Here is a 1,068,447-nt window from a genome sequence, read left to right as displayed (position 1 = left end):
GGTGCCGTGAGTGTTCCGGTTTCGTTCGTCTTCGGATAGTAAGGGGTATTTCTTCTCCATAGCAGCAAGAAGACGTTTCTCATCAATGAACGGAAGCAAAATCACACCCTGCCAAGCGAACTTCTTGCCATTCAGATCCAACGGGAAATCTTCAGGATAGAAATCAATGATCTCACTGTTAGGATCGCTCATAAGATCGTGGAAGACCTCAGGTAGGGCATGGTTGGAAGATGCAGGCAAGACACCCATCAGCTGCTCAAAGGGCTTGAATGGTTTGCCCTTGTCGAAGCTGAGTTCCATATCACCAATGTCCACGAAATCCGAAGCAAAAGGCGCATAATGATAAGGATAGTACCAAGTCCAGGAGGGGCATCCCTGGAAGTAATAAAGTAGCACCCAAGCGAGACCTTCCGCGTAAGCGCGAGCAACCTTGTGGCGGAACTCATGATCTTCAGGGTCGACTCCGAATTTCTGCTCGTAGTAACGATCGGCATATCCGGGTTCCCAAAGACGAACGGTATCTTCCGGCATTTCATCCTCCTTCTTCTTAGGGGGAGGCGGAGGAGGCGAGTCTCTGCCAGGAGTACCGGCTTCTCCATTCTGCTCCTCGGTAGTATCAGCCTTTCTTTTGCCTAGGACCGATGGTGACGTTGGGTCTTCATTGCCATTCGAGGTTTCTTCTGTTTGCGGAGTAGATGAAGCCTCTTCGGAAGTGGGCTCGTCTTGAGAGCCTTTCATGAGTTTACTCTTCAAGACAGCAGCGGCACTCTTGTTCTCCATGTTGGCACGATAAACGTTTCCACGGTTAACAACCATACTGTGGGTCAACTCTCTGTTTTCTTTGGTCAGATGGCCTCTGCCAGGGGTGATCAATTCCAACCCTGCTGGGGGTGCTGCATCACTGCCACCGGCACCGCGAGAACGAGGGTTTGGTGCATTATCATAACTTGGCGAGCTTCGTCTGCGCTTGCGAGCGCGTTCTTCGTTACGAGCTTGATCTTGTTCTTTGCGTCTCCTTTCATTGGCTTGCTTTCTTTCTTCTGCCTGCCTACGGCGAGAGAAGATTGCGCCCTCCTGCTTGGCCAGCCCCTGTAGGATGAGCTGAGCTCTCTTGAGATCGACATGTCCATCTTGGGTTAGATAACCGCCCATCGCAGGGATGTTGTCACGCCAGATAGCGATGAGGGTATCGATACCGTTTTCACGGATATCCAGGGAGGGTAAATGCGGGAGGAAATCGTTTCCGACGAAGAAACACATGAACACCCAATCATCGAGTGCGCGCTCAAGGTCGAAAGGAAACGGCTGCTGTGGAACATGCATTTCAGCAGCCAGATATTCTCTCAAAACTGCAACATGAAGCCAGATGAATGGCTTAAGCGGTGCTGCGTGTTGCTTTTCATCGAACTCTCCGCTCTTTTCCTTTGCTTTACCGGTGCACTCCTCAGCCTTGTGTCCAGGCTGACCACATAGTCTACATGTCCGAGGCTTTGACTCTTGGAAAAAGACATCTTCACGCAGAATCCGAAAGTGAGGTTCATGGGTTGCCAGACCCAACATGATCAGATCGGCATCCTAGTGATTGAATGTCAGTACATGATAAACTCGACGTTTTCTTGATGATATGTGAAAGCTTACCAAACCATAAAAGACGTGGCGAGTGTTGGGGTCATGTTCAGGCGATGCGCGTTGTGAGCGCACAAACTCCATGATCTTGTGCTCACCTTCTCCTGGAACAGTGGCATCGGAGATAATAATTTTCATCTAAAGTTGTCAGTATGCCTCGTAATAAAGAGATGTAACGGGCTAGTCTCACCTTCTCCCAGGCTGGATCAGTATTGAGCTTATAGGCAATCCAGTACCGTAATGATGCAGCAAGAATGTTCATAAATGGGGTTCCCGGCGTAATCACGTTGCTATCCCATGTCTTCTGAATGACCTCCTCTTTCATAACTTCGTCTCCGCCGTTTTTGGCGTTTTGCTTGGCAAGCAACTTCTGAAGCTCCTCCTTCTTCTCATCGTTTTCTCTGGCTTCTTGCGCAGAGCGGAAACGACGCGCACGTTGCTGGTTCATCTTGGCTCGCGGAGCAACACCATCTAGATAAAGAAGCAACATATTAGTACAAAGGGAATGTAAGATTCTAGCAAAGCGTGCTCGTGCGAGTTCGAGATTTATGCATACCGATAGCAATCATGAGGAGCTTTCTCGGACGAACCATATTGACGACTCGGTCAGTATATTTGAAGACCTCCAGCATCATCTCCTGCTCATTCGCAGGAGGTGGACGTCCTTCCGGGTGGGTACATGGATGGACAATGCCGTTCATGTCAAGATATAGGTTATCCATCTCCTCTCCATTGGGGTTCGGGCGCGTGGTATCGACTGGAATCGGTTCTCCATCTACCTCCTGTGGAAGCTCCTCAATCACCGCGGAGATGATCTTGGGATACTTATTGGAAAGCCATCGGAACAGCGCTGGGACACCCATATTGGCTATGCGACTGCCGTAGGGAGCGTTAAGACCTTGTCAAACCGTCACTCGAAATTGGCGCGGCGCTAGAATCGAATGCGGCGGTATCTTACAGACGCGATAAGTAAAGTGTCGCGCACTTTGATTTTGTCTGCAGATCACGCAAGGCCTGCGAATCGGATGCCGCGATCAAAGTGAGCTTCGACAAACTCACAAGATCGGACCTTGAAAATCGGGTGCAGGTTGAGGGAGTTGTAAAGAGACCAAAAAAAGTCTCTGCGGCGAAGGTCGACCATTCCCGGGCGGTCGGCAGCTTTGGGCGATTTCCGGTCTTTTCCCCCTTTGGAACAAGTCGGGAGGACAACTTTACTGCAATCAGTTAAACTTAGCCCTTGGGGGACCTCTCGACCATTTTGACAACCTTTGTGATTTAGCTTTTCGATGCCCGTCAATTTGTGTATCATCGGGCAGCGGTGACCATGAGATTACGAATTAGCTGCGATGTTCCGAATTCTTGAATCGCAAGCTCCGGCCAAACAAACGGCCACGGACACAATCGATGTGCTCAGCAGTAGACTGCAGAGCGCAACCTTACTGGAGGATCGAAGAGCGGCAATCCAAGGATTGAGAAGCTTTGCAAAGCTTTATCCAGCTTCTGTTGCCTCTGGAGGTCTACGATCATTAATCAGTAGCCTTCGCAATGACGGTGAGGATGTTGACACTACTAAAGTGGTCCTCGAGACCTTATTGATGCTATTTACCCCCGATGAGTCTAGTGTGAGTGTTTTTCATGCAATATGACTTGACTATGTTATTCTAATTATTTGTATAGCCAGAGGCATCAGACGAAATAGCTCTTTGGTTGGCAGATGAGTTCACTCAAGTAGGTGGTTTCCGAGTACACATCATCTCTCTTACCTCGCGCTAATAACGTTTTAGCGACAAGATAATATAACGATTCTACTGGACCTTCTTGAGACCCGCGATTTCTATTCTCGACTATACTCCCTACAATTGATGTCCCACATCAGCAGCGCTAGGCCGGAGCGTACTCAGGAGTGTATATTTACGGCGCCATTGGGTATTTCTAGACTCGTCAATGTACTCACAGACACAAGAGAACCTGTACGAAACGGTTTGTGTCACCCTCTGCTCAATTGATGCTTAATTTTATACTATTATCAGCAAGCTAACAATCATATTACACAGAGGCTCTCGTTCTCCTTATCGCCCTCACACCCGCCTCGGAAGAATTGCAAAAGCTGGTGGCATTTGAAAATGCGTTCGAGATACTCTTCTCGTTGATTGAAGCGGAGGGCACATTGACACATGGAACGGAAGTGGTTGAGGACTGTCTCTCTCTATTGGCTCATCTACTGAGGTTCAATGTTTCGAACCAGTCATTCTTCCGTGAGACTGGCTGTGTGAAGAAAGTGACAAAACTTCTGTCCGATTGCGAACAGGAAACAGAAGGCGACGAACAGGCGCCACCCTGGGCCCTCATTCACCGTGACAAGAATGTTTGGGGTTTGCTAGCTATCATTCAGTTATTCCTGGTCCGTGGTGGTGTGGGGACGCCTGCCAACCAAACGGCGTTCTGGCAGAATGGCGTGACAGAGCAGGTTCTCAGCATCGCGTTCGGACAGAAGTTCAGCGTGAGCGTTACGTCTAAGGTAAATATTCCATGGCCATTTTTCCTTTCTTTCTATGCCCTGCTAACTTGATTTACAGGCCCTGTCGACGTGCGCCGATCTCATTCGAGGTAATTCACCTCTCCAGGAAAGATTTGGAGACATCGAGGTATCTTGGGGATCTCGAACACAAGACAATCAAGCAACCAATGGCCATGCAGAACCAGAGCGTATTAATGTGATTGAAGCTTTCCTGAAGCTCAGCCTCCAGCCATCGCCTAATAACATGCTGGATGCGCGTCTCGCTGCTTGCGAATGCATGAAAGCTTTCTTCGCTCACCACCCGGGAATCCGCATGCATGTGCTGAGACGTGCTATCGAAGGACATATAAGTGGACAGGATCGAATCCCCAACATTTTATCGGTATTGCTCACAGCACCAGAATCAAGAGGAAATGCAGACCCATATCAAGTTTGGATGGCTTCTGTCTTGATGTTCCATTTGATTTTCGATGACAACGAGGCAAAGGCCACTGCAATGAAAGTGACCGAGGGAGATGCCGAAAGTGGTGAAGAAGTTGTCACTAGCGTTCAAACCGTGATTGGCAATTTGATAACGGGTTTGCAACGCGGAGACGATGAACGAATCACTGTCGGATATCTGATGCTACTCTGTGGCTGGCTATTCGAGGATCCAGATGTTGTGAATGATCTACTAGTAGAGGGAAGCAGTATTCAGACTCTTCTGCAAGAGATCAAACACCAGAGAGCTCCTAGTAAGCTAATCCCTGGTCTCTGTACGGTTCTTCTGGGTATTATATACGAATTCTCTACCAAGGATTCCCCTATTCCCCGAGTCACGCTACATAAATTGTTGCTTGAACAGCTCGGGAGAGAGCCATACATCGACAAAATCACCAAGTTACGGGAATGTCCTTTGGTCCGTGACTTTGAAGTTCTACCACAGACTGCTGCTGGGCAAATTGATGGTGGGCTTCCTGAGGTATTCTTTGATCGGTCTTTCGTCGAATTCCTCAAGGACAACTTCAGTCGACTGCTTCGTGCCATAGATCGCGAACCCGGGTTTGAGATATCGGTTGTCGCCAACGGCGTTGAAAAGGGCGTTTCTCGTGAACTTGTTGATAGCCTCCGTGCAGAATTGGAAGACCGGAGCCAGACTGTTCAGAAATTGGAATCCGACCTTGTTAATGTTCAACGGATGCTTGAGCAAGAGCAGTCGGACCACCGCAAATCGAAGGAGTCGGGATCTCTGGAAGCGTCAAAGGCGCAGCAATCTCAACAGTCCCTCCGATACTCGCATGCCGAAGAGTTATCGAGGGTAGAAGAGCAGTATAAGCAATCGAAGAATGAACTGCTCAAGCAACATGGCGAACAGCTTCGAGCAATCGACAACCAGCTGAAACAAGCTTCGGCGGAATACGAAAGAAAAAGTGCTAAGGTGAAATCGCATCACGACGAAGAGGTCGCTGGTTTCCAAAAGACAATCCGCGGCTTGGAAGGAGAGCTCTCAAAGCTTCGTGAACAGCATTCAAACGAAGTGAGCCAGCTGAAGAAGGTCATTCAGCAGTTAGAATCGACGATCAGTCAGTCTAAAGACAGTCATGCCGCCCAGATTTTCGAAATGCGCCAAAAGGCGCAGAAGCTTGAGTCCAATCTTTCTTCGGTGAAGGAACAGCATCAGACCGAATCTGCCGGCCTCAAGGCCACGATTGAAATTCTGGAGTCGCAACTGGCCACCATCAAATCCGAGCATGACGCCGAGACTGCTGATCTCAAGAAGGCCCGACAAATGCTGAAGTCGGATCTTGACAGAGTCCAAAAGTCTACTGAGATCCTCGAAGCAGCCAAGGGCCAGCAGGACGCGGAGATTGCCGATCTCAAGAAAACTATTGAGACATTACGGTCAGACTTGGAGACAGCACAGGGCACTGCAAAGGATCTCCAAGAGACAAAGAAAAAACAAGACTCTGAGGCGACGGATCAGAAGAAGAAAATCAAATCGCTTGAAGCAGACTTGGATAAAGAGAAGCAAAATACAGCGCAAGCCCTAGAGACTGCCAAAAAGAAGCAGGTATCCGAAGCCGCCGAACTCAACAAGGTTATCGAAACTTTGCGATTAGATCTTGGCAATGCGCAGCAAAAGTCTGATAAAGACATCGAGTCTGCAAAGGGTCAGCAGGAGTCTGAGACTGGAAAGCTCAAGAAAACCATCGAGGCCTTACGGGCAGATCTTGAAAAGGCGCAGCAGAAATCAGCCCGAGAACTTGAGACCGCTAATGAGGGCTTCTCGTCGAAGTTGTCTGCACTTGAGACACGTACCGCAGAGGCCGAGCGCAAAGCACAAGAAGCTGAATTACAAGCCCAGAAGGCCGCTCAGGATCTCAAGGATGCCAAATCCAGCCTTGAAAAAGCGCAATCTGAGGCAAAGGAGAAGGAAGGGGCCCGGCAAGCCACTCAGTCAGAATTAGATGATCTGCTGATTGTATTTGGTGACTTAGAAGCCAAGCGGGCTGAAGATAAGGTATGGTTACTGTCTCAATTTTACTTGAAGTATCGTCTAACACTATTTAGAAACGACTCAAAGACCTTGGTCAAGAGATCTCAGAGGACGAGGATGAGGATGATGAAGATGAAGAAGAAGAGTAGAGGATTCTGTGTTCAACATTTGTATATCGAAAACCCATGTTTAGCTATGAATTGCTATATCAATTCTTTCCACAACGCACAGAGCAAGCTTGAGTTGACTTCAGTAACAGAGCTACTCACTACTAACGGCGCGAGTGTATCCCATATTTTCAAAAGTCCGCTCATATCGAGCTCGGAAATGTTGAATTGTTAACGGAAAATATGCGTTAGGTTTGTTGACCGCGCTTGGAGATGTAGCTGGAAATATTTCGCCCATTCCAATTTCTAGTTGCTGGACTGGATCGTCCGGTGGCGCTGGAAAGATTGTCTCGGACTGGACACAAGTTGGCATTCCTTGGCGGTTATTCTTGTAAACTTCCAGAATTCCACTAAGAATATGCCCCAAATGTTCTGTTCATTTGACCAGGATGACAACATTAATTGCTCCATTGGCCCCGATGAAGAGACGGCGCATATCACTCAGCATATCTTCGTAGGATTCACTCTATCCGATTTCGAACACCAGTGATGGTAATAATCGTGGATCATCAGCCGGCGAGATTTGGCCATCTGGATCTTTCTTGAGTCCACGATATGGGCCCGCGGAGAAGGTTATCGCTAAAGCACCGATTCACAATAACCCTTATTGGAAGTAGAAAGACGATAAAGATCCCTGAATTGACTCACTGGTCCCATGGACGTCTATATTCCTTAGGTCATCAATTTCCAATATTCTATTGTGAGCAGCTAAGCTAAGTGACCTGTTGATCCATGAGCGAATACAGCAATAGGCATAAGGTGACATGATTCGGAGTCGAAGCGAGCAGATAGCTGGAGCGTATGACCTATGAGAACAGTGGTAGCTCCGCTCTTCCTCGATTTCCATACAAATTCCTCCCATCCTAATGGAATATTATTGATTACCAGCTCATGGTGCTCATCGGCTTGCTGAAGAATATGGCAGCAAATAGCTGTCCTGAACTCAAGCTCTGTCCTGAAATATCTGCTGAAATAACAGTCCTTGAGAAAGATTGGGAGAGGTTTATACTATAGTTAAACATGGTAAAGATATAGAGAGTCAGGGCACGAGAAGGCGTAAAAGGAAAAATCGAATAGAGAAGAAGAAGTAGGAAAGGAAAAACAGCTGATACTATAATTACGTCTACATAATAGTTCCAGCCTTCTAAGGTTTGATGTTACAGTGCGGTCACATTAGTTTGAAACCCACCCCTTCTTCCTGTCGCCCATTTTGCCTCGTATCCCACGTAAAAGCGGTCAATAATGCGACTCAAACATTTGTCACCCGATGTATGAAGGTCACGTGAATATATATCCCACGGACCTGGATTTGAAATGTGCCCCTCTTAATTCTGCCGTTCCTTTCTGCCCCACTAAAACCGCCCAAAAAAACACCAACTTGATATATAGTAAAGCATCGATCATTGGTTTCAATCTGCTGTACGCTATAAGTTTTCGTAAGAGGAAATACTTGGCTTTTTGATCATGGATATCGCGATATATTAATAAGACTTTGTAGGGCTTTCATTTTAGTTTCCAAATAATCATGCCCGGGTGGGCGGTGTGCCGAATTTGGTGAGCGGTATTTGAAAGCGGTAAGAGATTAATTGCGAACTAAAGTCCCACGAGTGTAGGCCGCACTGGCAAAAAATGTCCGATAGTGGGGGTGACTCACGCTTCTTCTTTCTCTCCTAAGATTATCATTCTCTCCACTTGGTAATACCAACAAACACAATGTCGATGGACTTCCCGGCCGAGGAGGAGATCATCCTTCAACGGTGGAAGGAGATTGATGCCTTCAGACGCCAGGTCGAGCTCTCAAAGAATAACAAGCCATGGTCCTTTTATGATGGCCCACCATTCGCAACTGGAAAGCCTCACTATGGCCATCTTCTGGCGTCAACTATTAAAGATATCGGTTCGTGGCTTTTAATTTCAAATCGAGACTAAAAATGCTAATATCGTGTATCTAGTTCCCCGGTATTGGGCAATGAAAGGTTACCATGTCGAGCGACGATTCGGCTGGGACACCCACGGAGTTCCTATTGAGTACGAAATCGACAAGAAACTCGGCATGTCCGGTCTCCAGGCCGTTGAGAAGATTGGAATTGAGAAGTACAACGAGGAGTGCAAGTCCATTGTCATGAAGTTCGCTGGCGACTGGAAGGTCACCATCGACCGACTAGGCCGTTGGATTGACATGGAGGATAAGCCTTATAAGGTACGTCAGCGCTTTATAAAATGTGGCCAGCTTTTGGTACCTCTTATTGACTCTGATTTTTATTTTAGACTATGGACCCAACCTTCATGGAATCCGTTTGGTGGGTCTTCAAGCAAGTACGTCAATTACAAAATATATCCGATCAAAGGGATCCGGCCCAGGACTAACGTGTGTCCCAAGCTCTTCGACAAAGACTTGGTATACCGAGGATACAGAGTCATGCCTTACTCAACTGCTCTTGCAACTTGTGAGTATTTCGAATAGCATATAAATGTGGTGCACCGACTTATGTCTTGTTTTCGTCTAGCTCTGTCCAACTTTGAAGCCTCCCAAAACTACAAGGACGTGCAGGATCCAGCTATTGTGGTGAACTTCCCTCTAGTTGGACAAGACAACACATATGCATTGATCTGGTCTACTACTCCATGGACGTTCGTGATTTCTTCCCGCGGTTTAAGGCGCATAATGCTTACATGAATGATAGTCTCGTCTCCAACATTGCTATTTGTGTTCACCCCGATTTCGAATACGTCAAGATCTTCGATGAAGCAACTGGCAAGAACTATATTCTGCTCGAGTCTTTGCTCCGAACTATTTACAAGGATCCCAAGAAGGCAAAGTTCAAGATCGTGGACCGTATCAAGGGTTCTGCCATGCTGGGCTGGAAATATGAGCCCCTCTTCGACTACTTCTACGAGGAATTCAAGGACCACGGTTTCCGTATCCTGAATGACACCTATGTCACTGCCGAAGATGGTGTTGGATTGGTTCACCAGGCTCCTGCTTTTGGTGAGGACGATTACCGGGTTGGTATGGAGCATGATGTGATCAGCGACAAGCGTCTGCCTCCTAACCCCGTCGACGCCAACGGTTGCTATACTGCGGAGGTCCGCGACTTCGCTGGTCAACATGTCAAGGCTGCCGACAAGGCTATCATCAAGCACCTGAAGGGTACTGGCCGCCTACTGGTCGATAGCCAGATTACTCACAGTTACCCATACTGCTGGCGATCTGACACTCCCTTGATCTACCGTGCTGTGCCCTCGTGGTTTGTGAAGGTCACTCCTATTATCCCTCAAATGCTGGCAGGCATTGAAGAGTCCCACTGGGTCCCCTCATTCGTGAAGGATCGCAGATTCGCCAGTTGGATCAAGAATGCCCGTGACTGGAACATTTCTCGAAACCGTTTCTGGGGGTAAGCTCCCATTATCTTCCTTTCTCATACTTTAGACGAAGGCTAACTTTCCAAAGCACACCTCTGCCTCTTTGGGTATCTGATGACTACAAGGAGGTTGTGGCAGTCGGCTCAGTCGAAGAGCTCAAGAAACTGAGTGGTTATGAGGGTGAGCTTAACGATATCCACCGTGACAAGGTGGACCACATTACTATTCCCAGCAAGCAGGGCAAGGGTGTCCTTCGCCGTGTGCCTGAGATCTTCGACTGCTGGTTCGAATCTGGCAGCATGCCTTATGCCTCCCAGCACTACCCCTTCGAGAACAAGGAGCAATTTGAGAATAGTTTCCCTGCTGATTTCATCGCTGAGGGTCTGGACCAGACCCGTGGTTGGTTCTATACTTTGACTGTCCTTGGAGTTCATCTGTTTGGCAAATTGCCCTTCAAGAACTGCATCGTGAACGGAATTGTTCTGGCAGAGGATGGTAAGAAGATGTCCAAGAGACTTCAGAACTATCCTGATCCTTCTTTGATCATGGACCGCTATGGTTCCGACGCTCTGCGTCTTTACTTGATCAACTCACCTGTTGTCCGAGCTGAGCCTCTGCGCTTCAAGGAGTCTGGCGTCAAGGAGATTGTCAGCAAGGTTCTGCTGCCCCTTTGGAACAGCTACCGATTCCTTGAAGACCAAGTGAAACTTTTGAAGAAGGCTTCCAACGTCGATTTTGTTTTTGACCCTAAGGCAGAATCCACCAACACCAACGTTATGGACCGTTGGATCCTTGCCAGCTGCCAGAGTCTTCTGTTGTTTGTTAACCAGGAAATGGCAGGCTACCGTCTGTACACTGTTGTTCCTCGTCTGCTGGAGCTCATCGAGAACACCACAAACTGGTACATTCGGTTCAATCGCAAGCGCCTCAAGGGAGAGAATGGCGTTGATGATACCCTGCATGCCCTCAACACCCTTTTCGAAGTCCTCTACACTTTGGTCCGAGGTCTCGCTCCCTTCACTCCCTTCTTGACCGATAACATTTACCAGCGTCTCCTTCCCCACATTCCCGAATCTCTTCGTGCTGAGGACAGCCGCTCCGTTCACTTCCTTTCTTTCCCTGAGGTACGACAGGAGCTTTTCGACGAGGCTGTTGAGCGCCGAGTCGCTCGCATGCAAAAGGTCATTGAGCTTGGCCGTGTCTCTCGTGAGCGCCGAGCCATTGGTCTCAAGACTCCTCTGAAGAGCCTTGTGGTCATTCACCAGGACCAGCAGTACCTGGATGATGTGAAGTCCTTGGAAGGATACATCCAGGAGGAATTGAACGTTTTGGAAATTGTTCTCACCTCTGATGAGGCTAAGTACAATGTCCAATACAGTGCCAACGCCGACTGGCCCACATTGGGTAAGAAGCTGAAGAAGGACGTGCAGAAGGTCAAGAAGGCTCTCCCCAACCTGACAAGTGATGACGTGAAGGGCTATGTCACCGAAAAGAAGATTGTCGTTGACGGCATCGAGCTTGTAGAGGGAGATCTGGTTGTCAAGAGAGGCATCAAGGAGGACTCTGGTGCTTCCAACATGGAAACCAACACTGATGCCGATGTCATGATCATTCTTGACGCGAACCTATACCCCGAGCTGGCCGAGCAGGGTCTTGGTCGTGAGATCATCAACCGTCTCCAACGTCTGCGTAAGGCTGCTGGGTTAGTCCCCACGGATGATGTCAAGATGGAATACACCATCCTTGAGGATCGGGATTCCATTGGTCTCGCCGAGGCTTTCAAGTCTCAGTCTCAGGCCATCGAAAAGGCCGTGCGTCGTCCGCTTGATGAGCGCTTGGCCGTCGACGGCAAGGTCCCCAGCGCCGATGAAGAGGGAACCATTGCCCAGGAAGAGCAGGAGGTGCAGAACGCCACTTTCCTGCTGCGACTGGTCAAGCTTTAAAGTGCCAAACGGAAGTTATGAAAAAGATCAATTGCTGTAGATAGATAGATATCTGCAACGTTTTTGAACGTGAGAAATGCATCATTATTTATGTTATGAACCGTTTTGAATTTTTAGAGACGTAGTAAGGATATCATGTAAAATTTGAATAATGAGACAAGTCAGACAAGTATAGTACAGGAAGCATGATGGTAGAGTATTAGGTCCCAAGAGAAAGCTTGCTGCATTACAAGGTTCAACCTTTCTTGGATGCAGCCTATAGATATTAGTTAGTACCTTGATGAATGATACTATCTCTCGTGCACTTACCATAACACAATCCTTCAGTTTCATGAACTCTTTAGCACACATATCTTTGTGGACGGAGTTGTAATCGGCGACTACACACTTGCCATATGCCGCAGCCTATCTCAAATTGTTAGCTTTTAGTGAAAGAAAGTTCGGAGTCACTGATACGTACTTGTGTTGAGCACTGGGCGGTGGCCTTGGCAAATTTCTCAACTGGACGGGTCTTTGCCGGCATCTTGACCAGGGAGACTAAGTCTTAATCAAAGTCTTGTAGATTGAGCTAAGTTTTAAGATATCAAAAGTGCCCCAGTCCGTTGCGATCTTCCGCCAACGTCAGGAATGTTACCTAAGCACCACGTGACTCTAGGCATGTTTCTGTCGCGACGGCCAAAACAATCCTCCGGCGGAGTCATTGTCCATGGCGCCTGGTTGATATCCCATTTATTTGCTTTACATTTTTGGGTTTGTCGCGGATTGATTTCTGCGCATGTCTTTCCTGGTCGGGACTTACCCGCATTCGCGATGATTTGTTTAGTCCGTTGTCTTTGTGACCCAGATGCGACAAGCGCGCCTTGAATCGCGATTTTTCGATGCCTCCGATATCCTCGCAACGACGTGCCTCAACCGATGAGAATTCGTCCCTCTCAGATGATGGTATGCGATTCCTCTTTCTGTTTCAATCCGAGTATTAGACGCTAACGGCTTCAATTTAGATGTCGGGTTCCTGTACCAAGTCGTCATTCGCGCCGAGGGCCATCCCGAGGTCGAACGTCTTCCATTTCGAGCACTATTTAAAGCGTACGATGAAGTCATCCTTGAACATGGTCCCAATACCGATCCAGGCCATGCCTGTATGCGGTTCTTGTTCAAAATGGGCAGCAAGGATGTCGAGGGAGCAACCCTCTTCGACAAATTCGAGAATACACTCCAAAGAATGGGAATTGTCATTGAACTCGGAGAGGATCTCTCTACGACTGGAGTGAATGAAACCTTTGATACTGGGCAATATTCGGTTGATGGCACGCGCAGTCAAACTGGCCGAGAGGATTACCCTCCTAAACCAAATGGAGTTCCCATAACTCCCAAGAGACGGGCCTCCTTTAATACAACTGTTGATATTGGAGAAGATGCGACTCAGAAAAGCTTCATTGAGCGGCCGAGCTCTCGTTCATCTATGTCCCGACTTCAAACCGGCAAGCCCGAGTTTGCTACGCCGAAACTATCACCGAAACCCAAACCCCGACCTTCGGTAAACAAATCGCCAGATCGGACGGACCTGATTGCGCAGTTTCTGGAAGTTGGCAGGGGGCTCATCAGCCGGCTTGATTCCGCTCAGAAAAAAAGCGATGAGAAGATAGAGAAGGCTGAAAAGCAGCTGACCAACGGCGTAGCCGCGCGTTCGGCTGTCAATCAGGACCGTTCAAAGAGAGTTGCAGCGGCTTCGAGGCCCCGAAGATCACCTTCAGCAAGTTCAGCGGCAAGTTTTGGCTCGGATGAATTAAAATCTGTTGTTTCACAACCAACAGAGCATGATATTTTTGAGAAAGTGGAGCCACCGCCTGAGCTGTTATATCGCCCGCAGCTCTCTGACTTACTCCGGGATGCGTCTACTTTCAACATGTACAGACAGCGGTCTATATGCCGTCGAATTCTAACACAATGGCTGAAAGGAGCTTTGCGAAATCGACAGATTCGCGAAAAGAGGGAGGCTATTGCTATTAGCCGAGACCGGGTTACTCTGCTTAAGCAAGCATTCGAGCCATGGCGAACGATCATTCAAGATAAGCGCCACACAGCCAGAACCGAGCGCTTCTTTAAACATTTAGATGAGCGCGCCAACCGGGCCCGCGATCTATACCTTATGACAAAGGCTTTCACGCATTGGGCTCAATTGACATCTGAAGAAGTTGCCCGGACTTCGGCAGCACGGCGGCATGTCTTGAGCATCAAGTACTTCAATGCTTGGCGAGAGATAACTGCAGTCAATGAACTCAAAGCACAACGTTTTGCTTTGCGCAAGCCTTTCAATGCATGGCGGAAGAAAATCACAGACCTCAAAGTTGCCGAAGCCCAAGCTGTGACAATGCACAATGACAACATCCGCCATTCTTCTTATTGGCAATGGTTCTGGGCCTTCTGCGATCGCCGTGCTCCCGAATGGTATGAAAATCGTCTAAAACGTCGCTCGCTTCTCTACTGGCTTCGCAATTTTCGAACCAATCGTGAGCGAGACCATGAAATCGATGTTCATAACAGACGGTCGGTACTATCATCTGTTTTCCAGACATGGTCTCAAAAGTCAAAACTTTTCGTCACGGCCAACGAACAAGCTGAAACCATTCAGCGCCGAGAAGCCCTCAGAGTAACATTTGACGAGTGGACAATACAAGCTCGGCTTGCTCCGGCTGCTTCTCGAGTTTGTGATATGGTAGACTCAAGAATTGCTCGAAATGCCCTCTCGCTGTGGGTTTCCAAGGCGCGTTTGGCAGATCAGGCGGATGAGATGAACCAATATCGACTCCAGCGCAACGCATGGACCGACTGGAACGATACATTACGCTGTCTTGCTCTGAAGGCTCGGATCGATGAGCGTTTAAAAATGGAGGTTATTTACAAGTGGATCCTGATGGAGAGATTCCAACTCATGCGCAGGATACACGAACAGCGGATCAAACGAGAGATATTCTCTCGGTTTGTGACTAATACGAGAGATACATATACGCGATTATTGTTCCATGCCGAGAGCCATGAGGATCATCGTGCCGAGGACTTGGTAAGATCCAAGTTTGCTGTCTGGCGAGATCAATTATCGGTTCAACGTGAACGGGAATATGCAGCCTTCGAATTCTATGCGCCTCGTCTGGCTCAGGAATCCCTTATGGCTTGGAAATCGAAACATCAGCAGATTGTTAAGATGGAGACCTGGGCTTCCGACGCAGAGTTTTACTTTTTGATGAAACGATCCGTGAAGCGTTGGCACCAGGCAATGTTGGAATCCTCCAAGCGCCGAAGAAAAGAAGCATATGCCAAGGTGAGGCGAAAAACGAAGGTCAACATGGCTTCGAAGGCATTGGCAGCTTGGTCATCCAAGACACGGGACATTGTAGATTTGGAAGTACAAGCCGACAGAGTGAACAGGACGAAATTACTTCGTGTGGTGTCTGGGATATTCTCCCGATGGCATGGCCAAATGATCAAACGTTTCTCTGATTATCAGGAGGCAGATATGCACTATTTCCGTGAAATCGCTTTCCATCAGCTGATTCAAATGTCAGAGACGTTCGTCATTCGTCGCGAGATGGAGGATCAGGCGGACTCGTTCTACAGGTCCCATGTCCTTCGCCAAGCAGGCGCCTCTCTTCGTAGACTGAGCCTCCGTATTTTCCAAATAAGGAACACGGTTGAAACTGCCGAGGCAATGCGAGAACGAAACCTTCGAAAGCATTCCAGAAACCTATTCCGTGATTGGGTGGACGAGGCTCGCGTGAAACTGGAAGCCCGTGATTCAGCAGGCCCTGCCATGACGCCCGCTCGATTCTCAAGCTTCGAGCCAGGCAGTAGGCCGGGATCTGCTTTGTTTGATCCATGGTATCAAAGTACATCCGAAACACCATTCAAGATGAGTGATTTCACGACAACTGCTCATGAGCCGCCCTCTGCGGTCTCTGCCGCCTCAAGTCCACTAGCCACACCGAACTATATGACATCCCCGTCTAAACGAGCAGCCCGAGCTCGAGCTCTTGCGCAGATGTCCACTACCCCAGCTACACCGCTCCACACACCTTTCGCCAGTCGCCTCCTCCGTGCTTCCAATACCGCCAACCAAACCGCCTCCTCCTTGCGTCCTCGTACAGGCCGTCGAGGTTCTATCGGAACCAGCGTTCGTTTTGTAGATGACGAACTTCCTGAATCTCCAACCGACGGTCGCAGATCTGGAAGTCGACGGCCCTAGTCATCTTCTTTCTCCGGTAACTATATGACGACACCTTCATGGAAAGACCCTCTCGAAACATCTGTAGATCAACGACTATTATATTTTTGTCTCTATGATACTTGCGTTCAAGCCTTTTCTGTTTGTCTTTTTTTTTTCCCTTTTTTTCTCTGTGTTTCATACCATGCATTCCCGGCGTAGCATATGGAAAGGACTGGAGGAACATGTGGATTGCGTGTTGAGTAGCAAGCCATACTCTTTGTATGCACCTCCTGTACATACGTACATTGTGATGAATGATTATAAGACTTTACTCGTGATATTTCTACACTAGTCTATGACACGCATTAAATCGAAGATCGAACTTTACTAGAAAATAACAGCATGACTGGGCAGTCACCATCAATGTAGGTGACCTCCAGGAAGGATTGGAGGACCATATGGATTCCGTGAGTCATACTCTTTAAGAGTAAGAAGTGCATACAACGAGTTGTGTGTACATGATACTAGCCCTAATTACCCTGAGGTATTAATTATATAACTATACATCTGCGTCATGGTAGATCCAATACAAGTTGTATCAGCGCAGGGGTATTTTAGCAAAAATGACATTCAATTCTTGCAAATCTTTCAACCAAAAAGAAAGAAATATTCTCCAATATTTGTTGCACAACTTCCACCTGAATGGGCCATTAATACTGTACTATGTAGATACAGAGTTGATTTGAGGTCGCAGCCAAGTGGAGCGGCGGGCGTAATCGACCGCCCGCTTGGATCCCCTGCGCGCATCATCACCGTCACCACCATCCATCACGACCGTACCTAAACCACTGGAATTGTCCGCTGTCTCCCCTTATCCCTTTGGTCACATATAGTCCTAGGTACTCAGACACTCGACTCGGCAATGGTGTAAAGCTTCGTGCGCAACGAGCGTCCACTCCCTCTCCCCTTTACACCCGCCTTTATGCGAGCGGTACTGCCGGGGAAACCCCCGGCGAATCTCCAGTCATTTAGCACGGCGCTTTGGGATGGACTGCGTGTGATTGTAAGTCCCGGAACCCTGGAGCTTCCAACCAGCTCGAGATCCTCTCTTTGTGTTTTCTATATGCTGATCTAAGCTCGTGCACTCATTCAACAGGCATATATCTCCGGCCACGCTCTTGTCATCCTCAGCGGTCCACAGACGCTCCTACAAACGATCTACGTCGATGATACCGATACACTACAGGCAGTAGCCTTTGATGAGGAGTCAGGAAATATTGCTGTATGCGGAGGTCCGGATGTCTTTGTTTACCAACCATATGGAATCCCGGGCGAGACTCTTAAGGTGCGCATACCGAGAATAGAGCTAAGGTGTAGCTCTATCCCCCCCATTGGACATTGTCGCATTGGACCAAGAATAGATATGTTAACAGTCGACTCTTTTACAGTGGTCTCTTGCTTGCACTTTCCGCGCCGATGATGACGACGAGCCGATCTACACTCTATCGTGGGGTTCTGAGAACGAACTGCTGCTAGGAAATTCTCGCCTTGCCTTATGGTTTCTAAACGATGAACCCCGTCTAGCTTGGAAGAAGAAACTGGCATCGCCCGTGAAGTTTGCGCAGTTCTCTCCCGATGCAGGACTTGTTGTCACTGTTGGATTATACGATCGATTGGCAAAGGTGTGGAAACGACTGGCGTTCGGTGACGAGGTACGATTTGAGGTCTCATATCTTCCACATCCGAATGTGATTACTGGAGTTCATTGGCGACTGCCTCATCATCGAGGCCAGTCTATGGATAATGTACTATATACTCTGTGCGCCGACAACAAAATCCGAGTATGGGCTGTCATCGACCATCATGCTCTTTCACCGTTGGGGTTCTGGGCAGATATCGATATGAACCTTTCTGTGCAACCTCGTGATGCGTCAAGTATCGATCCAGGTCCGCAGCGACGATATGGCTTTATTCTGGATAGTCGAGATTTCTGTGCCGTGACGGAGCGTGCCGTTGAACGGAATACGGGCAACACCGAAAACCATGCCTTGGAACATCTCATCGAAGTCGCCAAAAACAGTCCTGAGATCTGCGTGGTTATTGATGGCCAAGGCCACATGTCTGCGTGGGCCCTGGAAGATGTTGGCAGCAAGGTCAAATCTACCATGAGCGTCTTCAATATCCTTCATGTGGAAGGTCTTGAATTTGGTTTTTTACCGAATCTCACTCCGGAAGAGGATTATGCCCAGATACGTGTCTTCCAATGTAATCCTTCGGACGACAAACTCAGTATTGTTCTACACCATTTCGACGGCCGCATCGAATGGTATGACTCCCAAGTTGATATCTTATTCGATCCAGCGCCCCGAAAGAAACGCATAGTTCCAAAATCGTCTTGGTCAGGACATACTGCTCCTGTCAAGAAGATAGTCCGTAACGCCCTCGGCGATACACTTATTTCACGCACTGATGAGAACACGGCTATGATTTGGAAACAAAGACGAAGAGATAAGGGATCCATGATTGTGCACAAGAGTACATTGTTCTCAGAAGATCACATTCACCGCACATGTCTTATCGAGAACGGACATTTTCTAGTCAACCTTCACCATAATGCAGTATCATTATGGGATTTCAGCACGTACCATGCCAAAAACGTTGCCTCTTTGCCCTTTACACTGCCAAGCAAGCCTCTTTGTGTGCTACCATTGCCGACCCCAGATTCAAGCCCGGATAGGGCTTATGTAGCAACTGTCGCCGCAGATTCACATGGTATAGTCTGGGAAATCCAATGGGGTGGACTTGGAGATCGGGAAAGCAGAGGCGAAGGAAGCCCAACCTGCGAAATACGGAAATTCTGCACATTTGATATGGGATTAAAAGAAGACTTGGCTTACATCCAGCCCGTTGATCCGGCCGGACTCAAGACTGAATATTCTGGTTTCTTCGACGCCTTCTCTCCTGATATTGCACTCTCCTACACCCAACGAGGTGTTGTACAAACGTGGACAGCTAAAGTAGACCGGGAAAAGATCAAGGTCGAATGGCTATTAAAGTCGACAACAGAAACTGGCATCGAGAATCCATCACTGGCCAGTGGAAGCTCGATTCGGAAGACAGCACTTGTGGACCAAGACCGAACTCACCTGACAATCTGGGATACGAACAATGCCCAGCTCGAATTTGAGGAGCATTTTGCCCAGCATGATATTATCCGAGATCTGGATTGGACTTCCACCCCCGATAGGCAATCTATACTCGCTGTAGGATTTCCACACAAAGTTGTTTTACTGTCTCAGCTTCGCTACGATTATTTGGATTCACGACCATCCTGGACGCAGATCCGTGAGATCTGGATCCGCGACCTCACACCTCATCCCATTGGTGACTCTTGCTGGCTCACGAATGGAAACCTTGTTATCGGTGCGGGTAATCAGCTGTTCGTTTATGATAAAGAGTTTGATGGAGCAGATCGGTTGATTTCTGAGCTTCGCATCCCATCGAAGGGGCTGCCAGTTGTTGACCTGTACGATGTTGTTGGTCGACTGAATGGGCCATTGCCCATATTCCACCCGCAATTCCTTGCGCAGTGTATTCTTTCTGGAAAGACTGGATTAGTACACTCTATTCTGATGAATCTTCACCGAGCACTGAAGTTTTACACTGAGGGTGATGATTTAGACGGTTTCCTAGAGATGCCATTGGAGGCTTTCTACAGCGAAAATAACGTAAGTCTTTATATTCAACGATAATGTCATTGGAGATGCTAATAAAATAAGCCAATTGAGCAAGTCATTTCAAAGGAAATGCGATCTTCTTACGTTGACACCACAGTGGAAGAAGAGGTCTCTTCTGTCGTTGATGAAAATATTGCGGCTATTCTGAATGAGAATCTCTCACGTATTGCGTTACCTCGACTGTCTAGCCATGAACAGTTCCGCCTCCTTGATACAATCGAGTGCGTGGCAACCGTTGAAAAGCATAGGCGATCAATGGATGATAATGCGGCCCGGTACCTCCTCTTTTTCCGCCAGCATATGCTGAGGAAGAGCCAAGGTGTAGCAAATAAAGACAGAGTATCTTGGAGAGAGATTGTCTGGGCCTTCCACAGCGGGAGCCAGGATATCCTGACGGATCTTGTCTCACGTCAATTCAACGGAAAAATGACGTGGAAGGCTGCGCGAGAAAGCGGGATCTTCATGTGGCTTTCCGACTCAACAGCATTGGTATGTCTGGCATCCTTTCTCTGGGCTGAACACAGACTAATATTTGATTTAGAAACGTCAACTTGAAGCTGTTGCTCGTAATGAGTATACTAAAACCGAGGAAAAGAATCCAGTTGATTGTACACTCTACTATCTTGCCCTCGGAAAGAAGAACATTCTTCAAGGCCTGTGGCGCATTGCCCATTGGCACCGCGAGCAGCGGCCTACAGCCCGTTTATTGGCGAATGATTTCAAGGAAGCTCGTTGGAAAACTTCCGCACTCAAGAATGCATATGCGCTGCTTGGCAAACGGAGATTTGGTAAGTCTCTATGAATCTAGTGCATATATCTACTCAGCTAATAACTGTACTAGAATACGCGGCGTCATTTTTCCTACTCGCGGATCATCTGCGTGATGCTGCTAATGTTGTCGCAAATCAAATGGGCGATCTCCAACTTGCCATTGCCATCACCAGAGCATATGAGGGAGATGATGGGCCTGTGCTGCGCGAATTGCTAGAAGAGAAACTTCTGCCTCAAGCTGCTTCAGAAGGTAATCGCTGGATGGCCTCCTGGGCTTTCTGGATGCTCGGACGGAGAGATAAAGCAGTACGAGCACTGATTGTGAGTTCTCACCCACCGGATACTTTGTTCTTACACTAGCTAATATCCATGCAGTCCCCGGTAGAAACACTTTTCGCATCCAGTCAGACCTCCCCAGGGAGTCCCGGCCGAGGCACACTTCAGTCGAAGTCTTACCTTTCCAACGACCCTGCCTTAGTAGTCTTGTACCATCAGCTTCGTGCAAAGACTCTCCAAACTCTCAAGGGCGCCTCACAAGTCCGACCCCGCGAAGAATGGGAATTCGTGCTTCGCAATGCCCGGTTATACGTCCGTATGGGCTGCGACTTTCTTGCCCTGGACCTAGTACGCCATTGGGAGTTCCTGTGCACACCTCCCGCCTCAGATTCACAACCATCTCCGGAGACCGATGAGAATGGTGTTGATTATCGGAAACTGCTTCGCCGGCGGAGTAGTTTAGTCGTCGCTGATATGCCGGTCCGTCTTTCTAACGCGGATGGCTCGGCGGATAAGAAAGATTCTTCTGCCATTGATGATTCCCAGCCGAAAGCTGCACAGAAACCGAAGCCCCCGCCAACAATGTTTCATGAACCAGATTCGAATTCGCTGCTGGATAGCTTTGGATTCTAGGGGCGACCAGTGGGGAGATCAGTTTTTGATACTGTACTCAGCGTGCAAAGCTTTCTCTTTTTGATGTATTCAAGTCACTGGTATATTTGCATTTACACAGCGAGTAGGAAATATACATTGTATGTTATTTTGGATCTAGGTTTCTCTAAATTTCCAAGGGATGAATGAATGGTATCAATTTTCATTTCGTATACTACATAAGGGCTAACTAGCCAATTTTTTTTTTCCATGTCCAAGAAATCGCTCACAAATAATCACAGACTGTTTAATACAACTTTGTGCTACGGTTGCGCAGCACAGAAAGCTTCCTCCTCGACATAACAGTCTGGTTCGCAGGGGCGGTGGCATTCTTTTGATGCAGCTTAGCATTCAAGTAATGCTTCGTGGAGTTGTGCTTCCCATTAACAATATTCGTATGGTTCTTCTTCCTCATCAACTCCATGATATCATGGACGACCTGATCACTCTGAGAATGACCGGCCTCATTAACACGGCTTTCGTCTTCAGGTCGGCGCTCGGAGTGTTGCTCCTGCGCAACAGACCACGAGTTGGAGTTCGAGCCGGGGGTTTGGATATTATTCGCAGCTTGAGCTGAATTTGTGTTTTCAAGACGGGGGATATCGTCTTCTTGTTCTTGCAAGGACTCAGCGCCTTGACTCTCACAGACTAGTTTCAGCCACACCTCGCTGTATGCAGCGAATTGTCGAGGCTTGCAGTCGCTTACTTCAACGCCGTTTCGAAGCTCTTGGGTGATCAGTGGTGGATCAATGCATTCGGGTACCTCGTGGACGGTGATATTGCACTTTGGCCCGCCCTCTGGTGGGTAAGGGTGGCCTTTCTCATGTGAGATCAGTTCTGAATCTACTGAGATGGCGCTGACGAGGTTGTGTTCGTATGATGGAACACCGATATTGGCACAGCGGCCGACGGTGATATCCTGAGATGGGGCTGTTTCTTCATAGTTTTCGTATGTATCGAGGTTGGAGAAGGGTTCGCCGGGGCAATTGGGATAGAAGTGCGTCCAGACCCGAGCAATAGTATTGGCTGAGATAGGGGTGGAGAGGAGAAAGAGGGTTGCCAAGGAGGAATGCATGGCGAAGAATTCAGATACTTTATCGACCTCTTTGAAGGGTGGGGTTTATAGTCGGAAGGTCCCGATCAATTGATTGATAGTATCGTTGATGATAGAGATGATGTCCCGGCTTAGACGGTTCTTGCTTCCCTTATATACGCCGTCATTCCACCCTGATTGAGATCGAGATAATCGGATGGCAGGTAAGAATGACAGACATGGAGGTTAGTGGGGAGATGAAACGCGTTTAGCACGCTCAACACAGTAAGAATGGCCTTTTTCGTCATATTTGGTGGCGGGGGATGTCATAAAATCAGTCCAAGCGCCAGTGGGAGGCCAGATCGTACATTCCAGTGCCTGAATAGTCGATTTAATGTCGATCGAGATCCGCAGAATGAGTTCTGCTTGCTTGAAGTGGCATGCAAGCGCGTTATGAGCATTCCTGAGCATGGCTGCGCGCCTCTAAGATGACTAGATGGAAAGCAGATCGTGGGGCAATTGTGTCAGTTGGCTGGTGGACACCGCCTATCTGAATTTTGTTGTCTCTACGACCGAAGAGAAGAAAGTATGAAGATGTTATGTCACTGATTGTAATGATCGAAGATCATCTGAGGTCATTGGTATATTGACAAGGTTGTTGAGAGGTTTCTGGTATTTCCATAGGGGACTGTCTCATTTCATCTTCTTTGCATCGGAATTTTCCCTAGACCGAGGCTTATACTTCAGAATAGACTCCCCTGTCTCAAACCCACTGAGCGTATTCGAGCGCCTTCCTCTGTTTCTGATGGTATGGATCTTTCGGTCGATCTCTTCCAAGTCGCCCTCCGAGTTAATGGTGCTTAGCCCCTGCAGCAAAGGCGCAGCACCAGGGCCAGTTGACCTGCTACGACTGCGATCCCGACTTGTAGCCTCGCTGGGTGGCATGCTCTTGAGGAAAGACTGATAGGCATCGGCCTTGTAGGGATCGGTTGGAATTTCAGCATCAACATCCGGGAGTATACCGAATCCGAGGTCGTTGATAGTCTGAGTCACTTGCTCTGAGAGTGCTTCTCGATGGTTTCTCAAGTCTGCCAGCGACGAGGAAGCAAGAGGATCCAGAGCCACGAGCAGTGGCATCAGCGATTTAATGATATCCATGCCAATTTCCCCGAAACGAAGCGCTGCAAAACTGACAAAGATCATCTGCACAAAGAAACCCACTGCAAATGCCCACAGGGGGACGAAATCAGGAACATACGTTCTCGCTACCGTCCACCACGGCACTGCATGTGTATAGTAGCCGTCAAGGCGATTGTAGCGAAGCCAGAAGGTAACGATTATCGTGTAATAAGCGTACAGAGTGGGCGCCAGTCCCATAGCGACGAGGATCTTCCAAGTTCCCACAACATCACGACCTTGCAACTTGACAACTGAAGCAGCCAGTGCTTTTCTTCGCTTTTTCTCCGAGATAACTTTTGTTGTAACAAATACAGGCCAGAAAAGCAGCACTCCAGGAAGGACACCGACGCTCAAGATTACTAGTTTGCATAGACGATAGATAAGGGTGATGAAGGTGAGCCACCATGGCTTCTCTTCCACATTACCCCACTCAACCTGATGATCCTTGATTCCAAGCGATTCTAGACGTCTGTTGTAGTCTTTCACTGCTTTTCTCAGTCCTTGGATCCTGGGATCGTCATGATACTTTTCATACCCCTTCAGCAGTCGTCGGTTGAATTCAATGACTAGAGGAAGAGGGATTTTCTTGCTGATTGGATTGTAAAGTTTTCGGGTAGATTGAACCAAGATCAGTGTTTCATGGTCAGGACTAATTTGAGTGACAGCTTCCAAGCCTTCGTAGATGGTCTCCAGCAAGGAACCCACGGCATTTCGCTTGCTATTCCCTCCAGCCTTGAAAGCCTCCACCTGGTCGGGATGCACATGAATCGGACGGCCGAATTCAATGACACCACGTGAGCGGAATTTGTGTGCATGGAAGTAATTCATTCCACATGGGACAATCGATAAGCCACAGTTGGGATCCTGAGCCAATGCGCCAAGAGACATAAGTGCAGCGCCTGCTTTCAAGGGTAGCAAGTTGGAGCGATCGTGGCTACCACCTTCCGGGAAGATACCGATACAGCCACCTTGGTGAAGCTCTTTGTAGACGGCGTCAAACATCTGGCTTTGGTCAACATGAGGGGCGATCTTGAATGTCGCGCCCTGGCCGGACTTCTCATTAATAGGCGGGGAGGCGAAAGCCTTTTTGAGTCGGAGTGAAGTTGGTCCCAGAATTTCCTCAATTGAGGCAGTCTGAGGTCCATCGGGGCCTTTGATGGTGATTTGACCACCAGGCATATACTCGGGCTGAGTGAAATCCGTATCAATTCCAGTAACCAGAGTCGGGTCGATGTCCGGGTTTGCAAGAGAGATCATCCCCTTTCCCGGTTTAGCGAGATCCATAGATCTAACAACAGGAAGAGCTCCCATGAATGATGCGAGGGTTCCGATATAAGGTTCATTCATGGATTTTTGCGCAATCAAAAATGATACACGTCGCTTCGCCTGCGATTTGAGCAAATGCATCAGAATCGCCGAATCGACGAATTGATTTGCATGAGGGGCGGCAACAATAAGGACAGGGCCTTTTTCTGGAATCCGCCAGGCACCACGAGGGTAGATCTCCCGGAAGAAGAGATCGAGGGCCCAGGTGAACAACCATAAGACCATATCATACAACCACGGGATCATCCGTCTGGGGGTATCCGACTGACCCGCCATGATCACCGGGAAGATGGAAGTAAAGTTGCAATAACCTTGAAAGCTGCAGAATCAACGATGATCATCCAGTGGAGATACTGCGGTGTGGTGGGGTGGAGGAGGATCGATGCGAGAAAGACGTTTTGCTTGCGTGACACGTCGAGCTTGCGGGGAGAAAAGAAGGTGCGGGGCGGAGCGGAGAGGCGGAGAAAAAGCCAAGGATTACCTGCTTCTGCGAATATAGAAATGCGATCTATAATTAGATTAGAGATAGAGATAAAGGATAATAAGAGTTTGTCAGTTGGTATTGATATGTTTCCAATTCTCATAGAAATCATCGCCCAGCTTATCAATTCCCTAACCAATCACGAGTTATCCAACATGCATACTATACTACGTTTTGATTACTAGCCAATGAATCACCCAATCTAGTACTAACTTTTGAATGCTCGAGTACTCCTACTAAACAACTATCATCAAAAGCGCGTAAGAGTAAATCAGTGCTTGTATGCTTTCTCACAATATTGGCCTTTCTACATGAGACATGAAGACCAACTTAGATGGTGTCGTAGATCCGAGTCACGCGTCTTATCTACACAGATTAGATTATGCATAATATGATGTACCCATTAAACTCCTCCAATGTTTTAGCCTTTACCTCAAGTTGAGCAATTGAAGTTACATGGAGGAAACAAGAAGCGAACTGCAATCTACATTCGTGCACGCTTCATATCATCTTCAATATACTTCAATGTAGGTGACTATAGATAACTACTGACATGAAACATCATGCCAATCACAACTTGCACCACTCAACGTCGAGAGAATACCCGTCTCTGGGATTAAAATTGATGGTATGATTACATGATATTCATGGAACAGGATACGAAAGGAGTCATGTCTCTGATCTGCCTGGAAAGGGAAAGCAAAAAAAAGTTTAAGGACCTCCCTCGGGGCCACCGAATCCACCGAAGCATTCCAGCTTGAAGGAAACATATCCGGGGTCCAGGATGTCAGGCAAGCATTGGCCTTGGGCAATAGGCCCGCCCTCGAAGGGCAAGAAAGTGACGGGTCGGCCAGAGCAGTCATCGTTGTTCCAGATGGTCACACCACTGCAGAGCAGAGCATCCTTGGTGTCGAGATGGGCCTTGAAGGAGTAGTTGTCGATATCCCACTGGCGGTTGACAGTGGCCTTGTCACAAGTGACCGGGGTAGCAGTCACGGCTTCCGTGAACTTGGGCTCGCCGATAGCTGGGGCGCCAACATCGCAGGTCTCCCAAGACTGGAATTCAACGCTTGCAACTGGCATAGCAGCTTGGGCACCGATGGCCAGGGCAGCCACGGAGGCGATAGTCTATTTTGAGTTAGAATCGGTCAAAATTTATCCAAAGTGTTCCTTGTTGCTGACCTTGGAGAAGAACATTATTGAAAATTGAGAGAATGAATGACAGCTCCTGCGGAGGCGTTGAAAGGACCGGCACTTGGTTGGTGTCAAAAGAGTGGATGGCGTCGGAAAAGATGTTTCGAAAGCTCCCCCAAGCCCACGGAATTTAAGTAGTCTCTGGAGTAAACTCCTTCAACGCATTCTGGCACGCGAAGACATGCGCTCGAAGTAAACACAAGGGACATCCGCTTGGCGGGAGCTTGGAATGTAGGCGTTAGATAGGGAGGTTAGCAAAGGCTTGGAATGCTCGAGCCTCGGAGAAGCAGTCAAGCCAGTCTTTCAAGGTTGTGGAATGGAACTTCATCAAGGGACAGCCAATGCAGGACTGGCCAGGGTCGCAGTGGGCATACTCTGCCCTGCTCATCATACTCCTTTGGGCAATTTGTCCATCAAATAGCCCTCCCCTGGTGAATATTTCAAGAATACAGTAACCGTAATTATTGGTCAAAGCAAAGGGACCAGTCAGACTGGGAGTTGTCTTTGAACTTGAGGAAGCGCAGGTGCTGGATGTGATATACTACAGATGTAGAAACCCCTTGCATCACACCGTCAACAATATTACTGCTTCAGGCTAGTCTGACATAGATTCGAGGATCAAATAAGAGTATGACTATTCCCAAATTTATGTGAATGGCATAAAAGCAATTTGAAATTGCTTTTCGATCTTCGGAACAATGAAAGGGTGTTTCTTTTTCAAACAAGTTGGACTAAATGTTCAATAATCTACAGTTTAGGTTTCAAAACGGTCGTGATAAACGGACTTGCGGCTTAGCACTAGGATTCTCCAGTTCTTGTCGACCATTGCCAGTCCTCTGCCTCTGTTTTGAATAAACCATTCCATGATCCAATATTTCCACTGTTGATTCCATACAGTCGTACTGACTTTCGAAATTGATTAACAATTTTAAGAAAAGGAAATTTCTAAAAGCTCTCGGGAAGAGGGGGGGGGTCTTTCTTTCCAAGATGAAGCTGGTGATACAATATCTCCGACTAGAGTCTTCATCCCAAAATTCAACCTGAAGCTTGGAAGCTTCGAACAGTCAATGCATAAATACTATCTATGTCAACGTACTAGGTAGTATGTTTCATAGGCTCAAGTGAATGTCACTGCTTATAGACTCCAAGATCGCTACAATTCTTTGAACAAACATTTCCTTAATTTTTGGTAGATCTACTTCTATCTTCCTTGATACCGATCGAGTAGGTCGGTATCAAGGAAAATAGACCAAACTGAAGTGGAAATGTTCCAAATTCGATTACACTACTAACTAGCACCTGCTATGCAGTCATGGGTATGACTGTAGTAAGCTAAATCGCATGGACAATGCCAGAATTGCATATCAATCCACGCCCATCTAATTAACCGTGAAGTCATAACATTATACTCCCCAGCCTTCAATCTTGTTTAGCTTCAAATGCATACCCTCGATTGGCTGACTCGTCAGTGTTCCTCCAAAGGTAATTTTCTGTTCAGGATCCTTCAATTGAAGCTCGAACTTGCCAAAAAGACCAGCAACCGCACATCGGAATTCTGCCTTGGCAAAATCCTTCCCGATGCACGCGCGTGGCCCATGAAGGAATGTAATTTGGGCGAAGTTCGTAGATGCACCACCGTGTTTATTGGGCGATCGCTTTCCAGTCTCGGGGTCTGTGTCGATCCATCGCTCTGGGAGGAATTGATCTGCGTTTTCTCCCCAAAACTCGTAGCTACGGTTGACGGCTTGGGGGCATAGAGCGACTGTAGTACCCTTTGGTATTTTCTTGCCGGCGATAGTGGTCTCTCTGATAGCTTCACGACCGGTCATGGGGACTGTTGGGTAGAGACGTAGGACTTCTTGACACACGCCATTGAGATAAGGCATTGCTTCAAGATCTTGCCAGGAGATAGAAGCGTCGGGAGAAGGGATTGTTTCATGTATCTCTTGTCGGAGCTTGTCCTGAATTTGCGGCTCTATACTAAGGTGATAGCAGCACCAAGTGAGAGCGCCAGCTGTTGTTTCATGCTGTGAGGGAGACATTAGTTACTCGAATTATCTCAACCAATGAACAGCATGGGGCTCAGAAGTCCCATGTACGACTTACCCCAGCTGCCAGAATGGTAAGCATTTGGTCAACCAATTCGTCATCAGTAAACTCCCCTCCTCGCATCATTGTGCCCAAGATGTCACCTTCAATATTCTTGTCTTGATCCTTTTCCGAGGCAAGCTGCTTTCTCTTCTCGTGAAGAATATCATGGAATACTGCTCTTAGATAGCCCACCTTGCGCGGAAGCACGATATTGGCTTTGCATGGAATACTTTTCACAAGCCATTGGGGGAGTATAAGAGAGAATGCGAATAGAAGCAGCAAGTCGGCCGAAGGCTTCAAAATGGCTGTATAGTTCTGTGAAACAGGATCGTTCTCATTTTCAAGTGACTGAAAGTCTCGCCCAATAGCTGCAGGGCCAATGATGTCCAAAGTCAAGCGGCTAGATTGAAGCGATATACTTGTTAGCGAGGCACTTTTCTGGACAAGATTGGAATCTACTTACTTAGCCCATCCTCCAATTTCAATAAACCCAGCCTGTCCTGACTTCTCGCCGGGAGCAGGGTCAAACTTGATTGCCTTTTCCAACTGGGTGAGGAAAAGCTGAGTCTTACTCCACATCAACGGGTACATGCTGCGAATGTTTTTGATAGTAAAAGCCGGGGTAACAGCCTTGCGCTGTGCGCGGTGGGCATCTCCCTCAGAAAGAATAAGGCCGTATCCAAGACCGCGAGCAAGGAAAGCCCGGCCGCCCGGGGGTTTCACAAAATCGTAGCTATTCGTATGTAGGACGTCCATAAGTGCTCTGTGGTTTGTGGCTACCAGGAAACTAAGATTCAAGACTTCCCGAAAATGTATAAGGCCCTCGTTTGGTATAGTTCGGAGCCAGTCAACTGCTATCTTGCCACGCGGGTGACGCAAAAACACTTTCGCACCTATCAATGGGCCCTGGGAAACAATCGTAAGCTGTCATATCGAGGACTAGGAGTTATGCTTTTCTGTTTCTTGACATACGTGCACGGTTGGCAAGTGTCTCAATGGATTGAAAAAGAATGGCCATATGAAGACATTCCATATGAACATCAATGCAAAGTTCACCGACAATGCCCAAAGAAAAATGGTAGCTGGTCGCTCCGTGGTAATACCAGTGGCCATTACGAGGAGTGTCTCGACGACGGTAGAAGGAATAAGGAGAGCCAGGAGCTCTTTTGAAGAATACATGATGAGACTGCAAACTTCAAGTTCGGGCTTCCCAGGTTGGGGATTATAGTACCCTAGGTTGTAGTAGAATGTGATTTCTTATTTGCCCAGATTGGGAGTTCAAGTATATTTCAAACTGTACTGAGGCCAAATTGAATGCCAAATAGGTATTTGGAGTAAATTGAAAATGAAGTTATTTATAACAGTCACGGCGAGGAAACATATACTTAAAATTGTACATATATCTGTCTCGCTCACATGCCACTACAACGTTATGATGTTTTCTGCATTTTGAGTTTTCGAATAGAAGAGATATAGATTCTGCCTGGAGATGCTATCCTACAAAATTTTGAACCGTTCAAGGTTGGAAATCGATGTGTCACTGATTGTCAGTATATAGATTGAACAGACTAATAACCTCAGACTCACATGAAGAACATCTTGAATGGTCGATCCAAAATGCGGGGAATATCATTAGCGTGTCCCAACAGATTCAGATCCAATCGCGGTTGGTAATAATGTTATAACCTAAAATACGCGAAGCGGGACAAGAGAGCATTCACATGCCCCGAAGTTGCGTACAGCTTACCATTTTGGGTATGGAGGGCGAGTCTGTCTGTCGAGTAGTCCATAGCGTGTGGACTTCCCTAGTTGGGAAGCAGGTGTCGATCTAAGGATCAGGTACTTGTAGTAGATTTAGTAACGGCCACTAGCCCTCCATATATACTAGTGTGGGATCCTCATCGGGATGAGATCCTACCCTAGAATAATCGAGGTCGATTATAAGTTTAGCAAGTATATATCCTATGGTATTGCTTCTTTATCCTGCTAATAGTAATTACTGAAACTTCCATCTCCATTCCATCCATGTATACAAGATATTAAACTTCTTTTTCTCTATATGGAACAGAATACTACCCACATGGACTGAGTTAGGATCTAGATAATACTTTCTACTCAGCTAGCCATATTCAGTGGATACGAAGTATCATAATTCTTATAATTTAGCAGCAAAAAGATCAATTACAGCTGTTCCCAGCTGGGAATAAAATCGTCTTATTGATAGTAGCCAGTGGCATATCTATGCCAATGGACATACAAGCACTGTTCGTACCTACGAACAGTACTTGTGTGTATCACCTTCAAGTATGGATAAGCAGTATCCCAGCAATATATCAATATTTACCAGCATTGCACATTGTATCAGAATTATGCCCTTTAAAACCCGTGGATGACTACTTTGCAATTGGGGAGAAACAACTGATTTCAGACTATGAGTGCTTACTGTATGTTTCGACAGTCCCTTGAGACTAAGGCCCAAACTTTCCTTCTCTAACTACTAATCTGCTTATTATACGATTCCTCATGGGGCATATGGTTTGAGTTACTGGCACTTCTGGAAAAATACAAGATTTGGTGTTCATGATGGTTAAGATATTCAACATTTCAAAGCTACCTTGATTCAAGAAGATCAAAATTCGATATAGATAGTATCACTTCATCTGAGACATCTTTCCTTGTTGTCGTTAGACGTGTAAAACAAGACTATCATCACTTTGCTCTGGTCCCCATGTCTATCAGCAACATAATCGAGGACTTTGGACTTACAATTCTCTGCCCCCAGGCTTGACCGTGATAATGTCATCGAGGCAGTTCAATAGGGACTCAAACTACCGACGCTCTTCTTGTAGATAAATACTCTTGATGCTTTTGTGCGATTTTTTAACTACAACCTACCCCGATTCAGTTGCGATTAAAGGTCCGCTATGTGAGTTCTTCTTATCTGAGCACTCAGTTTCAGGGGATCGCACATGAATTCAAGGTTATTTGACCACAGGCTAGCCTCTGAAACATTGACGAAAAAGAAGTCCTTAGAAGTGCGAAATCACATCGTCCGCTGTCGCCTTACAAAAGCCAGCCATGCTTTTTGGCCTGGCCTCGGTATCGTTAGGACCTCTATCCAACACTGAGACATTATTTCCAATAATCATCATACAGAAAACTTCAATTCCAAGAATATTCAATCCACGTGCAATGGAGTCAGTGCACTTGTTTGATGTTGAGAGATCATCGTCACAACATCATAATTTCCTCGCCATCCCCGCACCCAAACAATGGGGCTCTCCACCCTGGGGAACCACAAGGGGTCGACAATATCATTGGATTCGTATTCACTGGTTCCAGCGAGGCCTGTTTGAACAATTCCACGTTACTGACAGATGATCTGCCGGCGCCGTCACCGAGGTAGCAAGGTCCCGCACCCCTGTGATCTTGACCAAGAGGGGCTGACCGAGGCAGCCCTAATTTGAGGCCATCTTGTTCATGTGGGCCGGGCACTCAAGTATGAAACAAAGTCCAATTTTAACTCAAATTTGGGGCACTCGAGGGCGTATATAACTTTTTTTTTGATGACAATCAAAAAATTCGAGACGGAATTCCTACATTTCTCACCGACCTATATCAGATATTCACCATGACCGTGCCCGATTTGTCGACCGGGTATGTCGGAAACCTGACACCCGAACAGGAAACCAAATTGCGTGAACTATGGATTATTCTTTTCACTTCTATCTCATCCGTCCTTTCGAAGATATACGACGTGCCACTTCCCAAGGGCTCACCAAGCAAGATATTTGAAGTCTTCGAAAAGATCAAGGAGCCAACGGTCGATTCAATTCTCAGTGCCCTTAAAGGAGAGGATACTGTCGATACGCACCAGTCAAACGAGAAAAATACTGCTGAGGATGCTAAGCATACCAATGGAGCAACTAATGGTTCCAGTGCTCCAGAAGAGACAAATGGTGATGGTGGAAACAAAGAGAAGCAGTCACTCGATAAGGTGGATGATCTCATGAGCAACGGCGACGCTGAAAAGAATGTCAGAAAAGAGCTAGCTAGCCGAAAAGTCACACCAGAGCATTTTTCTGTTGTATTTGATCAACTACGCAAGTCAGGTGTCACCGACTCGGAAATCAAGTCGATGGAGAGTATACTGGCAAAAATGACTCCCGAGGAGATGTGCTTTGCTATCCTAAAGATGGCCAAACAAGAGAATCCCGACAGCTTACTGCTTCGATTCTTGCGAGCCAGGAAATGGGATGTTGGTAAGGCTTTCACAATGCTGGCAACCAACATCCTTTGGAGAAAACAAATGGAGGTCGATGATGATATCCTTCCCAAGGGCGAATTATATGCCTTAGAGCAATCTCGGAACAACAAGCTTTCTGCAAAAGAGAAGAAAGAAGGCAATGACTTCATTGCGCAGTTGAAGACTGGTAAAAGCTTTTTACATGGCTTCGACCGACAAGGAAGGCCGATCAACTATGTTCGAGTCAAGATTCATAAGCCCGGAGCTCAAAGCGAAGAGGTTTTAGAAAGATACATTGTTCATGTAATTGAGTCAACTCGACTTATTGTGACTCCTCCAGTTGAAACAGGGGTATGATTTCAGCAGATCCAAGTCCGTATGACCCATTTCTGACACATTTTAGACGATCGTGTTCGATATGACAGGATTTGGCTTGTCAAACATGGTTTGATCTCCTAGTATGGCAAAGGCAGAATGTGCTGGACTGACCGTTCTCGGCAGGAGTATCAACCCGTGAAGTTCATTATCAAGTGCTTTGAAGCAAACTATCCGGAATCACTAGGCCAGCTGTTAATTCATAATGCTCCCTGGATATTCTCTGGTAAGTTAAACGTTTTTCTTGGAATCAGATCATGGCCAAAGGCTCACATAACCAACTTCAAGGAATCTGGAAACTCATCCACGGCTGGATGGATCCAGTCGTTGCCTCTAAAGTGCACTTCACAAAGTCCGTTAAGGACCTGGACAAGTATATCTCCCGTGATCAGATCCCCAAGGAACTTGCGGGCGATGAAAACTGGGAATATAAATATGTTGAGCCCAAAGAGGATGAGAACGAGATAATGAAAGATAAATCAGCTGGTGACGAGATCTTGTATGAGAGATTGATGATCGGTATCAAAATGCTCGCAGCAACGGCTGCATGGATCTCGGCAACTACGTATGCCCAAGGTAAACAGGACGCCAACAACGTGGCAGAATTAAAGGATCGCCGGAATAAAGTCATCGAGGAGTTCAGACAGAACTACTGGAGATTGGACCCGTATATTCGGGCGCGGGCACTTATTGATCGGACCGGAGTTCTAGAGCCTGGAGGCAATGTGGTAGGGACTCCGAGGGCTGCCAAGCAGAATGGTTCTAAATGAAGTACATCGTTCAACGTAGTAGGAAATTCAGCTCGTGCTCGCAGTGTTCTATTATATATCTTTTATATATCAAATGGTCACATTTCATATAGTCATGACGTTAATGTACATGAATCACTTTGGACTCAATTCACGGAGCATTGCCCACATGGTAAATTCTTCCGCTGCATCCCAGAATCCCTTTGGGCAGCGTTGGCTTCCAACCACCTTGAATCCCTGCTTTAACCAATATTCGCCGGCATTTTCCTTTGCTACTCGGATCATAATTCGAGCTGGTAAGCCCTTCTTGAGGCCTTGGCTGTGACGTCGTAGAAGTTCGTCCTCGCAAATTTGAATCAGACGTCCCGCCAATCCTTTCCCGCGGAATCGAGGGCCTGGCGGAAGAGCGACGACAGCAAGCTCATAATCTCCAGGACAAGCATGTTTTTGGAAAATGCGGTCCACTTTTTCATTGAGAGTGTCCTCGCCCGAACTATCACTTGATTCTTCTTCATCGTAGGGTCGCCATAGCCCATCGTCTTTCCAGGGCTTCATGCTGGCTGTGCCGACTATCTCGAGACATCCGGGCTCACTAGACACGAACGCAACTGCTGTAAATCCGTTTGGGCCTAGCTCTTCAGTGAGCTCAGAATCAGAGCGCAGTCGGATTTTGTTCTCTGAGAACTTAATTTTTTCTTTGTCCATTACCAAGTAACTGGCGTTGACCATTTGAGTTAGGCCAGAAATCCATGGCTGTGAAAGTAGTTCGGCAGATGTGAAAAGCGCCGTCTGAATTGTGGGCCCACTGCTTTCGATGGTCATGATTTGACAGTGTTGGTATGAGTCTCGAAGAAGAGTAGTTAGACTTGTTCAAGAGGCAATATACAAGGGACAGGAGCCTTAGGGAAGTAAGACACCTGACTTCTCATCAAAATTTGTTGCGGGGGCCCCTAAAAGTTGTATCAGTTAGTAACATTTTTTTGTTATTGACTCATTTCGGTGGTTCGGGAAGGACTTGCTGGATTTGCCTGGCGCATCCAAAGTAAAAACCAAGTGGGGCCTGCCAGATGGAAAGTATTCAATCGCACATGAAGCCATTCAGAAGCGCCGTATATGGAGGTGGTTCAGGCGAAGATATATTCGCCAGACCAGGGAGGTATTTGAAGCTATTTGCTGATCAATAATCTAAGGCGACGAGGGAAGGAAAAAAGAAAGAGAGGGCGAAAAAAAAAAAAACAATACATCTTTCACTCAGTGGCATAACATAAGTTTGAGACTACCTGCTGACCGCTTTGACCTACGGCTTCTCATTTCTACTATCATTCCGAGGGCTCGGAGGTAGTAGAAAGAACGGCAGAAAGAATAGTAGTTTCAAACTAATGTTACAACACTGTAGGTAACTAAGACATACCAATTTAAAGCATACGGGTCCTTTATGGTACTAGTTAAGCCAGGGGGGATTTGTGCCTTTTTAGAATATTATGTCCATGCGTCGAATACATGGACTTCTGCAAAGCAACAATAGTATCAAGATCTTTGGTTTATCCAAGGCCGCCATTCGAAAGACGATCCACGGCAAATCGAGTATTAGGATATGAGTCGCTTTGAAATAGTTATCTTCATCATAGTAATAGCAAGTGTAACATGTTGACCCACCAGTCTCTATACTGACAAGTATAAATGGCAATATTCCACATAGAATAATTATGGTCTGCCGTACCTAGAATGACGTCAGGTGATCTTATCGCTGACTTTCAATCATCGACGACTCCCATTGGTCGACCACAAAAGCTTACCCAAGCGGATATTCCCCATTTCCCCCGACATCAGAACATCCTCTATGACACGCCTGCTCGACCGATGAATTACCAGACACTCAAAATGGCAGGCGATGCCTCCGAGCCCGGGCATCGCACATATGGTCGATCGTCATTTCCAGACCGACCAGAGGAACCCTTCGACGACGTACCACCGAGTCCAGGATCTCCAGCTCCAACTGCGCAGAGCTTCACACCCCGCTCATTACTCGTCGGCATTATAATCGGTGCTCTGATTACATTCTCGAACACATATTTTGGTCTACAGACAGGATGGATCAGTACGATGGCCATGCCCTCGGCATTGATCGGATTCTCGGTTTTCAAGGTCTTGACCAAGTACCTATCTTTCCCGTTCACGCCGGTCGAGAACGTCCTAATTCAGACTGTGGCGGGTGCAGTAGGAACTATGCCTTTAGGCTGTGGATTTGTGGGTGTGATTCCTGCCCTTGAATTCCTGCTGAAAGATGGCGAAGACGGACCGGCCGGAGATGGCGGGGAAGGCGAAGGCGGACCCTTAAAGCTAGGGTTCTGGAAATTGGTCATATGGAGTCTCGGCGTGTGTCTATTTGGTGTAGTATTTGCCGTTCCACTTCGAAAGGAGGTTATAGTTAAAGAGAAGCTGCGTTTTCCTAGTGGTACCGCCTCGGCTCTGATGCTTCGGGTCCTTCACGGTGCGGGGAAGGATGAGAAGACCCCTACGCCGGACACATATCGCAGCGATGGGTTAGACGGACAAAGAAGAGTGAATGGACAACAACAAGGAGAAGAGGAGCAGGGTCTTTTACTGAAGAATACCGACACGGAGGACCAAACAGAGGATAAAAAGGATTGGCGATCCAAGATGCGCCTCTTGATCGGCGCATTTGTTGTATCTGGTGTCTATGTGAGATCTAACTGTATTGATCTGAGATTCTTGAAGCTAACTAAGCCAGACATTATTCTCTTATTTCGTTCCCCTGGTACATGATCTACCAATATTCGGGGTGGGCATCGCGCATACTTGGTTATGGACCCTCAACCCATCACCGGCCTACATTGGCCAGGGTATAATCATGGGACCCTCAACATGCATGCACATGCTATTTGGAGCTGTTCTTGGCTGGGGAGTTCTCTCACCATTGGCCAAGGCTCGTGGGTGGGCACCTGGCCCTGTAGATAGCTGGGAAGACGGAAGTAAAGCCTGGATCGTTTGGGTCTCTTTGGCTATCATGCTTGCCGATTCTCTAGTAAGTCTTGGGTGGCTTGTTGCGAAACCCTTGATCAATCGTGCCCCCGAATGGCTGGCCAAGCTCCGCTCAACTCGTCTCGCTCGATGGATTGCCCTTCGACTTTCGAGCTCAGGTCAGCATTCTTACATCGATTACTCCTCGGTGAATTCAGATGACTCGGAGCCACTACGATTGGAAGATCATGAAATGGACCCCGATATCCACAATCACTTCCTTATAGAAGATCAGGACGCACCTCCCTCGCAGTTAATTTCCAATCGTACGGCCATGACCCTACTTCCACTTACCCTAATCTTGAACGTGGTATGCATGCACTACGTTTTCGGCGACATCATTTCCCCGTGGCTATCAACTCTAGCCACCCTCCTCGCTGTTCTCCTATCTATAATGGGCGTCCGAGCCCTCGGAGAAACAGACCTAAACCCAGTATCCGGCATCAGCAAACTAACCCAACTTCTTTTCTCCCTCGTCACACCCGCATCCCACTTCTCCCGGCGAACTGCACTAGTAACAAACCTACTCGCTGGTGCTGTCTCCGAGTCCGGCGCCCTCCAAGCCGGTGACATGATGCAAGACCTCAAGACAGGCCACCTCCTCGGTGCGAGTCCCAAAGCCCAATTCTACGGCCAAATGATCGGCAGCCTTATCGGTGCCGTCCTATCCGCCGCCGTGTACAAAATGTACGTTAATGTCTACGAGATCCCGGGAGAAATGTTCCAAGTTCCTACGGCCTACGTATGGATCTTCACTGCGCGTCTCGTGACAGGCCAAGGTCTTCCTGATATGGCATGGCAGGCATCTTTTATAGCAGGATTTATCTGGGTGATCCTCACCGGCATACGTATTGCCGCCGGTTCCCCTTCTTTCGCAAGAAATGGCCAACCACCCGCTTGGAAATCTTGGATTCCAGGCGGTATCGCCGTTGCTGTAGGCATATTCAATGTGCCCTCTTTCACTCTTGCGCGAGCCATCGGCGGCATCATTGCCTGGTGGTGGGCAAGAAAGAACTCAGCACCAGATAATCGTCCCTCCAATGCATCTGCAGTTGGTGCTGGCACATCGGCTGCGCATGGGCGAGAATCCGCGCAAGGTCAGACAGATTCCCCTGAACAAGCTGCCGAGAAGGCGGATGCGGCCTCTTCGACTATTGTTGTTTTGGCATCGGGTTTGATTCTCGGTGAAGGAATTATGAGCATTGTGAACCTGCTTCTGGCAAGCGGCAAGGTGCCTCATCTTTAACTCTAAATACTAGCGATGAAACGGCATTTTATGAAGCATGGGCGATCGAATCGCCTGCAAAAATGTACATGCACCCGCCATGGGTTGTTTCGGGATTTACTCAGTCATAGAATACTACATTATGCATAGATCACTCAATCTCAATATCAATTTCTCATGATACTATTTGGAGCAGCATGAACTCGCTTTTCACAAATAAATAGTGGGATTTAGATAAGTATCTAGTAGATATAGACTTGCAGATCCTCCATATAAATGTTACAGGTTCCAGGGTATTTAAACTCATCACCGAGTCGTTCGCAACGGTCCATCCGTAAAAAATGGGAAGATGATTAGTTTCTTCCGTGGTAGAAATGAAAGGGGATCAGGGTAAGTAAATATAACAATCGCGCTTGGTAGGTGAAATCGGCCCAGACGTAATTGAACAGTGTCCAAAAGGCGTAAGCAGCGGATTAAAAGACAAATGTGAAAGCATCGAGGGATATTGAGAAACGGGAAACCGACAGTGGTATGTAAAGGATAGGAAGTTGTTCGTCACGGAGTCGTACTGGGTAGTCTTGTTTCTATCCAGAGGGGAGAATTGTCAAGACAGGGCGATGTCTATGTTCTGTAGGGAGTGCTCATTCACGAGGTGCACGTCTAAGCGTCTTGAGCAGCAACGGGCTTTCTGCTGATGGACCCCTGGGGCGAGCTTGGAGGGGGCGAGCTCGAGGGAGGTTGGGAGGTTGGAATAGCAGGGAGTTGACCCGTTGGGGCTGGGGCGGGAGGCTCAGCAGCGAGTGGACTGGGCTTTGGAGGGAGGGTAGCACCCATATTAGGAGGAGAAATGTTACCGGCACTGTTGCTTCGCTGACGTTGAGCGGCAGGCATGGCTGGACGCTGCATACCCGGAGGGCCATAAGGGCCGGGGCTCATAGAACGAGGTACTGGTCGGCCTGCAGGGCCAGGTGACATGGAACGTGGGTCGGGACGTCCAGGTCCAGGAGACATTGATCGCGGGCCCGGGGACATTGCTCGTGGGCCTGGGGACATTGAGCGAGGTCCGGGAAATCCGGCTGGAGACATGGGGCGACCTGGGTAGGGACGCGGAGGTGGTCCAGCCATTCCAGGGCCACCAGGAGATCTAGGGCGTGCATCTCCGGGGTAGAATCGACCCGGGGGTGGCATACGGCCGTTGGGACCCATCGGTGGGCCACGAGCACCAGGTCCCGCACCCGGTGGGGGTCGTGGGCGTGGCTTCACAGGGTGTGCCGAAAGGCAGGACCGCGGTGCCACTCCTTGCTGAGAGCGATCAAGACGCACGCAGAGAGCCTGCGGAATATGTCAGTAATCTGCCTTTTTCTCAGAATCGGTATCAAAAATAGGGGATACTCACCCATCCATCATCATATTCATGAAGCATACGGACCAGAGTACCAACCCGGAGCGGGAGCTCGTCTTCTGCCGAAGGATTGAAGTCCATCTGCACACGGTGAACATTGTTTGGCCCAGGACCGGCTTCTGAGCCTGCCGCAGCAGCAGCACCGGCCACGGCAGCTCCACCGGCTGCCATGGCGGCAGCCGGTGAGATTGACTCCCCAGTAGCACTCACTGGGCTTGGAGAGGAACCAGGGACCGAGTGAGTGTCTGAATCAGCCGAAACGTGTCGATTTGCCTGCTGCTCAGAAGATCCTTGTGATGCAACGGCACCGGCAGCACCAATCGCACCGACAGTACCGGCGGCCGCGGCACCTTCAGCCCCAATAGGAGCAGGGCCAGATGGACCAGCAGTAGGGGATTGATCCACGGGGCTGAAAGGATTTACAGGGTCCTGAAAGGGATTTTGGCCACTGCTAGCAGCAGACTTGGGTGGAGTGGGAGGAGGCGAGTTGCCAGTCAAGTTACGCGAGTTAGCCGCGCCTGCACCTGCACCAGCACCAGCACCGACAGCTGCACCGGCTGCGGCGGCAGTAGCTGGGTTGAAGGAGGCACCGTTGCTCAGATCAGGTGCGAATTGAGTAACAGGTCGAACATTCAGGACCGGAGGTGTTGAAGGAGTTGATGGCTTGACAGGAGGCGGAGGAGGGAGGCTGAATGCCTTTTCGTCCATGTCTTCAGCCAACTGCTTGTTCTGATTCTTCTTCTTGCGGATAAAGAAGAAGATCAGGGCAGCAATGACACCAACACCTAAGATGACACCAATGGCCACACCTGCTTTGGCACCAGAGGACATACTGGAGGATGCAGCACTGGCAGTAGATGAAGCAGACGCGACGGAGTTGGTAGGCGAGCTGGTTGATGTAGCAGCCAAGGCATTGAGATCCTTACTCGAGTCTGCTGTGGTGCTAGCTGAAGTGATAAAGGAAGAGGCCGTCTTGTGCTCGGCATTAGTCTTGGTAGCAGATTCCTGCTCAGTGGTCTTGGTAACTTCTGCCTTGGTGGGTTCTGTTTTAGTGACCTCTGCCTTGGTGGTTTTAGGCTCCTTAGCGGTTGTCTTTTCCTCGGTAGTCTTTTCGGTTTCCTTGGTGGTATTGTCATTCTCGGTATGCTTGGTCTCCTTTGCGGTTGGCTTGACTGTTTCAGTAGTTTTTTCATCGTCGGAGTCACTAGACTTAGTGGCGGCTACAGCAGCACCAACACCCATATGAGGCTTGTCGTTTGTGGCAGTTGCCGTATCCTTGTCGTTATTGTCGTTGTTGCCGCCGCCGTTCATCATAGTCTTAAAACCGCCTATGGCCCCTTCAAAGTCCTGCGCCACGGTCTTGTAGACGTAGACGATATCATCTCCTAAGTCTCGTCCTTCCAGGTCCCGGTCCGCCAGGAGCTGCGCGGGCCGGTGGATGTTATGATGTGCATGCCCGTGCACCATGATGAAGGATTTGGTTCTTCTTGATATCGCCGGAGTAATCTAGAAGCAACCGGGTGTTGTTGAAGCAATAGGTTGCTTCTAAAGACAATAAAGGAACCTGGGACCTAGCCAGAATTCCAACGCGAGTCGGGCGATTCCGAATAGCGCGTCCTTGGTAAGTCAAAGTAACTAAGCCCACAATCGCGTTATGTGGAATGTGGATAGAAAGAATGGACAACTGGGAGATCGAGCACGGCCCGATACAACCAATCTCAAGAGAATAGAAAAAAAGAAGGGACAACGACTTCCAGGCCGTAAAAGGAATGAGTGAAGATTGAGAGAAAAGAAGAAAAGAACAAGGCAGAAGAAGAGAGAGAGAGAGAGAGAGAAGTCAGCCCCGGTAGCCCTGAGGAACTGCGGATGACCAAATGTGATGGGGGAAGGAGACCCTGGTCCGGTATTGGGCTGTACATAAGTTACAAAATCTAGCCATATCGGGAGAAGATCGGGGCCAACAAGCATCGGGGGTGGTTGAATATATTACGGTACCTGGTAATTATCATACATCAAATGAGGGTCACAATACGAAATGGGCGAGACCCGCCGGTTGGGCGTTCCTCTGTTTTGTTTTCCAGGGTTCATCCAGTCTGAAAATTGGATATCAAATGGTCTCAAATGGGTATAGAAGAGGGATGATCTGGGAATATTCTGGTTGAATTGTATATATCACTGATTTTCCCAGATCATCCCTCAAATTCTAGAATTACATTTGCCCATGGATATAGTACAGTACATACATAATCGTAGAGATCAATCAATGTTGTCCTACTCCGCCCCCAATCTCGTGTCTTCGCTAAAATGCGCGGGGCACAGACTCCATTTCGGTTTCACCATCTTCTTATTTGCCCCGTCCCCTGCACGCCTAATCTCCGGTGCTCCCGGCTTTCCCTCGGTTCCTGAGTGTGCGACCGAATCATATCTCAGATCACATTCGATCCTCATTCTCCATCTCGTGCTGCTTATCCATTCCATTCCATTCCTGGTTTTGCTCGCATGGTCGTTATTTTTAATTTGGTTATCCCTTGAGATCCCCTAGCCACACCATTCCTATTTACATACTGTTGTGGCCAGCCCCCCTCAGCCCTGTAAGGAAGCGATTCAGCATAGTTATCATCTGACTCGACTCTTCAATGGCTGTCCGCTTTGCCATTGCTTGATACCCAGCATATCGGACATTGAAAAATTGTGGCCAATACCGCTAGGTTTAGGCTAGTCCGTTTTGATTCCCGGAACTTCAAATTGAAGACTGATCGCTCAACATACTATGTAGTATAGCCTTTGAAATGCGGAAAAGGAATCCTTATGGACTTTCTTGAGTATGTACGAGGACTTGAATGACTCTCGGCCTCATATAGTCCCCCTTTTAGACTCTTTCACAATTGTTCGACTTCCCAGGCTTTTTTCTTGACTTCGTCAGGCTTGTTTAGCTTGTTTACTCAAATGTATAGCCTGCAATGCTGTCTATATTGATAGGCTGGCGGGATTCTAGAATCCTGGGATGCTGCGGTCATTGGAAAACCCTAGAATTCTAATGAATATTCCCATGTAGACCATGAGATATTGATATGCTTGGAGTGTGGCTAGAAGGGAGTTTGAAGCTCTTTCCCTATAACTACCTTGTAATATACAGAGGTATTCTATCCTTGAAAATGGCCAGTTGGATTATTTCCGGGATTCAATGACTATTTCCTATTGGTCAACACCAGTATGCAATGAATATTATATCTGTTTCAATTCTGATATTGCTATGAGGCGCTCTCTTGCATTAGCCACGGTGTATCTGCAAAATATAATAGCAACCTGGAAGAGCCAAAGACGGTGCCTTGTCTCGTTAATCGTTTACTCCGCAGTCATTTCCAAAAGCCACCTTTGTGGAGCTTCTGGTCGAGGCTGACGCACGGCCGCATCCCATCATTTGTGGCTGAGAGTACGTTTCATGAAGTCGTTGTATATTAATGTGTGGAGAAATAAGGATGTCGGAGGACCTGCTCGCATTAATTTCCGTCGTCAGGGGCCATTGTTCTCTCGCAGTCACTTACCTCTTCAGCAGAAAATCGTTGGCGGGAGTCATAACAAATTAGATGACGTACCAGATCCCGACCGTTGGACGAAGTGCCTGGTAGGACTTTGTCCCAGGATTGGGCAGGCAATGGGTGGAATTCCACCTTGCCCCAATCAGGCAATCGACTAATCTCCTATAGTGATGGTTCAGTCTCGACTTTCTGTTGGTGAAATGACATTGGCGGCCTACACTTACCGGCCAATTCTGCTCATTTGGAGTTCCCAACGTCTTGAAAATAGAAAAGATGAGTGACAAGTCACTACCTACAGGCCCGGAATCAAATAGTGGTCCGTGATCGACCGCGATAGCCTCTGCCACTACACATCCTGCGGCCCATTGATCCAACGCAAAGCCATATCCCTTATAGCCAAATAGTATTTCAGGGGCACGATAGCAAGTAGTACCCACATCCGTGATCTTCTGGTCGGCTGGCTCGGATGCTGGGTCTCCTTCTTGCCACGAAATCCCAAAGTCGGCAAGGTAGGCTGGGCCCTCGGGAGAATCCATCAGAATATTGGACGGTTTGATATCTCGATGGATAATGCCGAGTTTGTGAATGTGGACAAGGGCATGAAACAAATCGCTTAAGATGTTCCGTGTCTGGCTCGCAGTGACCATGTCACGTCGTAGCAGGTGCTCGAAATCATATCGTAAGAAAGGAAAGACCAGAACTAGTCGACCGCCATCCAAAGAAAAGGTTTCGATTAAAGGAATGACTTTATCACCGCTTGCTGCACGAAGCAGTCGCACTTCCCGTGGTGCATCATGCGGAGCTGTCATGAGATGTGGGGTGGTGATTTTGATGGCTCGTACCGTACCATCCTTTCCGGTGGATTTGTAGATAGTAGAATGAAGCCCATCGAAATGGTGGAAACATGAAATATATCGACCAAATGTTTCACCTTCTGTTGAGTTTACAGATGGTACATCTTGACCTTTGGTCTCGTCATTCAGGGATTGATTTGAGCTGATAGTGGCCGGCGCTGAGACCTTGGTAATCTCAGCCTCGTCAATGGCCTGCTGGCACAGTTGGTCATACTCTTCCTGGGATAGAGCATGAGCGAATGAAGTTTGAATACTCTCTCAATACAAGCCAACGGACCTTGGAGGTAGCCTGGTCGTAGAAGGTCGATTCATATTGCCTGGCCTGTGCTTGAGCCTCGGTGAAGGCGGCCGATGAGGAACTTCTTTGATACGCAATTGTGCTACGAATGGAATATTAGAACTGGGAAAAATCAAAGAAATAAGCATTGACAAAGTTCAGTTAACTGACAGGGACTGGATGGTCCTTAACCGGCCCGAGAAACCAAGGGCTTCCTTCCACTCCATCGTGGGATCTGTATATGTTTTGAGTCCCAGCGGAGTGTCAAGATCAAACAGATTGTACTCAGTAGATTAGATGTACCATGCAAAACAGACAAACACGCCAAGCCAGTATGCAATGATGTCATGTGACTGCAGAAACCGGGGGAGTCACGCTGCTGTCGTTGCTGATTGGACGGGCTACCCGCGACGTCGCCCTTCCCGACCATCGTCATTCCATCCCCATGGCCGCCCTCGGCGACACCCTGTGATTCCCGCATTCATTGATTCCCCCGCATCTTCTTTTCTCCTGTGCGCTACCTTTCATCTGATTATGCGCTTGGTGGATTGTACGGAAATTTGATCGGAATCACCATGGAACTATCTCGGCAAGAGTACCCGGCGCTGCTGGTATGCGTGTCTCCTCGAAAGCTTGCTGAGCTTAAACTCGGTCTGAAGTGATTGCCCGCTAACTGTGGAATGACCTTTGATTGATATAGGCTACTCTACAACCCAATCAAGCTACCAACATCCTCAATGATCGTATTAGAGTGATTAACAAGATCCATTCGGATATCGCGGACTTCCTCCAGGTATGACGGTCGACATCTCTTTTCTGCGACATCCCATTCGATTTCACATTCTTGGAGATATGCGGGGTGTCAGACTGACTTGCGAATGACCAGGAACGCCGGCGGGTGGAAGAGGTATACGCCCAGAGCTTGCGGAAGCTGGCGCATCGACCTCAGCTTGATAATGGAGCTGCACTTGGGTAAGTACAATCAATTGCGAATGGGCATTGTCGCCTGGTAAGCAGCTATCGTGCATACTGACAATATAAAAGTATCTTCCAAATCCCTTGGCAACGCATCATCAACGCTACCGAGGCCCTAGCTGTGTCTCACGAGACCCTTGCGAACAAGATTGAGGAGGATGTGGAACGACCTCTCAGGGAGTACAGTAGCAAAAATCGCGACATGCAGTCAATGCCCGGTATCCAGAGCAATCTCGCCGGTCTGGCTAAAAACGTCGAAAATGCGCAGAAAAAAGTGGACAAGGCCAAGGGCAAAGGCACGAAAGGTGCGGACAAACTAGCCAGTGCAGTGGCCGAGGCGGATGAGATCAACCAGCAATGGGAATCCCGTGCGCCTTTTGTCTACGAGCAGCTTCAGGCAGCTGATGAGGGCCGACTCAACCACCTTCGTGACGTACTTACCCAACTTGAAACACATGAGGTCGACCAAGTTGAGCGTGGTCGGCAAGCGGCGGAAAGCTGTCTAAATGTTCTTCTCAACGTCGAAACTGCTGATGAAATCAAGACTTTTGCTGCCAAACACACTGGTGATCGGACGCCTGTCTCGCCAGTGATGTCGCGAAGACAGACTTCCCAGGCCGAAACTCCTCAAGTGGCTCCATCGACCCCAGCAGCGGTCTCAACCTCTGTCGCCGAACCACTTGAGCCTCCCTCGGGTAACCAGGATGATGCGGCCAGCCAGCGGTCAGAATCTGTGCAGAGTCCTGTCCCGAGAGCAGACACTGTTCCTGCTGCCTTCCAGACGCCCCCTGGTAAGCCCTTGTATTGAGCCGCTCACCTCTTAGACATAACTAATCTAAAATCTCTTTCAAACCTTAGCCCCTGAGCCACAACCCAGGAACACTCCCATGGGAGGCCTTAGGCGGCTTGGTACTGTTATGAACCGCCGCAAGAGTGTGATCGTACCGTCGGGTGGCGGCAATGAGAGGAAATCAGAGAAGAAATACCGAAGCCCATTTGGAGCTTTCAAGAGAAGCGAGTCTGCCAGGGATATGCAAATCCCGGAATCTCCACCACAAACCGCATCAGATCGGCCTGGAACCTCCTTCACCGAGGAATCAGCGCGAAATCCAAGTGTTTCGCATGATCATACCGCGGCAGATGCCATCACGCCTGCTCCGGTATCTCAGCCAGAGCCAACAGCTACGAATGGTACAACAGCGAATGCCCAGGCCGGATTCACCAGTAATGGCACTGGTCAGGTATGTAGCAAGCTCTTCTTACTGGCGTAGAATCTATACTAACCTCACTCCTAGGGCCATATCGATTCTGAAGGGTTCAGTGAACGGCCATCGACTGTGGACGAGATAACGCGCGCTCAGCGTGAAGCCTCAGGGTAAGTGGAAGATTCTGTATTAAACTACAAGAGGGGGATAGGGGATAACTGATGAGAATATAAACAGGTTCGAGGATTCTGGTATGAACTTGACCATTCGGGACCAACCCATCTTCGAGGATGAAAGCCAAGCACAGCAGGCGATGGATGACATGGCGAACACTCTACGCATGGTGAGTATGACCCCTAAATCCCCAATAGTAGCGGCAGTCATGATGCTCATCTTCTCTCTAGCGAGCTCCCATGAGACGAAACGCAGGTACCATTCGGGGCCGACGAGACGTGCGAAATACAGTATTTGTTCCCAATGCTGGAGCTGAAACGGCAATGGGCCAAGCCGCACCAGAGATATACGCCCCGTCTTCGCCAATCAAGCATGCTCCGTCTCCTAGCAATGTGACAGAGGAACACGCCATGTCGGACACGACGTCTATTCGCTCAGGGCATACTACCCAGGGCGCTGTCCCTACCGTTCATCCTGAGCTCTACGAGTCTGGTTTGAATGCTTCAGTCATTGAAACAGTCAGCGCATGGTTCTCCGAAGGCAACGTGACCAAGTCTACGGTTGTTGGAGAACTAGCCTTGGCCAACAACCCCAGCCCAGGAACCCCAGCAGACAGTGCTAAAATCCGTCTGGACAATTTCCCTGTGTTAGAGAAGGTCGCTGCTAACCCCAACTTTGTTCACGAAGGAGGCAAAGATACAACGGACGAGAAGCGCGGCGAGTACGAAATTCAGCTTGGCAGCATATCTCGACCAATTCCAACGGTCGCTTTCAAATATCAGGTGCATCTGGACCCTAGCAATCCATCAGCTTACTGTCCTGTTATTTTCAGGCCAGCATGGAATCTACAGGAGCTCCAAGCTAGCGCCATCATCTTCTACTCTCTCAACCCTGCATTCATCTCGCAGTCTGCCGAACCCATCGTTCTGAAGAACCTGGTCTTGACAGTGGGCTTGGATATTTCCTCTGAAGACGAGACAACCAAGCAGCCACGCGAGTCCGTTGCACATGCCACCAGTGCAGTCATGCACCCCAACTCCGGTGCCACCTTCCGTCGCAAGACTTCGAGTGTCACCTGGAGAATCCCTGAGCTGGAAGTGAAGCCACCCGGTGCCGGCGAGGAAGGCAAGTTCCTTGTTCGCTTTGCCACATCTACCCCTGGACCTCGTAAGGGCAATGTTGAAGCGAAGTTTGAACTCCGCACTACTGAGACCGGCTCTCGATTGGGTATCAGTCAAGCTGTCTCCGATGTTGCCGCAAAGGAGGCTGATCCATTCTCCGATGCCGAGCCCCAGAGTCCGGCTGTCTCTACTGAGTGGCGTGAGCTCCCAACAGTTCGTAAGCTTGTCGGTGGAAAGTACGTTTCAACTTGATCGTGTTTTGCATGCCCTATTCTTTTTCACATATATACCCTGTCTCGAGTCTTGTTGTTCTTTCCATCTGTCTGCTGCGGCAAAGGATGAAGGGGACGATGGACAGAAAAGGTCGAGGATGATTGTTAATGTCTGTCTGTCTTGTCTTGTTTTTGTTTCTTCTATCGCCTTTCTTGTCTATGGCGGCCTCGATACCGGCCTTCCGTTCCTTGCAAATAGCGCCTCCCTTATTTTCTTTTGTTGGATTTTGGATCTGTACTTAGGCATTTAACTTGCGTATGTACGTTTTGAAGACCTCGGTCTTGTTGGTTTCGAATGGATACTTCATTATATCATACCTATGCCATCCATGGCACAACTTTAACATGGATGCTAAAGCTTTCGACGTTACGTCGGAGTCAAAACTTAGTGATCTCGAGCGCTCATGTCCAGATTTGCCGTTATGGAGAACTTGAATATGCTCATGTTCAGGATTCAATGCAACTACACTACTGCTAGAAGAGCTACCAATACCTATTAGTAGCTCTAGGTATCAATGCAGTAGGCAGCATTTCAAGTCCAGCTAGTGCTACCAGTGCACAAGTACTAGTACGAGAAGGACTACTGGATAAAAGAGTATGACCTGGTCCATGGATGCTATATACATTTTGACCAAGATTGACATTCCCCCTGCATCCACCGAGCCCTTCAGACAGACCAAGGACGAATGGCATTAAGCAGATCCAAATGAGACTGTCCATCGCCAGACCTTTTCAACGCTTCTCCAAAGAAATCCGGTCCAATACGCTCACTGAAAAGCAAGACACTACCCCATACCAAATCAGCATAGCTAACAACATCTCCCAAGAAGAAAGGCCCCTTCTTATTCTTCTTCAATAAAGCCGAGACCTCACGAAGAGCCATCTCAGCTTCATCCCAGGCACTCTCTCCACCTTTCTTCTCTTCGAGTTCTTCTACAGGCATGCCGGCCATTTCCTTGCGAGTTGCGTACCAGTATTCCAGACTTTCGTCAGGGAGAATCCGCTTTGGAACCTGGTTCAGGAATATAGGCTTGATAGCACCCATATAGCTAGCCCATAGGAATTCGACTTCCTCGACGATGTTGTTGTCAAGGTGGAGTGAGGGCTGTGCACGTTGACTCTCGACATATTCTGTGATTGCGCGTGAATCCATGATGTATTCCCCATCAGGGGTAATGATAGTCGGGATTGAGTATGGAATTCCGTGCTCATTTGGTGTGACGCTGTGAAGGCAAGCATGAGCATGATCATGATCATACTTATAATAATATATTTAAGTGATGCCAGCTTTTTAGAGATGAACGTACTGGCTCTCCAATGTTGGCTTTATCTCGGGGTAGTGCAGCTAGAGAAGCTATTAGCAGTGATCCATAGCCGCTGCAAATCAAAAATTGGTTTACCCATTTAGTCTTGAAGTCAATGCCTTTGAAATTGAAAAGCAAGCGAGCTATGTGGCGATGTCAATCAATTGCTTCGTAACTAAACAGCGATTCCTCCGAGTCAAAGCTGGTGACTCACTTTTCCAAGGATTCGGAGTCCAAGTCGAGCAGGGCTCCCTGCTCGCGATGTCGTAAAGAATATATTGGCCAGAGGACATGGTCAGAATAAATTTGGGGTGTGTACAATTGATTGAACGCAGAATAAATTGAGATGGATAAAAGTGCACTTGAAGCAAAGTTGATTTGTAAGGCGGAGGTACAATTTGCCGATCTGCGGGAGATCGCCGACTTTTTGACAAAACAAAGCGAGTCAACAAACAAATTGTGGGTGTTGTGGGTGGAATTATTGAATAGTCTACAGGATATTACTCTTATAGGATGAAAGTTTTCTTTTATAGAAGCGATGTAATTGGTTCCATCTCAGTAAGACAGATAGACATATTACTTCGCATGGGAAAGCATGGCACAAGATGTCAAAGTGCCGGGGAATCATACACAAAAGAGAGATTTTGACAGAAAAGAGAAAAAGCAATGCGCCGAAGATGCATACGGATATAAGGTGAGATAAATGTCACCCGGAAGCAATACAGAGAATCACATCCGGGCCGCACGAGTGGTCTTGTCATAAAAGTCCAAGGTCATGGCGGCTAAGAAGCAGGGAATGTCTTTTCTTTCCTCAACCCAAAACTTGATGAGATGCTTGATTTCCATGGCAAAAAGACTGTTGGGACCTCCGGAGATTTTCATTGTACCATTCTCACCATCGAAAACGATCGAATTCTCCTCACCATTGCCCATGCTGCCGGCGCCACGAGAGTTGGAAGGGTCATCACCATCGCCATGACGATAGGCAGAGGATAAATGGAACATGGATGTCACTCGAACACGGCCATTCGGAAGGAAATCAAGTTTGAACCCGAGGAGAGAAGCAACCGCCTCACGGAATTCAGAGCTTTTGGCGGTCCAGATCTCCTTGAGACGACGCATGCGCTTCTCCTTGTCAGCGACGACGCGGTCCATTTCTTGCATTTCAAGTTTGAGACTGTCGAGTGTATCGACAGGAACAACTTTGACACCCGCATTCTCGCCACGGAGTTGAGCGAGAAGGGCTTGGTTCTCTGAACGGAGTGTTGTCAATGTAGACATTTTGATCTTCTCGACCTCAGCAGTGGGGTTCTCGCGTAGTTCAAGAACACGAGTGCGAGATTTAGACTTGAGGGACTTGATTTGGGATTTCGCTGCATCCAATTCCCGGCGTGCAAGTGTCATGGCTTGCTCCGATTTGGACAGTGATTCCTGCAGCTTCCGGTTCTTGCGGGTAAGCACTGAAAGACGTTCACTCTCTGCATCACTCTCTGCGGGAGACAAAGGACGTTTAGTGCCCCGGACCTGATTCTCATCCAGGGCTGGCGGCGGTGCTGCCTCTCTCTTGGATAGTTCTTCGTGTACCGTATGAAGCTCAGTGCGGTATTCGTCCACGATCTTTTGTAGTTGTGCAATCTGCTCGGCTTTTTGCTCATCGTATGTTTTTTCTTCGTTCATCGTAAGCTCTTCCTCGTCAAATGTCTTGAGTTGAGCACGAAGATATTCGACCTCCTTCACTGCCAGAGCACGTTGTCGTTCCAGCCGTGACTTAGCTCGAGCCTCAACTGCTGCAGGCGCAACGGCACTGGCACTTGCAGTCGAGGAGGTACGCAGTTTTTCCAGTTCCTGGCGAAGGGTTGACTTTTCTTTCTCAAGACTGGTAATTGTTTCATCTTTCTCCAGGAACTGAGCATCAACATTGCCAAGTCGATCAACTAGAGATGCGATTTCAATTTGCTTCTGTGCTAGGGCTTTGACAACCGCCTCGGGGGTGTCAAGTTCAGAAGATTGGTCATTGTCTTCGAGCAGACTGGTCCAAGACTGTCGTTCATCTTCGAGAATCCGTTTTTGGATTTGCAGGGTACCAACCTCCGCCTCCAAGTCTTTCATCATCGTTAATTGATTCTCGAGCGATCTCTTTTGCTCCTGAACGACATCAACATTTTTCTGAACTTTCCGCAAATATTGTAGCTCTGCGCCCTGTTCTCGATTTGTTGTCTCCAATTCTCGAATGTGAGCGACTTGGTCAGACAGTTCTCTTTTTAAGACAGCCAATTCTTCGGCATCAGTACCCTCTGATTTCAGACGAATGTTTTCCGACTCGAGCTCCGCAACCTCGCCTTCACGCTGGGTCAACCGTTCCTGAGTTGTCTGTTGGGAGTCGCGAGCTGCTTGAAGATCATTCTGAAGCTCTTCAATAGTCCTTTGAAGTGACGCACGGACGGATTCCAATTCATTTATCTGGTATTTAGAGTGTCGTCCCTGGTCGGACAATCGTGCCTGTGAATCATCCAGCTCTTCCTGGAGGTTTTGTCTTTCATCCTGGAGTGTTCGGATTTTGCGTTCAAGGCCGGTCTTCTCTATAAGTGCTTGTTCTTGTGCTTCTTTTAATTCTTTGGCTAGGGCGTCGCTCTTGTGAATAGCACGGTTCGATGCGGATTCAGCTGCCTATTGAATGAGACAAATTAGTAAACATTTATTTTCAAGTTACTATAGCGGTAACGGACCTGTGCCTTTCTGAAGTCCGCATCAGCTTTCACTTGCATCTCCCGTGTCTCCTTTTCATGTTGTAGGGTTTGTAGCTCTTGCTCCTGCTTGATATTTTCGATCTCGTATTTCAGCGTACTGACTTGCACTCGCAACTCATCCTTCTCCGCATCTGTATCTCAACTGTCAATGTGTGCTCGCGTCTCATGTTCATTGAATCAAGGGCATCTACTAACCGTGTAAAGGCTGCTGGTGCATGGATAAAGTTTGAGGGACTTGCACAGATTGTCGCAGTGATCTCCGGGCATTTGTTGGAGTCGAAGGCGACGCAAAACCAGCAATTAGCTGGGATGCTGGTCGCGTCGACTGGCTTGAATCCATTGTGCCCTTTCACGATGGTTGAGGGGCGATCCACACAAAAAGCGTAAGTGGACGAGACAAAGCAACAGGCCAAAAGTCTCTGGCCCCTAAGACGCTTCAATTCGCCTCTGGAATTAAACGACTAAGAGTGCTTCGAGGTGAAAGCTCTCCATTCCTTTCCAACCAGCGCAGACCCGCGGGCAATGTTTGGGCATTAGTCATCCACCCAGAGCTACCGGATCGGGACTAGCGTCTTCAGAAATTATTTCGGAGTTGCGCAGCGCACTTTTTCTCTACGCACCACCAAACTCACCCCACCCCCGTCTTCCCGTTTTTATCTTTCGCAATCGACATCATGGGCAAGGACAAGGTCGAGAAGGATAAGAAGCGCGCTGAGAAGAAGGAGAAGCGTGCCGAGAAGGACGGTGTGCACAAGGCCGGCAAGAAGGACAAGAAGGAAAAGAAGGACAAGACCGCTCTCGCCGATGCGGTAGAGAAGGAGATCACCTCCCAAGTCCTTGAGGGTCTGGACCAGGCTGTTGCTGCTGGTACCGCCGACGTTGAAGTCGATGCCATGGCCATCGACCGCCCCGTTGGTGCCGTCGTGCCTTTCGCCAACCCTCTGGTCGAGGACAAGCAGGCCAAGAAGGTTCTTAAGACCGTCAAGAAGGGTACGTTGACCAATTCCCCGAAAAGTTTCGATTCTTTGCGCCTGTTCTCCATTCATTTGTGCTTCGACAATTAATTCTGCTACGCTCGCAACTTGTTGCGCTGGCATTGCAAATTGGATGCATAAATTTTACTCCGGGAATTTCTATCCAATTGATCTAGTTGCTGATATCTATTTCCTTCTTTTTAGCTGCTGTCAACAAGTCTCTCAAGCGCGGTGTCAAGGAAGTCGTCAAGGCGCTCCGCAAGTCCGCTATCCCGGCTGCCAACGCCTCCATCGATATCCCCTCCGCTGTTGTCATTCTCGCCGCTGACATCTCCCCTATGGATGTCATCTCTCACATCCCCGTCTTGTGCGAGGACCACGGTATTCCCTACCTTTTCGTCACTTCCCGCGCTGAGCTCGGTGCCTCCGCTGCCACCAAGCGTCCGACCAGTGTCGTTATGGTGACCCCCAAGTCCGCTGGCAAGAACAAGAAGATCGACGACGATGCCGATGGCGAGGACTTCAGCAAGGTCTTCGAGGAATTGGCCAAGCTCGCTAAGAAGGAGTGCGAGAAGCTGACCGTTTAAAATGGTTACTTGCTTGCTTTGTTCCTTTTTTTGCTTTTGTTCCCACTTTCCCGGTTGCTAGTGGGTTCACGTATTGTGTACAGGTTATGGTTCTTGGTTGATAGGACTGTGCATGTCTTTGGGGGTTCGGCCTTTGGGTTCCTATATCATTTCTTTTACCATCTTTGCTTTTCTGCAGTTCGGCGTTATATCAACGGTGTATGAAAAAAGGCAACAAGAATTCCCAATAAGAAATAACCCCATGCATCCATCATTCATTTAATATCGTACGTGAACAATTTTAGTAAGTGGGCCTCCATGCGATCTGCCTTGTCAATGTGACCGGCATTCCATGTGCGCAATCCGCGGCCCTGTCCGTGCCTGGATTATTCAGGAGTTTCACTGTAATCGATCTCCGAATCAACGCTTTCAGAGCTATCGCGATACTACAGAACAAGTTCAAATCAGTCACACAGATTGACATTTTGTCGAGATAAGTTGGCCTTCCCCGGGCAGGACAGGACGGTTACACAGCCACTGAGGTCGATGAGTTGCACTTTAGCTTATCTGTTGATCTTTAGAATTTTTCAAATGAAATCCTAGAAAATAATGCGAAGTAGTTCATTAGTCTCACGACCATAGTGAAGAAAGCGAAAAACAGATGCAGAGTGCTTGGACTTGGACTTGTACCGCTCGTAACTAGCTTCGAATCTAGCCGATTAGCCTTGCATCCGACCCAGAGTTGATATTGGACTAGTGGCGCTATCATTCCAAGTTGATCAGTCTGATCAATCCCTTCTTTTCTTTGAAATGTCCAACAAGGGGGGAAGTTGCATGCCGGAGAACAGATGATACCAGAAAGAACCAATGAGAAAAGCCATCTTTGCCGGAGATTGGCCTCGCTTGGTCCATATCTTTTTATGGAGTCGGCCCTCCTAGATTCAAGATCTCGTTTCTCATCACAAATGTGAGTATCTGGTAGGTTGTACGCGGTCTCTTCCAAGGTTTACAAGAGGGTTCTTGTCTAGAAATGAGACCCTTGCGGGGCGTTTCCCACTTGCCCTACCCCAGGCATTCATATAAAAAACGGCCGTGGCCCCCGACCCGACAAGAGGAAGCTATCTCTCGCGTGTTTTGCTTTTAATTGCCTGCATACTTCGTACATATCATGCGCCACCCGACGTTCACTACATAATCAACTCAAACTGTACTCTCATTAATAACATACATACCGCACTCGCTATATCGAAGATGATATTCATTCGGTCTCTACACTGGACCGTGACTGTGCTCTTGTTGGCCATTGTACATCCGGTCATATCATTACCTATTCAAGCATCAGAATGGGTACTAGGTAGTAGCCACGAAGTTGAAGTTGGCAACGCGAAGACTCAGAACTCGTGGAACGCAAAAGACAAGGAAGAAAACTTCTCATCTTCGGAGTCAGCACATGCTGAATTGGAATTGGTCAGTCACCATTGTCTCGTTGTTTATGCCTCCAGAAAAGTCTATCATTCTGACGTGATGTGAAGCCACAACTATCTAGCAATGGTGAATCTAAGATAATCCACGCTGTGCATACCCAAGAAGAACTGCCAGTACCCAAAAAATCAATTATATCAGTCTTGATTCCAGTTTCGCCTGTCTCCGTCAAACCACCCCACGTCTACCAAGAAGATACCTTTGAAAACGAGTCCTCTTCTACAGCAAAATTGTCAGAAAAGCAATACGGACAGATGTTGGGAAAATCCAAACCAAACTATGTTACGAGTCAAAAGGTTGAATCTGAATTCCCGACACTCCAATTCTCATCAGGACATTATATTTCATTCTTATCTTATCGAGTGTCTTTTCCTTTCTTGAAATTTGCCCCTGCGGCTTTTCCTTCTTTCCCGCTTCCAGGAATCTTTACGACTGTCATTGTACTTCTCGCTCTGGTTTGGATCGCGATTTTAACAGTTGGATTGGTCGAGTTTGGGAATTACCTCTGGAATAATGGTGAATCAACAGGGCCGGTGGGACAACGCAGGAGTCGCAGTGAGAATTCTAGTAATGAGGATGACAATGTCGAAAGGCTTGGAAGGGTGTCCAAGGTAGAGCTAGAAGTGATTGGTATCCCAAGACTAGCGTCAGGTGAAGCCAACTATGAGGATTCCAGTTTTTTGACAGATCATTCTGATTCAGACTCGGAGACAGACATTGATGAATCTCTTGTTTGAGAGACAGGTCACTTTTAATAGCATTCCTAGCTGAATATACAGTTATAATGGGAGTTCAATGCTACAGCTACGAAAATCCGGCGAAACTGTTCACTCATAAATATTTTGGTATTGTTTGTCTATTGTACATCGTATAAAGACGTGCACTCATAATCGATCAAAGACCCAGCTCCAGGCATGAGCCAACTAGATTATCAAAACGCTTGCTCGCTTAGATGAAATTGCAAAATCATCGAGGGTAAATTCGAAGCCCTCTTGCTTTTTAAGCGCGCTGGTCACGTTCCAGAGCATCGAAAGATCCCTGGTCACCAACGTGTGTCTGGGTAGGAACACCGGAGTTAAGAGCACTCTTGGAAGTAGACTGCTGGAACTTGTTGACAGCAGCACGGCCAGGGTCGTTAATGGAGCCAGGCTCAGAGTTGAGACTGGCATTCTTAGCATCATTGGAGTTGAAGCCGCCCTCGTGGATGTTACGGCCATCGGGCTTAGTGCCCTGGTAGCCATCAGTGACATCGGCAACGTATGAAGGGGCCTGACCAGCATTGTACTGGCTGCTGCCGCTGGCGGTAGTCTGGCCGCCAATGCCCATCTCCTGCTTAGCAGCAGTAGGACCACCGGCGTAACCGGAGTGGTGAGCACCGGGGAAGTTACCCTGGCCGCCGAGACCCTCGGGGTACTTCTCGGCACGCTCACGGTCGTCACGAAGGCCGCCCACAGGGACAGAGGGGAGCTCGGTAGATCCGGAAGAGTTCTTCAAGGAAGACTGGTTGTGAGAGGCGGGCTGAGCGCCGCGGTTCTCAGAGAAACCGCCGCCGCCGCGAACGGACTCAGCGGCGAGGGAGTCGTTGGCAACGGGGCCAGAGGGCTCTTCAATGGGTTGCTGGTAGGCCTTGGGATCGGTGGTGACCTTGGTGCTGCGGGGGCCGTGAGGGAGAGGAGTGCCTTGGAGATCCATGTTGATATTGTTCGTTGTGATAGTAGTATAAAAAAGGGACTTAGGAATGGTTGCTTCTGTGTATTACAGAGAAGTGTAGAAAATGCTTCGTGAATAGAATTGAGTTTATTTCGAAATGAAATCCAACATGCGATGGCACTCCTAAATAGTCTTTCTCTAGAGGATCAAATATCTATGAACACATAACTATGAACTGGTATGAGAGACAAGCATAGCTTGATATCACGGCAGGTGATGTCACACTTACGACTGTCAGACATTGATAGCAAAGATTCCAAGAAGATGTCCAATGCACCAGCAAGTAACAGTAGTCACGTCAACTAGCCTCAAGATCGAGGCGTTCTCGGTGGCAATCTAGAGGCATCTGATCGAAGAGGCAGTGGAACTCCTACGTCTTTGGTGGGGACCTTATCCCTCACGTTTTGGTGCAAATTGGCTTCCAGAGAATGCGACTCTCCATATCCTGTACATTGCTTATCGTGGATTCGTGGATCCATGAGTTCATGAGTCTTTATTTCCAAGGGTTTCTGGGGTCGACACGAGCTTGAAAACTGGGCAGATTTGAGAAGTTGGAGGATTATGTCGCCTTGACGTCACGGATTATGCCAAACACTGCAAACATGTACCCTTCCCCAAATAGGCAATACTTTATTCCTTTGCAGTGCTGTGTACAGTTAAGAGTCACACGACCTCAAGTGCGGAAATTGTGAGTTGATTACAATTTATTTTGAATCAAATAGTGTATCTTTTAATTTGATGTCCTCTCGATTATGACCCGGTCACAAATTGGTGTTTAGAGCCGCGTAATCATAGCCATGTCACTCATTCTAGAGCTAGCAACGAAGCTATGATTGATGTACCTTCCATTGACAGGTGCCTTGTCTCTTGTCTTTACAATCTAATATTTTTTACGTTCATACTATTTGTGGAATTTATGTAGTTGTATGCAAATTTAATTTAATTCGTTCGCTCGTAATTCGGTGCAATAAAGGATATCGTACATGAGAGAGGATGGATGATGTAGTCCATCGCGAAATTGTCCATCAAGATCATTCAATGCTAACAACGCCAGGTGAACGACTTTTCAAGACCCCTTTAATACCATGATTCATATAGCCACAAATTTACTCGGGCTTGGTGTTCTTGTGCAGCTGTTCACCAGAGACACGGACGCTGCTGCTAGCAGTGGCGGGGCCGCGCAGGGCATCATCGCCACCGTCGGTAGCGAGGGAGGTAGGTCCCTCGAAGCGACCAGAGCCGACGTTAACGGTGCGCTGGTCGGAGGAGTTCCAGTCACTAGCGACTGGGGGGGTCCTTGGGCAGAGGCAAGTTGGCCTTGGTCTGATCAATTTCCTTGGACTTGTCTGTGTTCTGGTCGATGATAGACTGATAATAAAGAATTTTAGTAAATCATTGGATCAATTTTATGAACTTCTTGGAAGATAGAAGCTCACCTTCATCTGAGAGACATCAGAGTCGGCAGGGATCTTTCCACCGTGCTGCTGAGCGGTGCGAGTCTCCTCCTTGCGGAGATCCTGGCGGGTGGTGTGGTAGGTAGCGTCGGACATTTTGGGAGAATGTGAAGGGTATTTGGTGGGGAACTAGTTTGAAGTTTGTAGGAAAGCGTTTTGGTGATGTAGGGAAAGAAATAATTGAATTGTAGAATATGAAATCGATGAAATGGCCGAGAAACCTAGTATTCTTATAGTATTTCCATGGAGCATCTTCGGCTGTAGTAATGACGTTTGCCATTATGACGACATAGGAGCCGGTATTAACCATGGACACCATCGATTACATGGAATGCTTCCACTTCCAAGAATCTAAGTTTCTATCATTTATGCTGATGCAAATTCTCCACAGCAGTGGACTCTGATCTTCTCCTTGTCATTGAACTTGCGACATGCGCGGTGAGATGTCTGGTAACGAGGGCCGAGTGGATGTCACATTTGTAGTGTACCAGAGTCCCATATGGAAAAGAAAGAACATGAGGTTCGACTTGCTTAGATCGCCAATTGAGTATTGCTGGCAGGGTGTATACTACTCCCCTTGGAGCTATTTGAGCTATTTATTCAATTGAGTTTATAAGATTAGTTATGCGGCTATACCGCCAGTACAAAAGGATCTATCTATATGTACTAGTATTCTACAACTGTGAACGCCTCCAAGAGTTCATAAAAAAAATCTCGAGATAGTAAACTACTACTTGGAAGCTTTAATCGAAGCCCTTATGGGGTTTGAATGTTGAAACTTGTCCTCGGTTCTGTCATTAGCAGCAATGCGCACCAACTAGCGTACTATATATTTGCTACACTACCACTGCCAGGCAGTGATGATGGCCCTGTTAGAGTCCGAGTAGACCTGATTTTACAAAATGCTTTATCAAGTTGAAGGACAGCTCATGGATTATATATCTCTTGTGGTACCAACTTGAAACTATCTTGATAAATGAATTTCCAGCTAATTTCCATTCTCAATTCATTCAGGGCACCAGCCGGTTTCTAAATTTGTGTATGTTAAAAGAGGGCATTCATACCGCCTTCTACTTTCAAACGGCAGAAAATGATTCTTATCGCAAATCCGAGGGTTTCGAATCGCTCAAATTGTACAGGCAAACAAGAGCTTGTATTGCTTCGTTACTTTGGTGTTTACGCCCGGAGGATTATCTCAAAATGCCTCGTGACCCATTGATTGGACTGGTGGGAAAGGTTTGTTGTTCCATCCCCAAATCGCAACCCCGCTGACCATGGAGGGGCATAGCCGTCAAGTGGGAAATCTACGACATTGAATAGTTTGACCGATGCTACTTCCAAAGTTGGTATGTGAATTCCCTTGAGGCTTTGATTCATTTGCAATGACTGATATGTTTTTTGTTTGATAGGCAATTTCCCGTTTGTTTACCTTCTATCGCTCATCTCGAGCAACCCGCCTTATCGAACAGACCTTGCGCTAACGTTTTACAACCGGAAGTTTCACGACCATTGATCCCCAGCGAGCCATTGGATATCTTCAGATTGACTGCGCCTGCCAACGACATGGCGTATCCGACCGATGCCAACCGAATTATGGTGGTTGTCACGAGGGACGACGTTCCGTTCCGATCGAATTGTTAGACGTTGCTGGACTTGTGCCTGGCGCGCACCAAGGGCGGGGACTGGGAAACAAGTTTTTGGATGACTTGCGACATGCAGATGCGCTGATTCATGTTGTGGATGTGAGTGGTACGACCGATGCAGAAGGAAAGGCTACTCGGGGATACGACCCTTCCGTGGACATTGAGTGGCTATACTCTGAGATTGTGCGCTGGGTCCTGGGAAATTTGATGGAGAAATGGTAGGTGTTTATCTATGCATCTACCTATCTAATCAATCCATTCTGACTTACAAAATAAGGGGATCTATCAAGCGAAGACATACCGCAACGAGTTAGTAGATTGTCTTCGACTGATCTTCGCCATGTCTCGATTGCTTACAATATATACAGAGGCGAACCCCGTGGACACATTACAAGGACAATTCTCAGGATATGGAAGTACTCATTCCGTTGTTGCGCGTTGTTTGGACAAGCTTGCCCTGAAGGAACCTCTCGAGCATTGGTCCGACGAGACTGTGGAGCTTGTGGTCAAGACATTTATCAACGAGAAGTTTCCCACAGTATATGCCTTGAACAAGATTGATCATCCAGATGCGGACAAGGTGCGTTTTAAAATTTCCAGTGTCCTTGTGACATGTTTATGCTAACCAAAGCTATAGAACGTGAGCAAGATCGCCAAGATGCAAGATCCACAGAGCATTGTGCTTTGTTCAGCCATATCAGAAGTATTCCTCCGACGCTTGGCAAAACAAGAATATGTCAGATATGTCGAAGGAAGCGAATTTGTAGATACCCGAGAAGATCTGATTGAGATGGGCGAGCCAGATGGTGGAGGTCTCAAGGAAATGGATGAAAAGCTGAAGACGTGAGTTTGCATATCGAATCACAAGCGACGCACCCCGCTAACTGATGCGAATAAAGACGAGTCGAGAACTTAAAAGATATGGTTCTGTACCGATTCGGTTCAACCGGCGTTGTGCAATGCCTTTCACGTGCCGCTGAACTGTTGGGTCTCGTGCCAATCTTCCCCGTGAGAAACTTGCAGACATTCAGTTCTGGATCCGGTACAGCGGCATTCCGTGACTGCGTCTTAGTCAAGAGGTGAGTGCTTGCTAAACTACCGATCTCAGCCTGAGAAATTTCTGACAATTAGCAGAAACAGCACAGTGGGCGACGTGGCCCGCAAGGTCATGGGCGATGTGCCGATTTCCTACATTGAAGGAATCGGGGGCACTCGAGTGTCAGAGGATGACATTGTGGCTGTTGGGAAGCACGATGTAAGTTTTTATCTAACAACTTATAGCACACAGAGATTGTGTCTTATACTAATTGACTCTCTCACAGATCCTATCCTTCAAGGTTGGTCGGTGAAATGTGAATGCTATACATAGGCCTAAAATACAATAACAATACATTTGAGTCACGAACATGCACTTCACCATGCGACATTGAGAATACCAATTTCAGAATATAATGTTAACCAGCCTGCGACCCTTCAAGGAATAATCAACTATGCATGAGAATAAATCTGATGACTAACCACCTTTCTGTGAAGAGAAATCAGGTCAATGCTAACGACCTCAGACTTGGACAAAGAAGCAGAAAACTCACCTTGGCCCGCTCATCATTCATTCCAATGATAGGCTCTGGAGCCGCAGGGTGTTCCTTTTTGGCCTTTGCCGCATGTTTGCTACCTCCTCGCTCTGTTGTTGCTCCAGATTTCGTGTCGTCTGCAATTCCTTCATTTCTTCTCCTTTCCTCTATCCCGGACGCCACCGCTGCTGCGGCTGGATCTTCCTTTTCTCCTCTCTCGGCCCGCTTGATTGCATGTTCTTCATTCTCGTCACTTCGTCCGCTGGACTGCGAGGAATGATCTCTGTTTTGCAAGTGGATTGGGATGAATTTCGATGGCGTTTGCGAACGAATTGGATAAATGGAGACTCGGCCGCTTTGAAGATATGTGTTTCGTAATCGCAACATACTGAGGATTTATTTCTTGAATTGTACAAAGTACCTAGGTGATTTGAGAGTTATGGTCCGATAGGTAGTCAAAACGTTCAAAGTTCGAACTTGGAATGATGTTAGAACGCTTGACTGATGACAATATCTGGTTATGACGTCAAATGCTGTAATAGAATCGCAGATGGCTACCTCAATGACTAAGGAGATACTACGAGAATATAGCGAGGATATATTGATGGGAATCACAATAACATGGAACGATTGAACCGAGAGAGGATCCGGTCAAGGGTAATAGATCAGTTTTGTTAATGGAAGTAGTCGTTAGATACGGTGGACCTTTCTATAAGACATGGTTTCTATGCGTTATGTAGGCTGCGCTGACTGGGTCTGGACTTCAAATGCAGTAGAACATAAGGGGACCTCAGAACCGAGTACACTTTCTTTCAGTTTACTTTTATGACTATTGAATATCATGAATCTATTAACTCTTGCATGAATTGATGAATTGATTGTATATTGAAGGACTGTTCCTAATTAGGACTAGTGTCGTGCACCTGCCCGCGTGCAACTGGCGGGCCAATTTGAACTTCAAAGTTGATCATCACAAAGCGACGACTGAGAAAGACTTGCTGCTAAAAATCAATCAATTTTCACGGAAATCCAACCGTCGCATTACCTTGAATACTCATTTCGAAAAGGTCTCATCAAATTTGTCCTCAACGTGATGAGGCGGGAATATCTTCCACTTCAATCCCTCCCAGTCTGGGCCAAGCTCAATGGGATTTCCACAAATGGAGTCGCTTTCCAAAATCTAAGCTCCACCGAGAGTGAAACTGACAAAGGAAATGCAATTGTGGCTACCGAAGAGAAATCCAGCTGTGAAACAGATTCCAGTCCCCAAGTTTTACTTCAAATCCCGCGAGAGCTAGTATTGTCTTTGGAGGCGGTACAAGATCACTCTAAATCCGATCGGGATCTTCGAGAAGTCCTTGAAGCTGTTGGTGACTTTGGAAGGGTTTGTTCGACCTAAATCCTCTCACAAATAGATATTATATGCACTGACAACCAATCAGACTGCAAGAGGGGCCATTATGATATTCCTCCTGGTTCAAATCACTCATTCTAGTCCTGACATGAAACGCCAGGTAGGAGTATCTAGCCCATGGACCGAGTATATCAAGTTCTTCCCACCATCATTTCCTCTTCCTACATCTTACAGTGATGAAGAACAACAACTTCTGAGAGGAACTTCGCTTGCTGCTGTTGTCGAAGCTAAGTGTTCCTCCCTTGAGCGGGAATTCTTACACCTACGTGAATCCACGGATAACATTCAGTGGTGCCGAGAAGCTTGGTGGGAGGAAGGAATTGGGAAGTTGACCGAAGACGATTGGAAATACATCGATGCTGCATATCGATCACGTATGGTGGATCTACCAGGCAGTGGACATGCAATGGTGCCTTGTATCGACATGGCGAACCATATCTCCGAGCCTGATGTGCGAGCGCTGTATGATGCGGATTCTGAGGGAAATGCAATTTTGCAGCTTCGTTGGGGCAAGGCCATTCACCCTGGCGACGAAGTGACGATATCGTGAGTTCTTCAACATTGTCATTTCCAGCTTATAGTGATTACTATGACTGGAACTTATTGATGGTCTCTGACAAGTCTCAACTTCAGCTATGGAGACGAGAAGTCCGCATCAGAAATGGTATTCTCCTATGGATTTCTTGAGAGTGATAGAAAGGAAGCAAGGCAGGTTCTTTTGGATATGAATATGCCAAGTGATGACCCCTTGGGAGTTGCCAAGAACATGATTTGTCGTGAAGCACCAGGGATTCGCCTGTCATTAGTCTCTGATATCGGATCCTCGTCTCATATCGTTTGGGATAGTCCACTCGTCTGGCTGGCAAGTGTGAACGAGGAGGACGGCCTCCATATTGGGGTTACCCAAACCAACGACGGGACTATGGAGCTTGAAACTATCTGGAGAGAGGAGAAACTTGAGTCGCCTCATCAGCTGCGAGAACTTCTTGCTGCAGACCCCGCCTGGGATGTATTCCAGCTTCGAGCAGTTGTTTTACTACTCGAAAGGCTTGAGGCCCAGCTGTCTCTCATGAAAGAAACAGACGATGTGCTGAGAAGTTTACAAGAGAATCAAGCAATTTTCGAGACAATTTTCCGGCCTGAGATCTTCAGTTTGGCATCTCGACTCAGGCAACTTGAAACAAAGCACCTAGAAAATGCTATTTTAGATCTAACAAAACAGGTCAGTGACTCAGTTCTCACCCTTTGTTTTTCAAAACCTCCTCTTCTCCTTGTACCCCCATATCAATAAACTCGCTAGGCATTGTCACTAACTACTGTGCATAGCAAACCGAATTAATGGAATCGAAAGCGGTCATTCAATATTTGACCGAGCAGGCTCAAGCGGAGGATGTCGAAGACTTCTCATGACATATGAACACAGAGGCATGAACGTCACGAAAATATCGCCAAGAAAGGATATTCCTCCCTCAATAGCCTTCACTTAGTCCAAACACTATTTTCCTCTCAAGAGCCACGCCATTGCTGTAGACGGGATTTCAGACGAGGAATCCTGATGGGGGGGGGGGTCAAAAGCTGAAAGCATATCTACCAATCAGGGGGGAATATGTAGTACTATGACGTGTCCACCAAGTCATGAATTGAAGCAGATCAATAGTCAGTGGGGAGTTTTTGAGAGGATGGATCTACACGAGGATTGGGGACCTGCGAAAATGACCCCAACCCTTGACTTGCGGAGTCCCCAGAGATACCACAGCCAATATTCAGTGCGGGGCATCTAAGGATATGATCGAAATTTATCTACAGTACAGATTCGAGCGAGATGTAGCGGGCGCTTTGGATCACGGTAGGCCAAGATCGATTTTGAACATCTACGTTCCGGCGACCAGGGCTCTTGATGAACTTGGACGATATCGGGTGAAACCTCGGCATTTGAGGATCTCAATATTTCGACGAACATGGAAAGGAAATGAATATCGATCCCATACATAGTACGGAGTATATGTATACGAAAAGGTGCTGAATCGCAGCCGGCTACCGCGGAAGTGGTAAGTATTGAGGTGGAGTCTATTCAGCACCAATCCATGGAACTGTGCTAGCCTCGCAATTCTCTCGGCCAAAACTCGTCGTGGCAAGCCCAAAACTACTCGCGAATCAGAAAACGAGACCCTGAAAGACAGATCTTGGGGAAATCTCCTAATCAACCGGAAACCATTGGCGCCCGGTTTTCTCATTTCCCCAGTTCCCCAGTGCCACAATGATCCATGACATCTGCGGTTGGGCATCTCTTACAAGAAAAACCGGAAATTTCCTCTGACAAAAGATCTTCTCGACTACTGTATCGTGTCGTGTGTATTGCATGGACGCGAACGGTCGGGAGTGGCGGTTTCGCAACGTTTCGGCCTCTTTAAAGAAGTTTTTGAATTTGACCATTGACCATTCGTGTTAAGTGCCGAGAATCGGGGTGTTAGGGGTCTGTGAGAATAATCATTCTCGTGTGACACGGCGGAGCTCCGTATCCAGATCACGTCCGTTCCCCTTTATTTTGGATTCGAGAACAGTGAACTATGATTCTCTACTCTTCCCAATCCCAAATTGGAGTCAAAGCTAGGGCATGTGTATGAAGTACGGAGTGTACTACTACATAATCTGTTCATTCCTGAACCATGGGGCGATGTCGATCGGAAAAGAAGTTCGGATACAGACTTGGACATGACCCAACCACATCAACCTTGGGGGTAACCGAGGAAGGTTTTCGGATGCGGCAGCGCCATGCCATGCGGGTCCGAATGACCCCGGATATATTCATCAGTGCTGGACTGGGGATGTCCTGCTTATTCTCGTCTGACTCCGTACGTGTCCGGGGATGTAGACCGTCTTTGATGATTTAGTCTATACGTATAATATGTACACACAGTAGAGCCAAGATGGCGCGGCAAATCATAAATGTGGAGTCTGGGGCAGGAGACCGCGCAATTCTTAAAAGGAGATACACTATGGAGTAGGCCGAGACTGAATATCTGGTCGATTGGACAAGTTGGAGACATACAAGTATGGGGTATAGGGGCAACCTGGAGAGAACTCTCCTCAAACCCTAACGAAGTGCATTCGCAGTATGTACACTAGTTATTTAAAAACCATGGTCGATCACATCCGAAGGCAAACCCTGGCAATCTACCGATGGGGAAATATTACAAAAAGGAGAGATGATTAACGTTTGCCAGGCTGGAGATGTTTTCTCCACTTTGTGAACGAGCGAATCCTCTGACCCTCGCATCTCACTGGATTGGCCGGCTTCTTCTCCACGTCCACACTGACTCAGCTGTGATCCCCTCTCCTCTCCTCTCCTGTTCGCCTTCTGCTCCAGTACTTCTCCATTCTTCAATCTTACTCTTCACTCTTCTTCTATTTTCACCTACGACGATATTCACGCATACCCGGGATATTTGACTATTCTCGGACTTATCGGTCGATCACTGAACCGCCTCTTTTCGAGCTTCATCACGACAACTTCTTGCCGCAGCGGCCGATGTGCCCGTCTGCTTCTTCAATATGCCTGGTATCCTACCCATGAAAGTGATCAAGGTCGGTGGCACCGGCACTCAAAGTCGGATCGCCCAGGCCTGTGATCGATGCCGCAGTAAAAAGATCCGTTGCGACGGTGTTCGTCCCTGTTGTACACAATGCGCCAACGTCGGGTTTGAATGTCGAACGAGCGATAAACTTAGCCGCAGGGCTTTCCCCCGTGGCTACACCGAGTCTTTAGAGGAACGTGTGCGAGCCTTGGAAACAGAGGTCAAGGACCTGAAGGATTTATTGGACGAAAAGGACGAAAAGATCGACGTATTATCCAGAATACATTCATTTTCGCCTTCGTCGCAGAGAGCCGCCTCGGTCCGATCTCCGTCTGCATCCGCTCAGAGTAAATCACCCAGTTTGAACCACTCCGAGGGAATTGTTCATGTCGCACGACCGAAGGCACAACCGTCTCCCGAAAACCCTTATACGGCTCTTTCAAGCACCCAGGGATTTGCGGGTAAGTTGAATACCATATCCACAGTACTTCGTACAATTGATTCGGGAGTTAACCTGAGACAGATGTATTTACGAACAGGCTGGTTAGCCAAGAGAAGGCGACCTCGAAGATTCCCACTCAGGTCCTCACGAAACTCTCACCTGCAGTAGCACGGGGATCTTCCGGGGCTGTTAAAACTCCCCCACGCCTGTTGTCTGACCAACTCATCAATATCTTCTTCCAAGAATGGGCACCACTCTACCCAGTGGTGCACCGCCCGACTATTCTCAAGGCATATGAGCAATACTTGAACAGCCCCGATTCTTTGAAACACAATCTGCCTGTCCTGGCTCAATTAAATTTGATTTTTGGAGTTGCCGCTCTGTCATCGAATGTATGTACTACCTTCTCTAGCTTTGAAGTGGCTTTGGCTAACAAAGAACAGTCGAGAACAACCCAAGATCCCACTTTCTTTGAGGAGAATTGGACTGGTACCCTTGATAACCTCCTGGGTGAATCCTCTATCGGTGCCTTGCAATGTTATGTTTTGGCCCAGATGTATTGTATGATCAAAAGTGACTACAAGAGTCTGCTTCGATATCGTGCTTTGGCAGTGGACATCTGCCACCAGTTGGGGCTACATGAGTCCCAGGACGAGGCGGCATTTAATCCACTTGACGGGGAAACCAGGAAAAAAGTATTCTGGTGCCAATATGTTCTGGATCGGTAGGCGATCCTTTAAACACAAATCCTTCTAGATTCTTGCTAACGGTAACAGATTCTGCTCTGCTCTAACTGGCATGCCTGTTCTATTGCGTGAAGCTGATATCCAGACTGAGTATCCTGTTGATGTGGATGATGAAAATGTTACGGAGTCCGGGTTCCTACCTACTCTACCTGGAGAGTCCACTCGCCTCTCCAGCGCTCTGGCGCTTTTTTCTGCATCGCGGATTCTCACAAAGGCTCTCGAGGATCTGTACCCGTCGCGGTCTAGCTATGAGATATCTGTCTCCAAGATGCGCGTCATCTCTGAACAGTTGGATGAGTGGCTGAAGATGTTGCCGGCGCATCTGCGCCTTGAATTCTCTCAAGATAAGCCCAGCACCAACGTTACTAGCAGCAGATCTCCACTTCTGGTTAGTACAGACATTTTTAAGCCCCCCATTTGTTTTGATCTCATAGTGCTGACAATCTCCAAGTCTCTTGTGTATTATTTTATTCGATCATTGATCCATCGCCCTGCTGTCTGCTTCGCGGAGGAGAACCTGCGCTCTCCGTCTATTCTAGCAGTATCCGACTCGTCGAAGCACATGATTCAAATCTTACAATTGCTGGATGAGCGACGCCTCTGCCTCTCCTTCAGTATCAACCGCAAGGAATTGGTGTTCCTGGCCGGGCTAGGACTGCTGTGGCAAACCCTCGGCCTAAAGCGAGACAGCAAATTAGTCAAGGAAAGCCAGAAGCTGCTCGCTAATGTCGTGGAAGAATTGGAGCAACATTCGCCCGAGGCTGCGTCCGAATTCACGTCACTCGCTAGTACTTTGGTCTTCCTAGACTCGAACAAACGAGGAGGACCACAGAACCGAACATCATCACAAGGAATGGTTCCTCCAACTCAAAAGCCATCCAAGTCCCCGAAAAAGCATCTTCAGTCTTTGAAGTCTCGTCTCACACCAAATGACAATCGCCAAGAGTCACCAAAAAGTACCGCGTCTCGTCGGAATACTGTCTCCGGCGCTAGCCCTCCAGTTGTGCCCCAGTCCCTTCGATCTCCGAGCTGGGCCAGCCTTCCTCCTTCCCAGCATGAGAATATTGCTGCCTCCCAGTATCCCGTTGACTACGGACGCGCATCTTTGGACCTGGGATCGGACCCAAGGCTTATGTCTTCATCACTGGGTTATGATTATCCACCAGAGATGTCGAAATCAACTCCATCGGATACCACGAGTGGCGCCATCACCATGGCGGACTGGGAGTATGTGCTCAGTGATATGGATCGTGGATACTCCAATATCTTCACTGGTATTTACGGTGGGAAAGAGTGTGGCGAAGATTCTGGCCCATTTGCTTCAATTACAGCAGAATATGCGCAAAAACAGAATGATGCAAATTTATCGATCCCCCCCACCGACTACCGACATGCAAGATCTTTCTCCCAAGGCATGGTCCTCCAGCAGCGGAGATTTCGCCCCATTTCAAGAACACGCTGCACAGAGTGTTCTAAGTTATTCTGGGGAAAGCATGGGTAGTGCTGAGGATGCCAACTTGCATTCTTTCGCGGATGCTTCGGCACATCCGGATGATCTCGGCTTGATTGATCCCTTCCAAACCATTATGCCGGTTAAAGGGGAAATTGATGAATATGCCTTGGTCAATGGCTGGGATCGACGGCTGGCCGTCTGACTGTCCCTATAATATCTTTCGAATGATTATGGCCTCCTGGTCCAGAGCTGAATGATTTTGTTTTCTCTTTGCAACATGATGATACCTAGGAGGCGTTTCGAGTTCTTCTATTGGAATTTGGAGTTCGATGCTATCTTGATTTCTTTCCAATATAACGTCTTTTAGTATTTCAACCGCACGTTTTCTTGTCTAATTAAGAATTTGACTTTATTTCATATTTACTAGTACATTGATCACATTTGTAGACCCAGCCATGATCATCCCAACCAAAGAACTGCATGCATCCCAGACATCCTGTATAAGTATGACAGATTGGAATCAAAACTTGTTAGCGACGCCCAGGTCCCACGACTTCATAAAACTGCTCAAGATTATCGCCACTGGTAAATCGAACTCATCATGCGACACCCACTCTTCCGCGCCACCCCTACTCGTGGCTATGGGGTCTAGTTCAACGAATACCTGGAACCATGAAATAAACCATGGATGAAGCTCACCAAATAGGCAAACATGCCACTGACCTGTCACTGACCTGCCGAATGCGCTTCCCCACTTCCCCAGACTTTCGCTTTTAGGCCCTGCTAAACGGAGATGTCCGTCGGCCGTATGGGGATATCGATTCGGCGCCATACAAATCAACGAGTCATCATCTTCCTCATGAGCGCGAATTATCCAATAGCCTCCCAGGGACAGACGAAGACCCAGGAAATCATGGTGTCGAACTCTACGAAGCTAGAGGTCTACCGGAACCCTCTGGAATTGACCTTGCTAAAAGATGGACGGGGTATTAAAGGCCCTGATGGAACTCCTTGGATTATTTTCCAGAACTATTTTGCTTTCTGCCTCTATAATTTTCCTGAACTGAACAGTGAGATTCATAAATCAGATAAAGTCTTCTGAGCTTGTCTTCTGCTTCCGCAACCATGTTCAAGAACATATTCCATAAACGACCCGAGGATGTATACGCCGAAAATCAACCTCCTAGAGAATCCGTCGGAGAATCGGTTTCTACGGTAGATCGTGAAAAAGCTCCTAGCGATGTCGTCGATACAGCCATTCCACTACTTACCTGGCGCTCCGCGGTGATGGGTCTTTTCGTGTCCATGGGAGGTTTCTTGTTTGGTTATGATACAGGCCAAATCTCTGGTTTTCTAGAGATGGAGAATTTTCTACAACGGTATGGTGAGCTAGGAAATGATGGGAAATACCATTTCAGTAATGCACGCTCTGGTCTTATTGTGGGCTTGGTAGGTTTCCCTTGGTTTCAATAACTTGCTAGTATCATATTATCGTGGAGGATACACACTTGCTAACATTCTATATAGCTTTCTATTGGTACTTTGATTGGAGCTTTGATCGCCGCACCTATTGCTGATCGCACAGGACGCAAGTGGTCCATCAGTGGCTGGTGTGTGATGGTCTCGGTTGGTATCACGGTCCAGATATCCTCCCCAGTCGGGAAGTGGTATCAAGTCGCTATGGGCCGTTGGGTAGCAGGATTAGGCGTTGGGGCATTATCTCTGCTTGTTCCCATGTATCAAGCCGAGTCTGGCCCCAGACATATTCGAGGGTCTCTCATCAGGTATGTGTTACGCTACCACAGCATACTTCGTTTTTGATCTGGTCTGACATTATGCTCAAAATTTTAGTACATACCAACTCTTCATCACACTGGGAATCTTCGTTGCCAACTGTATTAATTTCGGGACTGAAGCCCGTCCGGATACCGGTTCATGGCGTATTCCTATGGGCGTCACCTATATCTGGGCTCTGATCCTCGGCGTTGGCATGGCCTTTTTCCCGGAAAGCCCTCGATATGACTACCGGCATGGAAAGGTAGACAAAGCCATCAGCACACTTTCAAAGATCTATGGCATCCCGCGTAATCACCGGGCGCTGAAAATTGAATTCGAAGAGATCAAACAGAAGCACGATGAGGAAGTCCGCAATGGTCAAGTCAGTTGGGTCCAGCTCTTCAAGGCTCCAACAATGGGATACCGCGTTGCTGTCGGAGTTTCTCTTCAAGCTCTGCAACAGCTGACTGGCGCAAACTATTTCTTCTACTATGGGACCGTCGTCTTCAAAGGTGCGGGTATATCAAATAGTTATGTCACGCAGATGATTCTGGGTGCTGTCAATTTTGGAACCACTTTCCTCGGTCTCTACCTGATCGAACATTATGGTCGACGTCGATCTCTCATCGCAGGTGCCTTGTGGATGTTTGTTTGCTTTATGATATTCGCCTCTGTGGGCCACTTTTCTCTTGATCGAGATTTCCCGGAGCGTACCAAACCAGCTGGAACGGCGATGGTCGTCTTTGCCTGCCTGTTTATTCTGGGATTTGCCAGTACCTGGGGCCCGATGGTATGGACAATTATTGCTGAGTTGTATCCGTCACAATATCGAGCACGCGCTATGTCACTCGCCACTGCATCTAACTGGCTCTGGAATTTCCTGTTGGCTTTCTTCACGCCATTCATTGTCAGTGCCATTGACTTTCGTTTTGGGTATGTATTTGCCGGGTGTCTCTTCCTTGCTGCTGGCTTGGTATACTTCGCTGTTATTGAAGGTCAAGGCCGGACCCTGGAGGAGATCGATACTATGTATCTCATGAAGGTTAAGCCCTGGAAGAGCTCTAAATTCGAGTTCCCTGCTGATCCGAATATTATGCGTGGGTCATTCGATAAGGGGGAAGGAACTGGGTCTGCGGCTCATCTCGAGCCAACTGGTAGTGGTGGTGTTCGTGAAGAGCCGACTACTATTCCCGATACACGTCCTGGGGAGTAATTAGGACTTGCTGTCACTATCTCATTCAGTTTTTGTTGTATTCCTTTCATTTTACTATTGCTTCGAGATTTGATGGATACACGATGTATGCTTTTATGATTTTTATGATAATGAATGACTTTTTCCTTGCTTCTCTCTGCATTTTCCACGTTCTAGAGCTCTGGTGTTGGCATCTTGACAAGTACACCATCTAGATAGGCAGTCATATCATCCAACTCTTCTAACTCACCGGCCCATCCGATATATTGGTCTGGCCGAAGAACCAGCATCGCCCCACGATTTCTATCAACTCCCCATTTCTCATACCCTTTCCCTTGACAGTGTGGGTCCCAGGTACAGAAGCCATCACACCAGATATCATCATAACCCCAACCCATGACTGGGTCAAATGGACGCAGAATTTCAGGGAAATCAAAGAACTCAACTTCTTTCCAAGGGGCACTGTGTATAGTGACCACCCTAATCTGGTCTTTATACCCTGGGATATGAACATACCGGTGCAATGGAGAGATTTTAGTCTTATCCATCCCAGCTAACAGTCTCCCAAGAGTCTCGACTCTTTTCTTCTGCTCTTCAACCCGGACATCACCCGCGAGAATAATGATTCGAAATAGCCCGTCACTCTCAAATAATCTTGTTGTCCATCTTGAATTGCCCTCTGCCTGACTTTGCAGTTTGACAGGGGGGATTCGCTCCCCAGGAATCAAATTGCGTGCAGAAGCAGGTCGAATTTCTTCTGGATTCTTCCAAACCAGCGGACTAGCAGGATAATAAGCCTTCAAACCATCCGCAAAATCCATAAACTTCTCTACAACATCAACCATCCGCTCCGCTTTATCGGGATTAGAAACCCCGTCCTCATTTGTTTCGGTAAACTCGCCAGACCAAAGCCTATCGAATTCAAGTAACATCTCCGCCAATGGATGTCGTTCCGGCGTATAAGTTTCCAAAATAGCAGGATTTGCCGCACCAATCGCGACCATGGCGACTTTCCACCCAATATTGAATCCATCCTGCATACTCATATTCATACCAAGACCAACCTTGGGAGAATGGGTATGTACCGCATCACCCGCGAGATATATGCGAGACCCTTTATTGAAGGACGGCGCAACTCGTTGTCCGATTTGGTATGCGGTCCACCAGTCACAGATTTGGAAGTCAAAGGTGTAAGGGCTCATTATATTTCGAACTCGGGCTTTGATCATTTCTAGGGTTATTGCTGCGCGGTCGAAGCGGGTGTCTGATGTGTTGTTGACTATTTGTACGGGCACGTATAGTCGGACTAGATTTCTTTCACGAGGAATGACGAGGATTGTTCCTGAGGAGTGGGTAATCGTTCCTAGGCGACGCATATCCGCTGAAATGTTTTCAGTTAGCTAATACCTATTACAATAGGTACTGATATTGTTGGATGCGAGGCACTAACGGAAATTTGAGAGAGGGACTATATCAATGACACCCCTGCCAATTGTTTTAATTTTGACACTGCCAGTGGACTTTCGAATGACAGTGGTGTTCTAGACATACCATATATGATCTGTTACTGATCCCTCCAGAGGGATATTCACCTGTTTCCTGGTCCAGCTGTGCGCACCATCACAACCGATGATAAACTTCGCTTTGACGGTCTCTGTCCTGGTTTTTCGATGACGACTTTTCTGAATCAGTTCATCCCAATCATCAGGGAGCAAACTGCCTCTTCCTTGTCCATTGGCCATCTGTCGTCCAGACCCATTCGTACTAGTGATGAGGTGAGCTGGGTTTGCCTCTTCGTCACTTAGGGTACGAAGTTTCACCATGATAGGGTATGCATCAAGATCATTTTCCAGGTTCTCATCATATCCAAAGGACTCGGCAATGATCCCTCTTTCTACTTCAAGATCTGAGTATTCTCGAATTGCATCTATAACAAATCTCTCGATACGTCCTTGTGTTAGGAGCATATTGTGATGATTCGACTCGTTGATCTTTGGACTACAATGAGGTCCTTGTCGAGTCAGTTTCCCATTCTCATCCGGTACCTTATACTTCATCAGCCAAACTTCCTAGTCAGGCTTCCATTACGAATGCCAGTGGAAGAACAAACCCAGAAATTGGCTTCGACAGCTACATGACCTTCGTGGATGACACGATGCTGAAACCCCATGCTGTCAAATAGTTCGAGCGTCCTGGGACGTAGTCCATCCGCTTGACCAGTAAATACTTTTGTACCTCTCTTGTCAATAATTCGAGCTCGTACTCCGTATACAGCCATCCAGTATGCCACCATCAGGCCCGCCGGCCCGGCACCAACAATGAGCCTGTAATATCATGAGATGGTTCTTTGAGATTATCATTACGATGCTTACACATCTGTATGCGACTCCAAGTCCGCATCTTGAGTCTGTTCAATGTCTGCCTCTTGGTCCATGACGGAGTAGGGAAATCTACGTCGAGTATAATTTAGTATAATTGAAATCCACGATCCTTGGCATTCAAACCGAGAAATCGGACCTTCAATCCCTTATATTAGGAGCCATAGCTGTATCTATTATAGTGTGTCACCTAGTTCAGGTATTTGATGCAGTCATGTGTGCAATCTGCCTATTGATGCACGCTGACTCCAGCTACTTGCTCATATATCCATGGATGTAAAATACTACAATTGTAGTGTAGGTCAGACACATGGCGCCCAGGGAGATATTATTCTCTGTAATGCTTATCCTGGAACCCTCGAGACTAATTGATAATCCATCAAGACATGCCGGAGTAGTTTGGTCCGTCTGAGGATCTTATTTTCCGGACGGGTAGTTTCAAAGCCCGAGATGAGCCCACTCTTGATCCACTAAATCATCATTATTAAGCATTATCGCAAAGAGCATGAGAACATCAGAAGAATCATGTAAATAAGTTGGAGAATTTCTTTGTTGCTCGGGTGGAGTTTGGAGTCTACTAGTAACGGAGTGAGTAGGTACAGAGGCAATGGTTACTCTTTTAGACGTTTGTATAACATAGCGGGTCTATGCAATGCTTGCAGATGTTCGGATTACCCAACGACCAACATCGAGAACCATCTGAGTCAAAACATGAGCCAGTGGTTGCACAGGGATTAGCTGATCCAGGTGTCATGATGCCTTAGTACTAAGCTGTTCCTTGCATAGTATTAGCTCAATTGCATCGATCTTCCACCTTAAAAAAAGGTATTTCGTTACTTTGACTGCTCAATAACTAACATATAGACCTAAGATCTGAGTCAGCAAAACTACGCTATTTTGGGCACACCGAATAATGTATGCATTTCGACCAGTCTGACTCTTCAATAACCCCGCAGGAGATGCAGGAGTTTTTTTCCCGGTAGCTGCAGCGGATATTCTCGTGGCATTCGGATGGACCTAAATAGGGAAATCCGAAAGGGATCATCGATCTCCGCGTTGGTGGAAGTTGGGTTATTGTACATAATGTATGCAACTCCAGCCTAGTCACCCAGCCTCACGATGGGGTCAGCTACGGCTAATTCCACTGTAGACCGGAGCAGGGTCCTCCGAGTGGTTCCCGGTGTAGACGCTGGTGGACATAGCAGAACCAACGGTTGAGAGAATAGAGGCCCAGTCTCAGTCCATCTTGACCCGCGTTGCCGTGCAAATGGCTGAAGACTTGAGTGTCTTTTTTTTTTACTTATCCGATCTGTTGAGCTTTTGAGAATGCCCCTCGCTGAGTAAGCTAGATGATGATGCAACGATTTGCAGTGATTGATAGAAGATATAACATGCTGTTATGAGTATAATCTGACGTAGCTTGATAGAGCAGAAGATGAAGAAGAGAAAGAGTAATATAAATTGAAGATTGGAGGGAAATTCCATTGGTAAAACTCAGTGGTTACTCTGTCGAGGAAGGAACGAGGGGAGCACATCTGCTGCACCTTCTGTTTCTGTGCCCCACCACAGACATCATACCCCACCAACAAATACTCCCCCCCTCCTCTTCGCTCTCTCTCTTCCTCTTACTCTCTCCATCTCCCCTTAACTGAATTGTGTGTATTTCCTTGTTGATTTTCTGCTTCTCGGTAGTCTGCTAATCTCTTTCATTTCAGAATTCGCCATCATGGGTTACTCTGATCTGGACCAGTTGGCTATCAACACCATCCGTGTTCTCGCGGTATGTCTTGACATTCCCTATCATTCCCCTCTTCTATGAAGCAAAAAAAGGTTCTTCATGTGCAATTGGATTCTCTCCGATAAGCAATGCGATCCTTACGCATCTACTGCTGTTTCTGTAAAGACAAACATGAACTGACTCGAGTCCTCCTATCAGGTTGATGCCACCTCCAAGGCTAACTCGGGTCACCCCGGTGCCCCCATGGGCATGGCCCCTGTCTCCCACGTTCTATTCAACAAGTTCATGAACTTCAACCCCAAGAACCCTGACTGGGTCAACCGTGATCGTTTCGTTCTTTCGTATGTCTCACCACGTTGATATTGCAAGCAATGCGGACGCAAAATCAACTCCGCAGCTCCCCGGCGGCTTCCCCCGCTTCCCAAGATAGCCCAGAACAGCGCCTAATACTTCTTCTATCCATACAGCAACGGCCACGGCTGCATGCTGCAGTATGCTCTGCTGCATCTCTTCGGCTACCAGCTCTCTATGGATGACCTGAAGAACTTCCGTGTATGTGATCAATCTCTCTGTGGCGTTGCGCCACCCAGTCATGCTACGGAATTGACTTGCTGATTCTCTCCCCGCAGCAACTCGACAGCATCACCCCCGGTCACCCCGAGGCTCACGACACTCCCGGAATTGAGGTCACCACTGGTCCTCTGGGCCAGGGTTTCTCCAACGCTGTTGGTCTGGCCATTGCTCAGGCTCACTCCGCCGGTGTCTACAACAAGCCCGGCTTCGAGCTCTTCAACAACTACACCTACACCTTCTTCGGCGATGGCTGCGCTATGGAGGGTATCGCCAGTGAGGCCGCCTCCATGGCCGGTCACTTGAAGCTGGGCAACCTCATCGCCATCTACGATGACAACCACATTTCCATTGGTGAGGATCGACCCGAATGTACCCGTGAAGCACGCGGTCAAAGCTAACGCTATTCCCTAGATGGTGACACCAAGTGTGCTTTCACCGAGGACGTCATGAAGCGCTTCGAGGCCTACGGCTGGCACACCGAGTGGGTCAAGGACGGTGACAACGACCTTGAGGGCATCGAGGCTGCCATCCGCAAGTGCCAGCAGGTCACTGACAAGCCCTCCGTTATCAAGCTCACCACCACCATCGGTTTCGGCTCCAAGCTCGCCGGTACTGGAGGTGTTCACGGTAACCCTCTCAAGGCTGATGACGCTCAGCACGTCAAGAGCCAGTTCGGTTTCGACCCCAACCAGAGCTTCGTCGTTCCCCAACAGGTCTACGACCTCTACCAGAAGCACTCTGCCGAAGGTGCCGCTAAGGAGCAGGAGTGGAACCAGCTCTTCGAGAAGTACCAGCAGTCTCACCCCACCGAGGGTGCTGACCTCGCCCGTCGTCTGTCTGGCAAGCTCCCCGAGGGCTGGGAGAAGAGCCTCCCCACCTACAAGTCCACTGACGCCGCTGTCGCGTCCCGTAAGCTGTCGGAGGCCGTCTTGGAGAAGATCCACGATGTCATCCCCGAGCTGCTGTCCGGTTCTGCCGACTTGACTGGCTCTAACAACACCCGCTGGAAGAACGCCGTTGACTTCCAGCCCCCCGAGTATGGCATTGGTGAGTGGTCTGGTCGTTATCTCCGCTACGGTGTCCGTGAGCACGCCATGGCTGCTGTCATGAACGGTCTCGCCGCCTACGGTACCGTCATCCCCGCCGGTGGTACTTTCCTGAACTTCGTCTCATACGCCGCCGGTGCCGTTCGTCTGTCTGCTCTGTCTCGCGTTCGTGTCATCCACGTCGCTACCCACGACTCCATCGGTCTGGGTGAGGACGGCCCTACTCACCAGCCTATCGAGACTCTGGCCCACTTCCGTGCTCTGCCTAACTGCATGGTCTGGCGCCCTGCTGACGGTAACGAGACCAGCGCTGCCTACTACATGGCTCTGACCTCCAAGCACACTCCCTCCATTCTGGCCCTGACCCGCCAGAACCTGCCCCAGCTGGAGAACTCCACCATCGAGAACGCCATCCGCGGTGGTTACGTTGCCGTCGAGACCCCCAACGCTGCTGTCACTCTGATCTCCACCGGTTCCGAGGTCAGCATCTGTATCGAGGCTGCCGAATACCTCCAGAAGAACCACGGCATTGCTGCCCGTGTTGTCTCCGTGCCCTGCTTCGAGGTCTTCGATGCTCAGGACAAGGAGTACCGCCTCAAGGTTCTCCCCGACGGCATCCCCGTTCTGTCCGTCGAGGCCTGCTCCACCATGGGCTGGGAGCGCTACTCTCACGAGCAGTTCGGTCTCAACCGCTTCGGTGCCTCTGGCCCCTACAAGCAGGTGTACGAGGTATGTATATCCGAATCTACATTCAAACGCTGTCCAGTGCTAATCTTTTCCAGAAATTCGAGTTCACCCCCGCTGGTATCTCCAAGCGTGCCATTGCCACCATTGACTTCTACAAGGGTCACGGCGTGCGCTCCCCCATCAACCGGGCTTTCCAGCAGATCCTGTAAGGAACGAGATATGTCAAAATGTTTGTGCTTTTTAGGTAAGAGGCGACAGCCCTTATACTCGATATTTCAAGACAATAGAGCGATGTCTGTTACATTTTGCGTGCACAGTAATTAGTAGTTCGGGACGTAGTGTAGCACTGTCCATGATTGTCATATTCGTAATTCATTGGACCAAGCATGATGAGCCTGGATGATGCTTAAGTTAATGGCCGATTCGTCTCCGATATCTCATTAGTGAAGGCTGCTCAGATGATAGTGAAGCACTACTGTATGGTATGTTGGTATCCTTTGCATCTATCACACTGAATATCACAGCCTGACTTATCTGACACTATGAAAAGACCACCTAAGATTGTTTCTGCAACTCAAGCACATCCCTCAACATTCTCTCTTTCTTCGCCCGTGTATTCGCCGTCACCGTCGGTCCATACGCCTCCTCCGTCTGACGAACCACTTCATCCCTCCATTTCTCCCTTTGTCCAACATTCTCCCCCTCAGCATCACGCTGCGCATCAGTCAAAATATCAATCTGTCCCAATTGCCCCCAAACATCCTGAACCGTCGGCGCAAGCTTCTGCAAAAACGCCCCAATGCCCCCCTCTCCACCACCAGCATGATAACTCTCGAAAACACCACTTCCCGCCCACCTCGGTCCAAGACTGGCTGTGACAATTGAATCTAGATCCTGCGCCGATACAACTCCTTCACCAACAAGGTAAGAAGCTTCTCGCAGTAGTGCGAATGCGAGTCTATTTCCCACGAACCCGGGGATTTCTTTTCGTAAGATGATAGGACGACAGTGTTGCACGGATTCACTCCGAGTCTGGTCTAGATTCTGAGAAGAATTCTTCGTCTTCGGACCTGGGACATTTTCGAAATAGGTTTTTACAAATTCCACTCGCTCGGCTTTTGTATGTGGACCTGGGACAATTTCCACTAGGGGCATTATATGTGGTGGATTAAATGGGTGTGCGACGACCAGTCTTTGTGCAATATCAGATGGGGATTTCTCTGATTGTGCCGAGACGGGGATTCCAGAGGAACTACTCCAAAGATGAGCAGTGGGATCTGCGTATTTAGAGACTTGGTTCCAGAGCTCTTGTTTCGAGTCTGTTCTTTCGGGACTTTGTTCTTGGATTATGGTTGCTTTTTCGACGGCTTCGCGGAGGGAAGTCGCTATTTTTAGTCGGGATGTTGATAGGAGATGGGTTATTGGGTCTTTCTCTTGGGTCTCCTGGGTGGTTTCGAGATATGAGGGTAATTGATTGTGAACTTGGGTTGTGAAGTCTTCTCTTGGGTCGTAGATTGTTACTCGTGTGTCTGGTCTTCGGAGGTGTAGGGCTACCATTGACAAGCCAATTGTTCCTGCACCGAGAATGGCGATGTGGTGAGTGTATTCTGACATTGTTGTTGGCTTTAAATTCAGGTGGTTGAGAAAGTGAGAGCTAGAAAGATGATATGAGATAAATTGGAAAGGGAAGTTCCTGAAAATGGGGAATTGGTTTGATAGCGGGGCATGCGGGGATTCCGAGGTTAAATTGGCCGCTATGAGAGTGTATACATAGTCATTAACTCTATAAGCTTCAATCGGGCATTTCATGTAATATATACAGCTGGAATTAATTCCATTAGCTAGTCGTAGGGCACAATTGATTATCATGTATTGCAGAGAGACCATCATTTCCGTGTATATAATGGACGGAGTGCATAGGATAGCCCTATGCATTGATCAACGAGCCGAAACACTTCCAATGTTTGGATAGATGCTAATTCTATCAAGGTGCCAGCGCAATTGTTCCACGTATGATGTTATGAAGGAAGTATATATTGGATTGAAGCAAGCTCATAACCCACTGAACTGCTGCAGTAGAACCGTCTTCATAATATCCCGTATACTTAATTTCATGTACCAATTAGTACTTCTATGTTCAAAATTCTACAAAAACCGCACAAAATATCGAGAATCGAATTCATTCATCATGATATAATTCATTACCCTAACTTTTCAGAGCGAACCCATATATAGGAACCATTTAGTTGCCCAGAGCCTTGCGGGCGAAGTTGGGCAGGACAAAGCTGGCGCGGTGAATGTCCTGGTTGTAGTAACGGCACAGCTTCTCCTCCTCCTCGCGTGTCCAGGAGCGGAGGGGCTCCTTGACATTGCGGTTGGCGTCCTTGCAGCAGACCATGAAGCCAATCTGGCCGGAGGGATAGGTGGGGATGGTGGTGTAGGCGTACTCGGCGACGGGGAAGACCTCCTTGCAGGACTTCTTCAGGTCGGCGATGAGAGAAAGGTGGAGCCATTGGTTCTCGGCTGTATAGACAGAAGGCACAGTTCCGCGAAACCGAGCCCGTAAAGCGGGTTGGTTGCGGGGTGGTGCGAAAAGGTTAGCCTAGGAACAGAAAACGAGAGAGAAAAGTAGGGGGGAAAAAGAAAAGAAAAAAAGAGAGAAAGAAAGAAAGAAAAAGCGAAAGAAGAGAAAAGAAGTTACAAAGAAATTGAAGATTGGGGAATTGAGATAAGGGGAGAAGAGTTGGGCAAGATGTAACGAGACGATGCAAAGGAAAGGCAACGAACAACCTTGAGTAGTAATGACACCGCCCTCGCGCAGGGCATCGTTAAGAAGCTCGAAGTAAGGCTTCTGGAAGAGAGTCTCGGCAGGACCCTCAGGGTCGGAGGAGTCAGTGATGATAACATCGAACTCGTTCTTGTGAGTCTTGAGGAACTCGAAGCCATCGCCAACGTGGGTGGTGGCGTTGGGGTGCTGGAAGCCAACGGACATGCCGGGGAGGTACTTCTTGGAGAGACGAATGACAGCCTCATCAATATCACAGAGGATGGCCTCCTCGACGGACTCGTGCTTGACGACCTCACGGAGGACACCACCGTCACCACCACCGATGACGAGGACCTTCTTAGGGTTGGGGTGGGAGTTAAGGGCCAGGTGGGTGATCATCTCCTGGTAAGAGAACTCATCACGCTCGGTGCACTGGATGACATTGTCCAGGACGAGGACAGTGCCGTAGTCGCTGCTCTCGAAGATGAGGACATCCTGATACTTGGACTTCTCGTGGTGCAGGATCTGGTTGACCTTGAGGCTCATAGCCTGACCGGGCCACATGCCGGACTTCTCAGAGAACCAGCCATCTAAAAAAAAAAAGAAAAGAATTGAATATTAATCAAGTGTAAATCAAGCTAGCAATTGGACTTTTGAATTGAGGGGAGACGTAGTGAAAGTTGAGGGGAGCAAGTGGGATGATGCTGCATCCGATGGCGGGGTAGTAGAAAGATCCGATCAAATCGGAGTATAAAAAAAAATCAAACATTGACTGAGAGAGGGGAAGGGGAGGAGGAAAATCAATTGAACATACCCTGGATGGTAGGGTGAGTGAGCTCGCTCATAATGGAAGAAGTAAATCGACGAGAAAATAAAGATCGAGGGGGACGTAGAGAAGGAAAAAGAAGAGAACGAAGCATGCGAGAAGAAAAGAGGGCCGGCGGAAGTTTGGCTGTTTTGGGCCGCGAGATTTTTTACTTGCGGTTGGGTCGAGTGGGGCGTTTTTCGAAGTTGTTCGGCCAGTTGGAGAGGAGAAGAAGAGATGAAGAGAGAAGAAGAGAAAGCAGAAGATGTAAAAAGAGGTCGGAATCAGCTGGGGAAATAAGACAGAGGAATGATTGAAGGATTGGATTCTGGGCGGTTGGTGAGGGCCAGTTGTACTACATATACGGGAGTATAGTGCTGAGGACTACAGTATATGAGGGCATAGAGAATCAGCCAATCGAGATAATCCGAATGATGCTGACAGTCAATCCCGGATTTACTTGATCAATTACTGTTCAAAATATGTGCAAATATATGGAAATGAAATAAGACAAAGGAACAAACAAGTCAATTGCTTTCTACTGTACATGTGATACAGCTGCGCCGGCCTTTAATCGTCCGACTTCCTGGTATACCCAAGATTCCATTTCCCAGACATCCCCTCCAAAAAATCAATTGAAACAAATGATATCAATGAGTTTATTCCTCACCGCCCTCTAGCATACGGCCGGGCTTGGACTGCAGGTAGTGGTTGCTGCAAGATGGTCAGTACAGGCGAAATCAAGCATAAGGAGAATCTTGGACTCCTGGTGGGAAATTGGAGATCTTACCGCTCAACAGCCCAGTTCATAGCAGCGTAGGCAATGACGAAGGGAGGCACAACGTAAAGGACCTGGCCACGGAAACGACGGAAAGTGTTGAAGATGGCGGCGTGGAAAGCACCAGCGAAGGGGCGCTGACGGTTGGAGGAGAGGGCATAGGTCGCAATGCGCTGGGGAGTAGGGCAGCCTATAAAAGAGAGAGAGCCGTCAGTTAGTATGGGAATTTCCAGTTCACAGTATAATCGTCCTGATTCCAATATAGTCGCAATGCAAGAGTCGAGACGGATAATGGTGGTCGTGGTCGTCGTATCTCGTGCAGTTGCGAAATCGGAAACCTCAGGGAAAAACAATTGCGAACGTACCGAACTCGCCCCAGTTGCCAATGAAACTAAGAACATGGAATTAGTATAATTATTCAGCTTTCCTTCTAGTCATTGGTGCCGGTCGTGAAGGGACACTCGATCAAGTCTGATCAGAGCGGGTGTGTTCGGACATCACGACGCATCCGTCCCCTCCAGCCACCAACCAGATTGGTGAGAAAAGGGAAGACTCACTGGCCGGTCTTAGGATTGACGGAACCACCCATGGTGAAAAGATCGGAATCTCGCGCGAAGAAAGTGGGAGGAGAGTGGAAGGAATTGGTGGTTGACTGAAGGAGATTGGAAAAGGTGAAGTTCGGGTGAAGTTGGGGGAGGCCTAGCGCACTAAACCCAATCGGGTCAACTTCCAACTTCGTCTTTTCTAAGCAGCTTCAACTTCACATCGTCCATCTCTTCCCCTCCCCTCACTTCCCCTCCATCATCGCCATGGCCAACGCTCTCTATAACATTTACCGGCTGGCCGGCCCGGTGGCCGCCGGTGCGATTCTTTGGAATGCCTCGATTTACGATGTTCGGGGTGGTACACGCGCCGTCATCTTCGATCGTTTGTCCGGTGTGCAGGAGTCAGTCGTCAACGAAGGCACCCACTTCCTGATCCCCTGGTTGCAACGAGCTATTGTCTATGATGTTCGCACAAAGCCTCGTAACATTTCGACAACAACCGGAAGTAAGGATTTGCAGATGGTCAGCTTGACGCTGCGTGTGCTACACCGTCCGGAGGTGCCGAAGCTGCCGCAGATCTACCAGGTAAGAGAGCTAGACGGTCATTACCATAGTCAACAAGAAATACGTCCACAAACTTAACACATATTCAACTTGGATAGTCATATGGTACCGATTACGACGAGCGTGTTCTCCCCTCCATCGGTAATGAAGTCCTCAAGGCCATCGTCGCCCAATTCGACGCCGCCGAGCTTATCACACAACGTGAGGCCGTATCCAACCGCATCCGTACCGACCTTCTCAAGCGTGCCTCGCAATTTAACATCGCCCTGGAGGATGTGTCAATTACCCACATGACCTTCGGCAAGGAGTTCACTCGTGCCGTTGAGCAAAAGCAGATCGCCCAGCAAGACGCCGAGCGGGCACGATTCATCGTCGAGCGTGCGGAGCAGGAGCGTCAAGCCAACGTTATCCGAGCTGAGGGTGAAGCCGAGAGTGCCGACATTATCAGCAAGGCCGTCGCTAAGGCCGGCAACGGTCTTATTGAGATCCGTCGTATCGATGCCAGCCGTGAAATCGCCCAGACTCTGTCCAACAACCCCAACGTCACATATCTGCCTGGTGGCGAGGGCAAGGAAGGCGGCAAGAGCACTAGCTTGTTGCTGGGTCTACGAAGCTAAAAGGAAGAAAGAATTTGACGGAGAAGGAAATATGGATTTGAAGGAGGGCGGTGTTTGGCGGCGCCCCGTTGTTATTTCTCGAATTCATTCCGAGAAGCTGTACCATTTAATCGCCAATCCGCGTGTCCAAGGGTACCGATGAGCTATGGCATGCTCCCTCGACACGGCAGATGGGCTTTACCTGTTCATCTTGATTTATTTTCTGCACTGTAGCAATACCAATACCTCTACTCCAAGTGATACTATTACTGTGACTGTTCATGTAGGGATAATCACTGATATACACTAGTTCTTGTAGTTTCAACTTTCCAGGGCTGCAGACATAGCTTCACAATCTACGGTATAAATGTAGTTGAAACCGCATATCTTCCAAACCCGCACCCTCGCCAACCTCATACCGCAATCGCTCAGCATCACGTCTCCACCATCGTGAATCCTGCGTATAAATCCTCTCCCACTTGCCCTCCGCCACAGAAAGCAATGTATGATCAAGAAGAAACTTCATAGGATAATTCCTCTCCACCGGATTCCCATCCTTGTCCTTCCCCATTTTCAAAGTCGAGTAGCTACCAGGACTATCGACCACCAACAAGACCGCATTCGAAGGAAGAATCTCCGACAAACGAAGTAGAAATCCCGTAGTTTTAGCCATGGATGTAGAGAACAGCTCATTCAGCGTAAACATGAGCGTCACAAGAAGTGCGTTCTCAGAAGAATTCGCTTCCAAAAACACATCCTTCAATTGATCCTCGGACATTCCCAAGATATCAGCTCTCTGAAACGAAACAGAGAATGCCCCATTCCCACTTCCATCACCATCTACGGGCACAAGTGGCGGTTGATACTCGGAAGACCTTAATGTAGGCACAGCATCAGAAGCAACAGTCTTCTCCAATCTTCTCACAACACCCGACCAATCCGCAATATCAACCGCAGCAACAGAAAGAACCGACTTGACTCGCCCTTCTATTTGAGATTCATTTCCAGTCTCATCTTTATTCTCCTCCTCCTCATCCTCCAACGAAAGTTGCCCCAGTCCATCTTCAACGCCAAGTCCAAAATCAAGAGCCCTCCATGCACCAGCAAGTGCAACGATTTCAGCACCAGCCCCGCCACCAATACAAACGGCCTTCGTAGAATATACACTCTTCCTCCGGGCCAAACACTCCTTTCTCATCCATTGTAACACCCCTCTAAAAAGACCCGCATATCCCAAAGCGCGCGCCGCACTCCATCGCAACGCATACGCGCGCAGTAAATCCTCGCCTGCATCTGTGAACGCCGAGTCAAAGTCGCGCTGGTAAAGATGGGATTTTATCGTTTGAATAAGTGTTTTTGTATCTAATTCTCGTTCTTCGGGAGTCTCTTTTGATGTAGACGCGGAAGATGCGGGGTTGGAAGGGAGAAGGGCGGATTTGAAGATGTCTAGGGTGAGTTGTTGTAATTGAAGTGGAATTGGGGTGTTAAAGTCGATTGGGGATTCGGAGCCGTCATGATTGCTGGTGTTGGGTTTACGGGGTTGTTTCGAGGGTTGGCGGGGTGGTTTTTGGGGTTTTGAGGTTGGTTTTTGCTTGGGTCTTTTGCGGTCTGTTTGTTTCGGCGGCATTTTGGATGTTTTTCTTGCTCGGTATATTATGATTCAAGGGCTGTGAGATTCTTTGAAAGGCTTTACTAAGCCTAGAGGTAGGATTTAAGTGTTTAGTGGGTGAAGTTAAGCTGAAGTTGAGAACATTTGGAGTCCTCGGAATTTTGGCTTATCGCAGGGTAGGTAATCAGTCAAATTGCCACTACACGAAAAGAACTAAATACACCACACCGAAGATCAATGCATGAAAAAGAGAAGTCCCCTCCAAGATCAGGGATTAAGAATGTTATTCCAGGCGACCGCCATAGATAGAGAAGAAAAGTAGGTAAAATGAGAAAAGGAAAAAAAAAACAAGTGACGTCCGTGATAGGACAGCGATCGTAGAGAAGGTCAATGAAGCCGTGCGTTATCTCACAACGGGTACATGAACGATAGACGAGAAGATGACAGCATGTCGTACTCAGGCGACAGGGAAAAGGCCTGGAAATAAAGAGATTCGTGATGGGAAAAATTCCCACAAGGAGAGAGAGATTCGGGGCAGAACTAAGCAAGAATGGACAAGTCAAGGGAAAGAAGAGATCAAAAATGAACAAGAAATCCGGTGTCAAATATATACAAAGCATTGGGGGACAAAGCCCAGACAACCAGATATAGCAGGGAAAGTGGGTTGAGATGCAAGGGAAAGAATCAGATAGCTCAGACAGGATATTCGCTATGCCGAGATTGCGCCATGAAATCAAAATAAATGCATTCAGGTCGAAGAGCAGACAAGTGTCAAGGACGCTCAGAGGAGCTCGTCTTATCGGTGCCTGTCTTCTCTTTTTCCTTTACTTTCCAGAAATGCATCAGTCTGCTTAGACGGCGACCCTTCTTCTTAGACTTGTCCGGTGAATCCCCTGGCGGCTTCTCTTCTTGATAGAGCTTGCTCCGCTCTGAGTGCGGGCCACCGACCAACTTAGAGAGACTAGCAAGACTAGATCTCTTCGAAGCGTTGGCCTGGCTGGTACGTCGGTTCACAGCAGCGGAGAAAGATGCAGCGCGGTCTGTCGACAAGCGAGCTCGAGGAAAGAACGAAGCAGAAAAACGATTCATAGTGTTGGTCATGGTTGATGCACTACTCGTCAAAGATGGTACATCCTCAACAGAGGCATGATTGTAATAATCCGCTGGTAAGTGATGGTACGAATGACTTGTGAAATAACGATCATTGAACAATCGTGGGGCATCGGGAGAGGGGAACGATGAATCAGAAGGCGAAACTCCAGCAGAGAGTGACAGGGGAGGGATATGTGGTTGAAGTTCGTGGGGAGAAGTAGCTGGTCGCTTATCAACAGCAAGGAAGCCTGGGGAAACATCGGGGCTAGGAGGCAACGGTGGTCTAGCCACAGATTCCTCCGACCTGAGAATCTCAATCGGACTGCGAGGAGGTCTTCCGAAGGGATTGGAATTATGCAACGGTTGTCGAGGTTTTCGCTCGGTAGATGCAGTAGTTGGAGGCGAAGGTTCCACCTCATCCGGCGCCCGAATCCCAAGGCCCTGATGAACCGGAGGAGTGGACTGAGGTGAAGGTTCAACTGAAGATTCAGACGTAGGTTCAGAAGTCGAGATCGAACCACGTTCAGATGCTCGTGCTGGGAGAGGCTCCGGGGTGGGCTCTGCCGCCCGAGTTAGGGTGTCACCGGTATCATCGCTCATAACGGACTTCGCATCATCCTCCGATGTAGATAAGACTGCAGGTGCTTTTTGGCTAGAAGCAACTTCATTCCTAGGCGATTGATTGGCGGCCAGGAAAGCATCCTCCTCCTCTTCGTAGAAAACATCTGGAGTTTCCACTCCAGTAGCACCACCAAGGCGAGCGGGTCCCAATGCACTTCGATCGAATGGAGGCATAATAGGCGCACTCTCGGCGCGACGATGATACCGCATCTCTGGACCAACAAATTCACCACGCCGTCCACCACTATACATGCGTTGCGTTGCGACAGAGAATTTACTCGGGCCTGCTCCCTTTGCTGGTCGCATATCGGGAGTATTGAACGGACCGAGAGCAGCATCAAGGTCGATTATTGGGCTGCTAAAGACTTCATCTTGGGCATTTTGTTCGTAAAAGCTTCGCGGTTTCCATGCAGACTCAAGAGAGACAGCGGGTACAGGCGGTATCTCCTCGCCACGCTCCTCGGCTGAAACAGGGGCTTCCGTGTTGGTAGGAGTTCGGAGGACAACGACGTCGTCGTTGTCGAAATCGACTTCCATAACCGAGCCAACGTCTGAATTAGTTCGACTGAGCGCAAAAGGTGGCGGTGGTTTCTTTGCTTTGCGCTCGGGGCTTTCCGGTTTCTCAGCCTCTCCCTTGTGATGGCGTTTGCTCTTACCGCGACCTAGAAGGGACCCGGCCCAGCCACGAACACGCTTCTGCTTCTTTTTAGATCGCGATTTTTTGGTTACATGGGACTCGTCCCCTTCATGATCAGAGTCGGTACCGTATTCTGATCCGTCATCAGAGCAAGAAGGACGAGATGCATCTGTTGAATGCGAGTCTTCAATGCAAGCTTCATGTTGCGCCTGAGCATTAAGTTTCCGGGCGGACACGCTTTTTCGAGCGCGTGAGTGACCGGTCGACTTTGAGCGTTTAATAGTGGGTTCATCCAGGGCATTCTGAGTTTGCATCAAATCGAAAGCCAGAGAAGCATCAGCTGTTTTAGGCCGCGGCTTCGAAGTGCGTTTCTGGATTGGGGCCTGTGCTATAGGTTGAAGATTATCCGACGATTGGAAGTCAGCAGCCGATGGAGCCGGAGAAGGTTCCTGGGATACTGCCGAAACAGGTCTACCATGATCCAAATTATCAGTAGTCGGAGCGTGTTGCACATGAATGGCGCTAGGAATAGGTGGAACAGGAGGGACAGAATAATCGGGAGGGAATTGAGGAGACGCAGGAGGTGTGGGACGACCAAGAGATGTAGCCGAAAGAGAGAGTGGTCGTTGACTTTGTTCATTGCCTGTATCAAAAGTCCGATCGCCAGGGGTAGTAGGGGCGCTGGGGGCAGTCGGGTTTGACCCCAGCGCCTTCTGGATAGCGTTCAAGTCTACACCAGAAACGGCGGCGGAACGGCGATGAGCATGATGTCGTCTTCCAGGGCCTCTGCCCGGGGGAGGACCAGAAGGAACAGGAGGGCCAGCTGGAGCAGCTGCATGTGTCGGAGAAGGAGGCTCTTCCCGTTTCTCTCCAGTCACCCCTGTTTCTGGTGTCACCAATTGATCTCCACCCACAAATTCACTGGGTCGACGTCGATGACCCCCACCGCGAGTATTTGGAGGAGGTGGTTGTAGTGATTGACCAGAACCCGGATTGAACGAGAATGACGGGAGCGCGGGCGGCGTCCGGTGCTCGGTCTCTTCCTCGGCAGCGTCCGGATCTCGAGCAGGAAAGACAAAAGGCGGATTCGGTAAAGGCGGCATTGTCAAGCGACGACTTGCGCTGTTATCTGATGAGGAAGATTCGAAGTGTTGTGGAAAGCCTGGTTGGGGCTGAGGAGGTAGAGAAATCGATGCCATCAATGCTGTGCAATAAAAAAAAAAGATAAAAAAGGACTTTCAACAGGGAATCGAAGAAGGCGATATAGAAATGAAAAATATAAATAAAAAGCGGTCGACAAGATCCAGATGGACAGACCTCCAGACCGATTGACTTTCGAAGATTGGAAAGTGCAGGGGAATCTGGAGGTCTCTTTTTAATTACCTCGAACGAGGGACATCGAATCTTTCCGCGCCAGGCAGAGATCGTTGGATAATCAGGGCGACAGAGTTGACAAGTCGAATAATTTTCAAAAGGAACGGACGGCCACGACGGAGGCCAAGGAGAGGATGGGGGGAGTGGATGAGGAGAGGTTTAGGGGAGGAGGAGGGCGAGATAGTCGTGATGGAGGTTGAAAGTGAAAGGAAGAGAATAACAAGAGAGCGAGAAAGACAGAAAGAGTGAGGGAGGGGAATACGCGGTAATTACGCGGGCGGAGAGGGGGGCGGAGGGGGGGCGATTACGGGAGATTTGGGTTACACTTTACACTCTTTCTAGTGTCCACTACTGCAGGAGACGAGGAGACAAGACAGCCGGAGAGAGTGTGTGTATGCCTTGATGAGCTGAAGGGGGAAATCTCTTGTTCCATACTATACACTGATAGTGTATTTGCACCCTTGACTCAAAATCTACAGACTCGAACTACAGAACATTCCACGCAAGCCACGATGGGCCCAGATCGGGCTGTCACTGTCAGAACAAGGGCACAGGGAAAAACTTTCATGGGGAATTGTTCCTAGGAATGTTGAATGGAGTCAGTCTCGGCCCCCGATCTGGTCCTATCTGGGTTCTACAATGTGCGGGTGTCAGTTAATCTCAATTTTAGGACAATTCGATTATCGGACGTCATGACTTGGTTGCCACTAGGACGGTCAAAACAGTCCAGCAGTTCGTACACACAGAGCCTGATGGAGCCGTACGGTATGTACACAATACACAGAGAGAGGATCCTGGGGTCCAAGCTGACGTGCCCAATGAACAGGCGCACGCATCCGGAGAAAAAGTGGAGTTTCAAGGCACCAATGAGTCTAAACTCGGGCAAATCTCGCTTGGTATGGTGGGTCGAGGTGGACGCCACGCTGGGGATGGGGGGGGCAGAAATGCAGACAAGGAAGACATGCAAGTCACTGGTGCCGAACAAACTCATCATCTCTGCTGAATACTGAATTCTTCTGACAGAGTATTCCTTGTTTGATTGCGATCAGGAAGTGGAGATTTGCAATGGAGATTCCTACAGTAGCGGTACTCCATACAGTACATTTAGGTACAGCAAAATGATAGGAGTGGATCAAAATGACCAACGACCCATCTATCATCACCCGGGAGATTGCCAGGTTGCCTTTTCTCGCAGGCAGACTCCTGATGTCTGGGCTTGGCAGAATCCCATTCGGATCGGATATAAATAGTTGCGACCATATTTAGCGCCGAATATACATAGAATGTACTCCGTACAGTACGGGAGAGGTGGAGGCTAGTGGAGAGATCATGTTCATGGGCAATGGAGAGCTCAGAAACCTCCCTGCGCGCCATCGGGTCAAGGCACTGAAACACTGAAACCCTCGACTATCCCCCCTGGCGTCCGGGAGGAACGCATGTATTGATAAGGGGCCAATGACAGGAGGATCCGCCATGCAAATTGCATGTGGGTTTGCCCGTTCAGCCAAGTTAGCCGTGGGGCTCGATCGGCATAAGGCCAATTGGGGCGGCAACGGGAGATCCGGCCTGCAGCAAATAGCCTGGGTCCGATTCAATATTCAATCTCGGCTTGTCAATTATTTCATCAATGGTGTGAACCTATGGCTTTGTCCCGGTTACATTGTTGTGTAAATAGTAAGCGATGAATTCGGTGCTAGCGGTGTGAGCTCATTTACGGAGATGTCCGTATAATATAAACCTGGAAGGATGGATGAGACCGGATAGGAAGATCCCCCTATTTTGGCGTCCAAGGGCCTACATATATGTACGAAGTACGGAGTACATAGCCACCCTCCTTGTACATCATCGTCTGGCCCCGACTTTGAACATACTATGTATGTACATACTACTATGTACGGAGTAGTACTGATTACGATACAAAGTTGAAACTCAGACGATACGTGTACACTGTCAAAGTCAGGTGGATCTGATTCGTCGACTATAATGCAATCGCCACTCATTATTTCCATTCACATTGACACACATTTAGTATTGACTCGGACCAGATCAGATTACTTCGTCCGAGCTCCGAATGCACTACTTTCCTCGCTGTCAAATTCGAATCAACCAAAATCAAAATTCAATCACAATCTCGGAGTTCGCAAGGTTCATCCTCCGGGATGCCGAATCGGACCATGGATGGTCCTCCGGGGGTCCACGGACATTTCTGTGGGGAGTCTCTCCAGCAAACCGGCCGAGCGGTCAAATCTGTTTTCCATGATTCGGTAGATCAAGGTATCCTAACGCCAGCCAGTCACAATACTCAATTCGGCTTTCTGCCTTGCGTATTCGTGAGATAATCGCGCTGCTTTCACCCATTTAGGAAGGCGATCGATGTCAAACTTTTTAACTTTGCTCGGACATCCCGTTCAGAATCCAAGTCTAGATGTAATGCAAAAGCATCTCACTGATGGCTACACTTGTGGCCTGTTTTGAATTGCATGTCTATCGACTTCATGCCCAGTGGCTGGGTGAAGGATTGTGGAGACGCCAGACAAAATAACATCTGGTCAGGGCGGTTTTAGGGGCAGCCTTCGTAACGCCGGTCTCTTGGCATTGCACTTTACTCAACTGTCACTATCTCCTTCATAATAAGCTGCCATGATGGACATCAGGGGAAACAAGACATACCATAGAAACGTCTAGACTTAAGTGAGGCGTAATGGATTGGAGACCCCTGTAGTCGAGGATTCTAGAACGTGGCCAAGGCTCCAACTTATCACAACCCTTGCCCTTATTCGACACTGCTATACATCCGCTGATGCCGGTCATCCTGTTTCAAGCCATGCACGAAGCCCCTTTTAATGGGCCACATACTGTAGCCTGTACCTTAATCAAGTCTGTACTCGACGTGCCGATGTGCCATAGTAGGGGTCATTCGGCAGATACAACGCCCGGGAATCCCCCGGCCCCATTTAACGCATCTGCAACCGCAGAACACAGTACGAATCATTATGGATGACGTGAAAATCGCATTATATCCCATACTATTTTATGCCTTGATCGATATACCTTAAGTTCTTCGTTAGTAAATGACCAATTGACCATGACGGCTTTGCAACGAGTGATTTACATCAACAAAATCCCAATATCAAGAACAGCACTGGGCATAAAAATCAACGACTGTAAAATCCTCCTTCGTTCGGAGAAAGGACAGTCGCTCCAAAGACGGTGACGGAGTGCATATGCAGGGCGGTTTCATTTGTGGCTGCATAGCAAAGCAGGCTTAGGGCTCTACTACAGCCATCGTGAATGCTGTGTTACCTGTCAGGCCGAAAGTCACCGATTTCATCCGAGCTTGTGGATATCAAAGACACGTGGATGCACTTCGAAAGAAAAACAAAGCCATGCTTACAATCTTCGGCCCTGCTTTGGATGCACGTTTGCGGGTACATGCCAAATGAGGCATGGTCTGAAGGATTCGGAGTATTTGGTCTATATGTTCAGTGCTTCGGCCGAGTGTCGAGAAAAGACTTGCATCGCGTTGTACTTCATTTTTGATGGGTTTGTAAGTGGAAAGGCTGGTAGATTTGACGAAATGCGTCCTCACGAGGAACACCCATGCCATATGGAGACCGCCGACAGATGGGAGCTATGGTTATGGTATGGCGGGATGAGTTTATACGTTCACTATCCACCTTCGAAATTCTACTTTACTTGCGGTGGGTGCTATTGGTACAACTCATAAACACTTGGCTTTGCCTTTACTAGCAATGATCAGACTGCTATGCTACCCTGGTATGAGGTAGCTTTCCAAGGTGAATAAAAATGGCTGGGATGCTACTAGTTTGCTTGCTAATGGTGGTTATGTTCAGGAAGTGCGCGCTCAAGTTATTGGAATATAACTTGATTGTAAATACTATACCCTTCATGTAAGGGAAGGTCAAAAAACAAGGACAAGATTTGAATAACACGCTAATATAACAAGATAATTTATAAGCCCAACGGGCCAACCAATGCTAGTAATCTATTCGTCGCTGTCGGACTCGACCTGGTCGTTCTCGAGGTGTTTTTTGCGCTCCTCGTTCATCTCCCGGTATGTGCTCCAGCTCAGTAAGAAGAAGGCGATCATGATCAAAATACCACCAATAATGGCTGCAAATGAGAGTGGTATTCCCGTGCGGAACCAATCGACAATCGCCACAAGGAAAATCGTCAGAAGGGCCGCGACTGATGAAAGCACAGGAGAGGTGAGGGAAATCAAGACCAGGAATGACCCAGAAAATGCTGGAAGAAAGTTAGTTTCCTATCCTGATCCATTGAAATAAATTTCGCGGTCAACTTACTGGCATTCGCAGTGATGGAGATGAGTAGCATCCACCCAGCCTCACCGGTAGGAAAGCGGAAAGTCTCCCATCCAAGATAATGGAGAATAGGCAGGGGGATCCACAAGACCAAAATAGTGAAACATCCAATCAGACTGCCAAATGTATTGGCGAAAACAGTGCCACGGCCAGGACTGGTGCCCTCCGGTGGACAGGCAAAACGCTTATACAATACCTCGTAGAGGCCATATAGAACACTTCCGACGCCAATCACGATGTTACCCAGAAGACGATTCTGAGCCTCCTGGTCATCCTTTGTAGTTCCACCTTTCGAGACCTTCTTCTCGGGACGGTCTCCGTAAGCAACCACTAGGACACCGATGATTGCGACACCAACAGCAAAGACTTTATCCAAACGCAGTTTCTCTTTGAGTAGAGGAATCGAAAAGGCATATGCGAAAAATGCCGAACAGTTGTAGATGGCTGTCAAGTCACTGGCTGTGGTCAAGTTGACTGCTACATACCAAGAACCTCCTGCGATTGTGAGTGCGGTAGTCACAAAGGCAGTTGTCTTCAACATATATCGGATTGGCGAGCGGTGGTAGGATCGGGAGGAAAGATGAACATCTTGTGTTTCTACCATCTGGGCTGTTGTCTTCAAAAGAAAGACATGGCGTCGCCAAAATGCCTCCCATGACATTTTTCGCTTTTGGATACGCAGGATGGCGAGCTGGACCGGCCAGAGCAACGCCCAGGATCCGTGGGTGATGTAGCTACATTCAGGTGAAAAGAAGCGGTAAGTATGAGTTTACGATCCAGTGAAGTGCAGCAATGGGTGTTGGGTGGTGCATGGGGGGGGGGATCTTATTGCCAGACGGTGCTTGTGTCCAAACTTACAGCATGCAATACGGCTTGTCCCATCCCAACTCATGTTGGATATAGACGGCAGTTTCGGTCTGGACAACAAAGCTGGCCAAGCTGAGGAGAAGGAATCCCGATGCAATCATATACTTTTTGCGAGTCGCTTGGGCGGCGTCGTATTCCGGGCTTTTACTCCGGATGGTAGGTCGACGGGTGTGGTGTAACATGGAATGGCCCTCAGCATCGTTGCCGAAGCTCGATCGGGATGGTCTTCCCTCGCGATCATCTTTGAGCAACGGCTGTTGTGACCGGCCATCCGTTGGGCGATGCATTGGGGGGGCGGTTAACCACCATGTCGTCGTCTGAATCCTGGGAATAGCGCTCTGGGTCTGGGGTTATTTTGGCCCGGCTTCCTCCCAGTTCAATATTATCCGAAGCCACGCTGGTTTCGAAGTCCCTAAGAGGGTATTATAGGCACTTTTGGGGGTAAGGGGCGGATCGACAAGATCCTGGAGGGTCTGGGAATCAAGATGATCTCAACCACCTACTTTCCCGGGTTGGATGGGATGCCCTTGCGCCAAATGATAACAGATAAGAACTAGAGGCACTACTGAGGTCCACCTCATTCAGATCATTCAGAGAGATAATTTGACAGCTGACAGAGTGAAGCTAGCTCCCGGGTGTAAATCCTGTGACCAAAATGCAAATCTGCGGGCCTGAAGGCATGCGATCACAGATCGTTGGAGATGTTGATGGGGGCGTCTCGGCTGCGGCCACGTAATAGAAATCGAGCTAGGTCGGGGGAGTCACAGCATACAACAAAATTGTAGGGCCTGGGATAATATGGCTTTCGAAAGTTCAGGTATACAAGTCCAACACAATGTGAACGGGAAACAATTTGAGGATCCGGAGAAGCACACGATCCAAAACCCCGAAGAATGGACGGCTTCGTCATGCTGGGGGCCTGCGCCGGTTCGGGGCCGGTGGGGTCCACGTGACACGCCCAGGGGCGTTGGCCGTCATATTTCTGTCTCCATAAGTAGCTTAGCGTTGATGCCTGAGACAGTTGCCAAGCAAGGCCGTCAGGCGTCCAACGCAGATGACCAAAAGGAGCAGCTGAGAGGAAAATGATGAAGTACAGATCAGCCTTTGTATGAAGTAATTATACACAATCCAGTCTGCGCGCTGGATGAATTCCTTCGGCCTCAGCTTATCCATGAGTTTAATAGTATTCTACACTGATACATCCATTAGATATAATGTCACATATGGACTTATAGATCAAAATCAATGGCAACGTTATTATTTACGCCAGTACATAGGTCTTATACTGATTGAATATGTATGGAAAATACCTCCAAACACCGATTGACCAGACTCAAGGCTTAGACTTAGGCTTGAACAGTGCCTCCTGAGTATCATAGGTGTACTTCAGATCCAAATGCCAGTAGGGAGGAGAATAAGGTTTGGCAATTAGCCAAGCCTTATCCAAAGCTTCCACCACCTCTTCTGGGAGAGGGCCCTTCTGTAGATCCTGAAGATTAGTCTCCAGTTGGCCGAAGCTGCTAACACCAACCAGCACGCCGTCTCGGCCGCCATTTTCCATTTTCAGCGCCGAGTGATGGTGAACCCAACGCAGAGCAGTCTCTACCAGTGTGAGGCCATGCTTTGCAACCACGGGTTCAATAACGCTCAAGGCCTCGAAGTTTGCATCTTTGAAGTAGCGTTTGCGGTAATTGGATCCAGTAGAGCTATTGTCTGCGAATCGACCTTCCTGAGGGATATCCTGCGACTTATATTTGCCTGAGAATAGTCCACCAGCAAGAGGGTTGTAGATAACAATGTCCAAGCCGTAACGTCTGCAAGCATGGACTAACTCAACCTCGATATTACGGGCTAAATTACTTATTAGCCAAAGCCCCATTATCAAGTCCGGTATAGCTAGCAAACTTACTGATGGCATTGTACATTGCTTGAAAGATGGTTGGGCGAACCCAACCACGCTCGGCGCAAAGAGTCACGACTTCGGCCACCTCAAAGGAAGTAAAGTTGCTCAGACCAAGCTGGACGAACTTGCCCTCTTTGTGCAGCTCGTTCACAGCCTCCAGAGTCTCAGCAAAGGGTACCGAGCGATCCGCGGCATGAAGATAAAAGATATCAACCTGATTGGTGTCAAGCTCCTTCAGGGATAACTCGAGTTTCTCCCGCAAAACAGCAGGCTTATGGGCACCGGGCTGTTGGGGATACCATTTTGTTGCCAAGGTCAGGCCGCGTTGTTTCCAGTTAGCCTTGGCAGTGAATGCTTCCTGCTCTCCATCGATATAAATTCGGGCAGTGTCAACCTCGTTGAATCCCTGCTGCTGGAAGTAGTCCAGGCACCGATTATACTCATCGAGAGAGGTGATACGGGCACCTTTGGCCTCATTGGGCCCAAAGGTCATCAACCCAAGGATGATTCGAGGAAGTGGGTTCTGTGCAACAAGAGGCATGGTGGATGATTCTTGTATCAAAGGATCGGACGCGATGATGGAAGCGCGGGGGAGGGGCAAATGCCGCAATTTCAATGGAACTGCGGACGGGCCCGTCGATAAAACCGGGCCATCTCTGCGCACGACAATTCGGAACCGACCGCATTGAATACGAGAAACTATTTTAGCTTCCTCTTCCTGTGGAAGAATCCAGCAAATAGCTCTTCACCATCGAAGTACTGGCCTCAATTGCAGAGACATATGACCCGACACACTCGATTGGCAATGACCAACCTTCAAGGCCAGGATCCCTTCAGGATTCTCGTTATCAACCCAAACACGTCCACGCATATGACAGCGGCTCTGAAGCCTATTCTGGATCGTCTCAACTACTCTGATGTTCAATTCGAATACTTTACTGCTCCCAATGAGATATTTGCCCTCGACAATCACGTCTGCGAGCCAATTGCCAGCATCAATAATGGCGAGCAATCCGCCCAGTCAGCATTGAATTGCGCCTCAGTGATGGAAAAAATAGCTGAATACGATGCCTTCCTTGTGGCGTGTTACTCTGCCCACCCACTTGTGGGTATGATTCGCCAGGAAATTCAGACCTTGAATAAGTCTGCCCCGTCTACAAAACCGAAATATGTCACGGGGATCTTTGAAGGTAGCATTACTGCTGCTCTGTCTTTGATTAGTGGATTCGAATTTTTCTCCACCGGTTCCATCCCCGGCCCAATGCTAAAGAAGCAGATGAAGGAGACCTTTGGCATTGTAACTACAGGAAGTGCATGGAAGGATGAATTGAATGCAGCCGTCACGGAAATGCTGGTAGGGACAGGTTCACAGTCCTCGCGATTTGCAGGCACTGAGACTACAGGATTGACGGCTGTTGAACTTCATACTACGGCACCTGAGGAAGTGAAGCAAAGAATCATTGCCGCTACCCAGAGGCTTTTGCTCCAAGCACCAGGGCCTGTTGGTGCCGTCTGCCTCGGCTGTGCAGGTATGGCTGGCATGGAGGAGGCTGTACGGGAAGGCTGTATTCAGGCATATGGACCAGTTGAGGGTTCTAGAGTACGAATCGTCGATGGAGTAGTTGCTGGAGCTGCAAATTTGGTGACGGCCTGTAAAGCAGGATTTTGATGGAGTAGATTAAGGCATGATTTTCCAGAAGGCATATGATACCAGCAAGCTCGTTTATTATAAGAATAAAAAGCATTTTGGTATTTGCATAAAGCAGACAGATTTGATTTTTAAGCCATTCTAAAGCAATTATTATCATTTTTTATCTGCTGACTGTGTTTGGCACTCAATGTTGATGTCCAACGAGTGGGTAAATCCAGCGGAGGCGGTCGACGACCAAAAAGTTCCCCGCGCCCAACGCGCTACGCGTGTAAACGAATCCCTCTCGACATCGCCTGTGAACAACGATGCCTCGGTATGTGCTCGATCTTATTTTGCATTAATGTGGGCTCAGCGGTAAACTTACGAAACTAATGATTGTATGATATGACAGAGAAATTATCACGATCCAAGCCGGACAGTGTGGTAACAGCGGTATGTGACTCCACCAATCTCGATTTGACTCCTCAGTATTCCAACTCGCGATGTATTGGAGTTTGCCCGAAAACACTAGACGGAGACAAGGGCTGTTTGAGGAATTGAAATAGGGTCGCTGACAATATTTCTCTAGTCGGCAGTCAGTTCTGGCAGCAGCTGTGTCAGGAACATGGAATCAATCAAGATGGAAACCTAGAGGATTTCGCAACTGAGGGAGGTGATCGCAAGGATGTTTTTTTCTACCAGGTATGATCTAGAAGCAGCTTGCTTTCTGGGCGTGTTGCAAAGACAGTCTCTTTGACAGAATCATACTAACTGGACACGCGATAGAGTGACGACACCCGATACATCCCCCGAGCAATTCTTCTGGACTTAGAACCTAGGGTATAACCTCTCCATATGGGCAATTGTTGGCGCAATTCAATTAACCGAGCCTCCGATAGGTCCTCAATGGCATCCAATCCGGCCCCTACAAGAACATTTACAACCCCGAGAACTTCTTTATTGGAGAACAGGGCGTTGGTGCGGGAAACAACTGGGGGTTGGGATACGCAGCGGGTGAAGGCGTGCAGGAGGAGATATTTGATATGATTGACCGAGAGGCTGATGGGAGTGATTCATTAGAGGTAAAGGATTTTGGTCCCCCTGAAGCTGTTAAAAAGAAAGCTGACGCACATCACCTTGATCACAGGGTTTCATGCTATTACATTCGATAGCTGGCGGTACAGGATCTGGTCTGGGAAGTTTCATTCTCGAGCGAATGAACGACCGCTTCCCTAAAAAGCTGATACAGACATACTCCGTCTTCCCGGATTTGTATTCGGACATTGTTGTCAATCCATATAACAGCCTGCTTTCTTTGCAGCGATTGACACAAGATGCTGACTCGGTGGTATGATTTACTATTGAACATTGGATCTACGTGGAAACCCCAGAAGGCTGAATTTTTTTTTCTTTTGCGGAATAGGTTGTCTTGGACAATGGCGCACTCTCAAGAATTGTCGCTGATCGACTTCACGTGGAAAAGCCTTCATTCGATCAAACCAACCAACTGGTAAGTGACGGCCGTGCTTTATATCTGATTTGAAATTCCGTGCTTAATATCTGCAGGTTTCAACGGTGATGTCGGCGTCTACGACCACTCTGCGATACCCTGGCTACATGCACAATGACCTGGCGGGCATCATTGCCTCACTGATCCCGACGCCACGCAGCCATTTCCTTCTTCCATCGTATACACCATTCACGGGTGATAACGTCGAACAAGCAAAGACAGTTCGCAAGACAACTGTCTTGGATGTGATGCGCCGACTTTTGCAGCCTAAAAATCGCATGGTCTCGATTAACCCAAGCAAGTCCAGCTGCTACATCAGCATTCTCAACATAATCCAGGGTGAAGCCGATCCCACGGACGTACACAAATCTCTCCTCCGTATTCGTGAGCGTCGACTGGCTTCATTCATTCCATGGGGCCCCGCCAGTATCCAGGTGGCGCTCACGAAGAAGTCGCCTTATCTGCACCATACCAACCGGGTTAGCGGGCTGATGCTTGCGAACCATACCTCCGTGGCAACTCTGTTTAAGCGAATCATCCAGCAGTACGATCGTCTGCGCAAGCGCAATGCCTTTTTGGACCAGTACAGAAAATCGGCGGCTTTTTCAGAAGAACTAACAGAGTTCGATGAGGCACGATCAGTGGTTATGGACCTTATCGGGGAATACGAGGCAGCCGAACGATCAGATTACTTGGATCCTGATGCCGGGAAAGAGAAAGAGGTTGGGGCTTGAGTTGGGAGATCTAGACACTTTCACGACATTCTTTCTTTCTTTCTATTCTCCCTTTCCGTCTACATTTTGCTTTGGCAGGGCAAGGGGTTTCGGGCGCATAAACCGGGTGCGTACGTCGGAGCCATTGGCGTTTTTATGTTCTCTCTTCTTTTTTTTTCTGTTTCTCACATTTTTATTTTTTCTTTTTTTTCCCTGTGTAATTCTTTTCCCTTGCTCTTTATCACCCAATGCATACCAGCCGATTCTTTGAAATGGGTTTCTTAGAAAAAAAAAAAAAAAAGAACAAGGAAAAGTCAATCGGGGACTACTGTAAAGACAAGTATTTCGTCAATTGCCAGCACAGGACCGAGGACCACGTAGCCGGACACTCACATTCAAAGTGGATTCCGGCAGCCCCGCCGAACAGTTGCAACGGGCCGGCTTTCGCGGTGGAGTATAAAGTATAGTGTATCTGTAAGTAGTATAGTATGGGACAATCGGCTACAGGCGAGATCGTCGAAAGGGGGGCGAGGCGAGAGTTTAAGGAGAAGGACGCGGTGTGATATCCGCCTTGTCTGGAGGCGATGGTTGCCCTAATTTGGGTTGGGCGAGGATCGATCGGAGTAATCAAGTACATTATGTACTATGGATGGATGGATGGATGGATGGATGGATGGATAGATGTATGGATGTATGGAGTATGGATACTGTAGTTAATTATGGAGTAGAATAGTACCTATAGTTAACCAGTTAGTAGGTTATATGTATATACATAGGTACATCCTGATTAGAGTAGGTTACCACGCTGATGATGTACGTGGTTGTGATAGCTGGCTCATGGCGTAGTATGTAGTATGACTATGGACATAGTAGGGTTAGTTCGCAATAGTCGTCCTCACTACTGGAAGAGAGGTGAAAGGGGGCGCATGGGTCACAGGAGACTTGTCCAATTCATGCGAGAGGCCTTAGCTCATGGCCAACTCACCGCATGTATGGAGCCTATACAGGATACTCTCTATTGTTAAAAATTAACTACAGTCTGTAATCATTATCCCATGAGATACAGGAGTTAAACGGAAATGTACATAATGCGTAGTAAGTGTATACTGCTAATGGAAGGTCTACGGATGAACTCCTTGCCACCGGGCCCCAAGTCGCCCGATCCGGTGGCACGAATGACTGGTGGAACCACCCTGGCGCCCCCTAGAATTGGGATGAATGAATAGTTCACGTGTGATGATTGATGATGAATGAGTGAGTGACATTACTGTAGTTAAGAGTAGTACAAGACAGTAAATTGTGATCATTATAGTTATGTATATCCAATGATAGAGACAAGATGTACGGAGTATAAGTGTACATAGAGATATACCTAGAGATCATAGTGACCTTACATAGTACTCTAAAGTACTCTGAAGTACAGAGAACCTTCTGGGGCCGATTCCGTCACTTCTCCAACTGACTCAGCCTTCAAGTTTCTATTTAATTCTTCTCTTCCCTTGGCTCCCTTTCCGTTTGACTTTTTATTAATTCTCCCGCCCGTTCCGATCTTCTCTACTATTGTACCAGGTATATATATCTCTCTTCCGTCGTCCGCCCCCTTCTTCCTGTCTTCCTTGGTGTTCCTCCCCCTTACCAACCACCATATCTTGACATCATTTCACCCCCGGTCTAACGCTTATACCTCCAGACTCTCCCCAACTCTCCTCACCACTTCTCTCCTCTCTCCTACCACCCACCAGCAGTATCCTCCGCTACTCATCTCAACTCTCCCGCCACTCAACCAACTTTCTGGTACACCTCTCGAGAGATCCGGCATCCATTCGTTCATTTGCCACTTGATTTCGGCACTTATCTACTATCAACCACCACTCCCGAAACGCTGAGCCCGTCGCACCAGAACCCTCAGCATTCGTCCGCGCCTTACCCCCTTCATTCAGCCTCATTTTCCTTCATCTCACATCATGGCTCCCCGTAAGCCCCGTTGCAGTTTCAAGGAGTGCAAGGAAGCCGCTCAACGGATCGTTGGAGATTGTTCCTTCTGCCATGGCCACTTCTGCTCGAAGCACCGCATGCTAGAGGCTCACTCTTGCACTGGGTTAGAGGATTGCAAGAAGGAATCCCACGCTCGCAATGCCGATAAGCTCAACAGTGAACGGACTGTCGTCGTCAAGGGTGTATAAGCATGATTTCACAATACGAACTCATTTGAAGCCATCTACTTCCTCCCGGGTAATGGGACGGCTCCTCAGTCTTATCCGATCTCGGACCTCTTCGAGTTTATCTCTCCCTATCGCCACCAGCCACGTTCCAATGTGAGGCGACGAGGATGGTCCCCCATCTTCCCAACTGCTGGGCAGGATGGATGGGAAAGCCTCCCCCTCCTCCCCAACGTGACTCACCTGGTGGTTGTTGCCATTCAACCGGTTCAGTTTTAGCGTGGTGTTCCTGTTTCTCCAATTCTTAACCCGGGGTGTTCGTTTTATCTTTATCCTTCTTGAATCTCTTTCCTTGTCGCCTCGGCTGCTTCTTTGGATAACAGCCTCTTTCCTTGCCACATTGCCGTCTTGTTTTGTATCTCTTCTTTTCCTACTTCGTTGGGAGGTTTGGTCTTTTTCTGCTTCTATCCCCCATCCACACGGCGTTTTGTCACCTGGGAATTCCGTCTTGCCTTCTGTTCTTCTACTTTGCATTCACCTGGCATGTTCCTTAGTCTTCCTCATCTTTTCCTTTCTTTCTTTTTTATCTTTTTATATTCGGGGCTGCTTCATAGAGATCCCACGGGACTCCCAGGGGCATTTACTTGAATTTAGCAGATCTGGACTTTTATTGAATATACCAACCGCTCTGCCTTGTCTATATCATACATATCGGTCTGTTCCGGCCAAGTACACCTTTCCACTGTATTATCTCCAATAACCATGGTAACCTTAACCAGGTCCAATTTTGGGCCTATAAAGTAATTAGCACCGTCACGCTGCACCCATTGATTGACACTGGTCCGCTTTCAATATGATAAGAACATACATATCGTGATGCTCACTCAGCCGGCTGAGATACTTGTTCAAATCTTCTACCCGTTCCTTATGGGTCTTGACGCCATCCCGTTGGAGTCGTTCACGCAACTGTAACCTCCCGTTAGCATATCTAGCATATACATCACGCAATTCAATTCAGGACTCAATCTCCCGTCAAAGAAGGAAAAAAAAGAGAGCACATACCCGCTTGCGCCTCATTTCCTCATACTTCTTTTCCGTTTCAGTCTTGGGTCCGCCTTCTCCCTGTCCCCTTTCATATTCAGGTGACCCGGGCTTCTCCTGCGATTTAACATCGTCACCCGATCCGTCCTTCACTTCCTGTCCGCTTTCTCGCTCTTTCATCTCTTTCTTCTCCTTCTTCTTCTTTTTCTTCTCCACCCGTCCATCGGCTACTTTGCTGCCCTTCAACTTAAGCTTGCCACCCCCGCCAGTGGAGTACTCGTCTGGCGCCATGGTGCGAGGCGGGTGGGGTGCAAGTTTACTGTGAGGAAGAGCGCCCCCGTTGCGCGTGCGGAGTAAGAGGGGTGAGGAGTGACTTTGTGGGTCTTTCTTTTATTTTTGCCGCCGCGTGACTTTTCCTGCGCCTTCGATCTTGTCTTTCCGTTCGGGAAAGGAGATGAGAAAGATCTGTACAGTGGACTAGCTTGTGGTTAGGCAGGGTTGGGGGGGGGGGGGGTATGCAGTATACGCCGTACTCAAATCACCCAATATACAGTTTTTGGGTTAATGGCGGTGTGGCGTAATTGGTTCTGGGCATTGATGTGCTGGGAAGTTGTTGATCTTGATGAGGTCTTTGGCTGGTGGAAGTTGGATTTGGGCGGTGGGCCAATCAGCGCGGTGATGTAATTCGACTAGTTTCGGTAGATTTTGTAGATCTACAGTACGCTGTTGCGATGATCACATTATTGGGAGGTGAGGGGAAGAGCAAAAGTGATCGCTGGTCTGATCGATTAGGTTTATATTGGGCATTTTAAAAGTTGTTTCTGGAGATTGGTAAGGTAGCTAGAGAAAGGCATCAATGCCTTACTGAACATCGCGGTACTCAATAATTAACCCAAGCCTGTTAGAGATGTGCCACATTTGGGTAGTAGACTCTGTTCACCGCATTTCTATTCTTCGTGAATCATTGAAATTTCATATATTTTATATATCATTGCTCATTAGTTTTAAAAGGAATCCTATTCGATCCCTTTGGTAATGTAAGCTCTAATCAAATGGAATTGGGCGCAGGCCTGATCCACCCATTCGCTTCCGCATTTCTGCCCCTGCTGCAACCGTACTGGGGACCTTGATACCGCAACAATCCCCAAAGTAATCAGTATGTGCAGCGTGTCCATGAGGGTGATCGTGCGCATGGTCATGTTCGTGCTCAATTTCTCCATCCTCCCCGGACATTTCACTCATACCCTCAGCGGCGGGCAAGAGGCTGCCGAATAGAAAATGTTGCATAATAGGCAACTTCCCGAGCACCTCCTTGACAAACATCTTTTTCATGCCACTTTCAACCTTGAACCAATTCTTAGCTCCCGAGATATCGTCGAGCATAGGACTATGCCAGCGTAGCCCCTTCACCGTCTTCACGCTGTCCACCCATCTCACTTGGTCCAGATAGATGTACTTATCGCCTTCTTCATCTAGCATAGCGGTGTTATGAATACCCAGTGGCGTCACATAGGGATGGTCGACTAGCTGACTGGCACCGAATAGGAATGGCAGAAAGTGATAATCGTCAAGACCCCAAACACCATGAGAGCCTGCGGGCTCCAGATAGTATGTAGATTGAATGTCACGCATCAAATGCAGGTACTCGAGATAGACCTTGAATACCACGGCCGGGAACTCGCTCGCTGGGAGTTTACCCAATTGATAAAGGGAGAGTAGCCACATGATAAAATTTAACTCATGGCCAGATCCATAGTCAATACGATCCCGGGAGCCGAGCGAGTTGACCAGATAGGTAGAAACTTCATCAATAGCCGCTGGGTCTGTGAGTCCGAGAATTTGTTGATGCCATGACGAGCTCTGTGCGGCGACTTCATCGAACAAAACGCGGAATGCAGGGTTTCCGAATCGTGATCCACCTTGGTCTTCTGGTGGACACTTCTCTAAAAGTCCCCGGATCTGTCCTACTATCTGGGCAATTTTCGAGATGGCATCAGATTCGGGTCCTTTCAGGTCGGTGATAGCTCGACCCCGTACTGAATCCGAGAGGCCAAAAGTGAAAGCTAAAACCAACTTGTAGGTGGATGATGAGGTGAATAGTTCATGGTCTTTAGGTGAAAGGATGCGGCGAACGGGCCGGGAGTATTTCTGGGCGGAGAGATCTGGGGGCGAAGGCAGAGGAGGGGTTGTAGGTGTTGGATCTCGGGTCGATGAGGCGTGGGATCGGCGGTTCGTGCTTGATCGCAATTCCGATAACTTTTTAGATAAGTCTACCTTGCCACTCGGCGCAGGCCTGGACTCTGTCGATGTCGACGCCATTTTGATGAGAGAAGACGCGAGGTATCAAAGATGATGATAAATAGAAGGCGGGACCCTTCACTCCAGCGGGCAGCGGGCAGAATAAGGCAACTATTACACCGCCTACTACAAAAGGACTTAAAATGATGCGATTTGATCCGGATTCGAACTAGCGTGGTGGAGCATGTGATCACCTGCTTCCCCGGACGAACGATCTGTGAGAGATCATCCGAGGGTTTTCACTCGTCACATACCGTGCAGTCCACATGATGAGCGCGGCTGAATGAAGGAAGGAGGAGTGATAACCAAACTGGAATCTGAAGCACTTCGAAAAGGAAAACATGCTCATTCTCCCAATACTACCACCAACAATATTATATCCGATTTTTGGCAACTGAAAGGACCTTGCATTTTTGACGGCGGCGCCTGGCGTGTTCAATCTGCACGAGCCTTGCTCCGTGAGACCGACGATTGGACAGTGACTCAAGGTTGTCTATCAAGGGAATGAGCACGCCATAATGAATACTTTCGACTCATCGGCGAATTCTCCGACAGGCCCTCGCAATGCTGAGGAAGCTCGAGATATCAGATCTTCATCGTCACGTTCACCAACGCATGCAGATTCGGGCCTGTCATCATCGGCTGGTAGTAGCCGGTCCCACTCGAGCTTCTCGTCCAGAAAGTATTCGGGTCAAAAACAAACCAAATCTTCTACTGAGTCGACTCCAATAAACACATTCGGTGCCTCCGCACGAAATTACCAGGCAACTGCACCTGCAAATACTCAGGGCGACCCATCAGACACAAGGAATCGTGACCAAAACATCCCAAGATCAAATATTGGCTCAAATGGTTCCAATCGCGTGGAAAGTACCCGACCTGATTCGCCTACAGAGCCACATCAGTCATGGTATAGTCGATTCATAGATCGCTTTGGCGCCCTTGAGTTGGAAAACAAGGGAAGCGTTGCGCGCGATCACCTTGCTCTTGGTATGGCACTCGTATCATAGCCTAACATCCAATCACACGATGTGTTTTCTAACCATACCCACAGAACGAACATTCCTTGCTTGGATGCGCACCTCTCTCGCTTTCGCCTCAATCGGTATCGCCGTAACCCAACTCTTTCGACTAAACACAGCCACTGCCGTCACTGATTCACAAGGCGTCCATGGCTCTTCCACAATCCTCTCACCGTCTATGTACGATACTGCCTCAACTACCGCATCCCAAGATTCCGCACGTTTACGCGGTGTTGGGAAACCTCTCGGAACTACCTTCATCGGCGTGGCTATTTTGATTCTGATTGTGGGCTTTCACCGCTACTTCGAAAGCCAATATTGGATTGTTCGCGGCAAATTCCCGGCAAGTCGGGGAAGTGTTGCTTTGACTGCGGCTATAGCCATGGCATTGATTGTCGCGGCATTCGCGGTTATTTTGGCAGTCTCGCCGGGGGCTATTGAGCGGTAAATACCGCTTTGTTCATTATGATATTCTGCTCTTCCCTGGGTATAGTTCTTTTGATTTGCATTTAGCACTGATATATCCGATGCATAGTTTGTTTGAGGCTTTGTTTTCTTCTTATTATTTTTTCTTTCCTTTATCTAGTCTCATTTATCAATCTCACTGAAGGAACGGTACATTTTCTTTTGCTTGTCTGTTAAAGAATCATACGTCCACACGCAATATTATTGAAGGAAAGCCGTATTGCGGGCATGCAAGTATGTGACTGCTGGGGCAGTGTTGTCTTCTGATATATCATTTTTCTCACATCTCTGCACTCGCATCTCGGGTACTGTTCATGTCATCAAGAAATATTATCCCCGTCAACAAACCAGTCCTCTTCACCGTAGGCTTTAAGAAAATCCTGTGGTCCGGGTCAGCCTGACCGGCGAAAGCATAACTTTTCCAATGTACCATTCCCATGGGCAGCTCAGATTTCGGATGATCTGAGGTTGTTTCCTGCACATTTCAAACCATATGTTGCATGTGGTCTTGAATGAGGTCTTATATAGAGACTACTACTCCCACCAAGCATCAACTAGTTAAGAGTATACACTGATCACAAACTTGAAGTTCAACCCCAGATAACCCTCTACAAACTAGAATAATTTGTCGATAGAATGTTTCTTCTTTTATTTCAGCGGCCCAAGTCCACCCGCACCAGACCAGTCTTGGCACAATATAGAAGAGGCTATAAGATACGGAACAAAATGGGAAGGATATCGACAGAGCGGGTCATGGAAGAAGCAGGGTAGCACGGCTTGCAGGTAATGCGGGAGAGTACGAAGCAATACAAGACGAAAAAAAGAGGAGAAAGGAGACCATAAAACAACCGCCTAAGTACATTCGATTTACCGCGGACCAAGTTTTGCCAGAGCACGCGCGCCCTGTTCCTGCCACTCCTGTTTGGATACCCACATGTCGTCCTTGTCGGCAATCTGATAACATGTAAGTATATTGCTTTACGTTGAGAGGGGTTCCTGAGGAAGAAGTAATTGGGACGTACCAGGTTGGCAAGCACAGCACCACCCAGGAAAACCATGTGCCTCCGTCGAGGGGGGGTCCTCGATGCGGACCTTGAATTTCTATGGAGCTGTTAGTCACTGGAAAGGATGAAGCAACAGAAGATATTCTAAACATACGTTCAGTCGCTCTGGGTTGTTGCCTAGAACACGAGTGAGCCAGAGCTGCTTCAGCTCCTTCTCCAATCGCGAAGGCAGACCAGGATACATGCTGCTACCGCCGGAAAGGACAATGGCCTTGTAAAGGCTAGATCGAATATCGACATCGGTGCCTTGAATAGTGTTGAAGAGCAGTTCCGCGATACCGGGCTGATCGACATCGACTAGATGAGGTTGGAACAGGCACTCGGCGGCCTCGAATCGCTCGCTGCCAACACGAATGACACGGCCATCGGGGAGAGTGTACGATTCAACAAGAACAGTGGTGTCCTCAGACAGCTGCTTGTCAAGTTCGAGGTCGTAGGAGACGTAGCACAGCTTCTCCTTAATTTGACGGACGGTCTCGAAGTCGGCGGTTCGGTTCAGCGCATATCCCCGGCGCAGAAGAAGGGCAATAAGGTTACGAGTAACGTCACGGCCAGCGACGTCCAATCGACGAATGTGGTGGTTCAACACAGTCGATTCATATACGGGAATAACGTGTGTCACGCCGTCACCGGAGTCCACGACCACGCCGCTGCTCAGACCTGGAGCCTAATTGTTAGCACTTCCTGCCTTTCGATAATATTGAGTATAATCGAATCCGCGCCATACCCTGGGCATACAGTGCCAGCACCGCCTGGATCGCCACATAGACGCCTCCGAAGTTATAACCCTCCAACATGACCTCGGCCATTTGCTCGCGGTTCTTGAGCGGGTTCATTGGGGGTTCGGTGAGGAGGATCTTGCGGCCCGTGGGATCGATCTTCATCTTGTCGTAAAATGTATAGTTCCACAAATGTTGCATATCTTCCCATTTCTTGACGATACCATTCTCCATCTAGAATATCTCCCGCAAGGGGTCTGTCATTAGCCTACACTTTTCTGCGGGGTAGACCCAACGAACGACCCGGGGAGAGGTATTCTCTGGACATGATACATACCGGATAGCTGATTTGAAGCATGGAACGGGCAGCAGCCGCCTCATCACCGCACATGATATCCTTCACCACGATATCGCCGGACTGCTCCTCCGTCCGCAAGATGGGCCGCCCCACTATCGAGGGGAACTGGTGCTCTGGGAAGTTCTGGCGAACACATTGCATTAGAGAGATGTTCAATCGTCGAGGGAATCTATGCGACATACTTGGGCGGCATATCCGACCTTAAGGAAACCGGTTCCTCCGTCGAGCACTTCGGGATTGTTAGCTTGGGAGCTGCGAGGAGACACGCGGTCTGCTTTTGGGGGGGTGAGGGCGAGAGGGGGGGAATAAAGGAGAGGCCACATACCAATGGGCATTTCCGCCATGGTGGAGGAGGAAGTTCAGAAGCTCTGGAAAATTGAATCAATGCACGGACTTTCCAGAAGGTGCGGAATTGGAGGTGTTGAAATGGGGCGCGGGGGGAGTTGATGTCGGTAAGTGAGCATCAGCGAGGTTCACTTGGCGCCTGGGCGAGCATCATCATCGTTAATTACGTGACATTACAGTACAGGGCGGCTCCCCGCAGTTGACGTTGTTATCCTCCATAGCCGCAGCCGCGTGACAAAACGTGACCATCACAACGGCTGCTAACAATAGCAGCTGGTCAGTTGTCGAATTAGAGTCGTAATCTGTCCAATATATACTTTGCATACTTGAATAATAATATCTCGGAATTCTCAGAAGAACTTTGCCTAATTGCGGTGAAAAATCTCAATGAGAGCAAAAGAATTCCAGAATTCAAGTTCAAGCTCTGGCTATATTTAGCTTCAACAAGGCAACACTGAAATATATGCATTTCACTATAGGTATTGGAGTAAATAAACGACCATCGATTGACGAAGTAACTCTAGCGATGGAACTCCAGTACCTTCCCCAGACTATTCACACCCCGCATTGGAGCTACAAATAGCCTTAGCCATTTCGAGAATACCGAGGACCACATGGACAGTATGTAGGGTATCCATATAGGAACAAGAGGTCTGCTATCGGCCGACTCCGATTGCCCTCGGAAAACGACGAAATTCCCTTTTCCCCCTCTTCATCCTACCTATTAAACCGGCATGGCCGCTTCAATTCGATCAATTGGGCCATTGAAATCAATTGCATAAAGTAATAGCGTGGCTAGGATTCTGATTTTGCTTTGCGAGTTGATCCAATCTCCCCCCCCCAACATATCGTTATCAAGTTCGTTATCGGAGACGGCCAAGTACATCCAATCCAATAATCTCGACGCTTTCCCGAAGGTCCAAGAACAATTCACCACGACAAGATGACTCAAATCGGTTGGGTGAGTTATTCAAAATTGAACTTATTTCTTCAGACTTCGTATTGGAAATGGAGCTAATGCTCAACATAGTATGGTCTTGGCTCTATGGGCCTGGCTATGGCCAACAATCTGCAGCGACACCTTGCTGCGAAGAAGGCTTTGAGTCTATTGTACACCAATCGCACTATGTCGCGCGGTCAACCCTTGCAATCTATTGGTGGAATTGCCGTGCCAGGATTCAATGATCTAGTGGCTCATAGCAAGATCATCTTCACTATGGTATGCCCCCTTTAATGAATGGACCGTGTCCAATGGAAGGTCCCATACTAGCCGGCGTGATATCAGACTAATACGTGTAATAGGTCTCCAATGACATGGTTCTCCAGAGCCTGGTATCATCGGCACTTGGATCTGGACATACACTCAAAGACAAGATCTTCGTAGACTGTTCAACTGTTCATCCAGATACCGTAAGCTCCGCCGCCGCGGCTTTGAAAGACCAGAACGCGGCTTTTGTATCGGCTCCTGTTTTTGGCGGAAATCCGATTGCCGTGGATGGAAAGCTGGTCTTTGCCATTGGCGGTCCTAAGAGTGCTACTGAGGTTGTTAAGCCCCTTATTCAGGATATTATGGGCCGACGTGTGATTGAGTGTGGAGAGGATCCGACCAAGTCCTCATTGCTGAAGATTGCTGGGTTAGTGTTTATTTGGATGGAATTGGTTCTGAATTAATTGCTAACTAAGTTACAGAAACATTGTCACAGTTAACATGATGGAAGCGGTTGGTGAGGCCCAAGTCTTTGCTGAGAAGACTGGACTCGGAACTGGCCCCATGGAGGAGCTGATTGGCGAGGCCTTTGGTCCTGTTGCTGGTGGATATTCGAAGAGGTGTGTCCGAGATTCTTTGTGCGGGATTTCTTAGATTAGAGATACTGATTTATTTGAACAGACTGACAACTGGCGCTTACGCTCCACCCCTCGATTCGCGCCCTGGATTTGGAGTGTCATTGGCCATCAAGGACGCCAAACATGCGATGGACATGGCCCAGGAGTTTGGTGTCAATCTTCCTGGCCTTGAGCTGGCTCGTGGCAATATGGAAGCTGCTAGAGATTATGCTGGTGAGTGTCTTGACAGTAGTGCGATGTACGGCACTCTGCGACAACAGTCCGGACTTGAATTTTGGAATGAGAAGAGTCGAAAGGGATTATAGTACATATATAGAGAATCAAATGCCAATATATTAAGTGACGTGATCTTCTGCTGATAGCCTCTTTAAATGACTTCTCCTGCCCTGCTGTAAAAAGGCCTCTAGACCTGCATTGATGTGTGTCTTGGCCCGCAGAATGATCATGATAGTATGTCCAGCAGATAAAATAGACAGATAAAACATTAGTAAAATATGTTCTTATTGAGGGAGATTGTTTCCGAGCGAAGTTTGAAGATGTAGACAAGATTCTGCTGGGGGAAGAAGAAGAAAGTCGACTTATGGAATCGACTTGGCTTGGCTTATTGAGAAGGTTTGTTCGATCTTCCCGATGGTCTAATTTGTGTGGTATCCACCAAATTTGGATATGCTTCTGCGAATAGAGGACCCAATGACCAATTGGACAAATTTCGCAAGTGCCGCTCGAAGACTGGATTGATGATCAGTTCATCCGAGTTGCCGGCCGATAGTAGACAGTCAGTCTCCTCATAAGGCCAGTTCAAACTCATGCCTCGTGTGAAGGGAATGAACCAGTTTTCGAACGGGTAATCCTGGTGGGAGGTGGCGAGTCGGTCACGCATTCGCGGCCAGGGAACGTAGTCCATCCATGCAGGATGGGCTGTGAGAAGCTGCGTGGGTCGCGGTGTAAACCACTCTGGTAGCCGATCATAGTTGTCCTGCGTGGGATAGATTTGCCATCGCATGAGGAGGAACATGACGTAGAGTACTGCGACTTGCTCAGGAAGTGAGGAAATATCTGGAAAAGTGCGGAGAATATCCGTGAACACTTTCGAGACTGGATGTGAGTAAACGCTCTTCTCCGGATTAAGTAGTGAGGAGACGCTTGGATATGGCGGGCCCGCGAGCTTCTGTCTCGGTGTCCCTTGAGCTGCTTGATGTTGTCTGCTGTGCAGGAAGTCTAGCAGGATGGTGTCCAATGCACACGTTGGTGCAGTGTTCCTTATAGGCGTCGCAAACGCGGATCGTCCTTGTTCTGATGGGGAATTCAGTGGTTGAAGGTATAATGGTGATTCTGTAGGTTGTGACGTAGGAAGGGTTTCCGAGCTGCTGCGGCATATCTTGTCGACCTTGGGGATGTTTTGAGATGGATCCAAGAGAAATTTGAATCCAAGACGCTCTTCCAACCCAAGGTCCAAGCCATGAGCATTATTGTGACGTTGTGTGTCCAATGCAGAACGGAATGCGGAAGACTGAAGGCCTCCATTGGAACTGTTTCGGCGACTTCCTAAAGCCGGCGCGGAGTGTGTAGGAGAAGGTGTGTCGAGACTTGCATTTGACTCGGCATATGATCTATTATCGCCCACAGTGGTAGTAGGTTGGGTGTTGGGTGTGAGGTGGTCGGTATCAGGGAAGGGAGATGTATTAGATAGGGGAATTGTTCTCGGTGGACAAACGACGGCTGCTAGGTCTATTCTCATGAGTCAGTATTGTGCACGCACCAATAGTTCAAGGTGCTTGAATGTCGCGGACTTACCTGGAGCTTCTGGTCTGTCCAATAAAGGTTGTATGATACTCATTACCGTCTGAAGGCTCTGGCGAAGCTCTCGATTTTCCGACCGAATGCGCTCATTGTGCTGAAGGGCGGCCTGAAGGTCTAGAACTGGTTTTTGAGATGCGAGATTCCTAACTTGCTGTTCAAGCGCTTCGATATGAGTTTTAGTGCGCTCACGGATCGCACGTTGTGCCTGTCGGTCATTGGCACGTTTCTTCGCTAATTGATCGGGAGTAAGATTGGCAACGCCTCGTGCTGATGCGCTATTCAATTTGCGCTTCCGTCCAGCGGTAGTCACTCCATTGTTCACATCTGGAGTGTCTGGAGTGAGGACATCTGCATCCAGTGACGCAGAGCGCGACGGCACTGGTGAGTCTTCATGGTTGATATTGGCAGTAGTAGTAAGAGGAGGAGGAGGTGGTGGTGGTGGTTGTGAGCGCCCATTATTCACTGATTCAAAAGCCGGCGAAGACGCCGCATCATCCTTGATTTCGACCGGGGCGCGGCTGGCCATGGCCTTTTACGCGCGCCGCTAGAGATTGCTGGCAGCCATTCAAATATATAAACGAACAGGAGAAAGAGGAAGGGAAGGGGGCTGAAACTGTGAAGTTCGTAATGGCGTTGTCAGGGTGGGTCGAGGAAGAACGTTCCCCAGTGCGGCGGGATGTCTTGAGGGTCATTCGGGGAGGACGTCGAATGTCAAATTGAGCTGTTCATTGAACTTTTCAAGTTGAAATTCGATATATAAATACGATGGCTTACGTCTCAACGCCCCGGTTGTTCATGTTTGAAGGTATTCCCCCAGTCGTGGCATCATGATCTACGCAGATCTTACAGCGCGCCGCAAGCTCCCCACCCCGGAAAAAGAAAGCCCAACCCATAATGTGACTTTAAGATACATAGTAGGTATATTCAAGTGCAAGTTCAAATTGAGTATCGAATTGGCCATTGTCCCACGAAATTTACTCCTCCTACCTATAAACCCGGACAGCCGGGATTTTATATCGCACAAGAAAAGAGGACCATATACAGAGAAAGATGTGTTCATCCAAAAGAAGGGGAAAAGAAAAGGGAAAATGCAGGCAAAGAAAAAGACTGGTCATGTCGATCGTGTACAAGGATGTTTCACTTTCTAATGCATGGAATAGACGGATCACAATACGCATCCCGTAGGAAGCAAAATGCAGTGAACGAAAAGAAAGACAAAGAGATAGCCGCGCAGAAAAGGAGGAAGCGAGTGTTGGTATCATTGGATCATATGGCCCATTTTTGAGATCTGTATGCACGCGTGAGCTACAATCAAACAAGGCCGCATAGCTTGATCATGAGACCCAATTGGAGGAGGAAAGTGTTGAACATACCTTTGTCTTCAAATAACCTTCAATCTCAGAGCTCTTGATTCCTCGCTGACCACCAGTGCGCCAGGCGAGAGGAATCATAGGAACCCGTTCTTTTACCAAAACCTCCCGATTGGGACCCTCAATAGCCCGAACCTTGTCCGGGTTATTGGTGAGCAAGCGAATACCATCCGGGTTGACGTCTGCTCCACAGCCTAGATCCATCAGCATGGCAGTTGCCAATCCATAACTTCGAGCATCTGCCGGATGACGGAGTAGGAGGTTCGCTTCAACTGTGTCAGACCCTAAATCCTGAAGATTATATGCCTTCAATTTCTCGCCGAGTCCAATTCCTCGACCCTCTTGTCGTAGATAGATTATAACGCCGCCGGCAGAATGTGATCGCAAAGATTGGGCCTCTGGAGGTGCATCAGAGGACAAGTCCTCAACTGGGAAGGACATCAATCGTGCAGCTTCATCCAACTGTTCACCACAGTCGCATCGAGCTGACCATGCTGTCTCGCCTGTATAACATTCCGAATGAATCCGAACCAGGGGCGGTTCTACCCTCGTTGAGCTCTCTGTTTGTGAATCATTCTTCTCATCGTCATACCAGCTGCTGACTCGCCCCGGGTGTAATTTGCCCACATATGCACCTCGAATCATTCGGTCCATCTCCGTTTTTCCAGGATACACTCGATCCAAGCTCTGGCTACGGATCTTGTTACCGAATACAATGGCCAGATGCTCTTTATTGTCCAAGTCATTATGATAAAGATGCAGGAACATTTCGGCGCCGTTAGTCGTTGGAATTCGAGCCCGGACAATGCACTCTACTTGTGGAAGCTGTGATAGCAATTTGGGTGTTTTGGCATGTTCGCCCTGGTGTCGGAGACTCGCGGCTTGACTTTCTTGGAGGGCTTTAGTCGGATTGAGATTGAGATTCAATGTCCCACCAGGTGTTACAGGTGGAGTGAATGCTGGCGATAGAAAGGACGCTGGAAAGCCTGGAGTCTGTTCGCCCGTCGCGACACCACTGCCCTGGCTTGCTTCGCCAGATAAATCATCTGGCTCGCTGGTAGGAGGGACTGACTGCGGGGGAAGTTTTGGTGAGGCGTGCGCCGGAAGATCCGCCATTGCGACGTTCGGTCACCGAAGGAAGTTTAGCAGGGAAGGCGAATTGGATAGATATCAAATACCGGCGCAGATTATGAGATTGGAAACACAAGTAACATTGGGAGGAGGAAAGTCGGAAATAATCACGGTGGCACCGATAATCTCATGGCGTCAATCTCCCTCGGCACCGGCACTGATGAGGGGCGGCTGACTCATGCGGTTGTCAGTGCTTACTCTAGCAGATTCCATCGCCCGAGTGGATATTCATCAGTTACCGGGTGAAGGGTTTTATGTAGAAAAATGGTAGTGATACCGTACTCGATATTAGAATACTCAGGTATTTCGATTTGTACTCAGGGCACAAGATTTCGATGTGGTAGAAGAAGAAGAAGAAGAAGAAGAAGAAGAAGAAGAAGAAGAAGAAGGGCAGTTTCAAACTAATGCCACGGCATGGGTACTCCTTACAATACGCGATGTGATTGCTATAAAAGTGTACAGAATTGTGAACAATAGGAATCCCAATGCATACAGAAACGAAAGTCGATAATTCCTTGACGCTTGAATGAAAGTAAATATCGTATATGGTCTATCCACAATCGAGTGGCAGACCCTCAAAACTCCAGAGAACCTTGCGCCTCGCTAAAGGGTATCAAATCCAGAAATAGAAAAGGATCGTGGGATCATCGCTGCTGACGCCAAACTATTTGTTCGGAATGTCCAATACGTAGCGTCGGTCAACCTCCATCTCCTTGTCGTCTTCCTCGCCTTCGAATTTAAGGCGGTAGACGTCCTTTCGCGATCCCATCACTTCGGCCCGATAGAAAGTGGTGGTGTCGGGATACCGCGCGAGAACCTGCTTTCCAGAAGGAAAAGAGGGCAATGAAGAGCTCACTTGCGGAATGGGAATGAGTGATGAGGCGGTAGTCTTATAAACAGCGCCTTGCTCGCCATTCTCGTTAGGTTCGGGATCTTGTACATCGTACCATCTGCAGGTGAATGATTAGTGGTGAAATGGAAAATCAAAAACAGCTGTACAGAAACGAGAACCATACCGCTTCTTGTGACCATCCCCAGAGATGTTCTTGATGATGCATTGTATACCTTCTCCCTCTACTCCTTGCTTGTTTTTGTTGTGCTTGAAAACGACCTGCGCTCCAACAACGAGAAGGCCACTGCGCTCAGCGACGGCTCCTTTGGTACCTTCCATTCCTTCTTCAATTTTGACCGCGACTCCCTCGCTACGACCTTCGCGTGCCTGAGTGCTCGAGACACTGGCGCTGCGTGGAACACCACCTTTGGAGCGGCTAGACTTATCCGCACCCGAAGCACTCGGGGAATCGGTAGAGCTCTCCATATCCTGCCTTTTCTTGCGAGATTTTGACAACGCCGAGGATCGATTGGGAGGGGCTTCCGCTTCAGAAGCTTTGCGAAGTGCCGTAAGAAGTTCCAAGTTCTTGATGACGTCGCATGGCTCGTCTTGCATAATTGCTCGCTCCTCCTCGCTGAGTTTTTGGCTCTGGCGCAACCAAGTATCCAACTGGTCATGCTCGGTTATAGTGGGCTCTTCACGAGTTGAGTATCAGCCAGGTCCGAGCATAGCTCACGTCACATCTCCAATGAGTGATACGCGCGTTTCACCGCGGTGAACGCGATCGGGTGTGACTTACTGTTTCCCTCGCGAGTAATCTTGTCCACTAATGTCTTTATTTGGACCGAGAGAGACGCCTGTTGATCAAACTTCTCCTTGGACTTGTGGATGTCCTGGCAAATCCTAGTCCACAGCTCCATTTCCTCGTTGTTACCTAGCCCATTGTCGCGGGGTCGAGGACGATTGCGAGACATATTGAATCTCCAGGGGCCAGAAGCTACCAAAATTGAGTAGGCTCAAAGGTGGGCACCTCAAAGGGGGTCGATCTGGGGAATCAACAACTGGAAGCTGGGGGAAGCTGATCGAGATCCGGCGTGGCTTGTCACGCGGTGATAAGCCAAGGCGGTCGGCGATAGACGCGCGCTAGATATTGGCGCAATGCCGTACAGTTCTACTTTACAACATAGTATATTCGGGGACTGCAGGTTCTGGTGAATGTAGTCTGGGGAGCACAGAATTTGCTGGAGAACTGTTCTCTATTCCTTCCCATGAAAAGACCCTTCCCTACTATACTATGCGAATTGTGTCCCAACCAACTGATCGACTGTATTGACTGAATGTACTTCGGATGCGGGGCTGCCGACCTATCGGCAAACCCGGTTGCGGAAAACTACCCGAACAAAAGTGTACCTAGTTGTTTGTAATGCCTGAAACAGGATAAAATATGGTGCTTTTGAATTAAACCGGCGTAAACATGTGTATATATAGACAAATAAAACCAGCATGTAAGCTCTTTTTTTCCACCAAACTTTGCGGAGTGCGAGATTCTTAGACCCAAAGTAACCCCAGACCTTGAATTTGCCCTCACCGGGAGTCTTGGCGTGGAGTTTCTGTGTAATAGAAAATCGCTGAGGCCCCCTCATTCTTTGCCTACAACAAATTTCCTCACAATGCAGATTCCTTTGCTTCGGCTGCAATGCGGTATGTCTGCACGGTTTCCCCGATCCTTACTTCCGCTAACATGTTTCAATAGGCGTTAACAGCTACGATTGGGGTATGTTCATGTCACTAATGTCATATGCCCCGCACTCAACCCCGTCATAGGCAAGGTCGGCCAAGAGTCGGCAGCAGCCCGATATGCGGCCACCACAGCTGGCCCGGATTTTGCATTAGAAGATGGCAAGCCCTATGCAGAGGTGAGCTTCCGAGATACTCGCAGGTATTCTGCAAATGAAATGCAAGTGAATGCTGACCTGGAATACAGCTGTGGATGGGAACCCATCCCTCTCTGCCCTCGAAAGACGTTGAAACCCAGCGCTCTCTCCTCGATCTCGTTCAAGATAATCAGGCTCTTTTATCTACTGAGATAACTGAACGATATGGAAACCGTTTGCCATTCTTGTTCAAGGTGCTCTCAATTCGCAAGGCACTGAGCATCCAAGCTCATCCCAACAAGAAGTTGGCTGAGCAGCTCCATGCGCGGGACCCTAAAAACTATCCTGGTATGTGTGGTAAAGACAAAGGGCAGATAAAACAAAGCAACCGTTCTAATAGAATATTGTCTCCCCAGATGACAATCACAAGCCCGAGATGACTATCGCAGTCACCCCGTTTGAGGGACTCTGCGGCTTCCGCCCACTCGCCGAGATCACACACTTCCTCCAAGCAATTCAGCCTCTTCGCGACCTTGTTGGCGAACAAGCGGCTAGCGACTTCGAGCAGGCCGTCAAGGGTAACGAAGATTCCGAGGATCCATCCATCATTCAGAAGAACAAAGATGCCTTACGATCTTTGTTTACCTTTTTGATGGAGTCCACATCTGAGAATATCGAGACTGCTTGCAAGGACCTGGTTGCTCTCGCCAAAAACTCGCCGGACAGCTTCGGCACCCTTCCTGGTGAGGTCGAGACTAACCCGGCCAACCCAGGTGAGCTGGCCGAGATCATTGGCCGACTTGATCAACAATTTCCTAACGATATTGGCTCGTTCGTCTTCTTCTTCCTCAACTTCATCAAACTTGAGCCCGGCGAGGCTATGTTCCTGAAGGCGGATGATATTCACGCATATGTTTCAGGAGACATCATCGAGTGCATGGCCTCTTCCGATAATGTTGTTCGTGCAGGTTTTACTCCGAAGTTCAAGGATGTCGATACCTTAACCAAGATGTTGACATATTCGTATGCTCCCATTGAGGAGCAGAAGCTCCGCCCAACGGACTACCCATATGCCGTCCTGAACGCGACAGCTTACTCAAGCGCCTCTGAGTCCATGCTATACAACCCCCCAATCGAGGAGTTCAGCGTGGTGAAGACTGATCTGAAGCGTACCGGTGCGAAAGCTACCTTTGACCCCATTGAGGGCCCCAGTGTCATCATCTGTACTCGCGGCAACGGAACAATCACCGTGGGCAGCAAGACCGAGGAGGTGCACGAGGGATATGTATTCTTTGTTGGTGCTACAGCCGAGTGTATCATCCAGAACTCTGGCAGTGGGGAGGGTGAAGATGATGTCTTCACGACTTTCAAGGCGTTCTGCGAACTGGACGGTAAGGAGGACTCGACCAATGGCAAATAGGTCGTCAATTCTAATGTGGAAATGTTACAATAGAACGTGCTGCACGAAGTGCGAATCTGTGACATTCCTTGTCAAAAGCGTGAGGCATACCAATGAAATTGCAAGAATACGGACCACGACTGAGTTTACCGAGTATATGCCGCTGGACCTACCTTTCAAGCCTTACTAAACTGTCGTAAATTATCATAACGCTATGAGTATATTGGAGTAAACGAGTTTGATATCCTCCTAGATATGTAAATTCATTTATATGATGTTTATTGTATACTTCGGCCCCACCCGAGCAACCGAGGCTAGAATCACCGTCGATCGACGCGAAAGAGCGGGGTTGATGCAGCCGAATTTCGAGCTCTTTTCAGCTCCAGAACTCCCAAGTTGAAGAAGTCAACCTCAACTTCATTCGACCTCGTCAGCTACCAAAAACATTTACATCCAGAATATACCATATAGCACCATCTTTCTCAGTCCAATCCAAGCTGTTCTCAACCTGAATATAGCAGCCATGGCTAACATCAAGAGGGACCCTATGGTACCTGAGCTAGGTTTCTGGGAGCGAGCTGATGTACAGCTTGGTAAGCTGAACATTCTCGCTAATGTTTTGTATGCTGCTATCACTGGTGTGTTCCGGGGGAAGAGTAGTCCCAAGTTCTACTCGGCTCATCTGTTGGCCACGGCCATCCGGACGACTGTTGATCGATACTCTGCTCGTCAGACTCAGTACGTTTGAAAATGTTCATGTTATTCAACTATAAATCAGTCATACATGGGACTCATTCATCGGAGACATGGGAAAGAAAAGCTAATTCTCATCTTAATCTTATAGGTACATGAGTCCTCCAACACCAGAAACCTACAAGGCTGTCATGAAGAAACGTGGATTAGAGCCCGAGACCGTTTCTCTCCCCCATGACACAGAAGGATACTGGATGGGCAACAAAGATGCAAAGAACGTTGTAATTTTCTTCCATGGTATGTAAAACTCCCATCTTATCTTTAAAATTCCCGATAATCCAGGAACGTGTAACCTAGTCAACATGGGGAATCCTTGCACAACGGAAAGGCTAATATTTAATTTCTTCAATTCTACCAGGAGGTGGTTTCGTGTTGGCTGCCGTTGCTCCACATTTTGAATTCTGGCTGAACGTTTTGAAAAATCTCAATAAGAATGGTCATGATATCGCCGTCTTCTTCCCAAGATATACACAATCTCCTCATGCAACTTACCCAACTCAGCTACGCCAAGCAGCTGGGGCACTGCAATACATTCTCAATGAAACTGGTCGATCTCCATCCAACATCGTTGTTGGTGGTGACTCGGCAGGAGGAAATTTAGCCTTGGCCCTTCTGCTTCACCTTTCTCATCCACACCCGGAGATTGATCCAATCTCACTATCAAGCCCGTTGGCGGGAGTATTTGGTCTCGCGCCATGGGTAAACTTCAGCACCGACTGGCCTTCGTTCAAAGAGAATGCCTACAAGGATATTCTCACCGAGCGCGTATTAAACGAGTGGTCGGGTACTTACCATGGCGGAAAGGAACACGATGCTTGGAGTGAACCTGATCGTGCCCCTGCTGAATGGTGGTCAGATGCAAAGACAGAGCGTATCTTGTTACTGGCTGGTTCGGATGAGCTTTTATTGTCCCCGATTGAATCCTTTGCGAAGAAGGTTAAGGTATGGCTCAATCATTTATTGTACGCTTTTGAAAACATAATTAACCATTTGTTCGTTTTAGGCCGTCTTTCCGAATACTACTTATCTCGTTGGCGTTGATGAGCCTCACGACATGCCGTTTTATGGAAATCCTGGTCCAGAGGGGTCGTATACTGGCAATGAACTGCGACAATGGATTGCATCTCGGCTGTAGACGGGAGTATCAGCCACTACTAGTATCGTAATCATGCTTAAGCGCTTGTCATGAGAGCCCGTGAATGTGAGAAGCTGCAAATAATTTGGTACCATACCGCGGACTCGTGATACTAGTATAACCAGACTAGATGATTATTTTCTATAATTGAAACGCGCATGGAACTTATGTCTATTGCAGTGTTTGGAAAATGCGCTGACAGTCTGTTAAAAAAAAAAGGATTCGAATAATTGCACGTAGGTAGCGGTCGTGTCAACTCATAAAAAAGCAGGATATCATGATCTCCGGCTGTAAATAACTGGCTTCACAAAAGTATTAAAGTTTCCAAAACAAGTCTATCCAAAGTCCCTGACCCATCTTAAGATGACACCTTCGGCGAGTACTTGGCGGCGGCGGTATCGAACAGATCACTCTTCTCTTTGATATCAGCAAGGAGGGCGTGGGAGGGTTGAGTCTGTTGCAGAAGGCTAGAAGTAACCCTATGTTAGCTATTGGAACACCAAGGGGCGATATTTATGTTGTACGTACGACTCCAGATCATCGGAGGGCTTGCCTGCCAGAACATTCAGAACAATTGTGTTGGCGATCAACTCTGCGTCAGAAGGGTACTTCTCCATAGCAGCGGTCAGAGCGGCTTCGGCTTCCGGGAGACGACCCAGGTGAATTTCCGCGACAGCCTGGCCAACGACGGACAGAGGGGCGGCGGTGCTGGGGCCGGTTGCGAGTTCTTCGTAGACGTAGAAGGCAGACTGGTAGTTTTCACCTCCCTATATATGGGCGAGCCAGAGTAATTAGCGATTGTATTTCCAGACAGGGTAGTGACAATGCGGGATACGTACAACACGCAGACCAACCCAGGACTCGGCCAGGTTGACAAGCAGGGAGTCCTGAGCCCAGCGCTTGGCAGCCTGAACTTCTTTCAGCGCAAGGTCGGATCGGTTCTGTTGAAGGTGAATCTGGACGATCAAGGCAACACTAAATTACCACACATAAAACGGTCAGACAAAATGATCGCTCAACTCTCCAATTGCAAAACAACTCACGCCTCGAGGTTACCCTGGTGCTTAGAGAGCAGGGCGAGAGCCTCATCACTGTGTCCCTGAGCCTGCAACACCGTTCCACCAAGCACTTGTACGGTTGCATTATCGGGATAGTTCTCTGCTAGATCCTGAGCCAATTGCAAAGCGGCGTCGGTCTTGCCCGCGGTCTGTTGGGCAAGGGCCTTGGTGGCGGCCAGGTCGGGGGTATCCTCTTCGCTGGAAACGGCAGATAGGACCTCGTCGCTTTGACCAAGGGCAATTTGGGAACGGAGTTTAAGTACACGAGCAGGGAGCTGGTTCTCTGGGGAGAAGGCGGCAGTTTCGAAATCGATCACGTTCTGGTATTGACCGGAGTGGAAGGCATTGTGGATGTTAAGGAGCTCTGGGAACTACGGATGAGAAGACTGAATGAGATATATTGCGGGGATACAAATATGCTTACCGCCCTCGTTTGAGAAAGGATCCATTTTGCAAGTGACTTGAGGTTGAGAGAATTGGTAGAATTGGAGGATGATGTTGAATGATGGCCGCAATTGACCACGGCATAATCGCGCAGCTGGCAACTCCGCAAGTGGGCCCACCGCCTTGGAAGTATACAATGTGCACTGTGAACCATTCTACTTAATCATGGAGTAGAACTGAGTAGGTCTAGGGGATCTATTAATTATTCAAGATCTATGGAAGTGTGGAGAAGGCTAGGTATGTGCTGGAATAATGTTAGATTTCAGTCTATGCTGATGATTTCCTCTTGCATTATACAACTAACGCATATTATAAGGGCGGATAGAATTACTAACGTTAGTAGTTGAGAAACAGTACTCGCATTTCCAGGGACAATAATCATACATTGAGAATAATGTGATAAATTTATCTTCTATTATACAGATTAAAATAGAGGGAGACATGTAGAATATCATGCATTGCTAGTCCTCCACACCTCCAACACAGTCTCAGTGGAACGCCTCCAGCATCTCCAACACCTCCAAAAACGGACATACTTTATATAAAGTACACCTACTTTGTACGTCACATCCTTCGGACGCCGAGAATCCAATCAATTATTTCAACAGTTCTCACTCATCCTGGGAGGAAAAAAGGAGGCATTCATATTACTTTTAATCCTTGCAAATGTCTATCTCTATAACGATCATCTTTTCGCCATACCATGTTGGTCTACGCGATCACCGAGTCGGTAACGGCCCTCATCGCATTTTGTCTCTTGGGATTACCAAAGAACTCGAAAGCCTGGGGATTCAGATCAATATCACGGAAATAGATCCGGTTGATGACTTCGAAGGAGAAATCGGCAGAAGTTTTGAGATTATGCGACGTATCTCCAAAGCTGTCACTGCCGCTGTATTAAATGACAGCTTTCCGCTCATCTTATCAGGCAATTGCATGGCCAGCGCCGCAGCAGCCTGCGGATTGAAAATCAAGGATCTCGCATTTGTATATTTTGATGCTCATGATGATTTGGATTCCCCGGATGTAAACGAGAACGGCTATTTCGATGCTATGGGTCTTTCTATGCTCCGTGGAGAAAGCTGGAAAACACTGATGAGCACCGTTCCTGGCTACCAGCCATTTTCCTACGAGCGTTTCTTATACTGCGGACTGCGCGATCAGTCAGAGATCCAAAAACAGCGTGTTCTTGATGCTGGAATGCAGGCAGTATGGGGGAGCAGTGAACAAAAAGTTGACTTTGTGAAGGAGCTTGAATCTCAGCTTTGCAAGCAATCTTACAGTCCAGCTCTTGTTCATCTGGATCTTGATGTTTTGGATGAATCTTATGGGAAAGTTAATGATTATCCATCTCCAGGAGGAATGTTCGAAGACGAACTGGTAGCTTGCATGAAGTTGGTGCCAAAAGCTGCAGTTCCGAGGTCGTTGACCGTCTGCTCATTTGATCCAAATGCAGGAGATGGGGACAGAATTGCAAAGATCGCTATTTGTGTTATTAAAGCATTCTGTAAATCTCTAATCGATGCAAATCTCCTACAAACCTGCTCCTAGAGCTGCAGGATGGCTCTTTGTTACTAAAAAAAAAAAAAAATAGACAATCTACGCTGAGTACGACTCCCTGGTCTAAGATTTACAGACGGCACTTTTGTTTCGGTAATGGAATTTCTGTTTGATTGCTTGAGTACCTGATTGGCTCCAAGAGCTCAGATAGACGTAGGACCCCATCACGCAGTACATTTTCACATTTCCACAAAACATCTCCAATGATACAATCTGAGAACATATAGCAATTTAAAAGATCTCCACTGTATAAGCTTTCAAATAACAACCAAATCCCGAAATACAAAAGACAAAGGGTATCAATCTGACAAAAAGAAAAACAAACACGATGGCAATCGGAAGACCCGAGTGACAATTTTGTGAAGGCCCAATCATTCATATATGTACACTTCATATCCAGATAATATTAGACCAAATTTGTACAAGATAACGCCATACCAATGTTGAGATACGAAAATATACGCCATAATGTATAAAATGAACAGTAGACAACAAATGTTTGTCTCAGTGTTTCAGTTTGCGCTTCAGTTTCTCCCATGCCGCCACACTGTGAGCTGCCGCTTGTCGCACTTTACCAGCAATGAGCTTGCCAATATTCAACTCTTCCGTGGAGCCGTGAAGAGCAGAATCGGTAGAAGTGGAAGACAAGGTCATGGAGGGCACCTCGATGTGTTCGAATGGCAAGTACATAAAGTCTTCTTCAGCGAAACGAGGGGAAACGGTCTGAACTGGCACGTTCCTGGGGGAAACCGGATGGCAAATTTGGTTTCGTAAATCAAAGAGGGTATTGACAGCAGGTGTTGTCTTGGGGTATGGTGGAACAGCCTCAATCTGCCAAGACTCCAAGAAGTCCTTGTCTATTGATACGCAGACGGTGGACGAGGAGATCGAAGCGACATCACTATGTTTATCTTCTTGGATGCCGTTGAGGCTGTTGGTTTCTTCGACCAGGTTGCTTGGAGTCTTTGACTGCTCCGGGCCGGTTGAAACTTGACGAGCCCATTTGGTCACAAACGCCCTTTGGTCGAGCTTGGGAAGGGCTGAGAGCGCTTGAGGATTGATCTGCCCAGAGCTGGGGGTTGACTCTGGATTTCTAGATGAAGTGACTGTGTAATTATGGGCTTCAATGGTTCTACAGTGAATATTAGAGATGATGCATCTTAAGGAGGTAAGATGAATCTTGGACTCGCCGTGGGTCGAAGAAGGTTCTATTTTTCGACATTGCGTCGAGCCAGTTATAGTCCTGGGACTGTTCGTAGAAAGCAGCAGTGGAAGTCATAGTTGCTGGTTTGTATATCGTATTTCTTATAGAGGGGTGGAAAGATGAATGGGAGATGGGAGGAAAAAGCAAGAAGATTGGGGGATCCTCTCTGATTCTATATACCTTCACGTAAAGCTAACCAGAATAGTTACCTTGCTTGAGAGGAAGGAATGGCCAGCTCATAAAGCATCCGCGTCTTGAATTGGACTTCGGAGAACTATATCAATGATGAATGGTGATGGGTTGAAGCTCCGCTGCCAGAAAGGGCGCCGAGAGTAACGATATCCATGGATGTTGAAGATAGTCTTGAGGTATTTTTGACTCATTTTACAGTTGATTACTTGACTGACGCTCTCTAAAGTTTTGTTCTGGTTAGTAGCCATTGTAAAGAAGAATTATCTGAAATAGTAGACATAGGGAATCGTTGAATATTCGCTGAACAGCTTTTTAGAAAAGAAATACATTTCAGCCCATAAGATGAGAACAAGACGTCTACTAGGCCTAAAGAAAGCCGCAGTCTAATTGGGAACAACTCGTCATCCACGAGTGGCTCGGTTTGAATAAAGTTGTTGCTGTTTTCCCAATTTGGGTCGGCGTGTGAGACAGTGACGGCATAGTCGATAATGAAGCCAAGCAAGCCAATTTAGAATACCAGAGAGATTACGATGTAGCTGTCTTTATATTCATGATTCATACAGAGCTCACTATTGTTATTAAATTTGTAATTATCTAAAGCGCTTATTACTGCACGCCATGAAAACTAGCAACGTGTAAGTAGTAGTAACTACTCGAAGATGTCCACAAGATATCTATGGATGCCGGTCTAAGTACTAGTGAATGAAGATACCAAGTTTGACGAAGGGCTAGCATTCCAGTACAAGTCTATGCGATATCCTTATAACCAACTCTGCAGAACTCGATCTGCTTGTTCATGAATACTTCGGTATTGGCCGATTTCAGCGGCACATGTAGATCTGACGTAACATGGATGCTCTTCTCTTCATGATATCAAGATATTGAAATGGGTCTCAGAAGCGAGACAATCGTGAAAACTAAGAGCTATTATAGAATAGAAAACTATTGTGAATGATTTGCGAGTTTTTGAGGTCAATACTAAGCACAACTGCAGATCCCATGTAATTCGGTCATAGCGCTAAACCACACCGCGACTCGCCCGGGCGATATCTCTTTTCCGTCTTACACTACCCTGAGACAGAACGATACTCGTATAAGATGGCCGATGAGCAACAAGGAACCTCTGGTCCAGGACATGCATCATCTGCCGATGCGACAGCTACAAACCTGGCTGTGACTCCAAGTACTGGCGATACCAAGCATACAGACGCGGATCATGGCAGCAGCAGTCTGCTAGAAACAGAGGAGCTTCCATCGTTCGAGACCTCCCGTAAGATCGAGGCATATGAAGTTTTGGACCATGAAGGGAAATCCCATTCGTTCAAAAGTGTTTCACAAGGTCCTGATACCGTCGACCGCGTGCTAGTGATTTTTATCCGGCATTTCTTTTGCGGTGTAAGTCTTCTATTGATCTCCCCACGCAGAGTAATCTATGGAGTTGTGCATAAACAAAAATCAAGAAAGAGAACTAAAATACAAGATGATCCAGAGCTGCCAAGAATATATAACTGCCTTGTCTGAAGCTATAAAGCCAGATGACCTTTTACAGTTACCCGTTAGCACGTCGATTGCCATCATCGGCTGCGGCGATCCTGGACTGATAGATTTTTACGCCACTGAGACAGGATGTCCATTTCCAATGTATGCCGATCCATCGCGCAAACTATATAACGATCTTGGAATGGCCAGTAATTTGGCCTTGGGGCCACAACCGGATTATATACGCAAAAGTATGTTTCGTATTGTTGGTGAATCATTTATGCAAGCTTTGAAGCAGGTCCCGAAAGGTCTCGTACATAAAGCTGGACCCAGCTCACAGAATGGAGGGGAGCTTCTTTATGTTTCCGATGGCCAGCCAAAGCAGTTGACGTGGTGTCATAGAATGAAAACTACGCGGGACCACATCGAGATCAAAGATCTCATGCGACTTCTTGATGCTGCTCCCAAGAAATGATGAGTTTTCATGACCGACTCCCAGGATATCATTGCCCGGCATCTGTGCTATTGTGTTGGATGGCAGTGAGAATATTTGAGCTCCAAGCGATCAAACTTTCTGTATCAATCCAAATTGCCGTAAAAATACACGTCAGGTATCAAGAATTTCACATAGTAAGATGAGCCTAGATTAGGCCACTGAAGCAGAATGGAATATGCTAGGAATAAGAAGAGTATGCGTCATAGCATTAGTACATAAATACTAAAACCAGCAGTATGTGAAAGAACGCAGCCCTGTTAGACATCGGCCTCTTTATTGGTCACTTGGACGACAAAGGTTTCTTTTCTCCCTCGATCAGATTTGACAAAAAAGACTTGGTCGAAGGACTGCCATCCTCGAAAGAACATCTGTTATGGATACTAAATGAAACTGGAACTGTACGTGTTTTCATTGATAGACAGATTCTAGAGACCAAAGTAACTTGTTTCATTCTTTTTTAGAATGCAACTGATTCTATAGTTTCTTTCACTGCAAGCATGCCTAAAGTGGCATTATTGTCTGGGCTTCTTTGTTAGATTGACAAAGCTCTTGTCAGACCGAAATAGCCTCTCTAATAGTATAAGAAGGCTCGATAAGTCTCGACTAAGTACTTGAACCTATCAACTGTTAAGCTTTGCATTTACTTACCGTTACCAAAAGGAACAAAAACTATAGAATTACCCCAGTATCACAGCAGAAATTATTGACCTGCACTCGAAATCAAAGATGATATCGCTACTTTGGCGCTTGGCGCTTCTCTTCTACTGTTCGACAGGGGTCTGTGTATCTCCAAAAGAGAGTGGGCTGATCGGAATTATGGGGGCCTATGCTTCCCCGGATTCAAATTTCGCGCCAAAAACCCAACATCCAACCCCGGAGATCGACTGGGAAGGCCTAGAGCTTCAAACGGAAGATTCCACTAAAGGCTTGAGTAGAGAATATCTTTCAAGCCTCCCCGCACTCCAAGTTCTAAAAGATGAGGACTATATGGCTAGAAAATGGGCCAAATGGTTAAAGAAGGACAAAAGTAATAGAGGAGCACGATGGGCTGCTAATCTATCTGTATTCAAAGCACGTCAAACTGGTGGAAGATGGAGTAACTCACGCTTCATGCGTCTACTGGATACGTTTGGGTCATATAGCAGGGGGTCTAGAGTTGGAGAAACTGACTCTTACCAGATTATGGAAACCGAAAACGGGAACCCTCCCATCAAGGTGGGAAATCAACTTATGAAATCAACATCTGTAACTCTACGGCTAGGCCAAGGACAACCAACAAAAGTCGATGCTAACCTCAAGTGTGATCCAGACAATGAAGTGTGTCGAATGTTGCTTTTGAAGTTCTCGCCTTCCATTCAATCAATGCTTGAAAATGTCATGGAATATCTTGTTGGTCCCATGTCGGCTCAATATCCCGGAGTTACCTCCTATTCCCAGACAATAACTTTAGACATCCGACTTGAAAACCCCTTCAATCGCCAATTCCAATCCATAGTTCATGCTACAAAGGATTATCGGGTAATAACAGTCTACCTCCCATATATAGCTCGGTTAGCACAATCATCGCCAGAGGAAGTCGTGTGGCGTGAGATAATGGCAAAGATCACTCATGAGGTCACACACGTTTTTCAATGGTACCATGAGAGAGCAGAAATTAGAGACGAGAAAGGGCTCAGTTTTGGTTCTCAACTAAGCATTTGGCCTTTTTCGAGACCAGACAGCCTGAGCACAAATGGCTTTAGAGTGCTACCTTCAGTGCCGCGGGAACTTCTAGAGGGAATCGCGGATTATGTTGTGCTTCGATCCGGATTGGAGAAGTCTCATTGGAGACGACCTGTTTCATCTACTGACCTTATGGGGAAATGGACAGCAGCGACTTACCACAAAGCATATTTCCTAGAATGGCTAGAAATGCGATTCGGTGAAGGCACCGTGAGCACAGTGATGGGCCTGGTCCTGGATTCGGGATATGCCGAGAGCTGCCCGGATACAGGATCTGCTTGTGAACTTGAATTCGGTACCTGGGAGATTGTGACTGGTAGGGGTATTGAGGAGCTTTGGGAAGAGTATGGTCGATTTATTGATCAGAACGCACTGTATTCTGGAGGCGCCAAAGCCACATGGGCGCAGATGTATTTCATATGCTTTATCATTTCTGTTAGTTATCTTGTTTGCCGCGATAGACAGGCAGTCTCCAACACTTGGAATAACTGGATTATCCGCTGGAAGGAATGGACTCGTCGTGACTCTGATTGAGAGATTAGTTATTTGTCGATTATTGCCAAAATCTCAGAGACAGAGTGTGTACTTTATTTAGCAATTAGACATCAAAATTTGCCTCTTTTTGAACATATTGAAGATTGAATAATTAATCTATTCTAGGTTCTTCTCAAGTTATTGTTGAAAAGGGTGAATAGATAAAACAACTACTCGTGACACTAGTATCTGAGTGTAGCCCGATAATATTCGGAACGTCTTCGGGAAGCCCTAACTCAGTAGACGAGAAGCTTCAAGGTGCTTGCTGTCAGTGATCAATATCAATCTTCTGATAAATGTGTGTGTGAGATAAATGAATCCATCTATTTTTCGAGCTACTCTGCCGAGTTATCTTAGATTTTTTTCCTAGTCAGTTTGAGCGACGGCGCTTGGCGCCGCCCTGGAACATCCCGAAACAAACGGGATGATATTGGCAGACTCGCTTACAAATTATTGCTGTTTCAGCCAATTCCTGTAACAACCGTTATTCGACCAGTCAATTAAAGGCCCACCATCAAACGGTGACAGGGTCCACATGCTTGTTGAGAACTGCCGTTCTTTCGAGTCTATTAATTTTGAACTGACTGCTTAAAGGTATCAAAGTGACCTCCGAACCAAATCTTCTTTTCTCCACCTTCAGTCTTCCATTCTTTCCTTTTCTTCTCTTTTATTTTGATTTATGTTGAATTTCCGTTTGCAATAGTTTTGTTTCTGTTGTCATTGGCCCCTTCACTATGCGGTCTTCCATTTTTTCTCAACCTGGGCAGCTGGTCTGGCCCAGGCGTATACCGTCACCAACGTTGATTTATTCATGTTCAAAAACATCGACCCTATTATGCTACCGGGACAATATACAAGTCACATGCACAGCTTTTTCGGTTCTGATGCTGTAAACGTCAACACGACCACCTCTGCCGAGCTACAGAAGGGTTGCTCCACTGCAGAGAATCCCAACGATTTCTCAGCCTACTGTTCGTCCTCCTACCTGCAGCTCGTCCTATAACTAATTTCAAAATGTACCCTGAGACTAACTCACAATTCAGGGGTTCCCACATTATACCTTGTACAGAATGGAACGCATACCCCTATCAAACCGATGCGTTTTAGCGCGTACTACGAGAAATTGAACGAGGCCGAAATCGCCATTCCACAAGACTTCAGAAGCGTTGCAGGTAATGCCTCTGCCCAGTCTCAAGATGGAGTGGAGGAAAAAGCGGGAATCGAGTGGTTCTGTGAAGGGGATTCTTCAGGTGATAAAGACGAGGCTGCTTTCCCAACGTCGACTTGTTCAACTCACTTGCAAACTCTTCTTCTCTTCCACGACTGCGTCAACCCGGAAACTCTTGAATCAGCATACTCCCAGAACCCTGGCTATTATTCCAACTACGGAGATAACTGGTGCCCCAATGACATGAAGAGAATTCCGCAGCCTCGATTCTCGATCCGCTACGATCTGCGCAGCCTCCTTCCTGGTGGCTGGGAAGGACAGCCGCCCTTAGAGCTCGCATGTGGATCATCTTACTGTAGTCATGGAGACTTCATCAACGGGTGGCTGCCCGAGGCTGCTGAAAATATGCTTCAGGATCCTTCAAAATACGAGTTTTTCGCTGTCGATGGACCTAAAGGTGACTATAATGCAGGATCTCTGTGTGGAGCTGAAAATGCCAAGGACAGCGATCCTACTCATGGAACAAGCGACTATGCTGAGAGTGTGCGTATGATGAAGACCAGCGCCGCAATGAAGAGACATCTTGCCAAGCATCGTCGCTGGGCGTAGTTGATCTGAAGGAATGATAGAGGTTTACCTGATTGTGACAATTGTCTTCTGTAAATTTATACCAGCAGATAAACGGGCCAATGCCATCATTTTTCAGTGTATATGATACTTCAAGTCAAACTAGGTAGTTTGAGCTGAAGTAGGTACTCAGACGGACACTGCAATTAGTTGCGAGGTAATAATAGATTGAATTTATGGGGTGAAATTGCAATTGCGTATTAATAAATAAACTGTCCGAAAGAAGAAGATTATAGACCATGCTTCTAGCCTTGCCAGCTAAACCGCCCTTCTCTCAGTGTTTTCACCACTCCCAGGGGCATAAACTCGCGATTGACGGCCGCCAGACTTCCGTAGGTCAGCACCATCTCCTCGTGGTAGAGCTCCGCGATCCATCTCCAGTAAGGTGTCATTTTATGCCATTCTGAGCCGATAGTAGTGGATTTGTTCCCTCTGCGGACAGATCCCTTCAGGCCAAGGATGCTTTTATTCAAATCACCAGTCATCGCAATGCTCTTTTCCTCGGGGACTCTGATAAGATCGCAGTAAGCATCATAGTAACCTTGACTAAAGGTCTCGCGATATCGGTGATGCTCTTCTAACGATGGGAAAGGAAGCGGTTCATCGTTCGAAGCTCGGAGAACAGTCCCTGAGCTTGAACCCTCTTTCTCAAACTTTTCTTTTGCTTCAAAGTAGCTCGATTCATCTGCCAGCATCGCTCTTTGAAGTCTTCTCTGCGGTGTATGTTTAATATTTTCACGCATGGCGAGAAGCTTGACAAATGGGTTCAAGAGCTCAAGGCCACCCAGCTCGACGGGGTAATAGAAGAACCCCTCGGGAAGATCATGGACACCGAATCTTTCCGCGATAAGATCCCTGAGATAGTTTGTGACACTCCCCTTTTTGTTACTATCCCCATGAGAGGATTTTCCGAAAAGACGTGCTTCGATGCGACTGAGGGTGGAGATTGCCATATCAATGTGTTCGCGGCCGAAACAGAGTGCAGGCTTGGCGAAGTTGTTGGCAAAGAAACGTCCGAAATATCCGTTCCATGCCTGAGCCCACTCGAAAATACTCTTGCAAGATGAAAGCTGACGATCTAGTTCTTCGACATGCTGATCTACCTGACTTTGATCTATGACAAACCTCCCTTTCTCTGCATCGAGGACCAAGAAGCCCCAGCGAATATCACCAATCGGGAGGCTAGAGCTCTTGGGGCTTTCACCCATCTGAACCGTGCCGGTCTTTTCTTCGTTGAATTCCAGACCCATAACCTTGGCGAAGTCGGTCATGGACTCCCAGGCTTGATCACAGTCCTTCCTAGTTCCCCAGAACCAAAAGTCATCATGCAGTCGGTACAGAATGTTTCCGTTCGTACCCCGATTCACTGCATAGTCCATACAGAAAAGAACTGATTCGCCGAAGCAATCCGACAGAGTATGGCTCATAGGGATTCCGCGTTTGCGAGATCGTACTTGTGCAGTGGGGCCATCTTGCACGAATTTGAGCGGAGCCTCCAGGAAAACTTTGAAGAAGTTCAGCCACTTCTGAGGAACCCCAAAGTAGTCCAGAACAGTCAAAACAGTCGCGTGTGGTAGAGCTGGGCCGAACCACTTGTAGTCAGATCGGATCGCGGTGAATTCGCCTCTCAAATTCTTCTGGATGAGTGACTCTGTAATCAATCGATGGAGGAGAGAGTGTTTTGTGCTCAGGGCACTTTTAACATGAGAGTTGTCGTCGTAATCCCGAGCACCTTCATTGATAGAATCAGGCAATTGACTCATGAAATATTCTTCTTTGAAAGTCTTCTCTCGCAGGTTGTTTATGCATTGGTTCCAGGCAGGACGTGGCTTGTCATAGAAATATTTGCGTCGCTCCACATATTCGCTTGGGATGTTCTGTTGGATGGGAGTCCAAGCATGCGACGAGAGAAATGCTGTGAAAACCTCTCGCAATTTCACTGCCCATTTCGTTCCAAGATACTGGAGCATGAGGCTGTCCAGGAGATCTTCGTCCATGAAGACCCTGTATTTACCGTTCAGCTGGCGACGCATCTCGATAGGAATTCCATCCTCATTCCATTTCCAACTATCAAGGGAAGCCAGCCGCATGTTGAGTACATCGGCAACCTCCTGCGTCACTTCTTTGTTGCGCATAAACTCCTTGAGAATTGTTGTCTTTTCGGTGCTAAGCAAGTCTGTCTTCAACAATGCTTTGGAAACCCACTCGAGTGTCTCTACGTTCAGCCATTCGCCTTCAACAATCAGATCATTTCCGAACCTCTGAATGCTCTCGCGAAGCTCCTTGAAGGCTTGGTCCGTCAACTTATCTTTGTGGAAAAGCTTATCGAGGTAAGAACAAACAGATTCTGCTTCAACGTGGCTGGCAGCAGTGAATACCAATGACTCCCACTGCTTTCGCTGTTCATGCATTTCCGCGCGGCCGACGTTTTCAAAGCCGGCATCAACCTTATCAGAACCTGACTGTTCATCCTGGCTGAAAGCAGATAGAGTTTGTGCATCTAGCTGGGTCAGCCACTCTGTGACGAGCCTGCTGTAGAAAGCTGCGTGGTCATGCTTCAGCTCTAAATACTGAAGCTCTTTTTGGAGTTGACCAACCCATCTCTGGAGACTCTCGTCTGAAATAGAGGAATCATATCGACTTTGCAAGAGAAATCGACGAATGTTCGAGTGATCCGCTCGCTGTAACTGGCCCATGTCAAGGGTAGTGACCTCTGCATCTGAAACATCGCTATCATCGGATTCACACTCCAGATCCTCGTCGTTTTGGTCAAATACATCTTTAGGGTATCCCTTGAGACGAGAGACCCCATCAAGAAGGATTTGAGCACGAGTATGTAGATTTGTAGCTGCCTCTGAAGCTTCGCGGATCTCAGCCTTGGCCTTATCGAAAAGATTGCGTTGCTTGCCAAGCTCATTGATTTTGGTGGCTGTGATGGACTTTAAGGTTTGAGGAAGTGCTCTGCTAGAAGCCATATCGAGCAACAGAGTCAAACTGCAGCAGGTAAAATGATCCTAGTATCGATGTGAAAGATAAAAAGTGTAGAAGTGAGAGAAGCTGGGGTTGGATAATTGATGAAAAGTGCAAGTGAGGAGCAGCAAGAACCTGATCTCTTATAATGCTGCCCTTAGCAGCATCAAGTGGAGTATTCTTGAGGCTGTAGCTAAATTGGAACCCTCGGTATGATGCAATTATCCGGCGGGGACTCAAATTGGCAATCGGGGAGATGTTGTGGTAGAAGGTGGAAGTTCGAAGTGAAGCGAGCGCTTTGAAGTTCCTCCACTCGTCGGAAACCCAATTGGGGTAGTCGAGATCCACTTTTATACTTCCATCAAAACATTCGAGTTTGCCACTGTCTAGATGTTCATATAAGTCGAGTATAGATCACAAAAAGTTAATTAAATTATTACTTGTTAAGGTGGCTAAATAGATCAATAAATCTTGGAAGGGTTTTGGATCATTAGGTCAAGGTGTCAAGAAATCCCTTTGATAAGAGTCACTGATCTCGTGGATATACCTGCCAGTGGTAGTATCAGTAAATCAGTTAGGGAATTATGAACTAAAGATTTAAGTGTGCTCTTCTATGTCATCTCAAACACTGATCATGCAAACTAAAACTACGAGTAGAGAGAAGTACCTTGCTCGGTCTCACGATGCGAATATTGCAGTCGTTAGTAGTCGAATGCAGGAACATTGAAAATATTTGAACTGCCTAGGCCAAGTTGATTGAGCAACTACTTAAGAAACGATATTTGTCTTAATATACTACAGTACATGTCTCACAAAGATTCTTTATGCCCACGCGCAATAGACCTTAGGCACAACCATCTTAGCATTCAGGACGCCGTAGCAGTCCTCCTGGCTCTGATCCTCAATCTCAGTGCACTCGACATCCTTCGCCAGGTCAGGACAACTCAGAGTACCAGCCATTTCATCCGAGTCAGAAGAGTAGACGCAATCATCCATACCGTCCACCTCGAAATCAAGGTCGTTGTCGCCACTCGGGTATGGAACATTCTTTAGAGATATATCACCGCTAGCATCGAATTTGCCTGATGACCCACACCACTGGAGAGCATCACCTATTTCGGGTTGGAAGACACTCCAGTAATTGCTCATGCCGTTGACAACATAAGCAATCGCTAATTGTGCAGTTGGTTCCGGTGCTGCAGTGGTGGTAGTGGGAGTTGGAGGCTCCTCTGTAGTAGTTGGTGCCTCTTCTGTTGTAGTTGTAGGCTCCTCTGTGGTAGTGGGCTCTTCAGTTGTAGTACTGGCTTCCTCAGTCGTAGTAGAGTCTGCGGTTGTCGTGGCCTGGTCGCTGGTCGATGATTGCTCAGTAGATGCTGTTGTCTCGGGGCTTGTTGGCGTAGCAGTGGGCTTTGGGGTTGAAGAGTTCAATGGCTTGCTTGGTGTTGGAGTCAAGCTATGGGGATGGGAATTATTGCTGAAGGATGAAGTGCCCGAAGGAACTGAACCCGATTCGGATTCATATCCCGAAGGTAGAGGCACTTGTCCACCAGGAGTTGCGTCGGCTGGACAATCACGTTTTTGATTTCCCGACTGTACCTTCTGGTCATCATAAGCTACCCAGTATCTCTGGTGAACATAACGCGGTTTGTTTTCCACCCAGAGTCGCTCCATAGCCTGTTGAATAGGGCAGCTGTCGGTGGCTTGACGAGACTCAACAGGATCATACTGGAAAAGCACTTTGCCTTGGGGTATCAAATAGTCGTTTCCTCCGACACGGGTGTAAGTGATGGGGATTGGAGGAGTCGAGACACTCAGGATGTTCTTCACCTTCTCAACGATCTGGTCAACCTTCTTGTCATATGCCTTATCATAATCAGGTCGACCTGAGCTACCAGGTCTAATGATGTATGCTGCTGGTCGATATTGGCTAGAGAATGCTCCGTTATTCCCAGCGTATTGGCGTAGACCAGGGATGGATGAGTCACCATCACCATGTTCCAGAGGAGTCAAGACTTCTTGCTCAAATCTTTGTTGAGTGCCAATTCCCCAATCGCCCTGACTGAAACCTGGCACCTCCCAGAAGTGAGACATGTATACTGCCTTCTCTGAGACGACAACCACAGATGTACAGCCGTAGAGACCCTGAACAGCCATATCATATCGCTCGTTCTTGAGCTCATGATATAGAGCTGTAGGGTTTGATCTTCCACCAGTTCCAAGAGGGACCCATTCAGCCCATACATACTGATCGACCAAGAATGCGCCTGTATCGCCATTGTATGGGGCATCCTGGGGCTTGGTCAGAGTACGTTTCGTGAGATTCAAGTCTCTTTTGCTTGCTGAAGTAGCGGTCGGAGTTGAAAGAGACGCGCAAGATGCGCATCCAGTGCCACATTGCTCAAGATCTCCCGAAGATGTGCTAGTTGCCGTTTCTGTCGTAGTGAATGCAGAGACGTCGCAGCCCGTAACTGTTCTGGTTGATGTAGTGCAAGATGTTGCCGCTTGTCTCCTACGACCTGGAGCAGATGCAGCAGAGCATTCCACATAAATATCCTCCGTAGTGGTCGATTTACACGATTCGGAGGTTGAAGAGCTCGACGAAGACGACGATGAGGATGATTCATCATCTTCGTTATCCGATTCCTTAGTCAGATCGGTCATTTCAGTAGTTACCTCTTCTAGACCCTTTGTATCGGAAAACTCGTTGTCAATGCTTTCTTCAACCTCAGACTTGACTTTGTTTAGTCCATCGTCGATACATGTGACAGCTTTGATCAGGTCCGAAAGAGGATTTCCACCGCCACTGCAAGAGTCGGTTGATTCTTTCGAGTCGGGATTAATTCTATCCAAAAGATTCTATTAAGCCTATCAGCAAAAATAGACTAGTCAAGTCATGGTCATTTCTTTACCTTAGCCTCTGGCTTCACCTTATCCAATTCGTCAATGACATCCTGTGCCTTTTTCTTATCCGGCGTGTCGATCAATTTTGAAATGATTGGAATAAGTGTCACTGATATGTCATTTTGTAGAGAGCTAACGCTCGAAGTTGCTTGTGGATCATCTGTATTAAGAGTGATTGGAAATGGCACAGTTGACGAGGCAGTGACAGCGTTGGTTATGGTTGTGGTTGCTTCTGTGATCACATTCGTCGAGGTAATAGGCACCACAGTGTGTCTGCTTGAGAACAGAGAAGTTTTGCTACTTGTGGGCGTTGGCTGGCCAGGAGTCGAGTTCAACCCTCGAGAGGAAGAGCTTTCTTCGGCGCCACTAGTTGTTGAGGTAGTACCCGTACTCGAACCAATGACATTGCCAGTGCTAGGATTGACGATAGAACTGGATCCATCTGATACACTGTTGGTTGTCTCGCTCTTTGTAGTGCCTTGAGAGGGAAACAAAGGGCGACTGGAAGTTTTTGAAGACGGGTTCGAAGGAGGCGAGCTGGGCTGAGTAGGTCTGAAAGGAGTCGAGGAGCTGCCTTGGGATGTCGAAATAGTGGATGACCCAGTATCGGTTTCCGAGCTTGCGAGGGGTTTTCCAGAAGACAATTCACTAGTAGTGCTGCTAATACTTGTAATAGGAGAGGGAACCGGGGTTTGCATAGTAGTCTGTCCGAATGAAGAGGTTCCAGGGTGTCTTGAACTAGTGTTTGAAGAGATTCCGGATCCCGAAAAAACAGCCCTTCTTGCCAACATTCGATGTATGCCATCGGATGCAAAAGCTCCTGGTTCAACGAGCAGAGCCATCCAAACTGATAGCAAGGCGAGCAAAGAAGCTCGCCCAGCGATCTCAAAACGCATTTTGAAGACTCGGATGATTCAACAACTTCCAAGGTTGGTTTGAATGGGACTGCGAAAAAAGATATGATAGCTTGTGATGGACACTTCCCATGCACCAGTCCCTGGAGGATGATCTGAGTGACCATGTTCAGCCATGGATAGAAAGGTTTATATAGATTCAAAGCTGTTCGATGTCTATTTAGAAGGAAGCTTGGCGGCCCCTGTATCACCGAGTATCTTCTTGTATGAAATTGACGATCTATGCGCTGCTTACGGGCCATTTTTTGTGTCACGTCATGAGACCATGGCCGATAAAATCTCCCAAGAAAGACGTGAAGTTAAAAAAAAGGCCATCACAAAGTTTCTTTTCAGCAAAAGATCAGCACAAGTGCCCAGTGCTGACAGCAACGGACCTTGTCTTGAAACGAAAATCTTTTATTAAATGCTCCACCAGACTACCTCTGTATGCAATGAACTTCGGCACAAGTGCAGGCAAAAGCAGGTCCCTTCCAATGATATTACTGCTTTTTCCATGAAGAAACTCTCGCCCCCAGACGCCACCGTTCCCTTGTGGACCTTTCTCCAGTTAGTCAACGCCACGATGCCGATCTTTATCAGGGTATGCAGTTACATCTAACCCCCTTGAACTTTCGGCTTTAAAAACGACATATGCGATCGTTTTTGGCCCCAAATGATTCTTTGAGAAATTCTCATCATCCCAAAATTTTCTCCATGTCGATGTTCTACTGCTCAACCCTTCCAAGTCTATTCTTTTCACTTCAACCATTTCTTTTACTTTGTTTTTGAATAGCTGTCCTATAATTTCAATATGTTCGCCTCAGCCGCATTCGAGGTTTAACTCAAAGAGTTTGTAGCAACTAGGTGCTGCTAGGCCATTATTCAAGAAATAGATAGATAAATAAAGCTGTAACACCAGTGAGGGGAGAAATCATTCAGGTCTGCCCTACAATATACATCTTCACGGGTGCTGCTATATTAGTAGCATCACGACTTTATCATAATCCCCAGACTCTCAGTGTGTTTGTCTTTGCACTACCTAGCCCGGACTACTAATAGTACATGACCCCCATGAATGCATCTGATTACCCGCAATCATGTAGAGAATCTATTCCATTTCCTTGGAACTGGAATTGAAACGCGGCAAGTGTGATATTTTATCGGCATCGTGGAGCACAGATTGCATGCTATCCTAGGTTTTATCCAAGCCCTAGAAATAGTTGCTCACATTCTACTTGGCGAGAAATAGGAAAGTCAGTCCCCTTGCCAAGCTCATACTGCAGCTAACATACTTCCAAATAGGCATTCGATATTGCCGAACCGCCCTCATACGTCTGCCAAGGGAGCTACGGAGGTGAAGAACTTGATGGCTTCTTAATTTGGGGTCCAAGAAATGTCTAACTCCCGATATCAGCGTTTCTTTCCCCCGAAGAACACATCGAGCCATTTCCATCCACTTTTGTACCTGGCCAATTCATAAAGCCCCTGCCAAGCCTCAACATTCGGCTGCGTTTCAGGCTTAAAGCCGTACTGCGGCATCTCATTCTTGTCCCATTCCGATGGTTGTGCAATATAATTGCCATCGCCGTTATCTTCCAAATCACATCGTCGTTTCGCACCGGCATCTTGTAGTATTCGAATAACGTCAGGGAAGTCTTTGTATGCTTCCGCCGCACGAACCGGTGGACCTTGATTGCCATCGTACACCAGATTTTGTTCCAAGGCATGGGTGCGAGATACACCAGCTTTATAAGATGCGAGTCCTTCGATATGTGCACGGCGACTTATCTCGGCAGAGTGAAGAGCTTGATCTAATGGCGTCCATGGGGTGGATTTGGATCTATCAAGCTGATTGATACTCCTGGACAATCCAATAGAGAGTAGAAGAGCCAAGGTTCGAGGTTTCCCGCGAGCTGCAGCTGCAGCTAGCGAATCATGGCTATTTTTGTTGTTGAGGTAGTGAATTTCGTAGACTTCTTGCGGGTTAGGACCGAGGGAATCCAAAAAATGCAGCATGAGGTCGTGGCTATTTTGATCACTAAGAACAGCATTATTGGCAATCGAGTAGAAAATGTCTCTCCCACGGCAGTTGGTAGCAGTTGCATTGGCACCCTTCCCAAGCAAGAAACGCCCTTTTTTTTCGGGGGCTATTTCAGCCTCCAAAGCTATTGACAATGCAGATTCTCCTCGACGTGTTTTTCTATTGATATCCGCTGGGGTTGAGTGACTTAGTAAGACATTACAAGCGGCCTCAAACTCATCCTCCGAGTGGTATATTGTCGTTAGCAAGTGCAATGGTGTATCCTCCTCGTACTTATTCGGAATGTCAAGACTTGGCATTGCCTGAACAATTCTCCGCAGGGTAGGAATGTATGATTTGGGGTAGGCCAATCGTGGTCCAGTGATCGAGACCCAGCAATGCAAGACTGTGTCCCCGGCTGACAATAAGGATTCTTTCAGATCAGCCCCAGCAGCCAGAAGTGCACTTATCACTCCTCCATCCCATACTCCCAAGTCAGCGGCCGCCGCAACAGGCGTCATAGGGGGATACCCCTTGTCTTTCGCATTCAAATCTGCTCCGGCCCCAACCAAAATCTTGACTAAATCCGTAAGTTGCATCAAATGATTATCCCAGTTCCCATGGCGGATCCAATAATGCCATTGATGAGGCAAATAACCATGTCTGTCCGGGAGATACTTGGTGATTCCATGCAATGTGTTTCGACCCATTGAGTCAAGGAGCGCCCCTTCTGCACCGTGGGATACTAGATGCTTTGCAATTTCAGAATCGCCATGATATGCTGCCAATGCAAGTGGTGTGGTTGAAGCGTCCATGCCATGATAGAATGCATTGATATCTGCTCCGAAAGAAATGAGAGTATCAATCGCCGTTATATTGCGGAAACAGCAAGCCCAATGTAAGGGGGTTCCATGGGGCAATTCAAATGGACTTTGACCGTTAGCATCAATTTTTCCTTTTTCTTCGATCGGTTATAGAGCAGAACATACTAATGAAGAATCTGGATCTTCTCCGGGAACCCGCCACTGTTGTCCTTGACCACTGGTTCTATCATCGCGTTGATGTCTGCGCCTTTTTCAACCATCCGCTTTACGATGACTTGGATCAAATTTTCTGGCATATTGAATAGCCAGTGCAGAGGAGAAATCTTCTGTAGCGTTCTGCATGATGCACTCGCTCCGTAGTCAAGAAGAATCTCAACAGCTTTGCCTTGTCCTGCTTGAAATGCCTTGTATAAAGCCGTTTCGAGATTGTCGTTATTTATGTCAATAGCAATCTTGTTGGCATCGAGTATTTCCCGCAACGTATCCACTGCCCCATAAGCTGCGGCTGCGTGTAGCAGAGTGTTTCCTTTACGATCAACGATACATCCCCTTTGTTCAATCCAGTCCAGACATTTATCTTTGCTGGTCGCGGCTTTCACATCAGGCTTTGCCAGAAAGGGATCTGAGCAAAAGCCTCCCTTGTCCCTGAATTGGGCTTTAGCCTCCTCGACTTTGTCTTTCAATTTCCCGGGTTTTGCAAAGTAATATCCTTCAGCGGCCGCCTGAACCATCCAGTCGTCCAGTACATCTTCACTGAATTCTAGTACCTGTGCATGGGCCTCCATGATCTGTGCATATATCGCCCTTGCGGGTGAGAATCCAGCTTTTGCAGAGTCGCTCAAGTAGGTGAGCAGACGATCAAGATACAATGGCTTTTCTCCGGTTATTGTTTGGGCCATTCCAAGAAGCACATCTCCTGTGAATGCAGGCGCATCTCCTTCTTTACTCAATGCGTGTTGCATTTCAAGCTCTCTGCGAATGCTTTCATCCAATCTATACCAGAAAAGAGGGCCTTTGTTGTATAACGGATCAATGACGCCTGAAGGGGTGGAATTATTCGTCGAGGGACTTGATTGAATCGAGGAAAGCCTAGATTTAGTAATTAGCAACCATGCGAAGTTTCAAAGCGAAGCAAACCACCATACCATGACCCATATACAGACGTGTTAGTTTTTAACAATGTCTGGTTTGGCAATGGGCGACTACGAGGATCCTCGGCCAAAAGCTTCAGAATTGCTTTTCGAATATCCATCATCATCTCGGAAGGTATATCCTTCTGACTCTTAAATACTCTCATAACGTAATCCCGAACTTGATCTGGGGCTTTCTCCAAATTTGGAGGTTTTCCATCAGACGTAAAGACAGACAAAAGGACCAACGCAAGGCTGTACGCATCAAATTTGAACATTATGTCTGGTGAGAAAGTGCCAAACCTGGAGATATCCCCATTTATCACCTCAGGGGCCAGCCATGCTGGGGTACCTCGATAATCACTTAAGTTAAACTTCCTGTCAGGCACTTCAAGATCGATACAGACTCCAAAATCACTCAACTTGGCTCGAAAGGGGACTTTCTCATTCGGTCCAATAAACACAAGCACATTGTCCGGCTTCACATCCCCATGCACAATCCGGGTATTATGCAAAGCTTCCAATCCATTCGTGGTATCAAGTGCAAGCTGATATCTCACATCCACACTCCTTTCCTCGACAACCAGGAAGTCACTCAGTGGCATCAATGCCTCTTCCATGAACAATATAGGAACAGCCATATCTGCGAAGGGATAATCAAAGCCCCATGCGAGAAGACTCGCAATATTAGGATGCGCACGTAGAACCGGGTTACATAGCGATAGAATCTCGAGTGCTAGTATCCTCAGCTGAAGCCTATAATCCACACTTGCTGCAAAGCGCTGGGTGACTTTACTTGAAAGAGGAACATTGACGCGTTTAATGACCTCTCCCTCGAAAGTAGGATCTTTAAAGACGGTGAACTGGGCACCGGAGCCGATTTTGGTGCCTCGAGACGAGAGATTGATTGATTTCAGGATACGAGGTCCGTTTATCCCAGTTTGTGAGAGGATAGCAGTGAATTGAGAGAGTGTGCTGAGTACTGGAGCAGACCCATTGCTGGTAGCAGTAATGGCGGACTCTAGTGGATCAACCCATGATGAATCGGATCCGGAGAGATTGAGGCTCTCGAGATCAATCTCTTCAAGCTCTGTAGAGTTAGACCAGTCTTGAAGGTCGGAAGGAAGACTTTCACCATCTACAGAGTAGAAGTTATCATCGTCGATGGAATTGAGAATATCATCGTAGGAGGAGAGGTCAGCCATTTCTTCATCTGGCTTTCAAAACTTGACGAGAAAACAGACAAGAGAAATGTCATATTTCGTTTTCTCTGCAGAGCTGCGGGGCTTTTTACGAAGAAGCCGTTAGATGTCCAACTGATTTTGCCTATCCCAGTTAGTTATCGCTTAGTGCTGACTGGGGGCTTTTGGCTTCAATTTCAGCCCCTCCAAGATGTCAGCAGGTTCTGATCCCTTCGCTCCTGTCAATCACATTCCGCTTATTTTCATTTTCAGTCACGATGGACTTTTATGGCACGGCGGTAACGGCTATAACTCAAGTTTACCAAGTCACCGTATTCATCCAAGGTGTCATTTCAGACGTCAAGGCATTTGATGATGATCGGGCCGAAATACGAGTCAAGTTAAATGTCCAACTTTCCACTCTTATATTTTTCAAACGAAGCTTCTTTCATCCAGATCATGGATTGATGCTCCCGGGGAAAGCGGATCCCTTCATTGCTGAGACCGTAAAGGATCTACTGGTGCAAATGCGAAAAACACTGGCAGAGTATGAGATAGTCGCTGCGAAGTACGGCCTCGTGGATGATGAATACAAGATTGAGCCTGAGAAGACCAAGGCCCAAGAATCTTTGCTGGAAAGGGCTAAATCAAAGGCCAAAAGCCTCAAGCTCAAAGGTTATGACTGGTCACTCTTCGATAAGAAAAAGCTTTATCGTATTCTGGAAGCATATACCAAATGGTCTGGAGATCTGCGTAATCTGATGCAGCATATGTCTCAGGACACACTTGCTCGGATGGCAGAAAGTGATAGCCAGGGGATCAAAGATAGTGGCCTCGATCAAGTGATGAAGAGGCGCGAGTTGGTTGCAACTAAAGCACCGGCAGATTATCAGGGTTTAACTGGTACCATCACCGAGGAAGGAAAACCAACAGGGGAATTCCAGCTTGGGAGATGGGCTGGCGCTGACTATAAAGACACGCCAGTCATCATTGAATATCACGAGTATGAAAGTATGCTCAAGCGTGATGACCTCGATGAAAGTGTAATCGACGAATTCAAGGAACCTATTCGCAACCTGGCTTGGCTTCTGCAGAATTCAACTTTCACTGACACATCATCAGGGTCTTTGGATCAGCCCAAAATCTTTGCTCTAGAATGTATTGGTTTTGTCGATCAGCCCACCGAAGAAAGATCCGTGTTTCTCTACAAACTTCCTGCATGTGATGGTGAAATAGGGACGTCTCTCACGACTCTTCATGCTTTCATCAACGCTGTGGATAGCACAAACAAGCGGCCCCTCAAGAGACCCTCACTCAATGATCGATTCAGCATGGCGTATACCCTTGCCTTGACGATTAGCAATGTTCACGCCTCCTCATGGGTCCATAAAAACATCTGGAGCAGGGGAATTCTCCTCTTCCTCCATACGCAGTCCGGAGTCAACGCATCAAACCTGTACAAGCAGCGACTGACACCAATTCCAGGAAGCAGAATTGTCTCCTATCTAAGTGACTGGGGCTATGCACGCTCTGAGCAGCAGCACACAGACATGCAATCCGACTTTGAGATTGAGCCGAATCTCTATCGTCACCCGCGTCGTCAAGGTCGCCCAACGCAACAATTCAATCGCTTACATGACATCTATGCGCTGGGTGTAGTACTCCTTGAGATTGGGTTGTGGGTTACTCTTTCCAGGTTGATGGAGGCGAAGATCCGAGAAGCAGAGAAGAGTGGAAAATTACCGAGGCCGAGACAGGTGCTTGAAGAGTTGGTGGCGTTGGCAACTATCAATTTACCAAAGGAGATGGGAGCTGGATACACTAAAGCGGTGATTACTTGTCTCAATGGTGACTTTCGCGGAACTGATGGACCTACTCTTGCTGTTGACTTTCAAGAGAAGGTAATAGATGTGCTCAAGGGGGGTGTCGAGATTTGAAGGAGTAGATTAATACCAATAGTAGCAATCTCGGAAAGATGATAACTATAGTGTACTTGAACGTTTTCTCATTAATCTGTGTTCTGATCAAATACAGTTCAAGCCTCGAAGATACAACTTTTTGAAGATTTATCTATCACTTTTATCAAAAAGACCAAAATTGAATGATCTCCCAGAGTTTAGCGTCATTGGAGTGAGATACACACGTTGATATCATGCCCTGGCGAAATTCACCAACATCTTTCTCAGTCTCTCCTTCTCCTTTTCACCCCCGAATATGGAATCCACCGACCTTGTCGCAATCCTAATCAAATCCACACGATCAAGTCCAAAATGCTGCGCAGCAAGAAGATACTCATTCGAGACAGGACTGCAAAAGAACCCAACGTCATCCGTCTGCTTCTGAGTCAATATCATCCCTAAACAAAAACCGCGACAAAAACAATGTTTCAAGAGAAATACTTTGAAGGAGTTTGGAGTAAACTAACACACAACGCAATCGGACAATCAGTATGTCTCCACGTCCCAAAATGATGATCCAAAAAGTCTCCCTCGATCAACTTAGCATGCACGTTGCAAGACATGCATAATTCCAACCCAATCCGACGGCGAATAATCACCTCTTTAACCTCATCGGGGACATGAATGACGTGCCCAAGTCGATCAGGCTGGAAAGAAAGCAACGCCTCCAACTCAACTGGTGTCGCAGAAGCGCGTGTCTCGGCAAAGTGCAGCGTCAGTCCGAGTCCATGGCTTTTGGCACGGACGAATGCATCCCGGTAAATTGTGACGTCGCCTTGCGTCGGGTTTCCGCAGAGGTCGACGCCGACAACCCCGCGTGGTATATTAGTGATGGCGAGATCGATGATTTCGTTTGCTTCTTCGGGGGTTGTGCTTCCTCTATCTATGGCGAGAATGAGATATACGGACATTTCTTGTGTATTTGTTTTGAATTTATTGATTGTGTCCAGAATTGTATCGAGGTATGCTTCTCTGCTTATATTGGCGCTAGGATTAGGTCGGGGGATCGTTCTGAGCTCTAGATAGCGAACGCCATCGCTGAGAAAGTCTTCTAATAAGGAGTTTGTTGCGAATGCTATGCTTTCTAGGTCATTGCATAACTGATAAATGAGCTTTGAGAAGACTTGGAAGAAGCTAAACAGAGATGTGAATTATTCGATGCGCGTGGATCCTCAGTTTATTAGATATCAGAATGACATACGTTTGAAGGGTGTAGTCAACCTTTCCCGGGGGCATGAGAATAAGAGGATCTTCGATTGGAAAATCGGAATCTTGAATCTTCTTTCGCTGCCATATTTCATGAAGACATTGGCGACTGATACTGCCACTCAAGTGGGCATGCAACTAGACTTGATCAACTTGACATTCTTCCAACGTTAGGTGGAAAAGTGCGTCGAGAATACCCACCTCGACCTTCGGTAATTCCTTTGTAAATTCTACATCCACAGAGTCCAACTGAGCCATAGTGGTTGTACTCATAGCGAATCCTTGCTAGATGTCTTCGAGCTCCCAAGATATTCAAAGTGACTGCCTGCTGAGGGGAAGCAAAGGCGGAAATAACATCCACCGCCAATTTTCAACCGCTTCAAAAAGCATATCGACTCGAAACGTCCCATCTACAAACTACAATTATCCATTCAAATGTGAAAGAAAGTCTTCATTTGATACTTTTATCCCAATCCTACAGTTTCTCAAGGCTATCTCAGGCATCAAGGCTCTTCACCACACGAAGTCAGTCTCGTATTTATGGATGTAAGGGTACCGTATCTCCCACAATTTGGTAGCGAGGAGCAACCAAATCTGACAGGTAAGACAACCTACCAAAATCCCTCCAAAGAACTCTCTCCCAATCACCCCGATTTCCGCTATAATCTTTACCTGGAATTCGGAGCCTTTTACCTTACCACCCTACAATACTCGTACTACACTTACCGGTGGAATCCGAGCCATTCAGATCCAAGTCCTTCCCCCGGTATTGTATGTGTGTAATGACGTTTCACATTAATTGGAAATTTCCAAGATATTGTTGTAGCGATATGAAAAGTGGAACGAGACTGGAATGTGATCTGAGAATTTGATTTATTTTTAATGATTTTTTTCGTGTTAATTTCGTGTATACACCAGTCAAAGCACAGAATGGCTATCTTCGCTACATGTCCTGATTCTAATTAAGCAGATTTCCGCATCTCGTATCAAGAAATTGGTGCTTAGTATATGCGCAAATTAGGCAATTTGCGCGAAACGCTTGACTGGGCGCGCAACGGTTCGTGTTGATAGTCCCGGAGTGCCGGTTTCGCATGTTTCAGACGCACCCCGTCCTGACTACTGGGAACACTCTATGCATGCCATAACAGGATTGACGTGGGTGGGATGGGGGAAAGCAAGGGGAAACCATCAAACATGAGGATCAGAGGAATTAACGATCGGACAATCTTAACGATTAAATGCCGTGTTTCTAATTGCTGGATCCCGTCATACCCGGAGTTCACAACAGAGAGCCGGTTAGGAACAAGACAAGATCCACAAAGGTTGATATGATACGTTTCGCTGGTTATGGATCAAACGATGGCTGCCAAGGCCGCGGGAGAGAAAGAGCGTTGACAACGATCTGAGGCTATCCGGCCGTCCCGCGCCGCGTCCTTCATTTCAGGCCGGTGCGAATCGCGAATGTCCAAGCGCAAGGTCGCGCAAAAAGTAAGGAACTTGAAAAAAAAAAAAACAAGTATCGTTAATGAGAAATCAGGCTCTATCGATAATTGGATCCAGCCGAGCCTCAGTTCTGCGTACGTAGTTCAGCTGATGAGGGGTTACAATGCACTTGCCAACGCATCTTGTTGTCCAAATGACAAGATCAGTGACTGCAGGTAAGACGTAACAGTAGACAAGGCTGTTTCTTTCCACTGCATTCTGGAAGCCACGTTGTCCACAGCGGGAAGATAAATGGTCGTGGCCCGCTCAAGCGGAGTTACCCAGCTATTTTCAGCTCCAGATCCACGATGGATCCACACTGCCGTGATAATGTTTCCGTTCCAGTCCTAGTTCTTTGATTGGGGGCCGGGACCGGAGTTGTAAATAAGCTAAAGATACGTTTAGTTGGCCATGAACTCGAGTCGAGTGCTTCAGGTAGATCGAGCTCAGAGTTTTCTCGAGAGTCCACGCGGCCCGGAATTTCGAAACGTCGCGAATCCCCCACAGATCGGCTATACCATTAGCTCATGGATTTATGAAACGCCGGGGAATAGTTGGCTAGAATGATCGATTCGGGATCCTTGTAATGATACTCTGCTGCTTGAACCTTTTTCAGCTGCAACTTGCAAATGAGGATGTTCTTGCTGTATCAAACAAGATAGACTCTGGAGACTAGTATAGTCGATGCAGCCACAGGAGTTAGGTGACACCAATTCGGCGATTACCACGGCATAATGTGATCTTGAAGGAGCGTATGGTATGCACTGAGGCTGAAAGAGCCTCTATACATCTCAAAAAAGCGGGGCAAGGCTGGAACCAGGTAGTAATACTCTCTCTTGGACACGATAGTCTTCCGATCCAAGCCACGATATCTACTCCACTGACCGTTTTCGAGGCCAGTATTGCTATAGTGGTTGAAATAGAAGCGAATGTGACCGCGGGACTCATGTACTCATGTACTGGGCAGATAGTACGGAAGGAGGTCCTGGTATTTGGAAGTATCGTTTGCACGTGGTTGTCTGGATTCTGAAACTGAACTGGTCATACGATTGGAGCTCGGTGATTTGCCGTGAATATGCACTGCTGTCGATCTCATATCATATGGGCAAGGATGTACATCGGGAACATGTAGCTCTTAGCATTGGAAGAAAAGAGCCCCGTCGAATCGCATGGCCTTTCATGAGCAAGTTTTTCCTCGTTGGAGATAGTTCCGGATGAGAAGCTGCAAGTCGTCATTCATGCGGACATCTCGAGACAGGTCAGATGGTTGATGCCTACGGGATGTAGCAAGCGTTGGTTAGATTCACAAGGAGTAGCTACCCATCTTAATGCGAGATATGCAGCGGTGAGAGAGCATCATGAGAGACATCATCCCACGCTGGCTTCGCGGCGGCATAGGATGCGATGTATACAAATGGGACATTTCAAACAGGGCCGAGCTCAAAAAGGAAAAGGCGTCGTCACTCCCTGTCGGTTACACTATCTCGGTGCGAACCTCCGAATTGCATCTGCGTTCACCCTTGTAGCGTCGCACCCAGATGACGACCCTCCTTGTCAAAGGATCAAAGAAGGGACGAGGAACCGGATATCACGGATGATCTTGATACGCCCGACAACGGACGTGAAGTGATCTCGGTGGAGTTCCAATTCGACCTGAGACTAATTTCAGCCACGCCACGGGATTCAGCAGTCAACTGTGACCTCCACTGACGGCGCGGGCAAGTGCATTTCATTGACCAAGGTCACGGTGGGGTGAGGATGACAGGATGACCCTCTTGCATGAGAAGGCTGGAGAGTGGGGTAGTATAATACGGGAATAGATTAAGCATCGAGCATCGAAGACGCATCGAAGCGTCCGTCGAGGGGGCTGAGCCGGAGGTGGCTGCAGCATGAGACAAGCTGCTGCTTGTGAGACAAATCTTGAAAGTGGGTTTTGTATTCACGTTGTGATTGTATTGCGGTTTTCACTTTCCTGGTCTGTTGTGTTGAGGTTGGGATATATGTTGTTATTGCCTGGTTGAGGATAGCTCAGATAGGTGCATGAACAGGACCAATTGGACAGTGACACTACATTTTTGAGGAACTTCAAGCTGAAATTTAGGTCGGACAGTGGCAGGAAGGCAGCAGGTACATAATTACCCCATACAGCACGGCTATACTGTAGTACCTTCGGTGCTGCTGTCAAGTGCAGGATGCATCAGGGTTGGTTCATCCTTCTCAGCCCTTTGAGGGGAGAAATTCCCCGCTTAGGAAGGTCAGTGATTCAACTCAGCCCTTGGGAGCCCTTGTTCAAAGGCGCGATGGTTCCATCCAGTTGGGTCGCCAAAAATGCAGTGGCCGTGCGAGAAAAACGGGGAAGTGAGGCGAGGAGAATGGTACTATGCGCCATGCTCGTACATTGTACACAGTGTTTGGTAGATCGACTTTTAACTGCCCATTCCGACGGAGAGGGAGTTAATCTCAGGAATGGAGATAATTCACCCCTTCTCTCCTGAAGATCGGACCCTCTCTGCAAGAGTGAAGGGTGATGGAGGGGTGGGTGTGTGTAATTTCTTTCGATTAAATTAACGATATCGAGTGTACCCCTGAGTTTCAACGGTGTGAGTGGCTAGTTTATGATCCCCTGGACAGCCCATTAGCTCTTGATTGCAGGCGATTATTGGTTGTGGAGGGAACCGACTGAGTGGGTGAGAGACTGTCACTGGAATCTTGCCGTATTTTACCATCGGATGAATACAGATGCGTACGGTATTATGTGTATTGTGCGTAATGTGTGTGCTATGCTGTGTATTGTGTATTATGGTATGGTACGAACGGTAGTCTCGCGTGCGTCTTCATGATGTCATCGAATCGACTCGAACTGTCATCAAAAGATACAATTGAGAAAAATCACGATATTGAGTATATACGAGAATTATCACGGAAGGAATCCTAGTCATTATGATTAAATGTAGTCAACTTCGGTTACAAGATAGAATTGTCTGTAATACATTTCGGGCACTAAATCCCTCAGGAGATACAAAGGGGCCATTATAAGCAGGTAATGCCAACTTTCTTTCAAGTGGTCGACTTGACCACTCTCATAGGGCAGAATCAGAGAAAGCGGGGGGAGTTGACTAGGGCTGCTGATCGTAGCAAGGAGCGGCTGCGAGATACGGCTTGGTAGTTTGTATTATTACTTACATGCTGTACATGGGGGGAGTATGTACTTCTCCGGACATTTCGTTCCCAAATAGGTCCGAGTCCAATCTTTGGCATTGTTGCACATCTATACCATTTGTGTTACTACAGTAAGCACTCTACTTTAGTATCAGTACATACAGAGTAGTTAAAATCAGTTAAAATCAGCTCATAGGTGAACAACCTCGGTCAACTTGGAATCCCAAAAACTACTGACTAGTATGATTTACATAGTACTCTGAAATTTAGTCATTCACATCTAAGGATGTCACTCAAATTAACACTACTGCTTTGCATACGTCTGCACGATGGCTAGCTAGCCATGTTGGGCAATGAATACGTATTCCTCCAGGGCTAAAAGTACAGCCTTGTCCATAGTCGATACTGTACTGTGTATAGAATACATTACCTACGTGAACGACCCTGTCAATGGTGGATCCCCCGGTTCTCAACAGCGCAACATTAACCTCCCCCACTCAAGCCAATGGAAGAACCCAAGAACCTTGGAAGGAATCCTCCCTCGACTTTTAGCGTAAGACATTTCTTCTCCTTTCTTTGCGACAGAACTATGCCTTATTTGGTCTATTTAAGTCTTTTTTGTCTCATCCCGGTTATCACGGGCGCTTTGGGAGGGGAAAAGAAAGAAAAGAAGGCCAATTATATTCTAAAGACGAATGAAAACTGAGAATTAAAACAATAAAATCATAAAAGAAAAAAAATAAAAAAAGCAAAAAGTAAATATAAAATGGAGAGGGGTCACGGGAACAAGCGCCCGGGTTTCATGCATTGGGCACGTCACAACACGCCAAATTAAGACCCGCGACGGGACAGCCATTTCGAATGCTTTTGCGATTGACGATTCATCACTTGCTGGGCTGAAGGGACTTGAGGAGATTACTCTAGCGTAGTAGAACCACTTCCGATCATCCTGACTGCCCCCCCTCACCCCCATTCGTTCACCCCTCTTTTCCCGCGGATCAACAGGATTGTCGCCGACCGTCGACCGACTCGGGATTTATACTGAGCGCTGACTGGTCTATGTCACCACGATGGAGATTGCCAATGTGTGAATAGGAGAGCGGTCTACTCAAACTACCCGACACGATGTGATTAAGTGCTGGACGTGCAATGCTCTGACCCTTCGGCCCGCAGAGCACCACCAAAGCACGCAAGATTGACATCTTGCCTCACTCTACGGAGTAATCCCCCCATGGATGGGACTCTGTAGTAGTAGTAGGTCAGAGTGGCTCGGGACCCTCTAGCCACGTGTGATGAGTGGACAACTGGAGTTAGCATGACGATAGTGTTGATATCGCTGTTCATATTGGTGCGGTGTCGTGGGCCCCAGAGTCGAGCTCACAGGGACATGTTAAGGCAATAGGTATATCACATGCAGTACTATAATATATACAAGTTACTGATAACATCTCAGTGCATCGATTCTGACGTCTATTCTACTAAAACTACTGGCTAGTACCCAGTAACTAATAGTATACTCCATACAGTACTGGTCATTTTATATCGTCAAGTTCACATTATCAAGTACACCGCGACAACCGCCTTAGTGTAAGACAGCGCACGGATCGATCGGAAAATACAAACTTGAAGATACTGAAGACTCGGACCAATAACCCCAAAGAATAAGAAGTCAGCAAGGCACTACCATTTCGAATCTGGTGCAACAAGCGTGAGTCATATTGGGATTAAATTGGATAAGTTTGTACTAGTTTGTATGGAGTACTGCTACAGATGAGAGAGCTAGGCAGTCGGATTCTTGCCGTGTCGGCATCATGTCAGATTACCCCCCAAAGGGAACATTCAAAAGCCATCTCTCAAATCGAATCGTTATCGCATACTTACCCCTAGTTGCTGACAATGTGTAGGCGCTTTGGCCGACGGCCAGCGTAATCTCTCGCCTCTCCATCTGGAGACCTGCAGTCTGCAGTACTGAGGAGGGGTTGATAAGCCTGAGCCTCGACAGCGTAGGACTGTGAATATCAGCCCGGGTCCGACGGATGCCCCCTCAACGAGATCAAAACACAAAGAACGACAGAAAAAAAAAAAAAAGGAAACGTTGAAGCACGACAATGCCAACGCATCAGGTAACGCGGGGGTGAGAGGGACCCCGCACAAGTTCTGATCGCATTCACCGTCTGCATGTACTAAGCGGTTGGTCGCATCCTGGAGAGGGGATCGCGTCTTGTCTGCTTAACGACACGAAATGCATGCAAGTCCGCAGGTACGCACTTGACGTAGTAGAGAATATTCGCGCGGTCGCATAGTCCAAAGTCCAAGTTTGAGTCTACTATGTTTACAATACTTACTATGTACTCTCACGAGTAACTATTCTCTAGGTAACTACACAAGGTATGGAGTACTGTAGAGGTAAAAACAAACCCACTTGGTTCAAAATTATGAGGACTAACAAACCCTCGACGGAATCTCTGTTGAACTCATCTTTTGTACTTTTCGCACACTCCACCGAGGGTTCGTCAGAGGAGAAACTAGTAAGACCCTCAAACTCTTCCAAACCTCCGGCGATCCTTGCGGATCCACCATTTTGCACCGCCCAAAACGTTTCACTGCCACAGCCTCACCTGTCTTCGGCCAAAATGACGGTGTACACCGCGATCCTCTCTGCTATTCTTATCCTTTCTTTTGATTTGACTAACGGGTCATTTCTCCTCCATTGGTTTCAGCACTCTCTTTTGCGGTGTACTTGAAACCCACCCCACTACACGTTTGGGCCGAATAGGAGGGAATAATGATGTGCATCGTGATCGACCGTCTGTGGCACAGCCCACACACGATTTTTTTTTCTTTTTTTCTTTTTAATTAAATCTCCCCTGGCTCCCGGTTGAGCACATACTAGGTCATCGTGAACAAGGACTGTAACACACAATCAAAACCAAAACCAAAAGACAATAATGGTAATAAACTCTAGTAGATGTGTTTCCTTTCGAAACAACAGGGATGTTAAATGTCGACCCAACGATTAAGTTCATTCAAGTTATGGAGGCTGTCTCCGAAAGATCAAAACGCAAGAATCTGAGGGCTCCGCAAATATTCCCCCGGGGACCAGCGTGTCGGTGCTGGGCAAAATACATGGGAGGTACATAAGAATGACGGCGATGTGGGCCGCGGTAAGGCCAGGTATGCGCTATACAATTGAGTATGAGGAGTATCCATCAAGGAGGGTGGAAGATGGGGTTTGGATTTGACTAGAGACCTACTATCACGCAAATAGGTCTTCCAATGGATAAACACTTGATGACTATCTATGTACGGAGTACAGAGTCAATCTTCTCCGGACGAAAGAGTGCGAGCCTGGGACTCAAATTCATGGCTGGTGTGGGGGAACTGGAGCCCGGCACATAAGCGTGGAACTATGGAAGTCTGAATGGAATAGACTGTGAAGGAATTCTCCACTGGAAATACTCCGTCGCGAGATCCGATGCCTTTCATCCCTTTTTCTTAGTGTCCATCGTACACACCGCAGATATACTTCGTATTAGTACAGAGTAACCTAGTGGGCTCTGACCAAGCGTCATTTCTGTTGCCGGGCTTCTCACATCTGAAACACTGATCGGCTCCCAGTTTGGTTGATGGCATTCCCCAGGAATTCTAAGGATCGGCCAATGACATCGAACTTCCTAGATCTGCCCATCACAGGTGGGCCACAGTCATTCCACATCGTCATCCCATATCCTAACCCAAACCCAAAGGAGACCCCTGGTCTTCTGTACGCTGATAGGCACGATTGTTGTCCAGTAGACTGTCTTTCTATCTCCCCCTCCCTTTTTTGAAGTGTCGTACTAGCTAGGAGACACTCCGTATTGTATGGTGTACAGAGTGTCATGCCCTATGGATAACCCTACCCTATCCTATCCGAGGTTCATTCATACCTAATCCCGTAGAAAGTTGCGGCCATGTTCTGTGGTTCCGTCTTGGGCTGTGATCCGTGGCCATAAAGGGTGCTGTTGCTATGCGTTGTTCATGATCTTCGCATCTTTATTTAATTTGAGGTGTCCCCTTGTCACCAACTCCTTTTCGCCCCATTCTCGGAAAGATCCCTTGATGTCGGTGGCTATTTGATACACTCTAAGCCTCATCTCCGTGGGCTATACATAGGCAAGGCATTTTCCATCTTACAGATAATGCTACTTTCATCTTCCGGAATTCAAATTTTGAAGCCTTGCAACATCTGTTGGTTCTATAAATCATCCAACTTTTACTCTTTCCTTTCCTTGTCACTACTACGGAGTACTATAAGTGACATACGAATATTCGCAAGATTGCACTAGTACAACGTGTACATCTTGCAACACCTGAAACATATTTCTAATATCCACTCGAATCCCCTCAAGTCAATAAACTCGACATTACTCGACACAAGTTGACTCAAAGATAATTCTTTCTTTGTCTCTACTCTCTACTCTATACTGTACTCCATACAGACCACGTGCTGCCAAGCAATCACAAAACGGTCATAATTACCCGTCACAAAATACGGTAAATACCCAGTGGATCCTTGAGGTATTGTCATTCGATTACCGCTCCACCCCAGCTTCAATCCCAACCCGGCGGAATCGCTGGGAATTGATTCATTGATTTCATTATTTTTCATTCCCTTCCTCTCTCGCTCCCCCCCCCTTCTTTTCCTCATCTCACACTCCTCGAATCTACCATCCCCTTATTTTTAACGCTTTCCTCGCCAGTCATCGCGACTTTCATTCCAATCTCAAAAGAACCGATTTTTCAAGGATCACGCTGGTCTTGTCCTTCCCTCACCCTCACCCCCGTCGCATGATCATCACGATTCCCGCTGCAGGAAGCAGTTCTAAAACCCACATCGCATACCGTCTTCTACTGGCCACCACGTAACCGTGCAGCAAATACCGACGGATCAGCTCACTGCGATTCTGCGAAAATTAGCACTAAAAAAGCGAAGATAATCCAACATCAGCGAGTCCTCCAGTTCGGTCCAGTCGCCGATTCCTCGTCTTTCCTCTTTGGACCGCCTGCATCCACTGCGTTGGCAAGTTTCGCAATTCACATTCCCATCGCATTCGCCTTGAGTTGCGCCGCAAAAAAAAAGAAGGTTCCCCTACAACCCTTGTATACGGGTACTCCCATCGCTGCAACACACTAGTCCCGAATTGTGACCAATCGCAATCGCCACATCGCGACACTAGAACACATACCCTGCTTATCGTCCTTTTTTTTTCTTGGAATTTTCGATTTTCGATTTTTTTTAATTCCTTGTTGAGCTGTCGCCGCCTGTTTCCGAACACGCGACTGCAATATCTTTTTGGGGCTCTTTTTTGGAACTATTCAGGGTTGGTATTGCATGCGCTGCACATCTAGCGATTCTTGATTCGCGCCGCCTCTCCACTTGTCCGCTACCGACCATAAGGCACCTGCGTGCACCCTCGTTCGTTCACTTCGGTTGCGCGGTCAATTGGCCCATATCGCAACTCCCCTAAGTGTGCAGCAGCAGCTTTCCCCACGGACCGGTAGATCGACAAGCAGAAAGAGGGGTAGCATTGGTATCATTGGGACGTTGCTCATAGTATCAGCCCGGCCCCTAAAGAAGAAGTCATACCTGCGGACCGAAACCTTGAAAGTTGGAGATCATCCCTCCCCGTTGGGATTCCTACTGTGACGTTCTTTTTCGATACGCTGGTTATTATCGGAGATTCTTCTTGTCGTGAGAAAGAATAGCTGATATCGCACGGGGCCACTGCCCGTTGCAATTGCTACCAGGGACTTTTTTTTTCTTACTTCTTCTTCGACTTTACCTTCTGTTCCATCATCTCTAAATCCCTCATCTTTCCCTCCTTTATCGGCCTTGTCTCGTGAGGCGCTCTCACACAGGGTTCTCCGCATTGCATCACAACTAGGCCAAGATGCAGAGTTCAATAACCCATCATATCTGCTAAGGACGTGGCTGAACCATTATCTTTCTTACTGTGTCGAGCCATACCACTTTTGATTCTTCTGGCTCGGATCCCTTACCCAAGAGGATCCTTGCAAACTTTGAACGCCTGGCTGGTCCCTTGTGTTGTTATCGCTTCGCCATTTAAAGAGTCCAGGTGACTCGGGATTTAGCACGGTTCACGAAAAGACTTCCTTACACCTATTGACAGCTGAGCTGTCCGGTTTGACATCAGATTAGTCGCCATGGCCTACGCTACAGCAACTTCACCTCCGGCTCTGGATGCCGAATCTCAACCAAGCTTAAAACTTTCCACATCTCTCCCTCGATCAACCTCTTTATACCATGCTTCCAAACCTTTCCCGCCAAACCCGACACCTCCTTCTGCGCCTTCCTTTACATCCTCGCCTACAACCATTCCTCTTTCATCTTACCCCGGCCCAGGTACGCCAAATGCCTTAACTCCTGCCGGTACTCCTCTTCAACCCGCGAGCGAGGGACATCGTGGTCGAGTAGCTACTCTTCCAATTCCTGCTCCCCTTGAACTTGGCGAGTCTATGATGGTTGTCCCCGAAACTTCTGGTGCCATTGACCCGGCTGCTCCCTCCAAGGCCCCAGGTCTCATGCGCCGTATATCGCGAGGCGCCGCCAACAAGCTCACTCGAAGACGACAATCCGCTACTCAGAATGATAAGCGGGATCGTAGCTCTGGGCCAGTCATCATGCGCCGACGCAGTGATAGCAAGACCAGCAACCAACCCACTCGAGACAATGCGTTAGAGTCCAGCAATGAGGACGAAACCAGCGAAGCTTTGGATGGCCTCGGCGCATGGGCCGGGTCTGAGCCGTCCAGTCTACGCAGTGAGAGCCGAATGATGTCAGCTCGTGAAGTGGTTGGCGGCTCTGCTGTCGCTGTCGCGCCTAAAGTGGACTCTGCTCTTCACAGAGGAACCATTTTGACTAAAGTGACAAAAAAGCGCCGCAAGCAAGTTCGCTTCTTCTTGGATCTTGATTCTGGGAAGGTCTTCTGGGACCCTTCTAACCCTGCGAAGCGCTTCTATATCGACGACATCAAACAGATCCGAGTAGGTACCGATGCGCGCAACTATCGCGAAGAACATCAGGTATCCGAAGATCTTGAGGATCGTTGGTTCACTATTGTGATTGCAGACTCTGAGCGCTTCAAGGGCAGAGCTGTTAAGACTCTGCACTTGATTGCTCCCAATGATCGCATTCTCGACATGTGGGTGACTACTCTTGAGCATATCTCCCGATATCGGATCGGTCTCATGGCTGGTCTCGCTGCGTCTGGCCAGAGCGAAAGCGTCTTGCAGGCCCACTGGCAGCGCGAGATGTCCCGACTTTTCCCCCAGGGACCTCGACCAGGCGAGGAGGAAAGTCTCGACTTTGGCGCAATCGAGAGTGTCTGCCGCAGCTTACATATCAACTGTTCGAAGAACATGCTCCGAGCACAATTCACCAAGGCTGACGCCGCTCGTAATGGCAAGTTGAATTACTCCGAGTTCAAAGATTTCCTTTCGCGTCTGAAAGAGCGCAAGGACGTGAAGGAAATCTTCAAGAGTTTCGCGGAAGACCCCAAAGCAGGCCTGACTCAAGATGAATTCTTGGCTTTCCTGCGCGATGCGCAAAAAGAGAATATCAGCGCAGACCGAGCACAGTGGATTGCTCTCTTTGAGAAGTTTGTTCGGAGATCAAAGCAACGCGTCCCATCTGATGCTTCATCGGACGTCAATCCTCTTGCGCCGCCAGCCCGCATGAATCTCGACACTTTTTCGGCCTTCTTGGCTTCGCCCAGTAATGGCATCTATGCCTCACGAGCTCCTCAATCACGTTTTGATCGACCATTGAATGAGTATTTCATTTCTAGTTCTCACAATACCTATCTTCTGGGCCGTCAAGTCGCCGGTGCCTCAAGCACTGAGGCCTACATCAGCGCTCTGCAACAGGGATGCCGCTGTGTGGAGATCGACTGCTGGGATGGTGCAGATGGGCGACCAATCGTTTCCCATGGACGAACTATGACGACTAGCGTTCTTTTCGCCGATTGCATCACTGTCATCAACCGCTACGCCTTCATCTCCTGCGATTTCCCTCTCATTCTTTCTCTCGAAGTACATTGCAACCCAGAGCAACAGCTGGCAATGGTCAAGATTATGAAGGATACCTTCAAAGAGCAACTCATTCTCGAGCCCCTGATGACAAACTTCTTCATTCTTCCATCTCCGGAGGAACTCAAGGGACGAATTTTGGTCAAGGTTAAAACCTGCGACGAGACCACCGGTGACCCTCGTCAGGATACGGTTAGCTCTGTTGGCACTCATGGTCGCAAACGTAGCGCCAGTTCGCCGTTTGTTCGCCCAACACCTCCCGAAATTTCTCTCACCACTCCTCTCCCCTCACTCTCCAGCCCGCCAACCATGGGACCGCAGGACAGCATTGGGCCATTGATCACTCAGGATCGACGCTCGCTCACAGCGACAAGCATGAGCAGTGCTACCGAGGATAGCGACGGTGCACTGATCTCCGCGCACAATGAGAAGAAGAAGCGACGTCGCCAAAAGAGCAAGATCACCAAGCCTCTTTCTGACTTGGGTGTCTACACTCGCGGGTACAAATGGCACAGCTTCAGTTCTCCTGAGAGCCGAAAATATAACCACATCTATTCTTTTGCGGAGCGATCGTTCGAGAGTATCTGCCAAACTCATGACAACAAGGCCGCTTTTGAGTCCCACAACACGAAGTATCTCACTCGAGTTTATCCCTCCGGATTTCGCCTTCGTTCTTCCAACTTTGACCCTAACAAGTTCTGGCGCCGCGGTGTTCAGATGGCGGCTCTTAACTGGCAGACCTACGACATCGGCATGCAAATGAACCAAGCCATGTTCGCGGCTGGAACCGATCGCACCGGCTATGTCCTCAAGCCGGACTGCCTTCGCCTTCCTGCGCGGGGCCACGATAACGAGAAGCGTAAGACGGAGCGACGACTTGTTAAGTTCTCTGTCGATGTTATCTCCGCCCAACAGCTTCCACGTCCTCGCTCTATCGGTCCCGATGACAACATCAACCCCTACGTTGAGATCGAGATTTTCAGCGCTGACGACCGCGGTCAAAGCCTGGCTTTTGGTGAAGGTGGCATGGACGCTTCCGCTCGCAGTGGTATGTCTGGTATCGGATATCCACACCGCCGACGCACCAAGATCGAGCAGAGCAATGGCTATAGCCCTGTCTTCAATGATCGATTCAAGCTCTCCTTGGAGACTAAATATCCAGACCTGGTCTTTGTTCGATGGACCGTTTGGAGCTCTATGGACGGACGCAGTGCAGGGAACAACAACAGTATCCAATTGGCCACTTTCACTGCCAAGCTCACCAGTCTTTCCCAGGGTTTCCGCTATCTGCCACTCTATGACGGCAGTGGTGATCAATACCTCTTCTCGACTTTGTTCTGTCGCATCGCCAAGGAAGATCCTATTCCTGCCCAGCGATTGGATATCGAAGAGCTTCGAGCTGAGCGCATGGGCATTCTGCGCCAGATTGGCCAAACGGTCTTCAAGCGCTCCTCATCCACTGATCGCGAGAAAGACCAGACCCAGGAGCGCAGCGATCCCCCCTACACCCGATGAGAAAGATAGCTCTCCAAACCTTACACCGACAGTCTCCACGGCATCCACTTCATCATTTGCACCTTCTGGTGGGCTGTGATTCAAATCAATCACCATAGGTTAGCCCTATCTAAGGGACTTCACTTTGACCATTACGATTTCTTTTTCTTTTCGATTTTTCTCATCTTTTCGGCTATCATGCCATGGCATTCTTTTGCATCTGATGACATTCGTTTCATCATTGGGAAGTTTTCTACTCTGTTACCATTGCCATTGCCATTACTATTGCCATACCCGACGCAGCGATACCCCCTCCTCGTTTTTTTTATTTGAAATGTGTCTGTATAATCCATTCTGTCACGCTCCCCCGATGATTCTTGTCATCAGGGGTGTAATCGTCTTCTTTGTTCTCCTCTTTATCTTGCTTTCATCTCGTTATCTGTTCAGGGTGTTCAATGACTTTTATCTGATTTTAATTGTTTCTGGGGCATGGGGAATCTGATTTCGGCGGAACAGCCACTTATCCATCGCATTTGCGGGAGTCTCATACTGGGAAAGATCATCGTGGCTGGTTCACCGGAGCGCTACTCATCAACTACTTATTTGGCATCTTTCGGGCATGAAGGGGCACACTTATTTCCATTCGCATAAGTCGGCTTTCTTTGGGGAAAGGGCCACAATTTACTTGCCTTGTTTTGTTTCTCTGTTCTTTGCATAGCCCGAGTTGCTTTTGTTACTTTTCTACCTTTACTATACTTTTCTCGGCTCCTCATTCTTTCTCTATATATTGCCTTATCTTCCCTGTTTCAATGGGAGTGGGCTCGAGTGGGTGCGGGTCATCACCTACTTGCCTGTCGTTTGACATATACTTTTCTCTTCTACCACATTTTTAACTTTACTTTTATTGCGTGGTTTCATAGATGACACGCTTGGTGGCATGGATGTCATACCTTTCGCACATCGCTGGTTGTCATAGATCTTAGCATCATATTTCATTGGGATCACGGTATTCACTCAATCAATTTTTACAAGGAATTCAAGGAATTTCCTTTTACTTAAGTCTTGTCAATTTCCAGTACATTTATGCCCGTAAGCTCTCTTATCTACCACTGAACACTTACTAATAGTCAGATTCAATACGTGATTATCACTGAACGCATCAAGCGATCAGTGATATGTTCTGATCTACTCAGTGAACACCAAGATAGAAGGGAAGCTTCCCACACATATCATGGAAGTGTCAAGTCTTTCAAATAGGAACTCTAGTACGTAGATAATGAGGTTTCATGGTAATGAAAGCCTTAATAAGCCTAAAATCCCGATTAAATTCAATATCGTCTCGTCATAACCATATCCAAACGGCAGGTCTCAGTGCTAATGCTGTACATAAATACTCCAGTTCACTGGAAACTGTACGGGTATCCACAACTGACCCTAAATAGGGTTAAACAGCAAAATAAATTTATACACAATCACGCCCAGAACGAAAAAAAAAAATATCACAGAAGCTCAGGCAAGACACCATAAATCCTGGAGCCTGCCTAGACTCTCTTCGATGCCGCATTCAGTCCCTTCTGATCATCAGGAGGCAAAGAGTCTGTGATCGATTGTCGATCGCCATATTCACCATTAATTTCCTGTCCATAGGAAACTCTACCGGTGAACTCTTCAGTATCGATATCAACCTCGTTCCACACATCACTGGTAGCAGGGATAGGGAACAGTTTTGTCAAGATCCAGTACATGCCACCTGAGACAATCACCCCACTGAAATAATTTATGTTGTAAATGTATTGCGCACCGATGGGCACATCTCGGCCGACAGCACCTGCGAATCCGACAATGTTGATGAGGATTCCGGCGAGGTAGGAGGCATATGCACGCCAGGAGAATCCGTAGCTGAAAAAGTATGGGTCGGACTTGCTGGCGCTGTATAGACCCTTGATATCGAGGTAACCACGGCGAATGATATAGTAGTCGCAGATGATGACTCCTGCGATGGCGGAGAGAAAGAGAGAGTATGCGGAGAGGTAGGTGGTGAACTGGTTGGAAGATGCGACAAGTTTCCACTGTTCGATATTAGTATTCACTCTTTTTTCTCCCTCCTTTTAGCTTTGAGGGATTGATGGATAACGTACAGGGCAGATGGCAAGACCGAGGGCAGCACAGAAGTAACTACCACGACGAATATTGATGTATCGAGGCATTAGAGCCGTCAGGTCTGTACCGGCGGAGACGGAATTGGCCGAGATATTAGTGCCCAGCTGAGCGAGCGCGAAACCAGTTGCGATAATGAAGATGCCAAATCGTTGACCAGAGCTTGCACCGTCGAGAAACATTCCGAGGAGATCGAGGGGATTCCAGACTGGATCAGTGTCGAAAATCACCGAGGAGGAAGATGACACGATGATACCGATGAACGAGGTAATTCCGAATCCAATAGGAATAGTCAACAGTTGAGACCATAGTGCATCTTTCGGGCTTCGGGCAAATCGCGTGAAGTCACAGTCGTTCATGATCAAGGCGGCAAAGTTACCGATGCAGGTCATGATAGCCTTGACGATTGCCCATCCTAGAGCGCTCCCGTGGACAGTGTTGGGTTGGTGGACGATAGGACCGATTCCATGAGCTCGTGCAATGGCCCATGCGAAGAAGGCAATGGCCGCGATTGGTGAATAAATAGCCTTGACAGTGAACAAATGGCGTACTTTGTGGACTGGAAACCACAGGGCTGGCAAGGAGAGAAGCCAGAAGATGAAGAAACTGACGAAACCCTTGGTGTCGACACCGGCGCTTGCGGACAAACCGTTATGCAAATTTCTATAACTAGGCCAAATAGACTCGATCATAAGGGTCACACACTCGCCTAGTAAAAGCGAGATTGTTTGGTCAGTATTCGCGGACGTTCCGCAAATGATATTGGGAATGCATACCTCCAATGTAGCCCTGTACACCATACCAAATTATAGCCATGACCACGCGGTTGACGACAGGCCAAAATGATCCCCAGATTCCAAATGAAGCTCGAGCTGTAACTGGGAAGGAAATGTGATAGACTGCACCGATGCGACCTGTCAAGCAAACAAAAGCGGCGGCGATGAGATATCCAATCCAGACGCAAATCCACGATTGCCACCAGGACAAGCCATCCACAATCATCGAAGACGAAATCATCCAAGTGTTCTATAGGTGAATGAGTTAGCACTCATACAATTGTACATATAAAGATCTGTCTACCCAGGTGAGAATCTTCCAAACGTACAATGTTGAGGGAGTCGGCAATCCAAAAAGCAATATAGTTCCACCATGCCCATTGACGACGTTCTGGCTCGACTGTAAAAGGCAAAGTGTGTTCCACCGGTCAGTCTGACTTGTCTTTGATTGAAGTATGTATTGAGAGCAATAGCGGTGCACAGTGTGTAGTTGTATAGTGGCAAGTGGTGATATAGTATATGGTCTCGATCGACAGAGTAAAAAGGCCCAGCAGTATCATCAAAGATGACAATGGGTATACGGTTTCGAAGGGGATATGACCATGATTCATGACCATGTTCATGTAGATTTCAAGTAAAAAGGAAAGCAAGAGTGTAACGGCGATACAAGATCGACCAGTTCAGCTCCAATAATGATTCTCACCTGGCCGCAAATCATCATTCGTGAGCATCAATTCAGCATTGGTGAGGTCCGGATCATGGGCCACCGTCGCTTTGTCTAGCATCCACTTGAGCTTCGACATGGTTGAGGATAATATGAAGAAGCACTAATATATGACCAGTACAGGTTGAAGGAATGTAGTATTAAAAGAAATGAAAGAAGAAGAACCTATATCCAAGATGCAATCTGGGGGAGCAAGAAATAAAGAAAAAGTAGTTTAAGAACGTCTGGAATAGTTCCATGCGGGTAATGATATAATGAGTCGCATGGGACTGACCAGGCCAGCCATCGCATCATCATCTAACTGTATTTCCGGATCCTGCGGTCGCATCCCTGCTGAGTACCTCCCATATGGTAAAAAGTGGTGCGATAAGGAATCAATCAGCATCCACAGCGGGGACGATCTTTGCGAGAACTGTGCGTGGCGAAAGACCATGCGAAACTTTGCTCCTATCAGGAGGTTCAAGATGTCTAGGCATGAGATTTGCCCGATGCCTGTAAGCTCATTCCAAAGTATCCATCAAACGATTACTCTCGCGTTTGGTGAGCATCTAACTGCGTTGATCGCTGATAAGCGGGTGTGGACGGGGAATAGTGTGGAGTCTCACACTCCGCAAGCAGACCAGCCGAGGGTTTGATTGGTGAACCCCGGAAGTCATTATCTTTCACTCGAAACTGTCCAACCTGAGTGGGTATGATTGGTGGACGAGCTGGTCGGAGGTGAAGATTAAGTGACTCGATGGGATCGAGTAATACTTTGGGTCACGTGTATACTTTGGATATCAGACGAGAGTAACTAGCGTCAATCAGGAATAGTTCATTGTCTATCTATCAATTGACTCATGGGATTGACTAGTAGTATACTAAGAACTGATTGATTAGCATCGAGTTATCACATAGGAATTGACCTAATGAAATTGATTCTTGACTAATCACGAGTGATGGGCTGATGAGGTTGTCCCGTTAACTCTTATGTACACTACTTTACTCCTAACTACTACTTACTACACTTAGTTAGAAATACGAGTAACTACACCGACATATAAGGTATGTCGTTGAGCAATCACTTGGGACACACGGAGAAAATGCTAAGAAAGAATTGACAGGACACGAGTTCAATCAATGTTTGAACTCTATAGGATTGTCTTCTAAGAAACCCAGGCGCTATTCCCCCGACTTCTGTACAGCCACTGGGAGAGTATCGTACACATTGGGAAGCCATTATACTCTCTATCGGCGGAGAGCATCTCTGACAGGCGAATCGCCGCGGCGGAAGGAAGCTATGAAGGTATTAGTTAACGTCTCAAGGGGGTGCGTGAAAATAGTATGTTGTGGACAGGCAAGGCTTTGTAGAACAAGCTCAATGACTTTGCTACCGGATTCCACTTCCGAAGCTCCGCGTAAGCTGGCAAAACATCCAATGATGAAGTTGAAGCAATCAATAGCTTCATATCCCAAAGTAGAAGTTCTGAAAAGCAGTCCCCAAAGCCTCCCTACGACCCAGCAACATAGAAAGTGCAAGAGGTAAACATACCATCAGACTCCTCCCAAGCACGACCAGCACCGAAGCCAAGACCAACCCACGCGGGCCAGGCTCTCCGCTTGAACAGCAGGACCGAGAAGACGACACCGAAGGACAGGCCGAGGGAAGACTTGATGATCATGGAGGAGATGGCGCGGTCCCACTATGACATTGAACGGTTAGTCCATATCTCTCCGATTCCTCCCGCGACCATCAAAATGTGAATTGCTTCCCATCAACCACAGACAGGGCTTGCAATTGAATGTTCTTGATTTTGAAGTCGAAAATTGGAGGAAAGCTCCTCTAGGAGGACCGTTTGCACATACCTTCTCGTTAAGCAGAGCCTCGCTAACGGGCTTGGTAGCTCGCGCGACCGCCCGGGACTCGCTAGAATCAGCCATTATGAAGGATCTAGCATATAATGGATTAATGAGAGGCCACGAAAGCACGCTACAGGACACGAAAACCTCACTGGTAGGGTAATGGCGAGTTTGAAGAGGGTGATATAGGGCGGAGAAGTGAAGAGTGCAGGGAGAGTCGGGAGTTTGACTGAATCGCAGTTGGGCAAAGGCGGTCGGAGCCATTTGACCGCGGTTTTTTTTGGGCGTCAACTTTTTTTTCCTTCTCCGCGTTAACCAAACCCCTCCCACTGATATAAACAGATTGGTTCCGAGAATGCCTCTGCTTGCGGAGGTAAGTTCATATTTTACTGTCCGTCTCTATCACAAGGAGTATGTTTCTGACGCAAAATTCTATAGCCCCGGAGCTCGTCGCAAGAGGCACTCCTCCGCCTCGAGAAAGGTAGCGACTCACCGACTACTCAACTACACGAAGCAGCACAGATTCTTGGTGTCAATTTGGCCTTGTGTGAGAGTCACCCAGAGACACATAGAGATACAAAGGCACATGGTACAGCCGCACCAAAGGAGGAGTGGGTGCTACGATGGTTGTTGAAGAAGTTAAGGAATGGGAAAAACTTTCGCGTCGACCCTGAATCCTACCTCTTGCTGCGCCAGCTTATCGATCGGATTTCACCGAAAAATTTGGCGACAATCCTGAAGGATCAAAAATTTCTTTCCGTTCTTTGTGATACTGTGTCCGACCTGGAGGCGGACATATCCCTGACCGTGGGAGATGGAGATGGAGTATCGATTCCCAGTGCAGCCTCCGATTCCAGTCAAACGTTGGTCGGGTCTCCACCAGTAGAAAACCGAGTATCGCATGGGACTAAACGGAAGAGAAGTGGTGATGATGGGCAAGATGCCATGGATATCGATGAACAACCACAAAACCCCGCATCTTGCTTCCTCGCCTATATTCGGGTCCTTGACTGCCTGTACGGGGTTGTCATGTTAACACACCAGACTTTGGATATGGATGAAAATGCGCATTCTCATCTGAAATTGGCACTGAGAGGTGACCCTGAGATCGTTGCTGGATTGTTGGGCAAAGCATTCCAGGTTTCGGCCGTGGCCATCGCGCAATTTGCGCAGGCGGGGAAGACGACTGATCTGCAGCATCTTGTGTTTGTCCTACCTTGCATGCTTGAACTGTGGGATTTCAGATCTTATCGCCAAGATGACACCGAGAACAAAGCAAGTAACGACTGCTTTGCACAATCTTGCTTTGCCTATGCACTCAGAGTGCAGCTTTGTTTGCGAAGCATCAAACTTGATACTGATGAGAGAGCTCATCTCCTCCATGCAATCGAACGGACTATCGCCGTGCATGTCCTGCTTCCTGCCCGCGCAGCTTTCTTTGCCCGTGGTGGCTCCGGTATCGATTACTCAAAAGAAGACCCAGACTGGACTTCGGTCAAGCCGGTGACCGATACATTTCGATCGATCATCCGTGAACCTTCTGTAGCCCACAATTCTAGTAGCAGTCAATCTGTCTACCCTGCCTGGAAATCTATTGAGCTCCTGCCAGAACTGTTCGACAATGCTGTCCGTGCGGTGCCGAGAGATGATTTCCGTCGACAAACTTCGGAAGCCCCTTGGCTTGAAACATTATTTGTTGCGGTTGCGGAATTGGCTTTTTCGACGGCAAAGGAAGATGAACCTGAAGCTTACTCAGCACGTTTTGTTTCTGTACTAGAAGAGCTTCTTCGAGTAGCGCTCTGCCGGAATGTCGGTCTATCACTTCATACTATTCTTACACATGCTGGGTACACCGGTCTCCTTCACGAAGGGTTGGAGCATGTCCAGTGGAATGTGACTGCATTGATCATTAGTCTGGGCGTTGATGTTTTCCTTCCCAATTCCGGATTGCGCGACTCTCGCAAGCTTCTGGACGCATTACTTGAAAAGGTCATGCTTCAGTGGCATACAGGTGATACTGCAAAGAATGATTATGACATCGTGAAGAATGAAGTTATCATCCCGCTCCTTCGCGGTTTTGCAAGTGCCAGAGATCTTCCAGCTTTCATGGAAGTCTGGCATGGGCAGCTGGTTATCCTCGAAGAAGCCCGTCGTCAAGACAGCAACCTCCCATTCTTTTCAGTGTGGGAGGACGATGATCTGTGCAACGTCTTCAGTGATTTGATGAAAACTTCGCTCACGCGTTCAAGTGTTGCAACACAGATGCAAAATGCCGCAAAGGAAATACGTGCTTCTGATGACAAGGTCTCCGAATCTCCTGAATCGTATGCCAAGTTTGTCATCACAGAAGCTAGCTTCCGAGGGGAATCCCTGGTCTTCACAGATTCGGCCACGATACTATCCTCTTTCTTGGAGACATTAACTACCACTTTATCATCCAAGCAAGCCCTTCACTGGCGTTGGCGCTTATGGCGATTCTTGCGGAATGCTCTTCAGAACAGTTTGCAATTGCAATTGACTGAAAATACCCTCGTCGAAGCATTCGGCTCTCTGGGCAATGTTGCTTTGAAGACGATCCAGCGCAACCATAGACACCTCAAGAAAACCACTCTTGCTGCATTGGAGTCTTGGGAGGCCTATCGTTTCATTCTGGTGGTTATCAAGGCGAAGCCTAGCAAAGAGCAACTGCAAACTTTTACCACTGCGTCGGAAAAGATTACCGATTTCATTGTGTCTGTTTCGCCGGATGATGCCGAGAAATCTATGGAAAAGCCATGGGATGGGCGAGTCGAGACGTTGAACTCACCGGCGAACCTGGCTTTGGCCTACATCTTGGCGAACCTTCGAGCTCCAGATATCTGGAAGCAAGTTGAGTCCGACACGCGTTCTCGTATGTTTGAGCATCTTCTATCCCTTGCTGCAGCTCAGTACCGTTCATCTTCTCTTCCCCTGGAGGCTGTCTCGGATGATGCTAGATTCCTACAAGCATGGGCCAGTATGGTTTGCCACGAGTATCTGCTCAGCGTTCAGGTCATCGTACCCGATCTGGCTCTCCTTCTCAACAAGAGCATCGAAAACGAGTCTCCCCACCGCCGTCTCTACGTGGAGAGCTTGCAACGAATCCCCGCTTCGTCGATTACTCGCGGTCTTCGAACTGTTCTTCTTGACAGATTGCATCATGTTATTCTTCAGCAAGACAGCTCACCCGAAGTGACGGTTGGGCTGCTTACTATGATGGCCAAATTGGCTGCATTGCCTAAATGCGACGCTGCGGTCACGGGTGACTGGGAGCCAATTTGGACTGCTGCACGAGCCATTACTCTGGCTGGCACCGATCTGGATCTCCAAATCATGAAATCCTTCCGATCTCTCTACCGTGCGATTATCGCAAAGCTTCTCGTGCTGTCTGAGGATGACCGGGTTGAGTCGTTCAAGAAGCTTTTCGCGAGGGTCTCCAAGCAGGCTTCTAAACTACGTCAAATCGATCGCAACTCGATGGCTTGCTTCCTCCTGCGCCTATCTCTGTCTGAGCTCTGGGTTCACCGCTCAAAGCTGCACAAGGCCTACTCTGCCGATGATTTAGATTCTTGCCGTCAGCGAGTGTTTGGTCTGGTACTGGCAGAGATGAAATCCGTCAAAGATCAATGCAGAAAACAGAAGCTTGAGGAAACCATCACTCTAATCAAGACGATTGATGCCCTCGAAGATTTCGAAGATATGGCATTGAACAATATCGAGGTGGAGAAGTTCCTCAACAAAATTGAGCATTACATGGAGATGTCGATCGATTCAGGTCCTTCTCGACTGATTCGCCGTCGTCTTCTGGCGACCAAGGGCCCTGAGAAAAGCATCACCGACCCAGTGCTTCAGTGCGCCGAGACCCTGACTCTGCAGTCACTCTATGCCGAAGATCAACAGCTATTCATTCGTGCCACCATTGAAAGATTCCGCGCTATGCCCGCAGAGATGATAGGCCAGGCTATTCGTGACATCCGCAGACTGGGCCTCGTCGGACAGGATTCCGGATATCGACTGCTAGTAATTTATCTTGCTATCATCACTCTCCCTCCCGCTGAAGACAAGGAGAACGCAGTGGCACGCGAGCTGTCCCTCCTTTGCACCGCTCTGGCCGAAACCATCATGCACAGTGTCGCCATTGATCAGTTCTGCTTCGCGACGGAGTGCGTCACTTTGCTGCTCCGCGTCCACGCCCGCAGCCTTACTCAATCTAACATTGACTTCCTTCTTGCCTCTATCGCGGCCTCGGCTTCCAAAGCCGGACCGCGCATCTTCCCCAAATATGCGCCCACCATCTTCACTCGTCTTTGCCGTCTTCTAGGCACGATTCTCGGTCTACAGCGTATTAAGATTGGCGGTCGCTACCACATGGTCAACACTGCGATGTTCCGGCTTCTAGGTTGCCTCTTCGCGCGGAGCCGTAAGCGCTCTCGGTCCGCTCGCGTCCAGGCTAGTTTCTCGCAGCCCTTCTGGCTCGCTCCCCTAGGTGTTTCCCATGCTACGCATTATACTCGTCTGCTTACTACGCTCTGTGACCCGACGCTTTCTGCTGTTCTTCGTCCCCAGCCTGGTGCTTCACGTGAGGCCCTCATCGATGAAACTAAGAAGGCGAAGAGCATCGCTGGTCAATACCTCAAATACGTTGTCATGGAGTACGCACAGTGCTCCCTGCGCGGCGCACTTTTGCCCGACGTCAAGGCTGCGCTCATGCCAGGTTTGTACGCGGTACTAGACGTGATGTCGAAGGAAACTCTGCGATCACTCAATTCCGGACTGGACGCATCCAGTCGAGCAGTGTTCAAGTCTCTTTACGACGACTACGTCAAGTTTGGAAAGTGGAATCAGGCGTGATACTCCGCCCATGCATTATGGATCGGCCTTTGCGCATTTCTTTTTTGTTTTATATTCTAGTTTGCATACTTCGGTGCCCTGGTTTTATGTACAATTACTCCTCTATTCTAGACATGATATCCCTCAATGCATTGATGAATCTTGCATTATTTGTTTATTAAGGTATCTGAGTGAGATTTCAGAATCACGCGAAAAATCGCAGTAGTTTTTCCCGGTGTTGTACAAGGTTTGGATGCTCACGTAGGAGCTGTGCTAGACGGTTCTGTTTCCATCCCAAGCTCTCATCTAGGATGAGATGGGTGTATGCGAAAACGCTCGCGTCGAAGAGGCCGGGATTGGGTCGTCCGAAGAAATGGTCATCGTCGCCTAATAAGGCGGATAGTGCCTCGAATGCATTGCCGGCGTCACCCTCCAATTCCGCTACGTCAATGTATCTTGATGTCTTAAGAAGTTCATCGCGAGCTGCTTGTTGCAATTGCAATGCAAGTGTGGTTCGTACGAGGGTATTCGAGGTAGCGGTGTCGATGTACAATCGTCGAGCGACGGCTTCAAAGTTTTGCCCGTCAAGATACAGCATGTATAGCTATGCTCAAAATCAGCTTTGCATTTCATGAGACGCGCATAAACCCTTCATGGAGGCTCTTTTCGGTAGCCCATCACTTACCCAAGCATTGCGCACCCTGCTGTCTAACAGCGATGCGTATACTTCGAACCGCAGGTTCAACTGCTGCTCTTCTTCACAGTGAACTTGTTCGATGGCCCATTTTTGCAATTTATGAGAGGGTATCGCATTTGCGACTTCAATCGGTTGGGATGGGATCAAGAAAGGGAGAATGCCCGTCGGCGACGCGTGGTTATTAGAAGGGGTGATTTCGAAGTCGATTCCGACGAATTTCAGATACGCCTATAGCAGAACATCAGCTCCCATCCGAACGTTTTACCCTGAAATCTTCTCTACAAAGCCGACTAACCTGCCACTTTAGACATTGTGGATTGTATGAAGGTTGACCCTTGCGCGCGGCAGCAGCATCACTGAAAACAAAGAGCTGGTTTCCTTGTCTCCTGGATGGAGATCTTTGTGGCAGATCGTTGGCCGGATACGTGGCCAACGGAAATTTGTCGAACAATTTCTTGATAGGAGGTGGAACTGTAAAGAATGACGAGGCCGTACTGGGCTGTTCAGAGCCCTCACTGGCCTTAGGAGGCATTGTGGAAGAAGAAGAGAGCGAATTGAAGTGTACAAAATGGAAAAATGTCCAAAAGCGACGACTTTCGGCGACGTCAGCCCGCCAAGCCGGATGACTCAGCACTCCCCGCATCGCATTGCCCTTTCGGAATTGTCTGATTTTGACTTCTTCTTGAATCTCCGTTTGGTTCTTTGGTTCTGCGACTTCGGTTCCTGGCGTTTTATATCTCTCGTCGGTTTGTCGTCACCGATGATTGTGACAAGTCCTGGGTTCCATCCATCCATCCTTTCGCTCTGAACCCCCCTCCGTTGAGCCCCGCTCCCATCACGGAATTACTCTCGCTCGTGTCGCAACTGAGGCAGAGAGGCACTCACTTGATTCCTCCTACGAGCTCTATAACACTACTTGGAATAAAAGAGGTGTCTGGAATAAAAGAGAACCATTTGAATCGCAAACTTCATCTTCGTCTCGAAGGACGATTATTGTGCCAGCAATTCCTCCGATCTCGTCATTCTCACTCGATCAAAAATGCCTTTGGATGAAGAGGGCGCTAAGTGGTCTTGGTAAGATCATCCGGATTCCAATATTCTATTCTCACTTCTTGCTAAAGATAAAATAGTGAGCCATGCATCCGCGGTCACCGGTCTTCGAAATGTCAACACTTCGACAGATTGATGATGAAGGTTCCCAAGGCCGGTCGTCCCTTGGCGAAATGTCCTCATCCTAAAGGTTCTTGTAGCTGTCAAAGGACCTTTTCTATGATGATCCGTATCCCAAAGGGTATATCGCTTCTCCTCTTGAATCTAGTTGCCTGGCTCGAGCCTTGCTAAATTCGATCTAGGTACTGGCTGTGTCTGTCGTCCTGTTCCATATGACACTTCTTCTCAAGATGAAGATTCCAATCAGAATGCAAACCCTGTTAATCCGACAAGGGTTTCACAGCCTGCACATGCCTCATTGCCAGCATCAACATCTTCTCCAACATCCAGCAAAATTCACAAGTCGGGGAAAAGACAGGGCAGCATTCAAGCAGTTCCCGAAAACATTGCCCGGGCCCTCGAAGCTATGCCAATGAATCTCAAACTTGAAGACAAATCCACCGAAAACGCAACAGGCCTTTCAACTTATCCAGTGAAAAGTCATGGGCAGAATGGAGTCAAGTTGGATTTGCAGTCCAATGATGCCTACCCGACGATGCACGGCTTCCCAGAAATACCTTACCCCGCTCAGCAAACGACTGGATCTAGCTGTTGTTCTAAGAAGACTACCCCAGCACCCCCGCCGCCGCCTCCCCCAGCTCCTACAGCTGCGCTTGGTGGTGGTGGGTCTTGCTGCAGTGGAAAAACCAAATCGCAGTCAACAGTCCCAGCCCCTCTCGTCTCTCAGATGCCCGAGCTGGCTCAGCAACACCAACCTCCTACTTGGAATGGTGCATCTTACTCAAACTTCACAGCACCCCAAATGGCATGGCATAATCCTATGCCTTCTACTCAAAGACCCACCCAGGGACGACTGATCCGGCCTTACGGAATGCAAGGAAGCCATGTGCAGCCTTTCTACACAGATGGCTTCTCGCCAAATGAGACAGCAACACCTTACTCCCATTCGATAAACGGTCTTGGAATTGCGCATCCATCTATGTCTTCATATACTTCCACGCCATCCCATAGTTCCACTTATACGCCTACGAATATGAGTGGTGATCCATCCCATGACTGCCAATGTGGAGAGGATTGCCAATGCCTGGGCTGTGCGGCTCACCCTTTCAACAATACCACCCGCCAACGTGTTCAGGAAATGGGCGAAATGATGACCATTGGTGGTGACAAGTCAGCATTTGACACATATCAGTCTCCTCCATTTCAAGCGACTCAAAATTGGAACCAATTCAATTATCTACCGCAGGGATTAGACCATGGTCTCCAGCAGAGCTCATTCGATCCATACCCAGATCCATCTCATACACCCTCCAACGTAGGCTTTACAGGCGCATACTCCTCACCTGTTCCAGTGGGCCAATCTTTGAATGAGCAGTTGATGCATACCTCCGAATACTATACGTTGGAGTACCCAGTGGGAATTCCTTCGGCCTGTTCAGACGTGACAGGAAGTTGCCAATGCGGCAACGATTGTAGCTGTGTTGGATGCCTCACTCATAGCGGCCACAACGGGATGGCGTTGGAAGCGCCCATGAAAGAGTCCGCACCTTCTCATCAGAGTCCCAACCATCTCTTTTCATCTGGCGGACATGTTCCCTCGTCAACCGCCAGCGTACCAACATCTCGTATACCGGTACTTGAAAGCCTGTCAGTACCGTGTCTGAGTCCTCGCACGCTTGAGACGTCGATGATCTGATCCGACTTCGTCAACACGAACGAACACCTTTTTACGGATTTAATCCTCTGTGATGTACGCCAGAACCAAGGTCCACGTCCATTTGTCATCCACGCCATCCGACAGCTACCTGTCTCGATGAATTTTTGGGTAGAAAGGGACATCAACGCTGGCCGAAATTGAGCAATTGCAGATTCTTGAAATGGGTCTGGTACACCAATCTGGAGGAAACTCCCGAAAGTGATTTGGGCGTGCTTGATGAACTTCAAAACTCAATCTCAAATTCATGGAATCACTATTTCATTGAGAAGAGGAAAACTTTGGGCATGCGTCCGAACTACATTTCCATCTGATTTGGTTGGGTATTTGATGCTACCAACAACATTGACTCTCGACGCTGTGGTTCGAGGACTTGTCATGATTACCGGGGTTTTTATATACGATTCTCACGATTCGCGTCCTTCGACTACTACCAGGTTGCCTGGATAGACTGCCACTTTTGTGGTGTACGATAAATCTTCGTCCATTTCGGCCAACTTTCGTCATATAACTGATTTATTTCCTCTTTTTTCGCATCTGTGGAGCCCGGCATACATCTTAGTGACTCCATCGGTTATATGTCTTTGCCCACTTTACTTTTTTACATGATTTACGACGAACGATGATACCCCTAGACATCTCCACTCTTGTTATTTGTTATATTACATACCATTTTTTATTCGGAACTCTATTCATATTATGTATGAAAGACTTAGAGGTTACGGACAATCACCCCTTTTCGGGATCTTAACTTCCCCTTTCATTATAGTTCACCTAGAGCGATTAAGAGCTGTGTGGATACATTGTTTCTAGTGCGAGGACTTGTGCATCCCTGGACATCTCATTTGGCTGATTGCGTATTAACGAAGTCCGAGTTGCTCCTCGGCATTGGTGGACACCCTCGGATCCCCCGCACGCATAACCGATTTATGCGGGGAAAGTAGAAGCCCTCGACGAATCAATCGACAGATTCAACAATGGCTACATTGCCATTCTTGTCGGGGGGGGACCCATTGCAGGATTTATGAATGGAGGCTGGCAGGTTCGTGTCACTTTTTATTCACTTCTCTTTCTATCGAACTCTCGTCTCGTCTTTTATCTTTCTATAGAGTCTCAAATCACCCATCATGCCGTATAAATCTCGCTGGACAATTGATATTCCCAACTGCCATCTCGCCTCTATTCTCCTCACCTCTCCAACAGCCCCATTATCCCAGACAGACCGGTGTTATCTCGAAGCTGCCCGTCCAGAAACACACTATTTCACCCCTCATGACCTCCGTCTCTGGAGTCAGCGGTTAGCCGCTGGTCTTCGCAAAAAGGGCCTCCAACCCGGCGATCGCGTGCTTCTGTTCTCGGGAAATGACCTCTTCTACCCAGTCGTGTTTCTAGGGATTATCATGGCGGGTGGTATCTTCACCGGTGCCAATCCCACATACGTAGCTAGGGAATTAGCCTTCCAGCTCCAAGACAGCGGAGCAACATATCTGATCTGTGCCGCTGGAAGTCTAGACACAGGACTCGAAGCGGCGAAACAGGCAGGATTAAGCCGTGATCGAGTTTTCGTCTTCGACAACGCCATTTATGACGGTAATAAAGGTCAAGGACAACAAGGTTGTCCATACTGGGGCGATTTACTCGCAAGTCCCGAAGAAGCGCAAGGCTTCGCATGGGAAGAACTAGCCACGCCCGAAAAAGCCAATACAACCCTCGTCCTAAACTATTCAAGTGGAACAACAGGACGACCGAAGGGCGTGGAAATCACGCATAAGAATTACGTCGCGAATATGTTGCAGTATGTATACATGGCATCTTTGAATCCGGACTATGGGGCTAGATTAGCTCGTGCTCGATGGCTTTGTTTCCTACCGCTTTATCATGCTATGGCGCAGAATATTTTCATTGCTGCGGCGTTGTATCGTAATACGCCGGTTTATATTATGCCCAAGTTTGATTTTCTTAAGGTCTTGGAGTATACGCAGACATTCCGTGTGACGGATTTCATCTTCGTTCCGCCGGTTATGGTTATGTTGGCTAAACATCCTGCTGTGAAGAAGTATGATTTGAGTAGTGTGGAGGTAGTTGGAAGTGGTGCAGCGCCATTGGGACGAGAGGTTTGCGCGGAGGTGGAGAAGTTATGGCCGGATGGGAAAATTAATGTCAAGCAGGGATGGGGAATGACTGAGTAGGTGATCTCTCTTTTTCTCTTTCTCTTTTTTCCCCCCGCAGCAAATGATCTACATACATGGTTGTCCTGCATGACACGGGGAATACTGGTTGCCTGTTGCCTTGTGCTAACATTTACTCTGTTAGAGCGACTTGCTCGATGCTCGGATGGGATCCAAGAGAAAAGAGTAATTCAGCCTCAGTGGGAGAACCCAATGCCAATTGTGAAGCCAAGATTATGGCAGAAGATGGAGTCACCGAGCTTCATGAACGTAATCAACGCGGCGAACTCTGGGTACGTGGACAAAATGTCATGAAGGGATATTGGCGGAACCCGCAAGCCACCAAAGAGACTAAAACGGAAGATGGATGGCTCCGGACGGGCGATATTGCTTATGTGGATAATCAGGGCAAGTTTCATGTTGTGGATCGATTGAAAGTAAGTCCAAACGTCATTGCGCGCTAAAAGATGGAAGATCAACAAGATATCACATCTTAGTACATTTCATATTGAGGTCAGAGAAGGGCACAATAATTGACTACAAATTTCACAGGAACTCATCAAAGTGAAGGGGAATCAAGTGGCCCCAGCCGAATTGGAGGCGTTGTTATTGGAACATCCTGCGATTGCAGATGTGGCTGTCATTGGTGCTTTTATGTGCGTATTTCCCGAGATTTATGCTATATTTGTGCTACTAGCAGCAAGAGAGTCGTACTCTTGCTGCTACAGACTATGACTGTTGTACTGGTAACTGACCAAATGGACAGCAACGATGAAGAGCGACCTCGTGCATATATTGTGCTCAAACCAGGACACACACTCACGGCAGATGAAGTAGTCCACTTCATGGACGGCAAAGTAGCCGCAGTAAAGCGGATCACTGGCGGGGTTGTGTTCCTCGAGGCGATCCCCAAGAATCCATCGGGGAAGATCCTACGCAAAACACTGCGCGAACAAGCCCAGGCTGAGCTGAAGCAAGGTGCCACGGCTAAACTTTAGTTATACATAAACATATACTACATCTACATGGTCCAACATGTTACTACATACCTATGTCATACTGATATAACATAGCCTAGCCATTTCATCCCCCTTTTTTTTTTTTGGTAATTTGAGCAAAATCTGTAGAGAAAAACACACGTCCTCCTAGTCCAAGCGAAGATCACTCGCGGGGATCCGCGCACTCGGAGACGCGGGCTAAAAGGAGAGTTAAAATAAAATAAAAATAAAATAATAAAAATAAAAAATCCCACCAAAGAGAAAAGAGAAAAAGTTGATAGCCGAGCAAGTGGATAATTCAATTGTGATTCGCTTTTTTTTTAGTCCAAAGATTTAGCGCGGACAGTCCAGCTGCAGCTGAGAACGCCCCTCTTTCAATCCACCGCATCTTCTTTTCGATCAGATCGGAGATCATCTCTCTCCAAGTATGATCACTGGCGCAACATATCCAAATCGAGTACGAAAAGCGATTGCCTCGATCATCTCGTTTGTCGGTACCAGTACTATAGTATACATATGATGTACAGTACATAATTAGTACTAATGGAGTACATATGTATACTATAGTACTGGTACACATTTCTTTTTGTTGATCTTCGCAACCGTGACCATGGACATGGGTCGCACATCCCTGTTGCGAGATGTCGTGAGAGATTTGGAAACACAAATGAAAAAAGAGTGGAGAGCCGAGCCCTAAGCGGGCTGATCCCGAGTGACTCGGCGTGGCGCTTGATGGCTGCAGCTGAAAATCTACAGTCCAGATGTTCTTGCGTGTACACAAACTGGAGAAGTACTTGGTGGCTGACTGGTTAATGGCTGATTTCATCAAGTCTAGTCTCTAGTCTAGTCTGGTTATTATCCTCTTGGTGAAACCCACCGATCAAAGACACGGGATATTCTAATTACATTATTATGACTTTGTACAATATGTACCAGAGGAGAGCTTATCCTATCCTTCGTTTAGAGGACCATACTTTGATTCTATTTGATTCTCTCTAACAACAATTCTTTGTTTGACTTTCTGATGGATCATCTCGTGCCTCTTTTTTTTCTGGACTCTGTAGATAGTATACTTTACTAGTAACCATGCCCATTTAATCTTCTTTTTCCAACGAACCATCATGTCACCTTTTAGTTGGAAGCCGGGATAATCCATGATAAACCCAAAAGTAAATTGAAACTAAATTCAAGAAGAATACTGACACTGGGTAATGCACCCAGTGACAGACTTGATTTTTATAGATCCAACTGGCGCGGGTGCCAACCCCGCCAATTCGACTTCTGCTGTGCTCTTCTTCTTCCTCTTGCTGCTGCTCTTTATTTTTATTTATTTTTATTTTTATTCCTTTCCTTTCCATTCCGTCGATCATTCAATCCTCAGGCCCCCAGTTCATTCACTTTATTTATAAATCTTGATCATATCCCCCCCCCCTCGTTCAAAGATAAAACTCCGAATCCTTCGATTCTCCTCTTTTGCCCCGCTGTGATAGTTACCAGGTTGAGCTGCATTTGTACTCTCCACTCAAGAGCCTCACCAAAATTACAAATCCCATAAGAAAGGACTCTTTCCCTCTTTGACAACCGTGGCCAGAGTGAATACTATTACTCGAGACTGAACTTCCCCTTCACCCCGCGATGGTTAGGAAAGAAGGAGGACTACTAGTACTCGTATACTCGCAATCCCGGGCTATACTTCAATTTCTCCCCGATTTACTATACTCCCGAGTATTCCTGATCAGCACAATCATTACGAGTGTATTTCTGCTCTCAAGATTCATCATCAAATACCTCAAAACGAACAACAACTTCTCCACTTCTGATTTTTGGTCCCAACTCTCCAACATGGAAAAGGCATCCTCAAAATCCTCTTCCACATTGCCACCATCCGCCACAGCATGCGATGTGTTAAAACCACTTTCGCAAAATGGAAATTTCCCATCTAGCGGGGCCGTGGCGAAGAAAGTCAGAGAACAAATGCAAATGCAAATGCAAAAGAATGGGAATTCCTTGTCCGCTTCCTCCGCTCCCAATGCCACGCAACCTCGATCTGGATCTGAGACTCACAGTACTCCATCGGCAACAGCTTCCGTCCAACGACGCAGCGAATCAGCCCAACAAATGCGCGAACTGGATGGTGAAGGCATCCGGACGTGGCGCCGGCTAGTCGTCGAATATAGTTAAGTGGTCTTCAATGCCACAGCTCATTTTCAACTTGGGCGGTTCTTTGTGTCTTTTTTTTTGTTTTCATGTCTAGCTCGGGTGGCCCTTTTTGTCGCATGCATTTTAGTTCTGTGTCACTGTGATTATGCATCGGGGTTCTTTTTTTTTCCCTATTTCATTTTTTTATGATGCCTGATACATTCCTTTTTTTTTATGATATTTTGCCACGTCATTGGGAGGCAAGCGGTTCTGTCTTGTTCTTTTCTCTCTCCGTTTTCTCTTTTTTTTTTTTTGTATACTTCCAAGTCCATCTTGAAGTCCGATGACTAAGCGGGTGATCCCTCCTTCACGTCCAACTGGCAGATTCCTCTGATTCCCCCGTAATCAATCAATCAATCAATCAATTCTCGTTCTTCCTCCACTTATTCCCGACATGGCTGTATCTGCATTCCCATCCGTGGAGGATTCTCCAGATCTGACTCTTTTAAATGTCGCCCGTCTCTTCACGCGCCTGGAATATAATCTGCTCTCGCCGGGTGCGGAGCTCCGCACCATACGCAATTCCGAGCTCCAGCGCATACGAGTGACAAAGGTAAGCATTTATGCTGGAGTCCAGCTATATCCATATCACTTCTTCAAGAATCGCAGAGATGTATATCTTGCAGGAGTAACTGAGTGGCACCATACTGAAAATAGCCCTGGCAGAATGTGGAATATGCGCGGTCCCTCCTCTCCCAACTTGAGCGCTCCCTCCCACAATTAAAACAACTCGACCGCCGACATGAAGCGCAGACAGAGATCGCCCGCGATAGATCACTCCTCAAGCGAATTCAAATTATCCTTGACGGAGAAGATCTCTGCGTAGACGAGAATGACGGGGCGGACGACGAAGTAGACGACGAATGGAAAGAGTTACTTTCAAAACCGATTGTCGAGAAGACTGTATCTTCTCCAGAAATCAACGTCACCCAATCACAGACACCAAAGAAAGAAACTGAGTTCGAAAGCACGAAGACTCCAGCTACAACTGCAATTGCGAATACGACTGCGAATATAGTTACGGCCACACCCACCGCACCATCAGAACCAACCTCCACCCTACGCAACCGTCATACTCCCACAAATCCATCACCAAGAGAACCATCCGCAAGATCCACGGGCAGAAATACATCCCCGCACGACCCCAAAGAGGCAGCCGAAAAGGCTCTTGATGAAGATCGAAACGAACAAGAAGACCTAACAAGTTCGCTCATTTCAATGGCCTCACAACTTAAATCGCACTCGCAAACGTTCCAAGAGACATTAGAGAACGAGAAGGATGCACTAGAGCGAGCTGCTTTGGGCATGGATAAGACTTCCTCGACGATGGAAGCTGCGGGGAAAAGGATGGGGATGTTAAGGCGGATGACAGAAGGGAAAGGTTGGTGGGGACGAATGATGCTGTATGCTTGGATTTTTGGATTATGGATTGTGGCTATTTTGATTGTTTTTGTTGGGCCGAAGTTGAGGTTTTGATTTGATTTGGTTAACATGATGATTAACATGAAGAGAGTGATACCCTGGGATGCTATTAATTCCAAGTAACATTGATATACATAGTACTACAATTAATTTCACTTTACAATAAACCAAACGTCTCAATTGACCATCATCTACTTATCCTTACGTTCGCACTATACTATACTCATGCTTACGACAATAACCGGTCTTTCGGAAACCCGATAATTGAATTCTGTCTGACTATAACCCAACGACCGAGGCATGACACATGAGAAGAGACATGATAATTCCGTGTATCCTGTCATTTCCCCGTGCCCATTGCCCGTCTGGTCGCTCGAGGCTTCCAACGGACGCGAGACCAAGGAAACGATGGGGGAGACGGTATGTTTACATACAAAAAGGAGAACAAAAAAGATGAGGGTAGGGCGACAACCACAAGAGATGATAGGATATCCAGCATTCAAATCAGACAAGGGGGAAAAATGGAAAGAAAAGAAATAGGAAAAGGATGAATCAAAGGAAAATGAAGAAAAAAAAAGTTTCAGGGCCATCGCGAATTAAGCGACAAAGCCATGGTTTAGAATAGGGTTCTCCCTGTTCTGCTTCGTCGAGAGCAGGAAAAAGAAAAATAAAAGAAAAACCGGCTAGAGATCGTGTCAGGGAAACAAACAGAAAAAGAAAAAGAAAGGAAAAAAAAAAGACGAGCGCAATTAAAAAGGACACAAGGGGAAGAAAAAATGAGGAAATGTTCAAACGCCGGAATCTGGAACGAGGCTTTTGATCACAATCCCGGCGAGATCCGATTACAAGCCGAAGGAAAAACACATGCGATCTAGTTCAACACACTGCGACACCCTGGGATTTGTAGTTCATTAAATCAAACCGCAGAGTCGAAGGTTCTCTTGGATGATGATATCTAGAAAAGATAATTAGCATTCTGTGCATTGACACGTTCAGTAAGACAATAGAACATACCGTTGACGGCCGCCATGACGAAGCGGATTTGAGTGGTGTCAGTGGCACAGGTGAAGTGGGTGTAGATCTGCTTCTGCTCGGCCTGGTTCAAAGAGACGAATCGGTTGAGGATGTAGTCACAAGCAGCCGAGTAATCGGCACCACCCTCGTAGTCGGGGAAGTAGTTCTTCATCGGGCTGACGGGCAGCTTCTCCTTGAATCGATCGATCTTGTTGAGGAAGAGAATGATGGAGGTCTTGACGAACCACCGGGAGTTGCAGATAGAGTCGAACAGGGTCAGAGCTTCTTGCATACGGTTGACGGTCTCATCCTCGAAAAGCAGCTGGTCGTATTCGGAGATGGCGACCAGGAACAGGATGGTGGTGACATTCTCAAAGCAGTGAATCCATTTCTTTCGCTCAGATCGCTGACCACCGACATCGAACATGCGGTAGGTCAGATCGCCAATGATGAAGGTAGTCTCGGTAATACCGGTGGTCTTAACACGGGAGCGAAGAACATCTTGGTCAGTGGGGAGGTAGTCGGGTTGGGCGATCCGATCAATGGCATCAAAGTAGCTATCCAAAGTTAGCATTATATCAAGAATTTCACACCCCACATTTCGCGGTTCGTAAGGCACTCTTCTTAAAACTTACTATTTAGCAGAATCATTCAGCTGGTATTCACGTGAGCGCTTGAAGCACTCCTGAACACCAGTGTCACGCCACAAAGCACCAATGGCATTGCCAACCTCAGGGGGAATGCTGTCACCCTCGATCTGAGCGGGCTGCATGAAGATGGTCTGGACGTGATATTCATTGCGCGCGTCCTCCAGGGGCAACTCAAGAGACTCCATCGCCTCGAGAATGACCCGCATTGACTGAACAGTGTTGCTGTAGATAATTTCTTTGAAGGATTCGCGTTCGTCGCGCGAGTAGCCGCCCTCGTGGATGAGCTTCATCTGCTTCAGAATGGTAGACTTGCCCGACTCTCCGGCACCTGCACAGGATCTAGGTCAGCTTTCGATGAAGGAAGGTCGTGAGATCATTCCTTTCTGGGCAATCATACCAAGCAACAACATCTTAATCTCATTCCGTTGCATCATCTTGTCGCGCTTAAGCTGGTTCTCAATCTCCTCGTTCCGTGCCTTCCCCCCCTTATCCTCAGTGCTCATACCACAACCCATGATGGCGGTATTTGTGAAATGTGTTTGTCGAAAGGGTAAATGTTAACGATAGTTGTGCGGTGGGGGTGAGCCGACAGATTGATCGGGACGATTACAGGGGGGGGCTAGAAAACAGGCGCGCAAAAACTGTCAGCAAACGGAAAATTGGACCTCGAAAGAAAATGAAGCAGAGTGATGGTGCTGAATGGTTGTCGGGGACTTGGCGAAGGTGGTACAAGCCGCAGAAAACCGACGTTTCAGGATGGAATCGTGTCGATGCAAGGGTGAAACCACGAAAAAAAAAAAGGATGGCAGCACGAGAGATTAGAAGGATTGACATACCTTGAAAGGTAAAGCCGCGGCACAAATGAGAAAGGAGCGATAACTTCGAAGTTGGAGTGTACAGGTAAAAAAGAAAAAAAGGAACAGAATAGAACACCGTCACCAGCTGGAGAGAAGGAGAGGTTCAAGTTTAAGGTAAGGGGCGAGAAAGATGGAGGAGGGGGAAATTGGGATTGGGAAGTTTCAGCAGGGAAAGGGGATACCATGTAATACACACAATTAAGTATGGGTGGACGGGTGGACAAGAGGCATTGTGACATAGTCTGACGGTATTTTTAATCTTAGGCAACTTTACCATCGCAGAGTGTGTTTGAGCATCTGATTGGCTGGAAATGGGTGGAGCTATGTATTTTATTTTGACCAATCATAGTTGATTCAGAGCCCCTTTTCTTTGTACGCACAAGTATACAATCACGTCAATATATATCAGTATAAACAAAGTAATAGAATGTAAAATGCAGCAAGTATTAGAATCAATGGGATATACAGACACTATTGACACTTACTCTTAATCGAACTCTCTAGCTTGAATACTTACTGTATTTCCAATCTCATCATTCCTACTCAGTTCAGCATTCAGGAGAAGATCTACATGTGGAGACCTCAAGACACTAATGATTATTGTCCGACGACCGTCTCCATTTTTGAGGGCATGATACAGGGACCGAGTGCGCTCCAGTCTCTGGATATTTTCTCCCCGTCGTATAAGGCGGCCCTACCATTGATGACATCCTACAATTACTGTACTCTAGTCTCGGCCCTCTATCCGACCTACCGTTGAGCAATAAGTTGGAGTACCCAGTACGGGGTTTCATACCGATGTACTCCGTACCCCGTCTTACTGTAGGATAAATTCATTCATGGACGCAAATCAGAGACTGACTGGCTCTCCCTGTGATCTGGTACAGACTCTTTGTCCTTCTTTTTGGTCTTTCGGCTCTGACTTACCAGAAACTGCGGCTGCTTCAGCCTGGAACAATATTCACATTTTACTCTGTATGTAGCAAGATCTCACCGTCACACTTGAATCAGCAGCCCACTTACTCAGTCTGGACTAGGATCCTCCCGTCCCTCTATGTACAGAATCTACATAAGGAGTGGATGGGACTCATGATCTCCACAGGGTGGCGTCAGACCGGCTGTTGCAAACCTGTATGCATAGGGAGAGCATTTGAGCAGAAGATTCTTTGTATAGGATACCATGGAGACAAAGTCTCAATAAATGTGCGGAAAGTTATACACAGTACTTCAGACATGACCCGATTTTGTAGCTCTTAGGTACTGCTTTGCATATACTCCATAAACATACTACTACTGTACTATGTATGTATTGTGTCATGTACTCCGTACTCCATATCTCCATCTTGTATGCACGATATGCAGATCCGTCGGGGAGGACACAGGACAAAGAGACCTTTGATCCCCGTGGATCATCTTCCTGCACGGGATTTTCAAGCAATGCGGGTCTAGAGGTGGAAAATGTATACAACAACTGGGCCCCAAACAAGAGAATTGCGCACATGGGTCTCACATGGCCCGCCCCTGAGCTCATGGAATTTCTGGAATTTCCTTCACTGGGGCACGCTATCGGAGTCTGACCCACTGTCTAGTGCTTCTAGCTCTTCATTTGCCGCGCGCCATCCTCCCCCTTGGATATGGAGAAGCGAAGTGCCTTCCTCAAGGAGGTACGAAACCAAAGTTGAGATTGTGCATCCTCACGTCCGGGTCCAGAGCTGTACTATAGTCTGCTGACTAACAACACTAACAGCTCCCCAGCTCCATCCATATACTCTTTACGGAATAAATTTGCGTCATTAAGTCGGGATCCGCTTGAATCTATTGTATGTGCACATGTGGTTCGATAGATACCATGCGAAATAGTTCGAAATAATAGTGTTGACAGACCGGCATTCGAGCCTCCAGTTACTCGATTTGGAGACAGGTCGACTTCGAAGCTGTCGTGGCGGTACTCTGAATGTAATCTTTTTTTGGCCAGCAGGTCAACGACTGTATAGACCAGTAGATGCAATTTACTTGATTTTTATACGACCTCATTATACTTTTCATTTCAATTTTGAAGATTTCGAATGAGAATGATAGAATGCCCAGATTGTAGTATAATTTAGCCGCCTCCGCGGAAGTGCAACCCGAGAAACCTTTAAGAGCCTACTGTCTATACTCCGTACGTATCCTGTACACGAAATTGCAGTTGTTCTCCACCTGTGGATATTATCACACTTGTGACAGTATCTAGATAGACCTGAGCAGGTCTATCTAGATACTGTACTTGTACTCCGTACGGAAGTATATAAATGAGTCTATCTGCTAACTAATCCCCACTTTGATATCTAGATACTAGCTTATACCCTGAGATGACCATCCCACTCTATTCCACGGACAAGAGATAAATTATTGATGATTGGATCCATCGGATATCCTTCTGTCACCTGTCAATCCATTGTGTATTCCATCAACGTCAAATCTTTTCTCCGAGCTTAGGCTATGAAGATGAATTATGGAGAGTATACTATATTATATATGATCGGCCGTTCTGTGAGTTTGATGCTAGTGTATTCCCAATTTTGTGCTTTTGGCATATGAAACACTGACCACTTCCTCAACTTCGAGAGTAGGTTAGATCCGAGTTTCGATGAAACCCCGGAACGAACCGGTTCATCATGAGGTCAAACCTCATTGTCTATCCAGTATTCCGTGTAAATTGATGGGTGTGAGAACTATCTGCCCAGATAGACCAGATGGTCGGCACTTAACAGTGGACTCAAACAGTATACAGAGCATGGACCCGAAATAGATTAGCTCGTCTATAGTACCATAATGTCCTCCACCACGCTTGAAATTATCTTTTGTATGGAGCAGGCAAGAAAGTATAAACTCCACTGATTCAATAGTGTGAGATTTGCTCAACTTTAGGATACTCATATACTACAGCTATATAGTATACAACTGTGCTTATTCCCTCCACATATACATAGTATGGAGTAGATAGCCTTGGTCTATGTTCTAGGGTGTCTGTGTACTGATGGTGCCTGGTAATACCAGTAGTAACTAGGTCCACAGTCCCTGAATACCAACAACTTACATCTAATTCAATTCAATCCAGAATACACTAAATACCACACTATACAGGAATGGTACAATTGGCACTCAAAGATGACCATCAGCATAATGCAGATGTAAATTGGAATAAATAAGAAAAACATCACTTACGGAGTATACTCGAAAGTGAACCATGGAACCTCCAATTGATTCCGAATTTTCGGCTTCTCCGCCGATCTGATTTGGTCCGATTTAGTCAATTTCCCCACTCAATCTTTTTCCCCTGCAATTCCAACCTCCAACTTCTTTACGTCTCCATTCCACTACAAAATGTCCTACGAATTGTCCCACCTAGGCCCGCGGGGTACGTTTGCGCGCTAATCCTTGAGCCCTGAAACAATTTCCTCCTAACACTTTTCCCAGCCTTCAACCACGACCAGAGCGGTGACGCCGAAGCCGAGTACGATCGTCTTCGCGATCTCGCACGCCAGGAAGCCAACAAGCGTGGCGATTGCTTTCACCGGGTATGTTCTATTCTCAGTGCTTTTCAAGTCTCCTTCCCCCTTTCACTGCATTCTATACAAGTGCAGTTGGGATTGTGAGCACTTGCAGTGGTTAGCAGTTAGCAGAATGATCTGACCCCGTCTAGTCCAAGGAAGCCTACTCTAGCGGTGATGGCGCCGCCGCCAAACAGCTCTCGGAAGAGGGCAAGGCCCACGGGCGCAAAATGGAACAATATAACAAGCAGGCGTCCGAGTTCATTTTCCGCGAGAATAACGCAAATGGTCGCGTAGAGGCGGATACAATCGACCTGCACGGACAGTTTGTCGAGGAGGCGGAGGAGATTCTGGAAGAGCGCATTAAATATGCCAAGGCGCATGGCCAAAACCACCTCCATGTGTATGTCAACTCTCTGGAAATGCAATGTTCGCGACAGCTCAAGGATGGCATCATACTAATGTTAGTTCTCTAGCATCGTCGGCAAGGGCAACCACTCGGCCGGACATATACAGAAAATCAAACCTCGTGTCGAACGAGTTTGTCGGGAATTAGGATTGCAATATGCCACTGAGGAGAATGCCGGTCGCATTTACGTCAATCTCACCGGTGGTGAAGCCGTCATGCCGAACTACCCTTCGCATCAGGCACCGCACCACGGTGGTTACCCCGGTCAACAACAGGGTCATCACCAACAGCACCAGAACCAGAACCAGCAACAGCAACAGCCGCAAGACGAGATCGAAAAGGTTGTCAACGCGTTGCTACCCAGGGTTATGCGCAAGTTGGAAAAGGCATGCTGTGTGGTTATGTAAAAAACTTGCCTTCGTTCTTGACTTCTTTGGGATTGGCCATGATACACAAAGGTAATGGTGTTTTGGAAATTTTTCATAGATACATACCCCATGTCCGTGCGTATTGATCATGGTGATGTGATATGGTTTAATATATAGCCGGAATTTACGACTCGTCATGAGGATACTCGGGATACTAGTTACTATTCCAACTTATTGAAGTTCTTCATGGTTGCGGTCATTGGTACCACCCACAGTGGACAGGTGCTGTCCATGGGTCTTCTATACTCAAAAACTCGCTTGGATACCCATACAGTCTCTGATTCTATGTAGTCGGAGATTACCTAGATGAATATCGTGTACTCGTATCATTGCATATTGCCAATCATATCAAACATGAGATGGGGTATATATCAAAAGAAAAGCCAACTCCTTCAGCTGAATGTCCAACAACATCGTAAAAAAAGACAAACAAAACGACGGTACCAAGCACATCACTACTGAGCCACCTCATCGGACAATGTAGAATTAACAATCTTTTGCAAAACAGCACGAACCATCTCTCCATCTCCAGCACCATTAACACGAGGCGAGGCATCAATAGCCTCTATCAACGATAAAGCCCTATCTCGCAAATCCAACACAACTTCACGAGTATGGTTGAAACTCCCCGTACTCTGCATATATTGCACCGCATAGCGCTTCACCTCGTCATCCTGAGTTTTCTGCTTGAGAATACTGAGCAACTGATGATTTCCCGGATTAGACCGAATACTATGAATAATAGGAAAAGAGAATTTCCCCTCTGTCAGATCTTCACAGAGACCTTTATTATGTGTGTAAGTCGTATTAGAAAGATTGAGGTAGTCGTCGCAAATTTGAAAGATTAGACCCATAACATTCACCAGACTGACGCAGTCTTTTCCCGTCGTACTTTCGGCTTGCATCAATTTGACGGCGAGACGAAAGAGGCCACCGGTCTTATTGCCGACCATCTCAAGGTACTCATCTTCAGTGGGGCAGGTGAGAGTGTCGCGCCAGAAGAGGTCCATTCCTTGGCCACGGTGGAGGTTTAGGAGCTCTTTGACATAGATATCGATTGCGGCGGGGTTCTGTAGTTGTTGGATTTCTTGTAGAGCGAGGAAGTAGACGTAATTGGCTGAATTTATGGTCTGCGCTGTACCGAAGATGTTATGTGCAACGGGGATTCCACGGCGGAGGACAGAATTATCTTCCACGTCATCGATTCTATAGAGGTTAGTCAACTGCCAGTGATATACTGATGGGGCGCTGCTACTGCTGCTACTTACAATAGCGATGCGGTATGCAGCATGGTGACCACTTTACTGATAATGGCCAGACTTGCTGGCGGGACTTGGAGCCATGAGTTGAATGCCTGGATGAGCTGTGTGCGTACATCTTTGCCGGGGTGTTGGTGCATATATTCGTATGGCCCCATGATGATTTCCTCATTTTTCGGCGACCAAGTGCCATCCTTATATTTAGTGCCGTCAACGCTGGATTTGTTGCGTTTATGTTTCTGCCTTGTCGAGGGTGTGTTGAGGATGGATTCATCAGCGATGGATTTTCGATGGCGGTGGGATGGTGGACTGGCCGGACCATTTGTAGCACCAGCCGAGCTGGTCCTCGGAGGGATCGGGCTGGGTGGTTGAAAAGAAGTATTTTGGTTCATTTTTCCAGGTATTTAGAGGTGGAGGGGGAGGTGGTGGTGATGAGGGGAAGATTTGGAGGGGTGGAGTGGGCGGATGCGGAGAGACAGATTCATGTGATGACATCAAATCAGCAGAAATATACATAGTGCCCAAGTGTCGTACTCTACAGTATCAGGATCATTGTCAGATAATAAAATGGTATCGAGAAAATATTTAATAATTATAGTCGCATCGTAGTATGTGAATGTCCTATACTAATATTAATACATACTCCTATACACAGTCAGTAATCATCGGTGTAAACCGGCCCTATAAAGTCAGACAGCAGATACAGCTGAACTGGAGTTCAGCTGTATCTGTCACTTCGATCGACGAGAATAGTCAGTTACCATAGACACGGACTCTGGTCAGCTGGTCCACACTGATCCACACAGCAACTCGGGCTGTTTATAGTTCAAAGTACACTAGGAAATTACATTATCACCAACTGGTCAATCCGGGATGGCCGATGACTAACCCGAAACAGGCAAGGAGGGACCTGAAGAAGCGAGTGAAGGGCGCGAAGGGATGTGATGGGATGTGATAAAATGGGTTTGTGCAGATGTCAACTTGAAGTTGCAGGTGCAAGGGGATATTGTTTGGATAACATTGGAAGGGATACTACTAGCAAACTATTAATGAATTACCAGGAAGTACTACAGATATAGTAGAACCTGGAAGACAGATTCTTGTTTACACACAATATTGTAGCAAGTCTAGAATTCTACTCTAATCAAGCCACAAGTCACCACGAATGACATATGATGTCTCCACAAGAATAAGAGCCTCTCTGGGGTTGAAGTGCAGACAAAACCGGTTTGAAGAAAAGCAGTTCATAGCTTAAACTACCATCGAACCAGGGGATTCTCTTTTGATTTGTTCCTTACAGCATAAAAATTGAGTGGGTCGCCCGGGGCAACCGCCCTTTATTTACGTTGCCCAATTGGGCCGTGGTGGATCGACCAAATCTGACCTCATCGTCTTTCAACACGGGCCACTCCCAGCCATTCCCCATTTTTCCCGATATAAAGAAACTGCATATGCTCTTCAGCTGAGCTGAAGTCTCCATCTTGGTGTTGCCTGTGCAGAGCTTTTTCTTTTGGCCGGCGTCCCGGCTGTGTGTGACTTTTTTTTTTGACTCTTCCTCCTCATCTTTTTATTTACTTCCTCGTCGAGTATACATACACTCATGGAGACTCTGCTGGCACATTCATTTGATTACCTCTCTTCTTATGAGCCTAGCAAGGTTCGCAAAGGCTTACGCCAGGTTGAGGGCCTCTTGGCCCAAATTTGCCTCTCCAAATCTGCTGCCAAATCACCACCAGACCGTCGCAGGTCCTATCTTGCTGTTGAAAATCAACCCGTGCCAAAGGCGTTGAACGAGCTGCACGATGACCCAGCCTTTAGGGAATTTTTCAAACTCCAGGAGGGTTTTCAATGGAACGGTATGTATAAGAGCTGTCACATTGACACAGCATAATTACAATCCCAACAACAACAACCTCAGCAAAAAAGAAAAAAAAAATCCAAACGAAACGAAACGAAACGAGAATAAGAAAAAATATATATATACTGACGAATCATTTTTTTTTTTCAATTTTTCTAGTGGCAATGCGTCTTGTTTCTTGTTTAGAACATCTTCTCGGCCGCGGCAGCAATGGAACAAATGACATGCTTATCGTGTGCACCCTCGACCTCATCCAAGGCGCCCTCCTTCTCCACCCTCCATCTCGTACCCTTTTCGCCCGTGAAATCTATATGAATCTCCTCCTCGACCTCCTCGACCCAATCAATTGTCCAGCCATCCAATCCGCAACCCTCCTCACCCTCGTCACAGCCCTCCTCGAGTGTCCGGCTAATACCCGCACATTTGAAGATCTCGATGGTTTACTCACCGTAACATCGCTCTTCAAGCAGCGCGCCACATCTCGCGAGGTCAAGCTCAAACTCGTCGAATTCCTTTATTTCTATCTCATGCCCGAAACCCCCATTCTTGGTCCGGGTGCTATCTCCAGTCCACCGGGTCTGCAGCGCAGTCCTAGTAAGCTTTCTTCACGCCCACATTCGCAACATTCACATTCGCCTGCTGGTGCAGGGAAGATGGCGAGGGATACGCGCACAACGGATGAAAAACAGGCTCTACTTGGGAGGTACTTGAATAACGTCGAAGATTTGGTGGAGGATCTCAAAGAAACCGCTCCGTTTGGAGCTACGGTTTATTAAATGATGCTTTTTTTTTTTCTTCTCTGCTTTCCTTTTCGCATGGGGATGACTATGATTCCGCCATCATGACAGAATGTGTGAGATGACCGCATTGGTGTGGTTGAGCGGGTGTTTTCTTTTTCTTTTTCTTTTTCTTGTTTCATTTCCTCTTCTCCTCTTTTCACTTCCTTATACTGCCTCTTAGCCTTTGCTTCTTTTCTTCCTCTCTTATATATGTCTTCAATCCCCACGAACTGATATATTCCGTCTGGTACGGCGTCCAGATTATGTGGTCAGGATTGATACTTATCTTTTGCACTCCAGTTTTGTTCCCGACTTCATCCTTCATCTTTCTCTCCTTCTCCTGTCTCTTTTCATCTGAAACAAGGTTTTTTTTCCCCCTTGTTCTCTGTGGGCGTCAACCCGATTTCCTTACCAGTCTCTAATGGCGACATGATCGTGTGACGATACTTCTCTGTGAATACCTCAAATAACATCAAAATTGGATCAATCCCTATACAAATACCTTATCCTCGTAAAGATAACGAAAAGATTTCGCATTCAATTCATCTGGTGTTTTGAACCTGGTTTAAGCTCATACTTCATTCCCGTCGTTGTACGGATGCACTACATATAATCATCAGCTTTGTCATTGGCTCTATCCCCTGCAATAAATGTTGTTCTAGTCCTCGCTGTTGGTCAGTGTTAAATAACCGGGTCAAAATGAGTCAATCGCTGTTTCGAATGCTAAATACATTCCAGTCTGGGGGTATTCCAGCTAGTTGTAGGTTGGGACACTATCGATCAAGCGCAGGAAATATAAAACTCCACTTGTCCCCTCCCTTTACAATCAATACAACCCCTCCAGATATCGCAATACTCTGACAGAACGATATTGCTGCCAAATTCAGAAACTATCCGGGATACCCTTGCTGGGAGAGCGAGTGGTGAGGTATCTGGGCCGAGGTAGCGACCCGCGAGGCCATTTAGGTCTTGATGTACTACGAAGTCAAGATGGCGCTGATTACAGTGACGATGCTACACTAGGTTTGCTTCGCCCCTAGTGAATACCCAACACCTACATCCTACTAGGATTAGTAATAGTACTACTATCATACACTGACAAGAAAATATTCATGAAGAAATCCATGACTAGTTAGTCTAGACACCACCACAAATGGCTGAATGCAGAATAAATCCTGTAGAATCCCCATGCATCGATCAACCACACCAAAAACCAGTCCAGGAATACACAACAGAAATATGAGGAATAAAGAACAAAACAAAAAAAAACCAAGGCAAGGCTATAAAAGACATGAGTATCATCAGTCCTCGCCATTGTTCAAACATGCCAGCACTTCTTCCAATTCGATGACGATCTTTTCTTCTAACCGACTTTCTGCATTATGCTTGCTGTCAAGTGCTGGTTGTCGGGACATCTCGGCTTCTTTATCATTAGTGGCGACAATACGTCCTCGCAAGTACGGACGGCGACTGAGCAGCTCTTCGATATCAGCCTTGACGTGTGATCTATCCCACTTGAGCTCCTGGATGGACTGCGGGTCCAGACCAGCACTTGGTCCAGCTTTACGGAAGCGGTCCAGGGCAACGGAGATAAGAGCCAGCGAGTATGCTTCCGATGCCATACTAAGACTGATCCATTGCGATTGCGGGGTGGCATGACCGTGGGAGAAGACCTCTGCAGCACGGCTGAGCTGGCCTTCGAATTGATTGAGGAAGGCAGACACTTCAGGTGCTGCGCGAACGACATTGAAGAGCAAGTTCAGACACAAGGGCAGGAATCCACCAGTCCAGATGTTGTATAAACGAGGAACGGGATCAAAGGGTCCGAATCCCTTGGGCTGTTGGAGAATGTTGGTAAGGCGGCATGTTGATAATTTACCAAGGACCCCTTCCACAGCCAAATGCTCAGCCAGCATTGGGAGAGTAGACAGCTTAACAAGGAAGGAGAGACTGACTTCGCCATAGACGGGGTCACCCGCAATAGCAAGCTGATCAGCCCAGGAGAACAGTGTTGTAGCATGTCGCACAGTGTCGTTATCTTGAATGTGGAAGGTGATATACTCGAAGAGTCGGTCTGCATCTTTGACTTGTAGACAAGTCTGAAGAATGGCGATGATAATCGCAAAATCCTTTGGCGTGCATTTATCCGGATCGTCATGCAGATATGAGGTGAGTGACCGGAAACCCTGCGCAACAATAGTCTTGACAACCTCCACTATCACAGGAATGTTGGATGAGACCCTGGCCGCCTTTGTGAGGACCTCTGGCTGATTTTGCAACCGAGGCACATCCACATGGAACTGGAGAGCCAAGAACAGCACGTTAAGGAGGGATCTGTAGTATTCCGTATCATCACCGACGAGGGCGGCTTCGTAGCTTGGATAACGAGAGCGCAGGGCTTTCCATACTACTTCCAGCAAGTGGAAGACCTCATTTCCCCTGGATCCCTCCTCAACCAAGCACTGGGTCAGTGCCTGGGCGAAATCGACTCGTACTTGCTGAATTCGGGCAAAGATAGCCTCCGGCGGGACAGCCCGGCTATTGGCTTCCAGGCATTTCTGTGCGACCTCTGCCATTAAAACTGGCACAAGCTGGCCTGCTCTCATGAAGTCCTGGCAATGTTCAACAGCAAAGAATTTCCAGCTGTTGAGAAGAGCCTAGATAAAGGGTTAATTGCTGGGACATTACATAGGAAAGATAACAGGGTTGAAACTTACCACCTGCGCTTCAACAAGCGACAGATTGATGTTTGCTCTCTCAAACTCTTCAGAAAAGCCTTGCTTGCGACTTCCTGCCCAGGCAAAGTCATACGACAGCAACCGTTGTCCCATATCGAGATTATAGTAGTAATCACGTCCGAGGGCACGAGGTTCAAGCGCTGATTTCTTGAAATCTGTTACCTTGCAGCCAGAGTAGCGCATCTCAAAGTTTTTCTTGAGATTTGCATGTAAAGAGGCGTTATAGGCATGGACTTCCACGGCATCTTTAGACAGCCATTGTACCAGAGGGATAAGGTCAGCAAAAAACTTCCTGGCTCGCTCAATTGTTTGTTTATCAGCCTTTGACGCCCCCCTGAGTAGTTCCTTGAACGGGAAGAGGTAAACAGCACAGATATCAGTAACGACAGCCGCGATGCGCGTGGCAAATATCTGATCAGATACAGGGAGAGTGGAAATTTTCAGCTTCGAAACGTAGTGCAATATGCCGTCAAAGAATGGTGTATGCTTTTGCAAGTGTGGCGTAGCCCATGGCCAATTTTCCTGAGCCCGAGAAACAAACTGAAGTAATGACAAGGCAATCTCAGGATCCTCTGTATCGATATGTGCAAGCTTATCAAGTGCAATTTGCAAGAATGGCACACCTCGCATCTTTGGACCCCCAGCGGCCTCTGACTTCTTCAAAGTTTGACGAGGAGAGGCTCCGGTGAGAATAAATACCGCTAACCATTGCTGACGCTTACTGACAAAGGTTGACAGCAGGTTCCAGATAGCCAGGAGCAAAGGCTTGTCATTGAGTGATTTGTCGAGCTGAGCAAGGACATCAAGGAAGAGACAAGCAGACTCGGCCCCGAGATGGCCAACAAGAGAGGGCGGTTCCTTATCGGAGTCTGAAGAAGCAGACGTGACCAAGGTGTCCAATAGCAATACAACTGGCAGTCTGTAGGCATCAGAGAGGGCGTAGAGTTTGATCAAGACTGGAGTGGCTTTGAACAATTGGTCCTCGAGGAGTGATTCGGGCTTTTCAGCGAGTCGTGCCGCCTGAACAAGCTTACTGCTCAGCTTCAAAACGGAGCTGACTTGGGCAACGATCAAGTCAAGATAGCGGAGGTGAAGAGTAGGTGGAGTTTGGAGCCCGTCGGTTATTAATCGAAGGATCGCATTGAAAGGTAGGTCTGTGGTTGAGCGTGGACGGAGCATGTCCAGAAGGTAGGTCGCAGAGGAGGAGAATACGCCAGTGACCTTTGACTCTGGCTTTTTGGAATCATTGATTCCATAGGCATAATAAAGAATCCGATCAAAAGTAGCAGCAAGGCTAGCACTGAGTTTGAATTTTTGCTCGGGGAAGTTGAATCTCCAATTGCCATTGCTGTTAAAGACCTCGACCATTGTGCGGGTGAAGTTTAGCAAAATGGTCCTCATGACGTGGGAAGGAATACCTGCACCCCAGTCCGATGCAATCATTGATTTCCCAGTTACACTGCCCGGGCATTTACGCAGTACTGCACGAGAAACAGCATCACTGACAGCAGCCTCGTACAAGCGGAGACAGCTCAACAGGAACGGATACTCCCCAGCAGGAATCTCTACTGCTGAGATAATTGCAGCTAGCACTCCGCCGTTTCCGTCAGACCCAATGAAGCTGCTGCGGCTGAAGAAAGGCCAGACTCTGTTGGGAAGTACCTTCAGAGTTTCTTGGATGAAATGCATGCAGGCCATGAGGAGATCCAATGCTTCCGCTGCACCACCCTGGGAACCAACATTTTGTAGGCTGCGCTCGAAAATATCCAGAACCACTGAAATGATGTCACCTTGGCGTGAAAGCCCATCGCTGGCTAACTCCAATACTCTCTTTGCGCTCGTCCCCGGGGAGTCGTGAGCTTGCATACCTTGAGAGCTGGCGACAAGGTCTGCTAGAAGACCGATAATCTCAGTTCCACACTCTGGATCCCAACCACATGAATGACCTCCACGCTCACCCCATTCTTCTAGCCAACTTCCCAGGTAACTCAGACATGAGTACTCATACTGCCACATTATGACAGCAGGTTTCGATTCGGAAATGACTTGCCCGATTGCCATGGCTGGAATCTCCGATGAGCCTTGGACAGTAAGAGCATTATTCGGCTCGCTGTTCAACAGGTGACTGTGAGGAGAAGACTCAAACATTGGAAGAGCCCGAGTCAACGTCACCAGATTGGCATTTTCATCTTCTCGTATCGTCTCGTATCCATGAAAGTCCGGCGATACCATCTCTGTGAAGGTATTCATGCTCTCAAGTTCTTCAACTAGAGTGGGCAGGCCATCCTCATTTATTAACAGCGGGCTCACAAGAGCACGACAAAGCTTTAGGAAGGGAACCGTTTCGTATGGAAACCGAGAACGGGAGACCTGGAAAACGAAATCCATCAAGCTTTTGTCGTTGACGAAAGCGCACTTCGGGTCATTGGCACGGCCCAGCCAGCCCGTAGAAGCCCAGGGTAAAGGACCTGGTGATCCATCGAGGATCGATAGCAGTGCCTCGACAATCTCCGGTGAATAGGGAATGTAGTTAATTGCTGCACGCATGGCATCAAGCAGCGCAAGACGTATCCAGCAATATGTCAAATGGTCATCGGTTGCTGACATAGATCCCGCTTTGGCTGAGAGTGTGATGATTGTGCTAAAGGTCAAATCCCTGATCTGATCACTGGTCAGAATCAATAGAGGATCCTGCTCCTCATTCGTGTGTGGTGGCCGAACGCAATCGACAAGATCTTCATAAAGAGATTGTTCGAATCCTTGAGATGGTCCTGTATTATCGGTGTCTGTCTGGAAAGACTTCACAGCACTGTTGAGCTGCTCCAACTCCCTGTTATTTTTGTCCTGAGAAGCTATGTCTTGCAAAGTTACCAGCATGAGACCCCAGCAATAAGCAGCGGGGATGGCTGCGATCCTTCTCATATTACAGGAACCAAAAAAGATTTCTGTAATTTTAGCTATCCTTTCTTTGGAGAATATATGTGCCTCTTGTCCTGGTGGGAAAACAGATGGCTTTTTCTTATCTAGGATGCATGGGAACAGTTCGGAAGTTTTCAAGAACTCCAAAGTGGTCAGTGAGACGAAGGATTGAAGTGGCAAGAGCACCTCTGTGGGTTGATCGCAAGGCTTTGATTCTAGTCAGCATACACAGCATGGGAAGCAACGAAAGTTCGGATCATGCCAACACGTACCACACATAGAGCCTCCAAAAAATCATACTCGTCCATGAGCCCAAGCCAAGATTCCAAGAGAACTCCAGAAGGAACTTCTGATGATGCCCGAAGTTGATGAAACATTAGCTGGAGGATATGTACTATTTCCTCTACCAACGTAGTCTTCCAGGTAGCCTCTGTTTCTTCATTGCTCTCGGAGGCTCCTAACCAACCGCCATCTGCAGCAATGTCCTTGAGGCGTTTTCGAATACCGGTAATACACTCATCGAAGGATTGTTTAAGTCCATCCCCGGACTTCTTCTCTTTGAAAAGAGAAAGACCGAGCTTAGATAGTGTAATCTTGCGCGCAATGAGAGCTTCATCAGGATTCGCGAGGTCGTTCGCGAAATCATGCAGAGAAAGTACAAGAAGCTTGCGAAGTGTTTTGAGGATGTGAGCACGCTCAGAGATGTAAATGTTCCGTAATCGCAAGCGTCGACTCTTTTCCGTGTCAAACGAAGAGGCATTCTCGTCACCTCCGGCCTGCCTCAAAATACTGGCCAAATTCGGGCCAGCTACCGAAACTCGAAGACTATCAACACCTGCCGCACTTTGGATGCTGGTAGCTTCTTCATTCGAGAAGTTCGCAGTGAGGCGTGCAGCTGGGCGATCCTGCCATTCGATGATGGTGATGCGCAAAGCGGTGATCTCGTCGATATTAGCGGTCTGACTGAGCCATTGCGCGTCGGCTTTGATCTCATTTAGGTTGAAAGAACTTTTCGAATTCGACTCGACATGGATTGCTGCAGTCTTGGACTCAAATTCGGATTTCGATTTCGGGGAAGGGCGAGAGAAAGGGCTTAAACTTTGGGATAATTGTTGAGTAGTGTCGGGGTGCGAAAGGAAGGCGATAACATTGTCTGTATCGTTCATACAACCGCCACTGTCATTGACAGAGAGGAAAACATTCTCCCAGGACCTATAAATGGTTAATATCAAGCACCAATCCAAGGACGCGGCCAGTGAGGGTCATACAAAAGCTGGGCGTCCCCAGAGAAGCATTTGTCCAGGGACGGGAAATAGGCTTCCGGAATGGGAGCCATTTGGCAGGACTATTAGATCATCATAGAACCTAAGAATAATTCTGAAAGAGGAAGAGAGGGAGGGAGGGCGAAGGGAAGACAACAGTACAACCACAAGACAGCTCAGACAGCTTCGGGAAGCTCCAGCAGAAAAACATCTTTCACCGCGGCGCGAAGTCCAACAATCCGCATTTCCTATCTGGGACTAGCTCGGGCGGTGAGGATTTGTCAACCCAACCAAGCGGGACTTTTGAGTCACGAAGCATCTTTGCTTCTGGTGAATTACGACTAATTGTTCAGCTGGCGAGAGGAAATCTTGACTTACGGTGTCTAGGACTGTTGGACTCTTTTCTGAGCCATCCATCGTATCCTTTCTCGACCAAACCGGCAGCAATCATGGCGGATCTCGTCGACCATTCCCCCCACCATCCCACCAGAGCTGCCCGCCTAAGCAGTGCCTCGAATGTTATCCTGATCGACAATTATGATTCTTTCACCTGGAATGTTTACCAATACTTGGTGCTTGAGGGTGCCACTGTCACCGTCTACCGTAATGATGAAGTTACCGTTGAGGATCTGGTTGCGAAGAAACCGACACAATTAGTGATCAGTCCCGGACCGGGTCACCCCTCCACCGACGCAGGAATCAGCAATGCTGCAATCAAGCACTTCAGCGGCAAGATCCCCATATTTGGCGTGTGTATGGGTCAGCAATGCATCATTCAGTCTTTCGGTGGCAAGGTCGACGTGACGGGTGAGATTCTCCACGGCAAGACATCAGTTTTGAAGCACGACGCAAAGGGAGTCTACGAGGGTCTGCCGACTGTTCTCTCCGTCACTCGCTATCACTCACTCGCTGGTACCCATTCCACTATCCCTGACAGCATGGAGGTCTCCTCGTGGGCTGAGTTGGAGAATGGTAGCGGAAACAGCGTTATTATGGGAGTACGACACAAGGAACTTGCTGTGGAGGGTGTGCAATTCCACCCAGAAAGCATCTTGACAGAGTATGGACGACAGATGTTCAGAAACTTCCTTAAACTCACTGCTGGCACTTGGAGTGAAAACAAGGCCGCCAGTGCCCCAGTCAACGACACAGCTAAACCCGCTGCTTCTGGGGACAAGAAAGTCTCGATTCTTGAGAAAATTTATGCTCATCGTAGAAATGCTGTTGCCGAACAAAAGAAGGTCCATGCGTCGCGCCCCGAGGCTCTTCAAGCTTCGTACGATCTGAACATCGCACCGCCCCAGATTTCTTTCCCCGATCGCTTGAGACAATCCGATTATCCTCTGTCACTGATGGCAGAGATTAAGCGAGCGTCGCCTTCTAAGGGTATTATCTCGGCGGACGTATGCGCTCCAGCGCAAGCGCGTGAGTATGCTAAAGCTGGCGCCAGTGTCATCTCCGTGTTGACCGAGCCTGAGTGGTTCAAGGGCACCATTGATGATCTCCGTGCAGTTCGACAGAGTTTAGAAGGTTTCACAAACCGACCTGCTGTTCTCCGCAAGGAATTCGTCTTCGACGAATATCAAATCTTGGAGGCACGCCTTGCTGGTGCTGACACAGTTCTGTTGATCGTGAAAATGCTTAGCACTGAGCTTCTTACCCGTCTTTACAACTATTCTCGCAGTCTGGGCATGGAACCTCTTGTCGAAGTTAACACTCCCGAGGAGATGAAGATTGCAGTTGATCTCGGCTCTCAAGTAATTGGTGTCAACAACCGTGACTTGACTAGCTTTGAAGTTGATCTCGGTACCACAAGTCGCCTAATGGATCAGGTGCCGGATAGTACCATTGTCTGCGCTCTGAGCGGTATCATGGGGCCAAAGGATGTGGAAGCGTACAAGAACGAGGGTGTCAAGGCCATCCTGGTCGGAGAAGCTCTCATGCGTGCATCGGATACCGCCGCTTTCGTGGCGCAACTCCTTGGTGGATCTGCCGAGAAGGATTCTACATCATCAAACTCACCTTTGGTTAAGATCTGTGGTACTCGCAGTGAGGAGGCCGCTAAAGCCGCTATCGAAGCCGGTGCTGATCTGATTGGTATCATTATGGTCCAGGGTAGGTCAAGACTGGTACCAGATGATGTGGCCTTACGTATCTCTCAAGTTGTTAAGTCTACACCTCGACCGGTGCTCAGCTCCGAGAAGGCCTCGAAGGCAACTTCGTCAGAATGGTTTGAGAATTCTATTAGCGTGCTGCGTCACCCTTCTCGCGCACAGCTTGTGGGTGTGTTCATGAACCAGCCGCTATCATATGTCCTTTCCCAACAGCAAAAGCTGGGGCTTGACATTGTTCAACTCCATGGCTCAGAGCCATTGGAATGGGCAAGCCTGATTCCTGTTCCTGTCATTCGCAAATTCGCACCGGGTGATATTGGCATCGCACGCCGTGCCTACCACACCCTTCCACTATTAGATTCCGGCGCTGGAGGATCAGGACAGCTTCTGGAAGAAGCAGGTGTTCAAAAGGTCCTTGATAGCGACGAGGGCTTACGTGTTATTCTAGCGGGTGGTTTGAACCCCGATAATGTTGTCGATATTGTCGCTAAGCTTGGTAAGGCTGGGTCCAAGGTCGTAGGACTAGATGTCAGCTCCGGTGTTGAGACCAATGGTTCGCAAGACCTGGACAAGATCCGTGCTTTCGTCAAGGCGGCCAAAAGTGCTCGCTCATGATTGATGCCAGTCGCTCTTTTCGTACATGGGCTATTAATAAGTTCGGGTTTATGAGATGACTTCTCTTCTCATCTCACTTTCAATTCTCTCGGTGTTCATAGACTTAACAATACAATATTCCGGCTTTCCCCAGTCACTTTACGTTGATTTTCCTAGTCAACTCAACTTTCCTTGACAAATCTTCACTTTCACCTTCGTATCATTCTTCGTATCCTTCATTAACCGTATCTCAATTTCAACGATTTTGATCATTTCATTCCTCGAGCTGCGCTTTCGTGCTCGATTACCCAGTTGGCTACAAGACACCCGCTGAATCATTATCATATCTCACTAAACAGAATCAACATGGGCAAATCATTTGAGAGAGTGAGGCTTTGCACAGTTGGCAAGCTGAAAGACGCAGACAAGATCCCCGGATGGGTGAGAGCAAATGGTGGAGAATACACTAAAGACGTTGACGGCAGGACTACTCATCTTGTCACCACCAAAGAGGCATACATACAGAATGTCCCAGAAGGTATATATCGCGCGTGATTGTTTCTAATTGAGCTGTGGATTTGATAAATGCTATAGTTCAAACAGCCAAGACCCTGAAAAAGGTAAAGATCGTGAACTTCGACTGGCTCGAGGACTCTTTGCTGTCTAAAACCCGTCGACCATTGAAGGAGGCTCCTTACATCTGGGAAACTATTATATCTGGAAAACCCCCCTGACCCAGCTCCGTCACCGACTCCACAAAAGAAACCATGTACGAGGATGTGCCAGTGTCTCTGTATGACAAGTAGACATTTTACTGACTTCCGCATCATTAGGGGATCCATTCTTGCGTCTATCGAGAAAGGGTGCGAAAGGCGTACCTCGAGGTATGCGTATGTAGTACATAATAAGTTTCTTGAGCGTTCTCGATAACATGATCATTTGCCAGGTCGACCTTACCACGAACCTGATGATGGGGACATCTGGGAAGCAACCCTCGTGAGGACTTGCAATCCCCCACACCGGCGAGAGAAATATCAGCTAGCAGTATGCTTTAATGAACTTCAAAAAGCATACCAGTGGAATACTAACGGTCTACAGATCATTCAATCTATCGCGAAACGTCCCACCTATGCCACCTACGCCAAATATAGCCGGGTTGGACTGTCGAAAGTTGAGCTCTTAGCTCCACCACTCAAGAATCCCTCGGCCGCTATGAAAAAATTTATGGAGTTTTTCAAAGAGCAAACGGGAGTCGAATGGGCTGATCGAAAAACCGAGAAGCTGCCTCCTCCAAAATGCAACGATGATGGAGAACCTTTACCTCCCCACGAGGGTTGGTACCACATGGAGACACATACGAATCTTTTCACTGATTACCTCAAGAGCTGGCAGCAACCAACAGGTCCAAGCGGAGCCGATATACATGGCCAATCTGGCTTGATGACAGACGATTCCAATTTACAGTCCACTGATCTTGCTGCTATCTCCGAGGAACTGAGTCAAAATCATGCTTTACTGGCATCACTCATATCAAAGGACCTCGAGATTTCTGACGGCGTGAAACCAACTGAAGAAGAGAAGGATGAAGAAGACAGCGTGAGAGAGGATTTAATTAGGTCTTTAACTTGCACCGAGGATGGTAAGTCAAATAAGTAACTCGGGAAATGAAGCCCGGAGAAGAGAACAATTGATTTGAGATCGAGCATGATATTCTAGGCGAGTGAAAGAAAGAAGTAACTATGCTGTCTTACTTCTTTCTTCTTCTTTTTTTTTCTTGCTTCTTTTTTCTATCAATTCTTTTCGTTGGCAAGTGACAGCGCCGTTGAATTTTCCTGCGAATTTTGCCCTGTGGCGTTTCTAATTACTTGCAAGTTTCTTCGGTTGTTCTTAAGTGACTTTTTCGAGACGGTTGATTTGAGAAGCTTGAATTTTATTGATATAGGCAATATTATTGTTAGGACTAGTAAACTAGCATAGGAAGGATCGTACGAATCATCATGGCCAATGCTGGTCCCGCGTGGTCAACTTCAGGGCGAGGCCAGAGCACCGAATATTTATACATAAACTAGGATTGTATGGGATATTCAAGTTGTGTTTGTTTGAGTATTTAGGAATCGATCCTATGTATAATAATGTGTCTGGAGGGACTGCTAGTGGTATTGGGGATGCAAACCCGTACTGAAAAAAGCACGGTTATTTTCATGTGAATGATCGTAGTTGATTCTGTTCTATACCATTAAGAGGACGTATAAACAGGCTGCCACAACTCACGAGATCTTGATATCAAGATCAAAGAATAATTTGAATACATGAATTGGCCAAAGATGAACCATTTTAAAAACCCTAACACCGATGCGCCATTTTGATGACCAATATTCTGCCAAAAAGAAATCCCATATACCACATCTTTCACACGCCTGCAATACACTATCATGCAAATTCGTGAGGATTTTAAAGGTAATCCTTCTTCCTGCTAGTCCTTGTGTATTGTGTCAAAGCCCATTCAATGTCACCACTGGAGCCCTTTTCGAGGGTACCACCCCGGATCTCGAAGAGTCGCATCGTCATACGAGGTCCGACCTCAGCAAGTTCAACGTCCCGGTATCCAGTCTTGACGAAAACGTGGTGTCGCACCTCAATACTATCCTCCTTGTTGACGAAGCTGACAACACGGTTTCCAACCTTTCCAGTTTCACGAGGCGGGAAAAGGTGCTTCAAAATCTGGACAACGCGGGCACCCAGTTTGGTCGTAAAGCCCTCGAAGACCAGGTGTGGGTAACTCTCCGATACAGTACCGCGAGCAGAATTCGGGATATCCGCACGAAGAACGACATTATGTAACGAAAAGCTAGCTGTTGGGCCGTGAGGAAGATGTGAAACGGTCATAGCAGTAGGAGTACCACGGTGCTCGTGCAGCAGGATCATATCGGTCAAGGAAGCGGAGGTTGCGCTGGAGACGAGGTCGGGAAGAACAAGGTTTCCACGATTAAGGCGAATCGCAGTTGGCAACAAAAGGCGAACTTCTTTGGCGAAAGCACCAAGGCGAGCAGAGGGTGAACGAGATGTGGTGACCAGAGGTCGGGGGTCAATCACGCCGGATGTCAACGCATATTCGTCGTCGATATCCACCTCACCATCCTGACCCTTAGATTCATCATACTTGAAATCCTCCCGAAGCGACTTGTCATTTGCGATTGCGGGATCTAAAGGTTTTCCAGAGGCCAAAGAAGCCTTAAGCTGGGCTCGCTTCTCAGCGATAGAAGCATCGCGGAGTAGCAGCGCTCTCCGATAGAGATAATCACGACGTTCACGGGCTTGGCGGCGCTATAAAAGGAATTAGCATATGCGATAGATTCGAAAAAAAGAAAGAAACAGCAGTTACATACCAACATTGTGTATATGTGTGAAGTATGTAACAAGTCAATGAATGAACTTCGCAAGACAATCGAATCGCGGCAACTTTTTTTTTTCTGCCAAACTCCGGGGACTGCACGAATGGTCCGAATAGTCGACCGTAGTGGGATCCCACCGATAGAGAATCCGAACCGCAGATTGCGGAGACGCTTTTTGTTCACCCAGACTTTTCGACTTTCTTTTGTCGGGCCTTTTAGGACAAAGAGCTGGATTTAAAGGTCAGTTTGGCTTCTGTTGTTGTGATTCTTAGACTTGTTAATCTGACTTGGCTCTCTATAGATCCCCGTTCCTTTGCCCCTCAGGTACACACAGTCAGCGCGGGCCTTTAAGCATCGCACTGAATGACCGAATTGTCCGCCACACTCATTTGATTACGTCTGGAAAAACTTCCTCTTGGCTTTGAGTATATGGTTTCGTTATTGTGGTACAGCCTGGAATTCTCGTTCTTCACGCCCACGACCCTCCCTTGAGAACATACATTTGCCATGGATACCCACCAAAGCGTGCTCGCAGATGACTCCCACCTGGATGACCATAATGCGGCTGCTTTCGGCAGAGCTCGACCTCGTCGACACGATGACGAAGATGATGTCTCAGATATCCTAGACGATGATGACTTAGAGAGTACTGTCGGTGGCCCACTTAACGGAAATCCGAAAGACGAGGGATATGCGGAGGAAGAGAAGGAGCTCCCGGCTCATGCCTGCGCGTGAGTAAACCAAGGCTTTTCCTCTCTAATATACTAGGGAGGAAGCGGATAGTCATAGTCATAGATACTAACGAAATGGTCTCAGGTATTGTGGTATTCACAACCCTAGCAGTGTCGTGAAATGTCTTTCTTGCAACAAATGGTTCTGCAGCGCCCGTGGCAACACATCTTCCTCTCATATTGTCAATCACCTTGTTCGCGCTCGTCACAAAGAAGTACAACTTCACGCAGACTCTTCTCTAGGCGATACAATCCTTGAATGTTACAATTGTGGCACGAAGAATGTCTTCTTGCTCGGGTTTATCCCCGCAAAGTCAGACACAGTTGTGGTCCTTCTTTGTCGTCAGCCATGTGCGGCTATGCCATCTTCTAAGGATATGAATTGGGATACTTCGCGCTGGCAACCACTCATCGAAGACCGCTCCTTTTTGCCTTGGCTTGTAGGTGCGCCAACTGACCAAGAACAGCTCCGAGCTCGTCATCTCAGCCCGCAATTGATTGCCAAACTTGAAGAGATGTGGAAAGAGAACTCCCAAGCAACTCTGGACGATCTGGAGAAGGCTACAGCCGTGGATGATGAGCCTGCCCCAGTTCTCCTGCGTTACGATGATGCTTACCAATATCAAAACATTTTTGGCCCGCTTGTGAAAATTGAGGCCGATTATGACCGCAAACTCAAAGAATCTCAGTCTCAAGATGGCCTCGTCGTGCGTTGGGATCTCGGTTTGAACAACAAACACCTCGCAAGTTTTGTTCTCCCCAAATTGGAACTTGGAGATGTCAAACTCGCAGTTGGCGACGAAATGCGTTTGAAATACACCGGAGAATTACGTTCCAAATGGGAAGGAGTCGGCTATGTCATCAAAATCCCCAATAATCAGTCCGATGAAGTTACTATCGAATTGCGCTCCAAAGGTGATCACAAGTCTGTCCCTACAGAATGTACACACAACTTCACCGCCGACTATGTGTGGAAGTCGACCTCATTTGACCGCATGCAACTCGCTATGAAGACATTCGCCGTGGATGAAATGAGTGTTTCAGGTTACATTTTCCACCGCCTTCTTGGTCATGAAGTTACAGCGGGCCCTATGAAGCCACAGATCCCAAAGAAATTCAGCGCTCCTGGTCTTCCCGATCTGAATAGCAGTCAGATCAATGCCGTCAAGAGCGTCCTACAGCGACCACTGAGTTTGATTCAGGGCCCACCCGGAACGGGTAAGACTGTTACTTCCGCTACTATCATTTACCATCTATCAAAGATCAGTGGAGGTACTGTTTTGGTGTGTGCCCCATCCAACGTTGCCGTTGATCAGCTTTGTGAGCGCATTCACCGGACCGGGTTGAAAACCGTGCGAGTCACTGCCAAGTCTCGAGAGGATGTGGAATCCCCTGTAGGGTTCCTTTCTCTGCATGAGCAAGTGCGCTTGAATGACAGCAACATTGAATTGGTGAAACTAAACCAGCTGAAGTCAGAGTTGGGTGAACTTTCCAGTCAGGATGAGAAACGTTTGAAGCAGCTGACTCGCTCTGCGGAGCGCGAGATTTTGAACAATGCCGATGTCATCTGCTGTACTTGCGTTGGTGCAGGTGATCCCCGTCTTTCAAAGTTCAAATTCCGAACCGTTTTGATTGATGAGTCGACCCAATCTGCTGAGCCAGAGTGCATGATCCCACTGGTCCTAGGCTGTAGGCAAGTCGTTCTAGTCGGTGATCATCAGCAGCTTGGACCTGTCATCATGAATAAGAAGGCGGCCAAGGCTGGACTCAACCAATCCTTGTTCGAGCGTTTAGTCATTTTGGGCTGCTCTCCTATTCGACTCAATGTGCAGTATCGTATGCACCCATGCCTTTCGGAGTTCCCTTCAAATATGTTCTACGAAGGCTCTTTGCAAAACGGTATCACCAAACAGGACCGTCTTCGACGCGATGTTGACTTCCCCTGGCCAATGATTGACAGTCCCATGATGTTCTGGTCGAATCTGGGCAACGAGGAAATTTCGGCCTCGGGAACTTCTTACCTCAACCGCACGGAGGCTACAAATGTCGAGAAGATTGTCACTCGCTTTTTCAAGGCAGGAATTCAGCCCAAGGATATTGGTATTATCACTCCATATGAGGGACAACGCAGCTACATCGTTAGCTCCATGCAGGCGAATGGAACTTTCAAGAAGGAGCACTACAAGGAAATCGAAGCTGCATCTGTTGACGCGTTCCAGGGCCGAGAGAAGGATTACATCATTCTTTCCTGTGTGCGTTCCAATGAACATCAGGGTATTGGTTTCTTGAGTGACCCTCGTCGTCTGAACGTCGCCCTCACTCGAGCCCGTTACGGTTTGGTCATCCTAGGTAACCCCAAGGTGCTTTCCAAGCATCCCTTGTGGAATAGCCTTCTGCAGCACTTCAAGGAAGCGCATTGTTTGGTAGAGGGCCCTTTATCGAACCTGCAAGAGTCTCTTATCCAATTCAGCCGACCCAAGCAGGCCTACCGAGGCCCTCAGCGTTTCCAGATGCCTTTCAACCAAGCCTCCAATGTCAATAACGCTGCTCTGAATGGTCGCAACGGTCCTCGCAACGATTATCATGATTCTGGCTCGGTCGTCGGTTATATCCCAGATGATGTTTCTTCGGTTCACTCTTCCACCCTGGGTGGCGTGGGCTTGCCTTCCTCTGGATACCCGCCAATGTTCCAAAACTTTGCTTACCAATGGCCGTCGTTATCTGGAGGTCGCCGAGCTAATGGTGGCCGGGCAAAGGGCGCTCCAAGCGTTGCTGGGGAGTCTGTGGCTGCTACCGAATCCGATGTCACTGGAAGCATTGTCGATGGAAGGAATGTCGACCAAGGTGGAGTGAGCTTGGCAGGCTTGAGCATCAATGATATGAACAAGCAGCCAAGTCTCAGCCAGTCTGACCGTCTGAAGCGTTATGTGGAATCCGGTGGACGTGAGCCCTATCGCGCCGGTGTTGCGGATAACGGTAGCATTTTTGGCGGCAGCTCAGCCAGCATTCGCGTTACTCGCCCTGGAGTCAACGTTCACGACGATGATGATGCCCGCAGTGTTTCGACCGCATTTGCTAGCCAGGTTGGTGGTAACTACGACTGATTGAAGAATTTCAAAATGTCACTAGATGCCTTGGCACCTCCAACAGGTCCGACCTAGTCTATTATCCTGGGGAACAAGAATCTTGCACGAAAGTGCTAGCTTTACTTCCACCAGAGTCTTGCCCGTCCTTATCTTCCATACCGAACTAGGCTCCAGATCAGTGAGACCGAGACTAGCCAGTTACTTCTATCTACAACCGGCCTCCGTGTGCGCTCATGCTTGAGTACACTGGTTCTCATCTGTTCAAGACTAGCATGCCTCCCTTGGCTCTTCCAATATCACACTTATTGTCATCGTGTCGATATACTATCTTTCACGGTGATGTGTGGGCTCTGTGGAGCTGGTATTGATATTGAATTCAGAGCCCATGCCTGCAAAATCTTATCGGTTACTTGTCCACGAAGAGTCCGGTAGCTACTTGACAGGCGACTTTGTCAATTTTCTTTCGCCTCTCGGGCTCGCTTCTTCCTAGCACTCTACTTTACACAGATAGCTAGTTGCCGTCTTCTTTCACAATCAAGACCAGTATTCATTTGCTCATTAATTGCCGGTGCATAGCAAGGTCACGCTTTAAGATATTCTAGTACCTATGCCGAATTCGCATTTCAGAGTTGGAATTTGAAGTTGTTAAACAGTCAGTACATGTACTCCGCCTTACGGACGAAGCTTTGTTTGTCGTACTTATCTTGGCTTCGCACAGGGGTGCTTACGAGAGATTCCGGACAGATGTGGATTCGCGTGTGAAGATCAGGAGTATCAGAATTCCGAACGGAAATCCGCCAGTGATGAAGATATATAGCATTTTTGGCCTGTGAAGTTCGGGGTTATCCGCTATCCGGCAACTGGGCGAACACTGTTGGCTGGGAAGTCGACAAACGCTTCAGGGACCAGGACATCGAATTTGTTGTTGGAGAGTGTGTGGCCGCGGCGATGCAACAAGAGATACTACTTCGATCTTTGCTCGAACACTGGATCTGACTGGCAACGGTATAATCAGCAACAAAATATTATATCCTGAGTTCATTTTTACCGGAATCCAGTACCGCAACACGACCAGTAAATTCAGGATGGCGAAAACAGATCCAAACCATTCGGTATAAATTCTGGAGAATAACAGATTGCTTTCTATACAATATTTGGATTTGTGTCAGGGTCTTTCCGCCAATATAGTTTCCAAAACAACACAGCTAGTTTCAATAATATAGATTTCAGTAACAAACTGCTACAACAATATATTAATTATATATACGGCATATCTTCAGACGAAGATATCCGACGGTGGCTATCTCCAAACAGAGATTCTCGGAATATCTGTATTATCTACAACACAATTCTCACAGCCTCAGTCTGTACAGTCTAGTAGACTGTACAGACTTGAGGGTAGCTTTATACATATGGCCTTACAGTGGCAGGACTTTCGTTTGAACCGCCCACCCCTTTCCGTATTCCGAGTGGGATACCTACTCGGGAAAAAGAAATCTCTATATCTCTTCATTATTTTGAAGTAAGATAATATTCTTGTCAGTAAAATAAATGTGCCGACGATCCAAATATTTAATTCCACTTTGATATTCAGAGAATTTAGAATAATAGATAATACAAGAGGTACTCAATAATATGTATTAATTGATTATATTCTACTGAGGTTTTGGTACGGCAGAAAAAACGGCAGAATATAGGGGGTAGTTTCAAACTAAAGTCCGGGCACTGTATTATAGATAAATCGCTGTAATCTTTGAAATATATTGTCAAAGATGACCGCTAGTATGAAATTGGGGCAGCGGGTATCAAATTCATCCAGCCAAGGTAGCATCGTGATCTTCATACCGAATGAATCATCTTCTCTCTTCCTTCTTCCATCGTAGCCTTCCGCCACAGGGTGACTTCAATTACCGTAGTCCTAGGGCGAGTAAACGCCTTCACCAATCTGTGCATTTATCAAGTAAATAAGTGACCCCTGTACCGGACGTGATATTCCCGTCATCGACAATCAGGACGTGCTACCAGAATACGTTATGCTAGTAAGTATGATTGAATAGTGATGGGATGACTAAGTACAATATACCAGAACGGGTGCCGCCAGTAGTGAACTACGTTGATTGAAGATTAGCCCTCACATCTACATCTATCTTTACGTTTTCATCTACGTCTCTCAACTCCTGTGCCTTACTCATCTCTCCTTGAGCTAGGAACAATCTATCGCCGTATTCTATCTCATGTGGAGTTTTGAATCAACGATATTTGGCTGATATGCATCTCTACGTGATCTTCTATCCGTTACTGGAGTTTTGAATCGACGATTCTGAACTGACGTCTATCTCTGCTTCATCTCTGGAGTTTGATATTGGCATCCTGTATTTACGTACATTCCTGCTTTGTCTGTTCTCTGTATTCTGTGGGTTTCAGTGCCTGATTCAATCCATCACTTCTACTTCGGTAAGCGGACTGAATACTATACGAGGACAATCACCAATCATTCGAGATTGTGATTGAAACCAGTTCATTCATTGACCTCAACCTCACAGGTATCAAACTCAGCCTATCTACGTCATGGAGACACCATTGCGAGAACAATCTCTTGTCAGAGGTGGCCACATCAAATCCCCCAGCAAATACCTACGTTCGACATTTACCTCCTCAACATTGCCATGTATTTGCGACAATACTATTGTTCTTGCAGCTACCCACCCAACTGTCGCCTCCGCAGGTATACGTGATGACGGGTGGTTTATTTCCGATTTTTATGCCTTCAACTATCTCCTTAAAGACACAGGCAAAGAACAAACTTGGCTCACGGCAGCCGACCCATATAAACTGATCGACAAGTACGGACCCTACTTACATGGGAATCCGTACGAAGAACGGAAGGTTTGCCTTGACCGTGATATGCTCGACGGCAACAAATTGACGGATGTCACAGTCGTACGCTCGTCTGAAATGATCGATAGATTCATTTCTGAAGCCAAGCGAGCATCAGAGTTGGCTAAGAGAACAGACGCGCCACTCCTCCTTCTGATTTTCTGTCATGGACTCCCAAACCATCACCTCCTCCTAGATGACGGTGAACGAAAGAAGGGTCTCAGTATTCTCGCTTTGAAAGCCGTACTTGAGCCAGGTGCACGTATCACCCTCGCAACTACAGCTTGCTACTCCGGAGGGTGGGCAATCACGCCAGAGCTTAACACCACTGCGCTGGCGGCTGCTTCTCACGAAACTGATGCCAGGAATGGTCAAGCTAATGCCTGGTGTGCATCAGCTAGTATCGGCCGCACATGTGGGTCCGTATTTGCCAGTACAATGATAGAAACTCTATCTAGCGCTACAAGTCCTTTGCTAGACGCTGACCAGCGTGACGACTTACGTGACGAAGGTGCCCTCCAGCCAGACACGCCAACCGAACGCCAAACCCACACATATAATGCATTCTGTCAGTCGGTGTTGGATACATGCCAAAACTCGATCACACGGCTCGGGGGGATTTCAGAACTTCAGTTTCAGTGCACAGAACGACGAATGGACATTCTCCTGGACTGGAAGAACAGGTATCCCACTAGTTCACTTTAGAGAGCGGTGGGATCAACTGAAACCCTATCTGTACACTGGGCCAGCTGACTTACGTGACATGAGGAACCCCGACCCTCATAACCTCAGCTTTATTGCATCAGGCCCAAACAAGAGTGGTGGGGTGCAAGCCACGGAGGGCCAGGGTATCGTAGATACTATGACAGACCACATGGCCCATGGGAGGCTTAAAGAGATGGCAAGGATCTTCCATGAGGATACGTGTCCAGGAGACTGGACGCACTTCGATCACGTGGCATTGAGTGCTCGTCTTTTCCAGTTTTACAAAGGCCTGGACAATACATACAAAGACATGCTCGAGGCCACGATTCGGTTTCGATGGGAGGCGGCACTCCTGGCAGACTACGTCGTTGAGACGTTCAGGCTTCCCCTTCCAAGCAATCAGATTTGTATTATGTGGCACAGCGGTGTTTGGGGGATTGAAATGGAGAAGATTTACCCCAAATCTGAGTTCGACCAGAGGGGTGGATACGCCACTGAGAAGCTGAAAGATTGCTTCGACTTGCCCCGTCTGCCACTACAAGGCCCTGAGTTCACCCGACCACTAGAATATATAGTGGCGGCATTATTTGAGACTAATAAGCCTCGGGAGACTCTGACCGAGCTTTGCAACGCTATTGTAGCGCTCATGGAAAACATCAAGGCCTTTCAAAGCCAGCGCCTTTGCAAGGACCCAGAGGTGCGTATCAGAGGACGCCAATGGCTGAAGTCAATCGGCCGACGAGCGCGAAGGTCGCTCTCCCCACGTAAGAGGGGGAGTAGGACAGAGTCTGTGAGCGCATAATACAGTATCCTACGTTGCTTTGTACTTGTAGCGCGGTTGATCTCCAGTTTAACCAAGTTTGCTTTTGCTCTGAGTTGCTTTTCGCTGTATCTCATTAAAACTTTCATTATTTAGGTTTATATTGCTTCTTCCATATCTTACATTGGTATCTCCATCTAACTGACACTATGTGCTCTTCACTTGTGATCGCAGAAGCTAGGCCTGTGTTCGGTTTCTACTTGCAGATAGTATCTTCAGAAACACTCTCAACCACCCTTACTTCGGGGCAAACAGGTTATACAGGAAATGGTATTCCAATCTCATAAATCCTAAAGAAGACACCAGGCTTGTTCGTTTCTCGCTATGCTGAGGATCAAATTCATCGTTGTGTGACAGAGATTTGACTATCTGTACATACCAGACATCGAACTCCGCCTGAAATTCAGAGACTGAATCCTCAAGTCTTGCAAGAAGGCCTTTCTGTTCTTCTTTTATTTTGTGAAAGTCGTACTTCTTTCGGCAAGAGGACCTCCATGAAATTCTAGAATAGAGCTCGGTGCAGCATATACGGGTCAGGTTTAGCCCATCAAACCCCAGGCTTCTTATTCTTGCGTAGCATATGTCAAACTGACGCAGTTTGTAGTCAAGAGTAAGTGTCAAGGAATCGCCAATTTTTAATTCTAACGCCTTAGGCGCTCATCTCTTGCCTTCGGTATTTCGTGGAAGCCCGGCTCACCCTCATGATCAACCTTCGTAACTTGGTACACCTTCCGCTTCGTCAACATATATAGATCACAGCAGGTTGTGTTTCACCAATGAAGTTACCGTGGTAAATAAGAAAGACCGGTACCTGTCCAGCAGACTAGCGGGTCTGAGTCAGATGTAATTTCCTGGGCCGAACGGATTGATAGTAACTACCACACCGTCCATGACCATATAAGAACTCACAGCATTCAGAGCAAAAAGCACCTACTACTATTCCTCTCACGAGAATATATTCTCTTATACCGGGCTAACAAGTATATACGACCATAGGATGTGGAGAACAGGGCTTCCTGTCCTCTCAGCCGTACTTAAGCCACGCGGAAGTAGGTAAGTTAGTGTACCGGGATAGGATGCTCAAGGCAGCACAGTCGGTACGTGCAGGTCGAATGGAGCAGAAGGATGAGGGTAAACAACACCCCAACTAAAGCTATCTGCTAACACTCTCTCGAATAGGCTGGAACTCATATAATTGACTCTCTAGGTGATGCTAAAGATGCTATCTAAATGAATGTATATAAGCTCCCTTCAAAATTAACTAGGCCGATTCCCTTACATAATCCTCCTACTGGAAGGCAGGCCGATATTCCTCCACTACAGCAGTCTGTTGAGCGGCCGCATGCGCATTTGATTTGATTTGATGGTTCAACGAGACAATATTATGAAATATACTATATAGTCACAAGCGAGCAAGTTTTTTAGACGCTGGTCGTTATTTTTGTGCTCCATGCAAAACCAGAATGCGAGCTCTTCTCTTGCCAACGTCCTGCGCGCCATCCAAGCTCAGCTTCTTGGCAGGTTATAGCGACGACTCAAACAATGACACTGATGAAGATATCCAAAATATTCCCCTTGGTTATAGACGGCTAGAAAGCATGAAGTTTGGGAATAAACGAATCGAGCTCGCTAGTATAAGTGAACTAACGCCTAGGCTTAGAAACGCTAGTGAGGAGCTTTAGTAACGTAAGATGTAGGTATTACCGAGTCAAAGCTACGAAGATAGATGCGCTACCCAAATGGAACGTCCCGCCAGAGTCCTCTGTCGCATGACGCCTAACGATGTACATCGATTTCTCAGCTACTGTCTAAAATTGAAGTCTGGCTAGGGCCGCCTGCGTCTAGAGGTGTTAAGAAAGCTAGCCCTCTTAGTGCCGATTGGAAATATTTCGGGACTACTACCGGAAAATAACCCGGGAAATGAAATAAGTACAGTAAGCCTTCTGTACGAACTATCTCGTTCTCACAGAAGAAAAGTGAAGTGAACGTAGGTCCTAACGCCGGAAGTCGGCTAGAACGAACGGGGACCTTGATAAAGCCCTGTCGTTGCGAGACGCGGCCAAATAAATCAACAGCGAAGGAGCTTGGGGGAAGGTACCTCCCTGAGATATTATGTGAGTGATTTGTAGGTTGTGGAAAACATGTGGGTTGTTCGAATATCATCGTCGGTTGACCACCATACATCATGAACATCAGTGTGGAATAGAGTATTTCTTAATTTAGTGACTGTATTGTAGTAGCCTAGAAAGTGCGGGGAGGATCAATGGCCCCCAAATTGATCTCCGTTCTCCACACACGCGCATTTGACAAACTTAGGGCTAGAACATTCCCCCACCTCAATCAATTTATCTACTCCGTATCAATCATCCTAAAAACTAAATCCAAAATGAAACTCGCACTGCCACGGGACTGGGCGACTGAGACAGGTTCCTCGCTGGTATCCATCGGCACCCACAGTCTATGGGTCTCTATTACTGGACCGCCGCGTAAGTCGGGGGATCCACTGATTATCTTCATTGTCGGTGCCGGGGACGTTGCTGCTTCATACACAGCCGTCTCACCGCTGGTTTCTTCGTTATGCCGTATCTTACTATACGATCGTTCCGGCCTTGGCCGTAGTGAGCCCAGTCCTCTCCGAGATGATTCGGCTTCTCCGCAGAACTCGAAATCGCCGGCCATTAAAGCTGCAGAGGAATTACACAGCCTTCTCGAAACAATGCAACTGAAACCTCCTCTAGTTTTAGTTGCCCACTCCTACGGTGCTATAATTGCTCGCGAATATCTCCACTTACATGGAGATGACGTTGCTGGCATGGTTCTTGCTGATGGCTCCACCGAACGCCAATGTGACTACTTTCGTATCCCTGATCCCAATATAAATGCTGTATTGGGGGATCTAAGAGTGGCGCAGGTTACAGGTCTTCGGGAAGATGCACGACTATCGCGAGATGAGTGGAGAGCACGAGCAATCGACATCTCGCGTGGGACTATTGCTGCCCAGGCAGAGGCTAACAACGATACGCTCAGATTAGTTTGTCGGACGCTCGGTGAAAAACTCCAGTTTCAGAATCAGGTGATGCGGGATCGACCGCTGAGTGTGATTCGCTGTAGTACACAGGACTTTGAACGTATTTATCAGGCGGGAATCGAGGCAGGCAATGGGACAACAGCACAGAGAGAGGCGTTTCGAGCAATGCTTGAACGATGGCCATTGATTGACCAGGAACTGAAGGAAGAACAACTTCAGCTCTCATCGAACACACATCTAATTCATCTGCCAGATTGTGGTCACAACGTTCATTTGACACGTCCGGACGTGGTGGCGGAGGAGATTCAATGGGTACTAGACCATCTTGGCCAATGGTAGGGTCTCGGGGTAGACGGGCTGAAGCTTTGATCTTCTTACCCCGGAGATCCCTAAGTCGAAACCCAGGGCTAATCATGAGATTTCACGATGCAAGTTCGATGCCATCGCCACGCAGTAGCTTGTAACATCGGCAAGTGTGAATCCTGTAGCCTAGGTACAAGCAACTTATCTGTACCCACTGCGCAGCAGCGACAAGAACTACAGTACTACAGGCGCACTTTTTGGCCACTATGTTTAGAATGCATAGCCCTATTATTCGCAATGCTATCTCTTGCAGCGGAAGATCCGGTTTTGAATCTCCTAGATTTATGGCAGCCTAATTATTTCGGAAGTGCCCAATTCTATGGAAACAGGGGGATTGCATTGTCGTGGCCGCGCTTAATAGACCCGAGATTGATGCCTGATTGCCTGGTCAGGCTGAAAGTGGGGTCACGTGCTGTTTACATCACCTCACGGACTTACCGCTTCACTGCGCGAATCCCCAGGGCATTCCAAGTTGTTCAGTAGATTTGTCAGGTGTGGCGATCAGAATGCACGATCTCCCTGCAAAGCCAGTCTTTGTCTTTTCCTTCCGACTGGAGCATGGCTGCCTGGCCGGTTTCTGTTGGCATAGAACCTAAAAGTTGATCCTACCGGTTTGGCGTGGACTCCAGATGCTCGTTGGTGTAGATATGAGTCATTACTCTCTATTCTTGCCACAGTTTTAGTCAGGCTGAGAAGGGGAACCTTAATGTGGCTGATGGTGGAGATATTAAAACGAACAACTCATCCTCCCTGCGCGGTCCCTGTAGAAAGAAAGAGATTTTCGCACGTTACTCAATAAAATTTTAAATTTCTTTTCTTTTTTCGGATCTAGAAAGGTGAAGAATCGGTTACTACATCTTGCATATGCAGCTCAGCTTTGGTCGGTAACTCCGCGCCACATACGCGCGCCACCCAGCCACACTTTTCTTTGCCGCAAGCGTGGAACTACGGCCCTATAAATAAGGGCTTAAGGCACCGATTTGCTACCTGAAAAATTTGGCACTTTTCCTATCTCTCTCAACTTGCAAGCCATCGTCATCAAGCTCTTATTTGAACCCCATCATTTCCTTTCCTTCCCGATTGTCGATCTCTTGATCGTATTTGCTTTTTTATTCTTCTTTATCTGTCTACATTTCCCCTCCCCCCTAAGGTATCGGTTGACGCGTCTTGTTCCGGTACTTTTCATCTCATCTACCTATCCCCTCCTCTCTCCTCCTTTGAGTGTGGGGTCTATCTGTACGATCTAGATAATGGGAGACGGGTCTGACTATCCTAGTCCGCGAAGTGAAGCTCAGCACGGTGCGACTGCTGCTTCCGTGCTTGCCTCTGCCCAAGAGGGACTATCCTCAATCGCCAGAATGAACGAACAACAACCCGTTACGTCTATTGCCGCCGCCTTTCAGCATGTGGAGGGCGCGCGTCCACGACTATCTGTCCGACGCGCTCGGGATCCCCCAAAGAACTCTGAAGGTCAAATTTATTGCGATCATATGGATTGTCAGACTGCGCCTCCAACATTTCGCCGTCCGTGTGAATGGAAGTAAGTATCATGACGCTGCAACTCCATCTCAGGCATGATCGCTAACTCTAATCGCAGTAAACATATGGATAAACACGACCGTCCCTACAAATGCTATGAACCCGGTTGCGATAAGATCCAAGGTTTCACGTACTCCGGCGGTCTCCTTCGCCATCAACGCGAAGTCCATAAAAAGAACACCGACGCGAAGAAGCCTTTGATGTGTCCATATTCCGATTGTAACCGCAGCACTGGCAATGGATTCACACGCCAAGAGAACTTACGCGAACATCTTCGCCGCCGTCACATGCACACCGACGATGGGCCGTCCATCATGCTCGATAGTCCTTGGGATCATGGAAATGAACTCGAAGGTGTCCGGTCAAACTCGCTCCCCGCTGCCGGTATCAAGCGAAGACATGAGTCGCCCAATGGAGACCGACCAGAGACCGACGAAACTAGCCTCGATCTACACAACGAACTCAAGCGACTGCGTCGTGAGGTTCAAGAAAAAGACCAACGTCTCTTAGACCTCGAGCGTATCGTGACTACCCTCCAACAAGCCATCCCACAGCCCCCTGGACCAGAGCCCGAGCCCCAAACACTCGCGCAAGCCATCTCTCCTGTTCCGCAGGCTGCCGCTCCGCAGGTGTAATAATCGGTAGCAATATTTTTCCTATGTGTCGCTCTCCCTCTTTCTGTCGCATTCTGTGGGCGTTTGCCGAAGCAAGAAATTAGGCTGTATGGATATTTGATCTTTTCCCTTTCCTGTTTTGCTCCTGCTTCCCTGCATCTGGGTTCGGCTTTGAGAGTTGGTGATTTGATACTCCCAACAAGTCGATACGGTATTATGGCGTTTTATTTGTGCTTGACGCCCTCCGGGGTCAGGCGTTATTGTTTCCCAGTGGAGGTTACTAGTTTAGGGTTTCCTCATATACCCCCAGGTGTACTGTTCAACCTTTTTTTCTCATTACATTGTTGTTCTCTCCTATTATCTTCCATCATATCCCGCCGATCAAGGCTTCAACAACCTTCTAGGGTCAATCTTTTTAATAGTAACCGTCAAATTTGGAATGACGCTTGGAGGAACTCGATCTACATCATCATATCTCTGAACTCCACTCTAGATAACTCATGTATTTACTTAATCAATTCCAAGTAGCTTTATTTGCTAGTATCTGTTTACTAGGACCTCGGTATTATATGTAACTAGTGCATGGTTCAAAGATTCAGGCAAAAAATCACCAGCCACACCCACTAGTTACAACCACATGATTCTCTGAGGAATCCAGGCAACCAACCTCAGGCATCCGACTCAACTCTGGCCCCCAACCTAGTATAACATCCGGACCCGGTAGACCGTCTAGCCTCATCTAGCCTCACCTTGATCATTCGCCTGACCCCAACAAAACGAGGCTACAACGGGAATCTCGGGGACACGAATGACTCACTTCGGAGACTAGTGTATGCTGACAAACACGAGTCATCCTGACACGATGCGGACACGGCATCTTCGGCTTTAAAAGGGAGAACTCCGTTTCACGTCATATCGTGCGGAGCCTCGTCTTGCGGAACTAGACGCTTGGGGCCAGGGCCAAGATTCCTTCAAAGACACGGAATAGCTTCGCCTATACCTGATGTGGTAAGTGAATCGCTTGATGTGGTCGCCGCCTGTGCTCGGACGTTCGTGTCATCATACTGGAAGTGGCTGCGGCATGTGAGTTTGGGGGGTTATCATATTGGTTGGGTTGTTGCTCTGGTTTTCATAGATTCCTGAGTTCTACTAGTACATGGTATGAGTTCTATTCATGCCGCTAGTAACGAAATTTTCTAAGGCTTCGAGCTATATGTTCCAACATATGATCTAACTGTATATTTATAGTTAGAGGTAGAGGATCATTCAACTTTGGACCCTAGGACAAGTCAAGCCTTCATCGCCACTTACCTGGGCAGTAGCGGTGATGTGTAATATGATCTGAAACTCCTGAATCGCTGGGCGTAATGTACTAATTAACTGCTGGTTTGCATTTGTTGAGTATTAGTAGTATGCATACCTATGCATATAGGTATACGTCGCTATCCTCGGGCAGTCTTTGCACGGTTGACCTACAGATAAACCCTAGGAAAAGATTTGGATTGTTGGCTGCTTGCTAAGGTCCTGTCTCGAACCATCCAGGGTTCTCGAGAACGAGATCATAACAATCGGGCTATATTCCGACGCTCTTCGAAGGCTATATACTATATAGGTATACTATACCTATAACTAGTAGTTATAGCCTTGGGCTTCTTAGTGCTACCATGCTACTACTACCTAGTGTAACGGGATAGGATGTTCGAGGCAGCACGGTCGGTACGTGCAGGCCGAATGGGGTAGAAGGATGAGGGTAAACAACACCCCAACTAGGGCTATCTGCTAGCACTCTCTCGAATAGACTGTAACTGGTGTAGTTGATATATGAAAGGATGATATCTAGAAACTAGCATGGAAGCTCCCTTTTATCCTTGCCTTCCAAATCAGGCCAATTACTTTACATAATCCCTATGCTGGCAGGCAGGCCGATATTCCCCCACTACACTAGTAAGGTAGTACTATATACCAAAGTTGATAAGACCTGTGCGTTAGAGCTAAATCAAATACTTGGAGATATTATCTGGTTATGAATAGGATGATGGAGCTTGAAAGTCTTCAAGACTTTCAAGCTCCAAAGTTGGACTGCCGGTTGCTTGAGTTGCGTAGCAATTTGAGACACTTTGGCATGCGGCTGAAAATATAACTGAATTCCAGTACTCTTCCAAATTTGGCCACTCCTGCTCAACTACATTCTTCCTTCCAAAAAGCACCGCCTGAGAACTCATTGAATGAAGAAAGTAGTCACATCGAACTCATTACTATGAAAGGAAGTCGTAGTGCATAATGGATGACGCTGGGATCTACGCGACTTACCTAAGCGGAAAGCGACCTAAATCCAACCTCCCCTCGTTGCCTGGATAGGTCTTAGCACCGCACTGCACTTCAAAACTCATTGATCTGGTGCTTGCAAAGATCCAGTCTGACTATAAACGACGTGCGCTTCACGAGGAAATCCTCAGGCACTCCAAAGTCTCTCAATTTGGCAGGCAATGGCCGGTCGTTCTTGACAGGGTCGTTCCTTCCCTCATTTCGTTCTATAGAAGCTGTCCACGTGAGCCTCGCCATGAAAGAGTGAGGGATTCTGCATTCAAATTTGGCCTTCTATTTTTCTCTGAGACAATTTCTCTCCTGGTCTCCAGGGCTTATCTCTTCCTTTCTATCTCATACATTTTCTTCGGCCCTATTGTCAACATGCCGCTCAACATGCCTTCCTCCACGGAAATGCCTATGTCTATGAGCGAGCAAGCTCATTATGTCCCAACACAAGGCTATGCCACAGTGCCAAAACACACTAGTGGGCGAACTATTCCGAGCGGTTTATTTACTCACCTGGGGGCTGATTCGGAAGAGGACGATGGCAGTGACGTCGTCGTGGTTGACGCCAAACTGTTCAATGCTAATACCCACGATTTTCCCGAGGGTGATTTCGTCTGTCCCGGATTTTTCAATATGGCGAAACTTGATGGTTTTACGCGTCGTTTCAAGTTCTCACAATGGAACTATGGAATGCGGCGAGAAGCCCAGTTCATATTTCCGTTCCTAGCCTTGGGGCCTTCATCCTGCTTGCGCGAACGAGAATATCTTCGATCCCAGGGCTTCACACTTCTTCTAGGAATTCGAAACACCCACTCCGCCCACGCGCGTCTTGTATCTGGTGACAAAGCCGCGGCTGATCTTGGCATCTTAGCCGACACAGTAGATGTTCTTGATAACCAAGAGCTCATATCTACTTTCCCGAGGGCCATTAGGCGCATCAATGACCATTTAGCAGGTATAGATGTGGCCCCAAGTGGTATTTCAGCTATGCAAATTCATTCATCCCAGCCAAGGAAAGTTCTGGTCTTCTGCGAATCCGGCAATGAGCGATCTGCGGGTGTGGTTATCGCCTACATAATGGCAATGCTCAACATGGACACTGCGCATGCAAAAGCAATGGCTCAGCAGCGCCGATTTTGTGTTTCGATTGATGATCCTATGGCTCAGATTCTTTTTTCCTTTGAGTCTATCCTTGCCGCCAAGCGTGATGTCGAGCGTACTCGACGTGCAAATATCCAGACAGGAGCTACTACCCTTGCACCTCCACCTATACCTCCTGTCATGCTTGCGAAGAAACGAAGCTTTGCTGATCGCCAATTTGAAGATACACGAATGGCCGATTGCGAGATGGATGTTGATGATGATGTTGCCTCTCTCTTGGATCGCAAACCAGTGGCCCCTTTCCAGGATCGTGTGATCTAGATTTCCAATCAAATTACTCATAGACTATCAAAAACCCCTCGCTTCAAAACATCTCTTGATTTATCTTTCCCTCATGGATGGCTTGGTTACAAAAATTCTTCTGGCGCACACACCTGGCATTTACACTGGGAGCTGGCGTCGTGTTGTCCCTTCGGATTTTCCTCTTTGATGGCTACTACTACACTATAAGACAGCCCATTTGTCCCACATCCGTTTGATAATTCGGAAATACCCAGCTCGCTTTGGCTACTCTTTTTCCCTCAAATCCTGATTCTCAATATATAAACCAGTCTCTACTCAGTACTACTGAGTTTAGTAAACGTGCCTCTGCTTATACCTCGAACTGATGGCCCATCACTCATAATCCTATATTCAGTCTGCTCTAATGTCATACTGATAGCTATTGCATTTTGGCAGGTGCTTGGGACAATCGCAACTTCCAAACTCGCTGTTGAACTGTCTGAATTTAACCCACTCCGCTTCACCTCGCCTCCCTTTCCCTTCGCCCTACCTCTTTTATCTTCTTCTATGAGCCATCGATCCCTCAAACTAATACCGCTCACTCACCAAACCTTTACTGCCCTGCAGCATTCATTCATTTATCCTTCAATCGCAGGGTTTACGCAACAGATCGGAATTATTCTCATATTGTCATCTATATTCAGTGTCGTGCCCGTTCCATCATCCCGCTTCAATACTTTGTCTTTGTCGATATACAGGTCATATACTTACAAAACCACATATTAAGCTCTGCTGAGTGTGCAGGAAACCTCTGAGGTCTATCTCTTACTTTCCTCTTCGAGTTCCGTACCAACGGACCTCTGACAATTTTACACCGGCGTGGCCGCCGTAGCAGTGTCTATCATACAAACTTGCTATTGTTATACTGTGGATTATTTCAATGCAAGAGAAAGACAATCACTCACTCTACCAGAAATGGTCCGTCTAACATGAGCAGTGACCGACAACTACGCTGTACCATCTATGCCCCAGTCAGATTCGGTGAATCTGAATCTGAGACCAGAACGTCGACGCTATTGGATTCAATGCGCTTAGCGCGCGAGATATCAGTATCAGCTTCGTGTTGTCCCCAAAATTTTATTTCGCAAGACAAAACATCCATTTCGCGCAGAGTCACTATCACAACAAACCCCGAGGTTGTTGAATTTGATCCCGCCTTGCCCCCTGCAGCTTGTTCGGTTCTCCCAGCTTCACAGTTCATCGAGCGAACGACCATCCAACAAGGATTAAACGAACAAGCGGCCAGGGAGTTACACGACCCTCCTTGTGTTTACTGGGGCACGAGCAACTGTGGTTTCAATCAAACCTACAACGACAATATGGTGGCAATGGCAGCCGCAGGCGAAAATGTGTTTGACCTGACAGACAACCTTAGCGTTTCTGACACCGACTATGAGCACGCTGACGATCAAATCACACTTGGTCTGAAAGTAAGTCTCTGTAGATGCCTTTGTCTTGATGCTGAAGATGCTGAATGCACTTGAATAGATTATCGACCCGACATGGAAGGACCTGAAGCCGGCGATGCAACTGCAAATTGCAACTGCACTCCTCAAGATCTACAACTGGGACAATATGTGCATTAAATTAGACATCATCGGAGAGGATCGAGCGAACTTGTCTCGTTATCTTAACACACGCAGTCAACAGATATATCGTGAAGATCAGGCCTTGGCCAAGATGCGGGAACAACAATTGACTCATCTTATGGGCATTGACCAAAGTATTCTTAGAAGAAATGAAGTGCCGCATCAATTGGTTCTTCGAAAAATATCGAGACAATATCACAACAGAATCCTGGAGATCACTGACCCTGAACTCGAATTTTGCCGGGCAGATGACATACTAGCAGCTCGACAGTTTCTCCGCCAACATGATCTAAGTGAAAAGTTGGCAGGCGAATGGGCTAGTCCAATGGTTGAGCTAAGTTCTAAAAAGCAGACTGAGACCTTAAGTTTTCCAGAGAAATTTCAGTGGAAAGATAACTGGACCTTACCAATGGAATGTTATATCAGTCCTCACGGACCGATTCGAGACTGTGCTCCTGGTCCCTCATTCAATGCACTGCCTTCCTTTGCCAAAAGCATGTGCTCCAAAGGAGGTTCATACTTGACGATCAACCCGCGAGACCTTATCCGGGAAGATATCGACAATCACCCGCTGAAGACATGGAAAGAACACACACCATTCTATCAGCGAGATAAATTCCTGGAGGCGCGAAAGAGAGTTCGTGAGAAAAATTGTAAGAGGGAAACAGAATCAGTGAATATCTCCGAGTACACTCGACTACGCGTTGGTTCAAAGCAGGAGGCACGACTATCGTTCGCATATCGCAATCAACCATTCGACAGGCTGATAAAGCTAGCACGAGATCGAGAGGCTCAAAATCAAGCAACACATACTCCTCATGTACCATTGCCTCTCCATACCAATGAGAGCCCATCAAGGTTGCCCAAAGGGACGCAGGTGACATCCCACTTACAGGATTCTCCAGTCACACGGTCTCTTGGAGGGTGCTGGTCACTGAATGACATTCATCCATCTGAGTCCCAACACCGATACGAGCGACAAATCGACGATGCGAAACGAGAGCGTGAAAAGCAAGCTTTCCGTGGCGAAGCACAGCCCCAGTTCATTGCAGCTGAGCTCCCGGGAACCCTTAGCCCAATGAGGCACCAGACGGGGTTTTCCGACAGAGATTTGTACAATAATATTCATGATGGTGTCTCAGACATAATCATCGAAGTTAATGATGTTCTAGATTCCACCAAAACATTTGCTTGTCCTCCCAATGTCCAACTTGCAGACCACTGCATGAAACCACAACTGTCCCTTAGCCCGCAAATTTCAGACAATGGTATTTTCGAGTTTATTGATTTGAGTCCAGACGCGGAGGAAGGCTAAGAAATGCTTCAAGCTCACGAACAGGCTACCGCTTATTGTGATCATGTCCAACTGCATGACTGCGGCTTCGATGGAATGATATGGGACGTGCTTGTTGAGGCTCTGAAAATATTTATGGCATCACAACAATCAAAATGTAATCTTATAGATGGAAGATGAAGGGAGGAAATTCTATGTATGAGACCAAAAGTTGTGTGTACAAAAGTTGTACCAATATTAAAAAGTGTGATTCTTGCGACGTCCCTCCATTGCATGAGTTCTTGTTTACTTATTAGTTTATAACGAGTAGTTAGTAGTGGTTATCAACCTGAGTACTTGAAGAAGGCTTGACTTGTCAAGACGAGCAATGACGTTCCTCCATTTAATATTGGCCCGTGCACTGACGCGAAAATCCGCGTTCCAACACGCGAGTCACTCTTCGCAATTCACAATCGAGTATTTACTCACAGTCGGAAAGCCTCGAGAAAATTCAGTCGCCAGTGTCACCAGTGCGATATAAATTTCAACTTCCATTTGTATTCTTCTCCGAGTCTCACCCGCTCGGGAAACAAGCGAACCCCTGATTCTGCCAGGAATTCTCATCCCTAGGAATGACGTTCTACCATATCCTCAACTTTTGATCCTTTGTGCACACTGTTCCTTGATTTCAGTCAATCGCTTTCGAAATTACAAGGAATTCAAAATGTCAACAGCCGAGTCTCCAACAGTCACACCAACTGATTCACGTGCCGGTACCCTGCAGCCCGAATCGACGATACCCTCATCCCCGATGACCGAACTCACAAACGGAGAGACGAAACCTGGTTCAGACAACGAAGGTGATAGCTCAAAGGATGGGAAGAAAGGAGATAAGAATGAGGATATTGAGGGCATGGATGCCAAAGCCAAGGGGCTGATGCACCTGCTGCAGAGTAGTTCGGTGAGATTACATATTGAGACTACTGAGTCTGGCTGATACGAATCATCCAGTGCTAACCGGCTTTTTGTCAAAAGTTATTTGTCGCTCTCATGTCAGACAAGATGAAAAAGCAGCAAGAAGAGGCCCGCCAACGAGCCATTAAGCGCCAACAATCCGCGAACGAAGAAAAGAAGAAGCCAACAACTACACCCGCAGCCACGACCACCAATCGACGAGGCACGAGAAACCGCAACTCAGGCGCCGCAGTGGAAGAAGAAGAGCCCGTAACTAGTGATGCGCCAAAACAGAAGAAAGGCCGCCCAAGGAAGAGTGGGGTTGGGACTATTTCCAGCTATTTTAAAAAGGCCGACGTTGAGGTCAAGGACGACAATCCCACTGTGCAGGAAGTACTAGAGACTGCAGCGGATGAGTACGAGTCAAAGCCAACTGCTATAGGTGAGCAGGATCTGGTTGCGACTCAACAACCAGCGCTGGTTTCGGGTGGCCAGATGCGCACCTACCAGCTAGAGGGTCTTGAGTGGCTGAAGACGCTATGGATGAATGGCCTCTCTGGTATTCTGGCCGATGAAATGGGACTGGGGAAAACAGTTCAAGCCATCTCAATGATTGCTTTCTTGAAGGAAAACAATGTATCTGGGCCCTTTCTAATCGCCGCCCCTCTCAGTACCGTCAGTAACTGGGTGGACGAGTTCAAAAGGTGGACTCCTGAGATCAATACTGTCTTATACCACGGGTCGAAGACTGAACGAGCAGAGCTCCGAAGCAAGCACATGAAGATGCGCAACCAAGGTGACATGGACTTTCCCATTGTGTGTACCTCTTATGAGATTTGTATGAATGATCGCAAGTTCCTTGGGCAGTATCAATGGAGATACATTGTGGTGGTAAGTACTAGCTCTTTACTGCCCATGTCATCAACATGGCTAATTCAATCACAGGACGAAGGACATCGCCTGAAGAATATGAACTGTCGTCTTATTAAAGAACTCATGGCCTATAGATCTGCCAACAGACTTCTCATCACGGGAACACCGTTGCAGAATAATATTTCCGAATTGTGGTCTTTGTTGCATTTCCTCCTGCCAGAGGTGTTTGACGACTTGAATAGCTTCGAAAGTTGGTTCGACTTTTCCTCTGTTCTAGATGACAGCGGACAAGCAGACGTTCTTGAACGCCGGAAGAGAAACCTCGTCACAACAATGCATTCCATATTAAAGCCGTTCCTTCTACGACGAATCAAGACTGATGTGGAAACCGATCTTCCAAAGAAGCGCGAATACATTTTGTATGCGCCGCTGACATCGGAGCAAAAGGAACTCTACAGAGAGATTCTTAGCGGCACTGGTCGTCAATACCTCGAAACAAAGGCATTGGAGCGGTTGACGGCCAAGAACCCCAGTTTATCTCGCTCTTCAAGTCGGAAACGCCGGCGAGAAAGCAGCGAATCTGATACACCGAACAAGAGCGTGCGATCAAGTGGATCTTCCACTCCCAATGGAAGTACCGGCTCTGGTCGCCGTCGCCGTGGTCCTCAAAGTTACAAAGAAATGGGCGATAGAGAGTTTGACAAGAGGTTGCGTATGCTTGACAATGGCGTCGAAATAGAAGAAGAGGAGCCTGAAAAAAGTGATACCGAGCTTGAGGAGATCGAAAGAGCCGAGACAATCAAGCTTGCGAGTGAGTCAACTGTTATCCTCCTTAATTTTGAAAGCTAGCTGACAATCGCCCACAGAAAAAGAAATTGGTCAAAAGAAGATGCAAAACCCTGTGCTGCAGGCTCGGCTGGCATGCAATTCTCCACACAACTTCTACTGGCCTTGGACGGATGAGACATCGGAAGTAGACGAATCCTTAGTGTCAGCTTCTGGGAAGATGCTTCTATTAGACCGTCTTGTCCCACATCTCTTGAAAAAGGGACACAAGATTCTGATTTTCTCTCAATTTAAGACACAACTGAGTATCATCGAGGAATGGGCCACGCAACTACGCTCTTGGCCTTGCTGTCGTATTGACGGAGCCATGGCTCAATCTGACCGACAAGCTCAAATCAAAGCATTCAACACAACCAAGACCCATAAGATTTTCCTACTGAGTACTCGTGCCGGTGGACAAGGAATCAATCTCACTGCCGCGGATACGGTCATTCTCTTCGATTCCGACTGGAACCCACAACAAGATCTCCAAGCTCAAGACCGAGCCCACCGCATCGGACAAAAGAAGCCCGTCATCGTCTACAGACTTGCCACAAAGGGAACTGTGGAGCAAACATTACTCGAAAAAGCAGATTCCAAACGTCGTCTTGAACGGCTCGTCATTCAGAAGGGCAAATTCCGCTCTTTGCTCGACTCTAATGCCAATGCCCAAGAGCTTGAAGATCTGCGTCAGGCTTTGGGAGAAGATGAATTTGAGCAGTTTGAGATTAACGATCAGTCCGTCCTTTCTGATGATGAACTTGCTATTTTGACTGATCGTAGCGAAGAGGCCTATTCTCGGGCTGAGAAGGGTCTGGATAAGACCGGTCATGCCTTTGTGGCTGTGGAAACTAAGCGTGATGGGGGTGAATCCCTCATGGCTTGATCTTGTGCGACTATCTACAGAATTAGCTTCTCATGAAGTTTCAGCCTCTAATTGTTCAGCATATCATTTGTTTAGCATGTTTAACTCTATCGCGATTGGCTCGCTGGTCTCACGTTTCAACTCGCAGAAGGGCGTGCATGATCAGCTTATCTGAACGTTCACCTGGTCTTTGATCATTAATGGCTTTTTGCCCTTTCCGTGCGCAGTCACATCCTGTACAATATACGATATTATATTTGAATTGCGTGCGAAAGCAATACTTTCTCATATCAAGATAGACATTGGCAGACATTGATCAACTTAGAATCTGAAGGCCGAGACTCAAACTTGTCTACAGTTACAATTCAGTAAACACGGTGTTAGTAGTATCTGGGTACTCGTATGTGGGCATGAACGCTTGGAGTTCATCATGATGCTCAGTGGCAGCCCATACGTGTACTCCTAGTAGGACTGCTAGCTAGCGGTTGGTTATTCCGAGCTTCATTCGATCCATAGATGGTCTCCATATTCGAACCGAAGGACTGCAGTCCTTGTCGTAAACCATAATATGTCATTTCCTGAAGTATGCTCTCCCATTGGCCTAATTGTTGGAATATATGAGCAAGTTCCTATTTGCTTGATTATGACAAAAATGGATATTCTGCTATTTACTATACTAACATCTTCTTCGCTGGCAACGTGAAACAATAAACCATTGAGCGCCTATAGCTCCTTTCCCGGAATGTGGCTGTACAGAAAATATATCAAAATGCAGCCAATACAACCCAGATAAAGATACCAGCATCAAGTACATCTTCGGGGTTTCTATCGACGAGACCTTTCTTCTTCAATCTGCTGGCGAATATCCGCCAGAGTTCCCTTGCGCTGAGCTAGATGACTCTTTAGCCCTTCAACCTGCTCTCCGACAGTCTTAACATCTTCCCTTGATCGTTCCAGCTCTTGTCCATCCTTCGAGCGTCCAACGCCCTCACGCAATTCTCGAAGCTCTCGTTCCTTGTATTCAAGTAGCTGGAGCGCTTCTTTCTTGATTAAAACCCAATTGGGTCGGCCATCATTGCGTGGCTGGTCGCGTCTGTTCTCAGAGGCTTGGTTTGCGGCGTTTAGCTTGGATTCGATCTCCGCCAGTTCACGGCGCAACCGAACCTTCTCCCATTCTTCGTCCTGGACAGTTTCGCTGAAATCGGTTCCTTTCGGCTGATATGAGCCCTTGCCGCCCACTCCTAATCGGCTCAAGTATGAGTCGCCAAACTTGGCCTTACGACCACTTGTTGTTTCCACATTGCCTTCTGTACCCCAGCGTTGGGCCGGTGCGTTATCTACCTGGTAATCGATCTGGTTGTTCTCGAACGAGGCTCGAAGAGATGCGGGGATGGCTCGTGGAATCCGATATCCCTCGTGTCGGTAGTTGAGGATGTGCAGGAAGGCGAGGGTGGCATCTTTGTTGATTGCGGGTGCGACAGAGGGGTTGACGAGGTTCCATGCAGAGCGAATGTCGGTGTCAGGAACATCAAGAGAATCATATAGGGGTTGTAGGGATTCGACTGCAGATCACGGGTCAGCGGGTAATAGTTAAGCGTCTGGGAGGTATCTTCTGACAGGTAGTCTGGCCACGGGGGCTGCGATTTGCGCTATAAATTTCCTCATATTTTGCCTTGTCCGCTGGCTTCATATACCACTCGAAACCATCCTTGAGGCCAAGGCTATCATCCTCATCCTCTATCCGCTCAAACTGTTCGGGGCGGCCGCTCAATGCTCGCGTGGCATGTACTAGGTGTGACTTTGATTCTGGGACGAGCCAATCTGGCAAAACAGCAGGGACTTCTTGTAGCTCCTGTACGAAAGAATGCCGTCAGCCACGAATTGGGGGAAGGGAAGAGAGAGGAGGTCAATTCATCCGAGACGGTGGGGTGATAGCGCAAGAAAGACAACAGGAAAGGAATCAATACGTACGCCATTAACAAGGTCGAATACAAGGCGCATTGCGACGCAAAATTCCTCGAAATCAAGCTCTCCGTCACCGTCCACGTCCGCGATATCCCAGACCTTCTCAAGCTGGTCATCGCGCAGGCGACTGTTACGCAGCACGGAGGCAGCCTGGGCACTAGTTAAGCGAGGCTGGCCATTGGAAAGAGATGCGAAGATTTCCCAGTATCGCTCAATTTCCCATTGTTCGATCTTTTTGGAGGACATGGTGGCTGCTTGGGTAGATGAAGGTGGAGCGACTTGGGGGGGGAAGCCGGACTGCCGCTGTTTACGGGGCCGAGCAGATTAGCTAATGAGGGCGCAGCGTCATATCCACAGCTTGTAGACAGGCATGAAATAAGGATTTCTTTACAGAGAGCAACTTGTAAGATATCTCGGAATTATAAGAAGAATTTGAGAATTGATTGTTTAGTTGTGTATTTACTTGAAGCTGTATGTACCCATACTCCTAGTATGAAAGGTTATGAAAGTGCAGCCCGAATGTATAGCACCCGCTATACTACAATATTTAACTACGAAGGTTAGTAGTTATAACACATAAGTAGACATGGGTTTGATACAATCAAAATCATAAGATTTGCCCCTTTGAAGACATAGGTCTGCACTGGAAGCTGAGAATTTTCATCGTATGCTCTCTATCCTCCAGGTCTCGCGAGTAAGCAAGAACACTAATAACCTTTTTTCTTTATTATATATCCATATATATTTGATACATGGATGTATTCCAATACATCCATGTCAAGGTTGACTTCATCTGATGATCCATCAATGCCCATTGATGGATCATCAGATAACTATAAATTCTTGGAGTCCAGGTGGACTCCAAGAATTTATAGTTACTATCAGCACAGTACTTATACACAATGCATGTGTAGTTGACTAATTTCTAAATCATTCAATTACACTTGTATTGCATATTCATCTCTACTGAAGGGCTTTAATCGAGGAGCTTTATTCAAATCCAACAAGAGAAAAGAAAAATAAAAGGAAAGATGTAAGTACTGAAGTCGGACACAAAAGAGAACATAGGAACACGGTAAACGAAGGACTGATCACACGGCAACCAATTGGCAAGTTTGACAATCGAAAGTCAGAATATCATAGTAGTGAATACCTGAATGTTTGTCATGTGTAAAGGAGATAATTTATGGCATAGCCATATGGGGTGGTTTCTGGTAGCCAACAAGCTCCGGTCTCGTTCGAAGCTCTGCTTCCTTTTCTTCTTGGATGAGTGCACAGCAGCCACAAAAGACCGACACGCAGCAATCACCACAGCAGGAACCTTCAATTCCGTATTGTTCTCTCATTTCCCCGCGAGTAATGGTTTGCATGATCCACTGCATAGCTCCCAGACTAAGGAAACTCCAGATGGCACACTGCGGCAACAGGTTAGCATCGTTGCATTGGTTGGATCTGCGTCAATACTTACGGGCCCATTTATGTAGCTAAAACCTTGCAAGCTTGAGTCTTTGATCCTAGTCTGAGTTTTTCCATATGTCAGGCATGGGAGACAACAGCTTGTCAAACCTTGATGAAATTAGATTAGCTATTCAATTGTTACAGATGCGCACGAGGATACACACAGAGTGTGCCTGGAGAGCAACAATCAAAGAGTGAATAATTCCACTTTCGACTCTGGGTAATATCAGAAGAGTCTGAGTTGGCTTGTTGGTATGTCGGAGGTCCTTTCGGCCAAGCTCGATAGACCCTTTGCGTAGGATCCGCCATTGGGACAATGGAAATATTGAAAGATGACAATAGGAAACTTGTGAAAAGGGAGAATTTTGGAAGACGAAAGATTTGAATTCTCTTATACCCTTATATACTCGGTACCTACTTATTCTCGGGTTAAGGGGTTCGGTTTAGCAATTTTCATTTGAAGAGTAGCTGAGGACCTACAATCCCAATTAGGAAGTTCGCATTCGTTTTGATTTGACCAATCATCTTCGTGAAATCTCATCAAGTGAGAACTGTAGCAAGTTGTGATTGGCCAGATCTGGAATATACAACAGTTGTGGGTCTTCGGCGCCTTGCACGATTACAGTAAAAAAATTCACAAGTTGGTGCCCTGGAGCACCCTCGGGACCGCAATAATCGTTTCAAGAACAAGAGGGAAAATTTGAGCCGGGATGCCCGAAATTCCAAAAAAAAAAAATGGACACGATCGTAAGCCCCGGAGGATAGTCCGTCCTCGTGGTCCATGTATCAGGTGTCGTAACTACGAGCATAATTAACATATCTGCCATAATTTAAAGTCCATTGGATGATCAGTCACTTTTCTAACCAATTTACTAAGAATCTATCTGAGATAGTTCCAAGTCCCAATGGAGCCAAAATGCTTCTATCACTGATAGAAGCATTTTCAGGTACTTATCAGCGAATTTACTTTTTCAGAACCGAGCAGGCTGTACATTGCATTATAGTCCATTGTCTTGAGAATGCATACTTTCATATATCAACAAGCTGGGTCCATTTAAGTGGCCATGACAGTAATGGTTGATACGTGTCTTCCAATGAGTGAGAAACAGCTTTGAGAATATGCGAAGGCCATTCCTTGATGAACCAAACGAAGTCGAGCTGATAAAGCAAAACAGTGAAATAGGAGAACAAGAGTAATGCGATAGGGTGACGCTGTTGCATATCCAAGGTAACAATATCAGGAAGCATGTACAGCCAACCAAATATTTGAGGCCAGAGTTCAGGGCCCGCGACTGGAGCTGTGCTACCAAATATGGCATCGTATCGGGATACGAGTAGCTCGAATGTTTCAACATACGAAGAATGACGCAGGTCATGAGGCGGAAATGTATCCATGATCAAATTTTGCAGACACTTCAGTGGTTCTGAGTAGAAATTCTGGCCATTTTCTTCAACTCGTTCATGGAGTTGGGAAACTGGGGGTTGCTCTTCGGTTTCTGTCATGTTTTCTTGGTGCTGGTCTGGTCTAACACGAGGTTGTATCTCCGATATTGCCGGAACAGAGCCAATATTATTGATAGACTCGATGATAGAGCGCAGTCCATGGAAAAGACGTATAGCCGGGATATCGTTGTCATCGCGAAAACATAAGTACTCGCCAGATTGAGGGCCTCTAGCAAGTGAGCAGATAAAGATGAAAACAGCCGCGATATAGATGCTATGATTACACCCCTCATGCAACCGGGAACTTATAGCTGTAACATCTGCAATAGCAATGCTAAGATGACGTTCAGCCTCGACATAATAATCAAAGCTTGGACTCATAAATCTCTCCACGCGACTTTTTGCTGGCACCTTATTGAGATGGAATCCAGCAATTGCTAGAAGCAGATGCATTACGTATTGCACAGAGAATCCCAGTCGAATCAGCTCATCTGGTAAATGGTCTTTGAGATCTTCTGCGGAAAGACAATGATGAAATAGGATCATGTCACTCGCTGTGAACTGGAACTGTCGACGTGTGACCGTCCCTTCTGAAGAGGCCGATGGAGACAGTTGCTCCACATGATGTTTTCCCCTATTATGAGCTCTTTTGGGCACAACGAATGCTGACTGTGAGGAAGAGATGAATGGATTTTCCGTCGCCGGTTCAACACTCAAGTTCACGGGCGCTACTTCAGGTGTGGTTCTCGCTCTAGCAGGGGAGGAAGACGAAGAAGCTTGGCTGTAATTGCATTTGACCGAGTGGCGTATGCACTGCATACACTGAGGCCTGTCCTCATCGCACTAAATAATTGATAAGCGTCGGCCCACTTACAGAAGGGACAAGTCTTTAATCTACCTTGATTCGTCTCTTCTTGCAGTTTCCACACCCGAGACGAGATTTAGTATGAGATTTCCGAGATCGACTTCCTGCATATGAAGACCTTACGGATTCCATATCCAAATATTCAAAGGATATGGAGTCCATTCACGAAATGTTCGATGAAAGAGTCTAAGGTGAATAGGAGTCTTTAGAAAAAGTAGGTTAAATTTGATCGACTCGTGCTTCACGTATCTCCGAAGTATCCCCGATCCAGTCAGGACTGTTTTCTCCAGAGAGTTGGGTAGACTTTCAATTTGAAGTTGTGAAATCCCCAGAGTCGAATGAACGACTTTGAGGCTTTCAAAAATTCCCCGACGGAGGAATAACGTTACTTGGAATCGGATGTTGAGGAGAATCCGTAATACCGTTCTATCATTCCACTACGGCGTGGACACAGTTGCTGCCATTGAACCCAAAAAGAAGAAGAAACCGTAATCTCAGTTCAATAACATTTAATGAGGATAGAATAGAAATATATACAAAGAATAAAGTCGATAAAGTGAAGAAATGAATGACATCACGTAGGTTAAACCATGCTAAGTGATCTAATTCAATGCAAAGATACTCTGTCCAAGAAATCTTTAAAGGAAGGACTGAGCTTGACTCGTGCCTTGAAGATCCAACTGCGCATAGAGGCATCCGAAAGATGAGTTAAATCATTGCGATCGGAATCAGTTGAGCCGCGGCGCATCGAATCAATGAATTTGGGCCAAGTATTTGTCAGAGTCAAGTATTTGATATGCTCTTGAACTTCGTCGAAGATCGTCATGTCAAACGAAGTAGCAATGTCGCCTAAATATTGTACAGCTCAGATTTGCTCGGATGGTAAAATATGATTCTCTTTGTCAAATGGCGATGTTGAATTGATGGACCCCTCTCCAAATAATGACTTCGCAGGTTTCGCAAATACAGCCTGTAAGTTGTTGAAGCTTTGCGAGGAAATTTTCAAAGGGAACACAGCGTGTTGTGTGCTGATAAAGTCACCGTAGATCCGTAAAGCTTGATTAAAGGCTCCATAAGTCTGGTCTACCCCAATTGTGAACGGCCAAGAAGCTCTGCCAGGAAAATGCTGGCAAAAGAATGGAACAAGTGGTATATCTCATCAATTGAGATTTCGATACGTAGTAAACTCCTCACAACTGCACGAGCCCCAAGAAAGATAATCTGCTAACTTTGAAACTACCCATGGAATACACCGACGAAAATTGGTCAGTGAGAACTTGGTCCAGGCTCGCTTCTTGGTGGCAGAGTGGAGGTCAATAACCAAACTCCACCTTCAAGGTAAACTTGGACTTTATTATGTACTCCTTCATCTAGGCTTCACAATTGGTGACCCTTCCACGGACAGCTAGCACACTGACCTATCGAAGATGAAGTGGTATACTATAATCCTAAATTGAAGTCTGTTTTGGGGTCTCTGATTAGTAGGGCTGAATGGCTGGTGCCTTTAGGAGCAATTTACAGTAGATAATTCTACCAACTAGTATTGCGAGTAGAGGAAATTCAATTTTAAAAGACTGTCGGCGCGCCTCAGTATTTTCTCTCACTACATCTGGAGTTTCTGACTCTTTCTCCTCTCTGATTTTGGCTAAAAGTGGTGTCTGCCTGTACCTTGAGCTTCATACCTACACTAAATGGGTGAAAGTTGGAAGTGCCTTCACGCTATTTACTGGTATCATCAGACCTAGCTAATCCTTCATCACTATATTTCTGCTCTGAAGCAATATTGCAGGTGTTGGTAGATTATTAGAGGCTGAACGAGATGTTCAAGTTTTTACAAATTTATGCAGAATTATAGCAGATGGTGTCATGGAAGCCATTTCACTCCAAGCGATTTCTCAGCATCTTTGCCCTGCTCTGAGTAGAAGGCAGTTCCAATCGGGTCCCACGATAACGAGCATAAGTTTCTATTTGTATCTAAAGTCAAGCAATAACTCAATTTGGTAGGGGAGCGGCAGACGCAACGCCGAACCTCTGGCTGAGGACAACAAATTGGGCAATCATAGTAGCCACACGGAAGGCTTTACGATCGCCTTCAATGAATGTTCTGTTGAGGAAATCTTCCGCACGTTGCCAATCCACAAACCCAAGACGCTCCACGTTCTCTTTTGAAAGAAGTCTTGAATATAGTTGGTGAATTGGTCCGCCTTGTTTGTACAATGAAGGCCCAACGTATGATGCTTTACGGTTTGAGTAGATCTCCTCTGTAAGGAAGGGCTTGGCTGCCTCGCGGAGAATGTACTTCTCCTTGAAAGCACCGTACTCACCGGGGATACCAGAAGATGGGTCATATTTCATCTTTAGACTGGGTGGCAGATTGTTAACATATTCAGTGAGATGGTGGTCTAAGAAAGGTGGCCGACTTTCAACACTGTGCGCCATGTCCATATTGTCACCACCCCAACGGAGAATGAAGTTGGGCAGGTAAGACTTCAGCCAGATGTACTGAGATGTATGGAGAGGGTGCCATTTCTTTTCCATTGCCTCCAGAGCACGTCCGTCCATTTCTTCCGCAAGTCGGGTCTCAGGATCTCCACCCGAAGCCAAGTATGCATCAGTCCAAGGGAGGAATGGCATATTGCCACAAGCGGCGATTTCGCTGATTGTGTGTGTATTATTGACCATCGCTGCTGTCGACTCGGGGACTGTATATGAGGCGTTGCCAAAAACGATGGCACCCGTCTTGGATCGTGCAGCATTAAAAGCCACTTCGCGATCCGCTTCGGGGATATGTGAGGGGGCCCAGGAATGATCTTTTTCTTGAATTGCATCGGGACGGAAATCGGCATAGCCGCCAAAGTGTTCGTCTGAGCCTTCGCCTATATAGTCTCCATGTTAACATCACTCAAATTGCGCTCCGCAAGGTGAGATAAACGTACCACTGAGCATAACCTTCATGCCCAATGAATGAACCTTCTCCGCGAGAGCCAATTTTCCGAGTCCATTCAGATCTGGGAATGGGAATTCGCTAAACCAGACGGCGTCTTCGAACCGTTTGGCCAGGTTTTCTTCGTCCATATGGACGGCGTGGTACTCGACACCAAGCCAGTCTGCTGTGCGCTTTGCAATCTCTATGACATGTTAGCCAATGTCTAGACTTAGTGCTAGCATGTCTGGAGAAATCTAGAACTGACCAGACTCATCCACGCCACTGTCCTTATCAAATTGGACGGTGAAACACTTCAGGCGAGAGAGATCCCCAATAGTATCGTTATTGAGCTTCGATCTTTCTTCCTTGATCAGATGGGCTGCCATGCCAGCGACAGTGGACGAGTCCAAACCACCACTTAAATAGACACCAACGGGGACATCACCTCGAAGGCGATTGCGAATCGAATCCAGGAGCCGTTCTCTGACGCCTTCGACCATTTCGGCCTCGGTTCGTGTCTCAGGTACCCTCTATGATGTTCAGTCAGTGCTCCTTGACTTTGATCAGATATGCGAGTATAGGATGGTATCGAAAATACGCGTCATGTTGAATGGCAGCGGTAATTCGAGAATTTTCACTCCATCTCCTGTAGGATAGGACTTGAGACCACAAAAGGCTCACCTTATCAGGGAAATCGGTATCCCAGTAAACAGTCTGCTTAATGTCACCTCCCTCTTGGTAGGTGAGATAATGGGCCGGAAGGATCTATTCAGAGTGAAAGTAGATTAGACATCTCAGATGACAACCAGTATGTGTATCAACCCAGGAGCAAGATGCTGGGGACATACTTTCTTCACACCCTTGAAGAATGTGCTCTCGCCACATTTCCACGAATGCCCCCGAATGGAATCAACATCCCAATGAGGCTTCCACCCATATGGAAGGAATGCCTTCATCTCGGTGGCCACGGCCAGTTTTTTCCCACCATTCTCGCCTCCAAGGACGGTATAGTACAGGGGCTTGATGCCGTAGCGATCCCTAGCAGCAAACAGCAATTGTCTTTTTGTATCCCACAGCACGAAGGCAAACTCTCCACGAAGATGAGACATAAACCCCCGCCCATAATGTTTGTACAAAGCAATCACGATCTCGCAGTCAGAGTTGCCCTGGAATTTATATTCGTTTTTCAATTGCTCGTGGTAAGCCTCGGCACCATAGAGCTCGCCGTTGACTACTGCGCAGATCCCGGAATCGTGGTCAATGAAGGGTTGGTTTCCGTCGGGCGAAAGGTCGACAATCGAGAGTCGGACATGTCCAAGAGCTATTTTATGTCAGATATTTAAGCTGACGGCTATGAGCAAGGACGAATTCTGCGTACCTGCTTGGCTATCCGAGCTTATCCAGGTACCTCGCGCATCTGGCCCCCGGTGCTTGATAATATCTAGACTTTTGTTTACCTCTTCATTGATAGCATTACGGTCCGGTCGAGGAAGGTTTTCTGGTCCTTGGATTTGAACCAAGGCTGAAATTCCACACATATTGGTTACTATTCTTTGTGACAAGCAACAAACGGGGATGTAATATCGGCCTGGCCTTGAATGTGTGGAATTTATAGCAGACGGAGTGGCGGCTCACAGTGCTTTATGTTTGGCCCACCAAAAAGCTCTTGTGGCCCCTTCAAGGTTTCTTTTTTCTCTCTCTCATAATGTGAACTATCGAAGATAGTCTACATACATACAAAGCTCCTCTACGGAGTATCCGGGTTTCGAATAGCGAAGTATAGCCACCAACCATCGATACACTAATGTACCAAATAGCCATAGATGCTGATTCGAGAAGCTAATTCCCGTTCCAATCCATGCACGGCCCCCTGAGGACCAGCGGTGTAACCTTTCGAAGGCTTTGCTCTGCAAGAAGCTGGTCGATCAATTGAATTTTTCCAGCTACATCTTGACATGCAGGTTCCTGGTGTCACAACATCTATGTGCATGTGGGTACTTTGCAGATACTGTACAGATCGCATATGTACATATGTACTGGAAGTGCATTTGCGTCAATATATTGGACGGAGATATTTTCTTCATGTGACGATCGAATCGATCGAGTGGGGGCCCGCAACTCGTGTCGTGAATAGTTGCATATTACTGCGGTATCAGTACAGTGTCCATACGGTCGTAACGATCGGTATCAGTAAATTACTACTGGTCCACTTAGTCTGGTGGGAATCGGTACTATGTATACATGCAGATATCAACGCGTTTGTTTGCGGCGATTGTAAACTTGGAGGTTGGGTCATGGCCTGGCCACGCCACATGTACATAGTTATTAGAGTAAATCGTGCAGCAACATCGTTATCCAGGTTACTATTGCAAATGCCGTGCATGGATCATTCGGCCACCTCGACCTTTGCGATGATCCATCCACTAGCTTCGTAGCATCAAGGTACCTATGACGATCGAACTAAATCGATACAGGGAAGATCAATCATATTTCCAGCTTACCTTGAATATGAAGCGGTGAATTGAAATACCAGTAGTTAGCAGCTAGCAAGTTGATTACCATTTTTCTCTATCATACATTTCAGTATTTTCTTACTACATCCATTTACTCGAGCTGCAAAGGCATCAAAACCTTTCCTAATCATCGATATTGAAAGTTTTTCGATTCTTTCATCTTTATCAAAATGAGCCAAACCACAACATCCACCGCTCCCATCATCACAAAAATGATTGGCGAGCAACCTTTACAGATCTCCAACCTGAGCGTCATCAATGTCGACAAGCTTGAAGCGAACGATGGTGCTGAGATCGAGAAGCTCGTCAAGGCGGCAGAGGAAGTGGGATTCTTCTATCTTTCGTTTAATGGGCAAAACTCCGAGACTGTCACCAACGATATCAAAAAATTGTACAAGGCATGCGATGACTATTTCTCGCTCTCGCGAGAAGAGAAAATGAAGGACTTCAGAGACGGCATTGATCGGGGATATAAGACTGGGCCCGGTCATGAGTCCTATGAGGTATCTTTTAAAGGCCTATACATCTGGCATCAAAGCTAACATGCAATGCAGATTGCTCGTGACGAACGAAAGACTGTCAACCTGCCAAGCAAGTTGGTACCATACAGCCAGCTGCTAGAGGAGTTCTCCGACACTTGTGATAAAGTCTCACGAACTTGCCTCCGAGCCCTCTCCGCGGGTCTATCTCTTAGTGGTTCTTCCGACCTGGAAAGCACCCACAAAGTTGATGAGCCTAACGACAGCGGCCTGAAGCTCCTGTCTGGTCCAACGGAGCCAACCGTCAACGATGTCCCGAATACTACGCACACTGATGGGGGATCCATCACCTTGCTCTGGTGCGAGAAGTGGGCTAGTCAGCTTCAGGTCCCGGAGACAAAGGAATGGCTATGGATTGAGCCTAACAGCCAGTACATCCTCGTAAACATTGCCAATTCGTTGCAGCGACAAACTGGTGGACGTCTCCATTCTCCTGTCCATCGTGTTACTCAGCCTGTTGATGGTGTCGAGGATCGACCCATGATCTCCTATTTCCTGAGACCCTCGAAGCAAATTTGAACGTGCTGTCAGTGGCAGAATTGGGGCACGTCATGTTTATACAAAATTTAAATATATCACTTCAAACCCATCTTTCACGTAAAATCAAGCTTTTTGTTTTTGGTTGAAGATCTCAAGACGGCTGACAATCAAGTTTGTATTCCAGGGTCGACTACTGAAACTTTCAGCTTATTGAATACATTGAGTAGCAGTAATTCCCTAAAATCCACTCACAATGACGAGGTCTCCATAGTCTGTCTCATGCCCGTCGATGTTGAGTTAGAATCAATATTGTATGCACATATATAGCTTACGAAATATAGACTGCAATTAATATCGTCGTTCTACTGGAGCTTCAAGTTAATTGCTGCCGGAAAGTAATTGATACACAGTTCACGCTCATCACCAGAAGAAGAACCACACTTGATTGTTCATTGAGGAGTATACTGACGCCTTAGAGCGCCACTCGATAGATCATTCCACTCATGCAGTGGTGTGTCACATATGATGACTCCGCATAACTGTATGCTTAAAAAGTACGATCCAAGCCCAAGACCCACTTCAGCTCAGCCGTCGGAATAATTCTTGTGTTACCCTGCAGATGCGGTTATTTGGCGCTAGTGATTCGATGCGGCTGCATGTACGAAGCATCTAGTGTACTATTTACATAACAGGTAAATTCGGGGGGTGTGAATTTTGACTTCAATTTCAGAACCGATTGAGGCAGTTCTCCTAAAGTGCGTTTGTATATATAAAAGCTCTCTACTCAAGTCCACTCCTCCAGTTCACATCTGCTGCTCGCATTTTCTGGGTTTTCCAATCACATCATGGCAATTGATACGGTTTATAAGTCGATCACCCGTGGGGTAGCTGTGCAAGATGAACACATCATCAAGGAGCGCCTCCAAAATGGACTACCCCTCAAAGGATTCTGGGGTTAGTGAACCTGTGCTCTGTGTATTGAATTGACCCAAGAAGAACTGACAAATTGTGTTCCGAAGGTACTGCACCTACTGGAAAACGTGAGTCACTAGAAATTCGAATGCCTCGTAGTAAAGCCAGACATTAACAGAAACGATATGAAGCTCATCTCGGATATTTACTACCTTGTATTAAACTGATGGAATTTGTTGCAGCGGGTGTAGAGGTACTTGACTCAATCCCTGGATCCTATCGGAATTGGATTTTAAAAGCTAACACCAAACGAGACTACCGTATATTATGCCGATACCTATGCATTCCTCGTCAACCATGACGTTTCGATAGAACGTGTTGCTTACCGAACCAAGTACTATCAGTTCCTGATCACTGCCATCCTCAACAGTTTAGGTGTTCCTAAATCGAAGATCTCCTTTGTCACGGAGTCTGAGAGCTTTACCTATAACCCAGAATTTATCAAGAAGGAACATCAGCTATCCGTTCTAGCATCGCAAGCGGGAATTAAGGCATGCGGAAATGAAATCGACGAGACACCTTGCTTTAGCCCAATGCTGTGTCCTGGACGCCAGGCTCTGGCCGAGGCCTTTCTAGGCGTGCATTTTCAGCTTGGTGGTGAAGACCAGGTAGGTCTCTTTTTTGCCCATCACTCAGACACCTCCGACGATTACTAAACACTTTCACACATAGCGCGGCATGTTCAATTTCGGCAACTCTGTTCTTCCGCGTCTAGGATTTGAGCAGAAGGCTCACCTCGTGAACCCTCTTCTGCCAGCACTGAGCGGCTCCAAGATGTCTTCATCCAAGGCAGCCTCAACAAAGATCGAATTTCTTGATTCTGCAGATGATGTGACTCAAAAAATCATGGGTTGTGTCTATGATGAGAGTCAGTTGGAAGGTAGTGGACTCCTCGCCATGGTCCAAATGGTTATTATTCCGTTTACGCGGGTTAGCGCAAGCTTGGGCATCAAGAGGGGATTTTCTTGCTTGCTTGTAAACGGTGAGAAGAAAACGTACCGATTATATGATGACTTTTTCTCGGACTGCAAGAAAGGCAGGGTTAGTGGTGATGGTATCAAGGCTGGGGTGGCTGAAATGATCAACCACATATTGGAGCCCATACGACAGTCATATGCCTCGAACAAAGAATGGCAGGATGTCACTGATCTTGCGTATCCGTGTTAGAAATAAGCAGCAATGTACACAGAGGATATATGAGATGGTCAAGCAAGTGGTATTACTGGAACAAGTCCAATGGCTGTTTCAATTCAATTTCCCAAAATTTACATCTCATCCACATCCACAAGAATACCGAAATACTAGAGCCGCTAAGTATAGCTTAGCAGTTACTATTCGGAGTTTACCGAAAATTAAAGTCCGCGGATACCATCTGGCACAAAATGGACTGAGGGCAAAGACTTGAAGTTCAAACGTCCCCCGAAAGACACGATTCATTGCTGGGTGCACAATAATCTGAATAGAATACCATTTTATGATTAAGTCTATCTCCCTGAGCCGTTTTTACTGAGAATTAGATTTGATGGCTCTTGGTGGCTCTGATTCAATCATAGTTGAAACATCGCCAATTGGATGATGAACATGGATATGATACAGTAAGTAAGGCGTGTCCTTCAGCAGGATCATCGGCCTGATCCTTTGAAGAGCTGGGAACTTCACATTTCAGAAATATTTGCTATGACAAGAAAATCCAATTGCAGTCGTATCATGTAATTACCGGGACATTGTGCTTTAACCAGATCTTTTGAAATCAACCCAAGGAATAAAACTTCAACGTCTTCCATCGTATCATATACTTCTTCAACTTCAAGTTCAATCTTGATTCTTAAAGCATTTTTGTACCTCACTTCTGGCTAATCGATAACCGTGCGAGAACTCTTCAACCGCTTTCTCATCTGAGGATATGCATTTATAGCATTCCTGCAGATAATGGTACTGCCTGCGGACCAGCGCCTGCAAATTGATGTAGCTCTGTGGTGATAAAAGACCAGACCCTGAGTCCTTTGCTACAGTCTCCTGTAGCTCAAGCATAGCCATGGACATACCGAGTAGGACACTGAAGTTTTGGAGGGGCTTTGAGGATAATTGGAGCATTTTCTCGGAGAACTCGGAGGGCCAACGGGCGAGAAGAGACTTTAGGTCTGGTGGGACTTGCAATGAAGCACGTTCAATCATCTCGAGTCCAATGCTGACAATGTCCGCAGCCTCTTCGCCATAGGGCTCATGGATACCAGTGGCAATCGGGCTCTCAGTTTGAAAGCCAAATTGTGCTCGTAAAAGACACAGTACCGCAGATCCAAGCTTGTCGGCAGTTCGTGCTGGCGCGTATACAAATGACTCCAAGAGGCAGGGCTGTGTATGCCAAAGGGGAATCAGAAGTGACAAATCGATATCGGCCGCTGGATGGTCTGAACTCTGCTTTATGTGTAATGTGTGGGCCAAGACTGTTGTTTCAAGCTTGAGCGCAGGGGCAACATTTGATTTATCGGCAGTTACTGCTGAGGAATTGGAAACCCCGCAGCCTTGACAGTGTGAAGCTGCTGCAAATCCAGCAAAGTCGTAGTAGTATGGAATGCGATGCGGTCTCATGGAGTCAATCCATTGTGCCAGGATACAGACTTCGTCTCTTGTAAAAGAGCCAAACATCTTTCCTCCCCAACGAAGCTCAGTCACGAGTCTGCTTTTATTGCTGTCTCCGGGGTAGATCCATGGCTTAGATGTACTCAAAGATCGAAGGAAGTCATACTGCCATTCTTCATTTGTAAACTTCACCGGGTCCAGCCAGTCATCAAGAGAGCGATTCTTGATTTTAGCTTTGCAGCCGCAGTGTAGTCCATGGGCTGCATGAGCTTTGGCAGAAAATATCTTAAGCACCTGCGCCTCGAGTTTATCGCAAGGAATGTTGTCGTGTTCGAGGGGTATATCGGTTGCTTTTTCGTCTTTCTGGCCTAGCCACTCGCTAAAAATGTACCCTGTTTGGACTCGCCTCCACACAATTTGAGCGGCTTCCTCGCCCTCAGTCTCCAATATATGTTGGATGTAGTTTACAGGGGCATTCATAGACATGGCAGCATGACCAGAGTGACAGTTATCAATGGAAACATGAAGGAGGAAATAGTATGGATCAAGGCCGACTTCTGGCAACTCTTTGGCAGCTTGCATTGTGTCCAATTGCAGCATTTCAAAGTGCATGTTGAATCCTAGGATCTCAGGGAGAAATTCATTCGGGAACAAGGAGATCATCAATTGGGCAGCACCCATCCTCCAATATTTCAGGCTATCAAATTTGTATCGGGGGTGGAGGATTTCTTTCTCCATCGGGGAAGGCAACATGGGCTCGAATTGCTTGAGTAGTTCCTCGAAAATGTAAACGTGATGCTGATTGATATTTCCATCTCCCAATTCTTCGGTGAATATTTGCCAGGTTTGTTTCACAATCGGGCGAAGAGCAAAGGGCATCGTTATTTTGTTGAAATGTCCTAACCAGGCTCCATCGACAAGCTTCAATGGCGCGATTTTCCTCAACCACCTTTCCGCATCTTCACGGTCTCGGACCAGCTGTCGAGCACCCCCTGATTGCCTTTGGGCAATATATTCTTTGTAGCTTTCCGTCACTTTTTGGTGATGATCACTAAGAAACTTGGCCAGCTTATCCTTGTCGAAATCGCGGATTGAAAGAATATTGTCCTCTCGGTTCTTCGAGAAGTCTTTCAGCCCCTCTGATAACAACCACAACAACGACTGTTTGGCAATTGGTATGACTTCTGGATAATCCTCAAGATGCTGTAACTTGAAATAGAGACCCTTGTATAATTCCATTTCACTGAATGCCGTTTGTTCTGTTGCTAGCTTGGCTGTTTGACGGATTGGGACTGGCTCTCTTTTGACCGACAACGATGGACGGACTTTTTCTTTGAGCTCATTGTGAGGGAAGTATTTTCCGGCTCTGAAGGCAGATACAAAAGCGGTACAGAAGAGAGCAGCGACTAGAAGCCCAAATGATAGATGTGTAAGTGGAAGGATTTCCACCTCACTGCTGAAGCCCATCGTGGAGCGGGATGACAGAAAGATTCGAAGGGGTAAAGATATGACTTGAGGATCATAATTGCCGTTTCTCTTCGCCTCTCGGGTATTTATTGCCCCAAATCTACAGAATAACGCTTTTAGCCATAGCTGCAAGCTCTCTAGGTACCTTGAACGGAGAGCTTCCTCTGCAGCGAGCTACCGGACACACGGGGTCCGAAAGCATGCATCGTGTAGCAGAGTGGAACAAGGTTGTTCACGTAACACCAGATTCGATGCAATGAGTATGCGAGGGGCTCCTTTTTTTCGGTTTTAAATAATATTTAGAGGTTGAGGTACAGTAGCTGATGTATCGTTTGCCCTCTACAATTGTGCAAATTATCTGCTTGAAGAAGTGGATTCTTTCCTGTTCTGTATGCTATGTAGCACAATGAGCTTCCGAGTGGATAAAATGGACAAAGAGAAATGCATACTTTACTATACCTGATCTTGATTTTTTAACGTGTCTGAATAGCTAAGGATAATTGTAGCATCATGGCGGAAGGCTTGCATCTCGGCTTACAACTATCATCGGACATTCTGCGTGGCTTGGCTGACAATTTCAGGCCGAGCAAAGATCGACTAATGCATTAACGACTCTGCAGCAAGTAATATACACGATCGTAATGTTCATGAAATTGGAGCTAGAGTGGGTCGCAAAATACACGCGATTACAGAGACTTGTAGACTTCGCCAGATTGTGTGTAATTTTTACCAACACACCGCCCCTTTACAGAATTCATACCCATGAACACTTGAATCGGCCTGGATTTCATCTAGATTGTGGGGGTTCTTCAGGGCGCATTGTGCCTTATTTTAAGAAATTTTGTTCCTGGAAACGGGTCTTATTGAGAACCTGCCACTGCATCGTCAGATAAACCGCGACCGTAAGCTTTTGAATGACCAGCTTTACTGCATAATCTCTGATTTGTGTCCGTATGGACATGCCCCCCCATCTCACTAGGGTAGAGTAGAATTACTTTGAATACTTAGTTACAAGTTGGCTGTGTCTGTTGCGGATCTAGGTTGATTCTGGGCATACTATGTACACACCTGGCAAAACCCTACAAAAACTTGATCACAGCCGAAATCGAACGCGTCAAGAATATCAAGGCATATGACCTGGTGCAAAGACAGGTCCATATTACAACTATTATTCTTAGTTCTTCTAGGGCGTAATGACCATCCTAAAAGGTATTCGTGAAGCGGAGTATTCCAGGATGGAGCCTTTCTAGGCCCAGATTGAGTATTTTTTTCAAAGTGTATGATATGTATGATAGGGCGAACAAGATTTAGATACGGAAGAACATAGCCATATTTCTTCAAATAACGTTGCGATTCAAAATGAGACTGTCTAATACTAAGTAGGTGCTAGTAAAGAGAGCTCCTTGGGCAGGCTGGGCTCAGATGTACTATGAAAGAACCCCATAAGAACGTTACTGGGATAAATGCTGTACGAACAAGAATCCGTCATCAAACTCAAGCCATGATGCGATTCCCAAGGTTTGTGGAATTCGTCAAGTAAAAGCTGAGCCAGCCCTACATAGACATATTGCGAGATTTTCAGCTGAGACGAATCTTTAAAAAGCCCCTCCATAATGTCGACCAACACCGGATCTTGGGTTGTATATCATGCAAGTGATAATCCTGTGTAACATCTTTAGCCACTCCAAGACTTCAAAGGGCAATAAAACGTGTGAAGGGGCCATCAGAAACGTAATACTATAAGCCAATAGCGCGCCATACGTGGGAAAGGGTATACATGTTGCCTGCTGGGCTGATTTACCTTGCATCACTAGTGGAATGAACTGAACCAGTGTTCACAAAATGATGGCCGCGAGCCCCTCCACTTTCATTCAGATCTCAGCTCTGATTGACGATCATCGCCTCTTCCCTTCTTCGACCCACACCATATCACTTTTGTCAGGTGTGCAAATCTTTGTGGTTGGCAGATCTGTCCTTGCTTAAAAACAAAGCCTGAGTAGGATCAACTGCATATCCCTCTTCCAACCTTCTCGCAAGGTTGTTTCTTGTTTTTGTTCTTCACGTCCATGAAAATCAGCCTACAACATACGGCTCGACCATTAGGGTCCGGATTTCCATACTCTCTTTAATTGTTTTGCTTTCAACTTTTCTACGATCCTTTTTCGCAAACCATAATTGGGAAATCCTTATTATCAGCCTGGAGTGATGTCTGATGAAACTACGCCCCTTAATGGGAGTCAATCATACTTGGATCACGACAGAGAGGCCGGACAGGATGGCAAGACAGGGTCACCAACACCTCACATTGACCGTGGATTTCTAGCCATAGCTTTCCTAGGTATACAAAACCGGAGGCTCACATAGCTGCCTCTCAGCATTGCTAATATTCGTCTTCAGGTATCTATCTAGGAGCGGCCGATGAATCATTTGTCCTGGCCACACATGGCGAAATTGCATCGCGGTTCCAGCAGGTAGCACTCGGTCCATGGCTCATCTCTGCGTATACCCTGGGTTATATGACTACTCTTCCATTGGTAGGTTCCACCCTCCCCGTCGCCTGCACCCGAAATATCACTGACCATACACGACAGTATGGAAGGCTTAGTGATCTATATGGCGCGCGGTGTATCTTATTGATCGCCTATCTCTCATTCGCCGTTGGATGTGGCATCACGTAAGCCAAATAATTTCGGTGTTCTTAATTTGCCAACTGACAGCTTCCAAAGGGGTCTCGCACCGTCTATCTGGGTCGCCATTTGTGGTAGACTTGTGGCTGGTTTCGGAGCGGCTGGTATGACAGATCTTGTAAGCGTCATTGTCAACGGTAAGCTACCTTATTCCCATTCCATGAAAGACATATTGAGATTGGGAATCAAGACTTGGCTCCACCGAGAGAGGTTGCAGTAATCCGAAGCTACTTCGGGATTTTTATTCCACTTGGCATAAGCACCGGAGGTCCTTTTGGCGGAATCCTTACTGATCTAGTAGGATGGCGATTGTAAGTCTTTATCCTCTAGTGTCAATGCGACTAGGCTAACATATCCAAGATCCTTCCTCCTCCAGGTTCCCCTCGGACTAGCTTGTTATTTCACTACTTACTGGCGACTGGCGACGCAGGCGGAAGAGGACTCTAAACAAACACCAGAGGGTTATGCTGATCCCGTCAAGCCCGACGTCAATGCCCCGGGAATCATTCTATTGGGCCTTCTGCTCACCTCGTTGATGGTTTTATGTCATTCCCTGGGAGGATACGGGCAGGCGAAAAATCTTAGGTTGGTAATCAGCATCGGCTGCGTCATTCTATTTGGCCTCGCTTTTTGGTGGAATGAGAAATATCGTACCAAATCCCCTTTGATGCCTTTAAAGGAAATGCTGGCAAATCAAATATGGGTCATTTATCTTGCACAGTTCCTGGTCTACTTCTCACTATTCGGAGTTCGTCCCCCTCGCCATGTATGTGAATTTTTCAACTAACATTTCCCAGATAATTTCGAACATGAGTGAATATTTTATTAGGACTAGGAACGCGTCGAACAAATCATCTGGAGCGTTCTTCGTCATGCTCACCATTGGCAGCGTCTTGGGATCGGTCATATCTGGCTACTCAATCAAAAAGTAAGCAAAGTCGCCCGTCACAAGTTATTCTCCCATGTTCTCCCAGTTCTGACTCAACTGTAAAGAACTGGAAAATACAAAACATTATCCGTTGTCGGACTACTCCTGATGATAACTGCTGTCGTTCTTTTCATGGTTCGTTGGCCACAGGGCCCAAATGCTTGGGAAGTCTCCTACCTTGCTATACAAGGATTTGGTTTCATGGCCTTCAATGCAGCTTTCTTCGTGGCAGTCTCGGTCTCAGTCCCCAGGGATAGCGGGGCATCTGTAATTACTACTTACTATTTAGCCCAACAGCTCGGTATATTGGTGGGTGTCAATTCTACGGCCGCTGTGGTGCGGAGTGTGTTCAAGAATCATCTCATGGAGAATCTTGCTCTCGAACCGATGGCAAACAAGGCATGTTATTTCTTCCGCCAAGAACCCTTCTTGTTGGTGAGAAACTAACTCTCTGTAGATCATTCAAAACGTCCTTCAGGATAATCGGTTTGCGTTCAAATATCTCCCTCCGAACTTGCAAGAAATCATCGCCAACACATTTATGAAAGTGTCCTTTGTACCACCCTGTTAGTCTTGCATAATCATTTATTCTCCGATTTTCTGTTCTAATAATTTGACAGCAATGTGTCTCGTCGTCTTGCTTTTCGCGATTCCTACCATCTGCTTTTTGCCGCAACGGTCGTTGGATTGATAAACTACTGGCGCAACAAGGGAAAAGCTGATTTTCTGGTAGAAATTACTACCGAAATTGCATATCAGAGGATCAAGGCGTATTTTATTGACATTTGATAATTAAATTTGTGAAATGTGTACGTTTCTGACTGGAGTTTCTAGGCTGGACTGTCCGAGAAAGTGGCCTTGGATTTATGTACAATATCAATCTTTACCGAATCAAATTTTCTTTGTGTGAGCAATACCAACAACTACCAGGGTACAATTCATATAGTATGTTGCGTGATAATGGCTTCCAGCCCCGAGCATTCCTCACAGCATCATCCCATTGCCGTTATATGTACAATTTTTGAGTGACATGAAATCGGCTCCCGAAATAGGATGTAGACTTAGAAGCAAGAGATTCCCTGTCAATCATTACCATGTTTCCACTCTTGAGTGAAGACATGAGATTATATTCGTCCACTAAGTAGGCATTGAGTACCATGAAGGAGTCATTACTCAAGAATAGAATCCGCATTAATAAGACTGGGCAGCTATGTTTTCTTTTTCTTTTCCCTGAAGAATTTGGTGTGTCAAATGCAAAAGTTTATTTAGTTTCTATATTTGAATAGACCTTTCATCTGCTCAACCTTTGCCAGCATACTCTGTCGATTTTCTACTTCCCGAAAATATCCTCCTGCATTTATTCAAAAATATGGATCGCGATAGATCGAAAACAAAAAAAAAAAAAGAATTGCGCGCTGCAGGGTTCGAACCTGCGCGGGTCTCCCCAGCAGGGTTTTAGCGAAATAGCTTAAATCTGCCGCCTTAACCACTCGGCCAAACGCGCACTACTGGAACTGAGTCATCCAAATTTGCATTCTTGTATTACTTTTAATTCTTCCTTTTAAGTACAGTATCCAGAAATAGTTAACTCTATGAAACAACGAAACAACGACGTATGGGAGATATAGAAATGTAAATATACTGCTACTACACTCAAAGATCGTGTATCGATTCTTTCTAGAAGTATGCAGCTATCCCATTCCAAAATTTAAATATATCACGTACAGTGTCATTGTTCTATAATTGGTAGGTATCAATATCACGGTCTATGCACCAGAGTGTAATCGCCATACCTTCGCCAGCAAACTCTGTCGATTTTCTACTTCCCGAATGTACTGCATTCTTTCAAAAATATCGATCGGACGATCCACTGGATCCGATACGATACCCTTGTGAATATTGGGCCCGTCATCTACGCAAAATATACTTTTAAATACATACTGAGCAGAAATTGTCAAGGCGGAATATTCCCTCTATCTTCAGACTAATTTGCTGTATTGGATTGAGAATCTGAGGTTGATCCGCAATATTCAAGCTGGAATCAGCCCTGATTGACCCGGAGGTCAATCCGCATACTTGCAATCTGATAGACAATCTCAAAATGCCTTAGCAAAATATATTCTATACAAATACTATTTTTACCTAAAAATTTATTTATAACAGAAATACTAATATACTGTTACTTATTTAGATTGAAAATACCGAACTAATGTAACGGTGCCCTGTGGTGGTGCCTTTCAAACATACTCGTGCGTTACCTACCTTCCTTATATATGTAGTTTGGGAATATCGAAGCGAGGGTTTCGATGTTGTGGTCTTTTTGGCCGAATGACAATCTAAAACAAGTTGATATTTTCCATGCTATTCCCTTCAACTGGTATTAAAATAGTAGTTCCGACAGTGAGAAATGTTAGCTCTTGCTCCCCTGGAAATGACAGATCCAGAAGCGGATCGATTTCGTCGTTTCGAGGATCACGAGGCGTAGAAAACTTAAATGATATGCGAACACGGTATAAGCAGACGCAATAACGTAGAGAAAAGGTGCAGGATAGTATAACCAAATTATGAAGCCATTATTGTAAGGGAATACTGTGGCAACCTTTACTTGAATACAAAATAGCAGATTACCGGGGCGTACAGCCCTTGCATGCGCCTCTTTCTGCTCTGACTAAAGGGCCCCACTTGAAAGGACCATTCCAAGTAAAGACCTTGCCAAATCCTTGCTTACTGTGCGAATACAACAAGTTTTGCTCTGGTTATCATCGAGTTTCGTGCCTCCCGAAGTTATATTCATCAAATTATCCAAGACGTCTTATCTTAGCTGACTGCCAGCCATGCGCAAGGTAACAATTCTTCGTCATATTGATGTGAGTTGGCCAGGCCTCTACATAAGCTCATAAGTGTTTATCCAAGCGGACATACAGCTCCAGCGATTTGTGAAGAATGATCGACAATGCCACCAGTGGGGAGGAAGTGAAACACCCCTACCCGCAATGAGACACAAGTGCAGCAGCCGATAGAGGCTAGGCGGCCGAATTGTTTTTCTTTCTCACGATCATGTGTTTGCCTTGATGGAACAACTTTCCCTTTCTCATTCCTCGCCAGTCTTTCTTCTTGTTCAACAAAAACAAGGTGGTATTGCGTTGATTCTAGCTTGGATTATGGAAGTCTGTATATATTAACTTGGTAGCTACTTTGCATTCTGACTGAAATTATATAAAATCATATGACATAGGATTTTAACAAGTTAATAAGCTGTATACTTATCTGGATCCGCAAGGATTATAGACCAAGCAATGGAGAGTGTGGCTCTATTAACAACACTCGTTGACGGCACCGATTGCAGATATAGAGAGTTGTACTAATAGTTCTGGGGGCTTGCAGGCAGACACGGCTTTCGAATATCGCACGCCTTTTCTTCCCTCTACTTTAATATTGATAAATGTCAAGGAAAGATCACGTTTCAATTTTTTTAATCAGAAGAAAGTGACCTTAACACGTGGGTCTGGATACATCGGCGGGCCGAGCGGGCCGAAGTCGATAAGGTTGCTTCAGCCGAGGGTACCACCGATCCTCCACTTGCATTGGAACCTTGTAAAGTCGGGTGTTCGGGTGACAATCGCCAGACTTTGATTCCGGAGATCCTTCGCTTTTCTATCAATTGCGCGCAAACTTTCAGATCTTTATCCTACACGACATCTACGAGATCGATTCGAATTTGCTGCAATGTATCAATGTAAAGACCTTTTTCACCTAGCATTTATCAGGATAGCAGTATTCAAAGCTGCGTATGAAAGTCGTGTGGGTCTTTTAATGTACAAAAAGTCCTCACCTTCAAGTCTATGACTAAACCAGACATGTAGAATTTCAGAATCGACTTACACGGTCCGGTTTTGAATTTGCACATGGCAGCTATGGACACTGCATTCTTACTGGTGCATTGAGACGTCCTCCTTTTTTCCTCCATCGGTTTACGAGAGGTGCATCATTCAATCCCGAAACTTAGCATATACTGTTGCAGCAAGTTCTGAACTCGGGAATAGCTGTGTGTCAATTGCACGAGCTCAACAAATATCACATTGAAAGTCGACTTCTGTAAAGGTACAATTGTTATTCAGAATAAGAAGGAAACCTTGTGGCCAGATGCTGAGGCCTCATATAGAGTAAATCTTCAAGGAAGGATTCCCAGCTTAATTATAGACACTCATAGTTCCAAATCGGCAGTAAAGTTACATTGTGACTTGAAATAGCCAAGACGGATTAGACTCATCTTGGTAGATAGGACCACCTACTTAAACATCTTCGAGTCATACGTCTTTAGAAGACCCTTTTATTCAAAGCTACAGTGCACCAAAGGGTACATAAAGAAGCCAATCTATAGCAAATCCCACAAAAATTCCTCTAAAGTTGACAGCTTCAGATAAATTCTAGTCTCGAACTTTGGGACTTCCTTAGGCCAATTTGCAAAATGCGATTCATCACCAGTATTGGCCTCCACCTGGCCTTGATCTGCCAAGTGCTGCTCCCATCGACATGGGGATACAGCTTTGACAGGACCAACCTTACGGATTCTGGCTCCAAGGGTGCCGTCTCGAGTGAAGCCGGCTTTTGTAGCCGAGCTGGAACTCACATGTTGGAAAAGGGTGGAAATGCTGCGGATGCTGTGCGTAAAATCTGTGCCGGTCCAATATTGAGGGATATATGCCTCTAACCTCTATTGATAGATGGTTGCCACCGTTTTGTGTGTGGGGGTCAGTGGTAAGTAATCCTATACCATATTAAGCACCCCAAACATACAGGACAGAGCTAAACACCGCTTTAGGACTGTACAACAGCGGCATCGCCGGTGGTGGATTTGCTTTGATTCGAATGCCCAACAACACCTACCAGATGGTCGACTTTCGTGAGAAGGCACCGTTGGCAGCTACCGAAGATATGTTCAAAGATGACCCGATGGGCTCTAAGGTCGGTGGGAGAGCAAGGTACGTATGGAATCCGCGTGATGATATCTAGTCGTATGCTTATGGTAAATGTTTGAAGTGGAGTTCCTGGTCAGCTACGTGGCTTGGAGTATATCTATAAGACTTACGGTAGCAAAAATGTTTCCTGGTCTGATCTATTTCAACCCGCTATTGAGGTGGCCAACGTTGGATGGAATGTCACCAATGATATCCTAGTAATGATGGATTGGGCTCTGAACGGGACTATGAATTCCACCGACCCCAAGCATAACTTCTTCCTTCAGCCAGCCTGGAAGCCTGATTTTGCACCGAATGGTACTCTCGTCAAGGAAGGGGACATCATAATGCGAAAGAGATATGCCAAGACTTTGCAAAGAATGGCAAGGCCAGATGGTGTCAATGATTTTTACAATGGCTCTATTGCGGACAGCATAATCCGGGCTATCAATGCAAACCAAGGGATCATGACAAAGGATGACCTGAAGAACTATACTATTGCTATTCGAAAGACTAATCAGATGAAATATCGGAATTATACACTGACAAGTACTACCACGCCTAGCTGTGGATCTGTCGTTCTCAATGTTCTTGGTGTGTTGAACAAATATGCCAACTATTCCATTAAGCCAGGCCAGGATAACGTCAATATTCATCGAATGGTAGAGTCTATAAAGTTTGCTTACGGCTACGTTAGTCTTCCCTTCATCCCCATTGACCTTTTACATTCTACTGACCACCTAACCAGCGTATGTCTTTCGGAGACCCTGACTACACGAGAAATATTACGCTGCTGGAGAAAACAATACTGTCAGACTCACGACTTACTCGTATCAAGCATGGTATTAATGATACCTACGTTCACACTAATGTTAGCTTCTATGATCCGGATCACAAATGGACAAAGGCACCGTGAGTCAAGTTACTATTTCCAACTGACTATCTATCTAAGCACTAGCGTGTACTTGAACCATTTGGCACTAATAATTGCTCCAGACATGGTACTTCGCACATGGTTGCAGCCGATAATAGTGGACTTGCCATATCCCTCACCACAACGGTCAACCTTCCATTTGGCAGCCACGTTATGACTGACAATGGTATCGTTCTGAATGACCAGATGGATGGTCAGTAGCAGATAAGCCTCGGTGAGAATATGTTATACTGATTCCATCATCAATTTCAGACTTTTCTATCCCAGGTACTGAGAATTCGATGGGCTACCCTGCATCCCCGAACAACTTCATCAAGCCCGGGAAGCGACCACTTTCTTCGATTTCACCGGTCATTGCAACTCGTCCGGATGGCAGTATTGCTTTTGTCACCGGCTCTGCTGGAGGAAGTAGAATCCCGACGGCAGTGATCCAGTCACTGGTTCATGCCCTGGATGAAGATGAGGCCCCTCAGAAGTGCTTGGATATTCCTCGTCTGCACCACCAGCTCTTCCCTAACGTTCTTGAATACGCTGCAAACTTTGACAAGCCCACAATCAGTTGGCTCAATCAGACCCACGGACATGTTATCGGACCGATTCCTCGGATTGCCAGCGCAGCTCAGGCTATCTCGAGGTCTGTTCAAGGTCTATTCAGAACTGGGTCTGAGCCATCCCAGGTGCTTTCAGGTGGCTACGGAGTTTAAAATGGGCTAAATTCGGCTGTGGGATCTTGAGTTACTGTGTTTAATGATGCATTTAGTCGATCTGCGGGATCAGGAAGTTTCCGTGCGATGAAATGTACATTGATGCCGTCAGTACTACTACTTAATTTCCATAGTGGTAATGAAACAGGAAATTTGGAGATTATAAGGTTATACTAGGATAGAGCGTAGACGAAGAATCAGAAATAAAATGGCTTTTCTTATGACTATGAGCCAGCCGCGACCGTATCGTAAGCTCTGATAATTTTCATGTCAATCTATTTCCAATATAATTCGTAAATGATAGATTGAATCCATAGGAAAAGTGAGATGTCGTCACTCTCCACGGTGGAGTTCCTCGGCTGAATTTCCCCGGGTTTGTGGGGGTTTCACATGCCAATCTTCCCGCAACTTCAACTCTTTCTCTTCTCCTCATCTCTCCCCTCCTTCACTTTCATCTCAATTTCAAGTAGTACTTGGTCATGTCCATCCGCGATTCCGGCTGATAAATCACAGTCGACCTCATCGTCATGGCTGTGCAGTCCAAGTTACTGCCGCCCGACCGCTCCATCAAACAGATCCTCTCTAGTCTGACCTCCCTTTATCTCCGACACAGAACCCGCATCTCACGCGCCGTCTATCTCGCCCTCTTCGCTGCACTCGCCAAGCGCATTCATAATGCTGTCTCAGAACAGAAGGCTGCATCACAGCAGGTGGAGTTGCGGAGAAAGCAACCAGGAACCAGTAGTCTCGGGGATGAGGAACAACCGCGAAAGAAGCGGGTGGAGATCAATCGCGAGTTCTTCAAACATTTGCTTCGTCTTCTGAAGATCGTGATCCCGGGATGGCGCAGCAAGGAGCTTCGTCTTCTTGTGAGCCATAGTGTCTTCCTCGTCCTCCGGACGTTGCTCAGCTTATATGTAGCCGAGCTGGATGGCCGGCTTGTGAGCAATCTGGTGCGCGGCAAGGGGAAGGATTTCTTGTTAGGTCTCTTTTGGTGGATGATTGTCGCCGTGCCGGCAACATTCACGAACTCCATGGTAAGGTCCCTTCTTGCCGATTTCGCCAGGCTTGGTCGATGTGCGACGTTGTGACCGTAGAGAGACTGCATGCTAATTCGCGAATTCTTTCTTTAGCTCTCCTACCACCAATGTAAACTCGCACTCAGTTACCGAAAGCGCTTGACCGACTACATACACGACAAATACCTTTCAAATATGACTTTCTACGCGATTTCTGCTTTGGATGATCGAATCAAAAACCCCGATCAACTAGTCACAGTCGATGTGTCGCGTTTCTCTGACAGCTTAGCTGAGCTCTATTCCAACTTGGCCAAACCTATCCTCGATATGTGCATCTATAACTACTCGCTTTCAAAGAACGTCGGTGGAGAAGGACTGTTCATCATGAGTCTCCTGGTGCAGCTGTCTGCCAACGTTATGCGCATGTTGACGCCACCCTTTGGCAAATATGTTGCAGATGAGGCAAAACTTGAAGGTGAATTCCGCTTCCTCCACTCTAGACTTATCGACTACAGCGAGGAAGTGGCTCTCTATCACGGCCATGAGGCCGAGAAGGATACTCTGGATAAAGGATACTTCACCCTAATCAAGCACGTGAACCGCATCTTACGACGAAGACTCTATCATGGATTCATGGAAGATTTTGTTATCAAGTACTTCTGGGGTGCTCTGGGCCTGATTCTTTGCAGCTTGCCCGTCTTCTTCAAGATTCCCGGTCAAGTCACCCAGACGATGGGCGATCGCACCGAGAGTTTTGTCACAAACCGAAGAATGCTGCTATCTTCTTCGGACGCGTTTGGTCGCCTCATGTTCTCCTATAAGGAGATCTCTGAACTTGCTGGCTTTACTTCCCGCGTTTCGTCTCTGCTTGAGGTCATGGATGACTTGGTAGCCGGCCGCTTCGAGAAGAAGCTGGTGTCATCGGCGTCCACGGAAGAGAATGCAGTCGTGCTATCAGGCCGTGGCGAGGTCATGGAGAGTGACTTCATTGAGTTCACAGATGTTCCCATCGTTTCACCTAATGGCGATGTTCTTGTTCGCAAGCTCTCATTCACGGTGCACCCGGGAGACCATCTCCTGATTGTTGGGCCGAACGGATGTGGAAAATCTTCACTGTTCCGTATCCTAGGTGGGCTTTGGCCAGTTTACGGAGGCTCCGTCAAAAAGCCTCGCTTCGAAGACATTTTCTACATCCCTCAGCGACCTTACTTATCCCGCGGGACACTTCGACAACAAGTCATTTATCCCGATGGCGTGCGCGAGATGCGTGCCAAGGGGGTGACTGATGCGGATCTCTACGATGTTCTCTCCGTTGTGGAAATTGCCTCTGTCGTCGATCGCCCTGGAGGCTGGGACGCCGAAGAGGAATGGCGCGATGTTTTGTCTGGTGGCCTACAACAGCGTATTGCCATGGCTCGACTCTTTTATCATCGTCCGAAATTTGCCATCCTAGACGAATGCACCTCTTCGGTGACATTAGAGATCGAAAAGGTCATGTATGAAACAGCGAAGAAACTCGGTATCACACTGATGACGGTCTCCCACCGACGCAGCTTATGGAAATACCACCAGAAGATTCTTCAGTTCGACGGCCAAGGAAGTTATATATTTACCGGGCTGGACTGGGAAAGACGATTGAAGCTAGAAGAGTAAGCTCTCCCCCGAATATTCTTCCACACCCTACCTTCCCAACTCTCAAATACATCTGTGCTAATGTCGACTTTCTGTTCCTACAGCGAGAAGGATGAGTTAGAACTGCAGTTGCGCGCCGTACCTGAATTGCAGCGCCGGGTAGCCGAACTGACAGCAGTTTAAATCTGGAATAGTGGAAATTGCCCCTGAGTGTAAACTTTAGCGTACTTTGAATGCATAAACGTCTATTGACTCAATGAATTGTTCGTTGAAAAATGATCGCATTCTCCACTCCCGGATGAGAGCCCAGCCAATCCCGATCATCGGTTCGGCTTCGGAGTTCATTTTGTCCCCGCTTTTCTCGGATGGCCCTGACTAAAAGTGCGGTTGCACCAATCACATCGCGCCTGTTCGGCAGTGGCAACGACTCACGTTCCGATAGTCTTCGTGAAGGGTATCGTCGACCCACTATGATATCGATTCTCTCCTACGTCATAGATTTCCAAGGTTGACTTTCTTGTTCTTGTTCTTGTTCAAGTTTGCCACAAAGTCTTGTCTTTTCTCAACGTTGGTGAATTATATCATAGTCTGTAAATGCCTAATTTAACTCATTGCGTCTTCCCAGTTTTTTCTACGGTCTCACTCCCTGTACCCTTAGAAAACAGCATAATCAGTACCCCCCAGTAGCCTCTTTAGTCAATATGGCCAACACCAACATGAAGCCCGCGCAACCCGCGCAACCCGCGCAATCCGCCAATAACCAAAAGCGAAAGATTGTCATCTTCTCCGGTATGCATTGATCCACCCCCTTACTCGATGAACACATCCCTCTAGACCCCCGTCCATAAAACAGAGCCTCACCTTCTCGAACCATAAGAGAACTCTTTCAATAGCTAACTCACACTAAAAACAGACTTCGATGGCACAATCTGTATGCAGGATACTGGCCACATCCTTGTCGACGCCCATGGCTTCGGCGCAAAGGCCAGAGAAGAACTCGAGGCCAAGATGAAATCTGGAGAACTGAACTTCCGCGACGCTTCCGATGAAATGTGGGCATCCCTGCATGTACCTTTTGACGATGGCTTCGTTCTCATGGAGAAGAGCATCGATATGGATTCCGGTTTTGCGGAGTTCCACCAATACTGCAAAGCCAACGGTATTCCCTTCAACATTATCAGTGCCGGACTTAAGCCCGTACTCCGTCGCGTTCTGGATACATTCCTCGGTGCTGAAGAGGTACGTTCAATCAGACTATTCTACAAGATAGTCAACTACTATACCCACCGAGAACTCCTCACTAATCTAATAATCATCAGTCCGCCTCCATTGAAATCATCGCCAACGACGCAAATATCTCGCAAGACGGCCAGGTCTGGAAACCAGTATGGCGCCATGATTCCGTCCAAGGTCACGACAAGGACGTCTCGATCATGGAAGGCCGTGAAATAGCCGAAAATGAATGCGAACCCGATGAAATGCCTCTAATCGTCTTCATCGGCGATGGGGTCTCCGATCTAGCCGCAGCTCGCCATGCAGACGTTCTCTTCGCGCGTCGCGGTCTCCGTCTTGAACAATACTGCACAGAAAACAACGTCCCCTTCATCCCCTTCGATTCTTTCGCGGATATCAAGCGTGAGATTGAGGCTATTTCTCAAGAAGACCAGAAGAAGACCGGTGGTGTCGGTAAGCCCGTGCGGTACAACCCTCGAGCTAACCTCTGGCGACGGATCTCGAGCAAGGAGGCTGTGCCAACTCTTATGGCTGCCGCTACCCCGTCAAATGAAGAGAAGATGTTCCTCTGGCCTGAGACTTTCTCGGACTATAAGCAGTCTCAGCCTGAGACTATTACCGAGTAAAGGGGATGAATTCGTTGTGAAGGCTTGGTAGTATGACTGAGCTTTTGGTATATAATTTCTGATTGTTATGCTTGACGATGTCTGAACGATTTTTATATTTTTTTCTTATATATTTGGACCCTTCATTCGTGCATGGGATTGGCGTTGGGCTTTCATATCCCAGTCATGACTCTGCATATTTTGTTGCATTCAGCCTTGTTTTGGGATGGATTTTTCGAAAAATTTTAGATAGGCAATTCTGGTGTTTGTATTCAAATCTAGATTTATACTTGAATGCGGACAAATAAAATGGCTTAATTTGAACTCCGTCCTTTCATTATCTGTACACGGCCCCGTGTAGATGCATCGGGGTGTATGCTACTGGGTACTACACTACTGCAGGCATGGGACTATTCATATTCGGTGCCTAGCCAATAAGATAAAATGGTGCATTCAAACATTTCAACGCGAGCATGATTTAAAGACTGGACAATCGTGCGATGAATGACAATACAAACAATAGAACTAAAGATAACAGAAGAAATATGATCAGCATAATATTCAATCAATCTCAACAACCCAGTGTACCTTAATCCTTCACGGCTAGAGGCTCAACGTTCCAGATACTATCTGCATATTCATTGATGACACGGTCGGTTGAAAAGAACCCCATTCTGGCAACGCTGGTGATTGACTTGGCTAACCATTCCTCCTTATTAACGAACGCTTCGTCGACCATCTCGTGAGTAGTAACATAGGAGTGGAAGTCGTCGGATACAAGGTAGTAGTCACCGTGTTCCTCAATAGATGCTGTGAGTGCTGAGAAATCAGCAGCATCGCCGAACATGTTGTCCTTGATGGCCTTGAAGACCTTCGCCAGACCCGGGTCAAGTTGGAAGTCTCCGTAGAAATGACGATGACGGAGGTCTTCGACATCTTCGGCGAGATTTCCGAAAAGGAAAATGTTTTGGTCGCCAATCTCTCGGGTGATTTCGATCTATTGGTTCACTCATGTCAGTATGGCATGTCTCTCAGAAGGGATTGTATACCCACGTTTGCTCCGTCGCATGTTCCAATTATCAGACCCCCGTTCATCACGAACTTCATGTTACTTGTCCCACTGCCCTCGGTACCTGCAGTAGAAATATGTTCGCTGATATCCGAAGCTGGGCAAATGATTTCCGCTTTGCTAACATTGTAATCCTCGATAAAGATGACCTTCAAGAGATCACCTACGTCCGAGTCATTGTTTACCACGGATGCCACATTATTGATGAGATGAATGATTGTTTTAGCCATCCAATACCCAGGGGCTGCTTTGCCGCCAAAGATGGAGACTCGAGGTACCACTTTCTTGCGCTCTTCGGCGGACATCCCTTTGATCTTTAGGTAGCGGTGGATCACTCCAAAGATGTTCAGCTGCTGCCGCTTGTACTCATGAATTCTCTTTACCTGTACATCAAATAGAGACTCTGGGTTCACGGTGTAGCCAGTAGTTTCCTTAATGAGTTTAGCCAAGCGAAGCTTGTTGTGAGACTTAATCTCTGCCCACTGGCGTCGGAATTCTTTGTCGTCTACGAATACTTCCAGCTTATCCAGGAGAGTCAAATCGGTCAGGAATTCATGTCCTCCAAGCTTCTGTGCAATCAGACTGGACAGGGCTGGATTCGCCTGATGCAGCCAACGTCGAGGAGTAACCCCATTAGTCACATTTGTGAAGCGGTCCGGTCCGTAAATATCCACGAAGTCCTTGAAAAGAGTCGTCTTCAGCAGGTCTGAGTGAAGCTCAGCGACACCATTGACCTTGTGAGAGCCAATAATGGCCAGATATGCCATGCGCACCATCTTTGGGTGAGATTCCTCAATGATAGAGACACGGGCCAGGATTTCACGGTCATTTGGGAATTGCTTCTCCACAGACTGCAAGAAGAAGAGGTTGATATCATAGATAATCTGTAAGTGTCGCGGAAGAAGGTTCTGCACGAGAGGGACAGACCACTTCTCTAAGGCCTCGGGGAGAACCGTATGATTGGTATATCCAAAAGTCTTGGTGACTATATTCCAAGCCTCATCCCATTCCAAGCCCTCAATATCGATCAGAATACGTTGCAGCTCGACAATTGCAAGTGTTGGGTGAGTGTCGTTAAGTTGAATTGCCACTTGATCCGGGAACTCACTCCAGGCCCTCTTTGTCTTCTTAAAGCGACGGACAATGTCAAACAGAGATGCTGCACACCAGAAGTACTGCTGCTTCAGTCGGAGCTCCTTACCACGCTCCAGATTATCATTGGGATACAGGACAGCCGAAATGGTCTCAGCATTCTGCTGATCAGCCACCGCACTTTCGTAGTCTCCTGCGTTGAACTTCTGGAAGTCGAATTCTCCGCTGCTCGCCTTGCTAGACCAGAGGCGAAGATTGTTGGTAGTCTTAGTGCCATATCCAGGTATGGGAACATCATAAGCCACAGCCTGGACAACATCACCACCTTCCCAAGAGTGAACTAATTTACCATTCTCGTCTTGGTGTTTCTTCACGTGGCCATAGAACTGAATATCAACGGTAATCTCATGGCGTGGGAACTCCCACGGATTGTTATCCAGCCAATAGTCCGGGACCTCCATTTGGTATCCATTGACGATCTCTTGTTTGAAGATACCATATCGGTAGCGTAGACCATATCCCCAGGCTGGATAATTGAGAGTTGCCAAGCTATCAAGGAAGCAAGCCGCCAGACGACCAAGGCCACCGTTTCCCAATGCCGCATCATGCTCTTGGCTGATAACATCCTCGATGCGGAATCCGAGATCTTTCAAGCCCTCTGTCAAAACTCTTAGAGTCTGTTCTCAACCTTGCGTGAAGAATTGGTATTACCCACCTCGAGCGGCATCTTTCATACCCACGTTCAGCATCGCATTGTCTAGAGCGCGACCCATGAGGAACTCAAGTGAGAGGTCTATAATTATATTATGTATTAGACACTAGGTGGGAATACTCTTCGTGTTGACATGACATACAATAGACTCTCTTCTGATCAGTAAAAGTCTGGCGCTGCTGAGTCCTATTCCATTCGATGATCAGACGATCACGAAAGGCGAGTGCCGTTCCCGAGTATGCTGCCCTACAAAATATGAGTAATTGAACCCCCAATAGCAAGGCTCTCGTTCATCAAATTCGATCACCTACAGCTCATCGCAATTATATAGAGACCGGGCAAGAGTTGTTTCAATGTGTCGAACGAGCTCTTTCTATGTGAAAATTAGCTCAGACTGGAATACCAGTATCACACCAATTGGACGCACCTCGAATTCTTCCTTAGTGGTGAACTCCCGGGCCGACTGTCAAGAATCACGTCAGTTAGGATCACAATCTAGCTACCTATCTTGTCGATTGCTTCATTAGGCATACATATTTTCGCCATCTGTGAAAGTATTAGTAACTCAAGTAGGGTCATGCCACACGAGCTCAGAACTAAGGTACTCACGCCTCTCGCAGTGGCTCAGGAATACTAGCTTCGACGTTTTTGATCTCTGAAGGCCCAAAGCCTGTAAAAGTACGCTTGTGCTTCGGACGACTAAACCCGGGACCGATAGGGCCTTGAAGGTCTGCAATTGGAGCTCCCACGGAGGGTCTGCGCTCGCGACGTTCGGACATGGTGATTTCACGAGATGAAGATTGGAAGTAGAACAAGGGTGTAGAGCTGCAAAAGTCAGACTCCTTAAGGAGGGAAGAAAGAAGAAAAAGAGGAGAAGAGGAGAATTTCAAATTAAGGAGAAAAAAAAAGAAAGAAAGAGAAAGAGAGAAAGAGAGGAGAAGAAGAAGAAGAAGAAGAGGGGAACTTCGGCGTGTCACCAGGTCCTCTTCGAATGTGAGGAAAGTACGCCCATTGCCCGATCCGGCAGCCACCACCCTGTAATTTGTCTTATCTAATCTGCGTGCCTTCCAAAATTAACTTTAACTTGGACTCGATTCAGACTCATCCATGGATCACTTCTTCAAGACTATCGTTGATGATTCTTTGATCCCCATTTTTGCTTTGCTTTCTCTTCCAATATTCGGTCTACAGGTCAAAATTCCAGTACATATACTCTTAAAGTGGGGAAGCTCGGAGGATCGACGCTCGAGCCAACGGCCTGCAGCTGTCCGTGCTGATGCGCTCCTCTCCTCTCGCCATTGGCATACCCATCTTCACTCGTTGGTTTCCCTGATTTGTACGGGATCTCTCTTCCATCCTGCATCAGACCACCGCAATTCTACTCTGGGGTAAATCTTGTCGAGACCATGTCATGACAACTGCTTCCTACCCCCGGCAGAGGATCAACTTCCCCTCATTTGGTCCTGTTCAGACCCTCGTTGCAACAGAGTGGATACAAAATAGAATATAATAAAATATCTCTCTACCTGGGTCTAGAATGAAGCCCTTTTCTCTCTTACAGCCAGCTCCAACCTGGTTCAACCGCTGACGACACCTACGCGCCATCGCTGCTCACTGCGGGGGCTTTCACTGTACTGCGCTGTTCAGTCTCATGGGCCCACGTCCGCGCTAGACTCAGATGTAATACTAGTAAAAGCTCATCGTGAAAGCCATAACTTACTTGACTAATAGACTTCAGTCTAGCGATGTAGGCTAGAATCAACCGGTCGCTCCGTATACACAGTACCAGTCCAGCAGATGCTCTACGGGAAAAGCGTCATACAGCCAGCTGCCCAGTCTACTACCGTGGCACGCTGTTAAATGGAGAACAATTCCATTTAGTCCATAATAATTTATACCGCAACCACCCTCTTTCAGGGAAAGCAGGCCACCCATTGGACGATTTCGGAGCTTTGTAGACCAAAACTTGTGATCTGTATCTCGCGGATCCTCCGAGGAGAGCATACAATTATGCTGCGGCATGCCTGCGGCTCAAAATGAGAACTCCGGTTGAGTATCACCATGCCCTGGAAAGAACAAGAGAGGAATCCATGGGCAAGAGAGAAAGCAGTGGGTAAAGAACCACCAATTGCTTTTCAGCGATACTATCAGTACTACTCAAGTCGTAGTTCGATATTCATACACAGGCAGTTGTTCCTAAATCGAGATAGACACACGGGAAGAGGCTGATCCAATATCCAACTAAGAATCAAGCAACGCTCAGTTATAACGAAACCCCAACCGGTCGATTGAATATCGTCAGAGATCCCTCACCAAAACCGGTCTATGCAAAAGGACATCATAGAAAGGACCAATAGGCAAAGGCAAGAGATCCAATCAACTTGCCACTCAAGGACAAAGCATACACTTAAGACTGAGAGAAAAAAAGAAAAGAAACACATGCATCAGGCGCTTATAATCAAGCTTCAAGATAGATATAGAAACTAAGAAGAACAGGGAAAAGTTAAGATAAACAGAGAAAGGTTCAGACCCCGCCGTGGAGTAATCACGCGAAGAGAAACAGGTAGAAAGGCAAAGTCCGCCGTAATATGCATCCAACAAGAGGCTAGAAAACAAAAGTAAGACAAATGGGAGAATGCTCCGGTCCCGGATGCACATAATATACGAATGATGGCAGTTCCAATGTTCAAGCAAATTCGGAAAGACTTGATGTGGAACCTCAGCGACTTCAGAGGTCAGCAAAAACCTTCGTTTTGTAATGGCTTTGAGATCAGCAAATGATAGTCCAAGATAAGTACCAACCCTGAATATTTTTGCCGTCGAGAAAGAAGATTCGAATACCGTGTGGGAATCCGTGTAGATACCGAATGGGGGTATCACCTGACCAGCGCCTAGTAAAATTGTCCAAGAGAAAGATATGCGCCCATTAACGCCAGCAGCTATTCCAGAGTAAGAGCAAAAGTAGTGGAGCATCAGAAAGGAAATGGTTGATCGTAGGGGTGTGAATGGTATGAGAGTCCTCATGTGGGAGAAGTAGAGACCCAAGAGGCAGATATAGGTGACCAAATGAGGTATGAGGTTCCGCGGATGGTGGTGTGAAATTTGGAGTGCAATAGTCGATTGTTCAATGTCGAAGAATGATCAGCTTATAGGATTCCGGAATCCTTGAGAGCATTCTGTAAGATTGTCTCCTTGACTGCGGCGAAGACAAGACGTATATTTGTTGTATCAGTTGCTTGGGTGAGACTAGAAGAATAGTCAGAACTTAGGCCCTGTCTCATCAGTTTGCTCTGGAGAAAAGAGGTCTCCTTACTGTGGATATAGGTTCAAGTGTGCTCGGTTAACTTGGTTGAATCGCCATAGCAGATATTTCGCGGCTCGATTAACATCATTTCCACCTGAATAGTCTGGGAAATAATTGCTCAAAGGAGAGCGCGGCAGCTTTTGTCGGAACAAATCGACCTTGTTCAAGAACAGAATGATACTCGTGCGCATGAACCATCTAGAATTAACGACGGAGTCAAAGAGAACCAAGCTTTCCATCATCCGATTCTGGCAATTGAAGTCAGATTTCTGCAGGAGAATATACCGTGACCTCTGGAAGAGGGACTTACCTGATTGCTCTCCTCCAAAAGCATCTGGTCATATTCACTTAAAGCAACACAAAAGATGATAGATGTGACATTTTCAAAGCAGTGAATCCACTTTTTGCGCTCACTGCGTTGGCCGCCTACGTCAAACATACTGTAGATCGCGTTAGTGGAATCCGAGGCCCAGTATTGTTATAGACACGTACTGGATGCTCAATTGACCCATTGTGAACCGTGTTTCATAGATACCGGTCGTCTTCGTTCGCGCTCGTAGGACATCTGAAACATTGGGGGTGTAGTCGGGTGATGTTATTCGCTTCGCCTCTTCGAAGAAGCTAGTTGCAAATCAGCATTTGCGCCATGGATGAAAGCAAAAAAAGCGATAGAATACTCACTATGGTGCAGAGTCCATCAGATAGAACTCATTTTGGCGCTCCAAAACGGTTGATGTGCAAGGGTCATTCCACAGATATGTGATCGCATCTCCCACTTTCGAGTCAAGCGGAGTATTGGGATCCGCATCGACATGATATTCCTCGAGGAAGTTAATGTAGTCTTGAACCTTTTGACTCGAGGGTTCTAATGAAAATAGGCGATATGCTTCGATGAGGGCCTTGGCACAATCCAAGAGGTTCTTGTACACAGTCAACCGGTACAAGGCCAGCTCTTCGACGGTGTAACCATTCTGATGGATGATCTTCATCTGCTTGACAATTGTAGACTTGCCGCTCTCACCGGATCCTGCGAGAATTGATCAGCCAATGTACTTTGGGGACCGCACTTGGATGAACCAGATTAACCTACCCAACAGCAAGATCTTGCATTCCCTGCGTAACCGTCTGGAGTCTTCCTCAAGCTTCCGATCGATCATCTGACTTCTCTTCTTCTGTTCCACATCCCCCGTATTCTCGGCGCTAAAACACATCCCCATGTTGACGGCTTATGTGGAATCAGGTCCCAAGCCAGCAGGAGCTAGGTCCGGGTTTGTCGCTTGCAAAAGCGATCAGTGTCAGCCGGACGGGACGGCCGCAGCCTTCGTTTAATTTGGAAGACGGCCACCCGCCACGCACACAGATACACAAGGGGAAGATGATATTAACGAAGGTTGAAGGCGGCAGGAAGACCAAATGGAAGGTGCGACGAGCGAGGCTTTTGCGATGGGTGAGGATTGAGAAAGGAGTGTTAAGGCGGGGAGGGGAGCGTTGAGAGAGGTCGGGAAAGGTAAGCGTAAAAGGGTTAAGACTTGGCGCTGAGGAGGTGATGTTACGGTAAGGTCAGGTCTCCGTGTCGCCGTGTCGCCGTGTGGTTCGTGTATCGCCGGGTAGGTTGGGGAGCGAGCGGGAAAGGAAGTTAACAGTCAAATAGGTGAAGTTGATGTCAAAGAAGTGACGGTGCAACCATCGTCACTGGGGGAGTGGAGATGCCAGACGAGCGGGTTGGGGGGGGGGGTCAAGTCACTAAGTACATTACCAGAGGGTAAGTCAGTATTGTAAGTTGTGGTAACTGGTATGTAACACTAAATGATGATTTAGTCTAACCCGTCTATGTAATGTGGTATTCTCGCGTATTTACACCCACGGGCGGAGACACCCAGTGCCCGTTTAGTTATTAGTTAGTCCGTCATCTGCTGAAGCCAGTCGGCCGACATACAATGAGGTATTATTATTTTCGCTTTCAGCTTTTATTTTCCGTTGAATTTTTGGGGGGCCAAACTGTATTACGCCTAGTAATAATTTTACAGTGCTATCAAGACATATATATGCAAGGCAATTTGTACAGATTGTAGAGCATGATGTTTAGAATAGGACATTTCCATTGTGAGGCTGTTAAAAAAAAAAGGGCAGTGCTAATTTTACGGAGCATCGGCCTCCGACAGTTCACGAGTGTTCAGGTCCATATACCTTCCGTACACTACTGATACATACCTGTATCCTCCACAGTACAGAAAGCTGTAGTGGAGAGTCGTGACGCACTGCCGGCCTGAGGCCGGCAGTGCACGTGCCTCTCCACGTGTGTATCGTTGCCATCGGATCTGAGGTACCCTTCTTCTGTATGTAATGTAGTGTTGATTTCATAGATCATCTACGTACTACACTAATCGCGGTGCTAATATTCCTAGAAGTGTGTATTTTACTTTTATAAACTATTAATACATGAGGATTTAGTCTTCATGCACTAATAGCAGAGAAAGCGATGGGCCGGCTGACAATGTGATATATATCTAGGATCGAACCTACTACTGGTGACCAGGCACAGTGCCTAACTATCTGGGTAAGGAGACCAATACTATTGGTAGGTGCCAACATTGTACTACCTAAATAATAATAATGAGTGACCATAGGTATCGTGCCACACTAGTGCCACTGGTGTTTGCCCAGGTGAACCTGGAAGCATTCAAGGGCTGGAGCCCTTGAAGGCTTCCACCATGAGTGACATTAGACACTGCTAGTATGTACATACTCTGGGCACCTGCTACCGAACCACTCCACTTCCCCGGGCGCACAACATTCCCGCCTTGCCCAGATGAGAACCTTGGAAACATGCTAGTCCTTGGACCAATTCGAAGTTGCCCGTCGCCTGGCTCGTTTGGTCTCACATGTCTCAGTTGCCCACTGGCATGCAACTCGTGCCAATAGTTCTGGCTACCCTGCTTTTAGTGCAGCCTTTTGGAGTCTGCCAGTATTGGCAGTTGATCTCTTCTTGTCTGACCAGCCTAGGATACAAAGTGCACCCTATATCCCCGGGATCGCTCCAACTGACCAGTCTGTTCCCAAAAAGAGCCTGTCAGCCTTGGGTGCTCTAGTTCCCCCCCCAAGCTGTCAATCGACCGATTCTGCACATGTAGCGGGTCCCCACTTCGCCTCCACCGGAGATGTACTGTACATAGTACATAAGTAGTAACTATTATCTATTCTATGTACATATGAGGATCAGCGATCGGTCACACCCGGGCAGTCTGGACCATTGTTGTGATTCCCGGTTTAAATATCCGAGGCTGCATGCGTGGTGACAACTGGAGGGGCCCGAGTCGAGAGCGAATCACAACAGCACAAAGATAGGCTGTTTCTGGAGCGAGCTAAGCGCGAGTTATTTGCGTTTAGTAAATTCAGAATGATATGCTAGCAGTATGTGAGTGATAAGAGAAGACTGAGATTCAACTCCAATATTTCTATATCTGAATTGGGCGTTTTTAAAAGATGTTTGTATCTGCTTCCCAATGCGGGTCATCTATTTGTGGTTCCCGGGCAATAGACCGGTCGAGACATTCTTGAGTGGGTGGAGGCCAGGAGTGGTCGGGGCACACAGAAATGAGAAGCAAAGTGTGTAGTTGTAGAGTGGTGGAATGTAGTTACTGTGTAGTATAAAGCGTATGGGACGAGAATATACTATGAATTAATTTATTAAAATTAACTATAATCCTACGTAGTTAACTGGCTCATTACTTCCAGTAACCATACTATGTAGAATGTAGTTATAAACCGGATCCTGAGTCAGCCGCAACGAAACCTGCTCGCAAACGTCATCGGCCTTGTTTTCTGCGCTTCTCACCGCAGAAGGCCCTACCCCACACCCTTTTCCAAAGACTTCTCCCCCCTTTCCTCTTCTTTACTTGTTGCTTTCTTTTGCTTCGCACCGAAAAAGTTGCTTCCTTTTTTTCCCTTCGTTTTGCCCATCATGGCCGAATTCGTGCGATCTCAGATTTTCGGCACCACCTTCGAGATTACCAGCCGGTATCTTGCCCAGTGCCCCGCTCCGCGCGAATTCTATCGCTGATCAGTGTTTTTTTTTCTAATCTTCTAGGTACTCGGACTTGCAACCGGTGGGCATGGGAGCCTTCGGGCTTGTCTGGTGAGTGATCGACTCATGAGCATTTGGCGCGCGATGTAGCACGTCTCGGCTATACGCCCAGACCAGTTAACTGACCAGTCATGTCCTCTCTACAGCTCGGCGCGCGATCAATTGACTGGCCAGCCTGTCGCGGTCAAGAAGATCATGAAACCTTTCAGCACTCCGGTCCTCTCGAAGCGTACCTACCGCGAGTTGAAGCTGCTCAAGCACCTTCGCCATGAAAACGTGGGTGGCTTGTTTCCTTCCAATTTACCCCTCGCTGCCACCTCAAATATACTGACGGGATGCCGCTCTGCAGATTATCAGCCTCAGCGATATTTTCATCTCTCCTCTGGAGGATATGTATGTTATATACACGGTAAGATTCATATTTAAGAACCGTAGACTAACATACTGGATATAGTTACTTTGTCACCGAGCTTTTGGGAACTGATCTCCACCGACTCCTCACCTCTCGCCCTCTTGAGAAGCAGTTCATTCAGTATTTCCTCTACCAAATTCTTGTGAGTCTCTTATCTCTATCTAAAACCCCAGAGAATTTTTTTACTACATTCTCTTGATTACATTCCCTTTCTATCGATCTATTATTCCATAGGATCGCGTTTATATTAACACCTCTCTAATAGCGTGGATTGAAATATGTCCACTCCGCTGGTGTTGTTCACCGTGATCTTAAACCTAGCAACATTCTGATCAACGAAAACTGCGACTTGAAAATTTGCGATTTCGGTCTTGCTCGTATTCAAGACCCTCAAATGACTGGTTATGTGTCAACAAGATACTACCGTGCGCCTGAAATCATGCTCACCTGGCAAAAGTACGATGTCGAGGTGGATATCTGGAGTGCGGGCTGCATCTTCGCCGAAATGCTGGAGGGAAAACCTCTCTTCCCCGGAAAAGACCATGTCAATCAATTCTCAATCATCACCGAATTACTAGGAACTCCACCCGACGATGTGATTCAAACTATCTGCAGCGAGAACGTGAGTCTTGATTTGCGCCCAGTCTACCCCGGAGATCATTAATTTTGGCTAATAATTACCTCTTTGTTTATTTTTTCAGACTCTGCGATTTGTCAAGTCCTTGCCGAAGCGTGAGCGTCAACCCCTGGCGAACAAGTTCCGCAATGCCGACCCCGAAGGTTCGTCACCCAGTTTCCACAGCCCCACCCCGCCAGTTCCTGCGTTAACAAAGATTTAGCCGTCGATTTACTTGAGCGGATGTTGGTGTTCGATCCCAAAAAGCGAATTCGGGCCGGAGAAGCGCTGGCGCATGAGTATCTGACCCCTTATCACGACCCTACCGATGAGCCAACCGCGCAAGAAAAGTTCGACTGGTCGTTCAACGATGCCGACCTCCCCGTGGATACTTGGAAGATTATGATGTGGGTATTATCCGTGTAATTGTGTCAATTCAATCACTAACCTGCTCTTTTTTTTCTTACCAAATAGGTACTCCGAGATCCTTGACTTCCACAATATTGATCAAGGTACTGAGGCTGGCCAGGCGTTGGTTACTGGCCCTGTGCAAGGAAATACTTCCCAGGCTTTCGCATGAATTTCATGAACCTATGATCCATAATTTCTACGCGTGTTTTTCTCTCGGATTGTTTCCTCTCTCCCTCCACCCAGGGAGTTGTGGTACTCAAATCACATATCTGTTTTAAACTGGGAAGGTTTGCAAAGTGGGCGTATCCGTCTCTTATTCTATTATTATTTTTCTCTTTTCTTTGGCCTATTGAAAGCCAATTGTTCATAGCTAGTTCGGCGTCGTTAAGAATCGGCCGGTGACAAGGGGATTTCTCTTCTATTACGACAATCAGACTTGATCTGTTCTTAGTTCTTCTAGCATCTTCACTTCGTAGTCGCGGCAAACCAACCGATTCCCGCTGCGGGGAGAAAAGACTCACCGCCCGCAATCAACACGTGAGCGATAACATATCGAAAACCCCTGCGACTCTCTACAAGAACACTGTAGCTCTCTCTCTCTCTCTCTTTTCGTTTGTGTTTTATGGGGGTCATTTGGGCTGTGGAGAATCCCCCGCCAAATCACTCTTTTTGCTATTCCCTCTTCATCCTTTCCCTACATCACCAGCCTCATGTCTACTACGAATAAACAAGATCCGATTGTGTTGGTGATCGATTTCCATCATGCGCGGTAAGTGCCCCCCGCAGTGATTATTGACCTCATTATCGCAGAACGCTGGGCTGGCATACAAACTCCCCGCTGACTGAGACATTCGCTAACGATATCTGCAGGGGCCCGGAGATAGAACATTGTATAGCCAACGAGAATACGAACCCCGCAACCGACAATGACTGGTCATTGCTGCCATTCATGGCCCTGTCTGATGGTGCTCACCTGTATGGAATTGCCCCTGACCTCCCATGAAATGGTCACGCCGTCTCTCTTAACTTAGCCCGTGTCTTGGAATTCGAGAAGTATGCACTAACATTGCTCTCTGTGACTGATATAGTTCGACCGAGGAATTCTCCTATTTTACTCTTCGCGGCAGACAAACACCCAATGCCACCGAGACGTCATTGTTCGGCATTGCTTGCTCGCGACAACTCGACTCCAAACTCCTTCTGAATCGACCGCCTGATGTGACGAGATCTACAGTACAAAAGGCGGTGGTTGTTGTCACAGATAGTCCTCAGAGAGTGGGTCAGTTGCGTGAGAAGCTCTCCGTGGTTACATCGGCTTGGTTTGCTCAACGGTATGTTGGGATTGCCTCTTGCGGACTGATATTTGCTTGGTGAATCGTTTCATGCGCTGACACTGAGGTGTGAACGAACAGGGACTTTTCCGATATTGACATATTGAAGGTATGCATGGCACCGACAACTTGCGAAGACACCACCAGGCTTACTTCAGATAGAAATTTCGCGAGGGTTTGGTGATCAGTCTGATGAACGATAGCTCGAAAGACCAAAACTTAGGTTGGTATTGTACATTCGTGGTGATGAATTTTACTTACTCGAAATTCAAGGCCTTTCCCTCCGAGAAATGATTCACGAATTCAAGTATCAGACCCTGGTTCTTTTCAAAGCATTGCTATTGCAACCCAAAGTATGTTCACAATCATTCGTCCTCGGAAAATTGACTTCATCGTGATTCCCACTGACCCGTCAAGATGCTTTTCTTCGGTACACGATGTGAAAGATTATGCATGTTACAGTTTTCCCTCATCTCTTTAATACCCGGCCTCATCAATAGTTTGGAAGACTGTGCAGACCCTTCATTTGACAGTTATGCACAGAGCATCGAGAAGCCGACTTCTCTCAAGACTAGTGATCGCAGCTCTTGTATGATCAGATCCAACAGGCTCAGACTATGAAACTTGTGCTAACCTTTTTTTACAGTACTGGCATATATGGGTCTGCCATTGCAGATTTTCGGAAAAGTATGCACAGATCTCAAATACTCCCGCCAACTGAGTAGAAAGTATACTAAACAGACTACTAGGGAAGCATGTTCGGGCCCTATACTCCTCTCCAGCAGCTGGATCTGTTGGCCGACGACGGAACGAAATCATATGTTGTAGGATCTACGAATTCATTGCTTTTGCAGCAAAAGGACCGATACAGTGACATTTTAATCAACGTGAGTTACATTTTCCTTAATCGGACCTGCATAAATCTAACGGCATAATTGCCAGCTTGATGAAGATAGCATCAACATCTCATCTCTGCCACTTCGCAATGCTCTTGCTCTCTCTACGGCTGACAGACGTTGGATCGATCTTCTCACCCAAATCGTCAACGAAACCTGGGACGAGGCTCATCCATCACGCCCAAAAACTCTTGGATTTATGGGCTCTGAAGAATTTATTCGGTTACAGTTTGAGGAATACCTTCTGGCCCTATTGTCATCCATGAAATATCACGAAGAGCTCAGCTCCTACACCTCTGGGGAATCTGGCCACCGCAGTAGAGTCCAATTACAAAATTTCAATATTGAAGGTGACCCAGCCGTCGATTTCAATACTGAATTTTTGGCACAATGGCAAAAGACCTCCAACTACGCGCTTTTCTCACGACTTACCTCTGATGCACTCCTTTTCTCCATTACCGAGCCTCGGCACCCAAGTGCCGGTGGGTTGACTGTGGATGATATCCAACGTCGACTATCTCAGCAGGTCGCTGATCTCCATCTCGATGAGCGAGTTCGCGAAGGACGAGAGGCACTGGGAAGACATCTCGCAACGGGTCAGAAAAAGGTCAGCGCTGCGTACAACCGGTTCTGGTCTGACATGGAAACCATGCGTGAGGCTCAAAAGAAGCGTAACGAGGAAAAGGCTTCCCAGTCACAGCGCGCCTCCATCGATACTACCGCCTCTCCTACACAAGGCTCTCTCGATGAACCCAACTCAGAGAATGCCGGGGCTTGGTTTGCAAGCCGCCCAAGGGCGTCAATTGACATTTCCCAGGCACAGGCAACCATGGGACAAGCCAGTCAAAAGGCTAGCGCGTACTTCAGTTCGTGGGGTACATGGGCAAGCGAGAAGCGTCGGGAATGGCAAGAAAAGCGCAGTGCTTCCCCAAGTCCACAGCAAGGTGTCGTCGCATCTCCATCGACGCCCTCTCTACCTGTCGTCAGTGAAACCACAGAATCCGACCGTGGCCGTCGTCGTTCAATGCAGCGACAAAGCGAAGATGCCGAAGGTCTCTCACGCAGCCTAAGCCGTAGAAAGAGATGGAGTAACATTCTCCTGCGTCGTGAGAGCGGCGAATTCAAACGTGATGAGAGTACCGAAGCTTCTTATCCCAAGTCTCCTCTTTCGCAGGGATTCCCGGCAGAATTTGGAGCAGAGTCGAAACAAACCGACACCGACACCGACACCGAAACAGTTATGAGACAGCAGCCTGCCGATGCGGATGGTTTCACTAGCGTCTCACTGACGCCGAACGAAGGACTCGGCGTGGATATGAATCTTGATAAATCCCAGGCTCAAAATATACAAGATAAGACCGATGTCGATACTGATTCCGATCTTCGACCGAATGATTCATTAACTGCTGCTCTACCGGTTCAAAGCGAACAATCACATACCGAGCCCAATGATTCAAGCAAATAAGCTATGTCTCGTTATCACGACACTACAAATGTTCGACTGATTCGTTTTCTCTTTGTTCTTTTTCTTTTCCTGTTTCAAATTTTTCTTCTCTGTATTTATTGGTTCTGGCATTGTAGCGCGGCATACCCATTCTAGAGGCCCTTATTCACATTCTTCGACTGTCTTAAATAATCAATGATTCTTACATCCTCATTCATCAAGCTTTGCCAACCGCACGTGAATATGTCTGCATGACTGAATTTCAGTTTGCATTTAAAATTTTGTATTGTTTATTTAGTTTTTTTTTGAACGGAATCATGCTCTTTCCAAGAGCTCCATGCTTGTTTCAATACTGCTCGGAGTACGAGCTGAGCAAGGTTGATATCCCGCAGTAGAGTATTAAGTACTGTGAATACACCAGTGTATACGCCAAACCTACAGCAAATAAAGATGGAATTAGCTAACAAATGAAAAGGAGAATCGGGTTATCATTGATCTGTCGTCTCAACGCTATGATGAAAGATGGAATAAAATAAACACAAAATGTGTCGTTCCTGTGCTCCGAAGCTCCCTACCCCAGCCAAACAAAATGCTCCCTCGTTCATTCCAGATTCACTCTGCCCGAACCTTGCCCTTCATCATTTACACTGAGATGGCGTAAAGAAACGAGCAAAAGAGAACCGGATGGAACCAAACAAGGTGTCGACAATAATAGAACACAATGAAAACAAAGGCCTTCAAGAAAATGAAACGGCTGACTTGAATGAAGTGCCGAGGAGCAGATGGATACTGGCTAGGTTTAATTTAAGCAATGTAAGCGATTTCGTCCCCATCGAGACGCTCGATATAGTCCTTTTCCATAAGGGCTTCGATGTTTTTCTTGATATCCGAAATCTTGGGCGGGAAGCGAGACTTGACAATTTGGATCACTTCTTGTACCAGCTGTACGTGCCTCATCTTCTTCCGTGACTTCATGATACGAACAATGGCGGACTGGCAAAGCAATTAGTTAAAACATGAATACAAGGGGAGGAAGATTGGTGTTGATTACATACCTGAAGCAAAAGTTTCCGGTCCTCCTCGATGGTTTTGTGGGTATCATCAGATTCTTGCTTTTGCTCTGACTTGATCTGGATATTAAGGTTGACCTTGATTTTCTTATTCTTAAAGTTGTAGTTGAGAGAGAAAGTGGTCGCGGGATCAGGCTTCGCACCCTCTGGGCTTGCCAGGAGCACCTTTGCCTTCAAAAGAATGTTGAGGTTGGGGTCAAGGACCTCAGGGCCCAGGGCTGTTGCTTTTTGTATATCGGTATAGGACATAGTGTCAGTCTCATTGAACAGCAGCAAAATGCCCATTTGATAAGTAGACACCTGGAAGGTGTAAGGCAGCTTGGCATTTTTTATGTAGTTTGCCTTCACTTCGCCCTTGCACAGCTGCCACAGCCAAGTCAGCTTACGCCCATTGTGCTTGCCGAAGTAAAATTGCTGGAATCGTTCGCAGGTCTTGTTAATTTCCGTGGGGGCATTGAAAGAAGTTGTAGGGGGATTGAGAGGCCAGAAGCCAGTTCCCAAGATTTGGAAATGTGAGTCGACCATCTTTTTGCGGTCGTCATCATCATAGGTCTTCTCTTGGTGATCCTTGTAGTTTGAGTTGAGATCTTTGGAGAGTTGAATATCCTGGAACATGCGCTGCAGCTTGTTTGTGTATTCAAAACCGCATGCCTCCTTCAATTTGCTGATCATGCTAGTCTCCGCGTCATCGGAGACGGAACTGACATGCACCAGACGCTTCGCCAACATCTTCGAATAGAATTTTTGGAAGACATCTTTGTCTTCAATGTACTTGAAAACAGTCATGATCTGCGCCAGCATCTCCTCCAGCTCAGACTCCTCGGCGGCCTTGGAGCCCTTTTTCAGCAAGCCATCAGTGTACTTCGCCAGAAGCTCTGGGGAGCGAGTTGTTGATGTCTTGCAGACACTATTTCGGTTGACGAACTCACGGCAGGCGTTGTCGAGAGAACGAACAAATTCGGATTCGCCGTTGAAAGCCTCGTTGACCAGGTTTTGATACCGAGTGTGGACCTGCAATAGTGCATCGACATAGAGTTTGGGCTCGAAGTTGTCACCCTCGGACGCAACCTTTTCAACGGCAGCCAGACCAGCTCGTCTCACATGGTTCTCGAAAGTGATGCGGAGAGGATCCAAACCTTCCTTGATACGAGAAAGAAGTCGATACATCCGGGCAAGATCTTCTTGGCGCTCAGTATCCAGAAGAATTTGGAACTCATCGCGGAGCAAATTGGAGTGGGCGGTGACAAGAACATCCAGACAGGTCTCAGTAAGCAATCTGGTAACATCGGGGTGCAGATAAAGGCCGACCCGATCCTTCTCCTCTGCCAGTCGAGCCTCTGCCTTTTTCTGATACTCAACAACACTATTTTCCGCCACGAACTGCCGGGACTCATTCTCGTAATAAACTCTGGTTGCCGCAATAAAGGGAGCCTGGAAGTAGGAACGGTAAACTTGGAGGGTCGACTTCTTGCTATCGTTCTCATCGAGACCCAACGAGACAAATGAGTCAACGATGCTCTTGATTTGAGACTGTTCAATGGTTTCGCCATTTCGCTGTTTTTCGATAAGGTTGAGCACCGCATCCATCACCTTCTCATGGACATGTTCAAAGAAATCATCTTTCCACTTAACCAGGTGCAAAGTGTACACATCGTAGACATTCTTTTTGCCCTCATCGATTTCGCGCTTGACCCAGTGTCGATTAAGGTAGCTGAACAAGTGGTTGACATATTTCGCCGCGGTGGTGTAGCGGGTCCATTCTCGAATGTAAAATGCGAGCAGAGCTTCTTCAGCGTGACTTTTGGACTCTTTTAAGACAACGGCTAGATGTCGTGAAAGATATTCGCCTAGAAGTTTATAGAGCTCTTCGCCTAGGAGGTGTGCTACAATTGAAGGGCGATCTGTCAGTGACAAGTCCAGTGAACCCACGCGTTGGGCTAGGTAGAAGGGTAACAAACCTCCTCGATGGGCCTGGAGGCCTTGGCTGCTGGTAACGGCCTTTTGGGAGGTACAAAAATTGTGGACGGCGCTAGGGTTAAACAGTGAGTGATCAGTCAGGGAGGGCACGAGGGTGAAACATACGTGTAAAGGGCCATGTACTAAAGAAAGGAATTTTTATGTTAGCGAAGAAACGATGAAGCGAGGGTTATTGTTTGCTTATGAACAGCAACATCGATCACTCACATGCTTCATGTCAACTCCTTCCTCCAACTTGAGCATCACGTTGTCGATTCCCGCCTCCAGGAAAGACCATCTAAGAGAAATCCGTCAGCAAAACCCTCGCTCCCCAATATTAAAGTACTAAAGTACTAGCATTTCCGACTTATTGACTCACGTTTCAGGGAGGTCATCCTTATGAGGCGTCTGGGGCATTGCTAGTGTCATGATGTTATGATGGAGTGGAAGATGTGTCGTGGAGGGAGACGGTGATTCTAGATAAACAAAATCAAATATTAGTTTGAAAACCGAAGACAATTTCAAGCAATATAGGTAATCAGTGTATTGAGGAGGCGCATACAAGAGAGGCTTAACCTCCGGCGTTTGGAGATTGGGTATAGCGCCACGGGTCACAGCGCGTCTTTCGAGCTCAGAAGCCAACTCCAGTTTGTTCTGAATAAGGAAAAGACTTGAAAGGAAGAGAAGAGAAAATAAAGAACGATGCCACCTGTGCAAAGCAAGTGAGAGCAAGGCAGAACAGTGATCAGGCAGACGAAGCGTGGCGGGCAAGATGAGGCTGAGACTGCGTGGGGATCTCGTCGACGGCGGGCGGTGAGTTTCAGGCGGTGAAGGTGCGATAAGCTGTAGTTGAGAGGCGGTGAGAGGGTTATGCTGTCTGTTCTGCCCAATTTGTTTTGGGGAAATTCACTGTTTAAGCTGGGAGAAACACCAGAAACGATGGACAATAGCTTTTTGAATAGGTTATAACCTAAGACACAACGCTAGAGTATCCCATGCTTGAATAAGGGTTTTTCTGTGAATCATTCCTTGGAAATTCTAGCAGCCACATATGGTAGTGAACCATGTATCATCAATCTGTAGAGTGATGGTTCTAGATTTCGTGACCACTAAAATTTAGTACACTGTGTGATGAGAAAAAGTAGATTTGAAATATACCTAGCTCTACTGATATTACACGGGATTATTTAGTTCTATGCAAGATGAGGCATAACACGAGACGAAAAGTAATGAATTCAATATTATTGATAGTTTGAACTGGTCACACCCAGAATGACGTCATTATGTTGGTGAATGGCGGGTTGAATATAAATTCAAAAACTTATACTTGATGATATTTGAACCACAACCCTAGACATTCTCAAAAAGATGGGAGAAATATGACTTTCAATCCACCATCTGAGATTCAAGTGACTCGGCGTCAGATCCCTTCCTGGAAGTCCATCCCCAACACAGAGATACAGGGTTATCCCCTCATGGTATACCATGCCGCTTTTGACGCGACATCAACTCAACTCAAGCGACGCTTGGAATTGATAGGAGAGGTCATGCCCCAGTGGGTGTACACCATGTATAGCCAGACCCACTTCCATTCCACTACTCATGAGGTCCTTGGTGTTGTCGCGGGGCGCGCAAAGCTCTGCTTTGGGGGTGAAGACAATCCCCGGCGTTTCGAGCCAACGGTCCAACGCGGTGATCTAATTATAGTCCCCGCCGGAGTTGGGCATAGATTGCTCTCAGATGAGGGTGACGAGCCTTTCCAGATGGTGGGATCATATCCACATGGGAAAGAATGGGATATGTGCTATGGTCGACCGGGAGAAGACGGACAGATAAGGAACATTCAAGGCCTGCCGTGGTTCTATCGGGATCCCTTGTATGGAGATGATGGATCGGCCCTTACGTGAATCGCGACCAGGATAGACCATTTCCCTGAGATTGCGACAGTTGCTGCTGCTATATTCTCGGAGTAGTTATACTGTTTGATTATTGCTTTCTCAGTGGCGGACCCTCTCGACGAGTCTGTCGGAATATTAGTATCAATTTTGGAATCCGTTCAGAGATAGCTGTGACTTACCGGAGGACACTGATACAGAAGGTCATAAGCCAAGCAAGCAGAGCCACTAGGAGGACCGATGCCAGGGCTTTCTGGCGGTCACAAATTCTGTCATTACGAGGGTCTAACTCTTGGTTAACCTCCGCCTCGGTGCATGATCCCGTTACCTCTGATAAAGAGGCAAATGCCAGACTAAGGTTCGCAGAATCAAACACAATGAAGACTAGGTCCAATAAAATGAGTCGCGCCTTAGCCGAGGGTGAGCGAAGACCCAGAGGTTTAGAGGTATATTCATCAAACGTAATATAGATGAGGTATACTAAGGCTACGGCATCAACAATGATAGCCATGAGCGCAGATGGTCCTTGAGGGTGCCTCCCTTCGTCGGCCAGATGCTGAATAGAACCACCCAAGGCGAGTGCGGAGAGCGAGAAACACCATACTGTAAGACGTAAGATGAGAGGCACGATGGGGCTTCTTAGTAATGTATTATGGAAGCGTTTGAACCATATTTCGCGACGTCTTTTGGCGTGTAGTGGGTATTCTGGACTATCACCCTCGAGGTGTTTCCCTCGCCAAGGATCCGCGTAATCACCGTGATTCTCGAGCATCCACTCGGGGGTGACCTCTTTTATTTCATCGCCATACTCACGAGGATATTGAATCGTCCGTGAGAAAGTTTTCCAGCGTGATTCACGTTCAGCAGACGGAGAGCGACCTTCTTCAAAAAGCATTTGGTCTTCGGACGGGGTATGCCGGTGTTGGGAAGTTGTATGAGGCGAGTGATTATGCTGAGCGACGAAAGCATCGTTCGGTTGGGAGGGTAAAAGATGATCGGCTGCTGTGGCATCTTCCCCTTCGTCGTCGACAGCCTCGACAGAGCGAATCCATGCTACAAGAGCACATAGTTAGCCAAAGAGAACCAGATCCACTTCCATCCGCTGCCATGGAGACTCAACGGGAAGGAATAAACACAGAACATAATAGAACATACCAGGCAAAGTTCTCAGAGTGAAGTGTTGGGACCGTACAATCTCCTCCGTCTGCCCATTGACACTTCGCGACGCGGTGGCTGGTGAGTCGTAAGCACCATTACGCAGAACTACAGCCTGGGTATCGATGCTCAAATAATTGGATGACACAGGTGCATTGGGTGAATTCAGGCCTGAAGGAAGCTTCTCAGAAAGCTTTTCGTTGAAAGCATGCCCAGAAGATCTGGGTCTGGAGCTATTCGCATCCATGGCAGCTAGACTCAAGGAGAGGGATTCGGAGATTGCGGAAAGCGTCAATCAACAGTGAGCATATCCGAAATTGAAGATCACCAATCAGACTTGGAGGGATTGGACCGTCCTGAGCCACTGATGAAAAGAAGAAAAGAGAAAAAAAAACTGGAGAAGTGGAGGCAGAGGTGGGTTGAAATGACAATTGGGCGTGAAGGTTGGAGTTGGACAAAAACGAGTTCGCAGGTTCGCGCGGGATGACGTCCTCCCCCCTGCTTAGTTCGCTTTTTCCTCCGTTCATCTTCGACTTTCTTCCTTTCCTTCAAGGCCTCTAAGGGGAAATACTTTTACAGGCTCTGGTGCATTAGCCGTCACATCTCGTTCTTTGTTTCCTTCTCTTGCTACAATTTATTAGTGACGTGAACGTTTGTCGATCCCGACTTACCCAATCGCGTTCCCCGCTGCTATGCGATTGTTCTTGATCCCTATCTCAACACGGCGGGCGTTGATATATGGGCGACCGCTACGAAGAGATGCCGCGAAGGAGTTATCTTTATTAGATCGAGCGACGACCAAGGCCGCTCAGACATGGGCCGGTTGGGAGGAAGCCGAGAAGGGTTGGAAGAAACACTTGGTGACCTGGGGGAATAAAGTCCAACAACGGATACCATTTGAAGAATGGGGCCTCAAGAGTATCCCGTCCCTCACAACACAAAGGCGAGCCGATGAGCAGTATGGGAATAAAAAAATTGAAGTCTTATACCCCGGGAATACTTTGCGATTGGAAAAGATCCCCGGTCTTCTGCACAAAATCGCGACAGAAAGGCAGGAGTTTCATCGGAAAAAGATGTGGTGGAGCTTTGGTATTGCCCCTTTTACGGCACCATTGGGCTTGATTCCAGTGTAAGCTCCCCGTGGATGAGTATATCTCAATATCAAAGATCGAAGCACTTACGACGATTATCAACTGGCAGAGTTCCAAATATTCCCTTCTTCTACTTGGTTTACCGAGGATGGTCTCACTGGCGCGGTTAGTTGACCCTTTTGAATCAGCGGGAAGGCTTAGATGCTAACAAATTTACTATATAGCGCTGAATGGCTCACGTCATCTGGAGTTCCTCGTCGACAAGAACCTAATCGACCCTATATCACTCCCCGCGCTAGAACAATTATATGCCAAACGGGCTTCGCGAACGCTTGACGGTGTGCAGACTGATACATCAGGCCCTGATATGGTTGATGGCATGGAGAAAAGTGAGGATCGAGTATTACTGAAGATGTCCGATGCCAAAAAATTAGCAACCATCTTCGAGGCGCCGGAGTTGGCGCTGGAAGCAGAACGGGCCATTATTCAAGTTGGCGAGCAACTCGAGGCCAAGGAGAAGCAAAGGAATGAGGAAGACCCAAAGAACACGAAGAAGAACTCATGATTTCGACAATTTACGATCTATTCAGGCGTTGATCAGGCAAAACAAAATCCCCGATAGAAGCTCCTCATATCATTGTGATAATACCATAGTATTGTATCATAGTACTCAATTCTGCCAATGCGAAGCTGACAATAAGCGCTATCTCGTATTACCGCAATCACTACCTAGTAATTACCTACCCAGGTATACAGCTAACTGCCTTTCTATTGTAGTCCTTACTAATGAAATCCAGGTAGGGCATGAATAAATCGACTGAAGCCATGACGAGTACTCCGATTCGTAATTGATGCATAGGCAGTATTCCATGTATAGTTTTTGGTACCTAATAGCTACCTAGCTAATAAAATAGCGTAAGTATACTATTCTTCAGTTCATTGGCAGCGCAACTGGCGACCAGCCTTAAACTAGTAATATAATTCCGAGATCAATCTCGTCGCTTCACATACTACTCGCAGTATTAGAAATCCCCGATCCGCCGGTGTAATCGGTATATATCTCAATAGAAGCACTCTCAACATGATTTGACCAGCCAGGGAAAAGTGCCCGAGGAATGATAGAGATGCAATCACCACTTCGAAGAAGTGACATCCCGGGAAGATCTTCATCAGTTCGAAAGACGATACGATGCCGATTCGTCTTTGAAGTTGCGTGTAAATTGGTTGCTATTTTCCGGCAATCAGGAATCTTCTCTCTGTCGGGTGACCTTTCGATACCAAGATCGAACCACGTCCATGAATTTCTCAAGGTACCACGGTCTTCCGGATAACTACTCCATCCTTGGTCATGGCTTGAAATCTCAACTCTTATTTCCCCAACACGGGCTCGCTCCCCCTGAATGGGATCTGATATCAGGTAAAGGGGTCTATCACGGCAATCATCTTCGCGATAGACGACTTCCTTGGAGATGGACACGTGAGACGGAACCCAATACTGAGCGTACCCTAATACTTCTAGGACAAGCTCAGATGGGAGTCGCTGTCGAAGGATATTCAGGACTTCATAGAAATCTTCTTGGTCTCTTGGATAATGAACGTGGTTCTGGCGAGTTGATCCCGATAGTAACTCTCTGGCAGTCGAGCTAAACTCTTGGGCTCTGTCGAAAGCGCCTACTGCGAACTGTTTGATATTCTTGAATGCCATGATGCTAGTGTTGGGCCAAAATATGGAGATAGATGGTGATGGCTGTATTTCGATGGTTAGATCTTGCAATTCGTGGAAAGTCGTCAAAGATGTCAGAGCGATGTTTCCGACATGTTGTGAGGCTCAACTTGGGCGCAGACTTGGCGTGGCGCCAAGACTGCGTCAAATTTATATGTAGATAGTACTACATGAATCTACATTACCATCAATGACTAGTAACAGGAGTCCTGAGAGAACTAACTTGTGCTACAGTTTGAGGATGTATCTCATGTTCAAAATATCGATGGACGTGTAATGCAGGATCCATTGTGAAGATCTCCGAATTGAACTAGGGAAAATCGAGACTAATTGTTTTGTACAGAAATCAAAACAAAACATCTAACAATCCAAATCAAGCATCCGTGGCTGCCTAGGCATCGCAAAATACGAGCCACACTGGCGCGAAGCTGGACTCGTTCTGGACGTTGTATTTTGATTGAGCCGACGTGTCCATCATTTCTCTGCCGATTGGGAGGACCTGAAAAACCAAGTATTGTTAGCCCTGCCATCATATTGTGAGATTACTATGAGGATCAAAGACCTAAAAGATACAGTATATAATACTGTAATACTAAGAGTGTACTATTAAGTGGTACTACTAGAAAGTAGACTTTGGGGATTATATTTGAATAAATTGATAGATCATATGCTAGAATTTGTCGGTGTAGGAACACATGAATGTTACTTACTACTTCTTCTTTGCCTTTGGCTGCCTATAGCAATTCGCAAAATTAGTATACTAGTATTCTACATCTTCATCAGGAATATAATGGGCTCAGTCTTACCTCCACCACCAATCGATTGCTGCATTGCCGAAGCGCAGTAGGAGGAGCCAGACAAGCATGAGAATGAGGAGAAAGATCGTCTTGCCCCAGCCCCAGTAATCAATTAAGTCCCGTAGGACTTCAGCCATCTGGACAGGAGCTTCGGTCTCGAGGGGAGGTGGGTCGAAGACGCGAGAGTGTGCAATGGGGCGGGTTTCCATTTTCTGCTACTGACATTAGCGTCATTCGGACAACATGAAAGTAAGCATTGATAGAGAAATACTAAGCCACAGTCAAATTGATTCAATTTCTTCAAAGATCCTTGTGTTGAGTTGAGCCTAATGTTTTCAATTCTATATTTACTAAACAAGAGTAATTCAGGTAAGTACTATGGAAGCGGACTTGGTGTGTCAACCACATCCATTTGGCAACTACTACTCCTTTTGCCCTAATTGCCAAACCCCCTTTCTCAAGTCCATCGTAATCTGTGTATATACGAATGCAACTTGAAGAGCTCTCAACTAACTCGATTAACTGGCTACCGATGTAGAGGGCGTGCGTGTCGACAACCATTCCGCAACCAGTATCGGTAACTCATTTCCCAAACTTATATCATGTGTTCCATGGATTGGGCCCATAAGGATAGCTTGTGTATCATCCAAATTTTATCTTGGTAACAATTAGAGGTTCCAGGGTTGGCTAGGTAGGTAGTTAATATCTGGTTATCACACTGACTTCTCACCAACAGAACGTCATCATGAGAAGCTCAATGGATTGTGATGGAAATCTGGACACTTACTTCCTTTCTTCTAGTTGTTTCAATATTATCCAAAGAGCGAACATTGTAATCAAACAGCTTTTCAGTGCGAATTCCGCAACCGCGATGGCAATCTCCTCGGATAAGCAACCGTCTATAGATCACCAGCTTCTACGTTTACCAGAAGACAAGACACTGGAAGAGGCAACACTTGAGAAAGAAGGATGTTTTGCTACCCTACAAAGATATCGATACAATCTTTACCAATTAAACCGGAATCGGGGTGTATACGATGGTATTGTCTCGTTTTTAGAGGTCGAACAGCTTCTCAGGTCAAATGCCCAAAAGGAAGTTGAATTGAAACAAATACTAGGAAAACAGTCTTTTATTTGGAATATGCTGAACACAATGGCTCTGGAGAGACTCAAAAAGAGGAATTGGAGCCTGCATCGAGATTGGTGGTATTGGAGCGGTTATATAGTCGGCAGGTCCGGTCTCTTAAAGAGAGCCTTTGAGCTATGGAGGTCGCATCCCATGTGGTATATGCACCCAGCACTCGTGGAAGACTGCATAGGTCGTGGGGGATGTTGCGGTCGTACATGTGGATGCTGCGTTGGCCCTCAGCGTGCAAACAGTTCCGCTGGGCAACTTGGAGTTGGACATTGCACTTTGGATTGCGGGTGCTGTTCGAGCAATCGAGAATTCAAGCTAAGTTCGACCCAACAAGAAGAATATCGCGATTCATTCGGGTTTTATTTTGAGTCTTCCTCTGAGCTTGGCGATGATGAAGATGATGACGAGAAAGAAGAAAAAGAAGATATCAACAACACCGGCATGTTCAGTCCCTATAAATATTGCTACTACCTTGCTTCAATATGGGGAATCAGTATGGATGACCCAAAGTGTCCGGCTTGTAGCCCTTAATACCAAAGTTGAAGGTTCTCCGCAAGAGGATGGACCCGCCACTTAGTTATATATCGATGTTGAATAGTTTCCATGATGGCTTATGTCTCCCATAAAACTCATTGGAAAGCAATTTGTAACGCAAGCCCCCGGAGAGTAAGATTGGAATCTTTCTATGACTAGTACACTAGCGTGTCTGTAGTGATACTCAAACAAAAGTTACTCTTTCTAGTTCTTTACATTCCAAATCAGCCATATTTTAATAAACGAAAGAACGACCTATTATATCCCATTTACTCAACCTCTATCAACAAAGGGCACAAATGCCAGCATGCACAGTCCCAAAGACTTCAACAGGAGCTATGCCAGTGGCGCTACCCTTTCTCAATCATCCCCGAAGTAACGCCGGAACATGCAGCATCGCAAAACCAATTACCACCACAAGTGATCTCAAAAGAGAGCTGTGACTGGACGGAATCATCATGGCTTATAACAATCTGGCCAGTTTGCGGATATTTATATCCTATCCAATATTTCGGGATCCCCCATGACGATGAATACGTCGTCTTCTCATACCAGCTCCTCTCGATTTATGGCCCAGCAGTTCCATGTAGATATTTGGCAATAGCCTCACTGCCTGATTTTAAAACATCATTGTCGCCGCTAAACATACACATGTAAGATATTTGGCAGTTGTCACCCACATCAAATGTCGTTTTTTGGACAACGATTTCCTTCGAGGACATCTTAGGCGGTATGAAATACGTCTTTCGGATTGGGAAGACCGAGTTCATTCTTATTCAGACTTGAATCCGTAACGAAAATCAAATCAGATGAGAGTGAGAGTAGAGGACTTTTGCACAGCAGGAGGAGCTGGACCTAGGGCTAGATCAGGAGATGGAGTCGGGGGAGTACTGGGGTCACAGATATATGCAGATGCACATTCGGTGCCATCATCAAGTGTATAAATGCCACGCTCATGGTGTCCATAACATGGAAGCAAATGTGACTCGAATGTATGCCATGCAAGACCGGGATATACATCATCTGAATCAGGAACCGAAGGATCAACGACTACGGTGAAATCGTCACCATTGGGCATCTTGCGTGTGACTCCGGTTAATCTCCATGGATAGGATCCGCCCCAAGGGACGTCTGTCATCGTCTCTAGAGTGACCCATTTCCCTCGAGTTCCTAGAGATGCCCATGGTGCAGTGGGATAGTACATGATTTGTCGAGAAGTTGATTCCCCATTTGCTCCATGAATACCGCGTTCTGCGAGAACAAAACGCTCTTCGGGACGGTATTCTGCCAGTGATACCAGAGCCAAGGAGGCAATTGTATTTAGAGAAGAAAGAATCGGCATTTTTAAAGTACAGGCTTATAAGATCTGAAGGTAGTTGGTCGTCAATGGTTCGAAAACAGTAAAGCGAGACCTTGTTTGAGGAACTATCAGTCTCTGTCAGACAAGTTCGAAAATGTTTCAAGAAGGGCTGAGTTAATTTCCAGCTGAAGTCTACATCTGACATTCTCGTATCGACAACGCCTGTGGAAGATTGGGCTGAAGAATTAATTTACAGCGCATTGTATCATTGAGGGTATATAGTCACTGACTACTAGTTAAGCAACAGCATCAGCTTCGGTCAGTAAAATCACGCCTCCGCTGTCTACTGCATGTAATTCTAAGGCGTTAGTTACTAACTGTGGTAGGTAATATTTGATAGTGGAGAGGTTCGAGGCAATCAAGATTTATTGGAGGTTTAAGAAATTATAGTATTCAATAAACACCAAAGGCATATAAATAATTATCAAGTTCGACGTAAAAATAAATATATACAGATTGATTGACACGGGGCTACTCCAGCACCAATTGAGCATAGATGGACATATGGGGAAACAGTACCAAAAAAAGTGGTATATACAACAGCTGTGCTTGAACGACACAAAAAGAAGGGTAAAAAAATATGATGATGAGGAACGAGAACTTCAAGATGAGGGCGACTTTCCTTCGAAAGACTGGCTCTGACCATTCTTTTCTGTCTCTGATTTCTCGTTATTGGGTATACGCAGACCACTGTTGATCTGAGCTGCGATTTGCGATTGCTTGAATTTCTCAAAACTCTCTGCGTCGTGTCTTTGTGCGGCCCAGAGTTCATCGACAGTGTTGCCGAGCTTCTCAAAAGCTTCATCGACATGAGCACTATCGAACGGTGACTGGGACTGCTCCTCGTGGAGACGTTCCAACCTATCACGGAGAGCATCAAGGTGGGATTGATCATCTTCATCACCCTCGCCATCACCCAAAGATGGGTTGAGGAGGTCACGACGGAGGTTTTGGCCTAGTCGATGAACGTGACCTTCTTCTGAAGTCATAGCGCGAGCGTGCAGAGAGGTCATCGAGCTAGTTCTGGAAAGATGGATTGCATATTGGTCGGTTTCTTCATCGTCAACAGCATTTTCATTATCAATCATGCTGCTGCTCAGGTTATTAGTAGAAGTACCAGGGCCATTAGCATCTTCACTAGAATTCTGAGAGACAGTATCAGGAGCACGGGAGTTAGGAGTAGTTTGTGGAAGACGGGTTTCGGGATATTCATCCTCAAAGCGCTGAATCATTTTATGTAAAGTGTAATCGAGGAATTGAAGGCGCCCTACGGGAAAATAGTTAGCATTTCACATATAGCAAACGCAGACAGCAACAATAACTCACTATAGTTGGCATCGTTACCGGCTCGGTCCTCACGGACAAGAGCCGATTGAATCCGCGTGCGAATATTCCGCGCCGACTCTAATAGGTTCTTCGACATATCACGAGGTCTCTTGCTCACAACGTTCCGTGACTTGCGACGTCTTGGCGTATTCGTGCCACTCGAAGGCATAGACAGATCACCTCCGATGTCGCCAGCCTGCTGGTCCAAGTTGCCCAGACAGACACCCAAGGCTTTGACAACGCCAGTGCCACCAATAACATAGTCTTCATCGGGAGCAGGCTCATCCTCCTCATCGGCACAAACAACCTCCTCTGCGCCAGTCGAAGCAGCATTTCCGACAATGTGTTGTAAGATCTCTGGTACCGCCACATCTTTGGATTGCGTGGATGACAGCGACTCAGAAAGTTCCTCGGCGATGGCACCGCCCTCGAGGTTGCGCAGGGAATAGGCGACTATCTGAGACGCCAGAGCTTTCACGACTTCATTATTCTCGGCGGATGGAATTTCGATATCAACTGCGATGATGGTCCGTGAAACGCGGACCGCAGCGAGCATAGAAGCATAAACCGCACACGCCTCTTCTTGTACTTCAGGGTCTGTACCAGAGGCTAAGGAAACTATCTGAGGGTTTTCAAGTATGCTGAGGTGACATAGACTTGGGCACTCAGGGATAATTTCAGCGAGACCAATAACGTTATCAGAAGTGAGAGCGACATCTGCAAGGTGGATTCGTTTCAGAGATGGCATCTTGGGAAGGAAACGTCGAAATGCGCCAATAGAGCTTGGTTGAACTGAGAATAAGTCCCTGTTGTGAGAAAAATCGATGAAACGTAGGTTGTGAAGACGGGTTAGAGCTTGTAGCAGGGGACAAATGACCGATGGATTCAAGGAGCAGTCGGCAAGACTGAGTGCATAGAGCGGCAATTCAGGTTCTATGGCGCCCGTGATAAGGTCGATATCATCCGTGATGACATTTCCCCCGAGGTCCAGACCTTCACATTGACCAAACTTGAGGTATTCGATGACATGTCCTAGGCCTTCCCGTGTAAGGTTGTTGTTTGCAAAACCCAGTCGACGCAATCCCATCTTAGTAGCAGCTTGACATATCCTCTTGACCTGCTCACTCGAAGGCTTGCATTCACTCATCAGCAGCTCCTCGAGGTGATCGCCAAGGAATCGCTCCGCTAGAGCGTCCGCAAAAACATTGCAAACATCGGGCTTAGATTGTGGAGGTCCTTGTCCATCAGGTGATGGCACTTGGCACTTGGGAAATGGAATTCCGGAAATATCAAGTGCCTTCAACGACCTGGATAAATGCACGAACAGCCCAAGATGTCGCCATCCTTCACGGCCGATTTTGGTATTGCCCTTGAGGGATAGCTTCTCCACCACACCTCCACCTACGTCTTTGAAGGGAGGCGAATCTGCCCTTCTGGCTCGTCTTCGTCGAGAACGCATTTGCTCTGTCGTTTTTGTGGCAAGGAGGCCTGCAAGGATGGCCCGTAGAGATTCATCGTTCAACGAACAATTCTCCAGAAGAAGTTTACGCACAGGAACAATTGCGAGCCAATCACTGAAGGTTGCAATATCCTGAGTCGTCATCGGGAAATTGCTCAGGTCGAGAGCTGCGACAGTTCCTGGAGATTCCGCCAGTGTCGACGACGGGGAGGATATCTCATCTACAACTCTTTTGAGTACGGGGGTTTCTCGTAGCTGGCAACAACGTCGATATATGCGAACCGGGTCCGTGGTGGGATGACTTTGGGTCTTTGAACGAGCTGTGCCATCTGTAGGTGCACGAGTACTCTCCTCTTCCGAATCTGCTGATAGTTGTAAGGGTATGGAGCCATTTGCAACCGCTAATCTCCGTTTCCGTTCCTTGCGTTCCTTTCTTTCTTCCTCTGACCGTTTCTTCTTCTCTGCTTTCCTGGACGGGTCTTTGCCTTCACCATTGGGCTTAGCCTCCGCAGTGGATGCGGCACTTGCACCGTTCGTTGTAGTCGGATTTGACTGGGTTTCGGGAGGGCTATTAGCTTGGGTAGTCTGGGTAGGTGGTGGTATGGCTTGGGCAGAAGCAGGATCCTGAGTCGAGGATGTGGAAGGATTATCTTTCTCAATCAGCGCAGATTGCGGGTGTTTCAATGCCTCGGCTTCAGCTTTGCCTTGTTCCTTTGCTTCAGTCTCGACCTTTTTGGCTTTCTGACGATTGGACTCGGGCAAAGGTTGACGTAATTGGTTCGTCGGAGGAGCGTCCTCATCGGTGTCTCGATGAGAAATTCCTGCTATTTCCACATCAACGCAGAAGGCGACCCGATTGAGCTTGGACTGGTTCAATTCGGCAATTTTGCACCGCTCGCGGTTAGGGTCCAGATTCATCACGCGGCGAGGACAGCAGACACCGTTAGCGGGCAACTTTGGAAGACCACCCGAATTAGATGAGAACTTGCGCAGAGCATTGTGAAGGAAAGAAGGCCCTTTGGGAGAAGACGATGTGAATGGATTCGTTTCATCCTTTTTCTCATCCTCCTTATCCTTCGGCGAAAATGCCGCTCCAAATGGGTTATGTGAATCGAGCGGCGACGTAGCTTTCGGACTGGCTGGCGAACCTTTCAGGCTCGCCTGCGAGGGCGGAGTCGACCCAGAAGAGAACTTTGAGCTCAGGCTTGAGATCCATGAATTCCGACGTCCGCTGAGTGGTTTCGGGGCAGTCTTCTGTGCTGCTGGGGATGGTGTAGACGGCGATGGCTTCTGTTCCACAGTCTTCTCGGGAGGTGGTGGCGGCTTTTCCTGCTCCGCAGATTCCGATGCCTTATTTTCACTTTCTCTCTTCGGCGCAGTGTTATCAGATGATGGGGGGCGTGCCGGACTACTATTCGATCGCGATCGCCGATGTGGTTTAGATGATGCCGCGGGGGGGTTCGTTTTCGGTGACAGACCTGTCACTCAGGACCGAGGAGACTGATTTTGTACGCTGAAGATGATCTAGTAAAAGGAACCAAGTTAGGGTTTATTCCAAGCATCCTCTTCCTGCAACATCGCGGGAATTCCGCTGTCGGTCCGAGGGCGGCTCGGATACGATGGCTCTTCCAAACGCAAAGTAATTAAGGACTTGCCTTTCTGTGAGTGATGGAGCCAGCTCACATCCACAGTCTGGACACTCTCCATTTTGAATCCTTCTCACTCGAATTTCCAACCCAAGAGTAACGAAGAGGGAAAGGATGGAGGTGGGCAGGTTGGTCACAAATGGGCCGCTATGTGGCGCGGAAAGTACAGGTCGAATGACGGGATATGCCTAGATCGGATGACGCATAATTGGCTGATCCCCCACTCACGCACAGGTATCAAAAGGTCGGTAATTCGAGAGAGAAATGAGCTAGGCAAAAAAGGACGGCAGATGAAGACCGGGGGTGTGGATGACGATCAGCAAGAGACTCAGCTCAATACTGCGAACGGGGGGCAAATCGATCGTTTCCGTGGAGTACTGGAGTGGAGCACACCGTTTAAATGTGGCAGAGAAGATGGATTGACATAAGAGATTGCTGGGTCAACTTCATGGTGCCAAAAATAAAGTCACAATCAGGGGGTGAGTATAAAGAAAGTGCCAGTATCCCGGTATAAGAAAAAGCAAAAGGAGTCAGATTATTAAAAGAAGCGGAAGACGAAGAGGGGGAAAAGACGGAAATGTGGAGGATTAAGCATATGACATAATCCAGAAGAGTGGGTGAAAGGGCCCAAAGAGGAAATCGGCCGAAAGAGGCAAGATGCATCGAGGAAAGGCACGTGAGCAAAGGATATTCAGCAATTGTGATTGGTCAGCTCGGGGTCGATGGAAAAAACTCCGTGAGCAGAAAGGATTTTGAGGAAGAACTAGTCGACTTTAGACTGGGGCAAATGGCAAATTAGTGAGCCACTCACACCTGATTCCACCGATGATCGCTCACCGACTAATATTTACATACTGTACATAGTACACTTTCCATAGTGAGTAACTGTACTGTACATGCACTGGTGGATTTGGTGAAACCTATTTGCCACTAGTTTCGACACGCTGATTCAGTATGTATGTATAATGATCCTCGTGGCCTCGTGGTGGGCGCGATTCAAGCATGTATCAACTGTAACACAACAGGTTCCGAGTATCCGCAACCCTGGACCAGAAAAGAAAAAAAAAGATAATAGTGATAGTACATCATAACCGGATGAACGCCTCCCAGTGGTATCGAGCTGGGGTGATGGAGAAAACATTAGAAGAGAAAACCAGCAAAGAGGAGAATAGAGAGAAAAAAAGAAAAGCAACGCCGTCCGGTACTGTATGCATCACGAGAACCTTCCCCCGAGCTCATCAAGAGGTCGAAGTGGAAGGACAGACAGAAGAATGTCTTTTAAATTCAATTCATCGCGCCGTAAGTATCCATAAACCAATTCTAATTTCAATCCGCACTGGGAATATCCCTCAAAATTTCCCAACCATACTCTTCTTCGGGTTGTTCGGGCTCCATGCCCAGAGCATTACGATAGGCCCGAACCTCGTTCTGAAGTCCCGCAATGATACGAATCGGGACACCCTCTTCGTCCGAACGAAGACGATGGGCTGTGCGAATCATCTCGGCGCATTTTAATGTCTGTGTATGCCAGTAGTCACGATCGAGTCGACTCTCCAAATGAGCATCCCGTTCGGCTTGTAGAAGTTGGTTATAGTGGTTTTTCTGGTGCAGGAAATGCATATTTTTGTCCTGGCAATAATTTCGAATCTGTTCGACCATTGCTCCAACACTGGATTCATAGTCACCAATAAGCTTGGCATTCTCTAATTGTTCGCGTCGAAGTTCTTCAGTCTGTCGTTTTTCTTTGGCGAGTGCACGTTCGAGTTCGGAAATGCGGGCGGCTATCGCGAATGAATATGTCAGTGGACTGTGTAGGAAGGAATAGGAGACGGATAATATGGTATACCTGATATTTCACCATTGGCCCGTTGCATGGCCGGGCTAGCATCATCGGAGGAGCCGTGTTTCTGTCGCATCGTCAGCTTCTGATCTCTCCAATTTTGCCACAGGGTGCACTCTGTGCTGGCATACCATTATTTCCTCTGCACTTGATACAATATTCTTTGTGACTTCTCGGTTGTTTTTTAGAACATCGCTCAATTCCAAGACCATATCATACAGATGGTGAAGGTCCATCTGATGCCCCGCGTTCATAGGCATCGCACCTGGGGCGAACGACCCCATTCCACCCCCATTTGCCTGGGCAGATGAATGTGAGATTGCAGGCGACATAGATTGTCGAGGCACACTACCCATGTTGGGGTTGCCGGGGGAGTTGTCCACGTAGCCGGAGAACATGCCCGAGGCGGAACCGTTGGTCGCCATTCCTGCAGGGGTGTTCATCGACAGGTCGGCAGCCGTAAATGCGCGATTTAACTCTTCGAGTTGCGGATCGTTAGGATTAATCGGGCGCGAGGTGCCGTTTTCCTCGTCATACCAGGAGGCGTGGTTTTCCACGCCCAAGACCTCCTTTTGAAACTTCTCAAGGTCACGACGAGTAACGTGGGTGGAACGACGGCGATGCCCACGTGTATAGGGTGCCTTGGAAGAGGAGGAGAAGGCGGCGTCACCCTCGATGATGGCGACACAATCAAGAAGATAGGGATCGGAGTTGAGTGCTTGGTCGTCTTTGTTACAAGGTGATGCTCGCGGGCTCTCCTCGCCGTGAAGGGGCATTGCGCCAGGCCCAATCAGGTTAGCGCTTCCCTCGTTTGCCTTCGCTGGACTCGCACTTGACGAGCTCCCTCCATCACCTTCACGGTTAATTCCTCGCTGCTCCAACCCTGCCAAACGTTTCATCCTGTTAAAGGTACTCATCGTAAAATATGAGGGTTTGATGCTGAAGTATAGTTTGACAGCGCCAACATTTTTTTTCACACTTTTTTTTACCGTGCCTTCCGAGCTCGAACTAGGGCAGGTGTAGGTGTAATGGATGACGGCGAAGACAGGAACCGGGGAACTTTCTTACTTTTCATCTGAATTCAATCGTCACTGCCTGGATTGAGTCTGGTTCTTCCCTGGTACTATATGGTCTACCATATAGTGGTGTTTGTGTCTGCCTATTCACTATGGCCTGAGTACTGACCTGAATTTGAGATGGCATGCCCACAAGCATCAGGTATCCTAGGAAATTTTCAATCAGGTATTGCTTGGACAAATCTCTGGGTTAAAGTAGTATTTGCAATTTCACGTAAATATGAGCCGTACATGAAGTAAATAGTACTAGCGGACTCGTAGCAAAAATTTTGGCTAATTGTCAGGCTTCTACAAAATATATTTGGTACAACATCGTCGGGCAATCAGGGCATTCATATTTGGAGAAGTCGCCCTAGCCCATAGGACGGCTTACAGGTCTGCAGTGCTCTGCTCCGATCATTCTTTTGCATGGACCAAGGTATTGGAAAAGTCATGCAAGATTCGCACATTTGAAAGTACGTACAGTATCATATGTCGTCAAGGTCATATCTCCGTCTCAAGCAGGGCCTCTAATTTCCGATCTGATCCAGGAAGCAAGTATTCACCATTCGCTGGGACATGGTCATGGCCTTTCTGCTGTGCAATTCTACCCCCGACTCGCGCCATGAGCATCCGCATTTTCTCTAACTCCTGGACGAGCTCTCCGTCTCGGGTCACTAGGTTCGGTTGGATGTCTGCGCGCGGGTCTTCAAACGGCCCCAGGAGACGCCGCAGGTGTTTCAATTGATCATGACGCCGTTGTCTCTTCTGTCGCTGCTCATCAAGTGAGGCTAGTCGCTCCCGAAGCTCATGGTATCTGTTTCACAAGAAATGTCAGGCAGGTGGAACTTGAATACCAATCATGAAATCCAAGGATCTCCCGAGAGGACTGACCTTGCATCTTGCTCGTCTGTGGCGCCCGGTGCTTCCAGTTCCAAGGGTAATTTCACAATGTTCCTAGAGTTGGGTTGGTAAACTTTCCCTCAACCAAAGCCAGGGTAATATGGTTTGTCCTACCATTGTTTGGACAAATCTGTTAATTGTCCTACGCCCTTTGCGAAAGTTGCCTGGGACTGCGCCTCTTGGCTAATCGCAGCCCAGTAAAGGCTAGCAATCTGGCTGGCTATATGGTGGATCGCTTGCGACGAATAGACAACGCGATTATGTTGTTTAGCAGCCGAATTGACTATCGAGGGGTCAGTAAAGGTTGCGATAACTTGTTTAAATACACACATAACACTCTTTGAAGACAGATAAATATGGATTGAAAATGATCATACCTTTATGCAGCACATCCTCAATCACTTTTGCACTCAGTTCGCCTTCATCGGTCTCCACTGCATAGCGTTGCCAGTCCTCCGGCGGCTCGAGACTCTCGGAGAGAATCCGGACTTGGGCTCTTATAAAAGCTGACTTCAGCTCATAAATTGATCGTGTCGAGTCCATGATTTGGGGCTCCTTCAGCACACCTCATGGCTCAATGCGTTTTCGAGTTGCTGTTGGAATGAGAAGCGCCAGACCGCGCGCCTCATTCGTCTTATTTGCTTATCCGCGCGCGCCTTCCTTATCGTATAGATCACGTGATTAATTACAATTTTGCCTCAAGCATCAAGCGCTCTTAGTGCACGCCGAGGCATAAAAAGAAACCCAATCTCCAGTCATTTTCTTATTAATTTTGGACAGAATTAGATCTAGAGCCGGTGGCACAATATAAGCGAAGAGCTTTGGCTTTGGCTGTATATAGGAACCTGCATAAATAGGGCTACAGGATACTATTGATACTCCGGCCGTTTGGATTCTTTCCTCGGCCTCCACCTTGGGGAACCTTTGTTGAACCTCGGCAATCCTCGATCATATTAGAGGTCTTTAAACCCTTACATCTCCGCAACTCTCAATCTACTAGATATTTTCGCAGGTCTCATTGGTATTCAGACTACCGGTATTACTTTATACTTTCTTGCTTCTCGTTCTATCGGCAAGAACATGGCTGAGAACAAGCGGCCGATAGGCCTTCTCTTCGACATCGGCGGTGTTTGCGTAAGTCGGCACCATTCTAACCAGTAACTAAGAAACCGATTTTGACGTTGTGAATAGGTTGTTTCACCATTCCAAGCTATTCTTGATTATGAAATTTCTCAGAATATTCCACCTGGCTGGGTGAATTTTAGCATTTCACGAACATCGCCCAATGGCGCTTGGCACAAGATCGAACGAGGCGAAATCAATATGGACGCCAATTTCTTTGCTGAATTCAATCGTGATCTTCGTCATCCATCACTTTGGAAACAATTCCACGAGCAGCAACAGCAAAAGAAGGGATTGACTGGTCCGGTGACTCTTCCACCTCTCCCTGAAGTCGATGCAGAATGGCTTTTCTGGGAGATGATGCGGATATCCCGTACACCCGACCCTTATATGTTTCCCGCCTTGAAAAAGTTGAAAGCTTCGGGAAAATATCTAATGGGTGCCCTTTCAAATACTGTCAAATTCCCAGAGGGACATGCGTATAACAAAGATGAAACAGGAGTGCGATCGCAGTTTGACTTCTTCATCTCATCCGCACATACTGGGCTTCGTAAGCCTGATCCTAAGATCTATCAAGCTGCTATCCAGGAAATGGACGCTTTGGCTAAGAAGCGCGGTCTACCAGGGGCTGAGGCGTCGGATATTGTGTTCTTCGACGATATTGGAGAGAATCTAAAGGCCGGAAAGCGATCCGGGCTACGGACCGTGAAAGTGACCCTTGGAAAGACACTGGATACTGTGAAGGAATTAGAACAGATCACCGGTCTTCAATTATTAGAGAGTGAGAATAAGGCCCGCCTATAATGGACCCAGAGGGAATGAGTCTACATGGTACGGGATGTCCAGTACATACTAGGAACTATTCATAGAGGGGCAATAACTACTGGCAGCATACTATCACATTCTGCAAATTTATAAATTCAATTACAGTGATCTAACTAGATCACCCTTATGATCTATTACTATATGCTGCTCTGCTCTACTTTGCTCTGCTTTGCTTAGGCTCTACAATAGTCTCCAAGTGGGTCGTCGCCCACCCAGAAACCGTCGAAAGTCGTCGCCAACCGCACTTTTCGGGTGGGATGCAAGTCCCGCTAAGCGAACTCCCCCACAAAGTCGCCGCACACTCTTTTTTCCTTCTGTTTTCCAACCGTCGACCACAGGCTTCAGCACCCCCCGACACCCGCCAAAATGGTGAGTCTAAGTCTCGTCGCAGATGGCTGAAAATATGCTTGTTCTGTGTTCGATTTGAATTCTACTTCGTCCTCCCCTCCTGATCGAGAGATCGGAGCCGGGTCCTTGCAAGATGCTTCGGACGAAATTCTGAAGCGCAAATTGCTGACTCGCGATTTTTCTTCTTACAGCCTTTCACCAAGACTGTCAAGAACGATGCCTACTTCAGGTGAGTATTTCCATACATCCACGTGGTTGAGAGAGAAAAAAAAAGAAATCCAAATTGAATTGTGGGTTGACCATGTACTAACTTTTACCTAGTCGCTACCAGACTAAGTACCGCCGTCGCCGCGAGGGTAAGACCGACTACTATGCTCGCAAGCGCCTGATCACCCAGGCCAAGAACAAGTACAACGCCCCCAAGTACCGCATGGTCGTCCGTTTCACCAACCGCGACGTCATCACCCAGATCGTCTACTCTGAGATCTCCGGTGACAAGGTCTTCGCTTCCGCCTACTCCCACGAGCTGAAGCGCTACGGTATCAACCAGGGTCTTACCAACTGGTCCGCCGCCTACGCTACCGGTCTGCTCCTGGCCCGCCGTACTCTGTCCAAGCTTGGTCTTGCCGAGCAGTTCAAGGGTGTCGAGGAGGCTGACGGTGAGTACACCCTCACCGAGGCCGTTGAGACCGGTGATGGCGAGCGCCGTCCCTTCAAGGCTTTCCTTGATGTCGGTCTTGTCCGTACCTCCAGCGGTAACCGTGTCTTCGGTGCCATGAAGGGTGCCTCCGACGGTGGTATCTTCATCCCCCACTCCGACCGCCGCTTCCCCGGTTACGACATTGAGTCCGAGGAGCTCGATGCCGACACCCTCCGCAACTACATCTTCGGTGGCCACGTCTCTGAGTACATGGAGACCCTCGCCGATGAGGATGAGGAGCGCTACAAGTCCCAGTTCGTCAAGTATATCGAGGAGGACATTGACGCCGGTGACCTTGAGGAGCTCTACCAGGAGGCCCACAAGGCCATCCGTGAGGACCCCTTCAAGAAGGATGAGGATGAGGGCTCCAAGAAGACCAAGGAGGAGTGGAAGGCCGAGTCCAAGAAGTACAAGGTCGAGAAGCTCTCCCACGAGCAGCGCAAGGCCCGCGTCCAGGAGAAGATTCGCGAGCTCGCTGCTTAAGCGTCTTGTCGGCTATACTATTCCTGATGAGTCCTTCGGTCCGCTGTTTAAGCTCAAAAGTTTCCTACAAAAATTTAATGAGGGAATTGGCTTTGCCAGTCGGCGTTTCTTTTTTCTGATGAATGTAGATTGATGGATCATGGCACATACCACTTTTGTTTACGTTAAAGGGTGTTTTCTGGGGCAACTAGTTCGGTGTTCACAAGGCAATTTTCTTTTTCACAGTTCTAATCGCTCCCAATGTCCAAGCAATCTCTTCGTTCCCTCACGTATTTCTTGTGGTTCTGCTTTGGCAATATGCACCGTAGTTGGGAATCTAGATTGTAGCATTTGTATCTATAGTATGTCCTCGTATAGAGATCTGGATTTATTTAATTCATTTTCTTTGTCCCAGCACTGGCCTTCACGTTGGTCTCGAGTTCTTTTAATACCATCTCACGTGACTGTCCACACACTTCTTGTCCTTGGAGACGGCGACCTTTTTTGCTTCCAAAGCAATAAACTCCAGGGCAATGAAACTAAGTGCTGATAGCTTCTCAATATTGGAACAAATCGGAAGGTCATGCAAATATATTTGATCCGGCATGCGGAAACAGTCCATAATGTGGCACAAGTTTTGTGAGACTCGATATATAAATGACTTCACCCATGACATTGTGGTTTAACCTTACCTACAGGGCCGGCACTACTGATTCAGCGCTCACGAATCATGGCACACTACAGATAGAATATTTGGCACGACATTTCGCCTCAAAGTCTATTCAATTTGACTCGATATTTGCCTCAGACTTGAGTCGAGCCAGACTTACAGCTGAGGGAATCTGTCGCCACCAACCATCAAGGGCAGACGGCACGCCGAAAGTGCCGACTACGACTCAGGATCTAAGAGAGAAGTATTATGGCTCACTGGAAGGCACATGCTGGCGTGGTTCTTCCTCGGCAAGACATAACGAAAACAATCGCCGCCGTGACGGCAGCTCACCTAGACATGTCGACAGTGAAACCTCAGCCTCGATGAAAAGACGAGCCATATTGTTTCTGGATACTCATCTGATACCTTTAATTTTTGAGCCTGCATGTGCGAAGGACAAGATAGCTATAGTTTCGCACGGTGTTTTTCTTCGCATATTGTGGGCTTGTCTTGTCGAATTGTTTGACTCGATCAATATTTCCCTGACCCCTGGCATTTGCCCACAACATGAAGGGCCGCCATATCATTTGACACCTTCTTGGTCAAATACAGGTTATATGGTCGTCTCGATACATTCTCATCCATTACTACCTCCGTTGCCACCTCGTGCCGGGTCTACGCCGCAAGTACAAAGCACAGTTAACGAGGAATCGATCCTAGACACCACAAACGAAATTCAAAGGAGTAATGCCTTGGCCCCTCTATTGCAAGGATGGTCTATGAAGATATTGGCTGTTAATAATAAAGAACACCTTTTGGGGTTACGGCGCGCTCGAGGAGGTATAGGGAGTGCATCACACGATACTCGACAGAAGAAGATAGATCATTTCTTCAAGAAATAAGTACCTATAAATTTCACATTTAAGACCAGTTTTGGCCATTTCACTCATTGTAAAACACCTCGTCCAGTACCTTCCACCATCCGGGTCCTTCAGCACTACTCACTGCGCCGGGAATGGGGCTCTCCTGTAATGCATTCATCTTTAGTTTCCAGACGCAAATCCTTACATGAAAGAGACTAAAGATACTCACCTGCATTCCATCGGTCAAGGCCCACCACTCTCTCACTTTCGGATTTGCCCGCATCTTCTCCATGTCACCCTCGAAGTCCGTACCGGCGTACTTGAAAGTGGCAAATAGCGTGCGTTCGTTGTCGAAAAAGATGGAATCTATAATTGATATCTGTTAGAGGGCTTGAGATGGGGGGACTCGGAGCGGGAAGCGTACAATCCTTGATATTACAGTCCTTAATTTGTTGTAGTACTTCGGGCCAGACATTGGCGTGACATTCCTTGTATGCAGCCACTGCTGACGGCTTGAGATGAACAATTTGGGCAATGCGGCGTACTGGTGCCATCTTTATTGTTTGGGATGAATATTTCGAGGGCTCGTTGGCTCCAATTGAATAGAATACTGGTAGCAGATGAGAATCGAGAGGCTCAGAAGAAGGCTGTCGTCTTTCGAGATAGTCGGATGCTTGTTTGTTTTCGTGTATTAGTAGACAGTGCAACAGATTTCAATATAGGAATATTTCAAAGTACTAGCGAGGGGTTTCCTAGTTTCCACATACTCAAGCCATGCCCCTCGTCCTCGCCAAAGTGATTCCCCGTCTCGGGGGATGCTAACCCGAAGCCCCCACAACCATCGGGATGCCGGTTGAAGACTAGGGCATTCCAGCAGGGTCCTGCGGGGTGTGGATTAAAATTTAAGGCTGCAATGGAAAATTTCAAGTGAATATATGAAAATTAATATCTAAATTTATCGTAAAGCATAGAATAGACTCATGATTAGACCAATGGGTTCTTAGGTACTGGGCGAATCCAACTGACAGCCACATTGGCCGCCATGGAGATCGCTCCAATAATCCACAATGAGCGGCCATAGTCAGAACCATTATATCTGAAAACAATAGCAAATATTATACCTCCGAGGTTTCCGAAGCCACCCACTATGCCAGATACTACCCCGTTAGCGTAAGGATGCACATGCGGCACAACGGCAAAATTAGCCCCGTTACAAGCCTCAAGGAAGAATGCCATGCCCGCGATGAGTCCAAACATTGTTGCTTCGCTCTTTGGATTGGAAAAACCAATCGCCAGCTCGAAGGCACCCATCGCGAGACCCAGGAATGATAGCAGGATTTTCTTTGACCAGACAGTTCCGGTGCAGCGATATATCATATCCCCAATGAAGCCACCAGCAGGGCGAAAGACGACATTAAGCAAGCCGAACATAGCAGCCCACCGACCAGACTCCGTTTGGCCCATGTTAGGAAAATTCTTGGAATAATAGGTTCCGAGGATAGAGTTAATGGCCAGTTCGGATCCGAAAGAACAGGCATAAGGGATTGCCACAGCCATTGTTGATAGACTGAAGGCTACACAGCAAGCATCCTTTCTCGAAAGAGTGACGACAGCATCGTTTCTGAAGAGGTTCATCTGGCCCATACCCGAAGCTTCCTTGTCCACTATTTGAGGAGTTTGCGTGCCCTTCTTTTCCACGTCGATGGCAGAATCATATACCGACGGAGGGCCAGATGGCTGAGTCGAAGGTAGTATGGAGTTGAGATTGACAATATTCCCATCCGAAGGAGAGCCAGGAGACACGGGTGATGTTGCTTCTTTTGCCCAAAGGTGTCTCTCCGACCATTTACCAGTTGGAGTATCTTCGCACAGGAAAAGCATTCCCAGTGCCACTGCAGTGATAATGATGAAAGGAACAATGTAGGAGACACGCCAGGCTTTGTGAGGGGTCAAGCCGCGAGCAGTGACGAGAGAGTCATAGATAGCAGGCATAACAAAGCTGTAGAGGTCACATTAGCAAAGGTATCATATGTGAAGGATGTAGTCAAGACTCACTAGGTAATTCCTCCACCAGCATTGCCCCAACCACCGGCCAGTGAATTGGCTGTTCCAACAATCTGTTTGTCAAAGAATCCTGTGCACCAGACCTGACAGGGCACGAAGGTACCACCGAGGATTCCAACAAAAAACCGCAAGGCAATAAGACCCTTGGGTGTGGTCACTAAGCCAGCCATTGCAGTAGGGATTGCTCCACAAAGTAGCAACCCTACAAATACTAGTCGTGGACCGAAACGATCACATAACGGACCAGCGATCAGCCGAACTAGCAAAGTAGCTAAAAGCGCGACAATATTGGAATTCGCAACGTCTTCTTGGGTCATCTTAAGGTCTTGCTTAATAGTGACAGAGAGCTGAGGAAAAAGCATCGTTAATCCCATTACCGTTTGTGTAGAGGGGTTCCGATATGAGTTGTTTGCTGCTTACCAATGGTGGAAATGCATACCACGAGAGAAAAGCTACCATGAAGCCCACCCATGAGAAGAAGAATACTCGTCCGTATTGGTCGAATGGGTTTAGAATCGGAATAGACTTGGCTTTTCGTGTCCCAGGATGAACTTCTGGGGACACAAAAAGAAGCTTGCCCAAATTAGCAGCCATGATGGCCGTTCAGGATACAGACGATGCGAAGGAGTTAGAGATTCAGACAGGAGGTATTTGAGTCAACTCTAATATTCAGGTTTAATAAATATAGAATCAAGACAGTTGCTTTTGGAAAGCTCGAATATTGATGGGTCAGAATTGATATTCAAGAGCAAGCCCTGAAGTGAAGGCGGGCCTGATAACCTAAATAGACTTGAAAAATGTCAGAATGGCTGATCGTCTATATCAGGCAATTTTAATAATATGACACAACATATAGAAAATTCCATAGTTCTATCGATCAATTACCACACTCGGGAATTCTCGTAAAGCTCATGCCAGAGGGAGGTTGATGGATGCTCCAAAAGAAAAATAACCAGAATGAGCATATCCACGCAATCTCATTCGACGAAATTCTATTCACAATCTCTCCCAGCGAATCGTCAATTATGGGCCTAAGAGCCTCCAGATATTAGCCAAGAAGAATATACATTCATTATGCAAAGTCAAAGGAGAGATAAGGGTTCCAAGACCGCGTCTGGAAAGCTGGACATATGCAAACGGTCTCGAATACCAGACAAAGTGCAAAGGCATAGAGGCGCGATAAGCACAGAATTGAACATCTCCGCGGAAGGAATTCTGCATTGTTCCACACGGTATGGAGCACCAGGGTTCATGAATTGCCGTGATTTTCTGGGGTTGTGTTCCACTTTTCTCAGGGCTGTGTGCGTAGTCCGTGGTGGTTGGCATCCGATGTTGATAAACAGCTCGCACCTCATTGGACACAATTAGCCCAACGATATAGATAGGAGTTTAGACTTTACTTGCTTGAGAGAATCGTGGGTCTTAAAATGGGTCAAATTGATCCTTCTGAGCTCCGCGGAAATAGTTTAAACATCGTCATCTTGCCCTATTCCTACAGATGTCTCTGCTCGCTCTGGATCGACACCTCATTCAACGTCGTGATGTGTTCATCAAACGAGATCTTCCCGCTCGGTGGCGAAGCCGAAGATAAGATTGGCTGTAAGTATCGTATTATGAGGATCTAGTATTCGGTTACATTGCTTTTGTCATTTGGATAATTCGGGCCAGTCTCATCGGATCATATGGCAATCTAGCGGTTGAAGCCTGAAGCAGAACAATATCCTTCTCCTTCGAGAAGGTCACCAAATCTGGTCAATACATGGGGGGAAGAATAGAAAGAAAGCTGAACGATATTTGATGGAGCTGTTCCGTTTGTGTCTACCGAAATGATGATTTACATTTGAGTAATATTCACATAGTCACATTAGGTCGTTCGCTAAAAACTCCAAATTTCAGCCATCAAATCTCCAATCCCACAATATCTTAAAAAGTGACCCATTCTTGAAATGACCTTCGTGCTCACACTCTTTCAGTGAGGTCGAAATAACAATGTTTACTACCAATCAATCCCGTTTGCAGGCTGAGCTGCAGAATGGCTCAGGGCATCACCATTAGCCACCTTCTTGCCTTTCATCCCCTTGTATCTCTTGTCCATCTTTTGGAAAGGGTCGGATGATTCTTCTTTCCTCACTTTCCATTTTTCTGTTCCAAGGATTGCATCCAGCTCTTCGACGGGTGGTAATTTGATATAAATCCAACCATCATCTCGCTCCTCCACAGGGAAGGTAGCAATGTTCATACTCTCGTCGTTTGAACAACGCCCAGCCTGTTCTCCATTGAGGTCGAAGTTTCGCTTGTGATACGGACAGGAGACCCAGTATTTTCCAGCATCATCGTCGCCAATTAATCCATCTGATAGAACAAAAGCACGCTTGTGTGGGCACATTTGTTGTGTGGCGTAGAACTTGCCTTTGATTTTGAAAACTGCTAATTGAGTGTCTCCTCGTTTCACGTTGGCAGAAGATACTTGTGGTGGCTCATCAGAAAAGTGATCTGCTCTAACAACAGGTTGCCAGGAGAGGCTGGACCATTGATGACCCTTGAAATCTTCCAGGGCAGATTCCTTGGCCCAATAAGTAGGACGCTTTTGTGCACGCTCTTGAATGACTTCCACCGTATCCACTGTCTCATCTGTGTTCACAAATTGTTGGAACACCTTCCGACGCTTGGGATTCTTGATTGTTTCCGTCCATTCACAGAAATAGCTGTCAACGAGCTCGTGCATCTGTCGCTCCATATCGGCGCAGATCCCCAACTTGTCATCAATGATTACCTCTTTCAGATAGTTAATGCCACCTGGAAGATTTTCAATCCACCGTGCTGTTCGCTGAAGCTTGTCGGCGGTTCGAATATAGAAGATCAAATATCGATCAATGATAGGCATGACCATCTCTGGGGGAACGTCCGTCACAAGAAGCTCTGAATGGCGCGGTTTAGCACCGCCGTTTCCTCCGACGAAAATATTAAACCCTTTCTCTGTAGCGATAAGACCAAAGCTGGCACATCGTTAGTTAAATTCCATGGATTCGAATTTTCGACATGCTCACTCTTTATTCTGTGCCTCCGCGCACTCTCGAACACAGCCAGAGACTGCACCTTTGAATTTGTGCGGGGCACGGATACTTTTGTATCGTTCCTCAAGACGAATCGCCATACCAACACTGTCACCGATACCGAAGCGGCACCATGTAGAGCCTACGCAACTCTGCAGATTGTAATGTTAGATCCGTACTAGCAAAATTGATGCTCAGGTAGTTAAGCCTCCGAGTTTCTATGACATACCTTGATGGCGCGCAAAGCTTTGGCATAAGCATGTCCACTTTCCATGCCTGCATCCACAAGCTCCGTCCAGATGTTCAAAAGATCTTGCTTCTTCGCGCCGAACATGTCAATTCGTTGTGCACCAGTGATCTTGCAGTATAGTCCATATTTCTTGGCGACCGATCCAATTGCAATCAACTTGTCGGCTGTAATCTCTCCACCGGGCACACGAGGCACAACAGAAAACGTTCCGTTTCGCTGAATGTTCGCGAGGAATTTGTCGTTTGTATCTTGTAAGTCATTGTAACCCTTGTCCATGATGTTCGGGTTGAATAAACTCGACAGGATTGAACCAATCGCGGGCTTGCAGAGTTCACACCCAAGGGAGTTAGGGTTGTTCCCGGCGACTTGCATCACCTCTGTAAATGTCTTTAATTGCTTGATGGCGACGATATTGTATAGATCTGCCCGTGAGTACGGTATGTGGAAGCATACTACTGAATACATTAGTGAATGCAATCTCTAAATTAAACAGAGTCATCCATGGGTAGCACTCACAATGGTTCGAAACTTCTTGGCCCATCTCCAACATTGTTTTGTTAAAAATAGATTGCACAAGGGGCATGCAGCCACCACAGCCAGTCCCTGCCTTGGTGCAAGACTTGACTTCTCCAATGGTTTTGCAATTACCCGCCTTGACGTTCTCAACAACATCACCCTTAGATACGTTGTGACAAGCGCATATTTGAGTGCTATCATCACTGCACACGGGTAAGAACTTCGTTGAATAACATAGGTGTAGTATATTGACTTACAGATCATCTGCATTCTCATCACCACCACTTTGAGCCCCAAGGATTAACTGACTAGGAGGAATTTCAAGCTCCTTCTGGGTTTTCACCATTTGGTTTAACTTGATGTAGTCGGATGTGTCTCCAATCATCATTCCACCAAGCAGAAACTTACCATCCATAGTGAAGATATACTTTTTATATACTCCAGCAAATGGATCCTTGTACGTCAAGGCCTTCACGGAAGAGTCCGCCTTCTCTCCTTGAGGACCTGTGGTTGATGGACGTTTTCCCGGGAGGAATTTTGGCCCATCTCTGTCGGCGAAGAAGTCTCCAAATGAAGCAACATCAACACCGAGAAGCTTTAGTTTGGTACTGAGGTCCGGTCGTGTAAACCGCCTGGGTTCTTTGTCAGGATTGGTGAGATTATAGGCCAGCACATCTGCCATCTCAATGCCGGGTGCAATGATCCCAAATGTTTGGTTTTCCCAACTGGCACATTCACCCACGGCGTAGATATTCGGGACTGAGGTTTGTAGACTGGATTTGTTATGTTTTAGTTTCTGGGTTGGAAGGCTTCTCATCAGCACCATGATTTGGTACTGACCTTTCGTCAATTTGAAAACCTCCTCTCGAACCGGAGAGAATACCAGCCGATTGCCCTAACTCATCTCGTGGCCTCACGCCAATCTAAAGAGGTCAGCGAAATGAACCCAGTATTATACTGTAGGTCAAATACTTACTGCAAAGCAGATGCAACAGCATTTTATGTGCTGTCCATCTTCGAATGTAATACCAGTCACGTTGTTATCTTTATCTGTTGTGACAGCAGCAACTCGTTTCTGATGCAGGACCTCGAGACCCAAATCGCGAATCTTTCGAGATACCAAAGAGCCCGCATCTCCGTCAAGCTGCCTTGCCAATACCCAGTCATTGCGATCGATCAGTTTTACATTTCCGAAATCCTCCAAATCGGTCATCGCCTTCGCAGCCTCGAGTCCAAGTAGACCACCGCCAACTGTGACCGCAGTCTCACCCTTATGTTTGGCGGCAAAATCGATCAGGCGCTCCAGGTCATCGATAGTCCGGTATACAAATATTCCTTTCGCATCGTAGCCTGGTGTACGAGTGGGAAGAACGGCATCTGATCCTGTAGCGAGAACAAGAAGGTCGTAGGAAATAAGATCTCCGCTACATGTGGTGACCGTTTTGTTGTGTGGGTCTACTGCAGTGACTCGAGTGTTGAGGTGGTGATCGAATCCTCGCTCTTTGAATGATCCATACTGGTAAAACCATTAGTATTGCCTTTTTTTTTCCTTTCAAGATCCTTGAATCAGTTCAGTACTGACCCATTCTTTTGGCTCGAGATAGAGATCTTCAATCTTGCGGTGCTCAAAGAATGACGAGAGCCCGACACGATTATATGCGACATGAGGTTCCTCGCCAATCACCAGGATATCAAATCTCCGAGCTGTATCCTGTTTGATGATTTTCTCACTGCTAGTATTAGCGATAGGAAGACTAGAGAAGTCGGTATGTCGCATACATGAGAGAAATGGCTACCATGCCCAATCCTACAATCACGATCTTCTGGCGTAGGCCATGTTTTGGAGCGGATTTAGAAATGGCAACTCGTCCAGGTGGTTCACCTAGTAAACCTTCGAGTACGGCCATAGCTGCACACGCAATTACTTCGTTGATGAGATATGAAGAAAATTACGCTAAATTACACTATCTATGGCTTCTCGAGCAGTTTTAAGGGAAATTGGCACATTGGTTGTGATGCGTGATCACCTACAAGGTGGTCTCGCAGAGTGATACAGATCGGAATGATTAGGGCGATCATACGATAAGAACGAGCTTTCTATCTGACATCTAAGCCTCCGCGGAGATCTGGATAGAATCGGATCCAGGGTTGAGCCTGTGGGTAACCCTTTTTAGCTAAAAGCTGAATGGCCGCCGCGAAAGATAAAAGATAACCCTAATTGGACACGCTGATAGGCCAGGGGAACAACCACATCCATGAAGCGGCAACTTGAAGATAAGGATCAAACAAGGCATTTTTGATCATTCCTTGTGGGTAAAACGTTTTTGAAATTTGTATTTTGATTTTTCTAATGTGCTCATGTCAGGTCTCTGTTGCGTTACCCACCCGCGGAGATACTACCCTGGATAACCCTAACTTGAATTCGATGTGGACCGTATTTGTACCTAGAACTTGAAAAAGCCATAGTCTAAAAAAAGTGGATGGACTGGTTTGGTTTTCATTATTTTCATATTCATTGCATTTGATATTTTACAATAAAGATTGTGGTTTATTGAGTCATCATATAACGTTCAAGGTTGAAGCGACTGACAGCACCATTCATAACATTCGATGGCGACTATCACACAAACGGCCCTAGATAGAGCCGAGTTCCCCATCAAGAGCTCAAATGTCAAATTTCACGATTTACCAACGCCAGAAGAACCGAACATTCCATTACCGCCACCGTCATTTAACCCAACAAAAATCTTAGAAGTCGACAAGAGCACTCCGGATAACCATGTCGCCCGCGACCCGCGTCTTATTCGGTTGACTGGTGTACATCCTTTCAATGTTGAGCCACCTCTCACGGAATTATACAAAGAGGGTATGTATTCTACTACTACTACTAGAAAGAGTATATTCCTTGTAAGATAGCAATATGTACACTACTGACACTCAAAGGATTCTTAACATCACCCGAATTATTTTATGTTCGAAACCATGGACCAGTACCCCAGGTCCTTGATGAAGATATTCCAACATGGGAATTGAGCATAGAAGGGTGAGTAAAAGCTTGTTAAGATAGAATCCTGATATTCAACCCTCAAATGGCTTTATAACTAATAGGTTCACAGTCTTGTAGAACACCCCATAGTCCTGAGCTTTCGTGATATTCTGCAGAAGTATGACCAAATAACTGCGCCAATTACACTTGTCTGTGCCGGAAATCGAAGAAAAGAGCAAAATACAGTCAGGAAGTCAAAGGGGTTCTCGTGGGGCCCTGCTGGGCTCTCTACGGCTCTTTTCACAGGGCCCATGATGGCAGATATAATTCGCAGCGCCAAACCACTTCGCCGAGCAAAATACGTTTGTATGGAAGGGGCTGATAAATTGGTAGGCGTTGTCTATATAATCATGACGCCAGTAAAGGCATTGCGAACTAACAATTATCTAGCCAAATGGTTTCTATGGTACATCAGTAAAACTGAACTGGGCCATGGATTATAACCGGGGGATCATGTTAGCGCACAAAATGAACGGAGAGCCTCTTCGACCCGATCACGGACGTCCTTTGAGGGCTGTGGTTCCAGGCCAGATCGGCGGAAGAAGTGTCAAATGGTTGACAAAGCTCATAATTACGGACGCGCCGAGTGATAATTGGTACCATATCAACGACAATCGGGTACTGCCGTAAGTACCGCATGATAGAGGAGCAATTTTGAAAATCATTCTGACTATTCCCAGAACAATGGTTTCCCCAGAAATGTCGGCCCAGGATAAAAAGTGGTGGACTGATGACCGATATGCCATATACGATTTGAATGTAAACTCCGTGGCGGCCTATCCGGAACACGAAGAGGTGCTTGATCTTACAACTGCTGGGACAACTTATACTGCGAAGGGCTACGCATATGCTGGTGGTGGGCGACGAATCACCAGAGTCGAAATATCATTGGATAAAGGAAAATGTATAGTGGCTTCATCCAAAAAATTCCTATATTCACGGAGCTAATTACGCTTTCGGTGTTTCCAGCATGGCGACTCGCCAATATCGAATACGCCGAAGACAAATACCGAGAATGGGAGGGCGATCTCTTCGGGGGTAAGGTAGACATGTGGCAGCGGGAAACTTGCTTTTGCTGGTCCTTTTGGTCATTGGACATTCCTGTGTCTGATCTGGAAAGCAGTGATGCGCTACTAGTAAGGGCCGTCGATGAAGCCCTAGCAACCCAACCGCGGGACATGTATTGGTCGGTCTTAGGTATGATGAACAACCCGTGGTTTCGAGTGACCATCACAAAGGAGGGTTATACGCTCAAGTTTGAGCATCCTACCCATCCAGCAAGAAGTGGTGGATGGATGGAAAAGGTTAAGAAAGCCGGCGGGGATCTGCTCAACGGCAATTGGGGAGAGAGACACGAAGGTGAACAGCCCCTCGAGCCGGAGCCCGTGAAGGAAATCAACATGAAGAAGGAAGGGGTGAATCGCCAAATTAATCTTCAAGAATTGAAAGAAAACAGCAGCAGCGAAAAGCCTTGGTTTGTGGTGAACGGCGAAGTGTACGATGGGACGGGTTTCTTAGAAGGACATCCCGGTGGTGCCATCAGTATCACCTCTTCGGCAGGACTTGATGTATCAGAAGATTTCCATGCAATCCGTGAGTTTCAACAGTCAATGATTCTATATTGACAGGGCTGACTTTGAATCAGACAGCGAAACTGCCAAGTTGATGATGCCGGATTATCACATTGGTACCTTGGATAAGGCTTCTCTGGTAGCCCTGAACAACAATACCACGGTCGTTAGTGATGAGCCGCGTCCACATTTCCTTCAATCAAGAGCATGGTCCAAGATGACATTGATTGAAAAGAACAATGTATCCTGGGATACCCGAATGTTTATATTCCAATTGGAGCATGAGAAGCAAACTTTGGGATTACCCATCGGGCAGCACCTGATGATCAAAGTGCAAGACCCAAAAAACAAAAAAGAAGCAATAATCCGATCATACACGCCGATTTCCGAAACAAACCTGGAAGGGCGCATGGAGCTTCTTGTCAAGATTTATTTCCCAACATCCACCGTTCCCGGTGGCAAAATGACCATGGCTTTGGATATGCTTTCTTTGGGGGCTCAGATCGATTGCAAGGGACCAACGGGACGATTTGAGTATCTTGGAAATGGAAGGGTCCTCATCAGCGGTAAAGAAAGGAACCTTCGCTCTTTCAAGATGATTTGTGGCGGAACTGGAATTACTCCAGTATTTCAAGTCCTGCGTGCCATCATGCAAGACCCTCAAGATCCTACAACTTGCGTTGTCTTGGATGGTAATCGCTTGGAGGAGGACATTCTCTGTCGATCTGAACTTGAAGCCTACTCAGAGGCGGATAGGAAGAAATGCACCATTGTACACACGTTGTCCAAGGCATCAGACTCCTGGGAAGGTCGTCGAGGGCGAATTTCTGATGAGTTGATCAACGAGTTTGCTGCACCAGAAGATGCCAGTATGGTTCTTCTCTGTGGACCTGAGGCCTTGGAGAAATCCGCGAAGAAGATCCTCCTGGAGCAAGGCTGGGCAGAATCAGATCTGCACTTCTTTTAATCCACATCATGCGAATGTTGGACATTAAGATGATTTTCGGGCGTCGAGACATCGTCTATTGTACGGATTTGGTGGAGACCAAGCGGTGTTCCATGGCATGATTATTGAATAGGACTTGTAATGCAATGATATTGTTTGTCATTAATCATAATATCTCATTATACATGGCAGGGTTATCCTTCATGGACGTATCAGTAATAATCCCTGACTTCAAGCCTAACTCGAAGATGCTCGAATACACTAGTGGGCTCATTTTGCAAAGAAAAGGCTGCACCCGAGTGTGCCATGGATTTTGAGGAATTTGTACCAGGGTCCAGTCCTCGCAAGTAGCCTACGAAAGCAGACGTTTGTTTTCTGAACACGCTGTACAAGTGATGAACAGTGCCCCCACTTCCATGCCTAAGCCCACTCAGACCGTCAGCTTTTGACAATGAGCTAAATGCAAGAATTGTGCTGAATATGCTCTCTAGTAGTTTCGCAGCTGGCGCATGTCTCTTGCTCAGGAATAGGGCAAATAGCATCTGGTCCAATATATCGACATGGAAATGACGGAGGTGTGTCACGGACTGGGCAGTCTCAATTGTGCCGTCAATATCATCGCAGTCAAGACAACGCTCAACTTTGGCAAGGGTCTCCTGAAACCGACTCCAAATAGAGCCTATTCCAATATGAAAACAATAATCGCTAATTGCAAGAACGAAATGTTGGGCATCGATTCGAAATTTCTGAAAAACATTCCTAATGTCTCCCGCGAGGGAGTTGCGGGCAGTAGAATCACGTATCAATCCCTTCACAACGGTGACCATTCGAACCAGACGTAGTAATTGTTTGAATAATCGATCGTATTTTTCCAGACATTGAGGCGTAATAAGCGTCTCAAGAATCTCGGGAGGTTTGTATTGAAGACGCAAAAAGTCCAAAGCCTCAATTCCATTAGGGTCCTGACATTGCTTGATCTCCTCCGGCGTTAAGTCTCGAATGGAAAAGCTCAGCCCACCAGGGAGTTCATTCTCTTTTTGTTGTACATTTTCTGGGCCCTCCGGCTCTGTCTCTCCAAAATAACAATCCCCCAAGAGACCCATTAAAACCAAGCGCAGCTCGGAGCTCGCCGGGGGCCATGTCTCACGACTCCCTAGCCTTAAGCCAGTATGGACTCCACTGCGTACGACGCCAGCTTTGCGTTCTCCGCTCTCCATTTCGGGCGCAAAAAGAGAGTTCGTCAGACGAGTAGCAAAAGAACCATCTCCCAGTAACTGAAAGCGCCATTGCAGGTTCAGATGATGCCGCAATTTGTGTTCTTTGAACAGATGGTGAAGACAGGAGAAATTGATCAATTGCGCCTGCGATGATATCACAGGAGCAAGTGACAAATAGAGTACAGATCTGAGGTCTGGTCTCAATAAATCCTCATTAACAAGAGCATCGGAATCGAGGTTCCTGGCACTCTGAATCATCTGGTCAACGGAATCATTGGCCAGAGCAGTGCCATCCATTAAAGACGACGAGATGTTTTTATCATCATCAATATCGAAAAGCTCGAAGGTCTTTGTAGTAATCTCTTCATGCTCATCTTGGGCTTTTGGAGAGGAAGACACATGACTTGCTGACTGTATCGACAATTGGCCCCGATTGTATTTCAAGATCTCCAGTCGAAGTTGAGATTCGTATTCATCGGCCCTTTGCTGGATTCGCTCAATGTCCGTCCAAGCTGTCGCACAATGTAGATGAAGATGACCAGCTCTAGCGAGGACATCATTTCTGGCAAGAGGATGATGTGGATGCGATTTCTTCAATAGGCGTAAACTTTTCCCGCTCTCGAAAATTGTCTCTGCTTGATCACTGGGGATGAAGGAAGGCATGCTATTTTCGCGATAGCTGTATCCAAAACGTGCCGGTCCGCTGCTGAACTTATTTGGATCATCATAACGATCTAGTTGAACAAAAGTTCTACCGCTTGCCACAAGTTCGTTAAGAGCTGCTTCGTCAGGTCGGAGACCGATCCAGCCTTCGATGAAACTGAACCAAGGAAGTGCAATCTGGCTCACGACCTCATGCAGTAGATTCTCCATCCACCCGTATTTATGGGTGAAATATGCCGCCATATCTGTGACAGTGGAAATAACATCGGAATCCGATAATGCTTTCTCTAAAGCGGCGACGATCTCGGCCAAGGCTTCTAACAAGTCTCGACATCGATCGAACAAAGTCGCAACCTGAAGAACCGACACGATATTGCCACAAGTAGCAAGAATCTGCTTCTCAAGGTTAAATATAATCACCGACATGGAACCACGTAGAGTGAATACAGAAGGTAGGTCTTTGAGCTTGGTGGTAGAATTCTTGGCGAAAGTCCGGACACACTGCATAAATGTACCACAGTTCCGTACACCAGCAATGACACTGTGTAGAGTCAAGGAAGACAGCCCTGGGGTCCTGATGTTTGTCATGGAATCCTCAAACAGTTTAGTTTCCTTGTTGTATCGAAAGAACAAAGAGTTCCATCCTAATCCAAGACGGAGCAACGAACGAATCAAGATATCATCGCGAACCAGACGGGTGGGAGAATGGCCACTCAATTTATCTTGATGTGCAAGTGCAGCATCAAAGCCCTCAGGACCCAATTCACTAAAATATGCTGAAATAGGCTCTTCGAAAGTGCGATCCTGATATTTTTCCCAAGATTTCAGTGGAGCGAGGTATCCTGGGGGCTCCTGCAAAAGATCCAGTGCCCATAAGTTCTTCCCATTTACCGATGTAGGCGCGGTTTCACTTCGTGCTTCAGAGGCGTTCTCTATTGACGGATTGATAGTAGAGCCCGCGGACTGGGGAGGCTTGAGGTCGCTCTCGAAGAAATTGAGCTTCCATACCGGGTCAATTGTCTCTGTTGATTCAGGTACACCTTGAAAGCAAGCCTTCGGAATCGCTGAAAACACGTCAGACAACAATGGACAACGTAATTATCCCAACTCTTAGAGTAACAAACATACCAGGCAAGTCCGCGTTCCACGGAAGAGACTCCAGAGGCTGCAGAACTTCTATACTGAACCTAGAGAGTCTCCAGAGACTTTCACTAGAGAACGGATTGGGCTCATAGTCATCTCTATCCATTGCGCGTCCATAGCCAGAGCACTGGAGGATGTTCATGGACGTGTTTGAGATGTGAAGGTGCCAAACAGTCCCACCATGCGCCTATCGTGCACGGGCCATGCGATAACAACTTCCTTCGCTCGTCGTTTCCGCACCGCGCGACTCATCTTCATTTTCGTCTTCTTTCTTTTCCATATACCCACACAGTCGCATAATGCCTCCTCGTAAGAAGGCAAAGCGTGGTCATTCTACCTCTCCCCCCCGAAGACAATGCGCCACAATCCAGTGCCAACACTCCAGGGTCTAGTGACAGCGCCGTAAAGCCCGATGAACCGAAGTACGATATCATTAGTGATCCTTGGACAGACGAACAAGAAACTGCACTGTTAAAGGCAATCATCAAATGGAAGCCCGTTGGTAAGCTACTATACGTGACTGGTCCGCCTGGGATCATGATAAGGGAGCTCTATCTGACAATCTTGTTCTACTCACTAGGTGTACATAAGCACTTTCGCATGCTTGCGATCTCAGAACACCTGAAGAGTCAGGGATACGCACCTTCAAACGCCGACCATATGCGCATTCCCGGAATATGGAAGAAATTGGCATCCTTATATAACCTTGAAGCTCTCGATGAGCGGGTACGTCATGACCATGCGAAAGTTTCAATTGAACATTGGCACGCAGTTTGCTGATCTGTATGTGTTAATCAGGAAGATTCTGTCATCACGGATGCGAATGAAGAGGATGAAGAGCCGAATGAGATGTATTGCCCATTTGAGCTCCCATACGACGAATACGGTGACATGATGTTCGAGAAGCGCCTCGCCTTGGAAGGCTCTTCGTCACCAATTACCAGCCCTCACCCTGAATCTCGACGAGGGAGTACAGTTGCAGACACAGATGGTAAGAGTTACACCCTGTTGAGCCGGGTCCGTGATTTCGTAATAACTCAATTCTTTGGTAGAACCGCGCTCCTCGCCCGCGCCATCAAGAGGCCGCAAATCCAACCGTGGCACCCGTCAAGCTGGACGAGAAACCCGGTCAACTAAGCTACAAGTGGAGCTTGGGACAGAAAGCCAAGGGAAAGCGTCCGAAGATGATGCCGAGTCAGCTGAAGAGTCAGCTGCCAATGATCAGGAGGACGAAGGTGAGGGTGAAGGCGAGGATGAGGAAGAGGACGAAGAAGGTTCGGAGGGAGCGAAGGAGAGTGATGGTGACGAGGATGATAGTGAGGGGAAGGGCGGATCGCGAAGTACTCGGGCACAGACTTCACGATCCAAGCAAAAGGGAAAAAGAAGCTCAACAAATACGGGGACGCGCAGGACAGCTCGACGACGCTGAGGCCGAGACGAGCTCATTTAGGTTTTCCACATTCAGTCCTTTCTCACAGCTTTGATACCTTTGGAGTAACGGATCGGCGTTTGGTCATTTCATGTGTTTCGTTTCATGGCAAAAAATGTATTAATATGGAGATCATCTACAATGTATCAATGACAAATTTACTCGAAACAAAAGAAATAGTGTGCGTGAAAAAGCAGGATTGACCACCTAGGTACACAAATAGGGATATTTCGATCGCTATAGGAAGTCTAATGTCGTTCGAGGGTACAAAGAAAAGATCAAAGGGTCATAGTACAAAAATTCCGGGTAGCGATAAGCTTACAGGCGCTTCATGATGGCCTCAGCGTACTCGTGGGTCTTGGCCTTGCCACCAAGGTCACCAGTGAGGGACTACAAAATGTATAATTAGCTTTGTTCTAGTCGGGCTCTTGGGAAATGGGAAAACTAACCTTGCCCTCAGCCAGGGTGTCGAAGGTAGCCTTCTGGATGCGGGCAGCGTGGTCGTGGAGACCCATGTGCTGCAACATCATGATACTGCTCAGAAGCAGAGCAGTGGGGTTGGCAAGACCTTGGCCGGCAATGTCGGGAGCAGAACCGTGGACAGCCTCGAAGATGGAGCACTCGTCACCAATGTTACCGGAGGGGGTCAGACCAAGACCACCGATCAGACCGGCGCACATGTCGGACAGAATGTCACCGTACAGGTTGGGCATGACAAGGACCTTGTCGTTATAGGGGGTGGGGTCGGTGACGATCTTCAGGCACGAGTTGTCCAGCAGCTCGGCGTCGAACTCAACACCAGGGAAGTCCTTGGCGATGTCGCGGGCAGTGTTCAGGAAGAGACCATCGGACATCTTCATGATGGTGGCCTTGTGCACGACGCGGACCTTCTTCTTGTTGATGGACTCGGCGTACTGGAAGGCGAAACGCAGGACGCGCTCGGAAGCCTCCTTGGTGATGAGCTTGATGCTCTGGACAACACCGTCGACAACGACGTGCTCAATTCCAGAGTATTCACCCTCGGTGTTCTCACGGATGAGGACAGTGTCCACACCGTCGTAGGGGGTCTTGTAACCGGCGATGGAACGGCAAGGACGGACGTTGGCGAACAGGTTGAAGGTACGGCGCAGAGTCAAGTTCAGGGAGACGTGACCCTTACCAACAGGGGTCTATGGAATGAAGTGATCAGTATGGCGAGTCGATGCGATCAAGTAGGTAGGCCTTGGTAACGTACAGCCAGGGGACCTTTCAGGGCAACGTAGTTCTTCTGGACGCTCTTGATGGCATCGTCGGGAATGGCGGTCTTGCCATCCTTCAGGATGGGGGTGACATCGACGGGCTCCCACTTGATGGGGGCCTATGAAGTTGATTTAGTATCATGTTGGTGAGTTTTCAGACGGGTATGCGACGATTTCTTTACCTTGGCGGCCTCGAAGATGTCCTTAACGGACTGAGAGATCTCAGGACCGATACCATCACCCTCAATCAGGGTAACAGTGTACTTGCCCTATATTCCAAGGAGACATTGTCAGTATTGTCGCGATAAATTGTATGCCTTTGGCGCGGGCGATTTGACCGCGACAGACTTGATGTGGCTGGCGCCGGACCAGAGGAAAATTCGAGATTTGCGGGTTTCACGTACATCAGAACCCTTCTGGCCCTTGAACTTGGCGACAGCATCATCAGCGGGAGCAGCGAAGCCACGGATCTAAACAGCAAAAAAAAAAAGAAAAAATAGCGTTAGCTCAATTGGGACAGGTCCCTTGGTGGTAGGGAAGGTTATCATGGAGAGGGGGCTGGCGTACCTGCGACACGGGGGCGACGAAGCTGGGGGTCACACGGACGGACCGCAGGCACTGACGAGCAGCAGAGAAGTTTCTGGCGGCGAGCATCGTGAACAAAACCCGTCAGGTGAGGGGATCAAGGGGAATTGATGGTGGTGTGGGGTGGGAGGAGAGAGGAAAGAAGGGAAGAGGGAGAAGTGAAAACGTTTAGTCTCGGCGCCCGCCCGATCCGAACGGGACGCAGACCGCATTGGTGGTTTGATGTCCCCCGGCTACCCGAGTCCATTTTGTGCTTTTTCTTGCCCCGATCCGCCACATGGATTCCCGATCCGTTATCAATCTATACTACGAAGTCACAGAACAATGTTGTCTTGGGATAGATTATGCAGATATATGCAACTTAAATCTGGCCATTCTACTACCCCCTTAACTGGGCCCTGATCATGGGCTGGGTCCATACACTGTACTATTAGTCTCAATATTTAATTGGTGGATTCAAATGGCTGGTGTTAGACACAACTATAGGATTCAAATGTACTGTAGACCTTGGAATCCTAGTAGTAGTACCTATTTGTGCGTGGTGGTTAAGACATTAAACTACTACTAGTTGATAGAGATTACTTCTAGCTATTAATTCAAGCTAGTTACGCAATAAGACCATAATCAGCAACTTGCATTACTGTGCATACTAAAAATAATTTCCACAGAGATCAATCTCAAGCTTGAGCTTAACCTTGGGAAATATAGCTAGCTGGATATCTATATCAATAGTAATGCCCAATTATATCATTGGAAAACCGAAACTGGATCCCTGTCTCCCGACAGGAAATCTCCAGCGAGGCAAACGCATCCCTCGTTGGTTCAGGGACTTTCCAGGAATCCGAATGATAATAGTCGGTCCCTGGAATATGTTCGAGTGTATAAGGCTGCACTTGGAGTATTTTTAACTTGGGGAATCTTGTTTGTCGGAATAAAAGTAGGTCTTGGAGGTTCTCGACGATCACCTGGAAATCATCCTCTCGACAATCGGCTAGACTGAGATATTCCAAGTTCTGTGGAAGGACATCCGAGAGACGTACCGTTGGTTGCTCATCCTCATCAACTTGTAACAGCGTACCCCAAGGTATCTGCAGCTCACGTAGATGATGAAACTCAGTCATTGATCCAAATGGTCCTACCAGAAATTCCTCAGGGTCATCCACTTCTTCATGCCATGGATGCTCTCCACGATTATTCAGCCGAATCTCCCGAAGGCTATCCTTTTGAGTGAATAATGAGATGTAAAACGCCCTGGGTATGAACGGGATGTAACAGTCACCCCAAACAACCTTATCATCGTGTTGATATTCAAAGATCTCCAGGCCCTTGCACAACTTGATGGGATTCGCAAACCCGTGTGAACCATTACACGGACCCTGTAAGCCCAAGTTCAGCTTCTTAAGCCCAGATGACATGAGTGAAAGCTGTGGGTATTGCTTATAGTATCCTGTGCCTGACATTTCAACAATAGAATGCCCGCTGAAGCTCTGTATTGCCGGAAAACAGAAAAAGGGAAGAAGATCACCCATATCGTAAGAGGACTTGACATTATCCTCCATTTTTATCACAACATTTTCCAGATTTTGAAAAACTGGCTTCGAATCAAATGGACACTCTCGAGCAGCTGCCCGCGCTACCATGGGTAGGAAGTAGTCCGAATTGCTCGAAAAATCAAGTTCAAGGCTTTTGACACCTTCGAGTGCCGGAACTAGCAAGGCGACCCAGGCATCTGTTATACCACTTTTTAAGTCATTTATCCAATTTTCGGAATGTTTCGAAGAATGACTCGCTTGTTCTACCAAAGGCTGAAACCTCTTGATATCCGGCAAGTTATCTTCTTCCCAATATTCTTCATGCCAAACCGAGAAGTGGAGTTTCAAGTGCTGAATGAGGGGACCTATGTCAGGGTTTTCCTGGAGAGCAGTGAGGAGACGGATGATCTGTTCTGGACTATCTGCAACATCAACGGATCTCCAAGCTCTAGAGGAAAATAATTTGTTCCAGCGGCGACAGACTCGTAAAAGGTTGAAAAGTCCCCGACTGACTTGGTCGCAGATATGTAGCAATATCTCGTCAGGTAAGACATGAATTGACATTTCTGATGGGAGGCTCCCACCTACAGCTCCCTGTATTGGCGGAAAGAGGGAAGACTTTTCAAAGATTATGTATATATATATATGAAGAAAAAATTCTCTTGTGTGGTACCAAGTTGAAGTGCTGTGTTTAGCGCGGGATAGTTAATTATGGGGGCCAAACCTAAGACCGAGCATCATAGTAGCCTAATAGGCGCCAGGATCAATGTTCAAATGGTATCTCATGGATATGCAAGCGTATTCATGTGGTTCCAAAATAAAGCAGAATACAATACTGGATGGATTTGAGTCTCAAATAATTTACTACTCACTAATAAATCAGCAATTAGTCAATTTATAGCAAGTGTTGTAAGTACAACAAAACATTCCTCTAGTCATCGACCTCACCGCCCCGCAACCAACAGCAACCTTCCCCGGAGCTCTGCGTGTTCATCTTCCCCCACGTTCTGACCAATTCACGATTGGAGCTCACCACCCAATCCACATAATCTGGTCACCCAATAACCATGGCCGACCTTGATGTCGCCAGTCACTACAATCTCCCCTCCGAATTCCCTGAAGAATGGCCAGCAGCGCTGGACGAGGCCGACCAATCTGACGAGGAACCCGTTCAACGAACCAAATCACGTCCTCGCAAGTCGCGCTACTTTGCCTTAGAACGTACCCCAAGCGATTGGAAGAGCACCTTTGGATCGCGCCGGGGAAAAGAGAACCGCGAAAATGCCCAGAACGACGAGCCTGATCCACTCGGGACTGGCGATAGTGTGTTGCGCATCTTGAAGCAGAGAGGACTGCACCCGGAAGATGAAGGGGGTAAAAGGTCACGATTCCTACTTTCTTCGACTTCTTTCTCGCCCGCCCTATTCCTATCCCAAGCGCATCACTCGGACTCCATTGAATCGCTCGTAGACGGTCTAGACCACCTGTCGCAATCCATTGATCAGAAATCAGCATCTCTGAAAGTGCTGGTTGAGGCCAACTTCGAGCGCTTCGTCCGCGCGAAAGCGACAATTGATAGTGTATATAAAGAGATGCGAGACCAAGGTGTATCAAAGGAGCAAACGTTGTCTGCTCGTCGATCAGGACACTTCCGGAGCTATTCGGGCCAACAACGTGGACCATCACCTGCTCCCGCCGCAGCACCAACGAGTGCTCGAAAGAATGCTCTGACCAAAGAGAGTGAATATGGTATGAAAGGAATCCGTGGTCCCTTGGTAGAAGCATCTGTCAAGGCGGAAGAAGTCTGGGGCCCAGCCCTCGGAGGTCGGGATCGAGAGCAGATGCTGAAGTCGGTTGTCGACTCGATGGAGAAGCATCGCGATGTTTACGAAATTGGAAGTCAGTTGTTTAAATCTATTCAGCAGCGTGACTATGATTCCGTTTTTGAACAGTACAGCAAGGCTCGAACATTAGCAAACAGGGCCAAGACTATTGCGGAGCAGGCCTCCAGCTCTCATAGGCAATTAGCTGACCATGAAGCGCATACAATTCTAGCCCTCGGGCGAATGTGGATTGATGTTGATCAGCAAATTCAATCTTTCAAACGCGATCTTTGGAGGCGACTCAGCGATGCGCCAATTACCTCGACTACTAGCACGGCATCAGGGCCTGTCGAAGAGCATATGGAACTCATCGGAGCTTTGCTGGAGCTTGGTGTCGAAAACAACCCGATTTGGACATGGCTTCATAGCCGATATGACTTCCTCAAGCTAAAGATCACATCTTTCTGTGAACGATGCAAAGTCGAGATCGAGATCTTACGGCGGCGGCTTGCCAATGGCGAAAAGCCAAGCGCTGATGCTACAGCAGCTTATCTACGTCTAGCACCACGTGATGGCGCATCGGAGTTCCCGGAGAGATTAGATTCAGATCATGTTATTGAGCTATGGGACTGCGTTCAAGCATTCTTAAATCGTCTCCTTTCCTCGCAAAATGGATTACTGGGCGAAGCGCTTGACTTCTGGGAAGTTTCGCAGTCATTCATTGATGGCAATCGCCAGCGACTTCTTCCTGTCGGGTTCGAAGGGGAAAGTCGCAAACATCATCGCTTATCGCCTGAGAATATCAAGGAACTCGAGAAGGGTATAGTCGAGATCGTCAACCTTATTCGACAAAATGTGCTTTCCCTCTTCAATGAACCCCCCACTGAGGATATCTCTCTGCTTTCTTCTCCCATTCCGCCAAGTCCAACCAGCCCGGCCTCGCGGGGTATCACGCCAACTGAATCTCGGTTCAAGTTGGATCCAAAGAACCTTCCCATCCCGGTACCTAAGCGTGGGGAACATTGGGAAGACTTTGCATTCTGGCCTCCGTTCTCAAATTCACTTAGTGGGGTGCATTACCTGAGTAAATTTCTCTCAATCGTTGGCACCGCTGCTAGTGAGATGGCCGCTCTGCGTCCCGTGGGTGGTGTTGGCTCGACTCACGACCAGTTGAAGTCGCTTGTGAGCGTGGTTCGGGAACGCGCATCGCGTGTGGCATGCGACGCGTGGAGTAAAGACGCGGAGATCTGCAAGATGCTGGAGGATTGGACTCGAGATTCAGAGAAACGGGACTTGACGAAAATGCCAGGGTTATTTGCTGCCTTTGAAGGTGCTATACTCGGGGGCATGCAGAAGATTTTGTACATTCCCGATGCCAATGCGAAATCCGGATCAGTGGATGTTGTCACTCAACCCCCTGCGAAAATGCTTCAGATGGTTCGCACTCAGTTTGTTTCCAGTATCTATAAAGCACTTAGTGGCTTGGTCGAGAACGCAGAACGCTTGGGTGCTTCAGAGGAAGAGAACGAATGGGTCATTTCTCGGCCAGTCATGACCAGCCAAGCCATTGATGCTGCTTTGTCTGTCCTTAGTGCAGACTCCGTAGACTCTTCAAACAGGGTAAGTTTATTCCGAATATTGCGAACTCAATATACTAATATACCTTACAGAACGTGCGAATTCTTCTCACACTTTCTAATCTCAAAGCTCTCCAAGCCGAACATGTACCGCAATTGATTGCGAACTTTGAGACTTCCTTCTCTGTGAAATTGACAGAGGAAGGGAAAACCGTTCGAGATGTTCTTAGCCAGATTGAGGAACGGCTTTTCCAGTCGTATACAAAACTCACTATTGCTGCGTTGGATGAGACCATACACGCCGGTATCACGGCGGCAGACTGGGTTCCTTCAACGGATCGACCCGAGCAGGTTCGGCCATACGTTTATAATACGATGCTAACATTAGTGCTGGTGCACACCGAAATATCTACTACTATACCATCCACCGTATCACCCAGCTCCAGCCGGTCGTCGCCAAACGCCCCATCATCATTATTGGCTACGATCCTGACACATCTTCTCGTGAAGGTGTCTTCATCACTACTCAGTGCTTTCCGCTCTCGCTCTTCTTTCTCGCTTGCTGCCTTGATGCAGGCCACACTAGACACCGAGTTCATTGCCCAAACGTTATCTCAGTACTCGACTGACCAAGCATCGGACATACAAAGCCAGATCTATGTGGAACTCGATCGGCGCACTACAAATGAAGCCCGCACAAAGCTGCAAGCAGAATTGGGGGAGATGAGGGTTGTTTTGAAGCGACTGAGGGATCGAACCAAGGGGGAGTTTGCATGCTTTAAAAAGCCTAGGAGTGGCGGTAGTTCCAAGTCATCTACTTCAACGTAGCATTAGATTAAGCTATAGGTATTGACATTCTGTGAAGAATCATATAGATGTGAACATTTCTGTCCTGAATCAAACTGGGTAAGAGCCGGGTATCATAAACAATGGCCATAGCCTTTTCTTCTCCTCTGCCTCTTTAGACTCTAATATCAAAGAGTGAACTTCCCTCAACCGACCATGCGCTGGACTCTGCTTAAGAGCACCTTGCTCTCTCTCCCCAAGCGCCGTTTGCCAAACTGATCAGGTCGCTTAGCCCGCGCCATATCCTCCCGATCCTTTTGCTTCGCTTCACGCGCCTTTCTGCGCTCCTCAGCGGCCTGTTTTCGCTGTTCCGCAATTTCAATCTCCTTTGAAAATGCCGACGGCCTAGGCTTCCGCTCCTTTCTTTTCTTATCGTTGTCTTGAGGACCGCGCTTGGGTCTCGGTGCTGGTTCCGGGGACGGTTCGTTCAACATGGCGACTCGAGCTGGATGAAGCTCAGTTGATGGTTCCTCATCTGTATTCTCCTTTCTTGAGCCATCTTCCTCGCGATACATATCATAGACGGATTTATGTTTGCCGGCAGCGAGTTCTTGGGCTTTGATTTTCGAGTAGGCTTTTTTCACTTTGGCTTTTTGAATCAAGTCGGACTTGATTTTTTGAGCTATAATGCAGCAAGGAATATGAATCAGCATATTTTTACTCACATATATGATTCACGCCAGGGGGTATCACTCACTCTTGCGACGATATGTGCCATCAGGCAAGTTCGCTGGGCCAACGCTGAAACCCTTACGCTTCGTCTCTGAAGCACCTGCTCTGCCTCCTGGGCCATTTTCCGAATCGTGGGGTCTTTTGGGTGCCATATTTATGTGCTAAAGACAGTCCTTCTGTCTTTTCTCGTAGTGGCTTATGTTGTGTTGCGCAGCGTCCAACTTGATTGAAGCGCTAAGGGCCCGGAAAAAAAAGAAAAGAGGAAAGCGGCGAACGTCAGCCGATCCTCCGACGGTCTGCTAAAATTCACCAACAGCAAACACTCTCCCCGACTTGACAAGAGTTGCTCTCCTTGGATTAATCCTTTTGACGGGGAATTTTGGTCTCGTTGTGATTTTGATTCTGCTACTTTAAATACTGAACTAAATGAAAAAGAACCTCAAATAACGTTCACAGTATCATCAGGCTCATCGTCTCCGGATCAGGCCCGCCGAAAACGCTTGGGCACCCGATGAATCATCTGAGGACCCACGAGATGACATGATCAGTTTCGAGGCAGATCGTCTTTCCTTCCAACCTCAACTGTCCCCTCCCGGACTCTATGTCCGCATCTCCTGTTTCAACACGATTTTAAATATATTCTGACTTGCCTGGACCCGTTACCACCGCACTCTTCCTCGCCAATCAATTAGTATTGGATCCACTGACGACATATCGATCCCATCCTCTCACACCGCATCCCTCTAACCACACCACCCACCCTACCACGGCAGTGTCGGGGATCTTTTGTTTCGAACTTGCTCGCCACGTTGGCGACCTCCTGCAATGTGCCGGTGCGCGTCCCAGACCTCATAGAGTCGGTCATTTCCCGCCACCATGCCCCTCTTTCATGATCCCCATCACAGGCACCAGTCTCGCTGGTCGAGTAGCCGAGAAGCGCATGAACACTCAACCGCGGGCTCATCTCAAGACCGGCCGTGCGAAGATAGTGAATCTGTGATATATAGAGCATATGCACCAGGCGTTCCTTTGGATCAAATGAATGTGGACCTTCATCCCACCAAGGTGTGGACCAACGACCGTCAAGAAATTATACATCGAATTAAAGAATCATCGCCCTGGAGGCGTGAGTATATGGTGAGCAAACCCGTTGGTTCATGTTTTTGGATCCAGGCTTCTTCGCTTTATCCTTTGTTCTTGAAAAGGGGGGGAAGGTATCAAAATGGATTTGTATTAACAGTTTGAAGCCTCAACCGAACAACGAGAGTGAGCCGTCTTTGACTCGCAACTCCCTGGGGAGGAGAATCAAAGAACGGATGGTCATGCTCCAAAACACCCGGAAAAAATGCAAGAAATGGAAGAGCTGGGTTCGCCAGCCGACATTCAAAGACCCCGATCTGCGCTGCACTCTGGTGACTTCCGAGAAGGAATAGCTCATGAAACCTCAGAATCACCACGGATTCCATTCCCTCAAAGATTCTCCGATCGAAGCTCGAGCTCTGCATTTCCACAACTTGGGACATCACCAACCACACCTTGGTTTGGTCCATCTCCCTTTGTAGATTCCAGCCGGAATGCAAAGCTGTTGGGCGATCATAGTGAACCACAGACAATATTTGGAAATCGTGTCAGGGCTCCATCGCTAGGGTCATTCTCATCGAGCTACGTTCTGAAAGTGCCAACGAGTCCTCTCGTGCATCAAGCCAACAATACCGATTTAGACTTCTCACCACGGACAGGACCAGCAGAGGCAAACGCTTCGGAAAAATCCCATCGACGCCGAACGCTCCCACCCGAAACTTTTCGACAGCTTCAAGAATCTTCTTCTCCGACTACCGATTTTGTCGACATACACAGTCCTTGCCCATCGCGCCAACAAGACGGATTTTATAGTTATCATTGCTCGCCCCGTCGGTCTTTGACTTCAGCATACAGTCTTCAACTTGCTTCGAACGTAAACACGCCCGCATACCGTGCAAGAAGACCTTCTTTTGCCTCTGATATCTCGCCTAAGCCTCATGCGCCAATGGTTGGGTCCTATGAAGAATCCATATTACGGGGCCGAATGTCGATGAACCCCTCCAAGCCGCTTGACTTTACTGCTCAAATCGGCGTCCTGGGCAAAGGAAAATGTAAAGGCCATCTCAAATGTCCTCCTCATGTGACTGTGCCGTTTCCTGCATTCTTCTACAGTTACCCAACCTCAGGGAATGGTCGCTCTATCTCAGATGATAGCCCAAGTCCCTATGTCGGCCAAATTGACCTTGAAAACTCACTTCCCAAGGATGATACAAATACCACCCGACGTCGTCGACGACACGCCAGTCCGTCTAAATCTCAAGAAAATAATATCTCAGAGACGAACGCAACTCAAGTCCCTACTGCTGATACTCAACGTCGTCGAGAAAAGAAGAATCGCAGAGGGGAATCGCCAAAAAGCCCCCCCAGGCGGGTGCTATAGAATTCCCCAGCAAGGGCAATTGCAAATCATAATCAAAAACCCCCACAAGACCGCTGTCAAGCTTTTCCTTGTGCCATACGATCTAGAGGACATGGAGCCCGGAACCAAGACCTTTATTCGACAGCGCAGCTATTCAGCAGGTCCCGTCCTCGATATGCCACTCAGTGCACGGAAGAACTATGGAACTGATAGGCCCGAGGCATCTTTGAATGCCACCGAGGATCCTCAGGATAAGCCTACTTTGCGATATCTCATCCATCTCAATGTATGTTGTCCAGCACGTGGGCGATTTTACCTCCACTCGAGTATTCGCGTGGTGTTTGCAAATCGAGTGCCAGATGGCAAGGAAAAGCTGCGTAATGAGATTCAACTACCAGAACCTCGATACAGTCCTTACAAGCCAAGTCGCGAATCTACTATTTCGTCTTCCGCCGGTGCCCGGTTAGCAATAGACAATAGTTCGCGCAGGCGGAGTGTTGGTCAAGGATCTGCTGTTCCACTCTTGCGTCCGCACGCTACTTCACCAGGGGAAACTTCGTCGTATTGGAGCCCAGGGCAGTCTTTGGACGTGCTTTCCTTGGGAGAGTCTCCCCATTTCGACACTGGCATTTATAACAAGCTTAATAAAGACGATCTCGGTTATGGAGGGTATCCTTACCCGTCCACCAGGAATGGATCTGAGAACGGAGAAAGCCTACTTGCCAAAAGACTTCGCGGCTTAGATGTACAGAGACGGGAGAGATTTGATAATAGTTGAGCTGGCTCTTGACTTACAATTCTCTCTTTGTAGCCGATGGACTGAGGCAACGTTCCCTGGTCCTACCTAGTATATTGTCCACCAGTCTACCTTTCTCTGACTTGACATTTTCGGTATAATTGTTTTCTCCTTTGGTTTCAGGGAACATGTTCTCCTTGGTATAATTTTTTTGGTTTTTGTCGTCGCGTACTGTGACTAAATACAAATCGTGAGCATGCTGGATATCTACAGCAGGACTAACAGATCAAGCAGCTCCAACCTACGCACCCAGACGCTTGTATTGCAGATAGGTGCTTACCTTCGTTCTGTCTTTACTCCATTTTCTTTCCTACTTTGAGGTGTTAGGTACAGGTTTTATCAGACAGTATATATATACCCTTCTATTACTACAGCATCTTGTTTGAAGGCCTTTGGTTACCTAACCAAAGGTTACGTTCGAAGAACGTAGGTACGTTCTTCGAACTTGAGCTACAATACACCAACTTGATTTCAAATTTTTTACAGAAACTCCTTCCAGTGTCCACTGCCTAAGTGTATTAGCACTGTCCATGGTGGTAGATATCATAGTGTGTTAGAACCAATGATCTGGATTGACAGCAGACAGAATGAGGTTTTGTGGATAGTATCAGAGCTTTTGCAGGACGTAGCAAGGTGCAACACTTACAGTTGCGAGCCCGATCTACTCCAAGTTTTCGGAGACTTACATTAATAGATCTGTCAACACTGAGCACGAGGGCTCAATGACTGAGATTCTTTTGGCGGAGCAATGGATATGAATATCAACATGCTGGCTGGGCAAAGGAGGAAAGGAATACAAAATCTGAGAATTTGAATTCTTGTAATGTATATCTACAGAAGGTGCTAGGTAGAGCACGCAAAGGATTAAAGGAGTTGGGAGAAAATACAAAGAAGCTTCCAAACGAAGAGATTATCCACTCTTAAAATTCGGGTTGGGCCTTGAAATACTCGTCCCATGTAGATCAAAGCTTGTTTATCTAGCCAGCGTGCTCGACAATCTCGGTGACAAGCACACCATCCTTGACAAAGCTCTTGAACTGCTCAGGGACAGGACATTCCTTGGTGTCCTCATCAGTGCCTTCCTTGGGAGGAAGGTTGATGTTGACAGCAGTAGACTTACTGGTGAAGATTTCGGTGGCAAGGCTTTGTTGGCCAAGGTATACTGTAGCACCATCAACCTGATCCAACAAGACAGTAGGAACAACGCCATCAATCTGCAAAGCAAACTTGGGTGACTTGATGACATCCAAGCTGCTTACCAGAGAATCAACGATGATAGAAAGGCCGTTGCAGTTATCGATAGCGATAGCATTCGCCTTGCTGGGCACCTTGATGATACACTTGTTGCAACGCGAGATGAGAATAGAGTGGTTCTTCTGGGCAGGAATCTCGATGATTTCATTTGAGCCCTCGAAGTTCTCCACCAGCCACTTGGTACCCTCCAAATCCTTGCGTGGCGGCTTGCGAGCACGCATGTTCTCTGGCTTAGGCTTCTTGCTAGGGGCAGGTGACTTGCCCCGGTTAGCGCTAGAACCTTCAGGAGCGGTAGATCCCGCGCGCAGGCCGGGGTTCTTGTGGGTCATCTCAGACTTGTCGACCTTGCGCAGACCAGAGGTGATCGCCTCGCCTTGGTTGAGTTGATCAAAGACAGCAGACATGTCTGGGGCTGGAGCAGACGGGACAGGGGGAGGAGGAGGAACACCTGGGGGAGGCGGTGGTGGAGGAGCGCCACCACCAGGACCCTTCACAGATGGGACAGGGGAGGAGGAGGGGGTGGAACGGCGCCAGCGCCGGCCGGGGCAGGACCACCCTTGATTTGCTTCAGTGCTTCCAAAGCGTCAACTCCAGTCTCATTATTCCAGGTCAATCCTGTGGGGTAGTGCTTCTTAAGGAAGGCAGAGAGGCCCTTGAAGTTTTGGTAGTATGCTTGAATATACTCGACATGTGTTCGATCCCTACGGAAGAAGTCAATTCACTGTCTATCAGCTTGGGCTTGGAAGATAGTCAAACTTACTTTTCCTTAAAGTCCTTCAGAACCTTGTTGCCGTAATATTGAATACCACCGATCATTTCCTCGACAAAGCTCGCGGGCTTCGACTCAAAGAACCAACCCAGAGCAACAATACCCTCAGCCACAGCACTCAAGTGATTGAACAGTGGAGAAGCACGGTTTGATTCCCGGATGTTGTTAATGCTGTCCGATGCCTTGTGTAGATCTGTCATCAATTCAATAGGCTGTGGCTCGGGCTTCTTGGCCTTAGTTGCGACGAAAAGGTAGGTGCGCTCAGCCTCGAATGCTTGCAAGACTGCTTTAGACTATACATAGATATTTGTTAGTGCCATAGTCGCTACCTTTCCACGCTGCTATGAACCCCACCTGTTCTTCCACCAATCCACCGATCTTCTCGCCAAGCTTGACAAAGTTCTGAACGTCTCCCTTGATCAATGCATCGAAGTCTTGGATCTGCGGCGGGATTTGCGGTGCAGCAGGAGCGGCGGGGGGAGGCGGGGAAGGTTTAGGAGGCTCAGGAATTGCTGGTGCATCAGAAGTAGCACCATTCAGGCCCTTTGAGACGTTAGGGTCGTCCAGAGACATGGCCATGTCCTCCAAGCGTGAGGTCGCCGCCTCGAGCCTGTTGAGAGTTCCATTGTCAGCCAACTCCGCCGAGAATATCCATGGCACCACTTGGGTAGAATTGCAATGCCAGTAGGAGAGCCTCTGAATGACACAGCTATAAGAGAAGAAGAACCATACCGCTTGATGAGGGTGGTGAAATTATGCATGTGGCTTCCGCTCGCCATGACAGGCAATACGTTGCTCAAAAGATCTGGAAAGGGGATAGGACAATGAAAATGAAAGTAATAGTGGGCCTGTTGAACAGAAATAGGATAGCAGTTCGAACAATGCTTTAACAGCGCCGTTTCCCTCTAGCAATGCTCTCAACAGAGTAGATGGAAAGAGAGAAAGTAGAAGACGTTGGAGAGCTGTCGGGTTCAGGAGCTGCGACCCGCCTGGATTACATATATTACTTACGTTACACGGGTATACAGCGATATCTGATGACGTTGGCGGGTAAATATAGTATTACAAATACCGGACTTGTTCCACTCAACTTCCGAATGCTTTTTGATAGATTGGGGGGGGCGTTTCCATTGGTCTTCTTCTCTAGTCGTTGCTTTCATTTGTTTCATTCAAAGCATTGTTGATTTACAGTCATGGTTGGTAATCATGATCCAAATGTCCAATCGGACCAGGTTGATTTTTGTACCTTAGGAATGTTTATTCTTGGTATGCGTATCTCCATTCGTTGAGACCCCGCATGAGCTCATGCCCGTTGCAACTTAACTGACATCTTCTGTCTGAGCAGACGATATTGATTTTGGTGGAGTTAGACCAAGTGTCAAAAACATCCTGGGGGAAGCTGCGTCCTTCGCCGTAGTAGGGGCCCGCTTAGTGGCTGGTCCAACTCATGGACATGCCGTCAGTTGGATTGTGGATGTTGGATCTGATTTCCCACCAGAGACTTTGGCGGCAATTCAGTCATGGGGTACGGATTGTTTGATTAGAGAAGACCACAGCAGACTGACAACAAAGGCCTGGAATGGCTATCATCCAAATGAGAAGCGAGGTATATTAGTCCCTCTCTGTTGTAGCCAGGTGCGGAAGCGTACATGATTAACAAAGCTTCTACTAGATTTCAAGTATCTGACCCCTAAACTGAGACTGGAGCCTCATATGCTCTCTGAGACTCAGGTGTGGTCACGGACTTTCCATATGGTCTGCTCGCCTTCGCGATGTATCTCGATTGTACATGATATCATGGAACGTCGGGGTGAGATGCAACGAGCAGGTCGCGCTCCTTCTACCCCCAATGCATCTCAGCGGCCCTTTTTTGTATGGGAGCCAGTGCCTGATCTCTGTACACCCGAAGAGCAGGATAAGTTCTTTGCTGCCAACCGTGTGGTTGATGTGGTGAGCCCTAACCATCTCGAGCTGGGTATGATGTTTGAACAGCCTGCGTGGACTGCAGAGAGCGAAATAAGTCGAAAACTGGTTCAAAGAATTATAGATGCCGGTATAGGTCCCACTGGCGATGGCTGCGTGGTTATAAGAGCAGGGAAAGATGGAAGCTATGCCTACTCGAGATCCCAAGAGATTTGGCTCCCTGCCTATCATCAACCTGATACTTCAGGTGCTACGCGTGTTATCGACCCTACAGGTGCTGGTAACTCGTTCCTCGGGGCAGTGGCTCAAGGAATGGTGACTGCTGGCAGAGAACCTTTTGAAGTGATAGACTCGATTCTGTCACATTCCAGGGTATGGCAAGAGAGGATGGTTCCCTGGGCGGGTCGTGAAGATCTACCTAAAGCGCTCATCTGCGCAACCGTTGCCGCTGGATTTGTAGTGGAGCAAATTGGTGTTCCGCAGATTTCAAAGTCGAAGGAAGGGAAAGAATTGTGGAATCAGTCTGAATTCGCGGAACGAGTCCGCCTGTACACGCAAGGATTATTTAAGACAGTAGAAGAGTCTCCCCAGAGACACCTATTGACCAATTAACCAATAGTTGATTGAGGAAGCCCCTCTATTGTCGTACATCCAGGGATATGAAATGATAGTAAAAACACAGTAAGAAGATGTTCCACCACACTAAGATTCCTCCACTAAAGGCCATCCGGGACATTGGGTGTCACCTATTGCGGGTTCTGAGCTGCTTGCTGCTTTTCATGCTCGCGAATCTCTCGGCTCCAGCTGGAAAAACCAAAGACAATGGGTTAGCATTGGGTTTGGTAGGGGCATTGCACGGATCAGGGAATGAATGACTGACTATCGGCTGGGGAAGAATCTGCCGGGAGCGGGCATCTTGTCGCGGTGCTCTCGGTCAGCGCTGATGCTGAAGGCAATAGCAGCAATGCCAATAACGAATGCGCCCATGACGGCAGTGTTGGCCCTCCAGTTGCCAGGCTGGGCGTACCAACCACCAGCGGGGGACCAGACTTCCTTGGGGTACCTGCGTAGCGCAATCTGTCAGAATGCTGCCTTTATAAATCGAGGTCGTCAAAATCAAGGTTTAGGCTCACGGGATCTTTCCACCTCCACCCATTGTGATCGAGATGTAACTGAAGGAGTTTTGGGAGAGTAAATGTAGGAAGGGCTGGACTGTTCTTGCACAGCGCGGACTGAAGCGGCTTCAACGAAGTTAGGCGCCAAGACCTCACTAATCCTGATTTGAACTAGCGCCACCTCACACGACTCAGCGGGTCCCGTGACCGTCGGCAGAACAATTTCTCTCTCAGAAAAGACTCTCTCCGTAAATTGGCCGCTCGAACTTCGATTCCTCGTTTCCATTAACGCAGCGTAGTCTGTTGTTCTTTTTCGAGTTCCTTCCGCGTTTCCATTTGACAGTCGCCCAGATGAAGAGGCTGCAGCTCCAACGATGGAGCAGCACCGTCCTTTTGCCGCGGGCTCGGACTAACAATCGACTGCATCAACAACTGTACTCGACCGGGTCGCGACTCCAATCCACTGCATCACCGATTCAATCTGAATCTTCCATCCCAGATGACATTGAAGATGCTAGCTTTCAAGACCCAGATGTGATGCGCCACATCCGACGTGCTCACAAACGAAAGATGCAATTGCAATATCCCTCTCCTCCGGTCGAAGCCGCGACCAAATCCGCCAAACTCGCTGCCCTCCACGCTCGTCTTTATCTTCCCTCAAGATTACCACTTCAAACCCTTGCGCGGACATTGGTTGATGCCTCTGCTGACCGCAACCCCGATTTTAATAACGAATCCCTAGCGACTATCGGTCACGACCTCCTTTCACACTACACCTCCGAGCACCTCATTTGTACCTACCCCCGTCTTCCATTGAGCGTTACCTTTGCCGCCATGTATGCCTATGTCGGCCCCAAAACTCTTTCCGCCATTTCTACGGAATGGGGTGTCGAGAATGCCACGGTGCCCGGTGGTGAAGTCGACCCCGGTGTTCTGCAATTCAAGAGAATCGACCCCGGCACCGATGTAAATGAGGTCTCACAGCTTGAATCCCCTCGACCATATGCCGCTCAAAAGAACTGGAGGATGACGGTTTCGTCAAAGATCTTCTACGATAACGAATTTGGTGACGCGATAAAGGGATCCGCGGCCTCGGGCCAAGGTGTCACATTCGAGACTGCCAGAGCTACATTCGTCCGTGCTGTTGTGGGTGCTATCTACCTGCACGCTGGACGTCAGGCCGCCAAGCGATTCTTTGAGCAACACATCCTTTCCCGCCACCTCAACATCTCGGAATTGTTTAATTTCTCCCAGCCTGCCCGTGACCTGGCCAGACTCTGTGCCCGCGAGAACTTTGAGGCACCCGTCGCCAAGATCATCAGTGAGACCGGTCGCAAGAGCAGAAGCCCCGTGTTTGTGGTGGGTATCTTCTCTGGTCAAGATAAGCTGGGCGAGGGCGCTGGCCCCAGTCTGATTGAGGCTCGTGAACGTGCTGCCCTCTCTGCTCTGAAGGGATGGTATCTGTACAGTCCGCTCAACCCTCGAGTCCCCAGCTCTATGGAGGAGGAGGGTGCTGCTCCTTGGAAACCCGCTCATATCGACCTGGGTGAGGTGGTCGTCTAATGAGCTCGGTGATAAAAGCTCCTTTCGATCTGTAATGTGGGATTCATCTTCTTTCATGTCTTTATTTATCTGTCCTAGTTTTACCATCTTTTCCGGTCTGTGCTATGGTTTTGCATGGGAAGCAGGTCAGGGAAAAAAAGACATTTCTCCTGTCTTTTGCATGGCTGGATACTGTACAGTATAGGGATTCCGGTTCCTTCGATTCATCTGGTGTGTTCTTTTCCTGGAATTCTCATTTTCTCTTTTTTTCCTATCTCGTCGCATTTTCTCCTGTCTTGTTCGGCTACGCCCCTCTCTTGGTCAAATGAGGGTTGACCAGTCGATGCTATTGGCCTCGACATTGGTATATAGAGGTGCCCTCCTATTATTACATGTACTACAACAATGAAATTCTAGACCTTGATTTAGTTTCCTCTTTGAAGTAGCAAGCACCAGCCATTCTTGCCGGTCGATCCGTAAAGGAATGACTAAATTGTATATACAAGTATGTACTAGTCATCATTCTGGATTGAGAATTTCTTCCTCCCAGTTTCCACGGGGCTTTTGATCCCCAGGATCACCGTGATCATCGCCGTCGAGAAATCGACCATACTCCGCCCACAACTCCGCAACCTCCATGCCGAAAAGGCCTTTCCAGAATCCGATTTCATCATTAGATGAAGCATCCTCTTGATTCTCCCCAATATACCCTACTCTCAGTAAGCGGTCATTCAGCATACCAATCGCACCCTCGCCTACCCAAACATCTTCAATCCAGGCCAGGAAGTATGCAGTGTGCTGATATCCAGCGTCCCATTTAGACGCTCGCTCTGATGCCGAATGGGGCTTTTTCCAATGTGGAGGATCCAATTGTGCTTTCAATCGAACAAAGTCCGCAATGCCCTCTATCAATCCTCCTGGCGGATGGAGAATGTTTTCTTTTGTGTCATCATTCTCATCGTTCTTAGGCGGTGCAGTGTGTTGATAGCAATGTACGAGTTCATGTGTGAGGACACCGACCAATTCTCTGACAGGGTCTTTGAGTGTCGTACAATGCTTGATGTACGGTAGGGAGAGATGAATTTCTTTATGATCATTGTCGAGCTCGGTGCCTGTTGTATACGCAACACCGCCGAAGTCACGGAGGAAGAGGGTTACGGAGCGGGTTTGGGGAACAGAGGGGTGATAAGAGGGGTATGTTCTCTTTTTATTCTTTTGGACGTCATCGGATTGTACTGTTGGAGGTGTGTAGAGGTATTTGATGATGGCTTCGAGAGCAGTATCAAGCGTTGAGGCGACGTCAGGAACCAGAGAAAAGAAAGAGGCTGAAGACGGGTGCCGGAGCTCTTCGGCGTGAAGACGAAATTTTGGTTTTATGATGCTCGTCTTGGGCTTCACGATCTTTTTATCTTCTGCGGGCTCTTCTTTCTGCCGTGCGTTTCTCAATTCAGTATTTCGGATTGCGGATGGGGCTGCTGGGGCGGGGTTGGTCGTCATGGTGAGTTCAGTCATTACCGTCCATCTATTGTATAGATGATAAACTGCCAGTCAGTTCCACGGAGAAGATCGCAACAGGAATTATGATTCTGTCAATTTTCTCTTCGAGCCAAGGAGGATACCGGGGGATGATCGACAATCCAGAGTGATATTGGGGAAGTGGGGAGGAGCCCGGTGCTGCTCCACTCTGATATCGATGTCAGCAGCCATTGACTCCTATATAGTGTATCCTGGTGCTATGGCCAATTTAGACCTGATATTTGGAAATTTGGAAGCTTATACCTGGCTTATATTGGCTGTACGGGGTGTCTGTTCCTTGTACATAGTAGGAGTATTGCATGGTTGCTAGTAATAACTTCGAACTTGGAACCTTTGTCTCTAGCTACTAGTTAGTGGTAGTTAGTAACTTTATAGTATTGATATCACGTAGTACACCTGTCCTAATATCAAGCCGTTGAAAGCCCTTTATTAAGTGACATTATGCTTAGTATTGGTGAAGTAATGGAAAAAATAGGTATCACATAAAGGTTTGATCTTGGAAGATGTCTATCTTCTATAGGTATATACTTTGGCAGCCGCGATATATTTTATCACAGAATTATCGATTTCACAAAACCTCAACTTGAAACATTCAATGATCCTATAAGTTATAGGATTATATTTTCCAAAATACAATCTTAATTCCTTCCCCGTCTCTTGAAAATAGATCCCAACATTACAAATAATACCTAGTTAACAAGGACTGCCAAAATGCCAACTTCTGGTAAGAACTTACTCTATTCGCATACTTTCAAGGGAAAACTCGAATGGAATAAATATCCGTATGATTATTGTCTCTGATATACATGATTACTATCATGTGTTGGAAATATATAAACTGAATGTTTACACCTGTGTACTGCTTGTAATTGAGTGATATCATGGTTGCCCTTTGCAACCAATTTGGATGATTTGAAGTGTAAACAAACCAACGCGGGGAGATTTGGGCCACGTCGGAAATCTGCGCCCAACCACAACTTCATAAAAGAGACTCGTGGCTCTCCAATTGGTAGGCCATAACATTCAATCTGCAATAAATTACATTACACAATTTATTACTACAACTTGGTACCATCTTCATCCCTTCCCCACGTTTCTCCCTTGTTCCAGTTCTCTCTTCTTCTGGTGGAGTCCCCTCGCGCTTATCCGCGCTTATCGCCCCTTGTTCTCTCCTCTTCCCGACTTTCCATCGCCTTCGTCAAAACATCCCACCATCCACGGTTCGCATCCGCACTCTTACCAAGTCTCCTGAGTCGCAAAAAAGCATCGGTAAGTGCTGATCTATATCGGGAGAAATCGCTGGGATGTCGCATTTGTGGATCTTACCATACTGGGAATATTCTCTTGTCCGGTTTCTTTTCATGTTTGCGCTGTGGCCACTTCATGACCGGCGCGATCCCCAGCCGTGGACCAGACGACTATTCCTGCTAGTCCTTCCCCCTGCGAATTTTTTGGCGTTTCTAATGGACCCTGTAACAGGCGACTGACTTCTCGCAATAGGGAACCTCAAAGTACGACTGGACCCCTCTTCAGCTTCCCGTTCAAAGCGCAACCGTTGTCCCTCCGCCTCAGATCCCAATCGCTGCACAGCTCAACGATTACGCTGTGGCAGAAATTGCCTCTTATGTTTTGTCTGTAATACCAGTGAATCATTTCTCGCAACATGGAGGCCAAGGCCGGAGAGCTCTTGGCGGTCTTCAAGAACCCCAATGTTTCTATTGACTCCCGAGTCGCGCATTTAACTGCCATCAAATCCGATATCAAACAGAAGAACGTACCCGAAGAAGCAATTTTAACCATCTTTGATACCCTGCGACTTGCCATCAACTCGCAACACTATTCAGTTGCGAGCGCTGGCTTTTCCACATTGGGCCATTTTTTGAAACGCCTTTCAATACAGAATCAGCAACAGTGGATCCTTAGCCAGGCGCGCAACCTCTACCCTGTTTTATTGGAGCGACTGGGGGATCATAAGGAGCGAGTGCGTGCTCAGTCTGCATCCATTTTTACTGAACTTTGGTCTCACGCAAGCAACGATGCTGAATACTATGTGCTGGAATGCGCTTTGGTGGGAAAGAACCCAAGGGCAAAAGAAACGAGCATGCTCTGGCTGTCTTCTGTAGGTACTCTGGCTCCTTTGTATCGGAAGTGGGTTCTAACATATTCTTTTATAGATGACAAGAAACCATGGTCTTCTATTCCGACAGTACGTGCCTTCATTGGTGGCTTGCTTGGAAGATGCCGACAGTGCTGTTCGAGATACTGCTAGATCAGTCGTGGTGGAATTATTTAAGTATGTCAAATCTGTCCTGTCTATGAAAGATGATGGAAATATTAACATATTTCTAGAAACGGCTCTGCGAGGGCCAAATCAGATTTACAAAAGCAACTTGTAGCCCGTGGAGTACGAAAGTCAATTGCAAACGCTATATTGTCGAACATCGGCCTCGGGGCAGAGCCAGAGGGCTCAGCCCGGCCTATCTCGCGTGCTGAACGGCCTGTTTCCGTCATGTCAACCCGTTCACATGCCGTCGATATGCACGATGATGGTACGCTTCACTTCTTGGAAAAAATACATGTTAAAATACTGATACGAAAAATGGTAGACTATGAGTCGCGAAATCAAACAGTCAGATCAAGGGGCCATCAAGATCGCTCCACCCCTGCCCCCCCAAGAAGCCCCTAGTCGACCCAAGACCCCAGCAGAGGCGCCCAGTGTCCAGAAACCTCTCACGGAGGAAGATGGCCTTGAACCATTCCTTGTCTCATCTTCTCGAGATATTGAAGATACCGTACGAGATATGGCCTACTGGTTTGAAGGCAAGGAATCCGAGGATAATTGGATGAAACGTGAGAAGAGTGCTATCCTTCTTCGAAGGATGACTCGTGGTAATGCTCCACATGACTTCTCACAAACCTTCGTCCACGCTATCAAGTCTCTCTTAGATGGAATCTTCAAAGTTGTTCATTCTTTGAGAACCACACTCTGTACTGCAGGGTGCTTGCTGATCCAAGATGTTGCACAAACTTGTGGACCCAAAATTGATGGAATGGTAGAGATCATGATGCAGAACTTAATCAAACTGTGTGGATCTTTGAAGAAGATCGCGGCGCAAAACGGCCACGCTACAGTCGACGCCGTAATTGGAAACGTGACATTCAATATTCGCATCCTGCAACACGTTCACTTTGCATCGCAAGACAAGAATGTTCAACTGCGCCATTACGCCGCAGGGTGGCTGCGGACCTTGATCTCCAGACAGTCTCACCATAAGAGCACGGTTGAGCACGGTGGTGGCTTGGACCTGATCGAAAAATCTCTCAGGAAAGGCCTCGGTGACGCTAATCCCGGAGTAAGAGAGGCAGTCCGCAGTACCTTTTGGGTCTTCTACAGTGTATGGCCCGAGAGGGCAAATGTGATTCTATCTGATCTCGACTCCAAGTCCCGCAATCTTCTGGAGAAGGACCCATCAAACCCTAACGCGGGCCAAAGGGCGCCTGCATCTGGCAAGACTGCGAACGGCCCTGGGGCTGGTCGATCCGCATTGAAAGAGGCGATTGCTGCTAAAAGGAAAGCCAACATGCCTTCTCGCCCGGAATCTGCCCAGCCTGCTTTCGCTGAATCTAGGGCGCCAGAATCATCTAAGTCGACTGCGAGAACAGTTCCTACAGGTGCTCCCCTGTCCTCACTTTCTTCAGCCCCCCATGCGACCTGCTATGAAACCACGACGAGCTGAAATAAGCCGCCCCGCAACCGCAGACCCGTACGCATCTCGGCCTAACTCGAGAGCAGCGCAATCTTCGTCGAGTAAGACGCCGGTGGGCTCCCCAAGATCGGTAAAGTCCAAAGGGTTGACTCCTTCATCAAAACCTATCTCTGCACCTCGTCTACGACCTCACGAGACAAGCCAGACCGGAACAACCAGGGGCAAGCCTAAGAAGCTAGATCTGTCCAAGTCTAAATCTCATGGGGACCTGGCAGCCGCAAGTCACACGCGTAGCAATTCTGAAGATAGCGCCATACATCAAAACCAACTTAATAGTTCACACGCCGACTATTTGGCGGCATATGAGGAGCGGGATGAACATACACCCGTTTTGTTGGAAAGCCCGCCGCTTTCAGCTTCGCAACCGCCTGTTCACATTCACCAGCCTCTCGAGGCTAGCCAAGAAGCCGCTCCAGAACCAGTTGAACCCATGGAAGAACCTCAATCTCTCACTTTGAATGAACCTGATGCCTCACATTCACCAAGCACCCCCAGGATGGAACCTGTCGTGCCTCATGACTCGGATGCTGCGACTGAACCAGAGCCTCTTTCCAAGTCTCAGCCTGACGAAATGGTTATTTATGAAGACCCAGACACTCCTGTCGCTGTCGAAGTCGAACCCGCTGAAATTGCACCTGTTGAGCAATTCACGCCACAGAAATCGCCGGCAAAATCTCCTGCGAGATCTCCCGCGAGGTCACCGCGCCATACCGGCGACGAGCAGTCACTTGCCGAGGAAGCTGTCGCGCAAACCCCAGCTGGCCTAGAGTCTTCGACGAAGCACTCACCTATTGAATTAACACCCCAGCAGAGCCCAGCCAAGGACACTGTGGTCAATGAACCCCACTTTCAATCGCCCGTCCGGAGGACACCGCTTCGAGGCAGCCCTTCGCCATCAAGAAATCGTCTTCATATCACGCCTTCCGATCAAGCGATAAGTATGGGTTCCATTATACCACAGGAACCACCAAGGGAGGTTATGTCCGAACAGACCTCCACGAAGGAGAATGCCAATGTCCAGAACAAACTTCCTGAATACACAGCAGCTCCGCGATCTGCAGCGAAGTCCGGGGCCTTAGAGGAAGTATCCCTCAATGAATCGACAGCTAGAAGCGCCGAGACAAGGCAACGCTCCCTTGGATCTTCAACCCAATCCACTGGTGAGGAAACGTTGCGTCGCAGTCGTAAATGGGCGGAAAGGCATCGCAGCCCTAGCCCTCGATCGAAGGACCCTGCCAATGCTAGAGAGATGCTCCCCAAGGCCATGAGCCGGATCACTTCCAAATCCATGGACATTTCTGGTTACCGTAAACTGCAAGGACTCTTCCAGTACCACGGCGAGGAATTGATCTCGGACGAGCAGGACTACTATGCAGTCCTCGGGGCTTTGTTAAATGAACTGGAGTCTACGCCCATGAATCGCAAGGACCACGACGTGAAGACTCAGATTCTTGCTACGATACGCTCCATGCTTATTCGAACTAGTGAAATGTTCCACCAATATGATATCTCCGCTATGGCATCTCTCATTCGGGCCCGTCAACACTATGAATCAAACTCACACTTTGTTACCTGCCTTGAGGAGGTTGCGGAGCAGTTGGTCGCCTTGATACCGACGCCAACCTCCATCGCCGGTGTCCTGCAAGGTCTCGACCTGGGAGAGGACGCCAACAGTGAGGGTGCCTACCGATCGGTCATCCTGGGGCTATCCATCATGCAGCAAGCGCTTGCTCAGGCAAGTACTGATATCTCTGACGATGTACTTGCTAGTGTCGGGGGCGTAGTCAGTCAACAACTCAACCACTCCCGACCAGGGGTGCGTAAGCAGGCCACTGAACTGTGCACATTGTTGAACCTCAAATTCGGACTGGATCGTGTTCAGAAGCTTACACAGCCAGCGGGCGAAGGGTCGCTCAATCTGCTCACCTATTTTATGGCCCGCCGGTCTCAATGAAACTTTGAAAGTTACGTGAGCATTTCTGGATAGACTCCTGTACAATAGGAGTGTTTCTTCGTTGCCTATCTTCAATTCTTTTGCACTGTTTTCGAATAGTATTTGTATTTAAATGGGTCGGTATCGTGATTTCGAGACTACCGTACATAATAAAAAGCTTTTTTATCTTGAAACTGTCCAGATCATTTTTGATCGACTCTCATATTGATAACCGGCCACACTCGATTGACAGCTCGCAGTGGTGTTAGTTCAGATTCAAGATTGAATCTACCACAGATTCTGGACAACCCAGAGTGATCCACACCCCTAGCAATTTTATGTGTATTCTACGGAGCACTCGTGCAGATCGACAGGTGGATCATGGTCAATATCTTCTAGAAAAAAGGCTTCCAGACCCCACGTATGTACAGGATTACAGAACATTTACTGCTCTGCGGATGGTCTCTGCTAGTTGCGTTGTCCTCTCAGGGGCAAGCGCGGCGAGGGCGGATCGACCACGAGGGTTTATCAAGGCTGTACTACTGTATGTACGAGTTGGCGGCTGTGTGGTCTCGAAGGCCATAAAGAAATGAAGGTGGAGAGGTGGAGTATCAAGTCATAAACCCTAACTGGCGGCAAGAGACATCTACTCCGGAATCCGCGGATGTCCCATTAATTGATATTGAAATGGTGAAGAGTGGTTGACAGTTTATCAATCAATCAGATTAGATTCTATTAAAACCTTCCAATCAATCAGATAAATTTCCCAAGTACCAAAAAAAATACCAACGGAGTCTACCCGAAGTTGTCATGGCTTGCGAACCTTGGGGGGGATTTTTCACAGCCACAAGATGCTTGGCGAGGGGGACAAAACGAGAGATCATGGCGAATTTTACTTTTACGAAGGAACCAACAATTTACAACTGATTTCCAAATGGACTCGCTATTGAATGTCATTGACTCACCGGAATGGAACTTGGGCCCGATCTAACCAGAACAAATCATCTGCACAATGGTACGTTACAAGTTTTCGGACCTCACCCCCTTCTCGTAAAACGCCTTCCTTTTTCCGTACAAGTTGAAGAGTAGATGCGCGTTCTTTGCCTTCTGCACAAGTTTATCTGATGTGCTTGGTGGATCCAAGAGGTCCGACCAAAATTCAGGGTCCACGCCACCCATCACGATCATTGGTGCACCGCTGAATCCCCTCGGTAAACTCGTCAAACGGTTGGTCTGCTTTCTTTTTTTTTTACACTACTCCTATGTACAGTACCCTGTACATACTGTACAGGGTTTCGCATATTACTGATAATAGTAATCGATCATCATCTGGTGGATCGATTGTTGACCTCGTTTTTCTCCGCTTGGATCTTTCCCCTTGGGATCATCCTGATGATCGGTCCCTCGATGGGAAACACTGCCCCATCTTTCTGAGCCTTGGTAGTATCCAATTTGATCCACCCTGTCATTTCCCCCCTCCAGCATTGTACGGAGTACACACAGAGATGGTGCTAGGATCCATGGGCCCTGATCGTTTGCCGTTCGTTGCGCAATTCAACTGAATTATTTCTTTTTTTCTTTTTCTTTTTCTTTTTTTTTTCGCCGAGTTTCATCGACAGGCCTCTTCGCAGTTTTCCTTCTCCTCTCTTGATGTTCGCGATACTCAATTTTATTCCATGATTTCCATTTTCAATACCTTTTTCTTTCGTTTTGTTCTTTGAAAATATGATACACCAGCAGTGACCGAATATCACATGAAGGATAGTGGAGTTGGCTGGAATATACCGCCACGATAAACGAGTTTCAACTCCGTACAAAACGCTTGCTCGTTCTAGGCAACAAACGATAACGAGACATTGTGTTGATTGCTGATCAGTGAATAAGCACCTTTCGCATCGCCGTTATGGGGTTTTCAGAGGAAGCGGATCAGACAAAAGAAAACAGAAGAGGGAAGTCAGTACGTCTTTCCTTATGGTACTGGTATATACAATCGTCGCTGTGGTGGAGTTCTGACCGATGTATTCAATAGATGAGGTATTTCAAGAAATGTGTGCCTACGAAACAAGGAATTGGCAAATTCTTTGCCTATATTCGTCTGCTTTTCTCGCTGGATTACACCAAAACCGACGTTTTCTTGATTCTAACAGGCTTCTTCTTTTCTATTGCCGCCGGTATACCATTCCCCCTACTGGGGATTGTTTTCGGTGAATTGATTAATGACCTCAATTCATCAACCTGCTCGTCATCTGAAAGTGCCAATGCCAATGTTTCAGATGGCGTGCAGCAGAAAGTGCTTTATGTCATATACATCACAATCGCCAACTTTTGCTTCATTTATATCCACTGCAGCTGCTGGAGCTATATCAGTGAGCGTATTGCAAGAAGATTTCGACGACGTTATTTTGAGAGCATCATCAGACAAGAAACGGGCTATATCGAAGGCCTGCCGGCAGGCGATGTGATATCCCGCCTCGTCAGTGATATCGAAGTTGTTCAGTCAGGAACTTCGGAAAAGGTGGGACTTGTTATTTCCACACTCTCATATTTTGTCACATCGTATATCGTGGCCTTCATCAAGGTCCCTCAAATTGCGGGAATGCTGGTATCGGTTGTTCCATGCTATTTTCTCATGTCGTACCTCGGTGGCTACTATATCAGAAAATATGCGGGCCGCATCTCCGAGCACGTTAATGCAGCCACCTCAATTGCTTCTTCCAGTTTATCGCACCTGGCTCTTGTGCATGCATTTAATTCCCATGACCGACTGGAAAGGCTGTACTGTGATCATTTGGCTGGATCACGAATGGATGCTCTCAAGAAAGCAGGGACCCATGCGGCCCAGCTCGGTTTTCTTTACTTTATCGCGTACAGCTCCAACGCCCTCGCCTTCTGGGAAGGCTCGCGTTTGATTGCGGATTCAGTTGAAAATGGTGGATCTGGAACATCTGTTGGTGCAGTTTACACAGTCATTTTCGTACTCATAGATGCCTCTTTTATTCTGAGCCAGGTCGCACCATTCGTTCATGTATTTGCGTCTGCAGCTGGGGCATCTGATAGGTTATTGGCAGTCATCAACCGCGAGTCACGGATCGACGGAACGTCTGATATAGGTGATACTTCTGCACCTTTTGTCTCAGAGGATATCGCTTTTCATGATGTGAGATTCACTTATCCATCTCGCCCCGAGGTTCCAGTTCTACAAGGTGTAAACTTCACCATCCCGCCTCGCAAGCATACTGCGATAGTTGGACCTTCAGGTGGGGGGAAATCTACCATTGTTGCCCTTCTGGAACGCTTTTACGATCCGACGTCTGGTGATATATCTATAGCCGGACAGAATTTTCGTCAATTGAATGTGCGATATTTGCGGGGGAGCATTGGGTTTGTACAACAGGAGCCTTCTTTGCTGGATCGTTCCATACTGGAAAACATCGCATATGGTCTTGTCACCTCTGCTTCAGACCACCATAGGGATCTTGCACCCTTTATTCTTGATTCAAGCTTGGCGGTACTCGCAGAAAGAATGCGCACTGGAATATCTGAGAAGAAGGCACTCGAGGAGGTTGATCCAAAAGTCTCTGAGATTATGAGACTCGTTCGGCAAGCCGCATCTAGTTCTAATGCCCTCAACTTCATCGAAAACCTCCCTTATGGCTTTGCAACTAGTGCAGGATCTTCAGGTAGTCAACTGAGTGGTGGACAGAAGCAGAGAATTGCACTCGCGCGGGCTCTCGTTCGAGAGCCTTCACTGCTCATTCTCGATGAAGCGACGGCCGCTCTTGACTCAACCAGTGAACGCCTAATCCAAGACGCTTTAGCAAAAGTGGCTGGCACTGTGACCATGGTGTCAATTGCCCATCGTCTTTCCACTGCAAAGGATGCTCATAAGATTGTGGTCATTCAAAAAGGCAAAGTTGTTGAACAGGGCTCTCATGCCGAATTGGTTGCCCAGGGAGGCTCTTATTCAGAGATGGTTCGCCTCCAAAACCTCGGCAAGCTGAGTCCTGCAGCTTCTCCAAAATCTGATTTGATACGTGAAGTGAGGGAAACTCAGCAAGAAAATGAAGGTGAAGCAAAAGAGGATCTGGTTGAAGTGTGCGCAACCGACATCACCGATGAATTGTATCGTGGTACTGCGCATGACGGTGTCATCAAAAAGGAGGCAGCGAAGAAGCAAAAGAAACCCCAAAATAAAGATAAGAAAGACTTGAAAAAACGGAGGCCTTCGGGTTGGTTTGTTACGAGGTTCACGTTCTCTTTGCTTCGTCCTAATCTACAATATGTCCTACTAGGACTCGCCATGTCAGTTGTCATTGGGGCCAGCTACACTGCAGAAGCTGTGATTTTTGGCCATACAGTGGGTAGCTTAAGCCCCTGTATTGGGGCAGATGGTATTAGACATGGAGGACATCTCTTCGGCCTCCTATTCTTTGTCGTTGCACTTGTCGAGTTCGGGGCAAATATAGTCGGGGGTTGTGCTTTTGGCTGGGCGGCAGACAAAGTCTTGTACCGCATCCGTGTCTTGTCATTGCGATCTCTGCTGGGTCAGACTATCCCCTGGCATGGGATGGAGGATCGCACACCAGGAACTCTCATCACTTATATCACTGGTGATGCAACTGCTTTAGGCAGTATCACAGGTACCACCATTGGCTTGCTCTTAGCTACCGCTGTGAATTTGATAGCCGGCCTTGTCGTTTCATTTGTTTTTGCATGGAAAATTGCCATTGTTCTTCTTCCAACTATTCCAGTTTTGCTGATCGCTGGTATGATGAAACTTCGAACTCAGGCTCAATTTGCTGAGAGACACCAGAAGGCCTTTGCACAGGCAACTGCAATTACAGTTGAGGCTGTTGACAACATCAGAGCAGTTTCGGCTTTCTCGTTGGAGAAACAAGCCTATGCCGTGTACGAGAGGGCTCTCCAAGCTCCATATCGAGAAACCCTCTATTCTATCGCATTCGGAAACGTCTTTCTGGCCTTGGCTTTTAGCATTAGCAATCTTGTTTATGCCTTGGCATACTGGTGGGGTAGCAAGCAGATTACCTCCGGGGCCTATACACAGGTCGAGTTCTTTATAGTGTTGCCCGCTCTTCTGTTCAGTACCCAGTCTTGTGGACAGATGTTTGCCCTCGCTCCTGATATCTCGAAAGCGGGAGTAGCTGCGTCGAATATCACCCAGTTGCTTACTACTAGGTCAGCTGATGAAGAGCTAGACCCTGAAGTGTCTGCAAAGCGTCTGAGTAACGACTTGACTCTGCTTGACGAAAAGATTCTTGACCCAGAGACAGGAAATCATGACATTCGAACTCCAATCTCCCCAGGCACTCCTCCCGCAATGACTGGTATCAGTGCCGAACTTCAAAATGTGCATTTTGAATATCCAGCGCGCCCAGGACAGTCAGTACTCCGCGGATTGAGTCTGAAGATCAAAGCAGGCCAATTCTGTGCTTTGGTCGGCCCCAGCGGCTCAGGGAAGTCCACGACATTCGCGATGCTGGAGCGATTCTATCGACCAGAATCGGGCGCCGTCATCATTGATGGAGTGAACGTAACGCGTCAATTAGGTACTGAATTCCGTGACGATATTGCCCTGGTACCACAGGAGAATGTCTTGTTCGAAGGTACCGTTGCGTTTAACATTGGACTCGGCGCTCGTCCTGGCCACGAGCCTACCCAAGAGGAAATCGAAGAAGCGTGCCACATGGCCAACATCCATGAGGTCATCGAGGCTCTCCCAAATGGATACCAAACACAGTGTAGTCGGGATGGTAAGCAATTTTCCGGCGGACAGCGACAAAGACTTTCCATAGCCCGTGCCCTGGTCCGTCGACCACGCATGCTGTTGCTTGATGAATCCACGAGTGCCCTCGACGTGGAATCTGAGAAAAGGATTCAAGAAGCTCTTGCTACGCTTTCAGGGCGGACTACGATAGTTGCAATTGCTCACAGACTCAATACGATTCATCGAGCGGATTGTATTTATCTGATCGAGGATGGCCGTTGTGTTGAGCAGGGTACCCACGACGAACTTGTCCAGTGCAGCGAGACTTATAGAACGAGTGTCATCCACCAATCACTCGAAATCTGACTCAGTCACGGGGAAAATATAATGAAATCAATATGACTTATCCTTTCACCTAAGATTGACCTTTTCCAGATGACAAACCGTAAATACTAAGCAATAAAAACTGTTAGCTACCAGATGTGACAGTTGGTATGAATGGCCGGGAGACTTTAGGAGCTCAAATTCGAATTTTGTGCATCAATGCCATATTATAGCTTCTGATTAATTGTAGCCCCTCCATTTGTAGATAGACACATCAATGGTGAACAAAACAATCAAACAAAGCTGTTTGTGCTATACAAACGGATACAATGATTTAATTGGCCAACGGTTTGTTCGGTAATGTCATCGGCCGGTCGTCCGCAAATGGGAACAAGTGCCGGTCAGGTGATATCCTAAGAACACCGGCGAAAGGATAGTACATATATTCACGAATCACAATAGATATTGCTAGAAATTTTGAATTGAGAGGTTATGCAATTTCTGGCTTTATCAATCTCTTGGCCATTACACATAACCACATGGAACCCAGAAGCTGTAAGGTGGAGGCTCAAATAGCGACAGGCTTCCAGAGGGTAGCCTGTGGTTATCGTTACCTACATTGGCATTTCATTTCTCGCGCAGACACAGATGAGTCTGCGATTCCATATGATTGGAGGTCTGGGGTTCCTCTTCAAACATAGTCGGCGACTTTTCACGCTTGAATTTCCTGTTCGGGATTCATTTTCTCGGCAATTTGACCCCCGCAAGTCGATCGGTTTTACTCCGATTCCCCACAGCGCAGGGAGAACTCCAGCGCTGCATAGATGGTGGTGACTCTGCAAAGTGTCCGGTGACGTTTGTTACTCCACGTCGAACCAAACCGGCTAAATTTCCTTTAATAGAGTACTTCTGGTGCTCCCTACAATGCAAGAATACCTGTCTCTGCGGATCCGCTCTGAGGACCGCAGGCAACGTGCGGATCCTCAGATTGACCTATATAAAGACAGAGGGTGCACTCGATTGCAAGTCTGGATCATTTTCGGAGGTTGTCGTTTTGATGAGTATAGGGAACGTTTAACATGGCAACAACTTTGACGGGTGGAAACCCGCATATCATCCAACTGCCAACAACACCTTCGAGCTCGCCCCCAGAGCCCGAAGCTATTGCCCAGCAATGGCTCACTAAACTGCAGATTCAACTGGCCCATCCAGAGAGCATCAGTTTGGAAACCATTTTCCATAAAGAATCTTGGTGGCGGGATATGCTCGCTCTGGATTGGGATATGCGTACCCTTCATACAGCTACTGAGATCGAAGCCTTTCTTCGAAAACGACAGGGTCCTTCTGCTCTATCGAATTTCCGCTTGCAAAATAAAGGGGATTTCAAGCCGAACTGGAATCAAGTGGTGAATGGCTTGAGTTGGGTTTCGAGTATGTTCTTCTTCGACACTGCAGTCGGTTCTGGCACTGGAATGCTTCGTTTGACGCAATCGAAAGACGGGGTCTGGAAGGCATATGCTGTCTATACCTCGCTTCAAGAGTTGAAAGGTGTTGAAGAGCCCTTGGGTAAACGTAGGGCGGAGGGTACTACAGAATCAATGCCAGGTGGACTGGAGGGCGGAACTTGGATCGAGAGAAGGCAGAGACAGAAGGAATTTCTGGACGAAGAGCCCACTGCGCTAGTTGTTGGAGCCGGTATGTCATGCTCTTTGAAAGCCTCAATATCCTCGAAATTTCCGGCGACTGATGTTAATCTCGTACAGGTCAAGCTGGGCTCAATATGGGGGCACGTTTGCAAAGTATGGGCCTTTCCTGTCTTATTGTTGACAAGCACGAGCGGGTTGGTGACAACTGGCGCAAGCGCTATCGCGTAAGTACATAATTCGTAATTTCTCATTAATGATATTGAGCGGCATAGAAGAGCTAATGTAATATTTACTAGACATTGGTCACTCACGACCCAGCGGAGTTCACCCATATGGCCTACCTTCCGTTTCCACAAAATTGGCCGCAATTCACACCGAAAGATAAACTTGGCGACTGGTTTGAGGCTTACGCAAGTATTATGGAGTTGAACGTCTGGACCCAAACATCTGTTGCCTCTGCTGATTATAGCGATTCTAAAGGCGAATGGAGTGTCAGTGTGACACGGGGAGATGGATCTCAACGCAGGCTAAGACCCCGTCATGTAGTCTGGTGCACTGGACATTCAGGAGAGCCTCGGATTCCGACATTTCCGGGCCAAGATAGCTTCCAGGGAACCGTCTACCATGGTAGTCAGCATCGCGATGCAGCCGAGTTGAACGTCCGTGGAAAGAAGGTGGTAGTTGTTGGAACTGGTAATAGTGGCCATGACATTGCCCAGAACTACTATGAAAACGGGGCAGAGGTGACCATGCTGCAGCGTAGCGGTACCTATGTCATTACTGCAAACAAAGGTGTCTTTATGATGCACGAAGGATTACATGAAGATGGCGGGTACGTTGTGCGGAGTATCCTTTGGTTCTAACGGAATGATATCGCTGACTACCAACTTCCTCTAGGCCTCCAACTGAGCAATGCGATATTGTCTCAGAGAGTCTCCCATTCCCCGTCCAATTCGCATTAAGTGTCCACGCAACAAAGCGCTTTGCAGAAGCCGAGAAAGATACTCTAGAAGGACTGCGTCGTGCAGGCTTCCAATTAGATTTCGGTCTAGATGGAGCCGGTATTGCCCGTGCATACTACACTGCCGGTGGTGGCTATTACATCGACGTTGGATGCAGCCAGCTCATCAGCGATGGTAAAATCAAGGTCAAGCATAGCCCGCGTGGCATCAACGGGTTCGGAACACGTGAACTCAAGCTGGCCGATGGAAGTGTCCTTCCTGCTGATATCGTCGTCTTGGCCACCGGATACGATAATATGAGAACCACTGTCCGGAAGGTGCTGGGTGATAAGGTTGCAGATCGGTGCTCTGACGTCTGGGATTTGGATGAAGAAGGAGAGCTCCGTGCGGTAAGATATTCTAGCAGCAAGCGATGTCTCTACGATAAAATGCTAATTTCTTTTAGATGTGGCGACCAAGCGGCCATCCAGGCTTCTGGTACTTTGGTGGGAATCTTGCACTTTGTCGGATATATTCGAAATTTTTAGCCCTTCAAATCAAGGCAGTTGAGACTGGCCTCTCAAAGGGAACTCGACACCAGGGAAGAACGAATAAGATGTAGATAGATGAGTAGATAGAAGTTGGAAGGTATAGAATGCACAAAGAAATATATAGAGAGTACTTATCTAGTTATTTGAGAAATCCACAGGTTTCAATTAACTGGAAAACTTCAAGAAGTCGTATCATTAGAGACAGAAACCGGCCACTGTAAACCAATTGAAACCATACCAGTTCAGCTCGACCGCCGGTCGACTTTACCAAACTTTGGATACCCATTGAGCGGGCGATATTGATGGCACGGAACTGAATTCTCCAAAATCTTGAGTGTCATCTTGGCTGATCTCGGGAAATTCTTGGCTGATGCATTTCACGCCATTCTGCTGACAAGCATGGCATGGAGAAGAGAGAAGGCTTCTTTCACAGCGCCGTTTGCGACGCTTGTTGGGGGTGCAGGTGCACCCCCAACAGCTGAATGTGCCTTTACGGATTATTCGTCGTCTTGTAGAATTTATATCACGATGATCTTTCGTTAACTCCTGATTCCTGGAGTCCGGAATATCCATGATTCATCACCACATAATTCTCAGTGTAGTTTCTTATTAAGTAAGGGAACTCAGCATTCAACAATAATACTTAGCGAGTAAGAGATCCAGTAGGTCCGTTGCTTACGACGTGGCGCTAGCCTTGCGGACAGGAATGGCTAGTTTAAAAAGGTCAGCAAGTCTCTCTGATTCATCCAGGTTGAAAACGAGTGGGGAAAACCGCCCCCAATCTGATTTTATTTCATTGCCAGTGAGATATTTTTCAATTATTAATAGGCTGCCCCTGAACCTTTGCTAATAGATCACCTCATGAATTTTGTAACAGAGAGTACTCCGTACGCAGACAGCTATGGAGATAACGATTTTTCTTCTCCTGAAGACTCTGGCGGCTGCTTTTATTGTTTACAAGTTGGGATGGTTCGCTATCCACTACCATCATGCTCGCCGTTCTGGGCTTCCAATTTATGTGGTGCCTGTTTTCTCTAAAAGCACACTATGGCTGGTCTTGGCTACAGCTCTGCAACCTCAACTTCAAAAATTACTTCCGGAGTTTTTGTACGACCGAATTGATGTTTTGATTCATGGCTGGGAGTTTCGACGGGGAAGATGGTATCATGATCGTTTGGGGTCCACGTTCGTCGTTGTAACGCCGGATGAGTTCACAGTTTGGTAAGAGCTAATACAGGCGAGTTGAAATATAAAGTTCCCCCTTGAGTATTAAATTCGAATATAGTGTTCAAGATACTGATTGAACAAAAAAGGTGTGCGGATCCTATTATGGGCAACACCATTCTACAAAAAAGGAATGAGTTTCAACAAGCCCCGATTGTAAGTAATATCTTGGGATTTCTGGGGCCTAATGTCTTTATGGTGAGTGTTGATTGTTGACTGACTGACTGAATTTGATATCAATGGAATATGAGCTGACAGTATCCAATTAATAGGCGAACGGCGATGAGTGGTGAGTTCCCGCAGTCAATTCCCATTAAAAAGCCCTTGCTACAGTGCTCATCAAGAAAATCCAGGAAGCGGCACCGCAGAATGTTCAATACAAATTTAGATGAGCGGATCAGCAGAGTTGTATGGAATGAATCGCATCAACAAGCACAGGCCATGGTTGAGTACCTTGAGAATAACCCTGGAAATGGAACCCTGGAGGGCCTGCGAAATATTGCAATCAACGTTATCGGGAAAGCTGGATACAACTGGGAACAGAAATGGTCACCAACCGACTTCGACATCCCTGCAAAATATGCCACAGGAAAAGAAGCCTATTTCGGCATGCTGGGGCTAGTGACAAGTATGATCTTAGAGGCAGCATTACTCCCTCGAAAGATAATGAAACTGCCTTTTATGCCAATCGCAATACAGAGCATGGGGTATCATCTGGAGCGAGCCCCCCCAATACATCCATGAAATACTTCGAGATGAGCGACAGTCTAATCAGAACAAAACTTCTTCTGAGAATAATTTTCTGAGCTTGATGCTTGAATTCTCCGAGGAAAAACACGATTCCGAGGCGAAGTCTCCGCTGACACAGGAAGAGATTAATGGGAATCTTTTCGTTTTTACTTCCGCTGGTTTTGAAACTACAGCCAACACGATGGGTTTTGCTGTGATTCTTCTCGCGCTGTATCCTGAATGGCAAAGTTGGATCCAGGAGGAAATTCGTAGCTTGGGCACATCCGACTTCACTTCGGAATACGAAAAGGTCTTCCCGAAATGCAGGAGGATATTGGCATTGATGGTATGAAATACTGCTTTTGGAAATCGTTTTAGCCATGGGACTATTATATTAACACCTTTAGTTCGAAACATTACGCCTGTACACACCGGTGGGACACAGCACCCGAGCCATCTTCAATCCCACTTCGGTTGCCGGAGCTGATGGTCATATATATCATCTTACACCACCTGTGGATATCTACGTTGAACAATCTATTATACACTTAGATCCAGAGATATGGGGCAGCGATGTTAACGAATTTCGTCCTTCCCGATGGCTTGATGACTCCGGGAGTTTGATCACTATGGCGAAAGGTCACTTTCTCCCATGGTCTGGGGGTCCACGAGTGTGTCCGGGTGTAAGATTCTCACAAGTAGAATTCGTCGCGACAATCTTGACGCTATTTCGAAGTTCTCGCTGTGTGCCACTTGCCCTCCCGGGCGACAGCTCTTCGGATCCCTTTCTCAAGTTGCAGAATATTGTACGGGACCCCGTTACCAAGTTGACTTTACAGGTCAAGAATCCAAAGGAGGTCTACCTAAAATGGACACGATGTGATAAAATGATCTGAGTTTACTTTGTTGGCCAATGTTGATAAATTATTGCTTTGCTTGATGGTGGTAGATTGAGGGTGTTGAGCGCTTATCGAGCAGTTGTTTCTATTCAATGTTCAACTAAGGGAGAAATTACTGAGCTTTGACTAAATTATAGAGCAAGTTTCCTTGAATTGACGGCTATAAACTAGATCGAAATACTAGCACTGTCTCCCTCCTTGTAGATGCCTGAGTGAATATCATGAAGCAAAGTTGACTCAGAGGGTGTCCATCCGAGTGTTTCCTGTGTCCTTTTGCTAGATGAAGGGTTATCCACACTAACAAGACTTCCCAAAAAGCCGTTGAAATGCACAGGAGCCTCTTCAGTAGATATTGACACAGTTGGAATTTCCAGGTCTTTGCCAATGGCTTCTGCGATAGCCTTGAACGGAATGCCTTCCTCCGCGGCCGCATGATATCTTTCTCCTGGTGTCCCCTTCTCGATGGCTAGACGAAACAGACGAGCTGCATCAAGGCGATGAACAGCTGGCCAACGGTTCAATCCTTTGCCTATATACGCAGACACTCCCTTTTCCCGAGCGATCTGAGCAAGCATATAGATAAAGGCACGGTCGCCTGGACCATGTACAGTTGGAGAAAGCCGGACGACCGAGGCACGAACACCCCGAGATGCAAGAGAGTCAACCTCTTTTTCACAAATGGCACGGGCATTCAGAGGGTCCTCAAGATTGATTGAAGCATCTTCTGCGGCAAGGCTTCCCTTTGGTAAGACCAATGTGCCCAAGGTGATGACGAAAGGTTTGTTTGTCCCAACTAGAGCGGCCCCAATGGTCTTGACAGCAGCATGTTCGGCTTTGATATTGTCCTCATACTTGGTAAAATCATGATTGAAAGCAAGATTAATTACACCATCACATTCAAGGGCGCCACGTCGGAGGCATTCGAGATCTTCGATAGAGCCGCGAATTACTTCGGCGCCTTTTGCCTTCAGTGCGGTAGTTGACTTCTCTGAACGAGCAAGCCCAACAACTTTGTGCCCAGCACCAAGGAGCTCTTGTACAACTGCTTGGCCAATGAAGCCTGTAGCTCCAGTAACAAAGACACGCATTGCGACGGCAGACTGTCTTGAAATTGGTATTGGAATCGAGTCTTTGAACTATGAAGATGTTCGGGAGATGGTAGATTGGTTGAGGGGTTTTTAGGACCTTTTATATTTGAAAATGCAATGCTAAGATCATCCATCTGTGTTCTGCACGCTGGTGGAGATAATTCCAGTAGCTCTTGCAGCAAGTTTTGATCCTCATAATCTCCGTTCTATAAATCCTCGCGATGTCATAACTCCGATTCACATTTCCGAAATTGGAATAGCGCGAGATGGAAATACGAGAGGAGGTTAGCGCAGACCCACTATGTTTGAAGATAGCCAATCATATTCAACGAGGTGTACAACAAGGCTGAGCCGCCGACCTTGCCACAACCTCGTCTCTTCTCTTCTTGGCCCCTTCCACTGTATTCTGAAACAAATTCATCTGGTCGTATGAAAGCCAGCATGAGTAGAATGCCTACAGAATTGATGGAGCCTAAGCGAACTGATCGAAGGCGCCGCACACACACCAAGTCTCGTCAAGGTTGTCGGAACTGCAAACTCCGTCGCGTTAAGGTATGCCGATGACAGTATCTCAAGGTCTAAAACAAAATCTAATCGAATGGGCTGAAGTGTGATGAAACTAAGCCGCAGTGTGCAAATTGCCTAAGATATGGGGTTAAATGTGCCTCTAATTTGTCACTTGGGTCTGACCTTCAGTTAATTGAGGAGCACACACTTCAAAGATCCCCTGGCCAAGCGTCTTTCAAAGTGACGTGTTCACAACCATTCCTGCGACCCGTCGTTGTTGTGGGGAAAGGATTAGACTCTTTTGTATTGAATGACGAGTGTATAGCGCGCCTGAGTAGGTTCCAGAGTCGCACGGCATACACTTTCGCTACTGCCCAGTCTTCTGAGCTATATAAATATGATGTAGTGAAAATGGCGATCGAGGTAAGTCATCCAGTCTTCACCGGATCTAACGACCTTTCTAACAACTTCAAGCACCCCTTTCTGATGCATATTATTCAAGTTATTACGGCAACACATGATCGGTTCTTATCCGACACTAAGTTGGACCCAAAACGATCTTTGACAGAGGCTTTCCATTGGTCAAGAGGGGCTGCTCTGCTAAACCAAAAACTTTCATATCCAATAAGACCGCAAGATCGCGACGCTATTTGGGCTTCTGCTGCAATGCTTGGCGTTGCCAATATCACTTCTCTCGAAGCATCTACACCGGCAGAAGCATGGCCTCTCAAGTTGGCTGATTCATCTGATCTGACATGGCTTTACATATCTCAGGGAAAGATGGCTTTATGGGATGCCACGAACCCCCCTCAGGCCGGACAGCATATTTCATTTTATGGCAGATGAATACAATGTAGTAATGACGGAACCTTCCGTCCTGGCCACAGAGCAAATGCCGACAGCCTTTGTTTCTCTTTGTCAACTAGACGAGCCCTTGGCCAGTGAAAACAACCCTTACTACTCGGCCGTCTCCATTCTTGCGCAATTGTTGCCGATTGAGTGCTCACAAGCGACGATGAAATCCTACCTCCAATTCTTGAATAATATGAAAGCCCCTTTCAAGAAGTTGCTGCGCCAAAAAGACTCACGTGCACTTCTTATAATGGCATACTGGTATGGAGGCATGCAGCAATCACTATGGTGGGTGGAAAGACGGGCCCGGCTGGAATGTCAGGCGATTTGCTTATATTTGGAGAGATATCATGGGGATGAACGTGATATTCAAAAGATGCTTGTTCTGCCTCGGAAACAATGCGGACTTGAATCTTCCAATACATTCACGGATATTCAACTAATTAATGTATACTAGTGGTGGGGTTTGATCCGAAACAGCACGTTCATAGAGGCTGGGGTATTAGATGAGAAAGCATAAATGATCATAACGGGAGATAATATCCCAAGGACATGGCGATAGATTACCAACAGATACCCAGTGTTCCACACGGACCGCTCCAATAATAGAAGTCAAAGTCTTGGGGAGCTAACACCTGGCTGACGCTGGCAGATGTTTCACATCTTCGGCCGAGACCGAATCAATATGAACTAGCGGTGTCGAGTGAAGTAAGATGAAGCAAGTGCCCCGAAGCATGCAACGCAAGCAAGAAACATAAATGCAGCATCGGCTGTAGCACGAGTACAGCGTTTCTTGACCACACCACGTTCATGACACCATTTTGTACCATCGTCATCATAGTAGCAGCCACCACTGATGAGTGGGTTATCCCATGTACTTCCGCCAACTTTTGTGTCGTTACAATCCGTACCACTGAGAGCCACAGCATAAGCCTACAACATACTCGGTTAGAGTTCCCTTCTTTTATGTTCTCATTTTTGCGTTTATCGAGTCCGGTAGCGAGGGAAGAAGATTTGACATACAATACCAGCAGCTAAAAGAGCTATCGCAGTGACTCCATCCAGGACCCACGAGATAATGCCCTTGAGGCGATCAATAAATAGGGACGCAGTACCAACTATGGCTGCGATTACTCCAAGAGCACCAGCGAAAGCGGCATAGCTAGTCTGAGATGGAACCTTCCCATAATATTGATGGCGGGACAGAATAATCGAAAGAATGAGAACCACAATGGCAAACACGAGCTTTATCTCCAGTCAGCATACTTGAGAAAGGAAATGCGTATTCCATTCGTGTTTTACCTGGAAGAACCGAGCAATGTGGTTGAGAATTTGCATCTTGGCTTTTATAGACAGAAGGTCACTTGGTCTTAATTTGAGAAAAATGACAAAGGCTAAGAGGGGGGTTCAAGCTACCTTTTTATCTCCAAGCTTCGAAGCTACATCATTCACAACATGCCCAACACAAGGAAGCCTTACGAGCCCCATCCATTTTCATGCATAATTTGGAGGACGAAGAGCCTCCTCTTCGGCGCTAAGCTGGGGCCAAAAGGGCGAAACGAGGAAGAGATAGACACTACACGCAGCAAGTGGGGCCAATCCGACGTAGAAGCAAAATTTTATTCGTGAGTTGGCCCATTCGAAACAGCTTAGCGAGCTACGTAGTTTCAATTGTTGTTGGCTTTGAGTAGGATACTAACTTTAGGGAATTCCAGTAGTTCATCGTCCAAGGACGACCGATACTTTAGGAACTATGATAACAATATTTCGAATTAATGACCATATGGTATCGGAGAAACCCTGATAATTCATGAATTTGATATTTCGAGTGAAGAAATAAAACCGACTTAAGGTATAAATTAGGCGAAATTAGAAGTTGCACGGCCATTTTGGAAAATGCCTCGCCCTGCCCCCAAATCCAAGCTAGGCCGTCGGGTCCACAGCGGTGACTCACTGCAGCGAGCCAAGAAGAATGGGCTAAAAGAAACTGCACTTGAAGTCCTATTATATCTTGTATTCATCAAGTCTTTTCCTTCGCGTACCCTAAACTGTTTATTTTACTATATGAGTCACATGACTCGTGATCCCCTAAATGGACCCCAGTTCCCGCATTCACACGTGACCGGGTTTGACTTTCCCCTCAAGTCCACGCTGACCGAAAAGATGCAAAATAGCACTTTCAATGGGCTTCAAGCCTCATCAGATATCCAGTTTTAGCTGCTGATCTGGGCTCGAGCAATATTTTTCCATTCGCATTGCCAGAACATCATGTACTGATTGCAGCGCAGCCATGAGCGAGAGGGGTTCGGAGATTGTCTTCCGAGCGGAGAACATTCCGGTCCGCTTCTTTAAAGCATGTCGGTGGTGTCGCCGGCAGAAGATGCGCTGCGATGCACGAAATCAAGTCCCTTGCTTTCGCTGCCGCTCAACGGGCCGAGATTGTATTCTTGACCCCATTGAAGATACGAGAAGACGCAACGACCGCCGGCGAAAGCCTTCCACCCCTGCACGGTAAATTTATGCTTCCCTGGTTCTCTTTTTTATAATTCACTTCCGTGTTTATTGATGTAGATATAGTGCCTCCGCGGTAGCTTCGCCATTAGATCATCGAAGTGGCTTTCATACTCCCGCATCAAGAGAGCGAGAATATTCTCCGGCAGCCGGGAATGCTTCCTTCGATACATCCATTGACTCACTACCAGAGTCATCAACTTTCAGAGAACCCAGGCGATCTCAGACTGCCGATCATCATGGTCCGGAGTCGCAACAACTAAGCCCGAATGATATGATTGCGCCAGTATCAGCGGTCCACTCAATGTCTGTTAATTTGCTCGGGTCTGATGATGTAAGTAGCAAGTCTATTCACGCGAAATGAAGTTAACTGACGGGGCTTCAGATATTTATGGAGCATTCATCTGGTGGGGATCCTCGAGGGGATATAATTGCTCGCGGCATTGTCACAGAAGAGCGTGCCCGAGTGATGTACGACCGGTATGGAATATAAATAATCCAACTTTGCATAAGAGAGTCTAAGCCTTCAATTTAGGTTTACCGGTGGTATGAAGAATTTCCTCGGCCTATTTGACCCGATTCGAGATACTTTCGATTCCATACGCTCCCGATCTCTATTCTGCTTTACTGTCATCATTTACTTGGCTAGCCGCGCTGTTGTGGACCTACGAAGTGATACACACATGCAACGTGTTTTACAGGATGAGGCTCAGAGACTGGCTGAAGACAGCTTTTTCGAACGGCCTACGAAACTTGAAACAGTGCAAGGGATGATACTTCTAGCAGCTTATTCCGAAAAGACTTGGTTCTCAACAGCGCTAATTTTACGAACTGCGCTGGATTCTGGGCTCGAAAAATCACTCGATAGGCTTTTGTCCCAAGAAGATGTTCCAAGGAGTTCGCTGTCTGCATCTATGGCGGATCGCCAATTGGTCTGGCAAACACGAACTTGGCTCATCAGTTTCACTCTAGAGCTAGATGTTGCTTCCGGAACTGGTCGAAAATCGCGTATTGGGGAAGTTGATATCATGAAATTGCGAAGATTCCTTGATTACCCGCTATCTCTTCCATCTGATATGCGAACTGTGTGTATAGTTGAGCTTCATCAACTTCGAGGTAAAGACCGGGTTACTCACATTCAACCTTTTTTGGGAAGCTCTGACTGATGAAAACAGGGAATTCACGCATGGTGATTGAAAATTGCGGAATAATTGGTGATATAGTGTCGACAGAGCTACCCGCCATCATGACGAGACTACAAAGCTGGTGGACGACCTGGGACGAGATTCACATGAGTAAGTACTCTTAAAGCCCTTAACAATGGAAGACGATCTCAAGTAATGACTGGTCTCGCAAGATAATGGATTTCATGCTGGAGCGTTCCAGAGAAGTAGTTTGAAGCTTATGCTTCTATATGCCAGGATCTTTGTGCTATGTGCTACCTTGGCTCGAATACAGAAACTACAGCCCACGTCCTCTAGCTCCGATACGGAAATCATTGACCAAAATGTTTTGAACCTATGGCAATCACTCATCACCACTATCATGGATCAGATGGCCTTTCTCATCAATGAGCCAGCTTACAGATGTCAATTGCCATGGGCCCCAACCTATCCAGCCTTGACAATCGCGTTTGTCAGTAAGTACTTCTTTTTATCCAAGCCCTACATTGGGCAGTCATGCTCATATACAAACAGCGACTTTTGCACTTCGCATCGCACGTTGGCGCCCGAACATGATAAATCAAGATCTTCTGCTAGAGAGAGCGGAAAAGATCTGCGACTTCTTGAAGCAGCCGCCTTACCCGGACATCCACCGCACAGTCTCCATCTTCGTGAACTACGCACGTGCTCTAATTGCAAGCCAACGCTCCCAAAGCAATGACAGCACGGAGGGACCCAACCCTAATGTATCAGACCAGGGTGATGGGTCCGTGCCTTCTTACAGCGGCCCTGATAGTCCCGTGCCGAACGCCCCTCCTCTAGCACCACTTGAGTATCCTCGTTATAGATCAAGCACTTCTATCCCGACTAACAAGGATCCAAGTATGGCCCCGCTTTCGAACAATGATGCAGCGGCTGCAACTAGACCGCCACTCCCAAGGCTGCCAGACACGATGGAAGCTCCCAACTGGACAATGTCCAACTCCATTGCAGACTCTTTCGGTCTTTTCGAAGAGGGACAGAACGATATATTTGACTTCTTACCAATGATGCCTTCATTGCCACATTAGAATCAGTATAATAATATGAAAACCGCCTCCTCAAAAGAACTTCTTCAAAGTCCAATAATCGTAGCTTGATTGATCTACAAAACCGGTTCCTCGAAGATAGTCGCGGTGGACCAAGGCACAGAATCGTGCATATTGAAAAGAATAATCTTGGGCTGCCATAACGTATTCGACATCCACATATCACATGGAATTGCGCGTTTCTCTCTATTTTGCCCGCATTTTGAGTAAAAGCGATGCAACGAAGAAAGATCTAGGCTTCGGAGGCGCCCGTCAGGGACCGGATCCTAATCGGGCCCGGGACTTTTTACCCTAAGGACCGGCTCCGGACCGCATCCGACCCACTCGCTCAAAATTCTGAAGTATAACGCTCTCTTCATTGGGTAGTTTCTAAGATCGCAAACATAATAGTTTGGAAAACTGGGCATGGATGCGGATTTTAGATACTGTGACTCAAATTCTTCATGGGCTTTCTGCCCCACCGGTTTAAGTGACCAGAAAGGACTTTCGTATATAGTTGTTGGTTTCCGCGGGTCGAAACGGGAAATTGGTATAGACATGGTTCGCAGTATTTTTTTTCTTTCTTACCCTTTTAACCTCTGTACCTAATTTATTTTGCTTATTTTGCTTCAATTTCAAAATGGCAATTCAGTCGGGCTCATCTATTCTAGCCAAATTCACGAATAATTCCCAAGGTGCGCCAGCTCCATTCGCAACATTCTTACTTTGACATCTAACAGCCTATAGACAAGAAACCTGCTCCAAATGAGACAGAAACCTGCTCTACAATGTCAAAGGATGATCATGTAATGGATGATGATAATTATTTGCTTGTTAATCTACCAAACCAAAAAACACTTGTCGAATTCACTGAGGATTCAAAAGTGAATCCAAACAACTGGCCTCTTGTACGCTTGAAGAATTTCTGTGATATACAACAAGATCAAATCATCCCATCATACTAACAAAGGTTTTGAATAGAGTAAAAAGATCTACAATGGAGTTATTGCACTCCTCGTCGTGCTTAATAGTGGAATCTCCTCTTCCTTGCCTAGCAATGCAGTCCCCGCTATCATGCAGGATTTCAACCTGTCAGGCGGCGGCCAAAAGGTCCTTCCAACCGCCATCTTTTTGATTGGATATTGTATTGGACCTCTCGTCTTTAGCCCACTCAGCGAAACCATCGGACGGAAGCCCGTTGTATTTTGGACATTTACTATCTTCTGGCTTGGCACGCTGGGCTGTGCTTTCGCGCCTAATTGGACCTCCCTCCTGGTATTTCGGGTAATCTGTGGTACTATGGCTGCTGCACCACAGACTGTTGTTGGTGGTCTTTATGCAGATATGTTTTCTGATCTGCGAGCTCGGGGCCGCGCGATGGCGATGTACATGTCGGTATGGCGCATACTTCAAGTTGATCATCACATCAACACCCAGATCCTAACAACATTTTAGGCTACTAGCTTTGGCCCAATTATCGGCCCCATAATATCTGGTTGCTCCGTTCAATATGGTTGGCGATGGACGTTTCGTATTGACTTGATTCTGAGTGGAATCACTTGGATTGGCCTACTCTTTCTAGCGGGTATGTCAAGCTTCCATTTACATTTTGCAGAATATAGGGCTAATACATATTGTATAGAAACATTTTCGCCTGCTTTACTCAAGCAACAATCTAGGAGACTGAGAAAGAAGAGTGGATCCGATCTGTATATTGCTCCTCAAGAGTTGAAGTCTGATGCCGCTTTCACCCTCACTCAAACATTCACTCGTCCTATTACCATGCTTCTTTTCGAACCCATCGTCCTTTTTACGGTATCTTTATTTCACTTGCATGGAGCATGGTATTTTTCTATTTCCAAGCATACCCCATCATCTTCAAGCGTACGTCTTTCAAAGGACCCTTTGATTCAGAGAAAGATTTAACTGTGTGCAGAAACATATCACTTTGATGTTGCGAAGACTTCTCTTACCTATATTCCAAGTAAGTCTCCTACACATTGGCGCCGGGGCAGTTGAACTCAAGCTTATTCCATACAGTGGGCATTGGTGCTGCATCATCCTGTCTTTTCGCCCTCTTCTACGACGCATTCTACGAGAAGTCAAAAAGACTTGGAAAGCGCTGGGCATCTAGCCCTGAATATCATCGACTTCCACTATCCTGCGTGGCCGGGCCATTGCTAACAATCAGTCTCTTCTGGCTAGCATGGTCAGCAAAGCAATCGATTCATTGGATTGCCCCGGTGCTGTCAGGCTTTGTCTTCGGCATCGGATACCAAACCATTTTCATTTCACTTCTCACATATGTCACCGATGCTTACCGTATTTACTCCGCGAGTGCATTGGCTTCTTCGATGATTTTGCGAAGCATTGCCGGTGCTCTGTTCCCCCTTGCCGCCGACCCTCTCTACGCAAAACTAGGAGTATCGTGGGGAACTTCGGTTCTTGGATTTGCCAGTCTGAGTTGTGTCCCTATTCCATTCGCATTACTTTATTTCGGACCCTGGATCCGAAAGCAAAGTTCTTTCTGCCAGCGTTTGTTGGAGGAAGATATGCTCAAATCGTCCAGTGGGACCAGAACACCAGCAGATGTATAACTCTTGCTCAGTGCGGATTTACGAAGTTATGATTAATGTTCTCTTGCATGGGGACTTGGGTATAAGGTTCGGGGGAAATTGCATTGGCTGCATTGGCATTTTTTGGGTTGTTTGGAATATTGGACCTACATTAATCCCTTAATCAATGGCTCATGCTAGTCTTGAGCTATTCCCAAATCTGTTTTAATCGTGTTTTGCTTGAAAGCGATAGAGAAACTCTTCAGTACTAAGGCTTATGCCATCAATGTAGCTCATCTCTTTTGAGATTTGTCCATCGCAATATCCAAGTATCAGGATTGTCAGGGGAAGTATCCTGATACGGAGGTGGGTCGCTTGGATCGCGCTCCTCAGGTTTCTTCTCTTCCAATGGTGTATTAATGGAGGCGTCAGCTTCAAGTGCGATACTCGGGTCAAACCCGAATCCAGAATTTGCATCATTTGATAAGAAATCGTCAAAATCGAAACTCTCGAGGAGATCGGGACGATCAAGGGCGCTGAAGTCAAGATTGAAGGCAGACTGTATGGTTATATTAGTATTGATGGCTTTAAAATGATCGAAGCTTTCAACGGCAAGAGCATCGAATCCAGGAATCTTCCAATGTCGAAAACTTTAGGTATTGAACATACATCCACGGACAATGGATTGTCAGGCTGCACTGAATGCTGAGGGTACTTATTCATCTCAGTCCAATTTCCTGGCGGCATCGATGCCGGCATATGCGCGAATGGTGTATCCGTTCTTACAGCACGGGGACCGGCTTTCTTGGCCCGTTTTCTCTTCAGAGCCTCTAATGGGAAACCATCCTCCGGTGGTTCTATCTGACGTTGCGGCTTTGCAAAATTAGCCGTAGTGGATCTGAAAGTCATCTCAAATGGGGTGCATACAGGATGGATTCCCAGCTGGGAAAATAGTTGTGATGCTCTGATTCCATGCTTCTGGCTCAGATCAGTCGCCTCGGAATGGTGCAAATTAATGAAGCCGTCTTTCAGTCTTCTGTATCGATTTTCATCGAGAAAGTGCTGTGCAGTATCGATATTGCCGAGCACAGCCTTTACCATATCATAGTAATGCTCAAGCTCATCTTTGCTTTTTGGCGGGGCTTGCGCTTTGTATGTGGAATCATTCCCATGTGTCTGTACATTTAAGTTGAAAAACTGTATAGACGTGGTCAACTGTTGGAACTTTTTTTCACTCTCAATCTTTTCCACCGCTAGCACTTGCAGAAGTTCGCGTTGTTCTTGAGCAGTATTCATTTCACGTCGACTATTAGATAGTCAATGCACAGAGCTAGAGTAATAAGTAAGGTCTGACGGTACCTGCGTAGTTGTCCGGCATAAATGACGACGTTTAGCATCAAAAGCATTGTTGATTTCAGACGTTCCAGGTTTCCAGCCACGGCATCCAAACGGGGTTCATTCATGAGAAACCAGATTTTCCGAGTTGCTTTTTCCAGGCGAGACTTTGACGAAGAAGGATCAGGATGCTGTTGTTCGATTTCGCTCTCGAGGTCCTTGAAAACTTTCCTGCATTCTTCCAGTACATCTTGGGCTGTGGCAAAGGCATCTGGGGAATACAAGGAAACCAAATCATCTTGACCAAGACTGTCACTTAATTGGCGAAGTACACTGCAAGTGAGCGCCACATCATTTGAAAGGCTTCGCAGTGCCTTATTGGCATTCTTGTATTTATGGGCAAAGGTGCATAGTTTGACTGAGAGACGACCCCCCCAGCTCGGCGACTTGAAGGGCCGCTGCAATGGTTCCCAAAACCTCAGCCATTAAGAACCAAGGGTACCTGCATCGCCAAAGAATCCAGTCTTTTTGGTGCAAAAACGGAGGAAGAGTCGTGAATTATGCTGGTCTTGAGCTTAGCCCCTCTTTGAATCTAGCCCCCACTAAATTGGGTGATGCTCCCAACTACGGAGTCAAGGATGTACATGCTAACTACATATCTCGCGGTACGGTCCGTTTATCAGCGCTCACAAAATAGCTATTTAAATACAGACTCAAGTAGATAATGCATGATTATCTGGGCAATGTCATTCATAATTTGAAGCTCAAATCTATTCTGTACACTTGAATTAATGGGTGACAATCCTTTCAAAATAGTACGGGATGTACTTCGAATTAGGGTTAGTCATCCCATGTGCCCCTCTCTTATCGGCCTAATCGGGGGTTGGCGGGGCAGAAGAATTCTTGCTGGTTCTACGAGGACTACGAGTATCAATTTTGACGATTTCAATTTGTGTTTCTTTAGACATTATCAATATGAACATAGAAAATAAAAGTAAATGAGGAATTTCCAATTTAACCCCCATTTGAAGTCAGTCCCAGCTATCAGACAGTCTGTCTCCCTTTGGGAACTCTAGAGGTCCATTCTACTTTATCTCATGCTGTGCATACAGTCGTACTGTAATTTTCAATCCTCGGTACAGCACTCTCCACCAATGAAACAGTACAATTGCAACTGGTGGCAACCGTTAGAAACGCGCTAGTTCGAAATTTGCAGCAATTTGCGCGGAAGTGCCCCCCCCACCAGAACCGCACCGCAGCAATAAAATTTACTGCTCGATCCTCGCTCCCCTCCATCCCCCCACCATTTTCCTTACTCCTACACTTCTCACCCTCCATCCTTACCTTCAAAACATTCACAATGGCTGCTGAGTCTGCTCCCAACACCGTTCCCCGTACGTGATATCGCTCTATGAATATCTATCGCATTGACTTGTACTGACTGCTTATTCTAGCCGCGGAGGTTCCCGCCGCCACCAAGCCTGCCGACGAGGAGGAGGACCTTTTCGGTTCTGACTCTGAGGAGGAGGATCCCGCCGTCGTTGCTGAGCGCAAGAAGAACCTGGAGGAGTACAAGGCCAAGAAGGCTGCCAAGGGACCTAAGCCCGCCGCTAAGTCCATGGTCACCCTGGAGGTGAAGCCCTGGGGTATGTTTGATCTTTTTTTTACTGTTTTTTTTCGGCCTAGGCCTGTCTATACTGCTGTCATATGTCCAATACTAACCACTCTGGTTTTATAGATGACGAGACCAACCTCGAGGAGCTCGAAGCCAACGTCCGCGCCATCGAGATGGACGGTCTGGTTTGGGGTGCCTCCAAGTTCGTCGACATCGGTTACGGTATTAAGAAGCTCCAGATCAACATTGTCGTCGAGGACGAGAAGGTTTCCACCGATGAGCTCCAGGCTCAGATCGAGGAGGATGAGGACCACGTTCAGTCCACCGACGTCGCCGCTATGCAGAAGATCTAAACTCGGGTCATCATATAATATGACCAAACAAAAATACGAATACCAAAGTTCCAATTTATATCTCATTCCGTCTCATTTCGGTCTATAATTTTAAACTTTATGCCTTGTGCGAATTCTTTGCCCGTGTCTCCGCGAAAACTCATCGGAAATTCTGCGGGTTAAAGTCTGGATAGAGCTGTCAAGCATTAAGATAGCCCAGAGACTCGGCATTGGCAGGAATGTTGTCTTGACGGATGTATTAGCTGTATATCCTCTGGGCTATGTGCAGACCGAAACGTCTTATCAAGCAATGAGGATCTTGAGCAACAGCTTGTTTAGACCTTTCCAAGCTTGTTTCGATCAATTCTTTCGATACCTAGGAACTGGGTGAGTAATCTAAAGACTTGAGAGGGGCGTGGTAGTTTGATCATATGTGTTTTCTTTCGACTTTCATGCCGATAATCTCTTTCCCAATCTGGATAGCCTCCTTCTGGCTAAGGACATCACCATAGGTGTATACGTATCTATTGAGAGTTCGGTCACCTTGGATGATACGTGCCACGAAGCGCCCAATATCAGGAACATTGGTAAGGATATTAGGAGCCGTTCCATCTCCATAAATTTTGGTTTCTGGCATTAAATTTGAGTCGATTCCGCCGAATGGAATAATCGGGTACCTGGCTGGATACTCATAATCAACATCAATGACTGTTATAAGAAAGACCTATGGATTTGATCTCATTGTAGATCTCCTCTCTCTGTTGACAAATTGTTAGCTTACTGAAAAATCATTCTTGAATATCGTTGAGGATATACCTCATCTCGAAGTAGCGTAACACCCTGTGGAGGCGCGAGTGTAGAAAAAGCACAGGGAACAAATCCTTTGATACCAGCAAGCTTGGCAGGTTGAAGCACTTTCTTCTCTAGAACCAGATCGTTTGGTCCAATTACATTGATTAAAGTATCAAAGCCAGTTATAATAGATACGAGATTGCTCGAGTCTTCGAGGTCGACCAAATGTATCTTGATGCCTAGGACTTGGATCTTTCGGGGCAGCACAGAGTCTGGACTCTCTAGAACCTCAATGTGCCAGTGATGATGACATTCCATATATTAATCACTGACAAAAGACGATATTACTATTGACCAGATCAACTTACAAAATTGCCGGATTCTACCAGTCCATCCAGATAGAGAGAGTGCGGCGTCACCTACAACGCCCATGAGCAGCACTTTTTGCTTAGTAGTTATTGTAGATGTTTGAATTGATGAGATTCTGGTTCTGTGTAAATGTGTAAAATAAACCTTTATTTTATTGGAAGCTATATTTCCGATGAGGCGTTACGTGAACATCTGCCGCCCTCAATTTACCCCACAACCATCCCATTAGTGACTTGGGAGATATTAGCACTGGTATGTACTAAATAAGAGTAATAGAGGATGAGTCCGCAAAAAGGATGAAAATCATAGCATAGGATGCACTTTCAACACTTCACTGGGTCATGAATTACTAGTAGTATCCATCTAAACATCTAGTCCCTGGTTCCAGAAACCCATATCTAATATGATAACTCCTTATAATACAGCAAATCATCATGTAGACCTATGACTGTCCAGTTCCATACTGCCCCATAATCGAACTTTGCGCCAAAAAGTTCCAATCGGGGAACTCCAGCCAATTCAGATCCCAATTATACATATCCAAAAGCTCATCACGAGCCGAATCGTTCATTTCCACCTGTCCCGCATAATCACCATCAGCTAAAGACTCCGCAGAACCAGAACCAGAGCCAGATATAATCTGCGAATGCCGGACTCTCAACGCCTTTGCTCGAAGCTGTTTCAGCATCGGCCATTTGGGACCTGGGTCCGGCCAGGAGGGGTCATTATCTACTAAGTCGAAATGGCGATTGACGCTGTGCCAGGCATGCTCGCTGTATGAGCTATTCGGGTAGACACATAAATACCAAAGGATGTAGGTAAGTAGATGGAGTTGGGAATAGGTAGACGTTAACCAGCGGAAACCGCGGAGTAACTCATCCGTGTATAACTCCAATCCGAGATCCAGGGCTTTCAGGGCTAGGCTGAGTAGTTCAGTTGCAGCATTTGGGTCAATGGCTGAACAGTCTGTGCCTTGTTTTTGCAGTGCTTTTTGATATATGTGGACCTCTGCTTTTGAGGTCAATACCTGTACGAGAATTGCACCGTGGCGTTGGATGGGGATATCTGTGTGTGCGTATTGGATGAAGCGGGTATGTAGCCGTTCTTTCATTTCTTTCAAGATTTGAGATGGTTGATCTTTATCCGATGAAGTATTAACAGAGCGAGTCATTGGAACCCACATTTTGTGAACCTCGGTGATGATCAAGTTGAACGACATTTCAGTCCAATATTGCTTAGACTGTACTGGTTCTGTGGAAGTTTCGCTTATATTCTGATCATCGATGTTAGATGGAAACTTTGTGTCACCATTGTATTCATGCTCGGCGGCCAGAATGCCGTGATCCTCGGCCATACGGGCGTCGGTGCAGAATAGAGACCACCAGACTCGTCGGCGGAGTTCACATTCTAAGGGCGATAGTTTGAAGTTTTCTCCGTCCCGATGAAGACCGATAGACTGCGCTGCTCTAATCGCTAAACCACGTAAAGTGAAGCCAGCGCGTCCACTGTTGCTGTAACGCAAACATGTCTAATAAAGAAACAGCATTAGCTTCCGCCAAAACATTACTTGTAGGTAATCACTTGCTCCTCTTACCAGGTATATTGTCATTGCCTGTATCGAGGATAAAGTAGGTGAATCCAGGAAAGACGAATTATAGATACTCAACTCCATCCCCTGCTGATACCGACGTAGATCCATACGAATTTGCTCATTAGTCGGATCATCGCTCAACAGCGCCGTCGTGGCACTAAAAAGGATCGAAAAAAGAAGACAATGAACTTCAGGTCGAGCTGAATCAGGCCGACTTATCGCAGCAAAGATACGCGGCTGTGTTGTGGGGATATGAAGTACCTTTATTACCGGTTCGACACGAGCTAGAAATGTCTGCCAGAGTAGTGTTGCTTGATACCGACCTGGGTAAAGAGACTTGAAATCCATTTGCGTTAGGAGTGGATTAGTTATTATGCCGTCTACTTTGAGAGGAGGCGGCTTTCGTGGGTCACTGGTCTCTGTACTCGGCGTTCCAATGGCAGATTGTAATTCTTGCTCTTTTTCGAGTACTCGTGACAGAAACGGCTCGTCGATGTAAGCGCCGTCCCTGACAAGAACACCGTGGCTCCGGTTTGACTCCCCGGGTGATCTATTGTTGGGTGTATGGATATGATCATGGATTGAAGCTGATGTCGGTACTGATAGAGGAGCAGCTCTAGGAAGGGGAAGCTGTTGCTGCGATCGTGTTTGGGATGTAGACGAACTTCCAGCTAGAGTTGCGATAGAGCGTTCCAACTGCTCTAGTCTTGATACAACGTCGGTCACGCTTGTTTTCGGGGCTCTTCTCTTGCCTTTGCGAGGTCCTGGGTATTGACAGGTTTCGCCAAGATTCACGCATCTATTGCATGGTGAATTCTTGTCGCATTTGACCTTTCGCTCGTGGCAACGAAGACAAGATCGTTCCACGTTGTAGCGTCGAATGCTCTCCATTGTATTAGAGCTAACACACTAAGCCTCTTTGGCGCAACAAAAGGGAATTCGAGACGCAGCTTATATTAAAACCATGTACTTTTTAAGAATGAACTTGAACATTTGATATGTTCGTCGGCCTTCGGACGTTCGGACCTTGACAAAGCAGAGTCTGCCAATCAGAAGTGAGAAGTGGGGCTTTACTACATAGAGGGATTAAAGTATGGAGCGTACACGGAGTATCAGTATAAGTTGTTAATGGAATATCTTTGATGAATATCTATCACTGGTTTAGGACTCTAAACTCAATTTTAAAACCCAAGTTTTACGTGACATGGACTAGGATATAGACAATCTGTACAGAAGATGAAAAAATAGAAGAACGGCAACGAAATATTGCATACAGCGTGGCCCCAACATCCCACATTATAAGCACAAATGTCGCCTTTGAGATCTGAAGAAAAAAGAAGAAAGAAGAAGAAGAAAAAGAAAAAAGAACAAAGGACTAAGAACGCTCAGTAATAACCACCATTGAAGTTCCCAAATTGAACACCTTGAAGTCATTCAGTCGCTGAAAATAAAAACACATAATCACTTTATGAGATCAGGAGATCCCGTACACTCATCCCTTTTCTTCTCTGAGAATCCGATACGGAGTTTTGTCTCTCTGGCGCAGGGTACAAAGTAGTACCGGTAGAGAAATGCTCAGTAATTGAGTCGGCGGTGCCCCGACGATCTCGAGTTAGCATGAGCAAGGCAGCCGAAGCTTCATGATCAATACCCTGTAGGTCTTGAACCTTATCCAAAGAGTGATAAGAAGGTCCCAGTGCCGGACTAGGCAATATCGAGGGAGCCTCTGGCAATGTGTGAACAGATGGTAGACGAGTGCGTGGGGAAAATGACGGCGATACGTCTGAGATCTGTCCGCTTGGCGGCAATATCTCGGGGGAGGCAGGTTCAGAACAGGAATAGACGGAGGATTGAGCATTTTGTGGTAGTTGATTGGATATTTCCTGTATTCCTTCGGCAGTAAAGTCTGGAGATGGCGGTGATGGTGGTATGGCTGAATGATGTCCGCCGTCTGTCTTGAGATCTTGAATTATTTGTTCCAAATAGTTGACATAGTCGATGCTGGCCTATGGTTTGGAGTCAGCACATCACCATTCGAGTTTTTAGTACAAATCCATGGCCGTATATCGGAACATAGAGTATTGGGCATGGAGGTTAGCACCATACCTGAAGGATGGCCAACTTGTGCATCTCTTGTCCTCGACAAGCAGGAATCATATCTTTCAAAGTACCGAATTCCTCATTCATCTTCGAGCGACGTCGTCTCTCGATCAAACTATGCGCTGTCTTCCGAGCGATTTTACGACCCGCTGCACTAGTTGCACTAGGCTTCTTCTTGGATGCTGTCGCTGTTTGGGCAGTTGAATCGGCCGACTGGCTGGTCATCTTTCCATTTTCCTTCGACTTTGCAGGTGATTTTGAGGTAGTAGGACTCTTTGGCTTCATCTGTATAATCTTGCGAGTTCTTGTCGGTGGTGGAGGTAGATCAAAATCTTCTAAGGGGCGTTTTGTCCCAGCCCCCGACCGTGAAGTATGATGGGTCTGGTGACGACCGCGAGGTGGTAACTCTGGCGAAGTAGGTGAAGCAGGTTCATACGTGGGATCAGACTGCGAGGAACGACGACTATCGGAATCTTCTTTGGCGGGACTAATGGCAGCAGGAGGCAAGGCAAACACATCAGTGCCTTCTATTGGTTTGTCCTTAACTGAAAACCCGCCTGACATGGCGGGAGTAGGAGGAAATCGTGACCGAGACATGGTCTTGAAAGGGAAAGGAAGAAGAACGTTGTTCAAAAGGAGGAAAGAGAAGAAGAATGAGAGGAAAAGGTTCAATAAGGGGACCACTGTTGTACTTCCAACCTTCTTATTAAATATGTAGGTCCATTAAAATTCAGAGAATTACTAGGGGATTATGCTACCTTACATACTGTCGTAAGGTACCTTTTGGGGTTATTGGGACAATGTTCATCGATTGCGGACTCCCCAGTGTCGCGTGCTTGCCCACGAGTCGAAATGGCGAATGCTGATTGGTTGATGAGGGAGCTCGTGCCGCAAGAAGCAACGCGCATTTGCTGGTGGACGGTGGGGTCTGAGCTTATTCTAGCCCAAGTACTCAACAATACATTTGGCAGTGCTGGGGTACATTGCCATCCGGGCAGTCCAGCACGTGCGCTTCAATTATTATGGGAGACTCCATCACATGCGGTCATTCCCAGTTTGAGGTGGTCCTTGTTCCTTAGTCATTTCTCTAATGTAGGATAATCTTGCTGATCGGAGTACTATCGGAGTACCAGACTTCGGCAAATATATACTACGGATGTACAGAACAAGCACTTAGGGTTTATGACCAAGTGGCAAGATGGAGTCTTGTCCTCCGATATCACCCAGAATAGTGTCGATCTCGGGGTACTTTCTAAAAAAAAAAAAATCAATTGGAAGAAAAGACGGACAAAAAAGAATTCCTAGAATTATACGATCCTAAATCATCATATTGACTAAACTAAGATTCGGCAGGTTACAGTCCCGAGAACATCGATATCACACGCTAGAACGATCCATTCAAATATCACACACAATTAATCCAAATACTTTTTCATCCAAATATAGTACTATCCCTCCACCTCAAATCCTATGGAAATTACTCAAAATCCGATGGGTGGCACTTGGAAGAGCACTGCTTGTACGTCTCATCACTGAAAATTGAGTTAGCCCTGACCCAAACATGGATCCTTTCTCGAAACATGACTCAACTTACCAAGTCTTATCTTCATCCGGCATCGCAATATTGCATGTCTGTGCCTCCAATGAGCACAACTCGTGACAGTGGTTGATATGCTTAACGTGGTTCGGGATGTTCGAGTTCAAAGGGATATCAACGTTTTGCACACCATGAGAAGCTTGCGGCTTCTTGCTGTTTCCCTTGCTAGTGCTACTCTTTTGAGGCCTGGTAGTACCTGTAGTAAGAGGTACCTTGCCCTTTGTCCCTGTTGTAGTGGCATTGTGGGGAGTCGTGCTGTTGCTGGGAACATGCACCGAAATTCGGCCGCCGTGGTAAGGGCCAGCAAATCGGGGGAGAACAGCCGCATTGGCGGTCATAGCCAGAAGGCAGAGGCCCAGGACGTTGGTGAGTTGCATTTTGTAGTAGTAGAATCAGCAGTTGCAAGGGATGAATGAGTATCCTGGAGGATGAACAGTGTCAACTTGGAATCTTGATAGAGATGATATAGATGGGAATGGTTCTGATGAACCCCTCAGGAGATCGCTTTTATATGAATCCCCCCCTTTCATGAAAAGCCTCTTAGTGGCAGGGGTCAATTCACCGAGTCTAAAAAAAGCCTCTTGGATTGTGAAGTTGTAACCAGACAGGCTTTCTGTATGGTATAAAGCGTGCCGATCCCTAGGATACCACATTCCACATTCCAGTCCATGGCTGTCGCGCTTCCCCGGACGCATTGAGGTAAAGCTTCATTGTTGCGGAGGCTGGGAAAGCTTATAGCAGGTTTGAGATGGATTTGGGCTCGCACTATCTGTCAAAGACGACTGGTAGCAAGCCAAGGAATGGAATTATGATGCAAAGATAGATCACGGTCGAGAAGTCAACCCAAATGTACGCAGCTGCGAGTTTACATTCCTCAGCTCAGATGCTGTCAAAGCGCCCTATCACGGCGATTAGGAAAAATTTAGGGATATCTTGGCTTTCCACTGTGAAGTCAGTTCACAAGATGAAGGTGGAACCCCTTGAACATGACAGACACCCGGGCCAACGATGCAATGCGCTAAAGTAAGTAAGTAGTTGGCTAACTTCGTAGGATCTTTGCCAAAGTCCAAGTAAAAGAGTTGTTAATGCTACTAGTACCAGTTCGTTTTCAATAAAATTCAAGGTCCTAGTATGGAATTAACCCCAATTTTCGCCTGTATGCAATTATTGTACATTTGATTTGGAGTTCAAATGGTGAACCCAACTATCAAGCATGATACCTCCCTCCAATAGATTAAGTTATACCTATAACTGATAGGTATCACCGCTATCCTAAGCGGCAACTCCATCAAAAGCATACCAGTGAAACTCAGGGTAAACCTCCCTATTCAAGACCGCCAGCGTCCACGCATGAACACAATTATGCATGTTCCAAGACTGTGAACCCGCACTATCCTCCGCCGTCGCGGGATCCAAGAAGCAGAATTCAGCTATAATCTCCATCAAATGTTGAATCCTTCTGTCAGACGTTTTCATCAGGTGCTGCCAATTACCCTCCAGTTCTCCATTGATCGGCTTGATGAGTTCGTGTCGGATTTTCTTATTATCAAAGTAAGCCAAACACCCTAGTAATTTGGCCGCTTCTAGAGAGCTTGATTTCAATCGAGCATATGCTGAGTTCCACGCTGTATGGAGTGATCTACCATATTCGGGTAATCTGATGTAGTTGTAGGTGTTGAAGATCCAATGGTCCTTATAGTCGTTGAGATAGTGCTCGAATGTGCATTTATTTCGCTTGATGTAGACGCCGGCCGTGGCTAACGCGAGTGGAAGGCCGCCGAGTCTCTTCACAAGTTCTTTTGCGGTGGGATCTAAACTGCTGTTAGTTCGGCTTCCCGCTAAACGTCAAAAGTTTTCCGTACCTTCAAGGGCATTTCCTCGCTCTGATCGAGCCGCTAAGGCTCTAAGACTACCCTCTTCGTCCAATGGTCCTATGGGAAAAAAGTGACCAGATACAGTGGCTGGTGATTGAGTAGTAACCAGAATTGTTCCGTGTGTTCCACCGGGGCAGTACTGGCTGATACTGAATTGATCGGGGTCATCGTATCCATCGAATATCAATAACCATCCTCTATTGTTTGTGTCGGACAACCATCGAAGAGTATGCTGTACAGCATCTTCACTATCCGGTATATTTTTGAAAATTCTTTTCGCAATCTTCTTGAAACTTTCCCTCAATTTCGACTCGGATGAAGCATCAAGTAGAATGGCTGAGTCATATGTTGGATCCAAGCGTTCACAATGAAGTTTTGCATATGCAATGCACAGTTGTGTCTTTCCCATACCCGCCTTGCCGCCAATGACTAGACGTTGTTGTTTAACAGAATTTTGAGCAGGAATCAAATGTTGTGTTAACTGTGCGAGATCAAACTCGCGACCCTGGAAATACTCTGGTGCAATCCATACTGTTTGACTCAGGTCCATTCCTAAAGGGCGGTGGAAGCTGAAATCGAGCTCGGGCTGATTTACTGGACAAGTTGAATGGTTAGCGCTCGTCATGTCTTTCCAATTTTTATGATGAGCCTTGCTATGTATGATAGTATCATCAGGTAAATGTTCTTATCAATACTCACCGTAGGTATATTGCTGAATTCCACCAATGTTTTGTTTCCCGTAGATGTTGTTCTGAAGTCCATACGCCTGATTTACATCTCGTACTTGGACTTGACTGCCACTTTCGAAGTATTTGGGGATGTTCATTTGTTTTTCTGACCTGCGCTCCGATCTTGTTGAATGTATTAAACTGCTCTTTGTTGAGCATTTGACATTCTCATGGCTATCGATATCCTTACTTATATCGTCGGATCCAAGAGTATAACATCTGCGATGGTTGATCTCTCTCGGGATCATCCTAGTTATAACTTCGCGCAACGCGTGAGACTTTTTATCGCAAGCATCGAACTTTTTGATTAAATCATCGTAAATATGGCTCGGTAGTGAATCATGTGCCACTCCTGGAGTAGTGCTCTTTTGCTTGTAAGGCGTTTCACGGGGTATGACCATCGAACCATCAAGTGTTCCCCAAAGATTTCCGGCTACTTTGAGATAGTCGAAAGCTCGCTGGTAGTTTTGAAGTGATTGATCAAGGATCGTGGCGACTGTGGAAAATACACCAGCATTCTCGATTCCTGGCATATTTGCCGACCTAGGGACTAACTCTTGTAATAATTATCACAAGAATGAAAGAGTGAAAGTGTATGAGGTTGGAGATAGCTCAGTGAAATTCAACAATTTCGCAGACCATGCGGGCATCCTTAGTTATAGCTCATGATCAATCGTCATACACAACCCAATCATACTATACGATACTGTCTTGATCCAGCAACATGGTCTGACTATCAGCGCTAATTGTGACGAATTGTCCTAAACTGGTTTATAGTGCTGATCTTACCTGGTTGCGGTCTCATCCGACCAATCATCGTGGGGCTTATAACGCGCGCTTAGACAATACAAGGATTATTTTTAGGATGATCCACAGTCTGCAGGACAATCATTCCGGCTGTCACTGTGAAGACAAAATTTATGGGGCGATCAGCTGCATGAAATTTAGTCCAGGCCGGATCCGAGCAGGATTGACAACTTCTATTTGGCGTACGCAGTATCCAATTGGAGGGTCCCTCGTTTCTGTCAATCATACAATCCTTCTCAATACAAGGGCCGGATCATGATTTGCGAATACCAAAAAGTTTATATTCGTTCAACCATCTATGTCATCAATTCTCTAGTCATAAATCTCTAACCAAAAAGCTTGTCAATAATGACCTGGCCAAAGTCGGACTCGTTCGGCGATTGGTCCATCCGATAGACACGGTTACCAGCGCGGGTACTCAACCAATGTCCATGATCATTCGAACTCTCCTCGTCGCCGTCAATGCGGTGACGGTTACGACGATCCACTACACACATGCCACGAGTCCATTGGCCAAGGGTCTCGATTCGGATGTCTTCGGGGGAGTTGGGTGCAGGAGCCCATCGTGGATCCTCCGATGTCAAAGCATACCAGACGCAAACAGGGTCGTGCAAGCTCAATTGAGCATCATCTCCGACATGACCAGGGTGTAGACGTTCCAGAGTACGGAAAGTGTGTCCCATGAATGCATTGACCCATTCTGCGAGAGGAGAGCCCTTTGCGAGCAGTGGGGTGACTGCGGTGCGGAACTGACCACGGGAGATGTTATGACGCAGAGTAATGTCTAAAGAGAAGAGGCGAAGGGTCAATTGCTTGCTCAGTTTAGCAGGGTAAGCGGGCAGCTGTGAAATTGTTGAAGGGGGCAGAGTTGAGTTCGGGTTAGGCGATGTGAGAGCGTAGATCCGGGCAGCGGCAAAGGCATCCGCGTAAGCGTTGAACTCGCCCATTGGAGTCACCTATAGATTGTGGTTGGTCAATTCTGAACGGATATAAACAAGGCTTTAGGTAGTAAAAATTTGCTATAGGCTAAACCACATACATTACCAGGCTCATTCACGGCACCACCCATTACAACTACCTCCTTCACGCGTAGGAAAGTCTCTGGGTCTTCGGCAGCTGCAAGTGCCAGATTGGTGAGGGGACCGACAGCCACTAAAGTGACCGAGTCGGGTTCATTCTCGCGCAGTGCTCGAAGAATCTCCTTATGCGCAGGGAGCTTGGATGGAACGAAAGACTGATCCACGTCTCTAGGGCCCGCGTTGACGGTCTCAATTCCATGGGAATCGCGGACAGGGTCAAAGAGATGCGCCCACTCATGGTTTGGGGTGAGATGTGGGTGCTGTATGGTAAAAATCAGTACACTTCATTCTCTTGCGGGGGCAAATATGTGGTTGCATCTGAACATACGCTAGCATGGATACCTCCGAGTCCATCGGTGCCATCTGCGGGGTAGTTAGTACATAATGCGTTTGAGAGGGGAAAAGAAAAATGGATGGCCAAGACGTACGAAAGTAGTCTGCCAGCATCTTTTGATCCTCAAGAGGATCTTTGGCACCAACAGCAACTATAGGGCGGGAGGCGCGCATAGCACCGAAGCCTTCGGGGAGCCCGTTTTCGCGACGCCACTGGGTCTCGCGTTCGAGGATATGGAACATAGAAACCACATTGCGAAGACAGCTATTTTTAAATGATCAGAATTCTGTTGTACCGGTAGAAAAAAATAGACGAATGCTCACTTTTCAACTTCGATATTACCAAAGGTTAAAGAAATCAGCAAAATTTCGACTTCCTCTGGCTTGGCAGACAAAGCTAGCAGCAGAGCGAGAATGTCGTCAATACCCTGTATAAATAAACATCAGATCAAATCTAGCCAGGTTCTGAATATTCTAGTCTAGTAAATACCTACAGGGTCGGTATCGATGATAATCTTCTTTGCCATTGCGAAAGTGGATTGGATATATGTAGAAAAGTGGAAAAGGGAGTGCAAGTGGAAAACTTGGAAGTTGATATGATATGATATAAAAAAGTGCCTGACTAACAGCGATCCAAGTGGTCGCGGGTTGGCCCGGCCTTCTCATCCGCTTCATCTATTCTCTCCGTGAATATCCTCAGGTATCTTCTACTATGTATACTCTTACAGTTTACTACTACTGAAATTGTCCGGTATACATAGACTGATTATGATTCGCTACAACACCAAAAATGACCGGCTTTACTTTCCGGGCCCCTCGTGGCGGGCGTGAGGGCCGTCTGTAAGGGATGCCGAATCCCTGCCGGATCGACAGCCATCTTCAACCACTCAGCCTAGACCCTGACCAGACGGGTCTTTGTCCTTGCGACAGTGTACATAAACACATATCCAAGGTACTCCGTATTTGACACTAGTCAAGAAAGGAGTCCCACTGGGGAGGACAAGGTGGAAATGAGACGTGGAGGAGACGTGGCCTGTTCGCGCGACCATCTCTCCACTGGAGAAGCCATTCCATTCCAAGTTACCGTAAGGTGATTACCGTAAGTTAAGACTATTATAAGGAGTTTAACTACGGAGTTACAAGTGCACACTGTACATAGTAATTTGGTAGCAATCCCTGATAAATACTAGTGAATATACACAAAGACAGAATATAGAGTATCATAATTGGCTACACAGACCGTTGAAATCATTCTTTGTGCTACACAGACTAACTCGAAGACACTTCGTACTCTATAAATCAGAGCAGGCAGACTAGTGGATGGTGTGCCCGTACTGTAATACCTGTGTATTGTATTGTACCAGCGAAAAGGACACCTGGGAATCTCTCCTTCTTCCTCCTCTCCTGTCTCCTCTGTCGTTCCTTTTGACGAGGCCTCTGTTTTGTTTTTCTTTTCCTTCGTTTAACTTCCCTTTTCTCACTCCATGCCAACTTCTGAGATCGTCTGATCTCGCGTTGTCCTACCTCGCCTTTTCACACCCTCCTCCTCCCATCCCCGTCCGAGCGCAAATCAACCCCCCCATTGCGCACCCTCATCGGACCCGACACTCCTCAACCACGCATCATCCCATTGCTACCACCCGTGGTTGTGGTTGTGATTGCTGTGATCGCACCAACTTTTAGGTTCTCTACTTGAGCTACCAAACTTCGGATCACCTTGAGTTCGGTCAATTTTCTTTTGAGAATCGGCTGACATCGATGCGTGGGCTAGCCCTCTAAAAAACCGCAATTCTTCCTCGTTCTACCTTTTCTTTTTTTTCTCCGGTGACAAGTGTACGACGATCTCATTCTACAGCTCCGTTGTATTGTGCGCGTGACCTATTGTTCTCCTTTTGTGAACTCAATTCGCCCCCCAATTCACCAATTCCACAACTTTAACCCTTTTGCCTTCAAACGGCCACTCGTTACTAGAGTATGTCCCGAACACACTTGTGGGTCAAGAAATCTGGAGCGTTGGACGAAATAGGACGAAATGAAAGCTAACTCTTGCCTTCATATAGCTCAATGACCATGAATCCCTATCTTAGCTGGGCCATCCTGCTGGTCGTGGCCGGTGGACTCGGGTGGTACTACACCAATGGCGCCGCCCCCAAAGCCAAGGCTCCCGTACAGCAGATTCTTGAAAAAGCCCAGCCGGTATCTAAGAAGCCCAAGCGAAAGACCAAAGCTCCCGAAACTGCTTCGACCAAAAAGCCCGAGCTGAAGACTGTTGTCTCTCCCCCAACCACCGAGGATGAGCAGCCCGAGGCGGAGATCGACCCCCGCGAGATGGCCCGTCGCCAGACTGCTATCAAGAATGGCATTCCCCAGACCACCACCTCCAAGAACAAGAAGAAGAAGCAGCAAAAGAAGGCTGCTCAGCTTGACGTTGGCTCTCACGCCTCTTCCACAACCGGTGCCGAGGCCGATGATGATCTTTCTCCGGCCGTCTCTCCCCAGGTTAACGCTACTGTTCCCTCCGCTGGCGATATCGATGACATGCTTGAGACCCCGACCTCTGCTGCCAACGCCAAGGTGCTTCGTGTGACTGGTGACCTTCCCGCCCAGCCCGAGAAGAAGAACAAGAAGGAGCCTGTGTCTGAGAAGGGCAAGAAGGCGCGTAACCACCAGCGCAAGAATGAAGAGCGCAAGGAACAGGCACGCCTCGATGAGCTCGAACGCCAGAAGAAGCTGGAGCAGCACCGCCGGAACATCCCTGAGCGTGAAGCCGCTTGGGCTCAGTCCCACGCCAACAACGCCTGGGAGAAGAAGAAGGCGACTAACGGTATCTCCCAGCCCGCTGCTGCCGCTCCCGCTCCTGTTCCCGCTGCCAATGTGCAGCTTCTGGACACCTTTGAGCCTGCTACTACCAGCGAGTGGGAGCAGGGTCTTCCCACTGAGGAGGTTCAAGAGCAGATGGCCAAGGCGGCCGATGCCGACCAAGCATGGACCCAGGTTAAGACCAAGAAGGGCGGCAACAAGAAGGAGAACAAAAAGGCCAACAAGACTGACGAGAGTGTCAGCGAGACCAGTGCCTCCGAGACCAAGCCTGCCCCCGTCACCTCCGCTCCAGCTCCCGTTAAGCCTCGCGTTACCATCACTCCGACTTATCTGCCGGACCTTCGCGAGAAGGGCCACCCTCTGGACTCGGACTGGGCCGCATGATTCAATCTCTGAGAGATTTTCTATTTTCATCTCATTGATGCCTCCCTTCTATGCCAAACCTCCATATTTTCATCCGTGACCTGTATTTATTATCTCCCCCTTGATTTGGCTTTGGCGTTTCGGGCGTGTCCCCATAATACCAGAATCCGTCCCTCTGTTCCACAGGGAGAAAAGACAACGCGCGCACAATGCGGACTTGATCCCCCATGGAGGGAATTGAGGATCGCGAGAAACAAATCCATTTGGGCCCGTGTTTGTAGCTCAAACATGTACTTTTTTTTATATGTTTTCTTTTCTTTTTTTTTTATGTGTCTCTTTCGAATCCCAATGGAAAGCATTGAGCAAGACAGCATCACTGTTTCTGTAGTCTAAATGCACAATAACAGCTACCACTACCACTACCATTGTTATTACTATGTAAAACACCACAATCTCCCCACTTAGGCCTCCCAAAATCAAGCCTTTCATTTTCTATAATAATAATACTAATAAAAAATCAAATACTTCTTGTGTTGGTCCGTTCCAGGGTGAACACGATTGTCGTCACTTGACCCAAAGTAGACTAGCGTCGAGTTCCGGGCAGCGTGGCCTGAAGAAGACCGCTTTGTATGGCTGGCTCCACTCACTATTTACTCCCTCCATCTCTCTCTCTCTCTCACTTCGTCTCTACTCTTCAACCTCGAATTCCTTCATTCTTACTTTCCTTCTTCTATTTCACTCTCGTCCGTAATGGCCCAAATCCGTGGCACAGCGGGCTATAACCTCGGCCACCAGAACCCCTTCGGTGGTCCTGGCAGCGCAGATGCTGCTAGCGATCCTAGCCCGCTCGATGCGATTCGCGAGCAAACCAGCAAGATCGAAGATTGGCTAGATACCATGGCCGACCCTGTGAAGCCGTACGTCCTACTCCAATCTATTGGAAATCGACTTGTGATTCCGCTGGGTAGCTTCTAGCTATATGTCCACGAAACAAGTTTCCTCTGGCCTCCGCGTCCCCAAGGGCCCCCAAATCATACCCAAAACAAGGGATCTTCAAGGCATGCACTGACACGGTGTTCACTTTTGGCACTCCTACAGACACCTTCCTGCGATCGGTCGTTTTCTCATCGTCGTGACTTTCCTTGAGGACTCTCTGCGCATGCTTACACAATGGAGCGATCAGCTTGTCTACCTACATGACTTCCGCGGCAGTAAGAATAGCCTCAAACACAGCTTCCCCTCTCCGCACCCACCAACCGAGGAAGGGCAACAACCTTCAACAGCACAAGTCCACCTCAAATCAGCATTCACATGTGTCAATCCAACCACTCACAATGTGATCTACTCTGACTAAATCTACCTTTTTTTTTAGTTCCGTGGGGTATCACACACCTCTTCCTGATCGTCAATATGATCGCCATGTGCGTCTGTTCCGTTCTGGTGATCGCCCGCAAGCGCACCGAGTACGCTGTCGCCGGTTTATTGGCCGTGGTCATCTCGCAAGGCCTGGGATATGGTCTTATCTTCGATTTGAACTTCTTCCTTCGTAACTTGAGTGTCGTCGGTGGTCTGCTCATGGTACTGTCCGACTCGTGGGTTCGCAAGAAGTTTGTCCCCGCCGGTCTGCCCCAGCTTGACGAGAAGGACCGCAAGATGTACGTGCAGTTCGCCGGTCGTGTTCTGCTCATCTTCCTCTTCGTTGGATTCGTCTTCGCTGGCGCATGGAGCTTCTGGCGTGTCGTCGTCAGTGGATTTGGTCTCATCGCTTGTGTCATGGTCGTTGTTGGCTTCAAGGCTAAATGGAGTGCTATCATCTTGGTTGTCCTGCTGAGTGTGTTCAATGTATTAGTGAACAACTTCTGGACTGTATGTTCTGCGCAATTTTGCTTTCGAGCAATACCTTGATGAGTGTTTTATTGGTTCAATTGACTGACGTCTCTGTTAGCTTCACCCCCACCACCCGCACAAGGACTTTGCCAAGTACGACTTCTTCCAGATTCTGTCTATTGTGTACGTTCATTCTTTCACTTCCGCTTCTACCTTCCTGCATTCACTAACGATAGCTAGTGGTGGTCTACTTCTCCTTGTCAACATGGGTCCTGGTCAATTGAGCATGGACGAGAAGAAGAAGGTCTACTAGAGGAAAATCAGGCAAGACGGCCTGCTCTTCTATATACCCAATGGCTTCAGCAACCAATCAGCAAGCATGGCGATAGGAAAAGACGGATTTTCGGAGGGACACTACTGGGTCGAATCCCCACTCCAGGCCCTACCCTCCTTTCTCTCTTGTCTTCTTTCTCTATCACATTCCCGAATTCCTACGAGAATGAATCTAGAAAGTCCCTTGTCCCTTGCAAATTCAATCGACTGGTTTCAAATTGTCGAGACTAGCCAACCTCACACGCATACCCGTCTTGGTTTTCCTTTCAACTGTTCTTATTCCTCTCGCACCAACTCTAAATTCCCTTTCCTTTCCTTTCCTCGTCTTTTCTCCCAATCTTCTACATGCCTTGAAGGATATCGGAATTCCTGTTTCCCGGCCTCTCTGATTCTCTTTTTTTATTTTTTCAAACGTTTTCAACTTTTTTTTTCCCCTTCTCAGACAAAAGATATGTATGTGCATGCAATGATTTCAAGGGCTTTTTATCTTATACTATCACGAATGGCAAATGCATTGGAGTCATGAGACACCTCATTTTTTTTTTTTTGTTCCGGCATCTATAAAACTTCGAGCATCTCGACCGAATTTCAGACTCCCGAGTCGGTGAGATTCGTCAAGTCTTGGTCTGAAATTGTCTAGTAACCTTACTAGTGGTGTACTTGGAAAGTAGTCCACTAGGCCTAAACAGCTGTTCAGATTGCCTCTATTCCAATAGAGGCAAGTTGAAACATAGGTGAGTTTCTATCTGTTTCTACCTGGAGACTATGTCACTGAAAACTGGCGGGTTGTCTACTAGCACTACTACTACATAGCGTATGCACCTGCCAGTGTCCGACACTGGCGACACTGGGACATTGGTGCAGCGCTCGAATTCTGATGTCCCAGTGTACCTACACTGTATACCAATGTATTTCTTGAGGTACTACTACTAGTTACTAACTAATAGTTAGTAGTACCTACTTCAATGAAGCAAATCTGGAGATTTCAAGGAACTAGACTTCTTTTAGAGGATATCCATATCACATGTGACATAGATATATTTATAGAACCCAACAAAACCTCACCTCATAGTTATTTACTAAGTATTAGGTGAGTAACTAAAGTGTAGTATATTTACACGGCATTTAATTCAGAATTTAATACACTACTAGTATATAGTCAAGAGACATACTGAATGAAAAGAATTAGATGCAAAGAACCATCATGCTATGTATGCGCTATGTATGTAAACTTGAACGGCGGATTATTATGTTACAAGAAAAGGAAAAAAAGGGTTATAAGGATAGTCAAAGGTGGTGAGAAGGGCGAAATAAAACAAACACGAGAACAAAGAATTCGGAGGATCTTGCTTGGTGATCCGGCCAGTGCTTTAAAGGAGAGAAAAGTTAAGGAAGGTATTGTAGGGTAGTGGCAAGGAATGATGTGGGTATGTCTCTGGAGTATGGCTTCGCAGTGAAGCCGAAAGGTAGATGGTTTTGCTGGTAAATCAATCGCTGTTGAGGGGGGGCTCATTTTTGGACCAGCCATACTCTGCATTCCCTGTAGGTTGATGTTGAAAGGTGGTAAAATGTCGCGGGTGATCGATGAAAGGCGACTGTGACGAAGAAACGGTGAAGAACGCTGGCTGCGCTTTTTTGCTCCAAACGCCTGAGTTCGAAAATAAAGTGGGTGCGAAAAAAGATTGTTTGAAAAGAGGTGAAATCGGGCAGGATGAGGTTGTAGAAGTGATGTTTTCGGTGGTCAAGGTCAAGGGTTGGTAAAATCAAGGCCGTTAAATGTCCATGCTCCAGCGCCACGGGCGAATGCGTTCCAGTTCACCAAATCCAACTTCATCGCGAGCGTCGTCGTTGATTTCTAATTGCAAGCACTGAAACTTTGGTTTCTCCCCGCGTTGCAGGGTGGAGAGCGTCTTGGAAATCTGCGGGCGAGCATACACTTTTTCACTGCCTTCTGTAGATTTAGAGCCTGGTCGAGTGGCAGGGGTGTCTGGATATCTCCATGAGGCGCTGAGGGACTGGTCGTCGGAATTGGCTAGAGAGGACATGGAATCCGCTCGAGAAAAGGGGGGCTCATCTAATTCCTCGCTGCTTTTCGAATGACCCCGGACGCGAGATGCAGATGGCCGGCGCGGTAATTGCTGCTCGACACTCTCATCTAGAGTTCCATCGGCAGTTCTCGACATATGTGAGTCGATGGTCAAGCCGTTCCGAGAAACCCGAGAGGTACGGTCACGGGCAAAGCCACCAACACTGTCGCGAGGGGAGGCTGAGAATCGTTCCTTTCCGGCCATTACTTTCGCACTGGGTGGTGGTTGGAGCATCCATCTAGTATCAGCACGGCTGATTGGCCCACTTACAATGGGAGGATGAAGGTCATTGATAGGGGGAGCACGGGGCATATAGTATTTGGAGGGTTCTTCTTCAATAGCACGCCCACGTCCTGAGAAGCCAATGGACGACCCGCGTACTTCCTGGCCCCAGTCCTGTCCCCAGAGAGGTTCATCTTCCCGTTGATATCGCTTCCATCGCTCAGCAATCGGGTGCATCAAACCCCCACTTTTGTCCTTTTTCAATTGCGAGCTCTGATCCGTATTCCAGCTATCGGTTCGAGGAATATTACGATGTCGTCGAGCTGGAGGTCCGGGACCTAAAGTGATTTCTTCCTCCCACCCTTGATTGGTACTGAACGGAGTCGGTTGCGGGAAAGGACGGGGTTGGTCGGTCACGATCTCAAGGTCGCCTTTTTCCTTTAGACGTTGGGTTCGTATGGCATCCTTCTTGCGCTTTCGACGATCAATACTTTGGGCGCAGGGGGTACAGGTGGCATAGTAGAAGACTGCCGACTGCGCACCCCGATAGAGCCACATGGCCGACGTGGGGGATTGGCCTGGTTATTTCTTTTTTTTCTTTTTCTTTTCGTCTTTATTTCTTTTGACTCGGAATTTCTCCTAGAATTTTTTTGAGAAATCCTACCGCACGCTCACGAGGGGCTGTAAGCGCGGGAGGACAAGAGAGTCTGACCCGATATTGGTTGAATGTTCCGTGATGGTAGAATCCACATGAAGGGCTGGTGTGGAGGCGGGCGCGGATCAGGGGTAAAAAGAGACAGCGGAGATAGAAGAGCGGAGGATAGAGAAAGCCCAACGACCAGCGAAGGGGGAGTTGGATGAGAAGAAGTGTAGGAAAAGGAGAAAAAGAGAGGAAGAGAGAGGATGAAACACGGTGAAAGTTGAAACGGGGAGGGAAAAAAGGTTGGTCAGGAGGTTTTGAGGGGGGGGGGAATGGGGCGGCAGAGAGAAAGTCTCCCTTTCTGTTTCTGCCTTGGGGCTTATTTTACATTCTACATTCTCTGTACTTTGGATGCATTTTATTATTCAAAATATAATTAATTCACTTTATACGTATGCAGAAATGCTGGACCTCTCACATTCTCATTGTTTCCTGCATACTTCAACGCTGACCGTCTACAGAGTACTCCATACTAGTACTATATAATTCATTAATTTATCCCAAATTACTAGAGTTCCCGCGCCAAGAAATGACAGCACGCTATTGTACGATGCGATCGGGCAACCAGGCAGTACAAGTCTAGGTAGAGGAAGTCCGGATCTCAATCCCTAGATCCTTGTTTAAGTAGGACAATAGGGAAATTCTCAGCCCTGTCAAACCGTGTCTAGTCTTGTAGTGGTGATTGTATTTGATTTCATTTTCATCGTGGCTGTGAACCTGCGGGAACAACAACATCCACCCCAGCCAGGGCAAGGTTTGCCGTGCCGAGTCAAAAGAGTTGATAATGCAAGATAGTATCGGTGTACATAGTAGTTCGTATTATGATGCAAAGAGAAAAGAGAATCCTTGCCCCGCTCCGAGCCAAAAACATATTGTAATGTAAAATGATCAATGATTCTTTCCATCTCCCCAACCCCCTTGCCCCGCGGTCCATCTGGGCGTGTGTCTCTTTAAGTATGCGACGGCGATCCCCGTGCGGCCAACCGCGACATGGCCGAGCTTTACACAACACAACACAACAGACAATCCCCGCATGTGAGGTCGACATCTCTCGCGCATGATTGCATCATTGAAAAAGGCAAGGGAGCATTGTCCTGCATATCATTTGCCCAATGGGAGGAGATCATCGAACAGTCGATTAATTGCCAATGCTTGACCGGGCTGGGACGGACTGGGTAATGCCTTCGGGCGAGCACGAGTCCAGTCTGATCATAGGCCACATTCACAACTTGCGTTCCGTACTGTCCAAATGGATTCGGTGCGAAATGTCGTCGTCCTTTCAACCTCCCATATGCAAAATCAAAAGACAAAAGAAAGATAAAGAAAAGGACAAGGATCGAAGTAGTAATCCCCCAGAACACCAACGCCGAGAACTCTCCATAAAAAGTGATTTTTAAAGAAAAGGAAAAGAAAAGGTGCTGCCTATACAGAACCTGGCTCATGCATTTTTCGTGTCGCGGATAACCTCACCCTTCACCTTAGTCCAGTCAATATCTCCGTCAATCTTCTCGTCTACTTCGCCGCAGACAACCACATTATCACCTCGAATCAAGTAGAGTCCATGCTCGACCTGCGAAGATGGCTCATCGTCTTCTGGAGTTCGAATAATGCGCTCCACTGTCTCGGTCAGGACGAGGTTGGTCAATTGGTCCGTTGAAAGAAGTGTTCCGAGAAGTGTGCGGCCATCCACAGTAAGGATGAGAACTTTTTCTGTAGTAGTGAAAAGGGTATTAGCAATTTATTCAAGCAAGTCTTCTGGATAAGCTTAGAGCTCGAAACTCACTGTTGATGTATGGTTGTAGAGACATGCTGGGCGACAATTCCCACTGGAGTATTGATAAATTGCGCTGATATTTCCCCACTACGTCTTAGACCCTTAAGATATAAATCGATGTAACGACTGGGCCGGTCAATTTGTTGCGGATCAAAGTTCCTTTCACAATTTCCCGCGCGACGTTGTTATTGCCTTGACCCTGGAGACCTAGACTGCCGGGTACCGATTGGAGGTTGGTGATACGGATAGGAACTCGAATATCTCTCCTTATTCTATGCGGGAGATTTGTCGGAGCTGACAGGTCGAGATCAGCACTTCGTCGGCAAGCAACACGGATGAGAGCTCAATCAAAGCTCTTAGGTCACTTGAGATATTCGACGGGCGTCTGGCGAATGGACAATTGAAGACTATAGTTGTCAATAATATCGGTAATAAAAGCCACACAGCTGCAGCTGAAATGACGTTCAAGATTCAATTGCTGATGTTCGCGTGGGATAATCTTCGGTCTTGAAGTCTGCGCGGGTTTGCATCGATTGATGTTGATCACGTGCGTAGAGCTAGGATAAGCTCGAGAACAACGACATTTCACAATACAGTACATAGTTATATGTATCATTTCAAAATTCACGAGTATTTCAAGCCAATTTTCATTTACACATGTGACGAATCTATTGAAACTTCATTTTCAACAATGTCAACTACCTAGTTGGGCACGAGATAATATAGTAGAGTAGACCCCGAGTGTTGTTCAATCTATGGGGAGGCTTATTTGAAGGTGTCCTTCATTCCTAGTCCAAAGGCAACTAACAATAGACGGATGGAAAATGTATAGTTTATGTAGATTCGCTATTTGTGCACAATATCGCCTGCAATTTCCTGTGCACTCGCATCAGCCACTCAACGCACTCAGATCTAAAGGTACACTGCTGCCTCTTCCAGCGCGGTATCTGCGCTCGCCGCCGGTAAAAGGCCGGGGTTTGGAGAGCAATCCATCGCTTTGGAATTTAAATCGAGGATCTTCTATTCGAACCGAGCCGTGTGTCGAAGGAGCTCGCGAATTATAAGCTTGGGATGATCCACCGTTCGTTAAGGTATAAGCACTGGGATCTAGAGCAGCATGTGGCTCTTGAGAAGGAGGACGCGAGGGAACAGGTGATGGTCGCGACGGCGGTTCAATTGAGGGCGCAGCCGGAGGCGAGGTAGGCGGAGGCGGAGGTGGAGCTGCTGGAGCGGCTGATGGAGGAGGTGGTGGAGGGGAGGAAGGACTGGAAGTACCAAGAGCGGTGCGAGCGGCTTGAGCGGCAATTGATGGTGGACCACCAGAAGGTGGAGGAGGAGTTGGTCGTCCAGGGGCCACTGGCGGAGGGGGAGGAGCCCGGCCAGCAGGAGCAGATGGAGGAGGGGGAGGCGCTGGACTGGATGATGCGGGAGGAGGTGGTGGAGGACCAGAGGGCCTCCGAGATGCTGGTGGTGGCGGGGCTGGCGGAGCCCTGAGGCCTCCAGGAGGTACTGGAGGGGCTCGTGGAGGAGGAGCTTCTGGAGCAGTCTTTGTAGATGCTGCTGTGACAGTAGATGATGGTCTGGATGCAGGTCGTGGTGGAGGTTTCTTCAAACCGGCGACTAGCGGATTCACCGGGGGATCTACTGAAGGTGGTGGAGGTGGAGGACGTCCCCCAGGAAGCTTCGGGGCTGCTGGAGGTCGAGGAGGTGCAGCAACAGGTGGTCGCGTGCTTTCCGAGTCAGATTTGTATGAAGAATCATCTCGATTGGCCCCAGTATCAACACCTCCACGGCTGCGTAGTTTTGGCATTCCTCCAGCAAAAAGGCCCCCGAGTTGGGCTGCTGGTGATGCTGACGGCCCATCCGATCCCGATACTCCTTCACTGTTGCTTCGTAATCTATTGGCGGCAGCTGGTGACGGTACGGGAGGCGCAAGGCCAGCCGGAGGCTTCATGGCTCCAGGGACTGGTGGTGCAGCACCAACAGGGGGGTCCCCCAGAACTCCCCCCCAGACTTTGTAAGTTGAGGTGCTGATCGATCATTGGTAACCGCCTTCTTCAATTTTGTACCTTTGTGAATATCAGATAAGAGTGCGCCCTGTAAAGAGAATTAGTTCGTTGCTTGTACTTGGAGGAACCGAGCTTTATATATATCCAAAAAGATCGTGACTAAACAACAAAGATGACTTACCCTATCTTTGACCTCTCCTTTGCTTGGGCGATTAGGTAGGTTTCCTGGGGGAGGAGGGGGAGGGCCACCAAAACCCCCAGGCGGCGGCGGCGGAGGGGGAGGAGGGGGAGGAGGCATTTCGACGAGATTGCTGGAAGCGACCAAGAAGAAGACGAGGAGTATCTACTGCTTCATGAATGGAAGAATGGGGTATCAAGAGGTAGAACTCCTTGACCAGAAGGAGGTGCAAGGCAGAAAGAAACTAAGACGTCAGAGGTTGATGGGGGCTGTGGACTTGTCCTCGCCGGGGCCAAAGTCTCCGCCTTTCTGGAACTTCCCTTCCGCTCTTCCAGAAAAAAAAACGTCGCCTGAAATCATCTTCTCCACGCCATTCGTCATGAAGCGAGTAGCCTTGGGAGCCTCAAGAACCTCCAGGCCGCGAGGTCCGGTCTGTCATTTCTGTCAATTCTCCAATATAGCCCAGCGCCGCGCCCTTCATCCTGCACGACTCCCAATCGCATCCGAAAGTCGCGCTGCTAGCAATGGCCTTGCGCTACAGTCATTAAAGCACAGTATTCGATCAAATGCCACTTCTCCATCCCTTTTAAGTCGTCGCTACGCCTCTACATCCTCCGCTGAAGAATTGGCCATCCAGGAGGTAGAACAGAAAGCATCGGCTATACTTAAGGCAGACGCTGTCCCCGCCAACGAAACGGTAAACCAGTTACTGGCTGAATGTGAGAGGATCGCGCAATCTCTTGTTCTCAGCGAACAGGAGCCATTCGACGGCACTTTGCCTAAGAGTGGCAACAATGCCATTTCATCTTTATTGGACATGGAAGAGAAGAAAGGAACGTCTGCGCAAGCAGCCAACGCAGCAAAGGGCTTCTCAATCCCCGATCCTCGACTTGCCGACGCAATCTCGCGCATTGCTACCGATATTGTAAAAGATGAAAAAGTCTTCATTAATGAGGAGGCGTTGGAAATTTACACGAAGACCCAAACTATCCTGCGACGGGCAGAACATTTCCCAGAGGTCTTCCATCTATATGCCAACAAACCAGTTCCCGAGGAGAACAGCGCACCGCCAAAATACCACAAGGCAAGCCCCAAGCACGTTAACAGCGCTATTCCAGCTGAGCTCGCGAATATGGCATTGGACGTCGCTATTTCGCAGAAGAACCTTTCTCTTGTCTTGGCCATCATTGATAGTACATTCTGTGCCCCGGCCTTTCACCGCGCTAAGGTCGTTAGAAAGGCCGGTATTCCTTTGGGTGGCTTGGCGGTGGCTCCTATGGCATGCTATGCCCTTGCTTCATGGGCATCTACATTTCAGAATACGATGGATCCCAGCACTGCAACGGGAATTGCTTTTGCTGCATCCTTAGCATATGTTGGAGGTACTTCCTCTATTGGAATCCTTGCAATCACCACAGCCAACGATCAAATGGAGCGAGTTACATGGCTGCCTGGGATTCCTCTGCGCCACCGCTGGCTGCGGGAAGAGGAACGTGCTGCTATGGATAAGGTTGCTGTCGCATGGGGCTTTAAGGATCCTTACATGCGTGGAGAAGAAGTTGGAGAGGAATGGGAGAGTCTTCGTGAATTTATCGGCATGCGTGGGATGATTCTGGACAAGACGGAGTTAATGGAGGGCATGGAGTAGAAAGTGAATTGTAATTTATGTATTATATCCGCAAGCTGGCCAAGGTCTTTTGCCTACCAGATAGATGAACACAGATACACCTTGGAGACGAAGAGGTGATTACTAAATATGAAAAAAAAATACTACGAATATAGATTGATTGCACATGTAGGAATATATTTGAGACCAAATCGTGAGTTCATATTTTTGTGGTCACTAAACTATGACACCCATTTTTTTTCAACTCCATAGATTACACCGGCGCAATAAAGCGACAGAGAATCTAGTAGAGACGCTTGGGGGGAGACATGGAAGCCTTGATGACAAGGCTGCCAACGTTCTGCCAGCCCTTCTTAAGCAGGGAGACGAGGTAGTTGATGGCGAGCATCAGGTTGGCAACAAGCTCATCCTCAGCCAGGTTGACGTGGCCAACGGCGACACCGAGGCACAGAACCTTCTTAAGCTGGAACTTGATGGTGGACTTGACATCGTCGACCTTCTTCTGGAGGTCCTCAGCGTGGGAGACGGGGGTGGGGAACTTGCCAGCTGTAGGAAAGAGTTAGCATATGTTCTTCGAGCTCAAAAATGCGGACCAATATCGTGTCAGAAACTTACCCTTGGACAGACCGGGACCCAGGAGACGGGGAATCTGCTTGATCAGAGCCTCGGAAGCAAGGAAGGCATCGTACTTGCGAGCAAGCTTCTTGATGAGCTTCTTGTTCTTGTTCAGCTTCTTCAGGTCGTCAACGGACATGGCATCGATACCGTGGTGCTTAGCACGGTCGAGATCGTGCTGGTCACCAAGAATACTGTCGGTCACAATGTTAGCGAATACAGTCCATAGATATTGGCGACTTCCTCCATTATCCTCGTCGACCACTGTGAGCGTCGATTCACAACCAGATCCAACGGTAGTTCAACAAGAATAGATGGCGGGTAGCGAGGAATAACGCACCAGATGCTCATGCCGGGGCGGGGCAGGTTGGGCAGCTTGATGGTGCCAGAGAAACGCTTGTCACGCTGGGGGTCATAGTTCTTCAGACCGATCTGAAGCTCAACGGTCTCGAGGAAGTTACGCTTCTTCTCGTTGAGAGAGTACTCCAGCAGCTGCTGGACATTCTGGCGCACTCCGGCTAGAAGGGAGTTAGTGAATGTTCTAATAACAACAAATAATAGACGTGAGGCAAAGCATACCGACTGTAATCTTCGACATGATGGCGACAGTCTTCCAAAAGAAATTTTCTTATGGTGTGGCTCTGCGTCGAACGTCTTGAAGAGAAGAAAATGTAGCCGCGAATTTCTCCGCTTGTGGGTGTGGTGAGCCGCTAATCCTAGTTGGGACTAGCGGTGCCCTAGAACGAGCCAGATGACTCATCATTCTAATCACGTGGCTTGATATCTACAACCTGAGAAAATGGGCGGCGACCGAGATTTATCTCACGGTGTATCCAGTACAAGTATAGGTGGTCTTTCTATAGATAAACGAGTCGTGTAATAAAAATCATATTATCAATAGAAAGACCCTGACTCAAGCTGAATCTCCTTCTCCAGCCCCACCACTTCTTCTTCACCTCCACGCTGACTAGTTAGCACTATGGCCTCATCAGTCACATGAAAACCCAATCTTTCGTACAGGCTTTGTGCCTGAGCATTGGTTGGGGCAACTTGAATAGCAATACTCGCTTTATTCGCCTGTCTTCTCTGAGCTTCCTCACGAACATACTTCATGGACGCTTCTATCAGTCGACCTGCCAACCCCCTCCGTCGAGCCTGGGGCAAAACAAATAACCCCACAATCATAAATGCAGCGTGAGCTCCATAAAAGTCTGCGTTGGCTGCATCCATACGAATATCATAGCACTTGTTTTTGATAAAAGCAGTATGTAACGTTGGCTTTTGAGACAGGGTTGTTGATGTGTTGTCATTCTGTTCCGAAAAGAGAACAGGACCAAGGACTGTAATAATGCCCAACCATTGTTTCTGTAGAAGTAGTCGGATAGCAGATTTATTATCCTCACTACCCTCTATTTGTGTCGTTTTTTGAGCATTGGAGTCGACGGCAACAAATGTTCTGCCTATTGGGTTGACAACTCGCGATCGCCATGTCTCGTGGTCGAACTGAGATTCCCGCTCAAAGGTAGAAGAAAATGACGCAGGGTCAACTGACAAGCCTTCCAATCGCAGAGCCTTGTACAGGTGGACTATTTCGTCTAGATCTGTTGGAGATTGTATAGATCTAGGGATTGGAACGATCAGTCCCGATGGAGGATGCGGGGAAACCATTTGATCCCTGTAATGGTGAGAACTATGGCTGTTTGACATGTAAAAACAACATTTGACTGAGATCTTCGGAAGATTCGCAAAGTTCAGCTGGAGTTTAAAAGGGAAGAAAAGGAAAATTTTGGTCGTGACTCACAAACGGCCACTTCCAAGTGGTCGTTTCAATGACATAGCCACAGGGCTGACTGTCCCCTAGTCAACTATTCCGTTCTCGTATATACCCTTGTATTTCACGAGGTCGTCTCCTGCAACTGATCAATATATGCCCTTTTGTACTATTTATAGAAGGGTTATAAAATATCTCACGAAATTTAAACAATGCACTACATGCATCAAGAATGCTGCAATTAGGCTTCTAATTTGTGACCTGCTCTCCGAGATCTAGATCCCTCTTTCAGGCAATTAATAGATAAATCAAACCCCAAAAGAGCAAAATCGGAGATTTGGAAGACACCTAGTAAATTCTCGCGTCACAAGTCAACACCTCAATTACATCATGCTACTTCGAGTACAGTTACTAGCATGGAGATTGAATGGTGTGATACTGATCACCAAGCTTCAAGTACGCAGCAGCACTCTACTAAGACCTATGTGTACCCGTCTTTCCGCACATCGGAGAACTCAATGGGATACGATACGGAGTTTACGATAATGATATCTAATAGCCAGGATTTTGTTTTCACTATACTACTGAGCCGATAAACACTGAAATTGCAACGTTCTATTGCGATGAGTCATCAAAATTGGTTTCTTTATTTCTGTTTTTGGGTTGTACTCAAGATGCCTACTTTGTATGGGACAGTAAAGTCAAATCCAAATTTTGCCAGTCCCAGATCTCATCAAATTGACCAACGTCCAAGCCGGAAAAATCACCAACGCCCATAATAGGTAGTGTTTCCATTCCATTAGAAGGAAGATCCAGACTGGCTGGATTGGACAGGAACATTTCATTGGCAGGCATAAATTCTAATGAAGAGGGCATCGACTCCGGTGAGATAGTATCGTTATAAAGAAGAGTCTCCGAGTCGGAAGAATTGCCAAAATTTCCCAAGGCAGCGTTTGGCATGTCACCATTCATCGCGGTCGCGGTTCTCGATGACAGACTTCTGGCAAGCTTCTCAAGGACAGGATGACAGATAGCCCCTGTTTTGGTAACTTGCGCGAGTTGAGCCAAAAGTGAGCACGCGAGATGAATCGCTTGGAAGACGCTGTCTCGCCGTGGAAGGCTGTTATCCTTATCGTGGATTACAGCGGAGCACAGAAATGCTGCTGTATCAAATATCAAAAACGTGACTAAGTGGAATTTTGCATTGATAGGAAAAACCTGATCGAAAAGTCGATGTGAAACTTCCATCAAGTGGAGGGCAATTTCAATAGCGGAGCTTCGTCGAGCTCTGTCTGTGCTGGATGATTGGGAGTCAAATGTTTTGGCGAGAAACCCCTTGAATGGTAGCAACATAGTCATATATCCTATAGCATGCATTTGGCGACGTTGAAGGGGTACATATATGTGGTCTTCGTCCCACCGAGTATCTGGATTATTTTCCTGATATGCGCGTGGCAAGGATTTCATCCAAGCTTCTATATTTGCTTTTATAGAGTCGGCTTCAAAGTCATCACTTGTTCCGCGAATTGTTGCTGGGGCTCGTGTAATCATTTGGCCTAGCTCGCATTGGGAAGCAATATGGGACACTGGAGATGGTGGTCCATTTGCGGGATCTGTGATTTCCAGTTGCATATTCGGTAGTTCGTAGGCGCAAGAACTTTGGTTGATGACGAGAGGTCGAGACAGCAGCAGAGACATTTGCCTTGTATTATGATTAGTTTGATCCAAGACTTAGAGAGCTGCAAGATTAGAGAGAGCTTACCAGTCCCATACATATAATAGGCACCAAAGCCGTCTTCTCATCTCTATTTCAAATTCAGATAACCCAGGCCGCTGGTGCTTTTTATGCATACCCAGCTCCTGGGCTTCGTGAATACAAGAGCTGAGAGCATGCCATGATTCGACGAATAAAGACTCTGATTTGAACCAAGCAGAGGTCAAAAATAGTTGCTGGATCTGTGCTAGTCCTCCCTTTCCAGGAGCGATCGTGTTACTTAGCTGTTTCGCAGCATGATGATAGCTTTCCGATAAGCTTTGAACGGGTTCTCCCAGCTCTGTTTCAAGCTTTGTTCGAATATCAGGGCTCAGGTATTGTAATGAGCAGGCACAAACACGAATGAGAAGACATGTCAGTGCTGGGGTGAGCGGCTTTCCACTTGTTCGATCTGACCACCAATTTGCATAGTCATGAGAAAATACAGGTGGATATAAAGCATAGTAAGTAAAGTTTGTGACTTCAATATAATGTTGTACCAAGATATCTACAATTATAAGCAATGTTCCAGCTGAAGTCGCGTTTGAACGAACCTGTGTATGGCTTCGGAGGTAAGAGTCGTATAGCATTCTTCAATTCCGATGACATTGTATCTGGGGCTTGCTTTGATGCCGATACAAGTCCATTCTAGTAAAGGTTAATGAATACATACAGCGTATATTTGATGATATCCTTACTGTTGGAACAGGCTTCCCAAAAAGCAAGTCATGACCATTGGGCATATAGCCAAGGTTTCGAAGCTCATCTTTCGTAGCGAGGGAGGGCAATTGCTCGACTGTACTCTCAGTACTCTCCAACTTCACATTATCTGGAGGTATCCGGCCCCCATCTCTGGATGAGAGAGATGACTTTCTGTCGGTGGTTCTTGTCAACTACCTTTATCCCACTCACACTCGTCTACTTCCCCGCAAAGCTTACCTGGAAGCTCCCTTTGAAGCAACAGCACCCTTGCTTGAATCGACCCGCGTCAATTTACACAGATGGGGTATATTTCTCGCTTGGCAATGGTTGCATGGCCATTGACGATTGCACTTGTTAAGAAGTTAGCTTCGAATTAAACAGACATGAAAGCGATTTGCGGTATCTTACTTTCTGTTTGCGTCGTTGGCACTCGGTACAGGATGCTGCTGGACGCGATGATTTACCCGCTCTTGTTCCCACCATAATGAGTCATGCTTCAGGCCTCTGAGTCCTCGAGAAAGGTGGGAATATTTGATTTCATGATTCGGATGCAACACGGCACCGTTTGGCGGATGGAAGGGGAAGCATATTGTTGCCTTATTATATTGGTGTCAAGATTATGTCATATTGTATACTTCCCATTGAGCCTCATACAAATGAGTCACTATACCACTCATCTTGTTAATAACTATTGAGGAGATCGATGGGGACTATATATCTATATCTATATCTATATCTATATCTATATCTATGATATTTTTGAGATTAAGAGGTAGCTCGGGGGTCTGGTAAGTCACCACTACCACTGGTATGAATGACAGGTCATATTTATACTCGCTTTTGGCGAACGTATCACCGAAAGACCAACCTTGCCCAGATACCTCTAAGTAAAATTATTTGACTATGGCAGTCAAAACGGCGCCAAAGTGCTAAAAATTAAGATCCAGGAGATCCAAATCTAATTCTACGCGTAATGGTCTTACATCAGGAGTCGCGAGATCAAACATGATGAATCGATCGTCAATCAGAGTCGTCACCATTCCACCTGACTGTTCACTCAAACCCGGCTTAATATAAAGTTGAGTAACCCGGTGACAGCACACGTCAAGCTTTCGATTCAAGCAACGGAAACGATCCAGTAAATGTTCACTGAGGCGCAGGTGATGCCCCGGCGCTTAAAGTGTGACCCCAGCAAGTCAGACTTGACCGGTCACTTGCCCCTTTTCGGCGTAGGCAACCTAACAGATTCGAATATGCCTAGATCTCCTCGTATATTATAATTGATACGTCGCTGATAATCCTGAGTCTTTGCCATATATTTCCCCGCTCTCTCTCTTCTTGCTTTCTATCTTGCACTATCACAAATTTGCTGTCCTTGATATTTCGCAGAGGTCTCTTTTGGTTCCCCGCTTTGTTGATCCGCTAAAAACCCACCTGACAACAAACACGAGTTACAGCCACAAGACATCGGAGTACGCTGAAAAGAACTGTCGAAATTTTACAGAGTCACTCTGATGAAACCTGGCAGATCGCGATGACAGAAAATATCCATGCACGGGATCATTCCAGTGCCCAGGAATACTATGCTGGGTTTACTAACCGCCACGGCTCGCTGGGAAATCGATTCAAGGATATTGACGATGAGGTTCATTTTCACGAATTAAGAAGGAAGCTTCGCGAGCCGAGTACGATAAATTTTGTGCTGGATTTCGGAGATGAGGATGCATTTTGCGCAACGAATTTGGAGGGGGAGGATTTGAAATTATTGTTGAGAAAGCCGGTATGCTTCTATTACAACGCGAGTATCGAGAAAAGACTACTTATATGAATTGGGATTATTTAGCGAGCGAAATGTTTTGGCACGAGATGGATGTGAGTAGACTGCAACAATAACGTAGTGGAGTGTATTACACTAATAATGAACAGAAATATCTGGGCGCCTGAGAAACAAAAAGAGCTTGTCAAGACAATCACAACTCAATATGGAGTTTCGGAACGACTACAAGGCTTGATGTGCACTGAACCTGTTCCGCAAGTACGCGCCGGAGGGCGGCCGAACTTACAGAAACGAGAATCTCGCTCGCGCGAGTTTGACAGACCCCAAGGAGGCGATCTGGAAACGGCATTCCATGCCAAAGAGAGCCTCGAAAAGGACGAGAGGGACGGTGGTCTTTCTCGAGGTGGCTTCAGCCCTGGGAAATTCACCTTTGCGCAGGTTACTGACCAGATCTGGCATTTCTCATCGGTGGATTATGGACCTCGATGTGAGTGGGACCATGTCATTTATGTGATAAACGTCGTAGGACTATTGATCAGCTTGAATGACTGACAATTGTGAAGATACGTGTATTGGCTATAATACCCTATATGCAGCGTCCGGTTTACCTCGAGAGGAAGTGGATAATGGGAAAGATCTTCCTGAAGGTCGACGGCTCTGGTGCTGGTTGATTCTGTGTGACGATGGTGAGTGTGGAATGTTTATCAGTTTGGTATCGGATCTTCTTTAACCGATGTCGTAGGAACTGTGATCTCAATGCAGGAGAATCCATTTCCCCAACAGAATGGCAGACTAGAGGCAAACCAATTAGAGATCCTCGCGATTGTCCGCCGGAATATTGATAACATCTTCGCTGGTGTTTCTCGATTACACCAGAGCAAGACCGAAACTGACTCGCTCATCACCATCCGAGTACGACATTTCAATGACGTGGGACCGGACCAGTCGAATATCAAGCAGGATGACGGGCCGAGCCTCCTCTTCTATTATATATTTGATGACTGGATGTCAAGTTTCGCATTAGTCGCAAAGCGAGAGCACCAGTATGGGGTCGCTTTGGAAGAATTAGTGAGTGTCGCTTCTTTTCATTCCTGATTGGGATTGTTGGCGTGGGCTAAGTCGCTCATGTATTCTTATAGCGGGGATCAATGCTTGACCGACCTGTGGTAGATCTCGTGAACGAACTGCACTGGCTAGGTCGTCGACTCGGCGTGTTGAAGCGCCTGTATCAAAGTTACGAACTGATTATGAAGCGCATGCTCCAACGGCAGCGACTCCTTCGCGAAGAGGCTCGTCCGACTCGCTCCCCGCTGAATTTCCCGTTGGGAGCAGCCTTTGAGGAGGTGGAACTTGCGGACACGCGACACGAGAGTACGATGAGCAGTACGAGCTTGGTCAACACGAATGACAAGCCTGTCGGGATACTGTTAAGTTCGGCCGCGGTGGCTCGATTTGAGCGATTGGCGGATCGCATTAATCTATACTGCCTGAGCGAGATTGAGACATGTCTCAGCGAAAAAGAATCGTTGACCTTTTTGGTACGTGCGGACTGAGTGTTACACCCTCCGTCCCTAATCTGGTTTCCCTTGCCTGATACTGACCACTTCTTTTGTGGATGATATAGAATTTCAACCTGATTGCTCTGAAAGACTCCCAAGCCGTTGAGAAATTGACACGAATCACGATTCTCTTAGCCAAGGCCACCATATTATTCCTCCCGGTCAGCCTTATGACAGCCTATTTCTCAACGGAGCTGGAAGGTGTGAAAGGCGGATACACCAAGACGCAATACTGGGCGGCATTTGGGGTGATTCTCTTTTTGTCTGTGATTGTATTGACGGTGTTTGGGCTGGCCAGCGATACGGTTGAAGGCAAGACGATCTATCGGTCTTTGATCAAGACGTTTTTTCGCAATTCACGAGCACGAATGATGGGTCAGTCCCGGAGAGAGTGACAAAAAAATATGCACCGTGGACCGTTGTATAATGACGATCATCGTGGAGATGGAATCTACTATACGGAGTGGTCAACGTAGTCTGTATGTACAGTATGTAGTCAGTACCTGGCTAGTGTCATATGCCATATGGTCATAGTATCCACGCCAGCTGTCCCACCGAAGATGGCGCCTTTTTTGCTCACCCTCTCGGCACTCACTGGGGCTGATAATCCCAAGTGAGCCTATCAGCGGGGCCAACCAAGTGTCCAGATCTGGGTCTTGTCTGGTTTCTCTGGTCGACGAGGGCCCCCTTCGCCTCCGGTAATTCGAATACGGGGGCACACCGTGTCCTCTTTGTCCAGAAGAGCAGTATCAACCAGGTTCATAATATCATAAGCAAAGAAACCACATATATGTAAAAGTAGAAGAATGATGATTCAGATATAACCACTTGTATCAAAGTCAAAAAGTGCAAATAGATAATAATAAATACTAAAGATACTAAAGAACCCCTGGACCGGAGACTACGCCCACCACCGCCTTTCGTAACAAACAAAAAACCGCCTTTGCCTTCTTCCCCATCAACTCCAGTTCCAGTCCAGTCCAGTCCAGCTTAATCCTCCTCCCTTCTCCTTCTCCTTCCCTCACCACTTACCACTCATTTCACTCGGTATGTCTTTGCTTTTTTAATATCTTCCCCGTCTCCTTCAAGATACACTTTGTGTCTACACTTGATCATATCATATTATCATCCCTTGCCCACCTCCCACCTCCCCCCCCTAAACCCTAAAATCCCCGACACAACACGTTTTCCTTTCCCACTTCCATTTCCTACCACACCCCTCCTCCGCCTTTCTCCTTTTAGTCTCTCGCATTTGATTGACTATTCATTTCCACTCAAATTCTAACTTCGATATCCACTTCTTCCACTTTTTAAAGGCTTCGAGACACTCCGCCGATATGGGTATCACCTTCTCAAAGTTGTTCGATAGACTATGGGGTCGCAAGGAGATGCGTATCCTGATGGTCGGTCTGGACGCTGCCGGAAAGACCACTATTCTCTACAAGCTTAAGCTCGGTGAAATTGTTACCACCATCCCTACAATCGGTCAGTTCGCTTTTCTCTCTACCTTCCATTTTCGATTTCCCATTTCTCTCCATGTGTCAACGACTCGCCACCGCTACAAACGGGTTGTCTCGAGTCCCTGCGGCGAAACCTTGCGGCCACCCGCGACCGCGCAAAACAACACCAAACCGCCCAACACACCCACACTTCACACAAACAAACCCACGAATCAACAAATTAAACGGATATTCATGAATGATGGAATGCTGACATTGGACAATTACAGGCTTCAACGTGGAGACTGTCGAGTACAAGAACATTCAATTTACCGTGTGGGATGTCGGAGGTCAGGATAAGATTCGTCCCCTGTGGCGCCACTACTTCCAGAACACCCAGGGTATCATCTTCGTGGTTGATAGCAACGATCGTGACCGTATTGTCGAGGCCCGTGAGGAGTTGCAGCGCATGTTGAACGAGGACGAGCTTCGGGATGCCCTTCTTCTGGTCTTTGCCAACAAGCAAGATTTGCCTGTAAGAATTTCCCCCCCCTTGTTCCAATATCAAATGCTCAAAAGGCATATGCGATTAAAATGAATACTAATTTACGATTTTCTTCTTAGAATGCCATGAGCCCTGCTGAGATCACCCAGCAGCTTGGTCTTCAGAGCCTGACCCGCCGTGCTTGGGTGAGTATTTCCTCTGTTTTAATGTCACCACTTTGCCTATTTTGTTCACCACTGACAATCTCCAGTTCATCCAATCCACCTGCGCCACCACTGGTGATGGTCTCTACGAGGGTCTGGAGTGGCTCGCCGACACTCTCCGGAAAACGAACCGCGATTAAACGCGTATAATACGAAATTGTGATGGGGAGGATTGTGTACGTAGCAGAGCAAGAGAAATACCACGGGAAATCTGCAAATGATGGAATGATGATTATGGCGGGAGTTTCTTCCAATGTTCTTCTGCGAGGCCAAATATCCCGGCGATGAAAAAGAATTCCCTCACCGGCATGGCATGGCCATCCTCAGGAGCAAGGTGTTTGTGTTTGGCTCGCCAGGGCTCTATTTCTCTTCGCTATGCTATTAGCCTCATTTGTTCTTTTCTCTCTGGCGCCACGTCAAAATTGCTGGTTTATCTCCTTTTGATTGCATGTTCAGTATCGGTATGATCTCAGTATACCAGCACTTGGGTTGAGCATTCTTCTAGACATGACCCTTACTCAGTATCCAATTAGTAGATCTATTCTAGTACTACAATCACCAGTATCCTCTCACGGAACACCTAACCAGTAAATCATCTGCAACCCATGCAACCCATTTTAGCATGCGAGTGCGTAATCCTCCCATTTTCCCCCTGTGGGCTTGGCGTATGCGCCGAGCCTGTTGAATGTTTGTGTGATTGATATTCCAGTCTAAACAATGCACTTCTTCTTTTTTCCCTCTCTTTTTTCTTCTTCTTTTCCCTAGTATTTCATTTCTACCCCAATTCTCTCTCACTTTTTTACTTTAAACCCCAGAGAGTTCTGTTCTACTGCTCTACTCTACTCTGCCAGTCTAGACTCCGCGGCAAAAAAAGGTCCGCCTCCATTGCCAGGCCGACGATCTCCCACTTTCATCGCGTGCCTCTCAAGAACATCCCCCCCTTTTCATCCCGCTAGTTCCCGTTTCTATTTTGAGATTTGGCTCTTGCTTCTTTCAATGCGTCGTTGAATACTCCTCCGATCTATTCCTCCCCCTCCTCTGTCCATGTTGACGACTTCCCTGGCAACATGACCGTCCAGGCAAGGAGATCTTCCACCGCCTACAACAAACCCTCGCCTTATAACGCGCGAGCTCACGATTCCGATGTCGAGAAGCAACCCATAGGTCGACATCCATACCGTCACCATCGTCGCAGTGATGACTCCGCAAGCGAATCCGAAAGTGATGACAGCGAAGGCCCCGAACACTCCTCATCTTCTTATCCAGCTATGATGGGTGGTGCCGGTCTACGTCGCGCCCAAGCCGGCGTGGGGTTTCGTGTCCCTCAGAGAATCATGCGATGGCTCTGCTTTGCTCTCTTTGCAGCTCTCGTACTTTTCATCTGTACCCTATTCCGCTTCACCATATCTTCCTCCGTGTCGCCGGTGAAAATTGAGCTGCCCAAGGCCAATACCAACAAACCACCACAATGGGAAAGTTTCCCAATGCTTAATCGTTATCAGGGCGGTTTGTCGAAATTGGTTTCACGAAAGGACAATGTGCCCGAATATCCTGGTGATGGCGCGGATGGAATGCCTCTACCCCCGCGAGAAGAAGCTACGGACAATGACAACGCGGGCAATGAAGAGAATCGTCTGAGCGCGAGAGATCTAAAGCCAACAATGTCGAGTTCGGTCTTCAATCCTTACCCCGACTACGCCTCTGCCGATTACATCAGTAAGTTTGGTGAGAAGCGCGAATGCTTCTTGGACAAGGATGGTAAGGTCCGCGTGCCTCTCATTCAGTCTTATCCCGGTGTACCAGAGGGCTTCCCGGATCCAGTCATGGGATCAAACACGATGTTGGGGATCCGGGATGATATGTGCTTTGATCGATTTGGTCGTCTTGGTCCTTATGGTTTGGGATACGGGGTTAAGAAAGGTGGTATTGGTGCTGGCCTTGAAGGTCATCGCGATGACGCCGAGCGCATTTGGGAGGATATACCCCCAGTGGACTATCGTGAGGTGGATTGGGCTGATGCGCAGCAGCGGTGCCATGCTGCAAACCGTCATCGCTTCAATGAATTGCCAGAACCCCGACTGAACAAATTCGTTTCGATGCCTGTGGGTGTCCCCAATGTAAACATCCCCCTGCCGAGGATACCTCGAAGACAAAGCCTAAGGTTGGTTCGGATCGTCTACAGAGGACTGCGGTCGTCATCCGAACGTGGCACGATTTCAGATACACTCCCGAGGACATCATGTATCTGCGATCAGTGATCTCAGAGTTATCGCTCATTTCGGGTGGCGAGTATACGATTCATTTCCTCATCCATGTTAAGGATGCTAATCTCCAAATCTGGTCGGATGACGAGACGTATCAGCGTGTGCTGGATAATGCTCTGCCTGAAGAGTTCCGTGGCATGGGAACACTCTGGTCGGAGCAGCAGATGGCCTTGATGTACCCTGGTCTAGAAGAAACATTGACTCGCGGATTACCCATCCATGGTGTTTACCGCAGTACTTATATGCCTATGCAGTACTTTGCCTTCCAGCATCCCGAATACGATTACTTCTGGAATTGGGAGATGGATGCTCGCTACACGGGTCACTGGTACCACCTATTTGACAAGGTCGCCGAATGGGCTAAGCAGCAGCCTCGCAAGGGTCTTTGGGAGCGAAATGCCCGCTTCTACGTTCCCTCTGTTCATGGCTCTTGGGACGACTTCCGTCACACGGTTCGCGTTCAAACAGAGAGCGGTACGAACAGTCCTAATAACATTTGGAGCGCGAAAAAGCCAGGGGCAGACGGGAACGAGAGCCCCGGTAGTATCTTGACTCATCAGCAAGGAGACAAGTCTGTCTGGGGACCAGAACGTCCTGACGAGCGTGATATCTTCGAGGTCGAAGGCGAGGGAATCCCGCCAACCACCATGGAGAAGGACCAGTATACTTGGGGTGTTGGTGAAGATGCCGATCTTATCGTTTTCAACCCGCTGTATGATCCAGAGGGTACCACTTGGCTGCTCCGAGACGACGTCACAGGTTATAACAAGGAGAACGGCATGCCCCCGCGTCGCACTGCAATTATCACTGCGTCTCGTATCTCGCGCAAGCTTCTGACTACCATGCACCGCGAGTGCAGTCTGAAGCGCCACAGCATGTTCTCGGAGATGTGGCCTGCAACAACGGCTCTTCACCACGGATTCAAGGCTGTCTACGTCCCACACGCTGTCTACATTGACCGTCGATGGCCCACACGCTACCTAGAGTCTGTATTTAATGCCGGACGAAACGGTGCTTCCGGCGGAGCCCGTACATCTATCTTTGGTGACCGCGAGCACAATTTCAAAGGCACAACTTGGTTCTACTCAGCCGGTTTCTCGCCGAATATTTGGCGCCGCTGGCTTGGACTACGCGTCGATAATGACGGTGGCGAGCAACAAGAATTAGCTGGCGAGGGTCGCATGTGCTTACCACCTATGTTATTACATCCGGTCAAGGATGTGTCAATGGTCATCGATGATGGGGAACATGCCGAGGATCGGTGAGAGAGAGAGATGAAGAAAAAAAAGACACATCATACGCTTTCCCCTGTACTCTCTTAGTACCCTCAACCACTTCGAGTGGTAAAACTCCATCATGTCTAGATACCCACCACACGTCCCGGATTTACGCCCCCCTCATTCTATCTATACCACTCTGTTCTCATGCATTTGCTTTCAATTTGGGTAGCTGGTGATCAGCTGGCATGATTGCATAACTTACTCTTCCTGTATAATGTCTTCTCATCCATCCTTTCCTCCATCCTGTCATATATGAATGTCACTCCCGCTTTATTATACTTCTTTTCGGTCTTGTGATTAACAATTGTATGGAAGGAATGGCGTTCTCTTGGTGAATCGGTGTGCGTGGCTCATAGATCACGGCTGATAGATTTACTTCATTTCCTGATATTCTTTTTCTGCTTCTCGTTACTGTAGTGCTCTCAAGCAAGCCTTGGTTGATTCTAGAATTCGATAACAGAACATTGTCCATGTTTTTATTTCTACGTAGTATAGTTCCCTGCAGAAGATTAGCGGTACATACTGCATACTGTAATTTGGGAAATCAGGGGGACTACCTGCGAATGCTATCGAAATAGCCCTAGTGATGACTGATGCTAAAATTAATTTCATGACGATCATTAGCTATGCAAATGCACCAATCTCAAAGTAAAGAGAAATGCAAACTATGTACAGATATTAAAGTACCCCAGGCCGAGTATCCTCGCCAGATACTCGTCCAGGCAAACACAAAAACATTCCTGATATCTTTCAACCTCCCAACCTTGAACAAACACCAATCTCCAGCATTACTCCGAATCTTCTAAGAAACAGTCAAAAACAAATCCTAACCCTGAAACGCAAGAGGTGACCACGAGGGCGACTTACCCCGGGACATGAACCTCTTAGAAACAGACGAAATATGCTCTGAACAAGACCGCTGCGGACCAAGCGGCGACTTAGTCACAAATTCCGTCGGCGCAAAACAGATACTACACTCGTAAATCCCATTTTCATCAACTCCAAAAGAAAGACAAGTCCTGCAAACTCTATGTCCGCACTTTGTCAAAAGAACATGCGCACAATCTCCGTCCATCACACAAGTATGGCAGAAATGAGTCGGGAATTGAATGCGAGGATCTCGCATTCGACGCTCGATTTCCGAGGCAAGTTCTTTGCCCTTTTCGACGCGGGCGTGGAGGAGTCGGACTTTGAGTTTTAGGTCTTCTAGTGCAGATTTGTTGTAGGGGTTGTATTTAGAATTTTGGATGTGGTTTATGTAAATTCTTTCGCTCTCGCTCTCAGTCTCGGTGGCGGTGATGTTCGTGTTTGATGGGAGGATGAGTGGTTTGTGTAAGGTTGGAACTGGTTCGAGGAAGATAAATGGTCGAAATCTTTGGGAGACTGGCTTGTTCTCCATGCTCTTTTGTTCTAGGAGCCAGCGGCGTCGAATTTGGCGGTTTAATTGGATGGTGAAGTAGACTGAGAGAGCTTGACATGCGCGCCATTCGGATACAGGGTCAAGAACGAGTGTAGGTTGAGTTTCTTCAGATGGGCTTCGCTTTGCCATTGTGAAGATCAAGGAGATGAGAGCCGTGTAGCTCAGTTTTCAGATTGAAGTCTTGAGAATGGTGAGGGCTCTTTGTGGGATGTATAGCTTGATTTTATAATTCCCACCTTTCCAGCCCGAAGACTTGATTCTTTTGAATTCGATGTGCAAGAGAAAATCGAGTATAGGAACAGGAGCACCTTTTTATAAAATTTTTGGATAGGATGAAGAGTGTAAAAAAAATTAAAAAAAAAAATAGAAACAATCAACAAATAAGGAACCTCAGGCTCGGCCGAGGCCGAAAATCACGGAAGAGGTTTGGCTCTACTCGCATCGTGCCGAGAGATCCATAAATTCTACCCCGGACTAGAACTGGCCAGCCTCAATCTCAATATTCGACATCTATTGGCTAGCGCGCCAAAAAGAATGTCATGAACCGAATACCACATCGCACCCAAAGGATTGGATCGACGCCGATATTCTTCCATTGCCGCGCGGATACAACCGTGGTTGAAGCAGCACATCGTCGCCACTCGGCCGGAACCGAGGCGTAGGCGATCCCGAGATGGATTTTACTCGCATTCGATTTGACCAGCAGTGACGGTGAATTATTTCCGGACGAACCGGATATCGTCGATTCAGATTAGGGTATTCCAATGCGAGCCTCATCGATTGAGAATTATGCATCGCTGACTGATGATTTGTGGGTAACTGACAGACCCTGCCCGAGTTTAGCGCAATCGGTGGATGCTGCTAGAGTGGTGGCTCACCTGTCAAAAGAAGTTTAAAGTACTATGTAATTCTTCAACAGTTTACCTTCCCAATCGAGTCTGGTTCATGGGAGTTCAGATTTGGAACCGAGGCTCTGCGCTAGTCTATTCAGTAAGCCCCTGTCTCTCCGAGGTTCGGTTGGTAGGATGAAAATGCCGTCTCCTGTAGTTTCTGAATTGGGGGTATAAACATATCATCATCGAATTAAATTGTATGATGTGATGCAACATCATGTTCAGAATCTGAGCTAGATGATCTAATATCTAACAACCCGAGGTCTCTAGCAAGCTCTAGAACCTAGTATACACTGTGCAGCTTCTCGAGCCACCTGGATCCACATGGCTTTTTTCTATACGAGAAAGCTCCCACCTCGCGATAGAAACGCCATTCATCCAGAATCTATATTGACACCTTCCCTTTTGGAGAATGTAATCAGCGTGACAGTCAACTATCAGATTTCCGTCGCGATCCCCCTCTTCCTCATGCTGTGCAAACACCAAGTCCAAGTAATCAGCAGCTTGTATCTCTAACTCAGCCTTATCGGCATCGATGGAGTCCACTCGCATCGGAAAATCTGCGCCTCCTGCCTCTGATAACCGCCACAATGTAAGAGTAGGGCTGTGTGGAACGCCGGCAGACTCCGAAATCAACTCTTCGCTGACATACTCCTTGTCATATTCAGGAATTGTAGGGTACCGTGGATGAAAAGCCACCGAGCCTGTGATTTCGCCGAAATTTCCACTTCTGGTGAATTTCCATTGACCATGGAGAGCTCTGAATATAGCTGTTGCAATAGCCGTTTGAGTTTCGGGTGTTTTTGTTTCGGCAGCCCCGTAGAGTCCCAGAGAAGACAAGGAGTTCAAAGTCGACTGTGCATCGCTGTTCACATAGCTTTTTGTGTTGTTTTCATCTTCAGAAGAAGGCGAGCCTGAGTACCTGTAGATATACCGAGAGGGTAAAACGGGTCCTGAACCATCCATATCCTGCATCTCTGTGCGCACAATTTGTAAGTCCTTGGCAAATGTTTCCATGAGACCTACATAATCGCCCATCGGAAATTGACCTCGCCAAGCCTGAGTGGATGGTTGTCTTAGAAGTCGAATATTTTCTCTCTGTATATCAGTTTTCGGGAGGTCACTAGCTGCTTGCGTCCATGTTTTGCCGAGGAATCTCGCTTGCATCTCCATGGCTCCCCAATACGGACCACGATAATATCCAACAAAGCCAAGGTCTGGAATTTCTGAACGAAATGTACCACCTTGGTCTAGAACGAGTGGTAGGAATGAGTCTTCGGTGGTATACTCCAATATAGACAAGATATCACGCGGGAGATAAAAGAGTGATTCAAACGGGCTGAATCCGGTAGCCATCACGATAGATCCAATGTTTTCCAGTATACTTGACTCGCCACCTGGAGACTCAATCTTGATAGACGCTAGTCCGGTAGTGGAGTTAGGCTGTATAGAAACAGTCCGACCCATCTTGGGAATGATTGTTTCAGTCCGAACAAAACCCGCATAGTCATTACCTATAGCTACCCACGGAGGACGGGATTTAGAATCTTGCGAGGCTCCCTGATGCACGTGTCCGAACTGCTCATATTCTGCACCAAGTAACGATTCAAAATATGAATTGGTTTTGGCTGCCTTTTCTTCGGGTATCGGTCCAATATTGTACTCGATTGGACCTGCGGGTCGACGATCGAGGTCGTACATTGTCAAGTCGAGCGGAAGGAATGTAGTTCTAGAGGATGGAAATATATATGGGAGGTAGGTTGGTAATGTCCAAAACGGTCGTGAAGAAATATGATAGATTGACCGGGAAGCTGGAATACCTTTGGATACATTCGCGTATTTCAAAGAGGAATGGTGCATCGCGAATGTTGATGCGGCTTCTACACCGGACATACTTCCCCCGAGAACAGCAATGTTTCCCCGGCATAGGTCCTCATCATTAACGGGGTCATGGCCTTTCCCAAGAGCTGAGCTGTGGATAACCCGACCGGTAAATTGCTTCAGTCCCGGAATATCTGGTATATATGGGCGAGCAAAGTATCCAGAGGCCACCACGAGGAAATCAAAATCTTCTGAATATTCTTCGTTGGAATCATTGCATACTGTAGACATAGACACATCTTGATCATCACTAGATCTACATTTATGTTAGATAATTACCCTTTTGGAAATTGTACACGCAGTCACTTAAGGATTACAGTGCGATGTATGTATACACTTACTTTTTCTGGACCCAAGCAACCTTCCATCCGACAGCTGAATTCGATTGGACAATCCTCTCGGTATGTTTCACATAGCTCCCTAACCTGAAAGATTCTTTGGGTATATAGCGTTCCGCATAAACTGCCAAGTAATTTCCAACTTGTCTAGCCTGCGGAAATAACGGAATCTCACTATCTTTCAGCACCGACTCCCAAGAAAGATCAGAGAAGGCTACTGTGAAACGACTGAGATTCGTGCGCATGCCCGGATCCAAGGTCACCGGGTCATCAGCACTCCATGCTTTTTTGGGAGTCGAATTGTTTGGCCAGAGACCCCCAACTTGTTGCCGACTATCGAAAATCACCGGTGCAAATGTTCCACGTGGGAAATTATGCAGAAGCGTCTTCGCAGTGACCAGACCGGATGGGCCGGCTCCTGTCAAAATCAAACTTGCACTTAGTCGACTGGTCTGGACCGGATAATCTGATTGTACCAGATAGAGGGTGGCCTACCGATGATAGCCACTTTCTTGGGTGACATGGTCATCCCCAAGTCTTTTTCAGGTGGAAGTGTGGTGAGTGGATGATTTAGTTGAAACCCCGCGGTGGGGGAAATGCTGCGTCTTGGCCGCATTTCTTCTTGCTGTGTACACCATTTTTTTTACAAGTCTATTAAACATATTACTGTGTATTCTGCTATATTAGATATAAAATCCAGATATTTAAAATTTAGTTAAGATTATCTGAGCCTGCTTAATAGTTATGCAAGCTCGTATTGAGTACTTCGGTATTAGTGTACTGTTCCAAAGTATCCAGCAGAGCCGCAATGGGCGATGGGCCCACCAGAATACTTCGAGAAGCAAGACATCTGATCTCCTTCAAAATGCGACATCGGGTGAATGAATTACACCTTCATCAATCCAGTACTTGTGTAGACCAGATCCTTTGAAAATGCCAAGCCTCTTTGACCCTCACTTCTGCCGTGATCGCCCCGAAGTATACAAGTACAGCAGAGGTACTTTGTACAAAAGGACGACGCCTTTAATGTACGTATCAGTCCCAGAGTGAATGTTGACCAAAAAATGAGCTTCCTCCTAATCATGATTATTTAATTCAAACATTCCATGAAGCCGAGTTACCCGGGGTGCATCTTGTCTGTATAACCAACAATATTGCTCAATCTTGGGGCGTGGGATGTGTAACCACAGTCCGCTTGACGCCATGACGTTCCCGCCAAGGAGATGCGATCCGAGGATGCCACTCTGAATTTCCCCAGGAAGAATGGTGGGATTTTCAAACCAGGCGATGGCGACAAGAGCAACAGCCACCGAAATAAATATTAGCCGGGATTGACTTTCTTGGTGAGCGGGGTCGAGGCATTTGAAAGAAAGGAAAAGTCGAGAAGAAGGCTAGTCGAACTCAAGCACGGCCGTGCGAAGGTGGGGAAAATAAGGGAGAAGAGAGAGGATGTTCCATAGAAACAAGACCAAGACCAAGCAAGTGCCTTATGGAATTCTTTTCCCTTTCCAGTTCAAGAAACGCGTTCGAGCCATTCCGCCACTTGAAGATCTGGGGTGCGCTGGCTCGGTGTACAAGCCTCGTTCACTTCTTGTTCCGTCACGAAATTGTCGACATTCCGGTGCGTCAATGGAATCTTATATTGATTCTTCTTGCGCAACTCTTCCTTTTCTGCCAGTGCGCCCGGTGATAATTTCGAAAGGGTATCGCGTAGACGTCGAATCCCGCCATTACCAAATGAGCGAGGAACTTGTGGTGGGCCAAAGGGGGTTTCAACCTTCCATGGCTGTTCGGAGGTTGTGGAGGGAGTAGTTTTGTTAAATGAGGATTGATTTTGAGACATGATGAGAAGCAGGTTGAAAATAGTGCTCAAATAAAAAGAAAAAGGCTCTTGTCCTTTTTCCCTCCTTTTTCTCTCTGAAATTCCAAGGTAAAGGAAATGACCGTGGTTAAGTAGCTTGCGCCAGTGTGGTTGATCGAGAGAACTGGGGCTCTCGGGCCTAACCCTGGAAATTTCTCCGCGGAACTCGTCAATGATTGGAGTTGGATACTCGACCTAAGGGGTTTAGACTATGAGCTAGTTGTTGGATGGATGCGTCCAAGTGACAAGTCTTGGGATCCCAAGGCTCACGGGGCAAACAGCGTTCGGACAGGGTTTTGAGTGCCACCATGTGGTCGAACGAGCGTGGAAAGTCCTTTTGATAGGCTCTTTACGTCATCTCGGCAGCAAAAATGCCGATCAAACGAATGAATTTGGGAAGGTTGCCCGGTGGAGCTTGGATGAATTATCGAATGGACGTCAGTCGTCAGATTGAGGGCGGTAAAAAGATGGGGTTCATGGTGAGGTTAGGAGTCGATGATCTTCATTATATTGCACGATTTCAGTCATTCGGTCAATAATGTGTTCGCTGTACCTGTACCTGAGTGGTACAGTGCATGATATCTCCAGATATTCAGATACATTTCCAGATCTTTGTCTTAGAGTTAGGACAGCACCCTAAGACTTGGCGGTTTTGAATCCACATTGTATCAATGGCTAACTAGTAGTTACCGGCCTCATCAACACTTGCACATTTATTACTACCTAGAAGCAGTATTCTATAATTAGCCAACATAGGCAGCACAGATGCACATATGTTGAAGCCCGAATATGCAGCGCATACTACTACTTAACATCCCTGCAAAACCCCAGACTGGATCGTCAAATTCCCCATTGCCACTTTGGCGGCGAGAGACCTCATCATCCAATAATCATTTGACAAGCTTAAGTTTATGATTTGCTAATCTACATAGTCAATGGCAACTAGAGTAACTATCCATCTACCATTATGTCGATTAACCTCGGCGATATCCGCGATAGAATCGGGATCGGGCACTTGTCTTTGGCCAACTGTAATACGTATTATTGACTACGTAGGGCAATATTAATTTACTTCATGGTCAATTCCCAGGATCCGAATTGCTGATCCCAGCAGTCGCTCATCAGAGAGATACAGTATCCACAACTATTTGAGGGCAGATTACGTGATATCCGACCAGTGGAATGTGAAGGATGATCTTTAGTTGCCAGCAATCATGGCCAAGAACCCGAAAGTGTGTATTGTGTCTCTTATCATCTCCTTCATATGTGAAAACCAGATATATAATATTTCATATTGTAAATGACCTACGCTAAGTTAGTATGTATACCTAAACCTTGGATGATCATCCCCGAGATTGCCGAGCTCATCCTCTGGTAGCTCATATCGATCATTTCGCTTGCCCATATCTCGTAGCTTGTTCTCTCTATACACCCATACAAAACAAACGATACAAGCCAGTCCACAGATCCACGTCATCCCCAGACTGACGCCAAATCCTGTTCGATAAAGAGGAGCCTCAGAGTCAAAGAAGACATTACTCGCAACAAGTCCTCCAGCATTGCCCACACCAACCTGCATGGCTGAAGCGATCGACTGTTTGTAATGACCTCCCATATTGTTGCTGATCCATCCTAGAAGAATTGGCTGCGTAATATATCCTCCGCAAGTGATGGCATAAAGAGCAAAGTATCGTGCACCCTTGGGAATAGATTCTTGGCAGAGCAGCAATACCCAGCCAAGAGTCGCGATGAGACAACCAGCTATCGTGAAAGCAAACCGATGTTGAAGCCTGTCGCTTACAACAGCAACGCAAAGTGAAATCACCGTAGCGGCCACATATATCGGAATACTCATCACCTGCGCCCGTACTGCAGTCCAACCAAGTTGTCTCAGAATTGTCGGTGTGAAGAACGAGGTAGCATAGCCACCATTCACGATGCCGAAATACATCATCGGGCTAGATAGATCGGTCAGAGATTATTATAAATGCGTGAAATCCTTCAAACACATTGCAACTAACCCAAGCCAGATCTTGACATCACCAAGGACGCGTTTCCATGCTGCTTTATCAAGCCGATCCATACGGGCTTCGCCATGGTCTGTTTTGAGGCGCGATAATAATAATTCTCGCTCCTCTTCATTCAAAAATTTTGCTGTCTCAGGCCAATCAACTATGACAAACTTGGCCACAGTGGCTGCGACCACTGTAGCCAGACCTTCGATAATGAAGATCCACCGCCAGCCATTATATCCTGCGATTCCCGCCATATTTGCAATGGCATAGGCAAGCAACTGTCCTCGGTTGATTAGCTTCTTCCAAATCCAGGAGGGCTATTGATATAACACACCCCACTGACTGCACCGGCCATGATGCTTGCGCTGAAAAACACATTCAACCTCCACTGCAACTCATATCGCCTGTAATACATCGCAATGAGGTACACACATCCTGTCAAACTTAAGTACAAATAAAGCTATCTTCAATAAGGAGTACTAACCTGGCATGAAACCGGCCTCAAAAACACCTAACAAGAAGCGACACGCGACCAATCCACCAAAACTTTGTGTAACGCCTTGACAGATCGTGACAATCCCTGATTCACAATAAAAACAAAGTCAGCAACATTTGCGAAGCACCCTTCGTACAACAACATCTCCAACTTACCCCATGCAAACATCAATCCGCTAATCCACCATGACGGGGCTACCTTCTTTAGGATGAGATTACACGGAACTTCGAAAAGAATATAAGGAATGAAGAATATAAACAGCGCGATGTTGTAGTCACGACCTTTCATATTCAAATCTTCCTCCAGGCCCTGGAGTCTTGCATTTCCAATATTTATTCGGTCAAGGAACGCGAGGAGGAAGAGGAGGGTCAATATGGGAACGACATGGATATCGAGTTTCCAAAGTAATCGTTTCTCAGCAGCAGGATCGATTTCTTCTAGTGGCCGTTCTGATTTCACCTGTTCAACCAGTTCGCTTTCGATGGCCTTTTCAGAGTATTCCATGGTGGTGGGTGGCAGCTGAGACAATAACCTAGCGATTCAATTGAGAATTCAGATTTAGCGATGGGCCTGGTATCAACTCGATTGAAATCTTCAGCAAATGCCGATTGTCGACATGCGGCGGGAAGAACGTCCAGGAGAGTAGCTGGACTCAGCTGGGTCGAGATGCAGAAGCACGCCTAAGGTTACTTAAATACAACCTTGAGAACCTAAAGCATTCTGCGAGGCGAAAAAGCCCCGTAAGGTTTGGGTACTGAAGATGATCATCTCCCCCGCACATTATGGCTGGCTCATATTCCGCTGTTAACATGCCTAGATACTCACTGATTCCGCTTCCAAGGTGCCAAGGACGCTTTGGACTGGTCGGCTGCAGAGTGAGACCGCATCTCATCAACGACAAAGAAGAATGCAGCTCGTAGTAACTATTGAGAGAAGGGGATTGAATACGATATTCTAATTCGGAAATATAGGCCGCTTGTCGATGGATCAGAGATTGGACGCCTAATGATCAGATGCAGATGAATATAAGGTCTATGATTTGAACCTGTTAGAAAAAAGGTTATATTTAAGATATCCAGAGATAGAATATGATGAGCCTTCGATACTATTTATTATGTCAACTAGTAACTAATTAATTCCCTTACATTGGAGCGGAACCTTTTCCGTCATGGAAATACAACATCACGGAAAAGCCCGAGTCTGAAACAAATCAGGTCTTATCGGCAAGAATAGCATTTCAATTTCAGCTGAATCAATCATATCTGATAATTCCAAGACTGACTTTACCCCGCTTCCCCAGATGATCTACAATGTCTCGGTGGTGATCCGGGTACACACTCTACATTTTGAGTACAAGAGGTCAGACGCTTTATAGATCAGAAACAGTACTAGAACGATGTTCAATGTGATGCTATAACTTTGGTTTGGGTCTAGTGATATTTGCTACTTGAAGGCCGACAACTAGGAACCTACAGTCTTCCGCAGCGCCGGCTCCAATGGAAATGCCTGTTCATCCTCCGTAACATTCTTATACACCGTATCCCAACGCGGCTGGAGCGGCTTCGGGGTCTCCCAGGCATTCTCTGGGTCGCGCAGCCAAAGCCGAAGTAAATGACGCCTATCATTATTAGTAGTCTCCAGGTAGAATTCGGGGTTTGAAGAAGCATACTCTTTCCCGGGCTCATCTTTAAACCCATTTCGAGCATGGAATATGCTGAGATTATTAGCATACTGAATATCTCCCTTCTGGAAATCTAAAGAAGCTCTATGCTTTTCGGCTAAGAAGTGCAGCGTATCGAGAGCTTCGGCTTGGGCCTCGGTAATAGGGGGAATATCAGTGGACCGAGGCTGGGCTTTGAATCCTGTAAAGTAGCGCCTGGCGTATTGAATAAGAACACGCTCCGGCGTGTTTTCAGTGGCGGGCTGGTGGTATAATAGTGGCCGGAGTGTGTAGGGTCGATCTGGGTTATTGAACCTAGTACATAATCAGTATCGACATACGAAGTTCGAAGGGGAGAGTCGTGTAATACCCATCAACCGGCCAATCTTGAGAAAGCGTATGAATCAAGTCAGGTCTTTCCTTTGCTAAAATGTTATAAACGTTCCAGCTACTAGAAAGGTAGCTTTCACCACCCTCAGCTGCGGGACTCAAGCAGAGAAGTGAGATTATATCTCCTGCATCTGTGTGGAAGACCTGCTTGTCGGACGTATTGGAAGGTGCACCAATCTTCCCCTTATCAACGGTGTTACTGATATCCTTGATATGCGAGATCACTGGAGATGTCCCGTTCTGAAGTCGCGTATCTTGTTGACGACCGCGGATGCTCCCGATATGCGACGAAACACCAGTATAAATGATGATGTTGTCTTCCCGGGAGTATCTATCAATTCGCAGGCCCCGCAACACAAAGAATCCCCGGCCATTATGAAGTTCTTTCGACAGGTCTCTGAGGACAGGGCGAAGAGTAGGTAAAGGAAAGGTAGTCTGATTGATATAACCGAATGGTTTATGAAGATCTACAGCGGTTAGTTGATGTTGAGCTCGAAAAAGGTGTGAGAAACAAATACTCTTGTAACTATGCAAGGCAGCATCAATCTCATCCAGCTGAGTATCGTTCAGCTTATAAGCCCAATCCCCACGTTTTTCAACATCCTTTCCCTCCCAGACCAAAGGAGATACTAGCTTAGATGGAAACCCGGGCGGCACACTTGTTTCGAGATTCCCTGCTTCGAGTCGAAGACGCTTTCGTTCTTGATATTTCGCAAAGTCAGGATGATATTCGATATCGGGCTGTGTGGGCCGAGTGATGGTTTCCACAGCAGACATGTTGACCAAAGACGACGGTTAGCCTCCGTTTCACGGGGAGAGAAGCTAGCTCCAGAAGGAAGGGCACTTTCTTATTTATAAAGATGTTATTACTCCGAGGCTTGTATTTACGTACAGGATCCTACTACGGCTGATCGCACCATATTCCATATCTAGAAAGTACATGGGTTGATAAATTGTATCGCAATATTCCGTAATTCGTTATAGTTCGCGACATAGGCCCCACTCACCACGAGCTCAACAACTAGTGGTATGTCGAATTCTAGTCTTGTCAAGTGTTACCACATTAGTAGCCCAAATGCTTGATCTAGAAAGCGGGGATGTTACATCGTGCGTGGCGTTTTGGGATCAATCATTTACTTTTTAACTTGTAATGCAAAACATTGCCCAGCAAACTCAACATAGTGGAAGCCATACATAGTGATAATTGAAGATCCAGCCCTGAGATTATACTGATTTAGGATATACTCATTAATATTTGATTACATTTAGCATAGAAAACTAGCTTCGCCCTTGCAAAATCCTATCATGCAAAGACAAGGGAATGTAATATCTTGCATTCTTCCAATTGGAAATGGCTGGTCGTCAAATCCAAACACAAAATACTGCTTTAGGTGTATCGCATTAAGCTCCCTTTTTTGCTAAACACGCGCCTGAAATCCTCTTTCACACAAACCTCATCCAAATTATGCGTTGAGTGGGGCGTATAACATATGGCTCCAGAAAAACCTCCGATGGCGACAGATCATCGGATTGTTTAGACATGGCGCGTGCACATACCAATAGGTGTTAGAATGATCACGACATTTGTGCTACATGCTTGTCATCGTAGACAGGCCAGAGACATGCTTCAAGGATCTGAATACCTTTAAAAACTTTCCGCCGGCTAAATAATAATCTGAACATAAGCTCACCATGTCGAAGAACATCCAAGATGCACAAAGTAAGATGACATCTAAGCCTTTCCAATCAACCAAACTTCTATCTGACCAATCAGAGCCCACCTTGGTGCTTTCATCTTCAAATAGTGATAATGACTCCAGCTCCAGTTCCAGTCCTGATCTCCATGTCAAAGAGTCTCATATCTTGCAAGAACGCAAAATTGGAGTCATTGGAGCAGTTTCACTTATCGTGAATAAAATCATCGGTGCAGGGTTTGTGGCCTTAATTGACTGAGAAAAAAAAACAACTGCTCATCTCGAATAGAATTTTCTCAACGCCAACTTCCATCTTCAAATTAAGTGGTAGTCCCGGATTGGCTCTATGTCTCTGGGTGATCGCCGGAATTATCTCAACATGTGGTGCCATGGTACTGCTTGAGTTTGGCAGTGGTATTCCAAGGTCGGGTGGCATGAAAGTCTATCTTGAACGATGCTTTCCACCACGTCTTTTGATGACCTGCGTTTATCTCCTATACTGTGCTATTCTTCGTAAGTTCCGATCTGTTGCCCATCATCCTCTTATGGGGAATCCTCTTTAATATTTTCTACCACAGAAACCTCGGCTAGCAACGCCATAACAGCGTCGTCTTATATTCTCAAAGCTGCCGAGGTAACATCTACAACTTGGAAATTGAGAGGCCTGGCTATTGCTGCGGTATCATTTGCAGTTGGACTTCATACCATTCTACCACGAGTGGGTAGAGGGTTACAGGATGCTCTTAGCATTGTGAAGCTCTTTACTCTATTTTTCATTGTGTGCACTGGATTCGCTGCTTTGGGAGGTCATCTTAGAGTGCCCAAACCGGATAATCTCTCTGCCTCTTCATCATTCAAAGGCACCTCGAGCAGTGGTTATAGTATTGGCACCGCACTACTAGATGCAATCTTTTCTTTTCAAGGATACGACAACCTCAATGCGGTAATTACAGATGCTTCTAAAGTACTGATCCCTGACTAATTCGAATTACACTCCTAGGTCTTGTCAGAAGTGAAGAATCCGCAGCGCACTCTCCGCATTGCTCTTCCCACTGCTATGAGTCTAGTGACCGTGCTATATGTGCTAGCAAATGTTGCCTATGTATGCATCTCCCCTTCAATATATATAAACAGGATTTCCTCACTAACAAATATCAGTTTGCTGGCGTTTCACGTGAAGACTTTCTCAGCTCCGATTTGACAATTGCGGCATCTCTATTCAACAATGTTTTCGGCCAATCTGCTGCTGTAAAAGCGCTCCCTGCGTTGGTTGCGATTTCCGCTATTGGACATCTACTCAGTGTAGCATTTACTGTTTGTAAGTATTTAATATTCTGTGTTCGACCCATTCCATGTGTAACTGACGTGACGATAGCACGAGTTCTCCAAGAGTTAGCGAAAGATGGTGTTACACCTTTCCCCAATATTGTCATGCAAAATAGACCATTCAAGACACCCATTTTTGCGCTTGCAATCCACCTCCTGGTGACTTTTATTCTCATCTGTGCCCCTCCAGCAGGCGATGCTTTCGATTTTGTCGTCGGTCTGGGAACATACCCGACAGTATTCCTCCTGACTCTGGTTACTATTGGATTGATCAAGCTTCGTTTATCTAAAGATGAAGATTTTCAATCTCAATTCAAAGTTCCTTGGGTGATATTGTTATTTTACCTTGCTAGCAATATTGTGAGTCGCCATTACTAGTTCCGTTGCGTACTACCACCCTTTAAATTCAGTGGTTTACTGACTATTTCTCCAGTTCTTATTGATAATGCCATTTATCCCGCCTTCGGATGGTAAAAGCACTACAAGTCTTCCTTATTATCTTTCACCCGTGGTTGCATTAGCTATTCTTGCTGTTGGTGCAGTATACTTCGCTATCCGCTTTGTTTTATTACCATGGGCGTTTGGATACAAGCTGGAACTTGTGACGGTCGAGTTGAGTGATGGTTCACGAGTTTCAAGATACAAGATCCAAAAGTCAGTAACTTGATATTATTAAAGCCAAAATGGGCCTTTAAATAGTATCTATGAAATCCCCAAGGTCTTGACTTTCGAGTATTTTTGAATGTTTTCGCCGAATTTACCGAATCACCCGAATGTACCGAGTCTGTTGAGGATCTGATTGGTCAACCCGGTTTATCTACATGAGGTGTGATTATCGACGGGAATTTCGTGATTGTATAGAGACAATTCGGTCAGAATAGACAGTTTCGTCAATGTAATTTACATTCAAAACATTCGAAAGTATGGTATTAGAAGAAGATAGAGCTGTTTCTGCGATATTAGAATCCTTCTTTTTTTTTCTGGGGGGGACTTCAGATGTACAGGCATACTAGCACTGTCGTGTACCGCCACAATCCAGACAATGCCAATACGACGCATTCATAAAGTACAATAACGTAAAGTATAGTTATTACCTCTGTACTATGTAAGATATCCGATTTCCTGTATAAATTCTTGGCTTTCCCTTTCCATTTTAGTGCTCGATGAGCGCCGCTTTTGCTCACTGAGTAGATGTGAGCACGTCATCTTCAATGTTTCCCACCGCTACTGTTACACTTGGAATAGGAACATTAGGAGCTATCTTCCATAAGTTCCAACGTTCACTTGGTCCATTATCCTGTTGTGTTGGTAGACGAAACCCATCCCAGTCAAGACAACTCTCGCTAACATTCAGGTGTTAGTAAATGAAATTATGATCGCCGACAACACATGAAAAGGTGACGCGTTTGATTCAAGAACTTGTATTTATCCCACTGGTGTGAAGTCTCTTTAGAATGGAAGCTAAGGGCGTACTACATTTGAAAGGCTTCAAGTGGGAACCTCTACAAATATTCTGTACAAATAAAGATCGAACATGCATGCTTCCGACTCAGACCTCCGCACACCACACAACAGATCAAACGTGCATTGCGCATAGTTTGTGCTCATGGTAGTGAATCCAATATATCGTGCAAGACAAGGGTTATGCTATATGCTGATTATGAATTGGAATTCCCCCCCGGGGCCACCACCGGAAATGCATTGGAACTTGTCGTAAATATGTTTTCATATCCGGCTAACATGCGGGCGGGATGTTGGGCGTGTAGTTGTCGCCATAGAAATTGAACCCTACACTAGCTAGCAAGCCGTCGACCGAATATCCACTGGAGCAAAATTGATAGGTACCCCGTGGTTCATTGGCCACATGGTGGGCTACGCCAGATACAGCTTCCTTGAGACCGGTCTGTGTTTTCGTCGACCAATGCTTTTGTGCAGACCAGGCAAAATCAATCTCTTCGATGTTAGATGTTGGAGACCGGCTTTCAATTTGATTGGGATCTTTGAAGGGGCATTCGTCGCCACATCCCATGGCGCTAAACCCAGCGGTTCGTGCATGAACTCTTCCGTCAGGGAGCATTCTGACAGTCAGATTCATGGGTTGGCCTATGGCATGCACGTGGTGCCAGTCATTTTTAAGAGCGGAAGTATTGATAAAATTATGAGTGACACCTTCATGAGTAACGTGGGCAAAAGGAGACCGCATCGATAGCGCGTTTGGTGGGAATCGCCGCATCGGAAGTGCCTGTTCCGCCATGCGCGTGAATAACAGCGTTGATGCCGACTAGGAGAGCAGCTCGAATACATCCCGTGCCAGACTGACTAGGTAGGATCCAAGTACAGGCAATCCAAGCGACGCGCGCAACAACGCTCGATGCGTGCACTGACCAGTTGTATGGGGCAGCATGAGCAACGCGGGCCATTAGCAGGCCTACGAGCGCCGTGATTCAGGCTGCGAAGTTGAGTACCCTGATGCTTGTTGAAACCATGGCGGTGGCTGAAAGTAGGGATATATGAATTTCACAAGCTCTTTGAAAGCAAGCACCGCGATATAAAACGCAATTGAGTTGATGAGGTTAACCGATAGACTTCTGAAGGTCGTCGTTCATGATGCTAGAAGGAAATTTCTTGCGATTTTATATTTCGGACTGCCCTGGGGATACGACAAATGTAAAGGATTCGAGATTGTCAATTTCACTAAATCGAGGTTTGTTGTCTTTCAGAGGTTAGCCGAAGGCCCACTCAACAGGGGCGAGAAAATGGAGCACCTGCAGGAGCGATGCATATATGTTTCATTGAATCTTCGTACTCATATGTTGTCTCTCGCTTCGAAGAGTGTTGGTGATGCAATGAGAGGATGAAACAAATTGAATGGCCAGGTCAAGCATGAAGTGGCAGGTTAATGTGTACTGAAAATGGAGATAGCCAAGTCGAGTACCGATCTGCGGTCTCTAAAACTCGACGATACTCGAATGATTGAGTGGACCGAAATCGGAGAAAGCTTCATCAAGGAATAATCTGCAGACCAACACTTCAACCTGGGACGTGACTGGGTGTGAGTATATAGAACGAACACAGGTATCTTGAGTGATTTATGTACATTCGGATCGTAGAGTTGTCGATCCATTCAATTCCATTATATGTACAGACAACATACAGTAAGCAAGAAGGGCTATCTTGCGTTGGTAGCTGGAATCGGCCAACAACCTTGCACTACTCCACTATCAAGATATCGATACCTATTTACTCGGTTCACCGGTTTTTTTTTCACGCAGGTAACAGTGCACCTAATATGGCTTCATGTTTTTGCAATGCTGTCCAACAGATTGTATAAAGTTGAAGCTATAAATAATGGTCAGACTGTGACACAGCCAGTTCATGAAAAAATAATCATATCGGACCGCAACGGGGCCTAATTGCGATGTCCGAGCTCCAGGGGTCTTCATCAGTGACCCAGGCTAAGACTTACATAGACGAGGCATATTACGTGAAGACTATTCCTTGCTGGTACGATGTTCTGGGTCAATAGGAAATGCCTCGCTCAGGCTTCTTCCGGTTACTAGATACGTGATTGGAGAGATGGGGGCCGGAATTTTGGAGGCCGATTCGAAAGGCGATCAGGCATTATGATCTAGGGATCTACGCCGGGGAATTATACAGAACAGGTCTTATGGAATCGTAGCACTGAAACGTTAAACGGAGCTTTCGTCAACACAAGCATTTATGTGATCTCTCCTGCATTAGTGAAATACAAGGGTTTCTTTAATTTAAATTCGACTTCAAGCAATGTAAATCGATCTCCAGCGTGTTCTGAAGGCCCTATTTTTGAATTCTAGCAAATCTACCGATGCTTTACCAGAGCAAGCTACAGTTTTCTCCCGAATATCAATAAATATCTCACATCTGTTGACTAGAATACCAAATCATGAAAAGGTCCACTGAATCAAGAGCTACGAATCGTCCGAATTTCGGCATCACTCTTTGTCAGGATGATAAAATTTCCCGAAGGAGATGTCTTGATAGGAACGTGTATAGACCTTAGTTAAATAACTAGTAGTTATTCAACTGAAACAATACAGAATTTTCTCTGTATGACTGCCCAGTCATGCAGAGAACATTCTTCATACACGCCTGTGTATGAAATTTATCATCTTTCAACAAACCCAAGGTGTAAAACACTCAGGTGAGTGTTTGATCAAATACTACATATAGATACAGTATTGATGTCGAAAAAGAGATACAACCAGTCGACATTTGTCTAGTTAGCTGCTCTTTACTGGCGTCTCAACATTCTCCATTTATTTTGAGTTCAATGAGTCTATCATTTCTTTCAGATAACCATAATTTCAACCGGCAAAGGTGTCTCCAGTGTTCCTACCGTTGTGTATCTGAAGGCAAGCCGTTTCTCCCCAGTTCGCGCAAGGATGTAGATGTTGATGTAAGTGTCGGACTTGAAACATATAAAGCACCGTTCCCATATGGCTCTCCAATAGTCGAACACGTCATCTGAATTGATAATAGAAAATTTCTGTACAAAGTTTTCCAATCGATCAGCAGTGAGCTGCTACAATTCAGGTGTCTGAACTTGGACTGAAATCTACTCAGTGAGTCTGATTCTGAACGCCCGCGTTAAAGCGGCGCCACCTATGCAGTATAGTAGAAGAGAATAGCCCCACATTGCATGGATAGTAATAAATACTATTTATTGTTACGCACAGTTATCTAATGACTGGGTATTGTACATACTGTATGTATTCGGGCAGGCCCCCGCAATTAATGGATGTCGTACGAAACAGATCATCTGGTTTGATATTCTCGGCAAAGGTGTGAATGCTACGGATGATTGCGTGCTACTACTGGCCGCGGACTTTGCGGGGAGGAACTTCTATATAAGCCCAAGTTCAACCTCATGGGATTCGAAGGATTTAAATTCTAGAATACCAGATTGGTCAACAAAGTGGTAGTAATAACTAATAGCCTGGAATTACTACTTACTAATTACTATCCCCATGGCTCCTGGAATTCAAGAGTCTCAGGCTTCACTCCCTTCTCGCCCTGCGCCAGCTAGCTTGAAGGGTACCAACACTTATCCTGCGCCGTTAAAATTGACTGGGGCTTTGGATAAGTTCTCATTTGAGGATACGACCCCGGCTATTGGCCGTGAATTTCACAATGTTAACATTGTCGATGACTTATTGAATGTTGCGAATTCCGACGAGTTGATTCGCGACCTTGCTATCACAAGTACGGACCCGAAATCCACATTCTTTACTATTTACATCAAAGCTGACTATCTTGTACAACAGTTTCTCAACGGGGAGTCGTCTTTTTCCGAGCCCAGAACAACCTCAACGATGACCTGCAGAAGAAATTTGTACATCGCCTAGGTCAACTTTCCGGCAAACCAGCAGACTCAACTCTTCATATTCACCCGGTTCTCAATAATACTAGTGAATTTGGCGTCAATGATGCGCAAGTCAGTACCATCAGCTCGGTCATCCGTAAACGAATGTTCCGTCACGAGAATCAGCCCAACAAACGTCGCTACGATTCGGCTCAATGGCACTCAGATATCCAGTTCGAGGGGGCCCCGGCAGACTACACTTCCCTCCGACTTACCCAACTCCCTAGTTCCGGTGGTGATACTCTCTGGGCATCAGGTTACGATCTCTATGATCGATTTTCACCAGCATACCAGAAATTCTTTGAGGGCCTCACGGCAGATTACATCGGTTCTGGATTTCTCAAGGCCGCCGAAATGGACCCAAACGTTGTGGTTTACACAGAACCCCGGGGTAGCCCACTGAACACTGGATCGAGTTTGGCTTCAACTCATCCAATCGTGCGCACCAACCCGGTGACTGGCTGGAAGAGCATTTACGCCGTGGGACCATTCCCGAAGCAAATAAATGAGCTCAATGAGAGCGAATCCGATGAGCTGCTGAAGAAATTCTATAACACTATTCTTGAAAATCATGATCTTCAGGTTAGGTTTAAGTGGAGGAATGAGAATGATATCGGTAAGCTATGAGAAATAGTGCTACTTGAAGCTTTTCACTTGACTAATTACATTCTAGCTATCTGGGATAACCGATCTGCTTTCCATACTGCTACGTTTGATTATGAAGGGCTTGGTGAAAGATATGGTCATCGGGCGGTTGGCATTGGCGAGAAGCCTTATCTGGATCCCAACAGCACTTCAAAGGCTGAAGCTCTCGCTGCTGGAAGTGATTCAATTATTTACTAGTAACTAGTGAGATGTGAAACGGGCGATGACTAAGTTATTATCAACGCAGACTATATGGACGGCCATTATATAGTAGCAAATTTCTCTCAAGCTAAGAAAACAAAACATCCTGGGAATCCAAAACCGGTCAATCTCCTATTTTCAAATAAAAAAGATGCACACCTCCATTCAATTAGCGAGCTTCGACCTTTTCAACCGTGACTGCACCGGGCTTCTCATTCATTTCTTCATGTTGAATACCCTTGTGGTGCGCAAGAACTTCTTCGCCCTGAGCAACGTGGTTGGTACCGCCAAATAGAGCATCGATCTCCTCGAGAGAAACCTGTTTTGTCTCCGGAATAAAGAAGTACACGAAGATAGCTAGCAGGAAATTGATTCCAGCAAACATATAGAACGCGTAGAAGCCCTCGTTATCCAGGAATATCGGGAAGAATTGCTGGAAGATTGTATTGGCGACATTCTGTGTCTGCGAAGCCATACCTACGGCTTGCGCACGAACGTTCATTGAGAAAATTTCCGATGTCCAAATCCAGACGGTGGCTCCCCATGATGGTTTATCTGTGAGTTTGTTAGCAAGTTTCGAATATACACTCGGAGATTGAACCTTAGATGGCGTGATCGTGACTCACAGAAGAATATGAATAGGAATAGAAGGAATACGATCGAAATTCCAACCGATTCTGTCTTGGCTCCATTCGGTAGTGTAGGTGTTTGAGTCTCAACGCTAGCAACGATGATCATGCAAATACCCATACCAATGCCACCAACGATGAGTAAGAACTTACGTCCAAATCGATCGATAATCCACACGGCGTTCAGAGTGAACAAAATACCAAAGGTAGCATTCAAGGCGTTGATAAGAGCAATTTGACTGTCGCTAGTGAAGATCTTCTGGTAGATCTTGGTAGAGTATGAGTTGAGCGAGCCTTGACCGGTGATTTGTTGGCCAGCGTTGATGATCAAAGCCAAGAGCATACGCTTTCGAAGGGACTTGTCCTTCCATAGCGCACTGTAGTTTCCTGAAATAGCCTCCTTCTCGTATTCAATAGCTTCACGGATCTGAAGGAGCTCATCTTCGACCTCTTCTGGAGTATCACGGACTTTAAGAAGGGCAGCACGGGCTTTTTCGATATTGTTCCCGCGTTGAATAAACCTTGTTCTGTCAGTATCCATTTAAGTACCCCAAAATTCTCAGATTATGCGATCAAACTCACCAACGAGGACTGCCTGGAATGGTAGGGAGGATAGCAAGAATCAAAACTGGAACAAGCAGCTGGAAAATGACAACCATCTTCCAGTCCCACTCGCCCAACTTTGGGACATTCTTTGTGCAGGCATAGTTGATCCAGAAGCAGATGAATGATCCAACGGAATAAAACATTTGCCAAAAGGTCATGATTTTTCCACGGATCTCAGCAGGGGCAAGCTCGCCAATGTAGATGGGACCAGATGCTATACATCTCTTGGTTAACCATCGCATTCACCAACAGTGATTCTGAAGATAGCATATACTAGGCGTCTAACTTACTCAGAGCAATACCCTGACCAATACCGATAATGCATCTTCCAGCAATAAAGCACGCCAGATTATGGCGAGGAGCAAATGTTTGCATAAACGTAGCAATGATGACCAGAACGCAACCAAGTCCCATTCCGACCTTACGACCAAGGTAATCGGCAACAGGTCCACCTACAAAAAAACCTCCAAAGATAGCACCGACGGTATAAGATGTATTAATCGAGCCGATCAAGGCTGAATTGGGTTTATCGAAGTATGCTACCCAATTCTTTGATCCTTGAACGGAATTGAAAACCGAAGCATCATAACCATACAGCACCATGCATGCTGCTGCAACAAGTGAAATGAACCTTTCGTATTGTCAGAGAATTGAGTCCTTCATGTTATTAAGTAGTTCAAGTCGTACCAGTTATAGGCTCGCTTGGAGCTCATCATCGTGAACCCCATTTTTTGACGATAGTAGATGCTTGAAAGAAACAGGAGGAAAAAAGGAATATACCGATTTCCCGACTGGAGGTCGAATAATCTAACGCCCCTACTGGTATTGAATACTAGTATCTGTTGTATCTCACGCCCAATAAAACCTTGTATTTAGAAATTTCAATCGAGGCTTGCTAGGTAGCAGCCCTAACAATGAAGTGGAGAAGAAACAATCCGCAACATTCAATAAAGAGAAACGAGCGGAGGCCTTGCTACAGATATATAGGGTGGCCCATTTAGCCAAAGCCCGAGAACAAGGATAGCTCACTACTCAACGCCCTACGCAAAAAAAAAAAGAAAAGACTATAGCACCAATCAACCCATGTCAGTACAAATTAACCCCAGACCCACCGAGTATCCGCGTGCAGGTTGATAACACTAGACCGACCCCCGCGGGGATCGCTGAGTGGTTTGGTCTTCGGAGTCTTACCAGACAAGGTCAAGCGTTGATATTGTTGGGCAAATCTCGTTGGTTCTGACAGGCTGAGTGGGCATTCCCCGAGCCTGGGGTAATGCTGATCTGGGGTTCGAGGATATTTTGTCCCGCAGGTAGACCTGGCGTCGACATTTCCACGAATCAACATGACACTAGAAGAGAGGCTGGAATAATCTCGACTCCACCAATCGCCAAAGACGCAAGAGACGCAAATGCCAAGCTAAGGCGAACAGACAAGCTAAAAGTAAGCCCTGGAGGAAAGCGACACATGCATTCTTTTGAAAGTATTGCGTTGTATGGACAAGTTGGGAGATGCGAAGCGAGCCCCTTTGTTCAGGCGGTTCTGTCCACGAGTTCAACTTGACCAGTTGGGCTAAATAGGAATTCATCAGCCGCATGGTTCAGTATGGAAAGACCTGTTCTCTATTATATCGGCAATGCACCAATCATTTACGACTAACGTATGCCTAGATAGCAGGGATATTACATCCGTGGTGTTGCCACATGACTGAGTACATTGTATACTCCTGAAATTCCCACATACTGCTATAATCCCAGTCCAGGTATTTTCAGCTCCAAGCGATCTGGTATTACACACTCCTCTGGAGCCTCTTATTCAATATTTTCTCTCGAATCATTTGGTTGATCGCCGTGTCAGCAGGTTTTGTGATCTGAACACCTTAACAGGACGGAAGATGAAAAGCATCTATATTTTATGAAGACGTATCAGGAGGAATGTTGTTCCTGTAATATCATATAAATTGAAGGCATAATTGCTGATTGAAGTTAAAGAGCCACCGGTTGAGCCACTGGGTGAGCAAATTGAGGAATCACCGTTACCCGCTGCAGGGTTGAATTTTCAGTACATCAAATGGGACCAACCTCTATATCTCGACCATATATGCCCATCAGATGAATTGACGCCTATCTATAAATCCTCCACGAGTCCTGGGTCGGTCATGGTAGGGTTAGTCGCTATACATTCGGCTGGGACGTCAGCATAGCGTGCAGGATGATACCCCGAAACATCGCAAAGAAGTACAGACTCAAAAATTGATACCGTAGTAATAGAATGTTCTCGCGGTGCAAATCTAGTCAGAGAAACGATATGAGGCCCTGAAACCATGATATTCTTCTCCCTGAAGAGGATATCGTGTAGCTGCAAGGCTATGTGTCCAATTGTATATTGTATTCCCCACATCAATTCCCGAGGATTGTTCGACTTCCAAGTCTGGCCATATTGCCTTGTCAATATATCAGGAAACGACTCACTCATAGGTGCGCCGACGAGATTCCAATCTCTTCGGAGGGAGCCTGCAAAAGGTTTTGCAGACTCCGTCTGTACTTCCCCGGGGCCTAGACGCAATGGAAACATGTCAGTCCAAAACACTGGCCACCCCAGATACATTGGATGGATGTGCTTCACATTATTGGCGATGAATGCAAGAGCAAATCTTTCCAAGGCACTCCCAAGATGTCTCGCTGCAGCGAGACATGCTGTGGGGTGGAGGGAATTCATGATACCGTGGTGTTTGTTATGGAGATGACGAAAACTGGATGGAGTAATTGTAGATGAAAACAAGTAACTTTTACACCAGAGAAGATTGTAGACACAGAATGGCTAAGTATTAAAAGGCCTTCAAAAAGAGGAAAGAAGATGATTGTGATTGTACAAATACATGTATGCATGAGCTGCCGGAGCCAAAAATTTCTGGAAGAAGACATCAAGGAAGCAATAAAAAAAGAGAACAGGGCAGCATTATCGAAACCGAATGACTCCATGGTATCGTTTGCGTCCATCGCTTAGGTCTTTTCATGTTGACCAAAGCACGATCATGAGTTCGATTGGCTACCGTCGGGTATATTACCAGTCATTTGATCGGAACACCAACTGGATAACCTACAGGTATCCAGACACATCCCTATCTAGTCGGGATGTTGTCGATCGAGTCACTCGGTTCATTGCCATTTCTCCTGGTTTCCGGTTGTGGTATTAATTTACAAAGTGGGTTGGGCCTCCTGCTTCTCGGGCTCGGCACCGGGTGTGAGCATCTGTTAAGGAGGAATGTCGTCAGTATTTTGCCCAATTGATTCCTCGCGCCAGCGAACACTGCCTCACGCTTAGAACTCAATCATTTCCAAAGTTCAAACATACCTCGTTGGCACCCTTAATCATGCCCTGTTCACGCTCCATCTGGATGTACTGCTCCTCCTCAGCGTAGGCGAGAGCCCAGGGGACACCAATCAAGAAGGCGCTGGTGCTGATGATCCAAAGGGCCTTACCACTGAAGGAGACGCTGGCCTTGGTGAAAGATGTGACGGAAGAGACCGTGTTGGAGACGGTACGGCGGGCAGAGGGAGGGATCATGTCTTTCAGGGCGGAGAGACGCTCGGCGAAGCTCTCCTCATCGAGCTCCTCTTCGTCCTCAGCCTCAGAGATCTCTGAATCTGTAGTGTTGAAAAAGGTGTATGTCAGACGTCAATTCATTATTTCGACAACGATGCTCGTCAATTCTTCGGGATGGATTTAGTTCCGGGGATGTCGCCACGAATTCTTCGTAAAACAAGGTTCAAGTCCGACTTGTGATAAAAAGACGCGTTGAAGTATCCAGTCGCGACGTATGAAGATCCGATTGGTGCATTATAGAAGATGTGCGATCGCGATGAAGGCTAGCAGAAGGTAATCAAAAACTCACCGGTGTCGCTGTAGTCCTCATCCTCATCATCGGAAACCAGCAGAGCGTCGTTCTTGCTGGCCTGGGGCTTGTCGGTGAAAGCCTCATCCTCGACCTCGTGGAGCTTGACCATTTTGACGGATATAAAGGGGGCGTTGGATGACAGATGGGGATGAAAGAGACTGGGCTGTGTTAAGAAGAGGTGGTTGATGGTTCAAGTTGGAAGAACCGCGCGAGTTTCGGGACCGACTTTTTTGCCGGGCAAAAGCGGCGAGCAAGCTTGGACCCGCCTCAACCCGACGTAATCGCAAACTGGCCAAACAAATTTAGTAGGGATTATATTATAATCAATTGAAATAAATATGAAATGATTCTATTGAATTGAGTGAATTGAGATACCAAATCAAAGGGTCAAAAATTGGTAATTTACAGAGTTGTGTTGGCCAGAGTCTATTGTACACATTGTCTCTCCATGCAAAATGCGGTCCCCCATTATAATCGTTCTACACTTCTCGAAGTATATGAGCACATCCTCTGGATGGAAGTACTTATCACCTCGTATATAATTCAAGTTTGAGGTATGGTATTTACCTCCGGCCAAGCTTCCACCGGGAAATACGCTCTTGGATTTCTTCCCAAGGGAAAGACCGAAGTTTGTATCCTTCCAATTCACCCTCTTGCAGGACAACAGTGGGCTTGCCAGTTCCTTGTCCATTGTTCTGGACATGGCCTCCGAAAACATGACGAGCCACACGACGAAGATCCTCAACGGTCAAGGCCTCGATCTGGTCGCACATTTCACGAACGCCAACCTTGCGGCCATGCACTTGAACTTGACGTCCAAGGTCCTCGAGCTCGACCATGCGAGACTCAAGGTTCATGAGTAGCGAAGAGCGAAGTTGGTTCTTGGCCCGGTTGACTTCTTGGGTTTGCAGTGCGGAAAATCCACTGTCCAGTGTAAGAGACTGCAGCTCACGGCACATAACCTCCAGCATCTCGGTGGTCCGGGTTGGGCTGCATGAGGCCGAAATACCGAAGATACCACTGTCAGTATAACTGTGATTGAAAGCAATGCAACTCTCGACCCAGCCGTGCTGGTTCAGCACATTGGTATAAAGTCTAGAGTACATGCCCTTTCCGGGTCCACCTGCTGAGAAAGAGCCACCGCCTCCAAGGAGAGTTTGGAGGGTAGCAAGGGCATAGATATCCGGAGAGGAGATGGGAAGTGCCTCAAAGGCAAGGTGGATATGGCTCAGACGAGGAAGCATGGGGTTAGCAGGCGGCGGAATCGGGGGGGAGCGCCACGAAGCCTCCGGTGTAGTGTGCGGGTCGTCGGAGGTCGAGTGTAGAGGGCTCAATCAAAGATGGGTCGAGAGGTGTAACTGCGCCGTCTTTTGACGGGGATCCCGACAATTTCTTAAGGAATGGAAGCTTGGATAGGAGCGAAGATTGCGTGTTTTGGGATGCGGCCGGGCTGCTCACTGTCGAGGAAGCAGTAAACTGAGGGACAGTCGGGATTTGACCTTCCTTGGCCGCAGCATGGGAGGAGGATAGAGTGGTATCAATTCCTGAGCCAGACAGAACAGGGCCTTTTGTCATGTCCCTCGCTTGCATATCACCGAAGTACTGTTCAGTGAGTTTGATAGCCTCGGCGTGGGGAACACCGGCAAACGCCACCACCATTCGGTCTGGGTTGAAAAAGACCTCTCTGTACCGCTCAACCGTCGCCTTGTTGATCTCCCCCAAACGTTCTTCCGGGCATAGCAAAGGGTTGCCCAGAGTGTTATCCCGGTATGCAGTCATGTGGACGAGCTCAGGCAGGATAAGTTCGGGTTTCGCCCAAATCTCACCGATCTCATACTCCGCCACCGCAAGTTGTTGCAAAACTTCTTCTTCTGTGATCAGAGGATCTCGAATGGTCTCTGCCAACAGGCCAAGGGTAGTGGGGACGGCCGAATTGAAGCTGGCAGACTGGTACATCAATGACTCTCGTGAGGAAGCACACTGGATGTTACCGCCCAAAGCCTCAAGTTCTTCGAGCATCTGATCGCCGGTGTGCTTCTTGGTCGATTTGAATGCCAATCGGTCCATAATATGACTGACTCCCCGCAGGCTAGCATCTTCGTACCGAGAACCAGCGTCAACGTAAACTCCGACGCCTGAGAAGGGGCCCGGTAATGACTCAGTGGCAACGCGAATTCCGTTTGGGAGAGTGGTGATCTGGTCAAGCTCGGAAGGGTCCTATCGTGAAAAATAGATCCAGTTAGAGGTCGTATAAGTGGAATGGATGCTTGGTGATGTTATTACCTTGGACGCTTCATTCAGAGTAGCAAAGCTCCTCGACACCGAGCGAGGAGCTCGGGCAATGGGCTTTGCGGACTCAATAGCCCGCAATGCAGAACGGCGCATGATTTGTGAGTTCCGAGGCACGTCAAAAAAAACACTAAAATGAAATACTGCGTTCTATGAGCTATTCGGCTTCGATCTTGCGGAGGTCGGAAGTTCAGCGCGGCGAAGAATCGATTCCGGAGAACTGCGCCGAAGCCGATTAGATAATCCACCTTATGTTCGATTAATCTGGACTCGACCAACTTCATTTACTCTCGAAGGGATTTCTTTGTCATAGGCATTATAATTGCTGAATAATTCATCTGGGATTTCTCAAAATTGTTTCTAAATAGGAGATTTTGATAAATGTGTTGTGCTGACCTAATTACCAATAGTCTAGATCCAGGATGACATAGTAGTCCGCAACACCAACCCCAAGTCTTGTTCACATAAATCATCTTTTTTTTTTCTCTTTTGATAAATTTAGGGATTCTCAGAGGCCCATTTACGATACCAATCAAGACAAGAGGCGTTCGCCACGCTAGCACCAATCTTAATGCTCAATCCACATAAGATCTGTTTCACAGCGTTCTCAACTTTCTTGCCATTCGAAGTGACCGGGATTTCGGGACAGGCATCGATGACGCCAGGCACATGGCGAGGGCTTAATTCCTTGCGAATAACTGCTTGAATTCGGGATGAAAGCTTTTTCACATTAACGGTGCTACCAGGTGCAAGTCTCACGAAGAGCACCACGGTCTCGTCGGTGTCGATACCCTCTCGTCTTCGGCCAATACACAGGGAATCTTCAACTTCCTCTGCGAAATGCTTGAGGAGTATATTGTATATTTCTGCACTTCCGAATCTAACGCCAGAGGGCTTCAGTACGCCGTCACTGCGGCCTAGCATGACCACACCACCTGTTTCTGGGTTCAAGCGAACGAAGTCTCCGTGGTGCCAAACTGATGGACCGAAGACGTCGAAGTAGCTCTTTCGATATTTTTCTAGACCTGTCGGGCCTGGCGGCCAGAACATAACCGGCTGGGCTGGAAAAGGTACTGTGCAGACTAGATCACCTGGTTCGCCCGAAGTGCTGATATCTTTGCCTGCATAATCAAAAACAGACACCGCCATACCGAGGGAACGGCATTGAATTTCGCCTTTGTAGACGGGTAAAATCGGGCATCCGGAACAGAAAAGTGACAGAATGTCTGTGCCACCAGTAATAGATCCCAGCATGATATCAGAATGAATGGAAGAGTAGATGTACTCAAAAGTCGAAGGGGCTAGGGGCGATCCGGTACTAAAGATAGCTTTCAAAGTCTTGAGACTAACCGGGCGGTGTTGATGTTTGCTAGGATTCAAGGCGGCCTGCTCTAGCATGGAGAGATACTTTGCAGAAGTTCCGAAGTGGGTGATTTGGAGTTCTTCGATGAGACGAGGCATAGACATTTCGCCTTTGCCGCCCTCCTCATCAAATGGACGAAACGGTGAGCCATCGTACAACACAATCGTAGCTCCACTAGCTAGGCCAGAAACGAGCCAGTGCCACATCATCCACGTTGTGGTTGTGAAGTAGAAGAGTCGATCTCCGGGCCGAATCTCGCAGTGAAGGAGATGCTCTTTCTTATGCTGTAATAAGGTACCCAGCGAACCATGCACAATGGGTTTGGGAGCCCCGGTGGTGCCTGAGGAATACAGAATATAAACTGGATGATCCGGTTTCAGGCTAACAAACTCCAAAGGTGCTGCTTGGTCTTGAACATTAGACAAGAAGGATCCAAAGGTGACCACGTTTCCATTCTGGGGCCGGACATCCTTGATATCGAAGTCTAGCGACTTCGCTACTTCAAAAATGACCAAAAGCTCTAAGTTGGGTAACTCGGGCACGATTTCGCAGACTTTAGCGTGAGAGCAGTGAACCTTGCCATTGTAAAGAGATGAGTTGTCCGCGAAGAAAACTTTAGGTTCAATCTGCTTCAATCGCTCCAGGACGGCGTGCACACCGGTATCCGGAGAGACACCAGTCCAAAAGGCACCGATAGATGTCGCAGCCAGCATGGCAACCACTGCATTCGCATGATTACCCACAAATCCTGCAACACGGTCACCAGATTGGAGACCTGCTTCTTTCAGAGCATTGGCAGACTGGCGTACTCGCTCACGCAGCTCTTTCCAGGAGATGAACTCGCGATCTGCCTCTGTGGCGCCAATTATGGCAATCGAGTCCTCATCTGGATTAGCTGACGGGAACAGAAGGTTCTCGGCGAAGTTGAGAGTGCTTCCTTCAAAGAATGCAGGCCGGGGGAATAGTGGCTGGTTAGATTCAAGAACCTAAGCAAAGCACAATTTAATTGTCAATTCTGACGGTCTCTTACTATACGGTTGGAATATTCTCGTAACTCACTTTCTTGTATGGCGTGTGGGCTTTGATATGTGTATAATGCCAAATCTCTTCCCAGAATTGAGCCGGCTCAGATGTACTCCATTTCCACAGCGCATCATAATCCGACAATGATAGACCATACTTCTTGTTTACTTTGGTCATAAAATCATATATCTGTGTGGACTCAGGTGCTGAGTGACGCCATAGTTCCTTTACGTCTGAACTCCCAACCTCATCGATATGCGGCATTGTTCCAATATTCGCACTGTGACCTTCTGTAGACAGGAAGACGGAACACGGAGTCGAGAAAAACAGGAAGAGAGAGGAGAGAATCCTATCTATGTCGATGGTCTTTTATTCCGAAGGTTCAAGTTTTCGTGTGGTCCAGGGGAGGAAGGTTAATCGGCGGGTTTGGAAATAGTTAAATTATATGAGCGAAGTCACCGCCGGACTATAAGCTTCTTCGCAGGTTCGAGTACGTCGACAGCAGCGAGTCTCGTGGGATTGAAGGTGCAAGGATTGACCTTCATGCAAGAAAATTCGATAGCACGAATCCTTAAGCACAATGCTCAGCCCAGACTGACAGGGATTTCGTGGTTTTCGTGGTGGCGGAATCCGATCCATTCGATCAATCGGGTAGATTGGATTGCCGCGGCTTTCAAGCGGCCGCCAGTTGCGGGAAGAATGAAGCAGTGCCCGCTGATGGTGGGATGATCAGCACGCTCTACTACAGTTGATATGTAAAGAGGAGAAGGGTTCTATCCCTAGTAAAGAGTCAAAGTCGAATCAATTTCATTGATAATTGGAATAAGAGGAAAATATCCTTTCAACTTCTTTTTCTACTTTCCATCTCTAGATTTCTCCTCAATGCGGCATGCGGCATGCGGCAAAGCGGCAAACGGAATGCGGGCCAATGTGACACTTGATGCCTCAGGCCTGACATAAACCATCTCCGTTCCCACAGCAGTGGGAATAGCAGTGGAATAATAGTGGGGGGGGTGGGTTAATCAGGTCTTTGGAAAAGCTCAGCTCGATCCAATTGATCGAGGGTCACGGCCTCGGCCATGACCGTTTTTCCCTCGGCCTTGACCGTGGCCGTTTTCATCGATGCAGATATCACGTCCGAGTCCAAACTGAAATTCATATTGTGACTTTGTGACTAATTACAGAGTAATGAGTGAGGATTTGTGACAGTCTTGAATTTAAAATGTACATAGTATGCAAGGACTTTTGTCTATCCAAGCCTTGTTTGTAAGCCGTAACTAGTTATAGTTAGTTAACTAACCAGTGCCCCTGAAATGATACAGCTCTGCATATACGTGCATAACTAATAAAAAGTCGTTACCGATGTGCATACATAGTACAGTACATATGTCCTATGTAACGATGAAATGACCCGGTCATGAACAGTTGGGAATAAATGCAAGCACTGACCAGCTCACGCCTCTTTCATCATATACATAGTACATTACCAGCACTAATGAATGCCCTTAATTTTCTTGTGTCTGCCCTTGTTCGGGTTCTTTGGTTGAAGGTGGATCCACGAGGGAAAAAAATTAGTCTCTTTGTATTGATACTGTAAATTACTGGGTCCACTATCGCCTGAGCAGAGTTACGGTGGTATTTATGATGTATTTCATGATACCAGGGGACCGGATGATGGCTCGATGCAGGGTAACTCTTTTGTATTGACGAAGTAGACGGGGGGTCATCTTCCCTTCTTCACTTTCTTCCTCTTTTCGATCTCTCTGTCTTTTGCTTAAATCTATATCAACGGGTTCGTGATTGGGAATAGAGTCTTGGTTTATCGCTGGACTTAAATTCCCCCACCACACCCCTTGTTTGATTCCTTCCCCCCCCCACCCCTTTTTTTTGTTGGTCTTCCACGTGTTGAAGCCACAAAAATTACCCAAGACTTCTCCCTCTTCTGTCAGCCGGAGGTCTTCGGATACATACACCGCGACAATAATCTACAATTGAACCACCTGGAGGTACGTCTTCGTCAATGATTCTTCTTGATAGCGAATCTCTCCCTATTCCTTTGACCTCGAACGACCTATTCCTAGCTCGCCATCCTCGAGCTCGAATCTTCTATTTGGGGGCCTATCCCAGCTGACGATCTTTCGCCGCATCCTCAGATCACCTCCGATTGTTCTCGGACAACCTAAAAAATCGGGAACTCGACTAAGGAGAGCCTTTGCTGGATATCTCTTTGCCTTTCGGTCTTCGATCTATCCCACTATCTTGTCTCCTTCGTGGGTAGTAGACCTTGTCTCGACCCCAAACTCGTCTTGACGCGTTGATCCCACAACGCGCCAAACTCCACCAACAAAAGTATCAAGACAGTGTCAGTACTGTCTAGAACAGTTCATCTCCGAATCGTTGCTTCCCTCTGCGATGCCTCGTCGGTTTAGCAGCAACTCTTCCTCCAACGACACTTCCAACTCGCCGTCCTTCTCTCCTTCCTCCGGAAAGGGTGGTATTGCCATCAAGGCGCCTTCGGTCAAATCCAATCGCCTTTCTCAATTGTTCTCGAGCTCTCCTAAATCCAAGGCTGAGCCTCAACCTATCCAGGTGGCTCCCCAGTCGACCAGTGGCAACCCCCCCCTAACAACGCCTCTCCGCCAATTAGCTCGGCATCACTGTCCCTACCGACGATTTCCCTCTCTACGGCTACCGCTGATAACCATAGTATGGACGAAATGCCGACTACACTCTTTCAACCTCCTTCTCCCGAGGAGGCCCGTCGGCTGGCCAAGCAACATGCCCAATTCGGCCCCATTGGTCACCCCTCCCACCGGTACTCGAGTCGACACCCTGGTGGTGTCTTCCCTGAACCGGTGATGGATGAGCCACCATATTATTACCTGCTTACGACTTATATTAGCTATCTAATCCTAATTGCCTTTGGACACGTTCGTGACTTCTTCGGCAAGCGCTTCCGGGAAGAGAATTATCGCCATTTGAAACCTCGCAACGGCTACGGTGCCCTAAATAGCGACTTCGATAATTTCTATGTGCGCCGTCTCAAATTGCGAATTAATGATTGCTTTGAGCGTCCCGTCACCGGCGTTCCCGGACGTACCATCACCCTCATCGACCGCGCCACAGATGACCACAACCAGCACTTCTACCTGACTGGAACCACCACCGATACCCTCAACCTGAGCTCGTACAATTATCTTGGATTTGCCCAATCTGAAGGCCCTTGTGCCGACGTCGCGGAGGAAGCTGTTCGCAAGTATGGAATCGCAACTCCCAGTACCCGAGCTGAAACCGGTACCCAGGATCTTCATATCGAAGTTGAGGAGCTGATTGCCCGATTTGTTGGAAAGGAGGCGTCCATGGTCTTCTCAATGGGTTTCGGTACTAACGCCAATGTCTTCCCTGCACTCGTTGGTAAGGGTGATCTGCTCATCTCTGACGAACTGAACCACGCTTCCATTCGCTTCGGTGCTCGTCTCTCAGGTGCCTCCATTGCTATGTTTAAGCACAATGATATGAGGGATTTGGAACTGAAGCTTCGTGAGGCTATTTCTCAGGGTCAACCCCGCACCCACCGTCCCTGGAAGAAGATTCTGGTTGTCGTTGAAGGTCTCTACTCTATGGAAGGTTCTATGTGCAACCTCCCTGGTCTTGTTGCCTTGAAGCATCGCTACAAGTTCAATCTTTTTGTCGATGAAGCACACTCTATCGGAGCTATCGGCCCGCAGGGTCGCGGTGTGTGTGATTATTTCAGCATTGACACTTCTGAAGTTGATATTCTCATGGGTACACTTACTAAGTCTTTCGGTGCCAATGGCGGTTACATTGCCGCAGACAGGGCTATGATCGAGAAGCTGCGGGCTACCAACTCGGGTATATTTTATGGTGAATCTCCTGCCCCTGCAGTCCTGATGCAGATCTCTTCTGCTCTTCGTATCATCAACGGTGAGCTCGTCCCAGGTCAGGGAGAAGAGCGTTTACAGCGTTTGGCCTTCAACTCGCGTTACCTTCGCCTCGGTTTGAAGCGACTTGGTTTTATAGTATACGGCCATGATGATTCGCCCATCATTCCTGTTCTTCTGTTTAACCCGGCCAAGATGCCCGCCTTTTCTCACGAGATGCTCCGACGAAAGATTTCCGTCGTGGTTGTCGGCTACCCGGCCACACCACTGGTCTCCTCCCGTGCTCGTTTCTGCGTCTCGGCTGCCCACACCAAGGAAGATCTCGACCGAGTCTTGACTGCCTGTGATGAAATCGGCAATGTTCTTCAGCTCAAGTTCTCGACCGGTATTGCCGGTGGTGCATTGCCCCCCCGCGGAAGAGATGGCCCCTCCTCCCGAGATGGAAAAAGAGTGGCATCGCAAGCGCTCTGTACAGTTGACACCTCCCCGTTGGCGAATCGAAGATGTGATCCGGCGTGGAGTTCAGGATGTCAAGTCACCTTTGTATTAAGCTTGGCTTTATTCTTCCTCCCCAGTTACGTGATTACTGTCTTTGAACTTGATGCATAGCAAGGGTTGGTCCCTGCGGATAGTTGATCTTTCGATCTCGGTTGTTGCTGGTCACGCCAGATCGTAGTTTTCAATTCCCAGAGTGTCTCTTTTCTGTTCTTTATCCATCTTTGGTCTTGCTTCAGCAGCATTGGGCTCATAGTTCCAGCAAGAAGTGACATTTGAAACCCCCCCCCAAAAACACCCACCCAGTCATGAGCTATCCAAAAACAAGCAACGAGTGAATATGTCCCTTTTCTCATATGATTTCTTCTCTTCGGTCAACCCTTGCATTCACCCGGGCCTCGTAAGCCCATTTCTCTGTCACTTCTATCTTGCTAAGAATATTGCTTAATGCTGCCCCCTACCGCGTTACCCATTTCATATGGCTCCCGTCCAGGGCACCGAAAGACCTTGGCCAATCTTTGTTTCTTTCCCATTGCTGGCTCCTGTTCGTGACAATTTCGGATAGCGCACACTGCTTCGAGCTATTTCCTTAATTCATACCAGGATATTGGTAGAGTGCAGATGGGTTGGATCAGAATTGGTCGGGATATTTCATGTACACATTACCTTCTTCCCTCCCTTATAGGGCTGGCTTGGTTTCTGACGGGTCTGTGTCCGTTGATTCCTCTTTGCAGTACTTGTTTATAATTAGATGATTGTTTAATGTCAATATCATGCGGGCTTATATGATTACTTGTGAAGCTGAAAGTAGACGAAAAGCATGATTGAAGTCTTGCATACCATTACTTCCGTTCAGAGACACTATGTCTTGTGAACGGGTTGGAACGCCGGACACGGAATATCTGTTGATCCCTCTTTACAGTGTTTGTTTATAAGTAGACAAAATTTTGATATTTGTTTTGCTTCCATCTCGGCCTACAAGGCTACGGCCAGGTTTAGTTGCTTTGCGGGTGCCAGACCATCACAGTATTGTAGATATCAGTAAAGGAAGAAGAATTTCAATTGATGAGAATACGTGTACATATGTACAGTACAGAAAGTCCCCAGATGCAAGTAATGGTAATCGTCATAGTCTCAGCCCCAATCTATGCCCATCCTGATACCTCCCCGCCGTGGTATAGAAATCGAAACGCCAATGATGAGACCCAATGAGAACGAAATATGCAGCATGACCGAGTCATCTTATTCATCACGAAAGATGGTAAAGAATTCAGCGGCCAGGATGTAGAATGAAACAAAACGAGACAAAAAATCCCATGCGATCATGAGTCAACCGAAACAAATGAGGTGTCGTAATGTCGTTAATATGTCATGACCACCCTCACTCTTACGAGAGTGGTGAAAAGGTATATGATATATGGATTTACCCAACCAGATAAACAACTTTCAAACAGTTCCATATCGTCCCTGGTCTTGTCCAAGTAAGGCCTGGCCTTCCAGCGAAGGTCCCGAGTGTGTATATTCAGCTCGCTCCGGCGATGTCGAAGGGATCCAACCACGCATCCAGCCACGTACACGACGCCACTTACTGCGGCCGCGCTTAGGGTCTCCATTTTCAGAGCCAAGATAACTCTCGCTGTCATCATCCTGCGACCCATACATCAAGAACTGCACCCCCATGAAGCCGTCGAAAAATAGGACGCCAAATGCACCCAGGAAAAATGGAATGGTCCGTCCAATATACTCCCAGCGAGAGTTACCGTGAACATCGGCCCAGCCTCCACCACCATATGGAGCAAAGTCGTACCATGCGTTCGGATTCGTGAGCAAAGAGGTAGAGTAGAAGAAGTTTCCACCGAAGGCAGCCATGAAGAGAAGTGGTGAAAGCCCTTCTGTACTCTTGCGACGGTGGTTTTTAATCAGCTGGGGAGGGCGAGATCCCAGGTACAGGATAGTTGACATCCAAGAAAAGATACGGCCCACGATCTCAATAACTGTCTCCTTAGGTGCATTGTAGATGGGTGGGTGAGGCGAAGGAGCAGTGCCAGTAGGGCTCGCATTGGCAGCAACAGCGCAAAGTAGCGATGCAATGAGCATGGTGCGGGGTAGAGCAAATGGAGGACTCGAGGCGCTGCTTTTGACCCGAATTGACCGACGCGAAGAGTTTGACTTCTCGTTTGTATATGAGGCGGTGCGACCTACTGCTGAGTTGGATATGGACTCAGTCTGTACACCCGTGTCGTTGGCTTCGTATTTCTTTGATGTCATGTCGACAGGTGCAGGCGATTGGTGAGCTGCATTGTCATCAAACAAGGGAACACCCTGTACGAGATCGGGAGCGGAACCGGAGGGATCGTGGGACCGTGGTAATTCATTGTAACCGTCGTAGCGGCGCGCTTTATAATGCGTATACCAGAAAAACTGAGTCACCAACGCAACATCAACAAGAACGTAATAGCTCGCGACCACGACTTGCCAGCCAGCCTGGCGGGTGAAGAGAGCACCAAGAAGATTGCTCACATCGCCGAGGCACCAGATGACAAGGAAAAACAAGGACAGTCCGGAGGTTGATTGAAGCTGGTAGTTTTTATATATTTGTGGCAACTGGGCGAAGAGCCATGAGACGATGCTTAGAGTGCCGAGAACGGAGGAGATCAGCGCGAGAGGAGTGGGGAGGCAGATGTGGAGATGTGAGGAGATAGCGGTCAATAGTGGCGATGAGGGTTCACAGTGATCTGGAAGAGACCCAGCAAGTACGTTGTGTAAAAGCGGCAGAGGCATAATCTATGAAGATCAAGATCAAAGCTTGTAGGAGTTGAAAATCGCGCCAGTCAAGGGCGTATAGTTCGACTGCGTGGAGACTAAATCCGGGGAAAGCGATAGGCGGGGACTGTAGGGATATCTAGGCGGAGAGTCGAAGGATGAACAAACAAAGAAATATAGCAATGAAGTCCCGCTAGAGTCTAATTCTAAAAAGCAGGGAGAGATGTAGAAGACGCAGTTGAGAAGAAGAAGAAGAGAGAGGAGGAAAAGGAAGAGTTCAGATGGAAAGGTCATTCCCCCCTTCGCAACTCTCAGCTGAGCATTTCTTATCTTTGGCTGACTCACGCGATAACCCAAAATCAACCAATCACAACCGGGCAGACATCGGTTTGGTGGAGTCCGGTTTGACCCGCGGCGATCTCCCCGAAGATTCACATCTCAATATTACATTACTTTATCTCATTTGTATGTGTTCAGCTGATAAAATGAGGAGGAGTGATGAATGACAGATCCGGGGTATCTGCAAGACCCACTATAGGCTTATCACATTCAAATTTGACATCCCTGCTATTACTACCATGCTTGATGATATCTATAACATCACTGCCAGTGCCAATAACCCCGCCGCTACCACAGCTCCAGACGCCATGACTCCGTTCGCAGGTGCGGAGTTGCCAGGTGCGGCGTGGCCAGGTCCTCCAGTGGGCTCATAGTGCTCTGAAACCCAGCTTTTGACATTGCTTGGCAGATCTTGGTACCACTGAGGGTAGTGACCGTTAGCGATCTCGTTGAACATCGATGACCGTGCCGACGGGTCAGCGAGATCGGACAGGTATGAGGATGGGATTGCAGTAATCAGGACGGATTGAATAGAAGCTGGTGGCACATCTCCGCTCAGAGTAGGCATCTCTGGGCCTGTCGTCACAGATGGCATGTTGGAACCGCCAGTGGTTGTCTTGGTCTCACTGTGACCGAGACCGCCCAGGTTCGTCGCGCTGGGATAGTCGGCGGTTTCAGTTAGGTAGTGGCTATAGTCACTCAAGTAGTTGGTAGGCACATTACTGAGGATATCAGTATAGCCGTTGAGGATATCGGTGTAGTCCGTAAGATAGTTGAGATAGTCGGTGTCCGTAGCCCTGTTATCTCCAGATTAGATCGAACATGGGTCGGGCCCATGGTGGGAATCCTTACACGCTGTTGAGATCACTCATGAGACTGTTATAGTAATCATTCGAGTCACCATATTGCTTCTTCTCCAGTTCGGCGGTGGCCAGGACAGAGGCCGAAAGGCCCAGCAGAGCAAGGGCCTTGGAGTGCATACTCGTGGTGCGAGAAAAACGGTAATTATTATAAACTAATATGACCCAGGTCTCCAGATAGTCGAAAAACTATGCAATAGGGCGTTGAGATTAAGGTGAGGATAGAAGATTATCAAGAATCAACCATGCGTGAGCAGGGCAGGGACTCCAATTTAAGGGTCCTCAACACAACTTCAGCCCCAAACGAGAACTCTTCCACCTAATTTCAGCCTCGATGAAAAAAAAACCTAAATGATAACTTCCTCGTATTGACCCACTAACCTTGGAAATAAAGGCTAGATGGGGTCCTGAACAAATCCGTTAGTAGACTACCCGGAGTAATCGACATGGAACTCTTCCGAGATGGAGACACCAAGACTACCTCATCGAACAGTCCAATGAGGGATTCTCAATCTAGATTATGAAATTAAACCTGGGTCTAAGAAGCGAAGCCATTGGAGACGCAAGCTCGTGGTTTTACTTTTGAATAGCACCATTACTCCATAACGGGTCTTCCTTGGGAGGTTAGGGTTCGGTCAACCCTCGTATTCCCAGTGAGATGAAAAGGGGCTTCCGTCCATATGAGACCATGAGCTGAAATTCATTCCAGTGGTAGCGTGATGATCTCGAAATTTGGTGGATTGTTTGTATCGCAGATAAAATTTTGAGGCTTTGTTCAGGTATGTCTCCATAACGATCAAGCCCAACGGTCTTCGACTCTAATATCATTCACGAAACGTCTGAGAATACTTGATATCATTCTCCCAAGGTGGGATCAAGTTAATATTACCTCGATCAACCTAAGGCTTCAAGTCAAGACTGCTAAGAACACCCTGATCGACGGTTTATAAAATGCGGGTCTGGTCGGAACAGATACGAGGTGTGTTGTTGGTCAAGACTTGAATACGAGCCGCACAGAATTTTCATATCTCTGATAGGCCTAGCCTCAGTCTCACTCAGTGTTTCTGAGAGATGTCAGGGTCCAAATAACGGCCAAGACTTGTGCCTGAAGGTTTATTTTCAAGTTGTGGTTAGCATCGGTGATCTCTGATCGTGTAATCTGCTGGATATGGTGTCAATGTTTTGTTTAAGGGTCTCCTTATCCACTCCACGGATTTCTTTCACTTTCAGGGGTATGAAAATGGTTCTATGATAAAGCTCAATTGGAAAGTCAGCATTCTCAACCATTGAACCCGAGTAACAAGTCTGGCAGGATCATCATGATCTAGTGCTGTCTGGGCTTCAATGCAAAGTTATGACGGCCACAATAAGAGCCTTCGAAGGCATCTTTGCCATGGCAATCTACTATCAGTACATTTTGGAGCATAATCTCGAAAGACTAGAGTACATAATGGAGAAAGATTCATTGTTCAGAGCTAGTGTAAGATTTGAACTATGAGGTGAGCCTGATTAAAGATAGCATGGTGACCGGTGGTAAATGTATTTGAAAGTTCAGAATAAAAGACTCAATTAGCAGTGTAGGTCAAATAAGTCATAAAGCTCGTAGTCACGTAATTCCTTCAATCATAGACGGCTCTTTACCGATAATTCCTCCGGTAATCATTCTAAGTACTCATCTCATTGCTTCGATCGATCAGACCAATGATATGGCAGTATACCACCGGTGGTTGGCCTGGTACAGTACTAAACATGCATTATAACTGGATAAAAGATCATATAGGATCGTGAAGTCGTAAAATTCCCATCTCTATACCCCAAACCCCCGAACGCCCCCAAGTCAGTAATCATCCGCTTCACGGTGTCGCGAATGACTTCGACTCCGACTATGCCGGTGAGAGTGATGGTGGTGGTGGTGACCATGTCCAAGATGACTATGATGGCTGTGGTGGCTATGGTGGCTTCCATGCGAGGAAGAAGGTGAGGAAGACCGCTCGTGCTTCTTCACCTTGTCTTCAAGTAAGTTTCCGATAATCGCTCCGCCAATCGCCCCTAAAAGGCCATGATCTTTCTTGTGTCCAAAGTAGTAACCCGCGGCACCACCAGCAAGTGATCCCCCAAATCCACGATCACCTTCAAGATCCTCTCCGTCCGAAGTATCTCTCTTTCCGTCGTGAGATTGAGCATTATCTGCATCAGACACGTATACTGGAGGTGCGGGTGGACGTGGGCTATGTGATGGTGTATATCGCGGCACGTCGGCTGGATGACTCTCACTTTAGAAGTTAGCTTCTTTCTTTTGCCCTCTTGCTCTATTTCACCTACTAGTATCCCAGATTCTCGGGAACTTTCCCTCCACTACCATGGGGTGGCATTCCCAAAGGACTGACCGGACCGAGATAATCTGGTTGTCCTACCGGCGTGTAACTTCCCGCGGAGGGCGCATTATGTTGATAACCGTCCGGTTGGAGATGATGTGTACTTGATTGAGGAGGATAAGCATAGGCTTGGTCTGGCGGTGCTACACCGTGACCACCATGATCAACATTGCTGTATTGTGGCTGGCCGTATGGAGATGCTCCTTGGTGGTAAGATTGCTCGTCTGGAGCTGGAGGATAGTAACTGACTCCTCCTGGGGTGGGTGTTGGATATGAGGTGTAAGGGTTGTACGGATCTGCCATAGTTGCTAGTAGGGTGTAGAGGAGAATGAAACTTAGAAAGAGAGGGAGTTAGAAAGAGGAAAGAAAGAGAGAAAGTATTCTCTCGGAGTAGGTAATTAAGTATCTGTGCCGATGACCGTCAGACGGGTGATATCGCATACTCCGACTTCACTCCGCGGTACATCAATACATCATGCGTGCGGCTGACCTGCCCGCACGACCCTCTGCAGCCAGGAACTCTGTCTAACATGCGCATACACCAATGAACATCGCGAACGCTCGACACCAGGCGTCTAATGGATGGGTCATCCCTATTGTTTTCCTGATTTCGGCTACGATGAACGGTTATGCATGATGGAAGACCAAAGGACGAGAGGCAGTGCGATACGTCATCTTAAGGTGGAAAGACTATGAAGACAAAGACAAGTATGATTTGGATGACTCGGGGTATTCCGGCGAAAAGAAATCTGTCAGAAAAAAAAAAGGAGAAAAGGAACCAAGTGAAAAGGCAGTGCTGGTCATTGATCAAGGAAGAATCACAGTCGCTGGCGGTGGAGGGCAAAAGCAGGACATCAAGAAATTTATCAACTGATGGGGCATAAGTGTGACCAAAAGAGAAATTTTGGGGGGGGGGGGAATGAAACAGCACGAAGTGAATATAAAGAAGGTAACGGGGATGGTCCGAGATTATGTGCCCAGCACAATTTCCTGGTCTTTCCAGGACAACTCGGACAGGCCCTTGAATATGTCCACAGATACATCGTATAAAGGAAGTTGATATACATGAGACGAATCAAGCAGTCGGGCTTTGCACAGTTCGAAAACTGCTGTGTCTCGCTCTCTGAGACATCCATTTGACGAGCATTTCGTCCAGTTGATTGTTCATCTCTTTGAGACGCTTGCTCTCTTCCTTGAAAAGACGACCGGTAACTGGATGGTCAGATCCAGCCGGTGCAATGTTGGATTTGTCATGGACAATAATGAATAAGTCGCGAATGTCGTTCTCATCGTCCAAATAAGTTCGTAAGCTAGCGTCACTCCAAGTCGGAGTGTCCACTGAAAGGTTGTCTACTGATCCTGGGGTAGCCGCGCTATCCTTCAGGTCATTCACATCGACTTCAGGAGACGACGGTTGTGAGAAGGGGGATGCAGATTGTGCTCGTGGCCCGGTATCTGCTGTCAACCCAGGAGCAGCAATCGGGATATGCTCCCCAACGGGGGAGATATCGACAGGGGACTCTACACCCATTGCTCGATCATAGTCGGTGTTCAGCTTTGGCGCCAGTTTTTGTGGCGGGGACATCACGGAATGTTGCTTCGTTGGCTTGGACTCGTAAGCTCCTCTCCATTGAGCTTCGCTGGATGGACGCTCGACTGGGGATGCCAGCTGTTCTCTGGACTCGGCGGTTGCAAACGAGTCCTTTGACGGGCTGGTCTGGCTGGGTTGACTGACCGGGGATGTCACCATTCCCCGGCTCTCATCGATGCTGCCGGATTCCTGCGATGCCACGCGACGAATGGACTGTCCAGCTTGGCTTGAATCCTTCGCCGCCTCGGCTGCAAACTGGCCCTCGACCTTCGTCGGGGACATGGTCGAAGGAGGCTGCTTTTGAAGTTTGTTACCGGTTTGTCTCTGTGGCTTGGCAGTTCTTTGTTCCGGAGAAAGGGACTCTGATGAAGTCTTGGGCTGCGGCGAGGCCCGAGAATTCGAGTCTATTGGAGACCTTTCGGCCTCATCATAATCGTCGATTGATTTTCCTTTCTTGTCTTTTCGTTTGAAGAGGCCGCTGAGCATGCCTGACTTCTTATCCTTGCGTTTCTTCTCCTCCTTTGTCTTGTCCTGGGAGGAAGATTTGCCTTCAAGGCTTTCAAGACTCCCACGTGGCTTCAAATATGTTAGCAATCAAACCTGAGCGAGCAAAAGGGGGGGGGGGGACCTACCTCTTTCCACTCTGCAAGAACGGTATTGCCATTGGACTCATCACGCAGCAGATTAGGCGTGAGGGATATTTTCTTCGGCTCGGCGGTGTCATCCTTGAAGAAAGAATCCGTGTTCCGTACGGTGCCATTTCTGGATCTACTCACGGTAGGTTCTATGGATTGATCGAGATCAGTTTTCTATCTCCAGTCGAGTGAGAATGATGATGCCTTCTTGCTTACCTTCCGGATCAAAGAATTCTTCGCTAGAGCGGCGCGGATCGGAAATTGAACGCTCAGGCTCTTGTCTCTCGTGAAGCTCTGTCTCATCTGTCTGCTCTGCAGGCTTTTCCTTCTGCGCCTTTGGTCGGAGAGGTTCAACAACAATGTCTTCTGTTTGCTCCTGGCCGTCTCCCTCTTCTGATTCAACGGTTTCATCGTCATTGAAGAAGTCGCCATGCTCGGAATCATCATCCGATGAAAACTCAACATCTGAGGCTTCAATGTATGTTGGGGGTGCGAAGTTGACAGTCTTCGCGTTCCGTCGGCGCATAGCCTTTTTCAAAGGGTTCTTGGATTTTTCGTTATTATCACCAAGCATGGTGGCGGAGAGCTGTTGATGTTAGCGCGCACTCTTTAAAGATATACAGCATGAGAACATACATCGACATTACGGTGCTTGTTCAATCGCGCAAGTCTCTCAGTTGGCGTTTCAATATGTTCCGCAGGTAGGTAACCTGGCTGATGTCAATTGAGATTCAAAGCGATATCAGAGACCCAAGCTTACCAATACTTCCATCTTTTACAACACGAACCAGCCACCAATAGCTGTTGCTGTCATCTAGGAGAACCATAGTATCTCCCTTGGCGGCATTGGCCTGTCCATCAACGGTTGCGACGAAGTTGTGAAGAGCGTACACGAATTCAAAGTCGATATCCTCTGCTTGCAATTAGGTCTAAACCTCCCGTGCTATTTCCCTTTTCAAAGAACCTTACCGTCATCAATTGAAGGAGAGCTTGAAATCTTGTCCATTAGATCATCATCAAGAAGATCATCGCTTTCGCCGTCGGCCAGATCACCATCTTCATGGTCGTAATGTCCATTTGATCCCAAATCATCGTCCTCGTCCCCATCCTCATACATCTCATGGCCATTTGGACCGGGTCCGCCCATGATCTCCGCTTTCGAATCCTCTTCCGCATGACGAATTGACATCTCCTGGTGGGGGGCAGGCCGGCCGCCCCCTAGAGGAGCTGGTGCTTCGGGTTGTTTCGTGTGGTCTTTCGCAGAAGGTGCATCATGGTCTTGGAGGTCCAGAGTGTCTAGTGAATTCGCTAGGTCAGTCCAGGGACTTGAATACAGGAAATTTGATTGGCGGACATGACTCCGAGAAAACATACCGGCTCTTACAATCTGGGGTCTCGTCATATTGGCAAATGCAATGAACGTGGGATCGGCGGTGAGTGGCGGAGCTGCGAGTGACACGAAAGGTCGAGAAAAGGAGTGTTTGCTGGGCCAGCGCTATTTGGCGTCAAAGAAGAATGTAAAATAGGGCATGCGAAAATGGAAATCCGTGGTTGGCGCTGCGTTATTCAGGTAAGTAAATTGGATTCACCAAGGAGTCTCTGGAACTGGTCGGCCCATAAAAGAAAGACTGCGCCTTCACAACAAAGGTGGGGTGGGCTGCACTTCAAGTCGCAGCACGAAGGGCACGAGAATGAAGAAGGAAAAAGAAAATTACTTCCAGAGCGACATCAATCAAGAAAGGAAAGGACTGTTGGGATGTTTGAATCTCAAGAATATCCCCAGACCTGGGCCAAAAGGAGATTCAGTCCAAACAAGCGCCCCTTGCGCGCGGCTAAGTGATTAATCAGGGGAAGCCCGTGAACGCATAGAAAGCCCCTGAGCGTGACCCGATTGGGTTAGGGCTTAGGGCCGGTCCAACTATACAACATCACGTATTTATAGATGTTCTACGGGGGAATAATCTACTGGCTACAATCGGTGTCTACTTCTGAGTACTTTCCACGAGTGGTGCACTGGAAAGATGAAGTGGTTGCCAGGTGTTACTATTAGTTGCATGATGTTGCATGATCAATTGTTGTGGTATTTCCCAATTGGATGCGACAAAGAAGACCCTTGATTCATTGCCGATCTTCACTACGTCCATACTATGTCAGCACATGTACCTAGTAGGTACTCTGTACCTAGGCAGTTACATCTCGATTTGGAGAGAGAATTCAGATGTGGCATCTTCTTGCTGGAGCTGCTGTGACTGTTTACGACCGCAAACTGAAGGAGACGATACATGACGATGATGTATTCTCCGGTTTCAAGTAAGAAGCAGGGGATTTTGTTGGCGGCCACGCGCGGACATTCCATTCGGTCTCAATTAAAATATTTGGAATAATCTCCGACTGCTCGACCAATCTGACTGCCGCTCACTCCGAGTCAGACTATAACTAACTGACTATACATAAGTATAGTTCTATTATATGGCCATATTTGGCTTCTATTAACAGGTACTGCAAGTAGTAGTACTACTTATTAGCTCTAAAAGTATGCAAATAGTTCATATGTACCTACACTATACCTAGTAGGTAACTGGTAGAAAAACCTCGAACAGATTTACATAGCTGATATATATTTATTAGTGTAGTCTCCGGCTGGCAGTCACTACATCGCAGTTACAATGACTATTAGTGTAATCTATCTCAAGGTTGAGATTACCATATTGGAATAGAAGCAGAGCTGATCCCCTTGAGACTACCTAGTTAATCTCTATATGTTAGGTAACATATAAGCACTGGAGTGCTTGTAAATATTAAGTGTTCATATACTTATTGAATAAGTACATGAATATGTTTCCCTCATACTATAATCAACCATCACAGCACCTCACGCCCCTCTTATTCCCGGACTGAATAATATCATGCTGTCCATGGAACCCATAATGTACGAACTAGGCCTCATTCCAACTCGAAATCGCCAAGACGGTACACCGACCATGCAATGCTGCAATAGTGAATTAACCCAAAACGGGCACCGCAGTAAGGCTTCAGTAGCGATCAGCTGATCCACCCGGAATCCCCCGACGTTCCTCCCCCCAAAATTGCCCAGTAGGCTCCGGTTGGCTCCGACGGACCAATCTCTCTTTTCTGATTTCCCCTCTGACCTCACTTTGCTTTTTATTCATCTTTCTTTGAACGTCCCTGAATAAAAATAACCCTCAACTCAATCATATATTTGTCCAGCATCTACCGCCGGTCGATTTCGCCATTGCACGACCCCGCGATTTAAAAGCTTGTCGACCCCACTTTTTACCACGCTTATCGCCCCACGCCAGACATCAACTCACTTTTCCTTCACCATTCGAACTATTCTAAACGAAAGGTCGGAAGTGCTTTTGCAACCCGACTGCGAGCCTACAACGGGCTCGGTCTCCGAAACAACGTCTTATCTTTTGCTTCTGTCGAGGGTATGGCGTACCCGGAGAGACATGGGTTAGCGGGCTTGAGGATTGAAACTTCCTTTCGGGGGAAGAGAGCGGAATGGCCTGGCGAAGAGGAAAAGAAGGGGGGATCGACTGAGAGTGGCGATGGTATCGAGAGCGAAAACACCAAAAATCATGACTATAACGCGCACTGCCGCGATACTAATGAAGACCGCAGTGTGTTAAGTGATTTGCATTCTGTAACGCCTCCTATTTCAGTCCCTCGCCCCGAAGGCCGCCCAGCGGATGACGCCGAATTCCCTCATAAGCCGGATGATATACCCGGATCTCCTCTTGATTCTTACCTACATAACCGTCGGCCATCCATCTCCTTTCACCCAACAGTTTCTCTTGACTCGGGCTTACAACGACCGTTGGAAGAGCCTCTCGTTAAAGGCGATGCCAAGAGCCGTCCCCCGCAAAAATTCGAATCCCGGACCTCAGGCCTCCGAAACGCTCTTTCTCACGACGATGACCAAACCGATCCGCAACCCGTCGCTTGGAACTGCGACTCTAAGCGGTTCTCAGAGGAGCGGGGTATCCCGACCGGAACTTCCCGTCCACGACCTCTTGTTTCTTCTGAAGATGGCTCAATCACAACAAATGAACTCGATCAACCGACCTCGCTCACTTCAGTATCAACAGCATCTCCAAATGATGAAGTGCGAACTCCACCAGACGGCAAAGATGAGCTCTTATCGCCGCTTTATATCACTTCGCCCACCCAATCAGTGGCATCACCCGAGGACCGCAGTGCCTCCTGGTCCGGAGCCATCATGACGCCCTTTGGGAGCAAGCGTAGCTCTGGTTTAGACCGCAGCAGCAGTTTGCGGAACTCCACACGGCATAGTTCTCGCCGGTCGACCCTTTCCAGCGGCAAGTCCCCGGCAAGCATGTTCCTATCCATGTGGTCTTCTAGCCGGGAGGAGCCAGTGACTCAACCTGATGACGAGGGTCAGATGGTGGGAACCGATTATGTCCTCGGAAAGCAGATCGGCTTCGGGGGATTTAGTGTCGTGAAGGAGGCCTATAAAGTCGAAGAGTACGGCGAACCTAAGCGTCTTGCTGTGAAGATCGTGAAGAAGCATGTGACCGGCCGTAGCGAGAAAGAGAACGAGGATGTGCAAGCGGAATTCGACCATGAGGTTCGAGTCTGGCGATATCTTAGCCACCCTCACGTTTTAACACTCGACGCTGTTTACGAAACAGACTTCGCTACGTTTTGCTTCACTAAACTCGCCATTGGGGGTACACTGTTTGACCTTGTTCGCCAGAATCGCCAGGGCCTAAAGCCGCACCTCGCAAAGAAGTATGCCTACCAGCTTGCATGTGCCATTCGATATCTGCACGAAGACGCCCGAGTTGTGCACCGAGATATCAAGCTCGAAAATTGCCTGCTTGATCCTGTTGCAAATGAAGATGGTACTATATCTTCCACTTTGGTCCTTTGCGATTTTGGTATGGCTGAATGGATGACAATCGATAACGGTGGTGACTCTCCCGACCCTTACGATGAGGTGGCCGATCGACCACCTCCAAAGCAGATAGGCCCTGCCGGCTCTAGTACCAGTGTCGCAGGTAGCCTCGAGTATGCTTCACCCGAGCTACTCCAGTCGACTGATGGTGTGATCCACCCCTCGGTAGATATATGGGCCTTCGGCGTGATTGTGTTTACTTTGGTAGTGGGCTCTCGCCCTTTTCAAGACTCCTTTGCTCCTCGCATCCAAGCCAACATCCTGAACGGTACATGGAACCGTGATGCCATGCTTGGCGAGCTTACTGATGAAAGTGCACGTTATGACCGTCGCAATGCCTTGGAAGCTGTTAAAGGTTGCCTGGAGATGGATCCTGAAAAGCGATGGACTATTCGCGACATACTCGGATGCTCCTGGCTTCGCGAAGTCGCAGAGACAGCAGAGGACAGTTCGCCCGAGTCTCCTTGGAGGTTATAGGAGCTATTCCTATCACTGGCTTCATCCGCATGATCACTTTATGTCACCGGCATGATCTCTCGTTATATTGTACTTTGTTGTTTACCTACAAGCGCTGTTTGTTTTTGGCTTTTCTCTTGGCTTCACCATGATACCCATTCTTTTCTCATTGATGTGTGCTATTTGCTCAATTTCTGGTTTTGGAAATTTTATTTGTTGGATCTTGCGTTCTATTGCATTTCAGCTTTCGATTTGGCATGATGGATTAATGATTGTTTAAGTTCATGTGAGCACTCGGCAAGGCGTTCTTTGCGTTCTGAATTTCTCGGATCTCTCGCTACTTCTATGGTTGTACTCTATACTTTGATTTGGCTTTCTTGATATGCTCCCGATGTCCGCTTCAGATACAATCTATAACCTCGCTGGCGGGATCACGGCTGAAGATATAAAGCAATCAACAAAAATATTTATTATTTCAAACGTGAAACATAAAGCTGTAGTACACCAGTGTAGTATTTTCTAGCCATCAAAAGTACAACTTGAAGAAAACCTACCGACCACATTCTACCGACATGGAAGTACAGTGTACAATCCAATGCAACAGCTTCAACATGAAGCTATGATGTATCATATTCCCTCCAAGGAGTTGCCTAGCCCAGTTCCAAACAGAACGGTATTTAGGCCTTTGCCCGCGCAGACGAGTCAACAAGGCAGCGTCTAAGAGACAACAATCTGTACGGGACGAAAGCTAACCGACCCATTTTCCAAGATCAGTTAATTGTGCATCTTGCATGAAGATGTCCCCGCGCTTGCTGTCGGCGAGTCCGTGTCGGACAGGGCTTCTACGAGCTTGCGATGAGCAAGGAGCATCCTTTTTGCTAGTTTGGTTCTGCATAGCTTATGTTAGGCTTGATGCGTTTGCCTATGTGTGACAGATGTCGACACATTGGAGTAGTATAGAGCAAGGTACTCACTCGCACATCAATCACAGAGTGCAAGTTAGGAGATGCCAAACTCTTAATACAGGCAAGGGTTTGGTTTTGGCAACAAAAAGTGTTCATTGTACTTTTTCGATATGCTAATCTTGATCTGCTTTCTTTTGCATCCCTCCTCGCGTGGTCAATCTGTCTTGATCAAATCCGATCGATTTATGCACAATACACATAGTACCAGTCCAAAAAAACTACAAGTGAGATTTACCTTGAAAATTGGTTGCGCGCATCTGACTCTTGAGAGATTGTGCACTTCTACCAATTCAGCATCCAAGGTGCCACCGTTATTATCATTACCTATTACCAGCAGATACTTTTGAACCAACCTGGGCACAACCACTACGAAATAAGCCAGCTGTCAACACCCTCCACCAAGGGAGATATCAATATGCGCCAACGTCATCAAGAATCCGGGGTATAAAAGCAGATGTTAAGCGGTAGGCTGCACAAGCTGGTCTGATGCCGCCATACAACTCGGCAAACAGACCAGATCACAAGAGCCGAGCGTCCTAGACATATCTTTCTTGTTCTTGGTAGTCTGCATTGTAAACTCGCTGCACGGTAATTCACAACGAGCAAAACATGCTCAGCGCCCTGTGACAGCCGTCGTTGACGAGCACAAATACACCCTCAGCCATCGCAAGGGTTGCAAGAGTGATGCGACGCTTCAGCATGAAACTGTCAGACGGGTTCCATCCAGGCAGAAAGAGAATATGATACCAAATTCGATGGTATTCCCTGTCGATCGACACTGCACTCATTCAGCCTCCAAAATCTCACCAACTAAGCCAGGCCAGCCAGCTAAACAGTTTATCCAGCCCATCTTCATCCATGTTCCACAATCACCAAACAAAAGACAGAGCAGAAGCCCAGCCCAAAACGGTCCATGCTCCGGTCACAAAGCGCCTGGAAAAGGGGGGGGCCCGGCAAGTAAGGAAAAAATTGGTACTTTGGACAGTACACCAATGATCGCGGATGACCAGATCACAATTGAGATGGAAGAACTAGACAAAAGCTGATTGTAATACCGCAAGGCGCGGTTGCCGAGAACCATTCAATGCCAACTAGTATGTACATAGTATGTACTTGGCCCCCCCTAATCGGGTTGAGTGTCCTTGGGCAAAGTTGTGACGCCCGGCGACATTAGTCTGCCATGGAACAGTCATCTCATCCCGGTCATAGTCAAAAGGCCTGGCAAACATAGTGGGAAAGAAAAGAATAAGATAATCAACAAACCCTCGTCAGCCACCCCCTCCGTCAGCCAAGATCCGCGTGCAGTGCCCGTGTTCAAAGACGACCGATTAAGGAAAGATGATTGAACTTGTTGGACCATGGCTAAACCAAGAGGCTTGGATGATAGAGAGTTCAAGTTGGTGTACGGAGGTTTAGAACTGAAACTTTGAACTTTGGAGCTCCGCGTTGGATGCTTGTTCTTGTTCAGAGGCTCTCCTTCAAATTTGACTTTTGCTATACGTACTTCAGTTAAGTTCTTTTTCTTCCTTTTTTTCTTTCGATGTTCAAAAAGGTCAGTGCAGTTGACCTTTCCGTGGGACTGCTGAGTTTCTGAGATATGGAAATTGGTAAAGCTACACAGTAGTCATTTGGAATCATAATCGTAAATGATCGTAAATGATCTCAGGGATCTCGATCTCACGAAATTGAGATGGTGTCATATGCCTTTCTCCCACTAACTCCCACGGACTTAGCTTTCCCATTTCCAAGTTTGGATGATGGCAAATTCATTGGCTTTGGCTCTAATCAGTTCAGCAGCGAACAGTTGAGTCGGGGATATAGTTTCCATCTCAAGCCTTCAACGGATTCAGCAGATCTTTTACCGACCACAGGCCTAAAGCCAGTACAGTAGGGAGTATGACCATTAGAACGGAGTAGCTCCGCCACCCCTTGACTCCATCTGGGACGGGCGTTGTCGTTGGAAACTGTAGTATGCAGGTGGTCCCTCGTTTACTGTAGTTCAATCTTGATATACAAACATTCCCCAATACCCCAAGGCAATTATTCAAAGGTATTTCTTTTAGATGTAAGGTGCTCGGTTGAAAGTGTGACCAGCAGCCCTCGGGATTGTACCTGACGCCCGTCAAGACGGCCAGGCATATTCAACTTAGTGTGTCATAGGCGGAACCGATCGGCTTCGGTAGCAATATCCAAGAAGCTCGAGACTACTGTATACGGCGTTGGGGGGGGGGGTAAGTGGCGGCCATACCGGATGTAGACGGGAGAATCGGAGAGGACGGGAATGTGATCCTGGGAAGGTAAAGTGACTTGGACACGCGTTGCTCCACCACGATCGGCTGTGGAAAATCCTGGGTGCTACGAAACCAGTCAGGCAGAATAATAGAATTTCAGAAATATTGTACAGGATGGATCTTGATGTGGATATGTGTACTCCGTATCTTGGGTACGGATCTTATTCCATATGTACGAAGTACAGTACAGAAGCACGAAAGGTCTCTATAGAATGTACATTGTACAGTATGCACTCTGTTCACCATCATGGCATTTTCATTTTCATTTTGATTGTTTAATCAATAAATTGCCAAACTTACATTTTGATATGGGTTTGGAAGTTTATCATATTTTGCAATTTTGCTTTTTCTCTTCTTAGTTTGGGTCTGAATACATGCAATAGCTGGATCCGGGAGCTGGGATGATCATCCCCGGAAAGTACAGTCACAAGAAAAAAAAAAAAGACACACACTGCAAGCTTGAAATGATTAACTTCCAGTATGGAGGTGATAATGATTAATGATGAATGATAGCCCGAAAGTGTCTAGACTTACGCCTTTCACCATATGCCTTTTTGGCTTGACTCTAATCTTAGACGGCCTGAGACACATCTACGTAATATCGAGTGGTCGTGCTGGTCCTCCACTTCTCCACACCGTATGCGGTACTTCCAACACAACTTCATCGATACATACGCAGCCATGTCGTTAGTTCATCAGCTGGCCATCATAGACTGAGACCTGAGAAAAAGTAAAGAGACAGAAGTAAAAGTGGACGTTTCCAGCGCCATCTGGTGGGCCAATGAAACCCCAAAACAGCCAAGGTCGAAGTCAAATAAAGCAAAAATACAAGAAATACAAGACGTACTGCGCAGACGCGGCAAATGAATGACCAAAGGTGTCAGGCTGAAGATGGTAAAGCATGCATGGAGACACTGTGCTCGAACTTTCAATCAAATTCATCGACTCCATATGTAATCACCAATTTCTGGACCCCATAATCTATAATCCATACTCTGTACTCTGTACTCCGTACTCCGTACGAGGTCCCGTAATATCAAATCACCCAACCGTGCCGTCATTTACTTCCCTTTTTATTGTTTGGCCCCTGCGCCGGGCTGGGACACGTCTGGAATCTCATTAGCCTGCAGTTGACCCTCCCCTGATTGTCTTTGTTGCCTTTTGCGACCCGTCATTCCGGATCATTGGCGCTTTTTGATCTCGAACACTCGAACCCTGTTGTGCTTCGAGTTATACTCTGTTTACTACCGGGATTGGAAAGGATGCGCCAGCCCATCAAATAATCCTAGTTGGATGGTCAGACCGCTCCCCCTTCATCCTACGGTATGGGGAGAGTACAGGGCCTGCCAGCTGGCTATCTTGCTTTCTTTTCTTGATTTTTCGATATGTACTTATGTACTCCGTACTCCGTATTATGTATAGGGCATCCCGTCCCCGAAAGAACAGGGGAGAAAGAAAAGAAGAAAATAGAAAACAAAAACTCAAACAATCTTGGTCGCATGGTGTATCGCCTCACGATCATCGCTCCGAACACACTCACACCGATGTCAGTTGACCTTTGATCGTCTCGTTACCCCCTGTCCGATCCAAAAGGGGGGTGTGGGCTGCGAGGTTGTTCATCCACCATCATCCACCGGACTTACAGTATGTACTATGTACACGAAGATAGTCTGGAAGAGAGGGGGGATGAAAGAGAGGAGGGGCAATGATCCTCCCTAACATTGTTTCCCTTTGATAATTTTAAATCCTTTCAAATTACCACGGAGTAGGGAAAGACTGATTTTCGGTATTAGAGCCACACACCGGGAAGAATTGATGGCTTGCGAGAAAATGACGCTAGGAATTTCAACCCATCGCAACCCTCTCTCATGAAATCCCCACCGGGGTCGTAGATGATCCCAAGTGCAAGGAAAACCGTAGCCTCGACCGATTCATTACATAGACCCATTTACTACGGAAATAGCTCCAACCGCGTTGCGTTGCGTCGTGTCGCGTTGCTCCAGCGAGTTCGCATGCCGAGGCGAAACAACGTCGATTATCACATCGACAGCGGTTGGCCTCCATCACACACATACGTTAGGCTCGGCCGATAGGCATCAGTTTTGGTTTCTATTTTCTCGTCTCCTTCTCCCTTTATTTTTTTTGTGATGCACTACGTACGGAGGAGTGTCGGCGACTTGATTTGTTTCCCCCGAGAATTTGGCGCCCAGCCGCAAGGACAATGGGGGATGCAAGGAGCCTTAAGAATTGAGCAAGCATCAAGACATGGTCCCCAGTGTTTGGCATTGGCATTTGTAGAGTAAAAGCGAATGGAGCCCAAGAATGACCTAACACAAAAAAAGTGACGAACTAGTATGGGGAGTGAATATGTACATGCAAAAAAAAAAAGAGAAGAATCTCAACGCATGAGACAGGTTCCAGTACTCCAACCCCATCGCAGCGGAACAACAACCCTCGCCGTCAAAAGGTCTAGGAATTGATGCCCGGGGCGATTGAATAGAATCCACACCCCGCCCAGGCTTGCTGTACGTTGTGTAATTGACCTGGGCCCAGGTAACGGAGCAACTGGAGCAGAAGCAAATCCAATGTACAAAAATGGAGTTCGGAAGTACGAAGTTTACTCCCGTACAGTTTACACAGACACGGAGTAATCCGGCTCGGAGCAAAGACTGATTGATCGGCCTTCAGCTTTACTGTGCTGGATGAAACTCATTTGTGATCTCCTCGTATACCTATGGAAACTACGGAGTACAGTATCATGTCTTCGTATGGAGTACAAATGCCGTATAGAAGTAAAGAGTACCCCGTACCAATTCCAATTCTGTATGTGCTGTGCACTAGCCATTTAGTCGGGTGGACATAAGAATGTACCAGAAACTCAGATTGTAAGACCAAATCATGACCCGGCGGCGCCCAAGTTCTGTGGAGAAATCCATGATCCATCTCTGAGAGGAGTCCCTATCGGGTGAAGAAATATGTACTCCATACCATACATAGTACTCCGGTAGTATACAGTAGTTAGATTAATTCTGTACCGATTGCCCGCGCCCGTCCGCAGTCAGCTTGATAGTGGAATACTTGACTCCTTCGCTACTGTATGATTGACAAGGGAATCTCGGATGACTTCCTTGATCGGTGACGTTTCCGCGTGCATATGAAGGGAGACTTGGTCCTTTGCAACGGCCGATGACGGAGTATCACGATGATGGATTGTCGCGGTGAGCCTGCATGCACCAATAGTCGAGTGTTGAACCCGTCTGTGAACCGCGAGGCAACGATCATCGGCGTACTACGAGTAGTTAGCTTTGACTATTGTCATGACGGGTATATTTGCATCAAGAATAGAGTCAATTTTCGTGGTAAACCTTGGGAGTTAATGGATATGAAATCAACACTTGGAACTTGATGCCCAGGTGTTCTACACTAGTGAGCACTAGTTGTGTCTCTTTCTCGAGTGTGCTTGCGCCGTCCGACTGATATTCCCTCGAGTACCAGCTATACTCATAGTATAAGGTCTAGTCACCGAAACCTAAGATCATCTCTGAATAATTGATCCATGATACGTTCTTGTGACAGAATCGAATGCTGAAGGTAGCACCGTACATACACGGCAAAACCATGGAATCTCGCATTTGCCTGATACTAGTTTTAATAAAAAAGGAAGGGGGCGGTAAATATTCTCATTACTACGCTCCGTGTGGAGCACAATAATTAATTGGGGAGGAAGTTTTGGGATCTGAGATTTCGAGTTTCTGTGCCCAATTGCTCATTTGCCTGTTCCATGCACCGGTGGTGACTCCTCATCAACGAAAGCTCCGCAGTGCCGCAACCGGGATTAACTAGTTGACGGTGGCAACGTGCGCGCGCAAGAGAGAGCGAGGAGGGGGGTGGCATCCATTTTGGAACATTGGTGTTAGCTCGATTTCAGTTCATTTCAATTTCCGATTTTTTTTTTTTACAAGATTGTCTCCACTAGAGAGGACGTGCGAGTGGTCCACGGGGAGGTTGGTTGGTCCGGGCTGGGGTTGATTTGGTTAGAGGGGAAATTGTGAAGTCAGCAATGTAGATCGGGCAAAGGCAAAAAGGAAAAGTCCCGAGGAGCAGGTCAAGAAGGAGATGAGATGAGAGAGATGAAGATACAGTAGTTACTACTATGTACTGTACAATACCAAGGGGATGAAATTAGTCCTATGCAATAGACCCAAGCGAAGCGTCCGATGTGCAGTGTAGGCTTGTATGACTTGTGACCATTGGCAGTAGTGTACAATACGGAGTACGGAGCACGGAGTACACTATATGGATGATCAAAAGATTCCAGAGAGAAAGAGATCGTCTGCCTCACACTGTACGGAGTACTCCACTGCATGTTCTGCCCTCCATCTGGGGTTCTGGAAAGACCGAAACGAAGACGAGCAAAAAAAAAAAAACCCACACCGTGGCGGTGGCTCAGAAAAAGTGGACTCTTGGAAAGGACTGACGAGTCCCCCAACCTCGCCAAATCACAACGCCGGAGAATCCACCTCGTCGACCTTTAGCCCCGGTCCTTCAGCTAAACCTCCGTTGGACGGATGACAATCACGGAATCGTGATTTGCACCCGCCAAGATGACCCAAGGTCCTGGTCTCTTCGATCGTCTCGCGGAGCCCTGTCTTTTACGCGAGTTTCATGTCTTTTGAATTGGTGTGGCGTGCCGGTTGTCCACCCTGCCTGCATTCGAGTCTTTCTCTCCTTACTAGAGTCTCCAAGTTTTACATAGATCCCTTTAGTCCATTTACAGTCGTCCTTTTGCCCGCATCCGCTGTACCAAAGTAGTTCGTGACATGGTACTGGAATTGTTTTATCACCCATGAGGCGCGTGCACTTCGCGTCTGCGCGCCGAAACTATTTGCTTTCCAAATCGGGACTCGATCCACGGCAATTTATGTATGCATGCACACTGGTGCAGTCTTTTGGACGAACTTCTTGGAAGTATACAGTGTGGATTTACTCCCCAAATCCCCACGGAAAGATAATGGAGTACATCACTGTTGTAGCCTGTTCCCGGAATCAAAGAAAGAATGGAGAAAAAAAAAACGTACATCATCTGCTGCAGGTTACGGAATAGGGAGGACTGCTGACACCAGGTTTGTGAGTCTTTGGATGATCGACGAAGTACTGCGTACATCTGAAAGGATCACAGGTGCAACGACGACTCCAAATCGAATCCCTAGCCAGGGAGGCAAGAAATATCAAAAGGACGGTTTCGCAAGGCGCTTCATTCAAAGCGACAGCGCAGGCTCCGGGTTGCATGATCCAATGAACGAATGAAAGACGTCTGCGTCCGTGTTGTAGGGACGCTTGACCTGAACTATCAAATTGGTCCGCGCGGAAGCTCTCCTGAAATCTTAGCCCGAGGCAGCTCTAGAACTAAACTATGCATGTATGAACTCCGGTCTCATTTCTTTGGTACGGGTTGCATGAGATACGGCCCATACTCCGTATAGAGGATCAGGCCTTGGTCAAGGTCAACATAAGAAGCAAAAAAAAAGGCAAAAACTCCATCGAGACTACAGGATGTACGAAAGGACTGTCGTAATGACCGGTAGATGGACTAATCATCCGATAGTCCGACAAGAGTCCGAGTACCCGGAAAGTTCAGAGTTGTAAAAAAGAAATAATAAAAAAAAAGAGAAGAAAAACGAGGATCCCCCCTAGGCCCAAACTAAGAGAGTATCCAAGAGAATAATGGCGATGGCAAGGACGATCGTTGAATGACCAGCGTATCTGTGTACGCTAAAGAGTAAGACCGCGGTCGGAAACCGAGGGCCAAAGGGTCCCAGATGGATCAAACGAGACGAGTCAATGATGACCGTCGAACGGACCAATCAAGCGATGAGGCCGGGGGGTACGCCCATTAGTCACCTGTAGGGTAACGGTGTCATGATGGCATTTGACGGTGAATGGAAGAGCGCGACAAGGACGAAAAAAGACCCAGGATGCACCAACCATGGACGGACAAACCGCTGCACACACGGACAGCAACCAGTCATGATGCGCTTCTCACGGGACTCTCAGCCACCGAAGGCGGGTGGCTCGGATTGTTACGAGCAGTGAGACGGAGTGGGGGGGGGGGGCCTCTCATCCTGGAATTCCGCTGGGAAACGGCGACCTGGACAGGATTCGGGCCAGTCAATGAATTGTATTGGGTGCTTTTGGGGGTTGGGAGGAGGCGGGGAGGGTGAAAGGTGGTCCACGGGGCAGGTTGCACTGTTGATTGATGAATGTACAGTAGATACAAGTCCATACAATACTAGGTCTGATAGCCGCCAGAGCGACGGAACAACAGTAGCGGCAGTAACAGCAGCAGCAAAGGTATCCCGTCCTGTATGGAAGAGAGACCAGCCTTACATGCCTCTTACGCCGATCAATGAGACCGAGACTCCCGATGGCTCATCCCTGCCGCCTAACCCTTCATTATTACCGTCACGCTAGGTATGAATGTGTCTTCCCCCCCCTACTGTACGGAGTACTCCATAGTGATCAACTCTTTCTCTTGCCAGATTGCCCCTCGCTCCTCGTTTCTCCTAGGGCAGATGGCTGAAATGAGGAACTGAGTTTCGAGGCTCGTTCTTGGGAGATTGCCTTTTTCAGTTTAGTCCATATTCTACTGTACTGTATTTTACAAGTATAACACCGTAGTCAACTGGTTATTAACTGGTTAAGTTAGTGCACCATGTGTACTATGTACATATACTGTACTCCGTACTGTATGCAACTACCGCATGAACAGAGTATAGTGTAGGCTCTTATGTACGTACTTCGGTCTTTCCAGTATCCTCCGTCATCATCTAGATGTATAGTCCAGAGCGTTGTTCATTCCAACGACCAGCCACTCTGACTACTCCCCCTCCCCCCTTTTAACCCTTCCCTGTGCAGAAACGGAGGCGTACATGCTTTGCGCACCTGCGCAGAGACACGGGTGCAACTTTACAATTGGACATGATGGCCAATACCGAATGGGGGTAAGAATGGTAATTTTCAGGTTGGCCAGTCATTGGATGACCGGTTGCAACCACGCTAAACCCGCCTTATTATTGGATCTGATATGGGTCCTGGAACCCCAGTAAGGTCTTGGATCTGTCCACCGATGCTTTCTGACCCTGTTCTGTTCTCATTTTTCCTTCATTTTCCTCTTCCCTTTCTCACATCCTTGCCTCTTTCAGTATTTTTTTTGATTTTAATTTCTTGCCCTTTCTGTCTTCCACACTCGGCCTCTCTCTTTAATGTAATCTGTACAGTACTCCGTACTATGTACACAGATTGTGCTCAACCACACACTAACGCCATTCTTAGTATCCCTCCACCCTGTTCCGCCTAGAGGCCAAATTGTACTGTACTTGGTTGCTGCGGCCGGGACGAGTGGTCTCCGTAAACATTACTCTGCGACCTACCCTTTCTAGGCTTGCATCCACTTGTGACCCCCCAACCACTTGCTTTCCCTCCCCCGGTAGCTCTGACATCAACCGGTATTTCCACTTAATTCCTTTTTTTTTTTCCTTTTTTAACATTTTCCTTTTTTCTTTTCTTTTTTTTCTTAATTTCCTCCCAAAAATAAAATGGTATTTTTTAATTACTATTTTTTCACTCACTCACTACGTTCCCTCTTACCCACCCCCCTTCTCTCAGAGACAATCAATTCTAGATTGACCAAACCGGAACCCAAACGAGCCCAGAAAGGAGGATCAACCCTCAGGACCTGCGTCCGGCTCAAACTCTGTCCCGAATGGCCACTCATGCTTTCTCCAGATGGGTCAAATCTACCCTGGCTCCCTCTCTCTCCCTTTAGTGGACTTGGTTCTTGTAAAAAAAAAAAGGAAAAAAGAAAAAAGAGCAAAAAAAGAAGGATGGAGATGATGCCTTGACTTCATCCTTCATTATTATTATTATTCTTATCCTCCACCTCACTCCAATTTATTTTATTTTATTTTATTTTTCTTTCCCGCTTAGCCGTGAACGTTTTCTTTTTTGGAAACTACCTACATTGATTTCCTCTTTTCCTCTTTTACTTTTTATATATTATTCTTATTATTCTGATTATTATTATTATTCTTGTTTTTTGAACCCCATTTTAATTTTCCTTTCTCGAATTCACTGCCGGTGCCACTCTTAGATGAGCGGTTCCCTCTAGCCTGGTTTAGTTCGCCTACTTCTCGATAGGCCTGGCTTGGCTATTTCCATATACATCATTCTTTGCCCCTCTGGCTGTGAAGACTTCTTTAGCTTCTTTCACTTCCAACCTATTTTCGCCTTTCTTTCTTGATTTCATTCATTCTCTTCTTTTCTCAGAAGTTCGTTTTAAATTGACATCTTTTCTATTGACTGTTTCCTTCACGGTCAGTTGATCGTCATATGCGCAATTGGAGCACGCTCATACATTCAACTACATATTCAATTGTGAAGGAACTCCCAGCTACAGCTTTAGCAATTATTAACTCGGGGAACAAAACCCTGTTGGTGTTAAAACCTACAAGAGAATGGAGTATTGAAACTCTTTCGACTTGACCTCCTTTGACATTCCTTCCTGAAATTCGCCTTGTCATTCACCTATATGTGTTGATTGGATCCTGAATCTACTACTTGAACTCGATCCCTATGTCTTCTTCAACCTTCAATTATCGATCTTCCTTGACATCGGGCTCCATCACACCTGCCTCTCAAGAATCCTACTCCCGCAAACCGAATTTCGAGTCCTCAACATCACATTGGACTGCTCCTTTCCGGGACGGTCTTCCAACTCCTCCCAGCGATATGACCGGCTTGACCTACAACGCTGTCCCGCCCTTTAACTATGGATCCAAGGCTCACGGATTAGTTGGGCTTCCTTCGCATGCCTACACCAACTCGCGTCCTCATTTCGACTCCATTTCTTCATCGATGATGTCTGCAATGAAGCCACATAGCCAACCTGCCCCCGCGAAAGAAGCTCCAGCCTCGGAATCAACCCAAAAGAAATCGACAGGAACGACGGGAGGCTCACAACTTCGGATCCCGTCTTCGATTAACAATACCAAAGGAACCCTGGCCGAATTTGCTGCTCAGGTACGATTCAGACGTCTCTCAGTGTGATCTTCATCTGTGAATCTTCAGCTAACACAGCTCAACGATAGATGACTTGTCTTTTCTGGTTTGAGAAAACATCGAAAATCCAAGCAATCGAAGACCGACGTAACCCAGTACCCTCTATTGTTCCCGAAGCCATCCCCACCGCGGGGTTTCAGAAATGGGTTTCCACAATCTTGTCAACGACACAAGTCAGTCAGAATGTGATTTTGCTCGCTCTTCTCTTTGTTTATCGATTGAAGAAGTTCAACGCGAGTGTCAAGGGCAAGAAGGGCAGTGAATTCCGCCTGATGACGGTTGCATTGATGCTCGGCAATAAATGTAAGTCATGGGCTTATCAATTGACCGCCTCCGATATCCGTGCTGTGATTGGTGGACCGCATGCTGACTCATTCTAGTTTTGGACGATAATACCTACACCAATAAGACGTGGGCCGAGGTATCAGGCATCGCCGTGCAGGAGATCCACATTATGGAGGTTGAGTTCCTCAGCAACATCCGTTACGACTTATTCTCCTCAGAGTCCGAATGGACTCGCTGGCATAACAAGCTTGGTCTTTTTGGGGATTTCTTTAACAAGGCTTCTCAATTGCCTCTTGAGACCGAGACCCCTGTGCTGCAGCTCTCGCCGCCACGCCTACAGCCGCAGTCGCCGTCGCCGTCGTCCAAACTTCCCTCGCCTCCATCTGATGTGTTTCGACCACAATCACAGCCAAACTGGTACTCATCAGCTCCCGGTCTTCCCTATCCTACACCTTCCTACCTTGGGGATGTGCCGCAGAGTGGCTCTCACAAGCGAAGCCGGGATGAAGATAATGAGTTGCACCCTACCAAACGGGTTGCTCGCTCCAATGCTCTCCCTACTCCTTCCTTGACTGTCCCGTCGTCTATGGCAGGAATGCCTACTTTGCCATCTATGACACCTACTTCGGCCCCTCTCGCTCAAGCACCGATGGCTGGTCCCGTTTCACGCCTTCCACCTCCAAACCTAACACCTACTTCCAACCCTATGGTGCAGTCTCTACCCTCCTCCGCCATGTCTCAACTTCCGGCTCTGATGCCCCCCGTCTACAACCGTTCTCAGAACTGGGCTCAGCAAATCCCCTCTGCCAACCTCCCCGCAGTATCATCGGGAGTTTACAATGCGCCGTCGCTTCCGGACATCGGTCGCCATAATCAGGCGCCTTATGGCGTGACGTCTGGGACTGTTTCCCCTGCTGTATCTGCATACTCTGTGCACACCCCTCAAACTCATCTCTCTCCATCATTCTTCCTCGCCAACCGCAATTCTCCTTACCGTCCCGTTCGCTCTGTGAACACATTGCTTATCCCGCCACCCACTTCATCTCTTCAGCCACAACGCAGTGTTCCTTTTTGACCACATGCACTATCAACCGCTGGGAAAGACGTCGGCCGACCGTAAGACAGGCTTGTTGCCCTACATCCAGCCTGATGCGTGGAGCCAGGGATCTTTCCAGCCCTACTTTCCACCCTCGCAGCCCTTCGCTGGCTGAATTTTCTACATGTTTCTGACGACCTCATCCGCGCTACGACCACTTACACGATTACCTTCCTCATTCGCTGTACATCTCTTTTTATCATTTCTTTATTCTGTCTTCATTATGTACAGAACCATCGTCTTAGCATGTTGTCTGGCGTTTCACCAAACTAGAAGGAGGTTTTCTTATCGGCTTTCTTGCAACATCAATTGTTGGGATAGCTTTCCCGGCGTTCATCGGTCTTCTGTCTTGGGATTTGCTCTTTTGTTACAATTACGACTAGGAGACATACCTGCGGTCGCATTCGCATTCGCATACAAGGCGCTTATTTTTAGTTAGCAAACAACACAGTAGTATTTAAACAAATTAAAAAAAAATTAGAACCCATATCAGCAATATCCTACCTAGGAAATTTTAGAATACATTTACAAGTAATGGCCAGTATGGTATTTCTTCTGCACAGAGCCAAAAATTACATGAAGTAGCCTTGTCCGGAAGAAACTTTGGCGCACGTACATAAATACACGCCCGGCCCGACGTTCTTCCGACCGCTCGAGATCTTTGATGATACGGCCGCACCTCAACTGACAACCTTTCAAGTCCATGCACATCATGACTCCTCGAATGATGGGGCTGCCTATGCAGCTTCAGCAATTTATCACCAAGCCAATTACACGATCCTCACCTTTGGCTTTCCTTGTGCCCCAGATTCAACAATCGCGCGGCGCTCACATTCTTTCCTCTCTCTCCGACAATCCCTCAGCCTACAACAAACGCATCCGACGAGGACGTGGTCCTGCCTCCGGCAAAGGTAAAACTTCCGGCCGTGGTCACAAGGGTCAGGGTCAGCACGGAAAGGTTCCTGCTGGTTTCAATGGTGGTCAGACCAAGGATATTATCGTACACGGTGAACGCGGCGCCACCAACCAGTACGTTTTTTTCTTCACCCCATCAGCATTTTGATTTCCACTGCACACTCAATCGCACTACCATCAATATATGAAAGCGATTGAGAATGAAATGAACCGTCAAAAATCATCTAACACACGAATAGTTTCTTCACCGAGCTCGCCCCTGTAAACCTTACCCGCATACAAGAATGGATTGATCAAGGCCGTATCGATCCAACCCGCCCCATCACAATCCGCGAACTAGCTCACTCACGCTGCATCCACCAAGCAAAAGAAGGCGTTAAGATCCTCGGCGGCAACGAGTCCGCCCTGAAACAACCAATCCACCTGGTCGTTTCGCGCGCCTCCGCCTCCGCCATTTCCGCCATTGAAGCCGCCGGCGGATCAGTGACAACTCGTTTCTACACTCGCCAGGCTATCCAACATATCCTCCGCATGGAGTCGCACCCTTTCATCTCCATGGCCTGGTCCGCTGAGAGCGGTTCCAAGGACCTGCTTAAGGCCGAGAAGGCTCCTGAGGACCTGACCGAGTCGAACATTATGAAGGCTCTTGGTTTCCGTTATCGTCTTCCGGATCCTACCCGCCGTCGTGATATTGAGTATTATCGTGACCCTGCTCACCGTGGATATCTGAGTCACTTGCTGAAGCCTATGGAGGGACCTTCCTTGTTCTTCCGTTCGCCTGAGGATCGTAAGTCGACTGCTGGTGTTAAGAAGGAGAAGGTTCTACCGGAGAACAGGCTTTGGTAATTTAGTGATTTGGGGTTTGTACTGTTGATGTTGGATTGACTTTTACGCTCTCGTACTGAGCGATGTACATGTATAAATAGCCTTGGACGTGTTCTTTCATACAATTTTATCCTTTTTATAGTGATACTCCCCACGTAAATCGTAGTCCATGGACTGCCTAAGTACCAGGGCTGCTATGATACACAGTAACGTTATACGATGGGGCTTCGATTGCATCCATGTAATCGAATGGATTCCAACCTTGAAAATAGGGTTGAGTAGCTGCCTCAAGCCATTGTATTGAATCTTGTTTTGGAATTCCTTTGGCGTAGTGGAATATCCCTGGGCTTAAGTTAGTCATGCGATAGTACGGATATGACCGTTAGGGTGAATTTCCTAGCTACTGTATGGATGGTAGCTCTCTAAGGTCACGTTGTACTATTACTACACACGTGCAATACTCTTATATTCCAAACCATTGTGTCAGTTGTATATGTGATTTATTGTGATTAATAGCACCTGTGAGTCTATCGCATTGAGAAGACAGTTTCCCGTTATTGATTGATAAGTATCAGATCATTCGTACTAATAAAATCCGAGTGATGAAATTCCGGCTTTCAAATTCCGGTTGAAGATGGCAACAGACGAGTGCCAGTGCACTAGTGATAACTAGAACAGACCATTACACCAGCAGGGTTAGTGTAATTTTGGATAATTAATCGCAGATTTTTGACAATGCATTTTCTCAGATGTCAGTGTATACTATGTACACTCGAGTATAGTTGAATCAATCTCTTGATATGGCAAGACGGGGCGAGAGAATATTATGTTCGGCCAGCAGTTTCCATCTACCAATGCATACAGTGGAAGAATTCTTTCGGTGAGCTGTTCTAGAAATTGTCTAGGGCCATCTGATCCGCCGATCAGACCAATGGCGAATCTTTCCGCGGTAAATCTACGTCATGCTAGACAATGCATAAGGAGCTGAAATGGAAGTAAAGGCTATCTATCTATGGATATAGCCGCCGAGGGTGTACTTGAGTCGGAATTCTGGGCGACTTCGGGTAAAGGAAGTACACTGTAGGAGGAAGAATACGGAAAGACCAGGTGCTCAGGTGGATGGAGTGGACCAGCAGAAGCCAGAATTTCCCCAGATTCCATTTTGAAGATTCACTTTTTTAAGGTTGAGTCACTGGCGAGCTTGACGAGATTTCCCGGGGCGGGTGATGTCGGGGGAACAGTCTGATGTATATTCACATGAATTCAGTCGAAACTTGAATTGGATTATGTTAATAATCATAGAGTTAAATATGAAAAGAATATAGTCCTAATAATATAATTAAATATTAAATTAAATTATATGCCGTACTTGTATGTAGTAGAGGGTTGTAAAATTGGAGATCTCCTCAGCGGTTAATTTCTCCTCACTGGGGATGGAGGGATATTCAAAGCTCCCCTCACGTCTCCAATTTTATTTCTCTTGAATTTCCCTTTCCATCGCATTTTCAAGCCCATTTTGCCGCGAAAAATAAAATAAAATAAAACATTTAAAATAAAAATGGGTCCAGAAATGCCAACTCGGAGCTCGCTCGGAACTAGCCATTCCCCATCTTCTGATCCCTCGACTCGAGATCACTTTTCCCAACTATGTACAACATATGCAATATTGTATTAGAAAGAAAATGAGATATCGGGTTCATATAAGAGGCCAATGACTTATGACAATTTCTATTACTCTAATTAGTAGATTGAATCACCCTGCGGAGCTTCTGGCGAGCGGCTCCGCACACCCGGTCAAGGAGGTACCTCCGCACGCCATAGTAAGTCAGTATCTAAAGTAAGTACCCGATAGACAGCCCCTTGGACCCGCCGGGTACACCGATTCGCCCGAAACAGCAACGCAATCACCTTATCGAAAGATTTTTTTTCTTTTTTTCTTTTTCCTTTTTGGGGAGAGTTTGTGCTGCCTCAAATCGAAAAAGGGCCTTTTTATCCCGTAGTTTCCGACCTTCTTCTGACTCTTTCTTTATTCATCCTCTCTTCATCCTCCATCTTTCACCCCTCCCAAATTCCCCCCCTTGGGCTTTTTGCCAACCCCATCATGGCTGGCCCCTCGCTAGCGATGCGCTCAATGGCCACCCGGTCAATGATGCAACTGCCCTCGCTTTCGCGCCAGTCCATCGTGACTTCGCAGGTCCTCCGCGCGAAGCCGCTGCGCGCAGTTACTCAGTCACTTTCGCCTATTGCACGTCGCGGATACGCTGATGCTGCTGCTCCTTCGCCCTCCCCTTCACCTGCTCCTAAGCCCAAGAAGCGCTTCCGTTTCCTCCGCTGGGCATGGCGTCTGACCTGGCTGACCGGTCTCGGTCTCACCGGTGCCCTGGCCTACAGTATCTACGAACTCCGTCACCCCGAAGAGCAGTTTGAGCCCGATCCTTCGAAGAAAACCCTCGTCATTCTCGGTATGACATCGTCCACATCTGATTTTGATGATGGGTAATCCATTGCTAATACCCTTGCCCCCGTAGGAACCGGTTGGGGTTCCGTCTCCCTGCTGAAGAAACTCGATACCGAAAACTACAACGTCATTGTCGTCTCCCCCCGTAACTACTTCCTGTTCACTCCCCTGCTGCCCTCATGTACCACCGGTTTGATCGAGCACCGCTCGATCATGGAGCCCATTCGCAACATTCTCCGTCAAAAGAAGGCCACCGTCAAATTCTTTGAAGCCGAAGCTACTAAGATCGATTATGAGAAGCGTGTCGTTTACATCAGCGATGATTCGGAAATCAAGGGCGATATCTCCCACACTGAGGTTCCCTTCGATATGCTGGTTATCGGTGTTGGTGCCGAGAACGCGACTTTTGGTAGGATACTCACCTCTCTCCATTTAAGCTCTTGGAGATTGCATTTAGATCCAAACTAACAGGAACCTCGTAGGTATCCCTGGTGTTCGCGAGAATTCGTGCTTCCTGAAGGAGGTCAATGATGCTCAGAACATTCGTAAGCGTGTCATGGATTGTGTCGAAACTGCTATGTTCAAGGACCAGACTCCCGATGAAGTCAAGCGCCTGCTGCACATGGTCGTCGTCGGTGGTGGCCCCACTGGTGTCGAGTTCGCTGGTGAGCTTAAGGATTTCTTCAACGATGATCTGAAGAAGTGGATTCCCGAGATTCAGGACAACTTCCACGTTACTCTGGTCGAAGCTCTGCCCAACGTTCTGCCCATGTTCTCCAAGCAGCTGATTGACTACACCGAATCGACCTTTAAGGAGGAAGAGATCACCATCCGCACTAAGACTATGGTCAAGAATGTCACTGACAAGTACATTGAGGCCGAGGTCACTAACCCTGATGGAACCAAGGCTATGGAGACTATCCCCTACGGTCTGCTGGTTTGGGCCACTGGTAACGCTGTTCGCCCAGTTATTCGTGATCTGATGGGTCAGATCCCCGCTCAGAAGAACTCCCGCCGTGGTCTTGCTGTCAACGAATACCTTGTCGTGAACGGTACCGAGAACATCTGGGCCGTTGGCGATTGTGCTATTACCAACTATGCTCCCACTGCTCAGGTTGCCGGCCAGGAGGGTGCCTTCCTGGCTCGTCTCTTCAACACCATGGCCAAGACCGATGCCATTGAGAAGGAACTCCAGCACCTGTCCGATAGCCAGTCCCAGGCCAAGTCCAACGATGAGCGCAATGAGATTCTTGATGAGATCCGTGAGCGCCAGAAGCAGCTCCGTAGAACCAAGCAGATTGGTCCCTTCCAGTACTCCCACCAAGGTAGCTTGGCCTACATTGGTAAGGAGCGTGCCGTTGCCGATATCACCTGGCTCTCTGGCAACATCGCCAGTGGTGGTACCCTGACCTACCTCTTCTGGCGCAGTGCTTACCTGAGCATGTGCTTCAGCTGTAAGTGTTCAATTCAATCCCATCCGCACCACTTTTCGACTCATATCTCTAACATTAATCATAGCTCGCAACCGTGTTCTGGTCGCCGTTGACTGGATCAAGGCCCGCCTGTTCGGCCGTGACGTCTCCCGCGAGTAAACATATCGCATGCAAAATATTCCAAGAATGGCCGTGTCATTGGCACACGACATTTCATTTCCTTTCCTGTTCAATACACGGAACAAATCCTCTTCCGTGTCCATTACTTAACTCACAACCTTGAAACGCCACGCCAGCTCCACGTCCCATTGTCAGCCTTTTGGGGTTCATCTTTTCCTTTATCCTATTTCCGTTTGTTCCTGAGATAGACATATCCACCACCCGTTTCGCAAATTTCCGATAACCCGCCGTTAGTCTTGTTAGTTGATTTTCTTCCTCATATCATCCATTCTCCCCATGTATACTTTTCCCCCTCATCGCAATGATATGAACGGAGGTGTTCCACTTGACAGATCATTTTCGACTGGGAATTGGACAGGAAAAAGCATTAATCCGCTCTCCTTTTTTGTATGTTTCTACTTGGTTTTTTTTTTCCCTTTTCCTTTCTATTTGGGCTGTATGCTGTGGGAACTGATAGACTGGGTCTGGTCATTGTCATAATTATTTTGAGCCAATGAATCTGTTCCAATTACTTTTGATCTATACGTTTACTCGTAAGATAACGATGGAGGTTCCTGCTATATCGTTAGTTCCCAGTACTACGTATCTACCACTACCTTAAACCTGGGTTCATATGCGGCTCTTGTATGAGGTTTCTCCGAAAGTATCCATCTACTAAAAAGCTGAAATATTACCTGGCTACGTGATAATCATCAAATTTCGTAACTCTAACCATAAAAGCTCGTGTCAACCTGCATGTAAAGTCGGCAATAATGTCTATCCAACGTTCGATTAACATTATACTCTTAAGTACTCACCTCTTATAGTATAGTTACTAGTTGTAGCTTATACTTCCAAGACTGATAGTATTAATTAATTGAGGCTGACGTGAGAGGCTACTTCTAATTTATTTTTTGGTAGCTCACAAAAAGATATTCAGCTCTTTCAAGCCACTTCGTCTAGGTCTGTTAGAACAGGTTCATGCTTGTTTGCAAAGATCCAGTCATCCATCACTAAAGGGCTCCTTCGAACAGATCTGACATTGACTAATACTAGAAAATGCCATGAAATAATAGACATAGATAGATTATACTTAGAGAACACAATACTAGTAGCTCCCCGCTTGCTCGTAGTTTTACTTTTCAGGAGCTATCCAATTGATAGAATATCGTAAATCAACTCTATACATCACATGACATTAGACCATGAGTATAAATCTCAATTTCAACAAGAAAAATACACTCAAAAAAGTGTAATCAAGTACTTTCAGAGGCGGTGAGAAATAGAATCTTCCATTTGGGGTCTGTTTTTGATTTTTAGGCGCCCGCCGTAAGCAGAGAGAAATACGAGGGGGGGGGGGGGGGGGCTGATAATGCCAACGTCGATGAATTCCGCGCGCTACTTTAACCTCGCATCTGCACGCTACTGGAAGACGATCCACCTTCAAGAACTATATAAAATCTGCACATTAATTTCCGACTATCGCCCAGTATGCTGCGAAAGAAGGAATCATATATCAATATCACGCCGATTCCATCGTGCGTGCCTCGTCAGCTAGCTCTGGACATATTACATAGCCACGGTGAAATCATCACGCTTAATCCGCTGGTTTTGTCATATCATCCCGTCAAGGCTCCTAGAGATGCAGCTGCCGATGAATATTACTCGACATGGTACGAGATTATCGAACGAGTTCAATATCTCCCCGGACTAGGCAAGCTAGGATCCGGTAAGATTAGCTTCAAAGGCAGTTTTCAAAATACTTCATGGGGCCTACAAACACATACCTTCGTCCCACTGGGGATAGATATTCGAAGCAAATGGCGCATTGGCGGAAATCAACCGAATGAATCGTCCAAACCGAAGGAATTCCGAATAGATGGGGAGCCGGAGAGTGGACTTTATTTACGCGAAGACATTCAGATCGAATGCAATCTTACATTGGTTTCATTTGTCAAGAGTCAAATGAAAGCAGCTTCGAGGGTACTAGTAGATCGTCTGATTAAGAAAGCCGAGCTTCTTGATGCGGGTGTTTTACAGGCTTTTATGGAAGATGGAAAATTGAAGACTATTAATCCGGCAGATCGTTCAGGTTTATTTCCCCCATCACAGTCTCCATTGCAATCTCCACGGTCCGATATAGATCAACTGTCAGAAACGTCAAACAAATCTCTGACAGAACATCCACGATGGGGATCGATGTCTAAAAGACGTGAAAGTTTAGCCCACTCGTCCCAGCCTGGACAATACAAATCTACCAGTGGTATGGTAGCGGAGCTACCAGGCAATCACGATCATCACCAGCCTCAAACGGATTATCAGGGTCATCATGAACTACCAGGTACGAACATTGACAGTGAACAGCCTGTGTGAATTTAAGCTCACACTTGATATCAGATCCATCCAGTAAACCCGGTCTCCATTCCTCCCAGCCTAGCGTTAAAGGGTATCCCGAAAGCCTTATATCAAGATATAGGCACTCAAGTGCGATTTCGAATAACCAGACTCACGATAATATCTATGAGTTGGGTGGCTAGATAGCTGGAGGCACTATGTCACGCGCTGAACGTTGTCACAGGTGCATCTGTTTAGAGGGTTTATGGAAGGAAAAACGTGCTTTGACAATTTTGATATGTTGATTACTTGACTCCTACTAGCGATGTGGAACTATTATTACTTTATGCCAGTTGGATTTATATGTTATGTATATCACTTCGAAATTGGTGGGAACTGTGTTATTGGGTATTCTATTGGTTATAGTATCTATTTCCAATTATGTCTTCTTCAGTATTTTTTTTAGTCATGTAGTACCCTATTCGGCACTGCATTTATCAGATTTCCAAAGTAAATCCAAGTTATTGGAGGCATTCGGGGTTTATAATCATCAAAGACTAGTATATGTGATATTTTGGTTGACTCCAACTGTATGTACAATGGCAACTTATGAAAAGTGCAGATTACCCCAACGGGGAAGAAGAGATCGTCAGCTCTCCAGAAAAAAAAAGTGAGGGGAATAGAGACAACAGAAAGGTATCAAAATTACAACCGTGGGACGGGAGAGGTATCTAACTAAGGGAGGTGAGGGTATGAGAAAGGGTACATCGAACAAATTCCGCAGACAATGGCAGGTATTCCTTAGAAGATATTCCAGCGGCTGCGAGTTTCTTTCGCGGCTTGGGCCCGATCGGAGTTGCGGTGCATGCTTCGACCGTCTAATTGTCGGATACCCTCGATCTTTTGTAGGGCTAGCTCTAGCAGTTCCTTCTTGCGGATGATATCCAAGTGACGGCGGACTCGAGGATCTTCACGGGCAAAACGCTCAACTTCTTCATCCGAGAGGTGTCTACCGAGACGCATGTCCAATTCTCGAGGGAAGTTGTAGTAGAATTCAGAGAGAAGCTCGACGTTAAGGAAAAGCACTGCTGTTGATGTGAGCTTATCTGCCACCACATCGAGGAAGACCTCCGGGCAATAGTATTTGTTTTTCTGCGAGGCGCATTGCTTGGATCGTACGGCCATCATTCTCATTTTGATGATATCGGCTCGATCCCGTAGGAAGACGCCCTCTCGTCCTTAAAGTGGATTAGTATCGATTCGATAAGGGCTAGGAGTTTGTTAGATTTTATCGCAGCTTACCTCGCTCGAGCAGAGCAGCACTAAAGCCACCGGCACCGCCAGCACCATTGCCCTCTAACACGATGTCACCCTTCCGCACTTTGTCGATAAATGCCATTACATCCTTGAGTTTTCTCTTGCCTACGAGATCCTCGGTATGCTTGAAAGCTGACTCGCAAGCTCGGAGCTCTTCCTTAAGTACCTTGCTTACATTTTCCCTTCCCTTGGACCACTCGGAGTCTTCGACCTCGATTTCGAACTTGAAAGGCTTGATACAATTCTCGACCTGATCGCTGGTACTAAAGAATCGATCGTTCAAGATGCTGTTGCAGGCATCCGTGATCTGCTTATAGGCCCCAGGGTGGGAGGCAAACGTGGAAGATGCCAGAAGCTGTTCAACATGGTTCTGGAGGGAATTGGCAACTACTGTGGTAGCGAGACGACCGATTCCGAGCTTTGTCAAAGAAGAGCTAGATGCATCCAGCTTACGATGCCAGAACAGAGAGTCTGGGTCAGCCTTGGGCAAGTCCTTTAAGGGATCAAGCTCCATCATCACGGTGTCTAGGTCCTCAACCGGCTTGTTCCAGTATCGTTGGGCTAGAATATCCATAACACGCTGGTCAAGCTCAGCCTTCAGCATCTCCCGAACCTGCGGTCGGCCGAAGCTCTCAGCAAATGCTTTGAACGAATGCTTGAAGGCATCTAGACTCTCGGCGAGGTATGATTCAGCACTCAGCGGTCTGTCGTTGTATTGTACTTTGAATTCATATGTTGCCTCCTCGAGTTCCTGGCTGATGGCATCCCGCGTTCCCGACAAGCTAGACGCCATCGTCTGCTCAAGGACATGCATCAACTTCTTCCGCAATGTTGACACGCCAACCGAGGTCTCTGATTGGGGACCAAATTCGTCTGGGTGTGCCGAGAAGAATGCATTCTCGTTCTTCAAGATAGCACTGGTGATGTTTCCGGAGCCTCGAGAGAAGAGAGCAGTTGTTTGTGGGATTCGGCTGACGACACCCACATAACCCAGCCGAAGAGGATATTTCTTATCGCAAAGAACATCATGACCTCGCTCAGGGTCGACTAGGTCCATTTTGGTGATGACACCGATTGTGCGCTCTCCCCGAGGGTCCACGCGACGACTAGATCTCAGAGCTGTCGAGTTCGCAAGATCGACATCAGCTGCCGAGATGGCCAGAATGACATTCGGTGCTTGGATATACTTGTCGCAGAGATCCGCAATCTTCTGCTTCAACTCTGGGGGCTGATCATGCCCAGCAACTTGGATATACCCAGGTAGATCAATCATGGACAGATCTGGAACATTCGGCGAATAAATTGTTAACTGAATCGGATCATCTGAAACACAGTCCTTCTCCGGGACTGCGAGGTTAAGGTCGGTCAAGGTACGCTGGATGGAGGAGAAGTCGGTAATTTTACCAAGTCCTAAGGCTGGGAATTCACCGTACTCCGCCTGCGCATTGGGGGTATTGACCAGGGTCAATTCGATAGGTCGTCGAGTTACCATGTTGGAGCCCTTTGGCAGGAATTCATGGCCCACGATAGCTTCCAGTACCGAGCTCTTGCCAGATGACTGTGATCCGATGACAACAATGGAGGGAAGGGTCAGTGTTCCTGATTGACCGACAGATTGGAGAATGTTGCGAATTTCGATCATTTTGCGGGTAAGAAGCATCATCTGGTCATCTTCGGCGACCTTCTGCTCGGCTCGAGTGTCCTCTTCATCGGGCTGATTGTAGCCAAAGGCAGCACCCGAAGCGGCAGCCCCTCCGACCACAGCCCGGCCTTCCTTGGGCTCCTTTCTACCTCCACCTCCTGATCCACCGGACTGCGATTCTTCATCGACTCGAAGGATTTTCTGAAGCCACTCAGGAAGTTCGACATCTTCAGTTGTCTTGTCCCAACCCCGTTGTGTTTGTTCGGCTACATCCTGAAGACCCTGGAATAAACTCGACGCCGTGTTGCTTGCTGTTTCGCCAGCACTCTTGAAAATATCGATTGCGTAATTTCCAGCCTCTATACGATAAACATGTTAGTTAGCAACGATACTCCCTGTAGAACCATAAATAAGTCACATACGTGTGGCTTGATATTGGACGTATGCCAGGCCCGCTACCGTAGCACCTCCAAACATAGCTGGGATGCGAGCAAATTTCATAGCAAGCTTTGGTAAGAAACGACCATATTTAAAAGAGAATTCCCGGACAGTAGGGACATTGTGAATAGGACTTGCACCTATAGGCCATGCGCGTCCCCTCAAAGCAGCACCTCCATCGGCGCGCAGCAAGCCTCCTGTCCTTGAACCGGCATGGTGGAAGTTGCGTGCCACCCCGTTTCGCACCAACGGGGCGAGTCTATGGGAGAGGATTCTCCCACTCATGGCTTGTTGTTGTATCTCATTAAAGATGGAAGAAGAGTTAAAGTTGGGAAGATCAACGCTGACATCAACGTGACCCGCGCAAATTGGCCGCTTCGTCCGCCGTAGTCTCTCATCACGTGAGTCTAAATGACGTGCTGTAGAGACGAGAGTGCGGTGTAGACAAGGGGGATTTTTCCCTTCTGTTGGATATTATTTTTGCTTTTTACTCTTTCATTCATCTGTGATAAACTTGCATTTCTTCTATTTTTTTTGGCGTGAGCTTGCTCAGTTTGTGGTTGATATATTGCACTCTGTCTCGTACCGATAGTCAGTGACACACTTCCACCCGTCAACACCTAACAAACGATCGGTCAAGCCCTTTAGAGCTGGCAACTGGGGGCTCAGGTGCCTCTTCAGTCAATCTCAAAAACCTCACAGGGCTTTGACTCGTGCTATTTATTATTTCTATCTTTTTCGACTCTGAAATAGTCATTTTGGGACTATCTAAATAACCAATATGTGTCGATTTCTGGTGAGTCAAGTTTGAATGGGTAATGAGTACGGGCAACAAACACTGACAGTCACAACCCAAAAGATCTATAAGGGACTGAATGAGATCCGTCTCAGTAAACTGGTCACAGAACCAAGTCATTCTATACTTACGCAGTCTTATGACTCTAGGTTACGATTGGTAGGCTTGTCCGCTCCCGTGTCCACATATGGCCAGAATCCGTCGAAAATAAGTGTGAAAATCAGATAAAGAGCTAACGCATAGCAAAAGGATAACCGTCGACCAGTTAACGGTGATGGCTTCGGTGTTGGATTTTATACCGATCCTAAATTAGGCCCAGAGCCCTGCATTTTCACTTCCACACTCCCAGCTTGGAACTGTGAGAATTTAGAACGTTTGGCTTCCAAAACATGCTCCAATCTGATATTCGCTCATGTGCGTGCAACCACTGAGGGAGCTCTCGCTGATAACAACTGCCATCCATTCCAACACCAAACCCTAATGTGGATGCATAACGGGGGTATCGGTGGATTCCAATATATCAAACGACCGCTGTCCGACTCACTTGCCGATAAATGGTTCCTAGGCGTTAAAGGTGGGACTGATAGCGAATGGTCATTTGCGCTCTTCCTCGACCTCCTTGAGAAAGAAGGTGTAGATCCTAGTTCGGATCCAGGGCCTGAGGGGTTTGGACAGGCGCTTTTGCGCCGAGTCATGATGAAGACTATTGCCAAGATCAATGAACTTGTGCGTGAAGCTCCTAAGAAACACAATATCGCCGACTTGGAGACCAGGAGTCTTCTGAACTTTGCGGTGACGGATGGTCATACCGTTGTCTGCACTCGATATATTAGCAGCAAGACAGATGAACCTGCTAGCTTGTACTTCTCGTCGGGCACGAAATGGAAAGAGGGAAATACAAAGGGGCACTTCAAAATGGAGCGTCACGATAAAGGAGCCGATATTGTGCTGGTGGCTAGTGAGCCTATCACTTTTGAACGACGTGAGTAAACTCCCATGTTTTAGCAAATCAAGCACGATGGGCTTGAAAGCTAACTTTTTTTTCTCTCAGACAATTGGGTAGCGGTGCCAGCGAACTCGGTGGTAACAATTCACAAGCAAACCGTGATGCTACACCCTATTCTAGATGAATTCTATGGAGAAGATCTAGCTCATGACAGGTCATCTTGCTACGCCAGCTCGAAAGGGTTGGTAACTACTGCACCCGCTACCGCTGTGATACCCCCAGAAACCGCTGCCAATGATGGCAAAGGAATTGGACTGGAGGCGCCCTTGCCAAACCATGTGAATGCTTGCGCAGTGTCACATTGATTGAAGATTTATGCATAAAGCGCATCAGCATTTGTTGGGATCTGCAAGGAAATGAATAGGAGTTTTACTAGGCTAGATTGGTATTTACTAGAGCGAGTAATGGATATGGAGTCGGGGTTTCAATCTACCATGCGGTGCATACCTATGCTATTATCAGATATATGTTTCTTTGTGCTGATAGCCTGAATTCACGAATGGGTTTTTTTAGCCTGTAAAGCACACGTTGGAACATGTGCTACTAATTTTAAAAATACATACCTATGTTGCTAAGTAGCACTAAGATAAAGGGACTCAGACTGTAGTCAGAACATGGTAATTATTATAGAATGAAGAATACGTGGTATCGATAAACTCAAACTGTACAAGACAAAAAGACGCGTGCCCAATCAACTATCATCCCCAGATATATTGGCATGCTTGAAATACTTCATACCAACCCAGGCAACAACGACCCAAACCCACGACATAACAGCCGTAAGAATAATCAACGCAGGATAATATCCAACAATGGGAAGAGTTGGATCGTCCTCCAACTCCGGCGGAGCATAAGGCGTCTCTCCAACATCCCACGCCCAACTCCAAACCTCGAAACAACTTCCAATCCCCACGACAAAGACCAGCCATGTCACGATCAGAATGATCCATCCCCACCACTCCGTCTCAGAATAATCCCATGATATATCAGAATTACTCTTTATTTCCACGGGGTGCGTTGATAAAGGTGATGACTTGCGATGAACAGGTCGATAAGCTGTATCCGCTTGAAGAGGGAACCCGTATGGTTCAGAGCCGGAAGACTGAGCAGGAAGGCGAAGGGTATTTGCAGGACTGGAGTTCTTGTTCGCGCCATTTCCACTGTTATTCGGATTGATGCGCGGGAAAGAGATGAGATCCTCGTCATCTGTTCCGACCTCCTCACCCAGTAAATTATTATCCTTGCTTTGCGGTAACCCCCTGTCGACGGCGCGCGAAAGAGGAACGTAGTGTCTTCTGTGCCGTATTCGTACTAAACCAGCTGGGCTGGATATCCTGTCCAGTCTCGCCAAAGCCGCCACTCGCCGTAGTAAAATCGTTTGGAGGTGATGTATGCTCTCTCATTGATCGCGGCACGTCCTCCGCATGCTGTAGAATAGGTTCCCCGCGAATACTGGCACTAGCTTCCATAGATGATCTTGCTGCCACACGTTTATCCCTCGATTCAAGCCTTGTTCCAAGTAACGCAGTCTTACGCAAAGAGCCCCGCCGCCGTCGTGTTCGTCGTTGTTGCTGTAGTACTGCCGACATTGCTTTCCCACTACCCGTCTTGTCGCCTGTCATAGAATGAATATGAGAAGAGGATCCGAGGTCCTCGGTGTCGCCGTCTTGTTCCATGGTATCCGGACCGGCTTCCGCTTGTGTCGCCTGACTCATACGAAGGAAAGAAAGGCGAGAGAGGAGGGAGCCAGAGAGACTTCGTTTGTGACCGCTACTTGCGCTGCCGGATCGCGTGCGATTTGAGAGTCCGTCGACGGCTGCGAATCTCGCGTTGTTACTTTCGCCATTGTCCATTGAGGCGGGTAAAAACGGTGAGCTGAACCGTTCAGCTTGCTGGATTTCAGTCACCCAACATTTGTGAGTCCTGTCCGGATGGTAGGATGTTGCCCTGGGTTGTGTATCTGTGAAAGCCGGGGGTTGAGAAGGGAAGTGGATACGGAGAAGTGAGCGGGCGACATGTATACCGCCTCAGGCATCAAACTATGCCGGCCTACAAAATGTATAGTTTGGTTAGATAAATAATAATTAGAGTAGTATAAGTTTTCCTGTTATATGATTATTCTGGCTGAAAAAGACCTCTCTTTCGTCACTCTTTTTTACTATTCTCTCATTCCGCCTACACAGCTTGTCATCGATGAAGCGTTGGGATTACGAGAGTATCCCTTCACGAAACTACCTTGAGATATTCGCCAAATTCGAAAAGACGAAGCCGAGAGAATTTGACATATCAGAATCAATGAACCAAGATAATATTCCTCTTTTTATTAGCTGCCATTCTCTCGGAAATTCGAAATTTCTCTCCTATGTGAGCTTATCGTTTTGGCTACATACAGATACCTGGTAGACCCAACTGCAATCGAGAACCGTGCACAAAAGTGACCCTCATAGGCAAGACAGGAGGTCCTATCACAAGGTGTCAAGAGTAGGGTAGAAAGAGAAGAAGGCAAAAGAGACAAGGAGTATAAGGATTGAAAGAATGGATAAAAAAGGCAAATTGGTATATCGGCTAGAACGCCAGCAGGCATGAGATAGGAAAAAATCACAAAGACCGATGGTGTCAAGCACGACAAGGGGACTCATAACGGGCAAATACGAATACTTCGGGAGGAAAGAAAGAAAAAGGCGAAAAAAAAAGTTGCCATCAGGGCAAATTGTCAACCAAGCAGCCCATGGTAAGAGGGCGAGAAGGGGAGAAAAAAAAGCATGTTTTGAGTAACGAAGAAGCAGTATCAAACAATGAAAAGAAAATATGGGCCTAAGAAAAAGAGAGGGGAAAAAAGACAAGAAACGAATTCAACCCTGCAAAATATACTTAAGAGGGCAATGCAATAACATCGGATCAAAAGAATTCACAAGAACGGGTTGCAAGGGAAAATGAGTATAAAAAGGAGAGTAGGGAAGATCGCTTTTATTTTAGGAGAGCACAGCACATCAATCAAACATCCAAAGGGGTCTTCAAAAAGGTGCTTGAACACTTTAAAACAGTAAAAGAAAGATCGAACCAACAGAGTGGACTTGGGGTATTCGGTGCACAACACACAAATTCCATTCAAAAGAAAAGCATTTTGAACGCTCGGGAAATCCACTTGGAAAGACAGTTTCAACAATTAGAACGGAGAGGGGAGATAGGATGATAGGAGGACGTAAAATGGTGAAAGAAAGGAAGAGACTGGTCAAGTCGGGAGCATCGTGGTGGATTTGACCATCACTAGCTTGCGTGATCTTACAACCAGCCCCACAGAAGCTAGAATCACAACAACCAAGGTAGTATGTGGCAAGATGTCAACAGCACTCAAAGGTTTCCAATGAAGATCTACGCCTGGTAGGCTCCGTTGAAGTTGCTGTTGGCTTGGTCCCAGTTTCCAGACGGGGACATGGGTTGGCCACGGCCGTAGCCCGCAGCATTACCCTGAGGGAAGCCCTGAGCGGGCATGCCAGGTCCGCCAAAGTTGTTTGCACCTTGGTCCCAGCCTCGACCAGCAGGGGCAGGACCTATTTGATCATCAGCTTCTGATATTTTGGGGGTTTTAGAACAAGCACTCATACCTTGGGTCATGGGGTTTGCAGGACCGCCATACTGAGGAAAGAATCCAGGGCTGTTGGGGAAAGTGGCATTCGCCTGTTGCGGGGAGAAGTTGTCGAACTGGCCAGTTGGGGGACGATCCTTGCCCCACTGTACAAAATATAAGTCAGTAAAATGGGACAGGGCGAGATGTTTTTAAGGCTGATAACATACGCTGCACTTGAGCGGGCGACCGTTGACATTATACGCATTCAGCTGGCAGATAGCCATAGCGGCATTCTCGTGAGAATCCATTTTGACGAATGCAAAGCCACGATCAGCCTGGAGACGAGTCTCGAGAACGTATCCGAAGTTCTGGAACAGCGGCACCAAGTCATTCTGGGAAGTATAGGGAGTCAAGTTACCGACGTAGCAGGTAGTCTGCCACTGAGGAGTTTGCTGGACAACCATATCGTAGCTCTGGATACCCTGGTGGGGGGAGTGGTGGTGACCGAAAGGAGTGGTGGGGGTCATGCCCATAGCAGCCATAGCCTGCTGTTGCGAGATGGAGGGTTGACCCTTCTGATTTGCCCAGTTGCAACGGATAGCGCGAGAGCCCAGCCACTCGCCGTCCATTGCGTTAAGCGCCTTGTCGGCATCGCTGCGATCACGAAAAGCGACGAAGCCATATCCACGCGAACGTCCAGTCTTCATATCCCACATCACACGGGCCTCAGAGACGGAGCCAAAGGCAGAGAAAGCCTGAGTCAAAACATCGTCGTTGACTTCGTTGCTCAGATCGCCGACAAAGATGTGGAAATGGTTGGAAGTATCCTCTTTGTTGGTGTTATTGGATTGATAAGCCCAGTTGACACGGATTTCCTTTGAAGAAGATCAAAATTAGAAAACAGGAACCAAAAGTACGAAAGTAGTGGAAATACTCACCGACTGGTGGATTCGGCGTCCATTCAAAGTCTGCATAGCCCTCTCAGCCGCACCAGGGTCATCAAACTCAACAAAGCCATAGTTATAACCCTTGCTGTTAAACTGCTGTGAAAATCAGCCCTATTCGTATGGTAGAAACATGTCGTGTGCCATCCAAAGTCAAATTTTGAGAATGTTTGACTGAGGCCACGACTCAGGGGAGTAGCTGTGGGTCAACCAACCTCGCCCCCTAATGTACTCACATTCTTGTCAGGGATAATCTTCACGCTAACCACATGGCCAGTAGTCTCAAAAATTTGCTTGAGAATGTCCTCCGTCACCCGAGGGTCCAGACCGCCGACGTAGAGAGCCCTCTTGTTGGGCTCCGGAGCCGCGCGACGAACGTAGCCACCGGCGCTTGTTGGAGACATCATATTGGCGGACATGGGGGATCCAATAGCGGTCGGAATGGGGTTGTTGTTCTGGGGGGATTATCACGGGAGGGCGTGGTGGGGGAGGCATATGAGAGGGGTTGGCCTGACCATTACCCTGAGCAGCATCGTACTGCTGATTCTGAGCAGCGGCAGCAGGTTGAGCAGCTGAAGGCATGGTGGAAGGAGTCGAAGCGGAAGCGTTTTCGGCCATCGTGTATAGGCTTTGAAATATTTTTAGATAAAAAACGCGATCGGGATAAAGTCGGATTGAGTGATGCAAATGAATAGAAAAAGATATACCTATGCTGTGTAGCAAAGATAAATGGGGATCGACAAAGACGACGATACGAAAGATGCAACGTTCGTCACAGAAAAAGTCACAACCGTGAAATGTATCTGGTAAAAATGAAGAAAAGAGGAACAGAGGATAGAGAGAGAGAGAGAGAAAAAACCCCCCAGAGTATAAAATCAAGTAGTCAAAGGGGGGTTGTCGCGGGGTGTTGGGCAAGTCCAATCAAAGGCCAAGCTTTGCAGAATCCAAACAAAGCAATATGAGGGAAGTTCTTGAGCGGACAACAGACGGGGCCCAGTCAACCAAAGCTCCAATTTCTAATAACACGACGTTGAATGAGTCGTGTATAAGAAAAGAAGAAGAAGAGACCGACGAGAGTGATGGTGATCGGAGAAACAGTGGTGATTTGATGATCGTCGTTCTTGATTCGTGTCGAGATTTGGGGGGGGAAGTGGTGGGCGGCTTGTGAAAGGAAGAAAGGAAAAGCGATGCAGCGCTGGACCGATAAGGCGAGAGAGATCAAAGATCCAAGGAGATGGAAACAAAGACAAAAGACCAAAACGCGAGTCGCTTTCGAGCCGCGACGAACGAAAAGGAAAAAGGAAAAAGGAGAAAGAGTAGGGAGAAAGATGAGGTGTAAGGAAGAGTAGAGGAAGAAGTTCCGAAGTGATTCTGTTTCTCTCTAGTAGGGGTGGGGGGAGAAGAGCCTAATTGGGTTTAGTTTCCCCCGTGTGTACCACCACATCACTCATCTTTCTCTGTGTTTCCCCTTGTTTCATTCTTCTTCTCTGGTTGATACTCTACTTTTGTTGGCGCATATAGAGGGAGTCTGTATTAGACACATTCCAAGTTTGCACGTATGGCTGTCAATTACTCCAATCCGGACTCCCTGGCGGAGCTGTCCACATTGGTGGAGCGAACGGTAAGGGCCTCTTCAAACTCAACTCAACTTCGAGTTTGCGCACGCAAAGAGATTTTTACTTACGAACGAGAACTGATCCCCACGAACTAGCTACTGGATACCGGAAGACTATTCAGAAAAAATGGGACTATATCATCAAGCACACATATGCAACGATCAATTCCATCATATTATGAGAGCTTTCAGGTGGCCCTCGATAATCTCTCAGAACAAATTGTGAGTCCGATTGGATGCTCGGAGCGATTACGTAGTTGCATACAAGATGCATCGAGGACTTGATACATTTTATTTCATTTGTTTTTCTCTTTTTTTTTTTTTTTTTTTTCATGTCCTCCCCCAGGTACTCTACTAACATATCAACAGTTTATCGCGAAAGCATTTTTGGAGAAGGACTATGAAGCTATCAGGGCGCGGGAAGCTGCGCCGCAACCCGCAGAGGATGTGGCGATGAATGATGTTGACCAGAACACCACTGCAACACAAGTGCAACCATCACCGCCTCAAATACAGCCACAGTCTCAACCAGAACCAGTTGAAAAGGCCCCTAGTCCTGAAAAAGTGGATCTCAAAAAAGAAGAACCATCAGCAACAGAGCCGCAAGCAGGTACCACCACAGATCCTCAACCAAGCGAGGAGGCGCCAGTGAAAGAAGAAGTAGAAAACGATCCTGGTGTGGCTTCACTGGCAGACCAAGGATTGACTGGGGCTGAAGGAATCAATTTTGATTCGGTTCTCAATGATAGTGGTGGGGGGAACAGCTTCGACCTTAACCTTGACTTTGGCAACGACGATATGGGCAATCAAGCGTTTCTCTCGGGGTCAACCTTTGGGGGCCCTCTACCTGACACGGAAAAGCCGAATGCTTCAAATCCGGCGGAAACGTCGATTCCCACGCCCTCCGGTGGAGGTGCGTTCGACATGGAATTACAAAAGTCAGATACAGGCACCAACATGTTTCCCGAACAGGGGACCGGGGGGACGAGATGATGGGTCCTGGGGAATCCAACTTTGATGATTTATTCATGGAGACCGAGAATTTTGGTGAGAGTGGTGATCTGAACCATTTAGAGGGGGATAGTCTGATGAACATCAGTGAACTGGATGACAATTGGTTTTCTTGATAGGGCATGTACATAGTACGCAGATATGGAAAAATCAACGAACTGCTTTACATTATGCCCAATGGAGGAGCAGACACATAGACTCTTCGGATCTATCGGTGCATACACTAGTAACACTAACTGGGTCTACTGAGGATAGTGTACCCCTTTTCTGCCTCACTAGACCGATCGATGTAACGCAAATCACTACATACACTAATTAATGTACAAGTTCCCTGGATAATTTATTAGACAGGTCATATGCGGGTTTGATCTATGTAGGTACATAGATGCGCCGTCTTTTATTTACCTAGAAAGTGTTGAATATAGTTACATATACACAATGAAATGGTAGTATTTGGTGAACAGGTCTGAAACTTACTAGAAATCCCCACAAATAGGTACACTATGGAATACCTACCGTGATCATACAATGTACTGTTGCAGTATGATCTCCCGATTGTACAAGCCACCACATCCACAAAATTCGGAGTGACGTATGTATATGGAATCCAGCGGAGTGGAGAGTATTATGTAGGGCTGATATCCCGAGGACACGTTCGATCTACCCGTTGAGCCGCTATTGTGTACTGTATGCTCCTCTACCCTCCGAAAATTTCCTGGGATTCGATTCAATCTAGGCAAGTACTGCGAAATTCAGACTTACCTATTGCTCGTTCTCGTTTAGAACTTTTAGATTTAATTTTGATTCCCCCCTCCCCCCTCCCCCCGCGAACAGGGATCCCGACAACACCACGTCAACATGGGGCCGCGTTGACATCGGGGGTTCTCCGGCTCCCATGAGGTCATGCTTGTTACGGACCCGCAGAGGATTGAATATTTTGATTGCTGTCAACCAACACCCACCCACAATGGATAAGCTAGGGATTAGCTCACCTTCAGGTTTGGCTATGAGCATGAGCATCTGACCACCAGCACCAGCACCAGCACCATCATCAGTACAGCACCGGTCAAGATGGCACAGATCCCCTGCTTTCAGTTAACTTGGCCCACACGCACTGTACTTCAACTACCTTTCTTCCCCGCAGAACGCGCACATCCCTGACCTGCAAATCCCCAGGGTACTATGTCTGTGGATGCGAATGGACCGTGAGCATCTCCGCGGGGTTTCATTTCCGGCCATTGAGAAATTGGTGAATTTGGCTACATTCCCGTTCCTGGAGGGTTCGAGGGTTTGGAGGTCAAGGCTTGTGCAGCAAACTCTGAAAATCAGGGCCCGCTTTTGATTGAGCCTTCCACGGCCTGAGAGTGAGTACATACAGAAATAGTACATGTTGAACTAACCAACTACAGAGTACTGTACTAGGAAAGTATGTACACGTCAAGAGAGACAAAAAGACCCTCGTGTCTCTGAGCGGCTCGTGGGAGGCGAACGGAGATGCGGTGCCGAGCGTCCCGTCTTTGCCGGTCCTGACAGTATTAGGATGAAGAAAATGATGACCGTCAAGATTGCGTGTTCTTGACATTAAACATGGTAGTGTAGACACCCTATGTACAATAAGCAGAGAATTATACTCTCCTTGGATTGTAGTAGATCTCAGTCTAATATGTACTACACTCTCACTACACTTGTAGTCTACACTTGTACACTTGTATACTTCAACGTGTACTTTGTACGACACATTGACTCTCCCCCGGAATGCTGACCATTGCCAACCGATCTACACATGGAGATTTGGCAGACCCCACCTAAAGGAGAGTAAATCTCTGCTTACCATAAGAGTATACCTGAATACAGTAGTTAAATGTAGTAAGTAGACTAGGCTAGACTGTCTGATGGAGTCATCCGGATTTTGTGCCGGGGCTCGTCGATATCATGTCATCATCGATCCGGTCTGGCTCATCTTCTTTTTCCGTTGTTCCACTTTCTTCCTCTACTTTTTCTACTTCTTCATTTCCATTTCCCCCCCCCTGTTTCATCTTATTGATTGGATCTTGACATTTTTTAAACATGAAGAATTAATTCTATCTTGCGAAATTCGGTAACAATCCCTTCGCCATTCTCCTTTTTTCTTTTTCTATTTTCTTTTTTCCCTTTTTACCCACCAAGTCTCGGCATCTGTGGTCATCAGTGTGCGCCACATTACGGTGCGCCAACGCGCAAAGAGTCGCCGGGAACCACAATTTTCAGTCTCCACAGCCAATCCTACGCAGCATCCAAGGGATCTGCACGGCGATGATCACCAGAGTGGAGGACCCGTGCTTATGAAGTCAGCGCCCCAAGAATTCCATCTCTTCTTTCCTGCACAAAGATCGGTGTGCTCCTTGCGTGGTCGATCTGAAATTTGAAAGGAGGGATACACAAGGGATTGCAAGAAAGCAACTACAATCTCTTCTCCATTAAATCCCCACGGTAAGCACTGCCTTTTTCTTTTTCCTTTCTTGAATTCTTGTGTTCCCTTCTCCTCTCCCTTGGGTTGTCTTTTTTTTTTTTTGAATCCTGCCATTTTACTCGTGGCATCCCTTCGTTGGATTTAGAAATCCCCATAAAGAACCATCTGGTCTTTCGTGGGTGACTCTCCCCGCATTCCTCGCGGACTTTTTGGGGGGGAACGAAATACGCGCCTGGTTCGCAATCTGCCTGTGTTATTCGATATAAGAGGGGGAGGGGAAAAAAAAAGGAAAGCCAAAAAAGAGAAGAAAAGAAAGCCGCACAGCTCGTCTAGAATTCACATTTGCTCGTTCAAGCATCCCATTATGCGCCCACCTCCACGATGATGGCTGCTCACACTATTCCCCCGCAGATTTCAACGCGGTCGGGGTCTATCAGTGACTTTTCCCCGTCCGAATACTTCGTTCCGTCGTTACCGTCGCTCTCCAGTCTCATCCCAAGCCGGTCGATCTCTCGGCGTTCGGTCTGCTTCAATCTTGAAGAACAATTCCCCAAACAGACCCGAAGGGGTTCCATTCTCAGAAAGCTGGCGGGTCCACGTGAAAACGCGAAGCGATTCCTTCGCCTGCGGTCGTCGGGCGTTCAGTCGCCTGCGCCCCCACAACGTCTAAATCCGCGCTCGTCCGGCACTCGGGGCCCTCGACCGGTTTCTGAAATCATCGTCTCCCCGAGAGACTTTTCCTCTATTCCTCCATCGTCGGAAAACAGTTCGATACACACGGAGTCAACGATGGCGACCGAGATCTTACCCCGGCCCGTGGCGGAGGCCACTAGTACTGTACCCCAACTGAGCACACCTTTTCCCCCGCTTCGTAACGAGAAGATCGTTGCGACGGGCAGCGGACTCACTGTTGGGATCGCCTTGACAGAACCAGTGCTTTATCTACAGGGCTATGATCAACATGATCCAAGTTCTAAGAAATCCGCAATCTTGCGTGGTCAGATTCATTTAAAAGTCACGAAGAGTGTCAAGATTAAGAAGATCTCGATTCAATTTCGCGGTCATGCCCAAACGGATTGGCCAGACGGTATCCCCCCAAAGAAGATTCATTTCCACGACAAGAAAGACCTGTTCACCCACGGTGTCGTCTATTTCAATCACGGCGATACGGCTTTGATGCAGAATGACTACGGTGCCCACTATTATCAGCATGCCAAACCTGTCTCTCCAGTACCCGGCAAGGATAACGTCTCTGCGACTACCCGCGAACTCTTCTCTAAGAGTGGTTCAACCCCCAGCCTTGGGCCAACCAACGGTCGAGATCCCAAGCGCCTTTCTGTCCAAACCGGTCGTGGCCACTCTCGAAGCTTTAGTCGTAATGACACTCCCCCAAATCTCCAAACCCAACAACAACGCAACTATCGGATGTTCCCGGTTGGTGACTACTTGTATAGTTTTGAGTTCCCCATCGACGGGTCTCTACCGGAAACCATCAAGACAGACCTGGGATTTGTCAGATACGACCTGGAAGCTATTGTAGAGCGATCTGGCGCTTTTCGCCCCAATTTACTCGGCACAATGGAAATCCCCGTCATTCGCACCCCCGCCGAGGGCTCGCTCGAACAGGTTGAGCCAATTGCGATTTCACGAAATTGGGAAGATCAGCTGCATTATGATATCGTCATTTCGGGGAAATCATTCCCTATGGGCTCTCAGATTCCCATTGCATTCAAATTGACACCGCTTGCTAAGGTTGAATGTCATCGAATCAAGGTCTATGTGACCGAGAATATTCAGCATTGGACCGCAGACAAGAGTGTGCATCGGCTACAACCCGCCAAAAAGGTTTTGTTGTTCGAAAAGCGAGCGGAATCTGCTAGCACAAGTACCTATCCCGGTAGCTCTATGCGCGTCATGGCCGGTGGTGGTATCGATTGGGATCACCGTGCTGCTGCTGCCAGAGGAGAGGAGATCGTGGATCGATCTCGCACGAACCTGCTGGGTAATCTCGCGACTGAAACGGGTGTTGGTCCGACGGAAATGGAATTCAGTGTACAACTTCCAAGCTGTCATGAGATGAAAGGCCGAGATGAAGCACAGCGCCTTCACTTTGACACGACCTACGAAAATATTCAAATCAATCACTGGATCAAGGTAAGCGGTTCCGCTTCTTTTCTTTTCACGGCACATCTCATGGTTTACTTACGCATCTTTAGATCGTTCTGCGACTTTCCAAGGTCGACGAAAGAGATCCTACCAAACGTAGACATTTTGAAATTTCCATCGATTCACCCTTCCACATTCTCTCGTGCAAGGCGACACACGCCAACATCTATCTCCCAGCCTATACGCGTCCAGCGGCTGAACCAGAACCACCAGCACAAGAATTTGAGTGCGGCTGCCCTGGAGCACCTTTGGCTCCAAGAGATAGCGCCGCGGCACAGTCCAGTTCTGATCGGGAAGATTCAAGCGTGAACCTCAGTCGTCGCGCATCGATTGGAGCAGGTCGTGCCGTCTCTCGAAGTTTCACGAACGGTTCAGGTGGTCTGGCGCGTCCACCTCAAGCACACTTGGCCCACGAGCCGAATAATGAGCGAGAGCACAACACCGTTGCTGATCCTGAACCTTCCGATGTGCCTCGTCCAATGCATCTACTCAGAGCCCCTTCATTCGCTCCTCCGGCCTTTGAAGATCTTCCTCCCCCGCCACCTCTTATCACCCCACCCCCAGAGTATACCACTATCGTCGGGAATGGGGATCGAGAGGCAATTTTAGAGGATTACTTCTCCCGACTATCATTCTACGAGGACCAGGATGATGACGGTCGAGGCCGGGGTCGAGTTGACGTTCCCTTAACACCGGGTGGTAGGGTCAACCGCAGCATGGATGTACCCCGAGAATGGATACGAATCGAGGATCTCGCCCGATCATAATCCATTTTACATTCACAGCGATGGCTAAAGCCCTCGATTCACACTTCACGATATCCGAGCTATGAAGCAACGACCTTTCATGCCCGAAAACGGCGTAAGGAGATCCGTTCCTTGAATGATTGAAGCGCCTTTATTTTTTTTTCTTTTCTCTTCTCTTTTGTTCTTTTCAATAGAATTTGAACTTCTTTTTCTCTTCTTTTTTCTTTCTGGATTTGTCAACACTGTGTTTTTGTTTGGGGTTGATTGGGTCAGGTCATATTAGGGGTTTATATCACTCTGTTCATACCATTGGGTAAAAGGCGCGAAGGTGTTCCTTTCGTCACGCATGTTCTAGTCTTCTATTTTCTCATGTTCAATGATCATGATCATACACATTCAATTGTATATTTGGTACATCCCACCCTCTTCTTTCAACATCAACTGATTTCTATCTAAATTAGAGGTCTCGATTTCCTCGCAGAATTATTATTCTTATATATTTCACGAATGCTAGTCATAGTAATGTTAAAATGACCGATTGTAGTCACAGTATCATGTCGACACCGTACACGGGTGGTTGGACCCCCGCAGATTGCGGAGAATCGTTTGAATCCGCTCCCCCACATTTCAACTTGCCTTGGAAACTTCACAAGATGTCTTATCTACCCTTTTTACTACCTGTGCCTCTTCGTACAAGCCCCTCAACAGTACTTCAACTAAACTACCAGCCCTCGCTTGACTTTCGAATACGCTACAGGGAACATATCTGAGGCCTCATATCTTCCAGATCTCATCTCATCCCAATCTCATATCTTTCCAGTTCTCGAGTGAAACCAAATCTTGCAACTTATAAAGGTGCAAGACGACCCTTGACTCTGGACGATCTGAGTTTAGGATAGTGCGCGCTCAAGAAGAGCTCCAGAGAGGTAGCTGTGACTATCACACCGTGTACACCGCCATTTGACTCCATCGAATAGCCCTGCTGGGTAAGTAGTGATCTCATGATGAAGTACTCGAGACATCTTGATCTAATTTCGAGTCCAGAGAAGTCTAAATACCATTGTTGGTAAAAGCAAGTGACAGCCCAGCACAATCATCATGGCAATCGAAGTCGTCGACTTAACCGAGGCCGATATTCCCGGTGCAATCGATGTGATTCAAAGAGCTTTTGAGGATGACCCCTACTTTAAATGGGTATTTGATGCAGCCACTGTATGTCAAAAGTATACCAAGATTCTTACTATCCGAATTCTAACATATTCCTCCTCGTAACGCGGTCGACCATCGACTTGCGGCTACTATCTCGGGGAGAAGAGTATAGTTTAATAAACAACGGAACTACGGTTCGCTTGCAGCCCGCTGCCAATGGGGCATTAAAAACGCCATCTTCCAGGTAGCTAAAGACGCCACCGTGGATCATGGTTCGAATTCACCCATTCTCGGCGTCTCCTGCTGGATGGCTCCTCAACCAACCTCCCAGCCTCAGAGTTGGTACTCCTGGTACCAAGAGTGGGTCCTTTCAATCAGCCAGATTCTTAACAATGCGCGACATTTCGGTCGTGGGGGTCTGCGCGTGAATCGGTATTGGATCTGGAAGGAGAATCAGCGGAAGGCTCAAGCGCAGATCTGGGATGATCCGCTTGGATATTACTTTTGTAATATTGTGGCTGTTGCTCCGGAGGCGCAGGGTAAAGGGATTGGGAGACTTCTTTTTGAAACGGTTACCAAGCGTGCTGATCGTGAGGGTATTAAGTGTTATTTGGAGAGTTCGAAGAATGTTCCTAATGTGCAGATGTATGAGCGTATTGGGTTTGAAATGAGTAAGGAGATGGAGTGTCGGGATGGAGACGATGCTTGTATGGTAAGTACAAATTTCCTTCCTATCTATTTCTAGGATTTGGATTACTCTACCTTCAGATTTAGCTCATGGTTCTGTTTGATATAGCTCTACTGCATGGTGCGAAAGCCGCAACCTACTGTATAGGCAGTGCCAACTGAATATCCCTATAGTTGTCAAAAATCCGCGACAACATGTGTTACGGATAGTGTTGTATTCTACTAGCACTAGAAAGTAATTAACGCAGCACCTCCTAAGTACAAACACAAACAAATCAATGCCTTCAGCTATGACTCGTCTTTCTTCTCTTCAATGCCAACGCAACCGTTGTCATGGCCAGCCTACTCACTATGAATCCATTTCATCCCCATCCAATAAACTTGAAGTTTATAGAACCCCGTTTGTTAACACCAACATCCCCGAGAAAGAAAGAAACACAACTATTTACGCAGATTCCGAAATCGACGAACTCACTACTAATCTCCTAGCCGAATTAGAAATCCACCCTAACGCTCTGACCCATACCCCATCCCGCTTTTCATCGGCCCATCACGACCCACAAACGGGTAAATCATGGTGCGAACTTGATCGCCGTAAGCGCAGCCGCATTATTCTCATCACCCCCAACCCGTTTGTTGTCACTTTAAGAAAGACCGAATGCATCTGACCTGTCGCGAAGAATAAGCTTTGTGTCTATGCTGACGCGGGTCAGAATGGGAGTGGGACGGCTGCATATGCAGCTGTAGTTCGCAGCTAACAGCACGGATGGCCTGTGAACGATGATCTCGATCGTAGGTGGGAATGCTTTCAATATCCCTTATTCAATGGCAGTGTTGGAGGGAAAGCTAGTTTCCGCGTGGATTTGATTGCATTGATATAATAGCATTTTAAGTGTACCATGCTGGCTAATTTAAGGTCCCTGAAAATTTCCCGATGTTGCGAGTTTTGGTTCGATTTAAATTTGGTCTCTTGGTTTGATGCTGGGATCTTCGGGCAATGGCATTTAAACCCTGGTTCGACTTTGTTTCGGAGATAATGCGTTACATGTTCACGTTCATGTTCAATTTTGTGTTGTGATTAGGGGTTTGTTGGGGAGCTTATGTTTGTGATGAGCTGGTGCTGCAACTTGAATTTGAAGTGAATCAGATATATGCACCTTCATATAGGATTCCATATACCGTTGTCGGAACTTGAAGAGGAACTTCTACGTTCTACAGAAGTACTAGGTAAGCTCCTTATGAACACTCGGGCTCCTTGTTTACTAAGTAACAGGCCTGTTCGTTACTCACCTACGATCAACATGATTTCCATTATATTACTCGGAGTCTGTAGTCCATGGACAACCGTTCGGGCATATATCATACGACGCTGCCACCTCAAAAAGGACACAGCGGGTAATAATCAAACACAAGATGAATCTGACGAAATATGTGGCGATGATGCACCCGATTCCATTTCAGATACTATCCACGTCGCACCCATCATGAAAAGGAACACACCATGTTGCAGCGATACCAACCTCATGGTTGACCAGCTTACAGTGTTAGCTGCAAGTATCAGTCAATCATCAAGCAGAAATTCAGTGCTCAAAGTTCCGTCTACCGCTTCACTGGTGACCACTAGAACCACGCAATCCATTGTCTGCACCAAGGACTATCAACTAGCAGAAGAGAAATCCTTTCACTATCTGCGAAGCTTGATCACTATATCCTGTCTACCTCAGCACAGCCCTGGGCATGTCTCAATGCAGCCAGCTACTCAGAGCACAGAGGACTCGATGCTAGGCCGTAAGCGGGCTTCTTCAAGCGTAAGCATTCGCCTGGGCGACCTTCCTGGGCTTTCTTTCCCAACCAAGGTATCGCGAAAGCCTTGCCCTCGCTACACCACACTTCCACCACTATATTCACCTAGACGCATTCAAGCCCCGCCAGAAGTACGGTTCTGAAACAAATCAGCGGTGATTAATCAAGACATTTGCTTGGTATTGGTCGGCACAATTTGCCTTGAGGATGGCCAATTTCAAGAAAAGTAAAAAAAAGAAAAGGCCACCCAGCCCAATGTCCCTACCCTGAAATTGTATGCCTGGACCCTGCATGTATTAATATATGGTAGTATAGCAGTAGCAAATGAGTATAGTCCAATGATCTAATGTCTTGACTCATGTGATCAAATCCCGCTTTCAATTTTAGCTGTACGCGTAAGAACTGGACAAGAACCCTGCATGAACCCCAGCCTACTGGTCGGCAAAATCCTATTAGAAACAGATCGGCAATGCAGCTCTGTCGGTAGTGTACTTCCGGCCCCAATGACGTTCCCTCCTTGGAGTGCCTTCAGAAATACCGATTTTGGGAGACAAGTGTATGTAGCCTTGTTTCGAAAACCGCTCCCCGCCTCGTTTCGATACTACTAAACAGAATAACTTCCTGGGTAGATTATTTAAGATTTGTTTTTTACCCATTTAAGCTCCAATTTGGGGGTTCTCACTATCCACTTCCATCATTGACACGGATTGAATTTGTTTGACCGACCCAAGTGGAGGTTATGCAGGCTTTCCCACCCACAAAATTGCCGCATCTACCACCCACATCAGGGATTCGCGTCATGATCTGCACATACAATTATCCGAAATTTAGGCACTGTCAAAAGGTGGGTTCATTGACTGGACATCTCTTGTTTCGGATAATTGTCCTTCAAATATCTTTCATTTCTTCTCTCAGCACACAGTCCAAGTTACTCCATCCGAATCTCAAATTTTGTTACAACTTGATCTGCCGATGTATCCGGCGTTTCGGCTTGATCCCAAGTCGATCACTTTTTAATTTAATGATCACTATCATGTCTTCGATTTATTCCGACTGATCCTGTCTATTTGTTTCTATTATTCCGCACTGTTGCATCTCATCTCAGGCTATGGATCTATCTATAACCTAGACCCCCCCATGTGGATTAGCGGAAGTGGCTTCGGTACTCCACCCGATAGCTCAATATCCGCACAGACCGCATGTGGATGAAGGAGACCATGAATATTTAGCCTTAAATTATACGGAGTATTAGCGGAATATCACGATTGGCGTCGGGTATTCATCCTGAATTGTGAAGCTCAATTTCTGAATCCTTGCAATCTAAGCAAGCATCATGCAACAAATTTGAGTACGGAGCCCGGATAAAAGCCGGGGAAGCTAAAGCCAAGAAAGATATCCACGTCAAAGGGCTGGATATTGAGTGGGCTATATCTTCAGGAGATAATATGATTTGTCTTCGTGATTGCTGGGTTTGAATTACAAGTGAATACTAATCTCGAAATTACAGGGTACATGTAAAGAGTTTACCAGGTAAGTCATATGTTCTAGTAACATCGCAGATAGTCCGCTTACAGTACCATAGACAGATCGTGAGGCTGAAGCTTACTATTCGTCGTGACAAAGTCAAATCGATCGAGGATTAGCAAGTGCGTCATATTGAACGAAAAGATTGCCCTGGGTCCTATCTACATAGGGGGGGGAGAGAGCTTGTCGAAGGACCTAGGCCCTGCCTTGCTGGGCAACGAACTAAAAAGACTAAGTGCGGATAGAAATGAACCCGTTTATACTTGTCCTTGATTCGCCAATCGTACTCGGATTCGGGCATCCTTCTAGCCCCGGCAGAATCTAGGCAATTGCCTTTGCCTTGAGGGAAATGATCCCCTGGTCGGTGGCTCAGCAGTTGAAATTAGAGGGGACACATGCTTGACGTAAGCTCTACCACCTCCATAGGAGCACAAAGCACACAAGTCCCTTCCCCAAGCAACAGTACAATGTTAGTATATAACGCCACCGAGGTAAATCACATTTTCGGCAGAGATAGGATTGATTGTAGATAATGGTGGAAGCATGTGAAAGAGGTCTGGAATCTGTTGGGGCTGAGATATGAACGCTAAAAAACGACTATGCGGGTCGAGATCGTGAGTCGGTGCAGGAACTTTTGTCATTATGGGGAGGGGATGTGGAAACACAAAACAACTACAGGGAGCGCAGGTGGTAGTACTGTACGTGCTAAATACACTATGCACTCAAATTCGAACCGGCATATATGTACATAGTGTCCACGGCGCCAGCGGCTGGTCAATGAAAGATCGGCATGAGCACTAGACTGCCTGATATAGACGGCGGCATTTCATTGCCTGTCCTGTAATTAACAGGGGAGTCCTCTAGATGCGGCCTAATTGACTGCCGGTCAAGCTCTCTTCCAGAAACCTGACCCTGGCCGGCATTAACATCGAGAATATAACCCTGATTCCGGGTCCCAATGAGCGCCCGACACGGCACACAATCTTAATTCTTCGGACCCGACAAGTCCCGAGACATGCAAACAATAAAGAAACGTAAAATAAAAAAGCGAGAAATTCTCTCTGCTCAAGTCTGCGTCTTTGATTTCAATAGGATGGATGCGGCTGCGCCATGGCCCGCTGTGATGCAGCTTCATGCTTGAAAATGGGATGCATGCATCATACTCTAGTGCGGAACAAGAAGCTCGATAAACAACTCCTCAAAATATGAATACATATGAAGGCTTGATCCGGAGCAATTCTTCATTGTACGCATGTGTATGTGTGGTGTGCGCGCGGTCCGAACGGAGCGCGGACAGGAGGGTCAATGCCAGCGACTAGTGCCATCTGGAGGGAATTAGTGTTCCAAACATTGAACGAATCCATGATCCCATCTGGCTTGTTATCCGGCAATCGAAGCCCTCCAGGCCTCGGAGTACCTACCGAGCAAAGACTTTATTACGGAGGAAATGAAACCCTATTTATCTTTTGAGTAACGGCCTTCCTGGTTGTCCACATTTTCCACATCTACTATTTACTGTACGCCCGAGCGTGGAAAGCCCTAAAAGCCGTTTGCCCATGGTAGATCCTATTTTCCTTTTTCAATTCCCTAGCGTGCTCTGAACACCATTGATTGCATCATGGATAAATCTGTGCCGGGATTCAAAGTTGTCAAAGGGTCTTTTTTTTTTTGCCCTACGCTTCCCGGGCCGGTGGGGAGTTACAAGTCTCGCCGATCTTTGTACATATGTACCACTTGTTTTTTCAATAGCATATTCACATATTGGCAATCTACTAAATTCTCAGTTGATGAAACGATTTGGATGGCCAATTCTATCAGTTCAGGGGGTCCGCATTCCGAGGGGATTGCTCCTCAATGGAATTCGATGGGAGGGAAAGGCCAACTTCCAGAATCCCCTCAGAGAAGTACAAGGTACTCTCTCGTACATAACGACGGGATTGCGTGGATTTCTAGCGACCCGGGCTTGGCTTGATTGTTTTATCTTTCCTCTCATTTAAATTTAATTAAATTTAGATTCTGACTATCGCTTATTTTACAACTTTTCACCTCAGCCGGAAACGTCATTTCAACAGAAATAAAAAGTCCCCAAGATTCAATACTGTATACCTTTTCTCCACTTCTACTTCACTCCAACTGCAATGCGGGCGACATGACTACAAAAGCACGAACCACTAACGAGGATCATGCCCTCTTGAAACACCCGTGTACTTGTCAAGTGAACATGTCCAATCTATTCGCAAGGTATGTCACTTCTACAAAGTAGTGATTCATTACTCCGTACATACTACTCCCCTCTGTTAGAGAGAGGGCTGGGACCCCTTCCCACCCCTTGGCCTATGCACAGCGGAATTCCATAGGGGAGGGTACAACCACGTCGCCTGTGCGGGACCCTCCCCCTGACCCCAGCCTGAAAGTTGACAATTGTATGTAGTACTCCGTATGGAGTACACCATCCGGAAATCATCCGCACTGTCCTTACTATACTAAACACTTGGGTCCGAGCCCATCGACAAAGGAAGCTCTCGACTCGAGTGATGAATCTCACAAGATAACATGTGATGGTCTCGGGTCCCCCATGAATATGGAAAAATGAAACGAATGCATTCGAATGATATCTTGCATATTGAATTTCACGATTCCCGAGTTTATAATCCGAACAAAAATGAATACATTTGATACATTAAATATAGACTTTGACCTAATTGCGGTAAAGTCTTGAAAATCAGCAACGTATGTCTAATAACAAGTAACCCTAAAAGACGGGGAAACCCCATAAAACTCCGGTTCAAACCAAAGTCACAAATCAGAAGTATCGGAAGTAGTACATGATATCCATCCAAGAAAAGTCAAAACAGAAGACGCTCAGAACAATTGGTAAGTTTTGGAAAGGACAAGTGAAAAAAGAAAAAGCAACAGCACAGTGAAATACAGGGGTATTGCCTGTATAGTCAATTACCAGTCTTGCGAGCACAAATAAAAAGAGAAGACTCCCCAGGGCGCAAAGTTTAATCGGTGCGGGCCCCCAAACACACAAAAAGAAAAAACGAAGAAGGAAAACCACAGAAAAGAAGAGAAAAGAATGACACCAGAAAGAAGAAGTGTCGATCACAGCTCTGCTGACGAATCATCGTATCCGAATTGTACGAGCCCGTCGTCATCAATCGGTTCAAAAATGCGGATTTGCAAGTGGATGGCCTCTCTCGAAGAGGGTCGGCTAGAGCCGAAATCATAGTAGTTCCTCGTGGTGATTTTGTATTTAAAAGAACGGCGGGTCGGGCACGGAAAGGAGAAAAGGTGGGAATGCGGCGGAGGCCAGCGGCCGATTGATAAAAAGGATATGTGAAAAAAGAAAACCAGATAACTTTTTTGTTGCTTCGTGTGGAACAGATTGTTTGCGGCTTATCTTGTCGTACAACAGAGCAGACATTTACCAACTACCACAATGAATCGATCGTGTGGACTGTCGGTGCAATGGCCATCTTTGCAACCATCCAAGGATGTTCGGATGAAGTGGGCAGCAGGATTTTGACAGCCACTATAGATGTAGTAGTTTTTGAAATAGTTGCACATTATGATCCCATCGAGGGTATTGATGAAGAGATAAGATGCCAATACCAATGGGTAATGGGCCCGGCTTGACAAAATATACTAATTTCTTAGTGTAGTAGAAGTAGTATAGTACTGTAGCCAGACAAAAGAAGATGAAGATTGATAGAGTTCAAAAAAAAAAAAGACACGATTAAGTTAAGCTCCCAAGGACCTAGTATATGAAAGAATAGCGATTTGAATGGAAAATAGGCTGCTGGAACAGGTAATGTCCGGGAGCTCCGAAGGATGAAATGAAGAATGCCAAAGATGCCAACAAGGTGGGAAGACGAGGAAAGAAAAAGGGCCTGGGCACACAGTATGTCGTCAACCACAGACGACTTCCGAGACGAGTTTTACTCCATAATTCCACATCTGAGCTTGTTGGTAAGAGAGCAGTATCTACAGTATTTCTGCAGTAGCTTTTTTTCCTCGCCCCGACCCACCAAGAATCCCTGTCTACTGTACCACCCCTTAACTATCCTAGTCGCCAAGCGGGTCCTGCAGCAAAAAGTAGATTATAATATTAATAAATAAAGAAATTTAAAAAAAAAACAGAAATTTAAAAAATTTTCCTTATGACTTTGATTTGTAGAAGACCGTTGAGAGTATGCCCAAGGATACAAAGCGGAGATTATTCCAAAACTATCAGGGATCAGCCCCCCCCCCCCCCTGCCTTGCCCCCTTCCTCCTATCCTCATCCCATACGATGAGTCCATGGCCCCCTTCCGATGACCTGACCCCATCACTGCGGGATATTGCTGATCGGGTAGATGGGAGATCGACATCGGTTCCTCGCAGCCGTTGATGCTTCTTCCACTCACACGTGGGGCTAGTCAGGATGCTTATGCAGGAGTCACAAGTCACAACACTACCGGGGAATGTTCACTTTAGGACTACGTTCATCGGAGGTTTCTTGCACAACCCAGCTTCTTCTTCGTAACAATAACAAAGAGACATCATGCGAGCATAGGTTACTCGTTTAGGTCATCCTGTGACAATGAACTGTAACAATGGCCCATGGGAGTTGGGCAACCTGGCTGGGTTCATGACGCGTTGGGCATTCAGATCAAACCATTGGGTCTGGTCGAATTGCCACGAGAGGCAATACATACATAGTAAATCACAAAATAGACAGAAAAGCATAGAATTAATGAGAAATATACAAAAGAAAAAATGGTAAAAACCAACATGAACAAAGGCGAGGAAATTATGGATCTTCGACCTGAGCCTCTGTCTCACCGTTGAAACCTCTTCCGAAAGTATTTCCGATGGCTGGCCCCATTATTGTTTTGATGGCATCATTGTAATTGCAATGATCCTCGAGGCGGCAAGAACAGGATTAAAAGCACTACGTGGTCAATTCAAGCTAAGAATCGGGTTAGATTGAAGTGTTGAAAGGCAAGGATAGCAGTAGGCAAGGTTACTTTGCCAAAGTACTTTGGCACGGCAAGAGATGTAGACTGCCAATTTGAGCCACTAATTAGGGTCGTTCAGGGTAGTAGCGTCGATGGATATACATAGTAGACTAAATTCAGTTTGCGATCCTTGTGTCTGGCGAAGTCTTGTCTGTACCGCGTCTGCGACTCCGCGAATCAAAACAAGGTTCGCCATGTTTGAGCTTTGCTCGGCACTCTCCATCTCGGAACCAGAAAAAGAAATAACAATAAAAAACGTTTCTTTACAATAATAGGCTCCCGTTTACCTGCTAGTACTCCGTACTCCGTGTGGAGCTCATCAATCTTGACTTCCAGGCGATGTTGTTGAATTATTTAGTCCTTCTCCTTCCTGGATGGGCTGGTCACCAGGCCGTTTCGTCGTGGTAGAAGGTCCACTGCGTGACGAAATGGTTCCGGTACTCGAAAGGGTTTTTTCGGTGTTCGTTCGGAAGAGGCCCGTCAACCATTGGGGTTGCGTCGCGGAGGTTGGAGCCGAGGTGGATTCTCGATTAACCAGGGGGGGATCTTCACGCAAGTCAAATTACGCGCTAGAAGAACACCCCAAGGGGATTGGACCGTTTCAATGAAATCAATGGATTGACTGGAGCATTGTATGTTCAAGCAAACGAGTGACACGAGATGGTGCGACGCAAGTGACGTCTCAAGGACGGGGTTACCCACCATCGCAAAATTTTTCCCTCTCTTTTTTTAATTATTTTTTTTCTTCTGTGTTTTTTTTTTCATAATATATTTACCTTTTTCTGTGGAAAGCTAACGGGAGAAACCTCGGAATGCCACGAGCTGGTGGTTCCATTGCCTTTGTCTTAAGTGGTGCTGCGAGATGATTTAGTTCCTATCGCGTGCACCGAACCACACGGAGTGTGATTCTGGTTCCATTCGAAGCCCCCAAGTTTATCGGAATGTGGACCCAGTAGAAAAGATAGTCTCATGTAGCTTGCCGGTGACTCCGCCTCGGGTATGGTCTCAGGTCACAGGTATTTTTCATGGCAGAGATGGAGACTACGCCGAGGCAGCACGGACCCGAGGTAACTGCATTCTGAGATCAGGGCCCCAGAATCATGGGTGATTGTGCCATAGATCTTATGATGGTAGATATAGTTAGTAGTCGGGGGTCGTTGAATGAGATCAGATACCCTAGATCAGGTACCATCAGTTACTACCCGATGGTCGGTCCAATCGTTGAATAACCCGTTGCGGGCCGAGCTCGGAGCCGAATCACGTGATACCGGGGAAAGGCTAGTCTAGATCAGGAAAGGAAGCGGAAAATAGTTCTGCCGTGGCACAGAAGGCCCCGTGATCAATTTGTCCCCCTCGCCGCGAGACATGGAGGCGCCTTTCATGAGAAGTTTCTGACGGTTCTCAGGGACCTTATTTTGGTCCACACTCTCGTTTCTATCGAGAATTTGCCCACAATCCGATATACCGGTGGGAGCAAAAAGATATCAGCATTTACAGTACACTTCGAGCCCCTCCTAAATCATCACTCGTTCTCTCCACTGTTTCCACCCTCGTCGTTGTGGAGACGAGCCGCCTGCCCAGTCTGTGACCGCCAACCGCAACAGGAAAACGTTCTGTTTGTTGTCGCACTGCTCGACGACGACATCACCATCAAGGCATCATGGGATTCGGTGATTTCGATACAATATGCGCAAAGGTGCCGTTGCCTTTGTGCTCCCTCGTGGGCCCGGCTTCGTCAATCTCCGGGGCTACCGGCATCATTTCCAACTGTTATGCCCGGAATATTGAGGTTGCCAATACAATCATTTTTGAAGGTGCCGCATCGTTTATGCATATCATTGCGCTTGCTATGACCGTAATTATGATCTTGCATATCAGATCTAAGTTTACGGCAGTCGGTGTGTTTCACTTCTATCGCCAGCTTGCGAAGACAATATTGTACTAACTTTTCTACGCGCATATAGGTCGCAAAGAAATCATTACTTTTTTCTACATCTTTCTGGCATTGACGATTTGTTCGTTAATTATTGATGCTGGAGTAGTCCCTCCAAGAAGTGGACCATTCCCATATTTTGTGGCTGTTCAAAGTGGGTTGATATCGGCTTTGTGTGCCTGTCTACTTGTCAACGGCTTTGTGGGCTTCCAGCTGTACGAGGATGGTACCGCACTTTCGGTGTGGCTGATTCGGCTGACTTCCGTGGGAATGTTTGCTATGACTTTTGTCATCTCTCTGCTGACCTTCAAGTCATGGGGTGGCCTGGGGCCCGAGAATACTGTGGGCTTGTTTGTGGTGCTCTATCTGTTTAATGCCATTGCAGTTGCCGTTTATGTGGTCATGCAACTATTGCTGGTTGCGAATACCCTGGATGACCGCTGGCCTCTTGGCCACATCTGCTTCGGCGTTCTGGTCTTCATTATTGGCCAGGTACTTCTCTACGCATTCAGTGACACTATCTGCAACAACGTACAGCATTACTTAGATGGAATTTTCTTTGCCACTTTTTGCAACTTGCTTGCAGTGATGATGGTCTACAAGGTACGGCAAAGAGCTTTTCTAACGTTAAAATTAGAAATCAACTAACGGAATATAGTTCTGGGATTCGATCACTAAAGAAGATCTGGAATTCTCCGTTGGCGTGAAGCCTAATACTTGGGAAGTCAAAGAGCTGCTGCCGGAAGAGGATCGACGACAGACTGTCTACCACGATAACAATTCGGAATATGCTGGCAGTGTGTACCACCACCGACAATCAACGTACGGCCATCACAATTACTAGCCCTTTTACGTTTGCTATCTGTATATGCGATCATTGATACGACGATATTTGTTTCCACGTTACGTTTGATTTCGGCCTTTAGGCCTTAGCGCTGCTTCAGGAGAGCTTTTTTGCATGTGGGACGGCATGATATGAAAATCTCGCCATTCTAGACAGGATTTCTCATCTACCGAAGGATCTGGGATCTTATCCGAGCAGAGGTCACTACTTGAAATCAACCCCCGATATGGTTGTGGATCTTCGGTAACCCTACTGTAGGGTTGGAATTATCCTTAACTATCAATAATACTATTTGTCGATATTTTATGAAATATTATGATATTTATATATCTTATTGGATGGAATAATTCCTGATTGATCATCATTGGTAAAGCAGACGTACAAATCGGCGTTCAGCAGCGCCATCTCGGCGAAGTTTCCCTCAAATCATCCTTCGAGATGTGCCATCGACGCCACAAACCAGAGCCATTAAAGATAAGTGAGACATCACCCAAGAGCGAAACCGGTTTGACTTTTCTTTTTGGCTCCATACGCGTCAGTATATCTTAGTGTTGGCGGCATTTGACGTTAGCTTGCATCACGACATCACCAAAACATTGCACTCGCAACCTTGGAAAATATGGAAGATCGGCACTAACAGAGGCTGAAACAAGTGCAAAGATCGCCGCTGCCATGGTCCACCCTCATTTTGGTACGCTACCAGTGGGTTTAGCTTGCGGATCAGACTGCCTTGATAGGAAGGGGGCAATGCAGCGGAAGTAAAAATACATCCTGCGGCCGGACAGGATTTTCGTTGGCCAGCGAATTTTGGCTGTACTGTAGCCTCGTACTGAGATCTGTTCTTTTCTGGTTGCCAGGCGGAGGAAGTACTCTGTATGGTGTATGTAGATACTGGGCCACTACGGCACCCGTGGACAGGAAAGTAAGTTCAAAAACGCCGATCAGGGGGTGTAGTTGATCGGAGTCGTGGAGAAGAACTTTCGAATGTGTTCGGCTGGATCCTTTTCGCGGTTAAACTTTACGATTGTGGGGATGATAGAAAACTTTGTGGTCATTTTGGCGTGTCAGAATGAAAGTCAAATTGTGATTTACTCAATGAGCACAAGATCACTGTCTGTGGATTCGTCGCCCGCAGAGTGCTGACCGGGACCTCCTTGATCTTCGTCAACAGGCTCTGCTTCAGGATCTCGCCAACTCCGGTCGATCATTTCAATCACGAGTTTGCCGGTCTGACCAACCAGTGTCATGTATCCTGGGTTTTCTTTAGGCGAGAACATGCTGATATGTGCTTTGACCTCATCACCGGCCCGGTTGTTGGTAGCTTTGTGCCAGTACAACCCCGGTTGACGGGTATGGTGATTTTGTACGCCACTTTCAACATCGGGGGGTAAGGTGCAAAAGGTCCTGTGGTTAGATCGAATGATCTTCTGGCTGAAGGACGTCTTTCCAGCCGCGTTATTCTGAACAAGCGAAGAAGCCCCATCTCCGAGGCAAGTAAAGAAATTCACGCATCGAATGCTCCGGTCATTCTCCACGTTAGATAGCTTCTCTAGGCGCTTTCGCAGATCCGATGAACGAGCCAGGCAACCAACAAATTCGAGATGTGACGAGACCCAGTTCACGCCGGCTGACAAGTTCTGTCGTTGGGAATACAAAGCGGCGGCACCACCGGCAGCAACGGCACCAGCAGCACCAGCATACATAGCATATTTCCCCCATCGTTGCCAGGAAGGAGTCGCAGCAGCATCCGTCGAAGAAGGAAGCGACTTTGTGGCTTCAGCAGCAGGAGGCGCTCCGGCAGATTCGCTCTTCTTTCCATAGCCAAAAATTCCGGCAACTTCATTGAATGCATTATACGCTGTCGTTGCATTGCGATAATGTTCCTCCGCGCCATAAGAAACGACTCCTGGGGCGATACCTAAGAATGGAGTATCGAAAGCGAGCACTCCTTGAATATGGGGAAACATAAAGGTGTCAGGCTCGATTATGGGCGGTGCATCTATAGATTGAGATGTTCCCGGGGGCTTTGCGTGAATGGGTTGCTCATTAGCTAAGAGAAGTAATGTTTCTGCTGCGAGAATACCACCCATCGAGTGTCCGACGAGGATAACATGGACTGAAGGGTCCACCGTCGGGGAAGGCGTCTCGTTCGCGACTTCCAGGTCTATCACGGTATCTTGCAGCCTGTAGAAGAGATGAGATGAAAGAAATGCATGTAACGTAGGTGGAAATTACTTACCAATCTCTCAGTTTCGCAACACATTCTTTCAACTCGCCCTTTGTCTCATACTTCGGGTAAACTGCAACTTGAATATTCAGAGCAGGGAGATTTGTAGCGAGGAGCGTACGGATATCTCCTGGAAACCTGTTAAAGGTATCATCATCTCCCTATTTACGATTAAGGTCAGTTTTTCCAGAATTCTATAGATTTGATACTCGCCAGCGAGAAAGAAGTGAATTCATGATAGACATACCTTGAAGCCGTGGATAAAGACGAATAGGAGCGTTTTGCCCTTCTTGACAGAGTCACCGCCGACCATGGTCTACCATGAAGGCGATTAAAGGCTCGACTGCCTTCTATAATCAGATTGCTGCACCTATATATGCAAAGCAAATGGAAGGCAAGTAATTAAAAACGGTGTGAGATGTGAATCGGGACTGTTTGAGGTCCAAATTGGAAATTGCCGTGCACGGCCGCTTCTCGACCGCAACGTCATTCTATAGGGTAGACACGTGATCTGGGGTATCTAATTGAGGCCCCTGGGGTCCAAGGCGTTCCTCTGGGCGTTTGACCAGTTTTGCTTCTCTCCGAGAACCTCAGCGAGGTGGGATGAAGGGAAAACTGGATATCTGACGAACAATATTTTTTGGTATATTTTTTGGTATATTTTGTATAATGTTTTGAATGTTTTCCTTTCTGTATTTTTATTTCTTTTGTATTTTTATCTTCCTGTATTTTTTTTTTTTTGGTATACTGCATTGCTGTTCTGTTTTCTCGAACATTGGTTTCGCGCTGGCTCGTGAGTGACGTCTCTGTCTTTCTTGAATTTCCTTTTCGTCCCTATTTGTAGATCTCATTCTTGTTTTTACATTAAAGGTGAGTTTTGTAGATCCATTGAAAGTGAGTCTGGTAAATCTATCGAGGGTGAATCTTGTAATCATTTATGCAACTCCAGAGTCCTAAAAGTTGACTTTGGTTCAGACAGAAAACTATTCAGGTATTAAGTAAGATATACAAGGGTTAAGTCAGGTTTGTATCGAGTCCAGAGGTTTACAATACATTTTATGATGGTGTAGTAGTTCATCATAAATAACAGCGTCAGATTTCTTTTTAGCAACTATAGAATATCAGTAGGAAGATACATACACCCGAACACAAAACTTGCTGTTGCTATATGAGGATATCTAGCACACAGAATAACAGAAAGTAACATAGCAGCAAATGCCCACTTGCCTTTGGTCCCTCTTTAATGAAACCTCAACAGAATTCTCAGAGAGAGGCAAAAAGCACCCAGAGGGAGCCGTCGATATACAAGAGTCTCAGACCGACCGAGCCCCGAGGCGATTTTATGCCTTTTGAATTCTTTCGAAAACTTTCCGTATCCTTGATGACTTATTTTTCGAGCTGTTGTGGTCACCTTTTCTTTTATTGGAGTTCGAAATCAGTTCAGTCTGTCTATACGATGTTGCATTTGAATTTGAAGAAGTATAGAGCTGTTCAAGTTCGATATCAGAGGTTTCTCATAGCAGTGTAGAGCTCATTATGGCCATGCGATTCTCTCTCCTTGAGGAGGCTTATAGCATCTCCAAACTCCTGTGTATATCCTTCAAATAGTTTGACTCCTTGAAGAGCAAACTCCAAACTTTTTGGAGACTTTAAATCGTATCGAGGTAGAATCCGCATCCACTTTTCAGCTCTCGGGGTCCAATTCTCCAGTCTCCGATCCCATTCTCGGAAGGATTTTTCATTCTGAATAACAGTAATAATGTATTATCTTTGTTTTGATAGAGTGATTCGTACTGCGGAGGACTAGCACCGGATAATTTGGACATTGTCGTAATAAGAGACTATTCTTTATTGAAGACGTGGGATGGTGAGGAAAACAGAAAGGGATTTTTGTAAAAGAGAGAATCATAGTTTTATTCTCTTAAGAAGGAGGAAACACTTTTGAGTTCGGAATAAACTTCCAAGTTGATTCATTGCTTAGCCACCGCCGAAGACTAATATAGATACCAAAGCCATGGTACCCACGACTAAACATCTTTCTGCCCTGGATGATTTTGTGTCATTACTGAATGACCAGTGCATATGAGCCACGTTCTGACGCGCACGGAAGACTCTTTACTATTTCATATTTACAGTCGTGTGTCCATCAATAGTCACTGATACATACCAGGTCAGCCCCTCTAGACCATCTAGAGAAGACCATAGATCATACCATTGAAGATCCCGAAGTGATTATTATATTGGTCCAAGCAGGAGGAAAGCCGAATTGCCCTGATCATACGATTGTTCATTTGTCGGCAATCAAGAAAGAGATAGAATGGAAAAGATTCAAGCTATCTTGGCCATTGGGAAAGGTTGTAATAAGCTTCTATCCAAAGACGGTCTAGATAAAATGTTTTTCAGCTCTCTCCCCAGATATCCTTTGAAAACGGCCGTGTATCCTTTATCCAACCCTGACCGTCAACCACAAATCCCCATGATCAAGGTATTACTTGAGTATGGCGCGAACCCACTTCAAACAATCAACATATACGACGAACCAAGTGCGTAGACTACGATTCTTCATAACCTGATACAGAAGAGTGACAAAGTTGCCCTTTGTAATCTTCTCATCGACCTTGAAGGCATAGATTGAGTCACGGAATTCTCGAGAAAACACCTTATTTCTTGCAGCTTGTAGGCATCACCCATGGTAAGAGGTAAATGAAAGAATGCGATGCATGGAGCTCTATCAGAGGGGTGCTAACGTCCGCGCGGTCAACGACAAAGGAGCGACAGCCCTACACGTTTTGGTGGCAGATATTAACGGATATAACGAGGATAGGAAGCGAGAAACCTTATCTTTGTTCGTCAGTGAATGTTTATATTTTGTCAACAAACGAAATAGTGCTGCTGGGTTTCTTCCGTTTCAACTGGCAGCACAGAAACGATGTAAATGAGCTGAGAAGTTCTTTTGAGTGCAGACGCTTACCATCTTATGAATTTCCCGAGTGGAAAGACAGCTCTAAATACAGCTGTGGCAATTACTGATGACAACTGGTCCAAATGGGTTAAGAGACTAATTAAGATGGGCGGTGATACTAGTAGTCGAGATGGAAGTGGGGAGACACCCATCTTTACCTGGGCAAGGAATGCCCGTGCGATTTTTGAAGAAAACGAAGAGGAGAGAAGGAGAGAATTGATCTAATTGGCGGATAGATGGGAATTTCATGAAAGGGAGGAGGGAAATGGGTTTCAGGATACGATCAGGTTCTTCGAGGAAATGGGCAGCGACTATCATGTTGTGAATGACTGCGGCAAGAATCTTCTACACACGCTGGCATCCAGAGAAATCATAAGAGACTGGATATTTGATAAGTATGGCTCAAATCTGACGCTTTTTAAATTTTCGTCCAGCATGGGTTGGATCCGTTGGCACGGAATAAACAGGGTTGTTCCGCATTGGTAGGTCATAGGCGCATTTGGGATCATGATGCTAATACTATTACTTTTTGACAGGATCTTGCGGTGTTGAAAGGAAGCAATGGTCTGAATGAGTGGTACATGACGCATGGACTCGGGGGGAGCTAGGTATCCTGCAAGTCTCGAAATCTTGATATTGTACATACTAGTTAGTTATTTCAGCTCTTGGACCTAGTATTTCTATCACCATTGGACTATCGAGGCTACTAATATAAATAAGGGGGGGATATCAATAATAAAGAAGAAGATCAAGGATTTTTCATGAGATTTAATATATAACAAATTACTATATCATCCAATGTTAGATTGATGTTCCTATGCAGTCCTACCGTCTCTCATTTCTGAGATTTGTGGTACCTAGCACAAATCCAGATATGTGTAAGCCCTTTACATCGGTCATAATACCAATTAGATACACAGTCTTCTTTTTTGAGATATTTAAGATATTCTTCTCCCTGGTGGCCGAAAATAGGGATGACTAATTTTTGCAAAGTGGCGGCTACTGCGGTGCACATACTCCATCCCCTGATTAATCTTGTGGATTTGATCACGCTCAGGGTATTGAAGTAGTGAAACTCAAGATAATAAAACGAACACAGTACCAAGAGCCTACGAGATAATAGGTGTTATCTAGAAACGGGAGGGCAGTGGCCTTCCAGTGTTTAATCAGTAGCAGTTCAGGTTTTCCTAGCAAATTACCCTTTTCAATTTGAATTCTGCCTCTATCGGTAGCCTGGTCCATGAAAGATGCCCGGATTGCGGTGACTTTTCGATTTGATTGAATGATGCTGGCGCCTATTCCACAAGACCTACACAGGGAGGTACCTGTGTACCTTCACCTGCTAAGCAAGCCATCCACTCTATATATATTATATATCTGGCCAAGAAATTCCTACCCAAGTGAAAGTCTGCAAGTGTTTCCCATGCTAGGACTTAGACCCTTTGAAACCCTTTTACATACTATAGTAAGATGTTGCAATATCACAAGCGAGACACACGAGTAGTCATGTTGAGAGTACCTAGACCTAGAATATTGAATGGTAATTCACAGGGTGGAGAGGAACGTATCCCTTTCCTGTAAGCTTTGAGCTCTTATTACTTTAATATTCGAACATTAATAAGCACGGGCAAGATGGCCGAGTTGGTCCAAGGCGTCAGGTTAAGGTCTACCTTAACATCAATTCCTGATCTCCGCAAGGGGGCGTGGGTTCGAATCCCACTCTTGTCATTTCTTTTTGTTTTTCCTTGAACAATCCATACCCCATGCATGTAAGGGGCCTTGGGCTAATTTTTGTTGCCTTATTTTTATTCTACTACCAGTCCAAATTGCGATTTTCTTGTTTTTGTGGTTCCCGAAGCTGATTCGCTCCCAAGGTTATCAGTACCACGCTACGAAGGACTCGCTTTAACTGCAACTAGTTACTAGACAGCACCACCAAACAGTAAGTTCCCGGCATAATCAAGAGGTCCGCAAGCAGAGCCATCTGTCTAGTAGTATTCAAGTGTATGGCCCGAAGTCTATGATAGAAAATCGCTTATATACTATGCAACCAAAACAATCCCAACCCACGGATATCATAGGTTCCCCGAGCGGCCAATCTTTCGTAATCGGAGAAGACTGTCCTGTAGCGAAGTCGCGATTAATGTGCCGCCTGGACCCCAAAGATGGCTCTCATGGACAGCTCTGTTCTCCCCGGATCGAGGTGACCACCCTTCCTGGATAAACCATTTCATGGCGACATCGGAGCTCTGCTCAGGCGTTGCTTCCCAGTCGATCATCCTTAGGGCATCGCCGTGTTGGTGAATGATCACAGTCAAAGTGAGACTGGCCATCTCTGCCCAATTTTTAATACCAAGTGATCGCGGGATTAAAAGTAAAGAGTTCCTGTCGCTGGAGTACATATGCGCGCATGCATACAAGTTATCGTAATCCCCTGCCCGATCTTTCTCCTTCATCTGAGAAACTGTGATGTTGGGATCTTCATCTGGCAGTCCCTTCAGACGGTATTGTGTTAACTGGCGATATTTTCCGGGATCTTCTTGAATAAATTTATTGTTGTAGTTCTCCATGTCAACCTTCCGGACATCAAGCCCGGGAAATTCGCGCTCGGCTATATTCCCCTGCTGAACAACATCAATCCACCAATCTGCGTCAACACTTGGACTGACAGGCTGGTCCTCGGGTCTTTTGCCAGCCAGTAGAGACTGATATCGCTTCTGGACAGGTAGAGGCTGATGTTGGAAAGTTTGTTGATTTTCATCACGCTTGAACGAACAGAGACACGAGAACATGATTTTGCCATCCTGCCGAGCATCAACTGATCTTGTGCAGTACATGAAACCGTCCCGTACGTGTCGAACAGTGTATACATACGGGACGTCCAGTCGACCAGCCAATATAAATGTACCCGTCATATCCTACAGTAACTATTAGCACCGGAATCGAAAATTTCCAGTTCAAGTTTTCCTAATTTCATATAGCAGAACTGACATGAACTACAAAGCCCTTGCCGACGGTCTTCGAAGCCGCATAAGCGGACTGAGCATATACATGGCCTCCAAACGAGCGTGTTCCTTCACCAGGGGGAAACGGTGTAGCCAAAGACCGGAATGTTTCAATTTTCTCAGGTCCAAGTGCGCTTGCATGCGATACTGCTGTGTCCTCTAGTCGTTCCAAAGCCATTAAATGCACAAAGGAGGGTGGGGATGTTAACTCCTCCGGATCACGGTCCGAAATCTCGCGCAGGGGCGACATTGTGCAAACCCAGCGAGCCCCAAAGATCCCAATATGAATAGAGAGAATGAAATGCCGCGGAAGAGACAAAGTATTCGGCTCTAAAAACATGGGGCTGAGATGTCCGGGGAAGCGCCTCGGCACGCGGGGCGAGTCACGTGTTATACAACTGGTGGACAAGTAAAAGAAGATATTATCAAGGATAGAAAGTAGGTAATGAGGTTGAAAATAGATTGGTATTGCAGTTTAATACAGGTTGCGCCGTTCGTGCTGACAGTGCTGAGTGGTTATGCCCAAATTTCCGATGCCATAATGATACAAGCAAAAATAGAAAAGAACAGAGCAAAATTGATATAAAAATGGGGACAGATCACAGTCCCGGAACCCTGAAATCTCGACACAGCAAAACTCGGGTCAAACGTATTGCTTCTCACTGATCGTTATCACTCAAAGGTTGTCTGTGATGCTGCGAGTCTTGTTCCATTGAACCTTGCCCTCCACGTCCTTGATCTCCTCGAGCTTATCTCCCAGCTTCACGACGGAGAAGTTGATCATACGGGGATCGAGGCCAAGGGTACGGCGAATAGATGTTTGGACCGGGCCGGAAGAATCGAAGCGCATGATAAAGTGATGGCCTTCGCTATAGCGGGCCTGGTGCTTGGTGGTGACCTTAGGCAGGCGAAAGACGCCCCAGTTGGTGTAGCCACGGACGACACCGCCGGAGCGGATGACTTGGGCACCGGCGTTACGGGCGATTCTGAAGAGTATGTTAGATCAGATGAAGGATGAAAGACAGTGTTTGGGATGGTGGTTCAATTGTGTCACGTACTCGCGAACCTCGTTGAGGCTGCCCGGGCGGACCTACAGGGAGAAGCGCAAACGTCAGTAAATCCGTCTCAATTCAAAATAAACCAATCTGGAACACAGGGCACGTACAATAGCAATTAGCTCGTACAACATCTCATTGAAGGTTGGCGTGCAAGGCCGAATTAGGATGGGCTAGACGGAAAATCGTGGCCGCGCAAAATCCAAACGGCTCTGAGAGGTCGGAGCTTATCGCGGCCTTGGCGCGGTTTCTTATCGGAGCCAGGATCTCCGCCGGGGAACCAACCGGCCGCTCTCTTCCCTTCTTAAACTCTCCCCTCCCACTCTCCTCTCCTTTTCAACTCTCCAATTCTTTTCACTTTATTTCCAAAATGGCCTCCATTGCTCGCTCCATTCGTCCCCTTGCTTCCCGGGCCGTTGCTCAGAAGCCTCTTGCCTCAACCTGCTGCGCTGCGCCTGCTTTCCGCTTCCCGCGGGGAACCCGGAGCTTCTCCCAGAGCCCTCTGTGTAAGTGATTCTACTCTCCAGAATGGCTCCAACATGGCCAAATGGGTTTCCAAAGGCTCAATTTGGTGCAATTGGCTACTTGGAAATAATAATGATTGCTCAGTTGAGCTCTCCGGGGTGATTGATAGCTAACGACGTCATCGATTGCAACCTATAGCTCAGTTGAAGAAGTATACCGAGTCGCACGAATGGATTGAGCTCGCCGACGGCAGCAACAAGGGTAAGTCACTCCAAATCGCTCAAGGTTATCGTTTCCAACTGAATTGAGCTTGTATTTCGACCTAAATTCAAACTGAAGACAAATACTAATGCATCCCCGCTCCTGCAGCCAAGATCGGCATCACCGAGTACGCCGCCCACTCCCTGGGCGATGTCGTCTTTGTTGAGCTTCCTGAGGCCGACCTTGAGGTTGCTGCTGGTGAGCCCGTCGGTGCCGTCGAGTCTGTCAAGTCCGCTTCCGATGTGCTCTCCCCCGTCGCCGGCAAGGTGATCCGCGGCAACGAGATCCTGGAGGATAACGCTAAGACCATTAACGCTAGCCCCGAGGGTGAGGGCTGGATCGCTGAGATTGAGGTCTCCGATGCTGCTGAGTTGGATGCGCTGCTGGATGAGGCCGCCTACAAGGAGACGATCGATGCTTAAATTTGAGTTTGTAGCGAATATATTGGATTAGAGGCAAGGCTGTTCGTCCCAGGAAACGGTTGATGCTGTTTCCCTCGTCCCATCGGGATTCTATTCTGCGTTTTTTTATGATGTGATATTATATTGGTCTTTAACGAAGACATGTTCTTTCAACACAATACATAGAGATGGACCGGCTCCTCCGCGGTATCGGCCCTCTGTTCAACAGTGCAAAACGCAACTTACATAGCAGGCCCATAGGAAGATTCTTTAGTACGTAGTATACGAATCACACCGGAGATTTAACGTGAATGGAGAGCCAATCGATTGAAGAGATAATTCTAGTACTGGTAGCTATAGTTAACTAGTTAATATGTACTTATGTTACCTCCAGCTCCCAATTATACTGTGCTACCCTCGGTCCATAGTATGCTGCTACTTCTACTAATATGAGCGACTCAGAATTATACGCTACTGGTAAATAATCTCTGAATACAATTTATTCAAAATCATAATAAGTCAGATTAAGGTTGTCATTATGTATATAGAATCTTCAAGTTATCATGGCTCAACATATCAATAACAAAAAAGAAAAGGCCAATGGGCAGTTTCATCCTCCGTCTTCTCCCCTTATTCAATTCAATCTTCACGAGATATATGCTCAAACGAATTTGCGATGAACTTGAACCTTGACACAGCTGGGGTTCTGAGGCTTGGCCTTGCCATTACCCAAAACCCAGTTCAAAGTCCGATACTGGTAGGCGGAATAGTTGGTTTCGCAGACATACCAGTTCCTCAAGATCTTGACCTTGTCATCCTTGGGTGGAGTCACAGTGTCGTCAAGGTAGCTATAGATACCCATATTACCTTCCGTGTCGAACATGACCTGCTGTTGGTCATATGAAGGTTGGAATAGTAATTGAGCAACATTGGTGGATGGGTCAACATAGAAGCTCATAGGCTCGGACTCAACGAAAGGCTCTGTTTGATCTATTAGAGGTGTTTATGATATAAGGGGAACGGGTAGTTGAATATGTTGAAAACTTACCGTCACCGCCAATGGGAAGGTTCCAGACGAGAGTACCGGAGAGCCCTTGGCCCTTAATGGGGGCTTGCTCTCCTTTGGTGGTGTTCAAGTAGAACTCGGAACCAGATCCACCTGCCAGGCAAAGTGATTCAATAGCCGCACCGGAATGACAAGCCGCAAGCTTTTGGCCATTAATAGCTTTCTTCTCGGACTGAATGACCAAATTGAATGGTTTGGACTGGATCTCCTGGGCAGTGGCAGCACCCAACAGCACCAGGGAAGACAGGGCGGCGATGAACTTCATTGTTGATGCGGTTTTCAGGTCGTGTGTGATAGAGACAAGATTGTTAAAAAAGTGAGATGCGGGAATGTGCTATTTAATAGAAAGGCTGTAGAGAATTGCGATGAGGAGTATGGAGGGAAGTTGGAGCAGGTAACCATCGTGCATTTTATACATGAGCATACATCCGGTTTCCATGTCAATGCGGAGGAAGACCCTGAGACATGCGTGCCTTAGCGTCATTGACCAGCATCAAAAATTGGTCAGATCGTCAGTTTAGTTTAGTGAAGACGAACCTACGGTAACAATTCCCCGAGATTCCATAGCTAAAAAAAATCTAATAATAATTCTAGCAGAAAGCAGTAGGAACATCAAAAAATTAATCTCTGTGTGGCGCAGTTCGCTCCTAATTTCCTGGTGAGCCGAGTACCCGAGAAGTTCAACATTGAAAGTTGAAGCGAAACTTGCAGAAAATCGTGGCAAAACATGGGGAAAACCTGCAGAAATGAGCGAACGCTCAGCTGACAAGCCTTTGCAAATGGGGGCTTATCCTCGCACAGACCTCTTGCAAAGTTCATGTTGGAAGCAGGCGAAAGCCGAGAAAATTGATGGATTTGCATATCAGCCCTAACTCGAATAGGAATTTCCTCATCTTTGATTGTCTTACTTACTGTACAAAAGTCACAATAATGGGTATACTATGAGTATTTGAGGTTCTATGAATAGTAGTACTATTTACTCGTCGTCTTTGAGATCATTCCATAGGTTCGTCTTCGTATTTAGTAGGGCCGATTTATACATAGTGTGGTATGTACATCATGACTGTCATAAGATCAAGATGCAAGCTAGCTTTACACAGGAGGAATGGTATCACGACAGATCGGACACTGTAAACGTAGTCTCATCCAACTTTCCAGACAGGCAGTGTGGAAAATATGTCGACAAGGGGTGACCATGTATGTGCGACGACTCAAGATACTCGTAGCTCCATCAGTCACACTACTACTCCCGCCTGCAGAAGTCGGTGCAGGAAGAACAGGAACCTCAATGTCCTGCATGCAAATTGCGCAGTCAAACATTACCTGTTTACGATCTTTAGATCGCTGTTTGTCACTGTCCTTAGAGTCAACAACGTCTTGTTTATCGGCTCGGAGAGACTCAATAGAGATGTTATTGCCAGACTCGAGATCATCGTCAGGCCCAAGGTGATCCCGCAAAGTGGGATGGTAGTCATATGCAGGTGGTGCCCAGCCACGAGGAACAAAGAACCGCGGCCCTAAGATATCCTGGCTAGCCAATACCCAGGCTTGGACCCACATCCATCCAGCCATCGCCAATGCAGTTGTCCAGTCGGGTTGGATGAATAAAACATTGCCGCGAGCCGTGAGAAAATACACAAAAGGAAAGAGGCGAAGGATGCTTTGGCCGATCACGAATTCCCACCGAAGAGCTTTGCGACAGTTGCGCATCACATTGCGGTAGATTTGTGGAACCCAGAATGATAGATAAATCGCTGCTAGGCTGCGGGCATAGAGAGCACCGATGCGCCTAGGCAGAACTAAGGCCCATACCGAAAGGATGAGCATACCAAATAATGCGAGATAAAAGCGCGCATACATAGCCCCAACATCGGCACGCATCTGTCTTGGTGAAGGTGGCGTAGTCCGATTGGCAGGTGCAGGCTCCGGCTCTGCTTCATCCTCCGGTGCATCTTGATCGGGCGGCAGAATGATGGGCGTGGCACCAGAATCCCGAACTGCAGTAGTTGCAGGAAGAGGAAGGCCTCCAGGACGTGTAGCGGGTGTTGTGGGGTTGGCAGGTCGTTCCTCGCGTCGTTCCGGCTCCTGCACAGCCCAAATCTCCATCATAAACTTCATGCCAATATAGCTGACCGAAAGAAAGACCAAGAATGAAGCAGTTGCAATGACCAAATAGGAAACGGCTTCATAAAGCTGTGCGGTGATAGACGTTAGGACAAAAGCATCACCAAACGCCATTAATGCAATAGTATAAAAGCTAACCCGACTTCGGGTGGAAGGAGTCGACGCCTCTTTGATCTGACGTAGCAGGAGACCGATCTGTGCAACAAACACCCCTGAGACGACAAACATAAGACGAGAGGCAAATTTACTATATTCCTCATGTTTTGGCCCTGATAGATACAGCGCATCCGAGGGCGGATATTCGGGAGCCCCCTTAGTCTCAAGAATGTATCCACAATCTGGAGAGAAAACCACAGCTGACATAGTAATGAGAGGCGGATCTGGGATAGGTGCTCCCATGGGATATCTTAGTTCCCTTTCTATCCAATCGACCGTCATTCGATCCCCTATAGCACCGTTGACAGTGATAGGGTGTTGTTGTAGAAAGACGACATGCTCGCACTTTGGCGCAGGGAACTCCACTTGCTCCGTGCCTGCTAAAGACGCCCATGGAAGTAGGGTTGGAGGTCGATTTTGCTTTTCCAGCATGCTATCTGAGAGCGACTTGAGTAAAAGACGGTGAGATAGCTCGTAAGTGTCGGCAGATAGTGAAAAGTGAGGCAAAGAGAATATGCCTCCAAATTTCTCGCTCGACGTGCTCAGGATCATGCCACCAAACTCGGGGAAATGGATGCCGAACAGCGAGGCATACCAAGTGCTTCCCCAGAAGTCATCACTCTCAGCAGTCAAACTCGCTCTAACCTCACGAACAAAGCCATCGCCAATTCGCAATTCCTCGCCAGGCCCTTCCTCTAAATTGAAATAGAAGGTACCTTCATTGCCAGTTATATTCGAACCGAAGTCATGAGTGAAGTATTCATGTTCCTCCACGATGGCGGTTATGTTCAAAGGAGTAGCACGTTTTATATCTGTCCGTCGGACCCAGTCTCCTCGTACTTTACCCGTGGCATTGCGATAAACGGGAAGAGACAGCTTGGTCAGGTTTAACGGGGAAGATGTGTTGGAGTCCTCTAGGCCCACTAGGGGATTGGAGCCAGAACCTGACAGGGCGGATTGAAGTTGATCCTTGACACGACTCTGTACTTTTGGTAAAAGATCCCAAGCATAAGTGTCGTTCTTTCGCAACCCTAAAATAGGAAGCCAGTGATCAGCGCTTGGGTTGAAGTCCCCATATTGTGATTCGTTCAACAGTCGAATTGCACGTTGCTCTCGGTCGAGCTCACGCTGGCGCAGCCGGTTCTCATCTGGTAAAGGAGGCCGTGACTGTGAGCTCAACAGGAAGTAAAAGACCAGCAAGAAGAAGAAGAATGAGCCGCGGTTATCCATCGATGCCGGGGGATGGGCATCAGCCTCCTTAGAGCAAGACGGTGGTCATCGCAAGAGAAGTGCAGATAAAAGGGGCGCGCGAGTTGAAGTACCGCGCAACCACAAGCGATTAAAATAGTGAATGACGAGGGTGGTAGTGTAGAGGAAGTGTCCGGTGAGTGGATGATGTCCTCGACATGCGGTCGAGGCCCTCCTGTTCCCCCCGCCCCTTCCGCCGATATTGGCGCCTTATTTATAAGGCTAAAATACGGAGTCTCCACTTCGTATCTCTATCTCTCCTGATTGATTTCCACCCCCGGAGGTTTTGACCCCACGAGACCATCGACTTTGTTCCTGATACCGGAACTGAAGTCGCTAACGCCCCTACTTTACGATGATGGCCTCGAACCTCCCGCTGCCAATTCCGCCGCGTACTCCAACACCACCATCGGACGATGGCCGAGATCAATATGCTCCCCGAATGTTCCAAGGAGTATCGGTCGACCGTGATTCCTTGTCGCCACTGAAGGACTCATTTCCGCGAAGCATCACACTTGATCAAACGAGCTCTGATCGTCTGAGTCCTACGAAATCGTCATTCAGCCTGAGTTCTAGGGCTGCAGACACGTCTGCGGTGGCGCAAAATGGCTCGAGTGACTCCAATGCCATGGGACCCTTCAATTTCAATACAACTGTTATGTCCAAGGGTCCAGTCGTCAAATCGGTAGGTTTTGTGCAAACTAAGGATGCTGAGAGAAGCCTATTAGAATCAATGCTAATATATTAACCGTTATCTCCAGAATATTGGACAACGTCGCGGTCACAAGTACAAGCACAGTAGTATTTCCCACCAGATCTTTCTCGAACCTCCACCTCGTGCGCCTTTGGCTTTACCCAATTCTCTTCCGATACCGACGCTGAAAGAGTGTCGTGCAAGTATGTCGAAGGATCAGAAGACCCGTTTTTGGTGGAGTGTTTGCCATATGTTTGTCGCAGCTTATACACTTTGGACAGCGCACGGTTCATTGGCGATGACCGCTTTGTCCCATTTAATCTTATTCGACTCACTAGGTGCCCTTGTTTGCGTTTCTGTGGATGTCCTTAGCAATTTCGAGGTCTGGAAGAGGTCAAGTATTCGGCATCCATTTGGTCTGGAACGGGCTGAGGTCCTGGCCGGATTTGCAATGTGTGTACTACTATTGTTCATGGGTCTTGACTTAATCTCCCATAATCTGCAGCATTTCTTGGAGAAGTCTGGCCACGAGCCTCATCACTCTCATGATCATGATAGGGTTTCGCTCGGTAGCGTGGATGTGACCGCTGTTCTTGCCATTTCATCGACTCTAATATCGGCGATTGGCCTCAAGAACCATGCTCGTATCGGCAAGGCGATGCGATTCGGATACATTGAGTCTCTTCCGTCAGTTCTGAGTAACCCGTCTCACTTCTTGACTCTGTCATGCTCTACTCTTCTTCTTCTCTTGCCTCTTGTATCAATTCGAATTTACGATTGGCTCGACAAGGTGTTGTCCGGCACCATTGCCATCTCCATGTGCTTTCTTGGTGTCCGGCTTGTAAAGACCTTGGGTTCGATGTTGTTGATGTCCTACTCGGGTCACGGCGTGTCTGATGTGATCAAGGACATCGAGTCGGACCCCGCAGTCTTTGGGGTCGACGACGCTCGATTCTGGCAGGTCCACTATGGATTATGCATGGCGAACCTGAAACTTCGTGTGTCAGGAGCGGATGACAATATTGGTAGACTGAGAGAGAAGATCTCCAGTCTAGTCAGGAACCGATTGGGTGGAGGCTATGGCACGGGTGGCCAAAGATGGGAGGTCTCTCTCCAATTCACCATCGAGCGCACCTAAACATCTGATTGGCGGTGAACGATCAATGGCCCTGTTTGGTGGAATATTTGCCAATAAACTTAGAATACCCTGTACTATAAGGAATACAAGCATTATTTTCTGCGACGAGTCGTTCAAATGTCTGTTGTGGTTGGCACGCCAAGCAGCTGCTACGAATGATAGATATAATTGAAGCCATGGTAGCAGGTGATACTCCAATCAAAGAAAGTGATACAGAAGGCATGTCGATGTACCCGTACTGATGAAGAGAAAAAGTATTGTTCATATTCCACGGCATATATCGCTGCTGGATACCCTTCTCCGGGAGAACTTAGGATGCCGATATCAAACCGCCAAATTTTGGTACATGTAAAAGAAAAATAAAGCAAGGAAAATACAAAATGCTCATCTTCCGCTATTCACCAATCGTGCAAAGTTTATGAAGTGGCAGCCAAAACGGCACCCTCCTCGGTCTTGGAGATGCCCTCCCGCTCGTCTCTCCGTCGGCGCTTCTCGAGAATGGCCTCGCGGCGCTGTGCGAGCATGTTCAATTGGCGCTGCTCAACACCCTGGAGCCAATAGCCAAAGCTACCACCGACACTGGCGAAAAGAGGGTAGGCCCAGAGGGCATCCTTGCAGAACATGGGACGCATCTCGATTCCGAGCTGCCAAAGGCGGACGGCAATGCCTGGAACGGAGAGAAATAATTAGCCCTTTATCCTGCAAATTAAGACATTCTCTACCGAAAAGTCATATAGCGGGGGTTTATGAAGCCTTCTGAGGGGGTAAGGCACGTACCGAAGCCGCTCCAGAAGAGCACTTTGTGGACCATGATTGCGGGTCGGTCGGCAGCGGAAAGGAGGAATTGAAGTAAACCGGTGAGTTCCGACAAGACGTAGAATTGTCGAAAGGCTGCGCAATCGCCGTTGTATGTCCGCAGGTCACGATTGATGGGAGTCGGGACTGGGAATGTCGCACCGGGCCAGGAGCGAAGGTCAAATCAGGTGGAGGCAGTTCCCAAGCACGGAACAACCGGGAAATTGTTATTCCGTAGTGCCTTGCCGATAACTGTTATCGCTCCCCAATTTCACGCGACCTAGTCAACCTGGAATCTTGGGTGATTTCCATTGAGACATTGCTACCTCTTCATAATGGCTTCGGAGGCCATGGAGGATGTACAATCTCATACTAAGAGACCCGCAACCGATATTGAGAGCTTGAAGCGCAAGAAGTTCAAAGCAGAGGATTTACCCTTGTCTGCGGCGCAGCATGCTGCCATTGACAAACTCCTGCACTCCTTCAAGAAAAAGGGCGGGTTTGATACAATACGGAAGCAGCTCTGGGCGGATTTTAATGATGGAGTATGCCCTCATTTCTGTTTCGCGATCTCGCCAAAATCCTCCCTTGGATGGCTGTCGCAACTAGTATGTCGCTAACACGGTATGCAGGAGCCAAAGACCATGTTCACAGATCAACTGATCGCGCTCGCCGAGTCAGAAATTGAACGCGAACCAGCGCACCTCTCGCGCGAAAGAGGTAAAGCCGCGACACTTATTGAAGGTGCTGTCGACCGTGGCGATGTATATAAGAATGTGGAAGATTCGATTGACCGGCTTGCGGCTAAGCATCTCGATTCGATTCTGGATCAGGTGCGCGCAATTAGACGCCAGGAGATCGGAGAAGAAGCCGCTGCTAAAGAAGAACAAGCTGGGAGCAAAACAGATGGGGATTATGAAGCGTATGTAAAAGAGAAACGGGATGCGCGCGATGCAATCTATCGCGAGGAGATGCGCAAACAAAAGGAAATCGAAGACGAGCAGAAACGGGTTCGTGCCGAGGAATTACGAAAGAAACGAGAAATTGAACGTCAAAAAGAGGACGAGGAACGAGCGCGAAGGAAAGAAATAGATGACCAACGACGAGCCGAGCGTGAGCGCCTACGTGATGAACAACGTGCACTAGACGAGCAGCGTGAACGCGATCGAGGCGATAGGTGGCGGCGACAGGATGATCGGGATCGTTACCGGGATTGGGATCGAGATCGTAGCCGGACTCGAGGAGATCGATATCGTGACCGTGACCGCTCGCCAGCATATCGATCGGATCGGGGAGTTTCACCGCGCAATAGAAACACAAGGCCAGAGAAGTCAACTACTTCAACAGCCCCAACACCAGCAGCGGCGCCGCCTGTGGATGAAAAGTCACTGGAGGAAGCCGCTCTGCAAATGCTTTTGAAAGAGGGCGAAGAACTTGCCGCGAAAGCTCGGCAAAAACCAGAATTTGACTTTGAAGAAGCGGAAGCTATCGAGAACGGACTTAAGCCAGGGTCCACGACAGCCTCCCAGGCCAAAACTTCAACCGAAATCAAACCTGCCTCAACGAGAGCAACTAGCCCTGCTCGCCGACAGGAGTCAAGAACCGATCGAGGCCGGCATATAGGCAGGGGTCGTACTCGAAGCCGCAGCCGTTCCAATAGGCGGCATGCATCTCGATATGATCCAAACCGCCGTCGTGATCGGTCTCGAGACGTCTCAATGAGATCTCGGGATCGTGACCATGACGACCGTCTTGGGGTACGCGACTTCCGTGACCGTGATCGCGACCGCGACCGTGACCGTGATGAGCGAAGCTGGCGGCCAAGTCGCCGCAGTCGTAGCCGATCTGCTGGTCGGTGGGAAAGGGATAGAGATAGCAAACGTGAACGAGAAAGGCTTCGATCCAGGTCTCGCGATCATGACCGCCGGCGGTATGATCGCAGTCGAGATAGAGAGAGAGATCGTGAGCGAGACGATACTCGACGCCGCGGTCGACATTCGCGCTCGCCTTCCCGTCGGCGCTCACGTAGCCGTCGCTCTCGTTCTCGCGGTCGAGACAAGGATCGAGGACATGAGCGGGCAAGGTCACGATCTCGATCTCGATCAAATATAAGAAGACGCTCGCGCTCTCGGTCTGGAGGGCGTAGACGGTCACGATCTCGTCGAGCATCGAGAACTCGACGACCCTCGCCTGTTCGAAGATCATCACCTGGGTCTCTTGATATTGACCGATATGTGCCTTCGACCAGCAACCGCAGCAAGTCTCCTCGACGTCGAGTCCGGTCTCCAGAGCGTGATTCTAGAGCTCGCTTTGGAGAGATTGATCGTTATATGCCTCCATCAGAGCGAGAGAAGGATCCCTCTCGAGAGACAGGCAAAGACGAGGAACCAAAATCCACGACAGATCATCCTAAAGAGTCCGAGGAACGACGACCTCGCCGTCGAAGCCCGAGCCCTATTCGACGAAGAAGCCGTAGCCGCAGCCGCAGGCGAAGTCCGGAACGAAGAAGAAGTCGTAGCAGGCGCAGAAGTCGAAGTCGAAGCAGGAGAAGAAGTCCGAGCCGACGGCGAAGTCGGCATCGGTGAGGAGCTTCATGTTGCTATATAATTTAATATGTATTAGTACCTCATAGAGTATTCCAAAGCTTATTGAATGCTACCTCGACTACTCGGTCTTCTTGAGCTCAGCAATATACAGTCACACTTACTATCATTGTTTTTCAAAAAGCTCACTGCGCAGTCAATATGGGAAAATCCCCGAGCTCCTAATATCATAGATATGATATTAGGATAGGTATCCTTTTAAGAAGGAAAGCCGTACTCCTACACTATAACTATACTGTCTACAATAAATACATCAATTTTTATATAGCGAAAAGTGCTTTTATTTCTAGCCGACCATCTGAGGTTATTAGATCTATATTTTCAATATCTATTTGATATTGTCAATTCTATATTTATAAATTATGTTTTTGGAAAAGAAAGTTCGGAAAAAAAATTCGAATTTCAATCTGTATATATTAATTATTTATTATGCAATAAGAGTCCGCGTCGTTCCACCGGGAAAAAAAAGATTTGCCTCCACCCAGGATTGAACTGGGGACCCTGTCATTACGAGTGACATATCATACCACTAGACCATAGAGGCTCTTGTGTACACTCAGACACAAATTCAGATTTATACACACCACAAGCAGAACCGTGGCTGGTAATCATCACCCTTTGGAAGGGTTAGCGTCTGCGCTTATTGCTATCAGCTGGCTCCACTCAAAAAAGTTCCAATCCAGCGCGCGGAACTTTTTTTTTGGACCATCTGCAACACACTCGAAAATCCGAGGTCGACTGGATAGCTATACCTAACGAAAAGCGCTCAGAGATAGCCTTTCTCTATCCTATTAATTATCGACTGAACCACGAGTTCCGATTTCTTTGGTCCAGATTCGAGCACATCGCAGCTCTCAGTCTCCAACAAATAGCGCAAGCTAGTACATCGCAAAGCCAAATCGCAAGATAAGGCCGCGAGATAGAGTCGCAAACCAAAAACGGCATAAATCAAGTAAAATAATGAGCGCCACAAATCAGATGTCTAAAGAGGACCTTCGTTCCCGGACAGATGTCCCCGAGGATGACGACGACTACACTTCGTCCTCCGGCTCCTCTTCCGAGTCGGAAGGCCCAGAAGATAATTCAGACGATGAGGAGAGGTCGATAAACCTGAAGCCAACTTCAACCGAGACGACATTTGCGAAAGAAGCATCAATACCTAATATCACTGGACGCCCGAAACCGCAAATACACCGCATGGCCGATAACTCAGACCTATTATCTCGCTTGTCGTCATTTTTGCCGAAGATGAAGGATGCGAACGAAGAGTTGGAGAAAGAAATTGCTGCTGGGAGAGGGGATGCTATGGTATTGGACAATGTGAATGAGGATGGGAAAGATTACATAGAGATGGTAAGTTGAGTCTTTCCGTCATTCTTTCTGCAGTATATTGAAGAAGCCACTGACTGAATCTTTCTAGAACCTTGGATTAGGAGTACTCAAAGAGAAACGCGGCGATGGCAATGATTCTTCGAGCGAAGAAGAAAGCGACGATGAGAGCCCCGAGGGCATTGAAGAAACAAAAGAAACCAAATCCCAGAAGAAATCTGACGTTTTGGATAAGCTAATGGGAGGGAAGAAAGCCGATGCCGAAAAGCCCTCTATTCAAGAAATGGCTGAGTAAGTCTGATTTGCTCTGACCATCTACCTTGCATTTACTTGCATTTGCATTACATTACTGCGAACATCTTCGAAAATATTAATGAAAGAGACGTGAACATTCATACGTTTTTCATACAACTGTCAAACCTCCCAAAAATTCTAGATAAAGAAGACAGTAGGCAATCGAAAAGAAACAAAAACAAATCAAGTGTCTATTTATATGCATGGACCCATCACGTACTATGGCTGAGCCATAGAATTAAAATCAATAAGATAAAAAGGAAGCCTGAGGTCGGTCCAGCATCTAGGAAACTTCCTTGATACGGCAGGTCCAGCCAGACTCCTGGCTTAGAAGAGGCAAGCTGAAGAAGAAAGAGGTTAGCATTGCCTGTTATTAAGTAGACAGGGAATCATTAATCTTACCTTGCTCCAAGGCACCAGCCCAGCTCGTTACCCTTGATCTTCTTTGCAATCTTGACCTCACGGGACAGAGGCATTTCATAACCGGTGTGCAACAGACCCATCATGAAGTTAAGGTCCATGCACCAGTCGGGACGATCACGAAGCTCATGAAGAGCATTCTCAACGCCGGCGAAAACACTCCAGCCGTCCTCACCACTGCAGACGGTGGAGGTAAGTTTATGCAGCTCGTCAAGAGTGAAGGAGGAAGGCATGCCCAGAGGCTCAGTGCGGTCGAAGAAGTAGGAGAAGATATATACATCCTCGCGAGAGAAGGTTTTCTCCAAAGAAGGCTGGTGGACACCGTTGAAGGAGCAGGGGGCCAAAGCACACTCGGCATCCTTCTTCAGAATCTTTTCAGCGATGGCACGGCACTGGGGAGCAGCAGTTGCGTCCTTCGGGCCAGCCATGGTGACTGTAACCTCAGGGCCAAGAGGATGATCAGCCGGGAACTTGATGGTGACTTCTTTCTCCATATCAGGCTGAATGCAAGGGTTGGAAATGGGGCTCTTCAACCAAGAGAGGTCTTTCTGGTTGTTAGCGTACATGGCCTCCAAAACCACACGGTTCATAGATTCCCGGGCAGACATGAGACCATAGCCAAGGTGGGAGTGCTGGTAGAGATCGAACTCGCGGCCGCCAAACTTCAGCTCGTACTTGTGATCACCCTCGGCTAAATGCTCAGGCATGCCACCGGCCTTGCTCTGCTCAAAGGTGGGCTGGAAGACAATTTGAGTGGAGCCACCACCCAGATCGAAGATAGCAGCAGTTGGTGTCTCATCAGGGCCGCCAATCTTTCCAAGAAGATAGTTGGTGGTGATCCAGGCGTAGACACCCTCGTCAGAGCCGTCCATGATCTCAACACCACCCTTCTCACGAGAGACAACGGGGAATGGGTAAACGGTCTCCAGGCGGTTACGGACAGCCTCGAGGATCTTCTGGCTCATCTCGGCCCCTAAAAGACGTAGACCAGCGGTGGCCTTGACCGCAATGGGAGTGCAGGACTTGTATTCGGAGGGGACGTTGTTCATGGCGACTTCCAGAAGAGGGTCCAAGCTCTTGGCAGCACCTTCAGCATCCTCCTTGTAAGAGCTGAGGCCAGAACCACCTTCCTTCTTAGCGGTTTGCTCGAAAATCTCGTTCTCCAGTTCGGGGGTAGGGCCGCAGTTGTTGAAACGGTAGACGTGGATACGGGAGCCGGTGCTACCGGCATCAATCATAAGAGCATACTGGATCAAAGGCTTAGAAGAATCATGTGGCTTTGTGCACTTGGTCTCCACGCCAGAGGCAGAAGATGACTTGCCTATGGATTGACCGAAGGCCATGGTTAGTCTCGCATATACGTGAATATCACTGATGGGGCTTCGCATACCTTGAGAATAACCAGCGTAGCTAGAAGGCTTCGATGGCGACAGCCACAAAAGGACCATGAAAATAAAGGCGATAATTGCACTGGTTTTAAGCCATCGGGATCTTTGACTCTGTGAAACCATTTTGGCGGATTGTCTATCGGGTATTTCGGCGGATACGATTGCTGACGATAACAGGGAGCCGTGACTCTGCGACACAAAGCGTTGACGTGCGCCCGAATTCAAAATTGGAAGATTAAAGGGTTGTTGCTTGTCGACTCCAGTCGACATACGAGCAATCTCAACAGATAAAGCGAAGGAAACGACAGGTGGCGAAGTAGCCGCCCACGCAAGAATCTAACGATCGGACGGATTTAAAGAAAAGTAGCCAAAAAATGAAACAACATTGAATCGGAAAAATAACCGACTCCAGCAAGGCGCAAAGGGGAATGAGAAAATTGAAGGGAGAAGAAACTCAGGAGATGAAATGCTGCAGGACAAAGGAGACCAAATTGTTTCTGCGGTGTGGCGCAGGACTGTGGCGTGGTACTCTTACTAAATGCGGCTTCCCCATAATCGCTGCGACTTTCGCAGTTGCGAGCTCCTTTTCCTGCCTTTCTCAAGCTTCTTCTCCAGCCACCGATTATATTTGAAAGACAAACTCTCACTCCGTCCACGACTCCTGCTTCTCCTCGCTGCACACTGCTTTCCCCCTCCCTATCGTCCAGATGAACCACACTCGCGGCCTCGTGTCGACGGCGCAGGCACTGCGCGGGACATTCCTTGCACCCCCCCCCACAATTCCAGAGCTGGGGTTTTCCTGCCTAGGACATTTCAGGGTAGTGCTCAGCTTCGACAGTTTCAGCTCTGTCGGAGCCTTGCTCTCCCAAAGTCCACCACCCCCTCTTCAACCTTGATTAAAGATGAAATGATTCGATCTCAATGGGTGCAACTAGCCAACGAGGAGGGAAACCTTGAAGAACCCCAACGACTCTCAAACGTTCTCAGCTCATTTGATCGCAATAAATTCTTCTGCATTCAGGTAGCTCCCAGTTCTGGACCTGGGCAACCACCTATTTGCAAGGTCCTGAACAAGAAGGAATACAAGGAAAGCGAGAAGGCCAGAGCTAAAGCGGCGAAGGCTGCGGCTCAGTCGACCAAACAGGTTGAACTGAATTGGGCTATTGACGCCCATGACCTACAACATCGTTTGAAGCAGTTGGCCAACTTCCTAGATAAAGGACGAAAGGTTGAAGTTATCTTGACCCGCAAGAAGCATAAGCGATCTGCCACGGTGGAAGAAATCAAGAACGTCATGCAGACAGTGCTGGATACTGTCCGAGAGGCAGGTGCTACTCAAACCAAGCCCATGGAGGGAGAGCCAGGCAAGCATGTTATCATCACAGTCACCAAGGAGAAATAAGGCGGTGTTTTTATAACTCACCATGGCGTATCCTTTCTCAAGGAAAGCAATTAGTGTTATAGTGAGTGGCGTTTGACTTGGCATGGACTGAGGCCTCGGCCATACTTCCATGCAATGTTAGTGGTGATGAGAAGCACGATATGGTTTTTGGTTCAGGACAGGCTGGATTTCCTTGTATATACCAATCTATTGCATACTAGTAGCACCATTATGATCTCCATTCGAATCCTAGGCAAGACGTCTTGTGACATTGGAGCATACAGAAATTCTGTACCATTTATACCGGATCGAATTTAAGTAAATATACCCCATAAAAATCTAATGGATATCCTTCCGTTTTATAGCTCTTCTTGCAATGCATCTTCGCCATTAAGCTGCATCTAAATGGCTAATTGTGAAAAATATAAATCAACATTCCCTGATGATGGACAAGAACTCCTACTGTATTGATGACAGCCAGACCTCCGCAATTCCCGGCCTGTGATTGGCTGGCCCCTGACTAAAGTTTTTCCGGGCAAACCGGGAAAATTGGGTGTTGATTCTCCCCCGACGTTCGACCATCGTGTTTCTTGATTTCATCTGCGCTCCTTCGTTGGTTGTCTTTGGCTTTCCATTTCGCAAAGATGTCAAGCATTTCCCGTTCCATCAACCTTCTGGCGCGCTCCAGCCGGGCATCTCTGATGCGCCCGCGCGCCGTCAACCCCGTCCACCACGTCTTCACCAGCGACAAGCTGGCTGTTCGTGGTCTGGCTACTGCTTTCGAGCGTACCAAGCCCCATGTTAACATTGGTACCATCGGTCACGTCGATCACGGAAAGGTAAGATGCAGTCCTGTTTCTCGAATTCGATTTCTGTTTCCTGACGATGCCGTGTTCCTAGACCACCCTGACTGCCGCCATCACCAAGCACCAAGCCTCCAAGGGTCTGGCCAGCTTCCTCGAGTATGGTGCCATTGACAAGGCTCCCGAGGAGCGCAAGCGTGGTATCACCATCTCCTCTGCCCACATCGAGTTCCAGACCGATTCGCGCCACTATGCTCACGTCGACTGCCCCGGTCACGCTGATTACATTAAGAACATGATTACTGGTGCTGCCAACATGGATGGCGCCATTGTCGTCGTTGCTGCCTCTGACGGTCAAATGTATGAGAACAATACACCTTTGATTGACTATCTAATAACAAGATCATATGCTAATCTCGAATCTTTTAAAAAAATAGGCCCCAGACCCGTGAGCACTTGTTGCTTGCCCGTCAGGTCGGTGTCCAGAAGATCGTTGTTTTCGTTAACAAGGTCGATGCTGTCGAGGACCCCGAGATGCTGGAACTCGTCGAGCTCGAGATGCGTGAGCTTCTCTCCACCTACGGCTTCGAGGGTGAGGAGACCCCTATCATCTTTGGATCTGCCCTCTGCGCCCTGGAGGACCGCCGCCCCGACATCGGTACCGAGCGTATCGATGCTCTCATGGAGGCTGTCGACACCTGGATTCCTACTCCCGAGCGTGATATGGACAAGCCTTTCCTCATGTCCATTGAGGAGGTCTTCTCCATTCCCGGCCGTGGTACTGTCGTCTCTGGCCGTGTCGAGCGTGGTCTGCTAAAGAAGGATACCGAGGTTGAGATTGTTGGTGGCTCTGATGCCCCCATCAAGACCAAGGTTACCGACATTGAGACCTTCAAGAAGTCTTGCGACGAGTCCCGTGCCGGTGACAACTCCGGTCTGCTTCTCCGTGGTATCCGCCGTGAGGACATCCGCCGCGGTATGGTTGTTGCCGTCCCCGGCAGCACCAAGGCTGCCCAGGAGTTCCTGGTCTCCATGTACGTCCTGACTGAGGCTGAGGGTGGTCGCCGTACTGGTTTCGGCACCAACTACCGCCCCCAGGTCTACCTCCGTACTGCTGACGAGCCTGGTGACCTCACTTTCCCCGGTGAGGACCAGTCCACCCGTGTCCAGCCCGGTGACAACGTCGAGATGGTCCTTAAGACTCACCGTCCCGTTGCTGCCGAGGCCGGTCAGCGCTTCAACATCCGTGAGGGTGGACGTACTGTTGCCACTGGTCTGATCACCCGTGTTGTCGCATAAATGCCCATCGGCACCAAATAATAATCGAGCAAGTGATCTTTGTTCGACCTGTATTATGAAACCATTTTTCTTTCTTGTTTGTCTGCCATCACCTATTCACAACGCGGGATCATCGATCAGCCCCAAGGGTTCCGGGGGTAATCCGGAGTTTTTCGTTTGAATCTTGTTCATGTACCTCTTCTTTTTTGGAGGTGTAACCTATTCTATATTTCTCCCCTCATCCCGTGGAAATGTATTCAAAATAAAAGATTTACTCCCAGCTTGAAGATCGACCTTCCATTTCTCATTAGTAGCGATAAATTTCTTCATTCACAAGAACGATGGGACAACTATTTCCGGAATATGGCTTTGCACATCTCTCTCATGTTTGGGTTTAATAATAAGATATTCTAGGGATTTCAGCCACCGTGGCATTGTATTTCATACTGCGATGATGTCTCGTCCGTCCGGACGAAAAGGACGGACGAATTGCGTGGGTTTCGGGCCAGCCGGCTGTCTGTGAGTGGTGATAGTGATTAGGTTCGTGTTCCTAGGGTATGGGAGGATCCATGTCCCATCGACCGTTAGATCGATCAGACAGACAGATCTTCTCGAATAGAAAAACAATCATGCGAAATGGTAGATCGCCATGTTTATGATTGTTATTTTGAGAACGACCAATCTGGAACAATCGTTCATGCCAAGCTACATACATCTGTACAGACATGTAAACGACCACCCTTTAATGTTGCCTGAGGGAATCTAACCCAGTTATGTTTGGAATTCGATCTCAAAAAGGGGCCCAAGAAAAATACTCGATATCAATGAAGCTCCTGTGACAATTAGCCTGAGATTGTTGAATTGCCAGTCGTAAATACATATATAGAAAGACACAATCATATTTGGTAAATACCTTGGGATTGCACGGTATACTTCTATCCATCCTATCCCCACGCACCCCGTCAGGCCCTCCGCCGAGACTATGGCTTAGTGAGGCTTGCATCCTGGTCGATTACTCCCCGGAGGTCTTTCTCTTTATTTCATCCCATCTCATATAAGTCTTCAAGTTCTGAATCCTTACATCCGAAGATCCGAGTGGCTCATTACCCACATATTCCACGCACAAACTCGTTTTGATGATTCTTTGTGCCCTGTGGATCTACATACACAATAAGCCGTCTTTTTGCTGTATGCATGCGTCTTGATAAGAACCGCTAGCATGAGTTCCTGGTCAGATGTACAGGGCCCACCTCGCAAAAAAATGCGAAAGGGTACTAAAAGTTGTATCGAATGTAAGCTCGTCATCATTCCGTTGCAGATCTTTATCGATATTGACTTCTTCACTAGGTCGACGTAGGAAAATCCGCTGTACTTACACAGATGACCAACCTAATGCCTGTAAAGAGTGTCGCTTGCGAGGCTCCAAATGCATTGATCAGGAAAGCCATGAAGATGACCATGGTATATCTGCCAGTGTACAAGGAGATCAACGCTATAGTCTGCGAGAACGTGTAGCACACCTGGAGAATGTAGTCCAGGACCTAGCTAAACGTTTGGATCAGCAAAGCATGAATGCCAGCTCACCAGGTAAGCAGCCCATAATACCATTCCCCATCAGACCCCCATACAAAAGGTCGAACTATCTTCCTATTGGTTATAATATCGGCCAAGCATTAATCTGATGCTATAGTTTGTAACCCCACTGCAGCTACCAGTGCCAATATGACGCCCAGTTCGGTTGAGTCGGACAAACTTGGCCCGTCTAGCATACAGATTCAGGATGCTCCGGTCATGCAGCTTTTTGACAATTACTTCGTCAGTCGACAAGAGGACTTATCTAGTAATGATCAGTTTGTTGGAATCAAAGACATGTCACCAAAGGCTCGCGCCGTGAGGGCTGAGCTGATGTCCTTGATTCCTCCACCTCAGGACTTACAAAAGATTCTACATGAGGGGTCGAAGCTATGGTGTGTTTGGGAAGAAGGCTTTCCCGAGATACAAAACATCTACGATCCCAAACTCGTTCCTTGTGAAAGTCTCATGGCCCCAGCTGACATTGGGAAAGCACTTGTCTGTCTCTGCATGACTGTTCTTCAATCCCCAACTTCTTTTGACTTCGCCAACCTGAGTGTCCCAATTGACCCCGAAGAGTTCTCAGCCCGTTTAACATCAGCCGTTGATCGCTTAGTCGTCCGCGACGACGATTTCGCAGCAACACTACCGGGTATCGAGTGCCAGATGCTTCTTGCCAAGTTCCATCTGAATGAAGGCCGTCTTCGCAAGGCATGGCTAGTGATTCGTCGTGCTATTGAATTCGCCTATTTGGCAGGCATGCATCTCTCAACCCGAACTCGCAACCCAAAGGACACCCTCTTTGACCGACGATCGAAGATCTGGTGTGAATTAAACAGCTCAGATCGATCTCTCAGTCTGATTCTGGGCTTACCTTATGGAGTCACAGAGGCACATTTCTTACCCCAAATCGAGTATCGTTTGAAGCAACATAACTCACTCGCAGATGAATACTTGTTGCGTATGGGTGTAATCTGCGGACATATGGTCGATCGAAATCAGAATCCAGCCGACATGTCCTTCGAGAGTACACTAAAACTCGATCAAGAGCTAGACTCAGCCTGGAAAGCTATGCCGAGTAGTTTCTTTGGTGTCGAGCTTGGCCCGAACGAGGGCCACGAACAATTCCATAATCGAATTCCATTTCAATTCATGCCAAAAGTACTCCGGGCTCTTCTTCATCTTCCTCTCATGCTACGATATCCAAACGACTCACGATATGAATACTCCCGCCAAATGGCAATAAAGTCAGCGCGAGAGGCATTGGGGATATACAAGGTGTTGCGAGCTATCACCCGATCATACCTTTGCAAGACAATTGATTTCCTTGCTTTCACCATGGGTATGTTACTCATTCTTCATTTACAAGGATACTCAGATGAGTCTTCTGCGCCTATCAAAGAGCAAGACGAGAGGGACTGGAGACTAGTTGGGGAGGTAGTCGAAATTTTTCGTCAAGCAAAGGAACAAAAAGGTGGCTCTGTGGCAGCAGAGTCTTGCAATATTCTCGGAGAGATCTATCGCTCAAGGTCTCAAAAGCCTGAATGGGCTGATGTCACTTGCAAGATTACTGTCCCCTACTTTGGAACCATCACCGTTGGAGCTGGAGCGAAGTTCGCCCGGCAAAAGAATAAAGAGCATGACGATGCTACTATGAGTGGCTCGTCGCCGACGAATCTTCCAAATAAGCAATCGCCTCACCAGTTATACACTCCACCATTTTCTGACTTTGAAAGAGTATCGCCGGCCAATTCACGTCCTAGTTTTGGCGCAAACGTGCCTATTCAAACGACCACTGGAACGAGTAATCAAACTCCAGCATCACCAGGAAACAACATTGCAACATCATTATTCGCGGGGCCCGAACTTAATACATTTACAGGAATCTTTGACGATTTCAATCAATTTTCGTGGTCAGCCCCTAGTGTTGATCTGGGACTGGACCATGGGTGGAATTTGGATTGGTTTAATTAAGCTGCAGCAGGTCTTGATATACCCGGTCGTCTATATAGTTACTAGTCAGTTTAATGTCTATGTACTATGTTTTTCTTCAACTTGTCTCCAACGCTTGCAATCATAAACAACTGATTTGGTAGCAAATACTAGTATGTTGTACTATATTGTCAATTCTTAGTGTAAAACTCGCTCATCTAGCTTGTTCAACAGTTAGCAGCACTAACTAACATATATGTGTGTACACACTCAACCACGGAACGTTGGCGATCATGCAGGGTTATGTAAGAATTGTTTTCCCCAGCAACCATCCCATCCGATTAAACCTCGGACCTTTCGATCCTCGTGCATCGGCCTTGTGATCGGACTGTCTTGTCTTGAGCGCTTCTACTATACTTCCATCAGTATCGATTTCAAGTTGGATGCTCCACACTTTTCCCCAGCCATCTAGTAGTTCCCGCTCTCCCTCCTCTCGCCACTTTCTTACGGTGATCTGTCCCCACTACCACCACCTCAGAGTGCGATAACCATCACTATGACTGAACGCCCGTCGGGACTGGGCAGGACACCAACAGCACCCCCTGTCATGGCAAACGGCCATTTTGCGACTGTCGCCGATCAGGGCGATGCCGCCTCGTACGAACATGGAGTGCAAGTGATTGATGAGGATAAGGAGTTCAAGTATGGCAACACCTAGCTCCTAACGAGCCCCATTGCAAGCTCGAAGATATCGCGAGTAGCAAGTTCTCGTTACTGACTGCCCATTCTTTAGTCCCAACCTTTCCAAGTATCTCTCCCTTGAAGATGTCACCCCCGCTGGTTTCAACTACCACCTCATCTCCGTGTTTGGATCGCAGTCCACCGGAAAGTCCACTCTCCTGAACCAGCTCTTTGGCACACAATTCTCTGTCATGTCCGAGCTGGAGCGACGGCAAACAACCAAGGGTATCTGGTTGTCGAAGAACAAGAAGCAGGACCAGTCTGTTACGGCCGATGGTTCGCGGATGGCGGACAATATCTTGGTGATGGACGTGGAAGGTACGGATGGCCGCGAGAGAGGAGAAGATCAGGATTTCGAGCGTAAGAGTGCACTGTTTGCACTTGCGACCAGTGAGGTTCTCATTGTCAATATCTGGGAGCATCAAGTGGGGTTGTATCAGGGTGCCAACATGGGACTCCTGAAGACTGTCTTTGAGGTGAACTTGCAATTGTTCCTGAAAGACAAAAAGTATGTGGACTCTATAAACGGCTGATTTTTGTTATGCTGCATACTAATGAAGCCATAGCACTACCCACCGATCTCTCCTATTCTTCGTTATCCGTGACTTCATCGGCACAACCCCACTCAAGAACCTCCAGAAGACATTGTTGGAAGATCTCTCACGCCTATGGGATACTATTTCCAAGCCTGCTGGCTTAGAAAGATCTACGATCCACGATTACTTCGATTTTCAATTCTACGGACTTCCGCACAAGGGTTACCAGCCAGACCAGTTTGTAACAGAGGCTAAGAAGCTAGGACTGCGTTTCCGGGAAGGACACCGTGATCCCAAGAGAGATGCTCTCAAGGGTGAATTCTCGGAAGGCGGTGTTTTCCTACCTGAATATCACCGCCGTATTCCCGCTGATGGTTTCTCGCATTATGCCGAAGGCATCTGGGACCAAATTGTCAACAACAAGGATTTGGATTTGCCTACGCAGCAGGAATTACTTGCTCAATTCCGCTGCGACGAGATCCTGCGTGAGGTCATGACTGGATTCGATGAAGCCATCACAGCTTTCGAGGACAAGCAGAACGAGGCGGTGCGCCTTGGAGCGCCGGAGGTGCTTGGCGGTCTTGGTGCGGCGATGCGAACAGCTCGCTCCAAGACAATCAAGGGCTTTGAAACCGAAGCCAGCCGCTACCATAAGGGTGTCTACCAACGCAAGAAGGCTGAGTTGGAAGGCAAAGTTGACACCCGACTGAAGGCACTTTTCCACGGCCAAATCTCAGCCGCGCACAAGTCAGGTATTCGTGATTTCAGTGATGCTGTCACGAATGCTGTCAAGTCTGGCCAGAAGAAGGGTGGCAACTACGACTTCGCTGAGATTGTCCACGAGGAGACTAAGGTTTCGCTGGAGAAGTTCGAAGAAGTCGCCCGGGCGACTGTGGTGGAGAACACCTCTTGGAGTAACTATAAACAGGAGCTCAATCTATATGAGAAAGAACTGTCCGAAGTCAGCGCTCGTCTTCGCCGCGACGAGATGCGACGCTTGGCTAGCCGCGTCGAACGCTGGGTGCAGTCTCGTCTGGGTGAATCCGTGGGGCTCGAGTTCAATGGACTTGGCTCTGGACGTGCCGGCGGTGGTGCTCCCGAGGAGGGCGACAAGCCCACTGAGAAGGCTTTCTGGGATCGTATTTGGAATGTCTTTGTTGAGACCGTGCTTGACGCGGAGAGAAGATTCACAGATCGCGCCAGCAGTTTCGATGCCAGTCTTGAAGAAGTCGATGTAGGACTGTGGCGTCTGCGCCGTAAATCATGGGGCGTGCTGCGCTCCAAGATTGACGAAGAGATGATTGAGGGTAACTTGCTTCTGAAGTTGCGCGAGAACTTTGAAGATAAGTTCCGATATGATGAGGCTGGTGTACCACGCATCTGGCGCCCGACGGACGATATTGAGGGTATTTATACTCGTGCACGCGAATCTACCCTCACCTTGATCCCTCTTCTCTCTCGCTTCCGTCTGGTCGAGACAAATGCTTCCCCGCCACTTGATCGATGGATTGGACACACTCCAAGCTCAGCATCGCCTGCCGACGAAGAAGATCTGGCCCCTATTGGCGGCGTGGATGAAGATGAAGGCAAGAGTTTGGAGGAAGAGATGACGATCCTGGGTGATTCGAAACGTCAAGAACTTACTGTACGCTTCAAGAAAGCTGCTGATGGGGTCTACGTTGAGGCCAAGCGAAGTGCCATTGGTGGCATGACTCAAGTGCCGTTATATTTCTACGGAATTTTGCTTGCATTGGGATGGAACGAAATTGTTGCGGGTACGTTATTTTATGTAGTCTGGGCTTTAAAAGTCTCAAAGTCTTCTATTTACTAACATTGTTCCGTCTAGTTCTACGCAATCCCGCCTATTTCTTCCTCTTGTTTGTCTGTGCCGTTGGTGCATATGTCACCTACCAGCTCAATCTATGGGGACCAATCTTGAAGATGACCGAGGCAGCATCGCAGCAAGCTCTTGAGGAAGGCAAACGCCGCCTGCGCGAGTTCCTCGAGTCTTCCGACACAGGTCGACAGGCGATGGCCATGTCAGCCTCGGACCGAGCAGGATCTTCGGGCCGCAAGGAAGAATATGAGATGTCTGACCTGCCCAGCCGTGGCTCGAAGACAAACGATGACCTGGATGATTTGTAAATTTTATATGGTAACTAGGCTGCTCCCTTGTGTGGGAACATGTCTCTTGTTGATTCTTTTTTCTCTCTTTTCCGGAGTAGATTATGTTATAGCGTCGGCATCGACTTCTCAGCATGATTGCTAAGATGTAATAAAAATGTTCATGTCTATGATTTATTCATGCCTTACCTGAAATGTATCGTATCAAAGCATAGTGAACTAGATATCTAAGAATCAGGTCCACCTGAACTTGAGTTTCTTTCGTGTAGATTCAACTTGGGATTGATCACACAGTCGGTTGTACAACGTATCCTCCTAGAAGCACCATCGCCGGTACTTACCCCATCAGGAGCTTCAAACTGCAAATAATCCGTCAATATACGAGCAGCCATTCACACAACCCACACTTATTTTTATTTGTGACGTGGGGAGTTGCGGGGTCATGTCCACGTCAACGGACTTGTTCCGACTACGTGGGGGGGGGGGGAGATGATCTATTTAGCTCCTACATTCCCCAAATCTGCTACAAGAGTTCAAGTTCTCGTGAAGCTCTTTTCTTCACGATCACCCACCTCTGTCAGTCCAAGCCGGAATACTAGTATATCACCCACCGAGATTCTTCCATCTAGCTCCTGGAACGGTTCGATCGATAAAATGGCCAACCTTCCCAAGTTCGATGATCTTCCAAACAAGATGCAATACTGGCCAGCAGCGGCTGGGTCAGAAGAAGAAGGCCTGGGAATGTTGCGTTTGCTCACACCTGAAATCGTCGCGGATGCTGCACGTACGCAGATCCAGACTGGCGAGCGCGTGTGTCTGAATTGGGATATTGAGAACTTGACTCCACCAGGTAATATCTAACCTAAAACAAGTGGTGCCGAGAAAGCAACAAGATCATCTTCTATAAAAGCATAGAGACTCATCCCCGATTTAAACTAAAATAGGATTCGGCCGCAAACCCTTCGAGCACCGCATCAAATGGGTAGCTGAGGGCGTCGCTTTCGACGACGAGTATCACTTCAACCCACAACAATCATCTCAATGGGACGGATTTCGCCATCACAATCAACCCGCACCTACACCCGAAAACCCCAATCGACGAGTCTTCCACGGCGGCACCACCGCAGAAGAAATCATCGACGGTAACTCCCCACGCATTGGCATCGGTTTCTGGGCCAAGAAGGGCATTGCTGGCCGTGGAGTATTAATCGATTATGTCTCATACGCTGAGAAGAAAGGAATTCCACTGAATGCACTCACCCGTCAAACTATCTCTCTCGACGAAGTCCTCGAAATAGCCGCCGAATCTAACATCACTTTCCAGCACGGCGACATTTTCTTCTTACGTGTCGGTCTTCCGAAGACATGGAGTAAAATGTCTGATACAGAACGAAAAGCCTATAGCGAACAATCGATGCCACAACATGCGGGAATTGAACAGAGTGAGCGAGTGCTTCGCTTTATGTGGGATAATCATTTTGCAGCGGTAGCGTCGGACGCGGTTAGTTTTGAAGTGTTTCCGGCTCGATCACCGGAACATGATTTGCATCATCATTTATTGGCTGGGTGGGGGGGGTTCCTATAGGGGAGATGTTTGATTTGGATGAGTTGGCGGCGACATGTGAGAGGTTGGGACGGTGGAGTTTCTTTATCTCGAGTAGTCCGTTGAATTGTGCGCGGGGAGTGTCGAGTCCGCCAAATTGTATGGCTATATTTTAGTTTGTGGCACTATAGTAGTAGTGCAATCATCAGTCTCTTGAGCTGGGATGGTCTGCTGGATTGTGAAATGGAAGAATTAGAATTGTTTTGTTGTGATATTCGCAGTATAAGGTAGTGTGGAGTAGGAGAAACTAGTCAGTACCCCAGGTTTCATATCTACATACTGCTCGAATTATCCACTCTGTAGAATGCATAATCCCCTTCTTCGGATTATTTAAATCTTTTTTTAGATCGTAATTGTTTCTTCCAGCTAGTGCTTCGAAGATTATCTAGCTCGCCCCTTGAATACATTCGTACGATGTATGCTGATCGTCATCCAAGGCCTGTGAAATAATGTGCAAACAATGGATTCAACTAGATGTTTTGAATAATATCGGCATTACTACAGGCATAAGATTTTGGTGCATCTTCTGCTGCTATTAAGCTGGATCCAATGATACCTATCTACTACGTAGATATTTAGTAAACTGAGAATAAAGATCAGCACTACATTCCGGGCTCAGCCTTGCGTCAATCATCACCTTTTTAGATACGATCAGACCCTGAAAAGACCCTGCACGGTGGGGCAGTGCGGCTCCTTTGTTACTTCATCGGTCTTCGAGTGAACACTATTCTATATACATAGTACATACCTATATATGGCTAATAGGAGTGTAATGACCCCTGGATTATACTATGCTTGTAAGTGCATATTATACTCATCTTCAAGTCGTAGTAGTTCCCATGTTGGTAACTGGTTGTCAATGACTGTACTACTGGTATTGTTTTACCCTAATTAAGTTAATTACATAGTACACACTGAATAGCCCTAATGAGCATCTCATCATACTGTATCTTCTTCTCCATGATGGATTGCCCTGCGCCACTTCGCCCTTGAAATAAACCAAATACAATCTTAAGAAAAGGCCCAAAGACATCCCCGGAAGAGATGATCATCTGGTTTCAGCCCCCACTACAATCCACTGGCAGACAGTGGAACTCGACCTGAAGGCTTACGAAGGGCTCCTCCCAGCGGGCCCGGGCCCTCCCCCTAAAATAGGCACTCCGCGCCCATTGGGGCTATTTTCTTCTTCTTTCCTTTTCTCTTTTCTCTTGCACGATCATGTCCCGAATATATCTCCTGCGCTAAAGGGCCCGAATGGAAGAATGCTGCTTGTTAAACGTCCAGTGTTGGTGGCCATTCCGTGTCTCCTGCTGGTCTTCTGCTTCTTTTACGTTATAACTCCACGGCCAAAATCGCAAGTTCAGCCAACTCGGACCCCCCTCACTCAACCTCAAGGACAACACCGCTTTGATGGTGCCTGGCGCTATGAACGGGATCGCGATGATCTACTTCTGACTCAAGGACAATGTGACTTAGCCTTCGCCGACCTTTTTGCCGATCTCGAACGTGCCGGAGCTGCGCGTGCCGAACGACCGATTACCATCGGAGAAATCGATTCGGTACCGCCGCGGAATGGATACATTCGTGCTATGATTTATGACCAACAGGTAAATACATTCCACAGTAGTTCATGGTTCATGCTGTTCTCACAGAGGCTGACTGTATGAGTTTAACAGCTTTATGTAATTTCCAAAGAAGGCGATACTTGGTCGCGTGAGATCGCGACGCTTTCCGCCATCAACCGGGCAATCCTCACTTCTCCCGAACCTCTCCCCAACATCGAATTCGCTTTCAACACCGATGATCATATTGACAACGCCGCACAATGGGGCTACTCCCGCCGCCCCGAAGACGAATTAGTATGGCTCATTCCGGATTTTGGTTTCTGGTCCTGGCCAGAGATCAAGGCTGGGTCAGTTAAAGAGATACTGATGGACGTTGAGCGTGCCGAGAAGGAAGGAGGAATGGAATGGTCGAACAAAATCGACAAATTACTATGGCGAGGAATGTCTACTCTCGACCAGGAGATTCGCGGCAAGCTACTCAGCGTAACGGAGAAGAAACCTTGGGCGGATGTCAAATCTCTTGATCAAGCCGGCCAACAAAATATACAAGATGATTATCGGACGATGCCGGAATTCTGCGACTACAAATATCTCGCCCAGACAGAAGGAGATGCTCACTCCGGTCACTTGAAATACCTTCAAATGTGTCGCAGCGTGGTAGTTTCACATAAGCTTGACAGAATACAACACCACTCCCACCTTTTGCGATCATCAGGATCCCAACAAAATTTTGTCGAAGTCGAGCGTGACTGGTCCGATCTTGAGAAAAAGATGAAATGGCTGCGCAAACACGACAAAGATGCTCAGCGCATCGCCGATAATAACGTGCAAATGTTCCGCGAGCGTTACCTCACGCAAGCAGCAGAAGTATGCTATTGGCGCCGTTTAATCCAAGAATGGGCCAAGGCAAGCGACTTCGAACCGGAATTTTTCACGGAAGAGAATGGCAAGAAAGTCCAAAGGGGATTGAGTGCGGAAACTTTCTTGCTAATGAGAGCTATGGACTGGGAGTCTTAGCATATCATTTTCTTAGCATGGAATTAGTTACTTGTTTGTGTGTGTGTGTGTTTTTTTTTTTTTTTGCGCGGCGTATACCAGGGATTTTTATGGGTTTTTAACGATACACTCACTTCATGGGCCAAGCATTGCTGGAATTTTGTACATATAGATCATCTTTGATCGAGATGCATGGAAATATAATTCAAATCTATCTCAAATGACTTCGGTCTAGATTTCGAGGATCGTCACACGACATGGTTTGATGCTGCGGTACCATGGTGTAGCTATGGCGAATCGCCACCTCCACATTCTGCATCTTACAACCAACCAATGTCTATTCGTGTAGGTCGAAATATTGTATTGGGACCTAAAGAATTGGTCTTAGTCTTTGAGGAGTTATTGGGTCTGATTTATCTGCTTGACATCATGACGAGCCAGCTCTAGATATAAGCTCCATTGAATACCTAGAGAGCCCGTGAATATTTACCAATCGCCTCAACTCATATTGCATATTGACAGACGCTGAATATACTACTTTGAAAAATGTACACTGCCTTGATCAAACGACAGATGATTACTGCTGGAAGGCGATCGGCTTTCTGCGCCACCAGACCTGCACAGGCACTTCTTCACGAGAAAGCTAACCCAAAAATCAAGGGAAATGAGGAATGTATGTCACCAATATCTCCTATATCGGAGCGAACGCATCTCTGACCTCTTCACCTCGACAGTCTTCGTAACGACCACGTTCCCTGATGACTATGAAGGATCCCGGTTGTCGTCAGAGCTGGAAAACAAAACACCAACCACTGACCAGGTTTGTCTATGCGTGGCAAAAATGATATTCCCAATGACAGCGTAATAACTTTCGATAATAAGGGAACCACCGAGCAGCATAAAGCCGATATCTATGAAAGCCTTTGGGGTAAAGAGGCGACAGGTGGCCCGAGAAAGCCAAAGCAAACGACGGCGCGAGATGAGGCTCTTGAGACTGAGCATGAACCTGAAATCGATGAAATGTGATGCAGGGCACCACATTTTCTAAGCTCTGTTTTGTATTCAGTTTTAGCAATTTGAATTTTTCCTTATGCGATTTGCAATTTGAAGGATAACCCAACTTCATATCATCCTCGGGCTGATGCCTGAGAATGATATCAATCATCAATCTCAATTTCACTTAGTTTCTCTGCCGCCGAGTCCACTGCACCATTGGAGTCTTTCGTCCTCCCAATTCTGTATAATCCTACTTATTTGTCTAGAAAAGGGCTGATCAGTACCCAAAGTCCTGAATTGCTTATCTCGGCAATCCAGAATCAGTTCTAGAGCTTCTGAGTCTCGACCTGCGGCACGCAAGCTTAGAGCCAGGTCAACCATCGCACGCAATGTATTTGGGTGTTCAGAACGGTGCTTGTTCCTCGCGGCCTCAAATGTTCGAGACCTGAGTAATATGGCCTTTTCGAATTCCATTATGAGTTCGTAAAATCGAGCAAAGAGTCTCATTGCAGTAGTTGTTTCGCGATGATCGATGCCAAAATCTTTCTCTAATGTCTGAACGACCTGACGATGAAGTTACTCAGCTTCTTCATCTCGCTCTGTTGCCGCTAGCATTCCGGCCAAATCCTGTGTCCATCTCAAAACTTCGATACTTACGATACTTCCAAGTTTCTTGAGCCTCTCAAGGGTTTGACGTAGAATATCTTCGGCCTCTTGATACTGCTGTCTATGGTAGTAGAGATTGGACAAGTCCTTGGCACACCTGAGAGTGTCATGATGGTTATGCCTGTAGGTTTGTCGATAGGCATCAAGTACTTGAAGATTGAGTTGTTCCGCTTCTTCATAGTTTTCCGAGAGGACAAGTAATGTATATAAGCCTTGTGTACACCTGAGAGATTCAGGATGATCATTTCCCCAAATTTTTCTTTGGGTCTCAAGGACTTGGCGAGAGAGGGTTTCGGCCTTTTCATATTGTCCCATGTCATTATAGATTAGAGACAAATCTTTCTCACATTTGACAGTTTCAGAATGATCAGGCCCGTGGATTTTTCGAGTGGCTTCGAGCAGTAAACAGCCGAGCTCCTCGGCTTGTTTATATTTGTCTCTTCGGTGGCAAACCTCCATCAAGTATCCCATGCAGTGAAGATTATCGGGATGAACAGGTCCTCGATCCTTTCTACTCTTTTCGAGTGCTTCACGACCGAATTTCTCAGCCTCTTCCAATAAATTAGCCTCTGAGTAGACGAGTAACAACGCCCTCGCCACGGACATTGTTGTGGGATGCTCCAAGCCGGTCACTTTTTTGTGCATCTCAGCAACATCTATAGCAAACTTCGCGGCATCTGAAAATCGACCTTGATCATAGTAGGTCCATGCAAGACTTTGCATGGTCTTTGCAAGAACAATATTATGCTTGCCCAGCTTTCCTTTTTGGATATCAAGCAGTCCTTTGAGCAAAGCCTCGGATTCCTCATAGCGACGTAACCTGCGGTATGTGATTGTTTTCCCCTGGTTTTGCTTGAGCGCCAAGTTTAGCACGCATCAACGCCGAAGCACCCTGACTATCCATGGGAGAGACCTCCACCAAGTTACGTTCTTCAACAAATCGAAGAGCGACTGCTCTGCTTCGAGTTTTCATGATTATCGAACCATTCGAGCTAGAAGGGAGAAATGTGAATACTTGTTGTTGTTGTTGTTGTTGTTGTTGGTGAAGAAACCGATCATCGTCAACATTATCGAGGATCAAAATCCACTTCCTCTTCTCAACATTAAGCCAGTTTGTAACTAACGAGACAGCATTCACTCCTGCATCGCGATGGCCGGGGATTTTGACTTGATCGGCGATCGCACGGTAGTTCTGCTCAAAGCGAGCTGCATTACTCGAGTGAATCCAGAACACCCAAGTATCTCGTGATTTTTCAAGAGCACGGTAGGAATATTCAATGGCTATCTGTGATTTCCTTTTACTTCACTGTTAGTGCAGATTCCATTACGGACAAGTTGAATATTGATCTTCTTACCCTACACCACCTATGCCAACAAGAGCCAGCCTCGACGGACGGGTGTTACATTTCTCCTCGACTTATTTAAGAAGAGTCCCACGATCAACAAAATCTGAATCGCGGAGGAATGGAACCGTAGAGAAGGGCTCAGGAGTCTTTTCAAGGCGCCCTGAAAGAGTGGCGTGGGGATATTAGCCCATTACCATGCATACTATTGATTCCATTTCTTCTGACCCACCTGGTGGCAGTTGAATATGGTTGATCGGGGCATTATTAACCCCGACCTGAAGTCCGCTGTTTGAATTTCCAAATGATATGGCAGATGCCATTATTGTATCTTCCCATGAAGTTGGACAGCATGCGACGAAGAGAAGTGAGACTGGCGACTGTGTTGAACTAGTGGCCAACCAAGCGTGAGCTGCGCCCCCGCGCTAAATTCGGGCTGAAATGCAGATTGCCTTGTTTCTTCTCTCAACACCTTTCATCGTTACCAGTTCACTATAATTTTTCAAAATGGTCGAGCCTCTAAGTTTGGCTGCTAATATCGCTGGCGTCGTTATCCCTGCCTTGCATGGGATGCGATTACTGCTCCGTGATTTACAGGATATCAAAGATGCCCCAAAGAACGTGAAGGGTCTGGAAAATGAACTTCTCTTGGTTGATGGAGCTCTCTCATCACTTCAAGCCATTAAACCCGAGGATATTGGCTCTCTTGGTCCAGAGGTGGCAGATAGTGTCCGATCGACAATTCAAATTTGTTCTACGGCCTGTGATAAATTTCGAGCTGATCTCCAGCAATGGACTCGTCATTCTGGGGACGAGAAACTTTCATGGAGAGATAGATCAAACATTGGGTTTTGGAAACAAGCCCATGTAAAATCGATCCAAAGCCAACTCCAGAACTGCCAGGTCAATATAACCTCGGTGATCAGTACAGCAACATTGTAAGTAGTAGTGGGCTGTTGGTAAAAGCAACAAGGGCTTACAGGCGAAAATTCTGATTCAAAATCCAATCCCATAGATACAGCTCATTCCAGAATACTCAAATCACAGAAGAGATTAGAAAGACATTATCAGTCAAGGAGGATGAACTGAGAGCTGCCAGTCAAACTGCGACTCAGCGGCGAGAACTAGTGGATTCTCAGTTGCAAGCTCTCAGTATTCAAGATTCTGAGCCCCAGGAGACAGCGAAGCCTCTTGAAGATGAGAAAGACCATCTAGCAGCATCGCAACAACTGTTAAGGGAACTTCTGAACAAATTGCAAGAAGCTTCAACTTCACAAGCTCCACCCGTGGTTAATGTCACCTTCGGCAGCCAGAATTCTGGCCTACAAATTGCCACAAACAATGCTCCTATGAATGGATTTGTCTTCGGTGGAAAAGGATGATTGATTAATCACGTCTTTCAATGGAATATGTCAATCTAGTAGATTGCCATGATATAGTATATCTCAATGTTATGCAACACACGTGCTCAAGGTGGCCATTCGAGCTCATATCAGGGAATATACCGAAGCAACTCGATCAAGGGAAATCTCAATAAATAATGAGTTCATACGTTAAATACTTCCAACTCGTTTCCTTCATTCAAATATACTAGGTACAAAGCTAAGTACTTCATTAGTGTAAAACCATGGAATAAACCATCACCAGGTCCCGAGGTCACACTTGAATGTCAAACTACACTTAAGATAGGACAATTACCAATACGTTGTATGATGTTCAAAATAGTATAGAGAAAAACATGTGCATGAGTCGTATTAACAGAGATATACACTTATGAAACAATGAAGCACAGTTGCTACTGTGATTGAACCTCTTTACCTTTCGTTTTTTCCAGAAGATTATCCAAAATATCCTCGATATGGAAAACCAGATCAAGATGGCCATTCTCATCACAATAATGCGTCTCGACTCCAGGCATCTTCTCTGCTGCCTGTTCTGCCATTGCAAATGGTACATTGCGATCGAGCTTGCCATGCCATAAGCGAATACCTCTTCCGTCGATATCCTCAAGCTCAAAGCCCCAATCATTCAGAATCATCAGTTCCGTAGCTGCTCCCGCTCCACCATTCAGGAAAGCACCGCGTGTTGATTCCAGAGCAGCGGCTTTAAGCTTTGGCCTGGTCCAAGCGGTTTTTTCGGGACCAGGTCTCTTCATCACAGAAACCTCCATGGCCTTCTCAAGCACCTTAGGGTCTGGATTTCTCGCAGCCCGGCCTATAACCAAATCAAGCAGGCCTCCTGTCGCGAACCTCGGCAGCCACGCCCCTGCGTTCAACAAGACTCTCAAATCCGGCAACATGCCTGCCATGTTCAGAGTGAAAGGGTAGGCACCAGCCATAATTACAGCACCGAGAAGTCGTCCATTGGAAGTTTCATCGAATGCATCTCCATTTACACGAGGAATAGAATGCGCGCACGCAAGTGCATAGGGAGCTCCTCCCGAAAAGCCCAGGACGTAGAAATGGAGAATATTCAAGTGATCGGCGATAGCTAAAACGTCCTTGGGCCAGTCTAGTATCTGACGCTCGGCATAATATGTTGAGTTACCAAACCCTGGACGGTCAACACTTATCAAGCGAACATTGCGTGGTTGGAGAATCTCTGGCTCGATCTGGGTCGCTTCATTGGCGCATCCGGGAAATCCATGAAAGTAGAAGATAACTACTGGTGGTTCTTGATCCTCGCTATTTTGAAGATCCCCTCCATATACAGTCCAAGCAAGTGTGCGTCCTGAAGGCAGAACGTGCTTATCTTGGCCCCCGATCTGAGCTGCCATATTGATTCAAGCGGTGAAGATTGCAGATGATGGGCAATGGTCAATATTTTCCCCAATGATGACAGCCCCACGCGTAGCGGGATGAAGGTTCTTTGGAGTTTGACAGCCAATATGAAACTTGCGCGTCTGGATGCAAGTTCTAGCTGAATGGAATACAATCAAGGCCCTTTTATCCTAAGACTATCTTCGATGTTGGCTTCGTGTGCCGTGATATGTAGAAATTGAAACAAAATTGCCGATGATGTCCTTTTCGAAGCCTCCTAATTGGGGCCAAAAAGGCAAGGCTGAGGTCAGGTGATCCAGTAAGCAATAAGGAATAAGCGTTTCGTCTCCAGAAAGAGGTCCCTTTGCGAGGCTAGCCTTGATTTGAAATTCTTTTGGATCCGTAGACTCGCAGATTCGTCCTGTATTGTTGGATAGAGTGGTTAAAAGCAACTCGCTAAAAGACTAACTCTATCGCGATACTTGGCAATCATCCGAGAGCTTGGAGTATAGAATGCCATTGTTTCTCAATGTATTACAAATCCAATCAATTTTAGGATCAAGCGACCATTAAACAAATCGGAGTTGTCAAGAAATGCTCGGTATCAAATATGGATGTGAGATTGGAATTTGGAAATGGTACAGATATACAACATACTATGTTGTTATGTAGTACATAGTAGTTAACTTATGTGTTTTGTAGTGCTGGTTGCTAAAAATATATTTACAGAAGTCATACTTGGTGGATCAACTTGGAAGGGCACTGACCCTTCCACCATTTCATCCTAATATGAAATCACAGTAAATCAATGGCTTCCATTCATGAACCAGGAATTAAATACTGAAATTTCTCATCTTCGACAATTGCTAGCCTTAATTATACTGAATACATGAAATTGTGCACATAACATGACTCAGCATCACGTGCAGCCCTTGAACCTCGGCCCCTTCGCTACAGAAACCGATTGTGACGGCCTTGTGTTTCTGCAGTATAATTTATGATCGGCGCGGCTGAAGAGGACTTGTTGGGTCATTTGTGATCTCATCACCTGCAACTTCACTCCTTATCGCACCGATTCTGTCATTCCTTCAACGTTGTATATGCCAGGCTGAGCAGTCCTGTGTCAACCCCCCTGAGACGGCGAACAGAACTATATCCTTATTATCTTCTTGCTCCTTTACAAGAGCTCTGGAACCCGTGTTATCTCCGGCCTTCAACTTTCTCAATCCTCAAGCATTAATATTAACCACCATATCCGCTAGTCGTTTCAGAAGTCTTATCACGACAGTACCTTATTCATGTCCGCAATCCCGCCAGCGCTCCGCATCGAAAGCATGCGCGATCTATTATCATTGGCGGCGTCGCTTGCGTCGTGGAGGACGCTTGCTTTGATTCTAGCCTTCATTAATTTGAAAAACCTCCCGTTCGTTTGGCACGTATGTATCGATCCCATCTCACCCTCATCTAGCTCGTCAAATTTGACTTTGGCGAGCAAGTAGGGTCTACTCAACTGTTCGACGTCGTGTGACTGTACTGATTGGTGTTTTAGTTCCGGCTGCTGTACCACTTTGCGACCAACCTTCGGTTGAAGCCAAGTGCTCCGTTTTTCCCCAAAGGGAAGGCCATTGTCGATGCGCAAGGCAAGCCGACACATCCGGTCTTTGTCCCGGTTCGGGTCACTTCGCGAACTCCTCTGTTGGAGACGGATTACAATATGCACAAGTCCAATAGTACATATTTCACTGACCTGGATGTATCTCGTACGGCACTTGTGAGTCGTCTCTATAGTCCCGGCGTTGGTCTTGTCAGCAAAGAGCTGGACAAGGAATTTCTTGCTACAGCCCAGAAAGAGGGCAAACGCGCCCCTAAGAAGAAGCCCGTCATTATTGTGCTGGGATCTGTTTATTGCAGTTTCAAGCGAGAGATTAAACCCTTTGAGCTGTATGAGATGCATTCTAAAGTGATTTCCTGGGATAAGAAGTGGATGTACATCCTGACATGTTTCATGCGGCCTGCCCGCGGTGCCAATGGCGAAAAGGAACTGTTGGCTACCGCTCTGAGCAAGTATGTTGTGAAGAAAGGTCGACTGACGGTTGCACCGGAGCGGATTCTCCGACTCGGAGGATTCCTCCCCACGCCACCGGAAGGAAGTCAAGTGAAGGATGCCCCTGTTGACTCGTCTGCGGAAGCTTCTGCCATCGCGACGCCTGCTAGCGGCGAGGGTATTACAGCTACCGGTGGTGTTGATGGATCCCTCGTGCGCGAGGTACTCAAATTGAACGATGATCAGATCCCCGAAAAGGAGACACTTGATGAACAGAAGAATACCAATTCAGACTCATGGAGCCCCGAGGAGTGGACCTGGGAACGAATTGAGCAAGAGAGACTACGGGGATTGGGTGTTGTCGAGGGCTACATCAATCTAGATGACCGATTGCACCAGGAGTGGATGTAATAATCATAATTCGGCATAGAGAATAGAACAACTTTCGTCTTTGAATAAAGCAATCACCTATTCATACTTTTGCCTAATGAGGTGAAGGTCGGAAAGCACTTACTGCCAAACCGTACGAATGTGCGCCTGAGGGTTATTGAAGGGATCGTTCTTATTCAAGCTAATACGTAATGAAGAAACTACTATTGAACTTCTCAATTGTTTCCCCCTCTTCCTATGAGTCTCTATGGATGGTTTTGTGTATATCGTCGAATGATAATCGAGCCCAATAATTAGCATATCTCAGTGCTGAGCCGTACATGGCTCCTAGTATACAAATACGATTTCTACTCAATTTTTCCCCCTTCCTTCAAAGTCCTCCACAACCTGGACAGCTGTCTACGAGGTACTTTTTCAAGGGGGTCTTACAATAATACATGCAGAGTTGCATAGTAGAAGAGACTACGAGTTAGCGCTGAAGCCACCTTCATGCAATGGAGTGCTCTATAGATCGATGGGAGTCTCCACTGTTGGGTGAGATCGACGGTCCATTAAGAGACCGTGCGATTTCGGGGGTCTCTCCTCATCTTCTCCTGAAACGACTAAACTTTGACGGAAAAGTCCTCTTGGTGATACGGGGGATTGTTTCAGTACCATGTAGATCACTAATGCGAGCCGGTTATTTGCATTTCTCTTCATACAAAGTACGCAAAGTAGCATTTAGTAACGGCCTTCATAATTTACTATTTAGTGCAGTAGATATACGTAGTAACTTGAGCTTGGAAATACATAGTAGTTAAGGACCCTCCGCACCTTAAACAGAAGTGGATATCAGATTGCTCATTCACTTTAGCTTATTTGGATGAGCCCGTGCATCTGTGAGATCATCCTTGAATATACCCAAGCTACACAGCACCAAATATTCAATTGAGCGCTACTTCTTTGTTGATATTATTTGTGCTTTAACATAGTATGTCATAGCACATAACTAACTACTGTAAATGCATACCCTGTACTTTAAGGAGTAAATCCTCTCGGGTCCGGCGGTATCCGAAAAGCCCGTGCACAGCCCCCTTGTGTATTAAATACCGTATGCAAAACACACCGGAATCGGTCACTACCGCCAATTATGGAGTTATTACTGTAATTACCAAGTTCGATGTCCATAAATCACGTGCTGCACGTGACATGCGGCATGGGCCACCTTGGCAAGCTCCGCGACCTTTTGGTCTTTCGATAGACCAAAACGCTTTGCGACGAGCCATACGAGAAAGCTGGTGAGTATAATTTGTTGTTTGGATTTGAATCGCTTGAGTTGCGAGATCCTTTTCATCCTTTGCGAATCTTCGCGTTTCCACCGTTCACTTTGTCAAGGGGGTCATGAATTTGGTCCGACACCGGATGAAGTTTACAGTATCATACAAGATTGGACTGTACGGCCCAAGTCCACTTCGCGGCTCCTCCCAAGGCGCTACGACGGCCAGTCCCTCTTTTCCCGCTCTGATCAGACGCATTTCCACTCGGTGCACCGGCAGACGCTGTGATTTGCTCGAATCTTTCTCCGTTTAGCCCTCGCCCTGATCCTCCAGTGTTGTATTGCCCCTGCCCACATCGTCCCAGTCCTGCCCTTCCAGTGTCCAAGTCAGGCCATCGTGCTCGCTCGCTCCACTTATCTTCCGGAACGTCACCTGCATGATTGGCCCACCCTCCTAACTCTTCTGTATCCTTTTTCCATGGGGCGAACTTGGTCTAGCGTACGATTGCGTTGCTTGACCTGTCCCTTGCAACTTCCTACGACTTCCCCCTCTCCCTCAAGACACTTTGTTAATTCTTAGAGATCATTTGCGTTGCCTTCCATTGATCTTTTTGCTAAGGGATTCGTCTGTTTATCAGTGTCCAGGAGAAAGAAAAGTGTTTTCGTTCCGACTGAGGAGCTTATCGCGCCATCGTCCGTGGTACATTTTGCTAGCAGTACTATCACCAACATACCGACATCTCGAGACTCGATCAACACCCACCTTGTGACTATCTGCCCTAGTCAAGATCCCCTGCCTACGACTGCCTTAACATTCCCCTTCTTTTCCCCGACCGCTGGGAACCATACTTCGCCGTCGATCAGCGGTCGCTCCATCCGACGACGGCACCCGATTATCAAGCCTACCTTGTCTTAGTTCACTCGCCTTGCCATCCAATATGGCGACAACACTAGACCAGCCGCACCTCGACCCGCTTGGGGGGCGGCCCGGTCGTCGATTCTGCATCGATCACACCACCTCACAGCGCCAACGGAAAGAAGGATGCACCTGAGGGAGTGCCTTCTGAGCTATCCGATCTTGAGTTGGACGCTAAATCAGCGGCTGCCCCCGAAGAACCAAGAATCAAACATGAAGAACAAGACGAGCCGATGCAAGAGGAGGAGGAGGAGGAGGAGGAGGAGGAGGAGGACATCGAACCTGACCATTATTACGGCGGTGGAAAAATTCCAGTCTTCAAACCTGTAGGTTACTGCACACTCGGGGAGCACTGGCGTCGTCTCTTCATGAAATGACGGTGTTCCTTGTGAATTCACCTCATGAAGTCATGGAGACGATGTTCTCCGTGGACAAGAGGCTGACAACGGTGTAGACAATGGATCAATTCCGAGATTTCCAAAAATTTATCAACAAGATTGATAAGTACGGAATGCAGGCAGGCATTGTGAAAGTGGTCCCGCCGAAGGAATGGTGAGTACGGGATATATGAGACGATATGAATAGCCATGCTTATCATCATGAAGGACTGAATCCCTTTCGCCTCTGGATGAAGCCGTCAAGTCAATTCGCGTGAAAAATCCGATCATGCAAGAGTTTCACGGATCGCACGGAACTTATACGCAAGCCAACATCGAGCGCCAACGATCCTACAATCTTCCTCAGTGGAAGGGTCTTTGTGAAGAAAGCAGTCACCAACCTCCTGCTCGTCGCGGCGAGAGACGTCGGAACCAGGAACGAGTGAATCGCGCAGCCCCGACACCGCGAGCCCAGTCCAGTCGCCCAGAGACTCAGAAACGCCGCCCTGGACGTCCCGCTAAGCGCGGTGCTCAAGTTAAAATCAAAGAAGAACCCGCCGACGACGTTGAGAAATCAAAGCCTGAAGGACCGCCGACTCCTGTTTCACCCGAGACGAACCCTATTGAGCCCAAAAACGAGGACCTGAGTGATGGTGAATCGCTTCCCGCGACCAAGCCCAAGGGTAGACAACCTAAGTCTGTTTCCTCTCGCCGTAAAACCAATCGAGGTGAAACGGTCGATCATGTCGACGAGGAAGCATTCCAGCACTTCGACTATCGCATTCATGACAATGAAGACTACACTGCTGAACGATGTGATGAATTGGAGACCGCATACTGGAAGTCTCTCATGTTCAATAACCCCATGTATGGTGCAGATATGCCTGGATCACTCTTTGATGACTCAGTTGATTCCTGGAATGTTGCCAAACTGCCGAATTTGCTTGATGTTCTTGGTCAGAAAGTGCCGGGTGTCAACACGGCATATCTGTACTTGGGAATGTGGAAGGCCACTTTCGCCTGGCATCTTGAGGATGTTGATCTTTATAGTATCAACTATATCCACTTCGGAGCCCCCAAGCAATGGTACAGCATTTCACAAGAGGACGCGCCCAAATTCGAAGCGGCCATGCGCAGCATTTGGTCGAGCGACGCCAAAAACTGTGATCAGTTCCTCCGTCACAAGACATATCTGGTCTCTCCCAGCCTGTTAAAATCCCAATATGGAATCACAGTCAACCGTTTAGTCCACTACGAAGGGGAATTTGTGATCACATTCCCCTACGGATACCACTCTGGGTATAACATCGGCTATAACTGTGCCGAGTCGGTAAATTTCGCAACCGAGAGATGGTTAGACTACGGTCGAATCGCGAAGAAATGTAATTGCGAGGCTGACAGCGTCTGGATTGATGTTGACGAGATTGAGCGCAAAATGCGTGGAGAAACAACACCAGAATACTACGGTGATTTCGAAAGCGAATTCGAGGGATTTGAAGGCGCTTCAGATCTTCTTACGCCCCCACGCAGTGTACCTGAAAAAACCTCCGGCCGTGGTCGGAAGCGAAAGATCCTGGCTGACGGCTCCGGGAACGTGAAACGATCAAAGATCCACCTTGAAGGCCCGCGGAAACTTCCGTGCCTGCTCTGCCCCAATGATCTAGATTATGAGGATCTACTGCCGGTAGAGAATGGCAAGGGCCATGTTCACCGCCGCTGTGCATTGTTTATTGAAGAAACCAGCATCCTGCGGGATGAATCGGGCAATGAAGTGGTATGCGATATTGAACTCATTCCCAAAGCACGCTTGGGTCTGAAGTGTCTCTTCTGTCGCGAAGTTCGTGGTGCTTGTTTCCAGTGCAATTTTGGCAAATGTACTCGGGCCTACCATGCCACCTGTGCTCTTCTAGCCGGTGTTCAGGTTGAGCACGGTTCTATTGCGGTCATTGCCGACGATGGTGTACAATACACCCTGCCGAGCGTGGATTTGAAATGTAAATTTCATCGTCAGAAACGACCGGCAGGTATATCGGGCGAGTCTTTGGATATGGATCGTCGTCTTGTTGAGGCCGCTCGTCGTCTGGCGTCGGGTGATCTGATTCAGTTTCAAGTCGATAAGGAGATCAATGGTGCCATTGTCCTTGAAAACCGTCCTGATGAGCGATCAATGCTGTTGAAGGTTCTTCCACGAGGGTAAGTGAATTCTCGAATTCTATGAATTTTGATATCCACTCCGCCACACTTTGTATCATTCAGTTATGCTTTTTTCTCCCCGAGCCTCCCGACCCAAATTCTCTCGGAGTTTGGAACGTGGAACGCCATGACGAAAGCAAAACAACCTTCTTTTTTTCTTTTCTGATGCTCACCGAATACTAATAATTGTCAACAGTGATATGATTGAAATGCCCTATCGCTGGATGCTAGTCGTCCGCAAGAGCAATTTCGCGCCCCTTGCGCCGGGTATTCAACCCCTCCCGGCCCACTTGGTGCGAAAGCCTGAACAGCGAAAGGACTTCGAAGCCGCCGTGCCAGTCGCAGGAAGTGCGTTTGGCGACAGTCGATCTCCCCTATCAGTGGGCCGAATTCGAGACGGTGGATGCAGCTAGGAATCAATTTGCCCCACTGGTTACGGTCAGTCTCAACAAACCGGAACATTTGTGGTATTACTTGGGCTCGTTGTCCACCGAGAGTAGGGCACAATATACGCACAACCCTAGCATCCCTATCCACAACCCGCGGGCCAATTTCCTGGACGGCGTCAAGTCGCTTGGCGTGGCTGGTGCCAGTGCTGGTTCTCGTGCATCGAAGATCTCACCCCACCACATCTTCCAACATGCTCCCACCGCCCCTGCCCCTCCTTACCAGCAAATTCTTTACGCCCAACATCCAGCGCATTTCCATCATAAACACGCCTCTCTGAACGTCAACACCCCTCACCTGCTGCAATCCCGACCGCCCTCCTCTTCCGCCGCCTCCCTGCCGCATCTTGCCCCTCCCCCTCCCCCTGTCCCTGCTGCCGGTGCTGCTGCTGCTGGTCCTGCGATGCCGTCGGCCTTTCGAACTCTGCCGAATACATCCGCCCGCCACACCCCTTATCCATCGGTCACCAAGTCGCATGTTCAGCAGCAGCACCACCTCCCTTCCACCAATACCTTTGCCAACGTCCGTGAACTCATTGCCCGGCGCCGTTTGGCCCAGATCACCGATCATGCCAACGTCTTCGCCGGGTACACGATTGTTAGCCCGGAATTGGTGGTAGAGACCCTGCTGGGTCCCATGGGCTCAATCCCTCCGGCCAATGGTCTCGAGAAGCTTGAGCTGGCCATGGCCCAGCAGCGGGTGCAGCCACGGGCTGCTGATGGGACTCTACTACCGCCCCAAACCCTCAATATGAGGTCTGAGGAAGTCACTCGACTGCTTCAGATGCTCCGATTCTCACTGGTGAGTCATCGCGAGCGTTTGGATGTCATCCAGAAGAGGGAGTCAGAGGGTATCAAGATGGAGACTGTCGATCGTGGAAGCATCGCTGCCGCGAAAATGCCAGGCAAATACGCTTTCCTCGATCAGCAACGTGCCTTGGCTCCCAATGTCTACCAATCTCCATACAATATGCCATCCGGTCTCTCTGAGTACGCCAAGAAAACATATGAGCTGATTCCATCCGCCGATGAACCACCTAAGGAGTCCTTGGCCAATGACTACTTTGCCAGCCTTTCCCAGGCCGACAAGGACAAGATCATGAAGACGTGTGGCAGCTTCGTGCAACGGGCCATTGAACGGTCTGCCAGTCATAGCCGGCACAGTTCCACGGCGTCCAATCTACGACTTTCCTCGGCGTTGGCCCAGCAGACGGAGAATCCGACCATCGACATCACGACAGTCGAAGATCCGCCAATATCGGGTCTCGATCTTCCCTTGCATGCAGATTCTCCATGTTCCAGTTTCGGCCGATCACATCTACGGCTGCACTCTCCAGGAGATTTCCCCATCCACGGCCCTGATCCACACCCCGATCATCACGATTTATTCGGTGATCAGCAAGCCAATACCCGCTTCTGGCAGGACGGGCCGTGGGCTGCTGGTGATGGCAATACACCTAACGACGAGAATCGTCCGTTCTTTGGGCCGCATGAACGATTAAAGCACGATTATGCCTCCTCCGATATCTCTCTGGGTAAAGGACCTGGGTCCTTACACTCAGTCGATATGGCCGGCTTTGGCTTTGATCCCGCCGAGGACCTTTGTGCTGGCCTTAGTCCGTAACGGCCTGAACGATCTTTGGACATGATTCCTTCCATCTCGTCAACCGTCCTTGTACCTCTTCCGCGTTTTGGCTTTCGACTGTACTGCATCTCTATCATGTAACGACTTCACCGGCCTGACGATTGCATGACTGTGGCGTTCTTCTATCTTCTTTTTATTCTTCTTCCATCTCTGTTTCCTACTTCCCCTCCCCCCATTTCCGACCTCGATTCACGATCGTTATATCACCACGGGTCATGTTTCATTGTGTTATGATTTTCCTGGAGTTCACACTAGCTGGCTGGTCACGACTCAGCGTGTCTTTTTTTTTTCCTTGTCATCTTCCCCCTTACCTCACATCCATCCTCTTTCCCCTGGTCTACTCTCTGCGAATTTCGACCCGAACCCTTTCCTATCGGACTGGCCGTATAGACTGGCGTTCGACTGATTTTTGTGCATCTTCCTCCAAAAAAAAAAAGTCCGACCTCGACCATTTCAACATTAACCTGTCCCGTCTCACCTTTGCTCATCCTCCACTTCCCATCTCCCTCCAGTCAATTATTTAGGGCCTACTTTCGCCCGATGTCCGATCTTATCTTGTCCATCCCCCCTGTCTCTCCCACTTCCCCTTCAAATGTCCGACTAGATATTCCAAACAAGAAAAAAATTCTTTTCAAAGACTGGATATTTCCCTCCTGTTCCCCCTTTTTCTCCTCCCCCCCATTTCTTTTGATACCCCCCCCTTGTTTGACCACTTGCACGGATACGAGTGCCGCGAAATCCCTTTTGGCCCGAGCTCGTCGCTGTGCACACTCACCCTTTTGAGCCCCCTTTTACTGTTCTGCCTTATCTTAGTTGCCTGGCGCTCGCCTATCTGCCTTTTTTTGGGGGGATCTGGCGTGGCAGCCGTCACCGCGAGTGACTCGATGTGAAAATTACATAGTACGATGACTATTCAATAAAATGATCTTAAAATATTTCTTTCACTAAGCTTCAACATTAAAATCATCATACATAGTATATTTATTAAATTCTTTCCTCAACTAAGATAATGGAACTAATGTTTTAATTTAGTAACAATATCGAGTAGCCTTGATCGAGTTTTTCTAGTGTCTCGAGAATAACTGGAGACCTCCGGGCGAGACTCCACTTAACAGCCCTTTTCTCTTTTGTTCTCGAGAAGGTAAGCCTTTAAGGCCCCATCGACTAACTATCAGACCCTGGATAATCCTAGGATAACCATAGGATAAGACCTTATCATTCCACTGGTTGTTAGTCACAGCCCCCAAAACTCTGGACCAACCAAACAGATAGAACCATTTCCTCTCCCCCCCCATTCCATTCTGATAAACAAAATCCACATCTGACCCTAAACCGACCATGTCTCAAGCCCAGATGCCCGATTCGGTCATGAAAGTTTCCGCGGTCTCGGACCGCGATGCGTCCACGTTTTATTTCATGCGGGGTTAACTCTCTTTCTCTCTCTCTCTTCTTCCTTGATCTCATTCAGCTTAAATATAATTCAAAGATATTCACCTTAATGTTGTTCGACCCCAGATCCAATTGATCTCCCTTTTCCCTCCCTCCCTTCCTCTCTCTCTCTCTCTCTCTCTCTCTCTCTCTCTGTCTCTCTCTCTCTGTCTCTCTCCGGTCTCCATTTTCAACCCTTCCCATCATGCGCAACTCAGTCGACGGGAACGCCGACGAGGCGCTGGCAGCCATGGGCTACAAGAGCGAATTACCTCGGAATTTGAGTATGCTGAGTATTTTGGGGTTATCATTTGCTATTATGGCGGCGCCTTATGGTCTCAGTACGACTCTGTATATCACTCTGAATGACGGTCTTTCTGTCACCATTATCTGGGGTTGGGTTTTCGTCACCCTGATCTCCATCGCCATTGCAGCCTCTCTCGCCGAAATCTGCGCTGTCTATCCCACCGCTGGCGGTGTTTATTACTGGAGTGCCATGTTATCGACGCGTCGCTGGGCTCCCTTGATGTCCTTTATCGATGGGTGGTTGACTCTCGTTGGGAACTGGACTGTGACGCTCAGCATTATCTTTGGAGGTGGACAGTTGATTCTGAGCGCGATCAGTCTCTGGAATGAGGACTTTGTCGCGAATGAGTGGCAGACGGTTCTGATGTTTTGGGCCGTACTCCTGGTTTGCGTTTTGGTCAATGTCTTCCTTTCACGATACCTGGACTTGATCAACAAAATCTGCATTTTCTGGACCGCCGCTAGTGTGATCATTATCCTAGTCACTCTGTTGACCATGGCAGATAACCTCCGAAGTGGCGAATTTGTTTTCGCAGAATACGACTCGTCGCAGAGTGGATGGCCTGCTGGCTGGGCTTTCTTTGTTGGTTTGCTGCAGGCAGCATATACACTTACTGGGTATGGCATGGTCGCTGCTATGTGTGAGGAAGTACAAAATCCTCATCGCGAGGTCCCCAAGGCCATTGTGTTATCGGTCGTGGCGGCTGGTATCACGGGGTTGCTCTATCTGATCCCACTTCTCTTCGTGATGCCCGAGAAGATTGACATCCTGCGTAATGTTGCCAACGGTCAGCCGGTTGGAACGATCTTCAAGATGGCGACAGGCTCCGCGGGCGGTGGCTTCGGTTTGCTGTTCTTGATTTTGGGGATTATGATGTTCGCAGGAATTGGATCCTTGACCGCGGCTAGTCGTTGTACTTATGCCTTTGCACGGGATGGCGCAATCCCCGGGTTCAAACTGTGGCGCCGCGTTAACAAGAAGCTCGATGTCCCCGTTTGGGCCATTATTCTGTCTGCTGGTGTTGATGCGCTCCTCGGATTGATCTATTTTGGCTCAACGGCGGCTTTCAACTCTTTCACCGGCGTGGCTACCATTTGTTTGTCTACATCGTATGGCCTGCCGATCTGTATTTCGCTCGTTCGGGGCCGACAGGACGTTAAACGCTCAGGATTTTCTTTGGGACCACTTGGCTATATTATCAACGCGATCACTCTCTGCTGGATCGTATTGGCGGTTGTCTTGTTCTGCATGCCCTATACCTTGCCCGTGGACCCTTCATCCATGAACTACGCCAGTGTAGTATTCGCCGGCTTTGCTCTGATCAGTATCACCTGGTACTTTGTCTATGCTCGGAAGCACTTCACCGGCCCCCCCCGTCAGCAAGGAGGAAGCAGCAGCAGCTACTGGCATTATGACGGGCGCCGCAGTGGACCCAGAGCGCAAGCTATCCGAGACTGCGGAGGTGAAGAAGGGCTCGCTCTAATATCTGGATCTACCTTTTGTTATATATAAGCCATCTAATGTACATTTTGATCTGAATTAGCATATTGTATATCTTTTCTTTATTTCTGATTGTTTAGCATGAATCTCGTAGATCCCTAAAGTAAGCCTCGTGGCAATGTGAATGATTGTGTAACCGTGGGAATCACAAGTAGACGATCTCCTCCCAGTTGGACCGCGGCTATCGGACAAGCAATCAGACACGCCACTTCTCGGACATTCCCACACCCCCTAACAGGCCTACAAGGCTTCTTCAACATTGTTCTCCGCATTTGTGATTAGATTCAATCTCTCCTCTATCTTTGATTCTAATCTCTATCTGTCTCTTCTGGATTTTTGAGGGTGCTGTCGCGTGCGTGACCGGGAACCATTTGCTTTCCCGAAGAAACCTAGACTTTAATCTCGGACTTCAACGGCCAACAACACACCCTTTCTCCTCCCGACTTCTTCCCCTTCCCCCCCTTACACTCCTACTGTGAATCCTCCCTTCGCCTCGAGATTCCAGACAGATATATCTTCGCTCTCCATGCGGTTCATTCGCCGTAGCCGATGCCCAATCCCGCTTCCATGAAGACAGGGCAGATTACCGCACTGCTTCATCTCGCGTCAATATGTCGGACTCTGTAGGTACGTGTGTACCTGGCGAATCTCGCTTTTGTCACCCAAATCCCCATTTGTCGATATTCGATATTGATTCTCCATTTGCGCAGATCGAGTCTTCGTCCATGCCTTGAATACTGTCAAAAGGATACCCCGGACGGGAACTGCGCGCCCTCCGGCGGCTGAGCGGTTGAAGCTTTATGGCTTGTATAAGCAAAGCATGGGTGAGCCAATTCCATGGATGTAAAGAGAGATACTTGGTGGGATCATTTAGCTGATTGCGTGAGGTTAGAGGGGGATGTTGAAGGGGTCATGGATCGTCCGATTGGGAATACTCCAGAGGTGCATGCAGAGTGCGAGAAATGGTAAGTCTTTCTTGGGATCGCACAGCACATATCTTCGAAATATCCACAGAAAATACCACCAGAGAAAGTCTAATCATATGTCCATTTTGAATTATATAGGGATGCCTGGTATGCCCAGCGCGGTATTTCGCGTACTGAAGCCAAACGTCGCTACATCGGCACTCTCATCGAAACAATGCATACCTACGCCTCGCAAACCCCTGAAGCGCGCGAGCTCGTATCCGAACTAGAGTTTGTCTGGGACCAAATAAAATATAATGCTTCTTCATCCTCTGGTTCAGGCCCGTTGAATGCCGTTGGCGTTCCGCCTCTGTCACGACACCAGGGTAGCGCATACGGCAGCATAAATGGCCGATTAGCACAATCCCCAGAACAGTACGAGCGACCAAATTTAAGAGCCAATGATGGCCATGATTCTCGACTCCGCGTACTTAGTCCCGTCAGTCAACCCGAAGAAGAAGAGTACTACCGTCGTCGAAGGCGGCATTCAAGAGACGACATGGACGACGACGCTATAGACGACGAAGAAGATGACGAGGATGAAGAATACGAAGAGGCTCGTGATAGTCTCTATGAAGATCAAGACCAGGCTAGCACGGCTGCAGACACAAATACCGGAACAGATCGCACAGCTTCACATGGCGACAGCCGCTCTCAGCGCCGACATCATCACCAAGACTCAATAGCAGCCAGTGGGAGCGGAGATTTAGAAAGTAATTCCCACCATCGCAGAGATTCGCAGGTTTCCACAAATCCGAAAAATAGCCGTTGGCGCCGCCGTGTCGAGCAAGCCTTGACGAAGATGACCGCTGAAATTGCCGCTGTCCGTGAACAAATGGAGGTGCGCACATCGGCGAATCGTCGACGATCAGATCTTTGGGCCTGGCTTAAATGGATCTTATGGTCTGTTACACGTCAGATCATCTGGGATCTTGCTTTATTAGGCGGTCTATTGATTTGGATGCGAATGCGTGGTGATCGACGTGTTGAAGATCGATTACGTTCTGGATGGTTAGAGCTTAAGTCTCGGCTGGGCCGATTCAAGCTTCTGAGTCGTTTCGACAAGGCTCCTCTCCTGCCTTGAGGGGGGTTACTTTTGCATCTCTGGTGCTTTTTCGAGATATACTCGCCTTCCTGATTGCATTCTGATGCTTTGCGTTGTTTTGGCTGACTGCATCTGTTCTTTTCATTAACTACTCCACCTATTCATGTATATTTTGGAGTCCTTTTACATACTTATTTCGTTTGTCAAGTACATATGGGTTTTATCAATTGAGGTTCATGGTGTTTTCCTTGGGTTTTTCTATTTCCTTTGTTCTTTTGATTCTCATGGGGTGTATGATACGTGATATCATGGATGTGCGATAGAGACTCGGGCTATCGTAATTGTGTCTCTAAATACATAGTTCTATGGGCATAGACTGTGATTGCCAGGGTAGTATATCTTATTTGCTAGAGTGACTAGTATAGATATCTTCAGGTTGGCGGCGAATTTTTGATCGGAAGATGAAGCCCTTTCGGCCTCTGAAGCTAGTAGGAAATCAATCAGAGATTCTGCGAAAATCGATATTCACGGACAGAAGACAGGTCACTGATCAATTGTCCTGCTGCAATGTACCGTATATGAGCATAATATGTATATGCCGATCAGGTCCTCTCACCTTGTCCAATGATCTGCCACATTTTAATCATCGATGCCAAAATACGGCAGAAGTTATGACAATCAACTACTCAGAAAATTGAACTATTAAGCAACGAATCAAGAAAAGAAAGGGAATGCCTAATTAAGCAGAAATCATGTAACCATTCCTGATGCCAATAGATATTTACACAAAACATACACCAGACAGACACAATAGAGATAGATGAGACACAGGGCCCAATTGCGCATCCAAACGGGGGAGTGAAAAGCCGCGGCCCTGGACGGCACGTAAGAAAAGGCGATTGCGATTTGAGAAAGCTTTGAGGTAATAGAGATGAAACAGACGCATGGGACTGCGCTGTTCCCTTTTTAGTACTGAGGTCCAGGGTAGATGGCGTACTTCTGTTTGGGACGCAGGTGAACGGGGACCTGGCCCTCGGGGGAGCCAGGAATCTCCTTCTTCAGGCCCTATAAGAAAAAAAAAATTTAATGTTAGAGGTATTTCAAAACAGGCAAGGTGAGCCATCGCCGCATGTGGAATAGTTGTCGGCTCGTCTCGGTTAACATCAGGGCAATTGGTGAACCTACCAGCTTGTCAAAGACACACTTGTTCAGGTCCATCTCGGCTCGGCGACACTCGAAGAGGTAGTGGTTGTTGTTCTCGAGGCACTCCCAGTGAGCCTTAAACTGCGACAGGCAGTGGGTGTTGATATCCTTGATCCTGTGACGAGTCAGCAAAGTCGCCCGTATTGACTGATATCCCAGGCTCGCCACATGATGAGACACTGGCATTCCGAGGAAAGAGAAGACATAGAACGTACACACTAGCAGCGCAACGCGTGACCTTGCGACCCTCCTTCAAACAATCGATCTCTCCGCGGCCATTCGCCTCGTCCTTGCACTTCATGAAGTCATCGTTATAGGGCTTGCAGCGCTCGCCGATGAAGTAGGCAGCACTGAAAAGAGGTGCGGAAGTAGCGCCAATTTCCTGGACCTTGGGGATATGGTCCGGCATGGGCGTGGTGTCCACGAGGACTTCTTGGTTGAACCTGTGCGCCGAGGGATGGGGTTAGTGAGGGTTCTTTCTCCGGCGGGCGACCCTGATGCAGCCGCGTTCGTATCTCAAGGACCATCGAAGACGTACCGAGGTTCTCTCTGAGCCATTGTGACGATTGATGAGGGGAAAGACGAGGGGTGGGAGATGTCAATTGGGGAATGAGAGGGACTTGGAGCTGCGGGTTGCGGTGGATGGAAAGGTCGGTTTCTTTGGCCTCACGCTGATTGGCGGAGGGTGAGCGATGAGGTAAGCAAATCTTGTAGTGTTGGGCGAAGTAGGCTGTAGCGGTCGAACATTGGGTTGGAAAGGTCAGAAATTGGTAAATATTGATCATCACCAAGTACTATGAAAGTCTCAACTATCAGGACGTGATCTATCATATCTAGACTGGTTCAATTGAACAATATAAGGGTGTCTTCACCATTTGACAGCAAAATTCATCACGTGATCTAAACAAAGCACAGCTCCGACGCCGTCTTTCTCGCGAGCTTCTACCTGCCTGTTCGCCTACTCTCAACCACCACCCCTTGCACCCGTGAATGATGCGAAACTGATCTGGACTTGAAAAGCAGCTGAAGACTTTGTATTCCAACTGAAGATTTGATCAATTCGGTCGATACCGTCTCCGTTCAGAGCTGATCCCTCTTTTTTTTTTCACGGCAACACTTCGCGCCCATTTGCGACATCCAATATGTCTCTTTTCGGTACACCCCAGCCTGCTCAGACAGGTGGTGGCCTTTTTGGAAGTGCAGCGAACAGTACGGCGCAGAAGCCTGCGGGTGGTTTGTTCGGCTCCAGCACAGGGACCGGTACCCAACCTACTGGAGGATTGTTTGGCGGGACACAGAATCAGCAACAGAGCACTGCTCCTACCGGTGGCGGTCTCTTCGGATCCTCGACGACCAACCAGACACAGCAACCTCAGCAATCAGGGGGGATTATTCGGTTCAAGCACGGCGCAAAAGCCGGCTGGGGGAGGCTTGTTCGGCATGGGACAATCAACTCAACAGTCCCAGCAGCAACCCCAGCAACAGCAGACTGGGGGGGCTATTTGGATCGACTACAACGCAGAAGCCCGCGGGAAGTCTTTTTGGCCTAGGACAATCGACTCAACAGCAACAACCTCAGCAACAGCAGTCCGGAGGTTTGTTCGGTGGATTGGGTCAACAACAACCACAGCAATCTCAGCAGGCGCAACAGCCTCAGCAGTCGCAATTCGGTCAGACTACCATGGCCACACCTCAAGCCCAGCAACAGCAATCACTGTCGTCCAGTCTGTGGTCTCCTGGCCGTGCTATTACCGGAGGTAAGTAAACTCGTGTATTTAGAGATCCCGGTTTTCTTTCCAGCAACTAACTTACCCTTTCTTTTGTCAGTTCACCGTACGGTCCCGATGCAACTTGAAATTGTTACCGAGAAGTGGAATGCTTCAAGCCGTACATCTCCATTCCGGGCATACCTCTACAATAACGTCGGCGAAGAAAATGCGCCATTCTACCAACCTACGCCTGAAGATGACGAAACGAAGTGGGAGGAGGCTCTACGCAATCGAACTAATCCCGGATATGTACCTGTTCTCGTCAAGGGCTTCTGGGAGCTGGGCAAGCGGGCTCAGCGCCAGAAGGACTTCCTTTCTATGATGCAAACACGTCTTCACGAAATCAACAACTGTCTTACTGATATGCTGTCACGTCATGACTTGAAGCTCTCCGTGAAAATTGCTGACTGCCGTCGCAAGCATATGGTACTGAGCAAGCGGTGCCTTGCGCTTGCAGCTAAGACTCAGGTCTTGCGTAACCGAGGCTATGCCATGGATGATGCCGAGGAAGAACTGAAGAAGAAACTTTCTCAGCTAGAGCGTTCCGTCTTTGATCCGTCTCTTAGTGGCCGGGCTGAAGAAATCTGGGCTCGTATGCTGGCCATTCATGAGCATGGCAAGCGCCTGCAGGCTGATATGGAACGCGTTGGAGCTCATGTGGGCTCGAATGCTGATGATGAGATCGATGAGAATACTATGAAAACGGCAAAGAAGGTGAGTTACATCCAATGCTTTACTTTATTTTAGATTGTATAGCAATGCTAACCATCTTACTAGATCTTGGACGATTACCATGCTCAGATTCAGCACCTACAGAAAGAGCTCGAGTCAATCAAGAAAGAATTCGATGAGGCCCAGAAGATGAACGGGAACTAATTTCCATTTATATGTTCTTCTGACTTTGGATGTATTCAATTTTGGGGGCTAGTGTCCGAGGGCATAGGAGCATCGGCGTTCTGGGGCAGTAGACTTGCTTGCAATGCATATTGAAATACGATTTAATTCTCTCCATCTACATCACTTGTAATACTTTTCGATCATCCAAGTGGCTCCAGCCACTAGCTTATTTTCCATTGACCACTCTATATCCGAATAAAATCGCAGAAAAGCAGGCATGTACAGTAATAATACACCATCCAGCTAGGCCTAAGAGGGTCCCTACGAGAAATACAGGCAACGATACTGATACAGTATGATTCACCTAGTTTGCTCGATCAGAGATACACTCGCCCATTGCCGGATGAGAAAAGTCGAGTTGTCCAGATGTCCCATTTCGACCCAGCCATTATGACGCCTAATGGAGAGGCGGGAAAGTAGGTGATATGTTTAGAGGAACTTGCGGGCGAAATCAATGGCGAAGGGGGCTGTTTAAACATATACTTAGTGAGAAGTTCCATTTCTGAATTCCATGTCTCGCCGCGCCTAGCGATTTGCCCCGGAAAATGGACGTCATCGAAGGGCAGCGCGATGACTTACAAAGGTAAAGAGCGATGCCGCCGAGAACGGTCATCTTGACGGTCTGGCACGCCTCAATCTCACCAGCCTGTAAATTATTCGTTAATAAAGGGTAGGGGTCTGGGCATATGAAGCGTTAAGTGATACCTTGATCTCCTCCTTGGAGAGCTGTTCTTGGCCTGATGGAAATGAAATATTAGCTGCTGATAGTTCGAACGAGCAGAAGAGGATGAAGAACAGTATCGCACATACCTGGAGCGAACATTTTGTGATGTAATGGTAAAATGGAGATATGTGAAATAGAAAGAAAGATGGTTGGAAGTTCAAAGAAAGCCCGTCGAGAGCGGACGGGGAAGAAATCACGGGAGCACAGACCACCTCGACGCTCCTTCTGAACTTCCGCCCTCTGCCCTTTTGCCTCTGCCTCCTTCGATTATTTCCTTCTTTCATTTCTTCTGCCTCATACGAAGGCTAAGCACCTCACTGAAATAATCACATAGCTAGCGCGGGGGGTCGAATCTACCATCACAAGCCCTGCGCCCCTATCCTTTCTTCCCAGAGAACGCGGACGGCCTGCACTACCAGTCTCAGCAGCGCGCCTCTCGATTTGTCTGATCTTCACCCGGTCACTTGCTACTAAGTTTTTACACACACCTTTTCTTTTTCTTTCCGCTCATCCGAGCTTGTATAAAAGAACAATGTCTGCCTCCCCCGAGCATGCTGTTGGCTCACCCGCTGCATCCCCCGAACGCGATGAGGAAAAAGTCGCAACCCCAAATGCTGGCGATGACAACGAAGATTTTGGAGATGACCAGGCCGGCGGCGAGGATGATGATGATAACGAGGGTGGAGCTTCCGATGACGAATCGATTCTCTCCGAAGTCGATGAGGCCCAATTCGAGAATTTCGACCCCGAGAACGTTGACGTCGAGGATCGTCCGCAGCTAGCCATCGATGAAGATAATCTGAAACTCATTGGTCGCCACAAGCGCAAGCGCGAGGAAGGCGAGAGCCGTCCACGCCGCAAAGAGGGTCGTCGGGAAAAGAAGCGTCGCGGTCAAGAGGAGGAGGATGGCGACGAAGATTCATCCCGTCGCAGGGAACGAAAGAAGAAGGAAAAAAAGGCGGCAGAGCCTGATACGGATGAAGAGACATTGGACCCTGAAACCCGTCGGCGCAGGGCTCTCGATCGGGCCATGGACGAGGCGATGAAGAAGCCTACTAAGCGGAGAGTTCGCAAGCAGGATGGAATTGTACGTTCAAAACATAGAGCAACTCTGGGATGAAGCATCGTTTACTGATATTTATTTAGGACCTGGAAGCTATGGCTGATGCTGAAATTGAGCACATGCGGAAACGGATGACCCACGCTGCACAAATGGATGCCATCGATCGCCAGGAGGGCAAACCCGCTATGCATAAGCTGAAGCTTCTCCCTGAAGTGATTTTGCTTTTGAACCGCAACCAGTATACTAACAGCTTGGTGGATCCTGAAATCAACTTACTCGAGGCTGTCCGATTTTTCCTTGAGCCTCTTGACGATGGCTCGATGCCCGCATATAACATTCAGCGTGATTTGCTCACCTCTATTGCCAAACTTCCTATTCAAAAAGATGCCCTGATAGCAAGTGGGATAGGGAAAGTGGTTGTTTTTTACACGAAGAGCAAACGCGTCGAGCGACCGATCAAAGATATGGCCGAGAAGCTGCTGGCAGAATGGACTCGCCCAATCTTGCAGCGCAGTGACGATTACTCGAAGCGTGTCTTCCGAGAGGCCGTTTTCGATCCCACGTACGTTACAAGCTACCTAAAGAACTGCCGAGAAGAGAGAGAGGTGGAAGATTTACTGACTTTCGGACAGAAAAATGACCAAGACTACCCAGACCAGTGCTGCGGCTGTTGCAGCGGAAGCACGCGCTCGCGAAATGCTTCCCCCACGTCTGGCCAACCGTGCTCGCGTCGACCGTACCCAGGTCAGTTACGAGGTGGTTCCTCGCCAGATTGGTGTTCAGGAAAGTCGATTCGCTAGACCTTTGGGAGCCAGTGGCGAGGATCGTTTCCGCAAGATGCAGGCCAGGCAAAATGCTGCTCGAAAGGCTTCTCGACAGTGATGCCGAAAGGATTTGCTGCAGGTGTGATCGAGTTTTATCGATTTTTCTTTTTGCCTTTCCCCATATTTCCCATTCATTTCTCCTCGGAGATGATCTTCTTGAGTCATAGTTTTTCTATATTTTTCTCTCTCTCTCTCTCTCTTACATGATACGTCTGGCGTTCGGGATTCATCGGGATCATTGATATTGGGGCTTGGGCATGTAACATCAGTCGCATTCGGTAGAATATGACCGCAGAAAGTGAATAAGCATTGAAAAGAATCGCGCTAGAAAACAAGTAGAAGCCAGTCAGAGGCTCCGTATTAATTCTTCCCAGCTATTTTAAGTCTTTGATGATCGCATTCCCCCGGGATTTTGTGCCTTGAACGAGATATCTCCGAGTGGATCCCGATTTTCTGCCGTCCGGGAGCAGATCCCGGGTGGCACTCGGCATGGATGTATACTTCTGTACAGTATTAGCACTCGATTCAAACTCGGATTATGGAATCTCACGAAAATTGTATGGGATAATGAGGTTCCTCGGAATCGCAAATATATTCTGATTTTAATTAGTAACAGTTCTGAATTTTTCAATGTAGGAGTAGGCTTTCAATCGATTATACATAGGTATATGGCTGTGGTAGTATGTACATCTATAATTTTCGAAACTCCTGTCTTCGCCTGGGTTTATTCCATAGCACTTAGAATGATTAATAAATGGTAGCTGAGAATTGTATTTCTTCTAAATCTTCAATTAAATTGAATTAATATACATCGATTAATCGATAGAATTGGCCGTTTTATTAGCAAGAAAAAGACCCGCAGATTCCCGCCGGGTAACGTCATCCGTTCGGTCTCTCGGCCTTTGCTAGCGCAATAAAACGGACCAACTCCTCACCTCAACCTTACCCCATCATTTTCTCACACCCTCCAAATTACTCCCATTCACAAATACATCCACCATGAAGCTTCTTACAAAGGAAGAGGAAGATGCTCACTATAGGTACGTCGATCATTGCCCGTCCAACAATGACGAAAGAGCTTTTCAGAGCTCGTCTACCTCCCCTCGGTCGCATCATGCCATACTGACCAAATTTCACAACACAGCTCTGTCGTCAAGGGCGGCACTTTCGGTGGTCTCATCGGTCTGGCTGGTGGTGCAGCTGGCGTCCTCCTTGCGTCCCGTCGATTCCACACAATTCGCAACCTGACATTGCCCATGAAGGCTTTCCTGGTGACTTCAACCGGTACATTCGTCGGAATCATCGCAGCCGACCACGCCTCGCGCAGTTTCGAAGCTGAGCGAAATGCTGAGAGACAATGGTACGAGAACCGTGAGGAGCGTCTACGTCTGCAAGAGTCCGCTGGTCTCAGTATGACCGACCGCGTCGTTGCTTTCGCCCGTCGGGAAAAGTACAAGATTGTCGGCGCAACCTGGATCGCCTCTATGGTTGGCTCGTTCGTGCTGGTCGGCCGCAACCCTTATATCTCTAGCCAGCAGAAGATTGTCCAGGCTCGTGTTTATGCTCAGGGTCTGACTCTCGGTGTGCTGTGCGCGTCTGCCGCGTTTGAGATCTCCGATCAGCGTCGTGGACGTGGTCTGCTCGACGCTGCCAAGAGCAAGGAAACGGCTAAGCGTGAAGCCGCTGAACCCCAGCCCACACACCACCAGAGCCAGGAGGAGGGTGATCTTTGGAAGGACATGGTTGCTGCTGAGGAGCAACGCTTGAAGTCTAAGCATCAGTCCCTGTACCAACAACATGAGCAGGGCTCTGCTGAGGCTAAGGAGTCTGGCGAGAAGAAGGAGTCCGAGTCCGATTCTGAGGAAGAGGGCAAGGTGCAAGGAAAGGCTGAGAAGAAAGAGGAGCCGAAGGCTGAAAAGGTCAAGTCTGATGGTGCCAAGAAGGCTTAAGTGGAACTATCTTCGCATTTGATTGCAGTCCTTTTTGAGATCTGCCTATGTCCTTTTGACCACTTCTGTCAACTTCGTCATATTCTATCCCGCAGCCGACTTACCATCTACCCGGCAATGGGCTATTCGAAATCCCCATGGACCGCAAGACGGTTCAGGTTTTCTTTCCAAGGGGCTGGGCCAGTTGGATTTTTCTCATTTTGCCCATATCCCATACATGGTGCGTAGGCGTTTACTTGATTCAAATTTCTTTTGGCTTCCCTTTTTTCTCTTTGTCAGGGGTTAATAACCTTTCAAAAAGTCTGGCTTATATCCCATGATTCTGTATGATACTTTGAGACAGCTTGGAAATTATCTCTGCTCTAATGAACAAAATGTTGACAGTTGCATGATTTCTATCTATTCTGAGCCTTGAAAGTTACTTGGGGTACTAATGTAGAATGCCTACGTAAATGGCTTCAATTGCTTTAAAATGATATTGAGGGAAATACTCCCAGGTTCATCATCAATGAGTGCCAATGTGATCTTTCCGTTAGACCTTCCATCCCAAAGCAAGTAGAACTTCTAGAATTACATCGAGATCGGCTCACATTCCTCTGCGGGTTTCAGACCAAAGCTCTTCCTCCCACCTCTCCAGCTCATCTCGATTGCCGATTTGGCAAAATCCCTCAAGCTTGCTTCATAGCCTCCAATTACCGTCTCATTCACACTATGTACACCACCGGCGGAAATAATTCGTTGCGCCAGATCTGCTGCATCCCGTAATGCCGTGTTAGCACCCATTGCACCGGTAGGTGGCATAACATGAGCTGCGTCCCCTAGCAAGGTAATCCGGGAAGACGGTATCCATGGGGTAATTTCCAGGCTAGCAGATAATATGGATCGAATAGATGTCTGACTCTGATCCGACATTTCCAAGATGGTGCGAATTTGAGGATTCCACGAGCTTGTCAACTCGCTTGCAAGGCTTGCGGCTTCTTTTGGGGATAGATGCCATGAGTTTTGGTCGGAGGATGGAATTCTTGAACGGTGTACAACAAGTACCCAATACATGTATGGATTGGGTAAATCTATTGTTGAAATTCCCTTTGCATGTGGGAATTGAATCGATTCAAACATGAGAACTGGCTGGGAATCATCGTCATCGTTTGTGACTAGGCTCATTCCTTCGCGGTACTCATTTGGCAATTTAGCCAGGAAATTCGGTGTAAGAGGCGTTTTTCCAAAGATGATTCGCATTCCGGTGTCAATTCCTTTGAAATCTGGGACATATTGCTTGCGAACGTTTGATCGAACGCCATCTGCTCCGACTAAAAGAGATCCTTCTTCTGTGGTTCCGTCTGAGAAAGTGACTGTAACTTTATCTTCGTGAATGGTGTATTGTTCAAGGTTCTTCTCGAAAAGAACATTTTTCTCAAGTCCAGTGAGCAATGCATCGCGGAATACACTGCGGTCAACTGTATAAGCCTTTCCTCCTGGAGGCGTCCCTGAAGGAAGTCCCATGGGTGCTGTCGGTGATCCATCAGGTCTGACTCTTACGCCGAGCTTTGGTGCATCAGCACAAGTCTTCTCGAACAGACTGAATACGTTGGGCGTGAGAGCGTATTCCAAAGCACTAATGCCATGAGTAGAGATCCTTAGTCGATAACCTTGGGGATTGAGGTTTGTTTTGGCATATCTCTCGAATATTTTGAAAGGAATATTGTTTTTCTTCAGGGCTTGACCAAGACATACTCCTCCCAAGCCAGCACCACTGATTAAAACCGGAAGTGTCATGATTGGGTGAAGTGTAAGTACGTATGATGGCGAGCAATTACCCAGCCTTCAAGCCCCATTAACTTGAAACTGTGAACATGATGAGAGGACTGCCCGGGTGAGATATCAGCACTGACTTTATATGCTCTCCTTCGGGGCGGAAAACGACAATCGGGACCGAAGCGCCATTTGGGGGCCGAGACACTCCACGCTGACTTCAAGCGGGACTCGATTACAATGAACCAAATACACTTCCCGTTTCAATAGAAGATGCAATGTGACCAAATAAGAGACCTGGAATATGTGTGAATACAATTTAGCCTCTACGAGATTTAAGCTGAGGCACGGCAGGATGATATTGTATGTTCAAATTGCATGTAATTGGTTCATCTATATTCCAGTATGAGAGGACATAAAGAAAGGAGGCCAATGGTATGTTATCAATAAATCAACAGGGATATCTTCAAAGGGCTGTATCTTCAGAAAGTATCGTCCTCCATTGGTCCAGACCGGCGGATAATGCCAGGACTGTGGTCATCAATATCATCAGTGATATCATCTGCGCCGGCTGTGGCCAGAAGATCGGTGACGATACGCTTTGATGCTTCTTTGGCTGTATTGTGTACTGAATCAGTAAATTGTTGGGGTGGGGGAATAGAACGACTTAGTTTGACCTACCCGGTGTTTTCATCAACCGGCTCTGAGGGATATGGAATTGCATTGTTTTGGGTGGACTAGGTCCAAAATCTTCATCGTCCAGATCGTCATCACTGTCCCATACCGGGGTATGACTCCCATATTTTTTGGCGGGTGTCAAAACGCTTGTTCCTGGCTGTGGAGTACCACGAAGACGGTTACTACTAGTCCGTCGCTTGCGGTTGGTTCCTGGAGTTGCGTTTACGCCTTTCAAAGGCGAATCAAAGAGCTCGGAGTTCAACTGCGGCGCTTCGGGTTCAGGACTGGACATAGGCGAGTCGTTGTATGCATTTCGCGAAGAGGAAGCTTCGGCTTTGGGAGTGACGGTGAACTTGGAGCGGGCATTGGCAGCTCCACCGGTATTGCGATATCCTTTGCCAATGGGAGTTGCTTGGACTCGGTAGGTCTTGTCGAGAACCTGATGCAAAACAGGATCAGAAGGTTTTTGGTAACGATCGTCCCGCGAGGCTGACTGGTATCTTGCCGACGAGGCAGGCGGGACGAATGGAGAAGACATTGGGGTGACGGAACCCGCATCCGGTGGGAAAAAGGGTTGTCTTCCTGGCGTGGAGGGCAGAGTCGATGAATCAGGCATGTCGAATGGTGCCTGGTCCTGGTCTATCTCCCTTTTCAGGTTTTCGTACGATGAGGATTGGTCGATGGACGAGGTGGTGAAATCATCCTCTTCCTGATGAGCCGGTGCACGAGGTGTGCTATGAGAAGATATAGAAAGTTCATTGATGTCTATATCGTCTCTTTCAGCATGCGAGGCATCTGGGTGGCGCGATGAGGGAGTTGCGTATGACTGGTCCGGTTCTTCCATACTTGAAGTCTGCGTGATGTCGGCGGAGATCTCCTCTTCTGTGGCGGTAGGCTCTTGGACAGTCTCGTCCTCATTGGGTCGCTCTTCGTAGCCGGAGAGGGACACGTTCGCACTAGCCTCGAAGAATTGTTTCCAGAACTAGAAATTCGATTAGTATATATCACCATGGTATCCCAGGCATGTAGCTGCCCCTCATTGATCGTGTTCACCTTTGAACCCTGCCAAACATCCTGTGAATGTTCCGTATACTGTTCAACCAGAGGCAGAATACTTGTTGTCACGATTCGATGGGCTTGGCTGAAGTTGTGGTCGATCTCTGCAAACAGATACTAAAGGTGAGCATCATATCCGGCAATCTGTTTACCCAGGGGTATTGAGATTACCTTGAAGTGTGAGGGTGATAGATTGCTCCAGCTTTTCTAACTCCTCTGTGAGGGACAGAGACCGCTGGGGCTGTACAGATTGACGAGACATATCGAGATAGCCGTGTGCCTCGATCTTATAAAACCAGGCAAAAGAAATATTCCGATTGTAGCTTCAACTCTTTCCAGTTGAATGCGCGGGGAGACGCGCTCAAAAGCGGTGTGTTTTTAGGGCCGGGGATAAGGGCTGATTTAAGTCAGGTGCGCGGGGTTATGTAAGACTCGTACTAGGCATCATCCGCGCGTTTCCCGGTTTCCAAGTTTCTTTACTTGACTTAAGAAAAAGGGGAGCAAGTTGATTCTCTGGGGACGAGATACGAATAACCTGCTGAAGGGCCACGTTCAACATGCCTGCTCCACTAGCCAAAGGTTAGTTAACTTGGGCTTGTAATGCAGCTTCCTGGTCAATCCGGGCGGTGTATTGACTCTTATCAATCCCCCCCGCCAAGTGGACGACATATCTGACGATCCTCTAGGTCTTATTGTGACATTTTCGGTCCTGGTTGCTGCCGGGGTTGCAGTTTACCAGTCACCACAATTTCAAGAATGGGTTACTAGTTCTAGACGAAAGATTGCGTTGGCGCTTCACAATTTGGGCGATGAAATCAACCCACGCGATTTGGACGCACTCCGCGAAGACATCTCTATGTCCGAAGAAGTAGGAGAGGCCGCAGAGGAACGCAGGCGTATCGCTCGGGCTGAGATTATGCGACGAGCGGTATTGCTGGAATCACGTCGTCAATCAAAAGATTCTGATAAACCAGTCGGCAGCTTCGACACTCTTGTAGACAATGATGGGAATTTGCGTGCGGCCGTTAATGAACGGGGCAAATTCGACGCTGAATCTGTTGGTGCTTCGACGGGCATTGATCCTGGGGTTGCAACTCAGCCTCTTCATCGTGGGGACAAGTCTGGTCAGAATTTAGCCCTGGACGGGGATCAACTACACCTTGATATCTTTTCTGGAACAGCATCTAATCATCCGTCGGAATCAGTCGTACAATTTACGCCTACGTCTGAAGCACCAGGAGAAGTCCTCTTTGACCCTTTCTCAGACTCTCCATCGAGGACACATACTCCGGTGTCACTATCAGCTTCAAGTCACACAGAGGATAATTCGCAGGTTTACTATGCTCATCCTAACCCGCCATCCAACTCTAGCAATCAAGAAAACCTGCTCACAGACTTTGAACAATTAAGGCAAGGAAACCAGTTTCAGCACCCTGTTTCATCAACACCATCTACCGCGGGGAGTTACAGTCATTGTGATGCATCGTCCGATGGGACTCTTAGCGACTTTGGCGAACATTCGGTGGGGGGGGCATCGCTACCCCAGCAAGCTGGTCTGAAGTGGGTAGTGTAATCAGCAATGAGGATGCAGGTCATCATCAGCAACTGTAATAGTATGGAAGAATCTGCTTATGAGATTCGTTCACAAGGGAAGGATACTCAGGCGCAAGTAATAGGAATTAGCATGGCATGGCGGGATGTTTTCATTAGGGATAAGAGTGACTTGATGTTCTTTTTTTTTTGGCTTGACGGTAGTTCATGGTTTGGTATTTCATGCCAAAGAAATTCGCGGCCTCACTTTTGCTTAAAGGCCGGTCTTCGTACATGGGCATGTTTTCTGATTCAGTATTCGAATACCTTATTATTCTTTTGCAAATTTATTCGCACTGCTTTGAGCTATTATCTTTGAACCCGTATGTATTTCTATAAATCTTTCGGCTGGACTGGTAACAGTGGAGCCCACGCGTCGGTCTTGCTACTTACCATGTGTACTATGTACACATGAAAATACATACGCGGACCCACTGATGAGAACGGTACTGTCCCTTGGTAAAGGAAGAACGAGGCTGAAATATGTAGGTTCGTGAGCATAGAATAGATTTCAGCGCAGCATGTCACTCGAGTTTTCAGAAATAATCTGCATAAACATGTCTAAAAATTTCCATCATGCAGATCCTCCGTCATTACCACCACCTGCTCCGAAGACTACTTAACGAAGTCAATCTTGGTTCGGAAAATATCCGAATCTCTCTCTAGCACATATAATGTATGCATAAATTGTATTGCATCTGTAATACTATTCAAGGGAGATTTGAGCTCCCATTGTAACAGAATGGGAACCCTAGTGAGCTCATTCGGGAGACTATCTTTTTGTGGTGATGTCGAATCAATATAGATTGAGCAACTCAATTGCAATCCATCAACATCACGCCCTGTGATTCCGAACCTTGTACCTTAACGTAGGGGACGTCCGTGGACATTATGATGGCCGGAACGAGCGCTCAAGAGGTTGACCAAGTCAAACTCACTACGGATACCCATTTAGGACAATGGGTTCCAATTCTGGATGAACGTGTTTGGAGGAGTAACATTGAATGTCCCGTTCAGGCATCCAGCGAATGGAATTTGAATTATGCCTTTTCGGCTGACAACAGACTTCCTGATGGAGAGTTTTACACGAGATGGAAACGTGTTGGAAATAGTGATGACGATGAAATTATTTGTGCCGACATTCAATTGAATGTTGATTAAATCTGATAAATATAACGCGGATTCAGATTACGCTCTCTGACCCAGCCCGTGCAATCCCCTTTGACTAGCCCTATAATACAAAGTCCGAATACTCTGAACTTGGTTGTATGGACATCAATTTGTCCCATATAAAAAGTGTCATCTCATCAAGGTAAGTCGAATCTTTGAAACAGGTGATCATGAACGACTTCTAGCAAAGCTCTTAATGCTTCGTGGTCCCTCCTTTTGTAGGACGGCAATTCAACGCTACCAAATGTCGACAAATGAGCTCCATCCATCCATCTAGTATGTATTGTGTATAGATATTGTGCTAGGTAGTCAAATCATGGGCTGTCCGAAAACCAACAACCACAAATAGGACCCTCAGACTAACCTAATAGGTTAGTAGATTTCTATATATTTCAAATATATGCTAGGTGACAAGTTGTCACCTAGCATATGCAAAAAAAAAAAATTTCCAAGTTTTGATACTAATTTAGTACCCAAAACTATGCGCAATGTTGACCTTTATATCGTCAATGGTATTATATATAGACTGCCATATACCCGCGGGTTTTGCGAAGATCGCAACCCTCAATTTGCGGGTGAAGGGTGAAGCCCTTCATACCTGGAGGTAGCACTTTGATACCCTAAGGATAAATCTAGGATACGTTATAACCATTTGGCGCTAAATAGACCAAAAAGGATCACAAGAGCAGAATACATTCTAGAGCAACATTCGGATCGATATAATCAACTACATACCCAATAATTTGATTACCCGAAATTCATCATGTCACTCTGCTCGGCCTAGGCTTTTCTACTAGAAGTGGGACATTCGTATGTGAGTAGTGGGTACCTCAATGTGGCAGGTTACACGCACTATTACGAAGGTACCTGGTACACAGCCCGGCTGGCGGGCGCAGACTTGACAAAAGAGCCTCGGCACTTTCGGGGAAGCTTAAAGCGGAGTCTTCTACTTCTTGTCTTCTCTCCTCTCTCCCCTTCCTCAACGACTCTTTCAATTCTCCAAAAACGCCAGGGTTAATTTCCGTCACTAAGTAAGTTCACATGCTCTTGTGTTTATCGATGTTTTGATTCTCGGAATGATTCTGTGTAACCTTCCTCCCTATATCTTGTCTGCCATAATGGAGCTTCCCCGCAATAAAGTTGAAGACTCTCCAACTTCAAGACCCGGCCAGCAATCAAGTTAGAGAGAATGAAACGACTAAAGCTGACAAGACACCTTCCCTCGTTTTAGTTTCAGATCCCACACAATGGCCGCAGACCGTCTGAGCTCACTTTTGAGCCACCTCAAGCCCGGCTCCGGCAGCGGGCTCAACGCCATGTACGTCCTGCGGTATTCGGCCATAGGAATCCGACCAAGCTAACAACTGAAAACAAATAGTACCCAGAAGAACCCGGATGATGTAGTCATCACTCTTTCGCTGCGCACACCCTTGACCAAAGCACGTAAGGGTGGTTTCAAGGATACTGAGCTGGACTACATGGTCTACGCTTTGCTGAAGGAGACCCTGGCCAAGTCTAAGATCGACCCCGCTCTTATTGAGGATGTCTGCCTCGGAAATGTAAGTGCAGCAGCCCTTTGGTCTTTCTAGGAACACATATCTAACTCATCTACAGGTCGGTGAAGGCAAGGCCGCCTACATGGTCCGCGCCGCCGCTCTGGCGGCTGGCATCCCGCACACCGCAGGTGCCTCTTCAGTCAACCGTTTCTGTTCTTCCGGACTGAAGGCCGTGCAAGATATTGCTAACCAGATCTCTCTGGGTGCAATTGATATTGGTATCGCCCTCGGTGCGGAGCTGATGTCGGCCGCTGGCGATCGTCTAGAGAAGCCCTTTAATGAGGAAGTCTTGAGAAACCAGGAAGCTGCGGACTGCATGCAGCCCATGGGCCAGACATCCGAGAACGTCGGTAAGGACTTCGGAATATCGCGTGAGCAGCAGGATCGCTATGCGGCGGAGTCCTTCCGTCGTGCCGAGGAGGCACAGAAGGCTGGCTGGTTTGATGATGAGATTGCTCCCATCTCTGTTAAGGTTAAGGATCCCAAGACTGGCGAGGTTCACCAGGTTACTCTGAACCGGGATGATGGAATCCGTGCTGGAACTACTTATGAGTCTCTGGCTAAGATTCGTCCTGCTTTCCCTCAATTCGGTGATAAGTCGACTGGTGGTAACTCCAGCCAAGTTACTGATGGCGGTAAGCAAGCCCTTTCTTATGACCCTATAGCCATATTTTACCCAGTTTCTAATATTGTATAGCTGCCTCCGTTCTTCTCATGCGTCGTTCCAAGGCCATCGAGCTGAACCAGCCTATCCTGGCTAAGTTCTGCGGCGCCACTGTTGCCGGTGTGCCGCCTCGTGTCATGGGTATTGGTCCCACTGCCGCTATCCCCAAGCTTCTGAGCAAGTTCCAACTCGACAAGAATGATATCGACATCTTTGAGATCAACGAGGCCTTCGCTTCGATGGCTGTCTACTGTGTCAACACTCTGGGGCTCGACCATGCAAAGGTAAATCCTCGTGGCGGTGCTATTGCTATTGGTCACCCTCTGGGCGCTACAGGTGCCCGACAGATCGCTACTATTTTGAGTGAAGCTCGTCGGACTAAGAAGAAGGTCCTCGTTACGAGCATGTGTATTGGTACTGGCCAGGGTATGGCTGGTCTGTTCGTTAACGAGCAGTTGTAAATAACTACGTCTAATCTGCCTCGTTCCAACAAACAAGTTGAGTATGTAAATGCTATTTCTACCATCTTTGATGATTATGAGAAAGAATATTTCAATTTATTACTAGTACTACACCTTTTTGACTTGAATCAACCAAGTTTCACGTAAGATTTGAAGATACATGTCATGTATGTCAGTGTCAAATGCAGTTCAATGAAATATAATCATAGCTCGTTATGTAGATTATGGGTGTATATAAGTCATAAGTAAATTGTCCACCTGCAAATACGGATCAAGAAGCCTCATCCTACTTCCCCTTATTTCCTTCCTTCTTCATCCTTTCTTCCGCTGCACGCGCAAGTATCTCTCTCCTTGATTCGCCTCGAGAAGTAGAGCCGGAAGAACCACCCAGAACGAACTCCCCACCTGTCCACCCACACTCATCAATCTCTTCCTCATTTTGCGCCTGTTCCCAATCACCAGGGTTATAAAATTCTTGTTCCGTCAAACGTCTCCCGCCCGCATTGTAATCTGCAGCATCCACCTCCCGCTCAATTTGAGCGGTCAAGTTCCAGAAGTCCCGATCATGATCCCCAAAGACACAATGCGCCAACTCGTGACAGAGCGTTTTGCGAATAGTTCGATAATCACGGTATCCATCGTACGCATCTGTGCGCAGACGGAGCTCAATAACTTCGCCGCGATTGCGATTTAGTCCCAACGTTCGCGATACTCCTTGGTGATCGCCTGAGGTATGTTCGGCCGGATTCATTTCAGTCAAAAGCGGAACGGAGAACTGGTGCTTTGCCATAGCTGCGCGAATACCTGGGTCATCGCGAAGACGTTTGAGGAATTCGAGGGACCGTTCGGGTCGGGGTAGGTAGGAGAGTGGAAGAAGTCGGTGGAAAGTGTAGGAATTGCTGGAAGATGAGAGAGTGGCGACGGTGCCAGATTTGCGGGGGGTCAATTTGTTAGATCGACGTGCTTCCGCGAGGTGTTTGGCTCTTGCGTTTTCGCGAGCGCGAGCGGTGTCAGCTTGGTTGTTCAGGTCGTCGATGGCTTGAGCCGGTGTGCCGAGAAGTGTGATTTTGAATTTAGGAGAAGAAAGTTGAAGGATTTCATCTAAGCGAGTTGTTGGGAAAGGCGACTTTTGCATGCCTGGCTTAGGAGCAATGAGGAGTTTCTGATTCGACGTTGGAATATTCAAAGTTGCTTCTATCTCGGCGGAGAGGTCTTGAAGGGTTGCAGACGGGGAGAGGGAGAAATTCTGCGGAGAACCCTTGTAATGCACTTTAAGCTCTAAAGGTGAAACCATGATGGTGAGGAGATAGAAGATTATAGAGAAGTGAGTTGATGAAGAGAGGTTTAGGGGAAGAAAAGAGGAAGCATGGGATCCCAATTAGGCAGGCGCCGAGGCGAATTCGAGCGGCTTCCACGGGGATAGTGCTTTGTCAGCACGGAGATAAGCAGATAAAGCAGATGGCATCATCAACAGCCGTCCTACGGCTGTGAGGTGAGTTGTATACAGTAATCAGTCCTCAGGATATATTCGTGAATCTTTCAAGAATGAATATACTGATTTCCATTTGAACCAAGGTATAGACGCCACAATATGTAAGTACACAGCACCAACTCCCTTTTCAGATGATATATGCAAATTTTGAACGGAAAGAAAAGATCAAGAAAGATGGACAAATGGTTCCGGACACCTAACCCCTTTGAAAATGCATAATATAGACCAGAATGAATCAATGTCCAAGATAAAAAGGGCCGAGAGAATCGGAGTCGACCAAAAGAAGAGAAGATGAGAAGAAAGGTCCAGTAGCAAGAAGAGAATAATATGCACAGTGAAGGGGTGTGACAAAAGTTCGATCACTCGTAGTCCACCGACAATTTGGCACTCAGGTCCGCGACATCCTTGTCAGATACCCATTCAGATAATTCAGGGAACCAAGTATGACTGGTTGGATATTAGCCATCGTCTGGTTAATCGTGCACTCCGCGCTTAAGCTATGAGATAACTCACTTGTGAAATTCAGTCTCAGTCAACGCCTTGTCGGAGTACTCCTCCCTTAGTACCTGGTCATATGCAAATGGAACTTTCGCAGGGACACCTTCAAAATAAGTTCGGCGCATCGGGTATAAATCAATCAGACGGTATTTGTGGAAGTTTTTACATTGCCAGATGTCGGGATGGTGCTCCAGCTCCAATCTGCTGAGACCGGTGATATCGATATAAAGACCATTGTGAATGTCGATCCAGCGCGCATCGATGATGTTATGACCCTTTCCTCGCTCCCGCTGACGGGACCAGGGATTGATGTCAAGAAGGTATTGTCGGATAATAGGGCTGTCAGGGGTAGTATACTCGACAATGGTGTGGTTGAAATGATCGGCGAGATAGGCGAGGGTAGTATCTGGTACCTGGGTATCCATATCCCAATCCCAAGGCAGAATCTAGAATATTGTTAGTGTTAGTCTCATCCAATACCAAGACCTCGAAACTTCAACTGCCCGAAGTCGGAAACAAACACACCTTTCCATTCCACCACCATCCTAGCAAGGTACCGTGCGCAATCCATGTCTCGAGCTCATTTTCATTGAAGAAATTGAGGTAGGCCCGGATCATATTCGTGAGGGTCTCTGCGCGTTCCGAATCGCTCACTGGTTCTTTGAAATAGCGCGAGTCATAGTGGCCAAGAATGTCGTCGCGACCAGGTTCGTGAAAATATTTGTATTCGGCAGATGCATTGAGGCCGTAATTCAGCCAAAGGGGGTCGGTTAGGGTAGGATCAGGTTGGGGCTCAGCATCGGGTTTAGAATCGACATTGGCCGGACTTCCATTCGGACTGGGCAGCGCTATCGCTGTGGACCATAAGGCGAGACCAGCGACTATTACCCGTCGCATTGTCAGGGCTAGGTCGGTTTGCTTATAAGACAAACACTGTACGAGAGCACGGTCCGATTCTCATACTGGTGGGTTTGATAATGAGGGTGATGTTGACGCAGGAATTGCGATCCGGAGGATATAACGTTTAGGAATTACAGATTTATGCCGGATATATGTGCGGGGCGTCAAGCGCGAGGTGGACATATACAGGAGAAAAGGGAGGCGGAAAAAGAGCAGATGAAGTGTTGATCAAGGAAGAAAGATAATTGCGATATGATGAAACAAGAATGCAAAAAGGAAGAGAAGTTCAGCTCTCGTTGAGAGGAGAGGGGAAGCCAGCAAAAAAAAAAAGGACCATCGGACTCGGCAGAAGTAATAGTCAGCCGGCCAATCCGGATGGAAGCACACCTTGGTTCATGGGCATCAGCGGGGCGGATTAGGCCGGATAGTGGTCTTCTCTCCCCCACTGAAGGGGAATGGACTAAACCATTTCGTAAGGAGGTCGGCTCCAGGATCAAAGGGGAGAGGGAAAGGAGGGGGCCACTAGAGGGAGTTGGCATGTCAAACCCGCCAATTGGACTCCATTGGACACTGGTTGACGGGGGAATGCAGGTAGAACGTACGGTGTCATCGTACTCCGTATAAATTGGCCAAATAGCGCGAACGAAGCATGAAGCAACCAAAGACAAAGGAACCTTGCAGCCACCGCATGTCCGCGTGCCCACTTACCAGATCGGATCATGGGGTCCAATTGACAACGAGTCGTGATGTCAGGCTTTCATGCTGGTAGTGGTACCTAGGGTAGCCATGTATTTTTCTCCTGTTCTTGTCTTGCATTTCCATTTTCATTATACCGTAGTAAATTGTATCTGTTGGGTCCCAGGGTGGAGTCAAAGATAAGGGGTTCAGGGGGGGGGGGGAGATCCCAACTTCTTCTTCTCCTCCTCCTCGCCCAGCCTGCGCGAGGACTTCGGGAGATGAGGACCCTTGGTCAGTGCTTGGCGGAAACTCGCCAAGACTCCCGGGGCGCCCCACGGTGGACTGAACAGGCTGCCGTTGAGAACCGGTTGGAGTGGATGAAAAGTGTGGATGAGATGGAAGTGGATGGAGGCTCACTCGGTACGCTTCCGCAATCGGAGATGCTTGACTACATACACTACACCAGATACACTATGTAGATCATGTACACTACTAGAACAGCTGTCATCAATTGAAAAAAATCAATAAGAATAGAAATGAATTGTATATTGCTTCGACCACGTATATCAACTGGTCAGCTCTAAATGAAACCGCTAGCCCAACTCCGTACTGTATGTACATACATAGTGGTATGTACGATTACGTCCTCCGTGGTTTCTCCGGAGTCCGCAACGAATACGAGTCCGAGTAAGTTACCTTATTGGGTAATCTCAGACGCCGATCTAGGAAGTACACTACAATATACAGTGTATCAACATCAATATCTGTATAAGAAGCACGGTACTTACTACTATAGTCATAGTCAACGTAATCTGACACGATCAAGATGATGATCAGATTGTATTCTAGGAGAGACGAGTTTCAAAAGTCCTTGGCATCATACAAATGCAAGAGCTCAGGCTATAGAACAGTATTCTTAGGAAGACAATCGCGAGAGGACCTGACATGATCTGGATAATCACAAATTGGAAGCTCAGATGGTAGATACTCTCATTGCTTCAGTATTTACACTTGTCGATAATATGAAAAGAAATTGTTGTAGTGCAAAATCAGCTTGGAGACTAGGACCTTCCAAGGTGGAAAAGTTTCCATCAATGATAAAACAAAACCCCAAGGCGGTGCTCTGCAGGAGACTATACAAACACTCCTAGTAATAGGCGAATGATGGCTACTTCGAGAAAACTACTTCAGTACAGGTAAACTCGTCTCATACATACAAAGCATGATTGAATTCATCTATTCGTAGAAAATGGTCTACATCATAACTGTTTGCATTAAGAACAAGGGAAAAAAAATATTCGATCAAATGTGTGTTGATCGGGTCTAATCGCATAAACATCTCTTGATCCTTTTCGTCATAATGCGGGCTTCGCCCGCTCCAATCGTGTCGTTACCAGGTGGAAATCCATCACATTGATAAACTTTCAAAGACGCGCAGATCGCTTTCCAATCTACTGCTTCTCCTCAGCCTGGCCTTCAGCGGCCTCACCCTCGGCGGGAGCGTCCTTCATTTCAGCATCGCCATTCTCAGCGGCGAGCTTCTTCTTGTGCTCCTCCTCGGCCTTGCGGAGGTCCTCCTGAGCCTTCTTCATGGCCTCAACCTCGGCGCGCTTCTTGGCGGCAGCCTCCTCCTCGGCCTTGCGGACAGCCTCACGCTCAGCCTCGACCTTCTCCTGGTAGCGTTGGATGATGGGGCCGACAATGAAGCGGATCTCCTCCTGCTTGGAGACGTAGACGGACTTGGTGGTGTCCTCACCCTCCTCATACAGCCAGTCCTCAATGTCGGTGAGCTTAGCACGGAGCTTCTCCTTCTCCTCGTCGCTAGCGAATTCGGAGTAGACACCGTCGATCTTGTCACGGAGCTCGTAGATGGAGGCCTCGAGCTCGTTCTTCTTCTCGTCAGTCTCGGCGACGAGCTTGTCCTCCATGTACATAGCGTTCTCACGCTCCTGGAGACTGGCCTTAGTGGCCTCGTCGATGCCACCGGTACCGGCGTTGATGGGCAGGTCACCCTTGCGAACCTGCTTCTTGACCTTGCGGGTCTTCTTGGGCTGCTCGTCACTGTTGGTGTCCATGGCCTGCAGATACTGTTAGTGATCAAATACACGAAGAGAAAAAGGACGCTAATAGGAGTAACTTACATCACCCTCCTTCTCGCCCTCCTCGGGAACGGGCTCTTCAACCTCCATATCCTCGACGTAGTAACCGGACTCAACGTTCAGGATACCGTGCAGGTTAAGACGGGCCTTAAGCTTGCAAATCATGAAGTCATCGTTGGCATCAGCCTTGACACCCTTAACGGAGAAGCGACCAATCCAGGGGTTGATCTTGCCGGGCAGCATCTCAGTCTTGGAGTAGCGAGCCTCCAGGTCGAAAGGCTGCTTGCGGTAGAAGGTGAGGATCTTAGTCGAGGGCATGACATTGCCACGGCTGAAGACGGTGAGGCTGGTGTCCTCATCGGGAATATCGGGGGACTGCTCCCAGGTGAAGTCGATGGGGTAGTTGACAATGTCGTGAATGGCGAAGTCACGGACACGGAAAACGGGGGAGAGAGTGGCACAGCAGAAGGCACAACCACGGGCGATGGCCTCGTCCTGGTTCAGGGTGAAGGACAGACCCTTACCGAAGAACTTGCTGATGGTGTCCTTAATGGCGGGAACACGGGTGCAGCCACCGACCATCTCAATGTAGTCGATGTCCTCGGGCTTGAGCTTGGCCTCAGCGAGAGCCTGCTCGAGAGGGACGGTGAGGCGGTTCAGCAGAGGGCGAACCATCTCCTCAAGCTCTTCACGCTTAACCATAGCGCGAACATCGGTATCCTCCATCAGGGACTCGATGCTCATGGGAGCCTGGGGGTTGGCGGACAGGACCTTCTTGAGCTTCTCGGCAGCGGCCAGAGTACGGGCCCAGGCCTTGGGGTGAGTGCGGATGTCGACCTTGAACTTCTCCTTGAACTCCTCAGCGAAGTGCTCGGTGAGGGCATAGTCGAAGTCACGACCACCGAAGTGACGGTCGTAAGCGGTAGACTTGACGTTCAGTTCACCCTTGCGGAACTCAACGATGGTAGCGGTATAATCGGAGTAGCCGATGTCGACGAAAGCCACGCGGCGGGGCTTCTCCTCGGGACCAGGCAGGTCGAGCTTGGTGATACCGTAGCCCAGAGCGGTAGCAGTGGTGTCATTGACGAGGCGGAGGGCATTGAGACCGGCAATGTCAGCCGCATCGATCATGGCACGACGCTGGACATCGGTGAACCAGGCAGGAACACTGATGGTGACGTCGGAAACGGGCAGACCAAGTTCCTTAGAGGTGGTATCCTTGATCTTGGTCAGGAACATGGCGACCAGCTGAGTTGCGGTGAATTTCTCCTTCTTGCCGAGGTAATCGACCTCGACACCAGCAAGACCATTGACATCAACGATCTTGGCTGTGTTGAACTTCTGCTCGAGCTCGACATCGGGGTCGTTGAAAGAGCGGCCGACGAGGCGCTTCAGGGAAGCGACAGTATTCTTCAGATTGGAAGTCTCTTGTGTCTTGGCGGCTTCACCAATGTGTCTGCTGCGAGCGTTGAAACCGACCATAGAACTATTGGGCACAAAAAATTTAGGTTAGTCTCCAAAAATTCTGACTGAGATGACGTCGGGCCACCACGATGAGTATGAGAGATTCGGACTTACGGAGTCTGACGGTTGGAAACCTCATTGGTGATCTGTATAATCCAAGAAGAGAAAAGTTGGTTAGCCTTTAATTCACTTCAAGGGCCAGCGGCAAAGACATGCGCATCATTCCAAATAGAGAGAGAGAGGCTGGAGTCGCGGGGCATAATACGCACAATATCAATACCCTTGTTACGGGCAACACCAATCTTGGTGCTCTGCGCACCGAGATCAATACCGACAACAGACATTGTAGGTGGAAGAAAATGGGGGTATAATGAAGAGGAAAGGGGAGGATGGGTGGAGGGAAAGTCGAAAGGGAAAAGAAGTTTGGAGGGGAGAACAATTTGCACGCCACTCCACTATCTGCGATTGGCGGGGAGTGACAACGGATGTTAGGAACAGCGAATTTTTCTTTTAATAAAAAACGGACTCAGCTTGAGTCTTTAGGGAAAAAAAGGTATAGGGGTATTTAGGAATAGAGAGATATGATGATAGGAAAAAAGAAATAACTAAATTGGCCTAAGGATACTTTTTCAAAGAGAATTTTCTACTATGATATAACAACCAAAAAAAAAAAGCGAAGTCAAATGTTGGCCACTTGTGCGGGCCAGGCTGATCGAACCTTCCAGCGGCTGCCAGGCGCTTCCCTTAAATTCTGCCAGAATTCACCGCCCCGTGGGGCTGAGGAAAAATTTGCCCGGCGGTGAAGCGGTGAGTCCACGTGATCCACTATTTTAGTCAGAATTGGCCAATTAAATGAAGCCTATCGATCTTCTTTAGTTGCTTTTACATCATACGAGGATTCTGCCCTGGATCGGACAGAAAAAGAAAAGAAAAGAGTGAAGGAAATGAGATGAAGGGAAAAAGAAACCTCATGTTATCTGATGCAGTAAATATGCCAACGTGCTATCGGGGGTTGCTCTACATATATCGCTGGGACGAATTTCACTCAAATACAAACAAGCCCTGCTCTTCTTGTGTGGCCAATTCATAACACTTATGAAGATATCACAAATGTTGTGATATCAGGTAAACGGTTCCCGTGGCATAGGGCATTCGACAAAGTGGGCCATTCTGTATTGTTTACTAAATGTTAGTCCAAAGATAGAGTACTCTACATCACGATGTACAGAATTGGGATGTCTTCAGCGATTACTGTCCTTGCCAAATAGATTCACTGGAATAATAGATATTGTACATATGTACTACTGTTAATATTCATGTATCTAAGCTGATGTTGTGTGATGGCAATGATGTTCTGTATAAATCTCTACAATCTGGCTGTTGGTTCAGCTCACATTTGTGTGAGCTATACAAGTCTATACTAACATACCTGTAATTCCCGTTGGGGTAAGAGCAATATTACTGCATAGTAGGAATCCGGTCTTTGGCACCAGGCCACGGGATTTGAAAAGAGGTCTACTTGACTCCGGGGGAGAGTGCCAAGGAGTTAGGTAACTAAAAGCCATGTACGGAATCCAGAATGGGGTTGTCATTACTAACGAATATAGTAATGTACTATCAAATATCCAGGCAACGACACTAGAGGGAGATGGGCGCTGCAAATGGTAAGAATATATAGAGACGGTCAAGAACCTGCAATGACCAAACACAAAAGGAAAAGAGGAAAGAAAACGACACGAAAATAGAGCAAAACTGTCTAGTGGCCGAATATGAACACCTTTCATGCCATCTCACCCGCTGTTTCCCAGAAGGGTGCCCCTCGTGAGTACTTGTCACTACTTATGGCGGTCTGGGGCAATGTGTGTTTTCCCTTCGTTCGTATGGTTTCTAGTTGAATTTGGTTCTCCTGAGACGGCTCATGGGGCCCAGACAAATCAGTGGTTGAAGTAACATCGGCAAATTCCGGATGATCGTGAATAGGCTGGGAGACCTGCGGCCATACAACAGCTTTGTCCGAGGATTCCGCGATTGACATGCCTGTCGATGCCCGAGATTGGCGCGCGTAATATAATTTACGTTGATCTTCTTCACTCATCAAGCTTTCGACTGTTTGAGGGAGCAGGATCGAATTCGATCCACTGTCAGAGGACTCTGTGAATGTGGACTCCATAGATCCACGGAGTTGGCCGGGGATGTGAAATCGAGGAATGTTGGGTATAGGGGCCGACATGCGTGTCTGAGCAGGACTGGCCTCATTTGTATTGATGTAGAATCCGTCTAAGAGCTGCTCCGCCGGAGCAAATTGACCGTCAATGTTGTCGGAAGGACGAATTGGGACAGATCGACGACGGACACTGTTGGCACGAAAGGTATCCACGTCGACGTTCAATTCATTGCCTAACTCTCTGGCTAGCTCCACGGCTTGTGAAGGAGTTACTTGGTCATCCGCAGTGGCTGCATCGGCTCTTGGTCCACCCCAAGTGCGTTGACCAGCAGTAAATATTCCGTATACCATGTAAAGCCAGTTGAAGAATGGATTCACGATAAACATCAATGGATAAAGCCAAGCTTTGTATCGTCCAAGTCGTATTCCAAAGTAAAACATGAGCAGATAGTTGAGACCGAGCGACACGCCGATAAAACCAACTGGGATATCATCAACTTGTTTGGATGTCGTGATAAGAGCGATAGCCATGATGAAAAACAGCAACGCAGTTGTCCGAATTGTGTTTTGAAGAAACCGAACGAAACAAAGCAGTGGGTAACGACTCCATAGTCTGACATCAGTTATCATGCAGACCTCATTGGTAATAAACCCCAAAAACCAACGGCGCCGTTGTTTTAGCAAGCTGCTGAATGTCTGGACAGCTTCGGTTTTACAAAAAGCACCGGCGCACATCTGGATCTGATATGGCGCTTTTGCGCCGATCATGAAAAGATGAGTGAGCCAACGATCTTCACCAAGGTGACATTTTCCATAGTCAAACAAGTCATCGCACTGCTCGGCTTTGTCAGAGAAATAATACTTGGCCATCTTGCGGAAGGCAGAGAAACGAAGAATGGTTAATGCGCCGGGCAAACAAGTGACGGCCCCACACGCAGACTCAACCGAGCGTTCGAAAAGCTGGCCATGGATGTATTCCATATCTTGAAGAACGGTTATGAAAGAATTCTTGGTTGTAGTCGAGGTGATAATGCCTGTCATGGCCAACATGTTGTGCTTGCTTCCCGGCTTCAGTTCCATGTCATACATGAAATTCTGCAAACAGACGCGGTCGAGAATACAATCGGAATCAATGAATAACACAAAAAGATCATCATGTCTTTTAAGGTACTCTGCGTAGACTTTGTCGATGAGTTTGAAGGTTTGCTTCTGGCAATGTCGTTTGCCACCATGCGTGAAGCGAGAAACTGTAATCCGTGCTTTCTTGTAAACCACATCAATACTTTGCGGATAGCTTTTGAGAGATATTGGAATACCCAAATGTTGAATGACCCGTAGATAAGACTCGTCAACGAAATTGCCATCCCAAGAAAGAAATACGTGAATGCAAGCTGCTGGATAGTCACAGTCGACAACCGAATCGATTGCTTTGATCAAAGTATCGGGCTCCTCCTTGTAGACTGGCATGACGACAACTGTCTTCGGCGCGGTACGATCATCCAATGCCTCTTTTATGCTTTTCGTGCGTCTGACAGAGCTGGTGACGAGTTGGTGAACGCAAGCAAGCCATGGCCCGACGAGAAGAACCGAGAAGGACCAGAACGCGAACCACTGGAAGATCTCTTCCATGCGACGAGGTATGTGTCGGGTTAACTGGGGCGGCAGAGGAAGGGTGACAATCATGATTGGAAGAAAGACCAGTCTAAACATCCCATAAGCAAGGTCAGCCATGTTTATGTTTAATCATTTTGGACCTCATGTATCTAAGCTCACCGCAGCAATGAAAAGAGGAAGAGCATAACAACCGCCATAACTTGGATGCTCCAGTGATCCGCTTTCTGATAGACCTTGATGAGACAATATATAAAAGCTGCAAGCCAAAGCACCCATTCAAAGGCAGCTGCCAACATCACTGGCCCTACGATGGATAGGTAAACGATCTGCTCGACACGTCAGCCCAAAGTCTCGGCATAGAGGTGTATGCTCACATCTTTCGTCGCCCACTTGTCGGAATGAGATATGGAACCATCATTAGCCGCCATTTTTGGCTGTAGAAGGTGGTAACAGTCAATATTTGTGAATGTGCGCTCCTCCCATAGAGAATTGTATAAATATAACCTGTGAGGGGAGGTAAGAATGGATAGGCCTTCTCGTTGAGCTTAGAGGATTTGAGCCCGAGGCCAACTTCGAAGAAGCACTCTTCCTGGTTTTAACTATTGATATCTCTTAAAGGAGGCGTCTGCGACGACTGAAAATCCTTCGCGCCTGACTGCATCAATGAACGCGAGTATCCGTGATGAGCAGGCTCATAGAAAGACGAGAGAGATGGATATAATTGGAGACTGACCTAGAGAGAAAAATGACGGACATATCACGGGGTATCAAACCACATCCAAACAGGGCAGGAGCATTCATCACTTCGCATCTTAAGTGGGCAGGAACGGCCGAGGGTCTGTCTCGAACAGTTTGACTCGGAAAGCACTAAGTGCCTCCGATTGAAAATTTGGGATAGGTAGATTTGAGAAGGTAAGTCAAATGCAGTCCCAGCTAACATCTTTTCTGTTGTATGGCTAAACTAGATCTTTTGGGATGCATATACCTATGCGATGTTCGATGGAGTGTATACATTTTTGGTCGTAGTACATAGAGCCGCGATGGAGACTAATCCAGAATAGGCTTAGTGTCATAGCCTGAGGCAAACGAAGAGCTCCCGCGCGCTCCAAAAAAAAATTCGTTCCCCGCCGAGCTCTTGTTCTTCTTAAGATAAGTCATTCACGGCGATTCTAACCTGATCTCCGTGTTAACGTCCTAATTAAATCTATCTTTATTCTTGTCGCAATTTGACCTTGTGACTAATTTTTTCCCACAATTGTTGAGTCATCTCGCCGAGTCATCTTGGCGCTTTGATTTCCACCTTCGTGAACATCACTGAATTTTTGTCGCATTCTAAATCTCGAACAATGTCTGAAGAGCAGAAGCCCACCAACAACGCTCAAGCCGAGCAGGATGTCCAGGATGTTCTCGCCGAGCTGAAGGGCGACAACACAGCCCCTGCCGAGGTTGGCAAGGAAGACGCTGAGGAGGCGCGCATTGTCGCTGAAGCCGCTAAGCTCGGAGAGAAGTCGGAACAATCCGAGGAGAAGTCACAGCAACGCGATAACCGGGGTGGCCGTGGTGGTTTCCGTGGTGGCCGCGGTGGCCGTTTCTCTAACAACGTCAAGTTTGACCCCTCGCAGCAGAAGGAGACTGACGACCCCGTCGAGATCCGCAAGCAGGTAAGAGTCGCGTGATGGTATTTTAGTCAATGATGGATCTAATCTGGCTCGTCATAGGTTGAGTTCTACTTCTCCGACTCCAACCTTCCCATGGACAAATTCCTCTTCTCCAAGGTCGGCGGCAGTGCGAACAACTCCGTCCCTCTGGAGCTGCTCCACTCCTTCAAGCGCATGCGCCGCTTCCAACCCTTCAGCGCCATTGTTGAGGCCATGAAGACTTCCGAGACCCTGGACCTGACCGACGACAATACCGCCGTCAAGCGCAAGATTCCCCTGCCGGATGATGTCAAGGTTCACAGTGACGAGTATGCCAAGGTCTTCGCAGATGGTGCCATGGCCCGTAGCATCTATGCTAAGGGCTTCTGCCGATTTGGTGAGGAGGGACCTACTACTCAGACTGATATTGAGGCTTTCTTCGAGCCCTACGGCCCTATCAACTCCGTTCGTCTCCGCCGGACTCACCCCGAGAAGGTCTTCAAGGGAAGCGTCTTCGTCGAATTCAAGACCGAAGAGAAGCAGAAAGAATTCCTTGCTCTTGACCCCAAGCCCAAGTTCAATGACAAGGAGCTCCTCGTCAAGTCCAAGAAGGAATACTGCGATGAGAAGGTGGATGAGATCAACTCTGGTAACATTCGCCCCAACGAGGATGGCCGCCGCCGTGGCGGTCGTGGCCGTGGTGGTGGCCGTGGACGCGGCCGCGGTCGTGGTGGTGCTCCCCGTAACGACCGTGACTGGCGCGAGCGCCGTGATGAGGACCAGAAGAACGGATTCAAGGAAACACAGAAGGATTCTCGGTAAGAGATCAGATCAACTTTAGTGACTTTTCGTGGGAAAGAAAGACTCAAGCTAACGGCTATCAATCTAGCGGCGTCCCCGTGGTGAAGACCTCCGATGACTCTGCTGGCCAGAAGCGCGCTCGTGATGATGAGGCGAATGGCGATCACCCTGCTAAGAAGGTAGATTCCAAGGAGTAAACCAGCCAGCAGTTGGACCTTTGTTTTGGCTTCGCATTTCTAATTTTTTTGGCCATCGGAATATCTAAAAGTCTTGGAACGGACAGGGCATCTGTTTACAATTTTTACATAGGGGAGATCCCAAAGGCTCAATTGGCGTTATGACCCATGATTTATCAACGATACACTTGTGTTCAAATTCTTGATTTTTGCAGAAACGTATGCTCCAAGCTTCATTCTCATCTCGATTTTAACGAAGTCCTTGTGAAGCCTTCAAACCAACATTAAAACTCAAGATCGTAAGCAAGGGTATCCTCACACAGCTCTTCTCTCAGCCTGTGAACCCTACAGAGCATATCAGATAAGCGCCAGCTTCGTGGTAGTGTGGGATCAGACAAAAGACTTACTCAAGATGAGCTGGGTGTGTAGCATAAGTAGCCACATCATCGGGCTTTTCAAGAACGGCTACCAGTCCCATATCAAATCCCTTTGCGCGAGGAATCGAGATGGGAAGTGGTTGGTTAGTTTCCATCGATATAAGGCCTAACCAATTGCCGCGGCGTTAATGAAGGGTTGCTTTAGAGAGAGAAGTCAAAATGGAGCATGACTCACCAGGAATCTGTCCAACCATGCCCTTGCATTTCTCCTTCCAGATTGCCAATTGAGCTTGGGTGACTCCAGCCTTGAGGCGGAATAGAACTACAGCGTCGGTCAGCTTTCCGAAGTGATGTGCTCATTCTACATCAATCTCCATATTGATGACTAGATGAGACGAGTGGGAGTGAGACAGAGAGAGAGAGAGAGAGAGAGAGTCTCTGCCGGAGGCTCTGGGCTCACCGATATGATAGACTGGCATTTTGGATACACCAGAGTAACTTTTAGGGATGAAATACAATAGTAGATGTGAAGAGAGACGGCTTGAAGTCATCACAGAAGAAGCTGGAGTAGAGCGGGGGAGTCGGGAAATGTCCGATGGGATCTCCGATGGGGTCACAACTTATTAATTTAATAGGAATACTTGATATATTGTGTGATATAGAGCATATTCTAGCAATAGTCCAGGATAAACTACATTCATTCATTTATTTCTATTTATTTCTATAGATGTTGGTGCATATTAATTAGCTAACCTTGAGCCATATTAAAATTAAATACAATATCAAGAGGCTGCTAGTAATATACTAGAATTACTTGGACCAAAAATGAGATAACACCCCAACTCAACTTGATAATACATTGAATTATCTGTCCATATTGAATCTTATACAGAAAGAGTCATTCTGAATTGTCGAATTGCGTCGATTGCTTGTGGAGAAGGGCGGCCTTGAATTTTTGGCAGAACATCAACTTTCCCTTCTTGCTTTCTACTTTTCTCCTTCACTTTTTTGGTGTCGGAGCTTCGTTGGTACGAAGCTTTGCTCTTTTCTTCTTCTCCTTTTATATATATATTAATTGTCCTTATCACTTTCATTACCTCAACTCTAGTCTATCTCACCTGCTTACAACCCGAAAAAATGTTCAAGAAGAAGCCTACGGTACGCTGTTATCCTCCCCCGCAGTGCCCCTCCATGAAGTTATCTATCGCAACGATACAAAATGAGAATGGAGCAATGGCCGGGAAAGAACCCATGTCTAATTCACTGGTATAGGTCAAGAACCTTTCACCTTTAAGGTCCTCCGATCGACGGAAAATCGCCGACCAAATTATTAGCGATTATAAGATCTCCATTCCTTCAAGCCCCGCCGAAGCAAGCTCCGATCAAGCCGCGAAATCAACGACCCCGACACCAAATCTCTCCTCTGTCAGAAATGCACTATTGCCCGAGAACTCACTGACTGCACGATTTACAACGACTGCTGGTCCGGATCTGCGTGAGGTACAAGGCATCGTCTATGTCGGCGCACACCCCGGAGAAGATGAACGCGTGCTTTGGTTCAAGATCGAACATGGTCCTGGCTCGGACAGAAAGCTTTACCCAACAGTCTATACCCTATGGCAGAACCCAGATATTGTGCCCTTACTACATACTCCAGATATGGTAATGCGCAAACTACAAGGCGGAGCGGATCTCATGACCCCCGGTCTCGCAAATGATCCCCCGTTCGACCCTCGGGCAGTCAAGGGCTCTCCTGTTGCTGTTGCAACTATCAACAGTCATACAGTTCCGCTCTTTGTTGGTATCTGTGAAATTGATGTTTCCGCGCTCGGGGAGGTCCAGGGTACCAAGGGTCATGCTATTCGAGGTTTACATTGGCAGGGTGATGAGCTGTGGGCCTGGAGCTCTTCATCGCGACCTGGTCGTCCAGCTCCTGAGTACCTAGAGGGATGGGACGAGGAAGAGACAGAAGAGGTGGAAGAAGGCGTGGCTGGAATTACACTCGATGAAAGTGCAGATACTGCTGCCAATGAAAATGCCGATGACATTGTGGATGAATCGTCGGTCCCCGACCCCGAGACTGCTCCGGACTTCAAAGAGCCTACGACGAAAGGTAGAATTCACCCATCCCCCCCCCCCAAAAAAAAATTGAGGGCTTCAAATGCTGACCCGGTCAAGAAATTGATGATGCGTTCATTAATGCCTTTATATATTCCCTTTATAAACTCAAACACGACAATCCATCGGCCACTAACCATGGTCTGACGCTGCCAGTCTCACCCTCCATGCTCATCGCCAACCTGATAACCCCTTATCTTCCGATATACCACCCGCAACAAGCTCAGCACTACAACATCAAAAAGACCAGCTGGAAGAATGTGAAGAAGTTCATTAAGCACTTGGACAAACTCCAACTTGTCAAGTCGAAAGACCGAAGCGGACAGGAGACGGTCGTTCTGGATGTTGACTTTGACGATCACCGTGTCGAGCGATTTGTACCTTACAGGTTAGCATCACGGAGTGCACTTGACAATGCTAGTAAACCTGCTGCCTCAGAGGCGAAGAAGTCTACCGCAAATGGTGATTCTGATCCTGCTGTTGGACAAACTCTCACAGTTCAAACTCTCTATCGTCCAACGGGGAAGCTAGCACCTACAATTTTCCCAGCCCTCTCTGCTAATGACCCCAAGAACTTCTATAAGTTCTCAGAAGTATCGACTCACCTGGATCAATACCTTCAATCACAGGATCCGCCTGTCATCTCGAGGGAAAACAGACGTATCATTACCCTCACTCCTTTCCTCGCAGAAACAGTCTTTGCCTCATCATCTTCCGAAGATCAAGGGACTTTGAAACGAGGGAAGACCACTCGTGACGGTCTTCTCAAGCGCATACAAGAGGACCGTACGCTTCTACAGCCACACTACGCTATCCTCAAACCAGGGCAAACTCTCGCAGAGGTTAAGCCCAAGTCCGGTGCGACACCCAAGGCTCTTGTTACCATCGAGAAGCGAACAGGATCCAAGACCATGACCAAGGTTACTAACTTAGAAATCTTTGGTATCATTCCCGGTCTCTTGGCGGAAGAGCTGCAGAAGAAGTGTGCCAGCAGTACTAGTGTCACGCAGGCTACTGGTGCTGCTAAGGGAATCATGGAGGTTCTGGTACAAGGGGATCAGCGGAAGGCTGTAGATACTGCTCTTGTGCGGCGTGGATTGAAGAGCCAGTGGATTGATCTGGTGGACAAAACCAAGAAGAAGAAATAAGATCTCGAATCTGTGTTGTCTACTAATTTACCTATTGGTTAGCAGAAAGTAGTAGACTCTCCATGACTAGTATATACAAGTATCTTTCACTCCAATCTATTGGACTTCAAGTTGCAAGCTCTGTTTAAATTGCGTGGCATGTATTTTCCATGACCTGGCAGTCTTGTATATATTGATTAGACATAATAATTCTAATGATTTCACTCATAGTGATCTGCCACATAATAGTACTAAGCGGCGATTCGCAAAATTGAAAATTACTATTAGCATAGCATCAGTATTTCCAAATAAACACTTGTGAAGGCTTGCAAGTGCTTCCTCAATGCTGCACTTGAGAACTACTACTACTGCCTAGTAGGTAGTGGTGCTAGTGCTAACTAGTGAGTAGCTAGTAGCTACTCACTAGTTAATCAGTCGGAGTGCGAGTACAGAATAGTAACTTCACTTTACACTATGAGATGGGGCATAGAAAACTTTTGAGAGCAGTCTAGCAAATCCATTCACGAAAAGAATAAAAGAGAGAATCCTAGGAAAAGGTCTAGGCCTCTCCCCCTAATATATATAGGGGGAAATAAGAAAAGAAGTAGAAGGAAAGTAACAGGCCAAATGTTACACAATCATCTCCAGCAAAAACAATCCCCGAGTCAAAAAAAAAAAGACCCAACTACCTGACCTAGGCCAAGAAGAAGAAATGAAGTTCTATCAGCTCGCGCTAACCATGTCTAAATTGGGAATTTATTTGGACAGGTCACGGGCGTGCTTCTTGTCAGTGACGAGCCACTTGACAGTCTGGCGGAGCATGTTCAGGAACTGCTCGGCTGACAGGGAGCTCAGGTAGGAAGACCAGTCGTCGGAGTTGTAGGAGCTAGCATCTGAGCTGGAGGAACCGGAGCTAGAGGAGCCGGAGCTGGGGGTGGAGCTTTGCTGGGATTGGCCGTTGGGAGTGGCAGTGACGGTGACATTGTCACCCTGAACGGTAGCAGTCTGGTAAGTCACTTTGTCAGTAACTTGAGCAGCAGCAGCGGTCTCGGTGACAGTGGAAGTTCCAGCAGGAGCACCGCCGGCAGGGGGGTTCTGCTGGCCGGCGGCTTGGGTCTCCTGGGGCTGGGCCTGCTGAGTCTGGCTGGAAGTAGGGACCAGAGTAGCGCTGTAGGAAGGGGGCAATGGGGTGCTGCGGAGAGGGGTGCTGGACGGGGAAGCACTAACGGGAGTAGCGCTGCTGGAGACGGGAGCAACAGAGGCAGCGGTGGTAGTAGCAGCCGAGGCGGCAGCGGTGGTGGATGCGGAGGAACCGGAGGAGCCAGAGTTGGAGGAGGCACCAGTGTAGAGAGCGGGTCCAGGAATTTCGTAGTTGCTCAGAGACTGGTAGATGTTGACCTTGATACCGGCGTCCGTGTTCTTGTACAGAGCGGTACCCAGGGTACCAGAGGGAGAGTCGCTGCCACCACCAGTAACCTTGAGGTTAATGCACTGGGGGTAGTTCTGGGCGCCGTTGGTCTCGCCAGCAGAGTGCAGAGCAATGATCTCGTGACGCATCACATAGTTGCCAGACTTGATGCTGCTGGGGATGGTAACAGTGTAGCTGTTGTTGTTGCTGATGAGGTTGTCGGAGGCCCAGGTACCAGGAACATTGCTGTCATCGATCAGACCAGCAGCGTCGATCTTGAAGAATTCGAGTTTGGTCTTGTCAACGGAAGAGCAGTCACCGTTGCAGTTAGCAAGGTAGGTGATGACAGGACCGTGGTGAGACTCGGGCCACTCAGTCCACTGCAGCTCAACCTCACCACCAGCCTTGACAGGGGCGGAGATGGCACCGGGCTTGCCATCCTTGTGACAGATGATGTCGCCGCTGGAGTAGGAGGAGCCATCAACGAAGCCATTATCAGTGGCATCCTCATACCAGCCGATGTTGTCGGGGTAGTCGGACTGATAGTTGTAGGTGTCAACGATGAATCCACCGTGGTAGGTACCGTCAACGACAGCACCAGTCACATAACCGTGACCAGCCACCAGGGCGGCCGATCCGAGGATGGCTCCAGCAATCTTGGTAACAGACATTTTGTAGTTGTGATGATTCAAAAATAAAAACGCACAGCGTTTGTTTTGTGAGAGTTGAAAAAGAATGGAAATGGGGACTTCAGTCAATGAAGTCAACCCGAAGAAAAAGAGAATGGAAAGGTACTGGACCTAAGAAAGAATGGAATGTGGAAAGACTGGTTGAGGAGAAGAAGAAAGCATCGAAGTGGTTGTGGATTTGCATCTTTATATCCTCTTCGATGCTCATCCTCAGCCGGGATCATAGCTTCATTAGGAACTGAAAGCCCTGTCAATGACTCCACGTCCACGCTAGATCTGTGTAGATTAGAACCCCTTAATTCAATCGATGTTTCTGCTAACGTTGTCAGTTCCCACGTATATTCCCATAGTCTTTTTGTTTGACCGACTATAGGTGGAGAATTTCCCCGACAAAAAGGGTAATGGTCCGAGGTAGGAGATAGATGAGGAGGAGCCTTGGTCTTCAAACCGCCGAGTTTCCTGGCGGAGAAAATTAATTAAGCTATGTATACCCTTGGAAGGCGTTTGGGACCAGCTCAAACCACTAAAATGTGCCTGTCGATCCCTGGGCGGCTGTCTGCGACGACTCAAGTTTCATACTTCAGTGACGGCTCTCCGGATTGGACGTTTCATTATGGTCCCTGCGTGAGGCGATATATCATCAATGTAGGTTTTTCAAGGTTCTATCTCTTTTCATCCACCTTCGCGCTGCCAAGGCCTTGTCCAAGCTCCTGCCCATTCGGAGTAATTTCGTTCTTTTCGTGTTCAATTTGCGAAAAGCTTGGTTACTTGACGTGTCAGGTGCAAGCAAGTTAAGACGAACAAATGACAAGTGACACATTGACCAGGACCATGTGGCGTGATGGAACCCCGATCGGGGTTCTGGTCCTTTTTCATGTCTTTCTCTTCAGAATACTGGAACTAGCATATGGATGGATGGGTCTAATGACTTGAAGTTGTCTCGGAGATGTCAACGACCACACGCAATTCGGCAATTAACGAGCTGTCAGGACGTTTAGGGCTATGGCAAATGCAGAATCCGCGTTGGTCTGGGCCACATTTGCGAAGATCCCCTTTAGTTCGTCTGTTTTCCCTTTAGTTCTTGGGGGGGGTGGGAGTCGGACTTTTGGCTTCGATCATTTCGGCCCGCGATCCAGAACTCCTTTTTTTTCTGTTTAGCCATATTAGCCAGAGCAATCTGGCAAGATCACAGCATTCATCCAAACCGTCCAGCCTTAAATCAAGTCCATTTAATCTACCCTGAGCAACAGTAGGGCGCGTATCCGGGTAATTGTTTCTGAAACGCTCGAGGGCTCGGCACGCCGTGGAAAGCGGAGCTCAACCACTCCGTAAAGTGAGACCGTCAATTTTGCTGGGAACTAGTCCTGCACGGGGCGCATCCTTTTCAATCCAAACAAATATTGCCTGGAAATCTCCGAAACTAACACATAAGCTGGCCCAGCCTAGGCGAAGCCGATAGCAATAGTGTTGAATTTCATGATCTTTAAAGAGCGGGCCCCCCCCGTTGAGTAGCGTAGAAACTATTGTTGTGGTTATATTGCTTCCTGACCTCCTCAGCCCCGAAGCGCCAAGCATGATCAGAGACGTACAATCTTTTGTAGCTGGAGGGACCGACACCTGGGCAACCTACGCTAGATAAAGCCTCATGGCACTGACCCTTTGAAGCTGCATCGGGCACTGGACTAGCGCTTCCCAGGCCGTTCTGGGTGACCGGTCCTGGAAGGACAATTGCACGTCAGCGAGTCGGCCTGCAGCCGGCCCTGGCTGCAGGCCAAGCCCCTGGAGGTCTCGATCGGAGGGACTGAAGTTTATATATCTATGTCTGACCGGCTAAGATGACTACTGCTGCAGTCCACTGCGGTAGTTGGCGATGAGACGACGACTTTTTCCACTGGAACCAGGCCAGAAAGATGCGTGAAAGTGCTCAGGATTCGGCATTTAGACCAATTGATGCCGGTAAATAGCCCTATTTACCTTTATGTGTCCTCCAGGACACATAAAGGATTTCATCGCTGCTTTGGAATAGGGGTCGCTAGCCGGGTCATGATATATATCGATGAAATATATAGTTACTAATATCTGTCGATGTGGCAAGTATATGCGTGTGCATATCAAGTTCATAACCAAATCTAACGCCACAGCTTTGACACGGAAGGTCTGGATATACTTTTGGAACGAGGCACTAGAGAGATTTCACTCCAAATCGGGGCTCAGGGAGCGAGCGATAGTGGCACAAGCCGCGACTGGAGTGACACGCACAAGAGATTCGGTATCTGAGGCACCGATAAACGGCGTTCGTCATCGGTCATGGCGTGCATGGACGCGATACCAAGTCCATATTAGTCGATAGACAGCTTGAGGGGGAGGCAATTCGGGAGGGCAATCAAGAACGAAGATCCTCCCCAGCATCCAACGGGCGACATCGTGGGTCGAAGGGGGCTGGCTAGTGAACACGAGGTCTGGGGTGGGACAGGAAGTCGATCTCCATACCCATCTGTACAGTACTAAACACAGTACACACTTCACAATTACACTCTCACGGCAGGGCCATATGGAATGCAAATCGAAGAGTAGAGAATGGTGAGTGGTGGAGGCGACGATCAGGGACGAATCAGAGAGGCGAGACCGAATAAAAATCGGCCAGGGATTGGCTGGTGGATGACTGGGTCACCGCTGGGACAGTGTAGTGTACAGTAGCAGAGGGCAATCATAGATTATACAGTACGATCTAAGTAAAATGAACCAAGTAAGACAGTGTCTTTTGTATATGTTTATGTATATCAAAAGATAACTGTTACGTTAGATTATTAAATTGAATCCTAACTGGTACTGCTAGTGTTCATACTATCGCATTGTTTTGTGGCTGAAAAAGTGAATGCGGTCTGGACGGATCGGCAACTCACACTCTTCCCGTTTCTCTCCTTTCTCTCTCCACTGTGAGGCAGTCACTTTCCCTTCTTCCTCTTCCACCATCTCCCCCCAGAAGTCCAAATCTGTTCAAGAAGTCATGGTCGTTGCAGGCCGGTCCTGGTCCACCGAAATTTTTGTCTAACTGATTGTTTGACTCTTGCTTCGTGCCTTCTGACTAGGACTCGTGTTGCTTAATTTTCTGCCCCATTCAATATCTTATTCCTTATCCCCCCGATCCGCGCGCCCACCAAAACCCCAACCAATCTCACCGCGCGACATTCATCCCCCCCAGATTTATTGGATACGGTGCAGAAATAATTCGTCGGATCCGCCTCTTTTGCTCTCACTCGGTCGATTACGAGGGCCTATAAAGCATGGGATCGATCGAGGCGCCTTCTTCCCCCGCATTCCCTACCCTCGACCCTGTCATCATGGACGACGATATGGAGGCCTTCACCAACGCCAATATGGATTTTCTGGATCCAAGTCAATTAGATATGCCTTCAGGCTCCGCGGGGGGAGATTTCGATGATTTGTTTGCCCGAGCCACTACTTCCCGCCCGAACGGCACCGCAGAACCTTCGAAGCATTACCAAGACCAACACCCCTTACGACAACCACCAGTGATGACCGCCGATTCTCCTGCAGAGTCACCTGATGTGTCAAGTCGCAGCTCTTCATCCGAATCCCCGCGAAACCATCTTAGACAGGCCTCGATCGCCTCCACAAACTCCGCGGCTCATAGCGAAAACCCGATCGCTTCCGCGGGCTATCCCACAGAAGATTGGATGCGTCCAGAGCTGTCGTCAGTCAAAGAAGAGTCGCCATTCAACATTGAGCCGTCTTTCCCAATGGATGGTGGATTCTCCATGGACCCCGATCTTGAGACCAGTAATCAAGCTATGGATGCTGCTTTCGATTTCGAGAGTGCTGCGAGTAGTCCCAGCCCGCTGAAAGTCGAGAACCCTCCACAGCCAAACCATCACAAACCCTCGAAGTCACAGATATGGAGTCCTTCAGCCGCCTCGACTGTCCCAGCTCAAAATGGTGCGCCAACGGCACCTTCGGTGAGTCAGAGCGTCTACGTGGTCTTTTGAAATGAAAGACCGCATAAACACTAACAAATATATACAGAACCATGTGCCCGCATCTCCACTTTTTGCCTTCGGTATGAAAGAACAGTCGCCATTTTCAGGGGTCTTCCGCAATGACCACGAGAAGCTGTCTGCTTCGCAATGGAATGGACATTCTCCCTCGTCACTTTTGGAGGAAAGCTTTGGGGGCATTAACATGAATGGACAGTCTCCCATGAATTCCATGTCACCAAACATGAGATTTGCTTCTCCAAGTTCCTACCCTTTCCCCGTCAATTTTGCCTCGTCTCCGGCCCAGGCCGACTCTGTGAACGCGACACAGCCTGTTTTGACTGTCCACCCGACTTCGCTCAAGTCCCGCGTCGAAACTCAAATACCGATTCGATTGACCCTTTCTCCGCTGCCGGACAGCGTCAAGAAGCTACGCCTTCCATCGCATACCATCTCTAAACTCAAATTCCTTGCTCCTCCCTCAACCGAACCTACTCCTGACACCCTCCAACTCTACACGAGCTTAGTTTGCACAAGCGCTATGCAAGACCGAGAAAAGTTAAAACGAGCATTTGCGCGTACAAGGAGTGAGAGATATCACTCGGGCATGAATGCTCCAGACGATGAACGACCTTTGGATGGCGGTGATGTGAAAATCTGCACCGGCTGCATTCAACGAGAGCGTAAACGTGCGTCTCGCAAAAAGCAGCGCAAGCCGGAGGAGGATGAATTGTTCCAAAAAGATGAAGAGAAGAGGGTTATTGTTTTCAACACCAATGAAATCAAGGAATGGACGGAACCGCCCAAGAACGCTTCTGTCGGCTATGGTGACATGCCCCCGGCTCCTCCAGGATCAATGCAAGTGGAGCTTCCGATGCGAATTGCATGCTACTGCCGACATCAGAACGAGAAGCTTGGTTTCCAGGTCATTTTCACAGTGAAGGATTATCAAAACAATGTGGTTGCGCAAGCAATCACCAATTCCATCATGATCACCGATGATCATAAAACCCAAGCACCTTCTGCATCTGCACCTGCCGGTCCCTCGCCATCTCTGCCTGATGGCACACAGCTACCGGGCGTTGGTGTCTTCTCCTCCGGGTCGAACAATGAGAACAAGGCTCAAAATGCTGGTTTTGCCTCTCCGAAGTCGCCGACAGACCTGCAAAGCCTTCAGCAACGATTCAGCTCACACTACCAACTTACAAATAACTCGTTTGCTACCTCACAATCAAACGGTGGGCCTTCAAACTCACAGACGCCTCGTAATCTGTCGAGACAGGCCTCACCGACGGACTTCCCAGGCCCTCAGACCAAACGACGGAAGCACAGCAGTTCTGGACGACTTCCCTCGGAACTGACCATGACTCGACTTGAGACACCCCAGTCATCTAACTCGGCCGTGGCAAATGCCGCTCAGCTTGCAGCAGCGCGAGGATACGCTTCACCCACTGAAAGGCCGTTTGTTGCTCCGTCATCTATGTCTGGCCAGTACGGGAACGGTCCACCCACCCCGAATCAAAACAGCGACAATAACCCGTTCTTCAACCCGACACCCGCGCAACGACAAAGCTTGGACAGCCTTGCTCAGCAATCAATGGTGTCTGCTCCTAATTCTGCACAGCCTAGTCGTCCTGGTACACCGGGTGCTTCAGGCCGCACCGGCTTCCAGGATCAAAACCTTGCTCTTGCTTTGGGCGGCACAACTGCCAACCAAGTTTGGCCGTCTATATCCCCGGCCCCAAGTCGATTACCCTCCGTTATCCATAAGCTTGTACCAGCGGAAGGTTCAATTACCGGCGGCACAGAGGTCACATTGTTAGGCAGTGGTTTCTATCCTGGAATGGAAGTTGTGTTTGGTGACACCCTTGCAACGACCACAACATTCTGGGGTGACAAGTGCTTGAATTGCTTAACCCCACCGGCCCTTCAACCTGGATTGGTCTCTGTAGTTTTCAAGCATGAGCATCCAACATTCGGACAAGTTCAACAAGTGCAACCGCTAATGCCCAAACAACAATTGTTCTTCCGATACGTGGATGACCGCGAGCTTCAAATGTATCGATTGGCGCTTAATATCCTTGGTCAGAAACTTGGTAGCCAAGCTGATGCATTCCAAACTGCGCAACAAATCATGGGAAGCGATCCAAATGCTTTCTTCAACATGCAGAAGGATATGCAAGGCGGCTCTTCTTCCGGTGGCCATCAACGCCAGGTGCCTGGAATGGACTCCCAGGGGAAGCTCAGTGATCTTGATTCTAAGATGCTGACTTATTTGGAGTTCATTGACTTGGATGACAGTCCACGTTCGCCTCGCTACAACTCCCGTAGCGCGACTGGCCAGACACTCCTGCATTTTGCAGCTTCTTTGGGTCTTACACGATTTGTTGCAGGTCTTCTAGCCCGTGGCGCTAATCCTGACATTCAGGACAGCACTGGAAATGTCCCCATGCATCTCGCTGCCCTTCATGGACATGCTCACATTGTCCATCGACTGCGACTCATTGGTGCCAATGCCAATGCCCGGAGTGTGCGTGGCTTTACCCCCGCGGACCTTGCAACAACTTTGCCAGCGCACCAGGCTGCTCTGCTCCCGTCCCGCCACTATCGTTCTCGAAGTGTTGGATCGCTCTCGTCGCGCCGCAGACACAGTAGTTCCGCGTCACTCAATTCTCTTTGGGAAGTGTCCTCGGCCTCGGGCTCACTGGGTCACGCCGTGGACGACTCTGAGGAGCTGGATGACTCTGAGGAACTTGACAGCGATGATTCCGATGCTCCGGTATTCTTCAGCTCTTCCCGTCGATCAAGCATGCACCAAGACGCTATTCCTCCGGTGGTGGATGCTGGTGAGCAGCCTGCGGCACCTGATACTCGTGGTTTCTCTCCTCCTGCAGCTATCGTCGCGTGGCAGAACCATCTGACGGCACAGATCCACCAATTCCAGCAGAGTGTGGCCAATGCATTCCCCAATATGCCCGCACTGCCTCCCATGCCTGCCCTTCCGGACTATCAAGCCAACCAGATGGTGCGTCGCATCACGAACCTTGTGCCTCACCGGCCTGCTTCCCGGGGAGATGGCTGGTGGGATTATCTCAAGGGCAACGCTACGCCTGGCAACACATCTCCAGGCAATGCTACGCAGTCGCAGACATTGCCACCCTCGTATGATGAGCTCTATCCGCACCAGCAGGATAAGGAGAACGACGCGTCTGAAATGAAGAAGTCTGCACTTCTTCACGCCGCCACTGAGGCAGCCCTGGATCAGCATTTCGAGGCCCAGAGCAATGCCGCTTCTACTTCTGCATCGGCGTCTGCATCTACTTCGACCGCAACCGCCGAAGCTCAGCCCATACAAGCAATCAAGGATGACCTCAAGGACATCACAATCGGGCGTAAGGTGATTTCTAGTGAGCAGCAGAAGCATCTGCGTGAGCACCAAGCCCGGCGCATGAAAGGACTAGGCAGCGATCGCAATCTCTACTTTATTTGGGTAAGTTTCCAAGATAATTCTCTCTTTAGACACAGCTTACTAACAGTTCTCAGATACCTCTGCTACTTTTGGTTATCTGCGCTTGGATGCGCAATTATGTTCCCGGTATTTGGCAAGGCGTTACGGACGGCTTTGAACATGTGAAGACTCGCTATACACAGCGGGCTGTGGAAGTTGGAATCTAAGGTCTTGGGATCTTTTTTTTTGTCCCTTCTTTTTTGTTGTTCCCTTACCTTTTCTTTTCGTCATATCCTTGGTCGTCATCTTCCGGACCCGGAGTTTCTTTCTTTCTTTTTTTGAGCGTGATCTACCCCCTGATATTCCAGCCAGGCTCTTATCCTGTTGGCACTTTGTTTTTTCTTGATTCTGCGTATAATGACAGGCTACGACTATACATACATTCAAGCTTGCAGAGGCAGATAAGCCTCTTTACTTAGGAATAGATAAATATCGAATCTACTTTTGACATACATTATCTACTTTCAAGTGCCAGTGTGATAAGACTTTTTATTCCCTGGATGTTTCTGAGTTTCACAAGCTTCCTTCATCGTTCGAAATAACAATGTAAGAGGTAAGATATCAAATAATCTACTAATCAATATTCAACCGACAGTCAGGAGCTGTTCATAAAAGCCACCGAATTTATGCACAGGGTCATGAAGATGAATCTCCAAGATCCAATGGCGCTTATGACCATCCTTCCCAACAGAACTAATCTTCTCCTGGTTCCCCTTTTTCACATATAGTTTCAATTTATCCTGAGGAATGCGTTCATGAGGGAAAGACCCAACAATATGACCCGCAAGTTCGGCCCCGAATTGAAACCCCGCTGTCTCTGCCTCCCGAACTGCAATATCATACAATTCTTCGCCGGTCATATCGGGATTCTCCCAATACTTCGCTTTAACTTTATACCAGATCGGTTCGAGGGCATCCCGAAGTCTGATTTTATGCGGGTCGTTTCCGAGAACATATGTACGGCCGAAATCAGCTTCCCACGCTTCGAAAACGGGGCCTAGGTCCACGACTAAGATGTCGTCTGCTTCGATTATTCGGTCTGGTGGATTCTCTGCGAAGGGACTGAGTGTATTTGGTCCACTGCGAATTACACGTTTGTGCCAGTGTGATCGGACGCCGAGGGTTTCGCCTAAATCGTAGATCTCTTTGTTGAGTTGTTTCTCGCTGATCCCTGGGCGTAGAAGCTGTTTTTCGATTTCCTCGAAGAGGGTCACGGCTTTCTTTTCAGCTTCTAGAAGGTTATTGGCTCGTTCGGCCTCTTCGGGACTTGAGTACTGTGCTGTCATTGTTTTGGGCTTGGTTTCTGTTGTTGTTTATTGATCCTGGCTCCGTGAGTGATGTGATGGGCGCTTGTACTTGGAGGAATTACAAAATGACTCTACGAGGGGATGAGGGGGCATTTGGGGTGACTTTCTATTGTATTCCACCTATCACGTGTGGGGGGTAAATGCTAGAATCGACTAGTCAGTAGTAACTATACAGTACTGTCTGACTCGGAGAAATTGGAGAGTAATTCGACAGTCTGACTAAATGGTGGGGTTCATCGTAGTGGAGAAGAGACATCCGGAGATATTGCTTATTTGTGATGACTACCATTGGATGTTATAAGTGGCTGGAATTGAATGGAATGGATTTCGTCGTAGAACAAAAGAGAGGAGTAATTGAAGGAAATTTCTCGATCTAGAGTAATTACATGGTAGATGGCTACTATTAGTATATAAATGGCATGAGGCAGACAACTTCTATCCAATCACTTCCATGTATTGTTATTCATCTCGATAGTGCCACTCTTCTTGAGTTTTTGATGACGAACCAGCATCACAATTGAACCTCCGGAATTCTGCAAGACACTCGGGACTTTGCCATGACCATGGAGTCCATGATGTGGCCGGGACCATTGGGCTCCGGGAGCTTGCATCAATGATTTTTTGGCTATCATGTCCTCGCTGTGTATTGATATCCCATGGAAGATGAAATACAGGTTTCGGGTGATGAGCGGCATCCACGTTCATTACACAGGCTGGGCCTAACCCCATTCCATCCTTGAAGAAATCCAACCAGTCTGGACTATCAGCTGCAGTTTGATTCCAAGGGTCGTCATCTCCAAATACAAAGATGCGTGCCTCGCGTTGTATGAATTCGTCTGTTATGGGTAATCCAGAATCCTGCCGCTCGCTAACGAGTCGAATCAGGTGTTCCGTCAACTGTTCAAACGGGGTTGGTGCTGTATTTTCTGTATTTTGGGGCTGATCCCGATAACTCTCGAATTCACCGTATCCAATACTGCGCTTACGACGACTTGCACTGAAAGGGTAAATGCCTGTAGACTCGGCACCGATAAGATACGGAGGCATCGCATTGTCGACAGCAAGTACTACCGCAGGGTCAAGGCCTCGACATCCTTTCCAATCCTTTATGAGAGTCCCCTGTCGATAATGCGCTGCAAGATGATCATTTCTATCAGACCAGACAGTAAAAGTTGCCGAGCAAAAGCCGCATCTTGAATTGATGTGAGTAACTTCTGATTTCCATTTTGGGATACAAGTAACATGATTCTGTGTGTCATGCACTAGGCGTAGATGCTGGAGAAGATGATCTTTGCGATAGAATGTTCGAAGGGCAGATGGCTTCTCTTGACATTCTAGGTAACGATGTGCTTGGATATGCTCGTCGGATGGGGCCTCGATATCACAGAATACGCATCGCAAGACATTGGAAAGTTCATCCTCGTAAGTCGGTCCAAATGGAGCACACACCCAGCTTTCCAATGAAAGATGCAAGGTCTTTTCATGCCTTGTCCAATCATGCTTTGATTTGAAGGTGTCCGTGCAGAAAGTACACTGGAAAGGGCGTTGCTGTGTTTGCTTTCTACAGCGAATCTGGGATGTCGGGGACTTTTTGCGTTGACGACGATTCCGACGCCGCTTTGGCTCTTTTGCATAGAATCGACCAAAGGATCCTGAATGATTTGAGCCAAGACTATGAGCGGATGAAACAGAGCTGCTGGAGGCACTTGACTCGGAGGCCGCGATGGATGGGGTAGGTAGACGTGGCCGTCGAGTTCGAGTGCGTCTGTTGGGGGTTGTCGGACTGATGAGCTCCTCTTGTGGGATTTGATTATTTGCGCTGATGGATCGAGCGACTGAGCTCATGATATCTGTTAGGTGTGCAGGTTCTGTTTCTGGTGGAGAATTCTTCCATCGGTCCATCGGACTGAGTGACAGTAGCCGTTCGACATTATTAAAGTCTGCTTCAAGAGATACTTGATCATTGCATGTGAGGTACTCCGGATATAAGGATGATGGCCCACTGCTGGGTATGGACAGACCCTGCTCTGCGCCGCCGTGTCCACCCGTATCAAAGAAGTCGAGTGAATCAGTCGCGGGATAGCTGAATGCCGACTCCGGTCCATCTCCTAGCAGTCCTAAAGAAGGAAATATTCCTGGGAATATGCTTTCGTCTTCGGATACGCTTTGAAACAGGCTCAACGGCTCGTGGCCTCTGCTTGCTGGGTTATCAGCAGATGGACATCCTGGCTGTCGGAACATATGCTCAGTAGAGAGGCCCTGATCTAAGCAAGGAAGCATGAATGAGCTGAGCAGGGGATTAGTCTCGCTAGAAATCCAAGAAATCGGGGTTGTTGGCTCACTCACCCATCTTCTGATACACATGCTTCAGCTTGGAGATAGGGAGATCCAATACCCCGCAGCGGATGCCATTCAAAGGGATCGATAAGGTCTTCTTCACCAAATTTAACAGCGTCATCCATTTCAATAGACGGTCTTATCTATGGAAAAGCCCTTACAACCTAGCTCTTCCAGTTTGAGAGGCTAGTAATGCTAAAGAATAGTCAATCTTGACCTATCGAAGATGTCGATTCCATGACTAATCACCGCGCCTTTAGCATTACCCAATCAGGAAAGGTGTTTCTCATCATTTACTATTGAAAATCAGTAATAATCAGAGCATGGAAGGGTGTAATATTCCAGTGTATATCAGAGAGAAACCCATCCCACTCGAGGCCGGTAGCAAGTATGGAAGACTGCCCTCTGTCAATATTAAGATTCGCTAATTACATCTGTGCTCATGGAGAGGATACCAGGAAATACTCCACACTTTTAGACCCTCAACCTTAAAAATATGCGGGGTGGTTTTCCCTCGAGAGACCTCGATCCGATTGCAACTCTCATTCAAAGTGACCTTCTTTGTATCTGCCGCTCACATGCTTTGGGGAAGAGCAATGTCGCCCCCTGAAAGGCTGCATGAAAAGGATCGACGCCCCCTGAGTGCCGAATTCCCCTCGAGATAGTTCGTGTGACGGTGTGTGACTTGATGCACAGATGGCCCACATCCACGGGTCCTCGAGGGGGGTAATCTTTCGGTATTTCAATGTCATAGCATCTCTACATACTGTACATACCGTACACCCGGGAGACTTTTGTAATGGCCACTCGGGGCTGTGGTCTATCATCCTTAAAGTTCATAATAGCCGGTACAGGGCTGCGATTTGCAGTCAGGCGTTCACACCATTTGGCTCATGGCTGCAGCTACCCCTCTTCATGCGTTTGCTAGCTTCTCTGAGCATGCCGAGGCCGACGATCGAGCAAGAGGGGAGGGGTCCGATGCAAAAAGCAATCTCACGTGGAAGTGATATACACAAGATCTCAGCTTTTTCAAAAGCCCCGCTAGTTGCATTTGAAATGGCGCCTCTTTTGCGTTGAGGTGCTTTTTTTTCTTTCTTCATCACTCTACTCCATTATGTCAACCACGACAGAACCCTCTGGCTATGTTGGCAATCTTACATCCTCTCAGGAGCAGAATTTGCGGGATTTCTGGAGAATTTTGATGCAGTCATGGGGTGCTGATATTCCGAACCCAAAGACAGCCTCTAACGCATCGACGCATTCGAGTGGCTCGACGCAACCTCGCCGGAGGTTATTTTCCATTAGTCGAGCGCCAACTCAGCCAACAGAGGTCGAGACAGCTGCCATTCCTTCGCAACTCCATTCTTCTCTCAAGGAGTTAAATGCTGGCCCAAACGAAATCAAGACTATTAACTCGCTTCTCTCGAAGTTGTCGGGAGATCGCCTTCGATCGGCCTATTTGACTGTGCTCAAGCAAGACCATCCGGATGCACTCCTTCTCCGCTTCCTCCGTGCAGAGAAATGGAATGTACCGAAAGCATGGGTCAAATTCGTTTCGTCGCTCAATTGGCGAGTCAATGAATATCACATTGACGAAGAAGTCCTGATGAAAGGTGAACTGTATCATGTGGAAAAGTCTCGCGCAAAAGAGGACTCAGCCGAGAAAAAAGATGGTGAAGGGTTTGTGCTTCAGCTCAAAACAGGCAAGGGATATTTCCATGGAAAAGATAAATTTGGTCGCCCAATCTGTGTCGTAAGGGTTCGGACTCATGATCCAAACTCTGCAACCAAAAAGGGGCTGAATGACTACATTGTTCAATGCATCGAGACTGTTCGCCTGGTCATGGTTCCTCCTGTGGATACAATGGTATGTTTTCTTCGATTTGACGAAACAAAATTCCATCGCTAATATTTTATTTCATTTAATCAGACCATTGTCTTCGACCTGACCTCATTCAGTCTATCCAACTGGGTAAGTGAATACCACTTGGAGCTTTGCAGTTTTCAATCTCTAAAATTTGGGTTGTAGGATTTTCCTCCAGTCAAATTCATCATTGAGATCTTTCAAGAAAGTTACCCAGAGTCTCTAGGAGCCATGATATTCTACAATGCGCCATGGATATTTTCCGGTAAGTTTCAAGAAACACTTGAGATTTCGGTTTTCTCATCTTGATAACTCATCTTAAATCGTGATATTAGGATTTTGGAAGCTCATCCATGGTATTTTGGATCCCGTGGTTGCCGCGAAGGTTCACTTCATTAGCGGTCCTCGAGAATTACAACAAATCATTCCAGAGGGACGGATTGTCAAGGAGCTGGGGGGGCAGCGAGGATTGGGAGTACGAATATGTCGAGCCAGAGCCCAACGAGAATGATCGACTACTTGATACCGAAAGTCGTGATGCAATTCTCACAGAAAGAGAGAGCCTCGGCGATGAACTTTTTCGTCTAACGGCCAGTCTCGTTTCCAACCCAGAGGATAGCGCTTCGCAAGGTCGTCGTGACGAGACCATCAAACAGCTCAGGGACAATTACTGGGTACTTGACCCATATATACGAGCCAGGACCCTCTTGGACCGAACAGGTGTCCTTCAGGAAGGTGGGAAAGTCGATTTCTACCCATCTGCGAAATCGTCAGTCTCGGATGACAAAGTGATTTCGAATGAAAAGTCAAACCTGTCGACTGGACAAGTGAGCGAGGAGCCTTTAGCTGCAGTTGTAAACTAGTCGATACCTTTCGCAACAATTCTTGGTTCTTCAATTAAGGGGGCTATTTCGGTGGACTTTATGAAGGTATACAGTTGTCAGTTGTGAATTCCTCTCACCATAATCGAATTTAGAAACACGGATTTTTTTTTTTTATTTCTTCTTTCCGAACTCGAAGTTACCCTACCCCTTGCCTGTATCAGTTCATATCATTAGTAGTAAATGTTACCTAGTTATAGTGGCATATCTACAATTCCACGCCGAGGTCGGCCGAGGCGCAAAACCGTTTCCCCGCATGAGAATGTGGGTGCTTTGTATATCCACCCCGCCATTCAATTGTGTTCAACGGAGATTTCTTGAATTAGGGATTAATCCTGTCTTGCTGGTTATATCTCATCCTAAATTTCTCACACGCTAACGAAAATGGAAATCGATGATACCGCCCGCTATCGGTCGATTCCTTGGGTCTCGAAGTTGCTGCAAGATGAGTCCTTCATAACAATCCCGTCTACGAACAGAGAGAAGAAGTCATCTACCGAGGACAATCTCTTTGCATCCACTCTAAAGTCTGACGATACATTATCAGGGTGTCTGACCCAATATCGATACTCGCCTTCATCATCAGCTGTGCCTGAGAACATCGAGGAAGTGCGCATGTTCTTCACTTTGGGCGATGGCATGAATGGCTATCCAGGCATTTTACATGGAGGAATCGTTGCTACTCTTTTGGATGAAGGCATGGGTCTTCTCCTCACGCTTCGAAGCAATTACAAGGCTTCTAATGACCGTACCACAAGTTCAAAAACGGTTACGGCATACCTGAATACCAACTTTTTACGTCCTGTCCAGACTCCTGGAGTGATTGTGCTCTATGCCAGGCTCGATGAGTCGAAAGAGAATCGGAAATGGAAGATAAAGGGACGCATATGTGATTTGGAAAATCAAATCCTTGCGACAGCAGAATGCCTCTATGTGAAGTCTCAGTCCAAGATTTAAAACATGCCCGATCGTTTTACCTTGTGGAGCCTGAACTACTCCAGGGCTCGCACTTAATTTCTATTGAATCCCATCCGGATAGAATCTTATGCTTCTAAAAAAAAAAAAATTATTATGGACTCTGGGTTATATTTTTGAAACATTTGTTAGCTGTGAGACAATCGATTGGTTCAAATTGATACATTGGAGGATGAAGCCTTATGTATTCCTTCAATTCCCAAGACTTCCAAGGATTCTAGGTTATGCAAGCCGATAACGTCACGAATTTTGCTTTCATTTGCGCGAGTCAAGCTCTCCCGAATCTCGCGTGTTTCGCAAGGCTATTATTATATTATTTTGGATGATGCAACGCTTTCAATGCCGATCACTACTGGCCTCAATTTCCGAAGGGGGCCGCGCGATTCTGTGGAGCCGCAGAGAAGAATGGCGATTCTTTTCCTCACCAGGAAGTTTGTCGGTCCTTTGATTGTCTCCGTTGACATCTAAAATGGATCTAAAACGAACGAAATAAACTCAATCAACGACGCGATGTTACGGTCGGCCCGAAACAGCTGCAGTCCTCAGTAATTGAGGTGGGGGAGGTTGCAGCATTGAGGTTACAAGGCTGGGGCAGGACTTTCCAAGGCTGCTCTTAAAAAGCGACGATCAGGAACTAGTCAATCCCCAAGGCCAATGAAAATCGTGAGAATGGCGATTTATGCGGAGAAGGGGCCAAACAGAAATAAACGGAGCCCTCGAAGGGGAGACAAGATGGAGATCAGGCTTTCGGACCTCACCAAGCGAAGGATCGTGTGGCAGTGTCCACTCCAGATCAGATCAGATTGTCACATAAATACATAAACAGAAGAGGATCGCGTGGGAATCCTTTTGAATCACTTTCAAACTTCCATCCACCATGGTACCACGCCTAGCTCTTCTCACGCTGGGCCTTGGCCTCGAGGCCGCTGCTCGTCCACTCTCTGCGGGTATGCAGAATATCAAGAATGTTGTGGTGCTGGTACAAGAAAATCGGTCATTCGACACTCTCGTTGGCGGACTGAACTACACCGATGATATTGATGGGTTGGCGGGACGTAAAACCCCCTTTTGCAACCCAGCCAACATTTCGCAACCACATGGCAAGCAGATTTGTGGGAAGCCAACAGCAAACAACATCGCCAAGGATGATCCCGATCACACAATCTGGGGTGGTAACATGCAAGTCTTTGGAAAATATCACCCCGGTCCAGACGATAAATCGACCATGAATGGCTTTGTGTACGAGCAAGATACCTACTACACCCTGGGAGGAGATTTAATGGAGGCCGCCGAAGTCATCAACTACTATACCCCGGATCAAGTGCCTGTGACCAATGCGATAGCTGAGAACTTCGTCTTATTCGACCGCTGGTTTGCTTCTATTCCTGGTCCAACTGATCCTAACCGTGCCTATCTGACTTCCGGTACTTCACACGGTGAAGGAGGCAACACGGATCCCTTCTACGACTCGACTCTCCCTCAAAAGTCCATTTTCCAGCAGCTGTCTGAGAATGGCATTACCTGGGCTAACTACGAGAACTCAACTAAGTCGGATCCACCTTTCGCGCCCGACGCGATGTTCTACAGTTGGACCAAGGATAATGGCAAGGATAAAACCAACGTCTTCGATATCTCGCAATTCTACAAGGATGCCGAGGCGGGCAAGCTACCACAGTTCACATGGATTAACCCGGAGTGCTGTAGCTACATGTCTATGCATCCGAAATCACCGATCAACATGGGCGAGAACTTCATGAAGGGTATCTATGATGCTATTCGTGCCTCGCCCCAGTGGAATGAGACCCTTTTCATCATCACCTGGGATGAACATGGCGGTTTTGCCGACCATGTCCCTCCTCCCACTGGAGTTCCGCCAGGCGACGACATCCCCTGGACTGAACAACCATCGAAGGAAGGTACTGGCGGCGATAAGAACTATACCTTCAACTTCGACCGCTTGGGAATTCGTGTACCGACATTCTTGATTTCCCCCTGGGTCGAAGCGGGCGTTGTGGAGCACCAGGCAGGCAAAAATGAGTACACACATACTTCAATCCTCTCCTTTGTCGCTGAGCTCTGGGGTTTGGAGCCTCTGACTCCACGCGTGAGCTGGTCGCCATCATTCAGCGGCTTAATCACCAACAAATACCGTGATTCGCCCAAAAAGCTTCCCGAAGCTGCTGGCTACCCCCTGAAGCATCAATTACATTCTCATTGATTGGATGTGCTGAATAAATAGAGCTGGGTGGGTATCCGAGCAGATATTATGAACTTGATATGGGTGTTTAACAAGAGAATTCGTACCTGCTCTCGGAAGATACTAGTAAAGCTTCAAACTCATGTTTCTTGCTGCGAGCGATGTTCGATATACAAAACCTGATAGAAGTCCATCTAAGCTTTATGATAAGGAAAGAAAAGCAGCTATAATCCAGACAATGATCACAAGTTTATCGAAACAGTAGGCTACTAAAATCACCAGGCAGCATTATTAATGAATGATGAACCCTGCAGCTACTATAATATCCAACCAATATCTCCAAACAGCTCTATGTTGGTTCCCTTTTTGCACCATGTTGGGTGGCTTAGTCTGCATTTCTGCTAACACCCTTGATGTTCTAGCCTGAAATAGCGGCTAATGAAAGGCCCATAAAACACACACTATCTCATCGGCGTACATCGTCTACTTATGAGCACCCTATCAGATCATTTTGAATCCTTGCTAGCTCAAGCATACTAGTTTGCCATGCATACGCGCCCGCTCCGGCTCTTTTCCGCACAGCCCCTCAACCTATATCCCAGTACGTTCGCTCAACCTTGAAACAGGCCGAACTATTGCGCCCCAAGAATTCTTTTATTTTAAGCACAAAGGTGCTTGCATACGAACAGGGGGTTCGTGCCTCCGCCACATATTGGTACTTGTGGCTGTGGTAGGCGTTGTCGAATGAGGAGTTTCACCAATGTGACTGTCATGATGATATAGCAGTATATGAAAGACGAAATGTCTAGAAGAGCCAGAAAACCCCAAAAAAGATTCCAACTCTTCATAGAAAGCCCTCTGTTCGAGAGATTCTTATCGCATCGCCATCGTAGCCATGCCTTCGAGAAATACATCTAGTACAATGTCTCATGTACCCCATCTTTCTCTCATAATCAACCTTGACCCAGAAAAGGAGCCCTGGTGTGCGGGATATGCCCCATCTCAAGGCCGTCGCTGTCATGCTAGAACAAATGCACTCGGCCGTAGCCGTGCTATGGAGCTTCTTGATAGAGGTACTGAGAGCCTTCTCGCCGGACGTCATATCGATGATCTTCTTGGAGAATTAGCTCCGCATGTACTATGTCAAAGATTTCATCAGGATCAAGCATCAACTCTCACAAGCCGTTGGTCAAGACAAGTCTCTCCATTTGTCAAAGCTCCACAATCACCCCCCAGAAGAAGAACAATCGCCCAGGATCCAAGCACTGCTCGCCGCCATGTTTCCATACGAACTCCAGCAGAGCGACAAAGATATTTACTCAGTGGAATGGAGCAATTGATGAACGAGCTTTCAAGCCTTGAACAAGATCGTCATATTTCGGCTGGGTCTCACGATTCTGGAGTTATGAGAGATTCTCAGCGTGCGATGAGAACGGCTAGAACTAGGAACAACAGTCTTGACGCCACTCCCTCCGATTACGCTTTACGGGAAAATGACTACCAGAGAGTAATCCGATTGAGGCCTTGGAGACACCAATTAATAAATACCAGCGTTCCAGCAGCAGGACAAAGTTCAAGCACTGTAGCTTCTACGTCGGGTCGCCTCCCTGCGGCTCCACCATCAAATTCGGGGGCCTCTAGTTCACCTCAAAGAGAGAATCATAATAATAATTCCGAGTTACGACTGCATTCAGCCAACCCGATTAGATCGAGTTCTGGTATTACGCGTCGGCCTATACAGGGAGATTGTGGGATTTGTTTATCCTCCCTGGAAAATGATATTTGGGAGGACACTGATGATGAGGATAGCGATGAGGCTGAAAATGAGGGCAGCGATGGACCTAAAGATGACGATAATGGATGGGAAGATGAGGACGATGGTGAAGAGTACTGCTCAGATACTACGGAATCTCATCGTTCAAACTCTTCATCTTGGAATGGGGAAGCGGGCAGCGCAGATCAAGCACATCACAGCATCCCATCAACAGAGCGCTACGATATAGTATGGTGCAAAGCGAAATGCGGAGTCAACTACCACAGAGACTGTATTTATCAATGGCTTGCTTTAGATCCTTTCGAAGGACTATCATGTCCAACATGTCGCTCTATATGGGAAAGTTGAATCTCTTCCTGTGTTTCATCTACATGATCAGACAAAAGGCGAGGACTCCTAATCTCTCGGTGGCTACGAACTTTGCAAAATGGCACTTAGAAAAATACCATCTATTTGACACTCTTTTTGATATATGCTAGTACTACAACTAAATAAAGTGGCTGTGCATTGAGGAATCAACAAGTGTCCATAAAACCTAAAAAAGAACAATGAAACGGTGGGGGAAAAAAACAGAAAGAAAGAAAGAAAAAAAAAGAACTTGACTCCAAAAGTATATCACCAAGCACCACATGAAGAAAATGTTGTAATCATGGCCGCGAGTCAAATTTACTCTGGGCTTCTTCCATTTGGAACATTCCAGCGTTTGATGAATGTGAAATTGTGGAAGTATGCTGGTACCTCGTATTCGAAGGAGAAAGTACCTTAGATGGGTGGAGTATGCTCATTGCAACCATGGTGAAAAACATCAACATGGAGTCAAAGACATACATAAATACCTCATGGCTGATGAGGTACCCATCATTCCCTTGTGCATATTCAATGAGCCGAAAGATTGATCGAATGAGGATCAAGATACTAGAAATGTATAAACCGGCCATGACAGTCTCCCAGGTAGTCGAATTCAATAAACTGGTTGAACGTGATGGAGTGAGAGACTTCTCATTGGGGGTTTTGCGCATGCGATAGTGGAATATCGTCGAAGTTACGATAAAAACACTGAAGAACACTAGTTGAATAGCAAGACCGACAATCGTGATGCGTTCCCCCGTAGTCATCGCACTAAGTGTTCCACTTGCCATAATGCCGCCGCCTGGAAATATCGTCAACTCACATTGGCCATGGATCAAAATTGATTGTCGACAACTAGTATTACTTACCTGCTGCTTGCATCATGAACGCGATAACATCTCCAGTGACAAAGATTGCGGTAAGCCACTTGACAGGCACCATGCTCAAATTCTCCGCATCCAAATGCACAATAAGCCGACCTAGGGTCATATATATGGAGGCCGCATAAAGAGGAGGGGCGAGGAGAATCATGATTGTGCCGACTGAATAAATTGGAATGCTGTCTTTGTTATTATGAGCCAGTGTACGGCAGACATAACCTATTATTTGAACTATATCGAGTGTCAGAGATGTTAGAAGTTCTCTCAAAGACCATTTAGGTGCAACTATTGTCTGTTATTGACTCTGGATCAACTTACAGACACCTCCGACGACGAAGACGGAAAAAAACCAGCATCTTGTGCGAAGTACTTGATAGCCATGGTAAAAGGTTGTGAGAACAAACAGTACAAGGAAAATGATTGCAGCCACGAGAGAGGGCGTATAGCGATATAGTTCAAAGCCGACATGACCATCAGATGCCATAGCGACAGAGCGGACTTTCGGGGCCTGATTAGTTAAGAAGTGAAAGTAAATTGATGAAAGACCCTTCGTCAAAGGTTTGACCAAGTTGAAAAGGTTCAAAGGGAAACTGAATCGAAAGGTAATTGTGAGGATCTAGTTCCAGATGTGTTTATCAACCTGATATTTAAATAACATTCAAACTAAGATTTGAAGATTCTTCGAGGCTCGTAGCCGTATTTGAAACGAAAAAGGATCTATGTTCTAGTTTTAGCCTGCCCCAATCAAATTCCTCATTCGTATAAAATACTGCAATACGAGAAACCCGCCACGGACCCACCCGTATTCGCATTTGAGTATCTAGGGCTCCACCATATCCAATCAAGTACGGTATGTACAGATTTCAGTGGGGACTCAGTGGGGCGAGCCTAATCCTTAGTTAGTAGCAAGGAGAATGTCTGTCGGTTCACTGGCAGAAAATACGTGGTTGCATCAAGTCAAAAACATTGCACCATTGAGAGCAAACCTTGAAATAAACTTGGCACCAAATCACTAAGAAAATCTCCTTTTAATAGATCTGATAGGCCCCGGAGTTTAACCGCAGGCTAGTTTGGAACTTGAATGAGCCGATAAGGCACCGCCCGTGATACTAAGAGCAAATTAGACTACCATGTATACTCATGATTAGATACTGTTCACTTATGATTATACATTAAATTATCAAAATTAGCTGGTTTTGATCCTAGTCGTTAAGACGTGGTTTATGAAGTACTAACATATGCCAATGGCAGTTTCACGACCTCGTTAGGCCACAACATGAACGCGGACAAGTGACTCTCATGCAGGCTTTCGATGAGCGCATTGACTTTTAGTATCTCTCTCTCAAATGAGCCCCTCATAAACCAAGTATCGAATAGGGTATTTATAAGAAAAAGATGAGCAAGAATGATTAGCGAAAACCCATGAAGATTGTCATGTTCACTTCTCTCGAGGGATGCCAAAAATTGACTTGGAAGGTCGATAGGCCAGGACAGAATCGCTGCATCTTCAAAATCCAGTTGAATCTCATGGCTAGCAGGGCTTTCGGTCACCGTGTAACTCAATACGTTGGTAATCCGCGCATAGGCTTTGTCTAGGACGTCTATAGCTCCAGAGTTGGCCTCCACAACCCAGTCTGAAGCCCCAGCTTCCGAATGTTGAGATGTTGACGTCTCCCAACCGCTCGAGATGTTATTTTCAGCAGAGTCAAATACGTTCAGGGAAGCCCTTAGGTTTGCAACCGCTTGGCGAGCACCTTCAGCGAATTTGACTAGCCGTTGGGAACAGTGAGAAAGTCGAGAAGATGGAGCGTCATATTCCAGTTCCTTCCCGGTTTCATCGGTATTAGGAAGTACCACCATTTGGCGAAGTCTGCTAGATTTCAACGTGTACCATTGTTCTCCTATCACGGATGATACCCCTCGATTGAGATGTAACCAATTCAGACGCAAAATGTCCTTTGTTGAACTAGGACTGCCCATAGAGATGGTCATCTCTCTGGGGGGAACAGCCAGTGGATTCAGCTCCTGCACCTTCAATGAAGCAAATGCAAATGCAACAAGTAGCAAAGAGCCCGAGAAGATAGACTCAGCATTAGACGGAGAAATGTATGGTATCTCCTCTCTGAAACCTTGCAATCCTCTTTGATGGTGCTCGACAATTATTGTCAAGTCCACCTTATCCGTGTCTTCAATATATCTAGTAGTGACGTATTCATGCTGATGCGTGATCATATGAATGCCAGCTAGCGCCAAAAGGAGATGCATCAAATATACATTCTTCGATGCTAACTCGGGAATGATTTGCTTCCACACCAGGGCTTTCCTGGTGTGCAAAGACATTTTGCCGGCTGTATGTGAATGGTAAAACTGAAGTAGTTTCAGATCATTCATATTTAGATCCCGCTGTCCTCGGGAAGACTGGGTCGAAAAGATCGCTGGCAATGTCGCATTTATCTCTGCTAGCGGAACTGACCCAAATGACGGCCGTCCGTCCGAAGGCGCCAGAGATTCTGTTGAAAGAGAAGCATCGTTGCTGCCAGCCTCTTCTCGCCTGGATCTAGGTTGCTTTTTTGCAGAGATGCGAGGGCTCGGGTAATAACACGTCTCGCCTCGGGAAGAGCATGTACCACAGGCCGGTTGAAGTTCATCACACTTTTAGAGGTCAGCTTCAGGTGCATACTGGGAAAATTGAAGGACGAGAAGCTTAATGGTCATACTTTTACCCTCCGCGATTTGCATGGATAGCAGCCATTGCGGGACTTAGTGTGACGAGCTCTATGTCTTTTCAGAGCACGTTGGTTTTCTGCAGGTAAGTCGTCCATCACCTAGTTTATAGAAAATTTTGAAAGGAGAAAGAATGACGCGACGCCATGATTGGCAGATTAATGAAACTGGGGCCTAGCTCAGCTTTAGAGTTGGGAGTCAAAATGCGGCGAGGGCTTGGGCGGCCAATATGGACCAAAGACGTAGATTGATGGACTATCCCTTTTACATTTAAGTAAAAAAAAAAACATCAATAGTGATTCATCCAGAGATGATCAATCGGACATCGTTGGTGGGAAGAAATGGAATTGTGAATTTGATTTCCCCTTTTTTTAATTTTTTTTTGTTATTGTCAGCATTGAAGAAAAAAGATAGAATGCTAGTGACATATCAGTACTTAATTGGGATTGAATATCTTCGTGAAGTTGATTTTGCCATATATTTTTCAGTTTTGTGTATTCTCAAATCGAAAATAACGTCCATAGCTATATCTCAAGTATATCTTGTCTAAAAGACATCAAAGCGATGTCTTCAATTGTGCAATAACCGAATGTACTAGTACATGTTGTGTCCTGTACTCTAGTTGCTGTTGCGTTGTTGAAGTAGACATGCTTATATGAATGGATTTGTTTGTATAAAAGACGATGTCACACCCTAAAAGGAAACAGGCAAATTATTGTAATCTTCGAGATATCCTCAGGTTTGGAAAGTAGACTCCAATCCCACTCAATTCTTGTTTTGAAAGGAATCAGTCGCAGTTGTCGACCTTATGTTATGTTAGATATAGGAAGGATTTTAGGTTCGCAGATAGCTTGAGCTGCGCCTGATCATGAATTCAATTGATGAATTCTCTTTGTTATTTTACGTAGTTCTAACAGAATTTCTCAGCTAGTAACGCCCGGAAGATCCCAAAACATCCATCATTCTCTCGATTGATCTGGCGTATATTTCGACCGCTTGCATTTTGAGGACCGTCAACTCGAGTTTTCCAGAATTCTCGGCAATGACCCTGGTGTAGTCGTCTCGGACAGTGCGATTTAAATTGATTTTCCGGACGCCCAGTTGGAATAGTCTATTGAAAAAGGGCGTCGGAGACAGGATGTGTTCCCTGGAGTGCTAACGGAGTCGCTGCTACTGCCTTTCCGATTTCAGCACGACTAGAAATTGAATTTACAGTAGCAACCTGATGCCCGGATCAAAGATCCCTTAGAAACTGAGAAATGTTAGTTTACGGAGTTCATCGTGTCTTTATCCCGATAGTAGCGCGCCACGATACGTCCTTGCGATGTCGGTCAACTCCGCAATTCTGCTTGGGTGCAATTCTTCTGGCCCTTTTCATGCGTATAATGCTTCTTCGCGCTAATGAACGGTTGAGAAACGGTGAGACTACAGTCGCACATGAGATAAAAGGGGAAAGTCAGGCTGAGATGCCTGGTGTTGGCGAGGATGAGCGCCTAGAGCGAAGAGAAAATCTTAGATTCATTGCGTAGAGAGGCATGCTACAATTATTTGCCGTATTTTGAAGGCCAATGAAAGGCTTTGTATGTCTTGGATTTCAGCTCTGAACTTCCTAAGATTTGATTCTAACGCCCCCAATGTGATACGAGATGTTTTGAATGAGAATTCGCTTTGCTTTCCGCTTCTTTATTCCCCTCTTATTTTGGCATAAAGTTGTTATTGGAACTACTTAGTTCTTTCTTTGGATCAGATCTACTTTTTGATCAGTCGATCATACATTCTTCACATTTCAAAGGCATTTCGAATTGTGAGAATTGCATGGCGCGATAGGATTCTTGGTATTATGGAGAAGAATATACTGAGGAGCCCATTGCGGTGAATTAATCATTCAAGTCTTAAAGTTGAATTTCAATTCTGTTTAACGGCCACGATACTCCTTGAAAACTGTTGAAGTTACCCGCACAAAGATTGGTGCTCAAAGTGGCCGAGTTCCTGGTACCATGGAGATGTTCTTCAACATTCTTCGTGAAAAGGGAATTCGGGGTGTGAACAGAGGAGTCAATGCCGTCGCGCTACGACAAGTCACCGGTTGGTCCTCCAGAATTGGTATGTCTCGCTTTGCCGAGGAAAGCATTCGATCTATCACTGGGAAAAGCGAGGAGAAGCTTCAATTTGGCGAGAAACTCTTGGCTTCAACGATGGGTAGTACCCTTAGTTGCTGGAATCAGCCATTTGAAGTAAGTCTTACTCAGTATCGGAAAAAGTAGAATGATTGCTAATGATTAGGTCCTCCGTGTGGAAATGCAATCTATAAAAAACGATCCTACCCGTCCTGAAAATCCGACGATGATATCTACATTCACGCACATTTTTGCGGCTTCTGGAGTCAAGGGAGTATTTCGTGGGGTAGTTCCCCGTATTGGAGTAGCAACATGGGCTACAGTTTGTGTGGTAGGATTTGGTGACACGGTTAAGGAGATGGTCGCACGCAAATGATGTTGATGAATCCTGCTGTAGATAACCTAGAAAAGGCTCGATCCATTCTATTTAAAGCTTAATTGAAGCGATTTCCTTCTCCTATATTTCTATTGGAAGCTTGAGACCTGATAGCCAGAATTGGATACTGAGAGTTCAAGGGTAGTACCTACTAGTACGTACTGCAACTAGAGTGTATACATATTAACTGTCTACGTACTAGATTCTATGTAGTCCATGGAGTACAAGATTTGAATATTTAATGCTATTAGAGACTGCATGTGAAATTTCCAGGAGTAGAACTCAATTGGTACTGGTGGATACTATCTACCAACTAGTAGTTATTCACGCCTTCCAAGGCGTGAGTGAAGGTTCACGATTCATGTTATACAATATATCTACCTGGAGCACCTCCAGGTAGATATATTGTAAGCGAGTGGCTACTTCTGGCGCGTATACCTACATCACTTCATTCATGCATAAATGAAGGTCGATAGAGAAGACATGGGCTTTAAAGGATGGCAGGGATTGAAGGAACTATATTAATCCTCAGTGCTGTTAAGTCATCCTCGCTTTCAATCCGTCTCAGATTTCGACTTTTGTGCACTTTTTGAGCTTTTGTTTTCTATGAATATATAACACCAGCGTATTGCTAAAAGCAAAATTGCACCGATAACTCAGGGGTAGAGGTTAGTAATCTCTTGTCTACGGTGTCACAATTACCTATTCTAACAATTAAATAGTGAGGATTTGCAGTGTCCTAAGTCGGGCGTTCAAATCGCTCTCGGTGCTCATCTTTTTATTCTTTTTTTATTCTTTTTCTTTTTAATCTCTGATGAGATGCAGATGGAAGAAAAATTAAGTCTTCAATCATTTTGAAATTGAAACAGGGAGCACCTCGTTCTCAAGACGTTTGATTCGCTTGCAGGTTTTTAGCCAACGAGTCTTCTAGGCGGCGTTGTCACCCATACGAGTGGTCTGTGTTTTCAAGACATCATATGCAAAGACATGTGCAATTCGTATATGCCAAAAATGCTAAGGCCGAACAAGTAGACACTACCAACTACTTAATCAGTACCGAGCTAGATTCCAGGAGGAAGTCTCTAATACAGTTCAATTTAAATGTAAAAGTAACTATACTCATGCTGTATCATTTTTATCACCGCTCCTGTTAGAAGTTCTCAAGGACGTCCAGGGAACTTTATAATCCCTTGCCAGTGGAACATAAAGAAGGACTACGAGGTCATCAGTGGGTATATTGTTTATTTAGCTGTCTTGACTGAAGGCATTCTGAAGATAGACTCCTTGCCAATATAGTGGCCCAGGATAATGAAAAAGAAAAAAAATGAGAACGTTCTTATTATTTGGAGTTGCTATCAGATCGCTGTTTTCTTGCTGCAAGTTGCTGGCCAGGTTTGATGAGTAGAAGAATAGCCGGAAGCTGTGCTGCCGCAAATCCAATCATAACCCTCATTTGTGTGGTGAAACTGCCGGCAAAGACCTGGTGTACCTCATCTTTCAAATGGGGAGCGAAATTTTTCATTCTTTCGACATTTTCCAGAAAGAAGTGAAGCTCATGTTTTGTAAGGATTCCCTGTAGATGGTTTGCTAGGCGACCGTTTAGGATATTGGATGCTATGGCAAGGCCAAGAGCACCACCAAGAAATCGAACCTGAACAACAAATCCTGTTGCAATCGCTGCAGATGCGACAAGATACCAATGGTTAGCCAATTACTCTCTAGTTTTTGTAGCATGGAATCTCCTCGCGGAAGGGGGAAAATACTCAGATCTCTGTCCTCGACGATGTAGGGTGGCGCTAGCACTAAAACTCCCATCGTAAGGCCCAGACCAGCTCCCGCAATAGCTTCATAGACTATATCTGTCGCATGAAACCCTGTAGACGCGGCAATAGTTGATAGAAGGCCTACCCCCACTGTATGAATGATGCAGCCAACAAGCAATGAATATATGAATGGGATGCGTCCTCTGGAGCTGAAGATATTGACAAGACCGGCTGCAACAGCGGCAACAGCCGAATATCCAATCAAGTAAACGCCGGCATCGAGAGGCGACTTGTCCAACAATAATTGTGCTTGTTGTGGGACGTATACCAGCACGACGTTATATACTGCCCCGGTGACAAATGAAGAACTTTGAAAATGTCAAACAGAGCAATCGTAGGAGGAATATTTACGTGCCACTTACATGAGAATCCCCATCCATGCGCGATCAAAGATCCAGCGCTTAGGGAAAATTGGATCTTGCTTTGGGAAGTCAGAAAGATGCCATTCCCAGCCGAAGAAACCAATCCATGAAATGCCTGCGAGGACAAGGAGTGCAATAGAAGTTCTTGCAGACCAAGTAAATGCCAGGTTGACTTCATTCAAGACCGAGATTATCAGGAATGACCCGGTCAGGAGCAGAAATGACCCCATAAGATCAAGATTGGCGAATGATCGATACGAGGCACGCGTTCTGAGCGATGGAGTGTGCTGGTCGAGGCCGAAATTGGTTGGCATAGCTACTGCAAGTATTATAATCGCAATGGCGCACAATGGGGCACTAGAAGTTTTATATAATCAGTCAGTCATATTCGAGTGCGACTCATACATTATTCCGTACTTGATGAAGAAAACCCATCTCCAGGCCTCGCCATGCGCAAGGGCACCTCCGATGATAGGGCCAATCAAAGATGCAAGAGCAAGGCAAAATGACATGAGTCCGCTATAAACCGGAAGCTTCGTCTTTGGGGCTATTTCATAGATGCATAGAATTGCCAAGGCGTAGACACCAGCACCGCCTAATCCCTGTAGTGCTCTAAAGATTATGCTGCGTTCGAAGATTAGTACAGCCTCGAAAAGAAAAACCCAAGGTCTTTAAAATTGGATAATTGATGGGCTCACAGTTGATTGACTGTATTAGCACATCCGCATCCAATCGAGAAAGCGAGCAAAAGAACAAAAGCAGCCATTGTCGTATGCTTTCTTCCAATGATATCGCTGCCTTTGGTCCATATCGCCATAGACCCTGTATGTATCCTAGGGTCAGGAAAAGCAATATAACATCAGGTGTTACATAGTATTTCGTACCGGTATAAGTGGCCAAGTATCCAGTTATAATCCAACTTCTCTTCTCAAATCCCTCGAGACTGTCTGTGATGGTGGTGAGAGATGAGCTCACAATGGTGACATCCAAGTTAGAGAGGAAGAATCCAATCAGGAGCCTTCGAGTGATATACTGGTTAGTTTCCGGTCCCAAATTATATGGTCTTATATCGCTGCAAATCGTAGTCTTACCCACTTATGGTGAGGATTAACCTCCATCCTGTTGGATAGACGATTTCGCTTCCTGGAGACAATGTTCTTTGTGCCGACCCCTTTTCCTCACAGGTATTCTCTCTTCCAATACGCCCAGGCTGCTCTTTCTTCGTAATAGGCGGATCTGCAAACTGAATACGTCCAGACATGGCTGTTAGGCCTCTGGGATTAACAACTTCTGACTTCACGTGTGGACGATGACTGAAATGACAGCCATCGCTGCAACGAGGAAAAATTCTGAACGGGACCATTGACTATGTAGGACCAAGCCCCGCGTATATTCACCCCAGGGGCTCCAGGTGGAACGCGGGAGATGCGCGATGACAGAATGTGGAATTTATTGAACTAGATGATCTACGTCGATCATTGAACCTAGATCCTGTATTCAGTGGCTTGGCATACATTTACCCTAGGAGACTGGCCTATCTTCATGGACTACGCATCTCTAGCCGAATTTAGAGCTGCTTATCTTGACTATTCTTATCTTGAGTTTTATTTCTATTGTTCGATGTCATTACTCATGTGTTTGTGTATGGCGACGGGGTGGCTCGGAAAGGGGGGCGACTGGCTCTGCCTCATTCTTCCCTCCTCAGCCAAGGCATTCAAGATGCCACTCACACTTTAAATCGCGCGTTTTACCTTTATCTTGCGATGTTTGAGTCTCTGTTTCTCCTTGCTGGGGTTGATCTCTGCACCCCTGAATGATACGGCGGGCGAAGTCGAGGTTCATCAACGTCGTCAAGTAAGGGCTGCGCACTGACACTGACTCTATTGGAATGCGTTGTCTCACGTCCTCATGCACAATACCAGACCGCCGTCTGTACAACCGAATTCACATTCACTGATTGATTGGCATCGAGTAATTGTTTGGTCATTGGTGGAAGCCAGAGGACTACTTGAGGAAGGTTTCAAACTATTATCGGGTTCATCAAAGATTAAATGAGCCTCTAGGTTGATCAAAGAGCTTAAATCTGATGTTTGGTAGACATTTGACTAGCATCATAAGTCTGATCCGGCCTAGATGGGGTAGTACTGATCTATTTGAGCTAATAGTCCTATATATATATATATATATATACTCGTTAGTTACTACTAATACTAACTATAACTAGTAGTTATAGTATACGACATGCAACCAGTCTGATATACCAGGTTAATAAGCCCTCTCCCTCATTATGATAGCTCCCAGTTATCGTCTTATCTATTTAATTACCTTCTCATACCCCACACTCATACCTGAGAGGCTATTCAACTTTCATTTCTGTTTATCTCAGCAATTTCCAATTGAATACGGCGATGTAGTTGACCAAGCGGAGAGTGCCAAGTTGTGGTCTGTGCGTTAGCCCTGGCCGAGCGGGAGAGTCTCCTAAACATCATCCATCATCCCCGCCGACGACAGCCTGTCAACAACTTTTCCTTGATTCTTGATAATTTGTGGTGCTTGGAACGGCATGTTCTAAGTGCCATTGGCTTCTTCCCGAATTGTGCCCGGGAAACCATGGACCCTTCCAAGGCAGCTTCAAGCAATGTGACTGGTATGGAAATGGAGACCGAAATTCCTCGACCCCGAAGCTCAAACTTATTGCTCACACCCGCATAGTCGAATATACCGACCCATCGGGGTTATTTCCTCAGGTACAGTCCGTTGTCGAGCCCAAGCTACCGTTGAAAAATCTCCATTGGAAATCTCCTACTCGCCCCGTTCGATCGATTGAATCCCTCCGCATCGGCTTTGCGCCCGCCCAAACAGACTCCGGCGAAAGGAAATCTTCTAGTGATGGTACTGGATCTGTGCCACATCGACGGCATCAAATTCCAGGTCTGCGACAAACTCCATATCTGAAAGTCTATATCCTACGCTGTGACGACAATGATACCTATAAAGCCACGGCGCGGAAGGCGTTGCGGGAGTGGATTAAATCCCAGAGTGTATCCAGCTCATCGCAAACGACTGGTAGCAGCCAGGAGAAACATGATGCATTCGAATGGTTGATCTTACATGTGGTTCAAGACGGGGATGGCGCGGAGAAAGCACCTGCACCGACTTCGAAATGGGGACGGAGTACAACGACGGTCTTGGAGAAAATCAAAGCTGATTTCAATGGGTCTTCCAAAACTGCCGTTGATCGTGTGGGACAACTGAGGCTTCCAAAGGAAGGATCTGCAAAATCTCCCGAATTTGCTGAGCAATTGGAGGATCTGATTGACAAAATGAAGAATGGCATTTTAGCTTCCTTCGATCTCCGCGTAGCCCAGTACGAGGAGGATATAAAAGAGAAGGATGCGCAGAGGAGTCTGCCTGGGTGGAACTTCTGCACGTTTTTCATCCTTAAGGAGGGCCTTGCACGAGGCTTTGAAAACGTGGGCTTATTCGATGATGCACTGGCTGGCTATGATGAGTTATCTGCTGGACTAGATGCTGCAATTAGAGATCAGATGGAAGGGAATACAGAGCAACCCGGAAATACGCTTCTGAACTCGAGCAAGCCATGGGTCGAAGCTGCTAAAAAGGCTTTAGATGCTGGCATATTAGCTACCGAGGACTACGATATCGGCTCGCCTTTGAGTATTCAACCGGATGACTTCCCGCTTAGCTCCAACAAATTACCTTACCGTGAAATGATTCTTGCCAGCGATATCTCTATCTTCGATTTTCGCACTTATATCTTCTCTCGTCAACTCACCTTGCTACTTCGCGCAGCAAGGGCCCCGTCTTTGATTGGAGATGACGCTTCCACGCGCGAGAAAAAGCCAGAAGACCTTATCCTACTGTCCGAAGTTTGCCAAAGATCAACAGAATATATCAGTCTTGCCGCGCGCACCCTCCGCTATGGCCTAGAATGCGGACTAGCAGAGGTCGAAGACAAGGCTAAGACGAATATCATAAACAATATCGTTTCCAATTGGGCATATTGCGCAGCATTGCAAGTTCTGGATCAAACCTTCACCTCGAGCCTCAGTCTTCCCGAAACATCTACACCTGCTGTCAATCAGCCCAAGGAATCTTCAAATTCCCCCTCGCCAGCTCCAGAGAATCGCAGCGACATTCCCCGCCGGTCAAGTTCATTAGTTCAATCATCGTCCGGTCGTCCTCCCCGGCCAGTCACTCAGGATATATCTGAATCAGTTGGTTTGCTTCAGCGACGTTTAACCTTAGACCACCCCAAATCCGCCCCAAGCCTGCCTCAGAAGACCGGCTCTGAGCAATTGGCTTCAAGTAGAGCGGAATTGCTTCTTCTCGCTCGGCGGACTCTTGAGGAGATTTCTCAGCGACTAGGATGGGTTCAGGGGTGGAACGACCTCGACTTGCTTTTTGATGACAGTCGCGGCGGCTCTGGTGGTCTAGCAGAAGTCTCATTGGATGATGACGCGAAAAAAATTGAAGCTAAACCAGAAAGCACCTCTCTGGCCGGCATTGAGTTACCGAGCCTCATAGCAGGACTCGAATCTCGAGAGTCCTATTTGTCATTGTTTGAACACCTTACGGATCAAATTCTTCGACATAATATTGTCGCAAACCGTGCCAACTCTGCCGAGGTGGCTTTGGCAGAAATTGCTATCCTTCGTTTCCGGCAAGGCAATTACGAGGCTGCAGCCTCATACTTCCACCAAATGGCCCCGTTCTACGGCAGCAAACTCTGGGTTGTCTTAGAAGGAACCATGCTGGAGCTTTACTCGCGGTGCTTGAAAGAACTCAACCGTAGTGAAGACTATGTTCGGATGATGCTCAAGCTCCTCGCCAAATTCGCTTCATATTCGCAATCCAAGTTATCCCTACGCCAGAAGTCTTTATCTACTCCGACGTCTATTGTACAGCAAGAGCAGCTTTCTGGATACGTGGCTGACCTTTTTGAAGGCGCAAAGGGATTACAAAAGGACGTTACCTCATCACTGCTGGACTTCTTTGCAGACCTTCATGTGGACCCGGCGATTCGACTCTACGATGATAAGGACGGATTCCAGATCCAATTGTCCTTGCGATTTCTGCTCGGCCCGCAGATCAATATCGACTCTGTCAAGCTTAGGCTTATAAGCGCCAGCAGTTCCCAAAATGCGGAACATTGGATTGAAACATCGACCAATCTTACGATCAAGTCGTCCACGACCAAGATTCTAATTGACTCACAGGTAAGGACTTTGTTCATTCATCTCCGGCCAAATCTTCACAGCTAACGTCTTTCGCTGTAGACTACACTGCAAGGCAAATATGTTATTGACCGTCTACAAATGAAGTCTGGTAATCTGCTCTTCACATTTGATAGTGGTCAGCATTCTAGTCTTCCACTTGGCTTCCGGGAAACAGATGATGCAGACGAAGCGGATCGACGACCTTACATATTCTGTTATCCTGCACCAAATGGGCTGCAGGCAAAGGTCGTATCGCCCCACTTGATCAACCTGGAAGCAATGCGTACGCTGGAGCTGGAACTCCACAGCGGACGGAATGACATTGAAGCCGGTACAATTCGTGTCAGACCAGCTACGGCCGGTCTTCGTCTACGAATTTCCGAAGCAGAGCTGGTAGACGGCGAGCTGGATTTGGTAGCTAATAATGACTCTGGCGCCATTGAATTCTCTCATTTGTCTTCACAATCGTTTGTACGACTACGCATTCCTTATACTGTGGAAGAAGCTTATACCACACTTTCTGCGCGGGCAGAGATCGCATATGAGACTCCACAGGGCCGGTTTGCTTTTTCGACGGTGCATAGCGTTGTCGCCACGCTGCCCATATCGGTCAATGTGCAGGACATATTCAAAGATGATATGTTGTTCTCGCGTTTCACCATCAGCCCCGCCATGCTGATCCCACTGCGCATTACAAACTGCAGCCTCCCAAGCTCGGAGACCTCTGAGGTTCAATCTAGTATCGCTGGCCCTGTGGCTTTGGATGTTTTCCCCAAGCAGCCCGCTTCCCTTCTATACAAAATTCGCCCTTCTGACAAATCAGCCACGGCGTCTTCAACTGGAAAGCGCAGCCTTCGCCTTCGTGTGGACTTTACCTGTGTAGATGATGAATGTTTGGATGCGATTGAAAAGCAGTTTACAACTTCTCTTGCATCGAGCCCATTCAATCACAATGCTACACTACTTACATCACATCTTGTGGGCAGCATTCGTAGCCATCTCTCTACGGCCGATATGGAGGTCATTGGTCTGATCCGGGAAATCGAATTGGCCAGCTATCGTAACGTCAGATGGGATGACTTACTAGGTGCCTTAAAGGGACGCACTGACGAGATGCGGAAGTGGCTCATGGCATGGCACGAGGTGAGTTGATTTGCCGTCAAGGAAGGAGCTATGTATTCTTTGCGAATGTTAACCGGCTTTGATACAACAGGAAAACCCAATCATCCGCCTTCCTCCGCAACCTTCCATCCCCACCCGAAGTATCGTGATTCCGGTCGACATTCCCGAAATCCAAGTGGTGCATACAGCCGAACTGCAGCTCCAGCCCAGCGCCGGTGCCATGGAGTCCGGATCAAACCACGCAGCTGTTGGCCAGATGATTACTGCTGAGTTGTGCCTTCGCCACACACGACGTTGGTGCTCCCCAACGACTCAGGAACTGGCTGGGCAACCGCTCGAATGCTCATATGAGCTACACGCCAACCCTGATCTTTGGTTGTTGGGTGGACGGCGTCGGGGCAACTTCCTCACTCGTGATGGAGAAACTACCAAGTTCACGGTCTTGTTGTTGCCTCAGAAACCGGGCCATCTGCTCTTACCTGGGCTGGAGATTCGTACCTACGCACCATCACAGTCACTGCCCCCAACCTCTCCTCCTGCAACGGATTCGGCAATTGGAGCAAACCCCGGCCTTCCGACCCAGCGACAACCGATCCCCTGTGAGGTGGACTATCGTAATCATGGAGAGACTGTGCTCGTTTTGCCAGACCTTCGCAAGACGACGGTCAGCCTCAGTACCTCTGGTACGGGCGGTACATCATGGCTAGTGGACTCGGAGCGACGCTCGGAGGTGTATTGATCTAGATAGCTTATGTGCATGGCTGTCTCATGAAAGTCCCATGGTAGGAGTTCGATCTTGTATATGGATCTACGAATGATGAACGTACAGTATCTATTGGTAACCAAACATACTATTTCCACTCTCATTGTTAGCTCTAGTATAAGATATTCTATATTGGGACATATTAGATAGGAGTATGTAAATCATTCAAATCAGGCATTAGACATTTAATTAAGCTCGGATCAAATTCTACAGTATGAGCGAGTGCTCCGTATATTGTGTGCTACATCGGTAACCAACACGGAACTTCTATACTAAGTCTTCAGCTCTTGAGCTGTCAAACAACCAGAGTCCCCACATGTAAAATTCGGGATATGCACCCTCAAATCCCTTCCCGTAAGGCCTTCAGTCTCGGCCGATGTGTTTGTTAAAATCCTAGTTGTATGTACTGATATACATTGTTTTGCAAAAAAGACGGGTGGGGATGGAGTGTTGATTGGCGGGGGGCGCCTCTCAACAAAAAACTGGACCCGCCCGCCCAACAAGCGGGCCCCGGTTTGGCTGGAGTACTTCAATTATACCCGCCCGGCCCGCTACCGCCCAGTGTTAGTTGTATGTCTTGAAGTAGCCACAGTATGTATAGTAGAAGTAAATATGTTTCCAAGCATACCAAAGTGCAGATTTTTCCAAGAGAAAATTTTCTCGCTGATCTAAATTAGTTTAGAGCAGACATACATACAGTAGTAGGGAGTACAGTCATGCCATCCCAACCACTCGACATTCTCCCGCCAGTCAGTACAGCCAATGGCTTTCACATGCCTTGCGCATGCCATCGACTTGCCACAGATCGCCTCGCTTCACCTTGTCCAATCCGCGTGATTGTATAGCACGCCGGGGCAGACGAAAATGGCCCGCCGAGGTCGATCGCGATCGGCTGCGTGGCCGACCCGCATGTGAAGCTGGACGACGGGTCCTAAACAGAAGTAGATACTCCGTATACTCCGTAACAAACACAGTTGTTAGAAATTACGAAGGATATTCTCCTCGTAAGACACAACTTGATAGATAAAATGGCATCCTATCCCAAGGAGTTGGCTGTAAATTTTGCTCTTTGAGTACCGTATAGCCTCCATCTAATCAATCGTAAGATCGGAGAGATAACACATTGAGAGACTTTTAAGCGGTGACTGGACTCCCCGCAGAAAAATGTTGAGCGCCCAATGTGGTCAAGCAGCGATTGGACTGTGGCGCGACGTGCCCCAGGCTGAAGAACCACCCGTGGGTCTGTCGTAACTTTGCCCATGTTTAAATGGTGACCCCTGGCCCAATGAGGCTCAGGGTCTTCCGGTGGTGGCAATTCCATTTTCTGAGACGGTGAGTGGAGGGAATGGGCTATACTGTCTTGTAGTGTAGTACAGATCTGGTAGGAAGATTTAGCTTGGACGGCGTAAAAAGTCGATGGGTCGTGAGATCGGCGAGCGAGGAGTTCATGCGTCTCTGTAAAGTTGCAAAGACTGCATACATTGGGGTGGGCCGTATTTGTGTATGGTCAATTTGCAGAAATTGGTCCATTCGGTCCGGGCCCCTTTTTGGTGGCGGCCATGAGTGGCTCGTATTGCAAATTCACGAATTCCACCATGGACCGCCGCTCTGGTCCCTTTTTTTTTGTTCTTTTTTCTTTTCTTCGCGCCTTTTCCCCCCCGCCAGACTTTTCCTTCTTGGGATTTTTCTCCTCTCCTGAGTCTCCGCGCAAGAGCTGATCGTCGTTTTGTCCTTTTCGTTCCTTTTCTTCTCTCTTTTTTTTTTTGTCCTGTCGCTTTATCATTCGCATTTGCGAGAGGTCCTTAACCCTTGGTCTCCCCCCACCCACCGCTTCTCTCTTTCGCTGGGATCCCTGACTTGTGCTACCACAAGGAAAACTCAAAATAACACACGGTAATCTTCTGTGATTATCGCCCTTGAACCTCTCTTGTAAGTTTGACCGGAGTCCCCGATACTCGAATTGAAGCTGATCTGATCGTCCTCCCACTAGTAGAGACTGCATTGGACCACTTCCTGGTACCATTGCTTTGCTTTTTCCTCTCTCATACCCTCCTCTCTGCTTTTCCCCTCCTTCAAACTGTGTTGGACTCTTCTAGTTCATCCGACCTTCAGTATCAAACAAAAAAGGGATCAGCTTGACTGCTATCCGTGATATAACTAGACCATCATGTCGTCTACTGCCGTTCCTAAGCGCGTTGCGCTGAACCGCAACCCTGCCACTGAGTCTTCAACCGCCAGCTCGGTTTCGGCCTCACCATTCGATAGTCCTCGCCAGTCACCCTCGTCGACCTCTCTGTCCTCCATGGGAGAGGACCAGGAGCAGCGTACCAAGATGCTTGACACCAATGGTAACGAGTTCAAGATCCCCGACTTCACTATCAAGCAGATTCGCGATGCCATTCCCGCCCACTGCTTCCACCGATCAGCCATCACCAGCTTGTACTATGTCTTCCGTGACATTGCCATCCTCGCTACCGTCTTCTACCTCTTCAACCACTATGTTACGCCGGAGTATGTCCCCTTCATGCCGGCTCGTGTTGCCCTCTGGACTCTGTACACCGTCATCCAGGGTATGGTCGGTACTGGTGTCTGGGTCTTAGCCCACGAGTGTGGTCACCAGGCTTTCTCTCCTTCCAAGGTGCTGAACGACACTGTCGGTTGGATCTGCCACTCCGCTCTGCTGGTTCCTTACTTCTCATGGAAGATCTCCCACGGCAAGCACCACAAGGCCACCGGTAACCTTGCTCGTGACATGGTTTTCGTTCCCAAGACCCGCGAGCAGTATGCTTCCCGTGTTGGCAAGACCATCCATGACCTGGGTGAGCTTATGGAGGAGACTCCCATTCTGACTGCCTCCAACATGATCCTCCAGCAGCTGTTTGGCTGGCCCATGTATCTGATCACCAATGTCACTGGTCACAACAACCATTCCAAGCAGCCCGAGGGCCGTGGTGTCGGTAAGGCCAACGGCTGGTTCGGTGGTGTCAACCACTTCAACCCTTCCAGCCCCTTGTACGAGGCCAGAGATGCCAAGTATATTGCTCTGAGTGATCTCGGTCTTTTCATCACTGGCTCCGTTCTGTACTATATTGGCTCCACCTACGGCTGGTTGAACCTGCTGGTCTGGTACGGTATCCCATACCTGTGGGTTAACCACTGGCTCGGTAAGTTCACTCTCCTGTAGCTCAAGCATTAGCGAGTTTCAAAAGTATGCTAACAATCCATTCAGTTGCCATCACTTTCCTGCAGCACACCGACCCCTCCCTTCCTCACTACCAGCCTGAGGTTTGGAACTTCGCCCGTGGTGCCGCCGCTACCATCGACCGAGATTTCGGCTTTGTCGGCCGCCACATCTTCCACGGTATCATTGAGACCCACGTCCTGCACCACTATGTCAGCAACATCCCCTTCTACAACGCCGATGAGGCCAGCGAGGCCATCAAGGGCGTCATGGGCAACCATTACCGTACCCAGGCCGAGACCGGATGGACTGGCTTCCTGAAGGCTCTCTGGACAAGTGCCCGCACTTGCCAGTGGGTTGAGCCCACCGAGGGTGCCACCGGCGAGAGCCAGGGCGTCCTGTTCTACCGCAACACCAACGGCATCGGTGTTCCTCCTTCTAAGATCCCCGCCAACTAGACGAGAGGAAATGGGATAGATATTTTTCCTTCCATTTTTTCCACTTTATGTTTGTGATAATTTGTGTATAAATTGTTGACTGCGCATACACACTCGAGGAGATCTGGCGAGAGAATAGAAGCGAGGGTGGTCTTTCGGCAAGATGGAGATACATATTTGCTTTTGATCTGGAATAGATACCTGTCAGCTCGTTGTCTTTTTCTGCTCATGTTCCTGTGTTGTCGTCCACCTCTTGTGATTAACCTCGAGCGCATTTCTTCATACCGTGGTGTTTCCATCCAACACTTGGCTCTTGCCTCTGTCCTTCGCTTCGAGGGGCAGCAGGATTAAAATTCTCGGTTCCCATGTTCATTGGTGTTGGACTTTTTTGTTTCAAGCGAAGATAGTTTTGTGCCCTTTTAGAGTCTATCCTTCGACAGACTCGGTGATATGATGAGACGATGAGTGAATCAAGCACTTCTAACCTTGTGCAATCCTTTGGTATTTCATGTAGTTATGTAGAAGGAAGAGAAATGGAGAAGAAACATGGAAAGGAGGGGAGAAAAATGAAGAAGGGGAAGAGGACCGACGTGGGACAAACAGGAAAGAACGTTGGATATTTGCGGGGTAGGCCCTTCCCCCGTTTAAACTTGTTTATATACATAGAAAAAAGTACCAAAAGAGGAAGGGACGTCCTTCCGCGGTCAGCCGGAGATGGCAAGACTGTTATTGGCTTAGCATCATCTTCTATTTCTTCCACTCTACAATCGACAAGACGATTTCGACACAGTTGAGTGGCTACCCTCCCCAACCAAGACACTTTGATTCTTCTCCTGTGTCGACACAGCCACGTCCAATCCTGGATTCCCAGTGAAGAAATTCACCGGTTTTAACCCGACGACCAATTTCTCCGATGGCATAACTGGCCAATCCTCGATACGTGGATTATGTGTCGAGCCGAAAGTATGCCATACGACAATATCTTCATTGCGTACTCCGGACATTCCCTCTTGCTGCCGCTTTTCGATTGTAGATGCAATTCCTTCCCCACCGAGGGATTGCATTGTGTGTCGACCAGCAGGGAATAGTTCATCATCCTGGTAACGCGTCACCCATACAGCATGCTGGCCAAACTCGGAACGTTTTGAGTGATAGGAATCTTTCTGTGCGAGGAGAAGCTGACTATAATAAGGAAGCAGTTTGAAACCCACCGGTGTGCCAGTGATTGGATTGACATTGTTTTCGTTGATGATCTTGAAAACGCGATTTTTCGCATGATCAAGGTCATGTCCGCTTTCTTCGGTCACAATGTTGGACTCGGTTGTATAGCCCACGCCAAAGGGGTTGTGTACAGCTGGATCATTGACCGGTAGGGGCTTTGACTCTTCGATCTGGAGCGAATTGGCTTGTCCATCAATGGCTGGGTCAATTCGAAGTGAAAAGAGATGTTGATGATATGGCGCCAGAACTCCAGGTGCAACAACAGTGCCGTAACCAACTTTATCACCGATGTTGATCGGTGCTGTAGAGAGGATTCCTGTGGCGCGTACTTCGTAGTGGATCGAGGCATCTTGGCCGAAATGGAAAGCAAAGATATACTCGTAATTGCTTACTGTAATGATAGTTTGCAACACGAGGATCCGCGAACGAGTAACTGCTGCGTTTTGTGTACGGAAGTTGGTATGCTTCCAGAGAATCCCGTCATCTTGCTCGTGGCAGCAGATCACATTAGGGAGCTTGAGTGGCTCGCCGGCAGCAGTATTATGCCAGCCATCAAAGTACTTGATCAGTCCTAAACAATCGCACCCCAGTCGCAAATTGTTGGCGTTGATACCGGCACCATCGTTACCCAGATCAAAGGCTGCTTTACGAGGGTATGGAGACCTGGGGTCTCCGTACGGAACAAACATCTCTGCTAGTGAGAGTCGGTAGAATAAGCTTCGTCCCTCGTACCGAACATCATGAATCGTAAGACCCTCGCGATAGTTAAAGCCCACGCGCATAGTCCACTTCTCCCAGGAAAGACGGTTCCCCTCAACTTGGAAAGATGGCCCTTCTGGTTGAATGACCTGGTAGGGCTTGGTGGTTGTACGTGGTGGTGGCCGAAGACTGGGGTGATATTCGCTCATCTCCGTTGGCTGGACTTTTCGATAATCATACGGCTGTGCATCTTCGCGAATATTTTCAGTCTCCGAAGACGGTAGGTGGTATATCTTTGTGACCTTCAAGTCCTCGGATACCTCTGCACAAAGGTCAAGCGGATAAGCATAGTAATTTGCGTCCGGGTCGTTGAGTAGACGCATATAGAACCAACACTGTTCATCTCTTAGTACAAGGATCGAACATCCGTTAGAACCCATTTCTGGGGCGAGTATATTCTTACCATTGTAGTCCGTTCGTTCATATCATTCATTCCATCTGTCGCGTAAGCCCAAGCTTCAATGACAACTGTGGCTCCCGGTGGAAGCTCGAGCTTCTTTATCTCATCATCGATCCTTGGATCTGCCCTGCATGCCTTCTCTACTGCCTGCATATAGTTCGAATCGATATATGAATGTCTTCCAACAAGGGGACTTTTCTCGATGATGGTGTTAGAGTCAATATTGACAAGAAGCTCTATCAGCTCATTCGATCCGGATGGTCCTTCCGCGATGACTTGCACGCGGGAACTGCGACTTGGTCGAGATGATGGGGCCTGGCCGAGATGCTCTGCGTGCAAAAACGGAACCATTTCAGCCTTTGCCGGCTCTTTCAGAGTGATGAACCGAAAATTCAACCTCTTGCCCTGAAAGACATCTTTGACAATCGCTGCGATCTATTCTATATTAGTCTCCTTGGTCACAGATTCTGATCAGCTTGATTGATCATCATGGTATGATGGATCATACCTTGGCTATTTCCGCCGGGGTGAGCGGGTCAAAGGGATGTGTGATGGACATTATGATAAGAATAGCAGTGTTGGGATATGAACTTATAGTAAATATGGACGGCCACAGGCAGTTCTCTATTCAATCTTCTGTTTGCTTGCAAGTCGAACATGAAAGAGAAATTAAAAGGACTTGGGCACAGCCAACTCTTATACCTGCTCAAAATTTCAAACCGGGGTTGGACAGTCAGAGCACTTCATAATCCTCGATTGAGATCTATTGTGACTCTAGATGAGATCAGATGCGCGATATTCGCTAAGGTATAAGAATAGCCGGGTCCTACCTCTTGGCTCCCCGCCCCGCTATGGCATCTCCGCGAAGGTAAGGATTAGCCGGGGCGGGGCTTTGACTCTTAAGAGTAAAGCTTAGGCCAATTTTAAGCTATGTACAGCGATAAGTCCCGGCATGCCCTGAACATGCAGACATCTCTCTGCCTCCTGGGTCCACCGATGTCGCTTGGACTAGTAGCTTTTATTAGATGGATCTGACATTGTAAGAAGTTCTTATATCGACTATATTGGACGATTCCAATATAGTCCCAGTAGTTAAGCAATTGCTATGCTATATGCCAAAAAAAATCAACATGCAATAGTTCGATGCGCTTCGTTTCAACCTTCGGGGCCTACAGAGCGTAGCCCACCTTTCCATATTTCGATTTCTATTTCAGAATGGTTCTTATTGTGCGATTCTGTCCCTTTTGCATCGTTAGGATCTCCTCGGCTTGCGTTCCAAGGAGAAAATACAAGCTTCAGAGTTCGTCGAGTGATATATTCCGGCGGGTTAGGAAGAGGTCTTTGAGGCGCCTTGGAGTTACCAGGCTCATCTTGGGATTTCTTCTGATCATTATCACCTTCGGACGTAGATACTGCTTCTTCTTTCCCGGCATCTACGACTGGACCCTCAGTGATGTTCGAGGCCTGCAAGTTCGTTGCCGCACTTTGAAATTGAGATCCCGTCTGTTCTTGGGGGGGTTGACAGAGGGTATGTATCATTCCAGGGAGCAACCACAGAATGCGTCTCCTTTTTCAAGGCAATTCGACACGCAATCTGCGTCGACCAAAAGAACCCAAGAGCAGGTGTTTTAGGTGACGGATCCGAATAAAACCCGTCGCCCCAGCCGGTGAAGAACCGCTCTTGATGCTGTAGACTGAGTATGTCGTTGCGAGCAGGATTCTCTATAAGGTAAGACCCGTCAAATCGTTCGTCGTCCGGGGCATGGTAAGGAGAAGATGATATTGGGGATGATGATGGACCTTGGGTAGATGAAAATGGCTGGTCTGGGGCATTCATCCTGCCTCTAGATAATGGAGAGGCTATACCCGATTCACGCATCGCTATAGCGGTACTCTGACTCAACATGGAAGGATATCCTGATCGAGGTGTAGGTCCACTATTATTCGACTCAGACTCAAATCTGTCCGAAACTTGGTTGGCCAGCACGATGGCGATTTCTTCCTTTGCGGCAAGATTGCGCAGCATCTGGCCCAGTTTGGCGAGTTCTGTGGATCGTGCGGAGAGGGCGAGCATATTGTTTGAGTTATGCTCAGCACGATAGTTAGAAGTGATGGAGTCAATTACTACCAAACCAACGTTATACCTCGTAATAGCGACTGGTAATTGATAATTGAGGATATGATCCTGGGTCTCTAGGTCCATGGCATTGATTGATAGGATATTTGCAAGCGATGGTTTTTGGTCATCAGGGAGGCTTGAGAAATATGAATTGCATTCAAGCAGCTGGGATATACGATTGGTCGCCAGTGGGTGTTCGGTTGAGATGTAGATGGCCCGTTTGTCCAATCCCTTGGGTTTGGCTAATTGAGTAGCCAGAAGGAGGCTCAACAAGAATTGCGTTTTGCCGCTCCCACTGCAACCACGTTATCAATTAGAGAGCCCCTTTGCAAATTTTCGATGGCATTTTTCATGTGCATACCTCTCGCCTGTCACCTCAGTCACATATCCTGTTGGGATGCCACCCCCCAAGAGCGTATCTAGTGCGGGGTCTAGAGTGGTAATTGTGTTCCATCTCGACGCGTCGAGCTTCGTTCTTGGGCCAAAGACAACATGGCCTCCCTCTGTGGTTATACTCGAGCTAGGTTCACCGCCTCCTATTGTTGTTTGCGCTGTCTGTGACTTCTCGAATCCGAGATCGCTGTGCAGGGCTTCGATGATTTGTGCGGAGAGCCGCCGGACATCTGCGGGGGGAACATGGGCGCGTTTCGCGATCTCAAGGGTATCGAGGGTGATCAGATCAACGGTAGTGATTTTCCCTCTCTCAAGCGGGGGAATAATGTGCGCGTACGATCGAGTCGCGAAGTTTGGCAGGACTGATAACAGATCCATAAGAAAGAGAGACAGCGCAAGTTGAGAGCTGCCGCACGTCGCGATTCTTCAGATCGGCCTCGGCCAATCACAGCCGCTCTGCACGTCAGCGACATCCCAAGTACCAGCCATACATGAGTCAGTGATTAGATGTGGTCTTGGGAACTCATTTAAAATTATAAACCGGGGATTTCCTGGTATTCATTTCAACAGAATATAGGAGACATCAAGGCCAGTGCAGTTATGCCAAATGCTTACTAGTACATAGTTGTAGTTTATTACACATAAAATGCAACACATGCATTTGTGAAACACCCGTATTGGGTAATATAAGCACTCTGTATGATGGATTTTGATACTATCTAATAGCACAATTAGTCGGGAATCGGGAATTATAGTCTATTTCCTTTGCGAAGACTTACGTATTTACGGCAAAGTCTGAAAAACATCCATGTTTTATACCTTATTAGTTTGTAACACTTACAAGAAGTTGATCCTTTACGATAATCAGATTAGAGCCTCCCCAGTGAACCTGAGACTTGAGCTTCATATTCAATTGACTTTCAACCATACGTAATAGATGCAGCCCAAAATAATTCAATAATATGAAATACAGGTCTATGATTAGACTACTGATCAAAGTCTTGATTATCTCACTCTCCACGTCTCACTTGCTCCCTCGTCCCATGACGGAATGTGCGAACAGCAGGTGAAACACGATTATGTATGATATCTCCTATGAGAAAAATAAGATACATGAGCAGTAAGTAAGAATAGGATTCAAGGAGTATCTACTAGTACTGGAGTTCGATGTATGTACTAACTACTTTGTAATTCTTCGTAATCCATTGACAAATAAATCCCTGTTTTCGCCCCCTCACCACTGAGGATCCATTGGACCAATTTATGGAGTATGCAGACCAAAAGTACAATATCAGAGCCCCAGAGTCCACAGTGACAAATGTATGCGTCAAGCGGAACCATGCCATGTTATCTTTGGAATAGAGTACATGGTATCGTTTGGCCTAGTAGAAGACCGAGCGCTGGGGATATCAATATGTACACCATGGTATCTAACTACTCTGGACTGTGATCCTGTTCGTTTCTGATCAGAAAGATGATACTACTCGAAGAATGCAGCTATATGCGAATGAGTTATCAGGGTATTGTTAACAACCGTTGTCCACTATAAATGACTTCAAGGCTTCACAAATGTTCATTGCACATTCCAGCGCCATGGTGCAAGATATTTGATCGATATGGCAGAACCTTGGACTATACTATGTAGTTATTTTGCGAATCAATTAGTCAAAGCTTGGCTTCAAGGGGCTTTTGAGTGGCTAACCCATTCCATTCTATGTACTATGTACGTACTTACTATTTTCCAGTATTCCAAATTTATCCTTGCCAAGAAGGCAAGGCATGGCGCAGCCTTGTTGTGGATACCTAGTATATATATGGAGTAAATATTACTACTTTGAATGTACAGTATGCACGTAGCAGAGCCCTGGAGGGGTGGTGTAATGCTAGACAGCCACAAAATCCTGCAGTCGCTAAGAAATACCGAGAGTGGTACTGCTCCGTTCTCAATATGTATGTATGTACATAGTATGAACTGGGGGAGTAAAGCTAATAGAGAAGATTTACTCAGATTCCGTGTCCTCCGCAGGGGCTTTCCAGTTGTTCCAGTATTGTGAACTGTGAATGTAGTAGATTAGTATTTTGATTGGGCTACAGTATTGGACGTGAGGATTCCGCAATTTTTGCTTCGAGAACGACGTTATTCTGGGACGTTGATGGGTCCCCCCCGTTGAGACCTCACTCAGGTCTGGACCTATGAGCAGCCTCATTTTACCCCTTATCTTGGCCCCATATTCTTTACATCCTCCGTACACAACTCCATCCTCCGTGCTCGTTCAAGTGACAGGGACGATCGCAGCGACGCGTGGATCAGACGACCACGGCCCGTTTCACACGTTTGAATGTGCTGCAGGTGGGGGAAACTAAGAAGTTAGGCTGCTAACTACTACATCAGACGTGCTGGAGGGTCGTTGGATGGAGACTTACCCTGTCAAGTTCATCGGTAAAGTCGGGGGACTCGGGGACTTCGGGGTTCAACGGGGGTTTCTTACGGGTTTAACAATTAATCCTGTATACTACAGTATGTATACATGCTATGTATGTTTAGTAGTATGTCCAGTACATGCGATGCGTATTTATCCTAACCTAATGAATGTGGTGCTAGGATGTATTTCTGCATCAACTTCATGCACCTCACAACACTCTCGACACGCCGTCGTTTCCATGAGTGGATCACAAGCTGATCCTCCACGTGGATGGATACGAGTAGTACTGTACTTAGCGGTAAGGACAGTCAGTAATGCAGCTCTTAGCTTTTTCTGGACAAAAGGCTCCGTCTCGGCGAATTGCAGCGATCCATTTAATACAGCGAGATGGATCTATTGACGGGAACGAGTCTAGGGGGATGAAATAGTTATGGAAGACTACATACAGTAATACTAACTATGAGGGCCAACAAACATGATCTCATAGATCGTCGAAATTATCACCTGCAGTGTACAGTATCAAAGAAATAGGCTTTGCACATGACCATTCTGGTCTGCTGGGCAGACACCTCTGGCGAATGAGGTCATTCATGAAAGACAGGGGGCGTTCGGCCGGGAGACGGGAAAAACAAGGCATTAACACATCCTAAGACTAACTCTAGTGTATTCCAGATGTTGAAGAAGGTCCCCGCCCCTGACGCGGAAGTGAAAACTTCGAGAATAGGCAGATCAGTTCATTAAGGGGAGATAACTCGGTCTAATCATTTTGACGCAAATCCATACGAGGATAAATCCAAGGGGCCGCGGATTACCCATTCGGTCAAATTTGGACTACATACTATGTACATATTGACCCTGATCTGAAACTCGCCGTTAGCCCGAAATACTGAAAAAAAAAAATCTGGAATCGGTTTCTTCTCAAGCGCCCTTAAGCGAATGATCCCTGTCGATCCACGGAACTAAAAAGTCAAATAAAGCAAGAGAACAAAGAATATCAAAGGAACCACAATCATCCGTTCAAGGAAGCCCGGAAAGACACCGTAGAAAACCCGGTCTTTGACAGATATCGTTTGCGTAGATATTGCTGAACCTAAAGACCCATGGATCCTAAACAAGCCTGGACACTGTACAGAGCACGGTCTTCCCTCAACGAGATTGCGCGATGATGCCTGCAGTGTCTGTACGGAAAGACTGGTACTATACATGTGTGTACTATGTATACAACTCAATGACTCGGGGTCTGAAATGTGCACCTTTCCGCGTAAGGAGACGGGTGAAGGGTTCGGTTGACCGCATCATGGCTTCTGGTGTGGAAATGCAGTACATGGTGTTAGTACGGGCGACAGGTAAATCATCATGAATCATGCCAATGAGTATGTAATATGTAGTTTTATCCCGTGTGTATCTACGGATCGACCGCTATGGAGATCCGAAACCCTACACTGTACATAGTACAGTAAATAGAAGCCCGGCTTTTCCTGTGTGTTACGATTGGTTGTTTTGCATGTGAAGAACCCATCGGAGGAATACATGACGATAATAGGATACTTTACAGTCAAAGAAGAAGCACATCGTAAAAGCCAGCAAATCACTGCACATTGTAATCATTGCCAAGTATAATACGCAGTGTGTTCACAGTACGGAGTACAAGAAGTAAAGGCGATGATGCTATGTATTTAGTACAGTAGCACGGGGTACTTTGTATAGCCGTATAATACAAGAGTGGAGAACTGTGGATGACGATGTGAGAAGAAAACAGACGGAACCAGTTGGCCCGCACAAACAAAAGCAAGTCGAGAAAGGTTGAAAATCAATCAAGATCATCAGGCCGTTACCATCTCCACTTGTAGTTAGACTGACTTATGTTAAGGCGACCATGCCTAAAATTGTTGATGCATCAATTTTTAGAAGAAAGACACGAAACCATCGGATCAGACTGGGGCGGTGGCTTTCTTTCGGTGCGGACCGTTCGTTGTGGGGATGATCAATACTGATAACTACAGTATATACTCCGTACATACTGCAGAGGGTATTAGTTGACCTTATGCTGTATATGTAGACCGTTGATTTTCATCTCCACAGGATAGAGGCACAGTTCAGTTGTATGTACTGTACAGTACTCACTGGGAGAGATTCAAGTGATAACTCATCATCAAAGGTAAAGAACGAATCATCTGGGATACAAGATGCACCTCTCGTCCAATGATAGTGGGTAATTTATTCACTGATGGATCGCGCAGAGGGAAGAAAAGGTGCAGATCCGAATCTATTCGTAGAGGAAGAAAGAGAAATGGAGGCCTCCGAGGGGATTGGTCGGGGCAACGGAGATGGCAAACCGACACCTGCCGAACATCGTAAGGTTCGATGGGTCCATCTGCACGGCCAAGATGAGACAATTTGGGAGGGGATCGCCTGTTGGTTTGTCCCCTCTCTTCTTGTATGTACATACATGCGGTACATAGACTCCTCTTTTTGACAGGCCAACGGTCGATGATTCCATGGTTCAAAATGAGTTCATGGCGCACACCATGGTTGATACGATTCTGGTACCGGCGGATCAATCCAGGAGGAGTCTTTGATCAGTCCAGATTGGGACCAATCCATATCCGATTTGGGGTTAGCACGATTCAGCTGTTTGGTGGAATTCCCGTTCATGCCGATACCAAATACTAGTCCCGTCATTTACGGGATACATCATTTGTACGATGTCTGTATCGGTCTAATGCCGGCCAGCAACCACGTCAGCGGCCCCTCTTTGTTGAAGCAGAATGCTACAAATGGCTATATCATTAATAAAGGAGTTGAGGGTGTGTTACAATAATAAGTATGGACAACAGAATACATAGTATACTATATATGAAGGAGAATTGAAAAGCAAGAGTATGATCCATATGTGATATGCTAAAATTTTATACTCCATACATCGGGGATGGATAGAGGAATTCAAGGTCGCCCGGTCCGTCGGATCGGGTTGAGTCGATGCACGCCGAGTAACGTGGAGTCGACAATCCATGGGCTGCCATTATACTACTACTACTACTACTACTACTACTACTACTACTACATACAGTATTATGTAGAACGCATAATACTTTTCATACTACAAATACTAGTTAAGATAGTTCATTGTCTGTGATATATAGATAGGAGGAAAGTAATTGGCCCAATAGTGAGTAGCAATGAAGTAGTATAAAGGTGAATAGTTTCGTTGAAATTCGTTTGAAGGACTATGTAGATACACACTGCAGTCCATAGAGTACTGTATTGTAGGAGATTTGAAGATGTGCAGATGTGCAAGCCATCAGCAATGGGGCCAAGATCGACTTTCACCCGTCCCAAGACCATAGGCTGGGAACCAGTCTTGTGTCGTTTAGGAGAAAGACCAGGTTCCCCAGGGAAAATTGTAGAAAATAATTAAATCAGGGAAAATTTGAGGACTTGGACGGAATTACAATTACGTAGGGAGGAATATATTACAGTGGAACATCTCGAGGCGCGAAGGATTGTTAGTACACAAACTAGTCACGATCAAGGAAGCTTCCAATATGCAGATCGTATTGCATAGTACAGTAGTTAGCAGTTGACCGTATACTATGTCCAGATCAGTAAATAGTTAGAGAAGATGTCAATACAAAAGTCTATAACAGCTAAGGTACATCACCATTTCTCGATCTAATCTCGATCGAACATTCCGCAGTGAACATTACTATTTAGAGTAACTAATATCCCTAGTAATGTTATGTAGATGGACAATCTGATGCTTTTAATACTCTGTACAGTACAAGCGTACAGTACGGGGCTACTAGTGTATACGCTGTACAGTACCGGGCACAACTGCTGGAAAGATACCGCCAAGATACTTTTCTTCATGCAGCACAGCCCATAATAACTGCAAGTACTCCTAGAGTCACTCTCGCCCTTCACTCACTCAACTTCCCCCCTCTTCCTTCATTTCTCTCAACTCAACTCATTCTCTTCTTTTTCTTCTCGAACTTGCTTCATCTTTCCCTCCCTCCCCGGTCCTGGTCAGCCCTCAGGTCCCTTCCTCCCCCCATCGACCTCTCCCTTGAACGATTTCGTGTTGGATCCTCTCCTTCATTGACCGCCTACGATCGTCTTTCTTCCAGTAAGGGTCGGACTACCCACAATCCCCTCCCCCAGAGGAACACCCCAACTCAGGTCACTGTTTTTCTCTGGAGGAAGGACATCTGTTTTTTTTTTTCGATTGACCACCACGACTGGATATTATTGTCACTACCGCTGCCAGTCCCGGGATTACTAAAGAGGGAAAAGAGGGAATAAACCAGAGCAATATCGAAGGAAGAACAATTTAAACACAAAATGTACGTCCGCGCGACCGTCGAAACCCAACCACCTACTTTCGCCCACCACTTGTCGACCCCAACACTGGATAACCACTTTTTGCTGATGTCGCTCTCCCTCCCATAGTATATAATTATTATCCTGCCCGATATCACTCAGCCATGGCGGCCAGACCTGCCATAATGCCGCCCCATAATGAGACGGAACACACCGTCAGTCGCATTACACGCGAGGGAAAACAACTCACATACAAATTAAGCGTGATGCAACAACCAGAACGTGCCAGAGCTTGCGGCGCGGGTGCAAAGTGTAGGTAGTCCTCAACACCACGGCACTTCCTTTTCAATCCTTTCTCCGCTCCAACTGAAGACGTCCCCTGGTTGGAGAGCCCTTACTGATCCATTTCCGACACAAAATAGCATCCGCCGATCGTCGCCCGGTAGATCCACCACCGGTGGTAGAATTGCGAATCTTCGAATCTGACCCCAACAATGATGCTCACAAGACCGATATCACCTTCGCCTATAATGCCAATTTCTTTCTTTACGCAACCTTGGAGACCGCGCGTCCTATCGCCCACGGTCGAGTGGCTGGTCCGCCGTCGTGTCCTGTATTAACTGGTGTGCCCGTTGCTGGTGTTGCTTACCTCGATCGCCCTTCACAGGCTGGTTACTTTATCTTTCCGGATCTTTCTGTTCGCCATGAGGGTCGATATCGACTGGCTTTCCACCTATATGAAGAAATTAAGGATGCAAAGGATGCCGATAAAGACTCGAACCTGCCTCTGCCAAACCAAGTCGGAAGAACCAATGGTGCCAATCCCGGCGCTCCTCAAGCCTTTTTGAATTTCCGACTGGACGTCAAGTCAGTACCCTTTACTGTCTATAGTGCGAAGAAATTCCCGGGTCTGGCTACTAGCACCTCTCTGAGTCGTATTATCGCTGAGCAAGGATGCCGTGTTCGTATTCGTCGTGATGTTCGCATGAGACGCAGAGGAGATAAGCGCGAGGAAGAGTACGACTTTGATGAAGAGAGAGCCGCCGCAGCTGTATATGCACGATCATCCGACCGATACTCAACGCCAGATCGCTACGTCACAAACTCAGTTGAGCGCCCCCGGTCAAATAGCAATGGGAGCGCAATGGCCTCCCCATACGGATATGGACCCGATATTCAACGGCGGCCGTCAGGTCCCGAATATGGATTCCCTGGTCCACAGCCGGCCTTCCAGCGGCCGATGCCACCCGCCCCAATGCCACACGATGGAACCCCCAGCTATCAATCACATCTCTCCTTCGGTTCGACGCCAACACAATATCCCGCTCCTCATATGCCCCCTACTCCGCCCCCAGTTGCTGCTCCAGGAATGTACTCACCTCATACCTCATACGCCAATATTCGTGATCCCTCGATGACGTCTGAATATGAAGTAACCCCTGCTGGATACCCCATGGCACCGCCCATGGTGGAAAGGAATGGAGGCTACCCGAAGAGCCATTTGGCTTCATATCGCATGGAAACGCCAAAGGCACCGCCATACATAGATATGAACATGGCAGATCCGATGAACCCATATTCAATCCCGGCCAACTTGCTGCAGAGAGCCCAAACACCCTCTGTTAGTTCTGTGCCACCCGTCATACCGACTGGGAAAGCCACGCCTACCGAGTTCGCGAATTTACAAAATCTTGGCGGTATCCAACCAAGTATCGAGCATTGCACTCCAAGTCCAGGCTACGACTCTGTCTCAGGGAAACGAATGCTCTACAATACTGGACATGGTTCTAATAAACGTACTCATGAGGATTCTTTCGGCTTGGATGAACGTTCTATGCAAAACGGAATGCGACCAGATAATGATTCCTATGGCGTCAACTCAACCCGCGATTACTCTGCCGAGAGTCGTGCGGCTTTGATGGCCGAGTACGGAGTTGACATGGCATACAAACGTGCCAATGGACGGGTTGTGATGAAAGCGCCCCATGCCACTTCATAAAAAAGATCATTTATCTTTCTTTACGGGCTCTTATCAACCCTTGATGCAGTGGATCATGATCTGTTCTTCCTTGGGCGTCACCCTGGTTCCTTCTCTCAAGAATAGGAGAACAACCCCCACAGCTCTGTCGTCCCCTTTTGCATTTTCTGTACATGAATTCTTCTCCCTCTTTTGATCTTCCCTTGCTTGGTGCCTGGATTTCTCGATGTGCATTTGACGCCATACCTTGCTACCAGGAAGCTTTTTTTTTCTACTTTGTGTCGTTCCATTCCGGAATGGGAAACCGGCCGGTGAATTGTTGCTTTTATCTTTTGGATGGTTCTATTATTCTTCTCGATCTGATCGATACCCCCTCCTTCTGCGCATTCATTCATGGGCCTCCACCCTATCTATTTGTTCTTCATTTCCTGACCCTCTTTCGCCATGACAAAGGGTCTGACCCATATATCAGCATTTCATCCTATTTCGGAGCGTGAAATCCCGCCAGCAGTGATGGATTTCAACCTTCTGCTCTATAGATACCTCCGACCGGCAATTTTGGCATTTATACAACATTGGCCGGAGGATCGCATTCATCCGATTCTTGATTGGCATCTATCTCTTTTTGCGACTTGAGTTTCTTTGGCGGATTAAAACGATGGCAGAATTGGATCTGTCCATCTCAAATCATTTGTTGGATTTTTTTTTTTGGGGGGGGTTCTTTATTTTTTGTCCATCTGCGACCGTGACCTTGCAATTATGCCCTTTGAGGGGCATAATGGATCAGTATATTATGAAAGTGCATTGGAGAGATGTTTCGACGTTGGATTTCCCTTGCTTGATCTCCACCCGGGAGGGCGCTATATTTTGTGATTTTTTGTTGACAGCCTGCTTTTTAAATCTTTCACCTTTCCATGGCGTTATGGAATCTCCTTGATACCTAGCATTGTTGTCTGAATTGATAACTTGAAATCCTTCCCTTCTTTATTTTCAACGTACTACAGTGGTTTTATTGAGTGCAAATAGAATTTTAGCATCAACCTTTGACGGTAATGGAGAGTACCAAGATCACACTCCATCTCACATCTCATTCCATCATTCCTCGGGCTCTTCCTTTCAGTCTGAGACACGCGGAATTCTGGGATTGACTCTGTGCCAGCAAGGCACCACTCGGATATGGGAAATAAATCCCTTCCAGATGTACCTACATTCTACTTCTCGATCATAGGGAAATAGTGTCATGTATTAGATGCAGCATATAGGCAATCGATTTCGGACAATCCTTACAATATCCACTAAATAATTGACCCTGACACATACAAATACCCAAATAAACATACATACATAGTACTAACTAACTATGTAACTATACTGGGATGGAGTGGAGTAGTTCTGTTTGACCCGCACAATAACAAACTTCCCCCCCTGGGCAAGTGCGGAGTATGTAAACAAAACCCTCGACCTCGGTTTGTTTTCAAATATCTCGAATCTCGAATCTCGTCTCACTCGTGGGAATCACATATACTTGTATTGCCTGTGGCTCTATGAACTTATTATCTCTCATGTCATTTCCTTTGACTCGATTATTTTGACTTTGTACCTTCTTCCCCATCAAGGGCGTGGGGAACGGAACGCTACCAGGGAGAATGAAGGAGACCTCGGGCGTAAAGGTGAGTAGCCCTTGCTATTTGGATCTAAGGAGAGAGTCCTGGATGGCAAGGAAGCCGATAAAAGAGGGAAAGGTCTCTAACTCCGCCATCCTGAATTAGGTTGTTTCCAAACAGTCCGTCGCCAAAATGGACGTTGAGCCGAGTCCCACAGATCAACGCACCTCGCGCAAACACCTACGCAGCAGTTCCGATGACTACGATTATGAATGGAGTTCAGATGAGTCAGGCCGTTTTGATGATGCTGATGAGCCGGAAATGGAGGATTATAAGTCGCCTTCGGCCAAGTCCGTGAAACGACGTCGCTCTAACGACTGGCCGCTCCCCGAGGAAGCCGCAGATTATGGACATGACAACCGTCGCAATGCGCGGAGCGGGAATGGTAGTTTAGGCGCCGGAATAGCAGCACAGTTTAAAGCTTCACCACGAGCATCGCCGCGTGCTTCGGCGTCTTCTTTGCGTGGTCGCCATAGCGCTGCGGCGTCGCATAGCCCGCGTCACTTGCTTGGTCGTCGGTCTCGTTTCGTAGAGGCGACCATGAGTGACAGTGTCAGTGAGAAGCCACCGAGTATTTTCATGCACGACAACAAGCGGTCTGCACCTCAACAACATCGTTCATCGGGGATCTTCCGGTTTGGCAAAGCCATTGCCTCAGCTTTCAATCCCTTCGGAGGTTGGAGTAGAAGTTCGCCTGAACAGCAAAACCATCCCAAGCCACAACATCAAACCGATGCTCTTACCCAGGCAGAGCTGGCTTATGCCGAATTGAAGAAAGCTGGTTATAAAGGTACCAATAAAGGGTCCTATATGCAGAGTCAGAACGTCGACCAGGCCAATGCAGACCAGACGTTCCAAGCTATTATGGAGAAAATGGGCTATGGTGGCCAAACAGCGGACTCGACTCACATCCCGGCAGATCAGCTCGATGGAGCTGGTACTACACCGTCTCGGTCATCTTCTCAGGCGTCGAAACGCTCGTCTTTCCAGGACATTCGCAAGGTTGGACTACCATTCGGCAAAACCCAAGAGACAACCGCCGTGGCACCCTCGACATATCTTGAACGATCATCTGAAGAGTCATTTGATCAGAATGGTCTTCGCAAACAAAAGTCACGTAAAGAGCTCTCGCGCCAGGCCAAACTGCTCAAAAAGGTCAGCAACCTGGAAGACAAGCTTGAGCGTGCCCGCCGTGAGCTCCGCCAGATCAGTGGGAACGAGGAACGAACGCCGGCACCGACACCAGAACTCAGATCTATGAGTGTCGACATGGACCCTGGAAGCTATCCACGCAAATTCGTCCCAGGTGCTCTCCCAACATTACCATCAGAACGACTCCTCGACCAACAAGCAACGATCCCGGAATCGGCTGAGCCTCAGATAGGTGATCTGACAGCTTTACCTTCCGTGGAGGGCCGAGCAAGCGTCTCGATTGACGAACAAGGACCGAATCGAAGCCCAGCTGCGGCCAAGTCCCCGGAGAGGCGGTCGAGAGATTCACGGCCTTCGTCCATGAGTAAGGAAAGCTTCTCCCGCAAAAGGAAGTCCCCTGTTCCTGAACCTGTCGATAGGCGGCCCTCTTCTCAGTCGAACCCAACGAACGCCGAAGTCCACGACCACGCCATTACGACGGAACACGAAGAGCTGACCGACTCGGGTCTGCTAAGCCCCCCCTCGACAGTCTAAGTGGCAGAAATTCGAGGCCGGCGATAGTCCCGGCGCCGTAGAACGCAAGCAACATATAGACCATGAGTCCATGGGAACAACGCCTGCACAAGAAGACGGTTCACTCAACGGAAGGTCACCATCTGCTCAGCCCCGAAAACCTCCTGCCGGCCTCAACCGCTCACCAGACTCCAAGGCCGTGAAATCCCCATCCCGTATCCGTACCCAACCAGGAAGCTCGAACCTGCGCTCTGTTTCACCTATCGCCAGCGCCATCAGTGATTCAGATCTAGTGACCATCGACAACTGGGTCTCTCCCTCACCACCTCCGTCTAAAAGCGAAGCACGTCAGGCATTCTATCTTCAACCACATCTTCACCTTGATCCGGACCGCACACCGCGCTCTTCGCCGGTGAAACCTAGTCCCAAGAAACGAAGAAGACAAGATGAAGATATTCCGCCTGTTCCACCTTTACCAGAAGAACTTCTTCCAAATGCAGCAAAGGTAAACAAATCGCCGCCGAAAAAGAAAAACACGAGAAAGTTGTCGGCGACAGCGTTGTCACCTCAGTCTTCATCTATTCAAAATGTACAGGCGGCTGGATTGGAGGATTTTCTTTGGCCATCAGATGTTTTTTGAGTTCTTTATACTTGCTTTGAGTCGTGATTGGTGTTTGTTGAGGTTGCAGAGTTTGTTTTTAGCGTGGGATGGTTTTCTTGCGGATTGTCATGATGTTACGAGTTTATACCCTGGAGTTTGGGTGGTAGTTTAATTACTTTTAATCAAGGCTCATTTGATATTCTGATAAGATTCAGTTGAATGAATGAGTTTTCCTGCTTGCAGGTATCATTTTATGAAAGTTGGCATACTCGAATGTTAGTCCTCCTAGTCTTCTAATCACGATGAACTGCTGCATTCTTGGGCAGTGTCAACCAGCTTATTCCAGCCGCACTGAGAAGACCGACCAGCATAGGCTGTAATACTTTAACTCCCACCTTCGCAGCTATTACACCAGTAATAGCAGGGAAAACCGAACCGCCAATCTGACCAAGGACAAAGACGAAGGCTTTACAAGTTAGCGTCTACATGCCACAAAGATATCTAAAAATCGCTTACCAATGGCCGAGGAGCGAATCTCAGGCGCAAAAATCTTGGAGCCAACAGATATGCCCTGAAACAGTGATGTGTCAGTATTGAAAACACTGATATAGAGCTAAATTGATGAAATGAATTGTATACCGTTGCAAAGAATGGACCGGAGAAAAAGCCAAGTAGACTGACAGCTACAGCTTCGGTGATGATATTTGGGACTCTATCAAAATATACGCATTAGCAGTCACTCTTGTCCTCAGATATGGCGAGTCAGCTCATACAGCCAGAAAACCAATTGCAACCCGACGCAAAGAACCGCATAGAAGAAAATCATTCTTCTCTCTCCTAGTCTGTGAGTTGGTTCGGCGAGAACAAGTCTGCCCAAGAAAGCTCCACCGAAAAAGCCCGCGGGGACGTATCCCATATTTTTAACGTCTCCGTTTCTCACATTGACGAGGTACTCGACCATCCAGCCACTGGCTGTAATGGTGGCGCCAAGGAAGAAAAAGAAGAACAAACTCAATAGCCAGACTCCCGGTGTAGCGAGAGTAGCCTTCATCTCACCGAGTGCCGATTTCTTCGTTGACCCTTGATCCTGTGACTGGATTGGAGAACCAGATTCCGTAACCTGGCTTATCATACTGGTATCCCGTGTCGGTAAGAACTTCACGCTATCGTGAAATGATAGCCCTATCAATGTCAAATTAACAACTCCCAATCCCAATGGAAAAATGTAAAATAGATTCCATTTCGATTCAACATTCGCGGAAGCCACCCCTGTCGCAACAAATGGACCAACAAGGCACCCAGCCATATACATAGCATGAATGAAACCCAACCAGCGATGTGCCGTTCCACGTAATCCGGAGACAAACGTATTTGCATGCGTATCGTTATATGCTTGACCCAACGAAGCAAGGAAGAACGTCACTGCATAAAGTGGGAAAGGCGGAAGCCAGGTACGCAGAATATGTGCGATGATCTGAAATACAGCACCGATACATAATATTAATCCGAGATCGAGACGTTGGCATATACTGCTGTTTGATAATGCGGCGATGAGCCAGCCTGCGAATGTCGTGCCGTATACGATGGAGACCATATTCGTGCTTATATTGTAATCTCGGATTAGATAGGGGATTAGGGATCCGAGACTTCCGTCATTCACACCCGCGACGAAGAAGGATACTCCCACGCTGATGATCTTGGGGTAGAGCCATTTTATGGGTGGATCTTGTGAGGTATTTGAAGGTGGAGAGTCGATAGGCGAGGATACGCTGTGTAGGATGATGGTTTCTGATTGAGTTGCTGTTTGAAGCTCGGTTTGGGTACTCATTATGTTGGCGAGAATATACCAAGGAATATACCAGGAAGAGAGAGAGAAAGAGAAAGAAGAGAGACTCGGAGAATAGCAAACTGTCACGGTTGAACTCCGGCCGATTCTCTTTTCGCGTGGAGAACGTGGGATTTTGTGGGGAAAAAAGTAACTCTTTGCGGGCAGACCTGCCGAATGCGGGCAACAAGCCAACAACTCCGGATTTTAGAAAGTTGGTTATCGTATTTGTATTAGAGAAAGTATAAATGACCGAGTTCGTTACTGAGATTGTTTGAGGGCTTTGCGTAGATGGACTTTGAATACCCTCAACCCCGAAGAGTTCCGACAAGGGATATGAAGTTCGCCATGACGCTCGTGGAGAATAAGCTTGAGAAAAATCACGAAAGAAAGCCTTTTCATGATTTGCTAAATAAACTCTGACTCTATTACTAGTCCTGGAAAGCTCCATGGTTTGTTCCATCCGTATCTGAGTTTGTGTCGTGGTCAATATCAAACTTTGAACAATGGCGGTGCTCGTCTCACGACGAACTACCGGAAGAGATCTCCCATAAGTACTAATCCCTTTTTGGCGTAGATAATAGTGCAGCTGACAAAAAACACCAAATACTTCTAAAGATATTATGGAATTTTGAAGAAATGGAGCCTTTAGCTAATAATTGGCTGAGTGGTACAACGTTTTGCGAGCAGTTAGAACAAGAAAAGAATACTTTAATGAACTCTAGGATATGCGCAAAATTTATTTCAAACCCATATCTATTTAATTAACTATGAGACAAAATCAAGAGAGATCCAACGTGCCATGCAACTGAATGTCAAGAACACTCTTGCCCACGTAAATCGGATATTTCCCAGCCTGGAGTCCCCAGGCCTGCTTTTCTGTGTCCCATTGACTAAGATCACGCCGAGTCAATTCAAATTGAATGTGCTCCTTGTCCCCAGCATCAATCGCCCTCTTTACAAATCCTCGGAGTACCTTTGGAGGGCCTCCAGGAATGCCAACATAGAGCTGGGCCACTTCTGAGGCGCGAACCTTGCCAGTGTTTGAAACGGTGCAATTCACGCTAGCAACAACGTCCCATAGCGCCTCCAGACCACCCTCCGCAATTTCTGTGTTGTTTCCGGCAGGATTATATTGCAGATTTGCGTTGGGGCTGACACCAGTCTCAAGATCGGAGTAGGAAAAATTTGAGTAGGTTAGACCATATCCGAACTCAAAGCGCGGTTTGATATCGTTGCGAATGAAAGCCTTATAATCAATGTAAACTCCCTCGCTGAAGTTTGATTGAGGGTAGTATTCATGTTCTGCGTCAGTGTCAATGACAGGCTCAAGGAGATCCTTATAATCGGACTCTTTGCGGGCAACTGTGTACGGCAAGCGACCAGATGGCGACTGTTTGCCATACATAACTTCGACTAAGGCCCGGCCACTATCCTGGCCAGGAAGGTGGGCGTAGATAACAGCTGTAATATTGGGATTCTCAATCCATTCATCCACCAGACGTATTCCTGCATTGTGAATGACAACCATGGTATTGGAGCATTTGGCTGCCACATTCTTCACCAGCTTGTCGGAAGACGGATCTGCAAGATACGGTCGATCCCAGCCCTCAGAGGCGGCTTCATTGACAAAGACGACACAAGCTTCACTGGCAGGATTCACAAAAGGATCCAAAGATGCTACATCCCAGGCCAAGAAAGTATCGTCATCATATGCCTGGCGCTGGAAAGCATGAAGAGGAGCATCGATGTACGAAGGGGTGCTGGCGCCAGAGCCACCTCCAACGAAGAGGGTACCATTAAAAGCGACACCTGGACCACGCGCAGTGGGATCTGTGCTCGATAAAAACATATATTGCTCTGTGCCATTGTCCACCGAGCTGCCATTGGGGTAAGTGAGGGCGTTCTGAAGGCCCATAGACCATCCCCCTAGGGAGCTGTCGTCGACATTATTCAAGGCAGGAGGTATAGCGTCATATCCAAAAAGTGAGAGGAATTTTGGCTTCTTCAGAGGCAATGCACCTGCTGTATTTTTGACGAGAACGTGTCCCTCGACCGCTGACTGCAAAATGACCTTCTTCGACTTGGGATCGCGGGCATCGACGAGTTTATGAGGCTCTAGTAGACTGACCGGCATACCGTGACCTGGCTCAGATATCTCTGCATATTTGTACCAGGATGCAATAATCCGAGTTGCCATGTCGTCAAGTCGGAAGTCAGGCATTGAGCCGTTGCGAGTAGCGATAGCAAGGGTATTGTTCTCCCAATATTTGGAGTTCGGCATGGCGATGTCTAAACCTGCATTTGCGCTGGCAATACCAGTGTGCTGGCCAGTCCAATCAGATACCACGAACCCCTGAAATCCAAGCTCTCCTTTGAGTAAGCCATTCATGACCTTGCTGTTCTGGCATCCATAGCTATTGTTGATGCGATTGTAACTGCACATGACGGAACCAGCACCTGCTTTGACGACATCTTGGAAGGCCCAAAGGTAGAGTTCATGCATAGCCTTATCATCAATGTTTGATGAGATAGACTGGTTGTGCGAACCCTTTAACAGCTGTGGAGAGTTACGGCTTGTCTCCTGTTCGTTTCCTATCAGGTGCTTGACGCATGAAATGACATTTTGCTGAAGACCACGAACTGACTCTGCTGCGAGGGCTCCTGCAAGGTAAGGATCACTTCCGAAGCCTTCCCAGTTTCGACCACCTGAAGCAACCCTACCAGCTGGACCAACCACAGGACCCAAAGCCACATTTACCCCCTTCCGTCTGAACTCAGCTCCCATATGTTCTGCCCGATCATGCGCAAGATCCCTGTTCCAAGATGCACCGGCATGAATACCCGCAGGGTACGAGTTGACCATATCAACACCACGTACACCATTACCAGCATCTTGTAAGCAAATGCCCGGGAAATTTAACCTGGGGACACTGCCAGTCACACCTGAGCATCCAGTGGTCGTTGATTCATGCCCGTAAGTGATGTTATTCTTTTCTTCATCGGTCATTCGGGAGACGAGTTTTTGGGCTTTTCGGTAGGCATCGGCCCAGTCTCCAAGGCCCTTTGCCACGGCTGTAGGGAGAACAATTTAGCATCACTTTTTCCGGCGAGGATGTTTCGGTCAGAGACGAGAACTTACGAGTATTAGGTACCGACTCTGAGCGGCCATAAGACCAATAGTTTTCCAGCTCGGAAGGACTAGATTGGCCATCCTGAGCAGATGCCTGAGCTGCTAGTTGCAGCACGACAGCAAGACCAACAAGAGAAGGCTTCATATTGCCAATTCCGCTTGAGTGAAATGCAACTAATCATAAGAATCAACCAGGACATCCTCGGCAGTTTAAATACTATTTCAGTCCGGAGCCAAGAGGCATCCCCACGGGATCTGGTCTGGGGAAGTGTTTTGGCTGTAATTTCTCCTAGAAGAACCTTGGAAAACCTCTCTATGACGGGTGGGGCTCATCTCTCGTGGCCATGGCTCTTCATAATATCTCCGTGGATCTAGTAAGGCCTGAATGAAACCTCAGAAACGCGGAGAAGATGCTGGACTTGGTGGCTTGGTTCGGCATGTCTCTCGGTATACAGTAGCCACTGATGCCCTCGGAACAAGACTAGATATATCCGATGTAAGCCCGAAGCGTAGAAAGAATGGCGGACAAATGCGACGCAAGATCCAAAAAAGGATATCTTGATGCCCATCAGTTGGGAAGATCCACCATATCCGGGGTTTGAGAGTTCCGGGGTTTAGCCGGGGCATGGCTGAAGCGGGTTCGGGTCAATATAGAAGGGCGTTCAGTCCTCGTGGTTGAAGTTTAATCGGAAGAGGTGCCACAATGCCTACAATGCAAAGACTGGTGCCTATCCATGGAAACCTTTTAGCTTGTCAGTTCTTGATTGATAGAAGATGAATGAAGAATGGAACTGGAAGGCCCATCCGAGATTGAGTCTTGTAGTAGACGTGGATGGCATCACATCTGCGTATCTGCACTCCGGATTTTGTCCCACACGATTTTGCGGGACCGCACATGGTTTCCCCACAACCCCAGAAACGCGGAAGACGTCCGTTGTTCAAGTTTTTTCTTGACTCACCGGTGTTTGTCATGCTTATGCAACTCATGAGGGTTATAAGAGCTTTTACGTCTGTCATATAGCTAATGAGTGGGGTATATTCTATTGAGAATATCCTTGACGCCAAATGAACCCGATCAGCAGATTGAATTTAGCTGGAAGGCTGGGTAAAGAAAATAGCAGAGATGAATAGCAGGGACCTTATACTATCAGGAACTGTACGAAACAAGAGTGTAGCCCAGAATAGTCGAAAGTGGGCGTATTGGGAAGACCAGGGCACAAAGAGTATACTTCAAGCCATATAGATCCAGATGGGTCAAACGAGATCCTAATTCAAACGAGGACAATACCAGACGGCCCTTTTACCAAGCAGTCACCGCAATAGGTCAGGATAGCGGTGCAGCAGTTGGAGCACTGGCCTTCCTGTACTAATGCATAGGCATGAAGCTAGTAGTTTCTCATCAAATTATCATAAGCATTATCAGCATCTCTCATCAGCAAATGGGTCAAATATGCTACATGATATGCTCTGAGTGGTATATTCTGAGTTTTATCTACAGAATAGCAGTTGCATTTGCATGCGAGCCAACACCACCTAAGTATAATTAGCAAAGTTACCAACCTCCATCGAGCAGGTTCCCAAAACTCACCAGGCATATTAGCAGGCGCACTTGTCATAAAGAAAGTCCATTTACCAAGATCCCGACACTTAACCGCCAAATTTTCCAAATCCCACATCTCACCAATCGGACACCCCCAAAGCGACAGCATACTCTGGTGCAAACTCACATGGTCCGCTCCAAATCCAGGCGGAGGCCATACCTCAAAAGTAGGCGAGTCGCCTACTGCCGCAGCAAAATAACAATCGTGTAGCCAGTCCCGCATGGGCTTCTCACGAGAAAGTCCTGCCCATTCTGCTTCCTGTCGAGTGGCTGCGGCGTGGCGCTGGTCTGGGTTGAGTTTATGGTATTCTTGTACGAAACCGGAGCGTACGAGTAGAATGTCACCTGGTCGAATGTCACCACCCTGTGATTCAGGTCGGATGTCGAGTCCTTGGAATTGGGCACAGGCTTGGAGATCCGAGAATGTGATTTCGTGGGCCTTGTATGGGTTGTAAGGCTTGCTGTGAGCGTGTGCATAGTGATGGTAATCCAACAGGACTCCTCGACCGGCAATTCCATGCTCTGCCCAATGGTGAATACTGCAGCGAAGGTTTGATTTGTCGCCTACAAAGTCGGAGCTTTTGGCCTATTTGGTTTATTCAGTATGTATCGCGACGACCTTAAGGGTTTGATATCATACGCCATTGTAGAAAGTCTTGGTGGGAACATGGCAGAACTAATATTCAATAAGAATTGATCGATGAGAGCTGCATACTCTGGAGTTCTTCGAGTTTGAAGACTTACATGTCTGAACCCATCCCACTGGGTACTGCTTTGCGTGTTCATAACATAGGTGTCATCGTATCCCATATCCGGAATGATTGGTTTGATATTGTGCTGGAAGACCTCGCGACCAAACGCAGGCGTAGCGGGCACATTAAGAGGGAGACTAATACAATACCATAAGCACATCATTTCCTTCACCCCTGGCTGGTATACTCACTCCAATCGGACCATGTCTCCAGTCTTGATCTCTGTGGCAGATGCCTTGACACGTTCCGGCGTCAAAAGGTTCAATCGACCAAGCTGTAAACCTATTAGAATTGAATTATATGAATACCATCAGTCCATCATACCTGATCATCTTTCCCCCAAACCCAAGCTGCGCCTTCGGGAGCATCAGGCAATGATGGCAATTCATCATGAGAGGGAAAGCTGAGAGCATTAGGATCCCAGGGAAGCTGCTGCGCGGACTGAGTTTTCGACATGGTCTTAGACTTGTTTGAATCTAGATGACTTGAGATTGCAGAAAGTCGAGTCTTGGAAGTGTGGGATGTCATATTCGCTTATAAATCCACCTTTCTTCACAGTGGATGCTCGTACTGGAACTGGGTCATATACAGTTGTATGGTTGTCAGTGGGTATGGACTGCTGAAATATGATTCATCCAGCGTCACGAAAGTGGAGTGCGGGGATGTTAATGGATAGCAAGTCGCAGCCGAGGATATTGTTGTGTTCGAGACGAAGCATCTCCCGAGGCTTGTCAGGTATTACTATAGTGGTAGGCACAGGAAGTTATATACCCCGTCTGTTGGTGATATTGCAGACACCCGCATCGCTATTCGTAAATTGTAGCCAGGAATTGGTAGGCCGATCAGAACAATGAGCCAAGAGTATCTACTCAGTACTGGTCTAGGAGGGGCAGTGCTCAATTTCGACGCATCAGTGTTGCCGGAAGAGGCGGACGGTGCACTTCTCCACTTCGACTCCGCAATGATGCCTCGGAATCTTCAGAATGAGAAACAGGCGGAGATCTGGTTAGAAGACATGGTAAAAAAATTGTATAATTGTAGAGAAACTACTGTTTTCTTACTGCTTCTACTGTGTAATTCAGCAGGAGCTCACCTCGGGCTGCAGGGTACTGCATAATACAGGGTGATTCATCACGACTCCAAGTTCGTCCACCTTACAACAGGGGACAATTGATGAGAGGGCAAAATATTACATAGGGAACGCAAATTTTGAGAGGGCCTTGAGCCCTCTATTTTCCTTTTTCATTGATGGGAGTTGTCGCCTCAAGTCATGGTTATAATACAACCGCATGCAAAGGCCACTCAGCTAGTAGACAAGATGTGCGCCATACTCTTTCAGTGAAGTTCATGTCACAAGCCCTCCTTGCGTCCGTGATATCGAAATCGAGCACACCAAGGCAAATAATTCCCACCCAAATGACTTAGCAGGAACGACGCTGAAAAGGGGTATGCTTGACAAAAGACGAGAAAGAAAAGAAACAAAGCTTCAAACACCCGATCAGAATCATAAAACACCCATATTTGCCGGCCGCAGGAAATCGTATTGCCATCCCAGAATGCCCAGTCCATATTCATTCCCATTGCGCCGGAGAAGAGCAGATTCAAGCATAAGAATTCGTGTCAATCATAGATTCAGACACCCCAGAATGAAAAACAAAAAAGCAAAAAAAAATAGAAGACTAGGCAACAGTCATTTTCGATGTGGCATGTATATGATGCCTTTACTTAAACCTGAGATGGGATACCGGTTGACTGCGAGGGAGCACGACCACCGCGCATGCCACCTCGACCACGTCCACCGTAGCCGCCACGATATCCACGGCCACGACCGAACCCACGTCCACGGCCTCGGCCGCGGCCGCGGCCGTATCCATCGACACTACCTTGACCGAAGGTCTCGATATTACGCTTCTCTTCCTCGCCGCGCCATTCACGGCCGCCGACACGAGCCGCGGAATTTTCTTCGCGGTCACGAGCCTCGCTTGAAATGTTATCAAAGAAGGATGAGGTGCGATTGTAATGATGGTGGGCAGAGGTATCTTCTTCTTCCTGGGTGTGGAATTCGTGAGACTCAGCCTCAGCAGCAGGTGATCCGGTAGCAATAGCTTCCTTCACAAGATCCTGCTTGTTGAATTTCGCATTTGCAGTCTCGAAATCATAGTCCGATTTGGGGATTTCGATCTTCTTATGCTGGTTGCGAGCGCCACCACGGCCGCCACGGGGATATTGATGACCTCCGCGCTGAGCCTGGGTGCCATCATAAGGGCGCATGTCATTCATCTTACGAGTGACTGCATCGACGGATGCGTCAGGTTGACCTGGCTTCTTTTGCTGCGCACCAGGCTGAGGAAGTTTGGCCATAGCAGCAGCAACTGCATTAGCAGCTGCGGTTGTAGCGTCAGTAGCAGCAGCGCCTTGGGGAGCAACAGCAGCAGGGACATGGGAAATTGGGACCACGGGCTTAGGCGCTGCGATAGGAATGGCTGGCATTGCACGACCATTCTTTTGAGCACCGTATCCAGGGACAGCTTTGGGGGCAGTTGAGCCTTGAACAGCCTCGGCTACGGAAGGTTTAGACTCGACTGGGGGAGGCGGAGCATTCTGGGCTGCCGGTGTCGCGGGCTTACTGGGGATTTTCTCCCCGGTGGGAAGCTCAGAAGTAGCACTAGGACCCGTTGGAGCACCTGGGGGAGCTGGCCGCTGCTGTGGAGGTGGCGGAGGCTGCTGTCCAGGAGCACCAACAGGCATTTGAGGAGGGAATTGGCCGGGGCCCTGGGGGAATCCGGGGCCAGGGGGAGGATACCACCCTGGTGGCGCTCCATACGGCATGTTGGGGAACCCGCCCGGTCCAGGAGGGAAGGGTGGCGGGGGAAAGCGCTGTCCATACGGGGGGTGAAAAGCCTTGTTGGAACTGCGGCTGTTGGGGATAGCCAGGAGGCTGCTGGGCACCCTGAGGTTGCTGAGGGGGGAGGCCAGGAGCGCCAGCTCCGGCGTCGGGAGCCTGACCAGGAGGAGGGCGGGGAGCATTCTGCTTGGACTCGAGTCAGCAAGTCTATTCAATTTGGACAAGACAATGAACTGTGTCAAATGCAGGTGAGGGTTGATTGATCAATCAGAAGGAAGGCAACGGAAATATCCACATGGTTTTTGCGCTATTCGGAACAGGTCTGTGTTTACATCCGAAATTGTTCATCATTTGATCAATTGCCCGGCCATTATGGCTACAGGCAACAAAGTTTGATGTTGGGTTGCGAGGTAATGTAAAGAATAAGACTTGAGGTGTACTTACGCCTAGAATAGCGGGGTCATCCGGGACCCGAGGAGGTTCAGGCTGTGCTTTCTCCTGCTTCTCCTCGCTGGCAATGCTGATGTCCTTCACATCGCTGCCTCGAAAGACGATGTACTCGTAGACACTGGTGGAAGGGGGAACCTCCTCAGCAGGATTTCCTCGGCGACCTTCGGTGCCGAATGATTGCACATTCTCGAGGGCTATTGTTGAGGCTTCAGGATTGATTTCGTGAAGTGTGCCGACATAACTAGGAAGAATGAGCAATGAGTCCCTGAGATAGAATGATAAAGCTATAGAACTAACCGAATGTCACTCTTTGAGATCAGGTTGAAACGCTGACTGCCAGGTGTTAACTCCAGCCCAGCCGCACAAACCCTGGTTCCGACCAGCAGGTGCAGACTGACCCTATCAAATGGTTCATATCCATCCTTGCAGGGAGCGCGGAACCGCGCAAGAGAAAATGAAAAAGAACGAAGAAGAAAAAGGGGGGTGATGCGTGAAGATATAGGGGAGAGAAAAGTGGGTGAGAAGAAGAGAGAAGGAAGAAGAAGGAAAAACTGTGCAAGGCGGTTTTTGGTGAAGGCGGGCTACGGTGGACTGCAGAAGCTCCGAGAGCAGTTTTGGTGGGTCGAGGGGTTTTTGTGAGAGATCAACACCAAAGGAACAAAGGAGACATTCAAGGGTGATTGACAGAAGTTAAGAACTTGGAAGAGCAGAATGACAACCTCATCAAATAGAGATCACTTTTTCCAGACCTCGTGAGCATCACCTCGTTGCCAGTGGCACAATTTGGTTGCATATATCCCCTCCCTCTCCCCTCCAAATATGTGACATTATCTACGCACGGATTGATTCTGATGGAATGTACACAATCGCAGTGCTGCCCTAGACGAGCAACAGCGGAAAGAGACGAAATCTCAGAATGCCAATGGAAATCCTATCAAACTACAGAGCAAGATCCTCGCTGTCCGAGCGGATCCATCGCATCCGGGATCGATCTACGTCGCTCAAAGTAGTGGGACTGTGAGGAGAATCATCCTTGAGGTATGTTTTGTCTCTAGTTACTTTTTAAGATATTCTTTGACACAATATCTTAGACAGGGGAAACGACTACTTTATACAAAGGCCCAACGGCCCCATTGACCAGTCTCTGTCTCAGCCCCGACGGGAAGTTACTGTTTGCTGGCTGCTGGGACAAGACCATCTGGAGCTGGGATGTAGCTTCCGGAGAAGTCCGACGGAAGTTCGAAGGACATAGTGACTTTGTGAAAGCCCTCATTTGTGTTAGACTTCGCGGCGAAGACCTACTTATTACAGGCGGTGCTGATGCTCAAGTCCTCATTTTCAATATTGGAACTGGCCAGCGAACCGAGACCTTCAAGGGCCACTCAAGAGGCATTCAAGATCTCAATCTTGATCCTGAGGTGGATGAGGCTCAGGCTGTTGTTTTCAGCGCAGGAAGTGATCGGGAGATCCGCCAATTCAAGATCTTTGGCGGCGGAGACAGCGGAGAGCCTCTTCTTCCTCACGACACCAGTGTATACAAAATCTTCTTCGACCAGGATGGTGATCTGTGGACGGCATCTGCCGATAAGACAACCAAGTGTCTGGTGCGAGCAGATGGATGGAAGGCGAACCTCAGTCTAGAGCATCCCGACTTTGTACGTGACGTGGTGGTCTATGAAGCAGGTGGTTGGGTCGTAACGGCCTGCCGAGACGAGGAAGTTCGAGTGTGGAGTCGATCTGTAAGCCCTATTCATTTTATGTTTGACAATTCGAGTTTGAATCTAACCGTTCTAGACTGGCGAGCTTCACCACACTTTCTCGGGTCATTTCGAAGAAGTCACCGGTCTTGTACTGGTTGGATCTACTGTTGTTAGTGTGGCTATCGATGGAACAATTCGTCAATGGTCTCTACGGCCCAATGACCTCCAACAAGCCATAGATTTTGCAAAGAATGGCCCTCCTCAGGAACCAGAGCCCGAAGCAGGGACGATGCTGACGGAAGAGGAAGAGCGCGAGTTGGCCGAGTTGATGGGAGACGATTAGATATTCGATTGATACCCTTTTTTTGTACAATAATGTGTACAGTCTCATTAATGTACAGCCAATATCATACTTATGGCAGAATACTTTTTACGATGTTTATACTACAGTAATTCCTCTTCTATCAATGGTCGTCCTACTCTTTCCGTCTTCCCCACGTGACCTCTTTGATGCATCGATGACGCACATGGCCGATCTCCCGCCCCGAGTCAACTTGCGCTTCCCTCCCCCCCCTTCTGTGCGACATCGTCCAGAGTAGTTCCCTGCACACTGGCCAAAAGACCCCGGTCTCTCTGAACGTGGGGTAGTATCAGCACGGGTTATCCCATTCCGTATTACGTTAGTCCCAAATCTTTGGTCCGCTGTACCTTCTAAGTCTTCGGGAGGCTTTCGACACTCGACTTTCGTTCCCCCACCTCTTGTGTCCTCGCAAACCAACGCTCAGGATGCAGACACAACATGATTCGCCCGACGTGGGCTCAAAAATGGTCAATCGTCTGAGCCAAAGCAGGTCACCTTATGTGAGATAGATCTTGTACTGGACCGGGAAAAAAGGCCTAGACGCTGACGCTCTGTAGGTGCGCGGACATATGAATAACCCAGTGGCATGGCAGCTCTGGGATGCATCGGCAATTAATCTCGCCCAGAAGCATAATCGTCTGATCTTTCTCAGCATTGGATATTCGGCTTGCCATTGTATGCTACCAGTCACTATGTCTTGCTCTTACCAACCAAGTCAATAACTAACTGCCGGTAGGGTGTCATGTCATGGAAAAAGAATCATTCATGTCCCCAGAAGTGGCTGCAATTCTCAATGAATCCTTCATCCCCATTAAAGTCGATCGAGAGGAGAGACCGGATATTGATGACATTTATATGAATTATGTCCAAGCCACCACCGGCTCCGGCGGATGGCCGTTGAATGTCTTTCTGACTCCAGCCCTGGAACCCGTATTTGGAGGCACATACTGGCCCGGCCCCAACTCCTCAACATTGCTAGGCCCAGAAACTATTGGTTTTGTGGAAATTTTAGAGAAACTGAGAGATGTTTGGCAGACACAACAGCAACGCTGCTTGGAGAGCGCTAAGGATATCACGAAGCAGTTGCGGGAATTCGCCGAGGAGGGAACCCACTCACAACACGGCGAACGCGAAGACGATGAAGATTTGGACATTGAGCTTTTGGAAGAGGCATACCAGCATTTCGCTTCTCGCTATGATAGCATCAATGGCGGATTTGGTCGCACGCCAAAATTTCCGACACCATCTAATCTCACCTTTCTTTTACGACTTGGCACATACCCCAGTCAGGTTACCGATATTGTCGGTAAAGATGAATGCGAGAAGGCGACGGCCATGGCGGTCACAACCCTAGTGAATATGGCTCGTGGTGGGATCCGGGATCACATTGGCCATGGGTTTGCTCGTTATAGTGTGACGGCTGATTGGAGCTTGCCTCACTTTGAAAAGATGCTACACGATCAAGCACAGCTTCTGGATACATACGTCGAAGGCTTCCGCCTGACCCATGATCCTGAATTATTGGGTGCGGTGTATGACCTGGTAGCTTACTTAACGAGTACTACTTTACAGTCACCAACCGGGGGATTTTTTTTCGTCTGAAGACGCGGACAGCTATCCCACACCCAATGATACAGAGAAACGAGAGGGCGCTTTCTATGTGTGGTCCTTGAAGGAACTCACCCAAGTCCTCGGCCCCCGAGATGCGCCCGTCTGCGCCCGTCATTGGGGTGTACTGCCAGACGGGAATGTTGCGGCGGAATATGACCCTCACGACGAGTTTATGAACCAGAATGTGCTATCAGTTCGCGCCACACCAAGCAAATTGGCCAAAGAATTTGGCCTCGGGGAAGATGAGGTGGTCAAGATGATTAAAGGCGGCAAACAAAAGCTACATGACCACCGGGAGAAAACTCGAGGGCGGCCAGATCTAGATGATAAGATTATCGTTGGTTGGAATGGATTGGCAATCGGCGCACTCGCCAAGTGCAGTGTTCTTTTTGAAGAAATCGAGAGCTCCAAAGCTATCCAATGTCGAGAGTCCGCCGCCCGCGCAATCAGCTTCATTAAGGACAATCTATTTGACAAGCAAACGGGCCAATTGTGGCGCATCTATCGTGATGGTAGCCGGGGTGACACTCCTGGCTTCGCCGACGATTACGCCTATCTAACCAGTGGTCTGTTGGATATGTATGAGGCTACATTTGATGACAGCTACCTGCAATTCGCCGAGAGGCTGCAAAGTAAGAAGCTTAGCTGGATGCCCACTCTCCCTTGCACGGTGCATGAGATAACTGACGCGGATCGCAGAATATCTGAACGAGTATTTCCTCGCCAAGACCGGCTCCACGCCTGCAGGCTATTATAACACACCTTCAAGTATGACCCCTGGCATGCCGGGCCCACTCTTCCGGTTGAAGACAGGCACGGAGTCCGCAACACCGTCTGTCAACGGAGTAATTGCCCGGAATTTATTGCGCTTGGCCGCCTTACTGGAGGATGATAATTATCGTACCCTTGCGCGACAGACCTGCAACTCGTTCGCCGTTGAGATCATGCAGCACCCTTTCCTCTTTGTTGGCTTGTTGGATGTGATCGTGGGACTCCAGATCGGAACAAGAACAATTACCGGCGTTTTTGGAACAGCAGACATCAGCAAGGAACCGGTTCCACGCGATAGCCTTCTTGATCGGCGAGATGAACCAGTTGCCGCGCGGGATCTTCTTTCACGACGAGTTCGATCTGAAGCCGGGCCAGGGTTTGGATCGTCTACTGTTGTTACTTCACTGGTTGATGTGCGACCATCCCATACAAAAGATTTTGTGGGTAATCAGTCCTTCTGGTTAAAGTCGCGCAATCCACTATACAAAGATCTAGACAAGGCCTACCCGCCAAAGAATTACTTATCGGTATGTGAAAATGGGGCATGTCGGACGGTGGATCTCTAAATTATAGCTGCTGCTTCTTGATTTATGATCTTGCCATGTTGTATGTATTTTATTTCTTTTTCATTTAGAGCGTTGAAATTTGAATTGTGGCGTTCTGGTGTAGATGTGTCATTGGGGGAAGATCAAATTTGGTGGCAACTTTCCGTGTCGGAGTTGACGCTGGTCTCGGGTCTCATGACTGACATGGATTTGGAAATTGTCAAAATCTACCTGGTTGTGCCCATGGATATAGTTTGAATATTATTAGAAAATAAGGAAACCAAAAAAAAAAAAAATTGTACTATGTATCTCTTCTGAACGCTGACCCCAAGACGAAGGAGGATGGGAAATGTGATAGCGTGTGTGGATTCCTGGATCTAGATTCATGGAGCCTTGGGGCGGCCTCCAACTTCCCCTGCCTGTTCCTGACTAGCGGAGAAATGGTAGTATCATGGTAGTCCTGGATCATTTATGGCGAAATGGAACCTATCAAGTGGGATTTGGTCCTCCTTTTTGTGCAGATTGCTGTCATGTCCACCTGTCTCCACTAGATCCCCGATGTTGTGTACCAAGGGACAAGCCCGAGCACCCAATCTGCCCAATTTCCAGACGTGAATCATGTGTGGGACACACGATCGTCGGACGAGATTTGCAAACTAGATTTGGTTTTCCCCTCCCTTTTTTTCTTCAAAAGACCGATGAGATTCAGCCCTTTTCACCAGGAGTGAATCGAAACCACATCCCGTATTCAGGCTCGGCAATTTATTGGGGCTGAGAGGCTGAAACAAACGGACTGCACCGAGTTAATCAATGTGAAAGACCCAGGGACCGTGCAGAAGAATAGTATTGGACCGACCCTGGGCTAGTCCGACAAGTCCGGCCAAAGCCAAGTTTCTTAGCGGCGCCGCCGTTGTGGTGGATAATCTCCTGACCAGCCAGTCATTGGCGCAGAACCCCTCTGAAACGGGGGGTGGGCAAGGGGGGGGGGGAATGAAATCACTGCCTTGGCATACACGAGACGATGTGTTGTGATGCGATGCGATGGATCCCTGATCCATTCGATCCCACCGACTTATTCCATCCGATCGACTTGGTTTCAGACGCCTTGCTCCGTATTGTACATAGTACTCCATAGACACACTCTCATACACACTCTATCTGTACCGTGTTTGTGTTCTGTCAGGGTCCATCCGCGTAATGCATGGGCACTAGTGTCGCCCCTAAATGGAGCAACGAGACTAGTGGAGTCACAGAATTGAAGATCAGCCTAAGGGGAGACCTGTTGTTCTCAAAGAGTCCACCGCTATGAAAAGGCCCAGATGCCATGCCCAGACGCCAATGATCCCCCCTCCCCAGACCGGAGAATAAGTTGCACTTCCATTTTGCCCAGCCTCTGGTCTACCATGAGGAATTGGAATGACCAATCGTAGTCTAGACCGAAGACGCGTTGGAATGTAAAGAATGCTGTCCCACGCCTGAGTGTGGCGGGAAGGGTAAGTTGAGGAATGCTTCGTCCATCGTTGGAGGTTGGAGGTTCAACTGGGATTCAATAAGTACGGAATTGTAGAACCAATTCATTAGTTCTTCATTTGTTTTGCACACACCAACAAGAAAAAAATCAATCACAAGAGAAAAAATAAAAAAAATCTCCAAGCCATTGAATCCATTCAATTAAACTCGATCCGCCTCTTCATTAAACCAGCCAAACAACTTCCACGCCCCACTCTCTTCCCCTTTCTCATTACTTTCGCTACATTTACTCGCTCCTCCCTCCCCTTCTTCTCTTCTCTTCTCTCTCCACGCTTTCTTTCCATCATTCCGCCGTCCATCTTCTTCTTCCCTCATTGAGAGAAGAGGTGTTCAGGCCTGTCATTCCTTTTTGATCCAAAGCGTCCGATCTACACTCTTTACAGTCCAATCCACAGTCGATCTGTGGTTTGTTGACCCCTTCCAACTCTCACCACAAAACTTCCTGGGGAAGTTCGAATTTTATCAACTCTCGACTCAATCAATTTGATCTGTGATCTGCGATCTGTCTGATATCGGTTATCTCCCAATATGCGCTCAACTCTGTTCCTCGCTGCACTGGCAGCTGGAGCTGCCCACGCCTACGAAAAGCGTGTTTATGTGACCGACTGGACCACCGTTACTGTTACCAAGACCGTTACTGCGCCCGCTGTTACCGAAACCGTTGCTGCCGTTCAGCAAAACCAGGCCGATACTGTCACTTTGACTTCTACCTCTACTCCCGTTCAGGCCCCTGCCCCCGTCGCGGAGACTACCTCTTTGGCTTCTGATCTGGCTAAGAAGTCCACTGAGGTTGTTCCTGAGCCTGCTCCCACCCAGGCTGCTCAACAGGAGCCCGTTAGCTCCTGGTCCACCGCTTGGACCTCTACCTTCGAGGCTGCCCCTGCTACTACCCTGCAGCCCCAACCCCAACCTTCGTCCTCCACCTCGACTAGCTCGGCTGCCGCTGCTACTGGAGGCACTTACTCGGTCACTAAAGAGTACACGGAGAAGGTGTTGTACAACCACAACGTTCACCGAAGCAACCACTCTGTCTCTTCCCTTGAGTGGCACGATGACCTTCTTCAGGCTGCTGGTGAACTGGCCTCGAATTGTGTTTACGAACACAACACGTAAGTATCCATTACAAAGACTTCAAGGCCATCTATTACAGCAAACTAACACTCAAGCTCCTATAGTAAAATTCACGAAGATAAGGTCAAATATGGTCAGAACATCGGCTATGGTACTTCAGAGTCCCAGGTTGGCGTGATGATCAGTAACATGATGTACAACGGCGAGATCGACTTCTACCCGACCCCGTATGGCGAGGCCAGCCCCAACATGGATCTCTTTGACAAGTGGGGACATTTCTCCCAGATTGTCTGGAAGGGTACCACCCATGTTGCTTGCTTTACCGCTAAGTGCGAAGATGGACTTCAGAACGTCGATGGCAATTCGGCAATTCCGTTCACTGTCTGCAACTATTCGCCCCCAGGAAATTACGGTGGCCAATACGGCGACAACGTTCTTGCGCCTGGTAATGCAGCGACCTACTCTGCCTAAGCATGCCCTTCAGTCCGCAGTCGCCTTCCCAAGTGACCCTTGGAAGCGCCCAGCATAGTTGCATTCGCTGAATCTTGTCTTATCTTATTTTGATTTCTCTTTCTCTTCTTCATACTTACATGTCCAACCCGATTCGCCCGGGACTCTCCCGGGTGGGGATCGGCATTGGGTTACCTGCCCCCGGAGTCAATGGTGGTTTTCAAGCTTTCTGTTGTGATTTTCCTGGGGGTCCTCTGTATCTACGCCGGGGGTACCCTTTGTTTACTTCCCCCCTTTTGGGAGAGGGACATGCGGGTACCCGTTTTCAATTGTGAATATTTATCTTGACATGATCTCTCCTAGCGTTCAATGGCCTCCTTACTGTGGATATTCAAACAAAAATATGGACATGATCCAATGTGAATGTACTCTATCTTCTCAATGAGTCCCTTGCATATTTAAAAAGTACTCCAAAATCACGTGAATTGTAGCTCCCCCGCACCTTCCTTTTGCCCGAAACGTCATTTCCCCGAAAAAAGACAACCTTAGCTTAGCCGCCTTTCTCGGGCATCAACCAGCATCGACCGGCATCATCTTCAATCGTCCTTCAATCATCTTTTGAGACTAAATCCACTCTCCTTCTACCCTTTTAGTCAACCCTATTTTACTGCATGAACCCTCAGATCCCCCCGAGCCGAGTTATCTGCTCACCGCACTCTTGACAACCACCTGCATCTCCCACCTGCGTGATCCCATCATACCTTCCAGCCTTATCTGCATCAACTCGGGTATGTACTGTTACTCATATGTGATCTCTAATCCCTGCCACCTGCCCTGCACTATCTTCTTAAACACCATCAAACTACTCATAATGACCAACTATCCGACTCGTCGCAAATTCTACTCTCGAGTGTGAATTTCGGCTAGTCCCCAAGTGCAACTGAGCTGCTGATCGGGCCGCTGGATAAGGTCACCCGGCTTGGCTGAAATCATCTGACTTAACGCTTCTAGGCTTCATCCGTTCCTCCGGCGCTATCCCCCGCAGGCCTTCCACCCACATCCCGCTTCATTCCTTTACTTGCCGGTAAGTCCTTTGCCCCGTGGGCAGCTCCCTTCAACCCGAGAGGGTTCCACATACCCGCAATCGTGGGGCATTGTGGTATCCATCTAGCACTATTTCCTATATATGGTTGTTCTACTCCCTGAAATGGTCTCTTCTTATATTTGCCCCTTTTGACTTGTCCAATCTATCCATCTCTGGTATCATTGCACCCCAATGACCTAGCCCCAATGCCACCTTACTGTCTACAAGATTGTCATTATTTCTACCGTACCGCCCTACGTCTCCTATCAATCCCAACCTGCCTCGCTAGTCGCTACGCTTGATAAGGGAGCTATCTACTGACACCATGTCCTACTCATCAACGGCAGTCCGTTTCTTTACCTCTCCTAAACCACTTGGGGAGACCATGAGCTCCGACGGCGCAAAGCCAACCAGTTCTGAGCCCCAGTGTCACACGGTTGTAAGACCAACTGAGCACGCTGGCGGTGAACCAGTCGAGCTACATACGCCAAAGAAGCAAGGTTTAACCTTTGCAAACCAAGACTCACTTCCAAAGCTACCCATTCCTGAACTGGAGGATACATGTCGTCGCCACCTCGATGCCCTGGCTGCCTTGCAGACACCTCGTGAACATGAGGATTCTAAGGCAGCCGTGAAAGACTTTCTCAGGACGGATGGTCCTCTGCTACAAGAAAGATTGAAGAACTATGCCTCCTCCAAAACGAGCTTCATCGAGCAGTTTTGGTACGACTCTTACTTGAACTTCGATAGCTCGGTTGTCCTGAACCTTAACCCTTTCTTCTTACTGGAAGATGATCCCACGCCTGCTCGCAATCACCAAGTCACTCGAGCTGCATCTCTGGTTGTCTCCGCTCTTTCGTTTGTTCGCGCGGTACGGAGAGAGGAGTTACCACCGGACACCGTTCGTGGGACACCACTCTGCATGTATCAATATTCACGACTTTTCGGAACTGCTCGTCTTCCAACCGATAATGGTTGCGTTATAAGCCAAGACCCGGCCGCAAAGCACATTGTCGTCATGTGCCGCGGTCAATTCTACTGGTTCGATGTTCTCGATGATAACAGCGACCTTATCATGACCGAGAAAGATATTTCGCTCAACTTGCATGTTATCATCCAGGATGCCGCACAGACACCAGTCCAGGAAGCTGCCAAGGGGGCCTTAGGTGTTCTCAGTACAGAGAACCGCAAAGTGTGGTCTGGGCTACGGGATATAATGACGAAGGATCCAGCCTCGAACAATGCCGAATGCCTCAACATTGTTGACACTGCACTATTCATGCTCTGCCTTGACGATACGGAGCCTTCCACCACCGCGGAGCTCTGTGCAAACATGCTTTGCGGTACTAGTGAAGTAATCAAGGGTGTGCAAGTGGGGACATGCACCAACCGTTGGTATGACAAGCTGCAAATCATCGTTTGCAACAACGGTAGCGCTGGTATCAACTTTGAACATACCGGTGTTGACGGGCATACTGTTCTGCGCTTCGCTAGTGACGTCTACACGGATACCATCCTTCGCTTTGCGAAAACAATCAACGGTCAAGCACCGAGTCTATGGACTACCAGTAGCCCCGATCCGGCCAAGAGAGATCCTCGAAGCTTCGGAAATGTTAGCACCACGCCTCGCAAACTTGAATGGGATATGACCCCAGAGCTCAACATTGCCCTACGTTTTGCTGAGTCACATCTATCAGATCTTCTCTACCAGCACGAATTCCAGGTCCTCGATTTTGAAGGATATGGAAAAAACTTCATTACATCAATGGGTTTCTCACCAGATGCCTTTGTGCAGATGGCTTTCCAGGCCGCCTACTACGGCCTTTACGGAAAAGTTGAAAACACTTATGAGCCTGCCATGACAAAGGTCTTCCTCCACGGCCGTACGGAGGCGGTGCGCACCGTTACGCCTGAGGCATATGAATTCGTCAAGACCTTCTGGGGCGAAAATCCTGCCGAAGCCAAGATTGATGCTCTTCGTGTTGCAGCTCAACGACACACTGCCATCACAAAAGACTGCTCAAAAGGCCAAGGACAGGATCGTCACCTTTACGCTCTATACTGTCTTTGGCAGCGCTCTTTTGATGAGGGCTTCTTCCAGGATTCCAGCTCTGCAGGAGGATATTCCAGTCCTGGCGAAGGTCTTGACTCTCCAACCTCGCAGCCCTCTGAAGATGGCTTTTCTTCTCCGAATGGTAGTAGTATCCGTGCGATGCGCAACGCTACACCCCCTACCCCAGCAATCTTCAGTGATCCAGGCTGGGACAAGATCAACAACACCATTCTTTCGACTTCTAACTGTGGCAATCCATGCTTGCGCCACTTTGGCTTTGGGCCTACATCTGCAGATGGCTTTGGTATTGGTTATATTATCAAAGATGATTCCATTTCCTTTTGCGCCTCATCAAAACACAGACAAACCTCTCGCTTAATGAATGCTCTTGAATCATACTTGTTCGAAATTCGAAAATTGCTCCGCGCGACGAACCGCAAAACGACAAGTCCAAGAACAAGTCGCGCGCGTGAGACAGAGGCACTGGCAGAGCGTCTCCAAAACGAGTCACATCGTCGGGGAAGGATTGTTCGCCCCGGTGCAGGTGGTGCAGAGACACCTACTACCACGACCGATAGTGCGGAGATTGAAGATGACGGCATGGGTGGATGTAAGTTTGCCCCCCTATTCTGGTGTACCTTGACTATGGGCTCTACAAACAGATTTACTAACTTCAATCTTTAGATGGCTTCTTCGACGCGGGTATGCTCCTCCACGCATTGAAGGGAGTTAATGCGGAGAGGGAGCAGCGGGGTGAAAAGACAGAAAGGAAGAAATTTGTTGGGAAGAAGTTACATTTAAATGAATATTAATGAAACGTGATGCCATGTGGCCAAGGGAGAGATTTATATATATCTATTTTTCCATCTAAGGCCTCGATGAAATTCCTCAAATCATGATTTGAAGTGTTGTCCATGAAAATTTACGTTCGCGATTCCTAGATGTATCCACCTTCGACGTATGTTTCATATGGCCGCACTAGCTCGGAGGTGCTGTGCGTTCTGCTGATTTGAACATCAGACTTTTCCTCATTCTCTGAATTCATGTAGATCGTGAAATAACGATTCTTGTGGACATCTTCCAGCTCTGATGATATTTCGGCATCATCTAACCAGCCCAGATGAACTCGACAACGACGAAGTAGCTCATTACTTGGGTTCCTCCCCGTGGCGCTACAGAACCCAAGAATATTTGAGTCCGCTAGCAAACTTCCAACAGCAGCAATGCTTCCTGGACTCTTCGGCAATATATGATCCGTATTGAGAAGCACGGACCCTAGAACACTCAAAACGAGAATCAAGCCCAACATCGCTTCTAGTACTCTTGTAGAGGCTTCGTCCTGAAAGACTCTCAGGTTGTTCGATGAAGTTATTTTGCCAAAGACAGACATCTGGTTCTCTGTCCCATTTGCAGTTACGCGGTTATGCGTCTTCATTGGCTGCGCTCTCAAAATACCATCCTGGTGCTGGATAGCCTCTCGAACCTTCGCGTCATATTCCGGACTACGCAAGAACTCCTTCGGAATCTTGTAGCGTCCTCGAATCAACGCATTGAACATATTGTCTATGTTGAAGCTCTCTTGCGGGAGTTTTCCTGAATTATTGTACTGCACGAAGTCCAAGTAATAAGTAGTCCAGACTCCATTTATTTCAGGAAGAACTTTGACAGAGGATTCGTCAGGGACAGGTGGATGACGAGGGGATATATCAAATCCCGGAAGTTGAAATCTAGTCACTGTATCGACGGATTCAACTTTTCCTGCACAGGTCATTGCAGTGATATGGTGCACCGTGTAGTTTTCAAAGTATCCCCAAACATACGTTGTGCGAGTAGAGTTTTCAGCCTCAGGAGCTCCTGCGCAGTCGATACGTTGCGTTTGGGCAAAATAGCCATCCGTGGCAAAGGCGAGGTCTGTCCGAGAGGGAGAGATATTAGTAGATGTGTTCGAGCCACGAACAGGACAATCGGGATAAGGCGCATAGAAAGAAAGTTGAAACATATTTAGTTCTGACCCATCTGTGACTGTTCCAAAATCCGGACCCGAAGACCACGATTCTCCATAAACCGAGTAGGCAGGGAACCCTCTTCTGCGAGTGATTGAATGGTTGAGTGCTTTTCCACTGGCAAAGATACAGTCTTGAGTGCCTCTTATAGCTGGAACACGAATGTCTGCGTAGACGTCCCCTTTAATGCTCCAGTTTAAATTCGTGTCGAGGGACAGCTCAGGAAAAACTAAGTTTCTGTATGTCCATCTTGGATATGAAAGATTATCCATGATGATATAGTTCGCAACACTCAGGCTAGGAGTGTCTTGCATGAGTTCCATAGGGTTGTGGGTCACGAAACGGGTTTCTTGCGTGAAATTCATGCTGATAGTTTGAGGTACATCGATTGCTGAAAAGAGGCCACTTGTGACGATTGTCAGAAACGAAGCAATCAAAGCTGCCAATGTTGTTGAAATAATTCCAAAATTCTTTGTTCGGACACAGCGAAGAAGATTCGTGAGACGCAAAGCATCGACAAAATTCGTGGCTAGTACCTCGAACCCGACACCTTTGGGTTTCTGCAAAGAAGCGTACGGTGAGAGGGCTCGCGCATTTGAATCCAGGGTCCCGATAAAGAGACTGATTAGCATCATGACCAAGGAAGGAAGAGTCGTCCACAGGTAATGCATTCTACCATCCTCCACAGCATCGCCAAGCCCATTCTTCTTCTGCGAAACGTGTAATAGGATCTCCAGAACGATGATTATCGCTCCTATTGTACAAAAAACAGCCATCCTCGACCAGATATTTGGAAATGGTTTCCAAGAAGGTTTGTTTTTATCAGTAAGGTTATTGAGTGCAGTGTGCGAGGGACTTTCACGGCGAGAATCCTGGCGTGGCTTCTCACTGTCAGCTTCTATTGAAAGACTTTCTCTGTGAGTCTGTAAGAAGTATTTGTTTGCACTCAACCTCTCTTTCAGAAAGTCATTGGATAGAGCCCCGGCTCGATGAAGAGATCTTCGAAGAATTTGGCTCTTGCTCATGATGTTGGCGATTGTCAATATATTGCTTGGATTCTGAGGCAGACTCCCTTCGCATGGTCCAAATATGACCATAGCCGTTGCTATCAAAGCCAAGGACCCCATACATGCTTGAAGCACCCGCAGTGGAGATTGCATAACTAACACGCGATTCTCGTGAAATGATGCAGTGCCATTGGTGTACGCCGTCCTTTGTTTCACCAGACCGTTATGTATTACTTGAGCAGCCATGGAACGATAGAAGGCAGAGGCTGCTCCCAAGAGTACACCTTCTTCGAAGAGTTTTTCGGCGCCTCCGACATTCCCGGCAATCCATGCACCAAGCTGTATTCTATAGTCAATGTCTGTGGGCCTCTTCCGAGGACTATCGTCTAAGAAAGCAGGGTGCGCAGCAATGGGTCGATGCTGTGCCATATATGAAACATCTATGTCTCCAGAATTCTGGGGATTCAGATCCATAATACGCTCGGTTATATTTCGGGTGTTGAGATTTGGGAAATCTGCATCTTCTATTCCAAGTCTCTTGAGTTTCGGAGAGTTTTCTGTTTGACTGGAATTGGCCGTTGCTAGCATATTGACGAACGAGAAACGAGGCTTGCAAATAAATTGAGCCGAATTATCGAGCACAAGCTGCCACTTTCTTGACCAAAACGTGGGTATCCTGTCGGTTTCGTTTTTGAGCAATTTGCCCTCGTGATATTTTATCGCAAATAACAATATGCGACTTTGATCGGTGCCGTTTGGCAGGTTCGCACAGGTCGCAGACTGCATGCTCGCCCTGTATGGAGAATAACCTTTCATTGTTGTGTCCTCAAGGGAAGTGTTGTAGATAGTGCATGAGGGCGTTGCTATTATATTGCTTCCAAAGCGAGCATACACGCCACCAAAGCTATTGTTGTCCCGCAAGACTGCCCAATCATCACTTATTCTCAAAGTAGCACGTTCGCACTCTATGTCCGCCTCCATCGCCTGAATCGGGGCGGTAATGACGGATCCTCGCGGGGCCGTGGGTGCACTGAATTCTTGAAAGGCATAATACTTATCGGTTCCACTGGGGTAGCTCATGTTTTCAAACTGAAGCCCATTGACAACATCGAAGGCTTCTAGCTTAGCGTCGTCGAATGTCAGTGGATTTGAATCGAAAGCCGTATGTAGTTCGATGGGGATATTGATGCTGTCCATCTGAACGATCTGCAGAGAAAGCAAACTGGTAGAAAACAAGATTGATAATTGCAACAGCAGAGAGCACAAAACTCCTGCGGCAACAATGAAGTGTCGGTGTTTGAAAGATTTCCATAAAGCGACCGGCGGGATATTGTCATAGTCCAGAAGTAAGCTCTTTTCGGCTTCCTCTGGCTTCTGTAATGATCTCCATGGTGCATTTTGTTTGGCCTGGAACTCGGTGCGTGCCCATAATGCGCTGATGATGGTTAGGACGGCGGTTGGTGTATAGGTCCAGATATAATGTAGATCTTGGACAGATGATGCTAGCCCATTTTGAGTTACTGATATGTGATTCAATACCTCAAGAGCTGCGATCATCGTGCATGCTGCAAATATAAAACAGCATATAACTGCTCTTCGTAAATAAAAAGGCCGCCATGATTCCGATGTAGATTGGTCGGATTTTGTTGGTAGTGAAGAAGTAGAAGGTTTCGTATTATGGAAGATAGTCAAAAGATCGCAAAACTCCCGCTTAGGCATGATTATGGTCTCATGGCCGGTTCTATTATATTCAAAAAAAAAAAAAATCAATATTAAAGCGCTTGCAAGCTCGGGCTTGAATGTTCTTATAAATTAACGGTTGTCATGCTAGATCCAACTGGACCCCACGCCAAGCAGTCATATTTCCAATACGCGCCGGCGCTACTGTCGCTCATGTTTCAGCCAGGGTGTGCGGTAATAGAATTAGTTTAGCTGCAGCAAGAGGGATTGATCATCTTTGTGAGTTTCCTGAGATCGTAAAGACCCTGTGGAATCCCGGTTTTATGAACCAGCTTCAAGTTTATAAGGATAGTCGGTGATACGCCGGCAATCTTGAAGAAAACAAGTTCTTCAATGGCGAGCTTGTTCAATTCAGCTTGCTCTACAAATTGAATTTGATCTAATACTCAATACTTCTGGCGAGGGCTTTCATTCAGCATAGCGCTTGTTTGAGGATGGTATCTTGACATGATGTTCTATGTATGTTCATAATAGCATGGACCCAAATAAGCCCAATCTGGCGATGTTCCGACCCTTAAATATCCCATGCATTAGTTACCCCACCAATTGCTACGTGGGAATCAATGACCATCCCAAGACGAACGACCCTTTCGTCGGTAGGGTCTTTAGCGCCCTTCTCCACTAATACTAGAGAAGCGCTTACCTTAGATAGGCCAAATATCTGAGGTCAAGTACTTAATATGGTGTCAGCTACGACACTGGCAAGTATGACTGACGTTGGACGACAATTTGTACTATTATCTTTGAGTAGTCAGCGATATACAACAAATTGCCCTGATGAGATCAGAAAATGGAGCCCCGTTCCGTTAGTACTTTCCGGTACCTGATACATCTCAGCGCGCCGGATACTACATAGTATACTAATACATCCAGACTGGCCCCTACGGCTGAACTCAATCTTTAGATTAACGACTCAGAGACTGGGTACATCACTGACGGCGCTTCAGATCCAATTTGATCTGGAAAATGTGAAATAAGCGCCGGGTTTTGACTAGCTTCCAAAAGCGAATATTTAGCGCATCACACTCACCTCGAACACAGACCCAACGAAACACCAAATGTCGCATAGTGAGTTAAAGCTCTGTATGTTCATTGCATTTATACTGCTGATGAGGTTGAATTGAGTCAAAATAGAGAAAAAGAAGCATGCCGAGGGACGGGCTATGGAGTGTGGAGAACTCCGAAGTCGGATAGCCGACTTGGGGAAATAGCCGTCTTGAAGCGATTCTCCAACTCTTAGGTCTTCGAGGAATGACGATATCCCTGCGAATAAAGAACTATACATAGCTGGCTCGCCGCTCAATTTGCGTCAATCTGTCGTGTGGCAAAACTCCTCCCGTATAGCTATCATCCATGGCTTCTCATTTGAGACGCGCGCCGCAGCTGCGCTGCGTCAGACCGTTCTCGACTTCCCCGCGCTCGGCGAGATATGCGGACACACTGCCGAACTTGAAGATTGGAGCGCATACACGGGTACTATTTCAAGGATTCACGGGTGAGTCAATTGCTTATATATATATATATATATATGTTTGAATCTTCTTCAGTCCAATGCTGATACACTCCCAGGACGACAGGCAACTGCCAATGTGAAAGAATCGCTGGAATGGGGCACGAATATTGTTGGTGGTGTCAAGCCCGGTGTTGAGGGTGAACATCTGGGACTTCCTGTATTCCCTTCCGTAAAAGTGGTATGTATATAATTCAAATGGCTCCTCCTAGTAGAGCTTGGATTATGGGGATTAATGCCATTCTTGTCTTGTTTAGGCACAAGAGAAATCTAAGCCAGATGCCTCAGCAATCTATGTGCCGGGAAATCAGACTGCGCAGGCTATCGAAGAGGCCATCGAGGCGGAGATTCCCCTTGTCGTTGCTGTTGCTGAACACGTTCCTATTCATGATATCCTCCGGGTATGTCAACTGCAAATTTTACCACAGTTTATCTATTGAGTCATGAGCCCGGACACTGACATGGAATGACAGATTCACTCAATGCTTCAAACTCAATCAAAGACCCGTCTTGTTGGCGCCAACTGTCCAGGTATCATTTCAGCCATTGGTAAATGTCGCATTGGCTTCCAACCTCTTCCCTGCTTTGCCCCAGGAAATGTTGGCATTGTAGCCAAGTCGGGGACTCTGAGCTATGAAACTGTGGCATCGACGACTAGAGCTGGCCTCGGTCAAAGCCTTTGTATTAGCATGGGTGGTGATGTCTTAGCTGGAACCAACTTCGTAGACGCGTTGAAGATTTTCGAGCACGATGAGGACACGCAGGGAATTATTTTGGTGGGTGAGATTGGTGGCACTGCCGAAATGGATGCCGCAGAGTGGATCAAAGATTATCGAAAGCGTAGCAACCGACCTAAGTATGCTTACTTCTCCATTTGCAAGAGCTTATTGCTAACAAAAATAGGCCCATAATGGCTCTCGTGGGAGGTTTGGAGGCACCCCCTGGTCGAATCATGGGGCATGCTGGAGCTTGGGCTGCACCCGGAGAACCTGATGCGCAAGCAAAATACCGCGCATTAGAACAGGCTGGAGCCGTTATGGTTAACCACCCCGAGAAATTCGGTGAGGGTATGAGGAGTTTGTTGGGTGGTAGTGCTAGTCGGCCTGGGGCGAGCGTGAGTAGAACTTGATCACTTGCATTCGTCAAATACTGACAGGCTCAGACTGTTTCTGGAGCAGGCTCTCAAAAACGTGGTTTCCATACCATGAGACGTGTTTCTCCGGCTCTAAGATCAATTCAACAGAAACGGAGCTTGTATATTAAACAGTTCCAAGCCTTCGATTTGTTGAAGGAGAAAAATGTCCTCGTTAATGGGTCTCCTTATAAATCCGATGCATCCATCTCGATCTCAGTTGACCGGACGGCTCTTTCGCCATGCATCATCGCCTCCCCAACTGCTGAGTTTGATCCAGCTCAATCTCGTCGGTTTCCCTTTGCTTATTCTGAGACCAATTTCGATGGAAACCCCATCATCAGGGAAGTGACTTCTCAATTGGGACTCCCTGTGTCTGCACAAGGTAGAGTGGCTGGCTTGGTCAAGGCACTGTGGGAAATATTCAAGGAGAAAGAAGCCTTCGTGTTAGAGACACATATCGGAACAGCGGCCAATGGAACGCTTGAGGTACACACTGCAAAATTTGGATTCGACGATGCCGCATTTCGCAGCTCTGGTCGCCAGGAGGATATTCACCGCTTGCGTAACACTGCCGAAGAAGTCCCTGCAGAGGTCGAGGCTGAGAAGGATGGAATCGTTTATATCAAGTAAGTTGAAGGCTCTTAAGCACCATCTTACCCCAGAGGCTTAGCATGTCGGTTCTAACTTGGACAGGCTTGAGGGCGAAGGAAGTGTCGGCACTTTGGTCAACGGAGCTGGTCTCGCCATGAACACAGTTGATGCACTTACGATCCACGGTGGCCACTGCGCTAACTTCCTTGATACCGGCGGCAAGGCCACCTCGGAAACGGTCAAGTCTTCCTTCCGGGCGATTTGCTCGGACAAGCGGGTCAAGGCCATCTTCGTGAACATATTTGGTGGTTTGACGCGGTGCGACATGATCGCTGAAGGCATTATCCTTGCCTTCCGAGACCTCAATATGCAGGTGCCCGTGGTGGTACGGCTTCGCGGAACAAACGAGGAACTTGGACAGAAGATGGTAAGTGAAAATATTCATACCTGAGAATGTACATGCTTGAACGCTGATATGATTTTTTTCTAGATTGCTGAGAGTGGTCTCCCTCTGCATGCTTTTGATGGCTTTGAGGAGGCTGCTAAGAAGGTGATTTTACTGGCTCGTTGATATTGAAGCTTTGCATCATTGTGAATAGACTTGTATAGCATCAGAATCAATTTCTGTAGGCAGCTCGAGAAAATACCCATCTTCTCATGAGAAGACTTATAAGAAGTCTACCTTTCCAGGCTTAATTAATAACCTCGACGCAGGAGACGTGGGATACCTCGAGTACTGCTGTAGTCCAGGACAGTAGGAAAAGACAACTTTCATTAATTATTAATTATAATTCATTCTCTCCAATTCCTGAATGATTGGACTTGCTTTCGGATTCTATGTCCATAGATATAGAAGACAATGGGGATCGAGATGCACGCTGTTTTCACAAGGCCAAGTAAAGTGTTTGCCCAATTTAGCCCCAGGGTTTTATATATGGACGGACCTGCAAGTGGCAGACAGGCTCCCAAAATACTCCTTGAGAACATATTTCCTGACAAGGCAGAGGCAGTATATATACCATACGAATGAGCCATGTAGTTTGTCGAGTAGATAAACACATATGTATTCCCAGCACCAAATGAAACATCTGAAATGATTGAGACGATTCAGTGGATATTTGGCGTACAAGTCCAGGCAAATCACAACTGGCCGATAGCAAGCAGAGTTGTGTCTAGTATAACGACACTGGCCATGGCTGGAGGGACTCTCTTGTTCCGGAGTTTTGGCGAATCTAGAACTGATATTTTGAGACGTGAGGCATTTTGCATTTGTGTTGTAGACTGGCAGCGGCGTGCTCTCATTGTTGGAAAGCAATCCTGAGCTCAGGTGGTGATCTGAAGAACCCATCACCTTCGGAGATAAGTGGAATACTAAAGAGATATACGAAAAAGTATCTCCCCGTCTTCCAGGTATCTCCATATGACATACATTATCAATATGCAGAAAATTAATGCTATAATATAGTTCAGTCCGGCGGGATAGTCCGAGTGCCCAGGTGGGATGCCGAATTGCCCAAATCGACATTTCTCAGCAATTACACATCTCTGCTGCTCAATGAAATCTCTGAAATAACTCCACCCCATTTTCTTGCGCCTCCACATTTGTAACTGCCATCCTGGTGGATTGCTCAGGACATTATAGATATCTAAATAATAAGTTTCACATTGCGGACATATACACCCTTAGAGGAATCATCTATACTGCTTTACACAATTGATAGTGGTGATTATTCTGCGTATTCAAGGTGATAGGAAGTTTGGAAACCTTGCTATGACTCTGTGTCACAAAGTACTTTCCAGCCAATCTAAGCTCACTGTCGAGGTATTGACTAGAATTTATTTGCTTGAAACATTACCGAGGTAGTTCAACAGTGGCGGTCGATTCCACCTCTCCGCAGTTCGGCATCCCGCCAGGTCATGTCATGATGACTAAAACCACGAAAAAGACAATACGAGTACTTAAAGCTGATAAGGTCGTGATACAAGGTCCATCTTTCTAGCTTTTACTTTACCATCTGGCTATACATTAAGCACGCCATGTCTTCCAGCACTCCCTCATTCCGCACTATCCTCGGTGCCCCTCCATCAACTGCTTCTGTCAAAGACTCTACTCTTGTCATTGTCGATGCTCAGAATGAATATGCCTCAGGTCACTTGAAGGTGAAAGGTGTTGATAAGAGCCGCAAAGTGATCGCCGACATCCTGTCCCTTTACCGACAGGGTGGCTCCGGAAATAATATCGTCCATGTTGTACACGAAGTCCCGCAGGGTGCCCCGGTGTTTACGCCGACTACGACTCTCGCGGAAGAATTCGAAGAGCTTACTCCTGAGGCAGGAGAGAAAGTTGTTAAGAAACACTTTCCAAGTTCCTTTGCCCAAACAGACCTCCACGACTATCTAGGAGGACTAGGTGATCTGGGAAAGAAGATCGTACTGGTGGGATATATGGCCCATGTATGTATCTCGACGACAGCACGGGCTGCGAATGAACTCGGTTATGATGTGCTTGTTGTTCAAGATGGCGTGGGTGATCGGGATATCCCTGGAGTGGATGGGGAACATCTAACATCTATTGTCCTGAGTGAGCTTGGGGACGCTTTCGGAACGGTGATTGCCGCGAAAGATATCAGCTCATGATCTAAATCTACTGATTTAGCCCGCTTCTCGCACCTTCAATGCAATTTTCAGACTCTGTTCCTATCTATTCTTATTTCACTTCCATTGTATTGCCCGAATCGTAAACATGGGCAGGATCAATGACATCAAGAGATCTTCCACTTTGCCACAATGATCACGCTCAATCTTACCCAGAGAGTAAACGCCAAGCCTTTGCATAGGGAATTCGGTATCTAGTGTAGTGAGGCGAGTACGATGTTTCAAATAGTTAGCGATGTGATAGCTGATTCATATATTTTATAGCCACGATGTTGAGGCTAGAAAGCAAGTAATTCGGACCTATGGAAGCTCACTACCGAGTGGGAACAGACTTTTTGGACCAGGATGTACAATCGAGTTTACTGCTCCCTAAATTAATACCTCGTACTCATATTTCCGAGTTGTATCCTTCGACTATTCAGAATAACAAAAAGTGATTAAGAATTAGAGAATGTGATAAAATGTCGAATAAAATTCGACCAACTCAGCCAGGATCGAACTGGGGCCCTTCCAAATTTCAGCCAGTCGCAAGAGTGACCGCCCCATCGTGGAAGCTCCGAGCTTCACTGCTTCCTCTCATCTTCCCGAACACTCTTCGCTTCTTCTTCTTCCCCCCTTCAATCCAACTTCAGTGGCGCATCTCTTCTGTTCATAATATTTGCATTGATAGATACCACACAATGCCTTCACCGAGTCCCGACAACGGCGCCGGGTCGGCAAGCAACTTCCCAACCGACCCTGCCGAGTTCGATCGCGATCCGCGCATCTCCTTCTCCAAGCTCGATGACAAATTTATACTCGAGACTGATGATGGCCAAGAGTTTGTGTACGATTCAGCAATCAAGCGATGGGTTCAAGAGGTATGTCACGCCATTCATTGACTACTTGCGCTATTCCGACAACCACCAAGCGCTCGTTTGCGACAATGGCAGAAACAAGCATTTCTACGTTCCTGGCAACTCAAAACTGATAAATTCTCATTTCAGGTGGACGAAGAGCTACTGCGCCAGCAGCAAGAAGCATATAAAGTTGCAGGGATGGAGGACGAACAAATAAACCACCCCCGTGAACGAAAGAAGCGCAAGCAGCAAGATGACGTGAGTCTATCTATTCTAGCTCCTCGAGCAGTGCTGATGTTTGAACTTCGTTCTTATAGCCAGAATCACAAAAGCCCAAGAAGCAACGGGTTAACACTGCAGTGTACGTTACTTCAATTCCACTTGAAGTCGAGTTCGATGAGATTCGCGATGTTTTCTCAAAATGCGGCGTCATCGCCGAAGAAATCGATAGCGGTCGCCCGCGAATCAAAATGTATAACGATGAGGACGGGAAATTTAAAGGTGAGGCCCTAGTGGTCTATTTCCGACCAGAGTCTGTGAATCTGGCAATTCAGATGCTGGACGAAACAGATTTCCGTCTCGGACAGCAAGGGCCATTGGGGCCTATGAGAGTGCAGGCTGCCGACTTCTCATTCAAGAGCCAGCAAGATGCTCCGCCGAAAACAAATATGCGCGATAAGAGAAAAATTATCGAGCGCACTCAAAGGTTGAATAGGTTTGTGGACATCCTCTTTTTCTTTTGGTAATTATCCAACATCTGCTAAATCTAGTGATAGCAAACTTGCCGACTGGGATGACGATGAACCCTCAGCATTGCCGGAAACAAGTTCACGATTTGAGAAGATTGTCATTCTGAAGCACATGTTTACCCTACAAGAATTGGAGGTTGGTGCACCTTGTCTGCCGCTTCAAGCCAAGCTCGAATAAACCATATAAGTCATATACTAACCCTTACTCAAAGGATGACACTGCTGCGATCTTAGATATCAAAGAAGACATCCGGGACGAATGCTCCAAACTCGGAGAAGTGACGAATGTTGTCCTCTACGACAAAGAACCGGAGGGTGTTGTTAGCGTCCGATTCGCCGACCCAGAATCTGCACGACAGTGCGTCAAGACTATGGATGGCCGATGGTTTGGTGGAACTCAAGTGAGAGCTTATATCTCGGAAGGACGTGAGAAATTTAAGAAGACCAATGAGCGACGAGCTGCTTTGGAAGATATGGCGGAACGTGGCATTGATGCCGAAGATGAGGAGGAAGAGCAACGGCTGGACGAATTTGGAACATGGTTGGAGAGCTCTAAAGTGGTGGAGAATACGGCCAAATAGTGTAGATAGTGTTGCTATCTTTGAATAATATGAATATACAACTGCTCAGCTGGTGTAACTTTTTTATACTCTGAAGATGACTAATTGTTTATGGCCGTTTGTGGTTCGCGGCGGGCGAACGCGGCCTGATCCCGTGATGGAGCTAGGCCCAATAGGGAACAGGCCCCTCCCCCCTGAAGCGCCAAAGTTGTTGTTGATCCCCACGCACACACACCGCTCCATCTCTTCTTCTTTCTCATCTCCCTGGATTTCAGGTCGACCTTTTCTACCGTCTTTCCAGTCTCTTCTACTTCATACCAATCCCCCCCGAATTCACAATGCGTGAGATTGTATGTTCTGTCTGCCCCGAATCCGACGCGTCTTTGTTGACCTACCCCTGAACGGACCCCCCACTTGTTCATCTTGCTAACCTCACCTTTTTCCCAACATATAGGTTCACCTGCAGACCGGCCAGTGTGTAAGTGCACCTCGAATGATAATCGATTTCTTGGACAAGGAAGACACATTTAATACGATGGTTAATAAATGCTAAACGATATGTGGGGATCTATAGGGTAACCAAATTGGTGCCGCTTTCTGGTACGTGCTGCAAATCCTGAAAGATCAATTGTTGGATACAAAGAGCAATATACTGACCAATTCTATAGGCAAACCATTGCTGGCGAGCACGGCCTTGATGGCGATGGACAGTAAGTTCTTTCGACAAAGAAGTGTTTACGTTTTTTCGAGAATGGCGGTCTGATATTTTTGGGCAGCTACAACGGAACCTCCGATCTCCAGCTGGAGCGCATGAACGTCTACTTCACCCACGTAAGTGATACTGACCCCAATGCCATTGGAATCATTATCTAACCAACTATTGTTTGTTTTATCAATAGGCTTCCGGTGACAAGTATGTTCCCCGTGCCGTCCTGGTCGACTTGGAGCCCGGTACCATGGACGCTGTCCGTGCTGGTCCTTTCGGCAAGCTTTTCCGTCCCGACAACTTCGTTTTCGGTCAATCCGGTGCTGGTAACAACTGGGCCAAGGGTCACTACACTGAGGGTGCCGAGCTCGTTGACCAGGTCGTCGATGTTGTCCGTCGTGAGGCCGAGGCTTGCGACTGCCTCCAGGGTTTCCAGATCACCCACTCCCTGGGTGGTGGTACCGGTGCCGGTATGGGTACACTCCTGATCTCCAAGATCCGTGAGGAGTTCCCCGACCGCATGATGGCTACCTTCTCCGTTGTTCCCTCTCCTAAGGTCTCTGACACCGTTGTTGAGCCTTACAACGCCACTCTGTCCGTTCACCAGCTGGTCGAGCACTCCGACGAGACCTTCTGTATCGATAACGAGGTATGGATATATTGAATTGTCTTTCAATCAATCGATCCGTCGAGACTTGAAACTAACGTCATGTTCTAGGCTCTGTACGATATCTGCATGCGTACTCTGAAGCTGTCCCAGCCCTCTTACGGTGACCTGAACCACCTGGTCTCCGCCGTCATGTCCGGTGTCACCACCTCCCTCCGTTTCCCTGGCCAACTTAACTCCGATCTGCGCAAGCTGGCCGTCAACATGGTTCCTTTCCCTCGTCTTCACTTCTTCATGGTCGGCTTCGCTCCCCTGACCAGCCGTAACGCCAATGCCTACCGCCAGGTCTCCGTCCCTGAGCTGACCCAGCAGATGTTCGACCCCAAGAACATGATGGCTGCTTCCGACTTCCGCAACGGCCGTTACCTCACTTGCTCCGCTCTGTTCCGCGGAAAGGTCTCCATGAAGGAGGTCGAGGACCAGATGCGCAGCATCCAAACCAAGAACCAGAGCTACTTCGTTGAGTGGATTCCCAACAACGTCCAGACCGCCCTGTGCTCTGTTCCTCCTCGTGGCCTGCGCATGTCCTCCACTTTCGTCGGTAACAGCACCTCCATCCAGGAGCTGTTCAAGCGTGTTGGTGACCAGTTCACTGCCATGTTCCGCCGCAAGGCTTTCTTGCACTGGTACACTGGTGAGGGTATGGACGAGATGGAGTTCACTGAGGCTGAGAGCAACATGAACGACCTTGTCTCCGAGTACCAGCAGTACCAGGATGCCTCCATCTCCGAGGGCGAGGAGGAGTACGCCGAGGAGGGCATCCTTGATGAGGAGGTCTAAAGGTCTAAAACTGACCTTTCGGCTTTGAGATTTGCTCGCAGTAATACCCTTGCTAAGCCTACATTCTCTATCCTTCGGGCCGGCTTGTCGGGCCTCGGCCGCGAACCCAAGTATTTTGTTTGAGCGCTCCTAATTTTACATTTTATTCTGTCTATTTTCCTGTCTGTCGGTTTTGGTGGTAACAGACTACCGGACCAGAATAGCAAGCACATACTGGAAAAGCAATTGACGAAATGATTTTTTTTATTTCGGTCCAAGTGGCCAGCAGGATCAAATGCCTGTTCTATGTTTAAATTGAAATTCTCTTCTACTAGGACCTCCTACTTTTAATCGGGATTAAAGGTCAACGAATCCTCTCGTACTTGGATCTGTTCAATTGTAGTACCAAAGCTAAGATACCTCACGCCTGTCATTTTATACAAAACTTATATAGCTCAGTGAAAGGGGCACTTGCCCGTCCTGAACTCCTTCATTTCTTCCATAGCCTCCTCGAGTTGTTTTCTTCCCTTTCCTTCGAAGTATTTGGGTCCAACATCCTGGATATCATAACCAGAGGGATAGTATTTGTCGCCTTCATCTCCAGGAACAGGACGACCCAAAGCCCAAGTCAACCATGCCTCGGGCCCCCACCGATTCCAGAAAGTCGGCTTAACATAATAAGGGGCTGCCTCCCATTTGGTCAGATAGAATCGGCCATTCTGATCCGGCTCTTCGGTGAAAGATGCATATCTCAAGACGTATGGCCTAGGTGGAGTGAGAAAGCGAAGGAATAATTTGCGCATAGTCAATAAGGCAGAGAAGAGAGATGCAAAGAATGGCGAAGGGGCATCATATCTAGTTCTGTATAAGTCTGACTGTTCAAAATACCTAGTAATTGCTGAGAAAGAGGGAAAGACTTACAACATGGCCTTCCGCAATCTATCGTCCATCATGAATGAAACAAATTGTAATCCGACAGGATGCAGCATCTTTGGAAGCATATAGACAATCACAGCGGTTGTTTGATCTGCAGTCTCGCGATTCTTCGTATCAGGAACCATACACTTCTCCTCGTAGGCTTCGCTCCAAGCATCAATCTCTTCAAGCCACTGAATACCATCCTGGAATCCAGTTGCGCCCGATGGCAATGCTGAATAACTGATACCTAGTGCGTCGCCGATACTTTTCCAAAAAGTACCAATAGCACAGCGCTCAAGATCGGACAGAGTGCGCCATTCAAATTTGTTGATGAAGCGGATTGGTTGTAAAGCAAAGAGGGCGAGGGTGTATAGCATATCATCATCTAGAATCTTGCCTGATGCACGATACCCACTATGGAGGAAGCGTGTTCGAGCTAAAGAGATATACGCGCGTTGCGATGTTGGACTATTCCCAACCATTTCTTGAACTAAGGCGCTGGTGTCTGTGTAGCGCTTCAGTGAAGTCTCTGGGTTGGAAAATTGGCTGGTTTTGGTGAGAAGATGAGAAATACTCGGAATACCGTAGGTCTTTGGAGAAGAGTCAGCTCTGGTGTTTGGGTAGTAAGGTGGTTCAAGGGGTTAATAGTATGGCCTACCCTGAATAAAGCAAACTGCAGTGATTTGATGAACATAAAAGGAAATTCAAGCTGTGCGACAGTCTTCTGGATATGAAAAGCTTCCTCGTCGGTCATTTTGGCCATGTCTTCGCGAGTTTTATAGGGGTAGTCTCGTTGTAATTGTCGCATACGGCGATATCGAAGCGCACCGATGACAATAGGGTATCCTGCTAGAAACCCCAAGGCGTAAGGAATCCATTCTCGTGATGTTGAATCCAGAACTGCGCGAGCAACCTTCGTGACTGGCTGGACAACGAAAGAAGTGCTGTTGTCCATGGTGGAGGTGAACCAGAAGTTAACAAGTATACTGGTAATTACAAGTTGTATGAAGACGAGAATCAAGATCTGGTGGTGGCTGGTCGTCTTTGAAATCGATCGAAGCCTCTGAGCGCCCACCTTTTTATAAGTGCACGAGATGCATAAGACGGTAGACAAGAAATCAAGGAGCTCTGATTGATTGGGCAGTAAGATGATATTCGGCTATGGCCAGTCACGCTAGAGTAATTTATGGTGGGTCTGAAGAAGATATCAAACTGTTCTCACTGGTTGAAAAGAGAAGATGGTCGTACAATCCTTAACCAAACAGAGTGTAGAACCATTTCACATTATGACGCTTTCATTTCAGCTTATGCTCTTGTAAGATTTGAAGTTTATGAACAGCATAAAGCTGAGACTTCATTCTTTCGATATAAGTACTCTTTTGTTCTCAAGGAGTACAATATTACTAGTATTCGGACCATGTGCATCATTTCCACTATCCCAGATCTCTCTCTCTCTCTTTTTTTTTACAAGTCATGGTATGTTTTCGAAAAGGATCCTCCCCAAAACATGCGATGTAAAGTATTTACTCCAAACTCTACCGGCCCGGAATCGCGGGGGATCTTCAATATGCCGCGGGCCGGGGTTGTCGGTTTCATATGCCATCGAAAGCACATCCATCCATGCGAACACTTTATCGTAAATCATCTAACGATGAGGGCCATAGTAAGATCGTTCCAACATTCTCAATGGTGGATATGCTACCGCCGTGAATGCCGCGCCCATCCAAATACCCAAATCAGACCCGTTGGTAAGCTGGGCTATAACACCGCTATAGTACGATTGGTCCTATCCAGTTGATTAGAATTTATTCATCAAGACATTATCGGTTCTTCAAGGAGTGAAATATATCACTTACCATACCGAGAATGGCGCCAGCCCATCCAACCAAAAAGCTAATAGCGGCTGCAATGCCCCTGGGCAGCTTCTCTGGCTGATTCCAGCCAGTCCAATCATAACCAATTTTCCTGCGGAAGAGGAGATCTTCTTCCACGACTATCACAAACCAAATGATTACCCAATACCCGATCAGAGGCAAGAATCCCTGGAAGATCTCATATAGCTGATTGCGTCCGCCCATCGCACATGCGGTATAAACTACTGTAGTGAGTGTGGTAAAGACAGCCCGGGGAACTCTCTGGAAGAACCCTCCAAGCATCTGAAAGTTCATACCCATGGAATAGGAACCGGGGGTGTTATTGGCGACCAGGGCGAGCACATTTATAACGGCGCAAAACTTGCCAAATCCTCCAAGGGAATCATACGCGGACATCAGTAACCCCCCAGGTGCGGTTCCATACTTCAGAGAGTAAGCTTTCTGGCTGGCCATCATTGTCCCGAGACCTATGCCGATGAGAAGGGTTATAATCATCGCCTGTCCGCATCCAAGGATAGTCACGGCAAAGGTTCTCCAGCGTTTGACGTGATCCGGATAGTAGACATAGTAATCCGCTGCCAGCGGAGCCCAAGCAAGGGCCACAGAAAGAGATAGAGAAAAGAACGAGATGCGTTTAGCGTTCAAGACAGCCGGTGAATCTTGCGTCTGCGTGTTAAAATCGAAATGAGGACCAGCAGACCCCAGCATCACACACAGAACCATCAATTGAGGCAGCCATGCAAATCTACACTCGTTAGTCCACAATACTATCAATTTCAAACAATATAGTATATCACATACCTCTCGTAGACCTGGAAGATGCGCATTCCGAACATGGCCATGACCCAGCTTGTAAATGCCACCACGACGATGCCAACCAAAACTGAGAGGCTTCCACCTGACACTTTAGATAGGATTTGGCCTCCAACAACACAGTTCACCATGCTATATCCGAGATTTGTGCAGATATTCAACATGCAGCAGACTTTGCTTGGGTAGTATCCCATGAAATATCGAGCAACAATCTACAGCACCAATATCATCAGTAATTGAAAAGAATCCTATCCCATGTTTTCTCAACTGACCAATGTTCTATTTCCACTCCTTGGCCCCCAAGTACTCATATATCCAACAGTCGAAGCTCCCACCAGATTTCCAAATACAGCACACAAAGCCGCATCTTTGAAACTGAGACGTAGAACAAATGTTCCCATTGAACCGACAATAATGTTGTTCGTTGCTAGTGTCATACTAAACCACATGAGCATCATGTGCAATGTCGTTGATGCGGTTACTTTCTCGCGCTCCTCGGGAAGTACGCGCTCAATACCTTGGGATTCGACACATTTGAGGCTGTCAATCCATCTCTGGTATCGCGGTTGCGGTTTCGTATCGATTCCGGCATTTATAGCGTTAGAGGAGTCATTGTAGAGCTCATACTCTCCCACGCTGTTGAGAGAGGGTGATCCATGAGCTTTTTCGAGATCGTCAGACTTCATTCTCGATCAAACCTGTGTTGATTTGATTGTTGATGTAAGGTGAGCTGGGGACAAGTAACGGTTGGATTGTCAACCGCTAATAAAGAAGCTCTGGCGGCGTCTCGCAGGGCTATTGTGTATATGATATTGAGGTAATCTACCTCGTTATCGTGAAGTTAGATCCTCCAAGAAAAACACTACCCACGGCTCAGTGAGTTCCGAAAAAATAGCGAGGATGGTGAGTAGTAATCGTGCCCAGGAGAGCTGGGAATGGCAACGCCCGGCATGATAGATATAGGGCAGATCAAAAAATACAGTGCGCGTCCCTTTTGCAGCGTGGGACTTGACATCACCCTGTATCGAGGCTGGGTGTAACACATCCACTTTACGAATACATAGTATAAGCATTCCTAGCAAACAAGGACTGCAGGTTCCTCTAGGCAGCTCATCCGCGGCGCGGACCAATAAACACGCCTATATCCTCCCCTTCTCTACCAAAACAATAGCCAGGAACCTCCTCCTAGTCCCATCAAGTGGATCGAACAAGCTACTGAGATCGTAGCCGATATGTCTGTGCGATGTGGATATTGTAAATCCCGTCGGCAGTTCATCATGGCATTGCATCAGTTCCCGAAACCCACCTCATGATACCATGTAGCGAGGGATAGATCCCTCCCATGACGCTGGCCACGGAGAAAAAGGCGTTTCAAATTTCACCAGCTTTTCTTTGCTTGATCATCGCGTTGTGACCCGTAATGGGTGGGTCAGCATACTCTAAAGCTCCGAAATGCTCTCATTGGAATGTGGGCTAAGCAAGGAGAACAGCTCTTCTGCGCTTCTATATGGTCATCAAGTGTGGGGAGACAGGATCTGTACATACTGAACAAGCGGGTCTGCTGGTTTTAGCTTCTTTTTTTCCTCCAGCCAACGAGATGGTTGAGAAATGTTGGGTTCTTCGCTCGCTCTCTGCTCCTTTCTGCTGCTGTTAATTCGTCCGATTCGCGAGAGCAAAGATACGTATGAAGGGGTAAATTGTACTGTACTGTAGTAATTGATGAGCTTTACTTCTCTTTGGTACAGAAGATTAAAGCTCCGGTCATTGGTCAGAAAGATCATACTACGTCCAGCTTCTTACAGTAGTCCCCGAGACTTGGTCACGCTGGTATTATCATGGTTTAGCTTTGACCTCGAATACCTTAATATAGATTCAGTCAAATCCAAATTTCCTACTACTTTCTCCCAAGATTCTGCAGATATCTTGCGTGACTTCTTACAAATCCTGTTCGTTAATAACCTGTAAAGAAAGGGAGAGTACTGTACTGTACAACCACATCTCCATCCACGAGAATCTCAGATGATCATGAATTACGTAGTATAAGCAAGCTTCTTCAAAAGAAAATCAGGCCAAGCTTTTTTGACCTCCTTTCCCGCCCCACATGTTCATCTGTTATGCGCATAATATCAGATGAAGCAGGTTCTGCATTTCTGCATGCTCCGTGACACGCGTTGTACCGATGCCGAGTTGAATGATCGACCGGATGATCAACTGTTCATCATTTTGTATTTCTGAGTCTATCAGTTTGCTCCTTTATGCTATCATTGTGATGGAAATGGTGTAGGTGTTTGGTTGATATGATATGGGGAGTTATTGATCTACAAATCCAACAAGAATTTGCGAATGGAGACTTTGTATCAATCTCATACATACTTTACAAGTACTAGAACTACAGTATCCTAGAGGCTCATCCTACCTCAAGGGTATACTAAGTACTAATAATTCTAGTATTATCAAACATAGTTCTGTTTATTCTATCTTATCCTTCAAGGCTTTTATACGAGAACTACAGAAGGGAGATACTCACTGAGATTGAGATGAACGAGCTACTGAGCGAATACGAGCTGCATGAACAAAAAGCGAAATCGAACCCCGTCTCTCATGGAACAGTAAATTGCAGAAGATCTATTTTGAATATTTGAATTCCCGATGAATCACTGGAATCTCGTCATGGTCAGAGGATCCGTCACCTCACCACCACGACCCCGAACCCAGATATCAACCACTCTGCAAGGATCGTTGGTAGAGGAGTCGATAACAAAGTAGAAACCATAAAATGCACCCGTCACACAAGAGTGGTTAGGGTAAATCTTGACGGCCTGACCAACGCGCAACGGAATACTAGTTTGAGCCACCTTGTTCCAGGTGATGATTGAGTGCTCCTGACTGATCCGCTCAACCATCAACCGTGAAGCACCGGACTTTGCATCGCCAGTTTGCCTCCAGTTCGAGAGAACTCCCCATCCAGGATAGCTTGCGCATGGCTCACGTCCTAACGCCAATGTTCCAGCAGCAACAAGTGCCTCGGGTTTTTCGCGTTCCCCGTCATTATATACACTGCAAACTTCCGCAATGACTGAAAGCGCAATCTCCTCTTCAAGATCACCCGCGCCATTGCGTGCATGTGTCGATACTTGCTGCATATCGAGAACGGGGTAGTTACCAGCATGCAGCTCGATTTTCACTTGTGCCTCACTCCGCTCTGCAGCTGGTTGTCGCAGTAGAGAACGAAGCTCCTCCGCCTCCGAAGACGATGATCCTTGCACCAGATTATGCGAGGAAATAGCCTGGGGTGTGGCGCCAACACTAATAATTAATTCCCGATCTTTAGGAAGCAGAGGCAACCACCGATTCAAAGCGACTTTGCAACCCTGAATCTCACCAATGAGATAGTTCATCGCCTCTTCAGCATTTTTCGCGCCATAGCTGAGACTCGAGTGGGAGTATAGACCGAGTAACCTTGCATGACCAGCTTCTTCTGCTTCGGCAAGCTTTTCCAAAAGTCCATTCTTGTTAAGGGAGATGGGTGGCAGGCCCGCGCGGTGATATCCTGTATCCACCTTGACAAAGACGCAGACAGGGAAATTGGTTTTAGCGGAGAATTCCTGCAAGTATTGGACTTGATCTGGGTGGTCGATCATAACCGAGATACTTCCCTCGCCGATTTCCGCGGCCAATTCCGCTAACCGGGTGATGTGGGACGGCACTAGTGGGATGCCATAGAGAATGTTTGGGCTACGACCAGCCTGCTTCAGACCGGCGAGCAGTCGTACCAATGTTTCTATCTCCAAGAGTGTCGAGGCAATGAATTTGGGAGATTGGTCCTCTATATCCAGTTGCATTTTGGCGATTTCCAGAGTCTAAGCGGGGTTAGTTTTCGACTTCATTGTATGAATGATACTGGACGATATGATATAGAAAAAAGCGATTGACCTTGTGTGTTTTGACATGAGCTCTGAATTCAACTCCCAATGACCGTATGGTATTCTTCATTCGTTCGCAATGGCGACGGACAATTGCTCTGTCTATTACAGCAGCGGGTTTAGGCAAGTCGGCAATGTCTTTGCCGCCCCATCTCTGGAGCAACTCGACTTGTGTTGGAAGAGCAGAGGTAGTAGCCATATTATATTTGATTTGAACTTTTGAAAGGAGTAGTGGAATTGCAAAGAGTGCGAGATTGAGAAAGCAGATTGAGTCAAGAAGTATGCAGAGTTGACAACGTGACTCGACGGGGAATTGTGGGGGCATTTTTAGGGGGAGAGTTCAGCCTGATTTTTTATCAGTTAGGGTTACAATTTGGACTTCAATTAAGGCTATTATATCTATTATACTAAACTGATTCATTTAGTAATGAATATTGCAACTGTTGATTGATATGCAGAGATGATATTGTTCAAATATGTAATTGACGATCACACATCGTCTGCCTGAATACGCCAGGATTATCCAAAAGCGACACTAAAACTGTCAAGACTAACTTGGCCTGGAATAATGCAAATATGACAAGCAAAAAGAGAGAATCTTGTCAGGTCTATAAATTTCTTTTTTTTCCCCACCGAAAAAGACCGCACGCCGCGGGAAAATAAAAGACGCAAAGAGCAAAGACACAAGAGATATTACAAAAAAGAAGCATTCCCAATAAATTTGGAAATAGAAGGATAAAGAAGAGTGAAAGCAGCATGGCCGAGGGATATAAGAAACAAAAAGAAGAGGAAACACAAACGCCGTTCGTAGGAATGCTTTCTGATTTACGCGTTTGAAATAATTTGAAATGTGAAATGCCAACGAGTTGTTATGTGCAGAGTTGATGATGCATATTTGAATCAGGCCCGTGACTGGCTATGACTCGACCGAGATCGTTGAGACATAGATCGACGGCCTCGACTAGATGGAGCTCGCTCGGAGACTGATGACGGAGGTGCATGTTCAAAGAATGGAGTCAAGTCAGGGTTTTGACTGGGTGGGTTTTTAGGGTCGTGGGAATATTCCCCAACAATACGATCATCGGCGGCAGTGTCCGGGTGAATTTCAATGCCTCGATGATCCTTCACAGTCCCGGCACCAACAGGAGGGAATGTGATTGAATCGGCTTCATCGTGACCGCGGTCAATGGGAGACCACCCAGCGATACTGCCTGCAACCACACCAGCCATTGCAGCGGCGGGTCCGAATGTTGAGTTGGAGCGAGACCGAGTATTGCGACGAGAACGTGGTTCGGGGCTGGGAGATTGAGGTGGTGGAGGACTGCCATTCTCGCCATTGGGAGTTGCTGGGGCCGAGGATTCCCGGGATCGCGAGCCACTGCGAGATCGAGGCAAGAATTCTTGGGGGTGTTGCAACTTGTGCCGAATATGGCGAAGGCGACCACCTCGAACAGATTTGATGAAAGCCAATTGGTCGCGAATTTCCTCCAAGGCTGGATTCCACTCGTAACGGCGGTCTTCATCAGATACAACCAGCTCGGGGCCATCTTGCTTGTTGCGGTGCCAGAAATGAGGAATGATGTTGCGGATGAATCCATCGGGGATGAGACGAATAATCACTGCAATGGGCACTGAAATGGCACCAAGAACGATACTGACAGCCCACTGCGAGCCCTCATCGAGTCGCTTCACGGAGAAGGCTTGTCCTCCCACGAAGATGATCAAAACTTGGCCACCAATGATAATAAGTTGTATACCGACAAACCACTTGTTGCGCAAGATGCCCTCAAGTATATTGAGGTTGTTGTCGATTCGGCGAGAGTTGTATTGGTTGAAGATCTGCATGAAGACGAAGGTGTTGAAAACCACAGTCTGCAAAATTTCACCGTCCCAGGAGAAGATAGAGTCACCGGCAAAATTCAATACGAATGTCACAACCAATTGATAAATCGCTTGGCCGATGATCATCTTCCACATTGTCAGAGTAATCAAAGGGGCTGCTTTGGATTCAGGTCTGCGATCGAGAACATAAGGCGACGGAGGATCGGTTGCCAATGCAAGAGCAGCGAAGGTATCCATGATCAGGTTGACCCATAACAACTGAACCGCGCTGAGCACGGAATCTTCACTGTCACTCGCAACTGCGGAGACAAATGTGAGAACCACAGCGGTGATGTTGACGGTAATCTGGAACTGAAGGAATTTCTTCACGGCGTCACTGACGGTACGACCCCAAGCCATGGCCTTGACAATTGATGCAAAGTTGTCATCCATAAGAATAATGTCTGACGCTTCCTTGGCTACTTCAGTACCAGTCACACCCATAGCAAAACCGACATCGGCATTCTTCAGTGCTTGAGCATCATTTGTACCATCACCAGTCACAGCAACCGTTTCTCCTAATTTCTTAAGCTGGTTCACAAGAATCTTCTTATCATCAGGACTAGATCGAGCGATGACTTGAAGTCTAGGAATGATTTGATTCATTTGTCGCGAACTCAACTTCCGGAACTCAGGGCCCTCAATCGCGATTCCGCCAGCAGTGAATATACCGCACTCTTCAGCTATAGCTTTGGCAGTCATGATGTTATCACCAGTGACCATGCGTACAAAGACACCAGCACGCTGACAGGTGTGCACAGCCTCCGCAACTCCTGTTCGGACAGGATCTTGAATACCGAAGATGCCGAGAATAGACATTTCCTTGAAAATATCTTCGAAATTGGGCGTATCACGAGAACCCGAGGTAGAAGCTCCACGAGGCGGCCACTGATCGAAGTCACGGTAAACAAGAGCAATGCATCGCAATGACCGAGACGCGTAATTGACGATGATGTTGTCCAAACTAGAACGGTTCTCGTCTGACAGCGGAACTTGCTCGAGATCAGCAGTAGGATCGCTCACAATCTGTGTAGACTTGGCCATCAAGATCTCCGCGGCACCCTTGACCAACATGCGGTACTTTCCGTTCTCAAGCTGGTACACAACCGCCATACACTTGCGGCCCGAATCGAAGGGATACATCTGGGTGATCTTGGCACTTGCCCTCTCCTCACTCGGCGGACCCATTCCAAGGTGTTCGCGTGCAAATGACAGCAAGGCAGTCTCAGTCTTAGAGCCAATAAATGTCTTCACACCCTCCTGTTCTCCCTCGAAGGCGGTAGAGTTCAGAGTAATGGATTTCAGCAAGACATCTTTAATGGAAGGTGACAGTGTAGATACAAACTCCGAAGCAGAGACATCGCCTGATTGTGCAGCAGCAGGTCCTTTGTCTCCAAAGCGTGATGAAGTCCCCAATGTGGCAGCAACCGCACTCATTTTATTTTCGGTGAGTGTGCCCGTCTTGTCGGAGCAAATAGTTGTCGCATTACCCATTGTTTCACAGGCCTTCAGGAAACGCACCAAGTTATTGTCTTTGATCATTCGTGTTGTCGCAAAGGCTAGCGCAAGTGTAACGGCCAGCGGTAGACCTTCAGGCACGGCCACGACGATGATAGTAACAGCAACGATGAAAATCTGCAGGAAAGCTTGGCCCTTGGCATCTGCGCCACCTTCGATCGATTTCAGACGTACAAGGAACTTGATGAAGAGTACCACAAACAGAAGTAGACCAGAGGCGAGACCCAATTTGGCAATATATTCAGCGAGTTTATTGAGCTTCGTTTGCAAGGGAGTGGTCTCGCCCTCTTCTTGTAGAGACATCATAGTACGGCCGTGGGTAGAGTGTACTCCAGTTGCAGTGACCAAAAATGTGCCAACACCTTCTGACACCTTGGCACCAGATACAATGAAGGGATCCATTTTCTTGAGATCTTGGTGCTGCTCGATAGCTCGATAAACGTCCTCGCCAGGAGTCTTTCGAAGGACATCGGATTCACCAGTAGCCGAAGATTCATCACATTTCACCCCGTGTCCATCGATTAAGATGCCATCGACGGGGACTAAATCTCCGGGCTCCATATACATCACATCGCCAACCAGGATATCATGAATAGAAATCTCCACGGTTTTCCCAGACCGCATCAGTTTGATGAGACGATTCTCTTTCTTCTTATTGAGTTTTGCGAATTGTCGTTCTTTTTGCCAATCATTGGAGGCGCCAACAGTCACGACAATGATAATGGCGATCAAGATAGCGAGACCTTCCACCCATTCCACACCCGGCTCATCTGGATCAGCGGGATGGAGGGATTGGGGGATACCAACAGCAAGGGAGACAATGGCAGCAATCGTCAGCAGGATCAATACCTTGTCATTGAAAGCAATCCAGGCCAGTTCCCATATAGTTTTCAACTTTCTCTCCGGAAGCTTGTTATTGCCAAAGACTCGCTTTCGATCTACGAATTCCTCATTCGCATCGGTAGAAGCCTTGACATCCGGAGGCGACGTAGGTGGCGGTCCAACTGGTGAGGCTGTTTTAGGTAGGGACCCTGAGCCAACGACATCTTCAAATCTGACAGCTCCATCCAGAACAGTCTCATCCGTACTCAGGCCACTGTGGATATCAGTCCTCAAGCCCTTCTCAAGGCCCCGCAGTCCACCCAAGGCTCGGAACGCAGAAAAGCTCTTTGGGTTAAGAAGCTTGTTAAGCTGTCCAGGGGAAAATGCAAAGCGGTTATTTTCGACTTCAAACTCGGCTTCGCGACCGGGGTCCGGTGTGAGTGCATCCTCGTCATCGGTATTGGTATATTTCGTCAAGTCGGACTGAGAATGTGAATGCTGAGATTGGCTTGGAACGTAGGTATCGCCTCCGTAGATGCTGGAAGTCTGGCTGGTGTCTTCTGATTCAAGGGAATTGCCTCGTGAGCGGGTCCCTGGAACAGACAAAAAATTGGAATGTGACTCGGGTTGCTTGGTCTTGGGGGATGATATGTTGTGAGGTGATGTGGGCCGGTTTTCGTCTCGATCTCGGCCTTCCGAAGATGCTATGGTCCTGTAATCTGACGGAGATATAGCACCATCGTAACCTGCCGACCTGGCACTGGGAGATTCTCCATTATCGCTGAAATTATTATTATTAAGATTAAGGTTATCTGTAGAAGATTGTTCGGGCCCCGAAAGAACCTGGACAGGCGGTTGATCGGAATTTGGCGAGTTCACCGCGGAGGTATCAATGGTAATAGTCGGAGCTCGCTCTCTCCGCAATGGAGTCGTGGGTGATTGAATATGGTCATCGTCCTCTCTAGTGCCGGGCATTTTGAAGGATCAAATATCGAACCGAACGCGATTTCACGCGAGCGGTATTTCCACAGTCAACGGTGTTCGCATTGATGGGGGAGGAAAGGGAAGGGAGATAGCGTGTCGTTCTTTTCGCAAGTACTAGTAGTCGTATTGGAATTGTCGAAGCAGGTGTTTTCGTGCACGACACCTGTCCCCATACACTGTGACAAGTTGACCAGGGGGAAAATGAGGAGAAGTAGAAGTTGATTCAAGGAGAGTGAAATCGTCTGCAAGCAGCGCCACACAGATCGCAAGATTGGCAGCAATTGAGCAGACCAGACCCCTTTGCATCTGCAGATCCACTTGAGTCTCGATTTGTTTTTCCCTTCTCCTATGCAACCCGTTTTGGGGTAGAGTTCCACCCTGCACAGCCCCAGTGGATATTGCAGTGTTGCGTTCGACTTGTCACCTCCCGACGCGGCCTCGAGCGAAAACAGACTAAACACCGCTTGTTATTTAGAGTGAAAAATTAAGAGCCAAAAAAAAGGGTTCGATGGAGAAGTAGCAGACACAGACATACATACACACACACCCCTCCACCAGAGTGATGTGGCAAGTCGGACAACAAAGCCCAACTGTTCGCGGCCTCAAATTCCTCGAGTGTTTTTTGCACTGCCTCGCCTGCCAAGCCGCGCCGGGACTCCGGGAAAGCAAAAGGGAGGCGAATAGGGGCCGAGCAATAACAGACACAATAATTTGGCGCCGCTGGGGACCGTTAAGTGGAGATGACGTCTCCAATCCTATATGTGCGGTGGCTCATGACATCGAACATTCGCTGGTGGTAAAGTGTAGCTGTACTCCGTAGTGATGGGTTGCTAGAGTGGAGTATTGTATTGTCGTGTATGTAGTACTGTATGTACTGGTGAGATACTGGAAGATGTAGGGCACCAGCAAAGCTGCTTGGGCTTCAATTTTGAATGCCAAGAAATGCACTTCCCTGTCAAAAGTTTAAATTAAGCCTTTTTTGAGGAGAAGATCATTCAAAGAATGAAGAAACGAGGAGTCAAGGGGGAGTGAGCTGGGGGGGTTGGGAAGAAAGCAGAAAGCCAAGAGGGAAACCGGGAGAAGAAGTCGATGACATGTTTGACTTTCCCTCAAACTATCAACTACAGCATGTACATACTACGTCGATCATTCACACAGTATAACACCACAACCATAACACGATACAAAGTGGAACTTGATTTGGTAGATCGGGCTTTGAAGAGCCTCCTATCACAATCGCAGAAGCGTTTGCTTGCACCCAATTTGGTTTCCAGTGTGTCACCTCCAATCACAGGAATGTGGCTATGCTGTCGCCCCTCGGAGAAAACTAGCATAAAGAATATCATCTAACCAACTACAAATCATGAAAGACACTAGCTAGCTCCTGGTCTGCAGATACTACCGGGCCGATGCTTTAGTTTGGTTGGCAGTTCAACTTGGCGTGTTAACTGTCTACATATGTACAGTACAGTATATAGCTGCTACAGTAATCGTACTTCGTCCATGACTACGTAATGAATTCTATACTGTAACTATACAGGAACTATTATACACGTAGTATACCCTATGATGTGATCTAACTCCATATTCTCAGATATGAGGAGCTAGTATATAAATTTCTTGAAATTTCTCCTAGTTCTTAGTCGTGACATACTAGGATGAGTCGGGTATAGAGGCCTTTTTCAGACGGAATATCCTCTCTTGGTATCATCTACTTTGTATGTACTCCGGACATAGTACCACTCCATAGCATAGGACTTCATTTCCAAGAACATCCCCAGATGCTGAATATCACAGTATCTCGAACTACTAATAAGTAGTATCTATGCTCTCGGATAATCTTTGGGAGTATCCCAAGGTTGCCACTACACTACCACCCAGAGAGCCAAAGTTTTTTATTGATGCAGCTTATACTATCATTATGACTATAACTATAATATGTAGTATATAATCCGAAATCGCTGCCCTATCTTTTTAAATAATATATAAGAGAGCAGTTCCCCCGTACTTCCACCAATAGGGGTATGGATATCACATATGACATAGGTTGTTACTACTTAAATATAGCAGTATATTTTGATGGGACATTTCCCAGCTGTCACGTCTTGCACAACTTGTGTGAATACACCCATTGTGTGTTTTCACACAGTGCATTCTCTATATAACTAGGTGGTTATAGAGAGATATGAATATTGCATTGCCGTGAGAGTCAAAAATATATTAGAAAAATCTTAGAAAGAATTGGGAGTCCTCAATTAATACAATGTAGTAGTATACCTATAGATAATCAGGTATCCAGCTAGATTGACTCTTCACCCCGCAACCATCCGCCTGGATACATCCAATTCCACTCTACGCTAACAATACAATCCTCTAGAATGACTGACCCCATCAAGGAATACGGCTTCACAGCCGTCCCAGCTTCGGCCTCTACACTACTCACCTCAACCCCATCCTATCCCAAACCAAACACTACACCCACCTTCATCTCCATCACCGAAACACCCATCCCATCCACTCCTCTCGCCCAACGCATCAACATCTATGCTCGCACCCACCTTCCAGAACCAACATACAACCACTCCCTCCGCGTCTATCACTTCGGTCTAGCCATCAAAAAATACCGCTTCCGCTCCTCCGACTGGGACTTCACCGATGAGACCTATTTCCTTGCCTGTGTCCTCCATGACATCGGGACCACAGACGAGAATCTCTCGCGGACCCACCTAAGCTTCGAGTTTTATGGCGGGTTCTTAGCCCTCGACATCCTGCAGGGCAGTTCAGAGACACAGTCTGATTCTGATTCTGTCTCGACGCGAGAACAAGCGGAGAGTGTGGCAGAAGCTATCATCCGTCATCAGGATTTGTGCTCTGTTGGTAAAATCACCGCAGTGGGACAGTTGTTGCAGCTTGCGACGATCTTCGGTACGTTTTGGAGCGATCGGCGTTGAATTTGATCTACAGTACTCCGTACAGAACGGAATTGGACGGAGTTGGATGGAATAAATGTGCTTTGAACTAATTTTTGCTTTCTCTTTTCCTCTTCGTTGGGTGAAGGCTAAGTTGCATAATATGTATAACGCACAGATAATACTGGGTCATACGCCGATCTCGTCCACCCAGCCACCATCAAAGAAGTGTGTGCGCATTTCCCACGCCATAAGTGGAGTCAATGCTTTGCTGCTACGATTCATCGCGAAAATGGCTTGAAACCCTGGTCTCATACGACGACATTGGGCGAGGAGGACTTTCCGGCGAAGGTTCTGGGAAATAAGCTCATGGATCCGTATGAGTAAGGCTCTCTCCATGATGACGCTGTTTCATGAGATTGGAGCTTTATTTTGCTTTCGATTCACTCTACGGATTCAAAGGCGGGCGAGTTTGTCATTCTCTGATATTGTGGTGAGAAATGAGAAAATGGAATCGAATCGCAGAATGCCCTGTGACATATTGTGATTGTGTTCAATGTTGTGATCATCGATATTCGATGTTAGTGTGAAACAAGGAACGAGCTAATAATTGAGAACTCCAGTTGCAGGGCTGCAGAATTGATAATTGATTGACATTGCTTGAAAACGAGAAACGGCCCAAGGGTACCGGTGCAAGGTGATTGTGCATTGTAGATCCATCTCACTGCCATGGTTTGTTATTTTGAACAAGCAAATCTTCGCCCTCATATCCGATAATCCATGTAGTTTGTATTGTTATCCTTTATCCTCCGCATGCTAATTTACATACACAATTCAAGTTGATCGCATTACATAGCCTCCTCACTCAGAATCACCTCGTCTGCTGCAACATAGCAGCGTCGTCACCCTCCGGAACACTGACTCTCCACACTCCGAGAGTTTGGCCACTTTCTTGGACGGCATCATTTTTCGGATCTGTAATGACCATGGCTTTACCTGCTAAGGCCAATGCATCCACTAATTCAGCCATGCGCTGCGCCTCGGTGAAGCTGTTCGTCAAGTGCGGGTTCTTCGCCACTAAAGTAGCCACCACCATGCACTGCGTAAGCAGTTCTGGCTGCTCAAGGGTGTTGCTGGCGTAGTACAAAGCGTTGTGATAGTCGAGAATCAATTCGGGGAGATACGTGCGACGAATATGCGCGTAATCCAGTTCCTCCTCGGCTGTACAATACTGGTTAGTTTTTTCCCTGGCTCATTTTCTTGTTTGTATGGCAATATGTAGGAGACACTCACAGTTCTCGGCTTTACCAGGCCAGTTGGGTACTTCTACCATTTGACCGACACTTTGCTCCATGAAACCAAGATGATCGGCTAATTCGGTGAAGAGATCCTTGACCGTACCCGAATCTCGTCGTCGTTTGGTTCTGATTCAAGTCAGCTCGGGTCATCAAACAAAACATAGTGAGGTAAATACATACTTAGATATCTGATCGTAGAGGATTGCAAAATTTTCCAAGCTGTCAAATCCAAGAGCAAGGCTCTCAAAGTTCAACATGAGAGCGCACTGTTGGTTGGCATTGGCGGGGTTGTTGACAGCCAGGCCATTGCTGCCAGACAAACTGCGGCGATGGGCGCTCTTCTTGGACTTAGAAGGGCTAGTTGGCGCACTCTTCTCCGCGATGAATTGATCAACATCCAGAGCAGGGAATTCAAGAATATCAAATCCAAATGTCTCGTGGGAAATTTCGGGCAAAGGCATGCGATGACTGAGTTCTCGAGCAGCAGCTAATTTGCCAGCGACGAAGAATTTACGGTAGAGCCATCCTCCAAGTCGGCAAATTCTGGCCCATTGGCCGCCCACGTAGCGGAGCCACTCGAGGCTACGGATCATGTTCTCGTCTTCGTCCGATATGGTTGTTCCAATCAAGTCCTTCTTAGGTGGAACGAGCAATCGCGAACCATCTGGCCGGCTTAATACCCTAGAATAGCCAGTGAGGCCAGGCGATTGTTCAATCGAAGAGACACCGGTGCTTAAAGATGACCACTGAACGTCCAACACGGCATTGATGTCAATTCCATACTTCTGAGTAAGGCGGACCTGGTCCTTCCTCTCCTTGGGGTTCACAATATCGATCAAAATCTTCGAGAAGACACTGTGGCACATATCGGTTGGCAGTAGAGACGCATATAATGGGATGAGGTCAAAAAGACATCTGGCTTCCAGGTTGGCAATGAATCCGGCCACGACAACAGATGCCGTCTCAACAGTATCTGGGCGTGTATATCCGATGGAGCGGGCCACGAGGTAAACGTGAGTCGCAATCTTGACTGCCTCTTCATCCTCAGCGGCAATGAGATACGCATCCTCAACTTGTGAGCGTGGGATGTCTGGAATGATAGAAGATTGACCGTGTAAATTGATACCGACTTGGGAGACTGCCTGGGCCAGGGTAGAAAAGAACGAATCATAGCCCTTGCTAAGGATTGCCGCTTGAAGATTGCGGAATGGGTTACGTGCCTCACTACCAACCCGCTCGTTGCCTCGCAGATACTGGAAGTACTTTTGGAGCTCAGCATGCCCAGCTGGGTCAGGTTTAAAAGCAACCACAGCATTGGGAGAATGGCTCAGCTTGTGCTGGAATTGTTTGCAGAATCCCCGATAGCGCGAGAGAACGACGCGATTGAAATACACGTAGAGGTAATCATCCCAGCTACTGCATACTTTGACGGCGGAGTCACTCTCACCACAAAGCAAGCCATAAACAGCACGCTCAAAAGCACCTGCGTTTGTGTTTTTAGCCAAGGCAGAACAGGCTGCGCGCCATGAATCCTGCGCACGACTGTTCATGAGACGAGTCATCCCATCATCGACAGGAGTCCGAGTTTTGGGTGCCTTTGCATCAACACTAGATCCGCACAAACTAACTGCTCTCCAGTTTTCAAGGCGGCTCTGCGCCCATTCACGAATCTTGGTCCAATCCTCGCCCTGTCGAAGCATTTTCCAGCAGGTCATCCATGTAGCCCGCTCATAGAACTCGTCCTGGGCCTGCAGGCTGTGCTTTTGTCGAAGAAGAGCGTCAGGGTCGAGCTGTGTAACCAGGGGCTTTTGATCATCGGTCTTCAGCATCGCGTGTGCCGTATCATTGGGCTCCAATGGTTGGGGCCAAGCGCGCAATCGCTTGTGTCCTTTGATTGCTTCTTTCGTAAACAGCCACCCGTGGGCCCATAATCCCTGACCTCGATCTGCTTGTGCCTCCATGTCGGTGATTAAAAATTCGAGCTCAGTGTCCCCCGTTTTGGAGGTCTCCTCAAGCCATCTCATAGCCACAACGCATTCAAGGGCATACTGATCGGCGTTGAGGAATTGTTCCCAAATTTCACGATCAGACGAGTAGCGGTGGAGATTCTGGAAAGCTGTTTCGCGTCCTTCTTTGTAGCTGGCGCGACTCGCCGGGTCGTCGATACTGATCAAATTTAGAAGTAGGCGCCAAGTGTCGAGTTCAAGCTGCAACCGGCGCAATTCTTCATCCGCCTTGGGATCGTCTGTCCCACTGGAACGAAAATTCTTCGCTCGTTTGAGCTTTTGTTGCTTTTCAGTCTCTTGGATGGCATTTTTCGTAAGCTTCTGGTATCTGTCTACCAGGTCGTATGCGGCTTGGATGTTCTGGAATTCATCTGTAGAGTTCTTCTGCTTGAATTGATCAAGCTCTTTAGCGAATGCCTCGATCTGCTTTGTGACGCGGTCGGCGGTGCGACGAAGGGGGTCGAATGCTTCCTGGGCTCCGGCGGCCGTAAACAGCTGAGGAGAACCTAAATAATCAGTCAGTCATGGAGATGATCGATTAATGGAAGGTTTACGAGCCATTAAGTTTGCTGGAAACACCCATCACAGACTTGAGACTGGGCTCTAACACAGGAAATGCGGATCCATTATCCGTCGCTCCATCGCCGTAGAAGCGATCCGTCTCATCCATTTCCTCATCTTCGTCGAAGCTCTCTCCATTTTCAATCCCCTCCTCTTCTTCTAATTCTTCCTCATCCTCATAGACCTCTTCATCTTCCATGGGCTCATCCTCCTCACCCTCGTCAATGCTGATGATTTCTGGCTCCTTGGGTAATACTTGAGCGGCCTGAGGGAGCAATCCTGGTTAGTCGAGGATCAATCCATCAAATCAAGGAATAGAAGAAAACACAAACCTGCGATCGCAGAGTTGGCCCATTTGAAGCCGCTGTTCTCGCGGACCTAGTTAGCGGCGCCATGGCGAACAAAGGCCAGTGGAGAGAGTTGATGCAAGAGAGAAATAATGTTTGTCTCTTTTGGTTTTGGGCGCGCGTTGGTTGCTTCGGCCCAAAGTGGTTAGTTCCAGTCGGCACGGGACCGCGCGGTATTTAAACAAATCCACCGCTCGATTTTTTCTTTTCTTTTCCTCAAATGTCATATAGGCTTTCATTAGAGTCTCGGAACGAAAGCTCAATTTTCGTTCAGGCCCATGAGGTCTCTCAGCGTGCTCAAGATTGTCTTAGAGTGATCTCGCAGTCCCTCAACTAGTCTCGTTCTCTCTCACATGGGAGCTTAGTCTGCAAAGGGGCTGCGACATGCCATTCTGGAATTCTCTATATTGTGTTTGCTATATCTACTACGTAATTCCGGCTTCTCCAGGGTTTTATTACTTCTGGTTTTGTTCCTCCGCTGCTTGAGCTCGCTGCTTCATCTTAAGCCGCAATAGTTCGGGCTTGGGGCAGCTCACGACCGATGCCTGATCCCCATTCTTTTGGTAGAAGGCATTGCAACACTCGTAGAGGGCGTCGATCTGCGCCTGGCATTTCTCCTCCTTGTAAGAATTCTTGGTCAGGCAATCTGGCTCATGTTAGTCTCCGTCACTCCTAGAAGTGGTCATGGCTGCGGGCTCCAGAGCCACATACTTTGAATTGCACACTTGAGGAGAAAATTAGCAATCTGCTCTGGACGGGGAATGTTAAAGCTGGGTTGCGGTAGAACATACAGCACGCGGGTGACAAGGTGTCTCGTGGGACAAGTCTTGTTGGAGGTTGCCCTGATAATTCAAAAGTCAATTCAGATGAATATCTTTCATGATGTGAAATCTTTCGAACCATATTGTGTATTATGAATTCACTTTTCTGTTTCCAAACTTGCTTTATAAACAGCAAACCATATGATTAAAAGGGAGAATCACATAGAACTTGTGTTTGCGATAGGATGTGACGCAAAATTGTATTCTCCGCCTTCCTAATGTAGATTAAAAGTCGCCGCCATTCTGCCATCGATTCTCGATCATCTCTCCTCACCTAACTCACTCCCACTTCTCCTTCCACTCTCACTGTCTGTTCTGCGAAATATCATCGCGCATTTACTTGGTTGGTCTTCCGGCGCAATGCAATTTCTTTTGAAATCGTACGCGAATTACTAACTCTCTATCCCGGTCTTCACATAGTTCAGCAGGACCACCAACCCACCTTAAACGAACGTGTAAGCGCCCTATGATCATGCCTGCTATTTCTTATCTCCCGCTCTGATACCTTGGGTCTCAACAGCTTTAGACTATCATCATGGCTGCAGAGGAAGGCGCTGCACCAGTAGAACACCTGAACATCAAGGTTACCGACAACAATAATGAAGTCTTCTTCAAGATCAAGCGCTCGACGCAGCTCAAGAAGTTGATGGATGCCTTTTGCGAGAGACAAGGAAAGCAGATGTCCACAGTCAGATTCCTGTTTGACGGTACTCGTGTACGCCCTGAAGACACCCCGGACACTGTATGTAGCCATTCCAACGAGATTTGAAGAGTATATACTCACTAACATCTTACAGCTTGAGATGGCCGATGGAGATACATTGGAAGTTCACCAAGAGCAGATTGGTGGTGGGAATTGACCACTGTCTCGAATGATAGGAGTTTGATGTTGCGGCTATTCCGGGCATCATGATCTCGCATATGGACCTGCTGCCGTGCAAAATCATGCGCGTTATTAGGGCTCCTTGCGAAAATCCGTGTTTCACTTGGTGTTCTTACGATTAAACGAATTTACAGAAATGGAAGGGCGATCGTGCGATTCTACATGTCCCATGGATAGTAACGACCTCTAAAAAGAATAGAAATCTTTGCCTCCGAAATTCCCCCCCACTGTGAAGCTACCATCGCTACAGGGTGCAGCAATCAATAGATAATCAAGCTGTTTCCAAACTCGACCTGATTATATAGAATAGGCAAATGATGGTTACAAGATTCCCCAGGCTGTCACCTTCCGACGAAAACAATTGTGCAAAATTCCAAGCACGCCCTTGTCTCATCGGCAGAAGATATTGCCAAACAAAAGAATATTGGGGCATCACATATGTACAATCAAAAATTATATATGACAGACGAGCGGCCAATCGATTAGCCCATGTAAGAGCTAATCAGTCCATACCGCAGCCTTCGCGCGTTCCTCTTCCTCTTTGGCATTAGCCTGCTCTTCGCGCTCCCTGTTCCGCCTCTTGATCTCCTGCTCTTTAACGGAGCGATCGTAAGCACGCTGTTCCTCTGTACGCTTCGGTGCCCGGATTCCCAGAGCGCCCGCAATCATCCGGCCAGCAACTGCCGTTTGCTTCTCTGGCCGACGATTAGGATCGCGTTGCCCCGCAGCGGGGGAGTTTGAGCGTTCTGCGGCCGCCCAGGGATTGGATGTTTGTGGTGATATAGGCGTAGGCGGAGGGTCTAAAGGTCCCTCTGCACTGAGCGTGGGAGAGAGAACCGAAGGAGACGGTGCAGCATCTCCTTGTTGAGTAGGCTCATCGTCGGATGTGGCTTCATCTTCCCAGGAGTCTGCAACTGGTGTCTTTGCGGGCTTCCGGGGCTTCGAGGTTGAAGTAGGAGCAGGGCTAGACGTGATTTTCGCTGCAGGACGCCGAATATCCTGCACTGGTCCTTTTTCGCCAATGGATAGATCTCGCAGGGTGGTTTCAAGCTCGGCTCCCGGGTCAGACATGGCACAAATAGTTTTCTGGGCCCACAGACGAACGAGCAAATATCGAATATGGAGTATGAACGAGTGAAAAATGCCCAAATGACTATATCAGGAGAATGTAGAAGATTCACAGAGGGGAGAAAGAGAGTCTAAAGAGGTAGATCACAGGTAATGGCGTCACAGCACTAACGCAACCCTGGTCGATCGTGGGGAAGCGGGCGGGCTAGACCGGATCTGGTGTCACCCGAGGTGTGGACAGCAGACGGTCACACATGTCAACATCTACATACTGTAACTAACTACATAATGAATTCAAGAATTCCTATTCTTCGGCTAGAGAGCTGATGTAACTTTTTACAGTATGATATAAGTCTGCTGAACATACTCATTGTGAACAAATCACATGCATAGCAATTGTAGAAACGCCAGCCTAGCAGTCAATCACGGTCCATGGATGGACCGTGTTTCAGGATACTGAGGGGCAGCCATACTCATAGACACCTCAAGATTTAAATGCTTGAGGAGGGAATCATTGAATCGATTTTTAGTTAAATGAGTTTTCTTAAATATTTTGGGTATCTGTCAACGCATGTAATGAAACAAGAAATGGAATAATATATCACTCATCATGAATGATTCCAATCATATGATGCTGAAGGTCGAACAAAAAAAAAAAAGGTAAAAGAGTGATAATGAAAGACAGGAATAGGCCACCGAAAAGGATATTAATGTATTAAGGAATGTTCATTCGAGATGCCAATAGCCAAAAGGATTAGACCTTGGTTTCAATGGCATGCTCTCCAGTGGGAGTCACAGTGCGTTTAGAGCCGGTCTCGCTGCTTTCAATACCGGTGATAATGTCACGACGGACCTCGACATAGTCGTAGGCAAACTCGCCAATTTCAGCATCGTCGATACCCATAATCTCATCTTCCTCAGGAGCCCGAAGGCTGAGCCCAGGAATGAGGTTGAGGATGAACAGGATGATGCAAGTGCCGAAAAAGGAGTAGGCCATGCCGGAGACAGAGTCGGCAAGTTGGTAGCCCAGCTGGATATAGTTATGGTTGATCCAGCCACCATCAATCTCGGTTGCGCCGTCCAGATGAGCAATGTAGTCGGCAGCAAAGAGACCGGTGAGAAGGTTTCCAACGATACCACCAATTCCGTGCACAGCGAAGATATCAAGGGCATCATCAACACGAAGCAGGAACTTCAGCTTAGTGGCATAGTTGCAAGCAATGGCACCAACGATACCGAAGATGACTGAAGCCCAGGGGGTGACGAATCCTGATCCAGGAGTAATGGCAACCAGACCGGCGATGACACCCGAACAGAAACCAACGGTCGACCACTTGCGTTCCAGACGATAATCCATCAGACACCAAGTGACACCACCAACCGAAGCTGCCAGGTTGGTGACAACGGCTGCCATAGCAGCACGAAGGTTGGCCGACAGAGCAGAGCCAGCATTGAAACCAAACCAACCCACCCAGAGGAAGACAGTACCAATGACGACGTGGGTAACATTGTGAGGGCGGTAGTTTAGCTCATGAGTGCCATGACCACGGCGCTTGCCCAGCATCAGGGAGTATGCCAGAGCAGCGGATCCCGAGGCAATGTGAACAGGAGTACCACCGGCGAAGTCCAATCCACCAAGGTTGTAGACCCAGCCTGCAGGGTTCCAAGTCCAGCATGCGATAGGATCGTAGATGATAGTCGTCCAGATGAACATGAAAACAATGCACGGAAGCATACGACCGCGCTCGGCAATGGCACCAACGGCAAGAGCAACACTTTAAAGTCACTGGTGTTAGTATACTGGATAGATGGATATCTTGATTGGCGCACTCACGTAATACAAGCGAACATGCCCTGGAAGATAGCGAAGAGAATGTCGGGAACGGCATCACCTCCGACAGATGGCTGAGCTAGAACATCCTTCATGCCGAAGTTCGAGAGATCGCCAATATACTTTCCAGCGGAATGAGAGAAGGCGAGAGAATATCCCCAGAAGAACCACTGAAACGATACCACACCAACGGACATGATTGATAGCCAAATCAAAGACAGTGCAGACTTCCGACGGGCCAGACCCGAATAGAAGAAACTATTTTGTAGTGACTGTCAGTGGTTATTGGGACAAGGAAAATCGCGATCAAGTTGTATTACATACCCAACACCCGGAATCATGAGCAGCACTAGGGCCGATGACATGATGACCCATGAGATATCACCGGCCTTGCGAAAAAGGAGTCAGCTTTGAAAGTTCTTGCCGAAGCGTTTGTTTACGTGGCTTACATTATAGTAGATGTTGAGGTCATCGTGGAGAGAGTCACCACCAGTGGCAATGGTCCCGTTATACTCGACAGACATGGCTGAGGTCGAGCGAGATAGCCAATTATCGTAGATAAACGAAGCTAGAACAGGCCCAAATGGGTTGGTTGAAGTAATGGACCCTGGGAGACAAGTCCAGGGTAGTTAAGTGGCTGAGCTTGGATGTTGACAGAGAAGAAAGAAGCAATGGATGAAGTAAGCCCTGGGGTCAAGGCCAGAAAAAGGAGAAGAAGAAGCTGATCTATCAATTACTGCAGGGACAATGTCCGATAATTAAATAGCGACGCAATATCTCGGACATCAAGATGGAGAGTCTCCACTGGGCACGCTAGAAGGGTATCAGAATCACCAATCCTAGCTTCAGATAGTGGGAACCAAAAGATGATGGTCATGGTAATTTCTACTATGATTTATCCAATCTGACCGATATCTGGAGCCAAGCCCGGCCATTTCAGCCATTGTTATGGATAAGAACGAATTTGGGGGCGTTTCCAGACAGAATGGGACCCATGCACCGGGGAATTACGGGTCTACCATAACGGGTCTACCAAAGAGGCTCAACATGGAACACTTTCCACGGGAAGCCAAAAGTGTTTGTATGATGGATGAATTCAATATATACTAGTATTACTGTTATTATCTCAGTGCATCTCAAACATCATTTATGTAATTGTGCACCATGGTGTATCTAGTTGGCGAAACACATTAGGGCAGGCATGATAAGCAGAGGCAATGGTACTCGGAAAGTGTAGACGACATCTTGACATGCAGACAAATAATAGAAATAAGAAAAACAAACCATTCACCGCGTAATCAAACTTCGATACTGTTTGAGTAGTTGGAGATTCGACTGTCACTGGTTGTAGATATGAGGTTGGCGCCCAGCCAATCAGCTGGCAGCATACCTTATCTGGGCCAGAAAAGAACTGTGCTAGCCTCTTCGGGACCCTTATAATATCACACTTTTTGGACGAGTTCCTATATAATTTAGCAGAAATTTGTACAGGATGAAAAAGGAAGACACTCAATGGGATTCTCTGTTTTCATTGCAATTCACGAGATTAAGATTGGGTACAACTATAGTGCTGGACTCTGTAGTGCTGTTTACTCTGTATAGTGCAGTGTCAGTCCAGAGAAGCTCTTATCTACCAAACAGAACACGCAACCAATCAACATCGCCCTATTGAACTCTATGTCCTCTGTGCTCAGCTTATCATCTGGCTCCCTTTATGCGATCCCAAGGGGCTAGGCATTCTCTGCAAGTCTTGTAGTATATTTCTGCGCTTGTTCAAATGACCTCGCCACTCGAGGCATGTTTCGTCTACCACACATGAACATAGATAACTCTTGAAGCTAGTTCGTACCAAAAGCTCAAAAGAGCCATTTTGAGAGAACAAGGAAATCCAGCAATTCAATATCAGCACCCCCTCGCGCCTTGATCGTTTACTTTCGTATTGACAAGGCGAAGTACTGCAAGCAGGAGCGGGTGTTTTTCTCTGGGGCAACGGGTCCACTGCAGGTACCGTGCGACTATGTACAATTTAATAGTAATAATGGAGAACGCATGGGGTGACAACCTAAAGAAGCCTCCCTACCACGCGGCCCGGAAAATGCCATCTATGTACATACCTAGAGGTAGCCCAGATAAGTATTGGAGTCCTCATTGGGCGGCGATTTACGAGAGGATGCTTTTGTGTACCGAAAATATTCTTGGCATCTGCCCTATGAATAACTACTCTAATGCCATACATAGTACAGTAGTTCTCTCAAGGAGGTTGACGTCAAGATGCAGTCGCATTTGATCTATATTTACGCTATTGATTTATCTGTTAGCTTGCTATCTGTCAGCAGTGAACTCTTTTCTCATATCGAGGGGGACTCAAGCGTTACTAACATGATGGAAACATTTCAAGTATCTGACCCTCCACAGATAACATCTACGTCAGAAGAGAAGTATCCTTCTACACTTTTAACGTATTTGTGCAAGCAGATAACATTACTAGGATAGCAGACTTACTGTATACATTTACGTATACTAAGTTTACTACAGGATTGATCTGTGCGGCGACGGATCGCGATGGTTCTTGGCTCCACTGATCGACAAATCTCCAGATCTAGTCAGGATCTCAATGGGATTTTGGACAATAAATCAACAAGAGCTGCAAGATTGATAGACTAGTACTCTTTGCAGGGCTCTAGCTAACCAGGGTGTTGCTTATCTAGCTTGGATGATGTCTTAAGGGTCAGGTCTGTAAGCGGAGAACTCACATAATAGACCCCTCTAATACATTCATCATAAGTATGTACATTCACATAGTGATTATTGCCCAAACACCGCCAATATCAATTCTATTGGATTATATAAGGTCATTAAATTGACGTCCGTACTGGTGATAGCCACATGTTTGGGGCATCTTGGGATAGTCGTTCTAGTTTTATTTGGATTGAAGATCTTGCCACCTCTTCAAAAGATTAGCTTATTCAGGACAGAAGCATCGCATGTCGTGCAAAACAATCATATTCAAATAATCAATGTATTGCGTGCTCTCGCCTATACACTGAACACTTGTGACCATTATAGACCTTGTGACTCGCACTACCAGTAGCACTTAGTACATTTTTACCATTCTAACAGGTTAGATAATGGAAAACCAACAACGGATGTCAGCACTCATCTTTTGAGGAGGATTTATCATAAATCTAATATTCCTAATTAGTCCGCGTACTGCATACTGGTAGAGCTCAGGGTATGTCACCTCTTTAATAGTGACAAACTACCTAATTGAAGTAACTATAGTACTACTATAGTAGTGCCTCATGGTAAGCCTCATTTGTAAGAGAGCAATTCTTAGAGTACAAGTGACACCCTCACTTTGATTTAGCAGTAGGAGTACTTACTATAAGTGCTCACTATTGAACAATTATATTCTGCTGCCTGCACGATCGGTAGAATGGGCATACTAACAACACATCGTGTCGGTCTGTGATATGTATAGCCCTGTATACTGGAATATATGTACATCGCAGGTACAACTCCTCCGCCTTGACGACGTGATCATCACCCATGACCAGGTACAGGGGTATAAATTAATATCGAAAACGATGCGGACTCGCTGCCACATACCTCACTGAAACTTGTGCTCAGATGGTATTCCAACTGAAAAAGGTAAAATTGAAAGACGATCCCACAAGACCAGCTGAAGCTGCCCGAAACTTGTCCGCCGGCAGTAAATCCTATTGGATGCGCCACCCACCACCGCCACAGTTTCCTATCACTTCCAATCACCCCATCCTGGATGCATCAACCCCCATCCTGACCGTCTCGAAAGCGTGTGAGCTTCCTCAGAATTCGCCCACCATGGAGCATCCCGACATTTCAAACCATGACTCGGATGGCTCGGGCTCATCGGACGAGTTTCCCCCTCAATATCCGATGATGGCCAACGCACCCTTTGGGGAATCATTCGATCCTCAGGTTCAGACACCGGCCACCACCATTACCTCCTCCCCTCCATCTCACCCTTCGAGTCTGTCCTCATGGTCAAGCACGCCGACCGTCCGGGCACGTGGAGCTAGCATTGGAGCTTCCAACGCGCTCGAAACCCCGGACTCTGTTGCGATGCCTGATCTGCGAGCGCAACGTCCCTCTGCACCTGCAAGAACCCCCTCCAATACATATGCCCCTCAACGGCGTCCACCACAATTTATCAGCCTTCAGAACGACCGTCAACGATCTTCGTCTGCCAAGAGAGGCCCTCGACGCGACCCGAACGCGCAATATCGCGCTCAAGAAAAGGCCTATGTTCAACGAATTCGGGCCAATCCACAAGCTTGGTACCACCACTTCAGCGACGCACAATCTCCCAACGTCATGGTTGGTGACGCCGACTTAGAAGACCCTTCTCCTTCTTCCGAGGCCCCTTATGAAGATGACCCTTATGATCCCGACACCCAACTTTTCCTCCCCGATGATAACCTACCGAGTATGGAGGAACTCAAGAATCCAAAGAACCAGGAACGACTCGAATGGCACTCCATGTTAGCATCAGTGTTAAAAGGTGATGTGGTGCGGCAAGAGAAACAGCGACTCATTGGCTCTACGGAGTCTCAAAGATCTGCGGCTCTGAGCCATGCCTTGTGGCTCGGCGTGAAAGCAAGAACGTGTGGCCGAAGTATCCCTCTCCAACGAAAAATAGTCGAAGAATCTCGCTCTCACCTTGGTCCACTTGTTGAAGATATCATCAACTTTCAAATTAAAGGTGAAGCGGAAATTGGCAAGCCACCCCGACAACAAGTCGAGGATGTTGTGGAGAAAATCGAGAAGTGTGAGATTCTATACTCGACCTCTAAAGAAATGGAAAATGCGAATCCTCGTGCTGCTTCAGAGGAGTTTCATTCCAGCCGCGCGGCAATTTTCGCCTGGCATAACATAACCGCTCTGATTAACACTCAACTTGCTGTTTTGCAAAGCTGGGTGGGAAATGACGCTCTCGATTTCAGTGCTTCTCGAGTCCCATCTCAAAACAACTTGTCCGATGATTCATCCTTCCTAGATCGTATCATGAAGGAAGACGGCTTAAAGACTCTACAAGGCGAGCACAGTATGCTCAAGGGGATCGGTTCCGTCATCCAAAAGGCCAAAAGTACATTGATCGAGAACTCCGAAGCATTTGCAGTCCGCCATCTACCACCCTATATCGAAGAACTTCTGACTTTGATCAACTTCCCGTCCCGTTTGATTCAGGAGATCATTCGTGTGCGCCTTTCTTACGCGAAGAATATGAGAGACCCCGCCCAACAGTCTCCTATCTTGGTGGACCAGATGATCTCTCAGTTTCAAATCCTAATGAAAGTGGCTGTACAAATAAAACAAACTTACTTGGCTATCTCAAGGCCTGAGCCTGGTTGGGATTTGCCACCTTGTGTTGACGAGAATTTTGATTCAGTTGTCTTGGATGCCATGAAATACTATTTCCGACTCCTGAACTGGAAGTTGAATGCCAATAAGAACACGTTTAAGGAAGCCGAAATTCTTGAACAAGAATGGGGTTACTCCTTTGAGATCGGCCGCCAGCTGGATGGCGGTGATATTGAAGTGGCCGAGCAATTTAGGTATGGATGATTTAATACCTTTTTCTATTCAATGACTAACAAAAAATAGTGCCCTAACTGCCAAATCTCTCCAACGGTTGATGATTCATTTTGAACGTGAGCTAGTACCAAGATCAAAGGAGACTGCCGGGGACATGGATAAGCGATACAAGAGCATATTGGATTCAACACGTATTCGCCAACGCAAATTATACCGATTTTCAAGATTTCTTTGTCAGCTGTTCGAAAATGCAACCGAGTACAACCTCTCAGCCGACATTGCATATGACTTTTTTGAGGCGCTGCTGGTATCCGACCATTTCCTGGTTACTTCACCTGGCTCCGTCGGCCAGAAAGGTGTTTATCTGATTGCGCATCATTCCTTGTGGAATCGGCCAGCCGATATCCAGGCTATCCTTGCCACGTCTTTCCGAGATGATGCCACCAGTCCAGACTCATCTCATGTCCCTTATGTGCTTGTTATCCGCCCCGAGAAACCATTGGGATGGGGCGGCAAGGAAATGCATGTGGACATATTGGAGCAGCCAACTGATGTTCGACTTGGCAAACTTCGACTGGTTGTCGAGGGCATGCAAGAACGGCTCCAGAATGCCAGGATGGAGTTAGCTCAGCTCACTGGTATCCAGCTAGACATGGCGATCGAGCAGCGTGCCAACCTTGCCCGCGTCAACGTGGAATTGAACAAGATCAAAAAGATCTCCTTCAAGCTTTCCATGTCTATTATGGACAGTTTGGCTGTTATCAAAAGCCAATTGCGCGAGAAGACATGGGAGAATAATGACTTGGTCCAGGCTTGCTATGCATTTGCAACCGAATTTGGTAAACGTTCTTCCAACTATGTCGATGCGAACAGACGCTCTATGAACAGTGCTCGATTGGTAGACTTATCTCTTGACTGGGTTTCGTTCATCTGCGATGAATGTGATGCTGCTGATCGAAAAACTTTCAAGTGGGCGGTAGCTGCGCTGGAATTCGCCATGGCAATTACCTCCAGTCGACACTTGCTGTCTTTAGACGAGGAGCAATTCAGCCGTCTTAGGTCCAAAGTTGCAGGCTGCATGTCTCTTTTGATATCTCATTTCGACATCATGGGTGCGCGATCATCTCTCGCAGCCCAGGCTGAAAAGCAACGCATGGAAGAACGCTCCGGCTCCCGAAAGGTTGGCCAAGGACGTGTTCTGAGTGATGAGGAAGCATCCAAAGTCATTCGTGAACAATGGCATGCCAAGGTCACCGAAATCGAAGACCGGAGAGTTGAAGAAGACGCCAAACGGCAAGCCCTCGGAAGAGTGCTGGAGGGCTCCAATGAGGCCGACCGTTATCTTACAGTCCTATCATCATCTGCTACCAATGTCACCCTCCGCTGGCAACAAGGTCAATTCATCGGCGGAGGTACATTCGGCTCTGTTTATGTCGCCATCAATTTGGATAGTAACTATTTGATGGCGGTCAAGGAGATCCGATTACAGGATCCCCAGCTGATTCCCAAGATTGCTCAGCAAATTCGCGATGAGATGGGCGTTCTGGAGGTGCTGGATCACCCGAACATCGTTTCCTACCATGGTATCGAAGTTCACCGTGACAAGGTTTATATCTTCATGGAATACTGTTCTGGTGGCTCCCTTGCCAGCTTGTTGGAGCATGGCCGCATTGAAGATGAAACAGTGATTATGGTTTATGCTCTTCAACTTCTTGAGGGTCTGGCTTATCTACACCAAGCTGGAATTGTACACCGTGACATCAAGCCTGAGAACGTCTTGCTTGATCACAATGGAATCATCAAGTACGTCGATTTTGGCGCTGCTAAGATCATCGCCAGAACAGGTCGTACCGTGGCTCCAACAGATGGCCCAGGCGGTCCTAAGGATCCCATAACCGGCAAAAATGACCAAATGCAAAACCGGGGCAAGAATCAAAAGACCACCACTGGAACTCCAATGTACATGTCTCCTGAGGTTATTCGTGGTGACACGCCCAACCTCGCAGACCACCAGGGCGCCGTGGACATCTGGTCTCTCGGCTGCGTCATTCTTGAGATGGCAACTGGCCGTCGGCCATGGTCTACCCTGGATAATGAATGGGCGATCATGTACAACATCGCCCAAGGCAATCAGCCGGTACTGCCAAACAACGACCAGCTGTCTGATCAGGGTATCGATTTCCTCCGTCGTTGCTTTGAATGTGACCCTCTTAAACGGCCTACTGCAGCTGAACTTCTTCAGCATGAATGGATAGTATCTATTCGTCAACAAGTGGTGTTGGAACCCCCAACACCCGGAAGTGAAGTTAGCAGTTACAGCAGTTCCTCCTCTGCTAGTCGCCAGAACTCATACACTTCTTGATCTCGCATCTCTCGTCTCTACTTCTCTCCCTATCCTTTTCTCAGTGCACCAATCCATGACACTTGGTCTGAAGAAACACTATTCTCATGCAAATCTTTTTTTTCTCCACACTCGCTCGATCTCGACTTGACTTGACTTACACAACCTCAGACGAATCGCATGTGATACCCCCTTAATGCTACTATTTTCATTACTTAACGTTCTCTGCCTGTCTTTATCATCTTCTATGACTTGTTGTATATACGAGTCGGGAGCTCTCATTGTATTGATGTTTCTGTTCGGCGTTGGAAGTGTTTTGCATTCTTGGGCTCTATCATGTGTCTCAGAATGGCACATCATCGTCTTTCATGGAAACAAAAACTGAATTTAGCGCTTGAAATTACTCTAGGGTTGCAATGTTATGTTGTGTTCATCGAATACTCCGAGCCACTTTAGTACATTCTCTACCCACAATCGCTTCAAGTTACTACTGGCCCTAGTTGGAGGGCTCCAATTAGGGCATGATCTACTTGGAGGTAGATCATCTACCCTGTTTTCTATTAACATTGTGTACAAAATCCAAATTTACTTTTAAATGGACAGGCCCTGCGCCCTAAATATATAGCTATAGGTACAGCCCTGTCCAGAGGGCTCGAACAAGTAATTGACCCGTCAATCAACCCTGGAGCGTCACCCTCTATAGTAAAAATTACAGCAATGTCAGAGAATCGGGCATGCACTAGCGTGTTGATGCAGATGGCCCTCTAATTAGAAATATTACGTAGGAAACTTGCAGAATAGTTGAGAAATTGTTCTACAGTTAATCCGAGAAGCTTGATCTGAGAAGCTGAAACTCGGATGAACTCCAAAACAATACGCATTATGAAAAATAGGTTCGAAAATATATTGGTCATTATCATAAAAAAAATAGGTAAAGATATAAAAAAAGGTGGAGAGATAAGAAGAAAAAGAAAAAAGTGAAACTGAAACTGAAACAGAAGCTCTCTGAAACGAGGAGACCGATATCACTAGAGATGAAAAACGCCATTTCCCAGGTCCAAGTTCGTGAGGCATGAGATACAATTTGAAAACAAGAGCTGGCGAGCGTGTTTGATGCTTGACCAATGGGGTATATGAGGTATTGGAAGCTCCAAAGCCGAGATTCTGAGAGGTTGCTAAGCAGAGAAGAGTTGGAGAGTAGATTGAGATGGAGGACGACGGCGGAATTTCGTATAGGCGAAGTAGTAGTGGAGAGGATGGAGCGGTTGGCCTGGTATGTCGGATAGCGAGAACAGAGGAAGATGGTATATGGGAATGAAGGACGGCGTCACTGCCGTATTATGAATGATAGAAATGAGCGCCAGAAACCGAGCTCGAATTTAACGGAACTCGACTACTGGCGCACATCCACGATCTTCGACATGCTTCAGTTCAAGTTGTTGAAATCTGATAGTACACCATTAGTAAATTGGATATTTCCATGGCTCCGAAGAAAGAAAATAACTCACCGCTCGCTCTTCGCATGGAAGTAGACACCACTGACGGATCCCTGTATCTGGTTGAAGCAGATATAGTAGAATCCCTCGAAACTGGCGCCAGAGATTGTTCGAACTCGGTGGTCTGGGACGAGGAAATATTCCTTCCATCGCATAAATACGTGCTCATGCTGCGCAAAGTTACGAAGCGTGAAGTCTGTCTTCTTCGCCTGTTTGGCGAGCGGTCTCCAGGCTGGAAATCGAGACCAGTGATGTATATCCGTCTTTTCGTTGGCACCCCATTCCTCATTGCGAGTGATGAAACTGTGTTTGGTGCCAATCATTTCACCCTCAAAGAACGTCGTCAATGTAGGATGATCCTCGGTCAGGCCTAGAGTAATTCGGGTTAGTAAAAGCTGCATATGCTAGAGCGCCATTCCTGTATGAGAGACTGACCTTGGATACGCAGGTAGCCGCAAAGATACGACTCAGCTATGTCCACATGTTTGATCTCCACATCCACGTTATAGACTTGTTTGTCAGACATTTGAGTACCCGCGAATCTACTTCCGGAACGAAGGAACGAAGAAGTGTGGTTTGGCAATAACTAACGCGATGGTCAATTGAGAAAGTTATTTCGGATGAGAGGAGAGCGGTACGTACCCGAACATTGGAAAATTCATAACGCATCAGCGAGGGCGTCGGCATCACCGGGGATGACCGGCCATGACTGCATGACTCCGTCGGGGAAACAGATCTATCACGGTCCAAATCCAAGTCCGTGCCAGCAGCCAACTTCTGCTCCACTTTCAGCGCCTCGGGCGCTAAAAGTGCATTTCCATCGTCGGACCGACTCAGCACCTCGGGCGCCGTGCCACTCGGAGGTGAGAGTAATTCATCCAAGGGATCACTGAGCGAACCAGTTGGCTCCGGGAAGTCTCTCCAAGCCGAGATTCGATCAAGGTCTGGTGGACAGGTGCGCGTGGAGACCACCTCGGCGATCGAGGTTGGCTGATTGTTACTCGGAGTCGGCATTGGAGATAAACTTAAGGAATAATTATGACGGACATCGGTTCAAAACAGAGCGCAACTAAGTCGGATCAAAGCGATGAAAAGAATTAGCAAGAAGGAAGAGAAGAAGGAAAAGAGAGTGAGTGAGAAGTGAGAAGAAAGACAGTTACTCTTCGGGGGGAAGTGGTCCATTTGACTGGGGTCATGCGAGCGCGGGGGAGGCGTTTTGGCCTGAGGCATCAACTGTACTATGTACGTCAGGAACGCAGCATTTCCTGAAGAGGATGAATATGTACTTTTTATTATTTAATAATTTACACAGTTGTATATTTAATATTAAATATGCTTAATTTCAATATTGGAATCGAACAGTCCAAATTTGACGGTAATATTGTGTACCTGTGGCGGACGACTCGATCTGTGGCGAATCTTAAAGAGCCGATTTTGGATTATCATTTCAATATCTGCATTGGCTTTCCACGACTGGGGAAAAAAAAGTACTATAGTAGATGAACCCCATTTATTTCGGAAACAATTCTCAATAAACGCCCGGTATCGTTAAAAAACAAAATTGATAGTTTCCCACAGTTTTTCACACTACCTATAATCATCGTTGTTGTGTTCTTATATTCGTTTAGATGGGCTTGATCTGTACAGATATCATCATCAGTATGCTTGTATGTGCCTAGCAACCAGCCACACCCGGTGAGCCCTACCTTGAAGTGGAGAGAAATAAGCGAGAAAATAAGTGCCTTCAGATCCTGCACCAGGTAATAGAACACTCGGAGTCCCTCAGGATCCGAGGAATCGTTGACATCCGTAAGGGAGCCAATTTTCGCGGTCTGCGCGGTAAGCGCGGTTAGAATTTAAAAAAGAACCTTGACCGTATTTTCAAGGTGGATATCATACCTCGAAAGAGATGTGTTCGCTTCCTAGGCGGACCTCTAACTCCTGGCGTCCGTCCTTGTTCTTCTGAGGCCACTTCGAGTCGTCTTCCCTGTACCGGGATTAGCTTGTCTGGCTTGTCTGGTCTAGACCACCCAAAAAAAAAAAGAGACTCAAGTCTTTTTTTTTTTTTTGTTTTGTTTTATTTTGTTTTAAGAAGAACAATTAATTGGAGACATACTTCATGATCTCACTTTCCTTGATAATGCGCTTGATCTCTTGGATCACGGCAGAGCTCACGCACACTGTATACTGCTATCAGATTATGTCCGTTGCGCTGGTTCCTGGGCGATGCCCCAGGCACTCACTTTCTTTGCGGATGAGGGAGTCATTGCGGTAGTTGGAGTTATTCGCGTAGCGCACGGCAGCGCTGCTGCCATCGGAAAGGGTACGGAAGTCGAACTCTAGAATGCTGGGGTCAGTAAGAACGTTTCTCATCTCCCATTTCCCATGGAGGTAGACCAACCTAGGAACTCATGTCCGAACCGCCCAGAGTGACCTGAGCTGCAATGGGGTATTAGCAGCTGCGGTAACCTGGACCCAGGAGTATTGCCATCCTTACTAGTATCTCAGGTAGAAAGCCTCGTTATTCGACATCGTTAATCTGTGGGGAGAATTAATCGCGGTCGAGATTCGTGGAATGACGCTGGGCAAAAGGCGGGAAGTGTGGACGAGCTTAGTCATTCACACAGACGGCCCGCAAAGGGACAGGTTGATGCTTCCCACTCCCCTCTACATTGCGCATCCAATCCAACACGCCCATGATTCTTAGGCTGGCGAGGGGTGTTGTTCTAATTTAATTGCGCGTGTTTCCTTATTCCGGTCCTGATCAACCTGCTATCTCCCGGGAGAAATCCCTCTGGTGTGTACCTGCGGTGCGCTGAGGTGTTCAAAACATCCCCCCGAACTGACAACTTGCAAGCTCCCCTTCAACCCCGGCCGTCGCTTTCAATCCCACCACCATGGCGTCCTTCCTAGAGAATTCATACAGTCTGGTCCATCTGGATAACACGGCGGACCAGCCAACCGTGCAAGAGCTGAAACTTCAGCTTGAGAAGGGAACGGATGAATCCAAGTTGGATACCATGCGCACCATTATCACGATCATGCTCAATGGCGACCCTATGCCCCAGATTCTGATGCATATCATCCGTTTCGTTATGCCCTCGAAGAGCAAGGCTTTGAAAAAGTTGCTATATTTCTATTATGAAATCTGTCCGAAACTCGATTCGAATGGCAAGCTCAAGCAGGAGATGATCTTGGTCTGGTAAGGAGGAAACCCGTGACCATTTTGCTCTGGGGCGATCCAGACAATTGACACTCATTCATTTTACAGTAACGGTATTCGAAATGATCTCCAACATCCTAACGAATATGTCCGGGGAAACACCCTTCGCTTCCTCTGCAAACTACGTGAGCCCGAACTGATCGAGCCCCTCCTTTCTTCGGCCCGCCTGTGCCTCGAGCACCGCCATGCCTACGTCCGCAAAAACTCGGTGTGGGCTGTTGCCTCCATCTTCCAACACTCCGAATCCCTCATTCCAGACGCCCCCCGAGCTCCTACAAGCGTTCCTCGAAACGGAGACCGACGGCACCTGCAAGCGTAATGCCTTCGCGGCCCTCATGTCTATCAGCCACCAAAAGGCCTTGGAATATCTTCGTACCACCTTTGATACCATCCCCAACACCGATGAGCTCCTCCAGTTGGCCGAGCTGGAATTCTTGCGGAAGGATGCTGTTCAGAACCCCCAAAATAAGGTATGTTAGACAACTAAACAAACTGGGGTTCAGTACTAATTGAATACAGTCGCGGTACCTCAAACTTATGCTCGAACTCCTTGATGCCTCCACCAGTACCGTGGTCTATGAAGCCGCCACCTCTCTCACTGCCCTCACCAGTAACCCCGTCGCCGTGAAAGCCTCCGCTGGCAAGTTAATCGAATTGGCCATCCGGGAGGCCGACAACAATGTCAAGCTTATTGTGCTGGATCGTGTCGATCAATTGAGAATTCGCAACGAAGGCGTTCTGGATGATTTAACCATGGAGATTCTGCGTGTACTTTCCAGCCCCGACATTGATGTCCGCAGAAAGGCTCTCGGTATTGCTTTGGAGATGGTCTCGAGCAAAAACGTGGAGGAGATCGTGATGCTTCTCAAGAAGGAGCTTGCAAAGACTGTGGATGAACAATACGAACAGGTAAATCCTCTGCTTGGTTCTTAATCATTCCAATGCTAATACTATTTATAGAATAGCGAATACCGCCAGCTTTTGGTTCAGTCAATACACACTTGCGCCATCAAGTTCTCGGAGATCGCCGCCAGTGTTGTCGATCTGCTGATGGACTTTATTGCTGATTTCAACAACAACTCGGCCGTGGATGTCATCTCTTTCGTCAAGGAGGTTGTTGAGAAGTTCCCTGATCTGCGTGGATCAATTGTGGATCGTCTGGTTTCAACTCTGAGCGAAGTTCGTGCTGGAAAGGTCTACCGGGGTGTTCTTTGGGTTGTTGGAGAGTACTCTTTGGAGGAGAAGGACATTAGAGAGGCATGGAAGAAGATTCGGGCCAGCCTTGGTGAAATCCCCATCCTGGCCTCTGAGCAACGGCTGCTCGAGGAGGTCCCCGAAGAAAACGCGCTCCTTTTGGAACAGGCAAATGGTGCTAAGACTGCTCCTACTGGGTCCCGGAAGGTACTTGCTGATGGAACATACGCGACCGAGAGTGCTTTGACTAGCCAGTCGGCCGCGGCCGCTCGTCTTGAGGCTGTCAAGGCCGCTCAAAAGCCACCTTTGCGTCAACTCATTCTCGATGGTGACTATTATTTAGCCACTGTTCTGTCCTCCACTCTCACAAAGCTTGTTATGCGTCACTCTGAGGTTTCCCAGGATGCCGCTCGCACCAACGCTCTCCGTGCTGAGGCCATGCTTATCATGATCTCCATCATGCGTGTTGGTCAATCTCACTTCGTTAAGGCCCCCATCGATGAGGATTCTGTTGACCGTGTTATGACATGTGTCCGCTCCCTGGCCGAGTTCTCCGAGAAGAAGGATCTCGAAGCCACGTTCTTAGAAGACACTCGCAAGGCATTCCGTGCTATGGTTCAAGTTGAGGATAAGAAGCGAGCCGCCCAGGAGGCCTCCGAAAAGGCGAAGACTGCCGTGCAGATCGACGATGCCATCCCTATCCGACAATTCACCAAGAAGAACACTGTCGAGGGTGCCGAGGAGATCGATCTTGATCTTGCCAAGGCCACTGGAGGAGATACCACCGTGGAAAATGCTGCCTCTAAGCTCAGCCGCGTCGTGCAACTCACTGGCTTCTCCGACCCCGTCTATGCTGAAGCTTACGTGACCGTCCACCAATTCGATATCGTGCTCGATGTGCTCCTCGTTAACCAGACAACAGAGACCCTGCAGAACTTGTCCGTGGAGTTTGCTACTCTTGGAGATCTCAAGGTTGTCGAACGTCCCTCCACCCACAACTTGGGCCCTCGTGACTTCCTCAACGTTCAAGCCACTGTCAAGGTATCCTCCACCGACACGGGTGTCATCTTTGGTAACATTGTCTACGATGGTCCCAGCTCTACGGAGACTCACGTCGTCATTCTTAACGATATTCACGCCGATATCATGGATTACATCCAGCCTGCGCACTGCACTGAGACCCAATTCCGTTCGATGTGGACTGAGTTCGAATGGGAGAACAAGGTCAACATTAACTCCAAGGCCAAGACTCTGCGTGAGTTCCTGAAGCAACTGATGGAAAGCACCAACATGGCCTGCTTGACTCCCGAGGCGTCTCTCAAGGGCGACTGCCGGTTCCTGAGCGCCAACCTATACGCCCGGAGTGTATTCGGTATGTACTTATTTGCTTTGCACTCGTATTATTTTATCCTGTCTTATTCACTAACACTGCTACTCCTTTAGGCGAGGACGCACTGGCGAACTTGAGCATTGAAAAGGAGGGTGATGATGGTCCGGTTACTGGTTTCGTTCGGATTAGAAGTCGCTCCCAAGGCCTGGCGCTGAGCCTGGGCTCTTTGAAGGGCCTCAAGGCAGCGGCAGCTTAAGTCGAGCGTTTCTGATTTTTATTTTCCAGCGGGCTCCAGTCTATATGATTTTTCTTATTATTTTCCCCCTTTGACTTGATCTTCATTCTCCCCTTGTCCCTGATCCCTTTTTTTTCTCCTTTTCTTTTTTCTCAAAGACAAATTTGTGTATGAATTTGTGTTATCAAGGCCAAGGTGTAGTGGAATAGAAATAATGCTCTTCTATATACGTGTTTTCTGCATGTGCACATCCTAATACTGTACTAGTGTAGCCACGGAGTAAGGGTCCATAGTACATGGAACATCCGAGGCTCCCCAGTAACCGGAACCTGCGGCTGTTGATCCTCGATCCTTCCCCTGCCCCAGACTAATCTCCTCCACTTATTGTTAGAGAACTCCAAACCCCTTAATATTCCGCATTTTCGCGCTTATAATGATCTTTTCTATAATGCGCTAAGCTCCAATCATTCATATCACTATCTCATCAGAATGCCAGCCTCCGAATCGCCTGCGGAGCAGCCGGACGCGCACGACCAGACCCTGATCGTCGACAACGCGGTATCCTTAACACTTGGTAGTGATTCACTCTCCGTCGTTGGTAAGCTTCTCAACTTCCCGTATGATTTTTAAACTCTTGGTTTGTGTTTGCTGACAGCCACGACAGATGATCGAACCTCTCGTAAATCGGACCGAAGCTGCTGCGGTTTATGCAAGAGTAAGTTGGGACCCTCTGCCCCTCCGGCGATCGATTTTGATAAAGTCAATCGGGTTGGCATTCCTTTGCAGTGGGGCTAACTGGTATTCACGCGACGTTTAGAGACAAAGACGAAGACAACGCACGCGATTTCCCTATATAATGTCCTTGACGCCGAAGTGACTCCCTCCTCCCTGGCCATCACCTACGCAGAACACTCGACAAAGAACGATGTCTCCGTCACCGGCCTTCACTACCCTCTCACCGAGAAAGTGAAGCCCGTTGCTGAATTATGGGTGAAGAAGCTTCTTGAGATGGCCTATGGTACTGCCCAGCGCAGGAAACGCCTCAAGGTTTTGATCAACCCTTTTGGCGGGAAAGGGTCCGCTTCAAATCTTTACAAAACATATGCAGCGCCAATTTTGGCTGCAGCGTGCTGCCAAGTTGACGTACAAACCACTGAGTACCGGGGCCATGCCATTAAAATCGCGGAACATCTTGATCTCGACGCGTACGATGCGATTATTTGTTGCTCTGGTGATGGGCTCCCATACGAAGTTTTCAATGGCTTGGGTAAACGGCCCAATGGCCGAGAAGCATTGGCTAAAATGGCCGTTGCGCTGCTTCCTTGTGGCTCCGGCAATGGAATGACTTGGAATTGCCTCGGTACAGAAAGCGTTTCTGTTGCAACTTTAGCAATCGTCAAAGCATTGAGAACCCCATTGGATTTGGTCTCAGTCACTCAGAAAAACAGCCGCACGCTCTCGTTCCTTTCGCAGTCGTTTGGAATCGTTGCTGACTCTGACTTGGGTACCGATAATGTTCGGTGGATGGGCGCTCAACGATTCACATATGGATTTTTGGTTCGCTTGATGCAACGGACAATCTACCCCTGCGACTTGGCAATCAAAGTCGAAATGAATGACAAGAAAGCCATCAAAGATCACTACCGGGCATATGCTTCCCAAGAGTACGACCCCTTAGCAGACCGCATCCGAGTTGAGGCTACAAGTCAATCACCAGCACTCCCTGAGCTTGAGTATGGTACCGTCGAAGATGAACTCCCCAAGGACTGGGAGATTATTCCGGGTCAAAACATGGGAAATTTCTATTCGGGCAATATGGCCATCATGTCAAAGGACACGAACTTCTTCCCTGCCTCACTCCCTAATGACGGGTTGATGGACATTGTCACCATTGACGGTACTGTTAGTCGCACTACTTCGCTCAAAATGATGACCGAAATCCCAGAAGGCAGGTTCTTTGACATGCCCGATGTAGCCATTCGCAAAGCCAGGGCATACCGCCTGGTACCCCACGACAAAGATGGCTATATCAGCATTGACGGTGAAAAGGTGCCATTTGAGGCATTCCAGTGCGAAATCCACCAAGGACTCGGCACTGTTCTCTCCAAGTCAGGCCATATGTATGAAGCAGAAGGGCCAAAATGATCTTCCTCTGTCTCGTCGGCATTTCGTGTTTACTCGTCAAGCTCATCTGTTCCAATGTGTCCCCGGGTCTTTTGCTGTCCCTTCATGATACCCTTATGCAAGAGAATTTCGGTGCTTCCATGTAAGATTTTGGTTCCTGAAAGAGTGCTATTGCTTCTTTTCTGTGATGCTCTTTGGTTTTTGTGAAATTGTTGTTCTGCTAGGCACAGTCAAAGCTCTGTGTCCAGCTGTACAGTTTTGGATTATTGTAATAGATATCAATATACCACTAGTATCAGTACATTTTATCCCAAACGGTTCAAAATCATTGACTGAAGGTTTCTGATCTCCGATACGCCTAGATAGTACCGGATTGAAAGAATATTGGATACTAGTATGTGTGAAAGATTGGAATAACTTAACATTTTGCCAATACCATCCAGTTATCGCTATAAAAATGCTGTACAAAAAGGTGTCAACCCCAGGTCTATACACAATTAATCGTCAAAACCACCCCACTCGCCGTCACTGTCCACTTCCTCATCCTCATCGACCTTAGGGGCGCGAATTCCCCATTCCACCAACCGATCATCTTCTAATGCCTCCGTAGCCCTTATCCGGACAGGCTTGTAGGGGCTCTCGACACGAAGCTTCTCCAGGGGTCTCAATAGCAACTCCATTGGCACATCGCCTTTGATCTTACGGTCTTGTGTTCCACCTTCGCTTTCCTCGCCCCCCCTCGAATTCAAGTACCTTCTCCAACTCATCAATCCAAATGTCGATAAGATGATACCGCAGACCATCGGGTCCGTGGGGCATGGCCACAAAGTCAGCTTCCTCGTCGTCAGACTCTTGATCGGGATCAAAATTGACTGGGCAAAGGGGACCCTCTTCGATGATAGAAATATACGCAGAGAGGTCGGCCCACTTTCCGTCCTCATCTGTGGCATCCTCCTCCTGAGTTGGCTCACTCTCCTCTTGTTTCTTTTGCTTTTTACCACGTCCCTTCTTGCCGGAGTCTTCGCGCTTGCGTTTCTTGCCATCACCATTTTGCGAAGCCTTCTTGTCCTTCAAGAAAACTTGGAATGCGACCCCGACATAGCAACGGATGAGGAAAAGGTACTTGTCCAAACGCAGTCGGTCAATGGAGTGGAAATCCCGTCCGATGGTAATCCAGAATGCGCGCAGAAATCTGTGAAGTGTGGAATGGGGCAAAGAGGTAACGAGGTGGTAGGAGAGTGCGCGGGCAAGAGCTTGTTGCGTGAGAGGTCGATCAGAGTGATAGAAGCCTGTGCGATGAATCATTGTAAGCCAATCGTACTTTTAGAAGAATTGCCATTGAAACAGACAAAAGAATAGACCCTTCCAAAGCTTCAAAAGATCAAGAACGCTCAAGTCCGTGCGCGAGCGAAGAAATAAAGTAAGAGACTCGACGGCCTTGTCGCGGACCTTACGGTCTAAAGATAATGAGTCGTTAGTATTCGAATCAATAATATGGCGCTGGAATTAAACACAAGTCTCTTCATACCGCTAGAAGCCAGATCCCTCACAAAGGGAGTCTTTTGAATATCCGCCATTTTTTCTGGTGAGTAGTCTGAACGGAGCGTCGAATTGATCTCCGCGATAAATTATTTTTTTTTGCCCGATAGCAGAGTTTGCACTGTTTGCATCTTGGTTTTTTTTATGCCTCAGGTGTCAATTATAACTCTATCTGAGTTACAGTATAACCTCAAGGACGACATTCTTTTTCTAACGCTCTCGAAATGAATTGACTTGGTTTGGCTCTTACCAATATAGCTGAAGCTGCCTGGAGCTGATATTGCTATAATTCTGAAATTCCGCATCCGGCGCATCTCAAGTACCCTCGGCGATGAAGAAGTTGCATCAGATCGTGACATCATGACTCGATCACATATCGAATGAGGACTCAGAATTTCTGTTTCCCAATGTGAATTTTTTTTGGTTCAGGGCAGATGCTGATATTTTCTTTTTGCGATGGTCGACTGCTATTGAGCTTTGCTTGCATCCGAGCTCCAAGCACTTCATCACATCTCACCCAGCGAGTTCTTAGATCTCCAGAATTGCTCAGTGTAAAGCTTGGATAGCTCCCCTTGGACTTATATCATGGCAGATCACGAGGAGGACTATGGGATTTCCGAGGCTAATGCCTCTCCGGAAATATCAGCTCGCTCGAGCTCTGAAGCATTGCCAGAGGAAAACAGAGTGTTCGAGCATATTCCTCCCGAGGACCGCGAAGAGCTTACGCGAATTGCATCTAATTTCCCTCGTCACCAGGCTACAGACTCTGGACTTGGTAGTATGGGGGATATTGAGCGGAAGGATACATTGGAAAATGTTGAACTGGGTGACCCTGTCCTGGACCCGACAAGTGATCAATTCGATCACTACAAATGGGCCCGCATGATGCTGAGAATGATGGACAAGCAAGGAGTGTCATTGCGAAAATCTACGGGAGTTGTCTTTCAGAATCTCAATATATCCGGCTCGGGTGCTGCTCTTCAGTATCAGAATAATGTTGGCTCTGTTCCTCTCGCGCCGTTCAGACCCCAGGAATACATTTCTTTTGGGAAGTCTGTTCCCCAGAAACAGATCCTTCGGAATTTCGACGGTGTCCTTAAAAGTGGCGAGCTGCTTATTGTTCTTGGACGTCCTGGGAGTGGATGCTCGACCTTCCTCAAGTCTCTCTCCGGACAATTGCATGGACTCAAGATTGGGGAAGGTTCTGAGGTCCAGTATAATGGCATTCCTATGGAGACAATGCATAAGGAATATAAAGTCAGTCAATGCCTTTTTCTTCCCTCGCCCTTCTGTCTCTATCTAAATAATTATTTCCTTCCTCTAGGGAGAGGTCCTTTATAATCAAGAAGTCGATCGCCATTTCCCTCATCTTACCGTCGGAGAAACCCTTGAATTCGCTGCAGCTGCCAGGACTCCCGAAAATCGGCTCCAGGGAATTGGTCGGAAGGCCTATGCCAGACATATCACCCAGGTAGCTATGGCCGTTCTTGGACTCAGCCATACATACAACACTAAAGGTGCGTGGAGATGAACCTAATTGTTTTACACTGACTTCTTTAACTGAGACTTTCTCCAGTTGGTGATGACTACATTCGTGGGGTGTCAGGAGGCGAAAGGAAGCGAGTCAGGTAAATTCGGGTCTTTTCATATTTTGCGATGGCATGAGCTAAAAGTACCCAACAGTATCGCCGAAATGGCTTGTAAGTACATCATACACTCGGAATGTTTGGGAAATCAATCCTGATGAAATTTATCAGTGGCAGGAGCTCCTGTTGGAGCATGGGACAACAGTACACGAGGCCTGGATTCTGCAAGTGCATTGGAATTTGCCAAATCTCTGCGAGTCTCTGCCAATCTCACCGGTAGTTGCCACGCTGTTGCTATCTACCAGGCTTCTCAGGCAATCTACGATGTTTTCAACAAGGTAATCGTACTTTACGAAGGCCGAGAGATATTCTTTGGACCTTGCAACAAAGCTAAAGATTATTTTGTTGATATGGGCTGGGACTATCCTCCGCGTCAAACAGTTGGTGACTTCTTAACGTCAGTCACGAATCCACAAGAACGAAAGGCTCGCGAAGGCATGGAGAATAAGGTTCCACGAACACCCGACGAGTTTGAAAGCCACTGGAAGAAAAGTCCTCATTATCAGCGACTCAAGGAAGAGATCGCTGAGTATTGTGAGGAGTATCCTGTCGGTGGTGAAGCCGAAAGGAGTTTTGGGGAAACCAAGAGACTACGACAAGCCAAGCATGTTCGCCCAAAGAGCCCATATGTCATCTCGATCCCAATGCAAGTCAGACTATGCGTTAAACGAGCTTATCAACGCATATGGAATGACAAGCCGTCTACATTGACTACTGTCATCGGACGAATTGTCATGTCTCTCATCATTGGTTCGATCTACTTCGGCACCCCGAATGCATCAGCAGGGTTTCAAAGTAAAGGAGCTGCACTTTTCTTCGCCGTCCTCATGAATGCTTTGATCAGTATTACTGAGATAAATTCTCTTTATGACCAACGCCCTATTATTGAGAAACAAGCCTCTTATGCATTTGTTCATCCTTTCACTGAAGCTTTGGGAGGAATCGTCTCGGATATTCCCGTCAAGTTCGTTTCTGCTGTTGTATTTAACATCATCTTCTACTTCCTGGCAGGTCTGGTAAGTGATGCAACGCCTTATTCTTCGCTTATAATGAATTACTGACTTCTCTCAGCGATACGAAGCCTCTCAATTTTTCATCTTCTTCTTATTCACCTTTCTCAGCACACTGGCAATGTCCGGTATTTTCCGCACGCTCGCTGCTTCAACTAAAACCCTGGCCCAAGCAATGTCCATGGCAGGTGTGATTGTTCTCGGCATTGTTATTTACACGGGCTTTGTGATTACCGCACCGGAAATGTCAAAAGTTCCTTGGTTCAGCTGGATTCGTTGGATCAACCCGGTCTTTTATACTTTCGAGGCCCTAGTGGCGAATGAGTTTCATGGTCGTCAATTTGCATGCTCTCAGTTCATTCCTGCATACCCCAATTTACCTGGAGATTCTTTTATATGTGCGGTCCGCGGTGCTGTTGCTGGAGAAAGAACTGTTTCCGGGGATGCCTATATCGAGACCCAGTACTCCTATTCATACGCACATGAGTGGAGAAATCTCGGCATTTTGATCGGTTTCTGGATCTTCTTCGTATCTTTATATCTCCTCGCCTCCGAGCTAAACTCCTCGACATCTTCGACTGCAGAATACCTTGTATTCCGTCGTGGCCATGTTCCAGCCCATCTACGCAACTTGGATAAAAAGTCAGGCGATACGGGCTCGACAGAGACAGTTCCAAAGCCAAAGGAAGAGAAAGATACTTCTATTATTCCATCGCAACATGATGTCTTCACATGGAGGAATGTGTGTTATGATATACCAGTGAAGGGTGGCGAGCGCCGACTTCTCGATAATGTCTCTGGGTGGGTTAAACCCGGAACACTCACAGCATTGATGGGCGTCTCCGGTGCTGGAAAAACGACTTTACTCGATGTCCTAGCAAAGCGTGTTTCTATTGGCGTCGTTACTGGTGACATGCTTGTCAACGGCAAACCATTGGACTCGAGCTTCCAAAGAAAAACCGGTTACGTCCAGCAGCAAGATCTCCATCTTCCCACAACTACCGTGAGAGAAGCCTTGAGATTCAGTGCTGCTTTGCGTCAGCCTAAAGCTGTATCAATAAGCGAGAAGAATAAGTATGTCGAGGATGTCATTGATATGCTAGGCATGCGAGATTTTGCCGATGCTATTGTGGGAACACCTGGTGAGGGACTCAACGTGGAGCAGAGGAAACTCTTGACTATTGGCGTTGAATTGGCTGCGAAGCCTGCACTCCTAATTTTCCTCGACGAACCAACAAGTGGCTTAGACTCTCAAAGCTCCTGGGCTATCTGCTCATTCCTCCGAAAGCTCGCAGAGCATGGTCAAGCTGTCCTTTCAACGATTCACCAACCTAGCGCTCTTCTCTTTCAACAATTTGATAGACTCTTGTTCCTTGCCAAAGGAGGCAAAACAGTTTATTTTGGCGACATAGGGCAGCAGTCTCGGACTCTTCTCGACTACTTTGAGGGCAATGGGGCTAGGGTCTGCGGTTCGTCAGAAAACGTAAGTCTACTAATTTATCCGGATTCGACTTTGGCTCAATACTGACGTACATTTAGCCTGCGGAATATATGCTAGAAATCATCGGTGCCGGTGCTTCGGGAAAGTCTACCAAGGATTGGTCTCGGACTTGGAACGAAAGTCAAGAAGCCAAGGGCATTCAAACTGAGATAAGTCGTATTCATGATGAACGCGTGTCTGCTACAAAAGACCCGTCTGAGATGGCCCAGGTTGGTGAGTATGCGATGCCGTTCACGTCTCAGGTCTGGTATGTGACGCATCGTTCATTCCAGGGCTTCTGGCGCGAGCCATCCTACGTATGGGCGAAAATCATGCTGGCTACTTTGTCTTCCCTATTTATCGGTTTCACATTTTTCAAGCCGGATAGCTCACTTCAGGGCTTCCAAGATGTGATTTTCAGCGCATTCATGCTGACTTCCATCTTTTCAACCTTGGTTCAGCAGTAAGTAAAGCAGGGATACTGGTACTGTGCAAAGACTGACTGAAACCCTTTTGCTAGGATAATGCCTAAATTCGTTGTCCAGCGATCACTATATGAAGTCCGCGAAAGACCTTCAAAGGCATATTCCTGGGCCGCATTTCTCATCGCCAATGTTCTTGTCGAGATACCATACCAGATATTCGTTGGTGTGATTGCCTGGGCTTGCTACTATTATCCAATCTATGGAGCAAACCAGGCCTCCCATCGACAAGGACTCATGCTTCTCTTTGTTGTTCAATTTTACATTTTCACCTCAACTTTTGCTTCATTCGTGATATCCGCATTGCCAGATGCCGAGACTGGTGGAACAATTGCAACACTTATGTTCATCATGACTCTCACATTCAATGGTGTCATGCAGCCACCAAGCGCCCTTCCTGGTTTCTGGATATTCATGTATCGAGTCTCTCCTTTAACATATCTAATTGCGGGAATTACTTCCACTGGTTTGCATGGCCGACAGATTCACTGCTCTGATGCCGAGCTAAGCGTCTTCAATCCGCCTACTGGGGTTACCTGTGGTGAATACTTGAACCAGTTTGTCACCGCTGCCGGTGGACAGCTGTACAACCCTCAAGCCACCACTGGTTGCCAGTATTGCCAGTTGTCAAATGCCGATCAGTACCTGGCAGCTAGTAATATCTGTGAGTATTATTGATGTCTCTATGTATGGACTTTTACTGATTCATTCATATAGTTTATGGTGAGCGCTGGCGAAACTTTGGTATCGGCTGGGCCTACATCGGCTTCAATGTCTTTGGGACTGTACTCATGTACTACATGTTCCGCGTTAAGCATTACAACCCTACTTCTTTGGTCCGTGGGATTTGTAAGGGCGCCTCCTTCTTATGTCGGGTGTTCAAGCGTCGGTCCGGAGATACGCCCAAGGGAAAGGAAGCGGACAATGGCCGACTTGTTTAAGCGTTTTTGGAAGGAAGAGTACGGCATTCGACGGTGATCCTCCTCCTTGGCCAATTATGTGACCAGGTCGTTTACAGTGTCGTGAAGCCCAGATTGCAAGTAGACTTTACTCAATCAACTTGGAACTGCCCGGTTCAGCTTTCTCGGCTCTAATAAATAACCTTGCTTAGAAGCAGCAAACTATGGCCCACATCGATCAAACTGGCTTGCTTCAGTGCGAGTTCCACAATATAGCATCCATGCTAGATGCAGTTAGTTTGGTTATAAGGAACACAAATTACTTATACTTCGTACAAACGTCCGACTGTAATCTAGATTCGTTGCTGGAGTTTCTTTATCAATGAATTGGCAGTTGAAATGGGAAATCTTCCCAAATATTTGTAAATCATGCTTGAAAAAATCATGAAACAGTTTTATATCTTGCAGCACAATTTGGCCAGTTTTTTTTTCGTCTCGATGCTACCATCACATAAGAAAAGTTGACCAATGCAAATAATCAAAATGAGGCGCTCACTGCACGAAGCTACACTTAGATTCGAGATTGGTTTTCGTATTTCTCACAGGGGATGCCCAGACCAGACTTTGTCTGCAAACGTGGACTACCTTGTGTGGGGATTGCATTACCCGATAGTCACCTTTTTATGAGCTTATGAACTGAGTGAAGGATAATCTGATGTGCGAAGAAGATTTGCAAATCTGGATGGTTGCGAAGTCAGGGTGACTGGGCTTCCACATTCCACGATACGATCTTCATCAAGCACTATGACTTGGTCGTAATCCAAGATCGTCTTGAGTCTATGTGCAACGGACACCACTGTATGCTCGGGAAACTCTTCGCGAAGTACTTGAAGAATGACGGTCTCGGTGTCCTGATCAACACTGTTACCAAGAACAAGCGGTCAGCTTAGCAGCAAAGAAGAAAACCAGCAAAAAGTGGTGAAAAGCCCTACCTGCTTGTCACTTCATCTAGAATGAGAATTTTCGATGTTCGCAACACTGCACGAGCGACGCAAAAAAGCTGCTTTTGGCCATGCGACAGGAGATCATCGCTCATCGGGACATCCAAGCCACCTTTCTGTATAATAGACTCATGCAGTCCCAGCCTGAGGAGGATTCCATAGATTTTCTCGTCCGAATGTTCTTTTTGGATGTCCAAGTTCTCGCGGACTGTACCATAATAGAAGAATGACTCCTGAGGTAGAGTGATAAGTCTGGACCGAACATCCTGCCGTGCGATAGTGGAAATATCCAACCCGTCGATCTTGATAGTGCCGCTACGCACATCTAGTAGTCGCAACAGCGATCCAACAAGTGAACTCTTGCCACTGCTAGGTCATTAATGGAGACTCTTTTGTCGCGCCAGGCCTTGCTAATATTTGAAGAAACATGCTTACCTGCCAGTTCTGCCGCAAACCGCGAGTTTCTGTCCTGGTTGGACTTCCAGAGATATATTCTTAAGCACTAGTGAGGACTCGGAGCTACCACAAAAACATTAGTCTTTAATTTATGCTGTCCCTTGTCTGTCATTTGAAACGTCTGCTGCTCACTCACCTGTATGCCGCCGAGACGTCATCAAAGCGGATTAAGCCCTGTTCCGGCCAGTTATGAGGTAGAGGCTTGCATTCACCTTGCTGATCCTCGCAGGGGGTATTCGATGTGAAATCTTTAATTCGGGAAATTGCACCCATGGAGATCTCTAAAGCCGTCCAATTGTATACGAGTCCCTTCAAGTTAGCACCGAAGGCAACAATATTGACAAGTGCAAGACCAATTGATGCACCCGTCGAAGTCCTCGTAGTAACCGCAACACTGACTAAGATAATAGCAAGGAACGCGACAATCATGTCTAATGTTAGAGTGAGCCATAGCTGGGCACAATATAGAAGATATAGAGAGACTGCTGGGCCGTCCTTAGCAGAATATCACTTTGAGCGGCGTATGATGGCATCCAGCCAAACGCGCGAACACTGCTCAACCCTTGAAGTGTTTCCATGAAATGAGTTAAGAGAGGCGCCCGAGCTTGAATTTCAAGGATGCGAGGTTGTCGTGATGTTTTGGGATAGTAACTTTGTACCAAGTACAGAAGGCCAATCAGGACCGGCACAGTCGCGGCGATGTACTTGGAACTATACAAATTGACAGCTAACTCGCCGATACATAAGACGAAAGCCATCATAGTACCGATAAGTGACGGAGGAAGTTCCTTATCAACCAATTCCAGATCTTGACTGAAACGATTGGCAATCTCTCCACTGTCCGTACCGGTGAAAACCCCCAACGGGGCTCTGAATGTAAGAATTAGCTATATGGCTCTTTGGGCTGGCAAAAAATCAAATCCAACCTGAGAACTGTCCTAAGCAGAAGTTCATGGAATCTCCTGGCGGTTCTCGGGACCATGACTATCATCAGTTGCCTGCAGTCCGTTCGTCAATTTCGACCTTTACGGAACTTGCAATTGAGTTCTAAAAGAACGTACAAGCATGCACCCATGAACGAAAGGATGGCCAAGGCAGACCAAAGCACGTATAGTGAAAGATAGTATGCTAGTCGATCATTTGGTTTTCTGACGTTGGCCTCTACCCAGAACTTGATCCAAATTTCTTGAGATGTTAGTCTCGCCCATAAGCATATAGGATAGATGGTCCACGTCGACTTACGCGAGAACAGCAATCCGAAAACGAAGCCGGAACAAAGCACAAAAAATATGAAGAATGACAAGCGCCCCGTCTTGTTTACGTAAAACTTGTAAATAGCCAAGTCACTGGTCGGCCGATTTTCTGCATTCAGATTAGCATTTTGTATAAAAGCGTCATCTAGTGCAGCATTTTTGTCGTCGGCCTGACAATCTGTTTGTTCACTTCTGTTGTCTTTAGAGTCAAGGTTTGCCAGGTAACCTCCTTGACTGATCAATTCCGAATACAGTCCTTGTTCAACTATTGTGCCGTCTGGTCCCAAGACAACGATGTGATCTGCCAGGGAAATGTTGCGAACTAGTGGAGAGAGGTAACGTTTTTTATTAGTCGAAGGGCCTCTGGACCCTAAGCTTATCGAGACTTACTGGAGTTTGTTGCCAGTACAGTAGTCGTGTCATTTTGCCTTAGCAAACCATTGGGTCCAAACAGCGCTGCAAAGACATATTGCTCTGTTTCTGTGTCTAGACCGGCGAATACATCATCCAAAATAACTAATGGTTTCCTGGCATAAAGTGCTCGTGCCAACGCCTAAGTTAAAATCAGCACGAAATCCCAGGGGATATAAAAAAGGAAAAGAGAAAAGGGGAAGGGAGGAAGTATCACCAGACGGCTTTTTTGACCACAACACTTAACATGATACCTTTGCTACCAATCATAGCATGCTCTCTCCCTGGAAGCTGAGTGAAGTCCCGGTCTAACGCACAGATGCTGACAACAGTGTTATACCACTCACTGTCCAATTCAGAATGTCCTAGAATATTATTCTGGAGGGTCGCATTAATCAGCCATGGAGTCTGACTGCAAAATGCCGCTTCCACATTTTGTACGATAACTGTTCCCAATGTATGGGGTATCTCGTCCAGAATAGTGTGCAAAGAGACTTGATTTTCCCGATCCAACAGGCCCGATCACTACGACAAATGATCCTTGTTGGACATTCAAATCCACATCATTGATTACAGGCCTTGCTGATCGCTCCCAGCGCGCAGAACAGTTTCGCAATAAAATCATGGCGCTGGAACCAACTTCTGCCAACACACTGTGTCTGAATACATACTTCTCTTCTTCATTTTGACCATTTCTCTCATTGAAACGTGTGGGTTGCGGGGGGGGTATGCATTGGAACTTGAACCAGGCGTACTGCATGTATCATCTGGAAGTGGAATTCCACCCTCCAGCGAAAGATATTTCCGAATACGTTCCAGGCTGATTAGTGCTTGGACCATTCCCATGATGGCGTCAATCAAACTTGCTGAGGCCTGACAGAGAAGTGATAGGATTGTCAAGGACGTGTAAGCAGTCGCTGCAGTCAATGGGGTGGTATTTCGGATGTTGGCGAGAATACTATATGTGCCAAAGGCAAAGGGCGGTGCCATTGTAGTTGCCAGATATGCTAAATAAGGCTGAGGGCTCAGAAGGGAACTAGAGGCGACGGTGAGGAGGGTAGGGAGGAGATAACCTACATAACGTGCATTGGGGTAGGTATAAGCAAGGATGAGGCTACCTATAACGCACTCGTGTCAGGTATTCAGGTAAGACGATCTGTCTCCCGGTGATAGAAGTCGCCCGGCTTCCGTTGTACTGATGCCTTTGCACAGAAAAATTGTGTGTCGCTCAATGGTGAGCCTTGGTTGAACAATGATCGGAAGACTAAGCTAGAGAACTTTGCATTACCACCAAATTTGGAAATTGCTCCGGTGACAATTATTTAATTGCCTGATGAAGTATAATGCTCCTGTCGGGGGGGTTGGAAGATCGAGCATTGCTGAGCACCACCACACCATGAAGTGGTAATTTTCTGTTTTCAAGACCAATAAAGATAATTCACACGAATTCCGTTTACTGAAGCTATGCACTCAGCACTTTTGGGAAGGGGCTTTCCCATGTATCATCCGGAGTGCACTTTGCCTTACGAAGTGAGAAAAGCCGACGATCGAGGCTTTACAAGAATGAATCGATAGCATGACAAAAACAGAACGAAAACCTTTCTTCCACAATCATATCACAATCTCATTTCACAGCGATTTTTTCCCCTTCTTCCCCTATATTAGCCATAAGTACGAACCAGCTTCAACTGATTATATTCAAACGCGGTCAAGCCATCATTGTACTCAGACTTGGAGCCCGGACGAACAAACTCAGGCAGTGTATCAACAAGAACCTCTCTATCCGGCTTGCCCAAATATGCCACCGAGTACCGGGGTGCCAGCATCTCATCAGTTCCAGCATCTCATCAGTTCCAGCATCTCATCAGTTCCAGCATCTCATCAGTTCCAGCATCTCATCAGTTCCAGCATCTCATCAGTTCCAGCATCTCATCAGTTCCAGCATCTCATCAGTTCCAGCATCTTTTCCTTCGGGCAAGCTAACACGATGATTTGCTGACCGTAGACTTTTGTTCGTCCATCTCTGGAGGCAATCGCCAACGTTGGCGATCACCTCGTACACATCTTTCGACTCCACCGGAATAAAGCTATTCAACATCTGCTGATCCTCAACTTGCAGGCCACCCACAGAATCTTGCAAGAGCAGGGTGGGAGTGCCAAAGTCAGAGTGTTCGCCAATTCGCTGGACAGACACCATAGAACTACACGGAATAGACGGGTAGTGCAGCAATCGCAGCTCGCTAGTATTGCTTTGGTGCTTGGAGATGAGACGCTCCTCAGATAAGCCTAATCCGGCCGTGATAGCGCGCAAGAGGTGGGCATGAAGCGCATGGAATTCGCGGTAGACGCCCTCCATGAATTGGCGAAAGCCTGGCAGATCATCCTCGTCAACCCATCGGTTCAGGAACAGCTTGTCGTCAGCTGCCCCTTGATCGAATGATTCCTGGTTCCTTGTCAGTAAGGCCATTTTAATAATATTATTTCTCTTCGAAAACCTACACGACACTCCGGTAACGCTCATTCTGGGTCTGCCCTTGCTCAAACTTCGAAATCTGCCATACACTTTCCTGGCCGATTGCACTCCATCCACGATGCGGGTTTGGATTCTCTGAATGCGCCGCTTTGGCTTTTATGTTGTTGGGGAGATCGAAGAATAGCTTATTCTGTATAGTGTGATTAGATTCACTTTCCCGAGTGCGCTGCGTTTAATTAAGGACTCACAAATCCGAACAAATGGTCAATTGTCTCTTTTGAAAGAGAAGAGTTGCGAAGCTTGACAAATCCGTAGATGGAGAGGGTTTCGCATAAGTCGTGACAAAACTGTTGTCGCTCTTGACTATCGTTGCTGCAGTATTGTAGAAAATCCAGAGATTCGATGGACATCTTTACTTTTGTATATTAAGATCAAGTTGTTTAATCCATCATCAAGACAGACGCCGGGGATTTAAAGTCAAAATATAAAGTTCTTAGGAACCATTATGACAGGGGACAATTGGTGGCTCGTAAGATACCACTGCGGTGACCACGCAGATGCATGCTTTCTGAGATCTGACGATGCTACGGGCGTCTTGAAAAGGATTTCCCCTTATATCCGGGGCTCCTGTTATTATTCTTCACTCGCTGGTGATTCTTGGCATTGATACAGGTCAGCTGGCAAATGAAGGTCTGGAGGTGAAAATTGGCCTCCGTTTCCTCTTTCTTTCCTTCAACTCTCTACTTGTCCGTGTCAACATTCGACCGTCGAAATGATCGAATTTCTATTGAATCTCACTTTGCTGCAAGAAGGAATCATCGCGGTTATTTCTATTACGTTGTTTTTGGTACTGGCTAACCGATTGACTACCTGGGAATACATAGTTCCAAAAGAAGTACAATGGATTGAAAGACCTCAAGAGCGCTTTGGCTACCTTCGTGCGAAGGCGCGGTCATTCTTCGTCATGAAGAAGAACATCATGCAGGCGTATCTCGAAGTAACTTGTTTCTAATCTATCCGAAAGGGCAGTTTATCATTTGACCACTCTGTCAGTGTAATAAAAAAGGTCGAGCCGCCGCCCTCGCTATTGCATTCGGTCGACCGCAAATCATCCTTCCCCCGAAATACATTCGATGGATAATCGATCAACCGGAATCAGTACTCAGTATAGATCCTATACACAACGAGTTTCACGCCTTTGTGCAGGACGGGTTAGTTGGCGACCACTCAGTGCAGGAGGTATTGCGGAAAGAATTAACCCAGTACCTTGGACGAATGACGGCGGACATAAACGATGAGATTGTGGATGCGTTGGATGTTGTTTGGGGGAATTCGCCCGAGTGGAAGATGATTCCCCTCAAGGACAGCACACGTACGATCATCGCCCGCATCACCAACCGTCTATTCGTGGGAAAAGAAATATGTGAGGAAGACGCCCTCTCCCCGGGATGAACGAGGGTTGTGGACTAACTGAATGTGTGCTCTGGGGCAGGCCTAAATGAAGATTATATCCGTAATGCTGTCGGGTTGGGCATGGCGGTCATGCCAGAGACTGTGTTTCAGGACCTTGTTCCTCGGCCATTGAAGGGGCCTCTTTCCATAGTTGTGAAGTGGATCAATCGGTTCTCCATGGCTGGGTACAACCGGCATCTGCAGCCCATAGTCCGAGAACGAATCCAAGCCGTGCGACAGATGGAGATGGCAGACAAGAAGGTAGACGATAATCCAGAAGAAAAGTCATCCTACCTCCCGAACGACTTCTTGACTTGGATAGTGACGCGTGCTGTCCGTCGTGATGAGTCCCCGGCCGATATCGAACAGCATGTAATTGCCCGCCTGGGCATGGCCAACCTGGCTTCTATCGAAACGACGACCAACACTATGAGCAAGTGCTTAGCGGATATTACCACGCTAGGTAAGACTCAAGGCTATTGGGAATTGGTAATAGCAGAAGCGCAGAAAGTGCTGCACGACTGCCAGAACCGGCCAGTCAAGAAAGACATCGAGAAGCTGGTGCATATCGAAAATGCGCTGAAGGAGAGTCTGCGGCTAGCTGTCGTCTTCCCGGGCCTCATTCGGCAAGTCACCTGCCCTACAGGGGTGACCTTGGATGATGGCCTTCATCTGCCGTGCGGTGCGCGTATCAGTGTTGCCGCCTATGCCATCCACCGCGACGATGATATCTGGCCAGATGCTACGACCTATAATCCTGCCCGCCATGAGAGTTCCGAGGCTCCAGCCGACCAGACAACCGCGAAGGCTCCATCGCCGCGACTTCCCATGACCCGTGCCTCTGAGAGCTTTCTCTCTTTTTGGACTGGGAAAGCGTGCTTGTCCGGGCCGCTTCTTTGTAACAGATGAGCTGAAGCTATTGTTTGCTCACATGTTCACCAAATACGAGATTCAGGTCATCCCGCCCCAACCCAGTAATGCCGGGCGGTTCACAGAGTTGACCCTGCGAGGGCCCCAGGAGCATCTTTTGGTTCGACGAAGGTCGTAGGAGAATCTTTTCAAGACATGTCATGCTCCGTGGAGGCTGTCGCTCTTTCTGACGGGGATGAAACAGTCACCAGCCTTTGAAAGCTCACCACCATTCTGGATTCCTATAGACCCCAGAAATAAAACTCTATATCGAATTCAATGCGTGTCGCACAATTTGAGGCGGCCCAGTTCCGACGTAGTCCTGCGGTAAATTTTGGGTGGTTAGTTATGTTCTCAGTGTGTTCTGGTTGGCCGGTGCGGCTCTATTGCTTGAATACCTATTGTTCGAATTTCGGTTTTACTACTGTGCATAGGCAAAGCCAAAAGCAAAGCTCAGTTGTAACATGTTGCCTTAGAGCGGCACGCATTGAGAATCGATGCGCCATGTGTTGCTAACTTCATCAAAGTGGTTTCGAAAAACTTCTAGTGTCTGATTTGAGCCATGCAGGTCTTCAGCAATGCCTCCTTCGGCTCCTGGATAAGGCCCATTCTGAGGTCGTAAAACGTTTGAATAGCATATGCGAGCCTCTTCGGGAACAAGAGAAGACAATTCACCCACGGGCTCCGGCGAATAGTCCGAGATGGAGCATTCGGGAGACGGATAAGAGGCTTGTGGATCTCGTGTAAGCGCTATGGAACGGCTGTAATCCTCTTCCAGGTGCATGCATTTTTCTGCCAAGGAAGCTGCAGGAGCACATGTAAAAAACGCTTGAATTGGCGGTGCTTGACGTAATAAGCCCAAAGCTTTTCGCCGTAAGTGCGGATCACGGCACTTGATTGCAGTCAGAAATAATGGGAGACCCAGGCCCATTTCGAAGGTGAATGGTGGTTGGACACAATTTGGGGCCCCTGAAGCTGCAAGTGCCAGTCTTGCATTCTCGACGATGCTGGTGAATTCTGCCATGTAGGAATCATAGACCAATTCCTGCTGTGATAAACACGTACAGACGTATATTGAAGTAGCGGCATAGTACGCGAGGAGCATAGGTTCGGCTCGGGCGCAGTTTTTGGAGAGATTGTTGTAAGCTTGGAGCCAGTGATCTAATTGTGTTTGGAGGGATTGCTGCTTGACAACCAGGTGCGCCCCTGCAACCAAATCCCTAATGGGTGCGCTGCGATATGGGAATGCCTCTCGCTCGAGGAGCGTGGCCTCGGAAAATAAAACAGAAATTGCAGTTCTTGCTGCATCAAGAGATACGAATGGGGTGTTCAAGTCGTAATTAGCAAAGGCAAAAATCTGGCTGACTTGAACCGTCGATATAGTCAGAGAAATCGAACCCAAGCGTAAAAACAGAGGTATGATAGTCTTCTCTAAAAGTAGGGCCCTATGGGAGGGGAGCGTCCCATTGGCGACTTGATGCCGCAAAGTAACAATCAAATTCACACCTTTCTCGTAAAGCTGAAGAGCTTCGGTCACGCGGCCTTGAACTGCCTCTATACAAATAAACAGCACAGAGCTAATCAGTGCGACATATGGATCGACTCTACCGCGCACGATCTGGGACTGAATGCTAGATATGGCACGGGAGTACCAAAGCAATGCCTCTCGTTGGTTTTGATTGAGACTTCGTTTCTTGTCCGGTTGGAGCTTCACGAGCGGTAAATCCAGGCACTGATCTGGATGTTCGTATAAAACACTGATTGAGTTTACGGCATCCCACACAGCAGGCTCAGAACGACAGATTTGCGGGGCCACTTTTGTCCAGAAATCGAGGTTCATCCCCGCAGCAAGCCCCTTCGACGCATGTTGAACGTAATATTCAAATGCACGGCGCTCAGGGTAACCGCTATCCGGTAGCGTCACTAGACTGTAGCTGGGGGGTACTGTATATGGGGATAAAAGCGCGGAAGAACGTGTTACAGTGCCTTCATATTCACATTTGCGCCCAGTGCTAGAACATCGACGACATATTGGCTTCTCCTCGCCACATTTGACTCTTCGGATTCTGGCTAGTTAGCGTTAGCCCGGAAGGAGGCTATGTCAGTACCTACTTGCAAGTTTTACAACCAGCTCGAGATTTTGCAGCGCCGATGCGGTTGCTACTGCAGTAATCAGACCTCATACCTCTTGTAGAACAACTTATACATCGATCCAGAATCAAAGCCTGACAGGTCTTTGTCGGGGTACTCCTGGGTTTCAAGTTCTCCCATCCACGCCATTCGCCTGGACCCCCGTCCAAGAAGCTTACATAATAATTGCTAACTGCACAGTAACTCGTTTGCTATGAACACAGCATCTGTTACTGACAATTCACGTCCAACCCGATTAGACGGTCACTGGGCACCCATCGACGATCACTCATCGTGACTACTATATGTACACTGATCGTCACATGAGTATAGGATACCAGTTTGGGGTAGTTGAGCATCTATTTAGCTTGTAGTTCAATGTAGTGCCCATAGCTAGACCATCCGTGGTAATATGGATCTTGGGGTACCACATCAATAAATATATTTCCGAGCTTTGATGGAAACTCCTGGATTGCATTATATGGACCCCCGGTGAATATGGATAATACTATTATTGATAATATGCAACGTAAACTTGGATTTGGTAATGAATGACATAACATGATACCCAAATTATATTTTATAGTACTATAGACTGGCTGCAGTTCAGGAAGTGCGTTCAAGTTCAGCCGCGAAAGTAGTTTGATCAAGCAGCTCATTTAATTTTATATTGGAACGTATATCTAATTTATCTATCTATTTTATATGGAGGATTACATCAACTAGCATCATTGGTCTAGTGGTAGAATTCGTCGTTGCCATCGACGAGGCCCGTGTTCGATTCACGGATGATGCATTTTTGCACTTTGATTTTTTATTCTAGCTTCATCACATTAGTATAGCCATCTACTAAATGGCTACATACACTCTTGTCGCTTCTAGCGACAGGTCATTGGTTTTTTTTTTTTGAAAAAAAGGAGAAACATAGATTTCTCAAAATTACTAGCATTGAATGCGAACAATTACGGAGTCGACTTACCAGAGTCACTATCCCGGTGGCATTCCAACAGCTACACTGAGATTGATATGTGAGACTTAATGAACCTATTAAAATCCACCTTTAGACGAACGGAGATGAACATAATGCAGTAGTGGGTATATGAGGATTATTGAAATTGTAGGCAATCCACACTGATCACAGACAAATGTATATCCCAAAAGTAAGTGATATCAAGTGTGCAGCCATGGAGAATTGTTAAGATTGGTACCACCCGGGGTCAAATTCCAGAACAAAAATGAAAAGAGAATGGGGTATTATGCAAAGATCTCGAACAAAAACATAAACGCCAAAACGCTAAAGAAGGACAAAGGAACCGAGCAGCTCCGAGGCCAGTTCCCTCAAGAATGACCGACCAAGTGAATCATTACAAGGAAGCTCGTGAGACAACAAAGGCACTGACAGTATGACTGCTCTGCCACCCTTGCTCAGGAAGTGATTGATGCTCTTTGAGCATGCGACCAAGATATACAAGGCGAACGCGTTGGAAATTGGAAAGCTGGGAATAATTAGAAATCGAAAACAATCAGAGAACCGATATAGTACTACATACCTCTCCCTCTTGATGCACCTTTCGAGCCAAAAACCCAATACTTTGATTCTTACCCACCGAAAGCACGAGATCTGGTCCACCACGATCACTGAGTCGGACACGAACACTGATGAGATCGCGCTCACTAGTCTTGCCCTTTTCGTCACGGCGACGTTCTAGATCTTCGGATATCAACTCGTCACCCGATGCATCGTCAGTCGGAAGCTTGCCATCTGAAAGCGCCTCGATATCATCATCCTGCCCGATATCATCCTGCGACTGATTCGCCGTCGGTGTCGACTCATCCTGAGCCATATTAACCGGGTCACTGACAATACATTGCGGTAGACGATAAAGAGCCCCTTGTTGATCGTAGCAGCCTTCACAGAAGTCACCCGTAGGAACAGTGATACCAGCAGCATCAATAATACTCTGTGCCGTACCAAGATCACTGCTGCGCATCAACGTGATGGCCGTCGAGATCGCGGCCCATACCTCCGGGCGTCCCGTCACCCTTGTCTCGAAAAATTCGCGACGCTCGCGATCCAAGTCGGCGCGGTTCCACGTTCGACGTTTGCTGTACCATACATGTAGACGGATCGGTTCATTATAATGTTCATTTAAGGCGACATTGGGATGTCTTGTCCGGCGGCGACCGGTCTGTGAATGTGTTTGCGGATCAGATGCAGTGCTGCGAGTAACTTGCGATCGACTATCTTGGCTTCCCCGGTCGTCGGGGGGCTTCATCATCACGCGACGGCACGGACGCGCAGCAACCCTATTTCGGCCAAAAGGTGGAGTTGTTAGCTGAGGCTCTGCCGTTGAAGTGTACCCCGTTGGGGTTTGTCCACAGACGAAGACTCGGGTCGTCTACCGAGGTGGAGGTTAAGGGTGCTATTCCCTCCCTCTCGAATAGGCGAACACTTTATATAAAGATAGAAATTAGAACATACCATTTTGTTTGCGATATAGAAACTCCATAAGCCAGTGTGGTGGTTTGGGGGAGGAGGGAGGGGAATGAATGTGAGGGGACGAGAAGTGGTACGATTGTTTTGTAGCTCGAATCCTTCAAATGCGGAGAGAACAAACAAATCGAGATGATTCGAGGAAGACTGGAAAGATGGGCAGAAATGCGCGAAGAGAGGGGAAAAGAAAGAAGAAGAGGGAAATGCGCCCAGACACATTCCAATACGACTTTATTTAGCTTTTTGGCTTAGCTTGAAATCAAGCATTCAATGAGGTCAAAGGCCCATCTGCGCTTCGTTTCGAGCTGCGAGATTTGGCGGGCACACAAAATAGTACCACAACGTACTTTGTTCGCGACTGTGGGAATACATCGCATGCATATACTGTTTCTCATGTTTTTTTTTTTTTTGTTTCTATGTATATAAGGGGAAATATTTGTAGATAAATACAAGAGGGGATATCATTCATCATCCTATTCGTCTTCTTCGTCATCCTCGTCATCACTACCGAAGATGGCCTTGAAGACATCATCAGCTGGTCGTTCAGCTTCAAGTGCATCGTTGCGCTCGGGTTCTACAGCCAGCGCCGGGGCGGGAGTATTTGATTTTTGTACACCCGTAGTTTCGGAGCTGTGCGTGGCAGGTTGACGACCTGACTCCGCCATGATCATGTCCATCACCTCTTGTGAGATTAGTTCCTTGGCCTTGGTGTCGGCTTGATAACCACCAGCTTGGAAGCGGGATCCGAAATTTGATTCAGAGCCCGCGGGTGGTTCCCCGGGATCTTGTTGAACATGAGAGGGGGGTTTAGTATTGAACCGTTTGCAAAGAAGACGTGATGGATAGAACGACTCGGTGCTTCGAGTCATTGGTCCGAACATGCCGATCTTAGCAGCTGCCACGGCCGGGCTGTCCGGTTTTTCATTAGGCCGATTTAAGAGATCATCTTTAGAATCGGGTGCATCTGACGCAACTTTGGGACCTGAAGATGCTGACGTGAATCGGGATGCCATGATGCCAGACATAGGCTTGAAGACCTCCGCTGCACGTGCAAACTCTTGCATCTCATTGACCCAGTCGTCAGTGCTAGATCCTGGTAACCGATCTGGCAGAGTATCCCGTATCTCTGCCCGAACTTCGAGAAAGTTGCGATAACGTGCCCTTTTCGCCTCATCTTCTGAGTAGGGCATCCATCCGCTGACGGCCCGTGTCAAGGCTTGGACAGCCGTCTGCTTGTCTAACTTTGGGACCAGATCCCACAAATCTTTGCGCCTTTGCGAATCAGACATTTCATAGCCCTTAGGGGCCCCTTCACCAAGGGCAGGGGGCAAGTTAGAATTGCCAGTGAGCTTTACAATGCGTTCGCGGGCCTCTGGAGTCATCCAATCAAAGACAGACTTTCCGGGTAATTGGGTTTCACCCAGAGCCGCAGCTCGAGACGTAGGATCAAGTGTTGATGCCTTGGCGGCATCGGCGGTCGAGACATATTTTAAAGGGTCTTGCTCGGTAGGCGATGGCTTTTTGCTAGACGTCCAATCCTGGGGAATCTCGGGAGGGTCGTATTTTTTCTCCGAGAGGGACAGACCCGAAAGACTATCGGCGAGAACAAACCCGTCCAGCGGTAAGCGTCCATCCCGACATTTTCTGAACCCGCCGGCTCCTCGAGCAGCGGCGACCTTTTTGGAAATGAAAACAGGTTTATCCCCAAGCAGGGGATTCGAGGAAGCAATCGTAGGCTTCCCTTCGTCTGCTTTGCCTTTCTTTTTCTTCTTTTTATCACCGCCGATTGTTTTATTATATGAGATTTGAGGTCCAAGCGAGTAAGGATCTTCGTCATCAGAGCCAGTGTCATTGAGGATGCCAACTCCAAATCCTCCTCTGCGCGGTTGTTTGGGTTTGAGCGACTTGCTAGATTTTGTTTGACTGGCAAGACGGTCACCAAAGAACGAATCTGTCTCCTTCGACTCCTCCTGTGAAGCCTCCTGAGAAGCCTCCTGAGAATCCAATCTTGACTCTCCCGCAAACCCCAGACCTTTAAAATCAGACTTGCGGATGAAGGACACCATTGGTGGGTTTTCAGGCGCAAAAAGATACATCTTGTCGGCATCTGCGCCACCTGGAGCTGAGCTCTCGCCCAGATCTGCCTTTCGTCGTATTTTGGGGCCGATTCCCTGACCTTCACGCCAACCCATTTTCTTCAAAAGCTTGACACCCATTGTTTCGCCGCCACTTTTGAGTAGGTCCATCAGTCCCGTTCGTCGATTGGGATCTCTATTGGTGGACCCGAAGCCAGCGAATTCGTCCGCGGTTTGTAAGTTCCGTGACTCCTCTTGTTCCCTGAGATCTTCATCGTCCATAAAATCCTCGGGTCGCTGTTGGGTTTGTTGCTTCGCATCGCGGGCTCGATTTTGGCGAGAAGACACGAATGTAGCCGGGGTCCATCCTTCTTTCGAGCCAACGCTGTTGAAGTACCTAGACCGAAGATAGCAGTCAGTAAATTGAAAAATCAACAGCGAATAGGTTAGAAGATATCATACCCGGCACTGAAGCCACCAGTAAAGGCGCCATGAAGTCGTTTTCTCCCCCGCTCATCAGTTACTTCCTGTTTCCAGACTGGCATATAGGAGCCATCATCGCGAATACCCTCATCAAGCGAGGGCAAGGGAGTGCCATAAACAGCATAAGGAGGCCGACTTTCAATCTGGTCGGCCTCAAATGCCGCGCGGGGACGCTTCGCGGTCATTGCTTATCATGAAGCTCTGAGGAGCTGCGCAGAGCAAAGGGTCCTGAAGAGGAAAAGCGATGATTCGTGGAATGCCACGGAGCGGAGCAGTCTCGCACTTGGCACCTTCTGGCGAATCAGAATGAGCGTACGAACCACTTCGAACCACGGAGATGAAGACCCACCAAAGTCGTTATTAGCGCGGGTCAGTGCCAGGTTAAATCAAGTCCAAGTCCCGAGTATTGTACATTAACTAGCGCTGGGGCGGGATTGTGTAGCGGAGCATCTCACAGCTCGGGTAGCCGATGACCTCAGCTCAAATCAATCCAGAGATTTCTTATATCAAGCGCAAAAGGGTATTTAATCGCCAAAGTAGCGAGTAGTGAGGGTAATACTTTAAAGTAAAAGATGAATGTAACCGTTCAAAGCTGAAGAGTTGCATGAAGGCACGTGGTGTGCATGTTCTAGTAGCAGCAGGAGGATGAAGTGTACGAGGCAGACTAGATCGCTCTTGCCAAGTGCAGCTCGCACTTCCTTGGGGGCTTTTATGCTTTTGTCAGTCCCTCGTTCCTTCTTTTTTTTTCTTTTTAGTTTTTTAGGGGTCGTACCTTCCGCCGCCACACTTTTTCCACTTTTCCCTCGTGCTTTCCTTATCTCAACTTCTTCTTCTTCTCCCTCCTCCACTTCTCGTTCCCCTTTTTCAACCCTTTTCAACTTCTCCATGTGTCACTCATAGTTCTTCCCGCCTCCACTGTACAGCGTGGACTCCCTTGCATTCCTGGTGTCTCACCACACCCCCTCAATTCCCGACGGGCCCATCCCAATTTGGTGTAGTTCTGGGGACAATGCTTGGCGCTAACAGCTTCGTTGGTCGGCGCAAGTCCATTTACTTGTGTCTCGCCGCGGCGGCTGCTGTGATATGTCTTTTGAACCTCGTCTTCCTCACTCATACCGTCGATGAAACGATTATTCGTATTCCGGGCCTGTCGCTCTTCCGGCCGGCCCCTCCTAAACTCGAGGGAGCATTTGCACGAGACCAACACCCGATCGCTGGGTTGATGAACGAGGCCAATCGTCACTGGCAGCAATATGAACAGAGCCGCTCCACCGATTTCGCTCAGACAGTCGCCAAATACCGCGAGACTTACGGACGTCACCCACCACCCGGTTTCAAGGAATGGTATATCTTTGCTCGCAAAAATGGTGTCCACAATGTCGATGACTTCCAACAAATCACTGGAGATTTGCGACCATTCTGGGCCATACCACCAGCCGAAATCCGTCAGATGGCCGCCCGACTACAAACCAGCGAGAGCATTGCGGGCTTGCGTCTCCGGGACCATAAGGTCGTTTCCAAGAGCGAAGGTTGGCGGGCAGAGACTCTTGCGCAATCGGTTGGTCGGATTGCGCAGTACCTTCCAGACATGGATATCGCAATGAACACGATGGATCAGCCTCGTGTGATGGCGACATACGATGATATTCAAAAGTATCTCAAAGAAGAGGAAAGCACGCGAAGCATTCCCGATGATGCCCCAGATCAATTCACATCAAACATGGAGCATTTTTATAATGAAGAAGCTCCTGTCAACGAAGAAGTAGATCCGGCTTGGTTTTCTGTCGCAGGACAGCTCTATATGGACTCGGCTAAGGAGTCCTGCTCACTTGAATCTCCGGCGCGGAATGAGAATATGACTGCCGAGGATGCAGACCAGCTCTACAAATCGAACTTCGGTGGTTTCATCTCCAATTTCACTGGTTCTTCGGATCTCTGCAACGTTGGCCCTGTCATAGGAGAGCAACATGGCTTCCTCTTCACGGCATCTAGCAACAAAATTACTAGGAAGCTAATCCCGGTATTCAGTGAATGCAAGGTCAGCGTTAACAACGACATCCTCTTCCCGGCCAACATGTACTTCCTCAAGGATGAGCGGTACGTTTATGATAATAAGCACGATTATGAATGGGAAGACAAGACCGATTCTATGCTGTGGCGTGGCGTCACTTCCGGTGGTGTACAAGTTGCGGACAACTGGCACCGCCTACATCGCCAGCGATTCGTCAAAATGGCCAATGCCACAGAAATGGAAAACTCAACTGTTTCAATTCTCTCCCGAAACAGCAGAGATCAATATCAACTGGACCCTGACTTCCACCCCTCTGAATTTGCCTCCTCTCATTTCGATGTCGGTTTCACCGAAGCCTGGGGATGTATTCCGGATTGCTCCTTTTATGACGGCGTTTGGACTTACAAGGATCAAAAGCCATTCAGTGAGCAATTCAAGTCCAAATATCTCGTTGATATCGACGGCCACAGCTTTTCTGGTCGCTGGCGGGCCTTTCATCAGAGTAGATCTCTCGGTATCAAGGCAACTATCTTCCGTGAGTGGCACGACTCTCGTCTCTTCGCCTGGCGCCACTTTATTCCCATGGACAATCGCTTCACCGATCTCTATCCTCTCATGACCTACTTCATTGGATTACGTCCATCGACGTCCGATGACTCTACAGTTGATAATGGGCCATATGTACCTAGACATGACTTCGAGGCCGAGGTGATTGCTGCCCAAAGTCGAGAGTGGGCGCAGAACGCGTTGCGTGATGAGGATCTAGACATCTATCTTTACCTTCTCCTCCTCGAGTATGGCCGTATAATCGACGACAACCGTGATACCATTGGGTATAGTGGCAATGGAAGCGAGCTGGCCCGCTTCGACGCCCAACACCCGTTTCCCCCTTCCTTGCAACCTCTCGTTGTAGGGTAAGCAAGCCCTCCTACGATGGATTGTTAATATGTGCACTTCTTTCTACTGTGCACCATTTCTCTTCTTTGCCATGTGATTCCCCTCCATGTATTTATCAATGTTATAATGACCATATATATTTCATGATTGAGACTTGATCTTGGTATAAGTAGTATTAGATGAAAAGTAGCCTTGGAGCGTATTCATCTGTTATTATCTCCAAGTCCAAGAAGGTAGCACTAAATATAGAGGCAGCCTTGCTCATTCATCGACTCCACGAAGTCTTCCCAATTCAAACCTTTGAATTGGGAAATTGGAATAAGCTTGAAAGCTTATTCCTTCAGGGCTTTTGGTCTTTCTAGTAGGCAGTAAAATTTGGAGTTGAACTTCCAAGTTCAACTCCAAACCATATCTCCAGCCAGGTAATCTGAAATACGGTATCCTTCCATTAACTGCATTGATCTAGTATCCATTGAAAAATGGTATCTATAAATATATTCAGCATCTAGCCTTCAATACTTCAAAGGTACTTCAAAGCCACTCAAATCTACTATATTTACAACGTATACAGCGGAATTTACAGATATCTGACAACAGCACCTCTGGGGATGATTTTTCAATTGAATACTAGTTTTCATGTATATAAAAGCTTCCTTCCAAACCAGGCCAACTTCCTTTACATAAATCTCCATGCTGGTAGGCAGGCCGATACTCCCCACTACGCTAGATTTGTGTGCTGCCAAAATCTTCATGCGTGTCAGACACAACCAGCTCTCTCGGAGAGCTGGTTGTGTAAATCAAAATAAACCTTGGCCATTAGCATCTAGATTTTGGGAGTACCTACTTTACAGACAAAATAGTTTATTTCATTTCTATTCCAATAGTGACATGAATACTTGATTAAAGTGCATGCCCCCGCTTATTGTCCGCAAACAGCGCCCGACTTATCCAAGTAATGTCTAGACTATAGATGGACTCAATCTGATAGTTGAAATCCTTACGATAGATACACGTCATTTAGACTTACATATCTTACGGCATGAGACCTTGAATCCCTGGCACATTTCATCAGGACCATAATTGTAACGATTTAGGGTAGTCTAGTGACAGGTTCGAGAGTGATGCCTGGTAAGCAAAACGTTAGGGATAATGCGGTGGCGGCACCCGCTGACCCGGATCAATAGAAAAATAATTCTAGCTGCAGCAACGAGGGTGGGGAGCGAAAATTGATAATGTCGAGGAATTGGGTGGAGAGAAGGGAGGTCGAGGGCTCTATAATACATACCGCACAGGAGCGCAGAGTGATCAGCAATGCTAAACTTGGAGTGATATCGAGCTATATGGAGCTAAAAAATGAGGTGCTTTCAACAGAATGGTTTTTTTTTTAACACATTTCTAAATCTTAAGAGCAGTGAAGTTTTACGTGCACTGAAATCATTCTAGAAATATGTTTGTGGCTAGATGCAGCTCTACTCTTGGAAGAGTCACAAGGTCCTTAACAGATCCCATGGTAAGAAGCTGCGACAATATGAAGGTCTAAATACACTCACGGCCCGAAAGGCGAGAATTTTCAGCACAAGCGTTGGAGACGAAACATCATCGTAAAATTGACCAATATTCGTCAACAGCGTGAGACTCGGCTCGCCTTGGATGGAGATTGGGGCAACGAAGCTGCACGAGACAATGGCGGCACTGTAAGCCGACGGTGCTACGCGTATCAAGATCGAGGGATATTCACTGATTCAATGTTACATACTATAAAGTCAATTACCAAAGTGGCTGAATGCTACCAGTCCTACTCATGCTCCTGAGTATACCTGAAAAGTACAAGACTCGGTGTCGTTCGCGTCTGAAATGTTCTCACCATACTTCAGGTCAACTGTGTACTTGAAAATTCTCAAAAAGCAACAATGGTCCGAATTCAAGGTTTAGAGGGGATGCAATACTTCCGCGATGGAACTCCAGCTGAGAAGCAGGACTACACCTACTTCAACCAGCAATATGCGACCTCGTCTCAGGCGGGTGATCACAACATGTATCCAGATCTCATCGTCCAGCCGAAACGAGACGAAGACGTAATCAAGACCGTGAACTGGGCCAGAGAGAATCAAGTCGCTATCGCTATCAAGAGTGGCGGTCACCAGTATAGTGGTGCATCGTCTACAGGTGGCAAGAACATTCAAATCGACCTTAGCAACACATACAAGGACTTGATGGTTTTGGATGCCCGCAACCCCATTGCCCAGGATCGAGCACTGGTGTACGTTGGCGTCAGCAATCAATTAAAGGACTTCAACGCATATCTCAAGCACAACCAACTGTTTGTCCCCTACGGGCAATGCGCTTATGTATGTGTGGGTGGGCATGGCCAGACTGGTGGCTATGGCCAACTTGGTCGTAGCTTTGGCCTTTTTGGCGATCATATCAGAACCATTCGCATGGTTTGTCATGACGGTGTCATTAAAGACATCTCTAAGGAAAATGACGCCGAACTTTTCAACGCCGTACTAGGGGGCAGTCCAGGTAATTTTGGCATCATCACACACTATATCGTTGAGGTATATCAGGCGAAGAGTTACGTGGGTACTATTGTCGGTCCAAACGGGTTCAAGGGACCACATGGCATCAAAGGACTCTGGATCTACTCGCCAAAAGTCCTCAAAAGTCTGCTCACCGCAGTCGCACAAATGGCTGACGATAGCAACGTCCCGCGAGGCTTTGACCTCTGTGTGAGCGTCCTCAGTACCGATTTTCCCATCACGATGCTCTTCCCTTCATTGAAGAATGCTGACGAATGGGAACGCATTCAAAATAAGATCAAGGGAGCTCTCGCGGATAAGTTTCTTGACTGGCTAAATGGCAGCTTCCCCGCCATCATCGTGCTTTATGCGCAGTGGTGCCCAACCAGCAAAGATGACAAGTATGACGAGAGTGTTGACCAGTGGTTCAACAAATTCCGGGCTCTCAAGGGGTTTTTTAAAAGCGAAACTCTCCTCATCAACGAGTTAGAGGAGGACATGTCTCGAATGAGTGGAGAATGGATCTTCCCCAAGCAACGAGAGTTTGATCTCCCTTACATCAAGCGCACCTACTCTACAAACTCAAAGTCTCTTGAAAAGGACGGCTGGGTCGACGATGTGGTTGATCGCATCGACTTGATCTATAACCCGCGCCATTTGCTCGATAATAACCCGGGAGACAAGGAGTATGAGGCCTACGTACATTGCAAGCTTTCAGTACAGATCCAATGCTACGGAGGCGAGAATTCGCGTTTCTATAGGAACAAGGATAACGGCACTTCTTACAGCTGGAGGGACACATCAGTTGTCCAAGTGCTAGACTGCTTTCACGAACCGGGCGACAGGTATAAAATGTACGCTGAAAAATGGCAAGCCCAGAATGACTTAATTATGGTTGGTCCCTCCAGTTCCTTCAGCAAACAGGACAGACGTTTGCTTTGGGGGTCTTATGGTGACTGGGATTTGGGGAAGCAGAATATTTGGAAATGTTATTATGAGGATGCAGCAAAGTACCAAAAGTTGGGTAAGATTAGAGGAAAGGCTGATCCCAACGGGACCTTCACTGCAAACCCGTTCGCTGTTTCGGCTATTGCAACCAGGGACTCTTGCAATGTATGACTGCTTAGTGGATAAGCCGCTGGCAGGGAGAGGCCACCCGTCTGTCGGGCACCCTAGGGGGGGGTACATTCCCCGCGAACTGGGGGAGAAGGTGGATATCAGAAGGGGCGCCGACATCAGAGTTTACTTTGACCTTGGAAGTATATTAGTCGCACCGATACGTGTTTGACTAGGGAAAAGTATTGATCCACCCAATTTCTTTTTACGTCTTTACTAGTCATTAAGTAATTGAAGTAATCATTGTTGGAACTTTCTCGGTCAGTGCAGGACAATAATCAGGAACAGTATCTCGTACCGCGTCCACAATCAGCTTATGATTGAGTATATGGCTTCCCTATAAATAACATTCAAGTTACGTCTCCCATCGCTCAAAGTAACGTGGTGGATACCCCAGAGCCGAGGTACTTTTTATTGAAAATGAACTGGTAATTGGTTCTGAAGATAGGAGCATAGTAGTCAGGCTTTATCTACTGTGACAGATCGAGACTCAGAAGTCCGTGGCTGCATCATGTTTGCATTTCAACCATTGTGGCTGTAGTAGCCTTTTGGTACGGTCCCTGCAAAACAACGCAGTTGAGATATGGAGCTATAAAAGGGTACTGAGCACCAGTCATCCTGGGGAAGAGATGGCCAAGGTGACAACTTGCCGCTCAAGATTATTCAAAGCCTATGGTTACTTGGTTCCTGTTCCATGGAAAACTGAGGCTACTACTCAATTTGAATTTAGATAATGATATAAATGTTATACAGTATTGGAATTTCAGTGGATTTCATATAGTGGAATTACTTTGCTAATTGCCGGAGGTGGCCAGGAATTTCTTCCCTTTCTATATCTCCTCTTTTATTTTTCACTCTTTTCTTTTTTCTTTTATTCACTCTGTCCATCATATCGAATACTACTGGATTTTCCACTAGTAGCTATAGCTGTTCCAGAACAGTTGTCTCAGTCCATAATTTGCAGACAGAACCTTATTTCGCGAAACTCATCTGCAGAATTTTTGAAAATATTTGCTCTACAAGTTGTGCGGTGAAACTGACGGATCTTCAGCCTTGCTGATTACCATTTCCCTGAAATACTCTTGACGAAGTCTCAAATTTACCTGTAATCTGTACCTTATATCTACCGGACAAATATTGACTCAGCTTTTCATTATATCTTTCAAATTATATGATTCGATCCAGAACTGGATTCCTGTATTCAAATCACCAGATTTTCATGATCAAACAGATTTTGCCATCCTGAAGATCTAGCAAGAATGAAATTCAGATTCAGTACCTGTAGAAATTTTCCAATGGATTTTTCAGTTTCTTTCAACTAATTATGGACTGGCAATCATCTACTGTGATGGATCTTACAATCATCTGTGGAAACAATCTGATGCTGCAATCTACAACAGATTCTATACACTATTTCTATCTCTTGTTATCGAAGTCAGATGGTCAGAACCATATCTGTTTAACGATATAAATCATCTCATAATCGGGGATGTGGTCGAATCAAATTTGTATCATTGTAAAATCGTATCACCAAAAACCAGATTTGACTGCGATCGGATTTCCTGAGCTTGACCACAACAACAACCAGAAAATTCCTTTCTGCGCTCAAAAAGAAACAATATTTTCAGTGCCTCTCAACAACCCCACTCAACAGCTTGATATCCTTTGTCGAAATGTTGTCTATCAATTCTGCACAGGGACGGTCCAGATGAATTCTATGAAGAGGGATTTCTATGAAGAGGGATTTCTATGAAGAGGGATTTCTATGAAGAGGGATTTCTATGAAGAGGGATTTCTATGAAGAGGGATTTCTATGAAGAGGGATTTCTATGAAGAGGGATTTCTATGAAGAGGGATTTCTATTTTGAGTATTTCATACAAAAGGGCCAGAGAAGTCCCTCAAATGTTATCATGAACTCATAACATCATTCCAAATTATTTTTCCGGCCATTCCACAAGCGCTATCAAGCCACAAAATTGACTTCAAATCAGCTCGAAAATCATGCCATGTCGACGGGCCATGGCATGTGATATGAAATCTGAGCTCATCTATAAACCAATCCCTCTCTGGGGAATCCGCAACAGCAATACAACCGAGGCTCAGAATCCACATATAAAGATTGAGATTTGAGGGTGAGGTATTTTGGGCTTCATGTTGATGCGACTGAAGCTCTAGTTTTAACATTCGACCAAGTGTTTTCAATGGAGTGCTTTGCGGGGAAGAGGAAATGTGACGCCAACCCCAAAAATGATCAAGGCAAGCCGACATGATTCATAGAGAGGATAAGTGGTGGCATGAGCAGAGTCGAGCTGAATCGATGGAAGAAGAGACATGATATGCCACTGTATAATATTTCGGTGATCACAAAGCAAGTCCGTTCCAATTTGAACGCCATCTTCGTACATCTCAATTTCAGACACATATATTCGTTGACTTTGAAGGATGTCTTGCATGTGTGAGGGGATCTGAATTGACTCGAAGTGTTTGACATGAGTTCCAATTATATCTTGTAAGCCAAGATAACTTCCAGTCCGAAGAGACACAAAGGGGAAACTCGGACGAGATAGAGACCGACTGGCCCCGAGGATACTAGAGCTGAATTGACAGAGGTATCAGTAGAAGTTCATTACGTTCAAAATGCGTGTTTTTGGAGGGGCATACTAGGATATTATAGCTGCGAGACCTGGCAGCTCTATCTTTTCCAGTCCACCTCTGAGGCGCACCAGTTGAACAAGCCCAGCTTGGTGAACTGGATGAGGAGACAAACGACCGTAAATATCGAGCCATTGAAGTGATGTCAATGGAGCTTGAAATATCCGCTCCTGATTTTGATCCCACATGGGACCATCTACCTTGTTCGTTGCCATACATAGAACACACAATATTATGCAATCAGTCACAGCCCCCGAAGGACTCTGAATAGCCCGATTCACTCTGACAATAGCATCCGCTTCACAAAGTGACAGCTTCTTTCCATCTTCATTGCTGAAATGTCCTCGATTCTTGACAAGCCATAGAGTTCTTCGATGTGAATATGATCCAAACAGTAAGGTACTGTGAAGTGCTTCGTGCGTAGCAGAATTCTCAAGCCATGCATTTACACCAGGGTGACTGGCTCTGAAGGATGGAGGTAAGAGACCAGGCCATAAGACGGATAAAGCTAGTCAGACAGATTCAGTAAGAAAAAGAATAAAGATGATTGAGAGATCTTACAGTATCTATTAGCATCGCTGACCAGGTCTGAAGGTAATGGTGATGTATGAGGGTATTGTTGGAAGGGGTCTAGGATATTAGGTGCGATGCCGTATAAATTCACACATCCAGCAGTGGGATAACCAGACATTTCTGACCCACAAAAGTCAGTTGAGTCGAATGATTCTGTCTCCTCAGGTGGGAATACTCCAGGTACTTCTATGCCATTGACCTTTTCTTCTAGTGCTTCGAATAAAACTCCTAGGTCAACATCCGGCGAACTGTCTTTCGATCCCGAAAGCGAAGTACCAAATGAAGTATCGGAGATACTAGTATCTGAAGTATCATACTCTTCCGAAATATGCCCTCCGGCGTAGTTTGTTCGAAGACTGGCCTTATCCCGGCTCATATGGCCCTTTTTTTTCCGGGTTTCGGACCATCGCCATTTTCCGGCATGAGATCTGACCATGTGAAGATTGCTCGTTTTCCCATTGTTCGAAGACGGATCTGAGGTAATAAAGCATAAATTCACTTTCTCCCGGCGGAGTAATCGATTTTTTTGACTCATTTCCTTATAATGTGTTTGCCTGTTACTTGCAAAGGAGCTCACTGCCTCGGAATCAATCACCTCAGCTTCGGACGGCAGCTACTGAGTCTGCAAGATAGCTAAGACAGTGAGAATGACACCAGGACAGGGCACAATAACCTTTTTAAAGCCATGGGAAATTGCCTGATAGCTGAAATCGGAGACACCGTTGGGGAAACGCCTCCAAGTGGCTGAACCGGGCATTTGGGTAGATCCCCGGCTTATGAGCGATTAGCTCATTTATTATGCAGTTTGCGGCTGAGGAGGTGGGACTCACGAGGTTGGAAGCCAAGAGAAAATCATATTCCATTAGGAATGGCCTTTATTTTATTTGCTTCTAGATTTTTCCTCGGCGGATATTGACTGGAATTTGAGAAAGGGGGTTTGCGGTATCTGCAGTTCTATTTTGAGAAGATTTACTACTACAACTCGCTTGCAAATTTTTGAACTAGGCCTGCACATTGTCCCTGATGGTGGTATGCATGATGCTTGAGCCTAGTTCGTGGATTTTCTGATAACTTTAAGCATGAACGGTAATCTTCTTTAAGCAGTAACTGTACTATTCCAAAAATGGACTTGAAGATTTAGAGGCGTCGACTAGCCACCAATGAACTGCGATGTTAGGACGCCGCACCCAGAGAATTGGATTCAGTGTCATTTAAGCGAGCTGAAGCTCTGCCGCTGCATGTCTGCATCGACATTCTGGGTGTCTGATAGTATGTGTGAGTTCCCCGGATGGTCCCCGAATGACTCCATTTCATGCGGAATTGAGATTGATCTTTCTTCCCGTCCTCCTCAATGGCTACCAAGGAGATGGGTCTTGAGGGTCTGGTCTGAGTCAGGTTGTTTTTTTCTGCAGCCCAAGCTGACGTAGTTGGGACTGGTTCAACTTAAAAATGTGCCACTAGACTGCTCTTGGGAACAAGATCTGCAGATTCTTAAATCCTGACGGGCATTTTATGGTCTCTACCTTTTTCCTGTTTGAGTAAGGTCAGATTATTTTAAGAATAGGACATCTATGCACCCGATGGTACCAAATACTGCTTGGTCACCAGTTATGTTGTGTGCTTGTGCTTTGTAGCTCGGTCAGCGATGCCGTTGGAAATGTTAGGCTCCGGGGCTTATCTTCAGAGATATTAGAGTGTTCATGAACTTGCCAATATTCACAATGCCGGAAGTTCCTCTCACGAGTTTTGAAGCCTATCTTGTTGCCTGCGTTGATCTTGTAAGCTATTCATGAAATCGTTGGCACACATATGACTTTTCGTCCTCTAGTATTGACAACGACCTCCATTTGATGGTTACGAGGCATCTAAAATTCAGTTTCACCATTTGGGGTATCTGCCTTGAGTTGCTCAATTTAATGATCTAATAGAACGAACGTTCTGCCATTTTCGAAGCCCTGGTGCTGTGATGAGGTCCTCTCAGAATGTAGTACACTAAGTATGGTACATTATGGATAATGCACCATACTTACTGTTGACCTCAGGCTGCGAATTTGTCATATGGAAAATGTTAGAATATTATATGCTAGGAGAATAATCGAGATACATGACTAAATCAATTGTATCATCCATACTGTGTCACCTTTCAAGGAGCGATCTTATTGTCTATTTGTACTGGTACATCCTAGCTACACAAAGAACCAGCAGAACTTCTATTTGAACAATAAGAATATCTTGATAGATAACCTCAGGCCGCAAATTTGTGATATGCAAAATGTTAAAATATTATAAGATGCCAAGCAAGATTTATACGGTCGACTATATACTAATCCAGTCCATACTTGATGAACCTGTCGTGCTCAGCACGCAAAGCATTCGAATCCAATGTCTCGAATCGGAAGTTCCAAAGTTTCTCCACATCCGACAATTCTGATTTACTCTTATGTCTGGGCGGTACATAAGGTCCATCATTGTTGGTAAATGTTCCCTTGGAGCTTCTCCTACCAGCATGTTGCACGACGGCGGGTGTAATCGCCCACCGAATTTCCTGATTTTCATTTGCGTATTCTTCCGTGATCATATCCACGTACCCCAGATGCTTGTCTTCATACAACTTGACGAGGTCTGGGATACGTGTTCGTGGAAATATCAGAGCCTGCGAGCAGCATCCAAAACGCGGCATTTGATGCACTCCATCCGGTATTGGGAGCATAGTGGCACGTCCAGTCGCGAAGAATAGGCCGACTAGTATAGGTGTGCATATACAGCTGACGAGGAGGATGACTTCGTTCGAAAGAGTGGCGGCGAATCGAGGTTTGTATTTTCTGGCGCCCAAAAAGGCACATGCGACTAATACAGAAGTAAGGATCGAGTAGAAGAGATAGGTAGGCCATTCTTCGGAGTTCCATCCAAGGAACTCTTCGGTATAAAAAAGACGGAGATAGAGCCCTGAGGAGAGAGAAGAAGTCAGTCAAGAAGATGATTCGCGACGATATTGGAACAACTCACACTTTGATGCACCAATCGTTTTGGTCTGTTTTTCAGCAGATGCCAATGCGTTCTGGGTGCGATGATGCCACCCATCGAGTGCGATGACATCGTCCTCGAGCATTAATGTGTACGGGGCATTTGATGCCTCGCACGCTTTTAATAGATACGTATAATCGAACAGAGCCTTTTCACGGCCTGCCGATTTTGCCTCATCGGTCTCAAGAGACGCGATATGTCTAACGTCTACCTCGTCGGGATTATACAGCAACACTTGATCTGGCACCTTATGAAGCCAAGGCTCTGAATAAGCGGGGTGCTCTGATGCATTCGTGTGCGCGATAAATAAGATTAGGTGTATATTAGCCCTCTCTTGTTCACTCAACCCTTCCAGAACCGTGCCCACGGTGGTCCTCAGATAGCGAACACCTTGTCGAGCGATGGACGCGATCCCAATACAGAGCTCAGGCTGAGAAGAAGCCTTTGGAGGGGTCGAGAGAGTGCCATTATTCACCAAATCAATATAGGAGTCTCCCTGCTCCGCCCTCAAGGAAGAATAATCGGCATCATACGCGCTCCACGGCTTGAAGAAAGCCGAGCCGGGGTCATGAGAAGACAACGAGCGTGCATAAAGTGTAAGGCAGAAGAATAGTGCCACGAAGAAAAGGAAGACGCGTATTAAAGGAGAAATGGCTCCGTTGGTTGGCGTCAACCCATGCAGGAGCCTTCGAAACAGCAACATCAAGGGATACAAAGTTGGCCCATACGCACAACTCTGGGCGGTAGGAATCGAAAGGAAAACGAGGGCGGGCCTCGGCTTAAGCCAATTCCAGTCGATCATTCGCAGGCTAAATTTTGCCTGGGGGAATTTTAGTCAGCTCGAGTCGAAGGGCCCAATTAATTGTGGAATCCCACTAGATGTCCCTTGGCATTTCAAGATGAGCCTATCAAATGATGCAAAGATCCAAGAGTTCCTCCAGGAAGACTCCACATGACGACAAGTTCAGTGGGGGCTGGAAAAGGTACAGCTTGGGCTGTACATATTTATGCATCTATGCTGTTTAACTACTTCGTATGCTATGTTATACTGCAGATCTCTGTCAAAAATGGTCGAGGACTAATTTTGGCTATTGTAGTTGTCGTGTGTGCTTACCTGTGACGCAAAAATTTTATACGGATTCAATATAGTAGATTTACCATGTTCTCATTCCTTGCTGTCTGTCAAATTCAGGTTCAGATTCCTGTTTATGCATGGTTTGATTTCAATCTGATAGCTTCTGAGACAAACTCTCTAGTTCTAGAGAGAAATACAAGATATGCGAATACCCTGGACTATAATATGACGTATATTGAGGGGCCATACGCTGCATGTACGAATGTACAGAGTACGTGAATCTCTTTGCATAAGTGCTTGCAGTTTTCCTCCGGCCGTGGGGAATACATGATCTACAGTAACTACTAGTTATGTATTTTGATGTTATTTTTGTGTACCATAAGTGATCTTATACCCGATAAAAATGGATCTTTCGGCTATGAGCTTTTGGCCCCGAATTCAATTGACTCACAAAGCCCCCCCACGGTGGGTAGCGAACCAATGGATATGAATACAGCAGGTTTCATTCAATCATGAAGACTCTTGTCAAAGCCTTTGGAAATATGAGCTGGAAGCGACATTCCTGTTTTATGCATTTGGGATTAGGTTCCTTGAGGTCAGCCCCTGCAGGAACTAGCCCCAATTTAAGGCATCCAAGCATCAGCCAACCGCTTGCCAAAATTGCAGGCTGAAACGAGGACAAGATCGTTGAAGGGCCCCCGCAAGAGGTATAATCCTTCTTGCTTTTTTTGCCCTGAAATTACATATGCTTATCCCAAGAATTGTGTCTGTGTGAAGTTTAGCCCCCAATCTTAGTGGGTTATAAGCCCCGCGGAAGCCCATACATCCGTCTTCCGAGCTCCAATCGAGTACATGAACATGAACAGGAACACTCAAGTTCCAAGGCTTTACTATTCAGCTAAAGAAACTCGTGCACCGTTCTATATTTCGTATGGTGAGGGAAATATAGATATCACATTTTTGATTTTTGGTCATGATCCACTCGTGTTCTCGGCACACTTCCCACATCGCGCAGGGTATGACTATGCATGGTAAGAGAAATGGACGAGAGAGTTATTTTCTTTTCAGCTTGTACTAATAATACTAGCGGAATGCAATGTATAGAACTGAGGCTCGCTTTACCCGGTATCTTTAAACCACTCTGATAAAAACTTGAATGTGTGGTAGGAATATATGACCCTCAAATATCACTTTATTCATATTGGCATCTAAAGTCTGATCAATGCACTTTTGATTGACAATCACAGCAAAGTGCATCTTTCCCATGGAGATTATGGTTCGATGACGAGGCCTGCAGTATGAAACTCAATGTTGTGTCTTGTAAAATCCATTTATCTGATAATATCCGGGTCCTCCGAGTGTTTTGGATACCAAATTCCTTCGGACATTGTCCAAGTGCGCTGATACCCTATATCCACTCTTTCGGGCATTATATTGAAGCTGTAATCATCGGCTCCAGTGGCTCGGCAGCCTTTTCTAGAAGGTGATCATCGGGGGATCAGGGCCGGTATGACATTGGAGGCTGGTGTAAGCACCATAAAAAGCAATGATCGGGGATATCATGAAGTGGTAGGCTCCACTCCCATTGAAATAAGTTGAGACAGTTACCGTAAAAGACATTGATCTGTCGATCTATCCACTGTGGCTTTTTCATAGTCGTATCAAATCTGTGAATACCCTACATCTCAGCATACTTCGGCCCCAAAACTCATGACTGCAATGGGGCCGTATGAATCGTGCACTCTATACTCCGTAGACGAGGCTATTGAGCGTAAAGAAAAGAAAATCAAGTTTCCTCTTGGGGTCTAAATGTAACTGCATTGCGATGCATAATCGGTCACTGGATTCATTACCGGAGCTGAATAGACACTAGCATACTGCAGAACGGGGCTTCGTCCATAGAGGGTCCTATTTGAACGTTGCCCGGGTGGAATCTTGGATGGATATAAAAGCAGTGCCTATTTACCTTGACCCATATCTTTCTTCTCCATCACCTCAAACCCAATTATCTTGAACACCTAGTTTCTCAAGAACATCCTGTAAGAAGATCCTGAAACGTGAAGCTTCCATTTCATAAAGCAAACACACTGACTCAAGACATAGCAAAATGCACTTCAAATCTCTCTTTGTTGCTGGCGCCCTCTTCATGGTCGGTGCCAGTGCCGTTGATTGTGCCACTCCTGAGATTCACTGCGAGACTAGTGATGGCAGCCCCTGGTACGACGATGCCGTCCAAGCCACTGAATACTGGAAAGAAATCCAGGACGCCGGCAAAGACAGCTGCGGTGATGCTGGTTGCGCACAGCCCCATGGCTCTGGATGCCACAGCGACGGTGGTAGCTATGGTACCGCCGAGATCGTTCTCTGCCAGGATGACTCGTCCTCTTCAACTCCCCAATGTGCCGACTGCCGGTGTGTCTACAGCTACCTGAAGCCTCTTCTCGACCAATGCAAGGGTGCCAACAACAAGATTGGTGGATATGCTCATGTTGACATGGGAGGCAACTACATCAACTATGAATTTGTTAAGAAATGAGCGGATCTCACGTGTGTGAGACCATCATATAGGGTTTTGAAGTCTGTTTCCTTTGTATTTAACGTCGAAAGACAATTATGAGCCAGGTTTATACTCTACCCTTCTTATTGCGACTGTCATTACCGTCTCAAGTATTATAAGCTACTGTGGTCTGCAAGCAATTGATGCATTCTTGAGATAACTTTGCCTCCATATAACTACACGAAACAGCAACCTGAAACCAATCAGTATGATTGGTCCCTCAGAGAATCGGATCTCCTGTCATTCCGGTCCTACAGCCCATCAAGACAAGGAAAGAGACCCTAGCTAAACAAAAAGTCCTTGAGAGTTCCAAGGCTAGGTCAAAAGCTCATCATTCAGCTCAACTATTGTCTGTGAGCGGAGAATGTGCTTGCCCGCTTCATGCATGCCTTTCAGTGTCTCTTGTATGGCTTCATTCTGACTCGGAATTTTTTCGGTCTTCAGTTCAGTCAAATTTGATGGTTCCGCTGAAATGCCTGCACGCTTCGAATATGTTGGTGGGTCAAACAGATACATAATGGGCACTGAGTGGCATTTCAGGCCCAGAATAAAGATATTCAGTAGCTGGGGCCATGCAACTGTGACGAATTTCATATGCATGGGCATACTGATTACCCTCAGGAATGCGTATATCATTGAGAGAGACATGGCCAAAACCAGGATCACACTGTAGATAATGCCATTCTCTCCCAAATCACGATATAATCTTCCAGATAGAGAAGATTCGCTGCTGCGATTGTACGAATTCTCTCTGCTCCCAGTAACAAAGGATCCCTTTGGTTTGGCAGAAATGAGGTAGAATCTCAGTATGCCGTAAATGTTTGCTATAAAAACTTTTTTCAGCATGAATATTATAGGCGCAAAGAGGGGATTGAACTTACATCCCGCAAGCCATTTGTTCTCTAGTAACGCGAATGCTGCGCTTCGATAGCCTGTGGAGGCTGCCTGTACAAGCTCATATGCCCAAGACAAACAGAGTACAATGAAGCAAAGGGCCAATTGTAGAGATAACGTCGAAAGTGATGTAGTGGGAACGAGCTTATGTCCGCAAAGCAATAGCAAAGGCACAACGGCAAATCCAAAGAAACAGCCAATCTCTTCGAATATAATACCAAAGCCATTGAGAGCAATCGAGAGTCTCAGCCTGGGAGATATTTCATCACTTCTCCAAAAAAGCATTGCAGGTATTTGCTGGGCATGGCCTATATTCCATCTTTTTCTTTGAGCAATATGACCGGCAAGGGAGGTAGGAACTAGACCAAACTGCAATGCCTCATCTACCTGAAAGATCTTGTAGCCTTTACCGCGTAGCAGCAAAGATAATTGCCAGTCCTCTGAGAATGAATATGTTGGATAAAGACCCACGTCCACGATGGACTGTCGTCTAAAGACTGCACCAGATCCCGAATCGATGGCATTTCCGAGAATGTCTAGTCTGGCATTTTGACATGTATAAAAATGCTCTCTTGTCTGGGATAAAGGGTCTCCACTCGGCAAATTAGAGAAGTATTGTCGGGTCGATACGAGAGCCGCCTCCGGGCTCATAAGGAGATGAGGCAGTGTTGCCCTTAGAAATTCTTTCGTTGGGATAGAGTCGGCATCTAGCACAGCGCAGAACTCGGGTTGAAACTCCTGCTGTAGATTCGTCAAAGCATAGTTGAGATTACCAGATTTGGCAAAAACTTGTCCAGATTGTCTTCCGCGGGAGTTATATGAGAGATGTGGCCATCGAAGTTGCAGGTCAGATATCGATTTCTGTAGTACGGAAGATCCTCCATCATCAAGCACAAGTACTCGAAAGTGAGACTCTGGATAGTCCAAAGTACAGGCCGCTTGCACTGTTTGCAAGATCACATCGATTTCTTCGCCGCAGCATGGTAGTAGGACATCTACACGAGGCAGACCCTCATCCCCCTGAAGGCGCAATCGTTTCCTTGGGCCCTTCTCTGGATTCTTGGTGGCCAAAATGGCTAACGACTGTTCCTTTCGATTTAGATCTTCATTCGTTTGTGCATCAGCCAAAAAAAAAAACGCGCAAGTCTAGATTTATATTTCTTCGTCTCTACTTACGAATGAAAAAGGCTTCCAGGAGAAACATCATCCACATTGCCCATGTTCTCTCCGAAGTTGACCACATCAGAAAAAAGCGTATGCCGATATAAATCAAACTCGTCCATTTTGCTGCCTGGGCTACATTATGAAGACAGTTCCGATATCTTTGACCTAAGAAGATCTGTGGATTTTGGGGAAGTTCGACTATAGTTCCACGAAACATGGTGTTGAAACTGGGCTACTCCCTGGGTTATGCAATGCAATCCAAGACCCACAAAAGGAGATCGGAAGGAAATCAGAGAGAATATATACGCCGATCGCCCATTTTCCTCAGTCAACCATATTTGCCTCCATTTTGAATCGGAAAGGGGGCATAGGAGCGGTGTGTTTGTGCGTTTCTCAAGCCGGCGTTCGTTAGATTGCTCTGGCCAAGCCACTGTGGATTATCGGATGTTCCAATCCGCAGGCTGCCGGTTGGAAAAGGAGTTGGATTTCATCTTTTACTTTCCATACATTTCTTACGGTCTCGAGATTGTTATTGGTCGGTTAGATTAAGTGAATGACTCTAATTTAGCGTAATCTAACCTCGCTGCATAACCATGGCCTTTATTGAATGTGATATAGGCCGGACTAATAATGCAGTGCCCTTTATTCCAGCCCAAATGACCGGGGGTAAAATGGTGGAAGATAGAGTACTTCCAAGGCTATTCAGATAGAGAAGGACACTGTTCTCCTGAGAAGGCTGGATGCGCTTTATCGTAGACCGCGAGTTGTCTGGTATCATGAGTTTTCTCTAGCGTTGGAAGGGGGATATGGAATCTTCTGATGGGATACATACAAGTGTCATATTGATCAAAGATAGTCCTCACCCCCTCCGCGACTCGTGAAACTTGGAAATATAGACTGGAGATGCTGATATACTCCCAAAGCAACCGCTTGGTTTGAGATTAGTCTGATAGGGTATTGAAGATCACCAGGGAAGGTAAATATCTCCTCTAGGGCAAGTCAGTATTGTTCAATCATTTCAATCTGCAAAACCCATCGTCTACTTTATAGCCAGACCAATCCCTGATAGTGAGTATATCAGGTAATCTATTCTTTTTTGACAGGTCGTCTCAATTAGTAGTACTGCGAGCAGCCGATTATCATAAGAGGATCAATTCACAAAGACCCGCGAAGAGTCAATTCTTTTTACTAAGGCCAAGTCTGAGTGGAAATCTTGGAATATTGCAATCTATGAGCCCATTGCAACAGGAGATTTAAGTTTAAAGCTTTAATTGAGACAATTGAAGAATCACGGTGGACAAAGGAAATATCTCGGTCTGCGTCACCCTGGACCACAGACTATATAGTCTACCAAGGCAATTAAATTGCTATTTTCACACGCAAACAAGGCAATGATTGATAGTACATTCAAACAACAAAACACCCACCCAGGCTCGGAAATAACCCGAGTCTCAGATAGCCGTCTTTAATTCGCAATCAGAAGGGGGGGGAATTTACGACAAGTTGCGAGACATGTCGTTTCGGATGCGCTGGTAGTCGAGGATACCCTCAATGCTGCCAACAGCGCTCATGGCAAGGTCCTGGTCCCACAGCTTGCGGGTGGCGAAGTCCATAACATCCTTCTCGGTGATCTGGCCAACGGTACGCTCGATGTCCTCGGGGCTGAGGCGGCGGCCGGTGGTGATGATTTGACGGCCAATGTCCTCGGCGACGGCGGTGGTACCGTCCAGGGACAGGAGGATGGAGGCCTTCAGCTGGGCCTTGGCACGCTCAACCTCGGCGGAGGAAACGTTGCTGCACAGGCGAGACCACTCGCGGAGGGTGAAGTGGATCAGGTCATCGAGGTTGGTCAGGTTCTCGGAAACCAGGTAGATACCCCAGAGACTGGAAAAGAGGTTAGTATGCGTGATGGATTCACAACTTTCAGGAAGGCAGAAAAACTCACCCAGTGTCGCTGTAGCTGGTGGAGAAACTCATGAAGCTGTTAGCGAGGTGGTGGTGGCTGACCTGGGAGCTGAGCTTGCTTCCCAGGAAGGGGGACTGGCCCATAGCACGGTCCCAGTTGCCAACAATGGCCTGGGCAACCAGGGCAGTGAAGTAGTCGTCATCCTTCCAGCTGACACCCTCAACGGCGAGGGCAATGTGAGCGGAGGGAATGGTGTCGTCACGGAGACGGACCTCAGAGCCAATGAACTCGGGGGTGCGCTTCATCTCAGCAGTGAGAGCGGCGGCGGCGGAGGTAGGGGGCTTGCTGGGGAGGCTACCGAAGTGCTCCTCGGCGAGGCGAACGAGCTGCTCGTGGGGGATGCCACCAGCACCGACCAGAACCATACGGTCAGCGGTGTAGTTGGTCTTAATGTAGTCGGTCAGGTTCTCCCGGCTGATGGTCTGGATGTTCTCCTTGGGGCCGAGGATGGTACGACCAAGGGGCTGGCCCTGGTAAGCGGTGGCGTGCAGGTGGTCAAAAACAACCTCCTCAAGCTGCTTGTCAACCTCCTCCTGCTCGCGCAGGATGACGTCGCGCTCGCGCTCGATGGCGGCAGACTCGAGCTTAGAGTTCTGGAGGATATCGGAAAGGATGTCGACAGCCTTGGGAACATCGGCGTTGAAAGACTTGGCGTAGTAGACGGTGTTCTCGCGCTGTACATTGAAAAAGTTAGCGATGAGTTGGCAATAAAGGCTATGCGTTTGGGTTTTCCGGTCGTACCGAGGTGTAGGCGTTCAGGTGGGCGCCCATGTTCTCGATCTCCAGCTCGAGTTGGTGCTGGGAGCGCTTGTTGGTACCCTAAAAAAAAGCCAGTGCATGTTAGATTTCTATATCTCTTCAAACAGTGTATTGGATGGGAGTTCGCGTCGAACCTTGAAGGCAAGGTGCTCAAGGAAGTGAGCGGTTCCGTTGGTCTTGTCAGTCTCTGATCGGCTACCGGAATCGATCCAGACACCGACGGTGGAAGTCTGAGCCCAGGGAGAGTGATCGGTGGCGATCTAAGAAGGATTAGCAAAGATGCGATACAATTGAAGGAATTGATCCAACATACAGTGAAGCCATTGGATAGGGTGGTGGATTGGGTGGTGGAAGGCAGCGCAACGGGGGAGGCAAAGCCGCGCTTCACGGGCTGGATGGACTTAAGAGCCGCACGGCTCTTAAGAGCCTGGTTCAAGTTGAAAGCCAAGCGGCGGGAAGCCATTGCGGAGGTGGTAGAGTGGGTTGAGGAGGGGGGAGGTTGAAGGGGGATGGAGAAAAGAGCTGGTTGTCGCCCTGAGGTTGGAAGTTCGGAAAGTCAGATTATTCACCAAACCCAATCTGGCCAATCACAGCAGCCACAATTCAAGCAATTCCCGACAACTCCCTTTCATCCAGTCTTCTCTTCATAATTACTCTTGATATAAGGTCCTTTCTACTATCTTGAGAATAATTACAGTGGCTAATACTGATTGATTATTCTAAATTTGACTCACACTATAGTATTGCTCAAATGATCCCTCCCGGTTCTCTCCCGTTTCTGTCCTCATCCACTACCGATCCGTCCCGATCCCGTCCTCGCACACGATGCCCGCATTAATTCATACAAATTTTCTCGCAAATTGCTGGATATTCTCCAACATAGAAATATCTGCAGAGAATCCTAGTTTGAAAGCACGCTCGTTCGAAAATTGAGGGGTCCAGGATTGGACGATTTTATCTGTGGCAGCATCGTACTTCTCCTCGACTAAAGCCCGTCGCTCTTTACCTCCAACCTCCTCCAATGCATCCAGCATCTCTTGTACACTGACTTTCAAACCGGGCAAATTCACTGAACGAGACTCGCCAAATTCCGCCTTAGGGATGGTGCGTGCGTGCATCAAGTTCTTGACAATGGTATGCGGTGAACAAATCCACATCTCGGTCTCTTTGCCCACGGGAAGGATAGCCTTTTTGCCGTGGAAGGGTTCACGGATTATATCACTGGCGAAACTGCTTGCCGCTTGTGTGGGCTTGCCGGCTCGAACAGTTACAGTGGGTAGACGCACGCTACGTCCATCTAGGAACCCACGTCGAGAGTAGTCGTTCACCAGGGTTTCAATAATGAGTTTCTGTGATCCGTATGAAGATGAAGGAATCGGTGGGAAATTGCTCTCGTTGATGAGGAAACCAGGTGGTGCTGGACCATAGACTGCCAATGAAGAGGTGAAGACCACCTTGACTCCAGGATGAGTCGTGCGTAGTCGGTCCAGGATGTATCGTGTAGAATCGAGATTGACTTTAATTCCTAGCTCGAAGTTGGCTTCGGAGCCACTGGACATAATGCCATGCAGGAGATAGACGGTTTCGTATTTGCGAGAGGTACTAATCAGCTCATCGACTTCTTGGGACGAGGTCAGATCGGCGCGAACACAAGTCAGTCTGCTAGCATACTGCTTGGCTGATTCTGGGACATCAGGCTGAACCACATCAGTTATGGTTACTGTTGTATCAGACGAAGTACTAGCAAGAAGGCCTGCTGCTAATTCTTGGCCAACATAACCCCCTGCGCCGGTGATAAGAATCGACATGTTGATTGACAATGCTTGACTTATTCAGGAAGTTTATGCCCGAGTGAAATTGACACTGACAAGAATGAGATGAAAGAAAATTAGCAATCAGCAGAACAGTAACACAGATTCTACCAGTAAATACGGGGACATCCCATCATTGTTATATACTCATCACTATAGAACCCCGCGGGGCTATCTTCTTCCCCGCGCACCCTCATTCTAGCACAATTTTCCTGTTTCAACCAATGGCATGTAGAAACTGTTCATCAGAAGCCGACACTCTAGTCATTCCCCCCACGCACATATTCCGAGTTCATGTAATGAAAAAGATGACGGATGAATCTCGGTGAGAAATCCGACTGCCGAACCACTGGCTTGTTTGCTCGGAACACGGGGGAAGTCCGAGGAGCCGGAAAAGGCATGGGATAAATGCAAAAAAGAAGACAAACGTATTACAAGCACATCCGAGTATATGAAAATTGCCCATGCTCAATTTCATAACTGGTAGAAACCTTGGAAGGTCACGGTAAATGCTATATAGTGTATTTGCAGGATCCTGAACTCAATATCATGAGTATTGTGCAGGAGAACAGGGCTTTATATCCGTACTAAACAAATTGTCTGACTAGTGCTCCCTTTCACGGGTTGTTAGTTATGAGGAATTCTACAACTTACTTCAAGAGAGGATGCTATTCACTAGCAACATTCACTAGCACTTCCGAATATGAACCATAACTCGTAAGTGTTCTTGTCCGCCTACCTGTTCATGCAATATGAATAGTCGGAGAGCCCCAAAAGAGGCCGCAATGATGAAGCAATGGGGGGGTACATTAGTGCCTCAGATTGTGAGGTGGTACAAATATGCCCTGGATCTTACATCTATTGTTGCTAGGTCTTGCTGAGTGATCTCGGAAGAAGCTTTGACAATCTTGGGATTAGCCAAGGACGTGGACATTCTTCCATCTTGAAATGTACCATCCTGGAGAACATCTTGAAAAGATCAATCGTGGGGATTTCTACATATATCTAAGATATACTACACTGTTGTACGAGGAATCAACCTCGATGACCGGCTTGCCAAATCTACAAACCCTACAGAAACACTCAATCATTTCAATGTGTGCATTTTTTCCCAGAGTGAGACCTAAATTTTGTGACACAAGCAATCGTACATGGACAGAGAAAACCAGTCACAAGAGAAAAGAACAGTGGATACATCGCGGAACACGAGACGCCTGGGGGAAAAGTGAAATGGAACAAATAAAGAAAAGACATGACAAAAGATTAACAACCCATTTATGAGGAGCGAGAGTAGATACCACCAACGATACAGTGATCACGCTCGAAAGGCTCCAGAGTCAACTGCTCCTTGGGCTTAATCTTCTCCTCGCGCATCTTCTGGACCTCACGGGAGAAGACGACATCGGCAGCAGCGGTACTGTCGATACAGCTGGCCTTGATGGAGATGAGAACACCACCCTGGTCCTTGAGGAACATGTGGGCGTTCAGGCCAACAATACGGGCTTGGTCGGCTATTCCATAGGTTAGAATGGGTGTATGGCCCAAAGCCGGGGTGGATTGGATCACTTACGTTGAGCAACATCGGCAAAGATAGCGTCAACAGAGCCGACAAGCATGCGGTAGCGCAGAGGATGACGGGCATCCTCAACGATGGGAATAACGTTGGTACGGTGAGTAGCCATGCCAATCAGGTCACGACCGGAGCGGTGAGAGAACTCAACAGCGTAGACACAGCCAGTGGGACCGACAATATCGGCAACGTGAGAGACAGAGGTACCGGAAGCACCACCAATGTAGAGAACCTTGGAGCCAGGCTTCATATAGATGTTGTCCAGACCACCCAGGATACCGGCAGCCAACTTGGAACGGAAGGGGTTCCACACACGGTACTCGATCTTGGTGACAGCACCATCCTCGCCGGCAGGACCCTCGACAGAGATGCGCTTCTCGCCGTAAACAGCCTCACCGGGGGTCAGGTTCTTGGTGACCAGCAGATCCTCCTTGCCACCACGGGCAACGAAGACACCGGCGTGACGGTGGGGCTCCTGAAAAGGAAAATGTTGGTTAGCCATGGTTTCTCCCGCATCATGCCAATGGCTCGCAAGTACTTACAATGACGACCTTAGCACCGCCCTTAGCACCCTGGGCACCACCACGACCACCGCCGCGACCACCACGGCCACGGGGAGCACCACGACCACCGCGGGCACCACCACGGCCACCGCCGCGACCACGGTCACCACCACCGCGACCACCGAAACCACCTTTAAGAATTGAAACCAACGATCAGTAAAATGTATATCCATCGAAAATTCCGAGTGCAGGCGAAATGCCGTGGAGTGATTGAGCTGAGTACGTTGACCAGCTATACACCCCCGAGCAGATTTCCTGTACTATCGGTTGAATTGAAGAACAAACCTCGTCCACCGCGGCCACCGCCACGATCACCGAATCCACCACGTCCACGGGGAGGACCACCACGGCCGCCTCGAGGAGCGAAGCCCATTATGATATGAGGTTGTGGGGGGAAGAAAGGTTGGTTGAAAAGGTCGAGGAGGTTGAGAATTGAGCTAAGAAATGCTCAATCCGAGTGCGATGGAAAAATAAGAGAAAACGGTCTCAAAAAGAGTGTCAACTCAAAAATGCGATAAGTGATACTAGAAATAAATATCACTGAATCAAGCAGCTGGTGCAAAGATGACCAAAAGTGCTTTGTCGCGTGCGGGTCAAGACCGATGCTGCTCGTTGCTACAGTCGAGATTTTTTTGCGCCTGCTGGATCTTTCAGAAAATCAGAACTGCGCTAGTCGGAATCCGGTTAGTGCGCTTTATGGTGGGCTGGCGTTTGGTCACGTGATGTATCACGTGTCTACGATGAGCCCTGCAGAGGGAAGAAAAAAACAGAAAAAAAAAAATAAGGCACCATCACCGCAAAAAAAAAGGGTATTCTGCCTGACATTATACTCCATTACTTAACGCCAAATGCTCAGTGTTTGAGCAATTTGAATGTATGAAACAGAAGAAAGCAAATGGACCAGCCTGATGTTTCCTCCCAAAAGGTCGTATCCACCTGTCCAAGTGAATGATCTATATACAGAAGAACAAGAATGTAAAAAGAATACTCTCGACAAAGGCCAAACTAATTCCCAAAGAAGTAGTAATTCGCGGAATATCTCATTTGGAACTTCTCAGGCTGTCCCTCACAAGTGTCGGGAGGATTACCTGAGGCAGTATCGACACGATAGACTGCTTTGTACTTGCCCACAGTACCCTTGGTGGTGGTGAGGTAAAGCCAAGGCACAGCGCCATATTGGCCCTTGAGAGCATTTGCTGGGGCATCGATAGATCCACCTTTCTTGGTCATCGCGATTCCAAATTGCTTACTACTATCCAGGTTGAAGTTGAACTCTGGGGTAGTAGAATCGAAGAAAAAGTGGTGACCCATCAAGCCAATGTTGGCCGGTAGCTGGATCTTGGATCGAGGGAATGTTGATACATCCAATGGTACCGAGCTATTCCAGATAATTGTAGGGATCAACTCGAGTAAATCGGGGTAGTTTGCTGCCATGCAGGTAGCATTGTAGAGGTTCGCAACTGCACCAGCTGCTTGGGGCTTGCTATTGGATGTGCTGTCTGCACAGGTATAGTTCTGTTGAAGTATCAGTAAACCCGTCATTTTGACTTCAAGTTTCTATGTTATACATACCTGTGTACCTCGTCCAATTGCGACGTACATCGGAGTCAGACCCTCGGGACTCGTCAAGCCCGAGGCATGAGATGGCAATGCAATTTTGGATACATCACAGCCGACTGCGGTTTTGCTGTGCCTCAAACGGTTGATATGCTGACTGACTTTACTATAATAGTCCAAAAGCGAGTCGGAGAAGTCATATATGTCGTCGAAGAAGTTTGTTGGAGCAGCAGTTGAGACAACCACCAGGGAGAGAAGGGCTGGTAAGAACCGCATAGTGACTAATTTTCGATAGAGGAAGTATAGAGGGGGAGGAGTGGGTGGTATGTAGAATGACCGGAACTTGGAGGAAGTAGGATCGTTTTTGGGATCTTCAGCCTTGTACCAGTAGGAGAGTGTAGCATGCGAAGAAATGAGAAATGGAATATAAGAGCACCAAGAAGTACAAAGAAACCTTCAGCAGCACCTGGCTGTTGACAAGGCTAGATAGTAAGAGAGAGAGAGAGAGATCGGAATTAGAGGAAAAGAATGACAAGAGGAGGGTTAGATTAAAAATGATCAACCCGACCAGCGAGGCTGGATACATATAGAGCTGGCGTTGATGAGAACTAGATCATATTTCCAATATCTCAGTCAAAATAGTAACACCTCCGGTCTAACTCGAAACAAGGGTACGACAAAAATAAAAAAGCGATCGGTGCACTCTGCAGGTACTAGCAGGGATAGGTGCTTAACGAGGGGCCCTCATTGGCTTGGAGATGCGCCCACGCTTGACAGCCCTGTACTCTTCACCATATGATTCGTTGACAGATCCAAGCAACTTTAACTAAATCGAGAGAGCAACGCGCTAAGTCAAACAGCGAGCTCATGACTGGGCGGCAAGGTGAAGGAGCTCATCCGGTGGGATGAAGATCCAATGCGAAGAGCTCTTAGGCAATTCTCCGACCCAAGCTATTAATAAATCTACGTCCTTCAGACTATCTCACCATGTGTGATGGGCGGTTAGATGTGCATGATGATTGCCCCAGTGGGTTAGTGTGCAGAGTTCCAGTTAGATATAGTGCATCTCTGTGTCTCTTTTTCTTTTGACTGACCGGGGCGGCGGTTGGAGACTACCGGCTTGGCCATCAATAAACATGTCATTGGAAGAGGCTGGAGCAGCAATTGTCGCAGATTTCGATCTTAGCGTATTCTTTATTTGGGCGTACAACTCTGCACGGATTGTAAATTGAGAGGCGGGCATAACCACAAAAACGACGCGGGGGGGGGAGCTGGAAGTCTCTCCGCACGGTGGCTTGCCCTCCTGTTCCTTCTTAGGGCTCAACGTTACAGTGTGGGCTTACAATGTGGGCGCCGTAGAAAACGCCATCTTACTCTTTCTCTAGTCTATCTATAGTCTTGTCTCAAGGCAGCCATAATCTCTATCTTGGTTGATTCCAATATGACCCACTGCTAGCCACTTACATGTCATCATGGATTCTTTAGCCGATGAGAGAATACTTCCGCGGAGTATGTAGTTAGTGCATGCTAACTATAGAGACTACTCACTATTCTTATTCTCGGACAATAGATACCAATCTGGGCTATGGCGAAGGAAATCACTGTGATTAGTCGTGCCAGCAATGCAACTAACTGTTTACGAACTGTAAGGAACAAGGTATATGTGTCTACGATACTGTTTTGTTCCATAAACAGGGTCACTTATGCAAATGACATTGTTATTCTCAATACCCTGATTGACTATACACTCGCCAGCCCAGAAATAGAACATACAGGGTGAACGGGCTTATCGCTGTCGACAACGGCCCTTCAATTCCAATAAACGCCAAATTATAATGAATCATGTGGAGATATGAGAAGAATGAAATGAAGAAAGAAGAGGATTCCCGAGCGCTCGCTATTCAAGATCAAACATGGATGTGTCACCCAGACTCCAAGAAGGACCAGGGACCTCAATTGCACCCAAAAGAGTCACCGGACGCCCTCCGGGGGGGGGAAATATGATATCCTTAACTGAAACCCTCCTGTTGCCAATCGTCACCGTGCAGCTGACCACTGCTTCCTGGGCTGGCTCCACCTCCACTATTGCTGTACGCCGCTGCAGCGGCGCCCCCAACGGCGCCCATGGCGCTGTGCTTTTCAATCTCCATGGTGCTCATCATGTAGAGCATGACGAAAAGCAGAAGATGCAACGCGAAGCAGTAACCGGCAAACAGATTCCGACTGGTTCGGTTGGCCAAAATAATGCGGGTGAGGGAGAACACAATTCGTTCCGGCAGATTCATACGCTTGTATGCACGCGTTGATTCGCGGCCTCGGAAAGCAGCGAAGGGAGATATGCGTGCCTCATAGGCATTTTGATACCTATCAAGTGATAGCCCGGATGGTGTATCGGAAGACGTATACACGGACGTTGAGCTAGGGGCATTTGCGTACGATGACGCGGAGGTTGATGCTCCCTGGCCGCGGCTGTATGTTGACACATAGCGAGTCTTCTCATAGAGACCTAGGTTGTCTTTCTGAAGCGATGCAACCTCTTGTCGAAGAGACTTCACAGTAGAGTATGTCTTCGACAACTCCTCTTCAAGCTCGGCATTCTTCTTCTTGAAACGATCCCGTTGTGCCTGGATCATGGGCAAAAGACCAGAACCACCCCCCACAGCCTCACCCGCACGAATGGCATCCATAGTATTAGCAGACGCAGTGCTCTGGTCAAACCCAGATATTATAGATGAAGTGGGAGAGCTTGCACCACGTCGAGATGAGTGTGGATATCTCGAGGCGTAGGTACCAGCAACGGACATGGCCCCTGAGGGGAAGCTGTTGGCCGCTTCCTGCTGTACCTGAAGCAGATCATTCTCCAATGTACTGGATAATCCTCGGGACTTCTCAAGTTCTTCTTTCGTTGTTGAAAGCTCACCGCGGAGAGACTCAAGCTGGCCTTGAAGGTCACGACTTGACACACGTAGCACGGCCAGATCATCGGTCAATTTCTTGTTTCGAGCAAGCAAGAGTTGCTCCAATGAGTTCTTCTCTTTCGATTTCTCTGCATTGCCATTGGCGGTCTCTGTAGTCTCTGCTGGCCTCTCGCCAGCCTCGTCATCGTCACCGGTCGTAAACTCTATCGACTTGATCATCTCCAACTCGCGACGAATATCATCATAGTCTGCAACCTTTTCAAGGCGCGAGCGCAGCTCGTCTCTCTCAGTAGCAGACTTGGTGGCATTTCTTTCCGCCTGGAGGAGTTTGGCCTCCCACGAGTGTTTTGTGGAGTCTTTCTCATAACGTGCAGCATCCAGCTTTCGCAGTAAAGATGAGTTTTCTGACTGCAGGCGCTGATATTCTGGATCATCTTGCAAAGAGGTTGAGTGGTCAGAGTTCGAGTGTGACACTGCCTGAGCCAACTCAAGCCGTAATTGCTCATTCCGAGCCTCGACATCCGCCAGCCGCAGACTAGTTTTCTCCAAATCGGATGAAACAAGTTCTAGCTCAGCAGCCGTAGCACCACTACGCGCACCTTCATTTTCCTCGTCGCCGCCCAGACGCTGAGAAACCTCATAGCTTGCTTTGAGCTCTTTTATCAGACGCTCCTGGTTCTCGACCTTCTCTTCCAAGCTCTTCTCTTTCGCGGTCCAATTATTTGTCTTCTCCGTCAATACTGCCTCCCAAGATGATTCAATTTCCTTGGCCCTGGTCTCCTGGTTCTCTTCAAGCTTCTTTCTAGCGGCACGCTCTTCCTGAAGACGTTTCTCGGTCTCCTCCTGCTGCCGTGTAAGACGGTCGACTGAAGATTGTAATTGATCGCGCTCCGAAGTTAATTTTGGCACCGTATCTTCTGACAAGACCAAGGAATCAACGGAAGCTTCGAGGAGTGGATACGGATCCGGGGCCTCCGATAGGGATGAATATAGTTGAAGGAATGAGGAGGAAGACGTTTTCCCTTGATTTGTGAGAAGATCAATGAATGACTGATAAGCCTTGAGGAGTCCTTTATGTTCTGCTAGCTTTGCCTCATCGTCCAGTTTCTTGAAGTCCTTGGTCTTCTGGGCCAGGTCCTTTCTCTGTACAAGGGCATCCCGCTGGTGCTCAACGATATCCGAAGCAGTCGAATCGAGTTTCGCGATTGTACTAGCCAAATCAATACCTGATTCACATCAGTAAATAAAACTTCTATTAAGTTCGCCTATCTCTGGATTAGAGAGTGTTTACCTCGCCAGGCTGCAATGGCGCGCTGGAACTTGTTTGTCTCTTCCGACAATTTGCTGTTGACTGGTTCCGGCTGGTCTCGCTCTTGGGCTGCAAGACCCTCGGTAATAGCGAAGGAATCCATGTCCGTCAACCTGAGTCTGCGCGGTTCACCCCACACCTAATCGCAAACAATCAAGATGGTCTCTCCAGGTGGAGGCCGATCAGGACACGCGGCAGGCGGGCCGATATTCTTCCGCGGTAGATGTATGAGGCTCGGGCAATTGAGTAGAATAAAACGAATTGTGCATGGGCTATTGTAGCAAAATAAATGAAAAAAGGAAAATCACAAGGATTGGGGGATCATAATATCCTAATGTACTCTCACTGAATAGGACCGCTGCTGGCAATGGTTTTCCCTCCAATGTCATATCTTTTAGGCCAACTTGACGTTGTTTTGTTCCGAGGCTTCCCCTGAAGCTTTGGCCCCAACGAGGCTGACCGCCTTCACGCATTACAGGCAGCTGGCATTGCTTGCGGGGGAGACTCCAAGTCCAGCCATCATGGCTTCTGATGATGGACTCGGTCCTCGAAAGAGGCGCAGGGTCGGTCCTCCAGGAACTCAACCTTATGTCTTGCGGTCTTTGTTCGATGATGTACCGCTGAACACTGAGACCAACTCCGACGTTTACATCACCTGTGTCCAGTACTGGGGTAAGCAGTGGCGCTGCGAGCTTATCACGACTCAATTCAAGATTCCACTAAGCTAACTGTAGCTTTATTCAGATGAAAACTTATATATTGGTACATCTGCTGCAGAAATATTGCATTTTGTCAGCCTTCCACCAGCTTCCGAAAATTCCAATGATGCCAGTGAACCTACATTCATCTTAGCTTCGAGACTACCAATACCGTTCCAAACTACGCCTTCTGATCCAGATCAACAAGGCGTCAGACATATTGTGATACTTTCGTCAGTCAATAAGGCCTGTGTTCTTTGCAATGGCTCGGTTACATTCTACATGCTGCCAGAGCTTAGCCCGGCATTCGGGAACACCAAGGTCCATCATTGTAGTTGGATCGGTGGACTAGATCTGAACAGAGATGAGGATTCACAGGAAAATCCGGTGGTTATGGTTGCGGTACAAGGGCGGATCATGCTAGTGCAGATCGGAGACGAGGCACGGCTTATCAAGAGCATCAAGTTCCCCGGTTGTCTGATAGCCGCGCGCAGAGGTACAATCGCCTGTGCCGCCGATACACATTCATACTCCCTCCTTGAGGTAGAATACCAACAAAAGATTCCTCTTTTCCCTATTTCTTCCTCAAGTGATGTGTTTCAGTCTGGACAGGTAGAGGAAATCCAGCAGGCACCCACTCCTCTGAAACGATCGCCCTCTTCATCCTATCCTAATTCACCTCCAGCAGACGTACAAGGACACGGAAGGAGTAGCAGCTTGAATACATTTGTGGGGATGCTGCAACCTCATGCGCAGACTCACCATCATGAGAGATCATCTTCAGGGACACCAGACCCATTTGCCTCGACAGGAACGCCACGGCGGTCAAGCTCTGAGGAGCGTCGGGAAGAACCTCCCAACCAGCCTGATCCAGATAACTCAGGCAGTGACCAGCAATCGTCGTCTCCAGACAGCGTGAAGCCACTGCCGCCTCTGCCAAAACAACCGGTATCAAAACAACTTCAGCCTCATGTAGTCTCTCCAACACCTTCCGAATTCCTTCTTGTCACAGGGACTGAAGAATCAGAACCCGGAGTGGGTATGTTTGTTGACATAGACGGCGAAGTTGTGCGAGGTACAATAAACTTCAACCGATATCCAAAATCCGTTGTTATTGATGCCGGCGAAGATGATCAAGCTCTTCAGCCGAGCGAAGACGCCAAAGAAGAATATATTCTCGCTATCATTGAATCCAATGACAATGGAGAAAAGCGTGCACAGCTAGAAATTCAACGCTGGGATGATGACCCCGCAGAGCTTGAACGGCAGAAAAGATGGATGGACATCCCTTCGTCTGGGTCGACTCAATCATTACCCGTTGGTTTCCAACACACCGTCAGCCCTAGTCACTTAGAGCTTGGTGATGTCGGGAAGCTTCTGCGCATGAGTCGATTCAAGAACAAGGCGCTGCCTCCACATATACCTACGCCAGATCCCAGGACGCACGCGTCCATCGAGCAGCTACAGAAAGAGAAGGAGCTTTTTGAATCCCAAGAACTGACAGACTCGGAAAGTTCAAAGAAGGAGGAATCCGGGAACATCCTAGACTCGGAGACACAGCGAAACGAGGATGAAGCAAAATTTGCATACCGTCTAGGAAAGCTCCAGAGCAGTCTAATCCTATGGTCAGGATCTCAAATCTGGCGACTTGTCAAAAACCCATTGGTTATTCAACTCGAGGACGTCTTGCAAAAAGCTCAGCAGACTGATGCGAGTGGGCATACACTTTTGCAAAGAGGCGCGGTTATTGATTTGATGTTTTCCATCCAGGACGCGGAGCCTAAGAATGAATCCGAGTTCATAGGTCTCGGGTATATAAAGCAAAAATCCAGCTTGATGTTGTTTGGAGATCTCCTCTCCATGCATCCAGACCACCGAGGGGACGCAGTCATTCAGAACACTGAACATGCGATCTTGGCTGGTAACTTGGACCCGCGCCTCGCATTGTTGTTTATCCCACTTCTCAGGAGTGAAGTCCTTCAGGGCCCACAGGGAATTTGGATCCATGCTGGTCTGGCAAGTGTTACTGAGCAATACCTGGAGCAAGTTTCGAGCACCAGCGACCCATCGGTAGGCCCCGCAGCTGTCCATAGCCCAGTGCTGAATATGGTTAAGCGATTCCTCTTCTCCTGGCAACAGAAAAGAGGCTATGGCAGTATAACCGATGAGACATACGTTCTCGATAGCACTGATGCTGCCCTTCTACGCCTACTTCTCGAGCAAGACGCCCATCTTGACCCTGAGCAACGAGCGTCATCGCGGATACGAACAGAACTTAACAGGCTGGTCGACGGCTGGAAAGGTAACTTCGACCGCGCGGTCGTGCTCCTCGAGCAGTATAAACGACTTTACATATTAAGCCGGCTGTATCAAAGCCAAAAGATGTCTCGCAATGTACTCAGGACATGGCGCAGAATCATTGACGGTGAGAAAGACGCTGGCGGCGAACTTAGTGCCGCCAGTAGTGAGACGCAAATGCGAAAATACCTGGTGAAAATCAAAGACGTGCAGCTTGTTGAAGAGTATGGCTCATGGCTCGCTGGTCGAAACCCTAGTTTGGGCGTCCAGGTGTTTGCAGACAGCACCAGCCGAGTACAGCTCGAACCAACTGACGTTGTCACATTGTTGAAGGAGCGTGCTCCGAATGCTGTCCAACACTATCTCGAGTTTCTCGTCTTTACTAAACATGTGAGTATTATTGCGCATGTCCTTTGCGTAGTATCCAACTAACATTCAACAGCAAACGCACTATGCCAACGACCTCATCTCATATTACCTTAACGAGGTTATTTCGGTCCTCGAGGCCGATCCAGCCGCACGAGCTTCTCTCTCCGAGTCTTATTCTACATATCGTGCTCTACGCCCCCCCTAAGCCAACCTATTTGAATTTCATTACTGCGAACACTCCCAAAGAAGCTTGGTGGCAGTCCCGACTGCGTCTGCTCCAGATTCTGAGTGGCACATCAGGCACTCAATTCTCATCTACTGCCCTCCCATCGGGTATCACATACTCCATATCCAACATCCTGGAGCGCATCGAGCCTTTCCAGAACGAACTTGTTTCAGAAAGTATCATTCTCGATGGTCTACAGGGCCACCACCGCGCTGCCCTCCGGCTCCTTACCCACGGCTTAGGTGATTACGACTCTGCGCTCCGATACTGTCTTTTCGGAGGACCTCGTAGCTCCACATCATCCGCCGGGGCAGAAGTTGAACTCGCGGACCACACCTTACAATCAACCCTGTTCCGGCATTTACTCGATGAGTTTCTTCAAATCCAAGATCTTACAGATCGAATTGAACGAACGAGCGACCTTCTCGCCCGTTTTGCAGGCTGGTTCGACGTTCGTGAAGTCCTGGAGCTCGTTCCAGAGGACTGGAGCGTTGATATCCTAGGAGGCTTCTTCGTCCACGTCTTCCGAATGCTTGTTTCCGAGACCCGTGAGGCTCGCATCGAGCGTGCACTCAGTGCCGGGCTCAATCTACGGACCGGCGTTGAATACATCGATAATATGGAGAAGATGGGGCCATGGATCGAGGATGGTGAAGGGTTACGGCGTATCAAAGACCGCAGCGCCCAAGCACAGTCCGATGATGCAAGTGTAGGGGATGATGGTGACTTTGGTGAAGTAGTGGGGCCGCCCTCATCCACGGAAATCGACCAGGCGATAGTGCGAGATTAAGGGGCGGCTTCTATGCAGGTTTTTCGTATTTGCGTATGGCGTTGAAGCACTATGATACCTTGACTGCGTATGGAATACTAATTACGGATTTACATAGTACTATATGCAATGTTCAGGTTCAATTCGTTCATATTTGCATTTTTATTGTGTAGTTTTTAAAGTTCTGCATTGCTGGTTGTAACGGCTATTCACAGTCACATAAGCTGCAGTCCAATCTCATTTAGCATTAGAATTGGGTTTCTTGGTGAGGTTGCAAAGTTGAACCCATCTACTCTGTGCCCCAGACATCAGACGAAGGGAGAAAGAGATAATGAGAAGAGTGTTGGAAAAAAAAAGGCAAAAGAGATATCGCATGGCATTCATTCCTTTCGTAGCCCCTATGACGCAGGAGCATTATCGATTCACGTCAGAAACGCAAAATCAGAGTCATCGAAGCAGGCCTGTGGCCCTCGGGGTTGACACCGGGAAGATCCGGTACCCCCTAAAACTCCGCCCGAGAGCTTCGCATTTGTTACTCGATTTGTCAAGCAGCACGAATGACTCTAAAGGGGTATAGGACAAGACAACCGGAATAAGAGAAGAGCATTACTCTTCGGGTTGAACGAAGGGGTTGGGGATCTCCTCGCTTCCATCAGCGGGTGAGATCAAGACGATCAAAGTGCCGCGAGCCACAATGAGGCCCAGGGAACGGGTTGTCTGGTTACCCTCATCATCTAAGAAGATCAGTACAATATTCAACTAGTTGAAGCTTTGATAAGGGGTTATTACCGCGCATAGACTCCTTGACATCATCGAGGACGAGGTTCATAAGCTGATCGTAGCCCTTCAAGGTTCCAGTGACTGTGGGGCTGGTTAGTATAGATAGTATAAACAATATTTTTTAGAGATAAATAGTTGGTGCAGATAATGAAAACCATAGATTTGAAAATGATTAGGAAAAATAAAAGTAGATCACGTACCCTCACGACCACCGTTGAACTTGACCTGCACTTCCTTGTCCATATACTTGCCGAGGTCAAGAATATTCTCCTTCTTAGGCTTTTCCTGAGCACCGCCACCACCGCCACTTTTCTGCTGGGGCCGGCCACCTCGACCACCACGGCCCCCTCGGAATGAACCTCGCTCAGACATTGGAGAATGGGAAATCGGTAAAAGGGAGAAAGAAAAAAAAAAGAATGGAAATTGAAAGCGAAAGCAGAACCGGGGAATGGAATGATAGGAGAAAACCGGGGCCAAATCAGTCAAGGGCAGCAACCAGTCGAAACGCGGCAGTTTTTGGAAGGGGGAGGAGACTGAAGGCTATGAGGGATTTTCGGGCGGTGTGGAAGGGCAGATAGTCCCGCCAGCGGAGGAGGAAGAGGAGAGGAGAGGAGAGGAATGGAGGAGATCAGGCATCCATAAAATCGACGAAAGGCTGAACAATTACTACTGTTAGGGGATCCCCACCGACGAGGCTTGTTTTAGAGCTAATTTACCTGGTTGGTAGCTAGGGAACGCGTCATCTCAAGTTTAATGCTTTTCTTTTTTCTTGGCCCTTGTGATTGTAGTGGATAGAGTATTGAGAAAATTAAATAACTACAGTGTATGTATTGTAGCAGCCTGTTCCACTGGGAGGTTCCTCCAGCGGAGTAGCGGAGTCCCGCCAATACCTTCCGCCCTACACCGCGCGGTTTTGCCTCACCTGCCTGGCTCGTCTCCCGGCCCCAATCGCCTTTCCTCCCCTGATTCTTCTCCTTCACTCTTTTTCTCACTCCCTCTTCTCTCCTCCTATGCTGTGCTTGTAATTCCATTACATGCAAAATTCTTCTCTTTCCAACATCCTAATCTTCATGGCCTGTCGCCCTCTTCCGCCCTTCTAGCGGTCCTTGCCGTCCGGCGCATTCGGTGCTTTCCTGGTCAAATATTACCTTCAAACTTGACAAATACTGTATCCTACATCCTACTCGTCCAACACTTTCTTATTAATCCCCTCTTTCCTCGCCATGGAGTCCCATCCTTCGTCCGAGTCGTCTAACAAACGGCCGCGGTCACCGACCGCCGACCAGTTGCAACAATCCAAGATGCAAAAGACACAAGCGAATCATTTACAGATCAATTATCTTGCGCGCCAATATCCCGATAACCTCCCGCTCGTCTCCCCTGAAGATAATATGCCCTCCATCATTCATCTAGTCGGCGAGTATGACGGCGTGCTCCAGCGACATGAAAGCATTGCGGGAAACCTCGGCGCATGCCCGTTGGGCCCGATATTGATCAAGCGATTCGAGCGCCTGTTCGATGGGCCTCCGCGTGTCATCAAATCACATGGTAAAGATGGTCCGACGGTGACCTGGTTGGATGTGGTCGAGTTTGCCAAGAGCAAGCCGGAGCAGTTTAATCTGGAAAAATCCCGCAACGGTGCGCGCGTCTGCCAGTTTTATACTAAGCAGTGTCGCGTGGAGATCAGCGAGGAGGATTTTGTGCTCATCGCTTCTGGTATGCCCCAGAAGATGATCCCCCCCGCAGCCGATCATCGAGGACGAAGAGAAAGAGCTGGGTGCGCTGGAGATTCTAGAGAAGAACCTGCAGCAGATTATCCAGATGGCTGATCAAGGTATGCCTCTAATATTCAATTATTCATTGATTTATTCTTTGGTCGGCGATTCTAATTCAACGTTTAGTGTCGGCCCGAGCCCGCCAGCTCAGCTACCGTCTGAAGAACCGTCGCACCGCCATCGTGAGCCGCCGGGAGAACGATGCGACACTGCACTCGCAATCACATTCGCAGTCACAGCCAAAATCACAGTCGCGCACGCCTATCGAACCCTGGCGTGATGCCAGTGGTCTTGTACCATCCAATGGCCACGCTCAAAAATCCCCCACCGGCTTTGTAGCCGTGAATTCGGCCCGCCCCGAAACTGAAACGACCGAGGACAACCCGCTTTCGTCCCAATTCATGTTTCCTCATGGAGCCACTGACAATGTGACTATTATCAACGGGACTTCGATCAAGGGCGCTTCGCCTACCACCCGCGCTGAACTCATGAAGAAATTCTTCACGACAGCTGACCGACATGCTCGAGGCTACGAAGATGCGGCCGGACCAGTTAACCCCCAACAACCTCGACCTCGACCACGAGCATCAGACCCCGCCGACTACAGTCTATACAATAGTAATGCCACCACTACTCCGGTGCCTATCCCAAGTACACCATCTTCTTTACTTCCTCCGCCCAAAACAGGGTCACAAGAGAAAGACGACGGGGGCCCTTTCAAGCTGGAAATGATAGCCCGTATGGAAGAGCTGCAGCGTGGTGAACAAGTTGTCCCGCCCTGTGATCGATGTCGCCGGCTCCACATGGACTGTTTGAAGAATTTGACCGCCTGTGTGGGTTGTACCAAGAAACATGCCAAGTGTTCATGGCGAGATGTCAAAGAAGACGAAATACGTGCTGCCAACTGGCTTCGAGCCGCTCCTCATGAGCCACGCGAGGCCCGCGAGTCTCGTGAGCCCCGAGATGGCAATGAGGGCGAGCATCTTCCCTCCATGCCCCCTCAAGGTTTAACATCTCCTCCGAAATACGCGGTATCTGCAGAGCGAGAATATGAACGCCATCCTGAAGATTCCTACGCCGCTCAGCCTTACTCTCATCTCCGCCGAGAATCTGCACCGGGGGGCTCCTCACATTGGGCCGGGCTCGGGGGCATCACTAGGGTTGCCTCCCCCAGGAAACCCCCCCCTCGCAGAGCTATGAGTGATACCGAGGATGGTGGTAATCAACAGCCACCAAGCCATTCAGGTCACCCTCGACGTGCCGATGATGATGATCCAGACGCCAATCAACGACTCATGCAAGCCATTCTCGACACCGTCGATCACCACGCTCGGGTTGCTGCCGCGGTCCAAGAGAAAGAGCGTGGTGCGGGAATGACTGGGGTCACAAATACGAATCCCAGTGTGTCTGATCGTGGTGAAGTCACTACTGAGCGGGTTGAATGAGTTGGTGACTTAAGCTGCTGGAATGCCTAGATTGGATCAACAGTCAGGAGCTTCCATTTATTTGTACATATTAAGTTTCTATTTCTCTCTTGTCTTAATTGGGCTGTATAGGTTGCGAGCGATGGCGAAGGGTTTTCATTGAGCGTGTATCCAATATTCAATATCCAAAATATCCACGATTGATGTTTGATGACATTATAATTATCATATCCACTCTTCTCTTCTACCGCTCGTACATTGTATACTGCATACTCTACTAGAGTATACATACTGCCCAGTAGTACGTATATTGTATGGTCGGATATACATCAACCATGGCTGCTTATCAGATGCTGACCAACGCGAGGAATTCTTTCCGTTTGGTGGGGGGAACGTGGGGATCGGTTATATTCTCTTCCATGATGTACTAAAAGATGAATATAGAATATACAGTATTCTCTATGCTTAATATTATAAAAATATAATATTAACCAGAAGTACTATTTACTACTACATATAAATAAATACTATGTATAATGTATAATATAATATACCACTGGTTAATGAGTAATTCCGCCGCGCTGAGTGGACACTGCGGGGTTCTTTTAAAAAGTGGACAACTTCTTTTCTCCACCAAATTTCCTTCTTTTCCCAAGAGTTTCCCCCCATCGGCAATCCCGGATATAAACAAGTACCGGGGGAAAGAGCTTCTTGAGCTGTTGAATTAGTTTATAAAATGAAAAATGGGTTCCTCCCCGGATTTGTTCAATTTTTTACCTTTTCCCCAGAAACTTGACTTGATCAATTATATCCTCCTCTACTAACTACCACCACCACCACCATCACCATGGACCCTTCACTTGTTAAGATCCCACCGATGAAAGACTTGACGGCGGAGAATATCACAGAGAACGTCATCACAATCAATTCCCTCTGCGAAGATGAGCGCATGAAATATGTTCTCGAACGTCTGGTCACACACCTGCACGACTTCGCTCGCGAAACCAGACTCAGCAGCGACGAATGGATGACCGGCCTACGTTTCCTAACAGAAGTAGGCCAAATCTGCACAGACGTTCGACAAGAATTCATCCTGTTGTCCGACGTCCTGGGTCTTTCCATCCTCGTCGATAGTATCGATCACCCCAAACCCCCCCGGTTCAACAGAGGGTACTGTCCTGGGACCCTTTCACACGCACGACGCGGAGGAAATGCCAGCCGGTGATTCCATGTCGCACGATCCAAAGGGTGAGCCTTTATTGGTTGTTTGTAACTTGCGTGATACAAATGGGAAGCCTATTGAGGGTGTCAAGATTGATATCTGGGAAACGGATTCTTCTGGTCATTATGATGTGCAGTATGCTGGGCGTGAGGGGCCGGATGGTCGGTGTATCATGCGCTCGGATAAAGAGGGTGTCTTTTGGTTCAAGGCTATTACTTCCCGTGCCATACCCGATTCCGCATGATGGACCTGTAGGTCGTTTATTGAAGAAGTTACATCGTCATCCGTATCGTCCTTCGCACATGCATTTCATGTTTGAGAAGGAGGGCTACGATCATCTCATTACGTATGTTTTAACTCTTTTCCCCCCGGACTACCTATTGCCCTCCATCACTTATTCTGGCATATTTACTGATCCTTGTAGTGCTCTCTACCTTCGAAATGATCCCTACGAGACCTCCGACGCTGTCTTCGGCGTGAAGGATTCTCTGACTGTCGATATTGGAAAGGCTGGCCCTGAAATTGCAAAGAAATATGGTGTCCCCGAGGGCCATGCTTTGCTAACTTATGACTTTGTTCTTGTCTCTGATGCCGAGACGAGTGAGTTACGTGCTCACAATTCAAAGGTCGCTTTGGATAAACTTGGCCGGAAGGTCAAGATTGTCAATGGTCTCCCAATTCCTGAGCTCGATTAAATAGTATCTGTCTATAACACATGGCGATGTGGACAAATCAGCCAACTTATGATTATTTGATGAATGGAATTGGACATGATGTCAAGATACTTCAATACTTTGAACACTGAAATTGATTTTAGCAGTCTTCATTTTAAATAAAATCATCATCCTTGAAGTAGCATCGATGCAAAACATTCACATCACAAGACTGATCCGATGATTCCTTTTCTCCCTGTATTCCCCAATTCTCATCCATCTCGGAATATTAACTTACCTCCTCAACCAATGATTAAAGTATACCATTGGGATTGCCTCCGCAATTCCCATCAGTTGTGCTCTGTACAACTATCCCCAAGTGACAGACTGGTCTCAAATACCTCTTCCAGCTCTGGGGATTATCTATTTAGGGTAACTCATCAGCTCACCCCGACTGTTGGACAAACGATTCGTGTAACCACTCCCTAAAACATGGAGTAAAGCGGAGATTTCATCGAGGCCATTTCGGCAAAGGGTCTGTAGTTTCGAGCTTCTGTCGTTCTATTTTATATCGTTATTCCGTCTGCCTTTGAAATACTTTTTGGTTAGATCCAAATGGTGAGCTCCATCTGATAAGTCATTATGCGGCTTATCTTTTTATCAGTAGCAGTATCGTTATGTGCTGCTTTAGTTATTCCTGAGCAAGAGGTTCTTGCTGAATTCTCTGAAATACTTCCCAGCAGTGAATCCAGTCAGAATGAGAAGACTGCAATTGATTCTTGGTGGTCGAGGATGGCCGAGTTGGCGCAAAATGGCCATCAATCGGCGACGAAGCTAGCATTGAGTGCATTAGGACTTGAGATTAGCTTGGACACGGATATTGAATCTATTGAAAATGAAGATGAGGATAACGGTGACTTCAAGGGAGAGAAACATTCCAATATTCCTCATCGTTATCCCCATCACCACCATCACCATCCTCATCACGGCGGGAATCAAGGCGGCAGGCCGGGTTACGGTGATGAACCTGGCTGGGGCGAAGGGCCAGGCTATGGGGAGCCTGGATACGGTGGACCTATAGATCGTCCTGGGTGTGGTGGCCCCGGCTATGCTGATGGTCCTAATGATGGCTGGCCAGGCGGCGATGGTGGTCCTGGCGGCGGTGGCCCTGGTGGAGGTAATGGAGGAGGAGGCTCACCTGGGGGAGGTGGAGGTTGGCCAGGAGGTGGAAGTCCTGGCGGTGGTCCTGGCGGTGGTGGTCCTGGAGGAGGCGCACCTGGAGGAGGTGGAGGTTGGCCAGGAGGTGGAAGTCCTGGTGGAGGTGGCTCTGGCGGAGGTAATGGAGGTGGTCCTGGAGGAGGCGGCGGCGGGGGTTGGCCTGGCGGTGGTGGTCCTGGCAGCGGAGGAGGTAATGGAGGCGGCAGTTGCCCAGGAGGTTCACCTGGTGGAGGCTCGCCTGGATGGGGCGGCGGTGGATGGCCTGGCGGTCCTGGTCGAAGAAGAGATGATCCTGGAAGAGGCAGAGAAGGCCCAGGATGTGGATATGGACCAGGGTATGGAAACGATCATGGTGACCGTGACTATGACGAACCAGGCCATGGAGAATGGCCAGATGACAGAGGATATCATGGACGGTGGGGTCGACATGGAAAATATGGGCAACAAGGAAGATGCGAAAACTGTCACCATTTCTATGTATCACCCAAGTTCTGCACAGAAAACCACACGCTCTGGGAATTGGTGAATGAGAATCGAGAGACCTCACGACTGGCAGAGCTTCTCAGAGAGCATGATGACCTCGTCACGCTGCTGAGCGACAGCGAAAACAATTACACGCTCTTGGCTCCGACGAATAGGGCCCTAGATCGATTCCTGCGTCATGAACATCAGTCTTCGGACATTAAAGAGTTTTTGCAGTATCATATCTTACCACGACAGATTGAGCTCGATAATGTCAAAAACCAGCAAACTCTGCCCACGTCGCTGAATCAGTCTGGTCTGGGTAAGGATTTGCCGCAGCGGCTGGTGGTCAATAAATTCCATCGTCGAGTTTTGCTCAATGGGGCGAGTGAGGTTATAGCCGGAGACATAGTGAGCAAGCCCTAAAAGCGTGTGAACCATGAGTATCCGCTGACAATGTTCGATCAGGTTGGAAGCAATGGCATTCTCCACGAAATTGATACACCAGTTGTACCCCCTCCAAACACCAGTACGATTCTCAAACTCTTACCTCACCACTTCAGCACATTCGCTCTGGGTCTGGAAAAGACTGGGCTGGCCCATCAGTTAACTGACGACAACAGAGTCGGTGGTACAACGTTCGCCCCGACGAATGCAGCTTTTGGCCGTTTAGGACAAAGAGCAAATGACTATCTCTTTTCTTCAGGTGGACAAAAGTGCTTGCAGGCTTTGTTGGAGTATCATCTTGTTCCGAACCGTACTCTGTACTCTGACGTACTATATGATGAGCGTGGAGACGTGCATGAGTTTGGATCCGGGAAACAGGACTCTTCGGTACATATTGAGTTGCCGACTCTTTTGGAGAAGCAGGATTTGAGTGTTGATATTGCTTGGCCTGGATTCTCACTTGTCATGCGGGTCAATGGGGTAGATCGTGTCAGAGTTCATGATGTGTTAGCACAAGATGGGGTCGTGCATATCCTGGATGCGGTTCTGATGCCGCCCACGGAAATTCAAGGAAAAGGCAGTGAGGCAGAGAAGGCCATTTTAATGTTGCGAAATGGGATTGATGAGTGTAAAGGGATTCCTCGGGAGGAACTGTGAAGGGTGAGCACGTAAGCGAGAGAAGTTGAAGTCACAAGGTTCTATCAGTCTATCATCTATCAGTTTGCACCAGGATGAGTTTGATGTTTCTTCATTCTTTATCTGTCTGTATTTCCATAAATGTGCCGGCGGTCTAATAGACTGCCATGAGTTTTCAAGTTAAAGCCGATGTAGCGAGAGCATGAACTGAGTTTCCAAAAGTATCACGTTGGCCAAACCTCTTGTCCGTCTAAACTCAGGCTACTCGTAGGATGAATTGTTGGATGAGATAAAGGCGATGAAAACCAAGGAACCGTTATAATCATATTGGCATCGCTGAATCATACCAGAAGAAGCCTAAATATTACTCAATGCATTCTTCTTGGGGGCTTCATCAATGCTTGGAAGGAGGACTCCAGGGCCTTCTTGATCTCTTTATAGCTCACGATAAAGCAACTTTGTTCATCGCGGCTAACCAAAGTGATTTTTTCATCCGACCCTGCATCCAATTTGTTCAGGCAAGTCAGTATGTGTCCAAGGTCGACAACTGGGTCGCCCTGCGCGTCTACTTGATGGAAGACATAGTCACGGAAGATTTTGAGGAAATAACGCTCCCCGCTCTCCGACCACTGCCTGTCATGCTCATATTCTGGCCGCTCGTTGACAAGATTCAGTTTGGTCATCAAACGGACAAGTCGTCCGTTTTCGAGTTCTCGACCGAGATCAGAAGTGAGCTGGTCATCGAGATGAAGAGCCGAGTCAAAAGTCGACATTAATTGAGATGAAATGCCATTGATGAACATATCGATACTCCGCTCCTGATCTATCTGCAGGGAGTTCAACAGCCAGAACACGGAGTTCTTCATTTGCGGGCTATATGCGCGAGTGAAGTGTTCCATTGCCTTGGCGGGGTTATGCATAACATTGGGCGAGTTAGCACCCAGAGTGACCATCATTTGTCCAAAATTCACCAAGTCCTGTCGTTGTAGATCGGCCATAGTCCTTTGAGTGTCGAACTGGACTACGTCCAGGATCGCACATGCATTCAAACGAATGCGGTTCTTCCCTGTCAGTAGAACCTTGCTGGGCTCAAGTACTCTTGCGGCAAGACCATTAGAGTGAATCGCTTTCAATGCATTGGCGACTTGAGTCATGTATCCCCAAAGAACCTGCTCCGTGATGTGTGGGTTGTGGCGATTCTGAAACCGATTTCCAGCGCCTAGGTGTTGCTCGGCAAGGGTCTTAGATAATGGGTGATAGTCGGTAACAAATATCAGCGAGCTATCCTGGAAGCTACGGCTGGTGAATGCATCGTGAACAGTCACCACGCTCCCACTGCAGACTCGCTTCCAGGCTTGAACGGATCGTATGGCCTTCTCATTCGTTAAGCGAAATCCTTTTTAAAGATCAGCAATCGTCGGAGTATTGGCAGTAATAAGAGTTTCAAACCTTCTAGTCTTCGCAAGGCATAAAAGTTCCCGTCTTTGCTTGACTGCGCCTTGTACACCCAGCTTGGGTAGCCAAAAGTGGCAGCATTCTTCTGGTGGCTCAAATCTAGTGGAACCAAAGAGTGGAAGTAGTCCACCTGAGCAGGCAACTGTGTGTCTGGAAAAGTCAGTCTCATTGTCCCGGGATGGTTTCATGCATCTTGAAAGCGCTTACTAGGTAAAGTTTGTAAGGTAGCTGCTGCTTTCTTCTGTAGCTCCTCTCGGAAATCGTTGGGAAGAAAGAGGTCATGAACGTTTCGTTGGTAACCAAGAGTGTTCTGGTTATGGGGGCCGATTGGAGCGTAGAGATGGTATTGAACCTGTCAATCATGTCAGGTCTCGGATGCCAGAAGAACAATGCGGGATTACTAGAATTGTTTCAACATACCGGTTGCTGGAAGCCAGTCTGATTCGTAAAGAAAGTAGCCCCGCCAAGTGCAGCTGTTGCGTCGTGCGAATACGGATTTGCAGGGACAGCTCCAACAGCACCAGCAGACAACGGACCTGAAGCTGTGACAAATGGGTCGAAAGCGCTTGTGGGGGTTATGGTGCCGTTTCCATTCCCTTGAATAGATGACTGAGAAGACATGGGGGTCAGATTAAAGCAAGAACATGAGCCACGAGGGTGACTGTTTCGTCCCAGTGGATCGGAATCATCTGCAATGGTACTCGGACTCCGAGTAGAGTGATTATGATAAGCAACCACCATCATTTAACACGCCTTTGCAGTGATTTCGAGATGAGATGAGGTGTGCGTGATTCATAGGTATGGAGTGGTTTCAAGAGGTCGCCGAGTGGCAGCTTCGAAGGAAACCCATGATGATCCAATCCGCCGGAAGTCAACAAATTACGGAAGGAACGGCAGAAAGAACTTACCAAGTGCGCACCTTCAAAGCCTTGCGGGACAAATTCCTGTACTTCAGCCATGGACCAGTCGGGAGTTCCAACTTCTTGTCGTGGGGTACTCGTATTTGAGCCTTTGCCAGTCAGCGGGGTCTTTGGAGCCGACGACACGGGGGACTCCATACGTGAGGCGGAAGTTCTGGGCTGAAAAGGAGCGGCATTTGCAGCTTTGGGGGAGATTGTGGTGGATTTCTTAGGGGCAGATGCGCCGTTGCCGGACAAGAGGGATGGGGTAAAGCTAGGTGAGTCGACATTGAATCGTTTCTTGTAACTGAAGGGAAATTATAGTATCAGCACACACGGCATGCAGGAGTTGCATGGAAGAGTGCGAATTTGCAACAAACCTATCTGATTGATAAGCTGCATTTACTTTCTGAGGATCGTGGTTAAAAGCGCAGCCTATTAAGAAAACACAAGATTCGGTTAACATCAAATCTTAAGAATGATATTTTGGAGTTAAAAGAGATTCCAAACTGGAGATTACCTTTGTCTTCGTAGCGACAACGGCCGTAAATCGTCACATTGCGACATAATGTGTCTTTCGCATTCTCTATTTCAAAAGGCTGAGTGAGCACAAAATTATCCCGAAGTCGGCAAGTTCTAGCCCGATAGATCCCATCCACATATCTCTTTCCATTCGCCATTTACTGAATCCTAGCTTTTTCCTCAATAGAAACACCATAGCTCTAAACTCACCTCGGGTTTTCATCTTAGGTGATCCTGTCGTGCGACGGGTGTCGTCCAGAGGAGGTTTGCCGGAGGATGCCATCAGGGATGGTGAAGGAGACCGACAAAAGGTAAGGAGATTAACGCAGCCGGCTGTCCATTGAAACGAGATCTGATATAAGACGAAGGAACAGGTTAGGCGGGAGGGAGTCGCATTCCCTGGGGATTCGATGTATCCTTATGGTCGGCGCGTAGTCGGGGGATCGTCGTGAGCGGGTCAATTGCGGGATATACGTGGAATGTCGCGATAGGAGTGGAATATAAGGAAGTCACCACATGTATAGGAATAGGAGACCCTATACGGCACCGCCCTCTAAAGACGAGATCAGATCGGAAGCGATAGAGCCGATGGCTAAAGAAGATAAGTTGACGCGGGGCCTCGAGCGAAGGGGGAAGTGCACAGACCAGGCGGTCAGCCGGCGATCAAATCAGCTTGAGATGAAAGTTGAGGTGAGGTTAAGTTCAGTGTAGTTTGATCTCAAATATGTTGATGGAAAGAAGAGAATATATAATGAGAAAAGGTTGAATGTGTGAAGTACCTGAAATCTAGGTACGCATTACTTGCTAGTAGCACACTGTGTAGTACATTGGTGTAAATGAGGTCACGGGCGGTGGTCCTTATCACTATATATTTGATTCCAAGGTTGTCAGTTGAATACTAAGTTCAACGTAGAACAGCAGATAGAGCCTTGACTACCCTACGATAAGATCAATCATACGAAACTTCGCTTAAATTTATTGTAATTGTAGTACCAGTACTAGATATACAGTTTACTGGATTTCATCACTTCTAGCATAGTACGGTGAAGGTTGCTTCTTATTCTCACCCGATGATGATGATGGTTATGATGATGATGTAATCGCCGCCACCCCTCCAATTAATACACCAAGTCATAGTAGTATATATTCAAATTTTCCAGAATATTAAAATAGAAACTGGACTACTCATATGGAGGTCATAAAGAATGAGGACAAGACCAGTTACATAGACTAATCTCCACTCCCAGCCTGAACACAGTAAATATCTACTATGTACACATTGTCCCCGTGCATTACTCCGCACCCAGACTCCGCACTAGGCGGTATGCTAGGCGGTGTAGATTCTACCCAAAGATTGTCCTTTCGGCCCTGACAGCTCACGGCTGCCACCCACGAGTTACAGCCACCATGTCCGAAGAGCTCGACCTTGACCAGCTCTCCCCTACAGAGCGCTCGGCACTGGAAACATACACAACTGTCACAGGCCAGGAGCCAGCGGAGGCCATCGCCTTGCTCCGGAGATCACAATGGAATGTCCAGGTCGGTAAACACTCTCCATACTCTCCCGAAGACTATCACCGGAGCAGCTAGTTTACTCACCATTCAGCTACGCCATACAGATTGCGATAGCCAAATTCTTTGATGGAGAAGGCCCTGACCCCCTTGAAGAGGCTCGCGAGGCACTTCAGTCTCCCCCGCCAAGGCCAACCCGCCAAACACAGAACTTGATGACGGATGACCTCACGGAACAACTTGCGCCAGCAGCTCGTTCAGCGGACCCAGCTCCTCGCGTGAATACTCAACCTGAAGGTCAACCCACTTACCTCCCGCCACTCATTATTGCTTTACTTTTCACTCCCTTTAACCTGGTGTACCGTCTTTTGTACAATTCATTCCGTCTTTTCGGCACCCTATTTCCTTTTCTTCCGCGGTTGTTCAACGCTACTGCCAACCCGGCTTTACAAGGAGCACGGAGAAATACTACTGGTCGTCGACCCTTGGGCCCGAAAGATACGGCCGCTCGATTCATTCGTGAGTTCGAGGAGGAATACGGATCCCACTCGGTTCCTTTCCTGGAAAATGGATACAACATGGCATTGGAAAAGTCCCATCGGGACTTGAAGTATCTCCTCATCGTACTGCTAGCACCAGAGCACGACGATACAAGTGGATGGGTGCGGGATACTTTGTTAGCACCCGAGGTCGTGGAGTTCCTCAATGACCCGCAAAACAACCTTCTGGTGTGGGGCGGCAGTGTTCAAGATTCAGAGGCATACCAAGTAGCCAATTCGCTGAAGTGTACCAAGTTCCCATTTGCGGCGGTAGTTGTTCATACCCCTAATGTGTCGTCGACGGCGATGTCCGTAGTCGGCCGCATTGCAGGGACGACATCAGCAACTGAATTTGTGAATAAACTTCGTACCACTACCAGTACGAACCAGGAGCCCCTGGAGCGCATTCGCGCAACGCGAGCCGAACAGCAAGCGTCTCGCAGCTTACGTCAAGAACAAGACTCTGCTTATGAGCGGTCACTAGCGATTGATCGGGAACGGGCACGACAGCGCCGAGAAGCCGAGGCTGCGCGACAGCGTGAGGAGCAGGAAGCGGCAGACCGACAAGCTGCCGAAGAAAAGAAGCAACGTGACCTGGAACAATGGAAGCAATGGAGAGTACAGTCTCTAGGCGACGAGCCTGGGACCGATGTGAAGGAAGCTGTACGTGTAAGCGTGCGGTTGCCCTCTGGTGAGCGAATCATGCGTCGTTTTGCCCCAGAGGCGGAGCTAGAAGAACTTTATGCTGTGGTAGAATGCCACGAGGTCCTACAAGACGATTCACGACCCACAGATGTGACCAAACCCGAAGGATTTACACATCAATATGGATTTCGTTTAGTGTCACCGATGCCTCGAGCTGTTTATACAGTAGAGGAAGGTGGGACTATCCGTGAGAAGATCGGCCGGGGCGGAAACCTCTTGGTGGAGCCAATTGAAGATGAAGATGATGATGAAGAGGAGCAAGGCGATGCCGAAGTTTCGTCATGATAGAATTGATCTCGGGAATACCCTGTACGAATCCAGAGCCATTTCTGCTTTTATGAGCGGTGAACGTCATATCTTGATGTTGATACATGTATATCACATCCAGTAACTATTACTCAGAATGCCTCAGATGCATAGTACATTTGTGCATAACGCCATAGCGCCACGAACCGTAACTACCGGTATACATAGTACATCAGGTACCAAGTAGGTATTGGACCAGGCCTCGGTGTAGTGTATGATTAGAGGGGCATCGCTGAAATACCTATTAGAAGCCTAGTGTCTAGATGCAGAGTTGATACATTCGATCATCCAGCGACTACTTACAGCACTCTATACTAAATGTAGAACTACACACATACCAAGAGTACATAGATCGATCAACCGAACAATTGATTTGTCGGTGTACCTTGTACTGGCCGAACCCAGGCTTTTGACCAACCATAACTCCAGGACTAATTATACCACAGTGTACCCCGATTTCCAGGTTAGCGCGGCAAAGAATTCAATGGTGAGACCTGGCTGTGTATAACGTAGATATGTAAATAAGACTAAAAGAGACGCTGCTCGGTGTAATCCTGTACTACTCTACAAATATGCAATCACCGCCTAAGATTGGAGATCTATAGAAAAGTAATCAAGGCCAACTGAACCGGGATCTGGGGGAGGAAAGGGGCCAGGCTCCAGGGTACCGAGATCTGACTTGCATAAAATCTCGGGCACCCAAAAGAAGTTAGGCCAGCCTTTTGGTGAACCTGACAGGATTCTAGGCAATTCCTAGGATGACACGGACCACAAGCTGAGAAAAAAGAGAGAGAGATCTTGTTTTGAGTTCGGACGAACTATCGAAACAAACAGACGAAACATGAATGAGTCAGCCTCGGAAGCTGGGCAAACCGACCCGGGAACGTCGTGCCCAGACTTCCGCCGCGTGGATCAGGCATTCGGATGGCGGATCACGGCTTCCCGGCCCACTTTTTTCTTCTTCTTTTCCTTTTTTTTTTCTCTTTTTTTTTTGGCTGACACGTTTTTCTAGAATGGGGTTAAAGTACGGAGTATTCCGTAAAAAAGGAAAAAAGGGATCAACCACATGCCCTTTTATACACTGCATACCCGTTAATAATTCCTCCGTAGCCAATCAAAGCCCTAGTTTATACAACTTCCATTCACATCTCCGCCCCGTTTTCGCAGTCTGTTCCCGATTCCGTATATGCATCGACCCCCAAACTGGACTGGTAATGGATTTGTATTTTAATTCTCGTCCAACGATCCTTATTCGACCTAAGTAATACCGGTTAGGCCACCAATACTGATGGTACACGCGGTCGCTGTCTTCTCCGGACCCTTATCACCGGATGTCTAGTCTTCCTTCGGAGGCGAAGTTTGTATCAATCCCGGAGCCCGTTTTTTTTCGCGATTGTTTTCTTGTCCTTTCTGTATTTATTATCTTGAGGGTCCTTCTTTTTGATCCTGTTGGTTCCCCCCTCCTTTTCTCCCCTTAAATCTTTCTAATACTTCATTCTTTACCCCCTCTACATCACTCTACACCTAATTTCCTAATCTTACACAAACTACTATACTACTATCGACACATTCGCTCCTCACCTCTATACTCTGCACCGTCCACCATCGACACTATCCCCACTATATGGTGATTCCTTAATTGACATTTTATCCAGGATCCACACTTCTCTTAACTCGCCCCATATTCTTATAATCAACGTCCAACTACATACTTAGTATTCTGGTTATCCCATCCCGAAGGAGCCCAAAATGTCGCTCCTGGGGACAATTAACCCCAATGTCACCGAGACAACCTCCGAATCGATGACCGTTACTCGCGAGGTTCACCGTCATGACCCGGCTGCTAGTTTCAGCACCGAAGATACCGCAATGGAAAAGCCCGATGAAATTGGAAATGAAGATATTATCGAAGCCGACGTTACTCGCCTTGCTCAGCATCTCACTCGCGAATCAACTCATTGGAATGAAAGCGAAAACACTTTCTTGGATGTGAAGGAAGAATCGACATTGAACCCGCATAGCCCCAATTTCAAGGCTCGCAATTGGATGAAAAACCTCCTTTCCATCACCTCCCGCGACCCCGAGCGATACCCCCAACGCCAGGCTGGTATTTCCTTCCGTAATCTGAGTGTTCACGGCTTTGGTAGTCCCACCGATTATCAGAAGGATGTGTTTAACTCCGTCCTTCAGATTGGTGGTCTGTTCCGGTCTATGACTGGCTCTGGTAAGCGCAAGATTCAAATCTTGCGTGATTTCGATGGCCTGGTGCGAAGCGGAGAGATGCTTGTTGTTCTGGGTCGTCCTGGTTCTGGTTGTTCGACTTTCCTGAAGACTCTTGCTGGTGAAATGAACGGTATTCACAAGGACGAGAAGACCCAGATGAACTACCAAGGTATCTCGGATAAGAAGATGCGTAACCAGTTCCGTGGCGAAGCTATTTACACTGCCGAGACTGATGTGCATTTCCCCCAACTCACCGTTGGTGATACCCTCAAATTTGCTGCTTTGGCGAGAACCCCCCCGCAATCGTCTGCCTGGCGTCTCTCGCGAGCAGTATGCTGAACACATGCGTGATGTTGTTATGGCTATGCTTGGTCTCTCACACACTATTAATACTCGCGTTGGAAATGACTTTGTTCGTGGTGTTTCTGGTGGTGAACGCAAGCGTGTTAGTATTGCCGAGGCTACTCTTTGCGGTAGCCCTGTACAGTGCTGGGATAACAGTACTCGTGGTCTGGATAGTGCCAATGCTCTGGAGTTCTGTAAAACTCTTAATTTGATGGCCAAATATGCCGCTACCACCTGTGCAGTTGCCATCTACCAGGCCTCCCAAAGTGCCTACGACGTCTTCGACAAAGTGACTGTGTTATACGAGGGACGTCAGATCTACTTCGGCCACACCGGGGACGCAAAGGAGTTCTTTACCAACATGGGCTTCGAGTGTCCAGACCGTCAGACCACTGCTGATTTCTTAACCTCCCTGACTAGCCCTGCTGAGCGTATCATCAAGAAAGGCTATGAGAACCGTGTTCCTCGCACCCCTGATGAATTCGCCCAGGCTTGGAAGTCCAGCGAGGCTTACAAGAATCTGATCAAGGAGATCGAGGAGTACGACCAATCCTACCCACTGGGAGGCGAGTCTCTGCAAAAGTTCGTTGACTCTCGACGGGCCATGCAGGCTAAGAACCAGCGTGTTCGCTCTCCCTACACTATTTCCGTTATGCAGCAGATCAATCTCTGTATGGTTCGTGGCTTCCAACGTCTCAAGGGTGATGCTAGTTTGACACTATCACAATTGATCGGTAATTTCATCATGGCTTTGATTATTGGTTCCGTCTTTTTCAATCTTCAGGACACCACCGATAGTTTCTACTCTCGCGGTGCTCTTCTTTTCTTTGCTGTTCTCCTTAACGCCTTCTCCAGTGCACTTGAGGTTAGTTCTATAAGAATGTTCTCATTGTTCGCGTCCACTAACATAGCAAATAGATTTTGACCCTTTACGCGCAACGACCCATTGTTGAAAAGCAAGCCCGTTATGCAATGTATCATCCTTTCACCGAGGCTGTCGCGTCGATGCTGTGTGATATGCCTTATAAACTGCTTAATACTGTGACTTTCAACGTGACACTCTACTTCATGACGAACCTTCGACGTACCCCCGGAGCCTTCTTCACTTTCCTTCTGTTCTCCCTGGTGACGACCTTGACCATGTCTATGATCTTCCGTTCGATTGCCGCCTACTCGCGAACCCTCTCACAAGCTCTGGTTCCTGCTGCTATCCTGATTCTGGGTCTTGTTATCTACACCGGTTTCACCATTCCTCCAACCAACATGCTTGGCTGGTCCCGATGGATGAACTACATCGATCCCATTGGTTATGGATTTGAGTCGCTCATGGTCAACGAATTCCACAATCGCAACTTCACGTGTCTGAATGACTCGTTTATCCCCAGCTACGGTGTTTCTTATATGAACAAGATCTGCAACACTGGTGGTGCCCGTCTTGGCCAGGATATCGTTGAAGGTGATAACTACCTCCACGATAACTTCCAATACTCCAACACCCACAAGTGGCGCAACCTGGGTATCATGTTTGGTTTTATGATCTTCTTCCTGGCTTTCTACCTTGTCGGTACCGAGTACATCTCGGAGTCCAAATCTAAGGGCGAGGTTCTGCTCTTCCGTCGAGGACACGCTCCCAAGACTGGCAACTCCGAAGATGATGTTGAAGGCTCCCAGTCCGTCAGCGCTGCTGAGAAGATCAACGAGAGCACCCAGGAAGTTTCCGCCGGAATTCAACGCCAGACTGCAGTCTTCCACTGGCAGGACGTATGCTACGATATCAAGATTAAGAACGAAGAGCGCCGCATTTTGGATCACGTTGATGGTTGGGTCAAACCAGGTACATGCACTGCCCTGATGGGTGTCTCGGGTGCCGGTAAGACAACTCTGCTTGATGTACTTGCTACTCGTGTTACTATGGGTGTTGTCTCTGGTGAGATGTTGGTTGATGGCCGTCTTCGTGATCAGTCTTTCCAGCGTAAGACCGGGTATGTTCAGCAACAGGATCTCCATCTCTACACTACAACTGTCCGTGAAGCTCTTCGATTCAGTGCCCTACTGCGTCAGCCTGCCGCTACTCCCCGTCAAGAGAAACTCGATTATGTCGAGGAGGTTATCAAGCTTCTCGGTATGGAAGCCTATGCTGATGCCATTGTTGGTGTCCCCGGTGAAGGTCTTAACGTCGAGCAGCGTAAGCGTCTCACTATTGGTGTTGAGCTTGCTGCTAAGCCCCAACTGCTTCTGTTCCTGGACGAACCTACTTCCGGCCTTGACAGTCAAACTTCCTGGTCCATTCTTGATCTCATTGACACCCTGACCAAGCACGGCCAGGCTATTCTTTGCACGATTCACCAGCCCTCTGCTATGCTTTTCCAGCGTTTCGACCGTCTTTTGTTCCTTGCCCGTGGTGGTAAGACTGTTTACTTCGGAGATATCGGAGAGAAGTCGTCTACTCTCGCCAGATATTTCGAGCGCAATGGTGCTCCTCAGCTACCTGCTGATGCCAACCCGGCAGAATGGATGCTCGAGGTTATTGGCGCTGCCCCCGGTTCTCACAGTGATATTGACTGGCCTGCTGTCTGGCGTGAAAGCCCTGAACGCCAGGAAGTGCACAACCACTTGGCCCACCTCAAGTCGACCCTGTCCGCTAAATCTGTTGATGAATCTGCCTCCGACCCCGCCAACTACAAGGAATTCGCCGCGCCCTTCAGTGCCCAGCTCTGGGAGTGCTTACTCCGCATTTTCAGTCAGTACTGGCGCACCCCGGTCTACATCTACTCCAAATCTGCTCTCTGCATTCTCACTGCTCTCTACATTGGATTCTCCTTCTTCCACTCCCCGAATACCACCCAGGGTCTTCAAAACCAGATGTTCAGTATTTTTATGCTGATGACTATCTTCGGTAATTTGGTCCAGCAAATCATGCCTCACTTCTGTACCCAACGCTCTTTATACGAAGTTCGCGAACGTCCATCAAAGACCTATTCCTGGAAGGCTTTCATGACGGCTAATATCCTCGTTGAGCTCCCATGGAATACTCTCATGGCAGTCTTCATCTTCGTCTGCTGGTACTACCCCATCGGTCTGTACCGCAACGCGGCGGATGGTGAACTTCACGAGCGTGGTGCTTTGATGTTCTTGCTTATTTGGAGCTTCCTGCTTTTCACCTCGACTTTCGCCCACATGATTATCGCCGGTATCGAGCTCGCCGAGACAGGTGGTAACCTAGCCAACTTGCTCTTCTCTCTCTGCCTGATCTTCTGTGGTGTCCTCGCCACCCCCGAAAAGATGCCTGGCTTCTGGATCTTCATGTACCGCGTTTCCCCATTCACATATCTCGTCTCAGCAATGCTTTCCACCGGTGTTGCTCATGCTGATGCTGCCTGCTCCGATGTCGAGTACCTCAGCATTCAAGCCCCCGCCGGCCAGACCTGCAAGGAATACATGCAGCCCTGGATTGACTCTTTCGGCGGAAGACTTCAAAACGAGACTGCCGTCACGGACTGCTCTTTCTGTTCTTTGTCCAACACTGACGCTTATCTTGCCAATATCGGCAGTTATTATTCCGATGCTTGGCGCAACTTCGGCCTGATGTGGGTGTACATCATCTTCAATATCGCTGCTGCTGTGTTCATTTACTGGGTTGCTCGTGTGCCTAAGGGCAGCCGAAGCAAGAACTAGGGAAGTTGCATATGACATGCATGCCCGTCGCCCATTTTGATATTTCTGAGCATTTTTTCTTTCCTTTCATTTCTTGTAGCATATTTTGGTCTTTGAGAGATTTGTTTTTGGATATGCTCTTCTATACATAGATAGATGTTTTCTCTGCTATTTTGTTGCATGAGCTTGATTACATAGATTGTCTCAAGCAATTGACACTGCTGGACTTCGTCTAGCATAGAACATGAATATAATAAGTAAAAGCTTTCTATTTCTAAAATTCTTTCAAATGACACTTTACAAGTAGATAAGTTGCATCAATCTCGAATAAAAGATACGAGTCTAGCACAGTTGTACGTTGAAAATTCCTCAAGTTTAAATGTTTAGTGATATCAACATTACAGGTATCCCGCCCCTTGAATGCAAAAGAGTCACAAAGACGCAATAACAATATATCAGAATAAAAGGGGGAAAAGAATTAAACATATAGAAAACAAAGATACAGATCGAAAAAAAAAGAGATGCAAAGAAAGTCTACCATGTAAAAGCCTCCTCCACAAAATCTACCACAGCCCCCTTACCAATCCGATTTCTCGCAGCTGCACGAACCTCATCTGCAAAGGCACCAGGCCCACAAACGGAAACAAGAGTTGCACCAACTCTACCCGGAAGAACTTCATCAAGGACGACATCAGGCCGACATCGACCAGAATGCATTTGTACCGTCGCAGACGGGGAAACGATATCTGCTTGCCGACGAGGTTTCGAGACAAATAGCTTGACGACAAGAATGTCTCGACGCTGCGGGAGGCGCAAGATTTGATCCATCCATTGAGTTATCCAGGAAAGATGATCTGTTGAACGTACGGACCAGATCAGGTAGACTTTCCGGGTTGCGGCTTGGCCGGTTGAGGCGCGCAGGACGAGGTCTCGGGTGTATTGGAGGTGGTGAGTTATTCCTGCGCCGGCGGAGAATAGGACTGCTGTGCCGTAACTGGCTGTATTTGCAGGATGAGAGCCATAGGGTCCTTCAATGTATCCCGGTATTGTGAGAGATTTGAGTGGGCTGTTGTTGGCGAGGTTGAACAGGCGGCGGGTCATGCCTTGTTGGGCGCCGACGATGAGGGAGACTTGGGTTGGATTGTGGGCGGGTTCGAGGTAAGCGTCCAGGTCGAAGGATTGTTTTTCTAGGGATGAGGGGCTTAAGGGTGAAGAGGAGATGGAGGATGAGGGCGAGAGTTTGGTCCTAGCTTTGGAGTCTGATATGTGTTGAGTCATGGCGGTCGAGGGTGTACTTTTGTTACTGTTTTCGGCCCAGGCGATAGAGAATGGATGTGACATCCACCAGGAGATACTGGGGATATATACGAAGACATGACATCCCGGTTTGATATCCACGGTTTTGGGAAGATGGAAGGTGACTCGGCATGCTTCACCGGGGAGGGCTTGAACTGTCATGTTTGTTGAGCCATGTTTGGGCGAGAAATTGAGATAAACGAGACGGAAGAGTCGTGTGCTGCGCTCTAAAAGCCAAATAACGGCAATGGCATGTGCCCAGCTTCTTTGAGGTAAACTGTCGATACTCAAGTGAGCATAAACGCCGAGAAAAGCAAGTAAGGCCGCGAGCTGATGAAGATGCAGAAAGGTTTCATAGAAGGCATGACGGATCGGAGAAGGAGAATGAAGACAGAGGAAGACCATCGCAACAGTCCCGAGAAGTCCCCAAGTGAAGAATGGTTCGTTCCTCAGACGTGCTAGCATGTCACTGACATCTTGCTCTGCGCACGCATTGACTGCCCAAGCGGCAGTATGAACAATCGACTCGATCACCACGATACGGCCCAGCCACCGATGGAGAAGATTGTATGTATCGAAGCTGATATGCAAAATCGAAATCAGTGGGTTATTGCGGGCTGCCAGAAGGAATAGTGGCACCATATTTAGAACGGCCAGCGTTCCGGACCGGCCCCGAAGCTCTGCAACTAAGGCTGCCTTTTCATTGATTGAGTAATCCAGGAATAGGCAGTAGGCTGCTTGACTGGCAAAATACAGCGTGATCAAAATTGTCTGAAAGCGAGAGGGTAATGTGCCAATTCCAATAGCCGAGGAAAGCTGGACCTCACGGTTGTGTCTCTTCCGTCCGAGTGGCGCATACAGAATCTGTTTCTTGATATAAGCCCACCAGGCTGACTGCTCTCGACTCCAGAAGGTTTGTTGCCTCCTATTTGCCGTCAAGGATGTGATTTGACGGAGAAATGCATGGCTAATCTGTGCTATCCTGCCGCAGAAGATAGTAAATGCTAGGATCACGACTGATGAGTAGATAATTCTGGTGATAATCACATCACGAGGCACGTTCACACCCCCCAGTCCCCTGGAATATTCATAGATGTAGGTTGAATTTGATCCATAGCCTCGTGCCGCAATATGCGGTTGGGACGCAGCCATTGATGTACCCCCAGGGCCAGCTGAGGGACGAGCAATGGGAAGACGGGTATCGTAAGTGGGATTCAAGCCTTCACGATGTTGATATAAGCGATATTCAACGGAAATTGAATGACAAGAGATGACCCAAAGAAAAAGGTGAAAATGCAAGCGGAATATTCTATGGAAAACTTGAAGAGACGCTGAATGTTTTGTTGCGGAGAAGTCGACGGAATGCGATGATCAAGGCGATGATGAAAATGTATGGTCTGGGGAAAGTCCAGATGAGATCACGACGAACCAAATTCCAATGCGATTCAACAGGAATGGTATTGTTTGATAGTGAATGAAAAAAAAAAAATGGAATAGAACAAAGGAGGCAGCGACTAATCAAAGCGCATTGTGTCTGAATCAGTTCTGGATGTGTCTGAGGAGGTGAATGAAGAAGCCCTAAGCCAGCTTGGAGACTACGTTGGTTCCGCCTTGGGGCTGAAGGCAAAAATGAAGAGGTCTTGGAAGCTCAAGGTAAACAATCCAGTTTTGTGGAATTTGAAGAATCGCAGATCTTTAGGACACGGATCTTTTGTTGAGCTTTGCTTCCGCAGGCATCGTCCAGGCGCTTAGGAATGCAGCAAGGGAGGTTGGGCACGTTTTCCCTCACGTTGAACTGAAACGAAGGAGACTGAATAGTCAAGATGATGGTATAGAGAGAGAAGAAATGTCCAAAGAAAGAAAAGAAGAAGAAAAAGTGGACGCTGTATAGCAATCAATGCAGACAGGGTCTAGGTGGAATATCTATTGAGAACTTGAAGCTGCAAGGAACCAGCCGAACGAACACGAAACGAACGGAAATGACTTGCGACGAACACCCAAGAGAAAATCATTCCTCGCAGGGGCAAGAAGAGAGTAATAAGAAGAAATTGAGTGGTCAAATCAGCCCATTCAGGCCAAGTCCGAGAAGACACTACAGAATCGCCATTACTTGGACAGGAGGTCATTTCTGCATGGGACGAGCCAGCTGGGCTCAAACCTATCGGGACGCCTCCTTCAGTCACCAAGAGGCGCCGGTGTTTCCAGGGGGTTCAGACAGGATCAAAAGGGATTCGATGATTGGCCGCTTGGACTGGATGTCAGGGCAGCGGGGGATCCTTACAGATCTGCGACCGGCGTAACGCCCAGGGACTGCAGCGGTGAGCTGGGACCAAGTGGGCCTGTCAAATATTGCTGTGATGGAGCTATTGTTTCAGGCTTTTCTATTAGAAACTGACCAACTGACGCCGCTGGCAAAAGGCTGTACTATGTATATAGGACAGTGTCGTATGTAGTGAGTAGTTAGGGCCGGCCCTAATGAGACAGGAGGAAGTGGAATGACCCATCATACGATGACGAGTATTTTCTAGTGTTATTTGCATGCTGATGCACATGAATTAATGCACAGAAGATGCGATATCCCATTGATATCTATGAATAGCTACATGGTGAGTACAATAATGCATCAAAGTGTTTGTTTGTACAAGCCCTTTGTGAGGGATCTGTTGATCTATGCATCTATGTATGCCTGTTATGTATGCCGGTGATATCAGGCAACTATGTCCATTCTGCTCATATGCACTTCGCAGCTTATTTTCAGCCAAACATGATTCATCCAAGTCGTGTAGCTATCGTCTCATCCGTTCGGAAGTTTTTTTTTTTTACCGACCCATCCAGCCACCATCAACAGTGACTATTTCGCCTGAAACGTAGCTACTCGCGCTACTAGCCAGGAAAACCACCGGTCCCTTGAAGTCTTCGGGCTTGCCCCACCGACCAGCAGGAATACGTGCCATAATTCCGGCATTACGATTGGCATCATTGATTAGAGCAACGTTCATGTCTGTGTCGATATACCCGGGGGCAATAGCGTTGACATTGATGCCCTTGGAGATCCACTCGTTCGAGAGAGCTTTAGTCATTTGTCCGATACCACCCTTCGAGGCAGCATAGGCGGGGACGGTGATGCCGCCTTGGAAAGTGAGTAACGATGCGACATTGATAATTGATCCTCGTCGGCCGGAGGGAAATTCAGATGCATCGCGAGATAGCAAGTAGGCCCCGAATTCTCGGCATAGTACAAACACCGAGGAGAGGTTCACTTCGAGAACCTAGATCGATTGGGGAATCTCCGAGTAAGCACGTGGAATGTTCGAAAGTACAAATAGCAGGATTATGATGGCCCTGCTAAGGGAAAGATCTCTGAAGCAGAAGGGGGAAAAAAGAAAAACTACTTACCTCATCCCAATCCTCATCGGGGAATTGGTGGCTTGGATGTCTCCGCTGGATTCCAGCACAAGTAACGAGAATATCAGGCTTCCATCCTTGGCTCGTGACTGAGGGAACAATCTCCTTAACCGACTTGCGATCAGATAGCTCTGCAACATGAATATGGGCTTTACGGCCCAGACGATTAATGATTTCGTCTCGAGTGGCAGTATTGGACTCGTCGCGTTGAACCAGGATGATATCGGCGCCAGCCTCAGCCAAGGCGAAGGCCATGGCCTGACCGATACCCCGAGTACCACCAGTGATAAGGGCAGTGCGCCCGTTCAATGAGAAAAGAGAAGCTACCGAAGCCATTGTGTTGATTGAATTCAATCTGTGAAAATGAAAATAATGAAACAGAAATGAGAAACGAAGAGAATATCTTTTTGATGACGCCAAACTTCCCCCACGCGCGGGGTTTGGCCGAAATTGGAAATTTGAATTGCCGATTCAAAGGCCGTCGGTTATTGAGAGGAGTAAAGTGGATGATGGGGGAAATTGCAATAATCGAGCAATTTAGATATTATACTACACAAAAAAAGAGGATAATCAATTTATAGATATACCTAATGTTACAGAAGTATGCTGATCTATAGTAATTATCTCAATTCCTAACATAAAGTAATTTATATGGTCGTAAAATACAAAGACAGTAGAACATCGCCAACTCAACTTGACATCTTTCACTTCCCCACAACTCAACACCCACCCCAACCCCCCTCAAATCGTGGCGATGAGTAAGGGCCTCGCCTTTTCCTCCGCATTGTTTTTCATCTGTGGGTCATCCCTCGGCCTTTGTCTTCTATCACTTCCCTGCCCGGCAATGATGTCGCTGTAAACCTATCCTGCGTCGCAAGGGGCCGAAACGATATGGAGTCTCCATCACACACCGCGGCCTCCCAATCGCGGCGGTCCGACCACATCGTCAAGCGCGTCTCAAGAGCCTGTCTGCACTGTAGACAGCGTAAATCACGATGTGATCTGTAAGTACTGAGATTGGCCACGAAGTTACATCCCGGGCGATCTGCAAGCTGTTAAAGCTTCCCGCTAATTCTGCGCATATAGTGACACCAACGGCAATCCGGGTAAGCCACCCTGTCAGCGATGCGTGCGTGAAAATCGCGAATGTATCCTCGGCGGTTCAAACCGCGGAGGTCGACGCATTCGTAAGAATAAGATCAAGAACTTCACGCCCATCACAAATCATTCACCAAGCAAGGATTCGGAGGAAGCTAGCCCCAATAGTTCTGAAGCGCGCCATCCTCCATCAGCTTCTTATCCCGGTCCGGTGGTGTTTCTGCCTCCAAACCCTCCGGCCGCTTCTGCAGCAGTTGATGATGATGAAGCATCCATCGATTCTGTTCCTCGTAACCCGTCCGATGCCTGGCAATGTCTAACCGGAATTGCCACACAAGATAGCGGCTCTGTTCCAGAGGCCCAGGGTGAGCCTGTCAGATCCGACTCTATTGCGCTATCCTCATATAATGGCCTGCGTAATAGAGTTGTCTCGGATTTCAACCCTCCGAGTAATGGTATACGGACATATAGACTTGTTCAATCACGCTCTCTTGACCCGGGTACTGTATGGCAACTTGTCACCCGCTACGCAGATAATTTCCACCCTTATCTCCCACTGGTTCCACGCAAATACTTTGAACGTTCGGCACTAGACGATTTTGCCAGTAATGAAAAGCATTTGCTAACCGCGGTTCTTACCATCGCGTCCAAAGACTTGGTGGACAGACCCGAAATTCATGAGTACTGTTCGAAATACATGCACGAGTTGATTTCGGGTATTGCGGCAGGAGCAGACTGTGATGTCGAGGCCGTAGAGGCCTTGCTTCTCCTAGCTGAGTGGGAGCCTCAGGGGCTACGGCCTCGTATCGAGCGTGTTGGACGCGGTGAGGAAGACCGAGCTGCGTGGATGCATGTTGGGCTTGCCTTGCGCTCAGGATACTTCATCGGGCTGGACCGGACATCTTTCCGTGGGGATTCCTACGGTGATCAAGAAACTGAGGCTCGTCGACGCCTGGCTTGGGCTAGCTGTTATGTCTCCGATCGTCTCATATCCGTACGGATTGGTAGGGCCTTCTGGTCACGCGGGCCAGGTCCAATGACTGGTCTTGTAAGCCAGGATTTTCCATCATTGCAGCCTGCCCGGGATGGAGAAGAAGACTATTCCAAGATTTTCCAAGCAATGTTGGACCTCACACAGCTCTATGGCAATGTCCACGAAGTACTGTATTCTGGCATGCGAACCAGCAACCAAATGATGCTAATGGGGGATTATGTCAAATACGTTGATGACTTTCGACTTGCAATCCTCCGGTGGAAGTCCCTATGGGGTCCGCTTGAATGTAAGTACACACAACGCGCTTTCAGTCTCTGCTTCAAGCTAACTTCGGTCTCCATTAGGTTCTCCGCCAATGCGCGCAACATTGGATCTATCCTACGAGTACTTACGGTTATATACGACTGCATTTGCATTCCAAGCGGCGATCTCCCAGTCCCTGGTGAAACCAAAGAATGACGGTGTCACTCACCGAGAACAACTCAGAAGCACTTTCAAAAATGTCGCTTCAATGCAGGATTCTCGGTTCATCTATGAATCTGTCGACGCCGCAAAGGCTTATTTGACGATTCTCGTCGACTCGGTAGACCCGGAACGGCATCTGCATTTCATGCCTCTTCGATTCTACTTGTAAGAATACATTCAATCCCATAATCTTCTCCTACTTACAAGGCTTTAGGTATGGCATTTACTCTGCGGTATTTCTCTATAAAGCACGATCATTCGGCATGATGGTTCCTTCAGAAGAAGCCAAAGTCCAAGGCCTAGTCGCACGAACTACAGAAGTGCTGAGACAAGCTAGCGCAGGCAAAGATGATATTGGATCGCGCTATTCTCGATTACTCGAGTTACTATGGAAAACTAAGTCATCGACAGCAACATCAACAGAGACGCCTCATAGTAATGACTTTGCGATGCAAACAGCTCTGTCTAACCCAGTCACTGATCACGCATACATGGACTTTAGTCCCGCAAATGATTTCTCATGGCTTGATCTGGAGGCTGTAGGCGACTATGTCTCCGGAGATCAAATATCAGGCGGCCTGCTAGGGTTGGATGCTTTCCAGAATCCCTCTGATCCTTACCAGTCTGGCCAAGACCGATCGCAAAACTGGCAACCATCGACTTGGCTTGGTGATATGAGCAGCAATCTTCTGTTCTAGTCGTCTATCCCAATTTTTCCTCTTTTTCTCTCCTTTGGGAATCCTCAAATGCCGATCCAATTCCTCCATGCGGCAAATGCTGCGGGGCTGCGGAGCTCCTCCCGGAGATTTCCCCGACTTTCTGAGGGGTAGCCGAGGCGAGCTCTCATCAGCTCCAGAATCATATTCATTCTTCAATTGAGCAGTAGCTCTGTGTAATTTTCACCTTTTTCGAATTTCTCTGGCTTCATCTGAAAATGTCACTGAATGAGATCCAGGGCAAACTTGCCCTTATCACCGGCGCATCGGGCGGGTAAGCATATTCCCGTAAACATGGCAAGGTGTAAGGGAGCTTAGGCTCTATGCCTTGCATATCCAAGCAAAAGACACGGCTAAACTGAATTCTTTCAATCAGAATTGGAGCGGCATGCGCCCACCAACTCGCGCAAAAGGGCGTCCATCTAGCCCTAACCTACGCCAACAACTTAGATCCGCTCAACGCGCTTGTCATCGATCTTCGCACCAAATACGCCGAGAACAAGCTTCGCATTTCCATCCATCAAGTCGATGTAGGAAATGCAGACCAGATCGAGGCTATGTTTCAGCAGATCGACACCCAACACGGACACCGACCGGATATTCTCATTTCTAATGCCGGATATGGGAAGCGAGTCCCTAACGTGTGGGAGATTTCCCTCGAGGAATTCGATTATACCCTGAATATCAACCTTCGTGCTTCATTCATTCTAGTGAAGGGTGTGGTTGAGCATATGAAGAGTCAAAAGTGGGGACGAATCATTTTCATGTCTTCTATTGCTGCTCAAGGAGGTGGAATTAACGGATGTCGTGAGTTTATTTCACCTGATTCGCAAACCATGAATTTATTTCTAACTCTTCTCGCTAGACTATGCTGCTTCTAAAGGTGGTCTCACGGGAATGATGAAAAACCTCTCTACTCGACTGGCCGAGTTCAACATCAGCGTCAATGATGTCGCCCCCGCCATGATCGGTGATACAGGAATGATTCCCAATGCTGCGGCTATCCCAGAAGTTGCAGCCGGGATTCCTCTGCAGCGTCTTGGAACACCGGAAGAGACTGCTAATGTGGTGACTATGTTGGCGACCACAGGGTATATGACAGGCCAGAGCCTCCTGCTGGCAGGTGGACTGAAATAAATATCTAGATAGCAATTTGAATAGTTCTCGTACATAAGCCTTGAAGAATCCTGCCTACTAATCTACTAGTGTTGTCATAATCTACGTTGTATTACAGTGCCGCCCGTTATTGCCTTCCATGTTTGCGAACATTGATATACTGTTTCGAACCCTAATCACATGAACGGCTAAACCTAATATGGATTCCGCGTAAATTACTAGTCTGAATATACATAGTAATGGTACCTGATTTTGTATTTTGTAGTATGGATACGAGGCCCCTGGAGGCTAAGGCTACGAGAAGGCTCAAGTCAAATGCAAAACAAGTAAACCCGTGACCGTTGGCAATCCTTCAACTCCGCTCTTCCACGCACTGCTTTTTTTTATATCCCACTGAAGAGCGTGGAGATGCAAGGCGCAAGGTTCAGTTTTGCTCGTTTAATTCTTCATCTTTTGAGACTTTTATTATACAGTATTCCCAGGAACCTATGTAACCATCTATAACACTCTTTGATTGCTAATACCAAGAAAAGCTGAACTACCTTTAAGAACCACATCAGCCTAATTGGTTTCGACGATGTACTGTAAATTATCAGATTTGTTATACTAGCCAAAAATTTATCCACTACAGTAGATTTCAACTTAGTTTGCCTTGATACTCTTTAGACTTGATTCCCGGAAAAAAAAAATTCAGGGTATTGGGAATCGTGGACTAAGTAAATTCACGTGAATGGCTGTAGCAAGATTGTTTTTGATAGTAAAAGCCCAAGATGTTGCTTACAACAATCTTGAGAAAAGGAAGAGAATCCGTCCCATCCCTGTCGAAAAATGGACAGAATCCTTTCTGCCAAGATCGGTATCCGGACGACTAATGGGTTATGCGGGAATCAAACCAGTTCCATCACCTATCTAAATTAGAAATACGTTTTCGGTGGCCGTCTGGCAATGAATTCTCACCGAGTAAATCCGTAAGACTGGTTTCTATCTCGACCAGTAAACCAAAAATCTCATTAATTATCTGATATAATAGTTCACCAAGAGGACCCAAAAGGACATAAAAAATTTCACCTAAAGCTTTGAGCAGTGGGTTGTCCTCGATCGAGGGGATATTATCACGGGGCTTGTGTTGTCGAACGAGGTCACTGCTAAGTGATTGAAGGCTTTGTAAGGAATGTTTGAGTTGATCCCGCATATCTCGAAGTTCAATCATATCTTGTTGTGAAAGACAGCTTTGATCACTCTCTGCTAGAGGTTATTGAATGACTCCCTTCCAAGGTGTAAGTTCATATTTACCTAAGTTTGCTAGTCTTTCACTTGCTTTTTTGCCTATCACTAGCGAGATGTATATTTGGTTGATTAGGGATTGCATCGTTTTTTTCTCCGGAAAAAAGTCTACTAATTAGAAAGAATTGTTAGAAAAGCTTAAAAATTCAGACATTATTCTCTTAGACTCACCATCGTTCTCAATAGATATTGCATTGGACCGAGAGATATTGTGATTGATATCTTGGAGTTGGTGCTCGTAAGCAATCAGTTGGCCATGGAATCCATATAGCAGATCGGCTTGTTTTTGAGCGACACAAACACCGGCTTGCTGCTGCCCAAGGGCGGCTGCGGCGGCAAGGACAGAGATATAAAAGAACAAAATAGAAAACGTCTTCATCTCTGCAAAAAGATTGCACAGATATTTAGAAAAATTGTGTTTGAAAGAGCAATCACACAAAAGGGTATACCTATGCCCCTTTTATACAGTTCCATTCAGGATTCAATGATTTAAGTAGATGTCTGCTGATTGATTTAGTGATCACAATTTTCAGAGACCATGCCACTATTGAACTTTATTTCAACCCGCAGAGGCCTGCGTCTCTTGTAAAAAAACAAAATAATACAGTTCCTTGGACAATCTCGATGTTCCCCCCTACAAGTCAATTTGTAGAGTTCGTTACGATTTTCAAATGTTTTTAGAAAGTAGATGGAATTTATCACTATGCTTATATAAACATAAATGGCAATTCATCTTTCATATTGGTCTACATATTCTCAAAGCTAGAAACAACCCAAGACAAAATATTACGGAAGATGATAGATGCATAGGGGTATTCTATCCATTGAAAGGATAGACCGCGGCTTAGATCCACCGATTGGCATATAATTAGTGGGGAAGATTGAGAGATCGATCTTTGGTTTCTTTATAGTGCAGCTGTACGGCGATCTTCAGCGCCTCTGGCAAGAGACGAATACGAGCCACCAGAAGATGACATGTGGATCTACTTTTGATCGCTTTGACATGATTCTGCAACATCCAAAAGATCCAAGCGGTTCAGGATTCCGTAGTGTGAGAAAGGGTATTAATATATTGTAGGAAGGCGGTGATAGAAGCGGTGGATGAGGTTCGGCCCATCCCTACTGGCTACATTAAATACAAAATGAGCAGCATAAGTTCTGTATTAGGGTCTAGCGTTCATTTCTCTGGGTTCTCGCAAGCCTTAATAGCATCCATGGACTCTCCACTCTGGCATTTCACAATGTAGGCAATTCTATCGGTGCAATGAATATAGAACTGGGAACTGGCTGGATTCGCATAAATGTATCCAGTTCTCTCCCCGCTGGGCCCTATATATCTCTGAGATGTTTGGACGTCAGAACAGCTGAAGGGCTGAGAGCTCTGTTGGGTGGAGGAATAGCTTCTTTTGTCTCATTTTTATGGATTTTGGTTTCGTCACAAGTCGAAGTTGCTGGGAAGTCACAATCTTTATATTTATTGTTCCATCCAAGACCAGAAGGACACTGCCGCACCGTCGGCCTACCAGTCATTCCGTCGGCATTGACCTCACATTGTATGAAACCTGAGCATCTGTTGGATTTGGATGGAGGCAGTCCTTTATACCCATGCATTTTATCGCCTTGTTGTCTGACTTTGGCATAGGTAAAACCATTGACTGCTGCAGCCAAGGCTAGAGTGAATGGAAGAGAGTGAGGGAGATGCATGACTGGCCCGAATGTGAGTATTTTTGAAATACAAGGCGAGTCGACGTGAGCACTTACTGAACATTAAAAGCACACAGAGAGAAGACAGAAATTAGTGGGTTGGATCACCGAAACCGAGAGTCTGTTAAATGCCTAGGCTATAAGCCACGATCGACTATTGTTATTATGGTGTTATTCCTGATCTGCAGATCCTCTGATTCTTGCCCCACTTGTCTTAGATTCAATGGAGCTGGCCGAGCAAGTCCATCAAAAGGCGGGCACCTAGGTATATAATCTATGGAACTCGACTCCATACTATTGGATGAAGGCACGAGCAAGGTGAAGATGAAAGAATCTTGCCAATGGTTTGAGTTTTTCATCTTATTTGGTCTGTTTGCACGAAGGATTCCATGTACAATAATATTCGAAATCAGCCTTACTGTACCTTCAATCTCTCTTTATCTCCAAATGTCCCTACCTGCAGCACACTAGCCCAGATCAGGACGTAGTTCCAATGGCTTTGCACGATTTGTATATCGATCTAGCTAAAAAGTTCCAAGAATGCGACAGGGCGAAAGTCGAGGAACGGAGTTACTGCGGAAAGAAAAGAAAGATATTAGTGATAGAGCGCTCGCTGTACTGAGCTATCTTGGCCATTTGCGATGTAGTAAGTCTGTTTTTGATGCATATTAAATGAATCACCATCTTACGTTGCCAGGACTCGGTATTTCTTGCCATTTTGTTAGTGGATTGGTGGACTGCAGTTGCTGGATTGGGAGAAGTGTGAACAAACGTCCCCATGGTGTTTTGGGGGCGTTCGGGTAACGATTGTACGTTGGGGAAAGGGGTTATTTATGGACATGTAGCAGTACGTGAGTGTACGGTTCTATGATTTCGTCCTCGTTACCACGTAAACCTGTAACAAAGTTTTTAATACAGGGCTAACCAAACTCGGCTTACTGTGTCATGTGATTAGTGTTGAAATAGTATACCTTTGTCTTCCAGTATGGAAAGCAATAACGGTCGGCACTGTACCTTGACTGGTTCAAGAAGCCGCATTCACCGACAGAAACTCTCTGAAAAAGAATTCCCGGGAATGCTTTTCTTTGACAAAAGAGGACTTGCAATCAGGATTCATGCTTATATACTGCAGATTATGAACATTCACATCAACCAACTCTCCCATGGGTATTTTCAAGATCATCAACGTCATCACACTACTCCTTTTAGTACATAGTACCCTCTACAGACGAGAAGGCTGGGTCTTGCTTTCAATAATGACCTTCACAACAGGGCGGCCACTCTCATCAACACCCTTACCAGCAAGAGTGAAAGCTCGTTCGCCCTCTTCCAAACCCAGCCGGTGAGTGACCACCTTCTGCTCCGTGGCATTTAGTTTACCACTAGCGAGCAGCTCAATAGCAGCTGGGTAGGCATGGCCATCATAGCGGAAGGTACCGATGACATCAACCTCGCGCAGGGCAGCCGCGCCAACAGGAACGGTCTGGATAGGATTACCCATACCAACCTGAACAAGCAGACCCCCCCGGTTGGGAAGCATAGATACCAGCCTGCACACAGGCAGGCACACCCGTGCAGTCATATACGCGGGTAAAACCAGTGATCTCCGAGGAATCAGCCGAGTTGGCAGCCTCCGTCAAGGTAGCCGCAACACTCTGGGCATTCTTCAATGCCCAAGCAGTCTGATCAGCATGCGGGGCGTCCTTTGGTGGGGGTGGGTTCGCGGGGTCACCGCGGGGAATAAGAGCAGTCTTGAGACCGAGCGATGCGGCAATTTCTAACCGAGCAGCATCGATATCTGCCACGAGGATTGTAGAGAAGTTCTCGGCTGCTGAAAGTGACGAGGCGAGTAGTAGACCGATGGCACCTGCACCAAAGACCAAAGCGGCGGTGCCTTCGCCGGTACTTTTTGTAAGAGCCACTTCCTCCTTGGATGGAGGACGAGATCGTCGAATAGCATGCAGACAGACGGCCAATGGCTCAACAAGAGCACCACCTGCATCGGAAACGTTGGCGGGAAGGGCATGGCACATATCGGCTGGGTGGTTTGTTCGCTCCATAAGCGTTCCGTCAAGGTGAGGGAACATCTTTGCGCTGCTGCGGAATTGCATGGCCTTGCAGATGTTGTATCGGCCCTGCTTGCAGAGAGCACATTTTCGACAAGGCAGACCAACTTCTAATGCGACTCGGTCTCCGACCTTGAGGTTCTTTACGTCGGGTCCGATAGCTGTGACAGTGCCGGCAGACTCGTGGCCGAGACACATAGGTTCGCGAACGACGAAGTCGCCATTTCGGCCGTGGGAATAGTAGTGAAGATCTGAGCCGCAAAGACCGGTTGCTTGTACGGCGACTTGGACGTCTGCGCCAGTTGGAGCGGAGACTGTTCGCTTCTCCTGTTGATTTGTTTAGTAAGTTGTCTTATCATTGTATACAAGCGGAGTTCGAACGGGCAATTTGGCTCATACCAAACGAAGATCTTTGGCGCCATGAAGAACAAGCGCGGTAGCTGATGACTCTGTCATGATTGAATGTGAATTGATAGTCAAAAAGGTGAGTGTTTGAAGGGAAACTCGGCGTGTTGCCAGTCCATGCGAAAGATAAATGGGAAGCGGCGACTGGGGCAGATTCCCCTCAGCGGAGTTGGTCCGGTGATTGCCTAATTGGGTAATTCACAATAGCCGACGTGGGGGTTGCTTTTTATCCGCGGGGGCACCGCGAGGGAATTCAATCAACAAGCAGACATTGAAGTATGAATTATGTATGTTAGTCTATGATATAGTGAAGGGAAAAAATAGAATGATTTTCATGATTTTAATTACTTCATATTATCTTCATAAATAAGTGGTTTACACTTATACTAATACACTGATATATATTAGCATACAATAACCGGAATATCACTTCCAGACTCCACTTCCAACAACTCGAAGGGTGTCTCCCGCGGGGGCACCGTGGAGCTCCGCCAGCTTATCGGACTGTCGTAATTTGGAGAATCCATTGGATTAACTCCCTAACCCCTCGGTTATCTTTTTCTGCTCGAGAATTCCTCCTCCTTTTCCATTTCCATTTCATCTTCGTCGATAATACCATTCATCCTTTCACCTGAAAGCAGCGATGTAAGTGTTGTGTCTTTCCCCGCTGACATCATACGCATAGCTTATATCTTCGTAGAGAATCTTCAATATGCCTTCCCAAGCTGCTCTCCTCATTGGAGGCATTTCACACGCGCGTAAGGAGTGGGAGAGTCTCTCCTCCATTCTCACTCTGAAGGTATGGGTTATTGATTTGTGTATAAAAGCTGGCGCAATCAAGCTAATCCGCGCAGGAATTCCCCAGTGGAACTCGCGAGGAGTTCATTCAGAACTGCAAGGCCGGTCTATACGATGATGTGGTTGCCATCTACCGTTCCAACACCTCAAATAAGGTACACAATCTGAAATATATCGAGCCGCGAGTAAATCTTCAGTATGAGAGTGTTAGACTAACTGGCTTTGCTAGTACACCGGAAACTTCGATGCCGAATTGCTTGCAGTGCTGCCAAAGTCTGTCCGATATATCTGCCATAATGGAGCCGGGTACGACAATATCGATGTCCCTGCTTGCTCGCAGAAGAACATTGCCGTTTCTAGTACCCCCGTCGCGGTTAACAATGCCACCGCGGATGTGGGTATTTTCTTGATGATTGGTGCTTTACGCCAGGCCTATGTTCCCCAGGCTGCTCTCCGAGCAGGTGAGTGAGTATTTTGGATTGATTTTGTGCAGAGACTAAAAAGTTGTTGCAACAGGCCAATGGCACGGGCAGACTACTCTGGGCCGTGATCCACAAAACAAGGTACTGGGCATCCTTGGCATGGGTGGCATTGGACGAGTGAGTGATGAATACTCTGATCACAATTCCAATCTGATTCAAGACTAAACTCCAAATGCAGGAAATGGCTACTCGCGCTAAGGCTTTCGGCATGAAGATTCAATACCACAATCGCTCGCGCCTGTCGCCAGAATTGGAGAATGGCGCCACCTACGTTTCATTCGACGAGCTACTGGCCAACTCCGATGTTTTCAGTCTCAATCTCGCTCTGAATGCTTCAACTCGTCATATCATCGGTGCTCCTGAGTTCGCTAAAATGAAGGATGGCGTGGTTATCGTCAACACGGCTCGTGGGGCTTTGATGGATGAGAAGGCGCTGGTCGCAGCGATCGACTCTGGCAAGGTATGTTGAGTTTGATGTTCATTCTAAGGCGTGGGAGAATTATCGAATAAAGCTAATTGTTAACAATAGGTCGGCTCTGCTGGCTTGGATGTATACGAGGAGGAGCCAAAGATTGAGCCTGGTTTAGTGAGCAACCCTCGGGTCATGCTGCTGCCGCATATTGGCACAATGACCTATGAGACGCAGAAAGAGATGGAGATTCTAGTACTAGATAATCTGAAGCTTGCCGTTGACAAGGGCGAGCTAATTACTCAAGTTCCCGAGCAGAAACGGTAGATAGAGGGTCTCAAGATTATAGAATAGATTCCAATGCATTTCCTTTGATTCTGATTTGGAATAATTCCGCAGAAAAGTACAAAGACAATTAAATTTGGTGCCTCAGGTACTAAGATACTATCCATGACTAAGCCAGATTATGACTCAGCATATATATTCTTTATCGCTGCCTTATCTACCCGAAACGGCTAGAGTTAGGGCTCGCTTAGGGCAGGGCGCCAAGAGCGAGAAAAACCGCACCAACCTTGGGAATTTAGCGCTAGCGGTCGACGACGAAAAGCGCCAACATCAACCCGACACCGAGGACCATCGACTTCTCATCGCCAACTCCTTCAAGATGGTGAGTCCTGCCATCCCTATTGCCTTAGTCTTCGAAATATGCACTTCAGCGTTCATCTGCTTGTTCAATCCATGCCGAATCTTTGATTGATGAACAAATGATCAACCGCTTCTGCTCGAATCTGGCCTTCACCATCACCAATCACCACCACCACTTCGAAAAATCTATCATGAAGACTAACAACTGTTTCTCAATGCTCTACAGGTCCGTTACGCCGCCCAGGAGATCGAAAACGCCAAGAGCGCCCGCGCTCGCGGCTCTTACCTTCGCGTCAGCTTCAAGAACACCCGTGAGACCGCTCAAGCTGTCAACGGCATGAAGCTGAGCAAGGCTCTTGTCTACCTTGAGAACGTCACCAAGAAGTCCATGGCTGTCCCCATGCGCCGCTACGCTGGCTCTACTGGCCGTACCGCCCAGGGTAGGTCCCCTTCCGAAAAAATCTTATACTGGATATATGTCGGCTCGAAAAACCAGTGCATTATCCATATCCTCGAATAGCCGATTAACACATCTCGTCTCTAGGCAAGCAGTTCGGTGTCTCCAAGGCTCGCTGGCCTATCAAGAGTGCCGAGTACATTCTTGATTTGCTGAAGAACGCCGAGGCCAACGCTGATGTTAAAGGATTGGACACCCAGGCGCTTATCGTGAGCCGAATTCAAGTAAACCAAGCTCCCGCTCAACGCAGACGTACCTATCGCGGTTCGTAATCCTTTGATTTCCAGGATCTCTCGTCCATTTTTGCTGACAAAATGACAGCTCACGGTCGTATCAACCCCTACCAATCCCAACCCTGCCACATTGAGCTCATCCTCACTGAGGCCAACGAGGAAGTCGCCAAGGCCGCCCCCAAGGAGGTCACCCGTCTCTCTTCTCGCCAGCGCGGCTCTCAGATCCGCCGTGCCCTGATTGAGGCATAAACGGATCGGCGAGGATAGGGTCGATGTTACGGTGTTCAAGAAAAATGATTGCGGTGGAATGGGTTGGCCGGAGGTCTCGCGCATTTGTATGATGAAATGGAATCGATATCGGATCATACAATTTTTTAAGGTCATGGCACCGACAATTATTGAAGGAGAACCAAATAAAAAGTTCAAACAGCGCGGCTCCGGTATGATGGACATAGGTTTTCTGTACTGCCCGGTCCAGTCATGATACAAACGTGGTTTCTTCTCTATTTTGATCTTCTTTCTACATTCTGGTGTATCTCAGAATGGTCTGGATGATATTGTAGATGTTGTGTCTCGGATTGTGTTCCTCCAACTGAGTCCGGACGTATGTACGAATGCTAGAACACGGTCCTCTTGTCTGCTGTAGTAGTTGCGTACCTATGCAAATACCTATTTTCAACCCATTAAAAGATCTATTTTTATGGGTTGAAAGGACGGCCAACCTTAAATTATTATTGTTTACTTATTTCCAACCAAAAAAAAAAAATGTTTCCGGGGGATATAATAATATGGAATATCCATCTTTGCCAAATGACTGGCAAACTTTGGAAGTATTTATTTCTGCATAACCACGTAACCACATAGCTACATACATCACTATGTCCTGTAAATGACTGACTACTTGGAAGTAGTCAGTCATGCGGGGACACCAGCGCTGTGCGGGGCATAGTTTGCCTTGCCTGGATTTAACTTTCAACTACGCACAACGATCTCAACGTCCTACTAAACTTACTATACTATTTGAAACTATATCCACGGATATAGAACAATGGCACAGCTCTCCGATTACCGTCTTCTCTGCTTCGACGTCTACGGGACCTTAATCGATTGGGAGAGTGGTATATTCGCTGCTTTACAACCACTCCTTGCCAACCACAGCCAATTCACCAGAGAGCAGCTTTTAACTGAATATCATGAGCTAGAAGCCAAGCAGCAAAAGCTCACGCCTGACATGCCATACTCGCAACTCCTCGCAACTGTTCACCCTTTGCTAGCTGAGCGTCTGGGTCTCCTTCCACCCAGCAAGGAAGCCAGCACGACATTTGGAGAATCAGTCGGGACCTGGCCTGCTTTCCCAGATACCGTGGAAGCGCTTCAGAAGCTGTCGAAACACTACAAGCTCGTTGTTCTCTCGAATGTAGACCGTGCTTCGTTTGCCAAATCCAATGCTGGCAGTTTACAAGGGTTTTCCTTCGATAAGATCATCACTGCACAGGATATTGGCTCTTATAAGCCTGACGCACGGAATTTTGAGTACATGAAAACGGCCGTACAGGCTGAATTCGGTGTGACACCAGATCAGATTTTGCAGACGGCGCAGAGTCAGTTCCATGATCATCAGCCGGCGCGAAAGGCGGGTATCAAGAGTGTGTGGATTGAGAGGCCTGGGGCCACAATGGGGAATCGAGACGAACCTATTTTCGATTGGCGCTTTGCGACGCTGGGTGAGATGGCAGACAATTTGTGAAATGTTATTGCAAACAAGAATAGTCTCTATGATATTGCCTGCTAATAGATAGAAGGTTGGAATTTTTGGTGGAAGTCAGTATATGGTATCCCATGAGAACATCAAATACTCTCTCACATCTGAAAGATTTTTTCTTGGTGTTCTACCTCTGTATAACACGAGGAACGTATCTAGATAACTTTTATCAAATACTAACATAATCGAAAAATCTCGTTATCGAGCTACTAGGTCGTCGATACCTATATAGATCACGTAGCACCCTCAAGGGCTAGCCATTCTATTACTAGATTTCAACATTGGAATGTTGAAATCCTTTAGTAGTACTAGTACATCATGAAATCAGGGCTTCTACAATTAAATATCAGAAGAAACAAAGTAAAATCAGGTGGATTTTTTTTATTATTATTCTATACTCTGTATAGTAGTACAATGATAATGGATGGTCTCGTGGACTATAAAACATGGCTGCCTGTGCCGCCACTTGCTGCAGAGACGATTCTCAGGCTTGGCACGGCCTCAGCCACAATTGAATTCGTAAGAACCGAGATCGAGTTTGATTTGGACTTTTTACTAGCAAAGATTGATCTCTATGTTTGAAACTGAGGTATTTCCTCTGCTAATAATGTGAATGATCTTGATAAAATACCTCTGTGGGGGAAGTAGAATGGACTAATATATACATAGTACACAAGCCAAAGAGCCTCACGAAATGCGAAGATCTCGCTGACTCAGGAATTTGACCGAGTTATTTTCTCCAACATTGAATAGATGATAGACCTTGTCTGCCTAGCTCCCCTGCGTTGTCCACGTAGTCAAGCCTGGCGAGAATTCATTCCAAAATCTACAAAATGCGTCGACTATCCTCACCCCCCCTTTTTTTTCGCCGCTTTGCCACTCGGTTGGCTTGTTTGTCCCCCAGCGCTTAGGCGAAGCCATTGAATCGACTAGTACAACTCCACGCTAATTCATTTTCCGGCCCCCATTTGGCTTGTTGTGCTGCACTTCCTTTCTTTCCCCCTCTTTCATTCTCAAAAAAAAGAAAGAATAGACTCATTAAAAGTCGTTGCCTATCATGAAGCGCATGCTACCTAAGGGTTTGATGCGACGCCCAAGTAAGTCTCCTTTGATCTCCTCCGTCTCCCCCGCAATTCTCTTGCTGACCGCTAAAGCGAACGGCTCTGGCGCGAGCAGTCCCGACCAAACAGACCAGTCGCCAGAGGGTATATTACTTCGGGAATTAGTGTGTGACACAGTGATGGACGTTATTATGACTCTTCGCTAACTACTGATAACCCTAGACCACCTTTTGCGAAGTCAGCAACAACCCACAGAGCCCGGTATGTTGACATATCTGGCGATTCTCCCTCCCCCCCGCATTATCCTTATTTTGATGCCGTCGCTAACTCGAGATTCTTCCTTCAGCAACAAGGAAATGAGTTTGTCCACTTGCCACTCATCGTTGAAAGCGCCGAATCGAGTCCTGCCGCCGCCAAAGAAGCCGCAGTGCGCATTCGCAAATATCTCTCAACTCCGAACCAGACTCCGAACCATGTCCAATACAATGCGATCATGTTGATGCGCATTCTTACCGACAATCCGGGTCATACCTTCACAAAGAACTTCGATAGCAAGTTTGTAGCAGCCATCAAGGAACTCTTGCGGTATGGTCGTGATTGGCATGTGCAGCACTATCTACGCCAGTACCTGTCCAGTCTGGAGTCTGGCCGGTCAATGGACGAGGATTTGCAACCCCTTCTTGCGATGTGGGCAAAAGAAAAGGCGAAGAATGATCGCCCATATGTAAGGAACCTAGCATGCTGTGCTTTGTGTGGAGGGTAATAGAGCTAATCTCTTGGGTGACAGCCCGTCGCATTTCCTACCAACTCGTCACCAACACCGCCGCCACGTCCACCAATTCATCCCCGAAACAAGCTCCCAGACCCCGGGGAACTGTCTGCGCGTATCGAGGAAGCGAGAAACTCGGCGAAACTCCTGACTCAATTTGTTCAGACCACGCCGCCAGTGGAGATGGAAGGAAACGATCTGATCAAGGAGTTCGTGGACCGTTGCCAGACATCGTCACGTCTCATTCAGGGCTATATCCATTGCAATGATCCAGCCCCCAACGAGGATACTCTCCTCACTCTGATCGAAGTCAATGATGAGCTCTCTGTCGCTCTATCCGGACAGCAGCGTGGCCTGCTAAAGGCACGCAAGGCTCGAAGTTCGAGATCACCCACGTCTTCCGATATGAACAGTCCATCTCCGCCTTCTAATGGAGCGACTTCAGCTACACTCAGTCAACCATTCTCATCGGATCCCCCGCAAGACTCACAGAATCCAGATCAATCAGCCAATCGGCTGAGTGAGCTGCCAAGTGCAACTATGACCGGTGCCCGCTCAAATCCAACGGCACCGCGACCTAACAATGAAAGATACGAGTATAATGCAGCTGATTTCGAAGTACAGAATCCCTTTGCCGACGACTTTGCTACGCAGGAGTCCGACAATGATCGACGTCATGCTCAAGGTACAACGACGCAAGGTAGTCGTGTACATTTTCAAGCTGCAGAGCAGGATCGTTAAGTGTATAAGCGGTCTCCATAGCCTTGTGCGATGGTTGAAGTGATACCCCCTCAGTATTTGGTCAAATATTTATAACTCTCACTGTTACTTGCTCTTTATTGAACTTGCATTGGATTCTGCACATATCCCCCTATGATACCTGAAGCGTTTGCTATATAAATCCATGCGAAAGTGAGTCACTCACACATAGCCACTTGCATTATACGAATCTTCATAAGTTGGTAGATTTGCTGGTGATCAACCTATCCCCTTTTATAGTACTTGCGCGCAATTTTGACTTCCCGCCGAGGATATTAAACCGTTTCCTCGATACCATACCAGTTTACTTGACGCCGAGTGTATTACCGGAACAACAGGATTTGATGGATAAGTCCAGTGGGGAAAGAAAGAATAATTATCGAAGTCTCAAGTGATAATTCAAGGAACTAAGAGGTTACAACACAAAAAAATCCTGGAGGACTCTGTTGGATTTAGGGCTTCGTTCCGGTCACATGAACCTCCGCAGCTCATAAGAACTTGTCCCAGATTCAACCAACGAACAGAATGCTCAATGATCAAATAACCAAATAATCATAAATCCTGATTGCAAATACTGGATTCGAATTTCGACAGGTCAGTAATCAAGACAGGCTTCAAATATGAAGATGCAGATGACGTATTATTCCACTATCCAAGTCCAATCTGCATTCGAGGTTTCAGAGATACATTGATCCGCAAGACCCCGAAATCATCTCAAATGAGACTAGCACAGGTACATTCATCAAAGTAAATTGCGGGAGGATCATCGCGACGGAATCTGGCGAGGCGTCCGAACATCCAACGTTTTCAGACCCACAATCTATCAAGCATACCCTGTCGTACAATCCTCGCGTCCTTGCACAAACTTCATTCTTGGAGATCGAGACCCAGCATGTCTTCTAAATTATCCAGCAATCATGTTGGACATGAATCAGAGCCCGGTTTGGCAGTCCCATCAACCTGAAACTGTCAACAACCCCTGCTCGGCGCGTGGAGCAAGCCTTGGCAGGACCCTAAATATGCCTAAGGGAGAACTTCGGCCTTGTCCCGGAAGTTATTTATCGACACAACGAGCAAAGTGACCGAGAGAGATAGCGCCGAGAATCTGAGACTTTAAAAGAACCACCGGTCTCACCACGCGCCGTCCAGTGGAGGAGCCCCGGTCCCTGGGGACACCGAGGAGGGGTTCGATGGTTTCAGAGTGGCATTTAGCTGCATTTAGCCTTAATGACAGCTCCAGATTAGGGAATTTGTCCTGACCTTGTAAATTCGGATTGTCTGAGCTTGATTGAGGATGTGTTTTGACGGGATCATGATCGACCCTAGATACAATTGGAGGTGGAAAAGGGGGGGTGTGTTGGTATCTATTTAATAGAACAAATCCCAACATCGCCAGCTCTGAATTCACACACACCAGCAGTCTCTTTTTCCCCTTCATTTCCTCTCTTTCTTTCATATTCTCCGGTCTGGGACCGTGAATCATTTTTTCACTTTCATTCGCTATATACAACTTGACGGTACCGGTTTACCGATCATTCCATTCTTTCGTCCCGACGACCAATCCCGAACTCTTCCCAAATGAAGCAATTCACCCCCATTGCCGCCCTCGCCGGCCTTATTCCCCTGGTTCATGGCCACGGTTTTGTCACCAAGCCCCAGCCCCGTATGCCTGGTGATGCCATGTCGGCCGCCTGCGGCAAACAGGTCCAGATCAACCAGCAGTCCGATAACTACGGTAATATCCAGGGTGAACTGCAAGTGGCCAGTGGCCAGCAAGACTACAGTGCCTCGAAGTGTGATATCTGGCTCTGCAAGGGTTACAAGTTTGCCGATAACAAGGACAATGTTCAATCCTACAAGGCTGGTCAGACTGTCCCCTTCACTGTTGATATTCGCGCTCCCCACACTGGTGTGGCCAACGTGTCTGTTGTCGAGACTTCTTCCAACTCTGTCATTGGAAGGCCTCTGATTTCTTGGGATGTCTATGCTTCCACCGCTACTGGAGTTACCAAGAACGAGACCGACTTCAGTGTGACTATCCCAGAGGACCTGGGTGACAAGTGTGCCACTGCTGGTGACTGTGTGTTGCAATGGTACTGGTATGCCCAGTCCATTGACCAGACCTACGAGTCTTGTGTCGACTTCACTGTTGGTGGCTCTGGTTCTTCCAGCTCTGGCCCTTCCAGCTCCAGCTCTTCTGAGGCTGCCCCCGTTGAGACATCTGCCGCTGTTCAAGCTACTACCGCCGCCGCCGAAACTACCACTGCCGACCCTGTTCAATATGCCAGCACCACTTTCGCTACTCAGGCTCGTCAATCTGCCCCGGCCACAGAGCAAATCCAGACTCCCAGCGCTGCCACCGCCACAGCTAGCCCCGTCACTTCTGCCCAGGCTATTCCAACCAACGGCACTGCTCAGCAGAAGCTGGACTGGATTGCGGCTATCCTGAAGTACTTGGTGAATGGTAACTAAGTGTACATGCCAAGATCTGAGGCTCCACAATTCTGGAGTCTTGTTTTATAGAGGTGGACTGCATGTCAATAATCGTTTAGTTCTTAGATGAATATTCAACATTGCTGTGGGATCAAATCTTCTCTTCCTTTATTCCTTGTAATATTCGCCATGTCTACATAGTACAGTCAGTAAAATCAAGCGTTACCAAGAGTCTGCATGCATAAAATGGATGGACTATCTGATCGGCCAGACCCACTCTGTACAGTCTGATCCCTGTTAACTTCTTCGTATCCTTGTTCAATCACATCATATGGGATCCTCTAGCAATCCTCCTATTTGCTATTCTTAAGACCCTGTCTACCATGATAACCCCAATACACATCAATAATAATTTCTATACTTTCTCCCCTTTAAACCATCTCCCACTACTACTAATATGTAGTAATTATCCTGGTTGATCTCCAGTTGATCTTCGACCCACTCAATCCTATCGATAAGCACAGCCCCAAAAGAAAAAAAAAGGGCGGCCGTTCAACTTCACCTTTTTTCATTCTCCGCAATTTACACAACCCCCCTTGCACCCTCGCACCCTCCTTTATACCCTTTCCCTCCATTCCGATCCTGCCGGCGACTAGCAGGCACGTAGTACTTCATCCATCATGGAAGAACATCTACGTCAAAGTATCTCCAACCACCCCCATGCTTTCCAGCATTTCCACAGCAGCTCCCCCCACTCGTCACACCGATCTCAAGACAGAATGACTCCGCGCTCTCACCATGAAGGCCATTCCACGGCTCTCGAACAAGAAAACGACATGAGCCAGAACCGCCGTAACAGTTCCGATGAGGAGGGTGCCCCTCCCCCTCGATACACACCCGACACCGACCCGTTCCATCTAGCGTCCAAGATAAAGAGTGAGGAGGAAATCCGACAAATCAAAGCGAACACAGGTCGAAAACGCGACTCGGTCTCGAAAACACCCAAAATGATCGAAATGGTTCGCAGTACAGGAGCTCGAGGCAGAAATGCCCTGACAACCCGAAAACTGCAAAACTTCTACGAAGACCAAAACGAGAATATCGAGCGCATGCTCAAGCCCGTCGAGGAACATGTTCGAGAAGCGCGAGACTTGAACGAGGAGAATAGTCTTAAATACAAGATTGCCGTCTACGCCAGTTTTGCTGCCAATGTTATTCTTTGCGTGGTGCAGGTTTATGGTGCCGTTGCTTCCGGCTCACTATCCCTGTTCACCACTATGGCGGACGCTATCTTCGACCCCATGTCCAATTTGACTTTGCTCCTTTGTAATAAGGCTGTCAACCGTGTTGATCCTCGCAAGTTTCCGGCTGGTAAAGCGCGTATCGAGACTGCGGGTAATATTTGCTTCTGCTGTCTTATGACTGCCGTTTCGTTCATCATTATTGCCTTCTCTATTCGTGAGATTGTTGAGGGATCCGATACGCTTACCTCCGAATTCCATCTCCCTTCGATTATTGCGGTGTCAGTTGCTTTTTTCACTAAGCTTGCGCTGTTCATCTATTGCTTCGCTCTGCGCAATCAAGTTTCCCAGATCCGCATTCTGTGGGAAGACCACCGCAATGATTTACTCATCAACGGTATCGGTGTGATGACTTCTATTCTGGGAAGTAAGGTCCGTTGGTGGATCGATCCAATGGGTGCCATCATTTTGTCGGTGATCGTCAGTGGGCTGTGGCTGCACTCTGCCTATGGCGAGTTCCAATTGTTGATTGGTGTCACCGCGGATACTAAGATGCAGCAGCTCATTACTTACATTGGTAAGATGACCCCTTTTGCATTATTCTTATTCCCTTATGTATTGATACTAATTTTCTACAGCCATGACTCACTCGCCTCTCATCACGGCTATTGACACCGTTCGGGCTTATACATCTGGCCCTCGTCTTCTCGTCGAAGTCGACATTGTCATGGAGGCCAATGAGAGTCTGCGTGCCACTCACGATGTCGCTGAGGAACTGCAAATCAAACTCGAGTCTCTTCCGGATGTGGAGCGGGCTTATGTGCACGTTGATTACGAGACCACCCATAAACCTGAGCACTTCTTGAAGAAGGAACTTTAATCAGCTTTACGACTTAAATTTACCATAGCATAACTTTTAAATGAGCTTATTGTTTAGCCTGAATTGTGTAATATTGGCGTTTTTCTTGGAAATATCACTTTGTTCACGTGCAGCCTACCAACTTAGACCTTGATAGTAAGATGTTCATACTAATTTTAATAAAAATAATTTTAACTGCTCCATTTCAAAAGGTTGGCCCTGAGATACCCCTCATGTATTCCACTCTTCACCATTCTATTCCACGGTTCTTGCAAAGAAGAATCTCGGACTATACAAAACCCCGAGCTAGCTTTGCGCTCGGGCGACTGCAAAACCCGAGCAAAAAGGAGTGGAGACTGACCGAATACCTACTTAAAATATCCAACAAAGCCTTTAAGAAATACACCTACTCTTTCACTTGAAGGTTTACTCTGCCAAAAAATGACAAAATTATACGACGTCGTCATCGCCGGCGCCGGTCCAGTCGGCCTCTTCCTAGCCTGCGAATTGAGTCTCCGACAAATCTCTGTCCTAATACTCGAACGAAACACTCAACAAGAATCACCATGGAAAATCGAACCCCTCGGACTCCGCGGATTAAACACTCAATCCGTCGAAGCATTTCATCGCCGCGGATTACTAGATAAACTCTTCAACATGAAAGATAGAAACGAATATCCCGGTCAAACGCCCAAGAAACCGGGTTTCCAATTCGGCGGCCACTTCGCCGGTTTAAAGATTAATGCTAATCAGCTTGATCTTACACGCTGGAAATACCGTCTACCAGGTCCGGCACTTAGTCCTGGACCGACGAGTATGCATCAGATTGAGAAGATACTTACTTCCCGCGCGGAGAGTCTAGGCGTGAAGATTCTGAGAGGGTACGCTGTGAATTGTATCTCAGAAGATGAAAGACTTGTCACTATTGGAACGAAAAATAACCGATCCTTCCGAGGGAAATGGTTAGTTGGCTGTGACGGGGGACGAAGTCTCGTTCGAAAAGAAGCTGGATTTGAATTCCGAGGAACAGAGGCGAAATTAACCGGATACGCTACTCATATCGAGATAGATGGACGTGAGAAGTTAAAACCAGGCTTTAATGTTTCTCGAACGGGCATGTATATTAATGTACCGAATGGGGCATTTCATCTCATGGATTTCGATGAGGCTTCTTTTGATCGGGCTCGGGATATAACGAAGGAGCATCTTCAGGATGTACTCAACAGAGCTATTGATCGGACAGATATAAAGATTACAAAAGTTCATCTTGCTTCATCTTATACGGATCGATCCATGCAGGCGACGAAATATCGTCGGAACCGCGTTCTTCTCGCGGGTGATGCAGCGCATATTCACTCGCCTCTTGGAGGGCAGGGATTGAATCTTGGATTAGGCGATGCCATGAATTTAGGTTGGAAGTTAGCGGCTACGGTCCGGAAGGAAGAAAATCAGGAAGAAGTCGGTGATCTCTCTTTACTTGATACGTATCAAAGTGAGAGGTATCCGGTTGCAGAGTGGGTTCTTGATTGGACTCGTGCTCAAGTTACAGCCCTAAAACCCGATGCCTTTGGACGAGCTACGCGGAAATTAATGGAGGATCTTATCCAAACGGATGACGGGGCGAATTTATTCCTTGATCGGATTTGGGGATTATCGCAACGGTATACTCTCGGTGAAGAACCTCGACATGCGCACCCTTTGGTTGGATGTAGTTCGCCTGATTTTGAGCTGGGAGATGGGTCGAGGCTTGGGCAGAAGTTGGTGGGAGGTCGGGGTTTACTTCTTGATTTTGGGAGGAATAGTGAGCTGCAGACGTTAGTTGAGGGGGATTATGCGGGCAAGGTGGATTTTCTCAGGGCAGATGCGAAGGAGAAGTGTGGTTTGGGTGCTTTGTTGGTTAGACCTGATGGAGTGGTGGCATGGGTGGTTGAGGGAGATGCGAAGCCTGATATTGATGCTGCAAAAGCTGCGTTGGAAGAGTGGTTTGCATGAGTTTAGTGACTCACATATTTTATAAAGTACTTTACCTGTGAAATCTTGAAAACAATATGGTTCTAAGCTGCTAAGCTATGTCTTCAGTAGGAGAAAATAATGGCATTTACTCATTGCATTGATCACACATCTATTATTGATCTCATCATTCCGGTGGTATCAAACGAAACCCTCCAAGTGGGTTAGTCAAAACATCCGCCCATAGAGTCCGGAATAATCTAAAGAATAAAAAGTTGAAAAAAAAAGTGAAATAACAGTCCTCAATCCAGAAACAAAGGAATGAGGAAGCGGAATGATGAACAGGGCGAAAACAGTTTGAATAGAATAAGATATTGGGAGAGGAAGGAAGCGTCAATTGTGAGCCGAGTCTTGAACTTAGACAGTTTGCTCAAAGAGCGCAATTGTTGAGCAGAAGTTGCTCGTGTTCTCATTCTCTGGTACTATGCTCTTGCCATTGGAAGATGTGACCATGTTGACGGCGGCCTTAGTGCTGAGACCATAGATGTGGACATCAGAGCAGTCGACCTCGACCATGTTCTCCTGGCAGTCCTCGGAGTTGAGGCAGGATTGGCCGTAGTTCTCGAAGAAGCTGTAGAGACCAGCACCGTAGATGTAAAGGTCCTTCGAGTCAAGAACACGGAGACCCCAAGCCTTGCGGCAGGACGCGGTCTTACAGGTGGAGAAGTCAGGGTCATTCCAGCTCTTCTGAGGGGTGTATGGGACCAGAGCGGTAGGGTTGGACTGGTAGTAAGGGGTCTCAGTTTGGATGAGACCCATGAAGACATTCTGGGCACTGGAAACTTGGTAGTTGTACAGCTGGTGGTGCTCAGAAGAGGTTCCCCACAGCCAGACGGGGCCTTGAGACTCAATCAGGACACCACGGCCAGTGAAGATGTTGATCTGGGAGTGATCGTCAAGGTCGAGCTCGTGATCGGCAGTCCAGTACCAGTTGTTCTCAAGGTAGGCACTGGCCTTCTCAGTGACGTGGAGGAGCATGAAGGCAGCAGTGCACTCCTTCTTGGGGCTAGTCTTGGCCTTGGGGGTCTTCTTGCAAGTGTCGCTTTGGAGACCAGTGCCAGCAGCGCCACCGATACGGAAGTGGACGTCCCACATACCAGCAGATCCCTGGGAGGAGGCAGCGATGTTCCATTCCATCAGAATGGCGCCGGCAGTCGGGCCCTTGGTGGTAATGATAAGGTCGCTCATTTCAACGGAGCCAGACTGGCCCTTCTCGCCAACCTGGAAGACAGGAACGGGGTTCTCTGCGTCCTCGAACTTAGAGCCGTGTGCCATGAGCATAGGCCAAACTTCACCAGTGATGCGAATGTTCTTAGGAACCTTGATCGTGGAGGTGATCACATAGGCACCGTGGTCGAAGTAAACGATCTGGTCAGCAGTAGCGCTGTCGAAGATCTTCTGGATGGCCTTGGTGTCATCGGTGGTTCCATCACCCTTGGCACCAGCAGATTTGACACTGATGAAAGAGGAAGCAGGAACATCCTCGTAGAGGGGCTTGGAGCGCTCAAAGACAGCGCCATCCTTGAGGAGATCCTCGGGCTTGTTGGAGGACTTGAGCGGAGCCTGAGTGCGACCCTTAGTGACAGATTGGTTAGCACTGCAAGTACCTTCGCTGCTGCTGGATCCGGATCCAGAAGAGCTTGAGCTGGTGCTCTGAGTGGTCATGGAGCTAGTGGTAATGCTACCGGAGCCCTGTCCAGAGCCAGAGCCAGAGCCAGAGCCAGAGCCAGAGCCAGAGCCAGCAGTGGGCTGGACAATGGAAACCTCGCTGGGAGACGTTTCAGACTCGCTTGGGACCTGGCTTGGTTGAAGGACAGGTGTGGCCTGGGTTGCGACCTCGGGGGTGGATGCAGGGAGCTGGTAGGTTCCGGTAGACCCAACAACGATAGACAGCAGACTGTTAACAGTATCGGGAACAGATGAAGGACCCATCGCGAGAGTACGGTCGGCACTGTCGGTACCAGATGGCAGTGACGGAGTAGCCTGGGCATTGGTTGCAGCAGACGACGGAATCTCAGCTACGGATTGCGGCACGTTGCTGGCGAGAGTGCTGGCAGAGCCAGCGTTGGAGGCAGCACAAGCACTGACAGTGTGCGTCACAGTCTTGACAACAGTGACAACATCCTCGTCATCATCGGACTCGGGCTGATAAGCACGCTTGCTAGCTGCTGATTCGGGAGAATAGGTGTTGCCCTGAACCCAGTTCTTGACAACCGATCCACCCTCAAGGATAGAATCACCATCGACACCCTTGACAGCAGTCTTGGAGCCGGAGAAATCGACGTTGTCAAGAACGAGGGTGCCACCACCAATGGGGACACTCTCCTTGTTCCAAGCAGTGACAATACCGGTGGGAGTGTTGGTGAGCTTGCTGTCAAGCATCATCACGGATCCAACAGTCTGATTGCTAGGAGAGGTGGACATGTTCAGACCAACTTCACAGTTGTTGATGGCGAGAGACTTGAAGGTCCAGGCCCAGTTCCAGTTCATGAAGATAGCAGTCTGGCAATCATTGAAGGTAAGGTTGCGAGTGGTGAACTGCTGGTTACCGAGGAACATTCCGTAGTTACCACCGTTGAAAGTGAGATCAGACATGAAACCACCAGAGCCATTGTCCATGAAGATACCCTGCTGTTTGTTGGCGGCACCACCACCCTTGACCATCTCGAAGCGGATGTTCTGCAAGCTGGTGGCTTGACCGACCTGCCAATGGATACCAGCCCCAGCGCCCTTGGGAACCTCAGTGAGATCAATGACCAAGTTACGAATAGCACGGAAGAAGTTGTTTTGGTTGGTGAACCAGTTGTCGCCATTGTCCTCATAGGGATCAGCATCAATCACGGCCATACCAGCGAAGGCTGCGGTAGCCTTGATGACAGGAAGATCAACGGCATCACCAACGATTTGGGTGTAGTAGTACTGAACAATAGGTTTCGAGACCTTGTAGGTACCAGGAGGGAAATACACGAGAGCAGGAGATGTGGTGGTCGAATCACAGCCCTTACCGCAACGACCGCCAGACGAGATCGCCTTGTTGATGGCAGCGGTATCATCGGTAGTACCATCACCTAGTCCGTCATGCAATTAGTATGAAATTGCTTCCAATACTTCCATCTACTCGTCTGAACTCACCCTTTGCGCCGAACTCCTTGACGTTACGGAAAACTTGATAATCGGCGTTCTTGTTGAAGGCAGCGACTCCTTGGCGTTTGATATTGCCAACCCAGTAATTCGAGGCCGTGCTTTCAGTAGATGCAAGTTTGATGGCGTTGGGAGTAACAGGTTTAGCGCCAACAATGGCAGTTGGGAGGCCGAGAAGCAAGAAGATATGGGCGATAAACACCATGATGGAGGTTTGGAAGATCATTTCGAAGATGAATAATTCGCTGATCCGGCAGCGAAGATCTCTGGTGGATTGGAATCTAGAGAGTAATAGACCTGTGGGATGAAACGAATTCAGTCACCAGTACTGAATAGTTGCAAGGGAAAAAACGACGCTGGAACCAGCAGCGATCGTAATGTAATGAGAGAAGAAGATGCGAATGCAAGAAAATTGGAGGAAAACAAAAGATGAAAAAGAAAGTGTCAAGTGAATCTGCGCAGGGCAACTTCGGCCGGAGTTGTTTTTTTTTTTGTAGACTCAAAGTGACCAGGGCAGATCAACTGCAAAGGAGTGGAGTAAACAAAGAGAGAGTGTGAGTGACAATGAGATTCAAATCAGAATCACAACAATACGCAAAGAAAAAGAATGGATGAAAAGGAACAAAAAATAACATAACCATGAAAGAGATTCAAAAAAAAAAGAAAAGGGAGATCTGCTAGGATGATAAATAAAGGTGGACTCACCCTTCAATAGTGGCTTTTTTAGGAGATCACCAATTGTCTCCACTGGTAATTCTGTATAATTTGGTCACAATTGTAATATCCCGGTAATTGTCCACTGCGAATCTCCCTCACTCATCCACTTCAGCGCCTATCAGACTCCGCGGTGCCTGACAATCCACTGACGTCCGCCAATTGCAGACCAGCGCGGGCGTATCGCCTACAACGCTTGAAACGCGATGGTCAAAAGATGAAACGCTGAAGGAGTCGATCGCAAAGCCTAGTGTTGCAGATTCACAGGTGGAAACACTCGTCGACTCTTGAAATTGAGTATACACTGGGTAAAATAAGTGAATGGATACTCCAATGAACTCGTCAATACCCCACGAAAGAGACTGGACTCGAGAAGAATTGGGCAAAAGGGTCGCCAATCGCCCGGGATTGGGGTTCTACGCGCTATATACCATGTTTACTCTTTCTCTCTCTCTCTCTCCCCCTCCCTCTCTCTATCTCTCTCTCTCTCCTGGTTCACCCTTCCATAACAGGGTCTGGCAGATCGTCCATTCCATCCATCTTGGATTTTTTCTGGTCGCATGGGAAGATCCCTGGAACTCGTCACCTCCGCTGCCTCCCAGGGATAAGGGTAATCAGACGACAAGGTCAACAATAGTACGGACATGGCATGGGCATAAGCAGGGGAATTGCATACTATGCTGCACAGGAACAAGATGTGGACCATCATTCTCTGGTATGGAAACAATCCTGAGTTGCCCCCTCCACAGAAGGTCCGTGGTGGAGCCACCCCTTTGTCGATTTACATCCCGTACAGTAGAGACTACATTACGGAGATGTGGATGTGCCAGCACCAAGCACTGAATCTGTGCGCGTGTCTAGGCCCTGCAGCAGTAATTCAATTCCAAGATATCAGGGACTCGGCACGTTGGTACTCTGATCATGTCTATTTCGGGGAATTCGACTCTATCACGATGGGCGCGTGGCTGTTTTCCTGTTGGTCGCGCTGTCTCGCGGGGATGTCGCGTAGAACGGGGTCCCACGTCAGGCATGCGGTTGTCAGGTCGTCACATTCCATTATGACAAGGTCTCGGAAGTGACATTCCTGATGACGATGGGCCAAGCTCTGCGCAGTCGTCGTCAATGCGTTTGGAATCTGCCGAGACAAAAAATTCCCGTCTGACGCCGTGACAGGTCACCGCGCGGAGTACGGAGTACAGTAGCCGGCAATGGCGAAAACGAAGATGAAGGCAAATAATTAGAACCGGCCAAGCTTTCCCCCCCTGAAGGAGAAGACCCGCTTGGGTGGGAATTGGTGTACTATGTAGTCGGAGATGGTCCTGTTTAGTCCAAAGCCTTTCAAGGATCTGCCGTGGTCTCCGCCAATCACTGCACTTTAAGTATGTACAGTCATAGTACACTGCAGTGACTTAATCATGGATGTAGTAATTATTCAGTTAGAATAGTCTTCGAGAATAAAAAGTTGAATGGCTCAACTTTAAGCTGCTCAGATTCTTAAAATCTGCGGACTCATTCCTTACTTTGAAAATTTTCAATTCCTGAATCGTCAGTCGGGACATAATAGTAGTCTTCTCTGGTAGAAATATATATTGTACTTCTATATTCACTCCCAGATTTCTACTTGGAAGTAGAAATCCCCTTTAAGTTGGACGCCAATCGTTAAGTCTTCGCAGTTCCATTCTTCAAATTCACCTCAATTCAAGTAATAGTAAGTATATGGTAGGTACCATACGTATATAGTGTTGGCGTACTAATTCATTTTTGTGGAACTGTTCATAGTTCGGCCGTGGTGTGCCCTTGGATTGTATATGGCAGATGCCTACTGAGCATTATTTACCACTGGCTAAATAGAAACCGATGCTAATGCTATGCTGTGATATATATCTCTCCTCATATAATACACCAACTCTTAATTTATGGCGGTGCATGAACTGCCACGCGTCCCTTCACCAAATAATATGCAACGTGAGACTAGTTCACTTTGACTGCAACGCCCGTTGAAGAACGCGTGAAAGCCTACGCACTCCCTCAGTCAGGTGACGCGGCTCTTCCCATGCAAAACACAATCGAATATGACTAGCAAATCGGTCGACCACAGCATGAGGATCTCCTTGAACTTCGAAAAGAGTACCAGGCGCCAAACGCAAATTTTCTTCCTGCTGCGCACGCGCCACAATATCTCCAGCACGAAGTGGAGAAGGGATACTAATCCACATAAAATACCCGCCGGCTACAGTTGTTGAAGCCTGGGCAATTGTTACCCCAAGTGGTTCCAAGTGCTCTCGTACAGCGGACAATAGCAAGTGGTATCGTTCCGCATAGGCCGGCTGCAAAACGTGGCGGATATGGTTTTCCAGAAACCCCGAAGGCAGCAATTGATCGATAATGGTAGAGGATAATTGGCTTGCGCAACCTCCAGACCGGGAGCAACCTCTAAACGTAGAATGAAAAATTAGACGTCAGCTTATGTATGTCGACCGTTGGATCGGCGCGTTCGAGACAACACATAAAAATGAGCTGAAAGTGAGGCATTTGTACATACACCTGCGATACTCCGTAAGCAATTTTGTCCGACGCTTCGACCCATCCTGTACGGGCTCCTGGCCCGAGCAATTTACTAAAACTTCCATTGCTAATTGCATGACCCCATTCATCGACTGGGCCACCGTCTAAATAACCGTCCACGTCGACCAACCGAGGTGCGCATGCTCGATCTGGAGATGTCAACTCACCCCCCGGTGTCGCCGACCATTGTAGAAAATCGTAGACATCATCTGTAACCAACAACGCATCGTACGTACGAGCCAGACGAACAAGGCGCTCTCGATGGCCCAGCGACATAATCTTCGTCGCCGGATTGGAGAAGGTGGGGACAGCATAGATGATATACTTGTAGATCTTTCGCCATGGCCGCGGAGGCTTAATTGTCTATTACCATGATAAGTTAGTGTTCAAGTTTCAGGCATTCCCTAGCATGCAATACTGTATGTTGTCGCAGCTGTCATCTTTGCTTAGTAGTAATGATGTATGTACCGGCTCTAAATTTCCGTCAGCCTCAGCCTTGGCTTCCGCCGTGCGCAAGGCATTCTCGAGGTAATCCAAATCAATCCCCTCCTCATCCTCCGGCACTCTACGGGTCTGGTGCGCGAACCCTGCATCATCTACCATGCGACCTGCAAGATGATAGGTGGGATCAACCATAAAAACATTCCGCGTGTATAATGGGTCGGTGAAGACGTGTAGGATGCATGCGAGGCTCTGACTAGCCCCGCCGGTGATGCATATGCGGTGAGGCGTAATCGGACGGTGGGGGCGATAAAAGGTATTGAGCCACTGGGCTATGTGTATGCGAAGTGATTCAGGGCCTTCATCAGGTCCATAGAGTAAGGCAGGATTGGCGATTGAAGGGTCAGTCAGCACAGTTGTGGCGGAGCGGAGTAGATCGGGGGCGGGGAGGAGCGCGGGGTTCGGCCAGCCAGTAAGTAGATCAATGGGTTCGGTGGGCACAGCCATGATATGAGATGGGCGAATGAAGGTGAATTGGAGAGAGAGAGAGAGAGGTGTGTGTGTGTGTATGTACAGTATGTATGTACAGCATGAATTGGTGGAAATGGATAACGTCAATCAGAGACATTAAAGTGGGTTGTTGGTATCCAAGATTGGAGAAGAAGTGGAAGCGAAAGCGGAACCAACCAAAGAAAGAGGGGCATTAGCTAGAAGCAACCTTGGAAGTCGACGAGTCGGGGATATTTCGAGTCCGAGTGCCTGAAGGTTCCATGGTAGTACTGCAAGTAGAGTGCATACATATTTACTGTCAGGTACTAAATTGTAGTCTACGGTAATACACCTAGCTGGGGAGCTAGTTAACTACGGTAACTTAAACTCTGAGCATTGACAGATGAATATTTATAGAGTATGGACAAGGATTATAATTACAGTACATACATATAAGAAAATATTAAAGGATGATTGGATTATCGGATTGCCAAGAGATGAAAATCTCCCTCGGCGAGGCGGCGCGGCAAGCGTGGTAGCTGAGAAGTTGTTCATTGGTTATGCTTGCTATGCAATGACTGTATACAGGTGTGTACAATGCACATTCTCACGAGTATGCACTCGCTAGTACAATGTTGGTTAGTACCACATTACAGTAGTATGTACCTACACCAGGCAGAATTGATGGGTCACTGACCTTTTTGATTATTGCCTGCAGGCCAGCCTGACACACCACAATCGACTCTTCACAATGAATACTATTCATTAGTAGGGAAAAAGACAAAGAAGAGAAAAAAAGCAAACAGGAAAGATAATATTCTCTAATAATGAAATCATGAATATAATCTACATCAAACAATCAGTATACGATCATATAATCACTACTATGTATGTTCATCGTGTACAGTCCAGTGTACTCTGTACTAATAAATAGTCTGGTTCCACCGGCGGCCAAGGAACCCATCAGCGGCGGAGTTATTATTGGCATTTGGGAAGAACCTGATCGAAGCCAGTCTAGTCCGAAAGGAAGAGAAGAAACAGAAAAAAAAAAGGATAAAAAAAAAGAAATAAAATAGGGAAAACCCCATCTTATCAACTCTTTTAGTGTTCTTGATATTTTCCTCTTCTTTTTCACAGTTCACCTGCCCCTGAAACTATTCTTTAAGTCACTGCCAACTCCATTCCCAACCGCCGTTTCTTCCGGCCATTCTTCTCTGTCAATCCCTCCTGCCGATCCATTCCCGCCGACCTCCCCTTGTGTTCCTCTCCTCTCTTCCACTTCTCCCCTCCCCTCCCAAACCCCAATCCCAATTACCATCTCATCACATCAGCTGCCACTCTTCTCCATTCCTCCCATGCCTGGCAGCGCCTAACTCTTTTCGTCCTTCTTTTTGCTTTTTGCTTTCCCTTCAATACAGCTCCTCCCGTAACCTCCTGTCTCTCTACCAAATTCTCTCTCTTCCCCCCCCTCTCCTCTCCCCTCCCCTCATCCTCCCTCTTACCCCCCCCCAAAAGACATCTGGAACGATGTTGTCGGCTCCCGTTAAATCGGCGAAGCGCATCTCTTCCCTCTTCTCTTTGGGTTCGCATAGTAAGGACCAGAATTCAAATGGGTCTCCAGCACCATCACCAGGGTTGAACTCGCCCTCGGATTTCTCGCAGGAACGTCGCCGTCGCCGAAGTAGCTCCCGGCCTACTCGCCATGTATCAACTCCGAATGCTGTCTATTCTTCGGAACCGAGAACTGTGCCTCCCCCAGAGCCCTTCGATCTGCCACCACCGCCATCATTGTTGGCAGTCAACCATGATCTTGCCAGCAGTGCTCCCAGCTCCCCGGTCGATCGGCCCCGGAGCAGGGGCCGGGAGATGAGTCGCCCCTCGAGTTCCGCCGGATTGGCAATTCCCGGCTCTGCGCCAGACTCTCGCCCAAGCACGCCATCAAAACGTCGCAGTTGGATGCCGGGAATGAATGCGAGATCTCGAGCCGGGTCAATGGATAAGCGTACTCCCATGCCATCACTACCGGCAGCTTGGATTGCGGGTCTGGATCAAAAGGTCGTCTATGATATGGGTCCCCCTCGCGAGGGGTGAACAGGTACGTCAACTACGTGGTGAGGGAAAAGAAAAAAGAAAAAAAAAAAGAAAAGGCAGTAAGGTCGCGATGGGAAAAATGCTAATATATTTGATAAAGATCCCAGAATTATGGAACGAGCAAGGCGACACTTACGTATACTTGTTCCCCCAAAACACCGGCCGACCGGCTTCGTTCAAGGTCGATTCGACCATCTTCGCCGAATCTCCCTCTCTGAATCAGATCTGCCGTGGAGGTGAATCAAGACTCAATGGCCTCGAGCAACCCACGCGTTCGCTTTCGCTCGGCAACCCCATGTCGCCCCCTTTGACACCGCAGGATCGGTTGGCGGACAACGACAATGATAGTTCGGGCAGCCAGCGGATGGCATTCATGGACGACGCTCCTGACGAGGAACAAGAACTGCATCTCTACCTCCCCATTCCATTGAACAGCGATGTTTCCAGTGCAGGATCCCGCGTTTCTCAAGAAGACACCGAGACTTTGCTTCTCTTCCGCAACTTGTTCGCTTTCCTTCTGGGACAGTCTCTCATCGCTACACCCAAGTCAGCCACCCTTTTTAGTATTTTCATGGATGTCGCCGTGCTGCTGGCACGCTTCGAATTCAGTAACTTGGATGGATCCAACTTCGGTGAGACCGCCACCTCCAGCTTCAGCAACTACTGCGACGAATTGCGTTTGGCCGATGTCCGCAAAAGCCGCGAGAAAACCATTGAGGCTATTGTACTCGGTGAGAGATTGCGGTATTACCCTCTGTATGTAGAGGGATTCGTACACGGTGTTGGTAAACTTGACGAGATCAAACAGCTTCGGAGCCCTAAATTCACCTTTATTCATCCCACCACGCAAAAACGCCTCGAGCGTGGATTCATCGATCTAGACTCTCGTTTGCGCGGTCTCTATGGCAAGCTCGAAGACTTTGATTTCCCCTCGGTGTTCTCTGGCATCGCCAACTCTACCACATCTGCAGAAAGTAAGGTTGTGCGCTTCAAGACCTGGAAGGCTGCCTTCTTGGACTTCCGTCGTTTCACTATGAGTTTTTACCGCACCAAGTACGGCTCTTGGCCACCCAAGGCTCGTTCCAAGAAGAATGAATTTGAAGAAAGTGGTCTCAACCGCCAACTGCTGCTCGACCTCTATCAGGACTTCTGCGATCTCTACGATATGCTGGTCGATCGTACGAATCTCACGACCCGCACCATCGACTCGTCCGGTGCTGGTGGTGACACTACCTCCACAGACCCCAAGGATGTGACTGTCCGCGCTGTTCGCCAGGTCCTCAGCGAATACGACCGTAGTACCCCGCCAGTTTTGCCGCCAATTCCCTTTGATATCCCGCAGATGCCCAACTTGCAGCCTCTGCACCGCAAGCCACTTGATGCGAAGAAGGAGGCCAAGCAGCGTGGTAAGAAACTGAAGAACTCCGACGTCAATGCTGTCCTCATGGGATCGTACACTCGTGAGAGCATTCGCAGCACTCAGTTCATTGAAGAGTTCATGAAATTCGAGCGTCGCTGCGCCAACGGCAAGAGTGTCGACGATCTGGTCGACATGCGTTGTGGTCAATGGATTTTCCTCTACGCTGTTATTCAGTCTATGCCCATGTTGACTGTCGATGTTCCCGATGTGCAATTCACGCAGGGAGTCGAGTACTTCCTTTGCATTGCCCCTCGCGGTGGTGCCCCCTGGATCCAGAACACCGAGAAGACTGCTCGCAGCTGGTTCGGTGTTGCTGGTGGTCAAGGTGTTGTCAGCCTTCCTTCCGACGTGGTCATCAATGGTGTGGAAGGTGTCTATCGCCGTAGTCACTGCTGGCAACTCGCTGAGCAATGGGCCGAAGCTGGCGCCCTTATCCCACCGCCAACTGTCGAAGATGCATATGAAGAGAATGAATCATCCATCTCATCGCCCTACCCGGCTCAGCAGTCCTCTGCCGGTTCCTCTTCTGACCCACAGCCTGGGCCTGGTATGGGAGTTTATGGTGGCCTCACTCCACCTCCACCGGCTATCCCACGTACTCGCTCCCCTGGTGCTGCCAATCGGGCCGAGCATCGCCACTCTATCTACCCCGGTCTGGAAGCATTACCTCTACCAGCAGGCATCGCTCCAATTGAGCCTCCTGCTCGCCCCATCAGTCGCTTTAACCCCAACATGAGCTTCGACGACATCTTGCGGGAGGTTCCCAACAAGAACAAGAAGAAGCATTAAGTTTCACACCCCACATCCCACCTGAAGCATGTATACCTTCATATTATCGATTCGCATGTCGATTTCCCAGAATACCACCCTCCTTTTTTCTTGCCCTCTCTTGTCTACTTTTTTTTTTGGGACTGTCGATAGGCGCATATTTTTGTTTGATAACCGCATTGGGTGGAAAAGGCGCGATGCACATGGAAGGCCAAGAGAACAAAAGCATCTAATTTACATGGAGGGGAGAGCATGGAAGACACACCACACCGGTTCATCATAATTATCAGCATTTCAAGCATGAGCATATCCGTCCACGACGGCCTTGCGTTTTGGTTTTTTTTTTCCATGTGGTCTTTTTTTTTTTTTTTTCTACTCTTTTCCCTTTCCTTTCCCTTTTCGTGCCGGATTCCCCCCCCCTACTTCTCGTAATTTTTTTTCCCTCTCCAATGGAGAACTTATAGAAAATAGAGATTTAATATCTGCAATGCTATGTCTTCTGTGTAGTAAATTGTATGTAGTAAATTGTATGTAGTAAATTGTATGTAGTAAATTGTATGTAGTAAATTGTATGTAGTGTTTGTAGTAATTGTACTTCGTGCCGTTGTGTTTTTAAGCTTCTGCCAACCTCGACGACCCACGGAACCGCCAACATCTCATCCTTTAATTATCAATAATCAAGATCAACTTTGCCTTAGATCACAAAGTAATGTTTCCCCAGCAAACATGATGTGCTTTCCATTCCTGCAGGTATTGTCAGAGAACGGCCATCCTTGCCCGTCCCACCTAGTGGACCACTTAGTGCATCCAAAAAGAGACTGAAGGCAATACGAGGCTGAGGCGCCACCGTCCCGATTCGCGCAAAAGACCCCTTCAGACTCTGTCAGGGGAGACATTGGAAGATGTCGAGTCCTCTACTGCAGATCTTTCCCTTAAATAAATTATATCTCCCCGAAATCTCGACGGTCAGCCACCCTTCACAGAGTAAAGTCTGTGAAGATCAAAGTTCGCTGCTGCACTGCCCGCCTCCCCCATCGTGAGATCAAGCAATTTCTCGCAATAAGCCAGAAAAAAAGACAAACCATGGCCTAACACGCTATCGACGACGAATTGAATTTATACAACTCACCCCCTCTCCGAGCGAGTCTCCCGGCTATCATGCCTCCGTCTCGATCCAGCATGACAAGCGACGGCCACGAAAGGTTGGAGCCGCGTCTGCTGCGGGCGGCGGAGAACGACGATGTCGAATCGCTACAAAGGGTTATCAGTCTTGCCAAGGAATATGGACACTTCAACGATAATTTCCTTCGAATAGCTGTAATGCGCAGCGCGGAACGAGGTTGTATCGCCGCAACAGAATTCCTCCTCAAAATCGGCGCCAAAACCGACGTCGCGGGCAATCGTCTCTCGCCGCTTCTGCGCGCCGTCGAACGGGATCATTACCAAATTGTACGACTTCTACTCGATCATGGCGCTCTATCTGATAGTGCCGATAAAGAAGGACGGACTGCGTTGATGACGGCTGCTTGGAAAAATCATGCTGATGTGCTGCAATTGTTGATTATGCGAGGTGCGAATGTGAATGCGCGCGACCACCGCAAACGAAATGTCTTGCATAATCTAGCAGCTGATAAAGAAAGGAAGTGGGGCTGGGACGATGAAATTGTTCGTTTATTGTTACGGACTGATTGTCAGATTGATGGTGTTGAAGGTCAGGATGAACTTGGTCGGACTCCTTTACATTGGGCTTGCGCGACTGGTAATTGGGGGCTTGCAGAGTTACTACTCACAAGGCCTGATGGACCCAAAGCTAAAATCGATGCGACCGAGTTACGAGGGAAGACTGCTCTGCATATTGCCACTGCGCATGACCGCGTGGATATTGTACAGCTGCTGTTACAACATGATGCTAATGTCAACGCCTGTAGTGATGGCGGTTGGACGCCGCTTCATAATGCTTGTGATAAGGGCTGCGTGGAAATTGTGCAGATTCTCTTACGTGAAAAGGCGCACATAAACAGTCAGTTGTTGAATGGAGTCACCCCACTACACCTTGCTGCCCAAGGTGGCCATCGCGAGGTCGTTGAATGTCTGTTAGAACGCTCGGATTTGAAACGGCGGGTTCGCGATAACTTTGGCAGCACTCCGTTTCTGCGCGCGGCGCAGTGTAAGAGAAGAGACATCGTTCTTCTTTTGGCGCCTTTCAATAATGTCGAGTCTCTATCGGAGGATGTGCGAGATGCAAGTGCTGCATTTGATGCGACGGTTGTTGACTTTGGAAATTTTCATAACGAAAATCGCGTTAAGAAAATGTCGGTGTATAACTTACTTTATGGCCGAGACCCTGAGAATCCGCGCAAACAAGCAGTGACAACGGTACCGGCCGATAGTCGAGCGACTGACTTTCGTTGGATTCATTTACCAGCCAACAACATGGCTTGGGTCGAAGCATTACTCACGAAAAGTTTCATCGAAGAAGGTGCTCATGATGTCGATGGCTTCAAAGGGTTAGAGAAATCCTTCAATTACCAACATCGCGGCCAGAAGATCCATTCGCATTTTATGAGGCCACTTTGTCAGCATACGCCTCGCACAGTATTCCGTCGAAGGGAAGAAGAAAAACAAGAAGAACAATCCGATGCTGGGCATTCGAGTATCGCAGACAACAGCTCAATTACCCGAAAACACAAAGGGTCAAACAGCAAATCGGAGCGTGTCGATGCCCATGACGATCCAAATTCGAACAGAAAAAGTAAAAAGAGCAAAAACAGCAAGACAGGCAGCAATCCTGGTACTCCGAAGAACGAATCTAAAAGCAAATCACCGTGGGGTTCAAGTGATAAACAAGCGCGTTCATCTCTTGCCACATCATCATTATGCAGAGATCATCCAGGACTCGTCTCTGCCTGCAATGTCAATGTGTTCATGCCCTATCTCCATTTCGAGACTGCGGAGAGGCGACAGAGGATGTTGGAAGCTATCCAGCGAGCACAACTGTTAAATCTTCAACCACGCGCGTTGAGACGGACTCGTACTCGAGATGAGATGTTGATTGATGCTCACCTTTCATCATCTACGACTTCACTACATGTCCGTCGAACTTTGGATCAATTTTTCTACCCAAATATCGATACACAGAGTCGCGACCAAGACCAAGTGGTTTATCGATATCAAACCAAGGGACCGGGACGCGAGGGCCCAGATACAGACCCGAAGATCTTTATGGTTGACCAGCTGTGGATGTGGATTTTAGGCACGAACCTGATTGTTACTAGTTTCCCCCAGCGATGGGATCAACCGAAAAATGATCCATTGAATGTATTAGATGGGATCATCGAAGACATCAATTCCAAGACCCGTGAGCCTGTCAAATCGGTGTATGACTTGGCTATTACAATCACAAACCGATGTTCCGGTGTCTTCGATCGTCATCGTCTAGGAGATGATGAATATCAATTTTTGGATATGTTCGAGTCTTCAATCGGTATAGCCACAGATAAAGAGACTCTTCTTTTCAACCGCTTCAACCGAGCCTCTGCACAAGCATCCGACTGGTTGAAGAGTCACCGCAAGCTTAATCCCTTCACTTCAAAGTCAAATGAGAACTTCAAAGAAGATGAACCCTGCGTTGATGATTACTATGACGATGAAGAGCCGCTTTTCGTCGACAGACTGTTGGACATTGGCGAGGAGACTGACCTTCTAGCAGAGACCAAGGATATACGTGATGAGCTCAACATGATTCATGCAGTCTTGGAGCATCAGAAGCATGTCCTATCAGACCTACAAGAGGTGATATGTGAAATATACCACGGGCAACATCGCTCCCAATACGATGTTAAAAAACGGTTCAAAGACCAACAGCGCACAATCGACATGCACCTGAAAGACCTCGATAGAATGGACAAGCAAGCGGAGCGAATTTACCATTCCATTACCGATCTGCTAGATCTGAAACAGAAACACGCCAACGCATTCGAGGCCCGCTTTGCACGCGACCAAGCAGCAGGGACGACACGACAAAGCAAGACAATCATGGTCTTTACCATTGTCACCATCATCTTTCTACCCCTATCATTCATCACGTCCATCTTCACCATCAACATGAAAGAGTTCGACAATCTGAACCTCGGTTACGTGGCGAAATACACTTTCGGAGTTGGCTTCGCCATTTCCATCCCCCTGATTTGGGTTGCACTTACCGTCGATGATATCGGAGACTTCTTTCGCTTTAGTACTCGGCACGGTCGACGTTGGCTTTCACGACGACGACAACAGGCGAAGCCAAAATCGGGAGCAACAGGAGGAGTAGGGCACGGAGATGGGCAATTACAAGCGTTGGAAATTGAAAAGATTCTCAGTATTGCCCGAACTCGACGGAGTGGGGAATTCGAGTATGGGAATAGTTTGTTGCCTACCGTGACGCATGGGACGTCTACTTCGAAAAGACCGGAGATCTATAACGGGCTGGCGAATGGGTCTATTCGGAAGAGTTTTGAGGTACGGAGGAGTGTGGATTATAGGCCTTTTTCGAGATGAAATGGAATGAGGTCAAAGTTTGCTCCATTTGGGTATTCTTGGACATTCGAGAAAATTCGGATATGATAGTTATAGTCCTGATGAAATAATGCATTAATGAACAAAAGTTTATGGAATCATGGATGTACGCTTGCGAATGCTGTCTTTTCAAAATGGAGGGGAAAAAAACAAATTGAATAAAGAGAAGAAAAATGACACCGAATGAACACCGTGACCGCAATAATCCACACCAACTCCAGTTTTCAACGGGGCTGTTGGATCACGTCGTATACATCTGGACCTCATCAGAATAAGCCGAGTTCAATACCCTTCCCGACTTGCCATCTCCAAGAATGACGGCTGGATGATAAACATTCATCACGACCATAGCGATGAACATCAAAAGTGCATCAAAGATGTACATATACACCTCATTCGTCATGATAGGACCATTGAAACCATCACGATATTCAACCAATCGAAAAATACATCGAACCAGAATCAGAATACTGACAATGTACAAAGCCAGCAACACCGTGATCCAATTCCGTTGTTTCCAGCCCTGAGTACGAGTCGATTCTCGCTCCGTATGCGACTTTGACGTCGGCTGTCGATTAATTCGGAAATGAAATAAGCCCGCTGTAATGACGAAGAAGCCAAAGAATAAAAGCTGGATGACTAGACCACCAGTAACAATGTTCGAGCCTGTGTTCCTCATGTTTGTATCTTTAATGGCCATCATACCACCACCGGCAGATTGCATGAAAAATGAGAATACATCGCCGGCGACGAAGATCTTTGTCATCCAGCTTACGCGGACGAGACTGAGAGATTCAGCTTGGAGGTAGGTGATTAATCGACCAAGGACCATATAGATTGAGGCGGCGTAGAGAGGAGGCGCAAGGAGGATGAGAACGGATTGAAGGGCGTAGAGAGTGACCGAGTCGAGATTATTTCGGGCAACGAGTCGACAAATGTATCCTATTACTTGGACTGTTGATTGAGTGTCAGCATTGCCTCATGGTTTTTACTTTCGTATCATTTAGCAAGATTGAAATAGGCAGCCATGCCGGAGAAATGACATACAAATCCCTCCAATTACAAATGGAATAAAGTACCAGCATCGAGCCTTGCTGAGCTGAAATGTATGATAAGCTGTCGTAGCAAGGAAGAGAATAGTGAAGATAATTCCTCCAGCAAGGGTGGGAGTATAGCCGTAAAGGTTGCCGGCATACATGATTGCGGATGAATTAAAACTGACATGGACTAACTAACAAGATTAAAAAGGGACATCGGGGAATATATGTACCCCGGGTACGCTTAATATGTCAATTGCTATAGCCACAATCTCTACAGTTGCCAAGTCTCAGGATCGAAGACTTGGATCCACCATAACTAGGCGAACATCTTTGATATTGCGGGAAATCCACGGTCATCTTACTTGATTGGGGATAGAGAACTACTTCCAAGCAATTTAATATGGATTTTGCCATTTATCCAGGTAACATAGCCTCCAAATAGAATATTCCATTCTATATAAAAAGAAGAAGAGAAAAAGAAAACCTTTGCAATGGACGTTGACAGGCGATGCAACTAAGTGGGACCCGGCGGGGCCCGAATTCGAGTCCGTATCCGCGTTCGTATCCGAGCTCGGGTTCATTTATCTTTCATTCAACTCCCCTCGCCTCGTGTTCGGCTTGTATGGAGTATCGTTTTATGAAGAACATATTGGATCTTGAAAATGGGCCCCCGTAGGACACATCGGAAATCGCGTAATGGCTGCCCAGAGTGCAAGTCCCGGCGGTTAAAGGTTTTTTTTTTACCCCTATCTTAACTTTTCTCTGCACGATCTTTGGCCCCAAGCCATTGGTTAACCTACTAGTATGTAGTGCGACGAACGATATCCTTGTACCAACTGTGCTAAGCATGCTATTCACTGCAGCTATGTTGGACCTACAGAGGGACATATTGCCACCCCGGCTTCAAGTATTTCCCCAGCAGCTCAGCCACAACCACAACCAAAGCCAGGGTTTCAAGCTCAAGTCTACAGTAATACCTCACCGCAGGCAATGAGCACTATACCCGGCTATAATGAAGAATCCATCTGGGGTTTAACATCTGCCGATATTGCACTTGATTCAGAAGATCGTTGGGATATCCTCGAGGCTCTTCCTAATGCCCCCGGTACATCCGAAAAGAATATAGATGACTGGGGACTTGACTTGGAATTGATGCATCACTATTGCACTGTGACATGCAACACAATGTCAATCCGAGAGGATGCCCGTCATGTCTGGCGAGTGATTATTCCTATGGAAGGCTATTCCAATAAATACCTGATGCATGGTCTTCTAGCGGTAGCAGCCCTGCATAAAGCCTATCTCTACTCTAACCAAAGGACGAAGTATATCAAAGCAGCAGCTCAGCATTTAGCAGTGGGACTGAAAGAGTTTCGAGAGCTTGTCGCTTCCCCGGTAGATCCAGAAAACTGGCAGCCGGTATTTCTTTTTGCTTCGATGATATCGGTACATCTCTCTGTCGTGCCTTTGCGACTGGGCGCTGACAAATGGCCTGATCCCATATTCAATATGGTTGAATTGTTCTCCAGTATCAAAGGGTTTCAAGCGATTATGAAGCCATTTTTGAGGTCTCTGCGCAAGACCCAGCTGGCACCTCTTGTGAACTCGATTTTCCTAGAGGACGAAATGTTCATTCCGAGGTAGGCGATCAATATCAAGCATTCAACCCATACTAGTAGTATCAGCATTCGCTCAGGTAGAGGCTAATGACATCAATAGTCCATCCGTTGTCTCGCAATCCTTACTTCCCCCAGGAATGTGGGAGCAAATCGACAAACTTCAAAAGTTTCTCGAAGGATATCAATTTCCAAACTCAAATCCAGCTACATCACCGATTCTGACCACACCAGAATATCGTGGGCCACTAGAGGATTACAAAGTCGCTATAGACTTTTTCAAGGTCGCGGCTCGTCAGATTGAGTTAGCTGGTCCTCATGTCGAAACGGGGATGGTTTACATGTGGGCGTATCCTCTATCCAAGCGAATTCACAATGATATGAAGTCATATCAACCTGCCGCTCTGGTTCTTCTTGCTCACTACTGCGTGCTGCTGAAACTGGTCGAGAGTTATTGGTATATCAGTGATCTTGGTTGTGCATTGCTAGAAGATATCGAGAGCCATATGCACGCTGACTTTCGAGATTGGCTGGAGTGGCCAAGACGATGGGTATTTGGGAAGTCATCAAGGCGGTCCTGAGCAATACTTATCACAGCCTTGCTCATGTAAATTGCTGATCAGGCAAATTATCATGAATGTTTGATTGACAACGATTACTAGTAAAAGAAGAAGACCAGTAGTAAAATGCATCTGCTCATAAGGAGCGGGCATCCATTTATGATTAATAAATACGGCGCTCTGTAGTATAACCGCAACCGGTGCACAACCAGTGTTGGTGTTTGACGATCTGACCTCATCGCCCAGCTAAGTCTTGCACTTAGACCAGGGACAATAATTATACAATATGATACATGCTGCTCTCACATTGGCATTTATATCCGAATGAAGCACGCAGGCCTCACATTCATACATTGGTTGAAAAGGCACCGAGGAATACGCAGACAGATTATGCTAGTCAGCGTCGATAAAGGGTAAACTCCAGACACAGGAACACGAGATAGGCAATGAAGAGAGCTACACCTGCACTCCTCCCCAGTCCCAAAAAGATAACAGCACAAAATACCAGAGAGGACACCCAAACGGCAATCAGCTCAAAAAGCACAAAATTATCCGCCTCTTGTACCGTGTACCCCGCCACTGCGACGACACCAACACAGAGCGTCAGCAAGAAAATGTTGCTTCCTGCAGTTGTCGCAACCATAATGCTGCTGTAACCGCGGGAGCCACTGATGATTGCTACCAGTTTCTCTGGAAGAGTAGTGGCAAAGGAGACAACGGTCAAGCCAAAGACAGTTCCCGAGAGATGCAGTGAGTCGGCGATAGTGACGGCGCTGTGGGAGAGGATGTATCCTGACAGCGAAAGGGAGATGAACCCCAGAATGAGCTGGAATACGTGATAAGAGAGGCTTCTGCTTCGTCTGCTCTCTTTGTCTGTTGATGACGGCTCATGGTCATTCTCGATGAGGGGAGATGTCTCGGAGACAGGTGCATGATTGACGAATTCGCCGTCCTCGCTATCACTGGATTCCCCTTCACTATCACTGTCCGATAGCTCTGGGGGTGAGGCTACACCCTTGTAGATAGCGTAGATTATAGAGACAATATAGAGACTAAATATGGCCATCAAGACCCCGCCGACGACCTGGTTCAATAGGTTGAAGAATGCCAACACCACGAAGAGAGTGGTAACTACGAACAGCAGCGTTGAGTATAATTTTGCGCTGCGGTCAAACTCCAGATCCTGAGGGGAAAAGAGTAGCCCCAAAGAAAAGGCGCCGAGGATATTGGAGATAGTCGAGCCTATGACGTTCCCAAGGGCTAGGGGGCTGCGATGCTGCAGGATGGCGGCAACCACCACAGCCAGCTAGTGAGGAGGTTAGCCAGGAGAGTCATTGGAATGGATTGCAATGAATTGCAGACCTCTTCCCATTCAGCGCCAGCTGTCAAGAGGGCAATGACAGTTTGCGAGATGCCGAGGCGTCGCCCGACAATAACGGTGTGGTCGATGAACTTGTCTGCGCCATAGTCAAGGACAAACACACCCGCAATCAAAGTGGCAACATTGAAACATAAAGCATCCCAATCCATTCGTGCCTCTGAGTCTATCTTATGTATGTTGGGGGCAATTGAAAAATGAAAAGGTCAGGTATAAGATGAGAAAAAATAATAATAAAATAATAGATCTTGAACATCAAGCTTGGACAAGGTTGTCCTCGACCGCCTGGTTATATTACTCCAGTAATAGGAACGTGCCCAGCCATCATTAGTCATCCCATCACGTTTGACGGAACAGGAAATAAGTTTTTTTTCCTATTCGGTAGTTTAGGGTTTCTTGTTAGGATTCTTAGGATCCTGTCGGCTCAGTAAGATACAACCGTTCTGTAGCTGTGGTTTTCGAGACATTTTTCAAAACCAAAAAGATCCATGTTTTCTGGTCTAGTCAGCAAATACTAGTTTACCCCAGTGTTCTGGACTGCGGCTCCATGGCCAAGGTATTTGGTAAAGGAGAGGTAGTTCAGAAGCTCGAGCCTTCAGTGCTACCCTGGAATTAAACCCGAATGCTTCTTTGAACTATTTCTGCAATAATGGAAGATATCTCAAAGGTCAAATAATTTGAATGATTTCCTCTTTCCAGGGTCTGGGATTTTGATCTAACCATTCCGTTGCCTCGTTGGCAAACATTCCCACGCGTTCGAAATATCCGGGAATTTTATCCGACTTTTTCAAAAACAGACCGGAATAACAGACATCTTTCACTCGCCTGCCTTTTGTCTCAACCGTCCAATCACGACTGAATGTAATGAGTGCATAAACCTGTCCCTCAAGTTTCGGAGCATCGGGAACCCTGTGGGTCTCCGGGTTCACTTCATTTGTTCCAGAAGCATCAACCGAATGCCTCATCATTTTAAGGAACCAGTCGCCGTCGCCGTCAACATCTATCTTCGGTCGTATTGGAGCCTTGGATTGTTCCTCGAGGGTTGTATTCGAATCCTGTAGCTCTACCAAGGAGAATGGGCCTTTGACCTCAATTACTCCATCCACGATCTCTCCGAAAATGGAAAGCGGGTCTTTTGGGCTGACATTACATTTTCTGACAGTTGACAGTGGTTTTGAGTCAGCAGTTATCCTGCCATATGTAATGACCGCATTGACTGATGCCCATGACCATGAAGGCGCACGCCATTCAACAGGTCGTTGAGACCATTCCCTTGCTTTCGTAAACCACATCAGATCGTGAAGAATGTTCTTGTCCCAAAGCCCGGCAAGATATCGATGCCCTGTTAGCCTTGAAAATTCAGCTGCCATACCGCCAATTGCAGGTAGCTTGTCACAAGGAAGACCGATCTCACGCCTAGAGTAGTCATGAACAAGGGCGTACCAAGCCTGATATAGCTGTGTCGTTCTAAAAACGTCGAGCACTGGCGAGCAGTCGTCGGGTTGAGAAGTCTCATCAAAGATCATATCAACCAATAAATTCTCCAGAGTCTCTGTATCATCGCGCATGTTTGAGGGAGAGTGATAATACCCCCCCATCTGTCCACGTGGATTTCCTGCATCTCCAGGTAGGCCATCTTCCATACGATAGAAATCGTGGCGAGAGGAGTTGTTCCTGAAGACACCATCCTCGTCGAGATGTAGCAAAGCTCCATATGCTTTTCCACGATTTGTCTTCATCCAGAAGCCATACCTTTCCTTCCTGGGCTGGGGATTCGGCAAGTTCTTTGGAAGTTTTTGCCTTCTGGTCAGGCACCCAGAAGGTAAGCGGTACCAATCCTTTCCAAAGCCCAGTCGACTCATCGGCCTCATTGAGCAAGAAGCCATTATCGACGTTCTCTGCCCGAGTGGCACAAATAGTCAGATATGAACCTTTATAGATATTCGCCATTTGTGAAAACTCGTATGATAAATCTGTCGGGATGTCCTGAATGATGCAAAGACAATCAATCCAAATATATCTCACTCCAATTGCTTTTGTGATGGCTACTGCATCTTGCATTGTCTTTGGGAGATCGGTGACCACAAATCCTGATCTCATAGCATCGACTGTATACGTTGATGTTTGAAACCTCTGAGAGCCACCCCAGCAGTAGCTTAGGGTAGTGTAACATCCCCGTTCTCCAGAAGACCGTTCATAAAGTCTCAAAGAGTGGCCATCACCCACATCTATTACTCGTCTGGGTAATGGGGCCATGAAATCTGGGCTCTTACAGCACACTCCTTCATGCTTTTCATTGCATTCATTCACCCATTGCTTGACTAGGTCGAGAGCTTCATCAGATCCAGGAGAAGGGTTTGGTGTGAAGCTACTGATCAAAGTGGCAGATGGATTATCTGTAATCGTAAGCACTGGCTCATATGAGAGGAAGAAATGATGACCGACCACGAGTTGTATACACATCAACATTAAAAAGCATAAGAGGAAACGGCTTTTCGCCTGGTCCATGAAAGTTCCCGCGATGTTTAAAAAGCTCACCAAGAACCTCACGATCATCAGCCGCCGCCTCAAGTCTGAAATAAAGCTTGTTAATATCTGGAAGTTTCGCATCTTTTTTCGAACAAACAGGCAGCACGCCAAACTCAAAGCGATCGTACTTCAGCTGTGTCAACGCTTTCATGCTATCAGAAATCAAGCTTTGTCGCTGCTTGGCATTCTTTTCGGGGTTCGTATACCACGTAAAGCTCTCATATTGTCCATACCATCCCACAAAGCGACCGATGAGAAGGGGAGAGAACAATTTGTAAAGAAAAAAACAACAGAATATGCAACCTTGCTGCGTAGCTTCCACAAGCTTTGAGACCCGAACTTTCCATTTAACTCCAACACTAAGAGGGGAATGCTGATCAGGTTTCTTTTGCGACTTCTTTTCATTCTCTACTTCGTACTCCAGGGCGGTTACAGGCACATAAGAACCGAGACTATCGCGCATGGCCTCAGCAAGGCCAATGCCTAGCATTGCCGCGTCACTTTGTTTCTCCTCGTTGTCCTCTTGCTTTTTTTCTTTTGGACCGAATTCTTTCTCATACGACCTCGTGATTCTGTCCCACGGAAGTTTCTTGAAATGATCGAAGTCGATCGGTAATGGTGTACCAAGGTCATGAAGATGTCGGTAAAGATCCTTTGCAATGCTTTCGCGGAGTTCTGCGTTGTCGGGCCCAGTATCATCCTCAATACCCTTCGTTAAACTGGATTCAAATTCTTGGCGCAAATTTTCTTGAACCTCCTCATAGATGATGGAGAGAGACGGTAGAAGGACTGAGAGACTTTCGCAACTAGTACACCTTTGAGAAAACGACTTCGCAGACTCGGACTCGCTGGGTATGCCATCAGAGGGATCATCAGATTCTGTGGGACCAATGGGTTTGAAATCGTGACCAGGATGGATCCTCTCCGCATTTTGAAAGCATCGAGGGCAGTAGCCGAAGTCCTGGCACGCTAAGCATTCAAAATATCCGCCTTGAACTCGGATATAGCAACTGTCGCAGTATAAAGTATCGATTCCGGAAGATTGGTTAGCATGATTCGCCATGATCGTGATGTCAACCTCCTGAGTTAGCCCCGAGAAGAATGAAGAAAAAGGGTTTCTGGATTTCAATATTTCCTTCGAGAGACCCTACAAAGAGCGACATATCCTGTACTAGGCGTCAGTCACAGAGTAAAGACCACATTCAGCCGCAATGCCGTGTAAGCGGCCCTTTTTGCGAGTGTCTGTACTCCGTAAGAAATGGTAATTTAATGAAAGGGCCGGTTACCCATTGCTACGTGGCAGGGTGCAAGGCGCAGTTCACCTTATGTTTTCAGCCTTGTTTACCTCATGCACGAAGTCATACATAGTACATAGTATGTGACCCGTGGACATTTTGAACTGTGCACGTCCCTTTTCTCTGCCGCTTCAACAAGTACTTTGAGGGGCTGAGGCAGCCCTGGAGGTCCAATGACACCGTGATATTCGAACAAGGGTCAGTACTCTGTACATGGTTGGGCATCAGTTGGGCGGTGTAATGCTACTGCTCGAGTAGATTGATTGCTTGCCCCCCCTCTTGAGCCTCAATCTGTTCCAGGGTTGCCATAGAGGCAGCGTATGTATTCGATGATCAACACTTTCAATACGTGATTAGATCGGAAATTGAATTATGTGGAACTCAGTTTCCCTCGGGTACACTTTCTCTTACTCTCCGAACCATGTCATTTTATTTAAATCTCTCCCATTCCCACATTGGAATGTTTAAACTGTGTCCCATCAGAACTAACTCTCGAGTTTTGAGATCTGAAGCCTCGTAAATTAGTACAACTGAAAGAACGATTCGACTCAATATATTGCGCAAAATGGGCCGCAAACACCCTGGTATGTCATCAAAGTCCTTCAATATTGTCATTTTATGGACCAAGACCCCTAGGACGCAGTTATAACCTTCAAAAATTGCCAGACGAAATGCCCGAGCCCGATACAGAGGCAGAGCCTGGCTCTTTTTGTGATGCGCACTACCTCTTCCAAACAGCGCCGGACGAGAGAGGTCGCACTTCATGGTCTGAAGATGTGCCGAAAAATGCTTTTAAACCTGGGGAAAACACTCTTTCCGGAAAGAAAGCACTAATTGTGCGAAAGGTCAAGTGCTATGATGGAAGAAAAAGCTTTCAGGTGCATTCTATTGTTATTCAAAGTGAAGTCCTGAAGAAGTTTCTCTCAGATGTGATGAAGGGCTATCCTGGGCTCACTTTTACCCTTGCTCGGGTAGAGTTCAACTATCCATTCAAACCCTTTGTCCACCGATGGGATATATTCTGCCAGGAGAGAGACACTGTAGAAGACCCTAAGGTTAAATCCCATGTCGATCTGCTATACAGCATTTTGAAGGCTGAGTTGGGTGATCTCTTGTCAGAAATAAGCGACCTACTCAAGAGTCAAGTAATAAAACATGACCTCATCTGGGCCCTTTTTGAACCGGGAAAACTCATATACTCTGTGATTGATGATCGTCAACGTGTTTTTGTTTTCAAATCGGGTGACTTCGACAACCAGACCGGCGCTTTTCGGATGAGTGCACGTTATATTGACAGTGACGGGACAAGTTTTGGATATCAGTCTCAAAACCTTTCCATTCAACAATACGAAGGGACATCATCCATCATGGACCTCACAGTCTTTCCCCTGGCCTATCACAAGAACGAGTTCGAGATACGTACCGATCTCATTGCACGAGGCGAGCTCTGGCAAATGCACAAAGAATACCGCTTTAGGTTCTATAAAGGCCTTGCAAAAGGCTATTCTGAAGAGCTGCGGCGTGAGATAAAATTCAAAGTCAATAGTCGAGTCGCTATTGATGGAGAGGCGTACAATATATTCAATCCCGACTATGAGATCAAATTCTCAAAGAGGTTATCCAAGCCACGTCGTGATACACAAGCACACTACGATGCGCGACAAGACTACCAACAACAGCTAATGATGCTCGAACGACAGAATAGAAGACGTCTTGTCCACCAAGGCTCTCACAATAGCATCGATGTCTTGAATTCTCCAATGGGAAACTCGAGCATGTCTGATCCCACCTTTGAGACAGCGGACTTCGAAATATCATCCAAAACCTTGTCCAATAGAGAACTACTTATTTCGACTCCCATTATCCGTGGGTTCTCTTTGAAGGACAAGATGTGGTTAGAGTTTTTCATTGATGGTGTGGAGGACATTGTGTGGAATTCCGATGCCTTTGATAATTTAGTCTTGCCGCATAGTCAACAGGATCTCAAAAAGCTCATCTTAGGCTTTGCCAAAGCCCAATCGAAGAGCCGTGATACCTTTGACGATATTATCAAGGGTAAAGGCCGAGGTATTATCATGCTTTTGAAAGGACCTCCTGGAGTCGGTAAGACCCTGACAGCCGAAAGCGTCGCAGAGGTGATGAGGGTACCACTTTATTCTCTCAGTGCCGGTGATCTTGGAACAACTGCAGAGAATGTTGAGAGGTCTCTTCGGGATATTCTCAAGATGGTCCCCAGGTGGGGTGCTATTATCCTGCTTGATGAAGCAGATGTTTTCATGGAAGCCCGGGACACCATTGACTTGGCACGAAACGAGCTGGTCACTATTTTCCTACGTCTTTTGGAATACTATGAGGTGCGAGGCTTTTGTTTACAAATAATAACGCTGCCCTGCTAATTCTATCATACGTAGGGTATCCTTTTCTTGACAACCAATCGCGCAGCCCGCATCGACCCTGCTTTTGACTCCCGGATTCATCTGTCCATTCGCTATCCAGAGCTGACAGCAGATTCGAGACGCCACATTTGGAGACAATTCATTACCGAAAATAACAGTCAACGATTGTCCGAGGCTGAACTAGATTCGGTTTCCAGTTTGGATCTCAATGGCAGACAGATAAAAAACGTAGTAAGGACTGCCCATCTGCTGGCCGGGGAAGACGAATCCGGATTGAGCTTCCACCACATTCAGACGATCTTGAACTTGAGAGATTGCCAGGAGGAAGAGAATATTGCCGCTTGAATTTAAGATGGAAAGGAACAATCTACGACACTGTAGTCATCAAATGTTCATATCAGCTATACACTTGCTCAGGAGAGCCAGGAACATAGAAATTCCAATACGAGGTGACGCCTGATGTAACCAACCGTAATTTTGAAGCCGTCTATTCTTCACTATATCATATCCTTCTTCGGCGAATCGCCCCCCTGTAGTTAGTAGTAGTAGGCTGACTAATTATCCAATAGTCAGCTGAGAGTAATTTTAAGTGACCCCTGAGTCCGAACCCGTGCTAAGACATACTCACTGAGCCTGAGCCAGAGCGCCCTCGTATAAGCGGCGGCAACCAAAACAGGAATGCCTCATCTGGCAGACATTTTCTGGTCTATATGTAGTACTAATAATCCGAATAAAAAAGAAATAGTGATTCTATTAAAATAAAAAGAGTGATTCTTCTAACAAAATTTCTCTATTGCACCGATTGGGGCTATAGAGTACCGTAAATACTGAGCAACTACATGAAAAAGATCAAAAACACAACGCAACCCCATATCCGCCCCATATTATTCCTCCAGTTTGACGGTGTATTATCCCTCACTGAACGGGAATCTTCACATAGTCCTTCGTCTCACCCTCCACCTCACTTTCATCTTCTGACTCAGTCGGAGTCATTGTTACGCTTGGAGACCGTGAGGTATAGGCAGGGCTTTTCTCATTGAACGAGTTGCCATCCTCCACAACAACCTTCTTCTTCGGTTCAGGCTGGCGAATCACCTTCGGCAAAGTAACAACTAGAACACCCTCCTCCAGCCTTGCCGAAATATCATCCACAGAGACGACGGCTGGAGCCTCTCGAGTTCCTAGACGGACTTCACGCTCAAAGACACCAACTTCACGGGTTCGTTCTTCCATCACGAGGGCCTCGTGCAGATCCTCGGTCATGCCGGGCCGATAAACTACTCCTGCCAGACGCAAAACAGACTCGTCAGCGTCATAGTCGATGCTCAAGTCATTCTTCTTTGCACCAGAAAGTGAAACGTGTACGACATATTGAGTGGGAGTGTCGAAGACATCAGCTGGAGGCACAAAGTCTGCATTTTCTGGACGTTGATCGTTCAGCGGGATGCCAAATTGCTCAGCAAGTCCACGGAGGAAGTCAAATCCTGGAACCGAGGAATCTGAATCAAATCCAGCGGGTCCGCAATGGGCTCTCTTGCCTCGTCCACCGCGACCTCCACGGGTGTGAGGGCCACGACCACGGCCAGCTGCCCAGAAGGGGTGACCTTGGAATCCAAATGGACCAAATGGAGGAGGGCCGTGGAAACCCCTGTGGTTATGGCCAGGACCGTGTCTTCCCCTTCCACCGTGTCTCTTTCCGTGGCCACGGGAACATCCTTCATCATAGGCTTTGTCTTTTCCTTTGTCGCAGGGGCCATGGTGGAAGGTATCGGTGTCAGATTCGGGAGATGCGGCTTCTTTTTCCGCATGAGGCTTCTCCGACTCGGTGGAAGGACCTGGTGTCGACTCTGATGTCTGTCCTGAGCTCTGGTTTACTTCAGGCCCGCGTGTGGCTTCCGTCTGAGGGTAGGCGCCCCATCCCCAGAACGGGCCACCATGATGATGAGCATGATGACGAGAATGAGGGTGAGGGTGTTGATGGGGATGGTGGCCACGAGGAGCAAAGAAAGGATGGTCCTCGAGAGCAGTGCTTATATAATCCCAAAGAGGGTTTGATGGGTTGTTGAGGTAATAGATGGAAGCCATCTTGGATAGGAAAGTATAGACCAAAAGCTCTTATTTACACAAGCGGGTGTGTTTGTAAGAAGTCAAGGATGAATATTGAATAATTCAGTATAAAAGGATGGGATATTTCAAGGGATTGATAGACTGTGGGTTCATCTGATAATTTCCAAAAAACTTCTCGAAATTCAAGCTCTTTATATACTTCGAAGTGCACCTTCAGGCAACCGGGATCCTCGTCACCCTCGACAGCCACCGAGTGTATAGGGCTACGTACAACCATGCTGCCTTGGCTCAAATGTGATGTGATTCGCTCTCGGAAACTCTAATTCAGACCTGTGAGTAATTCAAAGTGAGCTTCATGAAGTTGCTGGAACTCCATGGATGATTAGACAATACAAGTTGCAGCTCGGGGAGGCAAAAGCCCGACGGAGGTTCGGGCGATTTGGTTGAATCGGGACATGCTAAACTCCGAGCGCATGACTCATCTGCCCGACTTGCGCCACAGTGCCACACTTGTATACTTGAGGATTTGAATGGAATCAAGATGGAACTGAAACTGATAACTTCGACTTGAAGTGGGTTGATAATATTTAATTTACTCATTATTAACCCACATTGGATTTGAGCTAACAGAATCCGCGATGAATTTCAATAAATGGTCAAAGTCTAGTAAAATTCATGGGCAGGTATTGTATCATCTCACAGACCCGACAATGTAATCATGACAAAATGAGAGGAAAATCTCAAAAGCAAAAGAAACCAGACAGGTTAACCGAATACAGCCACAAAAAGTGAAAATCTTCACAAGAATGTTCTCTATCTTATGATTGATGATTAGACACTGTACAATCATGTAACTCTTTCTTCTATTTGTAGGTTCAGGCAAAATAAAAAGAGAAAACAATATTCCAAAGCGACAAATAAATGCAAACAGAGATGTCCCATTCAAAAAATCAAGTCAAACTTGAGAGTCAGTATTGACGCTTCTCAATGCCGCATTTCTTCAGACATTCTTCCACCCTGATAAGAGTGGCTCCTGGAATGGCATCCCTCACACGGTCGATATCTTTACCCGAGATACTCTCGCCAAATGTCCGAGCAATAACATCATCCGTTAGAGAGAAGGTCTGATCCGCAACCATCGAAATACCAAAGTCCTCAGCCGTGAGTGCTGCAGCGAAATTGGCAGGCTCGCAGTCCGGATTCACTTGCGTGTGAAACGAGCCAGCGGGGAAAATAGTCATCATGCCGGAATGAAGCTCAGTCTGAATGACCCGTTGCTTCTTATCAGCATCTAAAACATTTCCTTCGGGCACCATTTCTGTGAGCACGTGGCCAGATGTAAGGGCGAAAAGCTCAGTAGCACGAGGATGTAGATGAACAAAGGCCATGCTGCATGCTACCCGGAGTATTAGTATCGAATGAATGAATCTTGTATTGGTGAAATTACCTGGCAGAGATCCGAGGCTAAATGAAGTACCGTAGCCAGTCAAAGCTGGAAAGGTTTTGCGATTGGCGAAAGGTATCTGGGTCTTATTGAAGTCGAAGACAAAATCCTCGTCTTTCGAAAGAATCTGATAACGGTCGACGGTCCTAAAGAGCCTTTTTAAATGTTGTCTTTCATCAAAAGGAGAAGTTATCAGAGACTCACGTGTCTGCAAGCTGTAGCTGAGCTGTCACGCTGAGTTCGGGCGTTGAACGTGGAGACATGGGCCGAGGCGCTGCATTGGCTGGAAGAGCCGTAGCAAGTGCAACAGCAAGTGCAGAGCCAATTGTGAAACTGGGAAGAATCATTTTCGAGGATATCTATTCAGAGCAAACAATTTGTGACTTGTATAGTAGGTTGGTAGCAGAAATTTGGGAGCAGATGATGATGACAATGTTCGAGTTTGAATAGTGTTGTGGGATGAAGCCAAACTTGAAGATGACTTGGGGTCCTTATATACCCAAAATATTGAGTATAGCAGTTAATATAAAGAGTGATGCTCAAATCTTTATTCCAAATACTGTTTAGCTTGATGAAGTCTGAGCCTCATTTACGGGGATGACCACTCGTCGTATATGGAGCTCAGCCATGATTCCTGCACTGCCAAGAAGTCAAGATTATACGGTGTATAGCTTTGATTCTAGCAATAATTCTCAGCGTGTCAGAAGTGGATACTCAGGCGGGTCAAAATTGCGGGATGTTTGACTTGATGTCGTATCAATCCTGAGGGTTGTCGTATTTGTCAACCCGAGCGTATTATTAATACGACTGAGAAACCACTCTACTGTACTTTAAGCAAAATCTTTGAACTTGGCAAAACTGTACTCTTTCTACCTTCACAATCATCCACGACTACCACTTTATTCAGAGCTTCCTGAGTCATATCGAGCTGCAGGAAGCGCATCGTGCGTATCTCTAGACCGAGTAACGATCTTGTCCGACCCATCAATCTCACAAGTAGTCATGGTGCTGAGTACCATGTATCCAGTCGCTAGGCATTGCGACCATGGATTGGAGAGCTATTATGTGTCGTACTTCACCTAGAAACGGAATATGATATACCACGCTCGAAGGGTATAAAACGGCATGCTATGCATCACTTTGCTTCTAAGCGAAACAGAAACTTTGATAAAAGAAGCTTTCCGAATTGAATACAACGTTGAAATCCGGCAACACTGCAATCGAAAATGAAACAATATCTCAAGCGACTGGCTTTCCTGGCATTTGGGATAAAGCTAGCCTCAGGACAAGGGACAACTTCTCTTCCAGCAATACATTCGACAGGATGGAATTCCACTTTTGAGCTTAGCGACGAGCAGATCAAATTGGGAAACCTGACAAACGATTCTGCTGCTATGATCAACACCATCATCAATTTTGATCGTACCCAACTTGCAAATGGGGGAGCGCATCAGGATGAATTCTATGATGTTCAAAATCTACCCCAGGATGCGTGGCCCACTGAACCTGGAAAAATCATCAAGCTTCAAAAGTTCACGGATCCTTCTCCGTTTTCAATTCCCGTCGGAACGGCCATGTCTCGAATTGTGTACAGCACTACAAATGCCAACGGTACTCTAATCCCTGCGTCTGCTTACATTCTTTGGCCATATCACGCAAAATCCTTCAGAGGAAAGAGAAATAACACTTCTGCTTCATCTGCACCAGTTGTGTTGTGGACGCATGGAACCTCGGGATTTTATGCCGATGGGGCCCCTTCAACGCACCGTGGTCTATTTTATGAGGATTTTGCTCCGTTTACGTTGGCGGAAGCAGGTTACGCCGTTGTGGCGCCGGATTATGCAGGGCTTGGAGTGAGCACTTCTTGGAACGGAGACTTTATTCCGCACCAGTACCTGGTTGCTGAGGCTGGTGCTGGCGACGCGCTCAATGCCTTAAGAGCAGCTCAAGAGTCTTTCCCTCGCGAGTTAACTAAAGAATATGTGGTCCTGGGTCACAGTCAAGGTGGTGCAGTTGCTTGGGCTCTCTCGGAAACCCTGGGCAAAAGCAATCACAACTTCTCTGATGTAGCAAAGAAGCATCTTGGTACTGTGGCTCTAGCTCCACCAACAGACATATTCGGGCTCAGTCCTGGTATCGCAAACTTTTTGTCCTGGATTGGCAAAGACCTTGATAAGATCTTCCCGGCCTTTAATCTCAGCGATTGGCTCAGTCCACTTGGTATTCGAAGAACAGAGCTTACAAACCAATTGGAAGGATCACAAATGGTTTCAAGTGTCTTGCTGGTCCCTGAAGAGGAGATAGTGCAACCCAATTGGAAGAAGACTTGGGCAGTCAAAGCCTTCGAAAGACTTGGTAACCGTGGAAACAGGCCATTCAAGGGACCTCTGCTTATTTTACAGGGAATGGAGGATCCATATGTGAAGTATAATGCCACAGTTGCTGCGGTGACAAAGACATGTCAAAATCACCCTAATGATCTGGAGTTTTTGACTATACCGAAAACAAACCACTTTGGTGTCATCAACGCAGGGAAGCAGAGTTGGCTGAAGTGGATCGAAGATCGATTCACTCACCAGCCATTGGCTAGAAATGGTTGCCTCAAGTCTCAGCTAAACAGCCTTCTTTCCGAAGAAAACTACCAAAAGACTCCGAAGTCATTCTCTCTGTGGGCCGGGGAGCCACAGTGGTGGTACGAACTCTATACTGCGGCTTGAATTGAGATGTCGCCAGATAGATTCGTATCCGATGCAAGCAGTGAGGAAGAGGACTTAAGTAGAGATTAGAGATAAGACATCATTCATTCTATGTATGAACTGTGGTCTCTTATACTATTATTTGCAGAAAGTAGTGTTCTTAGGGCCCCAGTATTATGCCATGGTCATTTTCACATATCTATCTATAAGCAGATGGTATAACTAAACTCCCTTCTATTCATTAATTAACATTTTTCCAAGGCTGAATCATAGCGCTATAAATCTGGCATCAGCTCCATATTGATCATATACATACTTTCTGGCCACCATGTTTCTTTTGAGTCTGGTGAGACGTAAAATGGTTGTTGGGTTTTCATCAACGAGACTATTTGTCCAAGCTCCCATCGCCCGATACCACCAATCCACCACACCCCATCTAATAACATGACCAAGACGAGCCAGTGTGCAAATATTTCTATTGCCAGTAGATGAGTTGCATGAAGCGGCTGTATTTCACCGGTAGGTGAACCGCGTGCTACCAAATCCCCAGTATAGGTCTGTACAGATGAGGAGTCGAGGACTTCTTGAACAAGGTTGAGATACTCAGCCGGAGCTTCATTCAGAAAAGACATGATTATTCGTCTGAGTGCTTTTGGGGCCGTCATTGATGTGACACTGAGCATATAGTTTCCAACCCAAGATGAAACTCGAGAATATTCACCCGGTAGAAGGACTTGGGCTCTAGATAAATGTGATTGATTGCCAGTGTCTTTTCCAGATAATGCCACAGAGGCACATTTTTCGAGTATAGGTAGAGTTTGTAAGCACGCCTCGACATCATCATAGCGAAGACCAAACATCTCTTGATCTTTGAAACAGTCTGCAACAGTCTCGATTTTCTTTCTTAGAGATTGAAATGCTCGAGCATATGTAGATGTAACAAGTGGAATGAAGTGAAGTTTTGTGTTCTCAGATGGCCCACTCTGCGGCTGCAAGACAGAAGACGTGACGTTCATTGATTCATATAAGGACGGGCTGATGGGTGTGTTGAGATTTATATCGGCATTCAAAAGCCCGCTGAGAACCGCTGTAGATGCTGTATGAGCAGCGCGCGTGAAAGTTATCCATTGCGAGTGTTGTGGAAGAATATCATGGGGCAGTTCTATCCCACTTCTTCTTGCAATGGAGGCGAGACGAACCCGTATCGAATGGCTTGCCGAGGCATACAGTACCATCAACGCTGCGTTTGCGAGAACACTATCATACCAATCCGAGCTTGTGACTGCTCTTCTTATATGCTGCAGAGACGTTCTATGATGGTGTTCTGCAAGTTCAAGGAGCTGTTGGATCTCCAAGATGGTACTTTCTGCCAGGGGGGCCTGGGTCGTGTGGACAATATTGTGAGACTTGCAAGCCGCCGCCAAGGCGATCAATGATGACATGACAGGTTTGCTATTAAAAGCGAGATTTGGTATTCCCACAGAAAGAGCATAAAGGTCAAGTTCATCAAATGGGATCGTTCGGCTGGTGTGGGTAAGATAATGGCTCAGAAGACCGAGCTCTGTCGCATTGAGGATACCCCAGGTTTCTGAGCTTATTGACATGGATCCTTCGCTTTTGCTGAGGCTTTGAGAGTAAGATGTCATCGAATTTGGCGAAGATCCATGAGGAGAAGAGCCAGGAACTGAAAGATGTTCGCTGGAAAGCACGGGGGGGCTCTTCCGAGCTCGCAATACATGAGCTCGAAGAATGAAGCAAAAGCTTGGATGCTGACCATTCGGTCGACTGGTAATCTTCAGATGACATCGCACTATCGCGTGGACCTTGATATTGGCAACTGTATTTCTTTTTGGCACATCTTGAACAACTTGGTTTCGACTCGTCGCACTATGAGAGTGAGTTAGAATTGAGCGACAGAGCATGGCCGATCAAGACATCCACTCCACCTTCTTTCTTTGCTGCTTGCACCTGAGACAGCCACCTCTAGATTTTGCATGTGCTCTTCTCAGTCTCAAATCCGTCATGTCAGCGACAAAGGAGGACTTGGTATGTTCACTATGGGAGTATCGAATCAAAGGCGTCTGCAACAATTATTCAGAGAATTGGATTTTATGAGCCTAGAAATTCCGGAGAGACTTATATACTCCACTTGTCACTTGATTTGAAATAGTCCAAAGTATAGTCATGGATTCAACCCTGGTTTGCTGTTTGCCCGGGGCTGAGATGAGAGGCTGATGCTGCCAAGCCTGCGCCCAACCAGAAGATTTGGAATTCAGTCAGCAAAGCCCGATCCGGAAAACTTAGCCCTAACCCATGGGAATGGTCACCCCGCAATGTCCAGAAACCCTTTGGCTATGGGAATGAAGGGATGTATTGAATGAACTGGAAGTGAAGCAATCTGGATTGAAATAGGGCTCGAGTATCAGAATGACACTTCAAGTTCTACATACATAAATATGACTGTAGGTGGCTTTTCGAAGTGGATCCAGAACAATGATCGATCGAATCACCCAAAACCAGCATACATGATGAGAAAAGGTCGCCCTATAATGCGCCGATATGCAGTCAGCGTAGGAGTAAAGTTGAGCGAGAATGTACTTGAGGAAAGCCCGTGAGTATAGCAAGATCAATAAGATTCTATCATCAGCTGGCAAAGTACAGAATAAGAATGACTTCTTAGCTGACGGAGCTTTAGTATAGGCCAAGAAACGGAACTCTATACAAACTATTGTCAGAAGTCCAAGCCAATATTGACTTATTTAAAGTATTTGCATATTCCAACATGATAGGGTCGAGAACAAGAGATGGTCTGATGGTGGAGCATCTTTAAAACACGCGCATCACCATCACATGATTCCTTACGACGCGGTATTTCAATCCCCCATCCCCTCCTTTATCAATCTTCACCTGTCTCTCCCACCTTTCAATTTTCCCGAATCTGTAATTCAAATTCTTTGACTATATCTCGTTGACCATGTGAATCATCAAGAATGCTCTGCTCCTGATTCTTCCGATTGACTCCAGTGGCACGTGCCATCCGCCTCACCGATGGCCCCGAAAGGTTCCGTAATTCCCCTTGAGGTATCAAGGAAAACATATCTTCAATGTGAGGACTTTAAATGGATCATCTATAGCCACGGGAGCGCGAGGTCCCGAGATGAGTGGGTTGCGGTGGATCACGGAGTAAATCTGGATGAGAACCCGATCCGGCGCGTTCCATCATGAAGTCATGCATGTGTCAGCGGAAGGTTAAAGGGTATACGGAGCAGCTGAATTGCTCCCCGACATTGCTATAACTCGATGATACCCTGAATTTGTGACTCAAGGGAAAGTCTTATTTTCTACTGACAGCCAGCAATCATTGGAAATAATGGCCCCTAGATTGGGCGCTGTGCGCATTGGATTGCGCTCCTCGAGCCTTGTCTATTCTCGCCCTACACATTTGTACAGCTTTCCTAATCTTGCATCGTCTGGAAATTCTCTATTGAAAAGAGGTTTCGCAACACAAGTTGGTCACTCTAATGCTGGCGAATTGTCACCTGATCAACAGAAAGAACGAGTTGTAATCCTTGGATCTGGATGGGGTGGATATACCATTTCGCGCCGGCTATCACCAAAGATCTTCTCGCCAATGATCATCTCTCCTCGCTCATACTTCGTTTTCACTCCTCTCCTCACAGATGCCGCCAGTGGATCACTAGACTTCTCCAATATCGTCGAGCCCATCCGTGATCCAGGCGCCAAGGTTGACTTTATCCAAGCTGCGGCCCGCTCCATCGATCTAAAGAAGAAAACGATACTATGTGAAGCAACAGTGGTAAAGAGTGGCGTCACCGAGTCACCACGCACTCATGAGGACGAAAGGGAGATTCAAGATAGTTCCGAGGGTACCAATGACCAATCGAACCAAAAGACTCGGCTCTGGGAAAAGGGGGAGACATTCGAAATTCCATATGATAAACTGGTTATAGCAGTGGGCGCAATGAGTCGCACTTTTGGTACACCCGGGGTTCGACAGAATGCGATGTTTTTCAAGGATATCGGTGATGCCAAGAGAGTAAAGCGTCGCGTACGCGAATGCTTTGAATTGGCCGTTTTACCAACGACTACGCCAGAAATGAAAAAGTGGCTACTCAACTTCTCCATTGTTGGTGCTGGTCCAACGGGTACTGAGCTAGCGGCTTCCCTTCGTGATTTCATCTACGAGGACATGATGTCACTATACCCAGGTCTCAAAGGACTACCGAATATCTGTCTGTATGATGTCGCTCCCAAGGTCCTATCCACGTTTGATGAATCTCTTTCCAAATATGCAATGGACACAATGAAGAGAGAGGGCATTGAAATCAAAACTTCCCATCATGTGAAAGGTCTTCGTTGGGGACCGCCCGGTGCACCTCCACCATACGAGATGGATCCCAAGCATTGCTTAACCCTGACTACGGAGGAAGAAGGCGAGGTTGGTGTCGGAATGTGCGTGTGGGCGACAGGTAACGCCATGACCAAGTTCGTAAGCCAATCACTCCGTGAAGTCAAAGAGTTCCCTGAAGACTCCGTTTTCAAGATGAATAAAAGCTCCAATGCAGCTTCCGAAAAGAAATCTTGGGAATTCAAGAAAGTTTCGGAGAAGGGACCACTATTAGTTGATGGGCATCTGCGTGTCCAGCTGCAGGATGATGCCGGAAACACAGCAGTGCTCAAGGATGTCTTCGCTCTCGGCGATAACTGCATGATCGAGACCGGCGCACCTCCAGCAACTGCCCAAGCTACATTTCAAGAGGCCAAATGGCTTGCTTCCCATCTGAACAAGGATAATCTGGCCCAGGTACCACCATTTTCATTCCGAAACATGGGTGCAATGGCCTATATCGGCAGTGAGAAGGCTCTGATGCAGCTCCCTCACGACCCGCATGATGCCAGCAAGCGCAAGAGCTATCTCCCCGAGGGTATCACTGGAAGAACGGCTCGTTTAGTTTGGAATGCGGCGTACATTACAATGAGCATTAGTTGGCGAAACAAATTGCGAGTGGCGTTCCGATGGACATTGAACAGGTTATTTGGACGGGATGTATCTCGCTTCTAAAGATAGTCGTATATATTGTATCTAGCGAATATATGTTCGGTATATAGGCGTCAGGCATTGTTTACTGTGAAACGTTGAAATATGAAGCATCGTCAATAAAATCGGCTGTTCTGCTTGGACCGAGGCTTCTTTCTCCCCGCACTCCCCGCATCCGCGGATTTCCCAGGGTTATTTGATGGTTGCATTCCGCACACTTTTGAGTATCCTCTTCCATAATCGTCCACAATGTCTTCTCAGCAGGCCCCGTACGTCGAAATTGCCGAGCGCAAGCAAGCTGAGGTGGCTGCTGCCATTCCTGCTCAATGGCGTCTACCTGAGAGTCTTATCCCGGAGGGCATGCTCTCGCCCGCGGAATCAATCACCGAAGGCCCGAAACGATATGGGCGCGTCAATGTCATGGAAATTCCTCGCACATGCGGAATACTCACGTCCAAAGAGCTGGATATTACGGAGAAATATGACGTCCGGGGGCTAGTGTCTGCAATGACAGAGGGCAAGCTGAAATCGGAGGAAGTTATCCTCGGGTTCTGCAAGGTAAGTTACTCAATCAGATCCGCGTTTATGAATTGGGCTAATTCATTGAACAAAAAGAGAGCAGCTATAGCACACCAATTAACGCGCTGCCTCACCGAGCCACTGTTTGACAGAGCCTTACGTCGCGCACAGGAATTGGATTACAAACTGCGGCAAACGGGTAAACCCGTCGGACCTCTACACGGACTACCGGTCTCGGTAAAGGATACTTTCAACGTGAAGGGAGTTGACTCGAGTATTGGATTGTCTGCTCTAGCATTCAAACCTGCTAAAGAAAATGCGGCACTTGTCGATTTGCTCCAATCACTAGGGGCCATCGTCATTGCCAAAACCAATGTCCCTCAGACTCTGGGCACCCTTGACAGTTGTAACCATTTGTTCGGACGGACTCTCAATCCACTTAATCGCCAGTGGACGGCTGGTGGCAGCACAGGCGGCGAGGGTGCGCTGATTGCGATGCGCGGGTCCATGGTCGGTTTCGGAACAGATATCGGTGGCAGTATTCGCGTGCCAGCGATGTGTCAGGGCATTTACGGCTTCAAGCCGAGTAATGGACGCGTTCCATACGGTGGTCAGGAAAGTGGTCAATTGGAAGGCAAAGGTCGAATGACATTGCAGCCTGTGGCTGGTCCACTGGCTCGCTCGGTTGCGGATCTCGGAGCTGTAATGGCAGAAATTGTTCCTCGGGCTGAGTTATATGGCGAAGATGGTATTCCTGGTACTTGGCAAGCCATATCTATGTCAAGTTCCCTTGCTCCCCCGCGCAACTTTACCATAGGCATTTTGAAAACTGATGGCCTTGTGACGCCGCTCCCCCGATCACTCGTGTTCTGAACGAGGTAGCAGGCTATTTGCATCAGACGCCAGGCGTTGAAGTTGTGGAAATTCCTCTACCAGATGCCTTGCCTAAATGTCAGGGTCTGGCTGGCCGTCTCATGGGCGTTGATGACGGTTCTAGTATGCTGGATAAAATTGAGAGCATGGGAGAGTCTCTTATACCATGGCTACAGGGCCGGATGAAGCGTGGAAAGGCTTTGACTATCGAGCAGCTAGCCCGATTGCATGCCCAGCGAGCTGAAGTGGAGAAGGAGATGTTGAAAATGTGGACGCTTTCTTCTTCTAATAAGAATCGACGTATTGATGCCATTATCTGTCCTATTGCACCGCATCCCGTGCCGCAGATGGATCGCTACAATGCTGTGGGGTATACTTCGACTTTTGTCTTGCTGGACTATCCAGCTGGTACTGTTCCTGTGCGATCATTCAAGGAATCGGATCTGGAGCTCGGGCGAGAGATGGATGCACCTGTTATTGGGAGCTGGGACAAGGCGAATCGACAACTTTGTAAGTCCTGCTTTTGTCACTATGTTTTGACACCTTACTAATGATTCGCTCAAGGGAACGAGAAAACCGTCGATCGCCGTGTATACCTAGATTCACCTCTTAGTGTTCAGGTCGTCACTCCCAAACAACATGATTACCAACTCTTCCAAGCAATGGAGATTGTCGACAGAGCTGTGCAGGGGAAGAAAGAGTCACCTAACGCTAAATTGTAGGCTTCTGTCGGCACTCGTTGGTCAAATCACTGACTCAGGTCACTTGGAAACTGCCACAGGGAAACTTTACTACGAATTAATAGCATGTAGCTATAACTAGATAATCAGGTAATATCGGTCAATTGATTGATAGTGAAGCTTCCTTCCAATTCGGATTATAGGCCATATAAATGGGATCTGATCAAAGTCTACCCTTGAGGACCGCACCGCCATCAGTAGCAATGACGGCTCCATTCAGATGACTCGAAGCTCGTGAAGACAAAAACACCACTAATCCTGCAATATCCTCAGGCTTGCCTAGTCGGCCATTAGGCGAATACTCTTGAAGTTGCTTCAGTCCACCCTTTAGTTCAATCAGACCACTCGCCATCTTTGAAGGGAAGAAACCCGGTGCGATGGCGTTGGTTAAGATATGCCTCGGGCCGAGCTCCACGGCCAAATTCTTCGCGAGATGGATTGCAGCAGCCTTGGAAGCAGAGTAACTTGGTGTAGCATTGTCTCCGACCGTACCAATTCCAATACCCGCTACAGAAGCAGTGACAATGACACGAGAGGGGTCTTCGAGTGTAGCCTTTGCTTCAAGGAGCGGGGCAAGTCTGTCGGTTTGTGTTAAAAGGGGTTCGTATCCAATATAAGATATGTCAATAGATAGGCTTACTTTTGAATAGTATAGAAAATACTCTTGACATTCAAATCCATCACCTTTGAGAACATCTTCTCGGGATGAGTATCGAACTTTTCGCCCCAGGTTGCACCTGCATTAGCGAATAGAATATCGACATGATCTGTTGTCTTGCCGATTTCCGCAACTAGTCTGTCAAGTTCTTCCATGCGAGAGCTATCCGCAGGCACGGAGAATGCCTGAGCACCAGGTCGCTTGGAGGGAAGAGCGTTCAATGCTGCGACGGCTTCGTCGCAAGCATCCTTCTTGCGAGAGGTGATATACACCTTAGAACAGCCAGCTTGCAGAAGACTAGTAAAGTATTAGATTTCCTTCTCACAACAGTGTCCATCAAATACACAAGGGTTTGCCAATGTCATTGACGCGAGCGTCCTATGCAAACTTACCCCGACGCAGCATGAAGTCCTAATCCGCGAGACCCGCCGGTTACAACGGCTACCTTGCCATCAAGGGAGAAGATGTTGGAGAAATTGCTCAATTGAACCTGCTCTGCGGCCGTCATGATTGCGTTTGTTATATGCAGATATACTGAAAGCCGTATTTGTTTTGGAAAGGTTTGGACTCGGCCCAGATTTAAGCCAAGGTGTTACTTGGCTATACAACTAGAACTTCCCGATTGTACCGAGGCTCGTTCGATGCCGAAACCCCGCAAATAAGGTGGATTACTAATTTCAGTTATTTGCAACGTTTACTTTTCTCAGTTAGAGATTCCTCAATGGAGCTATTCAACTTGAACTTTTATCAACTTTCGAATGATATAAAATTGGCTGTCCAAATGATGCCCGTAAGAATGGGTCTATTTTCAAGTCTGTGGTGGACCTTTCGCAGCATGATGTACTGTCAGATGAATCGCGTGAACCCCTGAACCCTAGCAAACGTCGCTCTCAAGCCATCGAAAAGAAGCTTGCGCTCTTCACCCAACTGTTGATTATCATATGGTGGTTATCTGGCGTGAATATCTTCTGTAAGATTGTCTTGCTCTTACCACATAATAAAATCTCATTAAATCCCTGATTTTACGAATGCCTGCCTTCAAGATAAAGCGTATCCTGGATTGCTAGACAGAGGCTTCCCCATTGCCCAATATGATAACATCCATTATTGCTCAATTACTTTTCATTGCCTTGTATGAGAAAGTATGCTAGATTGCGAGGTGTTGATTGATAGTACATATTCTCTGATTCTCATTTGGGATTGCGTGAGGGTATAAATACGTTCGGCCTGAATATGGTGGATCCCAAAATGTGCTCAATCTCTCGCAATGCAGAAACGCCCCGGCCACTAATCACTAATCACGGCACTTTTGCTGACAGATAATGGGCCTGCTGTATTGCGTATTTTGCATAGCTCAACCTTGTTGGCTACAGTGCTGAGTGAAGGTGGGGGAAGTCCAAGTTGAAGGGACCTTGGAGGTTGCCATCTTCTCTTGCACTCCCCATCGTCTGTCTTCTTCCTCTTCCTCTTCTCTCTTTACAACTACTCAGAACCACAATTTCAATATGTCTCACACTCTTCCTCCTCTTCCTTACGCCTACGATGTAAGTTTTTATCTTAAAGAATCCTGGTCAATCACTTACCTCTTTCAGGCCCTTGAGCCCGTGATCTCAAAGCAGATCATGGAGTTGCATCATCAGAAGCACCACCAGACCTACATCAACAACTTGAATGCTGCCCTTTCGGCCCAAGTTGGAGCCACTCAGTCAAACGATGTCCCGGCTCTGATTTCCCTGCAGCAAAAGATTAAATTCAATGGTGGTGGCCACATCAACCACTCGCTCTTCTGGAAGAACCTCACCCCGCCCGGCACACCCGGCAATGACCTGGCCAGTGCTGCTCCTTCACTGAAGGAGGCCATTGTGTCTCGTTGGGGATCCGAAGATGCCTTCAAAAAGGCATTCGGGGCCGCTCTTCTTGGTATCCAGGGAAGTGGCTGGGGATGGCTCATCAGTACCAGTGGACCTAAGGGCCGTCTCGACATCACTACCACAAAGGACCAGGATCCTGTCGCCGCTGATGACGTACCAATCTTTGGCGTTGATATGTGGGAGCACGCATATTATCTTCAGGTCAGTGTCAGTTACTATCAATCGAGGAGCTATACTGATCTATCGACCCTTAGTACCTCAACAATAAGGCCGGCTATGTCGAAGGAATCTGGAAGATTATCAACTGGGCTGAGGCAGAGAAGCGTTACACCGCTGGTGTTGAGAATCCTGTAAAGCTGTAGTGGTTTATTATCGGCCTGAAAGCAAAGCCGTATCACTTTTTATCGCAACGCAACTGTGGTAATACCCGTTGATATTGCTGATTACGTTTGATTCAATGAAGATAAAATGAATAAGATTTGAAGCACCCAAGAGACAATTGAAAAGATTATCTATTTGGCCATGCTAGTATCCAAATTTTCTGCCTCTAATTAAAGCCCACAATTCCTACTCCAAGTACGGTGCCTTCAGCTTCTCGTAGGGTGACTTGTCTGCCAACGATCCCTTTCTCGGAGACACCCAGATCCAGTTGTTCAGGTAACTCGAACTGGATCTCAGTTTGATGTGATTCTGGCTTTAGGGACTTATGCTGCGACAGATTGACCCGAAATTGATGAAGAGGAGCTGTAACTGGAGATGAAGTCGAGAGATCTCCATATTTCCTACCAAATGTATGTTAATATGTTGAACAAGCATATCGACGAACTTTGGGCTCTTACTCTATTCTGATATCCACATCTTCATAGCTTCTCAATGTTCGGTATGTCTCGGGATCGTCGATCTGGAAAGTTCCTTTGGTCTTTTGATCATTTGTGTCGCGGAAGAACAGCGAATATGAAGAAAGGGAGGATGTCGATGAGGATGTAGATTGAGAAACGACCGAGTCTGGTGATGACGAGAGAGATCTCTCTGAAGAAATAGTATTATCACGGGGGAACAGCACCGCAATGGTACCTCCAAAGGTTGGTCGATTGGTGTTACCGCACATATTGATATTCGAGTTGATGTTGATAGTGAAGGCGATATATGCACAACAATTCCGTGGGTATATAAGATGTGCTATGTGCAACTGCTGAAGAGGTGAAGGTTGAGTAAAAGGAAAATTTCATCAATCTTGAACGAAGTAGACCTTCTTAATAACATTCTCACCAGCTGACACCCGCAAGGTCGGCCACCAAGGTGAGCGAGATCGAGCAGGATATACTTCCCAAACAAGCTAGTCCTGCCGATCGGCTCAAATCTGCGCAGTGTGGAGTATTTGGTGCCTGGATTATCAGGCCATAAAGGCCAGCAGGCCAGAGAAGATTCTACTAGTACATATAGTATGGCATAGTTATAGGGAGGAAGTCTGTATATAGTATTATACTTCAGCAGATACCTGAGTATCCAAGTAGATAATTGAGATGGATATGGGACCAAGTTCGGCCCTCGAAAACCTCAATGTTATACAAAGAAGACGTTGTGATCACCGAGCGACATTGGGTGATGCGAGCCCCACCTTGTCCGTGGAGAACGAGACTTGCGTAGTCAACCTCCTTGATCAACGACAACAGAGGGTGAAATGGCAAAAGTGTGGCACCAGACCCCAGTTCCAGAAAAAAAGGTTGCGTCCGAGCCATACTATGATCTAGGCGCATACCATCGGACCATCACCGCAGCCAACTCAGACGCGCAAGTCTGGTTCAATCGGGGCCTCATATGGGCATACGCTTTCAACCATCAGGAGTCTGTACAGTGCTTTGAACAATGTGTCATCTCCGATCCAACTTGTGCGATGGGATATTGGGGTATTGCATTTGCTCTAGGGCCCAACTACAATAAACCATGGAAGCTATTTGATGGTGAAGATCTCTCGACTACGACTACTCGGGCTCATGCGGCGGTGCTAGAAGCCAGGAACAGAATCGCAGAAGCAGCACCTGTTGAAAAAGCAATGATAGATGCTATTCAGCACAGGTATCCCGAGGAGCAACCGCTCGAGGACTGTATTGAATGGAACAAACAGTATGCTAAGGCAATGGAATCTGTTTATAAGGCCTTTCCCCAAGACCTCGACGTCGTTGCGCTATATGTCGATGCATTGATGAATCTTAATCCATGGGATCTTTGGGATCTGAAAACCGGGAAACCAACAGCGAGTGCTCCGACCCTCGAGGTAAACAGAATATTGAATCGTGCCTTGGCGGATGATAACGCCTCAAAGCATCCCGGTCTGCTACATCTCTACATTCATTTGATGGAGATGTCTCCAACTCCCGAAATCGCACTACCAATTGCAAATAGCCTACGAGGCTTGGTTCCCGATGCTGGTCACCTCGAACATATGCCAACTCACATCGATATCCTGATCGGGGACTATCGCAAAGCAGTGACATCAAATACATCTGCAATTCGCGCTGATGAAAATTTTCTCGGGAACCAGCCAATGGGTCACTTTTATAACCTCTACCGTGCGCATGACTACCACTTCAGAATGTATGCGGCCATGCTGGGCGGCCAGTCGAAGATTGCTCTCAATACTGCCATTGAGCTCGCGAAATCACTCACTGAGGAGCTTCTATCAGTTGAATCTCCGCCTTTAGCAGACTGGCTGGAGGGATTTGCCTCTACTCGCGTGCATGCGTTAATACGATTCGGATGTTGGGACGATATTCTTGCTTTGGAATTACCAACCAACCAAAAACTTTACTGCTCTACGACTACCATGATTCACTACGCAAAGGGTGTTGCTTACGCTGCTACAAGTCGCGTTGAGGAAGCAAAAAGAGAAAGGGATCTCTTTAACTCGACTAGGATCCTGGTTCCTTCATCTCGAACTATTTTCAATAATACCTGCGTCGATATAATCTCAATCGCCGAAGCAATGCTGAATGGCGAGATTGCGTACCGGTGCGGCGAATATGAGGCTGCATTCTCGAGTCTTCGAACTGCAGTTGAGCGAGATGATAACCTTCCTTACGATGAGCCATGGGGTTGGATGCAACCGGCTCGGCATGCATTGGGGGCATTATTGCTCGAACAAGGTCGAGTAGAGGAGGCGATCAAGGTCTATGCTGCGGATCTTGGAATCGATGAATCTCTTCCTCGCGCATTGAGACACCCTAATAACGTCTGGGCTCTTCATGGCTATCATGAATGTCTAGTGAAGCTTGGCAGGGCGGCCGAAGCAGGAAGCGAAGAACATAAGCTAGGGCTTGCTTTAGCTCAGGCTGATATACCCATTCAATCATCGTGCTTTTGTCGACGTAACTAGCGGGATGCATATTGAGAATTAGCTCCTTGAAGTTTTGCTCTTTTCATTGAGAACAAATCTAGATGATGACGCATTAACCCTTTCTCGCTATTCCGCCCCCAATGCCAAGCCTAAGCATCGCCAAGACAAGTTTGAGCAACCATGGCGGAGTCGACGAGTTTCACGCCTGAAGCCACCAGATTGGTTTAGTACGAGACTTTAAGATATAAGATCTACTGCTCCTTGAACCCTGCACAAGCTCAGCTCCAATCATGTGGAAATAACAGTTCCGAATTTCCGTGGGGAATATTACAACACCCTTGGCGTCGCCACCCATTTCGAGGCTGTGTTAGAACTGCAGTGGAAAAAGGCAGTGATTTACTCCGTCAGGCAGTAATGTGAAAACTCCTGTGACTTGGCTGCCAAGGCAAAAACTGACATATATATGGTACCTCACACCTTAGAAGAAATCCTAGTACAGTACTTCATTCCCATAAATATAATCTTTTAAAGTTCAATATGTCAAACTACTACCAAGAAACACACGTCGGGTGGTACCCCAACGCAGTACCTCGGCAGCAGAAAAAATGGCTAAATTTCTTGTCACTTCGGTTTGGAGCTATTATAAGCACAATTGCGCCTATCATATGTTTCGCCTGGGCTTACACTCAACATCAAGAGGGTGTAGTATCTACTGATGGACTTGGAGCCTCATGGTCACAAACAAACCTGGGTACTGTAAGTATTCGGAAATAGTAAGATCGCATAACCATCATGGTGGGCTAAGTTTGCACATTAAAACAGGCTTCATACGCATTCACCTGGTCTACCGCATTATTTCTTGTCGTCCTTATCTTTAACTGTGCTGTACCCCCGGGCTTCATAATCGTCTTTGACAGTATTGCCTGGATCGCGCAGCTCATTACAATCTGCTTCTATATGCAAGAGCTTGGAGGCTGGCATGCTGGGGGATATGAATTTTCGAAGAATCATACCCACGAAGAGCTTTATGGGGCTGAGGTCTTCGGGTGCTCGATGATGCTTCTCGGAATGTAATGAGGATCCCCTACGCCTTATTTGAGAGAACTTTCGCTGACTTGTCACCCACATTTACAGAGTCTTCAACCTAATTCTCATGATCGTGGCCTCGAGGGCTTGCCATGTTCAACGGAAGGTCAAGAAGCAGACCACTTATCCCAAAGTTGAGGATGCCTAAAATAGAGATAACGGTGGAGTTGAAGACAGCTGCCGGTGTAAAGACTGGATCGCCAGCCTTTCCCTTAAGAAACACGGGGCGAGACCTGTGAATAATACGAGGTGAAGTTGAGCAACGGCTGGAATGATTCAAAGCCTTGATGACTGATATAGGCTGAATCATGATCCAACATGACGGGATGGCCGCAACATACTAGTAATTTCTAATGTCTAATGATCCGAAACCTACCACTGGTTACTACGAGTAGTAGGTGTTAATACCTAGTGATAATTTCTAATCAGGATATTACAATCTTACCTTCGCTTACCCATGTTGAGATGTACTGAAATTAATTGAAAGCCTGCCTTCGGGATTATTCGCCAACGAGATATTTTGCCAGTCTAGCCGATTTACAGGACTATCACCTAGTGAGAACTCTATAATACTTAAGTAGCAGGGTTTACTATACGTCTCTGGCCTTGGAAACTGCTTGGTGTCTCAAAGAATCATTGGTGCTCAATGTCAATCATCATGATGGCAGCATTTGGACTACACCCTAGTACCGTTTTGTGATCTTTCACCTCGGGGTACCATTTAAAGCAATACGAATTATAATGTAATGGCCTTTCAAGTTTTTAAGTTATCAGGGAATTTATTTATTAGACCTTAGTTTTCTCGGATACAAAGTAAACCAAGTGGCAGGTCAAAAGAATTGATTCCCTTCTAAGCTGCATTCGCCATGAAACAAAATCAGCCCGGTATACTTTCAATAATGGGGCGAGATGTGGACAAGCTCGTATTCTGCTTCGCCAACTAAAAGCCGGGAAGACTGAGCCAAGAATGCAGGAACCGAAATGTAATACGAGGATCAACAATAGACACGAGCCACCGTGCCTGAGTCGAACATTTTGGTTTGAGACTGGTGTTTTTCAGAGCCAGTGATGTACAGTATCTGTCCGAATAAAACTTGACTCAACTCTAATTTATCTGCAAAGCGATCGAATTCAAGGGAGCAGAGTATGGAGTTAATAATAGATCGCAGATCGGACTCCACTCCATGATGATCTCTACCTCTCTCTGCTTTTCAGTTTTGATATTTTAATAGAATTGTCAGTATTCTTATACGGCTCACTGCTACATGGCCCCAATTCTGTTCGTATTTAATACTCCGATCGACTTGATTTAGAGTTGCACTCCACATCTGAAGTATCTCCAATAGGGGTCAAATTTTGGTCGATAACTTCTGCTCGCGAAGATATAAAGACCAGGACAATCCACGTTCTTGATAGAGGTAGTTAACTCCTCACATAAGAATTACTTCAAGCTTCCATTCCAAGGTTTACACAACTCGCCATGTCTTTCAAACTTCTTGTCGCCGCCCTACCTGCTCTGGCAATTGCCTGCACTGGTCCCCCAACCAACGAAAACGGTCTTAATCTCATCAAGAGCTTTGAATCGTTTGAGCCAAATGTGTATGATGATGGTTTCGGTAATCCGACAATTGGCTATGGACACCTTTGTGGTGATGCTTCGTGCTCAGAGGTCGCAAACCAGCCTCTGACGGAGGAATCAGCTAGCCAGCTGTTGGCGAGTGACCTAGTTGTGAGTTTACCTCCTATCGCAAGGACATAGAAAAAAAAATTATTAATTCGGGCGCAGAGCTACCAAGACGCCCTCACTAATGCACTGGCGGACCCCGTCACTCTGAACGATAACCAGTACGCTGCATTAGTCTCCTGGACCTATAACATTGGCAATGGGAACATGCAGAGTTCGGACCTTGTTTCCCGGATGAATGCAGGGGAAGATGTTGCTACTGTTGCTCATGATGAGTTACCTCAATGGAACAAGGCTAATGGGGAAGTGGTTGATGGATTGACCCGTCGTCGTGGCGAAGAGCTTAACCTCTTTGATGCCCCTGCAAGTTTTGGTGCTCTGCCAGTTGCTTGCTAAATGATGTCTGTTCAGAGTTTGACTAGCGCTAAGACTAGTAGTCTTTGGTGGTGTACAGTCACTTCCAAAGATGCTGAGGTTTCATGGATACTAAGAACCCATGTACCTACATGGGTAGGTACCATTCTTTCATATAATTCCACCACACGAAATCTACTGAAGTTCCAATACCGCCTATATAAAGTTCCAACTTTAGGTTTATATCATCATCTAAATTCAACTTCACATCAATAAGTGTTAGACTTGCCAATTGCTTAGAGTGATTGACAGACCCTCCCCTCGCCTTTTCGCATAGATAATCTACACCGCCAGAATTAATTGGTACCCTAACGTAATATCTACGTTGTATTCATGTAGTAAATTGATGCATTGGAATGTGACCACTCGACGTGCAGAATTTTATCGCTATCCAAAGAAAGTAAAGATACAAGCTCTCATCCAGCCTCGGAGGACTTACCGATTAAGTCGGGGCAAACGACCCGACAAAAGGCGAGAGGATCGACCGGGGCAACCTTGTCAAACCCGTTGATCGCTATCTGTGCCACAAGCGGGAAAGGCGGTACGACACCAAAGCTTGTACATACATACAGTAAATAGGGTAAGTTATGCGATGATTAAGTGGCTGATTTATTTCCATACCACCTGGCCTTACTAGGCTGATTCTCCGACATACTTTTGTCAGAATGGTAACAACGGGCTGCTTGTCGGCGTAGTACGCGATATGGTGGTCAAGCCATCACGGAAACTGTACGATAGCGTCGATCTTTTCCAGATCGATGGCTGATCTACAAGGGAAGCCCTTTTTGCCAAGCAGCCGATGAGTTTGGGGGGGGGTGAAGAGAGGGGGCTCATGGTGTAAAATTAGGCAAACCTTGAGGTCAAGCTGGTGTGATTTGTTCTGCCCGTGTTAGTATTTGTAGTAGTCACGAGTTATGTAGTGCGTTGCACATCAATCCGATCTAATTTTGCGCGGGGATGTGCCTCTCCCACTCTCCACCAGTATGGAAATTGTCGGTATTGTGGATCTCACGTTGGTCATTGCTCAGCGGAGCCTCCAAAAGCACAAGAGATAACCGAGCATGTGAAGACCCTAGGCAAATTGTGCCCATTTTGCAATGATACCGAGATGTATGTACGTACTATGTATACAAAAGCTTGCTCCCGTCTGTATGGTCCCGGAAATTGGCCAAGAATAGGTACATATGCGTTGCTACATACTATCTGCAGCCTCGCTCATTTGTGCGAGATTTCCTTTCCCAGTAAAGTTGGGGGATAGTCCTGGGGGACTCGTGTCGCCATGCATGCCCCAGGTCTGACACAGGGATGACCCCGCAGCAAACGGCCCAAGAAATGATCGACCAACCGGTTTGATATGTATGTATGTAGCAAGTTGATGCTCTATTCAAGCTTCGCCAGTTCAACCGGGTTTGGGAAGCAGGATGCTATATTGAGTCGGGTTCGTCTATCCCGCGGGGATCCGTTAGTAATGACTGTGATGGTACGCCATATTGCAGAGGAAAATGGAGCAAGAAATTGCAGTCAGGGTGTAGTAGAATACTACATAGTCGAGAGGAGACTAGAAAGGATATCTGCAGAAGAGGGGCGATCATGCGATGAAGTGAGTTGGCGTAGTAGCAAAGGTGTAGCTTCTACTGTACAGTTGGGTCTCTGTAGTTACGGTATTTTGTATACAAGCTGTAACGGGGACTCCCCAAAATGGGAACAGGGATTCTTTCTATTTTCGGGGAAGAAGACAGCCCTAAGGATTTCCCCATTCTTCAGATTTTCCTCAACTATATTTCGTAGTTCAAAGTCAATTGAATCAGATATATCATTGTTTCGTAACACTAATTTTAATTATGCCCCTTTTATCTATATATGATGTATCTATTCTTGTAACATCCACGCAAACAATAATTGAGGCCCTACTGCTGCCCGTTAAAGCGGCAGGGACCGCCTACCGGATTTGCAATGATCGACGCGGTATTGTATCGTACAGACTGATTCTGTCTCGTTCTTCAACTTCAAAGTGACTTTTCACCTTTCTTTCCCCTTCTCGTAATTATCAGCCTTTCCCTTCCCTTTCTTCCTTTTTTCCTTCTCTCCCCACCACCACTCCCTTTGCTTCCACCATCTCCTTCTCTATTATTTTTTTTCCCCCTTTTTTCACTTCCCTTATCTTGGCGTGGGGGATTTCTCTTTTCCTTTTTTTTTCTCTTTTCCCTCTTCCCTTTTACCCTATTTCCGCCCCTCCGCTACCTGCCTGGTCCCGGTCCTTGGCCTCATCCCGCCAAGCTGACTCGGACCTGGGTTTCGGGCTCCCTCGTCCATGCCACGCTCATCTGCTGCGGGTAGGAAGAATCAGAGCAATCGAAATGATAATGGACTCGTTGGTCCCGGCAAGAAAGTGACCAAGCAGAAATCCTCCGGCCAACTGAACGGCTCGACCAGCAACGGCTCTGCTCCCAGCTCGGCCGCCGTTCCCATCGATTTGTCTGCTACGCGTTCGAGCAGTGATACTGTGATTACTTCTTCGACAGTTGCGATTAAAGGGCCGGATGGATCAAAGCCGGATGGAAATGTGCGTGGGATGTTGAATGGACACAGCAAGGTTGAAGATATGGGGAACGGTCGAACCAACGGTGCCTCATCGCAAAATGGCGGCATCACCGCGTCGAATTCGTCTCGAAATGGTGCTTCCAAGCGATCCGGCTCGAGCGCGTCAATTAATCCGCTTCAATTCGCGTCGACCATCCTCAAATCGTGCCCCATGTACGACACCATCGCCATCTTGATTTTTCTGCTTCAACTTCCACCAATGGTCTTGACTCTCGTGCAATTCCTATTCGCCTCCTTAACTTTCATGCCTCCAAGCGGTGCCGCCGCCGGTTCTCTGTCGTCGAATTTCGATATCTTCCAGGGCCCTGCCGGAACTCCGTCCTTGGGAACAATGATTGCTATGGATGGGTTCTGCCTTCTTTTCTGGGGTCTCTTTATGTGGACCTGGGCTCAAAATTTCGCAATTGACCTAGCCCACGTTCAAGTCGCCATCACCCTCGGCGGCGGAGGCTCTGGTAAAAATGGTGGGGTCAATGCTCTTTGTGTGGGGATTGTTCTGCTTCTACATATCGTGCGCAGTAAAGGTATACAGGAATTTGTAATAGGTCATCTCGCATCCGCCAAACTCGTCAGTCCCGATTTTCTTTCTCATTGTTCAAATCTTCTACCCGCCGAATTCCGACGAACCGAATCACAATCGTCCCCAAGTTGGCTAAGGAGCCTTCTTGCTGTTCATATTTTGGCACAGGCTGGAACTGCGATGGCCAGACGATCGATGGCGAAGAATCGGTCTCCCGCCCCGCAGAAAGGTGGTAAGCGTGGGGATACCGAGGCTTCTGCCGGATCACAGGCTCAACAGGATTCCGCTCTTGAATCAGCTGCAAGTCTTTCATCATCCCTCATCGGTCCCGATGGCCAGTTTCTGAAGGATGGAAAGGATCGATTTACTTCCGCCAAAAAACGCAGGAGGCAAGCCAACCAGGTCCGAAGTCGTCAACCGTTTTGGGCCGCCCTCGCTAGTACCAAGGTCACCATCATGCGGGAGTACGAGCACTCACGAGCTTCTTCCAAAACAACTCGCGGTCTTAACATGACTGAGGATGATCTTCAAGGCGTCTCTCTCGATGATGGATTGGTATGGATAACAGATGTGGACAGCGCTACAATCAAGTTTGCTGCTGGTGATTTAGCCGACGATGCCGCAGTACCCAGCTCTTGTGAAATGAACCAGCTGGATGGTGAGATGGAACCGTTTTATGTATGTGTCAATGGTGCGCTTTGGGCAACTGCGACGATTTGCAAGGTGTCGGAATCTTCCAAGGGTCCGAGTATGGTTCAATGGCGAGGCGAGATTTCTGGTCTCGCTCCTAATTGTGCATATACTTGCTCTTTCGTACGCAGCGATACCGACGAGGAAATTTGTGTCATGAGCGTCAAAACTCCCGCGGCAGCTGATACGGAACAAAGTAAGTATACCCGTTGTGATATTCCCATGCCTTCACCAAGATTCTTACATCTTCCAGCCACTGTTTCTGCAGTTCCAACCCCTCCACAGCCGCCCTACCGACCCTCATCTCCTACGACGACCCTCAAAAATTCAATCATCAACGCAGAGGCCAAATTAAACGAGAAGCGCTCCCGCCTAAGGAAGACCAAAAACGACCACAAACTTCTCATCTCGAAAATCCGGAAAGAACTAGACAACTTCAATCACCGTCTGCAGAGTGGAACGGATGAGAACAGACAAAAGCAGCGTTCGCTCCAGCTGGAACGGAATATTCGGCAAACGGAGGAAGCAACCGCGGCGTTGGAGGTACAACTAGACAGTATGGAAAAGGTTCCCGAGGAAGAGCTCGAGGAGTGGTCTACACACAAAGCCAACTTCGAACGCGAACTGGAACGTTTCAATTCGATCAAAGAAGAACTTTCTGAAGCTCGTCTTGCTGCTGCCCAGCAGGTGTCGTCTATAGAGCAAGAACTGACCCTCATCATTCAAAAACGCGAGCGTCTTCAGGGCCGCCGTACACGGGTCAATGAGCAGTATGAGCGCATCATTTCCGCCAATGCGCAAGGACTTAACGAAAGGGAACGCCGTGCAGCCGAGCAGTTCGCCCGAGAACAAGACCACGCCAAAATGGAGCTCAATTTCCAAGAGCAATTCAGCAGCATTAGCCAATCCGTTCAGGACTTCCAGTTACGAACTAGTCAACTCTGGCAGCAGGCGTCTGCAATCGAACAGTCTATTCAACAGCAACAGCAGCAAATGCTCCTGGAATCCGGTCCATTGACCCCCGAAGGCAACCTTCCAGGCACGAATCCTCTACCTGAAACCCACGGCTCTTCTCTGAATCTATCCACTACTTCCGCTCCAAACGGCCGAGCCTTGTTAGGCTTGAGCTTTCCCCCGGCCAAGTCCAGCCCTCTGCATAGTTCATCGCCAGTTCACGCCACCTCGTCAAATCCAACTAGCCCCGTATACGACGCTTTCATGCCCCACTTCCCGACGTCCTCGCCTGGAAATGGCGCCACCTACTTCGCCTCCGAACTGAATCGAGATCGTTCCTTCTCCAACCGCTCAGGTCGCAGCAGTCAGTATGGCTCCGAGTATTTTGATGCTCAGCGGCTGCCTCCGCTTCAACTCGAGCTGGCTGAGCTGCTTTCCGAAAAGCAACGGTCTGGGTCTAATGAGAATGGCTTTCTCCATGGTGGCCGTCCTATTTTGAGTCCTTTCCAACGAGCTGCGAGTCGAGGCAGTGGGATTGGCAGTGGAAGCGGTAGCGGCAGTGGAAGCGGTAGCCCAAGATCAGTCCGAGAATGAGGTATTTCCATCTCATCCTCGTCCGACTGGTTGATTGTCTTGGTTTTGTCTGTCTTCCCGTGGCTTGGGGATTTTTGCGTCTGCGCTGTCCTATTCCACCTCGGTTGAATCATCGTTTGCCCTTGCGTGGTTTACCCATTCTTTGTTCACATATTTACTCTCGCCTGGCTGGGTCGTGTTGGCCATGGTTTCCTAGGCTAAACTCAACTCAGTGTGTATCTCGCGGTGGGATTCAAGACTTGGTTAGATCGGGTTATAGTGAGATGAATCACAGTTCTGTTTCTAGAGACTAAAAAGCTTGTTTGTTCTCCTCGGATATCGTTGGCGCAAATCTGATAGTACAAACTCAGTAGTAGTCGTAGTCGTAGCTTCATGTCATGGATTGTTTCGACTAATGATACTTTAAGACAGGGAGTCTCTTGAAGCTTGACATTGTACCTAGTTATTATTTTTGTATAGAATACCTAGTTAGTGGGTACCACACTTCCTATACACTAGCTCACTAACAATCACTAGATCGGGCCTCTTGTCAACGCATTGCTAGCATTTGTTCTGTTGATCCAGCAAACAATAAGCTAGACATTGAATTGTAGGACGTGTTTCGTATCATACTATTGCCCAAACCTTTTGTTATTCTAATATCTCATTTAGTATGTGTAGCGTATTTTATCAATGTAACATCTACCGACAATCGTGACAGCCATAGATTACCAAAAATACGCTGACTAGTCAATCATAGTCGTCCACAATTTGTGTATGTTTTTCTTTTTGCTAGTCAGGACAATCCATAGGTACTCGCCAAGAGCTCATGGGTTCATCAAATTCAAAGCCACGCGACAAGTCGCCTGTGGGTAGTAAAAAAAAAAAAACCCGCACTTGGCGAGGTCTACAGTACACATAGCGGCGTGCATAGTTGGGCCTGGAAGTATGTGGCTTCAAGACGATCCAGATCCGTGTCGATCCTACGCCCCAGTGAAAGTGTGCATTGGCTCCACACCAATCCACTCCAGGGATATCAGCGCCATTTTTGTATGGGAGGCTGGGGCACCCAAGAGCGCGAAGGGGAGAATGATCTCATTGTCGTCGAGAGTCTTGCAGGATACCCACGCCTGGACTTATTTCAGAGAATATTGATTGACTAGAACTCATCACTTTACACTCTCTGAGGGGACGTCACGCGGTTTATCCCATTATATGACGCGTTGTATAGCAATCTTGCTTGCTTAGTCGGTCTATTCGCAATTTTAATAAGGCTTTCGACGAGCACTTTGTTTCTGCAATGCCTGGGACTCGAGCCAGAGAGCAGAGTCAAGCGCCATGGGGTCATACTTGGCGATCTTCCGATACTTTCATAGTCAGTACAATGGGATTGGCCATATTCACGGGTGGGTAATGGCCCTTGCAACGCGCACGATGGATATCGAGTCTAATCCAAATGCCATTGTTCATCAGATGAGCTTCTTTTTGCATTCATGCTACCACTGTTGCCTACCCTTCTTGAGCAGCGAATAGGGACAAATCCAGAGCTCACCCAACGATACACGTCGATCTTTCTCGCGGAGGGAGCGTTCGTGTCTGTCATATCCAGTCCAATCTTTGGGTCACTTGCCGACGCAGTCTCCAGCAAAAGAACACTATTGATGATTTTACTTGGCTTGACTCTTATCGGTGTAGCCTTCTTAGCACTCACAACTCAATGTATGTCTTGCCCATCTTGCCATGGAATGATTGAAATCTACGTGTGCAGAAAACTAAACGGGCAAACGCGCAGTGGTATGGTTTTTCGTCGGTCGGTTCTTCCAATGTATCACAAGCAACGGCCTTTGGATAGTAGGAATGGCTACAATGGCTGAGAATCTAGGGAGCCAACACATGGGCAAAATCGCTGCATTGACAACCATTCTCACTGCTGCCGGAACCACCGGCGGTCCGGTTCTTTGCGGTCTTCTATTCCATTTTGGAGGATATTGGTGCGCTTGGATTGGACCTGCTCTCTTCGTGGTCGTGGACATCATCATGCGTCTTCTCATGCTAGAAAAGCAAGAGAAACCTCAAGAAGAGGATCAAGCCCGAGAACGAGAGCAAGATCCTTTGCTGGAAGACTCGCCGGCTCAGGCTGACGGTGATCAATCAGAAAGCTCATCTTCACCAGAAGTGCGAGGATGGCGCTTTTATGCCCTAATGCTCCATGAAGCACGATTTTCTAGTGGAGTATTCTGTGCCTTCGTTTTAGCTTTGCTACTTGGTTGCATCCAAAGCACATTGGCCGTGCACGTTCGGACTGCCTTCGGATGGGGAGCTCTACATACTGGGCTTCTTCTAGCATGGATTCAAGGGCCTGGTATTGTATTTGCGACTCCAGTAGGCTGGATGAAAGACAGATATGGATCTCGGACCCCAACAGCAGTCGGCTTTCTTGGCCTGTCGCCTCTCGTCATACTTTCGGGAATCCCAGGTAGCGACTTGACTACTTGGGTGACGGGCAAGCCTTGGGAGAACAGCCTGTATTTTGTCTGTATGGCGTTAATCGGATGTTGGCTATCTCTTTTGAATGGAATAGGCACAATGCAAGCAACAGGTACGTGTAAGCCGTCAGTTTGATGAAAACCAAGTGGGCGAGAACTGACCCATATAGAAACGATTGACGTATTAGAGGCACGCAAACCTGGTATTTCCGGTCCTTATGGAGGATACTCGCGTGCTCTGGCCATTATCAATATGACTTGGATGGGTGGATTGATGATTGGCCCTCTCTTGGCTGAATTGGTCATAGGAAGCTTTGGATTCTTCGAGCTACAGTGTTGTCTTGGTGAGTACTCTCTATGCTTATATATTCACAGTTATTAATTGCAGTATTAGGGGCTGTATGCTTTGTTGCGGGAATCATCGCCCTGGCTTACTTAGGTTCACCTATGCCGAAATCCGTAGAGCAGCATGCCTGAAACAAGTTGAAGTTTACCTAAATCGACGTCGAATCTACATTTTACTTCATGCGTAGACTAATACTCGTATATATTGCTATCTTTTGATATAAATATGGGCTTGTCCGCGGGTCAACCTTTCGCAGATCTCCAAAGATGATACCAAGTGACCGAGGGAAAACTATCACGGCGGGAGAAGTTGAGCGTCACCGGTGCGTTGCGAAGGGTTTCTCCGATTTCCACGCTCTTTGGCATAGAATTCTGATGAGATTAATCGAATCATCCGGCGATCGGTCTTCTTCGAAGGCGTACGTGGTACTTTTGTTGCCAACAAGAATCGTGTTGGAATCATGTAGGTTGGGAGGGAGATGGCCAGAGTTTCTTTTATCTGTTTGACTTTTCGTGAGGAGATATGATCTAGCCTTGCGTCTTTTAGAGCCACTTCGCCTGTGTCGGAATTATCTGGATGATCGCTGAGGTATAAAAATGCAGCCAAGCAGGGATCTTCCTTGCCATTGACGACCCCGAGTAGATCCACCACGATGGTGTCTTTGGATGTAAGAGATTTTCTGGCAAGATGCTCGACTTCACTCACATCAATGCGGCACCCGTCGAGTTTGACAATGGTATCCTTGCGCCCGATGTACTCAATCAAGCCATTGTGCGTCCATCGCCCGAGGTCGCCCGATCGATAGAGGCGAGGAAGTTCTCGGTTAGGATGAAGCTCGCTCATCCATAATGGGATTCGGTCCATCATACCAGCTGGCTTTGTTCGATCAGCTGCTTGGTGATCTTGATCTAGGTAGCCTCTGGAAAGATGATGCCCTTCAATCACGACTTCGCCAACCGCGCCGATGGGCATTAACTTGTCCGGGCACAGGGGGTCAATAATCCAAATTGCTCCACTAGAGGAACGTCCGATAGTAGTAGGTGAGCTGTATGGCTCATATACATTGTCGTTGTAGGCACAACACACTGCGGCCTCACCCATGCCATATTGGTTGACCACTTTCGTCGAGCTGCCAGCCCAGTGATTCAGAAGATCTTTTGTAAGGGGTTCGCCGCCAATACATAGTGTCTTCAAATTCTTCATCGCATCTGGGTTTACTTTGATAGCCACGGTGGGCGTGAGGAAGGTGATATTAGCGTCGAGTAAGTTGATGTTATCGGCGAGATCTTGCACGGTCTTCATTGGGCCTGGTACGCAGCAACAACCACCTGATAGCAGAGGAGTCAGGAATTCAATATTGCTGATATCAAATGCATAGTCGTCATAATGCAGATATCTGGTGTCCTCGCCCAAACGAAAGTTTCTGATGTAGTCATTGATAGCAAATGCATAAGACCTGTGTTCTTGCACGATGGCCTTGGGCTTGCCGGTACTTCCTGAGGTGAAAAGTACCGTACAAGCGTTGGATGGCTGAACGAGCGGCAATGAGACCGGCGGAGACGGCACAGGAAGAGCCTCTAGCCATTCACGGGTGACCACTACGACAGTTTCGATTGTATCGTGGAATGTATCCGCAAAGAACGGATCACTCAACATGACTTTTGCTTTGGTGCGCTGGACCACTGAATCTAGATATGCTGGTGGATTGCTTGAGTGAATCGAAATATACGCTCCTCCTGCACGCAAGATAGCCAATCGAGCGACGATGGCCCACGTTGACTTCTGAAAGCTACTTAGCACAAAGGTTTCAGGCCGTACGTTCAAGCAAACGAGATGATGCGCCAGACGCAGAGATAGGTCGTTTAGGTCTTCATATGTCAAGTCACCGTCGAATGATCTGACAGCGAGCTTTTTCGGGTGTCGGTGGCAATTTTGCACGATCAAATCGTGTAGACAATTCATACTAGGGGGCGAGACATCGTTTGTCAGGGCCTTGATGATCCTCTTGTGATGTTCCGAGCAGTAATCTATGTCTGCTATCTTCATATTTGTTGGGCAAGCTATGATCTGCCGAAGGACGTGTTGAAATGTCCACAACATGCTGTCATTCAATTGCTTGAATACATCCCCTGGTCTGTTAACCATGGCACTCAACTGGTCATTGTTCTCAATAATAACAAGCTGAATGGCAGAAATATGGCACAATGTCAGACAGTAGATGCAAAATTTGATGACTTCAGAACTTACTTCTAGCCTTTCGCCGAGGAACGGCACCGGTGTCAAAGGACGATTTGGGTTGGTAATATACCTGAGTGATGCAGTGCAAATAGTGCGAGAGTGGGGAAGCTGAGATTCAGAGCCTGTCAACTTTTCATTTTCTTGGGATTGTAACGTTTTCACCAGAGAAGCTACATCCCAGTCTGGATCTACTCGCACGGTATAGGTGGATGAGTGTTCGGACTGTGCGATCGTTCCTCTATCATAGCTTAAGTTTATGACATCCTCAGGCTCGAAGCAGCGAAGCGTAAGAATCCAAGCTGCTTTCAAGACAGTCGAATCTGTGACTGAACGAAAAGCAGCCGATTCTTGTTCCAGGGGCCAGCTTTGGCTTGATTCAAGTGTAACAACATTTCTCAGAGAGTCGATTGAATCCGTAGGAGAATGAATATATAAATTACTGGGCTCCACTAAGCCTGGAGCCATTCTTGTCATTGGGGAGGAAATAAGAAGCTGTTCAGGGTGTACAAGAAGTGATTGTACTGCCAGTGCTCATCTGTGGGTACGGTTAGGAAGACTCAATACCCTGGAGTGCGATCATAAAAAATTGACACAACAATTTACACATTGGCCAGTCACTGATGGATACTGACCGCAAGGAGACTTGAAAGAGCCCTTGGGCATTCCTGGGCTTTACGAATAGTATGCAGTGTATTTGAACGAATACCGCTTGTATATGCACATGTATGGATGTACAGCAGCAGTACTGTACGCATGACGCGTAAATTTCCATCACACAGCTATGTAGAAATACATTGGACCCAACTATTGGTAGTGTACGGAGTTACAGTTTACACATTGTCACCTCAAGATGACGAGGCAATCTTGTAATTTGCAAACTTGAGCTCAATTGTTTCAAAGCAAGTGAAACTGAAACCACAAAGCAGGAAACCTGCGCGAAAAGATGAACTGTTGCCTTGTGCGTCGTATCTAAGACTGTGCTAAACCAAAAAAGTGCATACATGCAGTTTCTTGACAAAGTCTAAAAAGGCGATACCATGTTCATCATGCACGAAGATAGGTCAGATCACACCTTTCGAAAGCCTTGAGACATGATGCGAACAGGTCGTATCAACACGTGGGGATCCAGAGACGTGCAAAACGAGCCATGCCCAGGTTTTGTGGGGCGTAGGCCTTGTTTTTGTTGATATACTGTATGTATGTACAGCATGTTAAATTGAGGAGCTGAACATGTGGAGTCCGGGAACATCTTGCACGAAACTTGGAAACTTGTATCTACTCCGCAGTATCATGGCAAATGATATTGAACCCTTGTGGGGCGATTCGATTGCTAATCGACAGCTCCGAAGTTTAATCAATCTTTGAATTCTGCCTATTACACTATTAGGACAATGTCATTGTTTGAAGCTTTTTACACATATTGTTGGCTAGACGATGCCAGAAGTCATCAATCTTGGTACGTACTTTCTAGAGTGCGAAGTACTCTAAGCTTCCATTAGGGTGAATAAATGAACTGAAATGGAATAATTATCATGAATGATGAATGCCGAGTCAAACACAATGTTTTCATAGATCCACAAGTTCGCGTAGAACCTGCATGTCGATCATGGCTCTGAAATCATACTTACATCTTGTATACAGCTTACGAGTGCATGAAGGGGGCTGGAAATATGCTGCCGACCTTGGAAGGGAGCAAGTAAACAAATCACAACGTGCAATGTTCATTCTGCTCGCATAGCCGAACGCAACTTTCAGGGCCTAGGCTGTTCGAATAATACGGAAGCGACAGATGTCAAAACAGGCCAGAAATGAATGATTTGGGGGGGTATTCTATTCTGTGCCAGTAAACTCCGGCTTCATTTTTCCCAGCAGAAGGGCCATTCCTTCTAGTTAATATCTGCAGAATGACTGTCACTGTAAAGTCCCCCTCAAATGGACATCGCACGGCAGAGGCCCCTCTAGATCATGATTTTCACAACGCCTGGGGCGCTATATACTCCAACAACGCCTTCATCAAAGATGATCGCGCTCGGCAGGTGTGGGAAGAATACGCCGTGAACCCCATGAGAGTTGAGCAGCAGTATCACCTACTGTTGAATGAGTACACCGACCAGTTTCGGTCTTTTTTTAAGGGTTATTGGCCCAATACATTCCATGCGCATGTCAGTGACGTGCTCAATCCTACCACTATCGCCAGTATCATCCTCCATGCTGCATCAACATGCCCCTTGGTGGTAGAAGATCCAGCATTATCACCATTGCTGAAAGATGATCCGGAGCCAGAAAGGCTTCAGCAATTTGTTTGGAATCTGTTAGGCTGGAGTGAGACTCATATCAAAACACCGACGTTGGCCATCGTCGATGGAATCTATGGCAGCGGTTATGGTCCCCTAGTAAGACTTTCTTCAAAACCTAACCTCTTTTCGTCAGAGATACTAAACGATATAGGCACATTCGTCCGATGAGTGGGAATACAGGATTCTCGGATCAGGTCTTGAATCATTTTATATAGGCCGAGGCGACTTTGTCTCGGAAGAGAAATTGGTGAAGAAGCTCATTGAGGCAAAACAAAGTGGCTGTGTTGCAGTTGTCTGTGACCTAGTCAATGCATCAGATGGGTCTATATTCCCTCCCGAATATTTTCGTCTTCTACGAATTTGCTGTGACAAGATACGCATATGTCTGCTCGTGGACGAGGCAATGACCGCGATCCGTTGCGGGGCACCTCTAGTCAGTAAAAGACCCGAATACTTCGAGGATGGCTCCAATCAGCCTGACATGATCGCTTTCGGTAAAGGCATGGGTGTCAGCGGTATTGCAATCAATTATGACGGCCTAATGATACGACGCATGGGTTATCAGAAAGAGGAACAAATCCGCCTGTCAATCTCCTTTTGGCGTGCGATGGTGACAAGGCCTATTGGGGTTCCTGTATTGATTGGGGCCTTGGGAACACTGAACGTGGCTGTTGCAGAGGATTGGCCAGCAAGAAGTGAGCAGATTGGAAAGGCCTTTCGGGATTTTATCACACGCCACGCAAAGAATGATACGCCTGGGAAAGAGAAGGAGATATGTCGTGGAATAGGAGCGTTCATCGCCATCCCGCGTGAAATGAACAACATGTTCAACGTCATGGCAGCTTTTCGTAGACAAGGTGCCTGGGCACGATGGATTCCGAAGCTCAACATGGCTGCTGCTGTTGATAGTGAAGCTATTGAGAGGTATCTCATTGGCTCTGATGCGAAATTGCTTCGACAAAAAATGTCAGAAGAAGCCGAGTATCTGGGGACAAAGCCGCTCTGGTGTTGTATTTGCGGGTTCGATCAGACAAAAGACGATTGGTGCCGAACTTGCTTCATAGCAAATTGTGGAACAGAGTCATGCGCAAAGGCCTTCAGCTCTCACCAGTGTCTATAGTACTGGCTGAAATAACTTGATTGATCACTTTGATCACCTTCAAGGCCCTCTTCAGTATGATCCAAATCCACATTTGAGCACCAGATGGGGTCAAAACAGAATCACAGAATCACATACCGTCTACAAAAGTATACAAATAGATCAGAGAGAAAAATGCTTGGCCGAGAAGTCTAAAAAGAGACGAGATTTAGAGAAGCTAGACGTAACAGTGATGAAAAGATCTAGAATCATAAACTCCTGGAGTTATGTAGATACTGAAGCCGCCTAGACAGCTTCTGCGCATAACGCAAAGACAGTAGACGTTGAATACTTCCCCAAAGCTCATACAGAATTGTCATTGGCTCCATACTATCTCTTACCAGTCTGTATAGCTCCCAAGGAGACATTTCTTGGAGCCTTAGGTGTCAACCCCCGATCCCAGCCTCTTCGCCGTGTCTTTCTCTCTTCTTCACCACACACACACACTCTCTCTCTTACACTTACACTTACACTTACATACACACTATCTCTTCCCACTACGAACCTCTTGAGGTGAATCCCCGTTGCCAGCTCCGTTATTCGAATTTGCTTATCTCATAGCAGAGCCGTCATTATTAGCATTGCTCAGCAAAGCTGATACTCGGAAGAAAATGAAACGCATATTATTCTTGACCACCGTTCCAGACCATGTCATTGAGAAATATGTTGCTATTGAGGGCTGGTCAAACATGATCTTACCGCGCCTTCTCTCTGAAAGGGGTGCATCGGTTACCATCAAACGATGGATGGACGAGGACATTCTTGCTTCCGTTTTAGATCACGACGTCGTTACATTTCTGTGGGCTGAAGGCTATATCCAACATCCCACTAAATTTTTGGAATTCCTCACACAATGTAAAGATAAGGTTGAGTCAATTAGCACATCTGCCAGCCGTCCCTGTATCGTGAACCCTATTGAACTAGTTCAATGGAACATGGACAAGAGGTATCTTCTTGAGATGCAAGACGCCGGCTTCGACATACCGAAGACTGAGATAATTGAAGCGCAGCAGTTTGGCCATTCCTCGGCATTACACCAACGACTTCGCGAGTTTCAATTAGTTGGACGTGTTGTGCTCAAGCCAGCGATTTCTGCAAGCTCCACCAACACCAGACTGATCCAGGATATCTCTGTTCTCTCAGCTGAGGATATCGTATATCTAGAGATGTGTATCGAAGGCGGTCTTGGTAGCTCTTTAGTCGTTCAGCAATTTGAGCCATCTATCACCGAAGGTGAATACTCATTCACATTCGTTGGTGAGACCCTGACTCATGCGGTTCTGAAAACGCCTTGCGGCGGCGACTTTCGCTGCCAGTCCGAATATGGAGGGCAACTTCGTCATATACCTATTGATGAAATCGAGAGTCCCACGTTGTCGATTGTCAATTCTATTTTTGCTATGCTCAGAGATAGATTTAGAAGTAGTTCGACAGGGAAAATGGGTTACGTGCGTGTTGATGGCTTGGTTACCAAAGATCGACCATTCATTGTAATGGAGATTGAAGCTATTGAGCCTCATCTCTACTTTGAGATTGGTGGCCATGATGAAATTCTCTCCTTCTTTTTGGAATAGACCATCTGCAATTGACTTCATCTACGCATAAATTCATGAACTTCATATACCCTTTGTTTCGATTATTACATCTGGAGACAATGACCTCTGCATGAAATTTTTCGCCATTTCACATCACGTTATGCCTTTATTCTAGTAGGTACAAATGCATGAAATGGGAAGCCCACACAAGGAAAGACAGGCATCTTTTCTGGGGTGGGCTTCTATAAGGTGGTACGTATTATATATAGTATGGTTGTCTCAATAGATATAATTACAAAATGTACCCTAACCCACCTAGGCAAGATAAAATAATATGTACAGCCCCAACCCAGTCTATCTATAATCTATATTCAATCAAATCTCAGAACCCATTTTCCAGAACCGCGTATTAGCATATGTTAAACACAAGTGGTCTGGCGAATGCTCATCACCTTGCTCAACTGAGCATGAAGCTCCAGGACACTCAATTGCGCGGACAACAGTACCCAAAACAATGGAGTGATCATGTACGTCAATCTTGCTTGGGTGGAGAGTGCATTCAAAGACAAAAGGGAAATCCACAATTTGATCAGGACTCTTACCACGCCGTCTCAATATCGGGAGTGGTCGTTCCTGGCTCGGGCCGTTGTCTCGGCTCGGGGTCAGAGCATTGAATTCAAAGTCCCCATGCCCACTCAACATGCTTGCCAACGTTGTGTTGCCCTTTGAGAAATCCCTCGCGAGTGTAGCAGTCGCCGGGCTGGGTGCTAGAAGGTGTACAAGGAAGCGGCCAGATGACAGGAGGGCATTCAAGGTTTCGGATGGACGACGAACATTAAAGGATATAACGGGGTGTGGGGTCAGAGTGACGGTGCTAAATGAGGAAACGGTCATGCCGCGGAAGGCAGTTGTGTCTGAAGGTGCGGAGGGGTCGGTTGCTGTGATGATTGCGACGGGGTATGGGACTCGGCGCATGAGGAGACGGACTGATTCTGATATTGAAGGTGTAGAGGTGGAGTGAAGAGTCGCGGACTGGGGTGAAGATTCATTGGATTGATTGCTGTCGCTTAAAGGGGTTTCCCTTGAAGCATGAGAAGCCTGGCTTTGGGAAGCTGTGGCATTGGTGAATTGTCGTTGGGATAGATGTTGACGGGGAAGTGATTGTTGTGTTTGAAGGATATGAGACGGCCGCCACGACCGGAATGCTAGGCCTTTGGGGTATAATAAATCTAATCGATTGTGTTAGTCTCATATTGAATAGGTTTTTAGACAGTAGAACCAATGAGCTTACCTCCGATGCATCTCCGCGTCGCAGCTGGTGCGAGCGATAGCTTCATTTTGCTGGATTGCCGTGTTTTTATACTCTCTGGTAATTCAGTGATGGCATGGGGGACCAAAAAGGTATCAATTTATTCAATCAATGCGTTTTCATGTCGTAGAGGTAGACTGCGAGCTATTGGCGTGACTGCGCAGTCGAAGAGGTGCTGCCCGCAAAAAATCCCCGTTTGGCTTACGTAAGGCGCGATAATAATTTGTCGTCGGAAGTTGTATAGCATCAACCCGCCGCATCTCCGCCCTCTACTCCTTAATTGCACCCCAGGATCATCCGCAGATACATCTAGGACCGATATTCTTGAGATACCTGGGACTGCCTTGTGTCGTTTGACACTACACTATCCATAATGTCCCTACACACTTCTCTTCGCCGTACTGCGGCCACTGTACAAAGCACAACATCCACCTTCTTGCCCAGCCAACTTCCAACTTCTCAATCCAAAGCCACAACCTTCGTCTGCTCTCAATGCCGTCACGCTACCCTTCTGCGCCGCCCGAAGCGTCCGTATACCTTTACTCAGCTCATTACCCTTACCGACGGCAGTGCTTTCACGCACCGCACCACTTCACCCGCCCCCGTCTACCGCTCCACCCGTGACACGCGCAATTCGCTGCTTTGGAACCCATCGAGCAGCAAACTCATGAATGTCGAGGATGACGAGGCTGGTCGTCTCGCTGCCTTCCGTGCGCGTTTCGGTCGCAGTTGGGATGCGAGTGCTCCTCCTGCGGACGCTCCAGCCGATGCTGCGCCAAAGGATGCCGCAGCAGCCAAGGCTAAGGAGGAGGCTGCCAAAGCCCGGGCTCAGGCCGAGCAAGAAGAAGAGGATAATTTGTTGGACTTGATCAGTTCGTTTGGTCAGGAGGAGAACACGGGCTCTGGAAAGAAGAAGAACTAAATGTGGAAACCGTGAGGATTTACATCTTGTGTGATTAGATTTGATTATGGCTCTTTTCTGGGCTGGGAGTTGGGATTTTTGCTCTCTGTGTCACTTGTTCTTGTATAATATACATATTTTTGCGACAATGCATGGATGCCGCTAGGTATTTTGTTCACTGGCCAGTCTTTGCTGATGCCTCAGTTTAATTGTACAGCCCTGTACAGACAGCCTTCAGTCTCTAACAGAAAGAGTTCCCCAAAGTTGTTCTATACTAGCTTCGTTCATAAATTGAATATATAAGTTCATCATGACTTCATGGTAGTATGTACACCAGAATAAATACTAATTACAAATCTTGTATATCGGATAAACAGGCATCTGCCAAGATTAGCTCAAGTCAAAGGATCTCAGACCATTGTAGCAGACCATTGTAGCAAAGAGAAGACCTAGGCTGTTTCAAACTCTAGAAAATATTCCGATATAGCATGGTCGAGTGGAGTGGCTTGAGCCCAACTGGCTTAACAAAATATTCGTCAGCTCCAGCCTCGCTGGCTGCCTTTCTGTCCGCTGGGCTGTCCTGACCAGTCATGAAGAATATGGAGCTGACACCCCATCCTTCTTGTTGTTCTTTTTGGCGAATTTTCTGTGTTGCTTCAATCCCTCCGCACACTGGCATCTGTTGGTCCTTGAAAATTAGTTCGATCCCAGGCTCATTGTCAGTATTGCATCGTGATTTATTTTCAGAAAATATCTCAAATGCTACTAAACCATTGGCTGCAGAAAGATACGGTAGTTTTCTCTTCTTGTAGTAGGTCTCCATGACACGAACATTTAACGCATTGTCATCGACAATCAAAACTAAAGGCCGTGGAGTGGTTGACTGTGCCTTCATAGCTATGCACAAATTCTTCGGTACGGGCAAAATCATTTCTGGCGGACATGTCAATGCGTTTGTTTCTGACAAAGATGGCTTAGAGTTTCGCCCAACGTGATGTTTGCACGCTTTTTCCAAGGCAAGATGAAGGGTCGAGGCTGTAAAAGGGCTCGTGACACAGATCACGTTGCTACCTATCTTTTCAACTTCTCGCAGATCCCTGGAAGTTGGCACAAGGCATATCGCAACTTTCTCAGGTGGATTTAGAGAAAGACTTTGTATTTTTCGGGGTCAGATGCGGCTTCCAAGATGAAAATGCAATCTTCTGAAGAATCCGATCGAACCAAGCCATTGAAAACAAGAAAGTTCTCGAAGGAGCGCAACATTAACGAGTCACCCTCTCTTGTCATGAAGAATCTAAAGGGTAGAGAGCTCTGCCCCATGATCATAGGCAATCGTTTGGGGCCTGTGGGAGTGCAATCACATCCGTTCACCCCAAAGATAGCTCGGAAATGAGAGCCTCGGTCAACCTGCGAAGTGATCAACTCAACTGAACCGGTCAAGAGTGACGCAAACTTTGAGGCGAGAGTAAGGCTGAGCCCAGCGCCTGGCGAGTGTGAGTCCACCTTTTCATAGGCATCAAAAATTCTTTGCTGGAAATCAGGGTGTATTCCACAATCAGTGTCTTCAACGTCGACGATCATCCGAATTGAACAGTGTCTATTGTAGTGGTAACCGATACCGTTCCCTGTCGCGTATTTTGAATGGCGTTGGTGATCAGTGGAAGGACAGCGTCTTGTAGAACCTGAAGGTCGGTGCGAAAAGACACAAGGCGATGATGAGTTGTGGACGAAAAATATTGATGTTGAATACCGTGCATCTCCCTGTATGAAATCGATGATTCCTCTTTGAAGCTCTTCCTCAAGCTCATTGATAGTGTGCGTACTGAACTTGCGTTCCGCCATGGCTATATCTACCCATTTGTTGAGGGTTATTAGGTTGTTAGTAAATGATGTCAGGTCATGTCCTGCCATTATGATGGTATTGATGTAGGTAAAAGGCCCGTCTGAATTGAAAGCCGAATTTGCGACTGAGGTCTGATTCGTGGAATGATTCAAACTCCTTGACTTAAACTCTTCCACCAGGAGTTCCACGGAGCCAAGATTCCATTTACCGGAGTCCTGAGTTGATGAGAGAAAGCTCGCATGAATTTCTCTTTTGCTTTCAATGCCTCTGTCAGGAGGTTTAAGTGCCACATCTGCGAGATAGTGTTGGCACATGCCTGAAAAAACCAGGGATCGGCATCGTCAAACACAAGATGGAAAGCCTTAGGATGTCACAAAAAGTATAGAAGATCCAGATATGCTTTCAAATGTAGCAGAGAGAATGCGCGCAGGTTTCTTCGTTGGAAGCGGTTTATGCTTGAAATTCTCTATGAGACCATGAAGGTAGGCCGTCTTGAAGGTCGGCGATTGGAATGGAGTGGTTCTCGTCTAACTCGACATGGGTTGCACTAGTAGATGATTGAGAACACCCCGAGTATAATACCACAGAACAGACAATCTGAGCCTTTCGTTTTCAGCTAGAAAGGCCCGCAAATATCGTTCGTTAAAGTAAGGCGGCTTTACAGGAGACACAGAGGGTCCGAAAGGGTCTGGGTGAGGATAGAATCTCTTTCGTATATCGTCAGACCATTTTCTAATTGGCCGATCGACATTTTGCTGATCGAAGACCGGACCAACCAGCTCTGGAAAAGGTGGAGGCGAACGGTTGGTTGACAGGATCGCATCATCCACTCTAGGGAAGAAAGATACCTAACGACCGCTGCGAGCCATTTCCAGGTGGTATGCAGGAGTTCTGGTAATATGGCGATCTGTCAGTCCTCTGAAATATAATATTGATGTCGAATTTAGCAGCAGAAAACAAAAAACATGCCTGGTTCTCGAACCGTCTCAAAACAGTTTGGAACGCACGTGATGCGGGGAACCCGAAACGTGGTTGACCACGCCGCAAGTTTCCAAGTTGGTATACATTCATGGTATTTCAATTCAGATATCTCGTGGCACAGCTCTATGTTAATATGGCCGAAAAACAATCCACTAACAGAGAACTCGGAAAGCGAAACAAGCAGGCTTACTCACAGCACTAGTTAGCCTCTGAATGAGTTGCCAATAGGTTTGGGCTTTTATCATTGCGAATGTCTCGTTAACAGGTATCTTCCCAATGTGATCAAATCAAATTCTATATTATTCGTGTATTAAAATCCCATTATACGGATAAGTATGGGATACTATCCCATACATGATAATCTACTAGTAGTAGATTATTAACAGTTGTAACTCCGGGTATTTTCCAAGTTCATTACATTCCAGCCCCAACAGAATCAACCTAACTCAGCTCATGCACCACAGTCGGCCGAAGCGCAGTCTGTTGTGACGAACCAATCTCGTGAACAGCGCTAGATTCAGATGACATCTCTGACGGTTGCATGGCAGAGCCCGTTTGAGATGCAGCCTGTGTTTGAGGCGGCATGCTATGACCGGACCAAGCTGGTTGGTTGGTCTCTTGGCTGGTCACAACGGGGGAATACTTTCCGAAGAGAGCCATTATCTTCTTCCGGAATATGAGTAGAAGAATAATAACAATAGCTGCTGCGCATCCAACGACAATTCCGGCGATGGCTCCCCCTGAAATTTCGCTGCTCGAATCACTCGATCCGCTGGTTGATGTTGGCTTAGGGCTTGAGCTGGTGCGTGTTGCGTGGTGGTGAGTTGTGGTATCTAAATCGCCCAGAAAAAAGACCCATTTAGTATCGCTTCGTAGTAAAAACACGATCTGAGGAATACTGAAGACTAACCTGTTGTGGCAGATATAGATGCGGTAGCGGTCACCTCAGGCGCTGCAGTGGAGGAAGCGAAACGAGCTGGGAGACTCCGATAAATGCTGTCGGCGCCCCATCCAATTAAACAACCATACTTCAGAATCGCTTCGCTGCCATCTGCGCCCTCCGTTGGAAAAATTTTGTATGCGCTGCAGGAATACGATGTCGGACTGTGTCGTTTAGAATATGATTCGGAATGAATGTATGAGTCGATATTATACATACCATCCTGCTTGCAGATTATCTTCGTATAACAATGTTGACCCATCGCATCCTGTGGCCATGGGGATAGAAGTTGAGGGATTGTAGCAGTCCCCATATGTGCTACTGGTGTAAAAGGTCTCCGTAGTTCCGCAAACAATGGGCTCGGCTAAGGCAAGTTAGTCATGACTGTTCTGCTTTATAGGGCATAGGACTGGCACTGACGAGTTGTTTGGAGATACCATCCCTCAAAGTTGTCGCCAGTGCTATATTCCGAGGCGACAAACGTTGTGGTGGCCGCGGTAGTTGCTGCATCCGCAGGTTTCGGTGACATGGCGAGTGATTGGTGTCCAAAGGACCAGTATCTCAATCCAGAACTTAAACTGCGTAGGGCTGCCGATAGGTCGCAAGAATAGAGGTGAAATCTCAATTGGGTATTGAAAAGTGTAAATAGAAACAAAAGCCTGAACTCCCTTAATCACACAGCCACTAAGTCCAGGAAGAGTAAGTGAGCACTGGGGCTGTTTTCATGGGGCCATTGGCGGGAAATACGGTCTGAGCCACATAGTAAAAGCATCAAGGGACGCTAGATAGATAGGCGAATTCGCCATGGCTAGATAGAAGTGCTTGTGGGCTCGATACTCGCGCTATCATGTTTGAGACCATGTGGAACGTGTTGACCTAAAATCTCACGTTCGCATCGACCCAATCATGAATACAGCTTTCCTCTTGAAGGGATCCACTAGGGCCGCATTACCGTGAAGATCTAGCCCCAGTGAAGGTTAGCGTTCCTCAAATATCAAGATGGTGGAGATTTGCTCGTTGACAAGCCGGCCTATTCCCGGAGTGGCCTCAAGGAGAGTTGACATAGCTGCGCCTTTGGGGGCTAACGTGCCTATACAAAGGCAAGCGCTGCAAATGAAAAAGGTGCGCTTCGGAGAAATACCTAGACATGTGAGATGTTCAATGCAATCTCTGCTTTGCAATGCCTCGATCCCGAACTGATAGGGCAACATTCATCGTAAGCATAGAGAATGGCAAAAGGCACGCGGAGCCGCAACCGTCATGGCCAGCATTTTGCTTATTGGGCCTTGTTTTTGCGGTTTTGTGCTTGCAAACGCCCTTCTGCAGACTGCTGGAATAGCTCGATACTTTATGAATTGGAAGAAAGCCCACGAAAATCGGTCTTTCATCTACGTTGGAACTGCCATGCACACAGAAGACTGTTTGGCACAGTGGGTACTATCACGGTGTCCCAAGTACAAAGTCACCTTAAAAAAAACGATCATGGTATTGAGATGGATACGCCGGGGCACAAATTCAAGGAGAGGCGCAACTCCATGGCAGACGATAGGATCATTGAATTGTAATATGAAAAGTAGAGGACTGGGGAAAAAGGCCGAGCAGAAGATCCAAACGGGGCTACAATGTTGCTGGATAATACATGGAGAGACGTGGAAGTCGGGATATAAGGGTCAAAAGTTATCAGGCGGTTCCCTCAGCTCCAAGTGAAGCTTCGGTTTCGGTATTCGTTGCAGGAGACTCTTGTGTGGCAGCATCAGCTGCAGCACCCTCCGGGAGAGGCACGTAATAAGGGATACCATCTTCTCCGGCATCTAGTTGCAAGAGGAAAGTCTCCCAGAGCTCAATTAACTACAAAGATAAATTCATTAGCAGCAAGTTAGCGAAGGAATAATATAGCATTACTTACCTCCTTTTGAGCCTCCACGGCACTTTCAAGAAATGTTTCCACTCCAGACTTGAAGTCCTCGACCTTCTCCTTCTCGAATCGCTGGAGCTCATTGCGCATTAGGCGTCCCATATCCTCAAATAGTAGACGGGTTTGGTGGACTTTCCGTTCTGCGTCGGCCACATCCGCATTTATTTGGTTTAGGCGATCCTGCTGTGTCTTTCCCTGTCGAAGAAGCTTGTCCTGCGTATTCTTGCGCTTCTGTAGATCCGATTCAGCAGCGTGCCAGCTGTGGAAAGCTTTCTGTCTTTGAGAGAAGGCAGTTTTCACACTGCCAATCAGACGAATGTATTCATCAATGGTAATACCGAGTGTCAGGACATCTTGCTGGGCCTGACGATCATACAATTCTCTTATCCGTAACTGTAGGTCCGAGAGTCCCTCCAGGGGAGCGGAAAGGGCTGGGGAGAGCTCAACAGCTGAGAGGGCATGAAGAGAACTGGAGAAGTCGCCCGCGGCTTCAGCAAGTCCTTTGCGTTGCATTACCACCGTATCCATAGATTTCATCAACGCTTTTAATTGGTTCTCAAGGGCATCCAAGTAAATTTTGCGGTCGTGGAACCACTATTCGCAGGTCAATTGGGGTGGACGTCTTTTTTTTTCCGATAGGAAATTTTTACTTACGTCGTCATGTTCCACAAATTTCCCTCCGCTACCAACATTAATTCCGAAAGAACTGAACATACCCTTGCTTTGACCCAGGTCAGGCTCTCGGTTCTCCTTGTTCTTTACGTCGACATTGAAGGCCTCACTTTCGAGGAAGATCTTCAAGTCAGCATCATGCTGAAGAATTGGATGTCCCGCAATCTTGTTCAGCATCCGCTCCAGCGCGGCTCTCCGTGACTCAACAAAGTTGGTATCAAAGCGGCCCACCGCTTGCTTCTCAGGCGGGGGAGCAACGACTACTCCGGGATTGTTGTTATGCAGGGAGTTATAAAGCCAAAGGAAATCACGGTATCGACGACTGACAGCGAATTCAGGCTGACGGTACCCCTTTGAAGTTGTCTATCGAATGAATGAGTTTCTGGTGTATTACGTTTCGCATTGCGGGGCACGGGGCAATACCTTTGTCCGAACTTGATAAACAATGTGACTACTTGTTAGATCTCCAACTTTGTGCGGATCACCAACACTGATGTCGAAAGTCGGCTTCGCAGCTTGTTCAATGCTAACACTTGGCTGCGTCTGGCGCTTAAGTCCCTCTACTTCAGAGGGTGGTTGCACAGGCGGGGGTCCTCGAAAGCCGGCTGCATCGCCTTCCATATTTCCAGATTCCACCAGGCCGGTTCCACCAAATGCTGGAGGGAAGGTGGTAGGGGGTGGGGGGCTGCGGGATTCTTTCTGGGGAGGAGCCGGAGCCTCATCGATGGGAGTCGCGCTTGTCTCGGCTGGAGCTTCACCGAGTGGTCCAAGGGGGGTCAACGGTATCATCTACAGCTTCAAGTCGAGTCGCTTGTGCACTGATCTTGCGGTTGCCTCGTGGCCCGCGACGACCCGGCGTACGGACCTCGCCGCCACCGATGGTTGATGTGGGCTGGGCAGGAGCTGCAAGAAGCGGGGGATTAGTGAGAAGCCCAGGAAAGCATAAATATAGCTAAGAAGATACATACAGCTTTCAGGAAGGTCGGACTTCGGAGCAGTCGGGCTAGTTGTAGAGCGCGAGGGTTCATCTGTAATTTGGATTAGAGCGCAATCTGGAAGAGCTGTGATTGTGACTGCCTACCACCCCAAGGGGAGTCGCCTGTATCGAGATCCATAGTTATCGGAGCGGTATGGATAAAGCGAATGGAGTAGAGGGGACGGTGATAATTAAATCAGAAAGTTGCGCATCAATGTTCAATGGGAGCTTGGAGGGGAGACATGCAAGTGGGAAGCTGGCAGCAGTTGGAATGGTGGAGGATCCGCGGCCCTTAGTCACTCACGGGATCTCCAAACCCCCCTAAGGTAGTCCGGGGCAGCTTTCTCTTCTCCATCTACTCTAATTGCCAACTCTCAACAGTCTGAGCCTCGCTGTTCTGTATTTCAAGTACTTTGATTGCGGAGAAATTCTGTTGAAAGAAGGGGCATGATTATTTACGACCACCCCTTCTACTATCTGAAATCCCTCTGCTGTTTTCTGTCTTATACATCCCCTCCGTTTCTACAAACTAGGAAAAACAAACAACATTCATACGTCACATCATTTCTCGTGACACCACATCTATATCATCTCACATAGCGTCTTGTTCATCAATTGTAAGGGAACCTCAGCAAGGTTCGTACTATGATCCGATTGGATCTATTTGACCCAAGGAAGGCCGAGCTTGTGCATCTCGACGGCAAGCTGGAATAGATAATCTAACGACTCGCATTGTGTCTTTGCCTTTGCGACATTATCACCCCAGACATAACTAATAAGCACACGTTAGCGGATAATTGCGATGAAACAGAAGGCAATTTGCAGCACATGTTTCGACTTACATTCCATGTCTCCGCACGAGCACAGCATAGGTGTCGGGGTACTTGTTCATCGCGGCCTCCAGGCCACTGGTCAAGTCCTCCTCGAACGCTGTGTTATCGATGATGGGGATGCTCAGGGTATCGTGATATCCCAGCATACCCTTCCCCTTGCCCTTAGGAATACCCTTGATCTGTTCAATATTGCTAATCTCAAAGCAGGCATCAGGACCCTTCTCCCGCTCAACCAGTAGGGTTACCAAGACAGCCCATTGAGAGTGTGTATGGATGCAGCAGCCCGCACCGTGCTCAAAGGCAGTAAGGAATAGTGGAGTACAAGCAGATGGGTTCAGCTTGAGAGGTTTGCGGATATAGTTGCGCTCGGTGGCGGGATACTTTGCGGTGGGCCATTGAATGACGAAAATGTTTTCGGACTTCATGAGCTCTTTTTGAACTCCAGATGGCGCAATAAAGATGTGGTCGCCATGACGGATGGAAGTCTACCTTGGAGTCAGTAGGTGATCCCTTCTACTCAGTTGAACGATTCCCCGCTTTCGCGAAAGAAGAGACTTACACCACCGCCAGTTCCAGTGACCCAGCCCCAATTGTAGAATTTCCGGCACAGCTCTGGGATTAGGTTGGCCGGGTGATCAGGATCGGAAGACTGCACGAGGTGGTCATTGTTCGCGACAGGCGCAACGGTCTGATCAGCGCCGCACATGGTTGAAAGTAAGCTCGGTGGGATGAATGTCTCGGGTTGGCCAGGTCAAAGGGGGCTTTGTAAGGGTTACAGCTGTAGAGCAGTTCTAGAAAGGAGTAATCCTAAGTAAGAACAAGGCGAACAATTTGCGCACCAGGGTTGATACTATGGGCAATTAGATTGAGATGCTGGGCGAATCCCGAAGAAAAGCACTGAAAAGAATTGATCCGCGCTATCGCGCAATCCAATAAATCTTCCCGGGCGGGGAATCTACAGCTCCGCGCATACAAGCAAATACTAGTAGACTGCAGCATTTTAAGAACTTCTACAATACCAATGGTAGAACATTGAATAGAATTTAAAATAATTTAGTCAATTGACTTCAGATACCAAGAGCAATGACAGTATATTAATTTCCCCAATCAATTGCAAATCCAAGGCTTTGTTCAAGTTCTGCAGTATAATCGAAGGCGATCGAAGGGCGTACCTGGCCGTCGACTAGTCCCGATTGGGACTTGCTGAAGAGGCCACCTGGACCTTCGCCATTTCAACTGCGAATATATAACCTCCGCTTCTCCTCTTTTTCCACAACTTCCGCCCCCCCCTTCTTCCCCCCCGGTCTTTGTGCGCTTCTTTTCCCTTTCCTCCGCCTGTTGTTCATCATGCGTTTCGACGCCGCTTTCACAGCTCTGGTCTCCTCGGCCTCTCTCATGGGCTATGCCCATGCGGAGGAGGCGGAAGCTGCTGCTGCTGCTGATGCTACTTCCGCCATTGAGCGGCCCACCTTCACTGTATGTCTTGTCGCATTAGTCTCCACATTTCTGTTCTAACTTTCTTTCAGCCGACTTCCCTAAAAGCTCCTTTCCTGGAGCAGTTCACCGATGACTGGGAGAAGCGTTGGCAACCATCCCACGCGAAGAAGGATGACCCCAAGTCGGAGGAGGACTGGGCCTACGTCGGCGAGTGGTCCGTCGAGGAACCCACCACCTTCAAGGGTATCGATGGTGACAAGGGTTTGGTTGTGAAGAACGCTGCCGCTCACCACGCCATCTCCGCCAAGTTCCCCAAGAAGATTGACAACAAGGGCAAGACCTTGGTGGTGCAGTATGAGGTCAAGCCCCAGAACTCTCTGGTCTGCGGTGGTGCCTACCTTAAGCTCCTCCAGGAGAACAAGAAGCTCCACCAGGAGGAGTTCTCCAACGCTACCCCCTACGTGATCATGTTTGGTCCCGACAAGTGCGGTGCCACCAACAAGGTATGATTACCATTGACCTCGCAACGATCAATATCATTCTGGTTTCATATCCATGAATGAGTGTTCCGAGTCGGTCGGTACTAACCAATCTGTGATTTTTAGGTTCACTTCATCTTCCGTCACAAGAACCCCAAGACCGGCGAGTACGAGGAGAAGCACCTGAAGACTCCCCCCGTGGCCCGCACTAACAAGGTCACCTCCCTCTACACTCTGATCGTCAAGCCCGATCAGACCTTCGAGATCCTGATCAACGGCGAGTCCGTGAAGGAGGGCAGCCTTCTGGAGGATTTCAACCCTCCCGTCAACCCTGAGAAGGAGATCGATGACCCCAAGGACAAGAAGCCCGCCGACTGGGTCGATGAGGTCCAGATCCCTGACCCCGAGGCTACCAAGCCTGAGGACTGGGACGAGGAGGCACCTTATGAGATTGTCGATGAGGAGGCCGAGCAGCCCGAGGACTGGCTCGAGGATGAGCCTACTAGCATTCCCGACCCCGAGGCCGAGAAGCCCGAGGACTGGGATGATGAGGAGGATGGCGACTGGGTTGCCCCCACTGTTCCTAACCCCAAGTGTGCCGATGTTTCTGGCTGCGGCGAGTGGACTCGTCCTCTGAAGAAGAACCCCGAATACAAGGGCAAGTGGTCTGCTCCTCTGATCGATAACCCTGCTTACAAGGGCGTCTGGGCTCCTCGCAAGATTGCCAACCCTGCCTACTTCGAGGACAAGACTCCCGCCAACCTGGAGCCCATGGGTGCCATTGGTTTTGAGATCTGGACCATGCAAAATGATATCCTGTTTGACAACATCTACATTGGTCACTCCGTTGAGGATGCCGAGGCTCTTCGCAAGGAGACCTTCGATGTTAAGCACCCTATCGAGGAGGCTGAGGAGGAGGCCTCCAAGCCCAAGACTGAAGATAAGCCTGAGACCGGTACCACTGTCACCTTCCAGGAGGACCCTGTCACTTTCGTCCGTCAAAAGGTCGACTTCTTCGTGAACCTGGCCAAGGAGGATCCCGTCAACGCCGTGAAGACCGTTCCCGAGGTTGCTGGTGGTCTCGTTGCTTTGCTTCTGACCTCGATCCTGGTCATTGTTGGTGCCATTGGCTCCAGCAGCCCAGCTCCCGCTAACAAGGGCAAGAAGCCCGCTAGCAGTGGCAAGGAGAAGGCCAGTGAGGCTAGCAGCTCCGCTGCTGACACCGGCAAGAGCGGTGCCACCAAGCGCAACACCCGCTCGTCCGCTGAGTAAAATCGCGGCTAAAGACGAAAAGAAGCAAGTCCCCTTTCCCCTAACTGCATGCCATTGAGCATTGAATTTGATTTACCGCGTTGATTCCCTATTTTTTTTTTTGTTGGCCAATGTAGCAATACTCTCTAGGTTAGTCAGAGATCCACTTCAGAACGGAAGTTCGATATGCTTTTCCTCTACTATAAACCCTTCACAACATGGAATATCGTAAACGTAACTTACCGAAGAAGTGGCCATTATATATGATCATGACTTGGCCGATGTAATTTCTACTCATGCTATACATCTCCAAGGCTAGCAGTACGACTGAGTGCTCTCAACGTGGCCAATAGAAACGACTAACTACAGAAGTGCTCATTCTATCTGCAATATAGAGTAGGTGGAGCAAACAGCTCCCCCAGTTACCCGCACTTTCTCCTCGGAATGCCATTCCCCAATCGTGCACGACGCGAGGGCTGCTGCGATTGCGGCCAGGCTCGGCGACAACAAATAGTGCTGTGTACGTTCTGATTGGTTTAAATCGCCGAGATGTAGCTTATCTCGCGCAAAGACCTGCTTAAAACATCCGCCCAAACTTGGGGGAAGGCGGTCAGGGGTTAAAGCGGTTGACCTCGGGCTACCTCCCGAGAAATCGGAGGGGAAACTGGGGTAACCATCGGTCTTTATATATCATCACAAGTACCATCTCGCCACTATTCTTACACCTCATCCCCTCGACCTGTGTTTCATCCTCTTTTCTTCTCCCTGATATTCTCTTACTCTCTAATATCTTTCCTATTTATCGACCTCTTCCTACTACCATCATGGCCGCCCGCCGGTCTATCGCCCGTACTATCCCCGCTCTCCGCTCCGCTCCCCGCACGCCCTTAGTCGCCAGAGCATCTGCTCGATCTCTCACATCTTCGGCCCCAATTGCGCGTGTAAACTCGCAGCTCTCTGTCTCGACTCCTGTGGCCATGTCTGCCACACGCAGACTCCATGCTACCGCCAGACAGTTGGTTCAGGCCACTACCTCGGCTGCGTCTACGGCTACCGAATACCCGACTGACCACAAGCCCATCGCCAACCCTATCGACACCACCAACTTCCTTGATAATGAGTTTGTGACTTCCAAGGCCTCGACTTGGATTGATCTTCACGACCCGGCTACCAATAACCTGGTTACTCGTGTTCCCCAAAGCACTGATGAGGAGTTACAAGCCGCAGTTAAGTCGGCCGAGAAGGCCTTCCCTGCCTGGAAGGCTACCAGTATTATGGCGAGACAGCAGATTATGTTCAAGTTTACCAACCTGATTCGTGATAACTGGGACCGTCTGGCTGCATCTATTACCTTGGAGCAGGGTAAGACTTTCGCCGATGCTCGTGGTGACGTCCTCCGTGGTCTGCAGGTTGCCGAGACTGCTTGCGGTATCACAACTCAAATGACCGGTGAGGTTCTGGAGGTGGCAAAGGATATGGAAACCCGTAGCTACCGTGAGCCTCTTGGTGTCGTGGCTGCTATCTGCCCTTTCAGTAAGTGTTTCACACGCAGATCTTTCCAATAGGTTCATGTACTGATTGTTCGTAAAGACTTCCCTGCTATGATTCCCCTATGGTGCATCCCCATTGCTACCATCACTGGTAACTGCCTAGTCATGAAGCCCTCCGAGCGTGATCCCGGTGCTGCTATGATCCTTGCTGAGCTGGCTAAGGAGGCTGGCTTCCCTCCCGGTGTTATCAACATTGTGCACGGCTCTGCCCGCACTGTGGATTTCATTCTCGATGAGCCTGCCATCAAGGCCATCAGCTTCGTCGGCAGCAACCGTGCCGGTGAGTATATCTACACTCGCGGTTCTGCCAATGGCAAGCGTGTCCAGGCCAACCTGGGCGCTAAGAACCACGCCGCTGTGCTGCCCGACTGCAACAAGAACCAGAGTCTAAACGCTATTGTCGGTGCCGCTTTCGGTGCTGCTGGCCAGCGCTGTATGGCTCTGAGCACTGCTGTTATGGTCGGAGAGACCAAGGAGTGGCTGCCCGAGATTGCTGAACGTGCCAAGGCCCTCAGTGTTAACGGTGGCTTCGAAGAGGGTGCCGACCTGGGCCCTGTTATCAGCCCCGAGAGCAAGAAGCGTATTGAGGACCTAATTGCTAGTGCTGAGGCTGAGGGTGCCACTATTCTTCTCGATGGCCGCAACTATAAGCCTGCAAACTACCCCAACGGCAACTTCGTCGGACCTACCATCATCACCAACGTCACCCCTGACATGACCTGCTACAAGGAGGAGATCTTCGGCCCTGTTCTCGTTTGCGTGAACGCTGAGACCCTGGATGATGCTATCGACATTATCAATGCCAATGAGTACGGTAATGGTGCCGCCGTCTTCACCCGCTCTGGCTCAACTGCCTCCAAGTTTCAGAAGGAGATCGAAGCCGGTCAACTCGGTATCAACGTTCCTATCCCTGTGCCTCTGCCCATGTTCTCCTTCACCGGTAACAAGAAGAGTATCGCCGGTGGTGGTGCCAACACTTTCTATGGCAAGCCCGGTCTTCAATTCTACACTCAACAGAAGACTGTGACCAGTTTCTGGAAGGCCGAGGATGCGACTAGCACCAAGGCCAGCGTTGTGATGCCCACCCACTCTTAAAGCATTGGATGCCCCTCACCTATTACATTCCTCCTGTCTATCATGATTATGCCGTTTTATTTCCCCTAGCTCATCCGCAACATTGTGGCCATTGAGCCGTCGCAATGAAAATTTTGCCCTGTCATATTCCCCTAACTGGATTTTACATATTTCTTTGATCACCAATAAGTGTGTTTTAATACTTGGTGAAATTGATACATCAAATTTATAGATCAAGTTTGTATTTCTTCCATATACCATTTCTTCGGGTCTATCTATCCCAGATAGGAACATCAGCAATCAATGTTTGCTTTGGATTAGAAAATCAAATTTTGGATCTTATTTTGCTATCGCGACTAAACTAATGTAGTTTAGTAGCAACATGTCAGTCGAGTATTTTTTTCACATGCTTAATACTAATTACAGTAAGAACCTTTCCTGTATCCTTCAATGTAAGCTTAGAGTCATCTTTGTCTCGTTGAATTGTCACAGAGCTAGCCTCATCTGCTCAGCTCTATCCGCGAGCTACAACCCAGATATATGCACGGTGTATCTACTGGATCTTTACGACGAGGAGAGAATCTTTCGGCTTCGACATCGATTTGTTTAACGTGTCTATAAGATTGGGGCGCAACGCTAAAAGCCCGGAATTTCCTTTTAAGTTCAACTTCTCCTTACTCAGCGCGACGCGCCTCGAAGGTGTACACCAGGCGAGCAAGTTCAAGCTTGCCATCCTTGGTGACGGCAACACGGCGAGAGTGACGACGCTCACCATTAACAAGCTCAAAGCCCCAAACCTATTGGAGATTAGCTGTGCTCCTAGGTCCAAAAAGAGACGGTATAAAAGGAGTATTTAGGTTAAAGCTTACCTGCTCAGCAGTCCAGCCATTGTCCTTGCTCTCGACAAAGCTTTGCACGAACAGACCCTCGCCTTCGCCAAACTCTTCGCCCTCCTCGTCAATGATGAATCCATCGCTAGCAGAGCCATCCGCCAGGACCTCACCGCGGAGGAACTTTTGCACCTTAGCATCATCTTCGGGGTTGCCAACCTTAGTCTGAACATCCACAGCAGGGCGGACCTTGCCGTCCTCGCCCTTGGCGCCACGGAAATGACGCGATTTGCCAGAGAGCGCGCCAAAGATGTTGTCCACATGCTCGCGAGCGGTCCAGTCTAAAGTGCGCACTTCCTTAGATCCAGTAATTCCACCAGTGATGACCTGCTCGACGTCGATGTGGTACACCTTAGGATTGGCTGAGTCCGCATATTCGTGGATATGCAGGGTTACAGTGGCATAGGGGAGAGCCTTGCGAAGGAACCAGCCGACGCCTTGCTATTCGGGTGTCAGCGGATGTCTTTGTTTGTTTAGGTTACCCCTGAGCCCCTGCCTGTATCCATGCAAAAGGGTCCAATGGGGCTGGAGTGTTGGTCAAGTACCATGAGGAGACCAGAAAGCTATCGTGTACTTACCAGAGCGAGAATGGGGTCTGTGGGGCTGGACAGTGTTGCGTCCTGTTATATGGAGACCAGGTTAGCGACTGGCTGATTCTCTTGAAGGTGTTCGGAGATGTTCAGAAGATATTTTGTCATGCTGAGAACATACCATGACCCACTGTCCGTTGAGGTTCTTGACCGTGATATCGGCGGGAGCAGCCATATTGTTGATGAAATGCGGGGTGATGGCGGGGTAGTAGTATAAGTAGGTCTTCTTTAGTATTGCAGATGGTGCAATTGCTCGAATTGAAGCAAATTTATTACAGAAGAAGGAATTGAGGTTGTTAATAAATAATTGGAGTCGGAATTGCCTTGTCTCGGTTGATTGTCCCGCTATATACTCTTGTTGGTTGCGCCTTCTTTTGCATGTGCTCCTTCCCGAGGCTCGTGCTTAACACGTGCTTTTGCTGACTCATATCGACATCATCTTTCTGCTTGATCGCCTTGTGGTTTCACCGCCTTAATGCCCTTGTGCCTTAATGACCCGCATTAATGCCTAAGGCCACTATGTTTAATGAGAGCTCGACTTTCCAAACGTGGAATTCATTGTTGACGATTTCCTCCTGTCCGCAACGATGGCCTTCAACAAGAAGTACGCCGGTCTTCCTGATCTAGTAAGTTTTCTTCACTTTGATTCTGGATTTATAATACTGACCAACCCCAGGACCCTTCCCCAGATATCTACGAAACCCCTGATTTGACGGACGAGGCATCCACGGTACCCGTAAGCTCGATATTGACTAGACAATGATATAGCACATATTGATAAATTGAGTCTGCAGACAGCAACTGTTCGCACTGAATCCGATCACGATGATGCTGGTACCAGTCCCGATATCGATCGTGAAGGCGTTAATGCAGACCAAGCGCGTATGCATTTTATGGGTGCCGCAGTGGACGCCCGCGATGCCAATTTCTCCGACAGCATTTCTATGAAGCGACAAGCATACCGCAGCAAGGCTAGGAGCCATCGCCGACGGAGACGTGATGATGGCACGGAGGAAGTCGGTGATCTGAGTGACAGTGAGGACGAATCGATTGAACGACGGCTGGCACGTCTGCGACGCGAAGTGGAGGACTTAAAGTTGGAGATGGCCAGCAAGGATTCCACGCAGGGACAGGTGGTCACAGAGAACAATGACTCCCAGCCAGCGGATCAGGGGGAGAAGAAAGAATTGGGCGACGGGGTGGCGGAGTTGAGCCGCGCATTGGATAATCTGCATGCGTCGTCACGAAACGGCCAGACCTCGTACTCTGCAGCTGCGGCCCTTTCTGAAAAGCTTACTCCTGAGTCCAGTATTCCGGCAGCTGGGGCGAACGTACAACAACAGCAATCTTCATCTGGCTCCCCGGCCCCTCCCACTACAACTTCTACGCTATCTCAGGCTCCCTCTTCCGCCGGTATCCTCTCCCACGCAGCTGCATTCGAGGGTCGTTTGGCACTTCTTGAGTCATCTATGGGAATCTCAAGTTCATCGAACCCATTTGTCGGCGATGGCATTCGTGAACCCGCACTTCAGCCTGTTCTTCCTGCTCTGGATCAACTTGCTTCCAGGCTTGGGGCCCTGACGGGCCTGCTAGTCGGTACAAACCCTGCATCCGGCGGCCCTTCTTTGCCGGGCATGACTACTCCACATCTTGAAGCTCTTTCTACAAGGGTGCGCAAGTTGACCACAGACGCCGAGGCACTTGCTTCTGCCCGTAAGCGTGCTGCGGATGCAGCCAAGGCTTCGCAAAATGCACGTCTCGCGAACTCGGAAGATGGAACGCCCGGGCAAGATGGTAGTGGTTTCGGGAATGACGAGCAGACTGCTAAGATTCAAGCTTTATATGCGGCTCTTCCGACAATCCAGTCCCTCCATCCACTTTTACCTAGCGTTCTCGAGCGTCTGCGGTCTCTACGTGCTTGCCATGCTGGCGCAGCCCACGCTGCTGAATCCCTCAACGAGCTTGAAAAGCATCAGGCCGAAATGACATCTGAAATTGAGCAGTGGCGTGAAGGTCTTGCGGCTGTGGAGGAGAAGATGTCGCAAGGTGAGGCTGCTCTGCGTTCCAATGTTGAGACGGTTGAGCCTTGGGTTCGCGATCTCGAATCCCGCATGGCACGCCTGGATGGTCCCCCAGGAGGACTATAGCGGGCTGTGGCTCGTATGACTTCTATTTCTTCCCGCCTGACTCTTGGAAGATCGGGATTTATGATACATTATACCCTGTTGCATGTATTTTCTTTTGCCTATGTACAGTGACTGTCACTTTTCGACTCTGTCTTTGCTCCTATGGGCAGCTTATACTTGCTCATTTTGCGAATGGGAATGGGCAATCACGCTTGGAATCGGCGAATATTATTAGTCCATTCAACTCATGTATAGAGATTGAATGACTATTTGAGGGTTTCAAATGGCAGGTCTCTTGGTCTCTATTTGATACTCATAGGTTGAGTGTACAGAATCAAATTATCTTCTCCAACAAAGAGTCAGACATTAGATCTCGATAAAAACCCCGCAATGATTTGCGAAGCCTAGCCCCGGAAAATCAAGGGTTTCTTCATGTCAGTGTTCGTAGTATCACAAACCCCGATGTCCAATAACAAGCCCTTTCAACGGATTTTGGCGCGCATAAATCACGAGTATTAGCCAAGTTCATGTTATACGCACGACTTTAGAAGGATTTCTCCAATTAATTTACGAATAACGATTACACCAGACCGAGAGTTTTCCTTATTCACTTCTAGTTTTGACAAGGTTCTGAATGGGTATATATAATGGACTAGAAATCTCGGACAAGAAAATCAAAGTCGCTGCAACACACTAGCGAGGACGCACCCAGTCCTATTATGCGTACAGGTAACTAGCAGTCAAATTCCCAGAATTTCGAGGACTTGAGACAGGGTGCCGCCGCCTCATAGCCCCCGTGATCTCCGCGCCATGTAGTATTTCTGTTCGTGAATCGTGTCACCTAAAATTGTGACTGTGAAGTTTTGAGGTCATATTGATTATTATGTATCCGCTGGAATAGCCGTGAAAGGCGTGACGCAAATTGGTGGCAGGAATGGGAGAAGGTGGCCACGATGAACGCGTCCTCCGATTTTCTAGAAGTGGGTGACCTGACGCGCAATGGATGTAGAGGTAGAATATATCAGCCCAGAATGAGCTCGTAGACAATGATGGTTGTATTGATGACGATGAGGGGTACTGCCAGTGAAATCGCAAGTTAGCGTCAACATCGAAGCTTGAAGCAAGCCTGTTTGCCCACTCTTCTTTGTCGAAAGAAGTGCCCTTGGCCCCGGAGAAGAGCGACAACCAAGCATATAAGCAAGGAGATAAAAGAAGAACATACTCCGCATTACTGTCCGCACACTGGCAATTATGTCAATCAGCTTCGCCTTCACGCTCGCGGTGTCGTTGGATGCGCCGAAGCCCGGCTCAGCTTGCGTACGACCCCATCCAACTATATGATTTATTGACGATTAGATAAATGCGAACAAAAATGGGATTTGATGCCATAGGAATATCCGTGATTGGGTGTAGGGAGGGTGACGTACTGCGAGCAAGGAAACGATCCTCGGAAAGGATGGCGATGGAATTGAGTATGAGAATGACAACTGGTAAAGAAGACATTAGTCTAGATTTGTACCAAACAGAGTTCCCTCGACTCACCATAAAAAAGCTTCCCAAGGCCGAAGAAGAACATGGTGGACGCACTGAAGGGGGCGAAGATGGGAGGATGTTCCTGTTTCGTGGGGAGAAAGAAGTGATAAGGCGAAGTGCGGAAAGGCGCCAGATCTCCGGATCAACAACTTCCGCCGATGCAGTCACCATGAGGAATGGTAAGTCTGCGCACTCCCATACCCTGAAATCTTGCAGCAACTAACTTACATGTCGATCTAGCTTTGTATCTGGTGGGACTGATTGTTCCGATTTTGATTTTAATCCATCTCTTTGTCGCTCCGTATACCAAAGTCGAGGAATCGTTCCACGTGCAGGCCATTCACGACATCTCGAATCACGGTCTACCAAGTCTCCAGTCCAAGTTTGACCTGAGATATGATCATTTTGCTTTTCCTGGGGCCGTGCCCCGATCTGCTGTTGGTGCATTGATCCTTGCAAAGTTGTCGCAGCCCTTCGCAGCTTTGAGTGATGGTATCAATCGCCAGATCCTAGGTTAGTGCCAGATGTACTCGTTGCCCTTGATGTAAGCTAATACAGCCTCAAGCCCGAGCCATTCTAGGCATGTACAATGCTGGATCGTTGTTATACTTTGCCCATGGTCTTCAGCGTGGCTTTGGTCAGACCGTAGCAATCTGGTATCTAATCTTTCAAGCTAGCCAGTTCCATGTCATCTACTACGCATCACGGCCGTTGTCAAACATGTTCGCCTTCGGCATGACGACGATTGCCTCACGATTGCTTCTACCGGATTTCACGATACCACGAATTGATGCACGCCGGCGAGCTCGTTTGTCGCTGATCCTGCTCGCCATAGCAGGTATAATCTTCCGGTCCGAGCTGGCACTCTTTGTTGTAACGCAGACTATATTCCTCTTGGCGATGGGTCGTGTTCGATTGATTCAAGATGCTATCATCGCAGGTATCATTAGTCTATTCGTGGGACTTCAGCTCACCGTGGGCATAGACTCCATTTTCTGGAATCGCGTCCCACTTTGGCCAGAATTCGACGCATTCCTCTTCAATGTAGTCTCAGGTCAGTCCTCAGAGTGGGGAACATCACCGTGGTATTTCTACTTTTTGAACGCCCTGCCACGTCTTCTTCTCAATCCTCTGGTCTATCTCCTCGCCATCCCAGTTGCCTTGCGCCAACCAGCCACCCGACAACCGGCTATCCCACTGCTTACTCCGACATTGGCGTTTGTCGTGCTGTACAGTATTCAACCTCACAAGGAGTGGCGTTTCATCATCTACGTTATTCCTTCTCTGACCGCAGTCGCTGCCTTGGGGGCGTCTTATCTTTGGAATCGCCGATCTCGTTCTATGTTCGCCTGTGTCTCCTCTCGTCTTCTGGTTTTCTCGTCCCTGGCTGCATTCAGTCTGTCAAATTTCGTCCTCCTACCGGCCTCAGCAGCTAACTATCCCGGTGCACATGCATTGAACGCTCTTCATCATCGCCACGCTCTAGCCGTGTCCGACGAACTTGATGGTGCCTCGGTCTACTTGGGAAATCTTGCCTGCCAAACCGGTATCACAAGATTTCTTCAGCAGTCCCCTGGCCTGGGATGGTCCTACGACAAGACAGAAGACAAAGCATTGAAGTCTTCGCACGCCTTTTGGAATCAATTCGACTACGTCATTGTTGAAGCTTCTTCCGACAAAGACTATCGTGACAATGACGAGACCCGTCTACGAAGGGTTCTTCAAGACTCTGATTGGGAAACCACCGAAGTGATTGATGGATTTGCAGGGGTTTCTATCTTGAGACCTGGCTCTGCCGCGAATGGTGCCGCTGAGCGACGCCTACTATCTGTTCTTGGTGGTGAGAGTGCGGCAAACTTGTATGATCAAGTCCGTGACTCAGTACGGAAAGTCCTCTTGCGTGGCTGGTGGGTCGAGCTGAAGATGCGCCCTAAGCTCAAGGTGTTGAAGCGAATTCGAGAAGAGTAAGGTAACGAACACCGTACAATGTGATAGAGCTGAGTTCCAAGGGAGATAGCTTATTTCATTTCAATTGATCAAGCTGATCATTATGCTTAAGGAACGACTCAGAAAAGTGCTATACTGATGATTCCCGAGATTTATAGCCATTACTGCCAAGGGGGTAGCGCAACGCATTCATATGATTATATTGTACATAGAATATACAGCTACACTAGTCCTCCCTTTATTTCAAAAACTGCCCAATTTCACAAACTGGTTATGTTGAGTCTCCACCTGGATATTCAACATAACAGTGTCTTCGTTTTTGCCATCATGCTTTTGTGCCCCCTAGTGCAGTATATTGCATCAATTTTATCCCCATATTCAATCAATATAGACACTCAAGTTAAGGAAATCATCGAAATTGCAAGCGACAGGGTAGCACATCTGATAAGATCGACATAGGTCTAGAATAGTCACGTGTGTAACGCGGCCACTGGGAGTGCTCTCCTGATCTCTCAAGTTGTTCCTCTCATGAAACCATCGATCAGCCCACTATTAAGAGCAGAGAGCTGCTGTATCACCGTTTATGGTGTTTCCTGGAAAATTGAGCACAAGCTGCCACGTATGCCGCAGACGAAAAGTCAAGGTGGGTTGATCGCCTTCATTAGGAAGAAATATAATCTAACTATTGCGAAGTGTGACGGAGCCAGACCTGGTTGCAGTCGGTGCGCTAGACACGGCGTTAAATGTAGCGGCTACCCTGAAAAATTTAGTTTTCGCGAGTACAAGCCTCAGCAAAAGCATGAAACTCCAGCTTGTGCATTATCACAGCGACCAGACAATTCTGTCCTTCGCGCCAGAAGTCGTTCGTCAGGTTCGCTGCAAGAACCTCCATTTGCTACAAGTAAAATACCATCTAAAGGACTGTCAGAATGCCCGGATTGGCAATCTCTATGCAACTTTATGAATCGGATCGTCATACAAGTCCATCGTTCACCATGCAGCGGTCATCTGGCTTTCATGCCCGACCTTTTTCGGGAAAAGGGCGCGGCCCCGCACCTGAAACATGCCATTTTAAGTGTCTCTCATCTGACAATATTCAATGATACTGGCCATCGTGAATTTTACTGGAGAGCTCGAAAAAACCATGGCTTGGCTTTAGGACATCTAAACAAAGCTCTTGGTTCTCACGAAAATGCCGTGAAGGATGAAACACTTGCCGCTTGCCTTCTCATGAGCATGTTCTATGTACGTACGGAAGATGCTCTGTTTTTTTCATGTTCCTCATGCTTATGTTGATGTACAGAATTTTGTCCACGAGGGGGAGGGACTCCCTGACCCTCACATGGCTGGAATTTGTAATCTACTACAGTTGCGTGGGAACGAGCAACTAAAAAGCATGTACACCCGGCCACTGATGGCTTGGGTTATTATTCAGGTGGTGCGTGACTCCCTAGTATTCCTTTGCTGTTTATTAGTTTGTCAACTAACCTTGCATTTAAACAGCAAAGTCAAGCTTTTGGAACAAACAAATTCAAATATGTCAAGCTTCCACAATTGATTGAAGATATACCAAAGCCTGACTGTGTACTCGGTGCTGGTATTTTAAATTGCAGGATATCCCACTTCTGTCAACTCGTTTCAGATATGCACGATCCTTCCGCTTACTCAAGTAACGAGAGAAATTCAAGACAAGAAGAGACTTTGAGAAAAACACTCACGCTTGCTCGTTACATGATCGACGAAATTGACATATGGAATGCTTCCATTCCATCTCACTGGAAGATACAATACCAATTTGAGAGCTTTGATAGAGCTGCTGCATCCACAGACTCACCTCGTGATCCATGGACTCTAACCTTCCTAGCATCTACTCAATCCGCGCAGCTGGTCTTCTATGCTCATGTTATTTCATGTTGCGAACAAAGTCGAGAACAGGGCAAAGAGTTCAATATGCCAAATTTCTCTGCTGATCTAGTTGCATTTGAAAGGGGTGTCACGGATCGAGCAGCTCACCTTCTCAAAACAATTTGCTATACAATATCCACCGCAATTGGATTCCTAGACACGGGTGGCAATTTCCATCCTGTTCCGGGACTTCGATTTGCGAACAATAACTCTTTAATATGGCCAATTTGGGCGGTCCTCACTTGCCCACTCGCATGCGACGATCAAACAGAACTTTGTCGACGATCTTTGGAATTCATTGGACAAAATACCGGACACAAGTTGGCACTCTTTTTGTCCGAAAAAGCATCGGCGCATATATAGTACTCTGGAAACGAATAATTGTTTGAGGTATGAGTCAAAGTATTCAATGAAATCGTTGGAACACGAAGTGAATTTCATGTTTGGAAAGTAGAACGGCGAGCCAAAACGTGTATGTACAAGTCAATCGTCCATTGGAAAATTCAACCAATCATCCGCTCCCCCTATATAAACGACCACCTCAAAGCTTCGTTTATGCCGATCGTGTCAATACCGATGTTCAAAGCCTTCCTACGGGTACTACAAGTATGTACTGTGTGTTGGACACATCCTCCTTTGATCGACAAGGAACGTCCAAATTAGGTTTCAAGCAGCGAAAAGTGGAGCATCATACCCTAATTACGCCAGGGCCGCAAAGCGTACTCGTGCAGGCCAGTGGAATATTCAGACTCCGCCATCGGGGATTCAGGAACGTATACGACGGAAATTTTCCTATTGCGGGGGTCATGCCAGCATAGTTATTATACAGGTGTAAATTAAAAGTGATACGCGGACACCCATTCAGGAAAACAAGTCCGATGATGGTGGGTCTGGTCCAAACGATGTACTGGTCCATAGCGGAAGATGATTGCTGAAACACCATGATGTGAATACTATTGAACATATCTTCATTGACGAAACCATTTGGCATTTAATTGCTTCAATAACGATAAAATACATGATAAATGTAGCTTTTGTTCGGCCTCAGGCGCCAGAGCAAAATACTCCCTCCTGTAAAGTACTATGCCAGTACGTACTCCTCAGGAAGATCGAATGCAAGATGAATACTAGGGAGCATGTCTCTTTCGAAATGGGCAGCTTGCACCCGACTCGCTCGCCGGATAGAACATTGGCATGGCGTCTTCCCACAGGCTGTTGGTCATGGGCTTCTTGTTTTTGCCGTCACTATCCATAAGCATGATTACTGCGTATGGCTGCATTGAGTCATCATATAGGGGTGCCTCCTGTTGAAATCCATACATGGCAGTGCTGTAGAGGATCTGACCATTTTGAGTCCACACCGCATGAGCATCGCTGGCAATAGACTCAGTGACCTGAACCAGGTCCGTCCCGTCTAAGTTCATGGTGAATATATCGTAGTTATCGTGGAAGTTGGACCAGTTTGTGCGACGAGTAAAAAGAACCCTTTTGCCATCTGGTGAAAATGCTGGGAGATTATCCCACTCGGTTGTAAGCTGGGTTACCTCACGAGTGGTTACATCGACGATGGCAAGCCCTATACTTCCGATAGTAGTGCCATTGCTAGCAGTACCGGGCCATGTGCGAAATATCACTTTGGTTCCATCGTGATTATATGATGGAAATCCGTAATTCGTGATGTTGTTGCCTGCAAGAAGAGTTACATCCTTGCCATACTCGTTGGCGCTGAAGATAAAGCCCGGCGAGCTCTGACGACCAACGAAATATGCTCCAAACCCAAATGTGATGTTTATATCACCGGGACCCCAATTACCTTGGTAGGCACGGGCATTATATCCTTCAGCGATAGAAGGATTGATCATAGCCTTCTTGGTCTCGAAAAGAGTGACTTGGTCCGTACCATTCATTGATAGTCGCATAAGGTTGCTCTCGGCGGGGCCTTCCATCTGTTGCGACATGACCATCATAGGACATCCAGAGCGTTTTCCCATTGGAAATACATCAGTAAAGCGATAATCCCAATTCGAGTCAAAGTCCCAGAGTTTCGTATACTGACTTCTTGAGGTTGACGTACTACCTCCTGTGGGACCTTGCTTCTCATAAATGATGTATCTGCCGTCTGGTGACCAGGTTGGCGAACGCAATGCTGGTGTCATTTGGTTCATTGGGATTGTCCGGTACTGTGTATAGTTTTTGCCGGACTGGGAAACGTAACAGATCCCATTGCTAGATGTCTCTTTCAAGACATAGCCGATGACCTGTTCAATACGAGAGAATATGATGTTAAGCGTCATAACATTTCAGCCGATAGGTCGGAGAAAACTCACATCCTTCGTCACAAATCTAGGGCTTATCTTAACCCCCGGCCCTGTAGCATGTATCGTGCGACCTTTGCCCGAAGGAAAATCCACCGAGACAATACTAGAATTTAGGGACGATCCATACAGCAGTTCCGGCTGCAGACGTCCATTGTACGTATCCTCGGTCTGCATCTCATAGAACACCAGACGCTTCCCATCTGGGGAGAACTGTGGAGAGCCCTGTGTATAGTTGGAACGTGAGGAAACCAAGTGAAAATCATCCCCGTTGGGTCGAGCCGCATAGATAGATAGCTCTTGGGTATGCTCCCAGCCTGCACCAGCACTATGACCACGCCATGGCGTGTTGCGATCTGAGGTAAAGACAACCCACTCCGAATCAGGAGACCAAGTCGGTTTGAAGTAGCCATTTGGTAGCGTGGGATTAGCTGCTCCAGCAATTCCATTGGCCAGAGTCAAGTTCTTCAGATCGCCCGTTTCCAAGTCCATCAACATGATGTTGCTGGTGTGGTTATATCGGCTCGTGCTAAATGCCAGCATCTTACCGTCTGGAGAAATCTCTCCTGAGTCGTCAACACCGTCCGATACTGCAAGTGGCTCCGGCGATCCTGATGTTACCTCTGAACCATTGATGGCTACACGATACACGTCTGCCTGGCCATTGCCCCTGCGTTCAGAGGTGAAAGTGACCCATTTACCATCCGCAGACCAGGAAGCCCGAAATTCGAACGCCGTATTAGATCCAAGTAGAAGTCTCTCGTTGGATCCATCAGCCTCGGCGATGTATAGCCTGGAGTAATTAGGGCTAATACGATTGTGCAAAAAAGTGCCCAGCTGGCCAGTAGAGCTTGCATCGTTAACGGAGCTGCTTTGAGGCGAGCCGAGTAGTCCATGCCCTAGTGTTGCAATTGTCAAAGACAGCCAAGTTAATACTCTGTAGCTGCGCATGATGATAATGATTCGGCGTGATGGCAGACTGTTCACAATTATCAAAAGCAAGATACTGAGTCATGTATTCAGGTGGTCTCAAAAGAGGGCCTCTTTTTTAAATAGCCCTTGATCCTCTTCTTCAAATTTATTATCTAGATGAATTTCCACAAAACAATATCAAACAGGTACTCCATAGAAGACTACCAGAACGGGAGCGGGTCTGTCTTGCATCAGGGCACCTCGGAGTGGGTAAAATTCCAGAATAGGTAAAACATACCGAGATATGTATCTGCTGTCACAATCAGCACCTAAACAGTTGTACATACATCTGTAGTCGCTGCACCATAACCAGCCCAAAAATTTGTATTAATCAAGAAAAAAAGGATTGTTCGATAACGAAATGTGGAGGCCAACCGAGGCCGACATAGCCGATACTGACGGAGTATAAACGAACGTCGATCTTGCGTGAGCGAAGCACCTCAAGCACATTAAACCGAGATTCCTTGTAATACAGGCCGTGCTCCACATCGGAATATTGCATATTTGAGACCTTTCATATAGCCTTAAGTCCGAGGTGGGTTTATCATAGCTCGCCGCGCGTGCATCTATCTCATGCAGGTCGTAATCATCGTCTCTCCGTCCATGAGAGAAGTACTGTTCAAATGGGGAAAACTACGCTCGATCTTGACGATCTCTGCCCAGAAAATGAAATGTTATACCAAAGAAAAGGGGAAGATGAAGAACACTGAAGGGTAGTAGAGCTCCACTGGCTGGCCAACCCAGAAATACTTAAATTATGCCTTGCGCTCACCAAGAGCTCTAATTCCAAACACTCTTTCATTACTAGACGCTCCTTTTTTCATTCGCCCTTCGCAGCTATGCATCTGGCTTCTACCATCATTCAAGCCACAATGGCTTTCATGATCGCCTCTACGACTGGAGCCCAGGCCACCTGCAACCCCAAGTCTCTCAACACGACAACTTTCAACTATTACAACGACGTGGAGAATCAAACTATTCACGACATCGCTGTCAAGTTCAATCGAGGTGTCTGCGACATTGGCCGTGCTAACTTGAGTGCGTCATCCCATGTTACCGCTCTATATCTAAGCCCGCTGACCATGAATAATTACAGTGGTCGACGTGTCCGTTGTACCCTACGTTGGTCAGACTTTCATCATTCCAGGTGAAGTCTGTCATCCCGATTGGACTTCTTGCGTGATAGATGGACCGGGACCAAACGACTGTTTAGCCGGTGGGCCGCGCCTCTACTACACCCTGAACGGCGACACCCTTTGGAAGATCGCCGGACGCCTCAATATGACCGTTGATTCTATTAAATGTGGTGGTGACGGCTGCAGTCCCAAGACAAACTGTACTAATGGCATCTGCCCTGGTGGTGGCGGTAGTCAGTACAGCACGAATGAAACCATTCCGGCAGGTCAATTCATCAAGATTCCTATGTGCTTTCCAAGTGCATGCGATATCGAACCATACACTTTCTCTAAGGGAGTTTATAAGGATCTTGCAGACAAATACGGCTCGACTGTGGGGCAGATTCAGATGCTGAGTCCGACCTACAATTACAGTTATATCGCCAATGAGGGTGGCACTGCTCCTCCCATTGGCATCGCTAAGAACTGTCGTTTGTTGTCGTCGAATTACACGATCTTGGATTAGTCAATAATAGACTTATGCTAGAACTACGTGGGTACAAGACTTCAATTTCATGTTTCGATCAAAACCCATGCATTATATTCAGACTGTTGTGAATAGAACTCGAAGATGATTCTCAAGACCATAATGTAATCCAATCCGTTATTTTTAGCCTCCTTGTCTAGTAGTACTGATATTAGCTATGGATTCCCAGCTCCCATCTACTGGTATGAACACCGCTTCTCTACCAGTACACTGTGGTACAAGTAGGTGAATTTCACTTTATCATCTCCCCAAGAAATTCATATTCTAAGAAACGTTTATAATTGAGGTTTATAATTCAAATAGACAAACTTATCGGAGAATCGTCTGCAGTGGAAAATATTTGCATATATGGGGACACGCTGAAAAAAAGGAGCAATTGGCTGGTTGTGATGAATCGGATGACTGGTGAGGCTGAGTTGACAATTCCTACGGGTATCCATGTTGATAGTTGACCATCTTCTTCCCTCTTGACTTCAACCCATTGAGGAAATACAGGTGTAGTTCGTATATGTGAATAGAATACCTAACATTGATGTGGACAATACGGACTGAACAGGATATCTTTGACGCCTTGTCAATCCTCATGATTTATGTGAAATTTTAGCCAAATTGGTTTCTTTTCCAAGATCTCGGCGGTTTTATATACTTGAACTATGTCATTCGTTGAATATTGAATTTTTGTAGGCATTTGTAGTGTGATGAATTGAATAGGGCTGGATAAATATGAAAATTTGAGATTTGTTCTTAACCATCTTACTTGAAGGAAACAATACTACGCTGTAAAACTATTTGATACGAACCTGAAGCGCTTTCTCCTGTTCTGAAAATTGTATGATAGCTAGTATTCGGCTATATTCACAATGCAATTGCCCTCGTACTAGCAGAGGTCTGAAAGGCTAACCTAACCGAAAGACACGTTTCAACGTGACAAACAAGAATTCGCTCAAGGCTGAAGATTCAAAAGCAAGTAAAAAAAAAGTAAGAAGACAACGAAGGAAAAAAAAGAAGAAAAAAAAAAACGCCAAAATCCTAATTCCACGCTCGCCAGCATTTGCAAAATGAGAAAAATTCCTAAATCGAATGAAAAAACGCCTGCTTTCACGCCAAACATGACAGATCCCGTTGAGGTAGATATCATGCCGTTAAACATAATACAAAAGACCATCAGCGACAAAGAGAGCAAAATATCAAGCAAACAAAAAAGATTCAAAGAGAAGCACAAGCATCAACTTAGCCATAATAGAACATCCAATATAGTCTAGCAAGACATGGCCTGATATCTGTTTCGGGAAGAGACAGATCCCGGGAGAATGGGACGAAGAGTGGTAGCTAAGATAGTAAGAAATGTAATGATACATTCACGAAAAAGCTATGTGCAAAAAGCAATCGGCGCTCATATGTGCATGATGATAGTTTGGGGGTATCTCGGAAAGCTCGACTGGAAGCCGTCATGCATGAAAAGAGAATGCCACCTATGAAAAATGTTTGGGGTAAAAAAAAGTAGAGATCAGGCCGTTCTCTTGAAACTGAGGGATCTCCAACGGTGTGTATGACCGGTCTTCTCGGTCTTGTTATCCTTGACTGGCGGAGGGCCATTTCGAGAGGTCATTTTAGGATTGTAAATATTGGGGGTTTCCTTCGCTGGCACAGGTGGTCTTTCTGGCTCAGTCTCTGCAGTCGTATTCGTCGTATTCGTAGTGTTGGTGGTATTGGTAGTGTTGGTAGTGTTAGTTGTATTGGTCGTACTCGTCGTACTGGCAGCATTGGTGTTGATGGCGATAGGCGTTTCAGGCAATGGAGTCGCGGCCAAGTCAGAGGTGGACATTCGAGGCTCTTTATCCTTGCTTAAGCGTTGGCTGAGACTGCGAGAACTTCGCTTAAACAGGCCAAAGGATTTCCTAGGAGAGCCATTCTCGGCCGCGACATCGTTCGAATCAGCCTTGCTCCTTTCGATTGCCATCCTCAACTCCTCAGCTTCACGCTGCGCTTCTAATTGTCGTTGGTGGTCGGCCTCCTTGCGACGAGCCTTTTCTGCTTTCTCCCTCTCTTTCTCTTCTGCTTTAAGACGTGCCTTTTCCTTTTTGGCGGCAACGTCGCTCTTTTTGGGGCTCAAAGGCGGTGGTTGCTCATCAGGAATGGGAGGTAGTGGTGGCTGGTGAGGTTGAGCGGTTGGTACCGGTGAAGGCTCCAATTCAGGAACTTCGTGGTGAGTCGGCATCATTTGCGGTGCTGTTGGCGTCTTCTGAATAGGATAAAGTCTGTTTTGATCCTCGGACGGCACCTGGGATGCACTATTGACATGGACCAACCCAGGGGACAATGGGTATCCGTTGGCCTTCGATGTCTCTCCTACATCAGCATTCGCGGTTGTGGATGCTTGATCTTCCTGGGCTTGTTCTCGAAGAATGGCCTCCAGAGTGGTTTCCTGGTAGAAAAGAACATATGCGCATGCAAGCCCTGGTCGATCCCCGAAAAAGTTCCGAACATAGTTCTTGTCGACCGGTTCTACGAGCTCATCATCAAAGAGCAACCACCCGCGATCTTCTGTCTTGATAATCGCAACGTAGTGACCGTGATACGGACCACCACCAATGTGAACTACAACCGCATATAGCTCGTAAAGGCGATCAGGGTCCTCTGCATCATCGGTGGTATTGAATAGTCGGAGGTGATAGGGATAGACAACGCGGTGAAATAATTTCTGGAGCCGTTGCAGATCTTCGGTGTATTTAAAACGCTTCAGGTGCAGCGCCAATACACGCGGCAAGCGCTTGATTTTCATTCGCTTCTCTGCTTCTTGCAGACCACCACAATTATCGCAATGGAACTTGTTTCGCTCGCAGAGCATCTCCTCGGCAGAAAACTTGCGAAGGCAGGATGTCACTGACGAGTGCTGTTCCAAATCTACCGAAAGATCCAAGAAAACCTCATCTCGTTGGGAGACCTTCTCACAGGTTAGACACTTGGTCTCCGAAGTCAGCGTCCCCTCAAACAATTCATGCACCCATCTCGTAGTGTTCGGTGATTTTGAGCCAGTGCTGCTGGTCAACATGCCCAAGGAATCTGCACTCTCGGTAGGCGCAAGTGCTTTATCCGCGAAATTCTGTTTCGTAGCCTCGGCCTCAACATTTGATACCACTTCGTTCAGTAAGAGATTCAAGAACTCGTGTGCATCCTGGTGCATTGGGGTCCGGAACATTTCATTCTCGCGTCGTAGCACATCCAAAAATTGTTGCGGTCGGATAATCCCAATCCGTGATTGACTTCCCACTAGCGACTCAAAGATATCTTTCAGCGAGGTGAATAACGATTCGGACATGCCGTAGCTGGTAGAATTGTTCTTGGTTTCAAGGATCGGCATCGTCTGAAGAGCCACCTTCTTCTTATATTCTGCCGAGTCCTTGTCCTCGGGCTTCTGCGGTTGATTTGGAGGAACTCCGGCACCGCGCGATGTTGGTTGCGGCGGAGTAGCCTTTTGCTTTGCGGCCAGGGCTTCGGCTTCAATGTGGGCATTGGGGTTCTGAAATCGCAAGTTCTGGGCGAGGGCGGCTTCGAGACTTTCGACGGGGGTACGCTGAGGGTAGTTTATGACGGCTTCGCGGAAAGGAACGGAATAGTAGAGGCATTGTAATATGGAATTGCAATAACATGTATTTCCGTACTGCAGTGGACAAGCGCATGGGCGCCGTTTAGATCAGTCTTCGGGAGTCCTTTCACTTCACTTGCGATAATGGAAAACAAACACGTGAGGGGAAATATATATCTCACGTTTTCCATTCCAAAGAATTTATCACTTCCATCACCACGAATCGGACCTAAATCTTGCAGTCGTTTCTCGAGCGGGGACATCTGCGGAGTCTGGGGGGTCCTTTTTGACGGGGGCCGGGGCGGGCGTTGAGGTGGCGGCCTGTATTCAACCGAGAGACGAGACAGTTCATTTAGCCAAGAGTCCCATGCAAATTGATGAGAAGTGAAAATTGCACGGTGTATGCCAAGGGCCACACGCTCTCTGCTGTACCACGCGCACGAAAGGGATCATGCTCGTCGGGAAGGGCGAACTTACCCCATTGGCCTTGGGCCGATGAAAGAGCTTCATAGTCAAATCGGCTGATTGGTGACAGCCCACTGCATGGAAGCAGACACGATTAAAGGGCGAAACAACAGCAGTCACAGTCGCAACACATAGGCCGGTGATGTCAAGTTACAAGAGCAGAGGGGAAGGAGAGTGGGAAAGAAAAAAGAGGACGAGCAAAAGGTGAGGGAAGGGTGAGGGGCGAAAGAGAGAAAGAGAGAGTCTCGGGGAGGCTGAGAGAAGATCGGGGCAGAATGAGGCTAGGAAAGTTCGGCGGAGAGCGTCCGGGGAAATTGATTAGTGTGCAACAAGTTTGGTATGTTGGGGGAAGAGACAAAGCCAGATTAGAAACAGTGGATTGTAGGGGACTGTGAGTTGAACTGCAGGAACCGGCAGAACAAGCACAAACACGAGGAATGAGAAACGAGAAAAGGCGCGTCAGAAGGGATGTGGCGCAGGGAGTCTTGGGGGAAATAATCGGGAATGGTGCGGAGGACTACAGTAGACAGTAGACAGTAGACAGTAGACAGTGACCGGGATTTCTAATGTAGATGTAGTGTAGATGTCTGGGTATAGATACAGTGGTTCATATGCTGACTGTATCTATACTCAGATATCTACAGAATACAGTCACTGATACTAAGTAATTGTATACACTGATATCATAAGTAATTGTATACTGCTGTACTGTATGAGTAACGACTGCTGTAAAAGTGGAATCATCCAGAAAACCCTCCTCCGCACTCTTCGACCGAAAGCCACGTGGAGTCTGAAAGCAGGTACTCGGCCAATCGCCGATTTTCTTCTTCCGCGCTCATTTGGGCAAAACTTCTCTTTTCACACCGAGAGCTCACCGGATATATCGGAGGATGATGGAGATTGATGGAGAACTTCTCTTATGGAGAATCGTTGTGTCTGGTTGCACAAAGAAGACCTGTTCAGACCCAGAATTGTTGCCTTGGATCTTTTATCATTGGTCTTTGTTATCCCTTCCCCCCACGGCTCACCATGGAACTTCCCTCTCATTTTCAACCGGCACACCCTAGTCATCCAGGCGCTAAAATAAAGTGGAGGTTTGATGAACTCTCTCAACCCGCAACCGTTGCCTGGCGATTGGCCCCATTCTGTCCATGGCTCACGGGCCATGTGTCCGCCCCTCGCATGGCTTCATTTGATCCAATTATCATCTCCCTTGTCGTGGGTCATGTCTCGTTAGTGGCGGTGGAGTCAGATTCCCCCCTCTCTCTCTCCAGTTCTGGCCCCTCCCTCCCCAGGTTACCTACATACTATGGTATGTATGCGTTCACTCTGGCGAATCCCTCGTCTTGCTGCCTTCAAGTAATACCGGGGAAGAAAGAAATGAAGGGTGGGAAGAGATCTGAACATACAGAGTACCGCTGCAGGCAATTGTCGTGGGGGATCAACCAGACATACGAGGCGTCTTCTGACCGCGCGGTCCGTGTTCCTCCAATAGAATCACATTTACATATTGTACGGGGTACTGTGTTTATACATGACATGCATTGGACTTCCTACTGTAGTATGTACATAGTGCCATTTCCGGCGACCTTCCGAGCATCTCCCCGGGAAATGCGCAGTCCCGCAAGGGAGTCAGTCTACTTCATATCGAGTAGGTATTGATTGTACCGAGTACAGCTGTAGTATACCTTGCACCATTATTGATACAGTTATTAACGCAGGAGGCGCACGCTAATCCCCTTGTGGGACTCTTGTCATGCATTCCAAAGCCCGCTGCCTACAATGTCCACCCAATCGTCCTAATTGATTACCGACTGGGCAGGTCCGTTACCCTTCATCCTCCTGAGCCCATCCGCAAGGATCTCGTCAGGATACCACACCACATTCACATCCTGCCATCCCTTGTTTGGGGGCCAAGGCTACAGTGTACCTACAGTATGGGAGGGTTACAGAGAATTCCTGACTTCTGATTTCAACCGATAGATATCAGCTATCAATTTGGACAGTACGATGTATGTTCAAGATAAAATATACAAAAGTACTCCGTACATACTCCACACTACGGTAGGTACACAGTGCTCCGCTCGTACGGAGTTGTCGTTGATGCGATAACATCATAGTGGGGGCCCTTCTCTCGGGAGAAATCAACCGCCGTGGACCTCTTTCGGGCAGGAAGTCATGTTCAACGGAACTCCACCCGTGACATAGCGGATTGCGAGATAACTATACTATGTACTCCATTCTGATTCAATCAACACTACAGAAGCTATGGTGGCACTTGCTTGGCATCCCCCATTCATGATTCGAGCTGATGTATGGTTGCACTCGCTCCCAGCCATTGCGCTGACCGTCTCAAGGTCGGTTCATATTTCCATGGCACCGTACTGTACATGCTATGTATGTTTACTCTATACTGTATGTAGAATTAATGAGCCATTTAATCAAGCCCCACATATTCGAGTGGCTGGCTCTCTCTGTTGATCTTTTCACCTATGAATACATACTATCATAGTACTGTACAGCATGGTACCCCGGACATGGTGCACGGTATTCCTTCGTAGAGAGGGTATCTTGGCGGTACTACCAAAGTCATGGCCCTGGTCCTGAGCACAGAGATCTATGTGGAGTGTAATTTGGCCTGTCTGTCTGACAGGAAGAGTCATGATCGGCATGCTTAGAGCTTATTGTATACAGTGATTGGGGTCTTACTCAAGTGGCTGATATCACACTCGTATCCCAGTCATTTGCTAGACCCTCCGCGGACATGCTTATATTTTGCCTCCTATATACGGAGTACTCCATATTGCTGCTAAGATGGATAGAGTGATGCAAGAAATCCATTGCCTTACTCCTCGATTTATTGGCTATTCGATTCAAGATGGGCATCACAGTCGAAACTTTAGCTTAGAGCTCTATTCATCGATGGATTACTCCGAGAGTCTATGTTTGGAGCCATCTCCATAACTGTATACAGTACGGAATTCCCCTAGGTTGCCAATGATGGAAATATACCTATATTTCTATGTTTATAGCTGGATATACCTATATCCAGCTATAAACATATAGATCCACAGCAATGTGAAAGTTTCAAGCATACCTAAGTAGGTACTTCCATAATTTCAAGATGGATAAAACCAAATAGTATTCACTTTATCTATCAACAAACTGTTAATAGATAGAGGATCTTGCTGGAACAGGTGGAAGAAGTCCCCCAAAAATGGAGCCTCAACGTGGGATTGACACGATTTTGATAGGTCTAGATCAATTATATCTGATTTGACATCCGTCTAGATATACAAGTCGAGCGCTCTATCTAGAGGCAGTTCTACCTAGGCAGGTTGTAGTACCAGTATTGATAAAATATACCTATAGCTACATTGCCAGATGAGACATACCAAGTATTTTCTTGAATGTAAACCTCTGCAGAAGACGGTACTAGTAGTATTGTCTCACATGCAGTAGTCCCCAGTCTCATGCCTCATACAGCATGAATTCAAATATGTACTCATTGGAATTGAATGCATGGAACGAACCAGTATCTATCATTTGTATACAGAATGACTAGAGTATTAGTCTATAGTCACCATTGCACATATCTCAGGTACTATTACTGAACAATCTGTCAATGTATGAGTATTCAATGATGTGCTCGATTGTAATTTCGAAGTGACTCTGAACCCCATTCTTTTCTCAGCTCATAATATTAGGCTATACTACTGTATTTTCTGATATCAAGCAGAGATCACCGTCTGGACAGTGCATCTCGAGATCGGAAAAACTATCGGCAAAACACGCCGAGAACAGAAAAATCCCCCGTTCACCAGCTTTTGCGCAATCTTCGACTCGCTCGCCCTGAATTGCGCGCCTTTTATGCCGTCCCTTGCTAGAAATCTGCGCTCATCACAAAGAGCAATCGCCAATCACCTAGCCACAGGCGCAAACAGCTATCGTCTGAGTCATTACCCTGTTCCTGCCCAAGGGCTGCAGCATACGACCTCGAATCAAATTTGTCTCCGTGCCCCCACCATCCCCCACCATCAAAACCACCCCCGCCGCACTCGTTACTTTTCGTCAACCTCTCTCTCCGATTCGATCGACACAATGGGCAAGGATAAGAGTTCCTTTAACCTCAAAACCCCCAAGGGTACCAAGGATTGGTCCGGCTCCGACGCCCTCCTCCGAGATCGCATCTTTTCCACCATCGCCGACGTCTTCAAGCGCCACGGCGGCACTGCCCTCGATACACCCGTCTTTGAACTGCGCGAGATCCTGGCTGGAAAGTATGGCGAGGACTCTAAGCTCATCTATGACCTGCAGGATCAGGGTGGCGAGATCTGCTCCCTGCGTTATGACTTGACTGTTCCTTTTGCCCGCTGGCTCGCTATGAACCCCGACGTGCGCAGCATCAAGCGCTATCACATCGCCAAGGTCTACCGTCGTGACCAACCTGCCGTCAGTAAGGGCCGTATGCGCGAGTTCTACCAGTGCGACTTTGATATCGCTGGTACCTTCGACGCCATGGTGCCGGATGCGGAGGTGCTGCGCATTGTTAGCGAAGTCTTCGAGGAACTGGGGTGGAACGGCCGATACACAATTAAATTGAACCACCGCAAGATTCTGGACGGTGTTTTCGCTGTTTGTGGTGTGCCCGAGGACAAGATCCGGCCAATTTCGAGTGCCGTCGATAAATTGGACAAGATGCCGTGGGCGGATGTTCGCAAGGAGATGGTTGATGATAAGGGCCTGGACGGTGCTGTTGCGGACCGTATTGAGACCTATGTGATGCACAAGGGTGGTCGCGAGCTGTTGGACCGTCTACTGCAGGATGAGGCACTCAATGCCAATGAGTCTGCCAAGGCCGGTCTTACCGATATGGCTTTGATGATGGATTACCTTGAGGCCTTCAATGTGCTGGACAAGATCTCTTTTGATATGTCACTTGCGCGTGGTCTCGACTATTATACCGGTGTCATCTACGAGGTTGTCACCGAGGGTTCTGCCCCCGCTGTGCAATCCGATGCCCCGGAGGCCCAGAAGCTGCAGAAGTCCGCCAAGAAGGACAAGAAGGCTTCTGAGGATGATGACCGCTCCAACGACCCCACTCTTGGTGTGGGTAGTGTTGCCGCTGGTGGTCGTTATGATAACCTTGTTGGCATGTTCTTGCCCAAGGCTCAGATTCCATGCGTGGGTATCTCCTTCGGTGTTGACCGTATTTTCTCCATTACCAAGGCACGCCTCGAGCGCGAGCAAAGTGCCCAAAGTCTTCGTCGCAGTGAAGTTGATGTTTATGTCATGGCCATTGGTGGCAAGGGCTTCAACGGTATGCTCAAGGAGCGTATGGAGATGTGCCAGAAGCTCTGGTCCGCTGGAATCAAGGTAAAGTTTACTTATTATATTATGATCAAGAATAAGCAACGCTGACATATAAACAGGCTGAGTTCAACTACAAGCTGAAGCCCAAGCTTCAACAACAATTCAAGGCTGCCGAGGAAGGCGATGTTCCTTTCGGTCTCATTCTAGGCGAGAGCGAATTGGCCGAGGGTAAGGTCCGCATCAAGGAGCTGGGCCTTAAGCTTCCTGACGGACACCCTGAGAAAGATGGTATTGACATTGAGCTGGCCTCTTTGATCCCCGCGCTCAAGACTCGTCTTGAATTGAAGCAGTCAAGCTCTGTTGCTAGCTTGGCGCAGCAACTCCAAGGAACGCAGGTTTAAAATGTGCTGAAGAAGGAACCAGCAACTAAAAGCGCAGAAGGAGGCGTTTCATTCTTTGTTTAATCGGTTTATCATTATCATGTTCGGTCCTGGCTAGCATTTCCCACTAAAATATAGACCCATATATACCAATTTACTGCTGCATTGGCTGTACATCTTGTTGAAAATCTATGGACTTTACAACTAGTGTAGTACTGTTACTAGTAGTCACTGGTTTTTACTATCAGTTTTCTGTATCAATGCCACTTCAAGACCACTCCAGGTGGCACCCTCAAGAAACATTATACGAGACGATGTATTTCTACCAGTAGCTAGTAAACCGATGTATTGCTACCAGTTTACTAGCTAGTTGTAGCACTATGTAATTGGCAGTCTGTTGGGGTATACCTAGCTCTGGAATGGAAGAAATCAAGTACTAAAACTATGAGAAAGATATTGGTTGAAATTTGAACAAAAGAAACTAAATATACAGTATATCAATACAAGAGCTCAATATCCCTCAGCATTCTTCATCAAGAAAGATTTGACAAAAGGTAATCGATCAATCACATCCAAGCCCAGACTCCGCGCCCAAGTGATAGGTCCCTGACCGGGAATAGTATACATCTTATGCAGCAAATCGCAAGCACCACCGATCTTGGCATTAGGCAGGTACCTCTCGGAAGAGTAACGCTCAAGTGTGAGTAGATCGCCGATATCCATACCGTGAGAAACAGCGTACTCGATTGTTCGTGAAAGAGCAGCCACGTCTGCAAGACCGAGGTTTAGACCCTGGCCTGCGAGTGGGTGAATGACATGCGCTGCGTCTCCGACGAGTGCGACTCGTGGTGAGATATACTGTGAAGCATGACGGAAGCGAAGCGGGAATGACGCGACGGTTCCTTCTTGTACGCCTATGGCAGATGGTGGGATTTGTGATGGTTGAGGAGTGTGTTGAAGACGCCATATGAGTTCGTCTTCGTGGGAGAATTGATCGGAAGTTCGATCCATTCCCATCATATAGCTAAGGTCTGTCATGGAGAGGCGGAAAGCAGCATTGACCATGGCCAAGAAAGCTGGGGTCGAGAGAGATTTGAGATACGCCGCGTTCTCTGGGGTCGTTGACCAGACCAAGGTAGCGTGGTTGTTTGGTAAGGGGAGCAAGGCAATGGGCCCTCCAAGTGTGGGTAGGAATCGCTGGTAGGCTGTACGTGTATTGGCAGGGAAAGCAGGTTTCTCTGAGTCGCCCAGAGCGAGGGTTGCGACGATGCCGTGTCGATTGTAGTCCCATCCTTGAGTGCTGATATCGGCGAAGGAGCGGACCGGACTGTTAATCCCATCAGCTCCAACGAGAAGTCTCGCGGCAATTCGGGTTGGAGATTGCGACTGTGCACCTTGTGCAGTTGGCGCAACGGATAGAATGGGCCAGGCGGATAGATCAGGTCCTTCGGTCTGGAGATCGGAGCCATTTTCAATTGAGGCAACGGTGGTATTGGAGAACAGCTTGAGATTCTCATCACCGGAAGCCTCAATTCGTGAGAGGAGGCCACGCACAAGATTGGCGTTCTCTGTCATTGTAGCGACGGTGCGCATCTCTTCAAACGGGGACGTTTCCATGGACCAATCAAACGATATTCGCGAACCCGTCTCGCCATCCCAGACCTGCATATCCTGATAATTTTGTACACGCTCAACATCAAGATGTTCCCAAGCTCCAATCCTCTGCAAAAATTCAACTGTTGATGGCGTCAAGCTACTAACGCGATTGGAGAACTGGCTGGAATCGAGGCTCCAACTACGGGCTTTGCGGAGATCCTGGCTTTCGACAAGGGCGACTTTGAGCTTTGATGTTACAGGAGACGCCCCTAGATAAGTTAGCCATTGGGAATAGACCTTCAGATACGGGATTAAGTAGTATATCATGACGTACGAAGCGCAGCCAGAAGCCCTAGGCCCGCCGGACCACCGCCGACGCAAACCACATCGTAAATCTCGGGTGTTTGGCTTGAAGTGGTCGCAAATCGACGACGACCGGCACCAATTCCATGTCGGCACGAGGCACAAACATATGGCCGCAGAGCGGCTCTCGAAATCGAACGCATTGTGTTTGATGTTTGCATTGAGGGACATCGGATGATCGGGGTGGAAGTTGAATGCCAAGCATACGACTCACGTGAGTGGATCCATACAAACTATAAGAGCTGAAGTAGATCCAACTATATGATTGTCATTAGGCCCAGGAAGACATCCGATTTGAAGGGACAACATGAGAATTTGTGTAGGCCACTCGATCGAAAAACTCTAGGAAATACACATCTTACGGACGCATCGATTCGCGCGGACAGAAAAAGAACGATGGCATTGCGGGTATGATATGCAATGGCAAGCTACTAGCCATGTACACAAAAAGCTAGGCCGGAATTCAATAAGTCCATAAATTGTCGCCTCGATCGGTTCCTACATTCCTCCTAGTACCGGATCAGCATCCAAGTCAAAATCGGCGTCGCCCTCCATCTCCGCAATGAACCGTTCCCAGGTTGAAAGTACGCCTTGATAGAATTCGATATGTGAATCGGCAAAACTTCCAAGGGAATCGCGGAACTCCACTGCTTTGATGCGCTCAAAATCAGCGACCTCACGAACAACTTCCTCGTCGAACATTTCTGATGTAGTCTTTGCTGATTCCACCTCCCGGGTGAGTTCATCAATACGGAGCTCAAGCTTGCGCACACGTTCTCGACGGGATTGTTCGTGATCGACTCCACGCATATCTTCCATTTTAGAGCGAATAAAGGAGGCTGGAGAGGATGTGAGAGGGTTGGATGCGTAGTAGGCGGCTGGATTGTTGGCGAGTGAGTCGCGTTCAGCCACGGCTTTGTTACGGTAATCGACCAAAGCCTCGAAATCAAGCTGCTTTTGCTCTCTAGTCTTGAGAAGTGTCTTGACGGATAGAATATAGGCTTCCATATCGCGCAGGGAGCCCAGGTAATTCTGATCGGTATGATCTTTCAATCCACGTATTCCACGAGCAGTCTCTTCCACGGAAGCCGCAAATACCTGCAACGGCATCTCAACCGCCGGTTCTAGAGGGACGAGCTTGCGGAACTGCGTCGCTAGCTCTGTATAATCAGTCTCCAAGTCGGACTCTCGCCGCGCGACCCGCGCCACGGTTTTTTCAACATGTGAAAGATCCTCATCCAATTTATCAGCCTTTTCCTTGACTTCAATGAACCGTTGATCAGGCTTATGGACTTTGGTGAAAGCATTGACGAAACTGTCGGTAAAATTATCGAATATACCTGTACTGGAATTGTCCGTGGTCGCATTCACGGTGGTGCGGGAACCGTGCAGTCGTACATGAGCATTCCAATCAGGCGATTCTAAGAAGATGATGAGCAGAGGTGCTCGGCGGAGCACCGGGTGTAGCGTCAAGCGTTTGAGGAATCGATGCAACGACCAAGCGCGTCGTGTGGTGAATTCCGGTCCGAACCGGTCTCCTCGAACATACTCCATCTTGTGTTTGTCCGGCAGTGGGGGAACCGCACATGCAGGGTATTCACGATAGAGTGTCTTGTACAGGAAATAGAAATCCGTAAATCGTCGTCGGACGCTGAACTCGGCTTTCTGAAATGACTTGAAATCGGTCTGACCAAACGTGCGATGTTAGTATTAAGCTATTTGCGATAGATATGGAAGATACCGAGATGCGCAGGCAGCATCATCGTCGTATATCAGGTCAGAGAGGATATGAGATATGGACTCACTTTTGTCGTAACCAAGTACGAGATGTATGTATCCTTTGTGCCTTCATTTTCCTTCAAGGGTGTATCGACCCGACATTCAAGCTCGCCATCTCCGACACCAGCCAGGTCCACGGCATCGGCCAGCGTGCCAGCCTGGGGTTCTTCGTGAGCTGAGCTCATCCTTCGCTTGCCATTGGTATCGGTCTCATTATCAAAGCCCGATGGATCTTCGGCATCTGTACCAGAAGTAGTTGGTCGCGAAGCATCACTGTCTGCATCGTGCTTCCAAGAGACGCTGTCGAAGTCGTCATGTTGATCCATCGCGGGGGGCAAGCCAAGGGCGGTCGGTCAACCGTAGTCGCCCGACAGATGTGGAGTTCAGGGTCAAGTGATGAATGTCAAAGATGTAGCGAGTGGAAGGTAGGTTCAAGTAGATTCCGATGATTATATCTAGAGGGAAGCAACTGGAAAACACCGAAATGGGAGATGCGGAGGTGGAGGCGGGAGAAGCTGGGAAGTTGAAGCTGATGATCGTCGAACCCCAAGGCGGAGTCCAATGCGGCACCATCGTCATATCGGAGGGGTCCGTTATCGAGCTTGAACACCCATGGATATGGATTGCTTATTTTATGATTTGACTATCAAGACTAAAATGGAAGAATTATATAGAAGAAGGAAATACTTTATTCTTCTTCCGAATATGCACAGGATGCGTTTGTATCCTATTCCCGTTACGCGGTAAAGAATGTACATAAGACGCCAGGGAAGCCAACCCCATCTAATCCCAAATAGACATGAACTTGTCCAAGTTCAATATATCCCCGATATAGATAGCACAACAAATACAATCCAGACCCAATGCAAAGAAATAGACGACAAATCTAAAGCACACTAATGCTTTTCAGACAAGAGATGGCTGCCAGACGAACTGTTCTCGCCCTCATCGTCCTTCTCGGAGATCTTGGCTAATCGATCATGATAAGGCTCATCATCATCCTCGCTGAATATCTCTTCATCGCTTTCGCCAGCAAATGCGTTATATAGTTCACCACCACGACGCTGGGTTCGACCAGCTCCACCAGTCATTGGGTGCATCTCGTCTTCATCCTCGATCATTTCGAATTCGTAATCATCATGAGCGTTGGTACGACGGCGCTTGACACGCTGAAGCTGGAAGTAGACTCCTAATCCAATGAAAAACACAATAATCATGGCCAAAGACGCATATATCCAAATCTGAGTTCGCTTCGAAGCACCGAATGAGGGTAAGAAATGGGCCAAATTCTTGTCCGAGCCAGCGGTAGAAGTAGGACTGGCACTTGCATTTGAGCTAGCAGCACCTGATTCCTCAGCGCCTAGTCCGACCGCGGGATATGTTTCACTCGCTTGAGGAGGCTTCTGATTGACAGGCCGGTCATGCTGCTCATCAGGATGAGTGGGAGCACTGGTCTTTGTAGGGCCAGGTTGCACAGATGTGGTCGCCACATGGGCTGCCTCGTAGGGGTGGTCGTCGTCATGCTCATCAGGCAATGGGTGAAGCGGTTGGTCCGTTCCATCAATAGCCTCTCCCCAAAGATTCAATCTCCAGTCTACAAATTGACCGGTGTGATCATTAACAACAGTATCTTTGACAATGACCGTCCATTCACCCACAGGTGACTCGCCCCTGAAGATACGGTTAGTAAGTTGACGGAAAACAAGAAGGAAGAGACCAAGAGGAGACCTACCAATGAGCCACGCTCATGAATGTCCAATCCACATATCCAACCTTTTCATCGTCATTTCTGCGAGCCACGCTGAGATGACTGATAACCCCACCGGGACTGCGCAACTCCACGCTGAGATCACCACGACGAGTGTGGTTGACGTTCATTGTCACCGTCACATGCTCGACGCGGGCAAAGTTAGCTCCTTTCATCTGATCGCCAGTGACAGTATAGCGGCTAAGAAGGCCGTGAGAGCCCTGAGGAATGTTGTTGTGGACTCGCAACCAAGGTGAATGGTACCAGGCTTGCGGCTTCACGAGTTCCCAGTCGCGGGCCTTTTGAACCAATGAGTAGGTATCGACCTTTCCAAAACCCCAGTCGTGGCTGAAGATACGGCCTGATGGAGTTTTTTGCCAGCTCCCGTCATCCTCATGCACGGGGACGGCCGTCTCAATCATTAGATATTGGACATCGCGCCAAGTGAGCTCGGGTCGAACGCTGAGAGCAAGCGCAATAGAGCCTGCGGCCAGTGGACCAGCCGCAGAGGTACCTCCATGACCTGCGTAGCATTCATTGGCACCGACATCAGTTGTGGAGATTGCGCTGCGTGTTTCGCCGCTGCCGCCACTACTATAGGCAACCACTAGCTGAGCCGAGCATGACTCTGAGTATGGTGGATGATCGCCATATCTATCAATGGCACCAACGGTAACACTGTAGATGCTGTTGGTGTAGCCATCAAAATTGCAGTTGTCATCAAAGCTCGCGCCATTGCCGGCTGCAAATACATAGACCGAGCCCCTGCCGTCTCGTCCTTTCTGCACGCCATTGACCATCGCTCGCTTGATAAGAATACCTGGGGCATCCATGGTTTTCCCATCATCCATAGGCCCCCAAGAGCAGGAGTAGATATCATTTTGTTGGTATTTGTAATTGATGGACGCAGCTTCGTCCTCGTCGGATATGGCGGCGGAGAGGATTCGGATTCCAGCGATTTTACTATCGTAGGCGACACCAACTCCGCAGACATCATTCTTCGAAGCCGCGATTTCTCCTGAACAACGGGTGCCGTGCTTATCATCAGAAAGGACAGGGCGAGGCTCGGGGGAGTTCGCGTTATAGTCCCATGAGCCCTCCGCAAAGTAATTGGGCTTGAGATCATTGCTATACATATCTAAGCCATCATCGACGATAGCCGTCACCACATTTTTTCCAGTCACACCTTCCAGCCAAAGACCGGTGACATTAAGATCATGGCCCGGTTGGAGGGCATTGAACAAGTGCCACTGGTCTTTGAAAATCGGATCGGTAATCCCCAGTGTATGAATTATCTCGTTTTGAAGTTCGGCCGCTTTCATTTCCGCTTCCTTGGTGGAACGTGGAGCGATTTCTGGCATCGGAGGTGGCATGCGCTTGAATAGTCGTTGCCTTGGAGGCGCGAGCTTCTCTGACCATAAAATACCATCTAGAGGATCGGCGCTTCGAGTCGAAACGGTCAACTCTCCCCGGCGACGAAGCTTCCGCCTGGTTTTGAGGTCGTCAAGAAGTGTATTGAAATCATCGCTTTGATCTCGGGGCAATGAGAAGGCATGATGTCCGGCCAATTCACCGATTTGGCCTTCATGCGTGGCACCGAGAGTATTTGCGATATGGGAAGGAGGTGTCTGATCATCGAGATGGAGAGCGAAGAATTCGCGAGAATCGGTCGCGCGAGGGTGAACGTTGGCGGAGGTGACGCCGGCCAGGCTCAGGGCCACGGCGATGGCGCTGGTGACACGCATTGTTTAATTAGAACTGGGGCCGGAGAGTTAAGTAGAGTAAAGGCGAGTTTAGAAGGACTCGGCTCTTTACGATCGCGAGGGGAGATGACAACAAAGACGCAGCTGCCATGAACGAGTCCCTCCTTTTTTTTTATTGTTGTTGTTTCCAGAAAAAAAGAACGCGAGGGGGTGGAGAGAAGATGAAGAAGTGGCAAGTCAAAAGAGAGTTGGGGTTGAAAGAGGGAGAATAGGAGGATCGTCGGTCGGGGCCAATGATGACACGGGACCCTGATGATCCAGCATGCACAGGTGTTGGTTAGAAAGACACAAATAGACAGATCAGACTTGTGTAGTGAATTTAAATTGTAATAAGAAGAAGTTGAGGTTAAACAAAGAGAGTCCGAGTGGTCAGCAGAAGAGAAGAAGAGAACAACGAGAGATTGAGAGACCACGGTTGAACTGTCTGCCTTGGCTTACGTAGGCTTGACTGTTTAAAATAGAAGTGAGTTGTTTATACGATGGACTTGTATAATGAATTATAATAATTATATTATTATTATTATTATTATTATGAGATGGAATGATTCTTGCATAGATTAATACTGTACACTGTAGTATTTGTATGATTCACTAGTTGATATGGTCCTTGCATAATACGAACCATCAATATACTACTATTACTACACTATACTATGAGTATTGATGTTGTTCACCCGTGAAGTATACAAATGTACATAGTATACCTGTATCATCTTCTACATTGTTATATTTACACCACTTCTTTTGTCTCGTCTGAATTATTTAGAATAAATAATCAGATTCACATTGCCCAATAATACTCATTCCATCATTTTATGCATATTAATTGAAGAGTACAAGAATAATTCCTCCGCAGCTCATCCAATGATGGCTTGGCCCCGCATGAAGGCTGGGGGAATCCCAGCCACCAACTTATTCTTCTTCTCTTCAGTCTTGTCGCTCTCGTTCCTTTTCTTTTCTCTTCATTCCTTCACTTCTTCTTCTTCCTCTTTTTCAGCATCATTATCGAATAGCCTTTCTCCAGCATTCCTAACCTTTGCCTTCCTCTCCACTCCACTTCAACCAATTGCGACATCTGGTGCAACCCGATCTTCGGGCGATGATGTGGTGAGCCCTGCGTTAGGCACCAGGCAGAGCGAGATTGTGTCCACGTCTGTTCCAAGTGACAGGAAATATCAGCGAGAAGAGAGTAAGTCACGCTTTCGCTTACCGCATTACTTGGCGCCCTATATCTCATACAATGCCATTCGGATTGAAGCTAATGAGGAATGCCGTTTAGCTGTGGATCCACTTTGAATTTATAGCTTTGGGAGATCCATTTGTCTGAAGCTTAGTCGATTAAAAACCGCTACGAGGCACTATCCAAAAGAGACGAGAAATATCGAACAAAAGAAAGCAAATGGAAACCGCTACCATGCGCAACTCGCCTGACATGGCAAACGGAAATTCCAATTCCCGCGGCGCCAATGGCTCCCACCCAGCCCAAAAAAACCGCAGACAATCAATGACAGTTCACGACGACATAGGCTATGAAGAAGAGTCAATGTACGAGACAACAACAGAGGACAAGTATCAGCGGTCTGCACCCAAATCGTCCTCGTCCAAGAGACCATCTGGTCAAATGGGACGGTCTTTTTCTGCTCGAGCTCGAGAAATGCCAGTCGACAAGTCAAACTATACAACACGCAAGGCCTCTCTACAAACAGCTCCTGCGTTATCAGATGAGTCGACTACGCCTCGGGGGCTTCCGCCTCAGGAATATCTCCAAGATCCCAGCACAGACGAGCAGCAGTACGAAGAACATCTGCCAGCCGCCCCGGTGAATGTCTCGTCTCAGCCAAGCCGATCAAATACAGTCCGTTCGACGAATGGGCCCCGCAAGGATTGGGCCTCGGATCGCTCGCCTCTGCAAAAACTTGAAGTGACGTTGTCTGGGATTAGCAAAGAAGAAAAACGGGCGCGAGTGCAAGAAGCGGAAATGCGTCTGCGAGAAAAAATGGCTCGCCAAAAGCTCGAGCGTGAGAAGGCCGAGTCGGGGGCAGCCGCTGCTACTGCTCGTTCTGGTATGGAGCAGCAAGTGCCATCAGACAACCGTGCAGTTCCAAGTGCCTCACGTAAGGGCGAACCGAGAAGAGAAACAGCAATTGATGCAATACCAGCGGTGCCACGACCATCTGGAAGTGCCGATGTGCGTCAGCATCGACCTACGAAGACTCAACAAGGCTCCCAATATCAGACTACCCATCATCCCGAAAACGGTCAGTTGGCAGGTAATAAAGATGTCCTCCCGCAGTCTGCACGAGTTGGCAATGCACCTCGGAGGTCAGTCACAGTGAGTGGACCCTCGAGAGGACCGCAGACCTCTGGTCACGATGTCACACGCAGCCAGTCCCTTTCTCAAAGGGGCCATCCCATGCCAGTGCAGGCTACAGGCGTTGAATTAGATGAGGAGAGATTAGAGACACCCCCGGCAGCTCGAGCGGCCGGAGATAGCGTGGAATCCCACACGAAGAAGCGCCAGACAGTCTCCTTCAATGTACCCCCACCAACGCCTCCGCCTATTTTTGAGTGGAAGAATGGACCAATCGCTCGGTTGGGTTCAACAGATTTTGACTTCCAGCATCTTGATATGGACCGAAGCAAAGCATGGTGGGAAGGGGGCGGCACGAACAACCGCCGGAAAAGCAGGGCTCTACCCAAGAATTACAAGACTCCCGCTCAAAAGCTGACTGGTAAGGCTCCCAGGACTGATGACTGAAAATCCAGAAAAGCTAACATAAAATAGGTGTCACCGATTCTAAGAATTTCGAACCTCGATTGTTCTTAAGATGTGGACCGCTGCTCCGGTACACAGGTATGAAAAAGGTCCAAATCGATAGCGTACATGGCACCGTCCAGAAGGATATTTGGAGAGGTTCCATCTTAATAGTCACAAAAGACACCCGTTCTTCTTACGATACGCCACCTACCCTGCGTCTCTTCTCTCAGCCAATGGATCTATTGCCACCTCCACCAGCTGAAATCAGTGGTGAGCAATTGGCACCCGAATATATTGATCCAACTGCTGGTCTTATGAAAGTTGGAAGAGATGGACGACCTCTCTATGTGAAGCCGGTCGACCATCTCGAGGAAGAGCTCGACCTATCGGCTGTGGAAAACGATGATGGCATCTACGAGCTATCGCCAAGTCAGATAGACTATAGCCCGGAGGGCTCGAAGCAACCAATCCCTGCGAACCGAATAAATTCCGTCGACGGTGAAACTGCAGGACTACATCGTGATATCCCTGGGGTCCGTCTTTATGCTGACTCTGCGAGAGATGTGACATTCTGGAGGTTCAACATCGAAGTCGAACTTGGCTCAACTCAGCAGCGAATCGCATACAGAATTAATCACGGCCCAGCACTTGGTTTCTGGGTTCCGGCTGCTGGCCAGGCTATGAACATCATGTTCCACAGTGGCAATGGGTTCGGTCCATCAGTCGATTCAAATCGCTTCTGTGGACCTGATCCTCTCTGGAGAGATATCTTGAATGAACATCAAACCCGGCCGTTCCATGTGATGATCGGTGGAGGTGATCAGATTTTCAACGACACAGTAATCACCGAGTCCACCTTCTTCCAGGAATGGATTAGGATCAAAAATGCCGCAGAGCGATACGGTGCTCCTTTCACTCCTGAATTCCGTGCCGAACTCGAAGAATTCTACCTGCAGCGCTACGCGGCCTGGTTCTCACAAGGTCTCTTCTCACTAGCAAACTCTCAAATTCCAATGGTAAATATGTGGAATGACCATGAAATCTTCGAGGGATTCGGATCTTATCACGAGGAGTTCATGCAAAGTGCTGTTATCTCGGGACTTGGGAAAATTGCATTCAAATATTACCTGTTATTCCAGCATCACAGTGTCCCCGATGAGACAGAAATTGAGGAGCCCAGTTGGATTCTCGGTGCTGATCCAGGCCCTTATATCGAGCAGAGGAGTCGACATCTCTTTATGTCTCTTGGTAGCGATGTGGTTTTGCTGGGCTTGGATTGCCGAACAGAACGAAGGGTATGTATAAAGCACGATTTGCTTCATACGTCCCTACTACGAAAGAAACATCTGCTGATCGATTTTTAGAGCAACGAAGTCCTTGCCGAAGCTACTTGTGATCTGATTTGGGACCGATGTCATCAGGAGATTATTAGAGGACAAACAAAACATTTGCTTGTGCTATCTAGTGTTCCGATTGCTTATCCTCGAATGGTGAGTTTCTGCATATATTATGTTTGGAGGAACCATTAGAGCTAACAAAGTGACAGGCAATGCTCAAGAACTTTATGAACAGCCGCAAGTCTATAGGAAAGTCAGGATTGCTTGGGGGACTGGTCAATAGATCTGGCGGCAATGTGGAGGTATACGATGACCACTGGGCCGGAAAGCATCTGAAGTCTGAAAGAACCTGGCTAGTTGAGGATCTGCAAGACCTTGCTGCTGAGAAGTCGGTTCGGGTTACCATTCTCAGGTACGAATACGAAAATTCTCGCTTCCGATTGAATACATGCTAACATACGATCACAGTGGTGATGTCCACCTGGCCGCCATCGGTCAATTCTACTCAAACTCCAAGCTCGACATCGCAAAGGACAAAGACTACCGTTACATGCCAAACATCATCTCTTCCGCTATTGCAGATATCCCAGAGACCGAGATCATCTCGGATACGCTAAACAAGCGCAACACGGTACACCACATGGATTCCAATACCGATGAGGATGTTATTCCCATTTTCACGCAGGATGTGAATGGCAAGTCTCGCAATAACAAGCGCTTGCTTCCTCGACGAAACTGGTGCTCGATTCGAGAATATGTACCAGGGTCAACCCCATCCAGCACACCCGAGCCAGAGACACCAGAGGAGCCCGAACCTCGTCCCGGAATGCTCCAGCGGACCCTATCTCTTGGAAGAGGTGACAAAGGACCGGGTGCAAAACCTGGTCTTCTTCGCCGCCTATCTACAAAGGGGCCCCCTCCGACAAGAGCTATGAGCTTTGGTCGAAACCAGAATGGCCCCAATCGCCGCTCTAGCGTTGATTCCTCTTTACCCCGACCACACGAGGGTGGTGACAGTTATTTCACCGGTGCACCACAAGAGCCACAACCAGGTCGTTTCCACAGACGACCGACAAATCTCAGTGCGAAGTCTGGCAAACGAGCTGCTAAAGAGGGAGATGATGGCGCAGGCGCCTTTGTTAACCTTGAAGGGGGATTGGCCATCACATTGAATATGGAAGTCAACCATCAAGACCCTTCGGGTATTACGGTCCCATACAAGCTACTGGTCCCTGCTTTGCAATACGAAGGAACTGAATATGACCCGCCACCCACGCAGGTTGTCAAGGGTTGGCGCAAATGGCTAAACATGCCACGTAGAAAGAAGGCGGCTCGGGCCGAACAGGAAGAGAATGTCAGTGATGAGGACGAAGATGATGCTGACGATTACGATGACCACGACACAATCAATAATACCCGCGCCAATGCTGCTGCCTCGCGTCAATACGAAGGATATCCTGGCAGTGATGAAGACTCGGAAGTACCTCAAAGGTTGCCACCTGATACCCTTGCCGATTCCTCTCCCGAAGAGGGAGAAGACTATTATGATGAGGAGGAGGAAGAACCAGTGCGCCGGAAGAAGTGGTTTGGAGTGATTTAAGTTCTTGTATACTATGATGACGCTACGCTACCCCCCGGGTTCGGGGTCTCACGATCTGTATGACCTTTTAGATAGCCTGATATTTACCATCTATTGATTTAGCATTTGATTTACGCTTGATAATACATTCGAAATGTTCAACTTTTGACAAAAATCAGGATAAACTAATGCTACCCTGATTACGGGGTAGAATGGCTTAGAACCTGCCAGCATCAACTTTTTTTTTGCTTTCAAGAAGTATCCCTGTTTCCATGCTTCTTCCGGGCTCTATACGCCTAAGCAAGCGTTCCCTGTAGCTTCCTAGTGACTTTGGAAGCTTTGAAATTTAGAACGTTCTTTTGGTAGTCTCCACATCTTATCTCTGCTGAGCGATCAGCCCTAGACCGCTACAGTAATGTAAGCGCGGAGAACCTTGCCGAACACTTCAAGTACATGAATCAGGTTTATCGTCAAATTTTACAATTGATTGTTAACGCTTGTGTCCAGAACACGATAGATTATATATATAGCAAATTCAGTGTTTCCTACTGCCAGATATACAATAATTTCACAATACTAGTTATAATGATCAATCTTGGAGTCCAGGGCTAAACTATACTTCCCAGGTTATCAGATTCGGTTGGGGGAGAGCCGCAGATGGCGTGATGTACCGAGCCGAGTCTGCCGATACGGGAAACTTGTACTATGTACTTGTTGTACTTCTGATGACGGCATCGTCAGCAAAGTCATCTAGAAGATCATTCTCAATACATGATATTTCGAGATGCTCTAATTTTGCTTATTATTTTGTTTCTCGGGGAACTCCGGTTACAGAGTGACATGATTTCTTTGTACTATGTAGTTCACTGCAGTAACCTAATGTAAATGTAGTGTTACTCAGCGGGTCTAGCCTCATCACGTGTCATCATGATTAGAAAGCGAGGGGCCTCGACGCCGACAAATGATTAATTTGATTTGAAGAACACAAGTCGAACGGCCTCGCGTTGTGAAAGTCCCCACTCTTTGCCCCTCCTCTTCTTTTCATCATCTTCTTTATATCTCCCCTTCTTCTTCCGTAAAACACCTTCAAGCTGTTTTCCTCCGCTTTTCGACGCTTTCCCACCGCCCTCCGATCTATCGGATTGACTGCTGCTGCGGCCTCTACTGCTCACCAACAGTCACCTCCTACCTCGGCCTTTTCAAATCCCTTCTCGACGCCCACGCGCGTCAATTGCATGAACACCGCCAGAATGGTTCACTCCAAGGTCGTCAGTAAGTTTACCGAACTCTCCAGTGCGATGTTGAAGTTCCCCGGAGTGTCTAACGATATTTTTTTTCCTCCCCGCCCACAGTTATCGGATCCGGCCCCGCCGCCCACACAGCCGCTATCTATCTGTCGCGTGCTGAATTGAGCCCTGTCCTGTACGAGGGTATGCTTGCCAATGGCACCGCTGCCGGTGGCCAACTCACTACCACCACCGATGTCGAGAACTTCCCCGGTTTCCCGGACGGTGTCGGCGGTCAGGAGTTGATGGAGAAGATGCGCAAGCAGTCTGAGCGCTTCGGTACCGAGATTATCACTGAAACTATCTCCAAGCTGGATCTCTCCGAGCGTCCCTTCAAAATGTGGACTGAGTGGAACGATGCCCCCCGGTAGCGAACCCGTCCGTACCGCCGATGCTGTGATTATCGCTACTGGCGCCAACGCCCGTCGTCTGAATCTGCCCGGTGAGGAGACCTACTGGCAGAACGGTATCAGTGCCTGCGCCGTCTGCGACGGCGCTGTGCCTATCTTCCGCAACAAGCCTCTGTACGTCATTGGTGGTGGTGACTCCGCCGCTGAAGAGGCCATGTTCCTGGCCAAATACGGTAGCTCCGTCACCGTCCTGGTTCGTCGTGACAAGCTCCGTGCCTCTAAGGTCATGGCCGAGCGTCTCCTTGCTCACCCCAAGTGCAATGTTCGCTTCAACACCGTTGCCACCGAGGTTATCGGTGAGAACAAGCCCAACGGTCTGATGACCCACCTTCGCGTCAAGAGCACTGTCGACGACAAGGAAGAGATTGTCGAGGCTAACGGTCTGTTCTATGCTGTTGGCCACGACCCTGCCAACGGCCTTGTCAAGGACCAGGTTAAGCTCGATGAGGATGGTTACATCGTCACTCAGCCCGGTACTAGCTACACTTCCGTTGAGGGTGTCTTCGCTTGCGGTGACGTCCAGGATAAGCGTTACCGCCAGGCCATCACCAGTGCTGGCACTGGCTGTGTAGCCGCTCTGGATGCTGAGAAATTCATTGCTGAAGCCGGCGAGGCCCAGCCTACTGTTGAGACCAACGACGGCTACAAGACGAACCCTGCGCTCTAAATACATACCCCATTGTTTCCTCATACTTCCTCTACAATGCATGATTCCAACTTATATTACAGATAACTTTGTTTAGAATGGTACACTCGGGCTTTTCTGCACATTGTTTCTGTTTGCGATTTGAGTCTCGATTCCCTGTGCATATTACCTTTCCAAATGGTTCACGGATTTCCTTTTTTCTCTCTGTTTTCTTGCTACTGCTGAAATGTTCTATTTTGATTTAATTTTTTTTTTGATACATCGGGTGTCTGGGTTTATCTACGAGTATCGAGCGATCCTTCATTATCATTAGATCAGGGTCGTTGCGTGGATTGTCTTTACCCATAGATATAGAAATAGATGATATTCCATGATCAATCTGGCCTATATTAGTCCTAGTAAATCTCATATTGCAGAGTTACCCTTTTCATGACAGAAGTCAAGAAGCAGTTTCGGATTTTCAAGCTGATTGTTCGATATTGAAGTTCATCGAAAGTTGTACTTCAGCACCGAATTATTTGTCTTGCATAGGTACTGGAGTTCCTAGACGTACTACAAAGGGAAACATCGTAAAGCGATCAATAATGAAAGTTTTTTATTCAGGTTCAAAGCCTTCTCATATAGAATACAAAAGCAAACAACTTAGAGCAATTCGCCTGGTTGGGTTATACATGTATCGAGACCCTCTACTAAGGCATCTCCCACTGCTCAAACGGATTAGCCGCACACCACTGATCCTTCACCTCATATGATTTGCGCTCCCACTCCAGGGCAGTAGTCTTCCAAGAACTCCAAGTCTCATCATTCATCCGCCTGTTCGCCTCAATTTGTTCGAGATAGGGCTTTTTCTCGTCCGGTGCGGCATTGCGCCACATTTGACCAAGTGCATGGCGAATTTCATCACGTCCAGCTTTAGCAGCTGGATTCTTGCTCGAAGCACGTTTCGTCTCATCGCATTGATCCCGACATTTCGCCCAGTAGTCCTTCTGATACAGGAGGAAGGGATTTAGGCCGGCTTTTGGTGGGCGTGTGGGCATTGCGCCTATCTCGGCATAGATGGCCGTCCACATTGCTTGGTCGTAGGTTTCACGCCGCTGTTTGTCGGTTGAGATGCGGGATGGAGTGGTTATTGCAGTGGGCTCGGGTTTTGGTTCGATTGTAGCCGTGGTTGCTTCGTTAGGAGTGTTGCTTTGCTTTTCCGGTACGAGGGGCGTCGGGACCTCAATAGGGCCAACGACAGAGTCGATCACTTCTGACGCTGCTCGGAGTCCGGACAAGTACGCTCCATGGACAGTTGCAGGGTGCGTACCGCAGGTGGCTTCGCCGGCGAAATAGAGATTACCAATTCGTTGCGCCATAAGATCATAGTCTTTGGGCAAAGCATCAGCGGCTACATATGAATAGCTGCCTCGTGTAAATGGATCGGACGCCCAGCGAGTGATTATTGTCTCGATGGGGTCCGGTACAATGGCATTTTTGAAAACATTGCGGAGCTGACCGGTGACTTCGGCGATGATTTCTCCATCCGGCGTACTCTCGGCCTGGTGAGCAGCATCACCTGCCATGAGGGCGATTAGAACTGGCAATCCGGATGTCTTCAAGCAGTTCCAAAATAGGTAGAAGCGGCCACGATTAGTGGCATAATCCTCTTGCACGGTGCTTTCTGGTGTAGTGGGCTCCCGAAGCAGACCAAACATATCTCGTTCAGTGTCCCAGAAAGGCTCGTTGAACACCAAAACTACCTTGTTCATGACGCCAAATCCAAGTCTATCAATTGCACCTGATTTCCAGTCCGGCAAGGGTGGGTCAAATTCCACGGTTCTGTGCTTGAGAGTGCCAAGCGAGCCGCTGTATACGACATGATCCGCCATGAATTTCTCTCCGTCTTCGCAACTGACTATTGTCTTTTTCCCCGAACTAGTAGCGTCGTAGGAGATTTTGTTCACAATTTTGTTAGTGCGGACATCGAGCTTTGTTGGCAGAGAATATAATCCATAAGGTAACTGTTGATATCCACCAATTACAGTTGAATGTTCTCCTTCGAATTCATTGCCAATATCCTGGTCCCAGCCAGAGAGACTCAGCTTGTCAACACTTGTTGCGTTTGCGTATTCGAGATTTGCAAAATGCCAATTCAAAAGTCGCATATCTTTGGGTGTAAGCGGGAGCATACGCTGATACTGCTTCACGCCTTCATTCATCACTGCTCCAAGGTTTTGCTTCCGCGAAGCGCCGGCAATGGGATCCAGATTCAAAGAATCGTGCGGGGAACATCCTGGGTTCAATTTCCACCCAGTAGCCTGGCAAGTGAGAGCGGCCGCGTGCTCCTTGGATGGGCCCATGAGTTCACCGACGACATCAGGATTCGTTTCAAGATCAGCTGTTTTGTGTCCCACCCCACGGCGTCGGCGCACTCTCTTTGTGGGGACAAGCAGATCAATGGTTCCTGCTGCGCGTGCCTCTTCATATTGTCGTACAGTGAGCCCATCATCCACCAGAGATTCGCGTCCATTGTCAATCATATCATGATCGCCCTCTGCAGTGGGAGTGACGAGTGTTTTGCTCCGGTAAGCCCCCGTGCGATCCAAAATATCATTGTATAATTTTTCATCCATGGCATCCTGCACCTCATGGACGGGGGAACCGTCAATGTCATAAATCGTCGAGATGTCCCGGAGCAGGTGATAATGAAGTGCCAGTTGACCACGTACGATCTGATCAAGAGGATTGCCGTGGTCAAACCCTACAATGATTTGTGCACCCATCTCTGCCTTAGGAGTAAGTCCAGGAGGAAGCAGATCGGTGTCTAGGCTGTGAAGAGGGTGTGAGTAGATTCTTCCACCAATTCGTCGACGTCCCTCGAGTACAATGACACGCGGGGCAGTATCAGTATCACGATAGTGACGGAAAAGGCCTTCCAATTGTCGAGCACAGCCCAACCCTCCTACACCACCTCCAATCACAACAATAGTGGGCCCTTCTTTGCGCCTACCTCTTCTAGGAGGCACTAGAGGCATAGGAACCTCAACGCATCCGAAGTTGATGTATCCGTTCCGTGCCAGCCAGTCGTATGCAAAGGAAGCCAAATTCATCCATCGATGTTCTTTAGCGCAACCTAGCGCCTCTTCACGGGTTACACTGACCATTGGGTTTACCGTCCAGAGACGGAGAATACCATTCCGTATATTTAAGTAGACTGTGACATGCACATGGCAAAGTTGGTCCTGCAATGCTTCTTGTTCCCCTTTGTGCATTGCATACGGATCTAACCGGGATGCGTATGCTGCTGCAATGCATTGTTGAGCATATACTGAGGCTGGGAGCCTTGAAGGAATGGAGCCCCGTGGCCGACATTTCGACAAATCAACTTTGTTGCTTTCCAACACGCTCACGCCTGTAATGTGTGTCGGGGTAGAGGTACTCTGTCCGGGAGTTGTAGGAGGCGATGTTGATTTTGGGGGCTCAAATGAGGAGGTTAGAGACATTGAGACAGTGGACTCGTTGGGAGTGCTGTTGTTCCCATAAATGTCACCCTGTATACTGTCGTTGATTTGATTGCCATTATGACCAAGAGCAGATGAGAGGCTTTCAGGATTTACTGGAGGCCGTTCTGCTAGAGGAACCGGTTGCTGAGGTTGGTTCAGCGGGCCGTCGGATGTTCGAAGCCGTTTCACAGGCGGTTCGGAACCTTCGAATCGATCTAGCATTGTTTGACCAGAACCAGCAGTATAAAAAACGTCATTTTGAGCAACATGATGGATGCCTGTGCCATGACTGTGGGATTCGCCAGGTATATCGTGAAACACTACAGCTGCCGAGCCATCCATATTCAACGTCGGCAAATTGTATGATGGCGCCTTCAAGGAGGAATGGGAGGCAGTAGGGGAAGCTGGATGGAAATCCATTTTGATATATCAAATGTTCAGCCCTTTGAACCACCTCGGATTTGTTGATGGCAAAGATTCAAAAGATAGGACGTAATCATCAACTCTCGTGAATTCAATATCAGCCGTCACCACAGCCACCAATGCTCAACCATGTTGAATTATATCAAGTTTCATAGAACAGAGGCAAGGGATTTTCGCGAAATCAGAGTGCGAGCATGTCTATAATCCCAGTTAGACAAAGCCAACGATTCTCATCTGTCGTTGGATTTCTTTTTTTTTTTCTCTTCTTCTTTCCGCTTCTTAATTTTCGGCATGTAGATATTGCATGCCCAGGGAACAACGAGGGGGGTCACGGGATACATACATACAAGGTAGAACAGCCAGTCGAGTCCCCAAGCAAGTCTAAAGGTCCCGCTAATTGAGAATCCGACTGGCATTAAATTGGCAACCCAATTGGCAATTCGCGCGATGAAGGGAGGGGGAGAAGCAGAGGATAGCCGCCGTTGGAGTTGCAAGTTCCTCGGCCGCGTATTTCTCAGTCCGCTTTCGGCCCGCCAGACGCCTTTTTTGCCCTACAAAGTACGTCTCTTAACTATGTGCAGTCCCTGCAAGCGACCTGAATGTGTAGTATCTATGCTATATGGCTGGAATATAATAATTAAAATAGAAGCAAAATTAGAGACGCAGAAATATGATACGATGCGAATTTCTACTGTACTCGTTTCAAACCTACCGCCGAACGTGACTATGGAGTCCGTACGTCTCGTTCGCATCGCCTGGATATTCGTCCGAGTCATTATCTGTAAACTCATCATGATAGGACCGTCGATTGGCCTTCTTCTTTCGGCCCGATCGGTCACTTTCAGAGTCATCTTCGAGGAATAGCTCGACATTATCATCATCGTGCTCGAAACCAATACGTTCCTCCTCGTCCCGAGCCAACATTGTCGCAGCCTCATTGACATCATCATCGTCAGAGAAACGGCGATGCGGTCGACGAGAAGCATGATCAGATTGAAGAGACTGTCGGATATCAGCCCGTTCTTTTTCTTCGAGCTCCTTTGCGCGGGCCAAAGTTCTACAAATAAACAAGCATGCGTTAGCTCTCAAAATCCATTCATTGAGCAAGACAAAACAAGACAAGACAATGGTGACAAAATGGGAGAGACAAACCTATTGTAGATATAGTACCCGGTGAAAATTCCAACAGACACCGTAATAAAAATGCTGATGATATTTACGGCCTTGGAGCCTCCGCTCATTTCCTCGCCCTTCTCGGATAACAATCGGAGGCGACTCCCCACGAAAGCCGGCACGAGTAATTTTGGCGAGATAATGGCGGTGGCCAACCCATACATGAGGGGTTGAACAGTAGGAACCGTGGATATCGCACCATTGCAAATCGAGTAAGGAAGCGGGCACAGTCGAATCATGCAGAGAAGTTTGAGGCCATCATATTTCAAGGTCAGCGACAATGCGGCGAACCGCTTGTCGCGTTCCATCAGACGATTCACAAAGCCCGAAAGCACGGTACGCGAGACATAAAATGAGGCAGTTGAGCCCAGCACAGTTGCTGTGGTGTAAATAATCCATCTATTAAGAAATTTGGGGAGGTGGTTCAGTCAGTGGGTGGTTCTTCCAGGGTCTTTCAAAGGGACCAATGCGGGTTCTCCGATTTAGCTTACCCTTTCCACAAACCAAAAATAAACCCAGCTACTGTTCCAAAGGTTGACCAACCCAATAATGGAGGAAAAGAGACAAAAAAGACACAAAGCCATAGAATAAAAGCAACTAGGAATGAATGTTCCCATTTGTGTGCGACCGGACCAAGCCAGATAAAGAGCTTGCCCGTTAAGATCATGAACCCGATTCCCAAAGCTCCCAGCCCAAAGGATGCCGCATAGAATCCTATTTTCTGCCAAAGGGTCATTGATTCCCAGCGTTCCTTGGCCATGGCATATGCGGCCTTGGCGCGATTGATTGTACGGTCTCGAAAGTTGGTGTTTTGGTTGTTGGCCCAGCGAGCAGACGAATCGCGTCTGGCCCAAGGCGCTTGGGTGTGTTCATCGCTGTCGGGAGATTCGGGAAGAGGTTCAGAAGGAGAGTCGGAGAGTGCTAATGCCCGTGCCGTGGACTCATAGTCCGCGGGCATGATGGACAAAGAGCTGGGATGGAGGTGGTGGGGGGGTAAGAGACGGGGGAGGAGATGGGGGTGGGAGATTGATATCAAATTCCAGGGACAAGAACAGGGATTGGGATGAGATCCGGGGGAGGAACCTCTAAACGATCGGCAATGTGGAGGCTGATGAGAGAGAGAGAGAGGTGGTAAGTGGGAATGGGTGATTCCTGGTTATGGGTAGGATAGAAGTACTATCAGGTACTGATAGTCCTCTGAGAGTTGCAATCTTGAAGAAAGTAAGTACTATGGAAGGAAAAATTGAAGATGGATGAAGAAGAGAGATATCAATGTCATCCGCAGCCCCAGCCAATTCTCGGAGTGGAAGCTGACTTTGGTAAGGTGGTCTCTCCCAAGGCGGATCCACTCAGTACTGAGTGTTTAGAATCAACGAGTAAATGAATACCTATTCATTATATATAGCATAGAGTGTATACAAATATATATAGGTTCACTATTAAGTACTGGAATAGTATTAGTATGCTGCAAGTGGAACAATGTACTGAGTAACTAATAGTCAATATTTCTGGTGTTGCACGATCTAGACTCTTCAGCCTGATATGGAGTACATACATAGAAGTTACTATTTTCATAGTATAGTATTCTAGTATTCTAGTTTATTCAGTATATTATATATATTCATGATTATTCAATATCAATAACATGTATAACTATGGACTACTAGCTATATACTATTTCATCTCTTCATGTTATATATCTACACTCGTAAGTGTGCATACATACGGAGTATATTGTACGTAGTATATACTCGGTGGGCCGCACTGTTCGATTTCCAAGTTGATCTCCTTTCTCCGCCCCTCCCCTCCTTTGTTTGTCCACACCTCCCTTTTGTTCTTTTGGCTTTGGCTTCTTTTTCAACCCACGTTCGGGGCTACAATGTAACTACAGTTGCTCTGCCTCTGCGACTAATCCTTGATCTTCAGCGACTCTTGCCATTCTCGAATTTTCCCTTTATCGCCCGCCTCCTCGGGCCTCGATCTGGTTCACTTATCAGAGAATATGGACCCGGATCTGTGACGCCCGCCGCTATCAATAAAAACAATTGTCTCCGGTCGACCTCTGTGCTTTCGATTCATATTCGACTCAATCACCTTGAGGAATTTCAGTTCCATCTCCCTCTTTCCACCTCTCCCTCTCCGTCGCTGTTTGCCCCGGACGTCTCAGCTTATCCCACCCCTTCCCTCCCCCCTTCCCGTCGCGCGCGCCTCCACCCAACACAATGGTCTCGGAAGATCTTCTCGAGAAATGCTTGGATATCCTCCAGGATCAAGCTCTAGATGAAGAAGAACAGGTCGAGAAAGTGGAAGACTTTCTGCGCGCAAATACCTCCTTGTCCGGCTCTTCTTTGGAAAATGCGGTGTTGGACATTCTATGGCGGCATCGCAACCGCTCGCTGCCCGATTCGTCACCCCCGCCAGCTCGTCATACGGTGATACGTCGGTCATCTCCTGCCCCATGGCAAATGGCGCGCTCATCAACCCCATTATCGCCACATTCGAATCTAGGCACTAGCCCGGGGAGTACCTCGTGGGTACAGAGCTCGCGCGGAGCATTCTCCCGGCCTCCGCTTTCCTCGACAGTTTCCCCGTTCACCTCCCCGCGCCCGTCACCTCGACTGGCCCTAGCACAACCAATCCCACATTCACCCAATTTGAATGCATATGAGTTTTCCGATCAAAGTCAAATATCTGACTATATTGGTGACTTCGGCAGTGACAGCAATGTAGAGTGGTTAGTGGCAGATGATGCAAATAGCATTACCTCATCTACCGGGGGCATAAGCTACCCAGCCTCACTGAGTGCTACTGCCGCAGAGTTCGTACCAGATATGAGTCCGCATGACATTTTGCGAACAGTTCTGGGTGACCGGCGATCAAACGACGAAATCGAAGCGGCTCTCGAAGCTCACAGCTATGACTTGGGGGCAACTATTGCGGCGCTCTCTCAGGATTCAGATGCCGATGTTTTCGCAAAGCAAGATGATGGTCGAGTTATCGTCGGAAAATCTATGACTATGGAGCAAGTACGCCCTGTCACCCCATCAGGTCACTCTCGAAGTCCTGTGGTCTGCAAGTATTGGCTGTCTACAGGGCAATGTCTTCGGGCAGATTGTCGCTTCAGCCATGATCTAACCAGTCATGTTTGCAAGTATGTTTTTTTTTAATCGCTCATATTCTGATATTCGCATCGAAATCGAAAGCTAACAAATTATCATCAGATACTGGGTGATGGGCAATTGCCTGGCTGGCGATGGTTGCCCATTCTCGCACGACCCGTCGGCTCTCATTTCCAACCTCAGTGTTGCTAGTGGCAGCCGTCCAGCTTCTCCAGCGCCAGGCTCTCCCTTTCAGATGGATAGTGGCTCTGATGCCTTCCCACCTTTGCAGTCATCGACTGGCATGGATGAACAATGGACTGGTCCATATGGTAGCCGTTATCCATCGCATCTCTCTGGGCTGCAAAACAAGAACATCCCACCGGGTCTTCACCCGGGTATGGGTAGACGAAATGGTAGTCTGAACAACGTGAACCGTCCCAATTCTCGCCCCACAAGTCGACATCAAAATCGTGAACTGAACCCGACGGCTCCTTCAGTCGATGATCCCGATGCCTTTCCAACCCTTGCAGCCGTCAGCGCGAAAAATGCCGGTAAAAAGCATCATGGAAAACGTGGGGGCCGGGATATCAATAAGGAGAATATCCCTTCCTCAATGGCAGATGTCGTGCGCATGTCGCCATCTCCTGTCCCCAGTAAAGGCAAATCTACGTCGAAGAATGCCAAGGATGCCAAGGGCCGTGAGAATAGCGCTGCGGCTATGTCTATCCCAGCTCCTCAGAATATTCCATGGCTCGAAACTGGTTCACGAGCCAACCAGCAATATATCAAGTACCGTACTGAAGCGATTCGCCACGGAACTGTGCGCAATAAATTTCTGCAGAGGTGTGTTATTATAGTTGCTTTTTCCCCAGAACATCTATTCTTACTGACTATTGAACAGCGCTGCTCAAGCTTGGAATCGGAATGACGCACGAGCGGCGAAGGCACTCTCGCTGCGAGGTCAGGCCGAGAACGACGCAATGCGTCGGTGTCATCGAGAAGCTGCCCGGCAGCTGTATGAAGAGCGCAATCAGCATTTGAACCAGGCGGGCCTGGACGAAAGTGCGGAAGAGCTCTATATTGATCTACATGGTCTTCACCCGGAAGAAGCCATTGAATATTTGGAGAAGATATTACTAAAGCATGCACGCCAAGGGCTTCGAGTCGTATACGCGATCACGGGCACAGGACATCATTCCAAGAATGGTAAGGATAAGATTGGAAAGGCTGTCAAAGCTTGGCTGAACGAATGGCGATATCTGTTCCGGGAATTCAGTGTACCCGGCGAGCGTGGGGGATATGTTGGAGGTATTCTTGGAATCGATCCCACCAGTTATGATAAATCCTTGGCTCGAACGTTGGCGGAGGAAGATTCCACTGCGGCAGATAGTGGAAGCACTATGACACTCGGGAAGATCCAATTACTCAAACGGGAAGATTTAGAAACGCACAATCAATAAGTCTGATGTTTTTTTTTTTTTGATATGTTTAGCCCATGACGATCCCTTGATGCGGCATGATACCCTTTGCGTTGCAGAGGTTGAGCCACTCACCTCCTTCATTATCTATTCTTGCTATCTCACCATACTCTCCTCCCAGCAATATCTATTCATTTGGCGATATCAATTACATGGATAACTTGTCTCAATTCCGATCACGTCTGTGTGATCGAATGCATTTATAGATTATACTGTGTCCTCAACGAGCACAGCTGATGAACCTCTAGCATACGTTGGTATTTCATAGGCATTCGAGCAATACATGTCTATATTTGTGAATTTCTACCGTTGCAATAGTGAAAGAAGTTGTAGTTGCAGGTATTGACAGCTATAAAAATTTCCATTTACATCAAGATTTGGAAATCTACTCAGGTTCTTGGTGCTTCCACTGTTCCCGCAAGGCCGCAACATCCACACCAACAGCCTCGGCCTTCTTAACAATGGCCCTAGCCTTCTGCGCAACAGGAACATCAATCATCTTACCATCTAAAGTCCACGCACCTCTCCCTGCAGCAGCAGCTTTATCATCAGCAATCACACATCGCACCGCCCACGTCGTTTCTTCCTCCTGCGGACCAAAGATATCATTCGCAACCTTCACCTGCGAAGGGTGAATACACTGTTTCCCATTAAATCCAAGTCGACGTCCATCAAGACACTCCTCTTGCAAAGTCGCTGGTGGCGAGCCATCTGCTTTCTCGGATTTGTAAGCTGTACAGACGAGATCGATTGTCGAGGGAAGATTAGCTGCTCGTGCGGCTGTTGCGATTGCCGAGCGTGCGAAGAGGAATTCTGTTAATGAGGGTGTTCGTGTAATACTTAGATCCAGGGCAAAGTCCTCGGCGGCAAAGACTAGACCCTGGAGGAGAGGTGATGCGGTGCAGATTTGGGTGAGGTTTGTGAGGGATTTGGCGGACTCAACTAGAGCGAGTAAGGAAATTGGAGGTCGAGGTTGATCGGATGGAGATTGTTGGGCTAGTGTGTGGGAAACCACGTCCGTTACGAAAGTCAAGTCCGAAGCTGAATTGACCTTTGGAATGACGATGGTTGTAAGATTTGGTGATTGGAGCTAGACAGTGAAGTGCGCGCCGTTAGCACAAATTATTCCCTAATGCCTTCTTCGTTCTCATTTTGGGGAATTCTCGGATCTTACCACTTCTGTTAGATCTCCAAGTGCTAGACCACTGTCTACCGAGTTAATTCGCACCGCGCGCTCGCGAATACCCGCCGGCGTAGGTTGATCAATTGCTCTCCGCACCAAACCACGCGCCTCCGCCTTCATATGCGGAGTCACACTATCCTCGAGATCATAGGCAACGCAATCTGCTGCGAGAGAGCGGGATTTATCCAGGAAGCGCTGAGAGGAACCAGGTACTACGTTGGTAAAAAAGTTGATTGATTAGCTTGAGGTTCGGTTTGACCACGGCGTGGATTGAAAATGCGGGGAAGACGAGATGTGTCTGTGGAAGTACCATATAGCAAAGAGCGTCGAAGGGTATTGCGTGCGGCCATATTTGATCAGGTAGGTTGTTGGTATTTTGGAAATTTTCTGGGGGAATTGGAGTTGTTCGGGGGTGGTGTTGAGATGGACGCGATTGTGTTTTGCGGAGAAAGTCGAAAGCTCCGCAGTAGTGCGTACGCGGTGATGTCAACCTTTGGAATGGGGAGATGTTGGATTTCTGCTACGAGCTAAGAGCTCTTTATGTATTTCTCGCTTATTTTGCGAGATGGCAGAACAAATGGGGTAATATACGGACTTTTCCAATTTCCATGCTTCATAAATCCACGAGCTCTCTTCTAGCTCGGATATTGCCCAGTCAAGTAGCCTATATACAATATCCCCAAAGCCGAATGGAGACCGAGTAGACCGAGGGATATTCAGCCGCAACGCTTTGATATGCGTTTGAGTCAAAGCTACAATAGCTTTGTTATCAGGTTAGCAATACTAAATTTATCTTTGCTTTCATATATGATAATCCGAAACCTGTTCGACCTTTTTCATTCCTCATTTTCAGAATTGTTAAACCTAAAAATCCTAAAATTTCCAACCGTTAAGACGACTTCGAGAGTGACGGTACGACGTGGAATGTCTGCATATTCAATTACTAGATAATACTACGAAGAATTTTCCTGTGTCTCATCGTGAGTCCATCGGTAAGCACCTTAGTATGAACTCTCTTAACATCATTGATTTGAGGTTACTACAGGAATATATCATTCTATCCGATAATTGTGGTAATAGGGTTGAGTCAGTGAATCCGTTGAGGATGGAGCAACCTGGCCTGGTGTCAAGGCCGGTGCCACTTCGTGCGTTATTTCATGTACGAACACCGCGATCGTATCAACTCTCGACTAGGTGGTCTAGTCGAGAGTTGGTGATATGAAGTATAGCAGCGAGTTTTTAGGCTGCAACTGAGCTCACTTCATCGAATTATTGTCTCTTTGTCTGCTTTTCTCTGTAACTTATTGGTGTTAATGGCAATATATTGTTTTGCGTCTTCGAATGCTAGTACAATACCCAATGGTAGCCAGCAGAAGCTTTACGAAGCATGCAGGTGTAGAACTTTGCCTGTGTTTCGAAGCCTCTGAAACCCACACGGCTCTCTCTCATCTCTATCAATAGGTATATTTCAGCTATGTGGTTCCGTCTTCATTGATTCTAAATTGATTTCTGGAACGATATTCATATCCCATGCTCTATGACGCAAGATGGTTGTCGATAACGCCTTATCACACAATCTCTCTGTCTTTACCACAATTTTCAACTAGCGAGTATCATATCTAGACATATACTAGTAATTAATAGATCTATAAGAACCAAGAGGCTATAGAGGTACTCAATTTGGTAAGGTTGGCCTTTGAAATGGTCCGAGGCGTGCGAAAGCCTTCTGCGTTGCACTTCTAGAACGGGGCTCATGATTCGGAGTATTTCCGTCCTTCGCGATATACTATTGAATCAAAATACCCAGCGGCCGTAATCTAGGTCATCTGCTAGTGTCTCAGATGTCTTGGTTTCGGAGCTAAAGCAGTGACGCCACTTTAGTTCCTGTGAGGAGCAATCTGATATTTCACTTATAAGATCCAATTATCTCTAACTACCAGCAAACGTATGCCACTTTCGTTCGCCTCAGAGCCCTCTAAGTCTTCTATTTTGGCCGCGGTTCGTGGAATATTACCCATAGATTCGAGACATGGGAAATCCTAAAGATGGAGCTCAGGTTTCAATCTCTAGAGGGAGCACAGAGGCCAATGAGCCCATTGAAACCGAAATTGGTACTTCTGTAACTCCGAAAAACTCATGGAAGAACTTCTTGTGGGATACATGGGAGCTTCCGCCAGAAGAGAGATGGCTTCTCTTTAAAGTCGATGCCTTTGTCCTTACATTTGCGTCTATCGGCTATTTTCTCAAGAACATCGATCAGACCAATGTCAACAATGCATTTCTCAGTGGCATGAAGGAAGACTTGAATATGTTTGGAAATGAACTGGTGACAAGTATGTGCACGGTACAAGACAGTTTCCATAAATGTGTGATGTAAGTTGACTGACTGGCCTAAATTAGGTACATCTATTTGGACAGTGGGATACGTCGTCGGCCAAATCCCCTCCAATTTATTGCTCACTCGACTCTCTCCCCGATGGGTCATTCCGTCACTTGAGCTTGGATGGGGGATTGCGACAATCTGTACCTCATCTGTCAAGTCCTACCAGTCGTTGTATGCTCTCCGGTTTCTAGTTGGATTTTTCGAGTAAGTCCATGTTTCTCCGAGAAGGAGTCACCTTGAGTTCACCTTTCTGATCGAGCTCTAGGTCTGGTTTTTACCCAGGTATCCATTACCTGCTGGGCTCGTGGTATACACCACGAGAAATTGGCAAACGTGCAATGATCTTTTGGCTTGCTGGCTCAGTCGGAACTATGTTCAGCGGCTTCCTCCAAGCTGCTGCATATACGAACCTGAACGGACATAGTGGCTATGAGGGCTGTATGTACAACCCGGTCTCGGCCTTTCAAGTAAGACAATACTCATGCTGATCCAGGGCGCTGGCTTTTTATTATCGACGGCATTATAACACTTCCTCTGGCCGTTGCTGGATATTTCTTCTTCCCTAATCTCCCTCAGGGTGGAAAGAAAACATGGTGGCTCACTGAAGAAGAGCATCTGATATCAGTGACGCGAATGCAAGCTATTGGACGGGCAGGCAAACAGCCTTGGTCCATGGCAAAAGTGAAGAGAATTCTATTGAGCTGGCACACTTATTTACTTCGTCTGTCTCCATCTTCGATAAAAACGCATTTTGATTGATTCCCTGGCCAAGCTCTTGCTAACAATTCTATTAGCCCTACTTTATATTGTTTGGAACAATGGGATACCGCAACCAAGTATGGGATATTGGCTGAAAAGCTTCAATGTGGATCCGCCCCCTGTTCCTGGAACGTCTTTTACCATCGCACAAATCAATAATTGTGAGTATACATGTATTCATTCCAAACGAAAATTCGAGATTTCTGACTCTGCATCAAAGTACCACTTCCTACGACTGCTGTTTTGATTGTCATGGGGCTTATATGGGCTTGGGTTTCTGACGGTCCGTGCCGTGGTGCCCGTTGGCCTTTTATCTACATCGGAGCGGTCATCACGGTAAGCTGAGCTCGATTTTCCCACTTCTAATATAATCTGCATATCAGAAACCTAACCCGTATTGATTCGAATAGTTAATCATATCCACCCTTCTGCTCAAGATACCCTTGTACTCGGGGATCAAAGGACGAGAGGCAGTGTATTGGCTGAGTAAACTTGGTGTCAGTTCGAACATGCTCTAGCCGAATAAACACATGTCAGTGCTCATGCTAAAATCATTTTTAGGAAGGGGCTGGGCCTTTGATCTTGAGTTGGATCAACGAAATCTGCTCCGAGGATACAGAAAAGAGAGCTTTGCTGGTAGCAATGGCAAATGACTTGGCATACGTGGTTCAGGCCGTGGTAAGTCAAGTAGATCAATCTTCAATATTTTTCAACGAGGCTGAAATAATAAACCCCATAGGCACCGAATTTTGTTTGGAAAACCACGGACTTCCCTCGTGCTGCCAAAGGGCACACTTACTCTATTGTACTTCAAGTCCTGCTCAGTATGTTAATTTCGTCTCTTCCCATTGGACTTGACTCACAAAATGTGACAGTTGTTACCACGGCTACCATCCAGTTACTACTATGGCGTGACAATAAAATAGCAGAAAAATTGGATGTGGAATCCCGAAGCCCATCTCTAGAAGGGAACTCAGGCCAATCAAGTCGTGAAGATGATCAACCAGGACTGGTATAAGATTATGAAACAAGGAAAAGCACATCAAGCTCCTTAGCTTTGACAGTACTAGAGCTGTACAAGATCGGTTATGCATAGTCAAAAAATACCAGAATGCCTCGACAGCAATTTCAAAACCGCTTGCTACCAGTAACATAAAAGTTCCCTGGCTCTCTAATATACCCATGGATAGGTATATCGAGTACATCATGATTCTTCTTCTTCTAAGAAGAAGTCATTGGTATGATGATAAGGTTATCCGCCAACCTCGGAATACCAAACGTCAGAGGCCTTGAGCAAGACCGAACTATGATGCCTGAAAACCAATCCAACAATATTAGTTGCTAGTTCCCTCGAAATGTCCTGGAAATGTTTCACATAGTTAACTCAGGATATGATGAGTAATCGGAGGGTGGGAGGTAGTTAAAGATCCGCCATCGGGCTTAGCGATGGTCCGATAGAAGTACTATCAACACCACACCAGATCGGTGCTCGGCGAACCGGGGTCGCGACACGCGCTGAACTTACTCCGATGCCTATCCTTGCCAGTTTCATTTTCATGTTCGGCATTTCTGAAAATGAGCTTGAAATAAGGAGGTCTTCAAGGCTCTTTTAGACCTTGGTCGCCGACGTCTCTCTAGGTTTTGGAGCAATGCCAAATGCCCTTGTTTCAAAGGGCTGAATTGTCTACACTAGCATAACCAAATATAAGCCAATGAGTCTCTTTTGATCTTGGGCACGGCCAGCAACCTAGGCTTGAGCCATTTCGAAAAGTCAAAAACGTAACAAATTAACCCGAATTGTAAGCACTAAGGTAGATCTTCTCCGGCGTGAAGACCTCGTACCCACTTTCGGGAATACAAGAAACTCCCGAAATTCAATATGTGGGATGTATGGGCCACAAGAAACTTAGTAAACTAGACAAAGCTGCGCCACTAGTAGTGATTCTTACTAGAAATTTTGAAATATAAAGGTCCCGGTCCTCTAGGATAGCTGAGAGGCATCAATATTATACGCCAACAGCGTGATCGGTCATTTATCATTCTGGGCCATCGATGCCACTCCTCACAATGAAAAGCTACTGTCGAGAGCATGTCACTGTCGGTATAGTTGGGGGAGGAATTGCAGGATTGAGTTTGGCCAGAATGCTAGAAATGTCAGGGATCTCATATTGTCTTTGGGAAGCTTATAGCGAGTTTGCTCCATCAGTCGGCGCAAGCCTCGGCCTGACGCCTTCCGGGTTGAGGATTTTGGATCAAATTGGAGTTTTCGAGAATATAAACCGAATGACTGTGCCACATCAAAGATGGGAACATCGGGACAGAGATGGTAATTTGCATGCGGAATTTACTGCCCTGAGAATGTCCCCCGAGCTGTATGTATATCTTTTCGCTCGGATGTCGTATTGGACATCTCGCTGATTCACTTTCTCACGAATACAGACTAGGTTATGAGGCCTTTTTCACAGAAAGGCAAATGGTGCTTCAGGCTTTGTACGATAGCATTGAAGACAAAAGCAGATTAGTGCCCAACAAGCGCGTTGTTGCAGTCGGACAAACCGACGAAGGGGCGACCCTTGTAGCTCATGATGGCACTAAAATCACTTGTGAGATCGTTGCTGGGGCTGACGGGGTGCGAAGCGTAATTCGCCACGAAATTTTGGAAAGAGAGAGGATACCTGAAAACCCGATGCTACGTAAGTGCGCTTTCCGGGTCATCGAAAGCAGGACGGCGACTGACAAGTGTAAATAGGGTTTGATGCAAACTATGCATGTGTCTATGGAATATCAAATCCTGTTCCAAATATTGAGCCTGGGTGTAACCTTTTTGTCTATCGCGCAGAGGCGTCTCTTATAGTATTCAGTGGAAAGGGTGGAGTTCTTTACTGGTTCATTCTCAAGGACCTGACGCAAAACCCTATCAGATACGAAACTCCTCAGACATTTTCCGAAAGGGATATCAGTACACTTTACCTCACTGTTGCTGATACTACAGTGACAGAAGGCGTGAAGTTTGCCGAAATCTATAAGCAAAAACGCACCGCTGTTATGACGGCATTGGAAGAAGGTGTTGCAGATTCTCTGTTTTCCGGTCGACTATTCGTACTCGGGGACTCGGCTCATAAAGTATGTCCTTTGCTAAAACCCGTCGCTTCTTCTCCGCCCCTCTCGTTTTATTTATTTCTTCCCGATTCAAGCATACTTACGACTATCATTCGATCAGATGACTCCCAATGGTGCGATGGGAGCCAATCAAGCCCTTGAATCTGCCGTGGCCTTTGTAAATATCCTTCGTCCCTTACTCCGAACAGTCTCTGAAAATGGTCCAACTGGAAAGATTCCCTCGTCGGAGGTAACAGATTGCCTGCGACAATATAGTGACCGGCGTCGCGGACGTGTATTGGACATTCTGAATGATGCCAGTGTCGGCTGTCAGGCACAACTCAAGATTGGTCCTATAAGCGATAAAATATGGCAAGAGCTCTCAATTATGACAGACAAAGATATGCTCAAGAGATCACTGAAATCTGTTCGTGATGCTGAGATGCTAATGGATTGGCCGGATGGAAGCCATAGAGTCGCAATTTTTACAGCCACCGCGGAAGAATTGAAGAAAGCGAGCAATAGAACTCAGGCTGTTGACCAGAATGCCTTCAAAGCTGCACTCTAAATCGAAATACCTGTCAATACCTAAAGAGCAACAACAGATAACTACTTAATTCATCTTACATCTTCCTGCCGAGCTTGTATGCCCGAAAATCTTCAGTAGCCCTAAGGAGATCCATTTAGTACTACTCTATATCGGAATATAAAGACAAGAGAGATTCTAGTATCATGGAGAATGAGCAGATTATGATTTGGGATCTTAAATGAACGTCGAATAAGAAGAAATGGCCTAGACATTAATACATGCACTTGCAATAAGCTCAACACTTGGTCCAAACAATAGGATTGAACTATGTACTTCCGTCTCCACTCTGCGAGGCATAGTGGAGCTTGTCTATGGAGCAACCAATCAAGTTATGCCACCCTGTTATTCTGCCACCGCCAACGATGTGCCTGCCGCGTGGTAAACTGCAGGGAGATCCATCAAGAACAGCTCGCATCCCTCTTGAAGTACCAAATAATCGTCAATCAAAGGTGCTTTAGGAAGCTTTAGGATCCCCGGATCCCCAACCCTCATCATGGATCAAGGCCAGCAAGGAGATCTGAACTGGCGCCTCAGCGCCCATCCCATCACGCTACTTGTCTTCTTGACCATCCGCATCGGTAGGTGCTATTGTGTGCATTTCTTGTTCTCGTCAACTCTGAAATAAGGATGTTGCTGACAATCGTATGCCGTAGGTGCTTTGATGATGTACCTCTTTGGTCTGCTCTTTATCAAAGATTTGTATGGCCTCCCTTCCCCGCGCACACTCTCCCCAACGCGAGAAAAAAAAGCACCCCGCTAATCAGCTTCTATAGTATTCTCGTTTTCATCCTGACACTCCTTCTTCTTTCCGCCGACTTTTACTATCTCAAGAACATTGCCGGACGCCGTCTGGTCGGCCTGCGTTGGTGGAATGAAGTCAATACAACCTCCGGCGATTCGCACTGGGTCTTCGAGTCCTCCGACCCTAACGTTCGCACGATCTCTGCCACCGACAAGCGATTCTTCTGGCTGAGTCTATATGTCACTCCGGCACTTTGGGTTGGATTGGCCATTCTGGCCATTGTGAGATTGGTTGGTGTGATTTGGCTCAGTTTGATTGGTAAGTGTCCTTGGAGCGTCGCAGACGTTTAGAGATGTTACCAAGGAAATCGTTTATGCTAATGGAGTATCTTCAGTTATTGCCCTCATTCTGACAATCACCAATACCGTGGCATTCTCGCGATGCGACAAATTCAGTCAAGCATCGACTTTTGCGAATCGGGCTCTGGGTGGAGGCATTGTAAACAATCTTGCGGGTGGCCTGCTGGGCAGGTTCTTCCGGTGATTTAAGCAAGCTGTGAGTAAGTGGATAGCTAGCAGCATCGCTTTTTTGGAAAAGTGCTGCAACCATGTTCAACAACAATACCTGTCACTAAATATTGGAAGTGTTTTGATACGTTTAGCAATGCATTTGAATTTCATTTCACTCAATCATACCAATTCCCGAAGGAAATGTTGAAGACAGCTAGAAGACAAACTCAATAATCCCACTCTTCGGGTAATTAATTGGATATCACTAGTCTTCCTTTCTCCCATCTTTCTGTGTGTGTTTGCGTTTTCACAAAGAGGCATCCAAGCCAAGCACACGCCTTCCTTCCCCCCGGCAACTCCCTTCTCTTCTTCTTCTTCTTCTCCTCTTCTCTTCACTTTCTCTTCTCTTATTCCTCTCCCTCGTCCAACTTCTACTTGTTCTGTTTCAACGCTTCACAGCTCGCTTTCATCAAGTTTAATTCTTTCACTCAATTTCCATCTCTCTTGAGATACCTCCAAGCTCCTCGATATCACTTACGCCTAGGTGAGCATTATTCTGTTTTGGCACTCTTACTTCATTAGACACCGCAAGGACTTGCTTGAAGAGGGAAAACATTTATCCATGTCTCTCCTTCTCTCTCTTGTTGATGAGTGGCATCTACCCCGTCGAGATCAGTTACTTACTTTCCAACCTTGTTCTTCCTTCCTTTGCCCCTTTTGAACAATGACCACGAGATGGAAAACGAGTGAAATTGATAACTTTTGACCAGATCATCAGTGACCAAAAGCAAACTACGTCCATATGTCTGAGCTGGTTCGATACGGCAGAGGGGGAAGTGGTTCCCGCCTCGAAAGCTCTCCCCCGAAAAGTACTGGTAATTGATGTATTCTTGATAACTAACTGCTTGGCAGCTCACTGACGGCCATGGGATCTAGGTGATAGTAAGGGACTCAAGACCATTCATGGAAAATTTGGCTCCGATGGTCAGACTTGTCGCAAGTAAGTCACTGTCTGTCGCTCTGCTCCAATACAAATTAACGGAATGAAACAGCTGTGGGGGGGCTTGATCATTTCGCTCGTAACTGCCCCAAAGCCGGAACCATATGCATCGTTCGTGGCGAGGAAAAGTGAGCCGCGCAAAGCAATGACAGATGAAGTGAATTCCTCGCTGACATCCAATCCACCAGTCATAAAAGTGGTGGTGGTCTGCCGCCTCGAAGATCACCAACTGGATGTTATAATTGTGGAGAGCCGGGGTGAGACTCGCTCATCGGCGTTATCAAAATGCAATTAGCTGATCCATTACAGTCACTCGAAGGCTGACTGCCCGGAACCGCGTAAGCAGACAGGCGCTTGCTACAACTGTGGTGAAGAAGGGTAAGTTATGATCGGTTGAATCATTCAAACGAGACTAATTCATCTGTTCAAGTCACTCAAAGGCCGATTGCCCAGAGCCGCGCAAGCAGACCGGTGCTTGCTTCAACTGTGGAGACACGGGGTAGGTTGTGATCACCCCAGTTATCAAACGAAGCTAATTCTTCCCTTGAAGTCACTCGAAGGCCGATTGCCCAGAGCCTCGCAAGCAGACGGGTGCCTGCTACAACTGTGGCGAAGAAGGGTATGGTCCATTTCCAAGATATTTGAGTCTATCAATCAAAGAAGCTGACAGAAGATAGTCACAATAAGGTCAACTGCCCAAAACCTCGCGTATTCAAGGGCACATGCCGAATCTGTAGCCAGGAAGGCCATCCGGCTGTAGATTGTCCGGAAAAGCCAGCGGATATCTGCAGGAACTGCAAGGCTGAAGGTAATATCCCATCTCAACTGCTCATGATTGAAGTGACGGATGACTCATAAACATCACAGGCCATCAAACAAAAGTCTGCCAAGCAAACCGCAAGTTTGATCTCAATCATGTTGCCGACAAACTCCCTGAAGAAGCATGGGACTTGATGAAAGCAGCAAGCGACGAAAAGGAAATCGGCAGCTTTCGGGAGGTAATGCATCCATGATTTCCGATAACTTACACATTGCTTACTCGATCTACCAGGCACTTCAAATCTATTCAAAGTCGTGCCCAGAGGAAACATTTGAGAGCATCGGGAAGAAAATGCGAGATGAAAATTTCAATATCCATCTCATCGCCCTTGTTGGTCATCACTAAACTCGCGATACCCGAAGGATGGCTAATAATCTTTCAAATTCCAGACAAAGCCTCCAGAAGATGTAATCAGCCTGATTGACCTACAGGGTCAGTTGGATCGCGAATTTGTTGTTGGTTTCTTCTTCAGTGACAAGGCTCAGCGTGCCAATCTCAGAGAGCGTTGGCCTACCAGCACAGAAGAAAACATCGAACGTTTGCAAAACGCTGGACTTCCTTATGACCGGCAGATAATGAAGTGCCGAAACTGCGGGGGTAAGTTTCATTGATGGGCAAAAACGTATGCGACGGGAGTTGACGAACGATAGAGCTGGGACACAGTGCGCGTGGATGCAAACAGGAACGTGCTACTATCGAGAGAACAGAAATTAAGTGTACCAACTGCGGAGAACTCGGGCACCGCATGCGAGACTGCAAAGCGAGCCGCAAGAGTCGATTTGGATGCCGCAACTGCGGGTATGTCCCTCATCTGGACGTGGCTGTATTTAATGATAGATACTGACCATTACAAGCTCCGAACGACATGAGGCCAAGGAATGCCCCAATCCCCGGTCCGCTGAAAATGTTGAATGCCGTCGATGCAAAGAGAGTATGGCCCTAGATCCAAACGCAAGGTTCTGAATGTCTATTCACTTACATTTTTATAGAGGGACATTTCGCCAAAGATTGTCCCATCGCTGCTCCACGAGAGCCTCGAACTTGCCGCAACTGTGGGTATGGTTATGACACAAACAAAGAAACAAGACAGAATAGAGGATCTTTGTCTAAGAACCATGCAGCTCCACCGAACATATCGTACGAGACTGTGACCATCCTCCAAACCCCGCTAATATGGTCTGTCGCAACTGCGATGAGCGTAAGTGTGTCGAAATAATGGGAATACTTTGAGAAACGCATTAGAAGCTAATGCTATGGCTTTACAGGAGGCCATGCTGCTCGTGCATGTCCCCAGCCCAAGAACTGGGCGAAGGTCAAATGCAACCGATGCGGACAAAGTAAGTTTAAACCCCCTTGGGATGCTGGGCTAAGTTAATCAATTATATGCAGTGGGTCACACTGTCAAAAGATGCACCGAGCCCGAAGATGGTCAAGGTTCGGAAAACCACACGAATCGGCCTGATGACAAGCAAGTAGCCAGGCGATCTGTTCGATCTGTTCAAGACAAGGATATGCAAGTCGCTAGGCGATCTGTTCGACGTGAAGATATCCAAGTTACGAAGCGACCTGTTCAAGATGAAGACATGCAAATTGTCGGGCGATCTGCTTATCCCGATACACCTACATATGCCGATGCCGATGTAGATGCCGGTGGCGGTAGCTATGTTGAGGCTGACGACTATGCCGAGCATGACCGGCTCGCGGATGACAGAAACTGGTGAGCAAAAAAGAAAAGAAAATAAAAAAAGATGACAATGAAGGCCTCGATCTGGGTAAGGGAGAAGACCGAGAAGCTTCTCAATTCTAGGATTGCGCAGTTTGTTAGTTATTTCTGCCTTGAGGGACTTTCATAGGCAACCCGCAGCTGGAAGATAGTCAAAAGGATGCGCGCTCTAAAATTTTCAAAATTCGGTTTGATTCGTGAACGGATTGGCTTTTGTCTGTGCCTTCTCTGCGGTAAAGGGGCAGCCCTTTGCCGAACTATTATTACTTATTTTATTCGGATATGGCGGCCAGACATCTGGTGGGCAATCTAATGAATATCCTTCACTGATTTTCCTCTCGGTATAAGTTGAAAGACCAGCTACACCTGATGCAGTCCAGCCAAATTCATTACGTCTAGTAGTACGAAAAGTGTCTATTGCCACCGTGCATTCAAGCAATTTCCTGGCAAAGGAGCTCTCTTAGACTTTGTCGACCAGGAGGTCTATGAAAATTAACTTCCCCAGTAGCTACAATCCTGCATAATTAGTTTCTAAACGAGCCAATAGAGTCCGATGTAAGCGACGAGGAATCAATTTCATTGAGTCAGTCTAATCTCCAATTGTTTGATTCTTTCCAAGATTAGCTGGCGTTGCAGTGGGCAATCTTGGGATTGAACCAATTGATGAAGCACAGACCTTGGGATCGTGGTTGCATCGCACACAGCGCGAAGGATTGATGATGACGGCATGACAGCAGGTGAACAATACAATACAAAATAGTTGGACTTGATCCAATCCAGCACTAACCCAAGATAAGAATCCCCGAGAACTCATTTAATTCGGTTTGATCGTCGGCATCCCTGAACTCGGGCTGTCAGAGTACTCGGCCTCGGGTTCGCCGATGGTTCATGCAACGTTGATTCATTGGAATTCTACCTCTTAAGATTCTTCATTGAACGCTTAGACGGCTTTACATTTCAGTTGCTAGCAGAATAAAAAGTAAATGATCAGCATTGGAGTCAGGCAATGGCCACTTCCATTGAATATGAAGTGTATAGAAATCCTTATCTAGGCTGTCTAAATATGAAGCTGAGCTCGCACAGAACAGTGCAATGTTCAATCATACTGGAATACCCAATTCGATCATATCCGACAGGGATATGCTGGTATACTCAAGGCTGGGACATGTATTACAGAGTTCTTGTAAGACCATTGTACCGTGGACCATGCCGGCCCGAATCCGGTGTCAGGCGACCAAGTACACGCATAGTCGAGTACAGAGTGTATTGTAGAATTCTCGTGTGTTTGATTGGCGCTGGAAACGATGCATGCTACCGCGCTAGTCTGTACATGGGAGGCCATTTTGGGTATGCGTGGACATAGGCTATGGATCTGGATTAAGAGGCGACGGCATAGCAGGTGTCTTTTCTGGGAACCACAATCTCATGGACATTCTATATGGAGGACAGGTGTTTTGTCTTCTATCGAGTTCCCTCACGGTTCCTATCTATGATAAATTAAGCTTCCACAAGCCATTATGTGGCGTCCGCACGATTCGTGCCGGAACCCTAATTGTGCCAGGGTAGCTATACGGGACAGGAGAATGGCCGAAACTCTGTCCCTGAGACCCATATACAGACATGTATGTACCTTAGATTAGAAGCCGAGACACAAGGATTTATCACTTGATCAGGCCCCATCGTGAACCCCCCCCCCAAATAATAACTCACTCATCAGACGACTGCAGCCTAGGTCCACCATAGCGAAACGGATTCCCCCAATGGGGCAAGCATTGGCGCGGTTCTGTACCGTGCGAGAAAATGTGAGCTCTCCGGACTGACATTATTGCTAGCCGTCCATTATGATGATGTATTCATGCTGAATAATTCCAATGTCAATTTGCATCCCTTTTTTTTTCCCCTTTCTTTTTTGGTACAGGAATGTTGTTTCAAGTGGGCGTTCTTGCGGTAGTATTGAAAGCGGCCCGATTAGGCAGGCAAACGGCTTGTCCTAAACGGGAAACCCAATGAACCCCGGATTCCGAATCGGCCCAAAAGCCTCGGGGAAGCCGGGGTAGACTCAAGTGTAGAACTTAACAGCCCAGTTCTATAATGCGATATCGAGAGGCTTTAATTAGGGTTTCATAGCCTTGTCCATACTCTGTAGTATACGTAGGTTTTATTGAATACTATAGACCCATGAAAACCTCTTGAAATGCTTCGCTAAGACGACAGTCGACCGAGTAAATGAGTGTACCTGGTGATGATGTCATGTGTGCTACCATCCTGGCGATCGCTGCCCTGCTTTTTTTTCCTGGGCGAAAGTTCTCTGTCCTTTTTCCATTTCTGTCGATCAAATTTCCTTTCCGGGCTCGGGAGTACCTAATCCTCCCATTGAATTAGTTTAACATACTCAAAGATCTGTATATGGGTTTTAATCCGATCCTAGTCAAATTGATAGACCTTCTCTTCAAAGTGGTTTTGTTTCTCTTAGCAAATTTGTCGGAACGTATTAGTTCCCGAGCCCACCCGGTCGTAGCCTGGTCGCAAAGGATGATTCGGGCGGGTAAAAAGCTTTCGTCAAGCCTCGGGGAGGGCCAAGCCACGGTGTGCAACGCTGGTGCGCCGATGCCGATGATATAGTTTGTCGGCACGGGTTGATCCCTGAACATGAAAAGATCCCTGCTCGGCACCGACTTGGCGCGGGCCGAGATATCACATTTGTTTTTCGTGTTTAATATACAATGGACGAAAATAAATGAATATGTAGAGATTGAATATAGAAGAGTGAGGGTCTTGAGAAGATAGTCTCTCCCCCGATTCCCTCACTAGGAACCTCCGCAGGTCGCGGAGAAAAAAAAATGGGGGAGGAATCTGGGGAGGGTCCATCCGTCCAAAACGCACCACTGCAGCCCACTTTTACCATCACGACACCCACGCGAGCCACGAGGGGATCTCGGATCAGTGATGTAGTCATACACTCTATCTCTGCTCTGAAAGCAGCCTCTTTTGCAGAAGTGCACTGTAAACGATTGGTGCAATCCGTAATTCGTACCGGGCAGATGCCGAAGTAAAGCAATGACAGACACTCATCCTCCCGACTCTCCCCCCCCGGTGGACCCCGAGCCGAAAATGACCAACGATTGATGCCGATGATTATTTCTCATTCGGTGCTTTTCCCGGAGCGGAGCCGAGGGTCCCTATGGAGAGTGAATGAGGAGGTGGAGTCCCAAGTCTACCCCCAATCCGGCGACAGTGTATCGCGCTCCTAATGTGACCTTGTTTGTCCAAACTACTTTGGGGCTGATTTTCGTTTTCATTTGACAATTTGTCTGGGCCTTGAATCATGCCAGTAGTAGTGGATCCTTTCCCCTCGGTGACGAAGGTTGCGCGCTGGTGGCCGTGGGCTTCATAAATCCCATCTGCTTCCCCGGACACTTTTAGATCTTCTTTCCTTCTGTTTAACCAGAGACTTTCCCTATTTCCATTTCCGTCCACAGGTTTGGACGTATTTTGGATTTCCCCAGTCTATCTAATTGGTATAAGGGCAAGCCTGGAACATTGATTGTATACAGTCTGTCCTTCTACCTATAAAGATCCGTGTGGTTCAATCGAAACCCGCCAACATGAAGCCTTATTTCGGACTCCGGGGTACATCCCTGAACATCATGATCAGTATCATTGCTGGTCTTGATTTCTTGTATGTTCCACATTTTCCATCTGCCTTGTTCTAACTTCCTTTCTTTGTGCTAATGCGGTATCAGGCTCTTCGGTTACGACCAAGGTGTCATGGGAGGTCTCCTCACTTTGAACTCCTTCATCACTACATTCCCTCAAATCGATACCACTGCGGCTGGAGAGCTGGGTCTCTCAGCTGCCGAGAAGAGTACTCGCTCCACTGTTCAAGGTAGGCTCATTCATATTCAATCTTGTATTTATAGGCCGGGTACTTACAAAAGATCAGGTATCACCACCGCTTCTTACAACTTGGGATGTTTCTGCGGTGCCATTTTCTGTATTTGGATTGGAAATTACCTTGGCCGTCGCAAGACCATCTTTGTTGGTTCGGTTATTATGGTTGTTGGTGCTTCGTTGCAGGCTTGTGCCTACAGCCTTCCACATCTGATCGTTGGTCGTATCGTGACCGGCATTGGTAACGGCATGAATACCTCCACTGTCCGTAAGTTGCTAGCTATGGAACCCAAATTATGATTATCAGAAATACTGACACCCTCCAAGCTACCTGGCAGTCTGAATGCAGTAAATCGCACCACCGTGGTCAGCTTGTCATGCTGGAGGGTTCCCTTATTGCTGGTGGTATCACTATCAGTTACTGGATGGATCTCGGATTCTCGTTCCTCGATCCCAGCTCAGTTGCCTGGCGTTTCCCCATCGCTTTCCAGAACGTTTTCGCTCTGATAATCCTGGTGTGTGTTATGCCTTTGCCTGAGTCCCCTCGTTGGTTGGTATTGAAGGGCCGCGAAGAGGAAGCCATTGAGGTACTGGGAGCAATTCTGGATCTCCCAGAAGACGACGCCTATGTTCACTCTGAATTTGCCGCAATCAAGGATGCCGTTCTGGCTGCATCATCTGTGAGCTTCCGCGACCTGTTGACCATGGACGAGAACCGTCATTTCCATCGCGTTGTTCTTGCCTACGTCAACCAGATGTTCCAGCAAATCTCTGGTATCAACCTCATTACATACTACGCTGCGACCATCTATGAGAAATCCATTGGAATGAGTGGTTTGATGTCTCGGATTCTGGCAGCCTGTAACGGAACAGAATACTTCCTGGCGTCTCTGCTTCCTATCTTCATCATCGAAAAGGTTGGCCGACGAACTCTGATGCTGGTGGGTGCCGCTGGAATGTCAATTTCCATGGCTGTTCTTGCTATCACCACCAGCTTTACGGGACAGACACAAGCTGGTATTGCAGCGGCTGTCTTCCTGTTCGTCTTCAACACCTTCTTTGCCTGGGGTTGGCTCGGTATGACTTGGCTGTATCCAGCCGAAATTGTGCCCCTGCGTATTCGTGCCCCTGCCAATGCTCTTGCGACTTCGAGTAATTGGATCTTCAACTTCTTGGTTGTTATGATTACTCCAGTGGCTTTTGACTCTATCGGGTACAAGACATATATCATCTTCGCGGTGATTAACGCTTTCATTTTTCCGGTTGTCTACTTCTTCTATCCCGAGACTGCCTATCGCTCTCTGGAGGAGATGGACACAATCTTCCACAAGACTTCAAGCATTTTCAGCCTGGTCTCTGTTGCCCGGAATGAGCCTCACCGCTATGGAAAGCACGGCGAGCTTCTTGTCAACTACCAGGATACCGAAGAGCACCTTCGCCGCGCTAGCTACGTTTCTGATAAGCCCAAGAAGGGCACACTTACTCCCAGTGCCCTGGAGGGTGGCAAGGGCGCTCATGTCGAGAACCAGGCCGACAGAACATCTTCTGATAGCAGCTAGGTCTCTTAGCGGACTAGATGCATCTTGACGTTTCCTATCACTCAATGCCTTTATCTGACATCTCGCCGAGAATTACTTTCCTTTAAACCTGGAAGATTGCTTCACCTTGTTGTGCTAATACAGTTGACCTGTATTCTTTGCTGGTTGGCCGCTTTGTCTTTTTTATTTATACCCATGTTTGCATAATCATGCTTTTCTGCATGGATGATGACCAGAAGAGTTCGAGGCTGAGTCTTCAGGACTGCTCCTGGGATCTTATACACGACTTGTATCGACGTCATGGCAGATATAATGAATCTCATTGTTGAATTTTACGGCAATATTGACAGCTATGTCAGCCCAGCATCCGTAGATGCGTAGGTATGAAGCATACATATAGCTTATAAATGGACGCCGTGAACCTGTTGCTTCATCTTTCGCACGTCTATGTTTTTCCAGAGGAAACATGAGGTCCACGTAATAAGATAGAGACAGGTTGCCGTTATCAACATTAGGCGCTGGGTTTCTCCATAGGCATGGTCAATCGCGTTCCGTACGGGCGATCCTCGCTCATAAGATTGTTGTGTTTCCAAGGAGCCATAAATTCCAGCAAAGTCTGCCTGAACAGACGCAGGAAGGAATTCCTTGAGCTTCGCTGGGAATATCCCGGTCCACATCGCGACAGCCACAGTTCCTCCGATGGAACTTCCAATGCCTGAAACAACTCCTTCCATGGCTAAGACAGCGGGGATATTGCGTTGCAAAGAAACAGCCATAACAGTCATTTGCTCACAAATAACCAACGTACCTCCACCAAAAGCAACGAAGATTTGACACATCACAATGTATCCAATGCTTGAATCCGGCTGACGGAATTTGATCATAAGCCCGACACCCAGGATAGTCAGAGGAACACCAAAGCAGACTGCCCACCACTTAATGCGACCATTATAGCGGAGAATGGCACCAAAGATGATACACCAGAATGTTGACCCAATAGTGTATATATTGGAGATGTATGTGGCATTTTGAACGCTTTGGTTGAACAAGACCTGCAGAAGCGAGAGGAAATAGTTATCCCAAATATACCAGGCCAAATACAGTGAGTTGACCATGGCAAATGTGAAGAAAACAGTTCTGTTCTTAATTAGCTCCCATGGCATGAACTTCACAGGGGCCAAGAATCTCTCCCAGAGGGTGAAGGCGATGATCAGGAGGAACCCAAAGATGATGAAGCATATGATCATGGGAGACTTCCACTGCTGCGCCTGGTAGGAGTAGAGATTAAAGGCTAGCAGGAAAAGAGAGAATCCAGTGGTGACAATCAGCAGCCCGATGACATCGAACTCAATAAAGTAGTGAACGATCGACTGCCACAGCGTACGACCACTGCTCTTCTCCACCAAGTCCATCTTCTGAGCCTTCTTCTCGATATAGTACCACAAAGCCCATAGCGGCGTACTAACAACAGGCATAACGATCGCGAAGACGCCGAATCCCCATCGATATCCAATACCTCCCGGGGCGAGGATTTGATCACAAGCGTAGCCGTAAATCCAGGGAGTGATTAGATACGGGGATGCAGCATAAGCAATCCAGAATGCACGGTTGCGAAGGGCTGTTGTATCGGCAATGAAAATGGTCATGGAGAAGTCGACACAGCTAAATCCAATCTGATAGAACACTTGAGCCGCACAATAGGTCTGGACGTTCTTGCAAGCGGACATCATGACAAGTCCGAGAGTCAGGGATCCAATACTGAGAGCAAAAGCTTGAGGTCGCCCCCAAATATCCATGAGTTTTGCATAGGGGAACTTGATAAGGGCGGATATCAAGGATGCGATAACCAGAGTCAGACCGGTAAGAGAGTGCAATTGGAAATCACTATAGACGTAGGGCGACAGAACACCCAGCATGCCAGAGCTGAAATCTTGCAGAAAGCTGACAATCCACATACTTTTGCTCTATGTTAGACACCAGTTCAAAACACAGAACTTAATGAGACCTACAGAATATATGCCGCAATCAAAGTCTTCCTTGTCCAGGCCCTAGTACTCGCCTGTGCTTTCTGTGTACCTGATTGTGCATTCTTATCGACAATTTCATCGTCAGAGGGTGATTTATCAGCCTCGTGCAAGCTCTCAGCTGGAGCCTTTTGGTCGGCTGGTGTTTCGATATCTTGCTCGGCAGCAGACTGGCCCTTGGAAGACACTTTGTCTGTAAAAGGGTTGATGAATCGCTTTCTAATGGCCATAGTGCAGTGCGTGTGCGTTATAGCTTTACGACAACGCAGGCCTCAACGCAACGCGAAAGACGATGCAGAAATCACTCAAGGTAAAGATGTACTGGCAGGGTTGGTGGTAAAGCAAAAAGGAAAAAGAGAGATGCAAGAGTTTATATGAGTGCAAGGCTGGCTAGGAGTCTCGCTCGGTCCCATTGCTTTCGATCTGTGTAGCATCCACCATGAGGCGGCAAAAACCGCAAATTGCAAGCTCTTCACGCGTCGCCTGGAAATCGCCCCTGGAACTTGGCTAGAGCAAGAGTCTAGTGTCCCAATTGGCTTGCTATTTGATGAAAACCTGCATCTTTAGGGTAGCAATACCGGCGATCACCGGCTTTGGACACATTATGGAAAACGAGGCCGGTTCTAAATTATCCTTAGCACGCTTGGCTTACAAGGAGCCATTCAAGGGCCTCGTCCAATACAAATTCCCCACCACCTTTGCTTCTGAGTTTTGCATTTAGCGTGATCACATACACAAAAGGATTCAATCAGACCCACTTGATTGATTGTGGTCCGAGTTATCTCCAGTTATCTGATTGATCTGGCAGTGCCTTTACCCTTTTCAGCGATAGTGCTTACAGTCCGCGGCCGACACCCGAGACCATGCAACGGAAGTTGAATTTTCTCAGTCTCTATCTTTGTCCCTTGAATGGGTTATCGCGGCAATGTATCGATCGAGGAGAAACAAGCGATCGTATGATCAATTTTCAATGGGTACGTCTTTGACTTCCATAAGAATGCGTGAAATCGGGCTCTTCCTGAGATAATCCTACAAGCTGTACTATGTATGTATGTGAAAGATCTTCTACAGCCCCCAAAGTACACGCATATGGCCCATGGACATTGAGCAAAAGGTCAGAATGGCCATGCCAGCGAATGGTCCATGTTATGGTGTTGCTTGAACTTTTTTTGAATAATAAAAAGATACAACACACTTATACAGCACCTTAAATCAACACTCAACTTGCATTAGTCTATATGGTTCCTAGAGACAGATTATTAATGGATACTCAGCGTTACTAGCTCGTGAATAGTCACTGGCAAGGTTGAGCATCGCCAGGGCAAACTTGGAAATTTCGGCAAAAGTTGAGTCTCATTTCGGGATATCACATATCATATATTTTGGTATCATCAGCTGCAAACACCCCATCAGTGTCTTGTTCCTAGCCTTTTACAGACCAAAAGCCAATCCACCAATGATACATGCTGCAATAGCACCAGTCAATGCAATGGCACCATTTGCGTAATGCCCAACAGGTGCGCCATTCACACCACCATTGTTCGAGGAGCCGGTATCATCATTGGCAAGTGGTATCGAAATCGTGTTAGTAGCAGATGCAGTGGTTGTATCACTAGATCTTGTCGATATCGTGACGGGATCGGTAGAACTCTTCAAAGAAGTAGCAGAATATGGAGGAGTGAGTCTCGCCGTGATGAAATACTCAAAGGATTCGCTTGCCTCAGCACTGGCAGTCGCGTAAGCAGACCATCTGGTCGTTGTCGTGGTCTTCGTGGACGTCACAGTCTTCACTGTGTATGGAGAGAAAGAGGTCCAATAGTAGTACCAGTAGGTCCTGCAGTAAACCTTTAGTAACAAGCACACATTTATCACCATTATGAAATTAGTAGAACTGACCAATAGTAGGTTGTATAGTAGTATGAGTGATAGCGATACGTTGCTGTCGTCGTAGTCATTGTCTCGACCTCTGTCCCAGTCACAGTATCTGTCGCGGTAGAACCACTCGAAGAGTCGCCTGAATCATAGGTTCCAACGCATCCCGAATTTGGACAACAAACTCGTCTGCCATTGTAAATCATACACTTATAGCCCGCACGACAATATTTCCCATCACTGCAGCATTCACCGTCCTTGGGGGAGCAATTGTTGGTTCCACAACAATTGTACCCAATGGGACAGGTTCCTCTATCAGCGCAGCAAACTTCATTCGAATAGGCGCAGTATCCAGTCCCACAGCACCGCTTGGCCGAAGGACAGCAACGCGATGAATCATAAGCGCACGAACTATAACCTATACTGCATTCATAGGCACGTTTGTCGAGTCCAAAAAGATCACGAGTCGAGAGTGCACCAATGCTAGCTTCTTCGATACTTGCATTATAAGAGAGACGCTCTTCGTTCACGAGATCCTCGCCTGTCACAATTCCTGCGAGAAGGAGCAGGAATCCCGCCTGCTTCGCCATGAGTTTCATCATCGCAACTTCAGGTCTTGGCCCTCTTTTTTGTTTTAAAAGGGTAAGTATCGTTTGCCTCAGAAGTGGAACAGGTTCGGGCGCCGCAGGGAAACTCGTAAGGTTTAAATAGGTTTTGGATGGGACGTTGCGGCTCTAGGACTTGCGGAGGCGCCATCTGCCGGTTCGAATGAACGAGGGCACGGTGCACTTCGTATAAACCCTGGAACCGACAATTCTGACTCTGAATGGAAACCCCCGAGTTTGTGGCTGGGTGCTCAGGGAAAATAGTGAGGAAATACGAGGCATTATGCTTGGCATATACCCTAACTTCTTGTGCCTCGATGATCAATCCGTGATAGCGAAAGGTCATGGTTGGTTCCTAGACAAATAATATCCGATTTCGTATAGCTGCCAAGGCAACTAATTCTGCGCATGCTGCCCAGTGCCCAGGGCGATAATTAGGTCGCTTTTGAGGCTTGCGGAATATATGATTCAGGGTTTTAGGGCTAGCCGGCCTCGTGATTATTTGGTGCTACCTGGGGATTAACTAGCGTGTCCGAATACGAGGTCTTGAGGAGAAGGGAACTTCTTGATCCAAGAAGTCATATAGCATATAATTTAGTAAGAAAGTACTAGTTTGAAAGGTGAAGGGAATACATGTCCATGGACCTTCTGCTGTTTGAATACTTCCGACTATATAGCTTTGGCTAACTCTGAGCAGTTCAACAGCGTAAAACAGACCTGCTCACTATACGTATTATACTAACAAAGTAGCTCTTCACACCCTACTTGAATGCATGGAAAACAAATTGGACACTTCTCATACCACATTAATTGCGTATTATCTTCCCGATTATCATTTTATACCTCAAATTACAAAGCGACGAACTTCGTGGCTTTACATAGTTACTTGAAGTAAGGTCAGTTGATTGGTCACATCCTTTCTAAGGTTGCTTACATAACAACCAAGAGCTATTTATGCCTGTGAAACAAGGCAATTATTCCAAGTCACGTGCAATTACCGAGACCGGCGATGGAAAATCACTAAGTGGCTCTACTTGTAATCCCAGAACGAAGGGTGGGATACAAAGGTGATTGCCATAAATCAAAGAGTGTCAGAATCATCAGCAAATTTCTACGGATATCGTGGCTGAGAGAAAATACAATCATCTTTCTACTGTACATAATTCGAAAGCAAAAAGGTAGCACAAAAAAAAAAAAAATAGAATAAAGAATGGGGTACATATTGGCTGTAAATAAAGTAAATTGCTGGAAGTCTAGAATACCCTCTAGAATGGATCTGGTGAAGATAACCTTGGAATGATATCTGACAGGCGCCGATCAACGCAAGGGAGGTGACCTGATCGGAAGTACCAACTTTCCGGAGATCTACTCAGGCCGGACCTGAAAAGAATTCGGATGAGGCTTGAATCTTATCCTCGGTGAGCGCAAAGTAGCCCGTTGGGAAAGCTTCTCCGTCCACTCGTGCGCGCGCCGAGAGTCGGACGCTCCATCGGTAGGTTTTTCTTTCCCAAGATGAACTGTATTTGACAACTAAATAGTTTTGCATAGTTTTGTTCCCCTCTGCTCCCCTCTCCTCTCCTCTCCTCTCCTACTCTTATCCTCTATTTTGTTTCTTTTGTCTGGAATAAACTGCGTGGATTGGAGTTGAGTCATATGCTTTATCAGATCTGCAAACGTCTCCGCCTTCCCAACTTTTTTTCTTTGGTTCCTCGTTGACGAACTTCCGTGCCAACGCGGAGTTGTCCGAGAATACTATCAGCCAGTTCGTTTCCAGGTAGGTCTATGCGATGTGTACTCTCTTTCTCGTGGTATTTGTTTTTGTTTCTTTTTTTTCCTCTAGCGCAGTTCGGAGTGTCTTGAGAACCTCGGCAAAGTTCCCGACTCATTCAGGCCATCGGAAAGACCACCCGCTAATTGGTTCTCCGTAGGAGTGTGATTTTTTTCATATATTCTACGCCAACCCTAATTCAACCCACTTCATGGGGAGGATTGCTCAAACATAGGGCTCTGAATCAAAATGGCGACTATGGCACCCGAAGACGGCGGCAAAGGCCCTGTCTCCGAGGACATCAATGAGCAATTGCAAGCATCCAGAGCCTTGGAAGATGATCTCGAGCCAGGTCATTTCGACGTGGCTAACATCGAACGAATCTACAGGTGAGCCAGAAATCGCATGGAGCACAAAGAATACACCATAATTCTAATGAATGATAATAGAAAACTGGATCGTCGAATCATTTCTGCATTCTGGGTCCTTTACTTCCTCTGTTCCGCTATCCGTTCTAATGTCGGCCTTGCACAGACCATGAATGAGGACTCAGGGCACGATCTTGGAACTGTTCTGAATCTGACTCCGCATCAGATCTCCACGGCCCTTGCGCTCTTTTACGTTGGCTATGTGGTATTCGATGTGCCATCTAATCTGGTGATGACTCGTTTGAGCCCCCACGTCTGGATGAGCCGGATTGTGCTCAGTGTTGGCTTGATTGGTACTTGCATGACTGCCATGAAAGCTGAATGGAGTTTTTAGTGAGTATAAACTCTCGCCAAATTGCACACTCGAGCTCTATACTAACCTATACCCAGTCTCCTACGTCTCCTTCTTGGTATCGTTGAAGCTGGTCTTTGGCCAGGCATGACGTACTATCTCACTTTATTTTATCCGCCTTCGCGAATTGGTAAACGGATCGGCTATTATTTTACTGCTTCGCAGGTTTCAGCTGCTGTTGTTGGCCTCGTCTCTGCCGGTTTCCAGAAAATGGATGGCGCAAAGGGATATGTTGGTTTCCAGTGGATGTTCCTCATTTGGGGTGTTGTCACAATTGCCCTCGGATTCGGCCAGCTGTGGTGGTTGCCAGACCGTCCCACTCCACCCGGAGAACCACTTCCCAGGCGTCACAAGCTTTTAAGATGGCTGCCAGATACTCCTCCTGCCTTGACCGGTGAAGACGCCGTAGTCCACTACCAGGACATGAAGCGTGTTTATCATAGTCCTAACTGGTCGTGGATGGATCTTCTGCGTGTCTTCATGGACTGGCGACTTTGGCCCCTTCTCATCATGTACTTCGGAGTCGTTGGAGTCGGTATCGGTGTTCAGCTATACGCAAACTTGATCATCCAGGCGATCAACCCGAATTTGAGCGGTGTTGTGATCAGCTTATTGACTGCTCCCATTTGGATTGTACGTGCTTTCCTCCTCTCACCCTCTGGCAAACGAACTAGAACTAATTGATATACAGATGGATTTGATTGCTATTGTCATCGTCACACCTTTCTCGGACCGCTTCCATCGTCATCGTGCTCTTTTCTTTTCTATTCCGGTTTTGCTTCAGATCCTCGGCTTGCTTCTGACTAGCTACGCGGGCAGCGAAGAGAATCCCTGGCCCCGCTATGGTGGTCTGCTGATCGTCGGCTTTGGTCTTGGCCCTACTGTTCCAATCACCATGACATGGACCGCCGAGATTTTCCAGCCGCGACATGGCGAAGTCGGCGTGGCAGCTGCGTCTGCTGTAGTCTCTGGATGGGGCAACCTGGGTAGTATTTTGACAACGTATGCTCTCTACTCAGGTTGGACGAGTGACTATGAGGCTCCGGGCCGTCAAAAGTACCGAAAGAGTAACCTGGTTATGGTCGGAATCTTGATCGCCAGTATATTGGCCGCAGTTCTTATGCAGATTCTTGTACGTATCCTTGATCGTCATCAACGCCGCACTGATGATCTTGACGGAGCAGCCGCGCGGGAGGTTGAACAGCGCGGACTAAAGGGCCTGGGGTCGGGAGTGAGTCGGTGGATGCGTCGCGCGAAGAATGTCGGCCATTAATGGAAGTATGCAGTATATAGAAGAATTTTTTTCATCCTTGCTCAGATCAATCTTAATGAATCTTATTTGATCGGATTATTTGATCGGATCAGATCACGCAGATTTCATCTTCCTGTTTAGCTTTTTTCGTCTTGAGTATACGTCTCTGGTTGTATCTCGCTGTTCTCGAGCACTTTGTTGGGCTCACAGGAAAAGACGTATTTCTCAAGTCGAATACAGCACCCACATTCATTTGTGCAATGCGAGTACAGATAGACTGGAGGTCGATCCGTATGATAATCTCGCCAGATGCGCGCTTTATCACAGCATTGACAATCTCGCGCACAGCAGCCGTTCCTCGCCTTGCACATTGCTCTCCCATCTCGTAGATAATCACTAGGACTTTTCCTCATATCTTCTCGAATCATAACACCTTTGGGCTGTTTTCTCAGCAACTCCTTAAGCTTAGTCCAATTCTCTTGCAGTTTGGCGGATAGCTTCTCCAGCTCATCAACCATTTCACGCGATTTGGCCTCGTTCACCGACTGTACAGCTCCATCTTCATTTTCGCGGGGCTTTTTTTCCATCTCTTCTGCTAAATAAATTTGCCGTTGAACTAAGAGAGCTCCTTCAGCCGCCAAATCATTCTTCTCCTTCAAATATGCTTTCTCCTTATTTGAGGCTGTCATGGATGTGCCAACCAAGACAGTGAGGTCGAACGCAGATCGCCAATTCTTCTTGCTAAAATAATTTTCGAATCGTTCGATCACATCGAAACCCAAGTCATTGAGCATGCAGACTACGAGCGTCGCCAGAGCATAAGCTAGAAGTCCAAAGATGATTGAAACTGCAGAAACTGCGATTCCCAAAGGGAATAGAAGAAGAAGGGGTGGTAGAATCTGGCCTAGGTCAGTGAACGCCATTTCGATGCAGAATCCCAGCTGGATAGGAGATAATGAGAAGGAAAAATTCGGCCCCAAGGGATTTGATGTCTCAAAACATTATCACATGATTTAGTTCACTGACGAGGCTGAATTTGTAGTGGGGCCACAACTGAGCAATTATGTTTGTTTGGATTGGAGATGTGAGGGTTTTTATACTACACATCAAACCAAGACATCTAGTAGAATCCAACAGCTGAGTATTTAAATGACTATTCTGCCATTTTTAATGGGAATCCTAATATTTGGATGACAACCTCGTCTTATTGATGCTATTAGCCGCCTAGATACATACTATGGTCCATCAACCTAGCCAGCCATCAACCTCTACCTAGAAATATAGGTATCTTTGGGTGCAATTGCGCTCAAACTCATTATGTATAATAGAAGGGCGGGCAATTATTTCCTGTTTTATGTCCTGCTTGAAGTTACCCAGTACCAACTTGAGGCTGTTAGGACCGGGGTCGATGTGTGTTGATTCGGCTAAACAGGTTTTAGAGAGGATTCTCCTCAATCATTTTCGGGTTTGGAAGCATTCTGTGAAGTTGCGGCGTATGTCGTTGAGAAAACAAATTGTTCCAAGTTGCAAAAGGCTTGCATTTAACGCCAATCGTCAAAGCTATCCTGCTCCAAGAACCCATACAGAAGATCATCTGAAAAGGACTCATTCCAGTCATCGAAAAAATAGGGCTCCATTGATAGACCTGTACCTGCATCTGCCCCTAGTGTATCTGACACGATATCACCCACACGGTCTTCCTCATTGTGTTGCCGCTCTTCTTCGGCTGGTATCTCAGGATTTTCATGGGTTAGATCCCGAGTGACCCCTCTTGTACTCATCAACTTCTTGATAATGAGAACTGTCTTTTCAACAGCCGGGTTGGGGACCGCCAACTCTTCCAACCAGTGGAGACTTTGCTCCAATGTAAACCGGCACTCGTTCATAATTTCGTTGGTATTCACGCCTATGTTGCGAGCATGTATAGTACACGCCACGTAGAGACCGTAGCTGACGAGATACGGGGCTCCCCTCAGTGTATATAGCTGTCGGTATCTAGCTACTATCTGTGTAATCTTCTCTGCTGCCTCGGAGCACTGTTTCCATGATGTTTCCGGAGGTGAAGCCAAACGCAGATGAGTATCAGCCACCAGTGGGCGATGAAGAAGTATTCTCAATGCGTGATGAATTATGTGTAGGCAGAGTACATTCGGAGCATGGCTCACTCTTGAAGAAGTGTGACTTGGAGAATCTATCCGTAGTCCATCCGGGAGATTTTCCTCCCATTCCTGTAATAGGTCGTCAATACTTCGTAGACTCGATTGAGCGCTTTCCACCGTTGCACCAACAACGTAGAACTCATCGATTATACGAGTCATAATCTTCGAGAGAAGACAAAGTCCCTGGAAACAGGATACCGAGTATGTCGGATATTGGGGTCTGCCTCTTTTCCAAATATGCTCTGATGAATCCTCATATGGAGTCCAAAGTTCATTTTCTTCCATGATATCTTTGAACTCAAGAGAGACGTGTGCATCCCGCAATTTTATAGCAAATGGCCTTCCCAGATATAAACTTTGAAGTTTGTCACAGACAAAAGCACCCCAGAATATTCTCTTGCGTACTTCTTCTTCTATCGCTTTGTCGTCGGGTGTTTTGCGATCTATATGGAGGCCAAGGTCATATACCATTCGCAAGGCATAACCTGTAAGAAGCCACCCTTTTGTAGTCACACCGCGAGCCACATACGTTGATCCGAGCAATAAAAGTCCGACTATAGTCGCTAGACTTGGTCGAAGTAGGAGATTCTCTTGGACTATCAGTTCATCGCACCGTTGAAAGAATCTAAATCCCACCTCTTCCGAATTGCCGAATGTCTCTCTAAGCTCTGGTTTAGTAGAGAATTTGCTAGCGCAGGCAAAAATGCTGTTCAGTAGAAACTTGGATCCAAATTCACCGCCATTTAATAAGTCACGGATTATCGCAGGACGATACGTTAACAGAAACGTGTGATGCTGTCGATTCCAGTGGAGCTCGAGAAGATGAGTTGCTAAGTCCATGGGTACACCATCTAGGTCACCGAGTGTCGCCAATCGAGATTCCAGTTGTCGTGAAAGAGCAGCGTTAGCGACTAATGCATTTTCCGCGTTGGTAGTAGCTGCACTCTGAGAAGATGAAAGGGTAGACGGGATGGTTTGCCATGCGGATGAGGGTCCGAAACTGTTCAAATCCCCGGATTCATCTACTGAGATGTAGGATGATGTATCGAAGATCGGTTGTTGAGACACTGACTGAGCAAGCCCTGACTCACCAGCTTTATCACTGAGCTCTTCCCTAGTATCAGCAATGTCTTCGGCGTCTCCATAGCCAGGCGACGTGGCATTCCCCTGCTGCAGCGTAATCGAAGCTCTATCTTTGCCCGAGTGAAGGGCTCGCCATAATTTTTCTGGTGAAGTTGCACTTTCCAGTCGTTGAATGAAAGATAGAAGGCGTTTGTTCTCTGAACGCAGAGCATTTATCACTGCCTTTGTAGGTCTGTAGCGAGAAATCAATGGAGTTTCTAACACGATTTCGCTTGGAGATCAGACTCACCTTGGCTTCGGTAAAGTCATTTGATAGACACAGTCTCTTCCATGATTACAGCATGTTTCGCAGGACGGTCGATGACCGTCACAGCGAACTTTTCTGGCACGACAGAACTCACAACTTCGGATAAGCGTCTTTCGTATGCCTGCTTGGTCTGGCATGGGGAAGTTGAGGATGCTAGCGAATGTAGATCACGGATCTCTGACCAAGACCCAGGAACCGTAATGGCGATTGTGTCGATTAAGTTGACGGAGAAATATGATTGTCTGGCGTCTGTCTCTGTCTAGTGGTGGAACCCCGGGGTTTCTAGAATGTGGGGTTCGGCTTCGGCTTGATATTCAAATTAACCGAGAGAGAACATCAAGCATTACGAGTAGGCAGATCATAGGCCCCGAGTCCATGGGTGACCATGGTGATGGCGTAAAGATATAACGCTTGGGGCCCATCATCGATACAATGTGGTACTTGGGACATCCCTGTCTGATGTCTGCAAGGACTCTACAACTCTGATATCGGATTTGCCCCGAGATAGTATACTTGAAGATGCACATCGAGATCTACAAATTATACTCAAGAAAATAGGAATGAGGTGTTGGTTCAAACGATGGTTCTGTTTTCCATCCATGTAATTGTTCTATGCTATTGTACGTATCACATAACCCACAGTGTGGGAGGTTAAAAGAAACAAAACGAAGAGATTCGGCGAGTGCAACGAGGGAGTGAAACTGAACGCAGAGGCGGACCCTGGCGCCGGGAGAAGGATGGGATAGGGTTCAGATGATAGTCGGCAAAGTAGTAGAAGAGACAAAGGACAAAAGATAATAATCTATGGGCTCCCTCACGCAGTCAGGCCGCTCTCATGGTCCGAACTCCCCGTTGATGCCGAGGGTATCGGAACGCTAAGACCAGATGAGTTTTTTCCATTTAGAGGCCACCACACATTGTCTCAACGATGATACCAGTAATTTGGTAAGGATCAGCGTTGGAGGCGGGGCGGCGGTCCTCAAAGTAACCCTTGCCGTCCTTGGCGACTTGGCGGGGAATGCGGATGGAGCCACCACGGTCAGCGACACCATATGAGAACTTGTCGATGTTACCAGTCTCATGACGACCAGTGAGACGTTCCTCGTTGCCCTCACCATAGACGGCAATGTGCTCGACGTGGCGGGCCTCAAACTTCTTCATGGCGGCCTCAATGGCCTTCATGCCGCCCTCAGCACGGGTGGAAGCAGTAGAGACGTTGCTGTGCAGACCGGCACCGTTCCACTCGCCCTTGATCGGCTTGGGCTCGAAGGAGATGCGGACACCGAACTCCTCAGCGACACGGTGAAGGATGAAACGAGACATCCAGAGGTGGTCACCCACTAGAAACTCGGTTAGCTTCTATCTTATGATATTGGTAAAAACCAGGATATTGTCAAAACTTACTGTCGATGCCAGGGCAGGGGCCGACCTGGTACTCCCACTGAGAGGGCATGACCTCAGCGTTGATACCGGAGATGTTGATGCCGGCGTACAGGCAGGCACGGTAGTGAGCCTCAACAATGTCACGGCAGTAGACCTTGCCAGTACCGACACCACAGTAGTAGGGACCCTGGGCACCGGGGAAACCACCACGGGGCCAGCCGTAGGGCCAGCCGTCGGTGCCGAGAAGGGTGTACTCTTGTTCAAGACCGAACCAGAACTCCTCCTTGGCGTGGGTCTCCATCAGACGGGCAGCATCGTGGCGGTAGTTGAACTTGTTGGGGCTACCATCGGAGTCCCAGGTCTCGCAGAGAACAAGGATGTTGTCGCCCTGGCGGAAGGGGTCGGGGAAGATAGCGACGGGACGGAGGTAGACATCGGAGTTGTCACCAGGGGCTTGGCCGGTGGAGGAACCGTCGAAGTTCCATTCGGGGAGCTGGTCAACGGATTTGACGGTCTTAGAGAGAGTCTAGCGAGTGATCCATTGATTAGCCGATTGTTTTATCTCTTAAGGACGATAACAACCACGACGATGCCCCTCTTTTTCACACGTGATACGGGAGGCTGCAGGCATCGCGTGGGGATCTCCGGCTTATCGAATTGCTTTCGATAAGAGAACGCCACCACACTTCGCCGCAAGCCCAGACCACGCATTCATGCACGAGATAGAGGAGCAGTAGCGAAGACAAGAAAAAGATGAAAATGAGGCCGATAAGTACATACCTTGGTCTTGGAGCGGGTTCCACCAGTTGAGTCAATCCAGATATATTCGGCTTGAACGCGACCGCGTTGGTCCAGAGACATGTACTTCATGAGCTAAACACCCCCAGGGCAAGTCAGTATTATGTATTTCCTCTCTGGCTCAAAGGCCATTGTGGAAATCCAAAGCATCGAGAATCAAACGCACATTCTCCGTGTTGGAGACGACAGTTGAATCAGCAGCCTGTTGAGAAAAAAGATAAAAGTTAGCATTCTGATCGAGTTTTCTGAACAAAACTGGAAAATTCTTGACTCATTGTGAGTGAGTCAGAAACTCCTCCGAGGAGACACGTACCATAATGAATGGTGATGTGATGTGAAGCGTTGAAAAACACGAGTGATCAGACTTGCAAGGCAAGCTGGTAGTTTTTTGGTATTAAGAAGATATAAAAGAAATCCCGAAGGATTGGAAAAAGCACAAAGAACTGATGGATGGAAAATCCAAAAGGAGGGAGAAGGGTGAGTTTTTAGATGGTGGGGAGGGGGGGGAGAGGAAAGATAAAGATTTAAATTTAGTCACTGGCCTTTTTGGGGGGGAAAACGGAGAATGAGGAAGGCGCGGGTCAGCCACTCCCGAAATCGACTAGTGGTATTTTATGTACGTATTGTGACGGGTCTGTAATACCTAATACGGCCATGGGCCAAAAGTGCCTCATACTAAAATGCATTCCTCCTGCCCGAAACCGGGGTCGTTGGGGAAACAAAAAAATCGCTCGTCGCATGTTTGAGTTATTTTGCTTCTTTTAATAAAGATAGTCTACAAGTGCGTCGTAAGGGGATCACTTAAAAAAAGGGGGGTGGTGTAAAAATATCGAATTGAAAAAAAATATCAAAAATGATTCACAAAAATTTCAAAGCGAGACAAGCGCAGTTTCTTGGGATTCAATCCCCAGCTACCGGAATTTCAACGCCACCCTTCCGTGTCATCATCGTAGCATCATACAAACGCTGCCGTGCCCGGTCGTCGCCGAGAAGTTCACGACAATCACAAGCGATCATCCGCGATGTAAATCCATTCAGGCTTCATACTGGTTCCTCGGCCGTCGATTTCTGGATGGAGTCGTCCGAGCTCCGCATTTTCGAGTTCAATGTATATCGTAGCCTGCGGTTCAACAGTAATACTGCATATGGTATGTAGACCGCCACTTGAAAGGCGGCGGATATCTGACTCCATCAATCAGTTTCTTTTTGATTTGTCTTTGATCCTTTTAATTGCTATTTGATTGCTTTTTCTTTTGATACTCGTGATAGCCCGTCACTGTACTAGACAAGGTCCAATCATTGACCAGACCTTGTAATGGGCCCCAGTAATATGATCAATCCTCCTCCTCCCGTTGGACCGATAACAACTTGCGAATGACCTTAGAGCCTCGCCCTGGCCTCCAAATTTATCAAATCCAACGCTATCTATTGGAGCAATCCGCGTATCTGCCTCCTAGATCTGGTCAGGGGCTGTCGCGTCTGATCTCCTGTAGCCGTAGAGGAACCCCACGTCTTATCCAACTTGTAGGATGGGATCCCGAAGGGGGAAAATCCGGGGGATCGTACCCCTCGAATCGGTCAAGCACAAACCTCTCTCATGTTGTACCTCTTTGATCGGATATTTACGAATATTGCATTGCTTCGCATCCTGCAGCATCAGAGAGGATAAATGATTCATGCTAGTATTATTGCGAAGACACCGTTTTAGCCTGATGCATATCAATGAAGGACTCGCATGGTATGTATGTATACATATGTAGATACACCTGTGGCGTGGCAGCTTAATCTGCTATCGTACAGGGAGAGCTAGAGTTATTATAGATTATAGAAATAAGTAAAGATAAATCAATTTGAACTATCAATTTTTATTAAACTACTAATAGTATCATGAGCTGGTCCTCTCACCGTAATTCTAAATTATCAGACGCTCATGCACATGCTATATCTTTCGAGGATCATTGACGATCCAATATCATGCACACTGTAGATACGGTCATAGCGAGCTTTCAGAAGAGTTGCTTGAGCTCTATCACATCAGCAATTCACCGTTGAAATCCTTAGTACAAGGATTGATACTAACTGATATCTCGATTGCTCGATCAGCTAAGTGACCTAGGGTAATCCTTGAGTGTATTCCGTACTGTATGGCACGATTGGTTATCATAACTTTGACGCTACCGCGTGGCATGCCCCTCCGACCTTCCTCCGGAGTCGTATGAAGTTCTAGTTCTTCAGATATTCATCATCTAGACCGTATCGGCCACGGCGTACCTGCAGCGGTGTCTAATATTGCGCGATATACACATTTTACCATGGGCTGTAATGCATCGATACCCTACCCACCGACCTCTCCATCTGCATCGTGTACTCCATACACAGACATTGTGGAACTGCACCGCAGATACCAGTCAGTACCGATACGATCCGCAACTCCATCGACCCTCATCGACCCCCGTCACCCAGCCACTTCGAGTCGTCGACCAAGTGGAGCGTGGCAAAACATTCTCGAAACCTCCGCCGAAGCACCAATCACGCGGTTTTTTGGTCCAATGGAACCGCCCCGATGCCGGCCACGGCACTGGATTTCGGTGGTATCACGAGTCACGTTGAGTTTTCTCCATGGATTCACCCATTCTGTTTTGAATTTAGATTACATGTACTCGGCTATGTAAAAAAAAAATCAAACAAAAAAAATTAAATTCTTTTTTTTTTTTTTTTTAATTTTAGATGTGGGAAAATCCGCATTTGGTAGTAAGGGGGTTTGTGTGGTGTGGGCGGATAAAAGAAATTATAGCATTGTGCGATAAAGAAAGAATCACCACATCTGTACAGTTAGAGCATTGTACTATGTAGAACAAGGATATCTCCAGATTCATACCAATATGCTCTGTGTGCTGTCTAAAAAAGTGGCGACTTGCTCCTCCCCCGTATTTTGGAGCAAATGGTTGTTCAGCACGGTGTCAAAATGTCGGGGTGTTTAGGAAGAATGCGGGAGAGCGAGCTATAGTGGGCTGCACAAAATGGAAGGGTTCCGATTTCTCCCCCTTCAGCCCTGTCCAAGAATATCTGAGACCTCCCAGTACATAATACTCCTACCTCCTCGCTCCGGCGGACCATCAAATCTTAATCTCGGCCAAACCCGAATTCTCTATTTATTTTTATTTCTTTGAAGTATTTAGAGCGAGCGAACAGTCAGCTAGGACATCGTGTTGCACAGCCGCGCTGATTCTATTTCAATTCATCCGCGCGGACAAGAATAGGTGAAACACCTAGCCACCATGGTAGTGTGCGGTTAGTCATCTCGATAAAGATAGACTGACTATATGGCACCTACAGTAGAATGCTATACCCTAGGGTAGATGGAATACCCTAACTCCTAGTCACACAATGAATTCAAACCAGTGGAATACGGCAGTATTCACAAAACACCAACAACTTGAAAGAATTATACAAAGTGGTCCCTCATGGAGTACTTTGGAACTCAGAAAATCTGGTTGATGACTCTTTTTGTCGGAGATCGACAAAGGCCCTGGCTTTCTTATCGGCCGTTTCTCATTGGTCTGACACATGCTGTTGACTACCAATTCTTGGCACTTTCATGTACATACATACTGTGTACATGCAGGCACTGTACAGTTACCAACGGGCACCATGTAAACCATATTGGTACATACTGTACTCCGTAAATATTCTACATACACCTACAGACTGCTTATCCTCATGGATCAACATTCACATACGCTCGCTATACACTTACGCTTCAAATATTCCATACACGAGGCATTTATCCCAAGCAATGTTCTAAATCCCTCACCGGAATGTGGACTCGTAAGGCAATGAGGAGGGCACTGCCAACTCCATATACCACTCGTTTCCCAGGCACTGATAACGATGTCATAGCGTCCCCATCCTCAGCCATGGCAAAAGCCTCATATGGTGGGGAGGCAAGACTCACGACTGGTCCTGATAAACCCTCGAGTGTACACTATGTGCAAACTAATTCTCTAGAGTGTAAGCAGTTGGTATTGCAGCTGACAAGTATTCTTAATTCCTGTGATCTTGGTGCTTGAGCCGAGTTCTGAGGTAAAATATTCCACCAAGCAGATTGGCCATTTTCTTTTGCTGCGCTTTTTTCGCCCGCTTCTGGCGCGTCATGGGTTATGATTCTTGGATGTTGTAGGTTTGTTGATTCGGGTACTTACGCTTTTTCTGCTGGTTTGGATGGGCGCCGATGCGCGTTCGACGTAAAGCTGCAGAATTAATGAAACACCCCGCACGGTTAGAGGGTAAAGTCGGATGTTGATCGACTAATCTATGTAATAATGATGATTCTGTATTGACACTAACGTTTCAAAGAGTCAAACCGTACGAAAAATGAACATTCCTCGTGTACTCTCTGTACTAGGTAGACATTTAGATCATGTGATGTCACCGAGCCCTGGGTATTGCCGAGTCTGATCCTAGCAGTAGATGTGCATTGCGGCTTCATGATAACCTAGTCAGTAAGATTTCTATTGCTTTACATAAAAGTACGGTGGAACTAGTAAAAGCATCAAGTTGGACTGGAGTGGATTCTACGGCTAAATTTCGACAATCCCTATTCCATCCATTCTGAATTCATATTTAAGATGACCATGTGCCAAAATACATGTCCATTCAGTATCGCTCTGCAAGGATTTGTTTCGATGCTTCATGGTGGCTGGTCATTTCAATTTGGTACCTGTCAATCACTTTGACAGTTCCTTGCCGCTGTGCTGCACTGCACATCCTGTCAATCGCTTATGCATGCTGTACGCTCAGCGATAGATCGACCTCCGATCTTATCAAGTCATGCATATATAAACTTCGATGCTGCACCTGTGCATTGACGGTGTACCATAATCCAACCTTGATAACGACTTGACAGCGAATGGCACCGCTGTCATATGGCATGCCAAGGGCTAGTGGTCGTACCTGCAGGTCTGAGAAAGCTCGCAGATTAGGACAGCTGTGCCGACTGTACGCAATGACAAACAGTAGGAGATAGTCAAAGACCATGAGGAATTGAGACGACCAGCCTCTAGAGCCGTGTATTGCCGGTAAGTCTCATCGGTTTCAGTCTCAGTCTCGGTCTCAGCCTCAGCCGCTGCCGGTCCGCTGCCGCTGCCAACGCAGGACCCACTCTACCAGAGTGCCAATATCCTGTGAGATCTCTATGACCCTCGCGATCTTCTTGTGAATATCTTGCAGCTCAGATCCCAGTTCATCTGCTCCATGCATCTCCGAATCACCACCGAATTCTTTTCCTTTGCTTCGCGCAAGCCCTGAGCTGTCTACCACGTTGATACGACCATTCAAACCAACCTCAAAGCATATTGATATTAATGGGTCATCATGCCCCGTTCGATGCATGGCCCGACTGCAATCAGTGATGAAAAGCATGACGGCCGGCGCTTGTCCAAGTTGCGTGCGTAGTGTGAGGTCTACCATGATTCCATCATTCGCAGGCTCGCCAGGCTGGTCGTTGGTTGTAGAATTGGTTTCTGGACCACCCAGGAGAAATTCAAGTCGATCTTGATTCGGATCATCGTTACTCAAGATGGTGATCCCATCGGTTTTAGAGAACAAGTCTGAAAGAGGATCCGAAGGTAATGAAGGATTCAACGATGCTTTTTTCGATGGCTTGACTTTCTTTTCTTGCGACTTGGGAGAGTTAAAAATCCTTCTTACTAGACTTGCAACAAGAGCGTATTGGCGAAGAACCTTTTTCAAAATTAGTATCTTTACATGCAATGCTAAAATTGAAAGGACTTACCGGTAAGATGTCGGCGAGCTGCCGAGGATGAGAGAAAGGCAGACTGGAAATTGTTCGACCCGTGACAGACTCGAATGCTTGGAAGGTGTATATATGATTTTTTGGACGGATGGTCCCCGTTGAATCGGGTGCTTGTATAGATGCAGTGTGCTTCCGCCGACCGAGTTGAGCTGCAGCGTCCGTTGTTTTCCCGGGGACCAATAACCCATCGTAGGTGACCATCTTAAAATCCTGCGGTAATTGCATGCCAAGATGTCGATGAATTTCAGAGGCAGCAAGGATAGGAACTTCAAGAGGCGGTTCTAATTTCGCGACAAATCGGCGATTTGGTGGTGAATGCTCTAACATGGTTGAATCAAGGGCCATCGGATCTGGATGGTCACCTTGGGGCAACCGCATTGTCTGCGGTGGCTCAAGCCAGTTGACAGATCCTGCTGACCCAGCTGAAGGTACTGGCTCACTGCTCTCCCCAGATGTAAAAATTTCGCTTCCGATCCAATCTTTTGAGATACGCAAGGACGGATATCCTTCTTCACATTCAATCATAATGGCCCATGTTTTCGATTGATCGTCCACCTCTGGGTCTGACTCTTGCGCTCCGTCAATGGCCATTGAGTCGGCAGATGTGTCAGGCTTTCTGGAGTCCAGAAGCTTTGCTTGTTCAATCCAATACTCTAGACCTAGTCCGACCCGTGCGCCTTTATGCATTGTCGGACGACCAATGACTCCAGCGCAAAGATGCTCATGCTCTCCACCGTATTGGCTATCTTTGCCTTCTTCCATCCAGATGCGCTTCAGATTCTCCTCAAGTGCCTCAAGTGCCTCGAAGCAGTTCACCTGCTGGCTAAGCTTGTCCAGCTTGGCGAGCCATTGCAAATTTCTGTAAAAAGGACCAAGGGATCTCCATTTCCCAGAATTAGCATCCTGTATAGATTGTATAAGATTGCGCTTCAAAACCAATGTAGCAGTTTCGCGCCGCTCCCCTCCCGTGTATCCCGGTGTTGCATATTGTAGATTGACGTCTTTGACAATGTCATGACCGGCGTGAAATTCGATCTCGAGATCAACGAAATTGCCCGCAATATTGATGTTGTCATCCTGCCAGAGACGCTCAAGACCTTCCAGTCTACTCAGTCGCTCGATTCCCTCCCGGGAGACACCTCTTCCCGCAACGCGCGCGCGAAGACTCTGAACAACTTCTTCAATGCGGTGTCTTTGTTCTTCGTCGCTGTCTCTCGGGAGCCCGAGCTTGAGACCTTGCATTCCCAGATTCTGAATGTCGTTCTCATTCATGCTGGTACCGACCAGTGTGTCATGCACAGCAGGAGAGGGGCTGATGCCCGCGTAACCGCCCAGTGCCAGCAGCGCTGAAGGAGAACTAAAATTGACCGGATCGTCCACACCACTTGTTGCCACGAGAGGGGTCGTATATTGATGTGACGAAGTGCTAGGTGGCTGATTCTGTCCCGAGCCTGAAGCTGTCGGGGTTCTCATTGAGGGCGATTTATGAGCGATTGAGCGGGAGAGAGGCGCAGAGGATGGGCGTGGGGACGAGGTGAGATGGGTGGGGGTTGTACCCGGTTTAGCTGACGGAGTCGCCATGGTGCAAGTAGCGGATTCCAATTGTATGAATGCGATATCATTCACTAGGGCTTAGTATAGGAGCTGGTTGGCTAGATAATGCGGTCGAGTTGTAATGAGCAAGCAAGTGAATGGATTGAACAGCCAAGATCACTCGTGACAAACGTAGAAATAGGCCAAAGCTGAGACCTAATGGGAGTGGTTTACCAAATTGAAGGCCAATCCACTCTGCGCACAAAGCAAGACGCTCAACCACTGCAGCTTTGAAGTCAACAGCTCCAATGTTGAATTGGCGATTGGCGCTTTCCCGCAGCGCGGCATAACAAAACGTTCTCCTCACCGCCCGGGGAGATGACCGCATCCTTTGAAGCAAGAAACCACAAGGACAACAGCTCTGTTCTTTCAATTACAAAATTTCCAGGTTGAACCCTGACGTGTTTGAAAATGCTCGTGACAAGAGCATTTGGCCGCAAGGCCCTCAATATGCCCAGATGGACTCGTGTTCGCCAAGTTTCTACTTTGGAGGGCAACCCATATATAGTATGCGATTATGACTATTTTCTATGACGCTTGCGACTCTAATACATGTTGCTTTAGTATGTATTCCCCAGTGAAGGGCCGACATCATCGCACATTCTTTCACTCCTGCCGTCCAAACCAGTCAATCCAAATCTTGCCATCGGAGTTACTACAAAGCTGCCACCAACAACAGACTCATTAACGGAGAACCCCAAATTTCTCGATATCCTCCAAGACGTCTTCGCCAAATATGCCCATAAGGATCCAGACGCACAATCTCAGGCGCAAGTTATGGTATCCACCTCAGGTGCCAATCTGATGTCTGGGGGCGTGCTACTTACTGGCAACCGGGGCAAGCGTCGGCGCAAGGAAATGGGCGACTCCAGTGGTGGAGCGAGTGGTCAAGGAGGGGCAGGCTCTGCTGGTAGAGGTGGCTGGATTCATATTTCGGACACCAGACGGCCTCCGGAGTATGGACGAATTGCTTGGTATGTTTTATCTCATAGCGAAAATATTTGTCCTATGGCCGGACGCTTGTAGCTGATATCATCTAGGCCTGAAGATATGTTCGGCAGCCTTGAGGTAGACGGAGCAGGCCAATTCGTGGATGGAAATGGAAATTACCAACCGAGTGGTATGTCTTTATAAGAAGACATGATTTTTTACACTACTGACATCTTACCAGGCACATATCGAATCGTGACCAGAGACGGAATGTAAGAAATATATACTTCGTTATAACATCAGCATTATCACCTTTTGCTAACTTGAAGCTATAGTCTGGGTATCAGTCCATTTCTCAAGGAGAAGCTTGTACAGAGGCTGCGAGAACTCGAGATGGAAAAGCAATGAACCTTGGAACAGGTTTCGACAATAGCCCGGTGATCGTCTCCAAAATCGCTCGAGTTGTACGACAAACTTCAAATATGCCACCATTTCATCTCTAGCAGGTCCGCATAGTGTATTACTACCTCTTTCATATACAAATATTACTACTATCAGTAGTGAGCGCGTTCTGATTCGACAATGAAAGATGAATACTTCTACTGAGCTTCAGTTTCGACTAATTTTGTACAAATACTTCAATACCTTTGCCTTTACTTTCTATACATTCTCATATCCAAGAAGTGTCACATTTCTGTATTATTTCAAGGCTGTCATGCCTATTACTACTTAAAAAATTTTGTAATTCTTTGTGATCCATCAGTCGGTTTTGTCGTAGCAGACTTTTTCGTAGGAGTATTATGGGTAGCACTCCGCGTCCTCATCTTCGCCTTTGGTGGTGTAGGCGGAATCGTGCTCTGGTCCATCTTCTGTTTCTTATTGTGTTCATCAGTGCTTGGAGAATGATGCTCCCTCTTAATCCCCTTTTCTATATTTGTCTGATCATCGTGATCTTCAGATTTTGTGACAGACTCCTTCCTTGAGGATACATTGGATATATCTTTAGGCTTCTCTTTTTTCTGGGCGTTGGAAAAGAAGTTTGCAATATTACTCTTGTTGTCTTTGCTGTTGACGGGGACAATGAAGTCAGGAGAGTTGTTCCCAACCTTTCCAACCTCTTTAGAGACGGGATAGCATTCTAGCTCGCCTTCGTAAGGCTTGAGCATCGCCTGCAATTCTTTGGACCATGTATTTCGCTTAGGATCAAGCCAGACACCCATGGCTTCCGAGCCAGGCTCTAGGATAACAGGCATGCGCTCATGCAAGAAGGAAAGATATGAGTTTGACGAAGTTGTGATGATAGTATAAGTGTAGAGCTTATCCTCAGAGCCTAGTCGAGATACATTTGTTAGCTATAAGACTCCAAGATGAAATACATATATACTTTGCCTACCCTCGTATTGCACACAATCCCATAGACCTGCAAAGCACATTAAGTCTCCATCTTTTCGTTTGACAAAATGAGGAATCTTTTCTTTCCCCATCTGGGCCCTTCTTGAGCCACTCATAGAAGCCCTGACAAAGCACAATACATCTCTTCTTTCGTTTCATGGCCGTCCACATACCCCGGTCTTCGACAAGTGAATCGTCACGACAATTGATCGTGCGCATCATAGAGCCATAGTCTGGTGCTCGCTTCGTCCAGAAAGGGATGAGGCCCCATTTCATACTTTGGATTTTATACTTGATGTGCTCTTCCTTTGGTGTGTCATGCTCGTCTTGCTGGCTTTCATCGGGTACCTCGTGGCGACCATGGCCCCTGTCAGGGATCTCTGCTCGATAGACAGCACCAAAATTACCGGGGGCGAAATTGAATGTCTCCCGAATATCTTCGTCTTCTGGTGCATCGTCAACCTGCATACCCCTGTCTTCTAACTGCTGTCGCATGTACGCCAAGCGCTGGAAGAGTTATGAGTGGAAGTTCCACGCAGTACTGAGGAGAACATACCACACCCAAAGCATAGCGTCCACACATCTGGAGCTAATATAACTGAGCAGGTGAGATATCTGGTTGGCTTATGTCCCCAATGCAAGAGGAAAGGCTTAGTCGCAGAGTAGAAGTAGAGATGGGCGACGTCATACCCAGTCAACGGCAAAGAGAAGCTTGGGCCAGGAGAAAATCAACTTGCCGCCGCATCTCCGCCTTGTCAACTCTCAACTCTCAACTCTCAACTCTCAACTCTCAACTCTCAACTTCAAGACACCTGAATCCCCAGAGGCAGTTCAAAAGCGGCGAAACAACCAAGAATCATAATCACATTCGCAAACACGCCAATGTTCCGTGCAGCGTCGCGGCGCATCAGCGCCAGCATCCCCCAACTCCTCCAACCCCAGCGTCAGACGACCGCTCGATCAATATGCAATAACACAACACGGCCTTCACCACAAGCGAAGATACACAATTCGAATATAACTCCGAGCGCACGCGTGTACGGCCAGCGGTACTCCTCGTACAGTCACCGTCTCCGTATGGGCTACCGCGAAGCATCCAAAGACATCTTCCGCAAGAACCCGATCGTCCTACCACTTGCTATTCTTTCGGCGGTTGGTGGAATCATCTTCTTTGTTTGGACCTCATATGTTGAAGTCACCAAAAATATCCCACAATACACCAAGTTTCCTCCGAAGGTGGCGGATGCCTTGCGCCAAGCAATTTACTACACAGATATCGACTTGAACGCACCCAAGGCATTGAATGCGTATAAAAATGCGTTGTCTCTAGCCATTGAAGAGGGAATGCATCCTTTTTCGGACGAAGTGTTGGGTCTCAAGATACAGGTTGCGGCGATGCTCGAAAAAGCGGGACTAGTGAAACAGGCTACGGAGGTGTTGGAGCGAACGAAGAACGAGGCATTGACCTGGGTGGAGGAAGGTCAGCGAATGGAGTCATCTACTGTTACCAAGGCCTCATTGACAGAGGCGCAGCTTTCTTCAGATGCCAATGTAGCAGCCGACAACGTGCAGATCAACAAACAAGCACTTGAAGACGCGGAAAAAGAATTGAAAGCGATGCAAGAATTTGAGGCTCGCCAACGGGAGCGTGCTTTGAAGAAAGTCATCGGCATTAATATGAAGTTGGCCGAGCTATACGCTAGCGATTACATGCAAGACGATAAGAAGGCTGAAGCGGCACAGGTTGCTGCCGTGGAGTTGTGCCTCAAGGAGATGCACCGACGTCAAAAGCTGGGGTTGCCTGTAGGAGCAAGCTCGAGCGAGGGGGCGGACTCTTCATGGATGAACCTGACTGAGATCGCCACTGCACTGACGGATCTTGCTACGGTTTATACCGAAAGGGAGCGACACGAGCTCGCCATGCCCTTATACCTTCGCGCTTTAGATATTATTCGAGCCGAGGAAGGAAACTCGGTATCATGCAAACAGGTTGTGTTGCTAAATAGTGTTTCCAGTGCTATGGCTGGTCAAGCACAGCCAACATCTCCTCGTGTACAGCAGATGAAGCAACAAGGTATTTCCCAGGATCCTACAGTCGAGGCGGCTCGGCAATGGGCGCAAAAAGCCATCGATGTTGCGGCGCACATCAAACCTCCGATTCGCGACGAGGAATGTGATCTTACCTGCGTCGCGGCCAGCTACAATCTTGGCGAATTGGCTGAGCTACAGCAGAAGCCTGATACAGCGATTGCACACTATACCGAGGCGAAGAACCTTGCGAAGAAGCTTGGCTATCAGGAGGGAGTCTCAGTGGCGGATGATGCCCTGAAAAGACTTAAAAAGAGAATCTTGTGAAGTAGCTGGATAGCACTTTTTGTACATTAGTTTATGCAGTACCCAATAGACTCCAACTCCAATTCCAGTCAATACAACATAAATGATAAGCATAAAAATCTTTCCAGGGCCCATCTGGCATGTATAAGACACAGGAATAGTAGCTTGAGAAAACGAAAGGTAGGCATATTAGATGGTTACAATCTACAGGTAAATTAATTAATTCGCACTACGACTACGCAGTCTGGGACGAATGAAGAAAAAATAGGAAACATTTTGATGCCTTAAGTGGTATTAGAACATCACATGCCGTCACAAGATTCTAAACATTCGATTTAATGGCGAATCGAGTAAGCTAGGCATGTTAGAAAACCTCCAAGGCCGGGGCGGCCCCGGCCCAAGAGTGCTTCATTGCTCGTGGCTCATACATTCCAAACCAATGCCCTTCTTGTTCTCGATTTTGAACTTTTTTTTGATTCCCTTGACGATAGATCAAAAAGAGGCCTCCATTCCCTTCACCGCAAACTCATCAGACATCTAAGCCCGCGACATAACACCCCAGGCACGGATCTTGTTGTCGGTGTAACCGGCGAACAGAGTCTGGCCGTCGGCGGACCAGGCAAGGGAGATACACTCGGGGTCACGGCTCTTCTTGCCCTTCTCAACGTACTCGGGCTTGAGCTCATCAACCTTGCTCTTCTTCTCGAGGTCGAAGATGGTGATGGAGCTGCTGGTGGCGGCGCACAGCCAGTAGCGGTTGGGGGAGAAGACCAGGGCGTGGATCTCATCACCGGCGTGGAGGGAGTAGAGGTGCTTGGACTCGTTCAGATCCCACAGCATGGTGGTACCGTCCTTGCCACCGGAGGCGCAAAGGGAACCATCGGGGGAGATGGTGACGGTGTTGATGTAGCCGGTGTGACCGATGTGGTCGGTCTGCAGACGGCAGGAGGCGAGCTCCCAGACCTATTGATGGACAAATTGTCAGCGATTCTGATTTCATTGAGTCTTCACAATTGAAAGCCAGCAAAAAGCAGAATATTTTTTCCTCTTCCTCCTCATTCAAAACAAACAAGCTTTGAATAGATTCTATCAGGCATTGGGTGAAAATTGTCTCATGGCCCCTGAGGGCTCTGAAGTAGCAAATACGTTTTATGCAAACATCATGTAGGGAAAGGAGTATAAAACAACGGCATTTGAAAAAGAGCGTGCTTGGCTTCGAAAAACGGAATTTTGTAGCGTACCTTGACGAGCTTGTCCCAGCCAGCGGAGACAATGACGGGGTTCTGGGGGTTGGGGCTGAAGCGAACGCAGGAAACCCACTCGGTGTGGCCCTTGTCGGTGATGGTGAACTTGCAGTCACCAAGGGTGTTCCACAGCTTGATGGAGCGGTCACGGGAACCGGAAACGATCTGACGGTTGTCGGCGGAGAAGGAGACGGAGAGAACGTCGTTGGTGTGGCCGACAAAGGTACGGGTGGTGTTACCGGTGGACAGCTCCCAGAGACGGAGAGACTTGTCCCAGGAGGAAGACAGAGCGTAGGCACCGTCGGAGGAGATCACCTATAGACAAGACCAGCGGTCAGCCAAACAGTTCCAATTTGTTGTTCCCGGTCCTGTAGTCCGATGCCAATTCTTTCTTGATTTTCCAATAGATCCTTGCTTTCGGTGCGGATGCGGGTGCGGGAGGGGCAATTGCATACACAGTCAGAGACGATGTGGGAGTGGCCCTCCAGGCTGCGCTTGGGGTAGCCGTAAGCCTGCTCATCGCGGGTCAGGTTCCAGATGATCAGGGTCTTGTCGCGAGAACCGGACAGCAGCATGTTGGGGCTATAACCGGAATAGTTAGAACGATGTATTCGATTGCGAAAAACTCGGGCCATATCTCTTACTTCTCCAGAGAAGTCGCCAGGGAAGTAACCCAGCCATTGTGGCCCTCGAGGGTGCCGCGAAGAACCAGCTGCTCAGCCATGATGGGAGTAGACGGATGAAGGTGAGAGAATGGGGAGGTCGTTGACGCTGGGGAGATAAAATCGCAGAGGGAAGGAGACTGCTGCGTGCCCGCTCAAGCCCTAACCCGGTTGGCTGGCTCCTTGTGTGGTTCCGCTGTGCCCTAACTATAAGCGAAGATCACATGATACCGGTCCCGTGCTTAGTAATAATCCAACTATTGGAACGACAATAGGTCCACCTGGTTCATATTATTAGATCAGTATGTATATCCAAGTCTACTACCCAACTATGCATACATGGTTTCGACTACTCGGATTTCATGGTTGAATGCAATTGATAATACACAATTATTATGTTCTAGCCATTGTCCCCTCCGTATCAACAGCATTACTAAACAAAAATCGAAACATCTTGAATCACAATATAACATGGCATAGTCATGTTCAAAAAGGCAACTATGGTAATATAATGTACAAAATGGCTACAAACCCAACCAATATCTCCGCTAGTTAAACACTTGTACATTCGGCATGCGGCCCAATCCACCACCAGTCTTTTTACTCTTCGCCGACTCAAAGCCAGTCGCACTCTTATCCCGAACATGTTCCCGCAATAACTTCAGCACATCTGAATCCTTCCACCGCGAAGGAACAGGACGATACGCCGCCTTGAAAGCTCCAACGGTTTGCGCCCACTCACCGCTCTTGGCACCTGTTTCTTTCCAAGTCTCGGTGAGCGTGTCCTCAGGTGGTGGAGTAGCGGCTCCGGGTTCATCTGAGGGCGGGTCTTGCGTTGCCCAGTAGTAGATATCCCAGTCGTTCTCGTCCAGGAAGCTGTCATACTCCTGTAACTGCTCTGCAGTCATGGTGCGCAAGTAAACGTCGGCAAAAGTAGACAGAAGCAGGTCGGACTCAAGAATGCCACGCTTGCGACTCTGGTCTGAATTAAGAACAATGTTAATTAAACCTTTTGACTTGGAGTCATTGACGCTTTAAATAAAAGATCTAAGGCAACTTACAAAGCAGACGAGCTCTTTTGGTGGTAACATCCTCTCCAACTCTTTTCAGCGGTTCAACCTTGAAGGTAATACCTTCCATCTCTCCAACGCCCAGCTCAGGCTTCTGCGGCCCTTGGTCTTGACGACCACCAGTGTAATGCTCGATCTTGCCAGGGTATGGATCAGCTGGGCGGTAGTTCGGATCGACTGAGTTGAGCATCTCGGGGGGCGCGGGCCGAGCTCCAACGTTAGGAAAGTCCTTGGTCATGGTAGAAGTCGTGTTAGGTACGACCGGATTAATCCCTTTCTTACTTTGAGCATCACGGTGGCCCTGTGCAGTCGAGGGAGCTCGATCATTCACGTCGGGATCCTTGAAGAGTCGAGCCGACGTGCCGAATGAACGGTTGATGGCCGTCGAGGTGTACGACGGCAGAGGGCGCATTACGCGCTGGATAAATCGGGGGGGCAGACATTGTGATTGTCTTCTTTCCACTCCAATAGTTGTCAGAGACTTATTCGAGGGGATTGCAAGTTGAGGAGCTGTAATGCTAACTTGACATCATCCGAAGTAATGCCCCGAAAATGTACCTGCAACACCCGGATGTTTGCGCGGTTTGCACCGGAACTCTCCACTGAGCCGCGGCGCATTACTTAGCCGGGCATTGTTGATTATCAAGCCAATCTATTAACTACAGGCAGCGTTTTGTACAGCAGTCTTGTTATGTATATCTCGACTTGAATGATGCAAAGGCCTCGATACTCATTCTCTTGACAATATTGATGCCAACATTTTTCAACGCAATCCAGTTTTCAGCGACACACTATCAGTCGACTAGCTACTACTGTAAACATGAGATGAAGAATTAATACCCGCAGAAGCAGGACGTGTATTTTATATCATTGAGATCATGACTGTTGCAACAGAATGCCATACAACATGAGAGAGTACACAGGAATATGATGCAGCATGACTCCCCTAGGATTGCGCTGGAGCGCAAATCCCAAACAGTAAAACAAAAAGGACATAACACTCCAATATGCAATCCATCCACCCCAACTTCATCAGCTGACTTAAATAAGATGCTTAGAGCGGAAGTAGGCACGCAGGTAAACAACCTGCCACGCGCCCAGACCAACAAGCATACCCATAGTGCCGAACGCGAACCACTTCACACGCTCATTGGTGCTCTCGTTGGTATCACGTAGACGCTGCTCACGGCTGCGAAGATATTCCATCTCATTCACGATATCAGTGACCATTTCCTCGATACGACGGAGGTCAGTCTCGATGGGCTTGAGCTTCTCTTGAGCCTGAATGCTGGACCAGTCGCGGGCATCGGCACCGATTTCAACATCGAGTTCAATTTCACGGGAAGGGTTGGAAACGGCGTCTATAAGATTCGAGATTAGGTTCCTTCGTTTATGTACGGAGCTTATAATTGCCCCGCGAACTGGGTTTCATGTCGTGGTAGGACTTACTGCGGCCGAAAAGTTGGTTCTCGAGACACACATCAAAGGCAGTATCCGCGGTCGAAGTAAAAGCCTGACGCACTTCACCGACAATATCCTTAGGTCGGCCGTGGTCATTGCCCATGGAATCCTTGATCTGTAGGTTGAGAATGATGTCGTTAGCAATCCATCTTGTTTCTCAAACCTGTGCTAAGCACCATCAAGCGTGACGAATGTGGAATTGAAACTTCTCAGTCCCTGGGATAGTATTGCACGTACATGCATGTTCACGACTTGACCGTCACCCTTGTTGCCGCTCACGATAGCAGTGACAACGACCAACTGGTCCTTAGACACGAAGTTGCGGATGCATCTCTCGTTCTTGCCGCCGTGGCCGGATTGAGCGGGCAGATCGAATTTTAAGGCGGAGGCAATCTGAACCACAAGTAGGAAAAATGCGAGGATAGACCTCATGTTGAATGGAGAGGAGCCCATGGTTTGGGGAATTAGTCGTGTCAGTAAACAGGAGAGCTGTTGATGCCACCTTGTAAGGGGCGGGTAGACTGCCTAAGGCATGAGTTTCTGCCTGAATGATGAGTCATCAATCTGCATACTCCTACACCTCAAGCCCTTGACTTGATTAAGATGATTGCTTCAGAAGAAGCTTCTAATTTATGATTGCGTATGATATTTGAAATTTGATATATAGGGAGTAGATTTTTGAGGTGAAGAAGAAAGGAAATAGTTTGGTTTGGAGCATCGAGGCTTAGATACTGGCACAAGTAAATCAAACATGGTATATCGCGAAGTTCACAAAAAGACTGGTCAGGACTCAGTCAAACGAAGAATTGAAAAAAAAGGAAATATAGTGAAAGAACAATGGAAGAGATATCCGTATTAGTCGTTCAGTGGTACATTCCAAGGAAGGAATGTTGAAAAGAAAGTGTGTTCTCGTAAAGAAACGAAAGAAAAGCCATCGGCTCATAGCTGCAACATAGACAAGAATGATGGAACCGCAAGGCATATAGGAAAACGCTCTATCCAGAAATGTAGAGTCTGAAGTAAAGATAGATGTGAAGAAAGGACATAATCGAAACGACGGATGAGATGTGGATCGTTAGGTGAAAAGTTTCAAAACGCTCAAAGCATGACATCGAAGGACCGGAGTGGAAATTGAATATTGCCTACACCTCGACCTTTTTGCGGCGCACAAAGAACCGCGAGAACGAATTATCCTTTTTGGGTCGGGCCGGGGGCTCTGGTGGTCCAGTATTCCGTAGGAAGTCCGCCAGAGCACTGGTCTCACTCTGCTTATGCGAGGTGGACGGCATAGTGCCCGGGTTCCGTTCCGGACCAACTTTTTCAGAGTAATTTCCTTGATTGTTGCCGAGGGTACTCTGTGAACGCAAGGAGCTCAGAGACTTTTTGCTTGAGGGGGTTTTATCGGTGTTGGCACGCAAGAACCGGGACTTCAAGCCTGTGGAGCCATTGGAGCTGGGAGGAGCTGATATGCCGCTCAATTGGAACGGTTGAGGTGCTTCGTCGGTTGTGGGGGGAGGAGGGGCGTTGCGGAGGAAATCCATCAAGCTTTCCTCTTGGCGCGGGGGTGGTTTCGCGTCGATGAGCTCTTCGAGCATATCATCATCGTCGTCATCGTCTATCGCATAAGGATCCGGAACACGGCGTTGTTTTCTCACGGGCATTGGGTCGTCCTGTACCACAGGCTTGGCTGGCGGTGCGACCTTGACCTGAGCATTGGGACGATTGGCTGATTCCAGTAGACCCGTTCGGGAACCAAGAGATGTCATAGACTTGTTTGGCGCGGAGCTGGCCATGGAGCCGTTGGTAGCAGCATCCTTCTCATTCTGCTGGACGGAGTCGTACTGGAGGTCTTCCGAGTCGATCGTGTTCCGGAATGGCGCAACGGAGCGGGGAATGCGATGCGCACCAGGTTGTGGCGGTCCTTCACGGATGAAATCAATCAGTTCCGATGTCTGCGAACGCTTGGTCTCAGCCGGAGTGCGGGCCTGAGGGCGGCGGGTGTTGCGAGTGGATTGACGCGATTTACTGGACTTGTTGGTATTGTAAGTACTATTTGTGTTGTTGGTACTCGCGGAGATGGTGGACTGGCGTCGAGAAGATCTCGCACCATTGATCGTAGGAGCCGGGCTGCCGGCTTGCGATGAGGTAGGTGTGGCAGGTCCAGTAGACTTGATGAATTCGGCAATTTCGCGAGTAGAATCCTGAGCCGGACGAGCATCTCGAGCACTGCCTGCCGTCGGAGACTTCGGGGATTTTGGTGACTTCGGTGGCGGCATGCGAGATGAAATGGGGATATATTTTGGGGATTCCGCAGACTTAACACGTCCGAGAGAAGTCACCTCCCCGTTTGCCCGGGTAGAAAGAGAAGTAGGTGGCCGTGCATCTTCACCTGGAGGGGCCGTGTTTTTCAAGAAATCGGCCAAATCAGAAGTATCAGCCGTGTCCGACCTAGGGATTGGTCGAGTTGGATCAGGGAACTAGACAACCGGTGTTAGTTGGATTGTTAACAAGCTTAGTCTGAAACAAAAGAGCACTTACAGTCATTTCCCTCACACTCTTGGGTGTCAGTGTGTAGTGAATGGTTTCGTCGCTATTGATCAACTTGTCCAGATCCGTAGTATCGTTACCATCGGAGTCTGCACTGCCTGAAGCTCGGCTGGTATCAGATGAACTGCGGAGACGGAGCGAAGGTGACTCTCCCGGACGGCCCATGAGACGAGTGATTTTGCTCGACTTTTGAGATGTCGTAGACCCCGCGGTGACTGGACGCTTGTCGCGTGAGCTGCTGAAGCTCTCTGATCGGCGTGACTTGGCTGGCTGAGCGGAGGAAGACGAGGGACGTGGGTGCATGCGTTGCACCGCAGCTCGCTCTGCGCCACTGGAAGAACTGCGATTGCTGGCCGTAACCACGAGCGGACTGGGTCTGTGGCGTGTACGGGATTTCTGGGAGTATTGGCTGTCCCCTGAAGCCGAAGTTGGTCGAGAATTATCAGGCTCTAGCGATGCAAGGTTTGGTGAGGGCTTTTCGGAGGGAGCATTGTCCTCATTCACGGAGACAATTGGTGATGTGGATGCCATGGCGGATTTATCATGATCGCCCTCAACGGGTTTTTCGTCATTAGGAGTGTTGATAGCCTCGATCGTGGCGCCAGGTGGTGCGGATGTGGCTTCGGCCCCTTGCGTGGTGGGCTTTTCCTCCGCAAAAGACTGGACATCAGACTCACTAGTTTCTGCAACGATCGCCGTTGCATTAATATGAGCTGTGGTATCTCTACTAGGCTTCCTCCTAGGACGTTGGATCGTCGCAGCTGACTTGGGTTTTTCACACATGCCTCGTCCTTCGATTACCTCCGGATCTTTGGTTGGTTCGTCGTCTAGGGATGCGACAGAGACCCGGGCACTATCTGACTGATCAGTATCGTTGTTGGCGCTAGAGCGCAAGGATGCAATAGTCTCATTGACAGGCGGGGCTTTTTCGGCTTGATCTTCGTCTTCTTCCTGCACAATGGACATTCTCGCATTTTCTAAACTCTCCGCTGCAGTTGGATCCTCCTTCTCCTCAATAGGAGTAGTGATCGCAATGCCAGGGGCAGACTCGGCGGCATCGACAAATTCGGCAGATTCGTCATCCTCGTACATTGTTTCGAGCTGCTTGCTCTTCTCCGAGGCACTTGGAGAGGGCGCATCGTCGGATGTTGGTTCAGTTTTGATGTCGCGTGGTGGGATGGCCGCCGCATTTGGCAATGACCTTGAGCGAATGTGGCGAACCATCTTTGGGTCGTCGATGGCAGAAGCACTCACAGGAGAATCTCTCGCACCCGGCGACTTTGGTGCAATTGATGGTGATGTGAAAACCATCAAGCTGCGCGGTCGCACTTTGTGCGCAACAACGGCCTGCATCGTCTGTACCTCCCCTTCCAGCTCGTGCGAAAAACCAGGAACCTCAATCTCCTGAACATCATAGTCGCCGATGGGCAAGGGAATATTGGCGGGCTCGACCGGCGGGGGCTGAACTTCGGGAACGGGCTCCTTGGGAGTCACGGGCTCTTCGATGGTTGCGATACTGCTCTTGCGGCTGCCCGCTAGAGTTGCATGGCCTCGACGGCGGAAAGATTCACGCGAAAGAGTTCGCGAGAGTGTGGTATTACGCCTGCGCTTTCGCCAAGTGCGCCACAAGCGGCCCAGAGTTGCATTCAACGCCAATTTTTCCATATCGAGATCTTCCACCACCAGTCGGTCAATTCGCTTCCGCTCTTCCTCCAGATCAACTGATCCACTGGCACTGTCGTTCAGCTTCGCGGACAGTCGCGACCGAGCCGTCTCCCCCGCGATCACCAAGGCACGTTCACCAATGTGCTCGATAATGGATGTCAAGAAAATGGCGGCAGCGGGAGTCACATTATCGACGTGACTTGAAAATCTTCGGGGCGCACCATCACTCTCCCCGAGACCATCTTGGGCGATATATTCATCCTCATCCTCCTCTTCCATGTCGCCCAAACGAGTGTATACCATACATCGCAGCCGAGTCAACTTCCATGAGCGTACTAGATCAAAGTCGCCGCTCGGCTCTTGACCCCCGCGAAATTCATTTTTGTCGTCTTGAACTTCGCCCATATACTCCCCCAATTCTTCATCGGCGGTATCGACCACCTCCGAAGCCAAACGAGGTTTCAAGACCTCTGAAACTGCCGGGCGAATACAAGCGAGTTGGGTGGATTTGGAAGCGGCCAATATATTGAAGAGCAAATTGTCCAGGAAGCCATTTAGTAGTGACAGCGCGGCCGGTGTAACCAAGGCGGCGGCGCTGGCACCGGACTCATCGTTCAGAGGGACAAAATCGGCGGCATTAAATTCTTGATCGGAGTCAATAATGTCGGAGGCAGCTGAGGAGGAAATGAAGGCGGCCGGTGGGTGAACCGAGGGAGGAGACATGAGGTTGACTCTCGAGTGCGAGTCGCTAGAGAGCGAAGTGCTTCGAGAACGGGACATTGTCCCGGCTTCCAGGAGATCGGATCCTTTGTAGGGTTGCATGATTATCTGAGGGGTGGGACCTGAGACCCGCGGACCAGGGTTGAATCTCCAAAATATCTCGGAGGTTTAGCCCTCGATACGAATGAAGGACTAGGTCAAATTGAAATCTCTAAATCATCCTGTACTCCCCCGTCAGCCCGGATTGCCCCTGCGCAGATTATTGATGATGATGATGAGTTGGTTTGATCTTCATCTGGGGGGCCTTTTTTTCTCTCTCTCTCTCTCTCTCTCTTTCTCTTTCTCTTTCTGTTTGTAAGGGTACTGTTGCTTTGGACCCCACGAGTGGTACAAGCTGCAGGGCAACGTCACGGGGCCCCCAGGATCAAAGGGTGATTGAAAGGATGAGGTGTATGTACATACCCGATTAAAGAAAGTCGAAACGGGAGGTCATGCTGGAAGGACAAAGAGGGACAGAACAGCAGGACAGCAGGACAAAAAGATCGCAGACAGTCAAGAAGGAAGAGATTGAAAAGGAGGGAAATTAGTATTGTTCAAGAGGGCTGGTGGAGACGGACTTGAATCATTCGGGCTACCGAACTCTCTACTACAGTGCTAAATTACAGTATACTACTATACTGCTCTATTTATTATTAGTATTATTTGACTCATACATAGTATATACAGTAGTATCTATACTAATCCTCTAAATATCTTAATACTACTATTACACTCCCCTACATAGTACTTCTACTAACTATAACGATCATACGTGTATACAAACTGATCTTTGTATGGTTGTATACGAATAAACCAGAAAGGGGTCGATCGACGACTCCATTTCCCACGCTAGCGACTGGCTCCATCATCTCCACCAAGCAGTATAAACCAATCACTTCATTCCACTCCCTCGTGGGCCTCTTTTGGGCTTCTTTTAGTCTTTCTTTTCTTCCTCCTCTGCTCGCATTTATTGGATTGGACGCCCCGGTCCCCTCTTGCAGCCGCCCCTGTTCCTCGTGCTCCGCTTTTGATTTGAATTTAATCTCTCGTATATTCCATCAGCCCTTCCACGCCTTCTCTGGTACCTTAATAGTACCGTAGTTACTGGACAAATTTAGTGTAATGGAGTACCAGACTACGGTCCAGTCGATCTGACCTCATCCTCGGCTCATCTCAATAGTGTCTTTGAATTCTCCACTTCGAGACGGGATCAGAACCAGTCATCGCTGTCCACTCTTTCACATTCCATTCACCTGGCCCGGTTCCATGGGCTCCCGTGGAGACACCCACGAGGTACCCCAATGTGCAAATGCAAGGAATTATCTCCCCCATGAAGTACAGTAGCCTGCAGTGAGTCAATTAACTACGGAGTGCCTCAACGTCGCTGGACACCGCTTCGTATGTATCAAATATGTAGCATATATGTAACACCGTTGATCTGACACTTTCTTTTTTTTTCTTTTCTTTTCTTTTTTTCTTTTATCACTCCGACCAAATGCGTAGCCCCTCCGCATTTGGTCTAAACCCAAGATAACTCTCCTGTTTTGTACTCTGTATGCACTCTGTACAGTATTCATGATGTAACTACTAATTATCTACATTGTGACAAATACTATGTAATCGCCCTGATTTTCAGACCTGGCTATCATCAACTTCTCTGCGGTCGATCGATAAATCAAGCCATTGTCTCCATCCGGAACTCCAATCACTTGCGTGGCCGTCCACATTTAAGAACTCTCTCCACAACAAATAAAATCTCCGAACCAAACAATGAACTCGGGTCAAAACCCAAGTGGTGGCGTGCTTGATAGCTAGGACCATTTCCGCGATCTCAACTATGGTTCTTTCCCTCTACTATATATACACACAGAATAGTATACAATAAACCGTACATTGTATTAATAAGGTATCTCTACTGTAACTAACTACTACTGTACATACTAATAGCACTAGGTAATTTATGTTCTTCATCCACTTGCAATACTCCTCTACTATCAGCACTGTCATTTTGCTCTTTAGATATTGATCCGTCCACGCGGTACTCCGTACTACCTAGTTATATACAGATAAATACACATGTGAGCTGCATGACAGTATTCTGTCCAGTTATCCCCGAATCTTCGAGTCCGAGTCGTGTCCATGATCGACACTCTAGCGGGTCCTGCGGTGCCTCGTGGCCCGTTTACTCCGCAACCTAGAGGTTGGCGTGGAGTATGGCTTCAGTAGACTAGTGATCCTCGCCGTAGTAAGCCTGATAGGGGTGCCCATTCTTGGGAAATGTCTTCCGTGCAAGTTCACTGTCCATATTGTCCAGAACAGTCTGGCCGATGTTTATCTACAGTACTCCGTACAGAGTTTTTTTTTTTTCCGGGTATGAAAGTAGTGGCTATTTCTGGATGCACGAGCGATAGACACCTGCTGTTTAGGGTTTGCTTCGGAGGAGAAGGTTATGGATGTAGATGTATCAAGTCTCGTACAGTCAATGCTACAAAGAATCAGCTTTGGGATAGGGTCTTTACCCTGATCCTTACTTGTTCCCCGCAGATGAAGCATCAAGTTTCATATCCAGTACTCATCTTAATCAATGCTAATCCATTCACATATATGGCTATCATTGCTGTAGCTATCCGAAATCAGGTATTCGATGACCGACGCACGATCGCTAACACTCCTAGCCTACAACGGATAAAAGGAGACGAGGGCGTCAATGATCGTCCATAAAATCCTGGTTCTGTTGAAGTTTCCACCGGCAATTCCCGCCTAAGGAAAGTTGACTGGTCCACTCTTTGTTGGCTGTCATAAACTTCCTTGCCAATTCCTCACGGCCCCACAGCCAAGATTTCTGCAGGATAAGTCCGGACATCAGTTTCTTCATGTTGAAGTTTGACCGGAGAATTCCCCCATCCACTGGGAAGAAGTTCCTGTTGGAGTGATTCAGGAGGTTCGAGGGTAGATCGAGCCATAGTATGGAGTACGGTACCTCTGTTTGCAGAATCAATGAACACAGAGTATATGTGTCACAGAATCTTCATGCTTTGCATACATCACCAACACAACTCATCTCTACACCGCATCGTAGGTACGGTCTTGATCTCTGTAAACAGACCACCCATGAGCTCCAGCTTCGTACTACCTGCCTCTACATAAATGCACCGTGAACGATCGACACCGGCTAAACGGCGACGAGTCTCAATTTCTTCGCCCTACTTGACCTGTCATCTCCTCCGCGCCGGCACCGCATCCAACTTGTTTCCAGTTGCACGGTGGCCCTGCATGCGTGTATTCGAGCACCGAACTTTTGACTGATGGCAGTATTTCATGCATGATAGTGATATATGTAGGTGGTGTATGGAGGGGGAGATAGTTTGTGCAGATGCCGGCTACGAGGAGTATTGGTTGATCATAATACGCAGTCAAAGCCTTCGGGTTTCGATTTTGAGTGATGTAGCTCACCCTACTAGGCGAAGGTTGTTTGGCTAATGCTTTACCCAGCCAATGTGATTAGGAATATTTGCAAATGCCTTTATATACTGACTCGTACAATATATCTTGTATTGTCTTATGCCGGAGGGAGTACCCGAGCGCATAATACTAACTATACTAGCCTGCAGGTTGGATAGACGTATTCTCAGGTGAGAATACGGCTATTCATTTACAAACCTTCGTGTTAATCATGACGCCGACGGTTGTCGATTATAGTTACTAGCAGTAGGAAACAAGAGGATAATTTTAACATGAAATTCCAAAGTCGATACAATCACTAGCATCACATGCTAGTCCACTACTCAGGTACACCGCTGGAAAAGATTAGCATTAAATCCTCAACTCTCACTCGAGTCAAAACCCCGCAGGATGGCGTATCCTCGCCAAGGACCGTTAGATACAAGCCAAAGCCTCCTTCTGGGATAATCTTCTCGCTTTCCCCAGTCGGGTAACTCAGGGCATGAGGTGGGTAGCGGGGAGAATCCTGAAACAGCCGGACATGGCCATCTCTTCCATTTCGGGTAGGACGTTGACCTTTAGGCTTTGCTTTGTCGGCGTTGGCTTACAGAGGGATTCTAGACCGTGCGTCTGTACTGAAGACTCGCTCGGATGCGTACAGTGCAGGGGAAATATTTTATAGGGTTGTATGCGGATAATTTTCTTGGTTGGTTGGATTGGCGTTTCGGGTTTGGATGGGTGGATTCAGCTTCGTTGCGACTTCAACTTGGATTCTTAAGTCAGGTCTCGGACTGCTCAGGCATGAAATGGGCCAAGGGCCAGAAGAGGCCAATGGGGTTGATAGTGGGTAATCTTCGGTCGTTGTCAGTCATTTTACGTTCCAAGTTTGAATCATCATTAGAATTCTCACGAGGAGCGTGTCCAAACCATACAGGTTCATGAGGATGCCCCGAGCCTTGTAAAGCGTACCTTCTCCATCGGCCGTCAGAAACTCGGATATGGTAACTAATGCTCAAGTCTACTTGTATCAAACCTTGAAATTATAGCACGTAGGAACTGCTATGTCTAATACTTGAATATGCGACTCAGCCCTAGAGGCTGAGACTACTCTATAACTCAAGTTGGCGCTAATGGCAAATCTAGAGCGAAGTTTGAAACCATATGTATTCAATAATGTAACCTAAAAAAAAATCACTTGTTCACTAAGCTGACCGAATACTTTTTCCTGGGTTGAACCATCCACTTTGGGCCTCCTTCACCCGCTATAATGCAACACGGAGGCCCTTTGTTATTGAGATCGTGACGTCGTAAAATAATTTGCACCGAATATAGTGAGTGATGTTTCGTGTTGGGATGATTGGCCGGTGATAAACTCAAGCTGCCGTTGACGCTGGTAAGTCCCGTGTTCCTAGAGCATGGGCGATACCGCCGGCGAGGAAGCTCAATTCATCGGGACTAACGTCGACTCGGCCACCTGCCAGCCTATCCTGTAAGAGATGCTCGATTTTGTCCAGAAGAGCAATATGGAGACTTGGCGGGTTTTCAGAGTCATCGGTCTCTGAGGAATGCTCGAAGATATCTTCATTGCGCAGGGCAACCAAGCCATCAAGCTCATCCACAGCAAGCAGATTGCGGAAGATCCCGACGACATGGGCGACAATAGAGTCGAGATACATGCATGATGGGTCATCGGGGTGCATAGGCTCTGTCTCATGACCCAAGCGAATACTATCAACATGAAGACGAAGATAGCTTTTATATTTGTGGTCAGCAATGCCATGTATACCGTTCATCAAAGCGACGAAAAGGTTACGATCCAAATCAACCCCATCGAGAGTGTACTCTTCAGGGTGACGGGTATCATTGCGAACAAACTCTTTGTGATCGCAATCATCTTGTGATAGCTCATCCGCATCAGCCTGTATAGAAGAACCTTGGGAACCGCCTGATTGCAACGAGAGGAGCATCATCTCATGCACAGTCATCTGAGAGTCTGTGCACTCGTCTTCATCCTCGGTGTATTCAGGAGTATCAATGTACTGGACAGAGGGGCTGAAGTGAACGGCTGCCTCAAACCCGATGAACGAATCGTCGAATGAGTCGGTGTGATCTTGGCGAGTTTCGGGGACATCCTGAGAAGTTTCTTCCCAGATAGAGAAATCAGACATATCGTCATCTTCATCTTCATGACTCTCGTCTTCCGAAAGAGCATCATATTCGGACTCGATTTCATCTGAGCCATAGCCCGATTCAGACTCCGAGTCTGAATCGCATTCTTCTTCGGCGCGCGAGTTCTTGAGGATTGATTTCAAGAATGGTTGAAGATTAGGGCGCTCAGATTTGATAGTGGGAGTTGCGGCGCTTGACTGCAGTGGGGCAGTAGTATTGGAAGAGACGGATACTTCGTCTGATCCATAGCAACTGTCCTGTGAGAACGAGACTTCGAGGTTTGTAAAATTGGATGAGAGCGAGTCCCATGACTCCCTGTTGATTGTAGAAGTAGCCATGTTGGCGACCTTTGCGAGTTAAACGTTGGAATTCGATACACCACGATGATCTGTAGGACAAGCCTAATTTAGACCAGTGGTGGACTTGAATAAGTTGATGTAGATGATTTAGTTGGAATGAGGGTTTTTGAAATGGCGTCGGAGGCCTTCAGTACACGGAAAGGAATCCATGGCTTGAAAGCACAAGATAGATCTTGCGATCGTTTAAGGACACTTGACGGGGACGAGCCCAGCCAGAATATCAAAAGAATAGTACATTGTTGTGTCTGATCGAAAGTTGAGGATTTGGGGTTCAGGTGCGCTCTTGCGTCGACGAGTTGGTAGGATTCGAGTCAAAGACTGAAGTGGCGTGTTGTAGTTTTGAGAGAGGAGAAGGTGTTGGCTATTCGAAAACCGACCGGGGTGAGTAATGAACCTCGTCTGTTGGTTTCTCAGAGAGATTAGTGGTGAAGAGGATCGTTAGGGATATTCGGGGTGCGAGACGATCGTGATTTCGCGACGCGACGAAAACGGTGGAATGTGAGGGATATGTAGGTCCGCTAGAGCGATGTGCGATCACAGTCGATGGAGCGACAGCGAAACGAGGAGATGAGGAGAAGATGAGGAGAAGATGGGGATTTTTGGGAGTTGAGCCCGGAAAACCCACGTTCCGCGGGGTGATAGAGAGAGGGGTTTCTTGGGTTGAGTCACCACTACTTCCGAAGACCGAGGAGGAGATGGGCAGCGAAGCGGGCAGCAAGGCTGAGCGGGTGATAAGTCGAAGGTGCGACGACTGAAGGGGAACAGGTGAAAGGAGGAAAACCCAGAGCTGACGATGCGGGAGGCCTTGGAACAGCACCTGACGAGGGCGAAAAAGCAAGGTTCTTCCACGGTCTTTCGATTTGCCTCCATCATCGGCTCTCCGTCATTCTGACTCAGCCGGGTTCGCTTCGGTGCATTTGCCGACACTTTTTGTTGTATCTCCAAGATGAGATTTTGATTACAGAGAGTCAAGGAAGAGAATGAATAGATAGTTCAAGAAGTGGCCACCATCTGATAGTAGTGTATAATTTATTTATTAGAAATATTCACTGTCTAGTTAGTTTATTGAACATTTGGGTCGTCTGAGGGTTGTCCAATTATTTCTTTAGTTTACAACTGCATCACGTGAATTCATCAAAGAACAACATTGACCCGATCTGCGCGAGACGCTCGTTCTTGTCTATCTTCAGGCCTGACAATACGTGGACTCTAAATTGACAAGATGACCATGCGAAGAAAGACTATTAAGCAGTATGCCTTTGAGCCACTCAATATCCGAGGGGGGGGAAGGGCGCCTTATCGAGCAGCGCATTCAGCCTTGCCCTAGGGCAGCGAGGTGGCTCGAGAACTTTTTTCAGATCGCGCAGAACTCTTCATGCCGTATGAGAGTTAAGGGTGGACAACCCAGACAAGTTTTCTGCTTCCAATGGAGCTTCTTCTAGACTACCGGAAAAGAAGGCCGTACTGATCTAGGGTCATGTGTTATCTGGTGACCATTGCCGTTCCTGGGACAGTCCAACAAGAACTTCACCCATCTCAAAGAACAACGAAGTGGCTACAACTGCTGCTACTCGACCAAACAAAAACTAATCATGCCTGGTTGGGAAGCAACTATACCCAGTCGGACGCATTTGGCTAACAAAGTACTTTTTGAGCAACAAAGGAATCACGAAAGGTAGTCGACGCAACTCCTGACATGTCCGTATAACTGGCCATTTATCAATAAGGTTAACAAAAGGTTTCCTTGAAGCATGACTCGACAATTGTGGCGTCGTGTATATTTCGATGCATTCGATCATGGCCGACGCCTATGCAATGTGGATAATAATAGAACGGCATGAATTTCGTGAAGGCCCAACTGCGCTGTTAGCTGCAGATCTTCAATAACCTCGGAGTTTTCCTCTTTTGAGACCATGCCATATTGAGGAGGTAGCATCGTCGATCCGATATTCTCGAATACCAAAGGTCCTTCTGTGCATTGTCAGAGGAGGCGGGAGTGACATTCCGCCCTATCTCTGCCATTCCGACCCGCATTCCAGTCATATCGCTGGTCAGGTATTGGATAAGCAGGTTCAGAAGAAGAGATTCCGTGACCCATGATGGATCCATGAGGGGAAGTAAATCTACATGGGAAGAAAAAAGAGAAAGGTCAAGCTGTTGTGGATCCTACCGTCCATCAAGTCAGGCTTGGTACGATTGTGATGATTTGACATAGATGGTCATGACGCCTACACTAAAATTGAGCCCAGCAGGTGACCCCCTTGCCTGAACCACCATTCTAAGCCGAATTGCACCGAGAATCGTTCTTCACGGCTCGGTGACCGTTCCGACGCAGACTCGGCACTATCCCATCACCACCACGGGGTAAATCTAAATCAATCACGATATCATTGGACAATTATGATTAGACATGCCATTATGCCTCCCACAGCTTCCCCGCCACATTGACCTATTCAGTGGAGGGCTGCTTTGGGTCTAGTACGATAAGGTTACATTTTACACGGTGGCTATCAAATGTGAAGTTTCCAAAGGTTCCTTGAAGAGGTGGATACCCTCAAGCGGATCTAACAGTGTTCGAAGACCTGATCTGTATGATTGGTCGTCTATTGGTCAAACCATCGTGAATCATTCCTGACGAGAAGGGTGGATCTCTTGAGCAGCCAACCGGGTGATTACTTCGTACATTCCTCGTACATCTGGGGGGCCTACTTGGAATGTATGCAGAAAAGCTGAGGCTGGGGCTGTGAAAGGCCATTCAAATAGTCGCCTCGAGCTGTTTGTTTGCTTTGCTTTCTTTGCATACTCAAGCAGTGTTTTCGTTGATTGACAAAGAGTCAAACATCACTCTTTTGCCTCTTTTTCACCATTTGCATACCCCTTTGACCTCTTTGCATACTTGCATTAGCTCAATTTGCATACACTGCAAACTTGCTCTCTCCACAGCCCTAATCTCTGAAAGACTTTGCCGTTCATCCGTTGGTCACCCAATCATAGTGCTCCATCGGCTCTTCGGCTTACTTCAACCTTGACTCAATCACTTCGCCGCAAACGGAAAACAAAGCAAGATGTTCGCCCAACCATTCGATCATTCTTGCAATGATTTATTCAACCAATACGTCAACATGGATCCCTCCGGCCCGGACAGCAACAAAGATCTCTCGTTGTCCAGCGATCTTGACCAGCTATTTCCCTTAGACTCTCTCTCGGACTGTGGCGATCATTCCTCCACTGACTCCACTTCTAAACGCCATCTTCAATCACCGCAACCTTGGTCTCAAGACTGGTCGCTGCAGGAAGACAGCTCTTCTCTAGATTGCTTTGCTTTTCAAGACACTATTCATCCTTCTGCCATCTCCGACTCTAGTCTGAACAACTTTGAAGTTTCCTCCGCTCCCACAGGAACAAACGGAATTTCAACTACTTCTCCATCCACTCCTCCGGCTACTCCTCGCCGGAAAGTGAACAAGAGTGCCTTCATCACTCCTAAATCTACTCGCCATCGTGACCCTAATGAGCGCCGTTCACTCCTGCGAAAGCAGTCTTTTTTCTCCTGGCATGATGCGCTCTTCCATCCAAAAAGGAAGAATGACATACCCCGATGCATGGGCTCAAAAGCTCCAAAACTTTACATTTACCGGCGCTGACGAGCGTCTTCCACTCTCTCCGCCTCCCTCGGATGTGACCGTTAAGCATGAGAATATGCTCCCCGATAATATGCACCAGCACCACGGCTTATCAGAGATGCAAAGTCAATATGATTCGCGTCTCTTCCAACAATCTCCTGCTGTTTCTATGCCCTCACCTTCTGCAAGTGCATTTGCACGACACCAGCAACAATACATGAACCACCCAGGTTCCTCAGCCTTGACCAACTCTAGCCCTCCCTCCGCAGACGACATCTTCTCCTCATCTCACTCATCAGATCCCCACTCCATTTCTTCATGGCAATCAGATGCGCTCGGCACCTCTTCTATCTCCTTCACTCCTGACCTCCAAGCCCAAGATGCCTCTTGGTGGTCCCCCATGACTTCACGAGTCGCACAACAGCAACAGACCCCTTATCAGACTATGGTCACTCCTCCTGCACCTCAACGCTCGATGCAAAGCGTCGGTAGCCAGAACGATATGATGCAAGGCGGTTTGATGATTCAACTAGACCCATCATTCGATGTATCAGGCGACTCCTCCTTCTCCTCCAATGTGGCCTCAAACTCCCAAAAATTCGTCCCTCCCTTCACTCCTCAACAAGTCCACGCCTCCCGCTCTCCATCACTCTCCCCAAAGGCCGACACATCACCCAAGAATAAGGGACACCGTCGCACCCACAGCCGAAAACTCTCGGGACAGAGCATGAACGCTCCCAAGACGGCTAAGTCTTCCAGCAGCCCACGCGGCGCAAACAAGTCTGTGAATGTATCTTTTGTCAACTTCACAGCACATGATAGCCATCGAATTCTCGGTGGCGTCGCGCCTTCCGGCAGCTCCAAGACCAAGGCCCGTCGTGAGCAAGAAGCCAAGGATCGCCGACGCAAACTGAGCGAGGCTGCTCTTCGCGCCGTGCGCAATGCCGGTGGCGATGTTGATGCTTTGGAAGCTGTATTATGCTAAAGCACACATTATCCTAATATTGATCCTTCTTTTTGATTTTATTGCTTGAATTTATCTAACGTTAAAGCCGGTGTTCTTGTCTGCCATACTATATCATTGGGAATATCTGGGATGGTCGTTTAGGTGTTCTGAGTTGCATTCTCCTGCTAGTGTTTAATTGTTTTTCGGTCTGGTCAAAAATTCTATGTACTTCTACCAATTTAATGACGAGACATACATATCTAAATGTCTAATATCATCAGCCATACTTCAATCATTTTCTCCTCACACTTCGCCTTGATTTCCCTTGTAATTCTATCTAGGTGCTATATTGGTAACTACTGACCTTACTAGCGGGGCTCCGACTAGTGATTTACAGTTAGGCCAGAAATGCAAAAAAAACTATTGTGTGACTGACTTTGTGAATGTTAGGGATATCTTTTATTTGTTCTTGTCATAAATACATCTATGTATTTCCAATGTATTTAAGCCGTGATTATGGCTAACCTGTAAGATACATGGCTCATCATCTCCGTGAACTATATATATAAAACACTGCTAATGTACTAGAAGCACTACTACAATGTTAACAGTACGTGGAAAATTATGGTTACTTATGGCACTGAGGAGATCCTATTCAAGGACCCCTTCAATCCTGATCTCCAATTTTTCATTTATTGAAGCAGTTTGCCTATCGCCTCCAGTGACTGAATTGTATTTACACACCAATCATATCACGTGAGTAGATGTGAGTGAAGTCGCTCAACAACGTTTCACCTCAACGCACCTGCTTCACTCTCCTATTTCCTAATATTTCCCAGGCTTTTGTGCACCCCGGTGCTTATATGCTACATGCCTTATGTTTGAGTGATCAAATATTATCTCTCATGCCATTTGTATCCTTTGTATTATTAACTACAATCAGTACTACGGCAAGACGCTCGATTCAGAGAAATCAACTTACTCATCACACTATGAGATGCACTGAATCACAGCAGGACCATGTCGACGCGAATAGGCTCATATGTTGAGGGTGATCTACTTTGATCCGGTCATTGATACTCACCCTTAGTACATCGAAAATGGCTCTGGTGGCCTCCATCGATTCGGGCTTACTGGGTGAGACTGGCGAAATCGGTTTTGGTTCTTACATTTGACTGACACGGTTCCAGGGGAAACCTAAATCTAAAAGTCTAAGGCTTTTAATCTCACGACTAGCAGGAAATATAGATGTTTGTGAACATTCGTGTCTGCGTCGACGTGGTCTTGAGCCTCCCGCTCCTCACCTTTCACGTCGCAACCATACTTAGAAAATATCTATCGATCCTAATTCTGTCAGATGAATGGTCGCAACGAGCAGAAATGGCCTTTTGGGCCAGGTCAGAACTGGGACTGTTGAAAGATCCGCCTGGCAGTCAGAAACAGACAAGCAGGGGAATCCGTCCTGAAGACTCTATACTTTATGCCATTGAAACGATTTCTGGCGCTGCCACGAACCAGAGAAGGATTGATCACTAACTCAACAAATGCTCGTCAACTTCTCCCCAGTGCTTGTTAGCTTGACTCATCTAATGATCGGAACAGATATGGTCGGACGCTCTCGAAAAAGATGAAATCAATATCTACTTCTCACGAAGGTCTTTTTTTTTTCAAATGACATGTCCCTTTTCAAAGGGCATACAGAAAAAAGAACCATCTTCGCCAATGCTCCGGCCTTTCACCCCAATCCTCGCATCCTTTATGCATCTTGAAGATACCTTGTCCAAGAGTTCAGCGGCAAATCTCTTACCGGTGCGAATTAATACGACTGGTCATAACGTCACTCTTTCTATGTCCTCCGCGCTGGCGCGGGCTCGCAAACCCTGCACGAATATACTTTACCATTCACTTCCAGGATGCCTAAAGTATTTTCAAGATTCCTTCAAGCTTCATTTAACTCTTAAGTCCCGTCCCCCATTGGGATCTCGCATTGCATCAACCGCTGTTCATTGAGTCGGGCATACCCGAGTTTTCCAGTACTACGGGATATACTAGGAGGCGGCTTGGTCGATGCGGCCACTTGACAGTCCTGACCTACACTGGACGGCAATTCACCACTGGCATCTTCGAGGCCGATTCGGGCCCGGGAAGCACTGACTGCCTACATCTGGAGTTTTTGTTCACGAGTATCGTCAATCGAGCTCCGGCAACTGCTTACCCAATTTTCGAATGTCTAATTCGGAAAATTATTTAAGGCGCAACATCGGGGAATCGATCTTTCCTTTTGATTTACCCACAACTATATCATTTTTGTGCTGACGGTCCTCCGAACTGCACACCACACTTTCGACTGGTGAGTACATTGACAGGTCTTTTCTTCCAAGTGTCTTCCCTGCTAAGACTTTTTGAGAACATCACATTTGCCATTATCGACAATCATCCACTCTCACTTTTATGTTCATCTCTTAATTGATTTCACGTCACACTCTATCATTTGATTTGAATTAATTCTCTCTGTTGCCCTCAGTTTCGTCTCCCCCAAACCACGACTGGTCAGTCAAAAACCGTTACCTTTCGTTTTGATTGATACTATCATTTGCCTTGTTGCCTAATCTGGACTCGGTTTCATGGTACATACTTGAAATTTGACTTCCATTTTGATATTCAATGCGACATCTGTCGTGTTGGGATATTATTTTTCCTCGCATGTCTTAAGCGCGAATTGGCAAACTGGCAAACCGCTGACGACCTTCCTTCAACAGTTAACTGCCATTCATCACCCGACCACTACCCATTCACATATCCATCACCTCGTGAGTTTGCTCTTCTACTTTCTCAAACCAATGTTATCTCTATCTGATAACAAGTTCTAACCAGCCAACAGGACTCTTCCGATACCTATCTAGCATCGTCATAGCCAAGGCTGTTGTGGTCTCTCTCTCTCCCCTCTTCCCCCTCGCCACTTCGAACCAGGATTCCTCACCTCACTCTGCCCAGGAACCTGGTAACATTATCAGATTCATACTCATAAACCTCATTTCTTACTCTACATCTATACCCAGAACCTCCAGATCTACCGCGGCTTTGCCATACCCTATTTCACCAGAAGCAACCAAGATTCGACGACACGATGTCTTATCGAGACTCACAGAGAGGCCGTGGAGAAACCAGGAGCCGAAGAGACTCGACTGGAAGTCAAGGGAGCTCGAGAGCGGGTACCCCAACCGATTCGCGTGGGCGATCTGATAGTCCCCATCGGCCTTCCGATACACAGAGATCTCGTAGCCCACCGCAAGAGGCTCGTCGAACTCCAAGTCCCTCGCGCAGTTACGCTCAACAAAGCTCCGACAGACCACCGTCCTATAGTGGCCCAGGCCCCCGAGGTGCCCCAGCTTACAGGGGCGGACAAACTCCTCGAGGAGGACCTGCCCCAAGAGGAGGGTCTGCGCCTCGAGGCCAAGGGGGGCTACACAGGCCCCCCCCCGAGGTGCTGCACCTGGTGGCCAATCTAAACCGGCAGGCAAAAAGTAAGTCGAATACTACATTGTATGCAAAGCTTCACTAATCAATCTATTCTAGGGTCATGTTCACTCAGGTACTGCCTGAGAAGGAAGTTGCGGACTTCGAAAAGAAATCTGTTGAATCAAAGAGCAACGTCAAACAGGCTGCTCAGCGGGAGGTTCGAAGCAAAAAAAACAGGGCTAAGGGACCTAAGATCAATTTACCCTTGGCTCGCCGCCCCGGTTATGGCACGAAGGGACAGGCCGTGAACCTGCGTGCAAACTTCTTCACTATGTTCTTTAGGGGTAAAGGGTACAACTTCTATGCTTATCACATGAAGATCGAGCCTGAGCCGAAATTGAAACGCCATGTCAAGCAGGTCTTGAAGCAACTGGTGATGAAGTGCGATCACATCAGAGGTTGTTTATCCGCGACAGACGAAGTCACTTGGATCATATCCTGCAAAGAGCTTCCTTTCGACAGCACTTTTGCCAGGGTGGATCCAGACGAGAACGGCCGTTACACCACGGAGTACAAATGCACATTCGAACTGATGGATGGTGCTCCCATCCCGTTGCACAACTTGCTTGAGGGTCTCAAAAACCCTGATATCCACGAGAAAGTCTCGGATGAGGACTATGTGGTCCAAATGCTCAACCTGGTCATGACGAGTGGTGCTTATGGTAACACTGGAATTACGATTGTTGACAAAGGCCGAACAAAGTTTTTCTACACCGACGAACGTCAAGAAAGCATGAACCTCGGTGGCGGGCTGGATGTCCTCCGCGGGTGCATATCTAGTGTCCGCCCAGCCGGCAATCGCATTTTGCTGAATATCAATGTTAGCAATAGCGCGTTCTATCAGCCGATAAATCTGGCTCAATTTGTGCAAGAGGTTCTCACGGCTAACTATGGAGACCTTGATACACTGAACCGATATCTCCGCAATGTCAAAGTCGAGCTTACATATCTGCCAACGATCCTTGACGACTTCAAAGAAAAAGCTTATCGCATTGCGAACATTTGGGGGTTGGCGAGCAAGGAAGACGAGCAAAAGTGTCAAGGGGGAAAGCCTCCCCAAGTGAGGAAATTTGGTGCAGGTCCCGACGACGTCAGATTTTACTGGATCAGAGAACAAGGCTCGCCAGGTAGCTACGTCACTGTCTCTCAATATTTTGCCGAAGGTAAGTAAAGTGTCTGACAGTGTTTGGATATGGCAGGCTGACCCAAATGACACAGTCTACGATATCACGTTGAGGGACAGATCGAAACCCGTTATCAACATTGGAAACCACACCAGGCCCATCTACCTTCCTGTGGAGTTGGTTTTTATCAAGAATGGCCAAATCTTCAACGGTGAACTCAACACCATGCAACGACAGAACATCATCAAATTCAGTTGTCGTCAGCCACCAGACAACTTTGAGACCATAAGGACTCTTGGTCGGGACATCATGGGTATCACGGCTGGCCATTTTCACAATCGAAGCATCAAGTTTTCTGACGAGATGATCGTCGTTCCTGCGCGTTGTCTTGATGCCCCTACGCTGAAATACGGAACGCGTGCTGAAAAGCCCAGGAAAGGCGCCTGGAATCTCGTGGGGAAGACATTCACTTCCGGGGTCCGCATTGAAACTTATGTTGTGATCTGGTTCAGATCCGGCTACACAAGGTGCGCTCTGGATCAGATTCAGTCTGCTACTCAGGGACTTGCCAGGAAAATGAATGAAATGGGGATGGCCATTCGTTCTCCCCAGGCCATGGAGGCGGTCGACCTCCAGGGAAATCTCCTCCAGCAGAATGAGCGGATCTTTCAGTCACTCAGTAAATGGGCTAACAAACGACCCCAGCTGATTCTTATCGTGTTACCAACAAACCAAGACAGAGTATTTCGACACGTTAAGTGGGTGGCTGATTGTAAACTGGGCCTTGCAAACCATTGCGTCTTGGTGGACAAGTTTTCGAAGGGAAACCCTCAATACATGGCGAACAATGCCTTGAAGATCAATCTGAAACTGGGCGGCGTCAACCACAACCTCGATCAAAGTTCTGCTGGGATACTGAGTCAAGGAAAAACGATGGTCGTTGGAATCGATGCGACCCACCCATCCTCTACTGAGCTCGAGAATTTCCCAACAGTTGCTGCCATTGTCGCTAGTACAGATGGTCGACTCGGCCAATGGCCTGGTGACGCCCGAATCCAGACGTCGAAACAAGAGATCCTTGAAAATCTGATGGAAATGATGCTTGGTCGTCTTCACCTATGGCAGTCCATCCACAAAAGCTTGCCCCAGAATATTCTCATTTACCGTGATGGCGTGAGTGAAGGCCAATATGGAGAAGTTGTGGGAACTGAGTTGAAAGCAATCCGCGATGCCATTGAGAAGCTTTACAAGGGCCCAAAACCCAAGATCACCCTGCTTGTGGTAACTAAGCGTCATCATGTACGCTTTTACCCAACCAATGATCAAGGCTGTGATGACAAAAACAACTGCAAGAACGGCACGATTGTCGATCGAAGTATCACACGTCCATGGTACTTTGACTTTTATCTTCAAGCCCAAGCTCCGCTTCAAGGCTCAGCTCGTCCAGCCCACTACGTAGTCATGCATGACGAGATTTTCTCACAGAATCCACGTGGTGCTGCCGACGAACTTCAACAGCTAACTCACAACATCTGTTACATGATGGCCCGCTGCACCCGCTCCATAAGTTATGGAACTCCAGCATTCCTCGCCGACCGTTATTGTGACCGTGCTCGAAAATATGTTCTCGCTCATTATGATGCAAAGAGCTTCGAGAGACCGGACGTGAAGAAAATCAACCTCGCACCGACGCAAAGCGAAGTCCGAGTTCACCAGAGCCTTGCAAACACCATGGTTTACATCTGAAAGAATCTATCCCGTCTTTGTCTCTCTGAGTGCGAAATTTTAGTCCAAGGTTCAAAGTCGCCTCATTTTCCATGGTCTTTTTCTTTATGTTGTGGTATCTGACAGTTCGACATGTCGATTGTGAATTAAAGCCCCGAAGAAGGAATCCACATTTACCCAAAAACTCTCGAAAAAAAATTCGAAAGGAAAGAAAAGAAACAAAACGAAACAATCAAGCCAATGCGAAGCTCTTGAACTACAATTCTTTACGTCCGTGGCGTAACAGAATGGCAGACAGGAATGAAGACCCCAAACGTTCTCGATTTAGTTTGTTTTGATTAAATGTTCTATGATGTTTATGGTCTCATTTGAGTATTTGCTACTGCCACCAAGATCTGCATTGTTCGACCTGAGCTCATGCTTAAGACTAGAGCGTTCAACCGCAAAGACCGAGAAAGGATAAGGGAGAGAGCAGTGCGAGCGTCCATTGTTTGATGTTGTTGGTTTGTTTTGATATTTTTGGTTTTTATGTGACTTAGTTAGCAAAAATGCAAAAAGGGCCTTCGGGCTTGTAAAAAAACCACTGGCAAGTCTTCATTCATTATAGAAAGTTGTAGACTCATGCAGGTTTAGCATCAGAGCCAAGAACCACGGACATCCACGGTGATAGTAGATATTTATTAAATGAAGATGATATAATATTGTACAAGATCTCGTTTGGCAGATAAAGAATCAATCCGCATGGAAGAGTTTAACGATAGAGTGATAACCGTCAGTTAAGCGTTCAAGGACAAATTATGCCGGACTGCAAACACAAGTTGTCATTGGGCTTCATATCCGACCAAATTCGGTACAAAAAGCCACAAGAGCCATTTCGAACCAAGTTTTCAGAGCTGGGATCCTTTCTATTATTTGTATGAATTCCCGGGATGGTCGGGAGATAACGAGTGAATGGAAGACTTCTATCACACCGACGGTGCTTCCGTGATTTTACCTCCCGGTATTGTGCTCCTCATTGCTTGTTCTGTGTGTTCATCGCTTAGATTCAGGTGACCAGCCAGCTGGTTGCCAGCTGTCGCCGGGATTGCGATTGTCTGCCTTCGCCCAAGGATTTTCAGCATTGGGGGGGGTTGCGATTCGGTGGCGGGCTTGGTTTGTGGTGAGGCGTTCTGTGTGGTAGTTTCCGAGTTCTGAGGCTTTGCGTTTCCAGAGTCACCGGTTATTGTGTGAGTTGGATTATTGGGGTGAGGTTTGTCGAGGAAGGATGGTTTGCTGGCCCAACGCTCATCGGCAAGGCGGGCAAGTTGCTTGATCTGCATTTGTCGGACGACTTCTTGTTGCTGCTCTTCTACTGTTGGGGCATTTTCACGGACATATCGGAGCCACTGATGCCATTGTGCTAGTCGCATATGAAAAGTTAGCGCCGTCATCTCTTCCAGTGTGTCATGGTGTAAAAAATGAAGGTAGAGAGAGAGAGAGAGAGCCCAGGTCCAACCATCTGGACGTCCTTATATTCCATCTGGGTAGCACTCACGGGTAACTTGTACATCACTGAGATGCACTTTCGGGTCCGGCTTCAGCATTCGTCGCCATCGACTGGAATTCATATCATCTTTGTACTCCCAGAAAGTATTTCCGGCGAGATCCACGCCTGATTGACAAGTTAGCAAACCCGGCAAATTTCCACGGACGATTCTCGCAAGACAAAAACCAACCAGCAAGGCGAGATTTGCGCCAGGGGAGCTTGAGGCTCTTCCACTGAAACCAAAGACTGTTGACCATTTTGTGGGATGCAAATGGAAGAAGAAGTTGAAGCGTGGAGAAAAAGTGGTTCGCGCGGCGAGACCGTCAGAAACGTCATCGGCGGTCTCGGCATAAACAGTCCCCGGGCATTCCATTCCATCTCGACTCTCCTTTCCTTCTTCTTCTTCGTCTTCTTCTTCTTCACAGCCACAATCTTGCGCAATCTCCCTTTATTCTTTCTCTTATTAACTTGATACTCGCCCTCGTCGATCCTGGGTTCGATTTTGGTTCTTGTATATCTTTTCCTGATACCTAACTCCCCACTACTGGGGCCGATTAGGCAGACTTAAGCAAGGGGATACACACACATCCAAGGAGATCCTGCAACCACGACAAGTTCGCCTCTCCAGACTACCCGCGAAGATATTCAGATTCTATCACGATAATTGTGAATTGAACCATGGCTTCGGTCACCTCGTTGGACAAGGACCTGCGCAATATGCGCCTGTCCCGCTATACCCCGCAGGCAGCCGCGGAGGTACGAGACTGGATTGAGGAAGTTCTTCGTGAAAAACTCCCTTCAAATGATCTATTAGAGGCATTGAAAGATGGCGTGGCACTGTGCAAGTGAGTCTTTAATATTTCCTATTCTCCGTTTCTGTTTCCAATGCTAGTCAGCTAACCTCTTGATTCCGAACCAGACTGGTCAATCTGGCTGTATCGCCAGGTGTAAAGTATAAGCAATCTTCAATGCCATTCGTTCAGATGGAAAACATCTCACACTTCCTACGCGCATGTCAAATGGCTCCACTGAGCCTTCCCCCGCACGACGTCTTTCTGACAGTGGATCTCTACGAAGCAAAGGATCCAGCACAGGTCCTTCAATGCCTAGCAGCATTTAGCCGCCGAGCCAATATCCTTCACCCAGGTATATTCCCACGTTCAGTAGGTCCACAAAGCAAACGTGGGGTAGTGAGCCCCCATGCGACAGGATCCTCAAGTCAAGGATCATACACTCCTCGAACCGGCCGCGCATCCAGCAATGCCAGCGACGCCAATTCTAGCCTCACAGGTCGAGTGAGCCCCTCGAAGCCTGTCGGTACTTATAACACCTGGAGCAAGAAGAGTGACCAGGGCTCTCCCGCTCCGGCCTGGAATATCCATCAATATGGCTACATGGGCGGAGCCAGTCAGGGCAACCAAGGCATTGCGTTTGGATCTCGGCGACAGATCACTACTCCAAGCCCAGCCGTGCCTAGCTTAGCAGAAAAAGAAAAACACAGGCGCGAGGAGGAAGAACGAGTTCGTCAGGAAAACGCACGATTGGAGGAGCAACAACAAGTTCGTCAACGAGAGATCGAAGAGCAGGAAGCGAATGCCAAGATTGAAGAAGAGCGGCGATGGAAGGAAGAAACCGAGCGCCTGAGAGAGAAAGAACGCCAAGAGATGGAGGATGAGAAGAGACGCTGGGATGAAGAGAAACGACAATGGGAAGAAGAAGAGCAGCGACGAATTGCCGAGGAGAAGGCAGTCGAAGAGCGTCTCGAGCAAGAACGCCAACACCGAAAGAGTGCTCACGACGCCCGTCTCAATGGTCAATTCCTCAGCCAATACCAAGCTGATCAGGCCGCTACCAATGGTGGAGAGACGACCGCACCTGAAGAAACACCCGAGAGCCGCCGCATCAGGGAGCTTGAACGCGAACTAGAGCTAGCAAAAGAGAGAGAACGTCAGTATGAGACCGATCGATCAAGTCTTCAGGTTCAAAAGAGCGGCGATGACTCTCAATCTCGGAGTCGCAGTGCTCAACGCCGCAAGCCAGTGCCCCCGAAGCCAAGCTACGACCTATCGTCTCTCGAACAAGAACGCCGGATGTTGCGAACAGAATGGCAAACTACACAAGATATGCCCGCAGCGAAAGAGGAATCCGACGAGCCCGAAGAGCAAGCCGCGCCTCCACCTCCTCGACCACTCCCACAGCCAGTGCCTTCATCCCAGGCAGTACCATCACTTCCGCCAAGAGACCTTCCTACACCTCCTTCTCGACCTCTCCCAGATCCAATGGCGTACACCGCGAACCGTGGCCAAGAAAGCCGCGTAGACCGTTTCCTCGCCTCTAACCCAGCACCGCAAGCCGCTGCACCCTCCTCTCACAAGCCGCAAGACTATAGCACTACCTCAGAAGTCGACGCAGAAAACAGCCGCCGTCTAGCCTCGCAGCAGAAGACCAAGGCTGGTGGATGGGCATCGAAGTCACTGCTTGAGCGTGAGATGGAGCGTGAACGGGAGCGTCAGCGCGAGTGGGAAGAAAATCAAAAGCAGACACAGGCTGCTGCGCGTGATACTACCATGGGCTCAGGACCCGGCCAATCTTGGGATGTCCATCAATATGGGTACATGGGCGGTGATAATCAAAACCGGGGCGGTGTTGGATTGGGTGTTGGAGGTGCTCGTCGTCAAATCATCGGTCCTCGACCTCCGCCATGAACGTCTCTGCTTTTGGATAATTGCGCCTATCATCGAACGAAGATGCTATCATTCCTTTATTAACTTCACCTTCACCATGATTGGTCTTTACTATTCTTTTCCCTGCTCCTTTGCGTTGGCGACCTGGTGAATTATTCCTTCTGTCTTCTATGATTCCCTTCTGGAAATGTTGTGTTTGTTGCACGCACAGATCTTTCTATCTTTCTTCATACTTCAAGCCTACACTACGGTTGTAGATATCATTCAATATAATCTTGGAAACATTGATAATTCAAAATATTTGCCAATGCTATCCACGTACTAGCATAGCATGGTAGAAGTAATTCAGCTTCAAGGTTGAATTCGAGCATCCTGGGCTTGAATGAAGTATCCTTAGGATGAAATGCTGCTTCTACTGGCAGTGTACTAGAATTGTTCAAAAACAAAGAAATGAGATGTGCAATATTGATTGATATATCATGAATCATTATCGTCGTCAACATCATGAATGACTAGCTATCCGTTCAATGCTCTTGAGACTGCGGCTGCAGAACTTCCATGAGGAAAAGCAATCTATCACCACTCTCCATCAACCAAGACCACTCAAGAGATTCCTTTTGTTTCTTTGCTTGACTTCGCCGTATCTCATCCGTGGCTCTTTCAACCCGATTTTGAATTCCAGTTTGCAAAGCCTCCTCGAGAGAAGGTCGCATCTTTAGCATGCCGTTTCCAGCTAGGAGCACGATGAGAGCTTCGAGAAGAATAGATACCTTAGCGTTGTCGACAACGCTGGCATTAGCGGCTGCAAAGGGAAGGAAACATTGCTCTAGTTTATCCTGATCTAGATACTCTTGCTCGGTTTGAGGTGCAGCGCTCTCGAGCATATTGAACAGCAGCAGCTCACAAAGCGTAGTTTGTTCGGCATCGGCTGTTTGCCCGTGTGTCCCCTTCTCATCACCTGTAGGTCTTTGCTCTTTCTGCGATTTTTCAACCAGACCTGGCAGGATATATGGACTGATGAAAGCTTGAAAAACAGGGAAAGGCATGTGACGGATATGCTCAATAAAGTTATGGTAAAGATCAAGAACCGGCATAAAGGCAGTCGGAAGCTGATAGGATACTTTTGAGAGAAGGCCAAGCAATCGTTTGCGCAGATCAAGCGAGCCAAGTCCGCCTAGCGGGGAGACACCAACATCATGCAATGCTAAGGCCGGGTCTAAGCCCGCCGTTTCGCTGATATGTTCGTTGTCAGATGGATCTTTCGCATTTCGAGTTCCTCGCCTTGTACGTTTGGAGCGTCTGGCGCCAGCGGCCGAGGGAGACGTAGACTGCGAGTTGTCATTGTCCAACTCAGCACCAGCGGTAGCATCATCATCTGATTCGTCCTGAGCCAGGTAATCACCGTACTCCTCTTTGTCGATATCAACGTCGCGCTCTCTCTTCTTCACCTTTTCAGCTTTTCGGTCTGACCTGGCCTGTTTCAACTCTTTGGGGAAAACCTGGCGAAATTCATTCACAGCGGTCGAGCTACCATCTGCAAAGATGGACCTGATGATCCTGCGGTACTTTCCATGTCCGGTGCCAGCGGAGATGTATTGAAAAAGCAAGCTCTCCCGTAGGATGAGCGGGCCATCCTGATATCTTTTCAACGTCGATTGTTTGCCCGAGTTGCGCAAAGGGGTCTTATTAGTGGTTATTTCTGTATCTGGTGGGGTATTGTTGAGTATGCGTTCTCTTTCATTCCAATCATCCTGGAGTACATCGCACATAAATTCTAGCCAAATTTGCCAGCGCTCCCATCGTTCAGGGTGGAGTACGGAGCAGTTGAATGTCCAGCCAACAGCATGCCAGAAATCCTCAGCGCGAGACCAGAGGGAGCCCTCTCTTCCAAGTTTTATATTTAGGGGTTTGTGTTCTTTCGGTACTTGGTCCTCATTGTCATTCACATCTCCACGGTAGCGTCCTCCAGAGCGCAAAGTCTGATCATGTGTGAAAGCGAAAGCAATATCGAGTCTTGCTTCCCGTGGACTGACAAGAGTACCAAGAAGCCGTAGGAGTCGGAGTGCAATATGCGCAACTTCTTTTTCCTCCGAAGACGATGCCCGTGTTGTCGTAGCCGGATGAACGAGGAAAGTCACCGCGATCGCGAGATGTGGCGTTAGCGGGGTTATACATTCTGTCGAGGCATAGCTCCCCGAAGCAAGGGTATTGAAGAGGAGATTCAATGCTTGAGTATCTATGATAACGGTGCGCGTTAGCTATCGTGGGTTTCTGGCCGTGTTTCTAAGACGGAGACTAACAAAGTTTCTCTTCAAAAAATATACCAATATGTTGAACCAGTTCGAATCTCAGGGGCTTCGAAATTCGATACTCTGCGTTGCCCCACGGAGCCATCTCTTCAAGATGCTGCGATGGCATTGTGGACTGCTGGTCGCGTTCCATTTTATGGGATGCCCGAACACGCGCTTATCGATAAGGACTTAGTAATAAGAGAATTGAATGCAATTGGTGCGATTGAACAATAAAATACCACGATAGAGTTGGGACTTCTGAAAAGTGAAGATCGTCCCGGAAGAAGTTGTACGGAACAAAGAATGAAGTCGAAGTCGAAGTTGATATTGAATAGATGCGCCTTCCTTTTCTGGAGATAAACTGAGAGTCGTTGGTTGAAGATGTGAAAGGAAGGCGCGACTGGTGATTATTGCAAAACGGGCGCGCCTGCGAAAATTGCCAAGCCAAAAGAGTAAAACAGAAAAGGCTGACCAAAATTTGAAATAAACGAGGACTCTGTAAAAACTGTACACAGTTATGTGCTGGTGAACCTGATATTTGAAGTTTCTTCGAATCAGAATTACTGCTTACACTATGATGCAATGTCCCCCGCATGAGCCAAGCCAAGAAGAATCGATGAGGGACCTGCATGGTTCGCCGGTGCTGCAAGGTGCGTTTTAGCGGGACGCCGGTTAAACTAAAACTACACAGCTAAAACGAACTGTTGGAACAGATTATAGTGAATAACATATGCACGGCTCTAAAGCTGAAAGAAAATCTAGACAGGGACTGGGTCGTCAAAGTAGAGAGACTCGCAGTCCAGGTGACCGTATTTGCCAGGAGAAGAGAGAAGAAAGAGGAACAAGGTTACGATGGCCAACAAAGGATCAGGACCCCGTAAATTCAACAACGCAATGCAAGAGCCTGGTAGTAAGGCGATAAGAGGTGGAAAGGAAAGAAGAAGCTAGCTCGAAGGTCCGGTAGACGCCAATGTAGCAACAAGGGAAAGTAAAGGAAAGGAAAGTAGAAAAGAAAAGGCAAGAGACTATGACTCGTCGGGTAAATCGGAAAAGAGACCTATTCGCATGCGATGTGACTGGTAAACATGATTAGCGCGAGAACGACCCATGGTAAAATATGATGGATACTCACAAAAGGCAGCTTTGGAATGACCACTGCCAGAGTGGCTAGGCAATTGATGGTGAAATAGGTCAAGTCGTAGTGGGTGTAGTGGGTGCTGATAAGGAAAAGTACGATGGGAACACAGAGCAAGAACTTCTTGGTTGGCGTGTATTGATCACCATTGTCGATTTGCTCCCACATATTGAGGTTGTCGTAGGCACCGGCATTGAACTCGAACGGAATGCCCCGCACCCAATGGAACATGAGGAACGAGCCAAACATATAGCTGATGTTGGTCAGAGTCCATGAGGTTTCCTGTGACACGCCCGGGATGATATCGTAGAAAATTTTGAGAGCAGCAATGCAGACGAAGTGGATAGTCCACGCTCCTGTTCAGAAAAATAGCTTTCGCGTCAGTCTTTGAATTGCTTCCATTTTCTTTGTCCACGGTGTCCGCAGTTGATAGAGAAGAGATTTGGCGGAGAGGCAGGTAGAGAGGATAGTTCCCACTTACCCTTCGCATTCACCCAGTTGGCATTGAGGTTCGGTAACGCAGCTTGGTCGCTAGTATGTTCGATGGACTCGGGAGGTTCCTGGTAGATGAGACTGCTGGAACGTCGCCGACGGCCCTGCTTCTGGGTATTGGGTGACAGTCGCTGTGGCCCGTCCATTTCCGGAGCAAATGATATGGTACGCGAGACCAATAGGGAGGATTTGGAAGTATCAGACGCCAGCTTGACTGGAGTGATCTGGTCGACGGTTGGGTTTGATCGGGGGAAAAGGAGCGTGGGGATGAAGTGACCGCGTGGAGTCGGGCGGATCGGGGGTCTCGGGGAGGGGAGTCACGGGGGCAGTCTGGTTCTCGGCTGTTTCTCCTTTATTTATGTTGTTTTTTTTCTCGGATAACCCCCCAAAAGAAAAAAAAGGCCACGCGGATTAATATTATAGAAAAGAAGATTAGGGGAAGCAGGGGGATATAAGGAAATATCAAGAAAGGCAAAAAGGGTGAAGAGGCAAAAAGGTGCAAAGTTGAAGATTTGGCGTGAAGCACGTGCGCGCCACCAGGCAAAAGCCGATTTTGTTCTTTAAAAATTGGCGAACGCCATTGTGCCCCTTTATTCTACTCTATTAAATAATGTAATTATATGGGATTGATGACTTCTATGTGTCAATCTTTACAGATAATTTATATATATTCAATCATAGCCTGGGGGTAATAGAAGCAGTACTATGGAGGAGCTACTGGGAGTAAGATGGATGCTAAGACTGAGACTCTATCTAAACATAGGTATTATGTGCTATTAATATGTACCCCTTGGCCGTCTATAATCAATTTCTTTTACTAGTACTACTAACTATAGCCATAGTAGTAATTACGGAAATAGCATACTCTACATCTAATTGATTAACAATCTATTTTACTGATCTTATTTGAATTCGCAAATTTACAGCCAACTTCCCTGCGGTTGTGGTCTCCTCCGCCCGCCGTAAAATTTTGCCGTGAATCTCGACTCTTCAAACTAGACTCCGTCCACATCATCCCCTCCCGCTATAACCTTCGCGCCAAAAAGAAAGATGCCTGACTCTGGGGACGAGGCCGACTCACGTACGGCTACTGTTGGCGCGCCTCGAACCGGAAAAAAGGCCGCCTCCCGCAATGCACACGACAGCGACTCTCGTCCCACGAAGAAACAACGGCGGAATCAACCCGCCGCTGATCTCGCCGTGGAGGATTTTGTTCCACGCGGGGGATCTTTCAGCGAAAAACCTCTTGAGGTCGACCCTGATGATACTTCAAGTTCTGGTTCAGGCTCAGACTCGGAATCAGACAGTGATTCTAACCCCACGACCGTGAACCCCCATGCAGGCAGTACAGCACCCGCCGTTAGTTGGAACCGAGGGACGAAGAATGCCGTGCGCACGACGTTGGGAAAACGCAAGCCTCAGTCTCAGTCTCAGTCCAAGCCTCAAACAAGCCCCCAATTAGCCCAATCGAACGCGACATCCGCGCAATTTGACGCGGTAAATGAGAAATATTGGCGCAGTCGCAGTGATTCTGCTTCCTCCGCGGGCAGCGACGTCGCAAAGAAGGATGAGGCCCCGGAGAACGAAGATAGCTCTTCTGAAGAAGGCGAAATGGATTCTCCGAGTGATTCTGACGATTCAGAATCATTAGACTCTGAGGCCGATGATTCAATCATGCTCAACATTGGGACAAAGCATGAACAGGCGGCCGATGACTACGACCCAGAGGTTCTAGAGTTGGACTCGGGCCTTGCAAATGGCAATACCAACGGTGATACACATGGTATCTCTAATAGAAAGAGGTCAGACTCCCTCCTGGATCCGAAATCTTCATTGGCAGAATCAAAAGAAGAGGCGTTCCAAATATTCAGTCGAAGGTATCCAACCGCTCCCGTCACTCTGGTGGACTTGTCAAAATCAGATCTGGAGAAACAAGCCAAGTTCCTGTATTGGGATCTTGAAATTCATACACTGGATCTTCAATTGCCAATCGGTTGCGTTGAATGTCTGCGCCAGGGCCACATGGCTGAAGTGTGCCCAACAAAAGAAGTAAGTCGCATAACTCCCCTCAATCAGTGCGTATATGTTTCTCTGTATACTAATTTAACGTAGTGTGAGAACTGTGGTGCGTGGAATAAACATTCAAGTTCGCTTTGTCCCACATGGCGGCGATGTTTACGGTGCCGGGAGAGAGGCCATCAAGAAGAGCAGTGTTCGTCAGCTTTGAAGTGCCCTGCTTCCGAGGTCCCTTGCGATTTATGCGGCAAACCTCATCTTGAAACCCAATGCGATCAACGCTGCGCATTCCCCACACGGGAAATCGTCGACGCATCTTGTGAGGTCGGCATGTCGTGTGCCCGTTGTGCAAGCGGTCAACATCTGATTGGCGACTGCCCTTCAGTCATATACCCTTCCTATTCATCATCGACCTTCTCACTCAAGGACATCGACCCTACAACGATAATCAATCTCAGTGCTGGTCCCATCCCTCGAAAAATGGGGCCAGCAGCAAAGGCTGGTCCGCCACCCAATCGCCCTCCTAAGGGACCAAACAGGGGAGGTCGGCGAGGCGGCGGAGGTGGAAATGGTGGTAAATCTTTCTCCTCAGATAGCAGCGACGATATGCCGCGTGGTGGTAAGAAGCCACCACTATCTCGTGGAAGAGGTCGTGGGGCAATTCGATTCGGGGGTGGACTCGGATCTGATCAACCACGGGGGAAACCCCCTCCCAAGCGAACGATATCTCCTCTACCACGCCGCGGTCCCCCGCCGCCTCCGAGAGGGGGCGGAGGAGGAGGAGGAGGAAATCGAGGTCGTGGCGGCGGACGTGGTGGAAAGCGAGGTAGAGGACGGTAGATCGACCACGCTGGCCGTGTATCATGAGCATCTTTACGAATACCATACACTGTACATTTCCCATCTCGATGCCGTACCTTGACTTCCTTTTCATTACTCGAGTGAAGAGTTGAAAAAGAAATCTACTGCTAGTAAATATCTTGATATGAGTACCTCGAACTATTCTATTCTAAATTGTCAGAAGATTTGAGCAACCTTCGCATGAAGCTAGATCTTCTCTATTCTCTAAGTTGATCTTCGCCTCGATGCCCTTCAAAACCTTGCTCGAGGATATCAATTAAATCATCCAGACGCTCGATACAAAGATCCGTATGAGCATGCTCACGGAGATGACCATTCCGCTCATTCACAAGCAACACCGTTGCCGCACCAGCCATATGGCCAGCCGTCATATCGTCAAGGCTATCGCCAACCTATGACCAGTTAATCATTTGTCAAAGTATGAGAACAGACAAAGCACCCATGGCTAAGTTCAGACGTACCATAATAAGATTCTCTGCGCGATTTGGCAGTCCCCATTCCCCAGCAATATGCAAAATACCCGCAGGATCAGGCTTAGGTAGTAAATTCGGAGTATCTCTGGTGATTATAGGTAGGAAGACATGGCGCGAAAGGTGATTCTGAATGAGATACCGGACGGGAGCTCTTTGCATTGCATTAGTGAACTTGAACTATAAAGTGAGTTGAGGATAATATGGATGTGTTACTCAAAGTTTCGGGTGCAAAGGGCTCGTCGTAGTCCGCGCGATTTAATATAATCCATTAAGCGCGCGAGGCCAGGTTGTGGTTGTTGGTCGAGCATCGCACGTCGTTCAACATCTTGGACTTTGGAGACGGCTGCGGCTCGTTCTTCTGGACTTTCAAGCTCGCGGATATGGTGGAGGATATCTACAGAACGGTCGATTCCGAGAGCCTCTCTAGATTTTAGAGCTCGGTATCAGATATAGACTCTTCATATGAAGTTTGAAGCCCTTTTTTAACGGTGATATCCGAGTCATTCTGACCCGGGGTGTCGTTTCTCTACTTTCAAGATTCTGGGTAGAGTGAAGCCACGAGTGTTAAACTCACCTCATCTCAATGAACATCTGATGTTGTGGAAGACTAAATATCGATCAGTAACGGTTTGGATAAGGTCAAGAGTGTGAGTTCGAGTTTCCCGAGGGATCTCTAGTTGTCCCCGGGATTGCATGCCATGAGAGCATCCAAGCAGTGTAAATGCAAGCAACAATTTGGTATAGCCAAGGCCCTGCGGACCCGGACAAGGACTTCACGATAATGAAAATGATGGGCTCGCTTTCTGATATAAAGAATTGACTTACCACAGAGTCCCATCCACATCAAACACAATCCCCTTCAGCATCGGCGCATCCGATTTCCGAGTGGTGTCCAGAGGCGCGAAACGCCGGGGACGGAGATAATGGCAATCTGTTCTCGCCGTCGACATGATGAATGATTGCGCAGACCTCAAGGAGACACGAGTGGTCATGGGAATTATTCAAGTTTGAGGCAGAAACGGGAACCCAATAAGATTTGTCGGAGTTGAAGTTGAAGTTGACGCTGCGGTCTGTCCCTTTTACGGCAAGGCAAGTCTGGCACGGCGGGGGCCTCGATGGATTAGCGCCGATTCCGGATCTGTCATACTTCACATCAGATCAACCAAAATGAACTTACTTGAATTGTTTAGTATTTAGAGCAGAATGGTTTGTATAGAAAGAATATTCATATGCTTATGAATACATTCAATTCAGTGTCCATAGATTCTACACTATTGTAGTAGATCAATACTGTCCAGCAGCAGCCGTCGATGACTGACTGAAGTAAATCTTGGAGATTAAAATGTATATACATACTTCAATATCAAAGCTTGAGATATCCAGATATATTCCATATATTACTACTATTCATAGTAAAAGTGTCTATACTACCACTCTTAGTTATACTGGGCCAGAGGTATGGCCCAGCAAAATGGGTACAGTCCGGGCTGTTCCTTCCTCCTCCCACTTCCTCTCCTTCACCTCCTCAACCTCCCCCCCCAAAAAAAAAAAAAAAAGAATAAAAAAAAAAACATGGCACCCTCAATCCTCCCTCTCTTTATTATTCAAGTGGTACAACTTGGCAGTCAAAATGTCCGCCATCACTCGACATGTTTGTCACACACATGCCAATCTTCCCATCTCTCTATGGAAAACGTTATCTCTCACTCTCGCCCTCTTCTACCTGCAACTCATCTATGCCATATCATTCATCGCCCGACCCTTTTGGAGCTCGAACCTAGACTTTCCACCTTTCAGGCAGACCATCGAGCGTGCGGAGACATTTGTTATCGATATCATCCTGGATATCGTTCCAACTTCGCAATATCGTTCCCCGGCCCCGACCATTATCAACGACGATGCCATTGGCCGGCGCTCTCTACTCGCCTTCCAGAGGTCGATCCCTCTCACAGAGACCTCTCCACGTGTAGTCACAAACGCCTCGGTGCCTACAGTTCCTCCTAAGATGCCCCAGTGTTACCCCAAGCCCCCGAGTGTCCATGGCCAACCATCATCGAATCAGAAAGAAATCCAAACTGAAACGATGCGTTCGACGCATACAGAGCGTTTTACAAAGGCGAATGACTCCGGTACTTCCATCTATGGGACAGCGAAGAAAACCTCTACATCTACCCGCCCCAAGTTATCCTCAATGTTTGAAAAGGATCAAAAACATCATGCGAATCAGCCAGTGCAACCTGGACCTGGACCTGGACTGGGACCCGACACTTTTACTGAAACCGGGACAGCAGCTGGAAACAGAGAACGAGTGACTACAACCGTGACTCAGGAAGAAGAACACGAAGAAGAAGAGTTGACAGTACATATCATGGAGATTTCACCACGCGCAGATTCAGGCTATGATACCTCTCAACCCACTGCACCTGTCACAGACTTGCCTAAGCCGATAGTACCAATGGAGAAATCTCCTGCCAGCTCATTTGATGGGCCTGGTGAGGTCGATACCGGGAAAGCACCCCATGATGCCTCTTCTCATTACACGAATGATAGTTCCCTGTCCCTGGGAGCTTCTCGCGCAGCCAAATCTCATTCCACAGAGAGCTATCCAGGACAATTCCCTGTCAGTGATGGCGTGGAATATAGTTCTTTGGCGACAGCCGAATACGCATTTCGAGAACGAGGGACAACTAGCGCGCGACCTTTTTCGGATTATTAGAAGGAAAAATGCTTACTCCCAAGTACATTGGGGTTTAAAGTGTATATTGGTGGGCTTCGTCATTGATGGTGTCAAAAGCCAATCAGTGTCACTCCTGTCTGCATGATGCTCCTTTTCTTTTGTTCTCCCTTGCGGTTTATTGTCTTTCTGTGCGCAAATACTGGCGTTTGGTTACCTCAGTTGTGTTTTATGTTTAACTCCCCCATGACTCTTATCTGTGTCTTGCTGGGATATATCCAGCATCCGTTCGTTAATAAAATCCTAGTCAAGAAGTAAATGAGTTTTCAAGGTGTTTAAATAATAGTACTAGCTCAGGTTTATGACCAAGACTCGGCTATAAGAGAAGCAAGCAATTATCGCAGTAGATCCATGAATTGCCGATATTTTGTAGCTCAGGCTAGCATCGTGCGCTGCCTTTTAACTTGTACAAGGTTGTATGATAGGAAGTTCAGAAATCATACTACTGAAAATAGAATACACATTTCAACTTTAAAATAACAGATAAAGATATGAATGTTAAGCCCTTAAAACACGCCTCTGGAGAGGCGTGTTTGATTGTTTGATCATTTAGATTAACGAGAATACTCCCGATAGAGCTACTCCAGTCCATACCCATGGTGTCAGAAAATAAAATGTCTGACCAGAACTTCTGGTTGAAATGAACAAAATTGCCAGAGAAAAAAAAAAATAAATAAATACGAGCCTGGAAAACGATCCATGGAAATCGACCAATTACATGACCTTCCCAACTCTTTATACTTCAAATTATTAACATCCGAATTCATACCCAGAAAGAGAAAAAGTTTGCCCTGTAATGCAGATTGCTCATAGATCGGAAGAAAGGAAAGAAAAGTTGTAAAAAAAAGGGAAGAACAGAAAACAAAATGCCAACGCAACCAAATAATCGTTTCTGTCGTTATAGGCGTAATACGCCGACTCGTCACGTACAAATAATAGTAAGTCAAGGAAGAGAAGAGTGGAAAAGGGGGAAAAAGCATAAAAGGGCATAACTCGCTAAGAAAAGAAATACATTCCCGGGGTATCACAATGCTGGTCTTAATAGTTATCATCATAATCGATCTGCATCGGACTGCCTCGGTATTGAGTGCGCTTAATGTTGCTGGGGCTGTAGTTGCCGCCGGATGTGAGGGGACGAGGACCCGTTGGTTTGCGGGTGGGAGGGGAGCGGATTGCAGAGCCCTGGGTGGAGTTAGCATGATTGATTCCGACTGTATTGAAACGGGGAGGGGGGATAAAAACATACCCTTGAGACGATGCGGTCACTGTAAGACTGCTGCTCGTCGTCTTCCGGGACCTTAGGAGGTCGCTCGGGGATGAGTGGGCCGTCGTCTTTGACCTTTGGTGGTCGAGGGGGACCGGGGTTGCGGGAGCTCGCGTCTGAGTATCCCGCATCCGAAATAGGGGACAGACGGCTACCATTGCTGAAGCGTTGTTGATTAGGGTTGACAGCTGGTAGACTGGAATTCGAGCCCCAGTGGTCTGAAGACGGGGATTCAGGTGTAGCATACGTCTGTGCTTGTGTCTCAAGCTGATTCTGGTAGCGGCCAGTCGGGCCCTGTCGAGGCTGAGGGTGTTGCAGATCAAGACTGCCACGGTGGGCACGGTACTTGGGTGCTTCTGAAACCTGTGAGGGCACTAGAGGCGATGGAGGGCGGTTCTCTTGTTGATCGACCTCATCCAGGGTATATGTAGATCTGATACGGTCATCTCCTTCGGGATCGTAGTAATTGCCAGACTTATAGGTGTCTGCAGCTAGGTCGGATCCAGAACGAGAAGCCTCGGAGTATGGTCGTTCTTTACGGCCAGGCTGGATACTGTTGCGAATATTGTCACCCATAGATGTAGCGGTGGACTTGGACCAGCGCGAGATCTTAGGGAAGATCGATGAGCTGCTTGACTTGTGCTTGCGAGTCTTATCTGAGGCTTTGGGCGTTGTCTCGGTGCTTCTGGTCCCAGTTGCCACTGGCTTTCGGGGCGGAGTGTTGAGAGGCAGAGAGCCAGCCCTCTCATGGCGAGCGGGCGGCTTGACAGGGAGGTGAGCAGTCATATAGGCATCATTCTCATCAATCTCAAGATCCTCATCTTCCTCATCTTCTTCGGGTACAGTGCTGACACGGGGGTCTGCACCAGTTTGTCGAGGGCTGCCCATGTAGGAAGGGCGGCCGCCCATAGCAGCACCATTCTGGCCATTTTCGTAACCAGTTGGATCCATGCTTGCTCTTCGAGAAGGAACACCATCCTGACCAGCGCGCAACATTTCAACCTCCTCAAGGAGGTGCTCGAGCATGTCTTCGATCTTGGTCAGATCATTGCCTGACTTCCCACTCAGACCCTTCAGAGCACGCTTGAAGATGTTTGCTCTTTTGGCTTGCATCTCGTCGTTATCGATGTTATTCAATTGACGATTCCGAGAGCCACTAGGAGGCAGAGGGCGAGGACCACCGAGAGCCCTGTGTGTTCGCTCGTGTTGTTTGTCGCTCGAATCCATAATCAACTCATCCTGCTCGGCAATGAATTTCTTCATCTGTTCAAAAGAGGTACGCATCTCGGCGGCGCTTCGAACCAGAGTGACAAGAATCTCGGTATCTCGGGCATTTCGTTGGGCATCACGAACGGTAAGATGATCCATGAGAGCAACGATGTCTTTGGACTGAATTCTTTCAATGCCTCGACCGGTGGCGCTGTCGTAAAGCGGCGAGCCCACGCCGTGGGAATAACCACTAAAATGTCGCTGGTGGCCACTGGAGAACGGGTCTTCATCAACGGGACTCCCAAAACCGCCTTCAAGACCTCGGGCTCCCTGCTTGGGTGTACCGATACTTGGAGACATGGGATTGGCAGCAGACCCGTAGCCTTCATCCTTGGCTCCGGGAGGAGTACCAAACAGTTGGCCGGCCTGCTGGTCAACAACGAAGTCATCGCCTCCAAAGATATTCCGGGCTGTCTCATAGTACTCAGCGTCCAGACTGCGCTGCTGATCTTGGTCAAGATTCTTTGCGCCCTGCTCATAGTAGGGTGCTTGATCCGCCGGGGACCTCGATGCGTAACCCCAGTGATCTTGAGCGCTTTTGGCAGGGCCCTGAATGATGGAAGGGTTGGTGTTGATCTCAGACTCGCTCTCTTGACTGGGCTCCTCATCGGCACCTGGACTGTGCATGGCTCTAGCAGCTGCACCTGCAGCTATTCCTGCCGCCATTCCTGTCGCAACACCAGCTTCATCAAAGTCATCGATAGACTGGGTGACGCTTTGAGGTGGAGATGAAGCACCGATTCGTCGAGGGAAGGAGGTTTCATCGGGACTAGAGGCATCCTGACGTTGCTTGAGGGGGCTTCCACGCTTTTCAGGGCTTCGGCTCGCTGCGCGCTCAGCGAACTCAACCTGGGAGCGGTTTCCGGATGTTTGAGACTCGAGAATGGATCCATCTATCAGAGTGGCGACAGCCGACTCAACAGCGACTGGATGAACGAATTGGGGGTTTGCAGCAACACCCGTGGCTACATTGTGACCCTCTTTCACCTTGTCCATGAAATCAACATCACTATCATCATTCTCCTCGAAGGACAGTCTTGACTCTTCGTCAGGGCCATAGTAGTCATCCTCTCCAGAAGCACGGCGCGATTGCTCGTATCCGAGCTCTGTGCCTTCCTCGCCGTCAAAAGCCCGGACTTGACTGCTGGGGCTGGGACCATCTTGCCGCGTAGACCGAGCGAGGTTCGTGCTCGGAGCAGAGGATAAGGATTCAATTGACAGGCGAGGCTCTGGCTCCCTTTGGACGTCGGCAACCTGTCGATTTTGATATTGTGGAGCACGTGTCTCGGTGTGGTCGCTGGCCACGCTTTGAATAGGGCTTAATGCGCGACCTGCCTCGTATTGCTTTTCGGGCGACGCTCGTTCTGGATGGGCAGCGTCGAGAAGGTTGGCAGCGGCGGCAGCGGCAATAGCCCAGTCACCACCAGCTGCTCCAGGAGATTGGCTCTTCTGATGCAAATCATGATCGGAAGTACTGTGCATTGAGAGGTTATGGTGTGACTGGTTGCCATGGCGCATTCCAAGATCATTTCGAGAGTCCTGAGGTGTACGGGTAGGCGTTCGTGATGTTGGGGAAACAACTTGTCTTGGTGAGCCACGCGAGATCTCAGCTTGCGATAGCCTCTTGCGGGGGGTTGGACTCTCGGTGCGTTCCGAGATCAACGAAGCTCTTGTCAATTCTGAATCAATTTCGCTGCGCATGGGCATTGGAGCCACGTTGTGCCTTTGGAAAACGAGTTCGGTCTCATTGTAGTTGTCCGCACTCTTGCGTGAGCCACTACCTCTTCTTTCCGATTTTTCTGTCTGGCCAAGACTAGATTGAGAGTCATGCTTTTTCAGCGAGGCGGCAGTAAGAGCCGAGCCCACACGACCGGCGGCGTGCGCATCGCGAAGGCCTTTGCTCTTTTGTCTGCGGATCTTGTCCTGCTCGGAAAGATCTGGCCGACCCCATTTAACCCAGGCAGCATCGGATATTTCACTGCTTTTGCTTGACTTGCGTTCCTTATTTTGCTGAGCAGGCTCGCCGGAAAGAACAATACCCTCGTCTTTGCTATCTTTGTTCAATACAACACGAGGCTGAGGTTTCATCACGTCCGGAGCGCTAGAGTGCTTTGACAAACGCCGACCTAACTCATCTCGAGAACTAGTCGAGGAATAGGATGTCGTCATGTCCCTGTCAAACTTGGTTGTGTTGGTCATGACCTTTTGATCCTTCTTAAGCTCCTTGAGCTCGGGTAGGATCAAACGTCGAATAGCATCTTCGACGGTCTCCAGAAGCTTTGGATTATTGATAGAAGTCTTTGAAACATTAGAGCGAACATTAGAAGAGACAGCCGAGCTCAGAAGGCTAGATTCGGGGCTGGTAATATTATGATCCTCGTCTCCAGATTCATGGCGTTTGCGCCGGGAAGACTTGGGCTCAGCCTCCAAGTAGTCCTTCGCAGCGCTTCTGTGCTTGCTCCTGCTCTTGTGCCTACCACTTAAAGTCTCCTGTGGAGAGCCACTGAGTTTTTCAGCAACTCGATGGGCAATACGCTCCTTGCTCAGACTGCGACTCCGTCGGCGGGCAGGTGTCTTCAAGAGATCTTGACCCTCCCTACTTGCAGCCCGCTCATTACTTTGACTGCGTTTCCTGTGGGGGCCAGCAGATGACGTATCGAGCATACTGTCCGCAGGCATGGAAGAGATATCGGAAGATGGCACCATCATGGATCGGGTATCGCGCGAGAAGGTGGACAGTTCACTACCTCGGTCACGATTCATAAATTCAATCTCGACGGGTTGTTCACCCTCCTCAGCCGAGTTGCTGTCACTTTCATCAACGCCCGAATCGGCGACCTGTTTTTGTTTGGACGATGGCGATGAGAGAGAGATGCGGTGGGTAAAAGAGGGCTTGCGACTGTGGCCCGCTTCCGCGATTTGGATGCGATCCTTATTTTTGGATCTTTTTGAGCCGGAGGGTGTCACTCGAACGCGCACACTGGGTCTAGAAACTACACCTCCGGGGCCTTTCCCACCTTCAAAATATTCGATGAGAAGGGAGGTCTGAGAATCCCGATTAGAGCGAGACTGGTTGTCGTCCCGGTCCCGATGGCGCCGGGTGGAGACAGTAATGGGGCTACCGTCGTCCGGGATCGAGTACGACGTCTTGTCTGTGCGGCGAGAAATGTCAGTTGCCAGATCTGTGCCCGTCGTGCTATCGCCTGGGTTGGTATCGACAAGGGATTCTGTGGGAGCTGGAAGAATTGGTCTGCGGGTATCGACCCCCATGGTGGAGACTTCCTCTCTTCAGCCCGACAATCGCATGCTCCAAGTGGGAGAATGGAGTATAGCAACGGGACTGCAGATAAAGAAGGGGATGGTTGGTCACTCTGATGATGATTTTGATGATGGTGCTCCGTGTTTGTTGACACCGATAGTGGATAGTGGAATAGTGGGGGTGGATTGGAAGAGAGAGAGAGGGAGGGAGAGAGGAGTCACAGAGAGGAATGGAAGGGAAGGAGATCGGACAAGAGACCGGGGTTGGGCAGAGAGGCAAGGGACAGAGATTCTGAAGAATGAGATTCGATGGGATTAAGCGTACCAGCGCAGACACCTTAAACCGGTGGAAAGAGAAGAAGAGTAGAAGACAAAAACGAAGAAGAGTCAAGGAGGGAAAAAAAAAGCAACTGGAATGGGGTTGCTTGTTAGCGGGAGGTGTGAACGAGCTCCGCCGATCCCCTCACATGAAAATAAAGACGATTGTCGATGATGGGAGTGGAAAAAAAAAACCACAGAAAGGGTGAAACGAAAGAGAGAGAGAGAGAGATTTTCAGATAGATGCGAGGAGTATGGGAGCCAAAGAGGAGGATTCACAAGGTACGATTAAATGTAAGATTGGAGGAAATAAAGTCGTTGCCCAGCCTCAATTTGGGAGGGGAGGGCAGTCTTTTTGCTGTTCAAAAAAAAAAAGGATGGCTGGATGGAAAAGTATTGGGGAGGTTACGGATCAGCGGGGGATGCATACAGAGAGTACCTGAGCGGTACTTTTCTATCAAACAAACGGAGCCATGGATTGGGCTGCGGATCTCGGATGAGTTCCTTGGTTCTATGGAACTACGGAGTTCTCCAGAATATCTTCTACTGTACTCCGTAACATAGTATGTATACCATACTCCGTACAGGAGTATGTATTCTACAAACTAGACTTTGTGAGATTTTCACCCGATTGCTGGGGTGACATCTACACATCTGGAATTAGTTTACTCCGTACATACATAGTAGTACACTCTTTAGATCCATCATTTTCTCTTCTCGAATGAAGTGGCTGGCGGACACCGCCTTACACATTACACTATCAATACTGTCAACCTCCCAACTTCCCACCTATAATTTCTAATTTCTACCTTTCAACATCCATTCTTCATCGGTATCCCCCTTGACAAAAAGATAATTATTGGCCTATTAGTTGTACGGGGTACAGCTCACGGGCCATTACCTCTCTGTGGGACCCTACAATCGGCCGAGGCGTCAAACCGGTTCGACGAGAGGTGGTCGTCCAGACGACAACAGACCCTGGTGCCTATGGAGTCTCGGTGATTGGCCCCACACACTGCCAACGCATCCAACTCATCACACCTCCAGCACAATCCAGTAGACATACT

The 1,068,447-nt window shown here is 47.5% G+C and overlaps 407 protein-coding genes across 407 annotated transcripts in view; 201 read left to right on the top strand and 206 right to left on the bottom strand.

Annotated features, from left to right (window-relative positions):
* The window catches only part of rat1 (5'-3' exoribonculease Dhp1), a gene marked incomplete at both ends in the record, with an annotated part of 3,272 nt that extends 783 nt beyond the window's left edge, over positions 1–2,489 (bottom strand). The window contains 4 exons of the mRNA XM_056647319.1: positions 1–1,575; positions 1,639–1,764; positions 1,817–2,097; positions 2,183–2,489. The exon at positions 1–1,575 is cut by the window's left edge and continues 221 nt beyond it. Coding sequence (XP_056498870.1) covers positions 1–1,575; positions 1,639–1,764; positions 1,817–2,097; positions 2,183–2,489 — 2,289 coding nt within the window. The remainder of the gene's footprint in view (positions 1,576–1,638; positions 1,765–1,816; positions 2,098–2,182) is intronic.
* A 483-nt stretch (positions 2,490–2,972) lies between these two features.
* On the top strand, positions 2,973–6,769 carry N7469_008400 (uncharacterized protein; the record flags this gene model as incomplete). The annotated part of the gene is made up of 6 exons (XM_056647318.1): positions 2,973–3,248; positions 3,304–3,354; positions 3,411–3,606; positions 3,681–4,144; positions 4,203–6,644; positions 6,695–6,769. The coding sequence occupies 6 exons, from the start codon at positions 2,973–2,975 to the stop codon at positions 6,767–6,769; spliced, it is 3,504 nt and encodes a 1,167-aa protein (XP_056498869.1).
* Positions 6,770–6,881: 112 nt separating this feature from the next.
* N7469_008399 (uncharacterized protein) lies at positions 6,882–7,444 on the bottom strand (the record flags this gene model as incomplete). The annotated part of the gene is given in 4 exon segments (XM_056647317.1): positions 6,882–7,115; positions 7,173–7,253; positions 7,272–7,366; positions 7,390–7,444. 4 exon segments carry the CDS (start codon positions 7,442–7,444, stop codon positions 6,882–6,884), a joined length of 465 nt encoding a protein of 154 aa, XP_056498868.1.
* A 1,056-nt stretch (positions 7,445–8,500) lies between these two features.
* Positions 8,501–12,093, top strand: N7469_008398 (isoleucine--tRNA ligase ILS1; the record flags this gene model as incomplete). The annotated part of the gene is made up of 7 exons (XM_056647316.1): positions 8,501–8,684; positions 8,740–8,987; positions 9,056–9,103; positions 9,168–9,234; positions 9,295–9,418; positions 9,472–10,182; positions 10,239–12,093. 7 exons carry the CDS (start codon positions 8,501–8,503, stop codon positions 12,091–12,093), a joined length of 3,237 nt encoding a protein of 1,078 aa, XP_056498867.1.
* Positions 12,094–12,372: 279 nt separating this feature from the next.
* On the bottom strand, positions 12,373–12,630 carry N7469_008397 (uncharacterized protein; the record flags this gene model as incomplete). The annotated part of the gene is made up of 2 exons (XM_056647315.1): positions 12,554–12,630; positions 12,373–12,498 (listed from the first exon to the last, which is right to left on the bottom strand). Coding segments are annotated over exons 1-2 (189 nt in total), but the record flags the coding sequence as incomplete, so codon positions are not given.
* Positions 12,631–12,878: 248 nt separating this feature from the next.
* N7469_008396 (Sfi1 family protein) lies at positions 12,879–16,333 on the top strand (the record flags this gene model as incomplete). The annotated part of the gene is made up of 2 exons (XM_056647314.1): positions 12,879–13,035; positions 13,095–16,333. The coding sequence occupies exons 1-2, from the start codon at positions 12,972–12,974 to the stop codon at positions 16,331–16,333; spliced, it is 3,303 nt and encodes a 1,100-aa protein (XP_056498865.1). The 5' UTR covers positions 12,879–12,971.
* Positions 16,334–17,276: 943 nt separating this feature from the next.
* Positions 17,277–21,711, top strand: N7469_008395 (uncharacterized protein; the record flags this gene model as incomplete). Its single annotated transcript, XM_056647313.1, has 7 exons — positions 17,277–17,357; positions 17,451–17,639; positions 17,743–20,022; positions 20,074–20,520; positions 20,573–20,819; positions 20,873–21,123; positions 21,178–21,711. 7 exons carry the CDS (start codon positions 17,277–17,279, stop codon positions 21,709–21,711), a joined length of 4,029 nt encoding a protein of 1,342 aa, XP_056498864.1.
* Positions 21,712–21,976: 265 nt separating this feature from the next.
* N7469_008394 (uncharacterized protein) lies at positions 21,977–22,804 on the bottom strand (the record flags this gene model as incomplete). Its single annotated transcript, XM_056647312.1, has 1 exon — positions 21,977–22,804. One exon carries the CDS (start codon positions 22,802–22,804, stop codon positions 21,977–21,979), a length of 828 nt encoding a protein of 275 aa, XP_056498863.1.
* A 651-nt stretch (positions 22,805–23,455) lies between these two features.
* On the bottom strand, positions 23,456–25,543 carry N7469_008393 (lysophospholipid acyltransferase family protein; the record flags this gene model as incomplete). The annotated part of the gene is made up of 1 exon (XM_056647311.1): positions 23,456–25,543. One exon carries the CDS (start codon positions 25,541–25,543, stop codon positions 23,456–23,458), a length of 2,088 nt encoding a protein of 695 aa, XP_056498862.1.
* A 916-nt stretch (positions 25,544–26,459) lies between these two features.
* On the bottom strand, positions 26,460–26,945 carry ccpA (the record flags this gene model as incomplete). Its single annotated transcript, XM_056647310.1, has 2 exons — positions 26,460–26,876; positions 26,931–26,945. 2 exons carry the CDS (start codon positions 26,943–26,945, stop codon positions 26,460–26,462), a joined length of 432 nt encoding a protein of 143 aa, XP_056498861.1.
* A 1,400-nt stretch (positions 26,946–28,345) lies between these two features.
* N7469_008391 (cytochrome P450) lies at positions 28,346–30,212 on the bottom strand (the record flags this gene model as incomplete). The annotated part of the gene is made up of 4 exons (XM_056647309.1): positions 28,346–28,969; positions 29,049–29,433; positions 29,497–29,957; positions 30,006–30,212. The coding sequence occupies 4 exons, from the start codon at positions 30,210–30,212 to the stop codon at positions 28,346–28,348; spliced, it is 1,677 nt and encodes a 558-aa protein (XP_056498860.1).
* A 2,452-nt stretch (positions 30,213–32,664) lies between these two features.
* N7469_008390 (CRAL-TRIO domain-containing protein) lies at positions 32,665–34,424 on the top strand (the record flags this gene model as incomplete). Its single annotated transcript, XM_056647308.1, has 4 exons — positions 32,665–33,630; positions 33,683–33,724; positions 33,781–33,880; positions 33,943–34,424. The coding sequence occupies 4 exons, from the start codon at positions 32,665–32,667 to the stop codon at positions 34,422–34,424; spliced, it is 1,590 nt and encodes a 529-aa protein (XP_056498859.1).
* Positions 34,425–34,538: 114 nt separating this feature from the next.
* Positions 34,539–35,225, bottom strand: N7469_008389 (uncharacterized protein; the record flags this gene model as incomplete). The annotated part of the gene is made up of 1 exon (XM_056647307.1): positions 34,539–35,225. One exon carries the CDS (start codon positions 35,223–35,225, stop codon positions 34,539–34,541), a length of 687 nt encoding a protein of 228 aa, XP_056498858.1.
* A 903-nt stretch (positions 35,226–36,128) lies between these two features.
* Positions 36,129–38,691, top strand: N7469_008388 (OPT family oligopeptide transporter; the record flags this gene model as incomplete). The annotated part of the gene is made up of 2 exons (XM_056647306.1): positions 36,129–37,106; positions 37,156–38,691. 2 exons carry the CDS (start codon positions 36,129–36,131, stop codon positions 38,689–38,691), a joined length of 2,514 nt encoding a protein of 837 aa, XP_056498857.1.
* Positions 38,692–39,330: 639 nt separating this feature from the next.
* Positions 39,331–41,539, bottom strand: N7469_008387 (SH3 domain protein; the record flags this gene model as incomplete). The annotated part of the gene is made up of 2 exons (XM_056647305.1): positions 39,331–40,002; positions 40,067–41,539. 2 exons carry the CDS (start codon positions 41,537–41,539, stop codon positions 39,331–39,333), a joined length of 2,145 nt encoding a protein of 714 aa, XP_056498856.1.
* Positions 41,540–43,572: 2,033 nt separating this feature from the next.
* Positions 43,573–44,969, bottom strand: N7469_008386 (putative cell division protein kinase (Ctk1); the record flags this gene model as incomplete). Its single annotated transcript, XM_056647304.1, has 4 exons — positions 43,573–43,773; positions 43,836–44,684; positions 44,743–44,845; positions 44,914–44,969. 4 exons carry the CDS (start codon positions 44,967–44,969, stop codon positions 43,573–43,575), a joined length of 1,209 nt encoding a protein of 402 aa, XP_056498855.1.
* Positions 44,970–45,317: 348 nt separating this feature from the next.
* N7469_008385 (uncharacterized protein) lies at positions 45,318–48,469 on the top strand (the record flags this gene model as incomplete). The annotated part of the gene is made up of 8 exons (XM_056647303.1): positions 45,318–45,353; positions 45,443–45,535; positions 45,629–45,714; positions 45,787–46,508; positions 46,576–46,958; positions 47,013–47,092; positions 47,160–47,265; positions 47,327–48,469. The coding sequence occupies 8 exons, from the start codon at positions 45,318–45,320 to the stop codon at positions 48,467–48,469; spliced, it is 2,649 nt and encodes an 882-aa protein (XP_056498854.1).
* Positions 48,470–49,156: 687 nt separating this feature from the next.
* N7469_008384 (glutathione S-transferase family protein) lies at positions 49,157–50,086 on the bottom strand (the record flags this gene model as incomplete). The annotated part of the gene is made up of 4 exons (XM_056647302.1): positions 49,157–49,712; positions 49,797–49,834; positions 49,890–49,936; positions 50,008–50,086. The coding sequence occupies 4 exons, from the start codon at positions 50,084–50,086 to the stop codon at positions 49,157–49,159; spliced, it is 720 nt and encodes a 239-aa protein (XP_056498853.1).
* A 436-nt stretch (positions 50,087–50,522) lies between these two features.
* N7469_008383 (coiled-coil domain-containing protein MAD1) lies at positions 50,523–52,880 on the bottom strand (the record flags this gene model as incomplete). Its single annotated transcript, XM_056647301.1, has 3 exons — positions 50,523–52,460; positions 52,520–52,671; positions 52,736–52,880. 3 exons carry the CDS (start codon positions 52,878–52,880, stop codon positions 50,523–50,525), a joined length of 2,235 nt encoding a protein of 744 aa, XP_056498852.1.
* Positions 52,881–53,214: 334 nt separating this feature from the next.
* On the top strand, positions 53,215–54,101 carry N7469_008382 (uncharacterized protein; the record flags this gene model as incomplete). Its single annotated transcript, XM_056647300.1, has 2 exons — positions 53,215–53,530; positions 53,719–54,101. The coding sequence occupies 2 exons, from the start codon at positions 53,215–53,217 to the stop codon at positions 54,099–54,101; spliced, it is 699 nt and encodes a 232-aa protein (XP_056498851.1).
* Positions 54,102–56,561: 2,460 nt separating this feature from the next.
* On the bottom strand, positions 56,562–57,254 carry N7469_008381 (uncharacterized protein; the record flags this gene model as incomplete). Its single annotated transcript, XM_056647299.1, has 1 exon — positions 56,562–57,254. One exon carries the CDS (start codon positions 57,252–57,254, stop codon positions 56,562–56,564), a length of 693 nt encoding a protein of 230 aa, XP_056498850.1.
* Positions 57,255–58,378: 1,124 nt separating this feature from the next.
* Positions 58,379–58,822, bottom strand: N7469_008380 (uncharacterized protein; the record flags this gene model as incomplete). The annotated part of the gene is made up of 2 exons (XM_056647298.1): positions 58,379–58,618; positions 58,709–58,822. The coding sequence occupies 2 exons, from the start codon at positions 58,820–58,822 to the stop codon at positions 58,379–58,381; spliced, it is 354 nt and encodes a 117-aa protein (XP_056498849.1).
* Positions 58,823–59,926: 1,104 nt separating this feature from the next.
* On the top strand, positions 59,927–61,718 carry N7469_008379 (Ygr210 GTPase family protein; the record flags this gene model as incomplete). The annotated part of the gene is made up of 10 exons (XM_056647297.1): positions 59,927–59,962; positions 60,015–60,072; positions 60,136–60,145; positions 60,225–60,587; positions 60,647–60,678; positions 60,738–60,949; positions 61,007–61,212; positions 61,269–61,448; positions 61,504–61,624; positions 61,692–61,718. The coding sequence occupies 10 exons, from the start codon at positions 59,927–59,929 to the stop codon at positions 61,716–61,718; spliced, it is 1,245 nt and encodes a 414-aa protein (XP_056498848.1).
* Positions 61,719–61,882: 164 nt separating this feature from the next.
* On the bottom strand, positions 61,883–62,327 carry N7469_008378 (uncharacterized protein; the record flags this gene model as incomplete). The annotated part of the gene is made up of 2 exons (XM_056647296.1): positions 61,883–61,894; positions 61,959–62,327. 2 exons carry the CDS (start codon positions 62,325–62,327, stop codon positions 61,883–61,885), a joined length of 381 nt encoding a protein of 126 aa, XP_056498847.1.
* Positions 62,328–63,033: 706 nt separating this feature from the next.
* Positions 63,034–64,764, top strand: N7469_008377 (SET domain-containing protein; the record flags this gene model as incomplete). Its single annotated transcript, XM_056647295.1, has 4 exons — positions 63,034–63,324; positions 63,383–63,900; positions 63,976–64,576; positions 64,681–64,764. The coding sequence occupies 4 exons, from the start codon at positions 63,034–63,036 to the stop codon at positions 64,762–64,764; spliced, it is 1,494 nt and encodes a 497-aa protein (XP_056498846.1).
* Positions 64,765–66,906: 2,142 nt separating this feature from the next.
* facB (C6 transcription factor FacB/Cat8) lies at positions 66,907–69,772 on the top strand (the record flags this gene model as incomplete). Its single annotated transcript, XM_056647294.1, has 5 exons — positions 66,907–67,390; positions 67,453–67,763; positions 67,815–68,095; positions 68,148–69,410; positions 69,469–69,772. 5 exons carry the CDS (start codon positions 66,907–66,909, stop codon positions 69,770–69,772), a joined length of 2,643 nt encoding a protein of 880 aa, XP_056498845.1.
* A 923-nt stretch (positions 69,773–70,695) lies between these two features.
* Positions 70,696–72,559, top strand: N7469_008375 (sugar porter family MFS transporter; the record flags this gene model as incomplete). The annotated part of the gene is made up of 3 exons (XM_056647293.1): positions 70,696–71,019; positions 71,098–71,354; positions 71,422–72,559. The coding sequence occupies 3 exons, from the start codon at positions 70,696–70,698 to the stop codon at positions 72,557–72,559; spliced, it is 1,719 nt and encodes a 572-aa protein (XP_056498844.1).
* Positions 72,560–72,711: 152 nt separating this feature from the next.
* N7469_008374 (putative phenol 2-monooxygenase) lies at positions 72,712–74,972 on the bottom strand (the record flags this gene model as incomplete). The annotated part of the gene is made up of 5 exons (XM_056647292.1): positions 72,712–73,919; positions 73,989–74,023; positions 74,090–74,583; positions 74,649–74,862; positions 74,911–74,972. The coding sequence occupies 5 exons, from the start codon at positions 74,970–74,972 to the stop codon at positions 72,712–72,714; spliced, it is 2,013 nt and encodes a 670-aa protein (XP_056498843.1).
* A 1,670-nt stretch (positions 74,973–76,642) lies between these two features.
* tktA (transketolase tktA) lies at positions 76,643–79,169 on the top strand (the record flags this gene model as incomplete). Its single annotated transcript, XM_056647291.1, has 6 exons — positions 76,643–76,696; positions 76,853–76,995; positions 77,122–77,206; positions 77,284–77,578; positions 77,639–79,002; positions 79,056–79,169. 6 exons carry the CDS (start codon positions 76,643–76,645, stop codon positions 79,167–79,169), a joined length of 2,055 nt encoding a protein of 684 aa, XP_056498842.1.
* A 346-nt stretch (positions 79,170–79,515) lies between these two features.
* N7469_008372 (Dehydrogenase multihelical) lies at positions 79,516–80,574 on the bottom strand (the record flags this gene model as incomplete). Its single annotated transcript, XM_056647290.1, has 1 exon — positions 79,516–80,574. One exon carries the CDS (start codon positions 80,572–80,574, stop codon positions 79,516–79,518), a length of 1,059 nt encoding a protein of 352 aa, XP_056498841.1.
* A 628-nt stretch (positions 80,575–81,202) lies between these two features.
* N7469_008371 (spermidine synthase) lies at positions 81,203–82,572 on the bottom strand (the record flags this gene model as incomplete). Its single annotated transcript, XM_056647289.1, has 3 exons — positions 81,203–81,483; positions 81,751–82,317; positions 82,542–82,572. The coding sequence occupies 3 exons, from the start codon at positions 82,570–82,572 to the stop codon at positions 81,203–81,205; spliced, it is 879 nt and encodes a 292-aa protein (XP_056498840.1).
* Positions 82,573–83,191: 619 nt separating this feature from the next.
* N7469_008370 (ubiquinol--cytochrome-c reductase subunit 8) lies at positions 83,192–83,899 on the bottom strand (the record flags this gene model as incomplete). Its single annotated transcript, XM_056647288.1, has 4 exons — positions 83,192–83,246; positions 83,323–83,500; positions 83,676–83,701; positions 83,868–83,899. The coding sequence occupies 4 exons, from the start codon at positions 83,897–83,899 to the stop codon at positions 83,192–83,194; spliced, it is 291 nt and encodes a 96-aa protein (XP_056498839.1).
* Positions 83,900–84,119: 220 nt separating this feature from the next.
* Positions 84,120–85,036, top strand: phb1 (prohibitin subunit PHB1; the record flags this gene model as incomplete). The annotated part of the gene is made up of 2 exons (XM_056647287.1): positions 84,120–84,440; positions 84,518–85,036. The coding sequence occupies 2 exons, from the start codon at positions 84,120–84,122 to the stop codon at positions 85,034–85,036; spliced, it is 840 nt and encodes a 279-aa protein (XP_056498838.1).
* A 328-nt stretch (positions 85,037–85,364) lies between these two features.
* N7469_008368 (25S rRNA (uracil2843-N3)-methyltransferase) lies at positions 85,365–86,642 on the bottom strand (the record flags this gene model as incomplete). The annotated part of the gene is made up of 1 exon (XM_056647286.1): positions 85,365–86,642. The coding sequence occupies one exon, from the start codon at positions 86,640–86,642 to the stop codon at positions 85,365–85,367; it is 1,278 nt and encodes a 425-aa protein (XP_056498837.1).
* Positions 86,643–87,395: 753 nt separating this feature from the next.
* On the bottom strand, positions 87,396–90,077 carry N7469_008367 (putative cell wall proline rich protein; the record flags this gene model as incomplete). The annotated part of the gene is made up of 1 exon (XM_056647285.1): positions 87,396–90,077. One exon carries the CDS (start codon positions 90,075–90,077, stop codon positions 87,396–87,398), a length of 2,682 nt encoding a protein of 893 aa, XP_056498836.1.
* Positions 90,078–94,354: 4,277 nt separating this feature from the next.
* N7469_008366 (DMT family transporter) lies at positions 94,355–95,845 on the bottom strand (the record flags this gene model as incomplete). The annotated part of the gene is made up of 3 exons (XM_056647284.1): positions 94,355–94,614; positions 94,674–95,425; positions 95,550–95,845. The coding sequence occupies 3 exons, from the start codon at positions 95,843–95,845 to the stop codon at positions 94,355–94,357; spliced, it is 1,308 nt and encodes a 435-aa protein (XP_056498835.1).
* Positions 95,846–96,213: 368 nt separating this feature from the next.
* On the top strand, positions 96,214–96,644 carry N7469_008365 (uncharacterized protein; the record flags this gene model as incomplete). The annotated part of the gene is made up of 2 exons (XM_056647283.1): positions 96,214–96,290; positions 96,344–96,644. 2 exons carry the CDS (start codon positions 96,214–96,216, stop codon positions 96,642–96,644), a joined length of 378 nt encoding a protein of 125 aa, XP_056498834.1.
* Positions 96,645–96,891: 247 nt separating this feature from the next.
* N7469_008364 (aldo/keto reductase family protein) lies at positions 96,892–98,002 on the bottom strand (the record flags this gene model as incomplete). Its single annotated transcript, XM_056647282.1, has 2 exons — positions 96,892–97,409; positions 97,468–98,002. 2 exons carry the CDS (start codon positions 98,000–98,002, stop codon positions 96,892–96,894), a joined length of 1,053 nt encoding a protein of 350 aa, XP_056498833.1.
* Positions 98,003–98,266: 264 nt separating this feature from the next.
* N7469_008363 (aspartate/glutamate racemase family protein) lies at positions 98,267–99,130 on the top strand (the record flags this gene model as incomplete). Its single annotated transcript, XM_056647281.1, has 1 exon — positions 98,267–99,130. The coding sequence occupies one exon, from the start codon at positions 98,267–98,269 to the stop codon at positions 99,128–99,130; it is 864 nt and encodes a 287-aa protein (XP_056498832.1).
* Positions 99,131–99,417: 287 nt separating this feature from the next.
* Positions 99,418–103,497, top strand: N7469_008362 (gamma-tubulin mipA; the record flags this gene model as incomplete). Its single annotated transcript, XM_056647280.1, is given in 10 exon segments — positions 99,418–99,425; positions 99,504–99,544; positions 99,681–99,793; positions 99,878–99,931; positions 99,991–100,173; positions 100,239–100,439; positions 100,515–100,601; positions 100,658–101,323; positions 101,337–101,441; positions 103,255–103,497. The coding sequence occupies 10 exon segments, from the start codon at positions 99,418–99,420 to the stop codon at positions 103,495–103,497; spliced, it is 1,701 nt and encodes a 566-aa protein (XP_056498831.1).
* A 726-nt stretch (positions 103,498–104,223) lies between these two features.
* N7469_008361 (uncharacterized protein) lies at positions 104,224–104,805 on the bottom strand (the record flags this gene model as incomplete). Its single annotated transcript, XM_056647279.1, has 3 exons — positions 104,224–104,266; positions 104,342–104,439; positions 104,536–104,805. The coding sequence occupies 3 exons, from the start codon at positions 104,803–104,805 to the stop codon at positions 104,245–104,247; spliced, it is 390 nt and encodes a 129-aa protein (XP_056498830.1). The 3' UTR covers positions 104,224–104,244.
* A 753-nt stretch (positions 104,806–105,558) lies between these two features.
* Positions 105,559–106,833, bottom strand: N7469_008360 (serine/threonine-protein phosphatase 2A activator; the record flags this gene model as incomplete). The annotated part of the gene is made up of 1 exon (XM_056647278.1): positions 105,559–106,833. One exon carries the CDS (start codon positions 106,831–106,833, stop codon positions 105,559–105,561), a length of 1,275 nt encoding a protein of 424 aa, XP_056498829.1.
* Positions 106,834–107,330: 497 nt separating this feature from the next.
* N7469_008359 (uncharacterized protein) lies at positions 107,331–108,282 on the top strand (the record flags this gene model as incomplete). The annotated part of the gene is made up of 2 exons (XM_056647277.1): positions 107,331–107,802; positions 107,867–108,282. 2 exons carry the CDS (start codon positions 107,331–107,333, stop codon positions 108,280–108,282), a joined length of 888 nt encoding a protein of 295 aa, XP_056498828.1.
* An 837-nt stretch (positions 108,283–109,119) lies between these two features.
* Positions 109,120–110,816, bottom strand: N7469_008358 (actin-related protein 2). The gene is made up of 7 exons (XM_056647276.1): positions 110,766–110,816; positions 110,623–110,711; positions 110,420–110,563; positions 110,091–110,316; positions 109,458–110,023; positions 109,322–109,408; positions 109,120–109,253 (listed from the first exon to the last, which is right to left on the bottom strand). The coding sequence occupies exons 1-7, from the start codon at positions 110,782–110,784 to the stop codon at positions 109,167–109,169; spliced, it is 1,218 nt and encodes a 405-aa protein (XP_056498827.1). The 5' UTR covers positions 110,785–110,816; the 3' UTR covers positions 109,120–109,166.
* A 912-nt stretch (positions 110,817–111,728) lies between these two features.
* Positions 111,729–112,935, top strand: N7469_008357 (NAD(P)-dependent oxidoreductase; the record flags this gene model as incomplete). The annotated part of the gene is made up of 5 exons (XM_056647275.1): positions 111,729–111,746; positions 111,816–112,004; positions 112,088–112,419; positions 112,475–112,612; positions 112,674–112,935. 5 exons carry the CDS (start codon positions 111,729–111,731, stop codon positions 112,933–112,935), a joined length of 939 nt encoding a protein of 312 aa, XP_056498826.1.
* A 296-nt stretch (positions 112,936–113,231) lies between these two features.
* Positions 113,232–114,956, bottom strand: N7469_008356 (bZIP transcription factor; the record flags this gene model as incomplete). The annotated part of the gene is made up of 2 exons (XM_056647274.1): positions 113,232–114,358; positions 114,425–114,956. The coding sequence occupies 2 exons, from the start codon at positions 114,954–114,956 to the stop codon at positions 113,232–113,234; spliced, it is 1,659 nt and encodes a 552-aa protein (XP_056498825.1).
* An 808-nt stretch (positions 114,957–115,764) lies between these two features.
* N7469_008355 (GTP cyclohydrolase II) lies at positions 115,765–116,916 on the bottom strand (the record flags this gene model as incomplete). The annotated part of the gene is made up of 1 exon (XM_056647273.1): positions 115,765–116,916. The coding sequence occupies one exon, from the start codon at positions 116,914–116,916 to the stop codon at positions 115,765–115,767; it is 1,152 nt and encodes a 383-aa protein (XP_056498824.1).
* A 679-nt stretch (positions 116,917–117,595) lies between these two features.
* N7469_008354 (SAGA-associated factor 29 family protein) lies at positions 117,596–118,737 on the bottom strand (the record flags this gene model as incomplete). The annotated part of the gene is made up of 3 exons (XM_056647272.1): positions 117,596–117,881; positions 117,948–118,458; positions 118,563–118,737. The coding sequence occupies 3 exons, from the start codon at positions 118,735–118,737 to the stop codon at positions 117,596–117,598; spliced, it is 972 nt and encodes a 323-aa protein (XP_056498823.1).
* Positions 118,738–119,433: 696 nt separating this feature from the next.
* pmi1 (mannose-6-phosphate isomerase pmi1) lies at positions 119,434–121,057 on the top strand (the record flags this gene model as incomplete). The annotated part of the gene is made up of 5 exons (XM_056647271.1): positions 119,434–119,464; positions 119,517–119,537; positions 119,588–119,679; positions 119,748–119,985; positions 120,054–121,057. The coding sequence occupies 5 exons, from the start codon at positions 119,434–119,436 to the stop codon at positions 121,055–121,057; spliced, it is 1,386 nt and encodes a 461-aa protein (XP_056498822.1).
* Positions 121,058–121,559: 502 nt separating this feature from the next.
* N7469_008352 (putative 6-hexanolactone hydrolase) lies at positions 121,560–122,924 on the top strand (the record flags this gene model as incomplete). Its single annotated transcript, XM_056647270.1, has 4 exons — positions 121,560–121,774; positions 121,881–122,026; positions 122,148–122,731; positions 122,793–122,924. The coding sequence occupies 4 exons, from the start codon at positions 121,560–121,562 to the stop codon at positions 122,922–122,924; spliced, it is 1,077 nt and encodes a 358-aa protein (XP_056498821.1).
* A 358-nt stretch (positions 122,925–123,282) lies between these two features.
* N7469_008351 (putative Coatomer subunit epsilon) lies at positions 123,283–124,431 on the bottom strand (the record flags this gene model as incomplete). Its single annotated transcript, XM_056647269.1, has 5 exons — positions 123,283–123,391; positions 123,453–123,691; positions 123,764–123,899; positions 123,968–124,346; positions 124,407–124,431. 5 exons carry the CDS (start codon positions 124,429–124,431, stop codon positions 123,283–123,285), a joined length of 888 nt encoding a protein of 295 aa, XP_056498820.1.
* A 661-nt stretch (positions 124,432–125,092) lies between these two features.
* Positions 125,093–125,977, top strand: N7469_008350 (arginase family protein; the record flags this gene model as incomplete). Its single annotated transcript, XM_056647268.1, has 1 exon — positions 125,093–125,977. The coding sequence occupies one exon, from the start codon at positions 125,093–125,095 to the stop codon at positions 125,975–125,977; it is 885 nt and encodes a 294-aa protein (XP_056498819.1).
* A 513-nt stretch (positions 125,978–126,490) lies between these two features.
* Positions 126,491–127,437, bottom strand: N7469_008349 (uncharacterized protein; the record flags this gene model as incomplete). The annotated part of the gene is made up of 2 exons (XM_056647267.1): positions 126,491–127,118; positions 127,400–127,437. The coding sequence occupies 2 exons, from the start codon at positions 127,435–127,437 to the stop codon at positions 126,491–126,493; spliced, it is 666 nt and encodes a 221-aa protein (XP_056498818.1).
* A 1,043-nt stretch (positions 127,438–128,480) lies between these two features.
* On the top strand, positions 128,481–129,336 carry N7469_008348 (peroxiredoxin-like family protein; the record flags this gene model as incomplete). The annotated part of the gene is made up of 2 exons (XM_056647266.1): positions 128,481–128,777; positions 128,872–129,336. 2 exons carry the CDS (start codon positions 128,481–128,483, stop codon positions 129,334–129,336), a joined length of 762 nt encoding a protein of 253 aa, XP_056498817.1.
* Positions 129,337–130,539: 1,203 nt separating this feature from the next.
* N7469_008347 (uncharacterized protein) lies at positions 130,540–131,613 on the top strand (the record flags this gene model as incomplete). The annotated part of the gene is made up of 1 exon (XM_056647265.1): positions 130,540–131,613. One exon carries the CDS (start codon positions 130,540–130,542, stop codon positions 131,611–131,613), a length of 1,074 nt encoding a protein of 357 aa, XP_056498816.1.
* Positions 131,614–132,424: 811 nt separating this feature from the next.
* Positions 132,425–133,390, top strand: N7469_008346 (DUF1996 domain-containing protein; the record flags this gene model as incomplete). The annotated part of the gene is made up of 2 exons (XM_056647264.1): positions 132,425–132,584; positions 132,657–133,390. 2 exons carry the CDS (start codon positions 132,425–132,427, stop codon positions 133,388–133,390), a joined length of 894 nt encoding a protein of 297 aa, XP_056498815.1.
* A 263-nt stretch (positions 133,391–133,653) lies between these two features.
* On the bottom strand, positions 133,654–136,383 carry N7469_008345 (uncharacterized protein; the record flags this gene model as incomplete). Its single annotated transcript, XM_056647263.1, has 1 exon — positions 133,654–136,383. One exon carries the CDS (start codon positions 136,381–136,383, stop codon positions 133,654–133,656), a length of 2,730 nt encoding a protein of 909 aa, XP_056498814.1.
* Positions 136,384–137,200: 817 nt separating this feature from the next.
* N7469_008344 (uncharacterized protein) lies at positions 137,201–139,977 on the bottom strand (the record flags this gene model as incomplete). The annotated part of the gene is made up of 2 exons (XM_056647262.1): positions 137,201–139,234; positions 139,288–139,977. The coding sequence occupies 2 exons, from the start codon at positions 139,975–139,977 to the stop codon at positions 137,201–137,203; spliced, it is 2,724 nt and encodes a 907-aa protein (XP_056498813.1).
* Positions 139,978–141,582: 1,605 nt separating this feature from the next.
* Positions 141,583–145,351, bottom strand: N7469_008343 (uncharacterized protein; the record flags this gene model as incomplete). Its single annotated transcript, XM_056647261.1, has 3 exons — positions 141,583–143,122; positions 143,182–144,105; positions 144,162–145,351. 3 exons carry the CDS (start codon positions 145,349–145,351, stop codon positions 141,583–141,585), a joined length of 3,654 nt encoding a protein of 1,217 aa, XP_056498812.1.
* Positions 145,352–145,605: 254 nt separating this feature from the next.
* N7469_008342 (uncharacterized protein) lies at positions 145,606–147,264 on the top strand (the record flags this gene model as incomplete). Its single annotated transcript, XM_056647260.1, has 1 exon — positions 145,606–147,264. One exon carries the CDS (start codon positions 145,606–145,608, stop codon positions 147,262–147,264), a length of 1,659 nt encoding a protein of 552 aa, XP_056498811.1.
* Positions 147,265–147,477: 213 nt separating this feature from the next.
* N7469_008341 (putative adenosine deaminase) lies at positions 147,478–148,749 on the bottom strand (the record flags this gene model as incomplete). Its single annotated transcript, XM_056647259.1, has 4 exons — positions 147,478–147,666; positions 147,753–148,419; positions 148,487–148,629; positions 148,693–148,749. 4 exons carry the CDS (start codon positions 148,747–148,749, stop codon positions 147,478–147,480), a joined length of 1,056 nt encoding a protein of 351 aa, XP_056498810.1.
* Positions 148,750–159,336: 10,587 nt separating this feature from the next.
* Positions 159,337–162,735, top strand: N7469_008340 (putative 1-phosphatidylinositol-4,5-bisphosphate phosphodiesterase Plc1; the record flags this gene model as incomplete). The annotated part of the gene is made up of 1 exon (XM_056647258.1): positions 159,337–162,735. One exon carries the CDS (start codon positions 159,337–159,339, stop codon positions 162,733–162,735), a length of 3,399 nt encoding a protein of 1,132 aa, XP_056498809.1.
* A 1,520-nt stretch (positions 162,736–164,255) lies between these two features.
* N7469_008339 (nucleobase cation symporter-1 family protein) lies at positions 164,256–166,450 on the bottom strand (the record flags this gene model as incomplete). Its single annotated transcript, XM_056647257.1, has 5 exons — positions 164,256–164,783; positions 164,853–165,580; positions 165,648–165,897; positions 165,977–166,047; positions 166,351–166,450. The coding sequence occupies 5 exons, from the start codon at positions 166,448–166,450 to the stop codon at positions 164,256–164,258; spliced, it is 1,677 nt and encodes a 558-aa protein (XP_056498808.1).
* A 1,148-nt stretch (positions 166,451–167,598) lies between these two features.
* Positions 167,599–168,291, bottom strand: N7469_008338 (MICOS complex subunit MIC10; the record flags this gene model as incomplete). The annotated part of the gene is made up of 3 exons (XM_056647256.1): positions 167,599–167,648; positions 167,903–168,053; positions 168,217–168,291. The coding sequence occupies 3 exons, from the start codon at positions 168,289–168,291 to the stop codon at positions 167,599–167,601; spliced, it is 276 nt and encodes a 91-aa protein (XP_056498807.1).
* Positions 168,292–168,565: 274 nt separating this feature from the next.
* Positions 168,566–173,079, top strand: N7469_008337 (ribosome biogenesis protein URB2; the record flags this gene model as incomplete). Its single annotated transcript, XM_056647255.1, has 2 exons — positions 168,566–168,583; positions 168,649–173,079. The coding sequence occupies 2 exons, from the start codon at positions 168,566–168,568 to the stop codon at positions 173,077–173,079; spliced, it is 4,449 nt and encodes a 1,482-aa protein (XP_056498806.1).
* A 184-nt stretch (positions 173,080–173,263) lies between these two features.
* On the bottom strand, positions 173,264–174,287 carry N7469_008336 (putative mitochondrial outer membrane protein (Sam35); the record flags this gene model as incomplete). Its single annotated transcript, XM_056647254.1, has 3 exons — positions 173,264–173,662; positions 173,744–173,983; positions 174,051–174,287. 3 exons carry the CDS (start codon positions 174,285–174,287, stop codon positions 173,264–173,266), a joined length of 876 nt encoding a protein of 291 aa, XP_056498805.1.
* Positions 174,288–174,794: 507 nt separating this feature from the next.
* Positions 174,795–176,621, top strand: N7469_008335 (copper fist DNA-binding domain-containing protein; the record flags this gene model as incomplete). Its single annotated transcript, XM_056647253.1, has 3 exons — positions 174,795–174,829; positions 174,886–175,046; positions 175,108–176,621. 3 exons carry the CDS (start codon positions 174,795–174,797, stop codon positions 176,619–176,621), a joined length of 1,710 nt encoding a protein of 569 aa, XP_056498804.1.
* A 1,145-nt stretch (positions 176,622–177,766) lies between these two features.
* On the top strand, positions 177,767–179,805 carry N7469_008334 (acyl--CoA ligase; the record flags this gene model as incomplete). The annotated part of the gene is made up of 4 exons (XM_056647252.1): positions 177,767–178,824; positions 178,953–179,244; positions 179,360–179,463; positions 179,574–179,805. The coding sequence occupies 4 exons, from the start codon at positions 177,767–177,769 to the stop codon at positions 179,803–179,805; spliced, it is 1,686 nt and encodes a 561-aa protein (XP_056498803.1).
* A 1,842-nt stretch (positions 179,806–181,647) lies between these two features.
* Positions 181,648–181,986, top strand: N7469_008333 (uncharacterized protein; the record flags this gene model as incomplete). Its single annotated transcript, XM_056647251.1, has 1 exon — positions 181,648–181,986. The coding sequence occupies one exon, from the start codon at positions 181,648–181,650 to the stop codon at positions 181,984–181,986; it is 339 nt and encodes a 112-aa protein (XP_056498802.1).
* A 412-nt stretch (positions 181,987–182,398) lies between these two features.
* N7469_008332 (uncharacterized protein) lies at positions 182,399–183,480 on the top strand (the record flags this gene model as incomplete). Its single annotated transcript, XM_056647250.1, has 2 exons — positions 182,399–182,557; positions 182,662–183,480. 2 exons carry the CDS (start codon positions 182,399–182,401, stop codon positions 183,478–183,480), a joined length of 978 nt encoding a protein of 325 aa, XP_056498801.1.
* Positions 183,481–184,198: 718 nt separating this feature from the next.
* On the bottom strand, positions 184,199–185,638 carry gpaA (guanine nucleotide-binding protein subunit alpha gpaA). The gene is made up of 4 exons (XM_056647249.1): positions 185,488–185,638; positions 185,076–185,418; positions 184,441–184,997; positions 184,199–184,381 (listed from the first exon to the last, which is right to left on the bottom strand). The coding sequence occupies exons 1-4, from the start codon at positions 185,603–185,605 to the stop codon at positions 184,338–184,340; spliced, it is 1,062 nt and encodes a 353-aa protein (XP_056498800.1). The 5' UTR covers positions 185,606–185,638; the 3' UTR covers positions 184,199–184,337.
* A 3,675-nt stretch (positions 185,639–189,313) lies between these two features.
* N7469_008330 (Smr domain-containing protein) lies at positions 189,314–190,296 on the top strand (the record flags this gene model as incomplete). Its single annotated transcript, XM_056647248.1, has 4 exons — positions 189,314–189,347; positions 189,407–189,507; positions 189,633–189,883; positions 189,957–190,296. 4 exons carry the CDS (start codon positions 189,314–189,316, stop codon positions 190,294–190,296), a joined length of 726 nt encoding a protein of 241 aa, XP_056498799.1.
* A 476-nt stretch (positions 190,297–190,772) lies between these two features.
* On the bottom strand, positions 190,773–191,968 carry N7469_008329 (FPP/GGPP synthase family protein; the record flags this gene model as incomplete). Its single annotated transcript, XM_056647247.1, has 2 exons — positions 190,773–191,523; positions 191,586–191,968. The coding sequence occupies 2 exons, from the start codon at positions 191,966–191,968 to the stop codon at positions 190,773–190,775; spliced, it is 1,134 nt and encodes a 377-aa protein (XP_056498798.1).
* A 1,208-nt stretch (positions 191,969–193,176) lies between these two features.
* N7469_008328 (cell division control protein 14) lies at positions 193,177–194,210 on the top strand (the record flags this gene model as incomplete). The annotated part of the gene is made up of 2 exons (XM_056647246.1): positions 193,177–193,432; positions 193,594–194,210. The coding sequence occupies 2 exons, from the start codon at positions 193,177–193,179 to the stop codon at positions 194,208–194,210; spliced, it is 873 nt and encodes a 290-aa protein (XP_056498797.1).
* A 1,304-nt stretch (positions 194,211–195,514) lies between these two features.
* Positions 195,515–201,206, bottom strand: N7469_008327 (nucleoporin; the record flags this gene model as incomplete). Its single annotated transcript, XM_056647245.1, has 4 exons — positions 195,515–196,870; positions 196,931–200,077; positions 200,143–201,082; positions 201,139–201,206. 4 exons carry the CDS (start codon positions 201,204–201,206, stop codon positions 195,515–195,517), a joined length of 5,511 nt encoding a protein of 1,836 aa, XP_056498796.1.
* A 375-nt stretch (positions 201,207–201,581) lies between these two features.
* Positions 201,582–203,861, top strand: N7469_008326 (bifunctional anthranilate synthase/indole-3-glycerol-phosphate synthase; the record flags this gene model as incomplete). Its single annotated transcript, XM_056647244.1, has 1 exon — positions 201,582–203,861. The coding sequence occupies one exon, from the start codon at positions 201,582–201,584 to the stop codon at positions 203,859–203,861; it is 2,280 nt and encodes a 759-aa protein (XP_056498795.1).
* A 345-nt stretch (positions 203,862–204,206) lies between these two features.
* Positions 204,207–204,574, top strand: N7469_008325 (uncharacterized protein; the record flags this gene model as incomplete). The annotated part of the gene is made up of 2 exons (XM_056647243.1): positions 204,207–204,378; positions 204,435–204,574. The coding sequence occupies 2 exons, from the start codon at positions 204,207–204,209 to the stop codon at positions 204,572–204,574; spliced, it is 312 nt and encodes a 103-aa protein (XP_056498794.1).
* A 33-nt stretch (positions 204,575–204,607) lies between these two features.
* Positions 204,608–205,496, top strand: N7469_008324 (uncharacterized protein; the record flags this gene model as incomplete). Its single annotated transcript, XM_056647242.1, has 3 exons — positions 204,608–204,633; positions 204,699–204,724; positions 204,787–205,496. The coding sequence occupies 3 exons, from the start codon at positions 204,608–204,610 to the stop codon at positions 205,494–205,496; spliced, it is 762 nt and encodes a 253-aa protein (XP_056498793.1).
* A 795-nt stretch (positions 205,497–206,291) lies between these two features.
* N7469_008323 (snoRNA-binding rRNA-processing protein IMP4) lies at positions 206,292–207,232 on the bottom strand (the record flags this gene model as incomplete). Its single annotated transcript, XM_056647241.1, has 2 exons — positions 206,292–207,164; positions 207,227–207,232. 2 exons carry the CDS (start codon positions 207,230–207,232, stop codon positions 206,292–206,294), a joined length of 879 nt encoding a protein of 292 aa, XP_056498792.1.
* Positions 207,233–207,739: 507 nt separating this feature from the next.
* Positions 207,740–211,067, top strand: N7469_008322 (putative regulator of nonsense transcripts; the record flags this gene model as incomplete). Its single annotated transcript, XM_056647240.1, has 2 exons — positions 207,740–207,963; positions 208,049–211,067. 2 exons carry the CDS (start codon positions 207,740–207,742, stop codon positions 211,065–211,067), a joined length of 3,243 nt encoding a protein of 1,080 aa, XP_056498791.1.
* A 2,550-nt stretch (positions 211,068–213,617) lies between these two features.
* N7469_008321 (uncharacterized protein) lies at positions 213,618–215,433 on the top strand (the record flags this gene model as incomplete). Its single annotated transcript, XM_056647239.1, has 2 exons — positions 213,618–214,609; positions 214,632–215,433. The coding sequence occupies 2 exons, from the start codon at positions 213,618–213,620 to the stop codon at positions 215,431–215,433; spliced, it is 1,794 nt and encodes a 597-aa protein (XP_056498790.1).
* A 2,404-nt stretch (positions 215,434–217,837) lies between these two features.
* N7469_008320 (alpha/beta fold hydrolase) lies at positions 217,838–218,818 on the top strand (the record flags this gene model as incomplete). The annotated part of the gene is made up of 1 exon (XM_056647238.1): positions 217,838–218,818. The coding sequence occupies one exon, from the start codon at positions 217,838–217,840 to the stop codon at positions 218,816–218,818; it is 981 nt and encodes a 326-aa protein (XP_056498789.1).
* A 1,274-nt stretch (positions 218,819–220,092) lies between these two features.
* On the top strand, positions 220,093–221,016 carry N7469_008319 (putative C2H2 transcription factor; the record flags this gene model as incomplete). The annotated part of the gene is made up of 2 exons (XM_056647237.1): positions 220,093–220,382; positions 220,440–221,016. The coding sequence occupies 2 exons, from the start codon at positions 220,093–220,095 to the stop codon at positions 221,014–221,016; spliced, it is 867 nt and encodes a 288-aa protein (XP_056498788.1).
* A 2,667-nt stretch (positions 221,017–223,683) lies between these two features.
* Positions 223,684–224,730, top strand: N7469_008318 (dual specificity protein phosphatase family protein; the record flags this gene model as incomplete). Its single annotated transcript, XM_056647236.1, has 1 exon — positions 223,684–224,730. The coding sequence occupies one exon, from the start codon at positions 223,684–223,686 to the stop codon at positions 224,728–224,730; it is 1,047 nt and encodes a 348-aa protein (XP_056498787.1).
* Positions 224,731–225,680: 950 nt separating this feature from the next.
* Positions 225,681–227,655, top strand: N7469_008317 (uncharacterized protein; the record flags this gene model as incomplete). Its single annotated transcript, XM_056647235.1, has 2 exons — positions 225,681–226,181; positions 226,240–227,655. The coding sequence occupies 2 exons, from the start codon at positions 225,681–225,683 to the stop codon at positions 227,653–227,655; spliced, it is 1,917 nt and encodes a 638-aa protein (XP_056498786.1).
* Positions 227,656–228,337: 682 nt separating this feature from the next.
* N7469_008316 (putative SNF2 family helicase/ATPase PasG) lies at positions 228,338–231,151 on the top strand (the record flags this gene model as incomplete). Its single annotated transcript, XM_056647234.1, has 4 exons — positions 228,338–228,574; positions 228,649–229,458; positions 229,513–230,251; positions 230,307–231,151. 4 exons carry the CDS (start codon positions 228,338–228,340, stop codon positions 231,149–231,151), a joined length of 2,631 nt encoding a protein of 876 aa, XP_056498785.1.
* Positions 231,152–231,955: 804 nt separating this feature from the next.
* end3 (cytoskeletal adaptor protein SagA) lies at positions 231,956–233,341 on the bottom strand (the record flags this gene model as incomplete). Its single annotated transcript, XM_056647233.1, has 3 exons — positions 231,956–232,692; positions 232,748–232,982; positions 233,102–233,341. 3 exons carry the CDS (start codon positions 233,339–233,341, stop codon positions 231,956–231,958), a joined length of 1,212 nt encoding a protein of 403 aa, XP_056498784.1.
* Positions 233,342–234,279: 938 nt separating this feature from the next.
* Positions 234,280–234,862, bottom strand: N7469_008314 (PLAC8 family protein; the record flags this gene model as incomplete). Its single annotated transcript, XM_056647232.1, has 3 exons — positions 234,280–234,510; positions 234,564–234,661; positions 234,706–234,862. 3 exons carry the CDS (start codon positions 234,860–234,862, stop codon positions 234,280–234,282), a joined length of 486 nt encoding a protein of 161 aa, XP_056498783.1.
* Positions 234,863–235,582: 720 nt separating this feature from the next.
* Positions 235,583–236,993, bottom strand: N7469_008313 (Zn(II)2Cys6 transcription factor domain-containing protein; the record flags this gene model as incomplete). Its single annotated transcript, XM_056647231.1, has 2 exons — positions 235,583–236,839; positions 236,895–236,993. The coding sequence occupies 2 exons, from the start codon at positions 236,991–236,993 to the stop codon at positions 235,583–235,585; spliced, it is 1,356 nt and encodes a 451-aa protein (XP_056498782.1).
* A 475-nt stretch (positions 236,994–237,468) lies between these two features.
* N7469_008312 (uncharacterized protein) lies at positions 237,469–237,687 on the bottom strand (the record flags this gene model as incomplete). Its single annotated transcript, XM_056647230.1, has 1 exon — positions 237,469–237,687. The coding sequence occupies one exon, from the start codon at positions 237,685–237,687 to the stop codon at positions 237,469–237,471; it is 219 nt and encodes a 72-aa protein (XP_056498781.1).
* Positions 237,688–238,853: 1,166 nt separating this feature from the next.
* On the bottom strand, positions 238,854–241,325 carry N7469_008311 (asparagine synthetase B family protein; the record flags this gene model as incomplete). The annotated part of the gene is made up of 6 exons (XM_056647229.1): positions 238,854–239,737; positions 239,798–239,989; positions 240,053–240,317; positions 240,469–240,552; positions 240,636–241,108; positions 241,166–241,325. 6 exons carry the CDS (start codon positions 241,323–241,325, stop codon positions 238,854–238,856), a joined length of 2,058 nt encoding a protein of 685 aa, XP_056498780.1.
* Positions 241,326–242,470: 1,145 nt separating this feature from the next.
* Positions 242,471–243,358, top strand: N7469_008310 (putative oxidoreductase, 2OG-Fe(II) oxygenase family; the record flags this gene model as incomplete). The annotated part of the gene is made up of 2 exons (XM_056647228.1): positions 242,471–242,803; positions 242,855–243,358. The coding sequence occupies 2 exons, from the start codon at positions 242,471–242,473 to the stop codon at positions 243,356–243,358; spliced, it is 837 nt and encodes a 278-aa protein (XP_056498779.1).
* An 806-nt stretch (positions 243,359–244,164) lies between these two features.
* Positions 244,165–245,458, top strand: N7469_008309 (Tyr-tRNA synthetase; the record flags this gene model as incomplete). Its single annotated transcript, XM_056647227.1, has 4 exons — positions 244,165–244,273; positions 244,474–244,484; positions 244,546–244,899; positions 244,964–245,458. 4 exons carry the CDS (start codon positions 244,165–244,167, stop codon positions 245,456–245,458), a joined length of 969 nt encoding a protein of 322 aa, XP_056498778.1.
* A 645-nt stretch (positions 245,459–246,103) lies between these two features.
* N7469_008308 (iron-containing redox enzyme family protein) lies at positions 246,104–248,338 on the bottom strand (the record flags this gene model as incomplete). The annotated part of the gene is made up of 1 exon (XM_056647226.1): positions 246,104–248,338. One exon carries the CDS (start codon positions 248,336–248,338, stop codon positions 246,104–246,106), a length of 2,235 nt encoding a protein of 744 aa, XP_056498777.1.
* Positions 248,339–250,543: 2,205 nt separating this feature from the next.
* On the top strand, positions 250,544–252,644 carry N7469_008307 (Major facilitator superfamily domain general substrate transporter; the record flags this gene model as incomplete). Its single annotated transcript, XM_056647225.1, has 10 exons — positions 250,544–250,676; positions 250,736–250,872; positions 250,930–251,012; positions 251,065–251,162; positions 251,216–251,336; positions 251,386–251,773; positions 251,823–251,953; positions 252,019–252,088; positions 252,411–252,519; positions 252,574–252,644. The coding sequence occupies 10 exons, from the start codon at positions 250,544–250,546 to the stop codon at positions 252,642–252,644; spliced, it is 1,341 nt and encodes a 446-aa protein (XP_056498776.1).
* A 3,777-nt stretch (positions 252,645–256,421) lies between these two features.
* Positions 256,422–258,549, top strand: N7469_008306 (gamma-glutamyltransferase family protein; the record flags this gene model as incomplete). Its single annotated transcript, XM_056647224.1, has 7 exons — positions 256,422–256,616; positions 256,678–256,711; positions 256,737–256,935; positions 256,994–257,603; positions 257,660–257,823; positions 257,908–258,038; positions 258,098–258,549. 7 exons carry the CDS (start codon positions 256,422–256,424, stop codon positions 258,547–258,549), a joined length of 1,785 nt encoding a protein of 594 aa, XP_056498775.1.
* A 527-nt stretch (positions 258,550–259,076) lies between these two features.
* N7469_008305 (ATP-binding cassette long-chain fatty acid transporter PXA2) lies at positions 259,077–261,383 on the top strand (the record flags this gene model as incomplete). The annotated part of the gene is made up of 3 exons (XM_056647223.1): positions 259,077–259,586; positions 259,683–261,217; positions 261,305–261,383. 3 exons carry the CDS (start codon positions 259,077–259,079, stop codon positions 261,381–261,383), a joined length of 2,124 nt encoding a protein of 707 aa, XP_056498774.1.
* Positions 261,384–261,901: 518 nt separating this feature from the next.
* N7469_008304 (uncharacterized protein) lies at positions 261,902–263,059 on the top strand (the record flags this gene model as incomplete). The annotated part of the gene is made up of 3 exons (XM_056647222.1): positions 261,902–261,989; positions 262,114–262,439; positions 262,520–263,059. The coding sequence occupies 3 exons, from the start codon at positions 261,902–261,904 to the stop codon at positions 263,057–263,059; spliced, it is 954 nt and encodes a 317-aa protein (XP_056498773.1).
* A 568-nt stretch (positions 263,060–263,627) lies between these two features.
* glpV (glycogen phosphorylase) lies at positions 263,628–266,690 on the bottom strand (the record flags this gene model as incomplete). The annotated part of the gene is made up of 8 exons (XM_056647221.1): positions 263,628–264,035; positions 264,092–265,857; positions 265,915–265,992; positions 266,054–266,157; positions 266,223–266,284; positions 266,339–266,374; positions 266,445–266,457; positions 266,521–266,690. The coding sequence occupies 8 exons, from the start codon at positions 266,688–266,690 to the stop codon at positions 263,628–263,630; spliced, it is 2,637 nt and encodes an 878-aa protein (XP_056498772.1).
* A 2,367-nt stretch (positions 266,691–269,057) lies between these two features.
* gpaB (guanine nucleotide-binding protein subunit alpha gpaB) lies at positions 269,058–270,432 on the bottom strand (the record flags this gene model as incomplete). Its single annotated transcript, XM_056647220.1, has 6 exons — positions 269,058–269,157; positions 269,225–269,463; positions 269,526–269,655; positions 269,708–269,836; positions 269,897–270,242; positions 270,306–270,432. The coding sequence occupies 6 exons, from the start codon at positions 270,430–270,432 to the stop codon at positions 269,058–269,060; spliced, it is 1,071 nt and encodes a 356-aa protein (XP_056498771.1).
* Positions 270,433–273,176: 2,744 nt separating this feature from the next.
* Positions 273,177–274,907, top strand: sakA (mitogen-activated protein kinase HOG1; the record flags this gene model as incomplete). The annotated part of the gene is made up of 9 exons (XM_056647219.1): positions 273,177–273,232; positions 273,303–273,350; positions 273,446–273,575; positions 273,649–273,692; positions 273,754–273,853; positions 273,977–274,333; positions 274,413–274,491; positions 274,551–274,734; positions 274,802–274,907. 9 exons carry the CDS (start codon positions 273,177–273,179, stop codon positions 274,905–274,907), a joined length of 1,104 nt encoding a protein of 367 aa, XP_056498770.1.
* Positions 274,908–275,448: 541 nt separating this feature from the next.
* N7469_008300 (uncharacterized protein) lies at positions 275,449–278,430 on the top strand (the record flags this gene model as incomplete). Its single annotated transcript, XM_056647218.1, has 10 exons — positions 275,449–275,507; positions 275,609–275,713; positions 275,827–276,069; positions 276,151–276,178; positions 276,232–276,292; positions 276,343–276,422; positions 276,487–276,658; positions 276,716–276,756; positions 276,819–276,956; positions 277,012–278,430. 10 exons carry the CDS (start codon positions 275,449–275,451, stop codon positions 278,428–278,430), a joined length of 2,346 nt encoding a protein of 781 aa, XP_056498769.1.
* A 783-nt stretch (positions 278,431–279,213) lies between these two features.
* Positions 279,214–281,864, bottom strand: culA (cullin culA; the record flags this gene model as incomplete). The annotated part of the gene is made up of 6 exons (XM_056647217.1): positions 279,214–279,402; positions 279,465–281,380; positions 281,438–281,508; positions 281,562–281,578; positions 281,664–281,733; positions 281,815–281,864. The coding sequence occupies 6 exons, from the start codon at positions 281,862–281,864 to the stop codon at positions 279,214–279,216; spliced, it is 2,313 nt and encodes a 770-aa protein (XP_056498768.1).
* Positions 281,865–282,814: 950 nt separating this feature from the next.
* N7469_008298 (cupin domain-containing protein) lies at positions 282,815–283,342 on the top strand (the record flags this gene model as incomplete). The annotated part of the gene is made up of 1 exon (XM_056647216.1): positions 282,815–283,342. The coding sequence occupies one exon, from the start codon at positions 282,815–282,817 to the stop codon at positions 283,340–283,342; it is 528 nt and encodes a 175-aa protein (XP_056498767.1).
* Positions 283,343–283,432: 90 nt separating this feature from the next.
* N7469_008297 (phospholipase D regulator) lies at positions 283,433–284,732 on the bottom strand (the record flags this gene model as incomplete). The annotated part of the gene is made up of 3 exons (XM_056647215.1): positions 283,433–283,457; positions 283,513–284,383; positions 284,486–284,732. The coding sequence occupies 3 exons, from the start codon at positions 284,730–284,732 to the stop codon at positions 283,433–283,435; spliced, it is 1,143 nt and encodes a 380-aa protein (XP_056498766.1).
* A 445-nt stretch (positions 284,733–285,177) lies between these two features.
* N7469_008296 (mitochondrial K+-H+ exchange-related family protein) lies at positions 285,178–286,141 on the top strand (the record flags this gene model as incomplete). Its single annotated transcript, XM_056647214.1, has 3 exons — positions 285,178–285,614; positions 285,686–285,741; positions 285,801–286,141. The coding sequence occupies 3 exons, from the start codon at positions 285,178–285,180 to the stop codon at positions 286,139–286,141; spliced, it is 834 nt and encodes a 277-aa protein (XP_056498765.1).
* Positions 286,142–286,579: 438 nt separating this feature from the next.
* N7469_008295 (uncharacterized protein) lies at positions 286,580–287,281 on the bottom strand (the record flags this gene model as incomplete). Its single annotated transcript, XM_056647213.1, has 1 exon — positions 286,580–287,281. The coding sequence occupies one exon, from the start codon at positions 287,279–287,281 to the stop codon at positions 286,580–286,582; it is 702 nt and encodes a 233-aa protein (XP_056498764.1).
* A 727-nt stretch (positions 287,282–288,008) lies between these two features.
* Positions 288,009–288,305, bottom strand: N7469_008294 (uncharacterized protein; the record flags this gene model as incomplete). The annotated part of the gene is made up of 2 exons (XM_056647212.1): positions 288,009–288,033; positions 288,106–288,305. The coding sequence occupies 2 exons, from the start codon at positions 288,303–288,305 to the stop codon at positions 288,009–288,011; spliced, it is 225 nt and encodes a 74-aa protein (XP_056498763.1).
* A 662-nt stretch (positions 288,306–288,967) lies between these two features.
* N7469_008293 (uncharacterized protein) lies at positions 288,968–289,765 on the top strand (the record flags this gene model as incomplete). The annotated part of the gene is made up of 1 exon (XM_056647211.1): positions 288,968–289,765. The coding sequence occupies one exon, from the start codon at positions 288,968–288,970 to the stop codon at positions 289,763–289,765; it is 798 nt and encodes a 265-aa protein (XP_056498762.1).
* An 808-nt stretch (positions 289,766–290,573) lies between these two features.
* N7469_008292 (uncharacterized protein) lies at positions 290,574–291,110 on the bottom strand (the record flags this gene model as incomplete). The annotated part of the gene is made up of 1 exon (XM_056647210.1): positions 290,574–291,110. The coding sequence occupies one exon, from the start codon at positions 291,108–291,110 to the stop codon at positions 290,574–290,576; it is 537 nt and encodes a 178-aa protein (XP_056498761.1).
* Positions 291,111–291,730: 620 nt separating this feature from the next.
* On the bottom strand, positions 291,731–295,620 carry N7469_008291 (putative cell wall biogenesis protein Mhp1; the record flags this gene model as incomplete). Its single annotated transcript, XM_056647209.1, has 3 exons — positions 291,731–292,395; positions 292,455–295,321; positions 295,490–295,620. The coding sequence occupies 3 exons, from the start codon at positions 295,618–295,620 to the stop codon at positions 291,731–291,733; spliced, it is 3,663 nt and encodes a 1,220-aa protein (XP_056498760.1).
* Positions 295,621–296,885: 1,265 nt separating this feature from the next.
* On the bottom strand, positions 296,886–298,298 carry N7469_008290 (uncharacterized protein; the record flags this gene model as incomplete). The annotated part of the gene is made up of 3 exons (XM_056647208.1): positions 296,886–297,340; positions 297,406–297,466; positions 297,531–298,298. 3 exons carry the CDS (start codon positions 298,296–298,298, stop codon positions 296,886–296,888), a joined length of 1,284 nt encoding a protein of 427 aa, XP_056498759.1.
* Positions 298,299–298,958: 660 nt separating this feature from the next.
* Positions 298,959–299,900, bottom strand: N7469_008289 (kinetochore subunit FTA4 family protein; the record flags this gene model as incomplete). The annotated part of the gene is made up of 4 exons (XM_056647207.1): positions 298,959–299,271; positions 299,349–299,411; positions 299,472–299,640; positions 299,735–299,900. 4 exons carry the CDS (start codon positions 299,898–299,900, stop codon positions 298,959–298,961), a joined length of 711 nt encoding a protein of 236 aa, XP_056498758.1.
* Positions 299,901–300,437: 537 nt separating this feature from the next.
* Positions 300,438–301,283, top strand: N7469_008288 (HAD family hydrolase; the record flags this gene model as incomplete). The annotated part of the gene is made up of 2 exons (XM_056647206.1): positions 300,438–300,491; positions 300,549–301,283. 2 exons carry the CDS (start codon positions 300,438–300,440, stop codon positions 301,281–301,283), a joined length of 789 nt encoding a protein of 262 aa, XP_056498757.1.
* Positions 301,284–301,670: 387 nt separating this feature from the next.
* Positions 301,671–302,835, top strand: N7469_008287 (60S ribosomal protein uL18; the record flags this gene model as incomplete). Its single annotated transcript, XM_056647205.1, has 3 exons — positions 301,671–301,673; positions 301,844–301,881; positions 301,974–302,835. The coding sequence occupies 3 exons, from the start codon at positions 301,671–301,673 to the stop codon at positions 302,833–302,835; spliced, it is 903 nt and encodes a 300-aa protein (XP_056498756.1).
* A 562-nt stretch (positions 302,836–303,397) lies between these two features.
* On the top strand, positions 303,398–304,368 carry N7469_008286 (phosphoglycerate mutase; the record flags this gene model as incomplete). The annotated part of the gene is made up of 2 exons (XM_056647204.1): positions 303,398–303,453; positions 303,513–304,368. 2 exons carry the CDS (start codon positions 303,398–303,400, stop codon positions 304,366–304,368), a joined length of 912 nt encoding a protein of 303 aa, XP_056498755.1.
* A 40-nt stretch (positions 304,369–304,408) lies between these two features.
* On the bottom strand, positions 304,409–304,883 carry N7469_008285 (L-rhamnose mutarotase; the record flags this gene model as incomplete). The annotated part of the gene is made up of 3 exons (XM_056647203.1): positions 304,409–304,492; positions 304,559–304,695; positions 304,754–304,883. The coding sequence occupies 3 exons, from the start codon at positions 304,881–304,883 to the stop codon at positions 304,409–304,411; spliced, it is 351 nt and encodes a 116-aa protein (XP_056498754.1).
* A 430-nt stretch (positions 304,884–305,313) lies between these two features.
* On the bottom strand, positions 305,314–306,987 carry N7469_008284 (MFS transporter; the record flags this gene model as incomplete). The annotated part of the gene is made up of 3 exons (XM_056647202.1): positions 305,314–306,328; positions 306,385–306,740; positions 306,814–306,987. 3 exons carry the CDS (start codon positions 306,985–306,987, stop codon positions 305,314–305,316), a joined length of 1,545 nt encoding a protein of 514 aa, XP_056498753.1.
* Positions 306,988–307,820: 833 nt separating this feature from the next.
* On the top strand, positions 307,821–308,101 carry N7469_008283 (uncharacterized protein; the record flags this gene model as incomplete). The annotated part of the gene is made up of 2 exons (XM_056647201.1): positions 307,821–307,992; positions 308,019–308,101. 2 exons carry the CDS (start codon positions 307,821–307,823, stop codon positions 308,099–308,101), a joined length of 255 nt encoding a protein of 84 aa, XP_056498752.1.
* A 288-nt stretch (positions 308,102–308,389) lies between these two features.
* On the bottom strand, positions 308,390–312,119 carry niiA (nitrite reductase niiA; the record flags this gene model as incomplete). Its single annotated transcript, XM_056647200.1, has 9 exons — positions 308,390–309,389; positions 309,441–309,598; positions 309,676–310,151; positions 310,213–310,415; positions 310,470–310,985; positions 311,053–311,135; positions 311,189–311,728; positions 311,795–311,942; positions 311,992–312,119. The coding sequence occupies 9 exons, from the start codon at positions 312,117–312,119 to the stop codon at positions 308,390–308,392; spliced, it is 3,252 nt and encodes a 1,083-aa protein (XP_056498751.1).
* A 703-nt stretch (positions 312,120–312,822) lies between these two features.
* On the top strand, positions 312,823–315,796 carry niaD (nitrate reductase NiaD; the record flags this gene model as incomplete). Its single annotated transcript, XM_056647199.1, has 7 exons — positions 312,823–313,078; positions 313,156–313,255; positions 313,329–313,587; positions 313,649–313,884; positions 313,939–314,162; positions 314,228–314,851; positions 314,904–315,796. 7 exons carry the CDS (start codon positions 312,823–312,825, stop codon positions 315,794–315,796), a joined length of 2,592 nt encoding a protein of 863 aa, XP_056498750.1.
* Positions 315,797–315,987: 191 nt separating this feature from the next.
* On the bottom strand, positions 315,988–318,904 carry N7469_008280 (tubulin gamma complex associated family protein; the record flags this gene model as incomplete). The annotated part of the gene is made up of 2 exons (XM_056647198.1): positions 315,988–318,719; positions 318,784–318,904. 2 exons carry the CDS (start codon positions 318,902–318,904, stop codon positions 315,988–315,990), a joined length of 2,853 nt encoding a protein of 950 aa, XP_056498749.1.
* Positions 318,905–318,979: 75 nt separating this feature from the next.
* N7469_008279 (EAF7 family protein) lies at positions 318,980–320,227 on the top strand (the record flags this gene model as incomplete). The annotated part of the gene is made up of 5 exons (XM_056647197.1): positions 318,980–319,107; positions 319,170–319,300; positions 319,379–319,524; positions 319,597–319,789; positions 319,851–320,227. The coding sequence occupies 5 exons, from the start codon at positions 318,980–318,982 to the stop codon at positions 320,225–320,227; spliced, it is 975 nt and encodes a 324-aa protein (XP_056498748.1).
* A 318-nt stretch (positions 320,228–320,545) lies between these two features.
* N7469_008278 (isocitrate dehydrogenase (NAD(+)) IDH2) lies at positions 320,546–322,119 on the bottom strand (the record flags this gene model as incomplete). Its single annotated transcript, XM_056647196.1, has 6 exons — positions 320,546–320,617; positions 320,677–321,396; positions 321,462–321,584; positions 321,648–321,734; positions 321,870–321,935; positions 322,033–322,119. The coding sequence occupies 6 exons, from the start codon at positions 322,117–322,119 to the stop codon at positions 320,546–320,548; spliced, it is 1,155 nt and encodes a 384-aa protein (XP_056498747.1).
* A 656-nt stretch (positions 322,120–322,775) lies between these two features.
* Positions 322,776–324,146, bottom strand: N7469_008277 (F-box protein; the record flags this gene model as incomplete). Its single annotated transcript, XM_056647195.1, has 1 exon — positions 322,776–324,146. One exon carries the CDS (start codon positions 324,144–324,146, stop codon positions 322,776–322,778), a length of 1,371 nt encoding a protein of 456 aa, XP_056498746.1.
* Positions 324,147–324,649: 503 nt separating this feature from the next.
* On the top strand, positions 324,650–327,810 carry N7469_008276 (exocyst subunit SEC5; the record flags this gene model as incomplete). The annotated part of the gene is made up of 2 exons (XM_056647194.1): positions 324,650–327,025; positions 327,076–327,810. The coding sequence occupies 2 exons, from the start codon at positions 324,650–324,652 to the stop codon at positions 327,808–327,810; spliced, it is 3,111 nt and encodes a 1,036-aa protein (XP_056498745.1).
* Positions 327,811–327,974: 164 nt separating this feature from the next.
* Positions 327,975–328,652, bottom strand: N7469_008275 (uncharacterized protein; the record flags this gene model as incomplete). Its single annotated transcript, XM_056647193.1, has 2 exons — positions 327,975–328,450; positions 328,526–328,652. The coding sequence occupies 2 exons, from the start codon at positions 328,650–328,652 to the stop codon at positions 327,975–327,977; spliced, it is 603 nt and encodes a 200-aa protein (XP_056498744.1).
* A 724-nt stretch (positions 328,653–329,376) lies between these two features.
* Positions 329,377–331,718, top strand: N7469_008274 (uncharacterized protein; the record flags this gene model as incomplete). The annotated part of the gene is given in 3 exon segments (XM_056647192.1): positions 329,377–329,626; positions 329,772–330,952; positions 330,972–331,718. 3 exon segments carry the CDS (start codon positions 329,377–329,379, stop codon positions 331,716–331,718), a joined length of 2,178 nt encoding a protein of 725 aa, XP_056498743.1.
* Positions 331,719–332,713: 995 nt separating this feature from the next.
* Positions 332,714–334,538, bottom strand: capA (adenylate cyclase-binding protein; the record flags this gene model as incomplete). The annotated part of the gene is made up of 5 exons (XM_056647191.1): positions 332,714–333,478; positions 333,517–333,691; positions 333,751–334,052; positions 334,114–334,369; positions 334,492–334,538. 5 exons carry the CDS (start codon positions 334,536–334,538, stop codon positions 332,714–332,716), a joined length of 1,545 nt encoding a protein of 514 aa, XP_056498742.1.
* A 414-nt stretch (positions 334,539–334,952) lies between these two features.
* Positions 334,953–336,294, top strand: N7469_008272 (uncharacterized protein; the record flags this gene model as incomplete). The annotated part of the gene is made up of 3 exons (XM_056647190.1): positions 334,953–335,025; positions 335,105–335,365; positions 335,432–336,294. The coding sequence occupies 3 exons, from the start codon at positions 334,953–334,955 to the stop codon at positions 336,292–336,294; spliced, it is 1,197 nt and encodes a 398-aa protein (XP_056498741.1).
* A 134-nt stretch (positions 336,295–336,428) lies between these two features.
* Positions 336,429–336,838, bottom strand: N7469_008271 (uncharacterized protein; the record flags this gene model as incomplete). The annotated part of the gene is made up of 3 exons (XM_056647189.1): positions 336,429–336,486; positions 336,563–336,745; positions 336,816–336,838. The coding sequence occupies 3 exons, from the start codon at positions 336,836–336,838 to the stop codon at positions 336,429–336,431; spliced, it is 264 nt and encodes an 87-aa protein (XP_056498740.1).
* A 310-nt stretch (positions 336,839–337,148) lies between these two features.
* N7469_008270 (mitochondrial 54S ribosomal protein mL44) lies at positions 337,149–338,360 on the top strand (the record flags this gene model as incomplete). The annotated part of the gene is made up of 1 exon (XM_056647188.1): positions 337,149–338,360. One exon carries the CDS (start codon positions 337,149–337,151, stop codon positions 338,358–338,360), a length of 1,212 nt encoding a protein of 403 aa, XP_056498739.1.
* A 498-nt stretch (positions 338,361–338,858) lies between these two features.
* On the bottom strand, positions 338,859–339,836 carry N7469_008269 (basic secretory family protein; the record flags this gene model as incomplete). The annotated part of the gene is made up of 1 exon (XM_056647187.1): positions 338,859–339,836. The coding sequence occupies one exon, from the start codon at positions 339,834–339,836 to the stop codon at positions 338,859–338,861; it is 978 nt and encodes a 325-aa protein (XP_056498738.1).
* Positions 339,837–341,538: 1,702 nt separating this feature from the next.
* N7469_008268 (uncharacterized protein) lies at positions 341,539–345,596 on the top strand (the record flags this gene model as incomplete). Its single annotated transcript, XM_056647186.1, has 5 exons — positions 341,539–341,994; positions 342,050–342,168; positions 342,225–342,424; positions 342,510–343,537; positions 343,575–345,596. The coding sequence occupies 5 exons, from the start codon at positions 341,539–341,541 to the stop codon at positions 345,594–345,596; spliced, it is 3,825 nt and encodes a 1,274-aa protein (XP_056498737.1).
* Positions 345,597–347,478: 1,882 nt separating this feature from the next.
* Positions 347,479–351,666, top strand: N7469_008267 (ABC transporter ATP-binding protein; the record flags this gene model as incomplete). The annotated part of the gene is made up of 2 exons (XM_056647185.1): positions 347,479–347,532; positions 347,605–351,666. 2 exons carry the CDS (start codon positions 347,479–347,481, stop codon positions 351,664–351,666), a joined length of 4,116 nt encoding a protein of 1,371 aa, XP_056498736.1.
* Positions 351,667–352,703: 1,037 nt separating this feature from the next.
* N7469_008266 (putative flavin-binding monooxygenase) lies at positions 352,704–354,833 on the top strand (the record flags this gene model as incomplete). The annotated part of the gene is made up of 5 exons (XM_056647184.1): positions 352,704–353,319; positions 353,388–353,494; positions 353,567–354,102; positions 354,168–354,621; positions 354,678–354,833. The coding sequence occupies 5 exons, from the start codon at positions 352,704–352,706 to the stop codon at positions 354,831–354,833; spliced, it is 1,869 nt and encodes a 622-aa protein (XP_056498735.1).
* An 830-nt stretch (positions 354,834–355,663) lies between these two features.
* Positions 355,664–357,611, top strand: N7469_008265 (uncharacterized protein; the record flags this gene model as incomplete). The annotated part of the gene is made up of 6 exons (XM_056647183.1): positions 355,664–355,983; positions 356,076–356,142; positions 356,259–356,275; positions 356,340–356,614; positions 356,688–357,061; positions 357,123–357,611. 6 exons carry the CDS (start codon positions 355,664–355,666, stop codon positions 357,609–357,611), a joined length of 1,542 nt encoding a protein of 513 aa, XP_056498734.1.
* Positions 357,612–357,781: 170 nt separating this feature from the next.
* Positions 357,782–358,702, bottom strand: N7469_008264 (SDR family oxidoreductase; the record flags this gene model as incomplete). Its single annotated transcript, XM_056647182.1, has 1 exon — positions 357,782–358,702. One exon carries the CDS (start codon positions 358,700–358,702, stop codon positions 357,782–357,784), a length of 921 nt encoding a protein of 306 aa, XP_056498733.1.
* A 918-nt stretch (positions 358,703–359,620) lies between these two features.
* Positions 359,621–360,055, top strand: N7469_008263 (uncharacterized protein; the record flags this gene model as incomplete). Its single annotated transcript, XM_056647181.1, has 2 exons — positions 359,621–359,632; positions 359,684–360,055. 2 exons carry the CDS (start codon positions 359,621–359,623, stop codon positions 360,053–360,055), a joined length of 384 nt encoding a protein of 127 aa, XP_056498732.1.
* A 696-nt stretch (positions 360,056–360,751) lies between these two features.
* N7469_008262 (MARVEL domain-containing protein) lies at positions 360,752–361,399 on the bottom strand (the record flags this gene model as incomplete). The annotated part of the gene is made up of 3 exons (XM_056647180.1): positions 360,752–360,994; positions 361,085–361,306; positions 361,364–361,399. 3 exons carry the CDS (start codon positions 361,397–361,399, stop codon positions 360,752–360,754), a joined length of 501 nt encoding a protein of 166 aa, XP_056498731.1.
* A 952-nt stretch (positions 361,400–362,351) lies between these two features.
* N7469_008261 (Zn(II)2Cys6 transcription factor) lies at positions 362,352–364,805 on the top strand (the record flags this gene model as incomplete). The annotated part of the gene is made up of 7 exons (XM_056647179.1): positions 362,352–362,572; positions 362,639–362,906; positions 362,958–363,052; positions 363,108–363,688; positions 363,748–363,867; positions 363,930–364,211; positions 364,270–364,805. The coding sequence occupies 7 exons, from the start codon at positions 362,352–362,354 to the stop codon at positions 364,803–364,805; spliced, it is 2,103 nt and encodes a 700-aa protein (XP_056498730.1).
* A 637-nt stretch (positions 364,806–365,442) lies between these two features.
* On the top strand, positions 365,443–367,399 carry N7469_008260 (MFS transporter; the record flags this gene model as incomplete). The annotated part of the gene is made up of 7 exons (XM_056647178.1): positions 365,443–365,497; positions 365,550–365,710; positions 365,784–366,197; positions 366,258–366,387; positions 366,666–366,686; positions 366,739–366,786; positions 366,843–367,399. The coding sequence occupies 7 exons, from the start codon at positions 365,443–365,445 to the stop codon at positions 367,397–367,399; spliced, it is 1,386 nt and encodes a 461-aa protein (XP_056498729.1).
* A 241-nt stretch (positions 367,400–367,640) lies between these two features.
* Positions 367,641–369,108, bottom strand: N7469_008259 (uncharacterized protein; the record flags this gene model as incomplete). Its single annotated transcript, XM_056647177.1, has 3 exons — positions 367,641–367,916; positions 368,027–368,663; positions 368,717–369,108. Coding segments are annotated over 3 exons (1,305 nt in total), but the record flags the coding sequence as incomplete, so codon positions are not given.
* A 944-nt stretch (positions 369,109–370,052) lies between these two features.
* Positions 370,053–370,660, top strand: N7469_008258 (elongation factor 1-beta family protein; the record flags this gene model as incomplete). The annotated part of the gene is made up of 3 exons (XM_056647176.1): positions 370,053–370,086; positions 370,147–370,338; positions 370,431–370,660. 3 exons carry the CDS (start codon positions 370,053–370,055, stop codon positions 370,658–370,660), a joined length of 456 nt encoding a protein of 151 aa, XP_056498727.1.
* Positions 370,661–371,066: 406 nt separating this feature from the next.
* Positions 371,067–371,749, bottom strand: N7469_008257 (uncharacterized protein; the record flags this gene model as incomplete). The annotated part of the gene is given in 3 exon segments (XM_056647175.1): positions 371,067–371,347; positions 371,364–371,397; positions 371,456–371,749. 3 exon segments carry the CDS (start codon positions 371,747–371,749, stop codon positions 371,067–371,069), a joined length of 609 nt encoding a protein of 202 aa, XP_056498726.1.
* Positions 371,750–372,242: 493 nt separating this feature from the next.
* Positions 372,243–374,282, bottom strand: N7469_008256 (Zn(II)2Cys6 transcription factor; the record flags this gene model as incomplete). The annotated part of the gene is made up of 2 exons (XM_056647174.1): positions 372,243–373,328; positions 373,395–374,282. The coding sequence occupies 2 exons, from the start codon at positions 374,280–374,282 to the stop codon at positions 372,243–372,245; spliced, it is 1,974 nt and encodes a 657-aa protein (XP_056498725.1).
* A 575-nt stretch (positions 374,283–374,857) lies between these two features.
* On the bottom strand, positions 374,858–376,088 carry N7469_008255 (uncharacterized protein; the record flags this gene model as incomplete). The annotated part of the gene is made up of 2 exons (XM_056647173.1): positions 374,858–375,397; positions 375,498–376,088. The coding sequence occupies 2 exons, from the start codon at positions 376,086–376,088 to the stop codon at positions 374,858–374,860; spliced, it is 1,131 nt and encodes a 376-aa protein (XP_056498724.1).
* An 880-nt stretch (positions 376,089–376,968) lies between these two features.
* N7469_008254 (uncharacterized protein) lies at positions 376,969–377,465 on the bottom strand (the record flags this gene model as incomplete). The annotated part of the gene is made up of 2 exons (XM_056647172.1): positions 376,969–377,023; positions 377,086–377,465. 2 exons carry the CDS (start codon positions 377,463–377,465, stop codon positions 376,969–376,971), a joined length of 435 nt encoding a protein of 144 aa, XP_056498723.1.
* An 895-nt stretch (positions 377,466–378,360) lies between these two features.
* N7469_008253 (kinesin light chain) lies at positions 378,361–380,223 on the bottom strand (the record flags this gene model as incomplete). Its single annotated transcript, XM_056647171.1, has 3 exons — positions 378,361–378,899; positions 378,951–379,556; positions 379,662–380,223. The coding sequence occupies 3 exons, from the start codon at positions 380,221–380,223 to the stop codon at positions 378,361–378,363; spliced, it is 1,707 nt and encodes a 568-aa protein (XP_056498722.1).
* Positions 380,224–380,823: 600 nt separating this feature from the next.
* On the bottom strand, positions 380,824–382,436 carry N7469_008252 (putative nucleoside hydrolase; the record flags this gene model as incomplete). Its single annotated transcript, XM_056647170.1, has 6 exons — positions 380,824–381,453; positions 381,537–381,836; positions 381,905–381,939; positions 382,005–382,174; positions 382,234–382,337; positions 382,404–382,436. 6 exons carry the CDS (start codon positions 382,434–382,436, stop codon positions 380,824–380,826), a joined length of 1,272 nt encoding a protein of 423 aa, XP_056498721.1.
* Positions 382,437–383,883: 1,447 nt separating this feature from the next.
* Positions 383,884–385,113, top strand: N7469_008251 (uncharacterized protein; the record flags this gene model as incomplete). The annotated part of the gene is made up of 2 exons (XM_056647169.1): positions 383,884–383,900; positions 383,970–385,113. 2 exons carry the CDS (start codon positions 383,884–383,886, stop codon positions 385,111–385,113), a joined length of 1,161 nt encoding a protein of 386 aa, XP_056498720.1.
* Positions 385,114–385,842: 729 nt separating this feature from the next.
* On the top strand, positions 385,843–387,232 carry N7469_008250 (protein ERV29; the record flags this gene model as incomplete). The annotated part of the gene is made up of 5 exons (XM_056647168.1): positions 385,843–386,009; positions 386,191–386,303; positions 386,465–386,958; positions 387,038–387,102; positions 387,160–387,232. The coding sequence occupies 5 exons, from the start codon at positions 385,843–385,845 to the stop codon at positions 387,230–387,232; spliced, it is 912 nt and encodes a 303-aa protein (XP_056498719.1).
* Positions 387,233–389,024: 1,792 nt separating this feature from the next.
* On the bottom strand, positions 389,025–390,119 carry N7469_008249 (uncharacterized protein; the record flags this gene model as incomplete). Its single annotated transcript, XM_056647167.1, has 1 exon — positions 389,025–390,119. The coding sequence occupies one exon, from the start codon at positions 390,117–390,119 to the stop codon at positions 389,025–389,027; it is 1,095 nt and encodes a 364-aa protein (XP_056498718.1).
* Positions 390,120–391,699: 1,580 nt separating this feature from the next.
* Positions 391,700–392,069, bottom strand: N7469_008248 (U6 snRNA-associated Sm-like protein LSm8; the record flags this gene model as incomplete). The annotated part of the gene is made up of 2 exons (XM_056647166.1): positions 391,700–391,971; positions 392,045–392,069. The coding sequence occupies 2 exons, from the start codon at positions 392,067–392,069 to the stop codon at positions 391,700–391,702; spliced, it is 297 nt and encodes a 98-aa protein (XP_056498717.1).
* Positions 392,070–392,924: 855 nt separating this feature from the next.
* Positions 392,925–394,342, bottom strand: N7469_008247 (putative proline-rich, actin-associated protein Vrp1; the record flags this gene model as incomplete). Its single annotated transcript, XM_056647165.1, has 3 exons — positions 392,925–394,036; positions 394,105–394,132; positions 394,226–394,342. 3 exons carry the CDS (start codon positions 394,340–394,342, stop codon positions 392,925–392,927), a joined length of 1,257 nt encoding a protein of 418 aa, XP_056498716.1.
* A 259-nt stretch (positions 394,343–394,601) lies between these two features.
* On the top strand, positions 394,602–395,870 carry N7469_008246 (uncharacterized protein; the record flags this gene model as incomplete). The annotated part of the gene is made up of 1 exon (XM_056647164.1): positions 394,602–395,870. One exon carries the CDS (start codon positions 394,602–394,604, stop codon positions 395,868–395,870), a length of 1,269 nt encoding a protein of 422 aa, XP_056498715.1.
* A 262-nt stretch (positions 395,871–396,132) lies between these two features.
* On the bottom strand, positions 396,133–397,062 carry N7469_008245 (60S ribosomal protein uL1; the record flags this gene model as incomplete). Its single annotated transcript, XM_056647163.1, has 4 exons — positions 396,133–396,395; positions 396,465–396,658; positions 396,805–396,982; positions 397,044–397,062. 4 exons carry the CDS (start codon positions 397,060–397,062, stop codon positions 396,133–396,135), a joined length of 654 nt encoding a protein of 217 aa, XP_056498714.1.
* Positions 397,063–397,358: 296 nt separating this feature from the next.
* N7469_008244 (GNAT family N-acetyltransferase) lies at positions 397,359–398,132 on the bottom strand (the record flags this gene model as incomplete). Its single annotated transcript, XM_056647162.1, has 1 exon — positions 397,359–398,132. One exon carries the CDS (start codon positions 398,130–398,132, stop codon positions 397,359–397,361), a length of 774 nt encoding a protein of 257 aa, XP_056498713.1.
* A 781-nt stretch (positions 398,133–398,913) lies between these two features.
* Positions 398,914–401,173, bottom strand: N7469_008243 (uncharacterized protein; the record flags this gene model as incomplete). Its single annotated transcript, XM_056647161.1, has 6 exons — positions 398,914–399,937; positions 399,998–400,496; positions 400,543–400,636; positions 400,687–400,840; positions 400,928–401,040; positions 401,099–401,173. The coding sequence occupies 6 exons, from the start codon at positions 401,171–401,173 to the stop codon at positions 398,914–398,916; spliced, it is 1,959 nt and encodes a 652-aa protein (XP_056498712.1).
* Positions 401,174–402,224: 1,051 nt separating this feature from the next.
* Positions 402,225–404,421, top strand: N7469_008242 (uncharacterized protein; the record flags this gene model as incomplete). Its single annotated transcript, XM_056647160.1, has 7 exons — positions 402,225–402,470; positions 402,534–402,562; positions 402,617–402,954; positions 403,031–403,153; positions 403,210–403,535; positions 403,607–404,005; positions 404,092–404,421. 7 exons carry the CDS (start codon positions 402,225–402,227, stop codon positions 404,419–404,421), a joined length of 1,791 nt encoding a protein of 596 aa, XP_056498711.1.
* A 942-nt stretch (positions 404,422–405,363) lies between these two features.
* On the top strand, positions 405,364–406,313 carry arfA (putative ADP-ribosylation factor; the record flags this gene model as incomplete). The annotated part of the gene is made up of 4 exons (XM_056647159.1): positions 405,364–405,511; positions 405,756–406,000; positions 406,090–406,155; positions 406,221–406,313. 4 exons carry the CDS (start codon positions 405,364–405,366, stop codon positions 406,311–406,313), a joined length of 552 nt encoding a protein of 183 aa, XP_056498710.1.
* A 927-nt stretch (positions 406,314–407,240) lies between these two features.
* On the top strand, positions 407,241–409,702 carry N7469_008240 (DUF3405 domain-containing protein; the record flags this gene model as incomplete). The annotated part of the gene is made up of 2 exons (XM_056647158.1): positions 407,241–408,290; positions 408,311–409,702. 2 exons carry the CDS (start codon positions 407,241–407,243, stop codon positions 409,700–409,702), a joined length of 2,442 nt encoding a protein of 813 aa, XP_056498709.1.
* Positions 409,703–410,543: 841 nt separating this feature from the next.
* Positions 410,544–411,266, bottom strand: N7469_008239 (uncharacterized protein; the record flags this gene model as incomplete). The annotated part of the gene is made up of 1 exon (XM_056647157.1): positions 410,544–411,266. The coding sequence occupies one exon, from the start codon at positions 411,264–411,266 to the stop codon at positions 410,544–410,546; it is 723 nt and encodes a 240-aa protein (XP_056498708.1).
* Positions 411,267–412,306: 1,040 nt separating this feature from the next.
* N7469_008238 (uncharacterized protein) lies at positions 412,307–414,778 on the bottom strand (the record flags this gene model as incomplete). Its single annotated transcript, XM_056647156.1, has 3 exons — positions 412,307–414,167; positions 414,253–414,667; positions 414,745–414,778. The coding sequence occupies 3 exons, from the start codon at positions 414,776–414,778 to the stop codon at positions 412,307–412,309; spliced, it is 2,310 nt and encodes a 769-aa protein (XP_056498707.1).
* A 984-nt stretch (positions 414,779–415,762) lies between these two features.
* N7469_008237 (uncharacterized protein) lies at positions 415,763–416,092 on the bottom strand (the record flags this gene model as incomplete). Its single annotated transcript, XM_056647155.1, has 1 exon — positions 415,763–416,092. One exon carries the CDS (start codon positions 416,090–416,092, stop codon positions 415,763–415,765), a length of 330 nt encoding a protein of 109 aa, XP_056498706.1.
* Positions 416,093–417,425: 1,333 nt separating this feature from the next.
* N7469_008236 (uncharacterized protein) lies at positions 417,426–419,125 on the bottom strand (the record flags this gene model as incomplete). Its single annotated transcript, XM_056647154.1, is given in 5 exon segments — positions 417,426–418,068; positions 418,132–418,442; positions 418,460–418,560; positions 418,610–418,705; positions 418,777–419,125. The coding sequence occupies 5 exon segments, from the start codon at positions 419,123–419,125 to the stop codon at positions 417,426–417,428; spliced, it is 1,500 nt and encodes a 499-aa protein (XP_056498705.1).
* A 957-nt stretch (positions 419,126–420,082) lies between these two features.
* On the bottom strand, positions 420,083–421,448 carry N7469_008235 (TauD/TfdA family dioxygenase; the record flags this gene model as incomplete). The annotated part of the gene is made up of 2 exons (XM_056647153.1): positions 420,083–420,582; positions 420,623–421,448. 2 exons carry the CDS (start codon positions 421,446–421,448, stop codon positions 420,083–420,085), a joined length of 1,326 nt encoding a protein of 441 aa, XP_056498704.1.
* A 915-nt stretch (positions 421,449–422,363) lies between these two features.
* On the top strand, positions 422,364–424,358 carry N7469_008234 (uncharacterized protein; the record flags this gene model as incomplete). Its single annotated transcript, XM_056647152.1, has 8 exons — positions 422,364–422,391; positions 422,446–422,602; positions 422,655–422,878; positions 422,944–423,308; positions 423,366–423,467; positions 423,524–423,683; positions 423,741–424,051; positions 424,125–424,358. 8 exons carry the CDS (start codon positions 422,364–422,366, stop codon positions 424,356–424,358), a joined length of 1,581 nt encoding a protein of 526 aa, XP_056498703.1.
* Positions 424,359–425,426: 1,068 nt separating this feature from the next.
* N7469_008233 (uncharacterized protein) lies at positions 425,427–425,768 on the bottom strand (the record flags this gene model as incomplete). Its single annotated transcript, XM_056647151.1, has 1 exon — positions 425,427–425,768. The coding sequence occupies one exon, from the start codon at positions 425,766–425,768 to the stop codon at positions 425,427–425,429; it is 342 nt and encodes a 113-aa protein (XP_056498702.1).
* Positions 425,769–425,862: 94 nt separating this feature from the next.
* On the bottom strand, positions 425,863–426,111 carry N7469_008232 (uncharacterized protein; the record flags this gene model as incomplete). Its single annotated transcript, XM_056647150.1, has 1 exon — positions 425,863–426,111. One exon carries the CDS (start codon positions 426,109–426,111, stop codon positions 425,863–425,865), a length of 249 nt encoding a protein of 82 aa, XP_056498701.1.
* Positions 426,112–428,697: 2,586 nt separating this feature from the next.
* Positions 428,698–429,935, top strand: N7469_008231 (TauD/TfdA dioxygenase family protein; the record flags this gene model as incomplete). The annotated part of the gene is made up of 3 exons (XM_056647149.1): positions 428,698–428,932; positions 428,995–429,708; positions 429,766–429,935. The coding sequence occupies 3 exons, from the start codon at positions 428,698–428,700 to the stop codon at positions 429,933–429,935; spliced, it is 1,119 nt and encodes a 372-aa protein (XP_056498700.1).
* A 172-nt stretch (positions 429,936–430,107) lies between these two features.
* On the bottom strand, positions 430,108–431,889 carry N7469_008230 (putative MFS sugar transporter; the record flags this gene model as incomplete). Its single annotated transcript, XM_056647148.1, has 5 exons — positions 430,108–430,493; positions 430,565–431,088; positions 431,150–431,387; positions 431,464–431,804; positions 431,861–431,889. The coding sequence occupies 5 exons, from the start codon at positions 431,887–431,889 to the stop codon at positions 430,108–430,110; spliced, it is 1,518 nt and encodes a 505-aa protein (XP_056498699.1).
* A 2,364-nt stretch (positions 431,890–434,253) lies between these two features.
* Positions 434,254–435,193, bottom strand: N7469_008229 (mitochondrial import receptor subunit TOM22). The gene is made up of 3 exons (XM_056647147.1): positions 435,067–435,193; positions 434,526–434,818; positions 434,254–434,422 (listed from the first exon to the last, which is right to left on the bottom strand). The coding sequence occupies exons 1-3, from the start codon at positions 435,176–435,178 to the stop codon at positions 434,369–434,371; spliced, it is 459 nt and encodes a 152-aa protein (XP_056498698.1). The 5' UTR covers positions 435,179–435,193; the 3' UTR covers positions 434,254–434,368.
* A 439-nt stretch (positions 435,194–435,632) lies between these two features.
* N7469_008228 (mitochondrial-processing protease subunit alpha) lies at positions 435,633–437,454 on the bottom strand (the record flags this gene model as incomplete). The annotated part of the gene is made up of 3 exons (XM_056647146.1): positions 435,633–436,398; positions 436,457–437,286; positions 437,353–437,454. 3 exons carry the CDS (start codon positions 437,452–437,454, stop codon positions 435,633–435,635), a joined length of 1,698 nt encoding a protein of 565 aa, XP_056498697.1.
* Positions 437,455–437,856: 402 nt separating this feature from the next.
* On the bottom strand, positions 437,857–440,008 carry N7469_008227 (acetoacetate--CoA ligase family protein; the record flags this gene model as incomplete). The annotated part of the gene is made up of 2 exons (XM_056647145.1): positions 437,857–439,707; positions 439,781–440,008. 2 exons carry the CDS (start codon positions 440,006–440,008, stop codon positions 437,857–437,859), a joined length of 2,079 nt encoding a protein of 692 aa, XP_056498696.1.
* Positions 440,009–442,156: 2,148 nt separating this feature from the next.
* On the top strand, positions 442,157–444,255 carry lcb2 (putative serine palmitoyltransferase 2; the record flags this gene model as incomplete). Its single annotated transcript, XM_056647144.1, has 2 exons — positions 442,157–442,344; positions 442,392–444,255. The coding sequence occupies 2 exons, from the start codon at positions 442,157–442,159 to the stop codon at positions 444,253–444,255; spliced, it is 2,052 nt and encodes a 683-aa protein (XP_056498695.1).
* Positions 444,256–445,587: 1,332 nt separating this feature from the next.
* N7469_008225 (PQ-loop repeat-containing protein) lies at positions 445,588–446,922 on the bottom strand (the record flags this gene model as incomplete). Its single annotated transcript, XM_056647143.1, has 1 exon — positions 445,588–446,922. The coding sequence occupies one exon, from the start codon at positions 446,920–446,922 to the stop codon at positions 445,588–445,590; it is 1,335 nt and encodes a 444-aa protein (XP_056498694.1).
* A 574-nt stretch (positions 446,923–447,496) lies between these two features.
* Positions 447,497–448,223, bottom strand: N7469_008224 (uncharacterized protein; the record flags this gene model as incomplete). The annotated part of the gene is made up of 2 exons (XM_056647142.1): positions 447,497–448,040; positions 448,096–448,223. 2 exons carry the CDS (start codon positions 448,221–448,223, stop codon positions 447,497–447,499), a joined length of 672 nt encoding a protein of 223 aa, XP_056498693.1.
* A 1,717-nt stretch (positions 448,224–449,940) lies between these two features.
* On the bottom strand, positions 449,941–450,781 carry N7469_008223 (uncharacterized protein; the record flags this gene model as incomplete). The annotated part of the gene is made up of 2 exons (XM_056647141.1): positions 449,941–450,376; positions 450,426–450,781. 2 exons carry the CDS (start codon positions 450,779–450,781, stop codon positions 449,941–449,943), a joined length of 792 nt encoding a protein of 263 aa, XP_056498692.1.
* A 772-nt stretch (positions 450,782–451,553) lies between these two features.
* Positions 451,554–454,106, bottom strand: N7469_008222 (SH3 domain-containing protein; the record flags this gene model as incomplete). The annotated part of the gene is made up of 7 exons (XM_056647140.1): positions 451,554–452,645; positions 452,702–452,853; positions 452,921–453,290; positions 453,341–453,414; positions 453,465–453,617; positions 453,674–454,000; positions 454,079–454,106. 7 exons carry the CDS (start codon positions 454,104–454,106, stop codon positions 451,554–451,556), a joined length of 2,196 nt encoding a protein of 731 aa, XP_056498691.1.
* Positions 454,107–456,158: 2,052 nt separating this feature from the next.
* On the top strand, positions 456,159–458,123 carry N7469_008221 (serine/threonine-protein kinase; the record flags this gene model as incomplete). The annotated part of the gene is made up of 1 exon (XM_056647139.1): positions 456,159–458,123. One exon carries the CDS (start codon positions 456,159–456,161, stop codon positions 458,121–458,123), a length of 1,965 nt encoding a protein of 654 aa, XP_056498690.1.
* An 11,866-nt stretch (positions 458,124–469,989) lies between these two features.
* N7469_008220 (uncharacterized protein) lies at positions 469,990–471,835 on the top strand (the record flags this gene model as incomplete). The annotated part of the gene is made up of 3 exons (XM_056647138.1): positions 469,990–470,436; positions 470,505–470,778; positions 470,856–471,835. 3 exons carry the CDS (start codon positions 469,990–469,992, stop codon positions 471,833–471,835), a joined length of 1,701 nt encoding a protein of 566 aa, XP_056498689.1.
* Positions 471,836–472,568: 733 nt separating this feature from the next.
* N7469_008219 (mitochondrial 54S ribosomal protein uL15m) lies at positions 472,569–473,617 on the top strand (the record flags this gene model as incomplete). The annotated part of the gene is made up of 2 exons (XM_056647137.1): positions 472,569–472,885; positions 473,011–473,617. 2 exons carry the CDS (start codon positions 472,569–472,571, stop codon positions 473,615–473,617), a joined length of 924 nt encoding a protein of 307 aa, XP_056498688.1.
* Positions 473,618–475,697: 2,080 nt separating this feature from the next.
* Positions 475,698–477,662, top strand: N7469_008218 (uncharacterized protein; the record flags this gene model as incomplete). Its single annotated transcript, XM_056647136.1, has 4 exons — positions 475,698–476,058; positions 476,125–476,463; positions 476,537–477,508; positions 477,573–477,662. 4 exons carry the CDS (start codon positions 475,698–475,700, stop codon positions 477,644–477,646), a joined length of 1,746 nt encoding a protein of 581 aa, XP_056498687.1. The 3' UTR covers positions 477,647–477,662.
* A 1,475-nt stretch (positions 477,663–479,137) lies between these two features.
* N7469_008217 (uncharacterized protein) lies at positions 479,138–480,019 on the top strand (the record flags this gene model as incomplete). Its single annotated transcript, XM_056647135.1, has 1 exon — positions 479,138–480,019. The coding sequence occupies one exon, from the start codon at positions 479,138–479,140 to the stop codon at positions 480,017–480,019; it is 882 nt and encodes a 293-aa protein (XP_056498686.1).
* Positions 480,020–480,781: 762 nt separating this feature from the next.
* Positions 480,782–483,662, bottom strand: N7469_008216 (dynamin-related GTPase MGM1; the record flags this gene model as incomplete). Its single annotated transcript, XM_056647134.1, has 3 exons — positions 480,782–481,218; positions 481,283–483,298; positions 483,362–483,662. The coding sequence occupies 3 exons, from the start codon at positions 483,660–483,662 to the stop codon at positions 480,782–480,784; spliced, it is 2,754 nt and encodes a 917-aa protein (XP_056498685.1).
* A 496-nt stretch (positions 483,663–484,158) lies between these two features.
* N7469_008215 (glutamine amidotransferase subunit DUG3) lies at positions 484,159–485,484 on the top strand (the record flags this gene model as incomplete). The annotated part of the gene is made up of 4 exons (XM_056647133.1): positions 484,159–484,173; positions 484,237–484,332; positions 484,417–485,155; positions 485,225–485,484. The coding sequence occupies 4 exons, from the start codon at positions 484,159–484,161 to the stop codon at positions 485,482–485,484; spliced, it is 1,110 nt and encodes a 369-aa protein (XP_056498684.1).
* Positions 485,485–485,870: 386 nt separating this feature from the next.
* Positions 485,871–487,032, bottom strand: N7469_008214 (PIG-Y family protein; the record flags this gene model as incomplete). The annotated part of the gene is made up of 2 exons (XM_056647132.1): positions 485,871–486,438; positions 486,497–487,032. The coding sequence occupies 2 exons, from the start codon at positions 487,030–487,032 to the stop codon at positions 485,871–485,873; spliced, it is 1,104 nt and encodes a 367-aa protein (XP_056498683.1).
* A 1,519-nt stretch (positions 487,033–488,551) lies between these two features.
* Positions 488,552–490,309, bottom strand: N7469_008213 (uncharacterized protein; the record flags this gene model as incomplete). The annotated part of the gene is given in 6 exon segments (XM_056647131.1): positions 488,552–488,730; positions 488,785–488,911; positions 488,975–489,622; positions 489,686–489,790; positions 489,928–490,146; positions 490,163–490,309. 6 exon segments carry the CDS (start codon positions 490,307–490,309, stop codon positions 488,552–488,554), a joined length of 1,425 nt encoding a protein of 474 aa, XP_056498682.1.
* A 940-nt stretch (positions 490,310–491,249) lies between these two features.
* Positions 491,250–492,433, top strand: N7469_008212 (uncharacterized protein; the record flags this gene model as incomplete). Its single annotated transcript, XM_056647130.1, has 4 exons — positions 491,250–491,312; positions 491,403–491,528; positions 491,676–492,219; positions 492,279–492,433. The coding sequence occupies 4 exons, from the start codon at positions 491,250–491,252 to the stop codon at positions 492,431–492,433; spliced, it is 888 nt and encodes a 295-aa protein (XP_056498681.1).
* Positions 492,434–495,147: 2,714 nt separating this feature from the next.
* On the top strand, positions 495,148–497,699 carry N7469_008211 (arrestin family protein; the record flags this gene model as incomplete). The annotated part of the gene is made up of 2 exons (XM_056647129.1): positions 495,148–496,920; positions 496,983–497,699. 2 exons carry the CDS (start codon positions 495,148–495,150, stop codon positions 497,697–497,699), a joined length of 2,490 nt encoding a protein of 829 aa, XP_056498680.1.
* A 1,077-nt stretch (positions 497,700–498,776) lies between these two features.
* On the top strand, positions 498,777–499,662 carry N7469_008210 (GNAT family N-acetyltransferase; the record flags this gene model as incomplete). The annotated part of the gene is made up of 3 exons (XM_056647128.1): positions 498,777–498,890; positions 499,000–499,539; positions 499,624–499,662. 3 exons carry the CDS (start codon positions 498,777–498,779, stop codon positions 499,660–499,662), a joined length of 693 nt encoding a protein of 230 aa, XP_056498679.1.
* Positions 499,663–509,504: 9,842 nt separating this feature from the next.
* Positions 509,505–510,704, top strand: N7469_008209 (chitin synthase export chaperone; the record flags this gene model as incomplete). The annotated part of the gene is made up of 3 exons (XM_056647127.1): positions 509,505–509,742; positions 509,809–510,380; positions 510,436–510,704. The coding sequence occupies 3 exons, from the start codon at positions 509,505–509,507 to the stop codon at positions 510,619–510,621; spliced, it is 996 nt and encodes a 331-aa protein (XP_056498678.1). The 3' UTR covers positions 510,622–510,704.
* Positions 510,705–511,709: 1,005 nt separating this feature from the next.
* N7469_008208 (esterase/lipase family protein) lies at positions 511,710–513,161 on the bottom strand (the record flags this gene model as incomplete). The annotated part of the gene is made up of 3 exons (XM_056647126.1): positions 511,710–512,805; positions 512,861–513,009; positions 513,096–513,161. 3 exons carry the CDS (start codon positions 513,159–513,161, stop codon positions 511,710–511,712), a joined length of 1,311 nt encoding a protein of 436 aa, XP_056498677.1.
* A 4,724-nt stretch (positions 513,162–517,885) lies between these two features.
* N7469_008207 (acyl-CoA thioesterase) lies at positions 517,886–519,065 on the bottom strand (the record flags this gene model as incomplete). Its single annotated transcript, XM_056647125.1, has 2 exons — positions 517,886–518,728; positions 518,802–519,065. 2 exons carry the CDS (start codon positions 519,063–519,065, stop codon positions 517,886–517,888), a joined length of 1,107 nt encoding a protein of 368 aa, XP_056498676.1.
* Positions 519,066–519,491: 426 nt separating this feature from the next.
* On the bottom strand, positions 519,492–520,058 carry N7469_008206 (mitochondrial 37S ribosomal protein bS6m; the record flags this gene model as incomplete). Its single annotated transcript, XM_056647124.1, has 3 exons — positions 519,981–520,058; positions 519,874–519,905; positions 519,492–519,801 (listed from the first exon to the last, which is right to left on the bottom strand). The coding sequence occupies exons 1-3, from the start codon at positions 520,002–520,004 to the stop codon at positions 519,492–519,494; spliced, it is 366 nt and encodes a 121-aa protein (XP_056498675.1). The 5' UTR covers positions 520,005–520,058.
* A 182-nt stretch (positions 520,059–520,240) lies between these two features.
* On the top strand, positions 520,241–521,018 carry N7469_008205 (glycine decarboxylase subunit H; the record flags this gene model as incomplete). The annotated part of the gene is made up of 3 exons (XM_056647123.1): positions 520,241–520,376; positions 520,534–520,596; positions 520,705–521,018. 3 exons carry the CDS (start codon positions 520,241–520,243, stop codon positions 521,016–521,018), a joined length of 513 nt encoding a protein of 170 aa, XP_056498674.1.
* A 640-nt stretch (positions 521,019–521,658) lies between these two features.
* On the bottom strand, positions 521,659–522,328 carry N7469_008204 (uncharacterized protein; the record flags this gene model as incomplete). Its single annotated transcript, XM_056647122.1, has 2 exons — positions 521,659–521,978; positions 522,046–522,328. 2 exons carry the CDS (start codon positions 522,326–522,328, stop codon positions 521,659–521,661), a joined length of 603 nt encoding a protein of 200 aa, XP_056498673.1.
* An 827-nt stretch (positions 522,329–523,155) lies between these two features.
* Positions 523,156–525,573, bottom strand: dscA (ubiquitin-protein ligase dscA; the record flags this gene model as incomplete). The annotated part of the gene is made up of 1 exon (XM_056647121.1): positions 523,156–525,573. The coding sequence occupies one exon, from the start codon at positions 525,571–525,573 to the stop codon at positions 523,156–523,158; it is 2,418 nt and encodes an 805-aa protein (XP_056498672.1).
* Positions 525,574–525,946: 373 nt separating this feature from the next.
* Positions 525,947–527,423, top strand: N7469_008202 (cation efflux family protein family; the record flags this gene model as incomplete). The annotated part of the gene is made up of 2 exons (XM_056647120.1): positions 525,947–526,276; positions 526,353–527,423. The coding sequence occupies 2 exons, from the start codon at positions 525,947–525,949 to the stop codon at positions 527,421–527,423; spliced, it is 1,401 nt and encodes a 466-aa protein (XP_056498671.1).
* Positions 527,424–527,839: 416 nt separating this feature from the next.
* On the bottom strand, positions 527,840–528,279 carry N7469_008201 (putative NADH-ubiquinone oxidoreductase 14 kDa subunit; the record flags this gene model as incomplete). Its single annotated transcript, XM_056647119.1, has 2 exons — positions 528,201–528,279; positions 527,840–528,090 (listed from the first exon to the last, which is right to left on the bottom strand). The coding sequence occupies exons 1-2, from the start codon at positions 528,232–528,234 to the stop codon at positions 527,840–527,842; spliced, it is 285 nt and encodes a 94-aa protein (XP_056498670.1). The 5' UTR covers positions 528,235–528,279.
* Positions 528,280–528,553: 274 nt separating this feature from the next.
* On the top strand, positions 528,554–530,825 carry N7469_008200 (BOD1/SHG1 domain-containing protein; the record flags this gene model as incomplete). The annotated part of the gene is made up of 3 exons (XM_056647118.1): positions 528,554–528,826; positions 528,851–530,499; positions 530,636–530,825. 3 exons carry the CDS (start codon positions 528,554–528,556, stop codon positions 530,823–530,825), a joined length of 2,112 nt encoding a protein of 703 aa, XP_056498669.1.
* Positions 530,826–531,781: 956 nt separating this feature from the next.
* On the top strand, positions 531,782–532,445 carry N7469_008199 (NOPCHAP1/New4 family protein; the record flags this gene model as incomplete). Its single annotated transcript, XM_056647117.1, has 2 exons — positions 531,782–532,174; positions 532,242–532,445. 2 exons carry the CDS (start codon positions 531,782–531,784, stop codon positions 532,443–532,445), a joined length of 597 nt encoding a protein of 198 aa, XP_056498668.1.
* A 282-nt stretch (positions 532,446–532,727) lies between these two features.
* On the bottom strand, positions 532,728–534,375 carry N7469_008198 (guanosine diphosphatase; the record flags this gene model as incomplete). The annotated part of the gene is made up of 2 exons (XM_056647116.1): positions 532,728–532,785; positions 532,847–534,375. 2 exons carry the CDS (start codon positions 534,373–534,375, stop codon positions 532,728–532,730), a joined length of 1,587 nt encoding a protein of 528 aa, XP_056498667.1.
* A 415-nt stretch (positions 534,376–534,790) lies between these two features.
* On the top strand, positions 534,791–535,654 carry N7469_008197 (putative translation initiation factor IF3; the record flags this gene model as incomplete). The annotated part of the gene is made up of 1 exon (XM_056647115.1): positions 534,791–535,654. The coding sequence occupies one exon, from the start codon at positions 534,791–534,793 to the stop codon at positions 535,652–535,654; it is 864 nt and encodes a 287-aa protein (XP_056498666.1).
* Positions 535,655–536,277: 623 nt separating this feature from the next.
* N7469_008196 (translation elongation factor Tu) lies at positions 536,278–537,735 on the top strand (the record flags this gene model as incomplete). The annotated part of the gene is made up of 3 exons (XM_056647114.1): positions 536,278–536,472; positions 536,534–536,796; positions 536,874–537,735. The coding sequence occupies 3 exons, from the start codon at positions 536,278–536,280 to the stop codon at positions 537,733–537,735; spliced, it is 1,320 nt and encodes a 439-aa protein (XP_056498665.1).
* A 1,198-nt stretch (positions 537,736–538,933) lies between these two features.
* Positions 538,934–541,260, top strand: N7469_008195 (uncharacterized protein; the record flags this gene model as incomplete). The annotated part of the gene is made up of 3 exons (XM_056647113.1): positions 538,934–539,006; positions 539,062–539,301; positions 539,405–541,260. The coding sequence occupies 3 exons, from the start codon at positions 538,934–538,936 to the stop codon at positions 541,258–541,260; spliced, it is 2,169 nt and encodes a 722-aa protein (XP_056498664.1).
* A 514-nt stretch (positions 541,261–541,774) lies between these two features.
* sey1 (dynamin-like GTPase SEY1) lies at positions 541,775–544,640 on the top strand (the record flags this gene model as incomplete). The annotated part of the gene is made up of 4 exons (XM_056647112.1): positions 541,775–541,920; positions 542,012–542,467; positions 542,526–544,270; positions 544,342–544,640. The coding sequence occupies 4 exons, from the start codon at positions 541,775–541,777 to the stop codon at positions 544,638–544,640; spliced, it is 2,646 nt and encodes an 881-aa protein (XP_056498663.1).
* A 633-nt stretch (positions 544,641–545,273) lies between these two features.
* On the top strand, positions 545,274–546,204 carry N7469_008193 (uncharacterized protein; the record flags this gene model as incomplete). The annotated part of the gene is made up of 2 exons (XM_056647111.1): positions 545,274–545,469; positions 545,564–546,204. The coding sequence occupies 2 exons, from the start codon at positions 545,274–545,276 to the stop codon at positions 546,202–546,204; spliced, it is 837 nt and encodes a 278-aa protein (XP_056498662.1).
* Positions 546,205–547,484: 1,280 nt separating this feature from the next.
* On the top strand, positions 547,485–548,804 carry N7469_008192 (CAZyme family GT90; the record flags this gene model as incomplete). The annotated part of the gene is made up of 2 exons (XM_056647110.1): positions 547,485–547,829; positions 547,899–548,804. 2 exons carry the CDS (start codon positions 547,485–547,487, stop codon positions 548,802–548,804), a joined length of 1,251 nt encoding a protein of 416 aa, XP_056498661.1.
* Positions 548,805–549,329: 525 nt separating this feature from the next.
* N7469_008191 (uncharacterized protein) lies at positions 549,330–549,809 on the top strand (the record flags this gene model as incomplete). Its single annotated transcript, XM_056647109.1, has 3 exons — positions 549,330–549,456; positions 549,518–549,603; positions 549,666–549,809. The coding sequence occupies 3 exons, from the start codon at positions 549,330–549,332 to the stop codon at positions 549,807–549,809; spliced, it is 357 nt and encodes a 118-aa protein (XP_056498660.1).
* A 546-nt stretch (positions 549,810–550,355) lies between these two features.
* Positions 550,356–552,111, bottom strand: N7469_008190 (uncharacterized protein; the record flags this gene model as incomplete). Its single annotated transcript, XM_056647108.1, has 5 exons — positions 550,356–551,297; positions 551,359–551,740; positions 551,801–551,810; positions 551,883–551,951; positions 552,021–552,111. The coding sequence occupies 5 exons, from the start codon at positions 552,109–552,111 to the stop codon at positions 550,356–550,358; spliced, it is 1,494 nt and encodes a 497-aa protein (XP_056498659.1).
* A 184-nt stretch (positions 552,112–552,295) lies between these two features.
* On the top strand, positions 552,296–553,170 carry N7469_008189 (uncharacterized protein; the record flags this gene model as incomplete). The annotated part of the gene is made up of 2 exons (XM_056647107.1): positions 552,296–552,726; positions 552,804–553,170. 2 exons carry the CDS (start codon positions 552,296–552,298, stop codon positions 553,168–553,170), a joined length of 798 nt encoding a protein of 265 aa, XP_056498658.1.
* A 413-nt stretch (positions 553,171–553,583) lies between these two features.
* Positions 553,584–554,564, bottom strand: N7469_008188 (alpha/beta hydrolase; the record flags this gene model as incomplete). Its single annotated transcript, XM_056647106.1, has 1 exon — positions 553,584–554,564. One exon carries the CDS (start codon positions 554,562–554,564, stop codon positions 553,584–553,586), a length of 981 nt encoding a protein of 326 aa, XP_056498657.1.
* A 1,281-nt stretch (positions 554,565–555,845) lies between these two features.
* N7469_008187 (acyl-CoA thioesterase) lies at positions 555,846–557,002 on the top strand (the record flags this gene model as incomplete). Its single annotated transcript, XM_056647105.1, has 2 exons — positions 555,846–555,983; positions 556,097–557,002. 2 exons carry the CDS (start codon positions 555,846–555,848, stop codon positions 557,000–557,002), a joined length of 1,044 nt encoding a protein of 347 aa, XP_056498656.1.
* Positions 557,003–558,073: 1,071 nt separating this feature from the next.
* Positions 558,074–563,792, top strand: N7469_008186 (putative jumonji family transcription factor; the record flags this gene model as incomplete). The annotated part of the gene is made up of 6 exons (XM_056647104.1): positions 558,074–558,258; positions 559,262–559,478; positions 559,607–559,704; positions 559,758–561,722; positions 561,919–562,015; positions 562,104–563,792. The coding sequence occupies 6 exons, from the start codon at positions 558,074–558,076 to the stop codon at positions 563,790–563,792; spliced, it is 4,251 nt and encodes a 1,416-aa protein (XP_056498655.1).
* Positions 563,793–565,446: 1,654 nt separating this feature from the next.
* N7469_008185 (putative GABA permease) lies at positions 565,447–567,031 on the top strand (the record flags this gene model as incomplete). The annotated part of the gene is made up of 2 exons (XM_056647103.1): positions 565,447–566,923; positions 566,976–567,031. The coding sequence occupies 2 exons, from the start codon at positions 565,447–565,449 to the stop codon at positions 567,029–567,031; spliced, it is 1,533 nt and encodes a 510-aa protein (XP_056498654.1).
* Positions 567,032–567,659: 628 nt separating this feature from the next.
* On the top strand, positions 567,660–569,097 carry N7469_008184 (uncharacterized protein; the record flags this gene model as incomplete). The annotated part of the gene is made up of 4 exons (XM_056647102.1): positions 567,660–567,675; positions 567,759–567,872; positions 567,941–568,013; positions 568,113–569,097. 4 exons carry the CDS (start codon positions 567,660–567,662, stop codon positions 569,095–569,097), a joined length of 1,188 nt encoding a protein of 395 aa, XP_056498653.1.
* Positions 569,098–570,024: 927 nt separating this feature from the next.
* Positions 570,025–570,819, bottom strand: N7469_008183 (coiled-coil-helix-coiled-coil-helix domain-containing protein; the record flags this gene model as incomplete). Its single annotated transcript, XM_056647101.1, has 4 exons — positions 570,025–570,123; positions 570,244–570,376; positions 570,477–570,704; positions 570,800–570,819. The coding sequence occupies 4 exons, from the start codon at positions 570,817–570,819 to the stop codon at positions 570,025–570,027; spliced, it is 480 nt and encodes a 159-aa protein (XP_056498652.1).
* Positions 570,820–571,403: 584 nt separating this feature from the next.
* On the top strand, positions 571,404–572,906 carry N7469_008182 (putative nucleoporin; the record flags this gene model as incomplete). The annotated part of the gene is made up of 4 exons (XM_056647100.1): positions 571,404–571,657; positions 571,723–572,018; positions 572,089–572,744; positions 572,808–572,906. The coding sequence occupies 4 exons, from the start codon at positions 571,404–571,406 to the stop codon at positions 572,904–572,906; spliced, it is 1,305 nt and encodes a 434-aa protein (XP_056498651.1).
* Positions 572,907–574,183: 1,277 nt separating this feature from the next.
* Positions 574,184–575,596, top strand: N7469_008181 (transcription factor SPN1; the record flags this gene model as incomplete). The annotated part of the gene is made up of 3 exons (XM_056647099.1): positions 574,184–574,738; positions 574,798–575,276; positions 575,347–575,596. The coding sequence occupies 3 exons, from the start codon at positions 574,184–574,186 to the stop codon at positions 575,594–575,596; spliced, it is 1,284 nt and encodes a 427-aa protein (XP_056498650.1).
* Positions 575,597–576,537: 941 nt separating this feature from the next.
* N7469_008180 (HIG1 domain-containing protein) lies at positions 576,538–577,487 on the top strand (the record flags this gene model as incomplete). Its single annotated transcript, XM_056647098.1, has 2 exons — positions 576,538–576,578; positions 576,683–577,487. 2 exons carry the CDS (start codon positions 576,538–576,540, stop codon positions 577,485–577,487), a joined length of 846 nt encoding a protein of 281 aa, XP_056498649.1.
* A 570-nt stretch (positions 577,488–578,057) lies between these two features.
* Positions 578,058–579,263, bottom strand: N7469_008179 (FAD-dependent oxidoreductase; the record flags this gene model as incomplete). Its single annotated transcript, XM_056647097.1, has 1 exon — positions 578,058–579,263. The coding sequence occupies one exon, from the start codon at positions 579,261–579,263 to the stop codon at positions 578,058–578,060; it is 1,206 nt and encodes a 401-aa protein (XP_056498648.1).
* A 458-nt stretch (positions 579,264–579,721) lies between these two features.
* Positions 579,722–581,235, bottom strand: N7469_008178 (DASH complex subunit ASK1; the record flags this gene model as incomplete). Its single annotated transcript, XM_056647096.1, has 4 exons — positions 579,722–579,855; positions 579,921–580,899; positions 580,971–581,077; positions 581,145–581,235. 4 exons carry the CDS (start codon positions 581,233–581,235, stop codon positions 579,722–579,724), a joined length of 1,311 nt encoding a protein of 436 aa, XP_056498647.1.
* Positions 581,236–581,530: 295 nt separating this feature from the next.
* N7469_008177 (uncharacterized protein) lies at positions 581,531–582,546 on the top strand (the record flags this gene model as incomplete). The annotated part of the gene is made up of 2 exons (XM_056647095.1): positions 581,531–581,552; positions 581,660–582,546. 2 exons carry the CDS (start codon positions 581,531–581,533, stop codon positions 582,544–582,546), a joined length of 909 nt encoding a protein of 302 aa, XP_056498646.1.
* A 911-nt stretch (positions 582,547–583,457) lies between these two features.
* Positions 583,458–583,724, top strand: N7469_008176 (uncharacterized protein; the record flags this gene model as incomplete). Its single annotated transcript, XM_056647094.1, has 1 exon — positions 583,458–583,724. One exon carries the CDS (start codon positions 583,458–583,460, stop codon positions 583,722–583,724), a length of 267 nt encoding a protein of 88 aa, XP_056498645.1.
* A 1,256-nt stretch (positions 583,725–584,980) lies between these two features.
* Positions 584,981–586,414, top strand: kat1 (putative 3-ketoacyl-CoA ketothiolase (Kat1); the record flags this gene model as incomplete). Its single annotated transcript, XM_056647093.1, has 4 exons — positions 584,981–585,051; positions 585,112–585,292; positions 585,348–585,924; positions 585,987–586,414. The coding sequence occupies 4 exons, from the start codon at positions 584,981–584,983 to the stop codon at positions 586,412–586,414; spliced, it is 1,257 nt and encodes a 418-aa protein (XP_056498644.1).
* Positions 586,415–586,700: 286 nt separating this feature from the next.
* N7469_008174 (putative zinc metalloproteinase) lies at positions 586,701–587,708 on the bottom strand (the record flags this gene model as incomplete). Its single annotated transcript, XM_056647092.1, has 1 exon — positions 586,701–587,708. The coding sequence occupies one exon, from the start codon at positions 587,706–587,708 to the stop codon at positions 586,701–586,703; it is 1,008 nt and encodes a 335-aa protein (XP_056498643.1).
* A 557-nt stretch (positions 587,709–588,265) lies between these two features.
* N7469_008173 (putative mannosylphosphate transferase (Mnn4)) lies at positions 588,266–589,301 on the bottom strand (the record flags this gene model as incomplete). Its single annotated transcript, XM_056647091.1, has 3 exons — positions 588,266–588,353; positions 588,420–588,850; positions 588,930–589,301. The coding sequence occupies 3 exons, from the start codon at positions 589,299–589,301 to the stop codon at positions 588,266–588,268; spliced, it is 891 nt and encodes a 296-aa protein (XP_056498642.1).
* A 2,132-nt stretch (positions 589,302–591,433) lies between these two features.
* Positions 591,434–593,889, bottom strand: hsp88 (Hsp70 chaperone Hsp88; the record flags this gene model as incomplete). Its single annotated transcript, XM_056647090.1, has 4 exons — positions 591,434–592,060; positions 592,124–593,567; positions 593,660–593,691; positions 593,815–593,889. The coding sequence occupies 4 exons, from the start codon at positions 593,887–593,889 to the stop codon at positions 591,434–591,436; spliced, it is 2,178 nt and encodes a 725-aa protein (XP_056498641.1).
* Positions 593,890–595,325: 1,436 nt separating this feature from the next.
* chsD (chitin synthase D) lies at positions 595,326–597,751 on the bottom strand (the record flags this gene model as incomplete). Its single annotated transcript, XM_056647089.1, has 3 exons — positions 595,326–597,411; positions 597,483–597,649; positions 597,698–597,751. The coding sequence occupies 3 exons, from the start codon at positions 597,749–597,751 to the stop codon at positions 595,326–595,328; spliced, it is 2,307 nt and encodes a 768-aa protein (XP_056498640.1).
* Positions 597,752–598,669: 918 nt separating this feature from the next.
* Positions 598,670–599,958, top strand: N7469_008170 (tRNA maturation protein LHP1; the record flags this gene model as incomplete). Its single annotated transcript, XM_056647088.1, has 3 exons — positions 598,670–598,984; positions 599,042–599,778; positions 599,850–599,958. 3 exons carry the CDS (start codon positions 598,670–598,672, stop codon positions 599,956–599,958), a joined length of 1,161 nt encoding a protein of 386 aa, XP_056498639.1.
* Positions 599,959–600,221: 263 nt separating this feature from the next.
* N7469_008169 (Dabb family protein) lies at positions 600,222–600,793 on the bottom strand (the record flags this gene model as incomplete). Its single annotated transcript, XM_056647087.1, has 4 exons — positions 600,222–600,282; positions 600,345–600,480; positions 600,550–600,636; positions 600,775–600,793. 4 exons carry the CDS (start codon positions 600,791–600,793, stop codon positions 600,222–600,224), a joined length of 303 nt encoding a protein of 100 aa, XP_056498638.1.
* A 658-nt stretch (positions 600,794–601,451) lies between these two features.
* On the top strand, positions 601,452–603,580 carry N7469_008168 (putative RNA binding protein Ligatin/Tma64; the record flags this gene model as incomplete). The annotated part of the gene is made up of 3 exons (XM_056647086.1): positions 601,452–601,472; positions 601,587–602,427; positions 602,493–603,580. The coding sequence occupies 3 exons, from the start codon at positions 601,452–601,454 to the stop codon at positions 603,578–603,580; spliced, it is 1,950 nt and encodes a 649-aa protein (XP_056498637.1).
* A 735-nt stretch (positions 603,581–604,315) lies between these two features.
* On the bottom strand, positions 604,316–605,638 carry N7469_008167 (AA9 family lytic polysaccharide monooxygenase; the record flags this gene model as incomplete). The annotated part of the gene is made up of 1 exon (XM_056647085.1): positions 604,316–605,638. The coding sequence occupies one exon, from the start codon at positions 605,636–605,638 to the stop codon at positions 604,316–604,318; it is 1,323 nt and encodes a 440-aa protein (XP_056498636.1).
* Positions 605,639–608,940: 3,302 nt separating this feature from the next.
* N7469_008166 (putative membrane-tethered transcription factor (SPT23)) lies at positions 608,941–613,326 on the top strand (the record flags this gene model as incomplete). The annotated part of the gene is made up of 3 exons (XM_056647084.1): positions 608,941–609,633; positions 609,701–613,141; positions 613,195–613,326. The coding sequence occupies 3 exons, from the start codon at positions 608,941–608,943 to the stop codon at positions 613,324–613,326; spliced, it is 4,266 nt and encodes a 1,421-aa protein (XP_056498635.1).
* A 417-nt stretch (positions 613,327–613,743) lies between these two features.
* Positions 613,744–614,445, bottom strand: N7469_008165 (M24 family metallopeptidase; the record flags this gene model as incomplete). Its single annotated transcript, XM_056647083.1, has 1 exon — positions 613,744–614,445. The coding sequence occupies one exon, from the start codon at positions 614,443–614,445 to the stop codon at positions 613,744–613,746; it is 702 nt and encodes a 233-aa protein (XP_056498634.1).
* Positions 614,446–614,925: 480 nt separating this feature from the next.
* On the bottom strand, positions 614,926–616,928 carry N7469_008164 (uncharacterized protein; the record flags this gene model as incomplete). Its single annotated transcript, XM_056647082.1, has 2 exons — positions 614,926–616,753; positions 616,813–616,928. 2 exons carry the CDS (start codon positions 616,926–616,928, stop codon positions 614,926–614,928), a joined length of 1,944 nt encoding a protein of 647 aa, XP_056498633.1.
* A 989-nt stretch (positions 616,929–617,917) lies between these two features.
* On the top strand, positions 617,918–619,530 carry N7469_008163 (CRAL-TRIO domain-containing protein; the record flags this gene model as incomplete). The annotated part of the gene is made up of 4 exons (XM_056647081.1): positions 617,918–618,670; positions 618,734–618,775; positions 618,833–618,961; positions 619,003–619,530. The coding sequence occupies 4 exons, from the start codon at positions 617,918–617,920 to the stop codon at positions 619,528–619,530; spliced, it is 1,452 nt and encodes a 483-aa protein (XP_056498632.1).
* A 402-nt stretch (positions 619,531–619,932) lies between these two features.
* Positions 619,933–620,505, top strand: N7469_008162 (PaaI family thioesterase; the record flags this gene model as incomplete). Its single annotated transcript, XM_056647080.1, has 1 exon — positions 619,933–620,505. One exon carries the CDS (start codon positions 619,933–619,935, stop codon positions 620,503–620,505), a length of 573 nt encoding a protein of 190 aa, XP_056498631.1.
* An 895-nt stretch (positions 620,506–621,400) lies between these two features.
* On the top strand, positions 621,401–622,741 carry N7469_008161 (uncharacterized protein; the record flags this gene model as incomplete). The annotated part of the gene is made up of 1 exon (XM_056647079.1): positions 621,401–622,741. The coding sequence occupies one exon, from the start codon at positions 621,401–621,403 to the stop codon at positions 622,739–622,741; it is 1,341 nt and encodes a 446-aa protein (XP_056498630.1).
* Positions 622,742–623,642: 901 nt separating this feature from the next.
* N7469_008160 (uncharacterized protein) lies at positions 623,643–624,842 on the top strand (the record flags this gene model as incomplete). The annotated part of the gene is made up of 1 exon (XM_056647078.1): positions 623,643–624,842. One exon carries the CDS (start codon positions 623,643–623,645, stop codon positions 624,840–624,842), a length of 1,200 nt encoding a protein of 399 aa, XP_056498629.1.
* Positions 624,843–625,141: 299 nt separating this feature from the next.
* Positions 625,142–626,207, bottom strand: N7469_008159 (RTA1 domain-containing protein; the record flags this gene model as incomplete). The annotated part of the gene is made up of 3 exons (XM_056647077.1): positions 625,142–625,644; positions 625,712–625,954; positions 626,042–626,207. 3 exons carry the CDS (start codon positions 626,205–626,207, stop codon positions 625,142–625,144), a joined length of 912 nt encoding a protein of 303 aa, XP_056498628.1.
* Positions 626,208–626,944: 737 nt separating this feature from the next.
* N7469_008158 (Zn(II)2Cys6 transcription factor domain-containing protein) lies at positions 626,945–628,545 on the bottom strand (the record flags this gene model as incomplete). The annotated part of the gene is made up of 2 exons (XM_056647076.1): positions 626,945–628,375; positions 628,441–628,545. The coding sequence occupies 2 exons, from the start codon at positions 628,543–628,545 to the stop codon at positions 626,945–626,947; spliced, it is 1,536 nt and encodes a 511-aa protein (XP_056498627.1).
* A 1,899-nt stretch (positions 628,546–630,444) lies between these two features.
* Positions 630,445–630,940, top strand: N7469_008157 (mitochondrial DNA replication protein; the record flags this gene model as incomplete). The annotated part of the gene is made up of 2 exons (XM_056647075.1): positions 630,445–630,681; positions 630,731–630,940. The coding sequence occupies 2 exons, from the start codon at positions 630,445–630,447 to the stop codon at positions 630,938–630,940; spliced, it is 447 nt and encodes a 148-aa protein (XP_056498626.1).
* A 1,339-nt stretch (positions 630,941–632,279) lies between these two features.
* Positions 632,280–634,386, bottom strand: N7469_008156 (uncharacterized protein; the record flags this gene model as incomplete). The annotated part of the gene is made up of 7 exons (XM_056647074.1): positions 632,280–632,617; positions 632,704–633,071; positions 633,126–633,482; positions 633,531–633,749; positions 633,824–633,947; positions 634,010–634,143; positions 634,217–634,386. 7 exons carry the CDS (start codon positions 634,384–634,386, stop codon positions 632,280–632,282), a joined length of 1,710 nt encoding a protein of 569 aa, XP_056498625.1.
* A 1,349-nt stretch (positions 634,387–635,735) lies between these two features.
* Positions 635,736–640,226, top strand: N7469_008155 (putative TMEM1 family protein; the record flags this gene model as incomplete). The annotated part of the gene is made up of 4 exons (XM_056647073.1): positions 635,736–635,772; positions 635,838–638,365; positions 638,426–639,508; positions 639,579–640,226. 4 exons carry the CDS (start codon positions 635,736–635,738, stop codon positions 640,224–640,226), a joined length of 4,296 nt encoding a protein of 1,431 aa, XP_056498624.1.
* Positions 640,227–642,417: 2,191 nt separating this feature from the next.
* Positions 642,418–643,889, top strand: N7469_008154 (oleate delta-12 desaturase odeA; the record flags this gene model as incomplete). The annotated part of the gene is made up of 2 exons (XM_056647072.1): positions 642,418–643,414; positions 643,480–643,889. The coding sequence occupies 2 exons, from the start codon at positions 642,418–642,420 to the stop codon at positions 643,887–643,889; spliced, it is 1,407 nt and encodes a 468-aa protein (XP_056498623.1).
* A 740-nt stretch (positions 643,890–644,629) lies between these two features.
* N7469_008153 (amine oxidase) lies at positions 644,630–646,807 on the bottom strand (the record flags this gene model as incomplete). Its single annotated transcript, XM_056647071.1, has 3 exons — positions 644,630–646,183; positions 646,252–646,683; positions 646,757–646,807. 3 exons carry the CDS (start codon positions 646,805–646,807, stop codon positions 644,630–644,632), a joined length of 2,037 nt encoding a protein of 678 aa, XP_056498622.1.
* Positions 646,808–647,403: 596 nt separating this feature from the next.
* Positions 647,404–649,138, bottom strand: N7469_008152 (putative DNA repair protein (Rad57); the record flags this gene model as incomplete). Its single annotated transcript, XM_056647070.1, has 3 exons — positions 647,404–647,751; positions 647,804–648,662; positions 648,729–649,138. 3 exons carry the CDS (start codon positions 649,136–649,138, stop codon positions 647,404–647,406), a joined length of 1,617 nt encoding a protein of 538 aa, XP_056498621.1.
* A 4,272-nt stretch (positions 649,139–653,410) lies between these two features.
* On the top strand, positions 653,411–653,762 carry N7469_008151 (uncharacterized protein; the record flags this gene model as incomplete). The annotated part of the gene is made up of 2 exons (XM_056647069.1): positions 653,411–653,601; positions 653,663–653,762. The coding sequence occupies 2 exons, from the start codon at positions 653,411–653,413 to the stop codon at positions 653,760–653,762; spliced, it is 291 nt and encodes a 96-aa protein (XP_056498620.1).
* Positions 653,763–655,667: 1,905 nt separating this feature from the next.
* Positions 655,668–657,502, top strand: veA (sexual development activator VeA; the record flags this gene model as incomplete). Its single annotated transcript, XM_056647068.1, has 2 exons — positions 655,668–655,815; positions 655,926–657,502. The coding sequence occupies 2 exons, from the start codon at positions 655,668–655,670 to the stop codon at positions 657,500–657,502; spliced, it is 1,725 nt and encodes a 574-aa protein (XP_056498619.1).
* Positions 657,503–659,127: 1,625 nt separating this feature from the next.
* N7469_008149 (putative nuclear RNA binding protein) lies at positions 659,128–661,450 on the top strand (the record flags this gene model as incomplete). The annotated part of the gene is made up of 3 exons (XM_056647067.1): positions 659,128–659,151; positions 659,251–660,753; positions 660,827–661,450. 3 exons carry the CDS (start codon positions 659,128–659,130, stop codon positions 661,448–661,450), a joined length of 2,151 nt encoding a protein of 716 aa, XP_056498618.1.
* A 254-nt stretch (positions 661,451–661,704) lies between these two features.
* Positions 661,705–663,239, bottom strand: N7469_008148 (putative MFS transporter; the record flags this gene model as incomplete). Its single annotated transcript, XM_056647066.1, has 4 exons — positions 661,705–661,877; positions 661,928–661,982; positions 662,051–662,123; positions 662,185–663,239. 4 exons carry the CDS (start codon positions 663,237–663,239, stop codon positions 661,705–661,707), a joined length of 1,356 nt encoding a protein of 451 aa, XP_056498617.1.
* Positions 663,240–664,017: 778 nt separating this feature from the next.
* N7469_008147 (beta-glucosidase) lies at positions 664,018–666,514 on the bottom strand (the record flags this gene model as incomplete). Its single annotated transcript, XM_056647065.1, has 2 exons — positions 664,018–666,311; positions 666,379–666,514. 2 exons carry the CDS (start codon positions 666,512–666,514, stop codon positions 664,018–664,020), a joined length of 2,430 nt encoding a protein of 809 aa, XP_056498616.1.
* Positions 666,515–667,861: 1,347 nt separating this feature from the next.
* On the bottom strand, positions 667,862–669,249 carry N7469_008146 (uncharacterized protein; the record flags this gene model as incomplete). The annotated part of the gene is made up of 6 exons (XM_056647064.1): positions 667,862–667,902; positions 667,958–668,555; positions 668,610–668,645; positions 668,714–668,858; positions 668,913–668,995; positions 669,046–669,249. 6 exons carry the CDS (start codon positions 669,247–669,249, stop codon positions 667,862–667,864), a joined length of 1,107 nt encoding a protein of 368 aa, XP_056498615.1.
* A 1,197-nt stretch (positions 669,250–670,446) lies between these two features.
* Positions 670,447–671,748, bottom strand: N7469_008145 (uncharacterized protein; the record flags this gene model as incomplete). Its single annotated transcript, XM_056647063.1, has 1 exon — positions 670,447–671,748. One exon carries the CDS (start codon positions 671,746–671,748, stop codon positions 670,447–670,449), a length of 1,302 nt encoding a protein of 433 aa, XP_056498614.1.
* Positions 671,749–671,804: 56 nt separating this feature from the next.
* On the bottom strand, positions 671,805–672,437 carry N7469_008144 (LSM14 family protein; the record flags this gene model as incomplete). The annotated part of the gene is made up of 4 exons (XM_056647062.1): positions 671,805–671,873; positions 672,011–672,257; positions 672,314–672,349; positions 672,415–672,437. 4 exons carry the CDS (start codon positions 672,435–672,437, stop codon positions 671,805–671,807), a joined length of 375 nt encoding a protein of 124 aa, XP_056498613.1.
* A 290-nt stretch (positions 672,438–672,727) lies between these two features.
* On the top strand, positions 672,728–674,059 carry N7469_008143 (WD40 repeat domain-containing protein; the record flags this gene model as incomplete). Its single annotated transcript, XM_056647061.1, has 4 exons — positions 672,728–672,768; positions 672,889–673,054; positions 673,108–673,755; positions 673,811–674,059. The coding sequence occupies 4 exons, from the start codon at positions 672,728–672,730 to the stop codon at positions 674,057–674,059; spliced, it is 1,104 nt and encodes a 367-aa protein (XP_056498612.1).
* Positions 674,060–674,502: 443 nt separating this feature from the next.
* N7469_008142 (thioredoxin domain-containing protein) lies at positions 674,503–677,025 on the top strand (the record flags this gene model as incomplete). The annotated part of the gene is made up of 5 exons (XM_056647060.1): positions 674,503–674,577; positions 674,635–674,752; positions 674,814–675,609; positions 675,650–676,320; positions 676,388–677,025. 5 exons carry the CDS (start codon positions 674,503–674,505, stop codon positions 677,023–677,025), a joined length of 2,298 nt encoding a protein of 765 aa, XP_056498611.1.
* A 2,037-nt stretch (positions 677,026–679,062) lies between these two features.
* On the top strand, positions 679,063–680,076 carry N7469_008141 (CAP domain-containing protein; the record flags this gene model as incomplete). Its single annotated transcript, XM_056647059.1, has 2 exons — positions 679,063–679,643; positions 679,710–680,076. 2 exons carry the CDS (start codon positions 679,063–679,065, stop codon positions 680,074–680,076), a joined length of 948 nt encoding a protein of 315 aa, XP_056498610.1.
* Positions 680,077–681,464: 1,388 nt separating this feature from the next.
* On the top strand, positions 681,465–684,004 carry N7469_008140 (choline/carnitine O-acyltransferase; the record flags this gene model as incomplete). Its single annotated transcript, XM_056647058.1, has 2 exons — positions 681,465–683,802; positions 683,877–684,004. 2 exons carry the CDS (start codon positions 681,465–681,467, stop codon positions 684,002–684,004), a joined length of 2,466 nt encoding a protein of 821 aa, XP_056498609.1.
* Positions 684,005–684,129: 125 nt separating this feature from the next.
* N7469_008139 (uncharacterized protein) lies at positions 684,130–687,759 on the bottom strand (the record flags this gene model as incomplete). Its single annotated transcript, XM_056647057.1, has 1 exon — positions 684,130–687,759. The coding sequence occupies one exon, from the start codon at positions 687,757–687,759 to the stop codon at positions 684,130–684,132; it is 3,630 nt and encodes a 1,209-aa protein (XP_056498608.1).
* Positions 687,760–689,295: 1,536 nt separating this feature from the next.
* Positions 689,296–691,749, top strand: N7469_008138 (putative succinyl-CoA synthetase subunit alpha; the record flags this gene model as incomplete). Its single annotated transcript, XM_056647056.1, has 8 exons — positions 689,296–689,437; positions 689,512–689,633; positions 689,710–689,853; positions 689,926–690,308; positions 690,356–690,566; positions 690,615–691,213; positions 691,281–691,605; positions 691,669–691,749. 8 exons carry the CDS (start codon positions 689,296–689,298, stop codon positions 691,747–691,749), a joined length of 2,007 nt encoding a protein of 668 aa, XP_056498607.1.
* Positions 691,750–693,215: 1,466 nt separating this feature from the next.
* On the top strand, positions 693,216–693,815 carry N7469_008137 (putative isochorismatase family hydrolase; the record flags this gene model as incomplete). Its single annotated transcript, XM_056647055.1, has 1 exon — positions 693,216–693,815. The coding sequence occupies one exon, from the start codon at positions 693,216–693,218 to the stop codon at positions 693,813–693,815; it is 600 nt and encodes a 199-aa protein (XP_056498606.1).
* Positions 693,816–694,513: 698 nt separating this feature from the next.
* On the top strand, positions 694,514–696,002 carry N7469_008136 (U2 snRNP complex subunit CUS2; the record flags this gene model as incomplete). The annotated part of the gene is made up of 5 exons (XM_056647054.1): positions 694,514–694,693; positions 694,820–694,930; positions 694,990–695,387; positions 695,449–695,557; positions 695,634–696,002. The coding sequence occupies 5 exons, from the start codon at positions 694,514–694,516 to the stop codon at positions 696,000–696,002; spliced, it is 1,167 nt and encodes a 388-aa protein (XP_056498605.1).
* A 317-nt stretch (positions 696,003–696,319) lies between these two features.
* Positions 696,320–698,134, top strand: N7469_008135 (tubulin beta chain; the record flags this gene model as incomplete). Its single annotated transcript, XM_056647053.1, has 7 exons — positions 696,320–696,331; positions 696,436–696,459; positions 696,556–696,581; positions 696,650–696,691; positions 696,758–696,812; positions 696,881–697,336; positions 697,406–698,134. 7 exons carry the CDS (start codon positions 696,320–696,322, stop codon positions 698,132–698,134), a joined length of 1,344 nt encoding a protein of 447 aa, XP_056498604.1.
* A 434-nt stretch (positions 698,135–698,568) lies between these two features.
* N7469_008134 (uncharacterized protein) lies at positions 698,569–699,986 on the bottom strand (the record flags this gene model as incomplete). The annotated part of the gene is made up of 3 exons (XM_056647052.1): positions 698,569–698,968; positions 699,035–699,621; positions 699,690–699,986. 3 exons carry the CDS (start codon positions 699,984–699,986, stop codon positions 698,569–698,571), a joined length of 1,284 nt encoding a protein of 427 aa, XP_056498603.1.
* A 690-nt stretch (positions 699,987–700,676) lies between these two features.
* Positions 700,677–702,404, bottom strand: N7469_008133 (purine-cytosine permease family protein; the record flags this gene model as incomplete). The annotated part of the gene is made up of 4 exons (XM_056647051.1): positions 700,677–700,817; positions 700,888–701,650; positions 701,707–701,930; positions 701,991–702,404. 4 exons carry the CDS (start codon positions 702,402–702,404, stop codon positions 700,677–700,679), a joined length of 1,542 nt encoding a protein of 513 aa, XP_056498602.1.
* Positions 702,405–704,372: 1,968 nt separating this feature from the next.
* Positions 704,373–705,840, bottom strand: N7469_008132 (uncharacterized protein; the record flags this gene model as incomplete). Its single annotated transcript, XM_056647050.1, has 2 exons — positions 704,373–705,578; positions 705,652–705,840. 2 exons carry the CDS (start codon positions 705,838–705,840, stop codon positions 704,373–704,375), a joined length of 1,395 nt encoding a protein of 464 aa, XP_056498601.1.
* A 701-nt stretch (positions 705,841–706,541) lies between these two features.
* pmcA (putative P-type calcium ATPase) lies at positions 706,542–710,837 on the bottom strand (the record flags this gene model as incomplete). Its single annotated transcript, XM_056647049.1, has 1 exon — positions 706,542–710,837. One exon carries the CDS (start codon positions 710,835–710,837, stop codon positions 706,542–706,544), a length of 4,296 nt encoding a protein of 1,431 aa, XP_056498600.1.
* Positions 710,838–713,224: 2,387 nt separating this feature from the next.
* On the top strand, positions 713,225–714,142 carry N7469_008130 (putative urea hydro-lyase/cyanamide hydratase; the record flags this gene model as incomplete). Its single annotated transcript, XM_056647048.1, has 2 exons — positions 713,225–713,771; positions 713,934–714,142. The coding sequence occupies 2 exons, from the start codon at positions 713,225–713,227 to the stop codon at positions 714,140–714,142; spliced, it is 756 nt and encodes a 251-aa protein (XP_056498599.1).
* Positions 714,143–714,626: 484 nt separating this feature from the next.
* Positions 714,627–718,098, bottom strand: N7469_008129 (nucleoporin Nup84/Nup107 family protein; the record flags this gene model as incomplete). Its single annotated transcript, XM_056647047.1, has 5 exons — positions 717,953–718,098; positions 717,618–717,885; positions 715,234–717,565; positions 715,049–715,179; positions 714,627–714,976 (listed from the first exon to the last, which is right to left on the bottom strand). Exons 1-5 carry the CDS (start codon positions 718,013–718,015, stop codon positions 714,627–714,629), a joined length of 3,144 nt encoding a protein of 1,047 aa, XP_056498598.1. The 5' UTR covers positions 718,016–718,098.
* A 324-nt stretch (positions 718,099–718,422) lies between these two features.
* Positions 718,423–718,870, bottom strand: N7469_008128 (uncharacterized protein; the record flags this gene model as incomplete). Its single annotated transcript, XM_056647046.1, has 4 exons — positions 718,423–718,613; positions 718,679–718,691; positions 718,759–718,809; positions 718,868–718,870. The coding sequence occupies 4 exons, from the start codon at positions 718,868–718,870 to the stop codon at positions 718,423–718,425; spliced, it is 258 nt and encodes an 85-aa protein (XP_056498597.1).
* Positions 718,871–719,323: 453 nt separating this feature from the next.
* Positions 719,324–719,648, top strand: N7469_008127 (SUMO family protein SMT3; the record flags this gene model as incomplete). The annotated part of the gene is made up of 2 exons (XM_056647045.1): positions 719,324–719,530; positions 719,586–719,648. 2 exons carry the CDS (start codon positions 719,324–719,326, stop codon positions 719,646–719,648), a joined length of 270 nt encoding a protein of 89 aa, XP_056498596.1.
* A 521-nt stretch (positions 719,649–720,169) lies between these two features.
* Positions 720,170–720,742, bottom strand: N7469_008126 (uncharacterized protein; the record flags this gene model as incomplete). Its single annotated transcript, XM_056647044.1, has 1 exon — positions 720,170–720,742. The coding sequence occupies one exon, from the start codon at positions 720,740–720,742 to the stop codon at positions 720,170–720,172; it is 573 nt and encodes a 190-aa protein (XP_056498595.1).
* A 751-nt stretch (positions 720,743–721,493) lies between these two features.
* Positions 721,494–723,094, bottom strand: N7469_008125 (ammonium permease MEP2; the record flags this gene model as incomplete). The annotated part of the gene is made up of 4 exons (XM_056647043.1): positions 721,494–722,514; positions 722,574–722,828; positions 722,895–722,959; positions 723,020–723,094. 4 exons carry the CDS (start codon positions 723,092–723,094, stop codon positions 721,494–721,496), a joined length of 1,416 nt encoding a protein of 471 aa, XP_056498594.1.
* A 3,106-nt stretch (positions 723,095–726,200) lies between these two features.
* On the top strand, positions 726,201–730,509 carry sskB (uncharacterized protein; the record flags this gene model as incomplete). Its single annotated transcript, XM_056647042.1, has 2 exons — positions 726,201–728,167; positions 728,217–730,509. 2 exons carry the CDS (start codon positions 726,201–726,203, stop codon positions 730,507–730,509), a joined length of 4,260 nt encoding a protein of 1,419 aa, XP_056498593.1.
* Positions 730,510–731,867: 1,358 nt separating this feature from the next.
* On the bottom strand, positions 731,868–732,998 carry N7469_008123 (GID4/VID24 family protein; the record flags this gene model as incomplete). Its single annotated transcript, XM_056647041.1, has 4 exons — positions 731,868–731,934; positions 731,997–732,354; positions 732,420–732,570; positions 732,627–732,998. The coding sequence occupies 4 exons, from the start codon at positions 732,996–732,998 to the stop codon at positions 731,868–731,870; spliced, it is 948 nt and encodes a 315-aa protein (XP_056498592.1).
* Positions 732,999–733,608: 610 nt separating this feature from the next.
* N7469_008122 (mago nashi family protein) lies at positions 733,609–734,516 on the bottom strand (the record flags this gene model as incomplete). Its single annotated transcript, XM_056647040.1, has 7 exons — positions 733,609–733,623; positions 733,691–733,816; positions 733,884–733,971; positions 734,101–734,164; positions 734,228–734,323; positions 734,386–734,423; positions 734,482–734,516. The coding sequence occupies 7 exons, from the start codon at positions 734,514–734,516 to the stop codon at positions 733,609–733,611; spliced, it is 462 nt and encodes a 153-aa protein (XP_056498591.1).
* A 365-nt stretch (positions 734,517–734,881) lies between these two features.
* N7469_008121 (coatomer subunit beta) lies at positions 734,882–737,987 on the top strand (the record flags this gene model as incomplete). The annotated part of the gene is made up of 6 exons (XM_056647039.1): positions 734,882–735,186; positions 735,256–735,415; positions 735,465–735,677; positions 735,727–736,116; positions 736,168–737,773; positions 737,845–737,987. 6 exons carry the CDS (start codon positions 734,882–734,884, stop codon positions 737,985–737,987), a joined length of 2,817 nt encoding a protein of 938 aa, XP_056498590.1.
* A 468-nt stretch (positions 737,988–738,455) lies between these two features.
* On the top strand, positions 738,456–740,111 carry N7469_008120 (uncharacterized protein; the record flags this gene model as incomplete). The annotated part of the gene is made up of 3 exons (XM_056647038.1): positions 738,456–738,564; positions 738,631–738,681; positions 738,784–740,111. The coding sequence occupies 3 exons, from the start codon at positions 738,456–738,458 to the stop codon at positions 740,109–740,111; spliced, it is 1,488 nt and encodes a 495-aa protein (XP_056498589.1).
* A 476-nt stretch (positions 740,112–740,587) lies between these two features.
* N7469_008119 (ribosomal RNA processing 1 family protein) lies at positions 740,588–741,667 on the bottom strand (the record flags this gene model as incomplete). Its single annotated transcript, XM_056647037.1, has 4 exons — positions 740,588–740,788; positions 740,844–741,379; positions 741,440–741,547; positions 741,619–741,667. The coding sequence occupies 4 exons, from the start codon at positions 741,665–741,667 to the stop codon at positions 740,588–740,590; spliced, it is 894 nt and encodes a 297-aa protein (XP_056498588.1).
* A 547-nt stretch (positions 741,668–742,214) lies between these two features.
* N7469_008118 (uncharacterized protein) lies at positions 742,215–747,188 on the top strand (the record flags this gene model as incomplete). Its single annotated transcript, XM_056647036.1, has 9 exons — positions 742,215–742,886; positions 742,954–743,146; positions 743,206–743,257; positions 743,313–743,329; positions 743,387–744,291; positions 744,347–745,768; positions 745,825–746,228; positions 746,286–746,911; positions 746,965–747,188. 9 exons carry the CDS (start codon positions 742,215–742,217, stop codon positions 747,186–747,188), a joined length of 4,515 nt encoding a protein of 1,504 aa, XP_056498587.1.
* Positions 747,189–747,835: 647 nt separating this feature from the next.
* On the bottom strand, positions 747,836–751,257 carry N7469_008117 (ABC multidrug transporter; the record flags this gene model as incomplete). The annotated part of the gene is made up of 10 exons (XM_056647035.1): positions 747,836–748,067; positions 748,139–748,513; positions 748,583–748,666; positions 748,740–749,034; positions 749,115–749,473; positions 749,665–749,788; positions 749,846–750,178; positions 750,247–750,409; positions 750,490–750,632; positions 751,023–751,257. The coding sequence occupies 10 exons, from the start codon at positions 751,255–751,257 to the stop codon at positions 747,836–747,838; spliced, it is 2,343 nt and encodes a 780-aa protein (XP_056498586.1).
* A 925-nt stretch (positions 751,258–752,182) lies between these two features.
* On the bottom strand, positions 752,183–753,150 carry N7469_008116 (Clavaminate synthase-like protein; the record flags this gene model as incomplete). The annotated part of the gene is made up of 3 exons (XM_056647034.1): positions 752,183–752,717; positions 752,767–752,930; positions 752,989–753,150. 3 exons carry the CDS (start codon positions 753,148–753,150, stop codon positions 752,183–752,185), a joined length of 861 nt encoding a protein of 286 aa, XP_056498585.1.
* A 362-nt stretch (positions 753,151–753,512) lies between these two features.
* On the top strand, positions 753,513–755,240 carry N7469_008115 (cytochrome P450; the record flags this gene model as incomplete). Its single annotated transcript, XM_056647033.1, has 4 exons — positions 753,513–753,737; positions 753,794–754,163; positions 754,233–755,027; positions 755,098–755,240. The coding sequence occupies 4 exons, from the start codon at positions 753,513–753,515 to the stop codon at positions 755,238–755,240; spliced, it is 1,533 nt and encodes a 510-aa protein (XP_056498584.1).
* Positions 755,241–755,573: 333 nt separating this feature from the next.
* On the bottom strand, positions 755,574–757,381 carry N7469_008114 (Zn(II)2Cys6 transcription factor; the record flags this gene model as incomplete). Its single annotated transcript, XM_056647032.1, has 3 exons — positions 755,574–757,167; positions 757,214–757,264; positions 757,287–757,381. 3 exons carry the CDS (start codon positions 757,379–757,381, stop codon positions 755,574–755,576), a joined length of 1,740 nt encoding a protein of 579 aa, XP_056498583.1.
* A 1,214-nt stretch (positions 757,382–758,595) lies between these two features.
* Positions 758,596–759,507, bottom strand: N7469_008113 (ubiquitin domain-containing protein; the record flags this gene model as incomplete). Its single annotated transcript, XM_056647031.1, has 2 exons — positions 758,596–758,727; positions 758,782–759,507. The coding sequence occupies 2 exons, from the start codon at positions 759,505–759,507 to the stop codon at positions 758,596–758,598; spliced, it is 858 nt and encodes a 285-aa protein (XP_056498582.1).
* Positions 759,508–760,198: 691 nt separating this feature from the next.
* N7469_008112 (uncharacterized protein) lies at positions 760,199–762,468 on the bottom strand (the record flags this gene model as incomplete). The annotated part of the gene is made up of 2 exons (XM_056647030.1): positions 760,199–762,197; positions 762,263–762,468. The coding sequence occupies 2 exons, from the start codon at positions 762,466–762,468 to the stop codon at positions 760,199–760,201; spliced, it is 2,205 nt and encodes a 734-aa protein (XP_056498581.1).
* Positions 762,469–763,292: 824 nt separating this feature from the next.
* Positions 763,293–765,212, top strand: N7469_008111 (Lipopolysaccharide-modifying protein; the record flags this gene model as incomplete). Its single annotated transcript, XM_056647029.1, has 1 exon — positions 763,293–765,212. One exon carries the CDS (start codon positions 763,293–763,295, stop codon positions 765,210–765,212), a length of 1,920 nt encoding a protein of 639 aa, XP_056498580.1.
* Positions 765,213–767,101: 1,889 nt separating this feature from the next.
* On the top strand, positions 767,102–768,829 carry N7469_008110 (FAD-binding oxidoreductase; the record flags this gene model as incomplete). The annotated part of the gene is made up of 1 exon (XM_056647028.1): positions 767,102–768,829. One exon carries the CDS (start codon positions 767,102–767,104, stop codon positions 768,827–768,829), a length of 1,728 nt encoding a protein of 575 aa, XP_056498579.1.
* Positions 768,830–771,487: 2,658 nt separating this feature from the next.
* N7469_008109 (uncharacterized protein) lies at positions 771,488–772,488 on the bottom strand (the record flags this gene model as incomplete). Its single annotated transcript, XM_056647027.1, has 2 exons — positions 771,488–771,987; positions 772,041–772,488. The coding sequence occupies 2 exons, from the start codon at positions 772,486–772,488 to the stop codon at positions 771,488–771,490; spliced, it is 948 nt and encodes a 315-aa protein (XP_056498578.1).
* A 1,887-nt stretch (positions 772,489–774,375) lies between these two features.
* N7469_008108 (uncharacterized protein) lies at positions 774,376–775,779 on the bottom strand (the record flags this gene model as incomplete). The annotated part of the gene is made up of 2 exons (XM_056647026.1): positions 774,376–774,998; positions 775,059–775,779. The coding sequence occupies 2 exons, from the start codon at positions 775,777–775,779 to the stop codon at positions 774,376–774,378; spliced, it is 1,344 nt and encodes a 447-aa protein (XP_056498577.1).
* Positions 775,780–778,258: 2,479 nt separating this feature from the next.
* On the top strand, positions 778,259–778,687 carry N7469_008107 (uncharacterized protein; the record flags this gene model as incomplete). Its single annotated transcript, XM_056647025.1, has 1 exon — positions 778,259–778,687. The coding sequence occupies one exon, from the start codon at positions 778,259–778,261 to the stop codon at positions 778,685–778,687; it is 429 nt and encodes a 142-aa protein (XP_056498576.1).
* Positions 778,688–779,023: 336 nt separating this feature from the next.
* Positions 779,024–780,998, bottom strand: N7469_008106 (glycosyltransferase family 2 protein; the record flags this gene model as incomplete). The annotated part of the gene is made up of 3 exons (XM_056647024.1): positions 779,024–779,532; positions 779,590–780,705; positions 780,779–780,998. Coding segments are annotated over 3 exons (1,845 nt in total), but the record flags the coding sequence as incomplete, so codon positions are not given.
* A 1,261-nt stretch (positions 780,999–782,259) lies between these two features.
* N7469_008105 (mitochondrial processing peptidase) lies at positions 782,260–783,954 on the bottom strand (the record flags this gene model as incomplete). The annotated part of the gene is made up of 5 exons (XM_056647023.1): positions 782,260–782,650; positions 782,712–783,406; positions 783,474–783,551; positions 783,626–783,751; positions 783,805–783,954. The coding sequence occupies 5 exons, from the start codon at positions 783,952–783,954 to the stop codon at positions 782,260–782,262; spliced, it is 1,440 nt and encodes a 479-aa protein (XP_056498574.1).
* Positions 783,955–784,330: 376 nt separating this feature from the next.
* N7469_008104 (SDR family oxidoreductase) lies at positions 784,331–785,299 on the bottom strand (the record flags this gene model as incomplete). The annotated part of the gene is made up of 1 exon (XM_056647022.1): positions 784,331–785,299. The coding sequence occupies one exon, from the start codon at positions 785,297–785,299 to the stop codon at positions 784,331–784,333; it is 969 nt and encodes a 322-aa protein (XP_056498573.1).
* A 1,278-nt stretch (positions 785,300–786,577) lies between these two features.
* N7469_008103 (rRNA 2'-O-methyltransferase fibrillarin family protein) lies at positions 786,578–787,808 on the bottom strand (the record flags this gene model as incomplete). Its single annotated transcript, XM_056647021.1, has 4 exons — positions 786,578–786,813; positions 786,873–787,347; positions 787,415–787,566; positions 787,721–787,808. 4 exons carry the CDS (start codon positions 787,806–787,808, stop codon positions 786,578–786,580), a joined length of 951 nt encoding a protein of 316 aa, XP_056498572.1.
* Positions 787,809–788,440: 632 nt separating this feature from the next.
* Positions 788,441–789,268, bottom strand: N7469_008102 (uncharacterized protein; the record flags this gene model as incomplete). Its single annotated transcript, XM_056647020.1, has 2 exons — positions 788,441–788,950; positions 789,008–789,268. 2 exons carry the CDS (start codon positions 789,266–789,268, stop codon positions 788,441–788,443), a joined length of 771 nt encoding a protein of 256 aa, XP_056498571.1.
* Positions 789,269–791,001: 1,733 nt separating this feature from the next.
* Positions 791,002–793,322, bottom strand: N7469_008101 (CCAAT displacement transcription factor COY1; the record flags this gene model as incomplete). The annotated part of the gene is made up of 2 exons (XM_056647019.1): positions 791,002–793,136; positions 793,202–793,322. The coding sequence occupies 2 exons, from the start codon at positions 793,320–793,322 to the stop codon at positions 791,002–791,004; spliced, it is 2,256 nt and encodes a 751-aa protein (XP_056498570.1).
* Positions 793,323–793,698: 376 nt separating this feature from the next.
* N7469_008100 (uncharacterized protein) lies at positions 793,699–797,600 on the top strand (the record flags this gene model as incomplete). Its single annotated transcript, XM_056647018.1, has 4 exons — positions 793,699–793,891; positions 793,964–796,605; positions 796,658–796,769; positions 796,831–797,600. Coding segments are annotated over 4 exons (3,717 nt in total), but the record flags the coding sequence as incomplete, so codon positions are not given.
* A 585-nt stretch (positions 797,601–798,185) lies between these two features.
* N7469_008099 (U6 snRNA-associated Sm-like protein LSm7) lies at positions 798,186–798,731 on the bottom strand (the record flags this gene model as incomplete). The annotated part of the gene is made up of 3 exons (XM_056647017.1): positions 798,186–798,313; positions 798,369–798,440; positions 798,560–798,731. 3 exons carry the CDS (start codon positions 798,729–798,731, stop codon positions 798,186–798,188), a joined length of 372 nt encoding a protein of 123 aa, XP_056498568.1.
* An 851-nt stretch (positions 798,732–799,582) lies between these two features.
* N7469_008098 (Zn(II)2Cys6 transcription factor domain-containing protein) lies at positions 799,583–801,579 on the top strand (the record flags this gene model as incomplete). The annotated part of the gene is made up of 3 exons (XM_056647016.1): positions 799,583–800,059; positions 800,106–800,193; positions 800,261–801,579. 3 exons carry the CDS (start codon positions 799,583–799,585, stop codon positions 801,577–801,579), a joined length of 1,884 nt encoding a protein of 627 aa, XP_056498567.1.
* An 826-nt stretch (positions 801,580–802,405) lies between these two features.
* N7469_008097 (Catechol dioxygenase N-terminal) lies at positions 802,406–803,024 on the top strand (the record flags this gene model as incomplete). The annotated part of the gene is made up of 2 exons (XM_056647015.1): positions 802,406–802,670; positions 802,693–803,024. 2 exons carry the CDS (start codon positions 802,406–802,408, stop codon positions 803,022–803,024), a joined length of 597 nt encoding a protein of 198 aa, XP_056498566.1.
* Positions 803,025–803,082: 58 nt separating this feature from the next.
* On the top strand, positions 803,083–803,475 carry N7469_008096 (uncharacterized protein; the record flags this gene model as incomplete). Its single annotated transcript, XM_056647014.1, has 2 exons — positions 803,083–803,126; positions 803,205–803,475. The coding sequence occupies 2 exons, from the start codon at positions 803,083–803,085 to the stop codon at positions 803,473–803,475; spliced, it is 315 nt and encodes a 104-aa protein (XP_056498565.1).
* A 600-nt stretch (positions 803,476–804,075) lies between these two features.
* On the top strand, positions 804,076–806,217 carry N7469_008095 (fasciclin domain-containing protein; the record flags this gene model as incomplete). Its single annotated transcript, XM_056647013.1, has 2 exons — positions 804,076–805,524; positions 805,582–806,217. 2 exons carry the CDS (start codon positions 804,076–804,078, stop codon positions 806,215–806,217), a joined length of 2,085 nt encoding a protein of 694 aa, XP_056498564.1.
* A 347-nt stretch (positions 806,218–806,564) lies between these two features.
* N7469_008094 (PAN-complex poly(A)-binding subunit PAN3) lies at positions 806,565–809,375 on the bottom strand (the record flags this gene model as incomplete). The annotated part of the gene is made up of 8 exons (XM_056647012.1): positions 809,283–809,375; positions 809,071–809,136; positions 808,931–808,985; positions 808,560–808,857; positions 808,072–808,260; positions 807,859–808,003; positions 807,646–807,801; positions 806,565–807,592 (listed from the first exon to the last, which is right to left on the bottom strand). The coding sequence occupies exons 1-8, from the start codon at positions 809,353–809,355 to the stop codon at positions 806,565–806,567; spliced, it is 2,010 nt and encodes a 669-aa protein (XP_056498563.1). The 5' UTR covers positions 809,356–809,375.
* A 1,104-nt stretch (positions 809,376–810,479) lies between these two features.
* On the top strand, positions 810,480–812,113 carry N7469_008093 (clathrin-mediated endocytosis regulator UBX3; the record flags this gene model as incomplete). The annotated part of the gene is made up of 2 exons (XM_056647011.1): positions 810,480–810,615; positions 810,663–812,113. The coding sequence occupies 2 exons, from the start codon at positions 810,480–810,482 to the stop codon at positions 812,111–812,113; spliced, it is 1,587 nt and encodes a 528-aa protein (XP_056498562.1).
* A 1,770-nt stretch (positions 812,114–813,883) lies between these two features.
* Positions 813,884–818,377, top strand: N7469_008092 (ABC multidrug transporter C; the record flags this gene model as incomplete). The annotated part of the gene is made up of 3 exons (XM_056647010.1): positions 813,884–814,612; positions 814,689–815,567; positions 815,621–818,377. The coding sequence occupies 3 exons, from the start codon at positions 813,884–813,886 to the stop codon at positions 818,375–818,377; spliced, it is 4,365 nt and encodes a 1,454-aa protein (XP_056498561.1).
* A 513-nt stretch (positions 818,378–818,890) lies between these two features.
* N7469_008091 (ferric reductase family protein) lies at positions 818,891–820,804 on the bottom strand (the record flags this gene model as incomplete). Its single annotated transcript, XM_056647009.1, has 1 exon — positions 818,891–820,804. One exon carries the CDS (start codon positions 820,802–820,804, stop codon positions 818,891–818,893), a length of 1,914 nt encoding a protein of 637 aa, XP_056498560.1.
* Positions 820,805–822,471: 1,667 nt separating this feature from the next.
* N7469_008090 (putative 2-deoxy-D-gluconate 3-dehydrogenase) lies at positions 822,472–823,393 on the bottom strand (the record flags this gene model as incomplete). Its single annotated transcript, XM_056647008.1, has 2 exons — positions 822,472–822,921; positions 823,049–823,393. 2 exons carry the CDS (start codon positions 823,391–823,393, stop codon positions 822,472–822,474), a joined length of 795 nt encoding a protein of 264 aa, XP_056498559.1.
* Positions 823,394–823,948: 555 nt separating this feature from the next.
* Positions 823,949–826,312, top strand: N7469_008089 (uncharacterized protein; the record flags this gene model as incomplete). Its single annotated transcript, XM_056647007.1, has 4 exons — positions 823,949–824,061; positions 824,144–825,435; positions 825,494–825,779; positions 825,829–826,312. 4 exons carry the CDS (start codon positions 823,949–823,951, stop codon positions 826,310–826,312), a joined length of 2,175 nt encoding a protein of 724 aa, XP_056498558.1.
* A 236-nt stretch (positions 826,313–826,548) lies between these two features.
* N7469_008088 (SDR family NAD(P)-dependent oxidoreductase) lies at positions 826,549–827,467 on the top strand (the record flags this gene model as incomplete). Its single annotated transcript, XM_056647006.1, has 3 exons — positions 826,549–826,604; positions 826,707–827,137; positions 827,196–827,467. The coding sequence occupies 3 exons, from the start codon at positions 826,549–826,551 to the stop codon at positions 827,465–827,467; spliced, it is 759 nt and encodes a 252-aa protein (XP_056498557.1).
* Positions 827,468–828,347: 880 nt separating this feature from the next.
* N7469_008087 (uncharacterized protein) lies at positions 828,348–829,109 on the bottom strand (the record flags this gene model as incomplete). The annotated part of the gene is made up of 2 exons (XM_056647005.1): positions 828,348–828,688; positions 828,902–829,109. The coding sequence occupies 2 exons, from the start codon at positions 829,107–829,109 to the stop codon at positions 828,348–828,350; spliced, it is 549 nt and encodes a 182-aa protein (XP_056498556.1).
* Positions 829,110–831,656: 2,547 nt separating this feature from the next.
* On the bottom strand, positions 831,657–832,956 carry N7469_008086 (NAD(P)-dependent alcohol dehydrogenase; the record flags this gene model as incomplete). The annotated part of the gene is made up of 3 exons (XM_056647004.1): positions 831,657–831,941; positions 831,991–832,827; positions 832,900–832,956. 3 exons carry the CDS (start codon positions 832,954–832,956, stop codon positions 831,657–831,659), a joined length of 1,179 nt encoding a protein of 392 aa, XP_056498555.1.
* Positions 832,957–833,617: 661 nt separating this feature from the next.
* N7469_008085 (D-mandelate dehydrogenase-like dehydrogenase) lies at positions 833,618–834,921 on the top strand (the record flags this gene model as incomplete). The annotated part of the gene is made up of 6 exons (XM_056647003.1): positions 833,618–833,704; positions 833,760–833,858; positions 833,933–834,164; positions 834,220–834,302; positions 834,364–834,645; positions 834,715–834,921. 6 exons carry the CDS (start codon positions 833,618–833,620, stop codon positions 834,919–834,921), a joined length of 990 nt encoding a protein of 329 aa, XP_056498554.1.
* A 139-nt stretch (positions 834,922–835,060) lies between these two features.
* Positions 835,061–836,178, top strand: rpl17 (60S ribosomal uL22 domain-containing protein; the record flags this gene model as incomplete). Its single annotated transcript, XM_056647002.1, has 4 exons — positions 835,061–835,261; positions 835,466–835,679; positions 835,784–835,960; positions 836,018–836,178. 4 exons carry the CDS (start codon positions 835,061–835,063, stop codon positions 836,176–836,178), a joined length of 753 nt encoding a protein of 250 aa, XP_056498553.1.
* A 799-nt stretch (positions 836,179–836,977) lies between these two features.
* N7469_008083 (putative haloalkanoic acid dehalogenase) lies at positions 836,978–837,676 on the top strand (the record flags this gene model as incomplete). Its single annotated transcript, XM_056647001.1, has 1 exon — positions 836,978–837,676. The coding sequence occupies one exon, from the start codon at positions 836,978–836,980 to the stop codon at positions 837,674–837,676; it is 699 nt and encodes a 232-aa protein (XP_056498552.1).
* Positions 837,677–838,111: 435 nt separating this feature from the next.
* Positions 838,112–838,444, top strand: N7469_008082 (uncharacterized protein; the record flags this gene model as incomplete). The annotated part of the gene is made up of 2 exons (XM_056647000.1): positions 838,112–838,210; positions 838,361–838,444. 2 exons carry the CDS (start codon positions 838,112–838,114, stop codon positions 838,442–838,444), a joined length of 183 nt encoding a protein of 60 aa, XP_056498551.1.
* Positions 838,445–838,748: 304 nt separating this feature from the next.
* N7469_008081 (VHS and GAT domain-containing protein) lies at positions 838,749–840,262 on the top strand (the record flags this gene model as incomplete). The annotated part of the gene is made up of 4 exons (XM_056646999.1): positions 838,749–838,916; positions 838,975–839,013; positions 839,099–839,476; positions 839,540–840,262. The coding sequence occupies 4 exons, from the start codon at positions 838,749–838,751 to the stop codon at positions 840,260–840,262; spliced, it is 1,308 nt and encodes a 435-aa protein (XP_056498550.1).
* Positions 840,263–841,858: 1,596 nt separating this feature from the next.
* Positions 841,859–842,752, top strand: N7469_008080 (lytic polysaccharide monooxygenase; the record flags this gene model as incomplete). Its single annotated transcript, XM_056646998.1, has 1 exon — positions 841,859–842,752. One exon carries the CDS (start codon positions 841,859–841,861, stop codon positions 842,750–842,752), a length of 894 nt encoding a protein of 297 aa, XP_056498549.1.
* A 641-nt stretch (positions 842,753–843,393) lies between these two features.
* On the top strand, positions 843,394–844,834 carry N7469_008079 (cation diffusion facilitator family transporter; the record flags this gene model as incomplete). Its single annotated transcript, XM_056646997.1, has 2 exons — positions 843,394–844,531; positions 844,593–844,834. The coding sequence occupies 2 exons, from the start codon at positions 843,394–843,396 to the stop codon at positions 844,832–844,834; spliced, it is 1,380 nt and encodes a 459-aa protein (XP_056498548.1).
* A 420-nt stretch (positions 844,835–845,254) lies between these two features.
* N7469_008078 (pentachlorophenol 4-monooxygenase) lies at positions 845,255–846,805 on the top strand (the record flags this gene model as incomplete). Its single annotated transcript, XM_056646996.1, has 1 exon — positions 845,255–846,805. The coding sequence occupies one exon, from the start codon at positions 845,255–845,257 to the stop codon at positions 846,803–846,805; it is 1,551 nt and encodes a 516-aa protein (XP_056498547.1).
* Positions 846,806–847,180: 375 nt separating this feature from the next.
* On the bottom strand, positions 847,181–850,190 carry N7469_008077 (uncharacterized protein; the record flags this gene model as incomplete). The annotated part of the gene is made up of 2 exons (XM_056646995.1): positions 847,181–849,891; positions 849,956–850,190. 2 exons carry the CDS (start codon positions 850,188–850,190, stop codon positions 847,181–847,183), a joined length of 2,946 nt encoding a protein of 981 aa, XP_056498546.1.
* Positions 850,191–852,654: 2,464 nt separating this feature from the next.
* Positions 852,655–854,191, bottom strand: N7469_008076 (aminotransferase-like domain-containing protein; the record flags this gene model as incomplete). The annotated part of the gene is made up of 3 exons (XM_056646994.1): positions 852,655–853,111; positions 853,221–853,606; positions 853,712–854,191. 3 exons carry the CDS (start codon positions 854,189–854,191, stop codon positions 852,655–852,657), a joined length of 1,323 nt encoding a protein of 440 aa, XP_056498545.1.
* Positions 854,192–855,700: 1,509 nt separating this feature from the next.
* N7469_008075 (uncharacterized protein) lies at positions 855,701–858,473 on the top strand (the record flags this gene model as incomplete). Its single annotated transcript, XM_056646993.1, has 2 exons — positions 855,701–856,244; positions 856,372–858,473. 2 exons carry the CDS (start codon positions 855,701–855,703, stop codon positions 858,471–858,473), a joined length of 2,646 nt encoding a protein of 881 aa, XP_056498544.1.
* Positions 858,474–859,610: 1,137 nt separating this feature from the next.
* N7469_008074 (ankyrin repeat protein) lies at positions 859,611–862,991 on the top strand (the record flags this gene model as incomplete). Its single annotated transcript, XM_056646992.1, has 1 exon — positions 859,611–862,991. One exon carries the CDS (start codon positions 859,611–859,613, stop codon positions 862,989–862,991), a length of 3,381 nt encoding a protein of 1,126 aa, XP_056498543.1.
* A 259-nt stretch (positions 862,992–863,250) lies between these two features.
* N7469_008073 (RTA1 domain-containing protein) lies at positions 863,251–864,207 on the bottom strand (the record flags this gene model as incomplete). Its single annotated transcript, XM_056646991.1, has 2 exons — positions 863,251–863,963; positions 864,057–864,207. The coding sequence occupies 2 exons, from the start codon at positions 864,205–864,207 to the stop codon at positions 863,251–863,253; spliced, it is 864 nt and encodes a 287-aa protein (XP_056498542.1).
* A 504-nt stretch (positions 864,208–864,711) lies between these two features.
* On the top strand, positions 864,712–866,246 carry N7469_008072 (Zn(II)2Cys6 transcription factor domain-containing protein; the record flags this gene model as incomplete). Its single annotated transcript, XM_056646990.1, has 3 exons — positions 864,712–864,780; positions 864,860–865,689; positions 865,769–866,246. The coding sequence occupies 3 exons, from the start codon at positions 864,712–864,714 to the stop codon at positions 866,244–866,246; spliced, it is 1,377 nt and encodes a 458-aa protein (XP_056498541.1).
* Positions 866,247–866,622: 376 nt separating this feature from the next.
* N7469_008071 (sodium:calcium antiporter) lies at positions 866,623–867,755 on the bottom strand (the record flags this gene model as incomplete). The annotated part of the gene is made up of 2 exons (XM_056646989.1): positions 866,623–867,531; positions 867,588–867,755. The coding sequence occupies 2 exons, from the start codon at positions 867,753–867,755 to the stop codon at positions 866,623–866,625; spliced, it is 1,077 nt and encodes a 358-aa protein (XP_056498540.1).
* Positions 867,756–868,271: 516 nt separating this feature from the next.
* On the bottom strand, positions 868,272–871,195 carry N7469_008070 (uncharacterized protein; the record flags this gene model as incomplete). The annotated part of the gene is given in 3 exon segments (XM_056646988.1): positions 868,272–869,336; positions 869,356–870,014; positions 870,142–871,195. 3 exon segments carry the CDS (start codon positions 871,193–871,195, stop codon positions 868,272–868,274), a joined length of 2,778 nt encoding a protein of 925 aa, XP_056498539.1.
* A 797-nt stretch (positions 871,196–871,992) lies between these two features.
* N7469_008069 (ATP-binding protein) lies at positions 871,993–874,168 on the top strand (the record flags this gene model as incomplete). The annotated part of the gene is made up of 3 exons (XM_056646987.1): positions 871,993–872,011; positions 872,064–873,781; positions 873,839–874,168. 3 exons carry the CDS (start codon positions 871,993–871,995, stop codon positions 874,166–874,168), a joined length of 2,067 nt encoding a protein of 688 aa, XP_056498538.1.
* Positions 874,169–874,738: 570 nt separating this feature from the next.
* On the bottom strand, positions 874,739–875,908 carry N7469_008068 (Hsp20/alpha crystallin family protein; the record flags this gene model as incomplete). Its single annotated transcript, XM_056646986.1, has 1 exon — positions 874,739–875,908. The coding sequence occupies one exon, from the start codon at positions 875,906–875,908 to the stop codon at positions 874,739–874,741; it is 1,170 nt and encodes a 389-aa protein (XP_056498537.1).
* A 950-nt stretch (positions 875,909–876,858) lies between these two features.
* Positions 876,859–877,681, bottom strand: N7469_008067 (germin family protein; the record flags this gene model as incomplete). Its single annotated transcript, XM_056646985.1, has 3 exons — positions 876,859–877,286; positions 877,338–877,480; positions 877,539–877,681. The coding sequence occupies 3 exons, from the start codon at positions 877,679–877,681 to the stop codon at positions 876,859–876,861; spliced, it is 714 nt and encodes a 237-aa protein (XP_056498536.1).
* Positions 877,682–878,560: 879 nt separating this feature from the next.
* On the top strand, positions 878,561–880,051 carry N7469_008066 (putative secretory lipase; the record flags this gene model as incomplete). The annotated part of the gene is made up of 1 exon (XM_056646984.1): positions 878,561–880,051. The coding sequence occupies one exon, from the start codon at positions 878,561–878,563 to the stop codon at positions 880,049–880,051; it is 1,491 nt and encodes a 496-aa protein (XP_056498535.1).
* Positions 880,052–880,305: 254 nt separating this feature from the next.
* On the bottom strand, positions 880,306–881,634 carry N7469_008065 (C6 transcription factor; the record flags this gene model as incomplete). The annotated part of the gene is made up of 1 exon (XM_056646983.1): positions 880,306–881,634. One exon carries the CDS (start codon positions 881,632–881,634, stop codon positions 880,306–880,308), a length of 1,329 nt encoding a protein of 442 aa, XP_056498534.1.
* A 1,766-nt stretch (positions 881,635–883,400) lies between these two features.
* On the top strand, positions 883,401–885,113 carry N7469_008064 (putative pyridine nucleotide-disulfide oxidoreductase; the record flags this gene model as incomplete). The annotated part of the gene is made up of 1 exon (XM_056646982.1): positions 883,401–885,113. The coding sequence occupies one exon, from the start codon at positions 883,401–883,403 to the stop codon at positions 885,111–885,113; it is 1,713 nt and encodes a 570-aa protein (XP_056498533.1).
* A 225-nt stretch (positions 885,114–885,338) lies between these two features.
* On the top strand, positions 885,339–887,203 carry N7469_008063 (putative general amidase; the record flags this gene model as incomplete). The annotated part of the gene is made up of 4 exons (XM_056646981.1): positions 885,339–885,647; positions 885,705–886,472; positions 886,508–886,991; positions 887,046–887,203. The coding sequence occupies 4 exons, from the start codon at positions 885,339–885,341 to the stop codon at positions 887,201–887,203; spliced, it is 1,719 nt and encodes a 572-aa protein (XP_056498532.1).
* A 181-nt stretch (positions 887,204–887,384) lies between these two features.
* On the bottom strand, positions 887,385–888,387 carry N7469_008062 (oxidoreductase, short-chain dehydrogenase/reductase family; the record flags this gene model as incomplete). The annotated part of the gene is made up of 3 exons (XM_056646980.1): positions 887,385–887,799; positions 887,862–888,176; positions 888,272–888,387. 3 exons carry the CDS (start codon positions 888,385–888,387, stop codon positions 887,385–887,387), a joined length of 846 nt encoding a protein of 281 aa, XP_056498531.1.
* A 997-nt stretch (positions 888,388–889,384) lies between these two features.
* N7469_008061 (superoxide dismutase) lies at positions 889,385–890,112 on the top strand (the record flags this gene model as incomplete). The annotated part of the gene is made up of 3 exons (XM_056646979.1): positions 889,385–889,423; positions 889,472–889,951; positions 890,005–890,112. 3 exons carry the CDS (start codon positions 889,385–889,387, stop codon positions 890,110–890,112), a joined length of 627 nt encoding a protein of 208 aa, XP_056498530.1.
* Positions 890,113–890,297: 185 nt separating this feature from the next.
* On the bottom strand, positions 890,298–890,858 carry N7469_008060 (uncharacterized protein; the record flags this gene model as incomplete). Its single annotated transcript, XM_056646978.1, has 2 exons — positions 890,298–890,532; positions 890,590–890,858. 2 exons carry the CDS (start codon positions 890,856–890,858, stop codon positions 890,298–890,300), a joined length of 504 nt encoding a protein of 167 aa, XP_056498529.1.
* A 573-nt stretch (positions 890,859–891,431) lies between these two features.
* On the top strand, positions 891,432–893,123 carry N7469_008059 (TPR domain protein; the record flags this gene model as incomplete). Its single annotated transcript, XM_056646977.1, has 1 exon — positions 891,432–893,123. One exon carries the CDS (start codon positions 891,432–891,434, stop codon positions 893,121–893,123), a length of 1,692 nt encoding a protein of 563 aa, XP_056498528.1.
* A 498-nt stretch (positions 893,124–893,621) lies between these two features.
* Positions 893,622–894,318, top strand: N7469_008058 (uncharacterized protein; the record flags this gene model as incomplete). The annotated part of the gene is made up of 3 exons (XM_056646976.1): positions 893,622–893,840; positions 893,907–894,154; positions 894,219–894,318. 3 exons carry the CDS (start codon positions 893,622–893,624, stop codon positions 894,316–894,318), a joined length of 567 nt encoding a protein of 188 aa, XP_056498527.1.
* A 1,332-nt stretch (positions 894,319–895,650) lies between these two features.
* N7469_008057 (lysozyme) lies at positions 895,651–896,250 on the top strand (the record flags this gene model as incomplete). The annotated part of the gene is made up of 2 exons (XM_056646975.1): positions 895,651–895,899; positions 895,957–896,250. The coding sequence occupies 2 exons, from the start codon at positions 895,651–895,653 to the stop codon at positions 896,248–896,250; spliced, it is 543 nt and encodes a 180-aa protein (XP_056498526.1).
* A 2,329-nt stretch (positions 896,251–898,579) lies between these two features.
* N7469_008056 (uncharacterized protein) lies at positions 898,580–901,627 on the top strand (the record flags this gene model as incomplete). The annotated part of the gene is made up of 1 exon (XM_056646974.1): positions 898,580–901,627. One exon carries the CDS (start codon positions 898,580–898,582, stop codon positions 901,625–901,627), a length of 3,048 nt encoding a protein of 1,015 aa, XP_056498525.1.
* A 1,279-nt stretch (positions 901,628–902,906) lies between these two features.
* On the top strand, positions 902,907–904,474 carry N7469_008055 (major facilitator superfamily domain-containing protein; the record flags this gene model as incomplete). Its single annotated transcript, XM_056646973.1, has 4 exons — positions 902,907–903,012; positions 903,080–903,325; positions 903,399–904,205; positions 904,263–904,474. The coding sequence occupies 4 exons, from the start codon at positions 902,907–902,909 to the stop codon at positions 904,472–904,474; spliced, it is 1,371 nt and encodes a 456-aa protein (XP_056498524.1).
* Positions 904,475–904,732: 258 nt separating this feature from the next.
* Positions 904,733–907,141, bottom strand: N7469_008054 (uncharacterized protein; the record flags this gene model as incomplete). The annotated part of the gene is made up of 1 exon (XM_056646972.1): positions 904,733–907,141. The coding sequence occupies one exon, from the start codon at positions 907,139–907,141 to the stop codon at positions 904,733–904,735; it is 2,409 nt and encodes an 802-aa protein (XP_056498523.1).
* Positions 907,142–908,580: 1,439 nt separating this feature from the next.
* N7469_008053 (uncharacterized protein) lies at positions 908,581–910,093 on the top strand (the record flags this gene model as incomplete). Its single annotated transcript, XM_056646971.1, has 2 exons — positions 908,581–909,069; positions 909,125–910,093. 2 exons carry the CDS (start codon positions 908,581–908,583, stop codon positions 910,091–910,093), a joined length of 1,458 nt encoding a protein of 485 aa, XP_056498522.1.
* A 629-nt stretch (positions 910,094–910,722) lies between these two features.
* Positions 910,723–911,685, top strand: N7469_008052 (ATP-grasp domain-containing protein; the record flags this gene model as incomplete). The annotated part of the gene is made up of 1 exon (XM_056646970.1): positions 910,723–911,685. One exon carries the CDS (start codon positions 910,723–910,725, stop codon positions 911,683–911,685), a length of 963 nt encoding a protein of 320 aa, XP_056498521.1.
* A 336-nt stretch (positions 911,686–912,021) lies between these two features.
* On the bottom strand, positions 912,022–912,983 carry N7469_008051 (flavin reductase family protein; the record flags this gene model as incomplete). Its single annotated transcript, XM_056646969.1, has 2 exons — positions 912,022–912,875; positions 912,938–912,983. 2 exons carry the CDS (start codon positions 912,981–912,983, stop codon positions 912,022–912,024), a joined length of 900 nt encoding a protein of 299 aa, XP_056498520.1.
* Positions 912,984–913,328: 345 nt separating this feature from the next.
* N7469_008050 (mitochondrial 54S ribosomal protein bL31m) lies at positions 913,329–913,877 on the top strand (the record flags this gene model as incomplete). Its single annotated transcript, XM_056646968.1, has 1 exon — positions 913,329–913,877. The coding sequence occupies one exon, from the start codon at positions 913,329–913,331 to the stop codon at positions 913,875–913,877; it is 549 nt and encodes a 182-aa protein (XP_056498519.1).
* Positions 913,878–914,322: 445 nt separating this feature from the next.
* On the bottom strand, positions 914,323–916,013 carry N7469_008049 (response regulator; the record flags this gene model as incomplete). Its single annotated transcript, XM_056646967.1, has 2 exons — positions 914,323–914,985; positions 915,009–916,013. The coding sequence occupies 2 exons, from the start codon at positions 916,011–916,013 to the stop codon at positions 914,323–914,325; spliced, it is 1,668 nt and encodes a 555-aa protein (XP_056498518.1).
* Positions 916,014–916,062: 49 nt separating this feature from the next.
* Positions 916,063–916,530, bottom strand: N7469_008048 (uncharacterized protein). Its single transcript, XM_056646966.1, has 2 exons — positions 916,248–916,530; positions 916,063–916,226 (listed from the first exon to the last, which is right to left on the bottom strand). The coding sequence occupies exon 1, from the start codon at positions 916,523–916,525 to the stop codon at positions 916,358–916,360; it is 168 nt and encodes a 55-aa protein (XP_056498517.1). The 5' UTR covers positions 916,526–916,530; the 3' UTR covers positions 916,063–916,226; positions 916,248–916,357.
* Positions 916,531–917,121: 591 nt separating this feature from the next.
* On the bottom strand, positions 917,122–918,149 carry N7469_008047 (uncharacterized protein; the record flags this gene model as incomplete). Its single annotated transcript, XM_056646965.1, has 4 exons — positions 917,122–917,513; positions 917,591–917,784; positions 917,840–917,984; positions 918,041–918,149. The coding sequence occupies 4 exons, from the start codon at positions 918,147–918,149 to the stop codon at positions 917,122–917,124; spliced, it is 840 nt and encodes a 279-aa protein (XP_056498516.1).
* Positions 918,150–919,300: 1,151 nt separating this feature from the next.
* N7469_008046 (sorting nexin 1) lies at positions 919,301–921,322 on the bottom strand (the record flags this gene model as incomplete). Its single annotated transcript, XM_056646964.1, has 7 exons — positions 919,301–919,468; positions 919,527–920,129; positions 920,190–920,570; positions 920,631–920,996; positions 921,073–921,110; positions 921,176–921,235; positions 921,289–921,322. The coding sequence occupies 7 exons, from the start codon at positions 921,320–921,322 to the stop codon at positions 919,301–919,303; spliced, it is 1,650 nt and encodes a 549-aa protein (XP_056498515.1).
* A 521-nt stretch (positions 921,323–921,843) lies between these two features.
* mde1 (methylthioribulose 1-phosphate dehydratase MDE1) lies at positions 921,844–922,722 on the bottom strand (the record flags this gene model as incomplete). The annotated part of the gene is made up of 3 exons (XM_056646963.1): positions 921,844–921,955; positions 922,026–922,501; positions 922,576–922,722. 3 exons carry the CDS (start codon positions 922,720–922,722, stop codon positions 921,844–921,846), a joined length of 735 nt encoding a protein of 244 aa, XP_056498514.1.
* A 641-nt stretch (positions 922,723–923,363) lies between these two features.
* Positions 923,364–925,204, top strand: clxA (calnexin; the record flags this gene model as incomplete). The annotated part of the gene is made up of 3 exons (XM_056646962.1): positions 923,364–923,492; positions 923,543–923,956; positions 924,059–925,204. The coding sequence occupies 3 exons, from the start codon at positions 923,364–923,366 to the stop codon at positions 925,202–925,204; spliced, it is 1,689 nt and encodes a 562-aa protein (XP_056498513.1).
* An 803-nt stretch (positions 925,205–926,007) lies between these two features.
* N7469_008043 (CoA-acylating methylmalonate-semialdehyde dehydrogenase) lies at positions 926,008–927,828 on the top strand (the record flags this gene model as incomplete). Its single annotated transcript, XM_056646961.1, has 2 exons — positions 926,008–926,716; positions 926,774–927,828. 2 exons carry the CDS (start codon positions 926,008–926,010, stop codon positions 927,826–927,828), a joined length of 1,764 nt encoding a protein of 587 aa, XP_056498512.1.
* Positions 927,829–928,481: 653 nt separating this feature from the next.
* Positions 928,482–929,462, bottom strand: N7469_008042 (uncharacterized protein; the record flags this gene model as incomplete). The annotated part of the gene is made up of 4 exons (XM_056646960.1): positions 928,482–928,604; positions 928,677–929,138; positions 929,276–929,317; positions 929,409–929,462. 4 exons carry the CDS (start codon positions 929,460–929,462, stop codon positions 928,482–928,484), a joined length of 681 nt encoding a protein of 226 aa, XP_056498511.1.
* A 412-nt stretch (positions 929,463–929,874) lies between these two features.
* On the top strand, positions 929,875–931,434 carry N7469_008041 (Dynamitin subunit 2; the record flags this gene model as incomplete). The annotated part of the gene is made up of 3 exons (XM_056646959.1): positions 929,875–929,913; positions 929,964–930,023; positions 930,082–931,434. 3 exons carry the CDS (start codon positions 929,875–929,877, stop codon positions 931,432–931,434), a joined length of 1,452 nt encoding a protein of 483 aa, XP_056498510.1.
* A 1,000-nt stretch (positions 931,435–932,434) lies between these two features.
* N7469_008040 (YOS1 family protein) lies at positions 932,435–932,989 on the bottom strand (the record flags this gene model as incomplete). The annotated part of the gene is made up of 4 exons (XM_056646958.1): positions 932,435–932,490; positions 932,636–932,746; positions 932,841–932,900; positions 932,956–932,989. The coding sequence occupies 4 exons, from the start codon at positions 932,987–932,989 to the stop codon at positions 932,435–932,437; spliced, it is 261 nt and encodes an 86-aa protein (XP_056498509.1).
* Positions 932,990–933,115: 126 nt separating this feature from the next.
* N7469_008039 (dolichyl-P-Man:Man(7)GlcNAc(2)-PP-dolichol alpha-1,6-mannosyltransferase) lies at positions 933,116–934,914 on the top strand (the record flags this gene model as incomplete). Its single annotated transcript, XM_056646957.1, has 3 exons — positions 933,116–933,125; positions 933,187–933,459; positions 933,512–934,914. The coding sequence occupies 3 exons, from the start codon at positions 933,116–933,118 to the stop codon at positions 934,912–934,914; spliced, it is 1,686 nt and encodes a 561-aa protein (XP_056498508.1).
* A 3,011-nt stretch (positions 934,915–937,925) lies between these two features.
* On the bottom strand, positions 937,926–940,064 carry N7469_008038 (tat pathway signal sequence domain-containing protein; the record flags this gene model as incomplete). Its single annotated transcript, XM_056646956.1, has 2 exons — positions 937,926–939,056; positions 939,126–940,064. 2 exons carry the CDS (start codon positions 940,062–940,064, stop codon positions 937,926–937,928), a joined length of 2,070 nt encoding a protein of 689 aa, XP_056498507.1.
* Positions 940,065–940,957: 893 nt separating this feature from the next.
* Positions 940,958–941,726, top strand: N7469_008037 (LysM peptidoglycan-binding domain-containing protein; the record flags this gene model as incomplete). The annotated part of the gene is made up of 2 exons (XM_056646955.1): positions 940,958–941,123; positions 941,182–941,726. The coding sequence occupies 2 exons, from the start codon at positions 940,958–940,960 to the stop codon at positions 941,724–941,726; spliced, it is 711 nt and encodes a 236-aa protein (XP_056498506.1).
* A 1,528-nt stretch (positions 941,727–943,254) lies between these two features.
* creB (uncharacterized protein) lies at positions 943,255–945,815 on the bottom strand (the record flags this gene model as incomplete). Its single annotated transcript, XM_056646954.1, has 3 exons — positions 943,255–945,408; positions 945,516–945,654; positions 945,811–945,815. The coding sequence occupies 3 exons, from the start codon at positions 945,813–945,815 to the stop codon at positions 943,255–943,257; spliced, it is 2,298 nt and encodes a 765-aa protein (XP_056498505.1).
* Positions 945,816–949,668: 3,853 nt separating this feature from the next.
* N7469_008035 (histidine--tRNA ligase) lies at positions 949,669–951,512 on the top strand (the record flags this gene model as incomplete). The annotated part of the gene is made up of 2 exons (XM_056646953.1): positions 949,669–951,174; positions 951,231–951,512. 2 exons carry the CDS (start codon positions 949,669–949,671, stop codon positions 951,510–951,512), a joined length of 1,788 nt encoding a protein of 595 aa, XP_056498504.1.
* A 489-nt stretch (positions 951,513–952,001) lies between these two features.
* On the bottom strand, positions 952,002–953,593 carry N7469_008034 (putative ubiquinone biosynthesis monooxgenase (Coq6); the record flags this gene model as incomplete). The annotated part of the gene is made up of 2 exons (XM_056646952.1): positions 952,002–953,356; positions 953,422–953,593. 2 exons carry the CDS (start codon positions 953,591–953,593, stop codon positions 952,002–952,004), a joined length of 1,527 nt encoding a protein of 508 aa, XP_056498503.1.
* A 355-nt stretch (positions 953,594–953,948) lies between these two features.
* On the bottom strand, positions 953,949–955,555 carry N7469_008033 (sorting nexin-4; the record flags this gene model as incomplete). Its single annotated transcript, XM_056646951.1, has 2 exons — positions 953,949–955,136; positions 955,256–955,555. 2 exons carry the CDS (start codon positions 955,553–955,555, stop codon positions 953,949–953,951), a joined length of 1,488 nt encoding a protein of 495 aa, XP_056498502.1.
* A 70-nt stretch (positions 955,556–955,625) lies between these two features.
* On the top strand, positions 955,626–955,872 carry N7469_008032 (uncharacterized protein; the record flags this gene model as incomplete). The annotated part of the gene is made up of 2 exons (XM_056646950.1): positions 955,626–955,654; positions 955,689–955,872. 2 exons carry the CDS (start codon positions 955,626–955,628, stop codon positions 955,870–955,872), a joined length of 213 nt encoding a protein of 70 aa, XP_056498501.1.
* A 253-nt stretch (positions 955,873–956,125) lies between these two features.
* On the bottom strand, positions 956,126–958,721 carry kexB (kexin kexB; the record flags this gene model as incomplete). The annotated part of the gene is made up of 2 exons (XM_056646949.1): positions 956,126–956,900; positions 956,962–958,721. The coding sequence occupies 2 exons, from the start codon at positions 958,719–958,721 to the stop codon at positions 956,126–956,128; spliced, it is 2,535 nt and encodes an 844-aa protein (XP_056498500.1).
* A 1,417-nt stretch (positions 958,722–960,138) lies between these two features.
* On the top strand, positions 960,139–964,434 carry N7469_008030 (uncharacterized protein; the record flags this gene model as incomplete). Its single annotated transcript, XM_056646948.1, has 5 exons — positions 960,139–961,471; positions 961,525–962,792; positions 962,862–962,987; positions 963,044–963,246; positions 963,303–964,434. The coding sequence occupies 5 exons, from the start codon at positions 960,139–960,141 to the stop codon at positions 964,432–964,434; spliced, it is 4,062 nt and encodes a 1,353-aa protein (XP_056498499.1).
* Positions 964,435–965,663: 1,229 nt separating this feature from the next.
* Positions 965,664–966,776, top strand: trr1 (thioredoxin-disulfide reductase TRR1; the record flags this gene model as incomplete). Its single annotated transcript, XM_056646947.1, has 3 exons — positions 965,664–965,685; positions 965,766–965,964; positions 966,011–966,776. 3 exons carry the CDS (start codon positions 965,664–965,666, stop codon positions 966,774–966,776), a joined length of 987 nt encoding a protein of 328 aa, XP_056498498.1.
* Positions 966,777–967,444: 668 nt separating this feature from the next.
* aof2 (putative lysine-specific histone demethylase Aof2) lies at positions 967,445–970,462 on the bottom strand (the record flags this gene model as incomplete). Its single annotated transcript, XM_056646946.1, has 1 exon — positions 967,445–970,462. One exon carries the CDS (start codon positions 970,460–970,462, stop codon positions 967,445–967,447), a length of 3,018 nt encoding a protein of 1,005 aa, XP_056498497.1.
* Positions 970,463–971,371: 909 nt separating this feature from the next.
* N7469_008027 (TVP38/TMEM64 family protein) lies at positions 971,372–972,794 on the bottom strand (the record flags this gene model as incomplete). The annotated part of the gene is made up of 3 exons (XM_056646945.1): positions 971,372–971,720; positions 971,816–972,235; positions 972,328–972,794. The coding sequence occupies 3 exons, from the start codon at positions 972,792–972,794 to the stop codon at positions 971,372–971,374; spliced, it is 1,236 nt and encodes a 411-aa protein (XP_056498496.1).
* A 1,264-nt stretch (positions 972,795–974,058) lies between these two features.
* N7469_008026 (CCCH zinc finger and SMR domain protein) lies at positions 974,059–976,397 on the top strand (the record flags this gene model as incomplete). The annotated part of the gene is made up of 3 exons (XM_056646944.1): positions 974,059–974,987; positions 975,058–975,780; positions 975,839–976,397. The coding sequence occupies 3 exons, from the start codon at positions 974,059–974,061 to the stop codon at positions 976,395–976,397; spliced, it is 2,211 nt and encodes a 736-aa protein (XP_056498495.1).
* Positions 976,398–976,800: 403 nt separating this feature from the next.
* On the bottom strand, positions 976,801–977,948 carry N7469_008025 (HpcH/HpaI aldolase/citrate lyase family protein; the record flags this gene model as incomplete). Its single annotated transcript, XM_056646943.1, has 3 exons — positions 976,801–977,505; positions 977,590–977,810; positions 977,909–977,948. 3 exons carry the CDS (start codon positions 977,946–977,948, stop codon positions 976,801–976,803), a joined length of 966 nt encoding a protein of 321 aa, XP_056498494.1.
* Positions 977,949–979,627: 1,679 nt separating this feature from the next.
* On the top strand, positions 979,628–981,758 carry N7469_008024 (uncharacterized protein; the record flags this gene model as incomplete). The annotated part of the gene is made up of 10 exons (XM_056646942.1): positions 979,628–979,931; positions 979,999–980,185; positions 980,247–980,419; positions 980,475–980,702; positions 980,776–980,901; positions 980,961–981,076; positions 981,151–981,237; positions 981,302–981,418; positions 981,480–981,564; positions 981,616–981,758. The coding sequence occupies 10 exons, from the start codon at positions 979,628–979,630 to the stop codon at positions 981,756–981,758; spliced, it is 1,566 nt and encodes a 521-aa protein (XP_056498493.1).
* Positions 981,759–982,807: 1,049 nt separating this feature from the next.
* N7469_008023 (FAD-dependent oxidoreductase) lies at positions 982,808–984,407 on the top strand (the record flags this gene model as incomplete). Its single annotated transcript, XM_056646941.1, has 4 exons — positions 982,808–983,112; positions 983,180–983,433; positions 983,490–983,863; positions 983,961–984,407. 4 exons carry the CDS (start codon positions 982,808–982,810, stop codon positions 984,405–984,407), a joined length of 1,380 nt encoding a protein of 459 aa, XP_056498492.1.
* A 514-nt stretch (positions 984,408–984,921) lies between these two features.
* Positions 984,922–985,713, top strand: N7469_008022 (DUF846 domain-containing protein; the record flags this gene model as incomplete). The annotated part of the gene is made up of 4 exons (XM_056646940.1): positions 984,922–985,006; positions 985,082–985,127; positions 985,202–985,488; positions 985,565–985,713. The coding sequence occupies 4 exons, from the start codon at positions 984,922–984,924 to the stop codon at positions 985,711–985,713; spliced, it is 567 nt and encodes a 188-aa protein (XP_056498491.1).
* Positions 985,714–986,481: 768 nt separating this feature from the next.
* N7469_008021 (uncharacterized protein) lies at positions 986,482–989,220 on the top strand (the record flags this gene model as incomplete). The annotated part of the gene is made up of 16 exons (XM_056646939.1): positions 986,482–986,554; positions 986,616–986,679; positions 986,868–986,936; positions 986,989–987,057; positions 987,110–987,178; positions 987,230–987,298; positions 987,357–987,487; positions 987,547–987,677; positions 987,731–987,829; positions 987,889–988,096; positions 988,150–988,297; positions 988,354–988,430; positions 988,489–988,555; positions 988,621–988,697; positions 988,765–988,836; positions 988,889–989,220. The coding sequence occupies 16 exons, from the start codon at positions 986,482–986,484 to the stop codon at positions 989,218–989,220; spliced, it is 1,755 nt and encodes a 584-aa protein (XP_056498490.1).
* Positions 989,221–992,827: 3,607 nt separating this feature from the next.
* Positions 992,828–994,672, top strand: N7469_008020 (sugar porter family MFS transporter; the record flags this gene model as incomplete). The annotated part of the gene is made up of 4 exons (XM_056646938.1): positions 992,828–992,901; positions 992,966–993,108; positions 993,166–993,381; positions 993,441–994,672. The coding sequence occupies 4 exons, from the start codon at positions 992,828–992,830 to the stop codon at positions 994,670–994,672; spliced, it is 1,665 nt and encodes a 554-aa protein (XP_056498489.1).
* A 380-nt stretch (positions 994,673–995,052) lies between these two features.
* On the bottom strand, positions 995,053–996,905 carry N7469_008019 (MFS general substrate transporter; the record flags this gene model as incomplete). Its single annotated transcript, XM_056646937.1, has 2 exons — positions 995,053–996,607; positions 996,661–996,905. The coding sequence occupies 2 exons, from the start codon at positions 996,903–996,905 to the stop codon at positions 995,053–995,055; spliced, it is 1,800 nt and encodes a 599-aa protein (XP_056498488.1).
* Positions 996,906–998,106: 1,201 nt separating this feature from the next.
* Positions 998,107–999,137, bottom strand: N7469_008018 (uncharacterized protein; the record flags this gene model as incomplete). Its single annotated transcript, XM_056646936.1, has 2 exons — positions 998,107–998,509; positions 998,572–999,137. The coding sequence occupies 2 exons, from the start codon at positions 999,135–999,137 to the stop codon at positions 998,107–998,109; spliced, it is 969 nt and encodes a 322-aa protein (XP_056498487.1).
* Positions 999,138–1,001,169: 2,032 nt separating this feature from the next.
* On the top strand, positions 1,001,170–1,002,973 carry N7469_008017 (putative MFS transporter; the record flags this gene model as incomplete). Its single annotated transcript, XM_056646935.1, has 4 exons — positions 1,001,170–1,001,309; positions 1,001,370–1,001,681; positions 1,001,739–1,002,333; positions 1,002,392–1,002,973. 4 exons carry the CDS (start codon positions 1,001,170–1,001,172, stop codon positions 1,002,971–1,002,973), a joined length of 1,629 nt encoding a protein of 542 aa, XP_056498486.1.
* Positions 1,002,974–1,003,089: 116 nt separating this feature from the next.
* On the bottom strand, positions 1,003,090–1,003,875 carry N7469_008016 (uncharacterized protein; the record flags this gene model as incomplete). Its single annotated transcript, XM_056646934.1, has 1 exon — positions 1,003,090–1,003,875. The coding sequence occupies one exon, from the start codon at positions 1,003,873–1,003,875 to the stop codon at positions 1,003,090–1,003,092; it is 786 nt and encodes a 261-aa protein (XP_056498485.1).
* A 618-nt stretch (positions 1,003,876–1,004,493) lies between these two features.
* Positions 1,004,494–1,006,503, bottom strand: N7469_008015 (fungal specific transcription factor domain-containing protein; the record flags this gene model as incomplete). The annotated part of the gene is made up of 2 exons (XM_056646933.1): positions 1,004,494–1,006,426; positions 1,006,484–1,006,503. The coding sequence occupies 2 exons, from the start codon at positions 1,006,501–1,006,503 to the stop codon at positions 1,004,494–1,004,496; spliced, it is 1,953 nt and encodes a 650-aa protein (XP_056498484.1).
* Positions 1,006,504–1,007,401: 898 nt separating this feature from the next.
* On the bottom strand, positions 1,007,402–1,008,998 carry glnA (glutamate--ammonia ligase; the record flags this gene model as incomplete). The annotated part of the gene is made up of 5 exons (XM_056646932.1): positions 1,007,402–1,007,841; positions 1,007,906–1,008,410; positions 1,008,665–1,008,757; positions 1,008,849–1,008,884; positions 1,008,996–1,008,998. 5 exons carry the CDS (start codon positions 1,008,996–1,008,998, stop codon positions 1,007,402–1,007,404), a joined length of 1,077 nt encoding a protein of 358 aa, XP_056498483.1.
* A 4,802-nt stretch (positions 1,008,999–1,013,800) lies between these two features.
* N7469_008013 (RNA polymerase II mediator complex middle subunit MED1) lies at positions 1,013,801–1,016,078 on the bottom strand (the record flags this gene model as incomplete). The annotated part of the gene is made up of 2 exons (XM_056646931.1): positions 1,013,801–1,014,424; positions 1,014,477–1,016,078. The coding sequence occupies 2 exons, from the start codon at positions 1,016,076–1,016,078 to the stop codon at positions 1,013,801–1,013,803; spliced, it is 2,226 nt and encodes a 741-aa protein (XP_056498482.1).
* A 423-nt stretch (positions 1,016,079–1,016,501) lies between these two features.
* On the top strand, positions 1,016,502–1,017,428 carry N7469_008012 (uncharacterized protein; the record flags this gene model as incomplete). Its single annotated transcript, XM_056646930.1, has 5 exons — positions 1,016,502–1,016,597; positions 1,016,655–1,017,064; positions 1,017,131–1,017,210; positions 1,017,262–1,017,292; positions 1,017,356–1,017,428. The coding sequence occupies 5 exons, from the start codon at positions 1,016,502–1,016,504 to the stop codon at positions 1,017,426–1,017,428; spliced, it is 690 nt and encodes a 229-aa protein (XP_056498481.1).
* Positions 1,017,429–1,017,745: 317 nt separating this feature from the next.
* Positions 1,017,746–1,018,995, bottom strand: N7469_008011 (SOS response-associated peptidase; the record flags this gene model as incomplete). The annotated part of the gene is made up of 3 exons (XM_056646929.1): positions 1,017,746–1,018,372; positions 1,018,452–1,018,919; positions 1,018,969–1,018,995. The coding sequence occupies 3 exons, from the start codon at positions 1,018,993–1,018,995 to the stop codon at positions 1,017,746–1,017,748; spliced, it is 1,122 nt and encodes a 373-aa protein (XP_056498480.1).
* A 299-nt stretch (positions 1,018,996–1,019,294) lies between these two features.
* N7469_008010 (TPR domain protein) lies at positions 1,019,295–1,020,767 on the top strand (the record flags this gene model as incomplete). The annotated part of the gene is made up of 1 exon (XM_056646928.1): positions 1,019,295–1,020,767. The coding sequence occupies one exon, from the start codon at positions 1,019,295–1,019,297 to the stop codon at positions 1,020,765–1,020,767; it is 1,473 nt and encodes a 490-aa protein (XP_056498479.1).
* A 516-nt stretch (positions 1,020,768–1,021,283) lies between these two features.
* On the bottom strand, positions 1,021,284–1,022,714 carry cpcB (40S ribosomal protein RACK1; the record flags this gene model as incomplete). Its single annotated transcript, XM_056646927.1, has 4 exons — positions 1,021,284–1,021,709; positions 1,021,988–1,022,305; positions 1,022,446–1,022,572; positions 1,022,635–1,022,714. The coding sequence occupies 4 exons, from the start codon at positions 1,022,712–1,022,714 to the stop codon at positions 1,021,284–1,021,286; spliced, it is 951 nt and encodes a 316-aa protein (XP_056498478.1).
* A 486-nt stretch (positions 1,022,715–1,023,200) lies between these two features.
* N7469_008008 (succinate dehydrogenase assembly factor 2) lies at positions 1,023,201–1,024,134 on the bottom strand (the record flags this gene model as incomplete). The annotated part of the gene is made up of 2 exons (XM_056646926.1): positions 1,023,201–1,023,634; positions 1,023,714–1,024,134. The coding sequence occupies 2 exons, from the start codon at positions 1,024,132–1,024,134 to the stop codon at positions 1,023,201–1,023,203; spliced, it is 855 nt and encodes a 284-aa protein (XP_056498477.1).
* Positions 1,024,135–1,024,763: 629 nt separating this feature from the next.
* Positions 1,024,764–1,025,636, bottom strand: N7469_008007 (p24 family protein; the record flags this gene model as incomplete). Its single annotated transcript, XM_056646925.1, has 3 exons — positions 1,024,764–1,025,083; positions 1,025,172–1,025,298; positions 1,025,421–1,025,636. The coding sequence occupies 3 exons, from the start codon at positions 1,025,634–1,025,636 to the stop codon at positions 1,024,764–1,024,766; spliced, it is 663 nt and encodes a 220-aa protein (XP_056498476.1).
* Positions 1,025,637–1,026,325: 689 nt separating this feature from the next.
* N7469_008006 (uncharacterized protein) lies at positions 1,026,326–1,030,217 on the bottom strand (the record flags this gene model as incomplete). Its single annotated transcript, XM_056646924.1, has 2 exons — positions 1,026,326–1,027,660; positions 1,027,722–1,030,217. 2 exons carry the CDS (start codon positions 1,030,215–1,030,217, stop codon positions 1,026,326–1,026,328), a joined length of 3,831 nt encoding a protein of 1,276 aa, XP_056498475.1.
* A 4,751-nt stretch (positions 1,030,218–1,034,968) lies between these two features.
* On the bottom strand, positions 1,034,969–1,036,102 carry N7469_008005 (uncharacterized protein; the record flags this gene model as incomplete). The annotated part of the gene is made up of 1 exon (XM_056646923.1): positions 1,034,969–1,036,102. The coding sequence occupies one exon, from the start codon at positions 1,036,100–1,036,102 to the stop codon at positions 1,034,969–1,034,971; it is 1,134 nt and encodes a 377-aa protein (XP_056498474.1).
* Positions 1,036,103–1,039,188: 3,086 nt separating this feature from the next.
* wetA (developmental regulatory protein WetA) lies at positions 1,039,189–1,040,731 on the top strand (the record flags this gene model as incomplete). Its single annotated transcript, XM_056646922.1, has 2 exons — positions 1,039,189–1,039,642; positions 1,039,704–1,040,731. 2 exons carry the CDS (start codon positions 1,039,189–1,039,191, stop codon positions 1,040,729–1,040,731), a joined length of 1,482 nt encoding a protein of 493 aa, XP_056498473.1.
* A 2,585-nt stretch (positions 1,040,732–1,043,316) lies between these two features.
* N7469_008003 (argonaute family protein) lies at positions 1,043,317–1,047,081 on the top strand (the record flags this gene model as incomplete). Its single annotated transcript, XM_056646921.1, has 4 exons — positions 1,043,317–1,043,319; positions 1,043,752–1,044,176; positions 1,044,269–1,045,374; positions 1,045,430–1,047,081. The coding sequence occupies 4 exons, from the start codon at positions 1,043,317–1,043,319 to the stop codon at positions 1,047,079–1,047,081; spliced, it is 3,186 nt and encodes a 1,061-aa protein (XP_056498472.1).
* Positions 1,047,082–1,048,025: 944 nt separating this feature from the next.
* On the bottom strand, positions 1,048,026–1,048,842 carry N7469_008002 (uncharacterized protein; the record flags this gene model as incomplete). The annotated part of the gene is made up of 3 exons (XM_056646920.1): positions 1,048,026–1,048,459; positions 1,048,595–1,048,711; positions 1,048,776–1,048,842. The coding sequence occupies 3 exons, from the start codon at positions 1,048,840–1,048,842 to the stop codon at positions 1,048,026–1,048,028; spliced, it is 618 nt and encodes a 205-aa protein (XP_056498471.1).
* A 421-nt stretch (positions 1,048,843–1,049,263) lies between these two features.
* N7469_008001 (calponin homology domain protein) lies at positions 1,049,264–1,051,290 on the top strand (the record flags this gene model as incomplete). The annotated part of the gene is made up of 2 exons (XM_056646919.1): positions 1,049,264–1,049,430; positions 1,049,505–1,051,290. 2 exons carry the CDS (start codon positions 1,049,264–1,049,266, stop codon positions 1,051,288–1,051,290), a joined length of 1,953 nt encoding a protein of 650 aa, XP_056498470.1.
* Positions 1,051,291–1,051,793: 503 nt separating this feature from the next.
* N7469_008000 (uncharacterized protein) lies at positions 1,051,794–1,053,687 on the bottom strand (the record flags this gene model as incomplete). Its single annotated transcript, XM_056646918.1, has 2 exons — positions 1,051,794–1,053,505; positions 1,053,570–1,053,687. The coding sequence occupies 2 exons, from the start codon at positions 1,053,685–1,053,687 to the stop codon at positions 1,051,794–1,051,796; spliced, it is 1,830 nt and encodes a 609-aa protein (XP_056498469.1).
* Positions 1,053,688–1,054,585: 898 nt separating this feature from the next.
* N7469_007999 (ORMDL family protein) lies at positions 1,054,586–1,055,380 on the bottom strand (the record flags this gene model as incomplete). The annotated part of the gene is made up of 3 exons (XM_056646917.1): positions 1,055,177–1,055,380; positions 1,054,693–1,055,051; positions 1,054,586–1,054,636 (listed from the first exon to the last, which is right to left on the bottom strand). The coding sequence occupies exons 1-3, from the start codon at positions 1,055,331–1,055,333 to the stop codon at positions 1,054,586–1,054,588; spliced, it is 567 nt and encodes a 188-aa protein (XP_056498468.1). The 5' UTR covers positions 1,055,334–1,055,380.
* Positions 1,055,381–1,056,237: 857 nt separating this feature from the next.
* On the top strand, positions 1,056,238–1,058,043 carry N7469_007998 (zinc knuckle domain protein; the record flags this gene model as incomplete). Its single annotated transcript, XM_056646916.1, has 2 exons — positions 1,056,238–1,057,236; positions 1,057,300–1,058,043. 2 exons carry the CDS (start codon positions 1,056,238–1,056,240, stop codon positions 1,058,041–1,058,043), a joined length of 1,743 nt encoding a protein of 580 aa, XP_056498467.1.
* Positions 1,058,044–1,058,261: 218 nt separating this feature from the next.
* On the bottom strand, positions 1,058,262–1,059,529 carry N7469_007997 (putative haloacid dehalogenase-like hydrolase; the record flags this gene model as incomplete). The annotated part of the gene is made up of 4 exons (XM_056646915.1): positions 1,058,262–1,058,456; positions 1,058,526–1,058,688; positions 1,058,751–1,058,960; positions 1,059,366–1,059,529. The coding sequence occupies 4 exons, from the start codon at positions 1,059,527–1,059,529 to the stop codon at positions 1,058,262–1,058,264; spliced, it is 732 nt and encodes a 243-aa protein (XP_056498466.1).
* A 638-nt stretch (positions 1,059,530–1,060,167) lies between these two features.
* Positions 1,060,168–1,061,253, top strand: N7469_007996 (uncharacterized protein; the record flags this gene model as incomplete). Its single annotated transcript, XM_056646914.1, has 1 exon — positions 1,060,168–1,061,253. One exon carries the CDS (start codon positions 1,060,168–1,060,170, stop codon positions 1,061,251–1,061,253), a length of 1,086 nt encoding a protein of 361 aa, XP_056498465.1.
* Positions 1,061,254–1,062,309: 1,056 nt separating this feature from the next.
* N7469_007995 (uncharacterized protein) lies at positions 1,062,310–1,067,074 on the bottom strand (the record flags this gene model as incomplete). The annotated part of the gene is made up of 2 exons (XM_056646913.1): positions 1,062,310–1,062,453; positions 1,062,518–1,067,074. 2 exons carry the CDS (start codon positions 1,067,072–1,067,074, stop codon positions 1,062,310–1,062,312), a joined length of 4,701 nt encoding a protein of 1,566 aa, XP_056498464.1.
* Between the last annotated feature and the right edge of the window lie 1,373 nt (positions 1,067,075–1,068,447).

Source organism: Penicillium citrinum, assembly GCF_028827155.1.
Source record: "Penicillium citrinum strain IBT 23319 chromosome Unknown utg000007l:1.0-2040159.0:1.0-2041076.0, whole genome shotgun sequence".
NCBI lineage: Eukaryota > Fungi > Ascomycota > Eurotiomycetes > Eurotiales > Aspergillaceae > Penicillium > Penicillium citrinum.
This window is presented reverse-complemented; position numbering and strand designations above follow the sequence as displayed.

What these genes read in the sequence shown, in the direction of transcription:
- N7469_008229 (XM_056647147.1), bottom strand. Translation starts at nt 435,178, where the DNA reads ATGGTCAAGCTCCACGAGGTCGAGGATGAGGCTTTCACCGACAAGCCC. An exon ending in TGAGGACTACAGCGACACCG is followed by an intron (nt 434,819 to 435,066) that starts GTGAGTTTTTGA and finishes TCAACACTACAG; the next exon opens with ATTCAGAGATCTCTGAGGCT. An exon ending in TGATTAAGGGTGCCAACGAG is followed by an intron (nt 434,423 to 434,525) that starts GTATGTTTGAAC and finishes CCTCCTTAACAG; the next exon opens with ATGCTCACACCCGGTGCCGA.
- N7469_008358 (XM_056647276.1), bottom strand. An exon ending in AGGTCGGATATGCCGCCCAA is followed by an intron (nt 110,564 to 110,622) that starts GTATGTCGCATA and finishes TGTGTTCGCCAG; the next exon opens with AACTTCCCAGAGCACCAGTT. An exon ending in TGCTTCAAATCAGCTATCCG is followed by an intron (nt 110,317 to 110,419) that starts GTATGTATCATG and finishes GAGATATTCTAG; the next exon opens with ATGGAGAATGGTATCGTCAA.
- gpaA (XM_056647249.1), bottom strand. Translation starts at nt 185,605, where the DNA reads ATGGGTTGTGGTATGAGCACTGAGGATAAGGGGGGGAAGGCACGGAAC. An exon ending in GATTAAGATGTTGTTGCTTG is followed by an intron (nt 185,419 to 185,487) that starts GTATGATTGCCC and finishes GATCCTGTGCAG; the next exon opens with GTGCCGGAGAGTCGGGCAAG. An exon ending in CGTCATGGCGGCCGTCAACG is followed by an intron (nt 184,382 to 184,440) that starts GTATGTTCTATT and finishes TATCTTTTCTAG; the next exon opens with ATATCATCATCCAAGAGAAC.
- N7469_008048 (XM_056646966.1), bottom strand. Translation starts at nt 916,525, where the DNA reads ATGATGCGATCCTGTCAACCAACCGTTCGCCTCCACCTTTTCCAGAGC.